Here is a 1,153,433-nt window from a genome sequence, read left to right on the forward strand (position 1 = left end):
GAGCTGCAGGAAGCGGTGGCCTAGCCCACGCCAACCACGGCCACTGGGAGCTGCGAGTGGCTGTACCTATGGACGCTCAGGTAAACAGAGTGTCTCGTGGCCCACCAGGGGTTTACCCTGAACAAGCCGCAAACCAAGTTTGGGAACCCCTGCCTCAGAGGATCCTTGAAAATGTGAGATTTTACTTACCATTTAAAGCAACATTTTGCGTTCTGATCCCCACAGATTGATGTAATATTGTCTTTAATTTATCTTTGTGCCAGGTGCTTTCTGTTTGCATCTGTTCATGAGCATCTCATTATGCAATGCTTCACCTCAAACAGTTAATCTGATGCTTTGCAGTAAATTGCATCCTTAATTGATAAATAAAATGTACTTTGGATCAAAACATTTATTCTCTTGAATTGTTTTCTCTCAAAGTATTCCTTACACCAATAATTACCTTATTTAATTACTTGGTTCCTGTGTATCTTATCAAAGTTGGTATTAGCCTTAATAACATCTCATGCAAAACTAAAGAAGCACCATCCCTCCTTTTGACCATGTTCTTTTAGTCTTCAGTATTACAGCAGATGTCAATTCATGTGTGTCTAATCATGTATAGTCACTGTGTAAAACTCACAAATAAAAACAGTACTCTAAGTAAGAAACTTAAATGAATAGCTTTCTAAGAAATTATTTATACTCTACCTGGTGACCATTATTATAAACATAATTTGTTTATATACCCCTTACAGTTTTAAGCATCAAGTTTCTTGGTACAAAAATACAATTTATTTTTAGTGTGCTTGTTTGGAACATGCTGAATAAGGATATCTCACATCATGCTGGTTGATTTGGCATAAAGGACCAATTTCCATTAAATAAATAAACAAACCAAAAATGGTAGTAAAGACGGTTCTTGTAGCAAAATAGGTATCAAGAGTCAATCTCACAACCATAGGTCACCCTTTGATCCAATTAAATATTCTCTTGAATTAAGATCATGAAAAGCCTGAGTGACCACCCAGCCTATCGAAAACTATTAACTGGCTCAGACCAGTTAATGCTCTACTCTTGAAAAGAAAGCTAGCGCAGCCACTGAAAATAACTCACTGAATAAGTAGCAGTTTCCACAGTTGTTTCACTGTCCCATAACAACATTTTTCCCCCATTTCCAATACAGAAATTTTTGAGATATCATACTTTTTCCTGCTAAATTTATGATAAAATGCTTTGATTTATGGTCTATGGCAGAAGTTCTCAAACTGGGGGTCAGGAACCCTCGGGGGTCGCGAGGTTATTACCTCGGGGGTCGTGAGCTGTCAGCCTCCACCCCAAACCCTGCTTTGCCTCCAGTATTTATAATGGTGGTAAATATACTAAAAAGTGTTTTTAATTTATTGGGGGGGGATCGCACTCAGAGACTTGCTATGTACAAAAGTTTGAGAACGACTGCTCTATGGGCATAATGCAGTAAAGTATTTAATAGGTTTTTAGGGTGTGCTTATAGTTTAGCATATGCTTAAGTGCTTTGGTGAATCAAGACCTTTAAGAACTATACCGTGTTCAAGTAGTTGTGACAAACAAATGTGGGGAAAAATTACCCATTGAACTTGACTTAACATAAGGAGTAGAATCACTTCAGAGTTTTAAAATCAGGCTGAACCAAACATAAGTAATATACTGTAAGTAAATCTTTTCTTCATTGACAGGGAGATGGCTGTTTCCATATTTAACTATTATGATTCTAAAAATCTTCAACAAGACACCAAAAGTTACTTCATTTTTGCAAAAATGGCTCCAGCTCTGGGAAGCAAAGGACTGCATGGTGGCAATGTATCTAATTCTTCTAAAGGTTTCCTTTACATTAGGGGATCTCAAACTTCATTGCACCGTGACCCCCTTCTGACAAAATTACTTGGTCCCCAGAGGGGAGACCAAAACCTGAGCCTGCCCGAGCCCCAGGGGAGAGGGGGACGGGAGGAGGCAAAGCCTGAGCCCCACCACCTTGGGCAGGGGGACCAACGCTGAAGCTCAAGAGTTTCAGTCCCAGGCAGGGGGCCTGCAACCTGAGCCCTGCCATCCAGGGATGAAGCCCTTGGGCTTTGGCCCTGGGCCACAGCAAGTCTAAGCTAGCTCTGGCAATCCCATTCAAAAGGGATCCCACCCCACAGTTTTAGAACCACTGCTTTACGTAATTGCTGCTGTGAAAGGATTTGTTTGGGTGATTGATTGTGTTGCTGTCACAGAGTATGTTGTTTGTTTGTGAGCATTGTAAGAAGATTCAACATAGTGCAAAAAGACTGTCTGAAGTAGAGCCAGTCTAATAATAATAACAAAATTTACACATATATATGATTGAGAATCAAAGCATTGAGTTCTGTTTGCTTTGATTTATGGGGTTATGTTATTTATAACTATTCAGTTTTCACTCAGATGCTTGGCTCTTACAAAAATTTCACAGATTTTGTCACAAATAAATTATCTGAAAATCATGATAAAAGTTTGTTCATTATTTACCCAGTTAAATCTTTCATTCATCTAGTTAAAGAGCAGAAACAATAGTTTGACTTGGGTGAGAAAGTATACAACATAAAGACCAAATACTCAAATTTGTTAGTTGCTAAGGTGCCACAAGTACTCCTTTTCTTTTTGCAGATACAGACTAATACGGCTGCTACTCTGAAACCTGTCAAAAGGATCAGGTCTTAAACAACTAGTAGGTTGGGAATTATTCATCAAATCCTTTCAGTAAGCAGTTACCAATAATGAATACAGTTACAAAACTTGGGATTCATTTGAAAATAACTCAGTAACCAAAAAAGGCCTACATGGAAGTAAAATGTAATCAAAGTATTTTATGAAAAACAGGAAAGTAGAAATACTATAACATTAATCGCCTGTATTGATATCTCTAACATAAAATTACAAACAGAAAATAGAATGTTCCATTAAAAACATGCAAAATTATAAACACTGTTACTTCTGATCTTCATCAGAACTCAGTGTCATCTTATTAATCTTCCCCAAGTGTATTCTTCTTTTTAGCTGTATGTAATGCCATATAACAGCTAAAAACAAGGATGGCAGAGTGTGACCAGCCAGTGCTTTGTACGGCACCAGTTTAAGAATTCCTACCCTAGTTAAGGCTGAAGAGGCTAAAACTTTTTTTTTTAATTGTCTGTAATTAAATAACAGTGAAGGAATGCCTTGAGCATGCTGTGGTTTTAATGATTTTTTTTCAAATGAAGCCCAGTCAGAGTCACTGAATTATGAACATCATCATCCTCAAAAGCCACAATATATGCAGGCTTGTTCAGGACAGACTGTGACTTTGTTAACTAAACAAGAAGGTTAGGACTCGGACAAAATATCACCTACTTTCTCTCTAGGATTTAGACAAAAAAATTGACAAGATAAGCCCGGTTTAAATACAAGTAAGCAATTTTCTTCTCTTGGGCCCTGATTCTCCAGCATATCTCAGCACAGCTCAAGCATAGTAGCAAGTGTAGGTATAGCTCCTTGATCTTCAGCCATCTGGTCCTGGTAGAAGTTAGGTAACAAGGGGCCAATTCTAACTTTCACCCTGACCCTGTTCTAGTGAAAGATCAGGCATAGTGGAGCTCAGTTCCACTACAGGCCCTCTCTCCCATGACTGGAATGCCACTGACACTTCTCCTGCCCTCCCCCTTCCCCTTCCCCCCAGTCATTTTATACCAGGGAAACTGGTGGGGGGAATGGCTTTTCACTGGGGAGGAGTTCCCTTACACAATGGGAATTCTTTATCTCCACCTATTTTAAGGCCACTTTGCATCATATGTGGCACAAAGTGGCCTTGGTGGACCAGAGAATCTGGTCCTAGGTTTTCAAATACTTCACTACTGCTGTTTTGTCTTTGTTCTAATGATCTTAAATGATTCTTTTGTCATATGTTAGAGCTTAATATCAGAAGTAAATGTATCAGCAGCAAAAGCAAGCACATTGATGAATTAGTTGACAATCTAGTCCTAAAGTTCATAATAAAGTTGTTGTTTTTTTTTAGCATTTTAAAATTTCTAATACTTTGGTTTATAGGGTTCTGCCAACCTAGATTTTTCTGTGCAGATGTATGCAAAAGGATGTTGGCATCCAAAAATCCCTTCTGTTTGTCAGATGACCCACTGAAGTGGCTGCTGTATGAACATTGATGCACCCCTACAAATTAGCTTCTTGACATAAAGAAGATAGGTGCTTTAAAGCCCAATTTACATCTTCCTGAATTATATAAATATTCCCTTAACAGGCACTGGCAATTCAAGAAGACCAGGCCCATACATATGTTGTATTGATTCTAAAGGCTCAAGGGTATGCAGTTAATCCCCTTCAAACATTGTAGAGTGCACACGCTTGGAGATCTTCCAAACTGCCAGCTGAAAGTTGCCTTTCAGAACCAGTGGATGTGTGGTGTTCTGAGATTCCAAAAGAAGATACAATATTAGGCCAAAAATCTGACCACACACCAGTGTAAAGCCAGATTATTTCAATTAATTTTAATGGAGATATTTTGGATTTACACCAGTGTAAACATCAAATTCTGACACATTGGGTCATCAGTGGGTGTTTTGGATCTCCTATTGAATTCACCATGGTTTTGTCCATATGTGTACCTAAATTAATATGATAATTCTATACCAGATATGTTAGGATATAGATATTCAGGCCTGTCTGTAAAGGCCTATACTCTAAGAATTTAGGGGTATTCCTATCACTTGGCTAGTTATAGAGGTATAAAAGAAAGAATCAAAATCACTGTCTGCCAGTGTAAGGGCCTTCTCTTACTGTGACAGTCTGAGGCCCTGTTCTTAGGCTAAGGCCTTTGGCTAAGCGACAGAGGCAGCCATAAGCTGGGAAGTGAATGGTCACATCCTCACATTCCAAACTAGTCACATTGAAATAAGGTGCTATTGGGCTGTTAGGAATTTAATCCTGTCCTTATAGTGCCTATCACCTCCAGAGAAAGGGAAGTGTAAAAGGAAATTGAGGTTGATAGTTTTCTGTCTGGTAAGAACTCACTTATCAATAGACACAGCTGGGAAACTCTTATGTCTTTACAGATGTAGTTGTGAAATCCTCACTTCTGTATTGTTTTGTCATTATAGTTCCCACTTTGCTATTGTTTATTGGCATGGTCTCCGTCTGGTTCTGTGATTGCTTCTGTCTGCTGTATAATTAATTTTGCTGGGTGTAAACTAATTAAGGTGGTGGGATATAATTGGTTAGCTAATCCATGTTAGGATTGGTTAGTTAAATTTTAGTAGAATGATTGGTTAAGGTATAGCTAAGAATATTACTATATAAATTAGGGGCAAACAGGAAGTAAGTTGGGATTCGAAAATAAGGAAAAAAGGAACTTGTATTTAAGCTTGCTGGAAGTTCACCCCAATAAACATCGAATTGTTTGCACCTTCGGACTTCGGGTATTGTTGCTCTCTGTTCATGCGAGAAGGACCAGGGAAGTAAGTGGGTGAAGGAATAAGCCCCCTAACATCTTGGTGCCGGGACTTGGATACATCGCATTGGATAGGTGAGTGGCAGCCTGTAAGTCCCCCTCCCCAACAGTCCGCGCAGCTGCTTGGAGGGGGTATGGCGAACTCTCGTGATGGTAGTTGCGGGTTCTGGCAAGCTGGGGTAACGGATTTTTTGAACAAATGGATAAGGAAGAATCAGGGCCCATACCAGGTGCAGGGGTTCACCTGGGATGAGATTGAGAAGGAGATGGGAGAGGTTTTGGGAGACCCCAAGGGAAAGGAGTGTAGGAAAAAGGGAATGGTATTACAAGGTTTGTGTGCTGGGATGGCATACTGGGTAAAAAGGGAAGCTGATCTCCTCCAACACATTAAGGATTTGGAGGAGATTGTGGATCAGCAACGGATTTTAACAGAAAAATCTGTGTTAGCAGTAGAGGTAGCGGATTTGAAGGCACGGGATGCTGCACGGACAGAGGAGTCTTGTGAGGCAATCCGGAGAGAGAGGGACGAACTGCTGGGGAGAGTAGGAGACTTAGAGGAGGAATTGTATTATTGTAAACATGGGGGCAATGGATTTGGGGACCTCAAACCATCCGCCCCACTAATGGAACTGAAGGAGACACCTCCACCACCCTACCCTGAAAAAACACTGTACCCACCACTGCCGGTGGATGTTGTAAGCCGGCGATCCACAGTTACAGCCCCTGCGAGAGAGGCTACCCGGGAGGAACTGCAGGAGGCAGGAATAGTGGCCCCGGTTGCGGGGTGGGGGGACCATGCCCCACAAGTAGTAGAACAGGCAGAAATCCGCCCCTTGTCCCTGAAGGACCGGGAGGCAGTACTGGGCCGCTTGGGAAAGGTACCCCGGGATGATTGGGATCAGTTTGTGCTGTGGCTAGTGGAGGTGGGCAGAGAGATGGAGGGTCTAACTCGTGAGGACCAGGTGATCTTATGGCGTAGTCTTTTGGGACGAGGTACCTTGGGAATCGATGTGGCAGGAGTGGCACATCGATTTCTAATTCCCGGACAGGTGGCAAAACACTTGTTTGGGGTGTACTCTCGTACTGCGGGGATGAATAAGATGAAGCGAGTCCCTGGGGAAACAGGGCGGGATACACTTAATCGCATACAGGCCTGGGCACGGTGCTGGGTGGATCCCCTGGACGGTCCATGGGTGCTGCCACAGGCAGGGGCACCGGGACCTGGTGGGGGTGTGGAGCAGGGCAGGGGTGTGGAATTGCTGGAGAAATGGTTGGAGCTGAGCAATCCGCAGTTCGTGGGGCATTTAAGGTTGCAGCACCCTGAACTTGCTCCCAATCAGCTACCCCAGTTTCTGGAACAGGCAGATGTGTGGAGGCAGATGCATCAGGGGGAAGAGCCAGTCCATGCTATTACTGCGGGGGATCAATACAAGGTGGAAAGGAGTGGGTCAGCCTGGAGAGGAGGAGGTAGAGGGAGAGTTCGTGGCTTTGGGAGGGTAGTCAGGGATGAGCGGGCAGCTATAGAGCAAGAGATCCAGAGACTGCAGGCTAAACTGACTACCCACGATCTTACCAGATGAGGGGGAAAGTGGTCCCGGAGGCCAAGGGACTGGGACTGCCTGAAATGCCAGACATACAATTTTGCATGGAGACAGGAATGTGTTCGGTGCCAGGACCCCCGGTCCCCCCATGAACCAGTGGGAGGGACAGAGGTGGGTACTGCAACTTAGGGGTGCCCTGGGAGGCGTCCTGTCCATGTTCTCAGTTTAGGACGGGATGCATCTGGTCGCCCCACGCTCCAGGGGGCAATCGAAGGGAGTCCCATGAGGGATTTTTTGATAGACACTGGAGCAGCCATCAGTTTAACCACATGGGGGCAGGGGAGACCCTCAGAAGGGACTGTGACAATTGTAGGGGCAACAGGAGGGGAGACACAGTTAACCCTGAGGAGGGGACAAATCAAAGGAATCTGGGGGGAAGGGGAGATTCTGTGGGGTTGTAATGATATGCTTAATCTGTTGGGGGCAGGAGATTTACACAAACTGGGACTTGTACTGGATTTAGCCAATTGGGTGTGTTTACTGGGGCAAACACAGGACGGTCAGGGCTATACCATTCCCATGGGGATAGCCACTATGACCATTAAAGCGGCACATGCCCTCCCACCACCCCCGGCTGGGTGGGAACACATCCCTGTGTGGGCTAAGGATAACCTGGATTGTGGTAGGGGCAGCATGGAGGTACTGATGGAGGGAGGGGACCCTCCCCCACAGAAACAGTACCCTATTCCTCGAGAGGCATTGGCAGAGGTGGGGGCAACTATTGAGGAGTTGGAACAGAGGGGACTGATTCGGGCAGTTGCATCCCCTTGTAATGCTGCTGTGTGGCCCGTGAGGAAGCCAAATGGTACCTGGCGCCTCACTGTGGATTACAGGGCACTAAATGCTCTGGCCAATTCGCCAGCCTCAGTGGTGGCAGCGTATCCTGAAATGTTGGCCCGTATTGGACCCCAATTCCGAATTTTCACTGTTTTGGACATAGCTAATGGATTTTGGTCTCTGCCACTAGCTACCTCGTGTCAGTATAAAACTGCATTCACATGGGAGGGCAGACAATTCTGCTGGACAGTCCTACCCCAGGGATATAGGGACTCCCCTGCAATTTTTCACAGATACATGAGACAGGCTCTGGAGGGGGTGGATTCAGCAAGGTGCATACAATATGTAGACGACCTGTTGCTAATGTCAGGGACAGAGGAAGAAGACAGGGAACTAACTGAGCAGGTCTTGCAAGCTTTGGCAAGAGCAGGATTGAAGGTCAATGGGAAAAAGGCTCAGATGGGACAGACAAGAGTGACCTACTTAGGAGTGGAAGTGTCTCAGATGGGAAGGGAAATCGATAAGGGACGGGTGCAACTGATCCAGTCCCTGCCACTGCCTACGGATGTTAAAAGCTTGCAAAGTTTTCTGGGTCTAACTGGATTTTGCAGGGATTTTGTGGCCAATTATGCAGAAATAGCCCAGCCTCTATTTGACCTAACCCGAGCCTCAACTTGGGAATGGTCAGAAGAGTGTACTGAGGCAGTGAGAGTGCTAAAGGAAAACCTGGCCAGTGCTCCAGTGCTGGCCTCCCCAGATGGGGAGAAATTCTTTTATCTGTACCCTTTGGTATCGGACACTACCATTGGTTGTGCATTAACACAGGAGTATGGAGCAAAGGACCGACCTGTGGCCTTTGCCTCTCGACTTTTGAGTGCTGTGGAATTGAAGTATGGATGGTGTGAAAAGGTGCTGTTGTGCTCCTACTGGGGGGTAGGGAAATTTAAATACCTTACGGGAATGCAGAAAGTAATAATCCGATCTCATCATGACCCCCTGCGGCTGTTAAACATGCACACTACTTTACAGGGACAAGTGAGTGGGCAGCGTATTGCTAAATGGTTGCTGGCTCTACAGGCAGAAAACATTAAAGCAGAGGTGTTAAAGGAACCCATAGTCTGGGTAGCTGGATTACATCTGGCTGGCACCCCGCACCAATGTGAAGCCAGCCCAGGTAAAACCCAACATCAGGTGTTTCGGGCAGCTAATCCCAATCAGGTAAAGGAGGGGACACTGGTATGGTTTTTGGATGGAAGTTGTAGCTATCAAGGGGGACGGAAAACTGCAGGCTTAGCTGTTGTGGGAATCAGAGGCAATGAGACAGTCAGCACCATTGGTTTCTCACTAGAAGCAAAGTCAGCTCAGGAGGCAGAACTGGCAGCCTTGCTAACAGCTTTAAATGAAGTGGATCCCAAATTTGAGGCAGAATGTTGGGTGGTGGTAGATTCAGATTATGTATTTCGTGGTGCCACATTAATGCTGAGATGGTGGGCAGATAATCATTTCAGGGCGACAGACGGCTCCACAATCAAGCATGCTACCTGGTGGAAGCGAGTGGAGGAGCTGAGTCACTGTTTTACACGGATCAATGTGGTGAAGGTAAAGGCACACAAGAAAACAGGACCCCTAAGCAAAGGGAATAATCTGGCCAATGTAGAGGCCAAGCGGGCTGCAACAGAGGCACCCCCATGGCCCTGGGAGCCAGAAGAGAGTGTGCCTGTAGCAGTGTTAACAAGAAGCGGGGTGGATACAGATCAGGGAGGGCGAATTCGAGAGTTGCAGGAATCTGACCCAGGACTGGAAGGCATCATGAAACTTGGGGACAGGCATGTGCCAAAGGTGGAACTAATGGAAGGGATTTGGTGTGTCTTAACAACTGAGGGACCGGTCATGTTGTGCCCTCAGGGAAGTCGGGCAGCTTTCTTAAGCTGGGTGCATGGAAGCTTGGCAGGGGGACACCCCGGGTTTGAGGAGGCACTGGGAACTTTAAAAAGGTTGTGCTGGTGGCCAGGAATGGCAGCTGATTTAAAATCACATCTGGAACGTTGTTTGGACTGTGCCAGGCACAGCCCACCTCACAAGGTGCTAAGGGGAGAATTAATGAGACAAGCCCCAAGGGGACCATGGGAAAGGATACAGATTGATTACCCAGGACCCCTACCACCAGATCACAGGAAAAACCGATTCATGTTGGTGGTAGTGGATGCTTTCAGCCGGTGGATGGAAGCTTTCCCCACAAAGTATCAAACAGCCCGGGTAACTGCTGCAATACTGGTAAATGAGGTATTCACTCGCTGGGGGGTCCCAAAGGTGATTGACTCAGACCAAGGAGCTGCTTTTCGTAGGGGAGCTATCAGCCCTCACTGGAATCACACAGTTGTTCCACATTGCTTATCACCCCCAGGCTGCGGGGCAGGTGGAACGCATGAACCGCACCATTAAAAGTGAGCTAAGAAAGGGAGTGGAAGTCGGAGGAAAAAACTGGTCACAGTTACTGCCCTTTGTCTTAATGAGAATAAGGGCCCGAGAATCAAAGGGCACAGGATTTTCTCCATATGAAGCTCTCATGGGAAGGCCTATGGAACGGTGGGAAAATCTACTTACCCCAGTACCTGGGGAAGTCACTACACACGGCCTAACACAAGAATGGATTTTAACTTTAATTGACCATGTAAAACAGGTACAGCAGGCGGTGGCCTGGCGAGACGAGCAAGGAGCAGCAAGAGTCAGAGCGTGGTATGACCTGCCTGGGGAGCGTAATCTACCCATGGTGGGAGATCTAGTGATGTACAAGATTCCAGGTCAACACCATCCATTCCCAGCTCCTAAATGGAAGGGCCCTTATCTTGTCCTTGACCAATTAGGGCCCAGTCTGCTATTACTGGGTACAGAGAATGGAGGACGGGAGTGGGTTCACTGCACGCAAATAAAAAGGTACAAACAGGGGATTGGGAAAGGGGACATGTAAATTTTGTTATGTATGTATTACAGGTTAATGCAAAAAGGAGAAAAGGATGAAAATTCCCTGGCCCTGGATGGAACACTTACTAGTGCTAATCACAATTGTCACATTTACAAATTCTATTCAGATCCCACGATGTGAAGTGTCAAAAGGAGGAAACACATGGACGGCTACACATGCAACCTGTGGTAATAAAGCTAATGAAGACTATGAGAATCTCCCCATAGAAAGATGTACCACTAATACTCCAACAGGAATTTGGCAGTGTCGGTATATGGTTTATGGATTAGATGGGGGAATCCCAACCAGGTGGAGAATATCAAATTTATCAGGAAATATTGCATGGTACTCCCTGGGTGCTGCCATGATTAACGATAGTGAAAAACACAGTTACCCAGCTATGTGGTTTGTTACAGAGGGTCCAAAGAATATAACCCTCTGGTCTCCTGGAGCAGATGAACCCTCTTGGGAAAATAGGGCCCCACATTTAGGGTGTGATGTTACCATATGTAACCACAATGGTACTTCCATGGAAGATAATCCCCAAAGGTGTGATTGTTATGTACATATTACATTAGGCGTAAAATCCCCTTTGGGACGCTGGGTGTACGATGAGTTAACCATTTTACAGAATGTAACCCTACAGGTGATATGGATGCCAAGTTGGAAGAATCCAAATTTAAAGTGGCCACAGCCTGGAGCCAAGAATATTCCCCGACGAGCAAATGTCTGGGAGCCATTGTGGGAGCAGGTGCAGCCAGCACTTTTTAACGTGTCCTTTCACTCTATTACATGGGTGGTACGCCCCAAGGAATGGTGGGTGGACCAAATCCATCCTAATTGTAGTATGTACATAAAAGGATTGAAACAACAATTCAATGCATGGGTGAGGGGACACACCTGGAATCATCGTCGGAAAAGGGGATTGTGGGCAGCTGGGAACACTATGCTGGGTACATGGAATCTGGGGGACGAGTGGGTAACCAAACAATTAGTAAGCCAAAATGTGAAATTTCAACAACAAATTAATGAATTAATGGCACAGCAACTATCAGCAGTTGCCACAGGGTGGAGGACAGCAGTAGAGGTAAACTTGCAGTTAACTCATTGGGCAGGGGACCTGGTGACATGGGTAGAAGATGGCTTCAGAAGACTAACATGGGGAGAAGTGTGCATAGGTATTCAGTATTGAATCGGGAAGCTAGCCCATATTTATCCACAATTGCAAAAACATACCCATCTACCTGGAAAATAACATCCCCGACCTGTGGGGACAGTTCTTGTGTAATTGTTACTATGATACCATGGGAAGGAAATGCAAATAAGGTGGTTCCCTTGTACCCTATGGGAGTAAGTAGGGAAGGGGGAGCACGTTGGGAGCCACTAGGGAATAGGTGGGGGGCATGGAATGGGGTAAATTGGACTGTCATCACATTAAGCAGTTGTATATCCAGAGGAGGAATATGGATGTGCCCCTCTCCTATGACTATGGAGGAGCAGGATCAATGGCCTATTGCAAAGGGGGGGCATTTAGGGGTAATGTATATGGGGTATGGTGTATTCTGTTGGGAATGTATGCAATCCTGCAATATAACACTAGGAGGCAAAATCCTTCCAGTGTATGACAAAATTATGAACTTCTATACTCTGCCACCTGGACTATGGTGCACCAATGGATCAGTGGACTCAATCGTTGTAAACAATCGAACCAGCACCTACTACCCGATACCGTACCAAGTAGTTGAATTGGTTTGGACAATACCAAATTTCACTGTGGATATTCAATGGACACACAATATGGACAAAAGTACACAAAGATTACAAGAGCAACTTGCTGCAAGCGACAACAGTTGGACACACTTACCATACACACTACAGGATGGCGCTGACAAAATTTTAACCTTATCAAAGGAGGAGAAGCAGTGTTTTTGGTGGTGGCCAGGATGTTGGACCATACTGCAGTGGTCAGGACTCTCGGTGTTGCTGTGGAGTATCATAGCAGCTAGTGTATTGTTAACTATATGTGTGTTACATTGCATATGGAAACGATCAAGGGGGGCACAACCCCCTAGAGAACAGCCACTAATTATAACTTATAAGGGTATGTCTACACTACGAAATTAGGTTGAATTTATAGAAGTCGGTTTTTTTGAAATCGGTTTTATATATTCGAGTGTGTGTGTCCCCACAGAAAATGCTCTAAGTGCATTAAGTGCATTAACTCGGCGGAGCGCTTCCACAGTACCGAGGCAAGCGTCGACTTCTGGAGCGTTGCACTGTGGGTAGCTATCCCACAGTTCCCGCAGTCTCCGCTGCCCATTGGAATTCTGGGTTGATATCCCAATGCCTGATGGGGCTAAAACATTGTCGCGGGTGGTTCTGGGTACATATCGTCAGGACCCCGTTCCCACCCTCCCTCCCCCCGTGAAAGCAAGGGCAGACAATCATTTCGCGCCTTTTTTGTCTGCTGCCAGCCAAAGATGTAAAGGATCGATGGAGTGGGTCAGAACAAGAAATAGACCAGATTTGTTTTGGACTCATTTTCCTCCTCCCCTGTCTAGATCACACTGCAGTCAGTCACAGAGAAGGCGCAGCGAGGTTAATCTAGCCATGTATCAATCAGAGGCCAGGCTAACCTCCTTGTTCCAATAACAACGATAACTTTGGTGCACCATTTCTTATTGGAACCCTCCGTGCAGTCCTGCCTGAAATACTCCTTGATGTACAGGCACACCCTTTGTTGATTTTAGCTCCCTGAAGCCAACCCTGTAAGCCGTGTCGTCAGTCGCCCCTCCCTCCGTCAGAGCAACGGCAGACAATCGTTCCGCGCCTTCTTTCTGTGCGGACGCCATACCAAGGCAAGCATGGAGGCCGCTGAGCTCATTTTGGCAATTAGGAGCACATCAACCACCACACGCATTATCCAGCAGTATATGCAGCACCAGAACATGGCAACGCGATACCGGGCGAGGAGACGACGTCAGCGCGGTCCCGTGAGTGATCAGGACATGGACACAGATTTCTCTGAAAGCATGGGCCCTGCCAATGCATGCATCATGGTGCTAATGGGGCAGGTTCATGCTGTGGAACGCCAATTCTGGGCTCGGGAAACAAGCACAGACTGGTGGGACCGCATAGTGTTGCAGGTCTGGGACGATTCCCAGTGGCTGCAAAACTTTCGCATGCGTAAGGGCACTTTCATGGAACTTTGTGACTTGCTTTCCCCTGCCCTGAAGCGCATGAATACCAGGATGAGAGCAGCCCTCACAGTTGAGAAGCGAGTGGCGATAGCCCTGTGGAAGCTTGCAACGCCAGACAGCTACCGGTCAGTTGGGAATCAATTTGGAGTGGGCAAATCTACTGTGGGGGCTGCTGTGATGCAAGTAGCTCACGCAATCAAAGATCTGCTGATATCAAGGGTAGTGACCCTGGGAAATGTGCAGGTCATAGTGGATGGCTTTGCTGCAATGGGATTCCCTAACTGTGGTGGGGCTATAGACGGAACCCATATCCCTATCTTGGCACCGGAGCACCAAGCCGCCGAGTACATAAACCGCAAGGGGTACTTTTCGATAGTGCTGCAAGCTCTGGTGGATCACAAGGGACGTTTCACCAACATCAACGTGGGATGGCCGGGAAAAGTGCATGACACTCGCATCTTCAGGAACTCTGGTCTGTTTCAAAAGCTGCAGGAAGGGACTTTCTTCCCAGACCAGAAAATAACTGTTGGGGATGTTGAAATGCCTATATGTATCCTTGGGGACCCAGCCTACCCCTTAATGCCATGGCTCATGAAGCCGTACACAGGCAGCCTGGACAGTGGTCAGGAGCTGTTCAACTACAGGCTGAGCAAGTGCAGAATGGTGGTAGAATGTGCATTTGGACGTTTAAAGGCGCGCTGGCGCAGTTTATTGACTCGCTTAGACCTCAGCGAAACCAATATTCCCACTGTTATTACTGCTTGCTGTGTGCTCCACAATATCTGTGAGAGTAAGGGGGAGACGTTTATGGCGGGGTGGGAGATTGAGGCAAATCGCCTGGCTGCTGGTTACGCGCAGCCAGACACCAGGGTGGTTAGAAGAGCACAGGAGGGCGCGGTACGCATCAGAGAAGCTTTGAAAACCAGTTTCATGACTGGCCAGGCTACAGTGTGAAAGTTCTGTTTGTTTCTCCTTGATGAAACCCCCCGCCCCTTGGTTCACTCTACTTCCCTGTAAGCTAACCACCCTCCCCTCCTCCCTTTAATCACCGCTTGCAGAGGCAATAAAGTCATTGCTTCTTCACAGTCATGCATTCGTTATTCATTCATCACACAAATAGGGAGATGACTACCAAGGTATCCCAGGAGGGGTGGTGGAGGAGGGAAGGAAAATGCCACACAGCACTTTAAGCACAGCACTTTAAAAGTTTACAACTTTAAAATTTATTGAATGACAGCCTTCTTTTTTTTGGGCAATCCTCTGTTGTGGAGTGGCTGGTTGGCCGGAGGCCCCCCCACCGCGTTCTTGGGCGTCTGGGTGTGGAGGCTATGGAACTTGGGGAGGAGGACGGTTGGTTACAGAGGGGCAGCAGTGGCAGTCTGTGCTCCAGCTGCCTTTGCTGCAGCTCAACCATACACTGGAGCATTCTGGTTTGGTCCTGCAGCAGCCTCAGCATTGAATCCTGCCTCCTCTCATCACGCTGCCGCCACATTTGAGCTTCAGCCCTGTCTTCAGCCCGCCACTTACTCTCTTCAGCCCGCCACTTACTCTCTTCAGCCCTCCACCTCTCCTCCCGGTCATTTTGTGCTTTCCTGCACTCTGACATTATTTGCCTCCACGCATTCGTCTGTGCTCTGTCAGTGTGGGAGGACAGCATTAGCTCGGAGAACATTTCATCTCGAGTGCGTTTTTTTTTCTTTCTAAGCTTCACTAGCCTCTGGGAAGGAGAAGATCCTGTGATCATTGAAACACATGCAGCTGGTGGAGAAAAAAAAAGGGACAGCGGTATTTAAAAAGACACATTTTATAAAACAGTCGCTACACTCTTTCAGGGTAAACCTTGCTGTTAACATTACATACATAGCACATGTGCTTTCGTTACAAGGTCGCATTTTGCCTCCTCCCACCGCGTGACTACCCCCTCAACCTTCCCCCCTCCCTGTGGCTAACAGCAGCGAACATTTCTGTTCAGCCACAGGCAAACAGCCCAGCAGGAATGGGCTATACTGAGTGTCCCTGAAGAAAAGCACCCTATTTCAACCAGGTGACCATGAATTATATCTCACTCTCCTGAGGATAACACAGAGAGAGAAAGAACGGATTTTGGTTGAATGCCAGCAAACATACACTGCAATGCTTTGTTCTACAGTGATTCCCGAGTATGTGTTACTGGCCTGGAGTGATAAAGTGTCCTACCATGAAGGACGAAATAAGGCTGCCCTCCCCAGAAACCTTTTGCAAAGGCTTTAGGACTACATCTAGGAGAACTGCAAATGCCAGGGCAAAGTAATCCTTTCACATGCTTGCTTTTAAACCATGTATAGCATTTTAAAAGGTACACTCACCAGAGGTCCCTTCTCCGCCTGCTGGGTCCAGGAGGCAGCCTTGGGTGGGTTCGGGGGGTACTGGCTCCAGGTCTAGGGTGAGAAACAGTTCCTGGCTGTCGGGAAAACCGGTTTCTCCGCTTGCTTGCTGTGAGCTATCTACAACCTCCTCCTCATCATCATCTTCTTCGTCCCCAAAACCTGCTTCCGTATTGCCTCCATCTCCATTGAAGGAGTCAAACAACACGGCTGGGGTAGTGGTGGCTGAACCCCCTAAAATGGCATGCAGCTCATCATAGAAGCGGCATGTTTGGGGCTCTGACCCAGAGCGGCTGTTCGCCTCTCTGGTTTTCTGGTAGGCTTGCCTCAGCTCCTTCAGTTTCACCCGGCACTGCTTCGGGTCCCTGTTATGGCCTCTGTCCTTCATGCCCTGGGAGATTTTGACAAAGGTTTTGGCATTTCAAAAACTGGAACGGAGTTCTGATAGCACGGATTCCTCTCCCCAAACAGCGATCAGATCCCGTACCTCCCGTTCGGTCCATGCTGGAGCCCTTTTGCGATTCTGGGACTCCATCATGGTCACCTGTGCTGATGAGCTCTGCATGGTCACCTGCAGCTTGCCACGCTGGCCAAACAGGAAATGAGATTCAAAAGTTCGCGGTTCTTTTCCTGTCTACCTGGCCAGTGCATCTGAGTTGAGAGTGCTGTCCAGAGCGGTCAGAATGGAGCACTCTGGGATAGCTCCCGGAGGCCAATACCATCGAATTGTGTCCACAGTACCCCAAATTCGAGCTGGGAACGTCGATTTAAGCGCTAATCCACTTGTCAGGGGTGGAGTAAGGAAATCTATTTTAAGAGCCCTTTAAGTCGAAATAAAGGGCTTCACTGTGTGGACGGGTGCAGGTTTAAATCGATTTAACGTTGCTAAATTCGACCTAAAGTCCCAGTGTAGACCAGGGCTAAGTAATGTAGTAAGCCCCCCCAAGTGTACTAGACAACCTGGACCCAACCTTCTCGGGCCCACTACACTGGGAAGTCTGGAACACTAATTGGAATAGGTGTGGTATGCCCGTACGAGAGAAGGTGCAGGGCACTATACTACACAAGGGGCAGTGGGACAGATGGAGCATCGACACCTTCCACCTCGATGCCTGGCCCTATCAGGAAATGTGTCGCCATATGTCCTATGCTTTTCCAGGGATACCTGGGCAGGAGGATCCCAAAAGAAAAAGAAAAAAAAGGGGTGGAGTGTTAGGATATAGATATTCAGGCCTGTCTGTAAAGGCCTATACTCTAAGAATTTAGGTGTATTCCTATCACTTGGCTAGTTATAGAGGTATAAAAGAAAGAATCAAAATCACTGTCTGCCAGTGTAAGGGCCTTCTCTTACTGTGACAGTCTGAGGCCCTGTTCTTAGACTAAGGCCTTTGGCTAAGCGACATAGGCAGCCATAAGCTGGGAAGTGAATGGTCACATCCTCACATTCCAAACTAGTCACATTGAAATAAGGTGCTATTGGGCTGTTAGGAATTTAATCCTGTCCTTATAGTGCCTATCACCTCCAGAGAAAGGGAAGTGTAAAAGGAAATTGAGGTTGATAGTTTTCTGTCTGGTAAGAACTCACTTATCAATAGACACAGCTGGGAAACTCTTATGTCTTTACAGATGTAGTTGTGAAATCCTCACTTCTGTATTGTTTTGTCATTATAGTTCCCACTTTGCTATTGTTTATTGGCATGGTCTCTGTCTGGTTCTGTGATTGCTTCTGTCTGCTGTATAATTAATTTTGCTGGGTGTAAACTAATTAAGGTGGTGGGATATAATTGGTTAGCTAATCCATGTTAGGATTGGTTAGTTAAATTTTAGTAGAATGATTGGTTAAGGTATAGCTAAGAATATTACTATATAAATTAGGGGCAAACAGGAAGTAAGTTGGGATTCGAAAATAAGGAAAAAAGGAACTTGTATTTAAGCTTGCTGGAAGTTCACCCCAATAAACATCGAATTGTTTGCACCTTCGGACTTCGGGTATTGTTGCTCTCTGTTCATGCGAGAAGGACCAGGGAAGTAAGTGGGTGAAGGAATAAGCCCCCTAACAAGATACTTCAATCCTTTCCAGTATATATAATCACATTGCACCAGTTACACATATTTGTACTTGCCTGGAAATATTGCTACAGCTATTAGAGTAGATGAGACATATCTGGAGTCTGATGACATTTAGGAAATGCTACAAAACCTTCCTCTTTGACAAAGCATTTCCTCCATAACAGGAGTATACTCACAAAATTAAGACCCACTTCTTCTGTATCCTTGACCCCTAAAAACACCAAATAGAAGCTCATAAGTCAAACAAACAAAATCCTCTGCAGAGCTTTTATAACCCAAGAAAGAGAAGAGCACAATACTGTGTGAAGTCGACTAGAAACTTCTCTATTGCCAATTGATTTTATGTGGAAAGTAAAATCAGATGCTATGGTGATGGGTAGCAGTATAAAACCCTAAGATAAATTGATAGTTTTAAATAATATAAATGCTACAATGACCTAAATTCTTATATTGAATGTGGACTTTTGTACACACGAGTTATGCACACAAAACATTCAGTGCAAACACATTGGAGTTGCCTTTATGCAAAGGCATATGCACATCTCCTATGTGGGCACAGGGATTGGGTATTTTACATTTGCACTTTTGCATACAATTTTTTTAAAATGTAAACATTAAATTTAAAACAATTGCAGTGTGGACTATATTGCTTATTAGTTTATCTACAATAATTACCAAACTTTTGAACACCATTTTATAATCATTGGAAGAAAAGAGCCATATATAAGAGGACGATAGATGGTTCCTGGGTTTTTAAAGGTGAGGAGATGTAACTGAGTCTGTGAAAATTCAAAAATCATGGTAGAGTACTGAGTTGCATTCGTCCAGGGTATAATCAAAGCAACTGAATCAGAGTTGGAGACATCATTTGTATTGACAGAAAGTATATGGATCAAAGGACTTCTTTTTGGAAATTTAATAGTATTACACTTTAAAGCTCAAGTACACAAATCATATTACACAATTCAGAGTCATGGTCAAACAGATTCATATGAAATTGAAGTTATTTTACTATATAGAAATTTTACTAATACTGTGCTAAAATGTAATGCTGTGATTAGCCAGGTTATGATCTCGAAATTATAGTACTAAACCATTGTAAATCAATGTTGAAGTAATAAAAAATTACCATGTAAAAATACTGTGTTTGGTGTGAGCAGAAGGAATAACCAGCATGTAGTAAGGACATAGGGCAATAGGAATGAGCAGCACTTAGTTCACATTTTCAGGGTTTTCTTCAGACCCATGAGAGCTAGAAACTCATATAATCAGTTAGATTCTGGAGCATCTATTTGGGACTGACTTTATTAATTTCTGAACTTCATGATGGAGTGAAAATAAGGGCAACTATATTTTTAAAATGTGAAGATTGGCCGATATCTGAAAGATTTATCTGAAAGAACCCCAGGGTGTGGATGGGGGATCTTTAAGTCAAAGGAGTACAAAAACGGTGAGAAACAGTATTTTAAAGGGCCTTTTTGAATTAAACTCATGAACGATTTAACAGATTTATTTGAAAATACTCAAAAACTTCAGTCTTTTCTTACTTTAAGCGGAAACATTCAATGTAAACTTCAAAGTTGAATGTGACCAGTGCCTTCGTAATATAGTATGTTTTTATATATCTTCATAACGGGGCTAGAGCATTTGTGGCCACGACATTTTAAAGCCAATAGATGCAACATTATAACTGTATATTAAATAAAAGGTTGAAACTAAAGCACTTTATTATATATAACTTTATAATAGTTTCAAGAAAGTAAAGAGGAATAGGAGCTTAGACTGTAAGAGTAGAGACAACATTGTGCAGAAATAGACAAAATAAAAATACATAATATGATGTAATAGGAAACAAAAAAATTAAGAGGAGGATTTTCCTAGAGAAAACAATTTTATTTTATTGTAAAGCTCTAAATGAATAAAATAAAGTCTTTGAATGTGAAGATGATTAAAAAGACAAAATCATTTAGCTAAAGATATTTACAAATTTAGAGTCTTTCATTTTGATTATAAATTTTAATTAGCTGGACACTGGGGGGGGGATGAAAATGAAAGCCTACATCATCTACTTAGTCTTTAAATTGCATTCCACCTTAATTTTCTGCTCTTCAGTTCTTAATTTTCTCTATTTTTGTTCTAAGTAATCCAGTTATCAGACTAAAGTGATTTTCTCTCAGCCAGGTTTAACATTCAGTATTTGAGTCTGTGAACCAAAAGTTCATCCCACTGCTTCAATTTTTATTCTTTCAATCGCAGAAACTCTCCAGGTAACTTTTTCAGTCTTTTGTCTATACAGCAGGGTGCTTTATGTTCACATGACAATTATGCAAATAACAACAAAGGCTTCTATTTTAAAAATAACTATGCTCCATTTACACAGTTTCCCACAGAATTTACTCATAAAATGCAGGATGCACCAAAAAAAGATTAAACGCTGCCGTTTTCCTGTTCATTAAACCGATTTTGCTAAATGCAGCTGAGTTCCTTACTTTTGGGTCTCGGAGGAAAGGGATAGAGTCAGCCAAAATCAGTTGTTCTTAAATAAAAGAACAACCTACACTTAGCGTTTGTTTCTTTTTAAATAACTTGCTTTAAAGGGAAGGTTCCCCTCCAAAATGTATTTCGATTCTTTTGTATCAAAGCTAAGTATGAGCTGTTGTGTGGTGATGGACTTTATTTTGTGACCCTGAGGATTGTTAAGAATCGTTTATATTATGGGGTGGTGTTATCCACCATGAAAGCTCTGTGCAGTTCTTAAGGGACCCACAAGAGGGGCTAAAAGGGGCAGGGTGCCTGCAAAGGGACCCCTGGCCACAACGGGGTGATCAGTAAACAGACCCCCCCGCAGCTGCATTTAATTATGTGCTTTCCTGAATCAGGGCCCATGAGCTGATTCAAAGTCTCTTGAAGTTAACAGAGACTCCCCTTGACTTCACTGAGCTTTGGCTTAGGCCTATTGTTAGCAAAGTTAAGCATGTAGTTAATTGCTTTGCTGAATAGGTATGGACTTACATGATCAAAGTTAAGCATCTGCTTAGGTGAATCAATAAATCAAATCAATCAAACCTCAACAGCTACTGACGCTCAATAACTTGGAAAATCAAACCACTTATTCAGGAATCTAAATATGGCTCTAGATTCCTAACTTAAGTTAGCCTGATTCGCAGGGAAAGTCAATGGCAGAGCCAGGAATAGAAACCAGAAGCCTTGACTGCTAGTTTTCTGGTCTAATCGGACATGCTGATTCCACACTGTGTATTGAAATATATACATTAAATAAACCAACATGTATCAAAGTCAGGGTGGATTTGATTTAAATCACTAGTCAGGAAGACTTGAATTAATCATTGATTTCTACATAAAAGTGCATTCTTGGTGGTTGTTATAACCTTAATACATATTCTTCACAACTCTGAGATAGATGTAGGTTTCATTTTTAGAAGTATATACACACACTATACATTAAGTGATTTATTTAAAAAAAACACACTTTTCAGATTAGTTTTACATCTATATCAGAAAATGAGTGATTTGTTTGGTTATTTCAGTTACCAAAGGTAACTGAAGCAGATATTTAGGAAGTCATTGGGAGGTGAACGATCTCCAGTTCAACAAGTTAATCATTAATATTTGGAGGATTTTCTTGCTGTGCTGTATTAGAAGAAGGAGATCACCACCAGACAGACATTTATATTGTTAAAACAACAACAACAAGTATTGTGGATTTTTTTCTTCAAACGGCAAACATAATATTTTAATAAAACGAGCATATGAATTTTTGAATTTAGTTAAACATTCAAGTTTTTTAAAATCAGGTTTGTTTTTGTTAAATTTTTTTTTAACTAAAATAGTTAAATGAAACATTAAACAAAAACTTAGTCGACTGTCAGCCAGGTCAACATGAGAAACTTAATACACTGGCTTCTGCAGCTAGCTCAGTCGTCTTCACCTTCATTTTCCTGTTTGTTCATAATCTGGAAAAGAAAAAACTAATGTTCCTGCTTTTTCAGGTCCCAAACGATTTCTCGATTTGGAATGAATTAGTCCAAAGGAAGAAAATATTCTTTCACTGGCAGAAGCAGCTACTGCTGTTAAAAGTGAGATCATCACTTCAGTCTCTGACTGGTCACTTCATCCTTAGCTCTGAAGTTGATTATAGTTGGCATTATGGAGGGATGATTTCTGGATGTCCATGTCATAGACAACTCCTCTTCTTCAGCAGTTAAGGTTTGACTCTGGTACTGCGTATTGAGAATATTTGCAAGAAAATGAGCTGGAGATAGTGCTTGTCCCATTCTTTTTTTAATGCTTATAATTTAACTCTGTTATTGAATTTCTCTTTTTAAGATCTCAATCAGTTCCTTCCAAATTTCAACAGCGTCAGCAATAAAACAGCTATTTCCCTGCATTTTGTTCAAGGCTACAGAAATAGGCTTCAGGGTACTCAGCATGTGCTCAACATTTCCCTTAAGCCCAATTTTGGCTGTGACAGTGCCATCTATTTTTTCATTTTGTTCACGAACTATCATCAGATTAGGCCAGTTCTTGATATAGTGCTCAAAACAGTTCACTACCGAGTTCCATCGCATGTCTTGCGGGAGAGTTAGCTTGGTTCCTCCCACTTTTTTTTCAGAGCAGCTGCTGTAAAGTGATTGTTAAGTAAGTATTTTGCAATTTCAATAACGTTAACCTTTATTTCTGGAACACGGAAGTCTTTGGCTAGGAGGTGCATCAAATGAGTACGGCAACCGTATGTTATTAGCTTGGGACTCTTCACTCTCTTCTGAATTTCTTCTCCTCATCTTGGATACATTTGGAGCCTTGTCTGTGACCAAGCTGCATACTAGACATTTGAATTTTTTTTCCCCACAGTTTGTTATAACTTTTACTGTTACTTCTTGTAAGTATTTTGCTGCGTGTGCATTTCCTGATGTATCAATTGTTTCTGTAAGGAAGACATTCCCAAAATCTTCTGTTGTCACACAAGTATGTACAACAGGATCATTGTGGACATTGCTCCACCCATCAGGACTCAGGTTAAAAATTTTACCCTCTAGGCCTTTTGCACACTGCTCAATTTCTCTTTCATACACTTTATCCAGCAATTTGCCTGTGACATCTGCTCTGTTGGGTGGACTTGATCCTGATCTTAATGACAGAACCATGTTAATGAAGTGTGGGTTCTCAATCATACGGAAAGAGAGTTTGTTGCATAAACAAACTGGGCAATTTTTTCATCAGTTACCTCTTTTTGTAATCTGCTGGTTCTTATCACAAACTTATCTATGGTTGTTTCTGGATGATGGAGTTTGTTTTTTTTTCGCTAAAGGTGATATACTGTGGCTATGTGACATACATGATGTGACTGAAACACTATCATTGGCAGTAACTCTGAAACTACAGAAAATGATGGTGATCTTAGAAACTCTGAAACTATAGAAAATGAAGGTGAATAGTCTTCAGAATCCTGTATGTTGAGGATGTATTCTCCTAAACAAAATAAGTCAATGCAGTTATTTAATTATTATTACCATACTGCTCATTTAGTATTACGCATTGCATTCACTGACACTCAGTACTACTTTAAAGGTGAAATTGTAGAAGGAAGCTCTGCCTATTTCAGCTATTTAGTTTTTATTACAACTGCATCTAAAATGAGAGTACCATAGAGCAACAACTATATTTTTTGCTCAAACATGAGAATTCAAGAATAGTCCAGAAGGAAGACAGGTCGTCCTTAAAAAAGTAGTATGAAATAAAAAAAGTTTACCAACCTGAAAATCCTGCATGTTCAGACATGTTACTTTCATCATCTTCAATGCGGCATCGTCCTGAGAAGGAACACTTCTCATGATGTTGTTTCATTCGGGCAACTAGGCCTTGCATTTCTTTGTTGCACTGTTTGCATTTTGCATACCTACTTGTCTTACCCACAGGTAGAGGAACTTCATTAAAATATTCCCAAACTGGGTCTCTTTTATGGCCTGCTGCCATTATAGGTTTTCTTTTCTAGTGAGAGAATGGTATGGTAGATCTCAAATCAATGAAGGCTACACTCAGAAAGACCTCAAGACTTCTGGAATATGCTGAACTTTTGTTTCTACTGCCTGTCCCATTTATTTATTTTAAAACATTTTTGTTGTTAACAAGCATGTTATCTCTGGAGACACAAATCTACAGTTTGATAACTGCAAAACTAAGCATCTCCAATGGAATCTTCTAGACTGAGCACGGAGTCCCATTGGGTAGATAGAAAGATTAAACCTCAATAATCTATACAGAAGCTCCTAGAACCCCATAAAATTGGGTCCCTAATCCATGAACTATTGGAACTCATTTACAAAAATTTTCTTAAACATTACATGAATATATTGTCTCATACTATAGAATTAGAATTTATAATCCCTATTCCATGACGAGATATCTTTGAGCTATAATGTATCTATCTTAAATAGGTTTTTTCCCTCAAAAAGGATTTTACAAAAAAAAATCCATTTTGATTTTAAAAAAAAATTATTTTTATCCACCCTGATCAAAGTTTTTTAAAAAAAAAAACTCCTCCTGGTATCTAAGAACATTGTTCCACTTAGAAATGAGGCACCAGTTTTTATCAGTGAGCAGAAGTAACCACTGGAACAAACTCCCAGTGGAGTGATAGATTCTCCATCTCTTGATGGCTTCAAATCAAGAATGGAAGATGCTTTAGTAAAGCAAAAGTTACTGGGCTCAGTACAGGGGTAACTGGGTGAAATTGTATGCCTGTGATATGATGGAAAATAGACTAAGTGATCTTATAGTCCCTGGGATCTTAGAAACCTATGAATTAAGTATTTTTTAAAATTATGAGTCAGATTTATTTCTCATAAATTGGGACAGCTCCATTGATGTTGACCTTACACCAGCTAAGGATTTGGTTCTGTATATCTGAATGTAGAGAATTATTTTCAGGTGCAACAATAAGAGAATGAAAGACGTATGCAGAGAAAACTTTAAGAAATAAAACTAAATGGGGTTTAGAGAACTACCCACTAAATCACATTTTTAAGAGTGACGGTTAAAGTGTTGATGAACGAATATAAGCTGATGAGTCAGGGACACTAAAAGACCAACGTATGGGTTTCACTAGATATTACAATAAGTACTGAGAGTTTCACTTTATAACCCAATGTGATTAAACAGCATACTGTTGGAAATGCAGATGTGATACTACTATAGTAAAATAAGCCTTTTAAAAAGATGCTTCTAACTAAATCATGAAAAACACAAAGAAAAGGGGGAGACACTTTGCTAAAAATGCAACAACATGTGTTTGGGACTGATCTCTGAAGTCTCACACTTCAAGGGGTTTTTGAGCTTTCAGTTATACAACAGTTCTAGGGACCTATGGTTTGAATCTAGTCAACATTGTAATGGCTTTGCATTACTAGGTGGTGTGTCTGCATGCAAGCTATGAGAAGGATTGTAAATAAAAGAAGTTCTGGTTTTAGGATGACCTTGCACCCTTAGGGATGGGATCCAAAAAGGGACTTAGGTATTGCAACATTGAATGTCATGGCACCTAGAAAAGTCACAGGAACAGCACTGATCCACAAAATGAAATTAGCCCCCAGGCTCCCTACACAATGCATGGGGAGAGATAGGGGCCCAAGAATGCGAGCCACAAAAGTGAGGAGCTGCTTAAGCTAGTCATTGGGAGATGCCGCTAAGAAGGGTGTGTGCTAAGCCCTGCCCCTCTCAGAGATAGGCACCTAAATCTAGGCTGAACAGAGGTGCCTGTGTCAGTTTAGCAATCCTCACATGGGAGCCAGCCTTTAGAATCAAGTGGCTTAGGCACTTGAGCTGCTTTTTGAGAGAATGAGTTAGGTGCCTGCTTTGCTCCACATAAGAGAGCCAGAGGAGGAACCACCCACATTAGAATTTTTAGCTCAGTAGTTTGAGCACTTGCCTGGGATGTGTGAGACCCAGGTTCAATTCTTCACTCTCTGTCTGATAGGAGGAAGGATCTGAACTCTCGGGAGAGTGCTCTAACCACTGAGCTATAAAATATTCTGAGTTGGTGCTCCCTCAATCTCTCCTGTTGAAGCTGTCGTACGCCAGTTGGAGGAAATGGACTGGACCTGGGGGTCTCCCATCTACCAGAGACATGCCATGACCACTGGACTTCAGAGTCATTCCCATTCTATCTCTGGCCCAATTACTGGTTTTCCCACACTGGACTAGTGACAGATGGTCAGCATTAGGGGAGAGGTTCATGAAAACCAACTGTTCATGCCTGGGAAAGGCTTTCAACAAAATACAATTTTCTTAAATGTTGGTTTGCAAGAAACTACTCTGAGGCAAAAACAATTCCCAGCATTTTTTTCCCACAACCTGGACATAGTTATGTTGTGTTTACTTGGTATTTTGGAAAAAACGTGACTGTTATTTTCATTCAAGAGAACAGCCTTCCGTATAGAATCATGGAAGATTAGGGTTGGAAGAGACCTCAGGAGGTCATCTAGTCCAACCCCCTGCTCAACACAGGACCAACCCCAACTAAATCATCCCAGCCAGGGCTTTGTCAAGCTGGGCCTTAAAAACCTCTAAGGATGGAGATTCCACCACCTCCCTAGGTAACGCATTCCAGTGCTTCACCACCCTCTGAGTGAAATAGTGTTTTCTCATATCCAGCCTAGACCTCCCTGACTGCAATTTGAGACCATTGCTCCTTGTTCTGTCATCTGCCACCACTGAGAATACCCTAGCTCCATCCTCTTTGGAACCCTCTTCAGGTAGTTGAAGGCTGCTATCAAATCCCCCCTCACTTTTCTCTTCTGCAGACTAAACAAGCCCAGTTCCCTTACTCTCTCCTCATAAGTCATGTGTCCCAGCCCCCTCATCAGTTTTGTTGCCCTCTGCTGGGCTCGCTCTAATTTGTCCACATCCTTTCTGTATGGGGGGCCCAAAACTGGACACAATACTCCAGATGTCGCCTCACCAGTGCCAAATACAGGGGAATAATCACTTCCCTCGATCTGCTGGCAATGTTCCTAATAATGCAGCCCATATTCCATTAGCCTTATTAGCAACAAGGGCACACTGACTCATATCCAGCTTCTCATCCATTGTAATCCCCAGGTCCTTTTCTGCAGAACTGCTGCTTAGCCAGTCGGTCCCCAGCCTGTAGCAGTGCATGGGATTCTTCCATCCTAAGTAGAGGACTCTGCACTTGTCCTTGTTGAACCTCAGATTTCTTTTGGCCCAATCCTCCAATTTGTCGAGGCCACTCTGGACCCTATCCCTACCCCTACCCTCCAGCATATCTACCTCTCCCCCAGATTAGTGTCATCTATGAACTTGCTGAGTTTGCAATCTATCCCATCATCCAGATCATTAATAGAAGATGTTGAACAAAACCGGCCCCAGAACCGACCTCTGGGGTATTCTGGTCAATACCGGCTGCCAACTAGACATTGAGCCGTTGATCAGTACCTGCTGAGCCTGACAAACTAGCCACCTTTCTATCCACCTTATAGTCCATTCATCCAATCCATACTTCTTTAACTTGCTGGCAAGAATACTGTGGGAGACAGTATCAAAAGCTTTTCTAAAGTCAAGATATATCAAGTCCACTGCTTTCCCCACATCCACAGAGCCAGTTATCTCATCATAGAAGGTAGTCAGGTTGATCAGGCATGACTTGCTGTTGGTGAATCCATTTTGACTGTTCCTGATCACCTTTCTCTCCAAGTGCTTCAAAATGGTTTCCTTGAGGACCTGCTCCATGATTTTTCCAGGACTGAGGTGAGGCTGACCAGTCTGTAGTTACCCAGTTTCTCCTCCTTCCCTTTTTTAAAGATGGGCACTCTATTTGCCTTTTTCCAGTCATCCAGGGCCTCCCCCGATTGCCACAAGTTTTCAAAGAGAATGCCCAATGGCTCTGCAATCACATTCATAGAATCATAGAATACCAGGGTTGGAAGGGACCTCAGGAGGTCATCTAGTCCAAACCCCTGCTCAAACAGGACCAGTCCCCAATTAAATCATCCCAGCCAGGGCTTTGTCAAGCCTGACCTTAAAAACTTCTAAGGAAGGAGATTCTACCACCTCCCTAGGTAACGCATTCCAGTGTTTCACCACCCTCCTAGTGAAAAAGTTTTTCCTAATATCCAACCTAAACCTCCCCCACTGCAACTTGAGACCATTACTCCTTGTCCTGTCCTCTTCTACCACTGAGAATAGTCTAGAACCATTCTCTCTGGAACCACCTCTCAGGTAGTTGAAAGCAGCTATCAAATCCCCCCTCAGTCTTCTCTTCTGCAGACTAAACAATCCCAGTTCCCTCAGCCTCTCCTCATAAGTCATGTGTTCCAGACCCCTAATCATTTTTGTTGCCCTTCGCTGGACTCTCTCCAATTTATCCACATCCTTCTTGTAGTGTGGGGCCCAAAACTGGACACAGTACTCCAGATGAGGCCTCACCAATGTCGAATACAGGGGGATGATCATGTCCCTCGATCTGCTGGCAATGCCCCTACTTATACATCCCAAAATGCCATTGGCCTTCTTGGCAACAAGGGCACACTGCTAACTCATATCCAGCTTCTCGTCCACTGTCACCCTTAGGTCCTTTTCCGCAGAACTGCTGCCTAGCCATTCGGTCCCTAGTCTGTAGCTGTGCATTGGGTTCTTCTGTCCTAAGTGCAGGACCCTGCACTTATCCTTATTGAACCTCATCAGATTTCTTTTGGCCCAATCCTCCAATTTGTCTAGGTCCCTCTGTATCCTATCCCTGCCCTCCAGCGTATCTACCACTCCTCCCAGTTTAGTATCATCCGCAAATTTGCTGAGAGTGCAATCCACACCATCCTCCAGATCATTTATGAAGATATTGAACAAAACCGGCCCCAGGACCGACCCCGGGGCACTCCACTTGACACCAGCTGCCAACTAGACATGGAGCCATTGATCACTATCCATTGAGCCAGACAATCTAGCCAACTTTCTACCCACCTTATAGTGCATTCATCCAGCCCATACTTCTTTAACTTGCTGACAAGAATACTGTGGGAGACCGTGTCAAAAGCTTTGCTAACGTCAAGATACAATACATCCACTGCTTTCCCTTCATCCACAGAACCAGTTATCTCATCATAGAAGGCGATTAGATTAGTCAGGCATGACCTTCCCTTGGTGAATCCATGCTGACTATTCCTGATTACTTTCCTCTCATGTAAGTGCTTCAGGATTGATTCATTAGCCAATTTCCCCAGCAACTTCAGATGCATTCAATCTGGACCCATGGATTTGTGCATGTCCCGCTATTCGAAATAGTCCTTAACCTGTTCTTTCATCACCGAGGGCTGCTCACTTTCTCCCCATACTGTGTTGCCTAGGACAGCAGTGTTGGAGCTGACCTTGTCTGAGAAGACCAAGGGGAAAAAAAAAAAGCAGCAACATTGAGTACTTTTCCACATCATCTTTCACTAGGTTGCTTCCCCCATTCATTAAGGGTCCCACACTTTCCCTGGCCTTTTTCTTGTTCCTAACATATCTGTAGAAACCCTTCTTGTTACATCCCTTGCTAGCTGCAACTTCCTGATTACACCCCTGCATGCTCAAGCAATATTTTTATACTTCTCCCTAGTCATCTGTCCAAGTTTCCACTTCTTGTAAGCATCCTTTTTGTGTTTAAGCTCACCAACGATTTCACTGTTAAGCCAAGCTGGTCACCTGCCATATTTGCTATTCTTTCTGCACATCAGGATGGTTTGTTCCTGTGCCCTCAATAAGGCTTCTTTAAAATACAGCCGGCTGTCCTGTACTCCTTTCCCCCTCATATTAGCCTCCCAGGGGATCCTGCCCATCAGTTCCCTCAGGGAGTCAAAGTCTGCTTTTCTGAAGCCTAGGGTCCATATTTTGCTACTCTTTTCTTCCTTTTGTGAGGCTCCTGAATTCAACCATCTCATGGTCACTGCTGCCCAGGTTGCCACCCACTTCTACTTCCCCTACCAATTCTTCCCTGTTTGTAAGCAGCAGGTCAAAAGGAGACTGGCCCCTGGGTGGTTCCTCCAGTAGTTCCACCAGGAAGTTGTCCCCAACATTCTCCAAAAACGTCCTGGATTGTCTGTGCACTGCTGTATTGCTCTCCCAGCAGATGTCAGAGTGATTGAAGTCCCCCATTAGAACCAGGGACTGAGGGTTTGGAGCAAATGCGGTTGTATCATAGAGCTTGGCTGTAGACAATGGATTGTGTGGTCTGGATGAAAGCTGGAGGCATGTAGGTAAGTATAGCAGTCACTAGGTTTCCAGTATAGGGTGGTGTTTATGTGACCATCGCTTATTAGCACCGTAGTGTCCAGGAAATGGAGCTGTTGTGTGGACTGGTCCAGGCTGAGGTTGATGGTGGGGTGGAAATTGTTGAAATCATGGTGGAATTCCTCAAGGGCTTCTTTTCCATGGGTCCAGATGAAGAAGATGTCATCAATGTAGTCAACTGTTTGACATGGGCCATCCTGATTATCACTACAAAAGTTTTTTCCCCGCTCCTGATAATAGCCCATCTTAATTGATTACTCTCATTAGAGTTGGTATGGCAACCCCCATTTTTTCATGTTTTCTGTATATATATCTTCCTACTGTGTTTTCCACTGCATGCATCTGATGAAGTGGGCTTTAGCCCACGAAAGCTTATGCTCAAATACATTTGTTAGTCTCTAAGCTGCCACAAGTACTCCTCGTTCTTTTTGCTGATACAGACTAACACAGCTACCACTCTGAAAAAAGACATCACCCTTGTTGCTCTTGCTTCTAAACTTAACCCAAAGACTCTCAACAGGCTTTTCTCCAGTTTTATACTGGAGCTCTGAGCAATCATACCGCTCTCTTGCATACAGTGCAACTCCTCCACCTTTCCTCCCTTGCCTGTCCTTCCTGAAAGTTTATACCCATCCATGACAGTGCTCCAGTCATGTGAGCTACCCCACCAAGTCTGTTATTCCAATCACATCATAGTTCTTTGATTGTGCCAGGACTTCCAGTTCTTCCTCCTTGTTTCCCAGGTTTCTTGTGTTGTGTACATGCACCTAAGATAACTAGCAGATTCATACTGAAAAAGCAATCAGGAGGCCCCCCCCATTGCACCTTCCTCCTTGTGTTTCCTCCCAGTATCCCACTTACTTCAGGGCTTAGGTCACCATCCCCCAGCGAACCTAGTTTAAAGCCCTCCTCACTAGGTTACCAAGCCTGCCTGCGAAGACACTTTCCTCTCTTTGTTAGGTGGATCCCATCTGTTCCTAGCAATCCTTCTTCCTGGAACAACATCCCAGGGTCGAAGAATCCAAAGCGCTCTCTCCAACACCACCTGCTTAACTGTACATTTACCTCCAGAATTCGATGAAAGAAAGCTTTGGTGAGCTTTCATTGACTGGGATCATCAGCTTTTGGTTAATCTCAACATATTTCAGTACAGATGCTTCTGGTACAACTTTTCATTTCCCAAAGGTTTTTCTCTTGCCAGTCAAGCCAGTGCTGTTTACTGTTCTCAAACTATATTCTCAGAGGAGCACTTAACCATGACAAAATAAGGATGAATTTGTTTAGATAAGTTAACTTGCCATGAATCTCTGAAAGGGCTCCTTGGCTCTGTGTCTTTCCATTATTACAATTCTCATTTATTAAGTTAAGTCAAATTCCTTTGTCACTGACTATGTGTCCAATATAATTAAACTCATTCAGCCTAATCTAGAATTTGTTTCTGTTCAAATTAAGGTTTTTTTCGCTGACCTAGAGAGCATGAGATTTCTTCCAATCATGGAGTTTATCATTATAAATGTAGATCAGCAGCAATTACTTCCATCCCATCTAGATCCTCAAATATCTGAGAAATGATGTGTTCTTGAAACTCAGGTGCTGAGAGAATTCTGAAAAGATGCTCACTTTTACTCGTATCTGCCAAAGTGAGTTGAAGGTGCAGAATTTTGCACATTCTCTGTAGAACTGGACCTGCCAAAACCCTTGGCTTGCATCCAAAACTGAAAACTCTCTTGCATTTTGATGTCTAGACAAGACCATCTTAACTATTCTCCGGGGACAGTGCTTTCATTAATGGCTTATTCGTATCTTTCCGATCTACAAATTTTTAACTTGTTTGTAGTAACCATACTGTTATCCCATTCAGTTTTTGTCTGAATTCACTCAAGTAAGATCCAATTTTATTATCTAGTGAAGTTCGGCTCTTAGTATTAATGGGACTTTATGTGGTGCATATACTTTTGACAGCACATTCCCTTCTACAACAGTGTGATGTATAATATCCTTAATGCATCCCAATCGGTTTAAAAACATCAAATTCATTACTATCTTTTGCATCTATATCAGTGAACAAAAATGTTTGATCATCTGCATTTGTAGACTGCTCTTAGACTGAAGCACAAATGAAATTTAGAAACAGAACAACTAACTTGGTTTCTGCATGATGATCATAGCTTTGTCCTCTAGCTGTATACAAAACCAACATACATTCATGAGTATGTCTGTGCAATTGTTGCTCATAGCAACACAATTTTGAAAAGAGGTTGCTTTCATTGCGTGCATGATATTACCAGCCAATGGTGCCAACTATGTGTATTTTTAAAGGCCTAGTTGTTAGAATCAAGGTTATTATCTGAGAATCATAACATTCATTAAAAATATTAAGTTGCTAGCTTTTGTGGTTGTGGATAATAGCTTGAAAATATTAATTCTAAATCTCCAACACTAGAAGATAAATAGCAAGAACTCCAAATTTATTAGTTTTACAATTTTATTTTTGTTCCAGTTTCATGATTTTGTGTGGCCCTTAATTCATGGTTTTTGAATGTTTGAGGTTGTCAATATTTGACTCCACATTGGTTACAAACAAAATTGGCCTCTATTTAACCATGAAATTTGTCTCTATGCAGTAATATGCATTTTTATTTAGTTGCAATTCAGTTTTCACTGCTTGTTAACCCATTCATTTGCAAATAATTTTTCATTAGCCTTACAAATATTCACGGTTCTTTGTCGCATCAAATCCACTTAATCCAGTAACGTTACTTTGATCTAGTTTTTACTTACGCCACATATAATTTAGTTTCTAATTAGTGTAGCAGATAAAAACAAATTAGAAATTTCAAATATTTTTTGAAGTCATAGGGTTCAAAACACCCATTTTTCATTTTTTTACATTTTAATCAAATTTTATCCCATTTTAATTGAAAGTTATTGAAATTACTGTCTTTACCATTTATTTTTGTTTAGTAAAAGAAATTTAACCATTTCCATAATATTCTATACACTAATAAAATTAAAAAAAATTGAAGAAAAGGTGTCAATTTTTCACAAAAAATAATCAATTTGAAAAAGCCATTTTGTGATGAAAATCCTTTTGATATGAAAATATTGGCGAGCTCTACTAATTGGTCTGTCTGTTCAGACTCCAATCCAAAGGATTTAGTTTTGTTACACATCTATGTCATGGTCAGTGGTCTCACCTTGCTGGTTTCCTGTGCCTCTCCCAAGTGACTTTTTGTGCATGTCAGAGTATTCATGAAATTTTAAAAGATTATCTTGCAATTTGCAGTCCTCTTTAGGGTCCCACTGGAAGACCTGGTACAGTAGATATCTGAAGCCTCTGGGCCTGCGACAGTACATGCACCTCTTTGGTTTCTCTGGAATACTTCCAGGAAAACTTGGGAATGTTGCTGCCTCCTCTAGTTGTCTGACATTTTCCCTTCCACTATGAGTAATTCCGATGCCTTCATTTGCTTTCTTTTCTTTTGGCTTCTGATACTATGAAATAAAAGCTAGATGTTCCAGAGTGATGGTAAAAAGACTGATTTTTATTTTCTGGCTCCAGTCACATGACATAGGCCATGATTACATGGTACATACACTTGTTAAATTTTAGGGGTCAATATGCACTGACTCCAATAGCCTCTTTACAGTAATCTAAAACTTCTCATATTGCAAAAACTTAAATATAGCTTAAAAAGCTCTCACCTAAACAGAAATTGGGGGAAAAATTAAGTATGTTCAACATATGGCATCCTAGAATATTTGATATTTTAAATGTGTAGTAAATGTCAGTCACATTTTTACTGCCCTCCCTACATTACAGCATTTGGATCATTTGTCTTTCAGAGGACTAGTAAACCTTAATTTTCTTTAGCAGCTTTGAATTTTTTTTTATTATTTCTTACCACTGCCTTTCAACTCAAGTAATTTGAAAACTAAATATGATCTGCAAAACTCAATCCAGTAATATTCTTTTAATATCAATTTTTATATAATTAGCCCCCAGACTGTGACAATTAATCTCATGCACTTTGAGGAATGACCCTAATTTCCCACTTAGCATCAAATACCATAGGAAAAAGCCCCTCCCTCGTGATCTGTGTGCATCATTACTGCAGACTTGTAGGGTTCTATTGCAATAGATTATCAGAACCCAAATTTTTACAAAAATGCATGCTGTTGGATAGGTGTCCCATGTTAGTGTTTTGGAACATTATGGGCCTGATTTGGCTATTTTTATAGCAGTGTAAATTAGAAGGAAATCCACAAAAGTTAATGGCTTCAACAGCTATGTGTAAGATTAGGCTATTTTGCACCCAACTCCCTTACATTTAGTAAAACTCCCCGATTCCTCCTTACAAGCATTTCACTGATGGGATGGGAGTCTATACTAGTGTATCTTACACTTTCTTCTGGCTCCTCAGTATGTAAATTAAAGTTTTAGGTATTGTAAAATTCAATTTTGCATTAAAATAGCACACCTAACACATCTGGCACCGACCCTTTCCCTCTATCAGCAGATACCTTTCTCTATCAGACAACCTCTCTAGCACTGATCTGCTGCCAAGGAGAAACTTGGGTCAGTGCATAAAGACTAGGGCTGGGTGAGAAATGGTTGTCCCATTCTGCAAGAGTCTGAAAATTCAGGAGTTCAAAAAGTTAAAATCTCATTGTCATGAACCGATTAAAAAGAACCCCACACAAATTCAGGTCAATTGAAACATTTTGGTAATTTTGAAATGTTTCACTTCAACCTTCGTTTAACCAAATTATTCTGAATAGACAAATGAAACGTTTCAAAAATGTAAAAATGGAAAGTTTGGCAGTTGTGAAACTTTAATTTTTCAAATCAGGAGATTCATCAGAACAGATCCTGGCTCTCAAACAGCTTCAGTTTTGATGAATAGACATTTTCTGACAAAAAGCTTAGAAAATTCATGTCCAACTCTGACAATTTAGATGTGTGTTGGAAGGACTTATCTTTTCAGTGCCTAATTGTAGTTATGGTGTTTCTTCTTATAAACTCCTTATTGAACACCTAAATCCTTGGTCATGCCACAATGTTCAAATATTAAGCATATTCGAGTGCACATAGCAGCCTCGTTTGTGCTTGAATTGCCCTTATAAGAAAGGGTGTGCGCCTGTGCTCCATTTGTGAATATGTGCCTAATTCTCTATCTAGGTGGTAAAATGCACCTAGTCTTACATGATTATGGCCACAATAATAATTTTATGTGGAAGTAAGTGCAGAAGTTTAAGAAGCATGGAAAGTAAAGTAGGAAATGGGCCATATCATGCTGTTTATCAGTGCATCCCAGCTGAAGAAGTAGGGAGCCACAAAAGGCCACAGAAAGTAAAACAAGAGTATGTGGTATTTCCAGGCAACCCCCAAAGGTGTGCTGCAAATCTCTGAGAATATAGTCAATCTGTTTTTGAATGTCAACACTGACTGACATTCTGAACAACAATAGATAGAAAACTCTGTAGTCCAAGGGCATAATTAGAAAATGCTGTAACACCTATTTCCCCAAGTTTGTAACTGGGACGCATGAAATATGTGTTCTGATTTTAACATGGACCTGGAAACATCTAATGAGAGAAGGCAGCTAGTTAGGTGTGCCACTCTTATAAGTCTTTAGTATCTCTACACAACTCTGCTTATCTTACAGGAAGCCACGTCTGAGTTTAAAAGTAAAGGTGGTCAACATTTTACATTCAAAAACACTTTTATAAAAATTGTCTCTTTTCAATTTTAATTTTGTTTTTCCAATCAACCACATTACCATATTTTTCAGTTTTTGAAAATGAAACTGAAAAAGTTTTGGTTTTCAAAAGCAATTTTTGTTTTGAAGTAAAATACAACCAAAAAAAGAGAGAGTCATGAAAAAGTTGGAGACCTCATCTATTATAGGGAGTGGACTACATCCACCCTGATCGAACTGGCCCTGTCAACACTCGTTGTCCACTTGTGAGATAACTCCCTTCCCTTCATGTGTCATTATATAATGCCTGCATTTGTAATTTTTGCTCTATGCAGCTGAAGTGGTGTTTTACCCACGAAAGCTTATGCCCAAATAAAGCTGTTAGTCTTTAAGGTGCCACCAGACTCCTTACAGTTCTGGATGTCCACCAGGATTTTCCAACTCAGCTGCTGTCCAGCTATATCCATCCACTGGGAGGAAGGAATTAGATAAACCAAAATATCCTGCTACCGCTACTATCAGATGGTCTCTAGTATCGTTCATCTTCAGATGCCTCCAGTCTTTTTTATATTTAAATCCTTACAGCCCTGGACCATTAGAAATTGCTTTCCTCCTGGTCCATAAGAGCCCCATGTTTTTTAGCCTTCAAGATATATTACAAAGTCCTTTCCCATAAAAGGATGGGCAATTGATAAGGCTGGGTAGTGTCAGAGTGGGAGTTGCGTGCGGATTTGGGCTTGAACCTGCTCCCATTGAAGTCAATAGGAAAATGTTGCCATTTAGCTCCGGGGTGGGGGGGGGGCAGGATAAAATATTGTGTATGGCAGTAACTATTTTCCATTATATTCATGTTGTTGGATTATTTCATTTGACCCTGGGGTATCTGGAAGATCTGTTTTATAAAAAAGGTTGTTGTCATGGGAGCACTGAATTGATACTCTTATTACAATACACACACAAACTCACTCTCCTGCTGGTAATAGTCATTATGCAAGGTAGCCTGTTTCCTCTTGTTTTTTCCTACCCACCCCCCCCCCCCCCCGATGATCTGGTTTAACTTGGATTTAAACTTGAAGAGTGGTCAGTTTGGATGAGCTATTACCAGCAGGAGAGTGAGTTTGTGTGTGTATGGGGGTGGGGGGGATGTGAGAAAACCTGGATTTGTGCAGGAAATAGCCCAACTTGATTGTCATGCACATTGTGTAAAGAGTTGTCACTTTGGATGGGCTATCACCAGCAGGAGAGTGCATTTGTGTGGGGGGGTGGAGGGTGAGAAAACCTGGATTTGTGCTGGAAATGGCCCACCTGATGATCACTTTAGATAAGCTATTACCAGCAGGACAGTGGGGTGGGAGGAGGTATTGTTTCATATTCTCTGTGTATATATAAAGTCTGCTGCAGTTTCCACGATATGCATCTGATGAAGTGAGCTGTAGCTCACGAAAGCTTATGCTCTAATAAATTTGTTAGTCTCTAAGGTGCCACTGTAGAAAAGATCATTTAAATCAGCCATCATGTGCTATGAGTGAGCATAGAAGACAAGTAAGCAGGACAGTTATTGTCAAAAAACAGCACATAGGCCATTGACAAGTGTAACAACTCTTGTTGGCAAATGGCAGCCAATCACAATAAGAAGGAAAGTAACATGATAAATAAAATGACACACAGAATGCAGTGCCTCAAACATTGAATAGCTGAAGAGTAAACAATATCCCTCAGATTCTTGGGGTGTGAGACTATATTCAAGGTAAAATAATTGATTTTAAGTTTAAAGTATTGGGGCTAGTCCTGCACACTGTGAAGTGTGGTACTTACTGCCATGAGTTAACATGTTACTTCAGGTTCTGATTTCAAAGTGAATCACTGCTTTTACACCAGTGCTATTCCTCTGTGAGATAAGAATCAGACCCACTGATTACTCACAGTAGTAAGCACTGTAACAGGTAGCAAGTTTTTGCAGTATCAGGCCATTGTCTGGCTATGCCAAAAGAAGGACAGGTGACATTTAACATGGGTTTAATCAGGCTGCAATATTATTATTAGATGTCTGGCACTACCTGGCAGATAAAAGTGTACAGTGCAGGTAACCCCATGTTTATTCCATAATTACCTTCTTTTTCCATTCAGGTCCCTCCAGAAAATCCATTGCTGGGACCTTACCATCCCCTGCCCCTTGTAGAAAGGTTAAGGTGGGCTATAATAATGGGGGTTGGCTCCCTGCCTATCAATCATAGGAGTCCACAACCACCGCCTCTTCGTTCCTTTACCGAACACCTCTTAAGTCCTTTTCCAAGTCACTGTATGCCTTTCCTATGGAGTACCTGAACTGGACATCTGCCACAAGGAGGTGCTAACCATTAGCTTGTCTGCTTCCTCCCTAAACCTAGTTGCGTTCCCAGACATCTCCTAATGCCCTCTTTTATATCCATCAAAAACATGACAGCACCTAAGTCTGACAGGTGAACCCCATCCTCCTGAAACAACTCTGGTGCCCCATATACTATGCCAGGATGTGAAATTACTGCTCCTCCTAGGGTCCCAAGAACCCTCTCTGTGTGAAAGGGATAGTTAAGGCACAGGTCTGCCCCTTTTAAACCCCTCATTCCCAGGGGATGAGTCAGCCACAACACTGACCCTTTTGCAGCAGTTTTCATTATTCTGCCCCCAGCCATAAAGCACTGTTCCCTTCATTCGGCCAGCCAGCCAACCCCACACTCACACTTAAAGGTGCAGGGTGGTCATTTGTTTGGTCAGAATTTATTTAGGGAGCTGCATTGTGGCTTCTTTCCATTTTAGAGCATGTCACTGCTCTCCAGCGTCACAATGTAGACAGGTAGGAACCTTAACAAGCTTTAATAGTTGCCCACAGAATATGCCAGTAAATACTGACCTTGCATGAATGACAATATGAGACTGTAATAAGAATTAGCATCAGGAAAAAGCACAGCAAGCAGCATTGGAGAGATGAGCACGATACTTGAGTAAATGATACGGCCAAAATTAGAGATGGAAAGATGTTTGAGGATGTGAATAAATTACTGTCCCATTGGCAAAGACAGACCTCTTTCTGGGGAACAAGGAGAGAGACAGTTATAAAGACACCCCCTTGAAAAACATGGTTTTCAAGCCATCAGAAGTGGTTAAGCTTTAATAAATAAAAAGTATTACTGACCACACTAGCCTAGTTTTTTTAATGAGTTACACAAACATAAAAAGCATCTTAAATGGTATGTTTACATTTCTGAATTTGTATATATTTGAAACAGCTGATTTGACCTTTTTTGGAAAAATCTGAAAACAAATTTGCTTTTGGGCTTTGACTTGGTATTCAAGCTTCAGTCTTAAGCAAAGCTTAGTACAGGGGAGTTAACCCATTTTAAGGTGTTTTCTGTGATTTTAAGATACAACCTGGTGACACTAACAAATGCAGTTACCAGAATATAACGGTATCAAGACCACTCAAGTTGTGTGGATTTTTTGTGAAGTCATACATTTTCGCTGCTTTCTAGACAGCTCCTGGATTCCTGCAGGATAGTTCCTTGCACACATTTCCCCTGCTGTGTCTGCACAGAACCAACAAGAGAATCTAGGACAGCTAGGGAACTGCGCCATTTCCCTTTCCTCTCTCACTGGGTAGTACTGCACAGCATGGTCCAAAATCACTATTTTGGCTATCTGGAGCCTAATCCAAAACCCACTTAAATTAATTGGCATCTTTCCATTGACTTCAGTAAGCTTTGGATCATGTCCCTGGAGATTGCAGAAGCAGCAGAAACTAGAACAGGTTGGGGGAAAAAAAAATATGCCGATTATATCCTATTCTCTGTATTGATACACTATTGTCCACAGGCTCTATATAGTGATTAAATCATAATCCACTACTCCACAGCAATGCTTATCCTCTACCATGTTAATGTGTGTAAAAATAGAGAAAATACATATTTATAAACACAGACCACAACTTTGACAGAGTTTTTACACTTAGGTAAATAATGTGCATTTTAAAATTTGCAGTACCTATTTGCATGATAGATTATTGCAGTTTATTGGGTGAACACACATTTTACAAATTCTCCAAGAATTGTGTATTTATAGAAGAGATCATTGAAGGTATTTCAATACCAATTCATATGTTCTCAGAAAACATTTATAACATTTTTAAGAGTGGAAAAGAGTAAAATCACAAATGATCAAATTCAGAGAACATAAAAGACACTCACAGTGAAGGCTGAAGCTTCCTGCTTTTGTTTACCTATTGCAGGATTCTTGGTATACATAATATAACGTGTACTACAATATGTAGGCACAACTCGAGTCAATTAATAATGGAGTATCATCCTTAACTGTGAATTTCTTTGCATCAGTTGGCATATTCATAGAATCATAGGACTGGAAGGGACCTCGAGAGATCATCTAGTCCAGTCCCCTGCACTCATGGCAGGGTTAAGTATTATCTAGACTAGTGGCTCCCAAACTTGTTCCGCCGCTTGTGCGGGGAAAGTCCCTGGCGGGCTGGGCTGGTTTCTTTACCTGCCACGTCCGCAGGTTCAGCCGATCACGGCTCCCAGTGGCCACAGTTTGCTGCTCCAGGCCAATGGGAGCTGTTGGAAGTAGAGTGAGCTGAGGGATGTACTAGCCACAGTTTCCAGCAGCTCCCAGTGGCCTGGAGCAGCGACCATGGCCACTGGGAGCCACGATCGGCTGAACCTGCGGACGCGGCTGGCAAACAAACCAGTCCAGCCCACCAGCGGCTTTCCCTACACAAGCGGTAGAACAAGTTTGGGAACCATTCAATAGGTGTTTGTAGAATCTCCATCAGTGGAGATTTTTTTAAAAGCAGGTTAGACAATCTCCCTATGCAATTTATTCCAGTGCTTAGCCACCCTGACAGTTGGGAAGTTTTTCCTAATGTCTAACCTAAACCTCCATTGCTGCAATTTAAGCCTATTGCTTCTTGTTATATCCTCAGAGGTTATGAAGAACAATTCTTCTCCCTCCTCCTTGTAACAACCTTTTATGTACTTGAAAACTGTTATGTCCCCTCTCAGTCTTCTTTTCCAGACTAAACAAACCTAGTTTTTTCAATGTTCCCTCACAAGTCATGTTTTCTAGACCTTTAATCATTTTTGTTGCTCTTATGTGGACTCTCTCCAATTTGTCCACATTATTACTGAAACGTGGCACCCAGAACTGGATACAATACTCTAGTTGAGGTCTAATCAGCACAGAGTTCAGCAGAAGAATTACTTTGTGTCTTGCTTACAACACTCCTGCTAATACATCCCAGAATGATTTTTGCAACAGTGTCATAATGTTGACTCGTATTTAGCTCGTGATCCACTATGATCTGGACCCCTTTCCGCAGTACTCTTTCCTAGGCAGTCATTTCCCATTTTGTATGTGAGCAGCTGATTGTTCCTTCCTAAATGGAGTACTTTACATTTGTCCTTATTGAATTTCATCCTATTTACTTCAGACCATTTCTCCACTTTGTCCAGATCATTTTGAATTTTAATCCTGTCTTTCAAACCACCTGCAACCCCAGCTTGGTATCATCTGCAAACTTTACAAGTTTACTCTCTATGCCATTATCCAAGTTATTGGTGAACATATTAAACAGACCCAGAACCGATCCCACTCGTTATGCCCTTCCAGCATGACTGTGAACCCCTGATGATTACTCTCTGGGAATGGTTTTCCAACCAGTTTTGCACCCACCTTTAGCTCCATCTAGGTTGTATTTCCCTAGTTTGTTTCTGAGAAGGTCATGCGAGACAGTATCAAAAGCTTTAGTAAAGTCAAGATATATGACATCTACTGCATCCCCCCCCATTTACAGGGCTTTTTACCCTGTCAAAGAAAGCTATTTGTTCTTGACAATTCCATACTTATCACTTTATCTTCTAGATGTTTGCAAATTGGTTGCTTAATTATTTGCTCCATTATCTTTCTGGGTACTGAAGTTAAGCTGACTGGTCTGAAATTCCCTGGGTTGTTCTTATTTCCTTTTTTATAGATTAGTACTGTATTTGCCCTTTTCCAGTCTTCTGGATCTCTCCTATCTTCCATGACTTTTCAAAGATAATAGTTAATGACTCTGATCTCCTCAGTCAGTCCTTAAATATTCTAGGATGCATTTCATCAGGCCATGGTGACTTGAAAACATCTAATTTGTCTAAGTAATTTTTAGCTTGCGCTTTTCCTATTTTAACCTATAATCCTACCTCATTTTCACTGGCATTCACTATGTTACATGTTCAACCACCACCCACCTTCTTGGTGAAAACCAAAACGAAGTAGTCATTAAGCACCTCTGCCATTTCCACATTTTCTGTTATTGTTTTTCCCTCCATTCCCCTTGCTGAGTAATGGGCCTACCCTGTTCTTGGTCTTCCTCGTGCTTCTAATTTATTTGTAGAAGGTTTTCTTGTTACCCTTTATGGCTCTAGCTAGTTTGCTCTCATTTTGTGCCTTGGCCTTTCAAATTTTGTCCCCACATACACTTGTGTTATTTGTTTATATTCATCCTTTGTAATTTGACCTAGTTTCAACACTTTGTAGGACTCTATTTTTAGATCATTGAAGAGCTCCTGGTTAAGCCAGGGTGGTCTCCTGCCATATTTCCTATCTTTCCTACACAGAGGGATAGTTTGCTCTTGTGCCCTTAGTAATGTCTCTATTGAAAACAGTTGGCAGTTTTTCAAAGTTTTTCCCCTTAGACTTGCTTCCCATGGGATCTTACCTGCAAACTCCCGAGTTTACTGAAGTCTGCCTTCTTGAAATCCATAGTCTTTATTTTGCTGTTCTCCCTTGTACCATTCCTTAGAATCATGAACTCTACCATTTCATGATCACTTTCACCCAAGCTGCCTTCCACTTTCAAATTCTCAGCCAGTTCCTAATAATTTTTTATTTCAGAAGGTGGAGAAAGTTATCTCCAATATATTCCAAGAATTTGTTGGATAATCTGCATCCTGCTGTTTTATTCCCCCCCCCCCCCCAAGAGATGTCTGGGTAGTTGAAGTCCCCCATCACCACCAAGTCCTGAGCTTTGGGTGATTTTTTAAATGTTTTTTTTTAAAAAAAAAAAGTCTCAACCTCTTCGTGGTTAGTCTGTAGTGGACCCCCTACCATGACATCACCCTTGTTTCTTTACCCCTTTTATCTGTACCCAGAAACTTGCAACAAAGTCAGTCTCCTATTTCCATCTCAACCTCAGTCCAGGTGTATACATTTTTACTACATAAGGCAACACCTCCTCCCTTTTTATTCTGCCTGTCCTTCATGAACAAGCTGTACCCTTCTATGCCAATATTCCAGTCATGCATATTATCCCACCAAGTCTCTGTGATGCCAGCTATGTCATAGTTGTGTTTATTTACTTGCATTTTGAGTTCTTCCTGCTTATTCCCCATACAGACATCTAAGATACTGACTTGATTTCCTCCCCTTCCAGTTCCATCTTTTCTCTCCTTTATCCCTGCTCTAACAGCCCATGTGCCACCCAGATTCTGACCCTTCTCCCATGTTTTTGACTTACCTATGGGCTTTGGTCACCTGCCCACTTCAAACTTATTTTAAAGCCCTCCTCACTAGGTTATCCAGTCTGTATCCAAATATACTCCTCCCCTTCCTTGACAGGTGGACCCCATCTCTGCTTAGCAGTCCTTCTTCCTGGAACAGCATCCCATGGTAAAGGAAGCCAAAGCCCTTCTGGTGACACCATCTTAGCAGCCAGGCGTTCACCTTCAGGATGCATCCGTCTCTGCCTGGGCCCCTACCCTTGATTGGAAGGATTGAAGAGAACACAACCTGTGCTCCCAACTCCTTCACCCTTACTTCCAGACATAAGGGTGGGGGTTAAACACATAGTATATTGACTGTCAACTGGAAAGCCCTTTAACAGTTGTGGAACAATATACAGAATGCAATAAACCCATTCCCACCTTCCCAGCCCTTCTTACAGTATGAAGCCAACATTTAGAAAACATATCAGACCACCACCTGCTAAGTATAAATAATGAGTATGAACATACAAAGTGGACAAGTTCAAAGTGATGGAGCAAACCCCATGAAGAACCTTAACATTCATTAAAAAAACTTTACATTTATTCCATAATCTGACAGGTGACTAGTGAATTGACTTGTGAACAGCCATAAAGTGAGCACTAACAGTTACGCCAGTAAAACATTAATAGCAGTGCTTTTTAATAAGCTGCACTCTGTTATGAGTATACTGAGGGAGCCCAAGAAGGAAAATGCAATAATCATATCTACCAATCACAAGATGACTAATCTATCATAATTTCTCTATTTTGCTTCTACTGCCATACGGTAGAAGTGTATACTGTAGTGGAATTCCTAACATCAGCTTCTAGCCAAAACAGGTGCAGAAACAAGAGCATCTTCCACTTGGAGAGTCAGCATTTTTCCTTTTAAAAAACCCCATTGTGCAATGCAGGTTGGAGTGTAGGTTGTGCATGGTGTGATTTATGTATTATTTTCTCTCTTCCTGTAGTGTTTTGTTGTGACATACATAAAATATGTTCACAAAGTTACACAAAAGTGAACTGAAAAGATTCACGATACACCATGGCTAGCAAATTATTCTTTTCTAATTCCATAAATACACTCTTGAGAAGCCAAGATTCCTACAATTGTGTCCATGGTGGGTGGAAAACTGCACATTACATATTATCACTGTCACATAATTACAGTGTACTGTGCAATACTATTACTCTTGCCAGAGAACTAGAGTGGAATGGCATTGCCCTGTTACTTATGCTTAATGTATGACCAATCAGAAACAGAAAAATCATATGACCAGTGGCAGCTTGTGTCATACCATCAGTTAGTAAATTGGATGCAGTTTGTCAGATGGACACAATATCCCTCCACTGTAGGTGGTCTCAGTTTCATTAGGTTTCAGATTAATGGTGCTGAACAGTAATCCAAAAAATGTGTGATGGGTACATCAACCTCATTTTTCATTAACAGTGCTTCCCAAACATATTGGAAGCAGGTACAAAACAGATTGTTTGGCTTATTTTGATCCTTGCAGAGTCTATTGCCTATCTAACATCACTGCTGGGTGCTTATGGTTTCAGTTAGTAGTGTCTGGTACAGTAACTGGATGAGATATTTCTGAAGTAATCTAGCAATTATGCATGTTGCAGAAATAGTTGGTGGCATACTGCTAAAACTCCCCCCCCCCCAAAGATTTAACAAGCATTCAACGCTCAATTTAGATACTAGAATGGACACTGAAGTTATTCTAGCATCACTTGAAATTAGATGGTCAAGAGTGTTGTTGATCTCATGGGAAACCGAGAAAATCACTAAGGCAGGAATATGGTTGCTTTACCACAGTTCCTTTAAAGTCTCTCTCAAGTTCACTAAAAAGAAACAAACAAAAGTATAAAACTAAAATGCTGTTCTCCTTTGGAGCTATTTGAGTGGCTTACACATAAAATGTATTTCCATGATCCAAGTAACTACTTTTCAAGTAAAAAAATAAGCAGGTTACTTACATTACTCAAATCAAGGCACTTTTAAAAAGCAGGATTTTTAATGTAATCCAGTGTAACTGTAGATCTTACAAAGATGACAGTTAATTGACTATAAAGGCTGTGTAGTAGCTTCATGGGAGCTGCTGTAGTCTATAGAGTTAATAGGATACCGCACACTGAGTAATAAGAGTTCTTGTTTGTTTTCATTTTGGTTGAAAAAACAGGTCATAAACATCAGCCAGTAAGTTGTAAATACTTTACAAAAATAGTAAAGATCAAGTATCTTTTTAAAAATTATTCATGTTGACCACACAAAAGTATCTTAAAGCCAATAACCATTTTTTAAATTGGTGTATTATAAAAAAAAGTTTAAATTAATGTAGTTTGTTCTTGTGCTATGTCAGAATTTCAATCCAGGATTTGATATCAAGTCGCAGTCTAAAAATCTTTATGGCTAATCAAAGTCCTGAAGATTTAAAGAAACCTTCATTTGAAAAGCAAGAATATCACTGCTACAATGTAGTGTATGTACGGTATGTCTTAATATGATCTAAGATCTATTTTTCATCTGTATGTCTTGCTACTGTTTAAGACTCATAGGATGTATTCTTACATTATTTCTGTGAAATTTTAAAATTCTGCAATTTTCTAGCATAACTGGACAACTTTTCTTCTGAAGTTCTAACGTATATGTCCATTATGCCAGTTTTTCCACCTCAGTCTCTCCCTTTAATGGCTCTTTCAATATGATACATTGACATTCCACTTTAATTAGTGCAATGAAAGGCAGGGGGAAAACACTCAAATGCTTTGCAAAAGTTGAAGTTCTTCTTAAAGCAGATTTTAAGGACTAACCTTCACATTTTTCTCCTTTCATATGATATTACAGAAGTTTTTGTAAACTGTTATAAACAATTTTTAGTTGAGACAGGCACAAAGAAAGATTAAAAGTTGATAGACATTTTGGTTCTTTATCTTTTCTTCCTCATTTCAACTTCCAGCAAAACTTTCTGAAGGAACACAAGGAACAGCAGGTAGGTTTCTTACAGATCTTTGATACCTCCTTCCACTTAGATCCCAGGGGAGCTAAAACGGTTTACCTCTGTGGTTCAAAAAAGTCTTTGGACCAGGAAAAGAGGCCAACATGTCAAACATGTTCAATCAAATATTGATCTAGAAGATTGGACACTTTCTCTAGCAAAAAAATTAAATTAGTACTACTTACTGAAGATCTACAAATGGTTCTCCTGAAGATAATGATAGTACCCTAGGCTGTTTCTAGGATCAAAAGTTTGTATGGACAAACTGATTTAATATTTTCTGTAATGCCTGGAGGAAAAAAAGCATGAAAAATCTGCTTGCCAACGGTAATATGCTGGAGATTATCTCATGTGGTGAGTCCTTGCATCAAGGAGCCAGGTAGGTTTTACAATTCCATCTTATCTTTGAAAGAAAAGGAATGGAATATGGCCCATTTCACCTTACAGAAAGGTTTTCATCACCAGAAACATCTGATACATGGTATTAATGTTGGCTCTGGTAGCACATGCCTCTGACTAATATTCCCTCTTGATTGTGTTCTATTTTCAATATGTCCCTCATCTTGCTTAAATAGAAGCTAGAGGTCTTGTCTTGCTATTCTTAATACCAGTAATTCGGAAGATGAGATAAAACATCTCACGTTAGATAATGAGCTGAGAATTCCTTCCAAAATTTAAATACCACTACTGCAACATATTCATCTGGCTGTTCTTGGAAATAACATATTTGTGTTAAAGACAAAAGCAGTCTTTACAGGAGAAGGTTTTAATAACTTATTTTAATGAATTTACTAGAAAAATAAATCAGACATTACCAATTATCTTTAATAATAGTCATTATTAAAGCATTTGTCATGTTCTCACCAACAAAATTGGATTCTTGGGAATTTAACTACATAGAGACAAGAAAATGAAATTTTACTTCAGCTGCATCAGCAAAATGACCAAATTTTATTTTCTCTCTCCTTCGTAAGATACATAGATCACCAAAATTCCCAAACTTTATCACATTGAAACTTTGTAGTTGTCCCATCCCTCTGTGATGGGCTGAGCCAAAACCCTGGGTCCAAATATATACAGAAGGAAGAGGACCAAGCTGTAAATACTGGATCTGAATCCAAACAAACTCATTGGTCCAAATTTACTTGTTTTGACCTGTTACTGAGGAAGTAGATAGTCCAAGTTCAGATCACTAAACTTCCAGATGTTTATTGGAGTCTTAAATATTCAGATTTTTTTCCTCCTCCTTAACATACATATTATACACACATTCACTCATTCTGTTTTAATTAACATAAAATCATAAGGCCTAAGAATAATTGTGTAGATTTACAAGTTTTCTCCAAAAGTGAAATAAGCTAAGGTAAACTCACATGGGCTAGTGAGCCTCATGCTTCAGTGCTTAAGCCAATCAGATATTTCCCCCAAAGTCAGAAGCATTCTAGCGGTTTTAAATTTTCTCCTGTTGCAGACAGGATATTAAGTTGGATGGGCCATCGGTTGCCTGAATGAGGCTATTCTTTTGTCATACACATGAAACATCTTAGAAAATTTCTCTGCAGTTGAGAGAATTGTTCATTGTTGTTTCTGCATTGTGAAACATATTTCATGGCAATCCTTAAAAGGTTATTTTTCTCTATGTGATCAGAGCAGACTAATATTTAAATACATAAATATGCTAAGTTGAATTTGTGGAATAGGTAATTGACTGCAGAAGTAATTTAGATTGTTATTGTTGCTACTCTGAACTTTAGTCTACAGTAGTTACATCTGATAGAACTATAAAGACAGTTTATGAGCACATTGCTCTAAATCCTGCTCTCTACTTACATGTATGAAAATTGTGCTCTCAGTTACACTAATGGAACTCCAGAGTAATTCAACTAAATTCAGTGAAGATACTTGCGGGGGGTCACATCAGTGTAAAAAGAATCATCTAGCCTATGAACAGTCCAATTGGAATTTACCAAAGCTACTCTCATATGACTAAAATGAGTAGGATTTAGCCCAAAATATTTTTTCAAGTTTCTCAACTTAGTGAGAGAGACGATTTACTAGATATTTAATATTGGCTTAAAGGGAATTTTATAGATTCCAAGGCCAGAAGGCACCATTGTGATCATCTAGTCCAATCTCTTGTATAACATAGGCCCTAGAACTTACAAAATAATTCTTTGAACTAGAGCATATTTTTTTAAAAATCCAATCTTGATTTAACCATTGACAGTGATGGAAAATCCACCATGACCTTTGGTTAATTACTCACTGTTAAAAGTGTACACCTTATTTCCAGTCTGAATTCATCTAGCTTAGAAGCTAAGGGTTATAAACAGCTGAAATATTAATTGTTCAACTTGATGTGAGATAAATTCAATCAATGAACTGCAAAAAAATAGGTAGTCCATCAAAGATCTAGTCATTATATGTTGGACACACTGTAAAAGTATTTTGATTCAGCATGATGCTATTCTCCACAGCTTTTCTGAAGATCCAGAAATCACTGAGGCATGAGGAAAACCCACTATAAACTGTGTTATATGGAGGATATACAATTACCAGACAGACATTGATCTTGCATATAGTAAATAAAATACTTTTTCCCAGGAATAAAGTAAGAAACTCCTTTAAAAAAAGGACACTTTAAAGTTTAATTTAGAGGATTGATTGCTAGTTTGGGGGGCAGGGTGGAGGAATCAGTGAAATCTATATTTTTCTTTGGAGGAGATGTTCATAGATTCTGAGTACATTCTTCCACCAAAAACTTAGGTATCTAGTATTTTGTAAAAAGAGCTCAAAAAAACCCCACTATCTGAATAAGGAAGTACTGTATTTAAGTTTACTAATACTACACGGAAAAAATGTAGTGTGGAATGTTTTGCACATATTGATTGTGCCCATGGAGCTCTCTCATATAGACTCTCGTGCTGATGTTGGCTGATTGGTAGGGATGAGTGAAAAAGTTCAGTGAAAAATCCCTCCCTGTTCCCTGCCAATCTTTTCTCATTCCTCAAACCAAGCCTTCTTTGATCTTTGGGAAATTAAGATTAAGCCCCCTCAATCCCTTTTTTGGAGAAAGGGGGAGATATGGGAGGTTCCAACATTGTCCGTAGACTTTTCCACCATTTTCCATTCAGGCCCTTCTTACAGTATGTAGAGGAAATGGAACCTTGATGTCTTTCCAAGAAAAGAGACTCATCTTCAGAGGGCAGTCAGGTAACCCAGACATCCCCCTGGAATGCAGGCATAGCCTGATGGATCCTTTTTTCAGTCCATTCAGGCAAATTCTAGGGTAACCATGTGCTTGCTATCTCATTTGGTGCAATGGACCAAGTAATCTGAATTCCATGAACTGCCTATTTAAAATGTGAAAGACTTAAATTTTGAAATAATGGATGCTGATCCCTGTGTATAAGAACAAGAGCGTTTGCCTCCCTGTTACTGCAGTGAATAGGTCTGCTATGCCACTCTGTGGAGCAATCTGAGGTCACAGAGGGAAACAGGTTGCTTGGTTACCCCTAAAAATGAGGAAGTAATGCTAGAAAGAGGTTTCAGGCTGCTAAGTTTCCTCTCAAATACAAACAGATAGGGCAAGTCATGGTCTGTAGGTTCACCAGTTCTAGTGGAGTCCTCAAAGGTTCAATTCAGCTTCAGATTAGCATTCAAAGTGAATATGAATTCTGAACCATTTGGAGGTTCTTACATCACTGCTTTTGGGGGAGAACTACAATCACTGGAATGGACACGGCACTAGTTAACCGACTCCTGAAGCTAAAAAACCATACCTGTTTTGGCATAGTCCAAGATTTGAGTATGGTTTCCAACAGTTCAAGAAAACGCAATATTTACAGAAAATAATTCTAGTGAGTGGGGTTAGTTTGATAAAGTGTTGGAGGTCTCTTTACATTTTGGAGGTAACAAAGGAGGAATGACCTTTTGAATGTAAATAAAGTATTTTATCCAATTGGAGTAATTAAAACTGGTTTTTAAAACACAAAACATGCAAAATTTCAATTCACTAGTTAATTTTGCATAGTTTTCAACACATCAACATTTCTTGGCTACAAAATGTCAAGTTCACAAAAATTCCTACAAAAGCTTTGCATATTAGCTTTCAAAATTCACATCTAGATCAAGTATCAGAGGGGTAGCTGTGTTAGTCTGTATCCATAAAAACAGCAAGGAGTCCAGTGGCACCTTAAAGATTCAGATTTATTTGGGCATAAGCTTTTGTGGGTAGAAACCCACTTCTTCAGATACATCTAGATCAGAAGTCCAATTTGCCCTTTTACTGAGAAAATTCCCTAATAGATAATGCTGGCATTTTGGCTTTTAAAGAGAAGATAAGGAGTGATAGATCAGTGTACAGAAACTCACACATATTTATAATGTACACAGCTGCATACACATAAAAACACACCAGGTCAGATGGATGTAGAAGTTTGCAGGGATATATGCAGAAGTACAGTGGTTATTTAGTATGTCTTGCACATACTAGTTGGAGTCATATTGACCTGATTCTCATTTATACTAAGGCCACTTTAGTGCTTAAGGAACTTAGGCTCAAGTTTACATACTTTGGTCACATTAGATGTAGAGACATATAACTGGAGAAAGTTGTTATGGAAGGAATGGCGGGGTGTCATTGTAGCAGGGGATGACCAGCAAGGAGATGGATAGCTGGTATACTGCATATAACTGGGAGATTAGCCGCTGTGTGCTTGAAGCTAGCAATGGATTGAGAAGGCTTCTAAAAAATCTGCTATGATATTTACATGAATAAATGGATTTAATTTACTTAAGGATCTTAATCTGAATAAGAATGAAGCCCATATGACTTCAAATTTAGGGCATCCAGAGCTAAAGGATATTTGGAAGTATAATTGTTGTAGGGATTGTTGCCATGATTAACCAATGGCTAATCTGTGTAGCGGATTAACCATCTTCCCCACCTCCCATCAGAACACTAAAGTGTACTTAAGGCAGAACGGATTCTCCTTATTTACATAGTATGACCAACAGAGAAGCAAAATTTAAAAACATACACCCCCTCCTATATGAAATTAGCCAAACTACATGTAAATACACACAGCAAATCAGCCAAGTTATGTGCAGATCTTTTTAAAAGTTTTCCTGTTAATAGGTCAAGAGTTTAGATACTTATAATAAAAAATAAGACAAATAAAAGGAGCATAAACTGCAGCATGCACTATGTAAGAAGAAAATTAGAAGGGCTAAAATGGATTTCAAAGAGCAAATAGCTAAAGGTAGGAAAACAAACAAGAAATTCTTTAAGTACTGTATATCAGAAACAAGAAGCCTGCAAAAGAATTGGCAAGTCTCTGATCAACAGGAGTTAAAGGGAGCAATTAAGAAAGATAAGGACATGGCTCAGACACTAAATGATATTTTAGTATCAGTCTTGATACAGAAGATGTGGAGATTTCTACCCCGACTTGCTTTTTTCTGGAACAAAGGTGAAGAGCTTTCAGAGATTGAGGTATCAAAAAAATGCTGGAGCAAATTGTTACATTAACAACAACTATTTTGTCAGAGGATCAGGGAGTGGCAAAAGTTGTACTTCTATTTATGAAGAGACTCTAAAGGGAATTCAAGAATTGCCAGACCAGCAAGCTTTACCTATTGTGACAGAGCTCCAACCTAGTCCCTGTGGGTCCCATACTTCCAAGTGGTTTATGCTAGTTTCAGAGGTTCACTGCAATCCTCCGTGTAGCCCTTCTCTCTGTAGGGCCAGGGATACAATCTACTGAGCCCTTATCATAAGCCAGCAAGGAGATTGGTGAGAACTCCCATAGTCTGTTGCTCCTACTGCCTCATACCAAAACCATTTAGCCTCCTACCCTGACAGGGGCCTGTTTTCCCCTCCCAGGAAATGTTTCTGTAGTGATGAGTTGGGGGAACCCAGGCCCACCCTCTACTCCAGGGACCCTAATGGTAGCAGTTGTTAGCAGCCAACCTTTCATTGCCAGAGTTGCTATATTTCTCTGGGCCACTTACCCACAGATCTCCTACTTCTCCCTTACCTTATAGCACCCTTACCAATGACTTACAGCTGTCTTCATTAACCAGCCCTTCAGCCACATTTCCACTCCTTGGCTCTCTTCTACCTGACTGGAGTGAGCCCTTTTATAGTATCAGAGGGGCCTTAATTAGAGGCAGGTGGTCACATTAGCTTAATGGCCTCACCTGACTCTTTACAGGTTAATTGGAGTCAGGTGTTCTCATTAGCCTGGAGCACCCCCTGCGCTGGTCGGTCAGGGAACAGAAAATGGTTAATCCAGTGGCCAGTATATCTGCCCTGACTCTCATCTATAGCCCTCTGGCCTGGAGGAAGAAGGGAGATTCCTGCTGCTGGGGCTGCTCTAGCTACTCCCTAGCTGGGCTAGACAAGACACACTCTCCCCCACCCCCGTCCTTTCTCTGTTACCTGGTTGCTGGCTAGCTGCTGGACTGCCTGCCCCCACTTGGTTGCTGCTGCTACAGCCCTGGGGCTATTGGCCTTCTCCCCAGAGGTGGGGAGTGAGGGACTCTAGCCCTGGGCGTTGCTGCTGTGGGCACGACCACCACTTGTGATGGGTCCTTTCTATCTGCCTGCTGCCTAGAGCTGCTGCTGTAGTTACTGCTGAGGAGCTGCTGGAACCCGAAGGAGGAGAAGAAGAGGATCATCTACTGCTGGGGGAGTGTACAGGGACTCTGCAGACTGCTGTGGAGGGGGCCCTCAAAGACTGAGTAACTTTTGAACTGTGCTCTTGTGGTGGGGGTTTTGACTGTGTTTGTGGGGACACAGGGGGTGTGGTGTGGAGCCTGCCCCCTAGTCCATCTGTGTGTTCCCCTTTCCCCCACCACCACCATTGCTGCCCCCTCTACCACCTGCAGTGGACATTTACCATCTGCCTTCAGTTCCTGCCTCTGGGACTCAGCTGCTCACCTGACTTGCCCCACCCTTTCACCACCATTTGGGCCAGAAGCAGCAGCCAGCCCATACTGACTTTTTGTGCAGGTGCACGTGTACACCCCCCCCCAGACTGACTACCCCCACAGCTTTGCCCCTTGCTACCTGTCCCCATTTGCCCCTTGTAGCCTTTTGCCCCTTGCTACCTGCCTCCCCTTTGCTCCAGCCCCCCTTTACTAGCTTCAGTTTGTTTGCCTGCCCTGCCCTTTTCCTTCTGCAGCTTTTGTTTGTTTGCCCCAGCCTCTGACGCGAGCCCCTTGGTTCTGTGTCTTACCTCCAGCCTGGTTCTCCCCCCTCCCCCCACAGTTCCCCTGCCCTGATTACCCCCTTGCTCAGTGTGCCTATGCCCCCTTCCATGCGCTTGTGCCCCTCCCCATTTTAGTTTCAACCACTTTTCACTGAACCCCCCCCTGCTGTTATATTCCCCCCTCCCCTAGTGCAGCTAGAGGAGCTGGACTCCCACCCCATGTCAGTGACTAAACTTGCCTTGATTGCGCCCCCCCACACACTCCCCGCCGCTACAGCATCTTTCCTGCCCACCACCTCTGCTACCATCCACAGCGGCTGGGGCACTTTCCCGGCATCCATTGCCTCCTGGTGCCCGCCTCCCTGCACGGGGAGACCTACGTGCAGGTGTTGGTGAGGGTGGTGGGGCCCACGGCCATTGTGGCGGTCTCCAAAATGTATGGCAAGGTCATGTTCTTCCTAACATCGGAGGCCACCGCCCAGGAGGTGGTGGAGAAGGGCCTGGCGATGGACACTGATTCTGGAGTTCTTCCGGTCAGGACTGCACTGGGTCTCTGCAGGGGTTCTCCATCTACCCCTGAGGGAGGGAGGGCAGGGCCTGAAGTGTCTACACACTCAGGTCCATGTCTTCTGCCTCCAGGCCCTGCAGAGGCTCGTTTATGGTACAGGTAGTCCAGCGTGGAGCGTACTGGCACACGCCTTCCTGCGCCGCTTCCGAGGGCTCCAATATGACTGGCAGCCCCTTTATCTCCACCCGAGAGGTCTTCCGTGAGACCTCTCCGGAATGCCAGTCTTCTACCTCCGGACCTGGAAGCTGTTCTCAGTGACCAGGTCCATGGCAGCCATTGTGGGGGCAGATCTCCTCGCAGAGCCCCTGCTACACAACCCCCAGCTCTGTGTGCAGGTGGTAGAGTCCACCTCAGTGCACCAGAGGTTGGTCCTGGCAGAAGTCACCAAAGGCGGAGACCTCCTGGACTATGACCGGGGAGACTGGCTGGATCCCCTGACGCTCGCTCAGCGCATGGGGCTCTCCAGGCCTCGTACTCTCCAGTGTGTACTTCAGCTTTGCTGCCAGCTGCTTGGGTTTACCTTGACCAGGTCCTGCATGAGGGCACGCCCTGCCCACCCTCCACCCCAGGCCCGCTGGACCTTTTCATCGGGTCCCCTACCCTGTGGACCCAACCGACCCCCCCCCACCCCTTCACCATCAGCTGTCTGCATGATCTGCAGCTGGTCCAGTTCCAGAACGCGCCAAGGAAACATCTTTTCATGCTCGTGCTCCACACCCTTCATGTCCTCACCCTTGTGTCCTGCCCTGACACACAGTGGCGGGACCTCCTCCCACCTCTAGAGGGTGAGGAGCCCCAGTGGGCCATCCTATACTCCATTCTGGTCCTGAGGCCTGCCAGGGATATAAGTTGGTGGCTCCTTCACGGGCCTGTGAGCACGGGCATGTACTTGGCGCGGTTCACTCCATCCCAGACACCTGCCCCTTTTGTGGCATGAGGGAGACCCTGGAGCACATTTATCTGAAGTGTGCCAGGTTGCAGCCCCTATTCCGGCTCCTCACAAATATTTTGTTATGTTTTTGGTTGTACTTTTCCCCTCACCTCTTTAGCTATGCACTCCCTATCCGTGGCCCCACAAAGTCATGGGACCCCCTGGTCAATCTCCTCCTGGCCCGAGCTAAAATGGCCATCTATAAAACCAGAATGAGGAGGTTGGCCGATGGAGTGTCCTGTGACTGTGGTGCCTATTTCCTGTCGTCCATCCATTCACGTATCTGGGCAGCGTCCCCTGACTCCCTTGATGCCTTTGAGGAGCGGTGGGTGCTGTCCAGGGTTCTCTGCTCAGTGTCCCGGTCTGGTTCCCTTCATTTGACCTTTGACCAGGGACCTCTGTCCCTGTTATTTCATTAGTTGTCCCCTGTAATTATTTGGTTTCCAGGTCCTGTGGACCACCCTCTTAGGCTGGGGGGGATCCTTTAGCACTTCCAGGATCCCAATAGGGCTACTTTGCTGTACACAACTGGCCTGGGTCTATATACTGGGTAAGCCAGCCGAAACAACTTAAAATAAAATCACAATACATATGGTACATCAGTATAGCTTCTCAAAAGAAAAAGCATGCCTCTCTATCTACTAGACTTCATTGAACACATCAATAAAGTGGGTGATAAAGGAGAATCACTTGACAAAAGTTGAGACCTCCATATTGTCTTTGACAAGGTTTCTCACAAGAGGATACGGAAGAAACTAAGTAGTCAAGAGGTGAGAGATGTAGGCCCCTGGAAAACTCCCAAATGGGGCAGAATTTCATCCAAGTATTGTTACAGATTACTTTGGCTAAAAGACAGAAAACAAATACTAAGAATAAATAATCAATTTCCATCCTGGCAAAAGTTCAACTCTGACATACCACATGTTCTGTAGTAAGATTGGCATTATTTATTTATTATGATCAGGAAAATGGGATGAACACTGATATAGTAAAATATGCAGGTGCCACAAAATTATTCAGGTTAATCAGGTCCAGAGAGGGTTATATGGAACATCAGAAGGAAATAAACAAGCTAGGTGAATGAGCAACTTCATGGCAGATGAAATTCAATGCTGATATATGCAAATTAATGCACTTTGGAGAGAAATTTTTTATCTATTTATAGACCTTACTGGGTTCCAAATTAATTATATCAACTTAGGAAAAGGACATGGATACCATTGTTGACAGCTCAAGGAAGACCTCTGCTCAATGTGCACCTGAGGTCAAATTTTTTTAGGATGCATGCAGTGATGAGCTGCCAAAATCTTAACAACGGGTTCCCTCCTCACCCCATGAGGGGATCGTTGCCCACCCCCAGGACTCCTGCCCCATCCAACCCCCCCGCATTCCTTGACACCCCCCCAGGACCCCTACCCCATCCACCCCTTTCCTCTGTCCCCTGACTGCCCCCAGAACCGGGCAGGAGGGTCTCGTGGGCCACCATAGTGGGTGCCCACCCCACCCCTAAGAGCCAGAGGCACCTGCCGGGGGGTGAGGTGGAGAGTCCCAGCCGTACTTACCTGGGGCATCTGGCAGGTCCCTCTGGCTCCTAGGGGCGAGGGAGCGTAGCTGGGGGGGAGCAGGGAGAGTGGCCGCTCTCCCACTGATCACATCAAAAGTGGCGCCTTAGGCTCCAACTCCCTGGGTGCTCCAGGGCTGGAGCACACACTGGGAAAATTTGGTGGTGCAGAGCACCCACCGGCAGCTCCCCAGCCTGTGCCCAGCCCCAGCTCACCTCCGCTCCACTCCGCCGCCTCCCCTGAATGCATTGCCCCACTCTGCTTCTCCGCCCCCTCCCCCGGCTTCCTGCGAATCAGCTGTTCGGTGGGAAGCCTGGGAATGCTGAGAAGCAGGCGGTGGCTTCCCGCTCAGGCCGAGAGTGGCAGAGGTGAGCTGGGGCAGGGAGTGGTTTCCCTGTGCCCCCCACCCCCGGGTTACCTGCTACGGCACGGGCGGCCCTCCTCGTGTCCCCCCTGCCTCAGCTCACCTCCACTCCGCCTCTGCCTCCCTGGGCCTGAGTGCGAAGCCACCGCCTCTTCTCAGCCCTCCCTGGCTTCCCGCGTGAACAGTTGATTCTCAGGAAGCCTGGAGGGGGCGAAGAAGCAAAGCGGGGAGGCGCATTCAGGGGAAGAGGTGGAGGCGGAGCGGAGGTGAGCTGGGGCCAGGGGTGGGGTGGGGAGCTGCCAGTGGGTGCTCTGCACCCACCAAATTTTCCCAGTGGGTGCTCCAGGGCTGGAGCACCCATGGAGTCAGCGCCTAAGGCACCACTTTTGGCCGGTTAAATTTAGAAGCCCTTTTAGAACTGGTTGTCCCTTGTGGAACAACCGGTTCTAAAAGGGCTTCTAAATTTAACAACCGGTTCTAGCAAACCGGTGCAAACTGGCTCCAGCTCACCACTGGGTGCATGAGGAATGGGATGGAGAATCATACAGAAAACATTATAATGCCTTTATAAAACAACAACAATGGTTCATCCTCATCTAGTGCTGTATTGGTCACTCCATCCCGAAAGGATATTGCAAAATTAGAAGAAGTTCAGGGATGAGTGAAAGAGTATTAGGGGTACAGAAAAGAGATAGAAAATGCAAAATATTAATACAAGTGTCTTATAGTAGTACCAGTATGTATGTGTTTTTGGTGTGGGCCAGCAGGCGTTTAAGAAACTAGTGTTTACATTGTGTTGGAGTTCAGTTTAATTGGTAATAAGTAAATACGTTAGGCACACAACTGCAGAGCTGCCCCTGGTAAGCTTGGTTTTACCTCCTGGAATTTTTGAAAAATCCTCATTAGTGTTTCCTCAAGTGAAGTTTTTTATTAGCTTGTTTAAGGTAGACTGCTGTTGCATGAAGCCACAATAGCAACTTATAGCACATAACATCTGTTGTGGCTTCTTCATTGGCTACTATGATGAATGTGGGGTGTAACAAATAAGAATTCCAAAAGATTTGCACAGGTTTAGTACAGTGGGGGCACACGTTATCATCTTGGTCAACACAACCTGGAATATGATTTTACACTGCCATGTCACATCAGCCCACAATAACTAGAAGTCATTTATTACTCAAGAAATAATAGTAACCAAAATGACAACTTGAGTTGGCTCTCTGTGATGCAATGGTGTTATTTTCTGATAACACGGAGTGCAGCTTGTGTCATTTCTGTAAATCACTTTTTTCAGTGTAAATTCTGTATGTTTTTAAGGGTACAAGATAAATCCAGACTTTTCTGCTTCTAAAGTGTTTGGTTACAAATGTAGCAAGAAATGCAGCCCCTTGCATTAAACTGACATTAAAAATATGATGTTAATTCTCAATCTGAGACTCTCTGTGTGTCTTCAGTGTACAATGTTTAATTAGGCTGTTTTGTGGTGGTAAAATTATCTACCACTTGGCTCTATTTTCTGGCATAGGTCTGCATTAAAAGAAAGGGTGTTTCCTGGCTCTCTTCAGCTTTTATTTTTCTAGCTGGTCTGTATTAGTCTATATTAGAATCTGAAATGCTACCTGTGTTAAACTAACAATGCATGTCTTTCACCTTTTTTTCTGAAAAACAAGTAATTGTTTGACTTTTAAATAAAAAGATGGATTTAGATTTTCTACTGTACTGCAATTTTTTCTCCTTTATGGTTTGTCTAGCAGAATGATAATGCTATGCTCTTGTTTAGATAGGATGCTAGAAATTATTGCATAAGAGTTTGCTACATTTTAGTCTTTTTGCAAGAAATATACAGCAATGGATGTATACAACACAATTTAAAAGGCATTTCATGAGGTTTCATTTTCAAATTCTGCTGTAAATTCTACAAGCTATAGTAGTTTAATGCAGAAGCCTAGATGTCCATAAAAATCTGGAGAGAATGGTATATGTTATAATGTTGTTATAAAACTGTCCATGATATTAACACTCACTGTATATTAAATACACAAAACTGTTACAACGACTTGAAGGTTGAAACGAACCCACAAAAACAAACAAATTCTTCAGGACACTAGACAAAAGGTTGTTCTTTACAAAAAAGAAGAAAGTACAGTAGTACAAGCAGTGAAAAATTTAAAAAAAATTCTATATAGATACATAGAGGAAGTCCATGTATCTAAATATTTATCCAGTAGCAAATTATGAATGGATAAATTCCTGAAAATCCCATGTAAAAATAGTGTAAGTAAAGGCACTGTTGTAATTCTGTTCTCAGTTACACTCTTATAAATCCACGGATTTTAGACTGCAGAATTTAGTTAGTGTAAATTTGACTCCCTAAATTATATAAATTGGAACAGTGATCTTACAATAAAGTAAAAATAAACTGCCCTGAGTGTAGTGGTGGCTCAAATCAAATAGAGGGGCTAACTAACCGGACTGACCGCATACTTGTAGGATGATGTCAAAGGCCAAACAAATTAGTATATATATGTTTGTTTTTATACAACATAAAGAAATAAAAAAAAGGCAGAAGCCCATTCCCACCCCCCCCCTTCACTTAACCTTTGGATGAGTATAAATCAAGAGTAACTCCATCCACTGGATTATGTATTTAGGCTCAAATTTTTAAAAGTGTCCATCTGGTTAGGGATCCTCAGTTTTTGGATGCCCAGCTTGAGAAACTGAGGTATAGTTTTCAGATATGCTGAACAATAACAATTCCATCTGAAGTCAATGGAAGCTGTGGGTGCTCAGCATCACCCATAAAAACCAGGCCCTAACCCTCTCAAATTGTGCATCGAAAACTAGGAATGAAATGTTTGAAAACGTTGGGTATCCTGTGTTTGATAATGTTGGTCTCCAATGTCTTCATGGAGTTACTGCAGATTTACACTGCTACAACAGACAGCAGAATGTGACCAAGAGACTGCAAAGGCAACTGTCAGGAGGATAGTACTGAAATCTAATGTCATGCTTTAGATGTGATGGTGGGGCAATGGTGTTGCACTTGTATGATTTCCATAGGGCCAAATATAATTTGCTTACTGCCTTGCCATCCTGCCATTGCCACCTTCTCCCGGCAGAGGCAGATGTCCACTGTATTGTGGCTTTGTTCGGATTACCAGTCTTCAGTTTTTGACCTTGTTCCTTGGTGACCTGCTGGGCTAGGGTGAATAGTTGACCCTTCAGTGTTATATTTTGCCCTTGGCCATTTCCATGTTAGCTCCATACTGTATCAGGCACATGTTTTATGTAAAACAGAACAGGTTTCTGATAATGGTGCACAACTCGGAGCCAGGAGGTCTGAGTTACAGGGTATGTCTCCAGAGCCGACATTAAAGCGCTGCCGTGGCAGCGCTTTTACATGGCTGTGTAGTCGTGGCTCCAGCCTGGGCCAGAGCTCTCCCAGCACTATAATAAAACCACCTCCGCAAGGGGAATAGCTCCCAGCACTGGGAGCGCGGCTCCCAGCATTATAGCACTATCTACACTGCCACTTTATAGGGCTGAAACTTTCATCGCTCAGGCGGGTGTGATCTCACTTTTGCAGCTGATTAGCTGCGTGAATTTGGGCAAGTCACTTAACCTCTTTCTACCTGTTTCCCCGTTTGTATATTGAGGATTATAATTATTTTCACAAGGATGTTATAAGGCTTGGTTGGTAGGCTGCATTGCTCGTCTGTGTGCATGTGAAGCAAGCTTATTTTAGGAAGGGGCAGAGATAGTCAAATTTACATCTCTGATTTAGATGCTCTTTTCCCCACTTACATGACTGCAGGACGTAAATAAGTTTATTTTGCATGGTGAATTTCCCTTGTCTGTACTGGCATACCCCTTTTTGGTCTTAAGAGGCCTGATTCTCCTCTCACTTACACTGGTGTATCTCCATTAACTAGTTTATTCCTGTGTGAGTTAGAGGAAAACCTGGCTCATGCTTCCTACTCCTCACATACACATGTGCAATGAGGCTATTTCCACTGCATTTATTGTACCATAAGATGCCTTACCATCTTAGCTTATACATCTTTCCCTGTTCTGCCTAGCGGTTCCAATGTTACATTGCCTAGCTTCCTAAAATACCTTCTAAACCAGCCCCAGATTTAGCCCATAGTACCTATTATCTATGGAAACATCAGTAGAGCACAAGTGCTGCTGTGCTTCGGCACACCTGGATTGAATTAAAGGTGGCTGCCATTTTATGTCGTCCCAAGGTCATTAATAGTAAAGTATGAAAATTTGAGCTCTTTACTGCTGGTCAAAAACCTTAATATGGTACATGACCTTACATGGGATTCAGCCCATAAAATGAGAAAAGCTTAACAAATCTCCCTGAAATAAGTATTCTACATTGTGACAAATAAAACTCAGATCTAGCTTATCCTTTGAAGTTTTAATGGACAATTCAATATGATAGCAACTCACCTATGATTGAAATAAGTTTGCAAAGCCTGGAGCAGCTCCAGTCATCTTGAACTAGAGCCTTGGACGACAGTGAACTCAGGCAATTGCAGGCTTCAAAGGGCTCATTCAAATATTCTAGCTCTACTCTTACCCTGTATTGCAGGCAAACTTTTAAATATATTTCTTCATATCAAAGAGTATTTTTAACATGAGCTATTCATAATAGTGTCATCCTGTAATAAACTTGCACAGCTTTCAAGTGTGAAAAGGATTAATCAGATATGCCCCTTTACTCCACCCTCTGCGCAATGGAGAGGAGAGAAAATCTCATGGAAAAAGCAGCTCTGTAGAATGTTTCACCAAATCATGAGCTGTTTCAAGTCCCACTGCAAAAACCCTGCACAGCCCAATTGCCCACATTGGGGAGGGAGGCAGTGTATACAGGGAACATGGCAGGAAGGAGCAAGGGAAGAGTTGCTCTAAGCAACATGTCCTCTGTACAAGTTCTAAGTCTTTTAAAAATACCATAGTAGCTGATACTGTTTCTTTTAGAGCTCTGTAGGAAATAGGTTCTTGTCCCACCAAATTTTTTGAGATTTCACAAAATGTCCCTGTTCCACACCAGAACAGAACCAAAGAACTTTCGAATTTTTTTCACAAAAAGAGGCCCACTCCAGAATAGCTACTAACCTGGTGGTTAGGGCACTACCTTGGACTGTGGGAGACCCTGCATCTCCCACATCCCATGTGAGCGGCCTAGGCTATACAGCCAGTCTCTCCCTCTCTCTGAATATTTAATTATTTATACAAAGTGGAACAGTTCCAACAGGAGAAATTCAGAACAGGCACTCGAACCTGTGTCTCCCAAATCCCAGATGAGAGCCTTAAGCACCAAGCTACTGCACGTGCTCAGACACACATGCACACGCACTCGCACACACACTTTGGAAGTGAGGCTGAGAGTGAGTGTGTCATAAATATAAAGGGAAGGGTAAACCCCTTTGAAATCCCTCCTGGCCAGGGGAAAGCTCCTCTCACCTGTAAAGGGTTAAGAAGCTAAAGGTAACCTCGCTGGCACCTGACCAAAATGACCAATGAGGAGACAAGATACTTTCAAAAGCTGGGAGGAGGGAGAGAAACAAAGGGTTTGGGTGTCTGTCTGTAGTCGTCTTGGCCGGGGACAGAACAGGAATGGAGTCTTAGAACTTTTAGTAAGTAATCTAGCTAGGTATATGTTAGATTATGATTTCTTTAAATGGCTGAGAAAAGAATTGTGCTGAATAGAATAACTATTTCTGTCTGTGTATCTTTTTTGTAACTTAAGGTTTTGCCTAGAGGGGTTCTCTATGTTTTTGAATCTAATTACCCTGTAAGATATATACCATCCTGATTTTACAGGGGGGATTTCTTTATTTCTATTTACTTCTATTTTTTATTAAAAGTCTTCTTGTAAAACACTGAATGCTTTTTCATTGTTCTCAGATCCAAGGGTTTGGGTTTGTGGTCACCTATGCAAATTGGTGAGGCTTTTTATCCAACATTTCCCAGGAAAGGGGGGGTGCAAGTGTTGGGAGGATTGTTCATTGTTCTTAAGATCCAAGGGTCTGGGTCTGTAGTCACCTAGACAAATTGGTGAGGCTTTTTACCAAACCTTGTCCAGGAAGTGGGGTGCAAGGTTTTGGGAAGTATTTTGGGGGGAAGGACGCGTCCAAACAGCTCTTCCCCAGTAACCAGTATTAGTTTGGTGGTGGTAGCGGCCATTCCAAGGATAACGGGGGTAATATTTTGTACCTTGGGGAAGTTTTGACCTAAGCTGGTAAAGATAAGCTTAGGAGGTTTTTCATGCAGGTCCCCACATCTGTACCCTAGAGTTCAGAGTGGGGGAGGAACCTTGACATGGTGGCACAGTGGTGGGATTAACCTGAAATCATTTTGAGATCCAGTTGAGATTTTTTGAACTAGAAATACAGATTTTAAAAAGGAATTTTTAGGAAGTCCAGAAGGCAGCTTTGAAACTGAAAGCAGCTTGGTTTCTCTCTGCTTTGTGGCCAAGCAGAGACAAAAGGGGATTATCTTGTGAATTGCAGGTTTTCTTGCCTGGAGGCAGGGTACTTAACTCCTGCAGGGAAATTCACAGTCTTCCAACCCAGAGGTTTTTTTTTTTCTTTTCTTCCTAAAAGTAAATAGGGGGTGTGTGCTCTACCCATTTGCCTGGAGACAAAAGTGGCAGGGTTTTTTTTTAGGATTTTGATTTTTTTTTTTGTTTTACAAGGAGCACAGGTTTGAAAAGAATTTTTTTTTTTTCTTTGGGCTGGGTAAGCAGTTTTCCAAGTAGTTGGAGGTTTTTTGCTTTAATTTGGGCCCAGAGCAGAGACAAGGGAATTGTCTTTTTCTGTAGGCTGACAATCACTATCAGAGAATAGGTACTCTATTCCAGCACAGCAAAAGTTTACAGCCAAGTTTTGTTTGTTTATTTCTAAACCTCAGGTGTAAAGTTAGTTAAAAACAGAGAGGTTAGAATGGCCAAATCCTCAGCTCGACTACAGCTGGAATTAGCCAAATTTCAGGCTGAGGAAAAACAAAGGGAACATGAAAGACAGATAGAACTCATGCGGCTGAAGGAGGAGGAGAAGGAAAAAGAGAGGAAGCATGTGGAGGAGATGGAGAGGATAAAGGCCCAGCAGAATATACCAACAAACCCTAGCAATCCTTCTCCAGGTACCACTTCCCATCCCAGAAAGTTCCCCACCTACAAGGCAGGTGATGATACTGAGGCCTTCTTAGAAAACTTCGAAAGGGCCTGCCTTGGGTACAACATCTCTACTGACCAATACATGGTAGAGCTGAGGCCGCAGCTCAGTGGACCCTTAGCTGAGGTGGCAGCTGAAATGCCTAAAGAACACATGAACAAGTATGAACTGTTTAAATCCAAGGCGAGAGTCAGAATGGGGATAACACCCGAGCAGTCTCGTCGGAGGTTCAGAGCCCTAAGGTGGAAACCAGACATGTCATTTACTCGACATGCCTACCACATTGTAAAACATTGGGATGCCTGGATATCAGGAGCAAGTGTTGAATCTCCAGTAAATTTGCCCTTCCTAATGCAAATGGAACAATTCTTAGAGGGTGTTCCTGAGGAAATAGAAAGATACATCCTAGATGGGAAACCCAAAACTGTAATTGAGGCAGGAGAGATTGGAGCCAGATGGGTGGAGGTGGCAGAGAAGAAGAAAACTGGTCGCAGTTGGAGCGGAGACCAGAAGGGACCACCCCAGACCACACCCTATTACCGGGGGCCGCCCAAAGCCCCACCTACCTCCCAAAGAACCCTCCAGACCCCTTATTGTCCCACCACCCCGTTCTCCAGCAACCCACCTCGCCCCGGTGACCCGTCAGCTGGACGATGTTTTAAATGTAACGAGCTGGGGCATGTAAAGGCCAACTGCCCCAAGAACCCCAACAGGTTACAGTTCATTGCACCGGAATCACACCAGAGGTCCACAGGCCCAGATACCTCCCAGATACCCTTGGAGCGGAGGGAAACTGTGAGTGTGGGCGGGAAGAAGGTCACCGCGTGGAGGGACACCGGAGCACAAGTGTCAGCTATCCATGCTTCCTTAGTGGACCCCAATTTAATCAACCCAGAGATCCAAGTGACGATTCAACCCTTCAAGTCCAACTCTTTCAATTTGCCTACAGCCAAGTTGCCTGTCCAGTACAAGGGCTGGTCAGGAATGTGGACTTTTGCAGTCTATGATGATTATCCCATCCCCATGCTGTTGGGGGAAGACTTGGCCAATCATGTGAAGCAGGCCAAGAGGGTGGGAATGGTCACCCGCAACCAGGCTAAACAAGCCGTGAGGCCTAGCTCTGTTCCGGAAACTTCTATCAGGACCCAGTCAGAGGTGATGGACCTGGACCCCAGGCCAATGTCTGCAACAGCAGTAGTGGATCCAGTCCCAGAGACCCAGACGGAACCAGTCCCAGAACCGGAACCAGCCAAACAACCAACACCAGACCCCGTGTCAGCACTGAATCCAGTACTTGCAACCTCAACACCAGAGGGCCCCACCGAACCTGAACTGGCAGCAGCCGATAACCCTACACAAGAGGCTCAGCCGGAGCCTGAATCCCAACATAGTGCACCAGCGGAGAGCGGTTCACAGTCAACAGAAACAGCTCCATCCCCTATATCGCTTCCAGAGGGACCAAGCCTAGGTCCACAATCCCATGAGGAACTGATGTCTCCAGCATCAAGGGAACAGTTCCAGACCGAACAGGAAGCAGATGAAAGCCTCCAGAGAGCTTGGACGGCGGCACGGAGCAACCCACCGCCTCTCAGCTCTTCTAATCGATCCAGGTTTGTTGTAGAAAGAGGACTTTTATACAAGGAAACTCTTTCTGGGGGACACCAGGAAGACTGGCATCCTCAGAGACAGTTGGTAGTTCCAACTAAATACCGGGCCAAGCTCTTGAGCTTAGCCCATGATCACCCTAGTGGCCATGCTGGGGTGAACAGGACCAAAGACCGTTTGGGGGGGTCATTCCACTGGGAGGGAATGGGCAAGGATGTTTCTACCTATGTCCAGTCTTGTGAGGTGTGCCAAAGAGTGGGAAAACCCCAAGACCAGGTCAAAGCTCCTCTCCAGCCACTCCCCATCATTGAAGTTCCATTTCAGCGAGTAGTTGTGGATATTCTGGGTCCTTTTCCGAAAAAGACACCCAGAGGAAAGCAGTACATACTGACTTTCATGGATTTTGCCACCCGATGGCCGGAAGCAGTAGCTCTAAGCAACACCAGGGCTAAAAGTGTGTGCCAGGCACTAGCAGACATTTTTGCCAGGGTAGGTTGGCCCTCCGACATCCTCACAGATGCAGGGACTAATTTCCTGGCAGGAACTATGAAAAACCTTTGGGAAGCTCATGGGGTAAATCACTTGGTTGCCACTCCTTACCATCATCAAACAAATGGCATGGTGGAGAAATTTAATGGAACTTTGGGGGCCATGATACGTAAATTCGTAAATGAGCACTCCAATGATTGGGACCTAGTATTGCAGCAGTTGCTCTTTGCCTACAGAGCTGTACCACATCCCAGTTTAGGGTTTTCCCCATTTGAACTTGTATATGGCCGTGAGGTTAAGGGGCCATTGCAGTTGGTGAAGCAGCAATGGGAGGGATTTACACCTTCTCCAGGAACTAACATTCTGGACTTTGTAACCAACCTACAAAACACCCTCCGAACCTCTTTAGCCCTTGCTAGAGAAAACTTACAGGATGCTCAAAAAGAGCAAAAAGCCTGGTATGATAAACATGCCAGAGAGCGTTCCTTCAAAGTAGGAGACCAGGTCATGGTCTTAAAGGCGCTCCAGGCCCATAAAATGGAAGCATCGTGGGAAGGGCCATTCGTGGTCCAGGAGCGCCTGGGAGCTGTTAATTATCTCATAGCATTCCCCACCTCCAACCGAAAGCCTAAGGTGTATCATATTAATTCTCTAAAGCCCTTTTATTCCAGAGAATTAAAGGTTTGTCAGTTTACAGCCCAGGGAGGAGACGACGCTGAGTGGCCTGAAGGTGTCTACTACGAAGGGAAATGTGCTGGTGGTGTGGAAGAGGTGAACCTCTCCATGACCCTTGGGCGTATGCAGCGACAGCAGATCCAGGAGCTGTGCACTAGCTACGCGCCAACGTTCTCAGCCACCCCAGGACTGACTGAACGGGCATACCACTCCATTGACACAGGTAATGCTCACCCAATTAGGGTCCAACCTTACCGGGTGTCTCCTCAAGCTAAAACTGCTATAGAACGGGAGATCCAGGATATGTTACAGATGGGGGTAATCCGCCCCTCTGAAAGTGCATGGGCATCTCCAGTGGTTCTAGTTCCCAAACCAGATGGGGAAATACGTTTTTGCGTGGACTACCGTAAGCTAAATGCTGTAACTCGCCCAGACAACTATCCCATGCCACGCACAGATGAACTATTAGAGAAACTGGGAAGGGCCCAGTTCATCTCTACCTTGGACTTAACCAAGGGGTGCTGGCAGGTACCGCTAGATGGATCTGCCAAGGAAAGGTCAGCCTTCATCACACATCTCGGGCTGTATGAATTTAATGTACTCCCTTTCGGGCTGCGAAATGCACCCGCCACTTTCCAAAGACTTGTAGATGGTCTCCTAGCGGGATTAGGAGAATATGCAGTCGCCTACCTTGACGATGTGGCCATATTTTCGGATTCCTGGGCAGACCACCTGGAACATCTACAAAAAGTCCTTGAGCGCATAAGGGAGGCAGGACTAACTGTTAAGGCTAAGAAGTGTCAAATAGGCCTAAACAGAGTGACTTACCTTGGACACCAGGTGGGTCAAGGAACTATCAGCCCCCTACAGGCCAAAGTGGATGCTATCCAAAAGTGGCCTGTCCCAAAGTCAAAGAAACAGGTTCAATCCTTCTTAGGCTTGGCCGGTTATTACAGACGATTTGTACCGCACTACAGCCAAATCGCTGCCCCACTGACAGACCTAACCAAAAAGAAACAGCCAAATGCTGTTCAGTGGACCGGAAAGTGTCAGAAGGCCTTTAACAAGCTTAAAGCGACACTCATGTCTGACCCTGTACTAAGGGCCCCAGACTTTGACAAACCGTTCCTAGTAACCACAGATGCATCCGAGCGTGGTGTGGGAGCAGTTTTAATGCAGAAAGGACCTGATCAAGAATTCCACCCTGTAGTGTTTCTCAGCAAAAAACTGTCTGAGAGGGAAAGCAACTGGTCAGTCACTGAAAAAGAATGTTATGCCATTGTCTACGCTCTGGAAAAGCTACGCCCATATGTTTGGGGACGGCGTTTCCACCTGCAAACCGACCATGCTGCACTAAAGTGGCTTCACACCGTCAAAGAAACTAACAGAAAACTTCTTCGGTGGAGTTTAGCTCTCCAAGATTTTGATTTCGACATCCAACACATCTCAGGAGCTTCTAACAAAGTGGCTGATGCACTCTCCCGTGAAAGTTTCCCAGAATCAACTGGTTAAAATCGTCCTTGAGATGTGGAAAATATTGTTAGTCTTTATGTACTTGGTAGTATATTTAGAGATGCATGTGTCTTATTAACTCTGTTTTCCTAGAGCTCCAGGAAGAAATCCCAGCCAGTGTTTCACCCTAGCTGAGATTTGGGGGGCGTGTCATAAATATAAAGGGAAGGGTAAACCCCTTTGAAATCCCTCCTGGCCAGGGGAAAGCTCCTCTCACCTGTAAAGGGTTAAGAAGCTAAAGGTAACCTCGCTGGCACCTGACCAAAATGACCAATGAGGAGACAAGATACTTTCAAAAGCTGGGAGGAGGGAGAGAAACAAAGGGTTTGGGTGTCTGTCTGTAGTCGTCTTGGCCGGGGACAGAACAGGAATGGAGTCTTAGAACTTTTAGTAAGTAATCTAGCTAGGTATATGTTAGATTATGATTTCTTTAAATGGCTGAGAAAAGAATTGTGCTGAATAGAATAACTATTTCTGTCTGTGTATCTTTTTTGTAACTTAAGGTTTTGCCTAGAGGGGTTCTCTATGTTTTTGAATCTAATTACCCTGTAAGATATATACCATCCTGATTTTACAGGGGGGATTTCTTTATTTCTATTTACTTCTATTTTTTATTAAAAGTCTTCTTGTAAAACACTGAATGCTTTTTCATTGTTCTCAGATCCAAGGGTTTGGGTTTGTGGTCACCTATGCAAATTGGTGAGGCTTTTTATCCAACATTTCCCAGGAAAGGGGGGGTGCAAGTGTTGGGAGGATTGTTCATTGTTCTTAAGATCCAAGGGTCTGGGTCTGTAGTCACCTAGACAAATTGGTGAGGCTTTTTACCAAACCTTGTCCAGGAAGTGGGGTGCAAGGTTTTGGGAAGTATTTTGGGGGGAAGGACGCGTCCAAACAGCTCTTCCCCAGTAACCAGTATTAGTTTGGTGGTGGTAGCGGCCATTCCAAGGATAACGGGGGTAATATTTTGTACCTTGGGGAAGTTTTGACCTAAGCTGGTAAAGATAAGCTTAGGAGGTTTTTCATGCAGGTCCCCACATCTGTACCCTAGAGTTCAGAGTGGGGGAGGAACCTTGACAGAGTGCTTTGCTGTTCTCTGCATTTCTTTTGGGAAAATGGGGTTTTCTTTCTTGTGTGTTTAGATTTATGGTTGTTGTGGGTTTAATTTCAGGATGTCCTTGCAGACTTTTGTCTGCTCTCTGGACAGCCCAGGGGGACAGAGACCACAGTTTGTTGTGGATTCTGAGGGTTTAACCCATGGCCATGGGTTGTGGATTTTGCCCACACTCTGCCTCTGTGGAGAAGTGGGTTCGAGCTGTGGGGAAGGTGACTGGTTTAAAAATGTGAGGTTTGCCTCCCATATGAGCAAAGCTGTTGTTGCATTGTTGCCACACTTAGCCTTGTTGAGCAGGTAGTTGTCAAGGGGATTGTTGTGTGGGGTGTTTTTCTCACTATAGTTCCCCTCTCTGCATGTGCTATTAAAGTCACTATCTTTAGCGTTCCTCCTTTTTTAGGATGTGAGCAGCTGGCTAGAGACCTAATGAGTTATGGTGAGATTACTAGCTCCATTAGGAGGATTCCTTTGGGCTGTAAAGGACCAGAAGTTTGGCATGTCTTGCCCTTTCGTAGGCAGGTTTATATAAAATTAAACAATGCTTTCAAAGTGTTAAAAGTTTCCTTGAAGTACAGGACTGAGGAGTGTGACGACATTGTTTTTATTGCAGGAGCCTGACACATTTGGTCAATCAGTTTCCTAAGAGGAGAACTGCCCCTGTGGATGGTGACCCTGTGCCTGCGAATGCGGGGGTTTCTGAGAGTAAAGCCCAGGGTGAGGTGACTGTGACAGAGATTGGATCCCAACAGGCATAGATGACTTATGCCTGGTGATACTGCAGAGGGGGCACAATGTAAAGGGGAGGACATAATATATATGTTTTTGTCAACAATACATGGAGCAGACAATTCTGGGCCTTTGCCGGAGTATGAGGAATTAGAGTTGGGGATTGTGAAACTTGAAAAAACCTTTCATGGCAGTAATGGTGCTGGGTTGCATGAGAGCTTGAAATATAAAAATCAGCTCTTCTGGGCCCTGCTGGATAGGAAAGTTCAGAATGCACCGGTTAGGGCTCGATTTCAGGGCTGCTCTCACAGGAATATGCACCTACTCAGTTTTTCTTCAGCCTGGAAAAGAAACATGCAGTGCAGATGATTGGCAATTTCAAGATGTTGTCAGGTTGAGTGTTTTCAGATCTTTGGGGACTGGATTAGATGACCTATCAAGATCCCTTCCAGTGCTACATTTCTTTGATTCTATCCTGAGGGGATTAAGGAACATTGCTGTGAATTTTTTCTCAGACCTGTATGCCGCAGAGCCTGCACGTCCATCTGAGACTTGGCAGCTCCTTGAGGATCTTCCCAGAATCTCAGCATTGATGTGGACAAACTTGAACCGGACCAGACACTGTTAGAATTGACTTCCGCCCTAAATAGCTTTGCTCCAAGGAAGGCACCTGGTATTGATGGTTTGCCAATTGAGTTTTATAAGGCCTCTTGGATCCTTCTTGAGCCTGACTTCCTGCAGGTTTTTCAGGAGAGTGTCAGAGTGAAGATATTGCCCCTCAGTTGTCATCAAGCTGTTCTTACACGGTTGCCTCAGAAGTGGGATCCTGGGGAGGTGAAGAATTAGAGACCTGTGTCCTTGCTTTGTTCTCACTGTAAACTTTTTTCAAAAGCCCTGGCAAATAGATTGAAAAGTATGATTGATTCGGTCATGCACCCTGATCAGATCTGTTGTGTCCCCAACAGGTCCATTTTTTATTATCTTATCGCAAGATGTAATTTCAGTCTCAAAAATGTTTGATTTCCATATTGTATTGCTGTCCCTTGATCAAAAGAATGCTTTTAATTGTGTAGATCATGGACATTCGTTTTGTACTCTTTGTACTTTTGGCTTTGGGCCCAGGTTTGTCTCCTGCATTTAGGGTGAGCAGACGTCCCAATTTTTAATTCTTTCTCCTGCGTCCCGACCGATGCACGGTCGGGATACCATTTGTCCCGATACTGTGGCTTTGGCCGCTCCAGTGGTTTTTTTGGGCTTTTTTGTTTTGCTTAGGCAACTCCGCTCCGGACGCTTTTTTTTTTTTTTTTTTTGCTTCCCCCATGTCCTGATATTTTGTCTGTTTCATCTGGTCACCCCACCTGCATTCAGGTGTTGTATAATGATATATCACAGAATCATAGAATATTAGGGTTGGAAGAGACCTCAGGATGTCATCTAGTCCAATCCCCTGCTCAAAGCAGGACCAACACCAACTAAATGATTCCAGCCAGGGCTTTGTCTAGCCGGGCCTTAAAAACTCTAAGGATGGTGATTCCACACCTCCCTAGGTAACCCATTCCAGTGCTTCACCACCCTCCTAGTGAAATAGTGTTTCCTAATATCCAACCTAGACTATATATATGGTCTACCTAAGATGAATGGTATTTTGAGAACCCCCTTTCCATTCCATAGGAGAATCAGACAAGGTTGTTCCCTGACTGGGTTTTGCATGGTCTTTCTATCAAGTTTCTGTTATGCATGTTGTAAAAGCACCTTTCTGGCCTTTCTGTCCCTGTTCCAGTTTGTACTTCGGTGAAAGTTCCTGCATATGCTGATGATGTTACTGTGATTCCAGGTTTTTCTGAATGTCAGCACTCTTTTGAGCAGACTTCCTCAGCTCGCATAAATTGGGGGAAGAGTGACTCCTGCTAGGGGCTTGGGTTATCTCACACCTTCCCTCGCACTTTGCCAGGGGGCGTGGCAGGGGTCACTACTGTCAAGATGAATTGGCTATAAGGAACTGGGAACTACATTGGGACCAGTGTGATGCTCTGTACCTCAGGGGAACACCCTAAACCCCCATGTACATCTTTATAAAATGATTGTGGGGTATCCAATGCAAAGTTTGTCATGTTGGATGTCTTCGGCAAGCTAATGATGCACTGAGCATGGTTGTTATAGTGATATTATAGTAATTGTTACAGTAATGTTATATGTTATAGTTTCAGGTATATAGTTATGAGGCTGAAACTGTATCCTCATGGCTTAAAGCAAACCCAGGCAAAAACTCTCCAAGAACAGAGAGGCAATTCACACTTCATCAGGGCATGTATGGGGCAGACCCAGCCCAGCCTCACAGGAACAAAGGAGGCTGGCCTAGGCAGCAACAAAAGAATCTGTTAGACTCTCGAGGGAGTCACCCCCCTTCCTTTGGTCAGTTTGGAACTGCGATGAGGTAATGCTCACCTCACTTTGAAGGGGATGGGGCAAAGCCAAGAGAGAAGAAAGGACATGATAAAAGGGAGAGACATTTGCCCCGCTCTTCCTCTCTCTTCCACCTACATCTACAGACAACACACCAAGCCACTAAAGCGCTGATCAAAGGGGAGACCCTGGCTGAAGAGCAACCGGCCAGCCTGTGGTGAGAATCATCTAAGTTTGTAAGGGCAATGAAAGTGTTAAGATCAGCTTAGAATGTGTTTTGCTTTTATTTCATTTGACCAAATCCGACTTGTTATGTTTTGACTTATAACCACTTAAAATCTATCTTTATAGTTAATAAATCTGTTTGTTTATTCTACCTGAAGCAGTGCATTTAGCATGGTGAATAGAACTGATAGGAGGGCGGCTGGCGGAGCAGATAGCAAGGCGGCTGGTGGAGAGAAGCAGTGGGTGGTAAAGACTACAACAGTCGCATGGAGAGGCATGGCAATCAGCCGTCGACCCGAGTAGTGGAGCACGTGAGATTCCCCCCCCGCCCCACATACCTCCCCCCACTTCCACCCAGGCTGGGAGGTAAACTCTGTGGAGGAACTTCTGAACTCTGGGGGCTGCATTGGCCATGGTCAGAAAACTGGGGGTGCGGTGACTGGTGGGTTGCTGGACTTAAGACCCTGAGGGGAAAAGGACACTGTCAAACTTACTTTGGGGGTGGGTCTTTTACTCATGCTTTGTGTTATGAATCTTGTTTGCGGTGTTTCCCCAACATAATGCCACATTGGTTCCCTCCTTTATTAAAAGGCTTTTGCTACACTCAGACTCCGTGCTGGTGAGAGGGGAAATATTGCCTCTCAGAGGCGCCCAGGGGGGTGGTATGTAATTGTCCCAGGTCACGGGGTGGGGGCTCGAGCTGGTTTTGCATTGTGTTATTAAAACAGAACCCCTAGATACTGAACCCAGCCCTTGTTGCTGCCAACTCTGATGGGCAGAAAGGTTACACATGAAATCCCTGATTCATAAGAGAGTTCCAACCCTGATTGAGAAATTAGCTGGTAAAGCTCGAAAAGTATTCAATGGAATGCCTATTGAAGATGCTTTAGACTATTGTAAATTTAAAGATATTGTTTTATGAAGTTTTTAGATTATCCCTGAAACATATAGAGTTAAATTTAGGAATCTTAAGAGCGATATTGGTATGAGTAATGGGGAATATGTAAACAAAATGAAAGTTGGGAAAATGGGTGAGGGGTAAAGAGGTAGTAAGTTTTGAGGGAATGCTGGATCTTGTTGCTCAAGAGCATTTCCTAAGCATATGTAAGGGTGATGTAAAGCGGTGTCTATGGGACAAAGTTGTAAAGTCTGTGGCTTTTTTAGCTGATGCCTTCGAACAGAATCAGGTGTCTATTGAGGGCAGGCCACAGAAAGAGGGCTTTAAAACTGGTGGGAAGGGAGGATCCCATTTTGCCCCTGGGAAGAGAGAAGGGGGTGGGGAGCCTAAACATTCTCTTACCCAAAAACATTCCTCTAACCCTCATCCCAAATCTCCTGTAAAAGTAGAAGAGCCCCAAAGGGGCTATCAGTATAATTCCACTGATCACCTGAGGAATAATGCCCTGTGCTAGGAGGAAGCAGGCAAACAATAGCTCATGTTAGTTCTGCTGTCCTCAACACAGAAACCCCCCAAGAAATTGAAGCCTATCATATTGATTCTGTGAGGTTAGCCTCTGCAGAACCAGATATGGAGCATGTTAAGGCTGTCCAAATTAATGGCAAGGAATCCCTGGGGGCAGAGGGATACAGGGGCCCAGATTTCTCTGGTTAACCAGAGTGTGGTCCCAAAGGCTAGTATGCTACCTGGCCAAATGACAGATTGTGGGGGTGGGTGAAAGCAGATTCCTTATGCTACTAGCTAAAATCCATGTGGTTTGGAAAGTGTTTTGACTGTGGGGGTAATGGAACACCTCCTATTCAACTTGCTCCTTGGTAATGGTGTATTTGTTTTTACTAGTAAATATATGTTGACAAATAGGTCTTACAAAACTTTTATTTTGGATCAAGCAAAGATGGACATTTTTAAAAGAAGATGCTGTAAATTATTTAGTACTGGGGGTGCCAAAGTTCACTTTTTTTTTAAGAATGTTATGCCATTGCGTATGCTCTGGAGAAGCTATGCCCATACATTTGGGGATGATGTTTCCACCTGCAGACTGACCATGCTGCACTAAAGTGACTTCACACAGTCAAAGAAACTAACAAAAAACTTCTTCAGTGGAGTGTAGCTCTTCAAGACTTTGATTTTAAAATACAACGCCTTTCAGGAGCCTCTAACAAAGTGGCTGATGCACTCTCCCGGGAAGGTTTCCCAGAATCAGCCAGGTAAAAATGTCCCTGTATTCTAAGTCATTGTCGTCCTTGAAAAATACGGTTTAGTTCTTCGTGTAATTACTAGTAAAATTAAAGGTGCACGTATCTTATTAACTCTATTTTCCTAAACCTCCAGGAAGAAATCCCAGCCAGTGTGGACCCAACCTGAACCAGGCTGGCCAGCAACATCTGTGATTTGGGGGGCATGTGATAAATGAAGCGGAGGCCGGGGGATAGCTTCCTTTTATGGACACCCAGCCAGCCAGTTAGCTACAAAATCCCTCTTGGTAACTGTTCTCTATTTGCTTTGCCTGTAAAGGGTTTAAAAAGTCTGACTGCATGCATAGGTAAAAGGAAGTGAGTGGGCACCTGGCCAAAAGAGCCAATGGGAAGACTAGAACTTTTTAAAATTGAAACAAGGCTCCCCTTTGCCTGTCTGGTTGTTGTTCTCCGGAGAGAGGGGACAGAGCAGAGACAGGGCTGGGACTATGCTGTAAGAGCTTTCAGCCAGGTATGGAAAACAATCAGATCATACCTAGAACTACTCATTTACACCCCAGATATGTAAGTAGATCAGGAAATGTCTAGAAAAATGCAATTAGGGTTATCTCTTTTACTTCTTATTGACTTGTGGACTCCTCTGCCTTCATTTGGAATTTAGGTATAATTTATTTATCAGTTTGCTATTGGAAATACACTTTGTACTGTTCAGGATAGGAAATTTATTTTTGAATTTTTAATTTATGCTATTATTTTTACTGTGTTTCTGTACTAGTTTTATTAAAATTGTTTTAAAAGTCAAAGTCTCTCTGACCAGAAATTCCACCCTGGACCTGAGAAAACTTCCTCATGAAAGTTTCATCAAAAACAATCCTTTTTCGGGGGGGGGGGGGGGGACCCACAGTTTAATCAAACTGGCATTTTCTAACAAAAAAATATTGTCAAATTCCCAGCACTAGTCTCAGCTCATCCTGCCGAGTGTAAGATCCCTATTGCAAGTGAACAAGGCATTAAGGTGTTGGCTGCCACACAATGGCAACATGGCAGGGAGCTGACATTTCTCACACTGGTGGAGAGAGGACACCTGGAGAATTTTCTGCAGAGAAAACTGTGTGGGCAGATCTCTGCACTGATGTATAGGCTAATTGACTTTGGCAGGACTTAGCTTGAATGTCCAGTTCCTCCATCCACTTAATTCCCTTTGCAGAGTTGGGATATTCGGTAGTAAAGGGTGTTATCAATTTTATTTTATATATATTAATTACGTATTATGTAGCCTGAGGGACTGACTCGTTTCCAAGACCTTTTCCACTCAACTTATCCAAAATATCTTATCCAGTTCTGGAAGAACACGTCATTGAGTTCTCTGGGATACCAAAAAAACTCAGTTTGACTCCAGATGCCTCATTTGGCATACAGCAAAGCTACGCTGAGTTGATCAGACTCAAGCATAGGGGGTGAGTATAGGGCATACCATACATCCACAGTTACACAGAAACCCTATCCTTTCATATATATATTTACACATCTCATTGCATTTACTGTACATTACATCACACATTTTTGGATTGAATTGGTCATGCTGCAGGAACTAGTCCCTGTGCCGCATGCTCTGTCCATGCTCAACCCCCTCTTTACATTCCTAACTTATCTTCTTCATTGTTAATAAGTGGTGTCCCCAGGTCCTCTTATGTTCGCTGGCTCAGACATTGTCTTTTTAGGCTACTGAGGCATTTACGTCAGCCTAATAATCTGTTTACCTCCCTAATTCTATCCTTCAAGAAATGAGGACTCTCTCCATGTGTTAATTACTCATGTCAGGCCTGCCCTGAACTACAAGACTTAACACTGCCTTAAAGTTAGAGTGAAGTTACACTTAAGTAAGACTGGCGTGGGAGGAGAATCAGGCCAAATGTTTGTTTAATGTAATGTAATAAAATGCAATAATTAAATTTACAAAAAGGAATCATGAAACTAACTTTTAGGAAAGATATGCTTTGTATTAAAAAGGTAGGAGTCTCATACTGTATGTTTCGATGTCCTCCAAATTCATGTCTTTTATTTTCCAGGAACAGTTTGCCTTCTTATCCAGCATGTGCAAGAGAGAGACAAAACTCCACAATGAGTTTTCATCCTAGGTGAATGTGGCACCCCATTATCTTGGTTTATATTTTTCATTCCCAGTTTTTAACAGTTATAAACACCTTTCAACATCACATAAGAACAGCAGGGTAACCCAGATAAAAGAAAATACTTCAACCCTAACAACTTGACTCAGATTTATGTGCCAGTTTCAGTTTTTTTCTCCTCATTCTAAGAATTGCAACGTCGAACAAGTACCCTATAATGTGTTACTTGGTTGGCTTTTCCAAGGATACAATGTGCTACAACACATTGATGGGGAAGTTTATAGGCATCCCCCTCCCCTCCCCCACACACACTTTTGCTATTCATTGAAAATATATATCATGGTCTCTTCTTTCTGTGCTCCACAAACCTGACATTTCTTAATCTAAGGTTGTCTTGCAAGATGTCAAACTGTTTTTGACTTATTTTATGAAACTTTCTGTTAAAACAGTGTCAGATAAATCAATCAAGACTTCAGTTTTCTGTCAGACACCTGCAGTCTTAAACTACAGCTTTCAAACTGATACAGGGGAATTAGTAGATTTTATTGTATATCCTATAGGTAAGCAAAATTCAGTCTAGGATTTACCTGTACCTGTCCCAGGCGAAGTGTTTGCTAATAAATTATTACCAAGGTAATGAGCAAAGTAAGAGAGTTTTCACTTGATTAACCCTTGTTCAAATGTAGCTAGTTGGCACTTTTCACCTGTGACAGCCAAGGAAGTTCCAGACATGAGTTTTTCTATTATTCTTACTATTTACTTTTTGTGTTATTGTAATGCCCCGAGAGAGCACAGTTCCACAGTACTTGGGACTGCACATACCTGTAGTAAGAAACAATCCCTGCTCTGAAAAGTTTACAATCTGAAAAGATGAACAGAGAAAGGAAGTGTTATTATCCCCTTTTAACAGATAGGAAGAGAATAAGACCCTGATTTAGGAAAACCTCTATCCAGGACAGCATGTTAGCATGTCCTTAAGTGTCACTAAAGTCAATGCAACCTAAACAGGGATGAATTCAAGCACTTTCCTGAATCACGGTGTAAGAGATTTGCCCAAGGTCACGGGTAAATCTGTGGCAGAGCCAACGGTTGAACCCAGATCTCCGAGTCTCAGCTCAGAGTCTTAATCAAAGGATCATCTATCTTTTTTTCTCACCTATGTTAAATGGATTCTGGTTACTTCCTTGATCATCTTATTCATTACAATCCCAGCAACCTGAATTTCATCCAACACTTTGCCAGTAACCACTCTATTCATATTAAGATCCTGATCCTGCAAGGTCTAAGCATTCCCATTAAACTGAAAGGGCCTGTTTCACCACTTTTATGCACCTCCTTTCACCTGGGTAAAGTTGGCATAAAGCCCCACCATTACTTTTTTTCTTATTGCTATACTATCTCTTATTATTTTATATTATTGCTATAAAATTTGGTGGGGTGCGATGGTATCTAAATAATATTATATGCTCCAGTTTATTAATGCTTTGTAACTGGTAGCTAGAACATCATTTTTAACTGTATTTTGAAAAAAACATCCATGTGTTCCTACCATGTTAGAGTGCCTCTGCAATAATTTATATTTTAAATAATTGCTATTAATCATGTATCATTAGTAAAATGTTTATAAATGTACCTTAAAATGTCACTATGTTCTTACAAATTGATACTCTGTAGACGTTTACCAGTGAAGAATGATGTTGCATTAGAATAATTCAGTTTTTCTAAAACTCAAAGCTTCAGTTACCAGTTATTTTTCCTTATATCACGAATATGTACAATTTCTCTCTTTCTTCATTTTAATAATGTATTTTCTGTTGTCTTTTTCCATGCCTTTAGATCCTGTGGGGGGCAATCTTGTGATTACATGCATTAACTCCATTATGTTGTGGACTTACTTGTGATTCCGCACCCACCGAATGAGTAGCTACTGCATTCGAAAATGCCAGATACTCTTTAAGTGTAAAAGCACCTACTATTTTATTGAAACTATTCTTGCTTTATTACTGTAAACAACTTTGATCGTAATGATGCCATTTGAAAGAGCTGATCAAGCTAAGAAAAAAATGACACGACAGTCATAAAGTCACACTAAATTTTGCTATTAACAGTTTATAGTGCATAAGGAAAGTGTTCCAAGATGCAACTACAGACAAAAGAGAAAATTAATTTTAAATAGAACTGTAGATTTGAGCATTTGCAATAGACTAATAAAATCATTTGTACCATATTCTTAAACACAACAGACAGAAAGCATATTAGATGCTAGAGGATAGATAAAACTGTGCCTTCACGCAGACAATTGCATTAATATGTTAAGTCGCTGATCTCGGAGACAAAGAAAAGAGTTTTGTGGCAGGAAGAAAACATAGAAATATAGGAAGCAAAACTAAACATTATACCAAAAAAAGCCCCAAAAAATAACAACAAAAAACCACAACCAACCAAAAACCCACATAGTCCAAAGGGGGGGGAGGGGGAAGATTTAACTGGAGGCTAGATCACTATAACCAACAAAACTGATAATCTGACATGTGGGACCACAATCTGCTTTTTGGGATGTAGACAAAGCAAGGAGTTTGCTGCAACAGTTGTTGAAGTGGCAACCTCCTTTGGACCAAATTAAAAAGTAGACAGCTGAGACTTGTAATCTATAAATCCTCAAAGAGGAATGATTTGTTCCAGCTATCTGGTAAGACAAAGTTATTTTAGTACAGCATATGTTACAGTCCTCGAATACACCAAGGAATACCAGCTTTAAGTGACAGATCCAAACAGATAAATAGCCACAAGCTATGGTGGGTACAGAAAGAATAGTTTATAACTTGAGTAAAATAAAAAAATTAAGATGTGTTACAGAGGTATGCAACTGCTTGATGAGATAAATCACCAGACAAACACTTTGGCCAAGAGCCTGCCCTGCATTAGGGTATTTTTCTACTGCTCTGATGGCACAAAGGTGCCCTATAATTAGATTTAGGCAGCTTTTGAAGGATTCCACCAAAGTAGGGTGGCATATAGCCACCATAGCAGAGCAGGCAGTGTGGAGAAAGAGGCATGGCTGGGGCATCCCTATACCTTGGTGATTTGCAACTACAGGAAGAGCCCCTTTTAGGCTATTCTACGGTATATCACTGACCAGAACTCTCAAGTGTATGACAGTATTCAGTGGCATGAACTGCATTAGAACTTTTTCAACTTCCATGTCTTGCTGCACCCCATTCTGAGCTCCTACCTGGGGCAGGGAATAGCTGGCAGTAGTGAAGGAAGGAGAAGACTCAATTCAGGCAGCTATTGGTCCCTTACCCCCATGTCTATTTCTCCCCTCCAAGAAGAAGAGAAGTCTGTGAGGGAATGGAGAGCTTCCCAGAAGTCTACTGGAAATTTTTGGATGGGGGTGAAGGAGGACACAGTCTGGGTTCACAAGAGGAAGGAGTAGAGCTGGCTCTGAGCTGCCTAGCTGTTTCTACTCCCTCCTCTCTCTTACACTCTATACACTCTTCTGAACATGGTAAGGGCTACTTGTTTCTTCCTGCCCTATCCAAACACTGACAGTGCTCGTGGCCAGCTCTGTCCCTTGGAAAGGCCCAGAGCTGCCAGTTAAGAAGGAACACACGGGAGCCTTCTGGGACCAGGACACAGTGGCAATAATATGTATGGAAAACCTGCACTAATTGCAGGGTGAGTGTGGGAGAGGAGCATTAAAATGATTTGGGGGCAGCGACCTCACTTGCGCTCGTGTTTACGGGATGCATTACTTTTACTGAAGTACTGGGAGCCTTCTTAATTGTACTGGCAGCAAGGGGCTTTGTTCACTCTGTAAAGGACAGGAGGCAGCATTACCTGAAGAGTCAGTGGTAGGACTCCATTATTTGAATTGGGAGCAGACTGGGTACAAAACTACTTTTCCCTCCCCAAGTTTCCCCTCCCCATAGGGGTCTATACCAGGGGCGGGCAAACTTTTTGGCCTGAGGGCCACACTGGGTTTCCAAAATTGTATGGAAGGCCAGTTAAGAGAGGCTGTTCCTCCCCAAACAGCCAGACGTGGCCTGGCCCCCGACCCCTATTCGACCCCCATTGCTTCTCGCCATCTGAAAGCCCCCTCCCCCTGGGACGCCTACCCCATCCAACCCCCCCAGTCCCTGTCCCCTGACCGCCCCCGGACCTTCCACCCCTGACTGCCCCCCCTGCCCCATCCAACCCCTCCTCTCCTTCCTGACTGCCACCCCCCGGGACCCCTGCCCCATCCAACCACCCCTTCTCCCTGTCCCCTGACTGCCCCCCGCCACCCCATCCAATCCCCTCTCTCCTTTCTGACTGCCCTCCTGGGACCCCTGCCCCCATTCAACCCCCGTTTCCCACCCTCTGACTGCCCCGACCCCTGTCCACACCCCCGGCCCCTGACCACTCCCTCTAACTCCCCTGCCCTCTATCCAACCCCCGCTTCTCCTTGCCCCCTGACCGCGCTGCCTGGAGCACCGGTGGCTGGCGGCCCTACAGCCGCACCGCCACGCAGCACAGAGCACCGGGTCAGGCCGGGCACTGCGCTGCCCCAGGAGCTTGCCGCCCCCCCGCCCAGAGCACTGCGCCGGAGGGGGAGGGGGAACAGCGGGGGAGGGGCCGGGGGCAAGCCTCCCGGGTCAGGAGTTCAGGGGACAGGAGGATCCCATGGGCTGGATGTGGCCCGCGGGCCATAGTTTGCCCAACTCTGGTCTACACAAAGCTTGCACTGAGATCCTATCCCCAACCCCCAAGTACCTAAGTAACCTGGGCAGGGACCCCTCGGCCCCTCCTCATCTGCCCAACAGAGGACAGAGCTGGTGTCACTGTATCAAAAAAGTGAGAAAATATCTTTAAAGTCAGGTTTTATTGTTTAAACCAAACAAGTAAATCCTGGATCCAAAGACAATCACAGATGTCATTAAAACCAATTGGAGGTGGTAGGCACACTCTTTCAGGCTCCAGAGAAGGAGCAATCAAGTGCCTTAGGAGAAACAGCTAAAGACAATGGGGGTGACTACCCAAGGCAATGGGGTATTAGGCCAGAGCTATTAGCAGGACTCTCCCTGCTGACAAATGAAAGAGCTAGGACATTATTCACAGTCTGTGTATGCTGGGGGCAGAAAGCCAAAGAAGAAGGTGTGAGCATGACTCTGAGAAGAAGAGGGGGGGATCAAGTACTTGGGGTACAGAGCTTATTGAAGAAGCAGACTGGGGGTTTCTGTTGGTTTCTACAGTGGCAAGGGATATGAACTTAATGTACTTTGGGGGGGGCGGGGGGCAAATAAAGTAGATTACATAAAGAACATACATGACTCATATTTCAGATTTCTCAGCCTACCAGAAACAACCCTGCAAGGCCCTGAATTCTCGCTAACCAGCCAGGCCAAAGGGGCAACTATATTGTTTGTTCCCTATATTGTGACATGCAACAAGACACAGATGTTCCACTATTGGCCATTTACCACACAAGTTAAACTGAGTGCAAAGGTGATTAAAAGCCACCTTTGCATCCCCTCCTCCCCCTACCAAGCACTCTTCACCTACAGCTTAAGATCTGAACTCACTCGCTTGTGACGCTGTGGTTAGGGGAGAGCCCAGCCAGCCCTCCTAGTTCCCCTAGGGGCCCCTTACCGTGCTGGGAGGGAGGGGAAATGTAGCCAACTGAATTGCTTTGTGTCAGGTATCCTGGGCACTTTCTCATTCCATAGAAGTATAGTTCCCAAATACACTAGAATTGGAAGTGGATTTATGAAAAGGCATTTACTTTTCATAAAAGGAAGCAGATGAATGGGTTTGGGACTACTAATGTCTGAAATAGGGAGAAGACAACTCTTAGCCCCTTAACTCTCATACAAAGGGAGGGCAATAGGTTGAGACCAGCTGTGGATGGGTGGGATATTGATGGCAGCCCTCCACCAGGTGGCACAGATTAAGTGACTTGCACTGTACAAGGATAGTGACTTGCACTTGCTGGATAGTTCCCAGATGAGTTAAGTTAGTAAAGTTTCAGCCTAATTAAACAATATCACTTGCATCTTGTCTTTTTTCCTGCATGTCTCGGACAATGAAAAAAAGCCAGAGACAAGGACTGGTATGTCAACAATGGCAGCTTTTCAACTACCAGGCAACTGTCTCATTCCACGAAGAAAGCAGCCCCTTTTTGCTCCTTTAGTGAATCTTGTATCTTTCTTTAATTGGTGGGACTTTATGAGTTAATTGGTGATCTGCAACAGTGACACATATGCTTGTGAATATAAGGCTCAGTTATTCCAATTCCCTCTTCAGAAAGCGTTCTGTAGGGTTACTTGATCTCCAGCAGCTTGTTCTGAAAAGAGCCACAGGATTGCTCACTGTTTGAGTTACTGAGGTCATGTTATGCCCATCTTGCATTCTTTATGTTGGCTGTTTATAATGGTGCTGCTGGATTTTAGAAGTCTTAACAGTGTTACACCTAGCTACAATCAAAACTTGTTTCTTGAGCCTTTGTGCTGACAATTATATGCATCCCCATCCTTACATCTGCAGCTGGTAGGCAAGCGTGCTTTTGCTGTAATATATCCTACAGTGTGGAAATCACATTCCTCTTTGTTTCCCCCCAAGCCCATTTCATTTCTTCTTACTTTCACAGTGTAACAATTACTGGCCCAACTCCTGAGTGGAACCCAAGAAAGAGGAGGGAGGGATTATAAGCCAATTTTGCACTCCATGATTCTAGGCTGAACTGCCCCTAGTCTGTAGCACTCAGTGCATTTTAGAGCAGCCTGGAACTATGACTTCTCCTAAGGGACTGTTCCTGCAGTTTGGGATCATAGCAATGTGGGGATGTCCTGGCCATGTTCCTTATGGCAGCTACAGGCTAAGCTGTTAGGCTAAGCACCCTACACTCAGAGATTACATTAGGCTTTGGGGGTGGAGGGTAATGTTGCTGCAGATGGTTATGGGCTGGAATCCAGAGCAGAGGGTGGGGCTGGTTTTCCCTACCAGCCTTGAGGAAGGGGTATACACCTTACAGAAGGGCTATTGATCCCAGGGTGGGGTTGAAGACTGAGCCTTATGGATGGGCTAAGGAATAGCCCAGGAGGGGCCAGAAGGATCTTTTGTGTTGGAATGTTTTTGCACATTTAGTTGTACTTTTGTTGGCTCAGAAAGGGTGGGATTAAATTGTGACGTGGCCAGAGAGCTGAGTGGTGAGAAGAGACACCACCACAGGATTGGATTAATTGCCAGCAGGGTGTGCTAGATAAGAAAAAGCTGCTACACCATGTCTAGCCACTGGGGAATATGACAGCAGTGAGTCAGCTCTTCCATGGTAACTTTGCACCATGGGGGTAATGCAAAGTTCTTCTTCAAGTGCTTGTTCATGTCCATTCCAATCAGGTGTGTGCGCACACACATGCATGGTAGCTGGAAGATTTTTCCCATTGCAGCCTCTGTTGGGTCGGCCAGGGTGCCCCCAGGAGTCACACCTTCATGGCACTCAATATAGAGCCCGGCTAAGTCTAAGGAGCCAACGGTTGTGAGACCCCAGTTGGGCCACAATGCCAGGTCCCCGGGCAGGGCCGTGTTGACTCCTGTCCAGGCGAGGCAGTTGAGTCTGGGCCCACCGTGATCACTGGACCCTACTGGCCAGCAACTGCTGGTCCCCTCGACACCGGAGGCTTTCTAAGTGGCTCAAGACTTGCTGTATCTCACGGCGCCGTTCTCACCCCCTAGCACAGAGGTCGCTCTGGCCCCACCTGCACCATCACGACCCCAGGTGCAATCAAGAGGGAAGCTGGCGATGATGTCCTGGCGCTCTCCTTCTCCATGGCACCTTTGGCTCCGACACCTCCGGAGAGAGAACCCCCAAGCTCCCAACACTCAGTGCCCCGAAGCATGGCTCCTCCGTTGTCTTTTCGGAGACCTCGGTGTCGGAGTCAGGCTCCTACTGCTCCGATAACAGCAGGAACAGGAGGTCCAGGTCGTGGTGGGACAGACGGGCTTACCTGGCGCCGTGGCCACTGCTGTGGCAGAACCCCTCTCAGTGGCCCTTCTGGACTCCATGGGCTTTTCACCAGAGCCAGGGAAGAAACCAAGGGTCCTGCTCAGCGGCGACTTCAGTGGCTTCGACCACCTTTATCTCACTGGCTGAGTGACCAGCCACTGAACCACTGACGCCGACACCATCAGCTGTGGCACCATCACCAGCACCGGCTTTTGGACCAGCTTCGGCACCAGCTGTGGCTTCGGCACCAACATTGGCACCAGCTTAGACAGCAGCTTCAGCACCACTGACAGCAACCCCGGCACTGGCAGCAGCACCGATGGCGGCTTCGGCACCTACAGCACCACCAACGGCACCACCAATACTGACATTGGCACCGAGTTCAGTGCCGACAGCCCCGGCACCGAGCATGGCACCATCTGTGTCTGCTCCTGCATGGGACCCCTGAGAGTCACGAAGTCCCTTAGATGCCAATGGCAGGGACCAGCTGCCATTATTTGGGGCTTCCTCCTCCTTGTTGCCGGATGAAGCACTGGCTCGTACCACCCTAGCTCTGGTGCTCAAGGACAATCAGGTGTTGCAGCAGTTGCTGCATTGGGTGGTCCAGGGTCTGGGCATCCAGGCAGAGGCGATAGTAGAAGACTCCAATACCATGGTGGGTTTCAGAGTAGCAGCCATGTTAGTCTGTATTCGCAAAAAGAAAAGGAGGACTTGTGGCACCTTAGAGACTAACCAATCTTGCATCCGATGAAGTGAGCTGTAGCTCACGAAAGCTTATGCTCAAATAAATTGGTTAGTCTCTAAGGTACCACAAGTACTCCTTTTCTTTTTGCCAATACCATGGTGGATATCCTCGGCCCCTCTGGACCTACCCGTATTGCCCTACTGCTCATAAAAACTATGTGGACACCAACAAAACCCTGTGGCAGACCCCAGCCTCATTGCTAACCACTGCCAAACGCAATGAATGGCGATATTTTGTGCCCTCTAAGGGTTCTGAACATCTCTATTCCCACCCACAACCTGATTCCCTTGTTGTGGACGCTGCTAACCAGCCTTGGTTGAGGAGGGCAAGCTAATCTCCTGAGCTTCCCTCCAGGCTGCGCTGGACAGTGTTGATTCAGTGCTGATGCAGCCACGAGAGGCATGGCTACAGGGGTGGCTAAGAGAAGGGCCATGGCTCCAGGTCTCTGATCTCCCGTACATAGTCCAGCAGACCATACGGACTGCCCCTTTTTGGGTGTGACTCTGTTTTCAGAGAAGACAGATAAAAGGCTACACAGCCTAAAAGACTCTAGAGCTGCCCTCAATTCCTTGGGCCTACACCTTCCCCTGCCATGCAGCGGAAGCCTTTCAGGCCTCAACCTCCTCCACAATTCTACCAACAGAACTGACAGACCAACCCCTGGAGGAGGAATAGAAACCGCAGAAAAAGGCCGCACCTAGTCTCAGGCCAGGGCTCTAGCCAACCCAAACCACCTTACGGCCCCAAACTGGCCTTTTGAAGGTGTGGTCGAGGACGGCTCACCAGATCAAAAACTGGATCTACCTCACCTTACCTTTTCCTCTCGACTGTTCCCTTTCTACAGTGCATGGTCCCGTATCACTTCGGACTGCTGGGTGTTCCGCATGGTAGAAAGGGGATACTCCATCCAATTCTGTGCCCTCCCTCCCTTCCACCCTCCTTCAGCATCCCTCTTCAGGGACCCTTCTCATGAGCAACTCCTTATACAGGAGGTGCACTCACTCCTTTTGCTCGGGACAGTGGAAGAGGTTCCTCAGGAGCAGACGGGCAGGGGGTTCTATTCTTGGTATTTCCTAATACCGAAAGCCAAGGGTGGGCTCAGGCCCATACTAGACCTAAAAGAAAAGGAGTACTTGTGGCACCTTAGAGACTAACCAATTTATTTGAGCATAAGCTTTCGTGAGCTACAGCTCACTTCATCGGATGCATACTGTGGAAAGTGTAGAAGATCTTTTTATATACACACAAAGCATGAAAACATACCTCCTCCCACCCCACTCTCCGGCTGGTAATAGCTTATCTAAAGTGATCACTAGACCTGCGAGAACTCGACAAATTCATAAAGAAACTCAAGTTCTGCATTGTCTTTTTGGCCTCCATCATCCCTTCATTGGATCCAGGAGACTGGTATGCTGCCCTCGACTTGAAGGACACGTACTTTCACATAGCAATAACTCTGTCCCACAGAAAATACCTCAGGTTTGTGGTAAACAACACCCACTACCAGTTCACAGTTCTCCTGTTTGGCCTGTCAGCGGTGCCTCATGTTTTTACCATGTGCATGGCAGTCGTGGCTGTGTTCCTGTGCAGATGGCAGGTACATGTGTTCCTGTACCTGAACGACTGGCTCATCAAGGGCCGCATCGCAGACGCGTTCCTCCTCCCACGAGGAGGCCGTCTTCTATGCACATTTCTGCCTATCCCTCTTGTTCACAAGGGGCTCCTCATGATATAGCGGGAACAAACTTTGGTGATATTGATAGCTCTAGCCTGGCCCTGCCAACACTGGTACACATCACTCCTGGAAATGTCCGTGGATGCTCCAGTCACCTTGACGCTCTTCCCGGACTTACTAACTCAGGATCATGGCCGTCTCCAACACCCAAACCTCGAGTCGCTGCACCTCAGGCATGGAAGCTCCATGGCTGAACCCAATGGAGCTTTCTTGCTTGGATCAGGTTAGAAAAGTCCTCCTTGGCAGTAGGAAACCCCCCACAAGAGCCACCTACCTTGCTAAGTGAAAGAGATTTTCAATCTGGATGGTGCAGCATCATTCGTCACTGACGCTCACCTCTGTGCCACTTATATTAGACTATCTACTCCATCTCAAGCAGCAGGGGTAATCCATGTCATCAATAAGGATTCACTTGACCACCATCTCTGCCTTTCATCCAGGTGCAGAGGGCCACTCCGTCTTTGCCAGCCTATGGTCAGCTGTTTTCTTAAAGGTCTCAACAGGCTATACCCTCATGTCCAGCTGTCCCAGCCTGGGACCACAATCTGGTCCTTTCCAGACTCATGGGACTGCCCTTTGAACCTTTGGCAATGTACTCCCTGCTCTATCTCTCATACAAGGTGGTGTTTCTGGTAGCGATAAGCTCAGCCAGGAGGGTGTCTGAGCTCAAGGCACTGACATCAGAGCCCCCTTACACAGTGTTCTATAAGGACAAGGTTCAGCTCAGACCCCACCCAGCTTTCCTCCTGGAGGTTGCCTCCCAGTTTCACATCAACCAGGACATCTTCCTCTCAGTATTCTATCCTAAGTCGCACTCGAGCAGCAGGGAGCAAAAGCTTCACTCATTGGATGTCCGCAGAGCGCTAGCCTTCTACATTGAGAGAATGAAGCCGTTCCAAAAGTCTGTCCAGTTATTTGTGGCAGTGGCCGACACAATGAAAGGTCAGCCTGTGTCATCACAACTTGTCTCATCATGGATCACATCCTACATCTGTGAGTGCTGCAACCTGGCAGGGATGCCTGCCCCCCCGCTCACTGTGCATTCCATGAGGGCCCAGGCCTCTTCAATGGCATTCCTGGTGCAGGTTTCCACCCAGGAAATCTGCAGAGCAGTGACGTGATCCTCCATGCACACTTTCACCGCGCACTATACAGTCACCCAGCAGGCCAGAAATGATGAGACCTTCAGAAGAGCGGTGCTCCAATTAGTGGACGACTCTGACCCCACCTCCTGAACTCGGGCTTGGGAGTCACCTCATTGGAATTGACATAAACAAGCACTTGAAGAAGAAAAAACAGTTATTCACCTTCTCGTAACCGTTCTTTGAAATGTGTTCATGTCCATTCCAATACCCTTCCTCCTACCCCTCTGTCAGAGTAGCCAGCAAGAAGGGTCTGAGGGGGTTGCGGGTCAGCAGGGCTCTATATTGAGCGCCATGAAGGCGCGACTCCAGGGGGCCCCCCGGCCGACTTGACAGAGGCTGCTATGGGAAAAATCTTCCAGCAACTGTGCACGTGCGCGCTCACACACCTGATTGAAATGGACATAAACAACATATCTCAAAGAACAACAGTTACGAGAAGGTGAGTAACCATTTTTTGCCCAAGCACAGTTGTGATCTGGGCAATAATGTCTCATTGATTTCTAGGTGCATGTTTGATTTCTTTGATGCCTCAAACCAGAGAGCCAGATCCTATAAATCAGTATAGCTCTGTGGAAGTCATTGGTATTACTCTGATTTACCCCAAACCAGGATCTGGTAGATAGTGCTTACATATGGGATACAACACAGGTCCTTGCTTCTGCAGGTGATGAGAATAGGATATTAGAAATGGTCCCATGGGAATGTAATAAAAAGCACACACATTTTGTTTCATGTTTCTCTACAAAGCTGCTGTAGAGGTGTTAGACCAGTGGTGGGCAACCTGTGGCCCACAGGGTGATCTGCTGGCAGGCTGTGAGACAGTTTGTTTACATTGACCATCCACAGGCATGGCCGCCCGCAGCTCCCAGTGGCCGCAGTTCACCATTCCCGGCCAATAGGAGCTGCAGGAAGCGGCGCGGGCTGCAGGGATATGCTGGCCACCATTTCCCACAGCTCCCATTGGCCAGGAACAGTGAACTGCAGCCACTGGGAGCTGCGGGTGGCCGTGCCTGTGGACAGTTAATGTAAACAAACTGTCTCGCAGCCTGCCAGTGGATTACCCTGACGGGCCGCATGCGGCCCGTAGGTCGCAGGTTGCTCACCACTGTGTTAGACCCTGCCTTGAAGGCACAGTCCTGCACTGAGCATGTTCTGTCACAGGGGGTGTACTGGAGGTATTGTGTTTGGGGAACTAGTGGGAGTGCAGCATGTTCATCCCAATCCCTCACAGCCAAGCAGCTGTGCTAACCAACATGTAGGGGCAGAGCCTTTATTCTGCATAACCTTTCCCTTCCCAGAGCCTTTTAGGGTGCTATATTTCCTTAGAAGACATCTCAGTATCTACCTCTGCACTCCCTGAGTGTAAGGGGCTGAGCAATTTGATGGAAGTGGCTAACATTCTCCCTGCATTCTGAGTGGCTGTGTAAGGGCCAGGTAGAATCTAGCTCCAAATGATTAAGCAGGCAGATTTCAACATGACTGCCCACTGCGTCTTGCCCTCTTAAAAGGCTGGCATTTACCTACTTCTCTAGTTGTGGCACCCTGTTGCACTAAACAATGAATGGTAATATATGAATCATAGAATCATAGAATCATAGAATATCAGGGTTGGAAGGGACCTCAGGAGGTCATCTAGTCCAAACCCCTGCTCAAAGCAGGACCAACCCCCAATTAAATCATCCCAGCCAGGGCTTTGTCAAGCCTGACCTTAAAAACTTCTGAGGAAGGAGATTCTACCACCTCCCTAGGTAACGCATTCCAGTGTTTCACCATCCTCCTACTGAAAAAGTTTTCCTAATATCCAACCTAAACCTCCCCCACTGCAACTTGAGACCATTACTCCTTGTCCTGTCCTCTTCTACAACTGAGAATAGTCTAGAACCATCCTCTCTGGAACCACCTCTCAGGTAGTTGAAAGCAGCTACCAAATTCCCCCTCATTCTTCTCTTCTGCAGACTAAACAATCCCAGTTCCCTCAGCCTCTCCTCATAAGTCATGTGTTCCAGACCCCTAATCATTTTTGTTGCCCTTCGCTGGACTCTCTCCAATTTATCCACATCCTTCTTGTAGTGTGGGGCCCAAAACTGGACATAGTACTCCAGATGAGGCCTCACCAATGTCGAATAGAGGGGGACGATCACGTCCCTCGATCTGCTCGCTATGCCCCTACTTATACATCCCAAAATGCCATTGGCCTTCTTGGCAACAAGGGCACACTGCTGACTCATATCCAGCTTCTCGTCCACTGTCACCCCTAAGTCCTTTTCCGTAGAACTGCTGCCTAGCCATTCGGTCCCTAGTCTGTAGCTGTGCATTGGGTTCTTCCATCCTAAGTGCAGGACCCTGCACTTATCCTTATTGAACCTCATGGTTCAATATGGTCTCCTAGTCCTCTCTGCCTTTTTCAGTTTCGCACGCATGTTCTCCCCCCACCCAAATATTTTGCTTCCTTATGCATTAATTTTCTTGTGTGTATTTTTTTTTATATTTTTGGTCTAGTTTCATGGACTTTCACAACTGAATCATAATAAGGGAATTCATGTGGAATTTCACTATTTTGACAAGACACTACTGTTCTACTGAAAATGCCTGGTGAAGGGAAAAGTGGCATTTTAAACAAATGCTTGCTCAATTAATAAACTTTGTAACTTACAAAATCCCTGAGCACCAACTGCTGAAATACAATAACTCTCTGACCTGAACCTATTAAATGAATAAGTCTGCTGTACATAATTTACACTAGTACTATGCATGAAAAATAGCTCCTGTAAAAAAAAAAAAAAGCAAGATAACAAAATAATCTTTGTGTGGAAACAGAATTACTGTCTACTAGGGTTCACTTCAGCAGCATTAGCTTTTGGACTATCTCATCATTTTACCTTTGTTAGTATACCACTTGCAGGAATCGTTCAATTTTCAGTAATTTAACAATGATTTTTTTCTTGATTATGATAAGGGATGTTTAATGTACCAAAGTCTCTGGTGTTCCCGATCATATTGGGTACACATGATGTGTGTAATGTGTCTAATATGTACCTGTGACATTCCCCTGGTGTTATCTGGACCAGTGATCTTCTAGGTCACGCCAATCCTTGACTCTGGGAGCCAGCCTTACCGTGCTCTGCTGTGAGAACCCCCAGTCCTGGGCTGTTCACTCACAGCCTCTGGCATGTAAGCTGCTTTGATTGTGCAACCAAATGACACCAGCCAATATCTTTGGTCCCAGACACAATCCTGGGAACCTCCGTCTTGCAGTGTCCAGTTATGCCCGCTGGATGCTGCAAGCGTATATGAGTTGTCAATTTAATAAAGAAATTGATATGTAATAGGCTTGTTATCCCAAGGGGAGTCTCTGACACACTTCAAACCAAACACAGTACTTTAGGTAGAATAAACAAACAAGTTTATTAACTACATAGATAGAATAAGTCAAAGTACAAGTCAGATTTGGTCAAATGAAATATAAGCAAAACACTTTCTAAGGTGATCTTAACACTTTCAGTGCCCTTACAAACTTAGATCCTTCTCACCACTGGCTGGCTGGTTGCCTTCAGCCAGGCTCTCCCCTTTGATCAGTGCTTCAGTAGCTTGGTGGTGGTGTTTGTAGATGGAGGTGGAAGAGAGGAGAGGAAGACCATGGCAAACATCTCTCCCTTTTATCATGTTCTTTCTTCCCTCTCGTCTTTGTCCCCCCTCTTCAGGGTCAGGTGAGCATTACCTCATCGAAGTCCCTGACTGACCAAGGGAAGGGGGGTGACTCACTTGAGAGTCCAACAGATCTTTTGTTGCTGCCTAGGCCAGGGTCCTTTGTTCCTGTGAGGCTGGGCTGGGTTTGTCCCATACATGCCCTGATGAGGTGTGAACTGCCCCTCTGTTCCTGGAGAGTTTTGTCTAGGCTTGTTTTAAGCCATGAGAACACATTTTTCAGCCTCATAATTATATACATGAAATTACAACCTATAACATTACTATAACAACAATGCTCAGTGCATCATGAGCCTTCTGAAGATACCTGACACGACAAACTTTGCATTGGATACCACGCAATCAAATTATAAGGATGAACATGGGGGTGCAGGGTGTTCCCCCAAGACACAGAGTGTCACAGTACCATATTAAGATATTATGTTCCAAATCCTGCTCACATGACTTATATGAGTGGTCCCACTGCTTCATATATAAGTGCATACGTGTATATATAGGGAATATATAATGTAGCATGGGAAGAATGCTTTTTATCAGCATAGGTTTGGGGCATCTACCTTACCCATGAGTTGCCAGTCCATGAGTGAGTTATGCAGGCCATCCCCAAATAAGTGTTGATAATATCTTTAGGCCAAATGAAAACTTAGTGGCTTCTGTGTAATCAAAATATGTTACAGGAAAAACTATTTTGCAATTATTTTAATGGGGTCATTTTTGTATCCCTCTTGCAAAGCTAGAATATATCAGATACCAAGAATCCAGAAACCTTTAAACATGACACAATAGATTTTCTGTACATAAAACTGTCATGAATGTAAAGTCTGATATCTTGGGGTATTCCAGTGCAAATGCTGGTCCCACTGAGAGGTGGGAATATTCCTTTCTCATTGGTATAAATCTTCCAATATATAATAATTTTCTTAGGTTTAACTCCTACCTGATGCTGAAACAATTGTTGGGGAAGACTTAAAAATGTCCCATGAGATAATGGTCCAGATTCTGAGCTGTGGCCAGAGAGCACTCCACACTGGGTGGAATACAGGGGTGAGGCATGTTACAAAAGAAGCCTTGACTAACCCCATTTCCTAGGTCATGCCCCTAAAAGCTGGCTTGAGGGCAACTTTGAAGTTAAAGAAGCTGGGAAGCTTGGCCAACACAAGAGCTCCTTTGGAGAATAAAATGAGAAATTAGTATGATCATTTGGAGGGCTATTGAACAATATTCTTTAACACTCCTTTGAAATAACGTTCCTTTAGCACATCATTGCTGTAAGGGCAATCTGATTCCAGCCTCCTCCATCCTTCTCAATGGATAGAAAACTTACAGGTAACCTTTGAGGACCCTGTTGAATAATGCTGAACAAACTGCACCATAGGAGAATCAATAGACATTACCTTCGGTTTTCTTCTGCATAATGTTACTGTTGTATCTTTAAGATTGGCTGTATTGCTCTCCAAGATGCTTTGCATGTATGTGGATACAAAACTTTAAAGTACCGCCAAAGGTTTGGTGTTTCAGGAACTTTGGGAATATATTCTTGTAAATGTGAATTTAGTGCTCCAGAAATGTACTGGATTGTCATCCCTGGAGACTGCTGCCCTCTATTTATTTCCCAAGCAGATGCAAAATAGGCAGCAGCTCTCAACATTTTTTCCATACAACCTCCACCTTGAGCCAGAGGAACCCCACCTGGGATTGACAACTTTGTTCATTCTCCATGCTCAATAGATCCTTCACAACAAGGATGCCAGTTTGTGCCCGTTGCAGTGGTGATTTTTGTGATGTAAACACTTGTAAGATGGGATCTAGACTGAGACTAGTGAGCTCATTTCACAGACCACTGGCAGCTGCCAGATGGTAACAGCTTTTGGTCACCGTCAACTTCGCATGAATTTGAGCGAGGGCATAGAAATGAGAGATTGTGTTCCAGTACCAATTCAGTAACTCATTGGTCAGCCTGAATATACTTTTATTTAACTAAAGTTTGGTGGTCAATACTCACAGTACTCTGTAGAAGAATTCCTGATCCTTACATTTTAACTTCATAATTCATTTTCTCTGTTATATTCCATCTGAAATAGCACCTGCTACTTGTAGATTGATTACCACTACATATAACTCATAAGGGCATCAGATTTCAAAATGAGATTTGGAATATGGTAAATGGATATGATTAACGTTTTGTTGCAATGTATCATTAAAACATACTTGTCCATATTGTAGGACACATTAAGAAGTTACTTATAAGGACAACATTTTCAGTGGTTGAAAACTGTCCTAAATCTTCAAAATTCTAAGCAAGTTGAGAAAACTCTTAAAAATTCTTGATTGATTTTAAAACACAATTACTATTACAGATTCTCTCTGCCTACAAACTGAATTTAAATATATTTACATACATTATTTTCCACAAAAATATTATAACTTTGTTTTAATGCTAATTTGTGTGCAGCATAATAAAATAAATGTGTCCTTAAAGCTGTTTTTTCTATTAAAATTTAAGAATGGATCCGAAATACAAATCCTGTTTTATTTTATATGACTTTAGAATCTGCCTTTCAAGTATTTTTTTTCCTTTTGCTTTCATTGTTGTCAGGATGTAATACTTTTTTTGTTTCTTGGTCTTCATTTTTTAAAAAATGTGCTGGTATTCTAGTCTGCTTACCTAGTTGGCATTGGTTTAAGATTTTGGTGGCTGGTGTAGTGCATTCAACACAGGAAAGAGAGGTTCTAGGAAAAGTCATTCACCAATATGGGGGTAAGAGGATGCGGGAGCAGGACAACCAAAGTATGCTTTCAGATTCTAGAAAAGATGTACGTATTCTGCATCATGCACGTGTGTTCCTTAATGCTTAGTTCAGAACAGAAGTTACTTTCTGAGGACACTAAATGATATCTTTATCACAGAACTTCATGTAGAAATGTTTTGATGGTGCTTGAACAGATGAGAGGGGATTTTTAAAGGGAAAATATGCAGTACAGAATGAAGAGGTAAATCTCCTTGGATGAGATTCTTTTTAGTCACTTCCACATTAATGAAAATACAACAGTATTTGCACAGCACACTTAAGAACTGATATTATATAGTATAGGGCCAGCTCCTCAGTTGGGGTAAACCAATGCACCTGTATTGACTCCAATGGAGCGATACTGTTTTACCCCAGCTGAGGATTCAGCCCACAGTGTATAGGACCAGTCCTGTAGAAGACAGGAGTACTATTTTTAAAGTCCACACATCAGTATATTTCTTGCTCAAGAGGACTGGGAAGAAAGAGAGAGGAAAATACTTTGCTATAAAAAAAATAAACTAGCTCAACAGAATTATTTGCCTTTCTCAATATTGGTAATACCCAGAAAAAGCTACAAGGACTTTCAGATACACCCTCCCCGCCCGTCTGTTAGATCTGTGGCAATCCACACGTATATTTTAAAGAAAAAAATATTTCCTATGTGAAGTGTGTATGGAGTTTCAGTTCAGTCCCTACAAGGTAGATGTCTAAATCACAAAAAATCACCATCAATAATTGTCATACAGCAGACCAAGTCAGTGGAGAGACTGAACTAATCTTTATTTTGTAGAGGTGGCTCCTCTATGTTTAGGGCAAATTGATATGACACCTTGGGGAAGTGTAAATAGGAACTGCCATTATGGATCATACCAATGGTCCAATGTCCTGTCTCTACTAGTAAGTCGCCAGTGCCAGATGCTTCAGTCGAAAGTGCAAGAAAACCCATCATGGATAATTATGGAACAATGTCTTCCTAGGGAAGCATTTTCCTAATCCCAGGCAGCTAAAGATTGGTTTATGTCCTGACATGTGAAGGGTTAAATAGCTCTACCTCAACTCTTTTTATCCTACCTAAGGTATACCTGGGTGCTCTCATGTTCCAAATTAGTGTGAATCCTATTACGAGCTGAATCTTATTAAGCTCTTGGACATAATGGACTCTTGTCACACGGAGTTCAACAGGCTTATGCATTGTGTTTAAAAAAGTTAATCAGTTTTAAATTTATTTCATTTCCATTTCTTTGGATGTTCCTTTGTTCTTATATTGTGAAGAAGGTTAGATAGCGCACCCATGACCTTCGCTATACCATTAATTATTTTATATATATATCAAGTTCCTTCTTATTAGTCCCTTTTAACAAAACAGTCCTAATCTGTTAATCTTTCTTCATGTAGAAGTCTCTCCATGTCTCTATTCCAGTGGTTCCCAAACTTGTTCCACTGCTTGTTCAGGGAAAGCCCCTGGCGGGCCAGGCCAGTTTGTTTACATGCCGCGTCCTCAGGTTCGGCCAATCACGGCTCCCACTGGCTGCGGTTCGCTGCTCCAGGTCAATGGGAGCTGCTGGAAGCTGCGGCCAGTATGTTCTTCGGTCCATGCCACTTCCAGCAGCTCCCATTGGCCTGGAGCAGCGAACCGCGGCCAGTGGGAGCCGTGATTGGCCAAACCTGCAGACGCAGCAGGTAAACAAACCGGCCTGGCCCACCAGGGGCTTTCCCTGCACAAGTGGCGGAACAAGTTTGGGAACCACTGCTCTATTCGTTTGTTGCCTATCTCTGGACCTCTTCTCTTTCTACTCTACATTTTGAGACTGTGTGACCAGATCTGTATTCAAGGAATGTGTATCACCAATGTATACAACTGTACTGTTACAGTATTTTCATTGTTTTCATTGCATTCTTATCTCATTTTGTTTGCTTTTTTAACTCTCCTTGCTCATTGATCAGATGTTTTAATTGAGCTGCCCACAAAGATGCCCAGTTCTTTTTCAAGAATCACTACAGTTTATTTAGAACACAGCAATGTGTATGAATAGTTCAATCTGTTCCTTCCAATGTATATTATCATATTAGTCAACTATGAATTTCATCGGCCATTGTGCTCGCTTATTAGGACCTTTTGAACTTCCTTAGTCTTTCCCAGTTCTGACAAAAATATATACAAAATATTTTTTGTCCTCCGCAAATTTTGCCATCTTATCATTCACCCTCTTTTTCAGATCATGTATGAATATATTTAACAATTCCAACCCTACTGCGGTGCTGCTGACCACGCTGTATGTATTTGGTGGCTAAATGTAAGTACATTTTAACCTGCTGTACTACTCAGGTCCACAGCTGAACAGGGGGCCCGAGTAGTATATCAGGTTAAAATGTGACTCTCTTGAAATAAAAGATCTGAACTCAAATCCCACCTGAAGTTACAAATAAAACTAAGTTTCATGGTCTAAGTAGTCTCCCCTTGTGCACACTGTATGAGCATCATGAAGTTCAGCATGACAGTGGGAGACCATGTGGACTGCAGATAGACTGGAGTACCTTGCTAGAGCTTTGTGTGAAGCTGCCTACACTAGTCTACATTCAAGACAGTACTGTTAGTTTCTCACTTTCATGAGTACTAAATTCACCACCAAATCTTAAAATGTCTCTACATATGTTTGGCTGTGCTGAGATTTGGTTAGGGTCAGAAAGGCTAATTCAGCAGAAGGGCAGGTACATAGCTTTATTCTCTTTTGGCTGGTCTCCTTTCCTACATGTATTCAAGCATATAATTCCCAATTGAATTTTAAGCTCTCCTGCTCCTTTATTGTAGGAAACTACATTTTTTTACCTCCTCCAACCACCACCTTTTGCACTTCTCAATTCTCTGACCCATCTAGTTAGCTAAAAATGCTTCAGGCAGAGAGCAGGTGAACAGACTTTTTTTGATGATGATGCCAATGCAGCTGTATGTATCAGCCAGCAGAAAGAAGATGTGCAATAAGAGCTTGATCCAAAGCCTGCTGAAGTCAATAGAAAGCTTTCTACTGATTTCAATGGGCTTTGGATCAAGGTCTAATAGAACACCCCTCTCCCTCTTACTGGAACACATCACCTCTGCAGCACACCCGAACTACACTGACCGGGGGCAGAGCAGCTCTCAGACATTGGCCTTCTGTTCTGTTGTCAAGCTAATGGACTGTCTGCATATTGCTTCTGACATTCATAACTATATTAGATAAAAATAGTCCTAAATAAAAGACACACAGGTAAGGGTGGAAGCATAACTTGCCCAAACAGAAATGGGATCCCGCAAAATCTACACATAAACCAGAGAAAAGTCTGACTAAAAAAGCTCTGGTAATTAATTTGAACAATTGTAATTAATTATATAGATATTTATAAATAAAATTACAGTAAATATAATTACTTTAACATACCACAGCAGGATACATCAAATCCTATATTGAATTAGATCTGTGTCCTACACTGAACCATTGTTTAGGGTTCAGAGGCGGGCAAAGAAGCCCATTTGCTCCCCCACATTAAAATATAACATGCTGAAATGCCTTCTCGCTCTAAATTGCAAGTTTCATAAGCACTAAAAACTGGCTGACCTACTTCTCGATAGTAATTGAAAGTGATTATTACTGATAATTAGCAAGCAAGCAATAAACTACAAAGGCTGCAATGGATAATTTATTCCCAAATATTTTGCTAGCAAATGCAGATTTTTTTTAATATTAGATATTTCTCATAATTACAATATACCCTTTGTTTTATACAAATATTAAACAAAAACTTTGTTTCCCTTAAATTAGTGTGAGATCCTTGATTTCATCCATGTCTAGAGAAGTTTCTTATGGATAAATATTCAACATGATGGCAGAGGACTTAGCCATATAATGATTATAATTAATAGTACATGACTAGATTTCTGTGCATTGCATTGACAAGTAAATTCACAGGGACAGATTCTGCTTTCAGATTCAGGATTTGGCCTTAACAAGTATATTTTCAATTCAGCATTGGGAATCTTCCAGTCTAAGTGCTTATCCTGCTTAACTCTTACTCATGTGCTTAACTGTCTTCATGGAAATAACTACCATTGAGTCAGTGGTTGTAGGGCTATGCAAAATAATTGCAAAATATTTAACTTCTGGAGGCTAAAAGTAGGGAAAAGTACTTAACCATTCTCACACTGAAGTCAACAAGGATTATGGGCTTAAGCCTAGACATGTTGAAATCAATGGCAACCCTCCATGTATGATCATCTGAAGTAATGATCTTAGTAAGTAGTACCTTATCCTCTGCAGTAAGGGTAGCCTTAGAATAATCAGGACTAAAACCAGAAATGATTTAATGGGGGTAACCGCTTTGAAGTCATTGTGTTTACAACCATTTATACCAGGTCAGATTTTCCTACCACAAGAGATAAGTGAACTGTGTTGTGGAATAATTGAGATCTCAAAATAATATATTTGCTACCTTTTAAAAGATTAGTCTTCATTTCTCTAATGGCACAATTAGGTTGAAACTTCACTGAGATCACATTCTGACTACAAATGAGTAATTTTGTTGTACCTTTGTTACTGTGTGCTTGTTCCTATAACTGATGATACAAGGTATGAATAAAATGCAGCAGCTATGTCACACACATTAGATTCTACAACACCCCTGAAAGACATAGGAATGTTACAGTTAACCAGTTCTAGAGACCATTAGTAGTTACTGGTTTTCTTCCTCTTTCTCTCAAACTTATACGACAATATCACTGACAACATCAACAGCAAAATACACTACTGTTCAAAAGAAAGAGGTCATAGCCTTATTTCTAGAACACGCTAGTACATATATAAAACTTGCATTGATCATGAGCACTGTAGTAATTCCTAAATAAAGTTAAAGTTGACTTTATCGATGGCTAGACCTTTTCAACAAGGAATATGGCACTTTCCCATTTTACCACAAAGATCCAAATATGCTGTCTTGAGTTTGATATACTGGTTGTCTTTGCCTCTGGAAAAAAAACCTCATGCTAAGTGAAAGGACCTCAAACACTCTTGCATGCAGGAGGCCAGTCCAAACCATGCTTCAGGGAAAGATTCCTCTGTACATCCCTCACATACTGTCTCTAGCCCAAAAGAATTGGTAAACCACATATAAAGTTACTTAATTACCACAATTTCCTCTTCACAATGTATTCCAGGGATACAGTGACTGATTCTCTACTATCTTACACCACTGTAACTACAGTACTTCAGAACAGTTACTCCTGTTTAGACTGGTGTAAGTGAAACCAGAATCAAGTCTAAAGTTCTGATAAAACTGCATATTTTATGCAAATAAGAGATAACTTATTAATCTTTCATTAATAGGCTGTGTATAGGCACATTTTAGTGTCACATAGTAACCTAGGTCCTTTACTACAAAACACAGTTTAAAAAGACTACAAACATACAGGGTTACAGCATTAAAAATTAGTAATAAAGCCATAAATAAAAGCAAAGTGACATGCTAAGGTCTTTTTAAAAATATAGTGCTTATGAAAGAGACAGGATTGGCATCCTGGAGAATGAATTCTCTCTTTATCCACTGAAAAGCTACATTGCCAAAGGCTCCTTATTTCAGCCTTTTAAATACAAGGAAAGATGTATTTTGTGGGAAAATTCACCTCCTGGATATCCCTAGCCAGCTTCCTTCTACCCCAGACTAACAGCTACCAGAAAAATTAAACCTTTTCAAGACCCACTTTTACTAGATAACAGCTACTCACTTAAATGAAGAAGAGGGACAGTAAAAAAATAGTCTTTCTTGGAGAAAGCCCTTTACATTGTCAGTTCCCTTATTTCTTTTTTACCTCAAATTAAATTATGTCAAGAAGTTTAAGTAAAAAAAATGTCGTACCTTAAAAATATAATTTGGTCAGAAAATCATCTGGCTCCTAAACTTTAGAACAAAGAAAGAAATTTCTAGGAAATTAATTTAGATAGGACTCCCAAGGTCCATACCTGAAGTCCTTACTCAAGGAGACCTCCTAGTGTGGTCAATGGAAGTTTTGGCTGAGGAAGGATTCTGGGATTGGGCCAACAGCATCTATGCTGCACTGCTAACACAATCAGAAGAAGGTACACACATCAATTAAGATAATTGGTAAAGTGGGTGCCAAGAGCAACAATAAATGCCAAAATGAAAAAGCAATCAGTTCATAGAGACCCTTTCTTCTCCTGTTCGTCAGTGGCAAAAATCCCGTGGATTTTCAACTGGAGTTGGATCAGACCCCCAGAAGAATCATATTTAATTTCAGTTCAGTTGGAGTAACAATAACTATTTACCACGTGGAAAAGAATAAAATACTTGTTTATTTATTTTAAAAATGTGTATTGCAATTTAAAGAAATAGTGTGTGTGTGTGTGTTTGTTTGATACACCTCTTTCAATAATCCAGTAAAACAGTGTTGTTGGAAATATCATGCCCTGCAATTTTATTTATAGAAATGCAGTGGTATAATGTGAAATCTATATTAATTAGTATGATTGCAGCAAAACACTGAAAAATTATACTTTGTCAAGAGAGCAACTTCTCTCACCAGGCCTAGGTCATACCGTGTGATCCCTCAGGTGATCTGGAATGGGTATTGAGAGAATGTTGTGCAATTGTAGTTTTATGAAAGAACTATGCCTGATATACTGAGCATTCTTCTGGATGCTCTTGTGCTGTGGGGCAGCTGCACCATGTTAGGAGAGGGTGCAGTGTGCTCACACCTCCATGCCCAGCCAGCTCTTCTGCCCCATGCAATGGAACATCAGGGCTATTGATGGTAGTTCATGCAATGGTTTTCCTTCTCTCCTGATTCTCTTCTCTTTTCCCATCCTTTGTGAGCTTGAGACTGAAGGTCTACCCGTTGTGAGGGTGAATACATTGCTGCTGTAGAGTCAAGCTGCTGGCAAGTGACTGCTTGTTTGTCTGTGGCCATTAGGTGTAACATGGCCAAGGGATCAATGCAAGGATCTTGATATGGTCCGGTGCAATGCTGCAGGCATTATTTGGTGCAATTTCTGGAGTACTTATTGGGGCTGTAGTTCCCACTTACATTCAGATGACTGTTTTAGCAAATTTCATGCCAGGAACTGTTTCCTGGCAGCTGTTCAAATGCGCTCTTTCTCATAGGTGTGACTTTTGGCAGTGCCAGTTCACTGGAGAGCCAGTTGTGCCCTCATTTCAAATTGCACAGTGGATACAAAGACCACTTTCCCCTGTTACTGCAGACTCAGGTGCCCTCTTAAAATGTATCCCTTTATGTCAGTAGCACAGTTGTTACATATTCATAAAGAGGGTTGGGCACAGATTGTATCCAACATGGATGACACAGTTCTCTCATTGCTGGGTTGTCAATCAAAGCTGTTATGCTTGGCATATGTCATTGTCCAGGTCAATCAATGCATGTTATGCATGGGTCTGGTGTCAGTCTTACGGTTGGATTAGAAAAGTACCTGGACACAGTGCTACAGTACATGCAACATCTTATCAGAAGTGTTTTTAAAATCTGAAGCTGTGAGCTATATCTTTCAATAGTACCATGCTCAAAGCCTTAATGGCTCATAATTTTTCATTTGAAAAACTAAATTTAACAAAAGAGCTAGTAAGCTCTTGATTTAGCTTTCTTAAACAATAAGGGGCACATTTTCACCCAGCTGCAGCCTAGGCTCTTGCTTTGCACACACCATTTTTCACTTGCATAGATACTACACACTAATGAATGTCTTAGCACTTATAGGGCACTTCACACCTGGAAAGCATTTTGCAAACGTATGTTAATCTTCACAATATTTATATGAGGTAGGTCATATTTTTAACACCAATTTACATATGAATTTTCAACAGTATTTAGGCACCTGAAAGTGACACTTAGGTGCCTAATTGGGTTTTGAAAAGTACCTGGACACCTAATTCCCATTTATTTCAATGGGAATTAGGCACCTACATACTGCTGAAAATCTCACTAGTTGCCTATCTTCATTTTTAGGTGCCAAAATGTCTTTAAACTCTGGCTGAAATTTATAACTGCTATAGTCTGTTTCAATTCCATTGAACCCAGTGGAGTGGTACCAGTGTATGTCAGCAGTGATTTTGGTTCAGAGAGGATTGGTGACTTAGCCAATGAGTGAGAAACAGATATGGGATTAGCTAGAACTCAGGAGAGCCAATCCCATCCTAGGTCCAATAAAACACTTTTACTTTAAGTTTGTATGTCCAAAGGCAATCAGTTTGTACCCAGATAGGCCATAAGTAAAATGAAAGGCAGCTTTTTGAAAAAATTGGAAATTTAATAGACTTTCCACCTCATTTAGGTTTGGCTGATTTGGTTCAACTGATTATTTTTATAAAAACTGTGGCCAATTTGACTCCCTACTGTCTGTCTTTATTTGTGGCCTGTTACTTGGCAATACCTACTTATGGTTTTCAACATATTGGTTCACAGAAGATGTGAAATTTCATAATTAATCAAACTCAAACTATTAATTTTTTATTTCACTAATACAGAGGTATGGAAGTCATGGAAATGGCTTTGTAAAGACAAAAACAGCCATGCTGACATGCTTGCACAAATGGGAAAAAAATGGTGCATTTTATTTCATTTTTAAGCAGTGGAAAGATTGGAGATTTACCCCCTTATTCATCATAACCTCAGAATACTGAGAGAGAGATTCCATTACAGAGGTAAACCCCATCAAGGCCCAGTGGATGCTGCATTAATTTTAGAATTTGGGGCACCTCACGCTCATGAAGGGAAGACTGTGAAATGCCCCCTGGCTGCCCCCCTCCCTCCCGCTGTCCAGTTCAGAGTGATATTGATAGTGGACTTGGAGGAAGCCACACATCAGTCCTCTATGTTAGCTATAGTAGAAGTATTAAGTTGGGAGTGAGCCAGAGAAAGATGCTGGGAATAAAAACGGGCAAAAAGGTAACCCAGGATGAAGGGATGGGCAGCAACCTGCTCCTGATGGCCTGAAGCTACCTGCCACCAAAATAAAACAACTTCAACAAACTTATTATGCAAGTGACAGCACTGAGACAGTTTAAGACCAGTTCATAGATGAGTGCCTCTGCAGGAGACACAGCTTAATCCTTGGATGGGTGCTTGTATTGTCCTATCAAAGTATGTTGCACTGTAGAGCCTCACAATCCCTGACAAAAAGGGAAATAGACCTTAAATGGCCTCATGCCTTGTGAATGGCAGCATTCAAACATTTAACAGGCAGAACATATAGTATTAAAACTATAGAAGAATACACCTAGTTAGCATTAAAGAAATAAATGTTTCTAATTGTCTTCTTGCTCACAGACAGAGATTTATACACGACCATCTAATCTTTACAAGAATATGTGATCATTGAAAGTAAGCTGGAATGGGACAAAGTGATTTTCTTGTATTGCCAGAGCCCCAAAGGCTTTGTAGCAATTTTTCATCATTTTGTTAATTTTTGCTAATATGACAAGTATGTTATTAATATGATTGTTCTGTTTAAAAACTAATACACACTATTAATATGTTACGGTGATGAATTACTAACAATAATCTATCACCAAGGGAAAAAATTGACATAATTAATGCAGTATTACTTTTGTACAATAGTAATTTGTTAATTCAGTACAAATCATTAAAAAAAACTTTATTTTTCATAATTTTTCCTATAATTTTTACCCTGTGCCTATAAAGACCAGATCAGTTTGAGGAGAAGACACTCAACACCTGAGTCTTCTCTTATCAGTCCTTTTAAATTTCATGCTTCCACACTAATAATCTACTCTTGATCGCATGTTAGGAACTGGCTATTATCTTTTTTGAGCAACAGATTTTTGTTGTTACTATTTTAGAGGATCACCTTCTATTGGCCTGTACAACGCTGGATCATAGTGTAACAATACACTACCACACTGGCAACTATTCTATCACTAGAGGATACCTTGTCATATAGCATTAATTAAAACAGTATTATGGCCACATATGGCTCTACTTTTTTCTGCACATTTTCCAAATGCAAGCAAAATATCAAAGAAGCTAATATAGAAAACAGCTTTGTAAATGTACTAGCCATTTGAAATTGCATGGATACACAGTGCTCAAATCTGGGGGAGAAGAGACATGATGGATTTCTCTTCATGTAGGGTTCATGCTGAGGATAAAAAAAGGTTGTGGAACTTTTCCAAGCTCAGCCCACAAAATAAGCTGCACCAATGTATACTGCCAAAATGAGATGCCGCACACAGAAGATGTTCAAAATTTGAATTTGTGTTTGACAAGTTCTTACATGTTTTTTCCTTAAAGGTGGAGAAAAAACTCCTAATCAACTCTATAAAGCCATGAATCCCTCCCTAAAACTCACATCTTCTGTAATGCATACAGTAAAGTACAACCTGATAATGGTTAGACAGGTGGAGAGCTATGATCCTTACTACTGATTGGCAAAGAATTGTGAACATCCTAATATATATTTATTATCCCATCCTCCCCATCCCAACCCCCCTGGCCTGTGTGCTTGACTCATCCATCTGTTACATCTTGTCTGTTGAATTTTAAGCTCCTTGGGGGCAGGGACTGCCATTTATTAATTATTATTATGTTGTTATTTTATTTATTATTGAGTGCTGCCAAGTACAATGGGGTCCAGCCTGGCTGTGGATTTAGGTGCTACCACAATATATATATTAGATAATAATTGTGCAGTCATTTACAGTACATGGTACTCTGGTGATCTGGTAGCATTTTACACTACTGAGCACAGGTGCAAATGACTACAGACAGAGCAAGATGCTGAAGAATCTGGCCCAGTGTGCATGAACTCACACTGATTGTGTTCAACCTAGTGTTATCCTGTGAATATAGGATCCACTCTGACTATAGGATCTACTTTAGAACATATGGATGTAAGCAGTGTCAGGACGAGCTCCACCCTGACATCTGGTGGTGAGGTGTGGCAAGTTGTGGAAAACAACTTCAGGGGCCAATCTCATTTGCATAGACACACCCACCCCGCCTAGAATGAGGCCATAGCTGCCCAAATGGTCACTTTGGCTGCTGTGGGATCCCCAGTGTCTCTGTTATTGGGGCAAGAAGAATAAATTGTTATTACCCTGATTATGTGAACTGTGCTTGGAACTGTACTTGGCCTTTTGTTATGATGGAGGGACTCACCATCAACTAAGTGGCACTTGCTAGGCAAGGGTCATGGGTTCCAAAACTCTGTGAATTGAGAGAGGCTGGGGACAAGTATTAATACTTGGTGGCATGGGCCCCTTGGTGAGGGCCGTACATGCTAATTGCACTTCCTCCTCTCTCCACTGTGGAATATCAGAGCTAATTTTGATTCCATTAGGAGTCTAGTTAAGGGCTGCTGAGCTCACTTTGGGCTAATGGTGCACCAACACTGAGGCTACCCTACTACAAGCTGAATTCATCAAAGAGCTGAAATCACTGAGTGTTGTGTTAAGTAGTGAGGGAGCCTGAAGATATATTGTGGAGCAGTTTGTGGGATGGCTGGAGTGCCTTGGGGACAGGCTGGTGGAGTAGTTCATAGTACGGTGGGTGCTGCTTGTGGGACGCAGAGCGAAGCAGTTTGTGCGGCGGCTGGCGGAGCGGAGCAAAGGCCTATGGAGCTGTGGGGCGGTCAGCTTCAGATCATGTAAGGTGCCCCTTACCTCTCTCCTCCTCCCCCCCACCATCTCCACCCAGGTTGGGAGGTAAAGCTCTGCAGATAAACTTTTGAACTCTGGGGCTGCCCTGACCAGGGACAGAGACTTTTGGGTCATTGGACTTTTGGGACTTTGGGTGATTTGGGGTTGCTGGACTCAAGAACCAAAGGGAAAGGGGCATGCCCCAATTTGCTTGGGGTGGGTTTTTTTGCTCATGGGTTGTGTTACGAATCCTGTTGGTGGTGTTTCCCCAATATAATGCCACATTGTTTCTCTCTGTTATTAAAAGGCTTTTTGCTACACTCAGACTATGTGCTTGTGAGAGGGGAAGTATTGCCTCTTGGAGGCGCCCAGTGTGGGTGGTATATATTTGTCCCAGGTCACTGGGTGGGGGCTCGAGCCGGTTTGCATTGTGTTATTGGAATGAATCCCCTAGATATTGAACCTGGCCCTTGTTGCTGCCAACTCTGACGGGCAGAAGTGTTACATTTTTGGGGGCTCATCTGGGATCCCTGGGTCAGTACCCCTCGCAAGCACCTGTTGAGTGATCCACTACATTGGGAAACAATTTATATTTTGTTTGTTTGTGCTTATATTTTGAGGAAATTACTGTTTGTATAATGGCTAATATGTCAGGTTTGTTGGGCCCTGGCTCAGCAGCTTCTAGCTCAGAGGCTGCAGCCTCGGCTGATGATTGGACAAAAGCTCTGGGGCAAACATTGGAAAAGATTGTGCTGTCCCATGCTGTGTCAAACTCTTGTCGTAAGTTAAGATTATTTGCTGGGGAGGAGGACTTTGAACCCTGGTTAGAGCACACCACTGAAATGCTGCAAGAGTGGGCCGTACCAGATGCAGAAAAGCGAAGATGCCTCATAGAGAGCCTTGGCGGCCCAGCATTAGATGTGATTCACACCCTGAAGCTCATTGACCCTGGGGTCAGTGTGAAGGACTGCCTAGAGGCCCTTGAACACACCTTTGGGAGCATAGAGGGCCCTGAAGACAGCTACTGTAAGTTCCTTAATTCCCGACAGCAAAAGGGCGAGAAGGCTTCAGCCTACACACAGAGACTGGAGAGACTGCTTCAGAGAGCTGTCATGAGGGAGCAGTGACTGCTGAGCAGATGGATCAGACCAGACTGGCTCAAATTGTAAGAGGAACTCAGTATCAGAACCCGATTCTACTTCATCTCCAGCTTAGAGAACGACAGGATCATCCCCCAAGTTACTCCCAGCTGATAAAAGAGGTCAGAGAGGAGGAAGAAAGGCAGGCTGCCAGTGAGTTTTGGGAAGCCCAAACATCGGATCCAGCCAGCAAAACACCACTGCAAATGGCCAGTGTACTGATGGTGAGCACCAGAGAGGAACTTGCCCAACAAATGCAGGTCCTGACGGAACGGATAGCTGAGCTGCAAAGTACCGTTGACCGAGTTAAGACTTCCAGGAATAAGAAGCCTCAAACTGTGGCGATTGAGAAGCCTGCACTTAGAGCCACCATCCCACCCAGGCGAAGGGAGAAAGGTCAATTCTTCTGCTACCGATGTGGTCAGGATGCATACAGTGCTGCCAAGTGCCGTAATGAAGAAAACCCCTCCTTAGTGTATGGAAAGCTGAGGATCAGTTGGGAGAGATCTGGTAGCTGCCAGAGGGTCTGGGGACAGGGACCCCCCCAGGTCTGCAGGATTTGAAGATTCTCCCAGAAAAGACTGTCCAGCTGGGATCCCCGCAGGACTGATAGGGCCTCGAGCAGAGGTCATGGTGAGGATTGAAGGGGTGGAGTGTAAAGCAGTGCTTGACACTGGATCTCAAGTGACTATTATATTTCAGTCATTCTATCAACAGATGCTTAGGCACCTGCCTATACAGCCATTGACTGGCCTTGGCCTGTGTGGCCTCAGCATGGATGAATACCCCTACCAAGTGTATGTCATAGTGCACCTGGAATTCCCAGAGGAGGTTGCTGGGGTAAGAGAAGAGGTAGACACAGCTGCCTTAATATGCCCTGACCCTAAAGGGACCTCTGATGTGTCTGTGCTGATAGGGACCAACTCCAGTCTCTTCAAGGTACTCGCGGATTACTGCAGAGGGCGGGCTGGGGACCAGTACCTGAATACCCTGATGATCCATACGCTTTGTGCTGAAGCCTATAGGAAAATTGAGAGCGCTAAAAGGGACACATCTGAGCTACCGCTTGGGGCACTGAAGTATGCGGGCACGAGCCCCTTAGTAGTGCCTGCAAGGACGGAGCAAGAAGTGCTTGTCACGAGTACCTGGCTGAAAGGCAGTAAATGGACGTTAGCAATGATAGAGCAGCCTATGGGAGAAGAGCTCCCTGAGGGAGTGCTGGTCCCCAGTGGAGTCATAACCCTACCTGCTGAAGCTCAGGAAAGGTTGACTATACTGATTGCTAATGAAACGAGTCGTGATGTTGTTGTGAAGCAAGGACAAAAGATAGCAGACCTCTTTGAGCCTGAGTCGATTGTAAAACCCCAGTGTGAAACTCAAGTTCCGACAATAGACCCAGCAAGGTTTGACTTTGGAGATTCACCAGTGTCCGAGGACTGGAAAGATCGCCTGAGGAAGAAACTTTGTGAAAGATCCAAGGTGTTCTCACTGCATGAGTGGGATGTGAGATGTGCAAAAGGAGTAGAGCACAATATCAGACTACATGACTCTCGACCTTTCAGGGAGAGCTCTAGGAAGATTGCTCTCTCTGAGATGGAAAATGTGTGACATCTTCTTCAGGAGCTGGCTGCGAATGGCATCATTACAGAGTCCCGCAGCCCATACGCCTCACCCATTGTGGTAGTCCGTAAAAAGAATGGGAATATCCGGATGTGTATTGACTACCGCACCCTAAACAGCCGTACTGTGGTCGACCAGTACACTATGCCTCGAGTGCAAGATGCCTTAGACTGTTTCCTGGGAAGCCAGTGGTTCTCTGTGTTGGATCTTCGAAGTGGATACTACCAGATCTCTCTGGGAGAAGAAGATAAGGAGAAGACAGCCTTCATCTGCCCATTAGGGTTTTATCAGTTCGAACGCATACCCCGAGGGATTTCTGGAGCACCTGCCACCTTTCAACGTCTCATGGAGAAAGTTGTGGGAGACATGAATTTACTGCAAGTGTTAGTTTATTTGGATGACCTGATTGTGTTTGGAAGAACCTGAGAGGAGCATGAAGAAAGACTTCTTAAAGTGCTTGATAGGTTGGAGGATTATGGTCTGAAGCTTTCAATTGACAAATGCTAGTTCTGCAGAACCTCAGTGAAGTATGTGGGTCACATCGTGTCCCAAGAGGGTGTGAGTACTGATCCTGATAAAACAGAAGCACTCACTACATGGCCATGTCCAAGTAACTACAGAGAACTCAAGACCTTTCTTGGATTTAGTGGCTACTACCGCAGATTTGTGAAAAACTATGCTACGATTGTAAAGCCTCTGAACGATCTTACCAGGGGACATCAGTCCAGCAAGAACAAATCTAAGACCAAGAATAAGGGGAGGTCCCCAAAGCCTCCTGTGCAGAGACACTATGGCCCCTTTGAACCATTTAGGCCATGGTGGGATGAGAGATGTGAAAGGGCTTTTTGAGAAATCATTACTTGCCTAACTCATGCTCCAGTCCTAGTTTTTGCTGACCCAAGCAAACCATTTATCCTGCATACTGATGCCAGTTTGGAGGGCCTGGGAGCAGTCCTGTACCAGGAAGTGGAAGGCAAACGTAAACCTGTAGCCTTTGCCAGCCGAGGATTGCCTGATAGTGAAACTCGCTATCCCACCCACAAGCTGGAATTCTTGGCCTTGAAATGGGCCATTACTGAGAAATTTCGGGACTACTTGTATGGTGCTCAGTTCCAGGTGTGGACAGACAACAGTCCACTGACTTATGTGTTAACAAGTGCTAAGCTGGATTCTACAGGGCAGAGATGGGTGGCCACCTTGGCTAGCTATGAGTTCAGCATTCAGTACCAATCAGGGAGAAGCAATGTAGATGCAGATGCATTGTCCAGGCGTCCGCAGGCTCCAGAAGTTGCTGTGATACCCACAGATGGAGTGAGAGCTATTTGCAGTGTGAGTCGCCAAGAGCCAGAGGCCCGTGAGAGCCTTCAGCGATGTGTTGCAGAAGTTTTGGGCCTGCCCCCTGAATGCATGCCTTCTGCTTCAGTGAACTATATTGCATTGGACCAATCTCCTTTGCCCATGCTCAATGTGACTGACTGGCAAGAAGCCCAGCGGCAAGATATTGACATTCGTGATACACTACTTGCCAAAAGGTAGGGGCGAAGCCCAGCTGCGGTTGTCTCACCTAACTCAGAGGGTAAACTACTATTGAGAGAATGGACCAAACTAAAACTGATTCAGGGAGTGCTACACCGAATGACCACTGACCCTTTACAAAAACAACGAGCACAACTGGTACTGCCAAAAAAGTACAGAGCCCTGGCCATGAGGGCCCTGCATGATGACTTTGGGCATTTAGGGATGGAGAGGACCCTGGAACTTATTCGTAGTAGGTTCTATTGGCCCCGAATGGCTGAAGATGTTCGCAGGAAATGTGAGACTTGCGCTCGATGTGTTCAAAGGAAAACTCTGCCCACGAGGGCTGCATATCGCAAGAACATCACCAGCAACAAACCTTTGGAATTGGTATGCATTGATTTCTTGTCTGTAGAGGTAGACAAGAGGAATGTTGGGAACATTCTAGTAGTGACTGACCATTTTACACGGTATGCACAGGCATATCCCACACGTGATCAGAGGGCCACCACGGTCGCTCGAGTATTGTGGGACAAATATTTTTCAGTCTATGGATTCCCGGCTCGGATACACTCTGATCAGGGGCAGGATTTTGAGAGTCACCTTCTGAAGGAGGTGCTGAAGATAACAGGAATTAAAAAGTCTAGGACAACGCCTTATCATCCCCAAGGTGATCCTCAGCCAGAGAGGTTTAACCGAACCCTATTAGATATGTTGGGAACTTTGCAACCAGAGCAGAAGGCAACCTGGAGCCAGCATGTCGCATTTCTGGTGCATGCCTACAATGCCACAAAGAACAATGCTACGTGAGTCACCCCATATCTCTTGATGTTTGGGCGAGAACCAAGATTACCCATAGACTTGTGCTTTGGTGTATCAGAGGATGGAGATAGCTATGAAACTCATCAGCAATATGTATCCCGACTAAGAGAAAAGCTGCAGGATGCTTATCACTTAGCTACCGCTGTGGCTCGGAAGAACGCAGACCACAACAAACATCGATATGATGCCAGAGTGCGTTCGCAGGATCTCCAACCGGGGGGACAGAGTCCTGCTGTGAAATTTGGGTATTGCTGGCAAACACAAGATAGCTGACAGATGGAAGGCAATACCTTACCTGGTGATGGAAAAGCTGGGAGATCTGCGGTCTACAACATCAAACCTGAAGATGGTCCAGGGCAAATAAAGACGGTGCATAGAAACCTTTTGCTCCCTGTGGGGGAATTGGTAAACACCCCTTATGAGATGGGCCACGACAGGGCAGCCGGGCAGAACAGAAGTGCTAGACCAAAGCTGCTGTCCAACACAGACAACGGGCCCCGTGCAGCAAACTTACCCCTATTCTGCACATCTGAGAGTGAGTCTGAGGAGGAAGACACAACCCTGGTGTATCCTGGGACGGAGACAAGATTTCAGTCTCAATCAGCTGAACCAAATGAGAGTTTTCCCTCTTCCGCCCTAAAACCCATGGCAGAATTATTTAGGCCCATTTCTGACACCCCTGTGCTGCTGATGAGACCCCCGTGTGATGACACACTCAGGTTATTGGACAGTGGAGCCCACAGGTAGAGGATGTCCTGGGCACCTTGGACCCTCCAGTGTTAGAACTAGGAGTGCAGGGGCCTACGCCAGTAGCCAAGGAACCCTCAAAGGAAGCCTCTCCATCCGTCACGCAAGAGGATGTTCCCCCTACCCTGACAACAGAGATTCTCAATAGACGAGACAGGGTGATAAGACCAGTAAAACGGTTAACTTATGATGCACATGGGGTGACTAGTGAGGAGCCAATACATTTAGCACACAGGCTTGTGGAAGCTAAAGTGGGCTTCCTGAGGCCCTTTGGAGGAAACCAATGAGTTGGTATAAAGGGAGTGTGATTTGTCGGGACGACAAATTCTCGGCTGGGGGGAGGATGTAAGCAGTGTCAGGATGAGCTCCACCCTGACATCTGGTGGTGAGGTGTGGCAAGTTGTGGAAAACAACTTTAGGGGCCAATCTCATTTGCATAGACACACCCACCCCGCCTAGAATGAGGCCATAGCTGCCCAAATGGTCACTTTGGCTGCTGTGGGATCCCCAGTGTCTCTGTTATTGGGGCAGGAAGAATAAATTGTTATTACCCTGATTATGGGAACTGTGCTTGGAACTGTACTTAGCCTTTTGTTATGATGGAGGGACTCACCATCAACTAAGTAGCACTCGCTAGGCAAGGGTCATGGGTTCCAAAATTCTGTGAATTGAGAGAGGCTTGGGGCAAGTATTAATACTTGATGGTATGGGCCCCTGGGTGAGGGCTGTACATGCTAATTGCACTTCCTCCTCTCTCCACTGTGGAATATCAGAGCTAATTTTGATTCTATTAGGAGTCTAGTTACAGGCTGCTGAGCTCACTTTGGGCTAATGGTGCACCAGCACTGAGGCTCTCTTATTACAAGCTGAATTCACCAAAGAGCTGAACTGACTAAGAGCTGAAATCACTGAGCATTGTGTTAAGTAGTGAGGGAGCCTGAAGATATATTGTGGAGCAGTTTGTGGGATGGCTGGACAGGCTGGTGGAGCAGTTCATAGGATGGCGGGAGCGGCTGGTGGGACGCGGAGCGGAGCAGTTCGTGGACCGGCTGGTGGAGCAGTTTGTGGGACGGCGGGAGCTGCTTGTGGGCCGCGGAGCAAAGCGAAGCAGTTCGTGGGGCGGCTGGTGGAGTGGAGCAAAGGCCTATGGAGCTGTGGGGCGGTCAGCTTCAGATCATGTAAGGTGCCCCTTACCTCTCTCTCCCTCCCCCCCACCATCTCCACCCAGGTTGGGAGGTAAAGCTCTGCAGATAAACTTTTGAACTCTGGGGCTGCCCTGACCAGGGACAGAGACTTTTGGGTCATTGGACTTTTGGGACTTTGGGTGGTTTGGGGTTGCTGGAATCAAGAACCAAAGGGAAAGGGCATGCTCCGATTTGCTTGGGGTGGGTTTTTTTGCTCATGGGTTGTGTTGCGAATCCTGTTGGTGGTGTTTCCCCAACATAATGCCACATTGTTTCTCTCTGTTATTAAAAGGCTTTTTGCTACACTCAGACTATGTGCTTGCGAGAGGGGAAGTATTGCCTCTTGGAGGCGCCCAGCGGGGGTGGTATATATTTGTCCCAGGTCACTGGGTGGGGGCTTGAGCCGGTTTGCATTGTGTTATTGGAATGAATCCCCTGGATATTGAACCTGGCCCTTGTTGCTGCCAACTCTGACGGGCAGAAGAGTTACATGTATTACTATTATTTATTGTAGTGCCTAGCTAGAGAGATACCAAAACAGTATCCATTGTTCTCAGTGCTGTAAAAAGTTAATAAGAAACAGTTTTTACAAGAAAAGCTCCTATTGACTTTTAACAGACATTTTGGTTGAACAATGGTTACTGAACTGGACCCATAAACTAGAACTGCAGAAGTTTATGTGGGAAAAAGTAGTGTATTTTGTTTTTAAATTGGTATATAGAAAAAGGAAATTTAAAATATTCCCTTTAATCTATCTGAAAATAATCTATCTGCCCTTCTCTCCTCCTTCAGCTGATAGAGTTAAAACAGCACTATATGCATGTTAGAACATTACTAATAGAAACTCAACAGAATTTTTGAAAAAAGTCATTTTTTCAAATAGTAACAAGGCTTTCTGTCCTGCTTAAGATAATATGAGAACTGGTTTCACTAGCCAGACATACAAACATAAAGAAAAAGTATTGCAATGCATATACAATGTCTAATTTTTAAAAAATGATTACTGTAATATTTTAAAAAATATCAAGATACCTCATTCTAAAGTCATATCTAGATTACCACAGAGTATGCTCTTGAAATGATGGTTTTACTGTGAGATGAGGGCAAGAAGGTGGAAATGTGAGATTGACATTGGATGATTGGAAAAAAGGCAAATATAGTGCATCTTTAAAAAAAGGGAAGAAGGAGAATCTGGGGAACTACAGTCAGCCTCACCTCAGTCCCTGGAAAAATCATGGAGCAGGTCCTCAAGGAATCCATTTTGAAGCAGCTGGAGGAGAGGAAGGTGATTAGAAACGGTCAACATGGATTCACCAATGGCAAAATCATGCCTGACCAACCTGATTGCCTTCTATGATGAGATAACTGGCTCTGTGGATATGGTGAAAGCGGTGGATGTGATATTCCTTAACTTTAGCAAAGCTTTTGATACGGTCTCCCACAGTATTCTTGCTAGCAAGTTAAAAAAGTATGGATTGGATGAATGGATGATTAGGTGGATAGAAAGCTGGCTAGATTGTCGAGCTCAATGGGTAGTGATCAACGGCTCAGTGTCTAGTTGGCAGCCGGTATCAAGCGGAGTGCCCCAGAGGTCGGTCCTGGGGCCAGTTTTGTTCACCATCTTCATTAATGATCTGGATGATGGGATGGACTGCACCATCAGCAAGTAGGCGGATGACACTAAGCTGGGGGGAGAAGTAGATACGGTGGAGTGTAGGGATAGAGTTCAGAGTGACCTTGACAAACTAGAGGATTGCACCAAAAGAAATCTGATGAGGTTCAGCAAGAACAAGTGAAGAATCCTGCACTGATGGAAGGAAGAATCCCATGCACCGCTACAGGCTGGGGACCGACTGGCTAAGCAGCAGTTCTGCAGAATAGGACCTGGGAATTACAGTGGATGAGAATCTGGATATGAGTCAACAGTGTGCCCTTGTTGCCAAGAAGGCTAATGGCATATTGGGCTACATTAGTAGGAGCATTGCCAGCAGATCAAGGGACAGATTATTCCCCTGTATTTGGCACTGGTGAGGCCACATCTGGAGTATTGCATCCAGTTTTGGGTCCCCTACTACAGAAAGGATGTGGACAAATTGGAGAGAGTCCAGCAGAGGGCAACGAAAATTATTAGAGGGCAGGGGCACATGACTTATGAGGAGAGGCTGAGGGAACTGGGCTTATTTAGTATGCAGAAGAGAAGAGTGAGGGAGGATTGGATACCAGCCTTTAAATACCTGAAGGGGGGTTCCATAGAGGTTGGAGCTCGGCTGTTCTCAGTGGCGGCAGATGACAGAACAAGGAGCAATGGTCTCAAGTTGCTGTGGGATAGTTCTAGGTTGGATATTAGGAAAAACTATTTCACTAGGAGGGTAGTGAAGCACTGGAATGGGTTACCTAGGGAGGTGGTGGAATCTCCATCCTTGGAGGTTTTTAAGGCCCAGCTTGACAAAGCCCTGGCTGGGATGATTTAGATGGGCAGGGGGTTGGACTTTGAGCAGGGGGTTGGACTAAATGACCTCCTGAAGTCTCTTCCAACCCTAATTTTCTATGATTCTATGACACTGGTGCAGCATGATGCCACCATTGTAAATCACCACAAAATTATTTGTGCCCATTCTATTTTTTTAAATGATTGAGAAATGAATTTAAATGAAAAGTAATAACTCAAATTTGGCTCAGATACTGTGAACTTTTATGCCAAATATTAACCTGAAATGAATTGAAGTGGCCACATTTATAAACCCCACAAAAGGAGGATTATAATTAAGTCACTGGCAGAAACAGAAAATATGAAACTAAGGCAAGGCCACAGAGGACTGAGGTTAGGAAGGAAGACAACAAGATTGGGAGAAGGGGAAAAAGGAGAAAACTTGAAGACTATTTATTACAAGCTGGACGAAACCTTGTGATGGGTTGAGTTAGAACCCTAGGGAGATTGAAGGGTGAGTTCACACCTACCAATTAACATAACTGTAAATATAAGTCCCAACCTAAGACAAAGGTGTGCATGTGAACCCGCTTTTGGTGAGTATTGTTTTGGGCGGGGGGCATGTGAAAGGAGAACAGGTAAGAACAGAATGAGAGGGAGAGACAGCCTGAAGAAGCAGTTGAAAGCACATTAGTTGACCTTGGAAGAGATTTTTTGGTCAGGTTAAAACCGTTGAGTGCTCTTGGTGCTGTGAGCAAAAGAAGCTATTTCCTACTGTATGATTCCTTCTGAGTTCAAAGACAAAAAAGTTTGTACATTCTTTGTAAATAAACAAAACTGTGTCAAAGAAATACCTATCACCAATTTCTACTCTCAACTGGAACAACCTACGAGACCCCATATTTTTGTCTAGCCACTTAGATCCAAAGGGATAACAGTATTAATATAAATTTAATTTATTTTTTAAATGCATTACATGTGGGAGTGGGTATGGGCATCTTAGTCTTTCAAAGAACAGGAGGCACTTGCGAGGAATAAAGATGAGTAGGTGGCAGGGTGGGGTCATTGTGAAAACATGAGGGATAGTGGTTGTTATGGGCATATGGGTAAAATGGTCTGAGAGCAGCGTCAATCAGAGTAGAGGGACTAGCATAACAACAATAGAGTTATTTAGAAATATCCATAACATCTTCATGACAATCCCCCTTCTCTGTTTGGCTAATGATTGTCAGGTAATCAGAGACCAAGTGTTTTAGTGTAAAGTTATTGAGTGATAAACTGTACCACTGTTTGCGGATTAGTAATTGTAAAGCAGACCTGTGTTCCCACTAGCTGAAAACGTTCCAAATTCATATAATAAATATTCACGTTCCACGTTTGCCCTCAGTTCTCACCATGTCCCTACCTTTAGAACCTTATAATCTGTGGTCTTGATTTTGCAAAGGAATCAGTGGGATTCTGTGTAGTTTTGAAGGGTCATATGAGGGGATCTCTGCAAAATTAGGATTTGTATCATCTGAATTGTTTTGTTTGCAACTAAGATAATGTGAGATAAATGTTGAGGTCAAACAGTGCAAGTGCCTTTGGGAAGGGAGACTATTACTGGATTAGCAATCTCAAAACACAGTTAATTGACAGTAGAGCTGGGTGAAAGTTTTCCCGTGAATTGTTTCTCCAGCCAAAAACAAAAAAAAAAGATATTCAGTGGCACCAAAACATTTTGGGCGTTGTTTGGTTTTGCCAAATTGTTCTAGTAAAAAAAAAAAAAAAAACCCTGAAAAAGTCAAAATGTTTTATTTTGACATTTTCAAAACAAAATATTTTGACTTTTCAGTTTGAACTTACATTTTGTTCAAATAAAATTGAGAAAATTTCTAAAAAATAAAAAAAGTTAAACTCTCAATCTAAATGAAATACTTTTTATTTTGAGTCAAACAAAATGTTTCATATGACCCCCAATGATTTTTTTCACCTTGTCAATTAGCTAATAATTTCAAAAAACTTTATTTTCATTTTGATCCAAAATTATTTTTTTAAAAAATTCCCCCCTAATTTCCAGTGAACAAAAAAACATTGTTATTCACGCAGCTCTAACTGGGAGATTGTTTGCTAGCTGAAAATTCTACAGTGTATTTTTTATTGTTCAGTGTAATTAAATCACAGTATGTTCTTATATAATGTCTTTTGATTTTCTTGCAATTGTGGTGTTGCTATGTATAAGCTCTGTGCATATCAGTAGTAAATGTAACTCTTCTAATATTTTTTATCGCTACAAAACCTTCCATTTGAAAACATCACGTTTAACAAACAATAATTAAGTCTCACAACACCTCTGTAAGATAGGTAGGTGGCATTATTGCCCATTTACGATTTGAAAGGAACAAAGATAGATATGTGGCTAAACAGGATTTTGAGCCAGGATTTCTAGGGCCTGCTTGCCCTGCTCCTAGCTCGTCCCACACTGTTGTGTGAAGCTGGGCAAGTCACTTATGTCCTAATCTTACAAAAGGATGAGCACCTTTTGTGAAGTCAGTGGGAGCAGTAAATGCTCAGCATTTAGCATCTTGCAAGGTTCAGCCCTAATCTTCTCTCTGCCTCACCTCTCTGCATCCTCTTTGCAGAAGACCCCCACAAAAATCCATTGGTTTTCAGGTCTGGCAGCATCAGGTACTTCATAAGAATGCATGGGTGGGGGTACTTTATAAGAATGCATGGATGCAGCTGGGGTGAAAAAAACATCTTTTCACTAAATGTTAATACTTCCTGAAAAGCTACTATCATTAGAAATGTTGTCCCTGGGGGATTTCCAATTCCCTCCCAATAAAAACAAACCGAACAGCTGCAACTTCTAGTGAAGCTAGGCAAAGCAATAAGAAACTTTCAATCTGGAAGTTTCCACCCCGCTTCCCCAAGCATGTAGTTACCTGGGAGCTGGACTGGATGAGGCATTTGCAAAATGTTATAGTTTTCTAAAAGAGCAGGAGAGAAAGATGTCGCTTGAATGAATGCCTTCGTCTCTCTCCCCGGGTGCTTGCTAAGGAGAGATTGTTTTTTTCCTATTGGGATACAGCCCCCTGCTAAAGGCCCCCCCGCAGCCTAAGTAGGGGGATCCACAGGAGCTGGAAGCCAAGTGATTTTGGGGGACAACTAATAAAATAACAGGAAAGGGGAGTGCGGTCAAAGGGTCAAACAAAGGGAGCCTGACAGAAAGGAGATGCTAGGCATGTAGATCGTAAGGTGGAAAAGTACGCTCCCCAGCCGACACCCTGAGAGCCAAGGGCTATGAGGTGCAGATGGATGCCCTGATCGTTGGAGCCCTGGGCACCTGGGACCCCTGCAACGAGCGTGTGCTACGGACCTGTGGGATTGGTTGACGCTATGCATGGCTCATGTGGTGCCTCATGGTCTCGGACACCATCCGATGGTCCAGGGACATCTACATCGAACACATCACTGGCCACCGACAGTACTAGGAGGTGTGAGCCGGGACGACATGGTGCATCAACTACGAGAAAGGGGCCGAGAGACTTTTTCCATTGGACCATATGAAGTGGAATGCATCTGATAAAGGGAGCTATAGCTCATGAAAGCTTATGCTCAGATAAATTTGTTAGTCTCTAAGGTGCCACAAGTACTTCTTTTCTTTTCACTGAACATTAAATCTCACAAAATGAGGGTTAATCCATCCTCATCATCATATCCACTCACTATACTCCACACCTGAACATAGCCATTATATGAAAACATACCCTCATATCTCAATGTCTGTAGTTTGACCCACTAATCTTTTACTCCTAATTGGGGATATTGCAAATTATGTATTCTTTAAGCCATCGGATCCTAAACCGAACTTCGCACCCCCTGATAATCTGTACGGTATTCCCTGATAACCAGAAACTTCTGCGCTTAAACTCTGTGCCGTTTTCTTTTATTTTAGCATCATCTTAATAAAATTTCAAGTGGCAATTGACAAGAACTTTGCCCGTTGCTTTTGCCCGTTCTGTGACTTAGAAAGCAGCAGGAAGGCAAACTTGGCTGCAGGACAGCGGGTGCAAACTGCTCCTGGGAGAGGAGGGGAGGCAGATGGGGCCTCGGTAGGGAGAGGAGGAATGGTGGGAAGGAGGGGAGGGGGGGGGGGAACCTAATGTCGGTTAAGCTTTCTGTGCCCACCCCAGAGCAAACTGTAATTGCAAGCAAACCTCACTTCACTCCCTGAGCCTCCCGAGATTTTGTGTTGGGGAAGGAGGAGGGAGGAATGGGGAATTATTTTTTTAAACCTGGAATTAAAACAAAACAAACCCAAGAACTTCTCCCGCCCAACCCCCCCCCCCCCGCCATTCTTGTTAAAAGCGGGTATCGGCTAACAACCCTTAATAAAAGCAACCACAGCAACCCATAGCGGTGTTGATGATGGGAAATAAATAAATAAAGAACGGGGGGGGGGGGGCGCAGGTTCAATGATCTAAACAAAGAAATCATGGCGGAGTGTTTACATTTGGCAGCCCCAAAGACTCTGGATTACGGGATAAAATAATAACAGTATTAAAAAAAGCCGCGGCGCCAAGGAGTTTGCAGGCACCTCGCCGTTTCCGGGGTAAGTGCAACGAGCAGGGGGCGAGCCAGGGCCACCCTCCGGGAGCTGGACCTCGGGCCCGGCTCCAGCCGCGGCGCGGGCTGCTCGCCCCGCTGGGTGCCTTGCCCTGGCTGCTTTGAAGTGGCGGGATGAGGTGGGTGGGCTGGGGAGTCCCGGGGGTGCCGCGCGCACCGCCTGGAGCCGGGGGAGCGGGCGGCCGCGGGGAGCCGCCCCCGCTGGCGCAGATAAAGGCGGGAACAGCAGCCGCCGCGGCCGCTTCCCCTCGGAGCGCCTGGCAGGAGCCCCCTCCCCGCCCCCCAGCCGGGGTCACCCCTGCCTGGCGCTGGCTGGCGGCTCCTCCTCCCAGCCGAGCCCCGCTCCCCGCCGGCTGTCAAGGGGCTCTCTGTGGCCTGCGCGCTGGCAGGCTGCCGGCGAGGGGCGGGGGAGCCCGGCTCTGCCACCCGCAGGGGGAGCCAGGTCCCAGCAAGCCCCCCGCCACTGTTGGTCATGAGCCAGGTGAAGGGAGGGGAGGAGTCCCAGGGCCATTCCCGCCAGGAAAGGCTCTTGTGAGGGGAGAGGTTCCCAATTAATGGGTCTGGGTCAATGTTCCCTCTAATTTTTGACAGTCTGTGTGTGCAAAAAATTCCTTCTGTGCAAATTGTTGTGTGTGCGGTGCTTTGCCGTGTGCGCGGGGGTTAGGATCTGTGTGCGCGGGTCCGCGCCCAGCTGAGAGGGACCAGTGGTCTGGGTCAGAGTCACATCTTGTCTATTTTTGGCCTCCCCCCTCTAATTTTAATGCCTAAAGAAAGGAAGTGTAGGCACTACTGTGACACCAGAATAATCTAGCTCTTGCTGCAACAGTTCTGCAAACACTCAGAACCAGCTACTGGATCCAGCCAGTTTTTGGTCCCAAGCACTCAAATTACACTGCCTAAGTAGAGACCATGTTTGCTTATTCTTCTATCACCTTAACAATCCAGATGCTGATGTGCCCCAGTGCAAATGAGCCAGAAAATCTCTGATCTGACATCTCCACCCTGACAAAATTTGGGCTACGAAATCAGAATGATACTTTTCAAATACAGAACAAGTGCTACTTCTGCTCCCTGCGCCACCTTCCCTCCCACCCACCAAAATATCTTGGTGCTGCAAACACATCCTGCTACAAGGAAGCTGCAGAAACTCTTAATTTGGCACCTGTATCTTCCTGGATCTGGCTAACTAATGTATGCCTCCTCCCCAGTTTTATCATCTTCTAATTTAACACATATGCTGCTTATCTGAGTCCACCACAGTCATCCTGATCTCAACATATGGTGTATTTGGCAGGATCCAGGTGTTGGATCCAAGGTTTTCAGGCACTGTTGCACAAGTATGTGTTGGGGTCCAGATTTTCTTTTTTCCCCCCTTTTTTCTTTGGTATAACAGAGCCTGCTAAAAATATCTGTGTAGATAATGGAACTTGGAGGACTGGACTGAAAATTGGCTGGATCCAGGTTTTGTGGTGCTAATATGAACTTGTAAATAGAAGCAAAGTATGTCTATGCCTACATATATAATATCTGTGGGTCAGCTCCTCCATGCCCTACAATGCTTTCTGAGAATGCAAGATTGGGGCCTGGTTTTGCCCATTTTGGGAGAAGACCAAATGTAACATGCTTTATTCCTCTTCAATGCTGCTATTTTTGTAGAGTTTGTGAAGGTCAAACACCTGAGTGATTTCAGAATAGGCTGGGTGTCCCAAGATACCATTCCTGCATCATTATCAAGGCTCTTTGGGGCTCTGGAACTTTTCAAACTTATGAGACTTAAACCCATAATACATTTGCTTTTCATACCCCTCTTGCCCTCCATATTTTATAATTGCATTTGCAGATAGCAAAGATGTTTGTGTTCAGTGTCTTACTCACTCACAGTTCATCTTCTCCATCCATCTGAACCTGCAAGGAAGTCATAATGCTGAACTGGTTTCAACATGTATTTCCTTGGGTATTTCTATAATGTAAAGATTCCTAGTTATACAATTCTTTATTGTTATTATAATTGCAAACCTTGTATTCAGATCAACATGGCAATGATACAATAGAACAATGGGGACAATGTGAAAAACGGAAATGATGGGGAAAATTTTGACATCAGTTCTAAGATACCTTGCATAAGGACTGAGGGCCTGAGTAGCGCTCTCATTGACTTCAGTTGGAGTTTTGTGTGCAGCATCCTTGCTGGATTGGATCCTGAGTGAGGACTGCAAAATTTGGTCACATAACAGTATGTGTAGTCTATATAGCTGTCTTGGTTCTCATTCTGTACTATACTAGTCACCATGGTATTTGAGTGCCTCACAAAATTACAAAGTGTAGATATGAAGATTAGAATGAAAAATTAAACCATGTAGAAATTTTGCACTCTGAGATCATTGGAAAAACTGTGTTTTCATGAGTTTTGGAGGCCACTGCTTAAAACCCCAACAAAAACAAATAACCTTCTGCCTCCCAAAATAAACTTCCACTACATTTACTTTTAGACTGGGCCTGTCTAAGTTACTTTTTGTGAAAAAGACCTTTAGAGGGAACGCTTGTACTCTCTGATGGGCCCATCTTTTGTCCCTTTACTTTGTACTTGGCCTATCAGTCCTAAACTTCCTTGGTGGTCTAAGGCTGTTTACGTAAAAAGGACCTTTTAATGGGAGCACTTTGTTGATCCTTAACTGCTATTCTGTTGTGGCTATTTACCAGGTTGTCCTCTAATTTTTATGCTACTATAATGGTCTATAGCCTAGACTGGTTATCTGTTCTGGCCAGAATGGCTGCTCTCCTGCCCTCTTATTCAAGACCAAGCAGCAGTAACTTTTTTTCTTCATTCAAACCAAAATTGAGATTTAAGATTTATGTCAAGCAGCTGTCCCCTTGTGAAGCTGCTCTTCCAAGTATCTCACATTTGTTTTCAGCTATAACACCCTTTATTGAGCTCTAATATTTAATATTCACATACCCGGATTGACAATCATGATTCCCCAGTTTAGATCTGCACAGAGGGGGATAAGATTCAGAGGCTGACAGAGCAGTCACACTAGTTTTAAGTCACAAGATCACTAGACTGGCTAGCAACACAGCCAGCTAGGAGGTGGGTAGGCAGGGAGATTGATATGGTACCCTAAACATATTACTGTTACTAATTGATACATATGAACAGGATTGGGATTTTGGATGTATATTCATCAGTCTTGGAGTTTTGGGGAAGTATTTTGTTATCTCTAAGGTTGTCATTAAGTCCTGTTTAATTAGTGCGATACCTGTACCATATGTGAAAATTCATCCAACCCTAACTACTCTTTTGTCTTGTTATATGTCATGAAAACTATATATTGTTCAGTTTTTTAGGGTAACTGACTTTTTTTTTTTAATTGATGCCAGGCTTTGGCTACTTGACCAAAATATTCACCCAAACATAAAAAAAAAATGCTAATATTACCACACTTTTGTTTCATATAAACTTATTGTTTGACATAGCTCGATAGAGAATTAATGGGTGTATTTTCCTTTGTAGTGAATATTTATAACTTTCAGTTGATGGGAGTTAACATGTGTATTAAGGGAAGAATAGATCTCTCAAATGATGTCGAGTCTGTCTCCACATATGCTGCATACACAATAGACTGATCTCTCACACTAGTGCTGGACAGTAAGATATTATGACATGAATATATATTTTTGAGCTCTGCACAAAATGAGGATTTCATGCATAGACAACATAGTGTGACAAGTCATATCCATTGTGACCTTGTACTTCCAGTGCAAAGTTGTGTAATAATATATTCTGCTATATTAATGCACACAATAAACAGGCCCTATCTCATTTTTATGCTAATAATAATACTTTTCAATTCCCTAATACCTTTTATGCTAAGAACTCAAAGTAAATTACAGGTATGAGCAAACTGAGCTTTATAAAATCCTGTGAAGTTTTATGTTATCATTCAGAAAACAGCTGGAAAATGTATTAATTATTGATTATTGTTGGTTCATCATGATGATGATAATCTTATTTCCTCCCTGTCTCACACTCAATCATTGCTCGCTCCAGCTCTTGAGATTGTAAAATAAGATGTTACCATCTAACGAGGGAAAAGAAATGCACAATCCGAGCCATAAGGGATAGATCTTTGGACTGTATTTGGAGAATAGAAGATGAGATGATTGTATAGCTGATTCATAAAGGGACAATGAATATGATCTGGTGGCAGGGTAGATGCATCATATGTGTGGCTGGTGTATATCTCATTGTATTGAGTATGGGTCAGCATGTGAGCTGAGGTTCATGTTATGAATGCTGAGGTGTACTCTGTGCAGGTAAAGGTTAGACGGGTGTGAAGGTTAGACGGGGACAAAAACAGATTTAAGATTGTTCCCCTTATCTTGAAACACGAAGGGTGAGGTTTTAAAAAGTGCTGAGTGTCTGCCTAGCTCTGCCCTCCATAAGGTTAAAGGTTAGTTAACATTAACTTCCATTGACTTCAGTGAGAACAGAGTTAGGCCAATGATGAGAGCTTTTGAAAATCCCACCCTGAATGTTATTTAAAGTGTAAGTTTAACTTCGAATTTCCTGGCTTTCTGGCACTTTTTTCTTTTAAACTGCAGGACAAGATTAATATTTCAGTAATACCATTATAAATGGACCGGTGGAAGAGATGAGAATTAAGCCCACAATGTTCTTTTGCTCTACTGAGGTCAATGAGGTTGTGTGGGCTGCAAATTATCACAGAATTTGGCTTTAAGTTATTAGTACATATTTACAACCTTAATTCCATTTTAACAAAATGTTTTTTGTTGGAACATTTGCAGCCATAACGTACAGCAAAATTATCACTGCATTTATTAAGCACAAACAAAGCATCCCCATAATGCTGTGCAGAAACAACTGACAGAACAGAACACATTACAAGAAACTATCTTTTTCATTAAGTCTACACAAAATGAGGATTTCATGCATGGGCAGCACAGCCACTCCCCAGAGGTTTACTGCCCATAATCCCACCTTGAAAATGGCTCCACAATAATTATTACTACAAAATGGACACAATTTCCAGTTTTGGCATGTGTACTTCACACATAACTGATTGCACTCATAGGAGCCAAAATATTATTCTACCTTCTGCAGGATATCCTAATTCCAGCCATGTAACTATTTTAACTGTCTCTTATGATTTCCAGTCTCAAACTGAGAACACTCCCCATTGGCTTATTTTGTCACAATAATGCAGAACATGCATGGCAACTGCTCTCACTTCGGCATGTTCAAACTATCCCTGGACATTAAGATATTATGACATGAATATATATTTGTGAGCTTTGCACAAAATGAGGATTTCATGCATAGGCAACATAGTGTGACGAGTAGTATCCGGCATGACCTTGCAAATGCCGGCAGGGCTCCAGAATAAACAACTCAAAAGAGCAAGCAATACAGTAGACTCTCCAGTCCTGAAAGGAATCCTACAGTTTCGTTACAGTCCCACAGGAAGTTGTGCAGAACTGTTCTTGAAGGTTACTTTACTGTCCTGTACCAACCACAGGTGGCTAAGTATCACAGGCCTAGGGACTTAAAATTCTACGTGGCTGTTAGTAATGGAGGGTCCTTTCTACAGAAAATCCATGTTAATTAATGGACCTCACCATGTAGTGCAGAAAATCCCCTGCATAGTTAGAGGATTTTTAAAGCTTCTGGATCCAGCTGTTGAACAATGTTTTTTTATTGTCCTTAGGCCTACTTTGTCATTACCTTAGGGCTATTCACATATAGTTCCTATATCATAGGATATCCTATATCGTTCTCCTCAGCTACAATGTCATGCTAACCCTGAGGTGAGGATGAGTGAATGAGTTCTTTCTGTTTCTCCAAACTCAAGTTAGCATGGACATTTCTCTCCCCCCCATCACATGTTTGTATAAAAAAAAGTCCCCTCCTTTCTTCACTACTTTTCCCTAGCTTTAGATCTCATTCCTTCCTCCTAATGACCTCATTCTGTCTTTCAATATCCTCTCATATGGTAAAACAGCGCTAGCATCCTTTCTGCTGAATTTTGATGGCTGCTGAATTAAAATAGTGTGTCCCAAAGCACAATTAAGTCTTGTTTGAGCAAAAGAGGAAGAAGGCAGAGATACCCCAGAGTCTGTTAGGTCACATGAGATATGGCCATTTAGAGATTGAGAGTCACCATGGGAAGGTTTATGGAACAGGAGAACTTCTAATGTGTTAAAGAGGGCTTGTGGGAGCCCCATTATTAAAATTTTGCCACGAGACTGAAGGAAAGGTTGGGGTGATTTCCTTGCCTCTGATAGTGAAAAGCCCCTCTCTGGATACACTGAATCCATCTGTGACAAAGGTGATTTGTCCGTGCAGGTCATAAAAGCACTTCTGAAAAGCAAATTGTTTATTTTTGCATGCACAAGAGTATAACAAATGGGATCAGTATGCAGTCTTCTTCCAGAAAGATTTTTTCAAAATACTGACCCTATTTTGTGTATTCCCCATTCTGCTTGGGGCTGTACAGATAGGCAGTAAAAAGACAGTCCCTGCTCCAGAGAGCTTACAATCTAGGTTATGATAAAATGCAAGAGGACAAACAAACGGGATTAGAAGAGTAGAGAGAAATAAGTTATTGTACAGTAAGCAGGAGTCTCATATCAACACCTGCCTATCCAATATCAGCTGGTGGTGCTTTGTAGACATTTTGGCCAGGGCTCAGGTTGAACCATTTTGCTCCAGTGTAGTGTATTGGCACCATTTCATGCTGCTGCCTTTTTCGACAGAAACTTAACTTTTCATCATAATAGAAAAATAAAAAGCAATATCTAGCTGTTACGTTAGCTGAGATAGTCTTGAAAGTATGAACCAAATGTAACTATCTGCCTGCATTTGTTGGGACCTAAAACAATAGCTCTGAGAGGTGTGGTCTGTGCCATTCATCTCAATAGCTGCTAACTCAGATGCCCAATGATAAGACTTCAAATGTCAATATTGTTAGCTGTTTCACTGCCCATCAAAGCATGTAAGAAAGGAGAGGGAAGGTCACATCATTAAGATCTGCATAATCTGCTGTGGGTGACAGCTCATTTTGGCACCATGAGTGAAAGAGCCAAGTACAAGGAGTCTGACAGAGCCCAGCATCTGAGCACCTTCAAGGGCAAGCCAATCCCAGTAGTCTGTTACACTAATATTGTGGACTATATGGACCCAGACAGAGGTGTTAACAAGACCCTGTCACTCTCCAACACTAAACTGTTAAATCAGGTGTGGTATAGAGATCCTACCTTGTCCTGCTTAGTAACAGGGCAAACATGCCATTAGAAATCCTTTTAACCTTTTATCAAAGAAACAGAAAAAGAAGGAAAAACAAAGTGTTTGGAATGTAAAATATTAAGTATGGCTTTCATTTGAACAATATTCCTTGTTCCCTTTTTCTTTAGCTGCAGAGATTTTAGAAGGGAAAATCTTCCTGACAGTCTCTTAGACGGTATTAACTAAGGTAATAACTGTCCTTTTTGGGCAAAAGAGAAGGTGTGGAACTGTTGTCATTTAAGTCTGATCCCTTTGCCTAGAATATCAAAACAAGGCAAATACACACAAAAGGGGAAAGAAAAGAATAACAAAAATAAAAAATGCAGGTTCTGTGTCTGGTGTTGACTTTCACCTGTAACCTTGCTGCTGGAGCAATGGCACATAGCCTTATTATCCACTCCGATACCTGGCAAACTTGGCAAATCTAATTGCCTTCTATGACGAGATAACTGGCTCTGTGGATGAGGGGAAAGTGGTGGACATGTTATTCCTTGACTTTAGCAAAGCTTTTGTTAACGTCTCCCACAGTATTCTTGCCAGCAAGTTAAAGAAGTATGGGCTGGATGAATGGACTTTAAGGTGGATAGAAAGTTGGCTAGATTGTCAGGCTCAACGGGTAGTGATCAATGGTTCCATGTCTAGTTGGCAGCCGGTATCAAGTGGAGTGCCCCAAGGGTCAGTCCTGGGGCTGGTTTTGTTCAATATCTTCATAAATGATCTGGAGGATGGTGTGGATTGCACCCTCAGCAAGTTTGCAGATGACACTAAACTGGGAGGAGAGGTAGATACACTGGAGGGTAGGGATAGGATACAGAGGACCCGAGACAAATTAGAGGATTGGGCCAAAAGAAATCTGATGAGGTTGAACAAGGAGAAGTGCAGAGTCCTGCACTTAGGATGGAAGAATCCCATACACCACTACAGACTAGGGACCAAATGGCTTGGCAGCAGTTCTGCAGAAAAGGACCTAGGAGTTACAGTGGACGAGAAGCTGGATATGAGTCAACAGTGTGCCCTTGTTGCCAAGAAGGCCAATGGCATTTTGGGATGTATATGTAGGGGTATTGCCAGCAGATCGAGGGACGTGATCATTCCCCTCTATTCGACATTGGTGAGGCCTCATCTGGAGTACTGTGTCCAGTTTTGGGCCCCATACTACAAGAAGGATGTGGAAAAATTGGAAAGAGTCCAGCAGAGGGCAACAAAAATGATTAGGGGACTGGAACACATAACTTATGAGGAGAGGCTGAGGGAACTGGGGATGTTTAGTCTACGGAGGAGAAGAATGAGGGGGGATTTGATAGCTGCTTTCAACTACCTGAAAGGGGGTTCCAAAGAGGATGGCTCTAGACTGTTCTCAATGGTAGCAGATGACAGAACGAGGAGTAATGGTCTCAAGTTGCAGTGGGGGAGGTTTAGATTGGATATTAGGAAAAACTTCTTCACTATCAGGGTGGTGAAACACTGGAATGCGTTACCTAGGGAGGTGGTAGAATCTCCTTCCTTAGAGGTTTTTAAGGTCAGGCTTGACAAAGCCCTGGCTGGGATGATTTAACTGGGAATTGGTCCTGCTTTGAGCAGGGGGTTGGACTGGATGACCTCCTGAGGTCCCTTCCAACCCTGATATTCTATGATTCTATGATCGGGTTATTTAGGGCAGTGGTTTTCAAAGCCGGTCTGCTGTGTGTTCAGGGAAAGCCCCTGGCGGGCCGGACTGGTTTGCTTACCTGCCACGTCTGCAGGTTTGGCCGATCTCGGCTCCCACTGGCCACGGTTCGCCACTCCAGGCCAATGGGGACTTTGGGAAGTGGCGCGGGCCAAGGTACCTGTTGGCCGCCCTTCCCGCAGCTCCCATTGTCCTGGAGCGGCAAACCACGGCCAGTGGGAGCTGTGATCGGCCGAACCTGTGGACATGACAGGTAAACAAACTGGTCCGGCCCGCCAGGGGCTTTCCCTGAACAAGCAGCTGACTGGCTTTGAGAACCACCGTTTTAGGGCATTGCTTGTAACTGTTTCTTTGGTCACAGGCTTACAGCAGTGTTGCAAAATATGTAGTCTTGGCCAGCCTATGCCAGATAGCGTTGCCAGGCATCCGGTTTTTGACCTGAATGCCCGGTGAAAAAGGGACCCTGGCAGCTACAGTGGGAACCACTGACCAGGCCGTTAAAAATCCTGCGAGCAGCGCAGCAGGGGCGCGGGGCTAAGGCAGGCTCCCTGCCTGCCCTGGCTCTGTACGGCTCCAGAAGTGGCTGCCACCTAGGCCCCTAGGCGCATGGGTGGCCAGGGAGGCTCCACACGCTGCCACTGCCCCCAGTGCCAGATCCACAGCTCCCATTGTCCGGGAACTGTGACCAGTGGGAGCTTTGGGGGCAGCTCTTGTGGGTGCGAGGGCAGCGTGTGGAGTCTTCCTGGCTGCCCATGCACCTAGGGATCTTAGGGACCTGGCAGCCACTTTCTGGGAGCTGTGGTAAGTGCTGCCAGAGCCCTGCACCTCAACCCCCCCCAGCCCCTTGCCCCAGCCTTGAGCCCCCTCCTGCACCTCAAGCCCCCTCCTACACCCTAAGCCCCTCATCCTTGGCCCCACCACAGAGCCCACACCCCCAGCCGGAGCCCACACCCTGCCCCCACACCCAACCCCCCTGCCCCAACCTGGAGCCCTGAACTGCATCCTGAACCCCTCATTTCTGGCCCCACCCAGAGCCCACACCCCATCCCAGAGCCTGTACCCTCCCGCACTCCAACCCAGTAGCGTAAAAGGGAGGGAGCGGGGGGAGCAGCCGCTCCCCCTCTGAGCACAAGTGGCGACTTTTTAATGTATAGGCGCCTTTTTAATTTTTACTCACCTGGCGGCGCTCCGGGTCTTTGGTGGCGGGGGCCTTCATGCGCTCTGGCTCCTCGGCAGCACTTCGGCGGCACAGGCCTTCACGTGCTCCGGGTCCTCAGCGGCATTTCAGCAGTGGGAGCCTTCAGTGCTGCTGAGGACCCGGAGCGCCGCCCGGTGAGTACAAGCGGGTGGCACCTTTTTTGATGTCCGCTGCCCCTGTTCGCTCCACCTAGCTATGCCGCTGCTCCAACCCCCTGCTCCAGCCCAGTGAAAATGAGTAAGGGTGGGGGAGAGCGAGCGACGGAGGGAGGGAGGGTGGAGTGAGCGGGGTCAGGGTATAGGAGAAGGGGTGGGGTAGGGGCAGGGCCTCAGGGACGGGAAGGGGTGGGGCAGAGGTGTTCTGTTTTTTGCAGTCAGAAAGTTGGCAACCCTAATGCCAGATTTTAATGAAACTGAAGGCAAAAGGAGAGCTATAAGAAAGAAGGTGCAGAAGGAAAAGGATACATGTTCATGCATGACACAAAATCTCCCATCCCAGGTGGTATTCAGGATTTAGCTGAAGCCAGTGGAGGTGATATTGTTATCTGGATCCCACTCTTTGGCCTGGTTTGGTCAGGATATCTCTTGGGATTGGGACGGTAAAGGCCCAGGGGTGTAAGGGTCAATCTTAGGGGCATCCTAGAGGGCGGTGAGGGTAGCAGCTATGATGGTAAAACTCTCCCCTTTCCTGTTCTCTTGTCCGCAGTGTGGATAAAAATGATGATGTTAATAAAAATAAAAATATTAGCATTTTTAGGGCTGTCGATTAATCGTAGTTAACTCACATGATTGCCATTTTAATTGCACTATTAAACAATAGAATACCAATTGAAATTTATTAAATATTTTTGGATGTTTTTCTACATTTTCAAATATATTAATTTCAATTACAACACAGTATACAAAGTAGACAATGCTTGCTTTATATTATTATTTTGGATTACAAATATTTGCACTGTAAAAATGGCAAACAAAAGAAATAGTATTTTTCAATTCACCTCATACAAGTACTGTAGTGCAATCTCTTTATTGTGAAAGTGCAACTTACAAATGTAGATTTTTTTGTTACATAACTGCACTCAAAAACAAAACAATGTAAAACCTTAGAGCCTACAAGTCCACTCAGTCTTACTTCTTGTTCAGCCAATCACTGAGACAAACAAGTTTGTTTACATTTACAGGGGATAATGCTGCCCAATTCTTGTTTACAATATCACCTGAAAGTGAGAACAGACATTTGCATGGCACTGTTGTAGCTGGCATTGCAAGGTCTTTACATGCCAGATATGCTAAACATTTGTGTGCCTCTTCATAATTCGCCACCATTCCAGAGGACAAGCTTTCATGCTGATGACGCTTGTTAAAAAAAATGTGTTAATTAAATTTGTGATTAAACTTCTTGGGGGAGAATAGTATGTCTCCTGCTTTGTTTTACCTGCTGTAATGCCTCGCCAGAAAGGGTAAAACATCCTGCAAAATAAATGACTCAAAATCAACCCTTAAAGACATGTGGGGAGATAATGTTTGTGTTTTTGTGTATTTACGTATGCATGGGTAGTGGTCAATGATGTAATCAACTGTCCCTGTCTATGCTGTATTCTGATAATTCAGAGATCAAAAGAACATCCTAGTATTTAAATGAAGTGTAAACACTGGATATCTCTGTATTCATCTCTCTTTGAAATGTATAGCAAATCATAGGTGAATGGTGGAGGAACAGGTGATTGTCTTATGTTAATTCATATAGTTAAGTACTGATGATGGACCCACTTCAAAGATGCCCTGATTACCTATTGTTCCCCAAGGGATTCCAGCTTGTCAAAGAAGACCTGAAATTTTATAAAAGATCCTTGGTTCCTGATCCTTTTTATCTGAGATCTGCTTAAGCTTCATCAGGGGAACTTTGAGTCTCAAGATGAGATCCCAGTTAAGCTGGTACACCAGGGATATGATATTGGACATTGGACTATAACCTATGAACTAAATTTTAAGGGAACTCTTTGCAACTACAAAGCTTACCATCTCTGCTATGTAACTGAACCTCAAGAATTGAACTCATGTCTGCATGTTTATTGATCTTTTAACCATACTCTCTTTTCTTTTTAAATAAATTTTAGTTTAGTTAATAAGAATTGGCTTTATGCATGTATTTGGGTAAGATCTGGAATCAATTTTGAAGCACTCTGAGGAGAGAAAAGTGATCAGAAACAGTCAATGTGGATTCACCAAGGGCAAGTCATGCCTGAGTAACCTAATTGCCTTCTATGATGAGATAACTGGCTCTGTGGATGGGGGGAAAACAGTAGACATGTTATTCCTTGACATTAGCAAAGCTTTTGTTACGGTCTCCCACAGTGTTCTTGCCAGCAAGTTAAAGAAGCATTGGCTGGATGAATGGAGTATAAGGTGGATAGAATGCTGGCTAGATCATTGGGCTCAATGGGTAGTGATCAATGGCTCTATGTCTAGTTGGCAGCCGGTGTTAAGCAGAGTGCGCCAAGGGTCGGTCCTGGGGCTGGTATTGTTCAATATCTTCATTAATGATGTGGAGGATGGTGTGGATTGCACCCTCAGCAAGTTTGCAGTTGACACTAAACTGGGAGGAGTGGTAGATAGTCTGGAGGGTAGGGATAGGATACAGAGGGACCTAAACAATTAGAGGATTTGACCAAAAGAAATCTGATGAGGTTGAACAAGGAGAAGTGCAGAGTCCTGCACTTAGGACGGAAGGATCCCATGCACTGCCACAGACTAGGGACCGAATGGGTAAATAGCAGTTCTGCAGAAAAGGACCTAGGGGTTACAGTGGATGAGAAGCTGGATATGAGTCAACAGTGTGCCCTTGTTGCCAAGAAGGCTAACAGCATCTTGGGCTGTATAAGTAGGAGCACTGCCAGCAGATCAAGGGACGTGATCATTCCCCTCTATTCAGCATTGGTGAGGCCTCATCAGGAGTACTGTGTCCAGTTTTGGGCCCCATACTACAAGAAGGATGTGGAAAAATTGGAAAGAGTCCAGAGGAGCACATGAGGAGAGGCTGAGGGAACTGGGCTTATTTAGTCTGAAGAAGAGAAGAATGAGGGGATTTGGTAGCTGCTTTCAACTACCTGAAATGGGGTTCCAAAGAAGATGGATCTAGGCTGTTCTCAGTAGTAGCTGATGACAGAACAAGGAGTAATGGTCTCACGTTGCAGTGGGGGAGGTTTAGGTTGGATATTAGGAAAACCTTTTTCACTAGGAGGGTGGTGAAGCACTGGAATGGGTTACCTAGGAAGGTGGTGGAATCTCCTTCCTTAGAGGTTTTTAAGGTCAGGCTTGACAAAGCCCTGGCTGGGATAATTTAGTTGAGGATTGGTCCTGCTCTGAGCACGGGGTTGGAATAGATGACCTCTTGAGTTCTCTTCCAACCCTGATATTCTATGATTCTATGAATATTCATTAACCTGGGAGGTAATGTGTCCGATCCTTTGGGATTTGTAAAACCTTTTATTTTATATGATGAAATAAGATTTTCAGAAATTTTTAATCATATTTGACTTCGGTACCTAAATGGAGGCCTGAGGCTGGGTTACTTCAAGGGAACTGTGTTGTTGGTTTCTGGGCACCAGTGAGGTTATAAAGAAGCTGTTTTATGCTTCTTGGTAAATCTAAGTATTAAAAATATCTACCAGCTGTGGGGATTATTTGCTCCATTCTTTAGAGTTCACCGTAATTGAGTGACCTCAGCTGGCCCGTACTGGGACTCTGGTCACACCTGCATTCCGCTATATATTTCATGTTATAGCAGTCTCGTATGGTGACCCAGCACATGTTTTTGTTTTAGGAACACTTTCACTGCAGATTTGACAAAACGCAAAGAAGGTAGCAATGTGAGATTTTTAAAGATAGCTACAGCTCTTGACCCAAGAAGTGCCTTCCAAAATCTGAGAGGGATGAGGTGTAGAGCATGCTTTCAGAAGTCTTAAAAGAACAACATTCCAATGCAGAAGCTACAGAACCCAAAGCAACAAAAAAGAAAATCAACCTTCTGCTCGTGGCTTCTGACTGACTCAGATGATGAAAATGAACATGTGTTGGTCTGCACTGCTTTGGATGGTTATCGAGCAGAACCCGTTATCAGCATGGACACATGTCCTCTCGAATGGTGGTTAAAGCATGAAGGGAATATGAACCTTTAGTGCATCTGGCACATAAATATCTTGCGACGCCGGCTCCAACAGTGCCATGCAAATGTCTGTTCTCATTTTCAGGTGATATTGTAAACAAGAAGTGGGCAGCATTATCTCCTGAAAATGTAACCAACCTTGTTTGTCTGAGTGATTGGCTGAACAAGAAGTAGGACTGAGTGGACTTGTAGGCTCTAAAGTTTTACATTGTTTTATTTTTGAATGCAGTTATTTTTTGTACATAATTCTACATTTGTAAGTTCAATTTTCATGATAAAGAGATTGCTGTTCTTGTATGAGGTGAATTGAAAAATACTATTTCTTTTGATTTTACAGTGCAAATATTTGTATTAAAAATATAAAGTGAGCACTGTACATTTTGTATTCTGTGTTGTAAGTGAAATCAATATGTTTGAAAATGTAGAAAACATCCAATACTATTTAAATAAATGGTATCTTATTATTGTTTAACAGTGCAATTAATCATGATTAGTTTTTTTAATAGCTTGACAGCCCTACAATTTTTTAATTTAAATAATATTTTTATTTAAGTTAAATACATTTTTTGTTTTTAAATGTAAAACTTTAAATTTGAAATAATAAAATATGTTAAGGCCTAAATTTACTGTAATCTATTCAAATCACTTAAATAAAAAATAATAATATTAAGCAGTATATGTTTGCTGCCAAAGTTTTAAAAGAAAGTCACATCACTGAACTGGTGGAAATCACCTGTACCAGAGTTTGTTAAAGTGACAGCAGTAGCCTCTTTTTTAGATGCAGAAATATTATTTCTTCAGTTCAGTTTATTCAAGAAGTTCAGTTCAATGATTGGTTCATTCAAAGTTAGGAAGACAATTGGGATTTGAAAAAGCTGGCCTTTTCCAATCTAAGAATAAAAACTAGAGGATGATATCTACTAGCTGTAAAGTTTTGAAGGACACAGTGACCAGAAACGATCAATTCAATTCACTAACTACGGATAATACTTCCTTTGTTTAATAAATCATTTTAAAATGCCAAATGTGTTTTGATAATTTTTTTCTTATATATCCAGTACATTAAGGTAGGTTTATTAATTTTTTAAAAAAATACTGCTTTTGTGCATTTCTAATTGAATTCCAATTTTCATCCAAATCCAGCTTGACAGAAATCACAAATAAAAAATTTAATCATCTAGGAAATAAGAAATTCATCATTTACCATTTTTTAACATCATAAAAATGTAAAAAATATTTATCTGAATAGAACTATGTTAAGCTATATAATTTCTTAATTAAATATGTATAGATATACTGGGTAGTAAAGAGAGGTACCCAATTTAGTTTAAAGGTTATATTTAGTTGAAAATTAACATGTGTTAATGGTCTAATAAGTATTAACTTTTCTTTAGGAAAATAACTAAAAAAGTACAGATGCAAAATGGGGAGTAAAATCAATTATTTAAATCAGGGTTTCCTGCTTTCTGATTTAAATCATGATTAAAATTGGTGATTTTAAATTGCTTTGATTTAAATCAATCTATGCTGGTAGTCAGACAGCTTGCAGCTAGTTTCCCCCCAAGACTTTTATTTTAAACAGCCAAAAATAGAGCGAGGGGATAGGTTATATTCTTGTTATTTTGTCCACCATTTTTCTGACACATGAATATTGGTTTATTAATTTCTGGTCCCACCCTTCTCTTGTTTACCAGGCATGACCTTAACACAGTCCTTGAATTATGTCAGTAGGTCTTTTTGTTTTGACTCATTTAGTCTTTCTAGCTCCCTTTTGTACAACTTTTTTTGTGAGTTATAGTGACTTTTTATGAACTTTCACTCACTTCTTATAGTTAAGCTTACAACTACAGTAAATTTGTAGTCCCAGTTATTACAATAAGCTCCACTGAGAGGAAGCCAAACATGAGAAGCCCAAAAGAGCCCTTGGTGTATCCAAACCCCAGTGTAGGAGAGGCTAGCCCAAGGAGCCCTGAGGGGATATCTGAATATATTTAATATCTGCACAATCTACTGTGAGTGGTGTCATGTGTGGATGGAGATTAGAAGTGTCCCACTATCCTTTTTTCCCCAATCTGGTAGAAGTGAGTCTTAAGAAGGATAGGGTAGTGGTTTTACAGATCTTTCCTGGGAATCTTGCACACTCATAAAGCAAGTGAGAAAGTGCAGAGGTGTTTGATGGAGATGTGGGCTGGTGGATTATGAAGTCTGAGGGGTGAAATAGTATATCAGATAGGTAGGGTGGGGCTAAATAGTGAAGGGTCTTAAAGTTCAAGTCAAGGAACTTGCATTTGCTGTGTTTGAAGAATAGGAGCCAGTGGAGGCACGCATGGATGAAGGTGGTGTGTTCAAAACCAATGCAACATGAAGATGATCTTACCAGCAGCATTCTGAATGGACTTAGTGGGATAAGGGCTGGATCTTAGGGGTATTATATATGAAAAGGCAGCAGCAAATGTTGGACGTGGTTTGAATCTGTGCACCTAGAGTGAGGGCAGAGTCAAAGCTGACACAAGGTTATGGACTTGAATGACTGGGAGGATGGTGATTTGTCCACAGTGATGAAGGAAGGTGCGAAAGGGAAGCACTTGTGGGGGAAAGGTCAAGCACTCTGTATTGGCCATGCTAAGTTTGGGCTGATGATGGGATATCCTCCTGGAGATGTCAGAATGACAGGCCAAGTTGTGGTATTGGAGAGGAGGCTGTTGTAGAGTGGAGAGGTAGATTTGTGAATCATCAGTGTAGAGATGGTAGCCAAAGCCATGCAATCCAATAAGACTGCTTAGCAATGAGGTGAAGGGGGCTGAGGATAGAGCCTAGAAGAACTCCTAAGGGTATGTCTACACTACGAAATTAGGTCGAATTTATAGAAGTCGGTTTTTTTGAAATCGGTTTTATATATTCGAGTGTGTGTGTCCCCACAGAAAATGCTCTAAGTGCATTAAGTGCATTAACTCGGCGGAGCACTTCCACAGTACCGAGGCAAGCGTCGACTTCCGGAGCGTTGCACTGTGGGTAGCTATCCCACAGTTCCCGCAGTCTCCGCTGCCCATTGGAATTCTGGGTTGATATCCCAATGCCTGATGGGGCTAAAACATTGTCGCGGGTGGTTCTGGGTACATATCGTCAGGCCCCCGTTCCCACCCTCCCTCCCCCCGTGAAAGCAAGGGCAGACAATCATTTCGCGCCTTTTTTCCTGAGTTACCTGTGCAGACGCCATACCACGGCAAGCATGGAGCCAGCTCAGGTAACCGTCACCCTATGTCTCCTGGGTGCTGGCAGACGCGGTACGGCTTTGCTGCACAGTAGCAGCAACCCATTGCCTTCTGGCAGCAGACGGTGCAATACGATTGGTAGTTGTCCTCGTCGTGTCCGAGGTGCTCCTGGCCACGTCGGCTGGGAGCGCCTGGGCAGACATGGGCGCAGGGACTAAATTTGGAGTGACTTGACCAGGTCATTCTCTTTAGTCCTGCAGTCCTATTGAACCGTCTTATGGTGAGCGGGCAGGCGATACGGACTGCTAGCAGTCGTACTGTACCATCTTCTGCCAGGCAGGCAAGAGATGAGGATTGCTAGCAGTCGTATTGTACCATCTTATGCCAGGCAGGCAAGAGATGAAGATGGCTAGCAGTCGTACTGTACCATCTTCTGCCAAGCAGCCATGAGATGTGGATGGCATGCAGTCCTTCTGCACCGTCTGCTGCCAGCCAAAGATGTAAAGGATAGATGGAGTGGGTCAGAACAAGAAATAGACCAGTTTTGTTTTGTACTCATTTTCCTCCTCCCCTGTCTAGATCACACTGCAGTCAGTCACAGAGAAGGCGCAGCGAGGTTAATCTAGCCATGTATCAATCAGAGGCCAGGCTAACCTCCTTGTTCCAATAACAACGATAACTTTGGTGCACCATTTCTTATTGGAACCCTCCGTGCAGTCCTGCCTGAAATACTCCTTGATGTACAGGCACACCCTTTGTTGATTTTAGCTCCCTGAAGCCAACCCTGTAAGCCGTGTCGTCAGTCGCCCCTCCCTCCGTCAGAGCAACGGCAGACAATCGTTCCGCGCCTTTTTTCTGTGCGGACGCCATACCAAGGCAAGCATGGAGGCCGCTGAGCTCATTTTGGCAATTAGGAGCACATCAACCACCACACGCATTATCCAGCAGTATATGCAGCACCAGAACATGGCAACGCGATACCGGGCGAGGAGGCGACGTCAGCGCGGTCCCGTGAGTGATCAGGGCATGGACACAGATTTCTCTGAAAGCATGGGCCCTGCCAATGCATGCATCATGGTGCTAATGGGGCAGGTTCATGCTGTGGAACGCCGATTCTGGGCTCGGGAAACAAGCACAGACTGGTGGGACCGCATAGTGTTGCAGGTCTGGGACGATTCCCAGTGGCTGCAAAACTTTCGCATGCGTAAGGGCACTTTCATGGAACTTTGTGACTTGCTTTCCCCTGCCCTGAAGCGCATGAATACCAGGATGAGAGCAGCCCTCACAGTTGAGAAGCGAGTGGCGGTAGCCCTGTGGAAGCTTGCAACGCCAGACAGCTACCGGTCAGTTGGGAATCAATTTGGAGTGGGCAAATCTACTGTGGGGGCTGCTGTTATGCAAGTAGCTCACGCAATCAAAGATCTGCTGATATCAAGGGTAGTGACCCTGGGAAATGTGCAGGTCATAGTGGATGGCTTTGCTGCAATGGGATTCCCTAACTGTGGTGGGGCTATAGACGGAACCCATATCCCTATCTTGGCACCGGAGCACCAAGCCGCCGAGTACATAAACCGCAAGGGGTACTTTTCGATAGTGCTGCAAGCTCTGGTGGATCACAAGGGACGTTTCACCAACATCAACGTGGGATGGCCGGGAAAGGTGCATGACGCTCGCATCTTCAGGAACTCTGGTCTGTTTCAAAAGCTGCAGGAAGGGACTTTATTCCCAGACCAGAAAATAACTGTTGGGGATGTTGAAATGCCTATATGTATCCTTGGGGACCCAGCCTACCCCTTAATGCCATGGCTCATGAAGCCGTACACAGGCAGCCTGGACAGTGGTCAGGAGCTGTTGAACTACAGGCTGAGCAAGTGCAGAATGGTGGTAGAATGTGCATTTGGACGTTTAAAGGCGCGCTGGCGCAGTTTACTGACTCGCTTAGATCTCAGCGAAACCAATATTCCCACTGTTATTACTGCTTGCTGTGTGCTCCACAATATCTGTGAGAGTAAGGGGGAGACGTTTATGGCGGGGTGGGAGGCTGAGGCAAATCGCCTAGCTGCTGGTTACGCGCAGCCAGACACCAGGGCGGTTAGAAGAGCTCAGGAGGGCGCGGTACGCATCAGAGAAGCTTTGAAAACCAGTTTCATGACTGGCCAGGCTACGCTGTGAAAGTTCTGTTTGTTTCTCCTTGATGAAACCCCCCGCCCCTTGGTTCACTCTACTTCCCTGTAAGCTAACCACCCTCCCCTTCTCCCTTTAATCACCGCTTGCAGAGGCAATAAAGTCATTGCTGCTTCACAGTCATGCATTCGTTATTCATTCATCACACAAATAGGGAGATGACTACCAAGGTATCCCAGGAGGGGTGGTGGAGGAGGGAAGGAAAATGCCACACAGCACTTTAAGCACAGCACTTTAAAAGTTTACAACTTTAAAATTTATTGAATGACAGCCTTCTTTTTTTTGGGCAATCCTCTGTTGTGGAGTGGCTGGTTGGCCGGAGGCCCCCCCACCGCATTCTTGGGCGTCTGGGTGTGGAGGCTATGGAACTTGGGGAGGAGGGCGGTTGGTTACAGAGGGGCAGCAGTGGCAGTCTGTGCTCCAGCTGCCTTTGCTGCAGCTCAACCATACACTGGAGCATTCTGGTTTGGTCCTGCAGCAGCCTCAGCATTGAATCTTGCCTCCTCTCATCACGCTGCCGCCACATTTGAGCTTCAGCCCTGTCTTCAGCCCGCCACTTACTCTCTTCAGCCCGCCACTTACTCTCTTCAGCCCTCCACCTCTCCTCCCGGTCATTTTGTGCTTTCCTGCACTCTGACATTATTTGCCTCCACGCATTCATCTGTGCTCTGTCAGTGTGGGAGGACAGCATGAGCTCGGAGAACATTTCATCGCAAGTGCGTTTTTTTTTTCTTTCTAAGCTTCACTAGCCTCTGGGAAGGAGAAGATCCTGTGATCATTGAAACACATGCAGCTGGTGGAGAAAAAAAAAGGGACAGTGGTATTTAAAAAGACACATTTTATAAAACAGTCGCTACACTCTTTCAGGGTAAACCTTGCTGTTAACATTACATACATAGCACATGTGCTTTCGTTACAAGGTCGCATTTTGCCTCCTCCCACCGCGTGACTACCCCCTCAACCTTCCCCCCTCCCTGTGGCTAACAGCAGCGAACATTTCTGTTCAGCCACAGGCAAACAGCCCAGCAGGAATGGGCTATACTGAGTGTCCCTGAAGAAAAGCACCCTATTTCAACCAGGTGACCATGAATTATATCTCACTCTCCTGAGGATAACACAGAGATAAAGAACGGATTTTGGTTGAATGCCAGCAAACATACACTGCAATGCTTTGTTCTACAGTGATTCCTGAGTATGTGTTACTGGCCTGGAGTGATAAAGTGTCCTACCATGAAGGACAAAATAAGGCTGCCCTCCCCAGAAACCTTTTGCAAAGGCTTTAGGACTACATCTAGGAGAACCGCAAATGCCAGGGCAAAGTAATCCTTTCACATGCTTGCTTTTAAACCATGTATAGCATTTTAAAAGGTACACTCACCAGAGGTCCCTTCTCCGCCTGCTGGGTCCAGGAGGCAGCCTTGGGTGGGTTCGGGGGGTACTGGCTCCAGGTCTAGGGTGAGAAACAGTTCCTGGCTGTCGGGAAAACCGGTTTCTCCGCTTGCTTGCTGTGAGCTATCTACAACCTCCTCCTCCTCATCATCTTCTTCGTCCCCAAAACCTGCTTCCGTATTGCCTCCATCTCCATTGAAGGAGTCAAGCAACACGGCTGGGGTAGTGGTGGCTGAACCCCCTAAAATGGCATGCAGCTCATCATAGAAGCGGCATGTTTGGGGCTCTGACCCAGAGCGGCTGTTCGCCTCTCTGGTTTTCTGGTAGGCTTGCCTCAGCTCCTTCAGTTTCACGCAGCACTGCTTCGGGTCCCTGTTATGGCCTCTGTCCTTCATGCCCTGGGAGATTTTCACAAAGGTTTTTGGCATTTCGAAAACTGGAACGGAGTTCTGATAGCACGGATTCCTCTCCCCAAACAGCGATCAGATCCCGTACCTCCCGTTCGGTCCATGCTGGAGCTCTTTTGCGATTCTGGGACTCCATCATGGTCACCTGTGCTGATGAGCTCTGCATGGTCACCTGCAGCTTGCCACGCTGGCCAAACAGGAAATGAGATTCAAAAGTTTGCGGTTCTTTTCCTGTCTACCTGGCCAGTGCATCTGAGTTGAGAGTGCTGTCCAGAGCGGTCAGAATGGAGCACTCTGGGATAGCTCCCGGAGGCCAATACCATCGAATTGTGTCCACAGTACCCCAAATTCGAGCTGGGAACGTCGATTTAAGCGCTAATCCACTTGTCAGGGGTGGAGTAAGGAAATCGATTTTAAGAGCCCTTTAAGTCGAAATAAAGGGCTTCACTGTGTGGACGGGTGCAGGTTTAAATCGATTTAACGTTGCTAAATTCGACCTAAAGTCCTAGTGTAGACCTGGGCTAAGAAAGGAGGAAGAGCATGGAAGCAGTGATCAGAGAGGTAGGAGGAGAGTATGCTGTAAAACTCTAAACTGCAGAATACAGTATGTGCTACCTACCCTTTTTTGGCCATATTTTGTTATATAATGTAAAAGTGTTGTTTCTGGACATGCAGATTTAAAGAGTGGGCAATGTGATCTCTACCTCAAGGTATTATATTTATCGATAGTGCTGTACCCTCTTGTTCCACGTGTTAAAATGTCCATTTGTATACAAAGTATAATAGTGGAAGTGAACTTAAGTCTTTTTATGCTGTTTTCTTTATCAAAGATTGTCATGGCTGATTCCCCACTCTGGCACTTCTAGTGCAGAAGGTAGGGGCCTGCAAAAATTCTAAAAATTAATAGTGACTTGTATTAAACAAGACTTACAAGGTTACAGCTTCTCTGTAACCTTGGATGGGTAGATGCTGCCACCATCTAAGTGTGGAACTTTGAGAACCCAGGAAGGCGCACTTGGGAATTTCTTCCTGTGAGGTACCCTCAAGCCCTTTCACTCCCCCTCTGTGGAAGAGTCAAGAAAGAAAAAAAAGAAAAGAAATCAGCTGTTTTCACCAGCTAATTAAACAACATGTGCACAAACCTCTTAAGACACAAAAATCCAATTCTGTTCTTTAAAAAGGTAAATTTTATTAATTAAAAAAAAAAGAAAGAAAATACATCTGGGAACTTAGACATTTGCTAGATTTAAAAAAAAACAAAACAACTACAAGGATTAAGCATCAAGAATAGCTTTCTTGACATCCAGTTTAAAGGTTGCAAGCAAAACAAAAAGCATCTGGGGTTAGCACAGAGGAATCCACAAGCCATAATGAAATAAAAGGAATAAACCTAATTGCGTCTTCCTAGACATTTTCTGAGCTACTTACATAGCTGGGGGTTTTAAATGAGTAGTTTCTAGGTATGATCCTGATGATTTTTTTCATACGTGGCCCAAGCTCTTACAGCATAGCTCTGTCCTGTCCGCCTCTCCCCAGAGAACAACAACAAACAGACAAAAGAGGAGTCTTGTTTCAATTTTAAAAAGTTCTAGCCTTCCCATTGGCTCTTTTTGTCAGGTGCCCACTCACTTCCTTTTACCTATGCATAGCAGTGAGACTTTTTAACCCTTTACGGGAAGAGCAATTAGAGAACAGCTACTAAGAGGGATTTTATAGCTACTGGCTGGCTAGGTATCCATAAAAGGGAGCTACCCTCCCCCCTCTCCCCCTTCATTTATCACAAGGATATATGAAATATGTATCAAAGAGTATACTCTTTAGTGCTTTGCAGTTGGATTCATGTGCTTTTTCAGGCATAGATCTGTAGAGTTTGCTATATAAAACTAGGTCCAATGATCTGTAGTGCTCTTGTGGTTTATGCCCTGGGCTGGAGCTCAGAAGTTCAGAGTTCAGTTCTGGCTCCACCAGAGACTTACTGTGTGACCTTGAACAAATCATTTAACCTGTCTTGTTTCAGTTCCCCTTTTATAAAATAGTATTTCCTTTCCCTTGGCTTGCATTTAGACTGGCAGTTTTTTAGAACAGAGATTATCTCTTACTGTGTGTATTTGCAGAGTTTAGTACAATGGAGCTCCTGTCTTGGTAGGGGCCTATAGGCAATACTGTAATACAAGTGAATAATAGTAATAATTAATAATGTGTACCTTAATGTGACAATACACCTTTTTGTTATGTGTTTTTCACTTTTATGGGTGTCCTTTTTTCCAGTTGGGGAGATAATTTTACAAATCCAAGACTATGGTAATCTCACTATCCATGTTTAAGGCCAGGTCAGGAATGTTACAAGTATATCACAATCACATAACTATTCTATATATTTATGAAATAAATAATTATACTCTTATCACTGCTGCTGATTATTAGGATTATCTCAAGGTGCATGTCTGGATTATAGAATTGTTATATAATGTTAAGGCAGCAGATCCTAAATGCAGCACATAAATTTTGGCCAAAAACTTATTCTTCTTTTATTTCCAAAATGCACTATATAAAATATTATGTATTTGCTAATATTTCTTAGATTTTAAAGATCTTTTGGGAAGGGGCGACATAGTCACGTTTGTAGAGAGCCTACTAGCAAAGAGATCTTGATCCTGACTGTAGCTATAAGTCTTTCAGTAATATAAATATTTAATGGTAATGCTAATTACCCTTTTCAGGATGATAATACCTTTAATGTTCCCTCTTGGATAAGTGGCACCCCTTTTGAGTTTTTCTCACCACTTCGAAGGATATCCACACCTACCTGTAACTGGAAATGTCTCTGAAGTATAAAGAGCTTTGTAGATAGGAGAAATATCAGAAAGCTTAAATTACAGAGCCATGTACTGCAACCTGTCCCCACACAAATTTGAGATACATGTCGTGCAGCTGAAGGTAACACTGTTGCCCCAAAGTTGGGAGGGCTATTAGGGTACATCTATACTGCAGTTAGACACTCATGGGTGGCATATGCCAGCTGACTCTGACTCACGGGGCTCAGGCTAAGGGGCTGCTTAATTGCAGTGTAGACATTTGACCTCAGGGTGCAGCTCGAGCTCTGGGACCCTCCCTTTTGCAAGGTCCTAGAGCCTGAGCTCCAGCTCAAGTCCAAACATCTACCCTGCAATTAAACAGCCCCTTTCCCCGAGCCCCATAAGCCTGAGTCTGCTGGCACGGGCAAGCTGCATTTTCCAGTTGCAGTGTAGACATACCCTTACAGAGAAATAAAATCCACAGATTACATACCACTAATACCACTGCCTTAAAGAAACAGGAAAATAATCTACAAAGAATAGTCTATGCAACATCAACTCCTAATTTCAATGCAGTATATTGGAGACACTGTTACCAAAAACTGTGAAATGACGTAAGGACTGGAATATTTTTCTGATTTCCTATATTGACACCTTTTTTTTCTGTGAAAAACTCAAATGCCTGCTCCTGTAATTTTCATCGGATAGCACTGTAGTAAGACAACTGACTATCCAAAGGCTTCACTACACTGCATCAGAATATTGAACCACAAGCAAACAGACTCTTAAGCTGACCTGTGGAACCTCGATAGAGTATTGAGTACATGCTACCGATTTTAAAATGGTTGTGATTATGTATTGACAGCAACACTATCAAATAAATAAATTATACATATTTTTTAAATTTCTGTAATTACATATTTACCCGATAGGCCAGGAAAGCTCTGTCCCAAGGAGCTGTTGCAAACTGAGTAAATAATACATGTTTTAAAGTCCATAATTACATATTTAAACGATAGACTATCGAGGAAATAATGCACATTTTAAAAAGTCCATAATTACATATTTACATGATAGTCTGTAAATTCTGTAATTACTTATTTACACAATAGACCATAACAGCTGTTACAGTCTATTATAGATAGATAAATCTCATAGAACTATATTATGGATTTTTTTAAATTTAAGAAAAATAAGTAAATTTAAATAGAAAATTATATTGTCAGTCTTAAATATTTACCATAAACCTGCAAAACATAAAATAAATAATAATAATAAAGGTTAAAGTCTACGGTGACACTGGATTATTCACGTTCTTATCCTGTCAATTATGTATAGCTTGTACTGTGGGTGGGGAAGTTTGGACTGGATTATTCACTAATTTCAGAAGTCCTTGATTCATATTGCTCAAATCAAGCATGCAACATTATTTTAACATACCTTTTGTTTTATTAATGTCACATGGACAGTCAGCTTGATTAAGCATTAAGTATCCTAAATGTTCTTGTGGCCCAGTCATGCTCCTATTAAAGTCAATGGAAAACCCATCAATACCAGTCAGGAAAGCATTCCTCTAAAGGATAGAATTTAAGCATATATTTAAGACCTGTTGAAGCTAATGGGACTTAAGCATATTATTAAAAATAAGCACATATTTAAGTATTCTTCTGAACACTAATGAACTCAAGAATATGATTAAATGCTTTCCTGAATCAGGACTGCTATCTTCAATGAGGGCAGGATTAGCACTTTAGTCAAATATGGCTTATACATGGACTGTGTGTTCTTTATTCTTCATTCTGTGACTCTCCCTGGAGAAAAGCTTATGATAAAGTATATATGAAATATTACTGCTTCTTTGAAGAGTTTCGTGGATTGTGAATTCATCTAATGTGTTCCATAGTTCAGCTGCTGAATTTATTCCTCGTGTTAAAGACTGGATCAATACCCCTAAATGAGACTTCTGTCCATAATTACTACTAAATAGCAAGGCTAAATCAAGTAAGTGCGAATCTGACATTTAACTATGCTAGACTTTATACATTTAGTAACAAAACAGAGTATGAGGGAAACCTTTGATCTTCTTTGTTAGATAGTCTCATTAAGATATTTGAGTTAAGAGAAGTGAAACAGTTGAGAGCTCAGTTTGTATTCAGACATATTTTCACTTTAATGAAATATATTGATACATTGAAAAGAGAGTGCAGTCTCAGGGTGTTTATTGATAACACCTGAAATATATATCTGTACCTTCAAGGCAGGGTTGCCTGGTCCTGTACTTGACTAAAAATATCAGATAGGGACTGAAGGAGGGAAGAGCACAAGCTTTAGCAAAGAGAGATCTCTTCACACAGTATTCAGAAATATAGAAAGAGCTTCCATCGACAGGTGATAAACAGAAACTGGCTGGGGTCAACGAAGTCCACTTCTGCTATTCCTGCTAGGTGTCTTCACCACCTTTGCTTTTGGCACCATTGCACACTCTTGGACAATAGGGCAAAAGGCCTGGAACTTCAAAAACATTGAATATCAACATGAATCCATTTTAAAAGGCTGAAATACTGGTATTACAGATGACTAAACACTCTGGGCCTGATTCTCTACCACCTTGCCTCTTGTGTAGCTATCTACAGCTGTGCAATGTGGGTGTACAACACTTCAATTCTGATTTGGTAGCATTTTACACATATTTTTCACATCTGCAAATGATGACATGGGGAGCAAGTCAGTGGAGAACCAGGTCTACAATCGGCAGCATGTGATAATATAGGAGGCAAATTCAAGTGTATCCAGAGCTTGATGTCTTTTGCAATCTCCATGATAAATATTTTTAGTCCAGAAATAGAAAAAGCAGAAAGGGAAGACAAACATACATGTTGATGAAAAGTCCACTGGTGCCTAGTACAATGGAAAAATATTAAAAACGACTTCATCTTTATACAAATATTACCCCTGTAAAGTTGGTGGAGTCAGTGTCTGTGGTTTGTCAGTCCCTTAAGTGATGAATTCTTGAGTTAAAGTTGCCCTGTGGTCTGGTTTAATATATACACACTTGCTCTTTTTGAAATGTTTCTAAGCTTTGCACTTGATTTGGCATTCTTGACTTGTTTGCCATCTATTCCATTTAGGACCTGAGCCTGTGAGGTGCTGAGCATCTCTTTCGAGATCATGAGAGCCCTCAATTTCCATGGACAACTCTCAGCACCTCACAGGATTGGGTCCTTACAGTTGTTCTATTCTTGCATCCGTCTTTATCTGTAGAATGCCCAGCTTCCCCAGGCAGGCATGTTACTTACCAAAAACTGTCATCTACTGCTAACTACAGATTTTATGTGCATGTATTCAGTGCAGTTTTCTAATGTGATTTACACTGTCATTCTGACCTGAGGCTTAAGTCATGCAGGAGTAGAGTACTTGTGCAACAAAAGCTATCTTGAGGGATGGCTTTTCTGTTACACACTTATTGGGCAAAATCCAAATAATGTAAAATCCCCACTGGGGGGCAGTGCAAGGAATATTGCATGGACAAAGCAATCAAGGATTGGTATTTTATGTTTGCCAATAAGCCATATTTTCAAATATTTAAATTTTGTGCAATTTCTGTAGCAAATTCAACTTGTTAATTACCAATGAGTAATTCTATCAGCAACATTTGCAGAAGTTCAAATCCCAGAAGGGTTGAGTCAGCTCTTCCTCCTCAGGTAGATAAATTTAGTACCAGACAATTTACTGTGTGTGGGCATTTTGGAAGAGCTTTAAAAATGAGTTTTTTTCTGCTTTCCAGGGACAGTAGAGGTCCTTTGGCACTTTTCACAAGAGAAGGGGTTTGCTCTGCGGTCCTTTGGGAAAATTTCCTTTTCTCTGATATGATATGAAGCTTGATGTGTATTGGTTGTCTATAGCCTTCTGTCATAGCTCAGGGCAACTGCACCTCAGTAGTCAAGTAAGGCCACTCTTAGGCTTCCAGCTCCCCAGCTGTTGCCTCTCCTTGGTGGAGATTTACGTCTCTCTCCATTTAGGCTGGGATATTTCCAGGCTGCATAGTCCCCTGCCTACACTGTGTTCTCCCTGGCATAGACAGGCATCCCAAGCAGAACCTGCTTGCTTTCTCTTTAGAGATGGGTAACGGGTGTAATTGCTACAGTTATAAGGTACCACACAGTACTTCCTATACAAGCCTACTTTATTCTTAAAGAAAAAACATTGCAGAGAAAATGTATTAAAAGCAATAAATCTACATGCATGCTAATAAACTTACTAAACATCACCCTAATGTGGGGTCTGTCAGAGGCAGTACTCCCCTCGCCCTTGCCCCAAGGGGACTCCTTGAGGTTACAAGTTCATCGCAGCTTCAGCTCAGAACAAGCACGCAGTCTTCTATCCCAGGCATGGCTACATTTAAGTGTATGCAGGGCTGTTTCTGATAGATGCTGAGCACCTGCATGTCCTGTTATCTTCAGTAGGAGTTTGAAGTACTCTCAGTATCTCTGAGGGACAGGCCCATATTTTGTAAAAGACTTGGGGATTGAAATGTGCTGTGTATAAAATATTATTATTATTACTGTTTTGTGTTGGTCCTGATTTATGACTGAAAAGCAAATGGTTGCATCACTTGGTAGCTGTAGCGTCAAACGTACTTTTTGTCAAACATAATTATTTATTTTATATTCAATTGTTAGTTTTCTTTTATTGCTTTTTTATTGTAATGGAACTTCAGGACTGAGACAGATTTCCTCCCAGCAGTGTTAACTATAGTAAGAAGTAGCATTGTGGAATGTAATCTATTGCCTCTTATAGTAATAAATATTTTGGAGACAAAACATAGTGGAAAACATATATATATAACGCCTCTACCCTGGCTATGAGGATAAAGAGGTGAAGCTAGAGCTTATTATTAGTAGGGATACATCAGCAACTAAATGATTCCTTACAAGTAAAGAATACCTCTCCTGCCCCACATAATTCTTCTATTAATTACATGCCTTTCTCATACAAATTAGGGTAGACTGATATTCTTCTGCCTTCGACATGATCGTATATAGCTGAGGTGGAACACCTTCATTTAGGCAAGAAATTAACCATCCTTTACATATCTTTCCACTTCATACTTTTCACTTGTATATTTCATTTAAAAGTCCTGTGAGTGTTTTACAAACTTTAATTAGGTAGTGCACAACCTTCTGAGTCTACAACCACAACACCATCACAATGGGTCAAAGTTCACCAGTTTTACAGATGGATATGCTGAGACACAAAGAAACTAAGTGACTTCCCGAAGGTGACACAGTGGGTAGGTTACATAGCCAGCGCAGAATCTGGGAGTCTTGGCTCTCTGTCCTGTGCTCAGATCAACCAAAAATGGTCCAGCTTGGTAAAGCTAGCTACTTTTCTCCTTTCTTAAACGTATAGCAGTTGATTTGATGGATTTCAGAGCTAATGAAAGTATGGAACTTTTAGTGTAGTATTGACTAGAGTCAGACGCAGTGTTGAGAAGTGTTCTGCAAGCAGCCCCTCACAGCTATGCTAATGGACTTCAAATCTGACCTGAAAAACCTCTTCAATGAAGGTTTGGGCCTCTCTAGTTCGAAAACAAAAAGGGGAATTGGGTTGTGGTTAACAGGTTCAGCTGCTTTTCTATTGCATTAGGTTTTTAAAAGTATCGGAAAAAGTCCAGAGGAGGAGTAATGTGAAAGCTAACATGAGGAACACCAGGGCTATCATATCAGGGAAAGTGACTGTAGCTAAGCATTTTTCTTGTGAGCAGAGCAGGATACCTATGAAGTACACACCTGTCAAGTAACAGAGAAGGTTATCCAGTCAACTAAAGGTTATGTATGTTTAAGCAAGAAAGCTCAGAATAAGAAAGAAAGCATAAAGATTTTTAGATACAACATGTTGTAATTGTATGCAATGGACATTTTCCTTTCTTTCAAAGCTATCAGATTTCTAGTGCTTTGGATCTAAAGAAATGAAATGTAATAATTCAATGAAAGTATAATGCTGAAATTGGTCTCTTCTGGTATTATTGTGGGATAGTAATTCAGGTAAATCCCACGTGACTAAATGGCTCAGGGGGTGATTTGAAATGTAGAGAATTTTGGAAGATCAAATCTTTAGAAAACAGAAATTCTGATTTTGGGGCAATTGCAAAATTTTGGATAATCTTTATTTTGTGTATTCAGTTTTTATGTAATTGGTATTTACATGTAAAAGGGCAAGTGTCTCAGTTTTAATTCTTTAAAAAGCCTGGTTAAAATGATTTAGAGTCCAATTTTCTTCTTGGTGAGTAGTATGTGAGTAATTGGTCACTAATGTGAGTAGGGCTTTTCAGTTTGGTCCTTAATTTATTTTTAGTGCAATGAGTTTATTGGAGATGGGTAGGAAAATGGACAATTTAGTGTAATAATATCCCTGACTAACAGGGTCACATTTTCAAAGGCTGCTTCTGAACTCGAGCCCACAGTTTTTGCAGATGTAACCATTTGCACATTAAAACATACATTTTATCTCGAACATTGATGTCTGTCAGATTTGCATGGTCAAAAGCAAGGGGTTTTGCATGAAAATGGTTGTACAAACCTGCAGGCACAGGTTTGGTAGCTGACTGAAGGCTGACTGAAAATTTGGCACAGTTACATTCTGTGACATCACTACATTTTGTGATTGCATTTGCATTCAGTGAATGGGGTTAACATTATGGCTTCTGTGATACCTCCTGTAATTCTTCTGAATGCCATTATAATAACTCCTCTATCATCTGTACCTTTTAATGATTCATAAATTCCTTGATTCCTATGAACAGACTCATGGAAAATTATAATAATGCTATAATCAGGACACCAAGCTAGGGTATAGCAGAAACTTCCACTGCCTGACTACCTTTAGCCTTCCTTCATTGCTTAGCTAAATTGTTCAAAATGAGGTTTTCACTACAATTTGAGAAAAGGAACTCCTGAGTTCAACACCAATGCCAGTAAAGGAGACCATGCTGAAAATTAAAAAGCAAAATAGACAATAATGTAACAGATTTCAAATAAAGTACATGCAAGAGCATTCACTGTATAACAGATATATTGTTAGCCAAACTATAATTTCTCTTTTTCCTCTTCTAGTCATTTGATCATTCTAGCTAGTACAGTAATTTCCTCCCACCCATCCCCTACACAGCACATACATTGCACATGCATACGTTACCACAATGACACTTTGCAAGTACTTTTTGTGCAGTAGTTAAATAGCTTCATTTGAAACACAGAGGGTCTTGTGTGAATCAGATCATGTGGCAAATGTTGGGTTTTTCAGCACTCCTTTTTGCCCTACACTTACCAAGGCTAAATCAGTCCCATATAACTGAAGTCAGTGAGACATCACAGGCATGACAGAAATCACTGATGCTGAAATTTAAGGGGGGGCTCTGTAATTTTTTACTATTTTTCTAAGTAATTTAAGCTTTTGAGGAACTAGATCACTCAGGAAATTGGTAACTGGCTATGAAGTCTCTCACCTCAGCATTATATGTTTAAATCCATCGCTCAGGAAATTGGTAACGGGATATGAAGTCTCTCACCTCAGTTTAAATCCATCCCAGGCTGGTAGCAAGTAAAAACTGTTACCATCTGACAGATGTTGGATGCCCCATGTGAGATGAATTAATGGTATCCATTACAGGTGCCAACATCACAAAAATCACTATTATTCATGGTACCTTGGTAGCACTCTCAGCGCAGATGTCAGTGATTGGGTGGACATGAGGAATTGACTCACCTCTGACCTGTAAAAGTGGCCCCTTCAGGACAGAGTTAAAGAACATTATTTTGAAGGGAAGTTTGCACTACCATTGCTCCTGGTGAATCTGTCCTTAGATAAGAAGAGAGCTATGAACATTGCACATTTCATAGGCTCTGAAGGCATTGAAAAAAGTGAAGTTTTTAAGGTGTGGTTTTCAAGAGCACTCAACATTGGTCTAACTGTGCCAAATAAAGTCAGTGGAGTTTTACCATCAATTTCAGTAGGAACAGCTAGGCCAACTGAGCGCTTTTGAAAGTAACACTTTAGTTTGTTCCATTGTGCACATATAACTCTTGCTCTTTTAAACCAGTTTATGGAAAACATCTTTAGCCAAGCAACAGCAGGTGCACAGGTATGAATTCCATCCTCCATTCATCCAAGGCATTAGTTTTATCAAAGTGTGTTTGAGAGTACGGTTTTTAAATAGCATTGGACTACCCCTCAACTTAAGATGGTGGGAGTTTTGACTAAGAAGTGTATGGCCTGTTACTATATAAAAAAGGCAGTATGAAAAGCAAAATTCAGATGTAATCCACAATGTGCAACCTGTTCACTGATGTGAGAGAAAACCTCTTCTAATGACACCTCAATCTGGGACAGTTCCTCAGATTTGTCACCTAAAAAGAATGGCTCAGGTTTGGGAATCTCCCTCGCATCCTCAGCCGATAAGACTGATGCAAATAATTCATTTAGTTTCTCCGCAAGGGCCTTATTGTCCTTGCGTGCTCCTTTTTCACCTCAATCATCTAGTGACCCCACTGGTTGTTTAACAGGCTTCCTGCTTCTGATGTACTTAAGAACGTTTTTGATATTACTTTTTGAGTCTTTGACTAGCTGTTCTTCAAATTCTTTTTTGCCCTTCCTAATTATATTTTTACACTTCACTTGCCAGAGTTTATGCTCCTTTCTATTTTCCTCACTAGGGTTTAACTTCCACTTTTTAAAGGATGCCTTTTTGCCTCTCACTGCTTCTTTTACTTTGTTGTTTAGCCACGATGACACTTTTTTTGTTCCCTTATTATGTTTCTTAATTTAAGTTGAGCCTGTATTATGGTGTTTTTTAAAAGTTTCCATGCAGCTTGCAGGGATTTCATTTTTTCATTTGTACCTTTTAATTTCTGTTAAATTAATTTCCTCATTTTTGTGTAGTTCTCCTTTCTGAAATTAAATGCTACCATGTTGGGCTGCTGTGGTGTTTCCCCAGCCACAGGGATGTTAAATTTAATTATATTATAATCACTATTACCAAGGAGTCCAACTGTAATCACCTCTTGGACCAGATCCTGTGCTCCACTTAGGACTAAATCAAGAATTGCCTCTCCTCTTGTGGGTGCCAGGATTAGCTGCTCCAAGAAGCAGTCATTTAAGGTGTCAAGAAACTTTATCTCTGCATCCTGTCCTGAGGTGACAGTTCAGTAAAAACCTCTATCTGATGTGCAATGGCAGTCAAAAGAAGGTCTGATCTGGCTTCCATTGAAATCAATGTCTAAACTCCCTCTGATTTCGATGGGAGATAATCAACCTCTTATTATGATGGGATGGAGAATATTACTGAAAATATTATGCTGCTATATAAATCAATGGTTCTTGCTCAGTTCAGGTCACCTTAAAAATACAGTAGAAAAAGATGGTTCAGAGATGGGCAACAAATATTTTAGAAATCGAAAAACTTTCACATGAAGAAGTATTGAAAAGAAAGTGACTTACTAGTTTAGAGAGGAGCCAAAGAAGAGTGGACATGATAGCAGTATACAAAATGTTAACTCATATAGAGAAGGTAAATTGGGTGGCCTTATAACAGTAGAAACAGGGTGACAATAAATAAAATTTGTAATGCAATAGATTTAATGGTGATAAAAGAAAATTCTTTGTTCACCAATGCCCCTGAGCAATTCACTGAAATAAGATACTTATGTGGAAATAAATACCATAAATCATCTAAATTCATAATTTATTACTATACATATATACATGTGAACATTTTCAAATAAATGTGCCAAGTGAATGTGTTTGACTTTCACCTTTCATATTCATATAAATGTATGTAGATTTTTTGCCTTTAATTCTTATATAACTCACAATTTTCCTAAGCTGTGACAGAGAAAGCAGGTGAATTATTTGGCGTACAAATAATGTGTGGCTCTCTTGATTACGTGATAGCAAATTAAATTGGTTTATCTCCACTATTGGTTCCTTAATTTCATAGCGTAACGAAAGGCCTGATCCAAAGTTCACTGAAGTTAATGGAAAGACTGCCGTTGAGTTCAGTGGGCTTTGCTTCAGGCCCCAAGACCCTTGAGTCCCTTCATCATGCCAACAGAGCAACATATCCTCATATTACCCTAAGACAGAACTAGAAGAAATTCAACAGGCTTATATCTGATGCCTCTTTTCATGTGTCCCATAATTGTGGGTGTTTTATAACGAATTGTTCCATTCCTTCTTAATTTTTCTTCTGCCCAAAGGCCTGACTCTCCTCTCACTTACTCATGTGAAAGCCAGGAATAACTCATTTGAAGTCAATGAAATTTCACAGTTTTACTCTAGCGTAAGTGAGAGGTGGTTCAGGCCTGGTGTTGTTAGTGATTATGCATTTCAAGGGTATATTCCCTTTTCTTGTTATTTGCTGCTTTGTTCATGAACATAAATTTGTCTACACTGAATGTCTCTTCTCTGCGCAGGCTTTCAGTTTATCTTAGTTAAGTTGTGCTGAATTTTATCATTTTCTTTTTCATTGACTGCCCTACCAGTTTTTATCTCTTTAGTGTATTCTATCACCTTACTGATTGTTCCCACACTTACTGACCTTGTAGATTAGTTTTTTATGTGGTAATCTATCAGAAGCTTTTCTAAAGACTGTAGAAATTATGTCTATACCTTCCACTGTGATCAATAATTTTTAATTCTTTTTAAAAAGTGCTGAGGGCATTCTTAGGCATGATCTTCCCTTTGTGAGGCCATGCTAGCAATTCCTTTTGCAGTTATACCAACTGTTCCCTTATTCTCTTCTGGAATAATAGTGTTTCAAGGATATTACACAGCTCTGAAGTCAGTCTCAATGGTTAGTAGTTTCCTAGATGGATTTAATTTTAACAACATTGTAAGTATCACTGGCCTCTTTTCAGTCCATCTCATATTTCCAAACAGGTTTTAAATAAATCTGCTAATGATTCCCCCATCACTTCTGACATACCCTTCTGAGTAACTTCTGTCTATCTCTGGAGTTATGTTATCCTTAAGATATGTTATGTTATGTTATCCTTAAGACGTTCTAATTTCTTAATGACAATTTCAGTGTGATACCAGCTTTCTTCAGTATTTATTCTTTCTCCCCCAGGAAATTTATGTCTGATTGTGTCATCTATCACCACCCTGGTTTATGGACAATAGCCAGTTCATTGTTTAAGCCATGTCTCCTTGTCAGTAAACTGTCATTGCCATTTTTAGCTGCCCTTCTTTCTCTTTCAGTGACCTTAAATTCCTTATGTAATTGAAAATAAAATAATCCTTATTTACAATATCCTAACTTCATGTGAGATTTCCTTTCATTTTGTACCTTTGGTTTCCTTGTCACTTTGTTACATTCTCATAACTTCATGCTGTAATCTTTCAAGTTTTCCTCTATATCTGATGTTTTATGTAATTTATTTTATGTTTTTATTAAATATGCCTTTTTCGTACATTAATTATAGTATACAATAATTTCACCACTTGTTCATTTTCCTTCTCTTTCCTTTTCATCCAGTGCTGCTTCCCATTCAGTTTCATCCAGCATTTCCTGAGATTCCTTTTGCTGCGTTTCAAAGTTTTTATATTTGCATTGTGGTTTCATTGTAATCTCAATTAGAACACTAATTAGACTATGATCACTGCTGCTTTTAGATGTTTCCCACCTCTGTGACTCAGATTATGTTCTCTTTTACTAAAATCGTAGGTGAAGGACTGATTCCTATTGTCACACTGAGGCATAGGTGGTGCCTAGTGGTATGAACAGGAAGTCTGGCATACTGGTTGGTGTAGAGTCATAGCTCAGAACTTGAGGCATGGTCAGGAGAGCAGCCAAGCACCAGAGCGAGAACAGAACCAAAAGGTAGAACCAGAGTCATGGTCAGGAGGCTAGCTGGTGTTCAGGACCAGGAGTTAGTACTCAGGAGTTCTGAGACAGGCAAGGACTAGAGCTACAGTGGAGTAGGCAAAAGGGTGAAGCAAGGGCTGGACAGGAAGCAGGTGTGGTGCAGCTGCAAGCATGGAATGCAGTGAGAAACCACAGCACTGCTGTTGCTTCAGGGCTTAAATGGTGATCTCTTGGCTCTTCTGACCAATCAGGGAGCACAGTCACTTAGTGTGGGTTTATTGGCCCTGGCTGAACTCATTGGCTTGCTAGGCAACCATGCCTCAAGATACCTGAGTTCCTGACACCTATTTCTGGTTCTCTTATACATAGAAAATAGATCTTGTCAAACTAACTTGATATCATTTTTGATGAGATTACAAGTTTGGTTGATAAAGGTAAAAGATAAAGTTGATGCAATATACTTAGGCTTTTGTAAGGCTTGGTGCCACACAACATTTTGACTAAGAAAGCAGAATCATACAGAATCAACATGGCACATTAAATGGGTTAAAAACTGGATAAATGTGAGATCTCAAAATGTAGTTACAAATGGGGAGTCATGCTTGAGCAGCTGTTTTTCAGTTGGGGTCCCACAGGGTTTGGTTCTTGGTCCTAAGCTATATAACATTTTTATCTATGTCCTGGAAGAAAATATAAAATCATTACTGATAGAATTTGCCGATGACCCAAAGATTGGGGGAGTGGTAAATAATGAAGAGGACAGGTCATTGACACAGACTCAAAGACCACTTGGTAAACTGAGTGCAAGCAAACAATACACATTTTAATGTGGCCAAAGGTAGAGTTATACATCTAGTAGCAAAGATTGTAGACCATACTTCCATGATGGGGTACTCTATCCTGGGAAGCAGTTGACTCTAAAAATGACATGGGGGGTCATGGTAGATAATTAGCTGAACATGAGCCCCGGGTACGAGGCTGTGGCCAGAACAGTTAATACAAACCTTGGATGAGTGAACAGGCGATTATCAAGGAGGAGTAGGGTGGTTATATTACTTTGTTGTATTTGGCACTGGTCTGACTGCTACTGGAATACTATGTCCAGGTAAGGTATCTGAAATTCAAGAAGCATTGATAAATTGGAGAGGGTTCATAGAACAGTTATGTGAATGATTAAGGGATTGGAAAATATATGTTATAATGAAAGCCTTGAGGAGCTCAACCTGTTTAGCTAACAAAGAGAAGATTAATGGATGACTTGATCACAGACTATAAGTACCTACATGGGTATGACATTCCAGGGTGTAACCAGACCAATGAGAGGCTGTCACTCTTGTCCTACAACCTGGGGTGCCTCACAATGCTTTGTGGCTGTAGCTCCCACCTGGGCTGCTCTCAAACAGCCTTTCAGCCTGCAGGCAGGTAAGACCTTGAGTGTCAGTGTATAGCTGCAGCTTTCCAGCGACACGTCAGTCACATGCTGGATTCCCCTAGCTTTGGTTACCACTTGCAGTGTGACCCCAACACACTCACAATTCTGGATTTTCCCCCAAAATGTATGTTCTGCACTGTCCAGTCCTCTCCTGGACAGTCTAGAGCAGTGGTGGGCAACCTGCGGCCCACGGGCCAAACACAGCCTGTCAGGGTAATCCGCTGGCGGGCCACTAGACAGTTTGTTTATATTGACTGTCCGCAGGCACAGCCGCCTGCAGCTTCCAGTGGCTGCGGTTCACCATTCCCAGCCAATGGGAGCTGCGGGAAGCTGCGCAGGCCACAGGTTGCCCACCAGTGGTCTAGATATATTAGGTCCATTGAGCCTTTGAGGGGATCAATATACAACCGTCTCCTATCTTAAATGGGTTACCCAAACAATTCACAATACTGGATTAGTTTTAATTAAAGAATAAAACAAGTTTATTTACCTACAAAGAGAGATTTTAAGTGGGTACAAGTATAAGGCATTAAACTCAGAAATGGTTAAAAGAGAAAAAGATAAAACATTTTCTAGTGCTAAAACTTAACAAACTAGACTTGATTCAAGATAAGATTCTTACCACATGATCCACCAACAGGGCTGACCAAATTTCATGTCAGGATGTCAGAAAAGTCCAATGACTGTTTCTTTTGATGTCTTAGGTGAAACAACGAGAGATGGTTAGGAAGTGATAACTTGAAGTGTTTTTGACCCTCACTTTCATAGTTCTGTCACGCTTCAAAATACATTTTCCTGAAGTTTACCCCTAGATAAAATTCATTCCCACTGCAAGGACGGAGACAAGGAGTCTGGTGGTGAAAGAGGTTCCATGCTGTTGTTTGCTAAGGTGCAAATCTGTTTCGTTCCTGCCTCCCTTCTTTGCCAAAGGAATGGCCACTTGGTAGGGGATTGCCCCCATCAACTTTGATGACAGCTGGCTAGAGGCATCAGCTTATGCTTTGGCTTTGAGAAACAGGTTTAGCCACTCCCCAAATTTGTCTGGTAAACACCATTTAGTCATGATTTCAGCTTATGTTCATAATTTTACATATAATGTTGCTACATACATTTCATCATGATATTACTGACCAGCAAATTATTAGTTTTCAAATGATACTGCACAAGGCATATTTTGTACAAAGATTCTTACAAGTGTGCATAGGGTATGAATATGGGGGTGCATTTGGTCACAATGGGGAACAGAAGTTTGATAATAGAGGGCTCTTCAACCTAGGAAACAAAGGTATAACGAGATCCAGAGGCTGGAAGTTGAATCTAGATGTATTCAGACTAGAAATAAGGTGCAAATTTTTAATTGTAAGGGGAAGTAATCACTGGAACAAATAACCAAGGGTTGTGGTGGCTTTCCTCCCACTGGAAATTTTAAGATCAATATTGGATGTTTTTTTAAGAGATCTGCTCTAGTTCATACAGGAATGTTATGTCTTCTGTTATGCAGGAGGTCAGACTAGATGGCTACAATGGTCCCTTCCGGCTTTGTAATCCATGAATACATTGTTTGAGGAAAGTCCTGTATCCAGTCTACAAACATGACTGACTGATTCCTTCCAAACTTAATGTTTGTGAAAGGTGTTGGATTGGGAGGATTGGAACCAGAAGTCTATTTATCTACAGAAAGGATAAAACACAATAACAGCAGTATAAGCTTACGCCCAGCCATTGTGCCACCACACTGACCTTCAGCAACTGCCCCTACAGGTGAGAAGGTAGTTCAAGTTCCTTATGCAGGCAATCCTAGATCCCTCTGCTGAAATCAGCAAGAATATTTACTACTGTTGTGATGTTGGTTTTCTGGTGATGTAGTCATGTGCTGACTTGGAACAAGAAATTGCCCCCCCCAGGTAGCAGTTACAGAAGCAAATTCATGCTAAATAATGATATCCTACAGTACACAATCAAAGGAACATAAAGTACCAGTACTTGTTTTTAGTTACCATAGTTATTGCAAAACTCTTTCTGGAGAAATTCATAGAAATATTAAAGTTAAAATGCAATGTGGTTTTTTTAAACAACAGATTGCAAAGCTTGCTGAAAGAAAAAACAATTTCAGTATATTCACATATAATAACACAATCATATACAGTAGATTCTGTCCTTCTGCACTTTGCTATACAGTGTTAATGACTGGTACTTAAATACTTTACAAATTGAATTGCACTTGTGTGAAAAACTAGATTGATAAAATAAATTACTATATCTTGTAGGTTAAAATTTTGGTTCTGCAATTGTAGCTGTTACAAATTACCTAAACCCCTTTTTATATTGCATTTCACATGGCTATATTTTACAACTACTCTAATAAAAAATTCTATACAAAAGTTGTTTGATATTAATAGCAATCATTAACAACTAGATAGATTCTTGTTAAGTATATTTGCAATACATTTAATCTTATTAAAACTCAGCTCTGAGTTGTTTCTTCCAGATATTATAGGTCTTCATGAAGCTAGCAATATAAAGTAGAGATTTCAGCCATTTTCGGCCAAGAATTAGGTTTAGCTTAATGGATCAATTCTTTTCTTATTAAACTGAGTCTGACCAGTGCCAAGTAATACATTCAGCATTGATCTTTGTCTCACCCTGCTGTAGCTTGCGTTCTCTTTATGTACATGAAAAATAAGGTGCCAAGAATGAAAACAATGCCTTTATAATACAAATATAGAATTTTTCACAGACTTCCATTCTGCTTATCATTTCACTTTATTATTAATGTCTTGTTCAATGCTTTTCAGAAACTTATTGTTAAGAAGCACTTTTATTTCCATACAGGCTATTTTCCTTCTTATTAAAAAACAAAACAAAACAAAGAAGACCCATACAAAACTCCAGATTGAAGTGCACCACTTGTTTCAGGGCTTTGGCCCTAAGTATATTGGGCCCCTTTCTATATGCACACCAATTTCTCAACCCCTAAAGGACTCTAGTACAATCTAAAGTGGTTGTCTCTTGGGCTTTCTTTATAAAAATTGTTTGATATGTGGATATTGGAAGTAAAATGAAAGTGGTGGTATGTTATAAAACAGTGCCTAGTAATGGTTCTATATGGAAGTTAGCGTGGTGTCAATTTCCCATTTAAAAAAAAAAGACAATTTTGAGCACTTTATAATTCACTTCATAATGCATATTCTTTCTAGGCTGAAGTTTGTGGTGAAATTCTGGCCCCATTAGAGCCAATGAGTGTTTTACCATTGACTTCAATGTGGCCAGAATTTTACCCTGGGTATACAAAGGTCTCTGTCTTTTGAGTAACTTAAAGAAAAATAAATCACAGACATATACCTTAATTCTCATTTACACTAAGACCCCCTTTTCTCTACTCTGGCAGCGTAAAACAGTCTTGAAGTGGACAGAGGGGCCCTTTACACTGGCAAAGCTGCATAAAAGCGCCTTAGTTTAATGAATACACTTTGTGCCATTTTCAAAGAGTCTATCATTTTGCAAAAGGAAAAGGAGTACTTGTGGCATCTTAGAGACTAACACATTTATTAGAGCATAAGCTTTCGTGAGCTACAGCTCACTTCATCGGATGCTGTAGCTAATTGTGTTATTTAGGCACCTACTTGAATTGCATGATTTTCAAAAGTGCTGAGTTCCTTTTGACTTCAACACTTAAGTGTCTAACTCAGTCCTTCCATTTTAAAAAAATCTTTGCCAAAGCTTTTTTCCCCATCTCTGTTTGGCCCAGAAGCTCAGACCTTTTATTTTCCTCTGATGTGGACCTTCTCACAATGATCCATGCCTTTGTAATTTCAAGGCAGGAGGACTGGAGTGCCCCTAGCTCCTAATAACATTCTGAGACCCTTTAGCTAGATCAGAATAAAATGACTTCTTCCCTGGGCAGGTTGAGCTGTTATGTGTATATACCACTTGTTCTGTCCTGGCTAATTGTTTGCTACTTGTACTGCTTAGTAAGTACTTAAGCAGCAGATTGCTTCAGCAATTAGACATATCACTTTCTTTAAGTGCTCCAGAACCCAACTCTAACTGAGACTGCTCAAACTTCTGGAAATATCCAGTTCACAATGGGCACATCCTGAGATTTAACAAGATATTTACACTCTACCTTGAATGGTCCCTTACAATATGTGCTAACTACTTGCATTTTGCTGTGATGCTGGGAGTACGTTTCCCAGACCTGAAGAAGAGCTGTGTGGCTCAAAAGCTTCTCTCTCTTACCAACAGAAGTTGGTCCAATAAAAGATACTACCTCACCCACCTTGTCTCCCTAATATCCTAGGACAAGCATGGTTGCAGCTACACTACATACTATAATGTCAGTTGTATAGTCTCTTCCATAACTCCAGCATGAGACCTATCTTTACCATTTCTGTCACAGTCCTAGCTGTTGGTTCTTCTCTATAAAACACAAATTGGTCTACCATTCCATTATCTGAGAGATCAGCTCTCTCCCTCTGACACTTGGCTGGAGTGTCAATCTGTCGTTGTTGTTGATTCCTGAAGCATTCCCACTGGTGGTGAGCCCATGACTCAGGATCCCACTCCCAGATCTGCGGGGAGGACCTTTGGGTCTGTGCAGTGTTCCACTGACTTCACTGAGGCACCATGCAAGCAGAGCTTTCCATGCAGGACTGGGGACTTGGGGAGTTTAATTGCACAGTGCAGCTCTTCCAGTTTTTTTAATTGGTCAAGCTTTCTGGTGACCTTTAAGAACAGCATTAAGGACTGAGGATTTTTAAGTAAGCAAGAGAGGCGTGGGCATGTTATATTGTATTTATAATCAACTCTTTTATTGATGTAAAGCACTAGCAGAATGAGAGGTGCAGACAGAAATTTCTATAATAAATTTTAAAAGTCAAATATCCAGCAACACTTGTAATAGGAACAAAGGAAGTAGTTAATGATGGAATTTCAGCCTGGGCTTTGCTACATAGTTTGAGGGGAAAAAAGGTGCAGTATAATCCTTTTTTGCAATCAGATGGATGTCCATAAAACCCTGTTTAGCTACTGCCCATGTAGCGCTTAATGCATCAAAATGTACATCTGAGTCCATATTAGTGTTATGCTTTCTTGTCCTGGCTTGTGGAAGGTATGCTTTGTTTTTGTTGCTTCTGAATCTAGGCCATAGACATGACATAAGGGCCCAAACCAATCCTCAGAGAATTTAAACCAGGCGATTCACTGATCAATGAGTGCCCGCAAAACTCCTGCACAGTGGCCTGTGCGCATTGCCCATCACGGAAACGCAGGCAATCCGGGTAGCGGAAGGTGCCAAGGGGTTATGAAGCAGGCACTAAATCACAAGGAGCATGTGCCTGGTCTCTGGAAGATCCACCCCGATTGCCACTTACTGGCTCCTTGTGCTGTGTCTAGAGGAGGTGACCACTGGAGGTTTACAGGGACCAAGGAACACAGGGCAATAGTTACTTTCCGCTATTCCCTGGCTGGCTGTGGCTTTTCGGGAATACTCATTTGCCCAGCCCAGAAAGAGCATTGGGCACTAAATGATTGTTTTGAATATTTAAATATATAGGTTTCCTTAGTCTCCTTGACTTCATCTGTTAAATTTAAGAACCTTTTCTTAATTTTTTTTAAAACATTCATGTTAGTAGAAATTTAAACACATGAAGTTGTAACACACATAGGACTCCAGATTTAGATTCACTTGCCTCAAAATAAAGATGAATAATCTGTCTTCAGATGGAAAAATGTGGTGGCATGACAAAAGTCTACAGAGTTGCTGAAACAGGACACATTCCACAGGAGTCCTACTTTGAAAACTGGTAAAAATCTAATTGAGACATACAGATTTTCATGTTTAATTTACATTGTTAAATATCTCTTCAGTTTTCTGCAATGTGGAGCTTTGCATTTTCCTTTTTGCCTTTGTGAAAGGCACACCCTTTTAAGTACATTCTAGTCTGTCAGGTTCACAGTATGCATGACTTAAAACTGAGGATCAATTTTAGATCCAGACTTTTTCAAGCAAATGAATGAGCTACCATAAATCGATAATGCATTTGTATGTAAACAAAGGACGTGCATTGCCTAGACATTTAACCCAATAAATGGCAGGCCAATACTACACCTCTTTAGACAAAATATTTAATTTGTTAACAGGCATTTTTACTGGTTCTGATGATGAAATATTTCTAGAATCTTTCTGGTTTGTATAGCTACAAAGCTAGGGGGACAACACTGAAGGTTACATCAACAAAGATCTAATTCATGCATCTGTATCTGGAGCTGTTTGCTGTAGAGTGTTTATAGTGATACAATTAAAAAAATCTCTTAATCTTTCTTCTGGGCTGCTAATTCTGCCACAGATATCCATCCTCCTCAGTCACTTCTTGTGCCTTTCTCCTTTGACAGTGAATATATTACCAGTATCCTCCCGAGTAATGGTAGTGCCCAAGGCCCAAAGAGGAAAACAAGTCTCCTAACTTCACTATGGTCTCTAGACCAGTGGTGGGAAAACCACAGCCCTCGGGCCGCACGCGGCCTGTCAGGGTGATCCACGGGCAGGCCGTGAGACAGTGTTTACATTGACCGTCCATAGGCATGGCTGCCCTCAGCTCCCATTGGCTGGGAACGACGAACTGCGGCCACTGGGAGCTGCTGGCAGTAGTGCCTGCAGATGGTCAGTGTAAATAATGTCTCGCAGCCCGCCAGTGGATTACCCTGATGGGCCCCAGGTTGCCCACCACTGCTCTAGACCAACTGTATACTAGTGCATGTATCTGAGTACTTAAGGTAGAACAGAAACTCTGTGAGACACAATTGGGAAGATTTCACTAACTTCTATCATGAACTGGGTTAAATATACTTGTTTCTCATCAACCACCCAAATCAGACAATGTTCATTAACTATTATATATGCATTTCAAAATAATTGCAAAGTTTCAATGAAGTTTTAATATTAAAAAAATTCCAACTAAATTTTCCTTCAAATTCCTCTTGTGTTTGATCAGCAATAATACAGATGATTTTTTTCAATATATTGAATTTTGTTAAGGGAAAAATTACGCTTTTTATACATTTGTCACATCGACCTGCTTACCCATCTTCCAACCAGCTATGCAAGATGCCACTCTTTTGCTCTGTAAGAAGACACATGCTTCTTGTTTTATACAAAGATTAAAGAGGCAATACAAACTTGGAGCAAAACAGTGATGTTTTTGTGTACATACAGCACCAGCGTATGTGCACTGTCTAGATGATGAAAGAACTCCTGGACTGGCTAGCTCAGCTATGTAGAGGAGAAAGGAGTCTGTTTTCAGCTTTGTGTTATATTGCCCTACTTCTGGAAGGACAACTTCAAGGTAAGAATTTTGCCCTCTTGAAAATTCAAAAGCTTAGTTACCAGCCAGGGAAATACCAACATTTTTGCTCCTGAACAAATTCACAGATTGTTGCATCAATCCAGACAAATGTTAGTTGTCTCTCACTAGACAAAACTGAGAACATAAAAACACAAACAGCACAGTTCTACTTCCAGCCTCAAGACTCCTAGGTGGGGGCCTGTATTGTCACTGCTTATTCAGTCACTGGCTTGTCCCATACAGGCCAAATTATGCTATGAGAGCTGTGGCTAGACTTGGGTACAAGATGGAAATGCATGAAAGGGAATGTGCTTCTGAGAGCAGCCTGCTGCTTCTCTGAATGTGCATAGCCTGTTCTTCAGAACTAAGTGCTGGTGGCATGAATGTATTTTGGAACTGCGTGGGGCACCTAAAGGGAAGAAGATCCTTATACCCTAATGCATATGCATGCCAGGGCCAGCCACAGTCACTTTGTATATTAGACATGTTTTGACATAAGTTGTCTGCCAGGTTTTTAAGAAAAAAAGAAGGGCACGAAAGAAAAAAGAGGATAATGTATTGTAAGTAGAGATGGAAAAAGTATTTTTGGCCACTGCTGCTAGCTGGGTATTTAGAAGACCTTGCTCATGCAGCAGTACACCTGAGATATGACTCAGTGAGTATTTGTGAGCAAACTCCATCAGTTATGGGAGCTGATTTAAACTATGCCATCTCCACCAGTTATTCCCTTCAACCATTCTGCGCTGATTCATCTCCTTAATATGGATTGAAGGAATAGAAGACCCTGATGCAGCTGACACAGTGAAGTTCTGCAGTATCAGAGGGTCAGTTCTGAGGAACCAGTGCAGCTCCCAGTAATAGTGCTTATATGCACAATAGTCCAGCCAACAGATAAAATCATAATGCCACACTCTACAACAGGCATGTTGTTCCATCCATCAAGGAACAGTGCTACAAATAATTAAACAGAAGCTTGGAGCTTGTTATTTTTCATGTAGAAGGACTACAGACTCAAGGTCTAAGTGTTTGCAATAGAGCCGAAGGAGTCTACTGTTTGGTCAGGTGAATACCCATAATGAAGAGTCTTCAAGGGGTAGATTTGCAAAGTGCTTTGTGATCTTCCCAGTAAAATGAGTGGGAATTTGTGAATAAAACACCACATAGCACTTTAAACACTTACTTCTAAACAATTGTTGACACTGCAGGTGATTAGGACCAAATTTTCAAAGCAGTCTCATTCCAGCCTCCATTTGTGCAGGGCTCAGCAGTTTAGCATACAAATCAGTTTTTACCTGTGAGATAGAATTTGCATTTCCAAAGCCTACTCCCAATTGATGTGTGCTCAGTTTCCATGGACAAATGAATTTTGTTTATGTAAATGTTGTCATTTGTGCACATTAGTTATGGTTGCAAAAACTGCCTGTCTAAGTGAATGTGTGTGATACAAAAAGGTCATTTTGCCCCTTTAGGTCTACTCTGTCAAGGTATACTAACATGACTATCACAGGAGTCAGATATTAATAATACACTTATTAATCGGACACTAAATACTTACAGTACTGGGAGTTGCGCCAGTGTAACCGGGGACAAAATTTGGCCTAGCGACTTGCTCAAAGGAATGACCACTATCAGTTTCCTTAGGCCCCTCAGATATACTTGCCTAAAGAAAGATAATGCCATTGCAGCATCCCTGAAAGAGAAAGACTTATAGACTCATAGATATTAAGGTCAGAAGGGACCATTATGATCATCTAGTCTGACCTCCTGCACAATGCAGGCCACAGAATCTCACCCACCCACTCCTGCAATAAACCTCTCACCTATGTCTGAGCTATTGAAGTCCTCAAATCATGGTTTAAAGACTTCAAGGTGCAGAGAATCCTCCAGCAAGTGACCTGTGCCCCATGCTACAGAGGAAGGTGAAAAACCCCTAGGGCCTCTTCCAATCTGCCCTGGAGGAAAATTCCTTCCCGACCCCAAATATAGTGATCAGCTGAACCCTGAGCATGTGGGCAAGATTCACCAGCCAGATACCCAGGAACGAATTCTCTGTAGTAACTCAGATCCCACCCCATCTAACACCCCATCACAGGCCATTAGGCCTATTTACCATGAATAGTTAAAGATCAATTAATTGCCAAAATCATGTTATCCCATCATACCATCTCGTCCATAACTTATCGAGTTTAATCTTGAAGCCAGATATGTCTTTTGCCCCCACTGCTTCCCTTGGAAGGCTGTTCCAGAACTTCACTCCTGTGAGGGTTAGAAACCTTCGTCTAATTTCAAGTCTAAACTTCCCGATGGCCAGTTTATATCCATTTGTTCTTGTGTCCACATTGGTACTGAGCTTAAATAATTCCTCTCCCTTTCTGGTATTTATCTGTCTGATATATTTATAGAGAGCAATCATATCTCCCCTCAGCTTTCTTTTCATTAGGCTAAACAAGCCAAGCTCCTTGAGTCTCCTTTCATTAGACAGGTTTTCCATTCCTCAGATCATCTTAGTAGCCCTTCTCTGTACCTGTTCCAGTTTGAATTCATCCTACTTAAACATGGGAGACCAGAACTGCACACGGTATTCCAGATGAGGTCTCACCAGTGCCTTGCATAACAGTACTAACACCTCCTTATTTCTACTGGAAATATCTCGCCTGATGCATCCCAAGACCGCATTAGCTTTTTTCACGGCCATATCACATTGGTGGCTCATAATCATCCTGTGGTCAACCAATACTCCAAGGTCCTTCTCTTCCTCCGTTACTTCTAATTGATGCGTCCCCAGCTTATAACAAAAAATCTTGTTATTAATGCCTAAATGCCTGACCTTACACTTCTCACTATTAAATTTCATCCTATTACTATTACTCCAGTTTACAAGGTCATCCAGATCCTCCTTTATGATATCCTGGTCCTTCTCTAAATTGGCTATACCTCCCAGCTTTGTATCATCTGCAAACTTTATTAGCACACTCCCACTTTTTGTACCCAGGTCAGTAATAAAAAGATTAAATAAGATTGGTCCCAAAACCGATCCCTGAGGAACTCCACTGGTAACCTCCCTCCAGCCTGACAGTCCACCTTTCAGTATGACCTGCTGTAGTCTCCCCTTTAACCAATTCCTTATCCACCTTTCAATTTTCATATTGAGCCCCATCTTTTCCAATTTAACTAATAATTCCCCATCTGGCACTGTATCAAATGCCTTACTGAAATCTAGGTAAATTAGATCCACTATGTTTCCTTTGTCTAAAAAGTCTGTTACTTTCTCAGAGAAGGAGATCAGGTTGGTTTGGCATGATCTACCTTTTGTAAAACCATGTTGTATTTTGTCCCATTTACCATTGACCTCAATGTCCTTACCCACTTTCTCCTTCAAAATTTTTTCCAAGACCTTGCATACTACAGATGTCAAACTAACAGGTCTGTAGTTACCCGGATCACTTTTTGTCCCGTTCTTAGAAATAGAAACTATGTTAGCAATTCTCCAGTCATACGGTACAACTCCTGAGTTTACAGATTCATTAAAAATTCTTGCTAATGGGCATGCAATTTCATGTGCCAATTCCTTTAATATTCTTGGATGAAAGATTATCTGGGCCCCCCGATTTAGTCCCATTAAGCTGTTCAAGTTTCGCTTCTACCTCAGATATCCTCATTCCCATTTGTCATGCTACCATTATCCCTAAGATCCTCATTAAAGACTGAGGCAAAGTATTTGTTTAGATATTGGGCCATGCCTAGATTATCCTTAACCTCCACTCCATCCTCAGTGTTTAGCAGTCCCACTTCTTCTTTCTTTGTTTTCTTCTTATTTATATGGCTGTAGAACCTTTTACTATTGGTTTAAATTCCCTTTGCAAGGTCATTCTCACTTTATCCCTACATGTTCTGACCTCAGTAAGTAGCTTTCCTTGGTTATCCCTCCCATCTTCCACTCCTTGTATGCTTTCTGCTTTTTCTTAATCACCTCTCTGAGATGCTTGCTCATCCAGCTTGGTCTACAACTCCTTCCTATGAATTTTTTCCCCTTTCTTGGGATGCAGACTTCTGATAGCTTCTGCAGCTTTGACTTGAAGTAATCCCAGGCCTCCTCTGCCTTTAGATCCATAAGTTCTTCAGTCCTATCCACTTCCCTAACTAATTTCCTTAATTTTTGAAATCAGCCCTTTTGAAATCAAAAACCCTAGTCACAGATTTATTTTCATTTATCCTTCTGTTCAATTTGAACTGAATTAGCTCATGATCACTTGAACCAAGGTTGTCCCCTACAACCATTTCTTCTATGAGGTCCTCACTGCTCACCAAAACCAAATCTAAAATGTCATCCCCTCTTGTCGGTTTAGCAACTACTTGATGAAGGAATCCATCAGCTATCGCATCTAGGAAAATCTGAGCCCTATTATTATTACTAGCACTTGTCCTCCAGTCTATATCTGAGAAGTTAAAGTCTCCCATGATCACGCAGTTTCCATTAGTTTACTTCATTAAAAACATCAGTTTCCATTAGTTCCATAATTTACGTCATTAAAAACATTAAAGAAAATATCCAAATTAGATCCCGGCGGTCTATAGCACACCCCAAGCACTATCACAGGGGAGGCTCTAGTAGTTTTCTTCCCCAATGTGATTTTTGCCCAGACGGACTCTGTCTTATCGATTCCATCGCTTCTTATTTCTTTACATTCTACCTCATCATTGATATACAGTGCTACTCCACCACCTTTACCTTTATTTCTGTCTTTCCTAAACAGCACATAACCTTCAATACCCGTACTCCGGTCATGACTACTATTCCACCATGTTTCTGTTATCCCTATAATATCTGGTTTCACTTCCTGCACCAGTAGCTCTAGTTCCTCCATTTTGTTACCTAGGCTCCTCCTAGGTATCCACACTGCCCTTCCTCCTTATGTCCATTCTCCTACCCACGGCTGTATCCTTTCTTATTTTGTTTTCTTCCTTCTCAATGCTAAAATCCGGTGTGGAGATTACCTGGACATCTCCCAACCATCTCCCCCAAATTCCTAGTTTAAAGCTCTCTTAATCAGTTGTGCCAGCCTCCATCCTAGAAATCTATTTCCTTCCCTACTCAGATAAAGTCTATCCAGAGAGAACTGTCCTCTGTCCATAAATGCCTCCCAATGGCTATACATCCCAAAGCCCTCCTTATAGCACCACTGCCTCAGCCATCTGTTGAGCATCATAATCTTGTCACACCTTTGTTGCCCTTCTTTAGGAACAGGCAGAATCCCACTGAAGATCACCTGAGCCTCAATTTCCTTTAGCGTCTTCCCCAGCCTGGCATAGTCTCCCTTGATATGTTCCAGCGAGAATCTACCGGTATCATTTGTTCCCATATGAAGGACAATCAATGGATTCTTTCCCTCTCCCTTTAGGACCTTCTTCAACCTCAGGTCCACATCCTGTATCTTAGTACCTGGAAGACAGCACACCCTTCTATTCTCTGGATCAGCTCTGGTGACAGGCCTGTCCATTCTTCTCAGTAAGGAGTCCCTGATCACGTAGACCTGCCTTTTCCTGGTGACAGTGCGATTTTCCGGTCTATCCCCTGTTCCCTCTGGCTGCAAGTTCTTTCCATTCCTATTCTCCCTTGTAATCCTCTTCAACCCATTCTGTATCCTCTTGGGGCTCATATTTGGTGTAGTCTCCATTGACTCTTCCCCTTTTCCTATAGGTCTAGCCACTCTTCTCTTCTTCCTTGCCCTTCCACCTTCAGTGACCACCTGCTGAGCCCCTTCTTCATTTTCCAACTCTACAAACCTATTCTTGAGCTCTATTTCTCCTTCACTAGCCCGTCTTTTCCTCTGCCTGGTTCTCTTAGTCACATGCTTCCACTGTCAATTTTCTTCACCCAGCAGTCTTCCCTCAGAATTCTTCAGTCCTGCTTCCAGCTTACTCATGTCTTTGCTCCATAATCCGCTTGATCCCCCTTCTAAACTCAACCAGACTTTCCACCTGCATCTCTAATCCTCGGATCTTTTCTTCCATCAGCTCTATCAGACGGCACTTCATGCAGATGAAACTCTTTCCAGGTAGCCCCTCCAGGATCATGTACATACCGCAGCTTCCACATCCAGTCATCTTCATTGTGTCTTCCACTACATGGGTCACTCCCACTGCTGCCTCTGTATCTATCATAGCCTTCCCACCTAAATCCTGTTAATCTGGGAAACACAAAGCACACCAAAACTTACCACCCACAGCAAAAACCAAACCCCAAACAAACCCCTTTCAAACTCCCCTGTTTACAGCTCTGTTTGCTGGCTCCTGTGCCACTACAGCTGTCTTTGCCACTGCCTGACTGGCTGGCTACCATTATAGGACCCCTACTCAGAGAAGCCCCGCCCCCTAATCAGGGCTCAGCTTCTCTCCAGCACAAAGCCCCTACAAGCCTCTACACATACAAATAATACAAATACAAAACCAAATACAAACACCTTCTTCTCCAACAGAACTCCCACTCAAACTCCCCTGTTTACAGCTCTGTTTGCTGGCTCCTGTGCCGCTGCACCTGTCTGATGTGCATGTATGTACATGTACAGATATGGAAAATATTTGAATGCATAGAATTTGCCACTGAAGTTTTTACCATGTTGCCTTTGCAAATACATAAACATTACTGCAATATTTCTGATGTTCCTGAGCTACACTAGTACTTTGTTAATTAATTGTAAAAGCCTTTATAAGTATTTTGACCATCTATATCTATATCAGTGGTGCCTAGCAGGCTGTCATAAATATAAAGGGAAGGGTGAACACCTTTAAAATCCCTCCTGGCCAGAGGAAAAATCCTTTCACCTGTAAAGGGTTAAGAAGCTAGGATAACCTCGCTGGCACCTGACCAAAATGACCAATGAGGGGACAAGATACTTTAAAAAGCTGGAGGGAGGGAGAGACAAAGGTCTGTTTGTGTGATGCTTTTGCCGGGGACAGAACAGGAATGGAGTCTTAGAACTTAGTAAGTAATCTAGCTAGATATGTGTTAGATTATGATTTCTTTAAATGGCTGAGAAATTAAGCTGTGCTGAATAGAATGGATATTCCTGTCTTTGTGTCTTCTTGTAACTTAAGGTTTTGCCTAGAGGGATTCTCTACGTTTTGAATCTAATTACACTGTAAGGTATTTACCATCCTGATTTTACAGAGGTGATTCTTTTTATTGTTACTTCTTTTTTACTGTTTCTTCTATTAAAATTCTTCTTGTAAGACCTGAATGCTTTTTTCATTGTTCTTAAGATCCAAGGATTTGGGTCTGTGGTCACCTATGCAAATTGGTGAGGATTTTTACCAAACCTTCCCCAGGAAGTGGGGTGCAAGGGTTGGGAGGATTTTGGGGGGAAAGACGTTTCCAAACAATGCTTTCCTAGTAAAATAAACTCAGATAAACGTTTGGTGGTGGCAGTGGAAGTCCAAGGGCAAAGGGTAAAATAGTTTGTACCTTGGGGAAGTTTTCACATAAGCTGGTAAAAGTAAGCTTAGGAGGTTTTCATGCAGGTCCCCACATCTGTACCCTAGAGTTCAGGAAACTTGACACAGCCCCTAACCCCAAAGTGCTTACAATCTGAATATAAGAAAACAGATGGATACAGACAAATGAGGGAGTACAAGGAAACAATAAGACAATCTTGTATAAATAGATCAGAAAGACACAGGATGGGGGATCTAATACACAAGCAGAGTGATGGTGGCAAAGGTTATGTTAGTTCTGTGTTTGTTTTTTGGGGGGTGTCAAGGTTCCTCCCCCACTCTGAACTCTAGGGTACAGATGTGGGGACCTGCATGAAAAACCTCCTAAGCTTATCTTTACCAGCTTAGGTCAAAACTTCCCCAAGGTACAAAATATTCCACCCGTCGTCCTTGGATTGGCCGCTACCACCACCAAACTAACACTGGTTACTGGGGAAGAGCTGTTTGGACGCGTCTTTCCCCCCAAAATACTTCCCAAAACCTTGCACCCCACTTCCTGGACAAGGTTTGGTAAAAAGCCTCACCAATTTGCCTAGGTGACTACAGACCCAGACCCTTGGATCTTAAGAACAATGAACAATCCTCCCAACACTTGCACCCCCCCTTTCCTGGGAAATGTTGGATAAAAAGCCTCACCAATTTGCATAGGTGACCACAGACCCAACCCCTTGGATCTGAGAACAATGAAAAAGCATTCAGTTTCTTACAAGAAGACTTTTAATAAAAATAGAAGTAAATAGAAATAAAGAAATCCCCCCTGTAAAATCAGGATGGTAGATATCTTACAGGGTAATTAGATTCAAAAACATAGAGAACCCCTCTAGGCAAAACCTTAAGTTACAAAAAAGATACACAGACAGAAATAGTTATTCTATTCAGCACAATTCTTTTCTCAGCCATTTAAAGAAATCATAATCTAACACATACCTAGCTAGATTACTTACTAAAAGTTCTAAGACTCCATTCCTGGTCTATCCCCGACAGAAAAACCAGTATAAGACAGACACACAGACCCTTTGTTTCTCTCCCTCCTCCCAGCTTTTGAAAGTATCTTGTCTCCTCATTGGTCATTTTGGTCAGGTGCCAGCGAGGTTACCTTTAGCTTCTTAACCCTTTACAGGTGAGAGGAGCTTTCCCCTGGCCAGGAGGGATTTCAAAGGGGTTTACCCTTCCCTTTATATTTATGACAGGGGGGAGCAGGGGAGGTGGGGGGGTTAGCTAGGAGGGGATCAGCTACATGGAAGGAAAAGGGAGGTGAGGAGGAAGAGGGGTGAGGGCGGTAGGGCAAGGGAGCAGAAGGTAGAGGGGGCAGGCGTGGCGTGACACTGAGGTGAAGAGACTGTGAGAAGGGAGGGGGAGGGTTGGAGGAAACAGCCAATCAGCTCAGGACAGAGCAAGTCCGAGAACATTCTACAGTATTGACTGGAGTTTCCACAGGTCTGAAGGTCCTCCTCTGCTTTGGCGGTTCCTGCTTCTGCCAGCAGGAGTCTCTGGCTGGCCCCTCTCTGTAGCCCATGTGGTTGGTGGGGTGGGAGGCACCAAGTGGGTCCTAGTGCCCCCACACTATAGCCGGAGAGGAAGGAGTCTTCCTTGCTCAGTTCTAGGTCCCAGGGATTACTGTGGGGAGGAGTGGCCTTGGCTGAGCTATATTTTATCTCCTCCCTCCCATTGCAGCAGTCCCTGCTGCGACTGCTTCTGAGCCTAGCAGGTGGAGTCTCTCACTGGCTCTTCTTTGTAGTCTTGTTTTGATTGTAAGCTCTTCAAGGCAGGGATTGTCTCTTGATATATGTTTGTACAGCACCTCATACTATGGGGTCCCCAGCTCAGTGGGGGCCTCTAGGCATTACTGAAGTATACCATATTAATATTATACGTGATGATAGCAGTAGTAGGTGTTGAGGGGGTGCATGTAAGAAGTATGGAAATATTTAAAGGTGGTATCACAAGAGATCACATGCTTCCTTGCACTTAGGCCCACACTAATCTTTAACTAGATGAACCCCTATTCAGATAATGGGATATAATTTCATATATCTTCAAGTACAAGTGTTGTATCGTCTATGCCAGACACTCAGAACCTATTCATGTGAAAATTACACAGTGAGAAGCAATGTCTAAAGATGCTGCACGTGTGTATGTGAGGGTCTAGAGTGTCTGATGTTTTATTGTATTATTTGAGAAGCAGAATGGTGATCATTGTGATTAAAGGCTGTATCATAGGACATATGGACAAAGCCATTCCTCATCTCTGACTTTTGAGTGTTTAACTATTCATCCTTAACATTTTGTAACATACTAAATAGATGTATTTGGGAAATATGTATAGTTCTGGATTTGAATATTGTTTTGGTCCTCATTGTGAAGGGCCTGTAATAGTTTCCTGTTGCTGAAATAATTTCTAGACTACAGGATGATATATTTTAGACCCATTAGTGAATATATTTGTTTTAAAGCTACAGGCCTTGAGCCTTGCATAGGATCTGATAGCATGAACCTTTAGTTCTACTGATATTCTGCACAAGAGTAATGATTGCTGCTTGTTGGGACTTCTGTAGTATTTGGGCCATGGTCTGCAATTCTGCCAGCCCAGGATGTTCCTGAGTACTTCATAGTAAAATAAGACCTATTTACACTCAAAGTTGCACCAGTTTAGTTAAACCACTGCAGACCCCCTGTGTGGATACTTATTTTGATTTAGCTTAAACCTCTTCCTTAAAATAATCCAAAATAAGTGTCCACTTCTTGCATTGGTTTAACTGAATTGGTTTAAAAATCATTAGTTAAGTTTAGTTTAGTTAAACCAGTGCAATCTGCATCTAGAGAAGCCCTATGTTCATCAGAGGAGCTGTAACTTTAAGAAATAGGATGGGGTGAGCAGTCTCTCTACTAGTCTTTATTCTTGACAAATACTTCAGGAAATCCTGTTTTGAAGCATTTAATCTACATCCCAAACCAGACCCCGCTGAATTCAATGACAATTTTGTGTTTGACTTCAGTAGAAATAGGATTGGGTCCCTGAGCTTTTATAACTTTTCATATTTTGGGTTTTTTATTTAAATTACTACTTCTTTTGTGGGAAGCAAATATTTTAATAAGTAAACAATACGTCTGTAATAAGTGCATATTATAATCTTTTCTCTTTTTTCTTTCCCCTTTTTGAAAATCAAGAGATGAATGAATAATTTGTGTCAATAAAAATTGCTTATAAAATGGGCATTTAAATAACTATATAGCTGCAAGTATAGCATTAAAGTATGTTCAACAATTTAAAAACAATTACAAATCACTTACAATAGTCATCTAACATAGTCTTAAAGGGAAATATGGATTGTATATTTTTCACACAGATGGAAAGACTATTCTAACCACTTGGTGTCTGACAAGCAAATGACTGATTGCTTTTACGGTATTAAACTACAGGACGGCAAACATTAAAAAATCACTAGACCTTGAATTATATCAAAATATAATTGGAATAAAATAATTTAGAAGATAATTGTTTTGCTACTAATGTCGTTTACACAGATAGCAATGCTAATATTGTTTCCTTTGTTGTAGAATTAGCCAATTTAACTCTGTAATTGCCAGTGTGACCCCAGCACCAAGCATGGTTTCTGTTTAAGAGGTCAAGTTTTTTGTTGTTGTTTAATGTTTTCCTTCTAAAATACCATGCATAACAGTTTATCTCCATTATGACATACAGTAGTATGGAGCTGATCCTGCAATACTTAGGGTTAGGTGATTTTGAAAATTCCACTAGGTGCCTATCTGCAGCTTTATTGTCTTAATGCCCTTGAAAATCTGGCCCTTACTCACTTAAATTATCCTTGAGTAGTTCCATTGGAGTCACAAAAGTAGTAAGGTTTGCAATGTTTGGCTCACTACTTGTGCTTTCCTTTGGATGTATGCTGTGCCGATTGAGAAATGCTCATTTTTAAACTTGAAAATATTTCTATATCCTGCTTTCTAGATCTAGAAAAGCCTTACCCTGAACTAATCTGTCAGAATTCTAGATTGTTTACATGAAGTGGTAACTGGGGTCATAAAGTTAGCGTTACCAGCAAAACATAATGCCCAGCGTTTTCAGAAGTGACATGATTTTCAGTCCCCAACCTCAGACCCATTAAAGATTTTCAGAAGGTGTTGAGCAGCTACCATCTGAAAATCAGGCCCCTTCCAGGTATTCTGTATCCAAGTTTGTTGGATACTTGAGGTATTCTGGAGGCTGACAACTTTCATTACAATTTCTTGATTTCATGGAATCTCATGATATTTGGTATTTTTTCTTAAAACTCCAACTTCTGAAGTAGAATCTCAGCTTTTATTTACAATTAAAAGTAAGTTTCTTGCTCTTATGATTGTGGAGAGAATCTAGAAAACACAGACCCCAAAGGCTCACAAATCTGAAGGCAAAGACACTCGGAATTTATGATTTTTAAAAATCTCATAATTTGGGGGCCAATTTTATGATTTTGTTGGGAAGTCTGACTCATGACTTTTAAATGCTTGGGGTTGGCATACTGTGGAGATGAAGCAGAGGACTAATGTATATTGTAACTTCATTTTTCTCTGGCACTGTTAGTTGGATGATTAATAAGTTCACACTAATTCTGCTATCAGAAGAGGGTAGTGCTGAGTAGAGACAGAAAGGGAATGAGAAGAGTGATAAGCCCCAGCATTAAGGCCTGCATATCCCCATGCAATTTCTCTAAGGACTGGCACTGGAATTTTTTAAAACCAGTGTCTTAAAAATCAATTTACAAAACAGTACAGCCAAATTGACATTTTGAAGTAGTTCTTGTTGACCTGTTTAGACAATATGCATTATCCTCAGGAGATTAGCTTTTGTAGATCATGCTTAAGTTAGCTAATTAATATCAAAAACTGTGTGGAATTGACTAACAGGTAATTTAATCAAAATATAATTAAAACTATTGAAATTAATAAATTATTATTTAATTATTAGTTAATATTGTAATTTTCAGAGTCTAAATTATTCTGATTAAAGTTTTCTCTCATAAATACCAGTGAAAATTAATTACAAATTAATTTAATTTACTGAAACATTTCCATAATGGACTTGCAGCTATTCCTGAGTTTTGCAATAAATAAACATAAGACCTAATATATGATTGTATCTTCCTGCGGGAGATATTTAAACATAATATGCATATATTGCAAATGGAGGGAATTTCTATGAAAATGTACACGTTTAATATTATTGGAGTCCATCTGTAAAAGAAAAAACAAAACAAAAACAAAGGAGCTCAATGGCAGCCTTTGTGTGGCTTCATAGTTTGAGTAAGCAAAATCCATTCCTAATCTGTATCAGTTGAATTTCCAGAAAATGTTAAAGTTTTGCTAATATGGAATGTTACCCTAGGCTTTCTGCCTTTCTCTGCTCCCATCCATCTATAACACCTGGCATTATATGGATTATTACAAATAATGGTGAGAAGGGACTCTGCAGATTATGTTTTGGGAGTGCTCTAAACCAGTCTCATTAGTAATCCTAATGGGTGTACAGACTTTGCAGCCTACGATAAAGCCATAATGTCATTTCAAATAGTACAAAAAGAGAAAAAGAAGAATTGAGGTTATTTTATGTATGAATAAAGAAAGATGAGCCAGGAAGTCCATTGTGGTTTTTGAGGAGGATTAGATGTTTCATCTAGTTGTTATACATTGCATTGCCATGGCGAGATTGCCCACTACTTTGCATTTTGTGTAGCTATGTACACCTGTGCAAAGTGAGTGTAACATTCTATCTGATCAGAATACTAGCATTTTACACCTGCTTTGCATTCACTTGTCACAGGTGCAAACAACTGCACTGACTGCAAGGTACTGGAGAATCAGTCCCTGGCTGTAAGGATCCTGACAAGGGCAGTTAAGACCAAGGGTCAGAGCAGGGTCAAACCTGAGGCTGAGGGTTGTGACGAAGTGGGACTGTTCTTAATGTTTCCTCTGAATAGTGTGGGGGTGCCTCAGTTTCCTCTAGGCAGTTCTTAAGTATCTAGGGGGTGGAATAAGGGTGTATGATCATTGCAGAGCCCTAGAGGGCATGTGTGTGCAGGAGTCTGGACACAGAGGATGGCCGACACCCTGTTTCCTGGCAACTGATGGCCGGGGCCCTTCCCCCCTGCAAGGTGAGAGCTGAAGGGTTGGAGAACAAAGGAATCAGGTGACCACCTGGCCCGGGAAAGGAACAAAGCCCAGAGGAGGAGGGGCTGGAGGGGGTTTTCAGTTTGGGGCTGGCTGGGACATGGAGTGAAGTGCAGACGTGGTTGTCTGGCTCACTGCCCCCCAAAATGGACCCAGCTGAGGGGTCCCGTTCTCTGCACCTACAAGCTCTGTGTTAGACCATGTTCCTGTCGTCTAATAAACCTTCTGTTTTACTGGCTGGCTGAGAGTCACGTCTGACTGCGAAGTTGGGGTGCAGGACCCTCTGGCTTCCCCAGGAGCCCCGCCTGAGCGGACTCGCTGGGGGGAAGCGCACGGAGGGGCAGAGGATGCTGAATGCTCCGAGGTCAGACCCAGGAAGGTGGAAGCTGTGTGAGCTGTGTGTCCTGAAGACAGGCTGCTCACAGAAAGGCGACTGCCCCAGAGTCCTGACTGGCTTCATGGGGAGCAGTTCCAGAGCATCGCCCAGGGACTCCGTGACAAGGGTAAAGTAGTCAAGTTCCAGGCTGGGGTCGATACCAAAGATCAGAGTCCAAGTCAGGTTTCAAGGCCCAGGTCAGAAGGCGAGGTCCAGATCACAAGCACTGACTTTCCAATGTGCCAGGGGGTGCTCGACCTCTGGCTCTACCCCAGGCCCTGCCCCCACTCCACCCCTTACCCCAAGAATCCACCCTCCACCCCACTTCTTCCTTCCCCCACCCCACCTCTTCCAATCCCTGCTCCACCTCTTCCCACTCAGTTTTGGGGAAACTGATAGGGGGCTGCTGGTAGGTGCTCGGCACCCATCATTTTTTGCCCAGCCCTGGAGCACCCATTGAGTTGGCACCTATGCTTCAAACAGAGGCAAGATCGAAAGCAGGAGTTCAAGTGTAGGGAACAGGAATGGTCATGACAGCTACAGGAAATCCACACTTGCCTTGTCACTTCCTGGAATTCCTCTTTTGGTTTTTATAGGATAGGGAGCCAGTCAGGAGCCCTGAGGCTGGTGCTCGTCAGACCCTTTGAGATGGGATTTCTTGTGGTCTGTAGCCACAGCAGGTCATGGATGTGACAAGATCCCTGGGATGCAACCTAGAACTGTGGGACTACTGTGGCCCCTTAACTCTCTAGCCTGGACTGTCTCTCACAGTGCTATGCCAGTGACAAACAGCAAACCCCTCCAGGCACTGTGATCACTCACCCATCAGCATATGGAGACCCAGCTAAATTTCATGAAGGCTTTCCAAGCCACTCCTGAACTGTATAGAGCAATGGAGGACAACCTGTGGCCCATCAGGGTAATCCACTGGTGGGGTGCTAGTTAGTTTGTTTACATTTGCACGGCCATCTGCAGCTCCCTGTGGCCACGGTTTGCTGTTCCCGGCCAATGGGAGCTGCAGGAAACGGCGGCCAGCACGTCCCTGCAGCCCACGCCGCTTCCCACAGCTCCCATTGGCTGAGAACAGCGAACCGCGGCCACTGGAAGATGCGGGCGGATGTGCAAATGTAAACAAACTGTCTGGTGGCCCACTAGCGCATTACCCTGAAGGGCCACAGGTTGCCCATCACTGGTATAGAGAGAGGCCCAGAAAATCACCCCAGCCCCCAGCCTTGCATCCCAGAAATATACCATCTTTGCTCTGCTCAAGACTCCCTTGGACACTGCAAGCTCATTAATTAGTTTACCACTCCGACAAAGGGCAGTGGACGTGCAACAGCCCTTGTTAGCTTCAATCAAAACAACACTGTTTTAGGTAAAATATAAAACAGATTTATTAACTACAGAAAGATAGATTTTAAGTGATTATAAACAGGCATAGAAATCGAGGTTGATCACATAAGAAATAAAACTAAATTTGCAGTCTAAATTCTACAGACTAAGTAGATTTGAATCAAGCTGTTTCTCACCCTAATAGATGTTACAGGCAACTCATAGTTCTTAATACACAGACTGAATTCCCCTTCATCCTCGGACCAATCTCCCTAGTTCAAAATCTTTGTCTTCCAGACAATCTTCCAGGTGTTGAGATGGGTGAGGGGAGGAGAGAGGCCAAGTGATGATGTCCCTGTCTTTCTTTTATATTTTCTTCCAGCTGCTAGAAAGATCCTTGCTGTGGTGTGTCGGTTAGGCAGTCCCCATTGCATATGTGCCCTCTCTGAGGAGTCTATGGGAGAGCCATTAGGAGGGTGGGACTCTCCTTAATGGGCCATCAATGCCTATCTGGCCAGTGTTAGTTGATCCCAACCTCACAGCATATTTCAGTAACACACATACAGAAGTTCTTCATAACTTCAGATACAATGGCAACTCACATAATTGAACAGGGCAGTAATGGTTAACAGATCATGACTTCTCAAATGATACCTCACAAGGCATATTTCGTACAAAACATCATGATCATATCACAGTGGTGAATATTGGGGTTCCAGGGTGCTGCTTTGAGGTACAGAGTGTCACAATGGGTAATGGAGTACAAACTGGTTATAGCTGCCACTGGGTAGCAGTATGGAGGTGTCTGCTACCTGGCAACTCTGTGAGGCCTGAGTTTGATACTCATGGGCCTTACTCTGATGTTCTTTGGTCTCTTGCTCTATGGGCTGTAGATCTAGCACTCAGTAATAATACCATGCTCTTATATTGTGCTATTCATCAGTAGATTGCAAAGCACTTTAAAAGAAGGTCAGTATTATTATCCTCATTTCCCAAATGGGGAAATTGAGGCAGAAAGCACTGGAGTGATTTGCACATGATTAGCCAGTAGGCCAGTAGCAGAGTCAGGAATAGAATCTAGGTCTCGTGAATCTCACTCTAATGCCAAAGCTGCTAATTAGAATCATAGAATCATAGAATATCAGGGTTGGAAGGGACCTCAGAAGGTCACCTAGTCCAACCCCCTGCTCAAAGCAGGACTAATCCCCAACTAAATCATCCCAGCCAGGGCTTTGTCAAGCCTGACCTTAAAAATATCTAAGGAAGGAGATTCCATCACCTCCCTAGGTAACGCCTTCCAGTGTTTCACCACCCTCCTAGTGAAAAAGTTTTTCCTAATATCCAATCTAAACCTCACCCACTGCAACTTGAGACCATTACTCCTTGTTCTGTCATCAGCTACCACTGAGAACAGTCTAGATCCATCCTCTTTGGAACCCCCCTTCAGGGAGTTGAAAGCAGCTATCAAATCCCCCCTCATTCTTCTCTTCCGCAGACTAAACAATCCCAGTTACCTCAGCCTCTCCTCATAAGTCATGTGTTCCAGACCCCTAATCATTTTTGGTGCCCTCCGCTGGACTCTTTCCGGTTTTTCCATATCCTTCTTGTAGTGTGGGGCCCAAACCTGGACACAGTACTCCAGATGAGGCCTCACCAATATTGAATAGAGGGGAAAGATCACGTCCCTCGATCTGCTGGCAATGCCCCTACATATACATCCCAAAATGCCATTGGCCTTCTTGGCAACAAGGGCACACTGCTGACTCATATCCAGTTTTTCGTCCACTGTAACCCCTAGGTCCTTTTCTGCCGAACTGCTGCCGAGCCATTCGGTCCCTAGACTGTAGCGGTGCATGGGATTCTTCCGTCCTAAGTGAAGGACTCTGCACTTGTCCTTGTTGAACCTCATCAGATTTCTTTTGGCCCAATCCTCTAATTTGTCTCGGGCCCTCTGTATCCTATCCCTGCCCTCCAGCGTATCTGCCTCTCCTCCCAGTTTAGTGTCATCTGCAAACTTGCTGGGGGTGCAATCCACACCATCCTCCAGATCATTAATGAAGATATTGAACAAAACCGGCCTTAATTCACACTAAGGAGAGCCTTGTGTTGCTCTATAATTACTCCTTTGCTCAATTACAGAGCAACATTGAGAAGCTCCAGAAGAAGCTCTTTGCAACCCTCTATAGCTATCTCCATCTCCATATACTTAAAAAATTTCTTCGCAATATGTCAATTGTCTGATTTTACATAATCATTTAAAGGCCTAGATTCTGATAACTCCTTGTGTAGGTATGTAGGGAAGGGGTGGAGAGCATGCACAGAGGTTTCTCCTCACTGTGACTGCTCGTCAGAAGAGTCTGTCAGAATTGCAGTCACTGTGTGAAGGGGAGCATAGGATTGGTGTATTTTGCACGCTACTGGGAACACAAACTGCCTTAGGTCTTGGGGAGGAGATGGAACCATAATGCCTCACCCTTTCTCGGCCAGCCTTTTTGGTCAAAACAAAATATTTTCACATTCCTGAATAGAAAATGTATCATTTTGGATCAATTCAACATTAAACTTTATCTCTTTATGTTATTGCATTGCCACATGGGAGTTGTAGTTTAGGTGCTTCTTGCCCCCTTTCTCCCCCATGGGTCAGGCTCCCTGGGCAGACTGCATTTCCCATGATGCACCTGCAATCATGTGACTCACATGAAGCTCAGAGGGGAGACTGTTGCATCATGGGAGATGTAGCCCGGCCCATAGGAAAGAATGGGGGCATGAGACACCACAGCATCATCAGTAAGTGGATGCAATGTAATGCTGCATTGATTCAAAACAAAATGTTTTGGTTCAATTTAAGAAACCGAAATATTTTAGTTCATGTTGTATGATGAATCCAAAATGAAACCAAACCAATCCAAAATTAAATACTTTATTTCAGTTGCTCCAGATTTTCAGAAATCAAAAATCCCTTGAAAAATGTTTATTTTGCAGAAGCTACATTTTCCATTTAAAAAGTTATTTTGGTGGGAAAATACCCAACTAGCTCTAATTCACAGCTGCTCTGCATGTATAATTCCCAGCAACATTACTGGCAGAGTAGCTGTGGAATTAGATCTCTAGTGCACTGCATTGAATGCAAGTTATGCTTTGTATTGGTTCTCCTTCACTGGATTTGGGCTTACAGTCTCAATGCTCTCAAGAGGTCACTTAGCTAATGAAATTTAACAGAAAGTATTGTGCATTTAATTTTGATTATATTCTTTATTTTATCTAAAATACATTTTTAATTGCACTATTTCTGGGAAACTAATGAGGGAAAAACTTGTTTCTGAAAAATTGAATCACAGCTGTAGTAGTAGATAAGACTGACACTCAGTTCTTAGAAAGAAGCAATCAATGTTGAATGTATCAGGTGAGTTCATTCCTCTTGCTCTGCTTTAATAGCTTATAAAGAAGATTGATTAAGTTCTTGTCTGATAGATCAATAATGAAATGAAACTGAGCTTCCCTCCTTCAAGCATGGATTCTTCAGATGCTAGGGATAGAAAAGGAGCAGAAAAATGGCACCAACTTGAATAAAACAAACATTGGGGTTATAAGGAGCTGCATGAATATCATACTCTTTCACAGCATATAAAATACTCACCATAGACTTCACAGGTGGTGTCAGTTCAGATGTGATTTGTTCTTCCATACTGAGGGGCTTCTTCCCCGTCTTCCTTGCATGTTAAGTAGCTCTTTACTCACATGCTAAGTGAGTGTAAAATATTCCTGACTCAGAATACACCCATTTTGCATCTGTGTCAATAATCAAACAAGGAACAATGCAGTGGAGAACGAGGCTTCTAGGTCTCAGCCAAGCATAAGATTGATTATTTTTTTAAACCTTTACAAGTCTGTCCAAAACTTTTGAGTCTCCAAATCATGGCTGGAAATAATGACAGAATTGGCTTTTTTGCAAGATTCCTGTTTCTTGCTATTCCTGATCAGGCTGTAATATCATGAGAACTGTAGTGAGGTATTCCATTGCTTCTTCTTCATATCCAGGCAGGAAGTGCAGAGGCACACAGAATTTAAATGAAAAAGCAAACTAAACATTTTCAATCATCAGAAGAGGTTTGGTTTGAGTAAAATCCAAGGGACAGGCAATGAAGAGGGTCAATTCTTATTTTATCAGAACCCATTCATCCATCCATGACTGTAAACAAATTATTCTTCTTCGAGTGCTTGCTCATGTTGTTTCCATTCCAGATGTGTGTGTGCCCACATGCACAGTTGTTGGAGTTTTTGCCTTAGCGGTATCCATAGGGTCAGCCCTAGCACCCCCTTGAGTGCCACACTCATGCATTGGTATATTAGGTGCCACCAACCCTATGCCCTCTTGGTTCCTTCTTACTGCCCGTGACGGATGGTTGGAATGCCTTGTCTTGCATTGCAAGAGCATCAGCGGTTCTTCTTCACCACTATTGTCTGTCTTCTTTGTGTATAGTTGTAGTTAGTGATTAAATTGAGCGTTAGGTTAGTTTAGTAGTTAGAGTCCAGGCTGGGACTTTGGCCTGGAGCAGGGCATGCCCCGCTCTCCTGGCTTCAGACCATGCTTATCATGCAACAGGCCAATGCCTATTAGTGACCCCCATGACAGCTGTTTGAAGTGCTTGGGGGAGTCCCATAGGAAGGACAAGTGCAGAATCTGTAAGAACTTTCACCCTAGAACCCAAAAGGAGTGGGATATCCACTTGAGGGCCCTCAGGGAGGCTGCGTTTCATCTTGCATCTGAGCCCTCCTGCTTGGATCCCACGCTGAGCACCTTGGCATCGGTGTGGAATGCACTATGGGCACCAGGCTCCACCTGTTGCCGTTCCCCCTCGCCAGTGCTGAAGAAGTGGCAAAAGAAGAAGAGCCTCCTGGCACTGGAAGAGAAAGGGACTTTGGGCAAAAGACTGATGTCAGGCCATGTGACTGCCCTGGGGCTTCAAGAGGGTACTACTGAGGTCAGACTCCCAGGGATCCGCATCTGACTCCTGGGAGCGGCAGGGAATCCCAGCTTCTCCAAGGGCCCTCATTGCCTGAAGCGGCCCTGGTGTCTAAAAAACAAGCAGGCTGACTGGCACTGCAGACACTGCACCATGCGCCAGACTCGGCTAAGGCCCCCACACCTAAGGGCAAGCCAATCATGGGACCTCCCCACAGGGCAGTGGAGCACCCTTGGTCCCTGGACCACAGGCGTATATCCCCATCTCCACATCCTAGGACCCCGCCACCTCATCCCTGGTCTCCGGTCAGAAGACCCAGGCCCCAGTGCCGCGCTCTCCCCCATGAGACATGGGATACCGGAGTCGAGGCACCAGTCCCTGTACCACTGGTACCGGTGAGCTTCCTGCCAAGGATGGAGGTCCCGGACGACTGGAAAAAGGCTAATGTAGTGCCCATCTTTAAAAAAGGGAAGAAGGAGGATCCTGGGAACTACAGGCCAGTCAGCCTCACCTCAGTCCCCGGAAAAATCATGGAGCAGGTCCTCAAGGAATCAATCCTGAAGCACTTACATGAGAGAAAAGTGATCAGGAACAGTCAGCATGGATTCACCAAGGGAAGGTCATGCCTGACTAATCTAATCGCCTTCTATGATGAGATTACTGGTTCTGTGGATGAAGGGAAAGCAGTGGACATGTTATTCCTTGACTTTAGCAAAGTTTTTGACATGGTCTCCCACAGTATTCTTGTCAGCAAGTTAAAGCAGTATGGGCTGGATGAATGCACTATAAGGTGGGTAGAAAGTTGGCTAGATTGTCGGGCTCAACAGGTAGTGATCAATGGCTCCATGTCTAGATGGCAGCCGGTATCAAGTGGAGTGCCCCAAGGGTCAGTCCTGGGGCCGGTTTTGTTCAATATCTTCATAAATGATCTGGAGGATGGTGTGGATTGCACTATCAGCAAATTTGCGGATGATACTAAACTAGGAGGAGTGGTAGATACAGTGGCAGGTAGGGATAGGATACAGAGGGCCCTAGACAAATTGGAGGATTGGGCCAAAAGAAATCTGATGAGGTTCAACAAGGATAAGTGCAGCTCCTGCACTTAGGACAGAAGAATCCAATGCACCGCTACAGACTAGGGACCGAATGGCTCGGCAGCAGTTCTGCGGAAAAGGACCTAGGGGTGACAGTGGACGAGAAGCTGGATATGAGTCAACAGTGTGCCCTTGTTGCCAAGAAGGCCAATGGCATTTTGGGATGTATAAGTAGGGGCATTGCCAGCAGATCGAGGGACGTGATGATTCCTCTCTGTTTGACATTGGTGAGGCCTCATCTGGAGTACTGTGTCCAGTTTTGGGCCCCACACTACAAGAAGGATGTGGAAAAATTGGAGAGAGTCCAGCGAAGGGCACCAAAAATGATTAGGGGTCCGGAACACATGACTTATGAGGAGAGGCTGAGGGAACTGGGATTGTTTAGTCTGCAGAAGAGAAGAATGGGGGGGATTGATAGCTGCTTTCAACTACCTGAGAGGTGGTTCCAAAGAGGATGGTTCTAGACTATTCTCAGTGGTAGAAGAGGACAGGACAAGGAGTAATGGTCTCAAGTTGCAGTGGGGGAGGTTTAGGTTGGATATTAGAAAAAAAAAATTCACTAGGAGGGTGGTGAAACACTGGAATGTGTTACCTAGGGAGGTGGTAGAATCTCCTTCCTTAGAAGTTTTTAAGGTCAGGCTTGACAAAGCCCTGGCTGGGATGATTTAATTGGGGATTGGTCCTGCTTTGAGCAGGGGGTTGGATTAGATGACCTCCTGAGGTCCCTTCCAACCCTGATATTCTATGATTCTAAGGATCACCATGGTGCAGGTCACCCTCACCCAGATGGCCTGCCAGACATCGGTCCCCTCTGGGGCGGTATTGCCTGTTGCTCTTAATCCCCCTGGTACTGCTTGTCGGGCAGGCACCAAACCTTGCCTTCGCCTTGCTGGTTGCCAGCCGGGGTCAGTTGACAGACTCAGGTCTTGACGGCTCTGCTCTGGTTGCTGGAAGGGCAATTATCAGAGTTGGACTGGGAGTTCAGCCCCCGCCACGGAGGGGTGATTCACCGCCGACCCATGAAACTGGTGTGGCACCTGCAGCTACGGCATGGCAGCAGGGACAGTGTACCCTCTCAATGGCCATACTGGGACCCATGGGGCATTCCCATAATGCCAATCCTATATTGCCACCATTTTAAATTTCCTGGCTGCCTCGGACAGTCTACCCCCAGCACCGCTGGCACTGGAGTCGAAACATGGTACCAAATCCAATGCAGGGGCAGCCCATCAGACTACCACACCTAAGGAGCTGTCCTCAGAGAAGAAAGGGGAACCTGCCTCTCCCCAGGCAGTGCAGTTGTTGTTATCGTCTCTGGATGAAGTGGTGGCTGGTCCCTCCCAAATGGGCAGTCCCCCCGCTGACTTCAAGGAACATCAGGCTCTCCTTGAAAGGGTGGCTAGCAACTTGAACCTAAAAATTGAGGAGCATGATCTCCTCCTCCACGCCGGCCCGAATAGCGTTACCTGTCCACCCAGGGGTCCTTAAAATTGCCAAATTGCTGTGGCAGACCCCTTCTTCGATTCCGTCTACTTCTATGAAGGTGGAAAAGAAGTTATAATATCCCTGAAAAATGGTTTGAATATCTGTATACACACCCTCCAGTGGTGTCACTGGTCGTGTCCACTGTTAAATGAAAGGGACAGGCAGGGCCAAGTCAGCGGCACCCCTGAAAAGCAAAGACGCCAAGAGACTGGACTTACTTGGCAGAAAGATTTATTTAACGGCAAGCCTGCAATTTTGGGTGTCTAACCACCAGGCCCTGTTAGGCAGGTACAGTTTTAACCTGTGGGGCTCCCTTAACAAATTCCCGCAGGACCAAGCCCAGGAGTTCACCGCTTTTGTGGACAAAGGCACAGCAGTGTAAGGGGGGCCCTTCAAATAGGATGCTACTGACTCAGTGGGTGGGATGGTCACCAATTAACAGAATTGCCATTCAGTCTCTCATCAGCCACAAGAGAGTTCATGAAGTGCATTGCACCAGTGGCCGCTTACCTGAGGCGCCGGTGTGTGGGAGGAGGTAGGGAAATTGCTCGCGTATGTTACATGTGTGACATTAGCAATGTCACAGCATATGTTAAATATAAAGTCAGCTTTTACGTGTGTTTTATGTGGATATTTAAAAGTTTACTGTTGAAATAACAGTATCTTGCGTTTTTGGCTGGGCTTCTCATTTCCCTCTGTCCTTGATGCCTTTTTTATGATTATTTCCCACCCCCTGAGCAGAATCTGCAGGTTTTGAGATGTGAGCTGATTTTACAAAGGAGATATCCTTGCTTAGCATAATTTGAGCATTTATCTCATTTAAATAACAAGAAAAGCCCAGATATTACATGTAAGACAGAGTCATACAAGTTTGTTATGGAGACAGTCAAGAGGCTAATTATCTGTAGACATTTCTAACTCAATAACTAGATGTCCATGCTTCTAGTTTATATGTTGTGGGGTATTTTCCCACAAGCACAATTAAAAAAACAACAACCCAATACTTTGATGTAGGCTTACACTTTGCACAGTATCCAAGGATGACAGTTGACAAGAGCATTTTGCTTTACTCTAGAATTCCTGATACACTGCCATTTGAGTGCATACTTAACTTTAATCCTATTGAATTATTATTGATTTTCATTAATAGTGGAGGTTTCTAATACAATATAATAGTCTGCTTGTATCAGCAATTTCAATTAGATCATTGATAATAGATTACATAGATGGGCTGCTTTACTTTCATGGTTTGTCTTTTCAAATTTACTTTCACAATCAAAGTCTTTAGCATTTGTGTGGGGCGAATCACTTTGGGCCAGACTATGTCCAGCCTTGTAGTGATGCACAAGCACTGAGAGAAGAAAGAACAAAAGCATCCTTCTTTCATCCTTGAGCCCACCTCCAGGGACTCCTACTCTCTGCATTTAGAAAGCACAAAGCCTGTCCAAGTTTAGTACCTCCACTAACACTTGAGTCTCTGAAGTGGAAAGGGAGGGATGGGCCTGTGGCTTTAACAACCTCTCTAATTGCTAGTGACATTGGCCTCAGAGAAGGGAGAGCATGCTGTACTCTTAAAAATGGTGTCTCAGTGGTAATGCTACTCCTGTGCTCTGATATTTTAAATCCTGGCTTTGGTGATATGTGGATGCTTGGTACATTCATAAAATTGTTAAAATCTTCCTTGAAAAAAGTAATTCAGTATTGGAAAGATAACTCTCACTTGACTATCAATCAACAGATAGGCCTTCTGCTTCCTATGTCCAAAATCATGAAGATATTTGATGAGAAAAATGACCAACGGCTGGTGTTTCATCCCACTTAGACTTCTCCTCAACATGTCTTTGAACAGACATTTCCCTACATTTTCAAAAGTGATTTGTGAATTGGGGTTCCTCTCTTCTTGATGTCCAACTTGAAACATCTTTAAAGGAGTTTGACTTTCAGAGGTGCTCAGCACCCACAGCCAGTGACTTCATATGGAGTTTGGGGTACTCAACACTTCAATAAATCAATCCTTTTTAAGTTGTCCCAAGTTGGGCTACAAAAATTAGAGGCATCCAGAATCAGTGGCCACTAATGAAAATTTTGACTCAGGTCATACAGAAAGTCTGCTGCAGAGCTGGAAACAGAATGCAACTTCTTTAATTCCAGTCCAAACTCATAACAACAAGACTATCCTTCCTGTGTGGGTGTTCTTATTCTTTCTTATCTGAAGATTTCCAACCATGGATTTTGAACTCTTCTTCTTCTTCTAGATCATTATATTAAGACTTTAGTTTCATATAACTATTGACATTCATTCTCTGACACTCACAGGAGAAAGATATAAAAGTTTTATTAAAGCTGATGTTAAAAAATTATATAATACACAAGTTAAGAAAAAAGTGTCTGTACATCTGGGTATAGTGCTTATTTTATCCACAGATACAAAGTTTGTTTTAAAAGTCATAAGATATATATAAAGTACATAATCAGCAATAACCCAAATTTAGGTGAAGAAATTTAGATATTCAGTTTAGATATTATCCTCCAATTATTCAGGTACATTGCTCATGAAAAGTTATACAGAGCAGTGGTTGTGGAAAGCAAATATATCAATGAGTGAAGATTGTCCCTCAGTAATTGAGAATTTAGGGTAGGTTATCACACACTAAATGGTCCCAAAATCTGTTCCACTGCACACATGCTATCTTACTTTTACTGCCATAGTTTTGTTTTGTTATAAGTAATTGTATTCTTTTTGAGTGTGTTTGTATGTAATGTTTTTCACCAAAGTATTTGAACGCGGTAAAAATAACTTAGGGATCTGTTGTGCAGAAATGCAGTTTCCACAGATATTTGCATTTTCACCAAAACAATCAGACCCTGATTCAGAGGGGAAAATATCTTACTCAACTGCATCTCTCCTTTGGCTACACCCACAGGACTGTAGAAGAGTATGAAGTATGCTTCTCTGTATAACTGTATATGGAATGAGATTCCTATGGTATTATGGTTTGAAGTGAGCTATGTTCAACAGAGTTGTGACATACATGCATTGGGGTTCTTAGAGCCTAACTTCTTATACTATTGACAGGAGCCCTTAAAGGAAAATTATAGCTTGTCAGTTCACATCTGTCAGGTTTGTAAGAACAGGCACTTTCAGACTCTGTATCATGATCATCTGAGGTGAAATCCTTCAGTATATACATTGATTTGGACCCAATGAATAATCTTATTTACCTTTAACTTTTCTGTACACAGTAAGACACTTAATCATTCACATATACTAGCGGCAAGAGAGATTCTCATTGAGCAATAAACAAATATCTTTTTTTTCTCCGTACTCTGCACATAACCATCTGAGTGGGGGATGAAATAAATACCTATGTAATGAAGTTTGGTAAATGTATATGAAAGTCCTTTACACTTTACACCAGAAATCCTCAATGTGGATGTTTGCTGAAATTTCTGTAGGTTTTCCAAAGTCTAGGCATGGATACAATCAACTTCTCACTTCTTGTAATGATAGAGATTTTCTTTCTCTGTGCCAATGGTTTTTCTTTCTTTCTTTCTTTCTTTCTTTCTTTCTTTCTTTCTTTCTTTCTTTCTTTCTTTCTTTCTTTCTTTCTTTCTTTCTTTCTTTCTTTCTTTCACCCTCATTTGTTCAAGGCTATATAACCCTTGCTCAGGAACTAGGACCATCTTGAGATTCTGGGTATGTTTTAATATCCATCTCCCAGCTTCTTAAAGATAACTCATTCAGATTCACCTATTACTGGCAGGCTGTACCTCTTTGGTACTATTTAAAAATTAACTAGTCTCATAACTGTCTATCAAGAACTGGGGAAAGACTGTGAGCCAGATACCACCCTCTTGCAATGGGTGTCAGGTGCCACATATTTTAAACCCAGGCCTACCGAGTTGGTGAGTTAGAGCTTACCCTGTGTGCCACTGCATTGTAATGGCAGATGAGGGAGCTACAGCTAACATAGCACCATCAGAGCCTACAACCACTGATTCAGCTTGTCAGGTGATTAGGAGCTGACTGCTGATTGGACACCACTTGGAATGAAGCTTCCTGTTTCTGTCCCACCCCTTGTCTGAGCAACTAGTTGTTACGCGTGCTGCTGACCAGATCTCTGAGAACAAGTTCCTGCCTCCTTGCCTTGTTCCTGGTTCCTGCTTCCTGATCCTAATCCCAGTGGTCAAACCTGCCACTGATCTTTGGCGTGGCTCCTGACTGACTCTGGATTGACCCAAGGGTATCATTTCCAACAATGACCCTCCTCCGCCCCAGCTCTGACCACTAGGTCAGACTGCCCCATTATGTAGGAACATAGGAGGGTCCTGCCTAACAGCTTGCTCAAACCTTCTTGGTCTCCTCTGGGACTTCTTGCTGAATTTCTGGACTAGAGCGCTCATCCTGCTGTCACCCCAGGAGCCCATGACTCCACAGGAGCAGATTTCTGTCCTCCAGGTGGAAAACAAGAATTTGAGGGCCCAAGCACTACAGCTCCAGAAGAAAAATTGCTCCTTGCAGGAGCAAGGTATAGCTTGGGTGACTATCCCCTGAGTCCTTCTGCTGGAGAGATATGATGGCACCCGCAGTAAGTTTAGTGGTTTCCTTTTCCAATGCAGACTCCTGTTTGTGCTCCAGTCCTAGGAATACATCACAGATTGAGTTAAGGTGGGACAAATAGTGATCCTGCTTACTGGGGAGGCCCTGGTGAGGGCCTCTCCCTTTGTAGAGCAGGATCACCTAGTGTTGACCAACTGGGACTCATTCTTAAAAGCCTTCAATAATCCTCGCAAAGCCCACATGGCAGAGACTGCCTTACGAGAGCTTCAGCAACCCCTGGGGTCAGCCTCTTCTTATGTTGCCCAGTTCAGACGTTTGACTATAGACGCTTCCTGGAACAATGCTGCACTCCTCCATCAGTGTCGGTACAATCTTTGTGAAGAACTAAAAGATGAGCTTGCACTTTAGAATCCTTTGTGGATCTTTGTATATACACACTAGACTGCATGAACAGCTACTGGAATGTAGGAGGGCCCTGCTTCCCTCCTGAATTTACCCAAGGCTCAGCCCTCAGGCCCAAGCAAGGTTGGCTTTGCCCAAGCCTGTGCCCACGCCTGACCTAGTACAGCCTCAGCTATTCCTGGGCAAGTGAGAGTGCAGAAGACAGGAGAACCTCTGCTTCTATTGTGGAGGAGCTGGGCATACAGTATCCATGTGTTCTGTCAAAACCCCTGCTAACCTGATGACAGGGAAAGGTCTACCCCCACACTTGGTAGGGGTCCTGAGTCTGGGTATCACCAGGGAGAAAACCCAAGATTATGTTAAACCAGGAGTTCCTCATCAATCTCCCCTTCTACAGATTCCTCTGCAACTATGGATTCTGCAGGTCAAGCGGGCTTTTCCCTGATTGATTCAGGAGCAGATTGATTGATTCAGGTCAAGCAGGCCTTGCCCAGATCGATTAAGAAGCAGAGGACAATTTTTTGGATTTTTCCATGGCCCGGGTCCTCGGTCTTCCAGTATGGCCCAAGGTTACTACGGTTCTGGTAGAAAAAGTAGACAGGTCCCCACTGGCTTTGGGTCCAGTTACACATGAGATCACACTGCTGGAAGTGGTGCCTGGGGAACACTGGGAAGTCCTATGATTTAACCTTATTTCCTCCCTGCATTTCACCCTGATTTTAGGGTTTCACTGGTTAGTCTATCATGACACTATATTCTATGATCCCAGTGCACCATATCCTTATAGTTGAGCTTCTGTAGGAAGAACTGCCTTCCCATTCCAGACACAGACCCCTAAAAACCAAGCCAGAGGATCCTACTCCAAGAACGCAGATGTTCCCCCAAATGGTGGCAACCCTATCAGACCTGGAAATGCCACTTCCACATGATGAATCATTTCTTCCTGTGAAATACCAAGACCACTGGGATGTCTTCAAAAAATTCAATGCAGATTTGCTACCCTTGCACTGTGTATGCTTTTCCAATTGACCTACAGCCCAGAGCCACACTTCCATTTAGGCATATATATCCTATGTCTAAATCAGAGCTAGTAGCATTAAGAGAGTACTTTCAGGAAGACTTAGATAAAGGTTTCACTTGCTGCTCTACCTCCCCCACAGGCACTCTAGTACTCTTTGTAAAAAAGAAGGCTGGCTCTCTGAGACTTTGCATAGACTACAATGCACCTAATCACATAACCGTACACAACCAGAACTATTTACCATTAATCTAGGAGCTCTTGGGTTCAGTACAGTTGGCTCGGGTGTTCACCAAGCTAGATCTTAGAGGAGTTTGTAAACTAGTCTGCATCAAGATCGGCGGTGAGTGGAAGACAGCCTTTAGAGGTAGGTATGGACACAGAATATTTGGCAATGCCCTTTGGACTCACCAATGAGCCCATGGACTACGGATGGATCCTTTGCAATTCAAGAGTGGGCAGAACCCCATAGTGTATAAGATGTACAAAGGTTCACAGGGTTTGCCAATTTTTACATCAGGTTTATTTCAGACTTCTGAAAGGTCACAACCCCTGTAACTGCCATCCTCCATAAGCCTTCAAAGTTTCACTGGTCCACAGAGGCTCTCCATGCCTTCCAATGTCTGAAGATAGCTGTCATATCTGCCTCAGCACTAGTCACCCTAATACTGACAAGTCCTTTATTCTTGAGGCTGATGCCTCTGATGTAGCCATTGGGGCAGTACTATCCCAAAGTACATGGCCCCAATAAGAGATTCACCCATGTATGTATTTTTCATGAAAACTTACTCCGGCCAAATGTAATTATGAAATAGTGGACAAGGAGTTACTTGCCATCAAGACCAGATTTGAAACATGTTGAGACTACCCTGAAGGGGCCAAACACCCCATCTTATTTTTAACAGACCATAAGAATCTAGAATACGTACAATCTATCAGGCTGCTGAGTCAGTGGCAATTACACTGGAACCTGTTCTTCTCAAGATTTGATTTCACAATCATGTATCATCCAGGCAACAAGACTGACAAGGCAGATGCCCCTTCATTAAAAGGGGAATACTATCCAGAATATCCAGAACCTGCTAGCCCCTGAGAATCATCATGTTGAATATTAAAACCACGTCATTTTGTTTATGGGTCCATATCCTTGGATTTTTCTCACCATGCTTCCAGCAGTCCTCCCTAATGACCCTTCCTTTAAACTTGTAACATTATCCAAGGATGGTCTTCCTAGTACCACCCTATGCCACTATTCCTGGGTCAATGACATCTTCCATGTCAACAGTTGCCTGTATGCTCCCAGTGGTTCCCAAACACGGGAGGTACTGTGCATACACCATAACAAGCTGAGTGCAGGTCACTTTGGAAAATCCAAAACTTTGTGCACTGCAGCCAACTTGTTCTGGTGACGACAACTGCAGGATGATGTCAGGTCCTGTGACACCAGTGTTTAAATGAAGACCCCCCCCAAGTGGAGCAGGCCACTTGGCCATCTAATGCCATCCAAGACCCTTCCTGGCCCTAGTCTCGCATAACACTTGCTTTTTGTCATGGAACTACCCAAATCAGAAGGCCACAATACCTTATTGACTGTCATGGATCAGCTGACTAAGATGGCCTATTTTGTATGATGCACATGTCTCTCAACTGTGGAAACTACTGCATGCCTTCTACTTGTACATGTCTTCCATCAGCTTTGCCTCTCTGACCATCTTACCACAGACCATGGCTCCCAATTTATATCCAGGTTCCTAAAGGAGGTCCTCCTCCTGAATATTCAGCCCCATGCATCCACCACATCACCCTCAGATGGATGGCCAATCAGAATGAGTCACCCAGGTTCTCAGACAATATCTGAGCTGCTCCTGAACCACTGTCAAGATAGTGGGGTTGCATTACTCCCACTAGCTGAATTCACTTACAGTAACACACAGCACACCTCTACCCAATCCAGCCCCTTCTACGTCAAATGTGGTTTTCATCCACCTTTCTATCCCTCCGTTCCCTTGTCCACCGTGGTTCCTGCTGCCTCTGATCTGGTACAGACCATTCATGAAGCCAACCTAAAGAAGTGCTTGGAAAAAGCCAAGATGGCCTAAAAACTCTATGATAAATGCCACCAACACACCTCTCCTCTAAAAGTACGCACAAAGTTGTGGCTGTCCACAGAACACCTACAGAAGATCAACCTGCACACAAAGTAATCATCAGGATGCAGGCCCTTTCACCATTACGCAGCAGAGTAATCTGGTGGTGTTTGTATTACAGCCTTCTTGATCCTGGAGGGTCCATTCAGTATTCTATGTCTCCCTCCTGAAACCTTTCCTTGGCAATCCGTTCCCCAGTGAGCATATGCTACCTGCACTCCCGGTTCAATTCCAAGGCCATGAGGACTACATGGTTGTCAACTTTCTGGACTCCCAAATGCTTAGAGAGACCTGGTACTATATGATTGATTGGGAGGGCTATGGGCCCAAAGAACACCTTTGGGAACTGGTTTGACATGTGCATGCCCCTGAAAAGTACTGGCCTTTCACAGGAATCATCCTGAGAAGGCTGGCCCCTGGGGATTGCTTTGGGAGGGAGGGTGGTGTCAGATGCTGTGGATTCCAAACCTAGGCTCATGGGGTTGTTCAGCGAGAGCCTTACCCTGTGCACCACCACACTGCAAGGTCAGATGACGGAACTGCAGCTAACATCCCACAGCAAGAGGCTTACGAGGAGAGGCTGAGGGAACTGGGATTATTTAGTCTGCAGAAGAGAAGAAGGAGGGAGGATTTGATAGCTGCTTTCAACTACCTGAAAGGGGGTTCCAAAGAGGATGGATCTAGACTTTCTTAGTGGTAGCAGATAACAGAACAAGGAGTAATGGTCTCAAGTTGCAGTGGGGGAGGTTTAGGTTGGATATTAGGAAAAACTTTTTTACTAGGAGGATGGTGAAGTACTGGAATGGGTTACCTAGGGAGGTGGTGGAATCTCCTTCCTTAGAGGTTTTTAAGGTCAGGCTCAACAAAGCCCTGGCTGGGATGATTTAGTTGGGGATTGGTCCTGCTTTGAGCAGAGAGTGGACTAGATGACCTCCTGAGGTCCCTTCCAACCCTATATTCTATGATTCTACACCCACTGACTCAGCTGGGTCAGGTGACTAGCAGCAAACTGCTGATTGAAAAACACTGGGCATCAAGCTTCCTGTTTCTGTCCCATCTCTTGTTGTTGTTAGGCCTGCTGCTGATCAGAGCCCCAAGACCAAATTCCTTGCATGGTTTCAACATCTGGTTCCTGTTACAACAACTTGATTCCTGTTTCTGCTTCCTTGCACTAATTCCAGTGACTGACTCTGGCTTTGACTTTTGGTGTGTCTTCCGACTGTCACCCTGGCCCACCCCAGCTCTGATCACTAGGTCAGACTGCCCAGTTACAGGACCTGATAATGTGCTATCTTGAAAGCAATCAGCAGAATCTCAAGAGAGGATTTAAGTGACTGGCATGGGTTTGAGAGCTTAGAATTGAGGCCCTGATCTGAAGCCCATTGAAGTCAGTAAGAGCACTTCCACTGTCTTCAGTGGGCTTTGGATCAGGTCCTGAGAGAAACTAAAACCATGTGCTGCAGGGTGATCCATTCCTAGAAGGACATACAGATTCATTAACAAAATCTGTTTATTATGCTGAAAAGAAGAAAGTAGAGATTTTATAGCTCTCTTGTAAAATAACTGACATTTTAATTTAGATTATTTTGAGATTTGTTCATTGAAATTTTGAATTTTGATTATACCCTGCCCTTTCCACACCAGAAAAATAAAAGAAAGTTGAAATTGGGAGAACCATAGAATATCAGGGTTGGAAGGGACCTCAGGAGGTCATCTAGTCCAACCCCCTGCTCAAAGCAGGACCAATCCCCAATTTTTGCCCCAGATCCCTAAATGGCCCCCTCAAGGTTTGAACTCACAACCATGGGTTTAGCAGGCCAATGCTCAAACCACTGAGCTATCCTTCCCCCGGTGGTTCTCAAAGCTGGTCCTCCACTTGGAAAGGGCGGTCAGCACGTCCCTTGGCCCGCGCCGCTTCCCGCAGCCCCCATTGGCCTGGAGCGGCGAACCGCGGCCAGTGGGAGCCGTGATCGGCCCAACCTGCGGATGCAGCAGGTAAACAAACAGGTCCGACCCACCAGGAGCTTTCCCTGAACAAGTGGCGGACCAGCTTTGAGAACCACTGGTCTATACTTTCCCTTTCTAAATTATTTGAAAACCAAATTTACAAAGGGGGCTATAAATCCAATTCAAATAGAACCTGAGTGTAGAATTTTCTCCGGTTAGGGATTTACTTACTATATGGCTGTGATTATTCTTTACAAATCATCTAACAAAAAATTATTAATAATTTTTGAGAATGCATAATTCTGTGTCTGAGACAATAAGAAATTTGCTTGAGCGGTGGAAAGTTAGAATGGTTCACAATGCTGTGAAAGGTATGGCAGGGTTGCTATTACAAGGTTGTGTACTCATAGTATTGATCATTTTCTAACTAAAACTAATGGGCCAAATCCAGAAACCTGCTCAGCGCCTGGAGCACTCCTCAGGATTTCGCCAGTTATTTTTGTTGCAAAGTGATTGTGCTTTCATGCTATCATTCTTAAAGTAAATCTTCTCTCTAGTATCTTAAATATAGAACCATTTAAAAAACTCAGTTGATAAAAGCAGTAGTTGCCATCAGTAAATTTTGGACCAGCTCTAAGTGGAGCTGAACTCCTGCTAAATACTTGCAACATCCTATAGGAGTTTCACATGCTCAGCGACTCTTAAGGATAATCCCTGTATGACCATGATAACTGGTACAGTGTGGCTGTATTCACACCCACTGCTTTTCTACAACAATTTACCATTTTTGGTTCTTTTTTTCTGTTGAGGAGTTGCTTATATAATCATAGAAACGTAGGCCTGCAAGGTACCTTGAAGTCGTCTAGTCCATCGCCCGGTGCCAAGGCAAGATTAATGTCTAATAGCTTCTTTTTTTGCCTAGGAAACATTTTCATTGCTAGAACTGCTTGCAGTCAAACTAAGAAGGACATGGAAATCTTTTGGCTTATCTGTATTACTCTTTCATCTTGAAGGAGTACCTTTCCAGCCCAATTAATTGATACTAATGTTGGGCTGGCTGTTATTGTAGGGGAGAGACTGTCCGTGCAGGGGACATGTAGCTCTGGGGAATGGACAAAGATTTTAGCTCTGTAGTAGATTCCCAAGGTCTGTGTGTAGACTCAGCACATCCTCAGAGGCTCAGTGCCTCCCCACAGATCCCTAAAGTGCCCTCTGGCCCAAGGAACAATCGCTCCTGCAGAACTACGTTCCTGTTGGCCACCCACTCTGTTTGCTCAAAAGCTCCCTCTCTGAAGTGGATTGCAGGCTTGAAGCTAATGCTACTGGAGTTCAAGGGTGATTAATGTCAAATGCTAAAGCAATAGCTTCCCCCTGAAGCCCTGTAGAACCCAGACCAGGCACATCTCCAGCGGAGGAGCTTCTGCAGGGTTCCAGGAGTGGGGATTCATGCCCAACCATGTGTGATGCTGTTCACCTCCGCTGTCAGGCAGGCCCAGTAATTTTAATTTGTCAATACCACATGTGTGGGTGCATTAAGAAAATGTAGGAACAAAATGACAAATTAACCTAATAAAGTGTCCTAACAGATGTAATATTAGCATGCCATAACTATAATGAATAATGGTCATGCTTTTAATTTGAGTCGCTTATTCTAGAGAACTTGGATCACTGTACAGAAAATAATCTAACAGCCATAGCAGGCACACCTATGGTGTTGTTCAAATAATAGCAATAATGATGATATTCAGTTGAGCTTTGCAAGCCAGAGAAGCACTATGCTTTAACTTACTGCTAAATAGAGAGCCTGGAACAATAAATAGTAATCCAAAAAAATAAAAACAGAAATTGTGTAGAGAAACTGTTTTGGAAAGGCTAATGTTGGAAACTACAGTTTTGTTCAATATCTTCATAAATGATCTGGAGGATGGTGTGGATTGCACTCTCAGCAAATTTGCGGATGATACTAAACTGGGAGGAGTGGTAGATACGCTGGAGGGCAGGGATAGGATACAGAGGGACCTAGACAAATTGGAGGATTGGGCCAAAAGAAATCTGATGAGGTTCAATAAGGTTAAGTGCAGGGTCCTGCACTTAGGACGGAAGAACCCAATGCACAGCTACAGACTAGGGACCGAATGGCTAGGCAGCAGTTCTGCGGAAAAGGACCTAGGGGTGACAGTGGACGAGAAGCTGGATATGAGTCAGCAGTGTGCCCTTGTTGCCAAGAAGGCCAATGGCATTTTGGGATGTATAAGTAGGGGCATAGCGAGCAGATCGAGGGACGTGATCGTTCCCCTCTATTCGACATTGGTGAGGCCTCATCTGGAGTACTGTGTCCAGTTTTGGGCCCCACACTACAAGAAGGATGTGGATAAATTGGAGAGAGTCCAGCGAAGGGCAACAAAAATGATTAAGGGTCTGGAACACATGAGTTATGAGGAGAGGCTGAGGGAGCTGGGATTGTTTAGCCTGCAGAAGAGAAGAATGAGGGGGGATTTGATAGCTGCTTTCAACTACCTGAAAGGGGGTTCCAAAGAGGATGGCTCTAGACTGTTCTCAATGGTAGCAGATGACAGAACGAGGAGTAATGGTCTCAAGTTGAAGTGGGGGAGGTTTAGATTGGATATTAGGAAAAACTTTTTCACTAAGAGGGTGGTGAAACACTGGAATGTGTTACCTAGGGAGGTGGTAGAATCTCCTTCCTTAGAAGTTTTTAAGGTCAGGCTTGACAAAGCTCTGGCTGGGATGATTTAATTGGGGATTGGTCCTGCTTTGAGCAGGGGGTTGGACTAGATGACCTCCTGAGGTCCCTTCCAACCCTGATATTCTATGATTCTATGATTCTATGATTCTATGTGCTTACACATTGGAAAAAATGTGCTTTCAAACAGCAAAATGTTGCTTGCTATAGTAGTGTGGGTTTCATTATGAAAGTGTTCTGTAGATCAGAGCTAAAACATGCAACAGGAGGCTTTGGTTGGCACTCTGGAATTTTATTTAATGGAAGCCTCTGCCTGTGTAATGAGTAGAACTGCTGTGAGTGCACAGAGCAATACAAAGTAATAAGGGATGTTTCTGTCTCAGACCCCCATCCTGCAAAGAGTTATGCATGTGCTTAACTTTATGCACTGTAAGTAGCCCCAGTGGACTCCTCATTTTTTGTAAAGTTAAGCCTGTATGAAGTCTTATCAGGACCAGGGCATTACATACATGCTTTTAACACTACCTTTGAAAGCTAGTAGAGCCATGTGTCAACTTCATGGTTAGACTGCTCTATTTATAGGTTGTGCAGCCTCCCAAGTGCTACAGAGGGTGGCTATAGACATACTGGAGAGGAGACGGACTGCCAAGAATTGGGTAATACACGTTTTCTGTCCTCTGAAAAATTGGGCTTTTTTTTTTTTAAAGTAAATCATAATGAGAAAAGTAGAGATAGAGCCCAGTTCTAGTCTGTTTGTACAAAACTCCTATTGGCTTCAATGGGAGCAGAACTAGGAAAATGTTGTGATTTAAAAGCCCACAGGTTCTTCATATCCCACTGGTGTGGGATGGTTTATGCTCTACTTTTTAAATGAATCATGACTTTAAAATCAAAGAATGTTGCCCTTGGTACATTAATTATTATAGTAACTGTGGCTCTGATGCTGCACCCCTTACTCAAGCAAAATTCCCATTGACATCGCTTAGAGATTTGCTGGTGCAAGGACTGCAACAGGGACCAGCCCTTGGTGCCTGAGCTATGATAAAAAGAAAGCTTCAGCTAGGGTAGTAAAATACGGTCTGCAATTTAGTACATACTCCAGCAGTATCTTTATAAGTATTTAAATGAAGCGCTTACTAGTCTTGTATTGTATCTACTATGTGGAATACACCAAAACTGTGTTTCAGCCCATTTTATGCAGTAGCCACAATAAGACACTCTAAGGTGTACATTACATTAAGATAACACTCTTCTAGGGTCATTGAAGGCATCTGGCAGTGCCTTGTATCTCACAATGCACTTGAGACATTTATCTCACACGAACATATGTTTGTTTGTGTTTTATTATCTAATCATAAAATGGCATTTAAAATTGTGCTTTCTTATTAGCTCATGAGGTCATCTGGCCACACACGCAGCTGGCTGTGTGTGTGAAATCCACTCAGCACTTCTGCAGCTGCGGAAGGGCCAAAATGCTGGGGAGCTGCTGGAAATGCTGTGCAATGCATGCTACCTAGCTCCAAAGTGCTTTTCCACAGGAACAAGTGGGATCAAACAGGGTGTGTGTTGGTCCCCAGTAGCTATGGGCTAACTGCAGAGGTGCCCTCTTCCCTGACTGTTTCCCTTTCCACCAGAGTGGTATTATTCTGTCCACAGTTCATTTTTCAGGCTCTCTTTGGGGGATAGGATGTTATTTTTCACCCCACATCAACAGCTCGAACTTCATCACTGATATCATTGCTTATAGCTATTAATCTTACAGAGCTCTGCACAGAACACTCCCATTGGGTGGGGGTAATGCCTACATAGGGACTTCAGGACTAGGCAAAAAAATCAGAATTTAGGCTCCTAAAAAAAAGGATTCTGCTGGAATAAATTCAGGGAGGAAAGAATGCTTAATAAATATTTTGCCAGTAATATTCTACATTTCTCTTTTTAAGCCCCAATCCTGCAAAAGACCTTGGGGTTGATGGGGAGACTTTTGATTCCAGTGGGGTGAAGGGGTATGCTCATGTGTGTCTCTTTGCACTATCAAGGCCCATATGGTATAAGATAGGGGTGGGCAAACTACGGCCTGCGGGCCGCATCTGGCCCATCAGACCTTTTAATCTGGCCCTCGAGCTCCCATCCAGCAGCGGGATCGGGGGCTTGCCCCACTCTGGCACTCCAGCTGGGGAGTGGGGTCGGGGGCTTCCTCTGCTCCACGCGTGCTGTGGCTCTGCACGGCTCCCAGAAGCAGTGGCATGTGCCCCCCTCTGGCTCCTACATGTAGGGGCAGCCAGGGGGCTCCGCACACTGCCCCCGTCCCAAGCGCCGGCTCTGCAACTCCCATTGGCCAAGAACTGTGTGGCCAATGGGAGCTTTCCTGGCCAATGGGAGCTGCAGGGGCAGCGCCTTTGGATGGGGCAGTGCGCAGAGCCATCTGGCCGCGCCTCTGCATAGGAGCCGGAGGGGGCACATGCCACTGCTCCCAGGAGCTGATTGAGGTAAGTGCCACCCGGAGCCTGTACCCCTGACCTCTTCCTGTGCCCAACCCCCCTGCCCCAGCCTCCCCCTCCCAGACCCTGAACCCCGCGTTCCTGGCCCCACCCTGGAACCCACACCCACAGTCCAGAGCCTGTATCCCCTTCCACACCTGAACCCTCTGCCTCAGGCTGGAGCCCCCTCCCATACTCCAAACCCCTCTGCTCCATCCCTGCCCACAGCCCCCTCCTGCACCCCAAACCCTTCATCCCTGGCCCCACCCAGAATCTGCACCTCCAGCCAGAGCCCTCACCCCCTCCCACATCCCAACCCCTGCCCCAGCCCGGAACTCCGTCCTGCACCCTGAACTCATTTCTGGCCCCACCCCAGAGCCCGCACTCCCAGCCAGAGCCCTCACCCGCTCCCGCACCCCAACCCCCAATTTTGTGAGCATTCATGGCCCGCCATACAATTTCTATACCCAGATGTGGTCCTCAGGCCAAAAAGTTTGCTCATCCCTGGTGAAAGATGCTTGTGTGTGAATTAGAGCTCCTTACCCACAGCCAGGTCTTCCTCCAATAGGAAAACCATAATCCTCTCACCAACATCACAGCCTGTTACCATGAGAATGCCTGACTTGTCAACTCTGGTATTAAACCATGCCTCAGGATCATATAACATAGGGGGAAAGGACAGTTGATAAGAGGGATATTTGTCAAAATGTAAATATTCTTGACAGTTAGGGAAGAGGCAAGAATGATTGTGACAAATGCAAGACAGAAGCATAAATGTATTTTACAAATATTCCACCCACCACACGCCAAAAATAAATAAATAAATACCCTACGTACATTTGCTAATTGATAACAATATACTTACAAAACATGAGTCCTTCTAAGCAAGGAAATGAATAGCTAAAGACATCATAAATCTTATGCTGTCCACATAATAAATAACCATACTGGGTTCAATTCTTGGCCCTGGATCTGGCTGCTTTGTGCCGCCTCGAGAGTGCAAATCACCCAAAAAGGTGCTCTTAAGGGACAGCTCAGCATTCCCCTGGCATAGGGAAATCCTGTATCAGCTCTATACTACCCGCTTCTCTAGTGCTCCACAAGGAGAGAGGGAGAGAGGCTGTGCTTAGAGCCACCTTTCCCTGTCTTCTCATTCTACTCAGTAGCACTTAGCACACACTTGGAGCATCTGAGTATTGAACACACAGTTCTTGTAAAGCTTAAAGAAGTACATATTTCATTATAACACAATAATCTTAACTCTGACCCAAGGCATTTAAAAATATATTGGTAGCTGCTTATTTTCATTTAAAGGACATTGTTGCTGGAAATACTATTACTTAATGTATGTATCAGTTAAAAGTAGGCTTTTTTAGCAAACTACTTGACTAATTTTCTTCAAACTTGTGATAGTATTCTTCTTCACCTTCAGAGTTAATCTAGCAATTTTGAGGCTACTACAGTTTTTCACACTAAAATAATAGGGGGAGGGAGGAACTAATATACCTGATCCAAAGCTCACTGAAGTCGTTGGAAGAACTCCTATTGATTTTAGTGGGCTTTGATTCAGGGCCTAAAGTAGAGATTAATAATGGAATCTGTTTGCACCCTTAACATGGAGAGGCTTTTACAAAAATTAAATATTTTGGAACATTGTAGATGCAATTAAGAACATTACAATTTAATATCTTAGGGCACTGTGTTACTTATTAAATCAAAAACATTTAACATATAAAAAGAGCCAATTTAGAAAAAGCGCAGGTCAGCTATTAAAAAGAAAACATTACTTAGGAAAATAGCCTTGATTGAAGAGGTTCAGCTGTTTAAATGATTTGAGAGTCATCATGGATACCTCAATGGAAATTTTTGCCCATAATTCTGAGTGTGTTAAAAAGTAATAATTCAGAAAATAGTATAACAACATTATTTCAGATAAAGGCACCATTGTGTCTTTTGCTCTTTACACAACAAATGTAACATGGAAGGAACCATATGGGCACACTGGCATCCAGATGAGAGTGTATGCTCACTATACACAACTTGCAAGGCCTAGCTGCACTGCTGCTCTGGTAGGCTTTTAAACAAGACACTGAGCAGCACTAGAGGGCTCCCAAAATATTTAAGGGGATATTACTCATTCCTATACAGTACAGGAATGGTCACTGGAGAATTGCATCCAGTTTTGGTCACCTCACACTGATGAAAACCTAGCCAAGGGTAAAAAGGTCCCAGAGGGCAACAGAGATGGTCAAAGTTATGTGATGATTTACATAAGGTTAGAGATTTAAAAGGTTAGGATTTTTGATCACAGAAGTCAGAGGAAATTAGAGAAGACTTGACGGAGTTATTAGAAAGTACATTGGGGATGGTGAAAACTGATCAGTCCCTTCCTTCTACCCCCTCATCATATGGAAGCAAAGGCTCATTCAAAATTAACGATTTCACACACTGTATAGTCAGTCATCTATAGAATGTACTGCTTCAGGATGATATAAGCAGAAGGGATATATTACCAACCACCTGACCAAGGTGGTGACAGTGACTGTGAAATGCTCATGGAGATTAGAGAGACTATTAAAATAAAAAACTGCATAATAATAGGGGATTTCAACTATCCCCATATTGACTGGGTACATGTCACCTCAGAACAGGATGCAGAGATAAAGTTTCTTGACACCTTAAATGATGGCTTCTTGGAGCAGCTAGTCCTGGAACCCACAAGAGGAGAGGCAATTCTTGATTTAGTCCTAAGTGGAGCACATGATCTGGTCCAAGAGGTGAATATAGCTGGACCGCTTGGTAATAGTGACCATAATATAATTAAATTTAACATCCCTGTGGTGGGGAAAACTTGTAGTATTTAATTTCACTGTAGTATTTAATTTCAGAAAGGGGGATTACACAAAAATGAGGAAGTTAGTGAAACAGAAATTAAAAGGTACAGCGCAAAAAGTGAAATCTTTGCAAATTGCATGAAAACTTTTGTCAGACACCGTAATAGAGGTTCAATTTAAATGTATACCGCAAATTAAAAAACATAGAGAACAAAAAAAGAGCCATGGTGGCTAAACAACAAAGTAAAAGAAGTCATGGGAGGCAAAAAGGCATCCTTTAAAAAGTGGAAGTTAAATCCTAGTGAGGAATATGGAAAGGAGCATAAACTCTGGCGAATGTAGTGTAAAAATTTAATAAGGAAGGGCAAAAAAGAATTTGAAGAACAGCTAGTCAAAGACTCAAAAAGTAATAGCAAAAACATTTTTAAGTACATCAGAAGCAGAAAGACTGCTAAACAACCATTGGGCCACTGGACGATCGAGATGCTAAAGGAGCACTCAAGAACGTTAAGGTCATTGCAGAGAAACTAAATGAATTATTTGCATCGGTTTTCATGGCTGAGGATGTGAGGCAGATTCCCAAACCTGAGCCATTCTTTTTAGGTGACAAATCTGAGGAACTGTCCCAGATTGAGGTGTCAATAGAGGAGGTTTTGGAACAAATTGATAAACTAAATAGTAATAAGTCACCAGGACCAGTTGGTATTCACCCAAGGGTTTTGAAGGAACTCAAATGTGAAATTGCAGAACTACTAACTGTAGTCTGTAACCTATCATTTAAATCAGCTTCTGTACCAAATGACTGGAGGATAGCTAATGTGATGCCAATTTTTAAAAAGGGCTCCAGTAGTGATCCCAACAATTACAGGCCGGTAAGCCTGACTTCAGTACCGGGGAAAATGGTTGAAACTGTAGTAAAGAACAAAATTGTCAGATATATAGATCATAGAATCATAGAATATCAGGGTTGGAAAGCACCTCAGGAGGTCATCTAGTCCAACCCCCAAATGATGAACATCATTTGTTGGAGAAGAGTCAACATAACTTTTGTAAAGGGAAATTGTGCCTCACCAATCTACTAGAATTCTTTGAGGGGATCAATAAGCATGTGGACAAGGGGGATCTAGTGTAGTTAGATTTTCAGAAAGCCTTTGACAAGGTCCCTCACCAAAGTAAGCTGTTGTGGGGTCACAGAATCATAGAATATCAGGGTTGGAAGGGACCTCAGGATGTCATCTAGTCCAACCCCCTGCTTAAAGCAGGACCAATCCCCAATTTTTGCTCCAGATCCCAAAATGGCCCCCTCAAGGATTGAGCTTACAACCCTGGGTTTAGCAGGCTAATGCTCAAACCACTGAGCTATCCCTCCCCCCTAACAAAATAGCAGGGAAGGTCCTCGTATGGATTGGTAACTCGTTAAAAGATAGGAAACAAAGGGTAGGAATAAATGGTCAGTTTTCAGAATGGAGAGAGGCAAATAGTGGTGTCCCTCAGGTGTTTGTACTTGGCCTATTTAACATATTCATAAATGATCTGGAAAAAGGGGTAAACAGTGAGGTGGCAAAAATTGCAGATGATACATAACTACTCAAGATAGTTAAGTCCCAGGCAGACTGCAAAGAGCTACAAAAGTATCTCTCAAAACTGGGTGAGTAGACAACAAAATGGCTGATGAAATGTTGATAAATGCAAAGTAATGCACATTGGAAAACATAATCCCAACTATACATATAAAACGATGGAGTCTAAATTAGCTGTTATCACTAAAGAAAGAGATCTTGGAGTCATTGTGGATAGTTCTCTGAAAACATTCACTCAATGTGCAGCAGCCGTCAAAAGAGCAAACAGAATACTGGGAATCATTAAGAAAGGGATAGATAATAAGACAGAAAATATCATATTGCCTCTGTATAAATCCATGGTATGCCCACATCTTGAATACTGCCTGCAGCTATGATTGCCCCATCTCAAAAAATATATATTGGAATTGGAAAAGGTTCAGAAAAGGGCAACAAAAATGATTAGGGGTATGGAATGGCTGCCATATGAGGAGAGATTAATAAAACTGGGACTTTTCAACTTGGAAAAGAGATGACTAAGGGGGGATATGATAGCGGTTTATAAAATCATGACTGGTGTGGAGAAAGTAAATAAGGAAGTGTGATTTACTCCTTCTCATAACACTAGAACTAGGGAGTCACCAAATGAAATTAACAGGCAGCAGATTTAAAACAAAAAAAAAGGAAGTATTTTTTTCACACAATGCATAGTGAAGCTGTGGTACTCCTTGCCATAGGATGTTGTGAAGGCCAAGACTATAGCAGGGTTCAAAAAAGAACTAGATATGATCACGGAGGATAAGTCCATCAATGGCTATTAACCAGGATGGACAGGGATGGTGTCCCTAGCATCTCTTTGCCAGAAGCTGGGAATGGGCAATGGGATGTATCACTTGATGATTACCTGTTCTGTTCATTCCCTCTAGGGCACCTGGCATTGGCCACTGTTGGTAGACAGGATACTGAGCTACATGGACCTTTGGTCTGACCCAGTATGTTCATTCTTATGTTCTTATGTCCCTGGGTCAAATATCGGGGATAGCATTTTGAAGGTGAGAGATAAATGTGTCGTTATTAGTAACTATGCAAGCTACAATAAGGGCCCTCAAATCACATGCTTTAGGCATAAGGCTGCTGAGGCCAGGAAGCAATCCTTCCTCCCCCCCATAAGCAGCATTATACAGTTAGATAAGTGCATTATAATGGGTTTCCACCTTTCTTTGCAGAATTAAGTGTTGGCCACTGCGAGAGGCAGGACACCAGACTTCATGAGCCAGTGTTCTCTCTGGTCTGGAATGGCAAACCCTATGATTCCTGTTATCACACCTGGAGAGAGAAAGAGATGGGGCTCTGAAATCACAGAGTGAGAGATGCAAAATACAAAAAAGGAAGAGATGGGACACTGGGAGGGAAACAGAGAGAAAAGTATAGTACCTTTACAAGTGGAATGAAGGGACAGTGTGTCCCAGTTCAGGGCAACTGCACCTGTATTCCCCCTCCAGGGTCCAGCAAGGCCCCTGTCATAAAAATAAAGGGAAGGGTATCCACCTTTCTGTATACAATGCTATAAAATCCCTCCTGGCCAGAGGCAAAACCCTTTCACCTGTAAAGGGTTAAGAAGCTAAGATAACCTCGCTGGCACCTGACCAAAATGACCAATGAGGAGACAAGATACTTTCAATGGGTTGGGGGGGGTGCGACAAAGGGTCTGTCTGTCTGTGTGATGCTTTTGCCGGGAACAGATCAGGAATGCAGTCTCAGAAACTCTGTTAAGTAAGTTAGTAAGTAATCTAGCTAGAAACGCGTTACAGTTCCTTTTGTTTAATGGCTGGTAAAATAGCTGTGCTGGATGGAATGTATATTCCTGTTTTTGTGTCTTTTGTAACTTACGGTTTTGCCTAGAGGGATTCTCTATGTTTTGAATCTGATTACCCTGTAAAATATTTACCATCCTGATTTTTACAGAGGTGATTCTTTTACCTTTTCTTTAATTAAAATTCTTCTTTTAAGAACCTGATTGATTTTTCATTGTTCTTAAAATCCAAGGGTTTGGGTCTGTGTTCACCTGTACAAATTGGTGAGGATTTTTATCAAGCCTTCTCCAGGAAAGGGGGTGTAGGGCTGGGGGGGGATATTTTGGGGGAAGATGTCTCCAAGTGGGCTCTTTCCCTGTTCTTTGTTTAACACGCTTGGTGGTGGCAGCATAGGGTTCAAGGACAAGGCAAAGTTTGTACCTTGGGGAAGTTTTTAACCTAAGTTGGTAAGAATAAGCTTAGGGGGTCTTTCATGCAGGTTCCCACATCTGTACCCTAGAGTTCCAAGTGGGGAAAGAACCTTGACAGCCCCCTGCTCTTGGGCTTTCAACTCCCAGCCATCATCTCTCTTGGGTGGAGACCTGTATCTCTCTACATCCTGATTGGGGTACCTCCAGGCCACACAGTTCCCCAGCAAGATAGATGGCCTCAGCAGACCTGCTTTGCTTTCCTTTTTCAGAGACTATAAACAGTGTAATTGCCACCATTATATGTTACCACACAGCTCTTTCTAAGCATGTACTTTTAGTCTTAAGGTAAAAACATTACAGACAAAACATATTAAAATGAATAAAAGAAACTATGCACATGCTAATAAGCTTACCCAGAGATCATCCCCTAAACCAAGCAAGGGCTCTGGCTCATGAACAGTCATTTACCCTGCCCCCACACGAGAGTTTTTCCTGCGGTTTCAAGTTCATTATCTTCTTGGCTCAAAAGAAGCAGCCCCATGAATCTGAGAGTCACCCTTTTATCTGGTCTGGTCCTCATGTAACAGATGATCAGCAGCCAGAGGCTTTCTCTTCAGGTCACAGCTTCAAAAGGGTGGGTTCAGAAGTGAGGAGTTGCCTTCCCCTCTTCCCAAGTATTTCCTAAGAATGCCTCTTATCTTTGTTTGTCTAGCACATTGTTTCAAATAGTCCTTTGAAGCACATAACACTTCCCAGCATTTATATTAGTGGGGTCTCCTCTCTAGAGATGTTATATACAATTCCACAATAATACATAAACATTTTCATGAGAAGAGCAAGACCAGGGTCTGAAAACAGCTGGAGAAGGACAACTAACTGCAAAGAGAGTCTCTTTAGGTTGCTGGTTCAATTCTATCCCTGGTTGGCTATAACTGATAGTTCATGCCCCTTCTAAAAACACAGGAAATTGATGGTGAGGGCCCACATCCTAGGGTGCCTATGTCCATGTCACATTTCATAGTCTTGTTGACAATCTCAGCTGAGAGGCAAAGAAGCTAATGGGTATGGAGACTGAAGTGTTCTCTTATCCACAGGGATGGGCAGTCCCTCCAGTCTTTGGAGGTACATTGGCAGAACAGGAGGTAGGAGCTACTACTGCCAGTGACCATGCAGTATATTTTCCGTGGATAGTAATTTCTTGGCATATTCAGTTTACTCAGGGAAGGAGGCCACGGGGAATTGAGAAAGTTATTTGGACAGAGGGAGGAAGCGAAAAAGAGAATCACAGAATCATAGAATCATAGAATATCAGGGTTGGAAGGGACCTCAGGAGGTCATCTAGTCCAACCCCTTGCTCAAAGCAGGACCGATCCCCAATTAAATCATCCCAGTCAGGGCTTTGTCAAACCTGACCTTAAAAACTTCTAAGGAAGGAGATTCCACCACCTCCCTAGGTAACACATTCCAGTGTTTCACCACCCTCCTACTGAAAAAGTTTTTCCTAATATCCAACCTAAATCTCCCCCACTGCAACTTGAGACCATTACTCCTTGTTCTGTCATCTGCTACCACTGAGAACAGTCTAGAGCCATCCTCTTTGGAACCCCCTTTCAGGTAGTTGAAAGCAGCTATCAAATCCCCCCTCATTCTTCTCTTCCGTAGACTAAACATCCCCAGTTCCCTCAGCCTCTCCTCATAAGTCATGTGTTCCAGTCCCCTAATAATTTTTGTTGCCTTCCGCTGGACTCTTTCGAATTTTTCCAAATCCTTCTTGTAGTGTGGGGCCCAAACCTGGACACAGTACTCCAGATGAGGCCTCACCAATGTCGAATAGAGGGGAACGATCACGTCCCTCGATCTGCTCGCTATGCCCCTACTTATACATCCCAAAATGCCATTGGCCTTCTTGGCAACAAGGGCACACTGTTGACTCATATCCAGCTTCTTGTCCACTGTCACCCCTAGGTCCTTTTCTGCAGAACTGCTGCCGAGCCATTCGGTCCCTAGTCTGTAGCGGTTGAAAGAGATTGAAAGAGGGAGGGTAGAGATCTATATTGCCCTCAGACCATATATGGAACATTGAGAGATGTCATTGTGAGAGCTGCATGCAGAGTGCTAAAGGGTTCAAACCTGGGGAATGCATCCAAATCAAGAAGGGCTAATAGAGATTTTTTTCCTTTTAGTGCAACAGAGTCAAAGTAACTTTGTAATCTGTCAAGAAAAATGGTGGTTTCATTTTAGAAATTTCTGTTTAGGAAAATGGGATAATTTCTGAAGAGCTTTAAAGCTACTGTGGAGTTTAGCATCTTTTAAAGTTCTCTCATCTCTACTTTTGAGACGTACAATTGTCATTTTATTCCTTGAGCTTACACAATTTCACATTAGCTTTTAATTCATTATATAGTATTATGGAGTTGTTGCGGGAGACATAGCAGCTAGATTCATTTGAAATTCTAGGACAAATAGGCTTTAGAAAGCAAATGGATCCATTTTGACACTAATTATGTGTCTTTTCCGCATGTCGTAGTATCTCATGTCACAAATTGCTCTCATTTGCTTCTCAGTGTAAAATGTGTGAGAGACGATGAGTGCAAAATGATATGCTTTAACCAGGTGTAGAATAGGTCTAAAACCAACAAGGGATCCTTGCAGCAAACAAAGCAAAGGTGGTATGGAAATCAAACTCTCTAACATGCGAAAGATAAAGGGACTTTCAGTGTCTATTAATTATTGACAGATTCTAGATGTAGGTATAAAGTGCATTGCAACATGCACAGAAAGCTGAAATGAATATTACCAGACGAACTTTTCTCTTTCAGGTTCTTTGAGATTTAATTTCAGGAATGACAGGTTTCAGAGTAACAGCCGTGTTAGTCTGTATTCGCAAAAAGAAAAGGAGTACTTGTGGCACCTTAGAGACTAACCAATTTATTTGAGCATGAGCTTTCGCCTCACGAAAGCTCATGCTCAAATAAATTGGTTAGTCTCTAAGGTGCCACAAGTACTCCTTTTCTTTTTGCGAATTTCAGGAATGGTATAGCTAGGTATACATCCGATACTGATGGTTTGACTAACATCTCTAAAAATATATCTAGGTTGTTCTTAAAAACTGCAACAATTTAAAATAGCTCTTTCTCCTCCCGTCACTTATGAAAACACAAAGGATCTAATGCATTTAACCGAATTAGAGAAATCGTGTGTTATCGAGCCAGTGTTTGTTGCTAGATAATGGACAAGATTGACATTGCTCTTGTGTACCAAATCCTTTAGTAGTGTCACAGTTTATTTGGTGCCAGTTGGTGTTTCTGGTCTTCTCAGCATAGAGCAGTTCTTTTACTGGCTAGAAGTAAAAGTGGGAGAAATAAGAAAGATACAAAAAATAGCTCATTAAAATTAATGCTAAAATTTGTTTTTCATTTCAAATATACTACATCCACATTACACATAGGCATATTTAATATGTCAGAAGAGTTTTAAGCTGCAAATTTCTTTTCACCTGTGCTGCAGAATTCAAACCTGGCATGCTTTACACGTAATGTAGTTTGACAGTTCATTTGAAATAAATGTGCCGATAACCCTTAAAAGTGGTAATAAAATACTCTTTGCTCTACTGTACAGATGATTAATACCACTAAAGTAATTAAATTCCATTAGGCTGGGGTTCACGTACCCAAGGAATTGGTGCCAGGATTTAGCAGATTTCTGGTGAGGACAAAAGACTAATGCCTTTTAAAGCCATGTTTCACAAGTAAAATCCCAGGAAAGTCTATATTAACTTAGGACATCTGCTTGTTGTGATTGTTGGAGCTATTGATGCATTGGATCATTAGCAGGGTAGCGTAAACTACTGTTTTCCTGTTGACAAGGATCTCTCACCAGGAGCTGCTAGTTTTCTGCAAAGGGAGAGAAGCAAAGCAGGGCAGCCAAGCTGGGTCTTATGCATGGGCTTTGACTTACAGAATTATTGCTAACTGTATAGTCTCTGATGGTAGGAAACAGCATTTTGCCTCCAGCCATTTTTCCCAAGATCAGAGCCAAAGTAACTCTGTCTCCTGCTGTTTTGTAGCTGTAGATTCTTAAAGACTGGCATTATTGTAGTCGATGAACAGTTTGCCCCCTTTCAGATGGCTGCAGTAATGACCCACAGGGGAGGCAGTGGTTAGGCAGTGCTGACAATGTGACCAGGTGCTGCAACATAAGCATTTCATTAAATATTGAAGCAATGGTTTTCAGTTACAGTGGCAAAAAGGAAATTTGGTCTATGTCCAAATATGTGGCTATTTTTTTTCTTTCAACCTCTTCTAATCACATTATTTTTTGCATGACCTTTCTGCTGCTAATTAGCTGCTGTCTTGAAAAGCATTGTGGGTAATATATCTAAGGTAATTCAGCATTCCACTTTACACACTGGTAATCATTCTTAATGTATGAATGATTTATTTACTAACTATATTTTATTTGCAATATTAAAATATGCAAACCGTAAAAACTCTCTTATTATCACTATATTTCAGATCTACCAAAAATGAAAGGAATTTAGATTTTGGTAGAAAAGGTACATGGCAAGGACTTGTATCATCACTATACAAGCCACTATAAATGTGCAGCAAGGGGGTGAGTGCAGAATGTGTCGTTAGCAGGTGCAAAACAGGTCTAAAGACTCAATCCTGTCTTCATATACTTGGGCATTCTGCCTTTTGTGTGTAATAAAATCAGCTACTCTATATGAGCACAATAGATAATATTACAAGAAACACCATTGCTTACTGATATGTATGTCCATGTATCTCCATGCAGGATCAAGCCCTACGCTTAGATGAGAATCAAGCAGATACTCAACTATGAAAACATAAGCACCATAGCCACCCTTTGAATACAGACATGCATTTGAGAATGTAAATTATCAAAACAATATCAGAGACGAATGCACATTATCCTAGCACTTTATGTTCACACCTCCTGCCAACCCGTTTTAAAAAATGCAATATTTCCCCACTCCCCCATGTCTTTGTATGGAAATATTTGGATCTTTAAAAAAAATTCAGATCAGACCTTGAGAGCATTCCAGTACTTTAATGTACAGCCACTGCAAGATGCAGAATGTAAAACTGAACAGTGGACAGTGCTATACTAACTTAGTAACTAACAGACCGAAATAGGTCAGAACTAAAGACTGAACTTTCTACTGACCAGAAGGCTGCCTTTGGCATCTTTATTTCCTTCTCCATTATTTGTAATTCTTGCCTACTCAAAACACCGATTTCAAAATCTCTATACATTTATCAGAACTGGAATTTCTAACAAGGGATTGCACATAGTTTTCTCTTCTTCAGTATGATATTTGCTACACATGCTTTTCTTCTGTACAAATCACCTCTGTAAATGAGATGCTTCATCTGAAGGTGTTTTTGTAGTTTGAAAGATACTTTATCTATTGGGATATATTTATCTATTTAAGAAATATTTTCAGAAACGCACATTGCTACACCAAAAAATAAACAAGTATATAGAATATGTATATGTACACATACTAAAAAGGATAGTCTGATAATTGACTGGGGAGGGATCTTACTAACAAATGATTATTTATCCATTTTCTGCTTGATAAATATCCAGTTAGTCAAGCAATTTTTTACGTAATCTATTTTAAATACTTTATATGTTGTGATAGCATATTCCTTATAATAGCAGTGCTGAAGTACTTGTAAGAATCATGGTTCTCTTCCCTCTTGTACTTCTCTGTGAGAAAAGGCTTTCATTTTACACATTTATTTGTTTAAATCCATCAGTTCTTACTTCATCAAGACTGTCTGAATCCATCCCTTCTTATTTCATATACTATTGCTTACCTATGATGCAGAAAATTGGCCATTGTCCTGAGAAAGTTTCATATAAAAGGAACAATTGGTCAAATTTTTAGGATTAAACAAGTAATAAAGAAATACACAGAACAGCATCTCTTCTTTACCATTGTTCAGAGCAGAAAATCTGATTTGCATTAAAAATGTTTACAATATAAATATCGGAAAAACAAATTTGTGATATTTCTACAATTAGGTTCATTAAATGATGCCTTCCTGAGACATAATAGGCCTGATTCCATGCTTACATAAACAAGCGAAAATGTGTGGAGTGTAACTCCATGGAAATGAATACAATTACACTGGTATGAGATCCGAATCAAGAACAAGGATTTGGGATTTTTAGAGAAAGCAGCATTTTCAGAGACCATTTTCAAAGATGCAACATGATCAAAGGGGAAGCAGCTACACAATATGAATGTTTTCCTTTTGTTTTGTTTTGATGTGCTTGTGAAAGTTTGCTGTATTGACTGTTGTGGAGACTAATGTGTCTTCCATCTTATCTATCTCAGGTAAGGTACAGTATAGATAGTAGTTTTATGTGTGTAAAGCCTACTGAATTTGAATCCTCTGAATTTAGCTCATCATCAAATGAAGTAGTCGGGTAAACCATATAGAACAACTTTATATTATATTTTTATTATGGTGGTAGTTTTCAATTAGTGTTATCCAAGACAAACGTTCAGTCTTTGGTGTATATCTCATCCAACTTTCCAGTGGATCAGAATAAAATCCAGACTGAAGCTGAATTGGAGTTCAGTTCTCCATCAATAATGTTAGGGTCATACGCATTGGTCTGTCTTCCCTTCATAATTATAACTTATGAACATACTAAGACTAGAGCTTGATTCACCACGGCATGACTCCAGTTTTACAGTGGTATAATTCTGTTGGAATCAATGGAATTACTGGTGTAAAATGAGTAACACGGTGATGAATCGGTCCTTTAAGTTTGAGACCACTTGTGATTTGTTATGTGGCCTTTAGCCTGGCTACATAAGGCAAAGATTCTAATCCTCCATTTACGTCAGGAGTCCTTTCAATATTCCTTTTTATTGGTTATAAAATCTCCTCCATCTCTTGATTGTTGAAGAAGAAATATTCCGATTTCCTTTTCTGGAAGGCTGAAAAAAAATTGGGTTATCTCTGAACTAGTCACCATTCTTAAGGTGCATTTTATAAAGAGGTTGACAGGTCAGCAGAGGGACATACAATGCAGTGTGTATATAACAGTCATGCTTTTGTGGGATATCATAACAGTGCAACAATCTTATAACCAAAATAAGTCACACGGTACACCCCAATAACAGAAGTGAGCTGTAGCTCACGAAAGCTTATGCTCAAATAAATTGGTTAGTCTCTAAGGTGCCACAAGTACTCCTTTTCTTTTTACAGCTCAGACAGGATCTTTTGCTTTACCTTTTCTTTTCTTGTTAGTTTTACTCTTTTGAGACCTAGAAACTCTGGTTAAGATCAAGAAGGGTAGAGTTTAATCTCCGCGACTACTCCATACAATCCTAGCAATCACAAATAGAAAAGGGAAAAAATGACAGGTATTTGTTACCTCTTTGTTTTGGATGTATCAGTCTTCACACACCATTATCAGATATCTCCACAATAATGGATCAATCATAGCGTCTGTCCACCTGTTCTGAGTTATCCCCCCCTTTAATGCATTAATAAATGTGTCTGATTGCTGTGGGAAAGGTTCCAGGAATCTTTGTAGCTGTCTATATCAATCCTGGAGAAGAAGCCAACCTGCAGATGTTTTGAGGAGACAAAGAAATTCTCTATTAATAATTGTTTTATATCAAATTTTAGGATTTGGGGCACAGAAGCAGATATTAATGGCTCTAAGAACCAAATATTATGTCGTTTGTGTAGCCCTAAAAGAAAACAGAGGGAAAGGACAAACGCCACTATAAAACACAGAAACCTCATTTTTGTTTTAATGTCTCACCTTGTGTTCGTTCCTTTTTAGCTCTTCTGTAATAAACTTTCAACGTTGATGAGTTATGGATGTGAAGAAACCAGGGGCCTGTTTTTTGTCTCAGGGTGCACGTTTGCCGCTTTGCCATTCTTTTACATTTTCATTCTTCATGCTGATGAGTCAGTGCAGATTTATATTACCATGTTATTATGGATAGTATAGACTGAGTCTCCTTGAAAGTAATGGCATGTGATTGCTTACCCCATTACTTTCAATGGGACTAAGTCTATGTCATCCTTAGGGACTCAATCCCATTGAAAGTAATAGTCTGAGACTGCCCACATCGTTACTGTGCTTTAAATTGGATTGAATTTATACTGATCTGCAGAGGCCTGCCACAAAAGTCTCATTTTTAAGACATAAACTTGATAAAAGTTTTGTGTCAGTGTTTGGAAAGTTAAACAGTCGGTTTGAAAAGTGTGTTTGTAATATTAAAAAGATCATTTTTATATTGGTCAAACTCTTTAACGTTTGCCCCTTAACTGTTAAAGAAACCCCTAGAGGAGCACTTTTAGTGAAGTTATTTATCTCCCTTATTTCTTCCTTTAATATTTTTTCTAGTTCTTTTTAGAAAAGATGCTTTTGTCATTTTGCTTGGTACTTTGCATAGCACTCAAATAGCTATTCGGTGACTCTTCATTTTCTCAAACCTTTGGAATATCTCCTTTTCAATGCACATAAATAATAATGGATTACTTGGAAGGAAATTATTCATTGTTCCTACCTACACACAACACCCTTTAATCCTGTTAGCATAAAGTACATGCCTGGTGAAAACGTTCCATTTATGCAAAAATAAATGTATTTTTGTGTTGCAACCCTTTCTCTGAATCGGATGTTATAGATTTGCTAAGTTTATTTGGAACAAGAGCTTTATTTATTCCTTTATTAATGTTAGGTGCTAATATTGCTTTGGAAACTCACAGTGAATTTATATACTTTTATACTGCCTCCAAGTGAAATCCATTCCGGAAAGATTAATGTTATGATGATAATGCACTGGGTGAAACAGAAAGAGTAAAATTCTGATTTTACTTAAAGCTGTGCTTAATCCTAAAAAAAGGAAAAGTTGATGGATGAAATGAGCATTTTTAGCTTAGGATTCAAAGAGAAGTACATGTGTCTTTTGTGTATATATACACAAACAGTATCATGGAAGAGACCTGTATATCTCTGAAATATATATTCCATGCACTTCTACCAAATGCATGCTGTAGAATAAAATATACAGTACCTACCTTATTTACTCTGTAATGCGTCATACAATATCATACAAGAAATGCACCTGTCCTTTCAGGTAATCACCACGACATAATTCATTTCAAAACAGATCACAGCCCCAGAGCTGTTGCAAGTGATTTAGTAATTGAATCAGCAGTATTTCATACACACTCATATTTATTAAAACCCTTCAGAAGCATTCAAACACATTCCAGTCCTCTGGAATGAATGAAAAACATGCCTTTAAGGGGTGGTATGTACTTTGTTTTATGCTTATTAGAGAAATTGCTATATGGACAAGTGTCATAGCTAGTCATGAGTCACTGTAACAGAAGAAAATAAAATATGCACACAGCCACATACCAAAGGCATATTATATACTTTCTCTCATGTATAATAATAGTAATATTCCCTCATGCAATCTCATATATAATATGTATGTACATATTATGTATAGATCGTATGTATGTAGGAATTTTGTATATACACACATCTGTAATTTTGTATCTCTACATATTCCTCTGTATGCTATCTATATATTATTATTACCTTTATTATTTTTCATTTATTACTGCAGTAACGCCCAGCATTCTGGATCAGGATTAGGGCTCCATTGTGTTAGGTATAGTATAAACACATGAAGAATCCGTTCCTGCTCTGCTCTATTTGCAGTGCAAAAAGACAAGTGACAAACAAATAGTGTGAGAAGAGGAATTCAGTTAGATGTATTCATTTTTATATGTTTGCAGTTTTGTTGCCACCATGTGGGTCCCAGGATATGAGAGACACACGGTGGGTGAGGTAATATCTTCTATTGGACTAACTTCTGTTGGTGGAAAGGACAAATTTTCAAGCTTCATAGAGCTCTTCTTCAGAATTGGGAAGGCAACCAGAGTGTCTAAGATGTTTGGACAGATTGTTAAGTATTAAGGGGTTCACACGTGCTGTAGGAGACCACTTAAATATACATTGCATTTAAAAATATTAAAATATTAAATGAAGTAATATCCCCAGTTTACCCAATCTGCCCCTAAACATAATCATAATTAATTACCGTAGGTGATTTCTTACAAGTGTTGTGGCAAAGAGGAGGGATTTGAAGGAGAGGTTAGAGGTCCTACAGATCAGCTCAGGAACTGGCATAGAGTCAAAATTGTGGAGGAAGCAGGTGATGCAATAAGACATGACAACAGATAAGCAAGCAGGGACAGAGTTGTGAAGGGCCATCGAGGAGCGGACAAGAAGCTTGAATTTGATATGGTGATACAGGGGGAGCCAGTAGAGGGATTCAAAGAAGCCGAGTGGGGAGGATGTGTTCAGAATAATGAAGGAATGGGACCTTAGTAGCTGTGTTTTGAAAGGGTTATAGTGGTAGAGTTATAATATTCCATGCAAAATAGAATTCTGGGAGGGATATAAAACCTCATGCTTCAGGCTTTAAGTCAATCTCTAACTATTAAGGACTAGGATGAGACCTTCATGAGGGGCATATTATTTCACACGTGTCTATGGTGAGGTTTCTTACACCCTCCACTGAAGCTTCTGGTGCTGACGACTGTCAGAGACAGGACACTGGAGTATGTAGACCACAAGTCTGATCCGATATGGCAGTTTCTATATTCCTGTGATTGGAGGGGGGCAGTATTGGTCTATCAATAACGGCTTTAACAAAATTTCAGCAGTATCAAAAATGGTTATAAACCAGAATAAAACCCTCTTCTTTATGTCATCCCTACCCCAGTGAAACCACCACAGATTCCTCTCCCATAGACTGGGCTCACTGCTTTGATCCATGACTCCTAGCCAGGAGTGTCTCTGCCCTCTCACCTGGCCCACTTCCTCTACTGCCTTTCTGCAAATCTGTCCCTCAGATTTACACATTTTAGCTCTTTTGGTGATTCATGTTTTTGATCAATTAATTGCTGAGACCCATATCAAAAATTCATAGGAACTTAGATGTTTAGCTATGAATGTTTGCCAAAATTTGGTCTGCAATATTAGAATCCATTTCTGAAATCTGGGCTCTAACATCCAAGGCCAAGATTTTCAGAAATGACAAGTGACTTTGACTACTTCCATTTTTGGGTGCTCAACTTCAAGTAAATACATTTAAAAAGGCCTGATTTTCTAAAAGTGATTAGGGCCCACCCTCTAAAAATCAGGCTCCTTAATGGTGTCTCAAGTTGGGCACCTAAAGATTGGGACATCCCAAATCACAAGTCACTTTGAAAAATCTTGACCCAGAGCTGCATGCATTAATCTATCATGCGGAAGACATTTTTCCTATAGAGTTCATATTTTCAACCCAAATGAAAATACTGTGGTTTACTCTGTGAAGTAAAAATTCCAGTGTGTGTATCATCAATATTATATATTTATGTATTTTTGCCCTAAATATGCTGCAGCTTCACTTACTCCCTATTTAGGCTGTCCTGTTTAAACTCATAGGGACAAATGATTTTTCAACCAACAGACAAAACTACATCTGTGATAGCAGTAATCGCTGGATATACATGGTCCTTTGGGGCCAGATTCCTGACAGTCTTATTCATGTTCTATAGCACCTTACTCCAAACACAGTCCTATTGAAATCAATAGCCCAATGTGAATAAGAATTTGAAATCATAACCCTTTGTTTTCATTCAGAATATTTTTGGGTACAGGCCCATTGCTCCTACCATAAGACTGATTAAAACAATAGCTTTTAGTGTTGTGCTTATGTGTATTTTTATTTATTTTTTCCCAGTTTGATATCTGAGCATGTAAGCATTCCTTTGGCCAGCAGCTAGTTAATTCCTCTGCTCCAGCTTTTCTCTTTTGTGGCACATGACCCTGTCTCAACTAATCACTAGAGAGGAATGGTGGCCCACTGGGTGCTTGCCTGGGACTGGGGAATCCCAGGTTCAGTTCTCTGCTCTACCACAGACTTCCTTTGTGACCTTGGTCAAGTCACTTAACCTTTCTGTGCCTCAGTTCCCCATCTGAAAAATGCGGATAATAACACAGATCCTGCCTCACAGGGGTATTGTTGGATGTTCAGATGCTATGCTAATGGGGTCCATATAGGAAGCTAAAAGAGATAACCACTCATTAGTTTTTGGTCCCCAATAAATAGGGTAGCATTGACAGCAAGGAGTATTAAACTGCTCTTGCTGTCTTGGCCATTTGTATTGTGTCCAGGGGAGATGCTCCCTAAATGCCAAATCAGAACTTTCCTTAAGTACATGGTGTTTGGATCTACGATTTTGGTTCTGAGTCATCTCTTGTTCAACTCTGGGGTTGAATGGTAACTCACAGTGGAAATAACATTTCAGGCTGCAGCCTGAGGGGCAAATCCATTAACCAGCACTCAGCCTGAGTTCCTGGGCTGAGCACTGGGGGGATTGTACAGTGGGAAGGAATTCTTCCCCATCCAAACTGCAAAGCTTGCAAAGCTGCCAATACCACACTGAATCTACAATAGACCCTGCAGCCCGTTCAGTGATGGGAAGCTTAGCAACAGATTTCTCCCCTGTAATAACAGATCATTTGTATCGTCATGGCCGATGTCTTTCATACTGTGGCTAGTAGGTGCCTGGTTTATATTTTTAATTCCTGTATCTCTTAGGGGGTACCAGACCATTCAAAGATAGGCATATTCCATGCTGTAATGCAGAATCCCCAATCTGACTGTGGTCCCCTGTGATTCACTCTAGCATCCTTGCCTTTGAGCTAAAACTGTCCCCTTCCTTAATTTTTAGCTTGGGACAAAATTATAGTATCATGATATTGTAGCATTCCATTGTGCTGTTTGCTTATTACTGTGAAGTTATAGTGTGTCATCCTGTGACATTGGGATGTAACATCGTGTCATGACAATGTAACATGAATACAAGCTTGGAAAATAATAATCTGAAACATAGATATGTAATTGGATGGAGAACCCTGAAAGCAGTGACAGTTAAAATGGGAAGCAGATTAGAAGTGAGTTTGAAAAAAAGCCATGCAATTTTGAGCTACTCAGCTATGCCATTACTTTGTGGAGCAGAGTGGTAGTAGTTTTTTTCTTTTTATATTTCAAGATGTGACTGCCACTTGAGTTCTGTGTTTAGTTTGGGACGTTTCATTGCCAGAAAGATACAGAATTCACAAATTGTAGGAAGTTCAGAGCAGAGCAACACAAATGGTTAGGTAGCTGGAGGGATTGAAATAAGAGAAAAGATAATGGCCCTGATTTTCATTTACACTAATGCCACTTTACAACCTAGCAATGTAAAGAAGGTGTAATTGTAATTTGTGCCCTTCATACTGCCATAGCATAGTATAGTGGCCTTAGGATAACTGAGAAGTGGGCCCAAAAAGTGCTAAACATTTATAGCTTGGGTAAGTGATGTGAATACTGGGAGATGGATGAAGTCTACAAATATTTGTAGACTGTGAACTCCACAGGCCTCATTTTACTCCTCAGAACAAGTGTATCTAAATTAACTTGCATGGAAGTTTACTCCAATCCTGCAGTGGGAGAGGTGGAAGGAGAAGAATTACTTAATATAAAAGAAGGGGTGTAACTGGAAGTAATGGGATAACACTGAGAAAGGGGAACAATAGGTTGAACTCCCTGAAGGTAATGTCTAATATCCTGTGCAATAATTTCCTAAAGGCAGCAGCGGAAGCCCCATACCTGTTACGTTTAAAACTATACTGAAGAAAACATCGGTAAGTGAACAATCCTTCGGGAACAATCCACAATGCACAATGCTCTGGCAGGTTAATGGTGCTATAGCCATAGTGCTACACTGACTCAGGCTTCTCCTGAAGCTTGACCCTTTTTCTCCAGTTCCACTCATCATACTACAAGGGGCACACAAACCCCTGAAAGGTGTGTGACTAGATGGCACATGGGGCAACTCCAGGGTTGATTGAAAATTTTCATTTGAAACTGTTTCTTGATGGAAATTGGGTTTTCGACTCAATTAAATTTTTCACAAAAAAGTGTCTTCTTTCCACAGAATGTTTTGGTATTTCATCCAAAGAGTTTTATGCTGAAACCAGAAAAATCTCCGTGATGCACCATGGCAAGAAACACCTATGACACACTTTCTTCCCTCACCAAATGAGGAGAAAATGCCACATCATAGAAGATGTAGTGTGGCCAGAGAACCTGGCCCATAGATGAGAATGGGAGCATAAGGCACCCAAACTACAACTTCCATGAGGTATTGCAGCACCCTTTTAAATCTAAATATTTTGGATTTCAGCCAAAGTATTTGGGTTTCTTGATATTTCACTGAAAAGTCAAGATTTCCTGCAGAACATTTTGATGAAAATGAAAACATGATTTTGTTGACATTTTTAGTGGGGGAAAAAAGTATTTTCTGTCCAACTTTAGCCAACCAACTTTGGGAATCTGCAGGTGCTCTACATGCAGAACTTTTAAGAAGGGGGTTGTGAGAAGTGGATGGAGAGAACTCATGGATACGATCTCTGCATCACACTGATAGCCCTATGCAGATCCTGGATCATTTCCTCTATTCTGCAGAGAACATGGAGATCTCTCCATTTCTAAGGTGGCATTAACCTTGTTCTGCAGCCATGGGAAAAGACAGAGAGGGAGGTCCCTAACCTTATGTGAAGTAAAATATAACTATATGTTGGCAGGGGTAGAGGGTGGGTTGGATTGATCTTCTAGGGGCAGAGAGATGGCACCATGAAAGTTGTCCTTCAGCAGTATTGGCCTGACACTGCACTCCTGGATGACAGTTGTCAGATGGGATATTCTAATGGGGGATGTGTGCTCATGCAGTCATGTGAGCTGTTAATCATCCTTACATTATCCCCAAATGCCAGTGGGGATGAGTCATAGATTAGATCTGAGGGAGTGGATTGGCAGCAAGATAGGCATTATGTGATTACCCTTAAATGGTGTTCTTTCCTTGGATTCTCAGTAGGATTTCACATGTGTGGAATCATAGAATCATAGAATATCAGGGTTGGAAGGGACCCCAGAAAGTCATCTAGTCCAACCCCCTGCTCAAAGCAGGACCAATTCCCAGTTAAATCATCCCAGCCAGGGCTTTGTCAAGCCTGACCTTAAAAACCTCTAAGGAAGGAGATTCTACCACCTCCCTAGGTAGATCCAGATGGGATGCATCCAGATGGGATGCATGCCTCCAGTAGGTCCCATACCATTCATAGACTTTAAGGCCATAAGGGACCATTGTAATCATCTAGTCTGACCTTTTGTATTACACAAGTCATAGAATTTCACCATTCAATTCCTGTGGAGAAGAGAGTTATTCTTCCTTGGTAGACAAGTGAAAACTATCAAGCTCATTAACATGTGGAAGTTGTGGTGGAACTAGAGCATATCTTTTAGAAAACCATCTAATTAAAGACTCCAAGTGACGATGAATTTACCATTTCCTCTGGTAATCTGTTCCAATATTTATTTACCTTCACAGTTATAAAGTGTCATACTCATAGAATATCAGGGTTGGAAGGGACCTCAGGAGGTCATCTAGTCCAACCCCCTGCTCAAAGCAGGACCAATCCCCAACTAAATCATCCCAGCCAGGGCTTTGTCAAGCCTGACTTTGAAAACATCTAAGGAAGGAGATTCCACCACCTCCCTAGGTAATGCATTCCAGTGTTTCACCACCCTCCTAGTGAAAAAGTTTTTCCTAATATCCAACCTAAACCTCCTCCTCTGCAACTTGAGACCCTTACTCCTCATTCTGTCATCTGCTTCCACTGAGAACAGTCTAGATCCATCCTCTTTGGAACCCCCTTTCAGGTAGTTGAAAGCAGCTATCAAATCCCCCCTCATTCTTCTCTTCCGCAGACTAAACAATCCCAGTTCCCTCAGCCTCTCCTCATAAGTCATGTGTTCCAGTCCCCTAATCATTTTTGTTGCCCTCCTCTGGACTCTTTCCAATTTTTCCACATCCTTCTTGTAGTGTGGGGCCCAAAACTGGACACAGTACTCCAGATGAGGCCTCACCAGTGTCGAATAGAGGGGAACGATCACGTCCCTCCATCTGCTGACAATGCCCCTACTTATACATCCCAAAATGCCATTGGTCTTTTTGGCAACCATGGCACACTGTTGACTCATATCCAGTTTCTCGTCCACTATAACACCTAGGTCCTTTTCTGCAGAACTGCTGCATAGTCATTCGGTCCCTAGTCTGTAGCGGTGCATGGGATTTTTCCGTCCTAAGTGCAGGACTCTGCACTTGTCCTTGTTGAACCTCATCAGATTTCTTTTGGCCCAATCCTCTAATTTGTTTAGGGCCCTCTGTATCCTATCCCTATCCTCCAGCGTATCTACCTCTCCTCCCAGTTTAGTGTCATCTGCAAACTTGCTGAGGGTGCAATCCACACCATCCTCCAGATCATTAATGAAGATATTGAACAAAACCGGCCCGAGGACCGACCCTTGGGGCACTCCACTTGATATCGGCTGCCAACTAGACATGGAGCCATTGATCACTACCCGTTGAGCCTGACAATCTAGCCAGCTTTCTATCCACCTTATAGTCCATTCATCCAGCCCATACTTCTTTAACTTGCGGGCAAGAATACTGTGGGAGACAGTGTCAAAAGCTTTTCTAAAGTCAAGGAACAACACGTCCACTGCTTTCCCTTCATCCAGAGAACCAGTTATCTCGTCATAGAAGGCAGTTAGATTAGTCAGGCATGACTTGCCCTTGGTGAATCCATGCTGACTGTTCCTGATCACTTTCCTGTCCTCTAAGTGCTTCAGAATTGATTCCTTGAGGACCTGCTCCATGATTTTTCCAGGGACTGAGGTGAGGTGGCCTGTAGTTCCCAGGATCCTCCTTCTCCCCTTTTTTAAAGATGGGTACGACATTAGCCTTTTTCCAGTCGTCCAGGACCTCTCCCGATCGCCATGAGTTTTCAAAGATAATGGCCAGTGGCTCTGCAATCACATCCGCCAACTCCTTTAGCACTCTCGGATGCAACGCATCCGGCCCCATGGACTTGTGCTCGTCCAGCTTTTCTAAATAGTCCTGAACCACTTCTTTCTTCACAGAGGGCTGGTCACCTCCTCCCCATGCTGTGCTGCCCAGTGCATCTAATTTCTAATTTGAATTTTTGCAACTATAACCTCCAGCCATTCGATTTGGTCCTACTGTGAACTTAAATTTCACTTGTCTAAGCCAGTGTTTTGGTTGTTCTCATGTCAGGATGGTAGCATTCTCTTCTAGTCAGTCAACGAACTTATCCTTGGCCTGATCTCATTATTGACCTTCTAGTGTTTCCTTCAGAGATCGAATCCTTGACCCTGTTATTGCCTTCTGGAAAGCTCATTATTGGGTTGTGTCTAGCTGAGGGAATAACTTTCAATAAATAATTTATTCAGCAAATGTATCCTCTTTTTCTGCATATAGGATATCCCCGTTCAGATTGTGATTTCCTCAAATGTGTTTCTTGTTTACATGTATTTGACTAATATTCTTTTAATCTCTCTTCCACCCCCACCCCCACGGTTTGACTGGGAATATTTTAAAATCAAGCTTGGTTACGTGTAATTTGTTGGATGTCACATTGTATTATTTCTGTTCCTTGATTGTATGAGACCACATGCATTCCTGGCATGAATACATACACAAGTGAATTTATGATTCCACAAATACTTGTGCATGTGGCAAGTAACTTTTACCATTTAAATACAATCAATCAAATGTTTGTGGAAAGTGAGCCCCAAAAGGTGTGAACATAGCAAAACAAATTCATGTAAAAAGTTGAACAAATATTCAAAGAAATTAAATTGTGCTCTAATTGTGAGTCAGTGAATTGCAGTAGAGTACAGCTAACTATAGTTAATTTATATACCCAGTCCTATGAGTGAAAATGCCTAAAAAGTTATTTTTTAAAATTAACTTCAGAAGAATTATTTGATCTAAAGTTATCTGATGACATGGATGTACCCTAGAACCACAATTTGAATGATATTGCAATTGTCCATATCAGATCAAAACTGTAGAAATTGTTATATATGGCTCCAATTTAGAAAAGCACACAAGGGAAATGCTTAATGTTAAGCATGATCTTAAGTCCTATTGAAGTCAATGGTACGTAAGCACATGCTTAAAATTTAAGTGCTTTCCTGACTCAAAGTCTGCAGTGGAATCACTTCCTAAAAGGACAGTAAGAGCATTTATATAGCAAAACCATATAACAAACAAACTGGAATACACAGCATTCACTTTACATCTTAAGATTTTCAACTTTAACAGTGTATTTATCATATACTTCATAACTCAGTAATGCATAATTGGTGTTTAAATAATATATTGAGGTGACAGATATCATAAATGCATATGAAACGGATGTAGTAAAATGAAGCAAATTTTGAGATGGGGTTTCAATTGCAATGCTTTTTTGTTGTTTTTGTTGCTGATTTTTATATATGATCCATGGAAATTTTAAATTAAGGCAGGTGCCACTTTTAATTTATTGTTAGGTGGAAAGTACACTTCTTTTGTATCAGAGGATTTATTCAACTAAACTCTGTAATTGTTAGCAATATACAAGCTCATTATATTACAATTTAGTGCATTTAGTGCCAGCTGTTATGGAGTTAATGGCAGAGCCAGTAGAAAATGATATATAGCACATAATATATTTAACATGGACATGATAATAACATTAAAACACACCTTCTTTGAATCCACATATATGTACATTTTTAAAGTATTGTGCAGTTATTTATCAGTACAATATTTTAAAGGATAGCTGAGTTGCCTTACAAACCATGTTATTTGACAAAATGTGAAACCTTACCTCCAAAATACTCTCAATAACCATGTGACATAATTATTCTGTAATACACAAAAATAATTATCTTATAATAGAACATAGTTCTGGCTATATCTATCCATATGCAGTAGTTATAGTTATATCACAATAGGAAAGTTGCAATTCTTTTAATTTTTGACGAGGACTTGTGAGTGATGTGTAGAAAATTGTTGAATATGCTTCTTGGTGTATTAAAGTGTGATTTGTGAATCATTATTACTTTTTTTGTGTGAGATACAAATAAGTAGACAAACTCTTCTAATACACCTAAAGGGGGTACAACTCTGATAGGGGAAAAGTCAGATAAGAAAAGAAACTTCTATTAACTTTCACAAATGTTCAGTGAGAAAAAATCGAAGTAAAGAACTGTTCCCTTCCCCATAGAGGGAGCCCCATTGAGATGGATGAGAGAGAGACTTTTCAGGATCGAACCCCAAGTACGTATAAGTTATTGTAATACAAATTGTGCTGATCTGTCTTCATGTTTACACTGTCTATAAAGAGTAGTTGTCCTGGCAACACAACAACATTTTGAATATATTTCAATATGAGGACTAGAGATTAAGAATCCTGTTTCTAAAACACTTGTATACCCAGTTGTACACTTCTGACATAAGCAAATTACTCTTGTGGGACATGAGAAGTCTCTATTTTTTGAATATTCATAGAATGCATGTTCTGTTTTTCATATGGATTAAATTGAAAATAGTTCTCCCAAAATGAATAACTTTTTTTCTGAATTGAACAAGATTAAAAAAAAAAAGGAGAGAGAAGGTATTCTTATTTTTAACAAGTATTAACATAAGTATGAATTTATTTGTTTTGACAAAGGTAAACTCAGATGTCTTTGAAAATATGCCATATACAAAGCAGTTGTGCTAGTGTCAGATGTCCTCTTCAATGCTGATCCATCCTGCCTATCTAATTTTCACATTTATTTACACTGTTCTATGATCTCTGAGGCCATTCAGGAAAAAAATTAAACATATGCTTAAGTTCATCCTTATGAAGGAGAGCATTTATGTGTGTTAACTTTAGGTACAGGCTTAGGTTCCATTCAGCGACCCCAGTGGGACCTATGCACGTGCCTGAAGTTCCATCCTGAAGCAGGGTTTGAGTACCTTACAGAAAACAGAGGCCTGGTCTTCCTGGGGAAGGCTTAATAAGAATCCTCACCAATTTGTACAGGTGAACACAGACCCAAACCCTTGGATCTTAAGAACAATGAAAAATCAATCAGGTTCTTAAAAGAAGAATTTTATTTAAAGAAAGGTAAAAGAATCACCTCTGTAAAATCAGGATGGTAAATACCTTACAGGGTAATCAGATTCAAAACACAGAGAATCTCTCTAGGCAAAACCTTAAGTTACAAATAGACACAAAAACCAGGAATATACATTCCATCCAGCACAGCTTATTTTACCAGCCACTAAACAAAAGGAAATCTAACGCATGTTCTAGCTACATTACTTACTAACTTAACAGGAGTTGTAAGGCTGCATTCCTGATCTGTTCCCGGCAAAAGCATCATTCAGACAGACGAACCCTTTGTTCCCCCCCTTCCAGATTTGGAAGTATCTTTTCCCCTCATTGGTCATTTTGGGTCAGGTGCCAGCGAGGTTATCTTAGCTTCTTAACCCTTTACAGGTGAAAGGGTTTTGCCTCTGGCCAGGAGAGATTTTATAGCACTGTATACAGAAAGGTGGTTACCATTCCCTTTATTTTTATGACAGTCACCATCAGCACAGGTGACCATCAGCACAGTCCACCATCACAGGCGACCATGCAGAGTCCACCATCACAAGAGACCATGCAGTCTCAGATTCGCAGACGAGCTCCAGCATGGTCCGAACGGGAGTTACTGGATCTCATCGCATGTTGGGGAGACGAATCTGTTATGGCAGAACTACATTCCAAAAAATGAATTGCAAATACATATGCCAAAGTCTCCAGGGCCATGACGGAAAGAGGCTACTCCAGGGACACAGAGCAGTGTCGTACAAAAATCAAGGAGCTCAGGCAGGCGTACCAAAAAGCCAAGGAGGCGAACGGGTGCTCTGGGTCAGAGTCCCATACATGCTGCTTCTACTGTGAGCTGCATGCAATTATGGGGTGTGATGCCACCACTACCCCACCACTGTCCATAGACACCTGCAAGGGGGGAGTTGCACGGAGCGAGGAGGATGAGTTATTGGAGGACGAAGAGGAGGAGGAGGACGACAGTGCACAGGCGACAAGTGGGGAATCCATTTTCCCCTCTAGCCAGGAACTATTCTTAATGCTAGAGCCAACAGCCTGCCCCCACTCCCAAGGCGGGCTCCCGGACCATGACCCTGGAGAAGGCACTTGTGGTGAGTGAGAACCTGATTGGAGTCATGTCGTAGGGAGTGGGGGGAAACCCAGCTGCGCTGGGCTATTCGCGTTTAGTTTAAAGGGCTCATCCCTGCTCAGAGCCTCATCGGAGCCATCGGTGCGGGGTGGTGAGGGGGAGGATGTGTGTTGGATGAAGCGATCATCCCAGAGGCAGGCCCTCCTTTTATACGGCAAACCCACCAGGCATTGCTTGCTATGGGAAAGGGGGCCCGGCAGTTTGAAAGCATTGAAATTAATGCAGAAGAAGCAGAATCCCACGTGCCCCTAGGGCTTACCATGGTTGCCTGCAAGCTGAATTCTGTTGTCCAGCTGCGTGTGATGGCTTACTCACACCAAAGTGGCAGGCACTTCAGTATAAGAGGCAAAATGTGACCTTGTACAGAAAGAACATGTGCTGTGTACTATGAATTGCCTGTTTCACTGAGAAATAGTGTCCCCTTTGTTCTCTAAAATGTATCTTTTAAAATATTACCCTCCCTTTTTCTCCTCCTGCAGGTGCAAATGTTTCAGTGTGGCCCCTATCTACTCTGTCCCAGAGGCTGGTCCAGGTTGGAAGGTGGAAAAAATGAACTTGGGATGACATGTTCGCCAAGCTCATGCAGTCCTCCTGTGCTGCTAGGGCCCAGCTGAATGTGTGGAGGCAAACAATTGCGGAGTCCCGTAAAGCATTCAATGAACATGAAGAGAGGAGGGACGCGCATGATGAGAGCAGGCAGGATGCTATGCTCAAGCTCATGGGGGAGCAAACCGACATGCTCCACTGTATGGTGGATCTAATGTGGGAAAGGCAGCAGGACCACAGACCGCCGCTGCAGCACCAGTATAACCGCCCTCCCTCCTCCCCAAGTTCCATAACCTCCTCACCCAGACGCCCAAGAACACGGGCGAGGAGGCTATGGGGACCCACACACTCAACCACAGAGGATTTCACAAGCACCAGAAGGCTGGCATGTCCAAAATTTTGATTTGGTTTCTGGACTTGTCCTTCCCTCCTCCTTCACCCCCCTAACCCAACACCCCTCCCTCCCGGGTCTACCTTCTGATTTCTCTCAATAATAAAGAATGTTTTTTAAACAATTCTGACTTTATTTCCTTTCATATATATAGGGGGTGGCTAACTTCAAGAGAAACAAACACAACTGTCACATCGTACCCTGGCCAGTCATGAAACTGGCTTTCAAAGCTTCTCTGATACGCAGCACACCCTGCTGTGCTCTTCTAATTGCCCTGTTGTCTGGCTGTGCGAAATTGGCCTCCAGGTGAGTTGCCTCAACCTCCCACCCTGCCATAAACGTCTCCCCCTTACTCTCACAGATATTGTGGAGCACAGAGCAAGCAGCAATTACAGTTGGAATATTGGTTGTGCCGAGATCTAACCGAGTCAGTAAAGTGCTCCAGTGCACTTTCAAACGTCCAAAAGCACATTCTACCACCATTCTGCACTTGCTCAGCCTGTAGTTGAACTGCTGCTTACTGCTGGCCAGGGTGCCTGTGTACGGCTTCATGAGCCATGGCATTAAGGGGTAGGCTGGGTCCCCAAGGATAACTATAGTCATTTCAACATCCACAACAGTAAGTTTCTGGTCTGAGAAGTAAGTCCTTTCCTGCAGCTGCTCAAACAGACCAGAGTTCCTGAAGATGCGAGTGTCATGTACCTTTCCTGGCCATCCCACGTTGAAGTCAGTGAAACATCCCTTGTGATCCACCAGTGCTTGGAGCACCATGGAAAAGTACCCCTTGCGGTTTACGTACTGGCTGCCCCTGTGTTCCGGGGCCAAGATAGGGATATGTGTTCCGTCTATTGCTCCACTGCAGTTAAGGAACCCCAGCACATTAAAGCCATCCACAATGGTCTGCACATTTCCCAAAGTCACTACCCTTGATAGCAGCTGGTCAATGATTGTGTTGGCTACTCGCAGCACAGCAGCCCCACAGTAGATTTGCCCACTCCAAACTGATTCCCGACTGTCTGGTAGCTGTCGGGCATTGCAAGCTTCCACAGGGCTATGGCCACTCGCTTCTCAACTGTGAGGGCTGCTCTCATTTTGGTGTCTTTGCACTTCAGGGCAGGGGATAGCAAGTCACAAAGTTCAATGAAAGTGGCCCTACGCATATGAAAGTTTCACCGCCACTGGGAATCATCCATACCTGCAACACTATGCGGTCCCACCAGTCTGTGCTTGTTTTCCGGGCCCAGAGTCGGCATTCCATGGCATGAATCTGGCCCAATGCCACCGTGATCTCCCAATCACCACATGCCGTGCTTCTAGGAACGTCTGTGTCCATGTCCTCATCAGTATAGTAATCGCGCTGTCATCGATTCCTCACCCGCTTTTGCAGGTACTGCACGTACTGCTGGATAATGCGCGAGGTATTTACAATGGTGAAAACTGCAGCGGGAGATCTGAGTGGGCTCCATGCTTGCTGTGCTATGGCGCCTGCATGGGTAATCCTGGAAAAAAGGGGGCAAAACGTAGGAGATCAGGGTGGCAGTGGAAGAGGTGCTGTTCGGTTCACGATAGCCGAAAAAATGCGGGAAATTGTTGTCTTCGGTAGCTTTCACGGAGGCGGGAGCCCAGGACAGACAACATGGAGAAGCGCGGTAGTGTGGCAAGAGCAGGAGAGCAGAGTTGGCGGCAGAAGCTGTGCTGCTTGGTTACGATGGCTGAACAGAGTTGGTAGCGGAAGCAGTCGAAGAGGAAGAGAAAGAATAGATACTTATAGAGATTACTTAGAAAGATGAAAGGAAATGCGAGGTGGATTCATAGTACCAGGAGAGAAGCGGAGCACCGTAGTGCACCTTCTGCTGAAAGCAGTATGGCATCTGCACGCCAGAAAGGCGCAAAACAATTGTCTGCTGTAGCTTTCACGGAGGGAGGAGCGACTGACGACACACCCAGAAACATCCGTGAGAATGTTTTTGCCCCATCATGCACTGGGAGCTTAACCCAGAATTCCAATGGGTGGCGGGGACTGCAGGAACTGTGGGATATATACCCAACATTCAACGCTCCAACATTCGATGCTAGCCTTGGTACTGTGGAAGCACTCCACCAAATTCACACACTTTAGAGGGGACACACAAGACTGAATGTATAAAATCGCTTCAAAAATTTGAATAGAATAAGTTCAAAATAATTTTGTACTGTAGACGTACCCAAAGTCTTTCATGTTTTAGTGTTATTCCTTCTTTCTCTGAGCAACTGGTAAAAGGTTCTTCATCTTGTTTTCCTTCAAGGATCTCTTGATTGGGATATTTTTTTCCTTTCTTTCCCCTCCTTGTCTTTCCCTCCCAACACCTAGGTGGTATTTGAAGTACAGTGAAGAGATGGGTCTTATATACTGTCCTGAATGTGGCAAGATTTGTACCCCTTCTAATACTTTGGGATGGCCCAGCTGTGAACAAAGCTCTATCCTCCCCTTTCTTCACCAATGTCTCTTGCCGAAAAGTTCCATTGTTACTCATTAACGCATTTGCGGTATTGCCAACTCCAAGTGTTCAAAACTCATGAGTCAAGCCCAACAGGCATCAGATTTTTTAAAAAGAGTAAATTTGGTATGCTGTTTATTTACCTTCTGGTGTTTGAGTCTTTAGCGTGTACTCGGGTCACATTTTCAACCTTTTTGTGCAACTTACTTTATATTTTTATCTAGAAGTTGAGATTCTAATATAATTCCATCAGTCCTTGAAACTAGGAGAAGAACATCAAATGTTGTGTGCTTGTGACAGAATTGTAAGACTTGTAGTATCACCAACACCTAACTTTCAAAAATCATGAGTCAGGCCCCAAAAATCCTGAGATTGGCTTAAAAATGATTGCTATGTCTATTTGTCTTCTGGCTTCTGAGCCTTTAGGCTACACTAGAGTCATGTTTTCAAGCTTTTCTAGGCTAGAAACTTACATTAAAAAAGTCAGCAGCGGGGGTCTCTGGGAACCACCTGACTCCAGTAGCAGGGCCTTAAAGAAAACCCCCAAATATTGTGGGACTGCATTTGTTACAGTAAGTCCTGGTCACTCGACTTACCTCATTGTGGGCTTTGGCAACCAAGACTTGGACTTTGAATTTGGTTCAGTATATAGTGGGGAGCTGGTGTGGTTCCTGGAGTTCTGGGATGATGTGTTTGCATCAGCTTGTCCTGCTTAGCACGCAGGCTGCCACACTCAGTACAAGTTGGAGCTTTTCAGTACATAATTCTTATATGAAGAAGTTTGCAGTGCATAAAATCAAATTACCAGATTAAAAAAATTTTCCTCACCAGACATTGAGTGGTTCAGTTTGGCTTCTGGTAAGACAGATTTTATCTGTTTTAATTAGCTTAAAGCATGTTTTCATTTATCATATTGTGCTGAATACATCTAGTACTGGAGGACTGAAGAACATGATATGATATTGCACTTAGGTTAAAACAATGAAAAGCTAATTAGATACAGTGAAATAACTATAACATATTAATATTTATGTTTTATATTATGTAGGTTATGGAAGTTAGGTTAATATAAAATGGTGCTTAATAGAATTGCAAGTGCTGTCTGATGACACTTTCATATAGTGTTCAGGGCACTGAAAAGAGATTTTGCTAGAAATCCAAGAAATCTGCATTACAATAGAATGTTTCCTGCTGTGAGGGATCACGGAATGCAGGGGAAAAAAGCCCCCAACATTTTAGTGCCATTCCCTGTTGTTTACATAGGAATGTATTCCTTTCATGTTCTAGTTCACTTGGAAAAGTGCCTGAAAATGCAGTATGACATGTATTTTTATGTCTATTAATGAATACAATTATTTTATTATTATTATTTGGAGATGACAGGAGATCTTTATATAAAGGTGGATCCTGCACCATTGAAGTGAATGGGAGTTTTGCTATTAGCTTCAGTGGGAGGAGGATCAGGGCCTTAGTGAAAAAGAATTGTCTCTCCTTATATTGAGTGGGCTAAATTATTCCTGGTCCATGGTATCCTTTTCTATGGGAGAGTGTTCCAGGGTTGAAGTTTATTCCTGCCATATAACTTATAGCATTCAGGTTCTGTACCGGGAGAGCGTAGAAGTCTTGGTGAGTGTGGGGTGAAATCCAGTCCCCAGACTCAGGCCACGATTTTGCTTATAAACTAGAAAAGCAGCCACAGCTCCTCTGGGCTACTTTCACGGGGTGTTTGGGCAATGGGATCTGCATAGCTGTTTGAGATTGGTGCTCCCTCCTCTAGCCTCCCCCTTTGCAGCTTTCTACATCAGAGATAGAAGGCCAGCACCTTACCCACCACCAGGGGTTGCACAGACATCTACTCTCCCTGCAGTCCCCCATCACAGCCCGTATGGAGGCATACGCAGTGCCGAGGACCTCGCACTGGCCCACGGCACTATGAGTCATTTTATCCCTCTGATACTAGCCCTGGTTCCCAGTCCGTGGAACTACTATTTGAGTTCCTAGATGTCTTTTGTTTATATATTCCTACTCTCCCAGATTACTAAAAGTTAAATTGGCCACTGTTTGCAAATGCTTAATCCAGAAATTGGATTTAGCAAAATTCCAATTAATTGGTGGTCACTTCAGCTAATTACCCTGTCCCCAGTGTCTATCTTACTCATTGGAATTTACATACAATGAAAGTGTAGAAAATTATTTATTATTATTATTTATTTTAAAGACCTTTACGATTTTAACCCTCAAATGGCATTTCTACGAGTAAGGGGCAGGATTCTGACTTCAGAGTTTTCATTTGCCTGTAAGAATTCAACTTTTGATAGTTCTAGTTTTCTGGGAACTCGACTATGTTTATGTATAAATGGATTCATTACTATTCATATTTGCCAATTCTTGAGCAATTCATGGACCTTTTATAAAATGTTGTATTCTTCCTCTGAAGAAATAGCATCTCTCAGTAAATATGTGGAAGCTAAAAGTGGGGATAGTTCCCACAATTCTTGTTTGAAAAGCACAGAGAAAAGAACATAGTGCACACACAAGAATCCCTGAGACCTTTTGGTCTGCCTCAGATCTCAGGAGCCTGTATCTCTGTGTCATACCCTATCAGTGAGGTAGAAAAGTATTTTAATTTTTGGCATGCACTTGATCTCACCAAGTGATGATAAAGATTTAGATCTTAACTATTATATTCTAAGCAGGTTACTAGCAAGTCTTTGAGAATTGGGTATATATTAAATTGTTACCCTGCCAGCACATATCCAGTTGATGTTCTGCAGGCATTTCTACTGTATAAGCAAATGTTTGGTATGTTGTGCTTTCAGTGATTATGATTAAAATTTGGTGTTTTTTTAAAATATTTTTTAAAAACAGGTTATAGGATAATATAACTTTTCCTGATTTTCTGTTTTTCTGAATAGTATTAAAATAATGGTATTCAATAAAATAGTAGAGCCTTTGAAGCACAATACTTTTATTTTTTCTTAACTACAGTAACTAGTTTATTTAATAATACAACACAGTTTGAATGAGTTTAAAATGTGTTAAAATTTCAAGGCTGTTTTAAACTTTCACGCACTATAGCACTGCAGCTCTCAAATATGCCGTTACGTAGTATCAAATTTTATACTTATCCAGAGCAGATTTTACATATTTATGTCATCCAGACAAATTTGTTGAATAATAATATTGTAACACCATTCAGAAAAATAGAAAATCAGGAAAAGTATGTGTAAATAAACTATAAGTATACATGCAATATATGTACAATGTGTATATATATAATATTACACATGTACGTGTACTGAAAATTTCTTACAAATATTCAGATTATAATGTAATATATATAGTGCAATATAATATGTGTTTTAAATATTGATATATATTCTGCTCTGGCTCTTGATGTTCATAATCTGAGAGACAGATAAAATTTACAGCATATGGAGCTCAGTTCTGCTTAAAGTTATCAGGATCAGGAGCTCATTTAGGACACTCGATGTGAGTCTTGTGCTTTGTTTATTTTGTGTCATATTTTGTATAATGGCCTGTCGGGTCAGCACAAAAGTATATTTTAATGTTTTTGATATCAGTGTCAGTTTTGCCTGAGAATAAGGACTGTATGATTTGGGCCTAAGTCTGTTAAAAATAAATTTAATGTTTTGGTCTCATGTAAAATTAAAATGAATAAACATCATAAAGCCCAGACCCATCCTAGTGTCTGTTTGAAAATTCCAGAGATGTGGCACAAGGGAACGACCATCATTGCAGTGGAAAATGTGCATAGCTATTTTCAACAGGGAATGAAGAGCTGAAATGGAAAAGTGAAATAACAATGGTCTGATTGCTTTCATTTTTTTTTTTGTAGTTTAACATTGCATTAAAGAGAACAACCCCATTTTCTACATTTCCCCCCCTATTTTCTTGTCATGGATATATTAGCATTACATGATGCATACTAATTATAAAGTTGGCTGTAACAAGAGTTCCTCTTGTGAATCCATTTAAGAACTGATTGTTTACTATCTTTTTCTGTAAGTATAAAATTTTAATTATGCCACTGACAGGAACTGTGCGTGATACAGTGCTCTACATTTATCACTGGGAGAGGGCCAGTTGCAGAGCTGTTTGACTTTGGAGAAATCCTGATGCGTTTGCAATGTTGAGCAGCAGGTGCCACATTATTATGTACAGAAAAGCAATTAGGAAGCATATTGGATGAATGGGGAGTGCATTAATATTAGCAAGTACATTTGTCAGTGGTTTTGATGCGAGTCTTTTTCTTTTCTTTATGCAACATTAAGATTGTGGCTCTCATAAATTCTCCCCTTAAATTGCCATCTGTTCCCTTGTCATGCAGTAGTGAGGTAGAGAAAAGTTTTCTTGACAAAATGAAAAGAATTTCTTTTATTTAAAGTAGAAGCAAAGGAGCTTATACAAAGTGGGAGAATTGTAGGTTATGTAATTGAGCTTTTCATGTGTTAAGTAATTACCTTTGAATGTAACATTAACTGTGGAACAGTTAGATTTTTTCCCAGATTTCATTTTTCAATCATTTAATGTATTTTTAAAAATACAGTATGAAACAATTCAAACTAGATTGCATTAGGTTCCTATCCTGCAGACCTTACTTATGCAAATACTTCAGTGGGAATTCTACCTGAGCAAGGACTGCAGGCATAGTCCACTGGTCCATGGCCAGGAATATGTGAATATAGGAGACAATAGTCTCATGTTACCAGTGGGGAAAAATATGTCTGTCAGAATTTAGTTACCATTTTGAAACAAGAAAAGGAGTACTTGTGGCACCTTAGAGACTAACCAATTTATTGGAGCATGAGCTTTCGTGAGCTACAGCTCACTTCATCGGATGCATACTGTGGAAACTGCAGCAAACTTTATATATACACAGAGAATATGAAACAATACCTCCTCCCACCCCACTGTCCTGCTGGTAATAGCTTATCTAAAGTGATCATCAGGTTGGGCCATTTCCAGCACAAATCCAGGTTTTCTCACCCTCCACCCCCCCACACAAATTCACTCTCCTGCTGGTGATAGCCCATCCAAAGTGACAACTCTTTACACAATGTGCATGATAATCAAGTTGGGCCATTTCCTGCACAAATCCAGGACAACCTGGATTTGGGCTGGAAATGGCCCACCTTAATTATCATGCACATTGTAGGGAGAATGGTCACTTTGGATGAGCTATTACCAGCAGGATAGTGAGTTTGTGTGTGTGGTTTTTGGGAGGGGGGTGAGGGGGTGAGAGAACCTGGATTTGTGCAGGAAATGGCCCAACTTGATTATCATGCACATTGTGTAAAGAGTTGTCACTTTGGATGGGCTATCACCAGCAGGAGAGTGAATTTGTGTGGGGGGGTGGAGGGTGAGAAAACCTGGATTTGTGCTGGAAATGGCCCAACCTGATGATCACTTTAGATAAGCTATTACCAGCAGGACAGTGGGGTGGGAGGAGGTATTGTTTCATATTCTCTGTGTGTATATAAAGTCTGCTGCAGTTTCCACGGTATGCATCCGATGAAGTGAGCTGTAGCTCACGAAAGCTCATGCTCAAATAAATTGGTTAGTCTCTAAGGTGCCACAAGTACTCCTTTTCTTTTTGCGAATACAGACTAACACGGCTGTTACTCTGAAACCTGTCATTTTGAAACAGATAACATTGACTCTGATGGTGGTGTCAGCAGCAAACTGCTCAAAGTCTTAAGGGAAGTTGTTGAACTCTCTGTGAAAAGCTTTGAAATGTTTCTTTTCATTAGGTTTTATTTTTATGGCAGTTTCTAAATTTCAGTTTATTTTCCTTGGAAGGAGATTTTGTTTGAGACTGACATGTCTCTCCCCAAGACTATGGCTAGCCAAGGGTTTGGAAAAAAGAAAAGAAACATAGAAAACAATTGTAAAAAGCACTAATCTAATTGGCACAAATATTGTACTTTTCAAAGAGAGAAGACAGGGTAAACTATTTCCTGATACCTCTAATTCATATAATTTACACATGTGGCAGAAAAGAGTGAAACAGTGGATACCACTGATATACCACTATACCGTTAGGGTTGCCAACCCTCCAGGATTGGCTGGGAGTCTCCTGGAATCGGCGACTATTGAAAGCAAGCCGGGAGATTTTAATAAGATATTTTAAGAAAATGATATTATGTAATGTTGGAAAAAAAATCTCTGGAATAGCTTCAGTCAGAGTTGGGAATCCAAAATACTGCATAATGACAGGTTTCAGAGTAACAGCTGTGTTAGTCTGTATTCGCAAAAAGAAAAGGAGTACTTGTGGCACCTTAGAGACTAACCAATTTAGTAGCTCACAAAAGCTTATGCTCAAATAAATTGGTTAGTCTCTAAGGTGCCACAAGTACTCCTTTTCTTTTTCCAAAATACTGCGTGTATCGGGTCTATTCACCACTCCATTCCTCTGGTTTCACACTGGTGGAAATCTGTTGACTGACGGATTTACACTGGCCTTAAACTGGAGTAACATAGTAGCGAATCAGGACCATTGTCTGAACTGGGCAGCGAGTTGTCATCTGGGTCCAATCTTCATATGCTCTTCAGTTTTGCGTGTGTATCTGGCAGTCAACCTCCGAAAATCAGTCCTACTTCTGAGCCATATCAGTAGTGGAGCTTAACATCTTTCCCTTCTACATCTTTCCTCTTCTCCCCTTGAGCAAACTCTTCAAAGACCAAGGAGATCTGTTTTAGAGATAACTTGAACTAAAGAACTGGCAGCATGAGTTATAAGTGGCAGTAGTGGCAATTCCAATGGTACTTTATAGCCAGATTGTGAATCATCAGAATACAGTATATCCCAGAAACTGGTTAGGAGGTGGGCTTTGTTGTCAGGTAGGTGTGTGTGTGTTTGTGTAAGGTGTGGGGGGAGGGAGGGAGGGAGAAGGAATATGAGATTAACATAAAAACTAAATACTCTTTAAAGAAGAACCTATAAAGGGAAAAAATATGAAAGCACTGCAATGAGAACAATGGGAGTTTCTGTTTCAGCAACTATGTGCTCTCCTTTGGTTGCAGCAAACCCCAACAGATTTTTAAGTATTGGCTGTCTGGAGCCCTTCCTATATTTACAGACATCCAAATCTAAGTCTACAGTATTTGCTCTCTGTGTAAGAAGAGCGATAGTCACCCAGAAGCAGTACACCCACAATGTCCTCTCCCTGTTGCACTCTGAATACGGACAGCATTAAGAGCTCATTATCTTTTCACTCTTATTTTTAACAGTCTTCCTTTCTTGTATCTGCTCTTTCAGGGTTAAATTCACCTAGGTATGGAGGTTCCATGCATGTTCCTTCTAAACCACTTAAGCTCTTGGCATCCCTTCATTGGATGGGATTGGTGTGAGAACGTGAGTGAAAGAGCTTCACAAGGGGGCCATTACACCTGTGCTCAGTGCAGATCAGGGCTCATTGTTGCTGACCCCAGCTGGTGTGAGAGAGCTGTTGAAGGTAGATTTAGTAACATTTAACTAGTTTAAAGACAACACAGAGGGGCAGCAACTACTATTTCAGACCGTATGCTGGAATAGCAGCCACACACTACATGGAGATTAGGCCATTGCTTTCTTGGTCTTATGTATTTGAAGCATCTGTCAATAGTTATATCAGCCTCTTGCACAGGCTTCCTTATTCCATCTTTACTTTTCCCTTCACTTCATTCTGTAGTTTCTCCAGTCCTGTGATGTACCTGAAGCTTTAATTACCATGCTATGAGCCTCTTTTTCCCGTTTATTACTTTTCATATTTCCATGTTCATCCACAATGTAGTGGGCCAGATCCTCAAGTGGTGTAAATTGCTGCTGCTTCATTGAGGTCAATGGGACTACTTGAATTTGCACTAACTGAGGATCAGGAGGAGCATATTTATTGTGAGATGGCTGGAATGCTCTTCCGTCAAATGGGAGAGAGATGAGCTTTTGAGCACCACAGAGCCCTTCTTCAGATCTTCAGGTTTTCCAGATGTTTGTTGTGTTTGAGAATAAAAATTTTGTATTTTTTTTCTTTTGCATCTCTGTTTCATTCTGTTTACAAACCTAACTAAATTAGGGCATTTTATGGCTTGAATTCTGAGCTATACCTTGATACGATGGACATAGATAAAGTGATCTTGTTGATTCTTTTAGATCTGTTAGCAGTTTGTTGGGTTTTTTTAACCAGTAATCAAGTGGTTCTGTTGACTTGCTTGTGGGCTTTAGCAAAGGTGGATGGGGTTATTCTTTAATGGCTTGGGTCTTAGCTTCCTGAGGGCGTTTATGGGCAATTGTTCCACTTCTGTAGGAGTTCTCCCCTGCATGGTAACACTGGACTCTGTTGTCACCTCAGCTGCTCAAGATGTAAAGAAGGCCACTGCAAGAGTTAGTGAGGAGACATGGGTTGTGATCCATTCATTAAGCTGATTACACACAGTGCTGTATCCTCATATCTGACCCAGCTAGTGCAGTGGAACAAATAATGCAGTATCTGCATGAGCTCTAGACTTGGATGAAGGCTGGCAGGCTGCAACTTAATCAAGGCAAGACTGAGACAAGGTTGGTAAAATGGGAAGAGTTGTCTGAATTTGGTTGTGGCAGGAAGTGGTGAAAGTTGGTGACAGTCCGAAGAGTTGTCTGAACTTACATTGGTGCCCGGGACTGGGGGAGTCTGAACACCATTTGGAACCCTGTGAATCCTTGGTGGTGCAAGTAGCCCTTACCTAAGCAAGTATCTCCATTGACTTCAGGGATAGGACTTTGCTCCTTTTCTAATTCTACTTTCTACATATTGTGTAAGTTAGCAGACCTTGTTTTATTTGTTCCTTCTGTCTAGTTACTTTCTCTCATAAATATTTCTGTTTTCCCTGACTGTGGGCCATAGTCACCGAGAGATATTCCTATGCAAAGATATGGAACTGGGCCCAAAGTTGTTCTCTCTGGTGTATTAGATTATATCAAATTCTTCCATTACCTTCCTTAGGCCTTTTATTATCTTTATGTTTGGGCCACAGTAAGTCTATCTCAAAGGTTGTTTCTCCAAGGTGTCTTCAATCACTATCTAACCTTTACACACACCATAAGGCTATTCCTTCTCCTTCTGTTCCATTTAATTTCTTCTAAACAGTGTGTATATCTCAGCATTTGTCTCAGTTTTTTTTATTCCTCTTCCAGTAAATAAAAAAAATTCCCTCTGTGTGCACACACTCCTGTTCTCTTTTTCAATATTATTGCTGAAGTCAGGCCATTGTTGTTTTTCTTGTTAGCTGCTTCTTCCTTTTCTGTATTACTGTTTTCTTTATATACTGTACTTTGCCTGTATGTCTCCTGATTTCCCTATTCCACCAGATTAAACATTCATTTATAAGTTTGTGTCTTCTCTGTATCCAGTATTTTGGTGCCCCTTCAATTCAGAAGTAGCCCCTCATACATAAACAGGTTGCATCTGTTCAAAAAAGAGCCCCAATCCACACAAAATTCATTCTAACAACAGTGATAGTAGTGAATTCATTTGAGATTCATGTGGATGTCATATACTATGAGTTACAGTGTAAGCATCAGTTAATGGACACTCACAGTAAAGTGTTCCCTATCAAATAATACATCGCCTAGCTATATAAAGTGGTTTATGTATTTTTTTTCTTCCTCTATGATTTCAGCATGGCTAGAGAAGGTGTCTAACAGTATGATTGCCTGGCTTTGTAGGGTATTTCTTTTGCAACCATCACTGCATAATGTTTTATTAATGCATTTTTAAATAATTTATCTTTAAACCTTTGTTTGATGGATATACTTTTTATTTAGAATTTAATACCCTAGGAGGTGGGTTTGACAGTTCCTGTTTGCACTCTGACCAAATTTCTCTTAGGAACATGTTTTTTTTTTTTTTACCCTGTTCCATAAATAGCAAATTTGTAATTTTTCATCTTTATCTTTAATTAATTATAGGGATTATATTTGAAAAAGATTAGTGCTGATCTTTATCAAAAATATTTTAGACAATGCAAATAATATAAAGTTTAGCTTTCTTCATACATATTCCAGTTTATAATGTATACTGATTTAATAGAAGAATAAAATAATGGCTTGTAAACCTAAGCCTAGATCGTCAAAGGTATTTAGATACTTCATAAGAACATAAGAATGGCCATACTGGTTAGACCAAAGGTCCCTCTTGCCCAGTATCATGTCTTCTGACAGTGGCCAATGCCAGGTGCCCCAGAGGGAATGAACAGAACAGGTAATCATCAAGTGATCCATCCCCTGTCGCCCATTCCCAGCCTCTGGCAAACAGGGGCTAGGGACACCATCCCTGCCCATCCTGGCCTATAGCCATTGATGGACCTATGTCACTCCCATTGACATCAGTCTATGGACTAGACTGGCAGGCACAGTCCCTTGAAACTCCCTGTGCAGGGTTTCCTAAAAGGCTCAATTGTGGGCTCAGGCACAATTCCTTCAGAGCCCTCTGGCATGAAGGGGAATATACCCCACTGCACCAGCCCTTCAGTTGTTTGTGCCTGGCTAGCTCTGCTCGCATGCAATTTTGGGAGGAAGGGGGTAGGACCGCTCTCCCTCTTTGGGGGAAGTTTGTGACCTCGAGTGCTATGTGGGAGTGGTCCCTCTCCTCAAGTGCAGAGATGGCAATCGAGGAACATAGGAACTGCCATACTGGATCAGCTGAATGGTCCACATAGTCCAATATCCTGTCTCTGACAATGGCTAGTACCAGATACTGCAGAGAAAGGTGCAAGAAACCCAAGAGTGGAAAAATATGGGGAGCACAAGCAGGGGAAACAGCCTGTGTTCTCCCCACCCTCCTACCTCACTTGTACACCTGAGCAGAGAATAGGAATAATCTGATCAAATATGAACAATGCTGGGTAATTTAGGGATCATTCCTTCTTCCATTGAAGTCAGCGGCAAAATCTCTGTTGACTTGAATAAGTGTAGAATTCGACCCTTAGTCATTAACATGAAGTGGAAGGAATTAAAAAGCATAGTAACACTGTGATTGCAGTTGGCTATACATACACAGTGCATATCAGAGTTAAATATACTCCTTCCTCAGCTATAGCTCTTCCAGAAGAAGTCTCTTTCTCAGTGCAATTCATAAAGACTCTTAGAACCTCTTCTTTACCCTTTTTATTCTCCATATATCTTTATTTTAATTTCTGGATTCTTGTGCATTTGCCAAGTGTATTTGCCTTACTGACCACTTCAAGTAGTACAAAGTAAGACTTGTGTTAAAATTTTAAAAAGTAGAATGTTGTGCTAACATTTTGTGCTTAATTCATTATAAAAATAGAAAAATACACAGTGTTATTTTCTTGAATATATTTTTTTTAATTCAGACACATTGAAAATGTGTTCTGTGGTCTATATTTTTATCATGACCAGTAATAATTTTTATTTAACAAAGTATTCGGCAGTATAAAAGTGTAAGTATTCACCATAAAACCCATTGTGTAACTTGGCCATATCTGTACTAAAAAACAGCTTCTCAAGACAACACTTTGATGTGGGTGTTCCTTTAAGTCTTAAAGGCACATGCTGCACACATCAAAGTAGTATGTGAACTTGAGAGTATTTACCTTGTTTAATGGGAAATGTTTTCCGCATTTTTTTCACTGTGACTTTTTTCTACTGCACGTTTCTGTGTTCTTTTTCTATTTAAAATTTAAAGAGCTACATTTGGGAGAGGAACAATGTAGGTAAAAGAGACCCCATGGAGTGTGTCTGATGTGATCGTTCTCCTATGTGCCACCATTTTTCCTCCTGCTGGGGAAGAGCTAAATGATAGTGCCTTATACCTTACTGAATAAAGCCTAACACAGTTTCCTGCTGTGAGCATGTGATCAGTTTTTATGTTTGATTTTTGCACACAAGTACACTACTGCAAGCATACCCATATACTAGGCAAACACTTAATATGGGAACTATTGTTGACTCAGACATTGAACTAGCCCTGATTAATCACCCTAAGCCCAAGATTTTAGAGATCTTCCCTTTCTGTGTTCACAGGTACTACAGTCTTTTTTGTTCTACCTGTTTTTAGTTTCACATGACCAATTTATTTTATGGATAATTCTGATCTACACAGAGATGTTGAAAGATCTGTTACTGTATGTTACTATCAGGGAACTAAACACTATGCTATGGTCTGATGCTGCAACCCTTACACCTGCACGTAATCCTTATGTAGTCCCATTGATATCAGCAGGAGTAATGGTTGCAGGGGCTGGACCTTGATTGTTACACATGCATTATGATTAATATAGGCAACATTTATAGCAATCTTTCATAAGGGATTTTAATGTAGTTTATATTTTCAAAAATATCAGTTAAAATATAAAAATGTTCATCCTCTGGACAGAAGATGAATTTAATTTTAATGTTCTCATGCCTAGTATGAATAAATTCTTACATAACAAAAACCAATTAAATAAATAAACATCTTATTCTTTATTTTAATCCAAATATTCGAGCAACTAATGTCAAAGCTGTAGATCTGCTGCCGTATTTGAGGACGTCATGTTATCAGTTAAACATCCAGAACTCATAATATCCTTCTTATTGGCTCACTGAACAAGAGAAAAAAATAGGTCCTGTAGGAATACATCCAGAGACAAAGAAGAAAAGATATTTTATTTTTAGTGCTCAGATGGCATAATTGTTGGTTGGCGTTTAGTGGTTTGGAATATGAGGGGAGGGGGGGAATAATTTCTGAATAAATGGGGATCATCTATAATCACCAAGGGGCCAGATCCTTTTAGCATCAATGACTGCTCTGCCATGGACTTCAGTGGGAGCAGGATTGGGTGCTTTAACGAGAGAAAAGCAAGCTGTTGTCATGAAAGACTCCTGATCTTCAGAGTGAAGCAGCTTGCCCCCTGCAGGCTCACTGCATCTCAGTGAGTGCCATTACTCGTATTTGCGAGGCTGTTTGCCAGGCTTTGTATTATACACTCACAGACAGACACCCCAAAGTACAAATAATGTTGTGAATGTGACACAACCTTGTCAACAAAAGGCTAGATAATTCATAATCAAGACCAAATCATGCTCATCTTACTTTCATTTCATAAATTTAGCTGTGTTTTGTGATGTCAAAACATTAATATTAGTTAAACATGATTTTTTTCTGTGTGAATTTTCTTTTGTTATATTAAAAAGTAAAGAGCTTTCATAGAAGGTTATGAACTGCATATTAATTAGGGATGTGCAGACTGGCTGCTACTCTGAATCAGAAGATTTAGTATTGTATTGTATTGTATTCAGAAGTCCTGCTTTTGGGGGAAATAGAAACGTTCAGATTTTGGAAACCTTACAATGGAAATAGCATGTGGTCTTTCTGATTTTACATGAGGGTAGCAGCAGCACTGAGGTTGTAGCATGGCAGCAATATGTAGATTTCTAGTGCGCTAAGGGCCCAATCCTGCAATGAGCTCCAGGTGAGCAGACTTCTCCATATAGCACTTTGCAGGATCGGAGTCTAAAATAACCTCATTAAGAGATTAACTGGTGTCTAGCATAGTAGCTAGTGTCAAGTGAATGAGACAAAACATATAGTGAATCCTAGGAGTCACTGTCAAGCAATGCCATTGTCCACCAAATAGAATACTTAAGTGCTCCTTCCACTGCATTACAGGCAACAGAGGAGATCATGGAACAATACAGCAACACACAGCAATGGCAGCAGCAAAGGGGTCTGGGCAGTAGGTGCCCTTAGAAAGGGGACGCTGTGACTTTGGCAGCAGATCTTTAGTACAATCACAATATTTAGACAGAGCAGAGTTGGTGACCAAACACTGTTGGAGCATGGAGCAGAGCAGCACACCAGCATGTGTAGTCTTTTAACCCTTGTGTAGTCTTTTAGACTTGTGCAAAACGAGTGCCCAGTGGTTGTAAAACTGCTCCTAAAACACAATTGTAGTGTTGTACACTGACTTTGCACTCACGTAAATGCCTATGCAAGGTGCCTGTAGCTGAGAATCAGGCTCAGAATGTTTAGACCAGATGAGGTCAGATTCATCGTGGCATGACTGCTCAGTGCCACACACAACAGCATATGCTTTGTCTTGACTAGGAAAAAGGTTGAGTTTAGGTCTGACTTAGCTAACATGAGTTACCTAAACTCCACCTTTCCAGTTTTGACACAGAGGCATGCAAGGGCACAGTAGCATGGCGACATTGTATAATTCTCATCTTTATCTCGTGATTCAAGCCAGCCAATGTCCACGTCAGTGCTAGTTGATGTAAAATACCATGTAACATGATCAGCGTCTCACCTAGTTCTTTCCTCACTTACCTGAAGACAAATATTTGATATATTTGTTTTTAGTGGGAGAAGGGATCAGTCATAACACAAAGGGTCTTTTTTGTCGGATGTGCTTCTCTGCTAAGTGTTTTGATGGGCAACAGAGCTGCCTAGACTCAGGTCTTTGGGCAATTTCTCAGGACTGCTACTGCTATCTCAAGACTCCTAGAATTCAGTCCAACTCACATTAGAATCAATGGCAAGACTTCCTTTTAATGACTTTAATGGGAGTTGGGCACAGGCCCTAGGCCTGACAAGAGCCATCACTACTGCCATGACAGTGACATCAGTTAGATTTGAAGAGGAATACAGATATGGGTCCTGCCAAGACAGGCTGCAAAAAAACTGGTAGCTGAAGTGACTGAGAAAGTAGTGACCTTGGAAGTACTGGCATCCATAGGAGAAAATTGGGATACAGTAGAGGCAACAAACCTGACACCAGAAATAGGTGCACCCACCAATGACTGGGCAGAGTTGAGTATGTCCTTCATTGTGGAACAACAGATTAAGACTCCAATGCAACCATTTTCCTGCTGAATATTTATTCCAGACATTCTTTATTCTATGGGGCCCTAATGGGCTATACTGCAGCATATATAACTATAATTATCTCACATATGAAGCCCAAAAATCAGGCCACACTCCTATCCTCCATTATCACAGCTAGCAAATAAAAGAATCTTTCTCTTGCGTCACCAACAGTGTTTCCTTTGTGGATATGTTCTGAGCCTTGACCATAATAACGTAGCTATGGAATGTGTTGTAGGTACCGTGTGCCATGCGTCACACTCTGTGGTGCTGCGTATGTTTACGTTTAAAATCAAAATTAAGGCCAGACAACACTGTTAGCAGCCAGCAATGCAGCACCACCAGTTTTCGAAACTGACTGACTGCAGTGCAAAGAGTGAGAGCAGAATCAGAGAGCTCTGTCATGTCATGTAGGTACAGCTGAGGAGTATCTGTGTCCTTACATGCTAGCGAAGGCAGCTTGGAGTAGTCCAGGGGGGAATTACCTTTCCTTTATTGAATCACTGGCCCCATCTACATAGGAAAGTTGCACATGGAGAGTTCCCTAAAAGCACACTTCCACTCTGTGAGTGAGGAGGGGCAGGACTTGTGGGAGGTACACTGGGAAAAAGCAAGGATTATTGTATTGTTCCATCAGGGAATCCTTAAGCAGCAGCACATAGGGGTGGATGGCAGTAGGGTATAGGCTGGCTAGGATGGGGCTAGAGTATCTGGAGTTACACAGATTATTAATATTTATTATTTGTATTGTGGTGTTGCAGAGGGTCATAGCTCAGGGCCCAGCGTGCTAGGTGCTGTATAAACATATAGCAAAAAGACTTCCTGCCCTGAGGAGTTTCTAATCATTCATCCAGTGCTCTCCACCATGGGGAGGGGACTGTGAAAGGAGGAACAGATACTACTCTAGCCACCACGAGGCTGCAGAAGACTCCATGGAGTGGCTCTGCAGTTGCTCTGTAGCTCAGGGAAAATGATTCCTACCAACCTTACCCTTTTGCACCTGTTCAACACACAGGTCGATTGGGCTGGATGATGGGGTTAGGACTAGCACCTTGGCTTTTGCGTTTCCATTTTTGCACATGTTGGGCCTGATTTTCAGAGGTTGCAAGTGTCTGCAGCTGCCATTGACTCCAGGAGGAACAGCTGGTGCTCAGCAGGCCCTCTGTGTCTCAGGCTGTGCATCCAAAATCAGTGAGCACTTCTGAGGCCCTACATCCAAAAGATGGAGGTAGTTTTGATATACAAGACTGATCTTCACTAGGTGTATGTATGTAATTGCCATTAAAGTCGACATTTCCCCACTCTGAGGAATAGAATCCTCTCCTTTAGTTTGGCACATCAGGTCAGATCTGCTTGAGGACATGGACGTGACATGCCTTGTAGATGGCAGTGACTCCTTCAGAAACGCTCTCGTGCACTTTGTAGAGCTGTTCCAGGCACTTCCTAAAGAGTAGACCCACTAGACTGTAGCAGTTCCAGACATGTGGCCATGGCCTGTTATGTAAAATCCCTCTTATCAAGGAGATAACTGATCAGATAGCCCACAGTAGTTATTTCAGAGATCTTCTCTGCCCTCTCTATTCTTAAAACCCATCTGAAGTTTTAGTTGAAAATGAGCATACTTGTAAAATGATTTCTAATAAAACTCAGCATCTTTTTGATTTTTTTCTCCATATCAAGTATCTGGAGCATTAATCTGTAATACAGACAAATGACAATCTGCAGATAATGCTGAATTTCACAAGTGGAAAAAGACTTAAACCAGTGTGTGGTCATTACTGATTGGGGTCTGACTGCTGGACTGAACTCCTGCTTTCTCAGAGGCTGTGCATTAAAACTGCTTTAATTTTGGGTGACAGCATGTGTGGAGAGTGCCCAGAATATATGAGGAGGCTCTTTTTTGAGGCAACTAAATTTTCTATTTTTCATGCACTTTATTTATCAAATTAAATGCCCACATTTATCCTGGTCCTCTCTGGTTTGTTCTCTTCTCTCTCCCAGACTTCTCTTTGTCTTACTCCACAAACCTCTTTGTTCTTCCTGATCTCTTCCTCTATTAATGTCTATACTCATCTCTTCCTTTCCCTTGAAGTTGTAATGGCTGCTTCCTTTATCTCCCTTAAAGGAGCCTTTCACTTTTCCTTAATCCTGTGCTTCAATCCTAGTCTCACCCTCCCTTTATGCTGCCCCAGTCTTCACCTCCTTCTCTTCCTGTGCTGGCCTCCTTTCCCCTTTAGCACCCGCTGCCTACCGTAACTGCGTACAGTGAGAAAGTGCAAAACTTGACATTTTTCCTTTGGTTGCCTCCTGTTCTCACTTCTCCGCTTCTCCCCCTCAATTTCTCTGTCTCATTTGGGAAATAAAAACAAAATGACCTTTTTTTAAAATTTTAAACAAGGAAAATAGTGTCTCTTACTCCTAGTAAATTCTGACAACAGTGGGGCTTGAAGCTTCAAAATCAGTCTTCTTTATAACTCACCTTGGCAGGACCTATCTCCCCCTCGAATATTGCTAATGCCACTTTCCTGTGGTAGCATCTGCAGCCGTGACATTTGTGACACCATGCCAAAGGCCCTGAGATTTTGTAAGTAGGCCTGTGGGTTGGAGAAATCTCCCAAAAGCTTGAGTCTCAGGCCCCTATTCACAAAGAGTCCCAAAGTATTATTGTCTAGTCCTGAAAGCTGTCCCTGGTCTCTCTTCCTTTAGTGGCACCAGTCCAGGAATAAACATGCTGGTAACAGGTCCCAGAACTTACTTGCTATATGTCTGCACTTTGAGCAGGAGGTGTAATTTCCAGCTCGAGGACGTATATCTGTACTAGCGCTGATCAAGCTAGCATACAAAAAACAGTGTATAGCTGCAGCAATGCAAGCGATGTGAGGGCTAGCTGTCCTGAGTCCATGCCTAGCATCTTGGATGGGTGTGTACTTGGGGTGACTAGTGCCTCCCACTGTTTGTGCTGCCACTTGTTCAGAGCTAGCCTGGGTATTTCTCCATGAGCTGCGAATCACATTCCCAACTCGAAGGGTAGACATACCCTTGGCTCTAATAACAAGAGCCTAATTTCTTTTCATTCTATAATCTGCAGTTTGATCAGCCTCATTTAATGAGAAGTCAGTAGATCATTAAAGGCCAGGGTCCTCAGGGTGACCCTGTGAATGTGGAGTACAGAAAGTGTGTGTGTGTGTGTGTGTGTTTGAAAAGTACTATCTTGAGTATCTATGATAATAATATCTAGCTCTTATATAGCACTTTCATAAGCAAATCTCAAAGTGCTTTACAAAGGAGGTCAGTATCATTATCCCCATTTTACAGATGAGAAACTGAGGCAGAGAGAGGGGAAGTGACTTGGACAAGATTACCCCATAAACTAGTGGCAGAGCTCACCTAGAACCCAGGTCTCCTGAGTCCCCACCCAGTGCTTTGTCCACTAAAGGATTTTATTCTGCCTCCTAGCACCATAGTATCTGAACATATACCACATAAAAACAAGTAGCAGTCGTAGAGTCCTTAGTGGACTTCATAGCATCTTTGGTTCATTTCACTTTTTGTGACATAAAAACTGCTTAAAGTAGGGTTATTTTTGTTTGATCAGTTGGTTAGTCAATTTGTTTGAGGTCTTTTTGCTTGTTGTGGTTTGTGTGGAATTTGGTGGGAGCTTTTGTTTTGTTTCTTTGCAGGTGGAAGAGAAGGTAGGTACAAGCAGGTGTTAGTGTTATGTCATTCTTGTTACAGTGGAAAGACTTTGTCAAACAGGTTTTCCAGCACTTCCTAAAAAATGGTCAGATTATATTATATTCCTCTCTGTTTTATAGGGCAGGAAGTTTGAGGTGAATGAAATTTACCCACCCAATTCAACATCTGGATTTCTACATGGGCGTAAATCACGGGTCTAAAGGCATTTTTTTCTGGACCTAAGGAAGAATGAGTCAAATATCAAATCAGGATCAGGATGTTGGTTAATCTTGCATGCATGAGGGATGTAGATGGGGGTGGAGGGCTAATGTTACATCTGCATTGGCTTTTCCTGGTTTGGATACAGGATGAGTCCTGCTGTTTCTTTATGAGGTCACTGAAATGTTGTGGGATTTTCAAAACAGGATTTGAATGTACCCAATCACCTTTTATTGGCTTCATGCCTAAACTGATGTTTTGTTGGAAATCTCATGGACAGCACACTGAAAGCAACAAGTAATTCTGGGAAGAATAATGTCCCAGCTCTGGAATAAACATACCAACCATATTATCTGGAAACCATTCTGAGCCTCTCTCACTGAATTTAATTTGGTAAAAGTTTCAGTCTTGTATATAGCCAGGAGTTTATGTTGTCAGGTAATAATATATTTTATAATCAAAATATTTGTAGTAATATCAGATGATTGTGGAGGAGAATTGAGGATTTTATTTTTTAAGTGTTGCATCACTTAAAACATTGCAATAATGGAGACAATTAATCAGATTAATAATAGGATTTAAGGGCAGATCCTCAGGTGGTGTCAATTATCACAGCTCCTTTGACGTCTAAGGAGTTGTGACAATTTATACCTGCTGAGGATCTGCATATAGAACTTTTATCAGCTAGGTTGCAGGGTCAAATCCAGTCCAGGTCTGTAGTTCATGAAAGTTGTAACCATCTAGTAATTGTTTTGTGCCTTATGTGAAACACGTTTCCAAGCTTCCAGTTCCCAGTGGATAGATGTCCACATCACAATGTGCACCACTGCTGACAGCAGAAGGGCCAAAGATTCAATGTGCAAAGAACCTGAACTCTTGTTTGAATTCCTAGACTGAATAAGAGGAATTTCATCTTTGCCAGTATGCATTTCATATAAAATGCTCTTTGCTGACAAAGGGAGGATGAAATCCTTACAGGATCTACAAATCTGTCACAGGCATAGACTAAATCTATCGTAGCTCTGTAGTAAAGATGGTGAATTTACTGGCCCTTAGCGATATGAAACTGTGGCTAAAGTCCAGGTAGCACACTGGGTACTTGGACATGAAGCAGCAGAAGGCTGGGAATATTCTTTTGCCCAGCCTTATGTTTGTATTAAAATGAAGAAGACTGTAAAGGTTACTTAGAGTATGTGACAAGCCCTGATTTTATTTTTTCCCCCAAGCAGCTCAAAGTACACTTCTGTTCATTTCACTTGACTTGATTTTTATCAGGGCCGTTTTTGATGTGTAGTTATGCACTGTTTGTGTAATTATAAAATAGAAACACAGTTATAGCCTCCCAACTGTGCCATAACATAGAAATGAGGATAAATTATGAATACAAGTAGAGAAATAAAGACAATGGAGTTGTGAAAGAAGACTGACTGGCTCACCATGTTTTGCATGGTGCATGCATCCTTGAAAGTCTATTGCCAGTCACATTTTTTGAGAGGGGCCGGCTTGCTCTGCAGTCTAGCAGAGACTTAAGTGGAACTACATGTTGGTGGAAAGGGGCAGGCCAAAACAGCAGAAGCAGAGACGATGTGGTGGTTGGTCAGAAGAAACTGACCCTATGGACTATGGTGTGATTGAGAAGCACAGAAGATTCTAGAAATGGATTGGATCGGTAGCTAGTGGGAATGTCTTCCAAAGGATGTGAGTAACAATGTGTATAAAGATCTAGGAGTTTCTGGCTGGAACATTAAAAATAGTATAAAAGGGACTGAAATTGCAGAACAAGACTGTATTATTTATAATGACAGACAAGGGGAGGTAATTTGTAAAGAAACAAACAGAGTTTGTGTTATTCTTAGAAATTAGATGTGGAGACAAACCAAAAGTATGTGAATTCAATTAATTCTTCCTATTTTGTTGACATTTGTGCAGGGCCCGCATTGCCCACAGTGGTGAATCTGTGCCCGTCACTGGGGTGCTCCTGGCCTCATCCATGCTGTCCAGGAGATAGTGGCTCTTAGACCACGAGTGCCCCCTTTTTTGCTAGATGGCTGCAGTTTCTCCACTGAGGGTATGTCTACACGCCAGATGCTACAACTGTAGTTCCGTAGCGTAGCCAATTGTTACAGCAATGGAAGGAGTGATTTCTGTCACTGTGGTAAATCCACACCCTCGAGAGATGATAGCTAGATCAACAGAAGAATTCTTCCATCAACTTAGTGGTATCCATACCACGGTTTAGATCAACTTAATTAAATCTATCAGGGGTGTGAATTTTTCACACCACTGAGTGATGTAGCTAGTTGACCTAACTTTTGAGAGTAAATCAGGCCTGAATTGCAATTACAGTCTAGTGACCCAGGATGTTGATTTACCCTTTACAGATCAGTCTGATTGCAGGCCTCAATCCTGAGCCTCGATCAGTGCTTTAGATCCAGACATGATTGGTCTGGGTTAATTACAACATTCCTGTAACATTGTTGGGGCAGCCTAGCATGGGACCTCTGTAGCAGAAAGCCAGGTAGCAGGTGGCTGGGGAAGGTTCTAGGCAGAAGTTCTACAGCTGATCAGAGTGAGAGAGACACACAAAACAGTTTCCTTTATTACAGTTCCTTATTCACTGTTAGAAGAAAGCAACTCACCGTGATTCTTTACCAATGCCAACTGATGCAAGCCCTGGTAGTCTGGGACTCTTCCTGCTTGAGATTTCAACCTTCAAGGCAGCCACAGTAAAGGCTTTCTAGATGAACAAACAGCCATGTGCTGTGGGGAAAGAGAAAAATCAAGGGGCATGAAAGTCCTAACAGAAAAAAAGGAGTGCTATAGAAACCCAGGACTGATGCTGAAAAATTAGTCCCAGCTTGCTACAGAGTATGTGGGACGTTGACTATAGAGATGTCTGAGAGATGGAGACAGATGTGGGGATTGTGTAATCACATCCATGTATCTTACATGTATTAATATTGAAGTTGGAAAGGAAGTGGTTGTTGTCTATAAAGCAAAAACAATATGAAGAAACCATAGGGACACATTTCAGAGTAGCAGCCGTGTTAGTCTGTATTCGCAAAAAGAAAAGGAGGACTTGTGGCACCTTAGAGACTAACCAATTTATTAGAGCATAAGCTTTCGTGAGCTACAGCTCACTCCCAATAATCTTGTCTACTGCACACACACACAAACATGATAAGTCCAGTTACAGATATACTCCTGCTCTGACTGTTTTCAGGAGGCTTCTACAATCTAGAATACAGTGAGCTCCACTTGGTGGGTCACAAAATATTTAAAGGGAGTCCCATACAGAAAAACAGAAAAGAAGCTTTGAGTCCTGACTTATCTCATACATTGAATTAAGTGAGTTTTGGAAAAGAATACTTACATAATTTAGAAATGTCAAGCAAGTTAATAGCTACTTCAAAATTTTCACTTTTACTATGGGAAAAAAATTCCACCTGTTCTAATTTTGTTTATTAAAATGTAATGGGGAAAATTCCAGGAAATTTGGAGTGGATTTATTGTTAATCAGTGACTATATGTAAAAATAGCCTGCCACTGATCAGCATTGCATAGTCATTCTTTTCTTAAAAGAGGCACTGTTGATTGTGGAATTGTAGGGGATGTATTGATGGAGCTAGGTGCATCAACTGAAAATCCAAAACCAAGAACGGCCCAGACTTGGACCCCCTTCTACTAATCCCTCCCTATCCCTGGGTCAGATAAAATGATATTCAGATATGAACTCTCCAGGTATTAGGTTTAGTTTTGCATAACCAAAACCTCACAGATAGGGTTTTGGACCAAAAAAAATAAGTTAAATTTTCATAAGTGATTTAGGCAGTGATGGGCCTAAAGGATTGTCTATACATAAAAATAATATCATTTTCACAGTAGCAATATGGTTAAAGCGATACAAGCCCTGTAGTATGGATGCAGTTATACTGGTATAAATGTGCTAATACTAGTATGGGTTATTCCTATATGAAAACATGAATAAGCTATACTGGTATAAGGTGCCTTTATATTTGTATAATTGCACCTACATGAGGGCTAGTACTGGTGGAAAAAAATCACAACCCTAAATGAAATAGTTATGGTAGTACAAAAATGGGAGTAGACTAGGCCTAAGTATCACTGAAAGTTGGGGCTGGATTTAGGGGCAGGTGACAAAAGGGAAAATAGAATGTTTGAAGTAGCATGTTTCAGGTATTCTGTATGTGGATTCATTTTTCACCTAGATGTTCTGGACCATTGTAGAATCTCGTGGAACTTTCAAGACTTTCTGAGAACTACATTTTCATCAAACCTCCTAAAATGTTGTCATTCATGCCCTTGCGGGAATATAAGGGGCGGGGCGTCACCAGTTAGTCAGTGAGAGATAAGAACGAACTGAAGAGAAGTGATAGCCCAGTTGCGATATTGTGAACCTTGTTTTATTGTGTAATTGTGAAACTGTACTTGTGTTTTAAGACTTGAAGAGTGTAAGTAGCGACTAATAAAGGACATATTTAATGAGATGCCAGAGATGTCTATTGAACACCTATCTATACAACAATATAAAATAAATTGAGGAACGAAATGTAAATGATGGAAGTCCTATTACTAAAGAATTAGTATATTTACCTTAAGATAAGGAATGGAAATATGAGGAAAGTGATAGAGAATTGTCCAGTTTTCCAGGTGGCGTAAAGGAGAGTGATGATAAAGAAAAATGTGGCTCACATGAAAAGGAGAGCAATGACAAAAATCTGGTTTGCATGAAAAAGAGAAACAATCAAGGAGAATCATCCTCGCATGATGACAGTAACAGTAGTGAGAAAAATTGCACATCACAAATCAATATATCAGATCCTCTTATGTGGTCGGCGATCCTAAACTCTGCCAATATTGATCATACAATTTTGAATGGGCTGGGCAACATTGAGGATATGATGTTTCCAGTAAATAAGCAGAAGCAATACTTCTCAAAGTCACACTGTGAAAAAGACCTTGAGAATGGCGAGAAGCTGAATCGGCATTGTCTAATTTACGTGAAATCACCTGACAAAGTGTTCTGGTTTTGTTGCAAAATATTTGACTAGAATGCCAAGTCATTGCTTGCATTTTCTGGGTACAATTTTCTGGGTACAATTACTGGCATAATTTAGATGATGCTCTGAAGCAACATGAAAAGTCACTGGCCATTTTACGGCCTACTCCAAGTGGATGAAGGTGAAGTCCAGACTCAAGCTGAATAAATGAATAGACACAGAAAATCAGTGCATTATTAATGTAGAAACCCAACACTGGAGGAATGTGCTCGAGTGTCTGATCTCAATTACCCTCTTTCTTGTGAAGAACAATTTGGCTTTCTGTGGCTTGTTGGATAAGTTCACTGAACATAACAGTAATTTCCTCAGTTTGGTAGAGCTCCTTGGGAAATACGACAATGCCATGCGTGAGCACCTGTGTTGAGTAGTTTGTAAAGAAGCTATGGACCATTACTACAGCAAAACAATTCAAAACAAATTGATCTTATGGTAAGGAAGGTGCTTGATAACATATTGATGTAGCTCGACAAAGCGAAGAACTATGCCATAATAATGGATTGCACTTCTGAAGTTAGTCACAGTGAAAAGATATCATTTACAGTAAGATTTATTTACAATGGGGATGGCTGTATCCAAACAAAGGAACACTTTATCTGTTTCCAGTCTGTAGATGACTCTACTGGAAAAGGCTTACCGGAACTGTTTATGAATGTCTCGAATGAGAATAAAATAAAGCTTCAGGACTGCCACAGGCAAAACTACGATCACACAAACATGAAGGGAAGAAATGGTGGTATCCATTCAAGGATCCTTGCATGGAAACCAAGAGCTTTCTTTCTTCCTCGCAGCTGCCATTCCCTCAACCTGGTTGTGTCAGATGCAGCATCACCTTCTTTAGGTTCAGTATCTCTCTTCAAGTACTGCAAAGGATATATGTCCTGTTTTCAGCATCAACTCTCAGGTGGAAGATCCTCATGGACAATGTTACAAACCTGACCATGAAGCCGCTAAATGACACTTGCTGGGAGAGCTGCATTGACAGCGTAAGGCCAGTGAGGTACCAAGGGACTGAGGTTTATGATGCCCTTATGGAACTGGCGCAGTTGAGTAAAGCCAAGGCCAAATCAGACACGAGACACAAAGCCTGGCAAACCAGATTATTGACTTCACATTTCTGGTCTCAGTTGTGTTTTGACATGATTTCCTGTTCCTATCATTGTAAGCAAGGCATTACAAACTCTGTTGATGGACATTGTGACAGCTACTACTTTGATGAGAAGCTGCCTTGATTTTGTTGTGGCCTCCAGAAACAACGGATTTGAACAACTGTTGCCAAAGAAATGGCAGAAGACCTAGGAGTTGAGCCTGACTTCAAGGAAACTCATATTCATTGGAAGAAGAGAAAATTTTCCTATGAGGGAAGAGGTGATATGAGGTGATGGGAAGCTCAGAAGAAAAATTCAAGAGGGAGTTTATTTGCTCACTTGTTGACACTGCTTGAGTGTCCATCAAAGAAAGGTTTGGATAGAACTATAAAAAGGTTTGGAAGAACTATAAAAAAACAGAATTTTTTTGTATGACCTTAGTAAGCAGCCAGCGGACAGGAAAACTCTCTTGAACAATTGTACAGACCTTCACGGGGCACTGACACTGGAGAATGTTCAGATGTCAATGATAAAAGACCTATGTGGTCAACTGGGCAACATCCATCACATTTTGCCACACAGGAAGCACTGTCTACTCCAAGTTCTCCAATTCATTCATGATGCAGAGCTGAAGGAGACTTTTCCTAATGAGTGGATAACTTTTAGGATTCTGCTTATGCTTCCGAACTCAGTCCCAAGTGGTGAGCGCAGCTTTTCGAAGCTCAGGCTCATTAAAACATATCTTTGATCAGCGATAGCAAACGACAGACTGACATTGCTTGCTATTTTATTGCTGAAAAATGCGATTGGCCAGTCTTTGGATCTCTCTGATGCTGTGCTTCAGTTTGCAAGGGTAAAGGCGAGAAAAGCAACCTTTTGAACTAAAGAAGTAGGGTTAAATACAGATTTACAGATCCTAGCATGAACATTTATCGTCTGATATGACAGGGATAAATCATGCATCAAAGTTGTGAAATGGGCTACAAATTAAATAAAAAATAAGGTATTCCAAAGTTTAACAAATGGAGGGAAGGTGCCGAAGAGACTCCTCACCTGGGGCTCCATTTGGTCTAGGGCTGGCCCTGTTGAATGTGAATGTTACTTAGCCTCCTAAGTCACTTAGACACTTTTGAAAATTTGGACTGTAATCTCTTTAGTCCACCTCCAGTGCAAAACTGAGTTACCTTCAGCCTTAGATAATAGTTCATATCACCTCTTTTTCAACAAGTGGAAAACATCTCTGGAGGAGCCATGATATTCCCAACCTCAGCTTGGATAACTATTTTGCCTTTGTGCACATGCCTGTTTTCTCACTTTCTTTGTGCCCCAGTACTTTATAAAGTTTCTGTGAGTCTTTGCCACTTTCATTCTCCAAGCTCCTGATTTTTCATTAATAATAGTAAATATTAATTTCCATACTTCTAATTCGTGTCTGCCTTTTCTAATTAATGTGACCATGGGACAAAATAAGCTGTGGTGTAACACTGTTGACCTCAGTGGAGCTACACCAGGGATGAAGCTGGCCCGCAGTGCAGACATGAAGTGCATTTTCCTCTGAAACCTTACTTATCAAATAATTTTAAAAATGGCTTTGTTAGGTTTGCCAAAACATGCTGTTGCGCTGTTGACACAGATGGTAAAGCCATAAGTGCCAGCAGTCCACTCACCTGTGTCCTCAAAGACTGTCCCTTTGTTTTACAGGTCTGAGAACAATTGGCTTGTGCATACTTCAAAAAGCTTTCCAAGACTCAGAAAGAGAACCCATATGTATCTTCTTATTCCACCACCATCAGCATGAGGTGGATGTTATATGAGGCACTTTCACTGAAGCATATTTATGGAAGAACTACTATCCTGTTATAACCATGTGCGAATGAAATCCCTGCAATTGGAGGCAGGGTGAAAAATTGCCGTGTGAGGGTTCCTCACCTTTAGTTAGGTGTTTAGAAGGGCTAGAGTATCTGTTGTCCTTCTCTTCCCGTGTGTGAATTTGAATAGGCCAATTTTTAATGTGTAGATCTAAAAGTCATAGAATCATAGTAGTGTAATGCTGGAAGGGACCTCAAGAAGTCATCAACTTCAGCCCCTTTGCTGAGGCAGAATCAAGTAAACCTAGACCATCAATGACAGGTGTTTGTCCAACCGGTTCTTAAAAATCACCAGTGATGGGGACTGTACAACATCCCTTGGAAGCCTATTCCAGAACTTAACTACCTATATAGTTAGAAAGTTTTCCCTAGTATCTAACCTAAAACTCCTTTGCTGCATATTTAAGCCCATTACTTCTTGTCCTACCTTCAGTGGACATGGAGAACAATTGATCACAGTCCTCCTTAGTAACAGCCCTTAACATATTTGAAGACTGTTATCAGGTGCCTATCATTCTTTTCTCAAGACTAAATTTTCCCAGTTTTCTAACCTTTCTTCATAGGTTAGAGTTTTCTTTTTATCATTTTTGTCAAGTTAGTTAGAGGTATTTACTAATGAGGACTATTCTCATTGCCATCATCACATTGGTTTGTTATATAATGGTGGTTCTGTAGGGTGCATTTTTTTTAAAATAACAAAACAATATTGTACATTTGCTTATCTCTCCTTTCACCTCCTATAATCCTAAAGGGCTGTTCAAGCTTTGGGCCTTGTCTTGTGCGGTGTCTCCACTGAGATTGATGAGAGTTGCCATGCTGAAGACAATGGCAGCTGAGCATTCTGAACACTTCACAGGGTTGAGTCTTTTGTACAGTGGGTAGGAATCACTTCACACATTGCTGAAGTGTAGCCAGCTCTGTAGTTGATATTTTACTTTAGGTTTGCATAATGCAACTGCTTGGGTTGGAATTTGGCCAGGGCTCAGGGGCTAATGATCCTACTCTAGTGTAAAGTCTATAGAATCTTTAATGCCTATAAGAGGCCAGGGCCTTGATTATTCCGAACATCTCATTCAGAATACAGTACAGTGGCCATTGGTTTCTGGGCCATTGATTTCATACTGACTCATAATGAATCAGACCAACTACTAAATTACTGAAAGCACTTTTTGCAGTACCTTGAATTTTATTTTGCTTGGTTCTTGTTTATGAGTCCCAAAATCACTTTTGGGGTAGATAAATGATTGCCACATTCTTGATATTTTTGCCTGAATGCATTCACATTGCATTGTAACACAATGATATTTTGTGTCAAACAGTTCTAGCACACTGTTGCAATGTGCTGATGGAACTACGGAATGTAAATCGCATGAAGACCAAGTTTGTCTCATCAAACAATCTCATGAAGACCCTGATCCAGCAAACCTCATGAGCACCTGCTTAACTTTAACCTGTGACCTGTCCCATTGACTTCAACAGGGCTGTTCTCAGACTTTGTGTTAAGTAGGTGCTTAAGTATGTTGCTGGATGAGGCCAAAGTTGGTAACCCTATGAGAGCTCTTTGCTTTGAACACTGACCAGATTTAATTCTGCTTTGCTGGTGGAGAGATGGCAAGTTCACAATCAGAGGTGATGTGGTTGCAGATTATTACTGTAAAATTATTAATACCACAACCGGTAATTCCAAAGGACAACTCTGGCCATTTGTGGGAAGCACAGAAGTTTTGGGGCAAGAATTTGATGTCACTAATAATTTCTGCCTACTCATGATCTTCCATGTCAATGTCATGTCAGGAAGTTGTATCCTTCCACATCATGCCACAGTAGCTGAGATAATGAAGTGTGATCATGATTGTTTGTCCAAAAAATAACAGCAAAACATGCCTCCGTACTGGGACACTGCCATCGACTGAAATTTATTGCAGTGAAAAGAAGCTGGGCAGATGTTAAAACACTCATGCTACCCACAAGCCAAGGGGTTCCTTTGTTTATTATTTCCTGGCTCCTTGGCACATTCTTGTGACATACAACAAACCCCCATTATGAAGGATTATATGATGAGGCAACAAGCATGTGAAAGATAGCAACCAAATGGTGACTCCCAATTACATGAAAAATTACTATAATCACCCCTGCTGTAACACCCGTCTGTTGGCATAGTGGTTGATCCCCTTGAAAAGCTTTAGAAGACCCCACTGTATTAAATAAAAATCTCTGTTCTGTGTATAATCATAAAAAATAACACTGTCACTTTAAAAAAAACCAAATTGGTGTCCTAAAGGGAAACCTACTAAGCTGTGTAAAGTAGCTATTATGAAAATGTTTAGCCTTTTGAATGTATTTCAGACAGCGTTTGTGTTGCCAGATTTGTCAGCCAAAAACTCACTAAGCAGATTTGTCAGTAGCTGAGGCCATAATCTGTAAAACAGACATTGGCACAGAGATTAAAGATCAAGAGAATTATATAGTTTTTGTTACCATATGCCAAGATTCCTTTTTTTTATTAAGTTTATTTTGTGTGGGCTGTATCTTAAGGCTACTGCTGTCTCCAATTTGTTGTTTAAAACAGTGGAATTTCCTGTCAGAAAAGGGGAACTGTTCTAATCACATACTTCAGACTCTCATAGCTGTTACCCCATGTGTCACTGAGGTTTGTGTAATGTTTGACTAGAAAAAAGGTGATATCATGTCTCTCTTGCTTCTTTTATGCAATATCTGTATTCCTCTAAGAATGTATCTTGAGAATTTTTCCCAAATTGTGGTCATGTTGTGGGCCAAACAGGAGCTTCTGAGTTCTGCACTGCAGGCTGAGGAAGCTCATGTATTTAATATGCACTTGGGATGGAGTATTACATGCTAGGAACTGCAATTTCGGTGGGCAACACTTCCATATAGTAACAAATTCCTGGCCCTCTTGGGACTTCACTTTTGTCACAGTGCCATAAAGATGGGATGCATCGAGCTTCATATCAACAGTGGGGGCAGAATTCAAACCCTCCTGTTCTAAAATAACAGGCCCTGACAACAACACTCTCCATGTAGTGATAGTAAAGAGAGATGTTTATGCCATCGGTAAGTGGGGCAGCTTTGAGCTACCCAATGTGGGGAAGCAGTGTGTTCAAGGGCCCAAACAGCAGGATAGGTTTGTATGGGGAGGGGAGTCCCACACTGTTCAGCTTCATAAGCGGTTTTCAAAGGTGTCTGCATTTGGACTTGTTCTAGGCCACTTGTAAACTCCATTGTCATTACAGAAATGAGATGCTGCTTGAATAATTGCTGATTTACTTGGAAGCACAGAGCAATCTCTCTAGATTTCAGTCAGCATTATCATCCAGTCACACAAACACAGCTAAATCTATCACAACACTCACAAGTTATTATCTAGAAAGGTAGATGCTACTATATATTCTTCAAAGGAGGCTTTTTGTTGTTATTTTAAAAATGGCTTTATCCTAAGGCCCCAGCTATCCTCCAGTACTGCCAGTTGGCACTTTCCACAGCACAAAGGGAATAACTTGGTTAGAATCACAAAATATAGCACCTGGGCTCTAGTGTGCAAAATCTGCTGCTTTAACACACCTTTGTGACAATCCAATTTTTAACTCTCAAATCTCTCTGTCTTCCCTTTTGTTAGTCATTTGTACCAGTGCAAAGTTTGTGTAAAATGTTTTCAGAGCTGCATGATAGTGTTTCATGCTTACTTTTAATAGTGTAAGACAAAGGAGAAATAGGCCCTAAAAACCTTTTGTTGAGATTTTCAAAGCAGTCTAGGGAATTTAAACATACATTTTCCATGGACATGAGGGTAGAGGGAATTAATGAAAGATATGTGTCTAAATCCTCTAGACTGCTTAGAAAAATCTCAGCTGTGGTGTCTACAATGTTTCAGGTTCATGCCAGCCAAATATACTAGAGCTAGAGAAGAATCCTTTCTGTTGCTTGAACAATCCCCTGCTGCCTGGCTTGAGCCCGAAACAATACAGAACCAACGTACAGGAGGTTCTGTTCCACTGAGGCAACAGGGATTGGTAGGTGTGGAGATGGCCCTCTCTGTGGAGGGTCTGTGAAAGATGTTTTTCTGCAGTTCCCCCTCCTCTTTTATTATTATTATTGAGGTGGGAACAATCCTACCCTGTTTTTTTCCTGCATCTTCTTTTTGGTAACTATTTAACCATATTTGGTTTTTTTTGGAGGTTTTTTAATTTTGCAGGGGGGGGGGGGATGAAACTTGCTTTAGTTTGTTATATTTTGTTAGGTACCCAGATACCTTTGGACATGTGTCACCTTTTATAAATAAATAGGTGTTAAATATTTATTAAATCTTATTACAGAATTGTATAGCGAGAATGCCTCTTTCTTCTTTCCTCTCTTCCTCCTCTCTTCCCCTAGGATCTGTCTCCCTTTGATACTGGTCCTGAGGAGATAGGTTTTTGTCTTGTTCATTGATTTCATTCCAACTGGACTGAAAAAAAACCCCAACACGAACCCTAGAAAACATCATATAGTGATGATAATTATGCGATTAGAGTGTTTGCAGATGAAATTGTTGCTGACATGCTGTTGGAAAATAGTTTCAGCAATTCTGTAGTCCAGGGATGGTTGCCCAGAACTAAGGGGAAACAACATCCTTAAGATAGTAGCTGCAACAGCATTGATGGAAAGGGTCCTAATGGCTTGAAAGAAATGGGGAACGGAAGAGATGGAGGGACTATCTGCCTCGGAGCATTTGGATCTCAGCTTAGTTCTTTCTCTCACTAAAGCAGTCCTTTGTAAAGTGAAGGGTTTTGTTACTCAGTTTTGTTATCAGCTGGTGGTACTGACGTTTATGGCCTCAATCCATCAGGATAGGCTAGCATGGCATTTTGCACCCATATGCAATCCCATTGACCTTATGTTGTATGATTTGCTCTTTACACAACAAGCATCTTCTGAAGGAACCACGAAGGCATAGTGCAGTACAAATAGCCACGTTTACTCACTATACACAACATGGAAGGCTTAGCTATGAATACCCACTACTACTCTGGCAGAGTTCTAAACAGAGAACACAAAGAGCACCAGCAGAGGATTTGCAAATTATTTAAAGGGATACTGAAGAATTTCTATACACTACATATCAAGTATCAGAGGGGTAGCTGTGTTAGTTTGTATCCACAAACAACAATGAGGAGTGTGGTGGCTCCTAAAAGACTAACAGATTTATTGGGGCATAAGCTTTCATGGGTAAAAATACACTACGTATTCCTGTCCCTTTAATATAAAAGGATACATAAAACTCGCAAATGCATTATTACCTTTAAACGTATACATGTTGCAAATTAAATCTGAAAGGTGGAATATGACTTCTCTCTGGGTAACGTCTTGTAGGCATCACAGCATTTGGAACAGTACCTGTACTTGTTGAGGTAGCTGTGTCAACAAACACTGTCCTGCTCTGTAAAGTTATGGTCACTTGTAGAAGAAACAGGGATGTGAGGCTCACCAATGCCATCATTAATCAGTGTATCTTAGGCTCTGTATTTCGAAGAGGTGTTATTGTGTAGACCATCCTACTGAACTTGTGTTTATGGGAACATTTACATGTTTTCTCTGTGATATGTTGGTGCCACTTCTGTCTGATAAGTGGACCAGTCTATGATGTAATTGCTCCAGGTTTCCAAATATTATTTCAGTAGTCTGCTATGATGGCTTTTTTTAGATCCACATGAAAACTTCTCAGTCGAGTGTGACTACTTTTGGCTGTTCAATCACACTGTTGGAAGACATCCCTCTGTACATTAGACTTTAACAAATCCCAGTGAAAACTTAAATTATGTCCCATTAACAGTATTGCTGGTGTCTGATTTGTTGTAGCATGTGCTGCATTTCTCAATAGAAAAGTCACAGTCTTGTATTATAAACTCCCTTTATGCAGAGCCACAGCATGGAGACACAGAACACTGTGAGCACCAGTAAGGGCTCATAGACTATTTAAGAGGGTACTATCCAATTACTATGTACTCTGCATGGGGCCCATGATACCAAATCCCAGTGCAGGAATGGGGCCTGGGAAGTGATAAGCTGCCAAAATCTTTAACAACCGGTTCCCTATAAAAAGTTCTGATTTAAGGGATGTGCCCCAGTATGTATTTTTTGTACCAACAGGGTTACCATATGTCCGTATTTTAAAATTAAAAAATTCCTCCCGGACGGCGATTTAAGAACCAAAAAGTCTGACCTGTCTGGGAAAATACAGATGTATGTTAACCCTGCCTAAAGTTCTTTTTTAAAAAGGGCCTGAACTAGAAATGAACTCCGTTTCACATGCTGCTCCCTGCCCCCCTCATTGAAGCAGGTGTGCAGGGTTACTGCCCTGGGAACTGCAGGGCACCAGTGGACCTGGGGCCAGCTGTAGACAGGGGCGTGGGGCAGGGCTAGCTGGAGGCGGGGGTGTGGGGCTGGCTGCGGGGAGGGCAGGGGGTGTGGCGGTGGCTGCAGACAGGGGCTGGCTGTGGCCAGGGTGGTGGGTGCTCACGGGGAGAGTGGCTCGGAGCAGCCTGAGCAGCAGGATGCAGACCAGGCCCAGCAGAGCAGCCAGGGACCCCAGGGCCAGGGGTCGGGGGAGCAGCAGCAGCAACAGGGCTCGTGCCGAGGGCCAGGCGGCAGCCCACATGGCTCCTGCAGTGCAGCGCCCCCGGCGGTCGGAGGAGGAATTACATCACTTCCTGGCCAGAGCCCGTCAAAGCCTCAGTGCCCCCTGCAGGGAAGCGGGTTAACAACCGGTTCTAAAACGGCTTCAAAATTTAACAACTGGTTCGCGCAAACCAGTGCGAACCGGCTCCAGCTCGCCACTGGGCCTGGGTACAGTAACTCCTCACTTAAAGTCATCTCGGTTAACATTGTTTCGTTGTAACGTTGCTGATCAATTAGGGAATATGCTCGTTTAAAGTTGTGCAATGCTCAGCTGCCTGCTTTTTCCACTGCTTGCAGGAAGAGCAGCCGATTGCAGCTAGCTGGTCGGGGCTTGGAACCAGGGTGGGCTGGCAGCCCGCCTATCAGCTCCTCGCTCTCCTAAGTTCCCTGTGCGGCAGCCACCCAGCAGGCTATCAATTGCCGGGCAGTTCAGCTGTTCCTCCCCCCACTGCCATGTGCTGCTTCTGTCCTCTGCCTTGGAGCTGCTCCCGGGAGCCTCCTGCTTGCTGTGCAGGCAGGGGGTTGGGGGGGAGGAAAGGGGGACTAATGTCAGGATGTCCCCCTCCCCCCTGCTCCTGCCCACTGCTTACCCCTTCTCCATATAGAGCAGGGTGGGGACACGACAAGGCTCAGGATGGAGAGAGCTTGCTAGCCGCAGCTGCTGTCTCAACTTTCTGATATGCTTAAAAAGGCAGTGTACTTAGAGTGGGATCAGCGTACTTAAAGGGGCAATGATACTTATGATACTTAGAGTGGGATCAGCGTACTTAAAGGGGCAATGCGCGTCTCTCTCTCTCTCTCCCACAGGTAGAGTGTGTGTCTCTGTCTCTGTCTGCCATGCTGTCTCCCTTCCCTCCATTCATGCTGCCTTGTAGAGTGTGAGGCTACATTAACAAAATGTGTTAACCCTTGAGGGCTCAGCCAAATGCTAGTTCATCATTTAGCAATAAGGCATTCCCTGGGAAATATCCCACCCTCTAACTTCACCACCTCACCCAAGCTTCACAATCATCATTATTGTGTAAAGTATTAAATTGTTTGTTTAAAACATATACTGTGTGTGTATATATATAATATAGATTTTTGTCTGGTGAAAAAAAATTCCCTGGTACCTAACCCCCACTATTTACATTAATTCTTGTGGGGAAATTGGATTCGCTTAACATCATTTTGCTTAAAGTCGCATTTTTGAGGAACATAACTACAACGTTAAGCGAGGAGTTACTGTAGTGAACATGAATAGTGTCTTACATTTGTGTTATTCAGAGTTTAATTCTGCTCTCTGCATCTTCCAAAGATGATTACGGGAGAAGTGGAATGATTTTCTTACACCCTATGTGTTTCTCCCAGTATTTCAGAATGAGGTGTATATTCAGTAATTTTGACCTCTGAAGGAATAGACACCATACGGCATTTGGATCCCATAAGCCCACACAGAGAAGACTAGTCAGTATGTTTACATGTACTAAATAGCAAGATAGGGGCCTTTAAAGTTAGTCTGGTGGCTTGTTTCTGGAGTGTGAAGAATTGAGTTCTCTTTTAAAAACCTTTAATCAGTACAGTGGTTCATCACACAGATGTTAGTAGTCATTCTAGGGCTCTCTAATAGTAATTTAAGTTATCCCTGCCTAAGGGCTTGCAATCAAATTATTAGACTGTTGCAGTGAGTCTGTGGATCCTGGGTGCACCTTACAAGGGGGTATTTTCTGGTATGATGAGAAACAGTGGTTTCTCCTGGGAAGCAAATGCACTATTATGAACTTATTAGGTCGTTGATTAGATCCACTACTGATTAGCAAGTAGGCTTTGCAAGAGAAAATATTGCAGTTGTTTCTGTTGGCTTCACAAAACCATTGTGTGATGAAGATGAAAACAAACCAAATCTAATAAAAGCCAATAACTTCTTTGTTCAATTTAAGGCTCACTTTTGTAAGAACTGACACAAACCATCATTAACCCTTTGCTTACTATGGAAAAAGTACACATACTCTGTGTGTGTGTGTGTGTATAGATAGAGATAGGTATAGATATATATATGTGTGTGTGTATGTATGTACATATAAACACATTCAAATTTGTGTGTATTATATGTATATACACATGCATATATAACATAATATCTCTCTATAGTTTATATATATAATTTTAAAATGTGTATATATGAACGCATTAATACACAAACATATCTGTCTAAACCTCTTGAGCATTTCATTTTGTTATCATTCTAAAAAGTCTTAAGTGAGTTAGTATTGTGCTCTTCCAGTGATGGGTTCAGAAGTATCTAATGATGAACTAAACAATTGTTTTTATCAAAATTCAAATTCATCCAAACTCTCCTTATAAACTATTGTCTCTTTGTTTATGTCATGCCAATGTAATATTTGATGACCTAAAAACTGAGGCATTTAATATGTGACTGCATAATTGCTTTAATTATGGAATGGATTTTTAAACTTTTTTGAAAAGAAATTCAGCTGAAGGCATGTACCTGTAGAATTCTGCTTACTCCTAAATGAAGTGTAATTGCAGATTAATATATTGGTTTGTAATAATACCTTTTTATTGCTAAGCATTTACTTGATTTTTCACTTTAATATTATTGCTTGGATCAAGTTCATTTCCTGTTCATGTTGATTTCATTAATAAGTCCATAAGTATTCAGTTGCGCAGTAATTAGCCTTTAATTCATTGTGATGTTATCAAGCAATCATGTTCTTGCAGTATGTTCTAAATTGCTCTGTGATGGTATGGCACTCATGTTAGACTTTCCACTCCAAATTCATCCCTTCAGTTCCATTTCTTTGAAGACAATAGAGTTATACCAAGGATAGGTATGGCCCTGAGATGTTTAAGAGAAGAGGAACTTAATTAGGAAACTACAGTCTTGCAAGCTATGTGCAATAACACCTTAAGACGAAGTGTGTCCAAAATTTTGCCCATATGCAGGTCTAACTGACAATTTGCCAAGAGCCAAAGGACCTGCCTTAAATTTCTTAAAGATGGAACATATTTCAGTAACCCTGCTCTGTGGTGCAGAGAAATTGCTCATGAACACTGCAGCAATTTTATTTATTTATTTATTTATTTATTATGTCAAGAATGGACAGTATGCTCAGTGATGTATTGAGCACGTGTTATTCCATCTTGATTCAAGTGCAAGGCCGATAACACCAAGAAGTAGCATTTCTCTCTGTGCTCTGTAGTCCCTGCACTGTTTTGCAGAACCTCTTAAGCTTTGTGTGGCTTGTGATCCAGACTTTAGCCAGCCCTGCTTAAGGATCAGACGTACTTTTTTGTTAAGCTATCTCTGCAAGTGAAACATTCAGCTTATTAGTCTCAATTACAATTTGTTTGACTAAATTTTTAAGAGATTCTTCCATGCCAGCAGTGTTGTTTAATTAATGAATTCTTGTTACGCTTAATTAAATATACAGAGTTTTAAATATGTGACATGCTTGATAGGTACTAATTATTACAGTTGTTTAGAATATCACTATTATTTATGACACTGTTTTAGGTAGAGAAGGAAAAAGTAAGGATCAGTCAGTTCCTGTCAAATCCAAACCATCAAGATGCTGGTGAGTTGGGAAATATGGCTTTGGTTTGGGCCACAATATTAGGGATATTTTAAAGTGTCTTCAAGTTAAAATGTGCTTTGGTTCAGTCATTCCTCCTTCAAAGGTCCTCAGTATGTGACTAGGAAAAGTAAACATATCATCTGTCACTGTCCTTTACAAGCACATAATTTAAGTCCATTAGAAAATTGTTCACAATTGTTATTTGAGCGGTTTTCTCATTGTTTTCCTAATTAAATTGGACTATTCCAGCATTCAAACTGTAGACCTTTTAGCTTGTAAACTGAATGATTTTTATTAAGGTAATAACAGTCAGTCTTGTAATCATGGCACTCAAATTAATACTTTAAGGACAGTTGAATAGATTTTTACTACTTCATACAGGAGAACACAGGATTTATTATAGCAGACATAACCAGCTGCTGTGATAGGTAAAGGAGGGGAAACTGTTTCCATTATAACTCCCTGTTTGCTGCCCATGCTCATAACTTTCCTGAACATTCACCTTTTTTTTGAAAAACCTCAATATGCCTTGTCTTTAGGGTTGCCGGCTCTTGAGAGCTAGAATACAGCAACAATTCAATGCAAAGTTCATGAATATAGTGTTATGGTTGTGAATTTAAACATACTTCAGTTAGAAAACTGAGTTAGGATTCCTACAATATTTACGTTTGACTAAATTCTTGTGTATATTAGGAAATTTCACTCTTAGTTACACAGAAGCAGCTTCCTTGAAAGTCAAAGGGAGCTGTCTGAGCATATGCTAAGGCAAAACCTGACTCGCCATATAAACTGTTTTGCTTATTTTGTACAGTATTAACTTTTGCACTTCAGTAAACAGATAGAGTGAAACCGACATAACTCCACTGAAGTCAAGTCCATTTTTTGTAGGAGAATGAGAATTTGGAAAACATTTACAATTGTCTAGCCCATAACTAGGGACAGTACAATGTTGCATGGCCTCTGGAGCAGCCTGGAAGGGATTCCAATCTCCTGCCCAGTCTCCTCACTTTTATGGAGTAGGAGTAAACTGTAACAGGTCCTTTCCCAGCATGTTCCTTCTCACGCATGCTGGAGTGTGCTGGACAAGTTGGATTCAAGGTTTCACCCATTCTCCACCCTCTCCGGCCCATCTGCATAAGGGAGGACAAACTAGCTCTGTGCTTTCTGCTTCGCTCCACATGTAGGAAGCAGCGTTACAGAACGCTGACACAAGAAGAAAATGGCAGGTGTTACTCCCTCTCTACTACCTGGGATTGCATATAGGGCAGCCTACAAACTGTCCCTAGAGTAGTATGATAGGTGTCCCTCAGGGTGGTGATCTTGCATTAGGAAAATTTCCACAGGACATATGAGAAATTAACGTCTTCTATTAATAAGACTTCCCAAAATCCAGCAAAACCAGCAACATTTATCAGAGCTGCTTTCTCAAAGTATAAATATACTTTAAACAATCTGTCAAGTGTTTCAGATGGTGGGAGGTGAAATGTGAGAATTATTCCCACATATCAGAGAAGAGCAACTATTTCCCCATCTTGCCATTTGTGTAAAAAATGAGTTGTTTCCAGAGAAGAAAAAAAGAAGTTATTTGTATTATGATCCTTCCACATTTATTTTTCCACCTATTTTTTTCATGAGACACTAGATAGCAGGAAACAGTTTATGAAGTTAAGTTATTTGCATTTTGGGAAAGCAGAGCAACATCAGTAATTCAGAACTTTGCTAAATTACATGTAGCCCTTGAAGGAAATAGTTGATATAATTTTGGCATGGAGGATGCAAGAACATTTTTAAATAGCTTTGGAAAACCTCCAGCCTTTTCCTGATATCATGTCTAGAGGAGGATATTTTGAACTGGACTGGTTAAATAGCTGTAAACTGTGAAATGATATAGGTGAACAAGGTTTCAGCTCTTTCCTTCAATAGAATATCAGGGTTGAAAGGGACATCAGGAGGTCACCTAGTCCAACCCCCTGCTCAAGGCAGGACCAATCCCCGGTTTTTCCCTCAGATCCCTAAATGGCCCCCTCAAGGATTGAGCTCATAACCCTGGGTTTAGCAGGCCAGTGCTCAAACCACTGAGCTATCCCTCCCCCTTCCTTTTCCTTTTCTTTTTCTCTTTCTAATTCAAAGACAGATTTTGCTCTTCTATTTTGTATATTTTCCCCCTTGCTAATTTTAACCAGGATCTATTTTATAGCTGGCCATTTTTAAGCCAGTGTATTTTTTTAAAATTTCCCAAACTATCCTCCAGGTTCCATCAACTGCAATATAAATAATGAACAGATTTTCTGACTAGAAGAGGTTTCCCCTCCCTCCCACTTAAACTGTGAGTAATTTTATTAACATTTAGACCATCTTTTAGTGGTGAGCTGGCTTAATGTATTAATAAATAGTGTAAACAATTGTACTCATGTTTAGGGAGAGAAAATTTAAAATTAATTTTAGAAATGTAAGGTGGGCAGAAAAGAGGAGGAGAAGGCAGGGGAATGTGTGGAACTTCATTTTTTAGAGGATTATGCAACTTGTTTCGGGCTCAGTCTTGCACCACTGAAGTCAACAGAAGCGTGGGCATTGCTTTCAGTATGGGCAGAATCTGACCCTTAAAGCTTAATCCTAGACCCACTGATTTCAGTGGTAGCAAGATCAAGCCTCTTGTTGAATGTGGTTGCAAAATATTAAATTCAAGCTGCCGTTTAATACTTTCAATATGCAGTAATACGCTGCCTATGCATAGGGCTTGAGGAAAAGCCTTCTAACCATTCTGTCCATCTACAAGACATTCAGGTAATTAGGAACGTTAATGAAGAGGAAAGCCTTGGATATCCCAGGAGCTTATTTTTGTGTATTATTACACTTCCTATTTAGGTTTCAGAGTAACAGCTGTGTTAGTCTGTATTCGCAAAAAGAAAAGGAGTACTTGTGGCACCTTAGAGACTAACTCTAAGGTGCCACAAGTACTCCTTTTCTTTTTACTTCCTATTTAGGAAATCTGTTTCTTTTTCATACTGTTTCTATATAGCGCATCCATGCTTTCCCAGACAAAAATGTCCTTTCTCTAGAGAGGGAGAGAGTCCATCTTGTCTTTGAATCCCAGTGTCCTGCAGTGCCAGAAACAGAAGCTCTGTGTTTAAAGAACCCAAATAAATCAAACTCCAAAGGGAGGTTTGTCCTGCATATTGACTCCAGTCGTCACAATACACATAAACTGAGACGAGAGAGAATTCTTCTACCTCCGTTCTCTTCATACCCAGGTTTCTATCAAAAGGAAGTGTTTTCCAAAGCAGCCCCTCCAATATGGACCTTCTGCCTGCCCCTGCTTATTTCTTGATAAATCTCTTACAAAGCACATTGACTTATTTCCGTGGACTGACCCTCTATGAAAGCAGAAGGGATGCTTTAAGGGTGTTCTGGCTTGAACTGCAAAACTCTACAGTACCTTAACACAGGGTTATGTACCAATGATTTCACCAGCTCCATTACTCTGGACCCTCTGCCTTGGCCCACTAATTGTCTTTTGGCTTCTTGTGTATCATCGCAACATTCTTTAACTTTCTTCAGACCCTGATGTTTTCTACAGGTTCCAACAACCTTTGAAGATACCAATTTCATTTTTCTGCAGTCTCATGAATTTTGTTTTTTAACACCTAATATCTTTCATCTATCTAACCATTAATTCTTTTTCATAAACTCAGTTTTTCCAAATGTAATAATATTGCACATCTGTGGATTAATATTTTTTTTCACAGTTTACTTAAAAAATATGAACTCAAGCTACAGTTCTGCTGCTTTTTAACAGAGGACTTTATTTTCCATTACTATTAAAGGCTAACTTTTGCCTGCTGAACTTTAAAAACCTTTGCAAAACACTAAAAGGAAAAATCTAAAAACATTTCTTAAAAACAAAACAAAACAAATAAAACAACCAGTGGACTCTATATGACATGGATCTGACATGAGCTTGAATACTGATTTATTCTTCATTTCCAGCTGCATATCTCATCTAATTATACTCATAAAAGGGGAAGTAAAAGGAGATATTATCTTAACAAGTGAAGTTTTAACTTGCATAAGAAACACTTCCCCCAACCCACTTCCCTTTAAATAGCTATTTCATGTCCCCTGATGCACAACAGGGGCAGTAGTATTTGCCACCCCATGGCAAAATGACTCTGTATGCCTGGGTATGCAAAACCTGATCCACGTGTGAATTAGCTTTGAGTTCTATTGTGTTTCTTATACTAATATAATATTGTACTAGTACTTGCCCCTGATTAAAGAAATACATAAATAAATAATTTATAATTTAATTAATAAGGTATAATATGCAAAGCACAGTAATTTCAAACAGCTTGTAATGTCTCTAATGTACTTTCAATTTTTTATTTTACATAAGGGCTATATTCATTATGTGGTTATGATAAACATGCTAATGAATTTTATTACAGGAACAAATTTAAACATGTAAATGAGATCAAATAGTATTAAAATGCAAACGATGGTGAAACTTATTACAAACTAACCTTGCCAACACACATGGAGGGATGTTATTACAAAAACTCCCCACAGTTTAGGAAGTTGCATGCTTTATGGAAAGTCAGCACATTCATTTTACAAAGTCACTGAACATAAGAATTTGTGAACTATTCATTTTTAATATCTTATAAACTCCCCTTGAAACAAAAAAGTTAACTAGAATCCAAGGTTTACACATAACTTTGGGTAACAATTAAAATCCCTTTTCTTGTTCCAGTGAACAGTAATCTGTGCATAATTACATTCAAATGAGATATTAGCATTTTTTGTGCTTACTCTTTGTTAATTGCAGAGTTCACTCACCATGGTGATGCTTTTGATAGAATCAAGCAACCTTATTGACCTGATGCTGCAAGGCATGTTTGGAAATTCTGCTGTATTCTTCATCTTCTTCTTTTTCTTTCTTTTTTTCTTCTTTTTTAATTTTTTTTTTTATTTTGGCATTTTGAGGAGTCCCGCTGCTTTTATTACATTCCTGACACTTTTGTTAATAAATCATTGCAAAGTTAATGAAAATTGCATTCAGGCATATCCAAAATAATTGTGTCCTTTGTCATGCTAATAAATTGAAAGATGTTGATCCAATGGGTGAATGCATGCCCATTATGGTGAAGTTTGTGATACGTGTGCCTGTTGCTCTTGTACCTTTTGGCTTGGCATATCACTCCATGTAGAACTGTTTATGAGCAAAACAAAAGTCAATATGTTTTATTTCAAATGTTATACTACCAGCGTTTAGTTAAGTTGAAAAGTAGAAAGGATAGAAGTGTTTATATTCTGACACAGAGTCATTTTAATATCAATAGGCATCAGCAACTACCTAACACCAAAATACACGCAATGATGAAAACTATATTAAACTGTCTCTTTCTGTGTGCCTTATGATCTTTCATATTTATCGCATCTGAAAGATTAAAGAAAAATGGAAATAATTTATCTCACTTGCCTTCAAAAATGTTGTGTGAGAAGGAAACTAAGGTAACAGGTTTTTTTGTGAGGTAACAGGTTTTATCTTGCCCTTCTTTACCTAGGTGTTAATCTGGAGTAACTCTGCTGAAGTCAATGGATTAAATTCTACACCTATATCCATTGTCTCTTTTAAAATAAACAGTGATCTCATTGGAGATATACTGGGTATACATCAATACCAAATTTGCCCTAGTGTCTTCAAGTTTTGTGTGCAGGACGTCATCCCTTTCCGTCATGCAACATCACCAGAAGATAAGGAGCTGAGAGGAAGTGCTGCAGCAAATGATCAAAAATCCCATTTTATCTTGGAAAGTTTGCATATTAAAAAAAATACTCGAAGGAACCAACGTAATTGTAGTCTTGGGAGTGCTTAATTTATGCACTAGCCCATCATGCTGATTGTAGACGAGTATTTATTCTGCTACTCAATCAAAAAGCATAGTTTCCATAACAACTGCCACATCAGATGTAACATGCCGTCTGCTGTTTGAATTACTGAATGTTTAAAAGACAGGCTTATCGATGTGTTGTATGAATGTATGATGTTGTTCTTATGTTTTAAAAGAAGGGGCTGTATTTCTATAAGACAGACAACTAGCATCTTTTGCATAATTATTAAGAACAATCTTATGTTTACTGGCAGTATTTAGTATTTAAGTGATTTAGTATTTTAGGCTGCAGTTATGCTCCCGATATGCACAGTTTGGAAATAACAATACAGAGAATAATAACGTTACCCAATTAATTATTACCAGAGTCTTCCCAACCCAGGGTCTCCAGTACCTGGGTGGGCCCATTTTAGCGTTAAGGTGCCCGCTATTTGTGTCTTTTAAACAGTAGCTTTAGCCCTAGATCGTCACTAGATGAGGAGTCAGCAGGTTGGACGGTCCACTGTCCTGCTGACGAGGGGGCGGGTACTGCCTTCAGACGAGAGTGATGGATCCAGTTCTTGTGTCGCTCAACCCTTGCGAGATGGGATCATGGAGAGATCAGCAGGACGGTATAGGGTCCTTTCCACTTTTCCTGGAGAGGCTCTTCTTTCCAGGTACAAACAAGCACGGAGTCACCGGGCTGTAAGGAGTGGATGGGAGAGTCCAAGGGGAGAGGCTGGGAATCCTTGGTATACCTGTGAAGAGACAAGAGAACAGCAGACAGGGAACACATATACTGAGACAAAAAAACATTACCCAACTCCCATTCCCCTGACAGAACCGGGGTGCCATTCATAGGCCATGTCCTTCGAAACATAATTTCAAAGGGACTCAGCCCTAATCTACCCTTTGGGAGAAGACGGATACGGAGCAGGACGAGGGGCAAAGCATCAGGCCACCGCAGGGAGGCCTCTTGGCACATTTTTGAGAGATGTCGCTTAAGGGTCTGATTGGTACGCTCCACTACACCACTGGCTTGCGGTCTCCAGGGCGTATGGAGTTTCCAGGGGATCTGTAAGGCATTTGACATGCTTTGGATGATTTTTGACGTGAAGTGTGTCCCGTTATCAGATTCCATCCACTGAGGGAGTCCAAAGCGAGGAATGATCTCCTTAACAAACTTGAGGGCCACTGTTCTGGCAGTGCAATTACGGCATGGGAAGGCTTCTGGCCATCCGCTGAACCGATCCACTAAGACGAGGAGATATTTGAACCCTTGGGTCCGGGGAAACTCAGTAAAATCTATTTGCCACATCCGTACGGGGCCCGGAGTGGGTTCTAGGGCAGCTGGTGGCACAGGATGTCCTGGTCTGGGGTTATTCTTTTGGCAGACTAAGCAGTTCGCTTGTACCTGGGCAGCCAGGGGTCAGAGTCCAGATGTGATAAAGTATTTTCCCATTAGTTAGATAAGTGCTTCCTTGCCAGCATGAGTGGTTTGATGTAGTTTCTGCAGCACCGGCTGGATCAAGCCCTTTGGTAGGAGGACCTTCCCTTCCAGGGAATAGAGCCATCCCTCCTTTTCCCGGAGACCGAGTTTGTCAGTTAGCTGTTTCTCCTCCCCAGAGTACTGAGGGGTTGGAAGCTCCCCTACTGATGGGATAAGGGCATGCATATGGGCGTTCTCAGCCTGAGGGGATGTCAGGGTGGCAGCATGCTTAGCCTCTCTATCTGCCCGGGCGTTACCTCTGGCCACATCTTGATCCTCCCTTTGATGGGCTTTACAGTGTACCACCGCCACTTCCGAGGGAAGTTGTACGGCTTCTAGGAGCCGGAGGATTTGGGGCCCGTACTTGACTGGGGAGCCTTGGGCTGTCAGCATTCCCCTTTGCTTCCATAGGCCAGCATGAGCATGTAGCACCCCAAAAGCATACTTTGAATCGGTAAAAATGTTGACCCGCTTTCCTTTTGACAGTTCAAGTGCACGGGTCAGGGCTATTAGTTTGGCCAGCTGGGCAGAGATCCCCTCGGGCAAACCTTTGGCTTCCACAGTGTCATGGAGGGCCACAACAGCATAGCCTGCCCTCCTTTGCCCATCTATTACAGTACTGCTACCATCAGTGTACCACTCATAATCTGCGTTTGGGAGGGGTACATCCTTTAAGTCCGGAGGCTGGAGTACTGGGCATCTATGATCTCTAAACAGTCATGTGCCTGTTCCTCTGTGTCTGGCAAGAGGGTGGCTGGGTTAAGGGAGGGGCAAGGCTGTAAGGTAACTTCAGAGTTCTCCAGAAGTTTGGCTTGATATCTAGCCATCTGAGCCTGGGTGAGCCAAAGGCCTCCCTTTGCATCCAATAAGGCTTGGACCATATGAGGGGTATATATTTGTATTCTCCCTCCCAAGGTCAATTTCTCAGCTTCTGCCAGCATCAGGGCTGTGGCTGCAAATGCCCTTAGGCATGCTGGCCATCCCTTTGCCACTTGGTCCAGCTGCTTAGAGAAATAGGCCATGGGACGTCTCCATGCTCCTAACAGCTGTGTGAGCACTCCTAGGGCCACCCCCTTTCGTTCGTGTACATACAACTGGAACGGCTTAGAGAGATCCGGCAGGCCCAGAGCCGGGGCTTCCATCAACTTCCTTTTCAAGATTTTAAATGCCCTGTCAGCCTCTGGGGTCCAATAGAGGGGGTCATGATCTGCTCTTTTTACACAGTCATACAGGGGTTTAGCCTATAGTCCAAACTCTGGGATCCATATCCTGCAAAAGCCTGTCATACCCAGAAATGTCCTGAGCCGCTTATGATTACTTGGGGTAGGAACTTGGCATATAGCTTCCTTCCTTTCTTTTGAAAGCTGGCGCTCCCCTTGCCTTATGTGGAACCTGAGGTACCATACCTCTGGGAGGGCGATTTGAGCCTTACTCCATGCTACCCGATATCTCCGGAGTCCAATAAAGTTCAGGAGGCTCATGGTGGCTTTAAGGCAGGGGGTTTGGTCCACAGTGGCAATTAACAAATCATCTACATACTGCAGAAGGAGGGCCTCCTCATTATCCCACTCCTCTAGGTCTCTGGCCAGAGCCTGGCCAAAGAGGGTGGGAGAGTTTTTAAATCCCCGGGCCAACACTGTCCAGCAAAGTTGCTTTTTAACTCTGTTTCGGTACTCCCACTCGAAGGAGAAGATCTCCTGTGGTGGGGTGGCAACTGGGGATGGTAAAGAAAGCATCTTTCAGATCGAGAACTGAAAAATGGGTATATTGTCCCCCTATAGAAGCCAATAAGTTATACGGGTTAGGGACAAGAGGGTGTAGAGTCTTAACCCGTTCATTGACTGCCCTTAGGGCCTGTACCAGCTGATACGTGCCATCAGGCTTCTGTACGGGTAGAATGGGCGTGTTCCAGGCTGACTGACATTCCCGGAGAATACCATATGTTAGGAATCGATCTATATTTTCCTGTAACCCTTCTCTGGCTTCCCTCTTGATTGGATACTGTTTTACTTGCACCAGGCCTTTCCCTGGTAATACCTGGTATGGTATTAATGGGGGTATGGTGGGTGGCCTTTCCTGGGATCCCTGATGCCCACATGAGGGGGTACACCTGGTCTTCCCATGGGCTCCATTCTGGGGCTTGCATAGCTGAGGGCTCAACTGCAAGGGTCATAATCCATGCATTCTCAGGGGGTAAGGTAAGGGTTATTTCATCCTCAGTAAAATGAAGGGTGACACCTAGGCGGCAGAGCAGGTCCCATCCCAGCAGAGGTGTTGGGCACTCAGGGAGGTATACCAGCTTGTGGGATATAATCCTGTTTCCCAAAGCGCATTCCGCTGGAGCATATACTGGGCACTTGGTGTCTCTGCCTGTGGCTCCCACCACAGTAAGGGTGTTCCAGACCGGGCGACTTTAGTTTCGGTGATTAAGGGGTATAATCCAACCGTTGGGGACTTACAAGGTGTGGGTGTAGGGGCCGAAGGGGACACCGGCTCTGCCATTACAGTGGGGGTGGGGGTCTGGGAACTAACATTAGCTGCTACCAAACCAGTCGGAGTCAAATTACATTGCTGTAAAATATCTGGTCGGGTACATAAAGCCAGAAACAAATGTGCATAAATATGCTCATTCCATTTCCTTGTTCGCTGACAGAACAGGAGTAACTGGAGGATCGTGTTGTAATTAATTGACCCTCCTGGTGGCCACCACTCCTGGTTCTCTAGTTGATATTGAGGCCAGTCAACTGTACAGAATCGTTTTAATTGACTCTTAGTCATCGGATCCGAACCAAATACCTTCCATTTTGCTAGGATACACTCTAAGGGCGTACACTGTGCCCTACCTCTTGAGCTCTGTCCCTGTCCCATACCTACAGGGTAACTCTGGGCGTCCCCAGGTTCCAACAGAGCATACAATCTGGATTGCAAAAGGTTCCTACCTTATCCAAGGGACCGGTTCCCCACCATCGCCCGCAGCTGCTTCTCCACTATATGAGTGTGTTGCATCGTTGTGCCCTCCGGGGTCGATCAAATCGCATCTCCTCTGAGGCCCCCGATGATCTCACCGGTGCGCGCTGGGCATCGGTTGTCGCTGCAATTCTCGACCGCCAGGAGGGGTCCGGGCAAGGCTAAATAGCAGCCTCGAGCCCACCCAGGGACGCCAAAAGCTGTTGCCGGCACAGAGTGCCCGAGGCAAGCAACAGCAAGGTTCATTGCCCGGTATGCATCACCCAATAATCACAACGGGGTGGAGAAGCAGAAAAGTTTATTTGAAGCTTCAATATGGTACAGGGAGATATTCACCTCAAATCCTGTACACAGAGCAGGAAGTTACACAGACTTTTCTACATCCTTTCTTCAGCATACTTATCCAATAGCAAGCTGCCCTAAGTATCCACATAGCCAGCCAATCCAGATACCAGCTAGTTCCCTTTTTCTTTGTACCATCTGTTAAACCATATATATAAAGCTGCTTTGTTCAGCAGTGTTTTACCATATCTGCCCTGTCTGGCCTTGTTTAGTTTCAGACAGTCTGACTTTGAACATATTGTTGCAGATCCTCAGCATAACCGCTGCGAGTGCCTCCGGGCGGGGTGGCCAAGGTCACTTGGGCCTAGTGCGAGGGGGTTTCATCGACACTCGTGGTCTTCCATCCCCTTGAGTTACCTAGTGGCCAGGCCCAGTGTCCCCAACAGTTTCAACCAATGTTGCTATTCCCCACCCCAACAGTTACTGCAAAGCGGAAGCTTTGAATTTAACAACCTGAAAGTTACGCTCAGCCCACCTCCCCAAGTGAATATCTGTTTTCACTGGTAGTAAACAATGTCCATATTCTGGTGGAAAGCCTTATACAGTCTGAGATTCTTAGGAGGCCGCTATAGGAAAGGAATGGAAGTTAGAAACATTCCATGCTCAAGATGAGGAAAGTGAGACTTGTTGATTATCTTGTCAGCGAATATCAACGCATCCTGCTGAGAACTTACACAGCAGAAGCAACTTAGATCAATTGTCAGGAGGCCCAATGAACAAGGTGCTACTGAGCTAGAGATTGTTGCTTTTCAAGTAGGCAGAAGAAACCAGGAAACCAGGCTACTGAGTGTCCTGGAAATGGAGAGCCTCAGAGTGGACTAAGTAAGCAGAAAGTTCCTCCACTCTGGAAAGTAGAAAGTTAATATCAAATATAAGCAAGCCACACAGAAAGAGACCTGTTTGCATCCAGAACCAGTCTGAAAATCATTTTTTTCAGCAGATACAATAATCAGGAGGCAGAAGCAATCTGTTGGAACTTCAACTTAGTGTGCACATTTCAAATGCTGCTCTTGCCTTTATGCCTTTATATGCAAAATGATCAAGAAGGTGGCTCAGATGGGACTGGCTGGCAGGTTTTCTTCAAGAATTCTTCTCTGTCACCACAGAATCTTAGGATCCTGGGCTCAGCTCAGCTCATATTAGCTGTTTGGTTTGTAACTAGAGGAAGCTCAAAAGAAGCTCTCTTCCATGAGAGTGAAGGGCTGCAGAGAATTTCCTTTGAGCTCTGCCACATTGTATCCACCAAAGCTGTTTTTAGTTGTCCTTTCTTTTTTGTGCTCAGTCTGACTTGCCCCACCCCCTATCACTCAGCATTCCTTAAACGGTTGGTGCAACGGGAACAAAGGATTCCACTTTTAATGCAGAGACCTTCACTCCATGCTTGGCTTGTATTGGTTTCCTTCTGCTTGACTGATGTGAAACAGAGATAAACTATCAGTCTGCCTTAATATAACAGTGTCATGGAAAAGAACCAGCATGAAATCCTGGCTCCGTGGAAGTAAGTGGCAAAAATCCCATTGACTAAAGTAGAACCAGAGGACATGCTTCCATGCTGATGCTGGGTTCTGCTTGATAATGATCCAAAGTAGTGCGGAGTGACGCATGTTCATTTTCATCATCTGAGTCAGATGCCACCAGCAGAAGGTTGCTTTTCTTTTTTGGTGGTTTGGATTCTGTAGTTTCCGCGTCAGAGTGTTGCTCTTTTAAAACTTCTAAAAGCATGCTCCACACCTCGTCCCTCTCAGATTTTGGACGGCACTTCACATTCTTAAACCTTGGGTCGAGTGCTGTAGCTATTTTTAGAAATCACACATCAGTACCTTCTTTTCATTTTGTCAAATCTGCTGGGAAAGTGTTCTTAAAATGAACGCGTGCTGGGTCATCATCTGAGACTGCTATAACATGAAATATATGGCAGAATGTGGATAAAACAAAGCAGGAGACATACAATTCTCTCCACAAGGCGTACAGTCACAAATTTAATTGATGCATTATTTTTTTAACGAGCATCATCAGCATGGAAGCATGTCCTCTGGAATGGTGGCCGAAGCATGGAGTGGTATGTGAATGTTTAGCATATTTGGCATGTAAATACCTTGCGACGCTGGCTACAAAAGTGCCATGCGAATGCCTTTTCTCACTGTCAGGTGACATTGTAAATAAGAAGCAGGCAGCAGTATCTCCCGTCAATGTAAACAAACTTGTTTGTCTTAGCGATTGGCAGAATAAGAAGTAGGGCTGAGTGGACTTTTAGACTCTAAAGTTTTACAGTCTTTAGTTTTTGAGTGCAGTTATGTAACCAAAAAAAATCTGCATTTGTAAGTTACACTTTCACTATAAATAGATTGCACTTCAGTTCTTGTATGAGGTGAATTGAAAAATACTATTTCTTTTGTTTATAATTTTTACAGTACATATATTTGTAATCAAAAATCATAATATAAAGTGCACGTGCACTTTGTATTCTGTGTTGTAACTGAAAGCAATATTGAAAATGTAGGAAAACATCCAGAAATATTTAATACATTTCAATTGGTATTCTATTGTTATAAGTGCGATTAATTGCGATTAATTTTTTTGAGTTAATCTCATTAATTAACTGCGATTAATTGACATCCCTACAAATAACCTCGGGCAGATTATTGTCAGTGCAAATTTAGAACAATAAAATAGTTGAGTCATAAAGTCCCCCACCAAAAAGGAGGAAATAATGAGTATCTCTTAACACCATGATGGTTCATTTTCGGCTCAGTGTATTGGGATTTACTTGTAATTAATCATGTGCAAGACAGCAGAAATGGAACCTCTAAATATCTACAAGAAAAATGTATGTGCGTGTGTATATAATGGATGGAAGACACACAGAGGCTTTTTTGGTTCTAACATAGGCCTCATGCTTAAGCTCTTCTGTTAGGACAGCTTTTGTGAATTTCACTGAGTGTTTTCTGGGTTGAATACATCATTGGGCCCCGAAGTTTCAAACCTGTCAAAGAGGTTTTACATGTCTTATGAAAAGTTCTAGATCTGTTTTTTTTTTAAAGAAATCCCTAGGAAGATTTCTTAAAATGCAATAAGAACATGATTTGTAAGTAGAAAAATTAACATTTTGTGGCATAGGAATATATATATATATATATATATATATGTTCATCCACCCATCTATCCCATCCTGTAACAACCTCCACCTCTCCAGTTTAATATTTTTTCCAGAATTGTAATTAAATATTTTCTTGAGTGGGCCGTGTCATGGGGGAGAATCTTTGCACCCAGTTACAACAACTAAAGTGCTCCCTAAAGGTCTGAGAATTGTATTTTTCAGCAATTCTTGTTAGTGAAGAGGAAAAACTATTATTAATGAAAAACTGAAATAGAAATGTATTATGGTGGTGTAACCTAGAATTATCACTTTTGAATCAAAAAGTAAATATAACTCTTAGATTTGGCTGGGCAGACTTGCTAGGACTGGACATTTATACCCCTGCTTTTAGCTTTATTTTTCCCAATCACATGCAGATGGGAAGAAAAGATTTTCTGTTAATTCCCACAGGTTCCTGCACTGCACTTTCAACCCCCTTCAGGAGTGGTAGTAATTTTGAACCAGTGCCTTTGGGGAAGTTATCTCTGCAGTGCATTGGGTGGAGGGGAATGGGCCTGGAGAGTACCACAGAGGGGCTGGCCCTCTATGCCACTGCCCTAGCCCAGCCTGGATGCCTCGAGATGTTTGGTATTTCTCCATGGATCTTGGTATGTACACAAGGTTGGAGGAGCACAAGTCCTGACTGATGTGTTTGGGAAGCAACCCAACAGTAGCATGATAACGCAGGAATTCGCTGAATTTTCTGGTTTATATTACCCATCCCTGAGATTTTCCTACAAGAAGGCATGATACAGCCCTGCATAGCTATTGCAATGAGTAACTACTGTAAACTATAATTCCTGACTAACTTCATGCTGTTACAAGATAACTTTAAACCCTGCTTACAGCTGAAAATTCTGTAATTACACAGTTCCTGTCATGTTCTAAAAACCTTATGGCAGTGCTGCGATTTTATAGTTCACATATAATAGTCCTGACATTACTGTGTAAATCTCAGTGGATATAGATTACAAGACAATTACTTATATTTTTATTCTGATTACAGTGTAGCACATACCACATAATATAAAGCATTAAAAGTGTACGTCAGACATCATGTAATGCAGCAAAAGAATTATTTTTTAAAGAGCTATTCGTGTTTGCTAGTTTTCTTTTTCTTTTTTCTTTGTCTCTGATCAGTGTGTTAATATCTGTAATTAAACTATGAAAGACCATAAGGCATATTTTAAAGGTTAGTTACATAATTTTTTAACATTTCCTTATATTCTCTTGCATTACTTAAGTTCATGAAGTTATATTACGCATCATCCATGTCATGTCATGTTTGCTCAACTTTTTTACTACTAGTCAAAATTAAAAGTTTTTTTTTTCCCAATTCACTCTCTGCAGGGTCAGCCAGCTTAAGGAAAATGAAGCTGTCTGCTATCAGCTTATACATCATCAGCAACAATAAACATGCTAAGATCAGAACCTGCATTTTGTCATCTGACTATTGTTGATAGTAGCACAAAGACAGCTTGATTTTCATTAGTTGGGTTGATCCTGCAGGGCTAAGAGCTGCAAAAAAATGTATTTTGACTTGAAGTAAACGGAGGAAACATGACATGGGAGTCCGGGACATATGCATCCCTAAGGTGTCATTTTCAACAAACTGATTTCTTTCACTTGAGGAAATTCTGAATAAACCACTGGACAGATTCCTATAACTATCCAGCTGGCAAACGCCAATATTTCTGACTCTGAATTATGCATTATGCTCTCCCTTTTCCTTTTGCTCATGTTTCTCTTACAATTATTTTGTAAGGAGAGGGCAAGGAATGAAAATATATACTTCACGCAGTCTGGAAATTCAGACTTTTCAAATAAAAGTGGCTTGTATATCTCGTTCTAAGAATATTTTATAAGCTTACACAATTTGCCTTTTAAAAAAAACATATTTAGTTTACTTTGGTCTCACATAGATTCAAAAAGACAAGGTGGATGAGATAATCTCTTTTACTGGACCAATTTCTGTTGATGAAAGAGGCAAGAGGTGATGAGCTTCCACAGAGTTCTTCTTCAGGTTAGAGGAGCTCTGTGTAAGCTCATCTCTTTCATCAACAGAAGGTGGTCCATTAAAAGATATTACTTTATCCATCTTGTCTCTCTAATATCCTGGGACCAACATGGCTACAGCAATGCTGCAAACATAGATTCAAATACATACTTGAGGCCAAAGACTGGGCTGGGGGAATGGTTGCCTCCACTGTCCACGTGCACCACGTTTTTTTCCCTTCCCTATATAGAAGCCATTCTTTTTTCCTCTCAATGTATAGTTGTTAAAGATCAATGGGGGTGGAATGTTGTGGTGAACCACCACAAGGGAAACCTGGTGCTGGACAGATAGGGAGTTCAGGTTGCATAGCTGGTGGAAGGTACATCCATGACATTATGATTTCTTCACCACCGCTTCACCTTGTGGAGCTCATTGTCAGGAGACATTGTGAGCTTCTTCTGTGAATAAAGTTCTGCTTTTTGATACTACTGGTGTTTTTCCCTGGGGTTATTTGGGCATCTCAGGTGCATCCAGACAGAAGCAAAATTTGGCCCTAAGTCTATAGCACTGTAACACTGCTGGGAAGTCATACCAGCAGCTGGTTTTGGCCTGCTGTTTCATGACTCCATCACCATTGTGCTGTGAGGGCTCAACTGCACCTTTAAGACACAGCTGCAGAAGAGGGGCAGAGCTCAAGGAGCAATTCAGGAAGGCAAAATTTCCTGTTAGAACTTCCAGACACATATCAGGAACCTGCTCAATACTACTTGCGTTTGGAGGATGCAACATAATCCACACTGCATGCCCTACCAGCACTGCCATAACTCCACCTCCTTGTCACCCATCACATCACCACCCACTTTATGATGCCTTCTGCCTTAAGACAGGGTACTGTTCTTGTATAGTGTAGACATTGTTCCTCGTAGCTGCACAGGATCGAGAGAGGGGGGTCTACTGGAGTGAGTGGATATTTGTCATTGTACAGGGGTTTGAACTTTTGTAATCCTTCCCAGGTCAAGTGTCTGGGGCTAGTGAGTAAAAGTCAGAGTCTTCTCAGCATTCCCTTGTGTCACACAATCTCTACTTGATACCCTAGCAAGCAGCATAGCACCATGTAGTGTCTCTGCCAACATCAAAGTTGAACTTTGCCATTGCTGTGACACAAGTGCAGCATTTATTGCTTTTCAGGAAACAAATATGCTGCTGATACGAGGTCCTTTGCATCATCCTTATCAGATTGCAGGCACCAAAATTATCAGCTTTTAGGCTTTTGAACTACCATTTTTTATCGGTAGAACCAGAATGCTCCTGAACACTTAACAGCAAACTTCTTATTTACAAGACATTGCCAGCTATGGTTTTCTTTATTTTCTTTTAAATTTCAGGTTTCAGAGTAGCAGCCGTGTTAGTCTGTATTCGCAAAAAGAAAAGGAGTACTTGTGGCACCTTAGAGACTAACAAATTTATTTGAGCATAAGCTTTCGTGAGCTACAGCTCACTTCATCGGATGCATTCAGTGGAAAATACAGTGGGGAGATTTATATACATAGAGAACATGAAACTACTCTGACATCATAATCAAAAAGGCTGACAAAGGAGGTGCTGTCATCATCATGAATAGGTCGGAATATGAACAAGAGGCTGCTAAGCAGCTCTCCAACACCACTTTCTACAAGCCATTACCCTCAGATCCCACTGAGGGTTACCAAAAGAAACTACACCATTTGTTCAAGAAACTCCCTGAAAAAGCACAAGAACAAATACGCACAGACACACCCCTGGAACTCCAACCTGGGATATTCTATCTACTACCCAAGATCCATAAACCTGGAAATCCTGGACGACCCATCATCTCAGGCATTGGCACCCTGACAGCAGGATTGTCAGGCTATGTAGACTCCCTCCTCAGGCCCTATGCTATCAGCACTCCCAGCTATCTTTGAGACCCCACTGACTTCCTGGGGAAACTGCAATCCATCGGTGATCTTCCTGAAAACACCATCCTGGCCACTATGAATGTCGAAGCCCTCTACACCAACATTCCACACAAAGATGGACTACAAGCCATCAGGAACACTATCCCGATAATGTCACGGCTAACCTGGTGGCTGAACTTTGTGACTTTGTCCTCACCCATAACTATTTCACATTTGGGGATAATGTGTACCTTCAAATCAGCGGCACTGCTCTGGGTACCCGCATGGTCCCACAGTATGCCAACATTTTTATGGCTGACTTAGAACAAAGCTTCCTCAGCTCTCGTCCCCTAACGCCCCTACTCTACTTGCGCTACATTGATGACATCTTCATCATCTGGACCCATGGAAAAGGAGCCCTTGAGAATTCCACCATGATTTCAACAATTTCCATCCCACCATCAACCTCAGCCTGCTCCAGTCCACACAAGAGATCCACTTCCTAGACACTACGGTGCTAATAAGCGATGGTCACATAAACACCACCATACACCGGAAACCTACTGACCGCTATTCCTACCTACATGCCTCCAGCTTTCATCCAGACCACACCAAACAATCCATTGTCTACAGCCAAGCTCTACGAAACAACCGCATTTGCTCCAACCCCTCAGACAGAGACAAACACCTACAAGATCTCTATCAAGCATTCTTACAGCTACAGTACCCACCTGCTGAAGTAAAGAAACAGATTGACAGAGCCAGAAGAGTACCCAGAAGTCACCTACTACAGGACAGGCCTAACAAAGAAAATAACAGAACGCCACTAGCCGTCACCTTCAGCCCCCAACTAAAACCCCTCCAACGCATTATCAAGGATCTACAACCTATCCTGAAGGACGACCCAACACTCTTACAAGTCTTGGGAGACAGGCCAGTCCTTGCCTACAGACAGCCCCTCAACCTGAAGCGATTACTCGCCAGCAACCACATACCACACAACAGAACCACTAACGCAGGAACCTATCCTTGCAACAAAGCCCGTTGCCAACTGTGCCCACATATCTATCCATCACAGGGCCTAATAACATCAGCCACACTATCAGAGGCTCGTTCACCTGCACATCTACCAATATGCCATCATGTGCCAGCAATGCCCCTCTGCCATGTACATTGGTCAAACTGGACAGTCTCTACATAAAAGAATAAATGGACACAAATCAGCTATCAAGAATTATAACATTCATAAACCAGTTGGAGAACACTTCAATCTCTCTGGTGACTCGATTACAGACCTAAAAGTCACAATATTACAAGAAAAAGACTTCAAAAACAGACTCCAAAGAGAGTCTGCTGAATTGGAATTAATTTGTAAACTGTATACAATTAACTTAGGCTTGAATAGAGACTGGGAGTGGATGGGTCATTCCACAAAGTAAAACTATTTCCCCATGTTTATTCCCCCCCCCCCCCACTGTTCCTCAGACGTTCTTGTCAACTGCTGGAAATGGCCCACCTTGATTATCACTACAAAAGGTTTCCCCCCCCAGCTCTCCTGCTGGTAATAGCTCACCTTAAGTGATCACTCTCGTTACAGTGTGTATGGTAACACCCATTGTTTCATGTTCTCTATGTATATAAATCTCCCCACTGTATTTTCCACTGAATGCATCCGATGAAGTGAGCTGTAGCTCACGAAAGCTTATGCTCAAAAAATTTGTTAGTCTCTAAGGTGCCACAAGTACTCCTTTTCTTTTTTAATTTCAGTGTGTTAAAGTTGACAAAGTCCAGATTGCAGTTATAAAATTACCCAAGAAGTTAATCCTATAGAATTCAAGTTATTTTGAATGATAGGGGAGGTTCTTGGTAGTAAAAAGGGATGATACTTGACATCTCTGCCTTCTTCAGTTGTCTGTATTCTATTTTATTAGAGTCAAGTATTTAAGTTTACTTGAAGAAAAATAGAGATGTTAATTGTCATGTCAGAGCACGTACATGACAAGATACATTTAGTTATTGAATAGATAAGGAACATTTCAGTGCAGTACAGTTATGGTTGAGGTAGCACAAGTGAATGGTGACATCTTTTATTTAACTCGCTGTTACATAAAAAAAATCCTTATGTATTTTCTTAAGAAATTATCCAACCTCAGACTTTTAAACTATGAGTATTTGGCAGCTGAAATAGACTCCAGAATATTTAACAGAAAACATCTTAGGAAAAAGACATTGGCAACCACAGTTATCTTTATTTTTATTTTAATGTCAATGTCAGAAAGTTGAAATGTATTATACCTTCCATTATGATGAACTGTACTTGTGGATCTAAAACTAACATTTAGTTAAGTTTCATTTCACATTTCAGTGATGATGGTAGAAAGGGGAAAAAGCATCTGTGACCTGATATAAAAATACCCAGGTAATCAGTGAAGAGTATAATACTTTCTCTAAGTAAACTGCCACCTGTTTATTTCAGTGAGAATTCATCTCTTCTTTCTTTCCCATTATTTGCAAAATTGTCATAAAATCATGTTTTTCCAAGTTTATGAAACAGGAAATGTTTCACTGTGGTCTTGAATTTTTGTTTGTATTAAAAAGTAGTAATTGCTAGGAGAAAATTGAAATTTCATCCTAGCAAGGGCAACTCTACAAAAAGGTGATTTTTCATGTGGGACAAATTCAAAGAACAATTTTGCCATTTTTTTTCCTATTAAAAGATGTGTTCACCAATGGAACTATTGAAATTTTACCTGCGAACATTCACTAGAATATCAGCCTCCATGCCCTTGCATACTTGTGAAAACTGATGGTTTTACATGACTAATACAACGAACCAGCAGTTGGTTTGTGGAATCTATAAATATAAAATAAGAGAACATTCAAAATTTCACTAATATTACTCAACTGGAGGATGTTGAACTAAGTGTGTGTTGATTTGGAATGACTACTTATATAATCCAGCTAGCTGTGAATTTATACAGAATATAATCATTAGTAGAGACAGTGGTGGAGAAAACAGAAAAGAGATAGGTAGTAAAGAGAGTATTAGTGTGTTAGGAACCCACTAATTATCTTTACCATAGCTCAATTATTTTAGCAACAGTATACTTTCACTTAAGACTTATCCTATAGTCTTTACCCATATAAAGCTCCCATGACTTCAGTGGGAGTTTTGCTTGCAAAACTAGAATAAGATCAGGACTATTGAACTGCTGATTTGATCAATACAAGAGGTTGGTTGCAGGAAGACTTCATAAAGCAATGCAACTTGTCAGTAGTAGCACAAATTTGAGACAAAGTGATTTGTTTTTAGAATGAACAACACATTTTTATGTTGATTGTCCTGATGGCCCTATGGGCTAGATTGGGTTCCAAAGGCACAGCCCATAGTAATGGAAAGCAGGTTGCTGTGCTGCCTCAGGTGCATCCAAAGTAAGGAAGTATAGGGTGTATAAACCCTATATATGGGTAACATCCTCCATATTAGGAGGATATGATTTTCCCAAAATGACAAAAGTGGGATCTAGTGACAGCACTAATGTGACATTCCTGTTGTACATAGGGTTGCCAGGCGTCTGGTTTTCTACTGGAATGTCCGGTCGAAAAGAGACCCTGGTGGGATCGGTTGGCACCACTGACTGGGCTGTTTAAAGTCTGGTTGGCAGTGCAGTGGGGGCCCTGGCCTAAGAAAGCCTCCCTGCCAGCCATAGCTCTGCACAGCTCCTGGAAGCGACTGCCAGATTCTTGCGGCCCCTAGACACATGGGTGCCCTGGGAGGCTCCATGCGCTGTCCCTGCCCCATGTGCCGACTCTGCAGCCCCCATTGGCTGGGAACCACAACCAATGGGAGCTGCGGGGACAGTGTCTGTGGGTGCGAGGGCCACACGCAGAGCCTCCCTAGCCGCGCCACAGCCTAGGGGCTGCAGGTACCTGGCAGCCACTTCTTGGGAGCCGCAGTAAGCAGTTCCAGGACCCTGCATCCAAAGTCCCTCCCTGAGCCTGCCCCCAGTACCCCAACACACTGCCCAAACTCTGAGCCCCCTCCTGCATCCTAACCCCCTCATCCCTGTCCCCACCTTAGAGCTCACCCCCCTGGCCAGAGCCTGCACCCTGTCCCGCACCCCAACCCCTTGCCCCACCCCGAAGCCCCCTCCTTCACCCCAAACCTCTCATCCCTAGCCCTACCCCGGAGCCCACAACCCCAACCGGAGCCTGTACCTTCCCACATTCCAAACTCTTTGGTTCCAGCCCCCTGATGCACCCCAAGCCCCTCATCCCCGGCCTTACCCCAGAGCCTGCACTCCCAGCCGGAGTCCTCACCCACCCCCAACCTTGTGCCCCAGCCCAAAGCCCTCTCCCACATCCTGAACCCCTCATTTCTGGCCCCGACCTGGAGCCCAACCCCCAGCCCAGAGCCCATACCCTCCCCGCATGGAATGCCCTGAGCCAACCCGGAGCCCTTTCCCACACACTAAAGCCCTCATACCTGGACCTACCCCTGAGCCCGCTCCCCCAGCTGGATCCCTCATTCCCCTCCTGCACCGCAATCCCCTGCCCCAAACTGGTGAAAGAGAGTGTGTTTTGGGGGGGAAATGAGTGATGGAGCGAGGGGGGGTGGAGTGAGTGGGGGGTGGGGCCTTAGAGAAGTGGCAGGCGGGGGAGAGGGGCTTGGGGAAGGGATGGGGCATGGGTGCTTGGTTTTGTGCGATTAGAAAGTTGGCAACCCTAGTTGTACAACCAGATCAAGAATAATATAAATTGTGATCACAGTGACACTGCTGGTTTGGACGTGTGCATGCAAGTGGGGAGCAATCACAGTACATTTGCACGTAGAGGTTTTCAACCTCAGAATATTATCCAGCTATGGATTTCAGAGAAGAAGGACAATAGCAATGAGAGATTTTATATCAAGAAATGAGGAAAGATAGCTGTAATAAAAAGGAGTCCTAGAAGCATCTTTAGAAGCTGCCCAAGTCTTTAGAATAGTGTGCTTCTCTTATGATCAGTTTTGCAGATAAAAAAAATGAGTTAACTATAAATTGATGAGGAAAATAGGAAACCGAGATACTGTGGGAAACTAGAATTTGATTGAACCGTCAACTCATGATGTCATGTTGAGGTAAGACCCATTTGTAAATAAATGGTGAGACACTTCAAGAAATTATTTTATTGAGACAGAATAGTTACAGGCAGCTGACGCATATTCTCCATTCTCTACCATTACACCAGCCAGCTATTCAACACTCTGCAGTGCTGGGATCTAATTCTTTATCACAGAATATAGCATGAAGCAGTGACTGCTCAGAGGTGCATGGTTCTTTTAAGTGCTTATAATCTTGTCATTAAAATCCATTATCAAACATGTGGTTGACTAAACCCCCACCCACATGCTGGCATAGAGTTGTATATTTTGGAGGTTCACTCTGATAAGTACTGAACAGCTGATGTAGCTGTCCAGCTATATAAAATTTTCACAACGATAGAAAAGACACGGATTTTCTTGGAACATTACGAAAGCCTTAATCTTCCCCTTTTAATTCCATGCTAGTGATATGTTATTAGTTCCTTAGCAATAGCAGTGCATATTTGTTTAAGTTGTCCCATTATTATGCTATTACTTTCCTTGAGAATCAGGTCATTTTCTGGGACAGTGGAGAAGTTAAACAAGGGTTACATGTTTCTACACTTGAAAGGGTAAGAATGTTTTGATTTACTGTCTCTTTTTTATTTTTAATTTTTTTCATTCAAGACTTAACAACATTTCCCCCCCCAGCCCAACCTCCAGACACGAAATGGCCAAAAGGCACTCGTTAGTCTATGATATTTCAATTGCCTATGCTACTGCTTGTGTGAAATGTGTGTGTATTTCCTATTAAGGGTTTTTTATTCCTATCCACGGAAATAACATATTTTTCTATCACCAATCATTATTTACCACATTGCAAACACAAAGTTACATTTTTTAACAATACATGTTAAAAATATTTTTGCATTTAATTCTTGGAGAAGTCATGCAGAGATTCCTACACAGTGTGTTCATTCACTAAATAAGGGAAAAATAGATCTCTTCTGAATATAATACACTGTGGACTGCAAGATCATAATTACTCAATAAGGGCATGATCCTGCACCATTAAAGTCAATGGGAGAAGGCTGAGATCTTAAATCCTGGTTTTCCACTCCCTAACATCAGTTTAAAACTAAAGGAATACTTGTGGCACCTTAGAGACTAACCAATATATTTGAGCATAAGCTTTCGTGAGCTACAGCTCACTTCATCGGATGCATACTGTGGAAAATACAGAAGATCTTTTTATACACACAGACCATGAAAAAATGGGTGTTTATCACTACAAAAGGTTTTCTCTCCCCCACCCCACTCTCCTGCTGGTAATAGCTTATCTAAAGTGATCACTCTCCTTACAATGTGTATGATAATCAAGGTGGGCCATTTCCAGCACAAATCCAGGTTTTAACAAGAATGTCTGAGGAACAGTGGGGGGGGGGGAGGGAGGAATAAACAAGGGGAAATAGGTTTCTTTTTATAATTAATCAACCATTCCCGGTCTCTATTCAAGCCTAAGTTAATTGTATCCAATTTACAAATTAATTCCAATTCAGCAGTCTCTCGTTGGAGTCTGTTTTGGAAGTTTTTTTGTTGAAGGATAGTCACTTTGAGGTCAGAAATCGAGTGACCAGAGAGATTGAAGTGTTCTCTGACTGGTTTATGAATGTTATAATTCTTGACATCTGATTTTTGTCCATTTATTCTTTTACATAGAGACTGTCCAGTTTGGCCAAAGTACATGGCAGAGGGGCATTGCTGGCACATGATGGCATATATCACATTGGTAGATATGCAGGTGAACGAGCCTCTGATAGTGTGGCTGATGTTATTAGGCCCTGTGATGGATAGATATGTGGGCACAGTTGGCAACGGGCTTTGTTGCAAGGATAGGTTCCTGCGTTAGTGGTTCTGTTGTGTGGTATGTGGTTGCTGGCGAGTATTCGCTTCAGGTTGGGGGGCTGTCTGTAGGCAAGGACTGGCCTGTCTCCCAAGACTTGTAAGAGTGTTGGGTCGTCCTTCAGGATAGGTTGTAGATCCTTGATAATGAGTTGGAGGGGTTTTAGTTGGGGGCTGAAGGTGACGGCTAGTGGCGTTCTGTTATTTTCTTTGTTAGGCCTGTCCTGCAGTAGGTGACTTCTGGGTACTCTTCTGGCTCTATCAATCTGTTTCTTCACTTCCGCAGGTGGGTATTGTAGTTGTAAGAATGCTTGATAGAGATCTTGTAGGTGTTTGTCTCTGTCTGAGGGGTTGGAGCAAATGCGGTTGTATCGCAGAGCTTGGCTGTAGCAATGGATCGTGTGGTGTGGTCAGGGTGAAAGCTGGAGGCATGTAGGTAGGAATAGCGGTCAGTAGGTTTCCGGTGTATGGTGGTGTTTATGTGACCATCGTTTATTAGCACCATAGTGTCCAGGAAGTGGATCTCTTGTGTGGACTGGAGCAGGCTGAGGTTGATGGTGGGATGGAAATTGTTGAAATCATGGTGGAATTCTTCAAGGGCTTCTTTTCCATGGGTCCAGATGATGAAAATGTCATCAATATAGTGCAAGTAGAGTAGGGGCGTTAGGGGACGAGAGCTGAGGAAGCTTTGTTCTAAGTCAGCTATAAAAATGTTGGCATACTGTGGGGCCATCCGGGTACCCATAGCAGTGCCGCTGATTTGAAGGTATACATTGTCCCCAAATGTAAAATAGTTATGGGTAAGGACAAAGTCACAAAGTTCAGCCACCAGGTTAGCCGTGACATTATTGGGGATAGTGTTCTTGATGGCTTGTAGTCCATCTTTGTGTGGAATGTTGGTGTAGAGGGCTTTTACATCCATAGTGGCCAGGATGGTGTTATCAGGAAGATCACTGATGGATTGTAGTTTTCTCAGGAAGTCAGTGGTGTCTCGAAGGTAGCTGGGAGTGCTGGTAGCATAGGGCCTGAGGAGGGAGTCTACATAGCCAGACAATCCTGCTGTCAGGGTGCCAATGCCTGAGATGATGGGGCGCCCAGGATTTCCAGGTTTATGGATCTTGGGTAGTAGATAGAATATCCCAGGTTGGAGTTCCAGGGGTGTGTCTGTGCGGATTTGATCTTGTGCTTTTTCAGGCACAATGTTGACCTGACTGCTGCAAGCACTCTGTGTTGACCTGACTCTGCTCCTGTTGAAGTCCATGGGAGTTTTATCCCTGGCTTCAATAGGAGTAGAATTAGGACAATGCTGAGTGCTTTTGAAAAAGCCAGCCCTTGGAATATTAAGGTTTAATTATTATTTTTTACAGTGAAGAGAGAACTGTCAAAGGGGGGGGGGCAATTTCTGTAGAACCCATTTTAATAAAAGTGTGATTGCCTGTTGACTTAAGATGTGTTTAGGGGATTAGTTATGGATGAAGACTAAATGGGGACTGAAAGGTCTAGGTTGAATATTAGGAAAAACTATTTCACTAGGAGGGTGGTGAAGCACTGGAATGGGTTACCGAGGGAGGTGGTGGAATCTCCATCCTTAGAGGTTTTTAAGGCCCTGCTTGACAAAGTCCTGACTGGGATGATTTAGTTGGGGTTGGCCCTGCTTTGAGCAGGGGGTTGGACAAGATGACCTCCTGAAGGCTCTTCCAACCCTAATCTTCTATGATTTTATGAATCCAGTCAAACCAAATGGCATCCTATGGTTGATGCTGATCCTGGTTTTCTGCCATGATAGTTTTGCTTCCTGCTCACCTGTTCTCACAGCAGACCCAGCATCTCCTGGTGATTGCTTCCTATCTTACAGCCATACTTTGTTGGTCCTTTGTTGGAATTCAGGCGTACATCCTGCCTCAGTCCATACATGGAAGGGTTCCTTTTTCAGTGGGTGGGGTCTGAGCACAAACACCCATCAGGAAGAGGCTCAGGGAGAAGCATCTACACCATTAAAAATCAACACTGCCTCTTAACCACTTTATAGGCAGGTGATACAAAGAGTTCAAGGCAACACTGTATGACCATGGATGCTCACACCATTTAGCAAACATACTGTTCAGCTGGTGCATACCGAACAAACTCCAAAGTGATGGAGAAGCCTTGCTGAAAACCATGCTAAGAGGGAATTACACTAATCTATGTTATGATGTCAACTGCAAAGGATGCTGTTGTGAGGCTGCCATAGAGTAAATAAAAGGTGCAGCCTGCACAGAATGTGTGAAAGAAATAAAACGGCACCTCTGTACAATATTCAACATAGGTGGGCTTGCTATGGGAAGAGTTTAGTTGAAAGTGACATGAGTCTCTAAACTACAATTATTATCCCATGAATATGTCTGCAAGATAAGTGTGAACATGAATGAGTGTGGTAAGCACCTTTAAGCAGTGGTAAGACTTTTTTTTTTCAGCCGTGGAGAATGAAATAGCTGTGATGTATCCAGCTGACAATACCATCCTGTCATTTCTTCTGAGCAGACACTGAATCTGCAGGATCCATGGAGCAACTGAGAATTATCAGTGTATTGATTATACAGTACCTCGTGGATAGAAATGATCTCAGCAAGAGACGTCATATGTGTTAAATGACATCAGCAATAGAACATCTCTTATCAAATCACTTGATGACACCATGAAATTGTCCATCACTGCTATTTCAGGTCCATCCTCAAGATGTGACTTGAACTATTTGAGGGCAGTTTCAGACACACCATCAGCATCCCATCATTATTGAAGGATTGGCCAGGGAGGGTCAATCATATTAAGTATGCTGGGGGGAAACCAGTGTGATGAGAATAGCCAAATGGCATTCATCTAGAGACTAATCAGAGGATCACTTTTTCTTCTGATAAGCATGACCTCAGCTGTAGTGGAAGGCCATAACACAGAACAGAATCTACTTAGGGTATCACTGGTATTCAAGTGACACTGACATTTTGGAGATCACCCAGAGTAGTAAGGGGTTCTGTCACCATCTGTCCTGTAACTTTGGGGTACCATGGTGTTGTGCAGCTATGATTCATATCCCTGATACTGGTAGTCAGCCCAAAACATAAGGTCTGTCCTTGACTTCTACCAGCCTGGTTACTCCTTCCAGTCCTGAGTCTCCCCAAATCTGTTCTCCCAGGTTCTTAACTACTAGACACTCTGACTTTTCCCCTGAATGTGTGAAACCAGCTCTCCAGAATTCAGCTTACTTTGGCACACACACTCCACACAACTTGCACAACAGAGACCCACTTGGGGTAAAAATAAAAGGTGTATTTAATAGAAAAGCCCCAGCTTCAGAGATGAAATATAAGGAGGAGCAAACATGAAAATTACATAGAAAATAAACATAAAAATGCAACCTCATGCTTTACACTTCCATCTTAGATAAAACTCCTTTTCTAATGTATGTTACCTATTGCTTTTGAACAGTTTCCCAGGATACTCCCAGCAATAGGGAGGATCCAGTGGTTCACAGACAGCACCTACCAAGTGACTGTCCCTCAGTTTCTGAATGCCAAACCTCAGACCTAGAGGCCAAACCTGGATGCTTTTAAAAGGCTTTTTTCTTTTCTTTTCTTTTCTTTTCTTTTCTTTTCTTTTCTTTTCTTTTCTTTTCTTAGTCTGTGATGACTCATGTTTATTCAGAGTGTAGACATTCCCTCTTAACTTGAGAGCCCAGATCTTTCAAAGTCTTTCCATTAACTCTTAACAGTCCACCTTTGTCTCTTCCTGGCTAGACGATGGGTCTTTACTAGAAGCTGGTTGTCTATGAGCCCTGATTTGGAGAAGCCCCTTCCTGCTGTGAGATGTAGTTGAAACTGTAGCACAGGTTATAAGCAAAGTTTCCTACATACATAAATTCTTAGATTCATAACCACAATCTGTATACATATCTCATAATGACCTTCAATTTCCAAACATTACAAGCTTTAATAAAATGTGTTCATAGAGTCATAGAAGCATAGAAGATTAGGGTTGTAAGGGACCTCAGGAGGTCATCTAGTCCAACCCCCTGCTTAAAGCAGGACCAACCCCAACTAAATCATCCCCGTCAGGGCTTTGTCAAGCAGAGCCTTAAAAGCCTCTAAGGATGGAGATTCTACCACATCCCTAGGAAACTCATTCCAGAGCTTCATCACCCTCCTGGTGAAATAGTTTTTTCCAAATATCCAACCTAGACCTCCCCCACTGCAACTTGAGACCATTGCTCCTTCTTCTGTCATCTGCCACCACTGAGAACAGTCAAGCTCCATCATCTTTGGAACCCCCCTTCAGGTAGTTGAAAGCTGCTATCAAATCCCCCCTCACTCTTCTCTTCTGCAGACTAAATAAATCCAGTTCCCACAGCCTCTCCTCATAAGTCATGTGCCCCAGCCCCCTAATTATTTTTGTTGCCCTCTTCTGGGCTCTCTCCAATTTGTCCACATCCCTTCTGTAGTGGGGGGCTCAAAACTGAATGCAATTCTCCAGATGTGGCCTCAGTAGTGTGGAATAGAGGGAAATAATCACTTCCCTCAACCTGCTGACAATGCTCCTACTAATGCAGCCCAATGTGCCATTAGCCTTCTTGACAACAAGGGTACACTGTTGACTCATATCCAGCTTCTCGTCCACTGTAATCCCCAGATCCTTTTTTGCAGAACTGCCGCTTAGCCAGTCGGTCCCCAGCCTGTAGCAGTGCATGGGATGCTTCTGTCCTAAGTGCAGGACTCTGCACTTGTCCTTGTTGAATCTCATCAGATTTCTTTTGGCCCAATCCTCCAATTTGTCTAAGACACTCTGGACCCTATCCCTACCCTTCAGTGTATCTACCTCTCCTCCCAATTTTCTGAGGGTGCAATCCATCCCATCATCCAGATCATTAATGAAGATGTTGAACAAAACCAGCCCCAGGACCAACCCCTGGGGCACTCCGCTTGATACGGCTGCCAACTAGACATTGAGCCATTGATCACTACCTGTTGAACCCGATGATCTAGCCAGCTTTCTATACACCTTATCATCCATTCATCCAATCCATACTTTTTTAACTTGCTGGCAAGAATACTGTGGGAGACCATATCAAAAGCTTTGCTAAAGTCAAGATATACTCAATACAAGTTTATAGTACAATCATACAGTATGCAATCAGTCTGTTCAACTGCTCATTTTGGGGTGTTAAACAGTATGTTCTCACTTTTGGGGGGGTCTGGATCCTGATTATCACAAAATACACCTGGAACTGAAGAGCCCTTGCATTCTCAGTCCCCAGAGAGGAGAGGTTGGACCCGGGGCAGTACCCTGGAGTCAAGACCACAGTCAAGAAGAGATGGTTTCTCCTTTGTTTTCATATGTATGAGAATAGCCAGCATTCTCCATTTGCTAAGAAAGGCATTAATAATACCTGTCAGTAATGATACCAGAACATCATTACTTACGTTAAGCAACGCAGAAGGATAGAAATTCAGCTAGCAGGTCTCAGAAAACTCTGAAGAACACGAGTATCCTCATCAGAGACCAATTTAAAGTCAACTAAATTAGACAGTTTATGGGGAACATGTAAGTCTTGCAGTTAAAAGTTTCAAAGAGAGGAAGATGTTGAATGTTTCAGCAATCCTGAAGCTACTTTCACTCAAAAAAATTCTAGTTGGAAATTTGTCCATGTGCAGTATACTCCTGCTGTTGTACTTAAGGTTATTTTTTCCCTTTCTTTTTCTCTGTCATCCTCATGTTTATAGGTTATTTGGTTCATTTATGCCACTAAGGGAAGTTGCCCTAAAGTAATTATTTTGTGCTGAGATTTTCAAAGGAGCAGAAGGAAGTTAGGCATCTAACTCCCACTGAAATTCAAACTCCCTTTGGGTCTTTTGAGAATCCCAACCTTGTTTACTAAGCACCTGATCTGTATTGCTTTCTTCAGGTGCTGAGTGGTCAGGATACTCAGAGAGGTGCCTCCAGGTTAGAATGGATATTTTGAATCTAATATTTGTAGGAACTAGATAAAGCAAACATTTTGAAAAAGCCAAAACCCAGACCACGAATTAGAAGAAACTTGTCTTGAGAATTAACTAAATATAAGCAAAATGTAGGTTTCCCACTGTCAAAATGACTTGGCCTTATGAATAACCTTGTCTTTCAAAATGTACGGACAACTATTGGAACTATAAAATACTTTGCTAAGAAAGAAGATTAGGATGCACAAATTTAGAATAATAACACAAAAACTGAGGCAAACATATATCTAGGAAGAGGCATGTACCAATCAATTATTGGGGCATTAGCAGTTGCAGAAATAAACACATGCACAGATTCAAGATAAAGATGAGCTGAAATGTATGTCTGCCCAGTTACAATCCTCAGGGACTATTGCTAAATTGAGGTTTTATTCAGCCTTTGAAACAAAGGAGGCATATATGCACAGTCCATGTTAAACTGCTGCACAGTTCTACTTGCTGCAAAAGGCTACCTACTTCATGGCAGATGAGACCCAAGATTATCATGTTATCCTTCTTTTCAAAGGTCCATTGCTCCACACCTGTTACTCCATATAGAAGTGATCACATTATTAAGCATGAGCACCAAGGGATGTGTATAAAAACCAGTGGTAAAAATGCACATAGATGATATTTCCAAATGGTCTGCTAGAGAGACCAATTTATTACTAAATTACAAGCCACATTAGGACTGAGAGTCAGTATTCAGTTTAGTGCTTCAGCTTCTGAGAGATAGAGAGAGGGTGAGAGAGAAAAGACAAGAAATTCAAATTTTAATTCTCTGTAGATGTAAAAATATTTCAATTTTACTTTTTCTTTAATGCCTATTAATTTTATAACTGGGAATACTCAGAAAAAAATATAGTGACATGTAATGAGTATTTTAGACAATGACTTCAGGGTGTCTTTATAATGCAATGATTGCCCACTGTCGCTAGTACATCTTAAGATGGAAGCTGAGATGACTGGATAGTTGGCTGATAAGTGTTGTTTAAAGCATGGAATCCCTGAAATGGAATCTTTATAACTTGATGATTTTTCTGGATTAAGTGTTGGACTATTGCAAAACAGCTGTTTTTAATGTGAGATATAGGATAGGAATGAATCACTCTTAAAACATAAATTTCATACTGCTAATAACAGGCTTATTTCACTCATTTGTAGTAATACACATAGGAGCAGGACAGAGGGCCAATGGACCTTTGAGATTTGTCTCAGGGAATGGGTGGGAAAACTTGGGGGCTATGGAGGAGGCTGACGGTAGTCTCTGAATCTTGCATATCCCTAGAATTTGCAGGGAAAGCAAATTCCAACCCCACAGAAAGACCAGGTCCCTGCTTCTTAGCACCTGAACCAGGCTCCCTGTGAAACAACTGTCCAACCGCCTGTGCCTGTCCTCTACCCCCACGCCTTGTAAAGGGTAGAAAGGCACAGGAGTTCACCCCTGATGGTTTTGCAATGAGTATTTCTACCAGCTGGGGAGTGGGGGAGCATGTTTCCTAAAGCTCCCCTACCATTGATATACCCCACAGAAGAATATATATGTACTAGAAACATTCAACCATGAAATTTGTAGCTTCCAGTACAGAGCATAACATGTTTATCTTTTCAGTATTGGGCATTATGAGCACTTGCCAGCATGCATCTGTTTTATTTTGCCTTTTGCTTAAAATGAAATTCAGGAATCTTGCTCTTCACATGAAGGCATGAATGAACTTTCTTTAAGCTTGTTTTTATTATATTTTAAATTGCAAAATGTAAATACGTATAAATACTATATAAAATATTACACATTCACAGAGCTAATATATACAATAAATAACACAGAACCCCACCCACTCTGGATATCAGATAGTTCTTATATGCTGGTACCAATAAAATAAATAACTAATATTCCACAATTATATAGCTTTTTTTTTTCTCCGATAGATCACAAAGATGGATAAACATCATTGATAACTAAGGAACAGGGAGGTTAAGGCTTACATTTTCAAACCTGGGTACCAAAATTTTGATACCTACATTAATATTTACATACATATAATTTGAATGGGCATTGTGTGTGTTCAGACCCTAGGAAGTCAGGCTGTTTTTATTAAGGATATAAATATGAATAATGTGCCAAAGTTTGAAAATATTGCCCTTAGTGAATTGCCCTAGATCACACAGCAATTCAGTGGCAGAGTCAGCATTAGCACCCAGGGCTCTTCACTTCCATGTACAATGTACTAGACTACTGCTGCCCTGACAAGTATGTCTGTATTGCCTTTAATGGACATAATTAATTCAGTCCATAATGTTTAAAAGTTACATTTTTGTCATGTATATTATAGGGAAGGGCTAAAATTTTAATTAATACTTCTGGAGCCCTACTGACTTTGGTAGGGTCATGCTGATGTAACTAAGAGTAGAATTTGGTTTGATGTGCTCTTATGGCGGAGCACCAGCCATTTCCTGACATTTGTATACTCATAAAACACAGATATTCAATGTATATGGATAGTGAAACCCACATCTTCATTTATGGTTTGTTGAAAGTTATGGTACTGGAATAAGAGGTATCAGTGGAGCGTATTAAGATAATTATTGTATACTGTATGCTTATCAAACAACAGAAACCATAGCATTCATTTTATGGAGAAGTGTTTATCTTCTGGAGGTTATCCCAGTGGCAAGTTCATCTTTATTTGATAATAATGAAACATAAGTTTGATGTGTTTGCTTGAGTAAGATTGCCATCTGGTAAATAATATGTTTCGTGAGTGTTGATAACAATCATGATGTAAGCCAAAATTGACTTATCATGATTGCTGCAAATAACACTTGAGTGTCCTAACTTAGTTTGACATTTTTCTTTGTGGAATTGAGAAAATGTATTTTGAGAGGCTTCTTGTATTTATAAGTTTTTTGTGCAATGTAAAGCTTGCATTTTCAAAAGCAATAATTACAGCTGATTACTCTTTCTTTATACTTTAGTTCTAAAGTAAAAAAAGGTTGTTTATGTCATTGTAAGTATTGTTATTTATATTTAGGTTTTGCCATTTGGCTGGTTGAAGTTTATTCTTTTTGGATTTAGAACACTACTTTTTTAAAAAAATATATTTTTTAATTTTTTTATTTATTTACATTTCTGTGCTGCCACATGCTGGGAATATGCAGAACAGATCAATTAGACGTTGCCCATTTCATGGTTCATTGAACTAGCTGCTAGCCTATATAGTGTCCTAGTGATGAAAGAAAGTAATGTGTCCCTCACTCCCATGAAGGAGATGTTCTACCAGGGATACCAGATCTTTACTAGTCTATGTCTTAAAAGTGGAGCTTTCTCAAAACAGATGTTTATAATAGTGTTGCATATTTTCAGTGATTCAGGGTTTGGGTTTCCTTTTTTTAATGTAGTGCAAGTGAAAGACACTGTGTTGATAACCATGACAGTCTTGCCAGTGGGACTCAACACTGACCAGGAGAGGTGAAAGAATGGCTTTGTCTCTGTAACCATTCTTTCCCTACTCTCTCTTCTGAGACAGCAAGCAAAGGTTCTAATTATGGCCAATTTTGTAGTGTTGTAGGGTTTTTATTTTTGTAATGTGGGCATCTTTCTAATTGGAGAAGAAGAGAGAGTTTCAGTTTTAGTGGAAAGCTGATAGCTTAGATATAAAATGTCATTTAAGACATAATTAAATGAGGCCTTTACAAAACTTTTATCTTTTATGACTGAAATCTGTACCCATTTATCATCTGTTCAAATGACTGATGTAAAATAAAATGAACTGTTCAATCAGTGAAAACAACAAGACTCTAGGCCAAGCAGCTGTGTACTTTCTTTAGTAGCACCATAACTTCTTAACGGTTATGTGTGATGCACTCTAGGCCTCCCAAATGAGTTTGATCTTGAATAGGAAGATATACCTAATGTTCCTATTCTGCCTTCAGTTATATGCTCTTTATCATGTGTGCATCTCAATTCATCAATGTCTTCAGATCTTTAAAAATTTCATTGTTTGCTGCAAATGCATTATGGACATTGAACTATTCTTCCAGTTACTTGAACTATTCTTCCAGTAAAGACTGTGTCAAACTTGCTGTCTGTCCTGGACTTTTTGGCATCATCTAGCTTTCAGTAGGAGGATCCTGTGCTGCTTTGCCCTGTAACTTCTTTCTGAGCCCAAGAAACCTCAATATGTTGCAATGTTTTGTCCTCATGGGACAATATTTCAGTGTAGCTTGATGCACAGTCATAATGTTGCATTCTGGTGTTCTAATTAACGGTGATGGGTTCATGACATCATGACAGGTGCCATCTAGCAGACAAAGGTATAACAAGATCCAAAGCCTGGAACTGAAGCTAGATAGATGAAGGCTAGAAATAATACACACATTTTAAGTAAACCAATGATACAATGTACACGGGGCTGTGGTGGATTTTCTGTCACTTGAAGTATTTAAAGCAAGACTGGGTGTCTTTCTGAAATATATGGTCTAGCTCAGTGGTTCTCAAAGCCGGTCCGCTGCTTGTTCAGGGAAAGCCCCTGGCACGCCATATCAGTTTGTTTACCTGCTGCGTCTGCAGGTTCGGCCGATCGTGGCTCCCAGTGGCCGCAGTTCGCTGCTCTAGGCCAATGGGGGCTGCGGGAAGTGTGGCCAGCATGTCCCTTAGCCTTTGCCGCTTCCCGCAGCCCCCATTGGCCTGGAGCAGCGAACCGCAGCCGGTGGGAGCCGTGATCGGCCGAACCTGCGGATGTGGCAGGTAAACAAACCAGTCCGGCGTGCCAAGGGCTTTCCCTGAACAAGCGGCGGACTGACTTTGAGAACCACTGGTCTAGCTCATCCAGAAGATATGGGCTTCATGAGTGAATTACTGATTAAGTTCTATGGACTTTGTCATGGAGAAGGTCAGCCTCCTTACAATAATTTCTTCTGGCCTTAAATATATACATTTGTGCCATTGAACAATTCATATAGGTTGACATTTACTTCTGTATAAAGGGCCAGACAAGGCCAAAAGCTCCACTTAAGTCCTATTAAAAGCTTTAAGGGCCTTAAGAGGTGTATTAGCCTTTTATACAGGGATCCATTTCATCCAGAGGTAGTACAAGCAAGTGTGTGCATGTTCGTTCGTGTAGAACACACAATCTTCCATTTACCTGTTTGCTACTTCTGTACACTTCGTTAACTAATATTTTTCATCTAGGATGGTTGTAGTTGTTAATTAGACTGGATTTCAGACTCTAGCTTCACCAATTTGAAAGGCCAATACTTTGCTGACCTTTTAATGCCAGGAGTGAGATTTTCATGGTACCTTAAAAAAAAACAACACTGTTACACTACTAAACGGAATGATATAAAGGAATTAACTGCCACCAGTTGGGTAGCATAATATCACCAATAACAATGAGAGAGAATGTGCTAAATGTTAGAGAAAGAATGCGTGCATGTGTGTGCATGTATGCGTGCGCTCCCATTAATAGTAATGGAAAACAGACCATGTAAATCCTCACAGACTACTCTGGAAATTTGCCTCAAACACCTTGAATGTTTTGTTACTAAAATGTTTCTTTTCTTTTCATACATTTTCTGAAAATATATTGGCGAGAGAGGAAATATGTTGGCCTCATCTGACCCAAAATGTGTCAATTCTTTAGTTGTACAATAGCTGAAAAGTCTGTATTTGTGTGTGCACATGTTAGAACAGAGTCTGGCATGAATCTATACAAGATCCATAGTGCTGTCCTTCTGTCATAAAAATAAAGGGAAGGGTAAACCCCTTTGAAATCCCTCCTGGCCAGGGGAAAGCTCCTCTCACCTGTAAAGGGTTAAGAAGCTAAAGGTAACCTCGCTGGCACCTGACCAAAATGACCAATGAGGAGACAAGATACTTTCAAAAGCTGGGAGGAGGGAGAGAAACAAAGGGTCTCTGTCTGTCTATATGCTGTTTCTGCTGGGGATAGACCTGGAATGGAGTCTTAGAACTTTTAGTAAGTAATCTAGCTAGGTATGTGTTAGATTATGATTTCTTTAAATGGCTGAGAAAAGAATTGTGCTGAATAGAATAACTATTTCTGTCTGTGTATCTTTTTTGTAACTTAAGTTTTTGCCTAGAGGGATTCTCTGTGTTTTGAATCTAATTACCCTGTAAGGTATCTACCATCCTGATTTTACAGAGGTGATTTCTTTACTTCTATTTACTTCTATTTCTATTAAAATTCTTCTTGTAAGAAAACTGAATGCTTTTTCATTGTTCTCAGATCCAAGGGGTTGGGTCTGTGATCACCTATGTAAATTGGTGAGGCTTTTTATCCCACATTTCCCAGGAAAGGGGGGGTGCAAGTGTTGGGAGGATTGTTCATTGTTCTTAAGATCCAAGGGTCTGGGTCTGTAGTCACCTAGGCAAATTGGTGAGGCTTTTTACCAAACCTTGTCCAGGAAGTGGGGTGCAAGGTTTTGGGAAGTATTTTGGGGGGAAAGACGTTTCCAAACAGCTCTTCCCCAGTAACCAGTATTTGTTTGGTGGTGGTAGCGGCCAATCCAAGGACAAAGGGTGGAATATTTTGTACCTTGGGGAAGTTTTGACCTAAGCTGGTAAAGATAAGCTTAGGAGGTTTTTCATGCAGGTCCCCACATCTGTACCCTAGCGTTCAGAGTGGAGAAGGAAACTTGACACCTTCTGACTCATATCAAGGCCACAAGACAAACACATAAAAAGGCTGAGGTTGACACTGTAGCCCCAGAGATCCAGAGAGAAGTACTCTGAGAGCAGGAACTCTGTGGCCAGCTATCAAGAGGATTTTGATTAAAAAGCACTTTATGTAACATCTCCCACACACTGATAAACGTTCAGCTGTAAAAGCTCTCCAGGAATGAATTCCCTCTAATAATGTTTGTTTATTTTTATCTTGTTTAAAAGCAAACCTCTATTATACATTTGCCAAAGGAAGGGAGAATATTTAGTCCACTTGTTTGTGGCTTTAGGGTTTGATGAAGGACTTTAAAGGAAACTTGAAAGCTAAGTTGCTGTTGACATTTTTATTTTCCCTGTATTTAATATATTTCGTATTTTTGTAAAGACTTGGTGATGGGAGACACTTTTTTTAACTGTCTTCTGACATCTTGGAGACTTCTTGTGGGTTTTTGGTGAGCCCATAATGTATAACTGACAGCCACTGACTGGGAAATATGGTAGTTTTAAATATTAGTTTAGAGATCATTCTTACAGACGGTAGTCAGGATATTTCAGTGAATCCTCAGAGAGAGAAATTTTGTATAGATTATATATTTTGCTTTTCAGTAAACTGCCGTAAAAATCTCCAGTCTTCCATAGTCTCACATCTTTGTGGTACCAGGTCACAGTGGGAAAGCATGCTTTCTGGACATTACTAGTACTAATTTTGGCATAAACTAATCTAGAGGAAAGAAAGCAATATTACATGTCAGAAGGGCTGAGGAGAGAAGCAAACACCAAGATGAAGACACTTTAAGAGGTAACAATTTAGTTTATGGGACACCTGGCCCTTTGGCTTCATTAACCTCTATAGCCTTTGCTCAGTAAGTACTGACTTCTTAGTGAGGTACAGAATACATTTGCATGAGCTTCCCACCTTCCAAAAGGCTTTTGATCTTAACCCTATGGAGTGGACACAGAGCCCCTCAGAAACCTAATCCACACTGGGCTCAGCCATGATTAGGATAGGATGGCATAGTACTGAAGTGGTTTACATGGGATTATGGGATGTTTATATACCTTACTCCCACATATTTAGGGTAGATTATGCAAGCAGTGCTATTTAAGACTCAGTTTAATCCTCTGAATAATACACTACCAGTCTTCAAACTTCCTATAATACTTGCAAAATGTTATAATAATAATAATAATAATTAATAATGTATTTATTACTTTATTATCATTGTTTGTAATATAGAATGTAGTGAAGGCTGAGTCTGCAAAGACTCGATGAGCAGATTGGTTTAAGGACATTACGATGGTTAGTGGGAAGTTGCGGTTTAAAATATCTCCAGTATGCTGATGACAGCCAGATTTATATGTCCACTTTGTCCAGCCCAGATGATGCAGTCAGGTGTCTTTCTCAGTGTCTGACTGAGACTGGGGTATCCATGAAAGCAGCTTGGCTGAGGGTCTATCTGAGTTGATAATGGCTGGCTGGGGGAAGCAACTGGAGGTATGGCAAAGATTGTAGCCATGCCTTAGATTTGAAGGGGGCATGTGCCCTGTTTGTCACTTCACTTCACAGCCTGTGAGTCTTATTAGATACTCAGTTGCCTTTTGATTATCAGATAGCAACAGGGACCAGGATAACCTTTTTTTCCATCAGTGGTAGGTTAGAAGTTTGACATTTTTACTCGGATACAGTGACCTTGCTACTGGGATCCATAGAATATCAGGATTGGAAGGGACCTCAGGAGGTCATCTAGTCCAACTCCCTGCTCAAAGCAGGCCCAATCCCCAATTTTTGCCCCAGATCCCTAAAAGGCCCCCTCAAGGATTGAACTCACAACCCTGGGTTTAGCAGGCCAATGCTCAAACCACCGAGCTATCCCTTTCCCCCCTTTATCCATCTCTTTATCACCCTGAGATTATATTATTGCAATGTGCTATAATTGGAACTACTTTCTCAATCCACTCAAAAAATTTAAACTAGAGCTGAATGTGGTGGCCCATTTTTTACATGGAGTACTGTAACACCATTGCTTTGTGCTCTGCATTGGCTGCTTCTTGGTTTCTAGGCAGAGATTAAAGTGTTTCAACCTGCAAATCCTGTGTAGGTTGAGACAGGCCTACCTGAGACATCACCTCTGCCCTAATACAGTACTGCTGTGATCATCTCAGCGCTCTTTTAAAGAGAGGGGGCTAGAGATGAGCTTTCTCCATGGACTCCCTCCACTTGCTCTAAAGCAGCCTGTGTCTATTGAATTTCAGGGAATGCTTCAAAGCATGAATGGGCCAATGGAGAGGGCTGAGTGGTGGGGGGGATAAAGAAGTGGGAAGGGTTTATCCTATGCCTGGATGAATTTTTGCTTTTTGTGTTAGGTGGAAGCTGTCATGGTTTGCTCCTGTTTTTAGTTTGTTATAGGTTTTGTTCACAATGATCTATCCAGGTGCCAAGAGCAAGTAATGTGCAGATATTATCAGGGAGCTTTACAATATCACCAGACTTGATCTGTACCAAATCTGATAGTCCAGTCCTATATCCCTGTAACTTATGCCAAACTCTCCAGTAGTTCTGCGTGGACCTACTATTGCAATCAATGTATGTAGAAAGCAAAAGATCTCATAAGATACAGATCTTGAGGAATCTTAGAATTAAATTGTTTGTTCCTTTCTTTTTCTACATTGTTGTCCCTCCCTTTATTGTTGAGGGGAATTCCCAATAGTTGATTTGGGGCCCCTTCAAATACATGCAGCATTGTGAATTTGGCTTGCATGATACATGTTTCTTCCATCAATAACTGGCCTAGTAACCTCAGTTAGGTTTCATACAATATATAGTCACTAAACACACAGATATATTGTAGTCCAACTTGGTTAATCCACTATAAATCAAGCTGCAAAATCCATTCTGATGTAGATTAAAAAATTCAAACAGTCAATTTCAGATTAGCAAATTAATGGTTCATGTACAGTTGTGACCTGTGTGATTTATCATTACCTTGAAATGCTGCATGGTATTCTGAAGTAACTATGTGGTAACTATGCACAAATTCCAATGGAAATAAAGGTTCAGTAACTACTCAGTGATTGCTCATGTCTCTCTATAAATAAACATGGTCTACTTAGTAAACTTGATTACTTCCCATGTTATTACATAAGAAACTGGTAAAGAAACTGTCAGCACTGTCTGTTTAAGGAGAAGTGTTTACCACAGTATGTAACCTTTGGACACTCCAGAAATGCTTGTGAAGTAAGAACATATTGGTAGGTTCTAATTACATTAAAAAAAAAAAGAGATCATGTATTAAGAAAACAATGTATGGTGGTGGTAACCCCTTTCTGATTTTCTAAATTAGCCTCTCTCCAAACAGGCTCATATCCTAGGAAATGCCTGCAATTAGTAGAGTATCTAAAGAAAATAGGCACAAATAGCAATAAGAATATTATTATCGTAGCAGTTTCTGGTAGTGCTGCTATCATTAAAGATCTATCTGTATTTTCATTATAAAACCCTTATTTTCAGATTTGTTTTTTAGATGACTATAAAAAATAGAGCCGTGCAGAAATCTTGGCAGACAGGGTCTAAGGCTCATAACACATGTTTGTTTTAAAGTCTTTAAAAATAATGGCTTGATACTTATCACCAAAAAGCTCTGTTTTGATTATATGCACCTCTTAATATACGGCTTCTGAACTGTGTATTTCTTTGTATAAGAGGCAATGCTTATAACAAGTGAATAGTCTAACCCTTTTTTCTGTTTTTGGGTGGGCATATAAATAGAATCTCAATAATTCCCATTCATGACTTGGGATTCTGCTACCATTGCACATGCTGAAGTCAGCTGGCATATCTGTGCTGTGGAATAAGGTACTACCCTGTGGCTTAAATTCTGGCCCATTGAGGCTAATGAGGGTTTTGCCAATTGAGTCAGGACTTCACTCCCTGTGAGTAAGGTTAGCAGCATTGTTTCACTCGAGATGAGCTGACAATGACTGAATTTTACAAATTCACATATGCAGAATGCATTAGATAAAGAAAACAAAGTGCATCACAAAGAGGACATTGATAATTTATTCAGCAGATATAATATAACTGAAATTAATTATAATATTTCATCATATACTAGTCAAAGTTCTTCAATATAGTTAGCTAAAATAATGAAGTAATATTACATATTTGCTGGAACTTGATGAAGACCACTTTTGAGTCTAAGTTATGAGGAATATGGATTGTGTATGTATATGTAATATTTGTGAATGAAACATATTATGGCTGTTCATTGGCTTAGGGTTTGAACAAGTGATTGAATGTCTATTTCACAAAAGACAACTTCACCACTGATATCCTTGTTAACAGTTTAATTAAGGAAGCTAAGGATTGACTAGGTCTCAACCATAGCAGTGGTCCTTCCAATCTGAGGAAGAAGCATATTGGCAAGGCATTGGGGGGAAAGCATGTCCTGCAATTGCTCACCTGGTCTGTGGCTACAAAGAGCACTTTAGTCACTAAGGCAGCCAGCTGTGTGCCTTTCATGACAACTGAATTAGCTAAGGTCAGTTCCTAAGGTCCTTGCTTGATTTAGGCAAAACATTATTTCTCCCATATAATTCTAGAGTCCCTGAATGCATTCATAGTAAAACAGTTCAATTTCAAATATCCCTGAGCTTGAAATCTTCAAAGACAGCTTGGCAGGGACTCAGAAAGCAGCTGATAATGCTGTCTTAGTTAGAGAGGAGTAGTCTCCAGGAACAGGAAACAGAACCATCAGGCTATATATTAGTGTGAGATTTTAAGTCCTCCTACATGGGTGCACAGGGAAATGAGAGAGCATAAAGCAAACCCTTACTCCTTTGCACTGGCTACCTGTATCACCAGTTGCAGTATGGAGTGGAGAGCAGCCTCCATAGCTGCAACTTCCTCTCCTGCGCAGGTAGGCTGGGAATGGGTGGAGTCTTGACTATGCCTCCCCAGCTTACTGGCCAGATCACCTGAGTTGAATGGAAAAATCTGCACAAGGTATAGTGCTGGTACGGATTTATTAATCTCCCTGCCCCCACACCTTTGCAGTAAAGAAGATACCAGTGACCAGGTTGTGACTGTATGTGGCAAAGCTATAATTTTATATATAGAGAATGTGAACAGAGGTTTGCTAGAAATTCTGCCTTATATCAGTGCCAACTCTAAACATTGTTATCAATAATAAACAGGAATTTGGGAACTGTGTTTGGAGTTAACATGGGTTGTTCTACATCCTTTTCCACTATGCATAGTCACAGCTCTTGTGATGGTGCTCAAGTCTGCCCCGTTTTGTTACGTAATTATATGAAATGATGCAAATACCCTCAAAATGCAAGTTTGTATTTTGTCTGAATACGACCTCTTTAAGTTAATTTTTATGCATCAAAGCTATTTGACATTTACCAAAACAAATTCAAATCTCTTAGAGAGATTTTTATGACAAAAACACCATTGATCTGACAGCTTGTTCTCTAGGGAAGGCATAGTGCGGCTGGCATTAAAGACTTAATGCTTCTAGAGTTCTCCTTTACTACTCGTCCCAAGGTACAGTGTCTGGGCCTGGGCAAAACAAGCTGCCATGGTGGCAGCTGGGAGTTTGACAGTGTTATGAAGAATTGCAACTGTTGATCAGTGAGTTGTTACACTGTTGATGACAGCATTGCAAATTAATTCTGAAATTAAGTGAGAGGACACGAAGAGGTCCTACTGTTTATCTGAAAGAAGAAGGGCAGTGTAAAAATTACCAGTGAAGCAGAGTAGAAATTGTTCTGTAAATTCTACGTAGCAGCTGGATGTATTTATAAAATATGGATGTCTATGGAAATCTGCATTCACCTAAAGAAAACTGGTGGTTGAAAGAGATGAGTAATAAGAGTTATAGTTGAATGTTTTTTGGTTCTTTATTGTTTTTGTAAATGATTTATTGCACCTATTGTATCTTAGAGATGAGGAATTAGTAAACTGATGTTTCCTTTCTATTCTTAAAATAACCTGTTATTTTGCAAAATGAAATAATTTCACACATAGCAGGTATTTCTACCCTTTGTTAGATATTATTCAGCTTAGAGTACTTCCAAATACTCAATGTTATTGCACCTACGTGTGCAGAATGCCGTATACTTAAAATCTTAGGTATCATTCACTGGTTTGTAGTAGCCATTAACATATGCTTTTCCCATGGTTTGTGTACTTATTCTAAGCATGTGCCTTTTACAATGCAGAACACAAGAGACTTGTTTTGTAAGATTAATGAAGGTCACCAAAATTCTCAAAAGTATTCTGATAATTAAGGCTTTGTTTATCAAAAACAAGTTATATTAAGAGCAAAAAGATTCATGGTAATTATTCATAATCTTAACAATTCAAGTGTAGCCACCTCATTTGTGCATTTAATTCTTCTTGTTAATGTTTTGCATAAATCTGCATAATTACTTGAGTTGCCTGTTGTAATTTTGACAGCTACTCAGTTCATGTGCACTAAAGTATATCAAAAGCTTGATGTGCTGAATATTTATAATTGTACGTATGTTCTTGGGATAATATTTTTTCAACAATATTTTTAGTTTTTATAAAATTGACATGGTATACTTGGAAAGATTGCCAAACATAGATCTCCATAATAGGGAGCATATGATGGAAATAGACCAACATTTAAAGGTACAGTACCAGTTTTTTGAAGTACTTTACAAAAAATACATATGAATTATGCACATTAAATGTTTCTAATAATACTCCCATTGTCTGAATTATACTTAATAAATCTGAACATAGTGTTTTAATTTTCCCAAATATTTTCTGCATGTGTATGGTGTAGCCTGCTGCCTAGATTTATACACAGGCACACATCAAATGGTACTAGAGGAAAAAAAGCACAACATTAGTATTGTATAGCATTATACAAAAGCTAGCCTTACTGTTATACAGACTGTGGCATTGTGTTGCTCCCCTTGGGGATGAGGTGTGGTGCGAGAACTATCTTTCCGTGATTTAAGGTAAACCCCTCCCTAAAAAGAAACCCAATCCAAACCAAAGCAAAACAAAAATCTTTAGTTTCCCAGATGATCCTCAACATTAAAATTTTCCTAGTTATTGGGAAAATAAGAACCACCTTTTTCAGATCAATATATGATATATAGAAATAATAAAAATAAGAGAGATCAATCAATAAAGTTGTATTATCCTCTCACCCATCTATTGGGAAAGAAAGGACTTTATAGACTGAGGATGTGCTAATGACCTCTTCTGCATAAGTGGTAAACATAAAATTTCACAAAGACAGCAGGTGCTGTGGCTATTTGTAAACATCATTTTGCTGGTGGACTATAAAGACATTTAAAACCTCATTACCACAAAAAGTTTTCAGTGCGTCTGATGATTATGTGTGGCACAAGGTAGTGTGAGCCTCTAGTCAGTTGAAATCACACATTACTCAGTCTCTTTTCAAATGTGTTTTTTTTTTATTATTGCTGTTTCTTTTGTTTTTGTTTTGTTTTTTTAAAGTAAGAAATAAGATTAATCTGAAAATCCTGCCAGGAAAAAAATAAAATTCACTTCAAGTTTATTTATTTTACAGTAAAATATGATATATTTTCCTTTTGTATTTTTTAAAGACAGTTTTCTTTATTTCTGAAAGACTGGTTTTGACCACGCCATCATACTTTCTTTCATTTAAAATAATGAAGAGGTATATAGGGTGTTTTCAAAATCTATCCTTTGTTATACATGCCGATGTCACTAAGAAAATTCTTTGTGTTGCACTTAAGGAATACTATTCAAATGATAGGTTTCAGAGTAGTTCTTTATTCAAATAATATATGTTTGTATTTAGGAAGCTATACTACATAATGACATTATGACCTTACCAAAATGGTAGTTTGCATTCTAAAAGATGTATTTATATTGATTAGCTCTGTAATACCAAGTTTCACATTTTCAGCTTAATGACTTTGCTTAAAGAAAGTGAGTGAGAGAGGAGAGGAAAGAAGGGAGATAGGGAAACCTATTTCATCCATTAAAATCTTCTTGTAAATAGGAAATAAATTAAACACACAAAATACTCTTACCTAATGAGAGAATAAAACAAATACATTCAAATAGAATCAAAAGCAGAAGTGAAATTGTCCTCTTTGATTTTGATGTAACTGCACGGATTCCTTCTCTGTTCACAGAGGTGATACTGTAGATTAATTTTGAACACTTAAAATATTAAAAATATGGGGCAGCATTTTGTCATAAGATCCACTCCAAGGGTTTAACACTGAAGGAGGAGGGAGAAAGGTGGTGGCGGGGGGGGAGGGGGGAGAGGGAGGTATAAACTGGGCCTATTATACTCAAAATATATCGAGGGTTGATTTAAGAGTAAAAGAATGAAAAGTGCAGTTGTCATGCACTGCTATCTTTCACTTTAATGAGCACTCAAATGTAAGTGAAAAATTAAAAGGTTGTTATATTTAGAAATAGCTGGAGCCATACACTGGATGTATGTTGCACACAGTGGGGAATGAACATAAAAAATGAAGGGGGAAAACCATCCACATTGCAGCTATATGCATTAATTAAAAGAAGTTTGTTAAACTAAATTTGAAAAAAAAAAACTTCTTTAATTGTGTTTACCCAAAAGCCTTTTCTTCCTAATTTAAATAGCATAAACATCTGGACTAAAGCAATATTAGAATCATGGCAGTAGTCAAGCAAATCTTGTGGAAAATAATGAAATTAGATCCCTGGTGTTGTGACAGAGTAAGGGCAGGATACATCAGTTCGATGTTAATAAAATTTCCATGAATGACTGAATACAATTAAGAAATTGTCAGTTGCGGCAATGAACTTTTGTAGCTCATAGATGTTTGCATCATTTGATTATGCTGGCAATTTAAAATTGTTTGTTAGTGTCTGTGTTGGGATATTAATTATGACCTTTATTACAGCCCACAATTAAACTAGTCTTGCAGCACACAGACTGTGTTGTGATAGTAAAGGATCTGAACTGTTTCAAATGGGGTCTTGCTATATTCAGACCATTCACTGATCTTTCAAACTGGAAATTATTTGAAATGATCGAGTACTTTAAAAACCAATAGAATTGGGTTGAGCAAGCCCTTTAATACAGAAATTTCTTTTTAATCGTGTTTTAACAGTTTCAATTGCTAACAACATCTGTAAAACTGTTTTAAAGAGAGAGAGAGAGAGAGAAAGAAAAAGCATTTTTAACTGAGACTCAAAGATAAGCTTTCTCCTGTTTCAGGAAGAGAAAACAATTATTCATTGGTTAATTAGCTGTAAACAACTTTTTAAAGACACATCCATTATATATGTAATTATTTGAAAAAAGCTTTAATGTTATTTGTGCTAATGCATAATTATTAGTACTTGCTAAAAAGATTAACAGTATTTAGATGACCACTACTGTTGAGAAATATCACAGTAGAGAGATGAGATTAACATCAGGAAGGAATGCGTAGTGATCAATCAGATGTATTCTTGCACCCTTTTAGTAGTGACAATGAACAAATCACACATTCAGAAACAAAGCATTTCAAACTGAAGGCACACAGTTTTTTATCTTTAATATTTCTATTATACTTGAAGAAAATACTTCCCCGCTAAAGTATTTATATTCCCAGTGGATTAGAGTTGCTGTGATTTTTTTTAACCTCTGCGGGCTCTCTGTCCTTTTTTTTTTTTTTTTTGGTAGTAGTAGGAGTACAATGATTATTTGCATTGCATTGAGCCGTAACTTTATTAAAGAGATATACTGAAGTTGTAAATATTATACCTGGTTTATTATGACATTTTTCAAAAGCTGCTAATAAGATTGCTAACTCCAGGCAGTTGTGCAATGGGTTTTGTGATGCAGATTCCAACACTGTTAAGGATTTGTGATATTTTAAACAACACAAGTGCTGCCCAATTTGCTTTTTTTATGAAGTTGGAATAACAGTATTGCACTGTGATGCTTATGAAGCAACGCCATACTGGTGACTCTCGTGTTATAGTTCACTGGGCATTTTCAATGCACTGCAGTATATTAAACTTAAGCAAAAAGAATCACATTTTCATTCCCCATATTTTCTTTAAAACCCATCATTTTGGAGGGTCGGGCCCTCTGACATAGAGGATCTTCTAGAAGGGAGGCCAGCTGTAACTGTTGTTTTAGTTAGCTGACAAGGAAATTGTTGTATTTGAAGGGATTTGTGTATTTAAGCACAGATGATTACTTAGAAGTGTTGGTTGTTGCAAAATGGAAGCCTTGTAGCTCAATTTACTAATTTATTTTGTGATCTGTGACTAAACTGAGTAAACATGTAAATAGCACCAGCCTCTTTACATTTTATCACTGGATCAATTTACTGGTGGGAGAATCAGAGCCACTAAACAGTTCAGCACTCTTGTAATTTCTGAGTATTGAGCCACTAAAAACACCTAAAGAGAAGACTATGGGAAAAGAGCAGAGCTTGACATGAAGAGGTTTAAATGAAATTCGGGTATTTATTTATTTTTGGTTTAGAATGAATAGGCAAAGCTTAGCTTTATTGTCCATTGTGGTTACAAAAGCTATTCTGTTTCCTGTCATATGTGGCACTAGGACATGCATGATATGCTCATGTGTAGGAGAAAATAATTTGTAAAGTTTCAGGTAAATGCTGAAGCTTAAAGAGACATAGTCAAGTTCTTTTGATTAAACTAATTTTTACTCTCCATTGTGTAATATACTTTATTAGAAGGCTGAAGAATTTCTTTCAATTCTACTTTTGTCTTTTCCATTATTTTTTAATTAATGTTCCCCCATGTTTCTAGGTTAAAAGTATCAAGACTGTTTATTTGCTACTTACTTGTGAGCCAGCCTTATCGGCAATTCAGCACAATTCTGGGAATAATATTAGGACATGATTCTGGTCCTATTGAAAACACCCAACTGGAGTTCTGCCGTTGACTTCTGTGGGGTCTATTGTTACCTAACTAATACTACAGATCCATCAGAGGGCGCGCAAGTCCACAAGTGGGGTTTCTAGGATTAAGCATTTGCGGTGGCAGATGAGTTGGCAGAAATTGCCTGTGGGGGTGGGGAATGGCAAGAATCACCCCACCACTCCATCTTCTGAAGAAACTGCTCAGTTAAAAGATTAAAGATTGCTTTGTAATCTGATATGTTTTCATATTTTAAAATTTTGTTTGACCTTTTAGCCCTGAATTTCTACCACATTATAAAAGTTGATAAAATCAGCCATTTAGTAAACAGTATGGGATATCTCAACTGGGCCGGCAGCTGAGCTGACAAAGTTATTTCAATAGGGAGCAGCAACATGGCACTCTTTCCGAAAAGAAAAGTGCCCTTACCTCTTCACCACCTCAGTGGGCATTCCTCTGAAGTCCTAGAAACATTGTTTTTGTGTAAGCCACACATAAACAACAGTTTTTGTTTTGTTTCTGTAATTTCTTCAATTAAATGCTGACGTTTTATTTTATTAAAAATATATTTATAATCATTTGGTCAGTCCTTACTAGAATACAATGTAAGGATGCCAAATATTGGCCAAAAATATTTGACATTGTCCCTTTTAACAGATTATGGGCTGAAGAAATGTTTAGGTGAAATTAGTTGCCATGGTCTAGTGTCCTCTCAAAGTATGTGTGAGCTGCACAAAAAGTATCCATTAAATGCTTATAATTCTCAATTTTTATTATTTCTGTTCAGGCCCGCCAGCAGCAATTCCAGTCCCCAGGGCAGAATAGTCAATGGGCCCCGCTGGAGCCCAGCGAGCTGCCAGCTGCATTGCTGGGTGCGCTCTTCTGGCACAGCCAGGGCTTCCACATGCCCAGCCGGCTGCCTTTGCCACCTATGGTACCACCCCAGGCATGCCTAGGAGCATAGGCGCCGACTTCCAGATTTTCCGGGGGGTACTCGACCCCCTGCTCTATCTTAGGCCCCTTCCTCCAAAACCCCACCCACGCCCCACCTCTTCCCACCCCGTTCCCCCCTCCTCTGAAGGCACCACATATACAACTGATGTCTCCCCATAGTGGGAGGGTGGGGGATGGGGATCATGCCCCCCACCCAGCCCAGCTCAGCCCAGCCCAGCCCAGGACCACCACGCTCTCCCCGCCCCATGTTAACGGCGAGTGGCGGGGAAGGGGGAGGGCTTTGTCCTCCCACTGCACCTGCCCCCCACGACACATTCTGCCACTCTCCCTGGTGGGCAGGAGCCCAGGCGGGGAGCAGGAGGGAACCCCTTTTAATCCCGGCCCCTCCCTGTTGCTACTCTGCAGCCCTGCCTGGCAGCTCCCTGAGAGAGCCTGGCTGGAGAGGAAGAGGCTTCCACTCCCCACTTGGGTTGGCTGCTGGGGACCCTGGCACCCAAGCCCAGGCAGGGAGCAGAAGTCACCTTCCCAGTCAGGCTCTCTCAGGCAGCTGCAGAGCAGCGTCTCAGTGGCTAGAAGGGGCTGGTCCCGCCCCTCTTGGCATCTGGGTCAAGTGTCACCCAGGCCTGGCCCTGCCCCGCCTCTTCCCATCCCCCGTTCCTTCCCCTCTGCCCAACGCCTCCGGCATGCCACCAAACAGGTGACTGCGATGGGCGGGAGGCACTGAGGGGAGGTTGGGGACGAGCTGATTGGCGGGGCCTGCTGCTGGCGGGAGGCACTGTGAGGGGAGGAGGGGCCCACTGGTGGGTACTCTGCACCCACTCAGCGCTTATGTCTAGGAGCCCTATGGCCCACCCGGCCAATTTAAAAAGGCCTGGGGCTCCTGGCTGCTGCTACTGAAGCAGCGTCCAAGGGTCCTGGGCCCTATAAATCGCCTGGGCTCCTGGGCAATTGCCCTCTTTGCCCCCCCTATGTTGGCGGGCCTGTTTGTGTTACATCAGTGCTCACAATTATGTTAGGAATTTTCTAAACATACATCAAGATACAGTCCTAGACCCAAAGTATTCACTTTCTAAGAAGACCAACAGAAAATGGCGGAGGGAAAAATATTAAACATCTGCAGCTGACCTGCTGTGTTCATATTTGGTCTGAATCCCAGTGGAGCCAATTGCTCTCATTCACAGTGGAAGTCGATGACAGAGCTGGGTGGGGCTAAAATCCAGATATCATGAGTCTGTCTCATGGCTTATCAACAAGAAAATCCTTCCTCCATGAAGGAGGAAGTAACAAAAATATTTATACGGATTTCAGACATCTAAAGCATAATATGGTTTATCTTTATTGATTTATTTTTGTAATTTGAGGGGGAAGTCATAAAAATTCCATAGTTTAAAAATAAGTTACTCTTTTTTTTTTTTTTAGGCAATCAGACCAACAAAACTGACCATTGTGAATCTGAGGGATCTATTTTTCAATAATGGCATACATTCACAAAATTATTATTATTATTTATTTGTGTATTAACTTGTATTATGGTAGTACCTAGGGTCACTGTTGCCATGAAGGATATATTTGTATTTGGAGACATTAAAGTTTCTCAGAGAAAAAGTTGTCCAGGATTCTCAGACATATTTGGTAAGACCCTGCTCATGTCATTGCAGTACCACTTTCAGTAATTGTACATGTAAATTATTTGTGTGAGATCACCCACATACAGTTCTGTGTGTGCAAGAGTTAAAAAAAAAACTGCACACCAAAGTAAGTATTTACGCACTAGATCTTTTTATGTCTGCTTTGAATTAGTGATGTTGGTTCCCAGTCTTGTAACATGACTTTTTAGCTATGAATGAATTAGCTATGGAAGCCTCAGCTGCTCCTCCAGGCTCCCACCCTCAGAGCTATTCCTTCCTCATTCCCACCTGGCTCAGTGCAGGGCCAGAACACTCTGTACCCCTGTAACCTTCTCCTCCAGCTGGCCGTGCCACCACCTTCCATCCAGGTCCTGCAGTCTGCTATGCCTACTCCTTACGTACTACCAGGGAAAGGTCAAATATCTCAGCATCTCTACCAACCTGTTCCGTAAGCAAGGGAAGGGTGTAAATATAGCACTACCAGTCCCTTCATGGTGAGTGGGAACCAAGCAGAATAGGCAGGAGTAGAGTGAGGTACATGTCATTTGGGCTGAAACAATAATATTGAGTCACCTGTTGCAGTTTTGGAGAAATACTGCTAAGAGGTGGTAGACCGGAGGAAGCAGAGAGTATAACTTAAGGAATTTGTGAGTGGGGGATAAAGAAAGAGGTAATTATGGGAGTCAAAGCACAAGAGTATTAAAGCCTGGGTAAGGATTGGAGCAGGACAGAAAGGAATAAGCACATTTTTTAGATATTCTAGAGATGGAAAAGGCAGGGTTTATTAAGAGATTCTGTTGGGGAAGATGGAGAAGACTCATGGATAACAAAAAGGTTGTGATCTTCTGGTCCATGCAGTCATGGAATTGCTGACAGTTACAGAAAAAGGAAAGGTGAGGTTTGGAGAAGGACGACAAGTTTTAAACGTGTAGGATTAGATCATTGGGTGCACCAAACTCTGGGTACCTTACCTGAAGAGGATGAGACACTGGTGACTTTCTGCTATTTTTCAGTCCTTTTGTCTCAAGTCCTGGGGGCAGTCAGTCCAGTTGCAAGTGCAAGTTATAGCAGCCTCAGGAATGTCCTGACTTTCATTGAAACATTAATACAACCCTTCTCGCAGCCCAGGACTGCTGGAGCACCATGCACTCTGGCCACACCCCTCTCAACCTTGACACATACTCAGAACTTCCACTAAGTTAAGGGGACCAGAACAGATGAATTAAAGCCAGGTTTCCTTCCCCTTTGTGCCACTGGAGGAGATGACATTTGGCCAGAAAGAGGTAATTGGGTGGGGTCAAGGCCATTTCTTGTTTCTAATCCTCCTTGATCTAATTTCAGCCCTCAAAATGGCCAAGAACATCCTTTACCTAGAAACCCACCTGGAAACCTTCCCTAAATTTGAGATGCCACATTTTACTTTTGCTTTTGCTATTTGTTCCAACTGTTTCTTTCCTCCTCCTCCTTTCTCCCACTCTCAGTCAATGTTCCACCGGGTCTGTCCTCTTCTCTCTCCTGAATAATCCCATCACTTTTCATGGGAGATGATAATTGTCACATTGGCCAGCATGAAGAAGAACATGGAATTGGCCAAGAGGAAATAGTAGTACACAGTACGTTTAACCTAAGATAAATAAAAATGGAAGGAGATGGCTGGAAACATATTTATTTTTGTTTTAAATCTAAGCTCAGATTCTCACATAATCAGAGGAACTCAGGCATTAACATAACCACAAATATTATAAAACTGTGATAAAAGCACAAGCGTTGGCTACACTGCTTCTGCTGAGTGTAAAGGTGAGACCTGTGGAGAGTGGTAGTTGGGGAGGCTAAGGGCATGACCAGTGCATGGGGAAGACTGCCAGTGGTTCTCCTAGCACAGAAAGTGGGCCTGCACTGTAGAAGTCTGGGACAGGGATTGGAGAGGAGACCTAAGAGGTAGACACTAGACCTGATGAAACAAAATAATCATCAAAAAAGTTATTCACTGAAAAAATGGTTTTTAAAATTATGTGAAAACTCTCACATAACAGTTTTGTATCATTGGAAGGTTTCCAATTTCTCAGGGGAACTGTTCCAGACACAAAATTGATTTCCGATTGATTCAGTATAAAACATTTTTGTCTTGACTGAAATGAAATGGAATTGAAGTGAAATGAAAGGACTTTAGTTTTGTGTTTTAATTATTTTTATACCCTTTTGGAAAAGGAGGGTGGTAAAGAATAAAAAAGGGGGATGGGGCAACCAAGAAATTTTAATTTCAATTCAACTCAATTTGAATCAAAGCAACTTCTTTGTTTCAAATAATTTCATTGAAAAATTGGAAAAATCAATGAAAAAATTAAAACAAAACAAAAACATTTCCTTTTTTTTTTGAAATTTTCCACAGAAAATAATTCGTGTTTATCATGGAAAATAATTCTCATTTCTTGACCAGGCATGTAGACAGGCAAAGATAGGAAGCAGCCTCAGGGAAATAGTGTAGAAGAATGGCTGATTTTGAAGCATACAGATGCTTCACTGCTTTGCATCCCAGAGCTGAAACCTATGGTAGAAGGAAGACACAGGCACCTAATGACACCATGGTGCTACTTAGAGGTGGTGCAGTTATACTCCTGCAACCAAGGAAAAGGAGTCCATAAACCCCTCAGTATAGGGTAGAGGGACAGACGCTTATGATAGCCGTGTCCCAAGGAGAATGAAGGACTTGTGTGATTCTTTTTGATATCTTTGAAGTTTGATTTACCCGGGAAGATGATGACATTTTGGTTTGGCTGGAGGGCTGAACTATACACAGTCAGAGAGAGGAAACTGAGGCAAAGGCAGCACATGCAATTGAAGACTAGGGTGGCCAGGCGTCTGGTTTTCAACCAGAACGCCGGGTTGAAAAGGGACCCTGGCGGCTCCGGTTAGCACTGCTGACTGGGCTTTTAAAAGTCCGGTCGGCGGCACAGCAGGGCTAAGGCAGGCTTCCTGCCTGCCCTAGCGCCCATATGGTTCCCAGAAGTGGCCGGCATGTCCTTGTGTCCCCTAAGCCGAGGGGCAGTCAGGGAGGAACTATGGCCAATAAAAGCTGCTGGGGCGGCACCTGTTGACAGGACCAACGATGCGCAGAGCCCCCTGCCCACTCTTACGCCTAGGGACCACAAGGACATACTGGCCGCTTGTGGGAGCTGCCTGAGGTAAGCGCCACCTGGAGCCTGCACCCCGAACTACCTCCCACATCCTTGCTCCAGCTCTGAGCCCCTCCTGAAGCCTGCACCCCCTCCCACACCCCAACCCCCTGCCCCAGCCTTGAGCCCCCTCCCTCACCCAAACTCCCTCCCATAGCCTGCACCCTCTCCTGCACTCCAACCCCCTCATCCCCGGCCCCACACCAGATTCCGCACCCCTAGCCGGAGCCCTCACCCCCCACACCCCAACACCCTGCCCCAGCCCGGAGCCCCATCACACACGCCAAACTTTTCGGCCACAGCCTGGAGCCCTCTCCTGCACCCGAAACTCCTCATCTCTGGCCCCTCCCCGGAGTGCACCCTCCCATCAGGAGCCCTCACCCCCTTCTGCACCTCAAACCCCTGTCCCAGCCTGGTGAAAATGAGTGAGTGAGCAAGGGTAGGGGAGAGCGAGCGATGGAGGGAGGGGGCATGGAGTGAGCGGGGGGCGGGGCCTCAGGGAAGGGGCAGGGCAAGGATGTTCAGTTTTCTGAAATCAGGAAGTTGGCAACCCTGTTGAAGAGGTAAGCAACCAACTCACAGACATATGATATTATAACTTGTTATAGACTACTGTCTCTCAGACAGTTGGATGACAGTCTACTGTTAAGAAAAAAACCTCTAACAAAGACATCTGTAGAAGGAAAAATCAGACAAGAGCCAGGAAATTCAAAATGAAAGCTTACACATTTCCAGCTCGAAGTGCTGTGCCTCACCCCCTGTTCCATAAGCTAAAGATGGAGCATTACCCTTGAATTTTCTTGCTTTTAGCAGTTTATGGTCAACAATGTTATTGGGAAATAGTTTTTATCTGTGCATAATACAGCTTTGTTTGCCAAAATCTCTGCTCCTAAATGCATTAATTTCAGAAACTAACAAATATCAAAGTAAGAAGATTTTTCAACTAAAAAAAATATCTTTAAAAGTTATGATTAGCTTTTACTGTATAACTTCTGGTGAATAATTATTAGAATATTTAATAAACACTGATCAATCTCTCTTTATTATTCTATCTAAACTATTGTAAGATATATCCTTGATTATGTAATTTTAATTAACTCTAGCTGTATTTTACTAAAGTTTGAAGCATTAACATTGTGTATGTAAGCATTGTGACATTCAGAGTGCCTGAAAGTAGTAAATAAAACTGTAGGTCAAACTGTATTAATATGTCTTGCCAGCTATTATTACTTCAGCCTTGAATAGCATTTATTCTGTAATTGATGGTTGTCCGCCTGTAATTTTCACCTACCATAGTTATGCCTCAAACACTTTGCATTTTTCATTAATTTTTATAGTGTTTATACCATATATAGTCATAGCATATAGGAAAACTGGGAAAAAAGGTAACAATTTACATTTTGTCTGCTTAATATTTTTCTTCAGGAAATCTCTCCAGTCGTTTGCCAAGACCCTGTATCTATAACATCCCTCTAGACTCAATTCACTGCCCTTTACTTTTCTACTTTGCTTTTATGTTTCATATTTACCTTCTTCTTTTGGATCTCATCTGATCTGTCTGTCTTTGTCTATCTAATCTGTCTATCATTTCTTTAATACGCTTATCACTGTACTGGCACTTAGCATCTAGGTACCTAAAATATATAAAGAAAGATAAATTCCATCATTAATGGATCAAAGCTCTGTGCATTGTCCTCATTAAGACTACTTCATGAGTTAAAAAAAATTGTTGATTGTCTTCCAAGAGTTGTAATGCAGAACTATGCTTTAGCTTTATTATTGGAAGAAGGCCATTGTACAGAGGTGGGTCATGCAGTGTTCTCTGACACTATATTCAGGCTCTTCAAGATCTCTGATGATACTAAATGCCAAATTTTTTCTTCTTCTTCCCAGCATAAGTTTTACCTTGGGGACCTTCACCTTCTATGCTCCTGTTGATGGAAAAGGATCTCAGCAGTTCATCTTTTTTTGCTACTTTTATGCTGATGATAATCAACTGCTACTTTTATGCTGATGCTAATCAACTTCTGACATCTTTTACAACTCCGTCTTGTTGACTCTCTTTGCCTATCTTGACCCATTAAACTTGTGTCTTTGTCTCAATTTTCTTCAACGAAATAATTCGAAACATATATGCTTATCTCAGGCTAGAGGCTCATTGTCATACAACTCTGTTGCTTTCATCTCCTTCCATTTATTTTAACTCTCTGTAACTTTAGACTCATCCTTGACCTCAAACTCTTCTTTTCTTCCTATGTGTTCTACTGTATATCTGCAATTTGCACGTTACCTTCACAGTGTTATTTGTGTATAGCACTGCTTCATCTCCATCTCTGCTGAAATCCTTATTTTTACCTTCATTTCCTCTTGCCTTGACTATTGCAATTTCTGTCTGTATGGACTTCCCATGATCCATCTCCCCAGACTCCAATACTTGCAGAAAGCTACATATCTCCTTCCCTACTTACACAGTGGAGCTTGACTCCCTCTTTTACATGTTCTTCAGGATCAAGTCCAAAATTGCTGCCTCTGTTTTAAGACCCTCATTGGACTTACCCTAGCATACCAAAGATTTTGTGTCTCTGTTTCCCTCACCATTCCCACTTCTGAGCTTTGACCTGGCCTACTCTATGTCCTATCACACAATGATGGTGTGTGAGTCTTCTCCACAATAGCTCCTACCACTAGTAGCAGCCGTCCTATGTCACTCCACCTCATCAACTCTGCACCTCATTTCATATGTGAACTAGAAACAGGTATTTTTCTCTTGCCTGTGGCATATCCTTTGGTTTCACTCTTGCTCTACTGTTTCTTAATGCTGCAACTATATGATTTAACTTTTTAAAGTATTTTGGAATGGGGAAGTTTGACAGGTGGTTGCCAAATCTGCACTTGCTAACCCCACGTTCACATGTAGAAATTGACACTTGGTGCAGCTCCACACTTTGTGTGCCTAAGTGCCATTTGCATGTGCAAAAATGGGATTTTTGCATTTAGTTTAGGCAAATATTTTTGCAAAGTGGGCTCACAGGTTGTATAAAAGGTGGTATTAAATGAAGTTCCATTGTATTGCTCTAGTGAAGCATGGATGTTCTATTAAAGACCTTGTACGGAGGTTGAATAACATAACACATAAGATATGCTGTGTTGTACATCAGTTAGCCTAGGTTTGTTTCTGTATTTCTTTATTTGTGACATAGAGTTTATGGTGATATAACTATTCAGTGTAGTAGAGAACACCCCTGAAGTATCCTGTGACATGATATGGTTAACTAAGCTTCCCACAGCAACTTTAAACTCCTTATTAGCTAGCTCTTTTTTTTTAAAGCTTGATTGAGTGCATCTGAAGTTCATTATGACATGTCTTTATATTGCACATGGAAATCAGCACTCAGTCAAATTAAAAGCTGACATTAAAATTATGCCCATCCTTTCACAGTAGAGAAAGCAAAATATCAGTTTATGTAATTTTTATTAGGAAAAAAAATCTTTTTGAACATAAAGTAATTGATGCCAAAGATGTAACCTCATCATTATACCTTAACTAATCTGTTAAATAAAAGTGGGTGAGGCTGTCCCTTTTGTTATTTCTTTCTTCTTTCATTTAAAAAAATCAGGATCTCAGGAGAGCATTTTTAACAAAAGGAAGTATAAGTGCAAAGAATGACTGTTACAAATAATTTCATACAACAGTCAGACAAATTGTGCTGATTGTCTGTATTTCTTTTTTTAAAAAGTCTGGCCTGGAGACTAGAGTAAATCACAAAAGTGATCTCAAGTGAACAGAGATAGATTTCTGGAATACGGTGTGCAATGAAACCACTGACCTCTTATGCAAGGGTTCATGTCTTTTTCTACAGAAACAGATGGGTAATAGCATAATGCTGAAATCATGCTCTACATAATATGGACCTAGTGATTGCAGACCTGATTGCTTGCCATATGGTTGCTGAAGGGTTGAAGAGAAAATGGGATGATATGCAAACCCTTAAACGCAACATTTTTATTGAATGGCCATTACATTAAAACCCAAACTCTGCAAATGAAGGCAAGAACCTTGGTGAATAATGATGAAATAACAAAGCAATAAAAGAAGAAACAGAAAAGGAAGTATATGTTTTCAATATGCAAAATAACAGTATGCCTATTTTTTTGTCACTTTGCCTAGTTTTATGAGCATTTGGTGTTGGTTGGTGGGACATTAGTGCCTGCAGGGTAGAAATACTGAATATTTGGAGCATTGAAGTATTCACTAGGTCAGACAGAAAAAGAATATAATCACTTGTCTCAGAGGAACTGCATTTGACTTAAATGATAACTAAAATATGCAACATACCTACACGAACGACAACATTGAGAGACCTATGGGAAAGCCTTTGTGAGATCCTCTGACAATGCAGGGCTACTAAAGCTTATTTACTCCTAAATCAACAGCACTGAAGAATGAAAACTGAGCTCTTTTAAAATGAATGTGAAATCAGGAAGGCAGGAAATCATGCGTATACAGCTGTTTTAGTAAGTGGAGATTTGTATACATTTTATTGTGAAGGCTCTAGCCTTATCTGGAAAGAAGAAACTGGACACCCATCCCAGCTCTCCGCATAGAAGTCCAGAGCTAGCTTTTGTGGTCCAAATAAGATGGTAAAAATAATTTGGTTGGTAAGAAAGGGCTTTATATAGGTGCAGAATAGTGTGAGTGAAAGGGCTGCTCAGCTTATTGTGACACCTACTAGTTTCCTAAGTCAATGGCTTCTGAGTGCCTGATTTCCATAGTATGACTGACAGCCCCATTGCACCACCCAGGCCCGGTCTTGACCCCCTAAGCCCGTATAAAGAAAGGAATGTGAATCCAGCTCACCTTGCATCACACCATGGATTTTTGCCTGGCTACCTCCTGGGTATGTGTGCATGGCACAACAGATATGCTCTTCCCTCAGCCCCACCCTTCCCATCCACACTGCTTGAGAGTTTTCAGGATTAAGCCTTATATTTCAATACATCTATCTCTGATTAGTCACTGCTGAAAAGAATCAATAAGAGTTTACATTCAGTGAAAATATAAACTTTTCTGGCTTAGCAACTTAGCCTACTATGTTCTGTAAATCACAATCTTTTTGACTGCAAGAATGAAAAATAAGTATTTGTGTAGTCATTTTCAAAGCGAAATCTTCTACATAACACGAAGCTGAGGATTGTTAAACTTGTCATCAACTGCCTAGCTCACTTTTAGTACATTCTAGGCCTAAAGACATATGACAAGCAGCATATTCTAGTATTTAAGAGATTTTCGTATGATGAGAAGAAATTTCCTCCAGCCTATAAAACTGATTCTTATACTTCCTGACTAGTGACATGTCTGCTGTGTGGCAGCAATAAGTTTTGCATAACTTTTAAAAGCCCATGCTGACCTACTTAACAGGCATCTAGTGCTACATAATGTATTTAGGTCAAGTATTGTGTTTGAGCTTCACATCACTCTTGTAATAGTCCAGCTTACTGTGAAATCCACAGGTATGAGACTGAGGCAAACACTGTGTAGGTTAAAGAATGTTCATGACATGAAAACATGTTTATATTATTATTATTTATTATTTGTATTACCATAGTGCCTAGTATCCCCAATCATGGACCAAGACCCCATTGTGCTAGGTGCTGTATAAACACAAATTGTAGTTTCACCTGTTTGCACCGCTAGGTTTTCCATTTATTGGGGTGTGCAGGACCGACTGTAACCCAGTTATAGGCAATTGTTTAAAGGCTGAACTATGCATAGAAATGGGCTGTTTTAGGCAAGAGGGCTATGTTTTTGCATGCCTGTTACTCAGACGTTATTTTTATAAAACCAAAAAACCAAACCCAAAACCAACCAAACAAACAAAAAACATGGCAAGCAAAAAGTGCTGGGAAGACTGCCTGTTGTTAATTGTCATATTTAATATAGCCATGTTAGTAATGTTGATTGTGCATGTGCTGAAGTGAGATTGTAACTTGGCTAGTGCTAGCTGTGCAGAAGCATAAGGTGGAACAAGGCCCCTGACATATACACATACACCCGTAGACCTTGGCTTTGGGTGAGGGGGAGAAGGAGTAGCCAGGTCCTTTGCACCTGCTACTTTGCCATTGAGCAAGTGGTTCATGAGGGGCAGGAAGAGGTTGAAACCTTGACTCCAGGAACCTTGACCCTCAATATAGTTGACCAAGTATGTGGGGCAAAGGGTGTTAGTTATCCATTTCAGCAGACCAGTTTCAGGTTATTACAAAGGATGGATCAAGGAAGGAATCATTCTCCTGAGGCATGATTCCTTTTTTATGTTGCTCTTGAGGCCTATGTCTAAGCCCCTTAGATAGGGCAAATTGTTAAAGCACAATTTAGCCTCATTTTTATAAAGTGATGCTAATACAGTTATTCATCCATCTAATATTAACATATTGTCCTGTGGTGGATTGGTATTGTGTGGTGACTTGTCTATACAGTGTACGACATCTTAATGACCTGACATGAAAGATAAACCACCAAAAAGGGCAATTATAGCTACTGAATATATTAATATATTAGCTTTCAACATAGTGTACATTAACAAAATATATTGGAATAATGTACAGTATAGTTATTTACACCAGACAGTATATATTTCCTGAGAATCAGAACTTGAAAAACTCATTCACAACATGTGTGAACTGATTCTGATATGGTGATCATGATCTCTGCAAGCTATAAAGGCCTGCAATCCTAGCTCCTAGCTGCCTCAGGGGCTGAGGCAATGCCATTTTACTTATGTAATCTTACTTATTAGGGTTTCATATTTTGAAAATAAATTCTTCCTGGAAGAAACTATCTTGCAACTTGTCCTAATGGACTAATGAGGGATATTTCTAGTGCCCAAAATGTTCAGGCCTGGTTACCTAAATTTAGACTTCTAAATACACATGTAGGCACCTGCAAAAAGTGTCTTGATTCCAAAATCCACAGTTCCTATTGAACACAATGGTAGCTGTAGGTGCTAAGCACTTATGAGAACTAGATTTTTATTTAAGCGTCCACATGTGGATCAAGGAGCCTACATTTTGGCTCTAAGGTTTACACGTTATCCCTGCCTCTTTTAAAGTATGCACTGATAGAAGAGGAACCATAGCAATCAACAATACAAGGGAAGACTATCACTTTCTACAGAAACCTTCACAGTTTGTCAACCTCTGTCCTTTCTGTCCTTTAAAATTGTATGAAAACATTATCCATTTGCTTGATAAACAAGTCTGTGTTATCCACTTCCATAATCCAAATAATACTTTCATGACCACATTGGTTTCTTTATTTTAATACTTCTGAAAAAAATAATAAAGAATGTATTGTAGCATAGTACCTTCGCCATATTATAGTAATAGTAAGCCTTCACTCTGAATACTCTTGGTTTAGGGGTCTATCACAGGAGGGCTGGGCAACAGCAGCTGAGCCAGCATTCTACTCACTGCAACTCTAATTAATTACTCTAGAGCAAACCTTATTAAGGTCTGGTCTACACTGCATGGCTGGGTCGACATAAGCTGCCTTGCGTTGACCTAGCTGTGCAAATGTCTTCATTTAAATTTGGCTCCCACTGACATAAATGCCTCTCTGTGCCAAGTTAGTAATGGCACCTCCCCGAGTGGTGTAGAGTCACAGTCAATTGTAATTAGGTTGATGCACTGTCAGTGGAGATGCTGCATTGCTTATGTCAACTGTTCCTGCCTTTCAGGATTCATCCCACAATGCCCCACTCTGACAATGCAATCAGTACAAGTTTCCTGGTGAGGATGTGCACCGCCGTCACAAAGAGCAAAGTTTGCACACATACAAGCAATTTAATAATTGGTGGTAATAATAATTGTGGTAGCTATATGTCGACGTAAGTTAAGTCAACATAAGTTTGTAGTGTAGACATGGCCAAAGAGAAGCTGTGCCTAACTGACCGGCTGAGGACAGCTAAGAGGCTAATTAGGCCATTGGGCAGATGATACAAAAGGCACAAGAAGGAAGTGGAAAAAGAGTGAAGCAGAAAGAGAGTGGGAGAGAGAGAGATTGCTCTCTCCTGCTTGCCTCAAGATCTGAGGGCTCCCTAGGATTGTAGGCTTGGGGACTGTATAAGAGTAATGGAAACTAATAGTGTAAATAAACTACATGGTGTTTTACCCACAAAAAGGTCTCTGAGCTGTTTGTGGACTTGAGCAAAGGTAGGAGCAAGCAGGCCCTGCCACATGTCTTGAGTTAGACCTTAATGATACTGTCACGGTTCCTCCCCCACTCTGAACTCTAGGGTACAGATGTGGGGACCTGCATGAAAAACCTCCTAAGCTTATCTTTACCAGCTTAGGTCAAAACTTCCCCAAGGTACAAAATATTACACCTTGTACTGGCCGCTACCACCACCAAACTAATACTGGTTACTGGGGAAGAGCTGTTTGGACGCGTCCTTCCCCCCAAAATACTTCCCAAAACCTTGCACCCCACTTCCTGGGCAAGGTTTGGTAAAAAGCCTCACCAATTTGCCTAGGTGACTACAGATCCAGACCCTTGGATCTTAAGAACAATGAACAATCCTCCCAACACTTGCACCCCCCCTTTCCTGGGAAATGTTGGATAAAAAGCCTCACCAATTTGCATAGGTGACCACAGACCCAAACCCTTGGATCGGAGAACAATGAAAAAGCATTCAGTGTTTTACAAGAAGACTTTTAATAAAAAATAGAAGTAAATAGAAATAAAGAAATCCCCCCTGTAAAATCAGGATGGTAGATATCTTACAGGGTAATTAGATTCAAAAACATAGAGAACCCCTCTAGGCAGAACCTTAAGTTACAAAAAAGATACACAGACAGAAATAGTTATTCTATTCAGCACAATTCTTTTCTCAGCCATTTAAAGAAATCATAATCTAACACATACCTAGCTAGTTTTAGAACTTTTAGTAAGTAGACTCCATTCTTGGTCTATCCCCGGCCAAGACGACTACAGACAGACACAGACCCTTTGTTTCTCTCCCTCCTCCCAGCTTTTGAAAGTATCTTGTCTCCTCATTGGTCATTTTGGTCAGGTGCCAGCGAGGTTATCTTTAGCTTCTTAACCCTTTACAGGTGAGAGGAGCTTTCCCCTGGCCAGGAGGGATTTCAAAGGGGTTTACCCTCCCCTTTATATTTATGACAGATACTTTGACATAGTTCAATTTGCATTACATCTGGACTTTAATGTCTTCTGCAGATCCCATTTTCAAAGTCCTGGCTTATTATATGTATGAACTGCACTGAAATAATTCTGTCTATATTACAAAAAGTTGAGCATAATTAATGTTAGATTTTCACTATATGTAGAAACATATATTTTGTGTGTGTGTGTGTGTGTGTGTGTGTGTGAGAGAGAGAGAGAGAGAGAACACAACTGTACCTTTGAAACACACATTGTTTTAGTGAAATGCTGGTATGGGTGTAAGAAAAAAAGCTGTATTTTTCAATTATCCAAATATAGACAAATGGACCATTTTTCACTGACATGATTCAATATTCAAAACCCATTTTGCAACTGATTTTCAGTTACAGGTACTCTTTTGTTCTTTTCTTTATCTTTTTTTCCCTTTCAAAAAAATTATTCTTCCCAGCAATAAACAACAACAACAAAACCAAAAGAAACCCCCAAAACATAAGGAAACAAACAAGATGTGAATGATTGCATTTTGAGAAGCTATGTGGATGCTAAGAATAATTGAATTGTAATTATTATATGTTCCTCCAATCATACAAGCTCATACATGTTTAGGTTTGAATCTACAGATGATATAAATTGCCATCGCTCTGTTGAATGGGCTTGAGAATCTGGCCCCAAAATTTCAAACCTTTGTAGTATACATAATATGTGTTTAACTTTTGCATTTTAAAAAAGACAGCAAGAAAGTTGCATAACGTCTTTAGAGCATTTTTTATTATAGAGTCTCTGTTCATTTTCATTAAATATATTTCTTAGAAAGTAGGAAGTATAGTCTGAAATATTTTTACTGTCTCTGCACTGTATATTTAATTATTCAGAAGAATGTGAACAAATCTGTTTCTCCAAACATTTTGAATCCTTTGAATACACTCTACCATATCGTTATTTACAAAGATTCCATTCAATTAAAAAGAAAGCCATTTTTCCCTTGCAGGTATATGCATCATTTATATTCCAGCTTCGTTATATGCTGTACTGTATAAACTCCTGTAGGAGAGTAGTTATGTAACACTCTTATGTCATTACAATTTAATGTATTAAAATCCTTGCAGAATCATGTTCATTTTAGGGACCAAAAATGCTTAACTCATGAAACTGCTAGAATAAGTGAGGTGTACATTTTTTGGCTGCTACTGTTGACATGGAGTTATACATTGAGTACGCTGCTGAACTGGAATTAGCTAATCCCAGATGACAAGTATAAATATGGTAGTAGTAGTTTACTGAACCCTCTTTCTTCAGTCACTAAGTTGGAATGGAAATAAATCAGCATTAAATTTACAGGACAAGATCCTTTGCCAAGTGTAAATAAAGGCAACTCCATTGAAGACTATGGATCATTGCCCATTTACATCAGCTGAGGATCTGGCCCTACACAGTAGGTTTTATTTTGAAAACTATGAACCGTATTTTAGAAGAAAGGTTGTATGAGGCACTTAATTTATGGCTGGAAATAATATTCAGGTAAAAGAAAATTTCAAAATGGCTTTACATGTACCATATCCCACAAAAGAAGTTAATCTGCTGTGTTAAGATTGTGCTGACATATCTGTAGTCATTGCAGGCTTCCAGTTCATTGTAGCCCTACTGCCACCAGGAACAGTGCAACCTTTATTGTTAATGCTCCATTTGCACATGGAATGATGCACAACCAGTTCTGTCCTCACCGAGTTTGGTGGCAGTGATGATTCGAGCTACCTTGAGCATTAAGCTGTATCCCCTGCCTCCTTCAGCTTGGCTAGGAAGCACCAGAGATTCTCTTCTCTGTTTAACAGGAAACACCATCCACTGATGCCCAAACTCTTTTCAGAAATGCATCCTTTTGTTGATACATTTCTTATTGCCTCCTGCTTCATTCACAGCTGTTAAAGCAAAGCATTTTGGGACCGATGCAGGGAAGAAGGGCACTCATTCAGTCTCGGGCCCTTTTAATATGGGGCCTGCTCAATTTTTTTTTCAGGGAGCCACAGCTTTGCTGGAATCATCTCTGGAAATCAAACATTTATTTCACTTAAAATGACAATTAAACTAGATGAATATGTCAAAAGTTAAAAGTTCAATACGAGAGACCAATAAAAAATACTTCAAGCCTGTGATGTTACATAGAAGATCAGATTTCTCAGTTAGGTTGACACCTCTGTGAAATATGAAATAGAAATGCAATATGCCAATAAACTACTGCAGTAAATTGAATTTTGATTGGATGAACCATCTCATGTGCTAGTCATGTCATCTCACAGTGGACCATTCCTAACTATACTGAAATAAATTGTCTGGCGATACCGAAAGAAGGACAGGAGCCACTTCATATGGTTTATTGTTAGATGTCTGGGACTATCTGGCAGATAAAAGTGTATGATGCAGATAACCCCATGTTCATTCAATAACTACTTGGGGGGTGGGCTTCTGACAGACCCTCCTTTTCCATCCAGATCCTCCAGCCAACCCATTGCTGGGATCTTAACATCCCCCCACACTCCATACTAGCGTTAAGGTGTGCTATAAGAAAGAGGGATTGGTTCCCTTCTATACCATTCATAGGAGCCCCAAACCTGCCCCCCTTCCGTTCTTTTAATCAGCACCTCCTTTTTAAGTCCTTTACTAAGGCTTTTATCCGGTCACTGTATACCTTCCGTATGGAGTACCTGCACTGGGCATCCGCGCCACATTATATAATGAGTTGCAGCATAATAGCCTAACTTTCATGCCTCACATTAATAAAGTCCACCTGAAGCCACTGTGGGAAAGGCAAAAAAAACCCCACTCAACCTAAGCCGATCTGGTGGTGAGGGAAAAAGTACTTCCCAGTCCCCCTGAAAAGGGGCAGCTAACGTGATGCCCACAGCAGGTCCTGACCAAACCTAGTATTTTTGTTACCTTAAGGAGAAGGAGGGTGGGTGCTGCTCCACTTGTTCGATGGAAAAGGGCTTCTCCCGCCCAGGCTTGCCCCTTTTCAACCCTTCTGCCCTTCCAGTCCCAAGGGATGAGTTAGCATCATCACACTGACCCATTCCCCTTTTTGCAGCAGCTTCTGAACTCTCTTCCTCCCCACCCCTGAAAAGCACTATTGCCTCTCCCCCAGCAAGCCGGACAAATGCCCCCCACTTAAAAGTGCAGTGTGGTATTTAAAAAGAAAAAAGTAATGCTAAAGGAAGAATTGGCATAAACCTGCCTCAGAACTTAAACTGGAACCGAATTAAACATTCCTTGAAGTTTGAAAAATGTTTAACTGTATTTTTGAAGTAACTGTTGTATAAATTTAGATGGACTATATGGGCCAAAGGTCTTAACATACCCCAGTCACTGTCCAACATTAAACAGTTTTAAACAAGGCTTGGAGTTTGGTACACAGAGACCTCAGCCTGTTTAATACCATGGCAAACACACCACTGAACATCCTTTTAACCTTTTATTGAAGATACAGAAAAGAAGGCAAAACAGTTAAAGCCTTTGAAATGTAAAGTATTATGTAAGGCTTTTATTTTAACAACATCCCTTGTTTCCTTTCCCTTTAGCTAGAGAGAGTTTTTAGAAGGACCCCCCCCACACACACACTTTGTTTGACAGTCATTTAGTTGGTATCAAAGATGGTAATAACTGTCCTTGTGGGAGAAAAGAGAGAAGTTAGTTAAGATGGTCTAGAGCTGTCATTGTTGCTGTTAAAGTCCGATCCTGTTGACTCATAGACAAAACAAGGCAAACACACACAAAAAGGAAGAGAAAAGCAAAGCAAAGAGAAAAAATGCAGCTGACTTTCACCTGCAATCTCTCTGCTGGAGAGAAACAGGTACGGCACACTGTCTTTTCAGCCACTCTGAGACTGGACAAACTTGTACCAGCATTGGGTTGTTTAGCGCAAGACAGTTGGGGGTCCCAGGAGATGGTGGGAGTGGCAGCCATGATGGTGAAACTCACTACTTCTTTTGTCTTTCAATCAGCCAGTGTCATGGCAGCCTCCATCTGTTCATCTGTATTTTCCCCACAAAATCTTTTTTTAAAGAATCCCAAAAGGGAGTGCTGGTGAAATAGCCCATACTCTCATAATTTTATCCAGCAATATGGTTAATTTCAGACACGTCAATTTTGATTAATTCATTTTTAATTCATTTTTGGTCTTGCACAGTCTTGTTTACTACATTGATCTTAACATTGATCCTTTTTTGAGTTTCCAATTTTATTTTTCTGTTACAGACTTCTAAATTGGCATTTCCCATAATATACTACTGTATATTGCATAGCTATGACATCATCTGTAATAATACAGACTATTTAAAAAAAATAGCAGATATTGACATGGGGGAAACAAAAGCCACAATTTCCAAATTTTAAGGTGTCCAAATTCCATATTGGTGCTCAAATCGGTACTTAACAGTGTTAAGCCCTGAAAGCCTCACCTGTTTTCTCAGATTCAGCAATTGGGCACATAACTGAGACAGAGAGCCTTGAGAATTGGGCCTATAATTGAGAGAGGACAGCCTGTTGTAGTGTGGGAAAACAGAGAGATGTCTTCAAAGGCACACAGATTAATTTCTTTTTATTAGAGGAACTGAGAGAAATTTTTTTGAAAATCAAATAAATTCCAATAAATTTTAAAAGGCTGTGATAAAAAGCTAAAAGAATTACATAAAAGAGGAAGGAGAAGCTTCAGAAGTATATAAGATACATTAGCTTTTTACTTTTAGCTCTCAGTTACTGTACAGCACAATGATGTTACAGACTGTGTTATGGTGGTGTATCCTAGCACAAGGAGGAACAAAGTCTGAAGCAGAGCCTACAAAGTAACTGTAATTACACATGCAGTAATACAAATCAGCATTTTCATCTTGGGTCTGGCAGGACGCTCAAAGCACCAAAGATTTGCACTCATGGTTTTTTGTTGCCAACAGAACTCAAGAAGACTTTCCTATACTGTTAAATCTCAGACTATCTGAATATTAAATAGTGAATTACCGTTTAGTTTGCTTATTGACAAAACCTGATTGTCGCTCTGTAGTTTCAAATGTCTTCCCATGGTAGAAATGGTACAGTTTTGTTGTGTTCAGGAAATGTGCAAATTTTTTGGGAACTCATGGAGGCACCTGCTTTGTATGGGAACACCATACTCCAGGAAGTATCAGGGGATAGAGAAGATTAGTGGGGGTATGAAGATATGAAGATGCACTATCCATTGCTCCTTATGAAGGAATGCATACACATACTTGTGGATACTACTTCAGGTTTATGGAGCCAGTGGCAATCACAGAATGCCTCTGTTGCTAATCTGTGTTGTGGGTGGTAGAGGATTTTATTTTCAGATTCCTTTGGAAGTTTAAGGGACAAATTCTTTTGTGGATTCTGCCAAAGTTATCCTTTTCACTTTTTACCTCAGAAAGGATTAATACTTAAGGTGGTCAAAAATGGTGTGTTTAACTCAACATTTTCATTTTATTGAATTTATTTGTGAAACATTTTGAACGTTTCTGGTGGGAAAAATCTCCCAAACTAATGGAAAATCAAATAAAAATGTGATGTTCAGTTGTGGTTTTTCACCATTTCCTTTTTTCCCCACTTTCCCATTGAAAAGGAAAGGGGTGGGGGAGAAAAGGAGGTAAAAAAAATGGTCGAATCATAACTGGAAAACTAAAAACTGAAGAAAAAAACAGGTTTTTTGGGTTTTGAAAAAAGGGAAAAGTCATTTTGGATTTTGTTTTTTCATTAAAGTATAGGAAAATTTTCCATGAAAATTTACATTTTCATAAAAAGGTCATTTTTCATCAAGAATTTTTTGAACGAAAAATTTTGACCAGCTCTGCTTACCACAGATGCGGCATCTTGTTTTATAATGTTACTGTATATTTTGCATAGTTTGGCAAAGAGATCAGTGACTTGCTTAAGGTGACAGTCAGTCAGTCAGTCAAATAACACTGTAACTAAGAATCTTAGCACTTTTATTCTTCTGCTCCAGCAACTAGACATACAGCTCCCTGAAGCAGTGCAATGAGTAAGATTCTGTGTTGTGCCTCTTTAAATCACTTCTGTACCCTCCTGATCTTCTTTCGGGACTGGAGCAGCCTCCATCATAACTTAGACAGCCCTGAGAGGCTGCCTGTATTACAGCAGTCTGTCCCTGGGCTGCCCTCTGGGGCCAAAGAACTACCGAAAATCTCTGTCATGCTGTGTACCTGCCCCATACATGATCCCTCCTACTCCCAGTGCACCCCGTGAACAATGGCTTGCAAGGGAGTCCTCCTAAGGTAGCCTGTGGCTGTCTTCAGCAGTTCCTGTGCTGGAGGAATTATCCCCCAGCTGGATCTAGGGCTTTCAGAATCTCCTTTATGTTGTTCTGGTCCTTGTACCTGGAGCAAAGGGGCTAGAGTTGGGGTGAGAATCTGTCCCAGTGCCTTTTTCCTTCTTGGGAGATACAATAGATTAATTTCAGAGTAACAGCCGTGTTAGTCTGTCTTTGCAAAAAGAAAAGGAGTACTTGTGGCACCTTAGAGACTAACCAATTTATTTGAGCATGAGCTTTCGTGAGCTACAGCTCACTCCGATGAAGTGAGCTGTAGCTCACGAAAGCTCATGCTCAAATAAATTGGTTAGTCTCTAAGGTGCCACAAGTACTCCTTTTCTTTTTACAATAGATTAAGCATCCTATTTTGTTAGCACAGTGAAACTACAAGACTTTCCAAGCCAGACCCACCCCAACCCTTTTGACAACAGATCCAGCCTTTGAACTAGTGAAGTATACAAACTTAGCAGTGCAAAATCAGGGCCTGCTGCTGAACATGGCAGCACTTAACATGAGTTGCAGACACTTAGGAGATACTGGTGCTCAGCCCTTCCTATCCATTAACGATGTTCACATTAATGAAGTGGGGAGGCTTTATAACTAAACCTCGTACTCTCTATCAGCTCATCTGTTTGAAATCATGGTTTTGGAGTTCATATGCATGTTAACAGCATGCAAAGCTTTCCGCTGCTTCAGAGTAATTTCCCAGTTCCTCTGTACTGTGGAAATTTCCGCACTCTACATGTAAAAGCATTATTCTTTATAGCCTTTGCTATTGGGACTTACACAGATAGTTAGAACATGTTCTGACTCTCAGTGTAGGTCCCAATAGCAAAGGCTATAAAGAATATTGTCTGCAGAACTAAAATGTAAACACAAAAATAAAGTATATCCATAAAAAATCCTGGTATAATTAGAAGACGCTATTGTGGTTTTAGTGGCTCTAAGTTTATTTTTAAGTAGATTCCTTGCTGCTTTAAGGGGATAATAGTTTAAATTTTTTAGGAAGCATGACTTTCATGTAATGTACAGGTGAAAAGTAGCTGTTGAACTCCCAGCCAAGATACATCAGCTTATGTCACAAGATGGAAATCTTTTTTCAGTACTGTCACATCTAGATGTGCCTGTTTTCTCCTACTGCTTAAAGGTCCATGATATTTTAGGAGATAAAGGGGATACCTTGAACAGTCTAAAGAGAAGAACAGTAAGTATGTGTCTCTGGAAACATGGGAATTTTGCCATTGACTTCAATGGAGTGAGGATTTCACCCATAGAGCTTTAAGTAAAAAAGGTCACAGATGAGCTGTTCATATTAATGTGATTCATTTATTATGCTTCTTGTGTGCACCTCAACTTTAATACCACAAATATAAACAAAGATGGTTAGGGGAAAAAGAAGCCCAAATATTTCAGTAAGATAGTAACTTAATGTCTTTGTCATTTCATTTCCTCTGTTATCATTCTCAGTAACAAAAGTGATCCAACCAGAGTTATAGTAAACAATAAGAATAGTTCTGAAGGGGGGAATCAAAGCGGGAAAATACAGTGTATTTGGAAAATGATGCCTAGGGAAGGCATGTGAAACATGCTATTGAAACTATTAAAATGAATGTGAAACACCGCATACCTACTGATATTACTCATTTTTACATGGATATTTTTCTTGCTTCTGTTGCAAGAAATATTTTGTGTTTTAGAGAATTAGGAACCTGAGTGGTATGAGTGAGAAAATAAATACAGTAGTTAATAAAAAAATCCTGGCACAATGACATCCTGTCAGATGACATTCAGAATCTGCTTTTTTATTATGCACTGTTTATTTCTGAAATACATTAAAACATAAAGAAGTACATTAAGACCTAGAATTGCAGAACAGGGAAATGGAAGCAGTTTGTCACACAAGATTCTTTTATTGACATCTTTAGTTTGTTTTGATGTCTGTAATTAAATTGCTAATTATGTGTTTCTGTTGCAGTGGTCATGCTTTTATTACATAATTGTTGCAAGTTTTGCTTTCACCACTAACAATATTTGTTTAACCTTAGTGCTGGCTGGTTACATATTTCATAATGTAAAAGCTTAGAAAAAGAGTTATTGACTTAAATCAAAGAAGTTCAAAGTTCTTCACCATAAATTAAATCTGTTTTGTGGCAAAGGCTCATAGATAATTGAAAGATGAAGCTATCACAGTCATTAAACAATAAATGTTATTACAACATAAGTTAAAGAAAATACCACAAAAAATCCAGAAGAATGTGATATGCTTTTTAAAAGAGGAATAAAAAGTTTAGCTTAAGGTAATATGAAAGATACATGTAATAATTTGTGCCCTGATAATTTGTTTGTTTCTGTATTTGTTCTAAAAGCATTTGATTAGGTGATATGCAGTTCAGTCACCTTCCTTTTTTTTTCTTTTGAGTGTAGGCATATTTTTGTCAGTATATTTCAATGTATTCATTAATTTTTCTCATTTGTTTATTTTATGCAAACCATAAGAGACATTTTTCTCAGTGAAGATTGCCTCTTTATTTTATTTTGAAATATTTGTATATTTATTTCATTAAATGAGATAATGCTTTTTCTTATTAACATAATTTCCAGTACATTAAACATATTTCTCCACAGACAGAAGAAAGGAATCAAATTAAATGACAGTTAAATCACTTGCAGCAATTTCAACTGTTAAAAGAAATAACTGTCTGTTTGCTTTGTGATCATGAGATGTGCTGTAAAGGGAAATGAAATACTAAAGAAAGGAGTGAAAACATAAAGAAATAATGACTGACTTATTGAAGTAATACCACTGAGAGAAGAAGAATTCACGGCAAAGAAAAGAAAAAAATAATATAGTGGTTCTGAAAGTTACCAAAATTCATTTCTTATTGATGAGATCATGCAAGTCTAATACTGAGTAAACTGCAGAGGAAAAAAAAAATCAGTGCAATAAACTATGGATGATGAAGGAGAAATAAATATTTTGCATTTGGAGGGTCATTATTCTAAATGCCTTTAATTTTTAAATAATTTCTATTTCATCATATTTAGGGAAAAAGAAAAAAATTGTTTCTTGGCAAACTAACCATTTATTTAAACTAATGTATTCCCTTAATTGGTTACTGTCCTGCAGTTGCCCAAGAGTCCTTGTCTCTGATGTGTTGTGTTATCCTGGGCAAGTTCAGGACTCCACTAAAGGGAAGAGTATCCTTTGGTTGTTCTTACTATGAGATGTTCTAGAATTCAGAGAATCAAGAAAAATATTTGTTCTTCATTGTGGTGTACTAATATAACAACAATAATAATAATAATAATGATTTTTTGACTTTGAAACAACTGTTTTGAAGAGATCTTTCAAATGAATGGCTAAGATGCAAATTGTTAAGGTAATGTTAAGAATTTTGATTTTCCCCTGCGAATAGGGTGACCAGATAGCAAGTGTGAAAAATCAGGACAGCGGGTGGCGGGTAAGAGGCCTTTTTATAAGAAAAAGCCCCAAATATCAGAACTGTCACTGTAAATCAAGACATCTGGTCACCCTACCAGTTAAGGGTGTGTGGCTATGTTTATGCAGCTTGCACCTGCAAAACATTTCTTTTTTCACTTGAGTTTTATGGCCTGATCTTTCAGTCCTGTGTAAGGTTTCCAGGATTAAGCCTGCTTTTGCTAGTTTGTTTTTGACCTTTTGGATTACTCCATAGGTGCTGCAGTTTATATCTTAATTCAGATCTCTCTGGTGAATGTCATCACATGTCAGATGCTGTGATTTATGCATTAAGGTGAGGAGAGGCAGGCTGCTACATGATGGGGGCATCTAGAGCAGGAATCAAAGTTAGCTGGTCAGGGGAGAGCACACATTCAGCTCACTACTATAGAAGGAAGTAGTTCCAAGTTGATACTAAACCTCTGAATAATGCCTTTTTGCTTTTAAAATAATCAGGAAAAATATGCTCACTGTGCTAAATCGTTCCCTCATGCTTAAAATGGTGCAAGAGCTCTGAAGTTAAGTGAAAATGTCAAGGTCATTGGCATTTCTGTTGAATTGTTTTCAGGGCCAGGAGGGCAGAGTATGCCTCCCTGCAGAGGAGACATTGTGCGTGGCCATGTGACTCTAAGGGGGTCCTCAGATTGATGTGGAACAAACAACAGCTGCATGGTGGAGATAGTGCATCCACAGAAATTTGAACCCCAACGTGTTCCTGCATTATCTTATGTTGGGAAATCCTTGTAGCATGATGAGTAGGGCTGGAGAAAGAGGGTTGAATGTTATGAGGAACCTAGTTTGGTGTGACACCTGGAGCTCAGGAATGCAAGCTGGTGTCCAGGCTGCCACAGAACAAATATGGGCCTCTCAGCATGCTTAAGAAAGATCTCTTTCCAACAACTCGGACTGTCTCCTATTTATTCCAGATCTGAAGGACAATGTAGGCATAGAAAGGATCTCTCCCTTGCTTTGGGTCTCTCCCTGCCTGGAAACTGTGAAGTCCCAAATCCAGAAGTGAGGGTCTGTGATCCCAAATTTATTCCACTCTCTTTCTCTAACGGAGAGTTTTTGTCCTTTTCTTTTGTCTCCCCCCACCCAAAAGCAAAGAGATAATAAAAAGAAAAGGAGTACTTGTGGCACCTTAGAGACTAACCAATTTATTTGAGCATAAGCTTTCGTGAGCTACAGCTCACTTCATCAGATGCATACTGTGGAAAGTGTAGAAGATCCTTTTATATACACACAAAGCATGAAAAAATACCTCCTCCCACAAAAAGATCTTCTACACTTTCCACAGTATGCATCCGATGAAGTGAGCTGTAGCTCACAAAAGCTTATGCTCAAATAAATTGGTTAGTCTCTAAGATGCCACAAGTACTCCTTTTCTTTTTGCGAATACAGACTAACTCGGCTGTTACTCTGAAACCTGTGAAAGAGATAATGTAATCCATTGTCTCAAGGAAGACCCCTGTGTATGTAAATTGGCATTCCTTGTGGGTTTAGTCAGACTACAGAACTCTGCCTAATGGAGCCTTGTATGAATGTAGGTAGCAGTGGAATTCAGTGAGTCAGGAAACACCAGTGTACTTTGCGGAACACAGAAAACATAATTCAACAACAGTACCTCTTTGTCCCTAAAATTAGCTTCATGAACTTCTCCTAGTCCCATTAACAATAATGGCAAAATTCCCACTGAGGAGGATCAGATCCCAAATTGGCAGTCAGGGATCAACTGTCTACATTCCCATAAACCTTCCATCATTTGTGCTAGTGCGTATGGATTAAGTGTTATTCCATGTTGTGCAATAAGATCAGTAACTGTGCAAGAAAGCCTAGCAAAGTGGGAATAGCAGCTGTCAAAATATGATTTTAAACAATATAATTCTGCTCGCTAAGGACTTGTATGGTACCCAAATATCTGAGCTCCTCACAATCTTTAATGTGTTTCTCCTCACAACTCCCTTGTGATGCAGGGAAGTGCGATTATACAGATTAGCAACTGAGGCACCAAGCGCGTAAGTGACTCACCCAAGGTCACACAGGAAGTCTGTGACAGAGCTGAGAATTGAACTCAGGTCTCCTGACTTCCATGCTAAATTCTTAATCACGGGACCATCATTAATGGTCACATGGCATTCATCAGAACCCCAGGTACAAATTACAAAATATCTGAGGTTTTTAGCATTGCCTTTGATAATGAAACCCAGGTCAGTTGTAATTTAGATATAATCTGACGACTGTTTAGTACTTATCTGAAATGAGTTTAGTAGGCTCAGTCCTGTTCCCGGGGACAGAGAACCACCTTACAAAATCACAGCCATAGTTTGAATTGAGTGACATCCTTGTTTACAGTCTCAGCAGATATGAAAGACCAAGGCCATGATGGCAATACCCACTGAAATCAGTGCAGACTCCCATTTATTTCAGTGGCCCTGGATCATCCCTAACTGGACACAGAGCCCTTATCACTCTAAAAGATGTCTTTTGCTGTCTAGGTAGAGGCACAGTGGCAGGGTTGCATACAGAAGCTTGCATTGCTGCTTCCTGTGACTGAAGCACCTTTCACAAACACTCTCACAATTTAAAAATTCAACAATAAAAATTTATAACAAGTTGGGCAAAAATCAGTTAAAAATGAAACACACACATTAAATTTAAATTTCTGGTTGTGTTCACATGCTCTTTTTTCAACTGTTCACCAGAAGGTCTCATCCCCATGTATTTGTTCTGAGTGTTTTTAAACAAAATTGATTTCAGTATCTCAGAATCTCTGCAGAGGACTACTTTTATTATAGCTTCCTTATTTTATTCCCCAGTATAGTCAAGATCTCCTGGATTGCAGAAAGTTTAGGGACTGATCCTGTAATTTTTACTTGGGCAAGTAGTCTTCAAGCCTTTGTCTTCAATGCAGGCTAATTGCATGGGTAAAGAGTAAAACTTGCAGGATTGTATACTTAAGTCTCAATTCTGCAAAAGAGTTATGCACCTATTTAACTTTATGCATATGGGTAATCCCATTGAAGTTAATGAGACTATGTCTGTGTGTGTATTGGCATGTTTGAGATCTGACACTGGATGAGGAGTTTTCCACATCAGCATACACAAGGGCTATATTAACTGATTTTAAACAAAATAGGCAATTGAAAAAATGACAGTTTCAGGACTTAGGGGACTCATTTAGCATACTCTTGTGGAATAGCAAGATGCTGAAATACTCTTTGACCAACAGGGTATGAGGCTGAAAAGATCTCTATCTGGACAGGGTCCAGTTTTTGGACAGTATTTTAAAAATTCGTTTTAAGCTTGAAATATATCAGGATTGGTATTTAATGTCATAATTATTTCCCATTCTGCTTTAAATATTTTTCAGAATTTTTGACCCCCACATGTGTTGTCTATTTCATGGTTCTGAGAAACAGGCTTATAGAAGACAAGGGCTGAAACAAAACCTCCAGATCTGAATACCCCCAAACTATGGGATGTTCAAAATCTAGATTGGGGCATTACCGTGTGTTGATCATCCTATGTTCCAGTATTGTTTCTAGTGCCCTTTTGACTCAGTGGTATTTCTGAGATGAAAGATCCTCCCTTAGTCCATGTCTGATGATTGGGAAAGTGTTATCACCTTTCTGTGGAGAAAGATAATAAACTTGGTTTTTGGTGGAAAGATGCTACTATCCATGATAATCATGGCTATAGGAAATGTTATTTGTTTTTAATAGCTGTGTCATAAATATAAAGGGAAGGGTAATGACCTTTAAATCCCTCCTGGCCAGAGGCAAAACCCTTTCACCTGTAAAGGGTTAAGAAGCTAAGGTAACCTCGCTGGCACCTGACCAAAATGACCAATGAGGAGACAAGATACTTTCAAAGCTGGAGGGGGGCGGGGGGGACAAAGGGTCTGTCTGTCTGTGTGATGCTTTTGCTGGGAACAGATCAGGAATGCAGCTCAGAACTCCTGTAAAAAGTTAGTAAGTAATCTAGCTAGAAATGCATTAGATTTCTTTTGTTTAATGGCTGGTAAAATAGCTGTGCTGAATGGAATGTATATTCCTGTTTTTGTGTCTTTTTGTAATTTAAGGTTTTGCCTAGAGGGATTCTCTATGTTTTGAATCTGATTACCCTGTAAGGTATTTACCATCCTGATTTTACAGAGGTGATTCTGTTACCTTTTCTTTAATTAAAATTCTTCTTTTAAGAACCTGATTGTTTTTTTATAGTTCTTAAGATCCAAGAGTTTGGGTCTGTGTTCACCTGTACAAATTGGTGAGGATTTTTATCAAGCCTTCCCCAGGAAAGGGGGTATAGGGCTTGGGGGGATATTTTGGGGGAAGACATCTCCAAGTGGGCTCTTTCCCTGTTCTTTATTTAACACGCTTGGTGGTGGAAGCATAGGGTTCAAGGACAAGGCAAAGTTTGTACCTTGAGGAAGTTTTTAACCTAAGCTGGTAAGAATAAGCTTAGGGGGTCTTTCATGCAGGTCCCCACATCTGTACCCTAGAGTTCAGAGTGGGGAAGGAACCTTGACATGGTGGCAGGGAGGTTATCTTAGCTTCTTAACCATTTACAGGTGAAAGGGTTTTGCCTCTGGCCAGGAGGGATTTAAAGGTCATTACCCTTCCCTTTATATTTATGACAAGCTGCATCCTGTTCTGAATTTAATTTATGTGTAATGCCGATGGACTCCGGTCATCAGCGGGCAGGATCGAACCTGTGACCTCTGGAGGTAAATGCATGAGCCATATGGCTGTTAGCTAAGGCTGTAGAGCAGACACCTTAATTTCTCTCTAAGTGGTCTTGGTGCCACTAGATGGGGCAGAATACCACACCCAGAAGGTGTGTGAGTTGCATATGCTTTCAGCTTCTCTGCTGTAGCTCCTGAGAAGTCAGAGTGACTAAATAGGACCAGTTAAACTCCTCTAGACCTGAAAGAAGATGAGTCTGGTTTCATCCCTGAGGTTCAGGGGTTGGCTGGCCTGGCATCCTTCCATACTCCATCCTTTCCCAGCCCTCCTTTCTCAAACCAAGCCTTAGGGGTATGTCTACAGTGGGATAAATGACCCATGGCTGGCCTGGGTCAGCTGACTCAGGCTGTGAGGCGAAAAAAGCCGTGTGTCTGGAGCTTCCACTCTTGTAGAGTCCCAGAGCTCTGGTTCTAACCTAAACCTGAGTATTTTCAGCTTGGAAAAGAGGAGACTAAGTGGGATATGATAAAGGTATATAAAATCATGAGTGGTGTGGAAAAAGTGAATAAGGAAAAGTTATGTACTTGTTCCAATAATATAAGAACTAGGGGCCACCAAATGAAATTAATGGGTAGCACATTTAAAACAAGTAAAAGGAAGTTCTTCTTCACTCAGCGCACAGTCAACGTGTGGAACTCCTTGCCTGAGGAGGTTGTGAAGGCTAAGACTATAACAGGGTTTAAAAGAGAACTGGATAGATTCATAGAGGTTAAATCCATTAATGGCTATTAGCCAGGATAGGTAAGAAATGGTGTCCCTAGCCTCTGTTTGTCAGAGGGTGGAGATGGATGGCAGGAGAAAGATCGCTTGATCATTCCATGTTAAGTTCACTCCCTCTGGGGCACCTGTATTGGCCACTGTTGGTAGACAGGATACTGGGCTGGATGGACCTTTGGGCTGACCCAGTATAGCCATTCTTATGTTCTTATGTTTCTTATTTACACAGTGATTTTGTGAGCTTGAACCCGGTGAGCTTGAGTCAGGTGACCTGCGTCAGCCACAGGTTTTTTTATCCATGTGTAGACATAGCCTAGGAATCTTTGGGGGAAAGGGAAGCGGCTTCATCTCACCCATCCCCTTTTCGAGTCTTTTGGGGCTAGCTGCATGACCAGTTCCCCTGATGTCTTTTAAATATTTTATTTTGGGGGGGACTAGTGTGATTTCCCCCCGTGCTCTCCTTGACCCAAGGACACAATCCTTCTCTGACCTCAAAGGAGATACGTTCCCTTTTTGTTTGTCAGTGTCGCCCAAATTAACCAACAAACAGGAGGCGGGACTTATTTCTGCGTTCAGCGACCTGTGGAGAAGGGAGGATCCTGAGTCATGCCAAGATGGCCTAAATGCTTTGAGCTGCTTGCCAGCCTCTCACTGAAGTTAATTCTTGCACAGAAATGTGGAGCTAGATGGAACTCAACTGGCTTCAGTGCAAAAATTTTTAAGAGCCCTTTCACAGTCAGTACTTATTGATGTTGTAGTCTGTCATCTCTTCTGTGTAGACTTGTATGGGTTCACAGTTTGCTACAGTAATTAAGTGAATATTTGCACAAATCTGAGTGTAACAAAGCACACAAAGGGCAAGCTCTGAAAACTTTTTTCTTTCATAGACATTTTTCACAGGAAAAATAATTTCCCACCCAGCTGTACTTATTACATCTATAGAACTATTTTTTTTCCTCAAAGTTCTTGGCAAATTTTAATTAATGAGTGCCCTGTTGGGTATGCAGGTACTGAAGGGTAAACTGAAGCAGAGAAGTTATGTTATTGTCCAAGAGCACAGAGAAAGTTAGAATTTGGAATAGGACTTAGGAATCTGGGCTCACATGTTTATACTCACATCACTAGATCACACCCCTCTCTCGGTGCCGGAATATTTTCTTATGAAATTTTTGGCAGTTGGTAGCATTTTGGCTCCTTGACAGATCTTTTTCACAGATTTCTAGACCAGGCTGTTAGCAAGAAAAAGTGATGGTGTTTCTGTTACATCTATTCTACTGTAAGTATTAAAAAACAACAACAAAAACCCAACCAACCAACATTAAAAACAAAACAGTGAGTGAAATTTCATTGTTGAGAAAAGTTGCAGAAATCAGGAGTGCAAAGATTTTTTTGGGGGTGGTGGGAAAATCTTGGGGGCCTCAAAATGCTTGAGAATCTGAGTTGAGTCTTGATTGTGTATTTACACATTTAATGGCAGTAAAATAAAACAAAACTAAAGTCAAAGTTAAAAATTGCCTTGATGCCTCCAAAAATTGAACCTACTTAACTTCAGAGTGGCAAACTTCTTTTGGCTTCACCCTCACTTTTTTTCAATGTTGATCACTTCACAATGACTTTATGCTGACAAGTTGTACAGCTGAGGTCCAACCTTCCAGATTGCCTGGGAAAAGACTGCACTATCTGGGTCAGTGCAGAGGGAAAATCAAATGCACAAGTTGTCTGGGTCTTATTAGTTTGGCTATTTAAATTCAGATGCCCTGCAATGTCATCCACATAGGCAAACCACTGCACCCATGCAGCACTCGAGTGAAGTCGGTGGAGCTCCCCCAAGGTTGCAGGAAGCTGCCTGCGTGGATGTCATTGCATGATCAAGGCCCTATGGTAAAGTTTGCTGTATACATATCCTCAAACCATGTACTACCAAAACCTCCAGCTACCCGATTGTTACTTTATTACCACACATCAACCTTTATTTATTTATTTATTAAATGCAGAGAGGCTATTTTTAGTGTTCGGTTTAGTCCAGAGCTGGTTCTCTCCATTAATTTCCTTCTAAAGACTCATTTCTTCCATTACATCCATAAGAAATGAGTTGTCAAAATCATTTCACCCCTTATTTGTATTTTGTATGTGCATTAAAACAATTGAATCAAAACTGCTGCACCATGAGGAGCGTGTGCCTTTGCTGAGTAGGCACATATTCTTATAGGTGTAACCCCTCTCTTTCCTCCTATTATTTGGTTGCCCCCACTCACTGCACATGTCCAATTAAACTATAATTTGGGTCCTGATACCTAGCAAACCTCTGATTGCTGTCCAACAATAGCAGATTTAATTAATTTAAAACTACAAAAATGCAACATGTTAATTATCTACATGTACAATGCGAACATGTTGCATTTTTCTCTCAGCTCACTCAAACTCACAAGTCACTGAGTAAAGTTTACATTATTATTATATTCTGGATCTTCAACAATACATTTGGGATAAATCAATTTCTCTTGCTTCCTCTGTGTTTTTCATTTGTTCAGAGTAGCTGTGGACAGTATGACCCACTTGTACAAAAACCTGTTGGAGAGAAAATATTCATTTTCTTAAATTTCTTTGATGAGATAAGTACTTTCAAATACCAACTGCGATATGAAGTAAAACAATCCTTCAGTAATTAGAATTCATTTGCAACTGGAGCATTTTATTAATTACACATTGTAATCACATGGATAGTCACAAAACCAGTCGCGCAAGTCTGTATTTAGAGATTTGTAGACAGAAGACTTAACGTAAACATAGAAATGTTAAACCTACTCATCTGTAACCCTGCAAAGAAGATAACAAGAAGGATTCTGTTCTCTGTGTGATTTGTGAACAATGCTAAGTAAATATTCATCATTAATATATAATAACTGTTGCTTTTGGCAGTTCACTTTTCATTTAATTTGATAATGTGTCCAGTAAATGAAGTGGTACAGGCTACAGTGTTTTACCAACACAATTGCATATTTTCAATCATTGTTAAATGAAGGCAGCTCAAGGCAAAGCTTTAACCCCCACTAGTTTTTGTATGTGATAAAAAGAGAAGGCGCTATCAATCTTTATTGTCTGTCTCGCTTACTGTAATTGCATTCAATAGTCCACTGATTCTGTTGTCTGTGCTAATGTCAGGAACAGTGAAGAGCCAGATGCTCAGACTTGATCATATGCATCCAGTGGCCACTTTGATAAGTTGGCAGCAAGTCTCTGGGTTTGATGATAAATTGTTAACGCTATAGATTATGAACAGCTGAACTCTGGAAGTGTATATGGAGGAAACTTCTTACCTTGTTTTAAATCTGGCATCATGATGCTAGCTAAAGGGCATGTCATGTATTATTCAAATGCTCGGCACTGGAAATGTGCCAGTGACTCATTGTATCCCCCTGAATAGTAAAACAAAACAAAACAGAAGCTAGAGTGATTTGAACATGACATTAATGGTCCTAGGACTGTGAAAAGTATTTCAAAATACTGTTTAATACTTCTGATTATCTGATTCAAGAAGGAGAAAGCTTTTTAGTTGTGGTATTCACCCTTGAAACCATATTCAAATTTTGGATGTTTTATAAAAACAAAACAGGCTGCCGTAGCTGTTATAGTCTTGGGGAAAAGTATAAACAAGACATACTAGGACTCAGCTTTGTGGAGTGATTGTTGGGTCACTACTTGTTGATGGTATTTCAACTTAACCTTAAGGTTATACTTTACAGTGTGCCCTGGTTAACTGAGACATACTACAGGAGTTGGTGAGGTATTACCAGCTTGACATGGCTGTTGGAAGAGACCCCAAAGTCCCTTTAGGCCTGGTCTACACCCAGTTTTTGTACTGGTTTAACTGTTTCAGTTAGTGCTGTGATTTTTCTACCAAAGCAGTTTAATAAGTGTAATCCCAACTGTGGATGTAGTTGTATCAGTATAAAGATGTCTCGTACCAGAAGAACTTACTCTCCTTCCTTAGGGGAAGAGCTATTCACTGCAGTATAAGAGACCTTTATACCAATATAATTCCGTCCACACTAGGAGGGTTGCGCTGCTTTTTCTATACAGCTATCTGTAAAGTGGTAAAATGTGTGGGTATAGACAAGGCCTTAGACACTGTAGGCTAAATCTCTTGCTGACAAGAGTTTTAGTACCAAGAAGTTGGAAATGGATGTTGACAACATGGTTCATGCATCTTCAATTCATGGGGATGATGGGGTACAAGGGTTTCTCTTGACTAGAGATAATGACCTGCATTTTTTTTAAAGTTGGGTGCCTAAATTTAGGTACCCAAATCCTTATTTAGACACTTAAATTAAAGTAATCTGAATTTCAGAAGTGCTGAGCACTTGAAGCTCCAACTGACTTCATCAGTAGTCGTGCATTCTCAGCATCTCTGAATAACAGGTTGTTTTTGTATAGGGGTTTAAATAGGTATTTGGATCCCTAACTTTAGCCATTCAGATTTGAATATATGTGCCCTCTTTCCCAGTGGTTCTCAAGCTGGGGTATGTCTTGCAGAGGGTATATGATCTCATCTAGATATTTGCCTAATTTTACAACAGGCTACAGAAAAAGCCCTAGCAAAGTCAGTACAAACTAAAATTTCATACAGACAAGGATTTGTTTATACTGCTCTATATACTATACACTGAAATGTAAATACAATATTTGTATTTCAGTTCATTTATTTTATAATTATATGGTAAAACGAGACAGTAAGCCTTTTTTCAGTTATAGTGTACTGTGACACTTCTGTATTTTTATGCCTGATTTTGTAAGCAAATAGTTTTTAAGTGAGATGTAACTTGGGGGTACGCAAGACAAATCAGATTCCTGAAAGGGGTACAGTAGTCTGGAAAGTTTGATCTATCCTGCTATGCTAATTCCAGTAAATAGATAACCATGCCCTACTGGACACATGGAAGAGACCTAAAGTGTTTTATAATAAGAAAGAGTCCAAAACAGAGTGGATCATGCCCATCCGCTGCCCTGCATTTGTGTGTATGTGTGTACATATACATGCAAACATTGCATTTCTTAAATGGTTTCTATTTCACTAAATCACATTTTAGTGTATTTGCAGATTTACAGTGAAATGAATATTGTTTAATGTTTTTATTTGCAATCTTCTGCTTGGTATATTTATGTTGAAAAGTCATTAGCTAACAGAGTTCAGAAAATGAAAATTGGTTTGTTAAATTCATATTACCTACTGTTGCTTTATTTTTCCCCTGTATTTTGTTCAAATTAATCAATTAAAGTGCACAGATGTTCAATTAAACCTATAAAAATTTTCCATAGCTACAGCTGTTTTGAAGCCACATTGTTGGAAATTTAACACATCTAGTAATGATTCCCTCTCAGAAGAAATTAAATTAATGAATCTTTGCTAGATTATTTTCCATTGATAAATTAAAAGAAATTAGGAGTAAACTATAAGGAGACTTATACTGTCTGCTACCATCGTTAATTAGAATGATAGACTAGCACAGGAGAAAAAGGACAGAAAAATGGAAAATACGTCTTTTATTTTGCTATGCTGGCCTACTTCGGTAGCGTGTACCCTAGGCAAAATGTGGTAGTTAGCTGAAAATTATTAATTCTACTCCTGCAATTGATGGACAGGTAACATGCAGTAGTTGCCATTAAAAAATCGACATATACTAACATTTACCACATTAAGAACTTCAGATACCTCAATGCTTCTCTAAAGTTACAATGAGAAATAGCAGTAATATCTCATGATTGGGGTATGGAAATGATTATGGGTATGGAATGGCTTCTGTATGAGGAGAGATCAATAAGACTGGGACTTTTCTGCTTGAAAAAGAGACGGCTAAGGGAAGAAATGATTGAGGTCTATAAAATCATGACGTGTAGAAAAAGTAGATAAGGAGGTGTCATTTACTACTTCTCATAACACAGGAACTAGGAGTCACCAAATGAAATTAATAGGCATCAGGTTTAAAACAAATAAAATGAAGTATTTCTTCACACAACACAGTCAACCTGTGGAACTCCTTGCTAGAGGATGTTGTGAAGGCCAAGACCACAACGGGGTTCAAAAAATAACTAGATAAATTCATGGAGGATATCTCACAATGGCTCATCAATGGCTATTAGCCAGGATAGGCAGGAATGGTGTCCCTAGCCTCTGTTTGCCAGAAGCTGGGAATGAGCAACAGGGGATGGATCACTTGATGATTACCTGTTCTGTTCATTCCCTCTGGGGCACCTGGCACTGATCACTGTTGGAAGACAGGATACTGGGCTAGATGGACCTTTGGTCTGCCCCGGTAGGGCCATTCTTAGATTCTCATGTTATCATATAAACTGTATGGTAACACTGTTTTTTTAGTTTTGGCCACTGCATTCTGACATTATATATAAAGAGCCAGAAAGACATGATTGCTTATGTCTGATGTAACCTCTGTTGTCACAATTGCATGGAGAAGATGCTTTTTGAGAGGTTTGATTATGCTATTTGTGAGATATCCTGACTGATGAAAATAAGTAATATTTGACAGCTTGAAACATTTTCTATTGTATTTACATAGTAGTTTGTTCTGTTGTTGTTTTTTTTTTCTCAACCATTTTCTAGGCAAATGTTATTGTGCTGTGTGGTTTCCAGATGCTAGCTGGGCTGCTATTTAATGAGGGAGGCAAAATATGGACGTTTAGTTCAAAATATGTATTTCATTGGCTAAAATATTTTTCTGGTGAGTCAACTCACTTATTTCTGTTGGGCTGATTTCATGGGTGAAATCATGGCCCCATTGAAGTCAATGGAAAACCTCCTATTTACTTTAATGGATGAAGGATTTAACCCCAGAGGCATTATTATTATAGAGGCCTGCACCTAGCACCCCATTGTGCTAGACACTATACCAAACACAGAGTAAATATGCCCCGAAGAGTTTACAGGCATGGCCATCTCTTGTCATATTTGCAGTACACAAATAAAAAAAACCCTGTAAGTGTCATCTTATGATGTGTGAAGTGATTAATGAGGTATGTGGTTTAGTAAGAACTAAATTAGACTTTGTCAGTGTTGCTCATGTGGGGCCACATCCTCGGCCAGTGTCAGTGGGTATAGTTCCATTTGAAGTTGATAGAGCTATGTAGATTTACATGAGCTGAGGATCTATTTGGCCGGCTGGAATGTGGGAGTTAAAGAAGAAGACTTTTTAAAATTAAATTAAGATTATTTATCTTTTTAAATATTATGCGGCATTTTCTGCTGCCAAGTGATTATTGAGCACTCCTACACTGGATAGGAAGAGACGTCCCTCCCTCAGAGAATGAGAGAGAACATGTTTAAGGGTGGAAGGAGAGGGGCCCATTTGACAACATCTTGTGCCCTGATTCAACAAGGCACATAAGCACGTTCTTAACTTTAAGCATGTGAGCAGTCTCACTGAAGTCAGTAAGTCTATTTATGTGCTTAGCTGAATTGGTGCCCTGAAGAGGAGGGGAGATAGGATGCTGGAAAGGGGAATGGGGCCACATGTCTGCTCCCTGAAGGGGTAGCTTAGCTGAACTTTTACATCAGATAAGTAATTATTTCACTTAGTACACTGAAGAAATGAACATTACTAAATACTGAAAAAGTGGAAAGAAGGGAGACATTTACGAGAAATTTTGGTATGTGATTCTCACTTTGTGAGCTATTTACAAAAATAATGGCTATCACATGACCCAGTCTGAGTTAGCTGGAGAGCATCTAATAGTTTTTAAACTATTGATTTCTGATGATAATGCTTAGCTCTTGTATAATTCTTTTCATGTTCAATGCATTTTCCAAACATTAGCTGATTAATCCTCCCTACAGTTCTATTCTGGTAAATGTATACTATTCCCATTCAACAGATGAGGAATCTAGCTAGTCGAATGATTTTGCCCAAAGTATTGGCTACGTTGGGAAACTATTTCATGGAATTTCAATCTGTCTTAATCAATTTGTTTTGGAGTTAGGACACAAGGGTTTAATACACATGCATATGTGTGTATGCATAGACATCCAAGAACACATTTTCCATGGAACAAAATATTCAGTGTCATGTGTTCAGGTGTTTGGTAGAGCCATTTCTCTAAAGAGCTTATTTGAACTAAGATCTCATGTGCTCATGTTCAGATGTGAGTGTTAAACTAACAATACATGTTTGAAAGTGGCTTGAGGTCCTGGAGCAGGGATTCCAAAATAGTGACCATCCAGTCCCTGCCTCACATCCTTTTCCCTCTGCAAGAACCATCAAATAGGCTAATCAGGAGAATTAAACACGCGGGTATTTTGTTGAAGAGAAAAACTCATTTGACCACAGGCAGTATAACCTAAATTCTCTATGCCCTCCAGAGACCTGATCAGAGGTTCTGACAGCCGCCATCTTGGAGGAACTATTAAGCTCAATAGATGGGATTTTACAGCTCTCACAGGACCCTGCAAAATGCCACACTTGGCCCTGAGGGAATGTCTTACTGCTCAAGTAGCTAAACTCTGTGCAGATATTCAGAGCAGCACTTCTATGTGAAAACCTAATAAAAAAATTAAATTTACAATACACTAAAAGGAAAATACAACATAAACTTGATCCAGCACATTGTCTATGTTCCCAGCTAAATACAATAGAGCCAAATTAAAGAAATAATAATTGTGGAAGGAATAGAGTACATTTAAGAATAAACCCCAAAAGACAGGTTTCCTTTCCATTCCTGGTAGAACTATGCCAATTCACATTTATCGGTTTCTGCACACACAAAAGAATGGTCTCTCCCCACTCTGCAGTTAAGATTGCAAGTGGGAATTATCCTTAAATTTTTAAAAGTTATGTGTTTTCACTTGCTCACTAATTGCACTCCTTGCAGTTTTCAGAGTAACAGCCGTGTTAGTCTGTATTCGCAAAAAGAAAAGGAGTACTTGTGGCACCTTAGAGACTAACCAATTTATTTGAGCATAAGCTTTCGTGAGCTACAGCTCACTTCATCGGATGCATACCGTGGAAACTGCAGCAGACTTTATATATACACAGAGAATATGAAACAATACCTCCTCCCACCCCACTGTCCTGCTGGTAATAGCTTATCTAAAGTGATCATCAGGTGGGCCATTTCCAGCACAAATCCAGGTTTTCTCACCCTCCACCCCCCCACACAAATTCACTCTCCTGCTGGTGATAGCCCATCCAAAGTGACAACTCTTTACACAATGTGCATGACAATCAAGTTGGGCTATTTCCTGCACAAATCCAGGTTTTCTCACATCCCCCCCACCCCCATACACACACAAACTCACTATCCTGCTGGTAATAGCTCATCCAAACTGACCACTCTCCAAGTTTAAATCCAAGTTAAACCAGAACACCTGGGGGGGGGGGTAGGAAAAAACAAGAGGACACAGGCTACCTTGCATAATGACTTAGCCACTCCCAGTCTCTATTTAAGCCTAAATTAATAGTATCCAATTTGCAAATGAATTCCAATTCAGCAGTTTCTCGCTGGAGTCTGGATTTGAAGTTTTTTTGTTTTAAGATAGCGACCTTCATGTTTGTGATTGCGTGACCAGAGAGATTGAAGTGTTCTCCGACTGGTTTATGAATGTTATAATTCTTGACATCTGATTTGTGTCCATTTATTCTTTTACGTAGAGACTGTCCAGTTTGACCAATGTACATGGCAGAGGGGCATTGCTGGCACATGATGGCATATATCACATTGGTGGATGTGCAGGTGAACGAGCCTCTGATAGTGTGGCTGATGTTATTAGGCCCCGTGATAGTGTCCCCTGAATAGATATGTGGACACAGTTGGCAACGGGCTTTGTTGCAAGGATAAGTTCCTGGGTTAGTGGTTCTGTTGTGTGGTTGCAGTTGGTTCTCCTTGCAGTTGGTCTCCTAGCCATTAGTTTGAATTAGCGACATTCTACTGTAAAGTATGATTTTCTGAAAGTTCCACCAGACCACTACATAACATATGGGACCTAGGTTTTGGCTAGGCTTCAAACCATCATTTGAAGATGAAATTTGATGTGTGCAAAAATTGCCCTGATGGTTTTGCAGCTGCAGTGAATTGTGGGTAAATATTAAGGGATAGACTTATGATTTGATTTGTGGTTACACATGATGAGGTTGTTTTCTCACACTGTTTTTACTGTTATAACTCAGCTGACTTCAGGTACTCTTTATTGATACTGGAGTAAGTTGGATGCTTAGAGGCCTAGTTACTATTATTGGTGCCCACAGTTGATTTAAGGCACAAAATTGTGCGCACAAAACAGAAGCCACCTCTGAAACACAAGCCCCAAAATTCCTATTTCAGACTTCTTGTGATGTAAGATAATCTATCAATATGATCTTTGACAATAATATGATTTTGTTACAATAAGAAACAGTATATTAAATGAATGCACTAACTTGTTTGCAGTGGAAAATAGAATCAGACTTAAAAAATATAAAATATTTAGTGTTTCAAAATATGTAACATAGAGAAGTACTATAATGTTAGGCCCATGAACGAAGACTTCTCATCTCCTAGTTATGTGCCAGAAGCATAAGAGTGATATTCATCTCCTGGTGTAAATCTGGTATAGCTCTGTGAAAGGCTGGGCCTGATTGGGCAATGCTGAAGTTCATGGGAAACTTGGCAATTGTGTTCAGTGGCCACAAGATTAAGTCCTGTGGAGTTACACTGAAGTAAAACAAGTGTAAGTGAGAGAAAATTGAGGCTGCAATATTTTTTTACTGTGCATACTAATTGTAAAATAGAATTCTACATTGAGGGCCTCATTCTCCAGTGCCTTGCCTCCTATGTTGTCATTTACACCTGTGTAAAGTGAATGCATAGTGGGTCTGTGATGGGATGTATCAAGCCCTTTGAGACCCCCTGCTGGAGGCCTTGTGGTCCAACCACACTCCACCCCAGGAAAGGAGCAGTGAAGGTGGGTCTTCCAGGCCTGCCTAGAAAAGCTGCAAGGAAGCAGCCAACCTGAGTGAAGCTGGCTCAGATAAAAGGAGCTACAAGAGCTCAGCAGATCAGTTGCTGGCTGGGACCAGAAGGGTGAGGAAGACTGGAAGGCTGTGAGACTTTCCAGGCAAGGAGGCCTGGGAGAGACCTTGCTCAAGCAGGGAACAGACAGAGAATTTCAGCCCTGACGTGAGGGTGTAGAGGAAGGAGCTACGTGGGAAGTGGCCCAGGGAACAGCAGCAGCAACAAAGTTAAAGGAAGCAGCACGGGGATGTTATTTGTAGGGTCCCTTGGTTGGGACATGGAGTAGTGGGCATGCCTGAGTCCCCCTACAAGCCACTGGCAGTTTGGTCAAAGCCCTGAGAAGGGGACAGGTGTTGTTTAGAAGCCCAAGAAAGGGGCTAAAATTTCAAGGGCTCAAGGATGGATCTGAAGACCACACAGAGGGCCAACCATTTGTGGAACTTTGTTACACGGTAGGGATGGATTTAAAGCTAGCCCAGAAGGGGCTGAGAATTGAGCCCAGTGACCAGGCCTGCAGACACCAACAAAGGCAGAGTAATAGTCCTTGTTGGACCTTTGTTACCCCGGAAGAGAATTGTTCATGTGTTTGACTGCGTGACTTAGCCAGAGGGTTGAATCACTGAAGACCCATCTGATGAGGTTAGCTGAAAGGGAGCACCAGGAACAGAGAGAGAGAGACAGAAAGTGAAAGCAGGTTTGCACCCTACCGACAGGTGGCGCTCATAAGAGGTGAGTGTGCCCCATCACAGGGTGCAAATGGAACCTTTCTGATCTGATAAAATTTTACACCCATTTGGACTGAGGTGAATAACTGCTCAGTGAAAGTCACTGGAGAATCAGGCTCTGTATTTTTCTTCAAAGTATCGTAGGTGCTATATCAGCATGTATTCTGGCAGAGTTTAAAAATATAAACAGTTGTGGATTTTATTTATTATTCTATGTGTTTTTAGAATTGGTGTGATGTATACATCTATGTAATACAGTCTGGTGTTCCAGAGTTTTAATGAACCTTCATGTTTGTTAGATGATATAGTATCTGGATATGAAGAGGCTGATGGATATCTTTGTGAAGTATTATATTTTTTTCATGGACATTTACTGGGGGGAGCTTTAAAATTTTGCAAAATATGTATTATATATTTCCAATTTCTCCTGGCACAATATTTGAAGCAAAAGTTTTGTATGTCTTTACAGTCAGCAGTACATTATTCTGTCAGAGAATCAATACTTCACATATTCCAGGTACTGTATATAAAAATCTGCAGCAGGTACTTCCACAAGCATTTGCTGAGTTGAAGTCTAACATCGTTGCTAGGTATCTGCACATCTGTTAAATGTCTGTCATAAAAAAATTAAAAACATTCAAGTGTAGAAAATTATTCAAATTATGTAAATATTCAGTTTTTTATATAAAAATAAGAATATGCCACCTTGTGGTAGGAAAGGTTTTTTTAGTGTATGCATCCAACAAACCTTTCAGTGAATAGGATACAGATCTGAAATTTGGTAATCTAATCCTTTTTATTTAACAAATGTTTTACAATTAGAAAAATGTTGTTTATAACATTTGGATTTTTTCCATTAATGTACGGTTCCACTCACTAAATTTAGAAGAACATTGAAGAAAAAGCTGAATATTTTCAGAATTACAGTGTGTTACTTTGGAACATTTAAAAGGAAAACTGAACCTGTGTGGTGGTTTTATAAAATATGACTGTTTGATGTTTTTAGTATTAATAATGTATTATACAGATTTTAGGTAGCAGGGTAAAATGCCGTTCCTATTTTATATTAAACACATTAAGTGACAATTGTTTGATTTGTGGGCACATTTCCTTTATCAAGAAAATAAGTTTTTAAAAAGTTTGTCAATGTCTAAAAATAGATCCAATACGTAAGAATATTTCATGCCTATATTATTATGCCATACTTTGTAACAGATGACAGAGAGGCTTTGTCTGCATCTTGAACATATTCTCATTTTACATTGTGCAGTTACTCATCATATGAATTGTCTACCATAACAAAACTACTTTCCCCATAACCCCTTTTCTTTAAATGTTTGTTTTGGTCTTTAAAAACCTTGTATTTTCTCACTTTTGTATGTTTCTGACTAAAGGGCAATTGAAATAATGTATCGTATTTATAGCATATTTAGTAACACCACAATACCACTGCTACCAGGTACACTGTAACAAGTAAATATTCTTGCATTATTGTTTAGGTCTGTTTATTGTACTTAATTACATGGAGAGATGAAATTACATAGTTACTAAAGATTAGAACACTGTAAGGTCCTAAATTACATTAACAGTTTTTTTTTTTCCAAAATATTCCCAGTGCTAAGGGTTATATTGTGATTTTTATTCACATACTGGCCCTAAATGTGCATATTTTTTTTAAAAAAAGAAGGGTTGAAGGGTTTTATTTGTTTGTTTTTATTTTTTCCCCAGTTTGAAAGTACTCAGATTGTAATTAAAACATTTTTCCTCTTAATAGAATGGATTATTTTACATAATGTAATATTACAGAATGTCATAAAGGTATGTCTCCAGTTACCAGACAGTTTTTGCTGAGAGATTCATTCACATTCTGTTTCTTCCTTTTGCTTTCTGAGTTTGCCACCAGTGCTGAATTGTGCGACCAACATCTTGATAGAGAGGAGAAACTTCCAGAGGGCTTGCTGTGCTGCCCTTATTTAGTGCTGGCTCCTGCTTCCATAAAGCAAATTGCAAAACTCTTATTGACTTCAAGGTGCAGGAATTCACATCTTTAAAAACATTGGAAGTGGAAGTGCAAAAAGTGGGGCATCAGTGACCTGCATGAGGTGAAGGATGGGAGAAGGGAGCACCAGCCATCAAGAAGATGGGGACAAGGTTTGTGAGCAGTGGGGGAGCCACCAGGAGCTGGGATTTAATTGGGGATTGGTCCTGCTTTGAGCAGGGGGTTGGACTAGATGACCTCCTGAGGTCCCTTCCAACCCTGATATTCTATGATTCTGTGATTCTATGTGACAAGTGGAGTAGACTACCACCACTGTTCTTTCTCAACTTTGTCTCTATGTCTTAAAAATACACTAGAAATGTAATCGGTGCCATGCACCAGTCAACACTCCCTTAACTTAAGATACTTAGGGTGTGAGTTCTTTTGGATAGGGACTTTCTGTTTTTCCTGCATTTTTATGTGTTTAGAACAAGGGGATCCAGGTCTACAACTAGGTTTCCTAGATGCTGTGGTAGTACAAATAAGAAGAAAATTAAGTATAACTCACAGTAGTGCTACCGGATGCACAAACATAGTTCCTTTTATTTGTATCATGGTAACATCTAGGGACCCCAACTGAGATCACAGCCCTGTGCTAGATACTGAACCAATATAGAATGAGAGACAGTTCCTACCCCAAAGAGCTTACAGTTGCTCTATTTCAATAGAAATAAGATTGCAATGAGTCATGCAACTTCTGTTAGTATTTTCTTGATTATTCTCTCAATGCTCAGCTGTGATATTTTGCCTCTGGTGTTGCTGTATTGATTAGTCTGATATCAGTTGTCTGATTAGAAAAATGATACACATGCTGGTAGGTATTGAGAGTAGACAAATGTTCCAAATTTTTTCACATATATACATTTGAATTCTTAATTTTCTTCAACTGTTTTTGCTTCCCCCCCCACCATGTGTTCACTTTCCATGAATATTCTAGCAAACAGTTTTGTTGTCTGGAATGGTCTCAAACAGAAAACTTTAAATGAATATTGGACATTTATTAAAATGAATTTTAATATGTATATAAATGTGAGTATTTACAATGTTAAGTGAAATCAAGCTAGGGTTGCCAACTGTCTAATCACACAAACCCAAACACCCTTGCCCAGAACCCTGCCCTGCTCCTTCTCCGAGGCCCTGCCCCTGTCCCACCCCTCCTCAGAGGTCACACTTCATCCCTCCTCCCTATGTTGCTCGCTCTCCCCTATCCTCACTCACTTTCACCAGTCTGGGGCAGGGGGTTGAGGTGCGGGAGGGCGTGCAGGGTCTGGGCTGCAGCCAGGGGGTTTGAAGTGTGGGAGGGGGCTCTGGGCTGAGCCTGGGGCAGGGAGTTGGGGTGCAGAAGGGGGTGTCGGGTTCTTGGAGGGAGTTTGGGTGGTGGAGGGGGCTCAGGACTGGGGTTGGGGTGTGGGAAAGGGTTTGGGATGCAGTCTCTGGGAGGGGGCTCAGGGCTGGGGATTGGGGTGCAGGAGAGGGTGAGGGGTGTAGGCTCTAGGAGGGAGTTTAGGTGCAGGAGAGGGCTCCAGGCTGGGGCAGGGGTTAGGGTGCGGGAGGAGGTGTGGGCTCTGGGAGGGAGTTTGGGTGCAGGAGGGGGCTCAGGGCTGGGGCAGGGGGTTGAGGTGCGAGAGGGGATATGGGCTCTGGCTAGGCGGCGCTTACTTCTGGTGGCTCCTGGTCAGCAGTGCAGCAGGACTAAGGCAGGCGTCCTGCCTACACCCCAAACACCGACTCTGCAATTCCCATTGGCAGGGAACTGTGGCCAATGGGAACTGCGGGGACGGAGCCTGCCTTAGCCCCACTGCGCCGCTGACTGGGAGCTGGCCAAGGTAAGCGCGGCCAGGAGGTTCCGTGTGCTGCCCCCTCCGTGCGCCACTCCCAGAAGCAGCCAGCATGTCCCTGCAGCTTCTGGGCTGGAGCAGGGGGCTCTGCATGCTGCCCCTGCCTGCAGGCACTGCCCCTGCAGCTTCCATTGGCCGCAGTTCTCGGCCAATGGGAGCTGTGGAGTCAGCACTCGGGGTGTGGGCAGCATCTGGAGAGACCTCCACTCAGGTCCTGCAGGGACAAGCCGGCTGCTTCTGGAAGCAGCGTGGGGCCGGGGCAGGCAGGGAGCTTGTCTTAGCCCCACTGCGTCGCTGGACTTTAAGTGGCCTAAAATCTCCTGGTTTGACTTCAGTAGCCTTGAGGAGATAGAGCCAGATTCCAAGAGACTCCCTAATCCAGCTGTTATGCTCAGCCAGTCAGGGAACACAAATACACTGTGTGACCTATGTGTGTCCAATGAAAACTAAGCAATTTAGCTATAATGTTGAATCTTTCACACTCACAGGAAGTGATTGCATGCTTATAATAAGTCATGATTACATGTGGAAAAAGTGTGAGCAACTCATGGACTATTCACAAATAGCAAGAGGCAAAATTAATCAAATTATTTGTTGCAAATTATGGTCTTGAATCTACAAGGTGGCTGAATCTCCTCACATATCATTGTCTTCAATGAGAACTAGAATCATAGAATCATAGAATATCAGAGTTGGAAGGGACCTCTGGAGGTCATCTAGTCCAACCCCCTGCCCAGAGCAGGACCAATCCCCAACTAAATCATCCCAGCCAGGGCTTTGTCAAGCCTGACCTTAAAAACTTCTAAGGAAAGGGATTCCACCACCTCCCTAGGTAACGCATTCCAGTGTTTCACCACCCTCCTAGTGAAAAAGTTTTTCCTAGTATCCAACCTAAATCTCCCCCACTGCAACTTGAGACCATTACTCCTTGTCCTGTCATCTACTATCATTAAGAATAGTCTAGATCCATCCTCTTTGGATCCACCTTCCAGGTAGTTAAAAGCAGCTATCAAATCTCCCCTCAGTCTTCTCTTCTGCAGACTAAACAATCCCAGTTCCCTCAGCCTCACCTCATAAGTCATGTGTTCCAGACCCCTAATCATTTTTCTTGCCCTTCTCTGGACTCTCTCCAATTTCTCCACATCCTTCTTGTAGTGTGGGGCCCAAAACTGGACACAGTACTCCAGATGAGGCCTCACCAGTGTCGAATAGAGGGGAACGATCACTTCCCTCGATCTGCTGGCAATGCCCCTACTTATACACCCCAAAATGCCATTGGCCTTCTTGGCAACAAGGACATACTGTTGACTCATATCCAGCTTCTTGTCCACTGTCACCCCTAGGTCCTTCTCTGCAGAACTGCTGCCTAGCCATTCGGTCCCTAGTCTGTAGCGGTGCTCTGGATTCTTCCGTCCTAAGTGCAGGACTCTGCACTTGTCCTTGTTGAACCTCATCAGATTTCTTTTGGCCCAGTCCTCCAATTTGTCAGCGTATCTACCACTCCTCCCAGTTTAGTGTCGTCCGCAAACTTGGTGAGGGCGCAATCCACACCATCCTCCAGATCATTAATGAAGATATTGAACAAAACCGACCCCAGGACTGACCTTTGGGGCACTCCACTAGATACCGGCTGCCAACTAGACATGGAGCCATTGATCACTACCCGTTGAGCCTGACAATCTAGCCAACTTTCTACCCACTTTGTAGTGCATCCATCCAACCCATACTTCTTTAACTTGCTGACAAGAATACTGTAGGAGAACGTGTCAAAAGCTTTGCTAAAGTCAAGGAATAACACGTCCACTGCTTTCCCTTCATCCACAGAACCAGTAATTTCATCATAGAAGGCAATTAGATTAGTCAGGCATGACTTGCCCTTGGTGAATCCATGCTGACTGTTCCTGATCACTTTCCTCTCATGTAAGTGCTTCAGAATTGATTCCTTGAGGACTTGCTCCATGATTTTTCCAGGGACTGAGGTGAGGCTGACTGGCCTGTAGTTCCCAGGATCCTCCTTCTTCCCTTTTTTAAAGATTGGCACTACATTAGCCTTTTTCCAGTCGTCCGGGACTTCCCCTGATCGCCATGAGTTTTCAAAGATAATGGCCAATGGCTCTGCAATCACATCCGCCAATTCCTTTAGCACTCTCAGATGCAACGCATCCAGCCCCATGGACTTTTGCACGTTCAGCTTTTCTAAATAGTCCCGAACCACTTCTTTCTTCACAGAGGGCTGGCCACCTCCTCTCCATGCTGTGCTGCCTAGTGGAGTAGTCTGGGAGGTGACCTTGTTAGTGAAGACAGAGGCAAAAAAAGCATTGAGCACATTAGCTTTTTCCACATCCTCTGTCACTAGGTTGCCTCCATCATTCAGTAAGGGGCCCACACTTTCCTTGGCTTTCTTCTTGTTGCCAACATACCTGAAGAAACCCTTCTTGTTACTCTTAACATCTCTTGCTAGCTGCAACTCCAGGTGTGATTTAGCCTTCCTGATTTCACTCCTACCTGCCCGAGCAATATTTTTATACTCATCCCTGGTCATTTGTCCAATCTTCCACTTCTTGTAAGCCTCTTTTTTGTGTTTAAGATCAGCAAGGATTTCACTGTTAAGCCAAGCTGGTCGCCTGCCATCTTTACTATTCTTTCTACACATAGGGATGATTTGTCCCTGTAACTACAATAAGGATTCTTTAAAATACAGCCAGCTGTTCTGGACTCCTTTCCCCCTCATTTTATTCTCCCAGGGGATCCTGACCATCCATTCCCTGAGGGAGTCAAAGTCTGCTTTTCTGAAGTCCAGGGTCCGTATTCTGCTGCTTTCCTTTCTTCCTTGTGTCAGGATCCTGAACTCATCTCATGGTCACTGTCTCCCAGGTTCCCATCCACTTTTGCTTCCCCTACTAATTCTTCCTGGTTTGTGAGCAGCAGGTCAAGACAAGCTCTGCCCCTAGTTGGTTCCTCCAGCACTTGCACCAGGAAATTGTCCCCTACTGTTTCCAAAACTGGATTGTCTGTGCACCGCTGTATTGCTCTCCCAGCAGATATCAGGATGATTGAAGTCGCCCATGAGAACCAGGGTGTGCGATCTAGTAGCTTCTGCGAGTTGCCGGAAGAAAGCCTCGTCCACCTATCCCCCAGTCCGGTGGTCTATAGCAGACTTCCACCACGACATCACCCTTGTTGCTCAGGCTTCTAAACTTAATCCAGAGACTCTCAGGTTTTTCTGCAGTTTCATACTTGAGCTCTGAGCAGTCATACTGGTCCCTTACATACAGTGCAACTCCCCCACCTTTTCTGGCCACCCTGTCCTTCCTGAACAGTTTATACCCATCCATGACAGTACTCCCGTCATGCGAGTTATCCCACCAAGTCTCTGTTATTCCAATCACATCATAATTCCTTGACTTTGCCAGGACCTCCAGTTCTCCCTGCTTGTTTCCCAGGCTTTGTGCATTTGTATATAGGCACTTGAGATAACCTGCTGATCGCCCCTCATTCTCAGTATGAGGCAGGAGCCCTCCCCTCTCACACGCTCCTGCTCGTGCTTCCTCCCGGTATCCCGCTTCCCCACCTACCTCAGGGCTTTGGTCTCCTTCCCCTCGTGAACCTAGTTTAAAGCCCTCCTCACTAGGTTAGCCAGCCTGCTCATGAAGATGCTCTTCCCTCTCTTTGTTAGGTGGAGCCCGTCTCTGCCTAGTACTTCTCCTTCTTGGAACACCATCCCATGGTCAAAGAATCCAGAGCCTTCTCTCCGACACCACCTGCGTAGCCATTTATTGACTTCCACGATTTGATGATTCCTACCCTGGCCTTTTCCTTCCACGGGGAGGATGGACGAGAACGCCACTTGCACCTCATACTCCTTTATCCTCCTTCCCAGAGCCACGTAGTCTGCAGTGATCCGCTCAAGGTAATTCTTGGCAGTATCATTGGTGCCCACGTGGCAAAGCAGGAAGGGGTAGTGGTCCGAGGACTTGATGAGCCTCGGCAGACTCTCCATCACATCGTGAATCTTAGGCCCTGGCAAGCAGCAGACTTTTCTGTTTTCCCGGTCAGGGCGGCAGATAGATGACTCAGTCCCCCTGAGGAGAGAGTCCCTGACCACCACCACCTGCCTCCTTCTCTTGGGAGTGGTGGTCGTGGAACCCCCAACCTTAGGACAGTGCATCTCCTGCCTTTCAACTGGCAGAGTCTCCTTCTGCTCCCTTCCCCCAGACATATCATCTGGGCCACTCCCCGCAATGGTACCTATGGAGAGAACACGAAAATGGTTACTTACCTGTATCTGCGTTGCTGGTACATGAACGTTCCCCCTTCTTCTTCTGGAGGCCAAATTTCTTCACCGTCATGCAGCTCCTATTAGGACTGGGCCTTTATCATTAAGTTCTAGTGATCATAAAGTAGTGTTTTAAAGGAAAAAATGTAAGGCTTAATGGAGGCAGAAGTCTGGTTTCATGATCTTAGCTCAGGTCTGGAAGTGCTTAAATTCCAGTACTTGGCTCTTTTACTAGTTCTGTCTATGGCCTTGCACAAAAAAATTTAGGACTAGGCTCTGCTACACCTGTTGGAAAGTGCTTTCCTGCGTGAGCAGTCCCATTGATTTCCGGGACACTAGATTTTCACATCAGGGCCACAATTCAGGAAAGCACTTCAGCATGTGCTCATGATTTCTATCGGATGTAAGCAAGTGCTTAAAGTTAAATGCATGCTTAAGCACTTTCCTGATTTGGGATGCATTCTGGACTAGGGCTTAAGGTACTGACTTCTCAATGTGAATAAGGGTGGGAAAATCTGCCTCTTAAATTCTATTTAAAATGGAGATGTATGAAAAATACAGAAAGTTTCTGTACAGTGCTTCATCATCTTCATCTTCAGTATATCACAGAAGATTTTAAAACAGAATTTCTTTGGAAGGTATGCCCTAATCTTTGACAATGGGGAAAAATCCAAAATTTATTTCTAATCATCTTCATCTCAAGAGCACTAATTGAGGTTAGGAAGTTATAGTGGATTAATGGGTTAGTGATATTTTTCAATATGGGGGAAAATAGTTGCTTAGTAAAGTTTTTATAAGTGCTCAACCTTTGAACACAAATGCAAAATCAAAATGTTTTTAAGCAAAGGGCCATAAGCTTCACATTCGAAACTAATCATGAGCTGTTTGGGTGATAAAATCTGCCTCATTTGAAAATGTAATTTGTTAACCACCGTAATATCTGTTTTGAGGAATTATTCAAACTCTAATAATGATTTTCATAGAACTATAATAAAGTGCAATCATTGGGCTATATACTCCCCTTCAAGCAAAAATAGCATGCTCTCTCTCCTTCAGTGGGCATACTCTTTTTTGACCTGCTGTTGCCTGCATTATCACCTCTGAGCCAGGGGTTACAGAATTGCCGGGGAATGTGGCCATTAGTTCATAGAACCATAGAAGATTAGGGTTGGAAGAGACCCCAGGAGGTCATCTACTCCAACCCCCTGCTCAAAGCAGGACCAACCCCAACTAAATCATCCCAGCCAGGGCTTTGTCAAGCTGGGCCTTAAAAACCTCTAAGGATGGAGATTCTACCACCTCCAGTGCTTCACCACCCTCCTAGTGAAATAGTTTTTCCTAATATCCAACCTAGACCTCCCCCATTACTAAAAGACTAAAAGACCTGATATCTGAGGAGAAACAAGGTGAGTTCCTGCTGATCTTGGCTAAATCATGCTCCCCCTCGGTCTGAGAAAGTAGTTTCATAGGGCTCTTGTTCCAGTCATCCTGCCATTGGCTATGCCTCTGCAACTCCTACACTAATCATACCATTGTGTATAATCATGGTGTTTAGAGAAGACAGTCAATGCAGCAGTAATTTACCATGCATTTTTGGCATTGTAATTACACTGTTCTGAGAAGTGAATACATATCTGTATTTCCCCAGGTCTCTATTTCCCCAGACTATATTTCAGTGGAGGTCAACTCCATGATAAGGCAACAAAGAAACTAAAGCAGGCTGTGCAGTGAAGCTTCCTTAACCTGTTATCAGGTTTCATGTCTGCAAAGACCACTCCCCCAGCCTTTGACATCCATCCATACACCAATGTGGAAAGCAACATATGCTTAGAGGTTCTGGTCCAAAGCACGCTGAAGTCAGTGTGAGTCTTTGGAATCAGACTTTGAGTGTATTTTCTCTTCTGTGATGGACAAAGGAGGAGATAGTAAAGTACTAATGATCCATATAAAGAAGTATTTGTAGTTCAAAAATGTCTATGATTCACAGTGTATGTGTATCTATCTATTTCTCCCATCATAGTTATAAGCAAAAATTAAATTTGACTGTGAAGTGTTAATTCTTGGAAGCCTCGTGTAAAAGACATGGCCACATTACAGCACTCAAACATTTATACTTTTGCTAGAACTGTAATTATTTTCATTTATGAAATTCTAAATTCTGTTTTAAATATTGAATAAGTGAAGTGACAGCTTGTGATAGCTTTAGGATATGACTGCTTGATAATTATTCATGAGAAGAACAGCTGAAAACAAACTAGTTATACACCTTGGCAAGTTTAATTCTGTGAAATTTCCCCATGGCCATGTGACTTTATTCTAAAGCACTCTAACAGTGCAGATGTCCAGAATGTAGTAGCTGTTACAAATGTTATTCCTGTATGCAAAGTTTTGAACCACTGGTGCTTCAAAGAAAGCAGAGGCAGACAGAGAGAACATACACTGTATAATCCAGTGGTTCTCAACCAGGGGTACACGTACCCCTGGGGGTATGCAGAGGTCTTCCGGGGGTACATCAACTCATTTGGATATTTGCCTAGTTTTACAACAGGCTACATAAAAAGTGCTAGTAAAGTCAGTACAAACTAATATTTCATACAATGACTTGTTTATACTGCTCTATATACTGTACACTGAAATGTAAGTATAATATTTATATTCCTATTGATTTATGTTATAATTATATGGTAAAAATGAGAAAGTAAGCAATTTTTCAATGATAGTCTGCTGTGACACTTTTGCCTTTTTATGACTGATTTTGTAAGCAATAGTTTAAGTGAGGTGAAACTTGGGGTACACAAGACAAGTCAGACTCCTGAAAGCAGTACAGTAGTGTGGAAAGGTTTAGAGCCACTGGCATAGTCAAAGCATATGTCATATACTACTGCATGTGCATATGCACTGATATGTATCATATACTAATGGGACATACGTTAGATGTATACAATGGTATTTTGGTGTAGGTACAAGACACATAATAGAATTACAATACCTGAAAGCACATATAACTTTTATGCACTAATTAAATGTATTTTAATGTTGTTTAAATTACTGTACAGTAAACAATATCAGCAATGACATCTTTGCATGATTAAAAGTAGTACAACCCATATGTAACATTGGAGAAACAATTGAAATGCTTCAGATTTATCATCCCCTCAAAAATTCAGCTAAAATCAAACATTTCTCTACTTTTCCCTTTTTCCTTTTCTTCCCCATATGGCTCCTGAAGCATTCCTTCATTTAAATAGATTTTAAAGCTCTGTCCTTATAGTTCCTAGAGCATTCATTGCTTTTGAGAAAAACATTTTAGCATGTGCTATTTTTGTTATTCTAATTAGAAAAAACAGCTGGTCCTGTACAGCTTAGACTGTAGTCTTTTTCAACACATTGTTCAGATTTTTTCTCTTCTTCTGTCAAGCTACAGGCTACCACCTCTTCTCATCCCACACAAATCAACCCCCAAAACACCTGCACACGCAACCTTAAATATCAGCCACATCTGCCATGAATCAAAAAGAAAACACTTTATCGGTCACAGGATACATATACAAATTATTCATAATAGGAACCTATATATTCACAAGTAACTAAAGCCTCACTAAGTTAATGACCACTAAACGAGCTTTCCAAAGGGTTGAGTACAGCTACTTCTTAGCCTCTTTACGTTTCATTCTCATACATGTAAAGCAACTCCTCTTTTTATTTTTTTTTTTTAAAAAGAAGACAATCAAAGCTCACCTAAAATTTTGGTATCTGTAAATGTTTGTGCCTACAAATAATCATTGAAGCTGATCAAAGTCACGCTCTCTGTTGCTATGGTAATGAATCCCCATTTTGTTTACGGATGGGTATGCACCACATGGCAAGAAATGATGTCAGGTGGAAAGGGGAGATACATTTAATTTGTGGTTTAAAGTTATTAACATATATTTTAGGAGGGGGAGTTGTTTTTGTTTTGTTTTCTACAAGGGAATAGTTGATCCAGACTTTTATTAAGAAATAATTTCATTATTTTAAAATTACAATAGTGAAACACACAATGCTGGCAACAGGAAAAATACAAAACAATTAATTACAGAGGTATTTGTAAAAATTGTAGAATGCTTGGAGTTATGATGTCCCAGAGGTGTGCCTAAATCAATATGGTTATTCGTCACACAGTGTTAGTGACTATTTCATTGCCTGGGCAATTGTTCTATCTACTCCACTATCTAATTTGTGTAGCTAAACTATAATCTCCAACCTGCCCCAAGTCTGTAGTGTATTTTTTTTTGTTTGAGTGGAACAGAGTAGTCAGTCCATTATAACAGTCAAAACTCAATGCATTCATCTGTAATTAATAATTACACAAATAATCACATTTTGAAAGGTAGAAAGATACATACAATAAATACCAATTGAATTTCAAAACAAAGCATAATATATTCTTTATATACATATTAAATAGCACATCATTTATGTGTGCAATCTACTTTTATTTATATAGTATTTTTTATTTTTATTTTTTTAATGTGCCCATATTTTCTTTCTATGAGTGCAATAGATGGACTTTTATATGTGATAGAATTAAATACTAGTAAACTTGGGAGACATCCACAACATTTGCATAATCAAAGTTTTAGATAAATTACATTTGTCTTTATACAAGTTTAGATTTGGTGGAAATATCCAAATTTCAGGATTTATTTGTGTGTGATATCTGCTCTTATATATGGGGCAAAAAAGCAACAACCACTAAATGCACAAAGAGTGGATGAAAAGTTGTTCTTATCATTTTAATAATCAATGATAATCCTTCTTTTACATGCAAACTTATGACCAATGAAAAACATGGCAACCCCTGAGCCAACAACAGCTGCTGCAGAAGTCATAGAGGTCACGGAAATTCATGGAATCTGTGACTTCCGTGACCTCTGTGACAGACACACAGCCTCAGTTTTTAGTAGGGGCAACAGAAATTTCTATGTTTGGAAAATCTATTAACTCCTTGTGACAGGGTCAGGGCGGATGGCTACAGGAGAGTAATAGAAGGCAGATATATTAGCCCCAGGTTAAGTAGGTCCCTTTTCCCTGGGTAAGGTAACAAGGAAGGTTCCAGAACAATCAGGAACCTTCTGGAGACAATTAAGACAGACAGGCTGATTAAAACACCTGCAGCCAATCAAGAAGCTGCTAGAATCAATTAAGGCAGGCTAGTCAGGACACCTGGGTTTAAAAAGGAGCTCACTTCAGTTTGTGGTGTGCGTGTAAGGAGCTGGGAGCAAGAGGCACTAGGAGCTGAGAGTGAGAACGCATACTGTTGGAGGACTGAGGAGTACAAGCATTATTAGACACCAGGAGGAAGGTCCTATGGTGAGGATAAAGAAGGTGTTGGGAGGAGGCCATGGGGAAGTAGCCCAGGGAGTTGTAGCTGTCGCACAGCTGTTCCAGGAGGCACTCTAGACAGCTGCATTCCACAGGGCCCTGGGCTGGAATCTGGAGTAGAGGGTGGGCCCAGGTTCCCCCCCCCAAACCTCCCAACTCCTGGTCAGACACAGGAGGAGTTGACTTGGACTGTGGGTTCACAGAAACGGCCAAAGTGAGGGCTGCCGTGAAGCTCCAAGGTGAGCAAATCCGCCAATAAGCGTGAGACCCACCAAGGTAGAGGAGGAACTTTGTCACAACTGGTGGCAGTAGTGGGATCTGTTGTCCACAGCGCAGCAGAAGAAGGAGGGTGTTTGGGAGGAAAAAAAAAGGGAGAGGGTTTTTTTTTTTCACCACAATGGAGGAGGTAGTGCGGGCACTGATACAAGCCACATCTACCCAGCAGGAGACTACCTGTGTCCAGGCAGCCGCCCAACAGGAGGCAGTGCGGCTGCAGCAAGAGACTAATTGCCTGCTGATGGACCAGGCTGCTCAAGACCGGGCTATGTTGCGGGAACTGGTAAACCAGGTAAAGGCCCTTACAGAACTGAACCGTGGCCATGATGGGATGCAGATCATACGGGCCAGCAACTGGCTGCAGAAAATGACACGGGAGGATGATGTAGAGGCATACCTCCTGGCCTTTGAGATGACAGCCCTGCAGAAGGCTTGGCCTCGAGAACAGTGGTTTGGCATCCTCACGCCATTCCTGTGTGGGGAGGCCCAGAAGGCCTACTATGATTTGCCTGAAGAGGCTCTGGCCCAAATGAAAGCAGAGATCCTGGCCAGGTCTGGGGTAGTGAACACAATGAGGGCCCAGTGATATCATGAGTGGAGGTACCAGGAAAACAAAACCCTGCGGTCCCAATTATATGACCTCATCCATCTCGCACGAAAGTGATTACAAACTGAGTCCCGGAGTCCAGAGAAGATACTGGAAGTTCATCGACAGGTATGTGAGAGGACTACCGCCAGACCTTCGCACCTGGGTAAACCAGAATAATCCCTCCACCTATGACGAGATTGTTGCACTGCTAGAAAGGCGAAGGATGGTGAGGGAGCTGACCCAACCAATTAAGGAAGAAGCACCCCGGGTTAAATTAGCAGCACCAAGCCCTAGAGCTCGGGTGACTGGGCCACCAGGAGAGTTCAGGTGGAAAAAGAGAGGGGCTGAAGGCCCACCAGAAGCCACAAAGAGTTGGAGCACTGAGGGGGAAGAGGATCGTGATGTTAAACTACCCAAATCAAGAGACCAGGGAGCGCCCAGGGTTCCATACAGATGTTACGCCTGCGGGGACTGGGGACACATAGCTGCACAGTGTCCCAATGCTGAGGAGCCTATGCAGTGTAACCTGGGGAACTGGGCAGACCCATGCTCCCTAATGTACCTTATGGGGGTCTCACTAACCCCACATATGTACACCAGACCAGTGAAGCTAAATGGGGTAGAGACCATAGCACTGGTTGATTCGGGGATTGCTATCACGCTTGTCTCGGGGAAGCTCATGAGGCGTAATCAGCTGCTGTGGGCTAAGCATATGGGGATAACATGCGTCCATGGGACAGTTGGTTATTACCCCACCATCCCAGTAAAAATTGAGATTCAGGGGAACACTATTGAGGTAGCAGCAGGTGTAGTCCCTAAACTCCCATACACGGTGCTCATAGGGAGGGACTTCCCAGGGTTTGGAGACTTACTCCCGATAGGGGAATTGGAGAAAGGGGGAAGCTCTGAAAGTAGTGAGGCATCCACAGTAGACTGTCAACCCCCAACCTTCTCTGAAATGTCCCCAGATTTGTTCTCCATTCCCAGACAGCGTAGAAAGACAAAAAGGGAAAGAAAGGCAGCTAAGGCCTTGGGAACCCAAATACTGGCCCAAAGCCAGAGGGTCGCTCTCGAGCCGCTGAAAGGAAGGCCACCCAGGAGGGAGAAGTCTGACCCACACCCTAATGCCTCTGAACCAGTAGAGGCAACAGAGACTGGCCTCCTAGATCTCGGGCAGATTATCCCCGGGAGAGGAAATTTTGGACAGGACCACGCTGAACACCCAAGGTACGACAACATTAGGAAGGAGGTGACCGAAATAGATGGGATCCCCATGGAAGGGAAAACCCAGGGACCAGGACCCTACTTCATAATGAAGAAGAATCTCTTAATCTGGGTCGCACCAGTACAGGGGCAGAAGGTACAGCAGATCCTAGTACCTCAAAAACACCAGAATGCTGTATTAAGTCTGGCCCATAGTCATCTTTTTGGGGGGCATTTGGGAATAGAGAAGACCCTAGCATGGGTCCTGCGACGATTATTCTGGCCTAGAGTGCATGAAGAAGTGTGGAGGTACTGTGCGTCCTGCCCGGAGTGTCAGCTGTACAGTCCCCGTCCCCACTTGAGGGCACCTTTAGTACCCCTTCCCATCATAGAGGTCCCCTTCCAGTGAATAGCCATGGACCTAGTGGGACCCCTGGAGAAGACAGCCTGGGGCCACCAATATATACTTGTCGTTCTGGATTATGCTGCTCGCTACCCAGAAGCTGTCCCCCTGCGGAACACGGCCTCTAAAACGATAGCTAAAGAGCTGGTGAGGATCTTTGCCCGAGTGGGGCTACCAAAGGAGATATTAACAGACCAAGGTACTCCATTTATGTCGAAGCTAATGAAGGACCTCTGTACGCTGCTCCATATCCATACCCTTAGAACTTCAGTCTATCATCTGCAGAGCGGTGGGCTGGTAGAAAGGTTTAACCAAACCCTCAAGGCAATGATAAGGAAAGTGGTAAGTTGGGACGGGAAGGATTGGGACACCCTACTACCCTACCTTATGTTTGCAATCTGGGAGGTACCTCAGGCCTCAACTGAGTTTTGGACTGCATGGGGTACCTTCCACCTTCCAGTGTCTTATGGAGAAGCTCCTATGGCCCCATACCAGTTATGCAGTGGCATACCTGGATGATGTGATTATTCACACCCCCAACTGGAAAACCCACTTAGGAAAGGTGGAATTCGTTCTAGACATGCTAAGGCGTTCTAGACACGCTAAGACGGACACAGCCAACCCAGCCAAGTGTGCTATAGGGCTAGCCGAGGCTAAATACCTTGGCTACATTGTAGGAAGGGGCATGGTCAAGCCCCAACTAAACAAACTAGAGGCTATCCAAAATTGGCCCCGGCCAAATCAGAAAAAGCAAGTCCAGGCATTCCTGGATGTGGTGGGGTACTACCAACGATTTATTCCCCATTTGGCTACCAGAGTGAGTCCCCTGACAGACCTGATAAAAGCCCGGGGTCCCGACATGGTGAAGTGGACAGATGCCACAGAGAAAGCATTCATGGATCTGTGGACAGCCCTCTGCAGTAACCCCGTGCTTATAGCCCCAGACTTCAACAAAGAATTCATTTTACAAACAGATGCATCTGAAGTTTGATTGGGAGCTGTCCTGTCGCAGATGGTCAGAGATGAAGAACACCCAATCCTCTACCTCAGCAGGAAACTCCTCCCAAGAGAGCAGAAGTATGGCATGGTTGAAACAGAGTGCCTAGCTGTGAAATGGGCCATGGAAACACTATGTTATTACCTTCTGGGACGACGGTTTACCCTTGTGACAGACCATGCACCCCTCCAGTGGATGCAGCGAAATAAAGAGAAGAATGCAAGGGTGACCAGATGGTTCCTGTCCCTACAACCTTTCCAATTCACCATACAACACTGGGCTGGAAGCCACCATGGCAATGCAGATGGCTTGTCACGAGTATACTGCCTGACGTACCAAGTTGCCCAACCCCATAGTGTTGAGCAGAGGGGGGAGGGGATATGTGACAGGGTCAGGCCGGATGGCTACCGGAGAGTAATAGAAGGCAGATATATTAGCCCCAGGTTAAGTAGGTCCCTTTTCCCTGGGTAAGGTAACAAGGAAGGTTCCAGAACAATCACGAACCTTCTGGAGACAATTAAGACAGACAGGCTGATTAAAACACCTGCAGCCAATCAAGAAGCTGCTAGAATCAATTAAGGCAGGCTAATCAGGACACCTGGGTTTAAAAAGGAGCTCACTTCAGTTTGTGGTGTGCGTGTAAGGAGCTGGGAGCAAGAGGCGCTAGGAGCTGAGAGTGAGAACGCATATTGTTGGAGGACAGAGGAGTACAAGCATTATCAGACACCAGGAGGAAGGTCCTATGGTGAGGATAAAGAAGGTGTTGGGAGAAGGCCATGGGGAAGTAGCCCAGGGAGTTGTAGCTGTCGCACAGCTGTTCCAGGAGGCACTCTAGACAGCTGCATTCCACAGGGCCCTAGGCTGGAATCTGGAGTAGAGGGTGGGCCCGGGTTCCCCCCCCAAACCTCCCAACTCCTGGTCAGACACAGGAGGAGCTGACTTGGACTGTGGGTTCACAGAAACGGCCAAAGTGAGGGCTGCCGTGAAGCTCCAAGGTGAGCAAATCCACCAATAAGCGCGAGATCCACCAAGGTAGAGGAGGAACTTTGTCACACTCCTATACTGTGGGAGTCACGTCTGAAGGAGAAGGTTGTAACATACAGGAGAGTTGGAAGAACTTCTGACAGAATTAAACAATGAAAGTTGCTTATTTGTTCAATTCCAAAGTTTGGTTTCTTAATGGATTATTGGAGCATGTTGCTATGTGGAATAGTACAATAAGAATGTTGTCCTATCTCTGTAGGATTGGACAAATAGGTTATGGCAGTAGTAGTCCTGCAAGATCAGTGTAATACAACACTGATATTTATTGCATTGATATTGTATTTTTGAATATTGAATTTATAAGTCTTACTGCTGCAGGCCATTTCTCCATTCCTTTAGAGAGAGAATAATACTCCTAATCCACTGTGCAATATGACAGTGTACCACCTAGCAATAGATATGTGACCGAGAGCACAATTTGACCCTTTGATTCTCTAAATCACATCTGATCACCATAGAAGAGATCAGATTTTTAGACACCACATGATTGCCAGCTTGCCATGCAATCTTTCCTTTGTCTCATTTTTTAAGAGTCTGACACTCTAATGAAAGCAATACAGAAAGCTGCCAGAGCCAGCTCAGATTGCCTATTTTTTAAATGACATTACCTAAAGCAAAACATGTATTTCATTATTTGTATCAATACTAGGATGAACTCAGAATGTAAACTCTTCTGGATAGGGATTGTATCTTTATTTGCCTGTAAACTGCCATGTACATTTATGGCACTATATAAAGAATATTGGGGCGGGGAAATAGATGCATTCCTGAAGGTGGCTAGTAGAGTTCTGATGGCTCTGTGGAGTTTTTGATTCAAGCCTTGTGCAGTCTGAAGCCAATACTATGCAATGAGATTTGAGAATCTTGTGCGTGTAAAAGCTGAGCACAAAAACAGCTCCTTTGGCCCAGGCTTCCAGAATAACCCATAACATATGTGGCCAGACTCATTACCAAATCTCTGCAATAAGGATGGAAAAGTTAATGCAGAGGTGTGCTTTGAGTAAGCTGTTTGGAAAATCTTTGGGATTTTTTTCTTATCTTTCTCAGCTACAAATTTTCTGTGTCCGCCTCGTCTGATATGTGAGAATATTACAGCAGAGTGAGAACATTTCAGCAGGCTTATCAAATGTTAACCCAATAGAGAAAAGGCTGGGAGATTCATTTTGTTCTCTGAAGAGAGACTGTATTATTCTGAGGTGCCCTCTGCTACACCAAGAGGCAAAGATGCTTCATCATCCACAACTAGCAAAAATGAGTAAGAACCTTCCTTCGAAAGGTTTACACCTGTTGAACATCCTTTTCATCATTAGAACATACAGTACGTTGGAGCTTCTCAGATCAATCATCTCTTCCCAAGAGTAGCATTTCCCTTTGTTAAGACCCTAGAGAGGTTACATTTTTCAAATTCAGTTTTAAAATACATGCTGCAGGGAACTGAAGGTTTTTTATTTCCCAAAGAACCCAATTCACAGAAGCAAACCTCCAAGTTTAAACTTAAAACCAGAAGCAAAGAGGGCTTCAATTCAGAGGGAAAAAAAGTATGCTGGTTGAGAGATTCTGTGAAGGTTCTGCATTCTTCTGAGTACTGGAGAAATTTGTTAAACTCATTATTTGCTGGTCCAAAGATCATTAATTATCAAATTTAGCTTTGGCAAAATAGATTTAAGTAATATCCTTCAAAAATTGTTCCAGTTAATCATAGTTACAAAACAATGCTTAGAGAGTCTTAGAGAAGAAGTATTTTCCAATGGAAGCTATTGATATTTAGTTTTTTTATATACTGATTTCTGTGTACGTGCACAGATTTATTGAGTCCTGAAGGATTTCTTCTGAGAATTTGAACTCTGAGGTTTATTATTTTTTCTGAATTACATTTTCAGTGTTTCTTCAACCAGAAATAATTTTCTTATTTTAAAATGTTTTTAAAAAATCTTATTTTGATTCTGAGATTTGTCAATTTGCAGCTCAAAATGTTAGGCATTGAGAATAAACTTTCTTGATTTTCGAAAACAAGATATTTGTAAAGAAATTGGATAAGATCCAAAATAAGATCAAATATCCACTACAAACCTGTATCACTGATATGACTGAGTGGGTCCATTTGATTCCCAACTGGCTTGCCTACTGACTCTTTCCATGGCTCTTCTTTAAACAGAAGTACAGTGCATCCGATTTATCAGAGGTCATTATTTAGTGATTCTCTGTCCTGTTTTCATAATGGTTGAACTCAGCAATTCATGAACTGATTATTAAGTTTTAGCAAGTGGCTAATGAATCACTAGTGCTGGCTCAGTAAGAAATAGGCTCCTTATGTTTCTACAATTCTGCTGGATTTCAGGACTATTTAATTCATGTAATCTGGCTGTTTCCCCCATCTGTTCCCTGGTAGGTGTTTATACAGGCTACAGTGTTACTGGATATAAAAATTAACAAACAAAAAGTTTTGTTTTGTTTTTTAATTGGAAAACACCTTAGGTTTTAAAAATTCCTAAGCTCTTTTAGTAGGTTGGTATACTGGTTAAAATAAATTATATTTGTTGATGTTCGTATGTGATTATGACAAAGCATCATATGGAGGAGAGCATCAGCAAAAATAACTGGGGGAGCGGAGAAATGCACAAGAATACTTTTTCTGACATCTTTGAACCTGTTGAGGAGTTACTGAGAGTTTAAGAGTGGAATTTCCTTAAATAATAAGGTACAAAAGCTGTCAAAAGTGGTTCCATTATGTTGTACTGTAAACACAACTGAGTATTGTACTGGAACTCTTCATGTGGCACAGGAGCAGACCACATAGCCAGGATAAAACAGAAAAAAATATGTTTGACCAGAAGTCGTTAGATTGGAGTTGAATAGGACTGATGCTTAAAGAATTGGGGACAGATCCATAGCTGATGTGAAGCATCATAGGGCCAGTGAGTTCATTGGAGCTATAAAAGTTTACCAGAATAATTTACCAGCTGAGGATCTGCTCCTGAGAATTTGTGCCGGCTGAGAGAAGTTTGTCTTAAAAAAGGCTTGCTGCAGCTTTCTAACTGAATCTAAGCTGCAATGTTTTCAGGTATTTAAAAAACTACTTCTGTTCTATACAAATCACTGTGTCTATAGAATTTTGCAAAAAAAAATAGATTAAGATAATTTATTAATTCCGTTTTTGTCCACTCTTCCCTCCGCGCCCCCTTCTTCTTTTTCTCCTAATAATAGAACTGTTTGGCTGTGCAACAGTACAAATAATGGGCATGGTATATAATGTCAGCATTCCCTCTCTCCTTCTGTCCAAGTTGGTCTGTGTACCTAAAGAGGTTAGCTATTAATGTTGCCTTCTTTATAGCTAAATTATCTGACTCCAGAATTGTTCACAGATTCTATTAAAGAACCCTATGGAGGATTGCTTCTTCAAATAGGCATTTTAATTCATCTGGGTACACTAAGGTGTTACCTTCCTTTCATTAATAAAATGGAAACTCATAAAGAAAACAAGATTATCCTGAATTTATGATCAAGTAATTTTGTTTCTCTTAGCTCGAGTAATAATTGTGGAACATTATTTTCCTCTTTCTTTCCTTTCTCCTTTATATACCTAGACAATTTTAATTTCTCATGTTTGTTTATCTCCCCCACCTTTTAATTTGATGGGAAAAGCTGTCTAGGACCCCAGGAGGCAAACACTGAGAGTTAAGAACTGGTCCTTTCCATCTTCGATTTAATGAAATAATAAGTAATTGATTAATATTTACCTATGGTTTAGTAATTCTAGCGTATTCTTTTAGTCTTCTATGCTAAAATTTCTAGACCACAAAAAGTTGCTAGTTATATTGCTGATAATGGTTTTATGCCTGTTTCCTAATACTCTTTCCCCCGTATTTTCACAGTGATCACCAGATTTTTCATCATGGTTTAAATACTCTATTTTACCTTTGTTTTACTTGTTTTCCTGCAATGATGCACTCTTTTCTGTCTTTTTAATAAGGCTCAATGTTACCTTGTTTCTAGACCTCTCCACTGAGCTTTTAATTGGTGGATATTTCTAAGAGATTAATGTAGTGTGTTTTCAAGACACTTGGGGCCAGAACCTCAGCTGGTGTAAATCAGCGTAACTCCATTGAAGTCAATGTCACTGTGCTTAGATCAATTGTGGATCTGGCCCTTGATGTACAAATGTCTTTTTCCTGGACAGAATCCAGCACCCAAGTAGCCAAACCACATGTTGATCAGGTGTGTGTTTGGACAGGAATCCTCTTCCCACTAGCTTGCGGAGCACCTGTGAATCCCTTAGTTCCACATGGTCTAAAATTAATTGTTCATTACTAACTTGCTCTCCTTATATTCTTTGGCTAAACTTCTGACAGTAGTTTGTGCTTTGAGGACACTAATAGTTTGTCCTCCTCTTCCTGAACTACTGAAGGATAGGAATCCTGGTGTTAGATATAAATACACAGTAATTAGGAAAATGCAACTGTGCTAAACATCCAATTCATCATAACTAATAACCAACAAGAGGACTGTAATCCAAACAGGCACTTCAGGGCAACATCATATGCTCTCTCCATCTAGCTAACTTCCAACATACAACAAATCACATCACACATAAGTAAAACGAGAAACATTCTGTTTTCTAACTTTTTAACTTGTTTTCATTCAAATTGTTTATTTCTTGAAAAAAGTGAAATCAATAAAATGAGAGCAAAATGTGAAAAAAAATAAACTTATTTGACAGAATTATTTTAAATTCACCAAGTTAATCTTTGTCTCTAAAAATGGTGATGAATTAATGAAATGAGGTGATCTTTTGCTGTTCCTTTTGCAGAATTCAAAAACTTCTTGCACAAATGTATTTATTTTGTTGAGATATTTTAGGAAGAAAACCCCAAAGTTTCTTCTTGAACATAATTTCTGCTTTGACTGGCATTTCTTCCCTCTCACTTCTAAAATATATATTTTAGCACAGAATCAAAATTTTCATTGACAAAATGCCTTATCCTTTTACCCAATTTGCATACAGTTCCCATTGATTTTGGGCAGCCGAGAGTTGTTACACATGTGTATGAAGACCTAATGTAGGTCAGTGAAAAATTGAGTCTATCATAGGCCAAATCTGGAATAAGTCCAGAGAAGTCAATGAAATTACTTTAAATTTAAAACAGTGCAGCTGAGAGTAGCATGTGATCTAATGGTTACCGAATAAGGCACAGAGTCTGAACAGCATGATATTTGCTATGCATAGCAGTAAAACAATCAGAGACGCTTGCAGTGGTTATCATATGATTTTATATCCATGAGCTCTCAAGGAGTTAAAATAAATTTTCTTTATTTCAGAAATGTTTCCTTTAATTGGCAGCATTCATTATTTTTGATAATTTTTCAGCTAAGCAGTAGTTTAGAGATGGCCTAATCTCTCTGAATGTCTCTGATGGTACCATGGACATTTCACCTCTCTTTCTAAATGAAATCTTTCTTGCTTACACATTCTTAACGTGCACAAGCATTGAAAGACAATAAACTAAACATTTTGTTAATTTAGAGTTGCTGAAGTTGCTGAACAGAAATATTTTCAATTTGATATATTCGTACTCTATGAAAGAAGTAGTATGAAAACTCAAACAAGAACATTCTTATGTTTGCGTTTCTGAGATGTGGATTGAAGATCTGATTTTTCCTTTGCGAAAACAGAATGCAAAAAACTATGACAGCTGCTGATGATACTGTGTCACATCAAATTCTGAAATAACCTAGATTTCTTCTATTTTTTTGCACTGCAATTTTATTATCTCTGATACAGTCATGGAAAATATTACACAAAAATCCCCAGTATCTCATTTATAGAGAGTGAGCCTGATTCTTCTGTTAATGTCAATGTCAAAGGTCTCATTGAGTTAATCAAGAGCCGGCCCAATAGCATTTATTTAATCATCATTTAGTATAATCAAGAGACGATAGCCTAGCAGTTCAGTGACAGTGTCTTGGGCTGCCATACTCATAGGATTTCTTTTCACATTTTAAGCCAGAACTCACAGTCTCAGCCTTGGCAACAGCCAGGAGTGTGGTGAATGGAGTACCTCATGACACTCTGTAGTGTTTAGTAAGCATCTCCACCACTGACGGAATCTGGACTCGGGAGATGCCTTCACGTCTTCTGTGACCTGCGGATGAATAAACCTGTTGCTGCATCTTTAAAGAGGTAATATGGGGTAAAACCAGTTGGCTCTTCCCAAAAGAAAAATAAATCCTTGTTTTTTAATTAAGAGATGAGGCCAACAGCAAAATTTGGGGGTGGGGGTGGGGTGGGAAGGTGAGCTGGAGTTGTGGTAAAGTCCATTATAGGACCCTGTTGCAAAGTTTGGATCTGAATCCAAGCTTCCCCAAAGTTTGGGTTGCTCTGAATTGAAATGTTAGTTTGGCCTTATCTCCAGCTACAGTGCATCTCTAATATAATTCATTTTATCATAAGCATGTGATACATTAATTCCATACTTTTAAATTCACAGACCAAATTGATTAATTTCACAGGGATAAACTGGCCTTTAAATATTACATGGCAGTTGAAGTGCTCGAAATGAGACTAAAGAAATGAGAACAACTTTGAGAATTCTGTGTTGCTTAAGTCATGTAGCAGAGCTACTGCAGCTAGTTTTGAAGATATTTTTACTTTGAAAAAATTACTTGTACGGAGCAGTAATAATGCTGAGGCTTCTATTTTATTGTCCCAAAGGAATTCTTACCTACCGCTCTCTAGTACAAATTGGAAAGTATTTAAAAGAGAAACATTTAAAACCACCTAGAAAGCTACACTTACAAACAGTTTGGCCCTTGAATGCATATTTCAAAGGAGTACCTGCAATGGCAAGCAATTCATCCGACACATAGACTAGTATTCCTTCTAGAAGTACAGCAGACTTCATACTGGGGAAGTGAAAAATAATTTTCTTAGTAACTGGGTTGAAATCACTGTATGTGCAGAACAACCCTTCACCTGTGGCAAAGCACTTCAATAATGCACTTCAATAATGGGGGAGGTTTAGATTGGATATTAGGAAAAACTTTTTCACTAAGAGGGTGGTGAAACACTGGAATGCGTTACCTAGGGAGGTGGTAGAATCTCCTTCCTTAGAGGTTTTTAAGGTCAGGCTTGACAAAGCCCTGGCTGGGATGATTTAACTGGGAATTGGTCCTGCTTTGGGCAGGGGGTTGGACTAGATGACCTTCTGGGGTCCCTTCCAACCCTGATATTCTATGATTGTATGATTCTATGCTGGCTGCCTTCTTAATGGCACTGCAGCGTGAGGCTAAAACAAAAATGGCTCTGGTAAATGGTGCAACATTGAAACAAAAAGTACATGGCAGAACTCAGGTTGGGATCTTTGAACATTCTCATATTGAAGAATCACTCTGTATTATAGTGCAACCTGGACCTGAAAAGAAAAAGCCTCAGCAGAATATAGCCAAAGAGCTAAAGTATGTCCAGAGATCTAGCTGATGAGCTCATCGTCCAAAATGCCCTTGCATTTATTCTGAATTCACTTGTGAACATTGAAGTAGATAGAAATTCTAGGATTTTAGAAATGATTATATCCTGCTGTTAAAACCTCACATTCAGAAAGATTTACGGTATCGCTTTATTAGATTGCCAGTACGAAATACGATCACCAGAACACTTTTAGCACCCTCATTGCCCCTTAACCACCCTACCCCAAAGAATTGCATCCTAAATGCAGCACACAGCATAGTAACTGGACTGTATGCTCTTCATGCACAGTGCTAAGTCCATCCCACAGCTGATTAGCTGAATTCTATGTTGTAGAGTTTTTCAGGGGTCAGCAGAGATGGAATTCCCTTTCCCACCCCCACCCCCAGTCCATGGCTGTGGAAGCTACTGCCCTTGTAGGTGAGTTGCTGATTGATCTGCCACTTGACCCCAGTCCTCTCCAGACCTCCCCATGAACTCCTCTGCTGGGGCAAAGGGAGCTCCCACAGAGCACAGCTTTCTGGGACATAGGGGAAGTGCTGCGTTCTATGACCTGTAACTACAATCCCTGGGGAAGGGATGACAGGATATACCCCTATGTTAGCAGATTTCTGACAATAATAAGGATCTAGTTCAAAGTATATTCTCAGTTTTACTTTGTGTTTTGTGGGCCTCATTGATGTCAGTGCAAAGGCTTTCATTCATTTTAATGGATTGGGCCTTTAATGAATATATTGGTGAGTACTGTTTTTTTTTTGTTTTTTGTTTATTTTTTGGTAATTTACACATTTGGGTGAAAAGGTTTGAGAGAGCATAAATATTTTATCTAAAGCTTGGTTTAAAATATTTTTTGTAATCATAACAAAGGCCCTTGCCTCAAATGTTTTGTCTTTTATTGTCTTTGGAAAACCCAGGATGAAAAGGTGCACCTACAACATTATATTATCTTTATGAATTATTCACTCCGTATCTCTTTTTATACCTACATACAAATCTAAAGCAATCATTGTTATTTCTAGGGAGTGTACAAGACAATAAATAGCTCTAGAATAAGTACTGCCTACTCCCACTGTATCAGGACACATGTTTCTGTGAATCACAAGCTAATTACTTGAAAGTTTAAAATCTAGCCTCCTGGAAAGTATTGTTCTTTTATTCATAGGAATATAATACCAAGCTGTAGTATTTTAATAGCATTGTCACAAATATTAAGCACATGGAGGTCTACCTGTTCTTATTTAGCTATCAATGGCTTCCCCTAAATTTATTTGAGATTCTGTATCTGTCTGCTGAATTACACACACACACACACACACACACACTTTGCTATAGATCAGTTGGGGAGTACTCTCTGTGCAATAAAATAGGAATTTCAAGTTCAACTTCCTACACAGTGCTAATATTAATACTAATAGTACTAATGTATTTTAGATGAGACTTTGACTGCCCTGCACCTTTAAGCTGGGGAGCAGGGGGAAGGAGAGGGTGTTTGGCTGGTTGGCCAAGTGAAGGGAACAATGCTTTGTGGCTGCTGGTGGTGGGGAAGATGAAAACTGCTGCAAAAAGGGGTCAGTGCGGTCACTGACTCATCCCCTGGGAATGCAGGGTTTAAAAGGGGCAGCTGGGCACCTAAGGCCTTCCTTTTAACATGGATCAAGGCCAAAGCAGGACCCACCCTCCCTCCCTTGCAGTTGGTAAAATACCAGGTTTGGTCAACACCTGCTGTGCACATTACACTAGCCGCCCCCTTTTTAGGGGGTCTGGAAATAAATTTTTCCCTTACAACCATATTGGCTTGGGTTCAGTTCAGATTTTTTTTTGCCTTCCCCACAGTGGGTTTCAGGAAGGGCTCTGTTCATGGATGGCATGATGGGCCGTAGGTAATATGTCGCAATTCATCATTTAAGTGTAGGGTGGATGTCCAGTGGAGATACACCATAGGAAAGGATAAATGGCATGGAAAAGGACTTAAAAAGAGGTGTTCATTGAAGGAATGAATGGGGGCAGGGGCTGTCAGGGTTCCCTTCCCACTCTGAACTCTAGAGTACAGATGTGGGGACCTGCATGAAACACCCTCCTAAGCTTATTTCTACCAGCTTAGGGTAAAACTTCCCCAAGGTGCACAATTTTTGACCTTGGAGGTACACTGCCATCACCAAGTGATTTAACAAAGAATCAGGGAAAGGACCACTTAGCATTCCTTTTCCCCCAAAATATTCCCCCCAAGCCTTACACCCCCTTTCCTGGGGAGGCTTGAGAATAATATCCTAACCAATTGGTTACAAAGTGATCACAGACCCAAACCCGTGGGTCTTAGGATCATAGAGAAATCAGTCAGGCTCTTAAAAGAAACAGAACTTTATGAGAAAGAAAAAAGGTAAAAGAAGCACCGCTGTGAAATTAGAATGGAAGACAATCTCACAGGCAGTCAGATTCAAACCATAGAGAATCCCTCTAGGCAAAACCTTAAATTACAAAAAGATACAAACCAGGAATACACATTCCCTCCAGCACAGCGAATTTCACAAGCCAAAAACAAAAGAAAATCTAACACATTTTCTAGCTAGATTACTTACTAACTTTATAGGAGTTGGATTGCTTGCTTTCTTGATCTGTCCCCGGGCAGAGGTATCAGACAGACAGACAAAGCCTTTCCCCCACCTCCCCCCCGTTGAGATTTGAAAGTATCTTGTCCCCTTATTGGTCAGGTGCCAGCCAGGTTACTTGAGCTTCTTAACCCTTTACAGGTAAGAGGATTTTACAGTACTGTATTAGAGCTTCTTAACCCCTTTCCTTTATATTTATGACAGGGGTGGTTGGGGACTCCTATGATTGCTATGGCAGGGAGCCAACACCCCATTCTTATAGCCCACTTTAACCCTTCTGTGAGGGAGGTGGTGGATGGTAACATCCCGGCAATGGAGGGATCTGGAGGGAAAAAGAGGGGGAGCTGGTGGAAGCCCCCCCCACCTGGGCATGGTAAGTTCCCAGCAATGGATTTGCTGGAGGAACCTGGATGGAAAAAGACAGGGAGCTGGTAAAGCCCCCTGGGTAATTACGGAATAAACATAGGGGTAACCGGCACTGTACACTGTTATCTGCTGGGTAGTCCCAAACATCTAATAATAAAGTTGCTGTCTGATTAAACCCATGTCAGATGTCTCCTGTCCTTATTTTGGCATAGCCAGACAATAATCTGATGTCTTTTCTGTTTATCTCCCATGCTGGCAAACTGAAAGCCAAAAATCTCAAAGAATGTTTTCAAAGTAATATGGATAACCCCTGTGTTTTGCCCAATATTTCTTCCATTCACAGTTAGTGCCTATATCTGTGTGAGTGTTGTTGCTGAGTCCAAAATGGCTGTGGTAGTTGGCTTCCTACAAAGCTACTGCATTATCAGTATTTAACCTCATTATTCTATAAAGGAACTTTAAAATACTTTGTGTATGGAAGGAGCTATGTAACACAAAATTAAATTCTATATGCTACATATGCACATATACACAAGTCATCAGTTTCATTTGATACTCTAAAATATTTGTAAATGTTATCTAAAATACACATTTAGCTGGTTCATTATTGAATCTTTAAATAAATTTCATCTTCTATAAGATGTTCAAAATCTTTAGATGTTGTCAGCCTGTCTTAATAATTGTGTTTGACTAATGTTTTACATTTATAGGAGTTTTAAAAGGCAGGTGCAATGTGACATATCAGAAGAAGCAAATTAAACTCTTGTAAAGCACAGCTGGAATGCTAAAAATGTGTATTTGTAATTTAAATATATGACACCATCGCACTGTAAAATCAGTTCATAATTAGAAAACATCTGTTTTTTCCCAATATGATGTCTAATAGTATATTTAAATAATTTAGAATGCAATAAAAAAAGAAGTCAAGCAATAGTAAGTGATTCGGGACATTTTTTTTTCTTTTGTTTAAAATGTCCTGTTCCAGATCTTTGGGTAACCCATCATTATGATGCTAATTCTTGATTCAGAATATAATCAGCATTGATGAAATGCATATGCCAAACATATGTGTTTGTTATGACCTTATTGTTAGTCAAAAAAACGGTTTTGTAGATGGTGTTGCTAAGAAGGATTTACACACTGTCATATGGCTGATTTTATAATTTTTGGTTATCGAAGGACTGTGAGTCAAATAAAAGTTAATTATTTTAACTTTTACATGAAATTTACATAAATATGTTGTAATACAATAATAGTTAAGAGTTTATAGGCTCTGGAAACATACTTGAACTAGGTTAAATATTGAGTTGAATTTTACCAGGATCAATTCAAGTTTAGCTAATAAAATTTGAACAAAATCACAACTTCTCAAATGATGCTAACATGGTAGATTAGCCACACATCTGTCATCTTTGTTCACGTAGGAGGGTATTTTTATAAGTGTGGTGCAAATTCTAATGGATACTTTTATCCTAAATGAAGTGTGTGAGTTGAATATTCTGTTAGTTTATTGGCAATAAACTATATAACTTTTTCTTGCCACTGCTGAAACATTTATTTGAGATAAGTAAAGGTCATACATTCCTTAGCAGGTTTTATTTTCTCTTTCACAAGCATATACCTACAAATGCTTCAAAGTCTTCACAAATACTTGATAATGTCTTTAAAAAAGATGAGGCACAATAATATTGTTCAAAGGTATTTTTCAGCTCAGTAGCTGGGCAGTGGCTAGTGAATGCTGTAAGGTCCATCTGTCAGTTGTCCCCTTTGATACAAACATCTCTGGAAAAAATAAGGTGCAGTTATTAACTGACTTGCCTTTAAAGGCCACTTTATCATTTTAATTCTTGCCCAAGAAAAGAGGTGGGTGGGGTGGGGGGAGGGGAAATGTCTAAAACTAACTGGTGCAGGATTTCGTGTACACAAAGTTAATGGGCTGCAGTTTATATGCATCTACTTCTCCACTGCCTTTTATCCACCTTTGCTGCTGTAGCCCACCCCTAGTTTTTCATCAGTTTGTACATGGTGTGCCAGGGCAAATAGTGACAGAACATCTAGCTAAAGAAGGGGCACTTAATCAGCAATCAAGATTCAATTTGTTTTAATTTTAGCAGGTGTTTGTGAGGTACATTGATGGGGGAGATAATATGTACTGCTTTCATTAGCTCTCTTGTTTTTGCGCTTGAACATTTAAGAGCCAGATGTTCGGAGGTGAGCTGATCAGAATATTAAGTCTCCAGAGGTTGGTTTCCATAGTGTTTTACATTCCTTTCTTTATCTTCCTCAGTTCACCCTGAGCTACGAGGTGCAAGTGCTTGCAATGACAAACTACATCTCTGTTTCCTATTCAACTAAAGCTTTAAATTAGTGGCTAATTCTCGGTATAAAATACTTTATTCTAATAATCTACAATTAATTCTTGATCCTTGGGTCAGACTCATTTCCCATTTCAAATGATTTTATCTGATAAATCTGTTTCTGAAATTCTTTGTTTAGTAGCTGATGTTTCGCCAGGGTACTTTACCTCAGTAAAAAACAGGAGCTAACATAGGTAGGTACAGTACTGATCCCATTATCTTGTTACGCTAAATATCTAATCTAAATCATCTCTCTATTATGTGCTAGTCAAAATGCTGTAATGACATAATATGTGGACAGGAACAATGACAAGAAAATGGGCCTTGAAAGAAAGGGCTTCAGTCAATCAGCATGTCCCTAAAAAGAAAAAAGTACAGAGTATACTTGAGTTCAGTACTCTCTTCTACTAGGTAAGATTGTTTGAAGAATGCAATGAAGCAGTAATAGGATTATAAGAGGTGGCATGCAAATAAAATCTTTGTTCTATGTTGTTAACCCAATGGGTAACACAATTGAGCACTAATTTAGTAGCTCCTGGAGTAATATACTTGTATTCCTATGTACTGTATTTTTCCCCAGTATTATGAACTTGAGTTCCGTTATACAAAAAAATAAAATCCTAGAAATAAAGAGTTAATGGAATTGCCACTATTAATTGTTCTCTGTTTACTGTGATGTTCAAAGATTGCCCTGTTTTACAAGCATATTTTCTTAATTGTGTCACCTTGTACTATCAGTATGTCAGAGGGGAAACATTTGCAAGTGATTAGATATGGACCTTTGTGTCACCAAATGTATGAGGTACATACCCTTATAGGATATAATTGTGATCTTTTAATATGCGGCCATTGACCCAGACTTGTTATTATCTATTATAGTTTATAATAATGTATCTCTTTATGATTAAATGATGATGCCCGGCAGAACACTATGATTAGCATTTCAGTTATTTATAGATTATGTCAGAGCAGTAATAAACATAAAATGCTGTTAATGTGTGGCTAATGAAATCTGGACATGAACAAGTTTATGAATTGATATAATTCATTTGAGTGTTCTAACTGAGCTGCTGGTTCTCGTCATAATTCAAAAGCTTAGCAGGGTTCACCGATTAGGTGGTAGACTAATTTGCTACAAAAAGTCAATGGGTTTTCATCGTCTTGGGCTATCATACACAGCATGGCTGATTGCATAAGGACTATACAAAGTAATTCTCATAAATATATTTATTAAGCTTAATATGTTTTGTGAGGGTAGGATAGAATCAGCTATTGCACAACGTGTGGAACAAAATCACAGTATGTTAGTTACTAAAAAGATATGTTCAGCCAAATCATTCAAGAGCAGATCAATGAGGGAATTATTTGAATGTTTAAGTGAGCTATTAAGTTGCAAACAAAAAGGAGGGCTATACAGCATGATGCAAATGATTTAGTGAGCATATACAATTTCTATTTCTTTTTGGTGTCATCATTTCAGTTCAGGATTCACACATACCTTTAAACTTAGGATATATTGTGTTGTAGCAGTTAAATTCGTTCCTTGTGTCAATGGCAACACTCTTGTCTATGGTCTAGAAAGAGGGGGTTCAAATGCCATACCAGACCATGAGTTCCTATTCTGGGCTGACAGTATATTCTACTACTAGATAATGAAGCCCTCTTAGAAACACTATCCTTTGCCTGAGATGTTAAACACAAACCATAAGGTATATGCTTACTGAACATCACTTTCATTTTCCTGACAGATTTCAAAATAAGGTTCCCACATCCAGTTAATTCTGATTTTCAAAAACGTGTTCCCAGTCTACAGAGTACAGTCCATCTTTTGGAACAAAGTGCAAACTTTCATAATGAGTTGGGCACCATTTCCTGTCTGTTGTATTTATTTCTTATTCTATAAATGGTGGAGCCAATGGGGCATCTCTTGCTCCATAAGATCTGCTCTTATTTTCTCTCTCTCTCACATTCCATCTCTCCCTCTTTATTGAAACAGTCTATGATTAGGGATTAATTTTGTTTGAATTCATCTACATGCAGAGTCCTTTGTGCTACTCACAAACAGTAGTTTCTGGAAGTACTTCAGTGCCTTAATTGCACTGTATAACTCTTCAGTTGTTCTGATATGTTTGTAGCCCCCCACAGTAAACCATTTCACAACGCTATGTTTGAGGATCTGTGGATAGATTGTCCCTACTCCTTTATAAAAGAAAATCAAATAAAGATTTATTCAGAACACACACACACACAAATGCACACACAGAGCAGCTGGGCAAAATAAATGGAGAGTGCTTCTTTTTTTCTTCATACGAAACACAATATTAATAACTTAGAACTAGTGTTGAAAAACACAGTATTTAAGCTCTGTAGGATTTTGTTATGACACTGATGGTTCTATGGTACATAAAAACATTTGTGTAATTAGTTATGGTGATCCTATGATCATTGAACATATTCTTGCTAATTGCCATATTTAATTACTGATTTATCAATGTTATAAATTCTTGTTTTATAAACTGGTGTCTATTTCTGCATATTTATTTAATTTAAGGATCAGAGGAAAGTGTCATTTGAGGAAGTAAGGAGGTACAGTTTTACCATCAGTTGTTATTCTAAAGAGAGCCTAAATAGAACCATTTTGCATTCTCCTCTCACATTTGTACCCTGACCCAACATTCAACCCATATGAGGCCTTGCACTCTAATCTTCCCTATCAGGTTTTTCTCTGTTGCTTTCCAATATCATTCACTCTACACACATTCCTTTCCTGCAGTACATAAATCTTTTTTCCTGTCTGTATAAAAAAGGCTTGATGTAATCATACATCACAAACCATAACCTTATTTCCTCTATTCTATTTTATTCTTCTTAATTTCTGGGGAGAAAAATGGGCTTTTCCCAAGTTTTGGTTCCATAGGACATTATTTATCCCTTTTTTGGTGGAAGGTTGGTGATACTATACCTTTTCAATTGTTGAGTAAATCATTACTCTGAAAACAAATTTAGGAGAAATATTTATTTGTAACTATCTTTAAATATGTTGTCCTTTCTGAAATTTTTTTATTGCTTTTGCTTTTCATTTAGTCTCCCCTTTGCATGCTGTTCCTCTCTCTCCACTTTGCTCTCCAATATAAGTTTCCCTGCCATCTGGCCTTCTTTTCTCTCTGTATGTGCTATCTGGCTGCTCCTTCCCCTGGTCATGTTGATCAGCTACTTGGTCTTCCTCTCCTCCACTCTTGTGGACATTCCTATTCTACTGGCAGCTTCTGGCACCTGTCCTGCCAGTGGCTCCTGCTGATTGTGAGAGCTCCAGTTCTGTTGCTGGCTCTGATCCTTGTGGATGGGTCTTGTTTTCTTTCATCCTCATTTTAGGTTACCGTGGGGTCTGATCCAGCTTTGATAGAGGTCAGTGGGAGTCTTTCCATTGACTTCCAATGGAACTGGGTCAGGTTGTAATGGAGACAGGTAGGCCTGGATCCCTGTTTAAGCAGCTAGAAGCAAGGAAGGGACTCCACTCCATTAGCTGTCCATGGATCAGTGTTTGATTACTGCTGAAACTGGAATGAAAAGTAGTGCTATGTTTTTATTAGAATATGTAGTCTTTGTTTTTCTCTTCTAGAATTTGGCCTTAAAGTAGTTGAGAGAGATTGTGCAAGCACAAAAAGAGAATAAAGGTATTGGGAGTCTATCTTTGCCTATTATCCCATCATACCTTAGACACTAAGCGGGATGAGAGGAACTCCAAGGACTTATACAGATATTTGGGAAAGTAATGTTAGTAATTCAGTAGATGGCACTCTTACTTCTGACTCAATATGAAATCAATGCCCTACGTTGAGTGAGAAGCATTATGCAAATTGAAGGTGCTGTCTTTTAGGTGAAACAGAATACTGAGGCCCTGCACACCTGTAGTCTTTGAAGAGCCCATGGCATTTTTTATAGTACTTGGATTGTTAGTCTTGGTGTCCTGGACAAATTTCAACTTAGGCAATTACATTTTGCTCAAAGTAGCATTAACTTACTATCAGTTACTTTAGCATATGCAATAGGCTATTACAGCTTAGCTTGGCTTGGCTGCCACATTTCTTCAAACTTTTGGAGTTGACAGATTTTAGGGAACAAATGCTCTTTACCATGCTATTATGAGGAATAAATAGAAATCAAACCTTGAGTTACAAGTTCCCAAGTCTTAATTTTATTATTATTTATTTTATTTTATTATTCCATTTATTATTTATTTTTTTATTTTAGTATTTTAATATTCTAAGTTATAAAAAGATCACGACCATCACATTAAATTTGTAGTTCTTGGCTCAGGACCTTCTTGTCTGCTCAAAAGTCATCTAATTTTCCAAGTAAATCATGGAGTCTTATCCACCTACTATTTCTGGGTAATATTGGCATATATAGATAGATAGATAGATAGATAGATAGATATGCCAATATTATCCCGAATATTTAAATATATGAACACATAACACAGTGATGCAGGCCCCTTGCTCCCCAAGTGAGTGAATTTATGAAAAAGCTGGCCCAGGTGGAGGTAGGCAGTGGGTACATCACAGGTTCAGAATTCTTGGATAGTTTTCATTTGTAGCCATCTGCAGATTCGCTAAGACTTAGGGGGAAAAAGGCTTAAAAATGGCTGAAAGTTATAACGGTGGGATAGTGCATAGCTCCAAAAAGTGCTCCACCTTAGTTACTATTCCTTCATATTAGATCTAAAAGCAACCCCCCCATCCACATGTTACTTGCAATATCATCATGTTTTCTATGATTTTTTTCCATTGTGTTTCTTTTGAACTTCTTCCTAGTTAATGAAAAATAGAGCTGATTTTTTCCCTCTGTCAAAAAATGAGAGAGCTAACATTTCACTTATAAAGTGATATGTGGTTCAACCTCTGCTCTTGATATTTTCAAGAGGCCAGTGTTTAAAAAAACCTATGTAGAATATGCCGTATTATTGCCCTCTCTAGGCATTGTCACATAAAACCTTAAAGGTTTTGGTACTAAACCCCCAAGGCAGCATTCTGATACATGCCAGATGTTCACTCAGGGGAGAGATAAATGTTTAATAATTTTTGCTATTGGTACTCTTTTTACAATGTGTTACACTACCTTGGCTTGCTAAGGCTAAAGCTCTGTTTTACTGTAGGAACAGGCCTGTAATGAATGAGATGTGTGAATCTACATCATCTTTGCTTTTGCTGAGAGTCCAGGAGACTGACTCCTCTTTGAAGCACAGCATTCCAATTGAGACTTTCTAAGATGACTAAGAGATTTAGCCACAAAACTCACACTGCAATTAATGGGGGTAAGGGTTGGAGGGTGGGTGGCTAACTCCCCTTGTCAGTTTTGAAAGTCTCAGCCTTTAGCTGGTCAGAGCAGCCACTGTTAATTTGTGTACACAGATGTCTGTATAAAGCATCAGTAAAAATTAGCTTAAAAGCTGCACATTTTAATCTGGAAGCAGTGGTAGGAACTGACACCCATCTGGCTATATTATTTGTGCGTGGTATCTCTCAACGGCTGTGTAATTAAACCAAGTGCATGTCTTTTTAAACTAGCAATGTGCCAAAATGCAGAGATTTACCATATAACACAAAGGAACCTGATCACTAGTTGGCCTACTGGACTAAATTCATCCCTATTGTAACTCTGATAATGTCAATGGAATTACTGCAGGGATGAATTGGAATTAGTGCGTGTTCATTGAGTCAGAGAGATATGACAGAGGTGATATATGTTTTCCCATCATTGTAATCTCATAACGCTAAGTGAATGGTGTAAGTTCCAAGCTACAAAGCATAAGGCATCAGCAAAGAAACTTGAAAAAAGTTCTTTCTGTTCTTCTGATCCGTCTTTTGGACTAATGAATTATTGCTTTTCTGCTCCTCATAGACAGCAAACCATAACTCAGCTCTGACTTTTATAATCTCTCTCTTCTTTTCAAAGCTTGGAAAAGAGGCATCTGAGGGGGCATATGATAGAGGTCTATAAAATCATGAATGGTGTGGAGAAAGTGAATAAGGAAGTGTTATTTACCCCTTGACATAAGACACAAACTAGGGGACACCCAATGAAATTAATAGACAGCAGGTTTAAAACAAACATAAGGAAGTAATTCACACAATGCACAGTTAATCTGTGGAACTCATTTCCAGGGAATGTTGGGAAGGTCAAAAGTATAACTGGGTTAAAAAAAGAATTATATAAGTCCATCAATGGCTATTCGCTAATATCCAATGGCTATTAACTTCATACTCTAGGTGTCCTTAAACCTCCGACTGCTCGAATCTGGGACTTGATGTCAGGAGATGGATCACTCAAATTGCTCTGCTCAGTTCACTCCCTTTGAAGCATCTGGCACTGGCCACTGTCAGAAGACAGGTTATTCGGCTACATGGACCATTGGTCTGACTCAGTATGGCCATTCTTATGTTCTCCTTCCTTGGTCTCTTTTCAGTTGTGTATCAGTGAAAATAATTGGGTGATACAGATGTCTTAGGTAGAAAACAATCTTCATAAAGCAGCTGCAATGGTGAAAGCCAAAGGGATGTAAATAACCAAAATATGTAACCGTGTTCAAACCCATTTGAGAAATTCCTGGCCATGAGCATTTCATAGGGAACAACTTCCTAGAACAAGGATAGTTTACCTCCATTGTTTCTGCTTGTCCTGAAGGGCAAGCAAGGTAGCACAAAACTAAGGATACACTTAATTTTAGAAGCATATTTGCTGAGCTGTTTCTCTTATGCATACACACTCTTATTCACTCTCCACCTCCCACCCCCATTCCCATTTTCTTAATGAAGTGAAATAGGTCATAGTCTTGTCAGTTCACCCAAGTCTAGATCCTGCAATAGTTTGCACCTATTGTAGACTTTTCCTGGGCTCGACATCTTTATTTTTTTAATCACTTATGGCCAGATTCTGCAAACCTGAGAAAGAGTGGAAGTATTGGATCCATATTGAAATTGCATAAGATAAATTACACCAGTGCAGTAACTAAAGGTAGCCCCTATGCAGGTATGCTGTTTAAAGACATCCTTGTATTCTCTGCAAGAGAGCATTACCTTGAAAGAAGCTACTGGCAAGAAAATATACTGCCCTTTTAAAGGTTTGCAGCGCGCTCAATGACATTTTATACACTGCTTCAGACATCCTAAATAGTCAGAGCTGAGAAGATCTGATTCTTACAGATCCTGAAATAATTTAGCAACCTGTACATTTTAAAGCCCAACATTTGGAGTGTACAAAATATCCTCAGAAAATATTGGGAACTATGTAATTTTGAAGTTTGCATTAAACAACAGGACAGATTTTATAAACACTGACAATAGCTAATTGTTCTGGGTCCTTAGGAGTAGGGTATATCATAGTTCACAACTTGAGCTAAGTAAATACATCTATTTTTAGTTTGTGTATATTTGATGAGTGACTGTATTATACATAACAAACTAATCTTGCCACCATGTGCAAAGTAGTGAAAGACTGATGAAATGCTCATTGAAGTAGTTTATCTTCAGTTGTTTAGCTTCAGAATATAAAATCTGTAAGCTCTGTTTGAATGGCATAATAGATCTATGGAAATCATTTGTTTAATCAATCTAGCAAACTCAAAGTTCTTACTGGAGATAACGTATGAGTGAGATTTTGTACTTCAGATATTTGCATGTTTCTTACCAGTGGTTAGTCCAATAATTTTCAGATACATTATGCTATGTGGTCTTATGCCCTTGCCGAGTTTGCCTTCTGTTTTTATGAATATACTGTATCCCAGAAGCCATTTTTATTTTCCTGCTGTTGTCTAGAAAACATCCATGCTTTAAACAAAATATTTAAGACATTTTTAACAAATATAGATTTCCCTTTCACAATAAAAGTTTACTTTTAACATTGTAAAATAAACGTAAAATAACGTTTTTTAAAAGCAGCCGGATACTGCTATTTAAGCTACGGATAGAAAATGTGACAGAACCTTATGGGCCAGAGCTTCAGCTGGTGTATGTGTATGTAATTCTACTAACATCATGAAACTATGCAGATTTACCCCAGCCAATGTACAGCCAGTGGAGGTTATCAAAATGTAATATTAGTGAGTTAAATTTGAATTAAATGTAATCTTACATTTGTTGGCTGAGTTCTAAAGCCATATGGACTGTTGGGCAAATACACGGATGGTGTGACAGTTTCTTTTTGAGCTCCAAATTGAAATCAGGATGGGTTCAAGGGTCTCTACTGGATCTCAGGGAGCTCTAGATAGCCACTCTCCACCCAATATTGGTTTCTCAAAGGGCCACCAAATAGTGCTATTGCCTCCCCTAATGCACAGGCCAGGAAGCAGCCTAATTAAGGAACCTGAAAATAGTCCTAGCTCCCACAGGTACTAGCTGTATTACTGACTGGGGTAAGATAACATTCCAGAGTCCTATTAGAGTTAGCTAAGGGATCCACTGTACAGCCATGATTTATGGGATATCACAGGTATACCCAGGTTTCTTGAGTGTTACTTGTCCCTAATCAGTTATGCAGCTAGTGACAGAGGGGGTCGGGACTGTTTCCAGACTCCTGCTGCCCTGTGAGAGCTGTTATTCCTTCTGAAGACTTTTCTGGACTAGGGGACACAGTAGCTTTTGATGAGCCTGCACTGGTGAATTAACTAGTAACTTTTCTCTCCTCACTAGCTAACAGCTTCATCCTGCTTCACCCATGCCACCAGCCTTGCCTTCTAACTCAATTGCAAGTTCCATACCACAGCCCAACTTCTGGAGTGGGGGAGAGGTGAGCCCTCTGCAGGGGTGAAAGTAAGTCGAGTGACTTACCGGTACGCTGGGGCCAGCTCTGGTCCCCGGAAGGGGCGGGGCCTAGGGTGGAAGGGACGGGGGTCAGAGCCAGCCCCAGCCCACCCTCTAAGATAAGTGCCCCCCCTCCTTCTCCTCCTCCTCCTCCCCCCTTACCCCATCAGGGTAGGAGCAGCAGCCTGGAGCTCTGGGGGCTATTTAAAGGGCCGGGGCTCCTCTGCTTCTACTGGAGGGGGGAGGGATAGCTCAGTGGTTTGAGCATTGGCCTGCTAAACCCAGGGTTGTGAGTTCAATCCTTGAGGGGGCCATTTAGGGATCTGGGGCAAAAATTGGGGATTGGTCCTGCTTTGAGTAGGGGGGTTGGACTAGATGACCTCCTGAGGTCCCTTCCAACCCTGATATTCTATGATTCTACTGCCCTGGTCCTTTAAATAGTCCCCGGAGCCCTGGAGTAGCAGTGGCCGGGCTCCGGTGGCTATTTAAAGGACCGGAGAGGGAGAAGCAGGGGTGCAGCAGGGCTCTGAAGGCAATTTAAAGGGCCTGGGGCTCCAGCCCCCTGGGGAAGACAGGCTGCCCCAGTACAGTGCACCGGCTCTTGCAACATACAAACTTACTTTCACCTCTGGCCCTCTGGGACAGCTTTGGTCAAGTTCACTGGCAGAAAGTGAAATTGACAAGACCGCTCCAGGGAGCTGTCATTTTGATATACCTGCTGGAAAATCAAAATATTTCAGCAAAACTGGAATGTTCTGACCATTTGTTTTCCACAAAGGGGCAGGTTTTTTGACCCACTGTAGTTGGCTGTGTTTGTAATTGCTACAGCCGTCGTGCCTAGTGTATGTGCTTCTTTTTTTCCTGGCAGCCCTAGTAAAGGAACTTCCTCTTTTATCTGAAATGTGCAAGTGCTTTGGGGACCCAGGTGAGGGCTAGATTGTGAAAAGCCTAGGACTTGTCTTGAAGTGCTTGGTACACTCAGCACACTACCTAACATCTAGGGACTGGTATGCTACAACACTTGCAGTAACACTCTGCCGTGGGTAGGTTTCACTGTTTCAAAGGAAGATAAAGTTATCAGTCACTTATTTTTTATTTTGTAGAATATGATTTTCTATACACTGTGTTATAAAATGTTTAACTATCATTATATGAAGTACAGATCAACTGATAACGTCCTGTGAAAATAATTAACATCTGACAATGCTATAATGTATAAAAGTGCTGTAGCTACTACAGATGTCCACTAAGATTATAAACTCTCCCAAGAACCTTAAGCCTTATCTTTCCTGTATAAAGATTTTACAATAATGATAATTAATAAATAATGATAACCTTCTGACAGGGAGCAACACTAAGGGTGCAGTTGGTAGGCACAGTGGGGTTCTTTCAGCTGTGGCTGTCTGTATTGTTTGAACATAAAATTATTTTAACATAGGGGTTTTGGTGTTTATTTTTCACTCTAAATCTCTCTCTGTGTGTATATGTAATATAGATAGATTTTAGAGCTATATAAATTGGTTGTGGTCTAACATAGTTTCTCCTGATTATTGGTAAAAACTAATTAGGTTTTGTCATTTATTCACTTGGAGTTTTGTATCATTGAAACCTTGCTACTCTATTTAACCTACTGCTAGTCTGCAAATATCTGCTGCCATGTTACGTTATATCCTTTTTTGCTTAAATTAACTCCAGAATAATACAGCATAGCACATACAGGACAGAGAAAAGTTTTCACATTTTTTAATACAAGACTGATTTTATTATATTACTGGAGAAATCAGTTAGATTGCTCTAACAGTCTCAATAAATCACACATGAAGTCGCCTTTTTTTCTAAATTAAATTTTTATTTAAATAAAAGTGTTATGTTTGTATTTGAACTGACAGCTAAATCTGATAATTAGAGTGCATGAAGTTGGCTTTGATTGGCATTGTAATTGGATTGTCATTGGGCTGAAAACCTATTATCTTTGGATCATGCCCCATGAAATCTGTTGAAGAAACTTTGCTGCCAGTCATTAAAGCCACCATCTTGGCTTACAAATTAGGTTTGAAAGGCTTTTTACCATTGGGAATGTAATTTAAACCACTGCAATTGCACTCCCATTAATTAAAATTATATTAAAATTATGGTTCATTTTCTAAATATTTTTTATATTTTATTAGACATACTCATAACTAAATACTTAGCAAATTACATAGCAGAGCTAGTAAAATTATATTTTTAGATAATCCATCATTTCAACACATGCTACTCAGCATCAGTGGAATTAGCAAGAGTGTTGATCATTAAAAGATATACTATTTATGTTTTTCATTACCAGTTTTCATTAAAAACAGTTTAAATATAAAATTATTTAAAAAATACAGCCCATTTCCTCTGAAAATTATAATTAGCATCACTGACAAAGGTATATGGACTAAGCCCCCTTTAAAGTGAATATCGTCCATTAGGCTTTTAATTATATATATATATATATATATATATATATATATATATATATAAATAAACTGCACTGATTTATGTCATGCTTGGGAAATTTAGGAAAAATAAATGCATCAGTACTTCATTGGATCTCACAAATTCATGGCAGGCAGCTGCCTTCATCTTAAATTAAATTTGCTCCCATGCAGAGGACTAGCACAAGGCCTATGTGCTACCGAAGGCTCACTTAAGCGACTTAAGTGATACACAGTCTTTATATTGTTCCTCTGCATAAGCATGAATTTCACTCATAGGCCTTTCACTTAGGAGATCCACGTGACTCAATGCTTTCACGTACCCTCTTCAACATATACTGTATATGAGACCATTCATTGGATTTAGTGTCACTAGTTTCAGTATTGTATCCAGTATTATGTCTGCCTCTCAGTTGATATAGTCTTTGCTATCACTGAGATGTCTTTGTGCCTGGGAGGAATAAGCAGGTGAATAAAGGAAGAGCAAAACATTCCAAACGACTTACCAAGATGTGTTGCATCACCAGATCTTCAAGTGAGTGTGCAGACTTTGGCTCATTTCTGAGATTCTTCCTGGGCACACTGATGGAACCTTGGAAAGTCATGTCATCTGCTATTGTTGACTAGTATTCCTCTCCAAAGGCCTGTCCTTGGTGATCACAGCATTGTCACCTCTAGGTTGCTTCACACAGCAACTCACTCTGGCTGGGGGCAACTGTGTGCTCCACACTGACCTCTTTCTTTATATATTAGGCTTCCTTTGAATGAAAAAGGCTAGTGTGAGCATTACACTCTGGTGAGAAGCATATTCCACTTGCTCTCCATTGACGCCTGACTAAATTCAAAGTCCTGGTTCAAATCTGCACAAATCTCAAGAATTTAGGGCCTGGTTATCTTAGGGACCACCTCATCTTCATCCAAAGCAGCTGGACCCTCCAGCTAGAGCACAGTGAAAGCAAAGCACTCAATGGCAGGATGGTGGAGCTCCTTGTCAGAGGACATAACACTTAGCTCTAGTCTTACTATATTCAGATCAGGATGTAAGCCTGGCATCCTACAGCAAGGATGGTTGCGGATAAGAGGCAAGAAAAAGAAAGCTGTAGGAGAGGATAGGGAGGGGAAATCACTGGTAGATGAGATCAAACGAGGAGGTACCGAATGATAAATATTTAGGGCTGTCAAGTGATAAAAAAAATTAATTGCAATTAAACAATATGGAATACCATTTATTTAAATATTTTGGATGTTTTCTATGTTTTCAAATATATTGATTTCAGTTACAACACAGAATACAGAGCATACAGTGCTCACTTCATATTTATTTTTAATTACAAATATTTGCACAGTAAAAACAAAAGATATAGTATTTTTCAGTTCATCTAATACAAGTACTGTAGTGCAATCTCTTTATCATGAACATTGAATTTAAAAATGTAGAACTATGTACAAAAATAACTGCATTCAAAAATAAAACAATGTAAAGCTTTAGAGCCCACAAGTCCACTCAGTCCTACTTCTTGTTCAGCCAATCGCCTAGACAAACAAGTTTGTTTACATTTGCAGGCGATAGTGCTGCCTGCTTCTTGTTCACAATGTCACCTGAAGTGAGAACAGGTGTTCGCGTGGCACTGTTGCAGCCAGCGTCGCAAGATATTTACATGCCAGATGAGCTGAAGATTCATATGTCCCTCCACCATTCCAGATGACATACTGATGACAGGTTCTGCTCGACAACAATCCAAAGCAGTGCGGACTGATGCATGTTCATTTTCATAATCTGACTCAGATACCACCAGCAGAAGGTTGATTTTCCTTTTTGGTGGTTAGGGTTCTGTAGTTTCTGCATTAGTGTTGCTCTTTTAAGACTTCTGAAAGCATGTTATACACCTTGTCCCTCTCAGATTTTGGAAGGCACTTCACATTCTTAAACCTCGAGTCATGTGCTGTCGCGATCTTTAGAAATCTCGCATTGGTACCTTCTTTGCGTTTTGTCGAATTTGCAGCGAAAGTGTTCTTAAAATAAACAACATGTGCTGAGTCATCATCTGAGACTGCTATAACATGAAATATATGGCAGAATGCGGGTAAAACAGCCGGAGACAATTTTCCCCCAAGGAATTCAGTCACAAATTTAATTAACGCATTTTTTTTTTAATGAGCATCATCAGCATGGAAGCATGTCCTCTGGAATGGTGGGCGAAGCATGAAGGGACATACAAACTTTTAGCATATCTGGCACGTAAATACCTTTCAATGCCAGCTACAAAAGTCTCATGTGAATGCCTCTTCTTACTTTCTGGTGACATTGTAAATAAGACGTGGGCAGCATTTATCTCCCATAAATGTAAACAAACGTGTTTGTCTTAGCGATTGGCTGAACAAGCAATAGAACTGAGTGGACTTGTAGGCTTTAAGTTTTACATTGTTTTGTTTTTGAGGGCAGTGATGTAAGCAAAAAATATCTACATTTGTAAGTTGCAGTTTCACAATAAAGAGATTGCGCTACAGCATTTGTATGAGGTGAACTGAAAAATACTATTTCTTTTGGTTATCATTTTTGCTGTGCAAATATTTGTAATAAGCACTGTACCCTTTGTATTCTGTGTTGTAATTGAAATCAATATATTTGAAAATATAGAAAAACATCCAAAAAATTTAATAAATTTCAATTGGTATTCTATTGTTTAACGGTGTGGTTAAAACTGCGATTAATCACAATTAATTTTTTAAATTGTGCTTAATTTTTTTGAGTTAACTACGATTAATCAACAGCCCTGTAAATATTCCTTAAAATATTCCATTTTTAAACAGAATTATGTTTTTTTTCTATTTTAAAAAAAAATATTTGCCACCCTATGGGCTTGCTACACTGTTCATTCTTGTCCTTCTACTCAGGCTCTGAGTACTTCATGGGCTGCTGCAGCCTATGAAAAGGTCCTAGTGATACCGCTTCATCTGCGATGGAAGTTTTGGGGTGTTGCAGGACTAAGGATTTTTTTTTTAAATTAAATGCATCTCAGGCTTCTGGCAGCCCTGGACCCTTCCCCTTCAGATGTCCTGTGCTCCTCCCTTATATAGGCCTTTGAAATTAATGCAGCTCCACTGCACTGTTAGAGAGCTGGACTTGTTTAATGTTCATTACTCTGACTGTGCAGCAAAGCAGAGTCAATTTGAAAGGCTCTTCTTCGCACACAAAACTACTGTAAGCAGCCATGACAATAGCTCTTTGGAAAAAAAAATTGGAAGTGGGACAGGCAGACAACTTAGGGCCATGTGCAAACAGCCCCCAAATAGGACATCTGAAGGGGAAAGGTGAGGGTCTGAACTGAGAGCAATCTGAGTGAGGAATGCCTTTAAGAGATTCTCCCCTCCTCGTAAACTCTTGTTCACAAATGAAGTGGCAGCAGTTGGAGCCTTTTACATCTTGTGGGACGGGATGCAGTTGAAGCCCCTGAAGAACTCTGAAGCAGCAGAGAACAACAAAAGAGAAAAGGCCCTTAATGTGAGGAAGAATTAATTTTCCAATCTTCTAGCCACCTCCACCCTGAAGTGGCTCTAAATCTGGTATACAAACATGCAGAAGTTGAAAAGAAACTGATAGGGGAATGGAGTGGTGAAGTGATGCTGACGTGATTAGTAAAGGCTCTGTATAGTCATCATGTCATGTTTTCTGGGTGGTAATAACTTTGGTTGGAATCCTCATTGGCTCCTCCTTATCTGATTGCAGCTTTTATCTCAGTCATTTGTGTAATTTTATGATCATCATTAAGCAGAAAACTTATCTTTGTGGTGGTATAAGGATGTTTCTAATGCTGTTCCCTAAGAATTAATAACACCAGTCTTTTAAATACAATGAGAGATTAATGTCATTCACAGGATCTTTAATACTGCAGTTAATATTTATCTTGGAACACAAGTCCCTAAATTTTCAAACTGGAGGTTTAGTCACACATTTTTTATTCTATGATCAACAGAAGCCATGCACCAAAAATCCTATGCAAGTCAGAAATTTGTCTTTTATCAACTTTACCATTTTTCCTCTTTTCTTGTTCTTTAGGATGCTACTCTCTTGTTCTCCTTCAAATTCATTATTGGTAGTGAGGATGCATTGCAGCTGCTGGCATCCCTACTTCAGAACCTAGGTTTTTTAGTTTTCATGTCACAAGATTACTTGGAGTTCTCCTTGTGGATTGTTTTCTTCCCTATGAGAGAGAGTTCTTCCAAAGAGCTATCTCTCTGTTTGGCAAGCCAAGGCCTAGAAATTCACTGCTTCCAAGGTTATGATTCCCCACCTGCCGAATCACAATGGGATCCATCTGAAGTCTCTTGAGTACAGTAGGCTCCCCAAGTTAACCTCTTAGTCCATGAAACCATTGAACTGCCTTAAAAGTAACATTTTCAAATAAGGCTTATACTCAAGCTTTGATTCAAGTGTTCACATGTGTGAATTTGCCTACTCTGTGCTACTTAACACATTGTTCTCGGTATCTGGAAGAAACTGAGTAGGTTTTTGCTATCTTTCTTTCTTTTCAGTTTTTGTTGACCTAGAAGTGAACTTTTATCTGATAAAGTGAGAACCAATACATAGTAAACTTGGAATATATCCAGGTTTTTTTTAAAGAGTTCAGAATATTTGCTGTATTGGTTTTTTCATCACTGGCAGAGTGGGATGTTGTTTTGTGAGATGAATAATTATTAATTTACAGATTCAGTAAATAGTGTAGTTAAACCTGACATTCCTGTACTTTGGCTGCCTGATAAGGGAACTTTCTCAGTAGGTCCAGCTGATTAATAAAATCCTGTAGGTACAAATAACACAGTCCTGAAGTCTGTTCCCTTCCGATGGTAATCACATTCATTCTCAGAGGATGTTTTAAAAATGTAAATAGAAATATACTACACTCAATTCGGATTTTACATCCAAAATATAAGTATCCTTGTCTCATTTACACCTGCAACTGCATTGATTTCAGTAAGGTTACTCTTAATTTACACCAGTGTAAGTAAGAGCAAGATCAGGCCCAAGGTCTCGGAACTGGAGACCTATTCTCTAATCTATCTTCTTCTCAAAAGTTTACATAGCCGTCTACAATGAACATTTTACAGATAAAGTGTAAAATGTGATATTCATCTCATGAATAGCTAATAATATAAAATTAAATAACAATGAAAATGCAAATGCCCTCCAAGTATACTACAGAGCAGTACTTTACAGTATTTACAGCTACCCCATACTTCATATAAATTACAATTAAATAGCATTAAAGCACCCAGCTTTCTGGTTTCAATAGAAACAGTAAAATCTGTCTCTTTTTTATACTAATTATTGAGTCATAAAAGATTATTGGACTCTGGTAGCATTTCCCAGTAGTTAGCTCAATTAATAAACAAGAGTTGGCAGGATCCAAATGATTGGCACATATTCCTGGAATGAAGAAAACGAAGAATAAAAATGGCCAATTTCTGCAGAAAAAGAATTTTTATACAAAATCGCCTGCCATCATGAATTTGCATGATAGTGAATTTGGCATTTTTCAAAATTAGCATCCTTGGTAAGTCTTCACCATTGTTTCAGGTGGGTAAAATTTATAGTGGTCTCAAGCACTCTTGTATGAACTCCATTCTGTTTCTGAAAGATATTGTATAACAGATCAGCCCCATTTAAAAAACAAGTAAACTCTGGTCTAGGTACAACTCCACTGAAGTCACTGTCAGTTTCATCTGCTTATTCCAGAGCTGGATTTGATCCTTGTATATGTTCAAAGTAAAAAAGAGATTTTTAATTTCTTTTAAAGTTCTGTCTTTCACACTGGTTTCATTTTACTACATCACAACTAATTACCTACACTAGCTTACCAACACAATAGCTATTTGTCATTTCACTTTTTCACACACTTTTTTTTTCTGTTCTAGATCCTGGAGAAATCTTATATCCCTAATTCACTGCCATAAACCGTTAGTCTTATCAGGGCTTGGTGTTGGTGTGAAGTAAAATTGTAAATTCACTAAAGAGAAAGGTAATGGCAATAGACGGTGCTTTGGAAATGAATCTCCCTGGCCCTATGGGTCAGCTGTTTAGCTGACCTGAAACAAAACCAAAAACTAACACAACAACCTCTCCAGTTTTTCAGGGTCTCATTTGCATGAGCAAAACTGATTTCAACACCAGAAGTGGATGTTCACCACATGCAAATTGGGCACCTAACTTCCTGACATGCTCACTCAAGTGTCAGTTGTGTAGCTGGTTTAGAAATTCCTGACACTGAAATGGGCACATACAAAATGAGAACTAGAACTAAATGTGTCCTCCTATGCCATTTTTGTGGAAAGGATGGATGGTCTGGTGACTAAGGCACTGGATTAGGACTGGGGTTTAGTTCCTTACTCTGCCACAGACTTTCTGTGCAGATTGCTTCAGTGTGTCTGATCTCCCTGTGTCGGGCAATACTGGTGTTTTCATAGTACAGAAAGCATTGAGTAGGCCCTATAGAATTTCACCTCCACTTAAAACTTCATTCTATCTGTGAGGTGGGTCAGATTCATCCCTGATTTTTCTACATGGAAAAGTTATGAGTTATGCCATGTATGATTTTGACCCAGCGGTAACTGCTGGATGCTCAGTGAAGGAACACTATAATAACATAGAATCATAGAATATTAGGGTTGGAAGATCTTAGGAGGTCATCTAGTCCAACCCCCTGCTCAAAGCAGGACCAATCTCCAACTAAATCATCCCCACTAGGGCTTTGTTAAGCCTGACCTTAAAAACCTCAAAGGTAGGAGATTCCACCATCTCCCTACGTAATGCATTCCAGTGCTTCACCACCCTCCTAGTAAAAAAGTTTTTCCTAATATCCAACCTAAACCTCCCCCACTGCAGCTTGAGACCATTACTCCTTGTTAGGTCATCTGCTACTACTGAGAACAGTCTAGAGCCATCCTCTTTGGAACCGCCTTTCAGGTACTTGAAAGCAGCTATCAAATCCCCTCTCATTCTTCTCTTGGGCAGACTAAACAATCCCAGTTCCCTCAGCCTCTCCTCATAAGTCATGTGTTCCAGTCCCCTAATAATTTTTGTTGCCCTCCGCTGGACACTTTCCACTTTTTCTGTAACCCCTAGGTCCTTTTCTGCAGAACTGCTGCCTAGTCATTCAGTTCCTAGTCTGTATCGGTGCATGGGATTCTTCCGTCCTAAGTGCAGGACTCTGCACTTCTCTTTGTTGAACCTCATCAGATTTCTTTTGGCCTAATCCTCTAATTTGTCTAGGTCACTCTGTATCCTGTCCCTACCCTCCAACGTCTACCACTCCTCCCAGTTTAGTGTCATCTGCAAACTTGCTGAGGGTGCAGTCCACGCCATCCTCCAGATCATTAATGAAGATATTGAACAAAACCGGCCCCAGGACCGAGCCTTGGGGAACTCTGCTTGATACCAGCTGCCAACTAGACATGGAGCCATTGATCACTACCCGTTAAGCCCGAGGATCTAGCCAGCTTTCTATCCACCTTATAGTCCATTCATCCAGTCCATACTTCTTTAACTTGCTGGCAAGAAATACTGTGGGAGACCGTATCAAAAGCTTTGCTCAAGTCAAGTAATAGTGAACACCCCCAATGGAATTAGTTTGTTTTATGCCACTAATGGTAGCTTGATGGTTCTTTCTCTTTTTCTTCCAAACAAACTACTTAAGGGCAAGACATTTGTCCAAGAGATTCAAAGTCATAAAGAACTTTTGGTGTCCTCTGTGCAAGGGGGTTGTAGCCACAGAAGTTCCGCCAGTCATAAGTGCGAAAAATGTGTATGCTTCTAAAAGGGCATAACCTAAATCCCACATTGATTGTATTAATGGTGAGAGTAAATCTCAAGGGAAACACTGAATGGCATGATGTGTTTATTGTCCATCTGAAAGAGCTATGGCACCTGTCTACAGTGAAAGTGTAGAAAATCAACCACCATCTGACATATAGCATTGTTTTCAGATGAACATTACAGATATAAATAGTGTCATCTGTTATTAAATAAGCCATGGAAGACCTCATACTGTCTATTGGCATGTCTGGACTTATAGTAGGCATAAAATGCTATAAAGTACTAAAGCAAGAACATCTCTGGTATTGTTGGGAGCATCAAAGGTCTCACTTTCCCTTCCTCCTCCTGAATGACGAAGATCAAGGTCAAGGGTTTTCTGAAGAAGGTAAAGGATATATTGCAAATGATATCAACTGTACTCCATTGCAAACTATCTGTGGAGTTTGGGTACAGAATCTGAACAAGACAGAGGCTGGTGTGTGGGGGAATGAAAATAGTGGTTCTTGCTCAATAATTGAACATGTAATGGAAGATTCTTAGCAGCAGAACAAGTTGACAACTCTGCTTCTGTGAAATAAACATCCAAAAAGCTGCTGGCTAGTTGGCAAGTACATGCAGAAACCTCTGTGTTCCAGATATATATAGCTTTGTGGATGCCAGTTGTGATCCATCTGCAGTGCAGTGCTTTCTTTACTTAGGAGATCAGAAGAGGAACACATAAGGGAGAGAAAGTCCACAGCCCAATTAAGACATATTTTATCAGGCAATGGTGTCAACACTGTGTGGATCAAATGATTATGGCTCTGCGATACACACGCATCCAGATTTGTATACTGCTTAAACTAGCTCATCAGTGGTTTCCTGCATGATAACTGGAATTCTGAAATTCGATGAGGAGGTTGCACCAGCCTTACACCTGAGACGGGGGATGATAGGTCTCATAAACAAAGAGCTTCTGGCCATATCATCTGTCCTACTCTTCTTCTCCCAGCCCAATTAAAACAGTATCCTTTAATTCCCATCACTTTGCTTTCCTCTGCTTGCCTTTCCCTACGTGTTCCTTTTCTATGTAATGAAAATTGATCTGAATACTAATGAGTAGAATTGGCCAAAATATTCTTAATGGAAGTTTTTATTGTTTGTTTGTTTTTCTTCCATCAAAAATTACTGTTGTTGCTTCAGTGAAGTTCTGGTGAAGTGAAGTAATTTTACAAAGTTTGTCAAAATACATTTTGCTCTCTGGGTTTTCACATACCTCCCTCCTCTTTCCCCACATCCAAAAGACACTTTAGCTGAAAGTTCACTGTGGTGAAAATGGAGAAGCGGGAGTAAGTCCTCAATGGTCATAAGGTCTAGGGGGTTACTCACAGGATTGGGAGCCAGGATATCTTGTTCCTCCATCTATCACACACTGGTTTAGTTTTACTTTTCACTTATATGAGCACTTAGCCTACTAAATACAGTCTGTACATAATGTTACAAATAGAGAAGGAGAGTCACAGAGAAATCAAGTGACAAGCCCGCACTGGCACAACAAGTCAATGTCAGAACCAGGTTTATGCTCAGTTTTTGATAAGTCATTTAACCTTTATGAGGCTCTATTTCTATTCCTGTAAAACGGGGTACATTATTTTTACAATAAACAAAATCTGTAAAATATACCCACAGCATTAATTACATAAATAAGTTATTAGTAAGTTATTATCTCCATTCTACAGGTAGGGAAACCATGAGTCAAGTTTCAGGGTAGCAGCCGTGTTAGTCTGTATTCGCAAAAAGAAAAGGAGGACTTGTGGCAGGTTTTTATGCATCTGATGAAGTGAGCTGTAGCTCACGAAAGCTTATGCTCAAATAAATTGGTTAGTCTCTAAGGTGCCACAAGTACTCCTTTTTTTTTCATGAGTCAAGTGACTTGTTTGGGAGGTACTGGATTAGGTATAGGACCGAGCATCAGAAACCAGGAGTGAAATCCTAACTCCACTCGTGTCAGTGACAAAAAACTCATTGACTTCAGCGGGGCCAGAATTTCAACCTAAGATTCTAATCCTGATTCATACAGTACCCTGAGCTGCAGCATAACTTCACACCTGTCATTTACTTCTCAGCGCACTGATAAATCAGCCAATTATCTCTGGGGATTTTGGTTAGCACATGCAGATATCTGGTTAAATCCAGTTGTTCATGCTTAATATTCAAGTTTAGAATAAAAATTTAGAAATTTACAAGACTTCTAATTCTCAAATGAATATATGCCTGTTTGTTTTTAAATAAAGAAGCTCTTCACCATAAATTTATCTCAATCCAACCTTTCTACTTTGCATTTATTTTGCAACTGAATATATTTGTCTTATTCAGTAAAATAAAGATCAAATTTAAACTATTATTTGTCTCCTCAAAAACAGTGATGGGATTCATATAGGAATTCTCTCTTTACTCACGCTGAAACTATTTTTACTCATGTGCAGACATACAAATAGCACCTTCTGTATTATTGAACTTATGACTTTGGTTAGGAAATAAACATGTTAACAGTGGACATACAAACAAAAAAACAGAGCTACATGAAAACAAATGTACACTACTTATATGTTTGAAAACCTAACATAGGCCCTGCCTCAACAAAACACTTAGTGATTTGATTGTGTTAAACACATCCTTAAGTCTATTCTTATTCAGCGAAACAGTTAACCACTTGCTTAAAGTTAAGCACATTCTTAAGACCTATTGACTTGAATTGAATTACACACATACATATACACATAGTAATGACAAAATTCCACTTGTTTGATATCAGTGGAATCTATGTACCTGCATCCAAGAACAGAATTTGGCTCCATAGCAATGATAACTTTAAAAGTTAAATCTAGAGGGTTCTTTTGCTTAGAGGAGGCAATTTCTTTATTTGCCTTGTTTCTTCAGCTTCCTCTGTCTTGTTGACATGGCAGGATCAGGATCACAGTGTGTTTGATAGGAGGAGAAGGATAAGAAGAGAGTTATCAATATCATTCAATGAAGTTGCGCCTTAGTACAAGTTCCTTAAAAATAATATAGTGAATGTTGCTATTGATTTCAAATTTTCAGTGTCTGTGCTGGAGGGGGATCTGTATTTTTACAAATGTAGTCAATGTGCTATAAGATATTCTTTATATTTTTTTAGGGCGGATTGCTAATTTACTGTAGAACTGAAAAAATATATCTTGTTCCTGCCATGTATAGAGCAGACATATTTGCTTCCTTTATGGATTTGGGCTACTTTTGTGTGATGTTGCCTTTCTCTGTGTTTTTCACTTGATTGTAAAATGCATGCTTTTCTTTTCCTCCACTCTCAGTATTGTATTAGTGCTGGGTGCAGAACACCTCTGATAAAATCTTGGTAAGTGGTGTAGAATCTTCAGGTTATGTTTCCAGGTGAGAGATCCTAATTTATGATTAGGTTCTGCCTCCCAGACTCAGGGCTGGATCAGTGTTACAATACACTTCTCTGGTTCAAAGGAGACTGCTTCCCTTATCCCTTTTACAGTGGAACCTATGGGTTGTTTTCTCTCTCTAGAAATTAGCCATCAGACTCTGAGCAGAAGCTTTTTATGGAAGGAGGTATGGAAGAAATTAGAAAATACCTATTTAGGAAACTTGGTAGTGGCACTAAATTGGTATTTGATGGGATTAGAGCTTTGCAAATATGATCATCTGAAACGATCGTTAAACCTTCCCAGTGAACAGTTTTGCACCTCGAGCTATTACAAAGACAAAAAAAACAACAACAACAACAACAACCCCATCAACAACAGAGGTTTGGTACAGTGATTACCATTAATAACTTAGCATTTGTCAAGAGATGCCATGATAACCAAGATATCAAAGCCTTTTCTCTGTAAGCAGTCTGATTCCCTACTGTCTGTCTAAAGTTATGTTCTGATGTAACACCCTTGACATCATAGAATTGTGCCATTGTAAAACTTTAGTAACTCAGTCAGAACCTGAGAAGAAGAAGTAACTGTGGAGACTGTGAGGTACCGGTTGACAATTATTGTTTTTTTTTAATGGTGAGCTCTGTAATTAACTTATTGCGGGGACCAAAATTGAGATACTGGGCTTTAATATCTTCTCCCATATAGCAGAGCAAAGCGGAAGTACCTCCAGTGAAGTACATGGAGTAACATCAGTGCAATGCTAGTATAACTGAGAAGAGACTCAGACCTATTTCATTTTTGAGGAGAAATGTTTAGGTGGCACTACTGATCAGGGGTCTGATTCTGCCACACCAGTTTGTTGTCAGTGGAGTAACATCAGTGTACAACTGGTGTAACAGAATGGTGAAACCAGCCCACTGATTTCTAGACAATGCTCAGGAGTCTCTACATTCCTTAAAACCGCACTTTGGAAAGTAGAGAAGCTCTGCTTGAGGTTAGCTTATGAGCATACATGATGTAGCTTTCCTGGAGGCTTTCCAGACTCAGTTCATGTTTATGTACAGTATTTCAAATCTCGTACAGCTCTTGTTGTCACCTTGATTTTAATCCTGGCACACAGGCAGTGAACATTCCAATGATTCTATATTTTCTGTTCCTTATAACTGTGCTCAGGTGCAACATCCAGTGGCTTAGGGAGACTACAGAAGAAATATTTTGGCAGTGCTCTTTACACACAACATTATGTAGCCTTTAGGATGCTGACTATAGACATCTTTTGGCAACATTTGAACCTGTAGCGGATCATCATGCTGATTTAGCTATGTTTACAGTGCCCATTATGCTTTCTGCTTTTTAAAAATAATGCCTTTTTGCACAGCTGCCATTAGTTAGATACCCTTTCTCATGTGGCTGACATTGTAAGTGGTTATGGGAGCAGCTGCATCCAAGAATTGTAGCAAAGGTGAGCCACATCTGTGCTTAATGCTTTTTGTTTTTATGAGCCAAATATCTTTTGAGCAACTTTGTTCCTACTAGTGTGGGTTAGGACTGATTTACATAGGTCTCTGTAACATTAGTGCTATACCTTGATGAAGTTTGAAAAGACACAAGAAGTGCTGGTGCAAAATAGTTACTTTGTCATCATAAGATTTGGCAAAAAGCATGCTGCATTTTAACATATATTACTCTAGAATAAGCATTTATTTCCAGTGAAAATAATTACTTTTAGTACAGCAACTACTTACGAGATATTCTGGAAAATAGTTTGGCAGTCTTGCAATGAGTATGATAATATACTGTTCCATTAGGGTAAATCACTATAGTAAAACTGAACTAGGTGCTTGCAGTGGTTTAGATTCTGCTCATAGAAACACTGTTGCATAGTGCTAACATGTGGCTGCCTTTTTTCCATTCCGAATGTATCTGAGTGGGAGTGAAGAGCTCCTATATGTATAGCCATGAAGCGTTTTAGCTGTCCCTGCATGAAGCCCAAGCAATCAGGCTTTACATGAGAAAGCTCCCGGGTCTACAGGGGGATGAAATCTACATACCCTAATACAGGCAGGCCTCAGCACAGTTAATGTGCTGATGTTATCTCCCTGCCCTGGGATCGATGTAATTGTAGATTACAATGGTAGGGGCCACTTCAATGGCACAGACAGTACTTTGTGAAGGCCTAGTAAGGTCAGTGCAGAGCCTTCTTCAGCAAGTGTGGCCTGGTGTGATCACTGCACTGTGGCCACTCTGTATCACTCTGTGATGGGTACCTCAGTGTGAAAGTGACATAGAGAGTTTCTCATGGGCCCTCCCGTCTGGATGAATTTTATCTTGAAGATAAATGGTCCTATGGAGCTGTAAGATACAACTAATAAATCTTTACTGAAGACATGCATTACAGAAGATATAATAGATACATATATTTTGTTAAAACAAAAAAATTCATACCTGAGAACCTACTAAAAAAAAATTAAATGATACATTTACTATAAGACACTAAATATAAGTGTACTTGCAGAGTAAATTATCATTGTATTGTATTTATGAACTGATAATATTAGTGACAATTGCAGGTCTATCTGCTGATGTACAATTTGAATATCATGGTATCCTCCTTGTTTCCCATTTTTTACTGTTCAGACCCTCCATAGAACATTATTGTCACTGCAGACCTTTTATCCAAGCACTGTTGATCACAGCACAGGAACTGTCATCCTATTTGCATTCTGTGGATGCATCATTATTCACAACATTTGATGTCCATAAAACACATTAAAACTATTTCCTTGAGCAAAAATAATCAGCTCTCTGCTGTACATATCATTTGTATACTCAAATTGTAAAATGTAAATTGATATATAAGAAAATGGCCCATTAACTTTTTCATTAATGACAATAATACATTTTGTGCATCAGCAGTAGGAGGATCCTACATTCATTTTAGGGGACCTGAAGGATAAATGGAGGCTTCTTTGTATTTCATAAAAATGAAGGCTGCCATCGAAATACATTTTAGAGCTTAAAAAAAAAAGATTTTATCTGCCTTGATTTGTTTTTGAAAACATTCATATACTTGGCTTCATTCCTAAAATAAAAATACTATTGTGGGCCTGATCCTTCTACGATTAGGCAAAATTCTCTCTGACGATAATTGGAATGTGCCTGACTAAGGGCTGGAAGATCAGACCCTATGTATATATTAAATATTTTTTGTTAAACAAAGGTATATGTGTATTGAATGTGTAAAATGATGATTGCATTCTGTCTGGCCCGTAGATAATTGTCCTAAACTGTTCGTCCCATTTATATCCTATCGCAACTTTAATTTTTCAATTTCATTTTAAATATTTGTAAAATCTCCACAAATTCTAAGGTGTATTGTATCTTCAGTTGCTAGATAACTTTGACAAGAGTCGTTATTTTCATGCAAATCTAACATCAAATTCAAATTAGAAATACAGCTAATTATTGTGAAATAGATACTTATATTACAATATTTTTAGGATTTATTGTTGATTCACTTGGAACATAGTGCATGATATACATATTTATCTCTCGATCCATCTACTTTAATAAAGCATATTCTTTCTTTTCAGGTATTAAAAACAGTAATATTCTTACAATTCACAATAATTAACTCATCGTAATGTGTATATGACAAGCAGTCAAATCACTGTACAGTCTCCATTTGATTAAAAGATAGATTAATAATTTGTCTATAACTGATACATCATGCTCTAACAGATAAAGAGCATCTGATATTAAGTATGTGAGAAATAAAATCTGCCTTCAGTAAATTGCTTAGAAAAATTACACAGTACATTTAAATTACCATTTGCTTAGCAACATGCCCTTGTAGACATTCCAGTGGGGCTATAAAATGATCGATTTACTTTAATTTTCTACTGAATCCTGAAAAAAATAGCTATCAGTAACCTATCCCTTCATCATGGCATGCTGATTCACTCTGTGTATTAAATTTACTGGCAAGGAGCAAGATGTTAACAAAAAGTAACAGATAATGTGAACATTTCATGCATAATCTGTAATATGAGATATGTATTAATAGGGAAATTATGATGCATTCAATTATTCTGAAATGCCTTCCAGAGATGTTTTGATTTGGCTGCGCTCTGATAGTAGCAGCACAGCAGGGAGCATCTCAAGTGATGAATAACCTAATCTCCTAATCTCAAAATGGGCACTATTCACAGCTAGCCTAGGATAGACTGGTGGAAGAAACTACATTTTACATACACAGCTACAGCAAATAAATACATTTTAGTCTTCTTATAAAGTGCATGTTCCTAATTAATACTAGGTTGGCACCTATGATTCTACAAGTTTAGATGCTGATCTGGAAAGAAACCTTTGCCCACCTCTAAAATAAATGTATGCGACAAAAAACTATAAAAATAATTTCACATGCATTTATTACTATTAGCATTATACATTGTTTTAATGACATTATATAAAAGAGCTCTTTCTAATTTGCGCAGTTAATGTACACCTGAAATGATATTTGTCATGCATACCTTTTTTTTATTTTGAAAGAAACCCACCACAAGAAAATCTTCATTTTTCTAGCTACAGCTCTATGTACAAGAATGTTTGCTTGCGTGTATTTAAGCAGCCACATTTACTGTTTCTCATGATAAACAATGGTCTAGTTTCTTGGAGAGGTTAAGCAGGATTTATTTTATTGTGTACGTATTCAGAGTCAGCGAGGTGACTGTCAAACAGTAGCTTGCCATTCCTTGTCCATTACTGTGGCATTCTCCATGCAGAAGTGCAGATAGACTAGTTTACTCTCATTTACTTGCCTTCTTCCGTGGGATCATCACAACAAAAACAAAACAAAAAACCCATGAGTTAAAAAAGCAACTGTACAACAAACAATCCTGAGAAAACATGCTATGCAAATCTGCACGGTCTTTTTTATATACTTAATTACTTGATTGCAGTGGGCTCACTTTTTGATTAATGCAATTTGGCAAAAGGTAATATTACACCAGTGTATTACAATTTTTAGTAATTATTCAATGTTAACATGGCAGACTTCTTGAAGAAAAATGAGAAGGAAACCGTCTCTCTCTTTTTTTCCTCAGTTCACATCCCTGTTCTGTGTGGCAGTAATAGAAATAATTATGTGTAAACAAATGTATTTTATCTTTGAGAATTATCTTGATTAAAAAAAATCTGACATCCTTATCCTGACTTCTTACTCTGAATGCTGAACTTCTAAAAATATTGGCATTACAAGGTACAAAAGATGATTTTATGTTTATGTTGCAGTTTACATGATTTACAAAGTGATTTGTTATAACAAGTACCTTTGCCGTTTAATCATAATGCCACATTATGTGCGTTATTTTACAAGTATTGCACTTAGCTTGCCTAATGTCTTTGGCAGCCAGGCTTATAATAGAAAGCAGAAATGTGTAAGACTGCTTGGGTTTCCTTTGCTTAAACAATGTGATTTCCTCTGTGTTCTGTTTCATGTGAGCATCATGTTAAACTACAGCAAGACGTGGTGCTTTTTAACTAGCCCTTACTATAGCAGTCCCATGTCTGCTATTATATCTACTTACTACAGTATGTATTTTGCGCTGCATTTTCATCACTAATCATGGTTTAGCAAACAAGGAAGAAGTGGGCCCCATTTTACGAAACTTTCAGATGAGTGATGTTCAGTTTATTTCAGTCTTTAGTATACTAGAATGTACAATTGCTCTGAAGATAAATAAAAGATTCAGCTGGATGCCACTGGAGAGCAGAGCAGCATGTCTTTGGCATTGCTTGAGTCTTATCTGATTTGGATTTGTATACCTCATGGGGAATGGCAAAATATTGGAACAGACGGCTTGATATTTCCAAAGAATATAGTGGGCTTTATTAGCACCAGTTTCACTCCCTGACTGACGGCTTTTTCAAATTTTTTATCTTATTAATCCGTGCTACTGTATGTAAATGTTATTCCTCTCTGCATAAGGGAGGCAACCAGCGATTTGTAATAAATGCTTATGAGTGCCTGAGGCTGCACTTAAACTTTAAAACATCTATTATTAAGTTGCAAAAAAACACTGTAATGGCCAATAGTGACCTCATAGGAATTTTAAACTGTGGTCTGCTCTTCTGCATTAAAAACAAAAAAATTGCCTGAAGTTAGAATTATGAGCAGTGCTATTTTAACAGCTGCATTTTGATTATTAAAGTGTGTTTTACAACTGAATTACAATGCTTTTATGGACTCTAGGTTTAAGATTTAAAAAGGTCATTAAACATAGTTGGTTTTGTCACAGTAGGTGTCATTGTGTACACAATCTATTTTATATCATAGCACTTAGGATTTAAAATAACACAGAGAAGCATTTTAGTTTGCTTAAACATGTAGATTATTATAGATCTTTCCAGGTATTTTGACCCTTTGCAGTCTGAGATGACTACTTTCATTATTATTGTATTAATTTGCAAGAAGCCCAACTTTCTATATCAATGATCCATTTGTTCCAGAAATAATTAAAAATGCCATTCTAGAGCAATAAGACAACACAAACACTTCCGGCAAATCTATGTTGAGAAGTGCATTGTTCGTACTGTGGCCAACTGTTTAGTTCTGAGCCATTTCTACATTTTCTAAATCTGATAGTATATAGGCTCATTGACAGTAGGTATTGACCTGCAGTGTAGGTTTGGAAAATGCAGGACCTTTACATTGATTTATCTAATATGTCATATGCTGGATACTATATGTAATGTTTACATCTTTCACAACATAAATACAGAATGAAACGCTGCATTTTTCCCCATCAGTTGTGGGAAAGATAGGTAGCAAATATAAACTGAAATTTGCTTCCCTTTGACTTGCCTGTTAGACTTCGAAATACTTAAATCTTTAATTTTCCTTTCATTAATTTGTCATGGTATTATCACTGTGAAGAACTGGAGTACATACAATACATGAATACAGTTTCTGGGTGGCTGTATGTTAATGAGTGCAAAGGGAAAAATGATAAGTATAGAAACCTCAAAATATTTGACAAAATGTCACAAAGGATTGTATTTGCATGTAGTACCATGGGTAGGACATAATGATTAGTGTGCAGTGCGTTTCTGGCAGTACCTACTCTAGCTTATCCTGATAACATGTCGGCTGCACAGCTTTGAATATTGTATATATTCTTTGAACATATCTATGACTAGCGTAGCTGTCATTCTATTGAAAAATGTGGCTGCACGAATGACAATACTGCTTTAATTTTTTTAAAAAAACAACAACTTCTAAATAATTATTATCATGCTAATAACATTTGTATTCTTTTGTGTATAATTAAGATCTGCCTGTCTAAGCGTGAAATAAGATTGAAATCTTAAATAAGTATACTCTCCTTAACCTATTTAGGAAATCAGTTTTAATTTCATATTCTTTAGGTTAAATGATAACAATAGACAGCTGTATACAGAAAAATCCAAATTTATGGCTGTAAACCTACTTGGAAATGTTTAATACTAAGCAAAGCTTCTGTGAAATTAGAAAAGCTACTATTATAAACGTAAGTGCTGAATAAAAGAAAATGATTCAGCAATTACTGAAATCATGTGTTATTTTTGAATTAGCATTAACTCTTTATTACCTACCATGGAAATTATACATCTGATTTTATCTTTAGACCCTTTGTGATTTATAAGTGACTTCAAAAATGTTGCATATTATAAGAAACACTTTCGCCATTGTGAAATCTATTTTGTATGTATCTTCTTACACTCTGCAACCATAATCCCATATTTTTATTTCTTATACAATGTTGTGTCTAACCTATTGGAAGAAATTGTTCTTAGAGAATTTATCTTTGCCTGTTTTTGTATGTGGTTGTTTGTTTAGGTTTTTTGCAAGGATGGTTGTATGTTACTGGTGAGTAGTTGTGGTTGCCGCTAAACATCCTATGCATCTCTCCAAACACGGATGGCAGCCATTTGCATGGTGTGATTTATACGGTTATTGGGAAGCACCTCCATTTATCAATTATGGTAGCACACAAGCGGCTCATGAGCAAATCAAGCAGTATCAGTCTGGAAAAAAACAAAGGCAAATAGCATCAAGAAGTGACGGGGTGCAGACTGAGATTGTTGTCACTGGTGTTTAGCTACTGTCAAGAGTCATAGTGCTGACTGCTCGTGTTTTAGAACGGCATGGTAAGGATTTGTAGGGTTGTTCACAGGTTCTCACATTCATGTTCCTATTCTTATTTCTGATGATAAGATTTGTTGGCATGTGTCTTTGTACTCAGGATTCCACCTGCAAAAAATATCAACAGAGGGCTAAATTGTGGCAAACTCCTGTGCCAAATACGGGTGCAGGGTGGAGTGGGGAAGCAAGGTTGCATGTGGGCAGGAGTGAAAGAATGCTGGGCATGCTGTGATGGAGCTGGTTTGTGGCCAGAACTGCAATATGCTCACCTGGGGCTCCTGCACTCCTGTCCGGTCCTGTCTTGTGTGGGCAACGGCTGGTGGAGATACATAGCAACATAGCCACAAGACACGTGGTGTGGAGATGCACAGAAGTTCTGTATAGATCTGGGTTCTGCAGGCAACAAGGGGTATGGAGATTCCCTAAATCCTGCTTCCCCATCTCCAGTAGTGGTTCTGCACCAATTGTACTGGGCCTGAGATTCTCTGTGGCTGCGTGATGAGGATGTGCGTAATGAGTCTTTGTAATTTTCTACTAGTTCTATTAAGACCTTATGATATTTTCAGTCCTTTTATACATATAATATCAGGTCCCAACTGAGTTCAAAATACAGTGCCAATATATAAACAATGCACTGCATAACCCTGAAACTTCACAGGTACTGTGTTGCAGTAGAGATGTACCTGTGCAATGGATCATATTCCTTGACCTGTTCTCTACTGGAGAAAGCTTATCTGAAAACCTCAAGCAAGTTTTGGCCTAAAGACTTTTTCTGGATCAATTAGCTTCTTTAATGTTTTCTATGGAATTTCTATAACACAATTACACAAAAACAGTGGTAAAAACCCCTCTATCTTATATTATAGAATAATTGGGCCAGATCCTCATCTATTACAAATTGATTACTACAGTGGAGCTACAGTGATTTATACCAGCTCAGGATCAAGCCCATTATGTACTGCACTGAGATGGACTAATGGGAGTGTTTTTCAAGGCCATTGTTTTGTCCAGGTTTTTATAATCCTCTCTTGGTCTCTTGCTCCCACTAGAGTTTGGAATGCTGCAGAGTTAATATTCTCAGCCCCTGGGAGGGAAAGTGCATAGCATCACTCAGTAACACCCCCTTTAGCCAATTCCAAGGTAAGGTTGGTAAACAATAGAGTCTTTCTAGTCCTGATTTGTGGGTATGGTGCTTGTGAGGCAAGCCCTTGAGAGTGGGTTGGGAGAGTGAAAAGCATGAGTATGGAACTGATAGGATGCAGAACATTTACCAGGAAAAACAAATATTACCCATCACCATTAAAACAATATTGCTGGATGATATAACCACACATTTCTATGATGATGACATATGCTGTGGACTACCGTGAGAACCACAAAAAGGCCTTTTTTGAGTGGGTGACCAACTGAACAGAGAGAATCTATGTTTTGGCTACAAGAGAACATGGGAATCTAAGAGTTACGAATTGGAGTTGAGTGCCCAACTCCCTTAGGCTCCTTTGAAAGTCCTAACCACAGTTGTCAGCCGTTGAAGGGTCTATTCTCTGATCTGGAGATAACAGCTGTATGGAATTGATGTTTTCCAGCCGGTTCAGATTCCCTGCCTTTTGCCCCACTACTTTTGTTAAATGGCATGTCACAAAAGGATGTCATGTTAATGAGAACACTAACTGGCTTTATTGGCTCTGTCATGTGCATAATACACATAATTTGATCTCAAGCAGTCAGTGGCACTCCAGATAGGAAAGTCATCCTGCCCCAAAGTATAATCCCATAGACATTTAACTGCAGAACAAAACCATACTGTAGGTAGAGAACATGCTTTGAAACACAAGTCAATCAGTGAATGGTGCAATGTAAAATTTTGGTTATGTTCTCTGAAAGGTAAAACTGCTCATTATTTTCTATATCAAATACAAATATTCCTACACTAGTTCCTTACAGGAATGAATGCTCATAATACATGGTCATGAATTAAGAGAGAGAAAGGCACTTTCCTAGTAAAACAACATTCCAAGATAGAAAAATGTCCATGATTCTTTCCAATATTATGTTTCATATTTTTAAAATTAAAAGTTCTTGGTAATGTTTTTGAAAAAGAATTGTGATTTTTAAAAAAGGTGTCAATTTACAGCACTTCAAACCAAAAACAACTATTGAAGTTTTCATAAAAGTGGGTTGGCGTTTTTCAATCTGCTCAAGTTGCAATCTTCCTATCAGGTGCGAATGGAAGAAGATGCTCTTGGTCACAGAATATACCTCAGCATCAAGGTATCGCTCAGGAACTAATTAATAATACAACTATATTAACAGTGCCAGTATAAGGTCAGGTGATCAGCTGGTTTAAAATGCACTGAAGTCAAATAGATCTACACTGATTTACAACAGCTGAGGGTATGGATCTTCATTAACCCTTCTGACTGCTTATCCCAACTTTAACAACGAGGAGTCTTAAAGCCTTAAGACTATTCTGTTTGGGATAAGCTTTCATGGGTAAAAAAACCACCGAAGAAATAAACAGAAATAAATCTGTTAGTCTTTAAGGTGTCACCGGCTCCTCGTTGTTATACAGACTAACATGGCTACCCTTCTGATACTTATCCCAACTATGTTATTCCAATTTTATTCACACTGAGTTGCAGCATGCTCACCGGCATTCAGACTAAGCTCATCTGGACACTAGGCCATTTCCACTTCACCAGCTACATCGTAAAGCTTGCGTCACAAATACTACGTAATAATAAATATCCTAGTATTTTGAATACAATACATGTTATAAAAAGATTGCTCTGGTAAATTGGTCTAACTTTTGAAAGAGTCTTCACCAGACTTCACACAGCTGAAGGAAGACTGTAAGATAGCGCATCTTCCATACTGACTTTGGAAATAGGTTCTCTTCTCCCATCACTTCTGTCAAGATCAGTCTTTCTGTCTTCAGAAGACCTTAATTTCCATAAGAAGAGAATAATTTCCTGCCAGTCACAACCATATATATTTGTATGTACTATAAAATGTCCGTTACTCAGAAAAGTCTCTATATTACCTTCTGTACCAGAGCTGAGGTGCTATCTGGGCTTCCTCTCCCTTGTGTTCTGCTGGGGCTTTTCATTGGTCCAGTTAGCAGCTCTTGCCCTAAGACAGCTGAGAAAGCAACAACAGCAGCAAGTGTATCAATGGCAGTCAGTATTATTCAAAGAGAAGCGAGACACATGGTCGGAATTATTGTCCCCCGGCACTAGCTGCTTTACCCACCTTCTCAATCAAACAGGGAGAAAGAGGCATCCTCTGGCCTAGATATCTAACAGCTGACTAAAACTGGTGAGGGATGTTTCTCTTTTTCCTTCATCCCCCAGTCTCAGACTATAGCTAAGTGCCTCATTCAGAAACAACCTCTGCTGAATTGCCTGATGGAACTCGCCATGAATGTACAGATGTACACACTAGCGCCAGTCCTCACTGAACTTTGGAAAGACATCTTAATCACTGCAGCTCAAGGGAAGTCAAGGAGAAGAAAGAACTGAGAGGTTCAATCCAACAGTAAATGACAGGGGGATTCCAAGTAACAAAAATATCATGCAAGAAGTGTTACTGTGGTGTGCGGGTAGATAGTGGATGTCCCACTTCAGAGCCCCAACTCTCAAATTTTCCACCACACATTCTTTACTTGGCAGTGGTTTCAACCTATACTAATAAATGTTGCTTTAATAAAGCAATTATATACATGGAGGAAGGGAAAGGCATTCTTTTGTGTTTGAAATTTCTGATTAACTATTTTGGGAAATGTGTAGAAAATCTAAATTAAAATAATAATCTGGGTGCTGCAAGAAAATCAGACTGGACCTTGTGGTGGTGATAAGCCAAAAATGTCACTGGGGTAGAGAACTGTGCTAAAAGATAAAGGACATGGTGCATTTTACCTATGGAATGTGATTAATGCTTCCAATACTGAAGAAGAACATATAGGAAGCCAAGTATCTGTATTAGTTTGCATTGTAATTTGTAATACCATGTCCCAAATTGTCAGACAGTTGCATCCCTATGTGCAAGCACCCTTTTGGTCATGTGAAACCTAGATATGCATGTAGTTTATATATCTAAGCATTGTGCCTATAAGGGTGCTTTTCCCTTACATTCCTATATGCTCTGGTTGCCACTGTGCCTCTCTAAGAAAATGCTTCCCAGTGCTCATGTTGTACCACTGTGGCTAAAATCTCTCTGTGTAACAAGAAATTTATTTACAGTGTGGTAATATTCTATTGCTATCTTTCAAGCCCACCTGTGAAAGTTTTTCTTGACTTGGTACTCCAGTTCTGATTTACTCAGCAACTGGGTGAGTTCACCCGCATGTGCCACACTGAGCATCTGAATGTGGAACAAACACAATGAAACAGCTGATGCACTGATCCCCACATATCCTGTCACTTTTTAGAAACCATTGGCAAGGAAACATGCACTGGAAACATTTTCTTGTTGCTGGTAAGCATGGTCTCATCTGGTGCTGCTCTCCAGATGGATCTTCGACATGTCAAACTAGTCAAACACAGTTCTTTAAATGAGACAAAAATGTTTCATGCCCAGAAATGAGTGCAAACACTAAATCCATTTTCCTGTGCTCCTGTCGCTCCCCACTTCCTAACTACTGAATGTATTCATGAGTCTCTGAGCACATCCTTGTCTGTCGACTGACTGTGTTCACCTACTGAGACATAACCATTGTAAAGTATTATAACCTGTATGTAAAGTATAGTATCTGAGAAGGGTTTTGACTAGAAGGAAGGCTGAGAAAGATATGCTAGAACACTTAAATAATTATATTAGGTTTTAAAAGGACTTACAAAGATAATGGAAGGTATGTACCATGTATTCCCCTCTTTCCAATGTCTATGCCAGGAAATATATCCAGGCCCAGCTCATGAGAATGGGAAAGTGGGAGATTTCTTTCCTGTTGGGTTTTGTGTGGAGAAGGCATCTTTTAATCTGGGTATTGGAAATGGTGTACTCATTAAACTTTGTACTTCTTTTCCTATCTGTCCTTACTTTGGGAATGGCCAGCAGATTGTGCTCACCCTCTCTAACTGAGCACAGTGTGTTGCTTATTTCTTTCAGAAGACCATGGAGGGGGAAAAAAAAAAAAACATGTTCAGAGTGTTTGCAGTTCATTCCATGGTCCTGATTTTGATCTCATGTATAGACATTTTACATGAGTGTAACTCCATTGACTTCTCATACAACAGTGTGAGATCAGAATCATAACCCATGGGCCTTATTGTACCATGGCTAGCAGGCTGGCCGTGGGAAAAGAGGAAGCATTCCTTGTAGATTATGGCTTGGAAAAAAAACTTTATAGATGTTTATATAGGAATCCAAATGGGGATGGTATTTGTAACAAATGAGAATAAATTTTTTGAAAAGTAAAAGAAAAAAAAATGATATGAACTAACCCAAGCTTACTTCTGAGGCATTTCCCACCTGCTTCTCCCTGCATTGCTCAGCAGATCAGCCACTGTGACTGCCTTATTGGATGAAGCTTCAGTTGTATCTGGAGACACACGTGGCACTTTAAAAAAATGTTAAGAAGATTGCCTGCTGTAGAGCTGGCTATAATGGACAGAGAACCAGCTGGTGTGTGTGGTGGTGGTACTAGGTTACCTGGAAAAGTTGAACATTACTGTAAAAGGAGAAGCACGGTTAAACTGCATGAAAGATAAAATCTGATTCCCCTTGACAAATTTGAGTGGAATTGTATAATTGGGGGTGAGGGGAAGGAACTGGGCTAGCGACAGGACACTGGATGAGGTGGGTCAGTGTTCTGAGTTCGTACTGAAAATTCTCTCTCTTAGGAGCTTGGCTGCTGGGTCTTGCTCACATGATCAAGGTCTAACTGGTCACCATATTTTGGCTTGGGAAGGAATTTTCCTTCAGGTCAGATTGGCAGGGATCTTGGGTTTTTGTTTTTGTTTTTCCCTTCCTCTGCAGTGTGGGGCATTGGTAACTTTCTAGGCTCATTTGGGTATATCTCAATCACTGCATGGGCCTTGGGGATTTGTGTACCTTGGTTCCTCCTGTTTCCTGCTTGTGGCACACAATAATTTAGTTTCCTGGGTGGGACTGTAATTCTTTGATCTAATGTTGGGCTTGGTATGAGGGTGGCTGGGTGGTGTTTGTGACCTGTGATATTCAGGAAGCCAGATTAGTTGATTTGGTGGTCTCTTCTGATCTTAATCTCTGTGATTTAGCATGTGGATGCTTTGGGCTGCCCAAGGTCGAGCAGGAAATCTGTGACAGAGGCAGGAAATTAACGTAGGTTTTTGAATCTCAGTCCAGTTCCTTAACCACTAGACTATCTGAGGATCTGAAATTACAGATTGCTGTCTCTCATGGGTGGTGGTGGCCTAACGGTACAGGTAAGTGAAAACCAGGGATGAGCATACAGTCACAGTTACTGGACTCAAGGTCTCTTGGAGCGTACCTCCTTCAGCTCTCAAGCCTCAAGCTGTCAACTGTCTTGGGATGGAATAAAATGATTCTTCCTCTCTCAACCTGGGTCCTGGGTTATAGGCCCCTGTGTATCAACTGTGATTTCCTCAGCAGGCCTAACTTGTCTTCAGTGCTTCCAGTTCTCTTCCATCTCTGAGCAATGACAGTGGTAACCAGTGACCAAACAGCCTTCTTAAGACAACGAATTATTTATTTAGGACAAAAACATTTAAGAGAAAACAGAACTTAAGACAATAGATTGCTACTTACCAGGTGGCTAACCACCTTCCATGTAGGAACCCTGGTAGGTATAACTTCCTGTAGACCCCTCTCTAGAGCCTTTCTCTGTTTCAGCTTCTGTCCCTGAACAGCTCTTGGCAATGGACCACCATCCACCATAGAATTGTAGGACTGGAAGGGACCTTGAGAGGTCATCTAGTCCAGTCCTCTGCACTCATAGTAGGACTAAGTACTATCTAGACCATCCCTGACAGGTGTTTGTCTAACCTACTCTTAAAAATCTCCAGTGATGGTGATTCCACAACCTCTCTGAGCAATTTATTCCACTGCTTAACCACCCTGACAGTTAGGAAGTGTTTCGTAATCTCCAACCTAAACCTCCCTTGCTGTAATTTAAACCCATCTCCTTAGAAAGCTGTTTAGTGTCTTGTTTGTTTGTTTGTTTGTTTGTTTGTTTGTTTGTTTGTTTGTTTGTTATTCCAGGCTGGCAAAACAAGGTTTGTATCTTTGCTGGAGATAGGGTATAGGATTCTCAAAGTAAATAGCTTCCTCCATTGTCTTCCAAGTGTGTGTGTGCCAGATGTTCTTATCTGGGGAACTATTGCATTATTTTCCTGCCCATTCCCTTTAATTCAAGCATTATAGGAACAAACATTCCACTACGCTTAATATAACGTATACAGTTTCAATAACTAAGTTACATATCAGTGTTCTTAGATTATTACCTAGCATCTCCATGTCCATCTCACATACTTTTTTTATTTGTTATTAGGATGTTTTTTCCATGTGTAAACTGTCTTGTATATTAACATTTCTCAGGAGAGAACTCCAGTTTTGAGCACACTTATGGCCCTATTACCTGTACCACTATTTTTGTTTCTAGTATATCATTTAATATTATTTCTTTTTGTCATTCTCTCTCCAAAACCAAAATACCATGAATTGTCAAAAAGGTTTTGGGAAAAAGAAATCCCTGTACTGTTCCAGCACTCTTTTCAACACTAACCCAAATTGGAGTGTTGTTTGATATTTGTGTAAAGAGGATTTTGGGTCTCATAATCCCATCTTCACCCTTTGAATTCGATCTGTGATGATGAATGACAGCATGTCTTTCTTTAGTTATGGTCCATGATGTTACAATGCAAGTGTAGCCTGTATAGGTGAACTAAAAAAGGATTATGATAAGAATTTGAAGCTTTGAGCTTAGAACACTTTACTTCATCAAGGACTGAACCAGTTAGGGTGAGAAAGAAACCACGATAGTAATTATTAATAATTTCTTAATTGTTTGTATTACAGTTGCACTCTCAAAGTGCTTCGTGCTTTCCATATGTATATGAAGAGACAATCCCTGCTCAGGGAATTTACACTTTCAATAGATACGACAGAAAGAAGAAAAGGAACATCTAAGCACAATGTGAAAGATACATTCCTTTAAAAAAAATCACCTTACCTTTCCCTCTGACCAGGTGTTTCAGTCAGTATGCTCCCCCATTGTTTACCCTGATGTGACCACCTTAGAGAAATAAAATCAGGCATTGTGTGAAGGGAAAAAAACCAAACAGCCAGTCCACCTCATGGATGGTTCTCTCCCCTTCCCTTCCACTGTCAGGTGGCAACCACTGCTGCTTTTCCAGAAGTGTAGGAGCAGGAAGATGCTGTCTATGAGGCTTCAAGAGATAGGGGAAAGGTCCAAATGCCCCAGAATATAAGCTAGTTGCTGCTCCTGCCTATTCCTCAATTCCCATCTGGAGATGGGGACAAGCTGAAAAGCACTATATGAAAAGCAATTCTAATGTTTAGCTGCAAGGAAGGAGAAGGTGATATGGTGCAGTACATAGAATGAATGTGCAGAATAAGTTAACAGCTACAAAAGCTTATTATGAAGCAGACTGAAGTGTTTTGGAATAGAGGAGGGAGATAAGTCATCATAATTATGTTCATATTTAGATGAATTAAACCCCCAAATTGATTTATACCTGAAATTTGGGGGATAGGGGACGAGGGGTCATTTGAATATTATCAACAGAGGACTTTGGTGTGTTCATAGACTGTTGAAGACTTTTATATGGCCCTGTATCTGTTGAAGCTCAGGCATACATTTGCTAATAAGATGTAGCTTCACAGAGAACCCGGGATAGAGTTGTGGATTTACATTATCTTTTATCTGAAGAAGAAATTATGCATGTAATCAAACCCTATAAAATATTACAGCAATTGTTGTGTACATTCAGAGAAAACCTGTTAAAAAACCCAATATATATATTAGGTAGCTCTGCCTTGCATCCATCTGAGATTTCCTGAATAATACCATGTAATGTTCTCAGTCAGAGAATTGCTTGTCTCTGTAAACAGTAACAATTTCTTGGTTGCCCTAGGAAGGTAAAATGCAAAGGTGTAATTTTCTGGCTAATGTATTTAAATTTACTAAAATTCACTCATATATAAAAAGATCTATTAAAAAGTGTATTTGATCCATCACTCATGCATGAGCTGTGAAATAATAAATACCCTAATAGATACAATGCCATATGACAAATTTGAAAGTCCTTTCAGTTAATCTCTACCTTGATGAGACACGAATCTATCTTTTAAATATTTTCAAAGATGTCCTCAAAGCCCTAGCAGTATTACATTGCATTCCAGAAAGTTCAAAAAGCAAGAACACATTATCAATTGGTAATGTAGATACTTAGCTGGTAAATGTGGCTGGCAGTAGACATTGGGCTAAATCCTGCCCACTTCCCTGACAGGAGTAGTTCAAAGAAGTCACTGGAGTAAGGCAAGTAATTTTATCCTACAGAACAATATTGTACATATGGTGGAAAAATAAAATATTCATCTTGGACTTAACCTTCCATATAGGCAATGGTTAGTAATGGGTAAATCTTAGTAAGTTAATGTTTATGCAGCACTTTGAATATATAAAAACACTGTCGTCTTCTGTGGGACTCATCACTGAAGTATCTGTGTGCCTCACAATCATTAATGGATTTTATCTTCACGGCACCCCTAGGAGGTAGAAAAGTACTGTCCCTCATTTTATAGCTAGGGAACAGAGGCACAGGCTAGATTAAGTGACTTGCCCAAGGTCACACAGGTTGATCAGGAATTGAGCCTAGGTCTCCTGAATCCCTATCCAGTGCCCTATCCAGTAGATTATTCTTCATACTATCTGTTCTGTAACTGGTAATTACATAATCATCCAAAGGTCTAAAGGGGTATAACCCTCCTAAAGTTTATGGGTAATTCTCAGAGGCACTGAGCATCCTTAATTCTATTTGATGTCCATAGAACCTGCAAGTGCGTATCATCTCTGAAAAGTCAGGTCCTTACCTTAAGCTTGAACCTATGAACCTCTGTTTTGTTCTTAATTGCACTGGAAATTTCTCAGTGACAGGCTATCTCAAAGACTTCAAGTACTTCCTAGTTCACTTTTGGCTGGCATGCACCAAGAATAGCTTTTCTCATGGTACTTATGCTATCCCAGTCAATACCACACAGCCTAAAGATGCTCAAAAATAAGGAAAAGACTAGATGACAATTTTCAAATATCAAAATAAAGGTTTGGATTGATTCTTGGTTTATCAGAACTTCTGTAGTTTGTGTATTCCATATATTTCTCCCTTTGACAATATGCTCAACATGAGAAAAAAAAGTTGGATGTTTCAGCAGTGTCTTAAACAGTGAGATTGTCGGCTAGTAAGTCGGCAGTATATCTATGTCCAAGGTTTTGTAAATTGTCTTAGAATTTATCATGTGAAGGTTTTATTTTTTCTATGGATAAAACTATTTCCATAAATGTTACTAGCTGCAGATACACCACATACTACACATTAGCCACTTGCAGTAGCTTTGAACCCAGTTTGAAAATAATTTTAAAATTCAGATGGTTTGTGTTTTCCAAAACTTCTTTAGACTTATTTCTGGATTTCCTACGACCGCTGTGGGTTCTAGGATTGGAATTCATTCTGCTATCTCAAACCTTTTGGCTGAAATATTTAGGAATTTAGTCCTACCAATTCAATACAATTTATGAACTAGACAGGGGCTCTTTTCATCATTTTACCAGTGAACCTAATTATATAGGGCTGATGTTAGAGCTATAACAAAAATGAAAGAAGAACCGAGCACTGGCATTATTTTTTCCAGCTAAGTAACTCTGAGGATTTTATTACAAGGATTTAGTGTATTGGTAAGTGTTAGATATAAATATAGTCCTCCTGTATAATGATTTAAAGGTGATTGAGAAAACTAAATCCTGTCTTCCAAATATTAGAATGATTTTTTCCACTTTTCAGCATTAATGATCTTCTCCTTTCCCCCAAACCAGAACCTTAATAATAAAGATCAGACATTCAGAAGGAGAGGAACCAGGATACTTCTTTCAAGTGTATTTGTGGTGTTCTGCAAAAGTGGCATGTAACAAGGCTGGTCTGTCTCCAGAGGCAGTTCCTTCTTTTCTTGGGTTAGTAATACAAGCAAAAGAAACTTCTTCTGCTAATTGTGTGGAATCATGTCTTTCCAGTTAAGCAGAAGGCAAACTTTGCACTATAGGTGGGATTGCACCAAAGCTCCCTGATTCTCATTAATGTGAAACAGGAAGTGGCTGGCATGATTATAGTTAGTGATATCCACTTTCTGGGCAGATGAAATTGATGCACTTGCTTTCTGAAGTAGGCAGAAACTGTTCTGTCCTGCAGACATTCCTTTTTTGGAGGACACTAATGATGGAATTGGGAGATTGCTTGTCATGAGCCATCATAGAAGATTAGGGTTGGAAGAGACCTCAGGAGGTCATCTAGTCCAACCCGCTGCTCAGAGCAGGACCAACACCAACTAAATAGTAATAGTCAAACCGAGCGGTAGCACCAAGCACTATAAAATGATAGAATCAAGGGTTTTTAAACTATGGCCTATTTAAAAGGTGTGACCATCTTCAGATATGCCTGGAAGCCTCAACAGCAGCAGCAACAACAAAAGTTGGCATTCATATACAGCAGGGAAAAGTTTCTGGCTGATAGAGCCTACACCCTCTTCAGTCTGATTGTAGGTTCATTCCTCCTTCACAGGAGCTGTAAGAAGAATCATTATTACATCAGTTAGATTTTTGTTCATGTCTTGAGCTGAAGCCAACTTCCCTCAGGCTTAATTCAACATTTAGTTGTGCTGGAAACACCAAAGGAGAAAAAATGTAGCAGTTTTTTCTGCTTAAAGTGATGCAGATCCTTGAGTAGTCTATATTAAGAGGAGGTGGTATGTGCTTTCTGTAGTTTTATTTTTGTGTTACACTGCTGATAATGACAACAAAAGAAGATAGTATGAGCGTGAAGTAAAACAATGTTTTGCTACTATTTTCTGGGGATAACATTGGTCCCACATCTAACTTGTCCTATTTGTCCCATTTAATAAATATTAGAAGTAGGAAAAAATCACTCACTATTTGTTTTTTATTTTGAATATGGAATCCTGAAGCCTTATTATTGTGATTTTCAAAACATATCCTTAATTTCCTTCAGCTAGTGCTGAAAAATAAGCAAGACTGACCCAAATCTTTCAGTGTCAGCCCCATGAGTTATGTTAATTATTCATTTTTTTTTACTGGTCTGCTTTACCTTGCCTACTAGGGGATTAATAAATAATCATGATTTTTTAAAAGAAAGACAAGATAATAATGATTAAGAAAAAAACCCTAAAGCTTGATAAGAAAGTTATTTGTCTTCTTAATTTCATACTAGCTTTTTAGCCAATTTTTGATTATTTTATTTTTGTTTAGTTTTAGCAACACAACTCTAGTACAACTCCAATAAATATTAGAGTACCACACTGTTCTTCTGTGTTTAAAGGACTATAGGATTTAATTTTGATCCAGAACAATGTGACAAAATGTGTTACCTAGTAGTGATAAAACAGTATTGAATACAAATGGATTCAATCCATTTCTGATGTAAACAATTAGAAGTACATGAGTTACAATGCCCAAAGCTGTAAGCTGGGGACATTATTGCACACTTGGGGTAATTTTGGGAACCCAAAAAACAATTATTTCACAGTACAACATAAAAACAGCAGAAAATATTTATCTCTGTGGAGTGAAGCACAATCTTGCATGTCTGTGTCATGGGGAGGATTTTTCAACAAGCTGGCATGATTGTGAGTGATGCATAATGGCAGCAGTGAATAGATTTCTGAATAGATTAGTAGATGACATCATGAAAAAGGGACTATTTATCACCATAATTTAACACAAGATGCAACACGATGGCTTGATGGATGCATTTTATGGTTTTCAGCCAATCATCATAATGGGTCTATTGACTTAAGTTTTAGATGCCCTTTACACACCCTTCATGACTAAAAAAGAACATCAAAAGCAGGGAGTGAAGAGGCTGAGCATATGTCAGAAGGTACCTGCATGTAATATTTTCAAAGCTTCAAGCCTTCCATACACTAGTCTCTGAGCTACAACCTTCAATCTCAGTCTTAAAAAGGGCAAGTTGGATCAATAGAAATATTTCAGCTGAATTGTAATATTGCTATCACCTATTCACAAAGTGGATATGGCAGAAACTTTCCTACTGTTGGTTACCACACTTCCTCACCAAATTTCACAGAAGGGATTCGGAAGGGGTAGTAGTTCTAGATGAGTACACTGAGAATGTATTAGATTTTTGGGTCTGGGGAAATAGTTCCAGCTGGCCATTCTCATGATAAATGAAACTGCCCAACCAGGCCCAATTTATCAAAGTATTTAAACACATGCCTAAGTCCATCCCTTTTCAGAAAGTGCATGGAAACTGTGTAAGTGTTTTGCTGAATAGGGATGGATTGCTGAATAGAGTTCCAATTTTGGGTGATTTATGGACAACAGGAATTGAACTAGAGGTACCTATCGGGGTTCATGTACAGTGCACTCTGCCTCCAGACAGCTCTGGTGCCATTATTTTAAAATTTGAATTTCTGTCTGTCTATCATTGACCTATCCATGTGGTATCTACATCTCTTTAATCCCTCTTTTCCAAAGAAAATGCTTCTGATAAAGGATGATCACAGAACAAGTGATTATCAATTGCCTGTTTCTAAGTTTGATGGATGGATGGTATTTTTAAAAGATCTTTGTATTACAATTATTGAACTTCCTGTTTCATCAGTGCTTATTCTAATATGCTGATCAGTTCCTGCATTTTATTATTTTTATTATTCCCCCCCCATATGTTTGGCATAGTTGAACCCATGTAATGACTTAAAATATCTAAAAAGTGTGTTTCTCCTAAAGCTGTGCTTTTTGTTTGTCTGCACTAAGGTGTAAGCAGAAATATTTCTGGATTTCAAACCAGGGCTACTTAAAGTTGAAATTGAAAATATGAGAAATCTACAGAGCAATGGGAAATGGGTAAAAGAGAGAAAAGGGAAAGAAAAAGGGAGAGAGATTGTGAGTTTGCTGGCATAGGGCTGCTGCCATAGACTTCAATAGAAGCAGGGTCAACCCCAAAGTTCATTTTCCAGTGGATAAAATAGTTGTTTTCTACTTACTGGAACAGTGTTTATCAGTTGTTGGGGGTTTTATGCAATCTTTTCTTGAAAGCTATACTAATTCCTTGCCTAATGAACATGTACAGTCCTCATTTGTTATGCATGTCATAAAAGGCTTCACATTTATATTTAAATTGTTCTAAAGTCTATGTGAAGCTCCTGAACTATTTACGCAGCTTCCCATGTTAAAGTAAATAAAAGACAAACACTAAAATGTTATTTTTTTTGTGAACTTTTAATAATACTCTTATTTGGCACTTCAGTGAAGCCCTCTATGAAGCGTGGAACTTTTTACATGAATATTTGATAAAGAAATAAACCTATACACCTATAAAATCAATAAGAATGTCATGATCACAATTTAATATAAAACATCTAAGACAACTAATAAAGTACATCTTTTAAATAAGTAAATTTTCCATGTGCCAATTTAGGCCTGAGGCAGTTTAAAATCACTGTTGATGTGGGGCAGGACAGTTTAGAATGCAGGTTCAGTCTGGACCCTTTTCTTCTCTGTGGAGGTTCAGATCTAGTCCAGTCTGGTGGTGAGTGGAGGAATGCCATGGTGACTGTTTCAGTCCTGTTGTGCACAGGTGCCCCCATCACAGCCACCACCATTAAGGATACCAGATGAGCTTCTTCTATGTTAGAGGATGTCACTGTCCAGTGTGGTTCCTAAACTCACATTCAACAATCAAAGCCTTTATTTGAAAAAGGTTTAACAAGTAAACAAATGACCTGTTAACCCCTTGGTGTCCATACGAATTACCACCCCGTAGTGAGTTACCACACATTACTCTGAGCAATGCACAGGGATAATGCATCTTGAGAAAGACAGGTTTCAGTGATCCAGCATTAATGTGAGTAAAGCAGCAACAAACAGTTAATGACTAGCTCTCCTAGTACTTAATTCTGATTTGTAATTCTATTGGGCAGCCACACTGGACTCTCACTCCCATCAGGAATGTTAGTTCCTCAGGAGAGTCTTATCTACCCTTCCTCTCATAACACCTACTTTTAAAAGTAATGTATTTTTTAAATTACATTTTATTTCGGTTAGCCTTTATTTCCTTTTCTATTACAGCCGCAGCCATTTCTGCTCATCCAGGTGTGATCCCACACTTCTTCAGGTAGAGAAGTGGTTAATTCCCTCTAAATGCAGCCAGTCAGAGGACCTACCCCTGGAGAACCCGCTCTGCATGCCAGTTAGAGTGTGCGTTTCAGGGCTCACCAGAGCATATACTTAAGTTGCAAGGCAGTGGGTTTAGAGTGAAGTGGTTTGCTTCACTTTTCACAGTCTGAGGAGACTACAGAGTGATGAGAGTGCTAGAGCAAACCTATATGGGGAACCCAGAGAGCCCGAAAGGAGTGGTAGCTACTGTCAGGCTCTGCATTGGAGAACCTGTGAGGCAGCCTGAGAGCAAGAGGAAACCCCCAAATGCAGAATGTAGTCTCTCACATGCCAGACTACTATACATCGGCTTGTTCAGCTGAACCTTAAAGTTTTTCGTTAAAGTGATGGAGCACTGGAAGACTGAACTTCCTATTTAATTCTATATAAACTAGCCTGGAAGATGATTTCAAGCTGACTAGGATTTAATTTTCAGTGCTAACCTTCAATTAATTTGTAACTTTTTTGGCACTCACTTTGCTGGAAATGGCTATAATTACGTTGTTTTCTGAATGGTGCATTTAGTCAGGCCATACTCTCTAGACTATTTATACATCTGGAAAACAGTGATGGTATTGGGGGATGGGGAATGCTAACAGGGAACTTACTGAATGTTGAAAGTTTACAGTTCGAAATGAATGAGGAACAAAGTTTCTTGCTCTTTGAATTTAACAATGTTAAATCTAAACAGAAATGCATGATCAGTGTTACTAAGGATGCTGTTTTATTCATTTTTAATTCTAGCAAATTCTACACTTGCTGCAATATATATATTGCTCTTCAGTTTTGTGGGATAATGATATTAAAACACTTTGGTCTCTTAATTGTCTACACAACAGGAACCAATATCTGTTAGAGGACAGTTATGCAGCAATTTAAGAGTATCAGAACTCAACATGATAAACTGCTGCCACGTTTATTTTAGAAAAAAAATGACAACTAGAAAAATATCAATAGGATTCATTATTTAAAACCACAAGTGAACTTTTTTCACTTATAATATTTTTCACATTCAGCCAGAGCTCTGAATTTTCCCAACTAGATAGTTTCACTTTTCTCCTTTAAATATAAAAAATACTATTTTTTTTTATGAATGTGGTTTTAGATTTTTGGTCTCTTGTAGGCTGAACACATTAGAAGATGCTTTCACCTGTTTTTTATATTCCACTCACTGAATAGCTTTTAACTAAAGGCAGACTTTATGAATGAGACAGTGATTTTATATTGTTATCCTGCTATTGATAGCTTTGACAGGAGTGTAATGATAAGAGTGTGGAAATAACATTAACAAAAATCACAGTTCAGAAGTAGAGGTGAGAGACACATTAAAAGCCTTCTTCTGTTTTGGAGTTTTTAAACATTTTAAGTCGAAATTTTTGAAAGTGTCCATTAATTTTAAGTATCTCCATTTTTTGGGTGACCAATTTGCCACACCTAAAACGCCTGACTTTCAGAGGTGCTGAGCACTTGACAACTGCAAATAAAATTAGTGGAATCTGTGGGTGCACCTTTCAGACCTCCCTGAGGCCTCCGGGGAAACAGACTCTGAAGATTCATGTGCCACCAATATGCATATGAAATCCAGCTGTAAGTCTCTCCTGCTGACAAAGCTTCTTCCTTTGCTAAGTTGTCCAATTGCCTTGAAGAGATCAGCAGATGGGTGAAGATCAGTTGCCTTATGCTCAATCCAGGATAGACTGACATTTTATTAGTAGGAAGGGGAAAACATTTTGAAGAAATGGCAATGGTTGAAGCCTCACACTACTGGCTGTCAAGGTAGTGCAAAGCTTCTCTGTCATTTTGGCCATTTAGTCTGTGACCTGTCCTCCCAGACCGAATGTAGCCAAATTTTTATCTCTTCCAGGGTAGACTGTTGCAACTTTCTATGTGGGGCTGAATGCAACTGCCATAAAAAGTCTGAAGCTGCTACAATATTCAGCAACAGAAGTCAATACAAACATATTACACCTGTGATTTGCAAACTCCAGTGGCTCCCCGTTGATTTCAGCACATAGTTCAGTCTTTGTTTTGACCTGTGAAGCCATTAATGGGTGGGGACATAACGGCCTCAGAGATCACTCACTGTCCACAACTCTCTAGATAAAGGGTGTAACCTTTAGCCTGCAATACACCGGGGTAATGAAGCTGAAGAGAGACAGACTTAGCTTATCTCGCCTTAAAAGGCCAAGAGGTTTCACTTGCTGACCTGAGCTATAGAACTCCTTTCCATAAGGAATAAGATGGAGCCCAAGTCTGACTGAATTTTGATCTAAATGACACACTTTTAAAAGAAAGCACTCCTGCAAACACGTCTGAGATTCACAACTCCCTACACTTTGGAGACCCTACAGAGCACTGTGGGTGAGATTCTGCGCTATGTCTCTAAGAGGTGAAGCACAGAACTTGTAGGCCAGGGATGAGAGTCTAGGGGGACTTTAAACTACCTTTGTGTCTTCCCAGTCCTGGGATGTTCCAGATGTTGGAAAAGCCCTGTATAACTTACAAAGACCTTAGGACCTGCTTAAGTTACAGCAGCTTCCTGGGGCTGACTGGAATGTTCACAGCACAGTGATCCTACTCCAACACACACAGCATGCTCCCTACTCAGGGCCTTTAGGAAGTAGTTCTCAGGAGGCAGTTTTACACTGTTCGCTGCAGTGCCTAAGTTGGGGGATCCTCCCTGGCTGGATGTAGCTTTTAGGACCCCTTTATACCACTCTGGCCCTTTATGTAGCTTAAAGAGGCAGGAGCAGAGGGTAAGGCTCTCACCCTTAAGGTGTGTTTTGTCAGAAACTTCATCAGTGCTCAGATGCCTGGATGGCAGACACTTTTGAGATATGATAGATGGGTAAATATTGGACATTATTATGTATATTTATATTGGAGGAATACTTGAATAGTCAGGTATTCCTCCAATATAAATATACACAATATAAATAGTTTTTCTCAGTACCACAATGACAGAAACACCTGTGCTAAATAACATTGTATTGTTCCACTTGGAAAATTACAGGGCTCTGGCCCACTCTGAGATACATGGATGCACCCCACTGCCTACGCTGTAAGAGCAGTTGTTCCACCAGTGCCACATACAGTGGCGCATTTCACACGTATGACAATGCATGCCCTGCTGTCTAAGAGAAGCAGTAAAATTTCAATATTAACTATCCATAAAATCTCCTTGATTACTGGCAGTAGGTGGTGGAATTGTTTACAATATGAAATTTGTCCCAGGTTTTTTGGTTTTTAGGAAGAAAATACGTTAAAGTATTTTTAGTCTTCATAGATCAGTGTGTTCTCAACTGAAAAATGACAAAAATCTGCACTCCTCCCTCTCTATACATATCTCCGGGGCTGACCACTTTACTTTGCAGTCTTGCATATTTTTGCCTATTGTTTTCAGGCCATTACTCAAATTACACATATTCCAGTTATTATTTCCATCATTTAGTATGCATTTTACAGAGAGATTATTTTTATGCTTGCTTACCCTGCCACATGTGTTAACTATTCAGAAATTGTTCTTTTTGTGGAAGAAATTATATACCAAAAACTACCTCGTAAAGAGCTTGTTTTATGGCACTTGTAAGATTAATGCCAAAAATGTAGGGTAAAGCCTGGGTTTTTTTTACATTAATGGCCTAGTTATTTAAAATGTTATGCTCTTGTCACTTCTCAAAAATAGCATTTACATCGTTAGGTGGGATTTCAGACTCCTACCCAAGGATTTGAATGTGCAAGGGATCTTTAAACAGGGTGGCAAACCACCCATGCACCACAGGACACATAGGTTAGTGACATTTTAAAATGGGAGGAACTATATAATGTTAAGCCATGAAGTCTTAAAAAAATACAGCACTGTTCACTCATCTGACCAGTTGGGCAATAAGTACCTGTTATTATTGTGTGACAGCAAATATGCTTGCAGTCCCTCTGGGCCAGATCCTGTCTGGGTGACCTGTTGTTCCCTTGTGCTGTTGCATAATACCACTAGCTCCTCTGTGCAGGGAGAAGCAGACTTCGCAAAATCGCCTCCTCCCCTGTTCAGATGGCGTGTGGGAGAGGTCGAATAGTGGGCGGAATCTTGACTCAGCTTCCATTCCCCCCTGCACCTGGCAGTATAGTTACACCAATGAGCAAATACTGCACCAGATATCGAATAGAATTTACTCCCTTCCTGGCAATGTACAACAATATTGCACTTTCCTATAGGCTGGATCACTCATTGATGATCTAACTGTATATTAGCTACAGAGAGATGTCTTTATCCCTTTGTACAATATAGAGGGGACACCTTCCAAGGCTCCAGAGAAAGGATCCCACATGGGCATATAGACACAGACATAAACAGGAACTATTGTGTTTGAATCATGAAAAGAAAAACATGTAAGTATAAATATATATCTAACACACAGGAACCAAAAATTGCTGTACCTGTAAGAGCAAAAACTCTCATCATTTACCACCTAATCAGTTAACAGACTAATTGAACACACCATCAGCTCCTGCAATTCTTAATATGACACTTGGTATGGACTCCTAATAGAAATGTTTAGACAACCTTAAACATAGCCGCTGCCTTCACTCTAAGTATAATGCATATAGAGAGATCTGTGTACAGATATGTGTGATGATGTGATGCATAAAGCACTTGTTGGCAGGAGTTTGCGTTAGCCAAGGTGTGTGGATGTAATGAAACCACACATGAGTTATGCATGTGTGACGGGATGTATTGGTCCTCCAGGGAGCCCCATAGTCCTACTACACCCTGCCCCAAGAAGGTAGCGGGGAGTACGACAGTCGCAAAGGTGAGTCCTCCAGGCTTCCCTAGAGAGGACTCTTTGAAGCAGTCATTTTGGAAACCAGTGAGGCCTGGGCTAGAAGGGCTAGCAACAGCCAATCAGAGCCTAGCAGGCTCAGATAAAAGGCACTATCTGGCATTAGCAGGACATTTCCTGGGTAGGACCAGAGGTGTGAAGAAGGGGTCTCCTCACTGGCCTGACAATCAGTCAGAATTCATGGCTGGGAATGCAGAGAGACAGGACCTGAGGATGCTGGCCCTGCGATAGGGTTGGAGATAAAAGGGCCCCATAGGAAGACGCCTAGGGAAATAGCAGCGAAGAACTAAAGTTGAGTAGTACATGGCTGCTGGGATCCCTAGGCTGGAGCCCGGACTAGTGGGCAGACCTGGTTTTCCCTACCAGACCCAAGTAAAGAGACATACACCCCAAGAAGGGGACAGGGCTTAGTTGGAAGCTGAACAAAGGGCTGAGTTTAAAGGCCCAGGGTGGGAGCTCAAGACCCTAGTGAGGGCAGATGGACTGTTGACTTATGGGATTCTTTAGTACCCTAGAAGGGTTTCATTCAGACTTTGTACCATGACAGGAGGGCCTCTGAAGACTTGCCAAAGTTGGCCCGCAGAAGGCAGGAGGGGTGAGAAAAGAACTATGGTACCATATCCTGTCTGTCAGAGGTGCTCTGGAAGTGAGTGCCCTGTTACAGCATGCTCTACCCACATATCATGAAACCTATAGGCTGCACCACACTATTTTTCTGAATATTTTCTTTAACAGAAAAAAAAAAGAAATGTTCTAGAATTTTTAAAAATATGTTATTGGCATCATTTGTTGTCTCCCTTTACTTTTAAAGGCAGGTTACTTTAATATCATCAATCTAAATGGATGAGCCTCTGAAAGAGAGAAATCATAACTAACAGTCTGACTAATACTTTGGAGATACCTCTAAAAATGACCTGAAATATTTTTTTTTAAAAAGAAAAAACACATTAAAGATGGGAAAGGTGGGAATCTAGTCTCTCCAGTGGTATAAAACTCCAGTTTCTACCCCTAATGTGTGGTGAGATACTTGTTCTTAACTCTGTCTCTAGTTCAGAATGGAATGTTCCTGGTCTTTGTAGATTTTTAAGGCTAGCAGTGACCATTGTTATGGTCTAGTCTGACAGCCTGCATAACATACGCCATAGGACTTCCCAATATGGATTAGTGGACAAGTGTGGCGAGCAAAGGTGCTTGATAAATGCAATTTATCATATCAATTTCACCTCTATGTGGAGGGTGCATGTGTATATGTATGCATATGTGTATATACAGAGTGTTTGGGTATGGTTTTGTACTGTTATTTATTTGTATTCATAGTGCCTAGGAACCTTGGGCATGTATATACAATATATAAAAGGGTTCAATACAATTAGGTGTAGGCAATAGATAATACCTACGATTGATTGTGCCTAGCCCTTCATGACTGCATGACTGGGGCGTGGAAGTAAAAGTGCATGGTCCAGAAACTATCCTGGTACTCTTTGCTCTCCAAACATAGCACAGTGGAGTCCAATCTGAAAGTGGTGTTAGGCTCTAGAAAGGAGGAAGTGCAGAATCATGGCCTCACTCCCTTTTGTATGTCAGTGGAGTTGGGTGAGGGAACACAACATGCACCCTGCAATAAGGATGTAGCAGATGCAGATGCTATTTCTGTTGTGTCCTAGAAGGACTGCGCATGCCTGAGACACAAGGTAACAGGGAGGTGCTGCTGGCATTCAGCCCCTTCCTACTCTCCCATCCCTCCAGGCAGAAAGTGAAAATCTTGCCCCTACTGTCCTGTAGGAAATTTTATTGGTACTAGCAGGTATTTTGTTTTAATCATCAGGGATCAGTTTGAGTGTCATTTTTTTCATTATTGCAAACTAGCTTTCTGAGATATGCATATTTTAAACAAAAGAAAACAAATACAGGCTAGACTGTCATTGGCTTAAAGTATTGCATAAGTGGTGAAATTTAATCACAAAGAGACAATCAACAAATGGTTTTAGTGGAACTCATAAAACCTTCATATAGTACAAAAGTTAAATTTTGTCACATACAGTGAATCAGTTATAGGAACCAACAGTTTCCTTTAACCCCTGAATAAATTCTAAACAGTCCTTAGAAAATGAATTACCAGTCTGCAAATCAGGATGAAATATTTTGCAGCTGTAAAAACAAAACTACTTTCAGACCACTTTAAAAACAAAAGTGTGTATGGGAGGGGGAGGGGACGACAGCAACTTTTGTTGTTACTGCAAATAATATCGGATGCTTGGTTGTGGCTCCATTTTAGCAGTTTGACCTTGTTTAGATCAACCTGAATCAAATTGACAGACCTCCCTTACAATTTCCCCACCCCTAATAGAAAGCATATACCCTTCATGTGTGTATCCAGCTGGAGATGTGCCAATAGAAGTAATTACATGATGAAACTATTTAACTTTGACTAAAATACACTCACCAGGTTCTTTCAAACCGTGTGTCTTATATCTTGTTGAAGCAATTTTATATCATGCCTTTAAAGTACAGTAATGGCCACTTGCATTGACAGAATCCTCGTAAAAGAAGAAGACCGAGACCTTGCTCATGAAGTGCTATTGATTTTTTTGAGTTCCTGCTAGAGTTGCCAAAGATGCAACGCTGTTGTTAGGGAGAGAAGATACTTTGGCCTTCAATATCACAGGAGGGTTCCTGTGTAAGCACAGGCATCAATGGGTTTCAGGGATAAATAATGTATTTTGGTGATAACTACCCATATTATTTTGTCAGTTTTATATGACTCAGCATTTGCTCTGGCCAAACATTTCTTTATGTCACCAGTGGCTGCTGCAATAGCTTTCTCTATAAATGCTATCTGTATGTCAGGCAGCTGCTCGTTAAGGTAAAAAGGTTGTTTTTTGTTTCCGTGATCACTGGGAGAAAAAAACCCCAAACAAACACATCATTCACTACAATATTTCCAATGTATTGCCTGCAGAGGATTTGACATGCCTTCATATCCCTCGCTGTGTATAACACAGGGTAACTTTTTGTCACCTGTGGTAATACTGTACATCTGGGATTCAGAACACTCTGCACATGTACTGTGTGCATTGGCGCTAAAATATTTTTAGTAGTGGGGGTGCTGAAAGCCAGCTCCCTTACCCCTCTCCACTCCCCTGCCCCGAGGCTGGGAGGAGGGCTGTGTATCCAGGAGGTGGGGACCCAGGCAGGGGTAAGGGGGCTCAGAGTAGGTGTGGGGCCAGGAACAGAGCCTCAGGCAGGGGCTGGCAGCCAGGACCCCATGTGCGGGGCCAAGAGCAGAGCCCCAGCTGTGGGGCCAGGTACAGGGCCAGCGGCCGGGGCCCTAGGAGTAGAGTCCCAGGCGTGGGGTTGGGAATGGGGTGGGCCCTGGGAACGGAGGCCTGGGAGCAGGAGTGGGGCCGGCGGCTAGGAGCTGAGCCCCAGGTGAGATGACGGGTTGGGGAGTGGAGTGCGGGAGGAGGGCCGGGCACAGGGCATAGGCATGGGAAACACACCCCAGGTTTTATGCACAGAGCCAGCAGCTGGGGAGCGGGGCATGAGGCTGGTGGCCCCGCATAAAACCTGGGGATGCTGCAGCACCCCCCTGCACCCCTACTTCCTGCGCCTATGTGTGTGAATCACAGAAGAGCCCATTGTATAAACTCCCACACACGGTGCAATTGAAAAGCTATCTTCCATACATGTACAAGGGAGTAAGGCTTGAAGGATCTTTGCATGCGCTGTCCATATCATGGGTGATTGTGGAAGGCTAACAGCAACCTCCCCAAGACCACTGCTTCCCCTTTTCCATGCCAGTGGGTAGGGAGTGGGTGGAGCCTTGGCTCTGTACTGTTGAGCCAGCATGAAGGAAGAAGTAAACTGTGCCAATCATATGGCTTGGATTGATTAATTCCCCCAGAGCAACAGGGGGCCACATTGTGACTCTTGAATAACAAGCTGATCCCTGCTTCATCTCTGGGCAGCATGGCTATGCGTTGTTCCTTACTTGCGGCAAATTGCCACTGTACTATCTTGCCCATCAGCAGCCTCATTCGTTTCAAACATGTGAGTAAGGGTTTGTAGAATTGGGCCCTAATGCTGCAAATCCTAAAAGCATTTTCTCAAAGCATAAATTTTTACTTGTCAGTATTACATTTAAGTCTTAATGGATTGTGCCTTTGTGACTATCACATTATTGTGGCCAATAAATTATTATTATTTACCAATGATGGTGGTGGTGGTGTGTGTGGGGGGGGGGAAGTGTCTAGGAAAATTATAGCTTTGATAATTAGGACTAGATGATTTAGCCAATTAATATAATTTTGTTTTCCCACTTTGAGACTTGGGCAGTGTTACCTTTATTTTCATTGTATTCCAAAGTTTGTTTGAGTTCAGCACTTATGAAGCTTGGATAGAGAGTGCTCTGGAGAATATCATCATCACCGGGCAATAGGGAAGACAATGTGGAGAAAACTGTGTGATGATATTTTACCCCTCAGTTGTATGTAAAAGGGCACCTCATTTCACAAACAATGTGAAACAACTTGAGCCATACCATCCCCTTCATCTCCATGGAGGTGGAAAGGACAAAGCCCCAGCAGAATTCTGCTGGGAGGTTATTGCTCACCCCTGTTCCTGACCCTCTTGGGTCCAGGCTAATCATTGTTGTTGATATGGGCAGGGCAAGGGTGTGGCTGAGGAAAGAGCTACCCCATTCTCCATCTCATCTGTAGTTGACTCACTGGTCTCCTCTCCATCAGGCAAAAAGGCAGCAGTCACTGGGGCTTCCTTGGCATATATCACCTGAGGACAGCTGGGAGCCAGTTCGGAGGCATGCAAGGCCCAGGTATGCTGGTGCAAAATAGCCAGAAAGCAGCTGAACAATGCCTAGGGAATGCCCCTAACAAAGGGTCTTCTTCCCAGAGGCAGGGCTGGATTGGCACCCAGCCCTATGGTACAGCCTGAGGAGGATGTTCCAGTGTGGACATGGGGCATATTGAAGGCTAAAGGGGCTGTGACTGAGACAGTCCTACATCCAGCAACTCCCCAACTGCATCAGAATACAGAAGGTGCAAGTTACCCCTTTCCATCCTGCTCCAACTCTTATCCCGGCACCAAACTCTGTAACTGCAGCTTCTTTTGATGCCATGTTATAGATCCAAAGAGAATAACCATTTATGTCATAGAATGGATCTAGAATCCCTCACCAACATAGCTTATACACCGAGTTCCTGGTGAGCATGCAGAAGTATCCCTTGCATGAGCTCACATAACTGGAAAAGGGAGGCATAACTGGGAAAGGAAAAAGAGAATGAGACAGACATTCTACAGGACAGGTTGTAACACAAGTGTTTTCTTTTTCTATATTTAAAATTGGGTCACATTTTATATAAAAATAGGCTGTGCAAAAATGGTAATTAATGCAGATACATTGATAACCTTTTATGCTTAATAGGAGGTGATGGTTGGAAAACTAAAATGAAGATTTGAGTTTCCAAAAAAGCTCCTGAAATGTCTCAACAGAGTGACCTTTTCCACCATATAACTAACAGGAATAGAATCATTTCCTGCACAGTTCGGCCCCAGGTATAATCTTTTCTTGAAAACAATTTATTTTCTTCAAAAAGTGATTTCTGAAGTGAGCCATACAGTAAACAAGTTAACAATAACAAGAAAGTGTCAGTGGGTTATAGCTAAAAGGGGGAGGGTCAGGAAAACTGTCTTTATTGCCTGGGTCTATTTGATTTTCATTTTTTTGTTTCTTGCCTTAAAGACTTCTCGCTTCTCCCTATTTCCCATGATTTTAGGAACATAAGGGAGCAGTAGCCACAAAAGCACTAGTTCCACCATTTTATAGAAATTGATGTAATACTTATTTGCATGTATATTTACCATTTGTCAGCTGTCTTTTGAAAGTGTGAATTATAAACAGCTATAGAAAGCCTTACATTTGACAGCAAAGAACATTTTGGTCCGTTTTATTGCCTGTAGAATGTCAGGAAAGTTTTAAATTAATAGCAACCAACCGAAAGAGAAACAGAAATGAAAGAAACATTTATTCACTTAGAAGGAGACCTATTACCCTTCACCTTTCCACATTTTTTTCTGATTTTGGCACGTAAAACACTTCTAAAAATGTTTTTAAATATCAGGAATTTTCCTGTCCTTTTAAACTTAGATCTGTAAGAATGCATAAACTGTGGAACAGAGCAAAAGGATGGAGATGAACTTTTAAAACAAACCTTTTTTGTTCTGCATAAATCATTTGCTGCCGCTGGAGAGCACAAAACATTGAAAGCATTTGGGGCAGAATTTATGAAGTAAAGTGGTACAGATGAAAAGATAAATGCTGAGATGCTTATTGTGAAAGGGATTTTCCTACTAAGAGCTGTGTGCAGAAGGGAGTCTGTTGTGCCTGTGTCTTCACTGCTTTGTCCTCCTCCTCCTTCTGGAGTCAGGAAAAGCCAACAGGAGTAGGAGGTGGATGGCACCAAGTTTGGTGGGGGGTAGGTCCCAGGTGCTTCCCAGGTTCCTCCTCCCTTCCCCCAGTCCTTAGACTCTCAAGCAAAGTTAATGTTGTCTGGGGATGTGTTACCATTTTAGAGCCCCCTGCTCCCATGGGGATCCTCCTCCAAAGGGAGTCAGAATTCACAGCCAGAGGAGTCTGTGGCTATTGGCTCCATTGGAGCTGTGCTACCAAGGAGTGGCAGAGTGCTGGCAGCCAGGGCAACTTTCGTGGCATGGCCCCCTGTGGATCCTCTGGGAACATCAGATTTTTTGGGCTGGTGTTATGGTCCATTTTGCATGGGCAAGAAGGCCCCTTTATAGTCACGTCTCCTCTTACCCCAAGCCTCTTTCCACGGGGATGATCAGCGCTCAGTTTTTGGTCAGTACTGACTCAAACAGAGGCTATATCTTATCTTATCTTATCCCAATAGTTCATTCTCTGTGGTGAGCTGGGAATTTCCTTTGCTCCTTCATTTGCACTGATCCTATCTTTCTGCAATAAGAGAAACATTACAGCGTAGAGCCAGATTGAGCATGACAACTGTGCAGTCATGTACAAAGGGGTGGGGGTGCAAGGGAGGAAGCACAAATGAGGAGCCTTCCCTCTCCATGCACCCTCTACTACTCTCACACACCGGTTGGTAACAATTCCAGTCCCTAGACACTCTTAGGTGAAAAACCTGTTACTTGCTAACAGTTTCTGTGCCTCTCAAAGTGGACAGGGAGGAGGGAAATTGAAGCTGCACACTCTTAAAGGGGGATAGAGTGAATTTGCTCCTCCTATAGCCTGGGAGGAAGAATGTATGACTGGGCCTTAATGGTACTGTGACAGAGTTCTAGCTGTAACACCCTGGTCACTTAGATAATTGTGTAATAGAGAAGATTACAGGCTTAACTGGAGGCAATTAACCTGTTATGGTGGAAACTGTTGACCCATGGGGCAATGATTAGGCTAATGAGGTAATTAGCTCAATAAGGGAAGCTATATAATTGGTATGACTAGGAAATAAAGGGGAAGCTCAGAGAATGAGCTGGGTCGAAGGCTCCTCGTGCCACATGTTTGTACTATTTTCTGCAATGCTGGTACTCTAAAGATTAACGATACACATGGGGAAAAAGAAATGGACAGTGTATATTGTGAATAAGAGACCACAGAAATGGGCCAGGCAGTATGGCACACCAGGTAGCTGAGGGTGCACCTTGTGACACGAGGGGGCTTGTCTGGGATCTTAACCCTTCCAGTTGAGAGAAGGAGCCTCTAGGGGTGACCTGCACTAAGGGAGGGGATTTGGACATGATGGATGAGATACTGTGCTGGCTAATTCAATGACAAAGAGATGCAGAAAACCCAGCAATCAGAGAGACATTCATTTCTGGGTTAGCAGGCAGAACAGCAGTGGGCATTACAGGAATTCATTAAGGAGCAGTTCCAGGTACAGCAGCAGCTCCTGCAGAGGGTGGTGAGTTCCCATGTGGAAACCGGGTATCAGGTAGCTGGCCTGGGACCAAGCAAGATGCCCCCAGAGGATGACTTTGATACCTTTTTGATAATGTTTGAACAGGTGACTGAGTGCTGGATGGGACAAGGGCATGTGGGTGCTGTAACTAGTCCCTTACTGGTAAGGCCCAAGTGTCTTCTATGGGTCTAAGTGAGCACCAAGTCAAGGACTATGACACATTGAAGGCTGCTATTCTAGGCAGGATAGACCTGTTAGCAGAGAAATACTGCCACAAATTTATGGCAGCCAGATGGAACAGAGTGGTATATGTGTGCATTTGCACAAAAACTACTGGACTGGGCCAATCACTGGCTGAGGCCAGAAAGACAGGACATGGTGTCCATAATGCACTCAGTTATTCTGGAACAGTTCACACACCATCTCCCCAAGGTTGCAAAAGTCTGGGTCCAAAGGCATCAGCCAGAGTTGCTGGAGACCACTGTAAAGTTAGCAGAGGACTATGTGGAGGCAGACTTTCCAGGGAAAGAGCGCCCCACAGTAATGAAAGGTAGGAAAGAAGCAGCAGTTAGAGCTGCAGTTATCAAAGCCTGGGAAGGGGCAAACAAGAGTGCCCCTAGGACTCTACTGGTGATGTGTTGTCAGTAAAGGGGCAAAGGACATATAAATACAGACTGCCTATCCATGTGAATATTGTGAGTAAGAGATCACACAAATGGGCCAGTGGCATACTGGGTAGCTGAGGGAGTGCCTTATGACAGGTACAATAAAGCCCTGTTACAGTCAGGCTTCAGTAAATGAAGTAGGTCCAATTCCCTCCCCTGTGCCAGAACAGGTGCTCCCATTTGGCCAATTAAGAAGGCAGGGCAGCACCTGGGGTTATAAAGGACCAGGAAGAATCTGAGGGGAGAGACCTTGTAAATTGGAACTGCCTTAGTGGGAGTCTGGGGCAGGTGAGCTACGAGGGGACTGTGGAAAGTCCTGGAATAAAGCAGAAAGTGTTTCCTGCGTGAAGGCTGAAGCTAAGGAGAGTAGCAGGCATGAGGAGCAGCGCAGGGAGATGCCTGTTGGCTCTAAGTTGGAGCCAAGGGCCAGAGAGGGCTGAAGGCAGGGGAGTAGTGGAGGAGCTTATCTGCTGATATCTCCAGAGTGAGACAGCTGAATCCAGAGGAACAATATAAGGGCCTGGGGTAGTGAAGGATGCTCCAGCAGAGAGGCTGTGGGAGTTCCCACTGGGGGGAGTGGGGCTGCACTCCATTTGGAAGGGTTGGGGTGGCTATCCTGGTACAAGTACAGGAGACAACTGGCAGAATCTGGGGCTGTGCTGGTGAGAGTTGAGGGGTGGTGAGAGACAGTGGAGCTGTATGTTGCACATACTGCTTGAACTATGCTGGGGTATGACTATGGTGGTGTTTTGTGTGCACTGGAATTTTGTAATAAATTAATCCCACAAGGGCTATTTGTCCTCCAAATGATTCTGTGGCCTCTCTCTGGGGAGTCTGCAGAAGGGAAACTGAGGCAGGTGTGCCTGTCATCTATGGCCTACTGCAGGATGGCACACCAGGTGGTGCTATCCTATGATAGGCCTTTAATTTGTACACTGTGAGGCCAAACCTTCTAAAACACTGTTCCTTTCCCACTTCCTAAGGTAGGTGCTTAGTTCCTGAAATGCCTTATTTAGAAATTGTTCAAAAATACAGAATCTTAGAGAAGCATAAACAGCTTCTACATGCCCTTGAGACTTCTACATGAGACTTTTACCTTGCTCTTCAGATGCTGGTTCAGATGCCCAACGGCTACAAATTGTTCTAACTGAACCTTCTTATGCAACATTGTCTGTTGTTAATTGTTAATCAAAAGGTCCACCTCTAACATGGAATAATCCAAAGAAGACCCCATAATTACCATGGTCTTTGGAAGTCAATACAGTTATTCAGTGAACCCTTCCTTAGGTTCAGTGTTACCTTTTAACACCAAGAAGATGAAAACAATGTTAAATGGAGTGGGCTGAGATTTACAGAGCTGACCAGAGGATTTAACTCCACCACTCTTCTGAAGGATGTGTAGCTAAATCCCATAGTAGAAAAATCTCAGCCTGGGATTGAAGACCTGATTTTATTAATTTTTAGGGCTGAGATAGTTTTAAAAAAAATATCCTCTTCAATTCTTCATGAGTCAAAGACACAATGACACCTATCATTGTGTCCTATGGCACCCTAAAAACTGCAGTGGATACACACAGTACATGTAGGTTTCACTTGCTAGTGGGTTCCACCCAGATGCGATGCATGGGAGTACATACGTGCCCCCCTCCGCAATTTGCTGCTTGGCTTGTACCGAGCATGCTCAGTAACACTGCTGAGGCTGGCTGCCCTCACTCTGTCCCTCTGCCACTGTTCTCACTGTTCTTGCCTCCATGCTCTTTCCAGGTCATCTCTGCTTCTGACCTATTGTGTACCCATAGTGCATGTAGATTCTCAGCAGAAAAGGTTTGTTGAGGAATTCTGGCATGTACTGCCTGATTTCCACTGTTACTCATTCAGACAGATCCACATTATCTCAGGAATAGAGGGGGAAAAAACTCCCTCCATCCCAGGCCATACATTCAAGAGGAAAGGGCAATCAAAATTAAATGATTGTTTACTGCAGGGCTACTGTAGTATACTGCACTGGATCTACTTTAATCTGGATTGTGTAAGAGATTCCTTGCATTTTTTGAGATTCAAAGACTTTTGGCTGGGTTTCGGCTAACTTCCTCCACAGTTTAGTGCCAAATAATCAGTTCTGCTGGGGGGAAGAATAGCATCAGTACAACCCCAAAAGTGTTAGTGAAATAACTGATAATCCTCCATTGAAAACATCCCATTTTCTGTTCCTTTCTTCTTTCCAAAGGTGCCAGCAAACACAGTGGAGACTATGACTATAGCTAAACCAATTGCTTGATGCAGATTGCATTTGTGTTTACACACTGCTAGTTTCTAATGTCTTATACAGGACATAGTGTGCCTCAGAACTACTCACTGTGCTGTTCTCATACCTGTTCTGCATATGCTAAAATTTCTGGTTCTAGTAATTAAACATCCACTTCCAACCCAGGTCATGTTACACTATATCATCCTTTTAACTCTATTGTGATTGATTTGTGTCAACATTAACTATACTCACAAGGAAGTCAATAAAAGATCAATAGTTTTTTATTTCTTCTGGTTCTTTATTAGAAAGTATAGATCTGTTAAATAACACGCGTAACAGTGGTGTCACGGCTTCCCTCATCATTTTCTACTCTGGAACAGATGAAGTCTTTCCTAAATTACATTAGGACAAAACAGATTTACATTTACAGATCTACTTAGTTTTATTTACAATTCGTTGTTGTTTTGTACTTGGCACTTTTGAACAAAAATTTAAATGTTTGCTCCCTCTGGGCAAAACTCCCCCCTCTGATTTGCACTGTGGATCTCCTAACTGCATTGCAGGTCTGTTGCCTCCATGCTCTTTCCATGCATTGAATGCCCATTGACATTTGGTGAGAATTGCATGCACTAAATAACACAGATGTGGCTAAACAAAAAGCCCTGGATCTGAATATCTGAATTTTGAAGTTCAAATCTGGATTTGGATCTAAACTCCGCAACTGGCCTTTATTCTCTGAAATAGTGAGAGGAAATATGGCCTTGTGGTTTAAAACTGTAGACTGGGATTAAGAACATCTCATCTCAATTCCCAGCCCCGCCACTAACTTCCTGTTTGATTTTTGGGCAAGTCACTTAATCTATCTGTGCTTCAGTTCCCAAACTGTAAAATGGGAATAATTATATTCCTATTTACAACCTTCTGTCGTGTTTATATAATTTGTTAAGCTCTTTGCAAAGGGCACTGTTCTCTTTCTATGTTTGTATAGTGCTCTGATCTTGGTTGTGGCCTCTAGGTGCTACTCTAATAGAAATAATAATAGCCCAAACTAAAAACAGAGGGTCCAAGCAGAAGCTGCCAGCAGTTCTTAAGTACACACAAACGGTTTAAAATTATACACTCAGATCTGTGCAACAGATCAGTGCCGACAGTCTGCTAATCCTACAGCTGTGGATCTCACATTGATGTCAATGTAAGATCTGTGTATCTAAGGAGAACAGAAATGTCATGCAGGTCTGAGTAAATTTTATCCCTGCAGTGTATGTGTAGTAAAATACTGATGCAAAATTCACTAGGAAATAGGTCGAAGTGTCAGACAAGTTATTATCAGTAACCTGTTTCTCATAAAAACACAGTGAAGAAAAAAATCTTCTTTGTAAGATTTATAGCAACTTGACTCCAGATGACAGGTGATTGAAAGCTTCCCTGCCATGCATATTACACTTTGGGTGCTGACCCCTCAGTATATATCTCTATTTAAGTCTTTCAGTAGTTTGCTAAATGGAAGCACAGTGGCCAGATGTTGTAAGTTTCTTTTTTTATGAAGATCTTTCATCAGGACATACAGCACAAAGTGCATTCAGAAGATTACTTGAGTGCCCTGTCCTTGAATGTGATTCCAAGCCGTGAAGGGATCAAAACTCAAGTGCCAACCAAGAAAAGGACAGTACATTCATGTGCTACAGTATTATATGCCTTGAGTAGATCTCTTTGAATAAACATAGATAGGGTGGCAGACTTCTGAATTCTGACATATGAACTAAGCAGCTTCCTGAGGTAGCTTGAATCTGTTTGCCAATGAGTTTATTATCCATGTTTATATAGGTTATAAATCCTTTTCAGGAATTATATAGACACTTTGCTTTACTTTTCCTAAGGTGTTTGTTTTTACTATTACTTTACATACTATTCTGTGTGTCCAGAATACCAGTGGACTGTACATTTATTTTAGCAACTATCCTCACTGTATTTTCTGTATTGCTGTAGAACAGCAGTGTTTATATAAAATACATGCATTCAGATCAGGACAGTGTTCTTCAAACAAATGTGGCAATCACATGCCAGTCCTTGGGTAGGCCATGTTCTGCTCAGAGTCACAGGCAGTCCTTTGCGCATTTTTGTTTGGTGCACAAAGACTTCCTGTTATGTCTGGGGCCACAGAGGCTCCCCCTCAACTCCAACAATCTCAAGCCCCTGCACCTATGTCTTACCCCATCGTCTCTGCCCATTGTGTTGCTGGCCTCTGGGCCACCTTCTTCTGTATTTCCACTCCTGACTCCATCATCCAGTTCCTAGAAGTGCATCTTCCCAGTTTCTGAAGAATCAGTAGCCCCAGCTTAGAGTAGGCCTGTGATCTTCTGCTTCCTCACCATTGCACATGATTTCTCCCTGCTGCCCATAGGGGAGTTGTGGCAAAATCAAAGGCTCTCTTTGGCAAGTTCTCTGGAGTGCTGCATCTGACCTTCTGATTCTGCCCATGCTGAACTGCTAAACTAGACTCAAACCAACAGCCTGTATCCCAACATCCCCAAATTTGGATTTTGTTCCATGTCTGTGATGGGCCTGGAAAAAGTAAAACCTCAGGGACAAATCCCACCCCACTCCAAATTTTGACAAAATTTGAATCCTGATCTATACTCTGGTTTCATCCCATGTCTAACCTGTCCCTTCTCAGGGTCACACAATACTGGATTCTTCTACCTTTATAACTATTATAACATGAGGTATAGGAACACCTGAACTTATTCAGGCTAAGCTAATTCTTAATTTAGGCATAAAAATGCAAGAACCAACTTTTAGAGTAACAAAATTACTGCTTTAAAAGCTTTAATTTTTTTTACTACTATTATTGAAGCAAAACTATGAAGATACTGTACTACATAAATTAATTTCAAGATCTTTATAGCCAAGATTTTATCTAATACAATAAACCTCTAATAAAGGAATAATTTAAATTCAGTGGACCTCATCTTACAGTCCTTACTCAGAATCTCCCTGACAGCTGAGTAAGGACTTCAGAATGGAGCACTTTAACTCTTAGTGGGGCAAATCTAAAATTGTGCAAGCATTTATCTTTATGGCCAGATCTGTGCTACAAGGAATATGTGACCCAAACAGTTGAGTGATTTTAAAAATGATTCTTAAAATAGTTTTGGTAATGTTTTACATTAAGTTTAATTTGGTATAAAGTAACAAACTATTAATAGTATTGATAATTAATGTTAAATCATCCTGTTATGTAACAAAATTACCTATTTGTTAATACAGTAATGATGTGTCTCTAATACGTTACAAATATTAAATTATGCAGGAATAAAAAACATCATTCATGCTGTCTGGTGCTCTAATCAGCAGAAAATATTTGCACCCTTCTAGACCATGCAAGCCCTAAGAGTCCATAGATGTTAATTCTACAGCAGGCTGTGGTCCACTTAAAAAAACCTAGTATTCCTTCCCAGTGTAGAAATCAACCACAGCTAAGCCACTAATGCTGCAAAGTGGGTAGCTCATCAAAATGACCTTCCTGCCTCCTGTGCTCCATAACACTCTGGCTTGGACTTGTTCTTGACCCACAGAGCTCATGGGAATTCCGATGACCATAACACTGAAGTAACCAACATGCAGAAATCCAAAAAGAAACTGATAGAAAGAGATCATGGTTATTACAATACAATATAGGGACAGACGGTGCCCAGCTGCTCCAGGGTACACAGAAGGAAGGACCTTTTCACCCTGGTGCAGCCTGGGTGTACAATTGTAGTCCCTGCATTCCTCTTAAGGAAGACAAGAAGGTGGTGAGATAATGGCCCTGCCCACCCATGCAGCAGCCATATCCAGGACAGTTTGGGGACAATTTTACTATCTCTAGCCTATGGCATATAACTTTAAAAACTGATTATCAAATTATAGGGTTTCCTCACAAGTTTTTCTATTCCATTGACTTGAGTCCTGTATTCTTTATTTTTTTAAAAGCCTTTTCTGGTTGAAGCATGAGCTTAATCTTGTTTAAAAGTTTCAGCCAAAGCCTTTGGCCAGAATCTTTGCATGTTGGCCGCAGTGAGGACTACTAGTTATTCAACATTTAGAATCCATCATTTCCTTACATCATTCATCACAAACGCTAGCAGCAATACAAGGTTTTTAAAAACGTAAAAGCGATATGTTGCCCTAGGCAAGATTTTACTAATTTTAGTTTTTTGTTGTTGTTCAGTTGAATGAACTGGTTCAACTTCAATGGTTTGCTTAGTAGTGTGACTACCTAGGGAAAGTACCCCCAAGACCCCAGGAGTAGCTTTTGCTTTATTACTTTTTAAGAGTGTCATTGATGGAACACTACCATACCATAAGTACTAGATACTAAGTGTTTTAAAATGTTCCACTAATAACAAGACCATGTTTTCATTTAGTTATTTGCTACTATGTCTAATTACCTCTTTTGGTTTTGGATTGGTATGGGATACAACAGCTGTGTCAACATCCCTCTGTGGATGGCTGTATTTCTACCACTATGGCCAAATGTCACTTAAACCATTTCACTTGTAAAGTTATTTTTATTTTGGGGCTGTTTTTTTTTTAAGTTTAACTTTTGAAGTAGAGAATTACTAGATGCAGGGGGAAAAAAGTGTTGCCTGGAAAAAAATGCTAAGGGAAATTCTGCCCCTCTCCACTAGGCATATACTGCACTAAATTGCACACGGGGTTCTTTTTCTATTTATTCCTTTTCCCGGCTCCAAACCCATAGTGAAACCCATATCTTACAATGTTCACCCAGAGTTTATAAGAATGCTGAGTTGTCATGCAAGAGTTTTACCTCACGCTAGGGAGATATTAGTTGATAACATCCACCTTGCTCGGATTTATTGCTTTAGTATGTTTCATGCTAAAAATATTTTTTCTACCATCTGCTAAGATTAGCACTCTAGTGGTATAATAAATTTACTTATCCTGTTACTGTGGTGTAATTTGGAACTGACTTATACTTTATTTGGCCTAACTGAAAATAGGATAAGATAAATTATGCACTTTGAATTTCTCTCTCATATGTACCATTGTTCATTACTTCAACAAGGGATGAGCACATCTGACTGTCGTTAAGTAAAACAAAATTGTTAAGTAAAACAAAAGTTTCCATGGAGAAAATATAGTACCAACAGTTATAATTATCTAAGGGTTACTTGTGAAAAATCTGAATGACTTAGCAATAAATGAAAACTGTTTTTCATTTACACACTTGTTTATCCTAACACTCCCATGGAAAGAGGAGAAGTCAAAAAGCAAGCTCAGGAATTCAGCACTTCACAGAATATCATATCAGAGCTAAGGCTTCTGTCCTTAAAGAGACTCATCAGATTAAAAATCATGTTTGTTTGTTTGTTTGTTTTTAAAGAAAAAGATATGTTCTTGTTACTACTAATACTGCAAGTTATTAAAACCGATAGAAGCTTATGTATTTGCTGCTTAGTGCTGGATGTTTTGCTTTTTGTATTTTGATTAGTGTAGACAATGAAAATAGTCTAATTGGTTTCATTGCTGTAGCTAGTCTGTTTCATTGGACACATGCACTAGAGAAATCCGCACCCTTCGGGTTAAATATTTAAAGAGAATGCCTACATCCAAACAACTTTCATTGTCTTTATAAAATAATTTACTGAAAATATTACTATTATAAAAACATTAAGCCATTTAAAAATCTATTTGGCTTAATGAGATGCTGATCAACTGATTTTTTTTTTTAAGTATACAAAAGAAATAAAAGGACTTTAAGGTACAATACCTTCCCCAGAGTTCACCTGCCTATTTTATTTATAGGTTTACAATTACATATTCTTATTTTTTTAAAATGTTTTTCTCTGAGCTAGCGCCAGATTGTGATGCTCATGTTGATGATTATGATAATTAATACCTAGCTATCTTCATCCATAGATCTTAAAGCACTTTGCAAAGGAGGTAAGTATTATTAGAACCTTCTTCCACAAGTGGTCCTCTTGACTTCAGTGGGACCATGCATGGTATAAGATACAGTTCAATGTAAGTAAGAATATCAGAATCTGGTCCTTAGGGGAAACTGACTGTAAGAGGGAAACAGTGAATTGTGTTGGTAAATGCACAAAATAAACAAATAAAGTATTTATTTTTCTCTAATCTCTTCCAGTTTAAATAATTGCAGATGTTACTTGAAATGATAGTAGGTCAAAAAAAAATAATTCAGACATAAGTGTGATTTATTTTATTTAAGTTGATGGTATCCCCCCTTAACATTATTGCAATGTAAGGGCCATATCCTGCTTGCCTCATTCATGTAAATAGTCTTATTAAGCTAAACTGAATTGCTCATGTAGATATGGTGACCAAGATTTAACTTGTAATTAAGCCACAACTGAAATTCTTCCTTCAATGTTATTTTATCTTCAGTGTAGTATGGCAGCGGTACTATCTCTTGGGTGTTTTTGTAGTGCATTTATTTATCAACTGAGTCGTTTTGCTCCTTTAAGTAAAGGTGTAGTTAGCCTTTCTTAAAAAAATATTTTGATCTGTAATCTTTTCTTTTTTAACTGATGAGTTCCTTGGCTGAGACATTTAGGGTACGATTGTGCTCATCCTTATTCAGGAAGAACTCCCATTGGTGTCAATAAGAATTTTGCCCGAGTAGGGAATGCTTGTCTGCAGAGTTTCAGCCCTCAGTGGTATTTTTTAACAGCTGAGTTCTAAACCCCTGAAAACAGGGGTTTATAATGGAAGTGCTGACACAACCTTAATGAGAGGATTGTGAATGGCTACGCTCTAATACTGTACATTGCCACTGTTACTGTGTTGCTGTTATCCATTTCTAGTGTCTGTTACAGAAATTGGTATTGTATCTAAAACAATTGCTGTTATTAACAGGTTAAGCTGCTGGGATGTTAAAATAAAGGCTGCCCAGCTTTAGTGCATTTTGTTGTAATCATCTCCCAGATGCCTTGTCGGAAATCAATTCAGGTTCAAAACTGGCTAGAATTGGGAGGTCAAGGCTTTTGCAGACTAAATATTTTATCTTCTGCTCATGTCTGGAGCTTTTAAAGATGTGTGTTGGGGGCTCTTTTCTCATATCCCATCTGGACAAAGATGATTGGCTTTGCCATTTTGCCCAGGTTAGGACAAGGTTAAAATCAATTACAATCAATTATTAAGAGTCTTCTGTGGCTGCACAGCTTAAAAGGGGATTTTAAAAGTTGCTCAGTTCTGAAACATGAATATCTTAGTTGCTAGTGTAGATGTTGCTGTTCTAGAATGTCAAATATAAATGTTATCTGCATCAGTAATCAAATACACAGAATTCCTACATCTTATTTCCTTGATTCCTATGTCTTAGAAGAATAAGGAATAGCTTTAAAAAAGTGTTGGGGGAAACACAATCATTTTGGCATTGTGTTGTAAAATCTCATTATCATCTCCAAGCCAGTAGAAAGGAGGGAGCTATTTATAATTTGGTGAATCCAGTTATTTTTCCAAAAATCTCACCCCATATTTGAATGCTAATTTTCCAGTATGTTTTTGGGATTCCATACTTGATTTTTAAAAATGTGTACATTTTATAATTCAATGTTTGCCCATAGCTGTTAAAAATATCTAGGTTGCTTCCTCTGAACTGGGGATGGATGAGTCATTTTGCCTAAAATAATTCTTTCTGCTTCGGTAGTACTTTTCTTATTCAAATCTAATTAATCCTTGCAACCCTGAGTGAATCTATCTGTCTCTCTTAATCTCCCTTATCACCAGAGCATCTGAGCCTTTCAATGTGGCATTGTTCACCCCATTTTACAGATAAGAAAATTGACATTATCTGAATACCTGAAAGTTTGAGGTGCTGACAGGCTCCTGCAAAGTCAGTAGGGGTTGATGGTGCTTAGAGGAAGCTAAGTGATTAGAATGCCAGTCCAGCACTCAGGAGACCTGGTTTCAATATGCTGCTCTGCTTTAGAATTGCTGTGTGACCTTAGGTAAGTCACTTAGCCTCTTTGTACCTCAGTTCCCCATCTGTAAAAAGGGGATACCAATACTTCCTTTCTTCACAGAGTCTTCTGAGTATAAATATGTTAAAGCCGTGAGGTGCTCAGATACTATGGTAATGGGGACCACATAAGTACTGTGACAGGGTCAGGCCAGATGGCTACAAGAGAGTGGTTGAAGGTAGATACATTAGTTCCAGGTTAAGCAGGTCCCTTTCCCCTGGGTAAGATAACAGGGACTATTCCAGAACACTCAGGAACTTTCTAGAACTAATTAAGGCAGGCAGGCTAATTAGGACACCTGTAGCTAATTGGGATGCTGCTAGAATTAATTAAGGCTAATCAGGACACCTGGTTTGAAAAGGCTGTCACTCCAGTTAGTGAGGTGTGCGCATAAGGAGTTGGGAGTGAGAGGATGCTGGAGGACTGAGGAGTACAAGCGTTAAAACACATCAGGAGGAAGGTCCTGTGGTGAAGACAAAGAAGGTGTTGGGAGGAGGCCATGGGGAAGTAGCCCAGGGAGTTGTAGCTGTCGCATGGCTGTTCCAGAAGTCACTCTAGACAGCTGCATTCCACAGGGCCCTGGGCTGGAACCTGGGGTAGAGGGTGGGCCCGGGTTCTCCCCAAACCTCCCAACTCCGGACCCAACATAGGAGGTTTCACCAGAGGGGAAGGTCTCTGAGCTGTTCCCCAACCCACATAGTGGATCAGCAGAAACTGTGGGGATTATTCTTAATCTTTTTTTCCCCATGCTGGCCAGTGATGAGGTTATCTGAGTGAATGGCAGATCTGAGCCACGAAAGTGGCCAAACTGCAGGCTACTGTGAATCTCTGAGGCGAGCAGGACCCACCAAGGTAGAGGAGGAACTTTATCACAGTACTCAAAATAGCAGTTCGCAGAGTTGGCCCTATCTGAATTGGCTAAGGCCACAGAGGGAAGAGCTGAGTTTAAAACTCAGGAGATCTTGCTTCCCATTCTGAGCTGTTGCACACCTCTCTGTAAATACCACTTTGAATTTTCAAACCTTGAACCAAACCTTTTTTCAAGTTCGAAATTTGTTTTATCCATTCTTTTTTTGCAGGGTTTGTGTATTTCCTGCATCAAAACAGATGTTAGACTGTAAATAGACTTGCCGAAATACCTCAAAAAAGGATGTTCTTCTAAAATTTATGGCAGGAACTAGAAAGAACTAGAAGTCTCAGGAGGTATCTCATTCTCATAAGATTTGTAGACCAGTTTCAGACACAGTGAAGCCTGATTCTTCTCTCTGATGTTGAAAACTGGCATAATTCAATTGACACTAGTATACTGGAAGTGGAATCAGAATCAGGTGCAGAAGATCAAATTAGCTTCAACTTTCTGAAGTAAAATCAGAGTTTTAAATCAGCTGGCAAACACATCAAAACCCATAAACATCTTTGACACATTTTTAAGGGGGGGGGATGCAAAAACCTGTTAGTTTCAACAATTTTTTAGATATTCCCAAGTTTGCAGACAGTTTTACTGAACCTAGAAATCAGAAAAAAATTCCCAGACAATGCTATAAACTCTAAATATAATGCTAAAGACTATGCAATGAGTATGGAATTAAAAAAGGGTTCATGGGCAAATGAGCATGAAACAAACTCAATGAAATGAAAATCTAGGAACACAGACAGGGCCGGCTCCAACTTTTTTGCCGCCCCAAGCGGCAAAGGAAAAAAATAACACCAAACAAGCCTGGTTGAGCTGCCGCTGAAGAGGAAGAGAGGGACTGTGGGGCCCACCGCCGAAGACCCAGATGTGTCACCCTGATGACAGATGGAGTGCCGCCCCTTTCTATTGGCTGCCCCAGGCACCTGCTTCCTTCGCTGGTGCCGGCCCTGAACACAGAGTGTGTGAGCACTGTCTACAACAAATTCCTTTCTTTTTATGGGCCGAATTCATCTTACTGAAATCAGTGGAAGTTTTTTTTTCCTATGGACTTTCATGGGAGCTGGATTAGGCTATATGAGATTCAACTTCTGCCATAAGGGAAAATAGCAATGTGAAAGGTTACAGTATTATTCAGATAACTGCTGTTGCAAAATAACATAAGCATGGCCATATTGAGTCACACCAGTGGGCCAACTAGCCCAGTCTTCCAACAGTGGCCATTGTCAGATGCTTCAGAGGGAATAAACAGAACAGGGCAACTATTGAGTGATACATCCCCTGTCATCCAGTCCCATCTTCTATCAGTCAGACGTTTAGGACATCCAGATCACAGGGTTGTGGCCCTGTGGTCTTGGCTAATAGCCGTTGGTGGACCTATCCTCAATGAACTACATGTAATTCTTTTTGAAATACTTTTTGCCTTCACAACATCCCCAGCAACGAATTTCACAGATTGAGTGAGCATTGTATGAAGTACTTCCAGATGTTTGTTTTAAACATGCTGCCTATTAATTTCATTGGATGACTCTGATTCTTGTATTATGAGAAGGGGTAACTAATACTTCCATATTTACTTTCTCCATATCGTTCATGATTTTATAGACTTCTATTATATCCTCCCTTAGTCATGTCTTTAAAAACACTGGGATTGTTCAGTTTAGACAATCTCTCCTTGTATGGAAGCTGTTCTGTACACCTAATCATTTTTGTTGCCCTTCTGTGTATTTTTTCCAGTTCTAGTATCTTTTTCTGAGATGGGTGACCAGAACTGCACACAGTATTCAAGATGTGGGCATGTGGATTTCTATAGTGGCATTATGATATTTTTCTGTCTTATTATCTATCTCTTTCCTAATCTTTCTACTAGCTTTTTTGATTGCTGCTGCACATTGAACAGATGTCTTCAGAGAATTATCCCTTGATGATTCCAAGATACTTCTGAGTGGTAACAGCTAATTTAGACTCCATTTTGTATGTATAGTTGGGATTATTTTTTCCAGTGTGCATTACTTTGCACATATCAACATTGAATTTCATCTGTCATTTTGTCACCCAGTGTCCCAGTTTTGTGAGAAACCTTTGTAACTCTTTGCAGTCAGCTTTAGTGTTAACTATTTTGAGTAATTTTGTCATATTGTCATTCACTTCCAAACCTTTATTTCCAAGAAGAGTTCACTACCAAAACAGGCTGGGTATTTTGGGGATTACTACAGGCAGCCATATTGATTAGGTGTTTCAATATCTGTCTATCTCCAGAAAATAAGTGTTTGTAACTTGGCCTACTATTAATAATGGATTACCAAAATGAGGGCAAAGTCATTTTGGTGAGTTATCTTGGCTACATATGAAAGAAATGCTAACTACTAAGCTTAACTCAAGGCAGAATTTAGGTGCTTTTAACTGTAATGGAATGGTGATCGTAAACATTTGGTTCATATGTGTTATTTTTTATATATATGTTTCTCCTAAAAAATGATTAAATAAAAAGATTAGCACCTGTATGCAGGATGGCCAAACAATAGCCTTTGGTGGGCCTAATTTTTACAAAGGCCAGGTGTAATTGTGTGCCCACTTTGCACATGCTCTACTAGAAGCCAGTGTGCAATTCAGGGATTTGCACATACATTCAGTCAATTAGATCCCTCTGTAGCCATGTGTGGGCTCAAAGCTCCAGGCTATACACACATTTCATACTGTCCATGCAATTGTTCATGGACCCACTTATTAAAAGTCAGACTCTTTGTGAAAACAAAATTGGACCACAAAGGTGCATCAAGGCTGAGATGAGTGTTCCCTTTCACTGGCTAGTACTTGAGGATGTTTCACAAAATTGGTAAAGCAGTTAGCTCACGATAAGGACAGCCGCTGCTTAAATGTAGCAATCTTTCTGGAATGTCTAATCTAGCCAGCATTTAATATCATTCCCACTTGCACTGCTTTTTTGGAGTAAAACTCAGTATTGATTTGTGTTTGCATAGCTCCTTTCATCTGAGGATCACAGTGTCTTGCACATCTGATGTAAGCTTCACAAACACCATATAAGTATTTTCTCCCTTCCATGGATAGGTAAATGGAGAAACACTAGGTATTGTGAGGCCTGATGCAGAATGACACAGGTGGACCTCATCTGCTTTTCCCCACACCTCACTGACATCCAACCCAGCAGCTGCCTTTGGACCCTTCAGGGTGAGAGTACCCCAAGCCTGTTTGCAAAGCTCCATAGCTTCTGTTCACTCTTAGTCTCTGCCCCCAACGTCTTGTATATGTCTCCTTCAGTGTGGCTGTAGGACTAAAGCATCCTGTTTCCCACTTTGCCCCCAACTTTTTTGAATGAGGTCATCCCACTTGGAAGAGTGCAATCATATTTGTCCATATAAGTTGAATAGGCAAAAGATCCAGTCACACTGTTAGGCTATTAATAGCTGAGCAGGGACTAGTACCCTCAAGCCCTGCTTTCAAGTCTTCTGCTCTAACCACCACAATTCCTGCTCTTCCATGAACGATGCGAGAAGCACTCATATATGTAACAGCAAAGATAGTGAACTATTCATTCTGGTAGTTGGGGCAGCCCATTTTTGCATTTTTAGAAGGGTGCCTGATTCACTTGAAATTCAAAGTTTATCTTAATACATTTACATTATGATTTATGAGACTGTAAGAGAAGCACTTGTAATAGGAGTTTATGTGCTAATGATATTTGCAAAAACCTGTTATTAATAGGTTATAAAGCAAATCAGGCTTCCTTTTTATTCTGGTAATTTATTTCACATACAGGATTATATCCCATTCTCAATTTCTTTTTCATTTGATTAAAATAAGTATAAAATATACTTGGCAATAAGTATGTGCCTGGCCCGGTGCCAACAATGTGCTATATACATCCCTAGGCCCTTCCTTCACAGGGCACAGCACTAAAACTGAAGGATTTTAGTGACGTCTTCCAGATTGGTAGCACTTGGGAAAGTAAAAGTCCATAAAGAATGAATGTTCTTGGCTATTATTTTGAGGTAGAAAGTTTTTATTGGAGGGAGGAACCCTGTTTCCCTTTTGTTGGGAGACTGCTGGGGGGACCTATCCTTTGGCGAATGAGGCATATGTGGTACTAATATGCCTGAACAGTATAATCAGAGATGAAACATTCCCATTTACACTATACAGTGAAAATACCAGTCTGGAAACAGCATGTGTTTCCAATGTCAATGCACTTCTATTTCAGTTATTTAGGTGGATAGAGGCATCAAGCCAGAGTTTCCTCAACAACAACAAAGGTCTAATACTGTCTAAACAGACTACATTCCTGAAACCACTATGCATGCCACCTAAAAAAATTTGGCGTGGTCTGTTTAAACAATGTAGCTGTGTTATTAATTTCAGCCTTGAACATAGGCATCAATGTTTATATTTTTGTAACTAAGTTTTAAAGGGAGCAGGAAGTGTTGGTAGAAAGCTACTGCACATACTCAGAAGGAGAGAATGTTTACTGTACTGGGAGTTGAGAAACTGAAATCAGTTCCATGCCACATTTAAAATAGTTCATAGAAAATACAAATTTTCTTTTATAATTACAACTTTTACACTTAATTGATGAGCAAGAGGATTTCTTAAATGTATTGCTGATACTGATTATAACAAGAAATGTGGTGCACATTTTTCATTATCAAATGTTAGCCCCTGCTAAACTAAACTGATTTGTGTTTTGTTACATACTCAAAACTTACCCAACCTTTTGATGAATGTAAGTTAAGGTTCATGAACCCCGCAAGCAAACAAGGGGCCAGTTTCCAGAAAATCTGGGCATCTTAAATTTTGGACCTGAAACTGTGGTTGTGCATAGTTTTAATGTGAAACTATCTTGTTTTGACTGAGTTTCTAGCAAATGAGAGGTGTTTACTGATACTGCTCTGTTGTCCTTGTTAGGTGTGGTTCTGAGTAGGGGCTGGTACTAATCTGTAGTAGCCCAGTGGGGATTCTTAGCATGCAGGGATGAAGTGTCCTATGTACCATTTCTTGGACTGGTTGAGTGCATCAGTAGATGGTGTGGAGGAGTATGGGGCCACAGCCCTGAATCCTCCTGTCCCAAGATGGCTCAGGAGAATGTGGAGATTGCCTTTGTAGATGATACCTCACAAGAGGTGAAGAGAGGAGTGTGGTAAGTGAAGGCACTTCACCGTCTCCTCCCGCACCTGTGTGTGTGTTCAAGGGACACCCACAATCTAGACCATAAACAACAAAATCTGATTTTTGTCTATGATTCCAGCGCTACTTCCCTTCCCTGTTAAGGAAGTATCCTTGTGTCACTGATCACTGCTGGTCCACATGAGTGGCTGAGTTCAGAAAAAGATCAAGTGATGCAGCAAGGTTCGTTCAAACTTTGACCTTCAACTCTCTCATCTTCTCTTATGCAGCTTTTCAGTTTTGCTAAATAAAAAGGCAAACTTTTTGCTGGCTCCAAACTTGCCTTTTCTATAATGTGTAATTCACAAAGCTGTACAGGGTGAAAGAAAGGTTAACTTCATTGCATTTGCAACAACATTCACATGGCTAATTCAGACAGGTTTTCTTTGTGTCCATCTGTAGGGTTTTTTGTATAACTCCTAATAAGGCCATTTTCTCTATGCAGAGCTTGCTCCTAACTCCATTGAAATTTTGGTTGAGCATCTCTCATAATATTCATCATAATAGCCTTGGACTTGTTCTCTGTCTGGTATTTTGAGACAGGCCAGCCTCGTGGTTTCCAGGATGAAGTGCAAAAAAGAAGCAGTACTATGTTCAGGGTTCATTTATCTTCTATGTGTGAATGAGTGAACATTCTGAGCACTAAATGTGATTCCATTTGAATTTACAATGGGATGATGGGCAACACTACTGCCTAAATTCTCAAATAAATTGACAGACTTATGAAATAATACATTTCCTTTTAATTATAATTATATCACTCACTGCACATACAATACAATTTATTTTTATATAGCATTGTTAATACAAAGCCTCATAGTGCAGTCACTCATAAGCTAAAGAGAAACTGAAGGATTTTGGGGGGAGTGATTTATAGAGTGGCCTCAGCTGGAAGAGTATGAGTCACAAGGGGGAAAGAAAGCCAAATATTTGGGGCAGTAAAAATGAAAGTGATACTTTCCACCCTGTTCTGAACACTGAAATGAGATCAAGGTCACAGAAACAGAGCAGGCAGCTCTGCATGCCAGGGTGCTAGGTGCAGTAGTTCCACAGAGAACTTTGAGAATTCAAGAGTATTGCCTTACAAACATGTCCACTGAAGGTAGGAGAAGAAGTAATTGGCTTAACCTGATGCAACGGAGATTTAGGTTAAATATTAGGAAACAATTTCTAGCTGTAAGGATAGTTAGGCTGTGGAATAGGCTTTCAAGGGAGGTTGTGGAATCCTTGTCACTGGATGTTTTTAAGAGCAGGTTAGACGAACCCCTGTCAGGGATGGTCTAGATTTTCTTGGGCCTACCTCAGCACAGGGGGATGGACTAGATGACCTCTTGAGTCCCTTCTATCTCTACATTGCTATGATTCTATAGCCTATGTGAAATGAGTTCAGTCTGATTCCCTTTCAGGAGATCCAGCACATGTCCTCTCACAAAGACACCAAAGCGCCTGTTTCTGCTAACATCATTGCTAGTCTCAAGGCCAAGGACTGAAGACTGAATTCCCCTTTTGCTCCTATAGCTGCTCTCTCCGGGTCAGAGTTTGGGGTACGTTGACAGGGCGTTGTGGGCAGGCAAGCACTACCCTCATTCTCACAATTACTATAGGGTTGGCACCATTTGGAATACTAATACTCAACCCTTCCGTCTGATGCCCACTACTAAATCTCTGGGGGTTGACAAGCATTTTGAAGTGTGTTTTTGGGATGTCCTTGGTCTGGATCTGATTCATGTCTGGACTGAGTCTGTGGGGAGCAGAGTGCTTTGTCTTGCAGGCAGGCAGCCAGGCTGTGTTCACTCTGCTGCCTCAGAAGGGGACCTCTCTGCCTTGAGGGGCTGGTCTCAGCATCACTTCTCTTCTTAGACTTAACAGGTCTGAGGAAATGCCATCTTGCTGTGCCTGAAGCCCACCCTGGGTTGCACTACATTTGAGAACCTCTTCCTGGCATGTTAGGGATGGTTTTTAACTTGCTTTCCTATCTCCTGACCAGGAGAAGATATTTTGCAAGCTGGATCATGGGCATTTCATGGAAAATCAGCTGGCATATGGCCTCAGGGCCCACTTTGTATGATTTGGCTGAATGCTCTACACCTCAGCAGAATGCTTGGTGGGCTCAACTGGGTCCTGACCAAACAAATCTCTTGAGGGATGCATGTCTGATCACCTCTATGGCATTACTATGGAGACCTTCCTCCTCTGCTGGAGGTTGTTGAGGTTGGTGTTCAGGGAGCTGGACATGAGTGGTGCTGCCAGCATAAGCCAGCAACATGCTCCTTATGTTCCAGGATCTGGGAGATCTGGGGTGAGTGCAAGCCTGCCAGTCTGTCTACTATATGGACTCCTCTGCTAGGCTCAAGTCTTTGGTCTGAGGGTTGGGACTGGGAAGCAGGTAAGCTCCCCACCCCACCTGTGCTGTGTTCCATCCAGTGTGGCATAGGTCTTCTACTCTGCCTTGGCATTTATCTGTCAGCTACTGATCCTTCCCAACTTGTCAAATGGTCCGAACTAGAGACCATAGTATCTGGTTGTGGGTATGGATGGGACTTGTCCAGTGTCTGTCCGTTCAAGGGAGGGCACAACCAATCAATCATCTGATTCTGTCCATGCTGTGGGAGTGGCTCAATATGCTGATCCTGCCCCCAAGTACCCTGGCTGGTATCCAAGGGAAGGTCCTGGAGTTTGGTCTCTGCAGATGTTCTATGGAGAGAGCAGACAAGACCGATTGTGTGTTTATAGCAAGGTCCACATTATTTGTCTCCAGACCCTGCAGAGTCCTGTTCACTTCTCATAGTCCAACAGAGGGTGTTAATGCATGCCTTCCCCCACAACCTGTGAAGGCTGTGATGTGACTGGCAGCTCTCTTGCATTGACACAAGTAGTCTTCCTCAAGACTTCTTTGAGCTGCTGGCCTTCAATAAGGACCTCCTCAGGATCAGAAGCTGGTCTCCACGATCAGGTCCCCTGTGACCACCTCCAATGGGGACTTTCTCCTTGAGGACTTACTGCAAAATCACCATCTTTGTGTGGAGGAGGTAGAGCCCCTGCAATGCCTCTGAGGTTGGACTTGGCTGGATGATTCAGCAGTTCAGAGACCTCCTGGACTCCAGTGGGACTGGGTGGATGACATCACGTGTACACAACACATGGGGCATCCTACTCTTCTGTCCCCTGTGCTCCAGAAGATGAATATCATCTCTCCACCCAGATCTCTCATTTTTCTTGACTGGGTCTCCAGAAGGTTGCTCCTTATTAGCACTATTCCTCAGGCTCTGGAGTACCCTGCCTCAAGATTCTTCCCTTCTGTACCACCCATATCTGCTGAATGACATCCAGCCAGTCTGCTTGTGAACAGTGTCTGAGAGAACACCTTCATGTGCCATACTGAAAACTTCTTTACCTTTGTGTCACACCCTGATACCAAGTAGTAGAACCTGCTGCCACCCTCTGAGGACAAGAGTCCCTGGTGGATGAGCCTGTACTCCAGTTTGGTCCTACAACCCAACAGGGACATTATTTGCATACTCCTTTGTGTAGCCATGAGCATGGGCATGTTTGTGGCACAGTTCATGGATCCTCTGATGCATGTCCCTTTTATGGACCTCCAGTATACCTGTCTGCAGTCCCCTTTCACCAAAACCTCCTGGTGAGCACTTTCCCCAGCACCTGTTTATTTTTGCCCACCCATCCATGGCCTCAAGAAATCTAGAACTTTCATGTCAGCCTCCACCTGGCATTGGTCAAAATAGCCATTCATCAGTTCAGAGCAGGAAGCTTGACGAGGAGATTTTGTGTCACTCAGACATGCATGTATCCAGAAAATGTCCCATCTGTGCAGCATCTGTTGTGTTTTGTGGACACAGCACAAATCACTGACTATGAACAGATACGTGCATGTAGTTGGAGCCATGATGATTAACTCTGTATTGCACAGAGAAAGAAAAATACAGTAAACACCATATAACAGCACATACAACATAAGCAACTGCTTAAGACACTATAGCTGCCAACTCACATAAACAGATTCAACCCTCTGCTCAATATATTCAAATAAATATATCAATCCCCTCCCCAAAATGAAATGGCCACTTCAGAAGTACTTGTGGGGGAACAACCTATGGTCCTGTTACAAGTCAAGTCTTTATGGTGGCTTGCATTTTCTTCCTGGGTAGCTTCTGCCAACATTTTGAACACACCCCTAACAAAGCAGTGTATCTGCAGCAATGTCTGACTCAGACATTCCTGCCGATAATGCTGACTATTCAGCACAGCTGCTTTCCGATATAATGTGGTTGAATCAAGTCGGGAGGCCTATGCTGTAACAGTGGGCAGCTCTGCAAATTTTGCCTCTTCTTTCAGCCATGGAGCCGAATCTCACAATTGGTCAGTGTGGCAGTACCAAAACATATTGGGTGCCACTTGTGCTGTATAGGACAAAGTTTGTGCACTAACAGTTGTGGAAAGCCATGTACGGGATCCCCAATAATCACATGCCGGCACTCTTTGCTGATAAGGTGCACTGATTCCTCTCACCATAGCCTGACTTATTTAACGGTCTCTGACTTGAAGATGTAGATCTGGGTTTAAGTCCAGGCATGACCTGAGATTTTGGCTCATAAGCAGTTTTGCTGTTGTTTGGTTTGTCATGGTATGGAATGCATTTCAATATGCTAACAAGAAGCAAGAAGCTTCAACTATAATGCTATAATGAACCCTTCTCATCTCTCCTGGATTGCAGAGCTTGCTCGAAACTTTATACAAATCTTTCTACCAAGCCATTTGTGGCTGATGATCTCGTTCCATGTCTAATACCATTTTTCTTCAGGAACCATTGAAACTCTTTTGAACTAAACTGAGAACCATTATCACTTACAACTTGTTCTGGCAGTCCATTTCTAAACAAACGTCAAAGTTTTTTCTACTGTCTGCGCAGCCGTGGTGGTTTTCATTCAAAAAATGTCTGGCCATTTGGAATGGGCATCCGCCACTACTAGACACATCATTCCTAAATATGGTCCTGCAAAATCAATATGCAGACATTTCCAGGGAGTGTGGCACACTCAATCTTAAATAAGTTGACAAATTTGATAGATTCTGTCTCTATTATAGGTTGTCCTTTAACTAGCATGAGCAGGCAGGAGAGCCATCTGCATTTGCACAGCTTTTTTTCTTTTGAATTCAATGTTTTAGACATAACCAGCTAAGAAGACAGACCAGTGTGGCATATGTGCTGCTGTTGTCACAGAAACTTCATTCCTCGTGTAACCCACACACCGCCTGGGTGTGGTGCTCTGTCTTATCTAGTGGCACTGAGACCACTTAGAGAGAGAGATTAATGAGTCTGCTCTACAGCCTTAGCTAAGGACCACATGGCTTTTAGCTCATGCAGTAGAGGCTCATGAATTTGCTCCAGAGGTCCCAGGTTCGATCCCACCTGCAGGCGACCGGGGCCTGTCGGTGTTACACTCAGACGAAGGATTGCTACTAGGGGTTGGTGGTCTGATGAGTGTGGATTTTTTCCCATATAGTTATTGGTTGAATTTCTTCACACTCCATACCAGACGTAAAGTTTCCTTGTCTATTTGTGCATAGTTACATTCTGCCACTGTGAAAGATCTGGAGGCAAATGTTATGACTGTCTCTTTGCCATCTGGCAATGTGGACAGTATAACTGCCCAAAGTCCATGTGAGGAAGCATCACATACTAACATCATAGAGAAGGATGGGTTAAAGTGTGTAAATACACCATCTGAGGTGACCAATTATTTTCCTTTGAGGAAAGCTTTTTGTCGCTCATGTGACCAAACCCACTTTTGAGCATTCTGCAGTAAACAGTTGAGCAAATGCAGCATTGCAGTACAGTTGCTAGGTTTGGTACCAATTGGCTATAGAAGTTGATAAATCCTAGAAATGGTCTAAGTTGTGATACATCCCTTGGCAGAGCTTCTAGGACTGTTTTAACCTTTTCCTGAGAAGTACTTAGGCCTTATGCACCAATAAAATGCCCACAGTAAGCTACTGAGTCATTGAAAAAAAATCACATTTTATGTGATTAGCTTGTAACCCGTATTCTTCTAGATGTTTGAATACCCTTTTCAGGGTTTCCAGGTGTTCTTCATCACTTCCACCATAGAATCATAGAATCATAGAATATCAGGGTTGGAAGGGACCCCAGAAGTTCATCTAGTCCTACCCCCCGCTCGAAGCAGGACCAATTCCCAATTAAATCATCCCAGCCAGGGCTTTGTCAAGCCTGACCTTAAAAACCTCTAAGGAAGGAGATTCTACCACCTCCCTAGGTAACGCATTCCAGTGTTTCACCACCCTCTTAGTGAAAAAGTTTTTCCTAATATCCAATCTAAACCTCCCCCACTGCAACTTGAGACCATTACTCCTCGTTCTGTCATCTGCTACCATTGAGAACAGTCTAGATCCATCCTCTTTGGAACCCCCTTTCAGGTAGTTGAAAGCAGCTATCAAATCCCCCCTCATTCTTCTCTTCTGCAGGCTAAACAATCCCAGCTCCCTCAGCCTCTCCTCATAAGTCATGTGTTTCAGACCCCTAATCATTTTTGTTGCCCTTCGCTGGACTCTCTCCAATTTATCCACATCCTTCTTGTAGTGTGGGGCCCAAAACTGGACACAGTACTCCAGATGAGGCCTCACCAATGTCGAATAGAGGGGAACGATCACGTCCCTCGATCTGCTCGCTATGCCCCTACTTATACATCCCAAAATGCCATTGGCCTTCTTGGCAACAAGGGCACACTGCTGACTCATATCCAGCTTCTCGTCCACTGTCACCCCTAGGTCCTTTTCCGCAGAACTGCTGCCTAGCCATTCGGTCCCTAGTCTGTAGCTGTGCATTGGGTTCTTCCATCCTAAGTGCAGGACCCTGTCACCAGTCACACACAATGTCATCCAAATAACACTGTTCTCAGGGTACCTTGCAAAACTTGGGCCATCACCCGTTGCCATACAGCAGGAGCTGAAGCAGTACCAAACACTAGTCTGTTGTACTGGGATGGACCCTTTTGTGAGATTTGCCTTAGACTCTTCCTCAACTTCCATCTGCAGGTATACCAGTGACAAAGCAATTTTGCAGTATTCTTGTTCCCCTGCCAGTGTAGCAAAAATATCTTCAATTTGAGGCCATGGGTATTTTTTACCTTTCAGTACAGGGTGTATGGTGACTTTAAAATCTGCACACACATTTACTGCACCATTTTTTATTTATTTATTTTTTTTACAGTTGAAACTACAGGAGTTCCCCCACTTGCTCCACACCATTTTTGAAAGTACGCCCTCTCTTTCCAGATCTTCCAGTTCAGCATCTACCTTCAAACGGATACTGTAAGGAAGAGGTCGAGCTCTGTGATACTTGCGCTGTGCCTTCTAATCTAGGATTATTGTAGCCTTTGTATTTTAGAGTTTGTGTCCACCTTGAATACTCCTGCGGCCTCACTGCGTATCCGTTTCAACTGCTGGTTGTTTTAGTAGAGTCTGCTGAAAGTGACTGCAGCATCTTTGTAGATTTCCAATCCAGAGGAACCTTACATAACCATTCATGGCCGTACAGGGTGCTCCTCCTTTCTCAATGACATGTAAGTCTAAAAAAAAGAAAAAACACTGCTTATTGTTATACTCCACATTCGCTTGCATCACTCCAACGGGCACTTTTTTCTCCTGTATATTTTTTTAGTAACTTCAGTGGCTCCCTTGGTTTGGTGTTTTTTAAAGTTTTCTCATATTCCAAATGTGAGATAACAAACACCACAGAGCCTGTGTCCAATTTCATTTTGAGCATTTATCCCTCCTCCTGGGGTATCAACCAGATTGCTGACTTGTCATTTTTGCTCATGCTATATATATCCAAGCTGGCTACTCCCCTCTCACAGTCTGTGTCACTACTGCCTCTGTCTACAGAGTGTACATTGCTATTTTATAGATATTTAGGTCCTTTTTCTATACCCTGATTTGGTCTCTTCCTTATTTCTCTTATGGTCTCTGCAACAAACTGCTTGTCTATGAACTTTTTTATTACACCTTCTGCAATATGCATCTTTCAGTCAGCAATCAGAAGGAATGTGGAACCCTTTTCCCCACCAATAAATGCACCTGTCTGTGGAGCGTACTGTCTCTTGCCTCAAGTTACAGAGAGTTGGTGTTCCTAATTCTGTTTTAGTGCCGACATGAATTCTGTTGCATCCCTTGTTTCAGTTTCCATTGCTACTCCAATTCCTACTGTTCATTTAAAGGTAAGTTTTTCCTCAGTTAAGAGCCTCTTCAGTATGCTTTCATTAAGCAGTCCACACACAAATCTGTCTCGTAGGGTGTTGTTGAGCCCATCCTTAAAAGCACAGTGTTCTGATAAACTTTGTAACTCAATTGCAGAAGAGGAAATCGATTCACCTTCAAGCTGATTCCGCTTATGAAACCTGAACCTTTTTGCTACAATCAGGGACTTGGGTGACAAGTGCTCTTGAAAAAATTTGCACTACTTTTTTAAAGGTTTTGCTGGCTGGCTTCTTTGTTGCAATCAGACTGTGTACTAACTCTGTTTGTGTTTCCTCCCATCACACTCAGGTATGCTGCTACATGTTTTTCCAGGGGAACCTCATTTACTTCCAAATACTGCTCCAGCCTCTCTGTACGTGGGCCAGTCCTCCACGCCATTGCTAAAGGCCTCCATATTTCCAGTATTGCCTGCCATTTCATCTTGCTGCTGTTAGTTTACTAGTTGAGAGTATATCCAGTTGTAGCAGAGTCCACTTCCGTAGTGGGACATCACAGATTATTTGCTACTCTGATGCATAGAAGGTTCTTGAAATCCTCGTCATCAGTTGTTGTGTTTTGTGGACATAGCACACGTCCCTGATTATAAACACAGACGTGCATACAGTTGGAGCCATGATAGCTGACTCTGTATTGCAGAGAGAGAGAGAGAGAGAGAAGAAAAACATAATAACTACTATATACTAGCAGATTTAACATAAGTAACTGCTTAAGAAACTATAACTGCAAGTTCACATAAATAGATTCAACACTGTGCTCAATGCATCTATAGTATCCACTGGCTCCCTTGACAACTTCTTGGAGCAGTGGGCACTTCACAGAGTCCTCTGCTGATTGTCCCCCTCTGGCATACTTTGGCTGAACCCTAGACCTCACTCTCCCCTTCTTCCCCGCCCCCCAAAACCCCACCATTTTGGTTGGCCCCTGTAGTTTCTTGGCTTGTCTTTTTGCCCCTCCCCTCTCTTGTCAGGAGCAGCTATTGCTGTTCCTGGCTGGAGTCTCCTTAAGTCTCCATCCACATCCCAGAGGTCAGACAGAATGGCTCTATTTGCAGTACTAAATACACACACGTGCACCCCCCATCCCACCACACGACAGCGTGAATACAGTAGAGCCTTTGAATAACAGTCTTTGATCCCTTCCCCCCCAATACATTTTTCTCTATTAAGACAGGTTTCCTGTAAATTATATTTCAGATTTACACATTTCATTCCACATTTTTTTCACTTTAGTTCACTGTACATGGAGTTTCAGTAAAGTGCATTCTGCTGTAAATAATGCAGCCTGGCTTGCAAACCCCGTCTTAAATGAAATCATCTGGGAAAGTCCAAGACATCGCTACTATTTTCATTTGAAAGCTGTGTAGGTGCTTATATGTTCATTTTGTGTGTTTGTGTATGTGTAAAATCCACTTTTTTCCTGAACATCAGATAACCTTTTTAAAGTTTTCACGCACTTTTATGCATGTCCAGTTTACACAGGAGCAAACTTAATGAAATGCATGCACAGCTGTATGCATATGCAAATCCCTAAGCAGTTTATGCATCAGGCATTATACATCTATATCTCAGGCATGCAAACTTTTATAAACTTCAACTATTTTGTTTATGTTCTGAAATCACTGGATTTGTTAAAGATACTTGTGCCATACAAAAAATATGAAAAGATGTGCCATGTAAACTGTATATTAGCATAGTGATTATACATACTTCAGAATGAAATTTTCCTGCTAAATCCCTAAAAATTGTGTCTTCTGTATCTCTTTCTTTCTATTTGAACAACCTTGATATCAACACCTTTACTTTCAGGGAACACTTCTTGTAGGTCAGATACTTGCAGAATAATATTCTAGAGGCATCCAGCCAGTTGTTCCTATCATTTTCAGCAGATAGGACAGTGTCAGCTATGGCAAAGGAATATCCTGATTTGAATTCTTAATGTTGATGAACTTAGTAATACCATCCACATGCTTCAGTGTCAGAATCCTTTTCTCTGTCTACTGAGACTTCCTGAAAATCGGTAGCATTTGCAATTGTTCATAATTTTACTTACTACTTCCATTGCCAATTCAAAGTGGTTGCTTTTGATACATCTTCATGCAGTTAGGCAGTACACTGTTCCAATGTCACCTTTCACTGCATGTCTGCTCTTGCTGATCTTATTTACATTGATTAATGTCATGCCAAATAATGAGTGACCAAAACAACCTAGATTGCCCTCAGCAAATGTCAGTGCCTCACTTTGGACTTTTGGATCTACTGTCATCAACTCATTGAACAGTTCCTCCCAATACACATGCTCTACACAACAATGGGCTTATGCAAAATCCGTTCACATGAATGCAATACCTAAAGCACGTAGGTCAGATTTAGCTTTTAAGTCATGGTCTTTGCTGGACGAGTGTGCTGAGTGGGGCCCCAATGTCGTGGGGCCCATGAAGGAAACCTGCAGTCATATTGAATTACTGTGGGGGAAGTACATGCTGGAGGAGCCACAGTGTCACTCAGTGAAAGTGCAACTGGCATTGTCCTCTGCTAGAGCAGCTCCGCTGGCTGGTTCAGGAGGGTGGAACAATGCCTTTCCCACCCAGGTTACCCATGATGCTAGCTGGGAGGAGTGCTTCTGTTTCTGATAGGGGTTGTGGATGTTCCCTGTGCCAGGTGCAATGGCAGCAAGGCAGATCTCCTCATCGCTTGCACCCTTTATGCACCTGAAACTGGCCAGCCACGATCTGGCCCTGAAACTATGGGGTTAGCCAGAGAGTGCCTATAGAAAACCATTATGTCTTCTTACTCAAATTATCTGCTTTACATATAGTGAGTTAATTGCATCCAATTTACAGCTATGCTACCCTCTATTCCTAGATGTGTATATCCCGATTGCTAATGCTGTCAAAGAACCTGCATGTGAACTGTAGTGAGCTGTTTTGCAAGTAAATGATGTCAGATTTTTGGCTAAAGCAAAACCTATAAATATAATTTTGTTCTAGGGATAGTAAGTGTGATAATAATCCTGTTCAGATGCTATTTGTTTCCAAGGGTTCCTTTCATTCAGATGATACTTGGACCATCAAATGTGAACTTTTTCTGAGTCCTGATCTCCTCATGCATCTACCAAAAGTTCCTCCTGTGACCCAAGATCCTCCTCTCTGCAAAATTTCTCTTTGGCAGCAGGCCTGGGCTGCTGTTTTCCACTCATTTGTCTCTACTGGGAAAGAAGGGGCTAGTGGGCATTCACCCCCTTCTTTCCCCCTTCTCCAGTGTTTGAGGGCAGCCAACTGTCTTGCTCTTTCTTCTCTCTTTGGAAAGCTAGCTAGTAGACTGGCTGTACTCAAAACAATTGTCTCATTATGGGAGCAAGGAAGGTGCTTCCAGTCCTCCTTGTCCTGATATATCTGGAATAGTCCTTGAGCAAATGGGCAGGATTTCTGGTCTGTGGGAGGAAGATACTGTTAAAATTGTCACTCTTGTAAGTGTCTTGCTTTACAATAAAATAAATTGCTTACAGAGAGGTATGTGTTCTGAGGGTTTTCCCTGTTTAAGGTTCTTTAAACTGGTTTCAGTATGTGGTCAACATATTACTTAGTCAGACACATTTGAAAGAACAGTATGTTGTCTTGCTCAACAAAACTAAGCCCAACACCAGTTACATGATTAAATTGTGATCCTCCTCCAAATGGGGCTGCACTAATGCAAGCCATTGGTTCTACAGCAAACAATGCCATGGGATCAAATACTATTGGCTCTGTTGCAAACAGTGCCTAAGCTCATGATAAAATAAATCTTCACCAGCCAGTAATGGTGCCATAAATGTGTCACTGCTGCATCAACTATTTTAAAACCCAGCAATCTTTCCACATAATCATGGCTACCAATCACCATTTTGTCTGTGTTGTGTGAGAGACAATTTGGATGGAATAAGCCTGAACCCTGTTTAAAATGCATAAATATATAAAACTCAACAAAATACCAGTCCTGATAGATTATTATACTGCTCAATGGTAAAAAACAACCCTATTTCATCACATGCATGAAATCTGGACCAATTATCATTTTCTCATAAATCAAGTTTAAAGTATTTTTGTTTTCTTTGTTACTGTCTAGTTCATTAAGCAGAGTTTTCAAGGTCCTAATAACAGGATAACTATTGACAATTTCATAAGAACCATAATTCAACTGCTTATATGTCTTCCAAAGAAAATAATCATTGTCCATAGCCACCATCAGTCCACCTACTGTATAATTGTGTTTACAGCTTCCAGACTCATTCCTTTTGAGTTCTGAAGCACCAAACCTTCTTGTTTTAGTGAATTGGAAAAATACTTATCCTGGTCTTAAATCAGCCCAATGAGTTAAAATATACTGAAAGAATGTTGAAAAGGCAGTCAGCCAGTCTAATGACTACTTGGTAAAACACTTAATGTACAAAAGTAATTAATCATTACTACAGTTTGTATCTAGTGATGGGCTAGGACCACAATGTTCAGCATAAAAGGTGAATACCAGCAGAGAATGCAACTTGAATAGGAGTCATAAATGTGTAGGTCACACCTTTGTTAGATATCAGCATCTATTTATATTGTAAGCAGGGAATATCTCATAAAATATATACATACAGCATCTACTACAATGGGGCCCTGATCTCAGTGGCAGCCTCTAGGCTCTGCAGTAATAGAAATAATAAAAATCAAAGTAAACTTACCTTAACTATGACCACTTATCACAGCATTCTTTGATGTAGGATAAGAAGAAACAAACCACAGAAACACAAGTATAAAACATAAAAGGAAAATAGTGGAAAGAAAAATAAGTAATTATTTACTGTGCTGTCAACTTTTTTACATTCTCCATATTGATGATTCTCCCAACCCAATTTCTTTCATAGATGCTGTAGTGTCTTCTGCAGAGGATTCCTGAGAAAATCATGGAAATATAATCCATTAAAAGGTGTTCTATATTTTTTGAAAGTGTTTTCTACTAATGCTTGGACATGTAACCCAGGTGACATCACGGCTTTTGCAAGGTTATTAATCTTTTGAAAAGAGCTACTTAGATATAGGAAGAAGTTAGAGAACAATAAATAGAACAAGCAAGCGAGCAGAGCAGAGTCAAAGAAGAGAAACCCAAGTGTGAAATCCTGGCCCCATTGAAGGGAATAATAGTACTCTGAAGTGAGACTAGATGATCATAATGGTCCCTTCTGACCCAAAAATCTATGAATTTGCTGTTCTGAGACAACATCTCAAAAAGGCTGAATGTGCTGTTTCTGTTTGTTGGCAGGAAGACACTATACTCAAGCATTTGGAGTAGAATAGAAGAAAATTGACAGGTAAGGAATATTTACATTTACCACTGGTGTAAGTGCTATCAGAAACACATCCAATGCTGTATCAACTGTCTTAGATGTTCACTAGTGAAATCAACTTGCTATTTAGTTGGTGGGCTTGCAAAGGTATACAATGGAGGGAGAGGGGGTTTGGAGTGAGGCTGGGAGAAGAGGAGAACTCCTTCCTAATCATGTGAAATTAATGAAACGTACGTTGCATACCTCTATCATGTCTCCAGTTGCTGATCCACAAGGAAGACTTTCTGGTTTACCCTTTTTAAAAAATTGCTTGAATTCCATCAGTAAAAACAGCAATTAAGCATGTAATTTTGAGTGAAAGGTGTACTAGTATGTTTTCAACAGGTGGTGCTTTGTTGCAGAAGAACCCATTGCTTGCCTCAGTGAGCAAACAGGAACACCGGGATAGGCCTGAGGGCATGGTTGTCTGTTTTAGCATGCCATTGCAATTTTCACCCTTTCCAAACTGTGATTAGTTATTTAATTGCACGTCCAAACTTAGTTGATGCATTTGCACATGTAATTAATTATGATTTATTTAAAAATCACTGTAAAGCTTTGTTTGTCAATTTCCAACAAATGAAATTATGAAGTGCTAAATTTCATTTTAAAATTTTCTTGAATTGTTTTGAACTGATCTTAAGTGACTACCCAAGGGTAAACAAAGTTATCTGACTAGTAAAGGTAGGTTCTTAATTTAAAACTGAACAAAATCATACTGAAAAGTTCAGGGCTGTTTTATAGTGATCAGCTTATATAGGACATAGCTTTTACAGTTTATATATAATCTAAAAATTGCATATTTATTTTATCTACTGTCCATATAAACTATAAGTACATAAGTACTATAAGCCTTTTCCATTCTTTTTAATGAGGTATATTGGTAAAGATATATATATATATATATATATATATATGGGTTTTTAACTTTTTAGAGGAAGAAGAATATCCAGGATTCAGAATACTTTGGTTAACATATTGTATTTAGTATTGATGAGGCATTAAAATGGGATTTAAAGTTAAAGTAAATGATTTTTCATATTTTTGTAAACATGTAATTATTTTTTCAACGTCCTATAAAGGATGCACATGTGCACTGAGTACTCTGATGTGAAAGCCTCAAAATGCCCATGACTTTAATTCTGAAGTTATTCTGAGGTTATTTAAAAGCCTATCAGACTGCCTGTAGGCATGTTGAATGATTTCAGGCTACATATTTACACAGACCTCTTGGGTTGCAAATCTGTGCTACAAATAACAGAAAAACTCTCACCAAATTGAGGAGCTGAAATAAATGTGGATAATTCGTTCACCTGTTATTCCTGTGTAACAAGTATTTCTGTATTCTACTATGATTAAATCTCATTCAGGAAGCCCTCATCTTTGGTAGGTGTTGGGTAAGTCACTCAGTTGAGTTATTCAGATGAAATCATGTAATGGGATATAATAGTCCTTTAAGACTGAGGAGGGAAGGCTCTGGGACTCCCATTCTAAGAGTGATATCTGAAAATTACCATAGAGAGAGGTCTTGGCATGTAGTTGATGGTTGCAGGCTGCTAATTCTGTGTTGGGCTCAGGTCCAGAGCCTTGAAATCTAGGTGAATCAATGCTCCCCATGCTTTCATGCACAAAGAATTCTGGGACATGTAGTCCCAAGGGAAATTGGATTTCTCAACCTTTACAACAAGGCATCTTGGGAAGAGTGATAAGAGGAAACTAGAAGAAGCGAGTTAGTCTCTCGCAGAGTCAGAGAAAACTCTATCTGATCACCTAGTCTTTAACCACCAGATCTGTTGAGAGAGTATGGCAACCTAGCAGGAATATCTGAGTGGAGGAAACTATAGCAAGAGCTGTTTCTTTAGTTTTGAACAGAATTACCAGACATCACAATATGTTTGAATTTTGCCATCAGAACTTTGAGGAGAATCTGGGTTGTTGTGAGAAAGAAACTCTGATGGGGAAGAACCATAATTATTGTTTTTAATAAGAACTCAATTGCTGTGGCCTTCAGCCAAATTCAGCTTGCTACAGAGGGAAACATAGAACTGGTACATAGGGAAGTGCTTATGAAAGTACTCAGTGAAAGGCTGAGAAGTGTGAAGCATTTACTCTTATAAAACTTGTTATCCCATCCCTACTTTTGAGTCTTCTGTTTGAGGTGAGGTTTTGGCAAGCTATTTTTCTCCATGGGTTGAATCTAGATTTTTCTGTTAATTTAATGGGTGCCCCATTCAGGTATGATTAGCTTAAGGTAAGGGGAACATTTAACTTGCTTCATATCACTTTTTGGATATAGCTTCACAGAACTCTGAAATGTCCCTGTGACCTTACACCCCATATTCTTCATAGAAATATTGTTATGACAGGAATATGGCATAACTAAGATGTTTTATGCAAGATAGGTCATGTGAGATATCACTGGAAAGTATCAGAAGGGTAGCTGTGTTAGTCTGGATCTGTAAAAGCAGCAAAGAGTCCTGTAGCACCTTTTACATAGGGATAAATGGACACAAATCAGATATTAGGAATGACAATATACAAAAACCTGTCGGAGAACACTTCAACCTCCCCGGACACACAGTAGCAGATTTAAAGGTAGCCATCCTGCAGCAAAAAACCTTCAGGACCAGACTTCAAAGAGAAACTGCTGAGCTTCAGTTCATTTGCAAGTTTGACACCATCAGCTCAGGATTAAACACAGACTGTGACTGGCTAGCCAACTACAAAAGCAGTTTCTCCTCCCTTGGTGTTCACACCTCAGCTGCTAGAAGAGGGCCTCATCCTCCCTGATTGAACTAACCTCATTATTCCTAGCCTGATTCTTGCTTGCATATTTATACCTGTCTCTGGAAATTTCCACTACATGCATCCGACGAAGTGGGTATTCACCCACGGAAGCTTATGCTCCAATACGTCTGTTAGTCTATATGGTGCCACAGGACTCTTTGCCATCATTGGAAAGGTTATGATTTACTGAATGTGATTATCCTATTCATATGCATGTATCTTTTCTGTATCTGAAGTTAGGAATATGGACTATGTATCAATTACAAAAGTGCTTGCACCTGGGGAACGCCCACCAGACAGTAGGCAATCACCCTGATGGGCCATTAGGAAGGACAATAGGACTTTGAAGATGCTAATCTTCCTCCTTCCTGAAAAGTTTCCTGGGATGCTGCTTTGACGCTGCAGGTCATGGGATCATGTCACCTGGTACAGGATACCATCCTGAAATGCTGGTGTTTTTCCACTGGAAGGGGGTGGGGTCAAACTACGAAACAAAGAATTCCCACCGTATGTAAATCCTATTTAAGGCTGGGGAGTGAGCTAATCTTGGTTATTCTCCACTGCCTCCCTGCCAAGAACAAAGACTGTTTTTTCAGGTGTTTTCAGCAAAGGAACTAAGCTGATGAGGGCAGGGGCTGAACCCGGACCGGGAATGGTGTCTGGCCTGCGAAGGATATACCTGGAGTTTTAAGCTGCAAGCAAGAGCTGTCTGTCCACAAAAATTCTGCAACAGGCTTAAAATAACATTTAGGGTGAGAAATTATTATTTGTAGCCTATATTCTTTAGTATATATTGCTTAGTTTATGTGTTTTGTTTTATTTGCTCAGTGCTCTGCTTCGTTCTGTTTGCTATCCTTATAATCACATATAATTTACCTTTTATAGTTAACAAACTTATTTTTTGTTTGTTCTAAAACTCAGTTTGGGCAATTCATATCTGGGGGTGGGGGGGAAGCTGTGCATATTTTCCTCCACATAGAGGGAGGGAGCGAATTTCATGAGCTTATGGTGTATAGATCTCTATACAATGCAAGACAATATAATTACACTCCAGAGGGTGAGTGCACCTGAGTGCCGGGCAGTCCCTGAGCTGAGTCTTCCCACATAGAGCTGATTGCAGACTGTGTGATTCTACAGCTGGATGTGTCCCTACCTGTGTGTTTTGTGAGAGAGAATGTGTGCAGCAGGACAGGGTGAGGAAGCCCAGGCTGGTGGAACGGGCAGGCTCAGTGGGACCTCAATATATCAGGTGGCATCCCAGAACAGGGGTCCAACTCATCACAGTCCCCTTCACAGAAGAATATGAAATAAAGAACATAGTAACAGGAATCAGTTACCCCAATGAATTTTTTTAAGTTTCTTGGAAACCACATTAACTGGGAACATAAATTATCTCTGCAATATTCTGATCCCAGTCCTGTGCAGATGAGTGGTTAGCAGTATTCTTGTTTTCATTTTAAGCATGAACTTTTATCTCAGACTAGATGCTCGTCCTACTTTAGAATATACTACAGAGTGAGGGACAACCGGGGAGGAAATCAGAGAATACTCCAAAGACTTAGAATGGACATGGCTTTAACTGCTCCTCCTTCTCACAATTAGCTGTAGCCCTTATTTGAAGGTTGATATAAAGTTGCATGTTCCTCCTCACCCACTCACTAAGATTTGTCACTTCAGTTCACAACCTGTACAGCCTCCTTTGTGCCTGTGAATCTTTTGTTTAACAGTGCAAGATTTTTAAAGCCAATCCTTGTTTCCTAGCATGCAGAAAAAAACCCATAAATTCATTCTTACAATTGCATCTCCTCCCAATTAAATGCTCCAATCTCCACCAAACTCAAGCTCCATAACCTTATTGGTTTTTAAAAAAACCTTACAATTTCTGTTTTCCTCAAGAGAAAATGTCATCTTAAATTTAATTATAAATGTGAAACAAACTATATTGTTGAAGGGGAGCCATACATTGAGAACAAATGATGCTCTTAAAATATGAAAGACGTGGCTTGTATTGTAGTTAGAATACCTCAATTATATCTATGCTTTTCATGTTAAGAGTAAAGTAAACCAGTGACTATTTTAGTAATAAAAACAATAGAAATCTAATTACCGACTAGAAACAATATATAGTACCAATAATTGCATCAACTGGTATAAATTTACCATGTTTCTGAACTAAAAAACATGCCCCCCTTTTTTAATGGCAAACATTGATCTCTATAGTAGTCACGATAAATATAGAAGAATAAAACACAATTTCTTAACAAGCAATAGACCTTTTAACAAAATTGTCACTTTAAAAAAGTATGTTGCTGAGATGAACTACCATAGCATCACCAATCCTCATTATAATTAAAAATGTGAGAAAGCAATTTAAAATCTTTCTCCAGGCAGCCTTCACTAAACAAGAGCCTCCCAATATTTACTCTGATCCAAGAATACATCAAACAAAAAAAGATCATCTACAGTAAGGAAAATCAGGTCTGTACATGTTCTAGAGTGACTTGAATAGTGTTAACAGTGGTCCTATTCTGATGCAGCTGTGGTATGCAGGGCATCACTAGATAGACTCATCAGGCCAAGGAATAGAAGGCTCGATTACAGCCAACCCATTTAAAGTGCATGGAATAGTTCCCGAATATAAGATCTACTGATACTATTACCAAGGGACAAATTTTAAAGTATTTTTACCTTTCTATAGAGAAAAATTTGACTTATAACATTTGTTCTTGTGATTTTTTTGTGTGTCCGTGTTTAAATTGCTGGAACAAAGCTGAATGAATCTGTCCATGTCTGGTTGCTTTCAAAAACCAAGAAATTGAGATGCACGTGAAAACTAAAGAAATAGTAATAAAGCATAGGACTTCCCATAAACTGCCAAAATACGTTTGAGTTTGACTCAACTTTTGGATGAAGGTTTTGGGCTAGTTCTTATTTTATTAAGACTGATTTATACAGCTCTAGCTTTAACTGTTTGGAAGCTATGGCTTGCAGCTCTTCATTTTATTCATAGGACTAGTGAACAATTGTACTAGGAGGTGGGTGGCTTGTTTTGCTTTTTATTTTTTTTTTAAAGGCAGAGGAATTTTAGATAAAATGAGAAATAACCACCTGTTCCTTAATGACTTTTTTCCCTACTTAAGTTAGGATTCTTATATCCACAAGAATGTTTATAGATAGTTATTTGGCTCAAAAGCCATTGTGGTTACTAAATATATGGAATTTAAAAAAAATCAAGGTTGTGCTGAAATGAAGGTAGTTAAAATTCAAAAAGAGAGATTCCTTAATTAACTTAATAAAATTACTAATGGAAGCATTTTAACTGCTAAATTTAATTTACTTGTCAAGATATCAGGCTACAAAGAGGAGGGAAGAGAGGGAATGCTGTTTTCCATTATGATGTGCTCCATTATAGAATAAATTTGCTTAAAATGAAATATATCTCAAAAAGCCATCAATGACATCTTAATTTGTAACAGCCAGTTGAAAAGTAATTAGACTGTGAAGCAATCAGTTCTAGTAAATCAGTGGTTCCCTTTACATAAACATACATTTTACTATTTATAAACAGGATAGGCTTCCAGGTACTCAAGTAGCAAACAGTTTGATTGTCTTTCTGCTGTTCACGTTTTGCACTTTATATTGCAAAATTGTCAAAACAAAACATATTGCAACAGGCTTACGGATCTGGGGATTGCTTCTGCAAGGTGCTGAGCACTCTGCCCCCAATCCAGCAAAGTATTTAGTACGGGCTTAACTTTAAGCACACCAGTAATCCCACTGAAGTGCATGCCTCTGCAGTGCTTGCCGTTTCCACAGGCAGAATGTGAGGCCCTACTTGTAAAATAAATAAATAGAGAATAAATAAGTAAATAAATAAAAAAGGGGATGGGAATCAAATCTGGTTGGGGTGTGTATGTGTGGGGTACATAGTACACACTGTTGTACTGCATGCGGAAACTGCCCTACAGTGCAGTTCATCGAAATTCTTGATCATGTGATGGTTATTTAGGGTTGGATTCTCAGAAGTCCTCAGCATTGGCCTAACTCTGCTTCCATTTGAAGTCAATAGTAAAATGCCTATTGACTTCAGTGGGAGCAGAGTTAGGCCTATGCTGAATCCTGTTGAATCTTTTAAGTTCCGTAATTACTCCAGTCAGGACACTTTGATATGAGATATTTGCTCCTTTAATTCGTACCTCTTTGATTCTCCCACTCTTTTTTTCTTGACCCTTTACTTCATATCCATGGTAATGCTGACTCTAACAAGCCTAAGCTTTTCAGAGAGACACCCCCAAACCCCAGTGAATTTCAGTGGGAGCTGGGAACCAAACTCCTTTAGGCTCTCTTGGAAATCCCAGCCTTAGAGTACAGAACCACCAACAAGCTAATAAGCATGACAGTCAGTGTTGTAATGATATCATTGATAAGGAAAACAGTGCTATATGGTTGTTAATATTTCTCTATGGCCTTCTTTTTCATGTTACCATCCTAAGCAGTTATTTTCATGTCTTCAGGCATGTCAATTCCTTGCACACTGTAATTCTGCAATTTCCTTCTAATGACTCTAATTGTTTAGAATTCTTAAAGAATTCTTTAAAGCAGTTTAAATGTTTTGTACGAACTTTTAGTAATTTGTAGTAATCAGCTTGAGAGAGAGGATTTAACTCACTTTCAAGTTGGATTATAAATGTGCAGTGATATTGTTATTGAAAGCAATCAATTTTAGTCTATAATATATATATATATATATATATATATATATATATATATATATATATATATATATATATACTCTTTTGTTTCCAAGGTAAAACTTAGACTCCTTCTTCTAAGACAAACCTTACAGCTGTTTTTGATTGGAAAAGCAGTTGAGAACACTGCTCTGTCTCCACTGTTAAAATAAGCTAAATATAAGTCAACAGTGTAACAAGCAAAACAAACAAACAAACCAAAAAGCAAACACTATTCTGGAATGTATTAGTAGACATGTTGTAAGCAAGACATGAGATGTAATTCTTCCACTCTACTCTGTGCTGATTAGGCCTCAGCTGGAGTATTGTGTCCAGTTCTGGGCACCACATTTCAGAAAAGAAGTAGACAATTGCAGAAAGTCCAGAGAAGAGCAACAGAAATGATTAAAGGGTGGACATAAGAGTTTTCAAGTACATAAAAGGTTGTTGCAAGGAGGAGGGAGACAAAATATTCTCCTTAATCTCTGAGGACAGGACAAGAAGCAATGGGCTTAAATTGCAGCAAGAGTGGTTTAGCTTGGACATTAAGAAAAACTTCCTGTCAGGGTGGTTACGCACTGGAATAAATTGCCCACAGAGGTTGTGAAATCTCCATCACTGGAGATTTTTAAGAGCAGGTGTGATAAATGAAGGGTAGCTTCTTTTATGGACACCCAGCCAGCCAATTAGCTATAAATAGTTGGCTGTTCTTTGTTCTCTTTACCTGTAAAGGGTTAACAATGTTCCCTGGGTAAAGGAAAAGGAGTAGGCACCTGACCAAAAGAGCCAGTGGGAGGGCTAGAACTTTCTTACATGGGGAACTTCCCTTTGTTTGTGTGTTGTGCCCCTCTGAGAAAGAGGGCAGCAGGAATGCGGTGTAAGGCTTGAACCAGGTATATACATTCATCTTCCATGCTTAGAAGAAATGATTGGACAGGGCATGTTTAAATAGATGTGATTAGGTTTTTGTTTTTTTTTTTTTTTGGCTTGTGGATCTTCTCTGTGCTAACCCCAGATGCTTTTGTTTGCTTGTAACCTTTCAGCAAGTGGCAAGTGTTAATTTTTAGAATCCTTGCAGGCCCCTACCTTCTGCACTCAAAGTGACTGAGTGAGGATTCAGCCTTGACACGGGTTAGACAAACTCATGTCAGGAATGGTCTAGATAATACTTAGCCCTGCCATGAGTGCAGGAGACTGGACTAGATGTCCTCTCGAGATCCCTTCCAGTCTATGATTCTATGATTTCAGCCAAAGATGTATGTAATATTCTGCCAAGCAAGCTAGTGGATACTGCTAGTATAAAATAGAACTGATGAATATATTAAGACATCTCTATCTAGGAGAGTAAATGGATCCAGATGGCTTGCTGAAAGGCAGGAATATGAACTTTATTGAACTAAAATTCCTTCCGACCGTTAATTTTTATGTTTCTATCAGATGGGTCATGGAGGCTGGGAATTTATTCTCCTATTTCCTCATATGCTGGGGCACAATTTACCTGAATAGTTGTACCAACAGACTTTTGTGTGGAGGATCCCTGGATTTTCCCACATGGGTGCAGTAGAGAATTTAGCAGCCTGTTTAAGTTTAGCATTATTATTCAGAATATAAAAACTATAGGGAAGAGTTACAATTAGAACAGCAAGCCCTTGAGGAAGTGTGCTCCTAGCAGGGAAACTTTTTATAAAGCAACAGATTTTGCCAGAATTAAGTCCATTATACATGTTTAAATTACTTTCTCTACCACTGCTAATTTTAAGAGTTTAAGATAATTTAACTAAAGTAGCTGAAAAATCAAAATATGAACTATTCTACTGCTTGTAGTTGTGGAGATTTTTGGTAGGAACATTTTACCATTTAATCCACTTTAGTCTTTATATATCTTGGGGTAGGAAAGTAGTGTATTGACCTGAGTCCTCTGATGTGCATCACTGTGTACTTGGCGAAGTCCAGTACTGCCAATCCTGTGATGCCTTTATAATATACATGATGATATTGCATGACCATGTACATATATAAATTCCATAATATTTGGCTCCAGAATCACAGGCCTATAAAGTGGAGGGAATCATAGGCCTGTAAAAGGGAAGATGCTTGTGGTTTTTGGATTATCAGAACCAGAAGTTAGAGAAAAAAGAGAACTATTAGATCACCTGGTACATCTCTCTGCCAGGGCAGGGTTGTTCCCTGTAGATCAATTAACACTCTTTTTTTTTTTTTTAAATCAAGTATAAACTCACCAGCCTAAGTAAGAGACCTGGAAAGGTCTGAAGACATTGCAACAGGCAGAGTTCTCCTGTGTAGAAGGAGGCAGGGTGCAGAAAAGCTGCGTGGAAAACTTCTGCAGTTCCTTTGTAGCTAGTTTTGCATAATTTGTGGGTGGGGTCTGTGTGGATTTGGCGAGTTAGTCTGCACTACTTGGATGTTGAGCACTGGATCTACTGACTGACTTGGACTTTCTTTTGGATCTCTTCGCTCTTATGTTTCCTAATATACCTATATTCTGTGGTTTTTCTTTTTCTTTCTGATGCTGTTAGGGGAACAAAAGACATTTTAAAGCTTTGTTCTTGCCATTACTGTCTCTTTTCTCCTCTCTTCCTCTCTTTGTTGCTTTCCTTGTCACGTAAAAGTGATAAGCAGGGGAAAAAAACCCCAAAGAATAAATTACACTATGAATGAGAACGCAGTGTGTGTCTTATGGTGGCATTCAGAAATGTTACCCTTTGTTTCAGTAGTGACCAGGACTTCCCTACATATAGCTTGTTTCCTATTGACACAGCAAGGTGATATTTAACATTCTCTTTTATAGGCTTGTTATTTACCACAGGTCTGATGGTTGCATTCAGCCTGATGAAGAGAGGGTCCACCTGACAAGTTAAACATCCAAGCTTTTAAGGTCTATTAGCAAAGGACACATTTGCTAATGTGAAAAAGGGCTTGAAGGCTGTGCTAACTAAAATCTCTCATTTCTGTACTTCAGTTTTCTGGGTTCTTGATGGCTTTAAAAATATAGTTCCAAGGCATATAATACATAAAAAGACTGTAAAATGAAGGTTAAAATTGTGATGTCAAACACCCAAAAGATTAGAACTACTAGAATTAAATTCACATGTACAACCTTACCTAGGCCCTGTAGCAAAAGCTGCCACCCAGAATGCCCCACCATGTCAAGATGTAGTGCTGCAACGACATTTGCCTCCGTTTCCTCCACCATTCTTCGACCCGCTATGTCTGAAGAGTGACCTGGCCCTTTGGTGAGTCCACTTTAAATAGGCCAGATGATCACTGAATAGGTAGCTAACGTTTCTTTTTGTCCTCCTTGTTCATTGTGTGCCCCCATGCAAAGTTCAGTGCAGCTTTTGGATGTTGAGCACTAAACACAGAATTATTAATTTCCTCATGGGCTTTTTCTAAGGTGCTCTCATCAAAGTGTCTTAGTATTTTGCAAACATTACTGAGTGTATTTTCATAACACCCCGGTGAGGTGAGGGGGTGCTCTTGTCCCCACTGTACAGATGGGGAAACTGAGGCACAGCAAAACTTTCAAGAGTCCATTAATTTTGGGTGCCCAGTTTAAGAAGCTTACAGCCTTATTTGTCAGAGTACTTAGCATTTTATAGCACTATATTTGTACAGAGTAGGGCTCCCAGTTGTAAGTGCTGAGCACTTACTACAAATCAGACCCTAGGAATCTCAAGTTGGGTACCCAGAAAATGAGGAACACAATGTGGCCACGTGTGAAAAGTTTGGTTTGTCATTTGCCCAGCATCACATAGGAACTCTGTGGCAGAGGCAGATAGACCCAACGTCTTTCAATGCCTGTGACTTGCCTAATGTCATGACTACCTCTCTGTTCAATATATTCTCTTTCTCCTCTAGGCCCATATAATCTCTCCATTGTGGCACTCAGCTGCCTTAATCATGAGGCCATCCCATCTCTTCCTGCAGCTACCTGTCTCCATTTACCACCCACCTGCCAACTTCTGTAATAAATGAGGCAGGGAACCCACAGATAGCCATGTCCTTTAGTTCATTTTCCCAGAACACTGTCCATCCCCTGCACTGAATGAGGTAGGGGTCCTGTAGGAAAAATAGTATGTGATCATGTAATTGGACTGTATCATTATGCATATGTACAAAGGAGCTGAATTATGGCTGCACTGACATTATTTTTGGTATTTCCTAATTGCCCAGTGCTTGACTGTGCAACTTTCCGATAGATTCAACTTACCCCTTCCCTCCAGTTCAAGGAATAATCTTTTTTCCATCCTACTCAACAACCACCCGTCTCACCCAAGAGGCCCATGACACTCCTTCCTCCTAGCAACCTTCCCTTTTGTTCCTTTCCACAGTATATGACTACGCCCAACATCTTTCCATGCCTGTGTGACGTACCTAACCTCATGGCTGTCTCTCTGTTCAATATGTTCTCCTTCCCCTCTAGGCCCATATAACGTAGCCTCTTTCCTTTTAGTTCAGTGTGGTCCTTTTCTCTGATGGGTCTGTGCAACATATCTGTCATTTTAGAACCATATATCTGTCCTTCCTCCCAAACACTCCTACTGTCTCCTTTTAAGTGACTCAAGTGATGTGAACAATCTACCTTGGAAGAGTATCCACCTGTCTGATGAAACTCAAGTTAGTACATCCTCCTCTGTGTAATAGTCAATGTTTCTCCCTTCTTTTACTGAAAATATGACCTGACCCAGCAGAGATCTCTGTTGTGCCTCTCAGTATGCTCTGTAGTGTTTTATATGATTCTGGGGGTATGTCTACACTACACACTAAGCCAGGTCTGTGGGTCCTGGGCTTAAAGACTCAGTGTTTCCAAGCCCATGCTTAAGTATCCATACCTCATTGTAAACCTGGGTTTACAATTGCTGGACCCAGGTTCCACAGACATGCTAATGCATCCATACTGGTCAATGCAGACCTTGTGACTTGACCTGCATCACCATCGCAGAATGACAGGGCTTGCATCCGAGTCACAGCAGTAGCTGGGCTTTGACTCACCTGGACCCTGAGTACTTGCTGACCCAAGTCAGACTGATGTGTGTGTGGACAGAAATGGGGGCTTAGGCTCAAACCTGAGTCTGGTCTTAGTGTGCAGCGTACACCTGAGAGGGAATGGGAGTAGTAATGGGCTATGATCCTTTCCATCCCATATCAGTGGTGACTGAAAGTCGTTATATATGATGTCTGGTTGGTGCTTTTAGTAAAATGTGCTACTGCTCTCAGTCTGGTTCCCAGTAGGCATGTGTCTGCTTAACAAAAACTGTATTTGATGCTATTTAACAAATTGTCAAGAATCTTAACAGACGCAGGGATCAAATGAATGGGAATGAAGACTGAACCACTCTTTCAAGAATAAATGGTCCATTCTGCATAGGGCTGAAGCTTATTTTCAGGCCTGTGCAGGGAAATGTGCTATATGGGTGCTGGCTTGTTTTCCCAGCCCAGGAAGAGTTCAATACCATGCCCAGATCTCATTCAAGCATTTCCTTCAATGCACAGTTTATTAATTGAAACAAAAAATTGCAAAGTTAACACAAAATTAAGCTATTCCTCTGACCAACACAGGGTGCAGGCCCAGAGGCCTTTCACTCTGCCCCCTTCTGTCTTCTCTAGGGACAGTCACAGGAGCCAACCTCCCCCCTGCAGCTGTCTTCCAGCTAAGGGTATATCTACACTTGGAGCAGTAGGTTTGAGTCCCAGCTTGAGGAGACATACTTGTGTTAGCTCAATGAGTGGAATGAGCTAGCTGCCCACAGTGCATGTCTGTCAGAGACACTAGGTACATACTTGGGGCAGCTACCCTCTCCTGCCATCTGTGCTGCCACAGTTATATTCTATTTTAAGCAGGTTTGCTAGCACAAGTGTGCCTGTGGGAGCTGGGGATCGCACCAGAGCTCAAAGTGTAGCCATACCTTGAGCCACATGTCGGCTCTTATAACTACAGCCGGGAGGTAGCTGATCAATTATAGGTGAGGTTGAGACCAAAAGTCCTTAAAGGGGCAGGCAACATGTAACGTTTCTGCTGTTGATACCTTTGCTCCACTGATTCCACTTGTTCTGTAGATAAAAAGGTTTAGCCTTCAGGGCTGTGAATTTGTAACCTTTAAATGAACATTGTATTTTTTCTTTATATTTAATTTAGTCTTTCTACTCATGCCGAGACTGTTTATCTTTTATTTTATAAACTACATTGGAGTATTTTAAAACTGCTTTAATAAACAATATTTTGTCCTTCAGATTACAAGGTTTAAGCTGAAGATATCTTCCACTTTACATTTACAAGGGCTGTCTCTGTTTTGTCAAGTTTCCAGTTTATCTCTGTGATTTATACCCTGATATCTTATCTATTTTTTTAAAAAAAATTTACATTTTTATCTGTGCTTTGCAGTAGCACTGGATGTTTAAAAGTGAAATCTTGTGTATTTTGCAAGACAACGGACTTCCACTATGATCTTCTTCCATGGAACTAATTTTATAAGAAGTAAAATTCAGAATATACATGATCAGTTTCTCAGCAACCCACCACAGGGCAGAATCCCAGAGCTCCCTCCCAATCTGGTAGGTGGAGAATGGGGAGTACTGGGGGGGGGGGGGGGCTCTGTGAGCTGCACTTTAACTGTAAAAGAGCCATATGGGACTCATGAGCTGCAGTCTGGCCAGGCCTGTATACATTATCAGGTTGTACAGGATTTTAGCTGTGTAAATCTCATTGAATGTAATGAAGGTTGAATAGCTAAAATGTGGTGCAAAATACTAAATTTGCATGGGTTAGTTTTGTTTCCCACTGAGCTACTAATAAATTATTTTCCTAATTGTAGACAATTTCCCCAAAAACCAAGATTAGTGAGGGGAAAACATATTGTAAAGAAAAGGGTTCATAACACTGAACTTTAATTTGTCAAGGTATATGTAAACATGGTGGTAGACAAATTGAGCCTAACAGCTATAGCCCTGAGTAGGAGGCAGCAATGCTTCCTAGAGTTCCCAAGCTTGCAAAGTGAAGAATTTGTGCCCCACTCACTGGTTTCAAGGGGCACTGGGGGCCTTTTCTCTTCTGGAGAAATTTGAGTCCTAGAGGGTAATAGTTGTGAGCAGTCCCCTGGTGCAGGACATTGCAGAGCCTGAAATTGTGGCTGATATCCATATGGGAGATGCAAGAGAACGGAAGATCCTTCTCATTCTTTCCACATGCATGAGGGCCTGACTACAATCTGGTCCACAGTGTTTTTTCCTATGCATGCTTTGTTCTTACAGATTGTGGTGCAAATTCAGGGCTGCAGTGTGTTGCATGTCTCAAGGTAGTGTCTCCCTCTGCCACAGACTTGGTTTCTCTTGGCTGACTATCATTACATCTGAGTTAATTTATGGCATTAACTCATATTCTCCCAATGGTTCAATCTGTTGAATCCATGCTGGATGACTCCTGTTTCATGCAAACTTATCACCCCCAAGAGATCTGACTACCCAGCCCAGCCTCCAGGATGATTGAGCTCGGCTGGGTTGCAGTAGGATTGCTTGATTATTGGCTGGTCTGACTGGTTGGTTGGTGGGAGCCAGCAGGACTGATTTTTAAGCTGAGCAGCAGCCCCCAGTTGTTGGCTGCTCAATACTTCTGCTCACAGCTGCAGCTGCTCCTGCTCCAGCCTGGATGCCTGGCTCTGGTGCCTGGCTTTTGACTCTGGCTCTGACTGTGGCTCTGGTTTCCAATTTCAGCTATGATTCTTAGCACCTGGCTCTGCTTCCTTGTCCCTCTCAACCTGGTTCTCACCATCGAGATGGACTGCTGGTGCCTGGCCCAACAATAACTTAGACTTTGGGAAGTTCATTTTATTGAGTCATGACAGTTGTTCTAAATCAGCTCAGCTCCACTGATTTTCAATGGAGTTACACAAGTTTACACCAATTGGGGATATGGGCCCTTGTTTCCAATGCCAGCTTACATTAAACGTTGTCTTTTCCTTTTTCCTAACACACATGACCATTTCAACATTTTCTTTATGTATCCACTTACAATATCAGTTGAATAGCTTTTGCTATCTTTTATTCAATGTAGCAACTTTCAACCCATAACACTGGCCATGTCACCTATGTAAACTGTGGTGTGGATTGAAAGCTTCAGCTCAGCAATGACATTTATTCATATAGATATTATACAAATGCCCTCTGAAATTATATATCCTGGGATAGTTAAGTCACATTGTCATTCATATGTATACACTTTCTGTAGCACAGTCATGTTTGTTACTATTATATCATCAACTGATAACCTCTGCTTTGCTGGCCAGAAGAAACAAGTTAAATAAGAGTTGAAAGCAAGAGATGAGGATATGTAGCTGAGGAGAAATGAGTAAAGATGGACTTACATGTTTGTAACTTTTTTGGTTCTATTCTGGCTCACTGGGAGCTAATTGATTACCCTGACACACAATGAGCAGTACCTTACTCCATAAATAGTCCCATTAGAGGCAAGTCAGTATGAGTATCTATGGAGTAAAATACTACCTTGTCTAAATATGGGTATCAGAATCTGGTCCTGAGTTAGTTATGCTAATTTACCACACTAGCATCGTTCAGTAGGTCTCTGATTAAAATGTGTAGTGCAAAGAAAATCAATATGAAAATGGTTACAAATGCCAACAGTGAAATGTGTAACCAACTTTTGCCAATTGCCTTTTGAAAACAGCTGATATTCCTGAGAAAAGGTAAAGTACCTGATACTCTTCCCGATATTGTATGCCTTATTTCAAAGTGTATTAAGCTCATCAACCAACTTTACACGTCTTTGGCATCCAAAGACAGCAGTGACGATAATAATACATAGCACATATAGAGAGAATTTTAAGTGTTCAAAGGCTGTACAACAAACATTCATTAATTCTCACTACCCTCTTGCCGAGAGGTAGGTAAGTGGTGGTATCCTGTTATGGCACATGGAAACTCTGAAGAACAATGGTAAATGACTAGCTCAATATCACACAGGAAGTCAATAGCACAGTCAGGATTTGAACTCAGGAGTTCCTGCCCCTGATCTCATTTCACTGTGTGTGCTGCCTGTGGCCTGGTTTGTTGTTAAGAGTATAATTCTACTAATGCTGCTGTGTTCTGACGCGTGGCAGGGTCTCCACTCGTTCTGTTCTTTTGAGTCTTTGCTTACTTATTGGTTTCTGCTGTATAACATTTCATTTGGAAACTAGTCTTCGTCTGCTCTTTTCTTATCAAGTTGTACCCTGACCCTCCATATCACCAATGAAGCCTCCTCTGCCCATTATCTGCTTCTAACACAAACATCTCTGGGCCTTCTTCCCTGCTGCACCTTGGGTGTATAGAACATCCTCCCAGAAATTATCCATAAGGCAGCCACCACTCCTCAAAATCTCTCCTCAAACCCACCTCTGCTGACACTTAATGGTGGTTAGGTAGAGAGACATACAAAGACAAATTTCCAAGGAATAGCTGTATATAAAAATGGGTTTTTAGAGTGTTTTTCACAATGGGACACTGATTCTGGTTGGGACCTCTGGGTGGTATCATCTAGAGGCCTCAGACAGAGACTGACCCCAGGGTGCTAGGTGCTGTACTCACACATATACGGAGAAGACTACCCTTATCCCAGAAAATCCCCTCAGTCCATAGTATAAATGTTTAATAAGTCCCCTCTAAAGGTCTGGCATTACTGTTATACCCCCAAAATAGTTTTCATTGATCAGCAGAGAGCTCTCTTGCTGTATCATTTGAATCTCCTAGACTGTCTTCAATCTCTCAGTGATATTGTGGATCAAATCTTCAGAATATGGGTTTGAAGTTGTTACTTGCAGAAAATGTCTTTATGAACACAGAACTATTTGCGTGTGCCTGATCCACTGCCAGGGAAGGGAGTTTAATGTTGATCAGACAGGAGAGGACACCTGGTTGAGTCCCACTTCCCCAGATGGTTAACTTGTTCTGCCTGGGTCATTTGACTGTTCTGCTTGAGCTATGCAGGGTGTGCTGTGATAGTCCTGCAACTCATCAGGGAACCCACTTAAATTACCACTTAAATGTGCTTTCTCCAATTTAGAGGAAAGCATATTAAAAAGATAATTCAGCTCCATCCAATTTAGGAGGCTTTCCACAAATTCGGAGTGATTTATATTTCCCTGGTTCGTTTGGCAAATTCTGTAGCTCCACACTAATTTTTCAGCTCTGAAATCTATAGGGAATGCTTCCTGGTGAGGGAAAAATGCTTTAATCATCCATCCATCACCCATTTTTCTATTTCAAATATTGGCCATACCCATTTGGATGGGCTTGTGTATTCCCGAAGAGCTCTTCTACACTGTCTAGACCCAGATATTTTCCCCGTATCACTGTCCCAAACTTAGAGAACACACCAACTTCTAAGTTGTCATTGACCAGCTCAATGCAACTACACCAGCTTATGTCAGCTGAGGATATGTCCCTTCATATTTTGAAATTTCTGTTAAACTGATCATCATTCTTTCCAGAATGAACATTGTCAAATACTTTTACTAATATATATTCATTTTTCTCGTCAACATATTTTTAATACTTTGTTGGTAGCTTGAAAATGTACAGGAAATTAATTCACTTTAAATTCTGTCTTTTTCCATTGTGGAATATTGACAATTTTCCACCCCACTCACCCAGAGCACTACTCCAGAGCCAGTAGAAGGAGTTCTAGGGCACAAACCACTGTTTTAAGCAGACTCCCAATAACAATGGCTATTTAAAATATGTTAAGGACAGAACCAAATATTTATAATCCCTAGAAGTTTTTCCTCACTGGATTACAACAGTTTTTAACGTAGGATTTATTCTGTGCCCAAACTGCTTGGCCCTTTTCTTTGACACTAAATTCAGTGATACTATCCTACTTTAGGTTCTGTGGCAGAATTTTTGTTTTTGTATGTTTAGGACTATCATCAAAAACACTATGACATTTAAAAAGTCCACATTGCCCCTGAAAAGACAAGCTCTTGAGTAACGAAGTCAGTTGTTGCAGCAGAAGGCCGTAGGTAGATGGGCATGTTGGGTTCACATGCTGACCTTAGTAGGATGCCTTTGCAGTTCACATTTTTTTAATGTTTTATTTTAAAAAACCCAAACCCACTATAAAGAAAAAGAAACCCAACATAGTGAAATATCTTGAATGCTAGCAATGTCACAGATATTTAGAGGAAAGGCAGAACCTTTGTTCTGAACTTAACTCATTGAACCTAGATACTGCAGCACATATGACAACTAAAAATCATTCAGTGTTCAGAGACCTCTGCAACCTAAAATCATAATTCACAATTTATTTGCTTTTTCTTAGTTGTAAATTAGACATTTAATGTTTGAATGGATTTATGGTATTGAATATCATCATTTTTCTTTTTCAATAGAGCTAAAAAGAGACAAAAGGCAACAATTTTGGTGTAGTATCTTCATGTTTCTTTTCATTTTTCTGTGCCAGGGTACGTTGGAAAGTGTTAGGGGTATGCAAGAAAGATCAGTACAAGTGTTCATTTATTGCTTCTTCCTTCAATCTTTTCTCTTCTCTCATCTCAATTCCTTTCACCATCTTTTCTTCTTTTATTCTCCATGCCCTCTTCTCTTGTCCTCTCTTTCTATTTATACCTCTATTATTCTCTATTTTAATTTGCCCTGCCCCTTCTTATTTTTCTTTAATTCCCCTTTTTCTTTTCTTTCTTTTCACTGTCCATGTGAAAGACGTGGTTTAGTGTGTCAATGTTCCATTTCATTCCCTGATTTTGATTCGTTTAATTTTTTGTTGAGAGTGGATGTGCTGTTTTCTGAAGAGGTCAGGAATCAGTACAGGGATACACAGTGATTAATATCAAGTAAAATATAAAATGGAAGACTCGAAAATAGCAGACAGTGAAAGGGATCACAAAACCTTTTGCCTCCAGAAATGTGGGTTTAAAATCTTGGTTCAGATTGCTAGTAAAATTGAATTTGATCTCATTCCATTCCTCATTAGCCCATATCTTAAAACCACTCTGCAGGTAGGTGTGAGTAGAGATTTCTGTTCATATGAGTCCAAGGAGTAGGAATAACAGGGTTGTTGTAGGAAAAGATTGAGGTGCATTGAAAAAGCTTAATGCATCACTTGCTAGTGTGGGGTGAAATCCAGATCTTTGAAATCAATAGCAGTTTTGTCATTGACTTCTGTAGGTCCAGGATTTCACCCAGGGTATCTGCCACCAGTCCCTCACTTTTATGAACACTGCATTCCCACCACCTACAATTTTTTAAACAATTTTAAAAGGTCAACCACACTCCATAGGTGTATTTGTTTTGATTCCCATCATTCTGCTTAATATACTTTTAGAATTACTGAGAAGACAATAAAATGCTTATCAGAGTCAATTTCCTGTGCCTCAGACAGTTTGATATATCTGTTAATGTTAAGTGGAACCTTTTGTAATATTCCTGTTGCATGAATAAAAGGGGTAAAACTATTTTAATACCATATTTTCATTTATTAGGGTTTTTTTTAAATGTTATGTGCACATAATTTCAGATAGAGAATAAAAGTCAGTCCATCTCAGTTAGAATTTCAGCTGAATGTTGCAGAAAGCAGTGTAGGTCCAATACTCATCATGGAAGAATTTTGGTGTTTCCAAAGGAAGCTGCAGAATATTAACTGCATAGCTTGTGTTTGTTACATCCATAACTTTCTATAAATTTCCTTTCTGTGGCTCTATAATGTCACATTTTAAAATATTCAGGTTTGTCTTGTTGTTCTTTACATAAAAAATTAATGATCATGAAAGTATTACTATGTTTATTTTAAAGAAACTATTTCCTACATTTTAATTAAAAGTTGTAATTCACCATCTTTTGACCAAGTTATCTTAAATCTTTATCTTATTGGTAATGGGTATTGGGCCAGATTCAGAGAGAAATACGGTCGTTATTTAATGCAAACAGTAAAAATCTCAGCATTTCCAGAGATATGGTTCAGTTCAATTCATGTGCTGTTCTAGCTATGCCTTTTTAATTAGAAATATTCTCCTACTTATGCAGGAATACTGGGGAAAAAGGGCATTGTCTTCTTCATTGTGTATTCCATGTGAATCACAAATGGACAAAAACAGACATAATATGATGACGGTTTTGTTATTAAAGCACTTTAATAAGGCTAATGCTTCCATATGAATAGTTTTCAAAATAACTTTCTGCTATTTTGAAGGTGTGCACTGGTCTAATATAGTAATAAAGGATTACTTCTGGGAAATATTCAACCATTAATTGTGGTTTGAAAACTTTTTCCTTATTCTCCATTTCTAAATAAACCAACCAAATACACAACCAAAAAGTGCTTTGCAAAATTAATTCCTCTAATATTCTGCTTGGGTGCTACATTATTGTACCATATGCAGGAAAAAAATGCAAGCAATGAAAAAAGAGTTGAAAGTTAAAATAAATTGCAGATACTAAAGGACAACTTGTGAATTGCTAAAGTATGTGTGTGTGTGTAGACCTTTGCCTTTTTCTGCTGTGACTTTCTGTAAAGGAGATCTTTAGCTACACTACAAATAGTCTAGGAATTAATGAAGAAAAAACTGCAGGAAGCAGAACCTTATCTATATGCGTTACTTTGATTTCAGATTATTTTTAGCATGGCTTTTATTGTACCCATTGTTACATACATAAATCTTTAAAGTAATACGTTTTGAAAGAAATGGTCATAAAAATTTACAGCCAGTAACTTTTCCCCTGTCCCTTACAATGATATTCTACTAAAACCATTAAATGGTTCTCATTAATGCCCTTTAAATGATTGTGTAATGACCCACAATCGCTTGTAAGTGAACAACCATTAAAGAATTACCAGTTCTTAGCATGCTTTTAAGTACAGTTTAAATACATGGGAGGTAACATATAATATATTAGAAAAAGTATTAAATTTGAAATTGTAAAAACATGATCACTACAAAAGAATGAGGTGTGGAACTCTACCCTGCACTGACCATAGCTTTTAGCGAACAAATTATTATGGCATATTTTGTTGCATATACCCTTTTTTTCAAAACTGAATCTTTATTTTGACTAGAATAATTCAGTTTTATGATCTTAATATTGAAATTAACTATAAAACATTAAGACAACAACAAAGGATGGTTTTCTTACACATAAACCAGGATTTTGATCTCAGCATATGCCTACCAATAATTGTTATTGGGAAATCTGACCTGTCTGGCGTCTTAAAAGTGTGGCTTTACTCTTTAATACCTCAAAAACCTCTAGACAAACATAGTAATGTTCATCTGAAGTGGAGTTGTTAAAAAATATGGGAAAGGGACTTCCAGATGCACAGCAGAACTTATGCAGTCTCTTTTACATTGTGCAATACTTTATTTTAAGTGCAGTGATGAAATAAATCTGGATATAAGGACATACAGGTGATTGGGAAAGTATATTTAGTGGTGAGCCATCATCCTGTCATTGGGGTGTAAGGAATCACCTGCTATTTTTCAGACTTCTCTCTGAATCTAGATTGACCCTCTGCAGTGATGCTGCTCTGGCACTTCAGAGAAACAGGATGGAGGGAGCTGCATTTTCAGAGGGAAGGAGTGTTTCTACCGGTCACAAGGGATGATTTTAAAATGATAGAAATGTAGGACTGGGAGAGACCTCAAGAGATCATCAAGCCCCCTGTGCTGGGGCAGGACCAAGTCAGCCCAGGCCATCCTTGACAGGTGTTTGTCTAACTAGTTCTTGAAAACCTCCAAAGATGGGGATTCCACCACCTCCCTTGGATGCCTATTCCAGATCTTAACTACCCTTATAGTTAGGTTTTCCTAATATCTCACCTAAATCTTGTGGCAGATTAAGTGCATTAGTTCTCGTCCCACCTTCTGTGGACATGGAGAACAATTGATTAGTCCTCTTTCTAGCAGTCCATAACATATTTGAAAACTGTTATCAGGTCCCTCTTAGTCTTCTTTTCTCAAGACTAAATATGCTCAGTTCTTTAAACCTTTCCTCATATGTCAGGCTTTCTAAACCTTTTATCATTTTATAAGCAAACTCTTCACTCCATTACCCAAGTCATTAATCAAAATATGAATATTACCAGATTGAGGACTGACCTCTGCATGACCCTACTAGATTCTTAAACCTTGAGTCATGTGTTGTATGTATCTTTAGAAATCTCACATTGGTACCTTCTTTGAGCTTTGTCATATCTGCAGTAAAAGTGTTTTTAAAATGAACAACTTGTGCTGGGTCATCATCCGAGACTGCTATAACATGAAATATATGGCAGAATGCGGGTAAAACAGAACAGGGAACATACAATTCTCCCTCAAAAAGTTCAGTCACAAATTGAATTAACACCTTATTTTTTTAATGAGCGTCATCAGCATGGAAGCATGTTCTCTGGAATGGTGGCCCAAGTATGAAGGGGCCTATGAATGTTTAGCATATCCAGCACATAAATACCTTGCACTGCTGGCTACAAAAGTGCCATGCAAATGCCTGTTCTCATTTTCTGGTGACACTTTAAATAAGAAGTAGGCAGCAGCATCTCCCATAAATGTAAAAACAATTGTTTGTCTTCATGATTGGCTGAACAAGAAGTAGGACTGAATGGACTTGTAGGCTCTGAAGTTGTACATTGTTTTGTTTTTGAGTGCAGTTATGTAACACAAAAATCTACATTTGTAAGTTGCACTGTCAGAACAAAGAGATTGCACTACAGTACTTGTATGAGGTCAATTGAAAAATACTATTTCTTTTATCATTTTTACAGTGCGAATATTTGTAATAAAAATATACACTTTGATTTCAATTACAACACAGAATACTATATGAAAATGTAGAAAAACATCCAAAATATATAACAAATTTCAATTGATATTCTGTTGTTTAACAGTGTGATTAAAACTGTCATTAATCATGATTAACTTTTTTAATCGCAAATAATTTTTTACTTAATCGATTAATCAACAGCCCTACTAAATATCCTTTAACCTGTTATTTCCTATTCTTGGTTTGTATTCCTTCACTTTTGGTAATATTAATTTATTAATTAATTTCGTGAAGACTGAAGCAAAATAAGCACTGAACACCTCTGCCTTCTTGACATCATCAGCTGTTAGCTCTCCTTCTCCACTAAGAAGAGGACCTACATTCCTTCATCTTGCTATTGGTCCTAATGTATTTAAATAACTTCTTCTTATTGTCCTTTATGTCCCTGGGTGACCTAGCCTACATGCTTGTACTATTCTTTTGTACTCTTCCTTAGCAATTTATCCATGTTTCCACTTTTGTAGAATCCTTTTTGATTTTTCAGGTCATTAAAGTGCTCCTGGTGGAACTGTATTGTCCTTTTACAGATCTTCTTATCTTTCCTTCAGATTAGGATTGTTTCCAGTTATGCTTTAATACTGTCTCCTTGAGAAACTACCAGCTTTCATTACTGGTTACCTACCAGTTCCTCACATTTGTTGTCCTTATTCTTATACTCCTTCCTTTCCTTTAGGCTCATGAAATCTATCATTTCATAATCACTTTAACTGAAATTACCGTCCACCTTCATATTTGCAACCAGTTCCTCTCTGCAACCAATGATCATGTAATTTAATAACACAATGTGCAACTTGCTAACGTGCTAACTTGCGTAGCACATCTTTGAAGGAAAGAGCCCAGCGGATGGCAACAAAAATGATTAGGGGGCTGGAGCACATGAGTTATGAGGAGAGGCTGAGGGAACTGGGATTATTTAGTCTGCAGAAGAGAAGAATGAGGGGGGATTTGATAGTTGCTTTCATCTATCTGAAAGGGGGTTCCAAAGAGGATAGATCTAGACTGTTCTCAGTGGTACCAGATGACAGAACAAGGAGTAATGGTCTCAAGTTGCAGTGGGGGAGGGTTAGGTTGGATATTAGGAAAACCTCTTTCATTAGGAGGATAGTGAAGCACTGGAATGGGTTACCTAGGGAGGTGGTGGAAACTCCTTCCTTTGAGGTTTTTAAGGTCAGGCTTGACGAAGCCCTGGCTGGGATGATTTAGTTGGGGATTGATCCTGTTTTGAGCAGGGGATTAGACTAGATGACCTCCTGAGGTCCCTACCAACCCTGATATTCTATGATTCACAGAAATATGGTGGCTTACTACATGTACCCTGTTTTCAAGGTCTGTCTTTGTTCGCTTTACAAAAAGCAGTAATCTTCCCAGTTTTTGTAACCCACGGCAACTGGCCACCTGACTGAGCAATTACAGCTGGGCCAGACAAACTGATGACAGTCTGGGTAGGCTCAGTCACCTGTTGTCTCCTCATCTTTCCCCCCCCCCCCCCCCGTCTCCAGGAGGCTTCATATTGAGCCCTCTGCCTTCCCACAGCTGCCAAAGCATTCCTCTAGAGACATCCCTGAGCCCTCACTAATATCTTCCCCTGCAGTGCTCTCTTAGAAGTCTGTTTGCTTCATATTAATAGAAATAAGAGTTGAAAAAAAGCCTAATTCAGTTCATCCAGTCTCTGCACCTGCCACTGCGGAGTTGTTCCTATTGTATTATTTCTTTGTATTTTGTCCATTCTTGTTTTAAGTCCTACAAGTGACAGATCCGCCAGCGTTTACCTTGAGAACAGTTTAGACTAACACATTTCATTGTCAGGGAATTTTCTTCTGCCTAGATACTCTTCCTTGATTCCAGTCCAGGTACCATGGAGAGGGGGATCTTAGAAATACACCTATAATGCTAGTACATTTCCTCATTCCTAGCGTCATACTATTATGCCTACAAGAATCATACTCCTTGTACAGTCTTGTTACCTTAAAAATGTTCCTGAAGTAAGTGAGGTGTTGCTGTTGTTGTTGTTGCAGGGAAGGGCTTACAGGAACTTAAAATCATTCAATAGAATATATGCTTCATGACAGAAAATCCTCTGCAAGAAAGGTACAATGTAAAGTTTTAGGACTCTACTTCTCTAAAAAATTCTTCTCCTTCATTGAAATTTAAACTTCAATTTTTCAGTTACTATGATATCCCTTATTAATTGTTAGATAGCCCTGCTGTCTGCATATTCTTACTTTATGGAAATAATCCAAATCAAAGATGGCCTCCTTGGGAACATAGAAATCAAACTGGAAAGAAGCAGTACTTCTCAACCTATCAGCCTTGCTGTAGTTTGGATTAGTTATATAAAAAGAAGCTTTCAAAACTTGGAGTGATGTCTTTTGAAACAGATTTATCCATGTCCCTCATCACTGGCAAAGATAAGTGTAGGACAGCTAACCCTCATGCTAACCAAAATAATCAAAAATGCACTCTGCAAGTGCAGCAGTCCAGTCTGTACTTGATGCAAATCTCTGACCTTCCAAAGCAAGATTATTAGGAAATGGTGGCATGCAAATACCACCAGTAACACCTTCCTCAATATCTCATTTCCCTCACAAGCAGACCTTTGTGAAACATTTTGTAGAGATGGCTCTTCTAGCCCTAATGGTTCTGGGTCTCTGACAGGGGCAAAGGTTTATTCTCATTCTGCTGTGTCTCGCTGCAGTCTTCATTACCATTGCTCATAAAGGTGCTTCTGGCTCTGACGGCCTGACAGAAGTAGATGGAATTACATTCCTGCCGTTCATTGTAGATAGATCCCAGACCTGCCCATCCTCTCCAAAACTCCCTAACCTTTGTGAGATTCAGTTTGAGATCTTCTATTCCACCTCTTATACATACAAATGTAACTACAGAGTGAGCCTGGGAGACAGAATGGACTACAGTGACATAGTATGTTGATGAGGTGAGGTTGTAAGCTTTCTTTGCTATTGAACAAGTCAACAGCAAGTCCCAGTGCTGGAAAAATAAAGTATGGGCGAGATTAAATCAGAGAAGACAAAGTTTGAAGACAATGATGACATGAACAGGGAAACACTTAGAGAGCTTTCCTCTAGCATCAACCTCAGCTGAGAGTATCTAACCACTAGTTTTCAAGAGAGGGTGGAGACCCAGGGTCATACTGGACTCCCTGGAGCTCCTGGACACCCGGATTACAATAGTGGCAAAGAATCCTTTGTCATCTGAGATTTACCAGGAAACTGGGCCCCTTCCTCTCAATACTACTGTGATCCATGCTTTTGTCAACCCCATGTGAGTCTACTGCATCTCACTGTATCTGGGGTTGATAGTAACAATTGCTAGAAAAATTCAGTTCTTACAGCATTTGATAAACCACTTCCTAAGCAATGAAGACCAATGTGATCTTATAAAGTTGTTGCTGCATGCAACACAGTGGTACTTGCCTACATTGTAGTCTTCCTCTTAATGTACTGGGATCAAGGTCCATGAGCAATCACTTACTTATCTAATCTGAGTGACTCGTTGGTACTTTATAAATACCAGTCACCACAATATCTAAACATAGCATCTTATCTATGCATCACTCACCATAGCTAAGCTGCACAAGTACAAGACAGTCCCAGGGTAAGATTTTGGTCTCTTTTAGAGAAAATATTCTGACTAAGGATCTTCTTGGCAGAGCCCTAGTTAGACCATGGTGCAGTCTAGGAGAGGAAATATGCCAATGGGATTTGCAAATTTCCTTGTTTGCATGAACTTCCTCCTCCTTCAGCAAGATAACCATATTTTCATAGTCAAAACAGGACATACTTGTGGACATGTTTGTTAGGTATGCAAAGTGGTCATACAAAAGTACAATTATTTTTAAAACATGTGCTTATGTCACTACTGCCAGCTTCTGACTCATCAAGCCGGGTTCTTGGAGTGGAGGATTTTACCTAGTTAGTCAGTGTCATAATTAGTTTATCATAAAATGCAGGACAAATGTCATTTAGCATTCTCTTTGAGGAACAGAACAGCTCTGATAGTATCTCCGTTTGGCTTTTCTCTCCACTCTACATGTTGTTCATTCCACTGAATGGTCCACTGGACTGTTTGTTCCTGGTAAACACAGAGCAAATTCTGGAACAAATGGTTTGTAGTTATTTTTTTATTTTAATTGATTAAATGAAAAACTAGGACACCCAAGACATCCCGAAAGAAGTTCCTGGGACAGTGGGTCATTGTACGAACAACCAGGACTTTGTTATGGTAAAGCCGGGACACAGTCACTTTACCCTTCAGGTTCACAAAATCTAATAAATCTTGCATCCATTATGGATAGGTTCAAGGTTCAATAGTAGAGCTGATTGGAGAATTTCATGGAAATTAAAATTGACTGATATTATTCATTATGTTTTGCTCTGATAAGTAGGAATCACATTGTGCAGAAACAAAGTGCAGTTACTTCTGGGGAGAGACCAGCAACTGTTTCACACTGCACAGTGTGTCTGATTCTACTTAGCATTACACCAATAGGTATAATTTTAGAGAATGCAGGGGCAAATCTGTCCCCAGCTTTAAGCTTAGGGGACATCACTATGTTTTTCTCTTTTCCCCCAATCTCTCAATCCACACTTGAAAGGGGGGAAGTGGAGGCCCATCACAGGCAGCTGCTTAGTGGAGCATGGCACTCTCCGCACATCCCTCTGCTGATTAGCTATGGAGCTGCTCAGCTGGACAGGAGAAGGCAGCAGTTGCAGATGAACATTCCTGTCACCAGGGTCAACAGGAGGCAGCTCTCTGGGGCCACAGTGTTACCAGATTTGCCTGTTACTTTGGGGTACGCTCATTTATTATGGTTACTGTCAAGGTTCCTTCCCCACTCTGAACTCTAGGGTACAGATGTGGGGACCTGCATGAAAACCTCCTAAACTTACTTTTACCAGCTTAGGTTAAAACTTCCCCAAGGTACAAACTATTTTACCCTTTGCCCTTGGACTTCCACTGCCACCACCAAATGTTTATCTGGGTTGATTTATTAGGAAAGCATTGTTTGGAAATGTCTTTCCCCCCAAAATCCTCCCAACCCTTGCACCCCACTTCCTGGGGAAGGTTTGGTAAAAATCCTCACCAATTTGCATAGGTGACCACAGACCCAACCCTTGGATCTTAAGAACAATGAAAAAGCATTCAGTTTCTGAAAAGAAGGATTTTAATAGAAGTAAAAAGTCAAAAAATCTGTAAAATCAGGATGGTAAATACCTTACAGCGTAATTAGATTCAAAACATAGAGAATCCCTCTAAATAAAACCTTAAGTTACAAAATGACACACAGACAGGAATATCCATTCTATTCAGCACAGCTTAATTTCTCAGCCATTTAAAGAAATCATAATCTAACACATATCTAGCTAGATTACTTACTAAGTTCTAAGACTCCATTCCTGTTCTAACCCCAGCAAAAGCATCACACATACAGACACAGAGCCTTTGTTTTTCTCCCTCCTCCCAGCTTTTGAAAGTATCTTGTCTCCTCACTGGTCATTTTGGTCAGGTGCCAGCAAGGTTATCCTAGCTTCTTAACCCTTTACAGGTGAAAGGATTTTTCCTCTGGCCAGGAGGGATTTTAAAGGTGTTTACCCTTCCCTTTATATTTATGATAGTTACTCTTATGGGACGGTACTGTAATTCTGTCAATATACTGCTTGTGTCACTTGTGTTCTCATACAGAGCTCTACTTCTCCCTGCTGCAAGTTCCCTCCCAGTGGAGCTGTCCTGCAGGACCTAGGTCCCCCAGGGCTGGGTTCTTCCAGCAGCAGAATCAGATGAGCACGCACACACACACACACACACTAACAGAGCATGACTGGGAGGACTGGGTTAATCAGCACTCCCAAGCTGACCCCTTATATGTTCCTGGACTCAGCAGGCTGAGTCAAACAGCACCTCCCAGCTGTCACCCTCAGATGCCATGGGCACCGCACCAGACTAGAGTATGCCTGAGCAGGCTGGGTCAAGCAGCATTTCAAAGCTTCCATCCTCATATGCCCTCAGCCCATCCCTATCCCCACTTTCACATTACAATTGTTCTGGTAATAACCCACTTGATGAGCAAACCCCGGAGGATTTTTGGGCGCTGCAGGGATCGTTAGCTTAGGTAGGAGGAGCATTGCTGCAGAGCGAATGGGGAAGCCAAAACCAGCCATGCGGGGGAGGGAGGGAGAGAGAGGGAGAGAGAGAGAGAGAGAGAGAAGCAACCAGCTTAACTGTAAAAAGAAAAGGAGGACTTGTGGCACCTTAGAGACTAACAAATTTATTTGAGCATAAGCTTTCATGAGCTACAGCTCACTTCATCAGATGCATTCAGTGGAAAATACAGTGGGGACGTTATTTATTGCCAGGTAATAATCATACAAGGGGAGCCAAACAAACAAAACAGTTATAATATTAAATCTAACCTAAATTTGATTATAAAAGTCAGGTTTAGAAAACTATAACTGATCACACAAGTCAGGGTCAGAAGGCTATACCTAGAGAGAGAGCGAGAGAGAGCTGGGTTCTCACCACTCCATGAAGCTTGAATTGATCAGGGTTCCCAGGTGGTGGTGGTAGCTGAGGGTCTGGAATGCTGGAGACAGGCAGAGCCCCCGCACGATCAGTCAGGAGAAGATGGAGCCCCAATAGAACTGATGCAGACTTTGGATCCACGCATCAGAGCACTTACTTGAGCATGGGTAGGGGTTTTTGTAGGGAAAGAACAATGGTTCAAGGGAGAAACACTAGATTTGTTTATGGGTAAACTAATGGCTCAAGGGAGTATATGGAAGTTGTTTTGTTCAAGCTAGACAATAGGAACCTATCATTCCTGGCTACGGGTGGTGTCCCTTTGAGGGAGCTCACAATGCAATTAGGTATTCAGTATTTTGGATCCCAATAAAGGATTTATGACTAGAATTGGTCTGATAACTACTGAGCTAGTGTGTGCAGGTGTGGGTTCATTAACATCTGGAGCAGAGATTCCCCATCATGCAGTGCTTTCCTGCTTTTCTGGTCCCAGAGTTCAGTGCGGTTTTTGCGTTGGAATCTCTGTTCTCCATTCTGTATGCCAACGGAGATGTTTCCCTGTCCCACCTTTGATGCAAATAAGGCTAGGGGAGTTTCCTTAATCCTGTCACCCTTGTCCAGGGGGGTTTAGGTGTGTCTTCCACTGCCTTTTCTTTGCTTTTTGTAAGTCTTCCTTCTGATCAGCTTTGGTTCAAACAGAGACTGGGGGTGGAGGGTAAGGTCTTTCATGAGTCAGACAGGTTGGGTACTGTGCACTGGTTCCCCAAGAACACAGAGCTGATAGATAACAACAGCTCCTATTCTGCCTCCTCCACCCCAGTTTGGAGAACAGGCTGCAGGCTGAGCTAACTCCAGAGGAGAGACTGTGACTTGGCTTCCAGTCCACCAGCTGCTCAAGTGCCTCCTTCCTCCCAAATGAAAGAGGTTTAGATACGAAGAAGGGAAACACAATATGAGGGGTATGTGTCTGAGAAGGTCAAGGCTCAGGGTATTTGGGGAGGGGAATCTCTGGGTTGGGGTGCCATCCAGTGAGGAGATCTTGCAGGGGAAGACAGCACAGAGGACAGGACAGGATAGACAGAAGACACACAGGCTCAATGATGGCTCTTGGGTATGTGGGTGGGGTTGACACAGGGAGAGGATGAGGTATTTTTTGGCAGGAAGGAGGATATTTTGGTGGAGGGGCTTGGTGAGGGAGAAGAAAGTGAAATTTGGAAGGAGGGGAGAGGGAGGGAATGGTTCGGGAGAGGAGTTTTTAAAGCCTTATTGGAGGCTTATTGGAGGTAAGGGTACGAGAGGGAAGGGAGGAACTTATATTACTGGGAGCCTCAGGAGGAGGCAGGGGCAGCTTGCAGCACTATGAGAGGCTGTGACTAGGGTGACCAGATACAAAGTGTGCAATATCGGCACGGGGGTGGGGGATAATAGGAGCCTATATAAGAAAAAGTCCCGAATATTGGGACTGTCCCTATAAAATTGGGACATTTGGTCACCCTAGCTGTGACCCCAAAACTTTGCTGGTAAAATTTCTCCACTGCCTGCACCTTTGGCTAGCCATTTGTAGTAATGCACAATGGATGGAAAATGCTGCTGCTCTTCACTGACAAGGCAAGGAGCAGGGAAATGCAGAATCAGGCCCAGTAACTGTTTCCATCTGAAATTAGAGGATGAATTAAGATAGGTAATATATAGTTACCAGAGCTATAATTAGGCCAGAACACTGGGATTAGCATCCCTGCTCTAATGCAAAGACCTGGACAATAGGATTTTTAATGACAACAAATGGTCAGGACCTTAGTTTTAAATCTTGTTTAAAATGTGAGCAAATATTATAGCTATGGTAAAATGTTTGCCCCAGGACCAACAGAAGGGCATTGTTTTATGGGTGGTCAAACATTAAGACATAGGGACACCAAGCCATAATTTCTTACAGAACTTCCATTAGATCAGATCTGAGCCAAGACAGTAAAGACAGCTCTCCGAGCTTCATATTTGGAACACTCTATTTGCGCTTCTTTCCTTTTTCAATTGTAAATTAATCAGTGGAATTAAATTAAACTGTTCTGTGTACAGTCTAATCCTCATAGTATAGTCTCTTCCTAACTGTTTCACACAGGCTACAGCACCTGACTACAACGGGGCAATAGAAATTGCTAGGTTTACAGAAGTATTTAGGCATCCACCTCCCACATCCACCTCCCACCTCTAACAAGCTAAGGCCCTTTTGAAAGCCCTACTAGACACCCATTTGTATCATTTGTCACCAAAATACCTTTAGATATCTGGCACTATGTGCCTATTCAGCTTTGAATGATTGTAAAATATTATTCACAAGTTTTTTTTAATTTTTTTTAGACAATTTTTGTAATTGGTTTGGATACTGACAATCTAAAACACTTTTTATTAAAGTGAATTGGTACCCACAGGACGACTAGGTTGTTTTGTTTAAGTGTACGTATGATGAAAGCAGTTTTAGTCTTTCAAAAGTCCATGTTCTGGATGCTGAAAATAGACTCCTTGCCAAATGGGAATTGAAACGCATATACGTATTACACTATTTACCTTAGAAATTAATTTCAGCCAGAAGCAGATAGGATTATTTAATATTTATCTTTAGCTGCAGGAAGATGAATCTATTATTTTATATGTTTATTTTATATGCATTTTTTCATGTACATTTTCCTGTAGGAGGTGCAGATGTACTCTTGTCCATACTGTGTCAAGGTTAAAGATTCTGAAATTGGTAAATTCCTGTAGTTATTATCTACCAATGATCATCACAAGAGAACCATTCAATTCTCTTCTGGCGTGTGTGTGTGTGTGAGAGAGAGAGACAGAGAGAGAGAGAGAGAAAAAAAGAAATTCCCACTGCTACTGGTCTCAGTGTGCTTAAGATTGGGAAGTTAAAATATTTACATCCCTTAAATTAAGCAAAGAAAATTGGACTATGTTGTATATCAAAGTGACTGATTTAGTGCCAGTAAGAGTGAACTAGAGTGTATAAAGCTATCATACTACAAAGCATCATGTAGATGGGAACTGTTAAATATCAATGGAGCATTACTCTGCATTGTCAGCAAACTTTAGTGTGACCACAGTGAGGGAGATGCTAAAATGTCATTTCATGGACCACATTATATGCTGCTTATGATGAATATTCTGGCCATGGTTTATTACATTTTTGATAAATTGTAACTTCTTGGACAAAAATTTTGTTAGCTTATCTCTAACATTATTTAATGATCTTTAAAAGACTGAATCTGCCCCAAAGATGTAATCATCATTCAGCAGCAGTCTGTAACCATGTGGTACTAATTTAAATTACTGTAGCAATGGACAAATCTCTTTCCAGAAATTAATAAATGCAATTTATAAGGAATGTTAAGTAACAACTAACAATTTAATGCTTTGCGAGTTTCAGCCAAACTGATTAAACAATTAAAGCAGATTTCTAGGGTTAGGAAAGAGGCTTCACCATAGAAAGAAAGCAACAATTTGTGAATTGCATGCATTCTTTCAGACATTCAGCATGATTAAACTCCAAAACTATGTAAAATAACCCTAAATATTTTAACCAACAAAAGGAGTTTCAGAGTAAACTCCAGCCTTGCACTGCCCATTTTGACAAAGGATTGCAGAGATCTTTGAATGGTGGGTCATTTCATTTGCGGCGTAATACAATACCTAGACACAATAAAGTCGGCTGTAAGTAGAACTACTGCCAAAAAGTTGCCACAAATATATGTTTAGGTATTTGAATAAACTTGCTTTGATTTTGTGCCCTTTTGTGTTCACTATCTGTGAATATTCCAGCAAATGGGGTTTCTGGAGGAATCTGAGAAACAGAAAATATTAAGCAAATGTTGGAGAATACTTGTTAGAAGTTAATTTTAAATTGTAAACACGAGAATTTGCAACAGAAACCTGATTCAGAGTGATGCATATCTAGCAAACAGAAATGTACCATGTAACATATATGTTCAATCAGAACTAACTTACACAGCTCCAAAAAGACAACATCAGAAAGGAAGGAAGTGGGGCTGTGTGTGGCCAGGGAGGGATCTGAATTTTTTGGGAGTTAGTTTGTTATAGTCCAAGAGTCATATGATCCTAGATGAGTGCTCTGACCACCAGGCTTATTGGATATTCAGGGGTGTGGCTGGTGAGGAGGAAGCGTCTTTCTCTGGTTTTCCATATAAAAAACTTCAAAAGGATTCATTTTCATCCTGACCCAGAATGGGAACATTTTCAAAATCTCAAAAATGGTCATGGGTCCCAAAAACCATTTCCCATTCAGTTCTAGTAATAAGTAGCATTGGCTACAGCTTTGAAGTATAGTGTTTATCTCTGAGATTTTGTAGGTCCGTCATCTAGGAAGTTGCAGAAAACTATATTCTGTTGTGGATATCTTGATTTTCTACTGGAATTCATTGAAAGGGAATTTTGCTTTTTTTAGATGTCACCACTATAACCAAAAAGTTGTCTCCTGGCACTATTGTATTTCCAAGGTCGAATAGAATACTCTTTCCTGTCAGAATAGGTCTGCTCAGTGGCAAGGTTACAAATATGAATAATTTTTCCACTTTGTCTTGTGTGTTTCTGGTGACTCAGTTAGAAAACTTGTTAATTGAGCTATAAAGGTAGCTACAGCCTTTGCCTTTCAGTAAGGCAGTGTGTTAATTTGGGTTTGTGATGTTGGCAGGGGAAGGGTACAAGCTGCCAATGTTATGTTAGGATTAGTAATATGCAGTACATTTTAACATGCTCAACTTTTCTGTCATGCTTTCTATGTCTGTTTATTATTTTTTCAAATTGAGAGAGCGGAAGGTTTCACTAGAAGGTTTCTTCTGTTAGGCTGTTTATCACCAGATGTGTTTTTCACTCCTGCAATCTCCACATGTGTGGGGAGTTAGAAAGATAAATGAAGAAAATCATGCACACAGGATCACAGGGTTCAACATCAGAAATCTTCAACATGACTCACATAACCATACCTAGCAGTGGGAATTTTGTTATCCTCTTTAAAAAAAAATGAAACTAACCAATATTCAGGGCTCTCTATTAATGCTTTGAAATATAAACCCCTTTCACAATTTACACACTCAATTTTATTTGTGTGTGTATATATATATATAATACTATTTTTGCATTGAATAGAACTATATATTGAGCTAGACTTCTTATGGTATTTTGCTGAAAGCTTTTGAATTTCACTGAAAATGTAGATATTCTGCCAAAGCTTTTCAAATTTATAACAGTATACACCAGTGGTGGGCAACCTGCAGCCCATCAGGATAATCTGATTGCAGGCTACGAGACATTTTGCTGACGTTGACCATCTGCAGTGATGTCCCTACCCACCCCCCTACCCCCCCCCCGCAGCTCCCAGTGGTCGTGGTTTGCCGTTCCCAGCCAATGGGAGTAGAGGAGCACCCACCTGCAAAAACAAAAGTCAGCTCCGGTGCCACTGACTCTGAATTATGATGATAGGGCAGTAGAAACAGGAGGTGTACTACATTATGGGCAGCAGAAGTTTCTGGAGATGTTGAGATGTTGGGAAGCTGTCAGTAAGTACCAGAGTGGGAAAGGAGAGGAAGATACTGCTACTTGTACTCTAAATTTGGCTGATTTATGTATGTGATTTCACAATCACTTAGTTATTTTGAGCTTGCAAGTACCTTCCTATTACTTCATAGCTGTCAATGATCAATAGATGAAAAGAAAATGTGGAGGAACCTCACTATTCAGTGGTGTCAATCTGGAGAAACATAAAGAGACGCTGAAAGCGAATTGTGCGATTTTGAGCATACTTTTTGATGAACAGAGGCAGTCTTCCCAAATAGTATTACAAAAAATCCTCACCAAAAGCAACAAAGGAACAAAACATGAAGCATAGGTCCTCAGTGGAAACAGAAGTCATTTCCATTAAAATCCTCCTCCGAAGCTAGGGCCCCTGTGTTTTGATAGCCTTTCTCTTGCACCTCTATCAATACCTTTTATTGAAGTAAACAACATTCATCATTGTTTTGTAAGGGAATTTGTCCATTTGGAAATAACCAGGCAGAAATGATATCAGTTCTCTTCCAATGTCCTAATAAAATGTGGATAATAATATTAGCTTGTTCCTTTACAAGTAGAAGGCCAAAAAGACTCAACAGAGTTTAACACAGAGGGAGAAAGTAAGCCAAAGGAAGTGGTGAATAGGGTGCTTTGGGGAGGGCACTGAGCAAAGGATTCCACATTGTGAAGCTATTTAATATCCACTAGTTTGAAAAAAGTCTATGGAGCCAGGAGTTGGTGGGGTTCAAACGTTATATACTAAGGGCTTGTCTACACTGGCACTTTACAGCGCTGCAACTTTCTCGCTCAGGGGTGTGAAAAAAACACCCCCCTGAGCACAGCAAGCTTCAGCACTGTAAAGTGCAGTGTAGACAGTGCCCCAGCCCCTCGTGGAGGTGGTTTTTTAGAGAGCTGGGAGAGCTAACTTGCACAGATTATAAGGATTAATAAAACACAGACAATGCATATGTTCTATTTACTTCTAATGGCCCAAATTCATCTGTCTGTCTACCAACCTGTCTAGGTTTTTATACTTTCCCCCTCACTATTGTGTCTGAGCATTCTTTCCCTCATTGACACCCATACAATTTCAGTGGAGGTGGATAGAGTTAACTGATAGCAAAATTTGGCCCCAAAATTGGAGACTGATATATATTAAAGAACATATGTCAAAGATAGGATTTCATTTATTAAAATATATTTCACTGTGAAATAATTTTCTTATGTTTCCTCTCTATAGGGGAGTCTCAAACCCTCTTTCTCCAGCACTTGGATAGTTATAGCCATACATTGCCTTCTGAGTTTGATTTTTTTCTATTTGTCTTTGTGTTTTTTTCATTCTGTACATAGAAATTAGAGAGTTGGGATGAAGCAGTTAAGAGACTTCCTGATAGCTACTGCCAGATAAGACAGCCATGGTTGTAATGGTTAGGAGAACAGTCTGCCAAGAGACTTAAAATTGTGTTTTCACTTCCCCTCAATATAGAAACTGATCAGATTGTGGCTAGGCACAGTTACAAACTGAATTTTCTAGACTGGGTCCCTGAAATTAGAATAAGGACACAGATACATGCATATTGATTGTGTGTGTGCGTGTGTTTGTGAGGCTCCGTGGGTAGCAGAGCTTTTAAAGTGCCAAGTCAGACCCTGTAGCCAAAAAGTACCATGATACAATTTTCGAAGTTGAGACCTTTACAGTATTGATGTGTCACTAGAGAAAATGTAGTAACATAATTGCACCTGTTTCAAGATGGTGCTGAAGCAACACCTGTGTGCATGTGAGTTCTCTGGTGACTAACAAGTCTCTCTCTCTAGTTTCTGCTCAATTTGGTGCTCAAATCAGCTTGCATTCTCAAGCAGCTTGTAGATCAACATCTGCATTTCACCTGGTATGAAACTTTGCCACAAAGCGGTATTGAATCTATATTTTGAAAGACCTTTAGTTTTTCAGGCTGTCTCAGAATCCTGCATCAGAGCTGCAGTTTTGGGATCCACTGTAAAACATGCTGGACTTTGGAAACAAAGGCTGGTTTGGGTTAAAATGTAATAAGCCCCAGGTCAAATGTCAGGGCATACTCTACCCGGCACTCAGTCCCCTTCCAGAGTATTTATTTACACCCCATTTCCTTTTCTTTCCAGTTTAGGTTCTACCTCACCTAACCTCCTTTTCTACATCATGAACTGTGATAGCTAGCCCTGATAGCTTGATCCACCCCATTTCCCCAATTGTCAAACTTCTCATTCCTAACAAAAAAATTCCTGGGGGAATTCTGCACCAAAAAATTAAAAATTCTGTGAACAATATTTTAAAATACTGCAAAATTCTGCATGTTTTATTTGTCAAAATAACACAATATAATCACACCAGTTTCAATTAATTTTGGTAATTTATTTCAAAATACCTGTCAGCAAGTATGTCTGTAATAATACAGACAACAAAAAAAGATTCAGCATATGTTTTTTGACAAATAGATTCCTTACTAGGCATATTAATACAGAACTTGAGTAATAATTCATTTTAACTACAATACAGAAAAAAGTCACAGTAACTATTCAGCCGTTCCTAACACATGGAAGTTAACTTACAAATAGTTGGTAACCAACACCCTGCATTTCAGTTACAATCCTGGATTTTCATTTAAATTACATTGTAGAAGACCAAACAGCAAAATAAAAATAAAGTAGAATGCCATTTTAATTACTGTCAAACAAAACTGTAGTTAAAATTCTCAGTTCTTTGCCCTAGGGACTTTCAGCTGCTCCTCCCACACTCACTGCCTCCTCCCTTGGGGCACAGCCATATGCCCTCCCCTCTCCCTTCCCCTGGAGATTGACGCTCCTCCTCCTAGCTCCAACAACCCTCTTGCTCCTGGGGGGCTTGTGGTCCCTCTACTCCCCCCCACCACTGGTGACCCTCTGCTCCCCCCTCCCACCCTGACTGACCCCTTCCTTGCCTGCCCCACTTCCAGAGGCCCTAGTGCAGCAGTGGAAACTGGCCATAGGAGCTGCAGCCAGAGAATCCTGGAGGAGGGGACCTGGCTGCATGGTGCTACAGGTAAGAGTACCCCTGCCTGGGGTATGAAACTTGGAGGGGGCTGGTGCCACCCTGCCCACCCTAAATGCCATCCCCAGCTAAGGCTCCCCATGGCTGCCCCACAGCTGCTTGTGTCATAGAATCATAGAAGATAAGGGTTGGAAGAGACTTCAGGAGGTCATCTAGTCCAACCCCCTTCTCAAGGCAGGACCAACACCAACTAAATCATCCCAGCCAGGGCTTTGCCAAGCCAGGCCCTAAAAACCTCTAAGGATGGAGATTCCACCACCTCCCTAGGTAACCCATTCCAGTGCTTCACCACCCTCCTAGTGAAATAGTGTTTCCTAATATCCAGCCTAGACCATCCCCACTGCAATTTGAGAACATTGCTCCTTGTTCTGTCACCTGTCACCACTGAGAACAGCCGAGCTCCATCCTCTACGGAACCCTCCTTCAGGTAGTTGAAAGCTGCTATCAGATCCCTCCCTCACTCTTCTCTTTTGCAGACTAAACATGCTCAGTTCCCTCAGCCTCTCCTCGTAAGTCGTGTGCCCCAGCCCCCTGATCATTTGCCCTCCGCTAGACTCTCTCCAATTTGTCCACATCCTTTCTGTAGTGGGGGCCCCAAAACTGGACTCAGTACTCCAGATGTGGCCTCACCAGTGTCAAATAGAGGGGAATAATCACTTCCCTTTCTCTGCTGGCAATGTTCCTACTAATGCAGCCCAATGTCCAACAAGGGCACACTGCTTATTCATATCCAGCTTCTCATCCACTGTAATCCCCAGGTCCTTTTCTGCACAAATGCTGCTTAGACAGTCGGTCCACAGCCTGTAGCGGTGCATGGGATTCTTCCGTCCTAAGTGCAGGACTCTGCACTTGTCCTTGTTGAACCTCATCAGATTTCTTTTGGCCCAATCCTCCAATTTGTCTAGGTCACTCTGGACTCTATCCCTACCTTCCAGCGTATCTACCTCTCCCCCCAGTTTAATGTCATCTGTGAACTTGCTGAGGGTGCAATTTATCCCATCATCCAGATCATTAATAAAGATGTTGAACAAAACCGGCCCCAAGACCGACCCCTGGAGTACTCCGCTTGATATTGGCTGCCAGCTAGTCATTGAACTGTTGATCGCTACCCCTTGAGCCCGACAATCTAGCCAGCTTTCTATCCACCATGTAATCCATTCATCCAATCCATACGTTTTTAACTTGCTGGCAAGAATACTGTGGGAGACTGTATCACAGGCTTTGCTCAAGTCAATATATATCACATCCACTGCTTTCTCCATACCTCAAAGCCAGTTATCTCATCATTTTGAAGGCAATCAGGTTGGTCAGGCAAGACTTTCCCATGGTGAATCCACGTTGACTGTTCCTGATCACCTTCATCTCCTCCAAGTGCTTCAAAATGGTTTCCTTGAGGACCTGCTCCCTGATTTTTCCAGGGACTGAGATAAGGCTGACCAGTCTGTAGTTCCCTGGGTTCTCCTTCCCTTTTTTAAAGATGGGCACTATATTTGCCTTTTTTCCAATCGTTGGCAAGGTGGACACAAAGACAGGCAAGGGGCATACACGTGGGCTGCCTCCCAGTGGGGACCGCAGGCCACTGGCTGCATGGAGGTGGGGCATTACCCTGCAGCCCCCCTCCTCTCAGGACACAGACTTGGAGGAGAGGCTGCACGCAACCCTGACACATGCCCCATCCCTGCCCCAGAAACATCCCTGGGCCCTGACCCTCTGTGCCAGGTGCACTGGGATAGTGAGCAAGAGGTACAGAGTCTCATGCATGCACAGCACCGCCACATGAGGCGGTGATTTGTGTCTACCCTGGATGCTCCCAATACCTGAACCAATGCGCCCACTTTGGATCATTTCTGGGGAGGGGCACATACCCCTCTTGTGGCTTCCCTTTACTTCCCCATCAGAATCTATTATTCTGTAGGGAAACAAAAATATCTGCAGGAGAACATGAATTCTGCACATGCACAGTAGTGCAGAACTCCCCTCGGAGTAACACAAGTACCCCACAGCATCCTCCAACCTCCCCCATAACTGGTTGTCTCCCCTTCTCCTCTAATTCTCTCTTCCAATAGTCTCTCCCCCTGGTTCTTCAGATTTGTAATGTGGGAGTTTCTGATACCCTAGCAAAGTCCTGAGCACTCCCTTCCCTCTAAGCCACATGTGGGACTGTATTTAGTTGACTCTCTGGCCCTTTTTGAATCCCATTTCTCTTCCTTAGTTTATGATGTCAAGGTCTTTCCATTAATAAAACAATAAAATCCTGCTCCACAGGTCTCTTATTTTCTTTGAATCATGGTCTTTGCATTTGATGTATTTATTCATCTTTCTATTGCTTTTCTATGTCCATTGCCATGGTATCTAAATGCCTCACAAACTTTACAAAACCCCTCTGAAGTAAAGAAGCATTGTTATCCCTATTTTGCAGCTGAGGCATATGACTTGACTAAAGTCACATAGGAAGTTTGACACAGCTGAGATTAGAAACCAGATTTTCCAATTCCCAGACCATTTGCTTTGGTCCGTTATCTTCAACTCTTCTTCACCTCTGTTCTTACAGATCAGAAGACACTATCTGCATGAGATATTGATACCTACATGCTTTCCTAGAATGTTCTGAGACCAGATGTGAAATGTTTTGTGTTAAAACAATATTAATACAACTTATTTCTTTCAGATCTAACTAGTATATTAGAAAATATTGCAGTGTTAGAGACAGAGGAACATGAAGCGTCATGTTCTACTGAACCTTTTAGACCCTTTGGTCCAAATTCTGGTCTGTTACCTACATACCATTCTTTGAAGCTAATGTGTTTAAAGGAGAGCAAAATTTGCCCCTGTTGTTTTAATGGGCAAAATGTGACGCTTTTTTATTGTTAATATTTAAGCCACATCCCGCAGCTCCCATTGGCCAGGAACGGCAAACTGTGGCCACTGGGAACTGCGGGCGGCCATGCCTGCAGATGGTCAATGTAAACAAACTGTCTCATGGCCCGCCAGTGGATTGCCCTGATGGGCCACGTGTGGCCCATGGGCTGCAGGTTGCCCACTGCTGGTCTATACACTTCAATAGGTGGATGGGATATTCTAACTTGCTTTTTCTTGCTCCTTCCCACTGTTGATTTCTGCATTGGCCACTCATTGGTGACATCACTCTCTATCATTAAAGAATGGTTTTGCTGTTCCTTCTGCAGGCTTTGGCTGGTACCTTTGGCAGTGGTGGGCAGACTAATCCCAGATGAACCCCATTGTATCAGCATTTAAGGCAATCTGAAAGAATCAGTGGTGATAGCATTGATTAATGCCAAAGGCCCCATTATTCCTTTGTATTGTACATACTTTAAAGGACCAACATCTGTTGCAAGGATAAAAAGAAACAAAGAAGTTGTCAGAGCTCTGTGTATAGGCAGAGTGCAATACAGTACTACAGTACAAGCCTGCGTACAGTAATTCGGGCAAAGCAATCTTCCTTCACTATCCACTGTAATCGATTCTTCAGTGTGATAAAAGTAGGAGGGTTGCCAGAATCTGTTTGGGAGAAAGGTTGAGAAAGTACTGTTGTCTAAGATTTACCTAGTACAGTGTAACTTTTTCAGTAGAGACTTGAATGTCAGTGTGAAGTACTGCTTGAAGCATTGTAATTAAGAAAGCATGTATGGACTAAAAACTAATCAGTGCTATCCCTTTGTAAACTGGAGAAACAAAAATCTCTTTCCTTGTCAGCATGGGAAATTTCAACATTTGCATTTCTTTACAAATTGTCACTCTCTATACATATTGACTTTTGAACTGTGGGCCTTGAAAGCAGGAAAATGCCTTTATTTTGTCAGGTATGCATGAAATTAGTATATAAATACAGAGACTATATTTGTAACTTAACTGATCCATGGGATTATCAGATGCTATTTGAATGTTTAGAGCAGACTAGGTGGCAAAGGATTTTTCTTTCTGGTAATAGAATAGAAATGGAAATGCCTCATCAAAAGCTGGTGCATGGTCATTCCTCAAGATGTCACACAGTGAGCATGCTCCTGCAAAGTGTTGAGGATCTACCAGAAGATTCTCAAAGAAGCTAATAGGAGAGTGCTCGGTATAAAAAGGATCAGGCCTAGAGAGGGGAAAAAGAACTTTTGTTTTTCCCTTTATCTGTTTAATACTGTGAAATGTATATCACCTAATCTGAGGTCAGATCCCACTGTGTGAGATGATTCGTTGACTTCCACGGTTTTTTTTATATTTAGTTGAGAGACTTTATTCTCTTTAACTAAGATTGCTTGTTTTCCTTTCCTGAAAAATGTGGTTTTATTCATGATCATGGTGTAATAAATATATGTAAGGCCAAAGTTGATTTTCCTTATAGAGATGCCATGTATTTTCATGGGTAACTAAGTAAACTGACTAATAGCTAGAAAATTGGAACTGTATTCAAAATGTTGAGGTTTTTGATTTTTAAGCATTGCAGCCTGAATATGGAGAACTTAACCTAGGCTGAATAAAAGCAAAAACAGTGTTGTAAGCAGAGGATATTATTGTATAAAATTTACTGCAAGACGAGTGGTATGAATAGAAAATGTATACAGTGGCTTACTGCATGCTAGCAGGTCTTTTCTGGGCTCCGAAATGTTAACTGGATAGTAATGTAAGTTATTACACTCATTAAATTAGGCCACAAACAAGTCAACAATGATTCAGCAAAATGGTTTTGTTTGTATAGTGCAAGGAAGTCTGATAGATATCCAGTCAAACATTTATGGCTAAATGGATGAAGATTTTAACATTACAGCCTAATAAAAACCCCATACTGTGTGATTAAATAAGAGGGAAAGCAGTAAAAAAGAGAAAGCATAATGATGGTAACATGTAGGTCAGTTACAATTTAATTGTCATTGCACTTCATTGCTAACATATCAATTCTCTGCTGCTTAGCTGAGCAGAAAACAACAACTTAACATGTACAGTGGGCCCACTGACTACTCATCAAATCCCCACTTCCATCACCTGCTTTTGTCTACTTCCTTAACAACCACATGAAGTCTTCCTGCTTTAATAGGATAATCTTGCTGAAAGCTCCTGCTGATTGTGTCCTCCCTACGTTCAATGCATCAGTGATCAGTAAATTTAGTTCACACTCTACATAGATGCTAAAATTAGATTGTTGGCATTACAACTTTCAATACTCCTGGAACAGGAACACCTGCTTGCAGATTTATATTGTTTTGTTTAATGATTTAAAATAAAGATAGCCTTACAGTGGCAATACTCTGATGTACTATATTGGAGGAACACAATGGCTGATCATTTTTCTTACTTATCCCATTTATACTATATTTCCTTGCCATATAAGGTATAGCTTCATTATCATTAATTGCAGCTTTAGAGACACCATGGACATTTATTCCTGCCAACTTTTCCAGAATTTTATTTTTTCAATGTTACTGAGTAAAACCAAGTGGTTTAGAGAGAGAGAGAAGAAGAAGAAAAATCAGTGTGTATTTATTTATGTATTTTAATCTGTATAATTAATTTCAAACAGATTTTGGATTTGACACCCTTTATAAATGTTAGCTCTAAAGGACTGTGTGTCTAGCACACTTATGCTGATCTATAGTAAAGATTCAACAGAGTACATACCCAAACTGTTAATTCAGGCACCTAAAGTGACATTTTTAATCCAGCTTTGCACAGCTTATTTGTATATAGAATAGAGCACTGCTCTCAGGTGTTTTGGGTTTTTTTAAGTGATCCAGCTGGAGCTACAGAACTTTATTAGGATGATTAGAAATGTCTGTTCAAAGCCCCATTTCTTGTAAGGTTGCTAGGAAGCAAGCCCACCGCAAAAGCATTAGTTCAAAATGTTGTTAGAGTTCACTCGTCCCCCAAAAAAGTTTTTTTTTTTTATCGTAATGATTAAGCGACTGATCTAGCAGAAGATATCCATGGCTTTCAGAGCTGTGGAGACCTTGGAGCAGCAAGGCTAATGGCTCTGTTGGGACAAAAAATGTGTGAAATTCATTAATTCATATTCAACTTTCTGTTCACACGTGCAGGGTGCTCAATTTTCAATCGTGAGCACTTAGAGTGTCTGGTTCCATATATGTGCGCTCATTTTGGAATCTAGTTGCTCAAATATCCATTTTTGGCACTACTATAGTGGTTTTACACATCCTAACACAGAAACAAGTGACCTAGCATAGATGCCTACATTTGAAAATTAGATTCCACATCTGTTTTCAGACAAAATACGCTCATCTAATAAGACACCATGTTACAAAACAAAAAAATCCAGGCTTTTCCATAAAAACAAGCCCTGGAAAAGTACAGATACCAAGACTTCTAAAGCAACATAGTAACATACCATTACTGCAGTCATCACAATGGCTCTTCCAACGTTATTGTCCTAAATATCTCATTTTACTCATCTAACTCTTTTTAACCTATCTAAAAACGTTATCTCAAGGGAGATCTGATGTTTAAAAAAAATTGCAAGAAATTAAAGAGAGATTTGTGCCCTGTTCCAATGATTGTTGCAGTTACTGGCAGTCTGTCCAGTGATTTCAACAGGCATTAGTTGAGGACCTTGATTAATTTCCAGAAATGTATGACTAAAAGAGATGCCTCAATCCAAGATTCTCAGGGCAAAATATTTGCAATACTTCTTAAAAGTCACTGTGCTGGGTAGGTGTAACTGGATACTTGATGGGCAGTTTTATAAATGCCATTTCTTTACGTCATTGCCTGATAGTCTGTTACGTGGTTCTGCAGGATGGGAAAGTGCACAAGGACCCTCCTATCATCAGCTTGCACCCTGCACACCATCCTGTTAAAATTGCAGCCCCTACACTCTACGGAGCATCGGGACTGTTTCTTGTGGTCATGCATCATCCCAAAAGGAAGAGAGCTCTAGATCCTTTGCTCCTTTGCATTGATCTGTAAAGTAGAACTAGCAAACCTAGCGTAATGTGCTGCATCCTGTGAAGGGGTTTAAGTGCAGACACACGCCCGTGTGCAGCTAGGAACTCAAGGAAGCATTCTGTCTTCCAGTAGCAAAATATTTCCTATGGCTCCTTATGCTGCAGTATGTCTCTACGCAACTGCTCAGCATATCCACTGACTAATGGGCACAAGAGAGCCCTACAGAAATAATGCATACTGGCGGCTTTAGAGTAAGTGGCTTACAAAAGCCAGGCTAGATAAAATGCCCAGATGTGCGTGCTCAGAAGGTTTATTGGGAGTCAATAAGAGCAGCAAAGGCCCATTTTCTGAGTATGCTCTTGAGGGTTTAGTAAGATTAATATTTATGTGTGCAGGACTATAAGGGGCCAATCCAGTGTTGCGTATTGCCCATACCGGTTTGTTACAAATGGGATAAAAGATGAGGCAGGACCCAATGCTTGATTCACTCCCACTAGTGTAGGGGAAAGCAGTTTGTACCCCACTGTGCTGCTGGCGACAGCTGCACCCAAAGAGGTTTCAAGCCCCTGAACACAATAGCAGGATGGTAGCAGCCCACTTTTTGCCTCGCAGAAAGCCACTTCTGGACCTCCCCAGGAGTTAAGTGTTGTGGGCTGGTTAAACATGACATCTCTGGTTTAGATAGATTTTCCACTGCTGCAGGCCTGCAGCCCAGGTTCGTCTTGTTGCTGCTAATGTATTCCCAGGGTAAATCAAGCCCACAAGTTGGTTTTGGACAATGACTGTAATCATGGCTCAGCAGCAGCATGAACAACAAGAACAAAGGATTTGACACAAAGTTCCTCCTCAAGTTTCTTGAGGTTTTTAGGAGAGTGGTGCTTATAAGAAGAGGAAAAACTAGCGGTACTTACCCAGAAAACAAAGAGAATTCCCAGCCTGAGTGACAGTAGAGCCATGTAACAGTTGTTGTGACGTTCTGGTTGCTCGAACGCCTCCCCTTCATTCTGATTACCAAGAAGTAATTTTATAATTGTATTCCCTTTTGGAGCCATCACTCTCTAGCCCTGTTGTATGATTCTGCCCTGGTTGCTTGTTATCCAGTAAGGATTTTGTAACCTCTCACAGTGGTGTAAAGGGTAACTAGACCCCTTGGGCCTGGGTATTTGGGGAAGAAGAAGAGCACCTGAATTTTCCTATTAAGTTGAAACTACCCACCATGACACAGCATTTTTGCAGCAACTTTGACCTTCTTAGGCATATGACCCTCCGTTAAAAAGCTTGGCTAATGGGATTGGTGCAAAGCTGACAGGCTAGAAGAAACAGCATTTTAGGCTAAGAAAAACATTGTTTTTCCAAGTAACATGGAATATTTTCATAATTTGTAACCTTATTGCCTGCTGACTGAAGGGATGCCAGGCTTGGTTATAGTCACTCTTATATTCAGCATCATGGGAGACCAGATCAGTAATGTTCTATATTCTGTACCTCTGCACATACCCCACAGCACATCATGCTTCTCCTGAGAAGGTGGATGCAGCCTGCATCTATTACCTGGTTTGCAAGTAGGGCACATGCTTCCTTAACCAGTGTGCTTGGTAGTATTTCATATCTATGTGAAACTGTGACACAATTTTAGGTAGCTTATTAGATTGATGATTGATGACAGACAAAAGAGGATGTACAGTTATTCACTGACATTCATGCTTGCTTTTTAAATATCATCCTATATTGTTTCAGATCTTGATTTTACACTCAAGTGCTTAAGCTCCACATTAGCACACCCCTTTCCCCGCCTCTAAATGAACACATCCATTTTAATAGACTAAGTATTCCAGTGTTTTTGAACAACTTCTGTATTTTCCTCCACTCCTTTCTCCTCTTCATGCTTACCTCTCACCCTCACATTGAACAACTATTTTATCCATTAATTGTAAATATTTCCCTCTACGTTATGTTGGACCCCAGCTATTTCTTTTTTTCTTTCCTTATTAAATTATGTTTACCTGAACACATCAGGTTCATTTCACCAAGGCAGGATGTCCCATTAAGCATGACAAGTGGAAGGTTGTGAGATTAATGCCTTTCTTGAGCTTGAATTAGTGTGTCAGCATCTTTTCAGACCTGGGACCACAGAACATAGGAAGCGTGCCATAATGGACCTTAGCCTTTAACTGAACTGCTCTAATATTATTCCTATAACAAGACTACTTTTAAAGAGGCTCATTATTGGCTTCATTAGATGTGTTACTTGCATCAGTGGCTGTAGTTACTCGTATAATATGAAAGAGGTTAACATAGCATATTTTTTATGTATTATATGGCATCTAGCTTGAAGTAGCCAAAAGGTTTATGGCGATGTAATTGGTAGTTAGTGTGAAATTTGTAAGACAAATAGACAATACCTAGGGTAACCCCTATAATCCTCTCCTTTCAGTTTTTTACAGCCACCAAAGGGCCTCATTAAAACAGCAGTCAGCACCTTAGTGAAAAGATACAGTGCTTATAGTGCCCAAATGTGACAGAAAATCTGCATTTTGTAAATCTGACACCTTTGATAGATTATACAGTGTGAAGCCATTGCTTCTAAGCATTATGATAACGCTTAAGGTTCTCTTCTGAATCCAACCGTGCTATATTCACTGGATATAACAATGTGAAAAAAGAGCTAGTTGAATAAAATAAAGCAGGGAAGATGGAGATGAGCCTCCTTCTTTGATACAAAGCTCATCTCATGTAATGGGACTGGAAAGCGATAGTGGTATTCCCAAACATTACTTATATATGGGGATATGTACTTGTTAATATGGGCAAAATGACTGTTCAATGTATTAAATGCAAAATAAATGATAATTAAACAAATTTCTAGATTGTTGAATGACTATTTTAAAAAAATCATATATATAATAGTGATTGGAAGGAGATTTTTTTTTCATTTTAGAGGCCAAATTCTGCTCTCATTTACACTCTGTAAATCCAGAGAGACTCCATAGACTTTAGTGAATTCAGTTCTCAGTCACACTAGTGTAAATCTGATGCAACTCTGTTGATTTAAATGTAATTCTGTCAGATAGTTACCAGTATAAATGAAAGAAGAATTTGGCCCTCTGTGTTTATTTTTATTAATAATCTGAAAGACCCATAAAAATGATAAAAATGCGTAATCCAGGCTCCACATATCATGTATGTGGTATGTGAAAGCTCAATTTTTTAAATACATAATCTAGTTAGTTCTTTTTAACTATATACAAATTTATTTTGTAGAGAGGGTCACGTGGAACTGAACACAAATGAGTTGTAAACATTATTCTAGGTGCCTAGGTTACATAAAAATAGTTTAATCACAAAAAGCAACCTCAAACAACTTGAGCTCCAAAGGTGTAACTATGCTCCTCCTTTCCATTTAAGAGCTGCAAACATTCAGAACTGCAAAAAGTGAAGAACTGACCAAAAATAAAATGAAAACTACTACCAATGCCCTCTAATCAGTTATAGTACAAGGGGTTCTGTAACATCTTGTTTGCTCAGTGATTTGGCATATAGGTTAGAGTATTTATTTAGGATCTAAATGTGACAAGTCTTTACCTCTTCATTTAGTCACTGCAACAGTTCCTGTTTAAATAAGAGCTGCTATAGACAATAGGGGAGAAGTTTCACTCAGGTCGCTGACAAAATATAACACAGCTATTTCTATCTCAATCCCTTTGATTATTTCTGTAAATGCACCTTTCTGTTTTACAACAGTAAAAATGCAAAGCAAAAAGGAGGTAAACATAAAACCCTCTTACTCCATTTTCACTCTTCTCTAACACAGTAGGGACCTTATTCTGTACCTACTGATGTCTGACAAAACTCCCATTGACTTCTAGTGAGGCAGAATCAGGCCTCATATACCTACAGAACTGGAAGTAAATAATTCAAGGCAGCTCCATTGTTATGCCATTTTAAAAATAATACCTGTTGATAGGGAATGAGTCTATACCAGTATTTGTGGACTGAAATGTATCGCAGCTCAGTGTTTCGTTTAAGTAAAAACAATATATAAATTATAGGTTTGAACACAATAGGCTAAATTCACCCAACTGTAACTCCATTAGATACTCTATGGAGTTACTCTAGGGGTAAATTTGGCCCCATGTTTATTATATTATGGAATATTAGGAAATTGAAATTTCTTCATGAATTAAATATTTAGAATTCCAAGGTCTCTATCAACTGTGATCTACAATTTTCTAGTGTCTTTAAAAAGAGAAATCACATTTCTTTTGGGGTTGTCAGTTTTTGTTGATGACATTAAGTCGACTCATGAGTTTCTTCAAAGAAGATGAATAATTTTCTGGCTACAAAAGAGATACCTCCCTTTTGTTTGTTTGTTTTGTTGTTGTTTTGGTGAGCATTAGTATAATTGCTTGCAAAGGGGAACATTTCAATGCAAACCTCATTGCAAAAAATGGTCTTTTGAGGGCAAGAAGGCCTCTGCTAATAATGATTTGAAAGTACTATTTATATCTTCTGTTAAAGAAGTCTATTTACTTTCAGATGGGTTAGCCATCAGTTCTCAAGGTTTGGGAGATATAGCTCCTCTCAGCTACATTCCTGGTTTGAAAGTTGTCTGGTAATTATTCTTTGTGAGAAGAAGAGATATGGGTTATAAAAATGCACTGTTTAAGACTATCACTAAAGAGAAACAAAAACATCTCACTCTTGTTTACTGTTGATAATCAGTAGGCTAGTTGTCTGGCTATACTGAAAGAAGAAGAGGAGACACTTGTTATGGATTTTAATCAGGCAGCAACTTTATTATATAGATGTCTGGGACTACCCAGCAGATAATGTGTACAGTGCAGGCAAATCCATGTTTATTCAAATCATTACCACCTTTTGCAGCAGTTTCTGACATCATCCCAGCCCCCCCCCCCCCCCCCCCCGGCCATAAAGCACAGCTGCCTTCCCTCGGCAAGCCCAGACAATGTTCCCCCCACTGAAGGTGCAGTCAATCTTGGTATTAAGGTTGCCTTTGAACTGAAAGGTGCATGGAGTTCAGGTGGCAGAACTGGAGAGGCCCACTTTCATGTCATGCAAAGTGCTGGTCCTTTTTTCTCAACTGCTGGTCTTATCTCTACTGGAGTATGGCATAATTTGAATACTTACCACAATATTAGTTTAAAAAATGATTAAAGCTTTAATGCTGGAAAAACCTTTGCAAATTCCAGATACCTTGGACAGTCAGCCTAAGTGTGTATGTGTGATTCTTGTAAGGGAGAAGGAGGACTTGTGGCACCTTAGAGACTAACCAATTTATTAGAGCATAAGCTTTCGTGAGCTACAGCTCACTTCCTCAGATGCATATCGTGGAAACTGCAGCAGGCTTTATATATACACAGAGAATATGAAATATATATAAAGCCTGCTGCAGTTTCCACGATATGCATCTGAGGAAGTGAGCTGTAGCTCACGAAAGCTTATGCTCTAATAAATTGGTTAGTCTCTAAGGTGCCACAAGTCCTCCTTTTCTTTTTGCGAATACAGACTAACACGGCTGCTACTCTGAAACTTGTAAGGGAGAGTTAGCCATTCCTAAAAGCTAAAGAAAGGTCTTATTTAATCTTACATGAAAATATGGAACAGTACATACCAAGTTTCCTGAGTCCTAGGGTAACAGAACTGATCTGAATTTAAAAACAAAAACAAACCATGAACTGGCTTATGTGTAGGTAATAATATTTTAATCAGACAGAAAAAATCTTTCAAATTAACTTTCCAGCAAAGTCTAGTTTTTGATCAATTCCGTTACTTGCACTGCAAAATAAGCTATAAGAGGGCATTTATGAGTATCATGTCTGGGATTTTCAATTCGGTGGATTATTCACATCTGTTAGGTGAGAATTACAGAGTGCTGAAATAATGTATTCTTATGTTTTAGATCTATCACTGCGAAGGGCTACTGAATAGTAAGTATCAACATCTGTATTACTTCTTTGAGTTTTCTGATTAAATGTGTCTAAATATTTCAGATGCTACTGGAAATAAAAAATAAAAATAGTTTCAAGCTGCAGTCTGATGTAGGATTTCATTGAAACATATTAACAGCAAGCATTAGTTAAGGGATTGTATGTGCAATTAGCCCTAAATAACAGTAACCTGGTGTTGTGATTTGTATTATTGAAAGGACGTTAGGCTCTTGAAACTGTAAATGATGGAATAAACATAAATAAAGGTACCTGTATTTTGACAGTGATGTTCTACCTCTGGTTCCTTGCACACACAAAAATCATTCAAATGCCTTTTCTTTCTCTGACAAAAATATTCATTAAAAATATTTCACTGTGCTGCCTTTTAATATAGCGCGGGCATTCAACCTGCGCAGGAAGCTTCCTGGAACCACACAAATACTGTGTAATTATCTCGTGGCTCCCTGCTGGCTGCTGCATATTCCAAGCACAAAGTGAGCAGCACATTTCTAGAGCCTGACTTCTGTCTTCATTGTCCCTGCTTGGAATATGAAGCTCCACTTCATTATAGCAGACCTGATCAAACTTGATAGATTTAGCCATTATTCTTGACTGTGTCAACTTTCTGCAGCTTTTTTTTTTCCTTGGGCTCTTTTGTTTTGCCACCCAGGGAATGCATCTTATTCCTAGGCTGTTTTTTTCTCTCTCTCTCTCTTCCCCCCCTCAAACAAACCAAGCTTTCAGCAAATAATACTCCTTGTGTATCATGTGATTCAAGGAAAATAAGGCTTGCAATTTTTTTTATCAATTGTCCTTTATGGTTTTTATTGACTATTTTTTTCAGTTTGTGTCTATAAAAAATTATGCTGCAATATTGTTGTAAAATACAGGAAAAGCTTTGAAAATCCTTTTTTTTGTTAGTGGTACAATAAATTTGGCATTGTGATTTTTTTTTGTCTGTTTGATGACAACCTTCAAGTAGCACTTTAGAGTTCATATTTTTAAGAATCATTCAGACCAATGTATTTTGTCAAATTTTATAAATCATTAATTTGTTTAGTTAACCTGCAGATGTCTCCCTACATTTTTTTGCAAAAGACATTAGATCAGTCTCTGAGCAAATACAGATGTTGATACAACTGGTTTACCATAACCGATTGCTCTGTAGTTTTTGGGACAACAACAGAGAAGTGCAACATAGCTATAACAAATGTTTAAAATATTGAGTAAAATAAGCAGCATTATCATAGTTAGTATAATACAGATCCATCAAATTGCCACAGAAGAAGTTAACCAATATGTCAGAAATTTACTACTGAATTTAAAATACTTAAAGGGTCAGTTCATCTTTACGATAGTTAATGAACATTTTGTGATGAAGCTTTTCAAGCTTTAAGTTTTAATTATAGCACTGGTTATATTAGAGAATACATTTGACAAGCTTTATCAAAATGTGGAACAATGGTTTGGAATTAATTTTTGCTTATTAAGTAAGAATTATGAATACAGTTAAAACTTTGGAGAGAAAAAGGTTTCCCTTTTTTGTTCCCCTTTTGTTTGCAGATGAAAAGATAAAGGATGTGTTATAATTTCCAACAAGTTTACTAAAGTATTCCTATTGAGGTTTATTATATAGTACCATGTAAATACTGATAGAAATTGGGATGGCTTAAATTTAGTATTATCCTGTTTAAATTAAAAAACATCATTATTTTTAGAGTGGCATTTTCAGTCTCACCAAAAGCTTCTCGGCATCTTAAAATGTAAATTGCAGAGAAGCAACACAAAGGATAAAGAGAAAATTTTGAAGGCAATCACAGTGATCACTTAATTCAGTCTCTGCATATCCACTTGGCATAAGGTAATTAGAGTGCCACATTGCTGTAAAGACAGAAAGCTTAGGGTACCATTCTGACTCACCCAGACGATAATACATGATTAGAAGTCAGTGACAGATCACAACTGCTGAATGACCCACCAAGGTCTTATCAAGGGCAAATCGCATAATTAGCATGCACTTCGCTGGCAGAGGAGTACAGTGCTATTGTTCTGGCACAATCAAATTAGCCCAGCCAATGAGGTCAGTGTTCTGTGACCTTAGAGACATTTCATGTTTTATTTTTCTCCCTCATAAAAAAAGAAACAAAAAACACTTAAAACTGAGCTGAAGTTCTTATGGACACTGAAAATATCTGTTATGAAGGCATTTTTGGAATACACTCTGCTGACTCCTTAGTTCATCATGTATGGAATAAAGGAGTCGGCTAATGCAGTCTGACCCTGAGGGACACATATGTAATGGAGCCACTTTGACAGAAATTCAAGCATCTAGTGAGGCCTGGAACTCAATTCATTTGCCCTGAATGCATCCACAACATCCACATAACCAAAAAAAAAAAAAAAAAAAAGCCTCCTTGCAAACATAAAATCTCTACTTCGTTATGATAATTAGCACAATTAACTTGATTTGCTCACTTCATCTGTATTTTCCCCAAGCCTTGTCCGTTTTATTTGCCTCCCCACCCCATTTCCTTAACAGAGCGCTCAGCCCAGAGCGAGGTACAATGGGAATAGTAGACACCAACAATACTTCAGGCATCCCATCAGTGGAACCCTGCAAGCTGAGCACTGTGTAGTGCAATGTCACAGTTAAATGTCACATAAATACTCCTTTCCCTCCCTCCTACTAAAGGGCTGCGTCTTTCTTTCTGAAAGGTAAGGTATTCACCTGCTTAGTGGAGAACCAGAACTTCGCTGTCTACTGAACTAAGGCCTATGGCACTAGAACTGTATTGTGAGTCTCAAGATCAGTAAGTCCCATGAACCTAATCCTTTAGAGAGATGCTGAACTTCTGCCTTGGATGTGGCTTTCTCTTTGTTTTCTCAGCTGAAATACAGTTTTCAATTTGTTCACACACTCCTTAATTGTACATTCTATAGGAAAAGCGTTTTGACATTTGGTATAAATGGGACTGTGTATCATTTTTTAATTATGGCTTCACCATTAGGTTGTGCACATTTTGAACTGCATATCCCAGCCATTTCTGGAAAACTGGATCAGAATGGGTCTATAATAAGCTCTCTCATGTGCACTGTTCTATCTCTTAAACCTGCCACTTTTACTGGTTTTGTTTGTTTTTGGTTTTTTATGGTGGGTTAAGTTAATTTGAGATTGGAACTCTAAGATGTTTATATGTAATGAATTTAAAGTTGAACTTTCATGTTCAGTCTAAAGAGAAATGAAAACACAATATTCAAATAGATATTCATATACTTTCAAGTATTTATTCCTAGGTCTTTTTCAGACATGATTGTTGTTATCTACAGTACTTGTGCATTAAAGGTTTCTTTTCAGTCCTCCTGCTCATTAATACTAATCAACCACAATTCTTTGGTTGTGACATCACAACTGTTCTCACAACAACAGTTAATAATGTTACAACAGAGGACCGTGACCCTGTAGTTTAACATGCTAGGGAAGAGGTTGTGAGGATGCGATCTACTGTTTATAACATTCTTTTCTTTGATAATTAACCACTGTGGAAAGGATAACAGCCAATGAAAGCTAAACTGACTTATGTTTAAATAATATGTTTTCAAAGTGTCATTGAGCATGAAAGTTCATCTTTGAGTCCATTAAGTAATTCCAGCTACAACTCGACTCCTTATATAATTGTTCTACTTTGTGACGCTTGAGCTCTAATAGGCATATCTTTTTGCAGTTGTACTGTGTTGCTTGACCATTTCCAAACACATCTTTATTGGTAAATAAACAAAGGTTTTTTATTGACCTATGATTTATGAAGCTGAGCTGCAAGAATTTATTAGAGAATTGAGTTTAAATTAATGCACTGTCCTCCCCAAGAATTAATTCCCACAATACATTCCATTTATTGCATATGCCTAGGCCAAGTCAGTTAAGTGCATCAACAAAACTTTTCCTTGTCTAGCGTAAAGATTACGACTAAAGGTCTCGTTGATTGTGCAAATATAGGATCATTTTTTTCTTGAGAACTAATATTGGTTGTCTTTAGAACTACAACAGTATTCAGTCTATTCCAGAGGTCACACACAAACACACATACACATGGAAAAGTTATTCCATTGCTGGGTATTTATCCCATGTGGTAACTTTTTTTTAATGAAAAAAGATAATATTATGTACAAAACCAGTTATTCTAATTATTCTAGACATATAAATAAATGAATGTAGGCTTTATAAATATTGACTTACTTCTCAGACCGGCTGTAACTGCTTTGCAAATTTAGTGTATGTGTGTAAAGAGAGAGAGACAAACTGTGTGTATGTACATACATACTGAATGTGCCTATGCATGTACATATGTAATATATATAATAATTCATATTCCCATAAGCTTGGTAGACATTCCTTTCTTAGTCATACAGCCCACACCATGAAAGTCCCCTAACAAACAGGATTAAAATTCACTCCTTTCAACCATCCCAGGCATTTATTCCTTCCTTTTCATTGAGCTACATTTGTCTGATTTAACAAGATAAGATTTGAGTGCTGATGCAGCCCGTTGTTAATGTAGCAGCCGCATCCACCATACCATCGACACTCTGCATCAGAGGGATGCATAAATCAGGTATTCAAAAAAAAATTAGATATGCAGCACACCAGTTTTATAGTCCCAGCCTCAGAAATTGAAATGGCCCAGATTAATGTATTATATCTTACACACTGTCCGAGTGAATCAACTTTAATATATTGAACAGATTCGCAGAACAAGACTTTGTTATCTAAGGAGCACTCGGAAGAAGGAATTGACCTGAGGATTTGATTTGGTTCAGGTAGTTCATGTTGTACAGCAGCATTTGAATAGTTTCACATAAAAATAAAATTTGTATTAGAAATATTTCACATCATTCTGAGCTTGTTCATACTGGAGCTTTGCAGAGGGCAATATTATAGAAACAATGTCCATCCGAGAGATGATTTTAACCTTTGCTTCAGATATGTCAAAACAATATAATGTAATTGTAATGCAAAGTGCCGTTTCATACCAAGGGAGCTTGTACAGACTGACTTTAACTAGTTTAGGTTTATACTGAAAATGAAATGCCCATTGAATTTCATATACAATAGAGCCACCACCATTTACACCATTCTGTTCACAGAACATATGTTGTGTCTGAAGCCATGCTGTGAAATGGTTTCTTTTGTACTCTGTTGCCAATCCAAAAAGGGACCTTTACCTGTGTGATCAAGGACAGAAGCACATTAAAATGGTGAGCTCTCCCCCTCCTTTTAGGATTGGGACCGGCAACAATTGCCATGGCTAGAGCAGGGATTATGTGGGCATTTACCTACTGGCAAATAGAACAATAGCCTAATTGAGTGAGATGGAGTGGGACAAGACAGCAGAGAGCTGTTTGCTGAGAAGATGTGAAGCATTTCTGAGGTGCAGTTTGCTCTGCTTTTTCCTTTGCTCTGACTATTCTGTATAATCTACTAGTGATGGAAAGCAGAAAGAACATGCCCATATCCTTAGGAAAGTGTTTCCATAGCTCTTCCTGCTACTTAAGGTCTCATATCAATGCCACTTTAGAGTGGGTTAGTGGCAGGACTGGCTTTAGGGGCAGGCGACCCAGTGACCACCTGGGATGCCAGGCTTAGGGTGTACCGGGCTTGGGGTGCTGTTTTTGTTGTTAGCAACAAAAGGGAAAACAGACAAGGGCGAGAACATGAAGGGAAGAATCAGTAGCATCCAGGTAAGGATACTTGAGGCTGAATCCAAGGGTTTTCTTCATGCCTTGTGGCTGCCATTCCCTCAGCCTGGTTCTGTAAGATGCGGTATCATCTTCTTCAGATTCCATATCTCTCTTTGGAGCACTGCAAAGGAAATACGTCCTGTTTTCAGCGTCAACTATCAGGTGGAAAATCCTCACGGACAATGTTACTAATCTGACAATGAAGCTACTAAGTGACACTTGCTCGGAGAGCCACATTGACAGTGTAAGGCCAGTGAGGTACCAAGTGACGATACCCTGGTGGCACTGGCTCAGTCGAGTAAAGCCAAGGTTGGAATCTGACATGAGGTGAAAATCCTGGCAAACCAGATCACTGATTTCAAATTTCTGGTCTCAGTTGTGTTTTGGCACAATATCCTGTTCCAAGTAAATGTGAGCAAGGCATTACAAATTCAGTCGATGGATATCGCGACCACTACTACTTTGATGAGAAGCTGCCTTGATTTCATTGTGGCCTACAAAGACAATGTATTTGAAGGTGCCATCACTGCTGCCAGAGAAATGGCAAGAAAACTTAGGAGATGAGCCTGTCTTCAAGGAAACTTGTATTCATCGGAAGAAGAGACAGTTTGGTTACAAGGGCAGAGATGAGGTGACGGGAAGCTCGGAAGAAAAATTCAAGAGGGAGGATTTTTTGCTCACTCAATGAAAGGTTTGGACAAATGAAGCACCAAGAAAAAAAACCTCGAGTTTTTTGTATGACCTTAGTAAGCTGATGGCAGACAGGAAAACACTCTTGAATGATTGTATGGATCATCACCAGACGCTGACATATGGGAAATATTCGGATGTCAATGATAAAGACCTCTATGTTGAATTGGACAACATCCGTCACATTTTGCCACACAGGAAGCACTCTACACTTCAAGTTCTCCAATAATTCATGATGCAGAGCTGAAGGACACTTTTCCTAATGTATGGATAGTTTTGAGGATTCTGCTCACACTGCCAGTCACAGTCAGGAGTGGTGAAACACAGACTCATTAAAATATATCTTCAGTCGAAGATGACCAATGAGAAACTGACATCGCTTGCTATTTTATTGCTTGAAAATGCCATTGGACAATCTCTGGATCTCTCAGAAGCATGGTTCAGTTTGTGAGGGCAAAGGCTAGAAAAGTAACCTTTAGAACTAAAGGACTAGGGTTAACATTCTAAGGTTGTCACATACTGTAACAGTATTTAATACTGATCCACCCAATGTTGGTGCACAGTTCAATTTCTTAATGTTAGTACATTTCAGTTATTCTTAAAATTAAAATGTTTCTATAAGCTTAGAGGAAACTTTTTTATTTGTTTATATATGGCATGAATAAATACAGATTTACAGATCTTAGCATGCAAATTTATCATCTTATATGACAGGGACAAATCATGCATGGACATGGTGCAATGTGCTACAAATGCAATAAAAAATAAAGGGAGGGGGCACCGAAGATGCTCCTTGCTTGGGGTGCTATATGGCCTAGGGCTGGCTCTGGTTACTGGACATTGTACTGGAAGAGAAAGGTAAACCAGCTGTTTGAATTCACTCCAATCCATTCTTCGGGAGTGTCCATGCAATGGGAAATAATAGCTTAGCCCTTTTCCACACTTTTATTAAGGAGTAATTGTAAAGTGCTTGCACCAGTAATTTTGCTGTGTTAATTAGCACTGAAGAAGAACTCAAAACTGGAGTGATGAAAAAGTGTATTTGGCACTAAGTGCCAGATTTTTAAAGGTATTTAGGCACCTATAGATGTAGGTAGGAGCCTAGTGGGATTTTAAAAGCATCTAGACACCTAACTCTTTGTTAAGTCAATGGGAGTTAGGCACCTCGGAATTTCTGAAATTCCCACAGTGGGAATCTGGCCCTAAGGGGATAGGTGTTTTTAAGCGGGCACTTTTGGAGCAGGGTTTTTATTTTTAGTGTTGAAAAAACAGGTAGCTTGTGTTGAAGTCTAACACAGCTATGCAGTGGCTAGGGAGAGTAAGACCTCTTCTGCCTCCACACAGTTCTGCCAAACTGAAACCAATCATGGGTCCAGGTAAGAGAGATGGGGAGAATACAGTGCACTGTCCCAGTGTTCCCCCCATTTCAACAAAATGGTCAGGCAGGGGAGGAGCCAACGCTTTGATGTCCCTATGTGCTGGCCAATACATTTGGCTGGACGTGGGGACAAGGGCCGTATCAAGGCAAGAGGGGAGTATGGTAGAAACTGTGCTTCAGTGGGGTGTGTCTGAGGCACAATGCCTCCTGGGGCAGAGCAACTTACTCAGTGGCTTTAGCTTTGGGCTCTACGAAAAGGCACACTTTAGCCCTTTCTGGTATGACAGTGTTGAAAATGTGCAATGATCTAACTCTTATCTTCATTTTATTAGACACATGATGCACTAAACTACATGAGTTTGTTTTTTAATTATTTTTCAATAGGAAAAATATAACATATTAATGTAAGGGACAAATACATTGGACTATGCATGTTATTTTTTAACATAAATGTAACAGAGCAATAAATTAGATATCTAATATTTTTCAACATCTGAAGCCCCATGCCACTTTGCATGAATTATTGTTCCTTTCTTCATTGGGTCTGATCTAATATTATAGATCTGTACTGGATAGAGAGAAAGATATTATTATCAAATGAATGTCTATTGTGTTCTTCCCATAAGGAAGAGTCTTCAGGAAAACCTTAGAGTTCATGCAGACTCAAAGAGAAATCTTCACGTATCAGAGAATTCACCATTCTGTTGTATATTTAATGTATAATAAACATAAATGACTGTCTTTTTGTGCTATGCTTGTATTGCACATAGCACAATAGGGTCCTGGACCATGACTTGGATCCTAGGCACTTTAGTAATACAAATAATAAATATTAATAACCTTAAATACATGTAGGAATACTAAATTTTAAATGTTTTAAATTAGGCTTAAATTAGTGTGTACTTGTACATAGTTTCTGAGTGGGTGGGTCTACTCCATTCCAATTCTCTGTTAAGACACCAATTCAATAAACCATCCCTATTCAGCAAAGCACTTAAACATGTGTTTAGGTCCTTTGCTGAATGCAAATGGATTAAACACATGTTTAAGTGCTTTGTTGAATCGGGGTCTAAGTCATCTCAGCCTTGGGTATTTTTTCTTCCCTTGCAATGAATACCTCACAATTAAATACTCACGTTCCTTTTTTGTTTTTAGTAATGCATGTTACTTTTATTGTTACTTTTTTTCTCCCAAAAGAATATGTTATCAATTATTCAGAATAATAATAGAAACAATTATTTATCTGAGAGCCAAAGCATCTAATACCATTCACACCACTATTTAACTTCTCAAACAATCTGCTGAAGAACAGTTATTCCAATGCATTTAATGCAGCAGAGTCTGTATCTTCCATCTGTTCTATAAATTAAACCACAGGTTGATCTATGTAGTTATTAGCATCAGTCAAAGTTCCAAATAGATCTGTTTTGCCAGTAGAGGAAATCCTAAATTTATCAGGAACAATAATGCACATTCCCATCTCAGTCTAAAAAGTTCCATCTTCACATCCCCAAAACCTAGTATTTAGACATGTAGTCCAGGTAGATTCTACCGCAGAAGTCAGATTTGATAGGGATGTTGGTGGTTGTACTCTATTCATACATTGCCACAAGAGTACCTGCATCTGTCTTCTAAAATGACCAGCAGAGAAATAGTTAACAGTACTGATAATTCATTTAGCCTAGGTAAAGAGGTCCATCTCTTGATTGTTTCTGACTGTGGCCACCGAGCACAAAAAATCTGTGCAGATTCAGTGCAGGTATCATGGGATGCTTCAGCTGATAGGACTTCAGAGGGCCCAGAATGAACACAGAGCTGCCTTGCTTGGTGAGTCACCTCAGGGAGATTAGTGGTGCACACACAGACTGACCTCTTTGGGTGGGGTGAATCTTCTTTAGGTACAGTAGCTTCTGCTAGCCAGTAGGGTGCAAACTGACATAAGAGGCCTGTTTCCTGTAAATTAAAAAAAAAAAGTTTGGTAGTTATTGAAAAGTTGGAGGAAAAAGGTGTGTCCTGGCAATGTGTTAGAAATGTTGATAGGCTGAGGTTTAGGTGAATTTCTGGCCAAAGTGTATTCCAGAGGTGAAGGCCTGTAGCTGAGGCCTGCTGTCTCTGAGCTGCTTTTGAGATACAGTTGGTTGTGTGACAGGTCAGAGAGAGAGAGAGAGGGAGAGCTGGTCCTTGAGATAGCAGAGCAACCAGCTATTTGGTGCCTTGTTCATCTGGCAGTTTATTGGAAGACAATGCAGAGAAGAGGTGAAATATGCTCTTGTTGGTGAGTTTCACTTAGAAGGTGGGTAGCCTCCTTCCACAAAAAATGAAATATCTGCCTAACCTCTTCCTTTACTTCCAGTTTCAGAGCATTGCAACCATTAAGACTTAGAGTAACACAGAGATGGATGCATTAGAATAGAAAAGGGGGAACCCCTTGGCAATTCAAAGCCAGAAATGTTTTGCTGTTGGCCAGTTTTACTATCTGAGACGCCAGCAGCAGAGAGGTAGCATGTGTGAGACTCTGAGATTGTGGACACTTTGACAATGGGCAGACTGGTGACCACAGGTAATGGAGGAGTTTTAGATACTGCCAATTCCTCAGATGTTTCCTTTCGACAGTAAGCATCACTATCCACTTGCATGGATTGAATTTAAGCCATATGGTTCTCATCCAAGTCCCTGTCTCTGTTTGGCATATGGACAGCAAGGAAATTTCTCAAAGTCTAAGGAAAATAATTTATGATGATACAGCCCATATTGCCTGGCGGCATCACTTACAATGTACATTGAACATGAAAGGTGACCAGATTGATCCCTGTTGCCCCCCACAGCTGAGACACCTTAGAGAAGAAGAGCACCTTAGGGAAGAAGAGCAGTGACTACCATCACTGTAGTCTAAGAACTCTCCAACAGGATTGCACAGAAGCACTCTCAGGTGGTCTCTTCCCCTACCACTTTTCCAAATAAATCACACTATGTGATTACAAAAGTCCTTCCCATCTTGGGACTCTAAAGTCATTAAGGCTGAACTAGTGCTTGCTGCAGACGCTGGATTGAGGCTTAACTCTTTACCCGAGCACTAACCCAGCTCCCTGGCTGCTGCTGCCAATACATAGATTCCCTAAAGATTACTTTGACTCTCAAAGCTGCTTTCCTTGAATCCTTTCTTACTGATCCCCCCCTTTAAAGGTCAGACACTCCTTGTGCAAGCCCATTTCTGGTCTCTTTTTTCCCAAGTTGGATGCCCAGAATCTCCCTCTCTCCCCTTAGTGCCTGCCTGTCTGTCTTTCTTGTGCCTCCTTCTGTTCACACAGGATGGCTTTCCTAAACTTCTACTCCTCAAGCAATCTGATTAACCAAGAGGGAAGGATTCAGCTGTCTGTCTAAACATCCTTTAACCATTTCAAAAGCTGAAGAACCAGTTGGACAAGAAGTTATGGCCCTTTCAGTGTTCATTACTTTACCATTTAGGAAGGATAGAATCATAGAACTGTAGGACTACAAGGGAGCTCGAGAGGTCATCTAGTCCAGTCCCCTGCACTCATGGCAGGACTAAGTATTATCTAGACCATCCATGACAGGTGTTTATCTAACCTTTTCTTAAAAATCTCCAATGATGGAGTTCCCACATCATTCCTGGGCACTTTATTCCAGTGCTTAACTACCCTGACAGTTAGAAAGTTTTTCCTAATGTCCAACTTAAACCTCCCTTGCTGCATTTTATGCCCATTGCTTCTTGTCCTATCCACAGAGGTTAAGGAGAACAATTTTCTCCCTCCTCCTTGTAACAACATTTTATATACTTGAAAACTGTTATCATGTGCCCCCTCAGTCTTCTCTTCTCTAAACAAATCCAGTTTTTCCAATATTCCCTCATAGGTCATGTTTTCTTGACCTTTAATAATAATAAGAAAACCTTTTGTACTGATAAACACCCATTTTTTCATGATTTGTGTGTATAAAAACAAACATCTTCTGTATTTTCCACAGTATGCATCCGATGAAGTGAGCTGTAGCTCACGAAAGCTTATGCTCAAATAAATTGGTTAGTCTCTAAGGTGCCACAAGTACTCCTTTTCTTTTTGCGAATACAGACTAACACGGCTGTTACTCTGAAACCTGTTAATAATTTTTGTTGCTCTTCTTTGGATTTTCTCCAATTTGTCTACATCTTTCCTGAAATGTGGTGCCCAGAACTGGACACAATACTCCAGCTGAGGCCTAATCAGGGCAGAGTAGATTAGAACATGTGTCTTGCTTGCAACACTCCTGCTAATACATCCCAGAATGATGTTTGCTTTTTTTGCAACAGTGTTACACTGTTGTCTCATATTTAGCTTGAGATCCACTATGACCCCCAGATCCTTTTCCACAGTACTCCTTCCTCGGCAGTCATTTCCCATTTTTTGTATGTCTGAAACTGATTGTTCCTTCTTAAGTGGAGTACTTTACCTTTGTCCTTATTGAATTTCATCCTATTTACTTCAGACCAGACCATTTCTCCAGTTTGTCCAGATTATTTTGAATTTTAATCCTATCCTCCAAAGCATTTGCAACCCACTCCCATCTTAGTATTGTCCGCAAACTTTGTGAGTGTAATCTCTATGCCATTATCTCATTGATTAAGATATTGAACAGAACCAGATCAGAACAAATACCTGCGGGGACCCCACTTCATAAGCCCTTCCAGCTTGACTGTGAACTACTGATAACTACTCTCTAGGAATGGTTTTTCAACCAGTTATGCACCCACTTTATATTGCTCCATGAAAGTTGTATTTCTCTGGTTTGTTTAAGAGAAGATCACATGAGACAGTGTCAAAAGTCTTACTAAAGTCAAGATATACCATATCTACTGCTTCCCCCTTATCCACAAGGCTTGTTACCGTGTGAAAGAAAGCTATCAGGTTGCTTTGGAATGATTTGTTCTTGAAAAATCCATGCTCATTATTACTTATCACCTTATTATCTTCTAGGTGTTTCCAAATTGATTGCTTTATTATTTGCTCCATTATCTTTCCGGGCACTGAAGTTAAGATGACTGGTCTGTAATTCCCCAGGTTGTCCTTATTTCCCTTTTTATAGATTGGCATTATATTTGCCCTTTTCCAGTCCTGTGGAATCTCTCCCATCTTCCATGACTTTTAGAAGATAATTGCTAATGGCTCAGATATCTCCTCAATCAGCTCCTTGAATATTCTAGGATGTATTTCATGAAGACATATAACTTGTCTAAGAAAAGGAGGACTTGTGGCACCTTAGAGACTAACAAATTTATTTGAGCATAAGCTTTCTTAGCTACAGCTCACTTCATCAGATGCATTCAGTGGAAAATACTGTGGGGAGATTTATATACACAGAGAACATGAAACAATGGGTGTTACCATACACACTGTAAGGAGAGTGATCAAGTAAGGTGAGCTATTACCAGCAGGAGAGCAGGGGGTTGGGGGGAAACCTTTTGTAGTGATAATCAAGGTGGGCCATTTCCAGCAGTTGACAAGAGTCTGAGGAACAACGGGGGGGGGGGGGTATAAACATGGGGAAATAGTTTTACTATGTGTAATGCCCATCCACTCCCAGTATTTATTCAAGCCTAAATTAATTGTATCCAGTTTGCAAATTAATTCCAATTCATCAGTCTCTTGTTGGAGTTTGTTTTTGAAGTTTTGAAGCGTTCTTACAACTACAATACCCACCTGCTGAAGTGAAGAAACAGATTGACAGAGCCAGAAGAGTATCCAGAAGTCACCTACTACAGGACAGGCCCAACAAAGAAAATAACAAAACGCCACTAGCCATCACCTTCAGCCCCCAACTAAAACCTCTCCAACGCATCATCAAGGATCTACAACCTATCCTGAAGGATGACCCATCACTCTCACAGATCTTGGGAGACAGGCCAGTCCTTGCTTAAAGACAGCCCCCCAACCTGAAGCAAATACTCACCAGCAGCCACACACCACACAATAGAACCACTAACCCAGGAACCTCTCCTTGCAACAAAGCCCGTTGCCAACTGTGTCCACATATTTATTCAGGGGACACTATCATAGGGCCTAATCACATCAGTCACACTATCAGAGGCTCATTCACCTGCACATCTACCAATGTGACATATGCCATCATGTGCCAGCAATGCCCCTCTGCCATGTACATTGGCCAAACTGGACAGTCTCTATGTAAAAGAATAAATGGACACAAATCAGACGTCAAGAATTATAACATTCAAAAACCAGTTGGAGAACACTTCAATCTCTTTGGTCACTCGATTACAGACCTAAAAGTGGCAATTCTTCAACAAAAAAACTTCAAAAACAGAGAGACTGCTTAAGCTTATTTTTACCAGCTTAAGTTAAAACTTTCCCAAGGTACAAACTATTCTACCTGGACTTTATTGCTGCCACCACCAAGCATCTAACAAATATAACAGGGAAAGAGCCCACTTGGAAACATCTTTCCCCCCCAAATACACCCAAGCCCTACACTCCCTTTCCTGGGGAAGGCTTGATAAAAATCCTCACCAATTTGCATAGGTGAACACAGACCCAAACCCTTGGATCTTAAGAATAATGAAAAAGCAATCAAGTTCTTAAAAGAATAATTTTAATTAAAGAAAAAGTAAAAGAATCACCTCTGTAAAATCAGGATGGTAAATACCTTACAGGGTAATCAGATTCAAAACAAAGAGAATCCCTCTAGGCTAAACCATAAGTTACAAAAAGACAAAAAAACAGGAATATACATTCCATTCAGCACAACTTATTTTATCAACCATTTAAACAAAACAGAATCTAACCCATATCTAACTAGATTGCTTACTGACTTTTTACAGGAGTTCTGACCTGCATTCCTGCTCTGGTCCTGGCAAAAAAAAACAACACACAGACAGAGAGAACCCTTTGTTTCTTGCCACCTCCAGCTTTGAAAGTATCTTGTCTCCTCATTGGTCATTTTGGTCAGGTGCCAGCGAGGTTGTCTCAGCTTCTTAACCCTTTAGAGGTGAAAGGGTTTTTCCTCTGGCCAGGAAGGATTTAAACCTGTTTACCCTTCCCTTTATATTTATGACACCTTCCAACTCCCTGAGTTTGCTAAAGTCTGTCTTCTTGAAATCCATTGTCTTTATTGAGCTATTTTCCCTCCTACCATTCCTTAGAATCATGAACTCTACCATTTTATGATCACTTTTGCCCAAGCTCCCTTTCACTTTCAAATTCTCAACCAGTTCCTCCCTATTTGTCAAAATCAAATCTAGAACAGCCTTTCACCTAGTAACTTCCTCCACTTTCTGAAATAAAAAAATTGCCTCCAATACATTCCAAGAACTTGTTGGATAATCTGTGTCCTGTTGTGTTATTTTCCCAACATATGTCAGAGAAGTTGAAGTCCCCCATCACCACCAACTTCTGTGTTTTGGATGATTTTGTTGATTGTTTGAAAAAAACAACCTCATCCACCTCTTCTTCCTGATCTGTAGTAGATCCCTACCATGACATCACCCTTGTTTTTTACTCCATTTATCCTTACTCAGGCACTACTAGTGCCTTCACATTTACCAGTAGTCCAAATAATCTTGGTGTCCCTTTGATCCCTTCACTCTCTGGAGGTTTATGAAACTCTGTTGCTCTGGTTAATTTGAATAAGCATGAAGGTCTCAGGGTTCAGTTCTGATCTGTGGTATGCAGCTGTATGTCCCTAGGTATCTTTAAAATAAGATTTTATGCATATATTTTTCTTGATTTTTAAAAATTCCCCCCAAAATCAATATCCATCAATGTGCACTTAAATTGAAATCAACATCTGCCTTGCTTTCTTTTCTGCAAGTGAGGATAGAGATCGAGGCTGCTGTAGGACTGAGGTAAGAAATAGTCAGTAGTTAAAAGGTTAGAACAGTGGTTCTCAACCAGGGGCACGTAGAGGTCTTGCAGGGGGTACATCAACACATCTAGATATTTGCCTACTTTTACAACAGTACACATAAAAAGCACTAGCGAAGTCAGTACAAACTAAAATTTCATACAGGCAATGACTTGTTTATACTGCTCTATATATGATACACGGAAATGTAAGTACAATATTTATATTCCAAATAATTTATTATATAATTATATGGTAAAAAGAAAGTAAGCAATTTTTCAGTAACAGTATGCTATGACACTTTTGTATTTTTAGGTCTGATTTTGTAATCAAATAGTTTTTAAGTGAGGTGAAACTTGGCGGTATGCAAGACAAATCAAACTCCTGAAAGGGGCACAGTAGTCTGGAAAGGTTGAGAGCCACTGGGTTAGAAGAAAGAAATGGTTGAAAAACTTAAGGACCAAACACATAGTGCTTTGTCTATGCGCTAGTCCTAGAAAAGAGGACCCCCATGGCAAAAATCTACTTGTAGAGTAAATGGTGAAAGGAAAGGTCCTTGCACATCCAACTCTTGGACTCAAGCAACAGAAATAAATGGGAATAGACATTTGGCAGAGAAAGTGGAGGCACAGAAACTAAATGCATTTACAGAGAAATCAAGAAATCAGGTCAGCTGGTCAAAATTAAACAACCAGTTTCAGAATTGTTATTATTAAACATATATGACAATGTCAAGAATTGTATAATATAGATTCAATGATTGTCCCTCCCAGCCTCCCTCCATCCCTCAATATACCAAATAAATTACTTTCTTTAGATTATACTTGATTGTTCAGTAATACCATTCTTAATCTCAGTATGTCCTTATGCTAACCTATACCGAGAAAGATAGCAAATGTACAGTTTAACTTTTTCTTAAACTTTACACTTTTTGTTTTGTAACTGGGAATCTCTCAGCCTAATGTTACATTTGAGGGTTTGGTGGATAACTTATTTGCTATTGCAAGGTGATCTTTCCTCAATTTTCTGTTTAGTTTTCTCCCATTTTTTAATACTCACCCTGAGCTACATTCCTCCATTTTGCCTTCTCTTTGGTTCCCTGACCTTTTCAGGGCTGTAAGTTCCTCTCCACAAAAGCAGTCACAGAACTGGCATGCTATTGCATTTGCCTTGTATAGTGAGATTTTATTTGGGCATAATTCACTATATGAAATGTTCTGCTTTAAAAAATATCCCCTTAATATTATGTTTTTGCGAGTGATGGTCTTAAAGGCAAACTGTAATGAAATTCTGTACCTCTCCTATCTTTACAGTAGTGAAGGGCTAACCTCACGACAGTGACCACAAAACAATACAGGAGGACAAAATAAGGCTGCATGGACCCAGATTGGGACTGGATTATTTTATTAAATGATTGCAGCAAACTAAATAGAAAATGGAGATAAGAATAGAACTCTTGAATGGAATTCCTAACCTCAAAGCTGGTTTGATTTATCCCCACCAATTCTCTTTCCTTTTCATTCCTTTCACACAGATTCATCAGTATTTAACCGCTCTTCCTACAGACAACCCCCAAACTTTCCTTCAACCTAATCTCATCCTATCAAGTCCTTTACAGCACCCTCCATAGCAGAGATCATAAAATTCACCAAATTAAAAAGAAAAAAGGAATAGAGAAATGTTGACTGTAGTGTTTGTATAATGTCAGACACCTGGTTCTAAATTTTTGCAATGATTTTTGCAGTACTTTTCAAGGATAGCAATCTGGGATACGATTCAGCATTCTCAGAATGTTAATTGTATGTATCTAGAGTATTTTTGGTGAGCTTACCTAAACAGCAGGTGTCTCTTATGTGCCTACTCTAAATATAGTGCTTTGCTAGCATGATACCTAGAAGGTAATCACTACAAATTTTTGGAGTGTCTCACACAGATTGGATAATGGCTTCTTACTAGACTGCAGCACTTCGGTTTCAGATGTTGCAGTTACCAAAAGGACTACCAGAGAGCTTCTACTTTCACAACACCAGTGGTGGTGGTTGAAATTGCTTAGCAAGTATACCTGTTTTGTTGCTGGCCCTTTCATCATTGCCAACAGCAATGATGGATGTCAGCGAGAGGAGATAGAGACTCACCATCATAGGACCTAATCACATCAGCCACACTATCAGAGGCTCGTTCACCTGCGCATCTACCAATGTGATATATGCCATCATGTGCTAGCAATGCCCCTCTGCCATGTACATTGGCCAAACCGGACAGTCTCTACATGAAAGAATAAATAGACACAAATCAGACATCAAGAATTATTACATTCAAAAACCAGTCGGAGAACACTTCAATCTCCCTAGTCACTCGATTACAGACCTAAAAGTCTCAACACTACAACAAAAAAAACCTTCAAAAACAGACTCCAATGAGAAACTGTTGAATTGGAATTAATTTGCAAACTGGACACCATTAAATTAGGTTTGAATAAAGACTGGGAGTGGATGGGTCATTACACAAATTAAAACTATTTCCCCATGCTTATTTTTCCCCCTATTGTTACTCACACCTTCTTGTCAACTCTTGGAAATGGGCCATCCTGATTATCACTACAAAAGGGTTTTTTTTTCTCCTGCTGATAATAGCTCACCTTAACTGATCACTCTCGTTATAGTGGGTATGGGCAACATCCATTTTTTCATGTTCTCTGCGTGTGTATATATATATATATATATATCTTCCTACTGTATTTTCCACTGCATGCATCCGATGAAGTGGGTTTTAGCCCACAAAAGCTTATGCTCAAATAAATTTGTTAGTCTCTAAGCCCTGGTCTACACTAGGACTTTAGGTCAAATTTAGCAGCGTTAAATCGATGTAAACCTGCACCCGTCCACACGATGAAGCCCTTTATTTTGACTTAAAGGGCTCTTAAAATCGATTTCCTTACTCCACCCCTGACAAGTGGATTAGTGCTTAAATCGGCCTTGCCGGGTCGAATTTGGGGTACTGTGGACACAATTTGATGGTATTGGCTTCCGGGAGCTATCCCAGAGTGCTCCATTGTGACTGCTCTGGACAGCACTCTCAACTCAGATGCACTGGCCAGGTAGACAGGAAAAGAACTGCGAACTTTTGAATCTCATTTCCTGTTTGGTCAGCATAACAAGCTGCAGGTGACCATGCAGAGCTCATCAGCAGAGGTGACCATGGTGGAGTCCCAGAATTGCAAAAGAGCTCCAGCATGGACTGAACGAGAGGTACAGGATCTGATCGCTGTGTGGGGAGAGGAATCCGTGCTATCAGAACTCCATTCCAGTTTTCGAAATGCCAAAACATTTGTCAAAATCTCCCAGGGCATGAAGGACAGAGGACATAACAGGGACCCGAAGCAGTGCCGAGTGAAACTTAAGGAGCTGCAAGCCTACCAGAAAACCAGAGAGGCGAACGGCTGCTCCGGGTCACAGCCCAAACATGCTGCTTCGATGATGAGCTGCATGCCATTTTAGGGCGTTAAGCCACCACTACCCCAGCCGTGTTGTTTGACTCCTTCAATGGAGTTGGAGGCAACACGGAAGCAGGTTTTGGGGATGAAGAAGATGATGAGGAGGAGGAGGTTGTAGATAGCTCACAGCAAGCAAGTGGAGAAACCGGTTTTCCCGACAGCCAGGAACTGTTTCTCACCCTGGACCTGGAGCCAGTACCCCCGAACCCACCCAAGGCTGCCTCCTGGACCTGGCAGGCGGAGAAGGGACCTCCGGTGAGTGTACCTTTTAAAATACTATACATGGTTTAAAATCAAGCATGTGAAAGGATTAATTTGCCCTGGTATTCGCGGCTCTCCTGGATGTACTCCCAAAGCCTTTGCAAAAGGTTTCTGGGGAGGGCAGCCTTATTGCGTCCTCCATGAAAGGACACTTTACCACTCCAGGCCAGTAACACATACTCAGGAATCATTGTACAACAAAGCATTGCAGTGTATGTTTGCTGGCATTCAAACAACATCCGTTCTTTATCTCTCTGTGTTATCCTCAGGAGAGTGAGATATCATTCCTGGTCACCTGGTTGAAATAGGGTGCTTTTCTTCAGGGGACACTCAGAGAAGCCCGTTCCTGCTGGGCTGTTTGCCTGTGGCTGAACAGAAATGTTCCCCGCTGTTAGCCATGGGGAGGGGGGAGGGTTGAGGGGGTAGCCATGCGGTGGGGAGAGGCAAAATGCGACTTCATAATGAAAGCACATGTGCTATGTATGTAATGTTAACAGCAAGGTTTACCCTGAAAGAGTGTAGCCACTGTTTTATAAAATGTGTCTTTTTAAATACCGCTGTCCCTTTTTTTTTCTCCACCAGCTGCATGTGTTTCAATGATCACAGGATCTTCTCCTTCCCAGAGGCTAGTGAAGATTAGAAAGAAAAAAAATGCACTCATGATGAAATGTTCTCTGAGCTCATGCTGTCCTCCCACACTGACAGAGCACAGATGAATGCGTGGACGCAAATAATGTCAGAGTGCAGAAAAGCACAAAATGACTGGGAGGAGAGGTGGCGGGCTGAAGAGAGTAAGTGGTGGGCTGAAGACAGGGCTGAAGCTCAAATGTGGGGGCAGCGTGATGAGAGGAGGCAGGATTCAATGCTGAGGTTGCTGGAGGATCAAACCAGTATGCTCCAATGTATGGTTGAGCTGCAGCAAAGGCAGCTGGAGTACAGACTGCCACTACAGCCCCTGTGTAACCAACCACCCTCCTCCCCAAGTTCCATAGCCTCCACACCCAGATACCCAAGAACGCGGTGGAGGGGCCACTGGCCAACCAGCCACTCCACCACAGAGTATTGCCCCAAAAAAAGAAGGCTGGCATTCAATAAATTTTAACGTTGTAAACTTTTAAAGTGCTGTGTGGCATTTTCCTTCCCTCCTCCACCACCCCTCCTGGGCTACCTTGGTAGTCATTCCCCTATTTGTGTGATGAATGAATAAAGAATGCATGAATGTGAAGCAACAATGACTTTATTGCCTCTGCAAGTGGTGATCGAAGGGAGGAGGGGAGGGTGGTTAGCTTACAGGGAAGTAGAGTGAACCAAGGGGTGGGGGGTTTCATCAAGGAGAAACAAAGAGAACTTTCACACCATAGCCTGGCCAGTCATGAAACTGGTTTTCAAAGCTTCTCTGATGCGTACCGTGCCCTCCTGTGCTCTTCTAACCTCCCTGGTGTCTGGCTGCACGTAACCAGCAGCCAGACGATTTGCCTCAACCTCCCACCCCGCCATAAATGTCTCCCCCTTACTCTCACAGATATTGTGGAGCACACAGCAAGCAGTAATAACAGTGGGAATATTGGTTTCGCTGAGGTCTAAGCGAGTCAGTAAACTGCGCTAGCGCGCCTTTAAACATCCAAATGCACATACTACCAGCATTCTGCACTTGCTCAGCCTGTAGTTGAACAGCTCCTGACTACTGTCCAGGCTGCCTGTGTACGGCTTCATGAGCCATGTCATTAAGGGGTAGGCTGGGTCCCCAAGGATAACTATAGGCATTTCAACATCCTCAACAGTTATTTTCTGGTCTGGGAATAAAGTCCCTTCCTGCAGCTTTTGAAACAGACCAGAGTTCCTGAAGATGCGAGCGTCATGTACCTTTCCCGGCCATCCCACGTTGATGTTGGTGAAACGTCCCTTGTGATCCACCAGAGCTTGCAGCACTATTGAAAAGTACCCCTTGTGGTTTATGTACTCGGTGGCTTGGTGCTCCGGTGCCAAGATAGGGATATGGGTTCTGTCTATGGCCCCACCACAGTTAGGGAATCCCATTGCAGCAAAGCCATCCACTATGACCTGCACATTTTCCAGGGTCACTACCCTTGATATCAGCAGATCTTTGATTGCGTGGGCTACTTGCATCACAGCAGCCCCCACAGTAGATTTGCCCACTCCAAATTGATTCCCAACTGACCGGTAGCTGTCTGGCGTTGCAAGCTTCCACAGGGCTATCGCCACTCGCTTCTCAACTGTGAGGGGTGCTCTCATCTTGGTATTCATGCGCTTCACGGCAGGGAAAAGCAAGTCACAAAGTTCCATGAAAGTGCCCTTACGCATGTGAAAGTTTCGCAGCCACTGGGAATCGTCCCAGACCTGCAACACTATGTGGTCCCACCAGTCTGTGCTTGTTTCCCGAGCCCAGAATCGGCATTCCACAGCATGAACCTGCCCCATTAGCACCATGATGCATGCATTGTCAGGGCCCATGCTTTCAGAGAAATCTGTGTCCGTGTCCTGATCACTCATGTGACCGCGCTGATGTCGCCTCCTCGCCCGGTATTGCTTTGCCAGGTTCTGGTGCTGCATATACTGCTGGATAATGCGTGTGGTGTTTAATGTGCTCCTAATTGCCCAAGTGAGCTGAGCGGCCTCCATGCTTGCCTTGGTATGGTGTCCGCACAGAAAAAAGGTGCAGAACGATTGTCTGCCATTGCTCTGATGGAGGGAGGGGCGACTGACAACATGGCTTACAGGGTTGGCTTACAGGGAATTAAAATCAACAAAGGGGGTGGCTTTACATCAAGGAGTATTTCAGGCAGGACTTCACGGAGGGTTCCAATAAGAAATGGTGCACCTAAATAATTGTTCTTATTGGAACAAGCAGGTTGCTCTGGCCTCTGATTGACACATGGCTAGATTTACCTTGCTGCACCTTCTCTGTGAGTGACTGCAGTGTGACCTAGAGGAATGAGTCCTCTAGACGGGGGAGGGAGGGAAGGAAATGAGTACAAAACAAATCTGGTCTATTTCTTGTTTTGATCCACTCCATCCATCTTTTACATCTTTGGCTGGCAGCAGATGGTGCAGAAGGACTGCATGCCATCCACATCTCATGGCTGCTCGGCAGAAGACGGTGCAGTAGGACTGCTAGCCATCCTAATCTCTTGCCTGACTGGCAGAAGATGGCACAGTAGGACTGCTAGCAATCCGTACCGCCTGCCTGCTCACCGTAAGATGGTTCAATAGGACTGACTGCAGGACTAAAGAGAATGACCTGACTTATGAGGAGAGGCTGAGGGAGCTGGGATTGTTTAGCCTGCAGAAGAGAAGAATGAGGGGGGATTTGATAGCTGCTTTCAACTACCTGAAAGGGGGTTCCAAAGAGGATGGCTCTAGACTGTTCTCAATGGTAGCAGATGACAGAACGAGGAGTAATGGTCTCAAGTTGCAGTGGGGGAGGTTTAGATTGATATTAGGAAAAACTTTTTCACTAAGAGGGTGGTGAAACACTGGAATGCGTTACCTAGGGAGGTGGTAGAATCTCCTTCCTTAGAGGTTTTTAAGGTCAGGCTTGACAAAGCCCTGGCTGGGATGATTTAACTGGGAATTGGTCCTGCTTCGAGCAGGGGGTTGGACTAGATGACCTTCAGGGTTCCCTTCCAACCCTGATATTCTATGATTCTAAGTCACTCCAAATTTAGTCCCTGCGCACGTGTATGCCCAGGCGCTCCTGGCCGACGTGGCCAGGAGCACCTCGGACATGACGATGATGGCTACCAGTCGTACTGTACCGTCTGCTGTCACAAGGCAATGGGTTGATGCTGCTGTGTAGCAATGCAGTATCACGTCTGCCAGCACCTGGAGACATACGGTGATGGTTACCTGAGCGGGCTCCATGCTTGCCGTGGTATGGCGTCTGCACAGGTAACTCAGGAAAAAAGGCGCGAAACGATTGTCTGCCCTTGCTTTCACGGAGGGAGGGAGGGAACGGGGGCCTGACGATATGTACCCAGAACCACCCACGACAATGTTTTAGCCCCATCAGAGTGCTCCATTGTGACTGCTCTGGACAGCACTCTCAAGATGCACGATTGTTTGCCGTTGCTCTGACGCAGGGAGGGGCGACTGATGACACGGCTTCCAGGGTTGGCTTCAGGGAGCTAAAATCAACAAAGGAGGTGGCTTTACATCAAGGAGTATTTCAGGCAGGACTTCACAGAGGGTTCCAATAAGAAATGGTGCACCTAAGTTATTGTTCTTATTGGAAATAGGAGGTTAGTCTGGCCTCTGATTGATACATGGCTAGATTTACCTCGCTGCACCTTCTCTGTGAGTGACTGCAGTGTGACCTAGAGGAATGAGCCCCCTAGACGGGGGAAGGGGGGAAGCAAATGAGTACAAAACAAATCTGGTCTATTTCTTGTTTTGATCCACTCCATCTATCTTTTACATCTTTGGCTGGCAGCAGATGGTGCAGAAGGACTGCATGCCATCCACATCTCATGGCTGCTCAGCAGAAGATGGTACAATAGGACTGCTAGCCATCCTCATCTCTTGCCTGCCCGGCAGAAGATGATGCAATAGGACTGCTAGCAATCCGTATCACCTGCCTGCTCACCATAAGATGGTTCAATAGGACTGACTGCAGGACTAAAGAGAATGACTTGATCAAGTCACTCCAAATTTAGTCCCTGCGCCCATGTATGCCCAGGCGCTCCTGATCGATCTCACACAGGCGACCAGGAGCACCTCGGACATGACGATGACGGCTACCAGTCCTATTGCACCGTCTGCTGCCAGAAGGCAATGGGTTGCTACTGCTGTGTAGCAATGCAGTACCGCGTCTGCCAGCACCCAGGAGACATACGGTGACAGTGAGCTGAGCGGGCTCCATGCTTGCCATGGTATGGCATCTGCACAGGTAACTCAGGAAAAAAGGCGCGAAACGTTTGTCTGCCCTTGCTTTCACAGAGGGAGGGAGGGAACGGGGGCCTGACGATATGTACCCAGAACCACCCGCGACAATGTTTTAGCCCCATCAGGCATTGGGATCTCAACCCAGAATTCTAATGGCCAGTGGAGACTGCAGGAACTGTGGGATAGCGACCCACAGTGCAACGCTCCGGAAGTCGACTCTAGCCTTGGTACTGTGGAAGCACTCTGCTGAGTTAATGCACTTAATGCACTTAGAGCATTTTCTGTGGGGACACACACACTCGAATATATAAAACCGATTTCTAAAAAAACGAATTCTATAAATTCGACCTAATTTCGTAGTGTAGACATACCTTAAGGTGCCACAAGTACTCCTCTTTCTTTTTTCAAATGCCATAGTGATGATCGTGGTATAAGCACTTGGATGATAATTGGAAGAATGACATCACATACTTTATAGACAGATCACTTATTGAGAAGAGTGCTCTCTCTCACATTCTGTGCTCTCAGAAGTAAGTATTTATATCTCTATATAGCTTGAGGATGTAAACTTTGTGCAAATTATGCTACCCCGTATCTTGTATCTTCCTGTATTCTGGAGGCTTTTGTGCAACCTGATGGCATTTCAGGGAAGTGGGCAAGATGAAACTTGACTTTTGTGCAAACTAAGAAAGTAACGAAAATGAAGGAAAAGAACCTACGTAGTAGAAGAACTCATTTTGTTGGGGACCATAGTTCTCAGGGTTTATTGTAAATATGTGATATTATTACAGTAGGACATTAGTAAGTTTCTGTATAAGATCAGTACGTTCCATAACATAATTCCTGTTCAGATATCATGCCCCCTTGGTAAAGCTAGTTCAGAGGGGACCAGGGCATTCGGGAGTTGCAAAGAGAGCAGTAAACTCCTGTGCAATTTTCAGGGGTGTCTCTGGATAATGCACTGTCTATATTAAATCTCGCACTTTTTGTTTTTCATAACATGCCACTTGCCATCGTACATTGTACAACATTTGAGTCCCTAATTGTGGTTGGTCATGCCTACTTAATGCCTGCTTTTGTTTTGTCAAATCTATGAATGCATACTTAGTTGCTATTCAAGGCAAAAATTAGGTGTTTGAGAGGAAAGAGGAATTGGGATTAGATAAACCTAACAGTTCCTTTCGACTACTAAATGCCTTTCTTGTCTCATGTGTGTGCCAAATAAAACTCCTGGTACATTTAGCTTTAGCCATCACTTATCTTTCCTTGAGTTGAATACTGACTATGCAATCCATGAACCATTTTCTGTTCCATTCAAGCTGTGTAGTTGGAATGTTTGTCTGATGGAAGAGACACCATTATGTAAAAGGCAGACATGGAATTAGCTTTTCCATGTGTTACCAGTGAAACTGGAGCTGGAAAGGTATTTTTTTTCTCCTAGGGTTTAAGTTCGAGAAAAAAGGTGTGTGAGGTTTTTTGTTTTGTTTTTAATAAATATGGGACCCTGGGCTGTGCTATTTCCTGCCTATTTGTATGTGTGTGTGTGTGTACGTGTGTGTGTACGTGTGGTTTGTATTCTTTCTTCAATAGATAGTCAATGAATGGCTGGGGTAAAGCTCAATTCTCCATTATTTAGGTGATTTTCTTTTTTGCCGGCCTATCCAGCACCACAATATATCACGAATTGCTGCTGGCTTTCTTCGAAAATGGAGAATTTGTCCAGCTGGAAAAGTTTTGGGGCTTATTCCCAGGGTTTGTACAGACTGTTGGCCTGTATTGTGGTAAAGGGGAGGCTGACACGTGGGATGTTAATTGATTTGAATATTTTCTTGATAAACATAGGTTTGCTTGCATACGTGATCAACGTCAGACTCATTGTTCTCTCTTTGGGATGCATGGTTTGTGTTTTTACTAAGACATTAATAAATAAGCAGATTCAGGGCTAGTGTTCATATAATAAACTTCACTGGTAGCTGGGGCCCAAATAAGTGGTGGAACAAAGGCTGAAAATTAGATACTTATCACCTCCTTGGAAAAAAAAATATTTGCATCCACACACTATAATTTCTGAACACCCAAAATGAAATCAATCGACAGCTGACCAATTTGGAGCTCTTTCTGCTTCCTCAATAGCTTCTCTGTGGTAAGTCCACTACTGCTCCCTACTTCTCCTCAAAGTGAATGTGCAGACTGCCCTTCCTTAGGAAAAAAAGAAGTAAATGTCTTCAACTGGTTTGGCCCCTACTTCTCCCTGCCCTGTCTTGGCTGGGTCACGGTCCCCCCACTTCAAACTCCCTCTCATGTCATAGAACCCCTGAGTTCCCTTTCACCCCCTCCTGGGACCCCTGCCAAATAAACTACCTCCTCCCCAATCCCGAGGCACTTCAGAGGGTCAGAAGCTCCTCTGCTCACCCTTTCATCTTCCACCCCCTCACTGTATCACTGCTCCCCTTCTAATTCCTCTTACCAGATGGCAGACCCTCACCTCCCCTTTTGATTTGCCATGATCCCCCTTTTGTCCTGCACCTCTTTGCTGTGTCATAGTCCTACACCTGGTCTCTCTTACCCAGTCAGAAATGCCTATTAGAAATTAAGGACCAGTGTTCAGTTGCAGTTGACAGTGGTTGTATTTCAGGGCTTTGCTGATTATCTTTTCTCCAGATGGACAGGAATTTCCTCAGAAGACATAGCCTAACCAGAATGTATAATTTTTGATATTTTCCAATGATGGTGTGATAGTTTAACTGAAAGCAATAGAGATATGTCAGTTAAAGTGCTCCATCTAAGAAAAATGTGGGATGTGAGCACAGGAACACAAACACTGTGTACAGAGGAGAACTTGTGATTGGAGTAGTTGGGTAAAGTGAACATTTAAAGTCTTCCTCATTTGCATGCTTTAGCACTCTGCTCCATGTTCTGATATTTTGATAGTAAATAAAGCTGCAGTAAACCTTCATAGAGACGTAACTCGAGATACATAGCCTTGTTTTAAATTTAAAAAACAAAGGTCTTAATGCAGTGCTTACCAAATGAACATTTCAAACCTAAGAATTCTTGTGCTCTTGTGCACAAATTTTAAAATATCATTAAAGGACAAAGAGGTACAAATTAATGTCCATAATCTAGAGGAGATTAGTAATAATCAGCTTTTAATGGCGAAGTGATAAGAATTTAAAGTTTATGGCCAGTAAGTACCTGAGGAGAGTTTTCCTGCATGCGTTAATGACAAACCTATTGCATGTGAAAACTACAAAAGGACATTGCATCTTTAATGGGGACTACTACTTGTGCTCCTTGGAGCTTTGCAGTATTAGTAAAGCAGCGTGAAAGAGTTGATTTTCATTTTATGTTGTACTTGTGAGGCATTAACATGATGTTCTAACACTTGTAAATGAATACAGCTCTTGCCTAATCTGTCATTTTAATGCCTTATAGATTTTATTTCACTCTGTGTTGTACCAGATTCTCAATAATAATAATCAACTGCTTTGTTGTTCTCTTACAGAAATTAAATTTCTTTAGTGAGTGTGTAACTAATAAAAGATGTTGCTTGAGGAAACAAAAAATAAATATGATGAATCATAAAAGTTGTGTGTAGGGGGTTGTTCATATATGAAAGACAATTACTGAACCAGTGGTAAATTCATGTGATTCTCATATTGTCAACAGCTTAATAACTCCCTCAAATGGTTTAGCCATAGTAGCTCTGTATATAGAGACGTCTGTAATCATAAACCTGCTTTGCTGTGGACACTGAAGTGTATACTGTTGGTATCTATCTATCTATCTATCTATCTATCTATCTATCTATCTATCTATCTATCTATCTATCTATCTATCCTAAAAATAGAAGTAACAAGTACTTTGGAAAATCATTTTGCATTTTTGAAACCTCAGAAAACTTTTCCACTCCTAATTCTTGTTCTGTCATAATCATTTTGTGGTGAAGCACTACAGTCAGATGTGCAGGAAGCAGAGTATTTGAAAAGACTTCAAAGTGGAAAATAAGCAGTGACCATCAGTCAGAATGCAAGAATGTAACATTTCCATAAGGTATATGGCTGTCAGACCTACCAGACCGAGTGGTCACCCATTTACAGTAGTAAATTTTTACAAATCTCTGTAAATGGCTGCAACCTCTAAAAAGAGGATAGGAAAATATAGGCTTTGGCTTACACCACAATAGTCAGTGCATCCAGAGACAAGGCCAAAATTCTGAGGTGCTATTCTCAGATATTGATGGTTTCCCCCCGCTGTTGGGAAAAAATGTTCAGTGCGAAATAATTAATTTCACTCGTATAGTAGGTGGGGTATGCACTAGGTTTCAGAATATTTTAAAAAAAGGAGGACTTGTGGCACCTTAGAGACTAACCAATTTATTTGAGCATAAGCTTTCGTGAGCTACAGCTCACTTCATCAGATGCATCTCAAATATGCTCAGATAAATTGGTTAGTCTCTAAGGTGCCACAAGTACTCCTTTTCTTTTTGCGGATACAGACTAACACAGCTGCTACTCTGAAACCTGTCAGAATATTTAAAGACTCTGTATATCAGACAGGCTCCAGTGCCTATCCACAACAGGCTAGTTTCTGACCCAAAGGCCTGATTCTGTGCTTCCTTCATCTTGTGGAATCATTCACCCCAAATGAGTGTAAAATGCAACCTGATTAGAGTAATGGCCTTTTACACCCCACCTTACACAATGCAAATCGCCACACCAAGTGAAAAGCAGTGCAGAATCAGATCCCAAGGTAATTTCTCACACCAATGTGAATTATAAGTAAATGGAGTTACGCCAGTGTAAAATTAGTGTAAATGATGGGAGAATCAGACCCCAAGTGGCAGCCCAGAGTTTCCACTGGTGCTTAGTATTTTTTTCCCCTTGGGTCAGGCCCAAATATTTAAGCAAAGTTATAATGGTTTCACTGGCAAAAAATAGACATGCCCTGGCATACCAGGAAAAGCCTACCTTTGCATCTGCAAAATGGGAAAATGCACAGGTGTGTTCCTGTTTGTGCACATTTATCACTTTTGCATGTGTGAGTGCTCACTTTGCTTTACACAGCCAGCCTTTTGTGCGCTCAGGTCATGTGGCTCCATTTTTAGCTACACCTCTTGTATCCTGCTTGAAAACTTGGCCCTTAATTTTACTTTCAGGCAATATGTATATGTTAATTTCCATTATTTTCTAAGGTAAATAAAAAAAGAAGAAAGTAAGTAAGAAAATGATACATTAATATTTTATAGAAATGTGGGGAGCTTGAGTCGTGTATTTCAAAAGAACTCATGATCCAGCATTTCCCATTTAGGCATCTAAATGAATGGCCAGATTTTCAAAACAACTCAGCTTGTTCTCAATGGGAGCTGCTGAGAGATGAACACTTTTGAATATCTGGCCACATATTTGTGTATTAAATTGGGAGCTGAACTCTCTGAATATCTGGTCCCACTTGCGGATGCTGAGCGCTTTTGAGAATCTGACCCAGATACCCTGTTTTTACGTGATATATTATAACAGCTTTTTGACTGTCAGTCATATAATCCCTAGACAAAGTGTGGAACCATTTCAATATTGTTAATGTAGTTAGAGTTGTGTTTCTAACATATCCACAGGTAAACAGTTACATCTAACTTTACAATAATGGTGTTTTTTTTGTTTTGTTTTGGTTTGGTTTGTTTTTCCCCTTAGGAATTCCAGCACTCACAGTTTGCTGCTGTTCAGGATTTCCTTATCGAGAATTTCATTGCGAGCCAGTTTGTCGAGTGACATATTTGGATGGGAATACTGGAAATGGAAAAATATTTTTCATTTTACTGCAGAATAGCACTGCATAAATGTACCTAGCCCTGTCTTTTAATGAAGAACCAGCACTGCATGCCTTCCTACCTGCCAATTTAGGACAAAGGACCAAAATGAGGAACACATTGGAAATATTTATGTAGAAAGCTTAAAGTGATGTGGGCTTTGTTCCTTTAGCACAGACCACATTAGCTCTGTAACCCTCAGTTTTGTGATTCAGCATTACATAGATATATAACTTAAGTAATAAAAGCTAGATAGCACCAAGTTTGTGGAGACTAGCTGGAGGTCTCACATGAGTCTCAAATGAGGCATATATCCTCATGAGAGGCAATGTAGTCTGGTCTAGTGGACAGAGCCTGGGCCTGGGAGCCAGGAACCCTCTGAGTTCTAATTTGAGTTGTGCTGATGACTTGCTGTGTGCCTTCCAGCAAGTCAGTTTTTCTCTCTGTGTCTCAATGTCTCCATTTGTAAAATGGGGATACTAATACTTACCTACCCTACAGGGGTGTTGTGAGGATTAATTAGTTGTTGGTACAGCACTCTGAAAATGTAAGTAGCCATATAACTGCTAGGTATCGTCATTATAATGAGAAGCATGCAGCACCGTAAGAGAAGAAATATTCTCAAAATAGGTTATATAGGCCATTATGACCTCCTCCCCAAGAACAGCTTCTGGGTTTATTTGCGGCATCAGCAAGTATCAACATTTCAAATCTATATGTTGATACTTTGTTTTAACTGTTGGAATTTATTTCTATGCCTCCTTTTTTTTTAACTCATTGCAAATCCAGGTAAACGTATGTAATGGTCCTGCTTGGATAAACGCTTACTTTTATTATGTTTATGTTAAATAGATAAGGATCATTAGGAGGCAAGGTGACATAGTCAGTTATTTTGATTGCCTCAAGGCACTTCACCACTGAGACCTGGTTTTGAATTCCAATTGGAAATGACCCACATTATTGTAAAAGTATGAAGTTCATGTACGAGAAGCCTGAAATTCTGGTAAGTATTGAGAACTAGAATTTCCTATGACAGTGAATTGCACCTAGGCAATCCTTTTTTAATTGCACCACATAATTTAGAAATCAATGTGAAAAAGCAGGAGGGCTCATTAAAGTTACCACAACATACCAGAGGCTCACTGGTGCTGATAACCAGAGCTCCACTAAGCTATCTTAGCGGCTCTGTTAGCTAAACTCTGTTGCTAGGAATGTGAAAATGCCCACCCAAAGAGTAGAAACTCTGCTTTTATACTCATTGTACAAAGTAGGTCTCTCACCATTGTCATCGAAGTCACTGGGTCAGATCTGATCTCCCTCTCTCTCGCTCTCTCTCTTTTTTTCTGCATGAAATGGAAAAAATGCTCTTCATTGGTTTCTGTTTGATAGTGTTTGCCAGACAAAGTAGAATATTCACAGCACAAGCTCTACAGCTCAAGAGACCTATTCACTCAGTATTTATTTTATATGACTTTTATCCACCCTTTCTGGGTTTAAAAAAACCCAAGGAATTTACCCACTCAGATTGAGCTTTGCACCAAAATTGTCTGGGTTTTTTTGTAATGTTAATGAAATCCCAAATAGACATCCATAAAGGTCTTCAGCCACATAACCCATAAAGTGAATATTATGAGCTAACAAATAAAGGTGTTTGCCATTCCATCAGGAAATGTATGCTTCCTCTTAAATAAATACAGGTTCTGTTACAGATAATTTTTGAGAGAGGTGTGATCTTGTGGTTTGAGCATAGGTTTGAGAGCTAAAAACCATCTAATGTTGAATCTGTCTGTGGCTTTGGGCTAATTACTTACATCTCTGCCTAAATTTCTCCTAAAATGGGCTTAATATTTATCTGGGATACTTCCCAAAGATGTTGTAAGATTTAAATTAGTTATATTTGTAATGCTTTGAGAAGAGGACAAGTAGAATTCACCAGCACCAAGCCAATAGTTTGGCTTAGTGAACACACAAAACTTTAGGTTCACTGTATCTGAATCTCTGAGTCTGCAAAACTGAGGTGAAAACCTTTCAAGAGCAACCTTTTTTAGAACAATTTGGCACTTCCTCTTTCAAGTCCAGATGTAACAAGGAATTGTACAATAGGGCCGAGCCATGAAGTTCCCACTGAGGACTCACAGACCTGACATTAAAACCAATGAGATTTACCCAAATAGGAACCTCCTGATATGGCCCACAATTATATTTTGATTTGTATAGTGTATTTTACAAGCATCAGTGCATTCTAGAGAAGTGCACACCAAACTGTGTACAAGGATCATTTCACTTTACCAAGAAAGATAATGTCATCCATTCTTGAATGGAACAAAGCCTTTGTTATATGGCACCAAAAAAACTACACAGTTTAAGGGAGAAGGACTTCAGAAGCCTTTCTTGAGTTAAATCCACAGGGGAATTTGGATAAGGAAAATTGAGTTGACAGAGTTGAGAGTTGGCCAGGACAGCCAGGTTAACCCCAAAGTGGTGTGAAATGTTCACAATAAAGTCTGTAACAAGGCAAAACTCACTTAGTTTCCTTAACACACAAAGTTCAGATCAAGTTTGTCAGAAGATTTTAGGTTTGTGAACCTTTTCAGATAACATTGGCTGATTATTGGTTTCATGTTAAAACCTCAGTACACCTTTAAGCAATTGCCCAGGAAATTCTTTTTCATGTGCATTGGACTCTCATGGCTTGTCTGCAGGCACCATAATGTGCTCTACTGGGGTGTGATTTGTAGAGAATTGTAACATTGTGCTCTAACTGCCTATGTTTCAAACAGGGCTAAGTTAACATGCAGTGGGTATATTTTAGTTAATATCAGCAGGGTCTACATGAGTCTGTTAGAGCACAACAGGTGAGGGTGTTCTACGATTCACATCCTTCTCATTTGCATCACGGTCCATGTCGACAAGCCCTAACTTAGATGTCCAAAATATGTAGTAAAGAGAGTAATAAATAAAGAAATATAAAGGCTCTCTGGTTGCCTCTAACATATCTTATGGAGTTTCAAAAGATTAGGAATTTTTGAGAAAATGTGCTATTAAAATTGATTATTAATATTCAGTTCTTCTCATTTGTTTCTGCTAAAATGATTTGTAACTCAAAGCCAGTACTTCTTATACTTCCTGGTTTATAAGAACATTGGTTCCCATGTGCTTTACTGGTAGCAAAAAGTCTGGTACTACAGCACTGGAAATCACATGAACTTCCAGGAGTAATAAATGGATGCAACAGGTTAAACGACAGGTCTTGAAAGAGTAGCATGTAAAACATAGGAATTGCGGTATTTGATTAGTCCAGCGGTCCATCTAGTTCAGTGTTCTGTTTCCAATAGGAGCCAGTACCAGCTGCTTCAGGAAAAAACCCTGCTCAATTAGGCGGTTATAGAATCACCCTTTCCAGGGAGAGTTTCCACATAACACCCAGTAGTTAGAAGAAGGCCAGAAGCCACCACTGTGCTGATCAAGCAACTGCATAACACAGCTCATAGAATATCACCAACTTCCTGCATCAAGACCATAACTTCTGGAAACTCTTCCAAAACTCTTGTCTAATTTATTTTAATATTTACTGTTATAATTGTATGTGCTGATAAATATCTAAACCTTTTTTGAACTCTGTTAAGTTCTTGGTTTCAGTGGCAATGAGTTCCAGAGTTGAATTGTGCAGTGTGAAACATTATTTTCTTTTATCAGTTTTGAATTTGCTACCATCTAATTTAATTAATTACATAACATAGATTTATATATACATGCTAAAAAGAGCATATTTCCATATGTGTCAGATGCTTTTCACATAACTTAAAAATACACCAGAATTAATATCTAAATATAACTAAGCTACGGCAGTAAAATTCAGTATTAAAAGCCAAAAAGCTCATATTACCCCACTCTTACAATAATTTCCATCTGCCACCATTTTCAGATTTCTAGGGAAAAAAACTTTTGCCGCATGCCCTGAAGTGAATGGCCCCTTGTTCTTGTATTTTAAAAGGAAAGAACTTCATAAATAGAATGACATTAGACTTTTAGTTTTTAGGTGTGTTGTACTGAAGGCTAGCTATGGAACAATGATGGGCATGGAGAGCTCTGTTGCCGGTGTGGTGGCATGTGGCTGGAGACAGTTCTAGGTGGAAATCATTGCTCATTGTTGGAGGGTGACAATTTTCTGCTTCTGCGTGGTATTTCTTCTGACATGCCATGTTCTGCATGTTATATTTTCCTCATTTCCTATGGTTAGTTTCTATGCTTTGCTTTGAGTTCTTTTTCTTATAACACAAAGCAGTGAATGAATGTAACCTATTATTTATGGTGTATGGTATGGTATATTATGAATACAGCTTTATATTGTACTTCCCTTAGTATTTTAGCTCATTGTAATAATGAGACCATTCCCCACTTTCCTACAATAAAAACAATTAAGTTAAAAAAAAAACGTGTTAAGGTTGACAAACTGTTCCAGGGATCATTGGGCAGCTTTTGAAAGATTTATCATTTCCCATCACACCCATCAAAACCGTAGTTTTGCACGGTTAAAATATATACCCAGGCGAACCTCAGTGGTACTTGCTCAGTTTTATTTTGGATTTGAACTCAAAACTCAAAGTGAACCTGGGGAGAAGGGTGCAAACCCACTGGCATGTATATTGAAACTGGAAAAAAAATGCTTCTTCAAACCCTTGTGAAGCAATATTGCTTCAATTAACACTACTTATGACCTAACTTGTGAAAAGGTTAATGGGATTTTTAATGACCTTGCGTGGTCAGGGCCTCAATTTTACATCTCCTCTGAAAGAAAATGGAAAACAGAACAAGAAAGCTATTCCAACTTCCGTGAATCTTGAAAAAAAATATCAGGTTTACAGCAAAGGTTCAGGTCATTTCCTGTTTTATCTGAAATGGTTCACCCATTCCTAATCTTGAGTCATTATGGAAGTCTGGCTGCAGCCCTAAACTGCCACTTGTGGGGTCTAACTTCAGGTTCCAGTTTCTCTTGCTTGCAGGATGGGCAAGAGCTGGTTGTACTGCAGTGACAGCATGCTCAGTGCCTGAAACAAGTATTGCTTCATAATTAGTACCTAGAGGCCACCTGCAGTTCTGTTGGCAAACACAAGGGGGAGGAAACTAGGCTGTGGAGGAAGCTGTATTCAATCCTCCTGTGCCAGCGGGATGTTCGTTGAAATACCAAATCTCTGAGGGGAGTGGAAGCAGAATAAAGAAGAGAGAGAATAGGGATCCTTGAGGCTTTTAAGGGAGCTCAGATCTCCCTGAGGGAAAAAATTTCAGTGGACCAAATTCTGCAGTCTTTGGGAGTTTTGTTTCACAAAGGACTGCTGAACTTGACTCAGTGCCCTTAGCATGCAGATGCTATTGCTCCTAACTCTTCCTGTGAATGTTGCAAAATAAGGCCTCGCTCCTGCAAAGAGCTTCATGTGGACAGATCCTTCTGCCTGTGAAAATCCCCTTTGAGGTCAATTCAGTTCCATGCCAGTGCAAAGGGCCACCTGTGCAGATTGCCAGCCAGGGTCTGTGTCATAAATATAAAGGGAAGGGTAAACACCTTTAAATCCCTCCTGGCCAGAGGAGAAACTCTTTCACCTGTAAAGGGTTAAGAGCTAAGACAACCTCGCTGGCACCTGACCAAAATGACCAATGAGGAGACAAAGACGTTTCCAAGCGGGCTCTTTCCTTGTTATATAATTGTTAGACGCTTGGTGGTGGCAACAATAAAGTCCAGGGGCAAAAGGTAAAATAGTTTGTACCTTGGGGAAGTTTTAACCAAAGCTCGTAAAAATAAGCTTAGGGGGTTTTTCATGCAGGTCCCCACATCTGTACCCTAGAGTTCAGAGTGGGGAAGGAACCTTGACAGCCGGCATTACCAGTTTTCATGATGAAGGGAAACAGAAAACAGTTATCCCTAGCAAAACAGAGAGGGCCTATTTCTATTAGTCCTGGGTTTTCTAGGGCCTTATTACTTTTGGAAGAATAACTGTTAGTGAGTGCCTTATTCCACTTTCCAATATGAGCTCTTCAAAGAGCTTGTTCCTTATTTCTATACCCTTGCACTGTTATGTCAGTCCAGTGGTGGCATGTCAATCCAGCTTCAGTTCTGTGCTTTTGTAAGGACCTTTTCCTTTCTGTGGACACTTGAGGCCTCTTTCATAAGCATCAAAGAGGTTATAATTTTTATTTTACAAGTTAGTAAGTTACTAAGTTAGTATTAAAATACAACCTACCATCCAGTTATGTTTTTGATTCTACTACTCATTTTAATCACACTTACATAGTGCTTTCTAGCTGAGGATCTCAAAAAGTTTTACAAACCATCTTCTTAATGAACAAATCCTGAGAACAGCCAAGTGAGGTAGGTGAGCATTATTAAGGATAAGATTTTGTCATGGTTATTTTTAGTAAAAGTCATGGACAGGTCACGGGCAATAAACAAAAAATCATGGCAGCCGTAACCTGTCCGTGACTTTTCTGCTGCGGCTCCATGGTTTTCCCCACCACTGTGGTGGCTGGGAGCTGTGGGGTTCTCCCTCTACCCATGGCAGCTGGGAGCTGCAGGGTGACCATATTTCCCAAAGTGAAAACAGGACACCCCAGCCGCTTGCCCGAGGAATGGCCCTCCCCCCGTGCAAGGCTGTCGCCTGTCACTGGGACCCTATCGAGGGGTCCCTCAAGAGTCTGTCACCTGTGGCTGGAACTTCGCAGGGGGCCCCGTTGCTTGTCACTGCTGTCGCTTGTCACTGAAACCCTGCCAGGGCCCCACTGGCTGTCAGCTCCGGAGTCCTGCAGCCCCTTGGGCTGAAGCAGAGAATGTCATGGAGGTCTCCAGAAGTCATGGATTCCATGACTTCCATGACCTCCATGACATAAACGTAGCCTTAAGCATTATTAATGAATTTTTGTGTTTATTTTCTGACCAGACTTTTCGGACATTCTCATCTGAGCTGCCCCATTGGCACATACTGAGTCAATGTAGCTCAAGAAAATATATTTGTAATATAAAATTAAATCTGTTTTAAAAGCTTGAACAGGCCGAGTTTAGTGATAGCAGGTTACAGAATTTTCCATGACATAAAAGCTAAGCTCACACAACCAACTATTGTTTTTGCACATTTTGCTACTGTCTTTTCTGTTTTACGGTAGTGATCCAAAAAGTGGTGTCAGACACATTCCTGTTTGAAGCTCCAACTTTTTAGTTTGTAGGCCTGGTGCATGCATGCATGTAGCTTCTGAATATTTTGACCCTGGAGACTGAAAAGATTCTGTACCTGAGTGGATCTCATGGCATCTGCTGGGTTGGAGCTCAAGACTTTCTTCATTAGCTGTAGTAATATTATGACTCATTTCCTCTGTGAACTGGCTACTAGAGGGCGATATAAATGTTCTCTCCCCCAGAGCACTGCGATGCCTGCCACGCTAGTCAGTAGGTTACAAGAATTAATTAGTAAGAGAACTGCAGTGAACAAACTGTCAATATAGAAATTCATTCATCTATAGGGCCATGAGTGCCCGTTCTTTGGATTTATCCAGTATAATATATTATACAGCACTCAAGGCCTTACAAAATAACCTTAGACGAAACTGTTAATTGGATGGAAAATCTGTGTCTACATTCAGCTTGGGTATGTAACTGTAGTCTGGAGGATCCATGGATATCGACACCTGCCAAGGGACAGAAGGGTAAAACCTTTTGTATCCCTGACTCATGCCAAGAAATAAAGTTCAGTCCATTACCAGAACTCCAGTGTATCACACCGTTGTTACACAGAGGACTGGATCTTTCAGGTTACAGGCTGTAATAAGATACTGTGAAATTAGAATTTATTAAAATAATCGTATATTTTATTCCTATGGGCCATTTTTAAGCTGTGGTGTAATTGGGAGGAACTCCACTGAACTCAAAGAAGTTATACCAACGCTGAATTTTGCCCTACATTTTCATGGTTTAGCACTGGCCAGGGAGCAAAAGAATTAAATTTCTTTTCAAATGTACATTGCTTTTTCAGCATGGCCTGAATTCTGACTCCATATTCTTTGTGGGTTGTGAGTGTCTCTTTGAAAGGGTGCATTCCCTGTGGCTAGTGATCATTCATAAATGGAGGAGACTGTACAATTGCTGTGTATAATTCACACTCCTGCAAATTAAAAATGGCTACAGTCCATTGTTCTGAAGCTACTCATTACAACTGCAGGTTTTGAAAATGAAAATCTAGTCAGAAAACCCTTTCTTTGTGCATAGAAATGACACATGGACTAGATATAGCACACGGAATAGACTCAATGCATGCATATGATACAGATATATAGGCTTAGGCACATTTGTGTGGCTTTTTATATTTATTGATATTTATATATGTGAGTGTTTTTATATCTGTATATGTGTGTGTATGTTTATAAAGTATGTGTGTCTCTGCATATGCATACAAACACAGGGTGAATAGTGTATTACAATATGTATCCTTTGGTTACTATATAAAAATAAATGTGTATGCAGTCATGTAACTTTCCACAATTGTTTAAAAATACACGTATGCTGTATTTATGCTCAATGAATTTGGAACCTAACAATTTACTAAATCAAAAGGAGCTTTTAAGAATTGCTTAATTTAAATTGTGTGTTGCTTTAACCTAATTTTTGGGAAGCTGTTAAATATGTCTTCTTTCCTCCCTGCTTCTCCCCCCTAAAAAACACCCCAAGGATCAGTTCTCTAATATAATATTCCACTGCCAAATCTTTATAAACAAGTATAAATGTTTTAAAAGTAAAGAATACTAATCAAGAGACACAAGACATACACTGCTTAATAAATCTTGCCTTCAATTTATTTGTCTAGTATTACAAAAGCAGAGGAGATATCAATTAATATAGGCAAAGAGGACCCATAATTTATAATTAACTGGCAAGTGGTTTGTAACAAACAGCAGCACTGAATCTAATAGCCAGTAGAAAAATAACTAGTGTTGATTTGTCCCTCGGCAAATTAATAGAGTGCTTATCAATGACAGGGTTACATAAAACTGCTAAATAAATAATCATCAGTGAGTTAGAGTGAAGCAGATCTTTAACAAGCTTAATCTGAACCTCTTGACATCTGTAGACTATGAAGAGATTAAGTGCTAAGAAAGAGAAGATACAGTATATACAGTGTAAGCATGCTCAGTAGCTGTACGAGATCATGTTCTTAGGTAATGAGAAATAAAGAAACATTTTTATTACAAAATTACATTGAAAAATGATTTTCATTATAATTAGAGTGAAAATTATAAAAGATATATCAAAGAAATGCTGAAGTGGAATTAACCAGATGAGAATTGCACTTCATCTTCTAGCAATGAAAACACATCAGTGTAGTCAGATTTGATACATTTTGGTTCAAGGGTTTTTTTTTCTCCTCTTATTGCTCACCTTTGCCCGTTTCAGATTTCTGTAACACCTGAGTGGATATTTGCTGGTAGCTTACTTGAGCATGGTATCACTATAGCTGCTCAGTGCACTAGCAGTTGACCTGATTTTCAGAATGGATCTCAGGTACTGACATTGGTATGGTATGTACTATTTCAGTTTCTAAATGTGTTATATTTTCTTAAAGGCTTTTTGGGAGCTAAGTCAATACATGGTGGTATGTCCAGCTCTTGATTAAAGGTGGTAGGAGTTAGTTCTGCATCATGGAGAGGCTATAGTTCAAATAGGATCCAAATCTGCTGTTCTAAAGTTGGGGCACCATAGTAGGTGTAATCTTTGGATGACGGTACCTGGAGGTGTTGTGTCTGACTAAGAGGAGTGTACTGGAGAAGGTGGTTCATCCTACGCCTTTAAAAAGGTGTAACTAGTTCTGTTCCCAGTGCTCAGGAGTTAGGGAGGTGGCCTTGTTCCCTGAGGGCCAATACCAGCTGGTCTCTGCCATCGCAGGAAGGCAGCTGATAGCCGATTTCTGACAGTCTCTTGTGAAGGTGATCTGAGGTGGCCAGGGAGAGAGAAGGTCTCTATACGCTCTTGAGACAGACGTAAGTAAGCCCATCACATGTATATCCAGGGGAGTGAATTATTGCCATTATTTATTATTATTTGTATTACCTAAGCCCTCCGTTACTAGCACATTTTTCTTCTTTTTCTGAAAAGAAAAGTCAATTTGTGCACGTGAAAACTAATATTTTGTTTTAAAAGAAACCATAAAAACCCCACAGTAGTTGAACAATTTGGCAAAGAAACCATCTTGGAAATTTCACAATTTTTGTCTGGTGTGGAATTTTATCACCTTAGTTGCAAAATAAACCCTCTTCTCATTAATGGAAGATATTGAAGCAGCCATGGATTTAATTAGCAACTTCTGGTGAGTCGCCTCCTTTGTCCGCTCGTACCCTTCTCCCAACCTTTTTTACCCCATTCCTGTGACCTTGCTTCAGCAGGTCAAAAAGGCGCCGGTCACATCTCTAACCCAGCACATCATTGCCTTCAGCTAATCGTATTCTGGAGCATTTACCAGCCTCAGAACTAATAACTGGCCCATCAGGAATCAGAAGGAAGATCAGTAGTGAGTCTGTACTACCTCACTAATCTGATGAACACGGACTAGCCACACACCCTGAAAGAGCACCAGCTAGCTGCTTTATGAGGGGAGAGGAAACTGAAGGCCAGCTGTTGTCCTCTCAAAAGAGCTACCCAATTCAACTTTTATGTTGCCTAATGGGTGATTGTGAAAACTGCAACCAGTGTGATGGGAGACCAAATATAGTGACTGTTTGGCTGGTATTTGCCTGAAGTACATTTCTATTTGCAGGTTGGAGTTCAGTCTGGAAACCAGGGCTAATATTGCCACCCTTGCAAAAGGGCCAAGTTATCTTCAGGTGGACTGGACCTTGGTTTTACATTTCATTCATTTTTACCTAGACGAAACTGCCCTGCTGATGGAACAATACACTTGAGTATCTTGCCAGGACACTGGTTCAGTTCTGCTCAGAGGGAAGATAAACACCTATTTAATCACCAACACAACTTCCGACAGCATCCAACTTTAGAGGTCTCCTAGCCAAGTACAGACTAGGCCTAAATATGCTTAGCTTGTGAGAGCTAGGTACCTCACTTCCCCAGGACAGTGCGGTATACTTGTTAACCCTAGCAAATGGTCTGGATATGTTTTATGCACCGACATGCTTTTTCTTTATAACTACACACAATCATCACATTTGTTACCCTATTTCTCCTTCCTCGGATCTAGCAATAATCCCTCCCTGTCTTCTCTCCAAAGCCCACCAAATTGTCGTGCTGTGCTCAGTTACATAAATCACAATGGGCTACATCATTACCCATTCGCATGCTGGGAACTGAGTTTCTCTGGTGGAATTTCATAGGGCTGGTCTACACTGCACAGGTCAACATCAGGCAGCTTTTGTCGACCTGATTATGTCAGTGTCTACACTACAGCCTTCCCCTACACCAACATCATAACTCCACCTCCACGAGAGGTGTAAGGCTTATGTCGGTGTAGTTAGGAGGACAGAGTGTCTGTGTAGACGCTGCCTCCTTCACATCGGCAGGAGCCATGACATTGTCAGGAAAGCCCTGTGCCCCTAGAGAGTGAGGCAGCTGGACCCTGCTCCTAGCTGGGAGCTGGGGTGAGAAGCCCAGGAGGGCTTCGGACCCCAATCCCAGCTGGAAGTCAGGGTAGCTTTGGGCCCTGATCCCAGCTGGGAGCCAGGGTGAGAAGCCTGAGGGGCTCTGCCCTCTTCCTGCCGGGAGCTGGGCAGCCTTGTCAGTGAGCTGTGAAATTGGGAAGGCTGCCTGAAGGGAGTGGTTGGGAGGTCGAGAAGTCGCGGGCAGCTGGACCCCACTCCCAGTGAGGAACAGGGAGGTGAGAAGCTTTCCCCTGCTCCCTGTGGGAAATGAGGAGCAAGGAGGGGCAGCCCGCTGGAAGCCGGGGAGCATGTGGGGCAGCTAGGCTCCTGGCAGAGAGCTACCAGAGGAGCTGAGAGACCAGGCTCTCAGCTCCCCATACTGCCCCTCGTAGGTCATTGGAAGCACTCCTGGTGAGCATGTGCACCACCGACCCAAGGAGAGTACTGTGGGCATATAGGTCAACTTAGGTTTGTAGTGTAGACATACCCATAATATCATTCTATCAGGAATACCGGATTTGCCCTTTCAATTTGCAGAAAACGCATGGAGCTTCACCCCACCTCAAACAGTGGATCCTCCAAGGTCCATGGATTCCCTCTGCCTCCTTGCTAGCTCCCACTTCATGATAGCCTCCCTTCCTACATTAGCTGCTCTACTAGGGGAACCTACCTCGCACGTTGCCCCTGGAAGCCACTGCATAGGGAGTTTTCCAATCTGCGGAGGTGGCATCTATCCCAGGGAGAGGATGAGAAAATCAACCACACGTGTCAGATTTTGGTCACATTGCTTAATATGCTACTGAAATACACTCAGATACTATGACAATGAGAACCTATACAGACTATAAATAGAATCTGAGTAGATTTAAAGCTTGCCAGACTCAGACTTAACATGCCTATAAAATACTTGTGAGTTTAGAGAAAGGACAGTTAAAATGAAGACCTGCCCTCTCCTACACCTACATGCCCCAAATCTGTGGAGGGGCAGATGTAAGGTGGAGGAAGGAGGAATGTTGTTGTGGACATGGCACGTTCCCCTTCTGCATCCTTCTGGGCTATGATCCAAAGAACTGCAGTTTCTTCTACCCCAGTAGGTGGTGTGGATGATATGATACTGTGTTCCCCACTGCATGTGATCAGAGGCTGTTTCTGGAGTTGTTTTTTAAAGAAGATGTAGCTTCAGACGTAATTGTTGACACTGTTCAGAGATCTCTGTGTCTAAGAAGCTATCAGGAAGCTTACAGGGCATTCATCAAAATCATTCTGATGCAAACATGAATGCTCACAAGAATGAGCCTTTTTACGCTGAAATCTCCTGAAGGCTGAAAAGGGTCTAATTTATTTAAATTATCCCTATACATGTCAAGCCCCATTGTTTCCGAATAAAGCTGATATTTGTGAGTTAAAGAAAGTCTGGCTTAAATTTAACAACAAAAACAAAAAGAGGGAGAAAGTTACATTTGAAAATCTGAGTGACTGAGAAGTAGTAATCATCTGCAGTGATGCAGATGTACAAAAATACAGTTTTCTGCTATTAAGCTTTAAATGTCAGTAAATGGCAGTTTAGTAGATCATTTGCTAATAATGATTAAATTTCTCATTAAAATGTTTCCTTCATTATTCTTCAGGTAGAAATGTGTAATTCAACGATTGTTACATCAATTATACTTAAAAAGCCCATTAAAATACTGAAATATTATCTCTCGTAGCCAGAGTACTTTAAGAGTACTGTACTAATTACAAAAGGAATAAACTCTTGTAATATCACCATTTGAATTGATGCCTTATAAATTCTTAATGTAAAGCTAACATATAAAGTGTAAATCAAATATATAGATCCAATAAAACAAAACCTTTTTAATCTTGTTTTACCTTCAAAAGGATTCTGATTATTGTAATTAAATAATGCATGATATAATAAAGATCTAGAATGTGTGATTATTTCATTGGCAATTGAATATTGGTGCTTTTTATTTATGCAAAAAAATTATCATAGGCAATATGTATCAAGCATTAAAATATTGATACAATTACACCTATCCTGCTGAACCAATAAAAACCTGTGACATGGCTCTCTGCTGATGATACAACGACAGTTTGAAATCCTTGTTAAATTTTAATATTCTGATGTGCTGGGTTATGCTAATTCCGGAAAGGAATAATGACTTCTATATCCACTCTTCTGCCTTTTATTTCTAAGAGATTGCAAATCCAGCTTCAGTTAGCATGGCCAACAAGTACTGCTATTGGTCATTGTTACTGAGGAAGATTAAAAGAAAACTTTGAGTGGATTTTTTAAATGTGTTTATTTGGCCATTTGATTTTTCTGTATCTATATAATGTTAATTTTGTAAATCTGTTACAAAGACAACTGGCCTGATTCCAATCTTAAAAGAGGAGTAACTCCACTGAATTCAATGGACTTAGTGAGAGCATGCTCAAAGCCAGTGTATCCCCATTCCTGACTCACTTCCTCAAGGTTATCATTATGGTACCAAGGTGAAGGGTAAGGTGAATGATCAGCTTCATGTAGTTGTAAACAGCAATGATGTCTTAATAATGGGCCAGATCCTCAGGTGATGTAAATTGGTGTAAGTCCATTAGTTTCAGTAAGTTGTTTCTTGCATAGTATTTTCCTTCCCAAAGGATCTCAAAAAAGTTTGCAAATTAATTTAGGAGTTAATTATTATATCACTTTACAGGCAGGTAAAATGAGCTACATAGTTTTTAAGTAACTTCTCAGGGCCACATCATGAGGCAGTCCTTTGTCAGTTAACTGATATAAGACATATGTCCAGCAAAAGCCACCAGCTCAGAAATAGTGTACTGGATGTAAACGTTTACTTGCTGGTTGGTTACCATGTATATAATTGCAATTTGGAAGACGATGACACTGGAAGGGTTTGTGAAGGGTGAACCTACCACACGATTCACATATTATAATTAAGCATTTTTGACATACCTGAAAAACACAATGTATTTCCATAAAGAAATGACACGCTTCTGAATAAACTGCTGTAAGAAGATATGAAAGGACTGACAAAATGTAAAAAGAAAAGGAGGACTTGTGGCACCTTAGAGACTAACAAATTTATTTGAGCATAAGCTTTCGTGAGCTACAACCTGGCAAAATGTAGGTACTGTGTCACTCCACACCGCTATAGGTGAAAGCCCCTCTGGTGCAGAGGTCTTGCAATGTTCAGGACTTGCACAGGCCTTATGCTGACTCGCTAAAGAATTGTGAATTTCACCTCGTAAAAATATGGAGACACTAACTAAGCACTTGATTCTGCGCGATGCTGAGCACCACCTGTGGGTGTTAAAAAATCCCATTACATTAAGGGGGAGCAAGGAGCACTCAGCACCTTGTAGGATGAGATCCTGTGTGTGTTTTCTTTTCAGATGTTCACCTCATGGATTCTGTCACCTTTTTAACAATCTAATGTGGGATTTTTGCTGTTGTTTTAATTCATCTGTGGTTTTTATATGGACAAATAGACATTGACTGGCTACGATATAACACAGCTGATATCATGAATGTCTACACAATGTCATATTTATATTCTTCTGTTTAGCTTAAATTATAATCAGGTTTTTATAAGAAACAGTCCAATTATAATAGGCTGGTATTATAAGGTATCTGTTCAGTTTAGATAAATATGACCAACGTGATTAAAGGGTAAAGTTTTAACTCAAATGAACATAGTGTTTTTAATTCAAGATGGAAATTTTACACAGAATAATAAAAAATAATTAATTGATTAATTAGCAAGTTAATCAATTTAAAAAAAGATGAAGTAGTAGGTGTATTCTGATGTTTGCTATTTATTTCCATTTCCCTTGCTCCCAGTTTACAAGTACCAACTATGAAGGGACTACATAATCACAATGCTGTCACATGTCTGCCAGATTCTGAGGACCCAGTACATCAACACACTTCTAATATGCAAGCACTCAAAAGCCATTACTATTTGTATGTACATGTGTCTGTGTTTTGTGTTTGTACATATGTAGGAACAAAAAAGCCCCCAACTAATTAATGTAATGATTTTTATGTTAACAGGTAACAACATTTTCATTCTTATATTTATATGTATAATTTAATTTGGCATTTTTTTGGGTCTGTACTCAAATGTCATCTCTCTGATGTGCATAATTGGTAGATGGTTAAGAAAAAGGGCTTGATAACATTGGACCTTGTGTTTTTAATAAATAAAATTCTTGGTACTTAACACTGAAATACTACATTAATAATCTCTTTTTCTGAGTTTTGTTGTTAAAGAAGCACCTTGCACTGAAAATGTATGGCTTACAATATAGATATTTTTCCTCTATAAGAGTAGCTGATTTAGTCAGAAAGGTGACACTGAAGACTTGTCGCAGAAGAATTTTTTGCATCTTTGCAGAGTGACTTTTTTTTAATACTTTACCACAGTGGCTGTCCATCACAGTTGTTATATATGCAGGCTGAGTGAGCCCGCGGGGGATCCTAGTTATTTACACTCTTTTTCAAGCTTCGAAGCTGTTATAATCATTCGCTGTCAACTTTGTGCTGACACTGAATTTTACTTTGTGGGTTTTTTATGCTCAGTTTGGGTCTAAAATACTGACATCCATACCCTACACTGTAATTCTATGGGTGACAGAGTTGACCAGCAATATACAGTATTACTAATAGAGACTTAGAAACCTGCTGCATATGGAGATTTTTCAGGATTTGTTGATTGTGGACAGTAAACAAAGTCCCCAGGCTTTGTGCTTTTATCCTAGTAGTGGCCCTCAGGAATAAATTGTGTACCATGTTTCATCTCATTGCATTTTCATCTTTAGAAACATGTAAATGTTATTTTCATTTCCCACAAAGTTGCAAAGTTAGAAAAGGAAAACTTTTTTCATTGCATTTTTATTTTCATGCTTGCTTGTTTTCTCTAGACCTGGGATCCATATTTGTTTCTGTGCTCATCATATGCTTGGTATGAGGCTGCATACAGTAGTGGAGCTAGTAACGGACTAATACTTCAGATCCAGATTGAAATAATGTGTTGTGTGAAATGTTGAGAATAAATTATCATGAAAGAAAGTGCAATGACAAATATATAGGGTTTTTACACCCTTTTAGGTTTAGAAAGAGATTTAAATTTAAATCCTACATTTAAATGCACTGGGGCTAGCATGCAGCAAATAAACACATTTCTTTCATGTGTTCCTTTATGAACAGGCCCCTCAACCTTTAATGACACTGCATGGAATAATTTCCACATGTTTAAAATGTGAGATGTTACTATCCAAAATACCAGCTCCAATATGAAATTTCATGTACATTGGGGCCCAAAGGGAGTGATCACACAAAATGATATGACCCTGTGCTTAACTGGACTTGAAATAAAGCTGGTCAAGGAGCTTGTGTGCTTGGCCAATGTAATAAAGTAGACAAATAATTACTGAGCAAATCAAACACACTTACACCTCAGATGATTTTGAAATATTATCTATAATCGGGCACTTCTGTGCTAGGAGGAAAGGTTAATAAAGTAATTTAAAAAAGATTGTGTGGAGTATTACAGAAACAGAAGAGGACTGGTGATCATAATTGTTAATCTCCTGAAACACCAGTTCTCTACTGCACAATGCATATATTTTAGTACAATGCTTTTTTGTGTATTCTGCTTATTACTATATTATACTGTTTAATTACCTTTTATAAAGACATATTATTTTTACTTTTACTTTTTAAAAAAAAAACAAAGTTGATGGAATTATTCTAGAAAAGAGTTTATATGCAGGTTATTTAAAGCCAAGTATGCAGAAGACTGAGATCAAAACTTATATAGCAGATAGACTATTGTTTGGACACTAAATTCCCACAAAGATGCTGTACATCATGTTGACAGGTTTCAGAGTAGCAGCCGTGTTAGTCTGTATCCACAAAAAGAAAAGGAGTACTTGTGGCACCTTAGAGACTAACAAATTTATTTGAGCATAAGCTTTCGTGAGCTACAGCTCACTTCATCGGATGCATTTTATATATATATATATATATATATATATATATATATATATATATATATATATATATATATGCATCGAAGGCATATATATATATGTAAATCTCCCCACTGTATTTTCCACTGAATGCATCCGATGAAGTGAGCTGTAGCTCACGAAAGCTTATGCTCAGATAAATTTGTTAGTCTCTAAGGTGCCACAAGTACTCCTTTTCTTTTTGTACATCATGTTGTGGAATACCATAATGATATGGCCATAAGGTGTTCAGTGAAATATTCCCCCCAGTGCTCCCTTCCCATAAGCATCATAAATAAATAGATTTGGGTGTAGAATGCCACTGATAGATTAAAATATTGTTTGCTGAGTAACTGTGATTTAATTCCCCAATCTACATTTCTATTTTGTCGTAGTCTGCATATCAAGACAAAAGACACAGTTTCAAGGTAAACGAACAAAAAATTGGTTGTTTCAGTATACCTGCTTGAGCAAGAGGATCCGACATGTAACTGTAGAAACATTCTAAATCATCATCACTCTCTCTCTCTCTGTATTTAAAGCACCTACTGCTTTGTCTCACTTCCTCTTTCTTTGCGATAGAAATGCCTTATATAGAACATTACTCACTGAGATTTAAAGCGACTTGACCAGCATAGAAAACAAGAAGTCAGACTCTGTGGTGGTGGAGTGTGGAGCAGTTGGGAATGTTGAACACTGGACACCCTCACCCAAGGTCAAATAGTGGGGCTGCAGTGCCTTTTTCTGAAAAACATGTTATCACGAGGCCTTTTCCAGTATTTTTTTATAACGCACTTTGAGGTCCTGGAATGGGAAGCACTGGGAAGTAAGCAGGAAGAACTCGAAATGCTAGTAAATAAACACAACTATGGCATAGTTGGCATCACAGAGACTTGGTGGGATAATAAACATGACTGGAATATTGGTATAGAAAGATACAGCTTGCTCAGGAAGGACAGGCAGGGAAAAAAGGGAGGAGGTGTTGCCTCATATATTAAAAATGTCTACACTTGGACTGAGGTTGAGATAGAAATAAGAGACAGACTTGTTGAAAGTCTCTGGGTACGGATAAAAGGGGTAAAAAACAAGGGTGATGTCACAGTAAGGTTGTACAACAGACCACCAAACCAGGAAGAAGAGGTGGATGTGGCTTTTTTTAAACAACTAACAAAATCATCCAAAGCACAGGACTTGGTGATGGGAGACTTCAGCTACCCAGACATCTGTTGGGAAAATAACACAGCAAGGCACAGATTATCCAAGAAGTTATTGGAAAGTATTGGAGACAATTTTTTATTTTAGAAGGTGGAGAAAGCAACTGGGGGGAGGCGGTTCTAAATTTGATTTTGACAAATAGGGAAGAACTGGTTGAGAATTTGAAGGGAAGGCAACTTGGGTGAAAATGATCATGAAATGCTAGAGTGTATGATTCTAAGGAATGGTAGGAGGGAGAACAGCACAATAAAGACAATGGATTTCAAGAAGGCAGACTTTAGCAAACTCAAGGAGTTGGAAGGTAAAATCCCTTAGGAAGCAAGTCTAAGGGGGAAAAAAAATGAAGACAGTTGGCAGTTTTTCAAAGAGACATTATTAAGGGCACAAGAGCAAACTATCCCATTGCGTAGGAAAGATAGGAAGTATGGCAAGAGACCACACTGGGTTAAGCACGAGATCTTCAGTGATCTAAAACTCAAAAAAGAGTCCTACAAAAAGTGGAAACTCATTCAAATGATAAAGGATGTATATAAACAAATAACACAAGTATGTTGGAACCAAATTAGAAAAGCCAAGGCACAAAACGAGATCAAACTAGCTAAGAACATAAAAGGAAACAAGAAAACATTCTACAAATACATTAGAAGCAAGAGGAAGACCAAGGGCAGAGGAGGCCCATTACTAAATGAGGGGGGAAAGCCAATAAAAGAAAATGTGAAAATGGCAGAGGTGCTAAATAACTTCTTTGTTTCAGTTTTCACCAAGAATGTTGGTGGTGATTAGACGTCTAACATAGTGAATGCCAGTGAAAATGAGGTAGGATCAGAGTCTAAAATAGGGAAAGAATAAGTCAAAAATTACTCAAACAAGTTAGATGTCTTCAAATCACCAGCTTCTGATGAAATGCATTCTAGAATACTCAAGGAGTTGACTAAGGACATATCAGAACCATTAGCAATTATCTTTGAAAAGTCATGGAAGACAGGAGACATTCCAGAAGACTGGAAAAGGGAAAATATAATGCCCAGCTATAAAAAGGGAAATAAGGACAACCTGGGAAATTACAATCCAGTCAGCTTAACTTCTGTACCCAGAAAGATAATGGAGCAAATAATTAAGCAATCAATTTGCAAATACCTAGAAGATAATAAGGTGATTAGTAACAGTCAGCATGTATTTGTCAAGAACAAATCATGTCGAACCAACCTGATAGCTTTCTTTGACAAGGTAAAAAGCCTGGTAGATGGGGGGAAGCAGTAGATGTGGTATATCTTGACTTTAGTAAGGCTTTTGATACAGTCTTGCATGACCTTCTCATAAACAAACTAGGGAAATACAACCTAGATGGAACTATTATAACGTGGGTGCATAACTGGTTGGAAAATCATTCCCAGAGAGTAGTTATCAGTGGTTCACAGTCATGCTGGAAGGGCATAATGAGTGGGGTCCCACAGGGATCGGTTCTGTGTCTTATTCTATTCAATATCTTCATCAATGGTTTAGATAATGGCACAGAGAGTACACTTATAAAGTTTGTGGATGATACCAAGCTGGGAGGGGTTTCAAGTACTCTGGAGGATAGGATTAAAATTCAAAATGATCTGGACAAACTGGAGAAATGGTCTGAAGTAAATAGGATGAAATTCAATAAGGACAAATACAAAGTACTCCACTTAGGAAGGAACAATCAGTTGTACACATACAAAATGGGAAATGACTGCCTAGGAAGGAGTACTGTGGAAAGGGATCTGGGGGTCATAGTGGATCACAAGCTAAATATAAGATAACAGTGTAATGCTGTTGCAAAAAAAGTAAACATTCTGGGATGTATTATCAGGAGTATTGTAAGCAAGACACTAGAAGTAATTATTCCATTCTACTCCATGCTGATGAGGCCTTAGCTGGAGTATTGTGTCCAGTTCTGGGCGCCACTTTTCAGGAAAGATGTGGACAAATTGGAGAAAGTCCAGAGAAGAGCAACAAAAATGATTAAAGATCTAGAAAACATGACCTATAAGGGAAGATTGAAAAAACTGGGTTTGTTTAGTCTGGAGAAGAGAAGACTGAGAGGGGACATGATAACAATTTCCAAGTACATAAAAGGTTGTTGCAAGGAGGAGGGAGAAAAATTGTTCTTCTTAACCTGTGAGGATAAGACAAGAAACAATGGGCTTAAATTGCAGCAAGGGCAGTTTAGGTTGGACATTAGGAAAAACTTCCTAACTGTGAGAGTGGTTACACTCAAATAAATTGCCTAGGGAGGTTGTGGAATCTCCATCATTGAGGATTTTTAAGAGCAGGTTGGACAAACACCTGTCAGGGATCATCTAGATAATACTTAGTCCTGCCTTGAGTGCAGGGGACTGGACTAGATGACCTCTCAGGGTCCTTTCCAGTTCTATAATTTTATGATTCTATGTTGTTCTTATTATTTTATTACATAAATAACTACATTATGCCATTTACAAAATATAGTTTACTGTTCTTCTAGGAATAGGTTGGGGCAAATATATAGGTGAAAACTAACCTTTTCGAAAGTGCTTGCGAAATTTGATCCAAGGCATGAATTTGCTATTTCTTCTGATGAACACAGATCATCGTGGCATCATTTTCAAACTCCTGCCTTTTTGCAAAATGGTGAATTTTCAAGAATTTGGCTCAGATCTACATTTGCAATTTCTGCAGAAATTTTTTTTGCCCTTTTCTCTGCCTGCAAAAAAAAAAGAAGAAAAAAAGCCTATTGTCAATACCAATAATTCAGGACAAGAACAAAAATGTTGTGGCTTTGCTTGAAAGCATGATTTTTCACTGAATTTGATGGCAGAAGTGAGTTATTTCATATTACTCAGTTATTGTTAGTATCCCCGTAAAAAAGCTGCATGCCTCTGAACAAGAGAAAATCAAGCTTTGGGTAGGGCATATAATTTGATAACTCCACAAGTAGGCAGACATCTTAAAGTATTCCCCATTATAAAATCAGCATTTGCCAACAGTTATCACAGGGAAGTCTGAGAATATCATATTTCTCCCTATAATTGGAAAATAAGATAACAGTGGTAACTGTGTGTGGTCTGAATTGCGCTGCAGAATGTGACACTGTGTGATAGCAATTGGCAAAATGTTGACTTCATATCAATTTCTTCTGTACTGTGTTATGTCACTTGCCTCATGAATGGCTGTATCTGGAAATATTATAACACCTTCTTGCATATCTTACTTCTAAAGAAGACTCCTTCACTCCACTTCATTGGTTTTTCTAGGTGGAGTACCAACAATATAAAAATTCTAGTAGACAATTATTATCGATTTATGTTTCCCAGTAACTGTGCTGTGGATATGAATAATGGTTTAAATTGAAAAGTATCTACCCCAAACAAGTTTGACTTTTGTAAGCCCCCCCACTGCGTATAATTCCGAAGATGTCTCAAATGTGAAATCTTGGCTCACATCAATTAATGTGGACATCGATTATGGCTCTCCTTCTTTATTTTTTATTTTTTTAATTCACCTATGTGACTAATTTTTATATAGTCAGCTCCCCCCCTTTTTTCAATAAAAACATCAGAGTACACTGTGCAATTTTCTCATCTGTACATTGCTACACTAAGGTGAGTTTTTCTGTAACATTTTGTAGACATAAATCATACAGATGATACAGATGGAGGAAAAACAGGATAACACTTGTGTGGGCTTTACATAATTAAGGTCAGAGCAGAAAACAATATGACTTTTTTTGAAAATGGGGGTATAGAATTTCACACTCTGAATAACTTAGATGCAATACACTGAACAGGTTAGAAAAGTAATATAGTCATAGTAATTACTTTCATCTGGAAAAATATTTCAGTCAGCAATGACTAGCAATAAAGTAAAATGATCACCTTTACTATATCTATTACAAAAACAATTGTCTAAAATAAGAGTGGTTTAAAATATCCACTGGAATATAAAGCATCAGTCCTGGAGTCACACATGACTCCCCTGTTTTCATAGGCTGTAGTAATCTCAAAACAATTTACTTGAAAGGCAGGGCCTGGTTTCCAAACAATGGAGGAAAAATTACTTCAATTAAGGATTTATAAATAAAAAGAATACTATCCATCAAGTTACTGTAAAATACAATCTAGTTTTTGGCTTTTAGGGTTTATACAAATCACTTATATCCTCCTTAAAAAAGATCTCTCTTTTTTTTTTAATAAATATAGTGAATGCGAAACACCATTAATCCAGTAGTAATATCATCTGATAGGAGTTAATCCCTTCTTAGGGATGGCTTTGCCTGGTCCTTTGGAATATAGAAATGTGCTTTTACCGTTTAGGCGTTTTGGTTAAGCATCAATCAGTTCTTAATGCTTAATTGTCTCCCTCACTCCCCGTTTCTCCCATCCCTCAGTAAAAGACCACCAAGTAAAATGAATACTGTCTTCAAAGGTATTTCTTGGGAGTCTTAATACATTCTTTAGCTGGTTATTTTGTATTCTAAGGTTATGGATCAAGGGCAGTCCCATGCCTATGGTTTTGACTTGGCTATCTGTTGTGACAGAATGATCCAGACGTACTAGAAGATCCTAATCTGTCAGAGGAAGTCTATTAAGTTCAAGCCCCTAAGCTGTCGCAGCCATATCAGTGATACCAAAGTTACATTTGTTTTTGTGATGACCATTCTTTTTGGTCAAATGAAGAAATTGCTAGTGTGGTTTTTGTGGCTTCAGGGGTGAAATCTGTGAATGTCACCTACCTTTTAGCCTCTCTGCTCTTTCTGAAACATTATTGAGAATGCTCTTGTATGGAAAAAAATCATTTTTATTGCAGCTGTTTATAAATCACCTTGATCATAAAGTTGGGGAAAAGAGGCATTAACTTAGAGAGAGAGAGAATAATAGATAAAGTTGGAGAAAAGCTAGACTTTTTGCAGATGATTGGGTAGAAGAAAGAAAGCAATCTTGAGATACAACCAGAAGTATTCATTGAGTTCTGGGACAATAATAAGTGCTGTTGCTAAAACTGTGTGCCCTAGTATTCTTGACGTCCATCCAGTGCAAACAAATGCAGGCAAGTAAAGTAGAAAAACCTAATTTTAGATATGTTATTGTTTTAGCTGAATGAAGAACAAATTCTCAGTTTTTGTTTAAATACTTGATTATTACATTTTAAGACATATGTTGGATGATGATTGTGGAGCTCTTAATTCGTCAGCCATAAATAGTATAGGGCAGCTGTTGTGGCCACATCTATAGTGTGCAAAAAGACAAGCTGCTTAACTTTTTTTTTCTCAGAGAGCTCATCTTTAGGGTTTATAACATCTTCCTCTAGCTGAAGGATGTGTGATATTAAGGGTTCCCGTGTTCTTGTGAATTATAGGTTTGCAATCCCGGCCCTATTGAAGTCAATAGTAGTTTTGCCATTGACTTCAATAAAGCCAGTATTTCACCCTCGATGTTGTTTCCTGAATTGACTTTTATTGGACCTGATCTTGCACACACATAGTCATGTAAATATTTAACTCACATGGTATTCAAAGTGTTATATTCTTTCATGATTTAATTTCCAGGACTTCAGTAGGGCTCCTGAAGTGAGAAGCGTTACTCAAATAAGTGTTTGCAGGATCAGGCCCATGACCAGTGGAGATAATAAGAAGTTAGTCCTACCAATATATTAAAATAATGTTAAGTATCAGCAAGGCCTACTACTTAGAAGAGCAGCAGCATCCCTTCTGCAAAATCGGTGACTTTTAGTTTATTGTTTAATGAGAGCCTTATACCATATATCTTGTGGACTAGAGTGATAATCTTCAACCATGTGCATGGAGTGCAAAGCAATGGGAAATTAAAAATCTCATATTTAAGAGAGGATGATGCTAGCCTGTTCTCAGAGGTGGCAGATGACAGAACAAGGAGCAATGGTCTCAAGTTGCAGTGTGGGAGGTCTAGGCTGGATATTAAGAAACACTATTTCACTAGAAGTGTGGTGAAGCACTGGAATGGGTTACCTAGGGAGGTGGTGGAAGCTCCATCCTTAGAGCTTTTTAAGGCCTGGCTTGACAAAGCTCTGGTTAGGATGATTTAGTTGGTGTTGGTCCTGCTTTGAGCAGGGGGTTGGACTAGATGACCTCCTGAGGTCTCTTCTAACCCTAATCATCTATGATTCTGTTATTCTATTTTGGGGTAGACCATATTGAGCTCTGCTCTCCTACTCTTTTATCTGCATTCCCACCTCCCACCCTCCACATGAAGCTTGTGGGTATGATTTTGCAACCCTGTCTTGTTGCCCCTCCTTCTCCCGTCCTCCCTCTTGTTTTCTGTATCTTGCCTTCATGTGCCAGCTACCCATACTTAAGGGCAACAAATTCTTCAAGAGAGTCTGATTCCTCAGGAATGCAAAATGCTTTCAGAATCCAGGGCTAATTCACAAACTTCTGTGACTAACAGTTACATCTACAGGCAAAATGTATGCAAGGAAAAGCTCCTGTTGGGGGAGTGGGGGGGGGGGGGTGAACCTGCATGTAGAATGGAAATTACACAAATATGAAAAAATACCCCCTCTGTCTTTTTCATCACAACTGCCAGCTTTTCTTTCTAAAACTTAGGCTGGGTTCAAACACGACAATTTTTGTCCTAAGGAGGTTGTACTAGGAGATTTGTGTGTACACACTTGCCTTTCATCTGTAATGAGAGAGTAACTACAGAACTTTTCCTGTAGCCAATATAAAACACCAGACTTTAAATTCATTTATTGAAAGGATAGAAAACAATATAGGTTGTATCTAAATAGGTTTTTTGTTCTGGTTTTATTAAAAGTATCTAGACAGCATACCTGTGACTTAAAACTCGTTTCTTCACTGAAGCCCACAAATGCTCACCAGCTTCAATTAAAAACTCTGTCGCCTGTTTATTATTATTTTGTTAAAAATTCTGTAAGATACACACTTCCTCTATGTGTCCCAAAATGAATTATTTTAGCTAATACTAATAAATAATAATAGTCAAATGCACATTTCCCTTGCAAAAATACAAAAATCAAAACAATGTAGTGGAATGCTGTTCATTTTAATAGAAGTACAGTGTAAGGGGGAAAAAAGAGTTGCTCATTCTATTTATGCTGAGTTATTAAAAAAAAGCTTTTACTTGGGGCCTTATCCTGAAACCCTTATTGACGTGACTACTCCTTCCTCACATGAATCGTTTCATTGACAGAAACACACAGGAGTATTTCTTCTCAGGAGTGGGGACTTTATTCGTTAAGGGCTGGATTCTGCAGCATTCCTAAACATGAGCCGATCTTTAAACTTAATAAGTTAAGGATGTGCTTAGGAACATTGCTGAATCAGGACCCTGTAGTGTAAAACTCTGAGTTGCAAAACTGTTTTTTTCTACGCTGGGATAGTGTATTGTCTGCTGTGGTCTCACAATTTAGGCAAAGTAGCATCACGCAACCCACAAGATAGCACAACCTCAACATTGTCCAGCTATACCGAAAGAAAGACATTTGATATGGATTTAATCAGGCCACAACTTTATTATTAGATGTTTGGGACTACCCGTCAGATAAAAGTGTACAGTGCAGGTAACCCCATGTTCATTCCATAATTACCAGGGGGGCTTCCACCATCTCCCCTCTGTTTGCATCTTGTTTCCCCCAGACAATCCATTGCTGGGACCTTACTATCCTAGGTGGGCTATAAGGAGGATTAAGATGGGCTATAAGAAAGGGGGGGTGGCACCCTGCCATACCAATCATAGGAGTCCTCAAAGCCTCCCCCCCCATTCTGTTCCATTAACAAACACCTCCTTTTAAAGTGCATTTCCAATCAATTTATCTGGTCACTGTATACCTTCCCTGTGGAGTACCTGCACTGGACATCTGCCCCACACTTAGTTGCGACAAACAGCCTACTGCCCTTCACGTCATGCATGAACACAGCCCACCTGAACCCACAGTGGGGAAAGCGAAACAACCCCCCCCCCCCCCCGACTTCACCTAGGCCAATCTGGTGGTGGAGAAAAATTCCTTTCCAGCTCTCTCTAAAAAGGGGCGGCTAGTGCACAGCCCCTAGCAGGTCTTGACCAAACCTCGTATTTCACCACCTAAAGGGGAGGGAGGGTGGGTGCTGCCTCAGCCTGCTCCATGTAAAAGGGGGCTTCTTTTACAGGACTGCCCCTTTTAGACCCTTCTGCCCTTCCAGTTCCAAGGAGATGAGTCAGCATTGCCACACTGGCCCCTTGTCCCCTTTTGCAGCAGTTTTTCTTTCTTCCCTCTCCCTCCCACCCCCACCCGCACCGTGAAGCACTGTTTTCTTTGTTCAGCCAGCCAGACAAACTCCTCCCTGCTTAAAGGTGCGGTGCAGGCAATAGTGAAAGTGTCATATATCATAAGTATCCTAGAAATGTAGTGCTGAAAGGGACTTTGAGATGTCATCAAGTCCACACCCCTGCAGTGAGGCAGGACCAAGTAAACCTAGAGCATCCTGACAGGCATTTGTCAAGCCTGTTCTTAAAAAGGTGGGAATTCCACAATCGCCCTTGGAAGCCTATTCCAGAACTTCACTACCTTTATAGTTAGAAAGTTGTTCCTAATATCTAACTTAAACCTGCCATGCTGCAGATTAAGTCCATGATTGCTTATCCAACCTTAAGTGGTCATGGAGAACAATTGATCACACTCCTCTTTCTCACAGCCCTTAACATATTTAAAGATTGTTACAGGTTCCCCCCTCAGTCTTCTTTTCTCAGGACGGAATGTGCCCAGTTTTTATAACTTTACTCATAGGTCAGGCTCTCTAAACTATTTATAATTTTTGTTGCTCTCCTCTAGACACTCTCTTCAATTTATCTCCCTCTTTCCTAAAGCCTGGCACCCAGAAATGGGCATAGTACTCCATCTGAAGCCTCACCACTGCCAAATAGAGCAACATAAACACTTCCCATGTCTTACCTACAACACTCCTGTTAATACACGCCAGAATGGTGTTAGCCTTTTCAATGACTGCTTCATGTTATTGATTCATTCTATTTGTGATCCACTATAACCCCCAGATCTCTTTCAGCAGTACTATCACCTAGCCAGTTATTACCCATTTGTAGTTGTGCATTTGATTTTTTCCCTTCCTACTTGAAGTATTTTGGATTTGTCTTTATTAAATTTCATCTTGTTGAATTCAGACCAAGTCTCAGATTTTTCACAGACATTTTGAATTGTAAGCCTGTCCTCCAAAGTGCTTACAACCCCTTTCAGCTTGGTGTCATCTGCAGATTTTATAAGCATTGTGACAGGGTCAGGCCAGATGGCTACAGGAGAGTGATTGTATTGGGATCCAGGAAGTGCTAAAGGATCCCCTCCCCCCCAGCCTAAGAGGGGGATCCACAGGACTTGGACACCAAATAAATACGGGGGGGGGCAACTAATGAAATAACAGGGACAGGAGTGTGGTCAAAGGGTCAAACGAACGGAACCGGACAGGGACATCGAGCAGAGAACGCCGGACAGCGCCCACTGCTCCTCAAAGGCGTCAAGGGAGTCAGTGGACACCGCCCAGAGGAAATCTCCTCAGATACATGAACGGACGGAGGATCGGAAATAGGCCCCACAGTCACAGGAGACTCCATTGGCCAACCTGCTCACTCAAGTTTTATAGGTGGCCATTATAGCCAGGGCCAAGAGGAGGTAGACCAGAAGGTCCCATGACTTTGTGGGGCCACGGATAGGGAGTGTATTAATAAGAAGGTGAGGGGAAAAGTGCAACCAAAAACGTAATAAAATATTTGTGAGGAGCCGGAATAGGGGCTGCAGCCTGGCACACTCCAAGTATGTGTGTGCCAGTGTTTCTCTCACGCTGCAAAAGGGGCAGGTGTCTGGGATAGGGGTAAACTGCGCCAAGTACACTCCCGTGCTTACAGATCCATGAAGGAGCCACCAACTGATATCCCCAGTGGGCCTCGGGAGCAGGGTGGAGTATAGGTTGGCCCACTGGGGCTCCTCACCCTCCAGAGGTGGCAGGAGGTCCCACCATTTTGTATCGGGGTGGGATGCGAGGGTGAGGACATGAAGGATGTGCAGCACAAGCATGTATAAATGTTTCCTTGGTACAGTATGGAAGCGGACCTGCTGCAGATTGTGCAGCCGGCTCCCAGTGAAGGGCGGGGGGGTCGGTTGAGTCCACGGGGCAGGGGCCCAGTGAAAAGGTCCGGTGGGCCTGGGGTGAAGGGTGGGTGGGGCATGCCCTCGTGCAGGACCCAGTGGAGGTAAACCCAAGCAGTGGCCAGCAAAGTGGCCCTCACCTCCTGAAGTACACGCAGGGGAGTACGAGGCCTGGAGAGCCTCATGTGCTGAACGAGCATCAGGGGATCTAGCCAGTCTCCCTGGTTGTAGTCCCAGAGGTCTCCGACTCTCGTGACTTCTGCCAGGACCGAGCTCTGGTGCACCGAGGGAGACTCCGCCACCTGCACGCGGAGCTGGAGGTTGTGTAGCAGGGGCTCCGCGAGGAGATCTGCCTCCATGGTGGCTGCCACAGACCTGGTCGCTGAGAGCAGTTTCCAGGTCCGGAGGAGATCCTGGTAGAAGACTGGCAGCCTGGAGAGGTCTCGCAGAAGACCTCTCGGATGGAGAAAAAGGAGCTGCCCGTCGTATCGGAGCCCTTGGAAGCGGCGCAGGAAGGCGTGCACCAGTATGCTTCATGCCAGACTACCTGCACCATAAAGGAGCTTCTGCAGGGCCTGGAGGCAGAAGACATGGACCTGAGTGTGCAGACACTTCAGGCCCGGCCCTGCCCTCCCTCCTCCAGGGTAGATAGAGAACCCCTGCAGAGACCCAGTGCAGTCCTGACAAGAAGAACTCCAGAATTGATGTCCGGACGTTGGCCAGGAAACCCAGGGCCAGGACCAGGGTGTTGAGCTGGTACCAGAGCATGGACAGGACTAGCTGATTGAGCACCAACACTCTCTCTTGAAGGGAGAGGCACCGGAGTTGTCCTGTCCATTTCTGGAGACGCTCTATCAGCCTGCCTTCTAAATCATGCCAGTTCTCTGGCGGAGAAGGATGTGTGGCAGAAAGGTAAACACCAAGATAGAGCAGTGGACCTGCACTCCACTGGATGGCCTGAAGCATGGGTGGGAGGGAGCTCGCCTGCCACCCGTCCCCGACCACCAGGCCAGAGCTCTTGACCCAGTTGACCCGGGCAGAGGAAGCTGCCGAATAGATGGCCTGGCAAGCCTCCACCCACACCAAGTTGCCCAGGTCCTGGACCAGGAGGAGCATGTCGTCTGTATACGCCGACAGGACCAGCCGCAGCTCCGGCTCCTGCAGCACCAACCCCATCAACCTCCTACTGAAGAGACAGAGGAATGGCTCAATCACCAGAGCATACAGCTGGCTCGAGAGGGGGCACCCCTGCCGTATTCCTTGCCGGAAGCTGACAGGTTCGGTCAGGGTCCAGTTGAGCCTGACCAGACACTCTGCGGAGGCATACAGCACCTGGAGAAAACCCACAAACTGGGGTCCAAAGCCAAACGCTCTCAGAGTGCTCAGGAGATACCTATGGTCCACCCTGTCGAATGCCTTCTCCTGATCCAAGACAGGAGGGCAAATGACAGCCATCCCTACACCCGAGTTCCAAGAGGTCCCGGACCAGATACAAGTTGTCAAGGATGGTGTGGCCCGGGACAGTGTAGATCTGATCCAGGTGGACCGCATTCGCCAGCTCGGACCCTAGCCGCAACGAGATGGCTTTCGCTATGACTTTGTAGTCCGTGCTTAGGAGCAAGATGGGACGCCAATTTCGTAAATCGTGGCAGTCCCCCTTCTTCAGCAATAAGGCGAGCACGGCTCGCCTGCACGAAAGAGGGAGGACCCCGCTCGGCAGAGACTCGGCCCAGACAGTGACTAGGTCTGGGCCGAGGACGTCCCAGAACATGCGGTAGAACTCCACGGTCAGCCCGTCCATGCCTGGAGATTTATTGGTGGGCATGCAGCGGAGGGCTTCCAAGAACTCAGCCAGCGTGAGAGGCAGCTCTAGCCAGTCTCGGTCACTCGCGCTGACCGTTGGGAGTTCATCCCAGAGCACTCTGCAAGCATTAGGATCAGTTGGATCTGGGGAGAAAAGGCTTGTGTAGAAGGATCTCGCCCTCCCGCACATCTCCACTGGATCCGTGAGGGGGGTGTTGTCTTCTGCCAGAAGGCAGGTGACATGCTTCTTGGCCCCCCTCCTTTTCTCCAGGGCATAGAAGAAGCGGGAGCCACGATCCATCTCCCGAAGGAGACGGATGCGGGATTGAACAAAGGCACCCCGGGCCCGATGGTCCTCGAGGGCCGGGAGCTCCTCCCGCTTGTCCTGGCACACTCCACAGAGGGGCGGATCCTCGGGGCTGGCGGCCAGACGCCTCTCCAGCTCTAAGACCTCGAGTTCCAACTGCTCTATCGCCACATCCCTCCGTCGGCTGGCACCCCGGGTGTAGTCATGACAGAAGAGCCGGGAGCGCACCTTCCCCAGGTCCCACCACTGACACGCTGAGGGAAAGGCATGCCGCTGCCCTTGCCAGGCCAGCCAGAACTCCCAGAAGGACGTCACGAAGCCCACATCCTCCAACAGGCTGTTGTTGAAATGCCAATAGGCCGGCCCCAGCCCCTCCGCACAGAGAGGCGAGATGATGATCAGAGAATAGGGCTGGCCGGATGCTGGAGGAGTGGGCCTGTGAAAGGTGGAAGCATGATAAATAGTTGTGGTCCAACCAGGAATGGCGCAACTGATGGGCTTCCACCTGGACAAAGGTGAACATCAAGATGTTGTCCGGGTGGTGGTCATGCCAGACGTCCACCAGGGAGTGATGTTCTACTATTTCCTGGAGGACGTCCGCTGCGGTGGTGTTAAAGTCCCTGCCCAGGACCAGGGACTTGCGAGGATCCAAGGTGCCGAGAAAGGCGGACGCCTGCTGATAGAAACACAGCCGCTCCGAGTCCGATGTCGGGGCATAAACGTTAACAAGGTTGACCATGAGCTCCTCCGTACGGACCCGGAGGTGCAGCAGGCAGCCTGGCAGAGCCTCAGCGACCCCCAGCACCTCAGGCCGTAGGTCGGGGGAGAACAGGGTCGCCACTCCTGCCGTACAAACTGAGAGATGGCTAAAGTAGACCCTGTTCCCCCATTCCAGCCGCCAGCTGTCTTCGGCAGCCGGATCCATATGGGTCTCCTGCAGGAAAACCACAGAGTACCCCCCCCTCCCAAAGGGTGGAGAGCACCTGGGACCTGCGGAGACCCATCCTACAGCCCCGGGTGTTCAATGTTGTGATGACGATAGGTGCCATGAGGAGGCCTGGGGGCGATCCTCGCCGGCAGGGATGCTCTTGGCTCCCATTGGGCTGCGCAGCAAACCGTCACCTACCCCATAGGTGAGCAATAAGTCACGGAAGCCACAGACCCGCTGGTAGGCTGCGGTGCCCTGCTTCCCAGTCCTTTTACTCTCCCCCATAAGGGCCCTCATGGCCTGGAGGATTTGATGAAATTCCCCCCATTGCTGGAGAGCAAGCTGTACCTTGTTGTGGGAGCCACAGACGTTTTCAAGAAACTCCCGCAGCTCCTCTCGCAGCGCATGGATGGGTGGAGTTACTGGCTCCTGACCATCCTCTGGCGGGGCCCCTGGTACAGCCCCGTGGCCCACCGAGATGGGCAGGCAAGGGGCGGACCCCCGACTTGGTGCCTGGTGGACCAGCATCACGTGGCCCACCTTGAATCCTAGCTCAACAGGGGGCGGCGGAGGGAAGATAACAGCCCCTAGTGGGTCAGGACAGGGAAACACAAAGGCCACTCCCTGGGGGTCATCTGCTGGGAAAGGGAAGGAGACAGCCCCAGGGGTGGCAATAACATTGCGGGAGGTGGAAGGAATGGGGACAGGCTCAGCCTCAGGGGTAGGGCCAGGTTCAGGGGCGGGGCGAGCAACTGGGCAGTGGCACCTCCCGGTCAGGCTCAGGGGTTTGGGGGGTAGGAAGGGGGCTCTCAGCGATGCCAGGTGCAGGCTCCGTGGTTGGTGTGGCAGCCACGGCATCAGGAGGTGGACTATCTTCTTTAGGGCCCTCATCCGGGAAGGAGGTCGATTGCTCCATGCCAACGAGGGGTGGCCCTGGTGGCTCAGGTCCCGGCCACATGGCACTGGCCATCACCTCAACAGGCTCAGCGGCCATCAGCAGGGTGCCATCTGCCGCTGGGTTGGTGGAGGAGTCCAGGGGCTCCTCGGAGGCGGGGGTGAAGGCAACGTTTAGGGGGAGAGAGCATGGGGAGAGGGGGGCTGGAGTGACGTCACCCAGATCGAGACCTGCTGGCAGAGGGTCGTCCTCCCCCTGGGTGACCGGGGTCAGACCTAGGGCCTCCATCTCCTCATAAATGGAGGAAGAGATTGCCTTCTGCCACCCCGCTGTTCTTCCAGCCGGCACCCAAAGCGATAGTTGTCTCGGGGCTCACAGGGGTTTCAGATGGTACCGGGGCAGGAGGGGCTCCATCGGGGGCCTCGGAGGGAAGGGAATCCCGTGGATCGGTGCCCCCCTTCCTGGTCTTCTGGAGGGGCCTCTGCATTGGATGGAAGGAGCGGAGCTCGAGCCTTCTGCTTGCCCCGCTTCCCCTGTACTAGGGCCAGCCCTCCATGGCATCATCTGGGGGCTGGCTAGCAGGGGTCGGGTCGGGGGGCAGGGGCAATGGCTCAAGGACTCGGGGAGTTAATGGTGGGGCAGCACGAGGGAGGGAAGATTCCCCCTGGGGCAGGTCCTCTCCTATGCCCAGCGGTATCCCCGCTGCACCCTCATCCACAGGCCCTGCCAGATTGCATGCAGCAGAGGCGGGGCTCTCCCTCTTGTCTGGGCATACTGGAGGAGGTGCCCCTTGGGCCTGAGTGGGAGCGGTGGTGGACTGGGAAGGAGGAGGGGCCGCTCCAGGCACCGGGCAGCCAGGGACACCATTGATGACGGGGCCGGCGCCCTGCCGGAGTTCGGGGGTCCTGGATGCCCCTCCTTGCCGAGCCAAAGGGCAGTCCCTCCATACATGCCCCATCACCCGGCAGAGGTAGCACTGGGCCTCCCCAATTGAATAATGCACCCAGTAATGGGCCCCTTGGTAGAGGACCAGGAAGGATTCCTCGAGCGCCTCTCTGTCACGTGCCGCCGGCAGCAGTTGAAGCTGCAACTGCCGGTGGAACGAGGGGATATGACAGAGGGCGGGGTCTTTTCAGCCCAATGGGAGACGACTGACAACGGAGATGGGTTTCCCCAGGGTAGAGAGAGCGGGTAATAGGGTGGCATTGGGAAGGAAGGGAGGGATGGGGGGCAGGACCAGATGGATGTCCAGGTCCTCCAGCGGCTCTAGGGGGATGAACACCCCCCCACCGCCGGGCCCTTCTCCACCGCCTCCTGGGTGGCGGCCTCCGATGCCAAGAAGAAGATGACCTTTCCATACATTTTGTAGGCCGCCACAATGGTTTCTACATGGGGCGAGGTGGGCACCAGGAGGCAACAGACGCTGTGCTTCCTGGTCAGCGTGGGAAAGGGACCCCGGCCGCTATAGATGGTAGCAGAGCCGGTGGGCCGGAGAGATGACGTAGCAGCAGGTGGAGGGCTGCCGCTACCTGGGCACATGCCCTGGGGGCCAGGGTAGGGGCACCCACAGAGCTGGTGGAAGGAACAGTGGGGAGGGACACCACAGCCGGTGGTGGGGCCGTGGCAGTGGGGGCAGCCCCTGCCAAGGAGGGCTTGGTCTTTTTTGCAGGGCCCTTACCCTTCTTTTTATCCTGGCCCTTCCCGCTGGCTGTGGGGGCTTCCCCAGAGTCGGAAGGGGTGAGGGACGCGGCAGCAGCAGAGGTCACCCCGGTGTTCACCGCTGCCAGTGCCCCAAGAGGGGCAGTAGCAGGTGGTTCGGCTGCGGCAGCGGAGGTAGAGGCTCAGGGGGGCAATGGGGTGGCAGGTGGGGGAGGGGTGGCACGGTCTTCTGGAGGGGCCCCACCCACCTTGTCCCCCACCATCATGAGCAGGGAGGGAAGGGGAGACATCAGAAAGAGGAGGGGAAAGGAGAAGCAGGTTGACTACTCCTCCCCGCTAGGCTGCAGGCAGGGGAGGAGGGCACCAAAAAGGGTGGGCTGCATGGGGGGGGAATACAGGGTTAGGGGTCAGTCACCAACACAGGTTGGAAGTCCAGCTCCTCTAGCTGCACTAGGGGAGGGGAGGATACAACAGCATTGGGGGGTGCAGTGAAGGGGGTTCAAACTAAAATGGGGAGGGGCACAAGTGCATGGGAGGGGGTATGAGCACATAGAGCGAGGGGCTAAGCAGGCCAGAGGTAGGACAGGGAAACCAACGGGCTAGCTTCAGAAGCTGGGGCAGGGCAAACAAACAAAGGCTGCAGAGGGAAATGGGCGGGGCAGGCAAACAAACTGAAGCTAGGAAGGGGGGCTGGAACAAAAGGGGGGCAAAAGCTGCAAAGGGCAAATGGGGCAGGTAGCAAGGGGCAAAGTTGTGAGGTGGGCAGTCTGGGGGCGGGGGGGGAGACGTGTGCCCACATGCACTTGCACAAAAGAGTCAGTTTGGGCTGGCTGCTGCTTCTGGCCCAAAGGGTGTAATCAGGGTGTGGCAAGCCAAGCAAGCAGCTGAGTCCAGAGGCAGGAGCTGAGGCAGATGGTAAACAGCAAGTTGGGGTGGTGGAGAGGGCAGTGATGGTGGTGATGGTGGGGATTGGGGGGGACACAGATGGAACGGGGGGCAGCTCAACACCACACCCCGTGTCCCTACAAACACAGTCGAAACCCCCACCACAAGAGCACAGTTTGAAAGTTACTTAGTTCGAAAGGCCCCCTCCACAGTGGTCTGCAAAATCTTCAGGTGCCCTTCCGCTGGTAGATGGTCCTCTTCTTCTCCTCCTCGGGGGTTCAGCAGCTCCAGGCAGCAAGCTCCGCAGCAGCAGCTCCAGGAACTCCAGGTGGTGGTCCAGGCAGGCAGAAAGGACCCCTCTCAGGTGGTGGTGGTGATGGTGTCCACAGCATCAACAGCTGGGGCTGGGGTCCCTCACTCCCTTCCTCTGGGGAGCGGGCCAGCAGCCCCCCCCACCCCGCAAGGGGCTGCAGTTGGAATAGTAGCAGCACCCGAGAGTGGGGGTGGGGGGTGTCCAGCAGTCAGCCAGCAACCAGGTAGCAGAGAAGGGGGATGGTATCTGGCCCAGCCAGGGGAGCAGCTGGAGCAGCAACAGCAGCAGGGAGAGCCCAGGCCCTGCCAGCAGGAGCAGGAGCCCTCTCCCTCCAGGCGAAATGGCTATAGGAGAGTGATCCTATTGGGATCCGGGAAGTGGGCGGGCAAAGCCCGTCCACTGCTAAAGGATTCCCCCCCCCCAGCCTAAGAGAGGGATCCAGAGGACCTGGTCACCAAATAATTCCGGGGGACAACTAATGAAATAACAGGGACAGGAGTGCGGTCAAAGGGTCAAACGAAGGGAACTGGATGGGGACACCGAGCAGAGAACCCCGGACAGCGCCCACTGCTCCTCAAAGGCGCCAAGGGAGTCAGTGGATGCCGCCCAGAGGAACTCTGCCTGGATACATGAATGGACCGAGGATCAGAAATAGGCCCCACAGTCACAGGAGACTCCAGGTGGACCAGGAGATCCCATGACTTTGTGGAGCCATGGATAGGGAGTGCATAAATAAGAAGGTGAGGGGAAAAGTGCAACGAAAACCGTAACAAAATATTTGTGAGGAGCCAGAATAGGGGCTGCAACCTGGCATGCTCCAGATATATGTGTGCCAGGTTTTCCCTAACACCGCAAAAGGGGCAGGTGTCCAGGTATCTCACATTACAGAAAGGGCAAGTGTCCAGGATGGGGGTAAACCGTGTCAGAAACACGCCCGTGCTCACAGCTCCGTGAAGGAGCCACCAACTGATGTCCCCGACGGGCCTCGGGACCAAGGTGGAATATAGGCTGGCCTACCGGGGCTCCTCACCCTCCAAAGGTGGCAGGAGGTCCCGCCATTTTGTATCGGGACGGGACGCGAGGGTGAGGGCGTGAAGGGTGTGGAGCGCAAGCATGTATAGATGTTTCCTTGGCGCCGTTTGGAAGCTGGCTTATGCAGCCAGCTCACGGTGAAGGGCTGAGGGGGTCGGTTGAGTCCACAGGGCAGGGGCCCAATGAAAAGGTCTGGCGGGCCTGGGATGGAGGGTGGGCGGGGCATGCCCTCGTGCAGGACCCGGTGGATGTAAACCCGAGCAGCGGCCGGCAAAGCGGCCTTCACCTGCTGAAGTACGCGCCGGGGAGTACGAGGTCTGGAGAGCCCCATGCGCTGAGCAAGTGTCAGGGGATCCAGCCAGTCTCCCCGGTCGTAGTCCAGGATGTCTCCGACTACAGGAGAGTGATTGAAGGGATAGAGCTTGGTCCCCAATTAACCAGGTCCCTTTTCCCTGGGTAAGGGAACAGGAAGGTTTTTTTTTTTTTTTAAAACAGAAAGAAAATTTATTGGTAACGCTTACAGAATTACCAAAGGAAACAAAACAACTATGCAACAAAACAACGCAATCAGAAGGTATAACACAGCAGCTTTCAGGAGGGAGAAGTGTTCAGGCTAGCCTGGGCCCAGAGCGGGGGGGCTTCCTCGACACTCGTGGTCTTTCACCCTCCTGAGTTACCTGGTGGCCTAGAGCGGGGGGGCTTCCTCGACACTCGTGGTCTTCCACCCCCTCGAGTTACCCAGTGCCGCGCGCAGTGTCACCGATCCTTCCCCTCCTGAGAGTGCCCGGTAAGATGGGCACGGCTGCGGGGTGGGCAGTTTAGGGGGGGGGTAGACACCCATGTATTATAGGACCCCTCCTAGATGACAGGAATGATGGTATCCACAGCGGCAACGGCTGGGGCTGGCGTCTCTCGCTCTTCCCCTCAATCAAAGGGTCAGACGGAGGGAACCGGACGGGGTCACCGAGCAGAGAACCCCAGACAGCGCCCACCGCTCCTCGAAGGCTTCAAGGGAGTCGGTGGACGCCGCCCAGAGGAACTCCGCTCGGATACGTGAGTGTACTGAGGATCGAAAAACGGCCCCACAATCGCAGGACGCTTCATGGGCCAACCTCCTCTCTCTGGTTTTATAAATGGCTGTTTTAGCCAAAGCTAGGAGGAGGTTGACCAGAAGATCCCGCGACTTTGTGGGGCCACGAATGGGAAGTGTATAGATAAAAAGGTGGGGGGAAAAATGAAGCCAGAAGCGTAATAAAATATTTGTGAAGAGCCGGAAAAGGGGCTGCAATCTGGCACACTCTAAATACACGTGCGCCAGGGTTTCCCTCACATTACAAAAAGGACAAGTGTGCAAAATGGGGGTAAACCGTGTCAAAAAGACACCCGTGCTCACAGCTCCGTGAAGGAGCCGCCAACTGATGTCCCCGACGGGCCTTGGGACCAGGGTGGAATATAGGCTGGCCTACCGGGGCTCCTCACCCTCCAAAGGTGGCAGGAGGTCCCGCCATTTTGTATCGGGACGGGACGCGAGGGTGAGGGCATGAAGGGTGTGGAGCGCAAGCATGTATAGATGTTTCCTTGGCGCCGTTTGGAAGCTGGCTTATGCAGCCAGCTCATGGTGAAGGGCTGAGGGGGTCGGTTGAGTCCACAGGGCAGGGGCCCAATGAAAAGGTCCGGCGGGCCTGGGATGGAGGGTGGGCGGGGCATGCCCTCGTGCAGGACCCGGTGGATGTAAACTCGAGCAGCGGCCGGCAAAGCGGCCTTCACCTGCTGAAGTACGCGCCGGGGAGTACGAGGTCTGGAGAGCCCCATGCGCTGAGCAAGTGTCAGGGGATCCAGCCAGTCTCCCCGGTCGTAGTCCAGGACGTCTCCGACTACAGGAGAGTGATTGAAGGGATAGAGCTTGGTCCCCAATTAACCAGGTCCCTTTTCCCTGGGTAAGGGAACAGGAAGGTTTTTTTTTTTTTTTTTTTTTTCTAAAACAAAAAGAAAGTTTACTGGTAACGCTTACAGAATTACCAAAGGAAACAAAACAACTATGCAACAAAACAACGCAATCAGAAGGTATAACACAGCAGCTTTCAGGAGGGAGAAGTGTTCAGGCTAGCCTGGGCCCAGAGCGGGGGGGCTTCCTCGACACTCGTGGTCTTCCACCCTCCTGAGTTACCTGGTGGCCTAGAGCGGGGGGGCTTCCTCGACACTCGTGGTCTTCCACCCCCTCGAGTTACCCAGTGCCGCGCCCAGTGTCACCGATCCTCCCTCTCCTGAGAGTGCCCGGTAAGATGGGCACGGCTGCGGGGTGGGCGGTTTAGGGAGGGGGGGGTAGACACCCATGTATTATAGGACCCCTCCTAGATGACAGGAATGATGGTATCCACAGCGGCAATGGCTGGGGCTGGCGTCTCTCGCTCTTCCCCTCAATCAAAGGGTCAGACGGAGGGAACCGGACGGGGTCACCGAGCAGAGAACCCCAGACAGCGCCCACCGCTCCTCGAAGGCTTCAAGGGAGTCGGTGGACGCCGCCCAGAGGAACTCCGCTCGGATACGTGAGTGTACTGAGGATCGGAAAACGGCCCCACAATCGCAGGACGTTTCATGGGCCAACCTCCTCTCTCTGGTTTTGTAAATGGCTGTTTTAGCCAAAGCTAGGAGGAGGTTGACCAGAAGATCCCGCGACTTTGTGGGGCCACGAATGGGAAGTGTATAGATAAAAAGGTGGGGGGAAAAATGAAGCCAGAAGCGTAATAAAATATTTGTGAGGAGCCGGAAAAGGGGATGCAATCTGGCGCACTCTAAATACACGTGCACCAGGGTTTCCCTCACATTACAAAAAGGACAAGTGTCCAAAATGGGGGTAAACCGTGTCAAAAAGACGCCCGTGCTCACAGCTCCGTGAAGGAGCCGCCAACTGATGTCCCCGACGGGCCTTGGGACCAGGGTGGAATATAGGCTGGCCTACCGGGGCTCCTCACCCTCCAAAGGTGGCAGGAGGTCCCGCCATTTTGTATCGGGACGGGACGCGAGGGTGAGGGCGTGAAGGGTGTGGAGCGCAAGCATGTATAGATGTTTCCTTGGCGCCGTTTGGAAGCTGGCTTATGCAGCCAGCTCATGGTGAAGGGCTGAGGGGGTCGGTTGAGTCCACAGGGCAGGGGCCCAATGAAAAGGTCCGGCGGGCCTGGGATGGAGGGTGGGCGGGGCATGCCCTCGTGCAGGACCCGGTGGATGTAAACCCGAGCAGCGGCCGGCAAAGCGGCCTTCACCTGCTGAAGTACGCGCCGGGGAGTACGAGGTCTGGAGAGCCCCATGCGCTGAGCAAGTGTCAGGGGATCCAGCCAGTCTCCCCGGTCGTAGTCCAGGACGTCTCCGACTACAGGAGAGTGATTGAAGGGATAGAGCTTGGTCCCCAATTAACCAGGTCCCTTTTCCCTGGGTAAGGGAACAGGAAGGTTTTTTTGAAACAGAAAGGAAATTTATTTGTAACAGTTACAGAGAATACAAAAGGATAAAGAAAAACTTAGCAACAAAACAACGCAATCAAAAGGTATAACACAACAGCTTTCAGGAGGGAGAGGTGTTCAGGTTAGCCCAGGCCCAGAGCGGGGGGGCTTCCTCGACACTCGTGGTCTTCCACCCTCCTGAGTTACCTGGTGGCCTAGAGCGGGGGGGCTTCCTCGACACTCATGGTCTTCCACCCTCTCGAGTTACCTAGTGCCGCGCCCAGGGTCACCGACCCTCCCTCTCCTGAAAGTGCCCGACAAGATGGGCACGGCTGCGGGGTGGGTGGTTGGGAGGGAGGGGGGTACACCCATGTATTATAGGACCCCTCCTAGAAGACAGTAATGATGGTATTCACAGCAACTAACGGCTGTGGCTGGCGGCTCTCGCTCTTTCCCTCAATCAGAGGGTCAGACGGAGGGAACCGGACGGGGTCACCGAGCAGAGAACCCCAGACAGCGCCCACCGCTCCTCGAAGGCTTCAAGGGAGTCGGTGGACGCCGCCCAGAGGAACTCCGCTCGGATACGTGAGTGTACTGAGGATCGGAAAACGGCCCCACAATCGCAGGACGCTTCATGGGCCAACCTCCTCTCTCTGGTTTTATAAATGGCTGTTTTAGCCAAAGCTAGGAGGAGGTTGACCAGAAGATCCCGCGACTTTGTGGGGCCACGAATGGGAAGTGTATAGATAAAAAGGTGGGGGGAAAAATGAAGCCAGAAGCGTAATAAAATATTTGTGAGGAGCCGGAAAAGGGGCTGCAATCTGGCACACTCTAAATACACGTGCACCAGGGTTTCCCTCACATTACAAAAAGGACAAGTGTCCAAAATGGGGGTAAACCGTGTCAAAAAGACGCCCGTGCTCACAGCTCCGTGAAGGAGCCGCCAACTGATGTCCCCGACGGGCCTTGGGACCAGGGTGGAATATAGGCTGGCCTACCGGGGCTCCTCACCCTCCAAAGGTGGCAGGAGGTCCCGCCATTTTGTATCGGGACGGGACGCGAGGGTGAGGGCATGAAGGGTGTGGAGCGCAAGCATGTATAGATGTTTCCTTGGCGCCGTTTGGAAGCTGGCTTATGCAGCCAGCTCATGGTGAAGGGCTGAGGGGGTCGGTTGAGTCCACAGGGCAGGGGCCCAATGAAAAGGTCCGGCGGGCCTGGGATGGAGGGTGGGCGGGGCATGCCCTCGTGCAGGACCCGGTGGATGTAAACCCGAGCAGCGGCCGGCAAAGCGGCCTTCACCTGCTGAAGTACGCGCCGGGGAGTACGAGGTCTGGAGAGCCCCATGCGCTGAGCAAGTGTCAGGGGATCCAGCCAGTCTCCCCGGTCGTAGTCCAGGACGTCTCCGACTACAGGAGAGTGATTGAAGGGATAGAGCTTGGTCCCCAATTAACCAGGTCCCTTTTCCCTGGGTAAGGGAACAGGAAGGTTTTTTTTTTTTTTTTTTTTTTTTGAAACAGAAAGGAAATTTATTTGTAACAGTTACAGAGAATACAAAAGGATAAAGAAAAACTTAGCAACAAAACAACGCAATCAGAAGGTGTAACACAACAGCTTTCAGGAGGGAGAGGTGTTCAGGTTAGCCCAGGCCCAGAGCGGGGGGGCTTCCTCGACACTCGTGGTCTTCCACCCTCCTGAGTTACCTGGTGGCCTAGAGCGGGGGGGCTTCCTCGACACTCGTGGTCTTCCACCCTCTCGAGTTACCTAGTGCCGCGCCCAGGGTCACCGACCCTCCCTCTCCTGAGAGTGCCCGACAAGATGGGCACGGCTGCGGGGTGGGTGGTTGGGAGGGAGGGGGGTACACCCATGTATTATAGGACCCCTCCTAGAAGACAGTAATGATGGTATTCACAGCAACTAACGGCTGTGGCTGGCGGCTCTCGCTCTTTCCCTCAATCAGAGGGTCAGACGGAGGGAACCGGACGGGGTCACCGAGCAGAGAACCCCAGACAGCGCCCACCGCTCCTCGAAGGCTTCAAGGGAGTCGGTGGACGCCGCCCAGAGGAACTCCGCTCGGATACGTGAGTGTACTGAGGATCGGAAAACGGCCCCACAATCGCAGGACGCTTCATGGGCCAACCTCCTCTCTCTGGTTTTATAAATGGCTGTTTTAGCCAAAGCTAGGAGGAGGTTGACCAGAAGATCCCGCGACTTTGTGGGGCCACGAATGGGAAGTGTATAGATAAAAAGGTGGGGGGAAAAATGAAGCCAGAAGCGTAATAAAATATTTGTGAGGAGCCGGAAAAGGGGCTGCAATCTGGCACACTCTAAATACACGTGCGCCAGGGTTTCCCTCACATTACAAAAAGGACAAGTGTCCAAAATGGGGGTAAACCGTGTCAAAAAGACGCCCGTGCTCACAGCTCCGTGAAGGAGCCGCCAACTGATGTCCCCGACGGGCCTTGGGACCAGGGTGGAATATAGGCTGGCCTACCGGGGCTCCTCACCCTCCAAAGGTGGCAGGAGGTCCCGCCATTTTGTATCGGGACGGGACGCGAGGGTGAGGGCATGAAGGGTGTGGAGCGCAAGCATGTATAGATGTTTCCTTGGCGCCGTTTGGAAGCTGGCTTATGCAGCCAGCTCATGGTGAAGGGCTGAGGGGGTCGGTTGAGTCCACAGGGCAGGGGCCCAATGAAAAGGTCCGGCGGGCCTGGGATGGAGGGTGGGCGGGGCATGCCCTCGTGCAGGACCCGGTGGATGTAAACCCGAGCAGCGGCCGGCAAAGCGGCCTTCACCTGCTGAAGTACGCGCCGGGGAGTACGAGGTCTGGAGAGCCCCATGCGCTGAGCAAGTGTCAGGGGATCCAGCCAGTCTCCCCGGTCGTAGTCCAGGACGTCTCCGACTACAGGAGAGTGATTGAAGGGATAGAGCTTGGTCCCCAATTAACCAGGTCCCTTTTCCCTGGGTAAGGGAACAGGAAGGTTTTTGTTTTTTTTTTTTTTTCCTAAAACAAAAAGAAAGTTTATTGGTAACGCTTACAGAATTACCAAAGGAAACAAAACAACTATGCAACAAAACAACGCAATCAGAAGGTATAACACAGCAGCTTTCAGGAGGGAGAAGTGTTCAGGCTAGCCTGGGCCCAGAGCGGGGGGGCTTCCTCGAAACTCGTGGTCTTCCACCCTCCTGAGTTACCTGGTGGCCTAGAGCGGGGGGGCTTCCTCGACACTCGTGGTCTTCCACCCCCTCGAGTTACCCAGTGCCGCGCCCAGTGTCACCGATCCTCCCTCTCCTGAGAGTGCCCGGTAAGATGGGCACGGCTGCGGGGTGGGCGGTTTAGGGAGGGGGGGGTAGACACCCATGTATTATAGGACCCCTCCTAGATGACAGGAATGATGGTATCCACAGCGGCAATGGCTGGGGCTGGCGTCTCTCGCTCTTCCCCTCAATCAAAGGGTCAGACGGAGGGAACCGGACGGGGTCACCGAGCAGAGAACCCCAGACAGCGCCCACCGCTCCTCGAAGGCTTCAAGGGAGTCGGTGGACGCCGCCCAGAGGAACTCCGCTCGGATACGTGAGTGTACTGAGGATCGGAAAACGGCCCCACAATCGCAGGACGTTTCATGGGCCAACCTCCTCTCTCTGGTTTTGTAAATGGCTGTTTTAGCCAAAGCTAGGAGGAGGTTGACCAGAAGATCCCGCGACTTTGTGGGGCCACGAATGGGAAGTGTATAGATAAAAAGGTGGGGGGAAAAATGAAGCCAGAAGCATAATAAAATATTTGTGAGGAGCCGGAAAAGGGGCTGCAATCTGGCGCACTCTAAATACACGTGCACCAGGGTTTCCCTCACATTACAAAAAGGACAAGTGTCCAAAATGGGGGTAAACCGTGTCAAAAAGACGCCCGTGCTCACAGCTCCGTGAAGGAGCCGCCAACTGATGTCCCCGACGGGCCTTGGGACCAGGGTGGAATATAGGCTGGCCTACCGGGGCTCCTCACCCTCCAAAGGTGGCAGGAGGTCCCGCCATTTTGTATCGGGACGGGACGCGAGGGTGAGGGCGTGAAGGGTGTGGAGCGCAAGCATGTATAGATGTTTCCTTGGCGCCGTTTGGAAGCTGGCTTATGCAGCCAGCTCATGGTGAAGGGCTGAGGGGGTCGGTTGAGTCCACAGGGCAGGGGCCCAATGAAAAGGTCCGGCGGGCCTGGGATGGAGGGTGGGCGGGGCATGCCCTCGTGCAGGACCCGGTGGATGTAAACCCGAGCAGCGGCCGGCAAAGCGGCCTTCACCTGCTGAAGTACGCGCCGGGGAGTACGAGGTCTGGAGAGCCCCATGCGCTGAGCAAGTGTCAGGGGATCCAGCCAGTCTCCCCGGTCGTAGTCCAGGACGTCTCCGACTACAGGAGAGTGATTGAAGGGATAGAGCTTGGTCCCCAATTAACCAGGTCCCTTTTCCCTGGGTAAGGGAACAGGAAGGTTTTTTTGAAACAGAAAGGAAATTTATTTGTAACAGTTACAGAGAATACAAAAGGATAAAGAAAAACTTAGCAACAAAACAACGCAATCAGAAGGTGTAACACAACAGCTTTCAGGAGGGAGAGGTGTTCAGGTTAGCCCAGGCCCAGAGCGGGGGGGCTTCCTCGACACTCGTGGTCTTCCACCCTCCTGAGTTACCTGGTGGCCTAGAGCGGGGGGGCTTCCTCGACACTCGTGGTCTTCCACCCTCTCGAGTTACCTAGTGCCGCGCCCAGGGTCACCGACCCTCCCTCTCCTGAGAGTGCCCGACAAGATGGGCACGGCTGCGGGGTGGGTGGTTGGGAGGGAGGGGGGTACACCCATGTATTATAGGACCCCTCCTAGAAGACAGTAATGATGGTATTCACAGCAACTAACGGCTGTGGCTGGCGGCTCTCGCTCTTTCCCTCAATCAGAGGGTCAGACGGAGGGAACCGGACGGGGTCACCGAGCAGAGAACCCCAGACAGCGCCCACCGCTCCTCGAAGGCTTCAAGGGAGTCGGTGGACGCCGCCCAGAGGAACTCCGCTCGGATACGTGAGTGTACTGAGGATCGGAAAACGGCCCCACAATCGCAGGACGCTTCATGGGCCAACCTCCTCTCTCTGGTTTTATAAATGGCTGTTTTAGCCAAAGCTAGGAGGAGGTTGACCAGAAGATCCCGCGACTTTGTGGGGCCACGAATGGGAAGTGTATAGATAAAAAGGTGGGGGGAAAAATGAAGCCAGAAGCGTAATAAAATATTTGTGAGGAGCCGGAAAAGGGGCTGCAATCTGGCACACTCTAAATACACGTGCACCAGGGTTTCCCTCACATTACAAAAAGGACAAGTGTCCAAAATGGGGGTAAACCGTGTCAAAAAGACGCCCGTGCTCACAGCTCCGTGAAGGAGCCGCCAACTGATGTCCCCGACGGGCCTTGGGACCAGGGTGGAATATAGGCTGGCCTACCGGGGCTCCTCACCCTCCAAAGGTGGCAGGAGGTCCCGCCATTTTGTATCGGGACGGGACGCGAGGGTGAGGGCATGAAGGGTGTGGAGCGCAAGCATGTATAGATGTTTCCTTGGCGCCGTTTGGAAGCTGGCTTATGCAGCCAGCTCACGGTGAAGGGCTGAGGGGGTCGGTTGAGTCCACAGGGCAGGGGCCCAATGAAAAGGTCCGGCGGGCCTGGGATGGAGGGTGGGCGGGGCATGCCCTCGTGCAGGACCCGGTGGATGTAAACCCGAGCAGCGGCCGGAAAAGCGGCCTTCACCTGCTGAAGTACGCGCCGGGGAGTACGAGGTCTGGAGAGCCCCATGCGCTGAGCAAGTGTCAGGGGATCCAGCCAGTCTCCCCGGTCGTAGTCCAGGACGTCTCCGACTACAGGAGAGTGATTGAAGGGATAGAGCTTGGTCCCCAATTAACCAGGTCCCTTTTCCCTGGGTAACGGAACAGGAAGGTTTTTTTTTTTTTTTTTTGAAACAGAAAGGAAATTTATTTGTAACAGTTACAGAGAATACAAAAGGATAAAGAAAAACTTAGCAACAAAACAACGCAATCAGAAGGTGTAACACAACAGCTTTCAGGAGGGAGAGGTGTTCAGGTTAGCCCAGGCCCAGAGCGGGGGGGCTTCCTCGACACTCGTGGTCTTCCACCCTCCTGAGTTACCTGGTGGCCTAGAGCGGGGGGGCTTCCTCGACACTCGTGGTCTTCCACCCTCTCGAGTTACCTAGTGCCGCGCCCAGGGTCACCGACCCTCCCTCTCCTGAGAGTGCCCGACAAGATGGGCACGGCTGCGGGGTGGGTGGTTGGGAGGGAGGGGGGTACACCCATGTATTATAGGACCCCTCCTAGAAGACAGTAATGATGGTATTCACAGCAACTAACGGCTGTGGCTGGCGGCTCTCGCTCTTTCCCTCAATCAGAGGGTCAGACGGAGGGAACCGGACGGGGTCACCGAGCAGAGAACCCCAGACAGCGCCCACCGCTCCTCGAAGGCTTCAAGGGAGTCGGTGGACGCCGCCCAGAGGAACTCCGCTCGGATACGTGAGTGTACTGAGGATCGGAAAACGGCCCCACAATCGCAGGACGCTTCATGGGCCAACCTCCTCTCTCTGGTTTTATAAATGGCTGTTTTAGCCAAAGCTAGGAGGAGGTTGACCAGAAGATCCCGCGACTTTGTGGGGCCACGAATGGGAAGTGTATAGATAAAAAGGTGGGGGGAAAAATGAAGCCAGAAGCGTAATAAAATATTTGTGAGGAGCCGGAAAAGGGGCTGCAATCTGGCACACTCTAAATACACGTGCACCAGGGTTTCCCTCACATTACAAAAAGGACAAGTGTCCAAAATGGGGGTAAACCGTGTCAAAAAGACGCCCGTGCTCACAGCTCCGTGAAGGAGCCGCCAACTGATGTCCCCGACGGGCCTTGGGACCAGGGTGGAATATAGGCTGGCCTACCGGGGCTCCTCACCCTCCAAAGGTGGCAGGAGGTCCCGCCATTTTGTATCGGGACGGGACGCGAGGGTGAGGGCATGAAGGGTGTGGAGCGCAAGCATGTATAGATGTTTCCTTGGCGCCGTTTGGAAGCTGGCTTATGCAGCCAGCTCACGGTGAAGGGCTGAGGGGGTCGGTTGAGTCCACAGGGCAGGGGCCCAATGAAAAGGTCCGGCGGGCCTGGGATGGAGGGTGGGCGGGGCATGCCCTCGTGCAGGACCCGGTGGATGTAAACCCGAGCAGCGGCCGGCAAAGCGGCCTTCACCTGCTGAAGTACGCGCCGGGGAGTACGAGGTCTGGAGAGCCCCATGCGCTGAGCAAGTGTCAGGGGATCCAGCCAGTCTCCCCGGTCGTAGTCCAGGACGTCTCCGACTACAGGAGAGTGATTGAAGGGATAGAGCTTGGTCCCCAATTAACCAGGTCCCTTTTCCCTGGGTAAGGGAACAGGAAGGTTTTTTTTTTTTTTTAAAACAGAAAGAAAATTTATTGGTAACGCTTACAGAATTACCAAAGGAAACAAAACAACTATGCAACAAAACAACGCAATCAGAAGGTATAACACAGCAGCTTTCAGGAGGGAGAAGTGTTCAGGCTAGCCTGGGCCCAGAGCGGGGGGGCTTCCTCGACACTCGTGGTCTTCCACCCTCCTGAGTTACCTGGTGGCCTAGAGCGGGGGGGCTTCCTCGACACTCGTGGTCTTCCACCCCCTCGAGTTACCCAGTGCCGCGCCCAGTGTCACCGATCCTTCCCCTCCTGAGAGTGCCCGGTAAGATGGGCACGGCTGCGGGGTGGGCAGTTTGGGGGGGGGTAGACACCCATGTATTATAGGACCCCTCCTAGATGACAGGAATGATGGTATCCACAGCGGCAACGGCTGGGGCTGGCGTCTCTCGCTCTTCCCCTCAATCAAAGGGTCAGACGGAGGGAACCGGACGGGGTCACCGAGCAGAGAACCCCAGACAGCGCCCACCGCTCCTCGAAGGCTTCAAGGGAGTCGGTGGACGCCGCCCAGAGGAACTCCGCTCGGATACGTGAGTGTACTGAGGATCGGAAAACGGCCCCACAATCGCAGGACGCTTCATGGGCCAACCTCCTCTCTCTGGTTTTATAAATGGCTGTTTTAGCCAAAGCTAGGAGGAGGTTGACCAGAAGATCCCGCGACTTTGTGGGGCCACGAATGGGAAGTGTATAGATAAAAAGGTGGGGGGAAAAATGAAGCCAGAAGCGTAATAAAATATTTGTGAAGAGCCGGAAAAGGGGCTGCAATCTGGCACACTCTAAATACACGTGCGCCAGGGTTTCCCTCACATTACAAAAAGGACAAGTGTCCAAAATGGGGGTAAACCGTGTCAAAAAGACGCCCGTGCTCACAGCTCCGTGAAGGAGCCGCCAACTGATGTCCCCGACGGGCCTTGGGACCAGGGTGGAATATAGGCTGGCCTACCGGGGCTCCTCACCCTCCAAAGGTGGCAGGAGGTCCCGCCATTTTGTATCGGGACGGGACGCGAGGGTGAGGGCATGAAGGGTGTGGAGCGCAAGCATGTATGGATGTTTCCTTGGCGCCGTTTGGAAGCTGGCTTATGCAGCCAGCTCACGGTGAAGGGCTGAGGGGGTCGGTTGAGTCCACAGGGCAGGGGCCCAATGAAAAGGTCCGGCGGGCCTGGGATGGAGGGTGGGCGGGGCATGCCCTCGTGCAGGACCCGGTGGATGTAAACCCGAGCAGCGGCCGGAAAAGCGGCCTTCACCTGCTGAAGTACGCGCCGGGGAGTACGAGGTCTGGAGAGCCCCATGCGCTGAGCAAGTGTCAGGGGATCCAGCCAGTCTCCCCGGTCGTAGTCCAGGACGTCTCCGACTACAGGAGAGTGATTGAAGGGATAGAGCTTGGTCCCCAATTAACCAGGTCCCTTTTCCCTGGGTAAGGGAACAGGAAGGTGTTTTTTTTTTTTTTTTTTTTTGAAACAGAAAGGAAATTTATTTGTAACAGTTACAGAGAATACAAAAGGATAAAGAAAAACTTAGCAACAAAACAACGCAATCAGAAGGTGTAACACAACAGCTTTCAGGAGGGAGAGGTGTTCAGGTTAGCCCAGGCCCAGAGCGGGGGGGCTTCCTCGACACTCGTGGTCTTCCACCCTCCTGAGTTACCTGGTGGCCTAGAGCGGGGGGGCTTCCTCGACACTCGTGGTCTTCCACCCTCTCGAGTTACCTAGTGCCGCGCCCAGGGTCACCGACCCTCCCTCTCCTGAGAGTGCCCGACAAGATGGGCACGGCTGCGGGGTGGGTGGTTGAGAGGGAGGGGGGTACACCCATGTATTATAGGACCCCTCCTAGAAGACAGTAATGATGGTATTCACAGCAACTAACGGCTGTGGCTGGCGGCTCTCGCTCTTTCCCTCAATCAGAGGGTCAGACGGAGGGAACCGGACGGGGTCACCGAGCAGAGAACCCCAGACAGCGCCCACCGCTCCTCGAAGGCTTCAAGGGAGTCGGTGGACGCCGCCCAGAGGAACTCCGCTCGGATACGTGAGTGTACTGAGGATCGGAAAACGGCCCCACAATCGCAGGACGCTTCATGGGCCAACCTCCTCTCTCTGGTTTTATAAATGGCTGTTTTAGCCAAAGCTAGGAGGAGGTTGACCAGAAGATCCCGCGACTTTGTGGGGCCACGAATGGGAAGTGTATAGATAAAAAGGTGGGGGGAAAAATGAAGCCAGAAGCGTAATAAAATATTTGTGAGGAGCCGGAAAAGGGGCTGCAATCTGGCACACTCTAAATACACGTGCACCAGGGTTTCCCTCACATTACAAAAAGGACAAGTGTCCAAAATGGGGGTAAACCGTGTCAAAAAGACGCCCGTGCTCACAGCTCCGTGAAGGAGCCGCCAACTGATGTCCCCGACGGGCCTTGGGACCAGGGTGGAATATAGGCTGGCCTACCGGGGCTCCTCACCCTCCAAAGGTGGCAGGAGGTCCCGCCATTTTGTATCGGGACGGGACGCGAGGGTGAGGGCATGAAGGGTGTGGAGCGCAAGCATGTATAGATGTTTCCTTGGCGCCGTTTGGAAGCTGGCTTATGCAGCCAGCTCACGGTGAAGGGCTGAGGGGGTCGGTTGAGTCCACAGGGCAGGGGCCCAATGAAAAGGTCCGGCGGGCCTGGGATGGAGGGTGGGCGGGGCATGCCCTCGTGCAGGACCCGGTGGATGTAAACCCGAGCAGCGGCCGGCAAAGCGGCCTTCACCTGCTGAAGTACGCGCCGGGGAGTACGAGGTCTGGAGAGCCCCATGCGCTGAGCAAGTGTCAGGGGATCCAGCCAGTCTCCCCGGTCGTAGTCCAGGACGTCTCCGACTACAGGAGAGTGATTGAAGGGATAGAGCTTGGTCCCCAATTAACCAGGTCCCTTTTCCCTGGGTAAGGGAACAGGAAGGTTTTTTTTTTTGAAACAGAAAGGAAATTTATTTGTAACAGTTACAAAGAATACAAAGGGATAAAAAAAAACTTAGCAACAAAACAACGCAATCAAAAGGTATAACACAGCAGCTTTCAGGAGGGAGAGGTGTTCAGGTTAGCCCAGGCCCAGAGCGGGGGGGCTTCCTCGACACTCATGGTCTTCCACCCTCCTGAGTTACCTGGTGGCCTAGAGCGGGGGGGCTTCCTCGACACTCGTGGTCTTCCACCCTCTCGAGTTACCTAGTGCCGCGCCCAGGGTCACCGACCCTCCCTCTCCTGAGAGTGCCCGACAAGATGGGCACGGCTGCGGGGTGGGTGGTTGGGAGGGAGGGGGGTACACCCATGTATTATAGGACCCCTCCTAGAAGACAGTAATGATGGTATTCACAGCAACTAACGGCTGTGACTGGCGGCTCTCGCTCTTTCCCTCAATCAGAGGGTCAGACGGAGGGAACCGGACGGGGTCACCGAGCAGAGAACCCCGGACAGCGCCCACCGCTCCTCGAAGGTGTCAAGGGAGTCGGTGGACGCTGCCCAGAGGAACTCCGCCCGGATACGTGAATGTACTGAGAGTCGGAAAACGGCCTCACAATCGCAGGACGCCTCATGAGCCAACCTCCGCTCTCTGGTTTTATAAATGGCTGTTTTAGCCAAAGCTAGGAGGAGGTTGACCAGAAGATCCCGCGACTTTGTGGGGCCACGAATGGGAAGTGTATAGATAAAAAGGTGGGGGGAAAAATGAAGCCAGAAGCGTAATAAAATATTTGTGAGGAGCCGGAAAAGGGGCTGCAATCTGGCACACTCTAAATACACGTGCACCAGGGTTTCCCTCACATTACAAAAAGGACAAGTGTCCAAAATGGGGGTAAACCGTGTCAAAAAGACGCCCGTGCTCACAGCTCCGTGAAGGAGCCGCCAACTGATGTCCCCGACGGGCCTTGGGACCAGGGTGGAATATAGGCTGGCCTACCGGGGCTCCTCACCCTCCAAAGGTGGCAGGAGGTCCCGCCATTTTGTATCGGGACGGGACGCGAGGGTGAGGGCATGAAGGGTGTGGAGCGCAAGCATGTATAGATGTTTCCTTGGCGCCGTTTGGAAGCTGGCTTATGCAGCCAGCTCACGGTGAAGGGCTGAGGGGGTCGGTTGAGTCCACAGGGCAGGGGCCCAATGAAAAGGTCCGGCGGGCCTGGGATGGAGGGTGGGCGGGGCATGCCCTCGTGCAGGACCCGGTGGATGTAAACCCGAGCAGCGGCCGGCAAAGCGGCCTTCACCTGCTGAAGTACGCGCCGGGGAGTACGAGGTCTGGAGAGCCCCATGCGCTGAGCAAGTGTCAGGGGATCCAGCCAGTCTCCCCGGTCGTAGTCCAGGACGTCTCCGACTACAGGAGAGTGATTGAAGGGATAGAGCTTGGTCCCCAATTAACCAGGTCCCTTTTCCCTGGGTAAGGGAACAGGAAGGTTTTTTTTTTTTTTTTTTTTTTTGAAACAGAAAGGAAATTTATTTGTAACAGTTACAAAGAATACAAAGGGATAAAAAAAAAAACTTAGCAACAAAACAACGCAATCAAAAGGTATAACACAACAGCTTTCAGGAGGGAGAGGTGTTCAGGTTAGCCCAGGCCCAGAGCGGGGGGGCTTCCTCGACACTCGTGGTCTTCCACCCTCCTGAGTTACCTGGTGGCCTAGAGCGGGGGGGCTTCCTCGACACTCGTGGTCTTCCACCCTCTCGAGTTACCTAGTGCCGCGCCCAGGGTCACCGACCCTCCCTCTCCTGAGAGTGCCCGACAAGATGGGCACGGCTGCGGGGTGGGTGGTTGGGAGGGAGGGGGGTACACCCATGTATTATAGGACCCCTCCTAGAAGACAGTAATGATGGTATTCACAGCAACTAACGGCTGTGGCTGGCGGCTCTCGCTCTTTCCCTCAATCAGAGGGTCAGACGGAGGGAACCGGACGGGGTCACCGAGCAGAGAACCCCAGACAGCGCCCACCGCTCCTCGAAGGCTTCAAGGGAGTCGGTGGACGCCGCCCAGAGGAACTCCGCTCGGATACGTGAGTGTACTGAGGATCGGAAAACGGCCCCACAATCGCAGGACGCTTCATGGGCCAACCTCCTCTCTCTGGTTTTATAAATGGCTGTTTTAGCCAAAGCTAGGAGGAGGTTGACCAGAAGATCCCGCGACTTTGTGGGGCCACGAATGGGAAGTGTATAGATAAAAAGGTGGGGGGAAAAATGAAGCCAGAAGCGTAATAAAATATTTGTGAGGAGCCGGAAAAGGGGCTCCAATCTGGCACACTCTAAATACACGTGCACCAGGGTTTCCCTCACATTACAAAAAGGACAAGTGTCCAAAATGGGGGTAAACCGTGTCAAAAAGACGCCCGTGCTCACAGCTCCGTGAAGGAGCCACCAACTGATGTCCCCGACGGGCCTTGGGACCAGGGTGGAATATAGGCTGGCCTACCGGGGCTCCTCACCCTCCAAAGGTGGCAGGAGGTCCCGCCATTTTGTATCGGGACGGGACGCGAGGGTGAGGGCATGAAGGGTGTGGAGCGCAAGCATGTATAGATGTTTCCTTGGCGCCGTTTGGAAGCTGGCTTATGCAGCCAGCTCACGGTGAAGGGCTGAGGGGGTCGGTTGAGTCCACAGGGCAGGGGCCCAATGAAAAGGTCCGGCGGGCCTGGGATGGAGGGTGGGCGGGGCATGCCCTCGTGCAGGACCCGGTGGATGTAAACCCGAGCAGCGGCCGGAAAAGCGGCCTTCACCTGCTGAAGTACGCGCCGGGGAGTACGAGGTCTGGAGAGCCCCATGCGCTGAGCAAGTGTCAGGGGATCCAGCCAGTCTCCCCGGTCGTAGTCCAGGACGTCTCCGACTACAGGAGAGTGATTGAAGGGATAGAGCTTGGTCCCCAATTAACCAGGTCCCTTTTCCCTGGGTAAGGGAACAGGAAGGTTTTTTTTTTTTTTTTTTTTTTTTGAAACAGAAAGGAAATTTATTTGTAACAGTTACAAAGAATACAAAGGGATAAAAAAAAAAAACTTAGCAACAAAACAACGCAATCAAAAGGTATAACACAACAGCTTTCAGGAGGGAGAGGTGTTCAGGTTAGCCCAGGCCCAGAGCGGGGGGGCTTCCTCGACACTCGTGGTCTTCCACCCTCCTGAGTTACCTGGTGGCCTAGAGCGGGGGGGCTTCCTCGACACTCGTGGTCTTCCACCCTCTCGAGTTACCTAGTGCCGCGCCCAGGGTCACCGACCCTCCCTCTCCTGAGAGTGCCCGACAAGATGGGCACGGCTGCGGGGTGGGTGGTTGGGAGGGAGGGGGTTACAACCATGTATTATAGGACCCCTCCTAGAAGACAGTAATGATGGTATTCACAGCAACTAACGGCTGTGGCTGGCGGCTCTCGCTCTTTCCCTCAATCAGAGGGTCAGACGGAGGGAACCGGACGGGGTCACCGAGCAGAGAACCCCAGACAGCGCCCACCGCTCCTCGAAGGCTTCAAGGGAGTCGGTGGACGCCGCCCAGAGGAACTCCGCTCGGATACGTGAGTGTACTGAGGATCGGAAAACGGCCCCACAATCGCAGGACGCTTCATGGGCCAACCTCCTCTCTCTGGTTTTATAAATGGCTGTTTTAGCCAAAGCTAGGAGGAGGTTGACCAGAAGATCCCGCGACTTTGTGGGGCCACGAATGGGAAGTGTATAGATAAAAAGGTGGGGGGGAAAATGAAGCCAGAAGCGTAATAAAATATTTGTGAGGAGCCGGAAAAGGGGCTGCAATCTGGCACACTCTAAATACACGTGCACCAGGGTTTCCCTCACATTACAAAAAGGACAAGTGTCCAAAATGGGGGTAAACCGTGTCAAAAAGATGCCCGTGCTCACAGCTCCGTGAAGGAGCCACCAACTGATGTCCCCGACGGGCCTTGGGACCAGGGTGGAATATAGGCTGGCCTACCGGGGCTCCTCACCCTCCAAAGGTGGCAGGAGGTCCCGCCATTTTGTATCGGGACGGGACGCGAGGGTGAGGGCATGAAGGGTGTGGAGCGCAAGCATGTATAGATGTTTCCTTGGCGCCGTTTGGAAGCTGGCTTATGCAGCCAGCTCACGGTGAAGGGCTGAGGGGGTCGGTTGAGTCCACAGGGCAGGGGCCCAATGAAAAGGTCCGGCGGGCCTGGGATGGAGGGTGGGCGGGGCATGCCCTCGTGCAGGACCCGGTGGATGTAAACCCGAGCAGCGGCCGGCAAAGCGGCCTTCACCTGCTGAAGTACGCGCCGGGGAGTACGAGGTCTGGAGAGCCCCATGCGCTGAGCAAGTGTCAGGGGATCCAGCCAGTCTCCCCGGTCGTAGTCCAGGACGTCTCCGACTACAGGAGAGTGATTGAAGGGATAGAGCTTGGTCCCCAATTAACCAGGTCCCTTTTCCCTGGGTAAGGGAACAGGAAGGTTTTTTTTTTTTTTTTTTTTTTTGAAACAGAAAGGAAATTTATTTGTAACAGTTACAAAGAATACAAAGGGATAAAAAAAAAAACTTAGCAACAAAACAACGCAATCAAAAGGTATAACACAACAGCTTTCAGGAGGGAGAGGTGTTCAGGTTAGCCCAGGCCCAGAGCGGGGGGGCTTCCTCGACACTCGTGGTCTTCCACCCTCCTGAGTTACCTGGTGGCCTAGAGCGGGGGGGCTTCCTCGACACTCGTGGTCTTCCACCCTCTCGAGTTACCTAGTGCCGCGCCCAGGGTCACCGACCCTCCCTCTCCTGAGAGTGCCCGACAAGATGGGCACGGCTGCGGGGTGGGTGGTTGGGAGGGAGGGGGGTACACCCATGTATTATAGGACCCCTCCTAGAAGACAGTAATGATGGTATTCACAGCAACTAACGGCTGTGGCTGGCGGCTCTCGCTCTTTCCCTCAATCAGAGGGTCAGACGGAGGGAACCGGACGGGGTCACCGAGCAGAGAACCCCAGACAGCGCCCACCGCTCCTCGAAGGCTTCAAGGGAGTCGGTGGACGCCGCCCAGAGGAACTCCGCTCGGATACGTGAGTGTACTGAGGATCGGAAAACGGCCCCACAATCGCAGGACGCTTCATGGGCCAACCTCCTCTCTCTGGTTTTATAAATGGCTGTTTTAGCCAAAGCTAGGAGGAGGTTGACCAGAAGATCCCGCGACTTTGTGGGGCCACGAATGGGAAGTGTATAGATAAAAAGGTGGGGGGGAAAATGAAGCCAGAAGCGTAATAAAATATTTGTGAGGAGCCGGAAAAGGGGCTCCAATCTGGCACACTCTAAATACACGTGCACCAGGGTTTCCCTCACATTACAAAAAGGACAAGTGTCCAAAATGGGGGTAAACCGTGTCAAAAAGACGCCCGTGCTCACAGCTCCGTGAAGGAGCCACCAACTGATGTCCCCGACGGGCCTTGGGACCAGGGTGGAATATAGGCTGGCCTACCGGGGCTCCTCACCCTCCAAAGGTGGCAGGAGGTCCCGCCATTTTGTATCGGGACGGGACGCGAGGGTGAGGGCATGAAGGGTGTGGAGCGCAAGCATGTATAGATGTTTCCTTGGCGCCGTTTGGAAGCTGGCTTATGCAGCCAGCTCACGGTGAAGGGCTGAGGGGGTCGGTTGAGTCCACAGGGCAGGGGCCCAATGAAAAGGTCCGGCGGGCCTGGGATGGAGGGTGGGCGGGGCATGCCCTCGTGCAGGACCCGGTGGATGTAAACCCGAGCAGCGGCCGGAAAAGCGGCCTTCACCTGCTGAAGTACGCGCCGGGGAGTACGAGGTCTGGAGAGCCCCATGCGCTGAGCAAGTGTCAGGGGATCCAGCCAGTCTCCCCGGTCGTAGTCCAGGACGTCTCCGACTACAGGAGAGTGATTGAAGGGATAGAGCTTGGTCCCCAATTAACCAGGTCCCTTTTCCCTGGGTAAGGGAACAGGAAGGTTTTTTTTTTTTTTTTTTTTTTTGAAACAGAAAGGAAATTTATTTGTAACAGTTACAAAGAATACAAAGGGATAAAAAAAAAAACTTAGCAACAAAACAACGCAATCAAAAGGTATAACACAACAGCTTTCAGGAGGGAGAGGTGTTCAGGTTAGCCCAGGCCCAGAGCGGGGGGGCTTCCTCGACACTCGTGGTCTTCCACCCTCCTGAGTTACCTGGTGGCCTAGAGCGGGGGGGCTTCCTCGACACTCGTGGTCTTCCACCCTCTCGAGTTACCTAGTGCCGCGCCCAGGGTCACCGACCCTCCCTCTCCTGAGAGTGCCCGACAAGATGGGCACGGCTGCGGGGTGGGTGGTTGGGAGGGAGGGGGGTACACCCATGTATTATAGGACCCCTCCTAGAAGACAGTAATGATGGTATTCACAGCAACTAACGGCTGTGGCTGGCGGCTCTCGCTCTTTCCCTCAATCAGAGGGTCAGACGGAGGGAACCGGACGGGGTCACCGAGCAGAGAACCCCAGACAGCGCCCACCGCTCCTCGAAGGCTTCAAGGGAGTCGGTGGACGCCGCCCAGAGGAACTCCGCTCGGATACGTGAGTGTACTGAGGATCGGAAAACGGCCCCACAATCGCAGGACGCTTCATGGGCCAACCTCCTCTCTCTGGTTTTATAAATGGCTGTTTTAGCCAAAGCTAGGAGGAGGTTGACCAGAAGATCCCGCGACTTTGTGGGGCCACGAATGGGAAGTGTATAGATAAAAAGGTGGGGGGGAAAATGAAGCCAGAAGCGTAATAAAATATTTGTGAGGAGCCGGAAAAGGGGCTGCAATCTGGCACACTCTAAATACACGTGCACCAGGGTTTCCCTCACATTACAAAAAGGACAAGTGTCCAAAATGGGGGTAAACCGTGTCAAAAAGACGCCCGTGCTCACAGCTCCGTGAAGGAGCCACCAACTGATGTCCCCTACGGGCCTTGGGACCAGGGTGGAATATAGGCTGGCCTACCGGGGCTCCTCACCCTCCAAAGGTGGCAGGAGGTCCCGCCATTTTGTATCGGGACGGGACGCGAGGGTGAGGGCATGAAGGGTGTGGAGCGCAAGCATGTATAGATGTTTCCTTGGCGCCGTTTGGAAGCTGGCTTATGCAGCCAGCTCACGGTGAAGGGCTGAGGGGGTCGGTTGAGTCCACAGGGCAGGGGCCCAATGAAAAGGTCCGGCGGGCCTGGGATGGAGGGTGGGCGGGGCATGCCCTCGTGCAGGACCCGGTGGATGTAAACCCGAGCAGCGGCCGGCAAAGCGGCCTTCACCTGCTGAAGTACGCGCCGGGGAGTACGAGGTCTGGAGAGCCCCATGCGCTGAGCAAGTGTCAGGGGATCCAGCCAGTCTCCCCGGTCGTAGTCCAGGACGTCTCCGACTACAGGAGAGTGATTGAAGGGATAGAGCTTGGTCCCCAATTAACCAGGTCCCTTTTCCCTGGGTAAGGGAACAGGAAGGTTTTTTTTTTTTTTTTTTTTTTGAAACAGAAAGGAAATTTATTTGTAACAGTTACAAAGAATACAAAGGGATAAAAAAAAAAACTTAGCAACAAAACAACGCAATCAAAAGGTATAACACAACAGCTTTCAGGAGGGAGAGGTGTTCAGGTTAGCCCAGGCCCAGAGCGGGGGGGCTTCCTCGACACTCGTGGTCTTCCACCCTCCTGAGTTACCTGGTGGCCTAGAGCGGGGGGGCTTCCTCGACACTCGTGGTCTTCCACCCTCTCGAGTTACCTAGTGCCGCGCCCAGGGTCACCGACCCTCCCTCTCCTGAGAGTGCCCGACAAGATGGGCACGGCTGCGGGGTGGGTGGTTGGGAGGGAGGGGGGTACACCCATGTATTATAGGACCCCTCCTAGAAGACAGTAATGATGGTATTCACAGCAACTAACGGCTGTGGCTGGCGGCTCTCGCTCTTTCCCTCAATCAGAGGGTCAGACGGAGGGAACCGGACGGGGTCACCGAGCAGAGAACCCCAGACAGCGCCCACCGCTCCTCGAAGGCTTCAAGGGAGTCGGTGGACGCCGCCCAGAGGAACTCCGCTCGGATACGTGAGTGTACTGAGGATCGGAAAACGGCCCCACAATCGCAGGACGCTTCATGGGCCAACCTCCTCTCTCTGGTTTTATAAATGGCTGTTTTAGCCAAAGCTAGGAGGAGGTTGACCAGAAGATCCCGCGACTTTGTGGGGCCACGAATGGGAAGTGTATAGATAAAAAGGTGGGGGGGAAAATGAAGCCAGAAGCGTAATAAAATATTTGTGAGGAGCCGGAAAAGGGGCTCCAATCTGGCACACTCTAAATACACGTGCACCAGGGTTTCCCTCACATTACAAAAAGGACAAGTGTCCAAAATGGGGGTAAACCGTGTCAAAAAGACGCCCGTGCTCACAGCTCCGTGAAGGAGCCACCAACTGATGTCCCCGACGGGCCTTGGGACCAGGGTGGAATATAGGCTGGCCTACCGGGGCTCCTCACCCTCCAAAGGTGGCAGGAGGTCCCGCCATTTTGTATCGGGACGGGACGCGAGGGTGAGGGCATGAAGGGTGTGGAGCGCAAGCATGTATAGATGTTTCCTTGGCGCCGTTTGGAAGCTGGCTTATGCAGCCAGCTCACGGTGAAGGGCTGAGGGGGTCGGTTGAGTCCACAGGGCAGGGGCCCAATGAAAAGGTCCGGCGGGCCTGGGATGGAGGGTGGGCGGGGCATGCCCTCGTGCAGGACCCGGTGGATGTAAACCCGAGCAGCGGCCGGAAAAGCGGCCTTCACCTGCTGAAGTACGCGCCGGGGAGTACGAGGTCTGGAGAGCCCCATGCGCTGAGCAAGTGTCAGGGGATCCAGCCAGTCTCCCCGGTCGTAGTCCAGGACGTCTCCGACTACAGGAGAGTGATTGAAGGGATAGAGCTTGGTCCCCAATTAACCAGGTCCCTTTTCCCTGGGTAAGGGAACAGGAAGGTTTTTTTTTTTTTTTTTTTTTTTGAAACAGAAAGGAAATTTATTTGTAACAGTTACAAAGAATACAAAGGGATAAAAAAAAAAACTTAGCAACAAAACAACGCAATCAAAAGGTATAACACAACAGCTTTCAGGAGGGAGAGGTGTTCAGGTTAGCCCAGGCCCAGAGCGGGGGGGCTTCCTCGACACTCGTGGTCTTCCACCCTCCTGAGTTACCTGGTGGCCTAGAGCGGGGGGGCTTCCTCGACACTCGTGGTCTTCCACCCTCTCGAGTTACCTAGTGCCGCGCCCAGGGTCACCGACCCTCCCTCTCCTGAGAGTGCCCGACAAGATGGGCACGGCTGCGGGGTGGGTGGTTGGGAGGGAGGGGGGTACACCCATGTATTATAGGACCCCTCCTAGAAGACAGTAATGATGGTATTCACAGCAACTAACGGCTGTGGCTGGCGGCTCTCGCTCTTTCCCTCAATCAGAGGGTCAGACGGAGGGAACCGGACGGGGTCACCGAGCAGAGAACCCCAGACAGCGCCCACCGCTCCTCGAAGGCTTCAAGGGAGTCGGTGGACGCCGCCCAGAGGAACTCCGCTCGGATACGTGAGTGTACTGAGGATCGGAAAACGGCCCCACAATCGCAGGACGCTTCATGGGCCAACCTCCTCTCTCTGGTTTTATAAATGGCTGTTTTAGCCAAAGCTAGGAGGAGGTTGACCAGAAGATCCCGCGACTTTGTGGGGCCACGAATGGGAAGTGTATAGATAAAAAGGTGGGGGGGAAAATGAAGCCAGAAGCGTAATAAAATATTTGTGAGGAGCCGGAAAAGGGGCTCCAATCTGGCACACTCTAAATACACGTGCACCAGGGTTTCCCTCACATTACAAAAAGGACAAGTGTCCAAAATGGGGGTAAACCGTGTCAAAAAGACGCCCGTGCTCACAGCTCCGTGAAGGAGCCACCAACTGATGTCCCCGACGGGCCTTGGGACCAGGGTGGAATATAGGCTGGCCTACCGGGGCTCCTCACCCTCCAAAGGTGGCAGGAGGTCCCGCCATTTTGTATCGGGACGGGACGCGAGGGTGAGGGCATGAAGGGTGTGGAGCGCAAGCATGTATAGATGTTTCCTTGGCGCCGTTTGGAAGCTGGCTTATGCAGCCAGCTCACGGTGAAGGGCTGAGGGGGTCGGTTGAGTCCACAGGGCAGGGGCCCAATGAAAAGGTCCGGCGGGCCTGGGATGGAGGGTGGGCGGGGCATGCCCTCGTGCAGGACCCGGTGGATGTAAACCCGAGCAGCGGCCGGAAAAGCGGCCTTCACCTGCTGAAGTACGCGCCGGGGAGTACGAGGTCTGGAGAGCCCCATGCGCTGAGCAAGTGTCAGGGGATCCAGCCAGTCTCCCCGGTCGTAGTCCAGGACGTCTCCGACTACAGGAGAGTGATTGAAGGGATAGAGCTTGGTCCCCAATTAACCAGGTCCCTTTTCCCTGGGTAAGGGAACAGGAAGGTTTTTTTTTTTTTTTTTTTTTTTTGAAACAGAAAGGAAATTTATTTGTAACAGTTACAAAGAATACAAAGGGATAAAAAAAAAAAACTTAGCAACAAAACAACGCAATCAAAAGGTATAACACAACAGCTTTCAGGAGGGAGAGGTGTTCAGGTTAGCCCAGGCCCAGAGCGGGGGGGCTTCCTCGACACTCGTGGTCTTCCACCCTCCTGAGATACCTGGTGGCCTAGAGCGGGGGGGCTTCCTCGACACTCGTGGTCTTCCACCCTCTCGAGTTACCTAGTGCCGCGCCCAGAGTCACCGACCCTCCCTCTCCTGAGAGTGCCCGACAAGATGGGCACGGCTGCGGGGTGGGTGGTTGGGAGGGAGGGGGGGTACACCCATGTATTATAGGACCCCTCCTAGAAGACAGTAATGATGGTATTCACAGCAACTAACGGCTGTGGCTGGCGGCTCTCGCTCTTTCCCTCAATCAGAGGGTCAGACGGAGGGAACCGGACGGGGTCACCGAGCAGAGAACCCCAGACAGCGCCCACCGCTCCTCGAAGGCTTCAAGGGAGTCGGTGGACGCCGCCCAGAGGAACTCCGCTCGGATACGTGAGTGTACTGAGGATCGGAAAACGGCCCCACAATCGCAGGACGCTTCATGGGCCAACCTCCTCTCTCTGGTTTTATAAATGGCTGTTTTTGCCAAAGCTAGGAGGAGGTTGACCAGAAGATCCCGCGACTTTGTGGGGCCACGAATGGGAAGTGTATAGATAAAAAGGTGGGGGGAAAAATGAAGCCAGAAGCGTAATAAAATATTTGTGAGGAGCCGGAAAAGGGGCTGCAATCTGGCACACTCTAAATACACGTGCACCAGGGTTTCCCTCACATTACAAAAAGGACAAGTGTCCAAAATGGGGGTAAACCGTGTCAAAAAGACGCCCGTGCTCACAGCTCCGTGAAGGAGCCACCAACTGATGTCCCCGACGGGCCTTGGGACCAGGGTGGAATATAGGCTGGCCTACCGGGGCTCCTCACCCTCCAAAGGTGGCAGGAGGTCCCGCCATTTTGTATCGGGACGGGACGCGAGGGTGAGGGCATGAAGGGTGTGGAGCGCAAGCATGTATAGATGTTTCCTTGGCGCCGTTTGGAAGCTGGCTTATGCAGCCAGCTCACGGTGAAGGGCTGAGGGGGTCGGTTGAGTCCACAGGGCAGGGGCCCAATGAAAAGGTCCGGCGGGCCTGGGATGGAGGGTGGGCGGGGCATGCCCTCGTGCAGGACCCGGTGGATGTAAACCCGAGCAGCGGCCGGCAAAGCGGCCTTCACCTGCTGAAGTACGCGCCGGGGAGTACGAGGTCTGGAGAGCCCCATGCGCTGAGCAAGTGTCAGGGGATCCAGCCAGTCTCCCCGGTCGTAGTCCAGGACGTCTCCGACTACAGGAGAGTGATTGAAGGGATAGAGCTTGGTCCCCAATTAACCAGGTCCCTTTTCCCTGGGTAAGGGAACAGGAAGGTTTTTTTTTTTTTTTTTTTTTTTGAAACAGAAAGGAAATTTATTTGTAACAGTTACAAAGAATACAAAGGGATAAAAAAAAAAACTTAGCAACAAAACAACGCAATCAAAAGGTATAACACAACAGCTTTCAGGAGGGAGAGGTGTTCAGGTTAGCCCAGGCCCAGAGCGGGGGGGCTTCCTCGACACTCGTGGTCTTCCACCCTCCTGAGTTACCTGGTGGCCTAGAGCGGGGGGGCTTCCTCGACACTCGTGGTCTTCCACCCTCTCGAGTTACCTAGTGCCGCGCCCAGGGTCACCGACCCTCCCTCTCCTGAGAGTGCCCGACAAGATGGGCACGGCTGCGGGGTGGGTGGTTGGGAGGGAGGGGGGTACACCCATGTATTATAGGACCCCTCCTAGAAGACAGTAATGATGGTATTCACAGCAACTAACGGCTGTGGCTGGCGGCTCTCGCTCTTTCCCTCAATCAGAGGGTCAGACGGAGGGAACCGGACGGGGTCACCGAGCAGAGAACCCCAGACAGCGCCCACCGCTCCTCGAAGGCTTCAAGGGAGTCGGTGGACGCCGCCCAGAGGAACTCCGCTCGGATACGTGAGTGTACTGAGGATCGGAAAACGGCCCCACAATCGCAGGACGCTTCATGGGCCAACCTCCTCTCTCTGGTTTTATAAATGGCTGTTTTAGCCAAAGCTAGGAGGAGGTTGACCAGAAGATCCCGCGACTTTGTGGGGCCACGAATGGGAAGTGTATAGATAAAAAGGTGGGGGGGAAAATGAAGCCAGAAGCGTAATAAAATATTTGTGAGGAGCCGGAAAAGGGGCTGCAATCTGGCACACTCTAAATACACGTGCACCAGGGTTTCCCTCACATTACAAAAAGGACAAGTGTCCAAAATGGGGGTAAACCGTGTCAAAAAGACGCCCGTGCTCACAGCTCCGTGAAGGAGCCACCAACTGATGTCCCCTACGGGCCTTGGGACCAGGGTGGAATATAGGCTGGCCTACCGGGGCTCCTCACCCTCCAAAGGTGGCAGGAGGTCCCGCCATTTTGTATCGGGACGGGACGCGAGGGTGAGGGCATGAAGGGTGTGGAGCGCAAGCATGTATAGATGTTTCCTTGGCGCCGTTTGGAAGCTGGCTTATGCAGCCAGCTCACGGTGAAGGGCTGAGGGGGTCGGTTGAGTCCACAGGGCAGGGGCCCAATGAAAAGGTCCGGCGGGCCTGGGATGGAGGGTGGGCGGGGCATGCCCTCGTGCAGGACCCGGTGGATGTAAACCCGAGCAGCGGCCGGCAAAGCGGCCTTCACCTGCTGAAGTACGCGCCGGGGAGTACGAGGTCTGGAGAGCCCCATGCGCTGAGCAAGTGTCAGGGGATCCAGCCAGTCTCCCCGGTCGTAGTCCAGGACGTCTCCGACTACAGGAGAGTGATTGAAGGGATAGAGCTTGGTCCCCAATTAACCAGGTCCCTTTTCCCTGGGTAAGGGAACAGGAAGGTTTTTTTTTTTTTTTTTTTTTTTTGAAACAGAAAGGAAATTTATTTGTAACAGTTACAAAGAATACAAAGGGATAAAAAAAAAAACTTAGCAACAAAACAACGCAATCAAAAGGTATAACACAACAGCTTTCAGGAGGGAGAGGTGTTCAGGTTAGCCCAGGCCCAGAGCGGGGGGGCTTCCTCGACACTCGTGGTCTTCCACCCTCCTGAGTTACCTGGTGGCCTAGAGCGGGGGGGCTTCCTCGACACTCGTGGTCTTCCACCCTCTCGAGTTACCTAGTGCCGCGCCCAGGGTCACCGACCCTCCCTCTCCTGAGAGTGCCCGACAAGATGGGCACGGCTGCGGGGAGGGTGGTTGGGAGGGAGGGGGGTACACCCATGTATTATAGGACCCCTCCTAGAAGACAGTAATGATGGTATTCACAGCAACTAACGGCTGTGGCTGGCGGCTCTCGCTCTTTCCCTCAATCAGAGGGTCAGACGGAGGGAACCGGACGGGGTCACCGAGCAGAGAACCCCAGACAGCGCCCACCGCTCCTCGAAGGCTTCAAGGGAGTCGGTGGACGCCGCCCAGAGGAACTCCGCTCGGATACGTGAGTGTACTGAGGATCGGAAAACGGCCCCACAATCGCAGGACGCTTCATGGGCCAACCTCCTCTCTCTGGTTTTATAAATGGCTGTTTTAGCCAAAGCTAGGAGGAGGTTGACCAGAAGATCCCGCGACTTTGTGGGGCCACGAATGGGAAGTGTATAGATAAAAAGGTGGGGGGGAAAATGAAGCCAGAAGCGTAATAAAATATTTGTGAGGAGCCGGAAAAGGGGCTGCAATCTGGCACACTCTAAATACACGTGCACCAGGGTTTCCCTCACATTACAAAAAGGACAAGTGTCCAAAATGGGGGTAAACCGTGTCAAAAAGACGCCCGTGCTCACAGCTCCGTGAAGGAGCCACCAACTGATGTCCCCGACGGGCCTTGGGACCAGGGTGGAATATAGGCTGGCCTACCGGGGCTCCTCACCCTCCAAAGGTGGCAGGAGGTCCCGCCATTTTGTATCGGGACGGGACGCGAGGGTGAGGGCATGAAGGGTGTGGAGCGCAAGCATGTATAGATGTTTCCTTGGCGCCGTTTGGAAGCTGGCTTATGCAGCCAGCTCACGGTGAAGGGCTGAGGGGGTCGGTTGAGTCCACAGGGCAGGGGCCCAATGAAAAGGTCCGGCGGGCCTGGGATGGAGGGTGGGCGGGGCATGCCCTCGTGCAGGACCCGGTGGATGTAAACCCGAGCAGCGGCCGGCAAAGCGGCCTTCACCTGCTGAAGTACGCGCCGGGGAGTACGAGGTCTGGAGAGCCCCATGCGCTGAGCAAGTGTCAGGGGATCCAGCCAGTCTCCCCGGTCGTAGTCCAGGACGTCTCCGACTACAGGAGAGTGATTGAAGGGATAGAGCTTGGTCCCCAATTAACCAGGTCCCTTTTCCCTGGGTAAGGGAACAGGAAGGTTTTTTTTTTTTTTTTTTTTTTGAAACAGAAAGGAAATTTATTTGTAACAGTTACAAAGAATACAAAGGGATAAAAAAAAAACTTAGCAACAAAACAACGCAATCAAAAGGTATAACACAACAGCTTTCAGGAGGGAGAGGTGTTCAGGTTAGCCCAGGCCCAGAGCGGGGGGGCTTCCTCGACACTCGTGGTCTTCCACCCTCCTGAGTTACCTGGTGGCCTAGAGCGGGGGGGCTTCCTCGACACTCGTGGTCTTCCACCCTCTCGAGTTACCTAGTGCCGCGCCCAGGGTCACCGACCCTCCCTCTCCTGAGAGTGCCCGACAAGATGGGCACGGCTGCGGGGTGGGTGGTTGGGAGGGAGGGGGGTACACCCATGTATTATAGGACCCCTCCTAGAAGACAGTAATGATGGTATTCACAGCAACTAACGGCTGTGGCTGGCGGCTCTCGCTCTTTCCCTCAATCAGAGGGTCAGACGGAGGGAACCGGACGGGGTCACCGAGCAGAGAACCCCAGACAGCGCCCACCGCTCCTCGAAGGCTTCAAGGGAGTCGGTGGACGCCGCCCAGAGGAACTCCGCTCGGATACGTGAGTGTACTGAGGATCGGAAAACGGCCCCACAATCGCAGGACGCTTCATGGGCCAACCTCCTCTCTCTGGTTTTATAAATGGCTGTTTTAGCCAAAGCTAGGAGGAGGTTGACCAGAAGATCCCGCGACTTTGTGGGGCCACGAATGGGAAGTGTATAGATAAAAAGGTGGGGGGGAAAATGAAGCCAGAAGCGTAATAAAATATTTGTGAGGAGCCGGAAAAGGGGCTGCAATCTGGCACACTCTAAATACACGTGCACCAGGGTTTCCCTCACATTACAAAAAGGACAAGTGTCCAAAATGGGGGTAAACCGTGTCAAAAAGACGCCCGTGCTCACAGCTCCGTGAAGGAGCCACCAACTGATGTCCCCGACGGGCCTTGGGACCAGGGTGGAATATAGGCTGGCCTACCGGGGCTCCTCACCCTCCAAAGGTGGCAGGAGGTCCCGCCATTTTGTATCGGGACGGGACGCGAGGGTGAGGGCATGAAGGGTGTGGAGCGCAAGCATGTATAGATGTTTCCTTGGCGCCGTTTGGAAGCTGGCTTATGCAGCCAGCTCACGGTGAAGGGCTGAGGGGGTCGGTTGAGTCCACAGGGCAGGGGCCCAATGAAAAGGTCCGGCGGGCCTGGGATGGAGGGTGGGCGGGGCATGCCCTCGTGCAGGACCCGGTGGATGTAAACCCGAGCAGCGGCCGGCAAAGCGGCCTTCACCTGCTGAAGTACGCGCCGGGGAGTACGAGGTCTGGAGAGCCCCATGCGCTGAGCAAGTGTCAGGGGATCCAGCCAGTCTCCCCGGTCGTAGTCCAGGACGTCTCCGACTACAGGAGAGTGATTGAAGGGATAGAGCTTGGTCCCCAATTAACCAGGTCCCTTTTCCCTGGGTAAGGGAACAGGAAGGTTTTTTTTTTTTTTTTTTTTTTGAAACAGAAAGGAAATTTATTTGTAACAGTTACAAAGAATACAAAGGGATAAAAAAAAAAACTTAGCAACAAAACAACGCAATCAAAAGGTATAACACAACAGCTTTCAGGAGGGAGAGGTGTTCAGGTTAGCCCAGGCCCAGAGCGGGGGGGCTTCCTCGACACTCGTGTTCTTCCACCCTCCTGAGTTACCTGGTGGCCTAGAGCGGGGGGGCTTCCTCGACACTCGTGGTCTTCCACCCTCTCGAGTTACCTAGTGCCGCGCCCAGGGTCACCGACCCTCCCTCTCCTGAGAGTGCCCGACAAGATGGGCACGGCTGCGGGGTGGGTGGTTGGGAGGGAGGGGGGTACACCCATGTATTATAGGACCCCTCCTAGAAGACAGTAATGATGGTATTCACAGCAACTAACGGCTGTGGCTGGCGGCTCTCGCTCTTTCCCTCAATCAGAGGGTCAGACGGAGGGAACCGGACGGGGTCACCGAGCAGAGAACCCCAGACAGCGCCCACCGCTCCTCGAAGGCTTCAAGGGAGTCGGTGGACGCCGCCCAGAGGAACTCCGCTCGGATACGTGAGTGTACTGAGGATCGGAAAACGGCCCCACAATCGCAGGACGCTTCATGGGCCAACCTCCTCTCTCTGGTTTTATAAATGGCTGTTTTAGCCAAAGCTAGGAGGAGGTTGACCAGAAGATCCCGCGACTTTGTGGGGCCACGAATGGGAAGTGTATAGATAAAAAGGTGGGGGGGAAAATGAAGCCAGAAGCGTAATAAAATATTTGTGAGGAGCCGGAAAAGGGGCTGCAATCTGGCACACTCTAAATACACGTGCACCAGGGTTTCCCTCACATTACAAAAAGGACAAGTGTCCAAAATGGGGGTAAACCGTGTCAAAAAGACGCCCGTGCTCACAGCTCCGTGAAGGAGCCACCAACTGATGTCCCCGACGGGCCTTGGGACCAGGGTGGAATATAGGCTGGCCTACCGGGGCTCCTCACCCTCCAAAGGTGGCAGGAGGTCCCGCCATTTTGTATCGGGACGGGACGCGAGGGTGAGGGCATGAAGGGTGTGGAGCGCAAGCATGTATAGATGTTTCCTTGGCGCCGTTTGGAAGCTGGCTTATGCAGCCAGCTCACGGTGAAGGGCTGAGGGGGTCGGTTGAGTCCACAGGGCAGGGGCCCAATGAAAAGGTCCGGCGGGCCTGGGATGGAGGGTGGGCGGGGCATGCCCTCGTGCAGGACCCGGTGGATGTAAACCCGAGCAGCGGCCGGCAAAGCGGCCTTCACCTGCTGAAGTACGCGCCGGGGAGTACGAGGTCTGGAGAGCCCCATGCGCTGAGCAAGTGTCAGGGGATCCAGCCAGTCTCCCCGGTCGTAGTCCAGGACGTCTCCGACTACAGGAGAGTGATTGAAGGGATAGAGCTTGGTCCCCAATTAACCAGGTCCCTTTTCCCTGGGTAAGGGAACAGGAAGGTTTTTTTTTTCTTTTTTTTTTTGAAACAGAAAGGAAATTTATTTGTAACAGTTACAAAGAATACAAAGGGATAAAAAAAAAAACTTAGCAACAAAACAACGCAATCAAAAGGTATAACACAACAGCTTTCAGGAGGGAGAGGTGTTCAGGTTAGCCCAGGCCCAGAGCGGGGGGGCTTCCTCGACACTCGTGTTCTTCCACCCTCCTGAGTTACCTGGTGGCCTAGAGCGGGGGGGCTTCCTCGACACTCGTGGTCTTCCACCCTCTCGAGTTACCTAGTGCCGCGCCCAGGGTCACCGACCCTCCCTCTCCTGAGAGTGCCCGACAAGATGGGCACGGCTGCGGGGTGGGTGGTTGGGAGGGAGGGGGGTACACCCATGTATTATAGGACCCCTCCTAGAAGACAGTAATGATGGTATTCACAGCAACTAACGGCTGTGGCTGGCGGCTCTCGCTCTTTCCCTCAATCAGAGGGTCAGACGGAGGGAACCGGACGGGGTCACCGAGCAGAGAACCCCAGACAGCGCCCACCGCTCCTCGAAGGCTTCAAGGGAGTCGGTGGACGCCGCCCAGAGGAACTCCGCTCGGATACGTGAGTGTACTGAGGATCGGAAAACGGCCCCACAATCGCAGGACGCTTCATGGGCCAACCTCCTCTCTCTGGTTTTATAAATGGCTGTTTTAGCCAAAGCTAGGAGGAGGTTGACCAGAAGATCCCGCGACTTTGTGGGGCCACGAATGGGAAGTGTATAGATAAAAAGGTGGGGGGGAAAATGAAGCCAGAAGCGTAATAAAATATTTGTGAGGAGCCGGAAAAGGGGCTGCAATCTGGCACACTCTAAATACACGTGCACCAGGGTTTCCCTCACATTACAAAAAGGACAAGTGTCCAAAATGGGGGTAAACCGTGTCAAAAAGACGCCCGTGCTCACAGCTCCGTGAAGGAGCCACCAACTGATGTCCCCGACGGGCCTTGGGACCAGGGTGGAATATAGGCTGGCCTACCGGGGCTCCTCACCCTCCAAAGGTGGCAGGAGGTCCCGCCATTTTGTATCGGGACGGGACGCGAGGGTGAGGGCATGAAGGGTGTGGAGCGCAAGCATGTATAGATGTTTCCTTGGCGCCGTTTGGAAGCTGGCTTATGCAGCCAGCTCACGGTGAAGGGCTGAGGGGGTCGGTTGAGTCCACAGGGCAGGGGCCCAATGAAAAGGTCCGGCGGGCCTGGGATGGAGGGTGGGCGGGGCATGCCCTCGTGCAGGACCCGGTGGATGTAAACCCGAGCAGCGGCCGGCAAAGCGGCCTTCACCTGCTGAAGTACGCGCCGGGGAGTACGAGGTCTGGAGAGCCCCATGCGCTGAGCAAGTGTCAGGGGATCCAGCCAGTCTCCCCGGTCGTAGTCCAGGACGTCTCCGACTACAGGAGAGTGATTGAAGGGATAGAGCTTGGTCCCCAATTAACCAGGTCCCTTTTCCCTGGGTAAGGGAACAGGAAGGTTTTTTTTTTTTTTTTTTTTTTTGAAACAGAAAGGAAATTTATTTGTAACAGTTACAAAGAATACAAAGGGATAAAAAAAAAACTTAGCAACAAAACAACGCAATCAAAAGGTATAACACAACAGCTTTCAGGAGGGAGAGGTGTTCAGGTTAGCCCAGGCCCAGAGCGGGGGGGCTTCCTCGACACTCGTGGTCTTCCACCCTCCTGAGATACCTGGTGGCCTAGAGCGGGGGGGCTTCCTCGACACTCGTGGTCTTCCACCCTCTCGAGTTACCTAGTGCCGCGCCCAGAGTCACCGACCCTCCCTCTCCTGAGAGTGCCCGACAAGATGGGCACGGCTGCGGGGTGGGTGGTTGGGAGGGAGGGGGGGTACACCCATGTATTATAGGACCCCTCCTAGAAGACAGTAATGATGGTATTCACAGCAACTAACGGCTGTGGCTGGCGGCTCTCGCTCTTTCCCTCAATCAGAGGGTCAGACGGAGGGAACCGGACGGGGTCACCGAGCAGAGAACCCCAGACAGCGCCCACCGCTCCTCGAAGGCTTCAAGGGAGTCGGTGGACGCCGCCCAGAGGAACTCCGCTCGGATACGTGAGTGTACTGAGGATCGGAAAACGGCCCCACAATCGCAGGACGCTTCATGGGCCAACCTCCTCTCTCTGGTTTTATAAATGGCTGTTTTTGCCAAAGCTAGGAGGAGGTTGACCAGAAGATCCCGCGACTTTGTGGGGCCACGAATGGGAAGTGTATAGATAAAAAGGTGGGGGGAAAAATGAAGCCAGAAGCGTAATAAAATATTTGTGAGGAGCCGGAAAAGGGGCTGCAATCTGGCACACTCTAAATACACGTGCACCAGGGTTTCCCTCACATTACAAAAAGGACAAGTGTCCAAAATGGGGGTAAACCGTGTCAAAAAGACGCCCGTGCTCACAGCTCCGTGAAGGAGCCACCAACTGATGTCCCCGACGGGCCTTGGGACCAGGGTGGAATATAGGCTGGCCTACCGGGGCTCCTCACCCTCCAAAGGTGGCAGGAGGTCCCGCCATTTTGTATCGGGACGGGACGCGAGGGTGAGGGCATGAAGGGTGTGGAGCGCAAGCATGTATAGATGTTTCCTTGGCGCCGTTTGGAAGCTGGCTTATGCAGCCAGCTCACGGTGAAGGGCTGAGGGGGTCGGTTGAGTCCACAGGGCAGGGGCCCAATGAAAAGGTCCGGCGGGCCTGGGATGGAGGGTGGGCGGGGCATGCCCTCGTGCAGGACCCGGTGGATGTAAACCCGAGCAGCGGCCGGCAAAGCGGCCTTCACCTGCTGAAGTACGCGCCGGGGAGTACGAGGTCTGGAGAGCCCCATGCGCTGAGCAAGTGTCAGGGGATCCAGCCAGTCTCCCCGGTCGTAGTCCAGGACGTCTCCGACTACAGGAGAGTGATTGAAGGGATAGAGCTTGGTCCCCAATTAACCAGGTCCCTTTTCCCTGGGTAAGGGAACAGGAAGGTTTTTTTTTTTTTTTTTTTTTTTGAAACAGAAAGGAAATTTATTTGTAACAGTTACAAAGAATACAAAGGGATAAAAAAAAAAACTTAGCAACAAAACAACGCAATCAAAAGGTATAACACAACAGCTTTCAGGAGGGAGAGGTGTTCAGGTTAGCCCAGGCCCAGAGCGGGGGGGCTTCCTCGACACTCGTGGTCTTCCACCCTCCTGAGTTACCTGGTGGCCTAGAGCGGGGGGGCTTCCTCGACACTCGTGGTCTTCCACCCTCTCGAGTTACCTAGTGCCGCGCCCAGGGTCACCGACCCTCCCTCTCCTGAGAGTGCCCGACAAGATGGGCACGGCTGCGGGGTGGGTGGTTGGGAGGGAGGGGGGTACACCCATGTATTATAGGACCCCTCCTAGAAGACAGTAATGATGGTATTCACAGCAACTAACGGCTGTGGCTGGCGGCTCTCGCTCTTTCCCTCAATCAGAGGGTCAGACGGAGGGAACCGGACGGGGTCACCGAGCAGAGAACCCCAGACAGCGCCCACCGCTCCTCGAAGGCTTCAAGGGAGTCGGTGGACGCCGCCCAGAGGAACTCCGCTCGGATACGTGAGTGTACTGAGGATCGGAAAACGGCCCCACAATCGCAGGACGCTTCATGGGCCAACCTCCTCTCTCTGGTTTTATAAATGGCTGTTTTAGCCAAAGCTAGGAGGAGGTTGACCAGAAGATCCCGCGACTTTGTGGGGCCACGAATGGGAAGTGTATAGATAAAAAGGTGGGGGGGAAAATGAAGCCAGAAGCGTAATAAAATATTTGTGAGGAGCCGGAAAAGGGGCTGCAATCTGGCACACTCTAAATACACGTGCACCAGGGTTTCCCTCACATTACAAAAAGGACAAGTGTCCAAAATGGGGGTAAACCGTGTCAAAAAGACGCCCGTGCTCACAGCTCCGTGAAGGAGCCACCAACTGATGTCCCCTACGGGCCTTGGGACCAGGGTGGAATATAGGCTGGCCTACCGGGGCTCCTCACCCTCCAAAGGTGGCAGGAGGTCCCGCCATTTTGTATCGGGACGGGACGCGAGGGTGAGGGCATGAAGGGTGTGGAGCGCAAGCATGTATAGATGTTTCCTTGGCGCCGTTTGGAAGCTGGCTTATGCAGCCAGCTCACGGTGAAGGGCTGAGGGGGTCGGTTGAGTCCACAGGGCAGGGGCCCAATGAAAAGGTCCGGCGGGCCTGGGATGGAGGGTGGGCGGGGCATGCCCTCGTGCAGGACCCGGTGGATGTAAACCCGAGCAGCGGCCGGCAAAGCGGCCTTCACCTGCTGAAGTACGCGCCGGGGAGTACGAGGTCTGGAGAGCCCCATGCGCTGAGCAAGTGTCAGGGGATCCAGCCAGTCTCCCCGGTCGTAGTCCAGGACGTCTCCGACTACAGGAGAGTGATTGAAGGGATAGAGCTTGGTCCCCAATTAACCAGGTCCCTTTTCCCTGGGTAAGGGAACAGGAAGGTTTTTTTTTTTTTTTTTTTTTTTTGAAACAGAAAGGAAATTTATTTGTAACAGTTACAAAGAATACAAAGGGATAAAAAAAAAAACTTAGCAACAAAACAACGCAATCAAAAGGTATAACACAACAGCTTTCAGGAGGGAGAGGTGTTCAGGTTAGCCCAGGCCCAGAGCGGGGGGGCTTCCTCGACACTCGTGGTCTTCCACCCTCCTGAGTTACCTGGTGGCCTAGAGCGGGGGGGCTTCCTCGACACTCGTGGTCTTCCACCCTCTCGAGTTACCTAGTGCCGCGCCCAGGGTCACCGACCCTCCCTCTCCTGAGAGTGCCCGACAAGATGGGCACGGCTGCGGGGTGGGTGGTTGGGAGGGAGGGGGGTACACCCATGTATTATAGGACCCCTCCTAGAAGACAGTAATGATGGTATTCACAGCAACTAACGGCTGTGGCTGGCGGCTCTCGCTCTTTCCCTCAATCAGAGGGTCAGACGGAGGGAACCGGACGGGGTCACCGAGCAGAGAACCCCAGACAGCGCCCACCGCTCCTCGAAGGCTTCAAGGGAGTCGGTGGACGCCGCCCAGAGGAACTCCGCTCGGATACGTGAGTGTACTGAGGATCGGAAAACGGCCCCACAATCGCAGGACGCTTCATGGGCCAACCTCCTCTCTCTGGTTTTATAAATGGCTGTTTTAGCCAAAGCTAGGAGGAGGTTGACCAGAAGATCCCGCGACTTTGTGGGGCCACGAATGGGAAGTGTATAGATAAAAAGGTGGGGGGGAAAATGAAGCCAGAAGCGTAATAAAATATTTGTGAGGAGCCGGAAAAGGGGCTGCAATCTGGCACACTCTAAATACACGTGCACCAGGGTTTCCCTCACATTACAAAAAGGACAAGTGTCCAAAATGGGGGTAAACCGTGTCAAAAAGACGCCCGTGCTCACAGCTCCGTGAAGGAGCCACCAACTGATGTCCCCGACGGGCCTTGGGACCAGGGTGGAATATAGGCTGGCCTACCGGGGCTCCTCACCCTCCAAAGGTGGCAGGAGGTCCCGCCATTTTGTATCGGGACGGGACGCGAGGGTGAGGGCATGAAGGGTGTGGAGCGCAAGCATGTATAGATGTTTCCTTGGCGCCGTTTGGAAGCTGGCTTATGCAGCCAGCTCACGGTGAAGGGCTGAGGGGGTCGGTTGAGTCCACAGGGCAGGGGCCCAATGAAAAGGTCCGGCGGGCCTGGGATGGAGGGTGGGCGGGGCATGCCCTCGTGCAGGACCCGGTGGATGTAAACCCGAGCAGCGGCCGGCAAAGCGGCCTTCACCTGCTGAAGTACGCGCCGGGGAGTACGAGGTCTGGAGAGCCCCATGCGCTGAGCAAGTGTCAGGGGATCCAGCCAGTCTCCCCGGTCGTAGTCCAGGACGTCTCCGACTACAGGAGAGTGATTGAAGGGATAGAGCTTGGTCCCCAATTAACCAGGTCCCTTTTCCCTGGGTAAGGGAACAGGAAGGTTTTTTTTTTTTTTTTTTTTTTGAAACAGAAAGGAAATTTATTTGTAACAGTTACAAAGAATACAAAGGGATAAAAAAAAAAACTTAGCAACAAAACAACGCAATCAAAAGGTATAACACAACAGCTTTCAGGAGGGAGAGGTGTTCAGGTTAGCCCAGGCCCAGAGCGGGGGGGCTTCCTCGACACTCGTGTTCTTCCACCCTCCTGAGTTACCTGGTGGCCTAGAGCGGGGGGGCTTCCTCGACACTCGTGGTCTTCCACCCTCTCGAGTTACCTAGTGCCGCGCCCAGGGTCACCGACCCTCCCTCTCCTGAGAGTGCCCGACAAGATGGGCACGGCTGCGGGGTGGGTGGTTGGGAGGGAGGGGGGTACACCCATGTATTATAGGACCCCTCCTAGAAGACAGTAATGATGGTATTCACAGCAACTAACGGCTGTGGCTGGCGGCTCTCGCTCTTTCCCTCAATCAGAGGGTCAGACGGAGGGAACCGGACGGGGTCACCGAGCAGAGAACCCCAGACAGCGCCCACCGCTCCTCGAAGGCTTCAAGGGAGTCGGTGGACGCCGCCCAGAGGAACTCCGCTCGGATACGTGAGTGTACTGAGGATCGGAAAACGGCCCCACAATCGCAGGACGCTTCATGGGCCAACCTCCTCTCTCTGGTTTTATAAATGGCTGTTTTAGCCAAAGCTAGGAGGAGGTTGACCAGAAGATCCCGCGACTTTGTGGGGCCACGAATGGGAAGTGTATAGATAAAAAGGTGGGGGGGAAAATGAAGCCAGAAGCGTAATAAAATATTTGTGAGGAGCCGGAAAAGGGGCTGCAATCTGGCACACTCTAAATACACGTGCACCAGGGTTTCCCTCACATTACAAAAAGGACAAGTGTCCAAAATGGGGGTAAACCGTGTCAAAAAGACGCCCGTGCTCACAGCTCCGTGAAGGAGCCACCAACTGATGTCCCCGACGGGCCTTGGGACCAGGGTGGAATATAGGCTGGCCTACCGGGGCTCCTCACCCTCCAAAGGTGGCAGGAGGTCCCGCCATTTTGTATCGGGACGGGACGCGAGGGTGAGGGCATGAAGGGTGTGGAGCGCAAGCATGTATAGATGTTTCCTTGGCGCCGTTTGGAAGCTGGCTTATGCAGCCAGCTCACGGTGAAGGGCTGAGGGGGTCGGTTGAGTCCACAGGGCAGGGGCCCAATGAAAAGGTCCGGCGGGCCTGGGATGGAGGGTGGGCGGGGCATGCCCTCGTGCAGGACCCGGTGGATGTAAACCCGAGCAGCGGCCGGCAAAGCGGCCTTCACCTGCTGAAGTACGCGCCGGGGAGTACGAGGTCTGGAGAGCCCCATGCGCTGAGCAAGTGTCAGGGGATCCAGCCAGTCTCCCCGGTCGTAGTCCAGGACGTCTCCGACTACAGGAGAGTGATTGAAGGGATAGAGCTTGGTCCCCAATTAACCAGGTCCCTTTTCCCTGGGTAAGGGAACAGGAAGGTTCCAGAACAATCAGGAACTTTCTGGAAACAATTAAGGCAGACAGGCTGATTAGAACACCTGCAGCCAATCAAGAAGCTGCCAGAATCAATTAAGACAGGTAGGCTAATCAGGGCACCTGCGTTTAAAAGGAGCTCACTTCAGTTTGTGGTGTGCATGTGAGGAGTTGGGAGCAAGAGGTGCAAGAAGCAGAGAGTGAGAAGGCGTACTACTGGAAGACTGAGAAGTACAAGCATTATCAGACATCAGGAGGAAGGTCCTGTGTGAGAATAAAGAAGATGTTGGGAGGAGGCCCTGGGGAAGTAGTCCAGGGAGTTGTAGCTGTCATGCAGCTGTTACAGGGGCCAGTGTAGACAGCTGCAATCCACAGGGCCCTGGGCTGGAAGCCAGAGTAGAAGGCGGGCCCGGGTTCCCTCCATCCCTCCAACTCCCTACTTGATACTGGAGGAGTTGACCTGGACTGTGGGTTCCACCAGAGGGGAAGGCCTCTGGCCAGTTCCCCGATCCACTAGGTGGATCAGCAGAGACTGCGGGGATTGTTCTTCTTCCTGTTCCCCATGCTGGCCAGTGATGAAGCTAACTGAGTGAACGGCAGATTTGAGCCACGAAAGTGGCCAAACTGAGGGCTGCTGTGAACCTCTGAGGAGAGCAAATCTGCCAATAAGTGCAAGACCCACCAAGGCAGAGGAGGAACTTTGTCACAGCATACTCTCCACTCCATTATCCAAGTCATTAATGAAGAGATTTTATAGTACCAGACCCAGGTCAGACCTTTGCAGGACACCAGTTTATATGTCCACCCAGCTTGACAGTGAACTATTGATGATAATTACTCTTTAAGTACAGTCTTTCAACAAAGTACAGTTGTACACAAACGTTATAGTAATGTTGTTACTGTAGACCACATTTCCCTACTTTGCTTATGAGCGTGTCATGTGGGAGTGTCAGAAGCCCTACTAAAATCAAGATATTTCATTTCTACTACTTCCTTCCTATTCACTAGGCCAGTAATCCTTTCAAAGAAGGAAATTAGGTTGGTGTGGCATGATTTGTTCTTGACAAATCCTTGCTGGTTATCCTTTATAACCCTATTATTCTCTAAGTGCTTAAAAATTGATTGTTTAATAATTGGTTCCAGTATTTTTCCAGATATCAAAGTTATGCTGGCTGCTTTATAATTTCCTTGGTCCTCTTTGTTCCCCTTTTTTAAAAAAAGTACTATGTTTGCCCTTCTCCAGTTCTCGGGGACCTCACCTGTCCTCCATGAGTTCTTAAAGATAATTGCTAATGGTTCTGACATTACTTCAGCTAGTTCCTTAAGTACTCTAGGATGAATTTCATCAGGCCTGGCCTACTTGAATGCAAACCTATCCAAATATCTTTTAGTTTGTTCTTTCCATATTTTGTCTTGCATTTTTTCCTCCTTGTTAATTGTGTTGCGTATCTGGTCACCATTAACCTTTTAGTGAAGACTGAAGTAAAACAAGCATTGAATGCCTCTACCTTCTTGATGTCTTCGGTTATTAGCTCTCCTTCCCTGCCCAGTAGAGGACCTATGCTTTCTTTCATCTTTCTCTTGCTCCTACTGTATTTAAATAATCTCTTCTTATTGCCTTTTATGCCCCTTGCTAGGTGTAACTTATTTTGAACCTTAGCCTTTCTGATTTTGTCCCTCCATGCTTGTACTATTCATTTATATGCCTCCTTCACAATTCATCCATGTTTCCATTTCTTGTAGAATTTCTTTTTAATTTTCAGCTTATTAAAGAGCTCCTGATGGGGCCATATTGGCCTCTTACTATTCTTCCTATCTTTCCTGTGTATTGGGATGGTTTGCAATTGTGCTTTAATATTGCCTCCTTGAGAAACTGCCAGCTCTCCTGAAAGCCTTGTTCCCTTACATTTTCTTCCCAGGGAAAATTACCTACCAGTTCTTTGAGGTTTGTTAAAGTTTTGGGTTTTTTTGAAGTTCATTGTCCTTATTCTGCTGTTCTCACTCCTTCCTTTCCTTTGCATCACGCAGTCTATCATTTCATGATTACTTTCCCTCAAACTGCCTACCTTCAGATGCACAACCAATTCCTCCATGTTGGTCAGAATCAAGTCTAAAATGGATGTTCTCCTGATTATTTCTTCCTCTTTCTGAAACAAAAAGTTACCCCAAAACATTCCAAGAACTTATTGAAAATTTTGTATTTTGTCGTATTAATTTTCCAAGAAATGTCTGCAAAGTTAAAGTTCGCCATTACTATCAGGTCTTCAGTTTTGGACATTTTTATTATTTGTTCTAGATATAACTCATCCACCTCCTCTTCCTGATTTGGTCTTTATAGTAGACCTCTACCATAATGTCACCTCTCTTTTATTCCTTTTTTCTTTACCCAGAGACTTTCAACTGGTCTGCCTCACCTTCTTCTAGACCTCAGAACAAGTGTACATATTCTTGATGTATAATGCAACACTACCTCCCTTTTTATCCCGTCTGTCCTTCCGGAACAAGCTATACCCCTCTACGCCAATATTCCAGTCATGAGACTTATCCCACCAAGTCACTGTGATGCCAATTAACTTGTAATTTAGTTTATGTACTAATACTTCCAGTTCTTTCTATTTATTCCCCATATTTCTTGGATTTGTGTATAGACATCTAAGATGTTGAACATATTCCCTAATGAGTCCCAGAATCCTTGCCTTGGCCCTTAACCTCAACTGGGAGAATGCCTGAGACCACAGTGCTCCACCCCTACTCCTTCGTCCTTGCTCCCAGAGCCCTATAGTCACTGCTCAGGGTCATATTGGGCCGTATCATGAGCGCCTATGTAGATGAGCAGCATGGGGTACTGGTCAGAGGGATGGAAGACCCTTGGCAACCTTTCCATAACAACACATTGGATGCAGGCTCTAGGCAGGTATCACACCTTCCATGACATTGTGTCAGGTCGGCAGATGGATGCCTCTGTCCCCCTTAGAAAGGAGTCCATGACCACCAGCACCCTGCATCTCCTCCTCTTGGGTGCAGTGGCTATGATCCTCCCAGCTTTGGAGGTACGTGGCTCCTCCTCCTCAGGCTTTGGGATTGGCTCCTCACCTCCTGCTGCCATTACAGCATACTGGTTCTTCACCATAATGGATGGGAGTGAGGGGCGGAGCACTGTCTATTGCCAGCAGCCGGTCTCCTCCCCATAAAGCAGCCTTGAAGGGGCTCTAAACAATACCGGGAGCCAGGATAACAGAAAACTGGTCACAGAATTGGGGAGCTACAGTTGGCTTTTATGCCTATCCCCCCTTAACAGCCCCCACCACAGCTGAAAATTAGGGTCTTAGTCTGTATGCTCTTTGGGACAGGGACTGTCCTTTAGTTCTGTTTGTACAGTGCCTAGCACAACAGGGTGCTGGGCCATGACTGGACCTCCTGAGCACCACTTGAATACAAATAGTAATACTATAGGACAGTATTTCCCAAACTTGGGATGCCGCTTGTTCAGGAAAAGCCACTGGCGGGCCAGGCCGGCTTGTTTACCTGCTGCATCCGCAGGTTCAGCCGATCGCGGCTCCCACTGGCTGCGGTTCGCTGCTGCAGGCCAATGGGGGCTGTGGGAAGCAGTGCGGGCTGAGGGATGTACCGGCTGCCACTTCCCACAGCCCCCATTTTATTTCTTCTGAGAGCAGATTATCAATGATTAGCGGACCATCCACCTGAGCTATCACCTCCAACAAACTTAGTTCAGACAGTCAAACTTTCCTTTCCCAGCCCAGATTCACACTGACTCCGGTTCAGGTTTTTAATTGGATCCTCTCCATAGCTTTGAATAACAAGATATGATCACTCTAACTTTTCAAACCTTTCAATTCCCTCTCACTGTGAGCTGCATCCCTCATTCTATATTACAATTTAGTGAATTTACTTCAGTTGTTCCCTGCATTGCTACAGCATATGGTATCTCTGTTACATTAATGTATTAATATTGGATGGGCTCTGCACAGAGAATGAGGCTCTAGAAAAATCTTGATATCAGTATAAAATGTATCCTTTCTACTTTGTGTGATTTCAAGTAAAACTGAACCTTTGTCCTACCTTTCTGAGACTTGCACTCTTAAACTGGATGCTGACAGTGCAAAAAGTAACAACTTTCAGCAGGTAAAATATGTTGTTATGGAAGGGATGTATGGCAAGGATGCTGACAACAATTAGCACATGCTACTCATTAACAAAGGGAGATTACAACTGAGCTGAAGTGGCAGGCTGCCATCAGTGTGATGGTTACGGGGCAGTTTAATTTCTAACGAATGGAAGCACTGGATTAGTAACTATATTCAACAAAATGCTGCCTGCATTCTCTTATGGCTTTCATTACCAAATTGAAAATCTGTGTAGATTTCTGAAAATTACTTTTAAATGTAGCCAATCTCCTAGACTGCAAGGCTTGATTTGCTGGTGAGGGAGCCCTGCTGTGAGATTTTAATGAAAGATCATAGTGGCCCTCCAAGACCGTCAAAGAGCTATGGGCCCTGAAAGACCTGAAATAATCTGTTTTACTTTTAATGGCAGCCATTTTATATTCATTAAGATCAAAATGCAGTTTTGCAGGCAAATTGCAAAGCTGTTCCACTCACAGCTTGAGAACCTGGAGGCCCTACAGCTTTTTATCTTGTTCATAAGCAAATATGCAGTTAATATCTTTTAATATGCTTTGATGCTTGGTACCTTATGGGTACATTGTACTGGAGGTTAGAGAACTGCATGTTTCCTTGGCAGTGTCAGCAACGAACTGAAGCACTAGTTCTTTTATTTCCATAATGGCACAAGAAATGAGTCTTTTTTTTTTTTATGAGCTCTGCTCAAATAAATTGTAAAGCACCATGTAGTATATGTTCAGGGTCTCAGAAAAGGCACTTTTTTTTTTTCACGACATTCCATCTGTTGGTGGATTTTATTATTTAAATTTATACAGCCACATTATTTAAATGTAAACAGCTAAATAAGATAGGATCAAATCATTGGCATCTGGAAACTGTGCTCTTATCCTCTTTGATTGTGAGGTTGTGTGCATTAATAATGGAGTTCTAAAGACTGTGATTCCACCTGATATACTGTATGACCTTAACAGTTGTGATTTTATCAGAGTTTCACTGTACTAGAAAATGAAGGTATTTTTCAGCTCATTTCTAACAAGGCTAGTTTGCATTATCTCATGTCCAGAATGGTCATGCTTTTTTTGTATGTTCTAAATATCACTTTAGTTGTTGGATGTTGCACTTCTGGTAATGACTCCTATTGTAAATTAAACTCCCATCAGATTATTATTTTCAGTGAATAAGCTGCATCTTCACACTTGTGTTGGTGAATTGCATGTACAGAGCAAACCATTATCAATATTCATGAACTGTGTGTAAGAGCTTTTTTCTTCACTAGTAGGCTGAATTCTACTCTTACCATAGACTGTTGCATGGGACTCATGGTAGCAAATGAGGCCCGTTAAAGTCTGTTGTTGGATTGTTAGGGTGGCAGGAGTGAAATTAACTTTGTATCTCAAGACTGGAAATACACAGGAGTAGGTTATAGAAGCACTATGTTTTCTAAGTTTTATATACATGGCAGATTCTTTCTTTCTTTCTTTCTTTCTTTCTTTCTTTCTTTCTTTCTTTCTTTCTTTCTTTCTTTCTTTCTTTCTTTCTTTCTTTCTTTCTTTCTTTCTTTCTATTGTTTTGAGGACTGGGAAAAGTTCAGTTGTTAACCAGTAGAAGGTGCACGTGTGTCATGTCTTGTTTTCAACTTTCAGCTGAGAAGATCCACTCATACAAAGAAAACTGTCAAGACTGGTTGATTTTAAGAAAGTGGTGAGGGCCCCTTTATGGAAGTTAATACCAACCGTGCTGTCTCAAAAAAAAAAAAGTGCATTAAGACAGCTCCATCAAGAGGCTAGGTACTCTGTCCCCAGGCCCTCGCAACCTTTGTACGTATCTGTGCCCCACAGGCGTATTATAGTATTGTATGACATGTTTACAAGTTCTAACGTCTTACTTTGTGCAACTGCATAGCTTCCTTGCAGTGCTAGAGAACTTTGGGCTTTGTATGTCTGGCAAAGATGAGGGAATTTGATAACCTTCTCTCTTTGGGTCTTAGGGCGAGTTGAATGCGTCTGGCCTGCCAAGGCACAATTTAATGGGCTTCTGAAAACACTCAAAAGGCAGACATAAATGTGTGGATGGGCAGCCAGCCAGGGTGACCTGGGGGATGGGGCCAGACTGATTTGAAGCAGGGTAAGGTCGTGAAGGAATGTTTTAGGACAAAGCTGACTGGGGGAGTGTACTGAAAGCCTAATGTTTGACTGGAATGGATTTACAGAGCTTGAACCTGACTCTGTAACTTAAGAGCAAAAGCATTCCCACCTGTCCAGCTTCGAAAGGGAAATGGAAAATGTAAAGAATATATAATTAATTTCAATTACAAGTCTCCCAGATCTTTTGCCTGGATATTCACTATCTTCACTTCCTGCAACTTGTATGAGAGCCAATGCAAGAATATATAAAGCAAATTATAAAATAGTTCATTCCTACAAATATATTTTTTGACATTTTAAACACCTTTAATGTTTGAGGATTTTGACTTTTTGTCTTCTCTGCAACAAGAATTTTACTCACATAATCTATTTAAATGGAGCCTCTTCAATCCAATTTTTCTCCTTAAGAAAGATTTTTTTTTTGAGTCCCCGAGAGTGCTTGCTGTAATGGAGGCATTAAAAGATAATGGCTTACATGCTGATTGGTATAATTTGGGAACAGAGTAATAGAAAAATATTGGGAGGGAAAGTTGTCTTTGCCAAATTAGTGTAAAGGGGAGGAGTTCCTTTTACATTTTAACATAAATGAAAAGTTATTGTTCTCTATTTTGTTTTTGTTCTGTGTCACTTTTCAATGAATTATAACGTGAGCTAATTAAAATGTGCTCACATAACCACAAAGTACATGCTCGATTTGAATTTTGATTTGACAAACAGCATGAGAAAGAAATATTGCACACTATTTTCACATGCCACTGCTATCTGCAGCAGTGTTGCATCACACATTGAAGCCCTGTATAGATCGCTAAAGGGTTAAATAAACCAGCAATCTGACATCCATAATAAGAAAGGAATCTGTTAAAGCAAACAATTTTTCATTCAAGATGCTGCCATTTAGATTTGAATCAATTTTGTAGTATCAATCTGAATATTAGATTCTAAACATAGTAGAGTTTGTTTGCTTCTACACAGTGACAACTTTAAGTATGGCAACAAGAAGTTATGTCTTGCAAAATACTCAAAGTTATCAAAATTGCTTTGAGGGGCTGACTGAGTTCTGACACTACTGTTCTGAGGGAAGATATTATCTCACAGTGGTCATTTGACAGAAGTACTTAAAGCAAACCAAACTGAAAAAGGAGAAACACCTGTCCTTGGGATCTTATTTAGCAAATGCAGAAAGATTTTACTTTAACTGTGTCTTTCAGGCAGAAAAATACAGCAGTAACACGTGTAAAGGAAATTTCAATATGTTTTGACAATAGTGTAATCTAGAGAAAGTGTTATCCCTCTTGTGGAGGTCATCATTCTTAATATAGTGTGTGTCATCAATTCTCAGGACAACAGGGAAAATGATCTAGTCAATACATATGAAACAGAAATCATGCATAAACATGCTGCCTCACTATAAAGTGGGTGACACCAGTGAAAATTGGATAGCAGCCCAGGATGCAATTTTCCATAACTTTTTATTATTCATAAGATTGTGTGATCTAATAAGCCACACCTCAAATTACTGTCCATTGAAGATACTCTTGAGTGATAGATTCTGACAAACCCAACAGAGACTATATTATGATTAAGATCAGATGCCAGTAGTGCTGGACTCTCAGATGCTGACTGTTGTCTGCTCTCTCCCATCAATTCTGTGTCTTTTCCTTCTTTCTTTTATTTTCAAAAATGAAAAACCATGAAATCCTGTGTTATAAATGCATAAAAGAAAGAATTTACTAAATCATTGCTCTGTGTGTGTCTAGACATGAATGCATCGCCGTTTAAGTTTGATTGTAGAGCAAAACATCAGGCAGAAGAGGAACAATGGGGGGGGCAGAATTTTGGTTTTAAAATATCAAAATATATGAATCCATTATTTACATATTGGTTTAAACCCATGTTACTTAAAAACACCATGGGTTTGGTTTCAGATTGCTTATATGCAAAATAATAATCTTTGTTTATTGCAGCAGGGGGACTCTAATTAAGAAGAGTGACTCTGTACAAGGGTTTGCTTGTACAGTTAAATAACTGCTGTGGTCTAGGGCTGTGAAAAGGACTCTGCCCCTTTAATTCATCAAATGCAGAAAAACTGGCATAGCCCGTATCTACAAGCCACATTCCAAAGGGAGATGTTTTCAATTCACTCATTATAGAAAGGTCAGTCAGGTTCAAGTTCAATGTCATGGAAAAGAAGTACTCTCTACAAGGAGTACCACCCACACATGAAAAAGTGGAGGGAGAATTAGATGAACTATGTAACCTAATTTTTTGGGCAAATACAAGAAAATTAGCCCTGTGTGCTATTTGAATTTAAAACCACATATTAACAATTCAGCTCTAGAAGGTGATGGGAACCACAACAAAGTAAACATGCTCTCCAAGCCACTCGGCTGTAATGATGTTATTAGTATGCATGTTGCTGAGCCCAGATGTAGCCTTTAACAGTCCAAGCCCTTCCAGTGCTTTTTGTTATAATGGCTTCAGACTCTTTTCATAGTGGGACACTCAGACCAACATTACTAAAGGACAAGATCGGAAGATAATTCATGCTGGCAAATGGAACATGACCGTGGTGTCCATCTTCACCACATCACATTGTCTGCGGTGATAATAGATGATATCTGCTGGCAGACAACAAAGCACCTATAAAGAATTGTGCGTTAAGTAAAACAGAATCTCTGCATGGCTAAGCTACTGGAAATGTTCTTTTAGCCTGGTGACAGAGCACTTGCCTGGGAAGCTAGAGACTTGAATTTCAATCCCCTCCAGTGACCTCTCCTCTTAAAATTACTCCTGTGCATACTCTTCTCTGTGATGTGATGGCCTTCAGTTACAATATTAGTAAAGAACATCTCATGCAGCAACACAGTGGATCATGCTTATTATATGAACTGCCAGTCTATCTGAGAAAATTCCACGTTTACTATAATTTAGCAGGTGTACTGCTGAACAGTTGAAATTTGCAAAACTCTGCAATGCATGTCTTGTATTGGCAATGTGAAGCTTCAAAAAAAAATGCAGTAAAAATGTAGTGTCTGACTAACGTGTTCCCATTTGTTACCTCTTTAGTTAACCTTTCTGCACTGTTGTTTTGAATTGCTTACTTATATGTATAGTATGTCCCTTTAGGTACAGATCTGTGGAAATATGAATTTGTACTGTTTTTCTTTTTTTAATCAGTAAGTAAACACTGGTAATGCTGGCATTGAATGGTGTGATTTAGTGTTGGTTAATGTAGTACAGAGGGTATTTGGCAATAAAATTTAAATTAGGGAGAATATATTTACTGCCTGTCATGAGGCTGGCTTATGAACTATGAGCTTGATATTTGGCAGAATATGTAAGAACTGATAATTAGGTATGTGTGTGCAGGTAGTGACATTTGTTTAAAACAAAGTACTGTAAAACTGAATTCATTTATGCCTCTTACTTGGCTCAGTTTCTCATAGACAAGTAATAAAATATACCAATAATATCTCTCTTTACAATAAACTTTAATTATAGAGACACCTGATAAAATTCAGATGAGCTATCTGCTCACTGGGTATGAGGATTCTAATAAATATAACTGGCAACGTGTGTGTGTGCACGCGTATGTGTGTATCAGAAAGCGAGAGAGAAACTCATCCATAATAGCACTGGCAGCTTTCAAGGTGGGATTTACTGCTTTTGCACAGATTTATTGGCTGAAATTATCTTTATCAAATTAGAAAAGGGTGTTGTATTTTGGTGGCTTTTTTTCAACCTTGTATGTAGCTAAGAAGAATAACAGATACTCTAGGTGTAAAGTAAATGATTCCCTGCTTAATGATTCACTTTGTGGTGTGGTTTTTTTTTTTTTTACTTAATTTTAAAAATGTAAAATATCTGGTTTTGTTTTTTTAATGTTAGTGAGATTTATCTACAGTAGCACTAGCTAGAACTCAGAATAACATTGGACTGTACTGTGTAAACTTTCCCGCTCACTTTTACCAATACTTCTCAATCCTGACTTGTGATATCCTGCTATTCTCCAGAGCAGAGACTGCCAAGCATGCTGTATTGTGTCTTGTTTTCAGATTGGACAAAAATCCACTAGAAAACAGATTAAGACCTCCCAAATTACGGCCAGATGCTATGATGTACTGGGTGCCTCCTGAAAGGGTTCAGCATCTCCTACGATCATTTTCCTTAATCATGAAGCTACATGTCATATTTGAAACTAGGTCCCCAGAAGTAAAAGGCTGGTGCACTAAACCAGTGTGCTGTTTACTCCCCCCCACACCTTACTTCCTGAACCTCTATCAAAGATTATTCCAGTGAACTTCTGAACGGCACAGCAATTAGAGATGGCCAGAAATAAAGTAGGGACACAAACTCAGTATTTACTTACTTGAAGACAACATGATAATGCAAGTTAGCATTTAATTATCCTATTTAGAGTGTGCTGGTGGGTATGTGTGCTACCTCCCTCTACTGGTGGGAATTAGATATGCAGTATGTTCTATAAGTGTCACTTTCTGGTGACTAACCTGCGTAGAAAATATAAGCTCTTTAGGGATTGAAATGGAATTTCTACAATAGTTCAGGTGCCAGAACCCTGGATTATTATGTATTCTTTTCCTTCTGCTTCATATATGCAATTAGTTGACAACTGAGATTGCTGTGTAAATATTGTTATAACATATCGTTTCCATTGTGTTAGTGGTGAAGTTACTGTTCAGTTTTATTATTATCATTGTTGTTCCCCAGGGTACCAATCTAGATTGGCATTGTGCTAGGCATTCTAAAAACATACATAAAAATGTGGTTCTTGCTCCAAAGAGCTATTCTGCCACATCTATGGAATCAGTGCTTTGTTCTGAGTACCTCTAACTCTGCATGCGTAACTCTGCGGTTCAGAACGGAGAATGAAGCACAACATTCAGATGCTTCTCTGTGGATCAAATGATACATGCTCACTTACATTTTTAAAGTGATACATAGTAATGATGAATGAATGCTCTGCTATTTGATTTTGGCATTCCCCATACCTGAAATATCTAATACTCAGCATCTTGCCAGATGCTTACAGGACCCTGTTTCTCTGGACCAAGCACTCCCAGCAGTTCATGGGATTCCCTTTTAACTTAACGTGTTACTGTGGGGCTGTCCACTGACCTGCAAACCTCCTCCCACTTAACTCCAAGTCTTTGACCAGAGAGTTCCTTCCCTTCCTACCAGGATCTTGAGAGAGAGGTAGGTGGCCATGTCCCATCTTTAATCTTTGAGATGAGGCATCTGTCAGTCCCACTGATCTCATTCCAAGAAAATAGCTTTTTTTGAACCAATCCTATTGAACTGTGCCTCAGTTGTTCCAGAATCCCTTGTGGCATAGCTATGGAAACCACAGGGTTTGGAGCCAAGTGCTATAGCTAAGGAAATTCCAGTCTCCCTAATTTTCTCACATGGATTTCTGTGGAGTAGGGTGGGTCTCAGGCTGCAGGGAGCTATTTAGATAGACACTGGCAGTAACTGGACAGGAGTGTTTCCTGCTCCCACTGCTTTTCTTTGGGGGAATGGGCAGTACTCTCTTTCCTCAAAGGTATTTCCCAAAATAACGAAAGTAATAGCTCCACTGGTGGGCCCTGTAGAAGCATCAAGATGGAGAGAGCAGCATCTAGTGCTCTTGAGGGACTCTAGGAAGAGTGAAAAGGGGACAGGGTCAATTGGCCCATATATGGATCTCAATATGATGGATATTGCCAGCCAATAGGGCATACCAGCTAGCCTGCTGGCAGGTGGGGGAATCTGCAGGGATACAAAGTGTTGGTCTGTTGTGAGTCAGCACAGACCCTTACTACTTAATAGTTAATTGTTACCCTTGTGTGGTGTATGCCACATAGTTCAACAGTTCTGTTTCCATCCAGAAGAGGCTAGTTCTACACATACACACTAACACGTTCATGAAAATTTAATTTAACATATATCATCATAGTGTAATAACAGTAGTGGATGCCTGAATTATACAAATATTGTTTCTTACATGCAAGGTCCTGACCAATGCCAGAAATCACTGTTAATTTTATTTTGGTATTTAAGAAGAACTCTTTACAGTGGGTGGAAAAGCTGGCACCAAACAGGAAAAAGCCCTTATATAAGTCATGGGATAACATAACAAAGGTTCTGTTGTGGCCACGGCACAGGAAAGAAACATAGTTTACTGTACCTGTACATTTTTATATTCACCGGGGGCAACGTACAAATTTGTGTACACACACACACACATTTTTCATCAGAAGTTTTTAGGTGACAGTATAATGTGCTAGTAATTGACCCATTTGAGAATTTTGACAAGAATCCCAAAATGAACTAGGATAAATACCAACCTGTATAACTAAGCTATTGTTTTTACAACGTTTTTGGACATAAATGCATACCAGGCTGCAGTACCAGACACACACCAATAGGGCACAAGGACTCACATCAAGGTTGTGCTAAACTATTTTAACTGTTTTGTGTTGGCCATTGACTTCATTGGGGTTAGTCCTGATTTACTCTGGTGTAAGCAAGGAGACAATCAGGCCAGGAGGCTCTGAGGCAGATAGAAGTGATAGTTGATAGTTGAAAACTGGCTTACTAAAATATTTAGTAACAGGAGGATTGGGAAGAACCCAGCAATTTTTAGGATTGTGTGACACTGTTTTGTGGCAAAAATTGATGTACCTGCATTTTTTGTGCAATTGTCTGAGTTTCTTTAGTTGTCAATTTCCAGTGGAAAAATGTGTGGCAGCTTCCATTATTACTGTTGGTTGTCACTTATTTTTACAGTTCCACGGGTGTGCATAATGCTCTACCAGGACACATAGTACAAGTGGAGTGGACTGCAGAGCCCAGAGACTAAGGACTGAGTCCTGCAAACACAGGAGTGTTTTCATGGGCATGAGTTTTTCCTATTGAGCTGTAGAAAATATGTATATTCAGTCACACAAGTATATTTACGTATATGTCAGTATTTGAAGGATGAGTTAAGTATAACTAACTAGAACTGAGTGGAAATTAGAATTTAATATCTCATTGGAAATTCCAATATTGCAACATTTTTTATCTCACTTTGGGACAAAAAGCAGAAATATCCTTTTTTTTTTTCTTTTTTTTTCTTTTCAGAATTAACGTCCAGAAAAATGTCTGTTTGGAAGTGATCAGACATTTCAGTTCAGTTTGTTGAACTAACCCCGAATTCTTTGTTTCAAGACAGTTCAATGTTAAACTGCACTTTCCTGTTGTGGCGTACGGCCTTATCGGAGTTGTGGTGGTTGAAGTGCCTGATTCTCTCATTGTCTCCTTTTGGGCCAGGCTCCCTGACTGGACTGTATCTCCCCAGATGAACTGGCAGTCATGTGACTCCCAGGGTTCACCGTGCTGCTCTGTGCTGCATAGTGGAAGACGTTGTCTGGCCTGAAAACATTACAGGTGAGTTTGACAATCTGAAATATTTTGATTTAGGTATAGCCGACCCAAAATGAAATCTTTTGTTTGAGTATTTCTAAAGGAAAATAAAAATGTTAGCAAAAGTTTGCAGAAACTGCCTTTTCCATTGGAAATTCATACCAATGGAGAATTCCTGACAAGATCTAGGTATAACAGAGGAATGGCTAACTAACAAAGGGAAAGTGCTATAGGATGGAGAAGGGTAAAAGTACAATGCATAGAGTTCCATTAGAAGAGTAAGAAATTCACCCACATGACACATACATTTGTACAATTGTCTCTAAGCTGTGCAAAAATGAGTAGCCATCTATGTGTTCCCAATTAAAATATTTCACAGTATAAGTTATTAAAAATATGAGTTAAACCTTTGTTGCAAACCAATCTCATTAATTTATTTTATTTATATATATAGATTTTTTTAGATTTGTTTCCTCATCTTTATAAGCTACAGTGTTAGTTAGAAGGCACGATGTCCAGTTAAAAAAAAAAGGTGTGGAGATCAGTTGTGAAAGACTAACACAAAGGAGTCTTGAGAAAGGATTTGACGGAAAAGGGAATAAGAATGAATGGCACACTGGATCAGGGACAATGTTCTAGGCATAAAGAGTAGCAGAGGAAAAGGCACAGAACTGCTTATGATACATGGAAGCTGGAATCCTTCAAAGCATGCAGAAATGGCAGAGTGTAGCATATGTCACGGGGGAGTAACAGGGTATGAGTGACAAACTGTAGACAGAGCAGAACTGGACAAGACCTTAAAGGTGAGGACAGGAGTATGAAATGGTTTAAGAATGGTTTAATGCAGGGATTCTAGGAGGTATGCAACACAGTTGAAGTAGCTGGAAGGGAAGATGATTTTGGCTGCAGCATGTACCATGGGCTTGTGGGAAGTGATATGGGAATCAGGGAGACCAGACGGCTGGAAGTTTCAGGAAAGAAAGCAATAGATGACCAGAGCATGGACCAGGGATTTAGTAATGATAATCTAGAGGAAGGAAAATCCTTATATACAAATGAATATGGACAAATTAATGGAGCAGCTAAATAAATACTACACACAAGGACCAAATTCTGGTCTTATTTACCCAGGTGTCAGTGGAGTTTCCCAGGTTGATACAGCATAACTAAGAGCAGATTTTGGCCTATTATGTATATAAATAGCAGCAGGAAACAGTAAATGTGTTAACTGCTCAAATGCGCTAATGAGCTTGTATTTGAATAAGGACTCTCAGGAACAGAAGGGAATATCTCACAGGGACAAATTTATACACAAGCAGCAATTACTTTTTGGACCTCATAGAGAAATAAAGTTTAAATAGAGGCAATAGATAGAATTTACAGAAACCATATTTTGCTTTTAATTGTAAAAGTCACACTTGTAAAAAAGTCACAGTTGTAAAGTCAATGTATTCTTTCTAACAACGGGCGTATTTCAAAGAGTAACATAGTATGTATGCTGTTGTAAGGTGAATGAGCTAAAATAGTTGTTCTTTAGGTATAGAGCTGCAATAGCATGAATTTTATTAGGCTTCACTAATTTTCCTTCAGTTCTGGAAACAATAGATTTTTACCCAGCTGCTATAGAAATTTGGCTGATCTACAAATATCTTGAAAGAGTAAAAAGTATTTCCCTAAATAAGCAATTAATGTGTAATGCATGCCATTGTATCTAGATATAGCACCAAAACTTCTAGACTCAATCAGGCAAAGATTGCTATTTTATTTAGGAATAATATGAAGATTTTATCTATTAAAAATTTGTATTATCTCTGAGTTGCTTTTATTATGTGATTTTATTTTTTTTATTTTTTAAATAAATTTTAAAAATTAGCACCGAAGTTAAACAACTAATGAGGGAGAGTTTATAGATGTGAATAGAATTAACTTAAGGAATAGGCAACAGCCACTTAAAAGAATGAACTATTAAAATATGTGCTCATTTCCTTTGAAAAATACTGTGCAAATGGCCAAATTCTGGCTTCCTCATGTGCAGAGGCTCTTGCTTGAACACATGTATAGCTTTTCTGATGCAGAACATACAAATGATGAAATCATCCCAAAGTGAGGGAAAAATTGGTCTAGTGGGATTTAAAATATCAAGGGGCCTATTCCCAGTTTGGCCAAGGGAATGTGGGATAAAAGTTTTCTGCTTCTAATACCCTCGCTCTCCAAAAAACCCACAGAGAAGCCACTCTGCAGCCCTTCTCTCCACCCCCAGCAACAGGAACATTTAGTATTTGTTCTAGCACAGGCTTAGGGGATCATGGTGCACTGTTGTGCATGCATGTGCCTTCTGACCTGACTGTAGTAAATACATGCCCTTCCAGTGCACTATGCATCCTTAGTGATCATCTACGAGGGGATTCACACATGTGGCTTTCATTATCTTCAGTGGCATACAGTTAAATAGAAGTTAATGAGACCCACGCATGCGGGTTGAATTTGACCAAGTGGTATACATATGTACAAAATGGTGATACACATCTTTCCCAGCAATCACAGCGTGGCATGTAATTTTTCAGTCCGTGGGCCAAAATTATCTCTATCACCTCTAGTACCTAGAAGCTGGTATTTTCTTTGTGAAAAATGACAACTTGAAGCATTTACTTAAATTGTCATTTAGTGTTGGCCAAACCAAAATTCAGGCCCTGTTCAATGGCGTCTGTGCATTACGAGGAGTGTGAATGGCTATTTAATGTTTACCCTCCTTCTATTTTGCTGATATTGCTGGTAGCATGTGGCAAAAGAACATCAGAGATAGGGGACAGCAAGAGAAAAAAGGAGAAATGAGAGAGAAGGAACTAAAGAAAGGAAAAAATAAATACAGTAGTGAAAAAGATGGCCTGGGATAGAAGAGAACGATGGGAAAAATAACATTTAACAGTCTGAGAAAACAGACTGAAACATGGCAGATGTGTTTTTATTAGAGGTGGATATTTTTGTAACACAAAAGCAGAGCGTGCTGATTTCCAGACCTTTCTTGGCATATCTTATATCTCTCGTCTTCAGTCTGTAGCTGCTACTGCTTCTCTTTTTTCTCTCTTTCTCTCCTCTTCTCTCTTTCTTCTCCCTCTTTCATTGTAGGTGAATTGAGATATGGCCCTTCAGTGCATGTCTGTCAGACTTTTTGGGCAGTCCTGCTACATACATATTGTCCAACGTTATTATATCACCACAGGAAATTGAATGTGGATTTGATTTTGATGTTTAAAGTTTAGAACCAAAATATTGTCAGTTTATCAGAGAGAGAGATCAAAGTGGTGCTGTATATAAATATACTCCCTATTTTCTTCTTCACGTAAGGGAGATGTATACAGTACCAATAGAATGGCATTAATGCCTTTATCGGACTATTTGCTTTCAGTCTACCATTCTTGTAGGTGTTCTCCAGCTGCAGTCGGTCTCTAGCTCTTTTATTTTGCAGGCAACTTAGGAAGAGAGAGATTTGTTCTAGCACAGGCTATGGACCACCACATGTCTCTCAAATAATTTAACTCTGCGTACCATTGGGGGTGCTCTGTAGACTCCTGAAGGTCACAGTTGGAGAACTGCTGCTTTAGTGTAAGAGAAGTTAATTCCACACAAGACAACTATACACAGATACTCTGTATCTGAGTTCTGTTTTTCACCATTCTCCGTTTAGAATGTACACATTGTGTGTTTGATGATTATGACAGTTCTGTGTAATTTTATCATTTGTGGCCTATCAACAAGCATTCAACCTGTAAAGTTTCTGGGCTGTATTGGGTCCCCAAATCCAAACACTTGCTTCCTCTCCTGAATTCTTAGGAAATTTGAATCCAAAGGTCATGGCTGGCTTTTATGTCTGTAATATGCCAGGCAAAAGTCTAGATCCGAACACATACGTTTAGAGCCAAATTTTGCAGACCTGACTCATCTCCAATGATTGATGAAAATGGGTATGTACTTATTTTTTTTTAAATGACAGATGTAAATATGACTAATTCCTGTTGCATGTCCAAACCTACTGTAGCTTGGCATGTGGAATTATGTGTCATTAAGAGGGAAACACTGACTTAGTTCTGTATCAGAAACATTTCTTTTTTTGGTATGTATTAACTATTAGCCAGGCTTGTATAAGCATGACTGTTTGTGCTGTGCCACTGAGACACATAGAAGCAAGAAGAAACTGAAGTATTTTTCTTTTTTCAATATACTTTTAAGGTGATCAGAGCAATCATAGTTCAACATCACTGAATGCCAGGGATGAAAACCTGGCCCCATTGAATTCAAAAGGAATTTTGCCATTGGCTTTAATAGATCCAGGATTTCACCGCAGGTTTCCACCCAGTGATTGTAGCATGATATTCTGTGATGAAACTTTTACTTTCTTTTTATAGAAACATGCTCATATTAATAACGGATATGACACAACCATTTAAATGGCTTGATTACATCAATTGATCCACACAGAAGAATTTTTAAAAAGTCCCATGTTCAAGTACCTCCGCTGAAAACTCATTGCAAACTGTCTCCATTCTTTCTGTAAACACTCTGCTTTCTTCTTAAACAACACATTGAGAAGATGATCTATGATGAATAAAGCACAATGCAGTCAGTATTGAAAAATATATTCACATATTTGCCAAGTTTAGTGAACTTGAGATTTTTCATGATAAAAGATACCCATATTTATTTGGAAAAATGACATGATCAAAAGGGACTTACTGAAAAGTACCTTCACAACAGGGTACAGTCAAACCACAATGCCATTAAACAGGTTACACATAGAGTCACCTATTGTAAAATAAAGATAAGATTAGTTGAACTCAAAACCGTGCCAGGAAACCTCTTTCATGCTTCATCAGAGCATAATTTGTTTGAAGAAATGATGACTGTTACATATAATTATCTGATTATTTGCGGGTGGACAGGAAAACATGCCTAAACAACTTTGCATTATAAGGTTTCATTTAGTCATTGAATTATTTAATGTTTATGTAGCATTAAAATGAACTACACAAATCAAAATCAGTTAAAAGATTTGGCCAGATCACTTTTAGATTGCAAATTTGTATGGCAAGACTCTTATTAAAGTAAAGATGAAACTTTTGATCTTCTTTTATTGTTAAACATTGGATTTGATTTCATGATGATACAATGTATTTACAAAGAAAAGAATGAAGTCATGTAAGCACATCAAATTAGTAATTGTGTCTACAAAATTCCCCCCCCACAAAAAGTATGTAGGACACACTATTTTAATCCCCATTTTCCAAATGGTAATAGGAGTAGTTTTATTTGCATTTCCTGTGACATTTTCAAATTTCTTTATTTAGAAAGTGCTCCTTCGTAACTACTTGATTTTGATAGATTAGGACAAATGCACATCAAACACTGAATAATGTATTTCATTTTACTGTGATTTTTGAGGTGCCTTTTTATGAGATTATAGATCATATAATGCCATCCATTTTTAGGCAGCATGGGTGGAGGAAAGTATGGAAAACTCCAGTAAAACAGTTTAATTACCTTTCAGAGGTAGAAACGTTTAACGAAATGCATGATCATTTGCCCTTCTTTCACTAAGTGGGAGCCTTTCCATGTCGTTGTCATCATGTGGCTGGGCTTCTGCAGATTTGGTGGAGCATTGTTGATTAGAGGGGAGACTGTCAGCATCACTAAATGAGCATACTTTGTCTCTTCAACTGTTAAAACTCAAAGGATGGTTACTCTACACAGTCTTGTCTGCGAAGTATCCATGGGGGAATATACATGAGAATTAATGCTGCTCCTTTCAGCATTAACCTTTGTGTTATTTCATCATCATGTTGCAAAACTCCTTTGGAGAAAGCAGATGGTAGATCTGGTGTGGGTTAGGAAGCATGGTCAGTTCACAGGAGAATTTGGGGACCTTGAGCAGTAGTACTGTACGGAATGCCCTCCACAGGCTCCCCAGCATCTGAAGTATTTCCCCTTGGATTTCAGAATATCTACAGGCTTGTATGGCCACTCATGCTACCTGCTCAGCAGAGACACAAACCATGCCCTCATGTCAGCAAGTAGGAATTCAGTCTTCCAAGTACCTTAAACTCACAAGAGGAGTGTTTATTTTTGACAGAGGATTGTGATGTGGCCCTTTTTGTATGAAGGGGATTTTCTTTCACCTGAAGCTTTCTTGGAACACACATCCATCATCAGTTCAGAAAATCCCTTAGGGAGTTTCACTAACAGTCTTGTTTAGATGCCATAGAAATTACAAAGACAGACACAGGGATAGACAAAAAGAAAGGCACAACAATAATGTAACGCTGAATGTCACCATTGACCTGTGGAAGGAATGTAGCAACAAGTGGCTTAGACGCACTTGTGTTCTTGGTATATGCTATTTAACATAGGTCTGATTTTCAGAAGTAATTGGGAGCTGCAAATGCTCAGCACCTTTGAAATCGGGTCATAGCATAGACATTGTATACAGCATTCTTCACGAGTTAAATTGTCTGATGAAGTCAGTCTCTTTCTGATAGCCTCTGGCCAGATAGAAGGTGTGTGTAGTAAGCTATTTCTGACAAAGAGCTTGAAATATATGGATTTTGTTCCAATAATTAATTAATATATATAAGCATTGTGAGGAATATATATGTTTCCTGGATAGTTTACTGGATTATGTTTATTTTAAAAACTCCTGTATATTTCTTGTGATCTGAATTTGGGAAAGCAACCAAGGAGCTTAGACAACACCAACATTACAACTAGAAGATACACTCCACAGCCAAAGACCAAAGACAGTCCTAAGGACTATTAGGGTGTACCTACACTGCAACTGAGAGTGTGAAGAGGTACCCATGCTAGCTGTATTCTAGCTTGCTAAAAACAGAAGGTAGGATGTCATGATGCAGGCTGCACAAGCGAGTATGTACGCAGCGGGGTCGGGTGAGCTTGTCCATCCTGTGCTGAAGCCTGCATCCTCACTTCTATTTTTAGTGAACTAGTGAGAATGCAGCTAGCAAGGGTACGTCTACACTAGCTGCCATCCATACCAGTTGCTGTAATGTAGGCATACCCTTAAATTTTGTTCTTCTTGGGTGGATGTTGAAAACTTTCAAGTTTTGAGAAGATGCCTGTGAGAAAGTGCATGCAAACCAAGAAAAAACAGAAGTTTTGACAACCAAGTCAGAGGGTTTAGGAGGAGGGATTACTGTGATCCATACACTGAATTATGCATATCAGTCCTTGGAGTTTATCCTTTACAGTGATAGTAACTGGAGTGCTAGAAAACTGGAGTGTTGGTAGTTTTTCTTTTCCTAATGCAAGTAACATTGCATTTTTTAAAAGTTAAAATAATGTTAAGGTTATCAAATCAAGAACTCAAACATTAAGAAATGCCAGAATTAAAATTGCAGTCTTAATTTGGCCCCCTTATGCATATATATTGCAGTCTTTAATTACATGATCACATACTATTTTTTTCTATATGACCCCTGTCTCATTCAATGCACAGGATGATGGGTGCTCACTGAATAGGTAGCTATTCAATGCTACTTTTTATTGTCATTCAGTGACAACACATGCCTTATTTAATGAGTATCATGCAATCCCCTACTTCATTCACTACACACCTGCCAGCTTCTGCAACAAAAGAGGTTGGGTCCTACAGCCAGCAGCTTAATTCACTACTCAGTACCAATTCATTCTGAGAGCACATTCCATCGCGTGCACTGTGCATCGTGTGAGACTGGGGTCCTATGGAAGAAATAGCATAGCCCTCTACAATTTGAGCTAATAACAGAGTAACTGGCAGCCATAGTAGGCTGCTGTCATGTGAACTAACTACTAGAGGGGAATTTCAAAGATATTTCCCAGACAGTAATGTTTGGACTCTGGAATCCCACATTCTATTTCAGGTTCTGGAGAAGAAGGTACTTTAGAGGTTACAAACCTCTCTGCCTCTATTCGTTACCACGTGCACCCTGACAGTTTGTTCTCTTCTGTCCCTGTCTCCCCTGCCCCTATTCCCTTTCTAGATGCCCATTGTCCTTTCACTGTGTTTCTCACCTTTGCATGTGTTTCAGACTGGTTCCTCCTTCTCTGCACTGCTTGGCCACCAGCAGGGAGAGCATGGAGATTATGGGAGGGAAAGGCTCCCTGCTCTCAGTTCTGGTGACTGTGATCACAGTGAGCCCTGGCAATAAGGAATTGCAGGGAAAGTCTTGCTCTGCACCTGGGCTGTAACTTCTTCATTGCAGACAGTCTTCAGAGAATTTGGCTGTCAAACTCTAATAAACTTCTACCGAGTTCATGCAAATGGCAGTTTTCATAGATTTGTAATTCAGACAGATTTGGATGGATTTTCACAGGGACAGCAAAATGTACTGATCTGATTTCATGTTGACCTCCCTGCCAAATTTTAAGCATGGAGGCACAAGGCCTTCTCCATGAAACAGTTGTAGGAGGTTTTTTTCATTGTGAAAGCTATTTTTCCCCTAACCTCATTCTCAGAAACAGCTGAACCATTTTTGCTTTAAGTTTGCAAAACTATTCACACTAAGAAAATCACCCGGAATGAGAAATTTTAGCCAAAGTGATTTTAAAGAAATGAAAACAGTGTCATAATGAAAAGTGTTCAGCAACTTTCACTACAGGCATCACTTCCAACACTGTCTGTAATGTATATACATTTACATGTATAGTGTATTCCACTGTAGACACAGAGAAGACTTTATACTTAAGGTTACAAGACATGTTGAATCCTGTTTTTGTCTCCTTCTATGCTAACTATATCCTACTTATAGATTTTTACCCTGATTAAGGAATTATTCTCTGACTGCTGTTATCTCAGTGGCTGAAGATTCTAGTTAACATAAGTGCTCTCCAGCAGTCTTGGTCTCTTTTTCTTTCAGCATTCAGATCATAGGACACCATTTATGGCTTTCCCACAGAGTTGTAGCAAACTGTTTTCCAAGGGCTTAAATGCTGGAAAGCAAATCTTTCCAAATTCATGAGCTTAATATTCTTTACCTCTTAGTCAATAAAGAGGGGAAAAAGCAAATCACTGGATCAAATATCTTTGTGGCTAACTTCTCCATTGACTTCCTCCACTGAACTTTACCAAAGTGAACTTGTCCATAAGCATTTTTGTTAACCTACACAGGCAAAACAATTGAAATAATTTAATGACTTTTATTATTCATACTACAACAGTATCCATGAAATGCAGAACACTTCCAAAACTTATATTAAGATACTGTCTCTCTCCCAAAGATTTCCGAAGGAGGAAAATATTCCCCATGCAGAGAATTAAATAAAGAGCATAATGGACAGAACAAAGAAGAAATGCTTTTGCTTGTAGATACGTGTTCCAAACATTGACTGAGATTTTTACTCTGTTTCACAGAACTGGGCATTATTGGATAAACACATCTGTAGTACTTAAGTGACATAGAAAGAAAGCTCCTTAGAAGCAAGTGTTAATTTAGATTTCCAGCAAGCAAGCAAAAAGGGAGGCTGATGCTATGGCACTGAAGAATTTTTCATCTTGATTTCAAATAATTGATGTAATATTCCTCACAAAAAAACATTTGAGATGCCTAGTGGCTTGGTAGTTATAGTTTAACTTCATAATGCAGGAGACAATTCAAATAAACCCATGACAGGGAATAATAGACCTTGCTCACCATGAATGTAGATTGTCTCTTAGAACAGTTATAATTCAGATGGTCTATGAAATAATTATTATTGTGAGGTGGATTTATATTTAGCACTGTCAGAGTTTTCTCATGCATCCAACAGAAAGTTTAGAAAAAAGTATTTTATAGGAAGATGGAAAAACTTCATGTCAAGAAGCACACAAGCAAAACATTAATTTTGGGCTAGGAATTTTCTTTCATTTGAAAATCATGGACTTAACATAAGCACTTTAGTCTTCAGATTGTTTCAGACAAGACCATGGTCTAAGTAGGATCTGACTCTATGAGCTCCTATATGTAGCCAGTGGGAATGGAGGACATTGAGTTGCCATAAGATTTGGTTGCAGATTATTTATGCTGTTTTGAGGAAGGGGAACATTAGAGAGGGGAATGCTTCTTTTCCTTTATATTTAAATATATTCCATATATTTGCTCTTTTCCAATAGCTTAATGGGGTTTGGTAGAACATCAGAACATTTTCCACACTTACGGTCTTCACAGTCTAAAAGGACCATTAAGATTTAAAGGGGAAATATAAATGGTAGGAGCTAAAGGCTTGATTATCTCTGTTGGAAATGTATATATTTTTTGCAACGCTAGAGTAGAAGTAAAGACAAATGAACATCTTTATGGTATAATCACCAAGTTGAAAAATCAGGTAACTTTAGTCCACAAACTCCCTGTTAGCACAATGAGTTTTTATGGTCTTCATATCTTCGTTGGTGGATGAGTTGATGTTTAAATGCTCATTCATCATTTACTGTATAAAAGAAAAGCTATTACCTGAAACTCATTTTTACAGTTACAGGCAAACTGAAATAATCATTTTCAAGGACCTAAAGCTGTTTCTTGAAGAATGTCATCATTTTCTCCTTATTTTACTTACCACTTACACTAGTATAGGAGGTACCTTCAAGAACTGCACCTTGCAAAATCTCGTTCCAGATATTGGCAGCCACCCCTGTCTGCACGAAGAAGGCTAACAAAACTTTCAGTTTGAGCAAACTATATTAATCTTTCAGACAGGACAAAAGAACCACTCTAAAGGTGCAATTCAACAATAAATACATCCGGTTTCCATTGTGTGCTAGCATATACAAGTCGATATTGGTGGGGATGGTTCTGAAAGGCATTGTAAGGTATGGTACTTAATGGATTTATTGCTTAATCATGTCCCTAAAAAAAAAAAAAACCCTCTGGAGCCCAAAAGCTAGTGAGTTCCAAAATCACCTCTGAAAGGATTGTCTTTTAATGGGCTTGGTCCCAGAGCCTCCCCAAACACAGATCTTGAACAGCCAGGCTGTGCATAGGCAGTTTCCATGGTTCTTAGGAGGAAAGGAAAGTCCCCAGCCTGTAGTATGGCAATGCTTGCTTGACCCATAGAGAGAAGATGAGAAGTTTTGAGAATGGCAGTTGCTATTCTTTAAGTCTTAGTATAAAGCTTTCCCTTTTAAGTAGCAAACAAGAGAGATGCACTATCTCCATTTTAGAATCCTATTAGGTTCTATTTAGTACTTCTTTTTTTTTTTTTACTTCTATCAGCCTTTACAGTCACATATTTTGTGTGTGTATATAAAACATTTTGATAGGTGATTATATAAACCTTCCATTTAACTTTTTAAATCTTACTTTATATTCCTCCTGACTGATCTGTGATAAAAACAAATTATTTTAAGCTAGTTTTGTGTACATTATGTATGCAGTTGATTATGTACCAAAGACCCATATTTTCAAACCTGGGTTTCTATCATTAGGTACCTAAATCCATATTTAGGCACCTGGTATTCACAGGAACTAAGCAGTCACAGCTCCCATTGTGTCAAAAACTGAGCAGCTAAACGGCATGCTGCTGCAGCTCCAGGTGACATTTGAAAGCAGGCAGGAGACACTTTCTATTTCAAAGAGAGCAGTCCATATTTTAAGAATGCTGAAGGCAAGACAATGTATGGAATCAACTGATATTTGCCTTTTAAGGCCCGCTAGATTTGATGTTTCCATCTTCCTAAGAAACTTTGACATTTCCTTGACGAGATAGTAACTTCAACCTCTCTCTGAAGTGATTGCTCAGGGAAATGAATATATAAATGTCCAGATTCTCCAAATGAAAATATTTTGTTGATTTAAAAAAAAAAAAAGAGCAGGTAGGAGCAAGAATGATGACCATGTAGGAGAAATTGTCCCATTCAAAGGTAGCAACTGAGGACTTAAACCCCAATCTTGCAAAACTTTACACTCATGCTTATAATTTCACCCTGTGCACTACTCACATTTCATGTGTAAGTCTTTGAAGGGTCAGGGCTTAGATGTTGATTCTGACTGAGCAAAAAATCAAGGTAAAATAAAATCAGAGGTAAATGAGATGGGATATAAGATACGGGGAAGGAATAGAAGAATTATGCAAACCAAAATACCAATATTGGGAAATATTTTTCTAAAAGAGTTACCAGAAGCTGTCTGAGCTCAGACCCTTCCTGCTGGGTCTGGCCTCAGCTATTAGTCTTCCTGTTGAAAAGATCATAAATAATCAACATGCTATATAATATCCTTATTTCCTTCAAATCTGTTAGGAATCTCAATCAACCATTCTAACCTGCTAGGAGAATGAATGAGATCCACGATCAGGATCCTTTGATCCTTTTTCTTCCTCCGGGTTAAACTCCTGCCTTGGAGAGAAAGGATGCAAATGTGGAGACATTAAACATTTGAGAGTAGTGGGACTATGAGTAAACTCTACTTTTACCAGCCAGGCTCAGATTTTCTCATGCTGGACAGACATAAGAGTCTTTATATTTTATATTTTTTTCATATATTTAACTGAAAAAGTCAGGTGATGAAGCCAGCAGCAATGGCGCTAAAGAAAATTATTCCACTTTCTCATCACTTGCATCTCACCTCCCGTTGCATTCACAATCCTGCTTTGATTTGCCAGGACATTAGGCTGTCTTGCAGTGTTTCCAAACTGCAGTCTGCCTCCTGTTGGCTAACCTGTGAATTAATAGTACTAGATCATCTTTGTGGCTTGTAGGGAGCAATAGACAAATTGAGGTTCAAAGAAACCCATTAGCAAGATTTAAAAGCTCCACTCCCCCTTAGCCCTACTAAACCCAGGTTGGCAACAATGGGTCAGATCCTTATTATAGTTGTTGTGATACAGAAGGGCAGGAAGCAATGGGAGAGTCCTAGAGGGGAAATCTATAAGCTCAAGGCTAATTAAGGTGTGGTTCCCTGTAGACTAGGGAAAGTGGCAGAAGGTTAATTGGAGCACCTGCAGTCAATTAAGGCCCTGTTAGGAACCTAATAAACCCCCCTGCTTCAGGCAGACAGAGGAGGAGGAGGAGAAGAGAGGACGGAGAAGAGAGGACTAGAGCTTGGAGGTGTGCTGTGAGACTTGGAAAATCAGAGAACCAAAGTAAGGGGGACCCTGCCCCAGTAGGGGAGGGAGACTCCCTTCCCCAGCATCTAAGGGCTGCAGGTACACCACCCAAGGGGGAAGAGGGTAAGAACCTGCAGGGGTTGAGAGGGGCTAGGGCTCAGAGTGAGTAGCAAACCCAGACCCCTGCCCCACTTCCTTCCTTTACCACCCTCCTGGGCCACTAGCTGTGCCCTGACACCCCAAGGGGCAAGGGGTGGCATCTTAGCTCCCTGCCAAGAAAAGCACAGGACCCACCAGACTAACATCGGCCATCTTGTCACAATGTTAACATATGTCTAATTTGTTAAATAATACCTTGGTGTGATAAGTTCAAAAATGCTAAGTTAAATATATGTCAGAATCGAAAAGCTGAATTTATAACCGTCAGAGGAAAGACATTTTACTACTCTCTAAACTAGCTACAACTTGCTGTAACTCATCTGTCCTGCAACTATAGTACGAGAAAATTATAATGGGATTGATTTACTTTAGTGCCTGGGCCTGTGTTTTATCAAACCCTACAGGAACATTTACAGCAATTGTACTTTGTGTAACGTAATAGCTTGTGAACAGTCTGGTGAGAATGAGCTACTTTATTTGTACCAAATGTGGTGTTACGGCCCGATCCTGCTCCCACTGAAGTCAATGAGAAGTTTGCCATTAATTCCAATAGGAACAAGGACATGCACTTGATGTTATCAGAGCATGAAATACACTAATATTGAGAGAGAAAAGCATATGGAGACAGTTAATTAGCTGGTGTTGGACTTAGGACCTCCACTTAACTGTTTTCACTTTTGCAGCTGATTTCTTTTCTTTTCTTTTCTTTTTTTGCTGAACAGTGTTTTCAGTCAGACTGACATAATACAAATTTTATTTCACAAGCATGTGGTCCTCAGCATTTGCACTATCAGGGAAGACACTAGATGAAGTGGCTAAAAAAGCAATTATCACCTTTTCCACCTTTTCACTTTAGTTAAGTTTGTTGAAGGCTCAGTTTACTACAAATGTTTAGTGGTGGGTTTTTGCAGTATCTCAGGCCTTGACAACTTTGCATGAGAAGAGGTTGCACAGTGTCAGCAGTAAATGAGTGTGTTATTTACATACTAATTAACGTTTGTACTAGCAAGTGATAGAATGTCATACACAATCCCTAAATTCTGTCCAGATCTATTTTTAAACTGTATATTAGGATTACAAATCTGTGTAAACCATAAAGACGGTCAAAATGTTTTTTATCTAGAAGACACTCCTGTCCTGTAGAATAGCTCTGCCCTTCAAAAGAATTATAGGATGGTTTAATGTGTCTCAGAAATCTTTTCCTGGCTGACTTTTCCAGTTCATTTCAATGTTAGAAGTGTCAATTTCCAGCTACTTATCAGAAAGCAAACTTTGCATTTTGCTAAAGCCTGGGTCGTCTTCTGCTTGCTCAGAAAAAAAATTCAATAGTTTGTAATAAAGAGTGTTTGAATCCTAGTGTGGCATTGTTTGAGTTCACTATTGACCTCTCACTCTAGCACTTTGAGAGAGGGGGCATTTCCATTTAGCATCAGAAAATTACCTTACTCAAATGCAAAGAGGAAGCTCCATGAGAAATCTTTAAAAAATAAAATAAAGTAAAATAAAATAATAATAAATCTGCTTCCCCCAAGGGGAAAAATAAGCTGACATATGTACTGCCTAGTAACATACTCTAAATCCATATGTCTGCCATATATAGCAGTCAAAGGTGTACTGCTGCTTTTTTGTAAGAGGTCATACTGTATACCTACTGTTCTTTCCACTGAAGGAAACAATCAGGGACTATGAGAACATTAGCTGTTACATAAAGGGTATGAGCCATGTGGATAGTAATTAAATTAGTGACCTGGCCTCTGGTTTGTCATAAGGTTGAACTTTGTGAATACCCAAGAAGCCAATTGATTAGAGAAGTTCAGATTAACAGTAAAAGGTCTGGTCTACAGTACGCGGTTATTTCGGAATTAGCTGAGTTAATTCAAAATAAAACTGATTCTGTCCACACGACCAAACCGTTTTTTTTATTTAAAGAGCTCTTTAATCTGGTTTCTGTACTCCACCTTGGCAAGTGGAGTAGCGCTAAAGTCGAGATAGCAGTTCCAGGTTCCAGGTTCTGTGGATGCAATTCGACGTTATTGGCCCAGAATGTTCCCTTGTGACTGCTCTGGACAACACTCTCAACTCCGATGTACTAGCCAGGTAGGCAGTAAAAGCCCTGGGAACTTTTGAGTTTCATTTCCTGTTTGGTCACTGTGGCGAGCTCATCAGCACAGGTGACCATCAGCACAGTCCACCATCTTGAGACCACGCAGTCCCAGTGTTGCCGGCACCCAGTGCCAGAGGCAAACAACAGCAGGGGTTCATTGCCTGGTGTGCGTCACCCAATAAACACAACGGGGTGGAGAAGCAGAAAAATTTATTTGCAGCTGCAAACAAGATACAGGGAGAATAGAATCTCAAATCCTGCACATCAGAGCAGATCATTGCACATTTATATTCCTTAATGCTACTGCACTACACATCAGCCAATCAAAACTTTGCACAAATACTCTGCCTTCCTTATATGATTACAACAATATTTATTTCCTGCAACCTCTAACAAGCATTCCTAGCAACTTAAACAACCAGCACATCCTGTCTGGCCTCGTAGCTGTGTCTCCTGTTACCTTTAACTTGGCGTCAGCAAACCTTACACTATGAGGCATTATCTGCGGCTGCAACATTGTTTTAAGAACAAAAGAGCTTACTCAAACCAGCCAGGCCTGAGTTCTGTTAAGGGGGGTTGAAAAGAAGTCCTTAGGCCTACAGCAGGGAGACTTCCTCGACCCTTATGGCCTTCCATCCCCTCGACTTAACTAGTGGCCATGCCCTGGGGTATCCAACACCAGATTCACAGACAAGCTCCAGCATGGTCCAAATGGGAGGTACTGGATTTCATCGCATGTTGGGGAGATGAATCTATTATGGCAGAACTACATTCCAAAAAAAGAAACACACATACGTACGCCCAAGTCTCCAGGGCCATGATGGAAAGAGGCTACTCCAGGGGCACAGAGCAATGTCGTACAAAAATCAAGGAGTCCAGGCAAGAGTACCAAAAAGCCAGGGAGGTGAACGGGCGCTCTGGGTCACAGCCCCATACATGTCGCTTCTGCCGTGAGCTGCATGCAGTTATATGGGGTGATGTCACCACTACCCCACCACTGTCCGTGGACACCTGCAAGGGGGGAGTTGCACAACGCGAGGAGGATGAGTTATTGGAGGATGAAGAGGAGGAGGAGGAGGACAGTGCACAGGTGGCAAGTGGGGAATCCGTTTTCCCCCCTAGCCAGGAACTATTCTTAATGCTGGAGCCAATAGCCTCCCCCCACTCCCAAGGCAGGCTCCCGGACCATGACCCTGGAGAAGGAACTTCTGGTGAGTGACAGCCTGATCGGAGCCATGCAGTGGGGGTGGGGGGAAACCCAGTTGCGCTGGGCTGTTCGCATTTAGTTTAAACAGCTCATCCCTGCTCAGAGCCTCATCAGAGCCATGCAGTGGGTGTGGGGGTTGTGTGAAGCGATCGTCCCAGGGAGCCCACAGGCCCTCCTTTTATATGGCAAACCCACCAGGCATTGCTTGCTATGGGAAAGGGGGCCCGGCAGTTTGAAAGCATTGAAATGAATGCGGAAGAAGCTGAACCCCACGTGCCCCTAGGGCTTACCATGGCTGCCTGCAAGCTGAATTCTGTTTCCCAGCCGCGTGTGATGGCTTACTCACACCAAAGTGGCAGGCACTTCAGTATAAGAGGCAAAATGCGACCTTGTACAGAAAGAACATGTGCTGTGTACTATGAATTGCCTGTTTCACTGAGAAAGAGTGTCCCCTTTGTTCTCTAAAATGTATCTTTTTAAAATACTACCCTTCCTTTTCCTCCTCCTGCAGGTGGAAATGTTTCAACACGGCCCTTATCTACTCCATCCCAGAGGCTGGTCCAGATTAGAAGGCAGAAAAAACAAACTCGGGACGACATGTTTGCTGAGCTCATGCAGTCCTCCCGCACTGTTAGGGCCCAGCTGAATGCGTGGAGGCAACAATTGCGGAGTCGTGTAAAGCATTCAGTGAACACAAAGAGACCAGGGATGCGCATGATGAGAGCAGGCAGGATGCTATGGTCAAGCTCATGCGGGAGCAAACTCACATGCTTCGCTGTATGGTGGATCTAATGCGGGATAGGTAGCAAGACCACAGACTGCCACTGCAACCCCTGTATAACTGCCCTCCCTCCTCCCCAGGTTCCATAGCCTCCTCACCCAGATGCCCAAGAACATGAGCGGGGAGGCTATGGGGACCCACACACTGAACCACAGAGGATTTCACAAGCACCAGAAGGCTGGCATGTCCGAGATTTTGATTTGGTTTCTGGACTTGTCCTTCCCTCCTCCTCCACCCCCCTAACCGAATCTCCCCCCCCCCCTCCCACCACCAGTCTACCTTCTCATTTCTCTCAATGTGTTGTGCAACAAATAAAAAAGAATGGTTTTTAAACAATTGAGACTTTATTTCCTTTCATATATATAGGGGGTGGCTAACTTCAAGAGAAACAAACACAACTGTCACACCGTACTCTGGCCAGTCATGAAACTGGCTTTCAAAGCTTCTCTGATGTGCAGCGCACCCTGCTGCGCTCTTCTAATCACCCTGTTGTCTGGCTGTGCGAAATTGGCTGCCAGGTGAGTTGCCTCAACCTCCCACCCCACCATAAACGTCTCCCCCTTACTCTTACAGATATTGTGGAGCACACAACAAGCAGCAATTACAATTGGAATATTGGTTGTGCTGAGATCTAACAGAGTCAGTAAACTGCGCCAGCACACTTTCAAATGTCCAAAGCACATTTTATGACCATTCTGCACTTGCTCAGCCTTTAGTTGAACTGCTCCTTACTACTGTCCAGGGTGCCTGTGTACGGCTTCATGAGCCATGGCATTAAGGGCTAGGCTGGGTCCCCGAGGATAACTATAGGCATTTCAACACCCCCAACAGTAATTTTCTGGTCTGAGAAGTAAGTCCCTTCCTGCAGCTGTTCAAACAGACCAGAGTTCCTGAAGATGCGAGCGTCATGCACCTTTCCCGGCCATCCCACGCTGATGTTGGTGAAACGTCCCTTGTGATCAACCAGTGCTTGCAGCACCATGGAAAAGTACCCCTTGCAGTTTATGTACCGGCCGCTCCGGTGTGCCGGGACCAAGATAGGGATATGCATTCCGTCTATCACCCTGCTGCAGTTAGGGAACCCCAGCACATTAAAGCCATCCACAGTGGTCTGCACATTTCCCACAGTCACTACCCTTGATAGCAGCTGGTCAATGATTGCGTTGTCTATTTGCAGCACAGCAGGCCCCACAGTAGATTTGCCCACTCCAAACTAATTCCCAACTGTCCGGTAGCTGTCGGGCATTGCAAACTTCCACAGGGCTATGGCCACTCGCTTCTCAACTGTGAGGGCTGCTCTCATTTTGGTGTCTTAGTGTTGCAGGTATGGGATGATTCCCAGTGTCTGAGAAACTTTTGTATGCGTAGGGCCACTTTCATGGAACTTTGTGACTTGCTGTTCCCTGCCCTGAAGCACAATGTGGTCCCACCAGTCTGTGCTTGTTTCCCAGGCCCGGAATTAGTGTTCCATGGCATGAACCTGGCCCAGCGCCACCATGATCTCCCAATCACCACATGCTGTGCTTCTAGGAATGCCTGTGTCCATGTCCTCATCAGTATCGTAATCGCGCTGTTGTTGCTTCCTCACCCGGTTTTGCAGGTACTGCACATACTGCTGGATAGTGTGCGAGGTATTTACAATGGTGAAAACTGCAGCAGACATCTGAGTGGGCTCCATGCTTGCCGCGCTAGGGCGCCTGCATGGCTAATCCTGGAAAAAGGGCGTGAAATGTAGGAGAGCAGAGTGGCAGCGGAAGAGGTTCTGTTCAGTTCACAATAGCCGAAAAAAGGCGGGAAATGGTTATCTTCTGTAGCTTTCAAGGAGGCGGGAGCCCAGGGCAGACAACATGGAGAGGCGCGGTAGCGCGGCAAGAGCGGGAGAGCAGAGTTGGTGGCAGAAGCTGTGCTACTCAGTTTACGATGACTGAGCAGAGTTGGCAGCAGAAGTGGTTGACGGGGAAGAGAGAGTAGATATTATAGAGATTACATAGGAAGACGAGTGGAAATGTGAGGTGGATTCATAGTAGCAGGGGAGCAGCAGTGCACCATACTGCATCATTTTCTGAAAGCAGTATGGCGTCTGCATGCCAAAAAGGCGTGAAACTATTGTCTGCCGTAGCTTTTACGGAGGGAGGAGCGACTAACAACACACACCCAGAAACATCCGTGAGAATGTTTTTGCCCCATGATGCACTGGGAGCTTATCCCAGAATTCCAATGGGCGGCGGGAACTGTGGGATAGCTACTCACAGTGCACCGTTCCGACATTCAATGCTAGCCTTCGTACTGTGGATGCACTCTGCCGAATTCACGCACTTAGTGAGGACACACAAGATCGAATGTATAAAATTGCTTCTGAAAATTCGAATAGAATAATTTTGAAATAATTTCATACTGTAGACATACCCAAAGTGATTAAAAAGCAAGCAAACAATAATGGTCCAGACCAGCAGTACTGCTAAGTGATCACTAGTTGCTGAGGAATGTGACTGGAATGATGCTGTAAATTACTGATTTCATTTCAGTGTGTCTAGGATGGAACTGTGATTTAATTGTACTGTAATTGATGCCATTTGACAATAGTTGAAGTTTCAGGCTGATGTGTCACATGAATCTGTATCTCTTGCATTTGCATGTAGATAAAGGGATACAAAATGTGGCCAAGAAGCATTTTAGCTTTATGATTAATTTGATATGTGGATGGTACATTTCTCACTACTGTCTGTTCTGTAGAGGATCTTGGGTTTTAATATTTAATGGCTATTTCTGTAACCGCTACCAATGGTATGTAGTGCTTACTCAGAGGAGCAGTCCCATTCAAGTTAATAGAACTCGGCTATATAGGCCAAACCTGCAACTTCCCTTATGATTATAGTTAGCTGCTAGAGTAAGTAGATAGTGATTCCTTCCACATGACAAGGATATTAACCTATTGTAACCCTGACCCCTGTCATGTGACGGGGCTAAGAAATAAAGATCAGTCTCTTAGTATCCCTCCTGTATGTCACATCTTTATTACAAGCATCAGTAAGGAATAATGAATCAGGCCCATAACCTTGAAATCAGAACATCTCATCATAGGAGAAAGAAGTAAAACAATGTATCTTTGTGTAAACACCAGATTTACTCTGCATAGATCTTGTGAATCTGCAGTAAAGTGGCAGGTTTGGTTTGCTCAGGTTCTTATGCCTGAGATATGCTTGGTGTTTGAAACTGGCGATTCTTATGCACAGAAAGGGGTTGCACTGATTTAACTACATCAGTTTTTCTATCAATTCAGTGAAAATTGTGTGTAGACAAGCCCAAAGTTAATCCTGTGCTTAAGTGTTTTCTGGATCATTGCCAGTGTTCAGCAACTTGCAGGGTCAAGCCCTCATTGAGCAAAGAAGGAGCAAAACAAAACATACTGGAATAAGTTGTGTTTTTTTTAAATATTTCATTTTGTGTCATGTTATAGGAAATACATACAGTATAATGTTATTGTTTAGGATGGATAGACCTCGTTGTGAAGACGCTGCATATTCCTGTGCCTGTTAGAGGGGAGGATAGCTTTCTCTTATCTGATGATTACAGTGCTCATGCTTGAGTTTTGAATATTTTTTTATTTATGTGTCTAGGTATCTGGGGCATTTGGATCCTAGAGTGCCAATCTATTGGTTTTGCGCCAAGTTGAATTTTTGAAATTCTAGCAATTTATTCTCATAAAATTAAGTGTGCCCCACAATGTCATAGGCACTACTTAAACCCCATGTTGAAGATTTAAGCAGCTCCTAGGGTCCTGTGGACACCCTCTGCCTGAGTGTACATTTCACCTATATAGAATTCCAGAAAAGCTTCAGGTAGATTTATATTCCAAAAAAGAAAGTTTGTTTTCAAATATCTTTAAAACATTTTAAAATGCAATAAATTGCACCTGGTCTTTTGAGGAAACCCTACAAATTGTTCTTATTAATTTATGTTTATTCCTTCTATATAGCACTCACAAACATCTATATATTTCTTGACTAACTATACCTGCTTCTGTCTGTAGCAATGCGAGACTCACCAGCATGGCACCTCCTGCTGGTTGTCTCAGGAATTAGCTCTCCAGCATATAGAGTGCCTCCTACTAGCCAGTGTCTCACCTGCCACTGGCCCTCATGTCCCTCCCAGACCCCAGTGCCCGTTACCTTGGGGTGCTGCCCCAGCAGTACCCCACTACACTTTGGGTCTCCCCTCCCAGGGGAACCCCAAACCCTCTCACCCACCTTGCCTCTGTGACTTCTGCCAGTCATCATCTAGCCCCTGTTCACTGGGGCAGACTTCAGTCTGTAATGGCCACTCACCACTGGCAAGGGGGTAGAACAAGCTGCCTCTGCCTATTCCCAGGCTGCACCTCTGTAGCCCCAGTACCTTCTTTAGGCCTTGCACAAGGCCTGAAGCCTAGGGAGTTACCAGGTTGGAGATCCCCAGCTCCTCTTGCCAGTTACCAGGCTGGAGCTCCCCAGCTCCTCTTGCCTTTCCCCAGCATTACTGTACTCCGGTACTCTTCTCTTCCCCAGCAGCCAGGTCCTTCTCTTTCCAGAGCTAGAGGGAGACCATCAGCTCCTGGCTCACAGCCCTTTTATAGGGCCAGCTGTGGCCTGATTGGGGCATGGCCCCAGCTGTGGCTGCTTCTCCAATCAGCCTAGCCTTTCACAGGAGCGGGGTAACTGCCCCACTACACTGTCTCTCTAATAATGGGCATATCCAACTATGTGGGTATTAAAATTTGTGGTTTGGGTGCATGTTGCACAAAACACTAGTAGATATTAGAGAGACAAGGTGGGTGAGGTAATATCTTTTATTGGAGCAACTTCTCTTGGTGAGAGAGACAAGCTTTCAAGTCACACACAGCTCTTCTTCAGGTCTGGGAAAGATACTCTCTCTCACCAACAGAAGTTCGTCCAATAAAAGTTATGCTCTTACCCACTTTGTCTCTCTAATATTCTGGGACCTACACTGCTACAACTACACGGCATACATTACAAGATATATCATTCTATCATGTACATATATATATATATATAATGACTTAAATTTCATTCTAAAACCCATAAACACAGCTCCTGGTCCCACTGTGGGTAACAAAGGAACCAGCAATATTATGTACTAACCTGTTATTATCAAATAGAGTGTAAGAGCGTTGATTTACCCATTCACTCTTGAAAAGGTGTTGAAAAGAATTACCCTACTTCTCTTTCCCTAAAGGCCCCAATGAAGGAGTGGGCCAGACAGTTTCCCCCTCAGGAAGTACAAACAAGCCATCATCCAAAGTTACCGGGAGGAGAAGGGTATTGCAGGCAAGTAGGTCCCCAACTCAGAGGATGTCACTTCATATGGGGGGGTTCCTTTTGGAAGAAAGGGAGAGCTGGATGAACCTTTCTGGAAGCTTTTTTGAACCTTTTCTGAAGCTTATGAACTTTTCTCACTCTGTATAATTCTTAACAGTTTGAAAATATTTTCTTTGATTTTCATCTGTGTGGATCAAAAAGGCTGAGTTTCCTCTGGCTTCACCGTGAAACCCTGTGGAAATAAAAAGGTTTATGTAATTTCTGTCCATCACTCAGGCGGATTTGCTCAAAAGTGGCCCCAGATTTTGCCAAAAAAAGCCCTTAGTGAACCTTTTTTTGAGGGACCTGATCTGTGTTTCAAGTTTTTAACAAAACCCAAAACCAGAGTCATTGCATTAGAGTTTGGGTTTCATTTTGTGACCATTTTGCACAGCATTACTTATACTTGTGTTAGGTGTATTACTGCATTATACTGTACTGCAAAGTAACTCCGAAACTACTACACTGATTATTGAATCATACTGTACCAAGAACTAACAGTACAGTAATATCATACTATCAAGAACTCACTGTAATGTACTGGATAAGGATATAGGGCCAAATTCTAACCTCAGTTATCCCAAAGTAAATTTAGGAAACTGTAGTTAAATCCATGGATGAGTCATTCCTGGATTTACATTTGTGTGTAACTGATCTCAGGATCTGACCCATGGTCTCAGTTTTTACCATACCCAAAACAGATAAATCATGATAGCATATATTTGATATAGTTTATATTGCAAAATTTATGATGCTAAATACTGCATATCTATGATCAGAATTGGCCCTTTGTTGTAACTGACTGGTACCCTACTATCTCTAGAGATATTTAAACCGTTCAGTAGAGGGTCATCTAGTGTTGTTGCATAGGCCATATACATTCTTTGTGCAATACCCATACTGTGACAGCGTACACTCTTTCCTCCTTTAAAAATGTCAGAAATGGAGATTCCTGCTATTTGACACTGCAGTAACTTGCTGAGAGAGGGTGAATGTGTAGCTTTTTCTATAATTGTTTTGAGCAACTGTGTGGGTTGTAATATTGCAATAATTACATGATGAAGTCATAATTGAAAAGAAAAAGAAAAAAGAATTTGGGGCCTTCATAATTTAAACAGGACCCAATTTTACCGAATATGACCAGTTAGGTTATCTGGCCTGTGCCTTATAAGACATACCAAATTTTAAGCCGATAACTCAAATGGTTCCTGAGATATAAACTTGTGAAAAGTCACAATTTTGCATTGTGCTGAAAAGCCACCTTACAATACAGTGACTACCATAGCTCTTTAATATCCAGCAGAGTTCTCCTGCTGTGCTTTGTCAGTCGGTAGCAACATCCAAGTCTTCTTGTAAAAGTAATTCACACTCTTTTCACAACACTGTTGCTTTAATTACCACTGAACTCTGCTGTTGCTCAGACAGGCCTAGCAGGACCAAGAGAGGGTCAGCACCGCAGTCACTGCAAAAGAAGCAAATGGCTTTTTTTTCTTACTTTAATATTAACAAACCATCTTTGATTGAAATGTTCCTAGCTTCTGAGCCCTAGTCTTGTCTCTGTGCTCTCTTGGGGTATTCATTATCAAAGGATACTCACAGATGTCAATCTAGAAAAACATCAGAAATAATACTTAAAGTCCTAATCAGAAACTTCAAGTAAAGAAAAGACTTACATATCTTTAACATACAAACAACTGATTGGATTTGTTGTATATGGACACTGAATTTCTGATGTAAGTGGACAAACTAATCAACATACTGTACATTCTTAGGCTTTATAAATTGTTGTTATGTATTCATATGCAATTCCTTCATTTTTTTCTCATATTTAGTTGATTTTTAACACCTCGTTAGAGCCAAACACTTCTATAGTAGAATAAGAAGGCACATTGCAAAGTTAAATTATAATTACAAAAAAAGTTTAATTTCTGTCCTATAGTATTGCCTGAGAAAATAGTTCACATTTATGTGACATCTTTCACCCCCCCAAAATTGTAAGGTACTTTTCAGATGTATAAGCCCCATTTTCAAACTCGGGTTCCTAATTGAGATGCCCAAATTCCGCAATTGGCCAGGCACATTAGAATGGAATTGCCTCAATGCCCATTTGGACATCTAACTCAGGAGCTCAAGTTTGAAAATTGTCTCTCTCCCCCCTACATTTCATATAGAGGAATCAATATACTCACAGCTGAAATGCAGCAGCTTCTGTGGGGAATACAGATGCTCTTTACCAGAGCACAAGCAACATTAAAGAATAGTTTAGAGCAGGAAATGTGAATGAACTCCATATCCAAATGACACTGCAAAAGAAATTTAGGTAGACCAAATTTACTTACCCATTGTTAGAACCAGTACAGCACACCAACCCTCTAAAAACATGCTGTGGGATCTTTGACAGGACCTCTGTTTCACATCTCACCTGAAAGATGGTAGTTCTAACTGAATCATGCCATTTAACTCTGTATTAGAGCACAGAACCATTTCCGATTTGGAGGGAAGTGCCACCTGAAGAATCTTCAATTAATGTCACATCCTGCAGTACTCTGGGTTTTACTTGGAGACCTCTCAATCCATGAATTGACCAGAACTGACCCTACTTAATTTATTAAATCTGACAAGATTAAAGCTAGAGATGGCATAGCTATAATCTAGTACAGCATGCCATAATTAGGGATGAGTTTTCAAAGGCACAAATGGTGATTGGGCACCCAGATCTCGTTGACTTTCCATGGAAATTAGATAGAAAATCTCCCCCTAGACTGTTTGATAGGAAATAATAATAATAATTAATAAAAAAGCCAGCACAGAAATATCCCATTCACCCACCTTTAAAAAGTTGCACGAGTAGTTTTGAATAGCCAGATAACCCACCTACTTGGTACCCTAGGGAATTAACCTCCCTGAGGTACATTGCATCAAGCCTTTATTGCCTGGGGGGTTTTTATTTATTTAATTTATTATTATTCAATACTGCACCCAAGGAGGGAGATGTTTGAAAAGAGACCAGGGAAAATAAGTTTGTGTTTTTAACATAGTTACAGAAAAGGTAGATAAAGAGGCAGAGGAGGGAAGGGGGTTGTATATCCGATGGGTCTTTGTTTATGAGAACATTCTAGCACTGAGTCTGTCCAGGGGATAAGAATTCTGGTTATCACATATTGAGTCAGTTAAGAGTAAATTTAGGCATGTGTATTATATAATGTGGTAAAATCCTCCCCTCACTGGGAGCAGCAATGAGTAGGCAGTTGCATGATCTGAACTTGACACATACAGCTGGCACAGGACAGGAAGCCTCACTGTGAGCAGGCATAATGTGTGTCAGGCAGCATGTTACTGCTCCTCTCAGCAGGAACAGTGTACATTTCTTAACCATTGCTGGCTAGCGCTTGTTGCTGGTGGTAGCATAAGTGCTAACCAGTTGGGATGCTGGACATGCCCTTGCTGCTAGCCAGGTGTATCACCCAGCTCATTCTATGGAGGCATCCTGCATTGCTGTTTCTGTGAAGGTATCCATCTGGCAAACATACCTCCCAGTGCGCTCTGAGGAGGTGTTCTCACCTGACATGCTTCTGTATAGGTATTCTGCCTGGCTGTTTGTGTGGGGGAAGAAAACTAACAGAAAGCAGGATTTGCTTCCTGCGTATTGGCATGGTATCATTCCTTAGAGTATATTTTCTGATTCCCTGTTGTCTAGGGCAATATTTTCTAATTATGCTTTGGGCTGGCTTTAATGGAAACCATTCCTAAGCCATAATAAGTAAGGAAATTGAAATGAGTGCTTTATATTTGGATTTGCAGTGGCCTGGATACATATAGCTAGATACATATAGCCCGCACACAAATATTTTTTTTTCACTGAAGGAGAAAATTATCCACCAGCATTAGTAAAAAATAATCTTGCTTCTTAACATATTGCTGAATGATTGAGCCAGAACTACAATTCTCTCTATTCTAACTCTTTATTGCCTTCAAATTGTGTACACTTTTCTGCAAGTGAGCAGCAGATTGTCTGCTCTGCAAAAAGACAGCCTCAGGTGGTATCACTTTCTACAAGTTCTTTATTTCTTATTAACTATATAAAAGTTCTTGGTCTTTTAACCATATGTGCAACACTATAGGAGTAACTGATCAACAGTTTTCTCAGTGAGTAAAATTCCTGCATTAGGGTGGAGAGATTGTTTCTTTAGTTTGAATATAGCAATGCCAGTATTTGTTACATTCTCTTTTCTGATTCTGTAAATTTACAGATAAGGGATGCAGTAAAAGCCAGAGCTGCCACTGCCATGAAGCCAATGAAACTTGTGTGATTTAACCATTTAAAAAAAATACTTGGGTTGTTTTCAATCTCATCTGTGCTGGAAAAAGTACCACAGATCGCCCCTGTCCTCCCCTACCACTGCCCCAGACCTAACAGTCTGGTGATGAATGTTGCCAAAATAGCTAAAAATATTCAGGTCCAAAGTTATGAAAGGAATCGAAGAGGAGAGTGAATCTGAGGCATGGAAGAGCCTCTTCAAGTTATCTTACAGAGATGATGATCCATCCCCACTGGATAAACCCTGGGATCATAGATCTTTTCTGATGGTTCCCAGAGAGACGATGTACCTAGAACACAAGAAACCATTTACAACATTTTTTTAAGAAACTAAAAAATCTGAAGGAATTTAAATTAAATTTAAAAAAAAATCAAAGCACAGCTAGGATGGACAGAAAAGGAGGAAAGGAGAGCAACATTTCTGGTCTGGCCAACTGATGCTCTGTGCACAACCTTAGGGGAGAGGGGACAGTAATGGATTAAAGTCACCTTTACACTTCCCCAATCCTAATAGCACTCATACTTGAACTTCTGCATAAACCAGAGCAACCTCAAGACTGCTCTAACTTACACTGACAGTAAAGTCACCCTAGGAGCCATTCCACTAGTGAGAGCCTTGCTGAATCACAAAGTACCATGCTCCTTATGCTTGTTGGGGAGATTTTGCCAGAATCTGGGACTGGATGACAAGGGATCTATCACTCGATATTTGCCCTACTCTGTTCATTCCATTTGAAGCATCTGGCACCAGCCACTGTCAGAAGACAAGATACTGGGCTAGATGGACTGTTGTTCTGACCAAGCAAAGCCATTTTTATATTCTTTGTCCTCAGACAGTGTTGGGCCCAGTTTCTGAGAAAATAGGGGTAATTCCTGCTGGCACAGCTGGAAGAGATAAATAAGGAGAAAAGATCATGGTGAATGTTTTGCGAAGCTCTGTAAGAATATTGCACTTGTGAATGACCTGGGAAAGAGCTGAAGTAGAAATGTCAGCAGCCAGCAGTGGAAAAACCATAAGCAGGTTGAAGAATGAGGTGCTTAAGAATCCAATGGTTGTTTGGAATTTCTTTAAAAAACTAGAATGTTCTGGAGAAAGTCAAGGAAAATCTTCCCTCCAAATAGCAGAAAGGTAGTAGTGGGGATTTGACCAATTCCAGAAATAGATTATTGGCCTCATCATGTCTGAAGATCAGAGAAGTGTGAGATTCAAAAATATCTAACTGACCATCCCAAAGGACTTAATTATTTTTCCTATATTTTGGTCAACAGGGAGACTTTCCTGGGCAGTGATGGCAAGGGCTGATGATAGCTGAGTCATGGGGAGAATGTGTGCGGAGGAAAGGGGGGAAAAAGCAGCCATAAATTTGGAGGAGGGATTTAGGCTGAGAGTCTTCACCCGCTTTAACACTGGAGTTGCTCCATATGCCCTGACCACGCCTCTGTTCCTCGGTGAGAAGCCAAGGGATATCAGAGTTTAACTGGACTATGAACAGGTGATGGTGCCATTTTATGAGCCCAAATAATCACTTTTGCTGCCTTTTTCACAGAGAAATTCTTCCTCTGCTTTCATGTCTGGTTTCTAGGAGGAAGTCTGAAAACTTTGTCACTGCCAGAGTATTTTTTGTAAATAAAATTTTCTCTAAAGATCATTTTCCCTTCTCCTGTTGCTTTGTCATCCCTTTCCTGGCCATCCTTCTCACTGTGGTTTGAGAAAAACATCACTGTGGTTTGATGTTATTACTAATTGTGTTCTCTCTTCAGTTTAGATTGCAAGCTCCTCGGGGCAGGTACCTTGTCATTTTACTGAGTCTGCAAGGTGACATGGCCACCTTTTGTGTGATATAAATAATAGATTATAATAAAAGCATCTTGATGCCATAATTGTCAGCCAGCTGTATTCATGCAGCATCAGGGATAGAACTCATGACGTAAAGGAGGCTTCTAGCGAAGATCTTCAGGGACATAGGACTGTGGCTTCCTATGTGTTTGTTCAGCACCTCACAAAATGGGGCTCATACTCTATTTGAGGCCTTTGAATGCTACTGCAGTACAAATAAATAATTATAATTAATGAGTTTCCAAAGCAGTTTCATTTATTCACCTCTTTAAGGAACCAGTCTACATATGCTTCAAATATTCCACCAAACCCAAGGCAGTACTAGTACTGGTAATATATTGGTCTATTATATCCTTTCCCTCTTCTTTGTTAAGGCAGTGTTTTATCTTCTTGGAGAAAAACATTGCCTTAACTAAAAGTATGCAAGGTTCACAGGAATTCAATCCAACAGTTGAATGCTGGTTTGAAACCCCACTTAGATTATACCAAGCGGATTGATGAGAATATGCCAAGTTTCTCTTTCTCTTCTGGTTTTATAATCAAACCTTAACCTTCCTGGATTACACATGCCACTGAAATTAGATTAGAGCTGGTCTCACTAATGTTTGTGGGTTAGCTTTTAATGTATACTATAGACATATATAAACAGTATACATTTATTCTTCAAAAAATAAAAATTCACTTATATACACAGTGTGTTTGGGCAGCTACAAAATATATGTTCTTTCTCTTTTTAAGAGAAATACATATTGGCAAAGTGTATTGTAATGTTCTAAAAGCAAGAAGAAAACATGATAGCTAAAACCAAATAATATAATCCTTCTGAATGTGGTAACAATTTTTAATACTCTACTATAGAATGAGGAATTCAGGCTCAGTGTTTAATAGTGTGTTGTAGAAAGGACAATGAATGCAGACACATCCACAAAAGATCTCTATTGGCTTAGTCCTGACCATCTCACCTTACTTTACTACCACTTGACAGCCATACTAACCCCACAAACAGGGAAGTATCTTAGCCTTTTCAGATTTAAGATACTGTTAAAGCTTATGAATCAGATTTCCCATATGTGGACATGACAACTATGAAAAAACTATAATTTAGGACACACAGTATTCTCTTTATCCTTTTATGTGGAATTTCACTTTAATGTGATGCAAATGACAGTAAGAAATACATTCACAGAATGTTAAAGCCTTCTTATTAAAAATTCTGTATGCATTTTATATTCTAATTCATGTACAGTCAAAAACCCTGATAAAATCACAGTCCTGATTTGACTGCTGCACTTATCGTATTAATGAGGATACTTTATGCCTTTTGAAAATTGGGATATAGTCCATTATGTGATTGTAAATGATGTGATTGTATCACATCAATTTGTTATACAATCCCACCCCTCCCTTCAGTCAACTTTGTATATAAGACGAGCCACTGGTGAAGGCATGCTGAAGATGGAAAAGCTAAACTTGAAATTAGTCTTCTTTTCTTTTGTCTTATTTTTACTTGTTAAAAAGAGATTTTTTTTTCTGAATCCTGAAATTCCCTCTAACTCTAGAGGGAAATTCAAAACGGAATTCAAAAGCACATAAAGGAGCACCAGACAAGGTTCCCTAAAGGTACGTACTTGATTTACCATATAGCCACAACAAACTATATCAGCTCCATTAACTTTCTGGCTGGTCATGTAATGACTAAACCTAGGAAATCCTTCCCACCCCCCAAAACTGTAATATATTAAGGATTGAAAACTACTTTTGGTGTTGTTTGCAAAAAGGGGTTCTTTGATTGTGATGTATTTACAATTTTTAATATTTTCATTTTTCTTAACTACTGACCATCATTTATTCTGCCCTTTAGGAACACCCAGTGGGTGTAATGCATTGGAACAGCAGCAGATGTCCTTGTAGCTTTTTTTCTACTACTCTAGTTTCTGGTTTTGAGTCAGTGGCGATATTCCTAACTTGGTGAAGGTCAGAAATCTGTTTTCCCCACCTGAGGCTACTATGTGGCTTGCCACTAGTAAGAGAAACTCCCTGCCTGGCATGATCAAGTTTTACAAACTTTCTGCAGTTTAAATCCCAAGGCTGGCAAACTTTTGTGGCAATAGGGTTCCTGGCTCAAAGACACACTGAATGCAGCACCATAACTAGTAAATTAAGACTGCATTCTAGAGTTCTTTTTCCCCCTGGCTTCTAACCATTATGCATTTAATTCTCTCTATAATGGGGTCTCCATCATTACCTTGTGAAGCTAGTACCATTCTTACTGAGTGTTAGCGGGTGTTCTTGGGAACGCAACCACCTTCACTCTGTTTCCCAATGGCTACCTGCAGTTCTTTGTATAGTAATTGTTATCTTCAGTTGTACTTCCCAGAGCATTTTTACGTTTAATGTCTTCATAAAAAATCATTGCTGCTGTCTTAAAATTCACTGAGGTGACATTGCTATATGCAGCAGAATATGCTCCAGTGTAGAGTTTATTAGAGCTTTGAAACACAAATAGTCAAATTCTTAACACACACAGTGCAGTCTCATATTTTTAACTTTTGGTCCTGTTCACCTAGGAACCTGACCTGAAGGCTTTATCAAGATATATGTTTTCCTTGAGTTTGGTTGTCATGGATGAAACTGCTGATGTTTTTTATGGTTCTGTCAATTTCATGCTGTAATATGAACAAATGTATTAGAACACACATGCACACGTACACACACAGGAAATTAGCACAATGGAACATAAATATTTTTTTTTATTTTAAAATGACCTTTTGTGGTAAAGAGAAGGAGTTTCACTAGAATATATTTAAAGGTCATAGGAACCTTTAATAGTGGTAGATAAATTTTGCCCTATTTAAATTCAAGCCCAATAAGAACTTTATACAATCTTTTGGACAAAGCTTGCAACGTTCTAATCTCTGCAAATCCACTCTGTACCGTTCACTGCTCTTCTTATTAAATCAGTTCTACAGAGCTGTACTCTTCTCAATACTGTTACACACACTTCATTTTTATTCTTCAGCTTCAGCTTGGCCTTTTCTATATTTTTGCTTCGTCTTACATTCAATTACCCACAGCCTAGTTTGCAGAATAGGATACTATTGGCAGCTGCATTTAAGCAACAGCACATTATGTCATCTTGCTTCATATATTTCACTCTAATCTTTTTTAGGATAAAGCTCATTTGAGAAATCTTTCCTCTGCCTTTGCGGAGAAATTATTTGCCTTCTTTCATTTGGTCTGAAATTTGCCTTCTCAATGCCTTTGTTTAAAAAGAAAACTTATTTACATCTTCTTGGATCCTATTAGTTAGCTAAATTGCATAATTGTTGCAGTTTTAAGAATACCAAGTCATTTTCTCTCTCGAATCATTGTGGCACTATTTTATGGCTTCCATAATAGCATTTAGTGGTCCAAATTCAGAGCTTACTTTCTTTAGAAGGTTTTTGTATTCATTCTAGTGTATACTGTCATATTTGAGAAGACCATATCCCTCCCATACATATGAAACTGGGATAAGCACTCTTTGAAAATAGAAGATATTAGCCCAGTAAAAGATTCCCTCTGAAAATCTCCAGTGTCAGCATGAGTGCCACCTAAAGAAATTCACTGTCAGTCCTCAGGGATGGTACTTGATATTCAGTTCTAGAATAGTTTAGCATTGTTGATTTCTCTTAATTAATTTCTCTATCCAAGTTTTGATGGTTCCCTCTTTCTCTCTTTTCCTGCACAGTCCTTAGTAAACAAGGACAAGTAACCTCATTATGACATATAGCAAGAAGTCTTGCAGCCTACTTAATTTTTCTAACATTTACTATGTATCAGCAGATCATAAAATAGTTTTCTTTCTATGAAAGAGAAACATACAACATGTGTTAGTAACTTGCTGCATCTTAGTAACTTGCTGCATCTTTTCTTGCAACATTGATAAGCCTTGATTGATTTTTCCCTATGGTCAAATATCACCTTAACCTAGTTAAGCACAAATCCCATTGAAGACAAAATTTCCTTTTGAGGACTGAGACAGAATTCTGTTTTTAACATTGATGTAACCTTACTTTTCTTCCTCCTCTGATGACCCAGAATTTTTGGGTACTGGTCACCGCCTTTCAATATTGTATCTAGAAAGTGAACCAGTTTTAATGGATCCTCTCTTTAAGAACCTGAAAAGATTCCATATGCCAAGTATGCAGAGGAGGTCTCATATATTAAAACTATCATTTATACATATTTTAAAATCTAGGACTCCAGTTAAATAGAGATTAAAACAAACATTGTCCAGGATTTAATGCAGTTAGTTTAAAATTAAAAAAGCAGCCAAGGGAGTGAAGTTTCCAGAATAAAAAAAAAAAAAAGCACAACATTTTAGAAAACTTTATGCTTTGTCAGAAATGGTCTTCTTCACTGACATTGTACCCAAAAATGCTTAGCTGATAATAATTTAAAATATAAAATATAGTGGAGCCCAAAACGTCATGCTATCCCTTCCAAATAATTGTCTTTAATTAATATTATTATTGATCACATAATAGAAGATCCAGTCTGAGTGATATAAGGATTTGAAGATTTCAAGGCAATGCTTTACAACTTAATTATGTTTCCCTAGGAGACTTAACATAATTCAATTTATTTTTCCCTTGTGTTTCATCAATCATTATATGAATAGAAAAGATGTCTGAGCCTCATTTCTATGTGAATTTCTGTAGATTCAAGAATTTTCAACTACTGTATATACAGATTATTGGGAGAAAAAGAGCACACCTTCTATGAAGACACCTGTCTCCTAAGCCTCACCGATGATGATAGCATTGTCTTCTGTTGTTGCTCAGCCAGTAAATTTGCTGAATACAAACTGTTGAGCTGCACAGCCTTTGTAAACCAAGTTCTGCTGTGTCTAACAGGTAGAAATCAGGCCGACTTACTGTTTTTCCTTCACTCTTTCTGAAAAAGGCGTTTATTGTACATGGAAGATGAATTGTTTTGTGTGTGCTTTTTCTCTTGCAAAAATTTTTTGACTGTTGATTTTGGCCTGTTTTCTATATGATGCTCTGTTACTGCCATAATCCATATCACAGTGTGAAACATAGGTGGTGTCAAATCCTGCAATTTCTTTATCTCCATTGGGAAGTCACCAAGCGCATCATGATATTCATCACCTTTTATATGAGGCCTCCAAAGCACCCACTGAAAGCACCCTTTAAAACTTTATTTGATACTCCCCTTCATATCCCAGTTAAGAAAGGTGTGAAACAAGGAGACACAGTTTCACCAAAACTCAACACAGCCTGCCGGAAAATGAATTGGAAGGGTGGAATCAACATCAACGGAAAGCAGTTAAACCATCTCATATTTGCGGATGATATTGTGTTGATGGCTGAAATTACTATCAAACTACAGAAAATGCTGCGAGAACTCAATACAAAAAGCAGCCAAGTCGGACTGAAAATTAACCGCTCCAAAACTAAATGTATGCCGTCTGATACCATGCCAAAAGCCCAAAGAACAGTCAAGGGAGAACAGCTAGAAGAAGTTGAGCAATATGTCTATTTGGGCCAAGAAATTAACATGCGCCATGATCAGGAAGGTGAATTCTCATGAAGAAAGAAAGCAGGTTGGTGCGCATTCAATTCTATCTCGCATGTCCTCCAAGGAAAAATCAACAAGGCAACATGCGCCAGCCTCTTCAACTCAAAAGTACTGCCAGCAACATTGTACAGCAGTGAAACATGGGCACTGACAAAGACAGAGGAGCAGCAACTGTCTGTCACGGAGAGGGCGATGGAAAGAAGAATTCTGGAAATTTGAGTCCCCAGTGAAGTGATCAGACAGCAGAGTGGAGTGCAGGACATCGTTGCTGAGAACTGGCATAGTAAAATGCGATGGGCCGGGCATATAGCGAGGCTCAATGACAATCAATGGACTGCAGCTGTCGCTGAGTGGTACCCACGGGAGCTGAAACAACCACTCGGATGACCTCCAAAGAGATGGGAAGATTTTATTGTGAAAAGACATGGCTGCACATGGAGAAGGAAGGCCAGGACACGAGAAGAATGGAAGATGCGTTGTGATCGGCACAATCTATGCGAGGGCTGAAGGACTGATCGATCAAGGTGAAGCTGAAATCTGAAAGATGCTTTACATGTTGTCAGACATATTTTGTGAAAGGTCTCTTCTATGTTAATGAAGCACTTGTACCTCATCCTATATAGTCTCAATAATACTGATAATAATAATAATTCTCAAAGCAGAAAAATAGATGTTGTTTGGCTATGAACTAATTGCAAATGGTGATCACAGAATATCAATGTCTGTACATTCTTAGCTATTTAAGAGACGTCTTTCTGTGCTGGAGCTGTTTGAAGGTTGGCAGTCAGGAAAGCTGTTATTGAACCCAGCAGAGGGTGCTCCAGAGTTTGCGACCAACATGCTGTCACGTGGCAGTGTAGAAATTTCATTACCTCCTCTAACAGTCTAACTTTCCTCATCTACTGTACAATCTGATTAGCAATGGTAGGAAGAATCGGAGATGTTCTATTGCTAGGGGGTTAGATGAAGGAGCTTTTTAAAAAATATCAAATAATTTCAGATCTGAGTCAGTGACTTTTAAAATGAAAGGTCTACTCTGTTGCCGTTAATGGGCAGGCTTTCATAATTTCTTGCTATCACAGTACTAACTTCTTCTTTTCAAAGCCTTTCTGAACCTCTCATTGTCCAGCATTTGTATCCCTCACTTTAATGAGCGCTAAATAAGAATTATATAAGTATTTCAATAATTCTCACTGGACAGTTAATTAAGCAGCACTGAGTCTAAGGAGCAGTCAGCTATTCCCTCCTTTTACAGGCAAGTGCATCCACAGACACAAAGGGAAGAGGTCATTTTTTTAAAAAAAATGATGTGTAGATTAGTAATTTTTCTCTGTAATAAATGACCTGGCTAACAAGCTGAAACAGTGAAATAAAATTTCACCTTTTTTTGTCCCCTCATTTTTCCAGTCCACTCTCTTGTGTTCCCTCAAGCTTCTTTTACACAGGAAATGAATTCCCTTTAACTTTTTAGGGCCTGAAAATGTTGAACTAAAGCTCTCCAAATTTGCTTCCCTCAGTAAATTGCACGGGGAATGGCCCTGCCCAATCCTTCATTACACATTCTTCTTTTTTTTAACAGCTTCTGTTTTTTCTCATATTTGATAGATCCTACCACAAACTTCAACTAGAGTGAGTGCAGAGGACCATAACACCAGTCTTACACACAGGGTATTTTATTAAGTCCAGCAGTTAAAAATGTACAAAGTTCCTCATAATAATCCATTCATTCTGTTCTCGCCTGATTCTTGGAGTAAGCCTGCACAATTATTCAAATCCCAGCTTTTAGCTGCAGCATACACCTCGCCATGGGGCTGTGCCTCTGTAATCTTGCTTTGGTCTTGCATGTCAAATGGAATTAACTCCCATAAGAAATGTATGCGAAGACAACCCAAAGTGTCTAATCCAGCTGCTGTCTTAAATTTCTGAAACTCAGACCTGTCATCTTTTTCTATAGATTTGTTGAAGTTCTCACTTATGCTTCAGTCCATCCAAAAATGAAGTTTAGGGAAATTTGCATTTTTATATATTTTTCAGTTGTTCACTCCTTTAGCTTTTTCATGTGTTTCCTTTGTAGGAGTGTTTCCCCCGCTCCCTCCCCCCCTCGCAATTCCAGTCCTATTTTACACTTGCAGAATTCCTGATAGAGGTGGAGTCAGTTGTTTTTGTAGCTGGCAATACACAAGTTTAAACCCAAGGAGTATTACTTGATGATGCAGAGGCCAAACCAAAACAAAAGCTAGGACTTGTGCGAGTGAGGAAATAATGATATCATTATTACCATACCTTAACAACTCAACCCAGCTAATCACAAAAACTAATTCTGCCTCCATTAAATCTCAAACTGCATTGCCTCCTTCAGGAATAAAAAGCTCTCTGAAATTAGTTTTGGTTAGTCTAACTACACAGTTTATGTGTTGTATTAAGAATAGATTAGCTAAAGAAGCAACCTTTCTGATGCTTCTGGCTTCTGCTCTTCTGTAGGGGGCATACTTTCAGATATCAGCAAAACATGCCAGTATATTTGTCAGGGTTCCCTCCGGACTCTGAACTCTAGGGTACAGATGTGGGGACCTGCATGAAAGTCCCCTTAAGCTTATTTCTACTAGTTTAGGTTAAAAACTTCCCCAAGGCACAAATCCTTCCTTGTCCTTGGATGGGTACTGCTGCCACCACCGAGTTAGACAAAGATTCAGGAAAAGGACCACTTGGAGTTCCTGTTTCCCTAAAATAGCCCCCCAAGCCCCTTCACCCCCTTTCCTGGGGAGGTTTGAGAAAATCTACCAACCAACTAGGTAAACCAGATTCTTAAACAAAACTTTATTATAAAGGAAAAAAAGTAAAAGAAACACATTTGTAAAATCAGGATGGAAGGTAACTTTACAGGGTAATCAGATTCAAAACACAGAGGATTCCTCTCTAGGCAAAACTTTAAAGTTACAAAAAAACAGGGATAAACCTCCCTCTTAGCACAGGGAAAATTCACAAGCTAAAAACAAAAGTTAATCTAACGTGCCTTGTCTTATTTACTTACTCTTTTTGCAATATTGAGACTCATTTTAGGATGATTTTAGGAGAAGGAGTTTTCTGACCTGATGCTTCTCTGCTTCCCCAGAGAACACACAAACAAATATCACAAACACAGCCTCCCCACCACCTCCCCAATTTGAAAGTATCTTCTTTCCCCATTGGTCCTTTTGGTCAGGTGCCAACCAGGTTATTTGAGCTTCTTAACCCCTTACAGGTAAGGAGGAATTCTAGGCTACCCTTAGCTATGACAATAGTAAATAAGGATTTTTTTTAAAAAGAGAGAAAAACTGTATCATACAGAACTTAATTTTCCACCTATTCAATCGAATATCAGCAAGATTTGATTAGGCTTGGCCAATTTTACATGAACTAGCCAAAATGCATTTATATAGAGGGGTCCAGTTTCAACATAAATTCAGTAAATAGCAATTACAAAATTATAGTCAGATACAAAGCTGTTTCTTCTAGCTGTCTTGGGTAAGTGAGGTTGGAAGGGTAAAACTGTAACTTATTGTAGTGGATATTTAATAAGTGGTAAGCCATAGCACTCTCCACTTGAAAGTTAATTAAGGCCATCAAATGACCATACTTGTACAGAAAATATGTTAATGGTTTAACCATGGTAACAGTCACAACAAAGCCCAGCAAAATAATAATGGCTTTATGCATCATTTTTACTAGTCATTACAGAAAGACTTATCTTTTTAAAAAGAGTGACCATCTCTTGTTTGTTTTCACATTTTTAGGAAGTAAGAGTATTAGCAGTTAATTTTGAAACTTCTTCATTTTACTACAAACAGGCACTGATATTGAAATATTGAAATTTTGATATGTGGAGTAGGTCAAAGTGTATTCACTTATAATGAAATCCTATAAATATGGACTATATTGTGCATGTCAATGCTGTGTTTTCTTCATCTCTCTCTTTTTTGTTGCATACATATGGGTTTTGAAGAAAAGACTCTTTAATTTGTAGAACTTCACCAAGTCTTTCAGATCTTTTTAATTCAGAAGTGTCATTGTTGTGTGATTTTAGTTGTTGAATAATCATCCTCAACAATAGACAGGATATAAAACCAACTATTCTACTCAATACATAGGATGCTCAGTGGGTCAGATTCTTCACTTCTTCCCCAGGAAAACTCCCCATTCAGGTCACAGGAACTTTTTATTGTTTAAGGTTTGAGGGATTGATTCTGTAAATTAACAAGTATCTTCAACTCCCATGGAGGCTGAGGGCACTCAACACCTTGTAGGAAGCTTGAGCCCTGAATTTAACCCATTCTGAGTAAATAATATATTAGACAATACCTTTATTTGATTGTGTCAGGGGGTAGCTGTGTTAGTCTGTATCCACAAAATTCATATAACTAAAATTCATTTGTAAATTTAACACCATTAATTTGGGCTTGCATAGGGACAGGGAGTGGCTGGCTCACTACAAAGGCAACTTTCCCTCTTTTGGTATAGCCACCGCCTCATCAATGATTGGGAGTGGACCACATCCACCCTGATTGAATTGTCAACACTGTCAACCCTGTCAACTGTCAACTGTCAACCCTGTCAACACTGGTTCTCCACTTGTAAGGTAACTTTCTTCTCTTCATGTGTCAGTATAATAATGCCTGTATCTGTAATTTTCACTCCATGCATCTGAAGAAGTGGATTTTTTACCCCCGAAAGCTTATGCCCAGATAAATTTGTTAGTCTTTAAGGTGCCACCGGACTCCTCATTGTTTCTTTGATTGTTAACTCTCATTAATAATACTCTGCGCTTGTGTAGCACTTTTCATTCAATGATCTTAATGTGCTTCCCACTAAAAATTCCTCAGAACATTTCTGTGAGGTACACTCTACTAGCTTGTGCGTGTTTGAGTGATGAAAGTATATCAAATAGTCAATGGACCTATGCTAATTTATGCCAGCAGAGGTTCTGCGTCATAGAATCTGTTACTCTGAAAAATAAAGGGTGAAATTATATAGATCCTAGTGGTGTAGCAATAAGATTCATTCAGATAAAGCAAATTATTTAATGATTTTTGCCACTCTGTTTCTCTCCCCCCACTTTAATATGTGTGTTTACTCATGTCACAATAGTCAAGAGTCTGTCAACATTTCCAACATAATCTGCCATTTTAAGGCATTTATACAAATACAAATTTACTTATACAAATAAATTCTGCCTTAAAAATTTAGTATACATTCCTCTTGATGCATTCACATAGCTCTCACTATTAGTAGCAATGTTATATTCATACTTCAAGGGAACAATACATTCTATAGTTTTTCCAGGTCAGAACTGGAACACTCAAAAATGTTTACACACGTGTTCCTGGCCTTCTTTGAAAGAAGAATAAGCATTTATCAGTAGAGCTGAGAGAATATTTTCGGACTGAATGTTTTTCATTAAGAAAATGGCTTTTGTCAAAACCAAAACTTTTCACGGGAATGTGATGAATTTGATGAAATTTTGCTTATGACACAAGGCATTTTAATTATGTCAAGATGTTTGATTTCAACATTACTGGACTGGAACTTTTCTGGTTTTTTTAATTACTTTTCATTTCAAAATTTATTGTATATTACTAAAAAAATTAAAAAGTCAAAATTTAAATGAAATATTTTAATTTTATCTAAACAAAATATTTTAATTCACAACAATGATGTTTTTTAATTTCACTTTGTGGGAAATTTCAAAGGAAGACAAATTTTGAAATTGGAGAATTTCCTAAGAAACGAAAATTCCAATTTCCATGTAGCTCTGTCTGTTATTATTAGGTATGTTTATTTCTATAGCTCAAGATTCCATTTTTTTGCTGGTTGCAATAAATGAAAATAGGCATTGCCCTTTTTGGGTTTATTTTATCAAAATGTCCAACTTCTTTTCTGATTACATTTTTTAAAGTGCTGGAGATAGTCACAATGTGTCCACTCGTGGCTTGCCTACACAGTGCTTTAGTCTGCATCAAGGAAATGTAAATTTTAGTGCGCACCAGCATGTCATGTAACTTGCCCGTTTCTCGTAACAAGTTTCCTAGTGCATGTTGAATGTAGTCCCATTTCAAACAATAAATGCTAGCATGGACTAAAATGTACACCTCTCTGGGGCCGACAAGACCTGAGAAGAGGCTGCTGGACAGACCAAATGGATGTTTCTCGTATCCAGTTTTTCTTTTAAGGATTGCTTTGAAGTGCTGAACACCAACAAATCCTACTAACTTTCAGGATCAAAAACTTCTTTATTATCTCAGACTTGCTGTGTGATAAAACAAAATATATGTAATAATACTACTCACTACTCAGTCCTTTCAGGCAACAACTACCACAATGAAACACCCAAATCTCCATGGGTGGAAATGTCCTGTTTTTTTGGCTTGCAACCTTTAACTGTCCCACACTAACAATTCTCCAAGAGTGACAAAATCAAGCATAACAAAACAAGGAGAAAAAAGTCAACAGAGAATCCCTTACTTAGAGCCTAACTTTCGGCATGGGAATTAGATATGTCTTCTGTACTAGTGCTTCAAGCTATTCTCAGCATTTGCTAGCTGTCATCTCCCAATAGATACTTACAGTTTTTTGCCCATCTGTAATAGGTTCTTAGACATTCCCCATTACTGTAATATCTAAGTGTCTCAAAAATCTTTAATGTATTTAGCCCCACAACATCCCCATAAGATAGTGAGCTATTACATCCATTTTACAACTAGGGAACAAGGCACAGAAAGGTTAAGTGATTTGCCTTAGGTCAGATAAGGGGCCTCTGGGAACACTGGGGCTTGGACAGTGGTCTCCTGAGTTGAAGGCTAGCCCCCTAACCAGTAGACCATTCTTCAGCACCTCATCTCCTTTTCTAGAGATCATGTCTGTTCTCCCAGTCATCTCCTCTTCAATCGTGATGTCAGCTTTTCTCTCCTGCTGTTTGGCTCACTGTTGTGCTATCTCTGGTCACCTTGCCACATTGCTAACACGTGTGCAGTAACATTGTAAAGCTATATTCTATGGGGTCCTTGGGCTATAGTAAAGGAACTTAAAGATAAGATATTGCTTAGGGTATTCATTGTTCATGGACATCATAAGAAATGAGGCCTTGTGAAGAGTTAACAGAAGATGAAAGCTACATGGCACACTGCAGCACATGGAAACGTGATCAACTTGGCAAAGGGTAATACATATAAGTGAATGGCCAAGTTGAGGGAATGCAGTAAAATGCTGGCTAACGTTAAGTGATCTTAAGGGAATAACTAATTGTGAAAGATGAATTCAATGTGAGAAGAGTGTAAGTTAGGGGAGCTTGGATATGTATTGAGAGTGTGAGATCAATAGCAGAACAGGAGGGAAAAGCTAGGGAGTGGCTCAGACTGTTGAAGAAACGCCAAGAAAAGAAAAATAATGGGCAGAATTAGGAGTATATCCAGCAGGTCAAGTCTGTGCAGCAAGTAAAATAGAGGTCTAGCTTCTGTATTCTCATAAATTAATACAGAATCTCTCCAGCTCAGTCGAGGGCAATGAGTGGGATCAGATGGGATCAGAAGCTTGGGCTCTGAGCCAGACATTTTGCCATAAAGCAGTTTGAGTGTGACAGGGTTGATTGAGTAAAGGTCCAATGTATAGGATGGATGGCAATAGTGGAGCATGATAAGTTATAGAACAAACCCATTGCAGAACAATGAACCTAGAAAACTGACCAGAATCCAAGGGGGAAGTATTTGGACTTACATTGGCTACAGATTTCTGGCTGCAGGCCTCCACTGCACTTAGCCATAGAAATAATTTTAAACGTAGTGATTATTATTCAATTATGTGATGCTGTAACTGAAAGAAGTTATTTCCTCTATGGCTATCAATGTATGAGGAAAAAAACACCATCTAAAGTAGGAGGATAGGCTCATGGAGTGTTGCTGGAACTGTGTCACAAGAAGCTCATACAACTATGCCAAGGTGGTGATGGAGGTTAAGAAATGTTTCTTCTCCTTTCCCATAACCTTTATAAAGTTGTGGCCAACAGAACTGTTCCAGATAGTGAAGCGTTTTTAACCAACACAGGTTGTCTTTGCCTAAGATCTGTTGTGAGGCACTTATGTCCTACTTCACAAAGCGGAGAACATTGCCTGTTCTGTTAAATATGAGTCAGATAATAGAGTACCATCCCTTGGCCAAGCTTGGACCAGTCTCAGAACAGACTTTCCCCCAAACCTCTATTTCTATGATGAGTCAGTGTAGCCCTGCCTCTCATGGCTGATGAACGATAGTGGGGAGCGCCTTGTTTAACTGCTAACAGAAATGGTTAATGTCTCTCTGAAGAGTGTAGGCTATAGGTAACCTTTTAACACGTTCCTTCTGTGGTGTTCCAGCCCTTGCTCAATAAGGTATCATTGGATGACAATAATCTAAGCAATTAATACCTCATCTCAAATCTCCTTTACTTTGGAGAGGGTGTTCAGAAACATGTGTCATGCTAACTCCAGCAGTTCCCGATTTTTTTCAGTATTTTAGTTCCCTTCTAGTCAGGCTTCTCACCTGGCGGATGATCCACACTTGGCAAATGACAGAAATCTTATTTATTTCATTTAATATCTGCTAATAATGTTAGAGCAACTAATGTCCTTTGACACCACATGGACCCTGAGGTTCTACTAGCATGTCTGTAGAATCTGGAGTAGACAGCATCATATAAAGGTGACTGCAAGCTATGTCTAGTAAGATGATGATGCCCTTTCTGTAAAATGAATGCCTTACTTTGCCTTTCTCTCCTCCAGGCTAGACTACTCTAGAGCTATACATCTGGAGCAGCCCATGAAGGACACCCAAAAGCTACGGCCTTTACAGGGTATGCTACTACAATAGACACTCATTAGTAGGAACATATCAGTGCCCTATTGCTATGTTGCTCCTAAGTAGTTGTTGCTGTTATGGGGAGAGTCGACAATTCACAGTACAGAAAGTGTTCCCAGGGGAAATGTTGCTCATAATGGTGGCTGCTCTTACAAGGTGTTGTTGCAAACAAGCATCTACTGTAACAGGCTAATGTAGGAAAACAAAAAAATCACAAAAAAAATCCAATATTCTCTAAAAATACAAAAGTCCTTAGTTAAACCAGTTAAGATGGGGAAACTCAGAACTGGGACTCAAATAGGGTCTCCTACTTTGGACATTCTCTGGACTTTCTCAGGAAATAGCCAAGGGACACCTGAATAACCTAAAAAGTGTTAATGGTAATTCAATATATGACACCCTTCTCTTTGAGTCAATACTTCATAGGTGCCCCGAATGGTGCATTTTTTTTCATCCAGAAATGCAGATTTAGATTAATTGAAACATTTCACAAATTCTTGTTATATTTGACCACATTTTTTTTGGTCATAAAACAAAGCAAAATGCAACTAAATCAAACTATTTCACTTCTACCTTTTTAAACAAAATATTTTGATTTTATGATTCACATGAATTTCATTTTGAATTCTACCTCAATTTTATTTTTATTAAAATGTTAAACTCATAAACAAAACAAAATATTTTGTTTCGGGTCAAATGAAACTTTTGACAACCCCAAACATTTTTTTTTTTTTTTTTTACTTTTTGGTTTGCTGAAAAATTAACAAAAAAGATGTCATTTTTTCCAAATGTTTCAAGCAATTTTTCCCTATTTTTTCAGTTTGACCAGCAAACTGAAAAATCATTTATTTGCATAGCTCTGGTCCAAATCAGTTGTATCTAGTCAATCTAGGTTTTTATATCATGGCGAGACTATCTGAATCCTGCCCACCCAAACTCGCTTTGCAGTTTCAAGTGGATGCAATATGCAGCACTTCCTGTCCTAAATTGTTGTGTAGTGGTGCTCTGTGTTGGCTAACAGTGGTTGCAATTTATCTTAGCAGTGGCTCCATTGCAGTGATGGAATGGTATGATCCCCATGTAGGGTTTGTATGTAGGTTAAATCTATAAAGTGCTTTGGGATCCTTTTCGATGTATAGTGCTATATAAATGTATGATGTTATTATATCAGGATTGCCTCATTAACCCCACTGCTTCCAGATCAATCCATTGCTTTAATGGCTCCATTTTTCTCTTAGGCTGACTAATACAAAACTAGTACAACATGTTACAACAACTCCGATAAAATAAATCAAGATGTCCTGTAGTATTATATTAAAATATTCATTTAACTTGTTAAAATCATTAAAACAAATGCTTGATACATTTGTATTTATTTTGGTACCCCTTTTAGTGAAGAACAGGGATAACTGGAAGACAGAGAGACAGTCTGAATAACTCACTATCAGGACTACAAAAGCTTTTCCACAGTGCTAATTTAGGCTCTTTCAATTTACTCTACTTTTAAACACTTTCCATTTCATAATTAAGTAAAAACAACTTTCTTTCTTTCTTTCTTTCTTTCTTTCTTTCTTTCTTTCTTTCTTTCTTTCTTTCTTTCTTTCTTTCTTTCTTTCTTTCTTTCTTTTTGGCTGACTTCACCCCTTTTCTCCCTTTCCAGAGGGTCCTATAAAGAACAGAACTAAGGAAAGGGAAGGTGTGATGAAGCTTAGACAATAATGTTATTTTAAAGTTTGACTGCAACAGCTCCCTCAAAACAGACATTCTGCAACTTTAGTGCCTGCTGTCTTGGCCTTTTCTTTCTCTCCTCTTTGACTGGCAGTTCCTTACATCAGCTTTTCACCTGTATTCTTCTGCTTTCTGGTAGAGACTTTCCTAGCACAGCAATGGTAAGCAGCGGTACCAATTCAGATATTTCTTGGGGCAAGGAGGCAAATTCTGACTGCCCAGCCCCCCAGCAGCAACCCCGTTCCAGTCTCCACTCAGCCTCCTCCCACTCCCATAGGGACCACGGGTCTCCCTCAGCTGAGGAGTCTCCCCTCTTGCTTACCACACAGTGCGTGAGCTGGTGCTGCCTGGAGTCAAGTTCACAATGGACTCTCCTGTGCTCTGTAATATATTGTCTGGACAGAAGGGTAGCTGGGCCAGATTTGAGTGGTGTTGCAACCCCATGCTCCAGATCACAACACTGCTCCATGAAATTTGGCTAAGCCACCATTCTATATGGATAGATGTGTGGCCAGGTCCAATTTCAGTAGTATTGAAAACACACAGCTGGAGTAATGCTCCAGACTCTGACAGAGTATTGATTTAGTATGAGACCACTGCTTAAAACTTTGAGCAAGTGCAAAACCTTTTTTTTTTTTGGTGGTGGTGGTGGGCGGGCTAATGGTACCACTGATGGTAGGACGTCTTTCTGTACTGGAAAATAGGCTTTATTCTGCTCATAACCAATTTCTTTGTCACTTTGGCATACGTTTCCACCATAGCTTAGGGAAGCATCCTGGACTAATAGATAGAACACTGGATGGAGAGCCAGAAGACCTGGGTTCTCTTTCTGACTCTACCACTGCTGTGTGACTTTGGACAAGTCACTTCACATCTCTATGCTTGTTTCCCTTTGTCTGTCCTGTCTATTTATTTTGGAAGTGTCCTCAGCCCCTCCCATGAGCTTTTCCCATCCAAGGGCATAGTCTAGAGTATTATTATTTTTATGTAATAATTTCATACATAGTATTTTAGACCCTTTCAGGACATACAAGAAGACAGTTTTTTGCTCCAAGACATTTAAATTCAAAGCCCCTGGTCCTGCCATTTGATGCACATGAGCAGACCCCTGCACCTGTGTTGAGTTGCACTGGCTTCAGCGGGTCTCTATGAAGGCACAGGGGGTTGTCTACATACATCTTACAGGAGGATCAGAGACTAACCAGACAACATACAGAAGAAGGGATGGGGACAAGTGGAGAAAAAGGCTAAAAACCAAATGATTGATGTGGGGTTCTTATACCAAAGACTTTGTTGATGTGCAGTGTTTGTTCCTTAACTCTTGTTAAGGTTCTTAACTCTTGTTAACATTTGTTAAGGTTGTTTGGCACCTTTTATTATTTAGGTTTTATTTGGGGGGGGGGGAGAAGGGATTAAATCATGCCCTCAGTTAACATCACTCTATAAACCCTATAGCTTTTCTCATTTCTTGCTTTTTGAGTCTTTAATATTTCACAATTTATATGGAGGAAAGGATAATCTTAAAAGTACAGGATGTCCTTGGTTTAAGGCACAGACCTAGCACTCAGAAGATCTACTCAGCTCTACTCAGCCTTTTTGCGTGGTAATAGGTCAGTTTTTAAACTGGAGATAATACTTAGTATCCTGGTGGGTGGCTGTTGTAAGGCTGAACTCAATAAAGTTTGTAAAGTGCTTTGAGATCCTTTGTTATAGAAGTGTCAAGTACTATTATTGTTCTCAGTCACCTCATTCCCTTTCCACCTGCCTCGTCCAAGGACAGTTACTTGTTCAACCCACCCTTCATAGCTATTTTCATCAGCTCCATATCATGACATCAGTGGTTAGTCTAAGAAGACAACACTTTTCAATTCATATGGTCCAAGAAAACATTATGTGCCATTATGATCCTTGATACAAATGCCCTGAAAGTCTGTGAATTTATACTAGGGATGAACTTGGCCCTACCTTGTTACTGTGGTATGTAGAGTATTTGTTTGTCATGTGAAAATACAGGGCTAATACCAGTGGCTTTAAAATATATGTGTAACAAACACCTTTTGCTTTGGGAGAAATTCTGCATCCATTGAAGTCAATGGCAAAACTCTCTGATTTCAGTAGGGCTAGAATTTCACCGTGTGTGTGTATGTATGTGTGTGTCTTTCTAACCTGGTATATGGTATATTCCTCCACTTGAATATTATCCCATAAATACAAGGGTAGCACTTTTATAATGTCACTAGTAGCTAAAAGCCTCAGAATAGACAGACACAGCACAGATGACATCATAGTCTCTGGTATTTAATAATATTCAGAAAATGTATTGTTTCTATGTGGAGCACAGTAAGCAGGTCATCACAGCTCATCTTATATAAACTGCTTTTGTAAGACAAAGAGAACCCGCCATTACATTACATCCCTAGAGCCTGTGGCTTAAAACTTATATGTTGGTCCAATAAATGGCATCAAATTATCTGTCTTATCCTTCTATTGAACGCAGAACACATGCTGCTACGAAACAAAAAGGACATGCATTTATTTTCAAGCATAGGATTTTGGAACCACTTGGGAAGAATATTCTTGATTGAGAACCAAAACATTCCATGATGCTTAACAAACCTGCAAATTGAAAAATCAACATCTGCCCTGTGTAGCAACAATAGTAGAAGGACCTATAGCCTGAAAAATTCAAAATATTCCTTAAATTATATTTTTGTGCATTTACAAAATTACTACTCTCTGAATCAAAAGTCTCAAGCTGTTTTTATCTAAGAGCATACGTTGTGTCGATAGACAATATCTCAGCCTGTAGTCGTACATGAAAAGCCCTGCTGCATAGCATAATGGACAGTCCTGCGAACAAGAAGCTGCATCTCAGTGAATGCTCCTATAATAATATTTTAAAATAAATGATATGCATCATTAAATCACTGAGGATGACTAACTCAATTTTAGAAAAACCACAACTCCTGCAATCACAGTTGCAGTTCTTATTTGAATATTTTAGCTTTTACCTGGGCAGCCAATAGAAGCTAGTGAAGCCATACTCTGCTTCATACAGATGAAGGCACTACTCTGAAAGAAACAGGAAGGAACCTGTGATTATGTAGATACAGTAGCGTGGGCTAGATGTTTTTTTTTTGTCATTTTTCTTATTTACATATCACAGGCGTTTCTTTACGAAGTTATTTTAAATAATTTATTAGATTGATCTCTTCAAAATTCTACCAAGGCTAGGGAAAAAAAATGTCTTCTAAACTTATTTAAAGGTTTGTGCTCAAGCAGGGCATTTACCTGCCTCACTGCTGATGTTCTAAAAATACCTCCATGTCCATACTATTATCCATTCTTCACGTCCAATTGCTCTGTTATGGTAATAGTCAGAAGCACACCATGTAGTAATTACTTACAGCTGACTTAAGAAAAGAATATTCAACTCCCCCACTGTTCCATGAGAAGGTCTTTATGCACTATTAACTCATTCCTGTTTATTAATACTCTACTGGTAATTCTGGCTGCTGCTTTTTAGGTTTGTAATAGGAGGACTATTAAACAGCAATTATTGACCATATGGGTTGGTGAATATTTGTTGTTGGGTTTTTTTTTTTTTTATTAATCCTTTTAACTTCTTTTTAAGGAAGCCATATTACAACACAGTAAAAATGGCATTTCATCTGCCTGGGACTAAGAACCTTGGCAGTACTTCCCATTTAGAAAATTCAGATATATCAGAAGAAGCTGCAGAAATACAGAACAATTTAGAAAACATGAAAATCCTAAGAGGGAGGTACAGGGAAAACCTTTGTCTTCATTTTATGGCTGTGGGCATTTTGGTTTGTTTTAGTTTTTCTCTGCCTTTTATTTTTTTAAGATAAATAGAAATCTGAGTTTTTTTACTCATTACATCTGTTCTAGAATTTCCAAATTTTAAACTAATAAAACCCAAGCTAGAAAAAGTGCAAAATTATCAGACTTCTGGGTATTAGGCAGCTGCCTTTGTGAATGAGTCTGCCTAGTGAAAGGGTTCAGGAGGGACAAAATTATAGTAATTATGTCTCAAATAGCTGGGCTGGGGGAAAGTGGGTCTTTTTTACTGCAGTTCTTGCCTTTGGCCAGTAGCAGCAGTTATTCCTTCTGTAGTTTCCAGCATTTGCCTCTGTGCTTCTCCGGCTGTTCTTCACTCCTTCACTTCCCAACTTTCCAGAGATAGGGAGGTAGCCAGCTGTAGTCCAGTCAACTCTCTCACAGTTGGTGCTTCTCTCTTTTGCTGCCCCCCCCCAGGATGATGGAGAGAAGAGGAGCCAGCTGGGTTGGAAAGGAAGTGGTAACTATAAAGAGGGTGAAGCAGAGGAAGGAGGGAAAGGGGAGCCTTAAAGGGGATGGATGAAAAGGGATGGGCCTACAGTGAGAGAGTGGAAGGGGGAAGCTTGAGATGGGTAGCAAGAAAGAAAGAAGGGAGATACGTCCATCAGAGGTACCAGAGAAGAGCGCCCAACATTAAACACATTTGCTGTGGTGGGTATTTGTGGGGAATTTATGGGCTATGTAGAGCCCCTATACACCACTTCTGACAAGATGGTGACACTGCAGTTGAGACTGAGATTATTTAGAAGTTGAGAGAGGGCCTGGCAGCAGCAAATGAGGGATGGCATGGAGGAAGAAAGAGCCACATGTAAAGGACAAAGTACATCACCAACCTCCCAATCTTGTAAATTGCTCTATATGAGTGGACCCCTGTGCCCATGCGGAGCCCCACTGAAGGCAAGAAGGAAAGTCAGATTTTCAAGATGAAATAGTTTCAAAGGCAATTTCCTCAATTCTTCACTGACCCTATTTTTTCTCCTAGCAGAACATTTTCTTAGGGCTTGTCTTTACTACCGGGAGATTGACACTTCTACAATCGATGCAGCGGGTGATGATTTCGCGGGTCTAATGAAAACCCACTAAATCGATGGCAGAGCGCTCTCTGGTTGACTCTGGTACTCCAGCTCCTCGGGAACAGTAAGGTAAGTCGAGCAGAAAGCGTGTCCTGTTGACGCAGCACAGTGAGGATACTAGGGTAATTCATGTAGCTGGAGTAGTGTAACATAGCTCAACTTTACCCCGGTAGTCTAGACAAGGCCGTGATCTCTTAATACTATTCCCAAAGTTTGGTAGAAGTTCTCATACCTGTGTGTGTTTGGCTTGGATTATGATTCTTTGCCATATCATTCTGGTCTCCTGAGCTGATGACCAAAACCAACTCAATATAGGAAAAAAAACCAGAGGGCATAGTTGTTTCTGATCATCATTACATCATACATTTTCCAAAACTAAAATAACTAGTGTCAAAATAAAAAGTTTAATAGATTAAAAAAAGGTCAATTTTGAATCTGTTGTTGTTTCACTGCCAATGAAACAATCTATTGTTTTCCTATTATAAATTTGCATCTGTCATTGTTTTATGAGTTAAAAATGCTTTTTTTGGTATCTCAGCTAGGTAACATGCAGAATAACTTAGAAAATAAATTAGAAAGCCTGTTAGATGTGATGTCATCTCTGAAACTGCTTCTAACCTAAATTGTAATGTAGATGAGTTAAATTGTCAACGTTTACCTCTAGTCTTGTCAAGATACAGAGATGTTTTAGTGTGATCAAATAGATTTCAGGGAAGTGTGGACTTACACAAAGCCATGCTAAAAATAATTACTGGGGGTAAAAAATAAAATCTGTCTAGTCTCTATGCTATTAAAGCAGGATAATTTTTTTTTAATTCAGCCTGGGTCTATGATAGCAGAACACCAACCTGTTGTTCACATTAAAAATAACAGTTTTGTGAAACCTGTGCATTCCTTTGTTCTCTGTTGCTGCCTGGATCTACATTGCAAAATCAGTGCGTGGCCCGAATGGCTGTTATGCCAGAAGTATTACCTTCTCAAGCAGTTATTCCTCTGAAGTGGTATATCTCATCATAACATCAGTGTTCCACAGCATGCACTGCCTGCCTGATGGTTTCTGTGTGCAGTTTAAGATGCTGTGTTTTGGTCTATAACACCCTAAGTGGCTTGGACCTGCCTCTCCCCAGGTGAAATCCTGGCCACACTGAAGTCAATGGAAGATTGCTATTGACCTCAGTGGAGGTGTTTGAGCTGGAGCTCCCTTGCTGTAGAAAATAGAGATCTGGCAGAAAGGTTAGGACTCCTTGATTAGGGAACTTGCTCCACTCTGGCTCTGAAAAAGTCTGGATTTCTTGGGCTTAGCAGAGTGCTTTAAATATAATCTATTTTGTAGTGCTTTTGGGGAGGGCTGAGGGTATGAGGGTAGTGGTGCATGTTTTGCTGTTTTGAGACAGTTGTTAGTTAAGCGAAGTGAATGGAGCCTCTGCCATGTTAATGGGTGGTTCTTCCTTGTAGCGGATGGTGTTTAAAATCTTTGTTTGGATGGATAGATGTCATTTCAGTTTCTAAATGAATAAATGGAAATCTGGAGTGAACTAGCCCATGAGGTACTCTACTGCTTCAGCAAGCCCCAGAGTGCAGGCCACATGCAAAATTTACATTCAGATTGGTGTCAGAGCCTATCAAAGAGACTGTCACACTGCTGGGCTTAGGTGCTTAATGCCATACATTGTAGGTTTCTGTGGCGGGGGCCTTATTCCCAAACCCAAAACAAGATTTTGGTTCATTTCAATTAAATGGTCCGTTCCCTCCTCCTAATTTGAACCTGGCCCAAAACATTCAACAGTATTCTTTAAAAGACCCTGGGAAATTATATTTTTGCAAGATAAAATTACAGCAGATAAATGACAGTGTCACTGACATGTTACTTAATCACGTTGGTAGATTAGTTGCATGTAGTATTCTAAGTGAAACTGTAGGGTAGCACCAAGCCTTGCCCAGGCCAAAGGAAAACTGGTGTGTTCGTGATCAGCTGTTCTGGTTGTTGCAGGGAAGAGATTAGAGCAGTGCTTCTTTGTCAGTTCATCTCTTTAACTAATAATGTATTATTTATTACAAGGCTTTAGTTTCTTAAATCTGTCTTCTTTTTTCTTTTAAAGATATCGCTTACTGTTTGATCTATCGTCTGCAAATGTATACAGGGGCTGCAGCACAAGCTACATTTTTTAATGTCATCCAGTTTTATCTAATTCTGCATTTTATGTTCTCAGGGCTGGTTCAAGCACATCTGGGGTCCCCTGCAGCCCAGCACATCAGGGGCCTTCCACTTCTGTCATCATTTATTTTTCCCTTCCCCTGTATAACCAGACATAAAGGATTAGTGTGAAATTAAAACTCAGGTCTATGTAAAAATGCTGCAGCTCACCTAGGCTTTTAGTATTTTGCGCACACGCACACACACACACAACTTCACCCTTACCGAGTCTGCCTGCCACACAAGCCCAGTCTCCTTCGCTGCCCTCCCCACACACAGCACCCAATCTCCATCACTCTCAGTGCACTCAATGTACAGATTACTGTCTCTTCAGGAACCAGACCCTTTCACCCTCTTCCCACAGGACTAGGTTTGGAAGACGAGCAGGAGCAGCCCCCGGAGATCTCTTTCCAGATCTCCTCCTTGTATCCCAGGGTTTCTTGTCTTCCTCTTGGTCAGATGCAAGGAAAGTGCTCTTCTTTCCTGTACCTGTCCCAGGGAGTGAGGCAAGCTGGGAGTTCAGCCAGCTGCCAGGGAGCCAGCATTTAGTGCAGGCCCCAGATGTGTTTTTCTCCTTTCTCTTTGGGGGCCCAGGGTAAGCGCCTCCCTGCCAGCTGGTGACATGCTGGAGAAGGGGAAGACATGCTGGAGAGGGAGAAGACAGAGTGGGGAATTCAGGCTATTCAGCAATGCATCCAGATAAAGACTGTTTCCTCCTGGCAGGTAGTGGTGGAGGCCCGACTGCAAGGCAGAGAGGGGTGCTTCTCTCATGTTCCTAGTCTGCTGTTTTTGAAGGAGGAGGGAGAACTGGAAGAAGCTGCCACAGTGAGATCCCAACCTGAAATGTCAGGTCCGACAGCCTGTCATAAACTAGCCAATCCAAAAACAGTTTTTAATGCCAGCTACAAAATATAAGCAACTTTTTCATGGCATTTTTGTCTTCTGTGTGATTTTGCATATCAGAAGTGATGTGTCCAAGGAAGCAGACAAAATAAGAACATATTTCCATCAGAAGTACAGATCAGAGTGAGTCAGAGTGAATGGAATAGGATGGGAAAGAAGGGAATTGTGTATCCTCTACAACTGCTGCCCTGTCTTCTGGGCACCAAGTCTGCATATTTGAATCTAGAATGCTGTATTCTGTGTATATAAGATTTTTGAACTATAGATGTACAATACGTTTTCATGCAATAGCACGCTTATAGAGTGAGAGTGAAATAAGCACTGAATATGTGACCTGCAAGGGAAATGGAGGATGTCAGTTTATGTGGCAAAAATTGTGGAAGGAAAAAGGCACTTTTTAAAATTGATCTACCCATCCTGTGCTAAATATCCAAATGTTCTGTGGGATAACTGTAACTCCTAGTGATGGCCTTTAAAACATAGTCAGTATTGGATCTGTGGGTCTCCTTTAAAGAGGTTTGTTTGGGAAGATCATCTACTTTCTCTCATTCCCTTGTCATTTGACTCTGCCCTCATCAGTGCTATTACTGTTCTGACAATCAACAGGGACCGCGGCATGCAGCATTAGACCTGCTCATGGGAGAGCAGGCGAGACTGTGTCTTAAAACTGGGACATCTGGTGGTTCTACTATTAAGCGTAAGTGGAGAGCACTAGTTAAAGTACGGGTTCAGTACTGTTTGGGAATCGCATGACTAAACAGCATTTGGTGGATAGTAAAATGCAGTTGTAAAAAAAAGTCAGTTTTACCACAAAACCACCTTCTCGCCTCCCCCCACCAAAAAAACAACAAGATTTCAAGTAGCAAGTGAGCTCATGAAAACAGCAAAATTAAACTGGATTCCAATTAGTAAAGGAATGCCAATGCAAGGCAGAGAACTTTGGGGGAGCTAGTATAATGTGTGAATTCTTGTATTTGATCATGAATATGTAGGGGCAGCCATTCAATACAAAGAAAGAGTTCTGGTAGGAAAGGTGGGTTGTAAAAACCAAACCAAACCTCCCCCGCCCCCCTCGCGCTCTCTCTCATATCGAACAAAAATACTTGCTATGCAGTTTGCAATCTGGACAGCAAAACCAGCGTGTCTTTGCTCAATTCTTCTAAATGTAATCTGAGTACATTCCATTACAAATTAGGTTGTCTCATCACCTGAACTTGAGATAAAAAGTAATAAAGTAAGTATATTAAATGAAAATGTAGTAATTAGACCAAAAGTTGTGTTGGTTCATGAGTATCAGTGAAAGTGCCTTTATATTTACCTCACTGTAACTGGAAAGGCATACTACTATGCTTTAATTTGACCAAACCGTAGTATGCAGCTTGTTATAAGCTCTGCGTGACTTTTATTGCCTTGAAGATGAAAGATCTAAAGTTCCTTTATAAACTGACATCCAGTCTTTGCTGACCCACTAAAATAATATTGTACATCACATATGCAAAACGGACAACATATGCAATATTCCTCCAGATTTAGCCACTTTTGTGTGTAAAAGCCAGAACCTGAAACGTGTTTTCATAATTTGTTTAATAGATGCTTAAGTTACTTTAATATGATTGTTTTCTGTGCTCCAAAAGTAGAATTATTTCTTTTATTAGGTCAACATTAAAGATGGAAGTAGGAACATATGGTGGCACCATCTTGTCTCTGCAGCAAACATTGGCTTTAAAATGTTGTGCAAGGAATTAAGAAGAAACCGCACCGAGAGAAAAGTTCAGTGCTTTAGCAGAGAGTAAATGTTCCACTATTCTACATTCCTCTGCAAGTTGCCTATGTCACTTTTAGTCAAGTATTAAACCTCTTTTATTTCACGGAAAGTCTTTTTTAAAACAAATGGACTTGACAAATAGTGTACTTTTGAAATCCTGTTGCAGCAGTTCCACTATGAATTACCATGTCCATTCAAGACTTTTTCCCTTTCTTCCACATGTTTTTTTCTTCTTTCTGTCCTTTCTAGATCTGAAAGAAACATGCCTGGCTTTAGTTTGCATGCATTTTGATAAACTTTTGCAGTGAATTTTGTTTTTACAGTTTAGCAACAGCCAACTGCACCCAAGTTTTCAGTTTCTGAATTACAAAAAATGGGAAGAATTTGGGCAAAATGAGAAGTTTGGCAGAATTTGTTGCTAACTCCATGAACATCAACAGGCTTGTGGTAAAACTTGCCATTTTTCATTGATCATTTTGCTGCTTTTTAGAGAGAGCCCTGCCCCACAAATATTGTCAAAAACGTTTTTTTTTTAAGTGATATTGCTCATCAGAATATAACAGAGATGAAATTGTGTGTGTGTGTATGTGTTTATCTTTGGGATCTTTTTCTTGGTTAATACCTGATCATACAACCAAAACTTGACTTGTACTATTTCCACTCTAAACAGGCAGTAGTAGAAGGGCATTTCTTTACATCAAACATATAGCTGGAGAGAGAACTGATATCAGCAAAGTTGGTTTTGAGAGTAAGGGGAAAACAAATGCTGGAGGATTAAAGGACTGCTCTGGTAGCAGTCCATGCCCTGGGTGGGTGAGGGAACCTGCTGGCTTCCTCCTCTGTGGCTCCTGTATGAGGAGCTAACATCTATGGTCCTCTCTCAACAAGAAGTCAGGAGATAGAGCCACAGCGTCAGCCCGATACTGGTGAGTTCAGGGAGTGTGGTGCACATGAGATGAAAATGAGATTGTCTCTGAGGACAGTAGTTGGGAAAATAAGTTCTTCAGCTTAGGGCAATAAAGCACAATCTCAGGAACTATTATTTTCCTTAGAGAAATATTGTCCTCAGAGCCTGTCAGTATTTGTATTATATTAACTTTTAATGGGCTGCAAAGATCTCAGTTTTATGTAAACTCTGTACATAGGTCACTAAAGTAAGTTTACAAATACTGGATTTCAAACTACATAAGAATCACTTCTGGGGGACATGTTTTGTTTTGTTTTCTATCTAGAAAGATTAGTTTACGTCTTGTGAAATGAATACATACGTAGTCAGAACTCTTGTATATCACAGACCATAGAATTTCATCATGAAAGCATGTCTGTATAACTAAGTTCTTATACCATGCCCATTACTGTAGTATCTGAGCAATTCTCCTCTAGCAGGATAGGGTGAAGCCAATGGGTTTTATTCTGCAGGAGTAGGGAGGGGACTCTATTTTACAAGTAGACAGCTCTCTTTGCAGGCAGTGCTACAGACAAGGAGAGCTGCAAAAAGCAACTTCCAGCTAAGATCAGCTTAATTCATCTCCTAATGCCTCAGTTCCTTTAGATTTGTCAGGTAGAGCTGCAGTTTAGACATGGCTTAGTCTCAGCTGTATTAACATGGATGGTGCCCATGCAGAGACAGATGGTGTCCAGATTTCTGCCTCTCTCTTACCTTCACATGCAAGGGATATCAGCAGCCTCTCCCTCCCTCCTTGTACTGCTGAGCCACTTGCTGCCACTGCTTGACTGAGCTAGGAAAATGCCCTCTCCTTGTCTCCACATTCACGGTGGTGATCTCTCTTAAGGAAGAACCCCAGGTTCAGACCCAGTCAGCAGGATTAGCCAGGGTGTATGGACAGAGCTGCAGAACCCATGCAAAGGGACAACTTTTCTTCATCAATGGCTATCTGCCGGGGCTGAGCCTCAGAATCTCCAGAGAATCTTCAGGGTTTTGGGTCCAGAGACAAGGTTTCTTTCCCACTCTTATGACTAATGAATGCATAAGAAAATCCACAATGGGGGAACCTAACATGGTGGTTTTTTGGCCATTGCATATGTATCTACATGGAGGTGTGATTGGAATTGTCAAGGTTCCTCCCCCACTCTGAACTCTAGGGTACAGATGTGGGGACCTGCATGAAAAACCTCCTAAGCTTATCTTTACCAGCTTAGGTCAAAACTTCCCCAAGGTACAAAATATTACGCCCGTTATCCTTGCACTGGCCGCTACCACCACCAAACTAATACTGGTTACTGGGGAAGAGCTGTTTGGACGCGTCCTTCCCCCCAAAATACTTCCCAAAACCTTGCACCCCACTTCCTGGACAAGGTTTGGTAAAAAGCCTCACCAATTTGTCTAGGTGACTACAGACCCAGACCCTTGGATCTTAAGAACAATGAACAATCCTCCCAACACTTGCACCCCCCCTTTCCTGGGAAATGTTGGATAAAAAGCCTCACCAATTTGCATAGGTGACCACAAACCCAAACCCTTGGATCTGAGAACAATGAAAAAGCATTCAGTGTTTTACAAGAAGACTTTTAATAAAAAATAGAAGTAAATAGAAATAAAGAAATCCCCCCTGTAAAATCAGGATGGTATATATCTTACAGGGTAATTAGATTCAAAAACATAGAGAACCCCTCTAGGCAAAACCTTAAGTTACAAAAAAGATACACAGACAGAAATAGTTATTCTATTCAGCACAATTCTTTTCTCAGCCATTTAAAGAAATCATAATCTAACACATACCTAGCTAGATTACTTACTAAAAGTTCTAAGACTCCATTCCTGTTCTGTCCCCGGCCAAGACGACTACAGACAGACACAGACCCTTTGTTTCTCTCCCTCCTCCCAGCTTTTGAAAGTATCTTGTCTCCTCATTGGTCATTTTGGTCAGGTGCCAGCGAGGTTACCTTTAGCTTCTTAACCCTTTACAGGTGAGAGGAGCTTTCCCCTGGCCAGGAGGGATTTCAAAGGGGTTTACCCTTCCCTTTATATTTATGACAGGAATCTATCAGCTGCAGTCTTATGCCCTTGGCTCCAGGGTCTCCTCGCTGCTCCTGCAAGATAAAGCTCATTGGCTTCGCTCCTGTCCTGCTAGATGAGAATTGCTCAGACACAATAGTAGTGGGCATGGTATAAGAGCCTAGTTATACCGACATGCTTTCATGATGAAATTCTATGGCTTGTGATATGCAAGATGTCTGACTAAATGATCTAATGATCTCTGCTGGCTTTACAATCTATGAAATGGTCACTCCACGTTTTGCTTATCTCCTCTTGGCCCTCACTCGGACTTCTTCAGATCTCGTCATCTCCCACTGAAAGAACCTTCCAAAACAGTTGCCCCTAGAATGAGCCACTGACAAATTCTCCAATGTTAATGTCAGCATTGACCATTACTAACTCTTCATCTTGCTATTCTTTAGCTCTAAATTGACTGCCCAGCAGAGGAAAGGAGGGTAGAGATTGAAATGGCTGTCAGAGGCCGTCCACTTTGTCCCTCACCAGCCTTACATTTACAACATATAACATAGAAACTCAAACCTCAAACATGCCTGATTGCATTGGGAAATGACACTCCTTCTGAAATTCCCCCACATCTTCTTATAGTGCCCCCCACCATCTGTGCTAATGTTATATATGTTAGTTTTTGTTCATTCTTCTTTGTGTGATTGTCATTTTGATTCTACTCTTGATAAGAATGTGCCCCATGTGTGTGAGATGATCACGTTCTTTTGGGAAGCAATGTCCTTCTACTAACTTTGAAACAACCTAGAGTTTTTATTGGTTCTGTAATGGTACATCTAACAGTGATATTTGCACATCACCCTCCTGTCCAGGGCCACACTGCATTTTCTCACTCTGGATTGTTTAAGGGCCTTATTCATGTTTTTTCTCCAGTTTGGGAGCCCCTTGCTGCTTGGTACCGCAATATAGTATTCACAGGGTCATAGGTCTCTGCTTTGAGCCCTAAGTAATCTGTTCCTTATACCACATGTCAATAAAGTATTTTTAGTAGCCGTTATGGTATCTTGATGGCTACGGTAGATTCAGGGCCTCATGGTGGTCCCCTTATTAAGTGTTTCATGAGGACTGGGTTACTATCAGGGCCACATCCCAAATTCCTGCCCAGTGTTGTTTCAAAGTTCCAAATGAATCCATTTATTCATCTTCCAGTTTTACTCCTCAAAGTTTGCTCAATCCAAGGGGAAAATAAACTTCATACACTTGCTGTAGTAAGGGCATTGCCATATTACCTGAACAGAATACAATCATTCTGGTACACACCTAGACTGTTTGTGGTCTGTGCTGATCAGGTCAAGGGTCAGGCAATATCCTCACAGAGATTATCAAATGTGATCTCCAGCAATACAATAATATGTTACGAGCTAACCAGGCTGACCACTTTAGAGCACATTGAACTAGAGCCCAGACAACCTTTGCTGCTTGTTTGGAGAATGTCCCCATTTCTGAAATGTGGAAGGCAGTGATGTGGAGCTCAGTCCAGACATTTACAAGACACTTTTCCTTAGTAGAGGATTCCACGCTGGATGTCCATTTTGGTAGGGCTGTCCTGCAGTCATTGTTTAATTAGGACTAAGTATTCAGCTCCAAGCAAACAGAAAACATTTTTGTTTGCATTGTTGTTCTAGCCCTTTTGGTCCCATGATATGCGAGAGACAAGGTGGGTGAGGTAATATCTGTTACTGGAACAACTTCTGCTGGTGGAAGAGACAAGGTTTCAAGTTTCACAGAGCTCTTCTTCAGGTCCAGAAAAGGTAACCAGAGTGTCACAGCTAAATACAAGGTGGGACAGATTGTTAAACATAAGGGAGTAACACATGATGCAAGAAACCACTTAAAATGAAGAGGGCAATTAACACCTCTGCAGTCTAAGGACAAAAGACAAATTGTTGTAATGAGCTATACAACAATGAGGAGTGCTTGTGGCATTTTAGAGACTAACACATTTATTTGGGCATAAGCTTTTGTAGGGTTATAGCCCATGAAAGCTTATGCCCTAATAAATGTGTTAGTCTCTAAGGTTCCACAAGGACTCATTGTTTTTGTTGAGACCATGATTTTTAGTGTGTAGCCTGGTTCTGAATTTAAGTTTCCAAGCTCAACTTTTGGAGGTGGTATACAGGTTTCCTCTGAGGATGAGGACTGATAGGTCAGCTATGGAATTATCATTTCTGAAAAGTGTTCACCCATGTGCCCATGAGCTGCCTTTCTTCCACATTACTGTGGTGTCCTACTCCTCTGGGATTCTGTATTGGTGAAGAAACTGACGGACAGTTGAGGCTGCTCCACTCTTTATGTCTTCCGGTGGGGACAGGGAGTGAAGATATCTGGTATCCATACAAGATCAAAATAATACTGGCCAAAATAATTTGATAATCTGATCTTGCATACATTGGGTGTTTGAGAATCAGGAGGGGAATCCATGTGGACATCACAGCTCTGAGAACTACAATTACTGTAGGTAAATATCCATTCTTTGTTGTTATTTCTTTTATCCCCCCTCTTTTTTCCCCCTCACAAAAGGTAATTAGGCCATAAACAGAGGTCTGACAACTAATTTTATTTGCAGCAAAATTAATACGTAAGAAAACAGATAATTTTAGTGGAGCAAAATTTAAAAATATATATTTTAATGATATTTCAAACATACCAAATCTCATTTCTCCCCTCCCCACTATAACTCTATAGACTTTTCTACTTCAGGATGCATAGAAACATTTGCTAATTTTAGTAAACAAATGTTCCCTGATTGTTCAGCAAAAAGAAAAGGAGTACTTGTGGCCCCTTAGAGACTAACCAATTTATTTGAGCATAAGCTTTTGGAGCTGTAGCTCACGAAAGCTTATGCTCAAATAAATTGGTTAGTCTCTAAGGGGCCACAAGTACTCCTTTTCTTTTTGCGAATACAGACTAACATGGCTGCTACTCTGAAACCTGATTGTTTAGCAGGCCCTACTGGTCTCGATCTATGGTGCAAAGTTCTTTTTCTTTCTTTCTTCTGTTCTCTGGCTCCCTTCAGAGAGGGAATGATCTGAGGGAAAAGACATTGCCTTTTCTACAGCTAAATTTTCATTGACATTAATAGGAGTCAGGTGGCCAAATCCCTGCACACAGCTTTGAAAATTTAAGGTTTAGTGTTTTTTCTGGACAGATTCTTACATTGCCAGAGTTCTGAATCATCTGAAAAGTTATTAAATATGCAACTATACAATGTCAGCAGTGCCTAGAGAATTTATCTTGTCTTCAAAAAAACTATAACCCTAAAGTATTGATTGGTTAAAAGGTAGCTGATAAAGAATAAGGCAGCATCTCAGCAGATTACTCTAATCAAATGAAAAGAATATTAACAGGGCTAGTCACTGTTCTGATAATGTTTGGTTTGAAATTCAGAGACCTTGACTAAAGTTGTGTTTCATTCATTTTGAATATTTCCGCTAGACATTTAAATTACAGGAGAGAAAGAGAAAAACTATCAGAACCTAAAACACATTTTAGGGAATGAATTTAGGAAGTTTCCATTTGCAGAAAAATGTGCATGGTACAGTATGGTAAACAGTTAGAACTTTTCATAATCTTTATATAGTATGCGCAGTAGTCAGCCATTAGGGCCCCGATTCAACAATGGACATAAGTGCATGCATAACATTGATGCATGCATAAGTGATGCATCCGATAAAGTGAGCTGTAGCTCACGAAAGCTTATGCTCAGATAAATTGGTTAGTCTCTAAGGTGCCACAAGTCCTCCTTTTCTTTTTGCAAACATTGAACATGTGAGTAATCCCATGCAAGTCAATGGGACTACTCATGTGCATAAAGTTACATGTGTATTTAAGTACTTTGCTGACTTGGACTCCAGGGTGGCACAAAACCCAACATTTTCATTTGCAGGGGCTTGTTTTAAATCTTTTTATTTCCTGTTTTTAGAAGGTCACAGCTCCAGAAAATGTGTTTGAAAAGAAGCCAAAAACTCAAAGCAAAAGGCACCTGAAATCAGATTGTTTTGCCTGGTTGGGGATCAAACCCATTAAAGTGTGGATAATTTCTGCTTATGTGGCCTTCATCGCCAGAGTCCAACTGCCTCACCAACAGTAATGACATTATCTTTGCAATGTTCCTGTGGGGTAGGGAAGTACTAATATCCCCATCTTATTGCGGGGGAGGGGAAAGCACAGATGGATTAAGGGTCTGATTCTGATACCCTGGGCCTGGCTTGGTAACAGGGCCAGCTCCAGGCCCCAGCCTTCCAAGCAGGTGCTTGGGGCAGCATTCAGAATGGGGCGGCAGTCCGTGTCCCGTGGCAGCGATTCAGCGTCAGCTCCACCGCTCTGCCCATCACAGTGGCTTTTGGGCGGCAGTTCCACCGCTCTTCCGGGGGCGGCGGCAGTTTGGTGGCAGCTGTTGCAGCTGTGGCAATTTGGCAGCAACTGCTTGGGGTGGCAAAATTGGTAGAGCCGCCCCTGCTTGGTAACGCCTTACTCCATGAGTATTCCTGTTGACTTCAGCGTGATGACTCTTGGAGTAAAACCTACTACACGGTATGAGAAAGGGCATTAGAATCTAACCATAGATGACTTGATCAAGGTCACGGAAGATGTGTGTGACAGAGCTGTTAATTGAACCGTTGGATCTCTTGAATCCAGTCCATGGCCATAAGTCTATCCTTCCACTCAAAGCCACCACTAAAGCCTCAACTTGGCCCTCGTTTGCTCAAAAACTGGCCCAGCCTTGTCTGAAACTCCGAACAGGTTTGCTGGTTTTGACTTTGTCAGCAACATTTTGCACAGCTCTGAAGGCCATCGACCTTATACAGTATTCTGTAGAGTGAGCTATTGTGAAATATCACTTGGAAAAGGACAACTCTTGTGCCGGGTCTCCAGTGTGTTGCAGATAGTTTCCTCCAGCCAAGGCTGAGTTGTGGTTTATTCTGTTTAGAGAATTTTCTATTGAATGACAGCTAAGCCAGGACTGAGCTAATACACCATGTCCTAAGATATTGAAGTCAGAGAGGGAGAGAGAGAGAGTAGTACAGGATAATGGATTCATTTTCATCAGTCATGGAGGATACTATTAAATCACTAACTCTTATTGAAACAATGTGTGTTCCATTAATAACCACTGCAACTTCATAACCTTTCCTACTTAGGAAGTCTGAACTGCTTGTAAAAGGTGAAGAAAAGGTTTTGGAATTGAAACTAATTGCCATGTAGTTGGTTTGTTTTTGTTTTGTTTTTTTAATTGCGCTGAATTTTAAGGCACAGTGTAGAAATGCAGTCTGAAAAGTTTGTATTAGTGCTGTAGACAAACTTGGAATTAAAATCAAGAACAATCTGAAATGTTGGGTTGCTCCACTTTTAAAAATAAGTTCCCTTCTCATTTGCAATTAAAATGTTTGGAATTTGCATAAAATGTGTGAAATCAGAGATAATTGAAATACAGTAGCTATAAATGTGTCTGCACCATTTGAAAAATAAATAAAATGTCCACTAAAAGGGTGCTAAAGCCGTACCCCCATCTCTTGTTTCTCACATTTGGCTCTCTGGTATTTTTCACACTTTTATAGCTAATTTTTATTGCAAAACAATATGTTACATTTGTAGCAGTTGTGGGAATGCAGAATAGCCCCTGGCAGTTTTGTAAAAAATGGAATGTTAGGAACACATTTAGAAGAATACAGTTTTCAATTTCATCCACAGCACTGGTGTCATGGAATCACATTAAGTGTGATCTAACTGAAAAAGAAAGAAAGAAAGAAAGAAAGAAAGATCAAATGTTAAGGAAAATACTTTAAATAAATGTTCCATCCTCATTTTATTCCCTTTCTCATATTTTTGATGAGACCCCCCCACCCCACCCCCCGAAACATCCCCTGAGGGACTGCAGTTAGAGCCAGAACCCAGGTCAAAGCTGTTAAAAGCCCATGTTTAAAGTACCGCAGCTGAGAGTTAATCCTGGAAAACTTGTTTCTGTTATATGGCATAAATAAAGGGTACCCCACTGGAAAGTGCTACAGCACCTTTGTTTGGATGGGAGAGAGAAATCTCTGCTGAAGAACATACACTTTTGGGGCTAACTTACCAGTGCAGTGTACAGCACCTTCGCAGAGATGTAGAGTTAACAGAACAGTGTTCAGCCTGAGCACCACGGAATGAATGCCACAGCTATATTTTGTGTAACTCAAAGCACTGTCTCCAACGTGTACCTCGGCGGACAGTTTTTTCCCCTTTTCATTCTGTAGGCCAAAGCTATTTGGATCTTTTACCCCCTCCAAGCTGATGGCTATTTTAGCAGCTAATATAAATGTATCTTCAGTCAGACAGCAGAGTGCATTCTTCCCTAAGCGGCACCATCTCCTTCCCATACTTTGAGCTCTGCTGGCCCAGCACTTGAGCATTCTTTGTTTTCTTGGCTGCAGAGCAAAGTGCTCCTGATATGCAACCAAGTTGGCGCAAGAGACTGTATCTTTCACAGATAATAGAACTGGAAGGAAGGACCTGTATCATATTGCCAAATTATACCTTATTAGCATGTGCACTAGTGAATGCTTAACACTGGAATGTATATGACTATCTTACCGTACAAATGAATAATGCAAATATTTCTGTAACTCCAATCTTAGAACTCAAAAAATGTTATTCACATAATGTCTCGTGCCTCTTTTTTTGTGAAATTATACTCTGATGTCTTGTCGTTTTCGATGCTGTGCACTGTTTCTGTTACCGGGGAACAGAAAGTTGCTTTCAAAAGAAGTTGCTTTGGTATAGAAATGGACAGTTATTCAAGTACTCCACATCTAAGAAAAACAGCAACAGAACCAAAACCAAAGACAAAAAACCACCACTGCATTTTGATGTAATTTCACACAATACTGAATCAGGAGACCTGGGTGAAGGTTGCTGCACCAATCTGTCAGTATTCCCAATCCTGGAATATCATTTCTGGAACCAGTACTTTCTGGAGGTGTTGCTTGTGGAAGAAAATCATGCCAAAGCAAAAGTGTTCCTGTGCAGGTACTGTACTGCATGCAAAGGAAAGAGTTATTTTAACATCTGGGCCTCCTTCAGCTGTCTACCTAGTCTCTGATACAATCAGGCACAGGAACCTTGTTACACTCACAATTTGGCATCTAAATGATGCTATATAAAAATAAGATGAATGTGCTCAGAGCTCTTTTATCTCGACCCTACATCCCAGTAGCAGAAATGCTGATGTGCACTGGACTGAATTGAGGACTTCACAACAAACCTTCCATGGTTCCTGTCTTTTGAAATAAGGCTTGCTAGGGTGCGGTAGACTTTCAGCATGGTTTTGCACAGCCCTGAAAAGTTAAGAGCTAGATTGTACTGCCCTCAACTCATGGCAATGATTTAAAGTCCACAAAGTCACCCTGCCCAATGAGGAGCACTGGAGGGACTGTGTTTCAGGCTGACACAATCGCTCTGGGACCACTTTTTGTGCATGGGGCAAAGCAAGAATAGGACCATGGTCGCACATCCTCTTTGCACCCTCTACAGCCCTTTTTTAGAGTGGTGCTCCTTAAGGTGGAGCGGAAGTGAGCAGTCCTAGTACTGTTCAGGTTGCACAACTATGACACTAGGTAAATAATAACAGCCAGCTGCCATTATATAATAACTGCTTTGGTAGGTGGGGCAGAATGAGACAAGGGAGTGAAAGCTGGTGCTGAAATATTCAGTGGTTGATTAGATAAAACTCTGAAGAGACCAGTGTAGATGATAATCCTGCATTTAGAGTAGGGGGATTCATCAAGCAATCACCATGTTCCTATCCAACCCTATCATCTCTGAGTCAAGGTACCGGAATGCAAAGGCAGTGCAGAAAGCTGAAACACAGAACCCCAACACAGAGCTCTTCCACTGGTTTCTATGATGGTCTCCTCTCCCTCATCCCTTTAATTTCTGCTAAATTTAATGTCCCACAGGGGCCAGAAGTCTGAGTGATCAAGTACAGAAACTGTCTCTCTTTCATAGATAGAAGACCAGGCTAGTCTAAACTTACTGACATGCAAAATTGATCATTTCAAGAGCCTTTAGTAGCACACAAAACTTCAAGCAGAGAACCCAAGGCATTTCCTTTCATCAACCTGGTTCTAATTTGATCAAAGCACTAAAAAAAAAATTCAACGCACCTTATTTCCTGTCCAGCTCTTTTATACTTTACAGCATATTGGATATCCATCTCCTCTCCCTGAATTTTAAGAAACAACTAGTTATATAATTGGACCAACAGTTGCCAATCACTCCAGCATAACATTACATTATTATTAAGCAGCCTCTAATTTTGCAGCTCTTTTTTTACTACGAATGTGATTATATTATCCCTGTGTACACATTAAGACAATCAGATGGTCCCCTTAAGGAAAATAAGGGTTCAAATAACACCAGCAGGATAGGTAGACCAACAGAACTGAGGGTTCACCCTTGTTGCAACCTTATTGCCTTATGGCATGCTAGCAGAAGGGAGGCATGGAGTACTATCAGTGTGGTGCTTCCATTAGTCCTACTAGCAAATCAGAATATTACTGCAGTAATGAAGCTGACCATATTTATGTGCTCATGCACAGTAGACACCAAATTTATTTTCTGGTCCCAAATCCTAATGGCTCTAATGAGCATTTTGTAACAGATATTGATTCAAAGCAAAACAAAACCAAAATTCTGCCCCAGAACAACCCACTGTGTATACGGCATGTGCGATACACCATGCTGCTTCACTGTGCAATTATAATGTATGTGTGTAACAACAGCAGGCACTATTTCATTTCAATAATTTATACAATTATATAGGATTGTTAAAAATGCAAATAATATTTTTCTCCCCTATGCATGAGACGTAGCAATGTTCTTTGAAAGACCTTGAATCTTGTCTGAGTAGCATCTCCATAAATAAAACTGAGTGACAATCTTTTAGAAAACACCATGGTTTATACCATTAATTCACAGATAAGCATTGTTAGTCAAATAAGCATTTAATTCCCAATAGCCTGAATATTTCAATACCTAGCAGCAAACAAATAAATAGAATATGCACAATGGCAAACAAATTATAGAAAATATTCCATAGAGTTGACATCTGAACTCATCACCTCCTAGGTAAAGGTGAACGACTATTAATGTAATTTCATTATTCTGAGGACCATTTTTTTGTTTGCATGCAATTCATTCCCCAATGTAGTCTCTTGAAAGAATTAAATCAGTAAAATGTAGCTTAAGCAATAATATTAATATAAAGAGAAAGCAATACGTTTTCTTTTGTTTATTGACCCCTCCAAGCGCACGCATTGGTGGCACATACCTGTTTGTTTGACTATGTAACATAAAAAATAAACCAGTTTATCCTGAGCATTCTCATTTTTTGGCCTTCTGGAAAAGCATAGGAGCAAAATATAGCTCTGAACTGTTGACTGTAAGTAAAATCTTTTAACAAATTGCAGAATAAGTGAGAAATTTCAGCGGAAGGGACTTCTGGATTCGGATATGTGTGTTTGTTTTAAAGTAATCGTGGATTATTTTTAGTAGTAGTAGTAGTATTTTATTTACTCCATTCAATTTATATTTATTTAAATTACAAATTTAAATAAATTTGTGCCTGGTCCTTCAGACAAGTGCTTGTTATACACAAGCTGATAAAATGAAGTAATTGGGTTTATCACTTTCAAAGCCAGTTTTACAGTACCATGTTTTTTTCTTTGGCAATTCATGCTGGGTATTTTTAAGTAATGCGATAAAACCACTTCAACATCCTCCTGTATAAAATTGATTGTTGATAAGACACATGGTCATCTTCATCTACTGCTGTGTCCCTTTCTTTAAAACAAAACAAAACAAAAAATGAACAAAACCACACGCCGTATGTGCAGATTGAATTTAAGATATTCTCCATGGGGGAGAAAAAATCCATATAATCTACAAGAAAAATCCCCCCCCATTCATAACCCCCTAAAGATGACAGCAATATTAAAATTCACATTTTCAGATCCATTACAGATTAATGTGGTTCAGGATAGATACTTAGTTCTCTGTTAGTTTCCCATGCACCTTCACAATGAAGTTGATAGAAATTACTACAGCAGAATGCTTAAAGCAGATGTTATCCCATTAATTAGCTCTGGACCTGAGTAGGCTCAAGACTTTCCCATTTTCAGGCCGATAGGAATTGGTCCCAGTGAGCGTGCTCCATATCCGCATTTAGTATCATCTCATAAACAGCAGTGAAAACACAGCAGGCCCTTGATGAAGATACATTAGCTTATTTCTAATTTAAAGTTATGTTGCTTAACCTTAATGTAATTGGTCACTGGTGACCAACTGTTTGTATAGTGAGTTGATGACCAAAGAGATGTAATAAATTATAGAACTCACTGCTTAAATGGAGGGAATGACTGTTCTGTTAAAAGCCTTGTGTGTAATAATGGTAAAATAATTGCACCTCAAACAGAATAGCTGTGAATCTGTTAATACTAACAAAGTCTTTCTCCAGGAGGTTAGTTTCATCTCTTTTTAAAGCATGTATATGAAACACTTGCATCTTTTTTTTTTCTTTCTCCCAGTGTAATCTCTTATACTGGCTGAAGCGTAAACTTTAAAAACCCAGGCTAACATTGATTAAAAATAAATTGGTAAATCAAGATAGGCTCTTATTTGGGGGTTGTGTGGATTAAAATAATTAACCAATTTCTGTGGTTAAAAGAAAACAAAAGAAATTTGCACAAATAATTATATTCTGTACATCTATTAAGACTCACTGCTCGACATGTTTTAGAGAAAGGTTGATTAGCTGGTAGAATAACCAGGATAATAATCAACTATGGAAGTAAGTAATTGACACAACTTTAATGTTTAATAATGAATAGCATGCCACGGGCAAAATAAAGGAAAAATTTTCTCCTTTCTGAGAACCAATTCAGACCTAAAATTTCTTAGGCCAAATATAGCAATTACTTGAGATTCCTAAACTGCTTCTCTAGTATAGCAAAACTCACATGTGCAGTTAAAAGGAAAGCACACAAGTGGCTATATTAAATCTATTGGTTTCTATATGTTGCAATTTAATTTCAACCCTTGTCTCTGCTGAAGACTTAAGGGTTGATTTTAAAAATGTAGAAATGTAATGAACACACACTCTTCTGTGTCTTTTAAAAAAAACAACAACAACACTAGATTGTACTATCTAACTGTTAATTAAATCAAGAAGAATAAGTTTATGATTTGCTTGTCTCAGAAGTAATTCTTTCTCTCTAAATATTTGCATGTAAAATTTGGGTTGCCTCCAAAAGCCCTAACTTTGCAGTAAAGGGAACAGTTTCGTTATTCTTTTTATTCTCACATTTCATTTCTGACAAGGACCTTACAATAATTTAAACTATTTATTGTACCTCAAAGATCATTATTTCCCCCTGATACCTCAGAGAAATAAAGGAGCATTTCTATTTACTGCTAACATTAGATTTACCTTTGAAGATGGGTTTACAAAATGGAGACATTAGCATGTGAAAGTCATTATTTTTTATACCACTTGGAATGCTAAGTTTTTGTGTTTTGTATATTAGTGTAAACATTGCCATGTTTGTAATGGAAACTTGAAAAGCAGAGGCATTAAGGTGTTTTGGTTTTAAAAACACATGTTTCTTTACCAGATAAAATATAAATACTATTTTGAGGAGTGTCTTGAATTTATAGTTAAAAGCAAAATAACAAAACCATGAATAAAAAATGCCCCTGGAATTCTTAACAATCTAACAGAACTGTTCCACCAATGGAGAAGCAGGTGCGGTAATGCATCACAATTCATATAATTGAGGCTGTAAGGAAAGAGGAGAGATGTGTGCGCTGTTTGTGTCACAGCAGTTGTGATCTGTGAAAATAACTTCTGAACAGCCTTTTTTAATAGTAAAAATGACTCTGTTGCTGTTCCAACTAAAAATCAATACAGCTTGCGATTTTAATAAGGAACATGAATCTGGAAATGTATTTAGTATCAGGTTATATAAACACACCCTAATGAGATACTATAAAATCCATCACATTAAAGGCTGGTTTCCTACAAGGTATATTAGCTTAAAAATATTCAATATATTAGGTCAGTATACAACACTACCCGTAATAAAGCAGGTCTGTCAAGATAAGATGCATGTTTTGCCCCTTAAAACTGTTATGTTTTGCACATTTATAAGGTTCTTTGAATACATGAATAAGATAAGTTATTCCCATCCCTTTCTTAAGCAATCTCAGAAATGGCTGTGACCTGAAATTGGAAATCTTGTAAACACCCATCCGAAGAAAATGTGTGCAGTTCTGTCTTAAAGAGACGGTACATGTTTAATTATCCTAACTTCTTCTAGGAGAATACTATTAACATGCACATTAGCATCATCTCATTGGTTCCTCCTGCTGCTCCACCTTAGGGGCAGCAATAGGAGCTAATCTTATAGCTCCCATGCGCATAATAATGAAATTTTGTCTTGTCTCGAAGGCAGTGTTCTTTGGTCTAAAGTACAGCAGGAAACATTTCTTTTTTTAGAAAATTCCTGACCAACTCATTTAAAAAGATTTTAAAAATGAACGTTCTCCCTGTGAGAATACCAGTGATTGCAAAATACATTGCTTTGACTTGTGAATGAAACATTGAGAAACCGTGCCAATAAACGTGCTCCATATTCTCCTAGAGATATTCAGTATAATGTAGATGTTGGTGTGTTTAGCTTTCTGTAAAACTGAGAGCAGTGGGCTTTGTTTTTCAGAGTGTCGGTATAGGGTGTTCTCAAAGGAATAACCTAAGAACGACAAAAAGACATAATTTTAATATAAAATATCTTTGTTTTTTGCATGCAATATTCTACAAACTGTAATAGGGGAAGAACAGAAAAAAAAACCCGCAAGCAAAAAAATACATGTGAATCCAAGGCTACTGAATTAAGGGAGGTTGTACCAACATTTCCCCCACTGTACATTATTTGTATTCAAGGTTTTTGAAATGACATTGTAATCTGATGATGCACCAGCCTATTATATTGTCTAGCAGGACAAATATCCTTGCGTTTTCTCTGTAGAACTAACACAATTTTTCCATGTCAGAGGTGCATAATATCCTGGCGGTCATAAGGAATGATGCTATTAATCCTCTTGGGCAATCTCCAGGTCTGATTATTAGGGAAATAAATTTGCATGCTGCATATGAGCTAGGTGAATCACCGAGAGCACAAATTATATTTCCTGACAGCAAGTTAGAGAATGGAGCCACATCGCTTTTTTATCTTTTTTTTCCCCTCTGAAAGCTATAGAATTGCAATTCATTACATGAGATTGGTTAGAATTCAAGTCTCTTTTTAAGTTGATATTAAGTTGAGTCTGTTATCTCTGTGAAGGGTAGTGGGTTCCCCTGAGTATCCACCTAATCACTACTTAAAAAAATCGAAACGTATAGTTAGTGTCATGATTTAGGTACCAGAGCTACTTTATTTATCAGCACAGAGAGAGATAATTTCAATTTGAGGCTCTGTAGCCCTCATGAATTTAACTGTCTTGAAAGCTTCCCCCCACCCTTTCCTTTTTTTTTTCCCCCTTATTGTAATAGTGGTTACTGTGGACGCCTCTATTGCTGTGTTCCCAATACATTTTACAGGATTGGGTTTTGGGGCGTTTTTTTTGTATTGTTGCAGACCTGATTTTTAACATGTTTAGGTAAAACATCACTCGCCTTTCAATTAAGAAATTTGGCTGCATTTGCTATGCCAGAAGCACTGCCAGGCATGTCTGCCTTCAATATCAGTGATGAATGTATTTTTATTATTTCCATCATTTGGCATCTGAAAAACCTTTTTGCATTATTAAATCAGGACAGGGAGAATGATAGCAAATAAGAGGAGAATAAATGGCTTTAGGTCCTAATGTATTAATTAAGCAGACATTTATTATAATCATGGTTTTATAGACATGTAGTAAAAATGTGTGATTTATCAGTGATATATTTACTGAGTTCTGCATATGGTAACGTTCATGAGCTGATTTGGAGATTTCCACTTTTAACAGATTTCACTTTGAAATCCCATGCATTGGTGCTGTCCTGTAAATGCAAACAACAAGCTTAACCAAGCCTTAGTGTGGTGAGTAACAATATAGCTGTAACCAGCATGGAGATGAGAGGAATGTCTCGATTCAAGGTAAAATGTTCTATAAACCCATATAGATCAGATACAGCAGACTTGAATTGACTTTTGGGGGGATTCTGAAATGTGTTGTGTTACGTCAGTGGAGATGAGAAAAGGCTGAAGACATAGAAAATGTCTAAACTGGTAAGAATAGCAAGCATGACTGAAACAAAAAGAGACAGGTAGTATATCTGACAATGCCAAATCTAAAATGTTCTTAATCATTTACTTATTCACGGGCTACAGGCAGCAATACTGAGAGCAAAAGAGATACATCTCAGACTTCAGGTTTCATATGCATTGTCAAATATATAGCAAAGGGGAAGGACTTTTAATAATCTTATGTAAAATCTGCTGAAGATTTGTCTATTATTGCATCAGTTTGGTTTCTTTGTTTCCTGATCATGTCTGGTGTCATTTCTTTTTAGAACAGAGGTAGGTTTTTTTGCATTTGGACTGTGATCATGCATAGACAGGAAGTATTACCACGTTTACAAAGGAACTTTTAAAGAATGTCCACTGGGGAGGGACTTTCCTGCTCATAGTGTTATTTTCTATTCCTGAAGAGAAACAACAGACTTATTTTTGCAATCAGATAGCAGTGCTGCTATAAAAGCAAGTAACTTTAATTTCTGGCTTGCATGAGACATTTCTATTGGTAACACGGGGTGTTCATAACTGTCCTGAAATAGGAAAGAGTTATAAGATGGGGAAGCTAAGAGAGATACTGCTACAGTTGAGATCAGAAGAGGGACTCAAGCCTCAACCCACTACCCTATAAATGAGGAGGATCGGCTGGGGCAAGGCATTCTCTGTGAGAAGTTCATACTTCTGGAATGCACTTCCCTGCGTTGGTCCATCGGAGCCCAGATTGGTTAATCTTCCAGTCACAATGCAAAGTCCATCTTTTCTTTCTGTTTTCTCAGGCTGTTGAAGAGGGAGCACGGTGGAGGTGGTTGTATCCATGGGCAGCCCTTCTGGGGATAGGAACCCAGAGCATAGGATGAGCACCTCCAGCTATGGTTAATATAAATTTGAATAAATAAAATAAAAGCGGCTGGCATTTTTGGAAAAAAAAAAACCCATAAAATATTTATTTCTGACTACAGACTGGCCGCTTCCTCACAGGAGTAAAGCACAAATGATGTATACACACCCATTAGCAAAACAGAACATTGTAGCAAGACACATGACTGAAATTGCTGAGGGCAGGAACCAAACATCAAAGAGCAAAGCTTTGCTTCAAAACTTTACACTCTACGCTCTCAGGGTGACTGATCAAAAACGCAATGAAAACACTGTCCTGGAAATATGAGAGAGCACATCTAGATGAGAATTGAGAACCAGATGAGAAAGCAAAGCTAGAATAAAGTGTAAAGAACAGAAATGACTTCAACTGAAAAGGTTAAAAATAATTATTTATCTGAAAAATATATAGTAGGGGGGTTGGGGTTTGTTTTGTATTTTTCAGATTTCCCCTTGTCTGTTAATGTTTATGCTCTCTCTGTAGTCTTAAACCTTGTAACTAGTGGGACTCAGCAAACGCACAAGGGAAGCCTGCTTAAATCAATTGTTTCTGTGTGTTCTGTGTTATTACACCACAATGTATGTCAATGCATCGGGATTTAGTAGTGCAGATTCCAGTGCCATAATGACTGAAACCCAACAAAAATCAGAGAATTGTGCCAACCAGAGCTTTTAGCTTCATTGTGGAGAGCTTTTCCTGAAGGTTCATAAGCTTCATGCAAATGTGTATAATACAAAGCGTGTACAGTGTTGATCCCAGGAGGGCTATTCCTCACCTCTTAGTGACATGACCAACATTTTTAACTAGTGGAATTCTAACTGGAAATTAGCTGCTTGCATTAAGGAAAATAACTAAAATATCTGAACTCCAGTGTGTTCCATTAAACTTTTAGTAGTTAGTATGCAGTTGCTAATATTGATTTTGTTTTTAGCAGAATGAAGCCTGTGTTGTGAGTACTGGAAATATCCATAGCTTCTCTTCTGGCTTTATTTCTTGCAGTAGGTTTGAAAGCACAATGGTGCATTGAGTCTAAAATAGCCTGTTCTCCTGCCTGACTCTGCTGGGACTTGAACCTTGGATGCTGACACACAGGGCTCATCACTAAATCTGCAATGCTTCTTGATGAATCCTTAAGCCCCCTGCATATCCTCCTCCAACCTATGCCCTGAATACAACCCACAGTTAGATGTGACAGAGGGAAAAGGCTTGCTGCTTCTGTGTCACTACCTGCAGTCATATGTAGCTGAAGGCTCTGGCTTACATTTGAGGCGACCACAGTGTGCCATCAACTTCTGTGCAGTGACCTGTCATAGAATTTCACATGGCCTGAATAACTGACAGAACAGTTCACCTTTCAGGGAAATGTAATGTTTTCTGATAAGAAGCTTATGTTAGTTTTCTTAGCAAATAGCCTGAAAGCATTTCTGACTATGGCATTTCTAGATGTGATAAGTTGAAGGAAACATCCTTGACCATGACTTAACAAAACAGGCCATTTGTTTAATGGGGTAGCTGTTTTGAGAAATGTAAATAAATGGCAACTTCAGGATGATACAAAATAAACAATCACAGAGGCAGCCCAGAGCTGCATTGTCACAGAAAACACAAGGCACTATTGATGGAGCTGTAAACAGCGGACTGTGTTTATTATTGCAGCTAGAATTAAATCAGAAAGCCAGAAAACTGAAATTTGGAGCAGCATTAGTCCTAATTGCAGATGCTTTTTAGTCAGGTAACAGCATATACTGTATGTTTTGTAATTAAATATATTTTGCATTAAATTACACATAAACCTTAAAGTTTAAAAAGCCAAATTCTACTATTTGTTTCCCTATGCCACCTCACTGAATCAGTGAAGTTGCGGAAGATAAACTGAGAGCATAATTTGGACCATAAAATGTGTGATTTTTTGGGGGGAGGGGGAGCTTACATGCAGATGTCAAAAATTTGTAAATGTATATTTTAACTTAAGTACTCCTTTGCAGAGATGGGCTGGAATCAAATCCCTAGAGCCAAAGCACTTTTTGTGGGTATTCACAGCTTGCAGCTGACCTCTCTTTATAATGGGCTGAACCAGACCCCTAACTCTAAACTTGCAGGGTGTTCAAAATCCCACTCTGATTCCTAATTGGACCAATGGAGCGTATCTCTGTTCTGGTGGTTATTCTGGACTTGCTTCTGATAGTCATGCTAAGTACTACCTTATTCCTTGAGGGAATTCACTGAAACCTATGGAACAGCCTGAGGAATGAAGTACTATTCAGTGTGAAACCAGCCCTTTATTATTAATTTATTATAAGCTCTGCAAACCTTACCTACATTGTATATGTTCATCCCAGGGAAACATGTGTGGCACATCTAAATTTAGTTTTATAAACCGCACTGCATACCCTTCGAACTGAAAATGCTTTCTCCCACACTGTTTTACTGGTATTCCTAAACTATTACACTGCATTTAAAAATGAATTGTGTGCAATGACATTAGAGAAGGGGTTAGGCTTTCTGAGCTGCCACCAGTGACATATGACTGTAGTGACAGACAGTCAGCAGTATTCAAACTGAATTAATCTGAAAAAGCAGCAGACTTCAATGTGAAGTTTAGGGGAAGCTGAAGAGCTACATATTTACAAAAGGGATGTCACTGAACCATCTTTCTACCCAGGGATAGCCTATGGCTACTTAATACTTTAAAACCCATAGTAGAAGGATTAAATACACCTGAAGTCGGGTCTTTGAGGCCATTTCCCTCTAGTGCTTTCTTTTCCTTACTTGAGTTGGACCTCACCAGATTCTTTTTGAAAGGCTATGACCAGGGTTGATATTCTGATACCTTTTATTAGTCTTGCACAGAAGTAAAAGAAGTCTCACAGAGAACAGACTCCTTTTTCTGATGTCTTTGAAAAAGTTAACGCATCTGAGACTGCATAAGAAACAGACATCACAGTGGAGGAGGTGGAGGGGTATTGTAATAAAGGTGATAGTGATACCTTAATTTAACAAATATGCAGTGCTAATTATGTAAACATGTGAGAACTCAAAAATCTTTTCATCATGTGTGTGACAAAACTGAAATATTTTACAGTCTAATTCAAGATCATACAGTAATAATGTTATTTTGCATTGGCTAGTTGACAAGCATAGGCCAGGGCTGTCTATCAGACAAAACTGTTGTGCCAGATTGTATCTTGGCAATAAGCACAAAAGAAGAGCCAGTCAAATTCTGTTTACATATTAATAGTCAAATCAGATGTAGTTCTGTACTACAGACATTGCATTAACTGGACGGCTATAAAGAGAGGGGGAGGGGAAAGATGCTTGCGCTTGGGTGGGCCATAATTTAAACTAAGTGATTTTTACAGAGAACTTCTACTTCTATGAAGCTGCAGATCAGGTTTCTCAAGTGCACCCAAGAGATCAGGTTCTCATTCTGAAGGAGGATTTAAGCAATGATAACTTTTCTCTTTCTTCATTATTTAACACAGAAGACAACAAAAGGAGTTTTGAAGGATTCTACCATCCTGTTTCTTGCAAAATTTAAAACCATTTTGGGTACATCTATGTTATAACAATGTGGTCAGCTTGTGAGCAGCATAGGTATAAGAACCATGGAGCAAAGAAAAGTTGGGTGTTTCTGGCACCATGCAGGGAACAAGATGATGCTTTCTTCTTTTAAGACATGCATTCAATAGTAGCTTTAATTTATTGCAACTTGTGTGGTCCCCCTCTGCCTCCCCTTCCCCCCTCCCCGCCCCCACCAGAATTACTGTTATGGAACAGAAAGGGTAAAATTCTGGCCCCATTGAAGTGAATGGAAGTTTTGCCATTGGAAGTTTTACTCAGTGGATCAGGATTTCACTTGGGAAGTGCAACACCAGATAAGACTAGTCCATCCACTTCAATATCCTGTCTCTGATAGCAGCCAGTACCAGCCAGTACCAGATGGATATAGGGACAGTATAAGAAACCCCTTAACGCACAAGGGGAAGTTTCTTCCCAACTTCCATCAGTTAGTACTTTGATTATGCCCTGAAGCATGAGGGTTTACATCCCTTATAAATATCTTATCTTGTCCAAATTAACTGTTGATGTTCTCATTATCATTAAAAATGTCTAATTATTTTTTTCTGAACCATATTAAGCCCTTAGCCTGAATGATATATTGTGGCAATCTGTTCCACAGGTTAATTATGTATCGTGTAAAATACATCATTGTAAAATGCATTTTCTTCTATCAGTTTTAAAAATGTTGCATTTCAGTGTCATTGTATTATGAGACAAGGTAACTTGGAGCATGCAACTGACCTGGTGTATTCCTGTCATTAACTCTCTCATGTCCCCTCTTATGTGTGTTCTCCAAACTAAACAGTCTGTCCTCCTTCCACTAATCATTTTTGTTATGCTCTTCTATGTTGGTTTTGGTTTTTTAGATGAGTTGAACATAGATTGGTTGCTGCATTTCAATACAAATGCACTGTCAAGTTATTTAATGACATAATATTTTTAGTATTTATTTCTATCCCGCTCTTTCTACATTTTCATATTTTATTTTCTTCTTTGACCACTGCTGCCCACTGAACAGCTTTATCACTGAGCTTCCCACTACGTCACCTATTTCTTTTTCTTGAGTGGTTAGTTAATTTACAACCCAGCAATTCAAATAGCAACCCAGTAGTTCAAATAATTCCTCCAAATATGCATTACCTTGCATTTGTCAACAGTGGATTTCATCTCCCATCATGATGACATCTGCCTAATTTTCTTAATCTTCTTTTGTCTTGATGACCCTTTATATTTTATGTCATCTGTAAATTTTGCCAGCTCCCCATTTTTTGCAGATCACTAATGAGTATATTAAATAACACTAGTCCTAATAAAGATCCTTGATGCACTCAATTGCACTTGATAGCAATTAATTGATCTTTAACTATTCATGGTAAATAGGCCAAAAGGCCTGTGATGGAATGATAGATGGGGTGGGATCTGACTTACTACAGAGAATTCTTTCCTGGGTATCTGGCTGGTGAATCTTGCCCACATGCTCAGGGTTCAGCTGATCGCCATATTTGGGGTTGGGAAGGAATTTTCCTCCAGGGCAGATTGGCAGAGACCCTGGGGGTTTTTCGCCTTCCTCTGTAGCATGGGGCATGGGTCACTTGCTGAAGGATTCTCTGCACCTTGAAGTCTTTAAACCATGATTTGAGGATTTCAATAGCTCAGACATAGGTGAGAGGTTTATTGCAGGAGTGGGTGGGTGAGATTCTGTGGCCTGCATTGTGCAGGAGGTCAGACTAGATGATCATAACGGTCTCTTCTGACCTTAATATCTATGACTCTATGAGTCACTCCTGACCAATGAACATGATACAGTTCTGTGGTGACTTAGAATCCTACTTTCAAAGTCTCCGACTCAAAGAATATTTCCAACACACCTCTGAACAACATACTAACCCACAGAATCCTTCCTACCAACACTACAAAAAGAAGGCTTCTGCGTGGACTCCTCCTGAAGGTCGAAACAACAGACTGGACTTCTACATAGATTGCTTCTGTCGACATGCACGAGCTGAAATAGTGGAAAAGCAGCATCATTTTCCCCATAACCTCAGCCGTGCTGAACACAACGCCATCAACAGCCTCAGGAATAACTCTGACATCATAATAAAAAAGGCTGACAAAGGAGGTGCTGTCGTCATCATGAATAACTTGGAATATGAACAAGAGGCTGCTAGGCAGCTCTCTAACTCCACATTCTACAGGCCATTATCCTCTGATTCTACTGAGGATTACTAAAAGAAACTACACCATCTGCTCAAGAAACTCCCTGAAAAAGCACCGGAACAGATCTGTGCAGACACATGCCTAGAACCCCGACCAGGGGTATTCTATTTGCTACCCAAGATCCATAAACCTGGAAAGCCTGGATGCCCCATCATCTCAGGCATTGGCATCCTAACATCAGGATTGTCTGGCTATGTGGACTCTCTCCTCAGGCCCTACGCTATCAGCACTCCCAGATATCTTTGAGACACCACTGACTTCCTGAGGAAACTACAATCCATCTGTGATCTTCAAGAAAACACCATCCTGGCCACTATGGCTGTCGAAGCCCTCTACACCAACATTCCACACAAAGATGGACTACAAGCTGTCAGGAACAGTATCCCGGATAATGTCACGGCAAACCTAGTGGCTGACCTTTGTGACTTTGTCCTCAACCACAACTATTTCACATTTGGGGACAATATATACCTTCAAGTCAGCAGCACTGCTATGGGTACCCGCATGGCCCCACAGTATGCCAACATTTTTATGTCTGACTTAGAACAACGCTTCCTTAGCTCTCATCCCCTAATGCCCCTACTCTACTTGCACTACATTGATGACATCTTCATCATCTGGACCCATGGAAAAGAAGCCCTTGAGGATGGATAGACTGAAAGGAAAACAGTTTATATTTACAATGATCCGATGATTCCTGCATACCCATAAATGATGATGCCTACAAGTTGAGTATCTGTCAAAGAAGCTAGCGTAGACACCTGGAATATTCAGTTATCAAGTATCATTTTTGCTTTAGCGCATTTGTGCTACATCAATGCCAGTTGTAAACTAATATTGAGTGACCATGTGAAACATTTGAAATGGGTTATGTGACAAAGTTCCTCCTCTACCTTGGTGAGTCTTGCGCTTCTTGGTGGATTTGCTTGCCTTGGAGCTTCACGGCAGCCCTCAGTTTGGCCATTTTCGTAAACCCACAGTCCAGATCAACTCCTTCTGTGTCTGACCAGGAGTTGGGAGATTTGGGGGGAACCAGGGCCCACCCTCTACTCTGGGTTCCAGCCCAGGGCCCTGTGGAATGCAGCTGTCTAGAGTGCCTCCTGGAAAAGCTGTGCGACAGCTACAACTCCCTGGGCTACTTCCCCATGGCCTCCTCCCAACACCTTCCTTATCCTCACCATAGGACCTTCCTCCTGGTATCTCATAATGCTTGTACTCTTCAGTCCTCCAACAGTATGCGTTCTCACTCTCAGCTCCTTACACGTGCACCACAAACTGAAGTGAGCTCCTTTTTAAACCCAGCTGCCCTGATTAGCCTGTCTTAATTGATTCTAGCAGCTTCTTAATTGGCTGCAGGTGTTCTAATCAGGCTGTCTGTCTTAATTGTCTTCAGAAGATTCCTGATTATTCTGGAATCTTCCTTGTTACCTTACCCAGGGAAAAGGGACCTAGTTAACCTGGGGCTAATATATCTGCCTTCGATTACTCTCCTGTTGCCATCTGGCCCAACTCTGTCACAGTTAGCTAAATCAATTTTAAAATATTTCATTAAACTACTGCTATGTGTGTGTACAGAGGAGCTCTTGGGTTTGAAACACTAGTAGTCCCTCGAAGTAGAGGTTCAGATCTTGGCAGGACTGACTCAGCCTTCATCCTTCTATAGCAGAAAAATTGAGTTCTGTGCAATTTACTGTGTGCAAGTCTCTTAGATATGGGTTTAAGACTGAGGTGCTGTCCAGCCAGAGTAGACAGAAATATATCCCTGGGTCCTTTTTGTGAGGGTCTACCATGATGTCCAGGAAAAAAAGTCTGCACCTTACTCTGTTGTTCAGTTTGCTGTGAGACATTTGGTTGCCACCTTCCACATCGGATGGTTGCATACTAAAGGTGTTACATGCAGATAATTGTAAAGTACCTGGAGGTAAAATGTTCTGTATACAGTGATCATTATTGATTGTATTTATTGTTAAATGGCAGCAGGAACACCAGAAGCAGTAGCCTGCCTACTTTTGTTCTTCTCAACAGTTGCAATTTTCCAATATCAATTATTATTATTATTATCTATGAAATAATAGATAATAATATATTATTAATATCTACCTATGGTTCTTTTATGGTCCCCAATACTGTAGTGTCTGTGTGCCTTACAATCTTCATTGTATTTATCCTCACAACACCCTATGAGGTAGGAAAGTGCAGTTATCCCCATTTTACAGACAGGGAACTCAGGCACAAAGTGACTAAGTGGCTTGCATAGAAAGCCTAGAGAGAAGCAGGGACTTGAATACAGGTCTACTGAGTCCTAGGCTAGTGCCCAAATCAGTGGGACATCATTACTCTCTTCCTCATTTATGCATGACCCTGAACTTTTTAAAGCCATTTTAGTTCATTCATATAGTAGCTATGATGTGTCTTCCAGACACAATAACTTAGACTGCACATTCCAATGGGAGGTGGGAGAATGGGATGAAAATGGGGGAGGTCGTTTTTAAGGCAATTCCCAACCCTAAACCCTCTTCTCTACACGGTTCCTGTGCATTATCCATTTCCTGTCTCTGCTCCTTTATGTCTATTTAAATGGTAGCTCACACTTAAAGCTGTTATTTTCAAGTTTTAATAATATTTTGCAACTCGTTTCCTGTTTCTCAGACGACAACCTTGCCAAAAGCAGTCTTTGGCAGGTACTAATTTGGGTGACGACCACTTGATCTACATTTTTGGTGGGTAATTACTGAGTCAGAAGTGAGTAACTTTTTGATATCCCCTGGCATTCAGAAAGGCGGGTATTTTTACTACCCACTCATTAACGAGTCACTGGTAGTGTAATGCCATGAATTCTGCACTGTTGTCAGAGATGAGAAAAACCTGACTTAACTCTGAAAGTTACTACTTTATGCTTATTTTGGTCATATTTACATAGTTAGCAGTATGTTGGCATTTTCAATATTAACCCTACTAAGGATTTATCATATTGAATATTTAAATTTGCATGAGACTGAAACTTGAACAAATAATTGGTATTCAAAAAGACACACACAAGTTCACAAGCTGATCCAGAGTTCCTCTGAACTATGTGAACCAGATTCATCACTACTCTGGCAGCTTTGCGTCATTCTAGTGATATAGAGCAGCTGTAAACCCGGCTGTGCTGGCCAGCTAATCTGTATTTATGGCTGTTTTGCACTGCCAGAGTGGCCAGAGCGTACCGGTGAATCTTGCCTTCTGAATTACTTGGGTTCTCAAAATTTGGCTGGAAATATCATGAGAAAAGGGATCCTTCTGAGATTTTTGGCACTGCTTGCTGTTGTGAGTTATTTTGGCACTAGTTTGTGGTTCCGGGCAGAACCTGTCCAGAGGTGAGCAAAAATGAAAAATAATGTGGGAAGAAATGATCAGATTTCTTTTCAAACATCAGAAAAGTTCAGATTTTTGAGTTTTAGAAGAAGTGCCTGTGTGTGTGGTGGTGTGGTGGGGGGAGGGATATTTGCCATATTCTCAGCTTCCATATCTGGCTACTTTCGCCTCCTTCTTTCTTGGCACAGTGGTCCCTAGTGGGTTTTCCAAAACCCTGGAAGCAAACAAGCTCCCAGAGCAAATGCCCCTGGAAACTAGCCAGTGTCCCACGAGTGAACAGAATTGAGATCTTTGAGAAAAACTGATCTCCGTTTTTGAACGAAGAGTAAATTGGCATTGTGCCTGGTTTCTCCTGTTTGGATACAAAATATATAAAAATTAGTTTGAATGTGACAATATACACATCCGTCTTTACTGTCTCTGCTCGGCATTTTTATCTTGGCATCATCGTGAACTAAGCCCTACTCTTTAGCTGTGTTGCTTACAGCTTGTTCCTAGAATAATTCGAGCTACCCAATGCTTTTAGACTGTCATTCAGCATGTCTTTGAAAGATTTCTGGCCACCTGGCTGCATTTTCCTTGTCTCAGGTGGCTACGAAGTATCCTTTTTGGTAGTTTCTCATCACAAATGGCCAGTGCCTCTCAACTGTAACTTTAATATCATTGCTTTGATGCTAGAGCTGATGCCAATGAATTTAATGTCCATTGTATGTGTCAAGGTTCCTCCCCCACTCTGAACTCTAGGGTACAGATGTGGGGACCTGCATGAAAAACCTCCTAAGCTTATCTTTACCAGCTTAGGTCAAAACTTCCCCAAGGTACAAAATATTACACCTTGGACAGGCCGCTACCACCACCAAACTAATACTGGTTACTGGGGAAGAGCTGTTTGGACGCGTCCTTCCCCCCAAAATACTTCCCAAAACCTTGCACCCCACTTCCTGGACAAGGTTTGGTAAAAAGCCTCACCAATTTGTCTAGGTGACTACAGACCCAGACCCTTGGATCTTAAGAACAATGAACAATCCTCCCAACACTTGCACCCCCCCTTTCCTGGGAAATGTTGGATAAAAAGCCTCACCAATTTGCATAGGTGACCACAAACCCAAACCCTTGGATCTGAGAACAATGAAAAAGCATTCAGTGTTTTACAAGAAGACTTTTAATAAAAAATAGAAGTAAATAGAAATAAAGAAATCCCCCCTGTAAAATCAGGATGGTATATATCTTACAGGGTAATTAGATTCAAAAACATAGAGAACCCCTCTAGGCAAAACCTTAAGTTACAAAAAAGATACACAGACAGAAATAGTTATTCTATTCAGCACAATTCTTTTCTCAGCCATTTAAAGAAATCATAATCTAACACATACCTAGCTAGATTACTTACTAAAAGTTCTAAGACTCCATTCCTGTTCTGTCCCCGGCCAAGACGACTACAGACAGACACAGACCCTTTGTTTCTCTCCCTCCTCCCAGCTTTTGAAAGTATCTTGTCTCCTCATTGGTCATTTTGGTCAGGTGCCAGCGAGGTTACCTTTAGCTTCTTAACCCTTTACAGGTGAGAGGAGCTTTCCCCTGGCCAGGAGGGATTTCAAAGGGGTTTACCCTTCCCTTTATATTTATGACACGCCCCCCAAATCTCAGCTAGGGTGAAACACTGGCTGGGATTTCTTCCTGGAGCTCTAGGAAAACAGAGTTAATAAGACACATGCATCTCTAAATATACTACCAAGTACATAAAGACTAACAATATTTTCCACATCTCAAGGACGATTTTAACCAGTTGATTCTGGGAAACTTTCACGGGAGAGTGCATCAGCCACTTTGTTAGAAGCTCCTGAGATGTGTTGGATGTCGAAATCAAAATCTTGGAGAGCTAAACTCCACCGAAGAAGTTTTCTGTTAGTTTCTTTGACGGTGTGAAGCCACTTTAGTGCAGCATGGTCGGTTTGCAGGTGGAAACGCCGTCCCCAAACATATGGGCGTAGCTTTTCCAGAGCGTAGACAATGGCATAACATTCTTTTTCAGTGACTGACCAGTTGCTTTCCCTCTCAGACAGTTTTTTGCTGAGAAACACTACAGGGTGGAATTCTTGATCAGGTCCTTTCTGCATTAAAACTGCTCCCACACCACGCTCGGATGCATCTGTGGTTACTAGGAACGGTTTGTCAAAGTCTGGGGCCCTTAGTACAGGGTCAGACATGAGTGTCGCTTTAAGCTTGTTAAAGGCCTTCTGACACTTTCCGGTCCACTGAACAGCATTTGGCTGTTTCTTTTTGGTTAGGTCTGTCAGTGGGGCAGCGATTTGGCTGTAGTGCGGTACAAATCGTCTGTAATAACCGGCCAAGCCTAAGAAGGATTGAACCTGTTTCTTTGACTTTGGGACAGGCCACTTTTGGATAGCATCCACTTTGGCCTGTAGGGGGCTGATAGTTCCTTGACCCACCTGGTGTCCAAGGTAAGTCACTCTGTTTAGGCCTATTTGACACTTCTTAGCCTTAACAGTTAGTCCTGCCTCCCTTATGCGCTCAAGGACTTTTTGTAGATGTTCCAGGTGGTCTGCCCAGGAATCCGAAAATATGGCCACATCGTCAAGGTAGGCGACTGCATATTCTCCTAATCCCGCTAGGAGACCATCTACAAGTCTTTGGAAAGTGGCGGGTGCATTTCGCAGCCCGAAAGGGAGTACATTAAATTCATACAGCCCGAGATGTGTGATGAAGGCTGACCTTTCCTTGGCAGATTCATCTAGCGGTACCTGCCAGTACCCCTTGGTTAAGTCCAAGGTAGAGATGAACTGGGCCCTTCCCAGTTTCTCTAATAGTTCATCTGTGCGTGGCATGGGATAGTTGTCTGGGCGAGTTACAGCATTTAGCTTACGGTAGTCCACGCAAAAACGTATTTCCCCATCTGGTTTGGGAACTAGAACCACTGGAGATGCCCATGCACTTTCAGAGGGGCGGATTACACCCATCTGTAACATATCGTGGATCTCCCGTTCTATAGCAGTTTTAGCTTGAGGAGACACCCGGTAAGGTTGGACCCTAATTGGGTGAGCATTACCTGTGTCAATGGAGTGGTATGCCCGTTCAGTCAGTCCTGGGGTGGCTGAGAACGTTGGCGCGTAGCTAGTGCACAGCTCCTGGATCTGCTGTCGCTGCATACGCCCAAGGGTCATGGAGAGGTTCACCTCTTCCACACCACCAGCACATTTCCCTTCGTAGTAGACACCTTCAGGCCACTCAGCGTCGTCTCCTCCCTGGGCTGTAAACTGACAAACCTTTAATTCTCTGGAATAAAAGGGCTTTAGAGAATTAATATGATACACCTTAGGCTTTCGGTTGGAGGTGGGGAATGCTATGAGATAATTAACAGCTCCCAGGCGCTCCTGGACCACGAATGGCCCTTCCCACGATGCTTCCATTTTATGGGCCTGGAGCGCCTTTAAGACCATGACCTGGTCTCCTACTTTGAAGGAACGCTCTCTGGCATGTTTATCATACCAGGCTTTTTGCTCTTTTTGAGCATCCTGTAAGTTTTCTCTAGCAAGGGCTAAAGAGGTTCGGAGGGTGGTTTGTAGGTTGGTTACAAAGTCCAGAATGTTAGTTCCTGGAGAAGGTGTAAATCCCTCCCATTGCTGCTTCACCAACTGCAATGGCCCCTTAACCTCACGGCCATATACAAGTTCAAATGGGGAAAACCCTAAACTGGGATGTGGTACAGCTCTGTAGGCAAAGAGCAACTGCTGCAATACTAGGTCCCAATCATTGGAGTGCTCATTTACGAATTTACGTATCATGGCCCCCAAAGTTCCATTAAACTTCTCCACCATGCCATTTGTTTGATGATGGTAAGGAGTGGCAACCAAGTGATTTACCCCATGAGCTTCCCAAAGGTTTTTCATAGTTCCTGCCAGGAAATTAGTCCCTGCATCTGTGAGGATGTCGGAGGGCCAACCTACCCTGGCAAAAATGTCTGCTAGTGCCTGGCACACACTTTTAGCCCTGGTGTTGCTTAGAGCTACTGCTTCCGGCCATCGGGTGGCAAAATCCATGAAAGTCAGTATGTACTGCTTTCCTCTGGGTGTCTTTTTCGGAAAAGGACCCAGAATATCCACAGCTACTCGCTGAAATGGAACTTCAATGATGGGGAGTGGCTGGAGAGGAGCTTTGACCTGGTCTTGGGGTTTTCCCACTCTTTGGCACACCTCACAAGACTGGACATAGGTAGAAACATCCTTGCCCATTCCCTCCCAGTGGAATGACCCCCCCAAACGGTCTTTGGTCCTGTTCACCCCAGCATGGCCACTAGGGTGATCATGGGCTAAGCTCAAGAGCTTGGCCCGGTATTTAGTTGGAACTACCAACTGTCTCTGAGGATGCCAGTCTTCCTGGTGTCCCCCAGAAAGAGTTTCCTTGTATAAAAGTCCTCTTTCTACAACAAACCTGGATCGATTAGAAGAGCTGAGAGGCGGTGGGTTGCTCCGTGCCGCCGTCCAAGCTCTCTGGAGGCTTTCATCTGCTTCCTGTTCGGTCTGGAACTGTTCCCTTGATGCTGGAGACATCAGTTCCTCATTGGATTGGGGACATAGGCTTGGTCCCTCTGGAAGCGATATAGGGGATGGAGCTGTTTCTGTTGACTGTGAACCGCTCTCCGCTGGTGCACTATGTTGGGATTCAGGCTCCGGCTGAGCCTCTTGAGTAGGGTTATCGGCTGCTGCCAGTTCAGGTTCGGTGGGGCCCTCTGGTGTTGAGGTTGCAAGTACTGGATTCAGTGCTGACACGGGGTCTGGTGTTGGTTGTTTGGCTGGTTCCGGTTCTGGGACTGGTTCCGTCTGGGTCTCTGGGACTGGATCCACTACTGCTGTTGCAGACATTGGCCTGGGGTCCAGGTCCATCACCTCTGACTGGGTCCTGATAGAAGTTTCCGGAACAGAGCTAGGCCTCACGGCTTGTTTAGCCTGGTTGCGGGTGACCATTCCCACCCTCTTGGCCTGCTTCACATGATTGGCCAAGTCTTCCCCCAACAGCATGGGGATGGGATAATCATCATAGACTGCAAAAGTCCACATTCCTGACCAGCCCTTGTACTGGACAGGCAACTTGGCTGTAGGCAAATTGAAAGAGTTGGACTTGAAGGGTTGAATCGTCACTTGGATCTCTGGGTTGATTAAATTGGGGTCCACTAAGGAAGCATGGATAGCTGACACTTGTGCTCCGGTGTCCCTCCACGCGGTGACCTTCTTCCCACCCACACTCACAGTTTCCCTCCGCTCCAAGGGTATCTGGGAGGTATCTGGGCCTGTGGACCTCTGGTGTGATTCCGGTGCAATGAACTGTAATCTGTTGGGGTTCTTGGGGCAGTTGGCCTTTACATGCCCCAGCTCGTTACACTTAAAACATCGTCCAGCTGACGGGTCACTGGGGCGAGGAGGGTTGCTGGAGAACGGGGTGGTGGGACGATAAGGGGTCTGGAGGGTTCTTTGGGAGGTAGGTGGGGCTTTGGGCGGCCCCCGGTAATAGGGTGTGGTCTGGGGTGGTCCCTTCTGGTCTCCGCTCCAACTGCGACCAGTTTTCTTCTTCTCTGCCACCTCCACCCATCTGGCTCCAATCTCTCCTGCCTCAATTACAGTTTTGGGTTTCCCATCTAGGATGTATCTTTCTATTTCCTCAGGAACACCCTCTAAGAATTGTTCCATTTGCATTAGGAAGGGCAAATTTACTGGAGATTCAACACTTGCTCCTGATATCCAGGCATCCCAATGTTTTACAATGTGGTAGGCATGTCGGGTAAATGACATGTCTGGTTTCCACCTTAGGGCTCTGAACCTCCGACGAGACTGCTCGGGTGTTATCCCCATTCTGACTCTCGCCTTGGATTTAAACAGTTCATACTTGTTCATGTGTTCTTTAGGCATTTCAGCTGCCACCTCAGCTAAGGGTCCACTGAGCTGCGGCCTCAGCTCTACCATGTATTGGTCAGTAGAGATGTTGTACCCAAGGCAGGCCCTTTCGAAGTTTTCTAAGAAGGCCTCAGTATCATCACCTGCCTTGTAGGTGGGGAACTTTCTGGGATGGGAAGTGGTACCTGGAGAAGGATTGCTAGGGTTTGTTGGTATATTCTGCTGGGCCTTTATCCTCTCCATCTCCTCCACATGCTTCCTCTCTTTTTCCTTCTCCTCCTCCTTCAGCCGCATGAGTTCTATCTGTCTTTCATGTTCCCTTTGTTTTTCCTCAGCCTGAAATTTGGCTAATTCCAGCTGTAGTCGAGCTGAGGATTTGGCCATTCTAACCTCTCTGTTTTTAACTAACTTTACACCCGAGGTTTAGAAATAAACAAACAAAACTTGGCTGTAAAATTTTGCTGTGCTGGAATAGAATACCTATTCTCTGATAGTGATTGTCAGCCTACAGAAAAAGACAATTCCCTTGTCTCTGCTCTGGGCCCAAATTAAAGCAAAAAACCTCCAACTACTTGGAAACCTGCTTACCCAGCCCAAAGAAGAAAAAAAATTTCTTTTCAAACCTGTGCTCCTTGTAAAACAAAAAAAAAATCAAAATCCTAAAAAAAACCCTGCCACTTTTGTCTCCAGGCAAATGGGTAGAGCACACACCCCCTATTTACTTTTAGGAAGAAAAGAAAAAAAAAACCCTCTGGGTTGGAAGACTGTGAATTTCCCTGCAGGAGTTAAGTACCCTGCCTCCAGGCAAAGAAAACCTGCAATTCACAAGATAATCCCCTTTTGTCTCTGCTTGGCCACAAAGCAGAGAGAAACCAAGCTGCTTTCAGTTTCAAAGCTGCTTCTGGACTTCCTAAAAATTCCTTTTTAAAATCTGTATTTCTAGTTCAAAAAATCTCAACTGGATCTCAAAATGATTTCAGGTTAATCCCACCACTGTGCCACCATGTCAAGGTTCCTCCCCCACTCTGAACTCTAGGGTACAGATGTGGGGACCTGCATGAAAAACCTCCTAAGCTTATCTTTACCAGCTTAGGTCAAAACTTCCCCAAGGTACAAAATATTACGCCCGTTATCCTTGCACTGGCCGCTACCACCACCAAACTAATACTGGTTACTGGGGAAGAGCTGTTTGGACGCGTCCTTCCCCCCAAAATACTTCCCAAAACCTTGCACCCCACTTCCTGGACAAGGTTTGGTAAAAAGCCTCACCAATTTGTCTAGGTGACTACAGACCCAGACCCTTGGATCTTAAGAACAATGAACAATCCTCCCAACACTTGCACCCCCCCTTTCCTGGGAAATGTTGGATAAAAAGCCTCACCAATTTGCATAGGTGACCACAAACCCAAACCCTTGGATCTGAGAACAATGAAAAAGCATTCAGTGTTTTACAAGAAGACTTTTAATAAAAAATAGAAGTAAATAGAAATAAAGAAATCCCCCCTGTAAAATCAGGATGGTATATATCTTACAGGGTAATTAGATTCAAAAACATAGAGAACCCCTCTAGGCAAAACCTTAAGTTACAAAAAAGATACACAGACAGAAATAGTTATTCTATTCAGCACAATTCTTTTCTCAGCCATTTAAAGAAATCATAATCTAACACATACCTAGCTAGATTACTTACTAAAAGTTCTAAGACTCCATTCCTGTTCTGTCCCCGGCCAAGACGACTACAGACAGACACCCAAACCCTTTGTTTCTCTCCCTCCTCCCAGCTTTTGAAAGTATCTTGTCTCCTCATTGGTCATTTTGGTCAGGTGCCAGCGAGGTTACCTTTAGCTTCTTAACCCTTTACAGGTGAGAGGAGCTTTCCCCTGGCCAGGAGGGATTTCAAAGGGGTTTACCCTTCCCTTTATATTTATGACAGTATGGCATTGCCAATTTATCTTGGGAGTGATAAATAGGCAGCATTGATAAAATGCATTTAGTGCCTGAATGCGACTTACATATGTAGTCTGTGGTTCGCAGCCTCAAAACAGAGAGAACAAAAACTGCAGCACAGTAAACTGATCCCCAAGAATTAGGGTGCTAATGAATTGTAAGTCTTAAAAAAAAATTAAGTCCCAGCATACTGGAATTTCCTCAATACCAAATGGTAAAGTTGTCAAATCACCCATGGAAGATAACCTGATAGGCACTGGCCTCCAAGGCTGTATGTGTTGCAGAAATCTGAAGAAATACCTTTAAAAAAAAAGAAAAACACATGCTTTAAAGAATGAAAATTCCATTGCTGACACATCTTCACTTTCTTATTGTACTAGCAAAATGCTTTCCATGCATATGAAATCAATGGGGAACTATTGATTTCTGGCTATGAATTTGCTTTCAAGGCTTAGGCTGACTGTCTAGATACAGTGAGTCTGAAAAATATCTGTTCAACTGTTTATATCTATCTAACTGGCATTTTAAAAAATATTACCCTGTATTAATCTAGTGAATAGTGTTATAAGTGCCAGAGTTAATGTTTATTACACTTATTAAATGGATTCTGATATCTCATATAAAATAAATGGCAGAGTTAGAACATTAATACTTTAATTCTTCAAATTCATGTCAGTCACTTTATCTGCTATACATCATATGAATACTTCTACTATATCTGAGCAAAAATACACACAGATCTATAGTGTTGGCAATGTGATTATCTCTTTAATTATGTATAGATTCTTTGTTTTCTGATCAAAACAAAATAGGATGATGGGTGAAAAAAGGGTGATCCATGCGACACTGAGTGAAGCATCCTTCCTAGATCCTACAGCTTGATGGAACTGTGCAAGGATAACTACCCTCTCAGACCTGCCAGTACTGAATCTGGGGTTTTTACACATTCTGTATACTGGAAACTGATAGACCCATTAACAGCTTGTCAAAGAAATTAGAATAGTGTCCAGCAAGATCACCATTGACCATGATGCAAATGATCATTGGTGATAACTCTGGAATTGTGAATGTTATTCATGTTAAAGAAATACAATTATTTTCAAGTTACTATGTGCAGTATACAAATACATGCCTTAAATGTAATTAAACTACTTGTACTCAAAAATACAATAAATATTACATTTCCCCCCTCCTGATCCCTTGGAAGAAGATCAATGTCCAGGTTTCTAACATCCTAAAGTTGAACAGTATTCAAACCCTTTTTTTGTGATTCAGCATATATTCTGTTTAAATTTAGATTCATAGACTTTGGGGAGTATTCAGATCTGGGCTTTTGGTTCTGCCCTTTTTAGAGACAAGAGCTATTGCATGTTACATGTGGATTTTGAACCTAAAATTTCAGGTTAGAGTCAAAATTTTGACATCGCCAGTCATAAAAATAGTTGCCAGTTGCAAAACTCAGATCGAGCCCTAGCTTTGGATTCGGAATGCTGTCAATGATTAGTGGGGTTACCATCTGGAGTTTTAGTCCAGGACCATCTCTAACTGATACAGTGAAACTGTGAATAAACTGATACTAAGGGATTCATTAGTGTGAACAGTTGTTCCTAGCAAAATTGCAGGTCTGACCTATATGAGATTGAGCAAATGTGATAAATTTGTAAGGCATTGATCTGAGGGAGAGAACTTAAAAAGTTTAGAAGGAAAAATGATGTGAAGACAAAAAGGATATAGAGCAACCACAATGGTTTGAGTATATAATCCTTCCTCTCCCTCCTCCCCCAACCTCAGCGCCACATTTTCACTTGCCTTAGCCTATCTTGATTCAGAAAAGGGATGGGAATGTTGAAATACAATGAAAAATGCTCTTCTTCGGGTATCTGATCCTCTCAAAACTAGGAGGTCCCAGACATCCAACTCGTGAATGTTTATCTGAAATAGACAAAACCTCCAAACTTTCTGAGCTTCACCCATTGCTAATCATGAGTGCAACTTCCATTAATACTCATGAGAGATGTGACTATGTTGTAAGAGATCAGGTTCTTAAAATCCAGGAAAATATCTACAATACATATTTTTGATTGACAAATTATGATTGTACTCTTGCTTGTGTAATAAAGCTGTTAAATGGACACTAATTGCAAACTATATTTTTACATAGTTTCCCACAAGAATACTACCATTGTCTTGCTATGACATACATTCTAGGTTGTGTGTTAGCATCTGCACATTTGCCTTATCATTGCTAGGACAACTGTACTTTTCTAGAAAACCTGCGGCACCACTTGCACGGTTCTGTGAAAAAATCTACCATTTCATTTTGGCATTTTGTCTTTCCCTTACACCGGGCAGATATACAGTCTATGCACCTCTCTTCAGGAAAAAAGAAAAGGAGGACTTGCGGCACCGTAGAGACTGACCAATTTATTTGAGCATGAGCTTTCGTGAGCTACAGCTCACTTCATCCGATGCATACCGTGGAAACTGCCTCTCTTCAGGAAAGCACTTTAGCATTCACTTAATTCCATTGAAATCAGTGGGACGTAGGCATGTGCTTAAGTGCTTCCCTGAATCAGAGTCTTGGTGCATACTAAATTCATCACCATTGCTTGTTACCTATTTCAGAACTCCTCACTGGTAGACTTTACCACAGTAGCTTTTATAAACTTTGTTCTTGTTACCCTCTACAGCTGGCACAGAGTTGTAACTGCACTCAGAGCGATTAAGCAGCAGTGGATGTTTTCTTGTCCCTTTTGGATAAAATCCATTACAGACTTACGTGATGGAACTGTAGCACTCCTGTTGGCACTCCTGCTTCCTTTAATTGTTTGTTTGTGTTTTGTTTTCTGTCTTTTTGTTAAATAAGTTGTTTCAGACACTGTATTTGCTCAGAAGGACAGAAATGACACCATGCTATAGGAGATATTTCATGTTTAAACAAGTTACAGGAAGATTATTTGAAGGGTAACAGCCAGGTTATGTAACCCATAAAAGTATGAATGATTTACAAATATTTAACAAGGAAAAAACTAATTATGCCGCCCCTGTCACAGTGAGGGCAGGCTTAGAAATGGTACAATCAATATGAGAATGTTAGCTGTAATGCAGTCTGTCAGCTTTTTAACCAACCAAAAAACTTCAACAAGTCTATAAACAGAATTAACCCTCTCTTTGCTGGATTCTGCTTGTGCTGCAATGTTTTCTCATTTCATGATCCATATTACCAGTCGTCTGTCATGTAATCTTTTCAAGAAGCATTTGCACTGAGGCTGAGAGAGTTTGTCTCTGAGCATTGAGGCTAAGAGAATTTGTATTGAGGACCATGAGAATTTAGTTTATAGGGACCAAATTGTGCCTCAGGCCTTGATCAAGCCAAAGCACTTAAACATGCACTTAACTGAAGAACATACTTAAAGGTAAGCATGTGCTTCCATGCTTTGCTGGATCGTAGCTTCAGTTGCACCTCTGAAACCTCACTGACTTCTGATGTAACTAGAAGCTGAATTTGTCCCAAAGAATCTATCTATTTAGCCTAACTAAAAGAAGGTTGAGGGGAGATATGATTGCTCTCTATAAATATATCAGAGGAATAAATACCGGAGAGGGAGAGGAATTATTTAAGCTCAGTACCAATGTGGACACAAGAACAAATGGATATAAACTGGTCATTGGGAAGTTTAGACTTGAAATTAGATGAAGGTTTCTAATCATCAGAGGAGTGAAGTTTTGAAATAGCCTTCCAAGGGAAGCAGTGGGGGCAAAAGACCTATCTGGCTTTAAGATTAAACTCGGTAAGTTTATGGAGGAGATGGTTTAATGGGATAACATGATTTTGGTAATTAAGTGATGTTTAACTATTCATGGTAAATAGGCCTAATGGCCTGTGATTGGATGTTAGATGGGGTAGGATCTGAGTTACTACAGAAAATTCTTTCCTGGGTATCTGGCTGGTGAATCTTGCTCACATGTTCAGGGTTTAGCTGATTGCCATATTTGGGGTCGGGAAGGAATTTTCCTCCAGGGCAGATTGGAAGAGGCCCTGGAGGTTTTTCGCCTTCCTCTGTAGCATGGGGCACGGGTCACTTGCTGGAGCATTCTCTGCTCCTTGAAGTCTTTAAACCACGATTTGAGGACTTCAATAACTCAGACATAGGTAGAAGGTTTTTCACAGGAATGGATGGGTGAGATTCTGTGGCCTGCATTGTGCAGGAGGTCAGACTAGATGATCATAATGGTCCCTTCCGACCTTAGTATTTATGAATCTATGACTCTAGGACTTTGCCACCAGATGTAATGAAGACAGACGCTTGAACCCTTTCCACCCAAATTAAACAACTGAATCCTGAATGTGTACATAGTGCAGGAAATTGTTCTCTTATGTGGCTCTTATGTTTTTAAAAAAACAACATTACCATGTATTTTACACGTGTTATTAAATAACTGTATAAATTTAATGATTCAGATGTTTTGCATTATAACCTGGCATCTCAGGAGGCATGAAAATAGCACATTAGGAAAATGTCATTGCATACTTTATAGGCAGAGCTGTTAACAAATGGAAATCCTTTCATACCTAAATAAGAGTTCCATCTTTACTCCCTCTGCCTATCTCAACCTTCCACTGGACTTCTGATATGCATAAACTGTGACTAACATAATAGTAACAAGGCTTTTGGAGCTGCAAGAAATCTTTACTTATTAAAAAAGTAGCCTATGCTTTACAATTATTAACCATGCATGAAAATGTTTCTCCTCCTAATGACAATATCCCAAATCTGCTGTTTGCTGTTTGGAGAGGACAGGCCACGATGATTGGCTCGTTTGAAAATGGAGACCTGCAAATTTAAAAAAAATTAAGCATAGATCATAATTATATCTGCCCACAAATTGCTGGGTGTGTATAGTTCTGTTTAATTTGTTGCTTTGTTACATTAGTTGTGGTTGTTTACAGCATTATACGTTGTAGTAACTTTATTTTATTGCTACTGTCACAACAAAGCAAAGCTGCTATTATGTTATAACAAACTAAAGCCACATTTCTAAACCATCACATCTAACCAAACTACAGTGCTATAACACTTAATTTACAGTTTATTCCAATTGCATGGATGCAGGAAACATAAAATATATAAAAAGTTGGATTTCATTGGTTTGTTCCTGCAAAAGACTTTTCAGGTTTGCTGTTTGTCACAAAGAAAGCCAAGGAAAAATGCTCTCCATAGATACTCTTTTTTACATGATAAGTACACAACTATGCAATACACACAGTACTTTCAGGCCAGTTCACTGAATTAAGCAGGACTTCCTAGTGACAGGAACACAGGCCCACAGGTCTATTTCAAAAGTTTACAACTAGGACCTTTCTATTAGAGATGGGCCTGAATCAGTACCCTAGAATCAATCAGCTTTCCACACTGGAGGAGAGTGGAAGGGAACAGGAAGCCAAGCCTGAATCCAAATGGGTGCCTGGCCCCATTTCTGTAGTGGACAAAACCAAATTTGAAGCTTAAGAATTTTGCCGTTATAGCCTATTTCTGATTTCATATACTGTTGAGTCCCAGTACTGCAAATCAGAACATTGAGGCAAGATACTTAAATATGCAAGTAACTTTAATCACATAAGTAGCCCTATTAAAGTTAAGTGTATGCTTAAGTACCTTCCTGCAGTGGGGCATAAGATACTAAGGAATGGGATGGGTGCTTTGGAAAGGTACACAATAGATACATAATACTGCTGAGCACATCTTGGGAGGTCCCCTCAAATTCCACTGAATATACCCATTTCTAATCATTTTAAAGCATAGATGTCACTTTGAATTCAATGGGATTTGATGGATCTCAACAAATTTCAGGGTTGAGCCAGTAATAATGAATCTTAGTGTTGGGTACTCCCCTGCCTATGTTCCATTCTATTGTGCATTCAATTCTGAAGCACTTAGAGGAGAGGAAAGTGATCAGGAACAGTCAGCAGGGATTCACCAAGGGCAAGTCACACCTGACTAATCTAATTGCCTTCTATGACGAGATAACTGGCTCTGTGGATGAGGGGAAAGCAGTGGACGTGTTGTTTCTTGACTTTAGCAAAGCTTTTGACACGGTCTCCCACAGTATTCTTGCCAGCAAGTTAAAGAAGTATGGGCTGGATGAATGGACTATAAGGTGGATAGAAAGTTGGCTAGATTGTCGGGCTCAACAAGTAGTGATCAATGGCTCCATGTCTAGCTGGCAGCCGGTATCAAGTGGAGTGCCCCAAGGGTCGGTCCTGGGGCCGGTTTTGTTCAATATCTTCATAAATGATCTGGAGGATGGTGTGGATTGCACCCTCAGCAAGTTTGCAGATGACACTAAACTGGGAGGAGAGGTAGATATGCTGAAGGGTAGGGATAGGATACAGAGGGCTCTAGACAAATTAGAGGATTGGGCCAAAAGAAATCTGATGAGGTTGAACAAGGACAAGTGCAGAGTCCTGCACTAGGACGGAAGAATCCCATACACCGCTACAGACTAGGGACCGAATGGCTCGGCAGCAGTTCTTCAGAAAAGGACCTAGGGGTTACAGTGAATGAGAAGCTGGATATGAGTCAACAGTGTGCCCTTGTTGCCAAGAAGGCCAATGGCATTTTGGGATGTATATGTAGGGACATTGCCAGCAGATTGAGGGATGTGATCGTTCCCCTCTATTCGACATTGGTGAGGCCTCATCTGGAGTACTGTGTCCAGTTTTGGGCCCCACACTACAAGAAGGATGTGGAAAAATTGGAAAGAGTCCAGTGGAGGGCAACAAAAATGATTAGGGGACTGGAACGCATGAGTTATGAGGAGAGGCTGAGGGAACTGGGGATGTTTAGTCTGCGGAAGAGAAGAATGAGGGGGGATTTGATAGCTGCTTTCAACTACCTGAAAGGGGGTTCTAAAGAGGATGGATCTAGACTGTTCTCAGTGGTAGCTGATGACAGAACAAGGAGTAATGGTGTCAAGTTGCAGTGGGGGAGGTTTAGGTTGGATATTAGGAAAAACTTTTTCACTAGGGGGGTGGTGAAACACTGGAATGCGTTACTTAGGGAGGTGGTGGAATCTCCTTCCTTAGAAGTTTTTAAGGTCAGGCTTGACAAAGCCCTGGCTGGGATGATTTAGTTGGGGATTGGTCCTGCTTTGAGCAGGGGTTGGACTGGATGACCTCCTGAGGTCCCTTCCAACCCTGATATTCCATGATTCTATGATTCTGTGCTGTACTCTTTCTCCATGTGGAATCTGAGATGTACCCTATGTTGCAGGTTCTGCCATGCATTAGAGCACGGACATTTGAAAGGGAAATGTTGGACCTTTCAAAGGGAGACATAGGACGTTTTAGTCCGGTAAATTGGTTAAGGGTCTGTAAAGGTTGTCAACTAGGTTGAACAAAGAATTTGCAACAAATAATTTATTCTGGGGGCTTTTTTCCCATTTTTTTCTGTTTGCAAATTTAGCTTCTGAGTTACCGCCTGCACCTGTGAGGGACACCTGTGTAACTTGCTTTGCAGTTCTCTCATTTGAGGCAGTCTTAGCGAATCAGTTTGAGAAGACCTTCCATGGCATGACAGGTTGTCACAAAAAAAAAAATCATTATGAAATCAGCTTTTCCTTAGGCTCCAGACTGGATATACTGTGCAGTTTATTGAATCAGGTCCTGTGACTTTCATAGATGTCATCGGCAGCATCTTCTGCAGACTCTTAGGTTTGCTGTGAATAACTCTTAAAAGTAGTGAGCACCACAGCATTTCCTGGAAAGTGGCAAGAAGCAGAAAGAATGTGACAAATTCAGTGGCTGAGCCATCAGGATACAGAGAACAAGTATCGAGCTATGCCATATGTCAGTTGTGCTTGGCTTTGGAGGGTCTCCTCCTGTAAAAGCATCTTGCTCCACTAGGAAGTGAAGCCAGAGCGATAGCCCACAAAATTAAACTGTTTTTTCTTCAAAATCATTGGATGCTTTTGTTCAATGAAACACCAGGCAAAATGTAAGTTGAGTCCCAATGCAAACCTTCTCAGTTTAGGCACCCCATCTTTCCCCCTCAAACAGAGTTACCTATCACCAGCAAGGTGGCACTTACCTTCCAGCAAAGAGATGTGAAGTGAGCACTTGGGTGGAGGCTGAGCACTATGAGACTCTAGCAGAAAATATTACTGCTCCCTCTGCTGAGGGTGTCCACTCCCTTATCCTCAGGAGAAGTTCACGCATGCTGGACTCAGTTCTGGGCCGGGATGGCCTTGTTCCAACAGCGGCCAGAAAAAAAAATCTTTTTTTTCTTTTTTAAATCTGTGGCTAAACAGATTGTTCTCACTCTTTTTGGACAGAGATCTGACCATTGTGACTGGTTCTTTCTTACTTCCAGGCTGTATTCTAGTAATGTACTTTGTACCTAAGGCTGACTATGGAAGACACATAGAGGTTGCAGTGACTAATCTCCTGAGCAGAGCAGGTACACAAAGCATATGACACTTGTGTTCCACACATTGTGCTGGCTCTTCATTCAATGAAGCCCTTCATAGGCTTCAGTCAGATTCCTTTGATGCCTTTGCTCCACCATCCCAAGAATGCTGTGAGCTACAGAGATGGTGCAGCTGACAGTGCCCAGGACAAAACTTGCAGGAGCTGGAAACTAGTCACTTTTGATGAACAGCTGCGAGCCGTGGAGCTCTCTTCCACAGGGGATTAGAATAAATACTCATGTCTCCCCTTTTTGAGTGGAGGACAAGGTGCACCAGTTTGCCCAGTCCTTTTCTCATTATAGGCAGTGGCATGATGGCTGGGGAATTTTCTTTCTCCTGTAGCTATTCGCCTTTGAAGAAGGCTGAGATATGAAAAAATACAAAGAGGAAAGTGGAGAGAAAGATAGTCAGAATAACAATGAGGCTTAATTCTTGTTCTCTGCTCCTGGATTTTTGATCCTGTTATTAATGGGTGGTGATTTGTAATGGAACTTGTTTGGGCAGTCTACTCCATTATGTTAGATGACACTATTTTGATGGATATGTTTGTTAGTGGGTGTTTCTCAGTACTGTGAAAACACCTATAGCTATGGAGAGGCATTATTTATAAATAAAAAATAAAAAAGTAAACAGAAGCCACAGTGATTGGTGCACCAGATATGTACAGACAAATAGAGTAAAGGGGAAGAGAAGCAAAGTGAGTACACTGGGATGTGGGGGCAAGACAACAGATCATGAAGGAAAGCAAGGGATGGAGACAATGGAAAAGGGAAATAGAAGGAACAAGGAATAATTATAGAGATATAGATTATAGTTGTAGTGATACTAAAAGGAAAAGGAAACCAGAGAAGGTTTATATTTTTTCAAATAAAAAAATGGAGAGAGGAAGAAGAAATATGAATACAAATGAAAGGGAAAATAAAAAATAGAGAGGAAAGAAAGCAAATGAAATTAAAGGGTTCTATGAGAGAGGAAGAGAGAAGAGTAAATACATGTAAATTGTATGATAAATAAGCAAGAAAAGACAAACTTTTTATTGTAGTTCACCATCAAGCTTCTGCAAGTGTGGAAACAGCGGGAAGGGGATGGCAGAATGATGTTGCTGAGGGAATGTGAGTGTGGCTAGTTTGTAATGATTGGCATTATATGTTTTTTTAAGTCTTTTCTTGTATTTGATGAATTGTTCCATTAGCTACCAGTAGGGGGCTGGGTGTCTGGAAATAATGAAAATAATCTCAAAATGAGATTTCTCAGTTCAACAAGGTCAGATAGATTTCTCCCAAAGTAAAAGAGGGCGCCTATCTGAGGCCTTAGGTACCCCCTGCTATAAATTACACAACCCCCCCCCCCAAACAAATAAAATGAAACAGCCATCAGAACACAAAAGTCACCTCCTCTCCTACAAATCTAACCCCCTTTAAAATCCACCACAACAACCCACACAAAGAGCTTTGCCTTTGAGTGTGCACTGCATTCAGAGAAGGGATGGTATTTCTGACATTGTCACCAATTCTTTTATACCCAGACTCTTATGTGAATGTTGGATAGAGTTTAGGTTTGGGGTGTTTACTTTTTCTGTAGAGCATGGGAAGGAGGCAGTAGAAATTGCATATGTGAGGTGGGGGAGACCTTTTAATTGTCGGACCTGCATCCTAGCTGTCTTGACATAGAACATTTTACCATCCCTGGTATTTTTCTGTCCTAAGCAATCAGGTATTGTGACTAGATGATAGAAATGACCTTGAGGTGACTATACCAACAGCTGGTCACAGGCGTTGATTTCTCTTCTTTTTATCCTCAATGTAATAAAATGTTATTTTGGTCACAGTGGAATCATCACAATTTTTAATCATGTGTAGTGGGAAAATAATGTCACGTTATTGGCTTCCCATGTGTATTGCACTGGTGGTTTCCCAATCTCACACCATAGTTGTTTCAAGGCTCATTCATTCTCATGTCTACATGGAATGAGTATCAGGAGGTCTCCAAAACAAATTGTATCTGATGAAGGAGGGAGGGAGAGAGGGGTCCAGGGCTTAGTTTGTATATTTGTGAACTACGTGATGCAAGTGTGATTTTCTGTAGCTTGAAGGATAATGCTGCAGGATTTCTCTATGGCTTTAAGCACAACTGCAAAATATAATAACGTTAAGATGTTTTCTGTCATGGATCTTGCTTTCTCCTTCATATAACATATCATGTTATGCAGGAACTTTTCTCCATGCATCCTCACTTTATTTAAAGACACTATACTCAGAAGCCTTCATAGAATCACAGAATCATAGACTTTAAGGTCAGAAGGGACCATTATGATCGTCTAGTCTGACCTCCTGCACAATGCAGGCCACAGAATCTCACCCACCCACTCCTGTAACAAACCTCTAACCTAAGTCTGAGCTATTGAAGTCCTCAAATCATGGTTTAAAGACTTCAAGGTGCAGAGAATCCTCCAGCAAGTGACCTGTGCCCCATGCTACAGAGGAAGGTGAAAAACCCCTAGGGCCTCTTCCAATCTGTCCTGGAGGAAAATTCCTTCCCAACCCCAAATATAAGTGATCAGCTGAACCCTGAGCATGTGGGCAAGATTCACCAGCCAGATACCCAGGAAAGAATTCTCTGTAGTAACTCAGATCCCACCCCATCTATCATCCCATCACAGGCCATTGTGCATATCTACTGCTAATAGTTGAAGATCAATTCATTGCCAAAATTAGGCTATCCCATCATATCATCCCTTCCATAAAGTTATGAAGCTTAGTCTTGAAGCCAGGTCTTTTGTCTTTTGCCCCCACTGCTTCCCTTGGAAGGCTGTTCCAGAACTTCACTCCTCTGATGGTTAGAAAACTTTGTCTAATTTCAAGTCTAAACTTCCTAATGGCCAGTTTATATCCATTTGTTCTTGTGTTCACATTGGTACTGAGCTTAAATAATTCTTCTCCCTCTGTGGTATTTATCCCTCTGATATATTTATAAAGAGCAATCATATCCCCCCTCAGCCTTCTTTTGGTTAGGCTTAACAAGCCAGGCTCTTTGAGTTTCCTTTCATAAGACAGGTTCTCCATTCCTCAGATCATCCTAGTAGCCCTTCTCTGTACCTGTTCCAGTTTGAATTCATCTTTCTTAAACATGGGAGACCAGAACTGCACACAGTATTCCAGGTGAGGTCTCACCAGTGCCTTGTATAACGGTACTAACACCTCCTTAGCTCTACTGGAAATACCTCGCCTGATGCATCCCAAGGCCGCATTAGCTTTTTTCACGGCCATATCACATTGGCAGCTCATAATCATCCTGTGATCAACCAATACTCCGAGGTCCTTCTCCTCCTCTGTTACTTCCAAGTAAAGCGTTCCCAGTTTATAACAAAAATTCTTGTTATTAATCCCTAAACGCATGACCTTGCACTTTTCACTATTAAATTTCATCCTATTACTATTACTCCAGTTTACAAGGTCATCCAGACCTTCCTGTATGGTATCCCGGTGCTTCTCTGTATTGAAGAAGCCTTGAAGTGAGTAGTTGCTCTAGCTCTGGCTTTATGTATGTGCCTAATGTACATTTGCACACACACTCTGTAATAAACAGCCTCATCTTCACCGTTTCCTGCATTCAAGTATTCAGACTGATCTCAATTAGCTTGAAAGGTAGGCTCAAGGTACAGTTAGTATTCTTAAAAAGTCAACATTTGCTGTCAGATATTACAGCTATTTCCTATTCTTACCATAGGGCGAAAATGGTAGTATCTCACATATCACTGTGTGATAACTGTGGGCAAATGCTGATTTTTAATGACAACAGGCCACGACTGTATAGTTGCTGGTATAATATCGCAGCTGCCAGTGTGTCCAGGGTCTACGCTGTGTGCCTAAATCTTGCTTTTGCTGCTTGTGGCTTTAACCAGAAGGAGGTACCTCTCTTGCCATTACTTGTTACATTACATTACATCCAAGTCTTTGCAGATCTTCCTCACCACCAATCAGTCCCCTCTGCTTGGGTGCCCTATGTACCAATGAACGTACTCCAGGGGGCAGTCATTCACCATTTCCAGCAAAGTGAGACTTTTCCATGTAGTTTCTGGGGTTCTGTTCTTTGATGAGCATCAAGATTGTGAAGGGATTTGATAATATTTGAGGGAGGGCAATTATCAGAGAGGTGGAAGATTATTTTAACTGCTGAATATTGGTTAAAATGAAGAGGGGAAGAGACATAGTCAGGGGGCCAGATCGGAGTAGATTACAGAGAACCATGTTGCCAGGGTCTGGGGAATCAAAACTGATTTTCTTTATCTTGACATACGGGAATACAGAAAGTATACCTTTTCCCACCCCCAAATAGGTTGTGATGGCACCTGTAATTGAAGATGTAGAATGCAATTTATGCATTATTTTATGGTCAATCTGGTCAGAAAAAACGGCTCATTTGCTGGTACATTGGTGTGTCCTGTACTGAGATTTCTTTATCTCTGTACACTATGAAGTGCATCCTTGCCTCATGGAAGACCACAAGAAAAAAGCCAATGAACAAAAGTCAGACTACAGCCCATAACGTCATTCAGCAGGTTATATTGGATATATCTGGAAAAATACACATTTGTCAAGAGCTACTAAGCAAGATTTGCGTGTATCACTGAGAACTGGAACTGGGGCACTCCCCCCAATTATTTTACTGCATAAACAGCTAGCCACAAAAGCTAGCACTAGTGTAGTGCTTTAGAGTGATAGGAAATGTTTCCATGCTGCAGAGAAGGAAGGCCAAACATTGACATGGACTGGCTTGTACGGTGGAATCTGCCTCTGTCTTCAAAGGAACATGATAGACAGGAGAACAGCATACTGCTGTCCGTCTTTCAAGTTTGGCAGTTCCCTTTGTTTATCTCATGGTAACATTGTCTTCACAGAGCACTGATTTATTCATGTTTTCAAAATGCAAAACAACTCGGTGCACCCCTCACTCCCCAAAAAACCTTTGATCTCCAGTATTTCAATAATTAGTAATATATATTGTCTTTATGGAATCCTGCATCTTATCTTTATTCTGTTTTGGAAGTGCAGTATTTTGTCTCATTTTACATGAGATAGTAATAAAGTGAGTACACCACATATTACATTCATCTGTATCCCTGGAAAAATTCAAAAGAACTATTTTTTGTCACTACAAAATGACTAGCAACACCTAGGGAAAACGAGAGTGATGCAAAAATAGATGCATTATACATAGCACCCAGTAAAACTGTAAAATTAGAAAAATTTCTAGACAGCAAACAGACATCCATTTCTCTGACTGCCACAATATAAGCCAACATACAGAATGCTGTCATTTGTTTAAAAGCATCAAATTGTTATGCAATTTAACTGCATGATTGACAAACCAAAACTGAATTAAAATAAGGTGTGTATACTGTTTGTCAAATTACAAGGATAATCTTTTGAAGCTAATCCTTTTACTTTTGACAGTGTTCTTTACAGAAGTCTTTTCCTTCATGTCGGCATTATCTTATATTGTTGGGCGACTATATTTGTGTGTGTGTATGTGTGTGTGTGTGAGTGATAAATATAATTTATAATTAACTATCCGGATTAAGACATCTGGACAGTCAGTGGAATCCTCAGATCTTGTTAATTGTTTTCTGTGGGATATGTTTCTTTTAAAGTTTTAATAATCACCAATTGAAGCTTAAGATTTTTTTTTACAAGCAAGCCTTACAATTGTAATGAAATAGCTGAGCCTTTTCAAATACTTTTTAAATGGAAAGGTACAATGGTCCCAGTGTATACGACATTTCAGGAATCTGTGTAAAAATGAGGCATTTATAATATGCTTCTGTGGTACATATGCTTGCCTTTGTTTCAGAGAATCTTATAGGTTAGGATTTTTAAGAGAGATTAGCTGTGCTTTGAGCACCAGTATAGATGGACAAATTTAAACCAGTCAGTAGGTTGGTAGCTGAGCACTTTTGAAAATCTGGCCCTTACTTAGGTGTCTAGATGGGAACTGAGCGCTTTTTAAAATTTAGGCCTACGTGTGGGTACTGAGCTCCTGGAAAGCTGCTGTTGAGCTCATTTGAAATTGTGGTCAATACTGAGACAGCAATGTGAAGAACACCAACATGTAACTTAATTATGAACTGTTCAGCTAAGTATGGTAGAGGTCACAAATTGTAAATATGCCTTTCGTTATGAACCAGAATTTGATACCCATACTTCAGAAGACCCACTGAAAAAAATGAGATACTGGCACAGTAAGATACTGCTTAGCATGAGTGAAAATGACAATACCTGGTCCTATGATAATGCACTTCATAATTTAGTAACATTTCACTTGAAAATACAAAGAAGCTTGAAGTTTCTGCTCCGAAGGAAAAGTATTTTCATATTACTTCCTAGTCCAGTACTGTTACCCACACAATTTAGGGCTCTCAGGCCCCTACCCTCTCTTTTGGGTACTCAGAAAGTAAGGAACCCATCTTTACCCCTCCGGTGCTCCTGGCTCTACCCCTCCGTAGACTCGAGGCTAACACTCATTCCTGGTGGACTCGGGGCTCTGAGGAGCTGCTGGGCCTTTTACCAGTGAAAGGGCCTTACACAGTAATATCCTTACCCTCTATTTATTAACAGTTACCAAAACAGAATACACATGCAAAACATTCAGTGCTCCCCACTTCCAATAAGGCTGACAAACCTTTCTTGATGGCCAGTTAAGATTAGATTGTCCGGGGCTCCAGCTTCTGCATGGTGTGGTCAGCAAGGTGTAGAAGTCTGACAGCTCTGATCTTGGGCTGCATCCTGGAGTTGGGTTGCAAAGAACTTCCTTTGGACCCCAGGTTATATAGTTAAAACTTGCGTCCTGCTTAGCTATAGCTTAACCAGTAATTTTAAACTGGTTAAGGTATAGCTTAAAAATCATGGTACAGGACCTCAAGGAAACCATTTTGAAGCACGTGGGGGAGAGAAAGGTGATCAGGAACAGTCAACATGGATTCACCAAGGGCAAGTCATGCCTGACCAACCCGATTGCCTTCTATGATGAGAAAACTGGCTCTGTGGATATGGGAAAAGTGGTGGACGTGATATATCTTGACTTTAGCAAGGCTTTTGATATGGTGTCCCACAGTATTCGTGACAGCAAGTTAAAAAAGTAAGGAATGGATGAATGGACTACCAGGTGGATAGAAAGCTGGCTAGATTGTCGGGCTCAGTGGGTAGTGATCAACGGCTTGATTTCTAGTTGGCAGCCGGTATCAAGCGGAGTGCCCCAAGGGTTGGTCCTGGGGCCAGTTTTGTTCAATATGTTTATTAATGATCTGGACGATGGGATAGATTGCACCCTCAGCAAGTTCGCGGATGACACTAAGCTGGGGGGAGAGGTAGATACGCTGGAGAAGTAGGGATAGGGTCCAGAGTGACTTAAACAAATCGGAGGATTGGACCAAAAGAAATCTGATGAGGTTCAGCAAGGCCAAGTGCAGAGTCCTGCACTTAGGATGGAAGAATCTCATGCACCACAACAGGCTGTGGACCGACTGTCTAAGCAGCATTTGTGCAGAAAAGGACCTGGGGATTAGAGTGGATGAGAAGCTGGATATGAGTCAGCAGTGTGTCCTTGTTGCCAAGAAGGCTAACAGCCTATTGGGCTGCATTAGTAGGAGCATTGCCAGCAGATTGAGGGAAGTCATTATTCCCTTCTATTCGGCACTGGTGAGGCCACATCTAGAGTATTGCGTCCAATTTTGGGCCCCCCACTACAGAAGGAATGTGGGCTAATTGGAGAGAGTTCAGCGGAGAGCAACAAAAATGACTAGAGGGCTGGGACACATGACTTATGAGGAGAGGCTGACGGAACTGGGCTTATTTAATCTGCGGAAGAGACGAGTTAGGGGGGATTTGATAGCAGCCTTCAATTACCTGAAGGGGGGTTCCAAAGAGGATGGAGCTCAGCTGTTCTCAGTGGTGGCAGATGAGAGAACAAGGAGCAATGGTCTCAAGTTGCAGTGCGGGAGGTCTAGGTTGGATATTAGGAAACACTATTTCACTTGGAGGGTGGTGAAGCACTGGAATGGGTTACCTAGGGAAGTGGTGGAATTTCCATCCTTAGAGGTTTTTAAAGCCTGGCTTGACAATGCCCTGGCTGGCATGATTTAATTGGTGTTGTTCCTCTTTGAGCAGGGTGTTGGACTAGATGACCTCCTGAGGTCTCTTCCAACCCTAATCTTCTATGATTCTATTAAACTAAAGTCCTACAAAACAGTATTTTTCACCCATCCTAGCCCATTATGAAACAATTCTTTAACCAATCAGACACCACCACCTTAGTTGATTTAAATCTGGCAAAATTAGTTATGCAACAGACAGAGACAATTAAAGAATAAGACAGAAACCACGCAGATAAACAAGAGAGAAGTAGGGACCATAAAGGCAAAGTAATAGAAGTATAGATTTCAGAATTGCAACTGTGGATAAGTAGTTTCTTGCCAGACAGAATGCTATCAGACAAAGTTTTCTTTAAACATCTTAAGATCTTTTTTTTTTTTAATCTGGTGATTGCGGTTACTATTAGGACAGAATCACCTTCTTAACAGCCTGATATTACATTATTTTGGTGCAAATTAGATGGAACGTGAGGATGTGACTCTCTGCAACTTAGCTCATGGCTGCTGTTTCTCACTCTGGCTGCTGCTTTTACTACAGAAAAAGGTCTCATACCATACAGTATGGCATATGAGCTAGTGGATCTACTGGCTATTGTTTGCTTTCTGGATTTGTGCAGGTCCCATCTAAGATGGGTGTGTGTTGGAAAATAGTGATATTTTAGCCTAGCACAAATAGTAATTTTTCATAAATTTATCACAGGAGAAATTTCACTGCTGTTGCAGTTGAAATGTTCTGTGTCAAACAGCAGGGATTTTTGTTTTTGCTTTTTAATCTTTCATTGTTAGTATTACCTGGAATCCTTTGGGTTCGATCATGTTCTTAGATATACATTGATACAACACCTTGGAGCTCATGCAGTTGACTACAGTGCCCATGAGCACATCTGTGTTAGCTGTCTTAGAATCCCAGCACCAGTGTGTATTTGGGGCCCGCTCTGAATCCCACTGAAGTCAATGAAAAGACCCCCCCCTCCGCCCCCAGCTTCAATAGGCATTCGATAAGGCTCTTGTGTAGTAGCACAGAAATTAACCCTAATTTTTGGTACAGTTAAGGGTTCCATCGTAAAAGGTGCTGATTGCCTTCAGATATCGTTGGAAATTGAAGTCAGGGCCTCAACAGGATCTTCTCCTGAACAAGATTGTAGTTGAACCAGGTCTGCCTTTTGGAGAAGATTGCATAACTGAGTAAAGGATTCCAATGCACCTGTATTTAAGATCCCCAAAAAGAAAGGGATGAGAACTCAAAGACAAAAATGAAAACACACACATACACCAAACTTTCGTGCACCTGCTGCTTAGGAACTGAAATACACATCAGTGTTTCAAATGTGCTTTTTTCCTCTGCAATAAATGTCTTCAAAGGGAAAACATGGGTTATTAAGTAATATCAAGATTATTAACATTGTCTGCTTGAACCACATTAGTGGTACTGCTCAGTAATCTCTTACAAGCTGTTAGTTTTCAACACTCTCCTATAACAAATGAAAGTGAAACTTAAATATCTCTTCTCTAGGATCCAAATTGAAGAATAGGTTTCAGTCCTATTTTTCATTATTCCTCAGGGTATACCTTGTTGAAAAGTGATATTCATACCCATTAGACAAATGTGATCGGAATTGTTGCAGTTATATACCACACATCAACACCTGCTTGTTTCCTTTCTTATTAAAAATGTGATATGCACTGAAATCTGGTTGCATTTGAAAGGGTGAAAATACATATCAGAAGCAAATCAAAGGTTTTGTAAAAGAGCACTGGAGCATACCTTCCAGAGTATCACTTGATAAAGCTGATCTACAGAAGCTGGTCCCTAGCATGTATTTTCAAAAGAAGCCTCTTAGCATGTTGAGGCTGCTTTTCATGACCTAATGGTGATTTTAAATGGATAGATTTAACTGAGCCCTTTTTTTGCACATGACCTTTAAAGGGGAAAAAGAACAATGTTAGCATTCAACCCAAACTCTGTAGTCTGTCACTTTGTATGCCGTATCATTACTGGCAAAATTTAAAGGAAAACTGCATCCATTTTGCTCAGCCCAGCACTATGGAAGTTCACAGGGTAAGAAGTAGTTGTCACCATTTTTAAATTACAATTGGCATTCCTGAGAGGGCGACCATTTTACTGAAATATGATCTATCTATTCTATCCAATCTCCCTGTCCCATCCGTGTATTTTAGAGTACATATCACACCCCTCACTGTGATATTTGAATGCTACCTGAATTATAAACATACATAATAATCTAAAACGTACATTCTTCCCTTTGCATGCAAAGAGAGTGTGTGTGAATGAGTGTGTGGGTTTTCCTAGCTTTCAGAAGATATTACACTTAGTAAAGCTATTGAAATGAGATGGCTCTCACACAGGAGTTGACATCGACGGGAGTGCAGTAGGCTACCTATCTGGTGCTTTGTTTGGTGGTTGCCCTCTTGTGGTTCAGAATCTAAGCTTTTATTTAAAAATACCCCACAAAATGCAAAGTTCATAGGCTTTATGGTTATGAAAATAACATTTCAGTTGTGAAACAGAGTGTAAACTGATGCCATGATGTTTACCTGCGTACACAGAACAAGAGACGGTTCCTGCCCTGAAGAACTTATAATCTAAATAGACAAGACAGACAAAGAGACATCTGACACAAAGAGGGCAGCCTCTTGAACAGCTGAAAATGAAAGAAGGCATTTCTGTCTGCTAAGGCCATTTGGATGTCCAGGAACAGTGAGCTCAGATGTACCCTTCTCATCTTGATGAAGGAAGAGCAAAGGCCCTTGAGTGAGGGCTCGTCTATATGAACATTTAGTACGTGGAAAGGTGGGGTGTAGACCTATCATGCACTAGTCTGCTGTGCACTAACTGTCCACGTGGATCCTGCTGCCACACATTAAAAGATCCCCAGTGCACTTTGATCTACTCCCATGTCAAATCAGGATAGAGCAAAGCGCACTATAAACTGTTACCGTGTGGTAGATTTCCATCCCAGCTTGTTACACACTAACTGTTTATACAAACAAGTCCTGACAGCATAGTTATGCTGTGGATAGTTTTATTTAAAGTTTGCTCATATTAAAGGCCAGGTATTGGCTCAAACTTCCTTCAGTGCTTTTAGAATTTCCAGTTGCTGACTTCTGGCTAGGGAAGTGGTATATCTGTAACCCAGTGCCCTGGCACTAATTTCTGGGATGTATGTCATTTGTGATATTAGCATTATGGAAACCCAGTATGGAAGAGACTGCCTATCCATTTCCAGAATGTCCAATATTGCTTTTAAAGACCTTTAAAAATTAAATATAATTGGCCAGAACCTCAGCTGGTGTGAAATGGCATAGTTCCATTACAGACAATGGAGTTATGCTGATTCACAGAGCTGAGCTGCAAGCCCTAAAGCTTTTCCTTTGGCTGTTTATACTTTTACTGAAGGAAGCTAGAGACTGGTTTCCATCATTGGTCTCCCACTGTAATGTTGCAAATGTCTTCTCTTTTCAGCAAGATGGTTGCAACCAGCACTAGGTTAATTGTAATTAGAGACATTTTTAAAAAACCCATTTCACTGTGCATTTATGGTCTCATATGCTCCTTACTCTGCAAACTTTTAGACTGTCAAGATGAATAAAATGGGTGTCATTTTTCTTTATTTTGCCAGTGAAAACTAGAATTCTTTGGAATAATAGGTAAGCTGTCCTTGTTATTCATACACATCTTATTTATGCATCTTCACTGTTGTGATAAATTAACTGGGCTTGTTTTATATTTCCCTACAGTTTACTTTAAATAATCCTTCACAGTGTTTCACTGCAAGACCACATAAGATTCCTTGTTTAATACCCAGAATGCTGAAATGGCATTTTGAGCATAGACTGTAATGCATAACAAGTGTATAATTTCTTATTGGGAATGCTGTGCAAAAACTTGTTTTCCTATCAGCCACTCCAAAATTTTGCTTAATTCACTAGAACCCCCATGTATCTACAGGGATAATTTATAATTAGAGCTGCAGCAGGCAATATTCCAGAGACGCATATGTTTGTGGACGAGCCCATTAGGCAGCACTCCAGATCTGAGCCCCTACATGCCTCTATTTGGCCAACAGCCTTCAAGCTGGGCTCATAATTTAAGAAAGGATCATTCTTGGCTGATTTGAAGAAAAGTGGGAAGCTGCCTAAGCTCTGGACCCTGCTGCAAATGAAAGGGGAACAAGAGGGGTGTGTGTGTATGAAATTATCAATTACCAACTTAGATCCCAGGCACTTAGATGCAGGGGCGGTAGCTTATTTTTCTCTTAAGCATCATGCACTTTTATGGCATTATATAAATAATAGTAATAAGGCACTAAGCAGAGTCAGTCCATCACATCCTTGCACTGTGAAGATTACCCCCATGATTCTGATTTTTAAGAACATCAGAATGAGCAGCAAAGGGAGGAAGAGGATGAAACAGGAAGCGGGGATTTGCATTTGTGGCTGATTCAGCGATCGGGGGTGAGGATGGCTTTGCATACTATCAAACCTTCCAAATGCTCCCAGAAGAGACCTGTGAGGTTGCTTATTACTATTATTATTTTGTGTCTATTTTTACTGCAGAAAAGGGAGGAGGGAGGCTGGGGTGAGAGATAGAAAAGATTGGGCATATAAATTATGTCATTTTACTATTAATAATCAAATCAAATTTTCATTGACTTCAATAGACTCTAAATAAGGCCCATAATTGTTAAACTTTCATATTTCCAGAACAGTTCACATTGATTATCTCCAAAGTAGTAGTTTTAGCTTCTGGTAGTATTTGTTTGGTTTGTTCCAAGGGCTAGCCCCAGAAATGTGATATTTCCAAAATCATCTTTTTATTTTGTCTTGCTGCCTTATCTCTCCATCTGCAGCCCGTGTGGACACATGCACTTTTCATTTCTCCATTACTGTCACTCCAGCTCCACAAGCTTGGAGAGATTTAAAAGGAGAAGAAAAAAAGTTTGCTGTCTGAGAAGATGTTTCCCTAACCCAGAATTCTGTTTCTAATATCCTTCATTTGTCTTAAAGTTTAAAGCAGATAGATCTCTGATAGCTCTTGAACTATCCCTATTTTGTGCTGCACATAAATATTTGTACTTTTTAAAATTCAGAATTCAGCAGACTGATCTGTAAAATGGGAACCAAACATTTTCCCATCAATATATTACAGTGGGGTGGGCAACCTATGGCCCGCGAGCTGATTTTCAGTGGCACTCACGCTGCCTGGGTCTTGGCCACCGGTCCTTGGGGCTCTGCTGCCGTCCCGGGTTACCGGCCGCTGGCCGCACTCAGCCCACTGCCAGCCCCGGGTCCCAGCCACTGGTCTGGGGGGCTCTGCTGCCGGCCTGGGGTCCCTGTCGCCAGCTCTGCAGCCACCCCCAACTGTGGCCCCAGCCTGGGGCAGTGAGGGGTGCAGACAGGGGCAAGAGGGGGCGCAGCTCAGCACCCCCACCTTAAAAATTGTTCCAGAGCCACTGTACCGGGATATTTTTAAGTCCTGATTTGTTGCTTACATCACTATCACGCCACATGGAACAGCGCGCTGCGTTTGACGTTGAGGTTAGAATGTACATGCAAGAAGTGGAATCAGAATTTTCTGACAGATTTCAAGAGTTCCAGTGATTTGGCCCAATGCTTTCTTTTCTAACTAAACCTGAAAAGTTCAATGAAAGCGACTTGGATTTGTCTGTATTTCAGTGGATGGGTGTTGAAGATTTCAAAATGCAGCTCATTCAGTTAAAAAGCTCAGAATGGTGGGCATCAAAGTTTGGAGATCTGCAGAGTGCACTTGAAGCTACCGAGAGAGATCATGGGAAGTCTGTTCTGACCTGCTGGACATCCCTGCCAGTGAAATTTAATTGTTTGAAGAAAATTGCATTTGCAATGCTTTCAGCATTTGGATCCACATACCTGTGTGAACAGGTATTTTCACACATGAAATCTGTCCTCTGTCCCTCTTGGAGCCAGTTAACAACTGATCACTCAGAAGCCTGTGTGCAACTTAAAGTATCCAAATATGTGCCAGACATTGGAAAACTCAGCAAGGAAAAGCAAGGGCAAGGATCACACTAAACTGATAAGAGCTGCATTTTAAATGAAGCTTCTTAAACATTTTTAAAAAACCTTATTTACTTTACATACAACAATAGTTTAGTTATATATTATAGACCTATAGAAAGAGACCTTCTAAAAATGTTAAAATGTATTACTGGCAGCAAAACCTTAAATTAGAGTGAATAAATCAAGACTCAGCACACCACTTCTGAAAGGTTGCCGAACCCTGTAGCACAGAATCACAAAAGCTCAAAAAGTCTTATCTGAATCATCCTTTCTCTGACCATGGAATTTTTCCTGGACGTATATGTAGCAAAGTGAAAGGTGTGTGTGTGTGTGTGTGTGTGTCTGTGTGTGTATACCGACTGCAGCCTGATTTTGATTCAGAAGAATACAATTAGGTCTGTCTGGTGCATCCCCTGATGCCTTTCCATATTATCAAAAGTGATTCTAATATTTGTAAAATGGTAACAAGAAACAAAGCAGGCTTGGAACAATTGAGTGATGTCCTTTCTACGAGAATTACTGTAACAAGAGCTGCTAAACTTATTGCACTTAAAAACACAAATAAGAATGTTGGCCAGAAGTTGTCAGTAGGTGGTCTCCTAATATGTCTGCAGTTTTGAAGTTATGAAAAGAAGCAAGACTTTTGAAATCTAGAAAAGAACGAAAGAAAAGCTAGAAACCAAGTGAAAGAGCAGAGTCGCAGCACCGGTGACCCGAGAAACCTCATTGCTCCAGTTATACTGGCACAATGTCACGTTCTCAGCCACTCCATCACCAGCAAGGGAAAAAAACCCTTTTCCTTTCCTTTTAGTCAAAGGCAGTGGGTAAGCAGAGCACGCGGTTCAGAGGGTCATTAAAAAGCATCAAAGGAGGCAGCCTCATGATGGTAATAAGACGGCTGCAAGGAAATAAAGTGGGCATTGATCTGCACTATCGAGTGTGACATTTTAACCGAAGCTAAAAGCCAAGAGCAGATCTAGCCCCTTATTCATCTGCCTGCCTGTTTTAGTAAATTGTCTCCCCCCACAACCACTGGCTTCAGAGGTCACTTCGTATTAGCTGCCTTGTTAATACTGAGGCAATCAATACTTAATCAACAAGTAATGGGATTTTGCAGTCATCCTGTATGATCTTTCAATAAAGCCCCGAATCTATCTCAGCCCATTCAGAGCCTGACTAAAGGTGCACGATTGCTGCAGAGCAGGGATTTGATGGTCTGATGCTCTTAGGCTGATCTGCATCTGATTAAGACACCATGCAGCCACTGTCCTTCACCCCTTTGTTCCTTTATCCCCGTATAATGTAGCATGGCACAGAAATTCATCATCTTAGCTTTTAGATGCAACAGCAAAGGAATTAATATTTCCTTAGTGCATGATGTTCCAGCCTCTTTGGTCATGATATGCAACCAAAAAAACCAAGGGGGAAATGAGACAGGAACAATGACAGTTTTAATGCACTGTATTAAAAAAGGCAGCTATAGCAAATGGATCCCAAACAGCCTTTTCTGCTCCTGCCTCTTCAGCCCTCCTAGCCAGAGAGAGTGTGATACAGAACCAGGCACCAGGCATGGATATCTCGGACATTAGAGATGATCAGCTAAGTCAGGAGAAAAGGGACAAAATCAAGAATTTCAGGCTTCACAACTCCTTTGTTTATTTTCCGACATTCAAGTACATTGGTTACATGCTGCATGTTGATGGTGCCATTTTCAGCTAATTACTTGCTGCCATTTTACCATCCTGCTGCAACTTACCTCGCTTCTGCCATTATTCCCAGAAATTGGCTTGTGCTAATGCAGTCTAATAAAAACCATAAGTGGATTCATCCAGATAATTTGGCCCACAATATTCCCTTTTCAAAAGCAACACCAACAAAAGTCTTTAATAAGACAATGGGTGTTCAAAAAGATCAAGAACAATATTAAAAATGAATATTATAGGCTAGCAAGAAACTTATTTAGAAATATACTTTCTGCTTTTTAAATAGAACAGATAGTGTCATTACTTAAGAAAAAACATTCCTTTAAGAAGAAGCTCTCTTTCCAAAGTAGCATACTGTGATGCAGGGACTGCTATGGTAATTAACTTTATTGAATAGTAAATAGAATTGTATAATCTCTTACATGTGGCCAGAGCACAAGTATACACTGCTTCTAGGCATCTCCAGAATTAGGAACCAGTGTTGCACTGAGCAGCTCAATGTAAATGTGAACACTGTCAACAACATAACTGGGGTTTGCTCAAACAAAGCCCACTTTCCTCCGCTGTTGACTTTTGAACCTACAGACTGAAGTGACACCTCCACAGTTCGCCAATCACTGCCAAAATCCCAGTCATCTCCCCAGGTCATCCACAATGTTCAGTGTAAAACAATGAATGTATCACACAGGCACCTAGTTACTCTGGGAGAGAGAGTAAGATATGAAGGGGAGAAGAAGAAAAGCGAAAAGGCAATTAAACACTAAAGGCATGAGGAAAGGGAAAATTAAAAAAAAAAACACACAAAAAAAAGAAATGTGAAATAAGGGAAATACTGGGAATAAGACAAATATGGAGATCAAACAAATGTGCTTCAATGCTGAGGCCTGCTCACTCAGTGATAGTGGTGACTGGTAAATGTTGACAGTGAGGGGCTGTGTTGAAGGAGGAATCTATTAGACTCAGGTGCTGTCTGAGACTGTTTTGTGCGACTCCATTAACTCAAATGATTGAATTAATGGTAACATGAGCTAGGTATGTGTATGAGAATTCAGTAACCTAATTCACCTTATGCTTTATTTTGTGGCAGGGAATTTCTGGTATCCAAGCCTATGCTTCGCATATTCTGCTGTCCTGGCCAGAGGGATCAAATATCTCCTCAGGAGCTCATATTGCTTCGTGCAGTGGCATTTTCATCCATTGCGAAATGCCATTCTCCCCACCCCATTTAATTCTTTTCTTGCCTAATCCTCGTGTCCATGTTGTGACGCTGCCTATGCAATACTTACTGTGCCTCCAAGAGAAGAGAATATGCAAGTGTCAGAGCTGTTCCATTCCTAGGGGGTTCAAAATGCCACCTCATGATGTTTACAGTGTCCAGCAACCTGGGAAGTGCAAAGTTCCATCACATGGCCTTACATCCCATCTGGATATTGTACACACGTTGGGGAGGAGACAAGTGCAACAGATTGGGTAAACAATTATACATCCATCAAATTACTTACTATGCAGCTAGTGTAGGTAACTCACATGTCCACATCTCCTGCTTCTATTAACCATGGGCTGAGGAGGTGGTGTTTTGGTTTTGAAAAATGAAGCCAACGGGGGCTCAGAGCTGGGTTTCATTTTCTCTGAATCACCAAAAGTTTTTGGGTGGGGAGGGTATGGCGATATGTGGCACCACTGTAACTGGTCAGTGGTGCACACAGCTAACATGATCCTGCACACAAATGGCACACATTTTTCAAAACGTGTGTGCAGCTACTGTGCATATTTCACACAGCCACATGTGCCAGCATTTTCAAACCAATGTTTGGCTCCTTAAACCATGTTTAGGCACAACAATATAAGTGGTCTGATTTTCAGAAGTTCCAAGCTCCTGCAAATCCCATTAAAATGGATGGGAGGAAAGTTCAGAACTCTTGTCCCTTTTGAAAAGCAGACTGCTTTTATTTTTGTGCGTACATATGGGTTTAGGATCCAAACTTTAGACAAAAATTCTCAGTCCCTTTCAAAATAAAGCCATTTATATGTAGGTGCCTAAACATGAATCAGGATGCTCTGTTTATATACTCAGGTTTAAAAATGTTGGCCACGATGGTTTTTATAGTAGCCGAATACTGTCTGTGTCACCAGTACCCCTTCCCTTTTTCCCACACTCATCCACACAAATTCAACAAGACATTTTCTTCGCCTATTCCTCTTTAATACATCCAGCTCTCAGGGCCAGTTTGGACAGTTCAGAGAGTGTTTCACAAAAGTGAGATCTTGCAAAGAGTGGTTGGCTCTTGTAGAGTTGCAGTATATTTGGTGGGAAGGGTCCCTACACAGGACATTACTATTTTTAATTCACCTTTTAAGACAGCAGTTAGTGCAACCCTCTGGGTATGTCAACATTGCAATAGAAGACTTGCAGCTGGCTTGGGTCAGCTGACTTGGACTGAGGGGACTGGGGCTCTGGGGCTATAAAATTGCATTGTAGACATTTGGGCTTGCAGTGGAGCCTGGGCTCTGAAACCACATGAGAGGAAAGGGTCCAGAGCCCAGGCTCCAGGAATAAGGACTCCTGGAACCCTCAAAGTCCCTGTGCAACCTTTGAAGACAGTGCAGAGTATGCACCCTACCACAGGGGTTCATCATTCCTGGCTATCCTGGAGGAGTCTGAGGCCACAGCCACATTCCCATTTGGAGAAGCCAGTGTGGCTGTGAAAGCAAGCCAGGAGTACTCCTGGCATTCCCTGAGTGTGAGCACTGCAATAGAAGTTATTCCTTTCCGCAGGGGTGTAAGGCTGCAGGAGGCCATTGCGCCCCTGCCCAAAAAGTCTTCAGCCTCCTTGTTGGCAAAGGTTGACTCGGAATTGTGTGCTGTGCTGTTTCATAGAGACAAGTATCTGTATGGTGGGTGGAGTTAAAATTAAAGTTGTGTGAGTCCTGCAGGGTTCGCACACTGAACCATGTTCTTTAATTTACAGAGATTGGAAGCGAACCAAACCCTTCAGGTTTACGTGCACATATTTCTCCCAGGTCTCTCATTAATATTCAGATTCCCAAATGCCATCTGAATTCAGGCATTGGCTTGTGCGCCCCTCTGCACTCAGCTCCAGCCCACCTGCTGTTGCTACTTCATCCTCTGCTCCCTGATGAAGTCCTAGAGGTCCATGCTTGTTGTCTTCTCTTCCTCCACATGCGCCTTAGGATCGAGGGCACCAACATAGGGAGCTGTGGGTCTGATTCCTGTGGAAGGACTGGGGGGGCGGTAGGGCCTGGTATGCTGCTCCTCTCATACTTGTCCAGGAGCTTCTCATTCCCGATACCTACATAGTCAGTTACAGGTGTTGCTTTGGAAAGGGACATGTGTGTGAGAGAGAGACCCCTTCGAGATAGACGTGGGAAACAGCACGAATTGGTTGGCAAGGTGAGAAAGAACCATGTAGGGCTGGGTCAACTGAATGCTTAAATATGACAAATATCAGCTAATAAAAATTGATTTTGACTACTAAATATGTCAACGGCTTTTTTTATTCAGATCACTGATCCTTGCTAAAAGATTCAGCTGCATGAATACATAGTAAATTTCAGATGATTCTGGTTAAAACCTGGCTACATAGTTGAATTTTGTCACATTTTAGCAGAACCTAACCTCTGAGGCTTGTGTGGTTTGCCTCTCAAAAAGCAAGAATTTTAGAGTGTCTAACTCCTTTAAGCTACTTTGAAAATCCCAGTGATAAGGAATAGTCCAAATGCATGCTGTACCCTTCTTAAGATACTTTGCAATCCGATGAAGTGATCTGTAGCTCACGAAAGCTTATGTTCAAATAAATTTGTTAGTCTCCAAGGTGCCACAATACTCCTTTTCTTTTTGCAATCATTCTGTGCACCACATGCAGATATGAAACTGGTAGCATTTGAGTGATTATGATAAAGCTAAGAATATTTTCGTTTAGATGAATTACAAACACCCAAACCCTATGGAACAATGCAGGAACGTGGCCATTAGTTACTTTGTTCTTGCCCACAGCATTCTTTCAGGTTTTGAAACAGAAGTTGAGCAGTGGTTAATTTATGTTCATCCACATGTCCCAGTTCTTTAGGGGGCTGCAGAATCTCTTTCGAGATCTTTTTAGTTATGTAAACCTTGAAATCATGTTTCTGCTGTGCTCTAGATATCTGCTGCCAGAATCAAAACCAACGTTGAGGGTCAAACATGTGGGTGATGTACCTAGTGGTGCGAGTTACATGTCAGGAAATCAGAGCAAGCTGAGGAAAGATGATATGACTTACACACTTGGCTGAAGGAAAGGTGGAAGGAGATCAAGAGGAGAGTATAAAATAAAGGATATGGTGCCCAGGAAGGTGACGTTCTTCTTACACCCTCCTGTTGGATGGTTTTCCTGCTACAACCCAACTTCTTGACTTGGTGAGGATGTAAATTACATCAGTTTGCACTATTTGACACCAATCCACATTCAACTACATCAACTCATCTATGCCTGACTTAATCACCATCATCATCTCTGTGGCCTGCCCTGCAATTTCAGATTTGTCTGTTGGTTGCTGCAGCTCACTCTGTAAGTTCTTTGGCTGTCTTTGTGGCCCATGATTTATGGCTGGGCGAGGAGATTCAAGGCAATGCCAGTGCTACATGATATTTGGGTACTCAAGCAATAAGACACCTGTCACTCTTCTCTGGAAATACAGCTCTATGTCATCTTTGAATTTGGGGGGCCTGAATCTGTTCTGCAGGCTCTTCTGCAGTCATCTGTAGCTCTATTGGCTATGTTTTAGTATTAAAGTTTAACTCAGAGGGATTTAGAAATTGCTCTGGACAGTGTCGTGTTAGCAGGGTTTTGAACTCTGAATGGGAAAGATCAACAATGTGTCTTGTATGCATTTTATAAGAGATGACAGACTACAGCAAGTTACTAGGAGTCTATATTAGGGAGAAATCTTGCATGTAGTTTGGATGGGGATAAGAAAAAAATAGAGAAGGATATGGGGCTATTTTTGTTCTGCAACAAGATATCTTATGGTCAGTTTATTAAACAGGTCAGCCAGAAAGGACAGCAGCTTAGTGAGTTGTGTTTAGCTGCAAGACATGCCTGGACTAAACAGAAATGTTCATTCCTGCTTAAGCCAGACAATCTCACAACTATCAGCTGTGAGCTACACCATGGACAACTGCTAGCCTATCCTTGCATTAGGGACATGTTGATACTAGTCTGTTCTGACACCTTTTATCAGCTCCAAAAAGTAGCCTTGTTCTTCTCAGTGTATCATTTCTTCTCTGCTAAGTTTCGATAGTGTACGGTTTAAGACATGCGCCTTGAATGTACAGCAATTCACTGGAGTCTATTCACATGCTGACACCTGGACACTGAAACAGGAGGATGGCAGCGTAGCCTCATAACTTGAATTCCACTCCTCGCTTGACTGTCATCAACATGCCTGCCATAAATGAATTTCATTGTGATGTTGCTGTGGACTCAGCCTCTGGTTGGAGGCAATTCTTGGCTGATTGGGTAGGGAAGCCACATTTGAAAGAGAAATCTGTATTTTGCTGATGATGGGGAGGGACCAGAGTAGCTGGCAGGTGATGTGGTGTCTATCTTTGCAACTTCAATAAGTCAGTGGAGGAATCAGGCTCCTTCCTTTAGTAGTGTAGCGTCTGTTTACTTCTGTGTACAGTGCAGCGCTGTCTCCCCAGTGGGGCTGGTGACATCTGCACTAAACAGGGAGACTGAATTTGATTGATATTATTAACTGTGGTGTTACAACACTTTTCAGTTTCCACTGGGCATTTTTTTGGGTGAGAGCATAACCTTTTCCCTCTCCTGACATGCACAGATTCACTTAAATATGTTTCTTTTCCCTTTCCCCCAACTTTTTTTTCAGAGCCTCTTGACATGAAATAAACTCTTGCTGTTGTAAAATCAGTGAATGGAATCATGAATATATTTCTTGTCCTTGACACCAAACTGAATAGTTGCTTAACTCTGTGAGGGTACTCAGAGCCCTTGCATCCCTCTTTGCATTAACTTTGGAGAAGAAGAGACGCAGAAGAGGAGGGAGGATGACTCCATGTATTCCCTCCTGCTCCTCAGTGCCAAGCCAGTTTGCTATCTCCTTGCCTGTGCTGAAGTATCCTATATGAAATGCTGTGCAGAGCAGCAGTGAAACGGGTTTCAGATCAAATAAGAACCAACTAATGCAGACTCCTTAGGGGCAGCATCGTCTCCCTGGTGATGAGTTAGATACAGTGTGAACCCTACCCACCACTGTAAATTGAGACTCTGAGCATTCGTTTGTGTGTTGCTTTTACCTATCTTCTTTCAGATGTCACCAACAGGAAGCAACCAGAACCTTAATTTAGAGCTCGAACCAAACCCAAGGCTGTTTTGCTATTTTCAGAGATGCAACTTGTTTTAAATGTTCTCCCTCCCCTACATGTTTTGGCTTAGTGGACGCACTAAAACACTGACAGAATGGATTGTTGCTTTCATGGTATTTCTAATCCATGCAAAATCAGCATGGAGTGGATATATTTCCTCTCTAGTGAGCTTTCAAGTCCTGGAAGATTTGCACGAGTTAGGAGAAGTACCCAACAAGGATCAGGACTTCAGCATTTTATTTGGAACAGAACTGCAAGTTTTCTTTAGATTCACCTGGCACAAATTTAGAAAAGAAACTCAGAAATGCACTCAGATTAAAGCTGCTAAAAATAGCACTAATTTGATTAGTATCTCTGCACAAAAGTCACATTTACAGGGTTAGTCTGTGGACACACACACCACTTTTATCATTATTTATTTATTGCATTATTTGTAAATCAATGTTAGAAGCTGCTGGTGAAGCTCCAAACTGCTGAGGCGTCTCTCCCGCTTCTTCACCTTCAGTTTAGTCCTTGTTCTTGGACCAAATAAGAGAGGAACCTGAGATCTGTGTATAAAATGGAGGACCACATAATTTCTGTATTGTGCATACAAATCCAAGTGATTGCAATGCCAGTGCCTAACTTTATGCTGTGGTTTGCCCATGCAATTGTGGTAACTATACACACAGGTGACTCACACCATTGCACAAACTACTCGGGCCTCTTTGGTAAACATTTGTGTGTTTTCACTTGTACTCCAGGAAGGTTAAAAAGTGCTATCTCTTCTTCTTTTGCTAGACATCCAGGACTCATCCCCTGTTGAATCTCCATAGGCAAGATAAATCACTCCCCGAATAAACAACCTAAGGGACCAATGTTAAAAGGGAAGGCTTTGTGTAGAAAACTGATTGTGTCCTGTATGTACCAAATTAGACACGGTCTCTCCAGGACCCAGGGACTTCCCAATGGAATGGGAAAAGACAGTGTTTCAGTGGCAGTAGTGAGGAAGGCCTGGCAGCATTGCAGAACTTTCCAGCAGGCTTCTAGAGATCAGTAAGCTCAGGTGTCTCCAGGCATGCACATGGCAGCCCTAGTTATCTGACCGCAAGGACGTCATGTGCATTTCACACTTAGTTTCCATTCCTAGTAAAAACCACTCCTGAATTCAGTATGTCAGGGCAAAAAATTATGCTTGCTTGTATAAGGACTTTATTAAATGGGTCTGTGAAAAATACTGTTTTGTTTGTGTGCTATCACTTATCTCTGCATTCATGATTAAGGATTAAACTTACTGTGTCCCTTACATTCAGATTCAGATATCAAGGAGCTCTTTCTTTTTATTCTGATATATCAGTTTACATCTGTTTTAATTTTTTGTTGTCATAGCATGTGTATGTCGGTCTAACCCTCTCATTGTTTCCATGCAGAGTACATTTACCTCCCAAAACTATTTGATTTCTGGAGACTCCTATTCTTAGCTGGAATAGCTGAGAACTGTGACAAAAGTCTGACTAGCGTGGCTGCGTGTATGGTCCCAGGGATAGGCTGGCTTTACTTGCTCTGTGTTGTTCATATTGTTTAGAGGTCTGTTGCAAAATGACAGCTTTCACAATGACAGCTACTCCTTTAACAAGCAGTCATGCTCAACAGTCATTGCTTGATTGCCAATATTTACCTTGCTTTATTACATTACTGTAAATTTTGGTTGGCTAGCACAGCCAATGGATGACTCTGACAATCTGGAATCTGAACGGCGCTGATGAAATTAAACACCACCTTTGCGTGCCATCTGAGCCTCTGGACAGGCAAGTGAAAATAAATGTCCAAAGGTTATACTTTATATAGCCACAGACTTGACCTCTAAGTGCCTTAAAAGGGCTCACATACTTAAAGGTGCATTACTAGGCCTTACACTAATTCACTGTGATAGCTAAAGTGCTTTGTGTATACCACAGGAGACCAGAAGCCCTTGAGGATCCTTTAGAGCAGAGTGTTTGGGCAGTTAGCATTACTCAGCTTGAATTTTGTATTTGTATCCAGTCATGAGTGAAAGTAGGAGTAGACCATTTGCATATTGTTTTGGTATAAAGCTAGAAAAATGCTTCCATATGGGTAAGTCATGTAACTTCACCCTGTGTATGTTTTTCAGATACCTGAAAAACCCTAAACAAGACAAGATCCATTTTTTTTTGCTGAGGTTTTCTTAGGAACGTTCATCCCTCCTTGTGTTTAAGTTTGCAGATCTAACCAAGAATACTTGAGACTGATTTTAATTCTTAACTAGATGGACATGATTTATTAATTCACATTTGAAGTAACAATTGCACTCAGGAAGAATCAGCGGAAAGCTTTAATTACAGTGGCAGATATGCAGAGATGTAGCATGCCCCCATCCAGATTTCACAACATATAATTATCATAATTTTTTAATTTTTTTATTTGAAGAATGATGGTGGAGACCAGAATCCACTGGCTACCCACTCTGCTTCAAAGCAGCATCTAAATCAGATTTGAAACTTTAAATAGATAATTTTCTAACTTGCTTGTTAGTGCCTAGCTATATATATATATATATATATATATATATATATATATATTTATAGACTTCACACCCACTCTGAAGGGTCTTGCCTAACCCAGCTATTATTTTTACATCTGAGCCAACTTGCACTTTCTGTCCTCAGCTCAAAGAAAAAAGATGTTAAACGGTCAGTGTGCACTGGCACGTGAGCTGTGATTAGGTAATTTGGGATCACACCACAGAAATCACATATGGGCTTTTGGGACTGGGAATTCCATTCCTGTTCAAACAATGATCAGGTAGGGGAGGGAAGATTGGGGGGGGGGGATCATAGTTCCTGAAAAGCAAAATTGCACCATTGAAAAAGAAAGTAAAAGCAAACAAACAAACATCTTCCTCTCCTTATTCTGGGGGGAATGAAATTCAAAGACAAAGAAATACTGTAGCACATATTGAACCAAAATGAGGTTACATTAACACATGAGCACCTGTAGTTATGGCTTCAATCCAACTGGCCATAACCCCCTGTTTTCTGTCATTCATAAGCCTTGAAGTATTTTCCCCTAGGTCTGAGACTTTCCATGCCTGGTCTCAGTTCCAAAGTGAATTTCTGCCCTTTTTTCGTTCATTTTATTTTCATGTTTATTCTATTTTATACCTCTTTAATTCCCCTAATCCTCAGCTATCCTTTTTTTATCCGTATTCCCTCACCCCTCCTCTATCAATTGGGGTTAACTGCCCATTAAACCTGTGTTGAGATTATTATAAAACTGGTGGCTGTTAATGCTAACCTTTGCAAAGTCAATTTGTTGAAGCCTGGGGAATTTTTGATCTCTGAGCATAAATAACTCCAAAATATGTGCAAAGTTCAGACCTAGACTTCAAAAAACTCCAGACCTGAGTATGTCCAGATCTAAGGTTGTTGTTTGACCCATTATGAAGAACTAATGGGGCAGCTGTAAAATTCCAATTCTAATGCAGATTACAATTCTCAACCCAGGCCCCAAAGTTAAGGTATTCTGGATCCATTGTTCTGTGGAAGGCCTATCTATAGGCAAAAACTGCTTCAGAGCTCATATATGGTCTCACTGAGGGAAACAAATGTTTTAGAACTACAGAATTCTAAGGGATTGAATCGTGGACACCTGTCACTAGCTACCCAGCATGCAGTATTGTGTGCAGTGTGGGTATTCTCGTGGGACTGTGGTCCAGTTTTCAAGATGATAACCAGGAAGAGGGAAATTAAATCCTAAATTCCCTGAATACTGTGAAAGTCACTGAAAAGTAATAGTTTAATATTCAGGTCTGGAGATGATGGGCTTCTAGAGTGAGGAGCTAATTTGTGCCACTCTAGCTCCGCTTGGTGATCTGTGAGCTGCTGGGCAATCCTTGAACCTTATGGGAGGAGAAGTCTGTTCCTCTTTCACCTCCCACTCCACACATACGCACAACCACATATACAGTCCCAATATGGAGGAGACATGAAGAAAGTGGTGGAGGATCTCCTGCTTTAGGATAGGACATGGGGGTGCAGGATAGACCTAAAACTAATGAAAAAGCATTGAAAGAGATCCCAGCTCAGCCCCACTGCCCTGGCTTGAATAGGGAGGGGAAGATCCTGATGACCCATCCCCTAGGAGGGTGGGAGAGAGAGGGGAGTCCCAAAGTGGTAACTGGGTGGCTACCTCCCCAAGGCTAGAGAAGAGAGAGAGAAGGATAAAGGAAAGCAGTTATGGGGCAATCATTGAAAGGGTAGTGTATGCTAACCAATGCACAGTTATGGTTATTTCTTGTTCTAAATAGAGGTAATTTCAGATACCATTGTGTGGTGCTGGCAAATGCTAACTTTTTATTGGCAACTGCTGTTCTATAGATGGGGTATTTGGGGTAGCAGACACAAAAGGTGAAGTGACTTACTGAAACTCACACAGCAAGTCAGAGGCAGAGCTAGGACTAGACTCCATGGGCTAAATTCTCTTCTGGTGTAAATTGACCCAGCTCCATTGAAATCTCTAAAGCTATGCAAATGTATGCCAATGGAGAATTTGGACCCACATCCCCAGCTCCTAGTCCACTGACCCAATCGCCTGGAACCAAACTACCTCTCATAAAGCAGGACAGCTCACAGCCAGTTCTCCAGAACTGTACTGCTCTATGAATTTGGATCTCACTGTGTGTGTGCCTATACAAAGGGAGCAGCTAGTTTCCCACAATGCCCACTGATGCGCAATGTGTTTTGGTGGGCAGACTGGTGTGTGCACTTGAGAGCAATTCATTTACCACTTGGGGGAAAAGGAGGAAAATGGAAACAAGCAAACACTTTTTTCCTCACAAAGTATTTTATTCTGTACTTCTTCTAAATCAAAGTATTCGAAAATTATATACGAAAGTTCAGGCACAAACTCTGAGAATTGGGCTTGAAATCTAAAGTTAGAGGTGTCATTTTACCCACACATGACATTCTTGAATTACATTAAAAGCTTTTGGAGCTTCTCTCAAAACCTCATGAAACTTCATACCCCAGTACAAATGCAGACGTACGTTTCTGAAGTAAAACATGCTACGTCTTCTTCCGATATCATCAAGACAGTATAGAGAAGGATCCTGTTCACTTTCTTAAACCTTCCTTCAGAAATATGTAACTTTTACAGGGCAACAATGTGGTGTAAAGCCCACTGCGCTCATAGCACGTGTACTGACTGTTCCTACCTGCTAAGTGTGGACCTCATCCTACGGAAGATCAAGCCTTCCTGGTACAGCAGAGCAAACCTTGTTAATTATAGCTTCAGTCTGTTCAGTAGCCGTCTTCTACCTCCTTCTCCTCATCCATCCAAGTCAGGATCTATTTTTGTTGCCTGGATGAGAGCAGCAAAACGGTCAAGCCAAAATTGGAAGTGGTCAGCCAGACAATTGCGCACAGTGCCTCATCAGACATAAAGCAGTGTGTTACCAGAGATCCCTTAGAACTAGCAAAGAGGCTGCTCACCTTCATGTGACTTGAAAAGAAGTGCTTTTTTAAAGGTTCTCTGAATGTTTATGAGTAAACAAACAAGAGGGCGAGTAGGCCATCCATGTCTGTAAATCCCGGCCCCCTCTACCCCAGAGCACCAACTGAATAGCCGTAAATAAGGCAAGTGCAAGACTGTACTTGAAAATAAAAGAGCAAAATAAAGCTCTATTCTCTGCTTGGCATGGTTTCTGACTGTGTTTGCTGTCTGACAGTGTCACTGTGAATTACAGTACATTGGGTCGTTATTACATATGTGGTGGCACAGACAACAAGAGCAACATGGGAAATCTTATGTATTTCTTTTTTTGTCACTGAATAAGTGTTGTCCTTTTCTCCGTTACTTTTAGATCACTATAAATCCAGCTACAGATGTTTGGAATTACATTTAAGGCGTCTGACTAGCTTAACCCAGCAATGTTACTATGTACGCACCAGACCTATCAGCTGTCTACTTGAAAAAATGCCACCCACCGGCTTCACTCGATGGGGAGCTTGGTGGAGCTGGAGGCACTGAGAGAGCCCCAGTTGAACAGAGGAAGAGAATGCACTGAAGGCTCGCGGGGGGAGGGGGCGGGGGGCTCACGGGCGGGGGGGGGGCCTCCCCTTCAGAGTCTCTAGCTACTCATTGGCTAGCTTGGGGAGGACAGAGGTGATTGGTCCCACACCCTTCCCTTTCATTAATTTAAAAGCTAGCCTGGATGGCATATGGAGTCCTTTTTGCTCTTTCCAGCAGCCTCATGTTCCCCACACCGTAATGGTAGCTTCAGAGCTGTATTTTGCAGATGTGGCAGGTCTGACCAATCTCTTGTTTTGGCATCAGGAAAGAATTTTTTTCTTTCCAAATTGACAGAGACCTGGAGAGTTTGTCACCTTTCTCACAGCATAGTTAAATAGGAATATGATTTAATAATTAAGTATAGTACTTGGTAAGGTTTGTTACAACTTGTGGCTGGTTTTCAATGCCTGGGGTTTTACTGATGGACCTTGTACTCATATGATAAGGAATATTTTGTGGCCTTCATGGGCCAAGGGTCCCCTTTTAGTACCCTCTGTCCCCCTCAGGGAAAGCAGGTGGTTGGTAGGACTCAAAATTGAACTGAGGGGTAGGCTGAGGAGAATATACCCCAACTTATGGGTTATACAGTAGGAGTCCTGTGATTCCACAGTGGAACCACTTAAAATGCATGCTAGGTGAGAGTCTGGGTGACAGGGTGGGTAGCATCCCTCCCCTGTGTTAAGTTTAATAAAGTTGTGGCCTGCTGCTTAAAATCCATTCCTGTGTTTGTCCTCAGTCACTGCTGTCTCCACACTGAGCAGGACAGGATTCCAGGCATCCTGGGACAAAGGAACAAAATCCAGCTCATTCTCTGGGGCTAATGCAGACTCAGGAAGCAACACAGCTCTTCCATTTTTGAAAAGGAAGAATTATAAAAGCAGAGACAATCATTACTTTTAAACCTGATGTTGTTCTGAGTGTTAGAGTACTTACTGAAGGATAATGTAATTCCTAGAGCAGATGAAGAGAATTGTTAGCACCAAATCATATGTTTATCTGGCCCCCTGCTCTACAGTGTCCGACTACTTCCCAAGTATTTATCCTCATCACACCCCGGCCAGGTAAAGAGGTATTATTATTCCCATTTTACAGATGGGACATTGAGACAAAGGGAAGTTACAATCAAAAGTGCTCAGCACCCGCAGTTGGGGTTAGATATTCAGAAAAACTCAGTATTCCAGGTAATGAATTCCGTCTGAAACTCTGGACATAAAAGTCCCAAAGGGAGCAGAATGCTTTTTGAAAAGTGAGCCCCTTTGATTTAAGTGCTGAAGGGGATCTGAGCTCTTCAGCAAATCTGACCCTAATTGTGGGTGCTAAACACTTGAAAATCCTCTAGAGCAGCACAACTACAAGGACTAGCATGCCAGTCTTCATGCCTCCCAGCCCAGTGCCTTAATTACAAGACCAGCCTTCCTCTGACCTGGTCTCTGCCATGGTCCCTTATACCCAAATTTATTTTATGAGTTAATAAGTGCACTAAACAGCATTTTTTGTCTTGATACCTATTTTTGTCCTTCCGATCTCTCAACCTGTAGTATTTTCCTTCCACAAGGTGTAGAAGAGGAGCCATATGTGGATTCCCTTTGATGATATTTTTCCAGAAGACCTTGTAAGTTGACATTAATTATTTTGACTGCATGCATGTATTCATCACTGCAGACTGCTGTTCAACTATTTTGGCTTTTTTATAAAAAAAAGGTGGGGGGAATATAGGGAATCTTGTGCTACGTTGAAATATTGTTTTAGAAAGAGCTCAGTGGAATCATGTTCAGTTCTACAAAGATCTCCAACAACTCAGAAGCCCTTCTGCAAACCCTGGCCAAAGATCTGAATTGTTTAGTAGTTGTTTCACTGTAAGAAGTAAATGTAATATTTAGCAGATTAGTACTTGGGCACGGATGGGACCCAGCCCTGCTATATTATTAAAATTAAAAACTGTCCTGATGCCTCTTCATTATGGGGTAGGTTGGCTTTAGAAGATTTGAACACATTATCTTCAAAGTTATCTCTGTTGATATGTGAGTTGTTGACCTGCAGCAGGCAGGAGCTCAAATCAGTGCTGTACTTTTCTTTTTCCAACAAAGCCATGGAAATCTGATGGACTTGCTGGGCAATATTAAATCCCAAGCAAAAGCTTTATAAAAGCTACTTCAGAACACTATCAAATTATTAGTATGCTTTCTCATAATACAGATGGCTTCTCATTTTATTGAGAGAGAGAGACAGAGAGAAAGAGAGAGAGAGATTTTTTCCAGCCCTCTTGGGAATGATTTTATTGAAAGTATCAAAATTGGGAAGATGACTGCATCATTTCTCTGATGCCAGGGGTCAGAATCTTTGACTGGTTTGTAGTAATGTAACATATAAAAATTCACTCAGCTCTCATTCTCTGCCTTTTATTTAATGTACAATCCAGCTAGAGCCACTTTCATTTTTCACATTACTGTCCCTCACACTGAATGTTTGCCTTTGGTGTTTTAAATATTTCTGATCATGGATCCTAAGACAGGGAAAACCTTAGGAAAATTGCCGTTGGCCTAATATGCATGAATGTATAGTTGCCAATAAAACAGCATTTTGTTATTCTACCTGAATAACTGACACTGAATAAACATGTACTGCATCTCTTGTTGGAAGGTGTTGCTTGAAATGTGGTTCTGCTCTGTAAAGTGTCTATATAAAATTGGCATCTTTTTACTAGTTCCCTGGGAGTCACATCTGCATACTTTAGTGATTAAAATAAGTGATTAATACTTTAGCTTCTGTTAATACTAAATAGCAAATACAACTGAAAGACAGCGGATGTAAAAACTGTAAACTGTTGGCATCTACTCCTTCTTGTGCATTGCTATCGAATAGGTTTTTTGAGTTTCAGTAAAGGGGCCATCAGTTACACCTGTGCAACCTTACTGAAGGCTTAACCCCTCCCAGAGCATAATTTGAAGATAATGGTCTGAAGGCATGAAAAAATATCCAGCAAATGCATTCTCCCTGCCATGCATGGCTGGGCCCTTGGAGTACAAGTCTTTTGCATTGCAATACTAATGTATAAAATATTGGCTGCCAAACCAAACTCACAGTGTTGAAGTTTGAATTGACATGTTCAAAGAGGGCTGGTTCAAGTAGGTTCTGATTTCCTTTAGAATTGTTCAGCTAGCCCCACAGTGCTATATCCACCTTGGTTAATTATAAATAAATGTTAGGAGGCCTGTATGTTGTTAGTTAGAGGTTCAAATCCAGTTCCTGTGGGTCAAGAGTTACAAAATCCACCAGCCATTTAATTCAGGGTTGAGGAACATTGGTGAAACAACAAAGAGAAGCTTACTGTCCAGGATCTCTCTATGCATGTGATCCTTGTGTTACAGAATCCTCATCTTTGTTTGCATGGAGAAACGAACCCCAACAAGCCGTCTATAAATACCTCAACTTCCACTACTCATAACTAGCTCTATTAATGCATCCCTTTCCCAAACATCCCACTTCAAAATGGGCAGGTTACTGAAGTCTGCCTGAGTGCCCCAGACATCATAGGGCCCAAGAAAACCAAGGACCAGGACTTACTGCTCTGCTTCTGTCTATGCCTTCTCTATTCTGTGAATACATGTGGTAGTGAGTGTAATCTTACACATTTCCCAAGAAATAAACTCACTTAAAATATTATCAACGAACAAACACTACTAGTATCTTTCTGAGATCTGATTTGGTAGCTAATTTACAAATGATTGACTACACAGTTGTGAGAGCATGGGAACCTATATGAGCAATTGTCAGCACTAGAATAGTAGATTTCAGAGTAGCAGCTGTGTTAGTCTGTATCCGCAAAAAGAAAAGGAGTACTTGTGGCACCTTAGAGACTAACAGATTTATTTGAGCATAAGCTTTCGTGAGCTACTGCATCTGATGAAGTGAGCTGTAGCTCACGAAAGCTTATGCTCAAATAAATTTGTTAGTCTCTAGAATAGTAGAGAAACCAATTGTTAAGAACTGAAAACTATAGCAAAGAAGAAAGTCCTTGAAGGAACAGGGCAGAAGGTCTGCTCTAAGCATGAATTTATGAAAATGCTTGGTCAAAACAAAAGAAGATGGCAGCATCATTTCACATATGTGTTCCTCGTGGTTGGTTATTATTATTCCAATTTTTGACACTTGAATGAAATGTGGTATAATTGGGCTTCAGAGCCACTGCTTCAGGCAACATCAATTGCCTTTTTTAAAAATGATGATGGCATTGAGGGAGAATCTTTTTTTTCCTTTTATTTTTTGAATTTGCTGCGCACTCAGTGCCTCTTGCACAATACACAGAAGGGGCATTGTACTCCTGGGAGGGCCTGCAATGCTGGGGGACTGATCCTGTGAAGAAATATGAGATGGAGAAGAAAAGTAAACATACTGTAGGACGTTACACTACAGCTACTCCAATGGTATTCCTCCTTCTTGTCTCTCTCTAGCCTTTTAGAGAATACTGTTCCCTGCCTTTTTTAACTTTGATTCAAGTTTGAATTCTATCAAATTTGAAGGACTTGAAGCTGCCAAGAAAGGAAAATCTTTTCCTAAACTGTTCACTTCTACCATAAAAAACACCATTGCATCTTTTGTTTGTATTTATTTGTATGCTGCGTGTTTGGTTGGTTTTGTTTGATTTTGGGAGGTGGGGCTGCAATTTAAGGTGAAAGAGAGACTGAAACTTGTAAGTTTTAAAGGTTCTCTGAGCAGGAACAGGAAAGATTTGGTTTATGTTTTGCTTTTGCAGTAGGAATTATTTGTTTCATAGTGAACAGCAAAGCTTTTAAAAATAAAGCTGAAAGTGCCAAAGAGAATAACAGAAAAAAATGAACATACCAAAGGGTGAATCTTCAGGGGTCTGTGCAGGAGGCTGAGTTCTGCTCCATATAGCTCAGAAGGGGAGATGAAAAGGTGCTGGTATACTACCTACTTCTCCCCAATCCAGGGGCTGCTTCTGCCCTGGCACAATTTATAGTAGTATTGTGGCTGCTTAAAATTTCAGTGGCCGCAAATGGACCATCCACTGATCAGATCACCGGAGTACAGCAGCATTCCAGCCACAACCCCAACACCAAGGCAGGGTGGTGGTGCAGAGCCACATAGTTGGCTCTTCCCAACCTGGGGATTCCCTTGCTCTAGCCTAGGAGAATTCCAGCCAGCTGGTTAAACCTGTGTATTTAAGCTTTGCACTGTCACTGGAATGGCTGGTGGAACAGGGGACCAGGATTTGGCCCTGTATGTATAGATTAAATAAACAAACCCTGGATCCAAGCACTCCCATTTGCAGCTCTATCACTATAATAGGCCAGAGTGAAAACATTGTCAAAGGATGGAACCATTCAGAACCCAATCCAGACATCAGCTCCTCAGGCCTACCACTTCTGCATCTACTTACCAGGCAGATTCTGAGTTCTGGCTTCCTTGTTTCCGCTGTGACAGCTGGTAAGATTGCAAATACCTGAAGCAGAGCTGGAAGCTGGCTGTATGTCTTCAGCTGTAGCAGGGCTTCAATCCTGAACTCTGATACTTTTTTTTTCAAATGCATTGCTTTAAAATGGAAACCTTTGTGCAATTATTAAGTGTAGACGTTTAACTAGTAATGATTTAGGATCTTAAACAATTCTTAAACATTCTTTTTAACCAAACCTTTGCAGTTAACCTTTAACAGCTTCCAGTTTATGGAATCTTTTACAAGATGGGGCAGGAAATCAATAACTCTAAGCAAAGCAAAAGCAACAGCAATAGCATCAGCATGGTCCATATCATCCTGGTATGCCAGCACTAGTGATCACTTAGAGCAAGCAGGAACCTGGAAGCAAAACAGCTGTGTTCTCTGGCTGGTTTACTTTTCCATTTTAAACTAGGTTTCAGAGTAACAGCCGTGTTAGTCTGTATTCGCAAAAAGAAAAGAAGTACTTATGACACCTTAGAGACTAACCAATTTATTGGAGCATAAGCTTTCGTGAGCTGCAGCTCACGAAAACTTATGCTCATTTTAAACTAGTTCACCACTAAGAGAAGGGAGAGTGAAGCACACTGAGTCACTGTCACCTAGGAAAGGAACACTGAGTGAAAGATGTTTGTATGCAGAGTATGGCCTAAATCCATTGATTTCAGAGAGATCACTAGTTTGTGTATTGCAAGCAGGATTTAGACCTGTATTTAGTCTTGATGTTATTTTGGTCAAGGCTTTTGTTCTTGTTTTATAGAATTTAAGTAGCACAAGCCAGAGAGAGACTTAATGTCAGCCTAGTCATCTATCCATCTCATCTTCTCTCTCTATACAAAAAATCTTTCAGTAAGTTCAGCTCCCCAGTGCTTTTGTCTCACATGTTAAAGAGCTGGATGTGAGGTCAGGCACTAACTGTTTCATGTGGATAGAGTAAGTCAGTCTAGGTCTTCTTCTCTTCCTCCCCTTAATTCCTCTGAATATCCTGCTATGGAAACAGCCTCTTTTGTGGCAATGGGGGCTTTCTTTGTAAACAGCACACTGCTCAAATGCATCAAAAAGCAATCTGGGGACATCCATGGGACTGCTACGAATATGTTAGGTGTATGATAATGCCAACAAAGCTGGCTGAGGGGCTAACTCTCCAGTCCAAGGACTGCTGGAGCACTCTTTTGACTCACTTAGTTCAAATATAGTGCTGGAAAGGGACTGCTCAGATTTTAAGTAGACTGAAATTGGGTAGTTCAGGCGTCACATGTCACTTGGAGAATAGATTGTGATGTTTTTGACCGATAGTGTCTAGCCGCTGGGAAAGGCGATAACAGCACTACTACTGATGACAGCTGTGGGAGCTTCTTTTTTCACTCAGTGGTAGAGCCTACTCCTTTCAGATCCCAGGGGATCAGAGTTCACAGGGAATGTTACTGACAGACTGAAAAAACCTGTTGCTCATAATAACTAATCTGCTGTGAGGTCTCCCCCCAGATATATGTGTGGGGACTGATTGGGTTGAATCCTGCATTCTTCTCCCCATAACCAGCACTGAATCCTTTTTTGATCTTGGGAAAATCACTTTAACCTCTTTGCCTCAGTTTCCCCATCTGTAAAAATGGGCTAATTATACTCACCAGGGTGTTGTGAGAATGAATGAGGTAATATGTGTAAAATACTTTGAGAGGAAAAGCTCTTCACTTTATAGCAGGCTCAGCATCATTACTGTTTATTATTCTAAGGGAATCATTGCTCTCAGCACACTTCTGCCAAAAGATGCACTGAAAGTTATACAAGTGGCACAGAAACGAAGTTCCATAGCTTTGTTTGTGTGGTAGTTTGGGGTTTTATTTGGGAGGGGGTGGGTACAAGTGGGAGGACAGGGCAGGGGAGAAGATGGTGTTGAGTTGTGCTTTTAAAGATGGAACCAGGGACAAGAATCTCCAGGCTAACATCCATAATGTAGCATTAACTATATGAACTCGGAGGAAATGCACAGTTGTACTTACTGTGTAAACTATTCCCCTAAACATCAATATACAGCTCTCTATCCTTTAGGATTTCTTTCTGTGTTCTCTCTCTCTTTCCCTCTCAGCTTTAACAAACATAAAAGTGAACATAAAAGACAAAGATAAATGCATTATGCTGATATAAGCACATATCATATGCATAAATGCTTTGTACGATGCAGTGGCTCTGTACCAGATTTGCTCCAATCTCACCCCCCAGTTACAGCGACTTTCCATACGGTGCAGCTTGCACTGTACACTCCCTCAGGTTCATGTGAAAACTACTGTGAAAGCACAGTCATTGATTTTTGTGGGTTTAGTGCCAGAGCAATTTTAGCTGGTACGAGGCTGATTTCTCTGACTTTTGCTTTTCTGCTCTTGATACTGCTGTGTCAAACTCAACACCTTTCACAACACTAGCCTCCTCCTCAGAATAACAAAGCATTCATCACCTCCTCCTCCTCCTCCTCACTAGCATTGTCAGCATCAGTGGCGGGAGGGTGCTACAGGCAGCTGTATTTGTTTTGACAGTGACAACTTTAGAAAGAATCTGCTGGGTTCGATGTCTGTGTGTGTGTATATATATTTTATTTTTGGGGACTTATACAATTGTGTATTTTCTTTTGCAAAGGAGGAACAGTAAGGCTGCAGCCTCTGGGCTTTAGACTCCTCATGCTATGCTAGTCATTGTGTTGATACAGTACATATCTCAGATTGCAGATAACTATTTAGATGGAGGGAGTTTTTCAAGTCTTCCAATTAGTCTGTGATAATCGTAGTAAAGTGTCATAAATATAAAGGGAAGGGTAACCACCTTTCTGTATACAGTGCTATAAAATCCCTCCTGGCCAGAAGCAAAACCCTTTCACCTGTAAAGGGCTAAGAAGCTAAGGTAACCTAGCTGGCACCTGACCCAAAATGACCAATGAGAGGACAAAATACTTTCAAATCTGGAGGGGGGGGAACAAAGGGTTCGTCTTTCTGTGTGATGCTTTTGCTGGGAACAGATCAGGAATGCAGCCTTACAACTCCTGTTAAGTTAGTAAGTAATGTAGCTAGAACATGCGTTAGATTTCCTTTTGTTTAATGGCTGGTAAAATAAGCTGTGCTGGATGGAATGTATATTCCAGTTTTTGTGTCTTTTTGTAACTTAAGGTTTTTCCTAGAGGGATTCTCTATGTTTTGAATCTGATTACCCTGTAAGGTATTTACCATCCTTATTTTACAGAGGTGATTCTTTTACTTTTTCTTTAATTAAAATTCTTCTTTTAAGAACCTGATTGATTTTTCATTGTTCTTAAGATCCAAGGGTTTGGATCTGTGTTCACCTGTACAAATTGGTGAGGATTCTTATCAAGCCTTCCCCAGGAAAGCGGGTGTAGGGTTTGGGGGGATATTTTGGGGGAAGATGTCTCCACGTGGGCTCTTTCCCTGTTCTTTGTTTAAAACGCTTGGTGGTGGCAGCATACGGTTCAAGGACAAGGCAAAGTTTGTACCTTGGGGAAGTTTTTAACCTAAGCTGGGAAGAATAAGCTTAGGGGGTCTTTCATGCAGGTCCCCACATCTGTACCCTAGAGTTCAGAGTGGGGAAGAAACCTTGACATAAAGATTTTGTTTTTCCATTCCACTTTAAATATATATACTGAAAGCTCAGTTTTGATCTTAGGGACATGGTTGTATAGCACAACATATTGTCTAAAACCAGCTATTGTTCATGCCTAAGTGTATGAGATCAGGATCGGAGCATAAAGTTCAGCCAACAAGGATCTCAAAAATTCTCTACCCAGAGATGCTCAGTGTCCAGCATGTAGAGAGAGCTCTTCCTTTAGTTCTAGTATATTGTTATCGAGAATTTCTCATTTTTTTTCCCCTCAAAGAATTAGTCCCACAAGATCTACTGCCAGGAATGAAAATTTTGTGGTTAGAAACACTGATTGATTGGCTCAATCCTAACGCATCGGTGTATAGAAGGCATTTGGATCCCAGACATTCACGAATACTTAGTCAGGAGGGAATGAAACATTTGAGAATGAAGATGAGACTTTTGTGTATTTTTAATGTCAAGTTTTGTCCAAAGAACACATTGCGGTTATTCCCTCTGAGAAATAAGAAAAGTTCTTTGAAATCAAGTGCATTATTTTTAGAATCTTACAAACACATGCCAAAAATATTAATTTAACTTAAGTTTAAATCTTGTCAAAATCAGAATAGTTTTGTATCTCTGCAATTATACTGGAGACATTACTAACTTTGGTCTTCAGCCTCCAAATAGTTATGCACATGGTTCACTTTGCACATGTGAACAATCCTGCTGAAGTCAATCTGACTGTTACAAAGATTTTTGTCAATATATCTTTTATAAGATTTTAACTAAAACCCATCCCTCCTTATTTTTTCCTTTCTATCTCACCATGTGCAGAGCACACAAATATGTCTTTTGCATATTTGTTTATTTTAGGGCTCAGGAGTACTGGTCTGTTAGCATGGATATATATATTAAAGAATAAGGAACAACGAAGCATTTCGGGGGTAAGAGGGTGTGAGTTATATTTAGAAATAAACTTAACCAAACTGAAAAAAAAGAGCCTTCCAAAATATAGTGGGCTTAAGTTCCAAATTGCAGCCTCATCTTTGTGCATATTCCCTGTATACTCAAACTTTTGTGTATGAATTTTTCATTCACTAACACCTGCTGGTGATAGGCTGCATGGATAAGATTTTTAAAAGTGCTTGATCCACAGAAGCTTCTGTTGTTTTAAAAGTCTGGACACTTACCTTGGTTTAAGGGTTAACATTTTCAAAAGAACCTAAGTGCCAGATTTTTAACTGTAATTAGGTGCCTACAGCTGAAGATAGGTGCCTAGTGGTATTTTCAGAAAGCCTCTAGGTGCTTAACTGGGAGTTAGGCATGTAGGTGCTTTTGAAAATCCCACAAGGGGCCAGATTTTTAAAGGTATTTAGGCACCTTTTTGGTATCTAATTAGGTAGATACCTAATTACCATTAAAATATGTTAAAAGGTCTCTTTTGTAAATGGGGCTTAGGTTCCTAAGTCACTTAGGTGCTTTTGAAAGTACTTGGGAGCCTATGTGGGAGCTGAGGTCTTTTGAAAAGCTGGCCATTTAGTTAGGTGACTAAATAAGAGCTAATTGGTGCCAGGGCCGACTCCAGCTTTTTTGCCACCCCAAGAGGAGGGAAAAAAACCCAAACGACTGAGCTGCCGCCGAAGTGCTGCCAAAGTGGAAGGAAGGGAATGAAGGACCCGCCGCCGAATTGCTGCTGAAGACCCGGACGTGCCACCCCAATAACGGACGGAGTGCAGCCCCTTTCTATTGGCCGCCCCAGGCACCTGCTTCCTTCACTGGTGCCTGCAGCTGGCCCTGATTGGTGCTGAACTTTTTTGGAAAACCTCACATGACAATGCACCAAATGTAGTTGCACAAAAGTCTTTTCAAGGGATAAATTCTGTAATTCTTGCACACAAGTGTTCAGACTTGAATGAAAAAAATGGAGGTTCTGTTGAGGGCTCTTTGAAAATGGGGATTTGTGTCATAATCAATGATTTTCAAGCTTTTGCATACATGACACTCTTTCTTTTTACCTCATAGCATGCGTGCTCAATGCACATGACCTTTTTTTTCCTTTGCTTCCAAAATATGGGAGATACAGTGAAATCAGCTTTGAAGCTATAAATCATGTCCTGTCCACTGAGGCGGGGGGAAATCCTGCTTTCACAGTACAAATTATTACCCTGCCCTTGGATGAGATAGGAACATAGAGAGACAGAGCACATATCTGTGAATGCATTGCTCGTTCTTCTACACCAAAGGAACATGACATTATCGTTGAATTTCAGAACGTTTCTTTGGATAATTAAAATTTCTAGGCAAGAATGTGCCACGGTTTATAACATACATCTGCAACAGAACCTATGTTCAGCCTGCATATGCCAGAGACAAATCCTGCTGTTGTCTGCCCATAAGCTCTTTGCCAGCAGGACCAGGGCATTTCTGCAGCATGGGGACTAATAAAGGGGAGGACTGCACAACACAGAATTCAACTTCCCAGGGGCCTGTGGGCTGCAACATGCAGGATTCAGAGCATGGGCAGGGCTGAAGGATATGCTACTGTCCAGATCTTACCATCTTCCTTGCCAGGGTGGCTGGCTACATAATCTATTCTAGTTATGCAGCTGGAGTAGTCTTCCTTCCACCTTCCCCACTCCTGTGTATTTGCCCAGTGTCTGGACTAACGACTTGTGTGAAGCTTCTGGGGAGAGCCACACAAGTTACTTAGGGGGCATACATTTTTGCTCACCCTTTTGTGCCCTGAGAGAAGATTGTTTTCAAAGTCCTCCTGTAAAGCAACAGTTTTGGGGAGTCTTTTACGAACAAAAAAACAACTTTGTGTACAATTTTATTCTTAGTGATGAAAAATAATGTTTCTTGAATTAAGTTCCTTAAAGTCCCTATTTTTCTGAGAATGATGGTCTGGGAGACAGAATGTTGTGGTCTCTTTTCAGCTATGCCATATACTCCCTGAGTCTCCTTGTACCACTTAACCGCTCTGTGCCTCTGATTTCCCATCTATGGAAGGAGACTACTGCTTACTTGCCTCCCACAAGTGTTGTGAGATATAATTCATTCATATTTCTAAGGCATTTTGAGCCCATCAGTTGGTAGGTGAAATATAAGTGTCAAGTATTACAGTATTATTGATTAATATATTATTTTTGAAGTTAGAGAGGCCTGCTCAAAGGCCTGCTCAAATTCATGCCTTGTGTACACAAAATCGGATGCACTTACGTGTAACCCTTCTGCCCGTCAGAGTTGGAAGCAACAGGGGCCGGGTTCAGTATCTAGGGGTTCCATTCCAATAACACAATGCAAAACTGTCTCAAGCCCCCACCCAGTGACCTGGGACAAATATATGCCACCACCCCCTGGGCGCCTTTAAGAGGCAATACTTCCCCTCTCGCAAGCACAGAGTCTGAGTGTAGCAAAAGCCTTTTAATAACAGAGAGAAACAATGTGGCATTATGTTGGGGAAACACCACCAACAGGATTCATAACACAAACCATGAGCAAAAACCCACCCCAAGCAAATTGGGCCATGTCCTTTCCCTTTGGTTCTTGAGTCCAGCAACCCAAAAGTCACCCAAAGTCCCAAAAGTCCAACAACCCAAAAGTCTCTGTCCCTGGTCAGTGCAGCCCCAGAGTTCAAAAGTTTATCTGCAGAGTTTTACCTCCCAGCCGGGGTGGAAATGGGGGTGGTTAAGGGGCGCCTTACATGGTCCAAAGCCAACTGCCCCCCCTCTCCGTGAGGCTCCACTCCACCAACCATCCCACGAGTCGCTCTGTTCCACCAGCCACCCCGCAATATATCTTCAGCCGCCACTCACTACCTAACACAGCACTCAGCAATTTCAGCTCTTAATAATTTTAGCTCTTTAGTAGTTTCATCTTGTAGTAGGGGAGCCTCAGTGCTGGTGCACCATTGGCCCAAAGTGAATTCAGCTCAGCAGTCAGCAACTAGTCTCCTAATAGAATCAAAACTAGCTCTGCTATTCCTCAGTGGTGGTGCAATTAGCATTTAGTGCCCTCACCAGGGAGCCCATACCACCAGATACTAATATCTCTCCCCAACCTCTCTCCATTCACTGGGTTTTGGAACCCATGACCCTTGCCTAGCAAGTGTTGCTTAGCTGATGGCGAGTCCCTCCATCATAACAAAAGGCCAAGTACAGTTCCACTGTCCTTGATTCACATAATCAGAATAATAACAGTTTAATCTTCCTGTCCCAATAACAGAGAACCAGGGGCTCCTACTGCAGCCAAAGTGACCATCTAGGCAGGGTGGGTGTGCCTATGCAAATGAGATCAGCCCCTGAAGTCTTTTCCACAACCTGCCACAGCTCACCACCAGATGTCAGGGTAGAGCTCATCCTGACTCTGCTCACATCTGCACACATTTTTGTGGGTACAAAAAAGTTTCTGCTTTAAAAAAGGGAGTCCCCTGAGATGGGCTTTGTTGCAATGCTCTAGGGAAAATTGCTAGGAGTACATGAGCAGGGCTTCAATGGAAAATATGTATGGAGAAATTTGAAGGAGAGGAAAAACTGGCTCAAATAAGTAATGCACTTTATTTTTCTTCCACATTTCAATTATATTTACTCTCCTTAGCTCATATTCAACACAAAGTTTTCAGTATGGTCTTGCTTAAGATGTGAGCTGTCTGAGGTAGATAGAGGAAAAGCAACTTTGGTCACATAAAAAGAACTATAACTAGAATACTGCTAGCTCCTTTGTTTTAACATTAAACTACATAGCCTTGACCTCAACCCACAAGTAGCTTTAACGTCCCTGTCTATTGTCAGATAGCTGTATGAATGTGTTATAAAATTAAATAATGTTGCATTGTGTTGTATGACTAGCACTTACGTGCTAAATTATCACAGCTTTTCCTGACCTTGGCAGCATTATAGGGTTCATATTTTCACATCGATGAATTGTTCTTAAAACAATTTCTGCAATGTTTTAAGCACACACTTTTCTCTAACCTTATAGAAACACAATTTCTGCCTCCTTGTATTATTATTATTTTTCAAAGACCAGGCTAAATACAATGTATATTCAAGTCAGTCAATGCCTGTTGAAGTCAGGAAATGTATTACCCATTGAGCCCAAGCTTGAACTCCTTACTCAGACTCAAACTATGGGATTTTGGCCTGAGAAAGGACAACAGGATCAGGTCTATAGCTTTTATGTACTTTGAAGGAAAATCCTTTTATTAAAGTTTCAAAATCCTCCAACGTTCTCTTTTAATATCCAAGACCAGTGATGCATTATACAATGGTTCACATTCAAAGTTGAATCCATCGATGAACTTGTGTTTGTTTAAAGATGACAAGGTAAAATCCATTCAGGCATTGGAACTGACACCATAAGGAGTGTCAATATTTGTAGAGTAGAATGCATTGAGGTAGTTATGCTAATTATTTCCCATGAATCCAAGTTGTTGCTGTTGACTGTCCATCAACTGAAGCATTCTCTTTATGATGAATATTGCATTTTTTTGAGTATTTTTGGCAGAACATTGTATAAACTGAAAACTGCATATTATAGCTTGTTTTATCAACTTATTGGATCCAAACATTGCATTTGCATAGGACATTTGAAATTCACATTTACATATTCCTTGTGTTGTGCTTCTCCCACATGGGATAGCCATGTTCCTTTGATAGAGTAGTTTGCAGTTGATGCTGCATAGGGAATCCACAGGAAGCAAAAGAAAGAAAGGGCCAAGGCTGGGGACTGGACGGTTCAAGCAAGGAACTGGCCATGCATTAGAGAGTTTTTCTTCTGTAGGTCATCTATTCATTTCTAATCCATCTTTTCATAGATTCCTAGATTCCAGAAGGGACCATTATGATCATCTAGTCAGTTCTCTTGTACAAACCAGAACACAGAACTTCCTGAAAAAAATTCCTTTTGAACTAGAGCATTTTTGTTAGCAGGTGAAAGTCATGAGTGTGTAAGAGCTGTTCAGTGGCTTTTCTGGTAAATTTAGTGATCTCAGTTCATTTCCTAAAGTACTGGCATTCACTGTCAACAATAAAGGCTACCACACATGTCAGTAATTGTCTCCCATGTCAGCAGTCTCAGCAGAGAATCCTAGGATTGAATGGGTATGGAATGGTCCCCTTCAGAGTCACCCAGCCCTGGCCGGGGGGGCGCAGCTGGGGGTGGGGCCAGGTACAGGGCCTGAGCCAAGGCCATGGCTCAGGGGAGGGCAGAGCAGAGCTAGGGATGGGGCAGGGCTGGGTGGCACTCCCTCTGGGCCTCTCCACGCCCCTCAAACGTTCCTCCACACCCCCTACAGGGCATGCCCCACAGTTTGGGGACCTATGCTGTAGATAAACAGAGAACTGCAGGATCTGAACTTTCAGCTTTTAAAACTAATACTTTTTTATGGTTTGCAAAAATAGCATGTGGGACTCCCTGCTACAAGAGATAATTGATGTTGAGAGTTTGGTAGACTAAAAAAATGATTGGCAATTTCTAGGGATAATGAGAACATCTACAGGTATATTAGATTTTTTTTAAATTAAGGGATATTAAACCTTCATGCTTAGGGCATAAGCCAGCCACTGCATTCCTGGTGTTAGTTAGGGAGTTACTCTCCCTATCAAAGCTTATTTTGTAATTATCCATTACAGGGCTTCTTGCATCTTCCTCTGAAGCATCTATTACTGGCTACTGTGTAAAATAGGATGGATTGCTGTTCTGATCCAGCATGGCAATCCCTAGGTTTCTATCATTGTTAATTAAAAACTGTTTTCAGTTGGTTATCCTGCAAAAAAAGGGCGGGGGGGGAGGGGACGGGGGAGAGAAGAATCAAATAATTTCAACAAATTATTATTGCAACATTAAAATAAAAGAAAGGAAGAGAGCAAAAACTAAAGATGTGGTTGTAGTCTTTTGTTATAGATAGTTCTCTAGTACAGTGCCACATAAACAGATTAACTACAGTGTTTATTCAGTGTAAAAAAGCAGTTCCAAGAGCCCTAGGTGCTTGCCAAGTCCATAATTGTACCTCCTTAAATACTTTCATTACTTGGAAGTACAATAAGGGAAGCAGGGACACATGCTTTCCATTTTCTTGTCAACAAAACACCTCCAAGAAATTAAACTCTATTTTCTCTAGAAATTTTCAGTGAGTGTTTTTCTTTTTTCCTTTCTTGGAGAGGCGGGAGGAACACCTTAGAGCGGATTGCAAAATGACTCCCCAAATAAAGGGCTTTCAGCATGCAAGAAGAAAAGGATTGAACTAAAAGGGTAAGATTTACTTTTAGTAAATTAAGGAAACCATATAGAAACCATAAGGAGCATGCAGCATTTAAACAAGGGCTCTACATTCTCAACAGATGGAAAATTAAAGAGGTGAAGCTTTGTTAGAGTTAGGTCCTGTCTATATTTCTATCATCTCATCAGTATTAGATCAGCCGGTGAGTGCGTCTAGCGACAGCTGTGTTTAATCATGGATTCCTCATAGAGCAATGCTGGCCAGGTCATAGGTACCATAAGAACATGTGATGGCCAGCTTCTTGGGACCTTGGTCTGGCCTCCTCCTCCTCACTACAACATTTTACTGGGTTTAAGTTTGTCAGCAGTGGTGTTAGATGCCATGCTGCTGAACATGTTTTCTCCTGGCCTACACTTATCACTAAACCACCAGCAGCAGCATGTCAGCCAACACGATAGCCAGCAATCAGACTCAGACATGGTAGAATGTTGTTGTGTAGACCAGGCCTCAGCAAAAGGTTACCATTCTCTTGACCTTGCTTTGCTATCCCTTCCCGCAACTTGTTCTGCCCCTATAGTCAGAGGCAAGTCCCCTCCCACAGCTTTGCTTTAACATTCTAGTGAGAAACAATCCTCTGGAGACAGTAATATGTCCTCCCCTCCTACTGAGAAAGAGAAACATCAGCTGGCAGATGTTGTGCAAGTGTTATTTGGGTCTTCTAAATGTAAAAGGCTAGACACCACTGAAAGCACACGGGCCATTTGTGAATGGGCCAGGATGTGATCTGAATCCTAAGGCAGTCCACCCTTCTCCCCAGGATGGACAAGATTTTGCTTTATTTTGTTTTTTTGAGAACTGCACCAGCCAAACAAAGCTGTGGCCATTCTCCCCTGCCCAGCCTCTGTACCCCACCCATCCATTTACCTAGACATTACAGTCTAACACAGTTCTTCTGGGGGGAAGTTCCCTGTTCAGTGGAAGACCTCTGCTAGCAGAACCTGTGTTTGCACAGAGCTGTAGCTAGCAGAGTTCTGCTCTCAGGGTGGGCAAGACCTTAGTGTAACATGAGAGTCCTGAGGAGCTCATGGCCTGAAAGTTTTTAAGTTTTACTTATCTTTTTAAAAAGCATGTATTAAAATTAATTGTTCTCATGCCCTGGCATAGCTAGAGCCATGCCCTGGCATAGCTAGAGCCACTGATTACACATTGGAACAGAGGTCTCTCATCCTATTCCAAAAGAGAAGCAGTATTATATCTCTATGCCACACTGGTCTGTGCTAAGCAGAAGTCATGCTTTATTAGAAATTCAGTGGCAAGCAAAAGAGTGATATGTATCTGATGATTAGAGTGAGAACTCCATTGTATTATTTCATGAAGCTGGGGGAGATATCTCACACCACACTACAGAACTGAGTTCTTAGAATTCCACCTGCCCTGCGGGAAGAGAACTCTTGTCAGTGGACAGCCCTGCCAGACAGCTGGAATGTTAAGGTTCCAGGACAATACACTTGTATGGCCATTGGAGTATCTTGTTCCCTGATACTCTTGGAGTTTGGCATGTTAGGATATGCTTCAGTCACAGACTGGGGAAGATAAAGTGTGAGAAGATATTTGCCAGCTTTATTCCCATGAATCCAACGGTCCTTTGTAATGGCAGAAGAATGTCTGTTCTCCGAGATCAATTTAATAGTTTTCCTGTAGATCACATCCTTTTTTATCACAAAGAAATCATTTTATCCTGCTGTGTAATTAATGCACATATACAGTGTCGCAAACATTTTTCTGTAGACTGCTTATTTTGCCTGTAAATTACAGGAAATCCTATACAATACACCAGGGAGCCCTGCAGTTTGAAATTAGAATACAAACTGTCCCTCAACTCCTCCTACTTGGCCTGTGTACCGTTCAGATTTTGAATATCTTTTTCTAGACATGCAATAAGCTCTGATGGTGACATATTCATTTACTTCTCTTTAGCTTAAAATTAATACAGGTTTTAATTCTAAAATAAAAAACTGCTTATGGCCCATTGAATTACTGCAAAGGAATGAAAGTGCAAAGAGGCTTCTGGTTACAGATTTCATTCAGACATACATGCAACATACAGATTTGTAACAAAAGTGGGTTACCCGTAAAGTCTATGGCCAAGCCTTAGTTCTGTGTGATGTCACATCTATATGAGCCCAAAGATAGCATTAATCTTGTTGTAGGAATATAGACTTCTAAAAGGGAGGCTACATATTTTCCTTTTTTCTGACTGGTGTTCTGTGAATCTCACAAACAAAAGAACCCTTTAGGAAAATGATCAGCGCAGTCTGACTGGGTACTGTTAGTCTTTATTAGTTTGGCATAGACTAATTGCAGTATGTTTCTTTTATTTATTTATTTATTTATTTTGTGTTGGCAAAGGATTTCCTGCCAGCATGGGATACAGAAAATATCGACATCCTCTTGTTGATTGTTTGTTAGCTTTGTGCTACAAAACATATAGCTTTTTGTTGTCTTGCTTAATGGATATTCCAGTTCAGGAAGGGTACTGTAGTTTTGGGGAAAGATATCTTGTAGCTCTCCAGAACACTGCAGGCTGCTGACAGCTGCAGTGAGAGCACCTTCCCCAGAGCACTCTGGGAGGCATAATCACGTCCCTACAGGTGAGAGAGGTAATTCAGTCTCTACAAAGCTCTTTCCTGGCCCTAATTCCCCCTTAAACAGGGAATGACAATTGCATCAGCTTATTAGGGAGCATCTGAGACTAGCAAATTCATTTCACTAATTAGATCTGTTTACTTGAACAGTAATGGGCCAAATACTTTTCTCAGGATACATCCAGTTGTGTTATCCTAAATTCAGATTGATGTAGTTGAGAGCTAATTTGACCAGGTGGCTTCACAAATGACCGTTTCATCAAATGCTTACTCCAGTAGTTTTTCTATTCTGCATGGCAGTGGATGGAGCAGTCTCAGTGGGAATCTATAAGTAGATGTTGCAGGCTGGATGTTTGGAGGAAGCAGCTGGAGAGAGGTTGAAAAAAAAAAAAAGCATTGCCAGTTGAACCCAGACTCTGTCTCCCTTTTACTATATTCCTAACTGCCCTCTTCAAGGTACCCTTCCAGGCCAGGACACCTCTTATAAGGTGTTATTCACCAGGTTGGACTAGCAGTTTATAAACACATCAGAACTCATTGGAATTGCAAGGTCTAAACTTCAAGGTTTAACTTCATTGGTGTATCTGTTGAGAAATTTAGAAATATCCAGTGTTGAGGGTTTGTAAGGCTTTTAAAGCACTGATGTCATTAGGTGCCTTTCCTTTAAAGCCATGATGTGGCTGTATAGGAATATGATGTCAGGGCTGTAAAAGAAATAATAAAATAAAACTTGCTAAATACCTGCTTCACATTTGGAAGTGTATGTTTTACACTGAACAGCATATACTCTGTTCTCTTCCCTTCGACCTTCACTTTCATTACAAGTACCCCTGCCAAGAACACTGGGGTTAGGCAGGAGCCACCATTCCCTTTCTCCCTGTGGGAATATAGCTACCTTTATTACTATAACTTGTTCTTTCTTTAATGGTTTTGCAGTAAAATTTAAGGGGGAAAAAGAAGAAAAAGAAGAAAGTGGCATTTTTAAACTAGTACAAGAAGCATTAAATAGCCAGCCTCCCTCTAGAATCGCTATACGCTTTTCATTAAGCAGGATAGGATTTTTTTTTCTTTTTTTATTGGAACTTCACAGTAGGACTACAAAAGTTTGGATCCATTGATTGTTTTCATTTAATAAGACTCAAGGCTCTCAGCCCCACCCCTCTGCTGTGTCTTATTGTTCCTTACATTTCCCCAGGGAGTTGGTACTAAGTTTTCCTAAAATCATTCCTACAAGTATGCTGTCATCTCACAAGTGACTGATCCTCAAGGATGCTGAGTACTCTCAACGCCTACTGAAGTCAGTGGAAGTTGAGGGCATGCAGCTCTTTGCAGGATTTGCTGACATGACATGGTGAATCATGTGTACTCTGTCCATTTTATATGGCCAGAAGCTGTGAGATCAAAACAGAGATTGAATCAAATCAAAACTAGGATCATCACCCAAGGGCCAGGAGGATTTGCATCTGTGGTGTTGATTTGGACCATTATAAACATAGAGGATATCTACAGAAGTAGATGCAGGTCCTGATTCGTGTTCCAAACAAAAATGGGGTGTTTGGATTTGAGGTTCTGCTTTGAATTCATCTCTCTACATATCAATGGGTCTCACTAGGGTGAGCAAAGCAGTTTGGAAAATAAAAACTGACTCAAACTCAGCTTGAACCTGAACCAAACCTTTTTTGAACGTTTAGAAAGATCATTTAATTTTTTCCCCTCTAGTTTTCATTCCTGCCCAGCTGTTCACCATTGAGTTCAGGCCAGGGCTGGAAGCAGAAGTAGTGATATACCATGAGAAATGTAGGAGAAGTTGGAATTATAAGACAGCAGATTCTCATGAGATTTCCAGGTCTGTTTTGCAGCACCAGCTTCCAAACTTTTAGTGCTTACCTGAACCAGACTTTTTGTCTTTTTCCCATCACTAATTCTCAAGTTCTCCTTGTAAGTCCTAAAGTGAGGCATGATCTAGGAATCCCAGGCCTTACTCACAGTTTTCCTTAGCTTATTTTCTTTATTCTGTGGCTCACTCAAAATTTAGACTTGAAACAACCCTTTTGGGGTGGTATAGAGTCCTGATCAGAATTTTGTGACATAAGCCCATCTCTAAGCTTTATTTGACCCACATACAAAATATTCATCATCCTGCGTTCAGTGAAAACTCCCTAATGCAGCTATTCAAGAGAACAACAAAAACTGGTTCCTTAACAGAATTATTCTTCTAATAAAGATAGAGGAGAATTTTTCACACTACATTTGAGGACACTTTGTGGGAGTTTCTCAAGCCATCTCCTCTTATTTTTTGTCAGATTCTCTTTATTAGAGATTGACCACTTCAGGAACAGTATTGCTAGATGTCTGTTACTGATACCTTGAGTTTAATTCTCAGTGGTGTGCTCTTTCTTTCTCTTACACTCCTCTTCTATCTGGTGTTGCTGGGGAGACATCTTGCTAAGCCTCAGTTATAACAACATATTCTTCTGTCTTTGGCAGTGACACCCATGTAGTTGAAGTACGCTCCTCAAATGGAGACATTCATTATTCGAGGCCAAGGAAAGTCACCAGGGACCTAGTCCAGTTTCATTGAAATGAAGAGTCTTTCAATGCATTTTGTTGGACATTGAATCTGGTCTCAAGTCAAAGTTGCTGTCAGAGAAGGGCTGGAGTAGGTATGCCCAGGTGAGAGTGGAGTAGGAAGTCTCCTTTATTAAGGTGTTCTTGACTCCTTGGTAATCCTTTTTCTCACACTATTTAGTGAGCAGTGTTTTTAGGCAGGAACTCTTGGATGATGCTATGGACACTTTAGATTACAAAGGACAAGTAAAACAAATATTTTTCTATGTTTTCCTGGTTAAAATATCTTGTTTAATATAATACTTTCATCATCTAGTTATTTTTTTAACCAGCCTGGAAATGCCAGAGGCACAGCAAGCTTGGTAGTTCTTTTGTTAGGTGAACTGATCATGATATGAGTGGGTATTCCCAACCTCACACAACCCTAATTAAGAGTAATTCTCAGTAATGGACATTAACTGCAGGCTAAATAAATAGTATTCCTTAAATTTTTTTAAATCTCACAGAAATGTGTTAATTGAAAGTCTCACATCTTCTTCTAAATTGAATCCAACCCCGTGTTCTTTGATTTATGTCTTTTCATGTCTGCTGTAAAGCAATGCCTGCTAATACCACGGTTGTTAAAGATCTGTCGGTATTCCAGTACAGATTCTGGGTATGGGGTGGAGGGTCAGTTATTTACTAGCCCACAAACATTTGCTCTGGGCTGAAGTGCAGCATGTATACTCTCACTCCATAATCATATCTTTGTTTTACAAATTAAAAAAGAAATGGCTGACCCTTTTCAAGGTGATGGGCCGGGCTGTAACTATTGTAGATGCAAGAATTAATCTGCTTGTGAAGTGTATTAAATACTTACGGCAATTCTCAACTTTCAGAGGTCCAGATCCAGAGGTCCTTACTCAGTTTTCACTCAGGCAGTCTTCTGTTGGGTTTAACAGGAGAGTTCCTGAGAAAGGGGTGGGTGAAACTGAAAACTGATTAAACACCTCTGGATTTGGCTCAAAAAAGAACAAAATGAGAAAGAGGAAAGGGATACAAGAGGATCATCAGTTGGTGTAAATCATCACCATTCCATTGACTTCAAACTGTTGACTTAGGTGGAGCTGAATCTCTGGATCTGACCCAAGATTTATTGTTTTAAGTTCCTGGCAGGTGGCTGGCATCTCCTGGCTTGAGGAGCTTTCTTCTTTCTTTCCCTCTCTCTCATTTTACTTTTTGCTTGTCTCATTCCATTTGCCATGCCTATTCTCATTCTGCTTATTTCACTCTCATGCACATTGTCTCTGCCTGCTCATCTCATTCACTGGTTCCCCTTTGTTCTGTTCCTTTCATTCTGTTCTCCCCATTCCATCTGTCCTCCTGTGCCAAGTCTTTCCCTTTATCTACCATCCATCTCCTCCTCCTTCCTTTCTACCATACACTCCTTCTTACTCTCTGCCTTTCTTCCCTTCAAATTTCTGTTTGCTGACTCCTCTCCATTTTCTTTCATCTCCACATTTCCCCTGCTTGTCCAGTTCCTCCTCACCTCCCTCTTTACCTGAGCCTTGTTTACTAGATCTGTTCCACGCTCTTCATTCACCATGCCCATGGTCCCTCTTCCCACACTGCCCTATTTATTCACCTTTTCCCCTTGCTCCCCGCTCTCCTTTTGCTGTGGTCTCATCTCTATCCCCTATGCTCAGACTCCCTTGATCTTCTCATTTCTGACCCTACCAAAGGGTGTGGAAGAACTCCTCATGATACTTCCACATTTCAGGGTCCACTGTTTCAGGTCTACTTACTGGTTCTCGTTGCATGGTATGGCCACATGATAGCATGCCCTGCCCCATGAAACCAAAGGGAACTCTGGAAGGCTGAGGACCAGACAAGGTGGTAAAATAACTTGATCGAAAACAACAACAACAACAACAAAAAACCAAGAACAACAAAAAACCAACCCCTAAACCACTTGATGTATCTTGATTTTAAAAGTCCTCCATTCCGCTGCTGACTTTAATGAAATATCTACAGTATATGCAGGGCCCATAATATTTTATGCTCAGAGCCAAGGACAGAGAGTACAAGGCAATTTACCAGCACCATTCCAGGAGGTAGGCTGGGGCCATAAATGAAAGAGAGCTATGTTGGCTTGTGCTTTGTAAAGTACACAGAGTTAGGGGGAAAACAAAGTTTGGCAACTGGAAGAGGAAAAGGAAAGTGTCAGGCAGTAAATGATATTTTCCAGTTTCTAGCAATTGCTACAAAGGATAAGGAGCAAAAAATGAAATAAAATAAAAATGAAACAGACAGTGCTTAACACAGAATGAAATGAAAGAGAATTTGGGGCCAAATTTTCAAATGAAGGCACAATGGATTGTCCCTCAAGCATACACTTATGCCCATTGTAACAACTGGCACAGGTACACACAAATCTGCATTTGTGACTACAAAGAGGGTGATAAATATATGCACAATTAGACCAATTGCATGACAACTTATGGGTGCAAATGTATTGTGGAGTCACATGCATTTTTCCTAGGTACACCGTTTGTATCCCAGCTGGGGGTTCCTTTAGCATAGAACAACCCCCGGTCTCCTATAACTAGCTTTGCCAGCTCTACACAACCCCTAATATAAAGAGTGTGTCATTGGGAAGCCAGCCAGTGCAACCTAGAGCACCCCTGAGGCTACTCTAAGTTATACTTGGGTCAAGCAATCCTTGCTTTGCTTCTGGGTTGGACATGGAGATGTATGAAGGAAATGTGGCATAAAACCATCTTTGTCTAGCCCTATCTTAGCAATGCTGAGTTCAGCTCAGCTGCAGCAGAATATTCTGTGCTTGACCCTTAATGTTAAGGCTAAAAAACTTCCCTTTATGCCCGGACAGCACTGCGGGAGCTATAGAACAAAAAAGGGCTCTCATATATATACCTGAATACCCAAGCACAGTAAGGGGAAATTAAGGATAATGTCTGAGTCTTAACTTGAAACCTCCTTGCACTAGTGAATTTCAGCCAAACCCGGATTTGTATCTGATCATTTTTCTGTTGTTGTTCTTTGTATATATATGTTTTTAAAATTCAGTTTAATTATATTGAAATGATAGTGGGGGTTCTGTAACCAGTGGCTTGAAAATTAACTGTATTATGAAAGCTGAAATGTCGCTAGCAGCATCAGTTAATGACAAGGTCACCACCACTGTCATATTCAAAAGAAATGTCACACTTGAATGAGGCTGAGATGGCTGCGTTGTCCCAGGGTTCCAGGTAGAGAAAATGAAGCAAGGGCTCCTTGGGTACTGTTTTATCCCATGTTTGAATCTAATGCATTCTTTTTTCAGCTCATTTTGGTTCTGCTGTGTTCCCACAACATATGGAGTCCCCAGACATTCTGCTGTAACATGGAAACTTTTGGGGGCTGGGAATAACAGATCATGAATAGACTGAAAAGTCCCACTAAATGCCCCCTTGGGTAGGTGGTGAAAGATTTCATTCTGTATTTCTGTCTTTCACAGCAATCCAATGAGCCTAGAATTATTTTTCTCTAACAGACTATATTTTTGATCAGAATTCTAGCATGCCCCCAAAGACCAGATAGCAAACAAAGACAGGCAACTATCCTTCTGCCTCAATCCTGTCACCTGGTGTGGAAAACCTCTTGTTAATTAAATAGAGAAAGTTTAGGAGACCCAGTCAGAGAAAACAAACTAAAGTCCCTTTATGTTTGCATAGGATGTTACTTGCTGAGACAGTTTTATAGCCCAAGTTTTCTTGTTTGGTGGGGGGATTTTGGTGTAAACCAAACTAGAAGATAAATGACATTGAGCTTGATCATGTCCCATTTAAATCAATGGCACTTTTGGCATGGACTTCAGCTGGAGCAGGATCAAGCCCGTTATGCCTGACTACCAACCTAGTAACTAAAGGAGGTGATTATAGATTGTATCTTTCCACATGTGAATTCACTACTTTAGCTGCATAAAAGATTGAAATTATACAGTACCAAGAGTTGTTTAATGTGCCCTGATGGCCTGACAAGTTTAGAAAAATCAGAACTTCCCCATACCCAAGCCCAAATCTTGAATGAAAAAAGGACCTCCAAATTTGTTTAGACTGGAGAAAGTTCGTATAAATAGCCTCCTTTCCCCAACTCCAAGAACAAATCTCTTTGGCTGAAGTCCTTGTGATGACTGCAATTCTGACAATCTCTGCTAAATCTGCTGCTGTCTTCCAAACTCACAGCCTTCCCAAGATGAGGGAGAGCAATCCTGCCATGGGCTGAGGGAATCTGCAGAGTCAGTGAAGTTTTTCTGGTTTCAGGCTTAAGGAAGGAAAGTAAGAGTCGGGAGGATGGGTTAAGGGTGAGGTAGCAAGTGAAAAGATGCATGAGGATGGGAGAGCACTAGGGGAAATTTCATTAGACTTCCTTAGAATTTTTCCACTGCTCTCTATTGGTTTCTACTAGTCTCCGTTAGTTTGAGTAAGAGGATCGGAAACAGCAGACCAATAGACCTATAGCTCTAGTCCAGTGGTGGGCAACCTGCGGCCCGCGGGCCGCAAGCGGCCCATCAGGGTAGTCTGATTGCAGGCCGCGAGACATTTTGCTGATGTTGACCATTCATAGGCATGGCCCCCTTCAGCTCCCAGTGGCTGCGGTTCGCCGTTCGCAGCCAATGTGAGCTGAGGGAAGCAGTGGGTTGCATGGCCACTGCTTCCTGCTTCTGAAGCACCCAGGAATGGTGAACCGGGAACGATGAACCGTGGCCATTGGGAGCTGTGGGGAGATGTGCCTGCGGACAGTCAATGTCAGCAAAATATCTCACAACCCGCAATCAGATTACCCTGATGGGCCACGTGTGGCCTGTGGGCCGCAGGTTGCCCACCACTCCTCTAATCCATAACTAAGCTGGAACCAACTGAAAAATTTCAGCTGGAAATTCCTCCAGTGGGGAGTGGTGACTGGGGTGAAGGTTCTGCCAGGGGAGAATGCTTCTTTTAACATAAGCAACATTAATTGAAACACGGGAGTATTTATCTTTGTTAATACTAAACTTTCCCTACATTGATGCTGATTTAGCAAACACAGCTAGGAGGATAACTTTTCTTAGAATCACTCCCTGTAGATGTACCTCCTCCTCAATGCTTATTTCTTATGCCTGTCGTGCACATTTTCCTAACTCTGCAGTGTTGGGGTTTGAGTGAGGAGTACTCTAGGTCAGTTCTCAACCTTTTCCATACCTTGAACCAATTTTTCACAGTGTGACCCCTCCTTCCCACCCCCAAACCCCTCTGTCATTTAGTAGCAAGGGAAGGGTGACAGGATAGTTGTGACCCACTAACACCTGTTCATGATTCCACTCAGTCATGATGACCCCCAAGATAAGAACTCTTGCTTTAGGTAAAGCAGCTGGACAACTTAATGGAACAGCAATTAATTCAAATGATAATCATCATAGTAATGTATAACAGTTATGTATTTGCTAGAAAAATCACATTATTGCAGGATATTTAAATCTTAATAAAACACTGTATTTCATTTACTATTTACATAAACTAACCTATTTATGTCGCTATTTACTAGTGCATCATATAGGTATGAATATTTCAGTCATATGAACTAGAAAACACACATTGTTTTTAGTCCAATCATAATTAGAACAGAGAGCAGTAAAGGACCAGCATTTACTTCAGGCTTTGCAGATCTTGCATTTACACAATGCAACAATTGTTTTCCTCAGACAAATACATTTAAAATCTTTGTTATCTTTTCTGTAGCTACCAATTTACTAAACCAGTTTTTAAAAGAGCTATACCACCTGCTTTATCTAAATTTCCACTAGGCTTTTGCAAGAAGAAGCTATTGCTCTAAGCTAAGAAGCATTAGAAGCTGCCCCTTGTAGGATAACAAAGTACACCTTCAAGTAAAGAATTTAGAAAATATGGACTCATACATTGTTTTTTTCTAAACCCTCCAGTGCACATAAAACAATATATATTTTTTTCATTTTCAGTTACTATTCAGACAGGTATTTGGTTGTGGTTCTAGGGCTTATAAAAGAAGCACAGTATACAGTGCACTTGCTGGATATGAAGACGGACAGTAACTGAGCCAGAAAATCCCGGTGTGTGTGTGTGTGTGAAGAAGTTTACTTGTCTGTGATTCTGTTTTTTCACTGCGGTCGGGTAGGGGTTAAAATTTGGTCAAGTCACAACGTGAAATGTGATAGGTGAACTTGAGTTAAGCTATAAATAGGACTTTTGTATCTGGCAAATGCCAAATACCTCAGAGAGTCCTGTTTGCTTTACATCACCTCTCTTTGCTTATCAATGGAAAGGAGTAACTAGCAATCGTGATCAGAACCTCTTTCCATCCCACCTTTTTAATGAACAGTCTCTCCGTAATGAACCCGAAGATTTAGTCACGGGTATTTTTGGTAAAAATCATCGACAGGTCATGGGCAATAAAAAAAATTCACCACCTGTGACCTGTCCATGACTTTTACTAAAAATACCCATGACTGAATCTCTACTTCTGGTGCCCCGTTGCTCTGGGGAGCCCTGCGGGTTGACTTCCCTCCAGCCACTGCTCCTGGGGACTGCTTTCCGGACCACTTCCGGGCACCCCTGGGCCTGCTGCTCCAGCCGCGCTGGGACCGCTGCTGCTCGGGTGCTCCTCAGGTCCCCTCTGCTTGGGCTGCTCCCCGGAGCCAGCCACACTGGCTGCTGCTTGCACGGGCCCCAGAGCCAGCTGCCTGGGGCCACCCGAGTAATGGCTGGTGCTACAGGCTGCTGTTTGGGCGGTCCCCGGAGCCACTGCTCAGGTGGTCCCCAGGACCTGCCGCACCAGCCACTACTCACCAGCTGCCCAGCGGTTGGTGCGGGTGGCTCTGGCCGTTCCCCAGGACCACTGCTCTGGCACTCCCCAGGGCTGCCCCCAGGACTGCTGCTCGGATGGCCCAGGCCGCACCGGCCGCTGCTCGGGCAGTCCCCGCAGCCAGCTACCCGCGGTCTCCCGAGCTGCAGCTGGTGCAGCTGGCCTCAGGCAGTGCCAGAGCAGCTGGCCTGGGTCGCTCCAGCAGCAGCCAGAAGTCAGCCTCACGCACTGCTGCGGAAGTCCCAGAGATTGCGAGAAGTCACGCAATCTGTGACTTCTGCGACGCCTGTGACAGAATCGCAGCCTTAGCCATGTGCGCGTATGTGTTTTCACAGCACCTAGCACCATGGGCCCACCATTCTGACTCAGGAGTCTCAGGTGTCCTCCAAAATAAATATATAATTAATGACTGATTTGGGCTCGATCAAGCTCTGCTCAAAGTTTTGGGCTTCTATTATATTTGGGTCCCAGTGCTGCATTCCTTGTGCTCCGGAGACTCCCCTTGAACTAAATGGGAAACGTGGGTGAACTAGATCAGAGCCCTGGGCTGCAGATACCACAGCCACATACGCCTCCATTGAGTCCTCTACTTTCCACAAACACTAAATTCATTGCTACTTTTAAAACAAAAAGTGAGGTACTTCAGCTTCTTTTCAAAATAGAAACAACAGGGCACAGTGTGGCAACTTCTAAGTCTTTTATCTTTCTACAGATTCATCCACAGTATTGATTCTTTATTGACCTAAACTGTCCTAAGCATGGCTGTGGTTTTTTCTCGTATAGTCTATGGGAGAGTTAAAGCAGCTACTACTTTAATATTGATTTTTGTGAAAAAGGTGTAGGAAAGGGGGCAATTTGTGTCTGCAGTTGCTCTTCACTATAAAAGATACCATTGTTAGGAGCTTACAGCATTATATCAAGGGTCTTAATCTGTAGCAATCTTTTTTTACAACTTAGAAATAGGCTTGGGCAAATGTGTTATTGGTGTTAATGATATTTTGAAGTGAGGAAAATTTGTCAGATTTTCTAAGTGAAATGCTCAACTTAACCATTTGAGAGCTTGACAGGTTTGCTACATCTGTTTGCAGAAATTATGTCCTTTGTTCCTTCAGAAAAGAACGTCCATTTGAATAAACAGCGATGATAATATCTGAATAAATCTTTAAGAAATTGAAATTATTACCACGGGCTTAAATAAGCAAGAAGTTATGACAAGAAGGGCATTATCATCTAATTAAACTTACTTTAAGAAAAAGAGGGGCAAGGGCCACCCTCTGAGCTGTCTAAAATATAGCAATGGAATGATACCCAGGACAAGAAAGGAGCCATGAGACAACAATACAGTGCATTTAAAATAGAAGCTGGATCCCTGGTTCACTTATATATTCTATTTTAATTGTAATATGGAAGCTATCAGGAAAATATAATGAGTGTGTTCAAGTTTTTCCTCATAACAGACCTTACTAAATAGAGAAGATAATTCTGTGCCAGCTATTTTACAGCATTCCTGAAGCATTTTAATTATTAGTCAATATTAATATTGTATATTACCTACCTGTTGGATAAGTGGTCAGTATAAAGGTCTATATTTCCATTTCCAAACATGTGTCAAGATATAACTGATACGAAAATTCTTCTTCTTCCTGTGGCAACCTGGTTCACTAAAACACTTAAGAAATTGGATAAAACACCTGTTGTTCAGGTTAGTGGTGTGTAGCTCATGTGTTCTGCTCTTAATATGATCAATTCTGTTGAATTATAAAGAGCTGTACCCATTTCTGATTACATGCAAATCAGCATAAAACTAGGTACCCTAGATATGGTAATGTGGGGGTGCTCTGCAGAAAAAGGGGAATCACATATATATATATATATGCTATTGCTAGTGAACAAAGGATTTTTTTTTGTATTTGATATCTACTATTTTTTTCTCTCTACTGCCTGCTGGTAAACAGAACAGATCACTGTCCATTGATGTTCATAATCTACTTTAATGTTTTAAGTAGTTTGGCAAACAAGTTTGACTGGTTTAAAACCTGCGTTTATTTCACAGAAGAAAAGTCTTTGGATAATAATTATCTGACAGAATTCACAAATCTTGGTCTGTGTGGATGAACTATTAGATTTGGAAATACAATCTCCACAATTCAAGTAGTGAGTGTGTGTACGCGTGTGTGTGTGTGTGTGAGAGAGAGATTCAAGAAGTATGTGAATGTATACATGTACGTATGTGTTGTGTATAGATAATATTACAGACAAAAACTATGTTTAAAGAACATTATTAAGGGTACGCATTCAAAGATAGGAAATTCCACAGTTAAGATTGCCTGTCCAACCTGAATTCCATCCACTTAGGCATGTACTTTATGATACAGTTTTTAATTACATGATCACATATAATTATTTTTCCACAGGACCTCTGTCTCATTCAATGAACCAGATGGACCTGCTCAGGGGATGAATCAGGGATGTGTGGTGAAGGAAGCTATTGTCTGTAGGACTGCTGCCTCATAATTATTTTGTGTGTGGTGTCCTAGGGTTTTTAAAAAACAAACTGAAAAACAAAACAAAATAGTAATTCTATCATTTGGTAATACAGTGACACCAACTGTTTCATCAGAAGGGTTGGAACCTTTAGATCCACTCCACAGACCTCTGCAACTTCAGCTTCCACAGTAACTGAAAACAATAGTAGGTTATTATCCTCTATGTAGACTGGCATAGAGTGGGAAGATAAACACACTTTGCCAGAGGGTTTCACAGATATTTTCTGGCAGCAGCAGAATGGTGAGACTCAGGAATCTTGGGCTGCATGTTCTAGTGGGCACAATTGACCCTTTCTGCCCAGCCCCTCCAACCTGTCCCAGTCCTGTCTCTTCCCCAACCATGGCTCCTTGTTACAGTCCTGTTCTCCTTGCCCACCCAGTCCCAGTCTCCATTACTCAGGCTTCTCATCCCAGTCTGCTTGCCCAGCCAATCCAGTCTACTCCTCCAGGCTAACTGTCCCAATCTACTCCCACTCTGCAACTCATAGTTTCTGCCCTCGTCTCCCGCACCCATCCACCCATCCATTCCCAGTTTTAGTCTCCTTGTTCAACCAGCCCCAGTTCTTTCCTCCTGGCTCCTCATTTGATCCGTCTCAGAATGGTGTGGCCTAAGGTGAGTTGGTAGAATGTTTTATTTGAGTGGGTTTGGGAAACCACAATACTCACAAGTCGCAAAGTGTGTGTGTGTGTGTGTGTGTGTGTGTGTGTGTGTTTCCCATTCTCAAATATGGGTGAGCTTTTTTTGATCATGTTAAGGCAAGAATCAGAGCTGGAAAATTTCAGCTCAGAAGATAAATGTTTGATACAAGGATGAACAAAAAGGGCCCTTGAAATGGAGACTTTCAGGCAACCTTAACTATAGCTGTTGCTTCACACTCCAGCTATTAGGCAACCTTGCATGCAGCATGTAAAAGTGGCACTGTACTAGTGGCCCTTTATGTTTATTTTCTCATTTTATACATAATTCTGTATAAGCAAAAAACTTGCCAGCACTTGCAAGTGTTATAATTTCAGGCCTTTTTCACTTACTCAACATGTAGGATGAGGATACAGTAAACCAAATGAAGACCACTCAAGTTAAAAATGTGAAAAGTCCACAAGAAGCAAGAGCATTTTAGGACATAGGCCAGGAAATGATCTGAACAATGAAGAGAATGTTCAGAGCACAAAAATATTCCCCCTCGACATAGGCACATATAGATAAAAATGGACACAGAGAGAAGGATTTATTTATAGAGCCCTGCACAGATACAAAATTTATATCCACAGATGCGGATATCCGCAGATATAAATTGGTATCCACAGAGCTGCAGGGCTCTACCGAGAACTGCAGAAGCTAAACAACCTCACGCCTGCAGCTCCTCCAGTGTGGCTGTACTGCCCGCAGCCCTGCCCACTGGGGTGGGCACCAGGCTCACTGGCAGCTATCCCTGGTTGCCCTAGTGCAGTGGGCAGGGCTGGGGTGGTACAGCTATGCTGGAGGAACTTCTGGAGCGGGGCTTTGGCTCCTACGAGCATATTAAAATGAATAGAGGATATGTTCCTAAATCCCTTCAACCACTTAGAAAACCTCAGCCTATAATGTATTTTACCTAAATACAAAATATGCAGTAACAGATACTGAAACAAATTACTCTATGTGCCAGTCTTGTAGATTAATTCACTTACTGCTGTGGTTACCGGTAGAGCCCTGCGGCTTCACAGATATCGATTTATATCCACAGATATCTGCATCCACAGATATAAATTTTGCAGTGTTCCATTATTTTTTATACCACAGAACTTGGAAATAACATTTACACTGATTCTATTCTGTTCAGCATTGTTGGTATAAACTCATTATTGTTAATGCTGCCGCATGAATCAATTTAAAAAACAAACCACTCTGCGTGCCAGTCAGGGCCATTTTCTCACTGTAGGTGAATTAATTGACAAGACTGGCACATAGAGTAATTTGTTTCAGTATCTGTTACTGCATATTTTGTATTTAGGTAAAATACATTATAGGCTGAGGTTTTCTAAGTGGTTAAAGGGATTTAGGAACATATCCTCTATTCATTTTAATATATGATGTTTCTAAACCCCCTCGACTGCTTTGAGAACCTCAAGGTTTGTGAGGGTTCTGAAGTCTGTTAACGCCATGTTGCAGGTGAACAATATAATTCATAAACGTTATTCCAGTTTTTAGTTGCTGAGTTAATCCTGTAGTTGCCAAGTATTTTTGTCCTAAAATTATTTCTTTTCTTGACAAATGAGTAGTGTTGTTAGTGAATGAGGTGGTTGGGGAAGGTGCCAAATAGCCAGCCCTGAAAATGGAAGCCAGTCATTTATCCACAGAGTAGATAAATGCTCAGGTTGCAGTTATGCAATAGTCTCCATTCTGTTATCTACAAACTAGATGTTGTGCATGCATTGGTACTAGTCAGAAAATGGGCTTTTTTTCTATGGAAAATGTTAACAAAAATTAAAGAATAATTTTCAAAAATTTACATAGAAAAGTGGTAAAAAAGTGGTAAAAGTGGTAAAAAATCAAAATATTTCAAAAACTGAAATATTTCAATTCAGGAATGCTGCTATGGTGCCTTATGGGAGTTGTAATCATGTGCCTCATGTTTCCATTCTCCCCCCCGTAGGCCAGGCTCTGTGGTCAGACTCCAATTCCCATGATACACCATGGTTTCTCCTGCTGGTGAGGGGAGGCAGTTGCATCATAAGAGTCCCTGGCCTAGGTGCACCATGAATGTTGCAGTTTAGCTGGGTAACCTGGCTCATAGAGGAGAATGGGGACCTGAGGAAACTGAACTGCAGCTCCCGTAAGTCACGATGACAGAATATCCGAATCTTAATATTTTGTTTTTCAGGCATTTGGTTTGTAGACAAAAAGATAAAATTTTCAGCAGAAAGCAGAAACTTTTCATGAAAAAATGGTGTTCAGTTAAAATTCCAATTCTCTGTCAAAAATAGTTTTGACACAAAAATTTCAGCCATCCCTAGCATTCATTCATATCACACATCCCAAACTACCATCAGATGGCGGCAATTTTTTTAGTCACCACCAGCCCTGCAGGCTTTGAATGAACGATCTAGAGGCAGTGAAATCTATTGCCAGTTCCTTGATCTGTCCAATCCTCTATAAAAAAAGTGTGGTAATTAATTAGATGTTTGACTTTACTTCAGACATCTGGGAGTTCACATGTTGTTTGGAGATGGGGGTGTATTTTAATTTCTATATCTGATTTTTGCTGTTCTCCCTAGGTATGGAATGGTGATTCATTCATACCACTTTTTATTTTTCTAAACAAAAAAGTGATTTTTGCTTACAACATTTACGATATACAAGGATGCCAAGTGTTAAGAATGTGCAGAAAGGTGTGATGTCTACAAATAGAGCCAACCTACAAAACAGTTAGTGTCTAAAATGGCCAAGATAAACAAGACACTGTTGAGGCTAACTTAGCCCTCCCCACGTGCCCCCACCACCCAAAATGTGGGTTTATATATGTCACCAGAACTCAGTTAACCTTAACTGTGTCATGTTTAACTTGGCCATTTAAATGGCTAACCCTTTTTGTAACTTGGCTCTGTTTGTATTTGTCACACCTTTCAATTCCTGACCTTTTCTTGTCTAACTTGTTTTTAAATACATATTTGAATATTTTTGTTAATATTTCATTTCCTTGGAGTTTTTTTTTTTGCTGTACCAAATATTACAGAAAATATTTCTTATGATAGGAAGACTCATTTTTAATGAGACTATTTCTTAACTTCTCAATACCAATAGCTTAGATTCTGCACAAAAAGATTGTGATGGAAAAACTCATTGAAATAAAGGCACTGCCTTTTCCATAAATGTAACTGAAAATTACTGTAGAGATGCAAATTTGTTGTAATTCTCAAACAAAACTGAGTTAAGCTGTTGTGAGATTGTGATTTAATAAACAATCATTTTCTCCAATTTTCTCTTCATGATTTTGTTTGTTAAAAGGGGGTTTAATAGTCAGCAATTTATGACTGCAAACCTCTGAAATTTTGAGAAGACAATGTGCTTCTACATCTTGAAGTTAGAGTATTGAATGTGTACCAGATAGCACTGGGTTTTGTGACAGTTTTATACATGCATGTGTCCATTATTTGTAAGTGCTATCATTTCTGGTTAATGGAGGGTTGTTGCATGTATTGTGGATTTACTAGCTTTATGTCTAATGTCATCTGTATAATTTGTGGCACATGGAATCTTTGTGGACCAGATACAGTTCCCATACAATTCAATGGAATTGACTTAATTGAATCAAAACTTTTAATAAAGAGAGTGGGAATTATTTTCACTATCACATATGTCTCTTCAGGAATTATGGAGTGGTGAAAGTTAGTTCATTCTTGTAGTTAAGTTTGCAACTGAGTTTCTGTAGTAAACCTGATATTGGCTCCCATTCTAACCTCCACAGAAATGTACTAGTAGGTAGGTTTTATTATCCTGTATCTGATATGGGTTTCATAGTCAATTCCCACTAAAGAAAGGTGCGTGTTCCAAAATCCACTACAACTAGTATTAATTGACAACTTTACTGGCAGTCTCTGTTGAGTAACTCACCACTATCTGTTTGTATACCTGTTTTGCAAATCCCCAAACATCCTAGTCTTGTGTGCACAATAAAAGTAACGGTATCAGGGTGCTCACAAAAGTCATGTATCCCGTGATTCTGCATCTTTTTCTTGAGCTTTATCATTGCCTCTCCTTCCCTACAACATCCTATCTATGACGAAAAAGTGTCCTTGGCCTGCGGGAACATGCTTTCACATATACAATCTTGCGGCAAGTGTATGTACCCTTGTCAGTGGTATGTGTTGGTTACTTTCCTGTTTCAGGCTTGTGACTGTAATGGGCAGAGTGCTGAGTCTCTGACAGCACTATTGGCTCTGGGATATATTGTTTGTCATTGTTTTTTTCTGGTTTGGACCTTAGCTATAACCAATTTGCACATTGTGGGTTTGGATTTATTCTTTTAATTAGTATTTTTCATCTTCTCTCCTCATCCAGGTTTTCACGGTCTCTGGGATTTTGCAATACTTTTGCCACAGTGCAGTAAGACATTCTTCTTTATTTTCTGGTGGTAGATTTTGCCATTCAGTGATTCCCCCCCTATCCTCTATCATTGGCTGTTGTGTTTGCTGTATGGTAGGGGGTCATTCCTTTAAGTATTGTATAGTTTGCCTGATTCAGTGGACTTAACATAATACAGATATGGGCAGTTTCTTTCACCTATCATTTTGACTTCAATTTTTCTGAAGTATCCCTTATTGGTTTAATTTGTTCTGGATTCCTTCATGATCTGTTGCTAAAGCTTTCTTTCCTGGCTGTGATAGCTGCCTGAATCTTCACTGAACCCAGCTGTGCACTCATATTTGCTTTTCTTATGCTCTGGGATGTTGTTTGAATCATAGAATCATAGAATATCAGGGTTGGAAGGGACCTCAGGAGGTCATCTAGTCCAACCCCCTGCTCAAAGCAGGACCAACACCAACTAAATCATCCCAGCCAGCCAGGGCTTTGTCAAGCCTGACCTTAAAAACTTCTAAGGAAGGAGATTCCACCACCTCCCTAGGTAATGCATTCCAGTGTTTCACCACCCTCCTAGTGAAAAAGTTTTTCCTAATATCCAACCTAAACCTCCCCCACTGCAACTTGAGACCATTACTCCTTGTTCTGTCATCAGCTACCACTGAAAACAGTCTAGAGCCATCCCCTTTGGAACTCCCTTTCAGGTAGTTGAAAGCAGCTATCAAATCCCCCCTCATTCTTCTCTTCCGCAGACTAAACATCCCCAGTTCCCTCAGCCTCTCCTCGTAACTCATGTGTTCCAGTCCCCTAATCATTTTTGTTGCCCTCTGCTGGACTCTTTCCAATTTTTCCACATCCTTCTTGTAGTGTGGGGCCCAAAACTGGACACAGTACTCCAGATGAGGCCTCACCATGTCTAATAGAGGGGAACGATCACGTCCCTCGATCTGCTGGCAATGCCCCTACTTATACATCCCAAAATGCCATTGACCTTCTTGGAACAAGGGCACACTGTTGACTCGTATCCAGCTTCTTGTCCACTGTAACCCCTAGGTCCTTTTCTGCAGAACTGCTGCTGAGCCATTCAGTCCCTAGTCTGTAGCAGTGCACTGGATTCTTCTGTCCTAAGTGCAGGACTCTGCACTTGTCCTTGTTCAACCTCATCAGATTTCTTTTGGCCCAATCGTCCAATTTGCCTAGGGCCCTCTGTATCCTATCCCTACCCTCCAGCGTATCTATCTCTCCTCCCAGTTTAGTGTCATCTGCAAACTTGCTGAGGGTGCAATCCACACAATCCTCCAGATCATTTATGAAGATATTGAACAAAACCGGCCACAGAACCAACCCTTGGGGCACTCCACTTGATACCGGCTGCCAACTAGACATGGAGCCATTCATCACTACCCATTGATCCGACAATCTAGCCAGCTTTCTATCCACCTTATAGTTCATTCATCCAGCCCATACTTCTTTAACTTGTTGGCAAGAATACTGTGGGAGACCATGTCAAAAACTTTGCTAAAGTCAAGGAACAACACATCCACTGCTTTTCCTTCATCCACAGAGCCAGTTATCTCATCATAGAAGGCAATTAGATTAGTCAAGCATGACTTGCCCTTGGTGAATCCATGCTGACTTTTCCTGATCACTTTCCTCTCATGCAAGTGCTTCAGAATTGATTCCTTGAGGACCTGCTCCATGATTTTTCCAGGGACTGAGGTGAGGCTGACTGGCCTGTAGTTCCCAGGATCCTCCTTCTTCCCTTTTTTAAAGATGGGCACTACATTAGCCTTTTTCCAGGAGGTATCGTCAGCTATTCAACCTACTCATTTCTACCTTGTTCTCATATGTTTCTGAATATCCATTCTAGGTCTCCAATCCAATTTATTACGTTTATGAATAGTTCTTTCATCAGTTACAAAGCACTAATTGTTCACTAAGCCTTTTCCTATAGAAATCATGATACTGAAAAATGAAGGAGCATTAGAACTTTGTAAGCTGCAGGTAAATTTCCACCTAAATACCTATTTTGTTGGCATTGTGGAAAAGGCTAGAATTCTAAGGAATATAAACAGCTACTGCCTTTTCTTTTCCATACATGCTTGATTATAAGAATATCCAAAAAGGAAAGTTCATAATTTTTCACTAATTCTTATATTGTTTAATTATGCTATCATTTGGGAGGCAAGATGGGCTGATAGGTAAAGGAGAAAACCTGGAGTCAGGACTCCTGGATTTTTTTCCCAGCTATGCCGCTGACTCATTACTCATGAGTTTGTCACTTTGACATTTCTATGCTATAATTTCCCTGCTTGAAAGAAATAAGAATACCTACTATCACACAGTACGCCTGATCCAGCACCATTAAAGTTAAATGGAGTTTTACCATTGATGTCAATGGGAGCAGGATGTGGGCCACTGTGAGACTTATTTAATGAAGTACTGTGAATTCCTTGATAAAAGCGCAAAATATCATTATTAATAAATAGCTTCAGTGCTTTAAAAAAGTTGCAAAACTGATTCAAGATTCTTGAAAATAAAGACTGATAGAGATTTTCCTTAAGGATTTCCCCCATGGTTTTGGCTAGATGGGTTTCTAATGAGCAGGTCTTTTATTTCTGGTATATTCTGTCTCTCTCTGCCAAAATTATTCATGTTCAAGTCCTAGAGCCAAATTTTCATCTGAGATGCATATTTGTTGTTCCCGTTGGCTTTGCTGGAAGCACTTATTCTAAACTATCACTTGGCCCCCATTATTGCTGTGGTCATATTTGCTTGTCTAAAATGACTGTGTTTCTCCATTTAAAATCTTCTAATTTTTAATCTTTACTGAGATACTACTGTGTTTTTTCTTTCATTACTAACATCCTATTGTAATACTGATTTTTTATTGTTGTCAAATGGGACTACATTGGTAATTTTGGCCGGCAGCTTCTTGTTTTTTTTTTCTTTTGTATGCTTTTGAGTGGCATAGAATATTCAATACTGTGTATTGTAGTTGACTTCCTTGATATGACCTATAAGTTTTGTTTGTCTAAAGTAATTTAATGTTATCTAATTTTTCTATGCAGCTCCCAATCACCATGGTATTTAGACTCTAAATTAAAACCCTCTTCTGAGCCTTGTAATGATGCTAACTTCCTATTTGAGTAAGTGACCTATTCATTGTCATTCTTTCCTTTATAACTAGTTTTTTTTTTTACATATTAATTTTCTTCTAAACATTAGTGATCACCCACTGGTTGAGATCAGGAAAGAGAGTAATTGTTATACCCACAAACATGTACACACAGTCACATTCACCTGTAGTGGACAATTGCTTCAGCAATTTAATTCTAGTCAAGATACCTCGCTATAGGCCAGATCTTGGAGTCAGGTTGACTTACACATGGACTCAGTCACAGAGATGCGTATGTGTTTCAAAAGTGCACCTTTGAATTCTCTGAGTCCAGAGAACACTGAGGTGTGGGGCTGGCCCTCTGTGACACGTTAAAATGGCCCTTGGGTTGCTTCAGTTTACATTGGCCACCAAAGGCCCAAAACCACAGCTAGGATCCAAAATATGTGTGACCTGTCACACTGCCTTCACAGGCAGTAGGTTGAGGTGATGTAGGAGCCTTTACACTAGCTCTATGCCACCTGTATTCCTCTTACACTACAGAGATCCTCCAGGGGTCATATCCATCAGCTGTCTGACCAGAAAATTGCCAGTGATGCAGTTCAAAATGACCACTCTATACTGACTCCCTATAGGTCTTCCTCCAGTCCCATCATTGGGCAACATTTTCAAAAGTTCCCGAGTGACTTAGGAACCTCAATCCCATTAACTTGAAGTCTTTAAACCATGATTTGAGGACTTCAGTAACTCAACCAGAGGTTAGGGCTCTATTACAGGAGTGGATAGGTGAGATTCTGTGTCCTGCAATGTGCAGGAGGTCAGACTAGAGGATCACGATGGACCCTTCTTATTTTAAAGTCTATGCGTCTATGAGTTTATGAGTCTTTGGTGCTGCATCACCTTGCCCGTCGCTTGAGGAATGAGCACCAGCTGATGTGCAGTCCTAATGGGAAAATCAGGTCACTGATTTAGTCACTTGAATAAGAATTTCAGAGTCTAACTTTAAGCACATTTTTTTGAATCTTGGCTGTAAACTTGAAGATGCTTATCTGCACTGAAGTAAGCCTCTCCAGGGAGGCTGTGAACCACTTTTTCAGCGCCCCCCAAGTCATTAAAGCTCTGAAAAAATTGCCATTTTCATAGGGAAAAAGTCAACCTGGGGAAAAATTGCCTTCCATTTTTGTAGAAAACGGTTGAGGCAAAACAACAAAATACTTGTTTGCTCGGCACACAACTGATAAAATTACAATTCTATTGGCTGCTTTTATTGCATCCATGTTATCACTTAGCACAAAGCTACTTGTAATGACAGACAAAAAAGGTTTTTTCTCCTGCTGATAATAGCTCATCTTAATTTATTAACCTCTTACAGTTTGTAAGGCAACTTCCACCTTCTCTGTATGTATGTATATATATATATATATATATATATTCTTACTATATGTTCCATTCTATGCATCCGATGAAGTGGGCTGTAGCCCACGAAAGCTTATGCTCTAGTAAATTTGTTAGTCTCTAAGGTGCCACAAGTACTCATGTTCGTTAGACAAACAATAGTGTCCATGATCCTGCCTAAAAAGGAACATCACTGACTTATCAGGCAAACCACTTTCTCTGCTGTAGTGCCCTATGGCCAAGAGAACAGACTCTCTTAAAACTGAGCAGTGTCCCTCCCTTAATACCTACCAGGAGCACTACTTCCTTCCCAACCCCTTCTCATACCCTACCCATTGTAGAGATGAGGTAATTGCCTCCACAACAACCATACCAAGCTATGGCAGATGGTGCTGTGTGCAGGATGGCTCGCATGTACCATCAAACCATGCTCTTCTTTTTGTGAACAGAACTGTAGGAGAAAGCAATTCACAAACTATGAATTTGTTGTCAATTTTATCATGCTTAAGGCAGGCAGTAATTTCAGTTTTCACTGCCATTAGATAATAATAGTAATTAATTAGTAAGTCACACTGTTGGGATCTAGAGGTGAATTAACATGGAAAATGTAAATTAAAAAAAAGCCACTAATATCTCAGTTTTCTACCACAATTGAGGGTGTATGTCTGTTTGTCTCTCCAGAATGAATTGCTGCTCTTAACAGCAACTTTATATATATATATTTATATTGCCTTCAGCACTGTCTGTGAAATATTTGCTGCAAAGAGAGGTGCTGCACCAAAAATAGTCATAGAGGGGCCAGGAAATTAAGGGAAAAGTTACCAAGGATTGTGCTTGTTCTAACATTAATGACCTTTGTGCTTCCTCAGATCACCCCTCACATACATTTCCCATAGTGCTATATTTGCCATTAATGATAGAAAGATTTGAATTCTCTTTCACAGGGAAGTGTTGGCTAAATCAAATTTACATTCATGTTATTCCTTCCCTCTCAGATGCTGACACCAATAATAGGACAGGCTTTTTCTCCAGCATTTTACATCATCGCCTATGAGGCAATATTGGACACAGTCAAAGGAAGCAGTAGGCCATGTACAGAGCTTTCAATTCAAGGTCATTCTGAACCCTCTAACCCGTAAAAAATAAAAATAGGTAAATAAAATTGGGAATTATCCGGAGTCATTTTAACTATGAATTGTTTGCAGCTGTCAGAGTCAGAGCCACATAGTTCACTGTGGTTCAATTTCCTTTTCAATTGAACAAACATATTATAGTAGATTTCCTATTTTGTTTTAAATAACCTCATAGGGGATCTGCATGCCCAATATATATATATATATATATATATATATATATATAAGTTTCTATTAGCTTAGGCTATTTATAGAACTTCAAAAAGGGTTGAAAGATAGTAAAAAAATTAATTTATCCCATCAAGCAACAGACACTAAAACTCAGTGTATGAAATGCCTTCCCCACTGAATCAGTTCATAGCAAGAGTGATTCTGATTTACAGGATGGCTAGACTCATTTCCACATCTTCCAACGCCACCTAGCAGAATTCACAGCTCTGTGGTTTGGATGGGTACGTCAGTAATTCACCCTGAGTCCTGCGTGCCAGAGAAAGATTAAAGATGGGGCATTCAAAGACAACTAAAGGAGTTAGGTATCCAACTCCCAATGAAACTCAGTGAGTTAGGCACCCAACTCTCGTAGGCACCTTTGAAAACCTCAGCCCTTGGGTACCAACCCTGTGATCCGAAAGCAAACTGGCAAAAATCATTCCTCTCAACCTCTCCCAGTCAAAAGTTGGGATGCAATGATGCAGTCATGTAAATGGCTTTTCCTACAATCTCCATTTATGACTTTTTATATCTTATTTTAATAACTTCCAACAATAAGAGTGAGGGAGCATAAAATTTTGGGACTAAAATGAGGGACATTTGCAAACAGCAGGCATGGCACGGTGTACAGCCAACTACAGCCAGCACAGGGTCCACCTTCAATCAGTGAAGACCCCTCAGCCCCAAGGGTGATGTCATGACTGATCCAAGGGGAGAGGAGGGCAGGCAATGGATGGAGAGATTTCATTTTGACTTGGTCAATGTGCATAGCCCATATACCTGACTCTTCAGGGGCAACATTATTTTTGTGGTGTTTGTGTGAATCTAGGTCCAGTATAGCTTTAGATCCTGGTTTTTAGAAGAAGGTGGCATAAGAACATGGGAGTCTTCCAGAACCAGATTTACCCATGGATAGGACAGGAATTTGATAGGGAAAAAAGAGCAATAGCTAAGGCCAGATAGGGGAATTCAATATCTGGCCATGTCTATTACTGATAGACTTCAATGCATAGCTTGCTTAGCAACGTATAGTTTCCTTAGAAAGAATTCATCATTTATATTTTTATGGCAGAGCATCTATATTCCAAATCTAGGATTACATTGTTGTATGTGTAAGAAGTCCTGGTAACAACAAAGCTAGATTCGCACAGGCTTCAAAACAGCAACCTCAGATGGACGCAGGATTTGGTGTGGCTTAATTTGGGCTTGAATTCTGTGGGGCAGAAGGGTGGAATAAAGATTAGTCAGATCAGAGCTTTGAGTCACAGACCATGCATTAAATAGCTCTAATTCTAAAATAGTGGAAGGGTCTCATAAGCTATCTGTTTCAAGTGCAAACTCTTTCCCATCTCTGACCATTGCAACTGGACCTCCCAAGTTCTTGAAAAACAGTTTGCAAATGAAAATCCTTAGGTCATCCCATAAATACAATCATCTAGTATTGAGCACATCAGTGACAACATGCATTCTTAAGGAGGCATCACCAGGAACACACACACACTTTCATTCAACAAAGTTGCATATTCTGTTTTTGTAGGTACCATCAAATGGTTTTAATGCTGGAAAAGAGACTTTTTTCCCATTCAGATATATTCATGGGATCACACAGATTTAGAAAGACTGGATTTAAATGAAATTAGTGCCAGTTGGGTTTCAGAAAAATCAGTTAGTGTGTCATAAGAAACTGGTGGTTTGATTTTCAAGGTGAATATTATCTAAAAGTGAAATACTGGCTAAGTCAATATTTTCTGCTATACTGATCATTTTGTTCTGTTTTCTTTAGAGAGAACTGCCTTCCAGGCCTGGCTTTTTCCACTGCTCTGGATTCTGTCCTTAATGAAATCTTAAAATAATGAAGCATACATTTTATTATAAACATTATTAAAAACAGTTTCTTAAACTTCAGTGCTATGCAGCTGTTTTATAGTAGGTTACATGGTATAAATAATTTTCAATAATAACATAAATATAATATTAAGCTTATGTGGATGTATATATTCTGAACTAAAATAGGGGACTACTGAGAACTTTGCCCACATGACTTTGAAACTATGACCTTTCCTTTTCTGTAATTCCGCCCCTCCCCCCCTTTCTGGTTTATTTTTAGTCTGAAGTGAGCTATGGTCCAGGAAGCCAGCACAGCCTTGGATATTGTGTCCAACATAGGTGAAAAAACAGCAACGCCATGGCAGTATGAGAATGGGATGGGGAGGGAAGATTTCACTGAGATGTGGGACATTAACAATAAATAAATAAATAAACATGTGAACAGTTACACCAAAGAGACATTGGCCTGGTAACTTTATGATGTAGTGGCTCTGCTTTCCTGTGTTCTTGTGAAGTAGCTGGTGTGCTGGACTAAACCGGTACCTGTTTTGATACCATAAAAAACCTCAGACACAAAAATCCACCAAGAGCTTACCTGCCTTATGTACCATCTCCTCAGACAATAATTTTCCAGTCAGTCCCTCCCTCCTCACAATTATTCATTCAACTGCTGAGAGAGTTGAGGATGATTTGTGACGTTTTGAAATTACAACAGTGGTCCAAAAAGTTGTTCATTTTCTCTCAGACAATCCAAAACTAAAGCAGTAAAATTAGCCCATTAGCTGCTCAAATACCCGTTCTGCGGCTTTCTGTTCTATTTCTCATCTACAACCAGATCACACAATGCGTATTCACATTAGTGAACACTCACTCGTGCAAGTAGGTCCAGTGAAGACAATTCCTGTGCCAGTTGCACTGCCACTTTGTACAAGCATTGAACTGTCCGGGTCTTCTCTATCAGAGACAAACTTAACAAGGAGTCTCTTCCACCTGTTAAATGAAAGACGACTGCCCTGTTGTTTCTAGCACTTGGAGTAATTTGAGCTCTGACTGATTTAGGGACTGAAAACAATGGGCCAAATTCTGCTTTCACTTCCGTTGGTCTAATTCCATTGAACACTCTAGATTTACACCACCGTAACAGACAGTGGATTGTGGTCCATTAGGTATAATTTTGGGGCTCACTCTTTGGGTGTAAGGGCCACTGGAATTTCAAAGTCAAGTTGAAGAATGAGCCAGGGGATTAAAGATCAATGAGGTGGCCAGCTTTGAAATCTCCAGTAGGAAACCCTGCTATGGTCCTGGCTCCAATACAGGAATGCACTTAAGCATGTGCTTAACTTTAAGTAAGTGAGTAGTCCAGTTGAAGACACTGGGACAACTCATGTGCTTAAGTGTGTTACTGGATCAGGGCCAGAGTACTCAGCTCCTTATAGGATCGAGTCCCTAGAAAAGCTAGATTGTAGCTTTTCAGGCAGCACCTCCTGCAGGGGGAGTGGAGTGGAGCCGGAGGAGTACTGGAGAGATGGTGCCTCTGGCAGACACAGGCTCTCCAAGACTGCTCCCTGAGCAATGGCTGCGGGTGAGCGCTCTGCTTCATCTCCTAGGCTGCAGATGGGGTCCAGGCGAAGAGGCCATCTCCTCCCACCACGCCCTGTCCCTGTTTTGATTGTGGGGGAGCAGTGGTGCAGGAGTGAGCAGTCTCTACTGTCGCTGTCTGGAGCACAGTCTGTTAGTGCAGCCATGCGAGGAGGTACAGGTTGCTTGTGTGCCCTCCACACCAGCATGGCTGAGCAAAGGCCTCTGACAATCTGGCCCATAATGTATTGAAAAGGTAATGCCAATGACTCATTTTATAACCAAGTTATCATTTATCCTACTAGCAAAATCTGTTCAACCCTGGTTATACAGGTTATACAGTAATAAAAGTTCAAGTATCCATAAAATTGCCATTGAACTGTAAATTAATGTGAGGTAAAGCTGTTGCCCAAGGGAATAACCAAGCTTCAGAAAGGTGTGTCCTACATTAATTAATGCTGAGGTTCTCACTGACTGAGAAAAGAATGAATCTATCACAAGCTTTCATTGTTGATTGCTGAAGGTTTGCTTCAAAGAGCCATTGCCGCTTACATTGCCATTATGTCTCCATTTTGCTTTGAACAAGGCTCTGTTAAATTAAAATAACAAAAAATGGTAAATTCATGACTGGGATGTTGTTGTATTTTAGTTACTGCTGCGATCCTCTATATTTGCAAGGCAAAATCATTTCTCTGACAGGTCCTGTGACTTCACAATCCACAGGGTAGCTCTGTCACTCATGAAACCCCTTATCTGTGCAGTTCTTGTTCTTCAGCCTCCATCCCCTCCTCTGCAAGTCACAGCCTGGCTTCCCTCCTTTTATTTCACCTTTAAAAGATTTATTTGCTCTTTAGCATACAGTTATAAAGCCCTGTGTGGTCCTGTGTGTTAAGAACATTACATACAAATTAAACAATTGTTCTCTGTTCCATAGGAGGCTACTACTTTTAAAATGCAGTGGGAATATAAACGTTCTGATGTGTATCCTTTTGGCACGTCCACGGGTGCACATTACAGCATAACCTTCAAAAATTACCTTCGGTATCTTTGCATGCATGTATAGTACATTATTGTACCAGGTATGGGGGCTGATCCATCACCCATTGAAGTCACTTGGGGTCTTTTTATTAACTTCATTGGTCATTGTATCAGGCATGCATAGTAGTGGGTGTATGCCAAGATATCAGAGTACAGGGCTGAATCTGCAGATAATACATTATATTTTTAATATAATGGAGTCCTGGTCTAGGACTGGGGCTCTTAGGTGCTGCAATAATAAAAATATATAATAATAATTAATGCTTGTTTCTGAGAATGCAGAAAATATGCTGTGACTGAAATGACAGTCCTCCCTCCCCCTGAGTATGAGGACTCACGGAGAGACTCTTGTGATAAAACAATACACCCAAGGAATAAATTTTGCTTTTCTATATTTAGTCAAACCTTGTCTTATTAAATATCTATTCTAAAAGTGTTAATGATAATTTTCTTAACATTGATTTTTAGTAGAGAGATGGGCCCAAATCAAATACTCAGATCCAAACACCTCTGTTTTTTGGAAATGTTTGGATCTAGTTCCATATCCAACTACTATGGCTGGTCCCTGTGAAACTGAACTAAAAATCAGAGATCTAATACACAAGAACGTTTAGTTCTTGGAAAGTTTAGATTTGGATCTAAAATATGGAGTTTAGGTCTAGCTCCAAATTTTAATGCAAGAGTCACATTTCTTTTACCAAGCAAGCTACTCTAGAGATTTGGTTTAAGGTCATGCTTAAAACTACTGAGTATTTATGCTCAAGTCTTGTGTTTTTTTTTTTTCTAAACTGAACATTTTCCAGCGAGAGACCAATGGAAAGGCATTCCACACACTGCAGCACTAGCTCGCCCCAAATACCCGGTCTGTCGTTTAGTGTCCATTATGTCTGCATTATAAATCTGAACAAAATCAGCAAGGGAGAAATTAAGACCTATAGGGCTAAGGAGAGGGAGGAAAATAGGTGATTGGCCCAGTGTACTGTCTGAGTGGGTGATAACTAGCTGTGATATCAGTTAGACTGTGGAAATGGTGGCAACTTCATTTCCTGGATCACTTAAAATGGGAAAATGCATGAGAAAGCATTATGGGCCAGATCCTTGCATTGGCCTGGCTGATTTGTGCCACTCCAGCCATGTAAAACAGGCTTAACGTGCCCTTTGAGGATTCCACCAGCATGTCTGGAAAGAAAAGGAGGTATAGCCAGGGTACCTATATGCCCCAATGATCCCCCAGTTGTAGAATAACCACTGGGGGGTCATAGGCTTGGCTTAAGTTACAGCACTCTAATTTATGCTACGGATCCGCGCTGGAGCAGATCAGTGCAGTACAATTCTGTACTAACATGTGGATTTTGCAGTCAGTTCCACAATCAAGGAATGGCAGAATATGGAGACCTCAGATCATGAACATTTGCATCATCTGTACATGCTCAGCAAAAGCTATCTAGTCTGACATCTACAGTGCTCAGGCTGTCTGGTCTTGCTGCATTACTTGGGTCTCTGTATAGAGTTGCAGAGCTGTCAGATAAACCACCATTCCATATTACTAGAAGATTGAAAAAGATATTTCCTAGATTTCTTGCTAGAAAGCCTCAAAGATTTGAATTGAGGATCTGACTGTTGCCTGATCACAGCAACAACCTGTCCACGAAGTTTCTATCACTTGTCACTGAGGTTAGTCTGTCTGTCCATGCTCAATGGAAAACAGCACTTTCTGTCAATTACTAACAAAAAGAGCCACCACTGTTAGTCTATATGGCTGATTGACTTATGAGGAGAGTCTGAGGGAACTGGGATTGCTTAGTCTGTAGAAGAGAAGAATGAGGGGGGATTTGATAGCTGCTTTCAACTACCTGAGAGGTGGTTCCAAAGAGGATGGTTCTAGACTATTCTCAGTGATAGAAGAGGAGAGGACAAGGAGTAATGGTCTTAAGTTGCAGTGGGGGAGGTTTAGGTTGGATATTAGGAAAAACTTTTTCACTAGGAGGGTGGTGAAACACTGGAATGCGTTACCTAGGGAGGTGGTAGAATCTCCTTCCTTAGAAGTTTTTAAGGTCAGGCTTGACAAAGCCCTGGCTGGGATGATTTAATTGGGGATTGGTCCTGCTTTGAGCAGGGGGTTGGACTAGATGCCCTCCTGAGGTCCCTTCCAACCCTGATATTCTATGATTCTATGATTCTATGATCCAGTGCTGCTATATATTTGACACTGAATAAGGGCTGATGCAGCCAGAATGAAAAACTAGGTCTTCCACAGCACCATTCATGGCAAGAGGCTCTAAACTCTTTTAACTCTTACAGTTAAAATGTTTCAAATTCATTTTTCCTTCTTTGCTCTTTCCATACAAAACTTGTTTTCAGGTCTTTCCTCTCCCTTTCCCATCTGCCTATGCGTCTTTCCCCTTGGTTCTTTTCAACTAGTCTCCTATTTTATCCTCTTCCTCCCATCTCTCCCTCCTTTCTTTCTGCCTTTGTTTCATTCTTCTCCTCTCTTCTCTTTCTTTCTAATACCCATATTCTTTTTTCATCCTTCTCACAGCTTGCTTCTTTCTCAGCACTTACCTTATATCCCCTGTCTTTGCAACCTTAACACACAGTTGAAAAAACTCCTTGTTACAGAAATTATATGCAGCCGTATGCACTGACAAACTATGGAAGCAACTTCAGGAAATTGCTTATTGCAGTTCTGGATAGATATTACAACAATGGTAACTGCATAACTCCCATCAATAATGTTACCCTTTTTTACCATGAGGAATAGGGTGTTCCAGTTAAGAGGAGAAACTGATAATGGTGTCCGTATTGCTTTTGTCCAATCCTGTTTATTTACACAGAATGTACATAAAGCCCTGCTTCCCTGAACAGAGGAGGAGCCAAAAAATAGGAGATAATTTCTTTGCTGATAGCCTGAAGCATCTTTGAGCCAGCACAACATTATGCTTCTCCAGGCTGCGTATGTAGCTTCCTTCTCTCTCTGTTTCAGTGTGCTTCTTCCCCTCTGGCACCACTACTAAACACACACCTATTGCCTGATAATATCATCAGGTAACTCCTGGATTTTGTATTGTGTGAAAGGGAAAATAACACTTTTTTCTATACGTTTCATGATTTTATCGATTTCTATCACATCTCGATTAGTCATCTCTTTTCTACATTGAACAGCCGAATCTTTTTAGGATTTCCTCATCTGGAAGCTGTTCCACACCCTTAATCATCTTTGTTACTAGTCTCTGAACCTTTTCCAGTTCTGCCATATCCAGAGCAACCAGAATTGGACTCTGTATTCAAGGTGCGGGGGCACCATGGATTTATATAGTGGCATTATGATATTTTCTTTCTTATTTTCTGTCTTTTTCCTAATAGTTCCTAACATTCTGTTAGCCTTTTTAACCACTGCTGTGTATTGAACTGAAGTTTTCAGACAATTATCCACAGTGACTTCAAGAGCTCTTTGTTGAATGGTAACAGATAATTTAGAACCCATCATTATATATGTGTAATTTTTCCAATGTGCATTACTTTGCACTTATCAATGTTGAATTTCATCTGCCATTTTGTTGCCCAGTCACCCAATTTGTGAGATCTCGTTGTACCTCTTTATGGTCAGCTTTGGACTTAAATATCTTGAATAATTTTCTATCACCTGCAAACTTTGCCACTTCACTGTTCATTCCCTTTTCCAGATCATTAATGAATACTGCACCGGTCCCACTACAGCTCCTTGGGGGACACTGCTGTTTACTACTCTCCATTGTGAAAACTGATAATTTATTCCTTCAACTCTTTCCTATCTTTTAAGAGTTACTGATCCATGAGAAGATCTTCTGTACTATCCCATGACTACTTTGTTTCCATAGGTGCTTTTGGTGTAGGACATTGTCAAAGACTTTCTGAAAATCCCAGTATGCTATATTGACTGGATTACCCTTATCCATATGCTTGTTTACCCCATCAAAGAATTCTAGTAGATTAGTGAGGCATGATTTCTCTTTACAAAAACCATGTTGACTCTTCCTCAACAAATTGTGTTCATGTATGTGTCTGATAATGCTGTTCTTTACTATATTTTCAACCATATTTTTGCCTGGTACTGAAGTTCGGCTCACCAGCCTACAATTGCCAGGATCACCCTTGAAGTCCTTTTTAAAAATCAGCATCATATTAGCTACCTTCCAGTTATCTTTTACAGAGGCTAGTTTCAAAGATAGGTTACATACTACTTTGCAATTTCATATTTGAGCTCCTTCAGAACTCTTGGGTGAATACCACCTGGTCCTCATAACTAATTACTGTTTAATTTATCAGTTTGTTCTAAAACCTTTCTATTGACCTGTCAGTGTGGAATAGCACTTCAGTAGGGTACTTATGTGCACACATGTGCATTCATATACTGTATATATGCTTCTGTGATGTACATGCACACAGATTCTGGTTCAACCTTCTGAATCTAACTGACCTCCTAAATGAAATACACTTTTTTTCTCCCCTGCCAATGCAATTGCATAATCTGACTTTAAGCAGGGTAGTCCTAAAGACATAATTACCACTGTCTCACAAATACTGTGCACCTTACCCAAGAAGGGGTAGTAATTAGCCTTGCCCTACAATATATTCCTGTGGAAATTCTTGATACATACTTTTTACCATGCCATCTGGACCAGTCTCAAGCCTGTCTGACTCAGGCGCTGAACTGGCAGTGACAAAGTGTGCTACTTTTGTGCCCTCGTCCAAACTACCTGGTGAGAAACAGAGACCCATTGAGGAAAACAGTTTTCTGCTTACAATGTTTGCTTTCAGGCTCATACACAGTCAGACTCCTCCCTAATGTTTGTATATCTCCTCCAATAGAAGAAATGCATATTTGGAACACAAATAGTGGGCTGTGCAAGAATCTGTTGCAGTACCCGAGCGGATTTTACAATGAACATATATTTAAGGTGAAAAGCAATGTCAGCATCAGTTGCAATTTGCTGTAGGTGCATGCAGCTTCTAAGCGACAGTCCTGCAGTAGACTGGGAATTGAGTTTTGCCATGCAAATCACAACATTGTCAAGACACACCATTGTTTTAGGTCAACCTAAAATGGAAATTGGAAACCTCAAGCAAGAGTATTTTAGAGTGAGGTCCAAATTGCTTGAGGCAGCCATGAAATAGAAATACACAATGCCCAGTTCATCCACTGAAAGTCTATGGAAATTGAGCCTCAAACTTCTATTTCTGTCTTGGAAAATCTCCCCCTATAATTTCTGAGATATCACATGCATGGTCCTACTTTGGCAGGTTCAGGGTGCCACAATCTGCTTTGCACATGCTTTCAATTTCTTGAGTACACACACAAATCCCACATTCTTATTCAACCTTTCAACTCTTGCATGCACACAATTTAATTTCTTTGCAGTGTCAAAAACTTTCTACTGTAGCTGAAATATGTCAGGGATGTTTTTGTCAAACCATTGATACCAAGTTCTGCAACTCCCACTATGCCCTTCTCTGGTGATCAGATCAAAATGTTAGTGGAGTCGCATAAGAGCTTATTAGCAGCTGTTCCAGACACTTTCTCTGTGCTTTAAAAACAACAACGAGAACAACAATTCAGCTGGGAAGAGCATATGCAATAGCCTCTTCATCACTGCTTCAACTCACCATGTCATGATGTGCAAGCTTTATCATCAATGACGTTACAAATAAAAACCAGGGAACTTCTTAAATATTTCAGACACCTCTATCTTGTGAAACAAATTTACTCTACCACAGAACCTCCTGGATTAAAAGTGTCTTGCACCCAGGAAATGAAGGCCATAAACAGAAAATATCTTCCTTCTCTTCTTGCTTTTCCCTTGCCGAGGGTGACCAGACAGCAAGTGTGAAAAATTGTGACAGGTGGTGCGGGGTAATAGGCTCCTATAGAAGACAAAGCCCCAAATATCTGGACTGTCCCTATAAAATCGGGACATCTGGTCACCCTACCTTTCCTCACCCTTTCCCCCACCCCAAACTTGATGATAAAATTCTGTAATCTGACAACCCACTGCAACTTGATAGCTGAATACGTATATGCTCAAATGATGCTTTTCTAGGCAACTATGCAATTGTAAATCTCATTGACATGAGCCATTTCAATGCTAGTTAGGCACTGCCTTCTTTTTGTTGCTATCTGTGTTGCCCAGCTTTGCTGTCCTCCTTTATCTGCTCCATTTTCGAAGCCAACACCAGTGGCCACACATTGGGATACATAGGCAGCTGTGGGATACAATGCCAAGCTTTAGATTCTGTTTATTCAGCAGTGGCTTCGAAGTCTGTGGCTGGTCACTAGGCTGATTATCCGCCTACAAGCCTGGTGTGGGATAAGTCTGTTGTTCAGCTGCCTTGTTTTTCTGTTCTCCAGTTCCTTGCAGTCAAAGTGATGAATTTGTTTCCTTTCATAATAAGTCAGACAATAAGAGACATCACTAAATTTTTCAAAACACCCAAGGCAGGGCTCTTGGTTCATGTTTCTTTGCTATGGAATTATACACTGTATGAAAGTCAAATTGCCACTTGACTCAGAATGTCCAGTGTCTCTTTCAAATTATAGCCAGCAATTGTACTACACAGTAAGGTAAAATTGGCCAGCACATATCTTAAAGGAGATTTTTTTAGAGACTACAGCCACAGCTACCTTTTATTTTCAGCCTTACAGACATGGGGCTACCTGAGAACCTTGTATCCCATTACCTCCACCCATTTTCTGCAGCTATAAAAATTGCAAATATTTAGCTTTACAATCACCCACAACCTAGGTGGCTAATTTATTTAAAAATAAGCTGTGGCAATAACACTTAGAACCACCATAGCACTTTGCATTTTCTAACCACTTTGCAAACATTAGTTAAGTAAGGCCAAATCTAAACAAGAAACTTTTGCCATATAGAAAAGTCACATACAGATATGATTTTTAATTATATTTCTATACATACAGAAGCCGAAAAGTAGATGCAGTTATGCAAAAAAAAAAAAAAGTGCTTTAGCTGTATAGCTTATTTTATTGTGGCAACAAAGCAGTATTTTGCTTGTATAAGCTGTGTCTACTTTAGAAGGGTTTACTGTATAGGTATATTGGTATAGCTGTACCAGCAAACCTTTTCTAGTGTAGACCAAACCTAACCCTCTTAGCAATACTTTCAGGTAGATTAAATGACTTGCACAAGAACACAAAGGGAGTTATGTTAGCAGTGGGACTGGAATTCTGGAGTCATTAACTCTTTGTCCTGTGTTCAGACCAGTCCATTTTGTTATAAATGAGGTATAAAGTTCACCACTTTGGTCATATAAGAATATGTCCAGTAGTAACATATTGCAAAAGCTCTCCATTTACACCAGGCATTTCTTTGAGTATAATAGTCCATCACAAATTCTATCATGTTTCTGTGACTGAGGGGTTTATGTAATTACAACAAGTTGTTGATTTGAATGAGATATCCCTCTTGTGGACTTATGTTTGGACTTTATCCGAGAAGACAGGGTTGGGATTTTGTTTGTTTTGTTCAATCATTTCTTATCACAGAACTTTGTTTGACTCAAACCACAATGATACAAGCATTCAAACACCAACTTCAGATATAAAATAGATTTATTAAACATCAGTGCATAGCTGCTAAGCTTCATTGTTGTATACAGAATTCCCAACAAATAACTGGCATTTCTACCGATTTACTAATTAGTACTTCCTCTGAACCATGTGCAGTTTTTATTATTCTACTATGCTTTCTTAAGTCTCTACTTGGAATTTGTGTGTGTCTGTTATGTGCGGGGCGGGGAGGGAAGAGCAGCTCTAGAGCATTAGTTAAATTAGTTAAAAACTTTTATCCTTAGGCAAGTTATGCACTGACTGAAATTTTAAATCACTATATGTACTTGTAGATTGAAGAATCAGAGGTGGAGGATGGGTCAGAAACACTAAGATCAAAGTTTCTCTTCTTTGAAAAAAATCCCTTTGAAAGCCCCCATGCCACCTATTCTGCTTGTTAATGTTTTGACTGGAAATGTCTGGCAGTGTCATCATCAGCAGAATATTTTTAAAGACTTTTTTTTTTTGCACTGACTCTAATAGCTAAGCAATGGAGCCTTAGCCGCCTCTGTTATATGTCTCTTAAGGGAATATTTTTGTTAATTGCAAATATTTGATTGACAAATATGGGATGCAATTAGTAGGCAGGCACAGTAGGAATGTGCAGTGAACTGGATCTCTGAACCAACAGATCTCAACTCTCTCAGCTTGATCTGAAATAGACGAGAGCATTTAAACCATATGTTTCCCTCAAACTTTTTCTTTCTTTTGAAAATTCCTTATTTCCCTTAACTTGCCTTCTTTCACTCTTTACCAAGGGAGCTAACTCATCTACTGTGATGACGTCAAGATAGAAAATTCCTCACAAGCTTCACACTTACACTGCTTTTTGACCGTTGCAGTAAAAATTAACATGGACAAGACTACACATGCCAGTTGTGCTTAAAAAAGCCATAGGTAAAAGAGAATACAGTCTAATTTAACTTCAGACATTTGAGCTTAATGGTCTATTTAAACAACCCAGTATCATCTCAGGTTTTACATTTATCAATTATATTTCTTTTATTTACACAGAGTATTGTCTTTCTGGGGAGGCAGTAATTAAAACTTACCTAGATAAATTGTACTAAAATTCTGTGACATGACTCAGAGAATCTGAGTGTTTATAGTGTTCTTGTTTTTAAAGCCAGAGCTCTTAAATCTATTGGGAGGGGGATATTATTAATATTATTATTTTAAATATGCATTGTTTTGGTGGGTTTAAAGTGTTGATGGCACCTGATGAAATTTATAAATAACTTTGCTAATGTAGCATGTATTTCTGGAAGTGGGGGATTCTTCCATCACTTTCTATTACAAGGGTTGCTTGTATGAAATTTAGCTATGTGTTGCTTAGGAATTCATCTGCTCTTCAGACTGCTCATTCTCCAGTTGAGTTCATCCCCTTTTTGTGACATCACAGTCATCTCTGCAACAGCTAAGTGTGACATTATGAGCAGCGGAATGTTGCTTCTGTTGAGGAATAAGCAGCAGGAGCTACTAAGCATGGGTCAGAATCTAGGTCTGTATCATTGCATTAGTGTTTAGAATTTATTGTACATCATCAAATAGTTTTGAGAAAATGAAGGTATGAAAATATTTTTAATATTATCGCCTTCCAGTATGTTGCATATCTTACGTACCAGTCTTATCGTACACACGCAAGTCTAAAATCCCATTGACATCAGTGGGAATACTAATGTGAGTGAAGTGAGTTTACATGTGCTTGAAGTCTTGGGCTCTGTTAGAACACAACACTAAAGACACTTGAAGAGTCTAATGAAGTTTTGCTTATTTCAGAAGGTCCTTATCCTGCAACATTTACTCATGTTGGGATCAACTCATGTGATAAAGCATGACTCATATAAGTGTTGCAGGATCCAACCTTCAATTTTCAAATTCTAATAATATGTTAACTGGACACTTTATTAATGCAAAGAGAACTGCATCTATAGTAGCTGCATGATAACATTAAAAATATAAATTACATTTCCTACAACTTTCCTGGAGAATTTCATCTCTAGAAAAAGCATCTGTTAGCTCAATTCATTCTGAATGTATTGGTTTATATTTTCTTTTTCTTATTGTTAGTCTCACAATACAATTACAAAAAAAAAAGATTGTTCTAAACATGTAATTGTAAAGATGGCATGATTCTATACTATTTTCTGTTATTTATATATATATATTTATATAACGCTGGTGTATGCACTAATGTTTAACATAGAGACATTTATTTTAAATTCCCTTTTCAGCAAACTTTGTTGTATAATTAGAAAAATATACTTAATGAGAGTTTATTATGGGACTAAGCTAACCTAGATAGTACTGTATGATCAACTATTATGGCAGAGATATTTTAAAAGTCTTTTCAGGTGCTTGCTTGTGCATGTTCAGGTTGGTCTTAGTGACGAATGATCCTTTTCAATCCAGTCCTTTCTCTTCATCTGAAGTAGTGATCATCTCTCTGTCTGCCAAGTGCTTGGCAAAAATGTCCACAGTGCAGTGTAAATTGCCGCCTGGTGAAATTGTTCCAAGCCACTGTGTTGAAATGGTTAATTTTGTCTCCAGCTTTCAGTTCACAACCAGAGATCAATGTCACACAGTATAAGCTATGCTTTTCTGCCATGCTGATGCAATTTACTTTTTTTAAAAAAATAGGTTATAATTCTAGTGATCTTGTATTGTTGCATAGTAAAGCACAAGAGATAACTGGTGTCAACATTACAATGATATGGCATACATATGGAGCTCTGCATGTACATATATGTTAATGTGTGCAGCATGGGGCATGCCCTTCTATACATTTACACCATATAGAAATATGCCCACATATGCCCAGGCAGTTTGAATTGAATATGACTATGGGATGGGAAACATGCTAATTTGTCCATAGAAGTCATTTAGAATGGAATACAAAATTATAGTCTTTCTGTAGGTTATTTGAACCACTCTGTAGAATTTAATAGAGAATTACAGCCCTGCAATAGTGTCCTATAGGATAGTGATTCAAAACACTTTTAAAAAGGTATATTGTTCTCTTCTAAATCACTATGCTTTTAGAGTGATTTCTATGGAGCCCTAATACATTTTTGTGGAACCCTATTGCTTGCTTCCCTATTCAGTGCTATAGGGTTTTCCATTTTCAATTTGATGATGCAAAGTGGAATTTTATGGTTGGTTTACTTAAAAAAACAGGTGTTCAATTTCAAAGTGATCTGTGGGGAATTATGCACATGCATTGTTAGAACAATACTGCAGCTAACTAGGGTTTTCACCCAGTAACTACCCCAACACCACAATGTACCTCTGGACAGACCATGGTGGAATCAAAAAACTTTGCAGATTGATGCAGCAAACGGTGGTAGTGTGATGTGGCTCTTTCATGTGCTGAAAGAAAGACGTCAGACTTTGGGCTCAGTGATGCCTTAGCGATACTAGCTGTCAAGGTTCCTTCCCCGCTCTGAACTCTAGGGTACAGATGTGGGGAATTGCATGAAAACCTCCTAAGCTTATTTTTATCAGCTTAGGTTAAAACTTCCCCAAGGTACAAACTATTTTGCCTTTTGCCCTTGGACTTTATTGCTGCCACCACCAAGTGTCTAACAAATACGTAACCAGGAAAGAGCCCGCTTGGAAACATCTTTCCCCCCCAAAATCCTCCCAAACCCTACACCCCCTTTCCTGGGGAAGGCTTGATAAAAATCCTCACCAATTTGCATAGGTGAACACAGACCCAAACCCTTGGATCTTAAGAACAATGAAAAAGCAATCAGGTTCTTAAAAGAAGAATTTTAATTGAAGAAAGAAAGTAAAAGAATCACCTCTGTAAAATCAGGATGGTAAATACCTTACAGGGTAATCAGATTCAAAACAGAGAATCCCTCTAGGCAAAACCTTAAGTTACAAAAAGACACAAAAACAGGAATATACATTTATTCAGCACAGCTTATTTTATCAGCCATTTAAACAAAACAGAATCTAACGCATATCTAGCTAGATTACTTACTAAGTTCTAAGACTCCATTCCTTTTCTGTTCCTGGCAAAAGCATCACGCAGACAGAGAATCTTTGTTCTCCCCTCTCCCCCCGCACCTCCCGCAGCTTTGAAAGTATCTTGTCTCCTCATTGGTCATTTTGGTCAGGTGCCAGCGAGGTTATCCTAGCTTCTTAACCCTTTACAGGTGAAAGGGTTTTTCCTCTGGCCAGGAGGGATTTAAAGGTGTTTACCCTTCCCTTTATATTTATGACAAGCCCCCCCAAATCAGAGATAGGGTGAAACGCTGACTTTGATTTCTTCCTGGAGCTCTAGGGGAAAACAGAGTTAATAAGACACATGCACCTCTAAATATACTACCAATTATATAAAGACTAACAATATTTTCCACATCTCAAGGACAATTTTAACCTGTTGATTCTGGGAAACTTTCACGGGAGAGTGCATCAGCCACTTTGTTAGAAGCTCCTGAGATGTGTTGGATGTCGAAATCAAAATCTTGGAGAGCTAAACTCCACCGAATAAGTTTTTTGTTATTTCCCGTGGCGGTATGAAGCCACTGTAGCGCAGTATGGTCTGTCTGCAGGTGGAAACGCCGTCCCCAAACCTATGGGCGTAGCTTTTCCAGAGCGTAGACAATGGCGTAACATTCTTTTTCACTGACTGACCAGTTGCTTTCCCTCTCAGACAGCTTCTTGCTGAGAAATGCTACAGGGAGGAATTCTTGATCCAGTCCTTCCTGCATTAAAACTGCTCCCACACCATGCTCGGATGCATCTGTGGTTACTAGGAACGGTTTGTCAAAGTCTGGGGCCCTTAGCACAGGGTCAGACACTAGTGTCGCTTTAAGCTGGTTAAAGGCCTTCTGATACTCTTCGGTCCACTGAATGGCATTTGGCTGTTTCTTTTTGGTTAGGTCTGTCAGTGGGGCGGCGATTTGTCTGTATTGTGGTACAAATTACCTGTAATATCCGGCCAAGCCTAAGAAGGATTGGACCTGTTTCTTTGACTTTGGGACAGGCCACTTTTGGATAGCATCCACTTTGGCCTGTAGGGGGTTGATAGTTCCTTGACCCACCTGGTGTCCAAGGTAAGTCACTCTGTTTAGGCCTATTTGACACTTCTTAGCCTTAACAGTTGGTCCTGCCTCCCTTATGCACTCGAAGACTTTTTGTAGATGTTCCAGGTGTTCTGCCCAGGAATCCGAAAATATGGCCACATCGTCAAGGTAAGTGACTGCATATTCTCCTAAGCCTGCTAGGAGACCATCGACAAGTTTTTGAAAGGTGGCGGGTGCATTCTGCAGCCCGAAAGGGAGTACATTAAATTCATACAGCCCGACATGTGTGGTGAAGGCTGATCTTTCCTTGGTGGATTAGTCTAGCGGTTCCTGCCAGTACCCCTTGGTTAAGTCCAAGGCAGAGATGAACTGGGCCCATCCCAGTTTCTCTAATAGTTCATTTGTGTGTGGCATTGGGTAGTTGTCTGGGCGAGTTACAGCATTAAGCTTATGGTAGTCCATGCAAAAACGTATCTCCCCATCTGGTTTGGGAACTAGAACCACTGGAGATGCCCAGGCACTGCCAGAGGGACGGATTACCCCCATCTGTAACATATTCTGGATCTCCCGTCCTATAGCAGTTTTAGCTTGAAGAGACACCCGGTAAGGTTGGGCTTTAATTGGGTGAGCATTACCTGTGTCAATGGAGTGGTATGCCCATTCAGTCAGTCCTGGGGTGGCTGAGAACGTCGGCGGGTAGCTAGTGCACAACTCCTTGATCTGCTGTCGCTGCATATGCCCAAGGCTCATGGAGAGGTTCATCTCTTCCATGCCACCAGCATTTTTCCCTTCGTAGTGGACATCAGTCCACTCAGCGTCATCTCCTCCCTGGGCTGTAAACTGACAAACCTTTAATTCTCTGGAATAAAAGGGCTGTAGAGAATTAATATGGTGCAACTTAGGCTTTCGGTTGGAGGTGGGGAAACCTATGAGATAATTAACAGCTCCCAGGCGCTCCTGGACCATGAATGGCCCTTCCCACAATGCTTCCATTGTATGGGCCTGGAGCACCTTTAAGACCATGACCTGGTCCCCTACTTTGAAGGAACGCTCTCTGGCATGTTTATCATACCAGACTTTTTGCTCCCATGACCTGGTCCCCTACTTTGAAGGAACGCTCTCTGGCATGTTTATCATACCAGACTTTTTGCTCCTATTGAGCATCCTGTAGGTTTTCTTTAGCAAGGGCTAAAGAGGTTTGGAGGGTGTTTTGTAGGTTGATTACAAAGTCCAGAATGTTAGTTCCTGGAGAAGGTGTAAACCCCTCTCATTGCTGTTTCACAACTGTAATGTCCCCTTAACCTCGCGGCCATATATAAGTTCAAATGGTGAAAACCTAAACTGGGTTGTGGTACAGCTCTGTAGGCAAAGAGCAACTGCTGCAACACTAGGTCCCAATCATTGGAGTGTTCATTTACGAATTTACATATCATGGCCCCCAAAGTTCCATTAAACTTCTCCACCATGCCATTTGTTTGATGGTGGTAAGGAGTGGCGACCAAGTGATTTACCCCATGAGCTTCCCAAAGGCTTTCCATAGTTCCTGCCAGGAAATTAGTTCCTACCCTGGCAAAAATGTCTACTAGTGCCTGGCACACACTTTTAGCCCTGGTGTTGCTTAGAGCTACTGCTTCCAGCCATCAGGTGGCAAAATCCGTGAAAGTCAGTATGTACTGCTTCCCTCTGGGTGTCTTTTTCGGAAAAGGACCCAGAATATCCATAGCTACTCGCTGAAATGGAACCTCAATGATGGGGAGTGGCTGGAGAGGGGCTTTGACCTGGTCTTGGGGTTTTCGCACTCTTTACCTATGTCTGGTCTTGTGAGGTATGCCAGAGACATCCTTGCCCATTCCCTCCCAGTGGAATGACCTCCCTAAACGGTCTTTGATCCTGTTCACCCCAGCATGGCCACTAGGATGATCGTGGGCTAAGCTCAAGAGCTTTACCTGGTACTTAGTTGGAACTACCAACTGTCTCTGAGGATGCCAGTCTTCCTGGTGTCCACCAGAAAGAGTTTCCTTGTATAAAAGTCCTCTTTCTACAACAAACCTGGATCTATTAGAAGAGCTGAGAGGCAGTGGGTTGCTCTGTGCCACTTTTGAAGCTCTCTGAAGGCTTTCATCTGCTTTCTGTTCACTCTGTAACTGTTCCCTTGATGCTGGAGACATCAGTTCCTCATTGGATTGTGGACCTAGGCTTGGTCCCTCTGTGATGTAGGTGATGTAGGGGATGGGATGTTTCCATTTACTGTGAACCGCTCTCCGCTGGTGCACTATGTTGGGGTTCAGGCTCCAGCTGAGCCTCTGGTGTAGGGTTATCGGCTGCTGCCAGTTCAGGTTTGCTGGGGCCCTCTGGTGTTGGGGTTGCAAGTACTGGATTCAGTGCTGGTAATGGGTCTGGTGCAGGTTGTTCCGCTGGTTCCAGTTCTGGGACTGGCTCTGTCTGGGTCTCTGGGACTGGATTCACTACTGCTGTTGCAGACATTGGCCTGGGGTCCGGGTCCGTCACCTCTGACCGGGTCCTGGTAGAAGTTTCTGGAACAGAGCTAGGCGTGATGGCTTGTTTAGCCTGGCTGCAGGTGACCATTCCCACCCTCTTGGCTAGCTTCACATGATTGGCCAAGTCTTCCCCCAACAGCATGGGGATGGGATAATCATCACAGCCTGCAAAAGTCCACATTCCTGACCAGCCCTTGTACTGGACAGGCAACTTGGCTGTAGGCAAATTGAAAGAGTTTGACTTGAAGGGTTGAATTGTCACTTGGATCTTTGGGTTGATTAAATTGGAGTCCACTGAGGAAGCATGGATAGCCGACACTTGTGCTCCAGTGTCCCTCCATGTGGTGACCTTCTTCCTGCCCACACTCACAGTTTCCCTCCGCTCCGAGGGTATCTGGGAGGTATCTGGGCCTGAGGACCTCTGGTGTGATTCTGGTGCAATGAACTGTAATCTGTGGGGGTTCTTGGGGTAGTTGGCCTTTACATGCCCCGGCTCGTTACATTTAAAACATCATGCAGCTGACGGGTCACTGGGGTGAGGTGGGTTGCTGGAGAACAGTATGGCAGGATAAGGTGTCTGGAGGGTTCCTTGGGGGGGTAGTTGGGGCCTTGGTCTGCCCCCGGTAGTAGGGTGTAGTCTGAGGTTGTCCCTTCTGGTATCCACTCCAACTGTGACCAGTTTTTTTCTTTTCTGCCACCTCCACCCATTTGGCACCAATCTCCCGCACCTTGATTACAGTTTTGGGCTTCCCATCTAGGATGTATCTTTCTATTTTCTCAGGAACACCCTCTAAGAACTGCTCCATTTGCATTAGGAAGGGCAAATCTTCTGGAGATTTAACACTTGCTCCCGATATCCAGTCATCCCAATGTTTCACAATGTGGTAGGCATGTCGGGTAAATGACACGTCTGGTTTCCACCTTAGGGCTCTGAACTGCTGACAGGAATGCACGGGTGTAAGCCCCATTCTGACTCTTGCCTTGGTTTTAAACAGTTCATACTGGTTCATGTGTTCCTTAGGCATTTCAGCTGCCACCTCAGCTAAAGGTCCACTGAGCTGCAGCCTCAGGTCTACCATGTATTGGTCGGTAGAGATGCTGTACCCAAGGCAGGCCCTTTCAAAGTTTTCTAAGAAGGCCTTGGTATCATCGCCTGCCTTGTAGGTGGGGAACTTTCTGGGATGGGAAGTGGTACCTGGAGAAGGATTGCTAGGGTTTGTTGGTATATTCTGCTGAGCCTTTGCCCTCTCCATCTCCAGTGCATGCTTCCTCTCTTTTTCCTTCTCCTCCAGTTCTTTGTCCCTTGCCTCCATAGCTCTCCTCTCCTGTGGGCAGCCTCTTGGTTCTTTTCTGCCTCTTTCGCTGTCTCCATAGCTCTCCTGTGGGCAGCCTATTGGTTTTTTTCTGTCTCTCTCGCTGCCTCCAGTTCTCTCCTGTGGGCAGCCTCTTTGCCTGTTTCTGCCTTGGGCTCTGTCATGTTTGCCTCTCTGTTTTTAACTAACTTTACACCCGAGAGTTAGAAATAAAACAAACAAAACAAAACAAAAAACTTGGCTTGTAAAATTTTGCTGTGCTGTAATACGATGCCTATATTCTCTGATAGTGACTGTCAGCCTACAGAAAAATCCTTAAGAAAAACCAACCTAACATCTTTGTCTTCAGGCAAATAGACAGAAAACCCCTCTAGTTGCTCTTAGGTAAAAAAAGAAACTTCTTCAGGTCTGTGAAAACTTGTGAATTTCCCTACAGGAGGTTAAGTACCCTGCCTTTATGTAGAGAAAACTCCAGCTCACAAAAGACAATTCCCTTTTGTCTCTGCTCTGGTCCCAAAGCAGAGGAAAAAAAAAAACTAACTGCTTTCAGCCAAAAACCTGCTTTTCAGCAGCGCAAAGGAAAAAAAAATTCCTTTTAAAATCTGTGCTTCTGGTTCAAAAAATCTCAAATTGATCTCAAAATGATTTCAGATTAATCCCACAGCCCTGCCACCATGTCAAGGTTCCTTCCCAACTCTGAACTCTAGGGTACAGATGTGGGGACCTGCATAAAAAAGCTTATTTTTACCAGCTTAGGTTAAAACTTCCCCAAGGTACAAACTATTTTACCTTTTGCCCTTGGACTTTATTGCTGCCACCACCAAGCATCTAACAATATATAAACAGGAAAGAGCTCGCTTGGAAACATCTTTTTCCCCCAAATCCTCCCAAACCCTACACCCCCTTTCCTGGGGAAGGCTTGATAAAAATCCTCACCAATTTACATAGGTGATCACAGACCCAAACCCTTGGATCTTAAGAACAATGAAAAAGCAATCAGGTTCTTAAAAGAAGAATTTTAATTGAAGAAAGAAAGTAAAAGAATCACCTCTGTAAAATCAGGATGGTAAATACCTTACAGGGTAATCAGATTCAAAACAGAGAGAATCCCTGTAGGCAAAACCTTAAGTTACAAAAAGGCACAAACAGGAATATCCATTCCATTCAGCTCAGCTTATTTTATCAGCCATTTAAATAAAACAGAATCTAATGCATATCTAGCTAGATTACTTACTAAGTTCTAAGACTCCATTCCTGTTCTGTCCCCGGCAAAAGTATCACCCAGACAGACAGAGAGGCTTTGTTTCTCCCTCCCCCCAGCTTTTGAAAGTATCTTGTCTCCTCATTGGTCATTTTGGTCAGGTGCCAGTGAGGTTATCCTAGCTTCTTAACCCTTTACAGGTGAAAGGGTTTTTCCGTTGGCCAGGAGGGATTTAAAGGTATTTACCCTTCCCTTTATATTTATGACACTAGCTCACGGGTGGGGCAGTGCCAAACTGCCCCATCACTGGAGGAGCACCAGGAAGCAGTCTCCCTCAGGGGAATGCCTCCCAGAATTTGGAGAAGTTATGTTTCCACTACTGCACCCAAGCTTACTATCCCTCCATCCTGGGGCTGGTCTTTGTGGAAACGGTGCTGTGGTGCTGCTTCTTTGCCCTGCTCCATTTGGGATCATGCGGACCCTTGAAGCAACAAAGGAGACAGAAGAACCCACACACCGCTGAGCACAGGGAGCAGAAATTCCACTGGCTGCGCAAATAGGGCAGGCTCACTTCCCAACAATGCACAGCCATGGAAAGGCCAGGCAAAACCTGGCTTTGTGTGTACAACCCAAATCAGTCTCATTTTGGTCTGTACCATGCACTCAGCCATAGTGATTACTCTCCAACTACTCTGTGGCGCTGTGCAGCCACCAGAATTTAGAAGCCCAGATCTCAGACCAGCAGTGACAGAATCCCCAAAGCAGTTAAGCCAGGTTCCAAACACATTGTTTATATGAGGAAGCTCTGCACAGCATCTTGACAGAATATGACATGGTTTTTTAAAGAATTCTGAAACCTTACATGGAAGTTTTCTTGCATTTCTATCCTCCCCAAATGAGTTTCATTTTGGCTATTTCCAAAAAATGATTATTTTTGCTTCCGAATGCAGAAAAGAATAATCAGGTGCATGAGAACCAGGAATCACCCTGCATGTGAGTGCTTTCTCTCTGGTGCTTTGTCATCTTCCATCCAGACAACACTTTCTGATCTCCTTTGTTATCGTAGCCTGATAAATAAACAGCCCCAAAATTACAGAACTTATTATGGTAATTGAGTGAAGAAAACAGAATACAGACCCTTTCTCCCTATCTCTTAGATTGCCATTGCTAAAGATGCCTAAACCTGTGCTTCTCAAATGACATTGTAATATTAGCCTTCTTTCTTTTTTTCCCTATGATTGTTTTCTGTCCGTCTCAAGCTGGGTGTCAGTTCATTTAGATTTACATCAAGTAGTAAATTAAAATAATCACTCAGCAAACACTCTCAGCTCAGTTTTCTCTTTCAGTCAGGAGTTGCGCGAGATGCTTGAAGCATTCAAGCAGAAAATATTGCTGTCTAGATATTTGTCCTCTGGGTGATAAAGGAGGCATTGTCTTGGGACCCACTCAGGCCTCGGAGCTGATAGTTGCTGTGCATCACAGCTGTGAAGTACGCTTTGTTATGTGTCTGAGGATTAGGGTTCAGGACCTTGTTTTTCTTGAAATACCAGACTGATCAGAGCTGCATATGTTCAGGGGAAAGCAGAGGTCGATGGTTCTCTGTCCACATTTTTACTAGATTATTCTTGGACAGAACTCTGGGAGAATACCCTGCAGCTTAAACCATCCCAAGAGTTTCTCATATTCTGCATCGTAGCAGTCATGGAAAATGTTGTAGTTTATCTACATGTGTCTGAAACAAAAGACTACAGCATCTCAGAGTCTCTGGGCTGTGGACCAAAGCTGTAATGTGCTCAGTTATAAACCTGCCCCTTTGTGTTCCATTTACTGTACAACTGCACACTTAGAAATAGAAATAACCCAATACAAATAACGTGCAGCCCTAAAGAGGGTGCAGTCAATCTACAGAGGAAGAGCTAACCTTAAAGCAAGTGGTAGAACTGATATTGTAAGTGACTGTGGGTTTTTTTCTGAACAGTTCATTTTAAAAAGAGGAACATTTATTTTAAAAAAGAAGAGAAAAATGTGTTTATTTTGACAAAAAAAGGTATTTTTGTCAGCAATCTCATTTGGTACCCTGTACTCTAGTCCTTATTCAGGTGAAACTCCCATTGAAGTTAGTGGGCATGTAGCCTGAGTAAGGACAGCAGGATCTGGCCAATAGTTATTTAGCCTTTCAAGCCGTCTGATCTTTGTGTCAGTACAATGTGGTAGTTTGCAGAACAGAAGGCTTTGGGCCAGATTCTCTCCTCACTTAAAACTTCAGTGAAATTAATTGGGTTGCACTGATATAACTGAGAACTGAATTCATCTCTCTCTTTGGGCATGTCTACACTTGCCATTTAAAGCAGAAAAGTCCCTTTTTTGCGCAAAAACCATGGGAGCATCTACACTTGCCAAACTCAGAAGTTTCACCGCAAAAAGAAAACCACCTCCGCAAGAGAGAAACAGTTCTTACCGGTGATGCTTTTGTGGTGATGTGCAAGTGAAGACACATTCTTCCTGTTTACACAGCTTTTAGCCTCCTGAGGATATCCCACAGTGCCTAGGTGACCACTCTAGCCAGCAGCTCTGCTGTTCTGTTGCCAGGTAAACAGACATCCATCCATCCCGCTGTAAAGCCAGGGAACTTTGAAACTCCCCTTCCTGTTTTCTTGGCAAGTGCTCACTTATCTGGCTAGGTGACAATGCCTGCTCCACGGAGCAAAGGATCCCCTACTTGGAGCAATGCTGAGCTACTGGAGCTGATTAGTGTTTGGGGAGAAGAGGCTGTGCAGGAACCCAGGATGCCCCACAATCACCCCCTCGCCCCCCTTCCCACAAGAGCCATTGTCAAACTGGAGAGAGCTACACGGTGGGATAGCTGCCCTAGAGTGCTGCTCTCATCCCTGATGGAAGTGCTGCTAATGTAAACACTCTCTGACACCTGAGGAATTAAGTGAGTACACAAACCAGCACTTTACTTTCACTGGTTCCCTACCACCGGTGAAACTTACAATGCAAAAACTCTGCAAGTGTAGACATACCCTCAGTAAATAAAGATAACAAGCAGTCTGGTGGCACCTTAAAGACTGTGCACATCTCCGTGTGGACACCTGACGGTTGAATTGACTGACTGGACTTCTACATAGAGTGCTTCCGCAGATGTGCACAGGCTGAAATTGTGACCAAAAGGCATCACTTGCCCAATAACCTCAGCCATACAGAACACAACACCATCCACAGCCTTAGAAACAACTCTGACATTATAATCAAAGGGGCTGACAAAGGAAGTGCTGTAGTCATAATGAACAGGTCAGATTATGAACAGGAGGCTGCCAGGCAACTCTCCAACACCACTATAAGGTGGGTAGAAAGTTGGCTAGATTGTCAGGCTCAACGGGTAGTGATCAATGGCTCCATGTCTAGTTGGCAGCCAGTATCAAGTGGAGTCCCCAAGGGTTGGTCCTGGGGCTGGTTTTGTTCAATATCTTCATAAATGATCTGGAGGATGGTGTGGATTGCACTCTCAGCAAATTTGCGGATGATACTAAACTAGGAGGAGTGGTAGATACGTTGGAAGGCAGGGATAGGATACAGAGGGACCTAGACAAATTTGGAGGATTGGGCCAAAAGAAATCTGATGAGGTTCAACAAGGACAAGTGCAGAGTCCTGCACTTAGGACGAAAGAATCCCATGCACTGCTACAGACTAGGGACCGAGTGGCTAGGCAGCAGTTCTGCAGAAAAGGAACTAGGGGTTACAGTGGACGAGAAGCTGGATATGAGTCAACAGTGTGCCCTTGTTGCCAAGAAGGCCAATGGCATTTTTGGATGTATAAGTAGGGGCATAGCCAGCAGATCGAGGGACGTGATCGTTCCCCTCTATTCAACGTTGGTGAGGCCTCATCTGGAGTACTGTGTCCAGTTTTGTGCCCCGCACTACAAGAAAGATGTGGATAAATTGGAGAGAGTCCAGCGAAGGGCAACAAAAATTATTAGGGGTCTGGAACATATGACTTATGAGGAGAGTCTGAGGGAACTGGGATTGTTTAATCTGCAGAAGAGAAGAATGAGGGGGGATTTGATAGCTGCTTTCAACTACCTGAGAGGTGGTTCCAAAGAGGATGGTTCTAGACTATTCTCAGTGGTAAAAGAGGACAGGACAAGGAGTAATGGTCTCAAGTTGCAGTGGGGGAGGTTTAGGTTGGATATTAGGAAAAACTTTTTCACTAGGAGAGTGGTGAAACTCTGGAATGCGTTACCTAGGGAGGTGGTAGAATCTCCTTCCTTAAAAGTTTTTAAGGTCAGGCTTGACAAAGCCCTGGCTGGGATGATTTAACTGGGGATTGATCCTGCTTTGAGCAGGGGGTTGGACTAGATGACCTCCTGAGGTCCCTTCCAACCCTGATATTCTATGATTCTTAACAAATTCAAAGAGCCACCTATATTTTTTTATATCAACCCTGTCTCAAAACGTTCCCTTTTTTCACCACAAATGGGGAATTTCACCCTACAGTTGCCCTTGCCTGAAGCCCAGGACTGGAACTCTTCTCCTCCAAATGGGTGGAATAGCCTTCGCAATCCTGGCACCCTCCTCTGGAGCTGAAAGGCTCTGGAAGACATAGATGTCAGCGAATTCTCTATGCTTAACCCTTGCCTGGCCCCACCCTCTTATATTCCCTGAGCACTGATATACAGAGAACCCCCTGCTGGATTTGGTCCCTGTGCTACATGTGGCCCATCAAATCTTGCATCCTCTAGTGTAGCACTAGTACTTCGGCTGGGCATGCCTCTCCAGCCACACAAACATGAGGCTTCATGAATGTGTGGATACCTCAACACACTCTTAGGACATCATCTTAATAAAAAGGAGACACTTGGGTGATTTTAGAAGTCTTGGGGCCACAGGAGGAACCACTGATTGGATCATTCCTCTGCTTTGGCTCCCCAGTGACAAAAGAGTATCATATCCAGAACACTGATTTCAGTCCCTCAGCCAAAACTGGCCTGTGCTATAGTCACCCAAAGCCAGCTATAGGTTGCAGTAGTGGAGTTTTCATCCCTGGTGTTGTTGAACTAACATTCTCCCACCCTATCATCCCACATCCTGCCAATCTTTGTCCTGTACAAAGGAGAGGGAATGTCCATGGAGCACAGCAGCATTGTCTGGCATGGGGGAGCCTATTTGTTTGCTACACTTTCTGCTGGTGTAATGCTTTGCTGCCTTCATGCATTTCAGTCGCCGGGCAGCTGACATCGTATTGAGGCATTTGTCATGGAACAAATAGTAACAGCAAACTATCAACAGAATTACACAACTGGCTCTGTCACTTAAGTTTATGGGCTTTTTTTCTCCTTTGACTCCTAGTTATTCTAACTGAGAATCAGATCCCAAAAGTTAAATCAGCTGGCCAGAGCATCTCACCTATGTCAGAGAGGAAAATGGGTGTTTATCTAATCAATCTAATCACCAATCTGGACATAGAGTCATGGAGATGGTCCACAGCATTGCTGAAAATGCACCTGCAAATGTAGGCAGGCAAATACACATGAAATTGTGTGTGTACAAGTGGGATCCTACATGGTTGGCCGACACTCAGCTTGGGCTCAAGCCATAGTATCTGTGAGTCTCTTGCCCCTGGTCCCCTACAGGAGCTCCCACTCCTGGGCAATCTTAGTGTTCCCAGCAGGAGTTCAGCTCACTCCCCAGGTCTTTCTAGTGCCCTGTTTACAGTTACCTTGTCTCTAGCCCTTCAGGACCTTTGTTCATACCGAGCAATCTGTCTCAGACAGGGGAGTTTGAAGGAAAAGGTTAGCAACTGCTGCAGCTAAGATCTTCCTGTTATTGGCACTCACTAGCAGTTTCCCTGTTCCTGAGAAAACTCTCCACTTCTCTGTGGCCAATTCCACCCTTTTAACCTCCACTTCTCCAGGTGGCGCATGATCTGCAGGTGCACCTAATTGGCGCAGCCTGAGTGCGGGAATGCTCCTTGGTCTTGCCAACAGAGGGATGGGGGAGAGGGGTCCCATCAGACCCTACCCATAGAAAAGGTGGCCCAGAGAGTTCAAGCACAAGTGGCATCATCTCTAAAGGATGGTAACAAACAAAATGGGGCAATGTGAGAGTATTAAGCAGGCAAGAGGAGAAAGGCTTTCCTTTGTGCTTGTACATATCCCTGTCAAGAGAATGGTTCGGCAAACCCTGATAACTGAAGTCATGCAAAGTTCACAACTTCATAATAATTGTAAACATTCAGCATTACACACCAGTCACCCATTTGGAGTTCTGTATTGACATCTGATTAGATTGTCAGGATAGCACAGGGGTAGGCAACCTATGGCACGCGTGCCAAAGGCGGCATTCAAGCTGATTTTCAGTGGCACTCACACTGCCTGGGGTCCTGGCCACTGGTCCGGGGGCTCCTCTGCTCGCCTAGGGTACCGGCCACCGGCCTCCTGCCAGCCGGGGTTCCAGCCACCGGCCCCGCTCAGCCCACTGCCAGCCCCAGTCCCGGCCACTGGTCCAGGGGGCTCTGCTGCCGGCCTGGGGTCCCGGCTGCTGGCCCAGGGGCTCTGCAGCCACCCCCAGCTATGGCCCACTGGCCCCAGCCCTTGGCAGTGAGGGGTGCAGATAGGGGCAAGAGGAGGCACAGCTCAGCACCAACAGCTTAAAAGTTGTTAGAGCACCACTGTACTGGGATATTTTTAAGTCCTGATTTGCTGCTTACATCACTATCACGCCACGTGGAACAGCGCACTGCATTTGACGTTGAGATTAGAATGTACATGCAAGAACTGGAATCAGAATTTTCTGACAGTTTTCAAGAGTTCCAGTGATTTGGCCCAATGCTTTCTTTTCTAATTAAACCTGAAAAGTTCAACGAAAGCGACTTGGATTTGTCTGTATTTCAGTGGATGGGTGTTGAAGATTTCGAAATCAGTTAAAAAGCTCAGAATGGTGGGCATCAAAGTTTGGAGATCTGCAGAGTGCACTTGAATGTACTGAGAGAGATCATGGGGCCTCTATTCTGACCTGCTGGACATTCCTGCCAGTGAAATGTAACTGTTTGAAGAAAATTACGTTTGCAATGCTTTCAGCATTTGGATCCACATACCTGTGTGAACAGGTACTTTCACACATGAAATCTGTCCTCTGTCCCTCTCGGAACCAGTTAACAACTGATCACTCAGAAGCCTGTGTGCAACTTAAAGTATCCAGATACATGCCAGACATTGGAAAACTCAGCAAGGAAAAGCAAGGCAAGGATCACTAAACTGATAAGATCTGCATTTTAATTTAATTTGAAATGAAGCTTCTTAATCATTTTAAAAACCTTATTTACTTTACATACAACAATAGTTTAGTTATATATTATAGACTTATAGAAAGAGACCTTCTAAAAATGTTAAAATGTATGACTGGGACGCGAAACCTTAAATTAGAGTGAATAAATGAAGACTCAGCACACCACTTCTGAAAAGTTGCCTGGGATAGAAGCAGTAGATTGGAAGTAATTGGGCCAGTGCCCATGTTTTTTGTTCTGAGTTTGCTCAGCACCTAACATGACAGCACCTAACACCATGACTGCAGCTCCCAGGCACTACCGCAATACAGATAATAAATAATAATATTAGTGAATCCAAGATAGGTGACAAGATCAGAAACAAGTGTTCCTGGTATCTGGAGACTTGGAGAACTGTGACGATGTTCTAGCATGATGGCCATGAATAAGATACGCAACAGGATGGTCCTAGTCCTTTTACCTTACTACAATCTAGGCTGAGTACTAATGATGAGTACCACAGAGGATTTTCTTCTGCACAGTATATTAACACATATCAGAGGTATACAGAATATTGCTAAAAAGACATATAGCTATATAGACTGTGAGGGCTTTTTCGTTCCTTACAAACTCAAAACTTAACTAAAAATGCTACCGTGTTTTTCTGAGGTTTTTACATGTAAATGGTTTCTTTTCCCAGTGAAAATTAGCCCATTTTTGAGTGACAACATGCATATTCCAAGCCAAAAGTATAGATGAAAAAGCAGACTTGGCCACAGCTGCTACCTGGAAATCCAGAGGCAGTTGTCTTCCTTATCATGTCATCTGCTGCAAGTCAGCTGTAAACCATGGTGACCTGTGAGTAATGTGGCCATTCCAAGCTTATGCTGCTACAACCTTCATACCACACCCCGCCCCCACCATCTATCTCTTGCTTCCTGTCTCTGTAAGATGTCCCAGTCCAATCTTTACCTCCTTCAGTTTCAGGATGGGCAGTGGTCCTGTCTCAGTGCTGCCCCCACCCCATCCCCCACACCCCAATTCAGAGGAGTGTTTTCTTTAACTGATAGACATCTGTGGGCCAGATTCTTTGCCACACTATAGCCTCTTTGCACCAATGCAGAGAGATCATAAATCTGGACGATCTGGCTACCTGGGGATTCTTCTGATGTGGAGGGACATCTCTGGGTGGAATAAAGCTGCTGCAACAGCTCCTACATCACCCCTGCCATCCAGCTGCTCATGCTGAGGGCAGGGCAAAAACATCCCTGCATCCCAGCAGTTCCTTGCTGCAAGAATGGCCCCATGTGGCAGCAGACAGCTGGATGTAACTTGAAACCACCCTTAAGATGCTCTAAGTTATTTTGAACATTAGACTTGGCCCCTAGGTGAGGGATTCACAAATGTGACAAAGTCACTGTTGTCCCCCCACTACCACCTCAGTTATGCTAAGGGTATCTCAGCTGCAGCTAAGGATGTAGCCCACTTTGGTAAGACTTTATTAAAACCATTTTCCCTCTATCAACAACACAAACATCCCTAAATATCCTTCCCCCTGCTTCACAGCTGACTTACTACAGATGAAGTTTACAGCTGACTTACTACAGATGAAGTGGCAGGGAAGAAAATTTGCAGGTATTTGCTGTGGCCAAGTGTGCTTTATCATTAACACAAGATGAGGAAGGTGAGATTATTTTTTCTCTTTGGATGCAGCCCTCGTTCCAATCAACCCAACTTTATTACCTCAAGATTGGACAGTATCCAAGTGTTCTACATGGGGCTGTGGCTTATGACTACCCTGAAAGGTAAGATAATGCAGAATGTGCTGACTTCTGGTTAAGAAGAACCTCTCTCCTGGGAGCATGTCATACTAGTGCTCTGTCACAGGCTCTGATGGCCTGTTCATTTCTGTTGGCTATGATTTACAAAGACCTACATGGTTCGGTACCTGCCTGGAAGAATGACTGTCTTTCTACCTGTAGGATGCCAGCACATCTGCGATCTGTGGAGCTGCTCAGTGGCAGGGCATTTTCCCTATCTCTTGAGCGTCCATCTGCCTTTGGTCTCAGAGAACCCACAACTGCCGAACACTGGGGCTGTGACGCATTCTCAGGATGTCCAGGGCTGTGGGTCACAGTGTTACTCCCCTGCCTCAGCGAAAGAGAGACTTGGTGCTAATCTGTGTGTCAGCTCCCTGACACTTACCATCAGTTAGCCATCCAGACAAACTCCAGATAGGTAATTACACATCCCTTTGTCTGGCAAAACCTGTTGTCAAGCCTAAACATATTATCAGTACATACATACAACTTCTTAAATATCACCCGTACATACATCACACTATGATTTGGAGCATCATCATGACGTATGTTTTGATTGGACACCTCACACAACACTCTTTGGGTAGATACTATGAAAGCAATTTGTTAGCTGTAGTGAGTTTGTTAGGCCTGAAAGGAGTTGCTGTTACAGAACAGTGAACCTTTCGGCAGTGAGCATTTAGGGATTCTTAGGGTCACAGGGACACATTGTAAGACTCATCTGTTTTCTCTGTTTTTTTGGTGACATGGTGGGCTGAAGGATGCTGAGTAGTTGTAGGGATTCTTCTTGTCCTTTGGATTGGTTTATATTGGGGCTGCTGGGGGTTGGCTGGGTTGGTTATACAGTATTTAGATTTCTTCTGTGTATTTTAAGAGGTGTTTAATACAAACACCTAGAGCCGAAGAGAAGTGTTTTTTCTGAACACTCAAAGAAATAAAATAAAACATATAGGCTTAGGTCCCAGTCCTGCCATGAGCTCCATAAGAGTGGACCCCTGCTGCTGCCTGAGCCCCACTGCTTTTACTCTAGCTCAGTGCTCGTTGCAGGATCAGGGCTTTATGCTGTTAGTTGAAGTCTTAAATGTTCAGTTTGACCATGTAACCATTGTCTTTAGTCCTATGTAGATTGTAACCTCCAAGGGGCAGGGTCTGTGTCTTTCTCTATGTGTTTTACAACTCTGAGAATGCTGTTGGCATTTTGCAAACCATGAATAATACACCATGGCTTGCTCTGTCTTGTGCATTGACAAACCTGTTCCATTTTGAATTGAGGGAAATATGTACAGCTTGCTGCAGGTATTGTCAAATTATTCCTCCCACTTGGTCTCTTCTTCATTTTCACACTTGGTCTCTTCTTCAATTTCAACATGCTTAATACCTACTCAGGTAACTGACAAGCTGCTCCAGTTACACACTAGAGGTGGAATATTGAAGTCCTGCAGTTCAAACATAGAGAGATATGTATAGCCCCCTTTTCATTCAAATCCCTCAAAAAAAAAAAAACCACCCCCCACTAAAATTCAGACATGCTGCCCATAATTTAGGGCAGAAAATAGAGCATACAGTTAATATCTCAGTGGTTTGCCAATTCTGTGATGTCATAAGTACCAATCATGAAACAGGAGCCATGTGGCTTAGTGGATAAAAAAACACTGGCTTTTCTCCTCTGAAAAGGCAGTTCAAATCCAGCTTAAGGTTATAAATTAAGTGAGTCCCTTAACCTCGTCTAGGAAAGGTGATCTCTCCAGGTTGGAGCTGAGGTCACTGGCAGGTCACTGTGATGAAGCTTGTATTTGTTGGCTTGCACACACTTGCTTAATGGTATAAGCAGAGGAATTAAGGTTCATATCCTGGCAGTATGCCAGAAAGCCAGACACAGCAGGCAGCAAGGTGTACCCAGATACATAGCTAGACACATCCAGCGAAATAGAAATCCTGAGTCACCGGGCAGAAGAGCCACACACTGGGTCAGATGAGTGCGCTGATGGTGCTGCTTTTTGTTGCTGTCTTCTTGAATTATTTGTCCCAGACTGAGAGAGTCATCGTATGCTTGCAGAGAGTATCATCATAAGGACTTGCTGGATTTTAGGCCAACCATTCCCCTCGGATCACGTTCCCAGATCTACGGTTCACTTCCCATTGCTTTAGCAGTGCATATCTGTTGTCAAACTCACGCTGGATCCCAGCTAGCGCACACTGCTGTTTGAATGTTCACTTTGCCCTCCTTGCTCTCGTTTCTTTCCTTACCCTCCTGCATTGGCACCAATAGAATGCAAGCGTGCTGGAACAATTTGTATGGTGGGGGTGCTGAGAGCCATTGAACCAAACTGTACACCCTGCATATAATGGAAACCACTTCAAGTCAGGGGAGTGCTGCAGCACCACCCGCACCCCCAGTTCCAGCACCAATGATAGGATGTATCCCCCAGTGCTTAGGTGCCCACTCACTGATCCTTGCCAATCACGACTGCTCACTTCAAATTAAGTGTAAAAATATAAAGAAGGAGGAAAATCCCTCTTTGAAGTTTGGTGTTAATGCTGCTGGTAGCTTTGTAGTCACAGGGTGCACTACAGACTCACCCCGCCCCCCATCTCCCCTCAGGGTCTGGAAATGACGTTTTTTGAGGTTTTCAGTTTGGATGCTGAGTTGGCTTCTGCGGTGTGTTGCCATCCTGTCCGCTGAAGGAACAGATTGGAACATTCAGAGAGCTGCATTTACACTGAGCAGAGTTTGATGTGCAACAGCCAACAGGAGTCTGTTTAATGGTCTATTTCACTACCATGCCCTAAAGAATATTAAGAGTTAGGGGAGTTCCACCAGTCTCACACCAAAGAGCTAAGACTCAACTGTGAAGATCCTGTATGATTAGTTTCCGTTTTACCAATATACGTTCAAAGCATTTAAATGGCTTTGCGGGCTGGCAAATTATTTCATTTTCAATAATTCTTTAATTCTTTAGCTGAAGAATTTGAGTTTGGGCAGAGAGGAATCTGAAAGGAGTGTGACTCTTAAACAAAACACCTGTCTTTCATTCAAGGCTAAATTGACAAGCAATAATTTAGTTGTCTAAACGCAGAGCTTTCAGGATTTCAGGCTGCATAAATGTCAAAAAAACATAAAGATGCATGGGTAAGGTTCAAAGGTAGGCTACAATGTAGGCAAATATACAGAAGAACTTCAATTATTCAAGCACTGATAACTCTCTGTTATCTGAAGGTTGAATATGTTTTCCACTCAAAATGTGATTTTAGTTTATAAAGTTTTCTGAAAAAATGCAATGTGCTGGATTCCTTAAGTGTTTGTCCTGCAGACTTTGTGAACTCTGAACTCTTTTCTCGGGAGAGCTTATAACATCTTCTGGATCTCAGCACCAACAACCTTTTTATCTGAGTCCTTTGTTATCCCAAGGAATGTGGATGAACTTGATGTCACCTGTTACATTTGGGTTAGGGTAGTGAAGTAAATAAATCATGATTTTCATCTTTTCTCCTACTACCTTCCAAGCATCTTTGCATACTTTATCTTTAGAGATCTCTAGCTGTATGCAGAGTGTATGTATGATGAAAGGGAATTCCCTTAATGCATTGGAAGAGGTTTATATTTGGGGATGTTGTATCTTCTAACTATAGAACCACTTAACCACTTAGCACAATTCAACATCTGGTGGCTGGAATCAGTGAGCCAAATTCTGCCTTTAGTTACATCCTTGCACCTTCTTGGATTTTCAGCTACCTTCTGAGTGCAGAATGTGTCCCACTTTCTGTACCTCTGGAACATTACTGCCACTTTGACTCACACCAGGGCCCTCAGGGGAATCTGGCTATATATTATACTGAATCCAGCCTAAAAATACTTTCCCGTGTGTCCCAATTACTTTGGAGACAATTTGACATTATTGTATCTTCAAGAGAGAAGCAGCTAATATTTGCTAGACCAGTACAAGCTATAGAACTAGGACCCTGCCAGGTTTATAGGGAGTTCGGCAAAGTAGTGGAGGCTGCAGACAAAACTGGTTTGCAGTAGTGCGCTTGGAGCATCTTCCCACACATCTTTCCCATCTTCTCCCACGTATGACTCACGACTCTCACTCCAATTCCTTCCCCCTGACATCTTCCTCCCTTGCTTTGTAACACCAGAACCTACCTTCTCTCTTCTCCTGTCCATGGCAAACAAGCAATGCAGGGAATCACTTTCCTTCTCCCAAAACCCCTGTTGGATGGCAGGACACCATCAAGTGTTCTCATTCCTTACTCTCCCAGGGTAACAAAGCTGGGATGGCACAAGACGGTGGATTTTGCTTCACCTCCTCTCCCACAGTTAGGTCTCCAGGGGAGAGGATGTGAAAGTGCCAGACATGGTGGTCAGATCTTCGTTCAGAGAGGGAGCTGGATTGTGCCAATCTGTGCAATGGTCACTTTTTAAAATCTTATTCATGAGCTGCAGAACGGGAGAAGGGCCATGACTGCTGCTCTGTAGCTAATCTTTAATGGTGCATGCCTGGGGTGACCCAGGCCTCTGGGCCAGTAACTGGGCCACAACCGGGCAGTGCAGGGGCAGTGCTATTCCCTTGGGGAGCTTCTGGCCAAGCCCACCACAGCTATCCTGCTGGTTCCCTCTCTCCCAACAGCTTCCTTTCAGTCATATGCAGACACAAATATACAGAGTTGCCAACGAATCTAATCAAGAGTAGTGTAGTTCTAGACCCTGCTTGTGATGACTAGAAGCTGTAACCCTCACTGGATTTTCAGCCTTTCTTTGGTGAGAAGAGCCTCCCGGGGAAGGACTGTGAACATGGCTGCTGCAGGAGGCAGACAGAGCCCTTGCCCTCCCTTCAGGAGCCAAGAGGAGTTTTGGGTAAAGGGAGCAGTAAGAGACCAGCAGCTTGGGGCTCCTAACCTCCCTTTCAATGAAAAATGGGTTGGCTCCTCTCTGCCATGCAGTTCCAGGTATGAAAAGGGAAAGAAGAGGATCCTGCTGCAGCAGGTTCCCAGGCATGGAGGTGCGGGTGGAAGAACCCTTGGAGCTGCAGGAGGATCAGAGGTGAGATCTGGAGCACAGGACCTATGTGTAGCTGTGGGGCAAAGTTAATGTCGGGTCTAGAGGATGCATAATTAGTTCCTGGGGTGGGGGTTGGGCAATTTTTGGAGGGACACAGAATTAATTAGAATGTGGAGGTTTGGGAGGAGGCAAAAAGGTTGTCAAAATGAATTCTAACACACATAGGGGCAGGCTGTGGGAGTTAAACAATCAAAAGATAAGTGTATCTATCTATCTAGTTGGGGGCCACTTTCATGGGGGTTGGGGGCTGACTATTCAAATGACTATATTTTGAACAAACATAATAGTGAGTCTTGGGGGCAGATTGTCCAGTACTGGGAGAAAAACCATTGGAGGGGAATTTAGCATTTAACTCCACATGGAACTCCCATGGGCCTTGCCCCATGTGGTCCTGCCAGCCACCACCACCTGCAGAAAAGCCACCAACAGATCTGGCAGAGGCTGGCGATCCATGAGAGGCCAGGCCCATGCACAAGAGGGCTATGTAGTATCTTTCCCCTATGCTCTTTGGTCGTGTGTTTCTACTGAAGCCATTCTACCAATGACTTTCTCCTGCTCCCAGTGGCCCCTGGGAAAGCTAATACTATATGAATATTCTGGGTAACTTCTGCCTCTCCCTTCCCCTGACTCTTGCCAGCATGAACTGGTCCATCAGAGAAAGCTACATAACATGTAAAGGAGGCAGAACTGCAAAGATACCTGAACTCCATTTTCACATGGTGGGCAGAGCTAGAGGAAATGAGGTGGCCCAGTGTCATCAGTTTTTGTGATTATGAATGAGCAGAAGCACAAATGGGGATATTCCATTGGGAGTCTTACAATTTAAAAAAAAAAAGCCCTTCCCCCATGTAATATTGCTACAAAAACAGAATTTTCTAAACTCCAGAAGGCAGACATGAAAAATTGTACTCAAATAATTTAAAAGTCTTAGGTGTCCCCTGGCGATCAAAAAGAAAACAAAACAAATAATTTAAGGTTGCATTTTAATTGAATTATGCAATGACATTAATTTAAACATTAGTAAACAGATGCAATTTTGTGTAATGCTTTAAATTAAGTTTCTCACATATGCATTTAATTGAAATGTATTGAGATGGTTATTTATGTTAATAAAATAATTAAAAGCAGTTATTTAAGACTAACTATGAAATAGCTGTGTAACTACCTATATTAATAAGACAGTTAGTTAAAGGATAATGTCTATTGCTTTATAGTTTAAATGCAATAAACAGCTGCTGAGTTAGATTAAGAGCCAAAGTGAAACTAAAGTGTTTTAGCAATCTCAAAAGCTATTTGTTTGTAAGTATACTGCAAAGCAATAGAGATTATTCCTATTATACAACACCTATAGCATAAACATTAAAATATGATTTTCCTAAGTGCTTTGATTCCTTTCTCTCAGATTTTCCACCTACACCACAAGAGAGGGCAAGGCTAGAATCAGTGGAAAATGGCTTGAGCGGAGAAGGACATGTATGCGAGGGTGTTTATAGGGTGATTTACTGTCCTAATCTATAGCCATGCATTACTATTGACTTCAATGAGATTGTGTGTGGATGTAAGTCAGGGCAGAAACTGTGTTAACCAGCTGTACTTTTAGGGTGTCATAATTCAAAAATCTTGTTTGTTTTTTGTTAGAAAAAACTCTTCCTTGGCCCCAGATCAAACCTACCAGATTTTAAGCTAAAGGGACTTTTTTGTGGAAGTGGGCAGGGGAGAATCAAGCTTATAATAGAAACTCATCAGCAGCCTTGTTTAGGAAGTGGCTGCTGCCATTACATAATTAACACACAAAGAAGAGACACATTTTGGTCCCTAAGCTATGGCATTTTATGGCTGTGTCTCATAGTGAATACACAGAACTCAGACATTAGGTTGTGGTAAGTAAGCAAATGACAATACTGTGTATTTATTTGTATTACAGTTGTAATTTACAGGTTCCGAGTTGGCACCCATTGTGCTAAGCACTGTACATACATCCAATGAAAAAGATGTTCCGTGTGCCAATGACCAGAAAGACTGATTCAAATATTCTTTTAAATGCAGGTCTTGGATCCTGCAAGTCAATGGAACTATTGAGGTAAGAAAGAGTTGCAGGAATGGGCCTTTATTTATTATGTTTATGCCACCTTAGGATTCTGCTGGTTTTGTGGGAGGTGGGGAATGGTGTTCTTAATTACTTAGTTACACTTGTTCAGTTGTGTTTGAATCAATATTCTAAAGTTTATAGTTTTACAAAACTAAGGCGCCCTCACAAAGTAAATGGGAATTAAAGTGCTTTTAATGCCTTTATCGCTACTTATGATTACAGCCTTCTTCCCACTTCAAGTGGTTTAACTTTCTCTGTGGCCATACTGAAAGAACTAAATTATTGGAGCATGGTATAAGGGGAAGTATGTTGACACAGTCTTTGATGTGCACTGTACTTAGTTTCAGTCTCCATTTCTTGCAATAGTCACCTGATAACAATTCAGGTTCTCATCAATCTTTTGAAAGCCATGGTCCCTTCAGCCAAGCAAATATTATCATCAAACCTGTACTGCCTGGAGATGGTGTTTGGCGGGTCTTTGGTGACCACATTAAATAAAGTTGGTACCAGTACCACACTTTGCCGGAGTCTGTTTTTGTGGAATTTCCAAGTGCTGTTTTTGTGGCCCAGAGATACCTGAGAACATCTACCCATTAGCATCATCTCAGTTACCATGACAACTCATCAAGGAAGAACGCCTGACATCTTGTACGGCAGACCAGTGTGCCGGATGGTGTCATAGGCTGCTGCAAGGTCAAAAAAGCCAGCTCCAGTTTTGTTCTTCCTTTGAAATCCATTCGCAGTGTACATAGTAAGTGCGAGCACTTGGTCACAGATGCTTTGATTTTCTCAGAAACCTTCCAGATCATCACTCAAAAGATGTTCTGTCATGGGCATAGTCCTTTGGAAGATCATCCACTCCAGGAGTGTGTAGTTACAACTCAGGAGTGATACTGGGCAATAGCTGGTTGCTAAAGAATTGTCTTTACCTGGCATTGATAAAGCTATTACCTTAGCTCTTCACCCTATCTTATGTATCTTGTTCTCCTGTATGGTGTGGAACATGAAGATAGGCAACCGGCACTGGCTTTTCTTCCCAAGATGTTGTAGTAGTTCTGGCAATAAATTCTCATGGCCACAAGCTTTTCCTGTTTTCACTGTTGTTTTTCTATTTCTTAGGGAATGGTAGGAAGTTTTCATATTGGTTAGACAATAGAGATTGTTTGCATTGATGCCATTTATTTTTGATTGAATCTTGATTATTTATTTATTGATTTATTTATTTATCGCTTTAGCAATGTTGGTCAGCCGTGCCACAAAACTGGAGAGACTTTCTGGTGCCATGTATCTGGTGCATTTTGTGCTGCACCAAATATCCTAATGAGCGTACATGTTTTCCTGCTAGATATTGACATGTCCATTTCTGAAATTGCTTTTCTCCCAGCCTGCTATTTGGGCTACATTCAGGCTCTCTAGGAGGTGGCTGGTATTTCTGGATCGATGGATTTTTGTTCTGTTTAAAGAGGTCTGCAGATTCGTCGCCCAGATATGGTACAAAGGCTTTTTGGCAGACATATCGGATGGACTTGGAGGTGGTTTTAAAGATTCTTTAAAGATTTTTAAAGACCCAATCTGCTAGGCCTAACCCACTTTGATCAGATTCTCTATAGCCCAGATGATATGGTTTCTATTAAAGTCTCTGGCATAGATGGCAGGATGCTGGGGTGATGGTAGAGCAGGAACAGGCCATCATTGGTTAGGGGGCCCGTAGACATTAGCAGCTTCAAAGTGACCAATCCTCATGGTGTCGCCGTAGTCAGATGTAGATGGTAAACTCTGCACATCTCCTCAATTTGATCTTACATGAGTGATCCAGCCACGTTTTTCATGCAAACTGCAGTCTATGAGGTTGAAACCAGAGATTATGAAATGACAGGCAATAAGGGACTTCACATGAGTTTTCTGAAGGCAGATGACATTCGTGTTGTGTCAGGAGGCAATGTTTTTGAGAACAGAGGCTCTGTGGCTGATGGGCTCTTGATATTCAACTGTAGTACTTTGAGAGAAGAGCCAACATTTATGGCATTTCCTTGTCCACGTCCACAGTCATTGGGATCCAATAGATTTGGTTCACAGGTGGCAGTTTTGGTTTCCCTTGAAGGGTAATTACAGGGTACATGACAAGAATACAGCTGCATTGTAACTGCCCCATACCTGCATTGTTTTGTCATCAATGTGAAACACATCCAAGATTCACAAACTGGAGCAAGGGTTGTGCAAGCACAAAAAGAGTTTCATATTGTCCTTTGACCTGTCACCTGCTGCTTCTCCTGTAGATACTAGGGAGGGACTTTTGTCCCAAAAATCATGCACAGTTTTATATTTTCAGCCAAACAGCAAAACACAGGGGAAAATCATAGTGAGTTTGAGCAGCTCATGAGCCAAAATCAAAACAAATTCATTCAACCCTTTTTGACACCAAACCACCAATTTTTGTACAACTGGGGCCATGATGTTTATAGAATGATAGTGCTGTTCAGTGTTTTTCCATATGTCTGTGTTGGTTGTCTTCTGATATTTGACAAATATGGGGTGAGAAATTCAGGATGAACAATTTTCTCAATATAATCAAAATTTCCTAAAATTAGTTTACTTTTCATGTTATATCAGGGGTTTTTATAGTATAGTATAAAAACTGTGTACCAAAGGTGAAAAAATCCTGTTGAATCTATTCACTTCCTCCTTTTGAAGTTGTCTATCCTGAAGGGATGATTACATCAGTGGCTAGCTGGCCCACACTGGCACAAACATGTGAAAATCACAGTGGCAGGTATCAACTATGTTTTGTAGAAACAATTTTTAAAAAAGCCAACAGAAAAAGGGGTCTTGGCAGATACTTTTGCATGGTGATTAATCCAAGTGCAGATCCACTACTAATCTTCCACGGAATTATTTTGTTTCTGGGTTGTTAAGGAAACAGATGTAAGGGTGGCTCTGGAGTGTGTGTGTATGTGTGTGTGTGTGTGTATAATTCACCAGTTCAGATTATGGCTGTTAGTCACCCAAAATAATTATTTTCAGTGGTTGGGATCCAGCACTGGGCAAGGTCCAGTCTCACTGCTTCTACATCAGGCTTAGGCAACTGGCAGAAAAGCCCACCCAGTGACTAGCCTTGTTAAGCTTCCAGTGCTTGCAGGCCTTGCTGACTCTGCCCCGGGGGAAAACCTGTGTAACAATGGATAAAAGACTTTGGCCTCCCAGCTTACTTACAAAGGATCCTCTTCACTCATCCTCTTAGTGAGAAATCCAGTTGAATGCTTTTTTGAAATCTTTCAAATTTTAAAAATAAAATAAATCTTCTTACTCCATTCCCCAGTGAGTCTCCTGACTGCACTGCCATGTTGTTGTGCACTTCAGATTCTTTACATCAGAGAAGTCAATTGAGAGGATGCCTTTATTCCTGTGGCTCCAGGCAGGTACATGGCAAAAAAGATATTAACTTCTTTGTGTTCCTTGAAAATATTAAAACAAGAAAGAAAGAAGAAGGTTGCTCTAGAAATGGGGCAAATTAATGTGTATTTAAATAATTTGGTAGCAAACTGTTCAATAGTTTCTAATCACCGCACACTAACTTCATTTGTAGCAATGTTGCGGGAGGATAAGTTTGGAAATAGGGAGGATTGTTCCATCTGGAGACAGGGAAATATTTCTGTGTGTATGTTGGTGTTAGCGAGTTTGTCACTGTCACGTGTGATGCCAAAAGAAGATACACAGTGACAGGGTGATAAAGTGTACACAGTGAGCACAAGTGAACTGGTTCTGATTAAAATAACCATTCAATTTGGACCATCACCCATTTCCAGACCTCATTCCCAGAATGTAAGAAGTGAGGCCATACCCTTCCTGTTAACTCCCCACACCTCTCTCCTACACACACGGTTTGTCTTCACTTAAAACGCTACAACAGCACAGCTCTATTACTGTAGTGCTTTAGTGTAAACATTACCTAGGAGGATAGGAAGTATTGTTCCCTCAGCGTAGTTAATCCATCTCCCCAGGAGTGGTAGCTAGGTCAACAGAAGAATTCTTCCATTGACTTAGTGGCTTAATTACACCGCTGGGGGTGGTGGTTGATTTTTCACACCTCTGACTGACATAGTTAAACCAACCTAATTTTCTAGAGAAGACCAGGCCCCACCTACACATGTGCACATACGCACACACACACAAACACACACCTCTTCCCCTCCGCCCCCGTCGCCATTTCATTTACACTGTCTTCTAGGTGGCCTAGTGGCTGTTCATCTACTCTGTTATCTTTAGGAAGTTGATGGTTAACCTACTCCTCTTGTCTTTTTAGGGATGCTGCTCCATTCCTCTCCACGACTTCTTTCAGTCAAGCTGGCCAATAGGCCTGTATCCCTTTCTACTGAAATGTGTTGAGGGCTGAAAGTTTGCCACCCTTTCTCCCCCTTCCTTCTGATGCCAACCTGGAAATGCTCCACTGGTAACTGCACACTACCCTTAAACATGGTGGAGTTGAAATACCCCGGATGTACTGTCCCATTCACAAATCCCGGTTGTCTTAGGCGCAGAGATATTATTCACTGAAAACGTTGGAAGAATCCAAACTGACTGTATTGTTATGGAGCTGTCACCAAACGGCGCTCTTACACAGAGTCTTACACAGAGTCTTAGTGTGTGGGTGCTGTTCAGTCTCTGAAGAAATCTTGCATTGCTATTTTTGTGATGTAATTTCTTTAGGTGGGAGCTGATGCAAACATTAAGGTAACTAAGCTTTGTTGGTTGGGCTGAGATTTCCAAAAGGAGGCGTTTGTTGGTGAGCTGGCTTTGGAGGTTATCATGTAAAATAAACAAGTGACAATGACTAAGCATGTACCCTGGCATTATGTCACAGATTTCTCCTCCTAACTTGATATTTACTTTCACTTGGTACAGGGGTAACAATATTTTAAAGGCCTGATTGGGATATTTAGCAAGATGCTGTGTGCAGAGTGCATTGCAGAGCTGCACCACTCCCAAAGCAGCCATTAAGCTGGCACAGTGTGGCCCTTTGGCACTCTGACCCCACTCTGTGGGCCAGTGCAAGAGGGGTTATTATTGGTGCATGTTCTACCTGTGTCATTTGAGGAGAGGTTGTGATAAATTAACAGGAGCTGTGCTGGCTGCTGCTACCCAGCCAGGCTGAACATTTGCCCCACTGTATTCACACTTTCCCTTTAAGCTAGATTGAGAGGTGTAGTTGACACGTGTAGCTGGGGGAGCCTAGACTTATTTGGACAGTGCTGTGGAGAGGGGGTGCATGATCACCCTTTGAGCCAGACTGTTCTGGGGTGTACAAAGGGGGGTGTGAGGTGCAAGGAGTTTCTCCATGAAGGGGCCACGCACAGTAGGAGAGCCAGAAGTCTACAGCACTAGTTCTGCTGCTGCCTGTAGCCTTTGCAGAGGGTGCAGGGAGGATGAAGGGCAATAGACTTGATCCTGTCTGTGGCCCTCCAAAGCTGACTGGGTGCAGAAGGGAGTAGTTGGTCAATGGTGATGCAGAGCCATGTGAGGACTTATGGACATCTATCTATCTATCTATCTATCTATCTATCTATCTATCTATCGGAGCATGTTAAAAAAATCAACTTGTCTGGTTACTTAGTTTTGACACCTTGCTACCACTGAATTTAGCCTTGGTTCATTAGTCAAGGAAGTCAACAACCCTTTTTTTTTTTTTTTTACTATCACGCAGTGTATTCCCAGCTCATACATATCCTGTAGCTTGTTAAATAATTATTTATCCTTTAAGAAATTCCCATTAATCTCTGACAAAGAAAAGCCATAATAGGTTAGTCAGTCATCATATATATAATAGAAATCATTTTTACAAGTGTCTTTAATGGCTTTCATTAATTACATGTCTACAGTTTAAAAAAAGCAACCCCTCTCAAACACAGTGCCCTTTCCTTCTTGAAGAGTATCTAATTTCTGAAATAGCTGAAATTAAGGCATTGACACTCTTTTTGTCCAAATCAAGCAGAAAAATACACACATGGGGCAAATGGAGGGTGCAGCATTAATGCTTTCTATTAACTTGTAAGCGTCTTTCATTACAAGCCCCCCTCTCACCACCCACTCAGAAATATTCCTCTTGGGCTAATCTGTGACTTTAGGCGTAGCCTTGAATGAGGGCTGGTGCAATAGCTGCACCACTCTAGGAATAGTCCTAGGAGGTATTGTGACTCACAGACACTCTTCTGAACCATAATTTCCTCCCGCACTTCCTCCAAGGGGGTAGTAGTTTGCTGCTGGCCTGTATCAGCAGTAAATGACAACACCCCAGTTGCCCTCTTAGCTGCACTGGCAAGTGAATAGGGGGAGGTGGCTTTAGAACCAAGGCTCCACCAATTCCCCTGTACCTTCTCACCCCACTCCTCACCCACCTACTCTAGGTCTAGGTAGCACATATAGGGGTGTAGTGGGAGAATTCTTACTCCCGTGCTCAGTCAAATAGTCCAAGTCATGATTTAGCCCACTGGGAGAATAAGATGGTACAAAAGCATTTGCTTACTCATAATGTTAGTGATCATAAAAAAGGGTTACAAACTACCTCTTCTATAGTAAATGCTGGATTTAAAAACAAAAGTCTGTTTTCCCCCCTTGCTAGGGAAGTGGGGAATATCAGAAGACAAGAACAGGCATTCTGTGTTTTTGTATGCAATATTAGTCCATTACTTGGCTGAGACCCAGATCTATTGTGGTGAGAAAGTAATAGATGAACTAACTAGGGATCCAGACTCTCTGGCTCCTGTCCAAGAAACATTAAAAAATGGAGTACTGAACATAACAAGTAGGATGATGAATGCAAATGTTGATCTCTTATTGAAAACTGTTAAGTTATTAATATGTTAAGTGTATAGATGTGCATTTAGATTTAAATGCCTGCTGCTCATGTTTGTGCACCAAAATGACCTGCTTCACTGAAATAATATTTAAAGTAGCTTCACCTTGTGTCAAGGTTCATACATTAAATTCATACAGCCCGACATGTGTGGTGAAGGCTGACCTTTCCTTGGCGGATTCATCTAGCTGTACCTGCCAGTACCCCTTGGTTAAGTCCAAGGCAGAGATGAACTGGGCCCGTCCCAGATAGTTCATCTGTGCGTGGCATTGGATAGTTGTCTGGGCGAGTTACAGCATTTAGCTTATGGTAGTCCATGCAAAAACATATCTCCCCATCTGGTTTGGGAACTAGAACCACTGGAGATGCCCACGCACTGCCAGAGGGGCGAATTACCCCCATCTGTAGCATATCCTGGATCTCCCGTTCTATAGCAGTTTTAGCTTGAGGAGACACCCGGTAAGGTTGGGCTTTAATTGGGTGAGCATTACCTGTGTCAATGGAGTGGTATGCCCATTCAGTCAGTCCGGGGGTGGCTGAGAACATCGGCACGTAGCTAGTGCACAGCTCCTTGATCTGCTGTCACTGCATACGCCCAAGAGTCATGGAGAGGTTCACCTCTTCCACGCCACCATCACTTTTCCCTTCGTAGTAGACACCTTTGGGCCACTCAGCATCGTCTCCTCCCTGGGCTGTAAACTGACAAACCTTTAATTCTCTGGAATAAAAGGGCTTTAGAGAATTAATATGGTACACCTTAGGCTTTCGGTTGGAGGTGGGGAATGCTATGAGATAATTAACAGCTCCCAGGCACTCCTGGACCGTGAATGGCCCTTCCCACGCTGCTTCCATTTTATGGGCCTGGAGCACCTTTAAGACCATGACCTGGTCCCCTACTTTGAAGGAAAGCTCTCTGGCATGTTTATCATGGCTTCGCAGGGCTGCAGTAGATTGACTCCCTTCCCAAGGACCTCAGGAGTTGAGCACTAGTGAGAGGCTCAGGAGGTAGCTTACCTTAAGTCTACCCCTGTAGTAAGGATCTGAGAAAATCAGAAACACGGGTTATATTATCCCTTCATGAAAGCAACCTTGAAATCCAGAGAGCCTACATCTTCATCATTCAGGTCCAGATTGCGACTAGCCCTTATTGAGTGTGCCGTCAGAGGGAGGGTGAACCCACCTCCCTTGTGAAGAGTGGCCGTGCACTCCAGCCAGCAAAAGGTCGCCTGCTGAACTGACATATAGGGGTGTGGAAGCACCAAGGTGTGGGGAAAGCTGATTAAGTCCTTTTCTCCCCCAGACACTTATTCAAGAGCCATCCACAACCTGGCCTTAAATTAATGTCATGCATTTTACAATGCAACCTTGGCATTTTTTCTTAGAACATTGGAGAAAGTGCATGAGGTTTTCTTACCGCCCTTCATTTTTCCTGGAGTCCATGGTGACACATTGAAGTGCCTCAATAGCTCATGCAAAATAATTTCTGGATGGATAGTTGGTGGACAACTATTAAAAAAAACATGCAAGAAGTTTACAAGAAACAAACAAGTTGGAAAGTTAGGTGTGTTTTAAATGATGTGCTTAAAAAAACAATCAGCTGCATGTAGCACTGGTACTTCAGTTTTGTACAGAAAACAGACTTCTGAAACTTCTCCCCATAGCAGAGAGGTAAGCAAAACAGTTCAGGGACTGGTCTTCATACTCAGCCATAATTCCCACTGACATTCATGGGAGGTGTTGGGCGGGTGCATCAAGGGACTGGATCCTTGTTTGTTACACTTTGATTGTAGAGTTCTCCCCTCTTGAGTCAGTTTTTAGTCAGGGAATTATGTAATGTTGGGTCTAACGAATGAATGGCGGGGATCATGTCTTTTGCTGTCCCTATTTATTCCCTGTTAACATTCCCAAAGCTTGTGTAAGCTGGATGACCCCTTTTTTTGTTGTTGTGCAAAGCGAGCTTGCTCACATGGTGGGTTTTTCCAAACACTCTCAGCTTTAATTGTTGCATGCAAATTGTTTAATAAATCAGTTTATTAAATGTAATAAATGTTGGTGAGGAAAAAAAGAAAGAAAAGATATTAATTAAGAAAAGGATTTAGTCTGACTCAGTCTCATACATGAGACAAAAGGTTAAGTAAATGCCGAGGCCGCTATACCTCTTCAAACAATGAATATTAGTTTTAGAATCATTAATGTCTGCTTAGAAAACAGAGTCATATTGGAGACTTTTATGCCAAAATAACCAAGGCCAGGGCTATTTCTTTTCAATCTGAAGCTAAATTATTCTCCAATAGAGGGCTAAATGTATGCAATTAACAGTGCTAGGTAGGACAACAGAGAATGGCACTTTTAATATGCAGCCAAATTGAGATCAAGTTTTTCTTTGAATCTGTTAACTTAAACATTTAATATGCACAATCGAACTCTACAACAGAGTTAGTGAAAAGAAGCAGATAATTAACTCCTTCACTACTTGTCAGTGCAGTTTGAGAGCGGCTTGCACGTTACCTTCTGATTGCCATCTTTTAAAATTGTTACACACACAAAAACAATGGCATTTCAAGTATCTTCTGTACTTGGTGAAAGATGTGGAAGGTTGTTAAGTATTGGTTAGATATTTGATTACTGCATAATTTTTTAAAGAAAACTTCATCCTGTCAAAGATTAGCTTTCACGTCAAGTGAGCACTGATGTCAGAGCTAACCTGCTAATCTTCAGGATGGTTTGAACTGAAAATGTTTGTTCCCTTTTTTGTTGCATTCAAATATTTTTAAAATAAATAATAATGGGGGTTTTAAGTGATGGGTGAATCTCCAAGGATTTGGCTTGGACATACAGCTAAAAGTCAAGGTGCTCATTCAAACTGCTCAACACTCCTACGACTGCAAAAATGACAGGTTTCAGAGTAACAGCCGTGTTAGTCTGTATTCGCAAAAAGAAAAGGAGTACTTGTGGCACCTTAGAGACTAACCAATTTATTAGAGCATAAGCTTTCGTGAGCTACAGCTCTAGTGAGCTGTAGCTCACGAATCCAGTCTGTGCCTCAAGGAGTTTACAGTCGAAATAGATAAGTAAGGGCACGGATACACTGGAAACTTCAAAGTGCTGTCGTGGGAGTGCTCCTGTGGCAGCGCTTTGAAGTGCAAGTGTCGTGGCACAGGAGCTCTCCCAGCGCTCCTGGTCATCCACTTCCATGAGGGGATTAGCTCCGGGCGCTGGGAGCCTGTTTACACTAGTGCTTTAAAGCGCTCTAACTTGCTGTGCTCAGGAGGGTGATTTTTCACACCCTTGAGCCAGCAAGTTAGAGCACTATAAAATGTAAGTGTAGCCAAGCCCTCAGACAAAGAGTATAAGGTAGTATTACACCCATTTTAAAGATGGGGAACTGACACTGTGGCCTTGTCTAGACTAGGATAAAAGGTGTGCTGTTAGCATGAATGTCTGCCAACTCATGCTACCTAACACATCTTAAAAGTTTACTATAGACAAGGCAATATATACTTCAATATTTGCTAGCAAGTTGAGTTAAAGCCTAGATTCACCCTAAACTTTAACGTGATTAGTGTAGCATAAAGTGTTGTCCTTGTCTACCCTAGACATTTAACACGTGTTAGTTAGTATATGTTAACATCACACCTTCAAATCCTAGTCTAGATAATAATAATACCTAGCTCTTATATAGCACTTTTCATTGATCTCAAAGTGCTTTAGAAGGTGATCAGTATTGTTATCTCAATTTTACAGGTGGGGAAACTGAGGCACAGAGTGGGGAATGACTTGCCCAAGGTTACCCACTAGGCCAGTGTCAGAACTGGGAATAGACGGCAGGTCTCCTGAGTCCCAGTGCAGTGTTCTAGCTGCTGGGCATAATGCACAGATTAAATGACCCGTCCAGGATTGCTGAAAGTCTGTGGTAGATCTAAGAACGGAGCCCAGATCTCTTGAACCAGTTCAATGCCTTTAACCATAAGCCATCTTTTCTCTTATGGTAGGTACATCAGTAGGTAAAAACTGGACTGCAAATCTCATAAAAATATGTTCTTTAAAGATTTCTGGAATTTCCTGCTTATGGTCAGGACAGCAATACTATAGTCCAGCCTTTCTCATAGCGTGTCAGCACCTTTGCTTCCAGGCTAAACTTGAATCCAGAAAGTTGAAACCTGCAAAAATATTTGTACTTAGAAATGTAGCCAAACCATTCTGAATGTCTTTGCTTTGATTTCAGTTCAAGCTTTGAGCAAAAGTGCAGCGTGGTTTTCACTTTGTCTGACCCTAAGTAGGTTTTCAAAGCAATGCGTAGGATTGCAGCAGAGTGACTCCATTTTAAAGTCAATGGGATCATGCATATAATCCCCATCTTTTGAAAATATACACTTAAATATTTCAGATTATTTCCCCAAGCTGCTGGAGAAAATTAATAGTTTATGTACAGATCTCATCTAATTAAATAAATCCTACTGTGGCTTTGGTCCTGCAGATCTTTGCACTGTGCTCAGTAGGGAAAGCAAGATTGCTGTGCTCCAGGGCAAGAGTAAATGGAGGCTATGCTTTGGAATACATAAAGTTAACCACCAGGCTTTGTCCTCTGCACTGAGCAGAAGTAAATCTCTAATCCCGTCTGTTCCCTCCTCTCTATGTCAAAGAGCACAGAGGAGTGGCTAGAGAATGGGTGTTTCTGAGGGAACATGTTCAAGCATGTGAACAGCGCACTTAGTTACTCACTCTCCCTTAGGTCTTATTCGTGCTGCTAGGCAAGAGTAAAATGGAGGTCAGACAAGTGCACCTTCGTTTATGCAGCATCAAGTTCTCCTGTGCACCACATCTGGCTCATCACTTTGTTATCTTGCCCTTATCCACAGCTGAAATTATAAATAAAACATGCTAAATACCACTCTCCTGTATTTAGCAGACATACAGAATATTTTAGTTTGCCTGAATTTAAGCCATTTTCATTAAAAAAGGAAACTTTAAACTAATGTCAGTGTTTTCTGAATCATGGCTTTTTTTTCTTTGGGGAATTCTTTTTTATTTTATTTATTTTTTATTTGTTTGTGACAGGGCCTCAGCGGAACTAGATTTGGTTCTTTTCACCTTCACCCCCAATGGCCTGAATGCTGGATGAGCAACAGGAGGTTTCTCCCAGACTAGATGATCAGAGTGGTCCCTGCTTGACCTTAAGATCTATGAGTTCAGTGAGAGTGATTTAAGAATATCATGTCCTCTGAGTGGGACCATATAAAATTCATTATTTGCAAATAATCAGAAACCAATTGGTATTCAAGAAGATATTAAAGAGTCTCCAGTTTTTTACAAAATTCATCCAGAAATGTATCCCAGTGCCCCATTATTCTATCTGTCAGAGGTATACATTTCTCATCGCTATAGTATCTAATTCATTATTCTCCTCTTTAGACATTTTAAATATTCAATCAAGAAGCAGGAACAATGCCTTGTGATTTGGTTGTCCAGCCATACACCACAAATAATGAATAGCACATCACAGCGAAGAGTTTTCACACAACCCATAGCATGAAAAGTATTAGACAAACCATGTAGTGCATACTTACAAAGAACAAGTTCATTAGCAGAAATCAGTAATGGCTCACAGGTTCTTTGCAAGTAGTAAAAAAAAAAAAGAGCTGAATTTGCAACAGAGATTATTCAGACATAGGAGCGCCACACTTGATTAGATCTGTGGTCCAGCTAATCCAAAATCCTGTTTCTAATGATAGCCAGCACCAAATGCTTCAGAGAAAGGTTCAAGAAACCCCACAGGAGCCCAATGTAAGTTGAACATTAATAAATGGCTCATGTGGACTATATAACCACATAGGGTAAGTCACATGGCCCAAACCATTCCCATGCCAAGGGTGGAGTCACTGGCTCCATCCAATCCAATGCCACATATGGCCATGAGCATTGAGGACTGACATCTGAGGAACAGGCACAAGTTCCCAGAGTTCATGCCCAGAGGTCAGAGCTCGAGTAGGGTTTAGTTGCCAGGCTGGCCTCAGAAGTCAGGAATCAGTGCTCAGGGTCAGAACCAGAGTAAGAGGCCATGGTCGGAGCTGAAGACAGGAATCAGAACCAAGGCTCAGGACCGAATTACCTGAAATAAGGCATTGCAGTAGCAGGGGTGGGTCCAAGGCAGCAGCAGGACTGGGAACAAGGCTGGCACAGGAGGTATCACAGCTGTGGTCAAATGCTTTGAGCAACTGCTGAACTGCTGCTGGGCTTAGAGCTGATCTGCTGACTCTTCCAACCAGTCAGGCAGGGTAGCCAATCAGCCAGGCTGCTGCCAAGCCCCACTTCCAGACTGGCTGTCCTGAAGCCCTGCTTCCTGACAGCCTCACTTCAGTTCCCAGTGGTGGTGGGATGTTATTCTTGAGTTGTAGAGAGACTGAAAGAGTTGTGTGGCCAGGAGAGATTAGTCACTGGGTAATGGCTCTGAAATGGAGCTTTGCCATGCATCTGAGACAGGGGGTCCACCAACGGCACTTTGGGGAAGAAGAGTAGGGAACCCTGTAGCCTTTCACCTCTGCCATATACACTGTGCTTTTGCATGCACTAAGACCTATCAATCCTACTGCCTTTCCCACTCACTGCAGCCTCTGTTATCCCCTTATGTGCTGGGATACTATCCCCAGGATCAGTCAGCCCAGGTCACAACTGGTTTATGTGGCCTTCTTCAGTTCTGGTGGTCAGGGACAATGGTGATGGAGGCATTATAAAGGGACAGAGAGAGATGCTTCATCATACCGAATGAACCCATTTCAGCAGCTGGCCCTAAATATGAGACTAAAATGAGAAGAAAACTAAACTGTATCTGTACAAGAGTTTTCATTGAGGCTTTGCTATTAAACCAGCTTCTATTGTACTTTTGATATTAATGTGCATAATGTGTTGATAGCTATCATAAGGGCCAAATGTAGCAAGAGCTCCCTAGTTCTTGCAGTTGTGAGCCACTTCTGTCCTAGCTGCAGAAAATCCTGTTTTGAGCTTTGCTGGCTGCTCCAACTCACTCTCTCACCTCCCTCCAGGCTGCTCCAGGCCTATCACTCAGCTTCTTCCCAGACTGCTCTGATCTACATTCCCTTAGTTCCCATTTGCTCTTCCAGCAGATACCCGTCTCTCAGCCCCACATGGCCACTAAAAGCCACTGTCTCTTAGCACTCCACTGCCTCCATGGGCCTGTCTCTCCGTTTTTCTGCCTTCCTGCCAGCTGCTTTCTCTCAACTTGCTTAGCCCCTAAGGTCCCCCCTCTCTCATTTTTTTACCTTTTCTTCCTTCTCTCTCCCCTCCCGCAGACCATATACTCAACTCTGTCTTCTCAGATTCCCACAAGCCTTCTTTCCACACTAGATAGCTCTCTGGGCACTACTGCTCATCTAACCCAACTCCTGATCAGTTAGAATTCAGCTGTCAGATCTTGCAGGGAGGGAGGGCACTAACATTAAACCTGATCTTCCCTCAAGAGATCTCACCCAGTTTTACAGCTTAACTTGTCCCATCAATATCTCAGACTTCTGAGGCACTGGAAAAAAGCTGGGTTCTGGTCCTAGCCATATTTAATCTCTAGCCCCAAAGGACTAGGACATCTTAGACTGTTGTGGTTAGCCCAGGCATAATTCCACCATTGCCATTGATTTTTTTCTCCCAAGTTCCCCATGTGCTTTTAATAAACTCTCCATCTTCATGCCTTCACACCTCTATGCTTTACTTGATTGGCTCTGCTACTTTCTGTCTCAGCAGTGAAATAGTACAATAGAAATCTCTCTACATTTTACATACATTAACAATTCTATTTCTTCTCTCTCTGGTCCAGTGCAAGAAGGCCCAGTTCCCACAAAGGCTCAGCAGTACTATGCTCTTCCATTAAGATTATCTGTAATGGGGTCTATTCATAATGATGTAAAAACTAAGAACATTGAAATATTATTAGTTGATGGCTGCTGGTTTAATACTCTGACTGTGGAGGCAATGTTGTAGTTGAGAAGGGTAGAAATGTGTTTGTGTTACCTTAGATTGTGTTTCTATAGCACTGTAAATAGACAGTAGAGCTAAAACCTAGGTAAGAGTCTCGCTGGACAAAAATATAAGCAGTTAGTGAGATCATCATTGCATTCATTTCAGGAAAATTGTGTGGTGGTGAAGAGAACTCATTAGCCTTCTTGTCCTGCATTGTCACTGTCATTTATCAGCTTCTACTTCACACGCCACAGCTACTATCTTTTGTGGCATCCAGTAGGGTACCACAGAATTCCTGGAGAATTCTGAGTTTAGACTCCTGGGTTCTACTGCATGACACATTGGGCTATGCACTGATTGTGGCAGATAGAAATTTTTTCCAATATACTCCTAATGGGACACTCAATAAAGCAAAGCAGTGTGATTTGCCAACTCCAGGAAGCATGGAAAAATAAAGCCCCATCAGAAGTTTGTCCCCCGTCTCCTTGTAAACCCTTCCTTACAACTTAAACTATGGCAAGCCGTTTGGAACAAACAAAAATTAGGCTAATCAGCCCTGTCCATTGGGCAGGCTTCGTTTAGTGGAGCATTTCATTTTAGTCCTGTTTCAAATTACTACCACCTATTAAATCATATTAAAAGTCCGCTTCACCTTTAAACCATGGCCATCATACCCAAGTTTGTCCATATACATGCCATTCAAAATGGAAATTTGTGCCCACTAAAACTTGGATGTGAAAAATGGGACACAATTGTAGAATCTAGGTAGAGATCCCTTTGTAAGCTTGGTCCTCAGAGTTCATAGATATTCTCTGAAGTGTTGATACCAACTGTGTTCAGCTTGGCATTTGAGTATATAAGCCTATGAATACACTTTTCAAAGACCAAGCTATTGAAAGAGAAATCCCAGTTAAAATAGCGAAATGGAGCGAGTCAGTAACATAATTCCTGGCAGTGGTTTTTTCAGCCCTGAGCTCAAATCTGTCTTCACAAGTACATTGACCTCTGTGGCCTCAGACCAATCTCCAGTGGAGATTTGTCCATTCATTTTGGTACACATATTGCCAGTCAGGGGTCGAATACCTTGGTAGGAAGGTATCCTTCAACTTCTCTCACCAAGTTATGTAAGAGAGAGATGGTTGTGCTGTCTCATAGTATGAGTACAACTCCTGAGTTCTCATCCTGTCACACACCATCCCTTCCCCTTCCCGGTGGACTTGGGCAAGGTAATTAGCCATTCTGGCTCAGTTTTGCTGGGACAATAACATTTGTGACTCATAGGCAGTTTGTGAGGATTAATTAATGTTTGTACAATCCTTTTGAAGTTGAAAAGTAATACGTAAGTGCTACATATTAATAATAATAATAACTTTAATTTTAGAGAACACAAGTCTATTTTGTAACCTTCTTTTCTAGCAAGATTTTTCGATGTCAAACAGTCGAACAGGTAATCCTGGATGAACCATTAGTGTCTAGTTCTTTGTTTTCCAAAGCATTTGGGGAAAAGCCCAACATAAATACAAAATCTATTCAATTGAACATTTAAAATATGGTCTGGTATGTTTTAAAATATGGTATGACACAGTGTACTGAGCTAATATGCCTGAGGTGATTCTGTCTGTTAAATGTATTAGAGTTGAGCTAAACTGATTTGGAAAGATTCAGGTTCTTTGAGTTTCGAGGCTTGTGGCTATAGCTTGTATTTTGCTTTCCACCTGCCATGAGCATGACCATGTATTCACTGTAATTCCAGGTTCCCATTTGACTGCTCCTTACCACAGACTCTCTACAGAGCGTGTCTGTTGTCCCCTGCACTCTTCTAATGGTCTGCAGATGCCATCATAGATTGGCTGGCTAATAATCCTGGTTCCAGCATGTAGCTTCTATTAGAATCTCGAAGTGGCAATACACTATATTTTTTTCACTCAAACTTTGAGCCTTTTGCTGAAGTATCCATTGTTTGATTTGAATAGGAAGAAATTCTTTGATTCTTAGCCCTCTTTCCCGCTCTGACTTGCTATATGGGGGAGATCTGGGACAAGAAGAATGAGTAAGGTGTAAGGTACACAACTGGCAGTTGCCAGTGTGTTCCTACTTTTAGCTACCTAGGCTAACGGGCTTCTAAACTTGAGAAACTTCAGTACAGTTTAAATTAAAATGGTTTCATGGTCCAGGTTTTGAGGGAATTTTCCTAACATCATGAAAAACAATATTTGTGTGAAAACTCTGGCAACCAGGAATTTCAAGTCTTGAATACAAACACCAGAACTGCAAACAAAGGGTAATATTTATTTCTTCACTTGACTGGTTCAAGTAAGTGTAACCAGGATTAGCTAATGTTTCACAGAGGCTGTCATAAATATAAAGGGAAGGGTAACCACCTTTCTGTATACAGTGCTATAAAATCCCTCCTGGCCAGAGGCAAAACCCTTTCACCTGTAAAGGGTTAAGAAGCAAAGATAACCTTGCTGGCACCTGAGCAAAATGACCAATGAGGAGACAAGTTACTTTCAAAGCTGGGGTGGGGGGGAGCGGGGAACAATGGGTCTGTCTGTCGGTGTGATGCTTTTGCCGGGACCAAGTCAGGAATGCTCTTCAGGACTTCTGTTAAGTTAGTAAGTAATCTAGCTAGAAATGCGTTAGATTTCCTTTTGTTAAATGGCTGGTAAAATAGGTTGTACTGAATGGAATGTATATTCCTGTTTTGTGTCTTTTTGTAACTTAAGGTTTTGTCTAGAGGGATTCTCTATGTTTTGAATCTGATTACCCTGTAATCATCCTGATTTTACAGAGGTGATTCTTTTACTTTTTCTTTAATTAAAATTCTTCTTTTAAGAGCCTGATTGCTTTTTCATTATTTTTAAGATCCAAGGGTTTGGGTCTGTGTTCACCTATGCAAATTGGTGAGGATTTTTATCAAGACTTCTCCTAGAAAGGGTGTTTAGGGCTGGGGGGGGGGATATTTTGGGGGAAGACGTCTCCAAGTGGGCTCTTTCCCTGTTCTTTATTTAATATGCTTGGTGGTGGCAGCATAGGGTTCAAGGACAAGGCAAAGTTTGTACCTTGAGGAAGTTTTTAACCTAAGCTGGTAAGAATAAGCTTAGGGGGTCTTTCATGCAGGTCCCCACATCTGTACCCTAGAGTTCAGAGTGGGGAAGGAACCTTGACAGAGGCTGATGTTTTTGTAGCTAGGGAATCCCTAGGGGAACTAAGAAATCCAATTTTGATGAAAAGCTCCTAGTAAAATTAGAAACTGCTTCTGAGCCTAGTGAAGGAAAATGGAAAATAATGAAAATTAAAAGTGCAGCACAGAAATCTTGTAAAATCTGGAAAAGATTGCAATCTGTAATTCACTAGCTGGGATTTTTCATGTTTTCTGCCCCATATCATACACACACACACACACACACACAGAGCTCCTTCTATCTAGGTGGCTTACGTCAAAGATGTATTCTTTTTTAAAAAAAAAAAAAGTTCAATTAAAAGTTTATTAGCTGACACCCAAACTTCCTTTGGTGAATTGTCTTTGATGGCAGAAAGAGCACCATGAAAATACAGGGTAACTTCCAAGGTAGTGAGCATATTTTTTCCTCTCCTTAGCGTCTCTGTGTATTACAAACAAAATAACTGGGCAATTTTTTGTAAGGGAAATTGTGGTTCTTGATAATTTGTCTATAATCACAAATCATGATCTGCCATTGCTTCTATGGCCAATATCTTTTATGCATTTCACATAAGTGGAAGGGGAACCCAAAGCAGCAGAAATGGGATGAAAAATGCAGAAGGAGGGGAGCAGCAGTTCCAAGGCATACCCCTCTTTAACCCTCTAAAAATTTCTTTGCCTCAGATCTGCAAGATGTGAGCACCTTCATACCTCTTTGTAATCATGTTAGTCTTTTAAGAACGTAAGCAAAAAAGACATTTTTTTAAAAAAAGTTATCCCTAATGCATCTATTTTCTGTGTCTTATATTTTTATTAATTATTTATTAATTATTATTATTATTAGTTATCCACACAACCTGTATCTGGAAACTAGTTTTTACTGGACACAGTAATGACTGTGAGGCAAATAACTACATTAGTGATTTCTTGCTTGTAAAGCAATATCATACACTCTTGAAGACAAATAGACTAGATGTACAAACCATGGCAGCCTGTAACAGCAGAAAGTGAAGCGGGGTAAGTGAGTATTTACAGCACAGAGGCAAAGCTGAGCTCACTAAAATCCTAAGGATTGTTCTTTACTTTCGGTCTGCAGTCTCTATAGTGTATTCAGATTTGAAACACTAGTAAGGAAACCATTCAATTTTTTTTCCAGATTGCTTCAGTCTGTGATATCAGCAATAATCACCATGGTATTGTTGCCTAGCCATTCTTGAAGAATCAGAAGTGGACTGTAATTGAAGACTTCATTACCAAGATCAGTTGGCTGCCTGATTACAATGGCAAGGTGAAATATATATCCTCACCAAAAAGCAAACTGCTAAACCTTTAGAGAAGTCACCCACTTTTCACTCTTTTTCATTAGAACCCCGACAAGCTTGTCAGCAAAATTAAAGGTATGTCATTCACATCGTGCATGCATTGCAAAGGACTATAAACCTGCCAACCTCTTTGATGAAATAAAAGGGTTTTATTTATGATTCATGTAGGAATATGAGGTTATTTTTATTCTGTCAGTACACTAATAATCAGATGAGAGTTCAGGAAATGAGAAGGCAAACTGGCAGCGAAGGTTCTGATAAAGGGGAACCCTCTAGGGTATTTTGACCCCTTTGTAATCTCCTTCTTTTTAGTGTGAAGTTATAGTGCAGCATAGTGTGATCCTGCAACAAGCTTGGGAACAAAGACAGTAACTATCTAGAAGGGCTTGAGGTGTAATTCCACTAGAAGAGGAAAATGCTTCCACCAGAAAAGTGTGTGTTGTTGCAATGATGGGAACAAGTACATTTTGATCCTAGCTGGTTTCCAGGATGTAGGCAGTTGAAAAGATGTCCTTTTTGGGCTCCCCTCCAATGTAACTAGTCTTTAAAAAACAAGGTAAACCTCATGTGCAGTCATTAAACATTTCTTAGCTATCATTATTGGCATTCACTTTTACAGCACCATTGCCCCAAGGAGCTCACAGTCTAGTCTGATGTGATGTAATGAAGGGGATGCCAATAAAGTAGGGAGAGGAAAGGGGAGGAAGGACTGCGGTAACCCCCTTCATGATTATTTGCTAGGGTGCTTTAATGCTCACATATAGCTGTGTGTGCATGGGCACATTTCAGAATATGATCTGCCCTGGACATTTCAACTGCTTTGGTAATTTGGTACTGGTGTAATTTTGTCCCAGCTATATGAAGCTTTTGAAAGTAACTTTAATTCTAGTTGGTGTAAACTGTCATTCATAGCCCTGGCTGCCGCTGAGATTAGAGAAGCAATCCTTGCAAGTAAAAGGTATCAGTGTATTAGCTGGGTAGCATTAAGTACAGTAGTTTGCTGAACAGTGGTATCTTGGCAGAGAAACACAGAATAGCACAATATATGCAGGATGAAGTGAAACAAAGTTCACTGGAGGAAAAATAATAATACTAATCCTTCGTTCAATAAGCAGTGAGTTAAGTACATTTTATGTGTGTGTTGAAGAAATGTAAAAGTAAAGGTAAGAGCACAAATGTAAAGGTAGTGACTAGCTTCCTTTCAAAAGACAACATACGAGACATTTAGGGGTTGGTAATAATAAAAGACGGACCTGAATTACTAAGTTCAAATCCAGATCCTGGTCTAAACTTCCACAAAGTTCAAGGGTGTTGGATTCACTCTTAGGGTAATACAAATAATACATCCGTGGGTGTCCTTTGCATAGAGCCCTATGCCTCCCTTCTCAGCTTCACAGTGCACAGTGTGCCAGGGTATGAGGTATGGGCAATGGGAGGGGGTCTTTGAGGCTCACAGTCATAAGTTAGAGCACTGGTTCTCAATCTTTCCAGACTACTGTGCCCCTTTCAGGAGTCTGATTTGTCTTGCATACCCACAAGTTTCACCTCACCTATAAACTACTTGCTTACAAAATCAGACATAAAAACACAAAAAGTGTCCCAGCACACTATTATTGAAAAATTGCTTACTTTCTCATGTTTTCCATATAATTTTAAAATAAATCAATTGGAATATAAATATTGTACTTACATTTCAGTGTATAGTGTATAAAGCAGTATAAATAAGGCATTGTATGAAATTTTAGTTTGTACTGATTTCATTAGTGTTTTTTATGTTGCCTGTTGTAAAACTAGGCAAATATCTAGATGAGTTGATGTACCCCCTGGAAGACCTCTGCGTACTCCCAGGGGTACACATAATCCTGGTTGAGAACCACTGAGTTAGAGCAGCCCTCAGATATATTTCTAGGGACACCCTTATAATTAACTTCTGTCTGAAAAGTTTCCCTTGATTTGACACAAGCAGCAAGTAAGAGACACAAGTAACTGAAAGAGACTGGAGCAAACAAAATACTTTCCTCTGCTCTTTTACTTTTTTTTTTCTTCCAGTTTCTGTACTTTGTGCAAACCCCAGCAAGTTGTGTATAGTCAGTTTCCTGGTTTCTCCTGCATAGTCAGTTTCCCCTGTTGTTTGTGTGGGCCATTCACACAGCAATAGAGAAGAGAAAACATTTTAAAGAATAGAAAATATTGATTGCAAAACCACTGAAATTGGCTGGAGGGCTTGGGACAGGTGCAGCACCTGAAATTGCTTTGAACTCATTTTAGTACACTGACTAGATTTCAAGGGCCAGATACACCAGTATACTCCATACACTTTGTGTTACTCTGGTTGGCAAATCAGCCATAAACCCAGTTTAACTATCTAGGTTAAACTGGGTGTCTAGCAGCTTTGCAGTGCTGGAGTTTCACAAAGTGGGGAGAGCTTTTGGGTGACACTGTCTCTTTAACAACCCCATTCCCTTCATCAGTTCAACTCTTTCAAATAGAAATATAATTTTTCTTCTTCCAAGAACTTTCTCCATTCCAAAATATTGCCCTTGTCAGGTAGCCCTGGGTGTCACTGCTGAGGATAGCCCAAGATTTAGGAGTTTGCAGCATTGCATCTTTATTTTCCATAGCTGCCAAGTACATCTCCTTGTACCTCTCAAGCCTGCCATAGTGCTGGAAAGTAGAGCAAGTAACTACTTCATCAGTCCAAGATTGCATTCTCATGGAGCACGGAGGTTCATTATACTTACTTTATCAGCAGTAAGGTTTACTGCTGAATCCATGAGAGATATTTGTGTGAAACATGAGCAGAGAGAGAGGCATTGCATCTTTTCATTAATAAGCCCTCTTCTGGGATCTGGCATTAGTGAGATTCAGCGGATCATAGAGCACAGGGGTATCATTTTTACATGATTACTCTAAATTCTTAAACCAGAGGCTTAAGAGAGAGGCTTCTCACAAAGGCAGCTGTGGGAATTGCTAAATGATTGACACAGCAGTAGCAATGGGCTGAACCACTGCAGGTACCTCCAGTCATGGGGGTACCAGCAGGCATTTTATTACCTGCCATCACAGGAAAAGGGGAAACAAAGGTGTGAAAGACAGCAAGGAAGATGTGCTAACCCTGCAGAATTTCTCTGTGTTCCTATTTCGCCTTCTGAACAAAGCTCCCAGAGCATACTTAAGCAGGGCTTCTCCATGCCACCCTTATTAGGTTGTTCTCTTCCCTTGCTGTATTTTCCTTGGGTTCAGGATTTTTTTTCAGAATATCTGTATTTACCTGCTTTGTTATCTCTAAAGCTAGCAGTGAACTAGAGAGAACCCCACTCTCCCTCTTAAATAACACCTAACCTCGCATTTGGTTGAGCCACCCTGGTAAGACAGTCCAACCACACCAAGCTGTAGCCCAAATACCTTTTCTGAAGTTAATAAAGTCTGGAACAGGAGTGGATGGCTCAGATGGTTGGCCTTGGTCTAACAAGCCATTGCTAAGTTCACACCTAACTCAGGCTGATGATGACACTGATAATGTTGTTAACACCAGGAAAGGAACAACAACCTTGTAGTTAAGGCACTGGACTGGCCTGGATTTATTTTCTGGCTCTGCCACAGACTTCCTGTGTGACCTTGGACAAGTCACTTCCTCATCTGTAAAATGGGGATAATTATAATTGTCTGCATCATATGACTTAGATGTGGTGGGTCCGAAAACTAGACTATTGGACAGCCATCGGAGCCATATGAAGAGTTCTCAGTTCGCAGTAGATAGGTACTGTCATAAATATAAAGGGAAGGGTAAACCCCTTTGAAATCCCTCCTGGCCAGGGGAAAGCTCCTCTCACCTGTAAAGGGTTAAGAAGCTAAAGGTAACCTCGCTGGCACCTGACCAAAATGACCAATGAGGAGACAAGATACTTTCAAAAGCTGGGAGGAGGGAGAGAAACAAAGGGTTTGTGGGTCTGTCTGTAGTCCTCTCCATCTCCTCCACATGCTTCCTCTCTTTTTCCTTCTGACAATCACTATCAGAGAATAGGTATTCTATTCCAGCACAGCAAAATTTTACAGCCAAGTTTTGTTTGTTTATTTCTAAACCTCGGGTGTAAAGTTAGTTAAAAACAGAGAGGTTAGAATGGCCAAATCCTCAGCTCGACTACAGCTGGAATTAGCCAAATTTCAGGCTGAGGAAAAACAAAGGGAACATGAAAGACAGATAGAACTCATGCGGCTGAAGAAGGAGGAGAAGGAAAAAGAGAGGAAGCATGTGGAGGAGATGGAGAGGACTACAGACAGACCCACAAACCCTTTGTTTCTCTCCCTCCTCCCAGCTTTTGAAAGTATCTTGTCTCCTCATTGGTCATTTTGGTCAGGTGCCAGCGAGGTTACCTTTAGCTTCTTAACCCTTTACAGGTGAGAGGAGCTTTCCCCTGGCCAGGAGGGATTTCAAAGGGGTTTACCCTTCCCTTTATATTTATGACAGGTACCTACCTCACAAAAAACACACTTAGCACTGATAAGCGCATTTGTTGTCAACCTCTGTTGCGATTCAAAGTGTTGAATACATGACTGAACATGGTGGCTTAACTCTTAAAGACAGTTGCCTCAAGTTAGAGTTGAGGCCCACTGGCAGAACACTGATACTGTGCTTGTTAGGCCTGGTTCTCTTCTCACCTTAGGTGTACCAGGGATTGAGGTGTTCTATGACCATGGAACTCACTCTGAGCTGCAGAATTTTGTTCTAGAGTCTAACTAACTAACTTTTCATTCATAAAATGATGTTTCTAGCCTTTGTGGTTGTGTTGATGAGCTTTAAAACATGAAGCATGTGTAACACCTGCAACTTTCTCTTCCCGAGTCTGCAAACAGCCTAAGACAATTGCGCTGAGAGGTATGAACTGCCAGAATCAGCTTAGTGTACATTTAAATCTGAAACATAAAGACAACAGCTGAAACCTCAATTGTCAAAACCTCCAACTTTTCAAACAACTTCTATAATGTCCAAACAAAGTCCTGAACACAAGCACTGACAGACAGGAACTGTCTGTGACAGTAGCCAGCTGCAGATATTTTAAAGGAAGATGTAAAACTCCCACAGTGGGATACTCTGCCCCTACATTAGATCTCATCCTGATCTCTAATTGTTATAGACTGGTTTAAGCCCTGAAGCATGATGTTTAATATTCCTTTCAAAAAATTTCTGCTTGTTAATTATGATTATTCTGGATATTCTTTATATTCATATTAACGTTCAATTTATTTTTTAATTTTGCTAAGTTCTCGGTCTCAAAAACTTCCTGTGGAAATGAGTTCCACAGTGTAATTATGTGTTGTGTGAAAAAGGCTTTCCTTTTATCAGTTTTGAATTTGCCACCTTTTAATTTCAATGAATGTCCTGTTGGTCTTGAGTTCTGAGATAAGGAGAACAGAAGCTTCCAATCTACCTTCTCTAGACCATTCATCATTTGATATACTTTTATCATGTCCCCTCTTATTTGTCTCCTTTCGAAGGTAATTTTTTTAAATCCCACTTTATATGAGAGTTTTTTTCACATCCCTAATCGTTCTTGTCATCCTTTTCTAAACCCCTTCTAATAGTGCAATATCCTTTGTGTGGTGCAGGGACCAATGCTGAACGTAATATTCCAGATGAGGCCACACCACTGATATATATCCATAATGGCAGTGGCTAATAAAGCATTTTGTAAAATGAAAATGTGGGGACAGAGTAAAATTAATTGAATTTTCTATCAGCATAAATAACAGAAGGGCAACTGTACTATTTTTATTACTGATTTCCTTATTTAATTAATTAAAAATCTCATTTTTTAAAAACTGAAATGTACCTGTCACAGAATTGTCAGGCTGCAGTTCAATACACGGTTCAATATATGAACCATGCTACAGAATGTAGGGCTATCTTCCATGGTATATAGGGACTTGGGTGTAACTTTATTGAACTTAAAAGATTCACACCTCATTTACACCATTTTAAGTTAGAGGGGAATCAAGTCTGTTCTGCATATGGAGGATGTCTTTCAATTTAGCACTTTATACAAGTACCAAAGAGGGAAAAAAAGGAGAGTGAGAGAAACCCAAGAAGTCTACACCTTGCTGGATGTCAAATAGTCCAGATCAAATAGCAAAGAATACCAGTTTAGAATCTAACACATTCTCTCTTTCCAGTATTTCTCAAACTGTCCTGCTGAATTAGTTAAAAACAGGTACTAACTATAACACCAATTGCAACAGGTCATCTAGTCATCACAGCAACCTACATGGACTGTAACTTTATATATGTGGATAAAATGTGGAATAATTAACCCTTTAGCTAGTGGAATAAAATATTGTATAATATTGTTCAGAACACAGATCTAACAAAATGTAAGATCATGTGAGGAATCTTTCATAACAACAGGTTCCAGACAAATAAGTGACATAAAGAGCTGAGCTCATACCCAGCCTTATATAAAAATAGAGAAAGGTACAAGGAAAACAGTCTTTTTTTTTCAATTAGTGATCTTTTAAAGGCCTAGTTTTATATAGTTTTTTCTGCAACAGGATGCAAAGATTGTAGCATGATAGAGACTCAAACTAAACATATAGCCCAAATTTAAAAAAAACCCAAAAAACAGTAAGAGGTCTGTGGCTAAACAGCAGAGTAAAAGAGGCAGTTGCGGGGGGGGGGGGGGGGGGGGGGAGAGGGGCAGGAAAGGCATACTTTAAAAAAGTGGAAGTCAAATCCTAGTGAGGAAAAAGGAAAGGATCACAAACTCTGGTAAGTCAAATGTAAAAGTATGGTAAGGCAGCCCAAGAAAGAATTTGAAGAGCAACTAGCTAAAGACACAAAACCAAACAGAAAATAATAATAATAATTAATAAATAATAATTTTAAAAAGTAAGTACATCAGAGTCAGGAAGCTTACCAAAGAGACAGTGGGGCCACTGGATGATTGAGGTGCAAAAGGAGCACTCAAAGAAGACAAGGATGTTGCAGAGAAGCTAAATGAATTCTTTGCATCAATCTTCACTGCAGAGGATATGGGGAAGATCCCTACACCAAGGCCTTTCATTTTGGTGACAAATCTGAGGAGCTGTCCCAGCTGAGGCATTAATACAAGAGATATTGGAACAAATTGATAAAATAATCAAAATAATCAATAATAAAATAATCAGCAATAAGTCACCAGGACTGGATGGATTCACCCAAGCATTCTGAAGGAACTCAGATATGAAATTGCGGAACTACAAACTGCAGTATGTAACCTATTGCTTCAATTGGCCTCTATACCAGATGACTGGAGGGTAGCTAATGTAATACCTAGGCTCCAGAGGCGATCCTGTTAATTATAGGCCATTAAGCCTAACTTCAGTAGCAGGCAAATTGGTTGAAACTACAGTAAAGAACAAAATTATCAGATACATAGATAAACACGATTTCTTGAGGAAAGGTCAACATGGCTTTTGTAAAGGGAAATCATGCCTCACCAAGCTAGTAGAATTCTTTGAGAGAGTTAACAACATGTAGGTAAGGGTGATCCAGTAGATATTGTACTTGGTACTTGGACTTCTAGAAAGCCTTTGACAATGTCCTTCACCAAAGACTCTTAAGCAAACTAAGCCGTCATTGTATAAGAGGGAAGGTCTGCCCATGGATCAGTAACTGATTAAAAGATCGGAAACAAAGGGTAGGCATAAAAGGTCAGTTTTCAGAATGCAGAAAGATCAATAGTGTCCCCCAAAGCTCTGCACTGGGATCATTGCTGTACATATTCATAAATGATCTTGAAAAAGGGATAAACAGTGTGGTGGCAAAATTTGTAGATTATATGAAATTATTCAAGATGGTTAAGTCCAAAGCTGACTGCAAAGAGTTACAAAGGCATCTCACAAAACTAGGTGACTGCGTGACAAAATGGCAGATGAAATTCAATGTTGATAAGTGAAAAGTAATGCAAATTAGAAAAAAAAATCCACCCATACATACAAAATGATGAGATCTAAATTACCTGTTATCACTCAAGAAAGAGCTCTTGGAGTTATCATGGAAAGTGCCCTTGAAACATCCACTCAATCTGAAGCTATCATAATGCTACTATATAAATCCATGGCATGTCCACACCTTGAATATTGCATGCAGTTCTGGTTGTCTCATCTGAAAAAAAAAATAGAATTGGAAAAAGGTGCAGAGAAAGGCAAGAAAATGATTAGGGTTATGGAACAGCTGCCATATGAGGAGAGATTAAAAAGACGGGGTCTCTTCATCTTGGAAAAGAGGCAACTAAGAGAAGATATGGTAGAGGTCTACTATACCATGATTGGTATGGAGAAAGTGAATAAGGAAATGTTATTTACCCCATCACGTAACACAAGAACTGGGGGCCACCTGATGAAATTAATAGACAGCAGGTTTAAACAATCAAAAAGAAGTTCTTCTGTTCACACAACACACAGTCAACTTGTCCAATTTGTTGCCAGGGGATGTTGTGAAGGCCAAAAGTATAACTGGGTACAAAGAAGAATTAGATAAGTTAATGAGGGCTAGGTCCATCAGTGGCTAGCAAGATGGCCATGCTCTGGATGTCACTAAACTTCCAACTGCCAGAAGCTGGGACTAGATGACAGAGGATGGATTACTTAAAATTGCCCTGTTCTGTTCATTGCTTCTGAAGCATCTGGCACTGACCACTGTCAGAGACAGGATACTGGACCAGATGGACTGAGAATAGCCATTCTTATGTAATGCTCGGTGTACACTTCAGCCTCACACACTATGTTCTATCAAACCTTGATTTTGTAACATATTGCTTTGAATAGTTCTGTCAGTATATAAATCATATGACAAATAAACTGCTAAGTGTGTTTCTAAACTACCAGGCGAGAGTGCAAGGGCCTCCAAGAGTTACTGTATTGAGAGTAACTGATAGATAAAGCTGTTTATCCTTTTTATCTCTTAAAAGAGCAAACTTTAGAAACTTTAGAAAGTCATAGTTCACTTATTTCTATCCACGCAAGGGCAAGCGTCACAATCACATTTTCACCTGGTCATACAGTGAATTCATTGGGTGGCACTGGCAATGCACTTGAATATAGCATAGAAGGCTCCCATTTTTCAAAGCCATCCCTAAATTCCCTCTTGTGAGTTTTTCCTGATAATTTTTGCATGACATTTTTGTGCTCTAGTAATCATTTGGGAATGAGGAGCTTCTTTAAAACCTATTTTGTTTCTTTGAAATGTGCCAAGTATAAATACAGAATCAAAGAAGCATACATTAATGATACAGATGTGTATGAATGCATTTTTTCCTTTCTAGCGAAAGCAGCAATAAGTTGTATTGTCAATTTGCAGAAAGTTGCCAACAATTCTTCAGATGAAAATCTGTGGGGTCAGGGTGGCGGTTCTACCTTCAAATGCTCACCCAGCACAAAAACTATGTGAGGCCTTGGCCTTGTATGTTTAATACAGGAGTTCTCAAATGGGGGCGGAGAGGGCGGGACCCCTCAGGGGTTCATGAGGTATTACACGGGGGGAGGTCGCAAGCTGTCAGTCTCCACCCCAAACCCCGCTTTGCATACAGAATTTAATGGTATTAAATAAAGTGTTTTTAATTTATAAGGGCGGGGGATGGGGGGTTACTCAGAGGCTTGCTATGTGGAATGGGTCACCAGTACAAAAGTTTGAGAACTACTGGTCTAATAGGACTGAACCTAAAGAAACTAAGGGAATAAAACCAACTTTCTTATGAGGGCGCAAACTCAGGATCCAGATCTTGTTCTTTTGGTGGTCCATAATTCATGGTGTGCTCATAGATGATGCCACAGTTACAGTATCCATCCATCACTATTCAGCTTAGCTGAACTACATCTACAATCAACCGCATATGTTGTCTGTGACCTCCATAAATATTTTTAAATGACTACTCCAATGCCCATTAAAGACAGTGGAAAGATTCCCATTGACACTGATGGGATTTGAATCAGGCTTCAAATTAATGTTTTAATGGCAGACAGATCTTGCAATTAACCTACAAAACACTATATTTATATTTAGAGTTGACTCCCTAAAATAAAATTCGATTGCACTTGGAGATAGTATAGGAGACTCCCAAATAATAATGAATGATTGAGACGTTCAGATGTAGATTCAAACTTCACAGCTCTATCTCGTTAATTTTATGGCATTTCATCAGGTTCATCCTAAATTATTTTATCAGAAGCATTTCAATATTGGCTGGCTCGTGGTTTGCAAATATTTCTCGTGTGGCACTGAGTTCTCACTTCACCTCAGTGCATATCTAGATATCTTCTTTTTGTTAATTGTGCACACACCCACACACAATGGGTTTTGCAAGGCTGGATTTGAACCTGAAAATCTCTCATATTTTTATAACCAAGACCCTTGCCAGCATATCACAGGTGTGCACCACAAGAGTGAAAAAGGAAAGAGAGATTGTGATTGTTCAAGGCTCTGTTGACAGCTCTGAGTCCAAAATGCTTTCACCTAACAGTGCTCCTGTACATCTGTGACCCTGTACAATTAAGCTAGGCTAGGGGAAGTAGCTTGAAGTTTTGAAGATATGTTAAACAAGTGGTTACACATTTCTTCGAAACATGATCAAAGTGGGAATGTGAACAAAGGGCTGAAGGGAAGGGATATGAATTAGGAAGAGAAGGACTGTGAGCGTGGCTCAAATGAGTAAAAGTGCTAAGAAATCACTGGAAGTATGGAACTGGATTGGGAACCTTAAGAAATGGGTAGCTAGGTTCTTTCACCCTCTGGTCAGCTGTGGTGTTTTGATTTGTGATCTGAGTGCCAAACACTTGGATTATATTTTACTGGGAATCAGAAAGATCAGCTTACTCACAGGTGAATGGTTGGGTCATATGTTTCAGTTTCAGGTCATCTCTACGTTGTACCTAATTGAATAATACCTTTCTTTTTTTCCCTTTTCCCATCATTGATCAAGCTGCTTTTGAGAGAAGTGATTCTTTGCATATCTGGCTAAGTGCTGTTAACAGCCTCTGCCTGCGGTTTGTTAAAATTAAAAAAAAAAAAAAAAGTGTGATCTTCCCGGAGAAGTAATTTGCTTCTCTCCAACCAATGATGGCTTGCACTTTATGCAAATTGGTATCTAGGGACAACAAATCCCATTTAATACATATGCATAGTTCATAAAAAAAAACGACGTGAGAGAAAGTGAAAAAAGATAAAGCAAAGAGTCAGCAAAAGAACAGGTTCCAAGGAAATTTATTGTCCCAAATTGGACATTTGTAACAGATGATGTGAACAAGTGTTAACTTTGTTTTCAGCAGCTCTTCACGTACGTTCACTAGACATCACACAGATTATGTTTTAAGGATCTGAACTGTAATAAAAAAAAGTGTCTGTGGGCTTTAGAGTGTTGTGTTCCATATGGTTAGGGAAGTGCGGAGTTATTGCGACAAGCATCTTGTGAAGCTCATTACGCGCGGCGGTGTTAGATGCGAATTGCTGCGCATAGCTATAGGGTACGTACATGACATCCCACAGTCAGCAGATAGCAACTGGAAATGAAAGATATGAAGGCACAGAGTACAGCTTCAGGGAACATGTTAGACAAAACATCTGCTAGTATCAGAACGCTGCATTATCAGATCATTGTGGCCATGAATTTTTTATAAACACTTTTTTTTAAAGCTGTAACTTTGAAAGTGACATTTTGTGAAAAAGTTTTTGATTGAAGGGTGATGTCAGGATCAAGGCCAGTCTAGTTTATTATCTGTGTAAGAACCAATATTGGCAGCCTGAAATAACTCCTTTCTCCAAGGAGTTGAGTTGTCCATTGCTAGGGTTTTTTCTTTATGATCCTAAAGGCTGATAAAACCTTGGCCTGGGATCCAGCACAAAGCTATGGGGCCATGCTCCACATAGAATGCTTTAACCCTGGAACAATGCAGCGCTTACTGGTGCTTAACAGTCCTGTCCCTAAGTTAGGGAACAGTAAGGAGATAGGCAACACATGTATACATTGCAGGCCACTTGCATTAAGAAGGTGAACTGTTTTCCATCCCATCACCTTTTGTGCTCTGACTACTAGCAGGTAGACTTTCCCTGTGTCACTTCTCTCTGAGGGTGCAATTGTAAGATATTCTCTCTCTCATGTAAAACGGGTACAGATGAAAAATTTGTTTTGTTGATCCCTGAAAATGCCACATGAACTCTATCTTCCCATGCACCTGGGGGCATTACTCAGGTGCTTATCTTTGAAAGATGTCAATGGTCATGCATTTTAGGAATCATGACAGGACATCACACATTTCAGAGTGGTGGTGCGGGGGTAGGGGGACCTTCCAAAAGATCATGATTTATGAAAAGATTAGGCTGTCAACAATCCTCTTTCATTTAATTCAGTTCATGATACTGATCCAGTGCCCTGATCCATGTGGACTGAATTTATAGATACAACCATCTTAAATACTAAGCCAGTAGCTAAACCATAAATGCGTAATGAGGGCTGCACACAAAGCTAAAGAGGAACTGAACTGCATCAGAGGTGCTAGGACACCTGAACATATGTCAGATATTTTGCTCACCGGGCCTATTGTTGAAGAAGGTGACTGTCACTTGATATCACACCTAGCAGCACCTTCTTGAGATGACACCTGAGGTTCCATTGCAGTAACATCATGGCCCCCAAACACTTCCTTTGGTAATGCAGGAACAGCAAGCCTAGGAATAGAACATACAGGTGAAAATTTGGCTACATGTGACATTGGTATCAGTTACTTAGAAGATACCTATGTCATAATATGTCATATTAAAATAATAAACAAAAACTACCCCACAGATTGCTATGCCTGCAGCTTTGGGGTGGGATTCCATCATTAAAGAACAATTTTGACACTTACAAGCCAAAACCCTGGTTCTAAATATGACCAAATTTCTATAGAAGAAATCAGAATCTGAACCTGCACCCAAACTTCACATCTGGCTGCCACATATATAGAGGGCCAGTCAAAACCCTGAATCTAACTATGAGGTACTCAAAATCTGGGTCAGAATTTTGCAGTTCAGGCAGAGCTCAAATTCATCTCTTTCTTCTCTCCCCATCTCCTTCCCCCGCCCCCCATCTGAGTTACTGGTAACCTATTAGTGTCAGTTTATGAAAACTTGAATCAGACAAAAATGTAAAATAAAAGTCTCTTTTAAAAATAATTTAAAAAAAGGTATGATTCTGTTTTGGTTTTGAAGTTTGTTTATTTCTTTGCTGCCACACCATTTAGTATTGAGATCCTCAAATCATTCAGAACTTGGATTGGGTCAGTACTTGTATGGGTCAGTGCAATAAGAAGCCCTTAGGGTATGTCTATACTGAAACCATGGCAGTTTCATGACAGATTGCAGCTGGATTAAATTTACCTGAATTAGCTTTAGTCTCAGGTACTGGAGCAGAGAAACTGTGGCAGCATGTTTCTCAGTTTAAATGCACCAGTTGCATATGAAAAGGAAATTTAGACATTGAAATACCGCCTCTACACATGCAATAGGCCACTGTTTTTATCTGCAAATCAGGATATAGTCAATGCGAATTTGTATGTGCAGTTGCAGTAGTTGTGTTTCCAGAAACAAATGCTCAAGTGTGCACATATTTTTGTGGTTCCCTTGTGTTTCAAAATTTGGCCTTAAATATCACATGAAGTAATTTTTATCCCTTTGTTTACTCTGATGTTGTAGCTAAATTCCAATTCAATTATACATTATGCTTGATATATTTCCCCTGCTAGTTTAGATGGGTAAAGTAGTCTTCCTTGTTTTGTTCTTAATTGTGGTGATACTCTTTCTGTATAGAAAAATGGCTGCTATGTTACAACTCAATGGTAGCTATATTTCAGAGGTGGTTTGTGTGATTTTTTTTAATAAAGAATTAAATTCTGCCTTCTCCTACGTAGTTCTGTAACAGGGGGAAGATAGTAAAGATTGCAAAATATATGTCCAATCTGTGTGAGCAAAGAATTGGCATCTAAATATGGAACAAGAGCATGGAAGCATATATGGATACACAGTTAGTAGAATGAACACAAGGGCACTGGCTTGAGGGGGAAGGGATGTGATTGGTCCCAAACATGGCAAGCACATATGCTGCCATCCACAGCAAGTGTATGATACCACCATTACAAGTGTAGTGCTCCTAAGGAAAACAGCTGTGTAAAATTCGCTGCGATGTATTGAGCCTGCTGACCTGTATCATCCTGGTCTGGATGTAGTGTAGGATTTCTACACTAGTCAGGACTGACAGCATATCTGAATAAATACAGAATAGGCTGCAGGAGAGAATGCCACACCACTGAGTGTAGAATGCATCACGAAATTAGAAAAGTATTTTGGGAGCATTTGAGATGAAAGACATTTTATCAACCGATAAATGCAAGATGATTTTGTTATATTTATTTTATTGTTGTGTCCAGTGCCAAATGTATGGAAGAGAACACTTCAATTTTCTGTCTAGATCACTGCATAGTTTGATACCTGCTCCTTTGTTAATACAGCTGTATATTACTTTCAACCACCCTCACATCCTCACAATCCTTTTGGTTAGTAATTTTTAAGTTTGGAAGAAACTTAATTCCATAGCTGGTATGGATCTCTCATTGTCAGATATAAAGCCCCATTCAAAGAGTGTCCCCCTATATAGTCCTCTCCCACTATCTATAAAATATTAATAAATGCTACAAAACGTTTCATGAAATCTGTTTCTCCATGAAAGTATCTGATGGCTTAAGTATGAACTGATCCTATGGCATCTCATATTGCTGATTTATTGTTGATCTGGAGATTTTAAAGCCAAGTATAACTGGGGTTTACAGTTTGATTTGAATTAATCAAGTCTGATTAGACAAGGACAGATCAGTCTCTTCTGAATCCCTGAGTCTTGATAATACATCTCTGTGCGCTGTTCGAAAAAAGTTCATCTCTTAAGGTAAAGGAGGCTATCTATTTAGCAGCCAGTCAATAATTCTTACCAAAAGGAGCAATAAATCTGAAGGAGAAAAAAATGTTCCTGATAAACAGAATGCAGGGAAAGTAGCATTTGTTTTAAATATGGAAATTTTAGAATGGGGTCACTGGGTGGTAGATTTCATAAATGTACATAAAGAGACTTCTTTTTTCTTTTTTTCTCCCCTTACTCATCACACTGCTGAGTCTGTCCACTTACAAGCTTTGATAGATGGAGTTACAAAAACAAAAGAGTGCATTTAGGCTAATAAGCCGACTTGAAGAGACATTGAAAGGTTGAAATTATGTATGGCAGAAAACAATTATGGAAGCTAAATTATTCTTTAATTAATAATGAGATCCATCAAAGGCAAAAGACAAAAGAGCGCAGAACAGAAAGCTTTATGGTTTACTGTGTATGTCCATATGTTCAGGTTGCATGTATAAATAAATTCTTATGCATAAATGTGTTGAATCTAAATGTACTCGAAAGTTATATGTGTGCGATAATACTGCACTTTAATAGTTTTTGGTTGTGTATGGAATAGACATGCATATAACAATGTCTGTTGATAGCACTATGAACAGAGTTGACCAGAGAAACCAGGCAGTGTTTATTAGGCTACAAGTTCAAGCCCAAACTTGAGCTACTGTTGGGTTTGGTAGCACCAAAGCCTCTCTGGCTGTTTTTGTAAGATACTGTCGCAAAGTGACAAAAATGTCATGAGATCAGCTATTCTCATATAAGTTCTTTCTTTTACAACTGCAACTGAACCAGGGGCTGAATTTGCATAGGAGGAGGATGAAACCTGCCCCTAACTGCTCCAGTGTGGACAGTAATGCTGCAGGCAGCATTTATACCCTTGCCCGCTCTTTGGGTTTTTTTCCAGAGAGAGAAGGTTCAGTTTCTAGCCAAGCCTCCACGGAAGCTCTGTTGGTGGAAGACATAGACCACCTTAGCCACACTAATCACCACCCACTTCTGGGGCTGTTGGCCAGCTGTGGTCTCCCCCAAAGGAGTTGGAATTATGGACACCTTGTATTACTAACCAGACTTGCCACAGATACCTATGCCTTGTATAAGTGTGTTAGAAACCAGAATAAACAAGAACTGAAGATAGCCCTTGATTTTGCAGTCACCTCTCAGCACCAAAATTGTGAGCTTGTATGTGGGGATTTTAATTCAAATCTTCCTCCTTCTGAAATATAGTGGTGCTTGTTGAGTGGGGGAGGGGATGGTTGTTGGATCTGAGATACCATTACAGGCCTATTATACTCTGTCCATTTTGTTACACTGAATATCAGTGAAATTTAACTTCATAATGCAACTGTTTACTTTCAGTAGCTAAAGTAGTTTTTACATAAAAACCTAGATTCACTGCTTGGTTTAGGGGGCGCCAGGGTGGACAGTCTCTGCTTGTGGGGACAGGCTGCAGAAGCACAAGTCATCTGCAACCATTGCTTCAGCTGACTCTTGGCAAAGCCACTTGGGTGAGGCAGGTGTGAGGACTGCAGCAGGAGGGCACACCAGACAGCATTCATTCAGTGCCCGGACAGGCAGCCTCTGTCTGTAGGGCTTCCAATGAGCCCTACATGACACTGAAATCTGCCTTCCCCTCTGTAGGCCTGAGGTTGTGCAGATCACACACCCCTGTGACAGAAGGGGTGAATCAATCCCGATGGGTATAAATATTCCTCATGCTCAGGGTCATCCTCATTTGAGAACAAAAGAAAATGAAATTGTGGTGCACATCCCTGGCATAGATACTGTTAACACCAGTGACCATGTGAAAGGTGGTCACCAAAGCTGAAGAGTGCAGTGAAAGGCCATGGCACATCTTCCAGGTCTGCTGCAGAACATCAGCATTAAACTCTCCCCATATTCGCTGGTGGAGAACAATTGCCCTCAGTGCATTAACGAGGAATATGGAAAGGCATAATTCCTTATGCCCCTGTAAGAAAATGTAAACATAACAAACAGTGGGGCAGGAAACCATATTTGCCAAAGTAAAATTTCACTGTTAAATCTGTTTTATTGGAAATGAGATGGCAAGTAGCAAGAAAAAAATTCTCTCTCTCTCTCGTAAATAGACATGGTAAAATAGAAGTCTACCTTTAGAGCCATTGGTTTGGCCTCCTTCCTGCAGCATTTATCCCTTCTTTTTAAGTTCCTGACTACATGCCAGAGCAACAAGCCAGATGTTAAAGAGTGTATACTTTGCAGACTATACCAGCATGCAGAATCAGGGCGGGAGTGGGTAATAATGTTGGGAGAAGGAGGAAGAAGTGATTATGTGATAGTGATTATTCAGCAGGGCAATAGTGGGAGGTACTGTAACTGACAGGGACTCACTATGGGACGCAAATCACTTAAAGCAAAGCCATTAGGATCAATTTAAAATATAAGGAGGGAGGCTAAAGTGACAATAGCATATTTTAATTGAAATCACAAATATCACTCTGCAAGAGATGGTTAACATGCTGTACAGAGTTGCTTTATCTTAACTGAGAAAAAAGTTTTGCTTTTGAAACAGTACCCTTTTTAACAAAGATCCAACCTGAGCGTTACATTAAAAAAAATCCTTAAATCCCCATTTTCCCCCTTGTAATGTTTTCTTCTTCTTGGTGGGCATGGAATTAACTACATTACTAATGCTTTTAATCTGATTTTACTAGAGCCTAAGGCTGAAGCAGGGAATCAGCATGTGTCCCATTAAAAGAAAAATACACTTTATATAGACACTAAATAGCATGTCCAGACAAACACATTTATCTATGTGTTAGCCTTCTTTATTGGGCTAACTAGCCGATGTATAGACCTTTATACAGAAATGAAGTAGTTAGGATGTGGTTATTACTGCTTTTGGCATCTAAAATCCAAGCTTGATGAAAGAACCTGGCAAGGAAAACCCACAGAGTTCTGACATACTCCACTTGTTACTAGCTCTTTGATTTCAACTCATAAAATCTGACATATGTTGGGCATTGACCTTGTTCTTTTAAATAAGCTTATTTTAGGAGACCTTTGCAAACTGCTGGCTGCATGGCCGCAATGTAAGCTGTTAGGGAAATGTAGTACAAACAGATAGGTTGTATGTTTTGAATGCCAGAGCTGTAAGTTGAAGGGCAGTTGTTAAGATCTATACTTCTGAGTGCTTCAAGTGCCATTAATATGAAAGGATCAATTTTGGCTTCACTAGTCTGGGTCCAGATCCTGCACACCTCACTCAGCCAAAGTTCCAGTTGATTTGTATGGCAGCTTTTCCTGTGCAATGGGTGTAGGACTGGCAGAGCTTTAGGGATTGTCTACATGCTGCATTCATAGAATATCAGGGTTAAAAGGGACCTCAGAAGGTTATCTAGTCCAACCCACTGCTCAAAGCAGGACCAATCCCCAATTTTTGGCCCAGATCCCTAAATGGCCCCCTCAAGGATTGAACTCACAACCCTGGTTTAGCAGACCAGCGCTCAAACCACTGAACTATCCCTCCCCCCATTGACATAGTACTCTTTGAAATAGGGTTACATCAGCACTTACTTGGAAACTTTTAGTGTGCACTAGCAGGCTCCACACAGGCCAGCTGCTATATGACATGGCATCACGCACCAGAATTTACTCTTAATCTGGTGTGCACTAACACACAGTGTAGACAAGCCCTAACAAATACTAAGGAGTTTAAGCCACGATTTTAAAAGTGACTAGTGATTTTATGTGTCCTACTTCAGACACCTTTAAAGATCCTACTCTTCAGAGCGTGGGTGCTCAGCACTTTTTGTAAACCAAGCGCCTTTTAAGGTGCATCAGGTTGAACACCCAAAATTCAGGTACTCAAAATCACTAGTTACCTTTAAACATTTTGGCCCCCACAGTCACCTTGTGCATCATTCCCATTTTCAGGAAATGTGTCTGAAGGAAAAAATCCCCCTTCAACATGGAAGTTTGTTTGCCATTTGTTATAAGAGAGTTACTTATACGAAAGTTAGAGAGAGGTGGGTGAGGTAGTAGCTTTTATTGGTCTGCCTTCTGTTGGTGAGAGACAAGCTTTCAAGCCACACAGAGCTCTTCTTCAGGTATCTCAAAACTTCTGTTAGTACGGCAGCCTGGCAAACACCAGCAACAAAACAACTTGCTGGACACCAACATAGTAACATAGAGCGGGAGAATGGAAAATCCTCTATGTCATAGAAACAATGTGCTTCATTTAGGAAAGTCTGTTCCTGTTGAAGTCAGTGGAAGACTCCCGTCAAGCTCAATGGGAGGAGCCAACTCTTAAACTTGAAGAAAGTTTTAGAGCTGGTTTGTGATATCCTTCTGTTCTCTGTAGGCCAAATCCTGCACTTGTGACTCAGGCTATGTTCCCGTGAGGTGCTAAACATGGAGTTCCCATGGAAGTCAGCTGACGTTTTGCACCTGTGTGGAATGGACTGCAGAGTTTGAGCATTATATATATTGCCAAAATAACCAGGAATAAGTATTCATTTTGACATTTAGATTGTAAGATGTTCAGGAGAACAACTGTCTCTTTCTTTATATTCATACATTGCCTTGCAGCATGCAGGGGCCTCAACCTTGATTGGGGCATCTAGGCACCATTGTAATACAAATAATAACAATAATTAATCATTGGCAACCAAGTTTAAAATAACTGCACATTAAAATCACATCCAAAGGTTTTGTCTAGCTCAGATTCTAAAATGAACAATGAGGACTTGGTGACTTATTTCCTAGGGACAGATTGTGAACCTCGCTTTATTCATTTTGGGGAGCAGGCACTCATACAAGTGACCCCACTGACGTTAGGGAGATTACTCATGGGGATATTTGCTTACCAGTATAAGTACGGGGTTCACAGTGTGGACCTTTGAATCTTTTGGGGTGTCTTTGACTGTCTCATCATTGATGTTAGTCTGGTAGTTGCTTTACCCGGGACCAGTTCGGGCTGTGCCATCCATCAGCAGGAAGAACGGCAGAGAATAACAGAGCTTCTGCTGTCTCGTGTAAAGGGGGCCTGCCTGAAATTCCCTTAACCATCTATCACTCACAGGCTCATTTTTCAGGGAAACAGGAATTCACTACAAATGAAGGCTGATACAGAAAAGCTTCTCACAGAAACTAAATAATGTAACATATTCCAGGTTCTGGGCAGATAAAAATTGAAAAGGCTGTGGTGCTTGTGGAAGTGGAATGATAGCGACAAGCGCCATGTGAAATCCCTGAAGGTGGTGTCAGGGGACACGCTCCCCCATAAAATTATGAAAGAATCTGATGTAATGGTGCATTGTGAGACAATCTGAGCATAAATACCACATTCTTTCCCATTAATGATTGACTTTCATTGTGCCAAGATTTTTTTTAAAAAAAGAATGTAGATTTTGAGCACACTGAGAACAGGAATTTCCATTGTGCTGCAGTAAGATTTAAAGATTGTGGGGAACTAAGAATTGAAATGCAAATCACTCTCACATACAACCTCCTGCTGAGGCCCAAATTTTTACAGATCAGGTTCTGCAGCCCTGATGGGGAATCAGTGATCTGCCTTTCCGGGGATTCACAAATTAGTAGTAGTCTAAGGTATTATTTTCTACAATATAATTGTAACTTACCAGATGAAAGTTTGCCACTGAAGGCAGTCCTCTGATCGTCCATTATTTTTCCAGCTGCATTGCCACTGAGGATTCTTTCACAGACAATGCAAATATACACATCACAGCCTCCCTCTCTGAAACATGCACTTCTTGAATATAAACACGTTGTGAATATTGTTTCCTTCTTCCTTTCTCCCTTGCTTTTTTTTTTTTTTTTGGATATGCAGGTGGTAAAATACTGGCTGCCATGAACTTCATGTAAGAAATAAAAATTACCCACTTTTGGAGGCTGCTTGATAGAAAACTGCCAGCTCGTAGCATCACTGCTGCTGTAATCACTGCAAGGATAATAGGACATACATGCTTTTGTGGATAATTTTGTTTGCTAATTGCTCATGAAATTTCAGGTAAGGAACATCCAGTTCAATCTGTTATAACGAGTAATGTCCTGGGTGGTAGTGGTTTTTAAAAAAATATTGTCATTAAAAATGCATAGCTCTTCAAGTTTGGAAAAATACTTTAAAATGGTTTGGAAGCTGGATTGACAGCAATGGAGACAGGAAATTTTTATCCACCGAAAAAGCTCAATGAAGATAGTATCAATGCAAAGCTATCCCTAGCTTCCTGCCAGTAGGTCTCAGCCCTGTTCTAAAGGAAGTGAAGTGTTTCTGATTATAAGAGTTCATTCAAAACATTTCTTCAATCCTTGGCTTCTCTGAGACACAGACTGCCAATGACAGTGGCTTTAACAATGGTGGCTTTTGTGAGCTGGACACTTTCCCACTAGGAACCGTATGGAGGCCCCCCCTCAAAAAAAAACATTTTACATGGGGCACTGAGCATGTGTCAGGTGGTGGTAATGTTCAGTCACTGCCTACTCCTTGACCAGATTTGAACCAGTGCCCTCAACGTGAAGAGATACCTTTCCAGCTAACAATACCCTGAGACATTCAGTGCTTCTGAGAAATACTACAGTATACCTTTCCTCTGGAGATTCCTGACCATGGCATCATTGGGTAAGGCCAAGAAAAATATCATCGGGCAATGATTACAGGCTTAGAGTTTTATTTGCAACTAGTCCTCCTTTCTGATTCCTCAGGCCATCCTTCCTCTACCGCTACTGTTATTAGTTGGTGACTAGCCTCATTACATAGTGCTCTATTTAATAATTACATGTACATTAATGAGAATTAACATTCATTAGTGCCTTAGCAGGGAATTTCTGTCCATTACATTTCAGGGGTTCCATCACTGTACTGTCTTGAGGGCCATATTGAGTAATTTTAACTCACACAGGGCTAAATTGTCACAGGCCTTACTTGGCTGTGCACGGAGATAGCCCTCTCGGCCCCCCACTTGTTACCCTGCAAAGATTGTGCTTTTCTGTGGTGAGGAGAACACAGGCTACTTGTCTAATGGCCCTCCCTGTGAACAAGGCAGGACGGGTGGAATGGGGGGAGTGAAAGGAGCTCTGGTTTTGCCCCTGCCCCCCACTCGCTAGCTGGGCACACAAGAAGGATGAAGTAGCATATCCTCCCACAGGCAGGAGCAGAAAAGGAACTGTGACTCTCTGGGGTGCTACAGCTACTCACTGACCCTTACTTGGGGCAGACTCTAAAGTTACAGGCTAGCCTATAGAGATCCACTTAGTGAATTCGATGGCATATCTGCTCTTCACCTCTCAGTGGATCAATTTCATAACTCTAATGTTCTTTCCTGGCTGTTTTTTCAAAAGTGGAGGAAAATGTAGCAACTTAAAGTTAGTAGCTTATTTGTTTTGTCTTGGAATACAGAAATATTTAAAATGCTACCGTGTTCAGCATGGTAGCAGTAATTAACTGCCACAGCAGCTCATTGCCTGTTTAACATCGGTGTATAATTAAATGTTTTTTAAAAAATGTATATGACTTTTGTCCATCTTATCATTAATGGGAAAATATAGGACTCTTATGGCTCTTGAAAGGGTTAACAATACCTAGATAATGTTCCTTTTGGAGCAGGAATTGCCGTTTTTGGAAAGAGGATAAGCTGTAAAAATGTAGAAGGGTCCTTATATAGAAGGGGTAAGGAGGCAGAAGGGGGGCACTGGTCATAAGTAGAGACTGGAAGTTGGATTATTAAGTAACTCTCAGGCTGTAGCTGTGTCAAGGCTGATTCCCCACTCTGGCACTTTGAGTGCAGAAGGTGGGGGCCCACAAGGATTCTAAAAATTAATACTAGTCACTCCAGGCTGGTATTAAACTCCCAAGGTCACAGCTTCTCTCTGACCACACAAGTGCAAAAAAACCCTTTGTACCCAGGAAGGCACACTTGGAAATTCCTCCCTGTGCCTCAATTGTGCCTCAATTCCTCCCTCAAACCCTTTCACACACCCCCTCCGGGGAAGGACTGAGAAAGAAAATAAAGGAAATCAGCTGTTGCCATGAGCTAATTAAACACATATGCACAAACCTCTTAGGACACCAGAAATCCAATCCTGTTTTTAAAAAAGGTTTACTTTTTTAAAAAACACAAAGCAAGAAAATACATCTGGAACTTAGGTTTTTGGTAGATTTTAAAAACCTACTTACCAAAATTAAACATCAAGAATAACCTTCTTGAGGTCCTGCTTAAAGGTTACAAGCAAAACAAAAGCATTTGGGGTTAGCACAGAGGAGTACACAAGCCAATAAGGGGGGAAAAAGAGATAATCATATCTTCCTAGACATTTCCTGATCTACTTACATATCTAGGGGTTTCAAATAAGTAGTTTCTAGGCATGATCTGATGGTTTTACATACCTGGCTTAAAGCTTCCTACAGCTTAGTTCAGCCCTGTTCCTGCTCTATGTCTCCTCTCTCCAGAGAACAACAACAGACAGACAAAGGGAAAGTTTTTTTTCCCAATTTTAAAAAGTTCTAGCCTTCCCATTGGCTCTTGTGCTCAGGTAACCACTCCCTTCCTTTTACCTATGGGCTTTTTTAACCCTTTACAGGTAAAGCAAGTAGAGAACAGCTACTAACAGAGATTTTATAGCTAACTGGCTGGCTGGGTGTCCGTAACAGGGAGCTACTTCCCTCCCCTTCATTTATCACAAGCTGTTTTTAATTTATTTTTGTTTTATGTGCAAAGGAACGGGGCCTTGCAGGCCTGGCTAATATCAGAGGCCTGGATTTCTGTAGATTTTAAATCAGAGTCCACATTTGGGGGGTTCTGATTTTGGCAACTCTGGGGTTGTGTTTGTTTGTTTTGTCTTGTTTCAGGGTCTGGATTTCTTTAGTTAAATTTTTCAATTCCTCAGCTTTGAGCCAAGTGACTGATTTCAAATTACACGGTACTTTCCAAAAAAAGGGATTATTTTTTCAAGCAAGGGGAATCCTAACTTGCTTGCAGTACAGTTTATCTAAAAACCACAGATGCCATCTGCAGTGCTAATCCACTGCCTCTCACTATTAATTCAGTATTCTTAGCACCTCCTAGATAGTTTATTACCCATCATAGCTGTATCACAGGAATTCTGTATATATTTTTTGTTTTGTCCCTCTTCTGGCAGGGAAAGTAAATCCCAAAGTATTTCAGCGGGTGCTATTAATATGCAAATAATGGAGAATACACTAGTTCTAATAGACCTCCCGACTACATGGGAGGTGTCGCTGTTGGAGCAAATTAGCTTTCTGTAATTTGCATGCTTCTCACAGCCGCCTGGGATTATATTTTAGATCAGAGACAATAAAAGCATATGCAGTTAGTTTAAAATGTAACTAATTTTAGACTTTGAAACAGTTTTAATGTAACTTCTTAGTGGTGTCAAACAGTTATTTGCAAAGAAACTTTTACACAGCCTGTAATTTTCATGGCATCTCTCTCTCTTTCTGCCATTAACTGCTCCATCTCTCTTTAGTGTGGAAATGAATGATGGAACATGCCAGGTGGCTACATTTTCAAAGACAGGTCAGTTCTCAGTAGACTAATCCAAGATCATGCCTGTTAGGTTCTGTGTGTACCTGGATCTTCCCCCTTTAACACTGAAGGGAACTAGCCCTCCTTTGCAGCACCACTCTTCCGCCCTCCACAGCCCTGGCCTTTCTGTTATATTCCACACAGGAGGGGATGATTTGGCCCGGTGGACATTCATGCAGTGAAGACATTATCTGGGCAGTCACAAAATCTTCCCAGACAATCCACCAAAATAAAGAGAACCTGGAATAGTCCAACACAGATGTTTAATAGAATCATCTAGCCACGCCAGGAAGTGTATCCTTTTGGAAAACTCTGGTTTAAAAAAATTTGAAGGAACTAAAGTGTATTAACCTCATCTTAGCCTGTAGAGCAAAACAGTATCACACCATATTGGCACACTGTAGTTTGCACTTTGCAAACTGACATTGAGCAAATACACTTTTTTTTTAGCATTTAGACACACATGGTGCACTACAGAGAGTAACAATATAACATGGACCTCACACTAGAGATACTGTATCATTATTTCAAGATATGCAATGATTGCTTAATATTCTACATGTGAATGCATTGGTTCTGAGCCTGGTGGCTACTGCCATTTGGCAGGGTTGGATGGTGGGGTGGTCTGGTCTTCTATCCATGGATGTTTGCTGAGCTCACTGTAAACAATTTTCTTGGCTCACAGAAGTATCCTGAACCCACTGCCTTGATTCTAGCAGTGCCTGCTTTGAAGAACCATAGATGAGGTGCTTTTGAGGAGCAGCAGCCATGTGCTTTTTTGGAGGGGGGGGGTAAGTCCCCTTACAAGGTGTTTGATGCTATGTTCTGTGAGGAACATGCAATTTCCAGTGACTCTTCGTTTCTGTTGCTTCCCTCCATGTTGTTTTGCTATTTATAAATTTGTAAGCTTTGAAGTGTCAAATAGCATCTTTATTTAAAACAAAACAAATAAACCAGACTGATTCCTCAGGTGTTAGTACAAACATTTGGAGGCTATGTAGGATGGCTCAGTTTGTAAAGCATAATACTGTTATAGCTGAAACTGGAAGAAAAGGAGTATGAAAATGTGACCAAAAATATCTTCAGCTTTGCTTCACATAGACCGTATCAGAAGAAAACTGGTGATGTGCTAGCATGGGAATACATGAGATGATGCTATTTTGGAGTACAAACATGTATCTTTCAATAACAAACCACTTGACTTCTTTCGGCTAAAGCTTACAGGTTGACAAAATCAGAAGACTGTTATTAAATGGAAGTACTATGAACCGGTAAACCTTGGAGCATTTTATCTGGTGTCATTGCAAAGAGTGAAAACTGAAAAGCCAGAGCCACACATGATAGAGTAAAATATTGACAGTACATTGTGTCACAGGCTTACTTAGCATTGTAGTAAGATATGCTGCCGCCAATCAAATCCAAGTAATGTCTTTCTCCAATGACACAGGCCGTCAAAAGATTCATGCCATGGCTGCTGGTGTCCAGGAAGAGTTGTCTAGTAAAGTTCAAGAGATCCACTACTTCTTGACTGTCTGATGTATTCTACTATCCAGCTTCCTGAAGAGTAATGTCTCGGAGTCCATCTGAGGACTTGTGGATTTGGTATCCAAACTAAGAATTAAAAGTGGTGGTCTTGTAATAATAACCCAGGCTATTTTGCACCTCACAACATTTGGACACATTGCTTAGACCACTGGGAAGCTTTAGCTGAGTTCTTATGCCAGAGGAAAAGGCTTGCTGATGTTGTAAAAGTTGAGAACTTGGCTGGTCCTCAGATGCATACTTCTCCGCCCTTATATATGTTGAAATGAATGTTGGATACCAGCAGCATCTCTTCCACAGTGAAGTTTTTTTGGCTGTCACATGGGGAAAAGTTTTGAATAATTTTGTTTGATCTGAGATCAGAAATCCAGATACTTTTTTTTTTTCTTGCTAAGTTTGACTTTGGCCTGCCTGAATACTTTGTAGATCCACACTTGCTTTTCTTCCGAGCTGTTCCCCATGGACAGAATATGAATAGTCACATGATCACAGAGAAGTTTGTTTGAAAGCTTGGTCCACTCCATTCTGTGGCTGTTTAGAAACACTGCTATGATGATACATTTCATGATTGAGAATAATATGTCAGAAATGATCTGAAAATTATGGTTGGATACTGTGGAGTTCTCAAATCCTCATTCTCTTGATGTTTTGTAAAAGACCTTGTGAATTTTCACCCAAAATGTATAATTTTTTGAATTTTCACATGTGCAATTATTTTCATTCTCTGGAAATTTCACAAACTCCTGCCCTGTACTCCCCCCCTCATGCCCCTGCACCCCTGCCCCCAAATGGTGTCAATTATACAAAATGAATTAAATGAAAAATATTGCATGAATTTATATATTTGAAAATTTTCTTTGTTTTGTTATAGCTTCATAATATGGAAGCTTCACTCTCTCATGTTTTTGTTTTTATAAATATAAGCTTCTTTTAATAACTTCCTTGGATCATGATGTTTCTTTCATAGTCCAATAAAATATGTTCTCTAAGAAACTAAGTTGTCAATATTTTGGGAATGTGTTCACAATTTAGTATGAATTGCTCTTATTAACAAGGCAAAAGCCTACCCTGTCAAACCTGAAATCCTGCTTCCATGTTTAATGTGCGAATTAAAGCCTTCTTCAAATCTTCAGTCATGGTGCATTTAATTTGGGGGAGTATTACAATATCTCACTTAACATTTTAGTTGTGCATAGGAAAGGAGAACTTTTAAGAGCTGCATCTAAAAAACTACAGATTTGAAAGAACTCTAATTTATTTTTCCCTTACTTTGATAATGATTCAGGAAAGTGATTAAATATGTGTGTAAATTATGCAGCTCTTTAAGTACCTTGATGAATCAGGGCCCTTGGAAATTATCAAAGATAAATACAACTATATCCAGGGCATGAGATGTGTATATTACTGTATTTTTTCCTTTTAAAATATTTCACTAATTTAAAAGAGAGGGGGGTGGTATCTTACAGCAAATGTAATGAAAAGTTACTTAGGGATTCAATAATTGAATCTAAAACAATTAACTATTATTATCTGAATAATAATTAATTTCAAGTTTGTGAAGTCTCTTGTAGTGGTGGGCAAAATTTTCAAACTTCACTGCCTAAAGTTAGGCATCCAGTTCCATTTTTAGGCAGCTAAAATAAGTACCCTATTGTTTCAGCAGAGCTGTGGGAGTTTAGCATCTCTGGAAACCAAGTGACTTAGGCCCCAGTTCAGCAAGATAGTTAAGCACATGTTTCACTTCAAACATGTGAGCCAGCTCATTGATGCCAGTAAGATTAAGGCATGTATTTAAGAGCCTGTGTTGAACTGAGGCTTTTGTTAGATGCCTAAATATGTCTAAGTCCATAACTTTAGGCATCCATATTTGAACAGTTCAGAAAACTTGGAAAGAAATCATAGGTGTGAGAAAAGGCATCATGGAACTGGTTAGCTCTGTAATGTGGGTTCAGACTATTAAAACGATTGAGAACTGCTGTATTAGTACATTCTGATTAAATTAAAATACACAATCATTGAGCTCCAATCAGTGAAAACTTATCCTATTTTTCATGCCAGGCTACAGGCACGCTCCCAATGTCACCTTGAGCAAATTGCTTATCATTTTCCAGTTTGCCCATCTATTAAATGGGGATAATTACTTGCTTTCTTGCTATTCTCATAGGGTTGTCATGAGGGTTGATTAGTTAATATTTGTAAAGTGCTTGGAATGCGTTTGCACCAATATTTGCTTACATATATATGCTAAGTATTATTTATGACTGTTGCCCTTTTTGACTTGAGCAATTAGTCAATATTCAGGGCCTTGGCAGGTTTTTCCATTAGTAGGAAAAACAGGATGATAAGAGTCAGATATTTCTTTGGTGCAATCCTATGTATGTAGAAAGAATGTTCACAAAGTCCTGTTTCACTGAACACTATAGGCACAAACAACATCAGGCAGTTTCTCACAGTTTCCAAGCCTGCTTTTCCAAAGTCCTGTGCCCCAAGGAGAAGGCTGTTTCCACTCAGGACTATGCTCAATGCTGCTTCTCTTCTGTCTGTTGGCTAGCTGGTGACTTTCTGGTTCTGATACCCACACAAACACACAACTGTAATAAATCAATGTCCCAACCCCTGTGTTTGCAATCAGTTTCCAGGGAAACCCCACATATTTTCCCCAAGTTAGTTATTGCTCAGGACTTGCCACTGGCCCAGTAACACAGTGGTGGCATCTATTATTTCAGCTATCTTATTCTATAAAGGAGCTTAATTGCTTCTTCTATTTAACCCGAATTAAGTATGGGTAACACACCCATCAACCTCTCTGCTGGAGAGCCACAGAGTGCAGTGGTGGAGCTGGGCTAAGAGAAGTGGAGTAGAGAAGGTGTGTATGGACATGGGAAAGCTGCTGCTCCCTATGGCACTGTGACTTGGAAAGCTTGTTTCCCCCTCCCACTGAAATCCACTGAGGAAGCAATACATCTTGAAGCTATATTATCCCCTTCTGGGGTTTCTACTGAGGGGCTACAGGGGCACTCATTCAGCCACTGCAAGTGTAGCTCCTGTCGGTTCTGGTCAGTGGCAGAGAGTGCAGTGGAGTAGTAGTCATCCCTTCCAGATGTCTCCTCTCTTTACATTGAAGGGTGTTTCCTGCCTCTCTCCTTCCCGCTACCCTCTGTTGATCCCTGACATTTACATGTTTGAAAAGGAAGTGTGGCCTCCAAAATCCACAGTACTACACAATCTTCCCATCAGAAGGGATGGTCATTCAAAGAAAATTCAGCGAGATGAATATCACTTTAAATTCACCAGATCCCTGTATACACTTTCCCACTGTGCTTTGGCCCCATTTTCTCAGTACTGTAACAGCCCTGTGTAGGTTTTGCACTATGAAAGCTGGGCATCACTTTTTTATTATCAGTGTTATTATGGAATCAGACACTGCTTAATTAAAGAATGTGCTGGGGGGATACACTATTTATACAGAAACTATGTATTTTAAATGCATTTTTCCATGGTGATTGCAGATAATGTGTAAGCTCAGCTTTGATTCATTAGTGTAGTAAAAGAGATGCTCAGAATTATTTGGTATAATTCACAGCACTTAAGAAAGCATATATTTTCATAATACTCTAAATACATAATGCTTATGGTAGTAACTCAAGCATAGTATGACTGGTTTGCCATAGCACCATCATTTTAAAATTGTGGCGGCCAGCATAGGAACTGATTTAGTCCAGTACTTTTCGTGAATTCTGTGCTGGAGCATGACTGTTTACCACAGTACAGCTGAGCTTGTTTGAGAACTTCCATTTTCATAGGCCCTGTTTATCTATCTTAAACTCTCTGTACTGCTTTGGCCTACAGCATAGAAATGGAAATTTAATTAGAACAGGCTTTTCCCTCAGTTTTCTGGTTCTTCTGTTTCTCAATCAGAGGTGAGACATTCTGCTGAATTATTCATCTTCTTTTGCTCCAATCAGAATAACTTTTGAAGTGACCTCTGTGCATAAGCCATACAGAATCCCATAAGGAAGCAACTTTCATCCAAAAAAACCAGGCTTTTCCCTCAGTTTTCTGGTTCTTCTGTTTCTCAATCAGAGGTGAGACATTCTGCTGAATTATTCATCTTCTTTTCCTCCAATCAGAATAACTTTTGAAATGACCTCTGTGCATAAGCCATTCAGAATCCCATAAGGAAGCAACTTTCATCCACAACTAGCATCCAAAGTAGCAAATTTGTTCTGAATTGAAACTTGGCAAAGTATTAAATTATTTTTTAAAGTTAAAAATCACTCTTAATTCATTTTTATTAGGAGAAGTTGGGTTGTTTGTTTGGGTTTTTTTAAAGAAAAAACAGGTTACTGTTATAGTTTTTAGTCTGTCTACACCAGAATTCCAATGGTCAGGAAACAAATTCTTGGAATTACTGATGGATCTCCACTTTCTCCTCTGTTTAGTCCCTCCATGCCACTCTTGCCGAACTGAGCTGGACATAACTCCATCTCATTAGTGCTAAGTGAGCCTGATTGCATTCAGCCCTGTCCCACAAAAATCCCCATGTCCAAACACAGTTTTCAAAAGCGAGGCTTAAAAACCATTTCAGACAATGCAGTTTTGCCAGTGGGTGGTAGCTTCTGCAAACAGGAAAACATTATTTTCTGGAAAAATGTTTTTTAAGCCTCTGGGTTTCCACAGCCTTTTTAAAAAAAATTCTCTTCAACCACACAAATGTCAATAAAACCATGTTTCTTGCAATGTTTTTCAATTAGGAAAGCCACTTTTGGACGCAAGGGCCAAAATTTTTAAAACATGGCTGCCTGAAGTTAGACTCCTAAATCCGTAATTAGCAACTTCATTTGTTCCAATCAGAACTACTTTCAAAATGAGTGTCTGATCAAGCTTCACAGGCTGATGAAAATGAATCATTACTTTGATTCATTACACAGAAAAGCTGCTTTTTTTCCTTGAGTTTGCAACATATTTTTTTATTCCAATGTGTACACATCTAAGATGTTTGGAACAAATTTCAAGTTTCCCATGACTGTATTTAATGCTGTACAAGATTTCACACCTCTGGGCTCTATATTTACAGCTCTGTCATGTTCCTTTCTTGTACTGACCTGAAGTTGAGGTTTTTCTTATCTCACGAAAAGGTTGTCTGTCATAGGTGCAGCTCTTGTAGTACAATATATTACCTAAATCTTGACCCTGAACAAATACTGTACAAGGACAATTTACCTCAGAATTCTAAAGGCAATGAAAATCTTTTCATTCGTTCAAAAGAAACATGCTTGTTTGGTTTAAAAAAAAATAATGTAATTCTGAAAATTATCTATTGAGCCTAGCTTTTAACCGCACTTGGTCAGATTCTGATCTTGCCTGCACAGGTTTTCTCCTGGTTTTGCTCCAGGGTGTTAATCTGGATTTACATTGCAGTGAGATCAGAATCTGGCCCTGAGCCCCTTAAAAAAGACAACAACAATAAACAAACCCACCAATTTTACTATTTGTGGGGGGGGAAAAAAGGAACTTTCAACCCTGCCAAGCCCAATCTATATCTCACTGAAAAGAAAAGGCTACTATTGATTTCAGTGGGTTTAAGATTGTGGTCCTACCTAGAAGAGTCTATTTCCCTCCCATTATATGCTACTAGTTTGTTCCCTCCTACTCTCATGCAAGTTGTACAGCTGACCCATCTTCCCTGACAATAGTACAGGGAACTGTGACAGTCTTTTAGCTTCAGCAATTTGAGAAGACAAGGAGAACAGCATGACACATTTGGGGCTTTTGACTTGTATTGGTTCTTTTATTTAGGAAGCCTTTCACTCCAAAGAAACCCCAAACAAACATTTCCAGTGCTCTTTCAGGAGTGCACTACTGATCTTGCTGTAATCTATTCTTCCCAAACTAACTTTCCAAATGATCTACTGCCCCACTCAAATCTAAGATGGATTCATACTCCCTTCAATATAGTTCTGTTTGTACTCAGTAAGTACAGCCCACTAGAGATGGGAAATAACTTACAATGAAATATTAACTTTATACATTTCACCTCGTTTCTGCTCAGATTGTCCATGAACAGATTGTGATTTTTCTCAAATACATCCATTATTTGAAATTATTCACAGAGTATTTTTGGTGAGTAATACTTGCTATGTAGCTAGTTCTAAAGCAGGTCATTGTGAGTTTAAGATATTCAAAATTCAAGCTGTTTTAAATGTATACATTGGTTATATGGGATTGTTTCTTTTCCCTGATTGGATGAGCGGGACTATTAAAGTGAGCTTTCTTGTGAAAAAAGTTAACTACGAGTTACCCACATTAACTAATTCAGCATTTGTTGTCTGCAAATATATTTTTGACATTCATGGTTTCTGTGAACATTCTGGCCAGTTTACTTGTTCTGTAGACTGTCTCCAGATGGTGAATGTAAAAGAGTTATGAACCCAGCCAGAGATAATTCATTTAAAATTTAAAACAAAAATTTGTTGAATTTGTTTTGTTTTGTTCTGTTAAACATATATTTGTCCAGACAAATTATGAAGCCTTTATTTATACTGGTGAATACAAAAGCTGAGAGCTTTTTTTTCAGCACATAATATATTAGCCAAAAATGCATTTGTCAGAACACTGAAACTGTATGCAAATTCAGATCAAATTTGACAAATAGTTTCAGCTGAAGAAACCCTATGGACTTTTTAAAATAAAAAAGCCAAAATACTTCATTCTGGTTCTTTCAAAAGGAAATGTTTCAACTTTTTGTTTAAATAGCATGTTTCATTTAGAAATTTACCTATTTTTTTAAATAGAAAAAACACCCAGAATGAAAAACAAAACAAAACAAATTAACTTGAGCTCAAACAAAATGTTTTGTTTGTTTTAAATTATTTTTTTCACTTCCCCCCTCCCATTTCAATGAGAGAAAAAAAATTATCAGTTTTGCTCTGAACCAAACAGAATGTGGGGGGTGGGAAAGGGATTTTACCATTCAGAACTGAAACCAAAATATCATTTATTTGCTGTAGTGAGTACTTACATACTCAAGTAGCCCTATTGGTGCCTGTGGGACTTCCTGCATGATAACCGTTCACCATTGTGAGTCAGAGCTCCACAATCTTTCCCTTTGTTTAGATTTAAAACAAGAAATGAGCCAAAATGTGAACCTTGAATTCAAACCCCATCAAATTTGAGTATGTAAAGCAGCAATTGATAACTGACCAAAAGAGGCAATCAGACAGTCAGGCAAACTGAGTCCTATAGTTTATTTTTGAACGAGATACAATGCTGGAGGGGGTGTCTGTTTTTAGGTGTTAATGAAGCCCAGAGTGGCAGAAATCTGGCAAGATCATGATCCAGTGAAATTATCAGCCAAGATCTAACAAGAACAGTTTGCAAGATTTCCGCACCATTTAATATGAACCTGAACTCTAGCCTTGATTTAGGTATGATCACAAGACTTTACCTAAACCAAATCCAACCTCAAATTTGGCCCATCTCTTTGTAGCAGAAGGTTTTTCAGAATCTTATGTAAATGAAAACATTTTCCTAATTTAAAAGTCTAGTGTTCACAACTTTAATCATGGCTACACATCTTCCATGACTGTATGAGTGGTAAGTTCAGTCTCTAGGACTACCCATCTGGTGCCTCTCACAGGTAATAAATTCACTTTGTTAAGGAGAAAAACACATGAGTCCCCCAAACAGATAACCAAACTAAGACAAAAAATTCTTCTTCCTTTGTCAGACCAGATAATCGCCTGCAGAAAGATCTGAAGAGTGCATGCTCATTAAAGTTTACTTCTGAACAAGCGCTGAAGTCTTTATAAAAGAAAATATTTAAAATGTTTTTTGAGTGTGTGTGTGTGTGTGTGTTTGTGTGTGAAAATTGCAGTTTCTCAAGAGTCATCTTAAAATAAATTCACAAACATTTGAGTGTGGTATTCAGTTACATTTTTTAAAAAAGTGATTTCCAGATAGAATTACCCTGAGAAGCTAATATTGTGCCTCTCTAATGCTGGTTCAAGTAAGTTGATGAGACCTGATGAGTTTGATCTTCCAAGAAACAGCACAAGCTTTCAGATGAGGAAACAAGGTGTTATCTGATCCATTTGTTTTTGGGCCTCTTAGCCAAGTGGGTATTCACCCACGAAAGCTCCAATACGTCTGTTAGTCTATAAGGCGCCACAGGACTCTTTGCCGCTTTTACAGATCCAGACTAACATGGCTACCCCTCTGAAGCTTAGCCAGGTATGTGCATGCATGCTCAAAATGGAGATTTCTCTGAAATAATGGTTAACTTAATCCTGTTGGTTTTAGTCATGGCCTGTCTTAGCAATAGTGGAAAGAAAGTTCAGCTCAAAGAGAGGTTTTTTTATTAGAGGAAAGAAGGACACACTCTGCCTTTTAAAGAAGTTTTCCTACTGCTGGCAGCATCCCACTATGACTCACCATTGTGCCTTTTCCCCTGTAATGCCTTGCGGAATTCTGCTGAATTGCTTCTTATGTCTGTACTAGTTCTGTGATGGTGCCTCACTACAGCCATATATTGGGATCCTGCAATGTCACAGGAAGCTCCTCCAGGTAACAGGAGACTAGTGCTGGTTCCTATTATAGCTGCTGCAGCAGCAGCCCAGTGGCTGAAGCAGAAGAGGCTTTGGCACTTTCAGCCTGCCCATACTTCTCAGGTGGCTCCTATCCTGGTAGTTGGGGGCACCCCGTTAGCTCATGGTACACCCCCTGCTGCATTTCTGTGGTCCAAACATCCCTGTCAGAATACTGTGAAAGGTTTGTGGTGCAGCAGAGGTCTGTCATGCGGCTCCTTACTGCCTCTCTTTAAGACATGTACTGGCTTTAGCTGTAGTGGTGATAATGAAACCATCCTATCTATTTTGCTCTCTTTTTCTTGTCACTTCTACATTTTGTTCATGGATGGATGTAGCCTGAAAAGGATCTCCAGAAGGACTATTCCCTTCTACCATGTGAATGTCTTCAGCCAGAGTGTAGTCTCTCAATGGGCATATATTGGCCACAGCCCCTTCCAACCCCAATTTGGTGATCAACTAATCTGTCTGCATGGGAACAAAAATTTGCCCTTTAACAGAGGGTTTGCTCTTAATGAGAACCTAACAGATATATAGTTGATGTCCACAGTCACAACACAAGAGGACGTAGTGCTCTTGTAAACTAAAGCTGGAGCACTGGAGGAGTGTTTGCTGCCCACAACCTCAAATCTTTAATGGGATTATCTAGCGTACACCCTTAATCCTGTGCACTTTCTCATTGACTTCCCACACTCTGTGATTTTGTGGAGTCAGACTCAGTCAATGGGACTCTGCATGGAAATAAGGGTCCCTGCTAGCATATCCCGTTGCAGGATTGGTGACTAAAAAGAGAGTTTTGATAATAACATTACATTTAGTTAATTCTCTAGGATTCTGGCAGATGGATGTTGTGGGAAGTGAAATGACATTCAGACGGAGGTATACAATACACAAGATGAAATTCAGAATGCTGAAAATCAGAACATTCTTGTATTTAGTTTCAAATTCTTAATCAGTCTCTTTAGCATCCAATTTCTATGTTTAAAAGCAGATCATTTTGAATGAAAATGATTTCATTTAGGGAAAGTATTTGTCTGAGTGGAAGTGTTTTCAATAAAGGAAGTGCGTAATATTTCACAATATCCAATGTTTTCATAGCTAAATTACCATTTTAATAAAACATTCAAATTCAGGGATATGACAATAACATGAAAAATTGTGGAAAATTTTGTGAAACTTGTTTTTAATTTTACTGTTACACAACCTTTATTATGGGGTCATGAAAAAATATTTGCTGATGTCAGAACTTCTGAAAAACAAATAAACACCAAATCAAAACAAACAACAACAACAACAACCTGAGGGAGGTCAAACGTTCATTAGCTCCAAGCAACTATTTGGAAGACCCACCAATATTGGAATAAATATAAAAATCTCATGTCAACTAACAGCATTACTTATTTACACAGTTTCTGCTTATTTTTGACTTTCAAATTCTTGCCTGTTAAGCAAACGTCAGTTCAGCTGGTTTATATGACAGAGTCAGAGCAACTGAGATGTTGCAGAGTTCTGAAAAAAATAATTCTAAAGGGCCAAGAGAAACAAACAAAATGTATTTGTGATAATGCCTAACCTTAGACATATTGTGTGTGAAGCTCATATATTGAATCTATGATAAGGATGGTGATAACTATTAGAACTGTGCTGAACTACTGTGAAACAATTCAGATAGTCAGCAAACAGCGTTAATTACTAGTCTGGGGAAATGATGTGTAATTTACTGCCCACCATGGGCTTCTACCTAAAAATAAGCTTTTTTTTTTTTTTTAAGGACTTGCATGTGAGTGCAGAATACCTGATGCAATTATGTGCAGAGAAGACATTCAGATGTGCTTCCATAAATGCACTTCTGCTTCTCAATTACTGCTTCAGTATCTTCATAAAGCCTTTGGTAGAAACAATAGTCTTCATTTAATCCAGAATGGTGAATAAGCACTAGACCACATGTAGGACCTGTTATCCCAAGTGCCTTGATCTGTGGGTAGCACAATAAAAGTGAGAAAATAAAATACAGTGAGGCTTCCACTGATAATTACAGAGACACATTGCAAGTGAAAACCTCTTAAGTGACTAGAATGGCCTGAAAACTCTTTACATATCAATGTAAATTAACTAAGGTTTCAGAGTAGCAGCCATGTTAGTCTGTATTCGCAAAAAGAAAAGGAGTACTTGTGGCACCTTAGAGATTAACCAATTTATTTGAGCATAAGCTTTCGTGAGCTACAGCTCACTTCATCATGAAAGCTTATGCTCAGTATTCCTTTTCTTTTTTCAATTAACTAAGAAACTTTGAAACTCCACCTCTAAGCAGGAAGATAAAAGCTCCCTAAAAACGCAATGAATTCAGTTTGTTAAAGTCAAGACATTAATCTTTTTGACATGGAAGACGTAAACCAAATGTTTAAATGAAATGACAGCCTCAGGTTAACATTCACCAACTGAGCTACAGAACAACCTCCCCACACATTTTCAGATCATTGAAGAAGACCCCTGCTGGTTCTCAAGGAAAACTAACTTGCAGGAGCAAAATAAATACTGGCATTGCGGCACAACAGCTGAAACATGCAAGCACAGATGTGTAGTATTGTCAGCTTTTAAAATCAGATAAGGAGTATTCAGACATAATCACTTTAGTGTCTGGGCCTCATTGCATGCTACAGAGCTACCCAAGTATGGCCCTACAGACACATGCAGTGTGTGTTCTGTCTAAATGGCAACAAGCTGATGGGATTTCATAACATTATTGTTATGTCTAGATAGGCTAATGTTTGTGTAATTTAGCTGTGACTTTGAAATAGCTTTAGAACTTGGGACACAAATGGAGTTTTATGTTTAGTTGTCAATAATATTATATCTACTGTATGTCAATAATTCCCAGTAAATGCACAAGTCTAAGTGTCTTCCTTCAGACGTTTGCCTTGTAATACTACCTGAAGGGTGCTATAATTACTCTGAAGTGAACTGCCTGTCATATCTTGTTGCTTATACACTAAACAGTTGCATTCATAAGGATTAACGGTCTTCGGGAATGCTGTGCTGCAAGAGGCAGTGCGCCAAACAAAACAGACTAGGAGTGCACGCATGCTGTTATGCAAGATCGGTTGTTCAAGGAAATCTAGCAGTTTCCTCATGTCTGTCATTGCGGTTGCCCATCAGAATATTAGGTCTGCTAAAGGGCTCCTCCATCACTGTCCCATTAAAATGTATGTACCCACACCTTTAAAAAGACATGGCCTTGGGCACGCATTGAAGTGTGGCACACAAGGGGTTATTAACATCTGGTTTCAGACAAGACACTTCTAAAAGTGCAAAGAGTGTGTATTTAACCTTACAGAAATATGGCTCACTGATTCTGTGGTAGTCCTGTTAAGACATACAAGGTATTTTAGCCAGGGACAATTTAAGTTACACACACCACATGATTGTAAGTAAAGAAATATTGTTGTTGGGTTTGGGGGGGGAAGGGGGGAGGAAATCTGAGTATTTTTTTAGGTCTAATTTATGGCTGAGCAGCTCCATTTTAGTTACTTCATGAGAATATTTTAAACCAAGCTGGCATAATATTAAAATAACTTAACATATATGTAAAATTTATGAGAGCATGTCAGGTGTAATGCTTGATAAAGTAAGTTTAATGCTTCAGAATTTATTTTTCTTCAGGCAGGAAAAGCTGAATCCTGCAATTCTAGGTTGCAGTATAATTTTATAAATTGTTTTTCATTACACCATTCTTTTATTAATGACATCCAGCCCAATTTAAGTAAAAGAGGTAAATTTCTAAAGAATTTGTGGAAAGTACCTAGCATGTTGGAAGACAGGAGTGCATTCTTGCAAGTGTAATAACAGGAGAATTTTTCTGTATGTTCATATTATACATCCAATCTCATAAAGAGACATGAAAGAAATCCATCTGCAGCAAACTTTGTATGTGTGTCTCTTCAGTGTGGTCTTTTTGCTGGAAATGCTGCAACATTCTGTGAACAAATAGAAGGTTTTGTAGCTGACAGGAGCTGTACATCACTTTGAACACTCGTCATTTGCTGTGGGTGTGTTGTGTTGTTACATTGTGTGACACTCCATATTATCGTGACAGGACTAAATGACAAAGTCCCAGCTCTCTACTGAAAATTCAGAGCATCTTATTTCCATTTTCTGCCTGCTCACGTACTGATATTCCAGGTGAACTAATTCAGTGGATCAGCAGAGCAGCAATGGGAAATATGTGCATACTTCTCAATGGCACTGTATTAAAGATACAGCACATCAGTGATATTAGATCTGAATTTACCTCCATCAAACAGAAACCTAGCATTATCTCATTCTTCTGTTACAGGGTGATACCAGAAATGTTGAATTTTGAAATAATTATAGAAGAAAATTGTACTTGGTAATAGCCACTTTCCATCCTTCCCTTTGAGGATTGCAAAGACCTTTATAAACATTAAATATTCTAGCTTTATCATGCTCCTCTAAGGGGCAATGGAAAACTAGTATTCCCCCTTTATGGATGAGGCAGTGAGAAAGAGAATGATTTGCCCAAGGTCACATACCAAGTCTGCGAACAGGTGGGAATAGAATTCCATTCTGTGCCTTAGCCACAAGATTGTCATTCCTACCAAAAAAGACCCTGCATTCCATCCAATTTCAAACTTCTCTGTTGTTTACTTCCCTAGATTTTAAGACTTTACCAGGGTTTTGAGTTATTAATATCGATGAAGATTTGTGTCAGACTGATTACAGCCAGTTTGCAAATATTTTCATTCATGACACACCAAATGTCCTAGCTTTACTGAACAGAGCATTTCCAAACAACCATGGCATTCTGAAATAAAGTTGGAAATGAGGAAGTGTCTGATTTGATATTCATGACTTCTCCAGCCTCTTTTTCTGTGTTGCCCCTGAAAGAGGAAGATAATGCAATGGTTTTGTTAACCTTTACTATAATAACCTTTTTTGCTCCTGCTAGTTGATTGGATTGACTATTACCAAACAGTTCTTAAATGGCATTCCAACAACATTCTCAGTGTGCTCTGATTAGTTATCATGTCCACGAAATTCAAATCTGGCCAATTAACTTGTGTATACCTGTTGCCTCTCCTATTATCATGTAATTACTCTAAAAAGATATCAAACAGAAGGATAGCTTCATATTCAGGTGCCAACTTAATGTCATTTGTGCATACTTTTGTATTCTATCTCTTTTCCTATATATATTTTCCAGGAGTCTAACGTATAAAGTCTGTGTCTTCTGATACAATACCTGTCTCATATGTGTCTCTCCAAAATCACTCTGAATCAATAAATTGCCCACCTTCCTTGGATAGTATTTGTAGAGGTTCAAAGACAGGACCATTACTGTTAAAGTTGAATTGTCAGGAGTTGGATGAGAATATTCATGTTGAAGTACTATATAAAGATATATTCAGAGATTCTGAGGAATTCCTTGTGATATCAACAAGTCTATAAACTGAACCTTTTGTGAAATTTGGGTTGAAATTTCCAAAGTCTTTCATTCACAATTTTTCACATACATTTGCACACACTTAATATATAGTATGTACACAATACCAAAGGCCTTATCCAAAGCCTACTGAAGTCAATGAAAAGACAGCATTGTGTCAAGCCCCTATCGAGAGGCACATGTTGTCAGTCTGATACGTAACTTGCCATAAAGATACACAAATTCCACACACATTGTTTATTTATAAAGCATGCATCTTTAGGTGCTCTTCTAAAAATGAAAAACAGGACAATTCAACAGTTCAAAACACTATACCTGAACATATTTGCCCACAACTTATTATAATTGCACAAGAAAGATATTCTGAAATCCAATATTGCCCATCTAAGCATGCCCTAGCCCCTTAATCAACACCCTCAACCCAAAATGCATTATTCTTAGGTGCTCAGCTACTACAGTGATAGACATTAGATTACAGCACATTCTAAAACCTCAACAATCCAGCCCCGACAATATTCATGCTCATATACTGAATTAAACAACAGTCAGTCCATTCCAAGTGCTCACAGTTCCTGGGAATGAACTCTACGTAAATGTGGATTAGCTGTATGGCTATTCGGGTGCTCTGCTGGGTCAAGGTAAAATCAAATCCCTATTTTTTAATAAACTTGTAATCATCATAGAATCATAGAATCATAGAATATCAGGGTTGGAAGGGACCCCAGAAGGTCATCTAGTCCAACCCCTGCTCAAAGCAGGGCCAATTCCCAGTTAAATCATCCCAGCCAGGGCTTTGTCAAGCCTGACCTTAAAAACCTCTAAGGAAGGAGATTCTACCACCTCCCTAGGTAACGCATTCCAGTGTTTCACCACCCTCTTAGTGAAAAAGTTTTTTCCTAATATCCAATCTAAACCTCCCCCACCGTATGTTTGGACTATTTGGAATTTTTATGACAAAGATATAGAGAGGGAGAGTGTGTTTTTCCATGTGATACTGCCTGTCCATTAATGTTGCAAGATGATAGAATTTTCCAAAAATTTCTCAGCATGCATGTGTTGTATTACATTAGGAAAATAGTATCTTCTACTAAAGCACTGGATAGTATTCAATATATTGAGCATGATGCAAATTTAACTTAAATGGTAAGCCATGTTCTAGCATAAATATCAAATGATTTACATCTTCTGATTGGTGTTTGTGTTCTGAATAAGATTAGACAATAGGTATGTATGCATGCATGTATGTATTGTATTGGAATAGTGCTTAATAGCTTCAGTCATGCTTAGGACCCAACTGTGCAAGGTGTTGTACAAACGCTGAACAAAAAGATGGCTCTTGCCCAAAAGCAATGGTACAATAATTGTCAGCATACAATAAGTAGATACCATTTTGACATGAGTACTCTTGATGGAACTTAAGTAGGCAACTTAAATTAGATGAAAGGTTCTACTTACTGTGTGCAATACCAATTCATTGTGACTCTTAGTGTAAACTGGGTTGGGGCAGAGAGGGAATAAGGGTTGAGCTGGGGTTATGGGTTTCTTTTCTTTTTTCCTTTATTGTGGGGGAAGTTTGAGTTGGGATTAAATGAGGAGAAAAGTGATGGTTAACTGAAAAGAAAGTAAAAAATATCATTATTTTTATCCTTCTTTTATGTAGGCTGGTTCTTTGCATATGGTACTTCATACTCCCTTGCAACTTTATCATATGTGGATATGTTATAATATTAAATTCTGAACTATTAGCAAAATCTCACCATTCTCTGTCCTTAACTAATGAACCTTGTGCATTTTTTTACCTATATCTTTACCTGGTTTAAGGAGTAAACAAGTATTTTAAAACAATTAAAATCAAAGCGAGTCTAGCTTTCCATATATTGTACCAAGAGTTATCTTTTAAAAATGTCTTTTTATTTGCAGGGATTGTTTTAGGTCTTTGTGACATGATTGACACCGAGCTGAGAAGGAGGACATGCACACTTCAGTCTAATAATGTGTGACAGGAGAGACGCAAAGAAGACAGGAAGAAGGGGATAAAGTGTGGACGGGGTAATACTGACATTCCTTCGAACCTAGTATCATAGTGTTCCTTCTAAATTATCCTGCTTTCTTTTGTATCTTGCTCTTTTGGCATTAACTCTGCTTTGACATTTTTCTGGTCATTCCATAATACTCCTTCTGTGTATGGAGAGCACTGACAAAGGTAACCTCTGAAACATCAAATAAAGACAATCTAACTAATCTGCCCTTGAACAATGCAAGTTCAGGGTACTTAATACAAAATACATAAATCTCCTTCTGAAGAAGTGCGTGTGCTGTTTACTACTTCAGCCAGTTTAAAATGTGTTTCTTTGCTTAACATTATGAATAACAATATTAAAAAGATTGCTGAGGGCTCCCTAGCCTAGAACATGGTCACTTAGGATGACCAGCTGGAACCCAGTCAGGTAAAGTAACATCTGCCTTAAACTTTTGTCCAGAAATATGCTTTACCTTTTTAATTATTTTGATTTATTTTGTAGTACCGCTGCATATTCTGTCAAAGGATAGAAGCAGAAATGGTCTAATATAACAGTGAGAAGACTGTTCTGACTTACACCTGGTTGCTATAGTCATAAGAGGGAGTTCCACACCTGGGGATAGCCAGATCCTTTGGTGACTGCACCCAACCTGGGAATTCCTTTATGTACACAGATGGAATCCTCAGATGCCCAGTTAAGCCTCTTAAGCCACTGTGAGCCAGGAGGGTATGGCATATTGCTGCTACACTGATGGTATGCCACCCTGCGCTTCCCTTTGCACCACTAGAGCCATGTGAAGGGGAGAGTGACCCAGAATCTGCCCAGAAGTCTCGAGTTTAGTGCCTCAGTCCTGTACTTAGTTTGTTACTTTGTTCCTGGTCATTGAAAAGAGGAAGGGAGTGTGCTTTTTTAGAGCAAGAATAGAGGGGTAGACAGACAGATGGGCAGTTCAAGCCAGCCACATAAGCAGCAGGCACACAAATAGTGTGTTCAAAGGGACAGAAGCTTTGGGCTGTGAGACCCTCTCGCCATGTCTTGGTATGTGTAGAAGGGGATTGCAATCTATACAACAGCCCAAGAAGCTCTTGAAAATAAGCATGTCTGCAATTTAATAACACTATTTTTTTTAAAAAAACCCAAACTCCATTTTTTCTAATGTTCATTAAGAGAAAGAAGGCAGAGAGCTATGGGGCAACAGCCAGCATACAATTCATTACCACTGCTGCAACACACAGCTAAACAGTCATGTATTTATTTTTCTGTATGTGTAATTGGTGGGGGAGAATGTAAATTCTCTGGCACTATGACGGAGCCTGAAGAAAGCCTGTGCTCCACAACTCTGATGGTCCAGATGTGAAAACACCCCACAAATTCCAATAAAATGAAAAATAGAAATAAATACTTTAACTATCTGGTGTAGGATTTGAATGGCTTTCTGAATCGGTAAGTGCTTATCATATGTCTTTGTTATTTCTACACTCTGTAATGTTGGCTCTCTGAAAGTCAGAGACAAAGTAAGATAGATACTACAAGTAGCAGAGAGACTGCACTGAGAAACCAAGTATCTGTAGTAGATCCAGATTTATGGTAGATGATGGCAGTAAAGTGAAAGCAAAACTACTTGTCGTGTTTGCAATGTAGCCCATTACTGTGTTTGCCCTTTTTTCTTGGTTAGCTAAAGCTGAAAAAAAAGGAAAAGTGTTGCTTATACATAGTGTTAAGAGACACTTTTTGACAGTAAGGTCAATCAGACTAGTTTACCTAGTTGAGGTGTTTATGGAAAAATAACTCAATGTCTTTAAGGAATGGTTAGCTACTTTTATGAGAAAGGTGTGTGTTGAATCCTTCCAGCTTCATAGAACTCTTGGCCAAGACGACCCAGGAGGCCCCTTCTGAGTCTATCAACTGTGGTTGCATGATTGATGCTTTCTTTTACAGTATTTTCAAAATACAAAGCACTGTTATAACCTTTAATGTGATACACAATGTAACTTCAATGCAATATCTTCCAGTAAATGGCTATCCAGCAGCACAGAATTCTTGTGCCCTGGGAAGAAAACAAGGAAAAATAGCAATGCAGTTTTCCTGCAAAGGCACAACATTTAAGGTATTTCCTCCTATTGGGCATAGATTGTGCATCCCTTACTCATGCTGGCAGATGCTTATCCCACATGAGTAGCCCGACTCAGGCCAATGCATCAGTGTGAATAAAGGTTGCCCAATCTGGCCCTTCATTAGGTATTTCCAGAAGAGCTTACAATTTAGTAGGTAGTTTCCAGGGACGTGTCCTCCACCCTGAAGAGTTCATATACATAAGATGGATCCTCCAGGGGTCTTTGGCTTTGGGAGGAAAAGTAGCCGAGTGGTTAGGGCACTAGACTAGGAATTGGGAGATCTGAGTTCAAGTCCCTGTTTTGCATCAGACTTCCTGTGTGACCTTGGGCAAGTCACTTAGCTTCTTCATATCTCAGGTCCCCATCTGCAACACAGATATTATGGAAATGAGGGACAAATATGTGCCCAAAGCTGAACTGGCCACCTGAGGATTCTACCTGTGTGCAAGAACTCCCTGTGCTATACAGCATATGTAGTATCACCTTTGCTTTCTCTTACTGTGATGCAGGAGGACTGCCGGCATCTGCAGCTATCAGAATGGGCCAAATGGAGTGGTGATCAGCTGGTGTCATGCAGAGCAGCCTGAAGGTAGTAATGAGGAATTGCACATTGGAAGCAACATATCTATGGATCCACTAATATGGGGGTGTGTGGGTGTGGGAGGGGATAAAATTGCCACCCACTATATTCTCGAGCAATTCTTTGACTAACAAAGGGTTTGTACAGTGTAAGGATATAAAAAACATAAGTGTGAAAAGAGGACAAGGATGGATGTTTTGTTACTGAAACTTCCATGAATGGAGTCTTTGTACCATTCTGATACCATTCAAGAAGGTCTCACAACTGATCATCAGATAAAGCAAAATCCCAAGCAAAGAAACAAACACATACTCCAGAATATGACACTTCCAGAGCACTTTTCTGAGAGTGAGGGAACTGCTGGGCAGTATATTGTTAGAGGACCCTTACATTAACTATATTAAGGACTCTGAGGAATAGATCCTTGGCAACATTTTCTCCTACTTGAATCAAAGATACCTCCTCACAGCCAGCTATTCTCCCACAGGGAGCGGCTACCAAAGAGCACTGAAGATAGATCCTCCTGAGAATGAAGGTCTGGCAAGTCAGAGAGGATTAGTGAAGTACCTGCACATGTGTCATTCGGGGACAGGAAGAAAAATGTGAGGGGAAAAATGTACAAAAAAGGTTTTAAAAAACCACTTATGAAGGTGAGTTATTGCAGCCAGAGTGGGAGACTGGGATCAGATATTTTAATATCCTTCTTGCCTAATTCATAACATGGATTTAAAAATCTTAATTAAACTCTGAGGCTCCAACCATGAAGTCTGGTCTGCAGGATCCAAGGGACACAGAGACCAAGATTATGGTGCCTTTCAGAGTGAATCACCACAATCACCATCTTGGAAGCTCCATGTTGGGAGGAGAAACCACAACAACCACTAGCTCTTTCTTTCTGGCATGACAGGCCAGGTTTTTAAACACAATGGTTGCCATTTCCCTGTCTCATAATTTTGTGAGTGTCTCCATAGCTCATTGTGCCTTATTTTGTTAACATTTTTCCTATTTCACCTCACTCCTTCCCCCCCATTGAAATTCTGTCAAAATTTTTACATTTGAAAAATTTAAACCAGCTCTAATCATGATGTTGTTGCTGCTTCTCTTTATCCCCTTCTTTATCCCAGTGTCATATCTGGAGTAACATGCTGACTTGGATGGCTGCTTTCACCAAAGCTGATTTTGCATCAAGTGGAGGTTTAAAAGCCAATTTGGCTAGTGATCTCTGTTATCATACAGAGCAATTTGTGGCATGAAGATTTAGTTTCCTTCTATACAGTATAGAGAATTCCTGGTGACAAGCAGCTCTCCAGTCTATGTATTCACCAGCTGGATTCTACCCAGAAATCAGGGTCAGTACAAGGTCGGAGTGTTGAGTCTTTCTTGGGCTGATCCTTCCGAATGTCTGAGAGGGCTGAAATGTTTGAAAGTAAAATATTCTTGTTTCATTAAGGTGTTGAGTTTATGTCAGAATCATAAAAAATGATGTCAACTAAATCTTCCAACTTTCTCACCTGAGATCTTGGTTTTTTAATATAAGAACACAGATCTGAAGAACTAGGTTCATCCTTGCTTCTCCTGCACTGTAAGTCAGACAATTAACTGCTTTAATGCCCCTGTCTCTCTGGAATTTTCCTGTCAAAAGAATTTGCACTTTGTTCAAATTTCATATGACTGTTCCACTTTCACTTTTAGAAGCTACAGACACTTAAAGTCTCTTCTGGGCAATGCAGGGTGTTGGGGGATGATATCTTGGGTAATCTTCAGATAAAGGGCTAAGGAAGCTGTGAAGGAAAGTGGTATTTACCCACCAGATAGCTATCTGCAGTCTTTCTCCATCTTCTTAGTGGCTGCCCAGCTCTGTGCAGCCAGAAGGGGCATGGTCAGGAAAGGGTGAAGAAGTTGGAGAACAGCCACTCAGCATGGCAGGCTCTGTCAGGGCAATGTAAGTTATGATTCGTGGTTAGGCCGTGCATCAGGTGTAGACCCAGCCATTGAAAGCACAGCACTTGTGCAAGCACTGTAGTTCTGGAAGTTTCTCAGCTACTCAGTGCTGATGAAGACTGTGTAAGGACTAGACTACAATATTGCTATGACCGACTGGTAGGTGGCTGTGAGTGGATGTTCCCAATGGCCAGACAACTGCCAACACAGTATTGCCATTTCCTGTAGAACTCCACATAATTCATATGAGAAATTATGTCCATGGCCCCTAGTCTCTCATAAGACCTGTTGGTCCTAAGGGGACAATGTAGTGGCCAACAGCTCTTTCAATGCTGCATACGGTTGGAGAAGTATGCTTGTTTTCTCTGCCATTTACATGCTTAAGGGGGAGTGTTTGTCCCTAAATCAGAACTGTTTTAAACTTTCTCCTAGCTGTAAAGGATACAGTAATGTGATACATTGTTACTCAAAGCAAGGGGATGCTGTGATACAAATGTAATTGTTTTTTCTGTTTGTTTTATACAGTGTCAAAAATGTCCAAGTGCTTCCAGAACGTGGTTTTGTGTATCTGCAACAATGACAATGCATGTAAAAGTGGAATCTCATCAATTTGTTGGGCTGGCTGCCAGACTAGCAGCACAAACATGTGGCTGGAGAAAAGATCCTGTTAATATTCATCTGATAACTGAGTTGTTGAGAGAGTGGGAAAATTAGGCTATATTCTTTTAGGACAGTTAAACCACATGTGGCTAAAACTCAAGGAAGACCGCTAAACAATGAGAGAGGACATACTTCTCCCCATATCCCCCACACACATTCACACACAACCGATGACAGTTTTGGGGGCTTCTGATTTTCATAAAGTGTTATCTGCTGAAAAATAATTTCTACAGCTGAGCTGCCTCCCTGACTCCTGGACCTTTCCTCTCTGCAGCTTTATTGTCAAGGCATTCAGATACCATAGAGATGAGTGTAGATAGAATGTAGATAGACAGACTCACAGTCCATGGATCTATTGACGGCACTGTTCCCTCTAAGCTGTGCGCGTGGGCACGTGCACACAGATCCTAAATCCTGCGCACATGGCGAAACACCCCGCACACAAAAATTTGCACAGAAGTACAACAATTTGCGCAGAAGAAATTTTTTGCGCACACGGCCTGTCAAAAATTAGAGGGACCATTGATTGATGGACAACCACTTTAAACAGGAAAAAAGGGGGGAGGGTAGATATGCCATGTTAAAGATACCTAAGTAAAAAAGATTAAAATTCATGGATGTACTTGAAATTCCACCATCCTTGGCTGTTTGGAAGAGGGATGGATAGCCATAACCTGGACTGTAGCTTATTTGGGGCAAGAGAATGTGTTTCCTAGTTTCCAGTCAATGGGTAAGTCACTTGAAATAATAATAAGCATCATGTGTAAATAATAACAATAATAATAACACCCAGCCTGACAACAGACTCCTTCCAGGCCAGTCTGATGCTACTCTAAAACCAACCACAACATAGAGTGAAAATAAAAATACTATGCACATACAATAGCTACTTATAATGATCTCAAAGGACTTTACAAGCATTCCTTAATCTACCCAACCAAAACGTTATGCAGCAGGTGGGTATCATTGTGTCCATTTTATTGATGGGGAACAGACACCTTAAGGTTATATACAGTTAGCCAGGTACAATGCCTAACCTCAGGCTTTAGACCAATGAGTGAAAGGAGATAAGGGGGCTCACTTTGATCCTGAGGACTGTGTCCAAAATCTCGGGATTTTTTGGTGGTACTGTAACAGAGTGTCACAGTGTACCACTTCCTGAGGTTTTGCAACAGGAAGGGTGATGCTGAATAGAAAAGAAGAGCAACAGCAAAATGAATCCTATCTTGCAGATTGCAAAGAAGATTCTTGTTGAATGTTTGCACCTCTTCATTACTCAAATTCACCTGAGGCAAGGGAGAATGTTGTTTTCCTGATTTTAAATAAATCATGGCAAGTCCAATGCAGTGCAGTGCTGAGCTCCTTCAACACCCACTGGAGAGCATTTGGTATTTTGCAAGATCAATCCTTTGATGTTAATTGTTTTTTTTATCACCCCCTCCCCCTGACCACCACCACCACCAAAATTCTAGAAAGGATTCCATGAAGGGGGGAAGGGACTACAACCCAGGAGTTTAGGCTACCAGCCCCCTGCTGTAACTGATAAATGATGCTTGTTAAGAGTAAACAAAACTGGGGGATGCAGAATAGAAGTATGTTCATACATCTGCCATCCTAGTAATTCTGCAGGCATACGTTTACTGTTCTTCAATGCACTCTATGTTTGTTTGAAGAAACAATGAGTTTCAGAAAAGAAAAATAAGAACTTTAAGGATAACCAGAACCCTGACTACATACTTTACCATAGGCAATGTAGAATAAGCTTCTGTACTCTTTATTTTTAACACTCCAGATATGTAATTTAATGTGGGTCTAATGACAGTCTTGAACATACAGCTTTAATTGAAATTGTACAAGCTCTGGACTGTGACAAGAGCTCACAAGCTACCAGCGGGGCTGTCCATTTTCCCTGCCTCTGCAAGGAAAAGAAAAGGAGGAAAAAAGAAAAAAAAAACCCTCTTGAACTTATGTTGCTATTGATGTGTAATATACAATAAAAAAACAGTTAAATTTCAATTACCCACAGGTAATTATAATTTTATTGTTTGACTATAGTAGGGGGATTTTTATAATTCCCTAGACTAATAATTTTCTATAATTTTACAGGTTGTCAAATAAACTATTAAAGATTATCTTTGAAAAGGATTCTGCAATTGTAAGGACATATCATACTGTTCATGTACATTATTAGTAATTAGAGATCCCTGGATAGTGAAATCTCTGCACTGTATGCTAGCTGCTGGATACCATATTTTCTCACAGCCTCCTGTAATCTTGAACCAACGCTTTCAAACTTCTTATCCAATGCAACCATTGTAGTGGAATCACATCCAAACTTTTATTAATATTCACTGAGTCTCATTAAGCAATTCTGGTGTGTTCGATAAGTTCCATCTGTGCTTCTTGATGTAAAAGGGTAATAGCAAAGGCAAACAATTCCACCCCAACTCAGTGGAAACAGGCCCCAAAGGACTGATTGTGATCACAGCTGGAGGCAGAGAGCAAAGCTCACTGTGAATGGGGGAGGGGTAGAAGGGGGAGCTACTGAGACTTGGTGGGGAATGCCCTGTGCCCTTTCCTCATGGCAGCTGGTGGTCTGTGTGCCTATATCCCCTTGCCCCTCACACCCCGCTCAGGAGCTGGTGCCTTGTCCCCTGCCCCAACCTGGTCACTGTCACATGTGTTCTGAATCCTGCCCCTCTCCCAGACCATGTGTCGTTGCCAGATGTGTGCTACCTACGCTTCAGCATCTGGCACAATCTTGTGCATCTTGGTGGCCACACCCAGACCCTCTTCCAGGTCCCACTCTCACCTCTGCGAGATATTATGGGGACAGAAAACAATGGGGAGAGGGGCTGGAAACATAATCAGCCTCTTCATATTTCCATTGTGGTGGCATTAGCCCCTCCTGTCCCCCCATTTCTGCCACCCTTGGCTCACAGTCACACCAGTGTGAGTCAGGACTACCACCAATGAAATCATTGGCCCAAACACAGATGGTTAGTGGATATGGTTCATTCTGAGCATAGATGGATACATTATTTTACCAATAACCCACCTCATCATAGGAAAATTCCAATATTCATTGATACAAATTGCAAATATAGTTGGACTACCTTAAAATCTGCATTTGCTCTGAGTGAAAACCCTCCAGCAGGCAGAATGGTTTGTAACAGAATAGCAGTTTCTCCAGCTGGAGATACTGCGTTGGTGCCCTTCATGCATGGGGAGTTCCTGCAGCGGGGGCGGGGAGAGGGGGTGGTGTTATTATTATTTGTGTTTCATAATGCCAGGGTAGATTAGAGCTCGGGGTTACAGTCAGTCCTGGCAGTAGAGTAGCAGCAAGAGTGACTTGAATTGCTGAACACAGTATCCAGCCAGCCAGAATCAGAAATTCTGGGGTTTTCCTGGCCCAGTCACCTGGAAGTTTGCGTCCGAAGTGACAAGGAGAGGTCATTCTGTGCAACATTGTGACATTCATAACTAAACTTCCAGATAATTTTGCCTTCTGCTCTAGTGCCCCCATTACCCAGTGATATTGCAGACATCTAGCGAGTGGACAGCAAATGTTCCAGTTTCTCTCCTCTGAGTAGAAAAATCAAATAACCAGCAATCACCAGGTGAGAATACCCTGCCTCTGTATGTGTATTGTCTTGCAAGTGGTGATAGTTAGCCTGACTCCTTCAAGGCTGTATTGGAGCACTAGGACAGGGTGGTAGGACGAAGAGGAGAATCCACTACATCATATACGCTCTACAAATAGGGACTGCCTCAGAGGGCAGTAAAAGTGAAATATTGCTCAAGGGACTAAAGAGTTCCTGAGATTATTGGTATATTGCCCGAGGAGCCATCAAAGGCACTATTTTTACCTGATGACAATTTTTTTTACAGCTACTGCCTCTGGAGACAGTCATTATTTGTTTTATTAGCCTCTTTGGTTGTTATGTGCTGAAGCTCCTATGTTGAGGGGAGCTTCAATGCAGAAAGATTTCTTTATGTGCTGAAATCTCTCTGAGCAGAGGGATTTCAGTGCCTGAAGATTTTGATGTAGAAAATGTTATGGGTCTGATTTTTCATGGGGCCTCCACCCTGCCTCCATTTGTCCATGTGCCATTTTGCACATCTGTCTAAGTCCACACACACACATAGATACATACATACACACACACACAGTTATCAATCTTCACATCAAAATGTTATATGTGGTCATTAGGATACAGACTAGAGGCCTGCTCCTGGGGCATGCCAGGCTGCACTCTGTGCAACTCAGAAGGGTGTGTTTACAAAGATGCTTTTAAGCCACCTTTTACGTCCTGCCCCCACTCCTCCAAGCAGCTATTCTAGCAGCTGGACCTTGCCAGAGTGCTGGGGCACTCAGGCCATGCTTCATACACCAAGAGAGGGGGCGGCATAAATCGCCCAGCTGGGGATTTCCTTTACATGGGGAGATTTGGAGGGGATGGACTGAGCTGCTTTTAAGGCTGGAGCCTTACTGGAGCACCACAGAGCAGCTGTAGAGCAGGGAAGGATGAGAGCTATCGGACTATTGCTCTCTACCTCCTCTAAGGAAGACAACAGCCTCACTTTTAATTGATCAGCTTTCTTATCAAAATCCAAGGGTACAATATAAATATACATTGATTTTGATACATTTTATTGTGTGTATAAATAAATAGAAGTATACCATATAATTTGTTGGGGGGAGGGGAGGTGAATGCCATATCATAAACAGCACATCTCTAAGATGAATTTCAATTTTTTTGCCTTCTATGACTACCTCCCTGCAATCTCCATTGGGCTGCACCTCACATTCCAGCAATTTGGCATTTAGAATTAATACACACATGAAAACACACACACACACACACAGAGCATTAGATATCCCTGAAGATACATTGATACTATTTTTGTTGGATAACATATGATACCACTACACAATATATCTCTCTTTTTCTCTTTCTCTCTAATTTTTCTAGATATGATGATGTTCCCCCTCAACACACATCCTGTCACAAGTGGAACCTCAGAGACATCACTGGTGAAACAGTCTCACAATTGGCTATTGAGGCAATTAAAAAAAATAGAATTAAGTGATAAAATTAAAGCCCTACTTTCCCCAGGTCTGTCATATGAATACAAATATTGTCAGTTCCCATTATTATTAACTAATATAATTATTAATATTCCTAATCCCTGCACATTTTATTGAAAAGTTACCCTCAGCTCAGGAATATAATTGTTAAATCAAGGAAATGGTAAGTAGCAGCTAAGCAAGTCTAATATATTAATAACAAATGGCAGTTTATCCAAGGATTAGACTTTTACCAATATATAATCACCTCTTCGTTTGTTCATACATAAAATATCTTCCACCTATTCCAATTCCTGACTATTTATCCTTGCAATATATGGTTTTCAATAATTTTAAAAGAAGATCGTAAATAAATATTCTTAGCTGTTGCCTGCTTTACTTCAAGATAAGTCATTGTGAAAAGAGTTATGTGCCCTAACCTGAAGGCAATGTCAGGATCAATTATCTCACACCGGAAAACCTAATGCAAGATACTTTTGTGATCAGAATAATATGTGTAACATCATAAAGCTTTTGTTTTAATGTCAAGGAAAGCAAATCCACTTTCTCTAGATTACCTGACACATTGTCTCTCCATTCTGAATGTCACGGATTATTCTAATAATAAATAGTATCAGTTGCTGTCCATTTGAGCAGGTTTTCCTGGTGTAACATAATTTACAGTCCCTAGTGGAAATGGAAGTGGGCTGGAGCTATTTTCTAGCATTCTTTGTCATCTTATCTGCTTTCTCAGTAGGTTGGCAATTCACTTCTTACAGTAAGTTGTCTGCTTCATGGAAGTATTCACTAGTAGAATGTAATGTAGCTATATAGAAAAAACCAGAATAAGCAAAAAGTACTTTGCTTTAAGGAGGTTTTGTTGTTTGAAGGCTCAGATGATAACATCTTAATATCATTTAATCAATGTTAATTTTATGTTACTATGAATTATTACCAATTTGTGTTGGTTATCTTAAGAGAACTGTTAATATTGGTCGGGTGACCAGATAGTAACTGTGAAATAACAAGACTGGGGGTGGGGGGGTAATAGGCGCGTATATAAGAAAAAGTCCCAAAAAACAGGACTGTCCCTTTAAAAACGGGACAGCTGGTCACCATAAATATTGGTCATGTGCTATTTGTTATAAAAAAAGCAACATGAAAGTCTGTTCACTATGGATATGTACTTTTATCTGCTACTAATTTGACAAGGTACCACATTAAATAACCAATATAAGATATAGACCTTCCACGGAAAACAGTATGCTCTTCTTTTTTTTTTTTTTTTTTTTTTGTGGCTACCTTCTGTGATAAGGAGTCACTTCTAGGATTCTAATGATAACAGACCCTAACTCATTGAAGTGGATGAAATGACCAACCACCCATTCACTGCTGGGTGGAATGCAAATAGTCACTTGAAGGTTTGACGGTTTGGGTTCAAAAGTGTCCAAGTTCCAGGACATAGTGTCATTCCAAGTTTAAATCTCTGCATGCTTGTCCAAGTTCAGGATTAAAGCACACTGTGTGTGCAAAGCGCTTCTTTTGGTGTTCATTCCCGTTTTCTTATGTATAACTATACCACATGACAATGAACCCTGTCAAGTGCAGGAATTTCTCCAGATTAAAACACACCCACCACTAAGTCCAGACAACAAGTGATCCCCTGCCAAAGGGCCTGGCAGTGAAGTCTTTATTCCATATTGTAAGTGCATCAGAACCCTTGTGGTGAATTATCATTGACTCTGGCAGTACTGAAATATCATCCGTAGTGGGATGTGCATATCTCCATCATGCAGAAAAAAAAACTAATGCACAGTGGTGTGAAACACTGGTACGAGTTCTTCATTTCTTGAGAACATTATCAAAGGGGACTAAAACCACTGATATAGTCTTTCCAACCATAGCATCAGCCTAGTGAGACAATCTCTTCACCCACTTCCATCTTTTCACCAATTCTTTGTCATGTAAAGGAAGGGCAATTTGGGGAAAGGCAGGGGAGGGGGAGAGAGACAGGAAATCTTTAATCTACTCTCTCTTCTGTGTCTCTTCAAATATATGGCGCTTGTCAACTTTCATTAAACATGAGCAACACAAAAACTTAATGATATACCCTCCAGTTAAAAAGCCAACAGAAACAAAGCTTAGACCATTTCCCTGTGTGAGCAAAGATAATCACAAATAATAATTATTACATGAATACAGGTCCATAAAACACCATGAAAGGATCTCTGTAGCTATAAATTTAGAAAGAAAACAAACTAAGTAAAATGTATATTCGGAAAATCAAATGTATTCAATCATTCCGTACAGGTCTCTGTAGTACCTATGGGTGAAATCCTGTCTCCATTGAAGAGTATGGAAGTTTTGTCATTGACTTCAGTTGGGACAATGATTTCCTTACATGTATTCAGCTATTGGACATATTTATTCAATAGCTGACTATAGTCCACTGTATAAGCCACGAGAAAAAGGAAACGTACCCACATGTTGAACCCTCAGCTACAGTTGGTCAGAAAAATTTTATTTCTACATACATTTTGGAGTGTTTCCTAAAAACTCAAAAACTGAAAGATTTGTATCTGAACATGGAAAGATTTCTGCCAAAGACCAAGAGATTCTGGCTAAAACCTTTGGGTTTTGGCTGAGATATTTTGATGAAAAAACAAAATTTTCTGTGAAAAGCTGACATTTTTACCAAAAGATTCATTTAGTCAGAAACTCAATTTTCCACTAAAAACTCTTTCAACAGAAAATTTTCAACAAGCTCTATCCTTCGCCTGTTGTGTTGTTATTATTAATTACTATTAATTATTATTATTTGTATTCCATTAGTGCTGACTGTCCTCAACTGAGTTTGGGACCCCATTGTACTGTGCTAGCCCAGAGTAAGAAACAGTCTCTGCCCCAGTATCTTACATTCTAAGGAAAACAATCCCATTCTTAAGTCCATTAGGTGTTTTGCTGAATAGAGATGCTTTCCTGAATGGAGACTGGAACAAAGAACAGAAAGGGGGAAACAGAGCACGGTCAGTAAAGTGGCTTTCCTAAAGTCACGTTGCAGATCAGTGGCAGAGCTGGGGTTAGAAAGCAGAGCTCTTAACTCCCCATTTATGTCCTCTATTCACTGGGCCACACTGCTTCTTTAGTAACAGCTTAGTAGTTTTCTCTTTGCTGTGGGGCAGTAGAACACACCCTTTCAGGCAGGCCAGGCTGGGAAGCAGTGATAGCTTCCATAATGAAGAATCATTTTTGCTGCTTTTGAGAAAACATGAACACAGTGAGTTAACAAGATCAAGTGAATTAACAAGATAAAGAAAGATGGCAATGGATTAACTTGAACATTGACTAACAGCTATTACATACTACTCTACTGCATTTCCCCCCCTAACTAGACCGCCCCCAGCCTGTATTGCTTTACAGATCAGTCAAATGTCAACTAGTGATCTAATGGGAATTTTATGGGTTAAGTACATACAACCTTTGTTAAACACAATAGCGCAAATTGTGGACTTTAGCCAAAGTCTTTGTGGACTGTGTCACTATGGCACAATAGTCACCTTTTATGTACATGCTACACTGTGCCCTAATTGATCCTGCCAGTCTTTACTGGGTCCAGTGAACTCCAGGCCAGCCAGCTGCTGGCCCTTCTGTCCATCTCTGTCACTAATACCTGTGTCCACTGGCCCAACAGAAGTTACAAATAACTGTAGTCCAAAAATAAAAAAAAAAAGATAAAAATTGGAAGCCCTTTTAAAATATCAGGCCCTAAAGGTACTTTTCGAAAACATGAAAGGATGATCCTTGTGGTCCACTCAACACTCCCTTTCGTCCTAAAACAGGCCCTAATGTTGATAGCTTAATACGAGCGACTTTGGCGAACAAGAGCAGTTGCTCCCTGTGCCTGCGTTCTCATTGCACAGACGGTATCTAATCCATTGCTTTGTAACGTGCTTGGGATACCCCCAGTATGGAAGGGGCTCCATGAACTCATACTCTTAGTCATTCCTTTCTTAATAGCTGTGAATTCTCATTAAGTGCATCTAAAGTTACCTGGTGCGGCAAATCTGCATCTACTGATGATGTGAATTCGGGGGAGGAATAGCTCAGTGGTTTGAGCATTGGCCTGCTAAACCCAGGGTTGTGAGTTCAATCCTTGAGGGGGCCATTTAGCGATCTGGGGCAAAAATTGGGGATTGGTCCTGCTTTGAGCAGGGGGTTGGACTAGATGACCTCCTGAGGTCCCTTCCAACCCTGATATTCTATGATTCTATGAATGCAAAGGCGGACAGGTCCTTACTCCCATTAGGGGATTCTTTTTATCTTCCCGAGGATTAATGCAATCAAAAGCAAATCTCAGGGACAAAAGTAGAGATGGACAAATCAACGGCAGGAATCACCCACAATCTTGGCCCATCTACATGAGCTTGATGGGAAGACGTTCTCAATACCTGCTGCGGGAGTGATGAGGCACCTCTTGGATACAGGTTTAAGTAACTCGGTGTTTCTTCCAATAATTGTAGTAATATCAATGTATACTTGGAAAAGGACCAGGAACAAGTGGAATAATGTTTGACTGCAGATATAAGATCCACCATGTGCCTTTATTCCAAAATCTACTGCTAGTTTGTAATCAGTCCTGCTTTTGCTGCTCATTTCATCCATATGTACAATGAATCACATTCCATCACGTCAATCGGATTTCCAGTGCACCAGATACACACTAACTGATATTCTGTTGTAACAGTCACAAAATCAGTGGTCTGATATTGCAAGTGCACAGTACCCACCTTTTCACTGAACTTAGTGGGCACTTCAGGTGCTCAGCCCCTCTGAAAATCCAACCCAGAGGTCACTTTTTGTGTCTTGTGGCTTTCTACACTGATTGTTCTTTTCATAGTTCCATTTCTTAGTCTGCTATGTACCACAAATAAAAATACATAGGCCTCTGACCATTGTTAAGCTTGTAGTTCAATCCAAGGGTCCTGATAATATGTCTAAATGGATCAAGCTTCACTGTCTCAATTTGCTATGTTTATCAGGACCTCTCAGTAGAATTACACCCTAGTAATGGCTACACGCCCATGTGTTATCCTCTCTGTAATGATAAATAATAATAATAATCTACTCCAGCTTTCATGGTGACAGTAACATTTGAATAGGCCCCCTCACTATTCTTATTGTATACAGTTCTTATATCAAAGTGCTTTCTCCCCCTCATTCATCTTAAGAGCAAAACCCTGCTTCTCACTCAGACACACTCTAATCTTTCCATTTCTATTACAATACTTCATTAATTTGGACTATCCCATTGCTTCACAGCTTTGAAAAAGAACAGAAATGAAGAACACTTGAATTTGATGTAACCTTTGCTAGGGAGGTGCTGTTTCTCTAAATATTTTAGATATTTTTCTCCATCTAGTGCATCATCATGTTTCAGTTCCCAAGAGCTGTAGATATTTATTCAGTATCCTCCTACCTCCACCATCATAAATATCTCTCTCATAACAAATAGCTCACTCTGAACATTACTTGTCACTGAAAAGGATCTTCAAGAAGCATATGCTTTGCAATATGGGGTATCCCCTGCTCTGTTGCAGGCACTTTATAGAGTTTTACTGAATCAGTCTCATTCAATTTAGAGGATAAGTATATGTCATCTTAATAGTTTTACCACTTCTTATTGCAAATGTCTGACTACTTGTGCTGCATACTTAGAGACTCACTGTTCCATTGCCTCTTCAAATGAATACTACTACTTAAACATAGAGAAAGATGTGTGCCTTTCAAAAGATTTAAGGATTTCAGCTGTCAATAGTGGCTTAACGGTCTGTTGCTAAAATCACAGATACCAGTGATGGGTGCTGTATAAAGAACAAAAATAGATCACAATAACCCATTTCAAGCTTATAATAGATGCAGATCCAATAATTTATAAAAATCAAAATGTAATGCATAATATTAACTTACATCTTATCTCTTCATGTCATAACACATCATGTTATGTTATTTCCTGTCATATAATGTGTAACATGATGTAATGGAGGTCACACTTCACAAAATATTACAAAGTGAGAAATGATCCTTGTTAGCAATTTGGAATGTCAGTATCTGACCCAAATGTATTGTGGCTTGAGATGATGGGAAGGGATCAACCTGGCCACAATGTCAGGCAAATTCTTCTTATTTCCATCTGATTGTCCAGGAGATGCCCATTTGTCAGTTTCAAGCCCCATTAGAATTTTTTGGTGCACAATTCCTTTTTCGTGCAAAATAAACAGCATTTTCGTGGCAAGCAAATTAGTGAAAACAGGCCCTTAGAAGTACATAATAAATGCATATTAGTGAGATAGAACATTGGAAAATGGCCACCTGCCAGCAGCCAAATAAATTTTAGAGCCAACGCATTTTCTGTCATTATACCGTATCGCAATATTTATCAAAAGTATTCAGATAATGAGAGTGTTAAATGTTTTCTCCTGTAGTGGAAATGCTCATTGCCCCATAAAAGAGAGGATATTGAGATACAATGTTTATTAAAGTAACTTGATTTTATTAGGCTGCCATCCACAACAGATGCAGTTAACACAAGAGCGATTGTGGATATGGGAGATTTGTTAATAACACTAGGTAAAAACATTCTATTCTGAGCTCTATTCAGTTCTGAAGCATACACAAACTTTCATTAACTTCCTTAGAACCAATTCTTTTCTATCCTTGTTTTCTTTGAAAGACATGCCTCTCTATTTTGTTAGCCAGTTTGTTTGCTTGCTTTTAAAGATATCATTAAGATAAATTAGGTTTAGCTTTAATTTACATACTAGTAAGCTTATTACATATAACAGTCAACAAAATATTATGGCTGTAGGTAGGTTCTTTCATAGAGCACCATGTAGCGGTAATAATATGTTGAGAGCATTGTAAATTTCTAGTAGGGCTGTCAAGTGATTTAAAAATTAATCGCAATTAATCGCGCTATTAAAAAATTAATCACAATTAATCGCACTGTTAAACAATAATGGAATACCATTTATTTAAATATTTTTGGATGTTTTCTACATTTTCAAATACATTGATTTCAGTTACAACACAGAATACAAGGATTACAGTGTTCACTTTATACTGATTTTTATTACAGATATTTGCACTGTAAAAAACAAAAGACATAGTATATTTCAATTCACCTAAGAAAAGTACTGTAGTGCAATCTCTTTATAATGAAAGTTGAATTTACAAATGTAGAATTATGTACAAAATATAAATGCATTCAAAAATAAAAGAATGTAAAACTGTAGAACCTACAAGTCCACTCAGTCCTACTTAATCCAATTGCTCAGACAAACAAGTTTGGTTACAATTTGCAGGAGATTATGCTGCCCATGTCTTGTTACGTCACCTGAAAGTGAGAACAGGTGTTCGCATGGCATTGTTGTAGCTGGCATTGCAAGATACTTACATGCCAGACACAATTAAGATTCATATGTCCCTTCATGCTTCAACCACCACTCCAGAATACATGTATCCATGCTGATGACAAGTTCTGCTCGATAACAATCCAAAGCATAGTGGACCGATGCATGTTGATTTTCATCATCTGAGTCAGATGCCACGAACAGAAGGTTGATTTTCTTTTTTGGTGATTCGGATTCTGAAGTTTCTGCATCGGAGAGTTGCTCTTTTAAGACATCTGAAAACATTCTCCACACCCCTTGTCCTTTTCAGATTTTGGACGACACTTCAGATTCTTAAACCTTGGGGTGAGTGCTGTATCTATCCTTAGAAATCTCACACTGGTACCTTCTTTGCGTCTTGTCAAACCTGCCGTGAAAGTGTTCTTAAAATGGGCATGTGCTGGGTCTTCATCCAAGACTGCTATAACATGAACTATATGGCAGAATGCGGGTAAAACAGAATAGGAGACATACAGTTCTCCCCCAAGGAGCTCAGTCACAAATTTAATTAATGCATTCTTTTTTTAAGGAGCATCATCAGCATGGAAGCATGTCCTCTGGAATGGTGGCTGAAGCATGAAGGGGCATATGAACGTGTAGCATATCTGGCACGTAAATATCTTGCAATTCTGACCACAAAAATGCCATGCGAAAGCCTGTTCTCACTTGCAGGTGACATTGTAAATAAGAACTATGAGGAGTCCGGTGGCACCTTAAACGCTAACAGATTTATTTGGGCATAAGCTTTTGTGGGTAAAATACTTATGCCCAAATAAATCTGTTAGTCTTTAAGGTGCCACCGGACTCCTCGTTGTTTTTGTGGATACAGATTAACATGGCTACTCCTCAGATACTTGACACCATGCAAAGCACCAGTTCTAAATAAGAAGCAGTCAGCAGTATCTCCCATAAAAGTAAACAAACTTGTCTGTCTTAGTAATTGGCTGAACAAGAAGTAGCACTGAGTAGACTTGTAGACTCTAAAGTTTTACATTGTTTTGTTTTTGAACGCAGTTATGTAACAAAAAAAATCTGCATTTGTAAGTTACACTTTCATGATAAAGAGATTGCATAAGGTATAATGTGAATTGAAAAATACTATTTCTTTTATCATTTTTACAGTGCAAATATATGTAATAAAAATAATAATATAAAGTGAGCACTGTGCACTTTGTAGTCTGTGTTGTAATAGAAAGCAATATATTTGAAAATGTAGAAAAACATCCAAAAATATTTAATAAATTTCAATTGGCATTCTATTGTTTAACAGTGCAATTAATCACAACTAATTTTTTGAGTTAATCACTTGAGTTAACTGTGATGAATCGACAGCCCGAATTCTAGTTATAATGAAAACATTAAAAGAGATGTTAGAGTCACCTGAAGTAGTGGTGGGGAAAGCTGCACGATATCATATGGGTAACTAGGCTGAGAAAACAAGGAAGTTACATTCCAGTTGTGACCAAATTTTTTCATAGGATAAACCAGAGGGGTTACCTTTATAAGGAGCTTGTGTTCAGAGTAAGGTGTTAACCTAGTAAACAACTTTAAAGCCAAAGCACTCAGGTCAGCTTCTCACATAGTGAACCCTTCCTAAAGGAGCCTGAGTTGAGTGTCTGAGAAAGGATTTGAAGGTCTTATTGGGTGAGACAAAGTCCCTAAATATACTTTTATTTGGAGTTAGTTAAGATTTGTGTCTGTGGAGAATTAGTTGAGTAGTTATCTCTCAGAACAGAATTACAAAGCAGCTGGATTAAAAGAGGATCTCTTGAGATAAATTAAATGATTTTCTTAAATAGTTGCAAGATTGCTGATAAGTTTTTTGTTGTTGTGCTTGTTGGATAGGAAACAACACCACTTTCATTCTTTGTGATCCCCAGGAAGAAAGGACTTCCACCAATGCCTTTTTTTCCTAGAGAAGGATCTCCTAAGAAGCTAGTAAAGGTGAGTCTTTCAGAAATAGAGGATAAGATGAGTTCAGAAATGAGAAACACATATTGTATCTTCCCAAGCTCTGGTCTCTAATGCCTTGAAGTCCATTAAGGAGAAGCGAACTTGGGGAGTATACAGTATGTTGGAGATGAACAGATACAAATGATGAGCTCCCAGATTTATAAACAATCCTATGCTAGAAGAAAATCATTCTCTGGAAGATAAAATTCAAGAAAAAATAGAAGACGCAAGATTTGTTCTGCTCATGTATGGTGCATGTAACAGTCTTATTACTTACTTGTCAAATTCTGAGAAAAAATTGTGACTCATGAAAATTAAGCATCATATTTGAACTCTTTAGTATGAATTTGTGAAGTGTGAAGATGGCCTGCAGGAGTTGATGGAATTCACAGACTTGGGGTGAAATCCTGGCCCTCTAGAAGTCCAAGGCAAAATTACAATTGACTTCAATGGGATCAGGATTTCATTCTTGATGCCGAATATATGTGCTCAGTGGTACAGTGGCTTGACCAGTTCAGAAGTTTAAACAGCAAGGTTTGATCTACACTCAGTTGAACACCAATTTAACTAAATCAGTTTAGATACTGATTTATTTAAAGCAATGCAACCCCATTTGTATGGACACACTTACATTGTATTAAAAATGTGCAACTGTGATTTAGCGTAAGTGAAATAAAACAAATTGATACAGGAGGGCACTGTACATTCCAAACCTGCTCAAAAGGGGGGTTTGTGCCAATGTAACCAGCACTGGATGCTTTGTGAATAATCCCTCTGCTCACTTGTGACATTCAGCAAATATTTCGAATGCTGACTAGAGTCATAAATAATGCCCATCACACACCAACATTCTTTAAATGCTGGATTTTGTGACTACTATTTGACCAGCTCAGTTTAATATCCTGGATTCTCACAGTATCTGAATGGGGGATAGATGGAGAAGGAACAGCTGTGGTATGTTTCAGAGGGTTGTGGGCAGCTGCCCTCTCCACTACCACATGCACTGAATCTTAGCTCCCTGTCTTAGATCTTATATGTTCCAGCACCTGTCTCTGAAGTGACCAAAGGGTAGTGGAACAGTACCCAGTATAAGGATGAGGAGCATAGTTTGGCTTCCTAGTGAACTGCTGACTGCAGCCTAGATTGAGCTTTCATGCTTAGTCCCATGTAAAGGGGAACACATAGCTGGGCTACCCTAGGAAGAAGCTTGGGAAGGAATTATGACTCCATTCTGCCAATCAGCTCTACTGGTCTCGACCCAATCCACTCCCCATCTCTCTCCACTTGGCAGAGGGAGGAATATCAGGTACACGCCACCTAGGGAGCATTAATGGAGAGGAGAGGGAGTTGGGGAGTGTGTGTGTATGGTGGGTGGGGGAAGGGAGTGTCTTACTCCTCCTTACTGCCCTGAACAGCCACATTCACATAGGTCACCAATCTGGCCCTACGTTTGTAATGCACAGTGGTTATGGAGAAGTGGAAAGGGTAATTGTTGACTCTGAAAAGATTTCTCCCAAGAAAAGGTGGTGTCATGAGCAGTGCCAAATCAGAATGATGCTATCTTTAATTGGCATCACAGAGGGCTGTGTGCGGTCAGCATGCTCTTTAGTTTTATAATAGAATCCCAAAAATTCTGCTGATCTGAAGAGTTTCTGACTGTTTCAAATTAATCACAAGCTATACAGCAGAGAGTGAGAGCAAGTGGGCAGATACCCTGGTGGAGAAATACTAAGGAGCTCTCATTATTATCATCCTGACAAATCAAAAGAAAACCCTAAGGCTCCTAATAAGGGAGACCACTGGACTAAACAAATTGGACAAGTAGCTATATATGCATGATCTTAAAAACACTTGTTTTAATCAGATTTTATGAACTGCTTTTTCTGAGGCTGGCACTTTAAGGTGCACTCCAAAATTTGTGCATACAAAACCCGCATGCAACATGTGTAGTTTGCTTGCCTAATATAAAACTGCACGTGCAGTTATACGTTTTATTAAAACAACTGGTTAATTGTAAGTGAAGAATGGGACATGTTCACACATTTAGTGCACAGAAAAAAAACATGCTGGTTCAGTTTAGAAAGACCATTTTGAAAATGGCAGGTTTCAGTGTAGCAGCCGTGTTAGTCTATATTCACAAAAAGAACAGGAGTACTTGTGGCACCTTAAAGACTAACAAATTTATTAGAGCATAAGCTTTTGTGGGCTACAGCCCACTTCATCGGATGCATAGAATGGGCTTTGTTGCAAGGATAGGTTCCTGGGTTAGTGTTTTTGTTGTAAATTACAATACCCACTTTTTCACTGCTGAAGAGAAAAAAAACAGATTGACAGAGCCAGAAGAGTACCCAGAAGTCACCTACTACAGGAACAAAGAAAATAACAGAACGCTACTAGCTGTCAGCTTCAGCCCCCAACTAAAACCTATCGAGCGCATCATCAAAGATCTCCAACGAATCCTGAAAAATGATCCCTCGCTCTCAAAGATCTTGGGAGACAGACCAGTCCTCGCTTACAGACAGCCCCCCAACCTGAAGCAAATACGCACCAGCAACCACACACCACATAACAAAAACACTAACACAGGAACCTATCCTTGCAACAAAGCCCGATGCCAACTCTGTCCACATATTTATTCAAGTGACACCATCATAGGGCCTAATCACATTAGCCACTCCATCAGGGGCTCGTTCACCTGCACATCTACCAATGTGATATATGCCAGCATATGCCAGCAATGCCCCTTTGCCAGGTACATTGGGCAAACAGGACAATCTCTATGCAAAAGAATAAATGGACACCAGTTTGATATCAGGAATCATAAAATTCAAAAACCAGTAGGAGAACACTTCTACCTCTCTGGCCACTCAGTAAAAGATTTAAGGGTGGCAATTTTGCAATAGAAAAGCTTCAAAAACAGACTCCAACGAGAAACTGCTGAGCTTGAATTAATATGCAAACTAGATACCATTAACTTGGGTTTGAATAGAGACTGGGAGTAGCTGGGTCATTACACATAGTGAATCTATTTCCTTAAGTTAAGTATCCTCACACCTTCTTGCCAACTGTCTAAATGGGCCATCTTGATTATCACTACAAAAGTTTTTTTCTCCTGCTGATAATAGCTCATCTTAATTAATTAGCCTCTCACAGTTTGTATGGTAACTTCCAACTTATCTGTATGTGTATATATATATATATATATCTTACTATATGTTCCATTCTATGCATCCGATGAAGTGGGCTGTACCCCACGAAAGCTTATACTCGAATAAATTTGTTAGTCCCTAAGGTGCCACAAGTACTCCTGTTCATTTTGAAAATGTTATATTATGATGCTAACAAAACCCAAATGCACTCTATGAAGTGCAATGTATATGAGGACATCAACACTTAACTCTCAGGTTTACTTTTATCTGATACTTGCACTAAAGATAGAAACTTTTCCTTATCACTGACCATCCCCACATGATATGGTATAGGTTTGTACAAACAGAAAATTATCTTATCAGGCTTTTCTGTCTCTGCAGAATCTGATATTTCCATGTCTGCTTGGTTCAGAGTTGAAAGATGTAAAAAAAGATCTTTTAGGTCATAAAATCTAGTGTCTATAACTCATGAAAAGGCTTTTGTATCTGAGAAGTGTCCATACCACCCAGGCTTCCACATATGCTGATGTAAGTTAGTGCATTTACAATTGGAACTGAGTGCTCTAGTGAAAGGGGAAGAAATCACTCTTCAAAAAGAGATGATTTGGAACTAATAAAAGATATAGAGAAATGGGGAAGTGGAGGTGTTTAGTTATAGAAACTATATAATATGTTTGGGCCTGGTGAAAAAAAATGAGTGAGAGAAAGAGGGGACTTTTCCCCAAATGCGGTGGAGAAGAAAACTGAGATTGCTGTATGTTTTGACATAGTTCAGAAATAATCTATATTTGAGAGAAGAAGAAAGGAAAGGAGAAAAAGAAGAGGAAGCCAACAGTGGCTGGTACACACAGATGAAAAGAAAAAGAAAAAGTAAAAGAAACAGAAAAAGAAAAAGAAAAAAGAGAGAGGTTGAGACAGAGGAGGGACTGAGAATAAGAGGGCTACCCCTAAGGAACAGAGTAAAGAGATGGACAAAGGAGGGTTTTAACAGAAAGAAAATCCACTCTGAACCATGAGTACATTTATCATTGTGGAACTGAGTGCTAAAAAGTTGTCTGCTTGGTCAGTGATTCTTAGTTTTCTTTAATGTTATCTAGCCCGGGCATACTGTCTGTCGCAGTAACTCTGGTCCTTGTCAGCCTGTCACTACTGGAGTGGCTGTTCATCTGTAAGCACATTGCTGTCAGCCTTGCAGGAGACAGTTCCATTACTGTATGCTCCGGAATATGCACAGCTGTGCAGAGGTGACTGTTTGATGTCATACCCTGTGAAGCCAGTGCATCAGCAATGATACTACCCCAGGTTAAATTCTTTAAAAACCGAAACAATCATGAAGACCTCTGGTAAGTGCCTTGAGATGTGAAAGCCTCTCCCTTGCTCCTCTCCCAAACTCACACGCAAACCTGCGCTGAACACTGCAACTTAACCTTCGCTTTAATTTAAACCAGTAAAGGAAGTTAGTAATTAATTGTAAATAATAACAAGCACACTTCCACTAAGGGGCCATATCTGTGAGCATCAACTTATGTAGGAAAGGAAGAAGCAGTTGATAAGGCAAAACTGTCAGTGACAGGTTTTCCCTACAACTGATGCTGAAACTGGTTTAGCTGCTCTTGTAGACAGAACTGGAATGCCGCATGCCCTCATTAAGTTTCTGGCCCTCCCCACGCTAATTTTCAGCCTAGCTGTCTGGATTTTACTTTGTTCGTATAGTGTAGCGTACTGTCATGTTGTCTCCTTGACGTAGACATTTTACAGAGGGGAAAACTGAAACACAGACTAACAAGTACCTGAAGAATATTGATAAAGAACCAAGAGTTTAAAGTCTTTGACTACTTACCAGGCATAAAATATTTAATGTTTTTTAATGTAATACTTGTGTTATTTCCTTTTTTCATATATTTTTGTTTTGTTTTGTTGTTTTGCTGCTGCTCTTGCTTCTCCCCAATATCCATACTGTAATAAATCAACATATAAATGTACCGGATTATTTCCCCCTGAAATGTTGGAAGACAAATAGTGTAAAAGATCAGCTTGGTCATTTACCGTATTGGTTTAGCTTGATTCTTCTTCTTCTTTTTTTTAATTTTAAAACTGTAAACAAATGTTACCCAATCAGATCAAATGCTCTGTGCCTAAGAGATGTGCTTGTGTAGTGATACCTTTGAAGTAAATCTCATGAAGACCGATCACTCCTCCTTTATTTTTTTTATAGGAATAAAAAAGAATTTTGGATCAGACTTGAAAAATATATTTTTGCGAAGCAACAAGAAAAGAGTTTCCTCTAGCAAAAGTAGTGTTAAAGCACACACACACATGCATGCACACATGCACAGAGGAAAATGCACATTAAATATGAAAAAGCATTCCTTTAAGGCAGAAGAAAAACAGCCTGGCTACAAATTAGCTCTCGGCCCCATCAGGTGTGAATCTCTCTTGTCAATAAGTACCAAACTCCCTGAGATAGAACCACATGTTCATGAATTTTATTTCTCTCCTGCTTAACTCCTAGTTTCACTCTCCCTTGTGGATTTACTCAGGGATGATTTACAGTGGGAAAGGTGACATTAAACACGTCATTGAGCATGCAAAGATGCTGCACTCAAAGCAGCATATGCTTGACTTTGTTAAAAGATGAATGCTGTCAACTCCACAGTGCCCACCAAGATCTGGCCTTCTTTTCCCCAACAGACTTTGAGGAGGATTCAAATACTGGCCTTGACACTGAGGGAAATAAAAGTTAATGTATGCATGACATGATTTCACTTGCAATCTGATTTAGCAATGTCTTGTCTAGTTTGTCTCCGCTGTTGCCTTTCCTAATTTACTCGTTGCACAAAGAAAATAAATAAATAAGTTGACTATAGTCTTATTTATCCTTCTTTGGACGTTTCTTTACCAGGCAGATGGTCAATTAAGAGCACTAAACAATGACACTGTTTTCTCTGTAAACATTTTTTTTTCTAATAGCCTAACAAATGAGAATCTGTGCTGCCGTACTGCTGAATACCATCTTGACTTTCTAATTACAAAGAACTGTGTCTTGGTAGTAACAATTACAGCTATAACAATGACACTAGTACTTGAACAGTGTAGTTGGAGGCAAAGTGCTTATCGGAAGATTCACAAATGGAGGCTTACATCTATGCCAGAGCTGGAGATGGGAGGTTAAATAATTGGGGAGGGGGGAGGGGACGTGTAGACGAAAGGTTGAAACCATTGGGTTAGGAGCTACAGATGTGCATTTGAATCCAATTACTTTAAAAGCAAACTGCACGACAAGATGTCGTTTCCTTCTGTTTGGCTAATCAATAGGTTAAAGGGTGATTAAAATTAACATGCTAATAACACTAATTTTGATATTTGTCTACACTTCACGGTATTTTCAAAGCACTGTACCATGTGAATTAATAGCAGTGTTTGAGTCCATATAGCAGTGAAATGGTTGTTCTCAGTGTAAAATTTAGAGAGGTCTGATCTTCTTATTTATTTTTGAAAGACAATGGAACTTAGGCTTCAAAGTCGCCTGGACACTTCTGAAAATTTTACCCAAACAGGTTTTTATTTTTTTCCTCCAAAAACCAAATGCGTAGGGGGAAAAAAAGATATTAGTCCTGGGCTCACACTGTTCCAATAATGAAACACAGCTGGGAGCATGTGGTATATTTAGCCTGGGAAACCTCAGAGACACTTAACTGTAACAACATTACTAGGTGCCTCTGTCACATGGGGGAAAAACATTTAGGATCAAATTATAGTCAGCTGTACACTGGAGAGGGGAAGTGGGGGGCACAGTGCTCCATATTTCCAGCAGCCATAATGGGCCAACTCTCTGGGTGATAGTGTATGTGTGTGGACAGAGGCACTAGTTTTTCTGGTCGTGCTGCACTGGTTTGGGACCAATATCCTATCCCTTGCAGGCCAGCTAGCGCCAGGAGGGGAGCACTCAACACTTCTTGTACAGTTAGTGCTGAAGCAGTGTCCCTCCTGAGCCTCTGGGGCTATTAAACCTTATTCAGGCATGATGCTTCTCGCCACCTCTGCTCGAGTGGGGCCGTCTTCCCTTACTCCCTTTCCCACAGCACTCCACCGACTCTCAGACTCATACTTTATCCCTCGTTTATTAATCAGTGCACATAATTTCTCTAATGCTGTCCATTTTAGATGGCAACCTGACTTTCTTTAGAGGGGAAAAGTATCAACCATTTAAAGAATCCTGTCTGCATTTTAATTTGGACCTAATAATCTGGCTCTAGCTCTTTTCATACACAATTGCAACATTTTCCAGGATTTTCTTTGCTCCAATCCAACACAATGGGATGTTTACCTCCCTGTCTTGGGTACATTTCGAATATAATAAGTCACATGCAGACCTACCATAATCAAAGTGGGATATACATTGATTAGCCTTTCAGGGGAGTTTTCCTGGCTACAGCACAGGATTTGGGGTCAGGAGCTCTGAATTCTACAGTCCCATCTCTGCCCCAGAATTATGTGTGACTTTAGACATGGCACTAAAGTCCTCTGTGGTTCACTTTCCCTGTAGGAATGATGATTTTGCCTGTCTCACTGGCATGTCAAGTGGCTTTCATTAATTTACTATGTACTTTGCACCTCTGTGCAGCACCTTTTATCCTCTGATCTCAAAATATCTTTATTACCTGCTCCTCTAAATTTTTTTCCCGTTCAAAAATAAAGTTCACTGGCATGCAAAAGTTTTAGTCATTGATCCTACCAGGGAACACAGACTGAGATGAATATAGACTTCATAAAATTAGAAACAAAATCCAGTCCCCTTAGCAATGAATCAGATGTTTTGTCTAATTATCCTCCTGTTTTGGGGTGAGACTTGAATCTGAATAGGTAGCTCCGTGGACTTTTCTGTGTGGGGAAAAAAATAACAAAAATAAAATAAAAAAAAGGCCTTTCGATCACCATGTCAAATGTAAACAGAACAGAGCTGGTTATTAGCAGAGATGTGACTGTAGCTGTATGAGCTCCATAGTCACAGTACTTCCTTTCTGGATTTCACTCAGCCACTGTCACTTGCCTTGACAATGAACAAAGTTAATGTATTCATGACATTACTGCACATGCATTCTCCATTCACAGCATATTGCATTGTTTACCTCTATTCTTTTGTCGTACTGCATGTAGTAATTTGCCTTCTAGTAACAGCAAATTCCTCAACTTAAAATTTTACCATCATTTTATTTACTCTTAATAGAAAAAACCCGCATTTTGCAGCCTTGCCAGTGTTGCAGATATTACGCTTTGCAGCATCACAACTAGAGAAATGTCAGATTTTACAGTTCGATCAGATATGTCTTCAATATATTTTTATGCATATCCTTCATCTACTTTCTCCCACATGCTTTTCTGTAGCTTCTGCTTCACAGATTTTCTCCGGGGTGGCCATTTCTTTGCGCAGAATTGCAGAGGCATTATTGCAATGTACTCGGCCACTGATAAGAATGGAGGCTTATTATCCTGGATCCACTTTCCCATTCCTGTATTGCTACATGCCAGCACAACACGAAGCTTCAATGACTCTGCTTCCTCACAGAGTCATGGCGACTGCATCTGAGTGCTGCTAATGTCTGCTGAGTAGATGGATTGTCTGACTTTTAGATGATCTCCCACTCATGTTCATTATGGTGCCCTATTGAAAACCACTGCCAGATTTAGACCAGAGGACCATATTCTTTCCATGTGACATGCAACTCCTATCTCCCAGAGCATGGAGACTTTAGCTAATGCAATTTCCAGCCCTAGGCTACCAATTTATTAATGAAACAGCAAATACTATCCAATCTCTGTATCTCAACGTATTCATATGGGAAGCAGGTTATTTACTGAGTGGGTGGGTAAATTCATTCAGGAAAAAAAATCACCCTGAGCTCAGCCACATCCCAAACATTGATGTAAGTCCTTTAGAAAGACGTGATTCTTTTTCTGATTCACAGGTGAAGAATCCCAGTTCGACTCCATTAACTAATGCCCTTCTCTCCAATGCGTCTTTGCTTTCGCTGGTATGCCACCAGAATGATATAGCTCAAGCAGGTTTCAGAGTAACAGCCGTGTTAGTCTGTATTTGCAAAAGGAAAAGGAGTACTTGTGGCACCTTAGTTAGTCTCTAAGGTGCCACAAGTACTTCTATAGTTCAAGCAGAACCTTCCTGTGTCAGATGACTACTTCTTCAAAATCAAAACCTGACACATTTGGTGGCAACATTTTTTAGGGTTGTGCTAAAAAAAGGGGGGGTTGCGTCATTACTGCCCCCTTCGGAGTCCACAGCAACGCATCTGTATGTCCCAGAGCGGAGGTCTGGGCCACACTGTTCTGAGTGAGTTTATCAATTCTGAACAAGTGTCATGAACATTTACTTAGGGCACTTTAATAGTTTCTACACTCATTCAGCTTCCTTCTTCCCTCCAGACTTGGTTCATCACACAGAATGGTTTTTTCCACTGGACTGTTGGGTAAACACAAAGTAAATTCTCCTCCATATAGCAATACACCATGAATCAATATGAAAAACCCAAACACTTTGATTGACTAAATAAAAATCAGGACATTTCAGGTGTCCTGAAAAAAGTTCCTGGACACAAGACATCATATGAAAAACCAGGACTATCCTGGTAAAACTAGGAGGTATGGTTACTTTATTCATATATCAGGGAAGGGAGAAGAGCTAGAGTCATGACATCGGCTGGAGCCCTCACCATGCAGATTTAACTTTAGCTGAGAAGTCTTTATGGTGATGGGCACTATAGAAAAACCCTGAGATACAGAAATAGATTGAACATGGTTCAAGTGGGATACTGCAAGGAAGAGAATTTGATTTCTGCATCAGAGAGGGATAGAAGTGCCAGGCTGGAGGAGGGACATGGGGTTCTGGAATTTGAAGACTAGAAGGTAATCATAGAACAGGAAGGCTCTTCTAGACTGTGGGGGTAAAGAATGGGAAAGAATTTAATTCCCACTGTGGAAACGGAGCAGAGATTAGTTATAATAACAATAGTAATAATAAAAATGCTGCAAGCTAGCAAGAATTGAATTGCATGCAGTAATGTGAACTACCTATCCCTATCCTATTCTAGCCCAATTAATCTAGTCAAAAAGAGGGAACATAAAGTTGAATTGTTTCTTTAAGTCACAGACTGAGGGTGCAAGAGGGTGGGGACTAGAAGGGACCATGTTCACCAAAAAAGGAGGGCTAGACAAGGGGAGACTGACTAATAATAATAACAACACCTGGCTTTTCATCAGTAGATCTCAAAGCACTTTACAAAGGACATCAGTATCATTACCCCCCTTTTACAGAAGGGAAACTGAGGCACAGAACACTTAAATGATTTGCTTAAGGTCCTCCAGAAGCAGAGCAAGGACTAGAAGACAGGTCTCCTGAGTCCCAGGCTAGTGCACAGGCCACTAGGCCATACTGTCTACACTGGACCAAATGTTTAGACAAGGCTCAGCACAGGGACTAAGTTAAAGCAGCTCAGGTAATGGGGTTCAATTGTGCCTGAATCTGCCGCCAGTTCAATGGTATTATATAGTGCCCATGCATAGGTGCGTCGCAGGCTACAGCACCTCACCTTGCAAGAAATCACTGTGCCATGCTGATGCCTGGTTTTTCTGAAGCATGTTTTGCTGATTTGTACCTGTCACCTGCTGGCAAGCTGGGTACCGGCATGCTCTATCACATTCTTCTACTTCTTTTCCATTCTGGCTCCCCACACTGCCAGTTGTAGGTATTGGGGTCCCTGCTGTTAACTACTGGGTTTGCTTGTGCTGTGTACGCTCAGATTAATTTTATGGCTCTTTGTGATAGCCTGGGCAAGCTGTGCACCAAAGGCCCTCTTCCCTTCCTCGGTTCACATGGTGGCACGCTCATTGAAGGGACAGTGAAGTGCAATCCTCTAGTTTTGCACAGTGTGTTCCTCTGCTAACAGAATATCTGGGCTTGAAGATAGTTAATTATGTGCTGGGTTGTACTGGAAAAGAGAGGGGGAGGATCTGTGCCTCCTTATGTCTAGCATCCTGAACAAGCTGGAGGAGCACTAGGAGTGCTGTGAGGTATGTTAGCATGCAACAGCCCTTTTTGGGCCATTACACTAGCTCAGAATAGCCAAGAGCACAGTGCATTCTAGCTACACCATCTCCTTCTTGCAGCCTATCCCTGACACGTTTCCTATGCTAGGGCCCAGGATGGATCCTGGTGGAAAGCCATTATGCCCGTTCTGTACCTACCATTAATCTGCGAGGCCTATTTCTGTCCCCTTTTACAATCTCTTCACCCTGCTAGAGCACTGCGTTGTAAAGGAGAATTATGGCTAGTCTTTTTGTTGTTCCTCTTCTCCAAATCTGTCTCCCTGCTAGTGAGCATAATACTGCAAACAGCTGAGTATCCCTCTTCAACGATTTGGTGCTAAATTTTGTAGCTTCATGTTCAGAGGTGCTCAGGACCCACAATTCTCATTGATTTCAGAGTTTTGGGAACCTGGTAACTTAATATCAGGCCATTTGGCTTTATATGCCAAAATATAGATGTGCATGCCCACCTTTAGGTCCTTAGAATGTCAGTCCTAAAAGGAATTAGGCAACTAAATAGTTTTGATGATTTAGGCCTTAGTTTGAAAGTTTGGCCCACACATAGAATTTGCAAAACGAGAAAATCTTGAAATGGTCAACTAGGAGATGAGAATTTCAGTTTAAAGCTTTTTTTCCAGATGGTGTGGGTAATTAAAGTTATATTGTAGAGAGTATTCACTCCGGTTTTCTGAAAGCAAAGGGAAAATAATACTGGGAATTTAGAAAACATGAATTTTTAAAAGCCAATAAGCTACACTAACTTCCTATAAAATCCCCTGACCTTAAATTTTTATTTAGAACTACAAGATTCTGAATGAGAGCAGCCTGGGTAAACAGGTATAATTTGCTTGGCAGAAACAGTGTTTATGATAATGGTACTTTAAACTACAATTTTGTCACAGAAACTTTTACTTAAAAGTAAAAAAAAGGGAGTAGGAACAGATGGGCCCAACTTGAGTGACACTTAGACCCCATGCGCCAAGTCATAATGCCATTTGGTTGGGGAGGCATTTCACAGTGTTTGCAGGCATTTCACAGACTTTACTCAAATTCTATGATCTTTGTGACAAAATCATGGCCCAACTTACACAGGACCTAATCCAAAGCCCACTGAAGTCAATGGAAAGACTCCCACAGAGTTTTGTGGATTTTGGTTCAGACACATAGTACTTTTCACCCAAGGATCCCCAAATGTTTTACCAAAACGAGTTAGTTAAATCACACACACACACACACAATCCCATTTGGATTGAAATACTGGTATTTAGTCTGAGTTTCACCTTCGACATTCACACCAGGTCTATCAAGGGGTCACGTTGGATAGAACTCTCACAGATCATGACCAACTTATAAAGACAGTAACTAAGGTCAAAACACACAAGAACCTCTCCTTCACTCTCTCAGATACCCACCCAGTCCCTTTCCCCACAGTGATTGACATCTCTGCATGAACGCACGCACGAACACCCAGCCTGCCTAACCCCCGCACTGATGTACATCTCCACCAGCTGCTCCAGACTGCTGGAGAGAAGCAAGTGACCCCTTTTGCAGCTTCCCTTGGCTTCCCCTCAGAAGTTATTTTTCTGGGGAGAAGCAAATAAATCTGTGGACGACATGAATTCTGTGCCCGCACAGTGGTGCAGAATTCACCCAGGAGTAGAGGACGATCTATCCACAATGATCAATGCATTCTTCACCTCCAGAATACACTGTAGCTGGGATTTCAGGGGGAGGCCAACTTACAATGCATGCAGCAGCCTGTCTGTTTTAGCAAGAATAAAATGCTAAAACCACGTCATATTGGTCTTCTGCTCCCTTCATTAGTTCCAATAATTTTCAGTGCCATGTCCAGGCTGTGATCTTTAAGGCCCTCAGCATGTTGGGGAAAAGCTACAGAAGTCTCTGCTATTGTGTTTATTACCCACTGAGACAGTAGTGTTCCTCTGAGACAACACAGCTAAAAATGCCCAGGGCATAGTCCTCAAGAGCTGGATAAAATATTTTTTTAGGTTAGTGTTCTGTTGAATGAGCTACCAGAGGAAATTAGATTGAGCTCTACCATGAGTGTTTGTAGAGTATGGTAAAAGATTTACCTTTTTGCAAAAACCTTGCAATAAGTGAAGGTAAAAACAATAACAACATTAATAATAACAATGTAACTGTGACAGGTTTGATCAAAGAAACCACCTTGGGAATTGCCGACTGATGTTCCAAGACTAATTCTGCCCCTACTTTCCTGCCCTAGCAGCTGGGGACTTCAGTGCCCTGCCTGGTTTGAGCCAGACCCGCTAGCCTTCTGCAAACCCAGATGTGCAGAGCCACATCCTCTAACAGCTGTAGGCTTAACTGAAAGCAGCTTAAGAAGTGTTCCTGTCTTTAACACTCAGATGCCCAAGTCCTAATGGGGTCCAAGCCCCAAATAAATCTGTTTTACCCTATATAAAGCTTATACAGGGTAAACTCATAAATTGTTAGCCCTCTAAAACACTGATAGAGAAATATGCACAACTGTTTGCCCCCTCTCCCCCAGTATTAATACATACTCTGGGTTAATTAATAAGTAAAAAGTGATTTTATTAAATATAGAAAGTAGGATTTAAGTGGTTCCAAGCAGTAACAGACAGAACAAAGTGAATTACCAAGCAAAATAAAATAGAACACGCAAGTCTATGTCTAATACAATGATAAAACTGAATACAGATAAAAACCTCACCCTCAGAGGAATTCCAGTAAGCTTCATTTTACAGACTAGTCTCCTTCTAGTCTGGGTCAAGCAATCACTCACGCCCCCTGTAGTTACTGTCCTTTGTTCCAGTTTCTTTCAGGTATCCTTAGGTGGAGAGGCTATCTCTTGAGCCAACTGAAGACCAAATGGAGGGGTCTCTCAGGGGTTTAAATAGACTTTCTCTTGTGGGTGGAGACCCCTCTCCTCTCTCCTATGCAAAGTCCAGCTCCAAGATGGAGTTTTGGAGTCACATGGGCAAGTCACATGTCCATGCATGACTCAGTTTTTACAGGCAGCAGCCATTGTCCACACGCTACCTTGAATGTGAAAGGGAAAGTGATACTAAAGGCAGCATACAGATTGAGAATGAGAGTAGGGAAGTGCCCAGATAAGAAGGTGCCAATAACACAGGAACAATATTTATAGCTTACTCCTTAGTTAACTTCTCTCACCAACCTTTTCTTAAAAAGTTCTTTATTTAGATACCTTTGAAGACACTCTGTAAAGATGTAGTTATCTTAGGAAATCTACCTCTACGGGGAAGATGGCTCCATCTTGATTATCTTTTTCATTTTATGATGTAATGCTTACATTTCCCACTACTGACAGACACCAGGAAGCTATTACTTCACTGTCAAGACGTAGATCTATTTCAGGAAGTGACTGAAGGCACTGAAGTTAGAACAATGAGAGAAAAATTTCAGAGCTAAGGATCTTGTCATAAGAAGGCCCTTCCCTTCTTTCTTAGTGTTACCTTCCTTGCTTCTTGGGATATCTGCTATAGTGAAAGCCAAGTGGTTTGTTACAAAAGCATCTGGTGGAAATGGAGGGATCCAGAAAGTCCTTTTAACTAACAGTTACTTAACAAAACAGTGAGTAGAATTAATTGTAGTTCTTCCCGGAATCCTCCCTCTTTGGGGAGACTATTTTGACATCTTCTACTTAACAAGTTCTACATACATTTCAAGTCTTAGAATTTGCCCATCGTGCTGTCTGAAAGGCCATTGGACATGATGAATCGTAAATACAGCAAAATCAAGGAATTTCTTCTTTGCACGTATGTTTTCAACTTTAGTATTTAATTATGGGAGAAGGTGATTTCACATCAGAATGAGGCACAGTAGGCACATACAACAGACTACTTTTCAGAGGAGTTAATCTTCCTACCCATTATCTGGAATAGTTCAAAAAGATCAAAAAATGGAATGGTTCTTGCAGAAAGGAAATCATGTTCAGGTAATTACAAATAACAGAAGCATCTGGTTATCTTAATTGTTTAGGAATGTCTCAATTAGCTCAGAAGGACTCAGAGACAGTAAAACTTTCTCACAGCAGATTGGATTCACTGATGAGAAGAAATACAGTAGATCTAACACACTGGAGCATATTTAGAGCCACAGAAAGCTTTCTGTGCCATTATCAATAGACTTTATTTGCATCTAAAGAATCACAGACTCAAAAGTTAGAAATGAGAAATAGGCCAACCTGCCCACCTTCCTGCCGACATAGGGCATTCCTTACAGGGCATGTTCTAGTATTCCCATGGATATAACTGTTCTTTGTGTTATTGGCTGTTCACCAAGAAAATGATAGTACAGAGTTGATTTTGCAGTAATTTGGCCTAAGAAAGGTTAAATGAACATGTGCCATCCTTTTTCTGAAATTCATAAGTTATGTTGCTTGTGAATGGTGTTTTGCCTGAGGTAGTTTCTTGCCTCAGAATTATCTGCAAATCAGAATTTTCCTTACAGGGGTGTATACTCTGCTGACTGGAAGTCAAACCCCTGGAAGTAGCCTCACATTGGGCTTTGATCATATAGCTGATATAATCTTCATGAATAAGATAACCACGGTCTTATCATAGAATCATAGATCTATAGGACTGGAAGGGACTTTGAGAGCTCATCTAGTCCAGTCCCCTGCACTCAAGGCAGGACTAAGTATTATCTAGACCATCCCTGACAGGTGTTTGTCTAACCTGCTCTTAAAAGTCTCCAGTGATAGAGATTACACAATCTCTCCGGGCAATTTATTCCAGTGCTTAACCACCCTGACAGTTAGGAAGTTTTTCCTAATGTCCAACCTAAACCACCCTGTCAAGTTCCTTCCCCACTCTGAACTCTAGGGTACAGACGTGGGGACCTTCATGAAAACCCCCTAAGCTTATTTTTACCAGCTTAGGTTAAAACTTCCCCAAGGTACAAACTATTTTACCTTTTGCCCTTGGACTTTATTGCTGCCACCACCAAGCGTCTAACATATATATAACTGGGAAAGAGCCCACTTGGAAACGTCTTTCCCCCCAGAATCCTCCCCAAACCCTACACCCCCTTTCCTGGGGAAGGCTTGATAAAAATCCTCACCAATTTACATAGGTGATCACAGACCCAAACCCTTGGATCTTAAGAACAATGAAAAAGCAATCAGGTTCTTAAAAGAAGAATTTTAATAGAAGAAAAAGTAAAAGAATCACCTCTGTAAAATCAGGATGGTAAATACCTTACAGGGTAATTAGATTTAAAACAGAGAGAATCCCTCTAGGCAAAACCTTAAGTTACAAAAAGACACAAAAACAGGAATATACATTCCATTCAGCACAGCTATTTTATCAGCCATTTAAACAAAACAGAATCTAACACATATCTAGTTAGATTACTTACTAAATTCTAAGACTCCATTCCTTTTCTTTTCCCAGCAAAAGCATCACACAGACAGAGAGAACCTTTGTTTCCCCCCCCTCCATCTTTGAAAGTATCTTGTCTCCTCATTGGTCATTTTGGTCAGGTGCCAGCGAGGTTATCCTAGCTTCTTAACCCTTTACAGGTGAAAGGTTTTTCCTCTGGCCAGGAGGGATTTTAAAGGTTTTTACCCTCCCCTTTATATTTATGACACGCCCTTACTGCAATTTAAGCCCACTGCTTCTTGTACTATCCTCAGACATTAAGGAGAATATTTTGTCTCCCTCCTCCTTGTAACACTGTTTTATGTTCTTGAAAACTGTAATCATGTCCCCTCTCAGTCTTCTCTTCTCCAGAGTAAACAAACCCATCTTCCATGACTTTTAAAAGATAGTTGCTAATGGCTCAGATACCTCCTTAGTCAGCTCCTTGAATATTCTAGCATGTATTTCATCAGACCCTGGTGACTTGAAGACATCTAACTTGTCTAAGTAATGTTTAACTTGTTCTTTCCCTATTTTAGCCTCTGATCTTTTCAGCCTAATTTTCACTGGCATTTACTATAATAGACATCCAATAGCTACTAATCTTTTTGGTGAAAACTGAAACAAAAAAGTCATTTAACATTTCTGCCATTTCTACTTTTTCTGTTATTTTTTCACCCCTCATTGAGTAACAGGCCTACCCTGTCCTTGGTCTTCCTCTGGCTTCTAATGTTCTAATTTATAGAATGTTGGTGAGGGTGGGGGTGGGGTGCGGAGGAGAAGTCCATGTCATAGGTGGGAGATTTTGTTATGAAAATCTAGTTATGAATGCGTCTTGACCGATTCCTCCAGTTCCTTCACAAATGCTGTTAAAACCTGAGTGAAAACTTCTATGGTAAAGATCAAGGAAACAATCAGCTCCCAGATAACTCTTATTCACAGCCTAACTAGCACCTTTGTGTAGGAGACATGATTTGGGTTAAATCCTGTAAATGTAGAGAATGTACCCCCATGGCTAATCAAACTGGCAAAGGGGGGTGTCTCTTTTGCTCCACACAATTCCTGATCAATATTATTTATCTGGCTGAATGTGTAAAATAGCCATGTCCTGTCCACATAATGCCCATCCCTATCCCCTGCACCCCGTGGCTATCAGCAGGAGGGAATCTGGTGTTTGCTAGTAATTATCTGCTACTGAAAAGAAGTGCTATTTCTCTGATTTTTGTAATGCAGATCAATGCACATGTCACTGCTGAAAAGCTATGTCATTTAGGCTGGAGCATTAACTGCTAGGGATGGATTTTGAAACCCCTCACTTGTGGGCTTAACATTTTCTGAAGGAACAGAGCCTTTTGAATTCCTTTTATCACACTGTCTCTTTAAGACTGGCTGGGCTGAGGAGAGGGAGTTTGAGAAAGTGACAGTTTGTTATCTCTTTCCCAAGCAAACTGTTGCTATGACTTAAGTGCTAATCTGAGAAAGAAAGGGACAGGAAATGGCAGGTTAGCAACAGTGACAGACATCAGAAATGTTATAAGTAACATGGTTAACCGGAAGACAGTAGCAGGATCTTGAGATGGAAGGTAAAAGAGAGGGGCTTGGAGGACAGAGGGCAAATCCCGGAGAGAGAGAAAAGGGAGGACGGATTTCCCTACACCCCCCCATGGGGGTGTTTACCCCCTCTGAATTTCCCCAACACCCCCCATCCCCAGTTTTATGAACTAGTTTTATGCAGTGTTGCCAATTTAGTGATTGTTTGGAAATTTGAAATGAAATTGAAATATTAATACACACTTTAAAAGCATATAAAGTGTATCATAAAATACGTGTATCTGAAAAAGCATAATAGATTTGAAAAGTATGAACATAGACTAGCTTCTTTATACATCTGTCATTTTTTATGACAATGGCAGTGCATTCATTTCAGTGATTGTTGGCCAACCTAATAATTTCAAATTATGATTTATAAGCAAAGTCTAAATGTGCTCTCCCTGACAGCTGACTCCCTGGGGGGTGGGAGGAAAGGCTTCAGGACCAGATTGTGTTTACATTCACACCTAATCTACCTAGGTATCAAGCAAACAGAGCTGTGTTGCCCAAGTGATTTTGGCTGGGGTTGGGTTACAAATCACTTGAATGCGGGGGGAGGGGGATAAAGAAATGTTGTTATTCTTATTGTATGAGTAAAGGGCAGTAGAACTGTACTTAGCCTGTGCTGATTGAGGGCATCAAGAGAGAGGGTGGAGGGAGGTCTTTTGCTTGATGGTCTGCCTGAGTCACAAGTACTATTTGACCTGACCCTCTCCACTGTTTAAAGACAGAGCTGATTAGGCTCCATAGATAGTCCTTTGTTTTGTTAAGTGACCACTACAGCTGAAATCACCGATAATCAGGTCTAAGTGCTTAGACCTGCTATGGGACAGTGTTTCTGTGGAAGAAATGGCCCATTCTGCACTAGCAGCGAGGTTGCCCCACTGAGAGCTCAGCTGAAATCACTGAGAGCTGGGCGGAACCTCAAGAGACCAACCCACAGAGGTCACAGTGGCTGGAGGCAGCAGAAAGTGATGGTGCAGGGCCATTGGCAACAGAGCGATGGAGTGAACGGTGGCACAACGAACAACAGTGGCCAGAGCGAACAGTGAGCAGCTGGAGGAACGAGCAAGGTGCCTTCTTGCCCCCCACCTGGGGGGTGAACTCATGTGAAAGCACCTCTGAACTCTGAGTCCCCACTGACCAAGGACAACACCGGTGAATGTTAATGAGGCTGTTAGGAATGCTCAAGACACAACACAGTTCATGCGAACAAACATGGCTTTGGCATCATACTTTCTATTTAGGCAAGAGATACCACACACTACAAACTGGAGGCCAATGTTAAGTGCATTGTCACTTGTTCATCCTGAAGTTGAACACTGGTTCTGAACAAGACCAGCAAATGCTCACGATCTTTCTGCAAGAAACTCAGATGACTGGCTAGATGCATGCAGTGCAACAGTGAAAGACTCAACAGTTGAAAAAGTGAAGAACTCTCTCACCACATTCAAAAAATTTGCATACATTGCTGATGAATGCACCAATGCAAATGGTCATCAGGTATAAAGTCATTGTGTATGTTATCTTGATGTCAGTGGTAGGCCAGTAGATGCATTTCTAGATGTTCAAATTATAGAAGACAGATTGGCTGCATCTGTGACAACCCACATCTTAGAAGAGTTACATGCTTGTCAACTGGACCCCAAACAGATGTCTGCTTGTGCATTCAATGGAGCTGCAAACTTCTCTGGAAGACATGGTGGAGCACAAGCTTTGCTCAGAGAAAAGTGTAACCCTAGTCTCTCCTATAAACACTACCGAGGCCATCTACTCCAACTCCTCCCTTTATATTTATGCCAGACATTTAAAAAGCTATAAATTTAATGTCTTCATTATGTTCTTTTTTCAGCAAGAGTCCAAAAAGACTGAATATCTTGGAAAATATAGAAGATACACTGGGACTGAAGTTCAAATTAGTCCAACCTGGGAAAACCCTCTGACTTTCTCATGAGTGACCCTTGGTTGTTGTCTTAAAATTACGCCAGCCATTATTACTGGCTTTGGAAGGTATCTACCAAGATGGGGTGGATCTAAGTAGTGAGGCTGGTGGATTACTTTTGCTACTACTTTCAGAGAAGACTATTGTCATTCTCTCTCTTGTTAGTCTACTGTTGAAACCACTTGGGTCATTAAACAATGCCATCCAGGCATCTGCTACAACAGTAGTAGATCTTTGTCCAGCAATAGAAGCTACATTTGGATCAATCAGAGAGCTATCCATTGAAAAAGTACTGGAAGAAGCAAAGACTTCAGTCCAGAAGTTGACTAATGAAGGCATTTATATTGAATCCTTAAGTGAAGAGGACAAGAAGTGTTTGTTAAGACAACTGAAAAAGTACACAGACTTGATTCGTAAAAATCTACAACAGCGACTTCTAGATTCTACTCAACCTCTATGTAGGTTTTACTGATCCCTGTCTTATAAAACACTGACAGTTGAGTGGAGTGAGGCACTACCAGCAATGGGGCTGCCATGTGCTCAGGACAGAATAGAGAATTTGAACACAGAGTGGAATATCATACGACGAATGAATGAAGATTTGACTTCAACTTCTTTTTTATCATCACTAGTGGCGCGACATGATTTTTATGCTATGTTTTCTGGGCTGAAAGAAGTAAGAATTCATCTCTTGCTACTCCCAGTCACAACAGCTACAGTTGAGCATTTTTTTTCATCATTGAATAGAATTCTGTGTTTTGAAAGAAGTCGTCTTCTGCCTGATCATGTGAATGAGCTAATGAGCATATCAATTGAAGGAATGGAAGTACTGGACACACGAGAAGCCACCAAAGATGAATGCATTGCATTCAAGAAGTTCATTAACAGAGTTGTGCAAAATTATAACAAGAAATCAAGAAGGAGGTAGATGTAGTGCTTCATAGAAGGCTTAAGTAGCCAACTTTAATTTGTGTGATGATTTTAAAATCTAATAAAATGGTCATTAAACATTTTTCAGTTTTTATTATGGTGCCATACAGCCCACCTTCACCCTCACGGTTTCACTCCTCATTGGCCCTGACCCCCCCCCCCACTCCCCAATTTCAATTCCTGGGAAAAACACTGGGAGGACTTGTGATGAGAAAGAACAAAAAGAGCCAGAGGAGGATGCCCAAAATAAAGACACCCAAAGCTGAAAGATCTGTATCGCTATGGAGGGTGGGGTGTAAGTCTGGGAACCTTTTCATTTGCTTTTTTTCTCTCTCTCCCAAAGATGTTTGTATGTATGCTGTTTGCTAACTTGTTTAAACTTATGCCCAAATAAATTTGTTAGTCTCTAAGGTGCCACAAGTACTCCTTTTCTTTTTGTTTTGTTGGCAATTTTATGAGAGAAATTTCTCTAAAAATCAGTTTTATGATAAAAATCTTTAACATACATACTCATATATATAATACATCAAGTGATTAGATAGATAGATAGATAGATAGATAGATAGATAGATAATCACATTTTGTGTACACACAGAATCGTGTGTGTGCCATTAGAACAGCATCTACCAACTTCTCAAATGAAGGACGGCTTCACTGTACAAGTATCCATGTCTGATTTCAGTGTGCAGTAAACAAAAGCCTCTTCTATTGAGCACAATAAGTGGATCATCAAAAACTACGTTAAAAGAACATTAAGATTGCAAAGTCAAACACTCAGAAGTTAGAAAATACAACAACCTTAATTCAGAACCCTTATATATGTACACTAAGATGCACTCTTTAAGTACATGATCACAGACTATTTTTGCTACATGATTCCTCCCTCATTCAGTGTTCAGAATACATGGAGCCCACTCAATGAACAGCTATTCAATATTTCTTTCTAGCCTCATCATTCAATGTGTGTCCCCATGTATTATTCACTGGTCATCTCAAACGATGTTCAGAATAGAGAATTATTAATTTCCTCATGGGCTTTTCTGTGGTGCTGCCATCGTAATATATTAGTTCTTTACAAACATTAATTAATTGATCTTCACAACACTCCAAATGAAGTGCAGAGTTACTATTATTATCCTCATGTTACACATAGGAAACAGAGGGACAGAGATTAAAGCTCAAATTGACAAAATTATCACCCACTTTTGAGTGCCCTATTTGAAAAACCCCCTATGGAATGATTTTTACTTACAATTTTATAGCACTCTGCATGTTCAGAGAAGAGCTCCCCTAGATCTCAGCTGCAGTTGTCTGCTCAGCCGGTCTGCAATCAGACCCCAAGTGTTTCAGGTTGGACACCCAGAAAATGAGAAACATAGTGGGCCTGAGAAAAATTTTGGTTTACGTTACTTACAAAAACATTAAAATAAAATGAAATCTCTAATTCTAAAAATCTGTAAAAAGTGAATTATTGAGACTTCACAGCCATGTGACTCAAGAACCCAAAAATAACACACAAAATTGAACCATGATCAGATTTATAATTTCCATTATTTCCTCCCCTAAAATATTCAAGTCACAACTGAACTAGAAGACTACAGAAGCGCATCAAAAGGAAAATACTGCTGCTAAAGTACCACCATAGACTGCATCCACACACGCATGTGCACACACACACGCACTCTCACACTTTTAAAAATCACTGCCTCACTCAGTGTGCACTATAGAAAATGCACTCATGCACTGTACATCTCACTTAGATCTGTGCAGAGCACGCTGCATTTTGAATGCTGGCGAAAAGGGCTAACAATTAAAAGTTGTGATCATCAACAAATGTGATCCACACTATTATGTATTCTATATATGCCACAGTTACTATAGAAACTTATAAAAAATTTAAATTGCAATTTATTAGAACATATATTTGCTATCTACAATTATTCTATGAATGTTTTGTGCAAACAAATTTCAGCCTTTGGATTGATCAGAAACTGTTCCCTGTGAATATTCATTTGAGTATTTGATATTTTCAACTTGATATGTAAGGTGTGTGACCGGTTGTCTAAGTCACATGGCATCATTTCAGTTTCCTGATTAAATGACCTGAATTTTACAAACCTTGTCTGCATCTATATGATATTTTTTTGTTTAGACATGACATGCATTTTTCACACAACTGTTCACCTATATCTAATATACAGTGCCCACAGCATTAATTTTTGTCATTTCTTTCATTATACTGGCTGGAAGAATGTGTTCATTTGACAGGTTTGTTTTTAAAAAGCACTTATAAATAAGTGGTAAAATTGTTGGAAAGCTAATTCTGTGTACAATACCAATTAGCATTACTGGAAAACCACATTGCTGCTTCACATGGTGTAAAAACATATTTTAAATAGAGTGAAAGCATGAGGAAAAAACAAATTCTCTTTGTGTAAAAATCTGGTCAGTGTTGGCAGGCAAAATTTATAGACGAGGAAGAATGGTTTTTGGTTTTTGTAGAAATAAATGGAATAGAAGTACCTCTTACAATAGGTTGAGAAATTCCTATAGGCTGAGAATTAGAATTATTGCAGTTTTTATTTCAGGACAAGTTCCATGTCACTTTTAACATTAATAGACAGGTTCAGGATATGTGTGACTCCTTCTCAAAGATATGGACTTCAAGTTCTCTCAGCAAGCCTCTAGCTGATCATCTGGCCCTCCCTATCCACTAACTGAACATTTAAAAGTTTTGAAGCCTCCTTGCCTTACTTTATTTTTTCCTTCCACATCTTAAGCCAGCCACCCAGAGGCAAAATAAATCCATCCCTCAAAAAGTCTAAATTATTTGTGCTATGTTCTAATCCATTATCTAGGCCCACTAATGTGTACTACATCATCAGAGAAGCAATGCTCTGATGATGTAGTACAGCTCTTATACATGTACATCATCAGAGTTATATCCTTCTGATCTGCCTGTGGGTTTAATAAGCATTCCAGATGGCTTGCTATGCCTGAAGCAAGAATGGATAATCATACAGCTCTACCCTCAAAACAATAATAAAATAAGGACACGGTGGCATAGGGGCTCATGCCTGCCAAAAACATTCAATAGACTGTATAATACAATAGTCCAGTGTGATTGGTGAGGCACATTTATACCCTAGCTATTTACAGGTGAAAGGGACTCAGTTTTAAATAAAACACAGGTTACAAATACAGAGTGTTATTGTTGTTATATATTACACTGAAATAGAATTTTCTCAGCCACAGAAGAGATGCTATTCAGTACTGACTGTTCAGCAGCTGGCTGGACCACAACTGTGTGGTTCGCAAAAAGAAAAGGAGGACTTGTGGCACCTTAGAGACTAACCAATTTATTAGAGCATAAGCTTTCGTGAGCTACAGCTCACTTCCTCAGATGCATATCGTGGAAACTGCAGTAGGCTTTATATATACACAGAGAACAACTGTGTGGTTGTTTCTCATTTATGCAAATCCCAACATTCTGATTGGCAGAAGTGGGAGGGTCTGATTTGAATAATGACTGAGTGTGGTTTCTCAAGTGCCATGCAGTATCTATCATATTGCTAGGGTATCCATCGGCATAGTTTCTAGCCCTCAAGTATAGTAATATTAAGTGTCACACAAGATTTTGCCAAACTAGCAAAATTATTTGTTGATGACGCCCATTGTCAGCAGTGGATACTTTTGTTACACAAGGGCCATAGAACTGTCAATAGTGGACATTACTGTTCTTTATCACTGCCCAGTATGGCAGCCTTGCTTAGAACATACATAAGAACATAAGAATGGCTATACTGGGTCAAACCAAAGATCCATCCATCCCAGTATCCTGTTTACCAACAGTGACCAATGCCAGGTGCCCCAGAGGGAGCGAACCTAACAGGTAATGATCAAGCGATCTCTCTCCTGCCATCCATCTCCACCCTCTACAAACAGAGGCTAGGGACACCATTCCTTACCCATCCTGGCTAATAGCCATCAATGGACTTAACCGCCATGAATTTATCCAGTTCCCTTTTAAACCCTGTTATAGTCCGAGCCTTCACAACCTCCTCAGACAAGGAGTTCCACACGTTGACTGTGCACTGAGTGAAAAAGAACTTCCTTTTATTTGTTTTAAACCTGCTACCCATTAATTTCATTTGGTGGCCTCTAGTTCTTATATTATGGGAACAAGTAAATAACTTTTTCTTGTTCACTTTCTCCACACCACTCATGATTTTATATACCTCTATCATATCCCCCCTTAGTTTCCTCTTTTCCAAGCTGAAAAGTCCTAGCCTCTTTAATCTCTCCTCATAAGGGACCCGTTCCAAACCCCTAATCATTTTAGTTGCCCTTTTCTGAACTTTTTCTAATGCCAGTGTAAGCAGTGTCAGGCTGAGCTCCACCCTGACATCTGGTGGTGAGGTGTGGCAAGTTGTGGAAAAGAACTTCAGGGGCCAATCTCATTTGCATAGGCACACCCACCCCGCCTAGAATGAGGCCAGAGCTGCCCAAATGGTCACTCTGGCTGCTGTGGGATCCCCAGTGTCTCTGTTATTGGGGCAGGAAGAATAAATTGTTATTACCCTGATTATGGGAACTGTGCTTGGAACTGTACTTGGCCTTTTGTTATGATGGAGGGACTCACCATCAACTAAGTAGCACTTGCTAGGCAAGGGTCATGGGTTCCAAAACTCTGGAATTGAGAGAGGTTGGGGACAAGTATTAATACTTGGTGGCATGGGCCCCTTGGTGAGTGCCTTACATGCTAATTGCACTTCCTCCTCTCTCCACCGTGGAATATCAGAGCCAATTTTGATTCTATTAGGAGTCTAGTTACAGGCTGCTGAGCTCACTTTGGGCTAATGGTGCACCAGTACTGAGGCTCCCCTACTACAAGCTGAATTCACCAAAGAGCTGAACTGACTAAGAGCTGAAAACACTGAGCGTTGTGTTAAGTAGTGAGGGAGCCTGAAGATATATTGTGGAGCAGTTTTTGGGCCGCTGGAGTGCCTTTTGGACCGGCTGGTGGAGCAGTTCGTAGGATGGCGGGAGCTGCTTGTGGGACACGGAGCGGAGCAGTTCGTGGGACGGTGGGAGCTGCTTGTGGGCTGCGGAGCGGAGCTGAGCAAAGCAGTTTGTGGGATGGCTGGTGGAGTGGAGCGGAGCAAAGGCCTATGGAGCTGTGGGGCGGTCAGCTTCAGATCATGTAAGGTGCCCCTTACTTCTCTCTCCCCCCCTCCCCATCTCCACTCAGGTTGGGAGGTAAAGCTCTGCAGATTAACTTTCGAACTCTGGGGCTGCCCTGACCAGGGATAGAGACTTTTGGGTCATTGGACTTTTGGGACTTTGGGTGATTTGGGGTTGCTGGACTCAAGAACCAAAGGAAAAGGGCATGCCCAAAATTTGCTTGGGGTGGGTTTTTGCTCATGGGTTGTGTTATGAATCCTCTTGGTGGTGTTTCCCCAACATAATGCCACATTGTTTCTCTCTGTTATTAAAAGGCTTTTTGCTACAGTCAGACTACGTGCTTGCGAGAGGGGAAGTATTGCCTCTTGGAGGCGCCCAGCGGGGGTGGTATATATTTGTCCCAGGTCACCGGGTGCGGTCTCGAGCTGGTTTGCCCTAGATATTGAACCTGGCCCTTGTTGCTGCCAATTCTGACGGGCAGAAGGATTACACCAGTATATCTTTTTTGAGATGAGGGGACCACATCTGTATGCAGTATTCAAGATGAGGGTGTACCATGGATTTATATGAGGGCAATAAGATATTCTCCATCTTATTCTCTATCCCTTTGTTAATGATTCCTAACATCCAATTTGCTTTTTAGACTGCTGCTGCACACTGCGTGGACATCTTTAGAGAACTATCCACAATGACTCCAAGATTTTTCTCCTGATTAGTTGTAGCTAAATTAGCCCCCATCGTATTGTATGTATAGTTGGGTTTATTTTTTCCAGTGTACATTACTTTACATTTATCCACATTACATTTCATTTGCCATTTTGTTGCCCAATCGCTTAGTTTTGTGAGATCTTTTTGAAGTCCTTTGCAGTCTGCTTTGGTCTTAACTAACTTGAGCAGTTTAGTATCATCTATAAACTTTGCCACCTCACTGTTTATCCCTTTCTCCAAATCATTTATGAATAAGTTGAATAGGATTAGTCGTAGGACTGGCCCTTGGGGAACACCACTAGTTACCCCTCTCCATTTTGAAAATTTACCATTTATTCCTACCTTTTGTTCCCTGTTTTTTAACCAGTTCTCAATCCATGAAAGGATCTTCCCTCTTATTCCATGACAACCTAATTTACGTAAGAGCCTTTGGTGAGGGACCTTGTCAAAGGCTTTCTGGAAATCTAAGTACACTATGTCCACTGGACCCCCTTGTTTGTTGACCCCCTCAAAAAACTCTAATACATTAGTAAGACATGATCTCCCTTTACAGAAACCATGTTCACTTTTGCACAACAATTTATGTTCGTCTCTGTGTCTGACAATTTTATTCTTTCCTATTCTTTCAACTAATTTGTCCAGTACTGACATTAGACTTACCGGTCTGTAATTGCCAGGATCACCTCTGGAGCCCTTCTTAAATATTGGCGTTACATTAGCTATCTTCCAGTCATTGGGTACAGTAGCTGATTTAAAGGACAAGTTATAAACCATAGTTAATAGTTCCGCAATTTCACATTTGAGTTCCTTCAGAACTCTTGGGTGAATGCCATCTGGTCCCAGTGACCTGTTACTGTTAAGTTTCTCAGTTAATTCCAAAACCTCCTCTAGTGACACTTCAATCTGTGACAATTCTTCAGATCTGTCACCTATAAAAGACAGCTCAGGTTTGGGAATCTCCCTAACATCCTCAGCCGTGAAGACTGAAGCAAAGAATTCATTTAGTTTCTCTGCGATGACTTTATTGTCTTTAAGTGCTCCTTTTGTATCTCGATCGTCCAGGGGCCTCACTGGTTTTGTAGCAGGCTTCCTGCTTTTGATGTACTTAAAAAACATTTTGTTATTACCTTTTGAGTTTTTGGCTAGCTGTTCTTCAAACTCCTTTTTGGCTTTTCTTATTACATTTTTACATTTAATTTGGCAGTGTTTATGCTCCTTTCTATTTACTTCACTAGGATTTGACTTCCACTTTTGAAAAGATGCCTTTTTATCTCTCACTGCTTCTTTTTACATGGTTGTTAAGCCACAGTGGCTCTTCTTTAGTTCTTTTACTGTGTTTTTTAATTTGGAGTATACATTTAAGTTGAGCCTCTATTATGGTGTCTTTGAAAAGTGTCCCTGAAGCTTGAAGGGATTTCACTCTAGTCACTGGTTTCAGAGTAGCAGCTGTGTTAGTCTATATTCGCAAAAAGAAAAAGAGTACTTGTGGCACCTTACAGACTAACAAATTTATTTGAGCATAAGCTTTCGTGAGCTACACCTCACTTCATTGGATGCATGCAGTGGAAAATACAGTGGGGAGATTTATATACACAGACAACATGAAACAATGGGTGTTACCATACACACTGTAACAAGAGTGATCAGGTAAGGTGAGCAATTACCAGCAGGAGAGCGGGGGAGAAGGGACATTTTGTAGTGATAATCAATCAAGGTGGGCCATTTCCAGCAGTTGACAAGAACCTGTGAGGAACAGTGGTGGGGGGAGGTGGGAATAGTTTTACTTTGTGTAATGACACATCCACTCCCAGTCTTTATTCAAGCCTAAGTTAATTGTATCCAGTTTGCAAATTAATTCCAATTCAGCAGTCTCTCGTTGGAGTCTGTTTTTGAAGTTTTTTTGTTGAAGAAGTGCCACTTTTAGGTCTGTAATCCAGTGACCAAAGAGATTGGAGTGTTCTCCGAGTGGTTTTTGAATGTTATAATTCTTGACATCTGATTTGTGTCCATTTATTCTTTTACGTAGAGACTGTCCAGTTTGGCCAATGTACATGGCAGAGGGGCATTGCTGGCACATGATGGCATATATCACATTGGTAGATGTGCAGGTGAATGAGCCTCTGCTAGTGTGGCTGATGTGATTAGGCCTTATGATGGTATCCCCTGAATAGATATGTGGACACAGTTGGCAACGGGCTTTGTTGCAAGGATAGGTTCCTGGGTTAGTGTTTTTGTTGTGTGTGTGTGTTTGCTTGTGAGTATTTGCTTCAGGTTGGGGGGCTGTCTGTAAGTAAGGACTGGCCTGTCTCCCAAGATCTGTGAGAGTGATGGGTCGTCCTTCAGGATAGGTTGTAAATCCTTGATGATGCATTGGAGAGGTTTTAGTTGGGGGCTGAAGGTGACGGCTAGTGGCGTTCTGTTATTTTCTTTGTTGGGCCTGTCCTGTAGTAGGTGACTTCTGGGTCCTCTTCTGGCTTTGTCAATCTGTTTCTTCACTTCAGCAGGTGGGTATTGTAGTTGTAAGAATGCTTGGTAGCGATATAGTAGGCGTTTGTCTCTGTCTGAGGGATTGGAGCAAATGCGGTTGTATCGTAGAGCTTGGCTGTAGACAACGGATCATGTGGGGTGGTCTGGATGAAAGCTGGAGGCATGTAGATAAGCATAGTGGTCAGCAGGTTTCCAGTATAGGGTGGTGTTTATGTGACCTAGTCACTGTACCTTTTAACTTCTGTTTAACTAACCTCCTCATTTTTGTATAGTTCCCCTTTCTGAAATTAAATGCCACTGTTTTGAGCTGTTGAGGTGTTCTTCCCACCACAGGAATGTTAAATGTTATTATATTATGGTCACTATTTCCAAGTGGTCCAGTTATAGTTACCTCTTGGACTAGATCGAGAGTTGCCTCTCCCCTTGTGGGTTCCTGTACCAGCTGCTCTAAGAATCAGTCATTTAAAGTATTGAGCAATTGTGTCTCTGCATTTCATCCTGAGGTGACATGTACCCAGTCAATATGGGGATAATTGAAATCCCCCATTATTACTGAGTTCTTTATTTTGATAGCCTCTCTAATCTCCCTTAGCATTTCATCATCACTATCACTGTCCTGGTCAGGTGGTCAATAATAGATCCCTACTTTTATATTCTTACTAGAGTATGGAATTACTATCCATGGAGATTCTATGGAACATGTGGATTCATTTAAGATTTGTATTTCATTTGATTCTACATTTTCTTTCACATATAGTGACACCCCCCTCCAAGACCTGTTCTGTCCTTCCGATATATTTTGTACCCCGGAATGATTGGTTCCCATTGATTGTCCTCATTCCACCAGGTTTCTGCAATGCCTATTATATCAATATCCTCCTTTAACACAAGGCACTCTAGTTCACCCATCTTATTATTTAGACTTCTAGCATTTGTGTACAAGCACTTTAAAAACTTGTCACCATGGATTTGTGTGCCCTTTTCTGATGTGTTAGATTCTTTATGTGAATGTTTCTTGTCTGATCTGGCCCATACTTTATCCTCTTCCATTCTCTCCTACTGACTAAAACCTAGAGAATCTCTATCAATAGACTCTCCTCTAAGAGAAGTCTCTATACGATCCACATGCGCCTCTGCAGCAATCGGCTTCCCCCCGCCCCATCTCTTAGTTTAAAAACTGCTCTGCAACCTTTTTATTGCTAAGTGCCAGCAGTCTGGATCCACTTTGATTTAGGTGGAGCCCATCCTTCCTGTATAGGCTCCCCCTATCCCCAAAGTTTCCCCAGTTCCTAATAAATCTAAACCCCTCCTCTCTACACCATTGTCTTATCCATGCATTGAGACTCTGAAGCTCTGCCTGCCTACCTGGCCCTGTGTGTGGAACTGGAAGCATTTCTGAGAATGCCACCATAGAGGTCCTGGATTTTAGTCTCTTTCCTAGCAGCCTAAATTTGGCCTCCAAGACGTCTCTCCTACCTTTCCCTATGTCATTGGTACCTACTTGTACCACGACCACCGGCTCCTCCCGAGCACTACACATAAGTCTATCTAGATGCCTTGAGAGACCCGCAACCTTCGCACCAGGCAGGCAAGTCACCATTCTGTTCTCCCGGTCATCACAAACCCAGCTATCTATGTTTTTTACTGCTATTAGTGTGTTGTTGCAATCCTCTGTCATCTAGTTGTTGTAGCAGGAATGGTTTTTGCAAATAGAAAACTACTGCACCAAGCTCTGAAATCTCTGTGCTCTGACTAAGAGCTACTGATGACCAGCCAGAGCCCAGTGATTTGCATGACAACTGTATGACTATTTGCATTATTATAACTTGAGACCAAACCTTGTCTGCTTCCACATGAAAATGATTTTGTTTAGACATGCAACATATTTTCAATGGTTAAACAAATATCAGTTATATTTGCAAAATGCTAATAAAATGGGCTGTGAAGATAGCCCCTGTTTTCCATGGAATAACTGTATCCCAGGCAAAAATATCTGTGTCTGAATGTGGCATGGAGGAGTCACTGAGAATCCCAGTAAGATCTGTTGGTAGTGATCAGGAAGGAAAGGAATTACTAGGAGGAGGGGACCAACATTGGTGGCATGTGAAGCAACTTTCAGGGGTGTTGCTGACTGGAAATAAGAGGCCTTATTAAAATTGTTTCTGGATCTGTGCCTTTTAGCATTGCCTCCGAGCACATTGAGACACTGTACTTGGGGCTCGCTCCAGCTTTATGAGAGGTGTGGCATCTACGGTTTATTTTGGAGATCATACTTTTTTGCAAAGGGAAGGCATGAAAGGAGGAAGGCACTATGGGGTGCAGGGGAGGAGTGGGAGGGAGACAGGATGGGAAACTGAAGAATGGAGGGAGAACAATGAGGAAGGAGAGAAGGAGCTGGCAGAACTTTTACTCATTGTGGAAGTGGGGGCCATGTGTTCTGACCTAGACAGAATGGGAATTGAGTGGTATATGAGAGAGGGAAGATGGAGGGCAAGATCAGACTATAGAGTCTGATCTCTCCACAAGCTGACATTTACTCATGTTTATAAAGGAAAGGAATATCATTTTCATAGGAACTCAATGTTATTCAGTAGATTTCATGCTATGGGGCAGGAAAAATCCTGCAGAAGAGGTGGGATTTTAAGATTCCAGGATTGTAAGCTGCGCTCCATTGAACTCAACGGGAGTTTTGCCACTGATTTTGGTGGGGACAGGTTTTCACTCCAGGACTCTAGAAGAAGTCATATACAAAGACAGACACATGGACATAAATAAAGGTAAGTGGAAAGGCTGATAACATCAACCTTTATCATATTGAATTCTGGAGGAGAGTGCCTAACTGACTTCAGCCATTTACTGTACTTTTTCACCACCCAAACAAGTAGGCAAGACTTATTAAATGAAATGAATACAGCATGTTTCCATACTATATGATGCTGAAGCCGCTATGACAACTAAGAAGTTGCTAGGCATGATGTACCAGATGAAAAGTACATGGAGCTACAGTCAAAAATACAAAAAGAATTTCAAACCACATATCTTCTTCATATGATATTGAAATGGTTTTTAAATTGTGCCTATACACCCAGGCAGACCTTTAAGGGTTAACTGCACACAATGTAATGAATTCAATAATGATGATTTTAAAAAGGTCTAATTAGCAAGTAACCACTTTATTATGAAAGGAAATGGTAATGAATTTAATAGCTCAAAATCATTAACAATATTTAGTTTGCTGGTACTTGTTCTCTATTATCCTCATTAATATGAACATTTAATATGTTTTAAAATGGATTTGTAATACTTTCTGTGCCATGAGGTTACACTGACAGAAAGAGTGTAATTATTTCACTAATTGTTATCACTGTCTGTTTGTGCTCCAAATAGCAGCATGTTTAGGTGTAAAAAAAAAGTAATTAAGAGAGGGAAGTTTAAAACCTAATTAAACAAAAACTCTTAAATTACAGGCTAACCCACTGCAGGAAAAAAATTTGGGAATGGAAGTTCTGGGAAAAGATTTTCTCTACTGGTATTCAGGGAAAACTAGAAGAAAATAGAAACGGGGGGTGGGGATGGGGTTGTTTGTTTGTTTGTTTTTATAAATAGAAAAGTATCTAGGTAAACACATTTCCCAAGGTAGAGGACACATGTCAGAACAGTGGGTCTCTTGAACAGGACAGCCTGAAATTAAAAGTGATTTCTGAGACTGCCTTATCAGAAGAGGGGACGCAGCTTTCTAACAAGTCACAAAGGAGGTAGCTTCATGTCACAAGGCACCTCCAATCCCTCTTCATTCACACTAGTCGTTCCCCCATCTGAAGATTCCTAGCCCAAAACCTTCCCTTTGCTAATCCCAAAGTGCGTCATCTCAATTTTCAATGAGTCTATCCCTTCTACTAGCAAGGTCATAGAATCATAGAATCATCAGTTCCATCAGGTCCTCAGTTCCAATGAGGCCTCCCCAAAGGGACTCCCTAATCCTTTCTGCTCTCTGCCCAGACCAGCCCCTCTCTCCCTGAGAGACACCCAGCTCCTATGGAGGCTATCTTTTCCTGCCCAGATTCTCTCCTGATCCCTGCCCTCTCTGCTTGCAGTGTAGACATATTCCCTAAGAGTGACCGCACTGTGAAACAACACTTGAGCTATACAGAGTGATTGGATTAGCAGTTGATGGATTGTTATAACTTGAGCTGCTGCATCCCCACTGCATTATTAGCTCCAGTATCAGCAATGCTTGAGCTTCAGTTACCCCTCCCCACTGGCCAGCTAGCTGGAGTTTAAAGCACCAATTAACTTGAGCTAGAGATTTTGTTGTGAGTGGACAGGAGTAAGTTTAGGGACAGATCTTGGAGCCTTGAGCTAACACTGCAGCGAAGCCAAGCCCTAGGAGATTTCACAGTCCCTCCTGTCTCCCTTAACACCATCTCTCCTTTGAAGAGACTCCCTGATCCTCCCACACATTCCCCCTAAAAGGCTCCTTAATCCTGCCCAACTCTCCTCCTCTCCCATTGCCATCTCTCCCCTGAAGAGACTTCTCCCAGTCCATGCCCTTTCCCCACTTCTCTGGCGGCCATTCCTTCCACACAGAAACCTCTTTGCTTCTCTCAGTCCTTGCAGCTGTCAAAGTTCCAGGCTGGTTTTTAAATCTGACAGACTCCCAGACTGGCTTTCTATGCTTCTGCTGCAAGGCATGAACCTTTTTTCCATGTGAAGACTGCTAGTATCATGCTGAATTAAACTTTCAAAGGATACTACCATTTGATTTGACTGATATGGAGACTTTTGTTCTGTTTTCTGTTTCCACATTTAGGTGTTAATAATATTGCAGCTACTTCTCTTCTATTTATTTCTTATCCTTCAGAGAAGGATGAACACATACTCAGAAATCTGTCTGTAAGTTAGTTATGCACTCTGACCTCTACATTCACTGAGGTGTGTACAATACTTCGAGCCAGCTGAGCTGTGCTTAGTGCAGGATGTGACTGTGAAGAGCAAAAATGTATTTTCCCCACTTTGCTGTTTCCTGATTCTGGCTCCCTCGGGTAATTTAGAGCAGTCCTGGGGCTGCTCCATGCTGTGCTCAGATGTTCATGACCCCCTGAATCTGTTCTGATGGCTGTGGAGAACAGGTGCTCAGCTGTGCCCTACCTCATTTGCCTCTACTCTGCTGGGCTGTGAGTGGAGGTAGCATAGTCAGCATGCTACAGTGATACTACAGTGATTATCATGGTATAAGACCCTATACAAAATAGAACAGAACCTTCTTACACTCAGGAACTCTTCAGCTGCAGGTTTCACCCGCAGATAGAATCTTATGGGATGGGGGACTGGTTGGTATACTTTTCATTTTGGGTAATAGTGTTCCCAGATGTGAATACTAGGAGAGTCTGCCAAAAATTGTTGTACCTTTAAAGTTGAGAGGGAAGAAAGTCTTCTTATTCATACACATGGTCTGTCCCAAGCTCAGCCATGGATGTTGTATAAGGTCTTGGGCAAGTTACTTCCTTCTGTGGCTCAGTTTCTCCATAGCTATCTCTCAGGGGTGTTGCGAGGCTACATTTCTTAATGTCTGCAAAGTGCTTTGCCATCCTTTCTACTGAATTTCTACCCTCCTCTGGGTTTTACCTTACACTGATGTGGCCTCTTTGCTCATAGAACTGAAGAAGACACTCCTGGTTCTGTTCTATGGCTATGTCTGTCCCAGCTCCAGCAAATGAACTGCCTACATGTTTATAAAACTTGTATTAGCTGAAGTAAATCCTGACACATTTTTCTTTTTGTTATATTGAATGTAAGTTTCTTCTAAATCCATGTGAAATTATTGCATGGAGGAGCGTGGCCTTTTTCTTCGTCCATTTCTTCTCAATCATCTCACTTTTAAGTAGCAGATTATTACCCATTGGGATCCACATAGATACTCTCCCACAAAAAGAAACCACAAATTGAGACCTTGTTTGATACCAGACATGTTTTGAACCATGTACTTTGTTCACAGAATTAGCTTTTCATTGAAAACAGCTGTTCCATTGACTTATCTGAACTGTAGTGTTCATTGGATCTTCCAATTGGTAAAGGCAGCTGGAATAATTTTTCAGACCCCAGTCTTGTCATGGGCTCCATGTAGGCTGAATATACATAGAGTCCCATTAGCTTCAGCAGTACTCCACAAGGTCTACCTGTATGAATCCCCTTGCAATACTGGTGCCTTATAAATCGTGGCAATTGTCTTAATGGGATCATGTAACAAACTGTGGCCACTGATCTCTTCCATCTGAAAAATTAGTCTTTGACCTTTCCTTCTACTTTCCTTTGCTTGGGAAGGTGGCATGGTGTAATGGACAAGACACCAGACTCAGAACTGAGAGACCAGGATTACACTTTCAGCAATGCTGCTTTCCTGCTCTGTACAACTAGAGCAACTTACTGTTGACCCCCAACCCCAACACTTCCTTTTGTCTGTCCTGGCTATTTATATTCATACTGTAAGCTCTTTGGAGTGGGAGCTGTCTTTTATTAGGTGTCTGAATAGTGCCTACCACGCTGGGGTCCCAGTCTCAGATGAGGCCTCAAGACTGTCCTGTAAAACAAATACTGATAATAATACACGACTATGATTCTGAAACAAAAGCTTCATACAGCCTGTCTTCCCCACTGAAAAGTTTATAACGAGATCTTACTGACACTGAGCAAAGGCATATGTGGCCTCGATTCTGAGTGTTGCTAGCCTCCACAAAAGTGCAGCGAGTAAAGCAAATAATTGCTTCGTCCGTGCTTTGCGATTTATCGGCTCTCTCAGGCTGTGTGTTAACCAGAATGGTTAATAATTTAAATAATTCATTATTATAATATGGCCACATGATTTTTTTAAAAAAAATCAGAACTGAAAAGCAGTATTGTTGCGACGGGTTTCATTAACAGTCTACAGAGAAGAAACCTATCATTCAAACTGCAACAAACAGGCACATTAGCAAACATTATTTGTAGTTATAGCCAATAATTATGAGGGGGTCTCACACACACACACACACTTCATAGCATGTATAGGTCACCTTGTTGCACATGCCAGGTGATCCTTGCATCCCTCCAATCCCCCACAAGCTCCCTGTGTGCCACCCTGCAATCCCCCTCCAATACAGAGATTCCCTGCAACTCCCCCTAGCCTCCCCCTGCCAGCTATTAAGTGTCCTACCATGGCTGGACTCTAATATCACCAAATAGCCAATTAATCTGGTTTAAATAGTTGCTGCTTATCAAGGAAGGCCTCTTCTTCCCATAATTTCTGAAAATGCTGCCTTTATCAATGAATGGTGTAACATCCTTCCATAATGAGAATTGCCTGACACTATAATGTCACCACTGGAATTACCAGTCTGGAGAGCACTTGAGAAGGAGAAATACCAGTATGTAAGTTACATAAAGAAAATATACCACATTAAGAACAGGAAAAGGGTGACTGGTCTAGAGCTGGGCAAATAATGCCAGCGACTATTTTTGTGCCTTTTTGTGCTCACTTCCTTCACACATTTCAGTGATGCAGTTTAATGGAAGAAATATTCCTGGAAAGCAAATTTCAAAGGGCAATTCAATATTTGCACTAGAAGTGCTCATACTGTCTTCCACTCAGGACGTAGCTTCAGTGGCCAACTGCAGAAAAGCACAGCGGCTCAAATTTGTAATATTTGCCATCAGCCACTGGAGTAAAAATCTGTCCTATTCATTCAAATAGCGAATATTTGATTAGCATAAATAAAGATAAATTCATCCAATATGCCATTTGTTCCTCTCTAGCCTAGTCTAATAAAGCTACCCTTTTTGGTATATTTTAATTGCACTCTGCATTTTCTCAGTCATACCTGTCCATTCATTTTACTATAGGGAGACATCTACAGTTGGTATCTCTGGAACACGTTTATACTCTTTGCTTCAAGCATCTTCCTCGATGGCTTGTTTTGTTTGTGTCTTGCATTTGGCATAAAATAGGTCTGACTGTGTTTCCTGCTTACTCCAAGTTTCCTAAAACTCTAGAAGTTATTTATCCTTATAAAGGGACAGATCCCTCATTCCTTGCTCACCTAAGACTCCCATTGGAGTAATCTTTGTCTGTGAAGCACCATCCACACCAGTGGTGCTGTATAAACTGCCATTAATAAGTCAGTGAGAGTTTTAGGTAAGCAAAGAAGGCAGGATTAGGTCCCAAGTGAGAGAAAAGTGACCGTTGGACCACAAACTGCTACCGAAAAGGCAGCTGACTAACTGGGCTGAAAGCAGTTAAAAATCCTACTTTTTCTTCAGAGCTCCTCCTGTCTCTTTCCTCCCCTTCCATTGCTTTTCTGCTTTCCTTTCATTTGTTACCAGGGAAGCTGAACTGGGCCCCCAGAAAGTTAAATAATTGCTTATTTCCCTTTCTTAAGTGAAACTTAGTTCCAGAGGCTCCTGGCCACTTCTTTAAGCTTGCTGCATGTCAGGGTGAGGCTGGGAAGGGAAGCAGCGGTTTCCCTCAGAGTGCTGCTAGAGGAGAGCTAGCCACAATCTATCGAGAGGGAAACCACGGTTTCCCTTCCCAGCCTAGCAGCAGCACTCAGCAGTGCCAGAGAAGCAGCCACCCTCCAGTCAGGTTAACTGTTATTTACTAAACTGGAGGAGAAGCCTTTTCAGAGGTCCCAAGACAACACCTGAGGTGGCACTAACAATGTAAAGGTTGGGAGAAGGGAAGAGGAGAGGTAGTAACTGGAGGAGGAAAAGAAGGGGGCGTGGAGAGCATATGTAGAAAAAGGGAAAGGAGAGGACTTGCATTATATTTTCCTATAGTAACCTTTTCTTCACACATCGAGTGAACTCAGCCAAATTAATCTTGAGTGCAACTCCACTGAAGCCAATAGAATCACACCAGGGATAAATCTGACCAATTACATAGGGTAGATTAATTTGGGCTACAAAATCCCAGTTCTACATCACAGAGGGGAACCTGGTGCACAGATGTGACATCATCAGAAGGTCCAACTAGCCAATCAAAGACTAGCTTTGGCTAATCACTACCTGAAACCTGCTGCTTCTTAAATGCTTGAAGTGTGGATAACGCATTGCAGCCTGGCGTTCCACTGTTAAGTGAGAACAAAAGCATGCCCCAAATTAATAACTTTCTTGTTATTTTTATACGTCTGTAATTTTCAAATGGTGGACTGTTCTATGTTTTAACAGAGCTCCCACCAAAAGAATGCAAATGCACTACACATAAGGTCTTTTGTTGGAAAATGTCAGCAAATATTCTTCAGAGGTTGTGCCCTTGATTATTGGATGAGTCACATGGAAAGATAGATTAATCCCTTTCCTTTAAGTGGCTTCTTTGGTGTGTGCCTCTTTTCCCATGGAGAAACATCAATATCTCCTGGAGAAACTGTAAGACCATTCTTTTTGCACAATGGTGGGCCATATAAGAATCCTTCAGCTTCAGGGGTGACAGTGAAGAAATTGTCATTTATCTTAGTTTTCCTGGTGAAGGATTCTCTGGTTTAGGAATGGCCCTTAGAAAAATTCCTACCTTGATGGCCCCCATCATCAGAGAGGAATTTTCCTTCCAGGTGGATGGGGTTGAGTTGTGATGAGTATCCTTCAGGAGAGGATGGTTGTGAGTGCTTCCTCCTTGTAATGCATCCCCAAGGGCTGACATTATGAATGTTTTTCATAAGGAATAAAGTTGCCTTCTCCAAGGATGCCTGGCCTTTCACAGTGCAAAAAGAGACTGGCCTAACCCTGGAAATTCAGATCTGGACTGGGACTTTCCCATCATTCAGAAAGGAGAGGAGTGATGGTTTTTGGTTCAGTCCATCTTTGCTTTAAAGATGGACTAAAAGCAAATGATTTTTTTAAAGTAAATGATAATCGACCTAGGTGATTCTAAGGTGGCCATCATCACCATAGCACCTGAGCATCTCACAATCGTGAATGGATTTACCGTCACAACAACCTATGAGGTAGGAAAATATTACTGAATTGGGGCACAGCATAGATTAAATGATTTGTCCAGGATCTGTGGCTCGATAGGTCTTCTAAGGTCCAGTCTAGTGCCCTATCCACTAAACCAACCTTCCCACCATAAATTAAAGTGGTCAGTCTCTCCATATTTTTAGGCCCTTTATCTTGTCCACTGTGGGATCATTTGGCATGCAAAACTGTTGCCAGTGGGTGATTCAGTTTGCAGACTATGATTCACCACTGTCTGCTAGAGGACACAGACTTGTGCTTTCAGAAATCCTACGTGAGCCCATTCGCTTCCTTCCTGTCCTTGAAGTCGTACCAGCCTCTCCTAGAGGACAGCAAATGACAATGAATATTGACAGTTTCCAGAATAATGATAAGGACAAACGTTGTTCCAATTGTTTCTTTTAAACAAATGAGCAAAGAAAACTCTCAGGCTTTGGTTATTTAATATTAGAAAGTGTATTCTGCTCAACTACAGCACTAATGTGACAGCTCTGAGTGTCGGAATAACAGAACTGTGAATTTGGCAGTCCACTGCTACAGTAATTTCCTGGGTAAATGGATTGGGAATTTCAGCCATGTGGATTACATCAGGGCCAAGATGGCTAAATTTGAACTGGCTTGCAGCTGACCTGAAGAAAATCACCATTCGTAGATACACACACAGATATGCTCCCAGCCCAACCCTTGACATATGTTAGCCTTGATCCTTTGGACTATCAAAGCAAATAATAAAACTGCAAAATGATTGCAAGGCTGAAGAGTTTTTTATAAAGGGGCACTATTTTGCTGCACAACTTTGCCTTATGAGCAATTAGCAGATGATTTTTTAAAAATTAAAAAAGCTTTAAAAATGTAAATATAGTCATAAATCTAGTGCAGCTCCATGAAGCTGGCATGGCAAAAATCCAGCCAACCCCATTACTTAAACCTAATATTTCCTGGCATGGTGGTTTTGTGTGTGTGTGCACGTGTGTGTCTCTACTTGCCTTTCTCCCAAGAGAAAACTTTATAGTCCTTAGGTGCTTTTATTCAAGTCAGTCTCCTCTATGAAAAGATCTGATTTGTCAGCATTTTTCTCCTTGCAGTAAGCAGGGTCATATTTTATAGGCACTTAAACCATGCAATCACAAACTGTCCATGTCTTGTCCAGACATCGGCGTTACTATTTCCATATGAATCGAGGTCAAGCCAATAGTGAAATGTTAAAAACCTGGCACGTGATCCGAAAAAGCAAATAGGATGTCTGACATTCAGCTATCTGCATATCTAAACTAGTGGGACATAAACCCAGTGACTGGTGCACCTCACAAGATGCAGCTTTCTCCAAATGGACAGCTAGGATGTTAAACAGAAGAGACTTGCTGAAGATTGGGGCCTTGAAGCACTGAACACTGGGTGCTGCTGTAGGGGGCTGGGGGAAAGCTGTAAAACAATTATTTGTGACTTCTCAATCCTGGGGCTGTTTTAATCTCACAACTCCTGGCTCACAAGCTATGGCCTCATGGAGCAGGTGCACCAGCCAGGGACTACAGGAGTGTATTCCACTCAGGCCACACTTCCTAAGTTATCCAGCACCACCCTGACCAGCCAGGGGAAAAGTAATGTATGAGCAGGTTACCCTGGCTCTTGTCTACACCGTGCACAGATTCCCCTGCACTGAGGATTCCCAGTAGGGGCAGCCTATCAGCTTTCCAGCCCCTTCCTGCATCGTCATTGTATCATAATTGTGTAGGCTACACACAAAGTAGAGCAGAGACAGCTTCCTGGGTATGTCTCTGGGGACACACACTACTTCAAAGGGACAGGGAGGGGTTGGGAGGAGCTGATCCCTTGTCTCCAATCCATGCTTAGGCTCATACAGTGGGACAGCAGCATTGAGAAGGGAGCAAGCTGCACCATGTTAAAGGATGGTGCAGCTTGTGCTGTCCCCATGCGCGACAGGCTAGTCAAGTAGAATTGTACCTCTCTGAGATCTTTGTCTAAATGCCTCAACTTGGTGCTGCAAAAGTAAACAATCTTTGCAAACAATCCCATGCCACATGATGCTGTTAAAGCACAGGCCCATGTTGAGGGTAGTGTAGATTCAGAGTGAACACAGGGTCAATGCTTCCAAGAGGTCTGGAGGGACCACAGCTGCATTGCCCCCTGTTAGGAGGATACTAAGCACTGCTCTGCAGCCAGCCAGCTTTGCTGACTGGTGAACAGTATGGTGAGGCCATGGGCCTACTCCTATCAGAGAAAAATCCTATAGAGTTTAATGAGAATAAAATCATTCTGTAGGTTCCTTCAACCACTCTGTAGAATCTAATAGTGAATCATAATAAGTAGGGGAAGAACTCAAAATGCTAGTAAACAAACACAACTATGACATAGCTGGCATCACAAGACTTGGTGGGATAATACGCATGACTGGAATTTTGGTATAGAAGGATACTGCTTGCTCAGGAAGGACAGGCAGGGAAAAAAAGAGAGGAGCTGTTGCCTTATATATTAAAAATGGACTGAGGTTGAGATTGAAATAAAAGACGGACTTGTTGACAGTCTCTGGGTATGGACAAAAGGGGTAAAAGACCAAGGGTGATGTCATGGTAGGGGTCTACTACAGACCATCAAGCAAGGAAGAAATTGTGGATGAGGCTTTTTTTAAGCAACTAACAAAATCATCCAAAGCACAGGACTTGGTGGTGATGAGGGACTTCAGCTACCAAGACATCTCTTGTGAAAATAACACAGCAGGGCAAAGATTATCCAACAGGTTCTAGGAATGTATTGGAGACAATTTTTTATTTCAGATGGTGGAGAAAGCTACTAGGGGAGAGGCTGTTCTAGATTTGATTTTGACAAATAGGGAGGAACTGGTTGAGAATTTGAAAGTCGAAGTCAGTTTGGGTGAAAGTGACATGAAATGGTAGAGTTCATGATTCTAAGGAATGGTAGGAGGGAGAACAGCAAAATAAAGACAATAGATTTCAAGAAGGCAGACTTTAGCAAACTCAGGGAGTTGGTAGGTAATATTCCATGGGAAGCAAGTCTAAGGGGAAAAAACAATTGAAGACAATTGGCAGTTTTTCAGAAAGACATTATTAAGAGCACAAAAGCATACTATCCCACTGTGTAGGAAAGATAGGAAGTATGGCAAGAGACATCCCTGACTTAATCAGGAGATCTTCTATGATCTAAAAATAAAAAGAGTCCTACAAAAAGTGGAAACTAGTTCAAATTACAAAGGATGAATATAAACAAATAAAACAAGAATGTAGGGACAAAATTAGGAAGGCCAAGGCACAAAATGAGATCAAACTAGCTAGAGACATAAAGGATAACAAGAAAACATTCTACAAATACATTAGAAGCAAGAGGAAGACCAAAGGACAGGGTAGGCCTGTTACTCAATGGGGGTGGGGGTAAATAATAACAGAAAATGTGGAAATTGTTTCAGTTTTCACCAAGAAGGTTGGTTGTGATTGGACATCTAACATAGTGAATGTCAATGAAAATGAAGTAGGATCAGAGGCTAAGATAGGAAAAGAACAAGATAAAAATTACTTAGACAAATTAAAACAACGAGAAGTCCTTGTGGCACCTTAGAGAATAATACATTTATTTGTGCATAAGCTTTCTCGGGGTATAACCCACTTCATCAGATGCTACCCCTCTTAGATAAATGAGATGTCTTCCAGTCACCAGGACCTGATGAAATGCATCCTAGAATACTCAAGGAGCTGACTGAGGAGATAAGGACAATCCGAGGAATTACAGACCAGTCAGCTTAATTTCTGTACCCAGAAAGATAATGGAGCAAATAATTAAGCAATCAATTTGCAAACATCTAGAAGATAATAAGGTGATTAGTAACAGTCAGCATAGATTTATCAAGAACAAATCATGTCAAACCAACCTGATAGCTTTTACTGACAGGGTAACAAGCCTTGTGAATAGTGGGGAAGCGGTAGACGTGGTATATCTTGACTTTAGTAAAGCTTTTGAAACCGTCTCGTATGACCTTCTCATAAACAAACTAGGGAAATGCAACCTAGATGGAGTTACTATAAGGTGGATGTAAAACTGTTTGGAAAACCATTCCCAGAGAGTAGTTATCAGTGGTTCACAGCCATGCTGGTAGGGCATAGGGAGTGGGGTCCTACAGGGATCAGTTCTAGGTCTGGTTCTGTTCAATGTCTTCATCAGTGATTTAGATAATGGTATAGAAAGTACACTTATAAAGTTTGCAGACGATACCAAGCTAGGAGGGGTTGCAAGTGCTTTGGAGGGTATGATTAAAATGCAAATTGAGCTGGACAAATTGGAGAAATGGTCTGAAGTAAATAGGATGAAATTCAATAAGAACAAATGCAAAGAACTCCACTTAGGAAGGAACAATCAATTGAACACATACAAAATGGGAAATGACTGCCTAGGAAGGAGTACTGCAGAGCGGGATCTGGGAGTCATAATGGACCATAAGCTAAATATGAGTCAACAGTGTAACACTATTGCAAAAAAAGCAAACATCATTCTGGGACATAGTAGCAGGAGTGTTGTAAACAAGACAAGAGAGGTAATTCTTCCACTCTGCACTGATTAGGCCTCAACTGGAGTATTGTGTCCAGTTCTGGGTGCCGCATTTCAGGAAAGGTGTGGACAAATTGAAAGAAGTTCAGAGAAGAGCAACAAAAATGATTAAAGGTCTAGAAAGCATGACCTATGAGTGAGGATTGAAAAAAGTTGGGTTTGTTCAGTCTGGAAAAGAGAAGACTGAAAGGGGACATCATAACAGTTTTCAAGTACATAAAAGGTTGTTACAAGAAGGAGGAAGAAACATTGTTTTTCTTAACCTCTGAGGATAGGACAAGAAGCATTGGGCTTAAATTGCAGCAAGGGAGGTTTAGGTTGAACATTAGGAAAAAATTCCTAACTGTCAGGGTGGTTAAGCACTGGAATAAATTGCCTAGGGAGGTTGAGGAACCTCCATCATTGGAGATTTTTAAGAGCAGTTTAGACAAACACCTGTCAGGAATGGTCTGGATAATACTTAATGCTGCCATGAATGCTGGGGATTGGACTAGATGACCTCCTAAGGTCCCTTCTCGTTCTATGATTCTATGATAATCCTGCTATAGAAAGGATTGTTCCAAAAGAAACCTATTAAAATCTGTTAAATTTCATTGGTCTGTAGAATAAATTTTATAAAGACCGATTATATTATTTGACTGTTTTCATCCCTTTTAAATTCCATAGGACTTTTCCATAAGGGTCAGTGTAAAGCAGCTGTGTCCTTAAAGTCTATAATTGTCACTGGCTCCTTCACAGAGGACACATGGGTGGGTAGGAAGAGACTTCTTCCATCCTCTGTCCCCTGGCATGCACACACACAGACCAGCTGTAATCTGGCCCTACATTGCATACCTCTAGATTATACCTGACTAGCAAAGGGGAAAGCATATTACTTCCCAAGTCCAGGAGTGCTGTTCTGTGGTCTGTAATTGTTTCTCCTGAAGATTAGTGATCTCCTTTCCTCTTAACTCCATAGAAAGAGCTTGACCTCACAAATCTTTATTCATCTATGGAGTCTGGCTTAGTTCAGACAGATTCTGTATTCGAAGCTTGTTAGGGTTACTTGGATGAGTGAAGCTTTGCAGACTCAAACCCCTAAGAAGGAGGGAGGAAGGAAAACTTACAATGAAGAGAGAAATAATAAAGCAATAAATAATAAACTGTACCAGGTTCAGTGGGATTACTCATAGCTTCAGTCATGGCTTTGCTAGAAACTCTGAGTAAGGACCATTGTGTAGCTTCTCTGCTCCACAAGCGGAACAGAGTGCGAGTCAGAGAGTCAAAATCTGGTTCCCCTCTTGCTCTAGGGAGGAAGTTATCTGTACCAGCTCTAGATAACTGGGGCAGATTCCTTCCCTCAGTGTACTGGAGCAACTGTGCCAACCAGCCTGTTGGAGAAGTGAACCCAGGCTCCACCCATGCTCTGTCCACTAGCATAGGGAGGGGAGTAGTTGCCCGCAGCTTCTGCTTTCCCTGCCCACACTGCTACCCATGATACAGGTAGCCTGTGCAGAGGAATAAGGGAGTGTCCTATGCCCCCTTACTTCCCTGCATGTCTGAGCAGGAGTTTTGGTTGCACTGCATATGAACAGCAGTTTGCAGTGTCCGGCATGCACATTGGATCTGGCTACTAGCAATATGCACTGTTTTCAACTGAGGAGGGCCTGAGTGGGCAGACCAAACTGTAGGTCTTAATCAGTTTAAAATATTTTTAAAATAAATATCAGTCCTGATCCAAAACTCATTGAAGTTGATAAAAAGAGGCTCTTAAATCCAAATCCTCACAGGTATTTGAGGTATTAAAATCAGTGGAAGTTAGAAGTCTAAACCCCTTTTGGGCTCTGGGCCTTAGTGCTTTTGAAAGGTGACCCTGGAGTGATGGCCCTGAAGACTAATGCCCTCTATTTATATGAAGAGCAGATGCAGAGCATCAGCCACTTAACAGATACGGAACTACTTTTAATGACTTTTACAGTACATTGTATAACGTTTCTTGCTTTGTGAATATACTAGCAAACCACAAAGACAGACAACACATTGTTAAGTAGTTTCCCCATTTTGTACACAATGCAGGAATTTCAATGTTCCCTTGCCATACAATCTACAGTAGCCTATAATAAAATCTGATCATTATTAGTTTTATACTAACATGGTCTGTATGTGTAAAAGCAAAAATGCAGCTAGAAGCTTATGTGCTGCATGGCTTATTTATAAGGAACATTTAGATTAGTACACTGGGAACCTTTTGCCTGGAGTTTGGGTAGTCTCAGGCCAGTGTACAGATTCACACTCTATGGAAAAACACCTCTTTATGATTGTATAAGAAGTGTGTGTATGTTGCTTTTGGAACGTACACAGAGCTTGGATATCAAACAGTGTCAATTCTTCCCTCCTGTTCACTGATGATCTGTGTTGAGAGTGCAGCAGAACAGTGTGAAGATGGCATTCTGGGAGGAAGCATGACACTCTAGTAGCTAGGCTTGTCACAAAAAACATTTTGCCCTTTTATGACAATAGTATTAATGTTTTGCTGATAACTTTTTTGTAGAGAAGCTTGGGACATACAGAGATCTCCCATAATTTCAACACCTCCTGTGTTTCAGTTTTCTCTTCTTTCCCCCTGCCCTTTTTATCTTTTGGGATTTCTCTAAAGGGCATTTTATTGGACGTTTACTTTTCCTACCTATAGGATCTTTACCACTGATGAGGGATTCGTGGTTAGTTGATATTGTTGTGTTTCAATAATCCACTGTACCCTGGATGAATGGCTTAAACCTTTGTGAAGGTGTAATTGATTGTACTTGACAGTACTATTATTTAGTTGAAGATATTGCTTATGATGGTCATTTGGATCCTATCAAAGGTTCCCGATGTCATTTACGTTAAACATCAGAATGGACCTTGAAACTAGTACATTACGTCTGTCAGCAGGGAGGGAGAGGATAGTGTCTGTAGAAGGTGGTAGCATTATAAGATACTACTGTATGCTCCAGGTAGATTCTTTCGGTTATGATTGCCAGAAGGAGTCTGGCCACAAAGGGGCGAAAGCAGAGACGGGAGCGCACACATTGTTAGGAAAAAGGTGAAACTCATTCCCTACAGTGAAGTGAAAAAGGATACTGCCTCTCTGTATTGTCCCCCCAGGGCCCCTGCCTGAATAACAGCAGCCATTCTTTTAGTAGCATACTCTAAATAACCCTCAGGATAACATCTGCTCTAACCAAGATTAAGGAAAGACTTTTAGATTGAGCTAGTCACAACTTGTTCTTTGCATAGCTTCATGCCAGAAAGTCCTCACTGCATGCTTGATAGAATATCCCTCAAACTGGGAATCTTGGTTCAGAAATGCTTTCGCTATCCCAGAAATGTAACATTTCACATGCTCTCCTGGCATTTCTGGACCACTGGCAGTGAGAGCTGACGTTCAGAATGAGCCTCTTTTTGAACTCCTTAGAGCTTTTATTGATAGGACACTTCTTTGCTTTTATATAAGTCACTGCACCAAGTGTGCTGTGTCCTGCAAACCTAGACCTGCTGTATGTGTGGCTGAAGCCTCTGTTAAAATGGGGGGGACATTGTAAATACAGTAATTTAAATTCCATTATTCTAAACCCAGCCAGAGACAGAATCTGTATGTTACCTATATCTGAATGGTGCAGGTCTTTTTCATCCAAACTCCTAACATCATACCACTGTGCATAAATAAATAAATAAATAAATAATACTTAATCAGTTGTGAGGTGGCCTTTATGATTATGTTCAGGCTGGCAATAATGTGCCCCCCAAAGGGAATGAGACCACCGGCCTAGCTCAAGTCTTTGGTTACTAAGCTTTTGCCTGTAGCAATGCTATATTTTGTAAGCACTGTTAACTCACCACTTGGCACCACAAGGTTAGGGCAGTGGCAAGTTGTCCAATAATGTAACTTGTTTGTTAATGCTAATAGACATTTGTAAAACTACCACACGCTCTGGGCCTTCACGTTGAAGCGTAAGATAGTTGCTAGGGTTGTGAAACGTATGATGTAAAACTTGGGATGTTTTGGTTATAACATATCTCATTTAATTTCACTGTCATCACCCGCACTGGTATATAATACCTGCTACATGTAGAGTAAGATATTGCAGATGGTTTCAAAATAATATTGGGCTATGGAGAAACCAAAAGGTCTCTTGTGCTCAGGGTCTGGTTATTTTCAATTCAAAGCAACTAGTCAACAAAAGTTTCTGTATGTATGTAGTTTAAAAGAGCTGGATTCCTCTGTGCTGACTCATGCTTACACTACCCACCTAACAACTTACCACTGAGAACTTTACAAGAGAATCTAGCAGTTTTAATACCCTCAGGATTGAAGAACAAAGAGCAAAAAGATAAAACTAGTTATAACTATTCATTAGTTTTTGGTACTTCAGATAATTTGTGCAATAGCTTCAGGGATTTAATTGAATCACTCTTCCCACCTTGTCTTAATTTTAATTGCTGCATAATTTTTTTACCAACCTGGGCAAAGGGACTATATGAAAATATGACATATGACTGTGTACATTTAGCTAAGCTCTAGGACTCTTCTGACCTACAGGCAATTAACTGCTGCCTCCCAGCACTCAAACAACCAATTAAAGAGTTAACAAAATGACCTCCAAATCACCTACATGTTCGTTTTTGGACTGCAATGAACATTTCACTTCAACTGATATAATTTTTGACTGACCGATTTAGTAAATCTATGTCGGCTAAAATTCTAGCACTGTGCCTCTAAACCCGAAGAATCAGATGTGATGAGGTTCTCTCATTGTCATTAAAGATGAACCCACCTAAGCCCTTTGCCTAACAAGACAATCACGCAGCAGTCAATGCAAGACATGATCCCAGCTTGTCATCAGGGAAAAATTGGCTTGTTAGGTCAATGAGGATTGTACAAAATTCATCTCAAGGATGTAAGATATCCATCCAAGTGGCAACAAGTCAGGCGCTAAAAATGAAACCAAATCAAACCAGCCACAACAACAAAAAGCCATAGGGTTGAGTTTTTTAAAACTCAAGTTTTACTAGTAGCCTCCTTCTGAAATTCTTAGGCATTAGAATAAGATTATAATCAGAAATGGAAACACTTGCCATGAGGCTAGTATTTGCTTTTAGACAACAGCTCATTAAAAATCAGAAACACCCATATTAGAAATGACCCTGAGATAAATAACTTCCAATGAAAAAAGAAAAGGAGGACTTGTGGCACCTTAGAGACTAACTAATTTATTTGAGCATAAGCTTTCGTGAGCTACAGCTCACTTCATCGGATGCATTCAGTGGAAAATACAGTGGGGAGATTTATATACATAGAGAACATGAAACAATGGGTGTTACCATACACACTGTAACGAGAGTGATCACTTAAAGTGAGCTATTACGAGCAGGAGAGCGGGGGCGGGGAAGGGGAGCCTTTTGTAGTGATAATCAAGATGGGTCATTTCCAGCAGTTGACAAGAACCTCTGAGGAACAGTGGGGGGTGGAGGGGATAAACATGGGGAAATAGTTTTACTTTGTGTAATGACATATCCACTCCCAGTCTTTATTCAAGCCTAAGTTAATTGTATCCAGTTTGCAAATTAATTCCAATTCAGCAGTCTCTCGTTGGAGTCTGTTTTTGAAGTTTTTTTAAGTGTAACCCTTCTGCCCGTCAGAGTTGGCAGCAACAGGGGCCGGATTCAATATCTAGGGGATCCATTCCAATAACACAATGCAAACCGGCTCGAGCCCCCACCCAGTGACCTGGGACAAATATATACCACCCCCGCTGGGCGCCTCCAAGAGGCAATACTTCCCCTCTCGCAAGCACATAGTCTGAGTGTAGCAAAAGCCTTTTAATAACAGAGAGAAACAATGTGGCATTATGTTGGGGAAACACCACCAACAGGATTCATAACACAACCCATGAGCAAAAAAACCCCACCCCAAGCAAATTGGGGCATGCCCTTTTCCCTTTGGTTCTTGAGTCCAGCAACCCCAAATCACCCAAAGTCCCAAAAGTCCAATGCCCCAAAAAGTCTCTGTCCCTGGTCAGGGCAGCCCCAGAGTTCGAAAGTTTATCTGCGGAGCTTTACCTCCCAACCTGGGTGGAAATGGGACGGGGGTAAGAGGCACCTTACATGATCTGAAGCTGACCGCCCCATAGCTCCATAGCGGCGCTCCGCTCCGCCAGCCACCCCACGAACTCCTTCGCTCAGCTCCGCTCCGCCAGCCGCCCCACGAACTCCTTCGCTCAGCTCCATGGCCCACAAGCAGCTCCTGCCATCCACGAACTGCTCCGCGTCGAACTGCTTCACCAGCCGGTCTGCAAGGCACTCCAGCCATCCCACAAACTGCTCCACAATATATCTTCAGGCTCCCCCACTACTTAACACAACACTCAGTGATTTCAGCTCTTAGGTGAATTCAGCTTGTAGTAGGGGAGCCCCAGTGCTGGTGCACTGTTAGCCCAAAGTGAGCTCAGCAGCCTATAACTAGACTTCTAATGAAATCAAAATTAGCTCTGATATTCCACAGTGGAGAGAGGAGGAAGTGCAATTAGCATGTAAGGCCCTCACCAAGGGGCCCATGCCACCAAGTATTAATACTTGTCCCCAGCCTCTCTCCCTTCACACAGTTTTGGAACCCATGACCCTTGCCTAGCGAGTGCTACTTAGTTGATGGTGAATCCCTCCATCATAACAAAAGGCCACGTACAGTTCCAAGCACAGTTCCCATAATCAGGGTAATAACAATTTATTCTTCCTGCCCCAATAACAGAGACACTGGGGATCCCACAGCAGCCAGAGTGACCATTTGGGCAGCTATGGTCTCATTCTAGGTGTGGTGGGTGTGCCTATGCAAATGAGATCGGCCCCTGAAGTTCTTTTCCACAACTTGCCACACCTCACCACCAGATGTCAGGGTGGAGCTCATCCTGACACTGCTTACATAAGTATTGCCACTTTTAGGTCTCTAATCAAGTGACCAGAGAGATTGAAGTGTTCTCCAACTGGCTTTTGAATGTTATAATTCTTAACGTCTGATTTGTGTCCATTTATTCTTTTACGTAGAGACTGTCCAGTTTGACCAATGTACGTGGCAGAGGGGCATTGCTGGCACATGATGGCATATATCACATTGGCAGATGTGCAGGTGAACGAGCCTCTGATATTGTGGCTGATGTGATTAGGCCCTATGATGGTCCCGTGAATAGATATGTGGACACAATTGGCAACGGGCTTTGTTGCAAGGATAGGTTCCTGGGTTAGTGGTTCTGGTGTGTGGTTGCTGGTGAGTATTTGCTTCAGGTTGGGGGGCTGTCTGTAAGCAAGGACTGGCCTGTCTCCCAAGATCTGTGAGAGCGATGGGTCATCCTTCAGGATAGGTTGTAGATCCTTGATGATGAGTTGGAGAGGTTTTAGTTGGGGGCTGAAGGTGATGGCTAATGGCATTCTGTTATTTTCTTTGTTGGGCCTGTCCTGTAGTAGGTGACTTCTGGGTCCTCTTCTGGGTCTGTCAATCTGTTTCTTCACTTCAGCAGGTGGGTACTGTAGTTGTAAGAATGCTTGATAGAGATCTTGTAGGTGTTTGTCTCTGTCTGAGGGGTTGGAGCAAATGCGGTTGTATCGTAGAGTTGGCTGTAGACAATGGATCGTGTGGTGTGGTCTGGATGAAAGCTGGAGGCATGTAGGTAGGAATAGCGATCAGTAGGTTTCCGGTATAGGGTGGTGTTTATGTGACCATCGTTTATTAGCACCATAGTGTCCAGGAAGTGGATCTCTTATGTGGACTGGTCCAGGCTGAGGTTGATGGTGGGATGGAAATTGTTGAAATTGTGGTGGAATTCCTCACGGACTTCTTTGCCATGGGTCCAGATGATGAACATGTCATCAATGTAGCGCAGGTAGAGTAGGGGCATTAGGGGACGAGAGCTGAGGAAGTGTTGTTCTCAGTCAGCCATAAAAATGTTGGCATACTGTGGGGCCATGCAGGTACCCATAGCAGTGCTGCTGATTTGAAGGTATACATTGTCCCCAAATGTAAAATAGTTATGGGTGAGGACAAAGTCACAAAGTTCAGCCACCAGGTTTGCCATGACACTATCGGGGATACTGTTCCTGGTGGCTTATAGTTCATCTTTGTGTGGAATATTGGTGTAGAGGGCTTCTACATCCATAGTGGCCAGGATGGTGTTTTCAGGAAGGATGGATTGTAGTTTCCTCAGGAAGTCAGTGGTGTCTCGAAGATAGCTGGGAGTGCTGGTAGCGTAGGGCCTGAGGATGGAGTCTACATAGCCAGACAATCCTGCTGTCAGGGTGCCAATGCCTGAGATGATGGGGCGTCCAGGATTTCCAGGTTTATGGATCTTGGGTAGCAGATAGAATACCCCAGGTCAGGGTTCCAGGGGTGTGTCTGTGCGGATTTGTTCTTGTGCTTTTTCAGGGAGTTTCTTGAGCAAATGCTATAGTTTCTTTTGGTAACCCTCAGTGGGATCAGAAGGTAATGGCTTGTAGAAAGTGGTGTTGGAGAGCTGCCTAGCAGCCTCTTGTTCCTATTCCGACCTATTCATGATGACGACAGCACCTCCTTTGTCACCCCTTTTGATAATGATGTCAGAGTTGTTTCTGAGGCTGTGGAGGCATTGTGTTCTGCACAACTGAGGTTATGGGGCAAGTGATGCTGCTTTTCCACAATTTCAGCCCGTGCACGTTGGCAGAAGTACTCTGTGTAGAAGTCCAGTCTGTTGTTTCGACCTTCAGGAGGAGTCCACCCAGAATCCTTCTTTTTGTAGTCTTGGTAGGAAGCTCTCTGTGGGTTAGTATGTTGTTCAGAGGTGTGTTGGAAATATTCCTTGAGTCGGAGGAGTCAAAAATAGCATTCTAGATCACCACAGAAAAGTTTTTGTAAGGTCCAATGAAAAGTATGTTTGAATGTGGTTTTTGCACAGAAATAATACATACTCTGTAGGAGAGGGAGGTGAGGTCTCGTAATCTGACCAGGAAATCCTGAGTTCCAATCCCACCTCTGACAATAAATTTGTGGTTTTGTAATCTCTCTTCCTCTTTTTCCCCCACCTGGCAAATGGGCATAACAATAGTCCCTTACATACATCACAGGGAGGCTGGAATGCTCAGAAAGTGCTTTGAAGATGAATGAATTGCCTGTAATCAACGACCAATGTCTTAAGCACTGGGTATTCTACCATAGTTAGCAACATTCTGCTAGTGGTAAATGCTACTCAGCAAACTCAGGCTTAGGGCATTTTACAAATCAGTTATCAGTCTCTTGTAGGAAGGGTGTGGCCAGTAAAAGATGCTGGATCAGTACCCTAAGACACAGAATCAAGATTTGTAGGGCCAGATCCTCGGCTAGCAACAATTTGTGTTAACTCATTGAAGCCTATGCAGCTATGCCACTTGACACCACTAAGGATCTGGCCCACAGTTTTAGTACTTGACAAAATCTTCCATAGTGTGAATTGGGAGAAACTTTTTATTGTTTTTCTTGGTCACAAAGAGGAAAATTCAGCCCTGGTTTATACCCTGTGAAATGTGATTGACTTCAATAGGAGTGGAGAGTGTGACAATCAGGACAGCATCTTCCTGCTTTGCGGTTTGAGGGGTAGCAGTTCCATCACAGGATTCTGATGTACAGCACCCCATTGCACACAAACAAAACAAACAAAAAACGTGGTGGATGCAATTAGAGGCAAAGGACGGGGCTGCCTGGTTCTGAATGGTATTTCTTCTTCACCCTTTTAGTTTCATTGCTAAGACAAGGCCCATAGGGCATCTTGGCCTAACAGCTTTACTATAAAAATATGGGGTAATTTGAAGTGAATGACATCACAGCAATAAATGAACTGGACAGTACAGTGACTTAAGGCTACTTGTCTTCCCTGCTGCCACGTGGGAGACCAGTGTCTGGCAGCAGCAACCTCAGTTCTCCCTGCTTTCCAGGTCAGTGGAGGCAGGGAGCATCGCAGAGGTGACACTCTTGGCCTCAAAGGGGCTGGAGAAATCAATATTTGCAGCACTAAGGGCACTTCATAGTAGAGACAAAGGAGTGGCCAGACAGGGGGAAAAGAGGTAGCCAGGAATGGCCAGGTGGACAAAAACGCCCCTCTGTCTTCCTGGATTGGCTTGCTACCCAGTCCGGTAAAGGGGAGGAGGGGAGAGATACTGCTTTGATGCCTGAGCCTTCCTTGATGCAAGAAGTGAATGTGGAAACTAAAATAATGATGGAGAGCAGGGATCGCATTGAGTTGTTTATGTATTTGTGATGATGTGCATGCGAATACATGTGATTATGTAAAAGTGTGCCTGTGTGTAATATAGGATTAACACCAATTCATAAGCTGCATGGCTTTATGAGTTGCTATAGTTAAACATAAGAAAAAAGAAAATCAAGCTAGATTTTTGCCCCTTTATTCTTCTCAAATATGATGCAGTTTTCAGATGCCTGGTCCTTTTTTGGGAATAATTCTAAAACCATCATTCAAATATCCTTTGAGTTAAATACATGATATACATACTATGAATACATATAATCACAGCACAGTGTTTTGTGGAAGTTCTGGAAATAGCATTGGAAAGAGCTGATCGTGAATTTCCATCTGAGGATTTGCATTTTGTTAGCATGTGTGAACAAACTCCATTCACTCATCTTATAATGGAAGCTATGCTGACATCTTTCGAGTGTTGAATCATTCCTTGTCATCACATGAGTAATGGTCCCTACAATGGTATATTCTGCGACTGGTGCCAAGGAAAGGTGCTTAGGCCCATTGGATTAAATTGTTTATTTGGGAATTCAATTCTGATGAAAAGTTTCCACATCCATGCAGTGTCAAAAACCCGGTCTATTCATGCTGCAGTCACGTGCTGGGCCAAGGAAGGGTAAGACTCAGCGAAAGAGAGGTATTAAACTACCACTTGGTCTTCCTAGCCTTTTTCCACCAGTCACCTAGAACTGACATTTATGCCTTAGTTGGTGCAGGTTTGTGTGTTTGGGTTTTTCCCCCCTCTACATAGATCATGAGAGTTATTCATGAATAACCCTCCTTTATTAACTCCAGGCCGCATCTTGTAATATTAACTCTTGTCCCTATGATCCACCCCCTGACATGCCGTGCAGAGGAGAAATGGAGGAAAGGGAGGTAATCATAGAGAAGATCAGCGAAAGTCAGCTAGGTGGAGAGTTGCAACGTCTATAGAAACCAACTTTCCCTCCACACACTCCCCTGTGCTGAACATTAAGGAGATTATGTGTGACCATGACTGCTGCCAAATGAGAGCGTGGCCAATAGTCTGGTGGAAAGAGGGAACAAGGAGGGGGTAGATTTCAGGGAAGAACACTCTTAAGTAGCATGTTCCCTTAGGAAACCAGCCAATATTGCATTAGTTCTGTCACGTGGCCCAGACCGCATGATGCCAAGATGAATTTCTCAAAACTCAGCTCAGGTTTGCAAAGCTTGGTGAAATTTTCAGTGATTCTTGCCTGACTTTCAGGTTAGAATGAGACCAGGCTGTGTTTTGCCTTGTTTTGGGTTTTATTACAAGAGCTCTAGTCTAAGCTTTTTATATGACTGTGAGTTTCATTTGTATTCTCACTCATTGGAGTGAACCAATTGTTACGTTCATTCATAAGGCTCTCCAGTTAACATTCCTCTCTGGTTTTGAATAATATGGTTACTTCGTATGAGGAAAGTTCAGGAGAGAAAAGGGAGGACCAAGAGTCCCCCAAGCCAAACTATTGGCATACTTTTCTGAGTACTTTTGCTTATATCTCATGTGCTACAGCAATGATCCAGCTTCACAGTGGTGTACTGGAGAAACAGAAACTCCATTTACAGGGAACCTTCTAGTTTCTATCTCCCATGATTTGAATATTTCAAAAGCCCAACAGGTAAAAAATTAAATCACAGTTTCTAGGATCATGGTCCTGAAACAAAATCCACTGAAGTCAATTCAGTCTTTCCACTGGACCCTACTGACCTTTGGATCAGGCTCCATGTCCTGAGTTTCAGACTCCAAATATTCAGGAGTCAATGATGAGCCTCCTATCACACCCACACAGGGGGGTATGAGGGACAAGGCACCACCAAGCTCCCCTGTGTGGATTACTCCCTCAGCCTGTCTTTGTATGGGGGACAGAGCAGCTGTCACAAGGGCATTACTCTCTTTCCCACATAGGCAGACCTAGAGTAGGCAGATAGGAATAGGGAGGGGGCAAAGCCCCTTGACTCCCCTCCAATCAATGCACCAACCAGCTCTGCTGAGCAGAGATGATCTGGGAGGTGAACTGAACCATGTGGCTGACACAGAATACTCACCCTTGAACAAGGGAGAAGCAAGAACTGTAATGTGACTCTGGGCCAGAATGCTATCCCTTGTCTACTCCAAGGGCAGCACAACTATGTCTTCTTCAGGGGCTATGGTAGCTTCACAATCCAGCCCATCATGTTTAGTGCCATAGGGACTTCTGGTTTCTGCACACCAATTACACCAATTTTTTCATTAAGTTCTTAAAAATGTACTAGATTGGAAGATCGTCACACTTCACGGTACTAGAAATGAAGACAGAAGGCCTGATTCTCCTCTCACTCACACTGGTTTTACATCAGTGACTTCATGGACTTGTTCCTGTTTTACACTGGTGTAACTGAGAAGAGAATGAAGCTCAAAGAGCTTCCCGTGCTAAAAGCTAATCATCCTGACCTATACTCACAGATATATATATATAATGCCCTTTTAAATTAGAACTTAATACATTTAAAAAGTTTAAAATAGCATCATTTATTTATTTTTTAAATCACAAGCTAATGCTGGTGAGTGGGTTCTTTATTTCCTTTTGCTGTTATTCATCATTAACCCTTTCAGCCTCGATGCATACTTTTTCTCATAGAAATCAGAGCTTTAAAAAGGTTCTAGGGACCTGAGAAACCCTAGCCTGGAAAAAGGTTCATCGTTTCCTTTCATCCCATGTTAGATACAGGAGGCCCGATGGATCAGCTTTTTCTTCAGGAAAGCCAGGATTAAAGAGGTCAGGTCATTAGTGTGAGAATGCCTTTAAAAACAGTGTGGGAACACAAGGTTTCCTTATTAGCACATTAATGTACTGAACCTGAAGCTCATTTAAACAAGGTGGGGACGGCTGACTTTTCCCCATTCCACTCCAAGACTGCTGTGTCCTTAGAGCTGTTTGATCTGCCAAGTTACAAATCTCAGACACCTTGTGTTACTTGAAATCTCATAAAATAGAACAAATAGGACATTAGGATTTACTGACCACTGTAAAGATTTCTCTTAAGCAAGGATTTTATAGCAGAAAAGCCTTAACTCCAGATTATAGAAGGTGAAAATGTGCTGGATGTGAGTCCGCTTGACTTGCAAATGTCTTAGCATGTAAATAGCCATTATTCATAGATACTGTACTGAACTTGTAGCATCAGCCATATTGCATTGTCCTCCCTGTGTCCCATCCATAACCCTCTCAATCCCAGTTGAGATGTACACTGTACTTAGTGTTCACTACACCTTCCTACAGAAAAGTCTATTTTAGGGAAAATATTCCTTGCCAAACAACTGAATTTCTCCTGTTTCACCAATTCCTTGGCCCACAATTCCAGCTACTGGGTCAATTCCCTCCCTTGCCCTCCTCCTTCTGTTTTTCAAAGAAAAGATTGACAAGAACTTCTGTGACCTCCCTACATCCCGCCTCCTCAATTCTTCTCACCCCTTCATCCAAACCCATCCTCCTTCTTTGTCACTGACCCTCAAATTTCTTATTTGCTCTAACTCTTATACCTTTCCCTTTGTCCCTACCACCTGCTGACTGCTAATCTCCTCAGTCCCATCTCTGAGCCCCTCCATTGTCATTCTTCTTAACCTTTCACTTTCCTAGGCTTTGCTCAACTCAAAATACAAACATTTTCACTTTAGTTCATCCTCAGAAGCATCACATTCTTGACCGACCTGATTTTCCTACCCCATCTCTGTTCTTCCTCTTACTTCTTAAACAATTGAATACACTGTTTATAGACATTGCCTTAAACTCGCTGTCCTCCATTCCAGATTATCTTCAGTTTGGCTTTTGCCTTCTCCACTCTACCAGAACTGCTCCTACTAATGTTTCGAAAGTCTTTTCATAGGTCAGATTCTAAGGCCCGTGCTCCACCCTCATCCTTCTTGACCTCTCTTTTGTTTTTGTTACTTGGCATTAGAATGTGCCTCTCTTCTCCTGGTTCTTGTATGTTATCTCTCTGATGGCTTCTTCAGCATTTCTTTCATAAGGACACCCTCCTCCCCCTCCCATTCTTTGTGGTGGTCTGGCAGGGCTCCACCACTGGCCACCTCATCTCCCCTCTTCACACCTTCTCTGTGGATGACCTCACACAGAATTAGCTATCACCTTTACATCAGTTACTCACATTTCTGCCTTTCCCTTCCTCACTTGCTCCTTCCACTGTGCCCTGTGTCTTTGCCTTTCTGTTGGACATCTCCATCTGCCTAACTGTCTATTCAAGCATTACATGGCCAGCACTGAAATCCTGATCTTTCCTCCCCACATTCTCTATCCCTGTTGCCACTACCACCCTTTCTCCATCACACAAGCCCATAACCTGGAGGTATTCTTTCAGTTGTCCTTCTTTCTGTCCCACACATCCAGACTGTGTCTCAATCCTGTTGATTCTTCCTCCATAATAATTTTAAGATCTCTTCTCTTCTTTCTGTCTACTCAACTGCAGCTCTTGTATTAAGCTCTCTGCCTTGATTAAAGTAGCCTGAGGAAAAGAAAGCTAACACACCAATACTAAAAAAGGCTGATGTATAGGCTAAGATTCCAGTGGCTGGGAACCACTGAACTTCATGATGTTGTTGGGTTTGGGGTTTTTGAAATCAGCTTCAGAGCATATGGTAAGAGAATGAGATGCATCATCTGGGAGATGTGAAAAAAGAGCACAAAAATGGTACTGTAAATGGCATAAACTGTATGTGTAATCCTACTCTGTTGTGGATGCAACCAGAACAGCTCTCTGCTGTGCTTCACAGACCTTATCCCTCTAAGGGCTGAAGGAGGCTCTGCTTAAGGTTGGAATGGGAGACTTTGAGTTCTAGCTCCTTGGTCATCATGGAGTTTCATCTGGCCATCACATGCATCATAATGACAAACATGAAGTTCTTAGGTGACCCTGGTATATTTTAATCAGGCCCTTGACACTTACAAGCAAATTTGGCTCAAGTATTTACTATCTGACACCTCTGTGGGTAAAAAGTCAAGGATGTTCTAGATCAGCGGTTCTCAAAGCTGGTCTGCCGCTTGTTTAAGGAAAGCCCCTAGCAGGCTGGACCGGTTTGTTTACCTGCCACATCCACAGGCTCAGCCAATCACGGCTCCCACTGGCCGCGGTTCACTGCTCCAGGCCAATGGGGGCTGCAGGAAGGGTGGCCAGCATGTCCCTTGGCCCGCGCCGCTTCCCGCAGCCCCATTGGCCTGGAGCGGTGAACCACGGCCAGTGGGAGCCCTTGATCGGCTGAACCTGCAGACAGGGCAGGTAAACAAACCAGTCCGGCCTGCCAGGAGCTTTCCCTGAACAAGCAGCGGACTAGCTTTGAGAACTGCTGATCTAGATCATGTGAGAAACTGTTCTATACTAGAGTTGTAAAAACAAGCTACTGTTTCTTTTCAGATTGACAAAAATCATCCTGATCTTCCTCAATAATCTTTTAAGAATGAAACAGTCAGACTTGGCCATCCTGCACACATATTATATATGTCATATTTCTGAGACATGTAAATGGCATACTATTGAGCAAGGGGATGAAATGATTAACAGGACCGCATGCTACATCAGAAGTCGCACCGCAGTGTCTCCCAAACAGTCAAAGGGAGAAGGTTCTGATGATATCAAAGTTGTCAGGCAAAGCTGATTTCTTCATAGAGGCATCTTTTTTAAAGTTAATTATATCCCAGAGCAGTAAACATATCCTGTAACACATATAGCACTGCTGCTCATGCATTAAGGGCCTGAACAAACTATGATTTAACTCTTGCAATATATAAAAGCCATATCATATTTCTCTGTAACACAAGAATAAATTCGTCCTCTGTCTTCTGAAATCTTACAATGAAAATAAAGTTTTCATCTGCAGATGTAAACCCTAACGCTATGTTTTAGGGTACCTGCCAGAGCATTTTCCATCATTAAATGACTATGACAAATGTAAACAGCAAAATGTATCAAGGTTAACACAAATGCCCTGCACATAATTTTATACCATCAGGAATGCAATGGAGAAATTTTCCCCAGGAACTGTGTTTGATAGCAAGCAAGACTTTGGCACGCCTCTGTCCAACAGGACCACTGAGTAAGATAGTTTCATTTAGATGGGATTTGGTACTTGACTCCAAGATACATATCATAGTGCACATTTATACCCATTGCATTTTAAGCCTAGCTTTAGCCAATGTGAACTGTCCTCTGGAAGCTTGAGATCGTTAGCTTCCCGCTATGCAAATTGGCTTAGCTCCACTGAAGTCAATGGAGCTACAGCAATTTACATCACCTGAGAATCTAGACCATCTTTTTAGCACCTTGTTCCATCTATCCATGAGACTGTAGTATCTCGTAGACCATTGCTTGCACTGCTTTTTCCATTGTTGCCCACCAACGAGAAAAAATAAATAAAGAGAGACTGTTTCATCAGTGAAAAGCCGAGTGATGAGGAGAGGGGAGAAATAACAGAGTGAGAAAGGAAAACAGGAGATAAAAGAAACCAGCAGGGCCAAGCCTATGAAACAAAAGAAACGGTGTGTTTTGTATAACAGCACTGCTATTGACTGCTTAGATTCTTCAGTCCTACACAGTTGTCTTCCCTTTGTGTATTGTCTTTGCTTTAGAAAAGCTTTATAAGCATTTTTCAATTCTAAGATTGCTAGCCTTGTGGCCTTGTTGCCCTGTTAATATGCTAGTGAGGACATTACCACAACTGGTCCTGCTCTCTTCAGTATTGCTATACTAGTACAATAGCATTAGCATCGACCCCCTCCACTATGTATCGTTGAAAATATATGCAGGTGTAAATAGTATCTCAGTATCTTATAGATAAATGATTTGGAAAGAAATATCTATTCTTATCACGAGGAAAGATCTACAACTCACTCTTAGTCTTTCATCACTTGGAGGAAATATACTGCAACTTACTTTTCTCTGCATGTGTATTTCTCTCTCTGTCTCACCCTTTATCAATCCACTAGTATTTACCCAAACACACAGTTCATATGCTGCCCAAGCCAGCCCTCTGATTTCAGTGTGGGAGTCTTGTCATCTCTTTCCTGATCTGGAGGCTATATATAAAAGAGGGGGAGGATTCAGCTAGTTTCCAGATTTTAAACTACCTTTAGCTGCCCACCGCTGAAATTCCATCCTGATGTGAGCTGTGTCACGTTCTCCTGCATGATGTGATGCTGTGCTTTTAAATTTGGTATCATATTGTCTCTGCTTCCAAAGAGGGATGGGCCTCAGCCACAAAGTCCAAACCTGGAGCTGAACTCCCCCAAAGTTTGTGGGCGTTCACATCTGGGGCTTTATTCAGACTCATCTTGATTTCCAAGTTGTTAATGTTCACTGATTATGTAACAATCTCCCAAAATCCCCACTGGAAGAACCTATACCCTGGTAGAAGAGACTAACACCAGCTGAAAGTTCCAATTCAGTCATCACCTCAACAGTTTCCAATCTAGTATCAGGCTTAAAATGTGAAAATACATTTCTCACTTCCCATTCCATGAGGTAATTAACCTTTTGTCACCCATTTCCCTCAGAGCATATTTCAGTACTCTCCCAAACACTCCCACACAGATACAGCCAAATCAGAATCAGTAACTGCACTAGGATCAAATTCCAGTGTTGATAGTCATCCATCCATTCACAAACAACAAATACATAGGTTCCTCCATGTACAAATATGAGAGCTGTTTTTTCAAGAGCTTTGCATTATGAAGCCAAGGTCCAGCCTTCCATCTGGGACACTTTGTGCCCTTTAAAAAGTACCTAAATTACATCCACTCTGCACGGGGCTCAAACAACAACTCAAGGGAAGCATCAGAGGGGGAAGCATATGATCGTTAATTCGGCATTGTGAGGAGAGAAAAAAAAATAAGCATTTAATATTGTGGCCTGGAAAGGGTTTGCCAGAATTCAAGGTTTTATGTAAAAGTAACTGCACGTCCACATCAGTTAGTTTCTCTTGGAAACTTAAAAAAATAATAATATTTTTGATAGCTTTACCCTGCACTGCCCAGCTACATTAAGATAACAGTAAACTACATTCTTATGGTTGTCATAACATTTAGCTCTGTGCTGTTTGCAATGTGAGTAATCTATTAAGATATATAAGGTGCAAAATGCCGCTTTTATGTCTCGGAGTGCCTGCAATCAGCTGTAACAACCAAGTGCAATTACTGCCAGCATGGAGCACGAGCTGCTTCCTGCCACTGTCTCAGACGACCAGAGGGCCTGTGCCAGTGACCCCTGGCAGCCTTGGCCAGTGCTACTGGGGCTGCTGAGAGTTGCCTTCCTCCTGCTGCACTTCCCCCCTCCTTCCCTTTCCCAGCCTGTCATCAATCTTACTAAAATGACAGCAGACAGATGTTAGCCTTTGCAAAGATCAAATGAAATCTATGGCTTTAGGGCTGTTCACCAAGGAGCAGGGTAGTCTACACCAGACACGGGCACCAGCAGTCACCTCCTCTGCATCAACCCTCCTAGAATCAATTTGGCAGCCATCACAGTCATCTCTCCACGGGCAACGGGAGTCCTGAAATAGATTTTGACTAACTTGAATGCGTTAGCTGCTCCAAAGAGATATTTCTGTAGACGGATTGCTCATCCTAAACTTTTAGGGCTGGCATTACTTTCCCCAGCCTCATACTCCTTCTTCCCCCATTGTGTTTTTTGCAGACCCTCTGAAAAACAACCAGTCAATAGGAGTTAATTTGGGTTCAGGCTGGTTGGACCTTACCCATTCAGTATCCTGAATGCTGTTAGTGAGAGAAAGATTACTCCATGGCATAAATATACTGTATGTGCCCTTGTCTCATGCAATTTCTTTACTTCGATGTGTAGGAATATTGATCCCCAGTAGAAATGTTTAACTAATCTGGTAAATGTCAAGCCATATGATGTACATTGTAAGGATTTCATCAGTGCTTTTTAACTCCTTCTGAAAGTCTCTCTCTTTTCATTTGTCCTTTGTTGCTGACCAGGTAGAGACTATTACGAAAAGTGTGAATGGTATCATTGGTATTTGCTGTACCTGGCATCTGATGTTCCCAGGTTATATAAGCGGCACTAGTCAGAAATGCAAAGTTTGAGGCGCTCTTTTATGAAGAGTTAAGGGATATTCTGAGTGTAGTTTCTACACGCAGCGACCTGCAGAAAAAGATTCCTGTATATTTTTTATAACAAACTGGCCACCCCAACAATATACAAAGTACCCAGGGGGCTCCTATGCCCCTTATCACATCCTTTGATTAATCAAGCCTTAACAACAAATAAACAGCAGTTCCCCAATACTTTCAACTAAAGAAATGTTTTGGTACAGTAAGTATCTACAGTATCTCTCAGAAAGATAGAAAGCAATTTACAGTAAGCGATATCAAGAAAGAATAAACCATTATGCTTGTGCCAATGCTTATTCATGGTTTTATAACAAGACATATCTGTTTTCTTCATATAAATCTTGACTCTATATTTAGAGTTTGCAAATAATGACTCCAGCATTTGGCTGCCTGCCACGTCTGATAGAAAACTAGGATAGCTGCAGCACAAGACTATAATGTTAAGAAAAGGTCCGCTTGAACTCCATGTACTCCCAACAAAGTGAGAGCAGAATCTATTTAGTTGTATTAGTAACAACTGATGTGGATGGACGAACAAGGTCAGAGACTGTAAGAACCCTTCTGAAGTTCAGTTCAATCTTACACTGACTTCAAAATCCTTTTAATTAAAACAATATGCTTACTTAAGTACCCCACCCCCTTCCTGACCCTCAATGGGCCATCAGCCACTGTTATATCCAGCTATCTATAGGCCTGGCAGTCTCTGTTGGACATGGCTGCTGTCTTCTTGTCATATGAGCTCCAGGACTCATCTAGGGTCTATTGACAGAGTCTCCGAGGTCAACGTATTCTGGGATACCTATTACCTACAAAACATTTTAACAGAAAAAACAACCAGATTCTATCACCATTACACCTATCCCTAGGACATTTAAAGTAGGAAGCTGGTTGGGGGGCAAGAGGGGGAGCTGTAGGTGAGGGAAAGGATAAAGATCTGGCTGGCTTGGAATGAGGAGAGAGAATAAAGAATGCAGTGAAAGGGGTACGCAAGGAAAAGCAGGGAGTTGACAGTGTTCAGATAAATTTGGCTCAGCATCCAAACTTCTAGGGAGAAGCTATATTTCCTGCATTGAACCTCTGAACTTTCTGAGACTCTTACAAGTGATTTACCTATAAAGAGGACTGGAAAAAAAGAGAATTGAAATAAACAATTCTCTGCTATTCAAACAACCATTCCCGCCCACACCCCGAGGGTCAAATGTTCAGCCACAGGGACACAGAAAGAAAGAAAGAAAGAAAGATCTTTACACAAATGCATTAGACCTAGTTTTCATTAATATAGCAAAAGTATATCAACCGTTAGTACAAAGTGCCTTTCCCAGATACCTGCCAACTCCCTAATTCCAAAATATTTATTGTTACATTATATTAAACATTTCATCATTAAGGACATCGACAAGTAATAGTACTACAGCTACTACTGTAGCAATCTGAGCTTTGTTTTATGTGTGAGCATTTTGGAAGAGAGAGACAAGACTAAGTGGTAAACAAATTGGAAGAAGAAGAAGAAGAAGAAGAAGGTATTAATAATTAACAAGAAGCAATTGTCCAAAGACTTTTGCTGTGAAAGTAATGAGATGAATGTATCAACTAGGTCACTCTCTCTGTATGTGTGTGTGTGTGTGTGTGTTTGTGTGTGTGTGTATACACAAATATATATATATATATATATACTTGTGCTAATGTGTTTCTAATAACAACATTATCTGGCTACATAGACTGCTCATCTCTGAGCAACCTCTCAGTATTCAGGAAGTTGTTGACAAGAACTTTTGCAATAGCCTGTGCAATTTTGTGTTATTTCCTCTAACTGAACCAATAAGACCCTCACTTGTGCACACATGACCTTTGCACTGAAGTCTAATTTGAAATTAGGATAGTCTGAAAGTAAGAGATAGGGAGAGGCATTTTAGTTTAACATGCAGAATTATTTCCATAGTAATGTGAAATTAAGACCAATTTCAGTGCTAAGATCCTTTCAGCCCTCAAACCAATCTGCTGTCAAAGGGATCTTTGAAAGAACAGCATAGAGACAATAAAGTATTGTGATTTTCAAAAAAAGTTAAATAAGCTCATCTTTGTCTTTGTGCTGAGTGTTTCAAGGCTTGTAATAAAGATGAAACCTATGACTTTCAGTCCTTGATGTCTCACCCACTAGGATATTCAGAAGTCTCTTTGGAAAACTTATATAAGAGCATACAATATGTCATTTCAGTTTCATGCTTCTTTGTGGTTCCTACATTTTTCTGGCCTGGCACTGGAGGCTGCAATATTTAAGCCATAAGGGGTAGCTTGGGGGTTGGATAAGACAAGCTGGTTAGTGGGAGAGGGAGGTTTGGGGAAAGAGGAGAAAGGGTTGTTTTATGGTGAAAGAGAGACAGAGATAGAGACTTGGATGGATGGATAGCTGGATAGGTGTATAATATTATGGGTGCAACCGTGGAAGACTGGTTAAGATCCAAATGAAAATCTGACCGATAATCTTTTCTTAATCTTTTAGTTGGACCCGTGGCTTGTCCTATTGATGCCTAATAACCTGAAGATACAGGCGTGGCCTAGTGGTCTGACCACAGTTCAGGAACAAAGTCCTCCTGAAGTGTAATCCTTGCTCTGACACTGTTCAGTGTGTGGCTGTGGGCAAGTCATGGAGGGCTCTGTGCCCTTCTGAACACAGTCCACATGAGCCCATCCCAAAGGAGAAGAAAACAGTGGTGTCCCTTTTCCCTGGTCACACCCCTTATGCCTGGTGGCCAGGAGGAAAAAATAACAAAGAGCCACTGTGCTGGCTCTATACCACCTGCTGTGAAAGAGGCAGCTGGGAAAAGGATAAGGATCTGGAGGGCAGTTAAGCCAATAACATGGCCCTTTCACACTTCTGGAGCTCCATAAGGGGACATTGAGATTCTGACCTGGCGCATTACTTTTCCCTAAACAGTAATGGTCATAGATATCTGATCCTGTAGTTGCTCCATACATGGAACTCCCTGTGACATCAACAGGAGCTGCTCACACAGTGTGTCTGCAGCAAAAGGCCCAGGAATTGCTGACTGAAAAATAAATTTAAAGAAAAAAACCCTTTAACATGGGTAAAACAGAACAGGAAAGAAAACCAAAACAATCCCAAATATCATATTGTTCCCTGTATTTACACATGCATATATTGTCAGGCTGACACGTTACAGTAATGTGAACAGTTCACTGTGTTTTGGCAGATGATTTTGTCATAATGACTAAAGTCTGGTCATTTTTCTCTGCAAATTATGACATTGTGAATCTTGTGTTTAAATTCTAATACTCTTCTATTTTGTTGCTTTTCTTGTTTGAATGATTAGAAAATTAGGAAATGATTCTTTTTAAAGAGATACTCACAGCATGTGAACAGCATTTGTGTCATATTCCATGAATTCTGAAGCCACTGAAAACATGAACAATATGTCAGCTTGTTCCTGTCTTTGCGAGAGAATTCAAGGTCAAGCTGACCAGTGAACTCCAAAATTTAAACAGACTAAGTCAGCCCTCATGTATAGCACTGAAACTGCCTTTAGGAAATATTTTAACCCTCTGCTGGGCCCCTTGACAGTACACTGAGTATCATGGCTTTTAAGGCAGTCCTGTTGCTGTCAATAATATATGGACATACTGCATATGTCCACGGTGCCTAAACAAGTGTTCCTTCTTTCGATGCATATTATCCATCTGAGGCCCTCAAGGGGTTAATACATGCCATTCCAAAGTTCAGGGAAGGGACAATAAGAACTGAACAGCGGGAATTTCAGAATGTTAATAGCCTGTTCTCTTCCGATTGGCCCAGAACGAATGCAGGGTACAGTAAATTGTCCTTGTCAGCTTAGCTCACATGATGATATGCTTTATTTCTAGACATGCCTTGAATCTGTCCCTTGAATTTATGTTCAGAAAATAAACACTTCCAGACGGCAATAAAGCATTCAGTTGTAGCTGGCTGTTGCACAGTCTCAAGCCAACCGCAGCTCTTTCCTTCAGAGTTTCTAGAGCTTGCACAATCTCAGTTCCGCGCATGTATTTCCTTCACTTAACTCTTACGTTAGCAAGTACCCCACACTATTCCAGGGAATGTTCCACCTTATCCCAACACTGTAGATCAAGAGAGTTTAAGTGAACTTCCGTTTGAGCATTATCCTGACACACTACATCAGACAATAGGGTCCATGCAAACCAAGGCACCTGACCCTTCTTTTCTGTACAATAAACCATGCTGGATCAGTGAAGGAGGGGGAAAGTAGCAGCAAATTGCAAAAATAAAGATATCAGTGATTCAGGATATGAATTTTTCCATCATAAAAATTAAATTAAACAGCTGTTACCTTTTTGTCTGATGGGCTAAGGGAACAACTGGAGGCTGGCTGATTTACTGATTAGGTAGCGTGTATGCAATAATCTCCATATGTTACTGATATACACCCAGATAGTGCTGCAATGTTTCTTGCACCTAGTAATTTTTATGGCCATACTCTCTCTCTCCACCACAGTTCTTCTGGATATCACTAGTGTATAACTCTGTGTATCTACAGAACCAAAGAACTTGACAAAAATCAACAGGAAATGTGCATAAGAGGCAAGAAAAGAGCAATGCAAATAAAAGATTCAGTTTATTAAACATGCAAATGTGTGGGTATTAAAATGCCTTTTCCACCCCAAAGGCACCAAAAGAAGAAATGTTAAATGGTATCCACAAAGTTCAGGGCTGGATACTACCTGGAAAACGCCTGTTGAAATGAGTTTGGTGCTATTCATTTTGAGCCAATGAAGTGAGCTGTAGCTCACGAAAGCTTATGCTCAAATAAATTTGTTAGTCTCTAAGGTGCCACAAGTACTCCTTTTCTTTTTGCGAATACAGACTAACACAGCTGCTATTCTGAAACCTGTCAAAAGGAAATTAAGTATGTCCTTATAGTTAAGCATGTACTTATGAGCTTTGCAGAATCATGGCCTTAGTAAATATGTTGTTAGAATGTTTACTGGTCTGCAGGGCTGATACCATGTTTCTTCATCAGGATTTCTGACCTGACTCAGAAATGTTACTTGAAGGTACTCATGGGTACATTGTAAGCTAAATATCTACCTACCAATCCACCTAAAAGTATTCCTCAAATAACTGTACCTTCAAAACAGGTCAAATTTCTATCATACTGGGATAAAACCTTGTGAAAATAATTCATGATATTTCAGTTCCATCAGATCCAAAGCCTAATCTCGTTAAGGTTTTGAACCAAATCCTAGCTTAATTTTGCTCTCACATCCAGATATCAACCCTCCAGTTTAATTTTTATTATAAAGTAATTATTGCTTAAAGCAGGGTGCCCAAAAGAAGTGCCTCCAGAAATAAACTACCTCATTGTGACTGGGATGCCATTATGGTCTCATTCCAACCAGCATAATGTCCTCTGGAAGTGGGAATTCTGGGGATGATGCACTGGAATGTGGCAGGTTCCAGTAGTTTGTAATGGTTTTTCCTGTAAGTAAGGTATTTGTGGGGTACTCCCTGCATCCATTGCTTCTAAAATAGCGAGAAAGAGAAAAACACATCGAGAGATAAGTTATGGCAGGGATCGGCATACTTTTGGCATGTGGCCCATCAGGGAAACCTGCTGGCAGGCTGGGATGGTCTATTTACCTGTGGCACCCACAGGTTTGGCCAATCGCAGGTCCCGCTGGCTGTGGTTCACCATTCCAGGCCAATCGGGGCCTCAGGAAGTGGCGGCCAGCACATCCCTTGGCCTGCATCACTTCCCGCAGCCCCCATTGGCCTGGAACAGTGAACCAGCCATGTGAGTACTGGGGTATGGGAGAGTGCAGAGGTTCAGTGCCTGAGTGAAAGCAGAAGAAGCAGGCATAGTGCCTCCAAAGCCTTTCACGGGAGTGTACTCAGAAGCAGCAGGTATTACACCCTGAAGCAGCATGTGCTGCCCACAGTGCCCGCTTGTGAGTGCTAGTGTACTCACTCAGTGTGTGCCTCATATCCCTGGCACATATCCCCAGTCCACAGAGGATATGTGCCAGGAACAATAACACTTGGAGAGTATTAGCAGCTTGTACTTTTAGCTCTGGAGGGTACCAGTTCAATCCCCACCCAGAGCATCAACCTAGATGGCAGCCATCACACACAGATCATAGAATCATAGAATATCAGGGCTGGAAGGGACCTCAGGAGGTCATCTAGTCCAACCCCCTGCTCAAAGCAGGACGAACACCAACTAAATCATCCCAGCCAGGGCTTTGTCAAGCCTGACCTTAAAAACCTCTAAGGAAGGAGATTCCACCACCTCCCTAGGTAACGCATTCCAGTGCTTCACCACCCTCCTAGTGAAAAAGCTTTTCCTAATATCCAACCTAAACCTCCCCTGCTGCAACTTGAGACCATTACTCCTCGTTCTGTCATCTGCTACCATTGAGAACAGTCTAGAGCCATCCTCTTTGGAACCCCCTTTCAGGTAGTTGAAAGCAGCTATCAAATCCCCCCTCATTCTTCTCTTCTGCAGACTAAATAATCCCAGTTCCCTCAGCCTCTCCTCATAAGTCATGTGCTCCAGACCCCCTAATCATTTTTGTTGCCCTCTGCTAGACTCTTTCCAATGTTTCCACATCCTTCTTGTAGTGTGGGGCCCAAAACTGGACACAGTACTCCAGATGAGGCCTCATCAATGCCAAATAGAGGGCAATGATCGTGTCCCTCAATCTGCTGGCAACGCTCCTACTTATACAGCCCAAAATGCTGTTAGCCTTCTTGGCAACAAGGACACACTGTTGACTCCAGATGCAGAGGACCTGAGAGTTGGGGGGACAGGGGGCGGGGGAGGATTCCTTGCAAATCTTGAGACATCCATAGAATCATAGAATCATAGAATATCAGGGTTGGAAGGGACCCCAGAAGGTCATCTAGTCCAACCCCCTGCTCGAAGCAGGACCAATTCCCAGTTAAATCATCCCAGCCAGGGCTTTGTCAAGCCTGACCTTAAAAACCTCTAAGGAAGGAGATTCTACCACCTCCCTAGGTAACGCATTCCAGTGTTTCACCACCCTCTTAGTGAAAAAGTTTTTCCTAATATCCAATCTAAACCTCCCCCACTGCAACTTGAGACCATTACTCCTCGTTCTGTCATCTGCTACCATTGAGAATAATCTAGAGCCATCCTCTTTGGAACCCCCTTTCAGGTAGTTGAAAGCAGCTATCAAATCCCCCCTCATTCTTCTCTTCTGCAGGCTAAACAATCCCAGCTCCCTCAGCCTCTCCTCATAACTCATGTGTTCCAGTCCCCTAATCATTTTTGTTGCCCTTCGCTGGACTCTCTCCAATTTATCCACATCCTTCTTGAAGTGTGGGGCCCAAAACTGGACACAGTACTCCAGATGAGGCCTCACCAATGTCGAATAGAGAGGAACGATCACGTCCCTCGATCTGCTCGCTATGCCCCTACTTATACATCCCAAAATGCCATTGGCCTTCTTGGCAACAAGGGCACACTGCTGACTCATATCCAGCTTCTCGTCCACTGTCACCCCTAGGTCCTTTTCCGCAGAACTGCTGCCTAGCCATTCGGTCCCTAGTCTGTAGCTGTGCATTGGGTTCTTCCGTCCTAAGTGCAGGACCCTGCACTTATCCTTATTGAACCTCATCAGATTTCTTTTGGCCCAATCCTCCAATTTGTCTAGGTCCTTCTGTATCCTATCCCTACCCTCCAGCGTCTCTACCACTCCTCCCAGTTTAGTGTCATCTGAAAACTTGCTGAGGGTGCAATCCACGCCATCCTCCAGATCATTAATGAAGATGTGAGAGGGAAAGCAGGGGGAGATGTGCCATGCCCTCAGCCCTCTCAATCATGCCCCTTTTAGTGCATGCAGGAGCAGAAGGAGTGCTGGCTCCCTTCACTTGTACTCAGAAAGCACTCATTTCAGATCTCTGGGGCTGTCTACAGCATGGGTACAATGGAGGCAAGAGGTTCCCTACATTCCATGCGCCCATACAGAGAAAACCCCAGACCCGTACGTGGTTTATTTATACTTTCAAAGGGTTTTGATAGGGGCCATCCCAAGAGGCTATTAAGGAAAATTTGGCAACCAATATTCTGCCATAGATTACAAACTGGTTAAGAGATAAGAAGATAAAACTAGGAATACATGACCAATTATCAGATTGGAATAAAGTTAATAGTATTGTGGTTCACGAATGAACTGAAAAAGGTGGTGGCATAGTAAGGTGGCAAAATTTGCTGACTGACAGAAGTGAATTGTTTCTATTGGACAACACTAAGAAGGATCACTAGAAGGACCTAACCGAGTGAGACACCTGGGGAATACGATGGCAGGTGGAATTCATTGAAAAGAATTTCCAGGTAATACACATAGGGAAAAAAAAGTAAACCACTTATACTTGCTGCTGGGCATCTGAATTAGTCGTAGCTTTTAAGGACATTATCTAGGTATTAATGGGTATGTCTACACTTCAATTAAAAACCTGCAGCTGGCCCATGCCAGCTACTTGGGCTCATGAGGCTCAGGCTAAGAGGCTGTTTAAGTGCAGTGTAGATGTTCAGGCTCGGGCTGGAGCCCAGTCTCTAGGACTCTGAGAGGTGGGAGGGTCCCAGAGCTTGGGCTGCAGCATGAGCCCGGGCTGAAGCCTGAGCCCCAACATCACCAGCAACGAAAATACTACAGGCCAAATTAGGCCCTCAGTTATACCTGTTCAACCATTTTGTTTTCAAATTACGCTCTGTGTGACATCTGTGCAATGCCATAGTCTTCAGCAGGTTTGCACAGGTACAACTGATTAGAAGCAAACATCTGTTAACGATGTACAAGAAAGGACAATACCCTGGTCCCTCTCTGTAACAAGTGTCAGCTTTGAGCAAAAATCAATAAAAAAAATGTCTTGTTATCAAAGTAAGCAGATGTGACTCTGTTGCACAAAGGGAATGGATCTGTTGAGTAAGAAGATGTCATTTTTAAATAGGGCCCAACTGTGCAACCCTTCATTGCTGAGGACCCACTCATGCAGTTAGCCCCACCAATATCAATGGAGCTACTCATGTGAGTAAGAGCTGCACAACAGGGCCCATACTGTCCTTTCAGAGTGCTACTCCATAATAAGGTGCACTGTGGAGGGCATGGAAAATATTACAGTGTCCATATATAAATCAACGGTAGCTCCTCAGCTTGAATACCAAGGATGGTACTCACAACTATTTGCCTTCAGGAAAGATTCAGATCTCCAAATGGGAATATAGCCCCCGCTCACCACTCACTGGGCCTAATCATTTCTCAGTACCTGGCTCCTGGATGGTTCAGGAAACCACTGAGTGCCAGGAAATGAGCTATCTCTAGCACTTCTGGGGGCCAGAGAAGCCGCTGCCAGGAGAATGGAAGAGAGCTGGAGAAAGGATGTGGAGCTGATTAGCACTCCTGTCTCTATCATTTTAGGTGGAGTATTCCTTATATTGGCCCCAATTCAGTTCTAGGGGACTATTCATGTGCTTTACTTTAGGCATGTGCTTAACAAACTCACTGAATCGGGGCCTTTAAGAGGCTGATTTTATCAAAACAATTGTAAATATTTAAGAATATGACTAGATGGGGTTGAATAATATTTGATAAACAATTTCTTTCCTTCATCCTCCCCACCCCCAGCTCCATGTCTGATACACCACAAGCAGGGAGAATGTAGGAAGTGTTTTCTTTGCTAGCATGGCGTGTTTTATAAAGCATGTAGAATCCTACAGGAAGCAAAAGGGTATTTACATGAAAGATACCCACCTCCTCTTTTCCCCTTCTACTTCTCATTCACTCTCTTTCCCTTCCCACCTTCTTGTTCCCGTCTCTTCTTCCCTTACTCCTCCTATTCAGGGACTCCAAAGGACTAATTCAGCACTGCACTGGCAGAGATAATTTAAAACAATGAGTATATTTTCAGGTAGGGGAGAGTTTTAAGGGTGGAGTATTGTGCACATTTTACAGAAGATAGGGACTTTACCTTCACTAGACACACGCTCCATCATTAGCCACCATTGGCCCATCCTATCTCATCAAATTGAATTCCATATTTTCAGCATAGCTCCGCCATATTTCTAACATAGCCCATTTAAAACATATATTGTTCAAAATGTGCATTGTACTTCAGTCAGAGCAGTTTATAGAGCACATGCCTTAAAGTCCTTTGGTTTCTTGATGTAGCCTGATTACCATAATCAAACATCCCTACACATGTGTAACAGATAAGTAAAATTCTTTACATTCTTCAGTCCTCACTTTATTTTATTCTTTCTTCCCTCCTTTTGACTATTCAGTTCCTGAGGGTTCAGGACCAGAAGCACTGGAAATTGAAACCCTCTGTTTACCCACACAAGCAGAAACAGTCAAAGCTTCCTTACCACGCTGCAGAAATGACCTGAACACTGACCTGAAGGGACCACCCTCTTGAGAGATGAAAAGTCATTCCGTCTCCATGCAAGATCTGCTCAGGGGATCTCTTGAAGAGAGTGAGAAAGATTGCAAATCATCCAAACCGTGCCACATTATGTGTGAAGGTTTTGTAATGCAGACTACTGTCCACTAGGGATTAAATTAAGAACATCAAACCCAAAACACAGAGAATCTCATTTTATACTTAAACTCTAGTTGTAATGTTTTATTCAGTTCATTACAACAGCCTCCTCTCTCCAACATATCTACCCACTACAAAATATAGGAAGAAATTGTGTAATTTTTGAAGATGACCCTATACATCTACCAAGAAAGACTCTTGCTTTTAATTCACTAGCCAGCACACATTATGGAATCACAAATTCCTATCTGAGTGATGCAGTCATTCCTATTAATACAAAAAACAAACTACAGTCACTGTATTCATACACTATTTTTGCTATCTAAACATGCATGAAACACTTAAGTTAAAGGTCAGACATAAGCACTTGACACCAGGATGCTCAGGCTTAAGTTTGAAACACCAGTATTAACTAACCTTATTGTGCTCAGATATTTTAAGTTACACATTACTGCATGCCACAGCACTCACTGCTTCAAGTCCTGAGAGAGGACTGTTTTGGCTGAAATAACTAGACACAATCGGATGGCTTATATTTCAGGCTTATCTTTAAAGTAAAGTACATTTTATTTCCTAGTTACAGTAACATAGACTCTCAACTTTATTTTAATATAGTTTTTACCATGTGTATTTTCTCTAGTTTAGTTTTTGGAGTATTCTTCATGTTATTAAAAACAAACAACAACTCAAAGGTGCCGGTGCGGGGAAGGGACTAAAATCCCGCGTGGGAGGGTTGCATGTTGTTTGCCTGGTTGTCTTTGATGGGACTAACAGAGCTATAACAATGTATCAGGCAAATTCTCAGGGCTCAGTTACCCTTGTGCAGAGAGAGGTGCACGGTAGGTAGTATACTTGGCCAGGAGCAGAACTTCCTGCATTTTTACAAAGGTGCAAAAAGAAACAAAGGGTTATCTCAGCTTGCCTGATCACTTTTTCTATGGGGTGCTCCAAGCCCCTCTTTTGTGCTAGGTGCGGCTAGCATCAGCATTCTAGCTGCCTTCTGTGCAGTTATATAAGGGAGGAAGGGGACTCTCCCCCTCCAGCATACCCCTGCAGGGGCAGTCACAGTTTTCCCATTCACCTGTTTTTATAATGTGAGCATCTTTGTGGCTTCTAAATATATGGACCATTTCCCTGACAAGACACTTTTGGAGCTTCCTTTAAATCATTGTTTTCAGGCCTGTAGACACTGGGTGGAAAAGAGAAGAGAAGGGATTACTGTTAATAGCTATCACAGTCTGTCATCCCTATCCACCTTAAAGTACATGGGAAAGTCATGCGGTCTAGTAGAGCCGGGAAATGGGAGTCAGGAAACTTGGGATATACTCCTGACTCTACCAATAGCTCCTTTGTGTCCTTGGATTTAACCTCTCAATGTCTCCACTTCCTCATCAGTAACAGGGGATAAAATCACAGCACACAGGCAGTGGGTAAAGTACTTGATGATCCTCAGATCAGAGATGCTGTGTCTCTGGTGGGAAGAACACCTGGCAATGGAGTAGTGGCACAGTGCATCTGCAACCCCTGCTGTGACAGAGGCACTGGACATGGCCACTGGTGAACTAACAGTGAGTGAGGCTCTGCTGGCTGGGGAGAGATAACACCCAGCATGCCTGAAAAATAGATGGATTCAACATGTCTCCCCAGCAACATGCACCAGCTTGGGTGAACCAATGGATACTGTTCTGAGGGTCCATGAATCGTGGTGGGAAGGAGTAAGCAGAGGAGAAACTGAGGCAATTCCAACATGTCCACCTTCCTCCCCAAAATATTCAGCCACAGTTGAGTTACAACGTTTTTGTTAAAAAAACAAAGCAAAAAACAAAGCTTAGGAAGCCACTGGATTTCCATTTGTGTAGCTACTTCCCAGAATGGTGAAAGGGTCTGACTGTTATCCCCCAACCCCCACAAATTTTGTTTAAACAACTGAAAAATCCTGGGCTGAGACTGCATACCCCAAAGTACAGTATAGAGCAAGCATTTATGGTTGGGTTTTGATTAGTTGAAAAGAGGGGTTCAGAAAAGTGACTGCAAGAGACCTTTTACATGCACTATAGAACCATGCAAAACTTTTCGTCATACAGTTTGCATCAAATTATAAAAAATCCCTTGACGCCTTCAGTACCTTTTCATTCTCACACTGTAAACCAGGGGTGAGCTAACTATGGCCCACAGGCTGGAGCCAGCCCCTCTGGGCTTTGGATCCGGCCCGCGGGATTGCCCCCCGTGGTGCCGCAGGCCCCGCGCTGGCCCCACGTCCCTGGGAACAGGGAACCGCGGCCAATGGGAACTTTGAGGGAGGTACCTGGAGGCGTGGCAAGGGCAGTGCATGGAGCCCTGTGCTCCCCCTCCCCCAGGGGCCGTGCAGGGATGTGGTGCCGGTGGCTTCCCGGAGCGGTGCTGTGTGGGGCTAGGGCAGGCATGCAGGAAGCCTGCCCTGGTCCTGGTGTGTGCTGCTGCCACCCCGGAGCAATTTTAGGTAAGTGGCACCGGGCCGGAGCCCGAACCACTCCTGCCCCCTCCCCCACAACTCCCTGCCCTAAGCTCCCTGCCTGCACCTTGCGTACCTCCTGCACCCCAACTCCCTGCCCAGAGCCCCCTGCTGCACTCGGCACCCCTCCTGAACCCCAACCCCCTTCCCTGAGCCCCCTCTAACACGCCACACTGCTCCTCTGCCCCAATCCCTTGCCCTGAGCCCATTCCTGCACAGCACCGTCCCACACCCCGCACTCCCTCCCGCAACCCAGCCCCCTGCCCTGGCCCTTTCCCCACCCAGATGTGGCTCTCAGCACAAAACGTTTGCCCACCCCTGCTGTAAACTATTACAGGGAGGTCTTTTTTCCCTCTTTCCTTTATTTTTAGTCTTTGCTACTAAAATTATGTATATATTATTATATATATTTATTAATATTATATATATATTATTATTAATCTTATCTTATCTTATTAATCTTATCTTATGATACACAAAGTGAGGGCTAGTTCTAGCATGAGGCCAATTTCATTGCATCTTTGTGTAGCATGCTCTAAAATCATTTGCCTCCGTTTGTTATATACATGTGTTACACTACTTAGCACAGCAGAATTAACTAAAGACAGTGTGCCAGGTGCTACCCTCACTTCTACCGGTGTAACTCTAGAGCAACTACTTTGAAATCAATGGTGTGACAGAATGGAGAATTTAGCCCAGAACATGGTTACATTGGAATAATTTTCCTTTTGGTGGTGTGCACAGTATGTATCTCATGGTTTCCTTAAAGTGCCACATTTTTTGCAGACTCTAAAGAGCATAGACAGTTAGAAGCAGCAGAACCCACAAAAACTCACTCATGCCCATTACTCCCACAAAATTCTGTGTTCAGGCAGGGAAACAAGCACTTCCCTAACACACATCCAATTACCCACTTTTACCCACTGTCCCATGTTGGTAGGCTATGTAGAACAGGGCCATCTCAGTGAGAGCACCAGGAGGCACTGAGTATAATCCCAGACACACAGGGTTAGAACACCCACTGCCTCACCCTTTCAGGGTAGTAGCCATGCTGCTCACTTCCTGCATCTGACCAGTGGGCAAGCCATGACCCTGCCTCCTCTTCAGCCTCTTTTGTGCCCAAGGAGGCCCAACAAGGCCCTGCTGTCAGCAGAGCATAGAGTGTGGGAAAGTGGAGCTGGAACAGCATCATGGTAGGATGGTCTTTGTGAAGGTGCTTGGTGGTCCCTGAAAGACCAGGTTTCTATTCTTGGCTCTGTCACTGATTTCCTGTGTGACCTTGAGCAAGGCCTCAATTCCCCAGCTGTCACAAGGGGATAATAATAACCAGTTTGACAATAATGAGGGCAATAAAGAAATATTTGGAAAGAGAATGAAAGTCTAATGCTAAAAAGAGATTCAAAGGATGGGGAAGGAGAATTTCTGGTGCCCTCCCACTGCTCCCCTTCCCCCTCTCCCCCCCCCCCCGATCAAACATGGTGCATGGTACAATCTGGCCTATAGTTTTTATTAGTAAACTGGTACTGGTGTACAGATCACAGAACTTTGATTTCCTGCAGACCCTGTAAAAAGTAGTTATTTTTAAGTATTCATAATTCAAAAGCATTTCCTCCATATTTAATAAGTGTATAAACAGTTTCTAATAATTGCAAGCCCAGTAGAATGTAGCTGCGGTACCTTTTATTTTGTATGACGCTTTGATACCAACCAAACACATGCCCTACTAAAGCAGGCTTTAATCTATTGATCTACCAACCTACATATCCACACAACTATTTACTACACATGGGATACATTTCTGAGTGCCATCAACTTCAGTTGAAGTTAGTTAGCCCAGTCCTGAAAGGTCCTGAGTATCTTGAACTCACACTGCAGTCAATGGCTGTTGAGGGCCCTCAGAAGCTCATAGTAGCTGCTCAGCATCTTGCAGTATCAGGGCTTCATTTTCTTTCCAAATATTTCCCTAGGTACTTATATGAAACTCAGTAACATAGCATTTGAGTGCTTCATAAACAATGAATTTAGCCTTATTCAACCTTTGTGAGGTAAGCATGCATTATTAAGCACTATTATACCCATTTTAGAGATGGGAAACTGAAGCACAGAAAGACTGAGAGACTTGTCCAAGGTCACAGAGGCAGTGGTGGTAAAGTCAAGAATAAAACCATGATTTCTTGAGGAGCAAACCAATGCATTCACCACAAGACTATCCTTCTCCTTCTGCAGTTCATTTGCTTTTGTTAATTTATCTTAGGAAACAAAAACAGTATTCTGAGGAGTATCTGAAAGTAGAACACTGATGATCAAGTAGAACACTGATCAATGGCTTGATGTCCAGTTGGCAGCCGGTATCAAGCGGAGTACCCCAGGGGTCGGTCCTGGGGCCGGTTTTGTTCAACATCTTGATTAATGATCTGGATGATGGGATGTATTGCACCCTCAGCAAGTTCACAGATGACACTAAGCTGCGGGGAGAGGTAGATACACTGAAGGTTAGGGATAGGGTTCAGGATGACCTAGACAAATTGGAGGATTGGGCCAAAAGAAATCTGATGAGGTTCAACAATGACACTTGCAGAGTCCTGCACTTAGAACGGAATAATCCCATGCACCACTACAGGCTGGGGACAGACTGGCTAAATTGCAGTTCTGCAGAAAAGGATCTGGGGATTACAGTGGGTGAGAAGCTGGATTGAGTCAGCAGTGTGCCCTTGTTGCCAAGAAGGCTAACAACATATTGGGCTGCATTAGTAGGAGCATTGATTATTCCCCTCTATTCGGCACTGTTGAGGCCACATCTGGAGTATTCTGTCCAGTTTTGGGCCTCCCACTACAGAAAGGATGTGGACAAATTGGGGAGAGTCCAGCAGAGGGCAACCGAAATGATCAGAGGGCTGGGGCACATGACTTATGAGGAGAGGATGAGGGAACCGGGCTTGTTTAGTCTGCAGAAGAGAAGAGTGAGGGGGGATTTGATAGCAGCCTTCAACTATAAATATATCAGAGGGATAAATACCAGAGAGGGAGAGGAATTATTTAAGCTCATTACCAAGAACAAATAGATATAAACTGGTCATTGGGAAGTTTAGACTTGAAATTAGACAAAGGTTTCTAACCATCAAAGGAGTGAAGTTTTGGAATAGCCTTCCAAGGGAAGCAGTGGGGGCAAAAGCTCTATCTGGCTTTAAGATTAAATTTGATAAGTTTATGGAGGAGATGATATGATGGGATAACATGATTTTGGTAATTAATTGATCTTTAAATATTCATGATAAATAGGTCCAATAGCCTGTGATTGGATGTTAGATGGGGTGGGATCTGAGTTACCCAGGAAAGAATTTTCTGTAGTATCTGGCTGGTGAATCTTGCCCATATGCTCAGGATTTAGCTGATCGCCATATTTGGGGTCAGGAAGGAATTTTCCTCCAGGGCAGATTGGAAGAGGCCCTGGAGGTTTTTCGCCTTCCTCTGTAGCATGGGGCATGGGTCACTTGCTGGAGGATTCTCTGCTCCTTGAAGTCTTTAAACCACAATTTGAGGACGTCAATAGCTCAGACATAGGTGAGAGGTTTTTCGCAGGAGTGGGTGGGTGAGATTCTGTGGCCTGTGTTGTGCAGGAGGTCGGATTAGATGATCATAATGGTCCCTTCTGACCTTAGTATCTATGAATCTATGAATCTACCTGAAAGGGGGTTCCAAAGAGGATGGAGCTCAGCTGTTCTCAGTGGTGACAGATGACAGAACAAGGAGCAGTGGTCACAAGTTGCAGTGGGAGAGGTCTAGGTTGGATATTGGGAAACACTATTTCACTAGAAGGGTGGTGAAGTACTGGAATGGGTTACCTAGGGAGGTGGTGGAAGCTCCATCCTTAGAGGTTTTTAAGGCCTGGCTTGACAAATCCTTGGCTGGGATGATTTAGTTGGTGTTCGTCCTTCTTTGAGCAGGGGGTTGGATTAGATGACCTCCTGAAGTCTCTTCCAACCCTAAACTTCTATGATTCTATGAAAGCCTCTGCAATAAGATCATTTGAATGGCAGTATCCAGAGCCTCATTGGCTAAGGTGAGTAAAATATATTGAAAGAGCAGAATGTTATTGTTTTATATCAGCGTTTCTCAAAAGGGGGTCTCAAGGCTACTGTAGAGGGGTCACGAGATCACAAAAAATATTGCCAGGGGGAAGTGGTAGAGGAGTACAGTAGCTGCCGGTCTCTGGCTGCCCAACTCTGAAGGTAGCACTGTCCCCAGCAGCAGTGCAGAAGTAAGGGTGGCAATACTCCTATGAGTATGCACAGTAATTTGCTATCACTCCTTTTTATGGGGGGAGGTCACAGTCTGAAATATTTTCAAAGGGGAGCCCAGCCAAAAAAGTTTGAGAACCCCTGGTTTATATAAACATGCACACTCACCAAGCATAGTCCCTGAAAAATCTACATGTTATTGTAGTAGGTGAAACAACATCTTCTACAACATGATATGATGCCATTAATGCTTATACTTGTATCATCCTCAGTACCGATTTATTGTGACCTTGTAAGGCAGTAAAATCCTGGAATTTCATATGGCTACGGAGCCAATCCTGAATTTGGGCCTTGATACAAGGCCCACTGGAGTCCATGGGAAACTTTCCATTGACTTTTGTGGGTTTTGCATTAGGCCTTTTTCTTGAACATTTGAAACTCCCATGTAGAGACATATGGATCAGACCTTCATATAACAAGCACCCGAAGACAATGGTCACCATTGAAAAGTCAGCATTTGCCAGTGGATACCACACAGCGACCAGTGATTTCTGATTCTAGCTACAGGGATAATTGTATCTCAGCTATTTCTTTGTGGTAACTGTTGACAAGTGGTAACTTTTTGTGGAGATGACTCTTGTCATAAATATAAAGGGAAGGGTAAACACCTTAAAATCCCTCCTGGCCAGAGGAAAAACCCTTTCACCTGTAAAGGGTTAAGAAGCTAGGATAACCTCACTGGCATCTGACCAAAATGACCAATGAGGAGACAAGATACTTTCAAAGCTGGAGGGGGGGAAACAAAGGTTCTCTCTGTCTGTGTGATGCTTTTGCCGGGAACAGAAAAGGAATGGAGTCTTAGAACTTAGTAAGTAATCTAGCTAGATATACGTTAGATTCTGTTTGTTTAAATGGCTGATAAAATAGCTGTGCTGAATGGAATGGATATTCCTGTTTTTTGTGTCTTTTTGTAACTTAAAGTTTTGCCTAGAGGGATTCTCTGTGTTTTGAATTTGATTACCCTGTAAGGTATTTACCATCCTGATTTTACAGAGGTGATTCTTTTACTTTTTCTTCTATTAATATTCTTCTTTTAAGAACCTGATTGCTTTTTCATTGTTCTTAAGATCCAAGGGTTTGGGTCTGTGTTCACCTATGCAAATTGCTGAGGATTTTTATCAAGCCTTCCCAAGGAAAGGGGGTGTAAGGTTTGGAGAGGATTTTGTGGGGAAAGACGTTTCCAAGCAGGCTCTTTCCCAGTTATATATCTGTTAGACGTTTGGTGGTGGCAGTGATAAAGTCCAAGGGAAAAAGGAAAACAGTTTGTACCTTGGGGAAGTTTTAACCTAAGCTGGTAAAAATAGCTTAGGAGGTTTTCATGAAGGTCCCCACATCTGTACCCTAGAGTTCAGAGTGGGGAAGGAATCTTGACAACTCTGATGTAGGTTACTTGGATCCTCTTTCTTTTCACTTAGAGAAAGGGGTGAAACCTTTCCATTTATTTACTTATTTTTACTAGAAAGTGAAGAATTTGTTTCGCCAGCTTTTAGACCTGCAGATATCTTTACAAAAATTCCAAGTAGACACACTGTTGGTGAAAATCCCATTAAACTAAAAACAAACTCACACTAATTTCTTCCTTCACTATGCATAAAGTCTCATCAGGTTTTAAAGAGTACCGTGTATATTTTGCCTTAGAAGCCTGTTTTTCCTAGCACACACACACCCTACTTCTTGCCTTTTTGAGTGTCCGTCTGTTGGCCTTAATGTAAAGCATGGTCAAAACCAAATTCTTTGAGACAAACACTTCTGGTTTTGGGGTGTGTTCACCACAACACAAACCAACATCACCATTAGGCAAATGACACCAATCTTTACGACAAGGCAAACTAAACCTCTGGATCTGAATTCCCCTGAAAGTCATGGTATTTGAAATTAGGGTCTGTAAACGGACACATATTTTTTTTGGTTTGAGCCCCTCAGTAATCTAATGATGGTGTACCCCTTATAGCCACTCTCCTATTTCCTGTTTATTGCTGCCACTACAAGTCCCCAGGGCTCACATAGACTACGTGGGACTCTATGCCTTGCTCGTCAGGACTGAGTAGCAATAAGGCTGCATTGTTTGCTTGTTTCTATTCAAACTAAACTTTACTGAGAGATCAGAGCGACTCCTGCCTGGCCCATCAGAACTACTAAGTTATAGACTGGAGGAGAAAGAAGGGAATGGCACATTTGACCACATGGCACTCCCAGTCTCTGAATTTCTTTGTTACTCTGTACAGGCCCGTGTCTTGTAGCCTAAAGGAGGCCGAGGGTTTCACAAAGTTTAAAAATAAAGCACCCTCACCATGTTGCCTTTTCACTTTATGTGCAGAATGTTTTGCACAGCTCTAGGTGCTGGTGCGCCTCTAATCAGCCAGTCATGCAGCTGGAATCCTACAGAGAGAAATAAACAATTCTTCAAAAAGAATCTAGTCAGTCCTTTTCCTTCTCTCTCTCTCTTTCTTTTTCACGATAATCCTCAGTCTGGCCTGGATGTTACAGCTTCAGAGCTGAGGACTGTCATCTGTGGTCTGCCACTCTCATAGCCATGCTATGAATGACACTTTAGTTCTGTGTTAATTGCCCTGCTGCAGCTCAGCTATCAGCCAGCCCCGTCTCAGATTTACTGATTGCAGACGCAACCTGAGCGAGTGAGCAAGCATGCAGCGGTCAGGGCTCAGAGAGGCCAAGTTCAAGGGCACACACTGGTACAGATGTATAAACAAGGGAATGGTATGTAAGCAATAAAGACACAAAGGTTAGGATCAGGGCTAGCAGTACAATAAACAGCTGTGATAACCCAGTTTGTTGATAGATAAAGAATTTACTGTAAAACCCTCAATGTGCAGGATACATTTTTTAACGCTTTAAGGGATGCATAATTTTTGACCCTCCTTTATTTTGTCTTCCATGTGCTCTGCAACTATCTATGAGCATCTTTAAATATATTTTTAATATATGTATAAATCAAGCTTGGGAAGTGCACGGCCATCACGCCAGCTAGAATTCTTTCCCATCAACGCCACTCCCCTGAAAATAATGCAACACCATTTATTCTGCAGGAGATTAAGATTGCTGCTGCAACAAATTCAGAGAGGCAGGTATTCTAGTCCTTAATACTTCTGTTTCCTATTAAAACCCCCATGTTTCAAGTAGGGAACTAATTTTTTCCAATTTAATTTTAATAAAATAAGAAGAGTAAGTAAAATTTTATCAGGGCTCCTGTAAATTTTGCCTGGTGTATATTTTGCTAAATTTACTTTTAAAATATATTCCAGGCAGTATCCAAGCATTTTGTAAACTTACTATTGTGGTTCTTAAGTGTCCTATGAGGCTCCCATCAGAAGTACAATATATTGTACTGTAACTATTGATCCAAATGGCTACATTTCTAAAACAGAAAATGATTGTGTAGTGAAAGCAGTGCAGAGGTGCAGTAAAATGCCCTCAAGTATATAAAGACATAAAGATTAAAGTCACCCTGCAGATTCCCTTTAACTCCTCCAAATCCACCATGTAATGTGTTCTTTTAGGATAAATGAAAAACTTTGTACAAATTAACATGACAGGTGCCAGTGTTCATAAATAAGATTGCTCCTCAGCATCAGGGGATCAGGCAAAGTTTACTTTCCTTTAAATACATGCAAAGGCTGTTAATTAAATTCCCAGATGTCAGAGGAACATCTGAATATCTAGAAGGCAAAATAACACCCCAATATTTGTCAGACACAACACGTATTCCAGATAAGAAATTGAGACTTCAATACACAACTTACCCTAGAGTGTGCTTACCAACAATTTTCAGTTCTGTGGTTTGTCTTCAGTTTCAAGAAAGTTTAGACAATCTCAAAAAAAAAAAAAAAAAAAAAAAGACAAGCTATTAATATTCTGCAGCACCAAAATGTGATTGCTTAATTTTTATTTTTTAATGACAACCCTAGCTATTAGCATATATCTTAGATATGTTTAGGAAAATATAATTTGATACCAGGACAACTACATCCTCCTTTGCTCCTAAGGTTTACTTTCACATTAGCATTTGGATTTCTTTTTGGGTACAAAGTCCATTCCTGTCTTGAGTTCTCTGTAGCCCTAGAGCATAACCACTCGTACAGCAGCTAGAATAACAAGGCCCTGATCCTGATTAGGGCTTCGGAATGCCACTATAGGATGAATAATAAATAACAATAATTGGGAAAGATACAACCTTAAACAGCACAATATATGACTAGTCTGAGCTATGATCTCTACTTGGGGCCTGCGTCTCCTTCCATTGTATTCGATGATTAAACTCCCAGCACGAAATCCTGGCCCCAACAAAGTCAATGGTGAGACTCTTATGGGAATTTTGCATGTACATGGCCTTCAGGATCTCATTAATGAAGCTAATAAATGTTATCAAAACATCTTTATGAGTCAAGTTCTTTGGCCAGAAGATGGAAAAAGAAGCTCTGTTATTGTGAGGCCATAGTCTGACTGGTGCCTTGTCCCTTCACAGTCAGCCTGAGCAGGTTATTTATGAGCAGCATGAGTAATTTGGACAGGAGTATATTTGTCTGGACCAAAGTGTGTATTATTAATTATTATTTGTATTGTGGCAGCACCTAGATGCCCCAGTCAAAAATCAGGACCCCATTGTGGTCAGTGCTGCACAAAAACAAAATGACCAGGTTTTCCCAGCCCCAAATTGCTTACAGTCCAAGTTTATGACTGAAAAAACAGGTAGATACAAGCAGGCAGATGGGGCAGATATTACACAAGGTAACAGTGAGAGGATTACAGTTAAAATAATAAGCAGTCGATACAGCACACCAGCTGTCTAGCCATAATCAAGTGTTTTGGAGGAATCATGATGGAGGTGAGTTTTAAGGAGAAGGAGGTAGTGGATTTTTATGGGGCTCTCTTTCTCCGTGCAGGGGGCAGAATGGGAGAAAGTGGGGTGGTGCACGTGGAAAAGTTGATTAACAGACAATAGAGGGTGACATGATGGGTGGACAAGAAGCAGGTATCGATGGCGCCATACCATATAAGGGATAAGGAGGAGGGTGGAGCTAAAGCCATGAAGGGCCTAAAAAATGAAGACAAGTATTTTGTGCTGGATGTGGTGATAAAGGGTTAGCCAGGGGAGGGAAGCAAAGAGGGAGGATAACATGGTTGAAGCAATGAAATAGGAAGCTTATATTTATATTAAAACCCATGAATTGTGCCTTTTGGTGCTTGACCTAAGAGCATCCCACTTCAGTCCCCCTTGCAGAAAACTCTTTGTGTGTTTGAGGGAATAGAATCAGGGTAGAACACACCCCACTGTGTGTGCCTTCTGTCTGTCACTTTCCAGAAAATATGAAAGCACAAGTCAAAGCCAGAATTTGGCTCAGTGTGTTGAAATACCACTGTATATCTAAATGAAACCATACATTACCTGCACATTCCAAGATGCTGTAATAATGAATTAGTATACAAAGAGCCTTCAGGTACTTCCCAAGAAGAGTCCTTTTAGAACCTAGAAAAATACCCTCAAACTTTCTCACAATTCGTTTTCAAGGATCCCAGGGACTATAGATCCATCCAGTGAGGTGCTATAGCAGCCTCTGTTGACCCCATCTCTCTCACACACTCTTCAGCATTCCGCAGACTGAACCAGAGACAAACACAGGAAGGAGAAACAGACAGACTGGGCAAGATGCATCGAGTTCCTAGCAGCAGAGTCTTACTTTATTCCACACATCTATCTGAGAAATACATTGCTGGTGGGGGACCCTCGCTGGTTGTCAGAGGGATCATTAGTGCCTACAGCCAGCCTCAAAGCTACTATTTTGGCACTTAGAAGAAATTAAGAGCTAAGAGGAAAAAATAATAAGGATAAATACCTGAATCTCACCTCCTCAAACATGTAATGTAGAGAAAGATTTTGTGTGTGTGTGTTTTAGCATGGAAATATTTTCTCCCTTTGAAATAGGCTGCCCTGTGCTATGGTGCAGTTATTATTTGGGAATTCAGATTTACAGGGATTTGCTGCCTGGCCGATAAAGCCAGGAGGAAATATAGACATGCATAAATGACATATTTTCATGCTTTGTGCAAACCACCCTGCAAAGCACTTTTGAGCAGCTAAGCAATTTACATCTAATAGCAAAGTGTTTTTTAATCAGTCAGATCAATTTGTGAAGAATTGGTACATTAGGTGTAACCATATAGCAGAGATCCTTATAGCAAAGATTTAGAAGTAATTGCTCCCTGACCCAATGAACAGTGTATTACTATAGAAGTTTGTATTCTATTAAGAGTTAATAAGTGACCAAGATCTAGACTAATACACTGTCAGGGTTCATTATCATTACAGGTTCTTGCTATTTTTTCTAGTGCCTTTTGCTCTGCCCTTCTTGCTACATATGGAAAACCTATATCAAGATGGTTGTCATGGCAATGAAAAGATTTGCATGTGTCTTATCTATCTATTTAAATACCTTCTTATGGTTTATAACTACCATAATACATCCCTCCAGCCTGGCTCATTGCTAATTTAGAGCTAGCCTAGTGTGTCTGAGGTCAGTGATACCATCTAAAGCATGTTGTCTAGACAACTCTGAAGCCACTGTCCATGGGGTAATTGTTTTATGCAAATAAAAAAGTACAATGGTGACATGTTCATCCACTACCCGTGCAATCTGATTGAGCCATGTTGGACTGTATGCAGAGAATTCGTAATCATGTACTCTGTGTAGATGTTTGTTCCTGCATTAGGCAACTACCTCTTGGCTGCACTTTGGAGGGCAGGGGGGCGGAATTGACCATTTTTTGATCATGTCTCTAATGTAGATATTGTACTACTTGGCTGGTGTGTGATACTAAAAATTGACACTGCAAAAATCCATTTTAAAAAATTAGTTTGTCCTAAAATTATTCAATAAATTGAAGACAGCTTTCTAAAATTCTGCTCAATCACTTGCCTGGGGTGATTCATTTATTCTGATGGGCGAATAAAACAGCTTTCTCTCCCTCACTCTTCTACTCCCCCATGATTATTGGTATCTTCATGGTAAGGGTATGTGAGCAGATTTTGTGCCTAGGCTGGTAAGGTTTCAAGACAGTTTTGCAAGGGTGATTTCAATATGTTTAGCTAAAATTATTCAAGCTGTATATCTGGCGCAATTCTTAGCTCTTTCTTTCTTTTATGTCTTTATTCATATATTTCAGCCATTCAACTTCACTGAAATACATTGGGCTAGGTGAGCTTTTTGAAGAGACAGAGTGGAAAACGGAAAAGTATTTTGCTAATGGAATAAGAAGTGTTGCTCCTCAACAGAGAACCTATATTACTCTGTTGCTTTCTTTTTTCTTTTACCTTCCTCTCCTTAAGGAGTTTGTGATTTGCTGCTGTATTCAAATGGTAGCAAAGGTAAATGTGGCTATTACTGAATAAATCCATCACACATAGAAAACATTGTGCAGTCTGAAAACATGAAAAGAGATGACAACAACAAATAAAGACCTCCCAAATCCTAAAAATGACTACATAGAAAAATGAGACCAGTTCACTCCTGTTTAATCTTGTTAGTTTAGGGCTGTGGCTTTGTTAAGACTTTCATTGATAAAAGCCACTTCTAAAAGTACTTTAAGAGCTACTCAGATGCATTTTCTGACAAATTATATCTTGATGCTCACAGAGATTAAAAAAAAATACTGAGGATACATAGTACTTTGGTAATGGACTGATTTGCTATCTGCCTTTGAAATTTTTGACCATGCTTGCAAGCAAAAGATTTTATTTTTAGATAATTTATGTCATTATTCATAGTCTTAGGAAAAGCTAACCTATTCTTGTGGTAGCAAATCATGAACCATTTACCCTGACAATACAGTTAGACAGTGTTTACATGTAGGACTACAATCATTGTTTGACTAATCCGTAAAGGGTAGATTTTCTATTGCATTTCAATAAGCTCATCTACTTCAGTCTGTTGAGAACTTTCTAAAGATGCGTTTTCATTTATAATAGCAGATCTTGGAGTGTGGTAATCTGGAATTGAAGTTTCAGTGACAGATTTATTCAACTAGCACTTTGCATGAGGCATTGCTGCAAACATTATTTAAGAAAATACATACATAAAACTGACAAAACCTTCCAAAGATAATTTCTGCAATTTAGTAAACTAAGGATTTCAAGTCAAGCTTCAGTTTCCGGGTGTTTTTCATAATGGCTTTCACAGCAGATGACCTGACAGCTAATCTCATGATCTGAATCGCGCTTTGCAGCATATACACAAACAAACCCCCGTCAAATACTCAAAGGATCACACTGCTTTCACATGACATGTCTGCAAGTTAGCGCTGCAAATGTCCAGAGGTCCAGACTGACCTCTTGACCTCCCGTCTGGGAAACATTCCTACTCCAGGCAGCTCATTCTTGACAACAAACAGAGCAAGACCACTGGGCACATTTTGAAAAGGAAAAAGAGAACAGCCATGAATGGAGTGTGTCTGGTACAACAATGACAGACAATGAGTGTGAATAGAACTGCAAACTGTGCTCCTGCTAAAAGAGCTGGGAGCATCTTCCTTGCTTCCCTCCCCCTTTGTACCATACACCCACTGCCAGTCCTTTTCAATATTTTTCCCTTTTACAAATATATTAAATACTTGAGCCACCTCAAATATCCAACCAGTTCAAGTAACTTTAATTTAAGAATGGAAATACAAGTGATAGTGCTGTCAATAATTTGGTTGGACTAGATGACCTCCAGAGGTGCCTTCCAACCCTGATATTCTATGATTCTATATGAGTTCTCAGACCTGTCTCCCCCTCTGCCCCATCTAATCTGTGTTTAAATAATGTTACAAATGGTGACTACAACAAAAACCAGAACATGCAAAGCTGAAGCTTAACTCACGCAGCTGGAAGAGAGCAGGAGCAATGGTGCCACATTATGATGTCTATTACTAATACATACTGAAAAGTATGATCAGTACAGCAGTAAAAAAAACCCAAATGTTTGAATTTCTTGGCCTTTGTTGATAAGCGGCAGAAACTTAGCATTATTAAAATGTAGGATTTGGGTCTGAATTTCTCATTTCTGAATTTAAAAAAAAACCAGCCGTGTTCTGAGAAAAAAATAAGAAACCATGTGTTTATACAATATAGAGTTCTTCTTCCACATACTCATTCTAAAGCAATATTTTGCTATGTAGTGAGGATTGGATGAATATAGCGCATAAGAATTTTTATAGCATATAACCAAATTCCAATCATATTTTATACTGGTCTAAATCCAGAGTCAATGAAGGAATTCCAGATTTACACTGGACATGCTAAACTCAGTATCAGACTCATTGTGTTTGAGTAGTTTGGAAGTATTTGGGAACACTTCTTATACCTCTCTTGCCATTCTTTCTGATCTGAGAGAACTTAATATCTCCTTTACAACCATCAAGGCAAAAAAGAAGTAGAAAACCTATTTTGGTACAAATATTGATCTTGAGAATGTGCCTCAGTTGTCAAAAAGGGTTTGGATTTCCCCTCACAAGCTCCCCTCTAGGCACTGTAATACAACGTGGAACAAAATGAGGAAGAAATGGGGGCTGTCTCCATAGCATGCATCCTTCTGACCCGACCATGGGGAAGTCTCTATGAGAATTTAAAGGGATTATTCTGGGCCTGCAGAGAAGAAGATGCCTGGAAGTGGCAGGCTGGTGGTGTGCAACACTGGACATAGTAAGCTTGTCTATGCAGACTGTGAATTTCCTAGTTGGTGAAACCAGCAGTAGCTCCTCCTCTATAACTGCAGTCCATTTTGGCAAGGGTAGCAGGGTGCAGGTTAGTGACTAAAGCCAATTGCTTGTAATGGGGAACCATTCCACTAATAAGTGGAAAACACCTTCAGGGGAAGAAATTAGAGTCCATGCATTCAGAGTAACTTTCACATTAGGCTGACTGATTTGACTAGCATTCTCCTATGAGGAAGAGTATCTTTTATGACTGGTGTATTATCCTCCCATGGGTTTATTTTCTAAAGAATATTTTGTCAGCCTTATTTTGGATCATTGTTAGACAGTGTACGTTGGGCCTAATGTCCAGAATGTCCTCTTCAGATCCCTCGTGGTCAAGTGCAATAACCTAGCTAAAAAATTATAGGTCATATTCATAGCCGTACATTTGGATATGCTCATGTTCACATGGGACCACAGCTTCAAATTAAATATTAAATATGTTTAGAAGAGAAAAATTCCAACAAAATACACAAATGCAATTAGCTCGTGTTGTGGTTAATTTGAAAGTGATGGGCTTGTTGGATTTTTTGTTTAGTTTTACCTGCAGAAACATCTTAAGGGCCAGTGTGTGGCCCTTGCTCTGGCTGCTTTGCACTGTTCTAGCACAGCAGAACTACCATAAAGCCAGTTTAAGCTGCTAACAGAGGATTTCCTTGTGTAGGGGGATCTTCGGTGGTGTGAGGCTGGTATACTAGTACCTGCACACACATGCACACACATATACACATATGGTGTAAGGGTGTGGCTGGGCAAAAGGGAGCATGGCCTGGAAGCTGTTATGTCCAGCTGAGCCTTGTCTGTCAGAACATACCCTTGGGATCAGGGGCAGCTGGGTATGAGATAAAGTAGGCTCCGGCTCCTTCAACTTATGCAGTGGGTTGGCCCCAGATCAGGGGAGTGTAAAGATGGTTTAAAATTTCCTTTTCTTTCCCTCACATCTGGGTAAACCCTGAGGGTATTGTGGGAAGAGCAGAGAATTTGTCCCTAAAGCTGTCACCCTCTGAGGGGAGATGGGATGCTTATGCTCATATGATTTGAAAATGACAAAAATATATAAGAAACAAAGGTTAAAATAAAATTACCTTTCTACCCAGAGATCATAGGGGAGATTTTCAAAGGTCCAGTTCCCAGCTGAAATTGAGTGTGATTCAGCCAGGAATAACATGACTCTTACTTTGGGGTGTAAAGAAAATCACTAAGATTTAGAGAATTACAAACTTATTATATTTCCTGAATGGGAGGAAACCTGTGGTTGGAGTTATTTATGTTTTAGACACGTTCTGACTTATGATTATTGTTCTTATTTATTGAGGACTGCTGGCACAGTGTTGTACAGAACACAGAGGAAGACACCAAGCAACGCAGTGTGCTCATAGTTAAATACCTACAGTCATCAAAAACAGCCCAAGATTCTGAGTGCCTGCAACTTCCATGCATTTCAGTGATCAGTCTTCTGTATTAAATTCAGGGTTGTGTCCATATGCTGAATCAGCATTTTAATAAAGGTGTTACCATAACACTTTAGCTGAAATTCCTTGCATATTAATAGCCTACAATTACAAATACATCCTGAAAAGTATGATCAGTGTATGGCTTTGTATTCATTTTTAGCAGCAAACCCAAACTACTGTTTGTTATTATGTAGTCTTTATTTCTCCCTTCCCCCACCTTCTACTCCACCCCCATGCCCCACTGTCCCCAATTCAAAGATTAGCACATTGATCCCTGCATCTTATTTCCAAGCAAATCCTGGCAAAAGAGCAATATGCACATTTAAACGCTCCCTGGTCAGCCTTGCAGGAAATGAGCACAAAACTGCACCCAATACAGGCACCACACAACAGTCTCAAGCAAACACATCCAGAAGCCACTTCTCCTCACACCATAATGAAAAAAGAAAACCCTCCCTGCCTTGTTACCATCTAAGTTTTTGTCTCATTTTGCCTTTTAATGCAACTAAGTAAATCCAAATAACTGGAGAGAAATGAATTATAAATGGAAGAAAAATGAGTGTACTATTAATACTACTCCCAGAAGGGGATAAAAGGGATCAGAAATTTTATCCCATGGTGCAGCTGAGAACTGACAGACAGACTGGGCTGACATTCTGAGGCCACACTGTTTTCATAAGGGAAAGAAAAATCCCTTATCGACGTGAAGTGATATTTTAACCACTCTTGTAGACGTATGTTTAAGAGCCTGTCTACAGCCCTGCACAACACATTTTGTTCCAGGAGATTGGGGCGTTTTTGAATAATATAATAGCTCGTAAGAGGCACAGTCCTAAAATGGAAATGTGGGATGTTAAAATGATGGTTAACTCTGCAAGCAACTGATCTCTTCTTTAAGTCATATGAAATATGCCCATATAAAACAGGGAGTAAACAAAATTCTGTGCTTAACAATCTCCAGGCTCTTCAGCTTTCCCACAGAACTGACCCCTATAACTATAACAGAGTGATATGGATGAATAACAAAGCTCTGCAGAAAAGTACAGATTGACCCAGCCGTGACCTTCCTGAAGCCAGGTGCAGCAGGGACACACATAGTCTGGCACATTCCATTTTAATTTTGCTTGGGTAAAGAGCTGATAAAGTCCCATCTAGTCCAGTGCTTTCATTCTGGTGGGAATTCCAGGAGATAAGAAGAGTATTTTCTAAATTATTTACTAATAGCAGATTTGGAAAAAGAAAAGCAGCCCAGTGTATTTGGCTTAGGGCTGGGGAGCCATCTTCTCCCCCGCTCCATCCTCAGCCAATAAGGAGATCACTGCTTATCATCCCCCATTTTTTTAATTCCTCACACAGGGCCTGATCCTGTGAGGTGCTTAGCACCAGCCGCTCCTGTCACCTTGAGCCCCAATTCAGGAGTGCACTTCAAAACATGCTGTAGTATTCCATCCCTGTTCGGGACAGAACTGAAGCAAGTGCTTAACTTTAAGGGCATCCTTAGTCAAATTGACTTCAAAGCAACTTAATATAGGGGCTTAAATTCTTTTGTGAATTGGGGATACTTTCCTAAACGTGGACCTTGCTCTGCACCAGTCAAAGTCAGGCCCTAATAGTGGAGGTTAATTTTAGGAACTGACACTTGTCACATTGCATTCAAAAGGGATAGCTTCCAAAGGTGCAGGATAGGGCCTTGATCTTAAAAGGGACATTGTCAACTTGAAGTCCAGTAAATTACAGAACAGGGATTAAAAATAGTTTCAGGTACTCTTCCTGGCCTTGAGTCTCCTTGCGAATTTGTATCGCTTTACAATGAGATTTTTCAAAGGCTTTTCTCCCCCACACCTCTGCCCTGTGAGAAAAACCCACAAAAACCACAGGTAAAACTGAACTAACTCACTGACTGCAAAGTGGAACTGTGCTGGAGACTACCCAAAGTAAATGAGCTGAAGAAACAGAGAGAAATATTTGTTTTCCTCTAATATCCTAGTAATATTCAGTGTCACTGTAACAATAATAGGTAAAAAGAGTTCTGGAAAAAAAGTGTGTTTTAAGGCACCGTGTCTAAGGAATTGATCCTGCTCCATTAAGGTTAATGGGAATTTTCCATTGATTTGTATGGGAGCAGGATCAAGCCCTAGGAGTAAGTTGACAGCATCTTTTTACAATCATGAAAGCTGTAGGACAAGATTTACAAAAATGACTAGTGATTTGGGAGGCCTCAATTTTGGGGGCTCATCATGAGACCTCTGGAAGGGGCCTGTTTTTCAGAGGCAGGGTGCTTAGAGTTTTCTGAAAACCAGGCCCTTTTCACACTATCTCTAGTTGGACACCAAAAATCGCTACCTTCTTTTGAAAATCTTGGCTCTGTGATTTGGGGAAGTGGAACAGGTGAAGGATAATAACAAAAAAAGCTAATGACTCTGCTTTGATTAAGGTAAAGCTTATACATTTATTTCATCGCCTCCTTTGTATTTCACTCTTTGGTGAATTTACTACAAATAAATCATTTCTTGGCTGAAATAAACCCCAAACCATCCAAGGAACAAACATATTCCAATTGCCAACTCCAGAGGAAACAGGGAGACAAATAAACCACCCCAGAAATCTGGTGAGTGGAGTTCAATTCTTATTAGTATTTTATACAAAAGGAAGAAAAAACACACAACTCAGATGGAGAAGGTCTGCTGCCTCTCAGCTCCCTCAATGACACTCAATACTGTGTTTCCTTTTGTGATCAAGTAATTATTCACTCTTACCACCATTTATTCACATAAAACAAGGAAGCACTATTCCCTCTACCTTAGCCACAAATAAAAAGGCAACAGTTTGTGAGAAGTAATAATCTGCAGGTTTGCGCTCCACAACTTACCTCCGATAGTTTGTCTGAATATTAATGAGTTACTTCGCTCATAATGACATGCTGGCCTATGAGATTCAGACAGACATGGACGCTGTGTGATTTTAGTTTCACCTACATTGAATTTGGATGGCAGAGCAGTCTTCCAGCAGGGTGAAATGCTGACGAGGACAGCAGCCAACAATCCTTACCCAAGAGACAGAACACAGCAGCAGCATGACCTCCTTTTACTGGCCCAGTGACCAAGAAGTACAAGACTAGTCTCAAACTCATGGGTTCACAGCAGCAAACTCTTTATCAGGAGCCAACAGGCTGGTCTCCTATAACATTTTCATCTGTGACCTTTCCTTGCCCCCTCCCCAGCTTTTCATGATAAGATGAATCTTCCTTAACTGTCAGAAGCTGCTCTCTTTAGCATGTTATGCTTAGTGTTTAAGGCATGAGTACATATTCAGTTGTGAACATGCTGAATTTTAAGCAGCTGCAATTAGTTGCAGGGGGAGGGAAGGGTGAAGAGATTTAATAGGTTCATGTTTCGTCTATAGAAGGCTACCTTTAATGTTCTGAGATAAACTAAGTTCCTGTGGATCCTTCTGTGGATTTTCACTACAGGACCCCATTGACTTTCATGGAGGTTCCTTGCACGGAATGATGGTGGGACGTGGCTTTGAGAGATCGGCAGCTACACGAGGAGACACACAATGTACAATGAAACCAGAGTTGTCAGATGTCCGGTTTTTGATCGGAACGCCCGGTCAAAAAGGGACCCTGGCAGCTCTGGTCGGCACCACCAACCAGGCCATTAAAAGTCCAGTGGGCAGTGCAGCAGGGGCCCAGGGCTAAGGCAGGCTCCCTACCTGCCCTAGATCCTCATGGCTCCTGGAAGCAGCCGCTGGGTCCCTGAGGCCCCTAGGCTCGGGGCGGTCAGGAAGGCTCCACACGCTGCCCTGACCCCCAGTGCTGACTCCACAGCTCCCATTGGCTGGGAACTGCTACCAATGGGAGCTGCGGGGGCGGCGCCTGCAGGCGCAAGGGCAGCGCGCAGAGCTGCCTGGTCACCCATGAGCCTAGAGGCTGCAGGGACCTCAGAGCCATGGTAAGTACTGCCGGGACCCTGAACCCCCTCCAGCACCTCAACCCCCTGCCCTGGACTAGAGTCCCCTCCTGCACCCCAAACCTCTCATCCTTGGCCCCACCCCAGAGCCCACACCCCTAGCCAGAGTCCTCACCTCCTTCCACACCCCAACCCCCTCCTGTGCTGCAAACCCCTCATCCCCGACCCCTCTCCCACCCAAAGCCTTCCCCCCCCTCCCGACACACACATACTCCAACCCTTTGGCCCAGCCTGGAGACCTCTCCTGCATCCCAAACCCCTCATCCCTGGCCTCACCCCCAGCTAGAGCCCTCACCCCCACCCCTGCACTACAACCCTCTGCCCCAGCCCGGAGTCCCCTCCCATACCCCAAAGCCCTCATCCCTGGCCCCACCTCAGAGCCCACACCCCCAGCTCAAAGCCCATACCCCTCCCACACCCCAACCCCCTGCCCCAGCCCAGTGAAAGTGAGTGAGGGTGGGGAAGAGTGAACAACAGAGGGAGGGGGAATGGAGTGAGCAGGGAGCAGGGCCTCAGAGAAGGAGCGGGACAGGGGCTTTCAGTTTTGTGTGATTAGAAAGTTGGCAACCCTAAATGAAACACACAGGGAAATATTTGTAGTCTGATTATCAGTGGGCCAACCTCTATTTCCATGCAAAGCCTGCATAATTGAGCCAAGTGCCAGGAAGAGCTGTGGAGGCTGATGGGGAAATTATCTGCACGCTGAGGCTGTGAACAGCAGTAGAGCTGTTCCACAGCTGTGACACCTGGCTGCAGTAACTTCTATAGTTCCCATGCTCCCTCTCTTCCACGCTGCCTATTTATACCCCTTGACTCCCTCCTAGAGCTTTCTGCCTATAGTGCCCCTTCTTCCCGCTCTGTACAGAGTTTGCTGACAATGTCTACCATGACCTGTTTTCCCCTCTCCACTTCCAACAACCTCTTCTGTTTCTGCCCTGTCACTAATAGCAAATGTTCTCCATACCTGTGACCCCTTCACCTGTCCCTTGCTCACCTCCTTTCTGAGTTCCTGAGCTCCCTCATGTTCACCTTCATCCCCTCCCTTGGCTCTCACTTGTCTCTGGTTCCTCCTTGTCACAATACAAGCATGACTTGATCTTCCCCATCCTCAGAAAGTCTTCTTTTTGACCCTCCTTGTCTCTCCATCTAGTACCCCATTTTCCTTCTTCCCTCAATTCCCAATTCACTGAATCTCGAGTTCCTCTCATCCTGCACCATCCTCAACTCCTTCTACTCTCGTTTATACCTCTCTGCTCCACTGGAACTGCTCTCACTAAGATGGCTAATGACTTCTTCCTGGCAAAATGCCAGAGACTCTATTCTGGCTTCATTCTCATCAGCTTCTCTATTGTTTCTGTTGATCTATCTTTCCGTCTCACCATCTTATCTTCTCCATGACTCCATTGTGTCTTCATCCTCCTCCCATCTCTTTGATCATTCCTTCAGCAGCAATTTCAGTGTGTCCTCCTCCTCTTCCATCCATGGTTAGAAGTAAGCTGTGTTCCCAGCTTCAGTTATTTTCAAAACTTGCCAAACACAAATGTTTGTATCTTTAAAAGTGCTGACCTGATTTTCTTCAATCTTGACATTTTCTGAAGATCTCATTGAGATCTAGAATGAAGTCATATTAGAAAAAAAAATCAGTTCCATAATTATAAAGTTATGGCGATTTATCCTTGATAAGCCATAGGGCCACCTTTACTTATGTGTGCTAAAGGCTTAGTTTGACTCCCATTGACTAAGCTCTTCTAATGGTACCTGTAAGGGCATCAAAGTACTTACATGCTTTAGTCATCTTTTGGTCAGCTGGTGCGTTATAAGCATCCTTAGGCAGTACTAGTTGGTCTTTGGCAAATGGTTCCTTTCCATGCCAACTTGCCTCTGTTCTTCTTTTCAAGCCCAGATTCATGGGTTTTGCTTCAAGTGGAAGTGAGCATGAAGCTTGTCTTTTTTATGTAATTACTTTTTAGCTTCTGTATTGCTGAAAGATCTGAAACCTAGGTATTGCTTTATTTCAGGATGCTTCTCCACCCTCCTGCCCAGGCCAATGAGGATTAGGATTTGGTTCTTTTGTAGAAGGAAGTGCACAGTGATTGACACCCTATAGCTAAAATAGTAGCTACTTGATTATCTAGGTCCTGATGTGAAGCCATAGATAGAGTCCCACTGATTACAATGAACTTTCTTTAGATCAATAGTATTGCTGGTAGCTTTTGAGGAAGTTATTTGTGTGAATGGGAAGGTGACATGGCAGCCACCTCATAAGAGGAGAGAAAGCAATGGAAGGACACTTCAGGATGAATATGTAGGCATTAGCTATGATTGAGATTTCAAAGAGCCAAATACAAATAAATACCAGAAGACTGGTGAGTATGCAAAGATTCAGAAGTGCTCTCTCTCTTTTCTACCTTAGTATTGAATTTATTTTGTCAAGGCTGATGGGATTCCCCAAAGAAATGCCAACATGGAAAAATTTATTTTAATATATTTTGAGAAGTCTTGATGATGTTTTGTCGTGCCATAAAACTCAGTACAGTATTTAACATGTCACACTGTGTGTTTTTGTGCACTGTCAGCAGATCTGAGTAAGTAAGTAATAGAGAATTATGTACCCAGTGAAATTAACTTTTTCCCTGTGCATCAGTTGTCTGCAAGCAGTTTACAGATTTCTAACATTTCTTTGTTATTTAAAATTATTCTGTGAATAATGTGTACAAGAATCTTTTCGTCTGTAGAACAGATTGTTCGTAAGCAGTTTGTTATGAGATGTTGATATCTGAGCTGCGCCAGTTTGTTTTGATTGGACACATAGGGCACGCATTTCTATTGCTGCTTCCTGACTGACTGAGCTAGAATCTACTAAGCACATTCATGTTAATGAATTTAAAATTTAATTTTTGCAAAGAGTGTTAATATTTGCTTAAAGTTTGCTATATCTGCCAGTACGGCTGCCATGAACTTGTGTGTGAAAAGGAAAGAAGGGCCCAAACCCAGCTGAGGCAGATTTATTTATTTATGCTGGTGAATATTTACAGATTTTTTAAAGATATTTGCCCAACCCTAATTGTCAGGTTATGTCTGCTCAGGTCATGGAAGAGTGGGTCAAAAATTATGAGAAAAAATTGTTTTAGGATGATATTTCAATTACAATTTAAAGAGTCCCACCATATCCTGGGATCTGTCTGTTGCACAATGTGATATTGCATTCCCCACTGCCCCAAGCATGGGTAGTAAGGGAGTGTTCCAGTAATTATGTCAAATCCCCAGTGCATTTTGAAGTAAACTATCTAGAATAACAAATGTTAATAGCATGTCACTCTTCCATCTCCCAAGTATAAATGAATAAATTGTGGTGATGCTATGGGGATGCCTGCTCAACTCAGTGAACTGGGAGGTATGTGCCCAGTGTCTGCTTTATTTAACAGGAGTTATGCATGTAACTTGCTGCCCCACCATTATAAATGTGTGGCCCTTTATTCCTGCTACTCACATTAGGTCCAAGTTGCTGCATCAGTCCAAACAGCTTTTCATTCTTACTTTGCCCTGCACTCAAACAAAGTAGTATTTTTTTTTACATAAACTGCATATAAAATCCCAAACATGAACTTAAGCCCCCAAAATGTAGCTTTTTAATTTTAATGGTGAAAATGTTGCCTTTGGAGAAAAAAAACTTGAAAGAGATAAGCAAATTAAATTACATTCCTCTGTGGACTCAAATGTCTTCTCCTCACTGTGAAAGTTGTAAGGGGTATTCTTATAAAATACAGATTCCCATAGGGGAATTAAAAGCAATTAAAATAACATTAGCATTTTCCATAACTTTACAATGCTTATGTGTGTTATAAAATCATACAAATTATTGAAAAGTTATTTGTATTAAGATTATGGACTATGGAGATAATTTGCATGATTTAGAGGCTGCAACTACAAATTGTGAGTAGGCGAATTGAACCATGGTTTACTAGATTGGCATCTAGAGTTGTGACAACTAGCCTATAGCTGGATACTTTGCTGAAAAATGTTAACTTACAGTGCTACAGAAGTAGCATTTTTTTAACTACACTAAGTGTGCAGTGACACTAAAAATCAGTTTCCACAAAAGCTACTGTATCCATTGGGATAAAGGCCAATGAGTTCAAGTGGAAAAAAACTGACCCTTAGGTATATATGGTTAGGCTGCTGATGTGGTGAAGCCACTGCTTCTTGTGATGACCAATATTATCTCATTGTTGACTTGTACTCCCTCATCTGTTTGTATCCATATGTTGCCTTTTGTCTTGTATTTAGATTGTAAGCCCTTCGGAGAAGGAACCGTCTTTTTGTTCTGCGTTTGTATAGCACCTAGCACAATGCTAGGAGGAGGAGGACATACATACAGTCCTTATACATGGATAAAGAACCCAAGTATGACTGGAATGTAAACATTTCTGTGTTTCAATTTGAAAAAAAAAATGTAAACTGTAGCTTATGCTGCTGTAGCACCAAGGTCCATTGTAGGTACTCCACCTCCCTGAGCAATGGTAGGTACATCAACAGAAGCATTCTTCCGTAGACCTAGCTGCATCTACAATGGGGGTTATGTCAACATAGCTAGGATGCTCAGGTGTGTGAATTTTTCATTATATTCACCACATTCATTTACAAGTAATTTACACCCACTTTAAAGCTACTTCATGCTGGCAGAGCGAAGTTAATGGCAAAATTCCAGCTTTCAGGATTTCACCCCTAAGGTGGTGTAAAGGGGATTAAGTATAAATGAAAATAAGGGAAGCAGATGCAAAAACTGCTTAACTCCTGCATTTTGTGTACTGCAGCAAGGACATATTTCAGATCCCCTGCTTTCTGCCTTACTCTGTGAAAGGCATTTGAAAAAAAGCCTTGAACACAAGCTGCAGGATTATCTGTACCTTATTCTTTCTTTTGGGGGCTGATCCTGAAGACTTTACTCATGCAAAACTCCCATTTCAAGTGATACATTGGAGTTCTTTGATTCTGACAGGTGAAATTACCATAGTGAAGCATCTGAAGCAGTAGGGAAATACCAGGAAAACTCAGGTAGAGATAGCACCTAATTTCTAAGGAAAACTAAGGGCAGGGTATAGGTAAATGGAATTCTATTTTCACGTCTCCTACGGGTCTCTTTGAGCCTGTTCAGCGTAACAAGTAGTTCCAGTAGAAGTGGTGGGAGACCTTCTCGAGGAGAAGACCTTCAAGATTATTACTACTTTGCTATATTTCAAAGGTAGTAAAAAGCACAGATAGTGGGAAAGTGTTTGATTCCGTCAACCTAGATGATAAAAAAAAAAACCCTTCTCAATGCTTCTAATGGAAATGGGCATCAGATTGTTTGCAGATTGCAGACAACTGCCCGTTTGAAGGGAGTATAAATCTGCCAAGCTGCAGCTTGCAGCCAGTAATGATTTCTTTATCATGGGCTTCATGCATTCATTAACCTCAAATCACAAGTTTGAAAAATAAAGTAGGCCCAATTCATCCCCATTGCGACTCCACCCAACAGAGCTGCACCAGTAATGAATCCAGCCCAACTGGATTTTCTTTCACCAACATTTATCCTGCAAAGTAATTGTAAGACAGCTGTCCTGTTTTATGGTGGGGGGGCGGGGGGGATGAGAAAGAGAAATGCTCAGAAGCAAAATGGTCAGGAAGAAAGAATCTTAAAGAGGAAAGGGGCTGTGGGTACAGGGAGGTATATTTCTTTTAAAGCACCTCAGGAAGTTATGTTGCTTTAAATTCTTCAGCCCTGGATCTCTGATGAAGCACACATTTCACTTTATCATGTAAAGGAAAGAATAAATTGAGTACCATAAATCGGAGTTGTGCTTATGGTTAAGGTGCTGTTTATCTGACTGATATTTAGACTGACCTTTGCTGGGTTGTGGAGTTTGTCTGTCTGCAAATCCTCAAATCTCAAACAGAGAACACTGCTGAGAACCAACTGACCCGGAGGGAGATGAAATATTATCTTCTTCACTGTATACAACTTTTTCTCTGGGAGCCTCACTGCCGCTGCAGCTTTGTTTTTAGACTTTCACAAGGATACATACTTATCTGCCATCGACACATTCCTGACAGGCTTCACCCAGGAGTGCCCACTGTCCTCAGTTCAAAAGGTTTGTCCATTTACTTTGAGCCAGCTCCACGTTTCATGTTCTGACAGTTCAAGGGACTCCTGCATGTTTGATCAGCAAATACAAAAAAACAGCCAATCCTAGGCACATACAAAGTTATGTCCTAATTTATCCTCCAGTTCACTCTTTCCTATTCTCTTCTCATCCACATGTTATATCATGATGCATGCTGCAAAATCTGGACAGAGCTCCACCTAAGGAAACATCAAACAATCTTGCTTTAATCTGGCATCTAATTTACATTGTAGCTTACTGACATGGACGTTTTTCAAGCACTATTGTTTGTCTTTAAAATACTATTTATTTAAGTGTGAGAGCAGCATTGCTTAGTACAAATCAGATACCAAAGCTGGTCATTAAAAGGCAATTTTCTTGTCCTGCAGAAAATGTGACTAGCATTGCTGGCCATGCCAGCCCATTTCCATGGTCTGTATCTATGATTTAGCATGGGAGCTGGACCATTTCACTTATTTCACACCTCCAAGCCTTTTACAAACATTGAATTAAACTTCCCAGCCTACCTATAAGGTAGGTATTATTATATCCATTTTGCAGATGTGCACAGTGAGGCAAAGAACTTGCTCAAGTCCACCAAGTGTGAGTTATGTACACATGAATTAGTGGCAGAATCAGACACAGAACATATGAGCCATGACACTCCAAGTCCCACTAGACAACTGCTAATTTGATTTTCTTCCCTTTTATCAAGAAAAAACGGGACTTGGCTTTGGGTTTCATTTCCCAAACAAACCTTTGGGATCAGATCCTGAGCTGCTGTAAATTGGCATAAGTCCAGGTGAAGATCTAGCCCTTGATTCTTAAACATTTAGGGAAACTGCATTGCCTAGAGGATTGGTTATGCAATACAGGGCTGGTCAGAATCTAGCCTCGATTTGTACTGAATACAATTTTTAATCACCTGGTGTGTTGTTTAAATGTGAAATGAGTTGGAGGGCACTGTTTACCTTCTAGTGAACAGACACCCAAGTCATAATCATTCCCTTGTTGGGAGTTTTAGCAGGAAGGCCAAGGATGGAATGAGCATGAAGACTAAATTACCTTCTTACCTCTACAACTGGTCCCTGTGATTGAAAATCCTATTACCAATAGAAGAGTCTCTTCAGAACACAGCACAACATTGTGGGAGCCCCTTGCATTGCTGCTGTACAGTGATCACTCTGACAAATTTGTCTTTTTCCCTAAACAAACAGGTAAAATAACCTCAATATCAACAATTTTTGTTACACCTCCTCTGTTTACTGTAGGAAATACCTCTAATACTACAATGATTGAGTTAACATTATCTAAGGGGTTGGGCTGGGTTTGCGGGGAAAGAGAGGATTTCAGTCTGTAGCATTGTCAGTCCAGCACTTTCACAAGCACAAATACAGGAAGATGGCGTGTTCACAGAAACTAAGTTTCAAACAAACTAATTAGTAATACGAATACTTCATCTAGATGGCAATGGAAAAAAATGGCAATATGTTGCAATTGACAGGGCTCTTCTTACTGTTTTCAGACCTCAGCTAAATGGCCGGAGAAACTTCCTTCCACTTGAGGTGAGAAAAGGGCAAAGGTCTCTGCTTTTGTGCTTAATTGTAAAGAGACCTGGGCACAAAGGGACAAATTTTGACTCTTGCCCTTTACTCTGCCATAAAGCAGGCAGAGCCATCCCTAGAGGCATACCCCAAGCAGAAGAAGGTTCCTTAGCCAGAGTAGAGCTCCCTGCTGACCACCTTAGCAGCCTGTACATTGGAGATGTTTCAGAGTAACAGCCATGTTAGTCTGTCTTTGCAAAAAGAAAAGGAGTACTTGTGGCACCTTAGAGACTAACCAATTTATTTGAGCATGAGCTTTCGTGAGCTACAGCTCACTTCATCGGATGCATACCGTGGAAACTGCAGTAGACATTATATACACACAGAGACCATGAAACAATACCCCCTCCCACCCCACTGTCCTGCTGGTAATAGCTTATCTAAAGTGATCATCAAGTTGGGCCATTTCCAGCACAAATCCAGGTTTTCTCACCCTCCACCCCCCCACACACACAAACTCACTCTCCTGCTGGTAATAGCCCATCCAAAGTGACCACTCTCTTCACAATGTGTATGATAATCAAGGTGGGTCATTTCCAGCATAAATCCAGGTTCTCTCACTCCCTCACCCCCCTCCAAAAAACCACACACACAAACTCACTCTCCTGCTGGTAATAGCTTATCAAAAGTAGCCTATTTCCTAGGTAGCCTATTTCCCCTTGCTTTTTCCTACCCCCCCCCCCCCCGACGTTCTGGTTAAACTTGGATTTAAACTTGGAGAGTGGTCAGTTTGGATGAGCTATTGCCAGCAGGAGAGTGAGTTTATGTGTGTGTGTGTGTGTGTGTTCCCGGGGAGGGGGGGGTGAGAAAGCCTGGATCTGTGCTGGAAATGACCCACCTTGATTATCATGCACATTGTAGGGAGAGTGGTCACTTTGGATGAGCTATTACCAGCAGGAGAGTGAGTTTGTGTGTGTATGGGGGTGGGGGGGGTGAGAAAACCTGGATTTATGCTGGAAATGGCCCACCTTAATTATCATGCACATTGTAGGGAGAGTGGTCACTTTGGATAAACTATTACCAGCAGGAGAGTGAGTTTGTGTGTGTTTTTTTTTGGAGGGGGGTGAGGGAGTGAGAGAACCTGGATTTATGCTGGAAATGACCCACCTTGATTATCATACACATTGTGAAGAGAATGGTCACTTTGGATGGGCTATTACCAGCAAGAGAGTGAGTTTGTGTGTGCGGGGGGAGGAGGGTGAGAAAACCTTTATTTGTGCTGGAAATGGCCCAACTTGATGATCACTTTAGATAAGCTATTACCAGCAGGACAGTGGGGTCGGAGGGGGTATTGTTTCATGGTCTCTGTGTGTATATAATGTCTACTGCAGTTTCCACGGTATGCATCCGATGAAGTGAGCTGTAGCTCACGAAAGCTCATGCTCAAATAAATTGGTTAGTCTCTAAGGTGCCACAAGTACTCCTTTTCTTTTTACATTGGAGATGTGCTCTGTGCATGCTAGGACCTTGCTGTTCCCAGCCATTCTCATATGGAGGTTACATGAGCTCAGAAGCTGCTCTAAGTCAGCCAGGGGGCCTCACATGCAAGGCCTAGGATATAGGAGGAACAATAACATCTTATACTCACCTTTAGCCATGCCCCACCACTGCTTCCTGCACCAGACACAGCTCAGGAAGAATGCAGAATGAAGTCCTAAAACTAAATGATTAGCTTTGGCTGTCTCTGTAACAACATATTACCACCTATAGGCACAACATCAATCAGAAAGGGAAGAGGGAATGTGGGGAAGAGATAGATCTTTAAGTTTATGCTTTAATAAAATAATCATAGAGTTGAGTAAGTCTCCTTTCTCAGCACCTTTCTTTATGCTTGCCTCAGTTGGTATCTCCTCTTTTACCCAGCCACTGATTGGTAAAAAACACTTCACTGAATGCTTGCGGTAGGCAGGGATATGTGTGTCTGGTGGGAGGGAGCGGGTGGCAAACTGAAGTTCTATTTTTTCCTTTTCTCTCTCTGGTATAAATTAAAAAGACACCCTCTAAAATTAGCTGTAAGAGTTAATTCTCCAACCTTTAAGCACAGATGAAGCTGTCACCCTTTTTCTTCTTTAAAAGCGCAATTGTTGTTCAGTTTCTCTCAGGTACAGATTCATTAGCTCTTGACTGGCTCTTCTTGTTTGCTGACTACTTGTGGAAAAAGCCATTTACCCTGGTGAATGTCAAGGTTAGTGCAAACCGTCCTCGTCATCAGTCTCTCTGGCAGAAGGTCAGGGATAAGCTTTCCTCAAATGGACAGCATCAAACAAAGCAGATGCTGACTTAACTCACCGAAAGAAAGGGGACCTTCCCTGTGAGTCGATAAACATTCCAGTGGGCAAGGAGGACAAAAGATTAACCTCTCCCTTGCCATTTTGTGTATTGTGTACCACAAAAACAACTACAGACCCTCATGGTTTTATAGTATTATTCGTATTTATTCGTCTGGTCTGAGAAAGCAAGAGAAGACCACACATGCACAGCTATGGTTACAGCGAAGATACCTCTTTGAAAGATGTTTATAGTGGAGTTGCTAAGTTTACATCCATTCTTCTTGAGTTTTTATCCTAATGTAACACTTCCAGCATTGTGAACTCCAGGACTGTGTAACCCAAACACCTCCTGGGTGTGGTGTTCTCTCCCCTCTAGTGGCACTGAGACCACTTAGAGATTAATGAGTCTGCTCTACCGCCTTAGCTAAGAGCCATGTGGTTTTTAGCTCATGCAGTAGAGGCTCGTGAATTTAGCTTCAAAGGTCCCAGGTTCAATCCCGCCCGTCGATAACCGGGGTCTGTTCGTGTTACAACTGCATCATATGGGAAACAGCATGGCACATAAGCAAACAATAACCACCCATTTTAAACTTATTAACTTTGGTTTCTACAGTACATGCTGTAATGTCTTCAAGGTGCTGGTGGTGTCTCTCTATATGTGGAAAGAGAAGCACATGTGCTCAGTGAGAACCCTCCTCCCCCAAAGTCTTTATGCCTTTTTGTGTGCTGCGGGTGAGTTGACTCAAAGGATAATTAATGTTAAAAGGAAACAGTTCTGGAGGTAACACTCTGGATAAGAATACCAAGGATAAATTACAGGAAAAGCTCTAGCACCTGGAATGGAGCTTGGCAAGAGGGCTTTAGAATGAAAAAAATAATGAGAAAACAAAAGGGGAGATTTCATGCACTCTTTTCACATGGGAAGAATTAGACAAATTTTCTAACATGTATTTCTTTCAGGGGGAAGTGGGTGTAAATTACAATCCGCTTCATCACATAAAACACCAATGTTTTGGCCATTCAGACTTTTTCTCAGGATTACTTGCTTCCTTATAAAGTTCCACTGTCATCTTGCTTCAATTAATATCATATTTATTGGGCCCAACCCACACTCACCCCAACTTCCCCAATCAGACATCCACGTTTAGGTGCTCAGATTCCACTCTGAGAAGCATGGTATAAATAGAGTAGGAAGGATGGATATATCTTCTTTTCAAAAATAAAGCATGCTGATTGTTTGACTTTTACACAGCATATACATTATTTCAGCCAAGTGGCTGGATCTCAGGAGGAAACAAAACAGATTTGGGCATACGTGCCTTAAGCTATCTTACAGCTGCTAAATCTAAGGTCAACACTGAGGGCTTTGCCATAAAACAGGCCTATGGGAAGCATTGTTGGGGAAACTCTAAAGAGGAGGAAGTGTTAAGAAATTAAAGTTGCCAAAATCTATCATCCCGTGGTAAATTTATGCTAAGAACTTTGGCAATCTCATTTCAAAACTGTACTGGAAATGTTAGCAAAGATGAAGAGAATCTCACAATAATGCAGGCTTCAGCTTAAAAACATTTCATGGTTACATTAGTTTTACATTCTTCTCAACCCATAAAAAACCCCAACTCTTGGCCAGGTTTGATTTGTACAGTTTTTGATATGGAACTCATGGTTATCTTACGGGTAACAACTAACTTACAGTCAAACTAGACATCAGCCCAAGCTATAAAGTTTGGAGCCGAGATTTCTCAAAGTGGAGGGCCTGTTTGGATCCAAGTTTTAAGTAGAAATAGGGGTCAAGTACAAAATTTCGATCCAGATTCAGACTTCATGTGTACTGAACTCATCCTCTATACAACTAATGTGATTTTTGTATTTCTAATCCCTAAGAGACATGCAGAGCAAAAATTTAAATGATGTTAGCTCCCAGGTCAGGTAAGCAATATTTACATGTTTGTGAGGAAAAATAGAATGACAGTTCACAAAATGCTTCTTCCAGAAGTAAGAACTATTTCCGAATAAGTTGACAATGTGTTTTAAAGGAGTACTACAAATTCCATTATAGCACACTATCTTCTAACTTAGTGGCAGCTGTGAGTTAGACCCAGAAACTATACAGTTAAAATTGTTATCCAGGGGGATAACCTGGTTCTTTGGGGACCTCGACCAGCAGTTGTATCGGTGGCCTTAGACTTGCCTTTGAGTGTAGCATGTTTCAACATCTGTCTGAATTTCCGTGTGCTCCAGCATGCCAGTTTCTTTGGATTGCATTAAAAAGAGCGAGTGCATTTTATCCATGTGTAAATGAGATCCTGCAAATATCCTTCCCCTGTCTGCAAGTCTCCTTCTACACTAATGCTACACTCATAACAAACTTCTATAAAATGATGCTAGAGATGTCCAAGGTTAGTGCTGTCTTTTTCTCTAGAGATAGGGCTTACATATATCAGTTTGAGAGTGGATCACGTCCTTTTTAAGTTCATTCACACACACCAAACATACACACATATAGGCTGGGCTGGAAGCACCACCTATTATTAAAGTTGCCTGATCCTTTTTCATTTGTTTATAACTTTGCCAAACTTTAGCCATTTGGACTGAAATGTTCCATGTCAGAGGCCTGCATCAGGATACCTTTCTTTTTCTTCTTTTTTTAATTTCAGCCAAAATGGCTCAGTCATTACCAAGAATGAAGCTAGAGAAAAATATATTATTTTGCAATGTAAAAAAAAAAAATCAGGTTACCTGTCCTTTGAGAAGGTCTAGCACACCCATGCTTTGGAGCAGGGACTTGAATTTTGGCAGGGGAGTGACTTTTGTATCAGGATGTCTGCCATCCCAGTGAAACTTCACCTTAATCTGGCAAATTATAAACCATTTGAAAACTCTCAGTTCACACACTGCTCATGATGGACCTGCTCTGGGGATGAAGCAGAGTTGTACAGTGAAGGAGACTGCTATCTTAGTTGTTTGTTTGTTGCAGAAGTTGGAAGGTGTGTATAGAATGACACAGGGGATTGCAGGGAGACAAAGGATGTTCTCATGGCTAAGGAAGTTGATGCCACCATGGAGAACTGGATTTTATTCCTGTCTCTGCCAGAGAGTAACTTTGTGATGCTAGCCAAGTCACTTAAACCAGACTTTTCACTGATGATCAATAATTGTGTTTCTCCTTTTCTGGGTGCCCAATTTAAGAGCCTGGATCTGATTTGCAAGCTGCTGAACACTCACAACTGCAACTAAAGTCACTGGGAGCTGTGCTTTGAACATATATGATGCTAAGTACTCTGAAAAATCAGACTCAAGACATTTCAAATTGGACACCCAAAATTAGGGGACAAGTTTTGGGGACAAGGATCAGTGTTCATGTCGGGAACCCCGTCGGTACCTGGCCTGGGCTGGGGAAGCTAATGATCCAACTAGCAGACCAAATTCGGTGATGAATACAGGTCACGTGCTACCTGAGGCACATTGCGCATATGCTAAGAAGAGTGGACATGTTTGACCTTTATGTCTCTGTGCCTCAGGCCCCATCTGTAAAATGGGGATAATAGCAACCTACCCTCACAGGGGTGTTGTGAACATAAATTCCTTAATATTTGGGAATTACTGAGATACTACCTTGATGAGCACCATAGAAAAGTCGATGAAAAAAATGAATAGTGCTGTGTTCAGGAAGTGTTTGAATAGCGGCAGTAAATAAGGCATAGGGACACACACTGAACAATGAAGATAAAACTAAATATTGAATAGCGGATCATTAACTGAACACTGCCCATCCTTTGCACTCTATGAGGTGGGGTCCTGTGGAAAAAAGCTGTTGAACTACTGGTACAGAAAGTCACTAAATATACAGTACCAATTGTGCAAAGTCACTGGGGACATGCCAAAGAGTCCCCCCAAAATAGTCATAGGTCTGGAATAAGTATCAGCCTTTCCTATGTATCCTGGTGTAATGAAAGTGAGATAGAATGGAACTCAAACACAAAGAGAGATTGGAATTTGCTAGCATTGGATTCAGGTTTAAAAAAATGCTGGTGTGCTCTATGGTAACACACACATCATAAATACTGGGTGACAAAACTTTACATAATGAGCTATTTCTATTCTAGGCTGCTTGAAAAAACAAAAATGTAGGACTCCTACTTCTTGGAGAAGACACCTCATATATAGCCACATTATTGGCCATACACTAAAAGATACAAAAGCCATGCTTAGCGATTCGAGCTGGCAGAAATGTTTTCACTGAAACTAAATTTCAACTACAAAAATGGTGCTTCAAAGAAATGAGAATATTTCAGGAAAACATGTCAATTTCTTAAAAAGAAAAGGAGTACCTGTGGCACCTTAGAGACTAACCAATTTATTTGAGCATGAGCTTTCGTGAGCTACAGCTTCATCCGATGAAGTGAGCTGTAGCTCACGAAAGCTCATGCTCAAATAAATTGGTTAGTCTCTAAGGTGCCACAAGTACTCCTTTTCTTTTTGCGAATACAGACTAACACGGCTGTTACTCTGAAACATGTCAATTTCTTAAAAGTGTCTTCGGTTTTGAGAAAAAAAAAATCGAATGAAAAGCTTTATCCAGCCAGGGTGTTTGTGGGGGCAGGGGAAAGGAAGATTAAGATCACATCTGTACTACAGAGTCAAGGCGAGTTAATTTTTTTTTGACGATCACGAGTTGCCTTATTAACATTGGTGGAGCATGTCCACACACCCCTCCTTGTGTCAGCTGAGTGTGTCCACAGTCGATGCTCTTGCATTGACAGAGACAGCCTTGCATCTTGGGTACCTATCCCACATGGCAACTCCCCACCCTCTGCTGCTAGGAGCTCTGGGAACAGATCACGGGTGCATCGTGGGAACATGCTCACCATCCTGTGATGCAGTTCTTTCTGTCCCATCAGTCCATGGGCTTTGTACTTTCTACTTCTTTTCACAACATTTTTCAACAGCACTTGTAAACTGTGTGTAACACAAACAGCCCCCTAATTTTGGTCATCGGCAGGCAGGATCAAACCTGGGATCTCTGGAGCTTAGTGTATGAGCCTCTACAGCGTGAGCTAAAAGCCAACTGGCTCTTAACTAAGGCTGTAGAGCAGACTCATTTAACCCTCTCTCTAAGTGGTCTCGGTGCCACTAGACGGGACAGAATACCCCAACCAGAAAGTGTGTGGGTTATATGTGCACCCGCCCTCTCTGCCTGACAGCATAGGTCCTGAGCTACTGACTATCGTGGTGATGTTCCTTTGGCCAACTAAAAGGCTGCTGACGCTATTTTTTTGACCGGTTAGACATCAATGAGGAAAATATTTCTATGGTCATTGTGGCCTGCTGTACTCTACATAATAATTGCAAATCTAAGGGGGAAAAGTTTCCCTAGGGGTGGGCTGCTAAGGCTGATCAGTTGGCTGCTGATTTTGAGCAGCCAGATACAAGAGCAATTAGAGGGGTGCAGTGGGAGGCTATTTTAATCAGGGAGGCTTTGAAGGAGCACTTTGACAATAGTTCCCAGTAATGTGTCTCTATGTGATGCATTTGGCCAGACAATGTTTACTTGCTGCCATGAATTACCCCTGTAGTGCTTCCTTCTTGGGCGTTAATTGCAAGGAGCAAATAGTCCTACCTATAGCCAATGTGTTTCAGTGTTAGCACTGAGCGATGTATGAATTTCACAAATAAAGACTCATTTAATTTCAAAGACTCAAGTTTAATAACAGGATCAAACACAAACTTTTGGTCAAACAGGTGACATGAGAAAGAAGAACAGTCTCACGGTTAGGGGATCTCACAGCTGGGTGTAACTCCAGCTTCCTTGAGGAAACCTGTCACCAGGTGTGGAGCGCATGGGTACTGTGAGGGACTGGGAACATGCGAGGAATGCGATGAGGGAGTTTGGGGAGGGCAGGGACCAGAGTTCTGTAGTGGCAGGAGGGGGAGTCGGGCACAGATTTGCTGCAATTGCAGGTTAATGAGGGACTTCAACATCTCTGTCTGGTCCTCAAGGAACTTTATTATCAGCTCCTACCCCGTGTCCTTTCCTGGCTATGCAGCTTCAGTCTTTCATTAATTGTCTCCCTCCATGCTCTTGTTTCACTCTGTGCTGCATCTGTTGACTGCAGCACCTCACAAAAGATATCCTCCTTACCCCTCTTGGGTCTCTGCCTTATCTGATGGAGGCACTCAGCCAGTGTAGAGGAGTTTGTTGTAAAGAGCACATTTGCAGAAGACATAGAAATAATGAACAGAGATAGTATTGTGAGCAAGGGTGCTGGAACAATTTATAGAGTGGGGGTGCTGAGAGCCATTGGACCAAACTGTAAACCCTATTTATGATGGAAACCACTTCAAGCCAGGGCATGTGGCAGCACCCCCAGCACCCCTAGTTCCAGCAACTATGATTGTGAGTGCACTTGCAACCATGAAGCAAAAAAATTACACATACCTCTTTCTCACTGTCCCTTGGCTAGCACACAGGTCACCGCAAGTCCCAATTATGATGAGTTTGTGGGGATGGAGAGGGTTGGTAAGAGGGAAAGGGGAGGAAGGGACAAAGGGTGGTTTGTGAAGGGGGTTACTATAAGTGGCTAGGGAGCCTATTCTGAATATTGGTACCCGTTTCCATAGGCTACAGTACCAATATCCCACTCCTAAAGGTAACCCAGGAAGCAAGTGAGCATCTCCTGCATGTGTGTGGTTTCAGATCGGCTCCATATGCCGCTTGCCTTTGTGCCACTCTGGTCCCTGCAGAAATAATTGCTGGATGGCATGGCAAAGTTTCCTACAATGAGGGGAGAAACAAGGCAGCTCTGCCAAGGAACCTGCAGCAGAGGATTGCAGAATACCTTACAGGACAGTTTCCTAGAGATCACTATGGAGGATTCCAGGGACATCCTTGTGTATGTTAACAAACTTTTCTGCCATGGCCTCACTGCGTAGATGGACAGGCTCTGTTGTTAATTTATGTCCCCTTTCCCTCCTCTACCATATTAAAAAGGACATGACACCTCAATTTCCTCTCACAGTGCAGCATTAAAGCAAAATGAGCACTTATCGGAGCTCCCCCCTCCTGCATTGTGCATGCCAGATCTGGAGTTCTGCGACTGGCTAGACCCCCCAGAGTGGCAAAGAGGTCCTGACTTGCTGCACCACAGGATGACCCTGCTGTGTGCTCCACATCATCCTCCAGCTCCACCTCCTCATCCACCACTTCCTTATTGGGATTGAGTCCACTAGCGACTGCCTCCAGTTCCTCTGAAGTATCCACAGGGATTTTGGCAGTGGAGATGGGGTTGCCACCATGGCAGTGGAGATGGGATTTCCACCAAGGTAGCTCCTCCCTTGCCTTTTGGTATGCCTGCCTCAGCCCCTTTATTTTAGCATGACACTTCTGCATGGCCCTTTTGTGCCTCTTCTCCTGCATACCACTAGCAATCAGTCCCCAGGTATCTAAATTCCTACAGCTAGTGGGAAGCTGCAGCTGCACAGCCTCCTCTCCCGATATACTCAGCAGATCCAACAGCTCCAGTGTGTTCCACATGGAAGCACATCTGCTGTGTAAACCGGCATGGTCTGCTGGGAAGATGCTGTGTGAACTCTGTACACTGAGCAAACAGGAAGAGGCATTTCAAAAATTCCTGGGTCTTTAAATGGGGGAGGGATGCATACCTCTGTACCTTCAGGGCAGCAGAGCTTGAGCTGCTGACCAGAGCGGTCATGATGGGCATCCTGGAGGCCAGTTAGGGTGACCTAAGCGAGTGAGGTGTCCACACTAATGCTGTGTCGTTCTAACTACGTTGCAGAAAGCTCTAAGAGCTGCTTTTGTTGAGGTGGTTGTAATTTGTCAGCACAGAAGGGAGTCACATTGGCGGGAGGAGCATTTCAGTGTGTACACTTCCACTGATTTTTCAATGAAAGATGACTTTTATTGACAGAAGTGTGTAGTGTAGACAAAGCCTAAAATACAGTAAAAGTTGGGGGGTTACCACTGAAACTTAATGGCTTTTTTAAAAAAAAAAATTTTCAAAAGTTCATTTTGAAAATTTTCATTGAAAAATGAAAAGATTTGAGAAAAGATTTTATTTCTTTTTTCTTTTCTTTTTTGAAATTGTTCATGAACTATCATTATTTTTTTCATCCAGTTCTAATGGTGGTTTTGGGGTGTCAATTTCCACATGTCCAATGTAAGACACCTTAAAGAGGTCGAATTTCTACAAAGTGATGAGCACCCACCCTATGGAAATTAGCTCCGTGATGTCCCGCCTGGGCAGCCAAAAACTGAGGAACTTAAAACCGCTAGACACTTCTGAAAACAGAAACCCAGATTTGATAAGTGAAAAGTATTAATAAAAATAAGAGTGAGCAAATATTTACATAGCCAGGAAGTAGTAAGCAGACGTAGATTTTCATACAATTAAACTGAATGCAAATAGGAAAGAGTTAAAACTAGATCCTTGGCTTCAGGCACTACACTTCGAGGAAGCTTCTGAATCAGCGCTCATCATGGGGCACGGAACATAGCTATTTGCATGACAGTTGGTTATTCATACTTAGTACAGGCCACAATGAGGTGAACCAGCACTCAGAGTCCAGGGTGCCCTCTTCAAATTTTCCAGTGTGGTCATAATACGAGCTGATGGAAGCCAAGACAGCAGCTGGGAGTTACATTTCTAACATGGTTAGTGCACATAGCTGGCTTCTGAGGAGGAAAATTTTTGATGTATCCAAGCCCAAGGTATAAATTCAAATAATAATTATTAATAAGCCCCCCCTAAATACAGAGGAGTATATAATTATGCATAAAAATACAGGAGACTGGGGGATCTCCATGTAGTTTTAATGCTCAAGTAATAGCAAACTCAAAAATGTGTTCATGTTTCCAGATGAATAAAAGAGAGGACATACGTGATATGAATTCTTTAAATATGAGTTTGAAAGATAAAGTATGTTGTGATGTAAAGCAAAATTCTGCAATTCTCCCACTCTGAGAGCAGGCTCTGGGCTACAATGCCCTGTGTGTCAACCATGTAGGTCCTACTGGATTTGGACACCTGCAGTTCATCCCTTTGGAAGTCTGTGACCAGTGATGAATACAGTGACCAAACGGCCTTCTTAAACCAAAATATTGTTTAACTTGAACAGTAGGAACAAATCATTTACCGAAAAGGACTTTAAAACAACAGTTGTCATAATGTCTAACTTACCTAAAGCCTACTACTCTGTGATGTTGATCTAGGTGGATCTAGCGTCTCCAAACTCCCCCAGCAGGTTCTAGGTGTCAGACTGAACAGATCCCCAACAGCTGACTGATCTCTGGACAGAAAGAGTCTTTTTAATTCCTTTTAGTCCTTTTGATCTTTTGGCTCCCATCATGTGGCAAAACAAGTTTTGTAATTTGGCGAGAGCCCAGAGGCTGAATCTGAATCTTCATGGCTAATAGCTTTGGCATCATCTTTTAACAGCCCGGAAGCGTTTACCAGGAGGTGGCTTATCTCTGATTCAGTAATGGGGGGGAGTGGGAGGAAGAGGCCACTCCTTGACCCCAGGGTTTTCTTGTCCCATGAGAATTTTTGAGATTTCAAACATATTTCCCATCCTGAATCAGACAGAAAACTCAAAATCTCAAAAATTGTCACACACTGAAAATCCCACCCCCACCAACAACAGTTCAGATGGGATCCATGGAAATGTTTCATTTCAATCATTTTGCAAATTTTTGTTTTGATTTTAACCTTTTATTTTTTTTCTTTACTTTCGTATTATAAATTAACTTACCTTTCTAAACAAAAAGCCTTTCATTTGGAAAATGCTGAAATGGGACATTTCAACAATTTAGAAACTTTAAGAAAATGATATGGGAAATTTGTCAAAACCAACCCTTTCTCTGCAAACACTTTTGGTTTTGATGATATGGTTTGTTGAAATTTTCCCAATAAGATTTACTAAGAACCCCCAAGATACCTTTCCTCTCCTCCCTCAATTTGCTGCTTGCCTGCTCCTGGCCATCCTCCCCTAGAACACTTCCTGCACCAGGATATCCTGTAGCAATGGCACAGAGCTAACTCACCAGGGGCGCAATTATTCTCCGAGGGTGGTTATGACTTCCCTACCACCTCTTTATGCCCGCTCTAGATGTCTGTCCTACCCTAGTTGGTTCAATGGGCCCCAAAGGGTCAGTAAGGAAAATATGAATCTGTTCCACGTCTCCACTCCACACACAGCACCATAGATGTGTTTTTATAAAAACAATAAATGAAACAAGAAGAGGAATCAAACACTCTTCTGGGTTAGATCCTCTGTTGGGGTAAATTAGTGTAACTCCTTTGATGTCATTGGAGTTATTTTGATTTACACCAGCTGAGGGTCTGGCCCCGTATGAAGAACTTCACAGGTAAATGAAGTCCAGCTTTAAAAACACAGTATATTTCTCTTCGCCCCCGCCCCCATTTAGGCTAGCCTTTGCCAATACTTGTGCTTCAGACACCGCATGCACCTCTGAAATTTCAGAGCAGAAGATATTGTCATCCTTCTGCCCAAGAGTAGCAGATGCAAGGCATTGCAGGTTGGTTTCCCTTTGGAGGAAAAATCAATTACTCAGAGTGTGGTTATTTTTGGTGAATTTTTTATATTATATATATTAGTCCTGGAACAGAGGTGGTCATGAATAGCATGCAGAAAAGCCCCTTCCAAGAATTTCCACCAAAACACCTACCCAGGTCCCAGGGACCAACTCTGCCTCAACAATTTATTCCAGTTAAAGAGAGCAAACTATCCTGATGCCTGCAACAGTTCCCTGCAAAAGAAAATTACATCACACAACTAACAACAATATATCATTTTTTCAGACTGTACACTAGTTTCATGATAACAAAACAACTTGTAAGAGTATGTATAACAGTGCCACCTAGTGATTCCTGCCAGAACAATATAAATAGTTCTGGTATTGGGGAAATTCTAATATACTGCTGGCTGCTGCAAAAAGGTCCAGTGGAGGAGCTGACTGAGTCCTGCTGCCCCTGGAGTACAGCCACTGGCTTCTCCCTGAAAATAACCTGCTACCCTCATGGGGAATAAGAGGGACAGCTGTTTGGCCCTCTTAAAAGTGAACCTGTAGTCAGTGTGTAGGAAAGAGCCATCGACCCCAAAGAAAACCTGCAAGATAAAGTAAGTGAAGTGGAAACAGGGCATGGGGGAGGAGAGATCATACCTTTCCTGAACGTGAGGTGTAAAGGCTCAATGGTAGGAATGTGGCAGCGGTACAAAGAACAAACAGCTGAGCTGTGTGAGTTGTGAAGGCTGAGTTTGCAATTAAAGCATTCAAGTGGCAGGTGAGAGGAAGAATAAAGCAACACTCCAGTGGCATCATAAAACTAAGTAAGGGGGAGACTAGCTTAGAATGGAAGACAGCAGGCTAGCCAGAGTAAACTGTCTGGTTATTGAAGGAGCACTCAAGTGGTAAGGGAAAACTAAGAAAAGAATAGAGCAGTTTAAGAACAGAGGACAGCTTTCAGCTTTTGCAGCTACAACAGCCCAGATGACACCTCCTCGCTCCAGTTCTGAAATGGTAATAAAACATCAAAGCTTTCCTAGTTTACTCCTGTGTGTTGAGGGAGTGCTAATGGAGAGTCTCTGGATTCTAGAGCTCTGTTTCTGGCATGTTGCTCTGGAGAATTAAGAGATGCAAATACACTCGGGTGACCGGATGGCACAGAAGTCGATGCATGTGAAGAACAGAGATTTACAAGTGAGAAGCACAGGAGCAGATATCAGCAATCGGAGAAAGTTAGCCTGGTTTAACTGATATGTGGTGGCACATTGGTTCTGTAGCCAGTGTTTAATATCAGAAAAAGGTTTTTCATTTATTTTAATTCCCACTGAAAATCAGCTTTTTCTTGGGAGTATTTTGTGGGTGCTTCGCTCTCACATACTGCATCTTCCTGCTGCATTTATTTATATTGTGTGACAAGTCAATTGCATTTGAAACAGCACAAGGTCACACAAATCTATGATGATTTTCTTGTCTGCTTTTTGTTTTGTCACTGTTTGGATTCCCTTGAATCTGTTGGAGCAATCAAAAAGGTGGGAACTCAGATTCAAAGGACTTTGGCTCACCCTTAGTCTACTTCATTTCCCCAGTTCTGCTGTTTGCGCTACATTGTTACTAGAGCTGATTGAATGATTCAGCTGTGGAGAAAGGCAGGAGGATTCGCCCAGTGGGCCAGGAGTCAACCCAAACCTGAACTTCGGTGAGTTCATGTTTGTCACACTTAGGACCTGTTCCCACACCAGTTCAAATCAGTGGGAAAATTCCCTTCTGTGAGAGCAAGATGAAGCTCGGAGCACCATCCGTGATGCTGTGACATTGACGTCTTCACAACACAGATACCATGTGTGACATGTCACTGTTTCTGGAGGATGGGGAAACCCTTGAGCTCATGGTAGGGTTTGGGATCCATGAACTTTGTGGTTAGAACTCAGATTTGTTCACTTTCTTCCCTCATGCGCTTTTATTTCTTTAATCACGGAACATAAATAAAAAAGAAAGCATTTCCTATTCTAAGCACTTTTCCAGCATTAACTAATTAATTGTCCCAGCCACCATCTGCCTCCCCATGAGGTATGGAAGTACGTAGTATTATCTCCCATTTTGTGACTGAGGAACTGAGACACAGAAAGGCTAAAGGCCAGACTCTGATACCCTAACTCACACTGAGTAGTGTCTTCCTCTGGGAATAGCTCCATCGATTTCAGTGGCAGTGCACCCAAAGAGTTTGACCAGTCATGTCAATGGGAGTTTTTACATTGACTTGAATGGGAGCAGGTCATGCCCAGAAGAAAGTACTACTCAGCATGATGAAGGTCATCAGAATTTGTTCCTTAGTAACTTTCCCAGAGCCACAGGGAAAATCACTATTAAGAATGCATTAGGAAAGTCTCCGGCTCCCAAGCCTGCAGTCAGACCACTGGATTCTCTCTGTGTTGTTATGGACAGTTGTGATCTCAAGTGCTGTGGTGATCAGCACTCTGTGTACAAACTAACTAATTTTATAGTCACAAAGACTTTGTAAAATCTCATACTTCTCTGGTTCTCCCATTTCTATTGCTGCTGGGAACAAAATATAACATTTCAGGGTGCCAGAATGTTTTTTTTTACATCCCTGCATTATAAAGCATGCAAAAATGCCATCTGCAGTTAGTATAACTAACTCCAAGCATGCAGTCCTACTATAGATCCACTTGCAGCTTTGTTCATTTCATTTCTAAACACTTTTCAAGAAAGAAAGAAAATCAATTTTTAGTGCTAATGCCACCTGCAGGTTGAAGAAAAACAGTTGCAAGATTCCTGAAAGCTGAACAAATAAATATGCCTTTTTAAAAATCTAAATACAAGGCATGTGCACCTTTCACAGTCAGAAAAATGTCTTTGTCTTTATCAAAAAAATACCTTTTCTAATTGTAGAATCAATGTTAGCAACTTCCATAATTTTGTGAACTAATACCATTGTTTATGGGGAGGATAACATAATGTATACACTGGCAATGTTGATTATTATTGTAACCAGATTCAATTATTTTTTTTGGGAACCATGTCTCAGCATGACATGGAGATCCCAGTCATCAAATGTGGGCACCTGAAAAGGACATCCAGTTCCTAAATTTGAATGAAAAAATCAGCATTTAAGCACATCAGTTTTCTTGCTCAGGAACTGATCTGAGCCTTAAGATTTGAGATTTGTATACTAGTGACTGAAAACAGAGCTCTACATCTAACTGGCATTCTAATGGTCTGAATTTGAGATTGGGAGCTAGGCACTACTGAGTTTTAATCCTGGTTCTGACAATAAATTGAGTGGCCTTGAGGAAGCCACTTAAATTCTCTGCCTCAGTTTCTGCATCTGTAAAATGTAGTTACTGATTCCTATCTACTGCACAGGAGCATTGTGAGGAGTAGCCAAAGTGTTCTGAAAGATTAAAAGTACATATAAATGCTGAATAGTATTAGCAGATACTAATTATTTATTTAATACTGTGAATGAATTATCAAGTGTATGGGACAATTACACTGTGCATCATTACTGTCTGCAAAAGTTCATTATACCGTACTTGTGTTTTCCTCTCAAATATGGAAGGGATCTTAAAAAACCCCAAGAGATTTCCCCTTCAGAATAATTATGTTATCAATGCTGCTGTTACTATTAGTTTATAATTTGTTACTAGTCCATTTTCAGTTATGCTTTGGCTCCTAGCCTCACTTATACTGTAGTTTTTATAGATGCATGAATTAAATCTAAGAACTGAGCAAAGCTTTGGCAGTCAAGTATATTTGGCTCCCCCTCCTCCTTTGAAAAGGTATCTTGGATCTACATTTTGTAACTATTGGATTTAAATACATGAGACTGCACAACCTCTGACATGATGTAACATTGAATATGATGACATAATATAAGAACAGACAGAAATAATGTGGAAAAGCCCTTTCTGGCTCTAATAGGCAGCTGGTGACACAGGTGAAACACCTACTGTACCACCTAATAAAATTATTTTAATTTAGAAGAGGAATGAAGAAATGGAGCCAATTACCTTAGTGGATCTGACAGGCAACCCTAAATGGATCCTCAACTTCCTCAGTTTGGGCCATTTTTATCCCTCTGAATAATGATAAAATGAGTTAGAAGAGATGCCTGAGGAAATTCTGCACATTTTCAGCCCAGATAATATTAATAGGGAAGTCTTCGAGCAGCAGAGAAAGAAACCTGAACAAATTATCATGTTTTCACTTTTGTCCCATTTTTCTTTGACTGAATTACAGGAGACTTGTGCCCTTCATTCCTGACAATGAGCAGGGGCCTTTGGGAGAACTCGAGTGCTCTTATTCACCAGGAACATGTTCTGGTGGCCAGAGTAAAATGTCACCCAGGAGGATATGGCCTGTATATATGAACTGACCTTGACACTCCAAAAAAGGTTTAGAATGTTTTTTTTCTGAATAAGAATATAATTTGCAGTTATACTAGCTGTATTAGAAAAAGTTTCAGGGCTATAAATCCTCATGCTTTAGGGCATAATCTGATTGACAGCTGGAGTCAAGAAGGAATTTTCTCCCCAAGCACCCCTGCAGTACAGAACTGCACAGCTGGCCAGGTGATTTTAATGTTCCTCTGAAGTACCAGGTACAGGCCACTGCCAGAGGCAGCACACTGGACTAGGTGGACAAATGCTCTGTTCTAGTATGGCAACTTCTATTTTCCTGTGGACATATAGATTTCAAGGTGCAAGATAAATTCTGTCAGATTAAATCAATGCAATAATTGCTGAGCAATTGCCATCTGATATCTAAACACCATCATCAGTCTGATCCTAGTCCTAATTTTAAAACAGACACCGCTAAAAAGCATATTTCTTTTGTGGGGAGAGGAATAAAATCCTCTGAAATGATGTAAATTAATCTAAATTCATGTTAGTTTCAGTGACAGCAATGTTAATAGTCATTCAGGCTGTTCAGTGGTATTTGTGGGATGAATTCTGCATCTTAAAATAAAGCAAAGGAGCTGGAGAAATGTTGTTTTGTGTGAAGATTTTTTTTCAATAGCACGTTCCACTATAACTTCTGGGGGAAACTGAACACGGGAGCTGCTGTTCCTTTAAGACCAGATGTAGCTTGCAGATCAAAAGGGCACAGCATTCACCCATGTCATTGTCCCCTGAAAGATCAAAACCTCATTATATACTTGGTGCAATATCTGTTCTTCTAAGGTAGTTTACATATTTCTTTCTTTCCTTTTTTTTTTTTCGAGTCCCTACTTCTTCTTTTCTCCATCTATTCTTATCACTTTTGAATTACAGAGATCTATTTTCAGATGAACACATTGAACAAAACCTTCATCTGTTTTTCCCCCCCAACATGGCGGTATGTGCTTATGCCCGCTATCTGCATAAGTCTTTTGTGTATTGCTAATGGAGTGCTGGAATTGTGGCAGCTCTGAGCAGGGAATACATGTGAGCAACAATATGCTGACAGACCTCTCGGTGGAATCTAATCTGTTCCAGCTCATGCACTCCTCAGAAACTATTTAACTTTCATTAAACTGTGTTTGATATCAGCTAAATAGAATGCATACGGCACCAATATAGCTCATATGGTCTCATTCATTCGATCACAGCAGTGATTTTTCCTTATATTTTCCCCCACTTGTGTCAGTACCCAGTATAGCTGGGTAAATAGGAGACCTTTGAAGATATAGTTAGTACTCAGATTTCTTTATTCTTTTGTGCTGGTTTCTTAGTGTTGAAACAGTGATTCATGTATGTCTCAGACAGCCTCCATTAATTTCATGTAATGTAGCTTTTATCTCGTAGCTGGGACAACTATCTCCAGTACAGTGTCTCTACAGTGTGTCTCTTACAGCCTACCAGCTTCCCAGCCCCTTCCCCATTTCTTTTGGAAGGGACTCATTTGTGGTCGGTTTAGTTGTTTGTTTTGTTTTAAAACATGAATACATAAAGAAGCTGAGTGGGAAGAAGTAAGGTAAAGACCTTTCTGTCCGTGTGGGTGTCTTTATGTCTCATGTGGAAGGGGGGGAAAAAAAGGAGGGAGGCACTGGGGGAGTGGGCTAACGTATCTTTGGTGGCCGCAGCACCTATTCACAGTGCACTGATTTGATTATGAATGCAGCACAGTAGGAGCGTGCAGTTTCTGGTGAGCGTGGGGAGAGTGGATTTACAAGCCAGGGCTGTTTAAAAGTTTGAATGGTCAAATGCTCCTTAAAAAAAACAAAACAAAACAATAGAAAACCCACAAGTGGGAATATTAATGCTACAAATAAACATCATTGCTTCGTTTGCAAAGAAAAAACTCTCGTTCCTTGAATGCTCTGAATGTACCTTAAGAAGGAGGATGGGGAGAGGAGAAACATAAACCTGATTGGGAAAAGTGAAAGCGATTATCCTATGTTGTCTTTAAAGATACTTTTTTTCCAATTACGTTTTATTAAGTCCAAAGGAATAATCACCATTTTTTATATTGCTTAAGAGAAACAACATGGGGTCCTTTGGTAGAGGGAACCCAATTATTTGGGATATTATTTTGTGAAACCTTTTCATTTTATTAGTATACCAGAGGGTTTTCACATTTGCAAGGCTAAATCCTGACTATTATTGCTTTTTTGAAAAAAAATCTCACTGGGGCAATTAATTTTAATACATTAACACCAGTTGCTGTTGTGTTGTATGTTTTAAAAAAATGTGAAAGGGGGTGGGGGGGAAGCAAGCTTCTTATACTATTTATCATTCAGTTCATAAAGGTGCCACTTACGTCAGCTCATGTAATAAGCAATGGGCTTTTGAGTGAGACGGTTTCAATGGGTAGGAACTTTGAGAAGTCCTGGCCTGAGCTGAGTGAATGTAAGCACCTACACTATAGAAATGGTACAGCAGAAGGGCTGTGAGAGCTGGATGTAGCCACACACTCTTTCTGTGTGTTTGTCAGTCCTCTGGAAATAAAACTGAACCAGTGTAACTTTATTTCTGAGCACAATGACAATGCACATAGAATGCCTGATACTGTGACTTGAAAGGGTGATATAAAAATTATAAAAAATTAGATAAACGTATTGACATTTTGCTATATATTATTAATCTTATTAATAGCATTAACAAAGGCTAATTGAAAATGCATCATTTATAATTATGTTAGTCTTCACGTTAGTGCATTTTTGTCAGAGTAAACTAGAAAGGAGTAATTAACACTCTAGTGTTATTTACCCCTGTTTTTATTAAAGCTGGTGTTAACACAATGTTAGAGATGAATATAGCCTGATTTCACTGAATACCACAGAGCACAGAATTCAGAGGCAGTGAAATTAAAAGCTGCAGTTTCCTGTATCATGAGCCTAAAAATAAAACCAGCTTTAATATTGCAGAATAAGGGTACGTAAGGCTGGAGCAGTATAGTGACTATTCATCTCTTATTTCTGTGACATAAAAGGCAGAATTATCAGCCCCATTATTTTCTACCTGCCACAGGTACCCAAGCAACAAGCCAATTCATTCTGATACTTCTCTTATCTGTTTTTAAAACATACCATAAAAAATATTCCTGTGATGTGATCCAAGGGACTATAGGTTAGTGTGCACACTGGAAAGGTAATGACCGATGAGCAGACATGTTTAAATTGCAGCAGACTAGGAGGAGGAATCCTGGATCAAAAACCAATCCACAGTACAGGAGGGATGGAGGTGCTTCTTTACATTACTTCACATCATGCACAGTGGACAGCTAACAATGCCACTGAGATAATTCTCTGGAGAGAAAGGCTGTCACCATAACACTTAACCCACCACAATCCAAGTGGATAACACAAAGGCATTTAAAATGTGTGCATGACTTAAAGATGGGATCAAGCTGCAAAATTCAAATCCAGAGCTGTGCTTGGTACGCCTAAGGAGAAGGTGGAAGAGGTTCTGTTCTGCCATCTTTCTGCCCCTCCAATACTGGAGTCAGCTGGGAGTAGGCTTTCCTCTTTCCTGTTCAAGTTAGGACAGCCACAGGATCCTCTAAGTATGGCCCCTTAGGAGCTGTTATGTTGGCCCAGGATCACTAAACTGTAACGTGATCTGCCCATACTTTCCCCTGGTCCTGGATCTGGCACTGAAATGTTCAGTGTTCATGTGTATGTGTGTGTGTGTGTGTATGTGTAAAAGAGAGAAAGTGAAACATGCCTTAGAGCTAGAGGATTCCAAATCTGCGCAGTCTGAGCGGCTTTAAGTCCCCTTTGAGCCCTGGACACAAGGAGACTTACTCTGGGCTGAGGATCTGGCCCCTTGATTCTAAACACCCCAAACTCTGGGTGCATTTAGAGCCAGGGTTTTGGTTCATGATTATATAAATTACGGATATTTGCAATACTCAGAACTGGATAATATGCTTCAGATTCCAATCATCTCCACAATTTTGAGGATGAGGTACTTGGACCCGGGTTTTGGTTTGGGCCCATCTCTACTCACAATGCATTACTCAGTAAAGGCTGCTGGAGAAGGCTTGAAATGATGTGGGATTAACTTCTTTAAAGTTTTCTGCAACCTCTGCTTTCATGACTGACTATTTCTGATGTAAGTAATTTACAATGACAAATGGCAACAGCTCATGCCAGATTTGTTTGGAGCAGAGGCAAAATTGGGTCTAAAATAAACAACATATTGTGCCTCACAATCAGGTACAGTTTACAGGTATGGCTCTGATTCATAATCTCTGCTCAGTGCTTCTCTCTTGCGCTAATGAAAATCATGGCATATTGGTTGTTCTTGCTGCCAAGTGATATGGCCATGCCCTCTCCACAGTATCCAACTACAAACATGCTTGATGGGGACTCTCTGGGGGATCTGCTTTGCTGTTTTTACACTGTTAACATATGTAGGTACACCTGAAAGCTACAGTCTGCCACTTCTTGTGGACCTCACTTGGGTACCTTTGCTCTTTTGCCACCAAGGGTTAATTTTCTAATGGCTGCTTTGCTGTTGAAGCTGGCCAAGTTTTTCATCGCCTGCAGAGCGCCACAAGCTGCGATTTGGAGCCAGGAAACACCATTAATTTTCTAAATAGGAAGGATCACATATGTAAACTGTCTGGTTCTATAACCAGTTGGGCAGGTAGAAGGCAAAGAAGAGGAAAATAGATTCTTTTTCTGAATCTGCCAACTGCACTTCATAAACTCTTCAGCAAATTTCAGCCTTCCTTCATCCTCAGCATTGCCAGTATTCAATTTTACTGGGAAAGGTCAGGTTGATGATTTATTGAACAGTTATTGAAGTTGTTACATAAGGTTGTATAGAAAAGTTTCCGAAGAATTAAAGAAAGGGCTAAACTAAGTTAATGGATCACACTTCATATTTCAACTTGATCTATAATTATGTCTTAAACCCACCAATATTGTTTAATTCTATCATGTATACCAAATAGAGATATGGCCCATTTGTGTCACTAGAGGCGGTCATATGCTTTGCCTAGGAGGTCACTAAAAAAGTATGATTTGGATGTTCGGTATGCGTACTGTACACCCTCAAAATACTCATAGTGGGTGGATATATAGAGAATATAGAGCCAGCTTCCCAATTATTCAAAAAGACATGTCAATGAGAGTGTAAAATAAAGACTGGGAGTCCAGAGGTCTGTGTTCCATTTCCTGACTTTGCCACACACACTATCTGTGAGCTGGCACAAGTCACGTCAGCCTGTGCCTCAGTTTCCCTATTTGTAACAAATACCTACCACACAAGACTGCTCTGAGGAGTGATTAATTAATTAATTAATTCAGTGCTTGGAAAGCACTTTGAAATCCTCTGATGGAATGTGCTTTAGACATTCCGAAGAATTATGCTTATTATAAAAATAAATCCATTTTCTTTTAAAGCGCTTCGCTGCCTGAGTGAACATTAGGCTTTCCCGCCTTTTCCTGGTCATTCCCTGAATACTTATTAATTGTATTTTATCCGTTTTGTTGTCTGAAAGGGAAAAACCTGTTTCACTGGGAGTTCACATACCTGAAATACTGCAAGACAAACCTCTAGTCCTGCTCCATGTACCAGGTACAGTATCTCGGATGCACCAGCATTCCTGTGGAACACCAATATGCCCCACGACAGCTCAGAAGCTCAAGCAAAGATCATCACCTAAAGAGTTCAATCTCACAAAAGTTACTAACAGAGCAAACACACTAGAGCATAACAAATGCTTTTTAGGCACCATCCAGATATATCATAGCATGGCATGTTGGTAACTGATGTGGGCTCACGTGTCCATGTATTTCTGACCCCAGTGCTTACTCTGGAAAGTAGTCCTAGCAACGTACACTATGCATTTGCAGGATTGGGCCCTTACTTAGTTCAGTTTTTTCCTTTTGCCTACTTTCCTTCCTAAGGAAGAGTATTATTCATTAAGGACTCTGCAGATCCCACCAGAGCTCATTTTAGCTGAGATCCCTGTATGATCTTCCGAAGCCTTTAAAGGTGAATGAGCCTTGGCCTCTCTTTTATGGGCTGCATAGTGACCTGGCTTCAAAGTGTGAAAAGCGGTTCCAAGATTCCCTTTGTGCAGCACAGTCTCTTAATTGCACTTTTAAACACAGTGTAATTTTTGTAATTAACATTATGGTTTCAGAGGGCAGAGAAGCCTGCTCTATGCTAATTACAAATTGGAGTAGTAGTAGTAGAAATTCAAGGCTCCAGACATTGGGGCGGAATGCAGTTTTTATGAAGGGTTTCAAAGATTCTCCATGGGCTCTGTGTTCTGAGTTATCATTAGCATTTGATAACATAAAGAATTTTTATAACATGTGACAGATTTCTATGTGACGATTTTACCTGATAACCAGAAAATTTACATAAAGACCTTCATTAGCTCTCTGCTCACATTACTGGAAGTGTAAGAACTACAGCACACTGGCTCCTTATAAGACAGTGTTTAGGAGCCAAAGAATTTGCGCTTTATAATAAAATTTACAGTACATTATGAAGGAAGGTTATTATAATCTTCAGTGATGTTAGAAATCAGAGCAATTCAAAGAGTGAGAGAGAGATGTGATGGGAAAGAGTGTTTCAGTATTGCTATGTAACAGAAAACCTCATAGTGTAGTAAAGGTGATGTGGATGGATATATATATATAGTATCTGGGACTAGGTCCTCAGCTGCTGTAAACTGACATAGCTTCACTGACTTCAGTGGAGCTATGACTGATTCACACCAGCTGAGAATCTGGCCCCAGGTTTATAGAATTCTACAGAGTCAGCGGAAGACTTTCTGGCATATAACATCAAAACCACAATGAAATATACCTCCCTTCCTTGCTCCGCCCTCCCCTCTGGAAAGCTCGTTTGATACACAGCATTATCTTATTACACATCAATAAATATATTTTATCTTTCTATTTAAATCTGAGCTTGCAGAAAGAACAGCAGCAGCCAGGAGTATCCTAACAACAGTGTGCCCTGCTCTGTTACACTCATATAAATTGGAATAACACCAATGGAGTTAATAAAGCAGAATTTGGCCCGGTTTGTGGATAAAATGGATTGTGCTGCCTATGCTGAAGAAGGAAGCAGTGCAATAGGTGGTTTGTTGAGGGCAATTGCAACATCAAGCTTGTGTCACTGAACACTTTCTGCACTGTCTCCGTCAAGAGATGGGGCATAGTGACAAAGGCTGTAAGGCTGAGAGCCTTTCAATGTGTGTGGATCAATTAAGCAGCAATAGTGACAATTTTTGGAAGCTTTCTTTATGGAGTAAATTAGAATTTACCATTATTCCATGCTGTCTTATTATTTGGTACTATACGTATGCTGCTGGATGTATGGAAGCCATACGCAGCAGCATTCTCTCAGTGGGACACAATTTCCTTCATAAGGGATTCTTTTTCTTTGAGATTACGGCAATAATGCATAGCCTTGTGATGACATCATAATAGAATTCTAAATCCCAAGAAACAATTTGGGAAAGTGTATCAATACGTCTTTTACAATCATAACATAATATGGTTCCCATTGGGAAATCAGGTTAGCACCTAGATTTCTGTAATTCTTTAAGCACATTATCATCTGTTTAAGGATACATCGCTGCATTTTGTGGAAATTTAATATTTAGGTATTTCATATTTATTTCCATCCTTAGTAAATAACCAAAATTGTTCAGTTGCATAAAGCCATGTTGATTGCAAACTAAGCAGGAAAATAGAATAATAACTAATATATGCTGAATGTCTATATAAAACACGCTGATGTCACTCTGAACCAACCAGGCCATCCCAGCCAGGCCTCTGTCACATTGATTACACTAACTTCAGTTTAAAATACTTACACACACAGTCTCTCTCGCTTACTTTAAATAAAAGCATAGTTTGGGAGAACATGACTATTCTAATTGAATTGTTGCACAGCGGCTACCTTTGCCTGTAACTCTCCAATTGGATTGTTAAACCCATATGGTATATTTTACAAGCCCCGTATATCCTTGCAACATGAAAAACAACCAAATTGGATTTTCAGAGTTCCCTCCACTCCTGTGTAGCAGGTCTCCCTTCTCCCCATATTGGCAAACACAGTGCTTAGAGAAACGGAAAAGAAATCCTAGATAAATGATCAAACTTTCATAGTATATGGCTTTTATTTTTACAAAATATTTGCTTCCAGCAGAGTGTATCTTAATTTACAAATGCAGAAATCTGTCATTAAGATTTGACCCAGCTGCATGGCATTGTCAAATGCAATACCGTATCTTTTAATAGTTTTATATCAAGTAAGGATATAACATATCATTAGTTTAAATGTATTTGCAAGCAATTACCCCCACCAGGATATTTGTGAATGCTCATGCAAAATTGATGAAATTCTGACATGCTTAAACATTGTTCATTTAGCTCTATTCGTTATGTATAGAAAAAATAGAATAAATAATTCTGCTGCCACTCACAGACTACTGTTAGGCATTTTCATTCTGTTCATGGTTTCAGTCCTGCCTTTAAACTATAGCCTTTGGTGATCATTTGGAAAAACAGTTTCATATATGTTTAATTTTAAATAGATGTACTAGATTATTCATTTGCCTTATTATTGTTCAATGCAGTAATTTAAACATGGACTAGATTTACTGCATGTCAGCTGCCTTTTCTTTTACAAAATGGGATAAATTATTAAATGAGTAGAGGTTGTTTGACAACGGGTTTTCCAGTACTTCACAAAAGAAAGACCTTTGACATTCTGCTGTCTTTCAAAAAGAATAAAGAGTAAATCAATTAAGGCACTATGCTGTGGCTCAAAAACACACTGTTATGGCACTTTCTTGCTTACCTCTAAATTGACTTGGGAAGACTCAACCATTGCAACAGCACCACAAGGTAAGTAACTGATTTAATTGTCAAGTTCTCTTATAGGCATCATTCTCTGGCTGAAGCATCTTGAAATATCTCTGAGGTGGCTTTTCAACAGGCATCTGCTTGCTTTCTTGAGTTAGAGAAAATCATCAAAATCAACCTCCCATAAACTGTGCCATGCAATATATATTCTTTGCCAGCTTAAGGTTATATTTACTAATGATTGTTTAAGACACTTTTGTCTGCATTTTATCTGAAACTAGTAACAGTTCAGCATCCCAGACAGGAGAAGTCACACTCCCAGTAGTTGAACCCTTACATTTGCGAGCTCTTATGTAACTTCACAGAAAGTGGTAGACATCCCACTTCTTTGCACATTTAAAACTTGGATAAAACATTAGAATATACACTGTCAGGAACAATTCTGCACTGGCAAGGAATTGGACTAGATGACCCAGTAACTCCTGTAGTTCTAGTCAATCTCTAATTTCTGCAATCTCCACTAATTTCGGTGGTTAGCTCACCACTTGAAAAGTGCTTGGGATACTCTGGAATGACTGAAAGACTCTAAAAGAGTCATTTCACTCAAATAATATCTTAAATCTTGAAAGAACCCCAATTACGAATTAGATAAAGCACAAGTGAGTAGCAATGAATAAATAAATAAATAGATCCCCATTTTCCTCCCCAGCCTGTGTAATGAATGAGATCTTCAGTGCAAAGGGCCTGAGTCTCCTCTTCCAGAAAAATAAATCAAAACTAATGCCTTTGAAGTCAATGATATTATATTGGTGTAAAATCAGTATAAAGGAGAAGAGAATCAGTCCTAGTGCAATTGACTGTGCAATCCTTCCTTAAGCTGGGGGGTCCCTTACTCAAGTAACACCATTATTTATGCTGTGCTATCCCAGAGTAGTTAATAGTGCTGTCAGAATTAAGGAGCTTTAGTTCATTTCTCTCAAATTATGCTATTGTTGCTATTGATCATCTATATATAAAGCCTTTCATTCCAAGGTGTGCAAAACACTTTGCAAACGAAGGGCTAACTCCTGCCACCAATGGAGAGCATTCAAAATGCATATAGAAGAGACTTCCAGAATTGGGTCATCCGGTCCACTTCCCCATCAATGCAAGACTGTTTCCCTAGAAGCTCTATTCTAGTGCTTTATTCATGCATGTTCAAATGTCCCAAGTGATAGGGCTTTGCCCACCTCCCTTTGGAAACTATTCCACAGCCTAGCATTCTGAGTGTCGGGAAGTTTCCCTCAATATTCAGCCTTACTTTTCCTTTTTTACATTTTATAACAGTAGAACAATGTGCAGACTATTTTAGCAGAGTGTCAGCCAGTTAGACTGAGACATGTAGCCTAGAACCAACAGATGCAGCTGATGGCTCAAGAATAGAGCTGTCAATCAAGAAGGATGAGCTCTTTGGCGTTGAAGAACACTCTCCTGGACAACTGGAGTAGATGGGAGATGACACAGTCTGCCATGATCACCCTAAACCATATTTCCCTCCTCTCCTCAAAATCCTCTCTTCCTTCTCTCACTGCTCCAGAAGGGTTGGTACAACCCCAGCAGTTCAGTGAACATAAAGGCGCCTTTTCAGGAGAGAGAGAGGGGCAGGATACAGAGAGGCCAGCTGCATGGGTCCCAACAGAGAACTGGTTGCAGAGCCAGCATGCCTTCATCTGTACTAACCCTCAAGATCAGTCAGGTCGGAGTGGAGAAGCTTCTATGTGGAAGTACCTAGATTACATTGCCGTTGCTCCCACATAGAAGAGAATCAGGATTATTGATTCTTCTGTAGTGCTGACTTGGGCAGTATTTGGTGCACACAGCAATGAATAATTCTGTGTACACAGGGCAATTGTTTCTGGTTTTTAATCTGATTGGCCTACATGGAGCTATACTGTTAGGAGAGGACTGAGTAATTGGTATTTGGACACAGTATATAACCTTCTGCCTCTTTAAACCCAGACCAGCTGGCTTGCAGGTGAAATGAGATGGCATCTGTCTCAATCCAGTTCTCAGTGGACAGATGTTCACTTTAAAAAAATCATCATAAATGAAACAGTGTGGTCTTGTAGCTAAGGCTCTGGAAGGGGAGACAGGAGAACCTGGTCTGGGTTTAATTCCCAGCTCTGCCACTGACCTGCTGCATTACCTCAGGCAAATCACTTCCCCTCTCTCTGCCACTCTTTCCTTTCCAATTTCTTGTTTTGTCTATTTAGAATGTAAGCTCCTTGAGGCAGGTACATTCTCTTACTAGATGTTTGTACAGTGCCTAACACAAAGCTTATGAGTACTATTATAATACAAGTAATAGATAATGATTTGACACTAGGACTGAATTGCTGTGGATATATATGAAATACATTTTACCCCCTCTTCAGTACAGGTGTGAGGGTCTTGGCAGGAGAAAGTTTGCCATTGCCTGTGCTATACCTATTTTGTGTATAAATGCCTGATTTGTGTCTCCTGGCACCTTTCAGATCTGCTTCCCATGTCCAAGGGGCTTCTCATTCTTGAACTAGAGGTCATTTTTAAAATAAACCTTCTAAAGTTATTCCTCCTGAAGTGAAAAAGAGCTCAAGCAACATGCTGTCCCCACTGCTAAATTTTCACCGGGCCACATATGTTGCCTGACGGCAAAAAAAAAAAAAAAAAAAAAACAGCGGTAGGAGTGTGGGAAGCTAGTGAACACAGATTGCCCAGGAAGGGACTTGCCTGCTAGTCAGGATTTCGCAAACTCTCACAATTCTATTTGAAAGTATTGCTTCCAGAGAAAAGGTTAAATGAGGTTTAAGTGCAATGTAATAAACCTTCACTGTTCATAAAGTTGGGTGATAAATGTATGTATGGTTACTGTATATAAAAAATACTGAGGTCAAAAGCCAAAGATAAGGAGTTAAGGTTTGCACTCATGGATAGGTGAGGCCCCCAAATTGTAAAATTCCATGAAAATGGCAGCTTGTCAGTCAACAACTTGATCAGCTCTAGAGAAGCACATTCCAAAGCTCTGCTCAGCCCTACATTATAAACATTCTTTATGTGATATACAGTGTGCTATGACATGTAATTTGTTTGGTTCCAAGAGACTAGGACAAGGGTTTGGAAGGTTCACTGCATTGTAAAAGAGATGTGCCTGGCTGCAGGTTTTCACATTTGTAAGTAGCGGGCTGAGAGCAGAAAATGCTCTCCTCCTGTGGATGAATAGCACGGTGTACAGCATTTTGCTGATATTTGGATATCTGTCCAGGCACCTAACCCAACAGTAAGAGGGCCCTCAATGAAGGTTTTGCATTCACAGGGGTATCCTCCTGCAGAGTTTCAGAGTAGCAGCCATGTTAGTCTGTATTCGCAAAAAGAGAAGGAGTACTAGTGGCACCTTAGAGACTAACCAATGTATTTGAGCATAAACTTTCATGAGCTACAGCTCACTTCATCGGATGAAGTGAGGTGTAGCTCACGAAAGCTTATGCTCAAATAAATTTGTTAGTCTCTAAGGTGCCACAAGTACTCCTGCAGAAGTTATTACTTCTGAAGTAAAACACACTGGACAACAGAGGTGTTGGTGGGAGGGTGGGTTCCATAGTTACGGGCAAAAGGGAAGCCGTTTAAAATAAAGTAGAAGGTCATCACAATTCATGATGTCCCCTCTCATCAGTGGTTCCCACCAATTTAAAACCACCCTATTTTCATTTGCCATTAGCAATAGATGTACTGGTTCATCAAAAATAAGAAGTTTCCAGCCCAGAAAATCTTCACCCAAGACTCAGACTGAACTGATCCAAACCAGATTCACTTTCTCCACCTCAGCTTTTGTTACTTTTGTTTATACTCTTATCAGTTTTGGTTCCAACTGGGAGTGGTAATACCAAAACACTCCAGGACATTCTTATGGTATTTCACACCAAGTGGAAGCACTGGGAACTAAAGAGAAAGGCTATGGTGACAAGGTGTATTTCCAACTTAAAGGCCAGATTCTGATACCTTTATTCAGGTTGAATAGTACCCCAATCCACGCATGGTCCCATGGAAGTAAATGGTGTTCTGAGCTACTGTGTACAATGCATATGAACAGAACATAGCTTTAATTATTCTTATTTTAAAGGGGAACTCTTCGGGCTAGGAGCAACCCAATATATCAAATACTGTCATAGGCTGTCCTGATTCAGTGGGGCATCTTGCAAAGTGAGTTCACTTGAATTCTACAGACAAACTGATATTTAACTCAACACGGTCACCTGAGCTTTAAATTCCGTAACAGAAACAACAGTCCTTCACTGGTCCAACCAAAAGAGTGCAGTTAGAATTAGGCCCCTGATCAGACTGGGTGGCTTAGGTTCAGACAGGGAAAATCATTCCTTCCCTGTCCCAGCTTCATCCACAATTGGCCCCTAGAAGAAGCAGCCAGCCCTTTTTATCTGACTTACTGTGCCCCAGTTGGCTTCTGCCTGCTCCCAGCCCTTTTAGCCACTGGAGGACCATCTTGCTGGTTTGGGCAGTAACTACTCCTGGGCGGCCTCTCTAGGCAACTATCGGAGGTCTGAACTCACTGCTCTTTTTCTCCAAAAGTATACCTTCTTCAAGCAAGGTGTGCCCAGGCGTCAGGGTCTCCAGTAGGGGGCAGCAAATGCCTGGTATACACTGTCAAAAATATTTTTCTTTCTCTACAGTTATTTGAATAATAGGTCTTTTTGCTGGAGAGTGAAGAACAGGGGAAGTCATGCACCTCAACAACACAAGTAGAATTTTGTATAAATAATAATAGTACTGTTCTGGTGCCTTTAGGGATAAACTGCTTGTAGAATTTTCAAAATTGGTATGTATTTATTATTTAGAAAACTGTCTACAGAGAAATGTCCTGCACAGCAAGGAGGTATTATGTACATTACTCCAATTAATAAGGTTAAGGAAGTAGTCACCGTATGATGATATTTAAAAAAAATTAAGTGTTACTCTCTTATGAGCACCCACTTAGACAAATACTGTCTCCTCACTCATGGCCATTGAAGGCCCTTGATGCAATAGAACCATTGTGGTATTGTGCTACAGGGTGTGATGGAGAAAGGCAGCATTCTGGGACTGCATAAAAAGCAAGTGGGGGAGCAACTTGTGGGGCAATAGAGAAGATGGAGGGAACCTAGGATGCACAATTAAGAGGCTCCACCAGTCATTTCCCACACGGTAGGGATTGCAAATGCTGGAGATGCTAGTTAGTACAGGCCTAAAGATGCAGCTGTACAACAAATAGTGGCATGGAAAGGAGAAGTATTCCATCTCTCAGTACCTCAGGACCCCTTTGTCATGCCCAGCTTCTGAGGCTTGGCAAAAGAATGAAGGATTTGCCCAAGTAGGCACATTAATAGTAAGGACCTTACTTCAGCACAGCAAAGGAGAATATTACCCTAAGTGCTTAAAAAAGAAAAACTCAATCATTCTTAAGAGGTTATTTGGTAGGATGTTTCCTCAAAAGCCAAAATATACAGAGACCATCCACTTCCCTATATTAACCATGAACTGTCATGGTGTGAAATATCAACTGTCTTGGAGAAATGTATTCCTCTCCCCATAATGCTGTGAATTGTACTCATGGAAGGCAAGCCACGAACCTAACTGAGAGAACCTTGCAGTGTATACTATGACTGGCAGGTATTCTGTTGTGAATAGAGGCATTCCACAGCTAGACACCACTAGTTACCAGTAGAGAGGCCCATCCATGTATTATGTTTGTAGTGACAATCGTTTCCTTCAAAATGAGTTGTTATCAGGATTAAGGAGCTGTTTACTGGAAGTGAGCATTAACCACACCCAGCCTTTCCTCTGCTGGGGAAGTTATGGGAAATGGACATTTTGAGTGGGAATTGTTCTGTTTAATTTCTCCTAAATTCTTCCTTGCAGACATTTTTCAGCAGGCCAGATCCTAAACCTCTTCCTGATTCAGCTTCAGTGAGAGTACTGACTTAACATGGGCTTGTGAGACTTGGCTGAATATGTTTCAGTCAATTTTAAAAGAAAACATGAAAACAAATAATCCCTGAATAATTCTAAAACCCCATTAAGGCATCTTGTCCAGCCTGCTGGCAACTAAAGTATGTTCCCTCCACTATATTTCTGGGTATTTTGGACAGTATTTTGTTTTAACTGACTCAAGTGATGGCACTTTCTCCATACCCTTTGTGAGACTATTCCACAAACTAACAGACTTCACTCAATATTTTCCAGGTATTCACCCTAAGTTTTCCTTTAAACAGTTTCATCCAATTATTCCTTATTATTATGCCTTTGAGGCACCTTAAATAATTCCTCTTCCTCCGTGATGTTTATGCTCATCATATACATGTGGGCAGTTTCCATATCTATCCATAGTCCTCATCTGGATACATATGTAACTCTTCAGATACTAAAAGCATTAATAAACTGGAGCCTCATTTACACTAATTTACACTACCTTTACACCACTCTGGCAGCTTAAAGTGTCCTTAAAATGTTCATTTGTGTCCACTTAAAGGCCCTTTATGATCACTTTAAGGCCCCTTTATGCTACCAGAGGGATGTAGGCAGGCCTTAGTGTAAATGAGAATCAAGCCCAAAGTGCTTGTTTCATAACCAGCCGGAACTTCCTTTTCAAAGAACTTCCTGAGCACATTCTGTGTGCTGCCAGCAGTCTTGCAACATTCACATCAGATTAGTTTGTGGATTCCGGTTCCTCCGCTCTTTAGTTAGATAAGATCCTGCTGCTCTACCAACTGTAAAAGCAACTTCTATTAACTGACCAAGCCTAGTTAAGGCATTCAATAAAGGAAAAGGTAATTCAGAAATTTAAAAAATATTCTTAAAACTGGAGCAAACCCAGGTTGTCATTATAGTGTGGAAGGCATGCAAGGCAATCCATTTTATATTTCTCTCTCCATATACTTTCACAGATAACATTTACTTTATGTATTTTTTTAAAAAAATTAATCCAGCATACTATGCACTAGCATCCCTGAGTGACCATGTCTCCTGAGGTTATCCCTGTCTTTCCTCCTCTACCGTTCTCCACTGTCTCACTACCTTATCTTTGTATCTTGTCTGAAACTAATTTGTAAGGTCCTCGGAGTAAAGATCATGTCTCTCTGTTTATACTGGGAGGACCCTAATACTGACTTTGGCACTATAAAATATAGTAACAACCTTTTTCCTTATCTAGCACCATTAGAGAGAAACCAAAAAGGAACACTCTGACAGAACACTAATACTGAGTTCTCATTCAGAGCAAGAGATGTATAGATAGATCACTGCTTTTATTTTGTTAACAGCATTTGTTCAGGATTCCTTTTTTCTCCTTTCTTTTTAAATATGCATCTGTTGAAGCAAAACTGCCCCACCACAGAAATGATGCAACTGTCCCTTACTTACCTTAATGTATGTAGAAGAAAAAGAGATCAGTCAATTGTAAATTTGAAAATGAATGAAAGGCTTCATATTACCCAGCAGTCTGCTTCTCCATTTTTGTGAGGTGAGGGATTGTGCAGGCAGAGGCCAAAATGAGTATGAAGATGGAAAATGCAGTCAGGTATGAGTCAATTATGTTGAGAGCTTCTCCCAGGGTAAGACAAGGAGCCCTGTTTTCAAAAGTGGTTTCATAAATGCTGCAAGTGCAAATCCAACATTAGTGCATGCAAATGGACACTTAAGGAAATTGTGTGTCTAAGTGCCCATTTACACAGAATTGGCAAAAACAACGAACTTTCAAAGGCAGGTTTCAGAGTAACACCCGTGTTAGTCTGTATTCGCAAAAAGAAAAGGAGTACTTGTGGCACCTTAGAGACTAACCAATTTATTTGAGCATGAGCTTTCGTGAGCTCACGAAAGCTCATGCTCAAATAAATTGGTTAGTCTCTAAGGTGCCACAAGTACTCCTTTTCAAAGGCAGTTACCTTTAACTGTGATGGCCATCTTTTTCTATTCCCCCAAATGGCACGTTGCCTCTCTTCAAACAAGATCTGATCACTCTGTATTTTTTCCCTACATGCCACCAAAGATGGGTCAATTTTATATCCAGAATTCCCTGGAATAATAGTAGCCTTGAGTTCCCATTTTCTACAGCAGATTTCCAAGGCATTAACTTGTCATCTATTAACAGTTAGAGAACTCTAGATGAATATATTGAGGCTTCCAGTCTGAAGGAGAAGGGCTGAGAAAACTCTGCCTTTCCAGAGTGATGGCTTTGGGAGTCTGCATAGCTCACAGCCACAGGCCGCCGCTGATCTGCAGAATCCTAAAAACACTGAGGCTAGAAATGTCAGAATTAGTCTCAACTTTTTTTTTTAAATGTTTTCTGAGCAAATGTAATGTAAACTAATCCCTAGTGATGATGGCTTGCCTTTGAGTGTTCCTGAAGATGCTGGCTAACTTCAGCATCCTCCTGGCAACTATCAGTCTATTGTACCTAAATGGAATGTTATCTGAGCCCCATAGGATCTTTAGTGTACAACATCCTTGTGAGATAAGGCAGTGCTATTATCCCCATCTTACATACAGGGAACTGAAACACAGAAAGACAAAGGCCCAGATCCTTAAAGGTATTTAGATGCCTAACTGCCATTGAAATCAGTGGGAGTTAGGAGACTAAATACCTCTGAGAATCTGGATTTAAGTGATTTGTCCAACAATACACAGGAACTCTGTGGTGGAGCAGAGACTTCCAGGTCTCCCAAGACCTAGGTTAGTGCCCCTGCCACTGGGTTATCCCTCTTCTCCAGGTGTCTTTGAGGTCTATAGCCAAAGGTCTCTCCATTTTGGAGTTTTCATACCAGTTTGCAGCTGTAGGAGACACCTAGCCTGTCTAGGCCTAGGATACTAATGCTGCTTACCTCTAGCCACATGGAGCTCCAACTCAGTAACTGTGATATTGTTTAATGGTGTGATGATACCCTGAATGAGATGCCCTGTTTGGTTGTCCATGAGGATAGAAGTACAGGTGATGAGGAACTTGTTCTGGCCTGGATAGGTGCAGCACACACTAACACACTATTCCTTGTTATCTAGTCTGCTTTTTGAACATCCTTACATTTAAAAAGCAGGTCCCTCCATTCTCATTCACCCTCCAAATTCAGTGGAAGGAAGCAATCCCACCAGAGAAAGAATTCTGGATTTGATTCAGCACAGGGATTCCCAGTCACAGATTCTCCATCATCCAAAAGTGCACTACGGGGCAGTACAAAGCACCCCCCTACTGGGAAGCCATCAGATAAGTCAATACTGCTTGGCCATGCTGGCTAAGATGGGGCCTGGTTATGGAATGCATTGAATTAGTGCATTCCCTACTTCAGTCTCTTCTGGCAGGGTTCCCATAGAGCCAATGGTGCATATTAAAACTGCCTTTCCCAATGAGAAGCAATAACCGAGGGCAGGTGGTAGTAGAAATGCCTGCCCTCCTTTGCATGAATCCCAGTGGGATGCAACGGGGTAGGCTGGAGCAGGGAAATGTAAGTTAAATCTCCTTCTGCCAGCAAGAGTCAATCTGGCCCATAACAAGAAAAACCGCCATCCAAAAGGAACTCCCTACACATGCAACCAGTTTTAGGCCAGGCCTTATATATACTGTTCCTTTTGTATGTTTTTTTCTCAGTGATCTCATGCCAGCTTAGGGACAGAGCTTTGCTTGCAGCCATAGCCAGGCACCAGCTCCAGTTGGCCAGGCACCAGCTCCAGTTGGTGGCAAATTGCTGAGCTGGGCTACTGCTAAGCTTTGCCTCACTGTGGGTAAAGATGGAATGAGCTATTTTGCTTATCCCTAATTTTAACTCTACCCAGTCAGCCTTGCTAAGAAACTCACAAAGAGCCAGCACTGGTTCCATGTGCCATCTTTCTCCTCTGCCTGTCTCATCAATATATGCATCAAGCACCAGTGTTTTGGTAGTTGTCAGAATCAAGTGTTTTTGAATAGTTGCCTGCTTCTCAGTGCAAGGGCACAGTTTATGTACTGGGTTCATCACCTTGACTCCTTTGAACTATGTGGTCCCTTGATAACTTCATTCTGACTTTAACGGAGTTACTCCACTGGATAGAAATATGATCCAGACTAGCTGCATGATATAATACCAGGGATCATACTTCCTGTTCTGATATGCAGGGTGCTTTCATTGCATTTCCCAGGCATCTAGCAGCCTCTCTTACCAGCCACAAATACCTGTGTTCTCCATGTCTTTCCAGCATTCACACATTCTTACTATTTTTGGCACATATTTTTTAATTAAAGAGTTGAGTGGGGAGGGAAATGGAACATTTCAACACAAGTTTACATTTCAGTAGCTGACTAGGGAGTGGTCAAAAATGACATTAAAAGAGAGACTTCTACCTATATTTATAATCCTAGGTTTGTTTCTGTTTTACAGGCAAGGAAAAATAATAGAAAAAAATCTTTTTTCTCTCTCTTTTCTTATTTGTGTCTTTTCATTCATTGACAGGTTCTCTCTAGAAGAAAACAACAATTAGCAAAATACATAAGAAGAAAAGAGACTTTCCTTTTATTTACAAACAAAATAATAAAACCACTGTTATAATTAAAGCAATATGCTTCAGAGTGTGCAGCAACTTTGCGATAAAATGATTTATTTGTTTGGCTTACATTCACATGATGCAATCTCAAGTAACCCGAGTGGATGCTTATAAAAACAGTGGGTCAGATTCATCCCTGAAGTAACTCCATTGAAGCTATGGAGTAACCCGAGGGATGAATTAGAGTCAACAACTATACTGTAGTTCTGTTTTATTTCTTATCTGCAACTAGGACCTACACAAAATACAGTATACTGTAGACAACAATATAATGTACAAAATGCTTGAAATATTGAAGGTGGAACAGGGAGAGAATAAAGTAGAGGCGTTATTTCGGTTGGAAAATTTTGGGTTTTGCTTAGAACTGGTAAAAAAAATCTGACTGAACATTTTCCATCAGAAAATCCCGTTTCTTGGAAATTGACACTAAGTCCCACGTTGGTTTTGATAAAATTTAATTTTAAAAAAATCTAAATGAAGGGTTGTGATTAGGTTGCAATGTTCTGTTTTGACCTTATTGGAATGCACTCTTTTGATGTTTCCTTTCAAAATGAAAACTCATTTAAAATTTTTTGTAGTATATCGTAAATAAATAAAATAAAAATAAAGTCAAAACTAGAACCATTTTGATTTCACTGAAAAAGAATATTTTGATTGACTTGAAACTAATTTGTTTTAGAAAATTTTGATTCATGGGACATTTCCAATTTTTTTGTTTGTGTTCTAATTTGGAATGAGGACAAATTCCAAACTCATGGATTTTCCTGAAAAATGGAAACTCCTGTTCCTGCACAGATCTAGATTTGGTATCAAATAAGAAATGTCCTGGGTCACTCCAGTTTGAGAGTCGGGCACCTAATTCCCATTTATGCCTTTGAAAATCTCCCCCTGAATCCAGGAAAAAGAGAAAGGGACGGATAAAAAGGGGCAAGGATTCTTTGAAGATTAAACCAAGATCTGGGAAGGATGAGACTGAGCACTCTGTTACTTAGAAAATATTTCTGCAGTTGGTCTTTGTGAGAGTCTAGGACAAATGAGCTTTACCACTTGCTGTTACATCAAGATTGGTACTGAGACAAGAGTATGCAACAAAGAACATAGGGAAATGTTCAATAACAAAACTAACTAACAAAAGAAAAATTAGTTTTGGTTTGGGGATTTTTCCCCATGGAAAAACAACATCTGCTCTATCTCCAAATCCTCAGGGCAGCCTAACGCAGCCTCTCCCCCCACCCCACCCCTGCTAACCCCAGCATGTCCTTTTTGGGGGAGAGGACCTATTACGGGAACACTTCTCCAGTAGTGCCAACCCCAAATGTTGAAAAATCAAGAGTCAGGCTCACCAAAATCATGAGATTGGCTTTAAAAATCATGAAATTATGTAAAAATAATAGGTATGGTGTTCTTTTTATTTGCCTTCTGCTTTTCAAGACTTTAGGGTGCACTGGGGTCACATTTTGAAGCTTTCTCCACAGCCATGAGGGCTAGAAACTTATTTATTCCTTAAGAATGAAGGCTGAAATCATCACAGATCCACTTGAATCCAAGAGCTGGGGCTTTAAGGAAAACAATAACCATCATGAGACTCGTGACAAACTCATGAGAGATGGCAACAGTGCCAGCAGTGTTGAAACTATGACGAACGAAAGAAAGTTCCTTTCTAATCACAATCACAGCCTTGAGAGGGGGCAGAAATCCTATGTCTGTCATCTTTTTCATTTCAAACTTTCAACCCCACCTGCCTGTCACCTGACTGTTATTCCAAGGTCTATCAAGGGACAGAGCCTATGTATTTTCCCCATCCATTCATCTGCTATTATGCATGAAAGCAGGAGCTGCAAAGTGGCTGGGAGGATATGCAGAGCAGTTCTGTCGAGGAGCTCAGTGGCCCTTAGAGAATGGAGCAGCAGGTGGCAGGAAACTGTGGGAAGTCATGGTTTTGCCATGTGATCTGCATGGGACTCCTGACTCACTCGATGATATCATGCAGGACACTTCCCAGGCCTGGAAATCCCTCTGACTAAAACCTGTGACAAGACTGCTTAATATATCCTCTCATTTCTATCGCATGGGCCTTAGTCCTGCTTCCTTGTCTAGCTCAGGTTTGCCAGTTATGGGAAGGCCTGGGTCTCTGATAGCATCAGTACTGCCTTCCTGAGTTAGAGTTTTCTCAGGGCAATACCTTCTTATGTGTCCCATTTTCCCCACAATGGAAACAAATGGTCTCTGGGGCTGCCTTCCAAGCCCTAAACTGAGTCCCAATGGTGCTCTGTTCTGCCTTCACTACTGCCTGGACCTCAGCCATTTGTGGCCAGGTGTCTTGGTCAGCCTGCCTTTCACTGGTCTCAGTGGTGCTCAAGGCAACCAATCTGGCCTTACAACCAGGGCTTGTATCAGGGTAAACCCATCTCACCTGCCCCACTTGTCCATAGTACCTACAGCTCCACAGTGGGGTCTTCTGACTCTTTCCTTTGCAGCATCTGTGGCGGCTGGACCCGGGGCGATGCTGTTGTGGGTACCGAGCTCCCTGCCAAGACTGAGACTGGTGATCCTGGAGTCGCTGCTGCTGAAGCCCTTCCAGGGTTTCGCCGTGCTGTTGCTGGGCACCTTTCTGGGGCTTTGCAGCTCCTGCAGCCTGCTGCTGCTGCTGGCCTAGATGTAAGCAGGGGAACAGTCCCGCTATTGTGGGGAACTTTCCTGGCTTCTGCACTACCTCGGTGAAGTGGGCTAATGAAAGGATCTGAGTCCTAGCTCCCACTTTACCCAGTGGCCTCCCTGCCCTTGAGGACTCCCCTTCCACTCTCCTGTCTGGCAGAGTCCTCGTAACCCCAACAAAGCTGGGCCCATGATTCCTGGGGGGCTCGACACCCAACCCTGCTGTGGTCACTTAGGACAGGGGCTAGGGTGTCCCCACTCCGGGGTACTCTCTCTGCACTGGGCACTTCTCTGACCCACTGACCATTACATACAAGTTAAAGCAAATGCAAGTTATTTAATCAACAATTAATTTTAAAAAGAATAAGGAAAAATGGGAAAGGTTAAAGGAAACACATCAACCCGCTTTGTGGCGGGGAACATCACACACAGTGTCTCTGGAATGTCAGGGCAGTTCACAGTCTGTTCCTTGTAAGTCCCAGGCCTTCTTCTCAGGCCCTGGCTGTGCTGCAGGGATGCTGTGGGTTGGACACTTGCTCTGGTGGTGGCCACATGCTCTCAGGCTCTCAGTGGTAGGACCCTTCTTGCCAGTGTCGCCCCCGCCCTGTTGGGGTTATGATCCAAGCCTGGCCTGCAGAGCCTCTTCGCTGAGGCATCTCCCTGTGCTGGGCCTGCTGCCCAGGGCCCCCCTCGGTCTCCCCAGGTGCTCACCGCACCCAGCTCCGGACTATTCCAGCCCCAGCTGCACCACTCTGTCTCTGCACTGCTGCTGCTGCTCTGCATCCAGCTCCCTGGGCTGCTTCTTTGGCCCCTCTGGCTCTGGTTGCTGCAGCTCTGCTCTCAAGACAGGTCTGCTCTCTCTGGGCTGCTTTTCCAGTCCCTCTGGATCTGGCACAGCTCTGTTCCCCAGCTCAGTTTGGACCCCTGCTTTCTCCTTAGCTCAGCCCCACTCTGTCTTACCCAAGCAAATGCAGCTCACACAGAGGACGGGACCTCCCTGGCCTCCTGACTCCCTGATTAGCCTGCTCGCCCTGTCATTCAGGTTGACCTGGAGCATTGGCCTCTCCCCATTGTTCCTGGGGGCTGTCAGTCTCAGGGTCCTGATTCCCCATTGACCCTTCCCCCTTTTTAGTACTGGGAGCTAGCAACTAAAACACCCCCACTGAATGTTAGTAAGGGGGCAACAGTCCCCTTACATTCCCCCTTGCTAAAATTCTGCCACAGCCACAATATTCACACCAGTACATCCAGGCCCCATAGTAACAACATATACCCACATCATATCATATAAAAAACCCATTAACAATGGTCAAAAGAACATTTAACATTTCACATCTACTTCTTCATACTATACATAACAATATTCATTAAAACACTCCCTAGAACCAATAACATAATAATCTTTAAGTCTAAGAGGAAGTACACCCTTATTAGACCTTTGGGACCTTCTTAAAACTGGTGGTTCGTTACTCATATTTTCTATTTTCCTGTTCTCAGGTAAAACTGGGTCAGCTTGAGGGATTTAGCCATTTTTGTTAGGGTTTGGGTTTACCCCATTGGTTTTAGTCTCCTCTGGAAATGCTGCTCTATGCCTCCTACGAGCCCTGGTAAGACTAAAAGTCCAATGCTTTAGCTGGTCCCTATGTACTACTCTCTCAGGACCTCCTTGTTCAGGCTGGATAGCGTACATTGGCAGTTCCGGATTGTTGTGGGTGACCACAGTGTGGGGATTTAGCTCCCATTTGTCCTGTATTTTATTACGTCTCTGGTGTCTGTGGCTACGAACTGGTACACTGTCACCAGGTCTGATGAGAGCCCCACTGGACTTGCGATCATAAGTCCTTTTCCTACTTTGGGCTTTGTCTTTAGTTGTACTGAGAGCAACTTCGCTGGCTGTCTTTGGTCTGTCGTGGACACCTTTGACCCAGTCATCGAAATTGGTCTCCTCATCCAAGGCTTCTTGATGCTTCTCTGGCAACACCCTTCAGTTAGCCACCTGTGCAGGAATCAGCCCTTGGCATGCCGCTTGAACTGGAACTGGCAGTCTCCCACCACATCTTTCCTGAGGAAAGGTAACTTGTTCTCCCCTCTCCCCAAATATTACAGCCTGAGGAGGTGATCCCTCAGATGAAGGTAACTCCATAGCCTTCACGCTTGAGTTTAGAAGACTCACTGGTACTCTTCCTTTGATGGCACTAGTCAGTACATTGGCTGACTGAAGTCCATTAGGTAGGTTTACCCCAGATGTAGGCTCTACAAGAGCTTGATATCTATTGGTATTTTCTGATACACAGCAGTGTTTGTCAAGGAACTTCCCTCTCCGCGGAGGAATAACAGTCTTCTGTTTTCTGCCCACTTTAACATTTCCAATCTGCTCCGCAGGGCCCAACGCATGGTTTTGTCTCCGTGCTTGAGCCAGTACTCTACTCAGCACAGCATTCTTCTTGGAGTGCCCATGACGGTTCATCCTCCTGGTTCCTTCTTCTGGCAACAGTAGCTCCTTCAGCTCACTAATGATGTTCATCCCTAGAATCCCTGGGACTCCTTTTCCCATATGGCTCCCTTCAGAGTCTTTGTCTTTCAGAATGAAGATGCATTTCCCTGGCAGCGTCTGGCCCATGTAGTCTATGACTGCTTCAAGGCATCCCACCACTGGGATTGCCAGTCCATTAACTGCTGTTAGACGTACAAACTGTGTGCTGTGCATGCAGCTCCTTGTCTTTCAAATATTTTTGAAAATGAAACTCAGTAATGGTGGTGACTTCCGAGCCAGTATCTAACAAACATCTAGTCTTCACCCCTGCTATACATACTTCAGCAGTTAGACAGTTTCCAAATGCTCGCTTACAGAAGTCACTAGATATGCTGGAATTGCCCACATTCCTTTCAACACTGTATGCAGAGTGATTTTCCACCAAGGAGAGGCCTAGGAATCCTTCTGCCACTGCTTGGCCTTCTACTGTAGATGGACCACTCGCTTCTGGTGTACCATTGGTTCTCCTTCTCAGTGGACATTCCCGGCTAGTATGCCCTGGCTTTTCACAAGTGTAACAGATGTACCTTCCCAGCTCATCCTTTAGTGGGGTTCTTCAGGATCCCGGTGCCCTTGGATACTTTGACATACTAATGGGATTTTTTTCTTTCATTAACTCAGTCATCACTTTTATCATCTTCCCCTGTTGGACCACCAGTTTTTGGACAGCTTCACTTAAACTTTCCAGTGTTAGCTGTGTTTGGGGCAGGGCCTTTTCCCCAGCAGCTGCATTCACTAGGCCCCCACTTCGTGTACGGGGGTTAGGCTTGGCTGTCTCTGTCACAGGAACTTCCTCTTCTTCTGACCACATAATGGCAGCCTGCATGAGTTCATGAAACTTCTTACTGGGCTCTTCCTTAAACCTCCTTTTCATTTTGCGGCAGAGGGAATCACCCTGGAGCCCCAGCACTAACTGCTCTTTCAGAACCGTATCTGGGTCTGGAACTCGTTGAGGGTCTCGCTGCTCCACTTTGCTCATTCTTTCCTGGAGGTCATATGCATATGCCCAGATAGTTTCACCGGGCTCCTGCTTTCGCTCAAAGAACTCCTTTAGGTGGGTTCCAATAGGTACCTTGTCTCCATACACTTCTAGGAGGAGTTCAAACACCTTTCCCACATCTTTTTTGTCTGCCACTGCCATGACCTTCACTGTGGCCTTGGCCTGGCCCTTGAGGTGCTCCTCTACGAAGTCCACATGATCTTTTTCAGATACTCTTAGCACACGCAGAGCCATCTTCACAAACTTGACCCACTCCTCTACTCTAATGTCTCCTGGTCTAGTCAGGAAGCCACCAAACTCCGTGACCTTCCACTCCCATGGGACATAAATAGTAGGGGGTTTCTTATCTTCTGCTGCCTGTTGGTCTACTACTGCCTTAGCCAGTGATAAGGCTTCTCTCTGTTCTGTCCTAGCTTGTTGTAATGCCTCCGCTTGGTCTGATAATCTGCGCTGAGCAAACTGGGCCCGTAGTTCTTTAATTCCAGCCATGGTAGGGTTCTTGACCAGCCCTGGACAGTGCTACCAGAACTCAACCAGTAAACCAATGGGGTGGACCCTGTGGATAGGATCCTGTTTGTGACGCCAATTATGTAAGCGGGGGAACAGTCCCGCTATTGTGGGGAACTTTCCTGGCTTCTGCACTACCTCGGTGAAGTGGGCTAGCGAAAGGATCTGAGTCCTCGCTCCCACTTCCTTTACCCAGTGGCCTCCCTGCCCTTGAGGACTCCCCTTTCACTCTCCTGTCTGGCAGAGTCCTCGTAACCCCAACAAGGCTGGGCCCATGATTCCTGGGGGGCTCGACACCCAACCCTGCTGTGGTCACTTAGGACAGGGGCTAGGGTGTCCCCACTGCGGGGTACTCTCTCTGCACTGAGCACTTCTCTGACCCACTGACCATTACATACAAGTTAAAGCAAATGCAAGTTATTTAATCAACAATTAATTTTAAAAAGAATAAGGAAAAATGGGAAAGGTTAAAGGAAACACATCAACCCGCTTTGTGGCAGGGAACATCACAGACAGTGTCTCTGGAATGTCAGGGCAGTTCACAGTCTGTTCCTTGTAAGTCCCAGGACTTCTTCTCAGGCCCTGGCTGTGGTGAAGGGATGCTGTGGGTTGGACACTTGCTCTGGTGGTAGCCACACGCTCTCAGGCTCTAAGTGGTACTTCTTCCCAGTGTCACCCCCGCCCTGTTGGGGTTACAATCCAAGCCTGGCCTGCAGAGCCTCTTGGCTTAGGCATCTCCTTGTGCTGGCCCACTGCCCAGGGTCCCCCTTGGTCTCCTCGGCTGCTCACCGCACCCAGCTTCGGACTGTTCCAGCCCCAGCTGCACCACTCTGTCTCTGCACTGCTGCTGCTGCTCTGCCTCCAGCTCCCTGGGCTGCTTCTTTGGCCCCTCTGGCTCTGGTTGCTGCAGCTCTCCTCCCAGGGCAAGTCTGCTCTCTCTGGGCTGTGCCTCTGGCTTTGGGGCTGCAGCTCTGCTCCCAGGACAGGGTCTGCTCTCTCTGGGCTGCTTTTCCGGTCCCTCTGGATCTGGCACAGCTCTGCTCCCCAGCTCAGCTTGGACCCCTGCTTTCTCCTTAGCTCAACCCCACTCTGTCTGACCCAGGCAAATGCAGCTCACACGGAGGACGGGACCTCCCTGGCCTCCTGACTCCCTGATTAGCCTGCTCGCCCTGTCATTCAGGTTGACCTGGAGCATTGGCCTCTCCCCGTTGTTCCTGGGGGCTGTCAGTCTCAGGGTCCTGATTCCCCATCGACCCTTCCCCCTTTTTAGTACTGGGAGCTAGCAACTAAAACACCCCCACTGAATGTTAGTAAGGGGGCAACAGTCTCCTTACATAGAGCTCTTATCAGTTCTTCCATAGTCCCCTTGTTTGCAGGGGCCAGTCCGAACAAACCCCACTCTTGGTACCAGTGTAACAGGGTTGTACTCACCTCTTGTGAACGCCCTCTGGCCGAGAGCTTGTGCCTGCACTCTCTCTCTACCTGTGTCTGCTGGGTCTTTGCTGACTCAGTCCTCTGGCCAAGTTATACACAGTCTGCCTGTGAGATAAAAGCAAAGCAAACCCTTTTTTGGGGTACAAGTCCAAAAGGGTCCTCTCTCAGTGCCCTCTATAATGTCTCTCTCTGTTTGTCTCTGCTCCGGAATAGAGCAGTGCCCCAGGACCCCTTCCCTGGAGGTAGTGTCTTTGCCTTCTCAGGGTCTTTCTGGCCCCAGCTCTTCAGCTGGGCTACTACAGTTCAGTTCCCCTTCTAGGGTGCCTCAAAATCCAAACCACTTTCCCAGTGGCTGGGACCTGGGCCCGCCCTCTACTCCAGGTCCCAGCTCATGGACCCTGTAGGTAGCAGCTGTCCATAATGTCCCTTTAAATAAACTGAGTTACTGCTATAATTCCATGGGCCACTTCCCCCACACATTCTTCACCCTTACCTCAGGTCCTTGCCCTTGTGGCGTCTCAGCGGCCAGCTGAGAGAACCATCCACCCTCCTCCAGCTCTAACAAGGAACTGAACTCACTCTGGCCCTGCAGCTTTACTTATACTAATCTGCTGGGCCCCGATTGACTGCTTCCCACACAGCCACTCTAGGAAGCTTGGAGGACCTCTCTACCACCCTTTTCTGGGGTGGGGTGTAGCAGGGCCACAAGGTCTCCATTGGGGCCTAGTCCACCCCGTCACAGCACCCATGAAAGGCAAAGGGATATCTGGCCCTTTTCATATGACGGGTTAAAATACACCAATGTGCATTAATGTGAGAGTAAACTTCAGTGTTCAAAATCCATGAAATGGAGAAGCTTTGGTTCACATTAGCTCAGCCACACAATCCATCCTGTAGGCTTTATGTATGCAGCAAACAACACAAATATTAAATTATCCATTTAAAAAGAAAAGGAACACAATTAAAGAATGTAGCACATGTGCAGTGAGGTCCAGTAAATGCTGCCCTAAGAACCATAACTTGTTACACTCCTGACAGCTGGGCAAAACATGTGTGAAAAGCTGCCGCATCAGAATGGCAGCATTTCACATCCACATCACACTGGTGTAAATGACTACACAAGCTTCAAGGCAATGGAGAAGCAGGACCTATACACACTCTTACACAAATTATGGGGTGGAAATATGGCAAGGGAAAATTGAATGTAAAGTCTGCTAGATACCAAATGACCCTGGTTTTTGAATGAAGAGGAGAGAAAGCTATAAAGGAGCTTTTCAGGGTACATTTATACTTCAGCTGAGAGTGAGCCTCCCAGAATGGGTAAACAGACTCACACTAGTGGGGCTTGAGCTATTGTGCTAAAAATAGCAATGTGGACATTGCAGCTTGGGCAGAGACTCAAGCTAGCCATGCGAGCAGGTTGGGTGGGATTGCGAGCCTGAGCTGCAGGCTGAGCCACAACGTCCATGCTGCTATTTTTAGCCACTAACTCAAGATCTACCACCCGGGGCGAGTCTATCTACTCGTGTTGGGAAGCTCATTTCCAGCTGCAGTGTAAACATCCTCTTAAGGGCCAAATCCAATGCCTAAAGAAGTCAATAGAAAAACTCCTATTAACTTCAAGTAAGCATTGGATCAGTTCCCTACTCTGGAGACCACATACATAGCTAGGTACGGTGTTCGTTCTTTGGCAAAAATGGAAAACAAAAGATTCTAAATGTCTTAAAGTTTCTTAGGTCTGCTTATCACCTGTGAGGTTTAATGCCTTGATGATTTCATCAGGTTGCTTTATAAAGGTTCAGACTACCAATCAGGGAACAAGGATCATGCTATGTGACTTAGGTGACCAATCGCATAGGCCGAATATTGAATGATAAATATCAAATACAGAAATACAGAAAACCCACAGGAACAAATATGCTCAAAACTGATTGATGAACAAATATGAACAACAGACAAATTTGTAATATCACAGACAATTCTCAATAGGAAAAAATGGCCAGATCTGATGAATAATTTGATCAGCATTTAGTGCAACATTTTTCAAATACCCCACCCCTTTCTAGCCTGCACCTCACAAGTCTAGTTAAAGAGAATAAGATTGGTAGCTGCTTTTCATCAGCTGTTTCTTACAGGGGATTTTCAATGAGGAATTATTCTAGATATAAACTCCACTTCTGCTTTTTCTTCTTGAATTTTTTAACTTACATATGGGCAGATCACAAGTCAGAATCTGGGCCTCCATAACTGTTGTAGTAACAAAGGTCCCAGGCTTCACAAGGCATTCCCTGGTTTCTAAAATACCTTCTGTGGGATTAGAACACATTTCACACCAAATAGTATTGAGAATACTGCCAATGTAAATTCATTTAAATCTCTGTCATTGTTTTCACTGTAAAGGGAAAGAAATGACCAGGCTATTGAGTAGTTAACTACACAACTGCTACCTAATGATCCTAATTTCCATGATTTTAATAATAATGAGTAAAACCAAACTGTTAAGTTGCACTTTCTACCTCAGCAAAACTGAGCTATAATTGTGTAGAGAATAATTTTATGGGTGAAGTGTGCTCTGTATTGTAAAAGATTAGAATAAAGTGCTCTAATATACAATGTCTTAGCAGGTGCAGGCACTTACCTGGGCAATTAAAATCTTTTTAATATACAAATCACAGCCAATGAGACTGTTGACATGACAAACTGGATCTTTCAGGACACAATGTGTTTGTCTAAAAAATAGCAATAATTTGTCTAACTTTTGTTTAAAAGGAAAATGACTAAATGCAGAATAATTTGCAGAGGATTCTTAAAATGCTTTATATATATATACCATTAAATGTTCCCCATTCATATACAACACATGCATTAATGCCCTTCATTTAACATCTTTCTTAAAATGTGAATCATCTAACTTTTGGTATTCGTGTATTATATTTGCTATCTACTCTTCGGTTGGCTTGAATAGAATTTTGCCTTGAAAGAGCAGACAGATCATGGAAGGTGTGTGAAATATTCTTAACTGATTTGCTTTGTTAACTTCATTAAATGTCATTCTTTGTACTGCATGTATTCCATAAATACCACTAGTTGAAATAGGTGGAATGTTTTTTATGAAAGTTTACAGAAAAAAAATTCTCAACTCTTCTAGTACTTTTTTTTAAATTCCTCAAGACGTTTGTTTCGTGTGTTATTTTGAGGCCCCTTCCAAACACACTTATAAAAAAAACCCAAACAAAAAATGCCCCCATAATTTTCCTCATAATTCTTCCAAATAATCCACAAAATACATACATACATGCCCAGTTTTACACTCCCTTGCAACCCCAATTCACAGTTCACAAAATCCATTATCTTCCACAGTCATGCCACAAATTAATCTAATTATTAGGATATTAAGTCACTCAGGCCCTGATCGTGAGTGGTGGATAGAAAGCTGGCTAGGTCATTGGGCTCAATGGGTAGTGATGAATGGCTCCATGTCCAGTTAGCAGCCGGTATCAAACGGAGTACCCCACGGGTCGGTCCCGGGGCCAGTTTTGTTCAATATCTTCATTAATGATCTGGAGAATGGTGTGGATTGCACCCTCAGCAAGTCTGCAGATGACACTAAACTGGGAGGAGAGGTAGATATGCTGGAGGGTAGGGATAGGATACAGAGGGACCTAGACAAATTAGAGGATTGGGCCAAAAGAAATCTGATGAAGTTCAACAAAGACAAGTGCAGAGTCCTGCACTTAGGATGGAAGAATCCCATGCACTGCTACAGACTAGGGACCGAATGGCTAGGCAGCAGTTCTGCAGAAAAGAACCTAGGGGTTACAATGGATGAGAAGCTGGATATGAGTCAACAGTGTGCCCTTGTTGCCAAGAAGGCTAATGGCATTTTGGGATGTATAAGTAGGAGCATTGCCAGCAGATTGAGGGACATGATCATTGCCCTCTATTTGGCATTTATGAGGCCTCATCTGGAGTATTGTGTCCAATTTTGGGCCCCACACTACAAGAAGGATGTGGAAAAATTGGAAAGAGTCCAGCAGAGGGCAACAAAAATGATTAGGGGGCTGGAGCGCATGACTTATGAGGAGAGGCTGAGGGGACTGGGATTGTTTAGTCTGCAAAAGAGAAGAATGAGGGGGGATTTGATAGCTGCTTTCAACTCCCTGAAGGGGGGTTCCAAAGAGGATGGATCTAGACTGTTCTCAGTGGAAGCAGATGACAGAACAAGAAGTAATGGTCTCAAGCTGCAGTGGGGGAGGTTTAGGTTAGATGTTAGGAAAAACTTTTTCACTAAGGGGGTGGTGAAGCACTTGAATGGGTTACTTAAGGAGGTGGTTTAATCTCCTTCCTTAGAGGTTTTCAAGGTCAGGCTTGACAAAGCCCTGGCTAGGATGATTTAGTTGGGGATTGGTCCTGCTTTGAGCAGGGGGTTGGACTAGATGACCTTCTGAGGTCCCTTCCAACCCTGATATTCTATTCTATTCTATGAGATCCTTAAGCATGTGCCTAATTTTAAGCATATGTGTAGCCCCCTTGACTTCAATAATTCTACCTCTTGAAGTTAAACGGGGGCTTAACTAATTTGTAATATTCTTCACTAGCAACACATTGGTTCCATTAAGAGTACAGAATTGTCTTTCTATGGGTTTTTTTTCTGTTTTATTTTTAAGGAGAAGTTGGGGGGATGTTGAAAGAAGGTATTTACTACATTCCACAAAGAATCCATAAAGGAGAGAAGTTATTTTAACTAAAATACTCAACATATCATGGCTGACATATAAGGAATAATTAAAAGAGTGAAACAATAAATGAGGAGTATTTTTGAAATCCATCACGTGGCAACTTTGACAAGTTTGGTGAGGTATATATCAACTTTAGTGTTGTTTTATGAAAAGAATGGAGGATGATAAAGTAACCTAATAATGTGACTACTAAATTATAGCTGCTGCTGCTTCTTCGAAGGGCACAACACATGCTAGGTTACAGGCACAGGATGACCTAATGGTTTGTCTGCCAAAGGGAAAATGGGATGTGGTAAAATAGCATGTCAGGTGTGCAGTACAATAAGCAGTTAAACAATATTCTTACTGTCTTTTTTGTTTTTGTTTCATGTCTCCAAATGTAATCCAAGCATTTATATGCTACACTTAAAATTGTTTAAAGGAACTAAATTGTGCAGAGCCATTACCCTGATTTCATATTCTGCATGTGACTCTGCGAAGGAGGGACGACATAAATCCAATGCACCTCATGAGGGCTAGTCCAGTAGGGGTCAGTGCAGTGGCTGCATATACCCTGGGTTTTCAACCTGTGGGCCACTAACAGGTGTCAGAGGGTTGTGATCACACCACCTACCCCCTATGGCTAAATGGCAGGGTGGTCCCAAGGCCATGGTATAGAAAAGCTTGAGAACCACTGGTGAGATAAATCATTAAGTCCTTCTAAGGCTTAATTCCTTGAAGGCAGGATATCTGCAGTCTGCCCTGTTCCGCTGTCTTGATTTAGGCCTTGATCCTCCAAGGTTTTTAAGCATGTATCTTACTTTAAATATATGAGTTGGCTACTCACATGTTTAATATTAAGTATGTGCTTAAGTACCTTTCTGAATGAGATCTTCATGCTATTCTACTATTACTTATAATTACCTACAGTGCAACCTCAGAGCAAACCATCCAAAATGTTCTGCAAGTCCCAACCTCCAGCTGACAAGTCCACACATCCAAACTCTTCCAACCACAAACATATGTACTATAATGAACCAGACAAAATGTTCCTTCCTTTATATGTCATAAGACTTGGCTTTCTGATTTACCTGAGTTGCATTTTCTCCTACAACTGCATCCCTGCCCATTGTTCTGAACTCAGTTGAGATTCTCTCACTTTTACATATGGCTCCCTCCCAGCTTCCTATGTGAAAGGGGGGTGGGGAGAGGAAGAAGAGAGGATGGGGAATCCTGTATCATTTAGCTGTGGGATCCAGCCTCCACCACCCACTCTGCTGTGTGACCCCGCCAGCACTCATGATACATTGTCCCATCACCCTCACCGTTTACAGCAAAAAAGCTATTTAGCCAGTGCCTGCAACCCTTCAGCCCGCAATGCCTTGACAGCAGAGGTTATAGAAAAAAAGAGAGAGAGAAAGAAAGAACAATGTGCAATCGGCACTGCATTAGAGATGGAAAAAGTACTTAAAGCCTGCAACATTCATCAAGGCTGAATACATAAATGCCACATTTTGAATAAGCCAAGCAAAAGACAATGACAAAGGAAAGGCGCATTGCTTCAGGAATCTCTATCATTTTCATTTGCTGCTGTCAGGAACCTGTTTTTTGCCTCTCACTCTATCAGCCATTATAGCATTAATGAAGTAACCTCACATAGTTATTGACTGGCTTGTCAGAGTCCCTGCCTGATCCCTTAATAGAAACCATTGGTCTTCAGTTAAAAATGGGGTGAGCTGGGAGGTGCTGTGGGCATGTGCTGAATTTCAAGTGCACTCTTGAGGTTATCAAAAGCCATGAAATGCAAATTATTATATTTTTTAAACACACAGATTTCATGCAACTGAGCATATAAAATTGACTAATACTGTACTTTATGCATTCCTAATAATGTTTCCAAATATGCTCTGCATATGTTCTTTCCCTAGAAAGTTGTGGGTGGTATTTGAATAAGCAGAAATGGGCCTAGTTTTATTTTGTGCATAAAGTAGTTCCTGGATGTTGCAAGTCTCTCTTCTTTCTAATATAAAGTCATGTTTATGCACTGTCTGCTCAAACAACACTGGTAATCCTTTATTTGGATTTCTGTTTAGATCAGAATAATTTTTCCTTCATCATTTTCTTCTTCTTTCATATAGCATCCCATGTCCCAGAACTAGTATATTCTCACTTTCTAGAAATTGAGAATTGGCAGGGGGTCCAGAAATAACTTCTTCTCCATAAAGTAATAAATCCAGGGAGTAATCTAAAATAGAGTTATTAATTCTGATACTACCAAGCCATAGACTGGATATGGAAAATTTGCTCGGTATGTTACAGAATTAGGCATGGCTGACAATCAGTACCTGTATGATTTCTATGCAGAGTGGTACCTAAGGGCATCTTTATGTGTCTGCTTGTTGAGGACAAGGCATCCACAAAGAGAGTGCTAGGTTGATATTTGGTGTGGTGCACAACTGGATCATCATATGGTAAAAAGTGATTGGGTGACCTTTCATAAGCTCCACAAGGGGGTCCACGGTGTGATGATTTCCGTTATGGCTCTTAACATTAAGTCCAGAGGATGTGCACTTTTCACATTTGTGATCAGCCATCTCATGCCCTATACACAGAGCTGCAAATGCCGCAGTTCTGTTTGCTGTTAGAACTATTTCGGTAAATCAGTTAACTTACCAGAATTGTGCCTTCTTTATATACAGGAATGATTTTAATTTCTACCCTTCCCCAATGCAGGCCTCATATAGTCTCAAAAACGTTACAGTCTCCTTTTTATTCAGGATCAAAAATGCAGCATTATACTGATTTTTAAAATTAAAGATGAGACGTCTCCAGTTTTATTCAATGCAGTTAACAATGAAAAGTACAGATGACTGTCCCAATTAGAGCTGGTCAAAACATTTATGACAAAACTTTCTCCCATTAATAAAAAGCCATTTTATCAAAACTGAAATGTTTTGCAGTTTCCAATTTTGACAAAAATGTTTCTCAGGGCCATGGAGAGAGAGTCACCCAAGAATAACCAAAAGCTTCATGCTTACCACACTCTGGAGTGGTGACTTGGGGTCCCGTACCCCAAGTGATTGCCCTAACCACCAGGATATAGTGTCAGTCTCTCCCAAGCTCTCCTGTTGGAGCTGCTCCATTTTGTATAAATAATGAAATATTCTTTGCAAAATGGAGTTGTGGTTTTCCAGCCAGCCCTAATGCCAGCCAGATTTGAGGTTGTCTAGACCCCTTAGACTGCAAAGTCAGGTTAGTATTCTCACAAGAACAAGCTCTCTCAAACAAGTTCTCTGTTTAGTCCTTTACTACTTCTAGTCAGGCTAAATATTCTATAACAGTCTCTCGTGACATTTTGACATCGGAGCCAATTTGTCATAATGAATCATGTATTTGTTGATTTGGAGCACTTTTTCTGCTTCCAAACTGATTGTGAAATTCTCCTTTTTGTCTGCCGTCTCTCACCAAAAAAAGAAAGATTTATGTCTGTGGATCTCAAAGGCCAATCTTAGGTGTCCATAAAGGGGAAACCATGAATAACCCCATGCCCTGTGCTAATGACTTTAGCTTACATTTTCAATGATATCTTTGCAAGGAAAAGTGACACTCAATTTAAACTAAACAGATGAGATAAACCATGACTTTCTAGATCCCTCAGATTGAACAGGGGGAGTTGTAGCCAAAGGGTCTGCAGGATCTTATTCATTTTACAGTAAAGACTATCGCAACCGTCAGTAGTTGGCAACTCTATTAGCAGTCTCAGCTGAAAGGTCAAGGGCAGAATGGGCACACAGACTGAGCTATCCTCTAACCCCTAGAGATGATTTCTTCTATAGTCCGTAGTTGAGGCACAATGGGGAGTGGTTTATTTCTCTGTGTGCATGAGAGAGTTTTGCATTGCAGCTTCCTATGCTGCACTGCTCCTGTAGATTAATTACTGGCTTCAATTCATATTTTTAAAAGTTATTTGAATATTTTTGAACTTCTGAAGAGACTCAGCATGAGAGAAGCAGTTTTGGATGAAGTGAGAACCAAGTCAGACCTTCATCTAAACTTGGATTGAACATCTAATAGGGACGGACTAACTGTACTTTCCTTTTGTGGAGCAGGATGTACTTATCTGAGAATTAAAAAAAACGGAGGCCCTTCAGTAGGCTCCAGTTATTACTCTTCGTGTTAACCTGCTGCACACTGTGTATATAAATTGTATTTATTATGACTCTTTCCTGCACTTTAAAAACAGTTCTTGCAACTGGCCATGATGTATTCAGATACAGCCTGTTTTAGGATAGACACATACTCTCCATGGAGACCAATTCTTGTTCTTTCTTGTTTCGATGCATTCTCAAGTATGCATTCTAGTACACTGTAAAAACAACACGGAGTCCGGTGGCACCTTAAAGACTAACAGATTTATTTGGGCATAAAAAATGGTGGGTAAAAAGTACACTGTGTATCCCAGCATGAGAAAGATGTAAATCTAGAGGTGGACAGAGCTCTTGGTCAGGAGCCAGTTTGTTCTGGTTCTTGTTTTCCTGCTGTGGTTTGTCCATCCGTACTTCTAAGCTATTGTTTCTCATAAGCTCGGTTCATATGCTGGCAGAGGGATAAGCTGATACTGTGTTCCATGAGCCCTGTGAAATGTCACTATTGCCACAGCTCTTTGTTCTACAGGAGCGGTCTACTGAGTGGCCCATATAGAACTAAACTGACAGGAACCCATAATTTCTGACTTTCTAATTGTGTTTCATAATTGCTGAAAGGAAGAAAACAATCACTAGTGAATGTAGACTTCTACAGTATTTAATATTGTTATTAAATAACTATTACTAATTATTAGACTCTGGCTAACCAAAAAGCATCTGTACTTCCAGTACAATCAGCAAAGATTTTGAGCTTCTACAATTAAATATACAGCCTCTTTGACTGCTGTTTCATCATTTACAGCTTAGCTCTTGCTTTAACTGTCTGCAGTACAAAAGTCCACCCTGATATGGGTACAGTGGTAAATCCTCCTAATTTATTGTAAGCAACAACTCAGTTCATTTTAGATATACTTACAGCCACAATCTTAAGACAATCTTTGGTTTCAGTGACATGTTATCCAGTGCTAAGAGAAATACACTAGATTTTGTGCATTGCAGCTATCCTGGCATGCTATAGTAAAGTAAGCTTTTCTTGGAGATGCCAGGAATTTTTACACAAGTAAGGTAAAACTACAATAAAAAAGTCTATAAAATCAAATTAAGAATTGCATTAATAGTACACACACACACAAAATGCCTAGTATTGCATTTATTTTGTTGAATGCAATATATCCGGCATGCAAAAGCGGTGTCTTTTTTGTTTTTGTTTGTTTGTTTTGCTTTGTTTTGTTTTTTTAATAAGTAGTCTGGACATATTGTAAGAAGCAAAATAATTAGCATTCACTCAACCCAGCAGGGCAGCAATTTAAACTTTTACAAGCAGTCAGAGTACAGGATGCTGCCCTGCCATCAACTGTCTACATACTGAGGGGATATAGTCTGGAATATCCAAATGTTTAAGGCTACTCTGGGTTATTTGAAACTCCAATAGCCAGACTACTATGGGGAAAATTGTATAATCTGCTCCAGGATTTATTGCTATTGTGCATTCTGTACCAGGTTAAAATAGCATGCCTTGCAAAGGTCTTGGCAGGTCAGAAAAACCTGTGCTCAGTGCAAGTATTTCATATCATATTAAAAAGTTTCTGACCACACCTTTAATTCTCAAAATCATTAAAACCTATTTTTGTACAGCTATGCATATAAAAACATTCCACAGAATGAATCTGCTTTACATCACCCTCAAAATATTGCCTTAATGCAGAGAAAGGTAGGCAAGTGAAGCAGTCCTACTGCTCATCGGAGTATAGTTTATCAAAAGGTGAAAGCACATTTGTATAAAGCAGGAAAAGAACTATTTTGTTGGATTGATTTAAGACTTAGTGCAGGCTGTCAGAAATATAGGTTTTTCACCTGTTAGGCAGTTATTTTTACAAATGTATGATATGAGACTGATTAGCAAAATGCTCTTTTCTCAGTGAATTCTCATTATGCCCATTCCTTTGTTGCTACACATCGTATAATTTCCTCTTTATGAAATTATACTTCTCACTACTTCTCTGCTTTGGTTTACAGGAAAAGAGATTGAGATATTTATTATATAGAAAAGACAGACACTGTAAACTGTAGCAAGAGTCTTCAGTTAGGGGAAAACCTCAAGGAATTCAGGTTTTGTACATTTACATGTTGAAACAGTAAGAAACTTGAAAATCCCACCCAAAACCCAAAGTGATGAAGTGATTTAGGACCAAGAGATTCACTGATGAATCACTTATGATCCCAAGTCACTAAGGCATAGATTCTCAAAGGTATCCAAATGCCTAACTCCTATTGAAATCAAATGGGAGTTAGTCGCATAAACACCTTTGAAGATCTGGGCCTTAGTTTCTTTTAAAAATCCTACCTGCCATGCCTAAATTTAAGTATGTGAGTAGTCCCATTCCAGGCAATGAAGCTCAGATTATATTATCTTTTTATCCAGAGCTTCTCTGCACTAGGGATCCCTCCTTTAGGCTCAAATTCAACAAAATGCTTAAGCACGTGATTACCTTTAAGCACCTGCTTTAGTCCCATTCGCTTTGATGTGAATTAAGAACATGCTTAAGGTTAGGTATGTGTTTCAATGCTTTGCTGAATAAGGATGTGCTTATGTGCTTAGCTGACTCAGGGCTTTAAGGAGTGTCTTGGAGGTAGCCACTGGTAGCAGAGTTTCAATGGAACCAGAGAATTAAGGCTATCGGGGAGGCCCAGATCTAGCACAGAGAGGGTTCCTTGTGTCTCTGGCAGTTCTTTTGGGATCCACACAGCTTGGGGGTGGAACTGTAGACACTTACCACAACCTGACAAAATGATTTGGGGGCATTCTGTGAGGAGATATTGATGGACTTTTTCCTCCCCCTAGGCTCCGTCCTGTGGGAACAGGTAATACTGGTCAGCAAGAGCAGGCTAGGAACAATTTTACAATAACACATCTATTTGCATATCCAATGATGAACACAGATTTAATCAGGACAGAAATTCTGGCGACTCACTTGCAACGTAAACAAACCTGATTTAAAATGATTTAAAAAAATCTTACTCAATTACTGTGGAAAAGTGTCTTGACAGCATTATGTTAGGTTTTCTGGGTGAACCGTGATAGGAAAAAATACATTTTGCTGTTAATTTTGAGGGTACCTTTTTCATCTTATGGAAATAAATTTAAAAAACAAAACAAAAGACCCAGAAGAAATTGGCATCTTGAAACTGAAAAGCAGGAGCTGGCATTATTTTTGGAAATGTACTTCCCTCACTTTAATACAGATTAAAATTAAATATGAATGTGTCAGTTGTAAAATGGAAGTATGAACACTAAAATGCATGTTACAAATGACTTACAAATAAAATAAGCTCTCATAGGAGCCATATAATTTGTATTACAGTATTGCTCACAGGCATCATCTAAGCATAGTGCCTCCTTGTGCTAGATGTTGTACCTACACATGGTAAAAGATAGTCCCTGCCCAAAGAATTTACAATAGAGGTAGAGAAAGGAAGTGTTATTATCCAGATTTTACTGTTGGGGAACTGAGCCGCAGAGAGATTCAGTGACTTGCCCAAGATCATACAGACCATCCTTCTTCTCTTAACAACATATTGTTTCCCAAGACTTCACTAGGAATTGTGGTGCAAAAGGAGAACAAAATCAGGGCCTTAACTTCTGCTTACTTTTATTAACACATTGGGATTTTGTAAGGAACAAGCAGAACAGTTCGGTTAAAATGAGAACCAACTTGTTCCTTTGCTCAACACTCAAATCAAAATGGTTTGGAACAGTCCAATAAGTATCTGAACTTTTGGATGCTTAACTGAACTTCTTTTGATAGATACTTTAGATAGAAGACAGTACCATAGCTTTTGGTGATAGTAAGAGATCACCAAAGCTCAGTTATAGTATACTTGCCCAGTGTCTACTTAGCTGTCTAGTGGGTATGTCTACACTGCAAATTAAACAGCCCCACAAGGCCGAGCCCAAGATCCTGAGTGGCATGGGCCATTCATGGGTGTCTAATTGTAGCATAGACAGAGTAATCTATTGATAGAAAAGTGTAATGTTTACAGTGCTGGAAAGAGAAAAGACCAGGACAAAGCTCATAATGAGAATGGTGGCCTCAAGTTTGTAAAGCCTATTGCCCAAATCACAGCCTTCTTCTGACCCTTTGAAATTTCAGCAGGTGGTTGGAGGTGCTAGGGCCACAGAGGTACTTCCAGCTTCATGCAGCCCCCAATGTGCTACACTTTGCAAATATCTGTGAAACATCCCAGTGACCCTCCCTCATAATTTCAGACATAAGGGCAGATAACACCAGTGGGAGGCTTTTGGGGTGAAAAGACAGGATATGGCGTTTCAGCACTAACATGAAACACAGCTGAGTGCCATTAGACCCTCCCTGTTCTTTAAGTCTGACTTCTGAATATGCAAGCAGGTATGAGAGTATTCCCCACTCCTCGGCATACACACCCTTCCCAGCACACAGGAGGAGAAAAAGGGTGCATCAGCTACCCCCTTACACAGGATATGTGAGGGGAACAATAGAGGTGATTTGGTCACTTTTCACCTTCTGACTGGAACACACAGTGAAGAGGGTGGGAAAGAAAAAAATATGCCTACCCTTTAGAGCCCATTAATTTCAATGGGTGCAAAATACAGCCCACTGATTCCATACCAAGATCAAATACTGTGAGTAAAGCCTAAAATCATGGGAGGCAGTGTTTTCCAGTGGATAGGGATAGTGGCCTGAGGGACAGGAGATCTGGCTTCTCTTCCACACTTGGCCACTGACCTGCTGTGTCACTTTTCCTCCATGTTTGTCTTGTCTGTTTAGATTGTAAGCTCTTTTTTGGGCAGGGATGGTCTCTCGCTATGTGTTTGTTCAGTACCTAGCATAATGAAGCTCTAACCCTACTTGGGATTTTTAGGTGTTACTGTATGCAAAAATTAAATAACAGTAACAATCCCAAATCTCGGGTGGATGTCTCCGGGCAGGGAGATGGGGAAGAGTTTCTTTCACCCTACCCACCTCCTGCAAATATATAAAGACCAGTGAGAATGAATGCGGAACCTGTCAGCATTATTACCCTAACAGAATCCTGTGTACAAGAAAACTTCAGGTGAGGAGACATTGGCAACAAGACTCCAGATGCAGAGGACCTGAGAGTTGGGGGGACAGGGGGCGGGGGAGGATTCCTTGCAAATCTTGAGACATCCATAGAATCATAGAATCATAGAATATCAGGGTTGGAAGGGACCCCAGAAGGTCATCTAGTCCAACCCCCTGCTCGAAGCAGGACCAATTCCCAGTTAAATCATCCCAGCCAGGGCTTTGTCAAGCCTGACCTTAAAAACCTCTAAGGAAGGAGATTCTACCACCTCCCTAGGTAACCCATTCCAGTGTTTCACCACCCTCTTAGTGAAAAAGTTTTTCCTAATATCCAATCTAAACCTCCCCCACTGCAACTTGAGACCATTACTCCTCGTTCTGTCATCTGCTACCATTGAGAACAGTCTAGAGCCATCCTCTTTGGAACCCCCTTTCAGGTAGTTGAAAGCAGCTATCAAATCCCCCCTCATTCTTCTCTTCTGCAGGCTAAACAATCCCAGCTCCCTCAGCCTCTCCTCATAACTCATGTGTTCCAGTCCCCTAATCATTTTTGTTGCCCTTCGCTGGACTCTCTCCAATTTATCCACATCCTTCTTGAAGTGTGGGGCCCAAAACTGGACACAGTACTCCAGATGAGGCCTCACCAATGTCGAATAGAGGGGAACGATCACGTCCCTCGATCTGCTCGCTATGCCCCTACTTATACATCCCAAAATGCCATTGGCCTTCTTGGCAACAAGGGCACACTGCTGACTCATATCCAGCTTCTCGTCCACTGTCACCCCTAGGTCCTTTTCCGCAGAACTGCTGCCTAGCCATTCGGTCCCTAGTCTGTAGCTGTGCATTGGGTTCTTCCGTCCTAAGTGCAGGACCCTGCACTTATCCTTATTGAACCTCATCAGATTTCTTTTGGCTCAATCCTCCAATTTGTCTAGGTCCTTCTGTATCCTATCCCTCCCCTCCAGCGTATCTACCACTCCTCCCAGTTTAGTATCATCCGCAAATTTGCTGAGAGTGCAATCCACACCATCCTCCAGATCATTTATGAAGATATTGAACAAAACCGGCCCCAGGACCGACCCTTGGGGCACTCCACTTGATACCGGCTGCCAACTAGACATGGAGCCATTGATCACTACCCGTTGAGCCCGACAATCTAGCCAGCATTCTACCCACCTTATAGTGCATTCATCCAGCCCATACTTCCTTAACTTGCTGACAAGAATACTGTGGGAGACCGTGTCAAAAGCTTTGCTAAAGTCAAGAAACAATACATCCACTGCTTTCCCTTCATCCACAGAACCAGTAATCTCATCATAAAAGGTGATTAGATTAGTCAGGCATGACCTTCCCTTGGTGAATCCATGCTGGCTGTTCCTGATCACTTTCCTCTCATGCAAGTGCTTCAGGATTGATTCTTTGAGGACCTGCTCCACGATTTTTCCAGGGACTGAGGTGAGGCTGACTGGCCTGTAGTTCCCAGGATCCTCCTTCTTCCCTTTTTTAAAGATTGGCACTACATTAGCCTTTTTCCAGTCATCCGGGACTTCCCCGGTTGGCCACGAGTTTTCAAAGATAATGGCCAATGGCTCTGCAATCACAGCCGCCAATTCCTTCAGCACTCTCGGATGCAACTCGTCCGGCCCCATGGACTTGTGCACGTCCAGCTTTTCTAAATAGTCCCTAACCACCTCTATCTCCACAGAGGGCTGGCCATCTCTTCCCCATTTTGTGATGCCCAGCGCAGCAGTCTGGGAGCTGACCTTGTTAGTGAAAACAGAGGCAAAAAAAGCATTGAGTACATTAGCTTTTTCCACATCCTCTGTCACTAGGTTGCCTCCCTCATTCAGTAAGGGGCCCACACATTCCTTGGCTTTCTTCTTGTTGCCAACATACCTGAAGAAACCCTTCTTGTTACTCTTAACATCTCTGGCTAGCTGCAGCTCCAGGTGCGATTTGGCCCTCCTGATATCATTCCTACATGCTCGAGAAATATTTTTATACTCTTCCCTGGTCATAAGTCCAACCTTCCACTTCTTGTAAGCTTCTTTTTTATGTTTAAGATCTGCTAGGATTTCACCATTAAGCCAAGCTGGTCGCCTGCCATATTTACTATTCTTTCGACTCATTGGGATGGTTTGTCCCTGTAACCTCAACAGGGATTCCTTGAAATACAGCCAGCTCTCCTGGACTCCTTTCCCCTTCAAGTTAGTCCCCCAGGGGATCCTGGCCATCCGTTCCCTGAGGGAGTCGAAGTCTGCTTTCCTGAAGTCCAGGGTCCGTATCCTGCTGCTTACCTTTCTTCCCTGCGTCAGGATCCTGAACTCAACCAACTCATGGTCACTGCCTCCCAGATTCCCATCCACTTTTGCTTCCCCCACTAATTCTACCTGGTTTGTGAGCAGCAGGTCAAGAAAAGCGCCCCCCCTAGTTGGCTCCTCTAGCACTTGCGCCAGGAAATTGTCCCCTACGCTTTCCAAAAACTTCCTGGATTGTCTATGCACCGCTGTATTGCTCTCCCAGCAGATATCAGGAAAATTAAAGTCACCCATGAGAATCAGGGCATGCGATCTAGTAGCTTCCGTGAGCTGCCGGAAGAAAGCCTCATCTACCTCATCCCCCTGGTCCAGTGGTCTATAGCAGACTCCCACCACTACATCACTCTTGTTGCACACACTTCTAAACTTAATCCAGAGACACTCAGGTTTTTCTGCAGTTTCGTACCGGAGCTCTGAGCAGTCATACTGCTCCCTTACATACAGTGCTACTCCCCCACCTTTTCTGCCCTGCCTGTCCTTCCTGAACAGTTTATAACCATCCATGACAGTACTCCAGTCATGCGAGTTATCCCACCAAGTCTCTGTTATTCCGATCACGTCATAGTTCCTTGACATCACCAGGACCTCCAGTTCTCCCTGCTTGTTTCCAAGGCTTTGTGCATTTGTATATAAGCACTTGAGATAACCTGTTGATCACCCCTCATTCCCAGTATGAGGCAGGAGTCTGTGCTTCCTCCCAGTATCCCGCTTCCCCACTTACCTCAGGGCTTTGGTCTCCTTCCCCCGGTGAACCTAGTTTAAAGCCCTCCTCACTAGGTTAGCCAGCCTGCTGGCAAAGATGCTCTTCCCTCTCTTCGTAAGATGGAGCCCGTCTCTGCCCAGCACTCCTCCTTCATGGAACACCATCCCATGGTCAAAGAAACCAAAGCCTTCTCTCCGACACCACCTGCGTAGCCATTCGTTGACTTCCACGATTCGACGGTCCCTACCTAGGCCTTTTCCTTCCACGGGGAGGATGGACGAGAACACCACTTGCGCCTCCAACTCCTTTATCCTTCTTCCTAGAGCCACATAGTCCGCAGTGATCCGCTCAAGGTCATTCTTGGCAGTATCATTGGTGCCCACGTGGAGAAGCAGGAAGGGGTAGTGATCCGAGGGCTTGATGAGTCTCGGCAGTCTCTCCGAATCTTAGCCCCCGGCAAGCAGCAGACTTCTCAGTTTTCCCGGTCAGGGCGGCAGATAGATGACTCAGTCCCCCGGAGGAGAGAGTCCCCAACCACCACCACCCGCCTTCTCCTCTTGGGAGTGGTGGTCGTGGAACTCCCAACCTCAGGACATAGCATCTCATGCCTTCCAACCAGCGGAGTCTCCTTCTGCTTTCTCGCCCCAGACATATCATCTGGTCCACTCTCCGCAACGATACCTGTGGAGAGAACATGAAAGCGGTTAGTTACCCGTGTCTGTGTTACTGGAACCCGGACATTCCGCTTACCTCTTCTGGAGGTCACATGTTGCCAAGCTTCTTCACTGGCCTCTTGGCTCCTCTGTGCAACCTGCTTTATATCTGTAGAGCTTTGTGCCCCTAGAAGCCTATCCTGAGTTTTGTCCAGAAAATCCTCAGTTTCTCGTATGCAACACAGGGTCGTTATCTGTTGCTCCAGAACTTCAATCTTCTCTTCCAATATGGAGACCAGCTTGCACTTTGTACAGACAAAGTCGCTTCTGTCCTGTGGAAGAAAGACAAACATGGCACATCCAGTGCAGGTCACAACAGCTGAACCCCCCCTTCCATATCACCTACCTACTACGAGCTTCCTCAGAGCAGTTTGCAAGACGTAAGCCTCACTGGGCTCACTCCAGGCGAACTCCCAGGCAAACTCCTGCTGTGAGCTGCTCTGCTGTCCCCGCTGCTCAGCTGGTTCTCCACCGCTCAGCTGGTTCGCAAAGCTCTGGCTATTTTTAAACAGCCAGGCTTCCCTGTCGCAAACAAACAGACACCCTACTGCCCGCCCCCTGCAGGCTAGCAGCCAATCAGACACTCACTCAGGCTCTCACACTGCCCCCCCAACAAACACACGCTCGGATACTTCCTTAGCAAGCAAACAAACACACACTCGGATACTTACCAGTCCCAGGCAGACTCCTGCTGTGAGCTGCTCTGCTGTCCCCGCTGCTCAGCTGGTTCGCCGCCGCTCAGCTGGTTCATCCATGGTTTAGGAGGGTCAAACTCCATGTCTACTCCACACATTTCAAAACCATATTCCCTCCACTATTATAGGCGGGAATAGTGGCACCTCCTATTATGAAGGGTGCCTAATATATTCCATTATAAAAACCTGCTGTCAGTTCAAATGTTACTTGGATTTATGCAAATGCTAAAATAGGTCATATATCCATGTGCTCTGGACATCCATTACAACCATACAACAAAATTATTACCCATATGTAACTAAAATACAGTAAAACAATACAGGATACATGATGCAGAAGAATCTTTGCAGTTTCAGGACCAACTTGTCTAACTTGGCTCTCCAGCAAGTTTTTCTATGTCAGATGAAGATAGCCTTTGACAGTGTTTGTCTCTTTGGGAAAGTTGTGATATCACTGCAGGGAAAATAACTTTTATATCTCTGCTGTGTGGCTCAGAGAGTGATATATAGATATACATATGCTATGCATCTGTGTGTGTGTGTGTGAGGTGGGAGAGAGAGAGAAAGAAATAGATATGTAGAGCTACATACACAAATATGCATCGGTGTGTTACGTGTGTGTGTGTGTGTTGTATATGTATATTGAGCATGTCATCTCAGATATATGCTAAATATCTCAGAGATCAATTCCTGCTGCAGAGAGAGAGAGAGAAGTTCCAAGCAAGTAGTGGATTATTAAACACCAGTTTGAGGCCAGGGGCTTATAAAGCCAATGAGGGGCCTATAAAGCCATTCTAAGTCATATTTTTGCTTTTTTTAATTAAAAAAGCTCTAACTCTCCCCTCACCACTTCTGGACTGAATTGGTTTGATCCAGAGAGGTAGTTATGCATAAGAGCAACCACTCTATATTGTATTAGGGGATTTCTCATGCAACACATTTCACGAATTACAAGGCAGGGATGCAATTTTATGATTTATAATACATTATACTGTTAAGTAATATAACATTATAGATACAATTTGTACCTATCTCTCTGCAGATTAGAGAGGTGGCACATGAAGAGTGGATCATTAACCAGCAGTGCAAGGCCAAGGGCCAAGCACTTCTGTTTAACAAGCTGCTCCAAGTACCACCTCTCTAATCCATGGAGAGACAGAATAACTTGTTCCTATAACTTATTATAAATCATGTTCTGTGGGGGTCTTTTTTTTTTTTAAACAATTTCTGTTTGGGCCATCTCTTCCCTGAGCTAAGGTAGCTTGAGCTGGAGGCACTTATGTTCCAGAAACAATGGCGAACCAGACTGTGTCATTTACAATATGGCCCACGTTTGGGGCTGGCATAGGCACAATGAGCAGGCTGCACTGTCCCTTTGGATGGTGCAACCTGCTCTCTTGACCATGCTACATGGGCCACTTTCTCCCAGACTCCCTTGAAGTGGCTTGCATTCCTAGGGATGGTAGGTGGGATCTCTCTGTCAGCTCTCCCAAAACACAGAGATCTGGCCCCATCCTGGGGCATGAAAGGTGTGGTAGGTAGAGGAAAGGCTCCTTGAATCCTTACCTTTCCAACTCACCCATATTGGGGAAAGGCACAGTTTGGTGTTCTGTGTAGCACAGCCCACCAACCAGGAGTTGCCATGAAAGCCTGAGTTGCAAAATGGTGTCCTATCCACTTTATCCCAGATGCTATATACACACAATAAGGTAGATGGCCCCCTTTAACAACAAATCTGTTTGTAATGTCAGAGGTTCAAAATTCCCTTTTGGATGATGTCACATGAGTAATAGTTGAAATACTTACCCTGGTGTTATCCCTATAGTAAAGCAATGCAGTCACAATGTCTATCCCTGGCATTAAAAAGCAACCATGGCCAAATAAGCAGAGGTCTTTGTGAGGACAGAATTGTTACAGTGGCATTTCAATGCACTGTGTACAGACTTGCTCAGTTCCATGGAGATCTGCGGCAACTGAGAAGGTGAGCTTTTTGACCTCTGTCTCTTCCGTTTATATTACTTCTTTGAGGTCAATGAATGTGGATACAAATATCAGCCTTTGCAGACAACCCATAGCTTTATAACACTCCAATATTAGGGTTCTGTGCCTTATCTTCCAGGTTTATTAAACTCCATTATAATCCCCTTAACTCTGACAGCACCTTTTTATAACACGACAGTCGTTTGGTTCCTAAGGATGATAGCACAATCAGGTGAATTGGAGATATGAGAACATTGTTAGGCTGCCTCATAAACCCTAACTTGTCATGAGACAAGTCATTGATTGCTATTAAAAATATCATTGTAATGTCAGAATGTAACCTGAATTCACCCTTCACCAGTAGCAAAACTAAACAATGGCCCCTGCAATAGAAATGGGATGGAACTTAAAAATCACCACCACCACAACAAAAAGTTATTCTCAAAAACAATTGGGTAACTGAACCTGTTGGGAACTTGAGTAGAGCTGAGCAAACTATCAATAGCGAACAAATTATTTGACAAATTTCACCTTTTTTTTCTTGTTTGCAAATTATTCTTGAATTGACTTTCTTTATACAAATGTGTGTGTTCCATGAAATTAGTAGATCAATGTTCCACTAAATCACATTTCAGACTATGGATTGTTCGTGAACTGTATTTGCTGCGTATATTCAACCTATTTTGTTACTACTTTGAGATTGGTCATATTAGGTCACAAGTTATAATTTCTGCCCCCTAACTGCATGAGTGTCACTGACATAACAAGGGAAATGGTGTGATCAAGCCACCAGCCCTTTGATTCATTAAGTTTGCGGAGTTAGGAAGGAAGAAGCTGGCAGGATTTGGGAAATTTTAGGACATTTTAACTTTTGGTTCTGGGCCACTGGCTTTTCCTGAGACATTGCTGTCAGAAAAATGAGGCACTTATTACATGGACTTGTGTAAGGTCTAAAATTAATTTTTACTTTTCACATTCACAGGAAGTCAATGTGTGTAGCATGTGCTTGCAAAATCTCAACTGCAAATGATGTGACCATGTCCTTTCCTATCTTATTTAATTGCCAGAGCTCTAGCCTGGGGTTTTACACAGTCTTAATTGTGAAGTGTTAGAGCCATCTTGTCCAAGGTCATTAGTGTCAATGAAATCGCTCTCCATGGGACTACGTTGTTGCTAAGAATTCCACAACAATACTTCATATGTCTACCAAGTGGATATTTTAATTTACTAGCCTCTAGATTACAGTCAATTATCGTCATTCACTACCCCTTTCCTATAAATGTGAGTTTGTATCTGTAGTAAGTGGGAGTTTCACCTGAGTAAAGAATAAGGCTAAAATTTTTGGATGTCTGACACACAGTGTTCTGATGGATATGGACTATGGGTCAGAGACTTAGATACCATGAAGGGGAAAGAGGTAGAAAGGGACGCAGGAACATTTAAAATATAGGGGGGATATTATATTATATTATATTATATTATATTATATTATATTATATTATATTATATATTTGTCCCATGGGAATAAAAATAACTCAAATTGTAATTCCCAAAGCAACTTTATAACAATATAGTTCCCAGCTGACATAAAAGTCTCAGAGTTAGAACAAGTTATTACACGTTATTCTGGGCTGAACAAAATCTTTCTGGGTAGGTGGAGGCCTCTGACAGACATCCAAGTTAAACTGAGTTTTTCAAGATTTGAACAGACCTCTGCCATAACTAGACTTACAGGCTAAATTCAGTCCCAGGATAAGAAATCTTCCAAAGCTGAAGCAGGACTCAGGCTAGACCAAGTCCCTGACTAGACATTTTCTTTTCTTTATGCCACTCTCCTGCTGGTAATAGCTTATCTAAAGTGATCACTCTCCTTACACTCTCCTCACTTTAGATAAGCTATTACCAGCAGGAGAGTGGGGTAGGGGGAGGTATTTTTTCATGCTTTGTGTGTATAAAAAGATCTTCTACACTTTCCACAGTATGCATCCGATGAAGTGAGCTGTAGCTCATGAAAGCTTATGCTCAAATAAATTGGTTAGTCTCTAAGGTGCCACAAGTACTCCTTTTCTTTTTGCAAATACAGACTAACATGGCTGTAACTCTGAAACCTGTCTTTTCTTTATAGCTCCTGAATCCCTTTTCACTTGAACTCCAGACAGTCAATCACTCTCAATGATGTACCACTCCATTACAGCGCCTCAATTTTTAGGTGCCCACCTTGAGCCATCTTAAAGCAGCCTGAGTTTCAGAGTGTGGATGGTCAGCATTTTCTGAAAAATGAGGTCTCTTAAGGCAGTCTCAGATTGGGCCCCTAAAAATGGAGGCATCCAAGATCACGTCTCACTCTGTAAAATTTTGGCTTAAGTATCTCAGGCTATTGGCCTATATAATTTAGGTTAATCAACATTGTAATTGGAGCCCTGAATAGTCATAGAATAGAATATCAGGGTTGGAAGGGACCTCAGGAGGTCATCTAGTCCAACCCCCTGCTCAAAGCAGGACCAATCCCCAATTTTTGCCCCATATCCCTAAATGACCCCCTCAAGGATTGAACTCACAACCCTGGGTTTAGCAGGCCAAAGCTCAAACCACTGAGCTATCCCTGGTCCCCCATTCTCATTCACTGGGCACAGACAACATAATAAATCTTAAAACAAAAAAGCCAACTTGAAAACCAAAACCTAGTCAGGTTATTTTTAACTGAGATTTTATTTGTTTTTAAAGTTTACTTAATGTGCTGACTTTCTCTGTCATTTACATGACATCCCTATCTCAGGATATAACCCATCTAGCTAGATGCTGTAAATGGACAGAAGGAAACACAGATATCCAAATGTATACATCTCACACAGGCAAAGGAAACATGAAATAGCTGCTGATTGTGCCTGGAATGCACAGGCAAGAACAAGAAACAGTTGCTGAGCTAAAAAGATGGATCTATATCAAAACTCCCTCCTTAATTCTCCTCCATCCTCCAGGCCCAGCTGGACTAAAAGTCCTAACTACTATATCTCACCATTAGGACTGGGTAGGTGGTGAGTGGATGGTTGGCAAGATACCCAATCTATTCGAAGGGATCTGAACACACCCTTAGGTTCAGCAGTACCCAAAGTTTGCCAAATCATTTCAGCTCAACTCTAATTGTCAGAGATCACTATTAGTGCAGTTGTGCGGCTTTGACATAAGGATGAACAGAAGGGTTGTTACTGGCTAGTGATAGGAGAGGAGCTTCTGGTCCAAGGAAGAAAAACATCTATAGCAGAAGGACTGTCTGTTACCCCCCCGCAAAAAAAGGGGGTGTACTGTACTATATGTAAGGCTAAACAGCAAAGACAAAAGACAAACCGGTCTCCTCATAATGAATGTCCTCAAGCTTAAGCTTATCTTATTGTCAAATTTAAAAAGAATGTGGCATTGTTGTACTTTTTAAATACTGTAAACTGGATCATGTCAACATTGTCTAAGTAGAGTGGGGAGGAGAAAGAAGCAGCTATGATAGTACAAAACAACACCGTTTTAATCTTTGGACCTTTCAGTTAGCCACCTGCGAGACAACCTCTCTTCCCTCAAACAAGCCCTTCCACAACAGCAAATGTTTTGGAACTAGGTGTTTCTTCGGTTCCATTTAATTTTGACATTCTAACTTAGTGGTACAAGTTTAGGCAAGCCTTGCACTTCAGTCACCTAGACCAAAAAAACATGACTTCACTGAAAGCCAATGCTAAAGCTCAACCAGGACATAGCCTTCTGGGGAAAATCAGTTACACCAAAATCCTACATCTTGGCGGGTTGTTAGACTACGTGACCCTTGCGGTCCCTTCTAACCCTATGATTCTATGATTCTAAAATTATTACCTTCATATTTTCAGATTAATTATTATTGTTTGATTTCAGTCATTAAAATAATAGGGCTTTTTTTCCTTGCAAAACTAAAATAATAACGTTTTAGGTATAGTAAAGGTTCTTTCATACAGGTCATATAATTTAACTGATGTCTTTCTGTTGATATATCACTACAGTCACAATGGGACAACATGCTGAACCTGGTACCTCGGGCACAATGGGAGGTGTTTTGCATATTTTGCACAATGTACCTGGCATGTTAAAGGGGGACTGAAGCAGTTAAAGAGGATTAAAATAAACATATAAATGAGAGACTGGTTAATATAGAGTCTAAGAAGGGGTGGGTGGAAAGAAATACCAAGGAAATAGATGGGTACTCAGATACCTGAATGAAATAGAGCCCGTGACAAGCCCCATTTAAAATTATATTATTCTCCAAAGATGGCAAGCCGCAATACCATGGTGTTCTTGGAAGAATGTTGATCCTTCAAGATGATGATTCCAGCAGCAACCAGAGAATATTTATGCTCTACCATTTATGCTATACCATGTAATGGACATCTCAGTAGCTGCCTCTCTCTAACATAAATTGAAAAAAAAAAAAACACCCCTAAAGTCCAGCCAATATAATGTAATTACAGTACGTAGTTTGTTTACATATCTCATATACACTGAGAAAAAGATAAATGTCTACTAAAAATCACAACCCACTATTAAGGAGCTATAAAATGCTTTGCTATCTTCCCATTTCAAAAGCTTCCATGGTATAAATAGTGGTCAAAAGTTCAGTGAACTGTCTTGTAGTCTGGTGCTCCATTCAGACTGCTATTTCCAGAGAGTCTCCTGACACCATATCTAATTTCCAAAATGAATATGCTTTAATTTTCCTTCTTCATGCATTGTGCTTTTTCCTCATTTAAAACAGCAACAGCCTCTGGCAGTAAAGGACATCACATTTCTGTGCGAGATGAAGCTTTTTTCCCTATGTGCAGGAGAATGGCATGGGTCAAGGGAGAAAAAATGTATGCAAAAAACATCACACCCCACTGACCCCAGTATATTTTACATTACAATTTTGCCATTTCCAATATAGGTTCATTTTGCAGTGGACCATATCAGCCATATTTCAGGATTAAAAAAAAATTCAGTACCTGGAGCATTGGGTGCATTGGGTGCATACAGTTATGTCCTAACACAATATATGGATTGTCTTATTAATACGCAAAGTAACCTGCATGGAATACATGCACATGCGCTCGCACCCACACACATATATGCTGTATATGCAGTGCAGATGTATGTAGTATGTGATAGTATATACATTAGAATATATCTGTAGATAATAGGTAAATAAATATTTATTTTGGAAAAAATATAGCTATACACTATGGGTGGAATCCTGGCCCCACTGAAGTCAGCAGAAGTTTCTATGGGGGTGGGAATCTCACACAGTAAACCTGCATCCACTGACACAAATCACAAGGTCCATCAAGCTTCTCTTAAGGAGGCACTATACTTCTCTCAGTATAGCCTCAGACATTTATGTTCAGGCCATCATGCTTTAGTATACTATGAAGATATCCTGCCTGCTTGCACACAGTAAGAGGCCTCCTTCCCCCTTTTCTTAGCTATAGTACAGAAGACAAAATTCAGAGCCTGATCCAAAGTTTAATGAAACCAATGGGTGTCTTTCCATTGACTTCTCAGTCTTTAGCCCTCAGTGTTTTAATTAAGGTCATTTAGAGCCTAATACTGAAAACACACATGCTTAACTCTAAGCACGACTACCCCCAGGGTATGTCTACACTACAAAATCAGGTCGAATTTATAGAAGTCGTTTTTTTAGAAATCGTTTTTATATATTCGAGTGTGTGTGTCCCCACTGAAAATGCTCTAAGTGCATTAAGTGCATTAACTCGGCGGAGTGCTTCCACAGTACGGAGACTAGCGTCGACTTCCGGAGCGTTGCACTGTGGGTGGCTATCCCACAGTTCCCGCAGTCTCCGCTGCCCATTGGAATTCTGGGTTGAGATCCCAATGCCTGATGGGGCTAAAACATTGTCGCGGGTGGTTCTAGGTACATATCGTCAGGCCCCCGTTCCCTCCCTCCCTCCGTGAAAGCAAGGGCAGACAATTGTTTCGCGCCTTTTTTCCTGAGTTACCTGTGCAGACGCCATACCACGGCAAGCATGGAGCCCGCTCAGGTAACCGTCACAGTATGTCTCCTGGGTGCTGGTAGACACGGTACTGCATTGCTACACAGCAGCAGCAACCCATTGCCTTGTGGCAGCAGACAGTACAATAGGACTGGTAGCCGTCATCGTCATGTCCAAGGTGCTCCTGGCCACGTCGGCCAGGAGCTCCTGGACAGACATGGGTGCAGGGACTAAGTTTGGAGTGACTTGACCAGGTCATTCTCTTTAGTCCTGCAGTCAGTCCTATTGAACCGTCTTATGGTGAGCAGGCAGGCAATATGGATTGCTAGCAGTCGTACTGTACCATCTTCTGCCGGGCAGGCAAGAGATGGGGATGGCTAGCAGTCATATTGCACCATCTTCTGCCGGGCAGACAAGAGATGAGGATGGCTAGAAGTCGTATTGCACCGTCTTCTGCCGAGCAGCCATGAGATGTGGATGGCTTGCAGTCCTTCTGCACCATCTGCTGCCAGCCAAAGATGTAAAAGATAGATGGAGTGGATCAAAACAAGAAATAGACCAGATTTGTTTTGTACTCATTTGCTTCCCCCCCTCCCCTGTCTAGGGGACTCAATCCTCTAGGTCACATTGCAGTCACTCACAGAGAAGGTGCAGCGAGGTAAATCTAGCCATGTATCAATCAGAGGCCAGACTAACCTCATTGTTCCAATAAGAACAATAACTTAGGTGCACCATTTCTTATTGGAACCCTCTGTGAAGTCCTGCCTGAAATACTCCTTGATGTAAAGCTCCCCCCTTTGTTGATTTTAGCTCCCTGAAGCCAACACTGTAAGCCATGTCGTCAGTCGCCCCTCCCTCCGTCAGAGCAATGGCAGACAATCGTTCCGCGCCTTTTTTCTGTGCGGACGCCATACCAAGGCAAGCATGGAGGCCGCTCAGCTCACTTTGGCAATTAGGAGCACATTAAACACCACACGCATTATCCAGCAGTATATGCAGCACCAGAACCTGGCAAAGCGATACCGGGTGAGGAGGCGACATCAGCGCGGTCACGTGAGTGATCAGGACATGGACACAGATTTCTCTGAAAGCACGGGCCCTGGCAATGCGGGCATCAAGGTGCTAATGGGGCAGGTTCATGCTGTGGAAATCCGATTCTGGGCTCGGGAAACAAGTACAGACTGGTGGGACCGCATACTGTTGCAGGTCTGGGACGATTCCCAGTGGCTGCGAAACTTTCGCATGCGTAGGGGCACTTTCATGGAAAGTCACTTTGTGACTTGCTTTCCCCTGCCCTGAAGTGCATGAATACCAAGATGAGAGCAGCCCTCACAGTTGAGAAGCGAGTGGCGATAGCCCTGTGGAAGCTTGCAACGCCAGACAGCTACCGGTCAGTTGGGAATCAATTTGGAGTGGGCAAATCTACTGCTGGAGCTGCTGTGATGCAAGCAGCCCACGCAATCAAAGATCTGCTGATATCAAGGGTAGTGACCCTGGGAAATGAGCAGGTCATAGTGGATGGCTTTGCTGCAAAGGGATTCCCTAACTGTGGTGGGGCCATAGATGGATTGGTTACACAGGGGCTGTAGTGGCAGTCTGTGCTCCAGCTGCCTTTGCTGCAGTGCAACCATACACTGGAGCATTCTGGTTTGGTCCTCCAGCAGCCTCAGCATTGAATCCTGCCTCCTCTCATCACGCTGCCGCCACATTTCAGCTTCAGCCCAGTCTTCAGCCCGCCACTTACTCTCTTTAGCCCGCCACTTACTCTCTTCAGCTCGCCACCTCTCCTCCCGGTCATTTTGTGCTTTCCTGCACTCTGACATTATTTGCCTCCACGCATTCGTCTGTGCTCTGTCAGTGTGGGAGGACAGCATGAGCTCAGAGAACATTTCATCACGAGTGCGTTTTTTTTTCTTTCTAATCTTCACTAGCCTCTCGGAAGGAGAAGATCGTGTGATCATTGAAACACATGCAGCTGGTGGAGAAAAAAAAAGGGACATCGGTATTTAAAAAGACACATTTTATAAAACAGTGGTGTCATAAATATAAAGGGAAGGGTAAACCCCTTTGAAATCCCTCCAGGCCAGGGGAAATCTCCTCTCACCTGTAAAGGGTTAAGAAGCTAAAGGTAACCTCGCTGGCACCTGATCAAAATGACCAATGAGGAGACAAGATACTTTCAAAAGCTGGGAGGAGGGAGAGAAACAAAGGGTCTGCGTGTCTGTCTGTATGCTGGGTCTTGGCCGGGGATAGACCAGGAATGGAGTCTTAGAACTTTTAGTAAGTAATCTAGCTAGGTATGTGTTAGATTATGATTTCTTTAAATGGCTGAGAAAAGAATTGTGCTGAATAGAATAACTATTTCTGTCTGTGTATCTTTTTTGTAACTTAAGGTTTTGCCTAGAGGGGTTCTCTATGTTTTTTTAATCTAATTACCCTGTAAGATATCTACCATCCTGATTTTACAGGGGGGATTTCCTTATTTCTATTTACTTCTATTTTTATTAAAAGTCTTCTTGTAAGAAACTGAATGTTTTTTCATTGTTCTCAGATCCAAGGGTTTGGGTCTGTGGTCACCTATGCAAATTGGTGAGGCTTTTTATCCAACATTTCCCAGGAAAGGGGGGGGTGCAAGTGTTGGGAGGATTGTTCATTGTTCTTAAGATCCAAGGGTCTGGGTCTGTAGTCGCCTAGGCAAATTGGTGAGGCTTTTTACCAAACCTTGTCCAGGAAGTGGGGTGCAAGGTTTTGGGAAGTATTTTGGGGGGAAAGACGCATCCAAACAGCTCTTCCCCAGTAACCAGTATTAGTTTGGTGGTGGTAACGGCCAGTCCAAGGACAACGGGTGGAATATTTTGTACCTTGGGGAAGTTTTGACCTAAGCTGGTAAAGATAAGCTTAGGAGGTTTTTCATGCAGGTCCCCACATCTGTACCCTAGAGTTCAGAGTGGGGGAGGAACCTTGACAAGTGGCCACACTCTTTCAGGGTAAACCTTGCTGTTAACATTACATACATAGCACATGTGCTTTCGTTACAAGGTCGCATTTTGCCTCCCCCCCACCATGTGGCTACCCCTTCAACCCTCCCTCCTCCCCGTGGCTAACAGCGGGGAACATTTCTTTTCAGCCATAGGCAAACAGCCCAGCAGGAATGGGCTCCTCTGAGTGTCCCCTGAAGAAAAGCACCCTATTTCAACCAGGTGACCATGAATGATATCTCACTCTCCTGAGGATAACACAGAGAGATAAAGAACGGATGTTGTTTGAACGCCAGCAAACATACACTGCAATGCTTTGTTGTACAATGATTCCTGAGTACGTGTTACTGGCCTGGAGTGGTAAAGTGTCCTACCATGGAGGATGCAATAAGGCTGCCCTCCCCAGAAATCTTTGCAAAGTCTTTGGGAGTACATCCAGGAGAGCCGCGAATGCCAGGGCAAAGTAATCCTTTCACATGCTTGCTTTTAAACCATGTATAGTATTTTAAAAGGTACACTCACCGGAGGTCCCTTCTCCGCCTGCCGGGTCCAGGAAGCAGCCTTGGGTGGGTTTGGGGGGTACTGGCTCCAGGTCCAGGGTGAGAAACAGTTCCTGGCTGTCGGGAAAACTGGTTTCTCCGCTTGCTTGCTGTGAGCTATCTACAACCTCATCATCATCATCATCATCTTCTTCTTCATCCCCAAAACCTGCTTCCGTGTTGCCTCCATCTCCATTGAAGGAGTCAAACAACACGGCTGGAGTAGTGGTGGCTGAACCCCCTAAAATGGCATGCAGCTCATCATAGAAGCGGCATGTTTGGGGCTCTGACCCGGAGCGGCCGTTCGCCTCTCTGATTTTCTGGTAGGCTTGCCTCAGCTCCTTAAGTTTCACGCGGCACTGCTTCAGGTCCCTGTTATGGCCTCTGTCCTTCATGCCCTGGGAGATTTTGACAAAGGTTTTGGCATTTCGAAAACTGGAACAGAGTTCTGATAGCATGGATTCCTCTCCCCATACAGCAATGAGATCCCATACCTCCCGTTCAGTCCATGCTGGAGCTCTTTTGCGATTCTGGGACTCCATCATAGTCACCTCTGCTGATGAGCTCTGCATGGTCACCTGCAGCTTGCCACGCTGGCCAAACAGGAAATGAGATTAAAAAGTTCACGGTTCTTTTCCTGTCTACCTGGCCAGTGCATCTGAGTTGAGAGTGCTGTCCAGAGCGGTCACAATGGAGCACTCTGGGATAGCTCCTGGAGGCCAATACCGTTGAATTGTGTCCACAGTACCCCAAATTCGAGCCGGCAAGGCCGATTTAAGCACTAATCCACTTGTCAGGGGTGGAGTAAGGAAATCGATTTTAAGAGCCCTTTAAGTCGAAATAAAGGGCTTCATCGTGTGGACGGGTGCAGGTTTACATCAATTTAATGCTGCTAAATTCGACCTAAAGTCCTAGTGTAGACCAGGGCCCAGTGACTTCAGTGGGAGAACTCATGTATGTAATATTAAGTGCATGCATAAGTGTTTGCAGGATAGAATCCTTCTGAAAGCAAAACTCCCATGACAGTCAATGGGAGCTTTGCCAGAGTAAGGACTATAGCTCTGACTCCATCTACTACAAATACCATAAAGTTCCTGCAACTGACAGGTCTGATGATTATAAACAAAGCCATCACCCACTATTCTGACAGAAAATCAATGAAGTATGACTTTCTTGAAAAATATGGTCTCTTATAAAATCTTTGCTACTATCTCTGTATGATCAGCTGAATAACTACTAAACAGAGATATGATAAACATCTACAAGTGTTGAAGGCTATAAATACCATTGAAGAGGCCTTATAAACACCTTTCCCTGGGTCTTTGTTGTCTTCTAAAACCAAACAGTTGCTTTACTGAAATTCCTCTTTTGTTTTTAGTTTTTCTGTTGTTGTTATCACTGTCCCTTTTTAAAAAAATTACTTTTCATTTCATATCAGATCAACCCTGTATTAAAAATGGGAGGTCAGCTCTTTCCTTTTCTGTGTTTTCTTCCTGCCATAACCACTTTTCATCACTACAAAATGGTGGCTAAAGATGATTATTAATGCCATTATCAGCCCTAAGCCCCAATCCTGAAAAGACTTCAGCACCTAAGTCATCAGTCCCATTGACTTCAAATGACCACTTCCCTTTTACCCCAACTTCAGAGTCAGCCTTGAAAGAGCTACAGTGTCACACTGGCCATTGGGGGCAATCATCCTCTAAGCTGAAGCATTGTTATTAGCCTTACATAAGGGATGGTGACTAGGAGAGTCTAGGCCCTGGAGGAGGATGAAAAGGCTGACCTGGAACTCAGGCATGGTCCTGGTAGGCAGTACGGATCCCAGTGAAGGCTGGAACTCTATTTGTTCACAGTGGAAATGGTGGTCAATGGAGAACTGAGTTATCTGAGAGTTACATGCAGAAAAGGCAGAAGAGCTACAGTGTGGCCAGCAAAGAGTTAATACAGAGATGATCAGACAGAGATTGAAGGGTAGTGGGGTGTACCCAGTTATGGGGTATCCTTTGAATCAAAATGCTAAGTCTTGCTATTGTGAACATAACTATCAGCATTACTGACTGCACCTGAGTATCCGCACAGCACTGACTAAACTTTCAAAGCCATGTCTCAGCAGGCTCTAAATCCTGGAATGGATTCTCTGGTACAGTTTGAGTATGTTGTCTTTGGCTGTTCCACAGTCCTGGTCGAAATCTGGAGTGGAGATTTTCAGGGTTTTATGGGAAAATGGCCCTTCTAGCCAATGAACTTCAGGGCAAGGTGGCTACAGAAAATGTCAATGTTTATTTTTACGCTTTTTCTAAATTTTTATCAATTTAAATTTTCATAGTTGCACAGACGTGTGTTGGGGGCATGTCAGACAATAATTATTTAATGACAGTAGACAATGATATTCTAAAAGTTAAAGTTACCTCAGAGGTACCCCTGTTCCAGCTCCACTAATGTGGGCATTACAAAGCATTTTAGTCACATTGAGGTGGGACTCTAATAAAGTCTCAAGCAGTATTTTTCTTATTTTGCCTATCTGTAAATTTTGATTATTATCAACAAAAATATGGTTTTGTCAGATTATGTATGCACAGTGAAAGGGATATTTACCAACATTTGCCATCAGAAATCTAATCTTTCCAAGCTCAGGTATAAGTGGGTGAGCCCACTAAAGTAGGTGTGATTGAGGCCCGAATTTGGCTTTTTTTTTTTTTGTATTCAGCTGGAGTTTAAAAATAAACTTTTGAACGCGTTAAACATATTTTTTTAAATATTCCCTTCAGGCTCAGCTCACCAGTTCCATCCGAGCTTTAAGAACTAGAAATTTCAACACCTAGACACAAGCCATTTTGGAAAGGGAAGAAGTCCAGAGGCAGATAACAGAGAAAAGAATACCCATTAATGCCCCTGAAAGTCATACCAGTGTAATACATTATTTTAAAAGGAATAGTTTATTTTTGGTTACTGGCGGTGAATTTTTGCATGATGACCAAGCAATTTCATAGTGCCTGACCCAGCCAAATACAGCCACAGCCTTCTGAGCAACACAGGCCGTATGTGGGGGTGGAATCTGGAGAAAGTCAGGTTTCAGAGTAACAGCCGTGTTAGTCTGTATTCGCAAAAAGAAAAGGAGTACTTGTGGCACCTTAGAGACTAACCAATTTATTTGAGCATAAGCTTTTGTGAGCTACAGCTCACTTCATCGGATGCATACTGTATAGTGTAGAAGATCTTTTTATACACACAAAGCATGAAAAAATACCTCCCCCAGCAGGTGAGCTCACGAAAGCTTATGCTCAAATAAATTGGTTAGTCTCTAAGGTGCCACAAGTACTCCTTTTCTTATTGGAGAAAGTCAATAGAACATAAAAATATAAGATTTAAAATGATAAAATTAAACAAAACCAGAAGAGCTTCCCCCCTGTATCTCTCCCATTCCCAATCCTCAGTCCATTCCTTCCCCATCTTTTCCTCGTGGGACACATGCAATATGGGAGTTAAACAGTTCTGTGCTATTCTAAGCAACTACCATTTGGCGATTCTACATTATCAGGGGAGCTACTCACCCTGAAAGCATCTTTCTAGAGGAGTAAGTCCTCCACTGTCAGAAAGTCTCTGGGTGAAGGATCCCTCTTTCCTTCCAAAACAGACCCAAGGGAACTCAGTATTGTCAGGCTACAACCCTTATAAAAACACTTCCCTTTCTTAGTGAATATCAGTTAGAATTGGGCTCATAGATTGTAGGAGCACACACTTTACCGAGAAATGTAGAGACATGATAAGATGCTTCCCTGAGAGAGGTTTCTCCCATTCTGGAAATGGAGTGGGGACCTTCAGGATTACCACAGGTAGGCTTGTGAGATAGGAATATCATAGACAGCCAAGATGCATATCACTTGTCCTTGCCAGAGAGTAAATCGGGGGAAATTGCTGGCACAAAAGTAGAAGAAATGACAATTCCTGGGCACATTTCCTTTCTCTCTTCTGGTTGAATCTTAACATCACTTACTAGAAGGTACATCCACTCTTTGTATACTGCTCAAGAAAAAACAGAATTCAGAATTCCTTCTGCTTGAAAAAACAGATTACTTTGGTACATCTGTATTAGTAACTCTGTTCCTCATAAAAACAGGGTTTATAATGGAATTTCTCAGCAACCTTAAAGATAGCAGGCAACTCTGGGAGCCCACAGTAATAAATGTAACATTACATATATTCATTTGGACATGCATACAGGCATGCACCTGCAGAACATGCTGTTAATAATTAATTTAATTGTATAAACCTGCAGATATGTAAATACACAGACATATCCTTAAATTGTGCCTGATGCTCTGTAACAAATACTCAAACTGAAACCAATTTAACAAGGTACATTTCACAAATCTGCAGACAGAAGTTGTATCAAGAAAGTGCTTCTATTTCAAGTAACGCTGACAGCATATACTGTATGTAGGCAGCCATATTTATTTTCAATTATCATTTTTGTCTTTTTTATACTGGTAAATTATACATTTTTGGAAACCATAAACTTGACTCTTTATTTGCAGCTCAAGTCTTGCTGTATCATTTTGTCTGCATTCACTCTTGTTCTGTATGAGAGGCTGATTACTTTGCTTAGCTGCAAGATGTAGAGTGTGACATCTCACTTGCCAATCCTCAGTGAGATATGGCCTAATGCAGAATGACCACATCAAAAGCATAGGCCATCAAAGAAGATGGGAAAAGGCCCCAGAACTCTAGCTGTCAGGAGATCACCCTGGCTTGTCTTCTCCATGTTCAGTATCAAAGATTTTCGTTTCACCATCTTGGTAAACAAAAACAGATTTCTGAAAAAATTCTAATATAACAACTTCTCCCTGACCCCCCTCCCTCCTTTTGAAAGATGCTTTCCTGGCAGATGGAACTCAATATGCCATCTTCCAAATCTTAAGCAACCCCAAAAATATGAAGTTCACGTATACCAAGGGGCCATATATATCTTTCTAGTCCCTGTCTCTTTAACTGACACTTTGAACTAGTGAACACTTCTTTAATCTGGCCCCATTATCATCCTAATAGTACCTCCCAATATTCATAAATGTCTAGCAAGACTTTCAGCTATTTTGTGTGAAGAAGAAATATCTAGCTAAATTGAAAAGATTACCACATCACCACATAAATCAGTGACAGCCTGTGTGCTATTACAGTTGATTTTTGTTGACAGTTGGCTGTAGGCAGTTGTGTTTCAAATGCCTTTTTTCACTGGGAAATTAAACAAAATTCCATGCAAAATGCAGCCTTCCAGTTCAAAACCTGTGTATCCCAAATTAGCATTTCATACTTTAAAAGGTAGCACAGCACAATTTTCCATTGAAAGGTCTGTACAGTTGTCACAAATGGGTGCTTCACACATGACACTAATGCTACTGATGCCTTTTAAGAAAGCCACCTTGCTCTGATATTATTTTCCTCTCCTAATAATCTGCATACACTATAGTTCATCCCTATGGAAAAGAAAGAAAGCTCACTTACTTATCTCTTCTATGTGAGTTTTATGCTTTCAGCAATTCAGACAGATAGGTTGGATTGGAGGGGGGTGGGTTATGGACTCCTCCATGACAACAAGAAAGGCATCATGGGCAGTGAAATGTTAATCTTCACTTGTATAATTAGTTCGGCCATTTTACCACAACCAGGAGTAGCAGAGAAAATGTAAGTGTAAAGAAAAACATGGTAGATTAATGAGGTGAAAGGAGACACATGCACAAAATAATCTTCATACTGTGCCAGATGATACTTTATATGCAATGGTCACATGACCCAATTAAAGAAAATATGTTACTAAAAAATTTGTTTTTTTAAAAAGCGACTTGGATGACACAGAAAAAGACTAGCACTTGCAAAGGGATTTCTGTTTCCTGAAGCAGCTGACCAGCCAGTTCTTAGGTCTCGGTGGGTCAATTGTCAAGTCTCCTTTTTATAATGATTCTTGTATTAGCAAACCTTCCAAATAGATGGTGTCCCATCCTAATCTTAAGAGAGGTCTCTACTGTTGCCTATTTCTTGGCTACTTGACTGAAAAGAAAAGTTTATGATTTTGCCTTGGCATACTGCAATGTACTGACGCAAAGAAATGAAATGCTTATTTCTGAGCAGAGGGACAGACACATAACGTAGCTTGCCAGCCAGAAGATGTTGCACCAATCTCCAGGCAAATACCTGACTGGCAGCAAAGTGGCTTTTGGCCACATATAGTCAACTGCCTAATGGTCAGCACTATTAGCCCGAAGAACAAAATGGTGGGCAATTGCCTCAGACTTGCCTTTTACTGCATTCAAAGATAGAAGCTTAATGGTTCCCTGTTCGAATACTTTCAGGGCCCAGTCTTGCAGCCCTCCCTCACATAAGTGGTGCCACTGAAATGAAGGAAACAATCACAGAGGAAGGACTGCAGTTTTGGGTTTTCAAGTTCGTATCTGTGTGGAGTAATAAAGATTGAAAGGAACTGGCTCTGAGGCACTTCTTTCTTCCTCTGTGAACATTGACCATGTAAAGTCAAAATCTGCCTCCAGGTACTTGTGCGAAGCTTTCAAAACTGTGTGCATATCTGAGAACAGAATGTGGCCCTTAGAATTAAGAAATCAACGATCAGTGAGTTGCCAGCCTGATAATGTATGGATAGTGTTCTCAATTGGAAGTTCTGATAAGGTAAGAAATATAGGGCCACAGTTATATCAGTGTAAACCTGGAGTAACATTGATGTTGATAGAGTTACTCCAGGTTTACACAATGGCTTCCGAGAGCAACATTTGGTCCTTACAGATTGTGTTTACAAAATATTGCAGTCAGTATTCATTTAATATATTGGCCACTACACATTTTAAAGCTAATAGTTGCCTCTATTGTTTGCTCTCTTCTGGGTCAAGATTTAAATTATGTAGCGTTGCATATAAAAGCATATAAAAGAGTATATGCTCTTGATACGAAATTTTCCATTGGAAGTGTTCTTGTGGCCTTATTTAGAAAACACGGATCAAATGCATTTCTTTCCTTCATTCCTAGAAGTTATAAGTAATATAAAGAATTGCTCACACGGTGAGCTATATTGGTGACAGAAGTCCTGAAATAATTTTAGTTGGCCATTCTTCAACAGACTCTTAAGTATTTTAGTCTCCTTTGATTTCAATCTTGCCACTACGGGCTATTCAAACTGGATTCTAATGTTGGCAAAATAATACGGTTATTCATAGTTATACACATAAAAGTGCTTGTCCTTGACAATTAGTAAAATAACCCAACAGACATAATAGTTTAATTTGACTTAACAATGGATTTTATAAATTTCAAAATTATTTTTCTCTATCCTTTCAAAATTTGATTAATCTATGACACTTTTTTATCATGCACAATTTTTGTCTTCTCATCATTCTCCTCTTCCACGTCATAAATAAACATATTGAAACAAAACTACTATTAATGTGGATCTCTGGAGCATCCTACTATTAACAATCATGAGTAGGGACACAACTAATATTTTATTCTTACTCATAGCTGGGTTTAAATCCTATAAGAAAATGTTAGCTCATAACTCAAAGATCTACAGGCTATTTCCAGTGTTACCTTGTTATTTTCTAAAGGAATCTGAAATATTTGGCAAATCATCTTTTCAAAAATTCTTACCCAGCTTGGAGCCCTCTTCTCCTGGGTTTACAATAACGTGCAGAGTTCTCCTGTGGGCTGTTTTCTGCCTCATCCACATTTTCTTCTGTACGATGCAGTCTGCTTTCCAGGTGCTGAACTAATTTCTGTGGCTTTTTGTGAACCTCTTGGTGATGCTGCAATTTGTTGCTCAGCTGTTTCATCTCTTCTATCCACTTTGTCCACAAGAGCTGCAATAATTTCCTGGGTGCTCTTTGTTTCAGCACATTCTATGTTCATTGCAGAGGTCAGATTTTCTGTTACCCTATGTTGTAACAATTTGTCGGGCTGCAGTTTATGTTTGCAGGGCCAGGGCAAACATAACTGACCCAAACATAACTGACCCACTGACCCTTCTTCTTGCTTCTTTTCAGTTATGGCTAGGTCTGGGTATCTGTCCCTTGCTTCTTTTGCCTGGCTGGGGTACTTCTCCCCTTCATTTTAGTATAGTGATTTTGCTTTGTTATCTGTGGTCACTCTGTGGCAGAATACAGCAGGAGTCTCTGGGGCATGTTTCAGAGTAACAGCCGTGTTAGTCTGTATTCGCAAAAAGAAAAGGAGTACTTGTGGCACCTTAGAGACTAACCAATTTATTTGAGCATAAGCTTTCGTGAGCTACAGCTCACTTCATCGGATGCTTATGCTCAAATAAATTGGTTAGTCTCTAAGGTGCCACAAGTACTCCTTTTCTTTCTGGGGCATGTGTTTGCTCTCAGCCTTGCATCATGTGGTCTGACCAAAATACTCATGTATGTTTTCATATAGTTTGAGATATGTTAAAGGAGGGCTTTTTCCAACAGCTTTTAGTATCCAATTGAATTCCAAATCAGAAGCATAGGTGTTAATATGTCTGCTACTCATTCCTACCTCTGCATAGCTACCCAAGCTTCCAATAGTCTTTAAAAAATATTTAAGTTACTGAAGGAGAAAAACCTGAAAGTAGAACAAAATACAAGGGAAAACATCCTACAAATACTAAATATGAAGATAGCTACAAACATGCAGTACTTTTTGATTATATAGTCCAAGGGCCTGATTTCCTCTCACTTGGACCATTGTCAGTCAGGAATAACTCTGTAGAAATAAATGGAATTACACTGCTGGAAAATTGATATAAGTGAAGGGAGAATCAGCATGAAACACTCTAGGAAATTCACAGAGCTACCTGAATACCATAGGGACTGTAAATAAATTTGGATGATGAAGTTTTTGGATGACTTACAGAATTTTCAGCATTATTGGTGCCAGGATATGACCCTGGTTTGGGTAACAGGGAGTTCTAGATAGCTGCGGCATGGGTACTGTAATTGGCAAAAATTGAATAGAACCTGCTTTACCAGAAGAAGTTCCTTTGAGTTGTCCAAAGAGCTTAAAAACACACTGTCAATGGGATTGTAGGCACTTGTGACAAATTTTCAAAGACACAAATGACAATGAAAAGTCCTAATTCCCTTTGACTTTCAGTGAGAGCAAGGCACCTAATTGCCATGTGCGTCTTTGAAAATCTACCTCTCAGTGTAAAACATGACGTCTTGCCATGCACAGATGGATGAGTGTTCTGATGAAGCGAGCTGTAGCTCACGAAAGCTCATGCTCAAATAAATTGGTTAGTCTCTAAGGTGCCACAAGTCCTCCTTTTCTTTTCACCCAATGACTATATCTATATAGAAAAGCAATGGGAAGTCTTTATCTGTTCAATTCATATCAACATACGGCAGCTAAATTTCTCACTTAATCCCAATAGTCTGTTGTAAAGTAACAGTCTGCATGTGCAGCTTTAAAAAATGCCTCACTGTGGGTACTGTGTAGGAAGTGTTAGCCTGTTGTCTTACACTGTGTTTATGGGCCAGATTCACAGCTGGAGCGTAGTATAGGGAAGCAGTTTGGTGTACGAAATAGGACACTGAACTGGCAGTCAGGAAAGCTGAGTTCTATTTCCAGCTCTACTACTGGTCTGTATGATCCTTAGCATGTCACTTCCCCTCTGTTTTCCCTCACACCTTTTATCCATTGAGATTGGAATCTCTTTAGGGCTGTGATTGTCTCTTACAAAGTACAGTGTCTACCACGCTGAGGCCTTAGTCTCAGCTGTAGTCTCTACTGCTATTGTAATACCTATAATAAAAATAAATAGCATTTCTACAGCCACACATCACATATAGCTTCTACTGACGCCGTCACTGGAAATCATTTGTATCTCGTGATGGGACAATAAATCCCCAGGAGTGAATTCGGTGTGATCTCTCTCTCTCTCTCTCTCTTTCTCTGGTTCTTAAAATACGGACAAAATTATGTGCATACTATCCTGGGGGAGCATTTGTGTTTTTCAAATTACCTTACTTTGACTGCTCATAATTTCTTAATTCAGCAGGAGGACATGTTGTGGCCACCATTTCATGAAAGGTCTGTGAACAAGCCAGCTGTTTCTCACTTCTCATTTTGTCACTTCTTTTTTAATACTACAGACTATCTAATTCTGTGTCCCGTTAACAAGTGGTATCACTATAGCCCAGGGGGACTCCAACCACTGAATGTTTGGGTGACCCACAGCCACTTATGAGTCTGAAGAGCTGGAAAGGGGCCTTGTCAGGGGCATTGTGATTCAGACCCCGGCTCAGTGGAGCCTTGGGGTAAGACCTCGGAACAACCTGAGAATATTACTGGAATTGAACAATAATAAAATAACAACAATTAGTTCACTTTCATATTGTATCATATTCCAATCACTAAAGAAACAGTAAAGGCCAGTTTGTGAGATACTCATGCACAATGCGCACAGACCACAAAAGAGCCCTCCCCATCCCCCTGCATGGCGCATGCAAGGGTGACTCACCATACCAGTCCCTGTGGTAGTGCGTGCACCCACCATGTGCACTGAGCAGCCCCAGGGGAGATGGTAAGTCACAGTCTCTCCTGGTGCTTCCCTAGGGGCAGTGTGGCTTCCCATCACATCCTGTGCAGGGCTCAGTTGAGTTCAGTTCACAACTGCAGGCCACCTCACTCCTGACAATGTGGACCTCAGTCATAGCATGCTTTTTTGAAAGAAATTTTGCACAGGCAAGATAACTTGGAACTGATGGGTTCAGTCAATCTGGATCTGATACACTCAGTGCGTTATTATGGGAGCACACGACTATATGCTAGTCCTAATGAAAAAGGATCAGCATCTCGTCTACACACGGAGATCCCAGATTTGGACTCCCCCTGCCGTCTTTTCACTCACTGAGGAGAGGCCAATCTAAAGCCCTAGAGATTCTCACAGGCAATGTTGTCAACTGCACACCAGAGCTCTGTAGTGAGAAAGAAGCCCCGAGTACTGTGGGAGAGTGTAACAAAAGCAAATCTAGACCAGTCCACAACTTGAAATGGACTGACCTTCAGTACTATTACTGCAGCTACCCACCACATCTCTAATGCCCAACGGGCGGTCACGCTCCTGCTGCCCCTGTGAACAACATCCCAGAGCCTTTTTGGAAGGTGGAGGTAATTCCCAGTGGAAACCAGATGTCTTCACAGAGCTGCTGCTGCTACTGCTTCTGTTCAAGCAGCCTTTGAAGCTCCCACCCATTGTTAGCAACTCCCAGCAAAAAGTGGAGCTCCTCCTCAGAACAGGTGGAGGGACCCTGGGGAGAGGGGTTCCAAAAAAGTTAAATTACAATTAAAAGACTTACAAATGTTGAGGTTTTCCTGCTGTACACTAAAAACACAAGGTTCGGTGCTTAGTTGTGCTGAGTTCACACTCAGCATAGCTGTGGGGAAGGGGAAGCCAAGGTGGCTTTAAACCACTTTCCTACTCCCCCCAATCCTGGAACTGTCTCTTGGTGCAAGTTAAAGTAGCCTAACAGCTGCTGTCTGCTGTGCCAGCTGTTAACGGCCCCCTACAGACTGTTACACTGGTGAGGCTCACCAGAGTACAGCCCGGCCCTACCCCAGATATTCCCCCAGACTGACATTGCTGTAGAGGCTACACCAGCTCCAGATTCCCCATGCTGATATGGTTAAGACTCTTTTATGCTGCTTAGCTGGATGAAGGACCTGGCCCAGGGTTCCAGCCATACTTTCAGTGCTGCTCAGTGAAGGGCTTGTAAAAATGCCTCCAAGTCTAGTGTCTGACATACTGCACACAAGCAAGAAAGACAAATAGGAGGAGGTGGAGGATGACAAGAAGAAATCAGCAACAGCACAAGGGATGAAATGTTAAAAAATTAATTAGGATTCATTACCTTGGGCTTATTACTAACAATGGTAAAGCCCTCCAATAGTGCACAGCTTGGATAAACAGGGTAATGGTGACCAGGGCTGAGGAACAGAGTCATCAGCTCAGTCTGCAGGAGCTACTGAGGGAGCCACTCTGTAACCACTATTACATGTGTTGGAGGAGAGAAAGCGTGTTGCTTCCCCTGAGCCAAGCTGTTGGCCACACCTAGACATCCCCTCACCCACTCATAGTTCTTCTAGCTGTGCCCCGACTTAGAGATCAACCACAGAGCCTATTGCTGTATCTTGCACGGGGTTACAGAGGATCCCCCTGCATGGGCCATCCATTTCCTGGCACCCTCCACTCTGGGAATTTAGCACTTTGATTGATGTTTCAAGGCCTGCATTTCCATGGACAGGATGAAGAATTTGGCCACTAGTTTTCTTGTTCGTTTCAGGCCAGCATTCATTTGTCACTTTATTCCGTCTACCATAAGAGTTACGGTGTATCTGTATTAAAGTGAAATCCCAATCCGACCTCCCCTCCCACTCTCTGTGCCAAATGTATTTTGGAAGCCCCATAGCTGCATTTCAGTACATTGCAGTCCCCACTGTCAGTGTTTTGATCTTCCTAGTTTACTTCAGTAGAGTGGGCGTGAGGAAGACCCACTTGGTCCCTGATATATTTATTATTACTTTATAGCTCCATTTCTAGTTTAAAAATATGCAGGCACTGACTGCCATGACTGTCCTTGCCACTGTGAGCAGGATGTGTTTTTAACTTCTCATCTGAAATATTTGCATCAGTGGTTGGTTTCATCTTTGCCCCTGCTTGAGGGAGGAGGATCTTTCTTTCACTTCTCTATTTTGTCATGATCTATAGAAATAGGTTCAAGAGGGCAGAAACGCGGGGCTGACATCCCGGATGCTTTGACTCACCCTCATGAAAAGTTATTGGTGTCAGTGCTGCTCAAGCTGCTGACTTTCCCCTGGCTTCTTTAATTTCTGTTCCCCTGCCACATGGTACAATAGACAATAATGAGCTCTCACATTCCCTTGCTATCCCCTTTCTATCAGTCAAGAGGAAAATATGTATATATTTCTTTGCAACCAATTGAATTGTAAGATAATTTTTTGCAAAACATAATAAATTTACTTAAAATAAACATGTACATGGCATTTTTCAGGAAAAGCTTTTCAGCCATATTGCTGTTCAAGAAAAGGAAGAGAAGATAGATAATGAGATAACTTTTATTAGACCGATAGATTAATACACAGTATTTGTGGCTGAAGAGGCCTTTAATGCTCTTCATTTTGGCTCAGGGTTGTGGCTTGTGCATTATATTCTTCAGTCCAATAAAAGTGATCACATTATCCACAGTACCTTAACTTTGGATTCACTAGAATAGGGCTACCTAGCTATTTATATCACACTCATCACCAGGGTGTCTAAATGCCTATAAAGATATTGCACATTCAAAATGTTATGAATGTTTGTCTCCATTCTCACAGTGCTACAACTCTTGTGAAATGACGCAAACTTTTAATAAACATTGAATTTGCTTTACAAATGTTGCAGGTCAAAAATTGTTTCCCTCTCACTCAGCTATTTTATAGAGCAATGAAGGCAGACAAAGAAAGAGACTCTCGAAACCAAACTCAACCATTCCCCCTTCCCCTTGAGTGTCTGGAAACAAAAAATAATGGTGTTATGAGGTTTTGTTTTTCTCCCTTTTTTTATCACTGACTACCACAATTCAAAATGCCCTGTCCCATAATCAGCAGCCCTAACATTACAGATACAACAAGCACAGATTTCCAAGCAAGTTAGGAGGGTGAAGGTTTTTTGTGTGCTTTTCTTCATCAGTGCTAATGGAGAAGAATTTTTAATCTGTAGATTGACTTGTTTGTCTCTTTTTAGTTTGCCAATTTCTCCGAAATGACAGGGGGAAGAACTATTTTCTTTGCCATGGGAAATAGCTAAAGAGCATGGACCAGTTTCTGCACTGACTTACAGGGCCTAGAGTTGCAGAGTCAGGGAAGAATTTGTCTCAGTGTTTTCATAGGCTCAGTTGAAAAACAAAATGTGTTTTGTTCCTACCTCTGAATTTTTGTTAAAAAGAAATAGTTTTAATAGACATAAGAGTGCCATTTTTACATTCAGATATGTACAAATACTGTATCTTGATCTCTGTGTATTAGACAATAAGAGGCTAATATATGCCTTCTGAGAAAGTTGGATATCCCAGATTTGGAATGCTGCACAATATCCTGAGCTATGAGGTTTGAATTCTATTCTATTTGAAAACTATTCTTCTTGAACAAATATTTACCTAATTTGCTATGTCTAATAGGTAATCTGATACAGCTTTAAATCCTAGGAACACTATTCTTGTTTCTGTTTTTAACTAGACTCATAGACATTAAGGCCAGACGGGACCATCATGATCATCTAGTCTGATCTTCTGCACATTGCAGGCCCAGAACCTCATCCACCCTCTCCTTAATAGATCCTTAAACTCTCACTGAGTTACTGAAATCCTCATATATTCCTTTAAAGACTTCAAGTTACAGAGAATCCATCACTTACTCTAGTCCAAACCATGTAATGGCCCCATGCTGCAAAGGAAGGCAAAACTAAAAAAACAAAAAAACAAAAAAATCCTAGGGTGTCTGCCAATCTGACCTGGGGAGAAATTCCTTCCCAACCTCAAATATGGGGATTAGTTAGACCCTCACATATGGACAAGACCCACCAGCCAGACACCTGGGAAAGAATTCTTTGTCGTAACTAAGAGCATGTTCCTTCTGGTGTCCCATCTCTGGCCACTAGAGATATTTGCAAAAGCAGTAGCAGATGGGCCATATGCCATTGTAGGCAGTCTCATCACACCATTCCCTCCATAAACTTATTGAACAGTCTTAAAACAAGTGTGTTTGTTTGTTGCCCCCCTGCTCCCGTTGGAAGGCTGTTCCAGAACTTCACTCCTCTGATGGTTAGAAACCTTTGTCTAATTTCAAGCCTAAACTTATTGATGGCCAGTTTAATATCAATTTGTTCTTGTGCCAACTTTCACTCTTAATTTAAATAACTCCTGTCCCTCCCCGATAAGAGGGTCAATAATTTGGCAGGCAGCCTACGAATTGTGGTGCCTAGCAATGGTGGCAGTATCTAGTGTGTATGTGCATCTGGGACTGTCCAGTTCACAGGCAGAGATATTAATTCTGAAGCCTGTCAGTCAGGGCCCAAAGGATAGGTTAGCTAAACTGTGGTTCCATGGCCCAGTTAAATCAGTCAAGATATAGGCCATAGGTAAAAAGAAGATGTTTCTTTGGTTACTACATCCACATTTCACTCATCTTGCCATTCTAGTCCAGTTGTATTGGGACACCTACTCCCTTAAAATAAGAAATGTTGATCATAGGGTTTACCTATACAATGCATTACAGGTTAGGGTGGGGATTGGGAGAAGAGACCTTTCACTGGTCACTGCAGTGTCAGTAAGGTAAGGCCTAATCATTTTTAATGGATGAGAGGTGCCTTCACATGATGGCCTACTTTTGTACAAGGTTGAATCATACCAAGGACATTTGGCAGGCTTTCCCAATACAATATAAAACCAATGATGTATTAAAATATATCTTAATTAATTATTTTTTAAATTATTCTAGCATTAGTAACTGTCTTTTGTGCTGTGGCAGGTAGTTAAGTGGCAGAAAGGAAGGCTGGTCAGCAGTGTAACAGCAGCTACTACAGTGAATAGATACTGTTCCCTGCCCTTTGACGGGGGACCAAGGCCATGACATAAAAAGTGGGCTTCACCTTAGTCATTATTATACCCATGGAACCTGTTCTTGTCATCGTTCAGGTTTTAAAGGAAGATTTTCACAGGTGCAACTGGGAGTTAGGCACAAAACTATCATTTGTGCCTTTGAAACCCTCCCTTGAAGAAAATCCAAAGCAGATTACATCTTTTGAGTTGAGGTCTGCTGCCATCCAACTTACAGCCCGGCAAGCTGCAGCAGTTTCAGAATTTACAGTCTTGAGGCAATTCTCTTTCTGTTTCGACATTTGTTTTGTAAGAGCAGCGTGTGTCTCTCTATGTTCCATTGCCATTAAGAGTCCAATTCTTTTATTTGTATTTCTCTCCCTCCCTGCTTTTTAAAACATCATGTTTATGCAAGTAGACAGGAGGCTCTCTTATCTGGGTCACACGTTTGCTGGAGGTCATTGAAAGGCTACAAAATAGAGCATGCCTAATTCTGCTATTTCTGAAGTTTTCTCACATGTACTCGAGACAATTATGACTATTTAAATGAGTTCATTACATTTCACAAATCCTTTGAAAATTGTGGCATATCAAAAATATTCCTCACTCCTTTTATTTCCCCTAATGCCTTTTAGAAATGTTAGAGTCCAAGGGGCTGTTGGACACAAGCTTTCCAGCTTAAGGTGTGGCAAAAAAAAATGTATCCAGTTTCCACTGCAGGCATAGTTAGTAACACTCAGGGGGAGAGGGACAGGGAGGAACAGTGAAGTCAGTGAAGTAACCAAACACTACTCTACTGGGGATAATGCAGAGTGATGCTAAAAATCCCACCGAAATCGTTACATGTTTTTTGTGGGGGTTGTTCTTGGAGTGTTTGTCTGACTATCCCCTCTTTGAGGAAGAGGATTTGGTGATCAAGGAGAGGGTAGGTGCCAGCCTGCAAAGCTCAAGGATCCATGGGCAATGCAAACATTGGCTGTGTATGTGTCAAGCCATCATCTCAAAGATTTAACCCCCCTGCAAAGCTCTCATAGCATCCCCCTTGTTGGCTAACCCCTTTTCCTGCCAGGTCCCCATCTGAACTCCTGTGACCTTCCCCTCACTCCTCTCCTGAAGAAGGACAGAAGGCATGAACAGGGAGTTACTGCTGGGATGAGCCAGTGATGTCATGATTTGGTAATAAGTCCCCATTAGCTCTTGCAGTTGACTACCGGCTATCTCCCCTAGCTGATGGAGGGGCAGGGTCATGTTGGGAAGGAAGTCCGGTAGGTGGGTAGCAAAAGACAGGAATGAGGCTCCAGGTTCCTTTCTGGTTCTTGCTCTTCAAATTCTGGTTGGGGTGGGCAATTGAGAGGAAAGATGGCCCAGTGGGACTCAGGAGACTTGGGTTCAGTTTCTTGTTCTGCCGCCGACTTCTTGTATAATTTGGGAGAGTCACTGAGCCTCTCTGTGCCTCAGTTCCCCACCTGTAGAATGAGGATTCATAGCATAGCTCTACCTCTCTGGGACGTTGTGAGAAGAAATAAAGATTGTGAGGTGTTCATATACTCCAGCAATAGGGCTGTACAAATACCTAAGATAGAGAGGCAGGCACAAGCAGAAGAAGAGGGAGCACTGTAGGACCCTCACACAGTGACAGCAGCAACTTGGCTCTTCTTCTTCTCCTTTACCTTGAGCACCTGTGAACTGTCCCTGGTGTAACTGTCCCTGGTGGATACCTCATGAACCATACTGGTGGGGATACAGGAGGAATGCTCCCCTTGTAGCAGCTCCATAGTCATGGCTTGACAGCTGCCTGAGTGGGACTGGATGGGTCTTTGAAACAATCACTTTTTCCCATAGAAGTTATCAGTTCCAGATTCTCCAACTGAATTGAATGCACCGGGCCTAAGGACTTGAGGGAGGGCCAGTGACTGTGATAAACCCCAAAGTTAACTCATTAACATTGAAAGTGGGGGTAGAGGGCAGGAAGGAAGGGTAAGGGTTCCTGATACAGATTTGAATCCAGTAGCTTATCCCTTCAACACTCAGAAATACATTACCTTGGTTTCTATGGCTGTTGTACTCGAGGAGTAAGAACTTTGCAACAACTTCATACAAAGACACTTACTGTTAAATGGACACATCAATGCTCCTTCAAAGGGCAGCTAACAAGGGACTCGTGAGCCCCTGACAATCCCCTTTGGGACGTCAGTGGTCTGAGCAGCAGCCACTGTGAGTGGAACTGTTATCAATCAGCTCTCCACCCAAAGGAGCATGCTGTGCAAAGTGGGTGCTCCTGCTCCCTCACTGTCCCTGTCCTGCTACCCAGCATGCTGCTGACCCTCTGCCTCTAAGTTCAAACACCCAAGTTTGAAGAGTTTGGCCTTCATTAGCATTACAATGAGTGTTAAAGAAAGTTAGAAATCCAGCAGATTTACTGTTGTGATTTCAATGACACACAAAGACTGTGTCATGGGACTGGTTTGACATCACAAAGTTCTGGGCATCTGTGAAAAAATTTCCAATCACTTTATTAAATATTACATAGAGTATCATCTCATTGAGCAGTACTGTCAGTTCTAAGGAACTCTGTCTGTACCTCTACCACGGCAATCTGGAAACTGAAAAGAATAGAAGATGATAGCTCATTAAGGAACGTTTCTTTTCAGTGGGTAAAAGAACGTTTATCAAAGTAGGCCTGCATCAACAATCAACTCTGGGCAGAAGCCATCTTTATTAATGAAGGGGAGGGAACACTTTTTAATCTGCCTGAGATCTCTTATCAATTGATTTTATATGATTTACTGTAGGTTTTATTCTCTAAGAATTATGATACACTTCAAGTGCCAGCAGAGATCCAATATTTTTATTGTACAGCTTTGTCACTTGACACTATGTCATTTCTTTGTGACACTGTAATATTCCCCTTGCAGACACTCACTGATATTGTTTCACATTATCCTGGTCTCCATAGATTTGCATGGTCATGCCATCATGATAAGTCAGATTTAGGTAATTAGGGGGGGAAGTACCAACAAAGAGTTTTGCTTAATTTGCACAACAAAATATTAAATAAGATTTTTAGCTATGCAGCACTCCTTGATATTACTAGAATAAATTCACCTAGACCACTCTATATTTATTCTATGCTGCCTCACAAGTCATAATATCAGAAGGACCCTAAATGTTACCATCCATGTATGGCTCATAAGGAGGAGGGGATTTTATTGGCATTAGATGCTGGGAAAGCCTTTGATCACCTCCTCTGGAAATGCTTCTTCACTGTTCTGGAGACACAGCTTTGGACCAGGGTATACCAAGGCCATTAAGCTATTTTATGCATCTCCTACATCTCACTTGTGAATAAGCTGAAACCTGCTCTATTTCCCTTACTAAGTTGCACATGTTAAGGATCCCCACTACCTCTTTTATTATTCACTTTATTTATAGAGCTCCTTGTAGTAACCAAGGATATCAGTGCTATCCATGTTGAGGAAGAAAAGCATACTTTGCAGACAACATTCCTTTATACCTATCCAAGTCAAACAACTCATTGAAGCATATTAATGACATACTTGAAGAACCCGGGCAGTTCTTTCAAGGCGTTGGCCCAGATCCTTGGATATGGCTGAGGGGTGTGCATGGTTGCTTAGGAAAGGGGGAAAGAAAGGTCGACAGTGAACCAGTCCCTGATGTAACTTAGAGTAGCCTTGGGGAGCCGGGCAGGGGGAAGGAAGTGTAAAAGAACAGTAAGCTTTATTGAATTTACCACTATTTTGAACAATGTGAAGCTGCCAAAATCTCATGCTATGCCCTGCTGGCATGCCTGATGTTTAACATTACAGCTCTGTATTTTTAAATTGCCTGGCTGCTTTAAAGCAGTTGGTAGCAGATCTTCCAGATTCCCTCACAATAGCTAACATATATCCTGACAGGGGGCTCCCTCCAACTCCTACTGTAGTCAGCTGAAAGATTGCAATGGACTTCAGGGAGTATTGGGTGCAGCTCATAGGACACATTACATCTAGTAACAAGAACTGACTGGAGGGCTTTAGCAGACCAGTTGCTTAAAGAGCAGTTTTTCTTTCAATCATTCACATAAACAGTAAGGCCAGATTCTCATATCCTTACTCCATGAGTATCCCTATTGACCCTAATGGGAGTAAGGGGATCAAAAGTGGGGGGAATGGGGTCAGGAGAAGACAACACGTTAACCTTTCTTTCAGTCAATTACCATGGATAATAGGATCTGAGTCCCCTACAGGAGTAAAGGAATTGAATCTCCAGCAACAACAGTCTTCTCAAAACCATATTTACTAGCACATGAATAAAATGGAATGTCTGCTGTGACATGTGGGTTTCTATGTTCTCTAGTTAAGATTGGCTGCAGTGGAGTAATGTCATATAAGATGTCAAAAATAAGAAGCAACATGTTAGAAAAGTGCTGGCTGGAAATAAAGCCCTGCTTTTATTGGATAGCTGATCCGATAAAAGCAGTTATTTGAAATATCTGCAGATCATTTGGATCCGTGAATAATTGCTATCTGCACATCTCAAATTCTGTACAGTTTTTCAGTTAGACATATCTGTGCAAGCCTATAAATAGTAAAGCAATGTCGCTCACTGCATAATACAGTCTCTGTGCTTTTACAACTCATCATGAACTTCTATGTAATTTATTTTTTATTGAAGAATTCCAATTAATGGCTTCCTGGTGATTTTAAAGCCTCAAATTATCAGTCTCTGAAAACAAAGCAGAGAACATAATTATCATAAACCGAGAATTTTTCATTTTGAAGCTTATCTGTTTGTGCTAAGTATCTTGTCTGTAAGTAATTAGTGCCTTTATTTTTTCAGTAAAAATAATGACCATTCTATGCTACACATCCAAATTTTGTTAACTGCTAGATGTGCTGTATATATTATATTTGAAAATGTACCACCTAGGACCAGCTTTAAAGTATTTCATCAAATGATAATGGCAACAACAAAATACATCTGTTTGTTGGAATAAATTATGTGACATGTATTTTTAAACCTATTATAGCTTTCTCTTTTCTTTCTAAGAATAAAAGCCTTACAAAAATATGTACTTGTTATTTATTACTATAGCTGCACAACAAGAAAAGATTGGTTTATCAGCTATTTGACTATTTATAATTCCTAACTGCTAATCAGAACCAATCAGCCAACCATTTATACTTACACAGCACCTTTCATGTGAATATTTTTAGAATGCTTTACCACAGATAAAAAAAAAATACAATTACATGAAAGAATTTTAAAACAATAAAGAAAAATTAGCTAAATATAGGCTAAATTCCACCTTGACTTAGGGTGGAATCCAAAATTTGGATTCTTTCCATTGATTTCAATTTGCTTTGGATCAGGCCATTTCGCCTCACATAACCCAAGAGAAATCAATGAAGCAGCTCAGCATGTCACACAGTGCAATACCTTTGGTCCAATACCTTTAGATATGATTTGGAATTAGTCAATGAACTCAATTCACATATGATAAATTATCTGGCCAAAAATGTTGTATTATTAGGTTTATATTCTACCATTGATATGTGTGAGAAACTCCCATTGATGTCAATAGCTGCTGTGCTGGTCTTTCATATCTACTATCCTACCTCCAGCCCTAGAAAATACCTTATCCTTGGATAGCTAGAGAGACTCCCCACCCACCCCAATGAGCCTAAACAATTCTTCATATGGGGAAATGGAGGGAAATTTCTTGCTAAGCGCTGTTTTGATCAGCTTATACAATGACAGATGAGAGTCGTCGATCCTTATCCTAGCATGTGCAGCCACAAATGTTATCACTAATCATAGCTTTTAAAAACTCAGTTATAATGGGAGCTGGCATCTGGCTTGAGGTATATGGCTCTTAATGGGAAGAAAAGTCAGGCATTTCTAAACCACAGTTAAAAGAGCCCGTTAGGGGTATGGTTTAAAAAGGTCTCATAAATGATGGAGCAAAGTCATACATAGCCTTTTATATTAGTAAAATAATTCCTCAGCTGATCTGCTGCTTCACAGGAGGCAGAGAAGTTCTCTCATTGTGGGAGTAATGTGCTCCGCAGTCCTGGGTATGGAAAGTGTTCTGGTGGTAGAGTTGTCGACCAAGCTGCAAGCACCTGAGGGACCTGGCAGACAGACCTACAAATAAAGAATTATAATAGTAATAAAGACACCTTAAGGGCATGTAAAGAATAAGAGTTTCAGGATCCCAGGGAGACAGCTTGGGTTTCAGCTTGGAAAAATTCCTTGGAGAGCACTGAGACAGCTTTAGAGTCTACTTAATATGAGCCTGAAGTATAAGAGTTTAAAGCAAGGAAAATTGAACCATCATTGGAAACAGCCATGATGGGTAAAGGGAGAAATTATTAACAGTTCAGTCTTGTCAGCATTCATTGTAAAGAAGGAATTTCCATGCAGAATCTGTCAATTGATTCATCCAGTCTGGTATCCTGCTTCTGCCAGAAACCTAGAGAGTCGGGGTAGAGGGAACACACATGGGGAAGTTAACTCCTGTACAAACAGCCCAAGCAAGGCCTATATATCACTATCAATTTAGTGGGGCATAAGCCTTGCACAAGCTCTTTGCACAGGGGTAAACGAAATCCGAATTGTCTTTAGCCAATTGTGCTATACTGACAATGGGGTGGAGGAATTCTCGTCCTAACTCCAGACAAATCAGCATTTGCCCTGTAGGGATGCGGTTTGATTGTCCTTATCACAGTCTTGTATTGCATACCAAATTCAGTTTAATGCAATAAGTCATCATACAAATCCTGACACTGGCAAATGGTCGCTGAAGCCTGCTCAACTGCATGGTCTGAGAGGCTCTAGAAATATATGTGGCTGTGACACTGGAGGCTAAGGACATGGCTAACTTGCCCAGGGAAGGCATGCAAATAGATGCAGAGCTAGACAGGAAAGACTGCAAAGGATCCTCAGAAATAGACTGGGCAAATGGGGGGATGTCTTAGCCCATGGCAGTATACTTCATAAATTGAGTTGGGCCAAGGAGTGCCCAACACAACTCAGGAAAGGTTGCAAGGGTTGCTTTAAGCAACCTTTTCACTCTACAGATCTTGGGCTGCTCTGAACGTGGTGTAATATACAGCTGACTAAAGGCAGTTCTAAATTATGTTGACTGCTAATTGCCACAAGGGACCATTATGACAACCAGGGATTACTAGGACATGGGGAATCTCTGGCCATGCACTGCTCAGGACCCATTCTGTTGGCTCTACATGCCTAGAAGATCCACTTTGCCACAGCTGAGGATCAGGGACCAAGAATTTGTGTTACTATCTCCTTTAATAAGTGTGTATAATTACCATAAATCTTACATATACTGCCTCAACTCTGCTCTGTTGTCCTACCTTATATATCGGATGCCTTCTCTAATCTGGTTTATAGAATAAGAAAATAACTTCCATTGTCACTAATTCTCATTTCTTTTAATAAGTATCAGTAACCAATTTATGACCTCTATGCCCAGATGAAGGAATAAAAGAGAAAGAATGACATGTATTTTGTTCACAAAACTATGTTTCCAGTGATCAGTGTGTGCTCTAATTGAAAGCAAATATTTTCTTGTTGCTCTTACATGTAGATTAAGTAATGTTACTAATGCCATATTCTTCTCTGTCAAAACTTTGCCCTTCCTAATATCTATTAAAAGCTATGAAAGTTGTATCTTATGCAAGAATTTCTGCAGGGATATCACTTTTATGCTGAAATCCTGGCACCGCTGAAGTCAAAGGCAAAACTTCCATTGATTTCAATGGAGCCAGGATTTCACCCTTGGTTTTAAATTCAATTCAGTGGGCACAACTAAAGGTTCCACTGTTTTGAAAGTTTCTACTATTTTCAGCAATAGCCCTTGTTTATATAGTGAGGGATTTGGCTAGAAACAGTAGAAACTTTCAAAACAGCACCAATTTTTAAGGGCAAGCAATGTAAAACATAAACACTGGGGGTTTTAGAAGAGAAGTAAATATGTATTAAAAATAATATAACAAATCAGACTACATGAGACTATATCTGGAAGCAGGCATATGCTGATACAAAGAGACAATATATCTCTTACCTAGTCCCCCTGTATTTCACGGGCCAACCCCACAGCATCTGACATTCCACATATTACAGAACTCTTTCTCCCCCATCCAAGCCTTCTTTGGTCAGCTCCCTTGCTACCTGAATTTTATTTGAGGTACCATCTACCCTGACCCTGTCTCTGGATCCCGGTAAATCTTCTGAATTGGTTCACATCTTCTGTTTTCATGAGCCAAGCATCCAAGCTCCCTTCCCAAATCTATTTTTTGGCAGGGTCCAGGCCAGTCACTAAAGTAACCCTTTCTCCCGCTACGGCTCTAGCTTTCTGCCTCCTGGTGTTGGTGGAGTTTGCAAACCTCTCAAGCAGTGTCAACTTTTATCATCTCTGCATGCACAGTCGCTCACACATGGCTCCCAGAAGAATGTAATGGAGAGGAGGCCAAAGACACTCCAGTTTGCTGTGTGCCTCACAGTATCCTGGCTTCCAGGCAGTAAGTAAATGTTAGCTTTTCCCCCAATGTTACATGCATTATTAATTCAGAAAGAAATTGAATATGGTTTTCATGCAAGGTGAGATGATTCTGAAGTTTAATAAAAACAGTGGAATTTTTCATTAATGGTAGACCACAATTTAACTTTTGCTATCTTCCTATAATAGGGAGGCAGATGGATGAAAAGAGGTCATCCGCATCTTGTAACATTCCTACCATCTTCACTTAGAAAGTCAGTGGGTTGCAAAGAATTCTAAAGGAGTTTTATTTGTTTGCTTCATTCTGTATTAAACAGAGTGACACAGTACATTATACTTGACAACATTTATGAATGTTCTGGGGAAATGATGCCCTCTGATTGACTGAAAATATTCGGCCAAATCATGTCCTCTGTGGGAAAAAACAATGGAGGGGTCAGGAAATTCCATGAATTTCAATTCAGCATTTTGGATGGTAGATGGTTCCACCCTCTGGATCAGGCAGAGGGAGCAGCCCTCTTGACACAGAGATTATCCCACATCTGGGGAGAAACGCTAGAGATTATTAGGTCTTTTCATAGAATCCTGCAACTTTGACTCTAGTCTCGTTGTACCCCATCCCTGGTAGCAGTATGAATCCCCCAACAACTCTGTTTCCACTGGCTACCTGTCTTCACCTTTCCCCAGAAGAGAATCCAATGCAAAATGATATAAATAGTGTCAAGATTATCAGTGGTGCAGAAATCCCTGCAGATTTGGAGGAGATCGTGCCATACAGTGTCTCCCTTTTTCCTCCAGCTCCATCCCCATTTTTCACAACCTTTAAAAAACCCAAGGGCACAGAAAGCATGTGCAATAGTTTCTACAGAGTCAAAAGGAGGAAAAGACGATACCATGATGATTCAAACTCTTTCAGCCTCTGCAATTAAAAGCATGATTGGCCCATTGTTTTAGGAGGCCTCTCTGGGGTTGCTTGTGAATTTATTTCTGGTGATTGTATTTCTGGTGATTGTTCTTTGGATATTGCCCATCTTAGCACAGTTGCCATTAGCCTCAGAGAAATGTGCAGATCAAGTACTAGACAAGTGTCTTCTCTCCCTCCACTAGATTGCAGTACACACATTCTCAGGTTCAGTAAAGCACAGCTTTTACTCTCACTGCCTTCCCACTGCTCTAGAAGACTTTGGTATTGGAAATTAAACCTATCCAGAAGGCTGGCTCCACAATCCAGAAACAGATCCTCTAACATAACCTTTAGTAACTTGTTATCTGAACAGTAGTAGTTGCATGTACTTTGCTTCTCAAGAGTACAGACCTGTAGTCTGCAACAGTGATATAGATGAGGAAAATGTTAATTCACAGAACATGAGAAAATTACTTTGCGTTACTTTGTATTACAAATTACAATGTGCATGTTTGCTTTGTGGCTGTTATGGGAAAACAATTCTCGTCATTAAAACTATTATGCAATATTTGTTCTTTAGCCATTGCTCTTTGTAGGACTGCTCCCCAGGTTCCTTCAGTACCTGTGGTTAGTATAAATAAGGTCCTTGGGTTCTCCCTAACTCATTCTGGGATGATCAGCTTTCCCATCTCTGCCCCTAAACCTTTCAACATGTATTGGGTGTCCACCCTTACAATGCATTTTCAATAGGTGGGAAAACAGGACTGCCAGTATGCTAGGACAGTGCCCTTCCATGAAGCAGATATAATAAACTGTGATACACAGGAGTTCTGGTAAGACTCCTAGCCCAGTCATCTGACATAGGTCTAGGATACAAATGGTTGTATCCCTGTAATATGGCAGGCTTCAATATTCACTTACTTCAATGGCTACTGTTCCAGGTGATACGAAGAGAGTAGATGGCCAGAAGCTGTCTCCCTGGCAAAGTTCAAAAGCACCACTTCTGTGACATGACTAAATTCTGCTGTGCCGGAGCGCAAAAAATCCCAAGATCACTCCCAAACCTGTAAGTGATTTGTGCTGCTTCTGTTGCTAGCATACCAGGCCACCTGGAGATTTGTTTGCAATGTGAGGAAATTCATTCTTTGTGCATATTATACTGCTATGTTGATAGATACATTACAGAATGAATACAAAAATAAACAGCAACATTTGTTTAATACCCAACAATGATGCTCCATCAACAGTTCAGTACATTTTATAGATAAAAATATATAACTGTTCCTGAGGTTGTTTTGGGTACTTCATTTTAAAATCAGAGAAAGAGACACTCATACAAAGTGAACTCTTTTAAAACACCCTCTAGATTGAACACAAAATCCCCACATGCTTTTGTGTGCTGTATTTTTCCTTCTGGAAGACCTTAGTTTAAGAAGAAAAATAAGGGTTTTTTTTTTCTCCTCATAAAGGCACCCAAACAAATGAAAATCCCAGAATCTATTTACTTTAAGCCAAAATGTTTACTGAAATTTAGCCTGTCTTTTTTGCCTCTCTCCTAATATCAGAGCCTATCTAGATACAAATGCTGAGAACACAGGTTTCCCAGAAAAGAAGAAAACATGTGAATGAGTCTAGGATGTACTTCTCTTTCTGGAGATTTTATTTCTTTTCAAAATTTGTCTTGTTCCCAAACTTTTCCTAGTCCGAGTAAGCAAGGAATTAGCTGCTGATAGAAATGCAGTGGGTTTTCCCCAAATATTCCCCAGCCATTCATCATTTCTTTTTCACTTGAATATTGGCTGGTTAATTTCAGAGCTGACACTCCAACATGACACATGGTGCTTTGTGCTCTATTTCCTTCACTGAGCCAACCAAAAATCATTGGAAGTTTTGGAGTCAGAAATGGCAATTCTCAGTAATACGTAATAATGAAGAAGACAATTCTTGTCTGTACTGTGGAGCGCTGACCTTTTAGGAGGGCAAATGTCAGGGAGAGATACACAAATGTGTTTAGAACAATATCAGGAACTTCTCTACAGGGGGTATTCAATCAGGCACAGGTACAGCAAGGGATTTACTATCTACAACATTTCACGAGCTGCTGGACATGCAGCGAGCATATTCTTGAGTTTTAAGGTCATTCTTAGAAAAACTAGCTGGGAAAATCATACTTCTAGAAATAATGGGCCAGATCCCTGGGTCTGGCTGAGCTACACTTAGTGCAGGAACAGAGGTGAGTGGGAGATGGGCAAAAGTGACTTAAAATCATCTTGGTGCTCCTCTGATCCTGGGAGCAGTCAGAAGCCTTTTCAGCCCACAGCTGAAGCATACCTTTAGAGCAATATCAGGGCTGCCATAGTTGTATGCCCATGGAGGACTTCCCTATAGAAGGGGGAAATCCAGCTTTCCAGCCCCTTTGAACCACTTCCATGGTTCAAAGGGGAAGGAAGGAGGTTCAAGTATCTGGGCCTATGTTACAGGGCCAGAACGATAAACAGTCCACTTTGTGACAAAATTTATGAAAGATTCACAACGTGGTAGGTAATTTTACCCATAGACACACAGAGTCACATGGTTAGGGCACAGTGGAATGGAGAAAGGATTAGCAAATACATTCAGAAGTCTAAGTACTGCCCCAAACCTCCTAGCTCTTGCAATATCTTATCAAATTACAGCAGAAAAATGGGACCAGACAGATATCTGCCAACAACATAAACAAGTGTCAGGCCTCTAGTAACGTGGGAGGAGTAAGGGAATGGATACCTTGGAAACTACATGTTACTGGCTATATAAAAGGTATTTCAAGTTACCACTTGCCTAGCTAGGCAGTAGTAAATTGCTATTGGCAGCTGTGAGCACCTCAGAGGTTTATTATATAAATGTCATTAGATTTCCAGGAACACAGGGGCTATTTGAACAAGGTGTGGGTGTTTGGGCTTCATTTGAAACTGAAGGGTGCTCAGGAAATGTTCATTTTGTGCTTACATATTCCTTGTCCCTTGGTTATAATTACAGACACATATGTAAGAGGGCAACATGCTTAATAAGATAGCCACATATTGGGGCTCTTCACTATTATATTGATTTGTTGAAACATGGTTTTCACACTAATCAGATGCCACCCTATTTATCAATGTTCCATGGGCCTGGTTCCCCTCTCTCTTCTAGTGCACCAGTTCTACACCAATGTAACTTCGTTTACTTCAGTGGAGTCACTCCTGATTTACACAGGCATGAAAGAAGAATGAGGCTACACCTGAACCAGAACTGGAAAATGGGTCCCATCTGGTTTTGAAGCAGAACCAAAATCAAAACATAGCAGGCTGGGATCCAGTGATTTAAATACAACTTGCCGCAACACTGAAATCCTAACAAGTTTGGGTTTAAGGCTCTAGTTGTGGGCCATCTCTTGCACACAGTTAGATATTTTGGTTACTGGAGCTTGCTCATCTAGTATTTAAGATCATTCTGCTGTTCATCACGGAAGTATGACCATTATTTTCTGAAGACAAAATGTAAAGAAATACCTTTTATGCTTCACACATTCAACTGTTGGCAGATGGAAATGCCTGCCCTAAGGACAATACAGTGCAGGTCTGTTACAGCCCTTGTATTACATTCTTTTCTATTGCTCTATCCAGGAGATCAGAACAAGGCAAGTTTTTAAAAATTCATTTATTGCACTCAGTTCTGCCCTCAGTTACATGGGTTTAGCTCCTACTTCAATAGGAGTTGCACCTGTGCAAAGGAGGACAAAACTGGTTCCTCGAGTATCATTACAGTACATTAAAGCAATACAATCAATAATGAGCTATTGCAGCCTGGAAGGCATCATCATCTCTTCAAATTGGCTTTGTCTAATTTGTCAGGTACAATTAAAAGGTATGTCGATATATCTGCATTAAATCAGGGCGCACACATGGATCTAACATGGGTTTTGTTCCCATTTGGCAATATTAGAGCAAGCCAAAAATGTCAGCATCCACTCAGTCTCACTGGTTTTCTTTGCAAGCCCTTCTGAAAATGATTTGCAGCAGCACTTGGCAATCATGTGAATATTTAACACTGAGACCCCAACACAGGTGCATACACACATCCATGCACCTGTCTGTACATACACATGATCGCACACAAACTCACATACAGTGCTAATGTCTTCATGCCCTTTGAGTCTGGAAGGAGCAAAAAAATCACATATATCAGATTAAATCTAACTCATGATTACTTCTTGTTTTAGCTTCACACAAAAAATATTCTCGCAGGAAAGGTGCATGTCAAAGACCTTCAAAGGGATAGATCCAGATAACTTCGCATCGGCAAGCCTGCTTTTGTAGTTGCTGCTTTATATTGATTATGTGCTGAGGGGCCTAGCTGATTCATTGGGTCCACTTGAAAGCAACACCTTACAGCTGAAAAGGAAATGTTCAAGAAGCTGGCAAGGTATAAGTATTAATAGCTGTTCTTTCCTATTTAGTAACGCTGTTGTGGGGGAGAGCGCAATAATAAGGAGAATGTTCTAGGCAGCATGTTGAAAATAAGGTACTAAGAAAAATCACCAAAAAATGTCAGACAAGCCAACAGGGAAAGGTCCAAGGAGCAGCAAAAGCACAGCATATACTTTTTCATCTATTCAATCTGACCCGGGGCCCAGTGCCACAATCTTTTTAAGGTTAGTGGTGGGAAAGCTGCCTTGCGAATGTTTGCAGAGGTCTATTAACATCCTGTGCTGAGGAACCTTAAACCCCAGGTAGGATTTCAGAGGAAATGGACAGCACAAAACACAGACTGAAAATTAACCACAGCAGACCCTGGGCCTAAATAAGTTCCACTAGCCTATTCTGAAATCACTTAAAGGCTTTTCTTCCACTTGGACCCTTGCCCAAGCACTTTCATAGGTGCAACAGGGGAAGAAAAAAAAAGAAGAAGAAGAAGAAAAACCCTATTTGGCTGAGTTATTTAAAAATTCTTTGCAAAATAATAATAATAATAATAACAACAATCAAGTTACACCAAAAGTGCAGCTGTAGCAGGTTTGTGAGGGTAACTCAGTGAAATACTCTGTGGATGGCTGCAAACCTCTATGGAAAGTTGTATAAGTGGCTGAGGCCAAAGCAGGCATTAATTACAATGAAAAATCAGTTTAGTGCAGGCCACAGCTAAATTGGAAGCTGGTCCTCTAGGTAAAACAAAGAAAGTGAACAGAAGCTTTAGATTGGATTACATGGCAACACAAGAAAAATGTGCTGTATGTTGTCTATTATTAAAGCTGCTTTTGGGCCTTGTGCGTATGCCTAAGGGATTTTAATAAAAAAATTAGTAATAGCCCTGCTGCCCCGGTTCACTATGGCTTTTGGAGCATTTGTGAGTACAAGACTCGTTCTGCAGTACAAATTAAGTCACTTTAGACAAGCAGCCTTGAAAGCATTATATGATAGCAAAGTTCAAACGGGGCATTTCTACTTTAAGAAGACACACAGTCCCTTGCTGGAGGCCAACTCTGAGTTTAGAAGAAGCAATAAAATTTCATCAGAAAAAAATGCAACTGTTATATTTGTCTTTGATTATTCTTGGCAATGCTATGAAATACATATCCAGGTACATAAACTCTGTCTAAGTGTATAGAATATTGCTAGAGAGAACATTATTGGCACAAAAAGTAACCATTAATATAGTATTTTTTACAAATGTTAACTGTAACTCTCTTTACACTGATGTAGCAATATTAATAATATTGACTTTATTGCTAATAATGCCACTGGGCCTTTGGCGAGGCTGAATGTAATGAAGCCAGGAACGTTCACCCTGAGTTAAAAAAAAAATCAAACTTATAAAATTGCTTTACTAAACATATTTTTAAAGAGAAAATAACCATGTTGTTTACACTCTAGTGTATGCATGACGGAACAGGCCTGATTCTAACTTCAGTTACATGGCTGTAATTCCCCGTAGTAGAAGGAAGGACTGGGTCCACCGTGTTTTGTAAAAAAATCCTGGAGAACAGGGGTGAAGGAAAAAGAAGGTGGTGTTATTGAGGCAATGAATGCACTTGGAAAGAGAATTCTAGCCCCAATCCTCCAATCAGATGTGGTGCAGGTGGTGACCCCTTGCACCCAATGGAGCTCTGCGTCAGTGCCAGGGTGTAGTTCATCCACATTACAGTGTTACCAATTATCAGGGTTTTTATTGTAAAAGCTGGGGGGTGGTGAAGAAACACACGGTTCAGCATGGAGGGGTATGCTCACTGTGTAAGGACAAAAGCTGATCCTCTATGTATATATTGGTTTTCACTAACCAGTATAAGATCTCTGCAAGACTACAGTAGACAAGGTAAAAGAAGAACTCCGTGTCAGAACCTATTCTCTAGTACAATAGTATGTTATGCCTATACAAAGCCTTCCAACAAAGAATCTTAAAGCACTTTCCAAAATGGGGGATGGGCATCTAAAGCTCTGTTTTTCGACCCAAAGTTCCAGTTCCATGACCAATGTGATGCACAGAGAAAGGGGGTTCCTACTGAATGCTGTAGGTGCCTAAATGCACTTGGCATCTAGGTTTTCAGGGTAAAAGTTCCCTGGAACCTATGTTTCCACCTGTGAACATATGTACTGCTGCCTCCCTGTGGGCATTGTGACAAAGTTCCTCCTCTGCCTTGGTGGGTCCTGCGCTTATTGGCGGATTTGCTCGCCTCAGAGGTTCACGGCAGCCCTCAGTTTGGCCATTTTCGTGGCTAAAATCTGCCATTCACTCAGTTAGCCTCATTACTGGCCAGCATGGGGAAAAGAAAGAAGAACAATCCCCGCAGTCTCTGCTGATCCACCTAGTGGATTGGGGGAACAGGCCAGAGGCCTTCCCCTCTGGTGGAACCCACAGTCCAGGTCAACTCCTCCGGTATCAAGTAGGGAGTTGGGGGGATGGAGGGATGGGGGGAACCCAGGCCCGCCCTCTACTCTGGGTTCTAGCCCAGGGCCCTGTGGATTGCAGCTGTCTACAGTGGCTCTTGTAACAGCTGCGTGACAGCTACAACTCCCTGGGCTACTTCCCCAGGGCCTCCTCCCAACACCTTCTTTATTCTCACCACAGGACCTTCCTCCTGA

The 1,153,433-nt window shown here is 41.8% G+C and overlaps 1 protein-coding gene and 3 long non-coding RNA genes across 8 annotated transcripts; 2 read left to right on the forward strand and 2 right to left on the reverse strand.

Moving 5' to 3' along the window:
* The first annotated feature begins 121,523 nt into the window (after window positions 1–121,523).
* LOC311518416 lies at window positions 121,524–907,993 on the forward strand. Of its 4 annotated transcripts, XR_014710978.1 has the most exons (15): window positions 121,524–121,653; window positions 387,324–387,500; window positions 483,544–483,592; window positions 534,945–534,972; window positions 654,724–654,840; window positions 693,663–693,833; window positions 698,005–698,075; window positions 704,655–704,811; window positions 783,185–783,241; window positions 861,705–861,738; window positions 880,882–881,122; window positions 901,820–901,999; window positions 902,482–902,608; window positions 905,473–905,522; window positions 906,217–907,993. It is a non-coding gene; the product is annotated as an uncharacterized lncRNA (long non-coding RNA). The 4 variants fall into 4 exon arrangements; XR_014710979.1 differs by lacking the exons at window positions 387,324–387,500; window positions 902,482–902,608; XR_014710981.1 differs by lacking the exons at window positions 387,324–387,500; window positions 902,482–902,608; window positions 905,473–905,522 and having other exon boundaries at window positions 906,217–906,322; window positions 906,979–907,993.
* On the reverse strand, window positions 141,669–143,542 carry LOC311518674 (uncharacterized protein). Its single transcript, XM_084624677.1, has 2 exons — window positions 142,773–143,542; window positions 141,669–142,187 (listed from the first exon to the last, which is right to left on the reverse strand). Exons 1-2 carry the CDS (start codon window positions 143,209–143,211, stop codon window positions 142,102–142,104), a joined length of 525 nt encoding a protein of 174 aa, XP_084480803.1. The 5' UTR covers window positions 143,212–143,542; the 3' UTR covers window positions 141,669–142,101.
* Window positions 907,994–923,045: 15,052 nt separating the features above from the next.
* On the forward strand, window positions 923,046–926,478 carry LOC311518417. Its single transcript, XR_014710982.1, has 3 exons — window positions 923,046–923,168; window positions 925,764–925,843; window positions 926,322–926,478. It is a non-coding gene; the product is annotated as an uncharacterized lncRNA (long non-coding RNA).
* A 99,501-nt stretch (window positions 926,479–1,025,979) lies between these two features.
* On the reverse strand, window positions 1,025,980–1,044,946 carry LOC311518418. 2 transcript variants are annotated; one of them, XR_014710983.1, is made up of 3 exons: window positions 1,044,746–1,044,946; window positions 1,027,451–1,027,519; window positions 1,025,980–1,026,068 (listed from the first exon to the last, which is right to left on the reverse strand). It is a non-coding gene; the product is annotated as an uncharacterized lncRNA (long non-coding RNA). The 2 variants fall into 2 exon arrangements; XR_014710984.1 differs by lacking the exon at window positions 1,044,746–1,044,946 and adding an exon at window positions 1,037,760–1,038,094.
* Window positions 1,044,947–1,153,433: the final 108,487 nt, after the last annotated feature.

This window comes from Lepidochelys olivacea (assembly GCF_965140295.1).
Source record: "Lepidochelys olivacea isolate rLepOli2 genome assembly, chromosome: 3".
NCBI classification, from domain to species: domain Eukaryota; kingdom Metazoa; phylum Chordata; order Testudines; family Cheloniidae; genus Lepidochelys; species Lepidochelys olivacea.

Coding starts and splice junctions, on each gene's coding strand:
- LOC311518674 (XM_084624677.1), bottom strand. CDS start 143,211: ATGCCAAAAACCTTTGTGAAAATCTCCCAGGGCATGAAGGACAGAGGC. Junction 142,188..142,772: donor AGGCGGAGAAGGGACCTCTG/GTGAGTGTACCT, acceptor TTTCTCCACCAG/CTGCATGTGTTTCAATGATC.